General features: G+C 43.6%; 12 protein-coding genes, 4 long non-coding RNA genes and 1 other non-coding gene across 41 annotated transcripts; 11 read left to right on the top strand and 6 right to left on the bottom strand.

Moving 5' to 3' along the window:
• Positions 1 to 8,799: 8,799 nt before the first annotated feature.
• On the bottom strand, positions 8,800 to 28,933 carry LOC142831022 (uncharacterized). Of its 2 annotated transcripts, none has more exons than XM_075939752.1 (7): positions 28,819 to 28,933; positions 27,789 to 27,972; positions 24,134 to 24,176; positions 23,070 to 23,217; positions 21,891 to 22,234; positions 11,582 to 11,678; positions 8,800 to 9,067 (listed from the first exon to the last, which is right to left on the bottom strand). In XM_075939752.1, exons 2-7 carry the CDS (start codon positions 27,956 to 27,958, stop codon positions 9,027 to 9,029), a joined length of 843 nt encoding a protein of 280 aa, XP_075795867.1. In that variant the 5' UTR covers positions 27,959 to 27,972; positions 28,819 to 28,933; the 3' UTR covers positions 8,800 to 9,026. The 2 variants fall into 2 exon arrangements, with proteins under 2 accessions (XP_075795867.1, XP_075795868.1); XM_075939753.1 differs by lacking the exon at positions 28,819 to 28,933 and adding an exon at positions 28,588 to 28,713.
• Positions 28,934 to 51,076: 22,143 nt separating this feature from the next.
• On the top strand, positions 51,077 to 113,135 carry SHISA5 (shisa family member 5). The gene is made up of 6 exons (XM_075939348.1): positions 51,077 to 51,312; positions 54,720 to 54,885; positions 56,162 to 56,236; positions 97,383 to 97,498; positions 100,538 to 100,756; positions 109,999 to 113,135. Exons 1-6 carry the CDS (start codon positions 51,252 to 51,254, stop codon positions 110,076 to 110,078), a joined length of 717 nt encoding a protein of 238 aa, XP_075795463.1. The 5' UTR covers positions 51,077 to 51,251; the 3' UTR covers positions 110,079 to 113,135.
• ATRIP (ATR interacting protein) lies at positions 112,647 to 150,471 on the bottom strand. 2 transcript variants are annotated; one of them, XM_075939345.1, is made up of 13 exons: positions 148,225 to 150,469; positions 144,841 to 144,923; positions 144,369 to 144,539; positions 143,571 to 143,686; positions 142,460 to 142,614; positions 140,066 to 140,161; positions 138,389 to 138,518; positions 132,861 to 133,577; positions 131,817 to 131,959; positions 129,929 to 130,020; positions 125,361 to 125,444; positions 124,913 to 125,162; positions 112,647 to 123,477 (listed from the first exon to the last, which is right to left on the bottom strand). In XM_075939345.1, the coding sequence occupies exons 1-13, from the start codon at positions 148,679 to 148,681 to the stop codon at positions 123,410 to 123,412; spliced, it is 2,562 nt and encodes an 853-aa protein (XP_075795460.1). In that variant the 5' UTR covers positions 148,682 to 150,469; the 3' UTR covers positions 112,647 to 123,409. The 2 variants fall into 2 exon arrangements, with proteins under 2 accessions (XP_075795460.1, XP_075795461.1); XM_075939346.1 differs by lacking the exons at positions 112,647 to 123,477; positions 124,913 to 125,162; positions 125,361 to 125,444 and adding an exon at positions 125,468 to 128,358 and having other exon boundaries at positions 148,225 to 150,471.
• Positions 150,472 to 159,463: 8,992 nt separating this feature from the next.
• LOC142830959 (protein BTG1-like) lies at positions 159,464 to 161,017 on the top strand. The gene is made up of 2 exons (XM_075939344.1): positions 159,464 to 159,736; positions 160,027 to 161,017. The coding sequence occupies exons 1-2, from the start codon at positions 159,619 to 159,621 to the stop codon at positions 160,377 to 160,379; spliced, it is 471 nt and encodes a 156-aa protein (XP_075795459.1). The 5' UTR covers positions 159,464 to 159,618; the 3' UTR covers positions 160,380 to 161,017.
• Positions 161,018 to 218,638: 57,621 nt separating this feature from the next.
• Positions 218,639 to 309,849, top strand: IPPK (inositol-pentakisphosphate 2-kinase). Of its 2 annotated transcripts, XM_075939712.1 has the most exons (14): positions 218,639 to 218,965; positions 262,251 to 262,344; positions 263,471 to 263,518; positions 267,574 to 267,669; positions 275,715 to 275,781; positions 285,600 to 285,721; positions 287,065 to 287,154; positions 287,905 to 287,963; positions 289,087 to 289,159; positions 290,645 to 290,924; positions 296,392 to 296,542; positions 302,661 to 302,763; positions 303,274 to 303,353; positions 305,985 to 309,849. In XM_075939712.1, the coding sequence occupies exons 4-14, from the start codon at positions 267,631 to 267,633 to the stop codon at positions 306,208 to 306,210; spliced, it is 1,290 nt and encodes a 429-aa protein (XP_075795827.1). In that variant the 5' UTR covers positions 218,639 to 218,965; positions 262,251 to 262,344; positions 263,471 to 263,518; positions 267,574 to 267,630; the 3' UTR covers positions 306,211 to 309,849. The 2 variants fall into 2 exon arrangements, with proteins under 2 accessions (XP_075795827.1, XP_075795826.1); XM_075939711.1 differs by lacking the exon at positions 262,251 to 262,344 and having other exon boundaries at positions 218,640 to 218,965.
• On the bottom strand, positions 293,441 to 296,306 carry LOC142830999 (uncharacterized). Its single transcript, XR_012906585.1, has 2 exons — positions 294,531 to 296,306; positions 293,441 to 293,580 (listed from the first exon to the last, which is right to left on the bottom strand). It is a non-coding gene; the product is annotated as an uncharacterized LOC142830999 (long non-coding RNA).
• CENPP (centromere protein P) lies at positions 309,621 to 606,453 on the bottom strand. 4 transcript variants are annotated; one of them, XM_075939714.1, is made up of 9 exons: positions 606,435 to 606,453; positions 601,702 to 601,856; positions 601,143 to 601,288; positions 600,591 to 600,679; positions 590,150 to 590,238; positions 581,529 to 581,625; positions 316,922 to 317,001; positions 311,747 to 311,838; positions 309,621 to 309,994 (listed from the first exon to the last, which is right to left on the bottom strand). In XM_075939714.1, exons 2-9 carry the CDS (start codon positions 601,836 to 601,838, stop codon positions 309,873 to 309,875), a joined length of 852 nt encoding a protein of 283 aa, XP_075795829.1. In that variant the 5' UTR covers positions 601,839 to 601,856; positions 606,435 to 606,453; the 3' UTR covers positions 309,621 to 309,872. The 4 variants fall into 4 exon arrangements, with proteins under 4 accessions (XP_075795829.1, XP_006127626.1, XP_075795828.1 ...); XM_006127564.4 differs by lacking the exon at positions 606,435 to 606,453 and adding an exon at positions 606,291 to 606,426; XM_075939713.1 differs by lacking the exon at positions 606,435 to 606,453 and adding an exon at positions 605,907 to 606,046.
• On the top strand, positions 360,747 to 403,660 carry ECM2 (extracellular matrix protein 2). Of its 3 annotated transcripts, none has more exons than XM_075939710.1 (10): positions 360,747 to 361,041; positions 365,600 to 365,918; positions 382,029 to 382,217; positions 385,447 to 385,974; positions 386,497 to 386,612; positions 390,039 to 390,174; positions 393,915 to 394,072; positions 395,805 to 395,944; positions 399,846 to 400,172; positions 401,203 to 403,660. In XM_075939710.1, the coding sequence occupies exons 2-10, from the start codon at positions 365,624 to 365,626 to the stop codon at positions 401,411 to 401,413; spliced, it is 2,100 nt and encodes a 699-aa protein (XP_075795825.1). In that variant the 5' UTR covers positions 360,747 to 361,041; positions 365,600 to 365,623; the 3' UTR covers positions 401,414 to 403,660. The 3 variants fall into 3 exon arrangements, with proteins under 3 accessions (XP_075795825.1, XP_075795824.1, XP_006127616.2); XM_075939709.1 differs by having other exon boundaries at positions 360,748 to 361,047; positions 385,396 to 385,974; XM_006127554.4 differs by having other exon boundaries at positions 360,749 to 361,041; positions 385,396 to 385,974.
• On the top strand, positions 418,393 to 445,668 carry ASPN (asporin). The gene is made up of 8 exons (XM_006127556.4): positions 418,393 to 418,577; positions 422,775 to 423,029; positions 426,953 to 427,065; positions 430,299 to 430,512; positions 432,860 to 432,970; positions 436,664 to 436,757; positions 443,166 to 443,304; positions 445,477 to 445,668. Exons 2-8 carry the CDS (start codon positions 422,795 to 422,797, stop codon positions 445,666 to 445,668), a joined length of 1,098 nt encoding a protein of 365 aa, XP_006127618.1. The 5' UTR covers positions 418,393 to 418,577; positions 422,775 to 422,794.
• Positions 457,134 to 459,784, top strand: LOC142830998 (uncharacterized). The gene is made up of 3 exons (XR_012906584.1): positions 457,134 to 457,252; positions 458,864 to 459,041; positions 459,245 to 459,784. It is a non-coding gene; the product is annotated as an uncharacterized LOC142830998 (long non-coding RNA).
• Positions 477,354 to 509,274, top strand: OMD (osteomodulin). 5 transcript variants are annotated; one of them, XM_006127558.4, is made up of 4 exons: positions 477,356 to 477,599; positions 481,710 to 481,746; positions 504,219 to 505,180; positions 505,910 to 509,274. In XM_006127558.4, exons 3-4 carry the CDS (start codon positions 504,244 to 504,246, stop codon positions 506,221 to 506,223), a joined length of 1,251 nt encoding a protein of 416 aa, XP_006127620.1. In that variant the 5' UTR covers positions 477,356 to 477,599; positions 481,710 to 481,746; positions 504,219 to 504,243; the 3' UTR covers positions 506,224 to 509,274. The 5 variants fall into 5 exon arrangements, with proteins under 5 accessions (XP_006127619.1, XP_006127620.1, XP_006127621.1 ...); XM_006127559.4 differs by lacking the exon at positions 477,356 to 477,599 and adding an exon at positions 480,008 to 480,159; XM_006127560.4 differs by lacking the exon at positions 477,356 to 477,599 and adding an exon at positions 480,045 to 480,153.
• OGN (osteoglycin) lies at positions 525,715 to 563,800 on the top strand. Its single transcript, XM_006127563.4, has 7 exons — positions 525,715 to 525,840; positions 526,496 to 526,728; positions 545,706 to 545,802; positions 555,958 to 556,116; positions 558,048 to 558,250; positions 560,893 to 560,988; positions 561,573 to 563,800. The coding sequence occupies exons 2-7, from the start codon at positions 526,564 to 526,566 to the stop codon at positions 561,741 to 561,743; spliced, it is 891 nt and encodes a 296-aa protein (XP_006127625.2). The 5' UTR covers positions 525,715 to 525,840; positions 526,496 to 526,563; the 3' UTR covers positions 561,744 to 563,800.
• NOL8 (nucleolar protein 8) lies at positions 605,982 to 634,776 on the top strand. 9 transcript variants are annotated; one of them, XM_075939701.1, is made up of 17 exons: positions 605,982 to 606,109; positions 608,206 to 608,371; positions 608,528 to 608,590; positions 610,207 to 610,285; positions 611,451 to 611,598; positions 616,659 to 616,730; positions 618,400 to 620,415; positions 620,971 to 621,084; positions 625,704 to 625,823; positions 626,134 to 626,218; positions 627,080 to 627,224; positions 628,670 to 628,753; positions 629,204 to 629,493; positions 630,271 to 630,394; positions 632,615 to 632,685; positions 633,314 to 633,396; positions 634,162 to 634,776. In XM_075939701.1, the coding sequence occupies exons 2-17, from the start codon at positions 608,233 to 608,235 to the stop codon at positions 634,219 to 634,221; spliced, it is 3,693 nt and encodes a 1,230-aa protein (XP_075795816.1). In that variant the 5' UTR covers positions 605,982 to 606,109; positions 608,206 to 608,232; the 3' UTR covers positions 634,222 to 634,776. The 9 variants fall into 9 exon arrangements, with proteins under 9 accessions (XP_075795816.1, XP_075795813.1, XP_075795812.1 ...); XM_075939698.1 differs by lacking the exon at positions 605,982 to 606,109 and adding an exon at positions 606,434 to 606,583; XM_075939697.1 differs by lacking the exon at positions 605,982 to 606,109 and adding an exon at positions 606,450 to 606,703.
• Positions 616,737 to 671,739, bottom strand: LOC142830997 (uncharacterized). The gene is made up of 7 exons (XR_012906582.1): positions 671,510 to 671,739; positions 670,964 to 671,219; positions 657,292 to 657,522; positions 645,666 to 645,810; positions 638,736 to 638,831; positions 618,486 to 618,541; positions 616,737 to 617,182 (listed from the first exon to the last, which is right to left on the bottom strand). It is a non-coding gene; the product is annotated as an uncharacterized LOC142830997 (long non-coding RNA).
• A 22,191-nt stretch (positions 671,740 to 693,930) lies between these two features.
• Positions 693,931 to 909,448, top strand: IARS1 (isoleucyl-tRNA synthetase 1). 4 transcript variants are annotated; one of them, XM_075939705.1, is made up of 35 exons: positions 693,931 to 694,082; positions 699,365 to 699,458; positions 716,403 to 716,529; positions 717,163 to 717,319; positions 719,189 to 719,308; positions 720,750 to 720,832; positions 736,705 to 736,822; positions 741,968 to 742,115; positions 747,976 to 748,063; positions 749,897 to 749,957; positions 752,103 to 752,198; positions 763,854 to 763,976; positions 766,081 to 766,172; positions 783,551 to 783,649; positions 811,416 to 811,542; positions 815,266 to 815,339; positions 817,897 to 818,091; positions 826,850 to 826,936; positions 827,270 to 827,353; positions 838,694 to 838,841; positions 840,565 to 840,685; positions 851,609 to 851,700; positions 851,793 to 851,870; positions 852,965 to 853,086; positions 862,596 to 862,698; positions 862,904 to 862,987; positions 871,520 to 871,694; positions 877,216 to 877,328; positions 877,824 to 877,919; positions 880,894 to 881,070; positions 885,711 to 885,822; positions 896,188 to 896,313; positions 901,690 to 901,833; positions 903,302 to 903,454; positions 908,883 to 909,448. In XM_075939705.1, the coding sequence occupies exons 3-35, from the start codon at positions 716,411 to 716,413 to the stop codon at positions 908,963 to 908,965; spliced, it is 3,798 nt and encodes a 1,265-aa protein (XP_075795820.1). In that variant the 5' UTR covers positions 693,931 to 694,082; positions 699,365 to 699,458; positions 716,403 to 716,410; the 3' UTR covers positions 908,966 to 909,448. The 4 variants fall into 4 exon arrangements, with proteins under 4 accessions (XP_075795820.1, XP_075795821.1, XP_075795822.1 ...); XM_075939706.1 differs by having other exon boundaries at positions 741,968 to 742,119; positions 747,980 to 748,063; XM_075939707.1 differs by lacking the exon at positions 699,365 to 699,458 and having other exon boundaries at positions 693,955 to 694,082.
• On the bottom strand, positions 702,501 to 737,765 carry LOC112546510 (uncharacterized). Of its 2 annotated transcripts, none has more exons than XR_012906583.1 (6): positions 737,692 to 737,765; positions 716,584 to 716,670; positions 708,210 to 708,503; positions 704,405 to 704,456; positions 704,000 to 704,124; positions 702,501 to 702,716 (listed from the first exon to the last, which is right to left on the bottom strand). It is a non-coding gene; the product is annotated as an uncharacterized LOC112546510 (long non-coding RNA). The 2 variants fall into 2 exon arrangements; XR_003090204.2 differs by having other exon boundaries at positions 702,501 to 702,711.
• On the top strand, positions 704,956 to 705,090 carry LOC112546521 (small nucleolar RNA SNORA84). The gene has a single exon (XR_003090226.1). It is a non-coding gene; the product is annotated as a small nucleolar RNA SNORA84 (small nucleolar RNA).
• Positions 909,449 to 915,394: the final 5,946 nt, after the last annotated feature.

Raw genomic sequence — 915,394 nt, 5'->3', positions numbered from 1 at the left:
TATTGCTTGAAATAGATTATTAGGAATGTTTGGTTACATGCACAGTGGTTCATAAATAAATCACACAAGTTCACTTTGACACTGTGTAAAGTGAATGTCTAGAAAGAGAAAAGTTAGTTCACAGGTATTGTGCCTTCCACAAAAAGGAAAAAAAGTTAGTTATGTACAGTTTGGCAAACATTAGTCAAGATCTTCCCATGAAAAGCATCGACACTGAAAGTGCAATAAAATAAAACCGTATTTAAATGGAAGCAGGAGTACACCAATTTAACCTTTTTACATTCCTTCACATAAAAACATACCATCACCCCAATGTTACCGAAGAGGAAAACAATGCACAGTGAGATCTGGAGCTGGTCATATAGAAAATTACTGCCAGAATTTGGAGAAGAATGCAGAATTTTACTCTGTCAATGTATTCTTTCTCAACTATTCTCTGGAGGCTTGTTTCATGAAAGGAAGAAGGGCTTTGCAGAAAACCACTTCAGGTCTTTTCTAGCTAATCAGCTGCAACAAGGGTCTTGTCTTCACTGCAAGCCTTAGCTCATGTTAGTACACTTGAGTGTGCACTTCAACACAACACTGAAGTTAGCAGCAACTTGATTAGCTGCTTGAAGACTTGTACCTGTCTGTTGCATCCTCACTGCATCAATCAATGCTTCAAACTGCCCCACCTCCAGCTATCTGAAGCACAGAATTCAATCCACAGATGTGTGCATAGATGGAAATAACGTTATAAATAGCAAAGCTCCATGCCGAAAAAAAGCGGCAGCTGTTTTTATGCTAATGAAGTGGGGGAGATTTAAATCCCCGCTTCATTAGCAATTGCGATATGTCTAATTTGCATCCCTTTTACGAAAAAAGGATGCAATCTCGACGTAGCCTAACAGAAGATGTGGATATGGCAGAATTGCTTAATTTCATTTTTGTGTTCACCAAGAAGTTTGATGAAGGAATGCTTAACAGTGAATACTAGTGGAAATGGGGTAGGTTTAGAAGATAATTTAAAAAGGAAGAAGTTAAAAATTACTTAGAAAAGTTAGTTGTCAGCAAGTCACCAGGGCCTGATGGAATGCATCCTATAATACCTCCTTTATAAACTTCTTGAGTGTCTGAGCCTTTAACTATCATCTCTGAAAAGTCATGGAAGTCCAAAGAGATTCCAGAAGACTTGAAAAGGGGAACTATAGTGCCCATCTATAAAACAGGGAAATAAGACCAACCCAGGAACCTACAGACCAGTCAGTTTAACTTCTATGCCAGGAAAGATGGAGCAAGTAATTAAGGAATTCATCTGCAAACATCTGGAAGAAAATAAGGCAATAGGCAACAGACAATATGGATTTGTAAAGGACATATATCAAACCAATCTGATAGTTTTGATAGGATAACAAGTCTTGTGGATAAAGGAGAAGTGGTGGACATGGTAAACCTAGACTTTAGTAAGGCATTTGATAGTCTTGCATGACATTCTTATAAAAAAAACTAGGCAAATATAACTTAGATGGGGCTACTACAAGGTTGGTGCATAACTGGCTGAGTAACTGTTCTCAGAGGCTTTGTCTACACTACAAGTTTTTATGGCAGAAAATAGGCTAATGAGGGACTCATTGGCATGAGTCATGATGTCATTAGCATATTTTCTGCCCATTCTTTTTGCGCAAGGGGTTTTTGCGCAAAAAGCAGTGTAACCACTTCCGTTTTGTGCAAAAGGTGTTTTTTGCACAAGATCCTTATGCCTCTCCCAGAGAAGTCTAAATACTAAGATGGGTGAACTTGAGTGCCTAGTATTAAATGAGGATATTTCTATGATAGGCACCACAGAAACTTGGTGGAATGATTATAAGCAATGGGACATTAGTTACCATTCCTATATATTTTATAGCCTGATATTAGGGTAGGGTCACAGTGGTGGGAGAGGGGCGCTATATGTGAAAGAAAGCACAGAATAAATTAAGAGCTGTCAAGTGATTAATCACAATTTTGAATCACAGGATTAAAAATGGAGATTAGTCTTTCTGTTAAACCATGTTAGAATATTTTCTACGTTTTCATTATATATATTTTCCCAGGGGATAGGGCGTTCCCCTGGGGATGCAGGGTGGTAGGTTCAAGCCCCACCAACCCTGGGAACAGCAGGGAGTCAGCAACAGAGTCAAGGCCCACTCCTGCCCTGGCCCCCTACCAACCCTGAAAGCACCTGGCATGCACAGCAGTGGCTCCGTGCACTACCCCTCATCCACAACAGGCCCTGACCCCACAGCCTCCACTGGCCATGGTTCTCCATCACTGATGTAAGGGGCAGGAGCAGTGCCTCAGGCAAAGACAGCACATGGAGACTCCCTGAGCCTACCCTCCTAGGGGCTTCAGGGACATGCCAGCCACCATTGGGAGATGGATGGACGTGCACACAGAGTGCAGGGACTGAAATCTAGTGTCCTGTGCTCACTTTAAATTTATTTTTGATTGCAAGTATGAGCACTGTAAAAACAAAAAAGACTTTTCAGTTCACCTAATACAAGTATGGTAATGCAATCTCTATCATGAAAGTTGACAATACAAATGTAGAATTAGGTATAAAAAGTGAACAATTGTAAAATTTTAGAGCCTTCAAATCCAACAATCCTACTTCTTGTTCAGTCAATTCCTCAGATAAACAAGGCTGGTTATTTGCAGGAGATAATGCTGCCTGTTTCTTGTTGACAGTGTCAACTGGAAGTGAGAACAGGTGTTCACATGGTACTGTCATAGCTAGAATTGCAAGATATTTATATGCCAGATGCACTAAAGATTCATATGGCACTTCATGCTCCAACCACTATTCTAGAGGACGGGAGTCCATGCTGATGACTGGATCATTATCGAGCAGAACCTAAGTAGAGTGGACAGATAAGTCATTTTCACCTGAGTCAGATACATTTCATCTGAGTCAGATAAAACCCAAAAGCTGATTCTTTGTTGGAGGTTTAGGTTCTGTAGTTTCCGCATTGGCATGGTTGCTCTTTTAAGACCTCGGAATGCTTGTTTAAAAACACTTGTGAAATTTGTGATTAAAGAGCATCAGCAGCATGTCCTTTGGAATGGTGGCTGAAGTATGAAGAAGCATACAAATGTTTAGCACATTGGGCACATAAACACCTACAAGAGTGCCATGAGAATGCCGGTTCTCATTTTCAGTTGACATTGTAAATAAGGGGCAGTATTCTCCCCCATAAATGCAAACAAACTCCCTGTCTTTGCTATTGTTTGACCAAAAGTAGGAATGTAGGATCTAAAGTCTTACATTGTTTGGTTTCTCATTGCAGTTGTCACACCCAAAACCCTCCTTCCCCACAAAAAACCACCACCACATTTGCAAATTGCACTTTTATGAAGAGATTTCACCAACATACTTGTAGGAGGTGAGCTGAAAAATACTATCCTGTTAAACATTTTACAGTGCAAGTTTTTTTATTACAACACAATGAGGACTGTACAATTTGCATTCTGTGTTGTACACATTTGAAAGAGGAAAAAATCCAAAATATTTAATAAATTCCAATAGGCATTCTGTTACACAAGTGTGATTAAAAGTGTGATTGAGTTTTTTAAATTTGATTAGAGTTAGTTGCATGAGCTAACTATGATAATCAAGAGCCCTGTTAAAAATCTTAAATGAATCCTTGTACCACAGAATCTCCATAGATAGAAATTCCATGCTTGAAGTAGGGATGTTAAATTTTGTTTAATCAGCTAATCAAGTAGTCAGTGAATTTCCATCAGCTACTCAATTAGTCTATAAGGAGGGGAAACTGCAGAGCCATAGCGGGGTTAGCTCCCAGCCCTGGGACGTAACCCCACTGCGGTTCTAACTTTTAAACATAGTAACAGCCACCTGGCTCTTACTGCATTTAAAAGGCAGAGGAACAGCAGCAGAGGACTGGGCGTGAGCCAGGAATCAGCTGTCTCAGCTCATGCCCGGTCTCAGACACATGCCTCTTCCTCCCCTGTGCAGATAGTGCTGGGGGGGATGGCTTTTAAGCTAGCTCTCCCCCCCCCCCCCAACACTGGCTCCTGTCCATCCCCTCTGCTGCCTCAGAGACAGCAAGGGGATGGAAGCAACTAGTTGAGTAGTCACTTGACTACCCAATAAACATATGCATATCAGGTAGTCTAGTGTTTCTCAACCAGTGGTACATGTACCCTTAGGGGTGCTAGAGAGAAATCTGGGGGGGGGGTACATCAACACTACTGAAATTTGGAGAAAACCGAATTTGTTTTACAGTGATTATTTTGTACTTGACACCCAAAAATTTCATCACTCACCTACCTACGATTAAGTTGTTTAAACAAATGCATTGCAATGGTAGAAAAAAAAAGTTGTAAATTGTGTGTCTGAAAACTGTAGGTACTGGGATACTTTTTTTTTTTTTTAAAGGGGTACTTTCTAAAATAAGAACGTAGTAGTGGAAATATACTACCAGTCAGCTGACTAAAATGCTGATGGTGATTGTGAAATACTCCTAGAAATTAAAGAGGCTATTAAAATAGAAGACTCAAAATTAATAAAGGGATTTCAGCTATCACCATTGGCTGGGCTGCAGAGAACATCTATAAGACATCATAAATGGCTGTTTCTGGGGGCAGTTGGTCCAGGAACCAACAAGATTAAATCAAGAATTGCCACATCTTAAGTGGAGCATAGGGTCTGTTCCAAAAACATTCAGTACTAGTGCCCATAATAATCAAATTTATCATCCCTGGGGATGGGGAGAAATACCAAAGAAGTTCATCATAGTAATAATTTCAGAAAGAGGAAATATATAAAAACAAAGATGCTACCTCAATAGAAATTAAAAGGAAAGTGCCTGCAAGTGCCATGGAAACTATTTAAAAACATAAGAGTCTCAAATTAAATGTATACCCAAAATTTAAAAACCCCATAACTTAAATCTCACTGCCAAAAAAGTTACCTACTTCTCATAACAGTTTCTTTGAGATGCATTGCTCATATCCATCCCAATAAATGTGCATGCACAGCACATATGATTATCGAAAGCTTTTATCCTAGCAATACCTAGCTGTAGAGCCTGCTTAAGTGGCATCTCCAAGGCAGCATATACAAGGCCCTGCAGACCCCCTGTCCTCTCAGATCCTAGGGCTGGAAGAGACCTCAGGAGGTCACAGTCCAATCCCCTGCCCAAAGCAGTCCCAACCCCAACTTAATCATCCCAACCAGGGCTTTGTCAAGCTGGGATTTAAAAACCTTTAGGAATGGAGATTCCATCCCCTCCCTAGATAACCCATTCCAGTGCTTCACCACCCTCCTGGTGAAATGGTTGGATATTAGGAAAAACTTAGATCTCCCCCACTGCAACTTGAGATCAATTGCTCCCTGTTCTGTCACCACTGCAAACAGCCTCTCTCCATCCTCTTTGGAACCTCCCTTCAGGAAGTTGAAGGCTACTACAGGCAGTCCCCGAGTTACGCGGATCCGACTTATGTCGGATCCGCAGTTACGAACGGGGCCGTTCCTCTCCCTGGTCTCCAGCAGACCAGGGAGAGGAAGCAAAGCGGCGGAACACGTGGGCAGCGGACAGGGCTGTCCGCTCCCCACGCGCTCCGAGGCTTGGCTCTGCTTTGCTCTGCTTTGCCCCCCCCCCCCCGCCCCCCTGGTCTGCAGACCAGGGGGACGCGGGGGAGGGGGGCGCAAAGCAGAGCCAAGCCGCGGAGCACGCGATCAGCGGACAGCCCGGACGCGTCTGGGCTGTCAGCTGGCCGGGCGCTCCGCGGCTTGGCTCTGCTTTGCCCTCCCCCCCCCCCCCCGTCCCCCTGGTCTGCAGACCAGGGGGACGCGGGGGAGGAGGGGGCAAAGCAGAGCCAAGCCGCGGAGCGCCCGGCCAGCTGACAGCCCAGACGCGTCTGGGCTGTCCGCTGCCCGCGTGTTCCGCCGCTTTGCTCCCCGTCCCCCTGGTCTGCAGACCAGGGGGACGGGGAGCAAAGCAGAGCAAAGCCACGGAGCCCGAGGGCAGCAGGACAGCCACGGCGCGTCTGGGCTGTCCCGCTGCCCCTGTGCTGCGTGGCTTTGCTCCGGACACCTGTGGTACAGCAGCTGGGGCGCTGCCAGTTGGTCCCGTAGCGCCGCTCTGGGCGCTACTGGACCAACCGGGCAGCACCCCAGCTGTTCTGCCCCAGGCATCCTGATTCAGCCACTGCTGGTCAGTTTCAGCAGCGGCTGAATCAGGACGCCTGGGGCAGAGCAGCTTGGGTGCTGCTGGGTTGGTCCAATAGCGCCGAGGAGCGACGGCGCTACTGGACCAACCCAGCAGCACCCCAGCTGCTCTGCCCCAGGCGTCCCCAAGTCAGCCGCTGCTGAAACTGACCAGTGACTGACTACAGGAAGCCCCTGCCCCGGGCTTCCTGGAATTAGCCGCTGATCAGTTTCAGCAGCGGCTGAATCTGGACGCCAGTTCCGACTTACATACAGATTCAACTTAAGAACAAACCTACAGTCCCTATCTTGTACGTAACCCGGGGACTGCCTGTATTAAATTCCCACCCACCCACTCCTCTTCTGCAGTCTAAACAAGCCCAAATCCTCGGTCATGTGCCCCAGCCCCTTAATCATTTTTGTTCTACAGGACTTACTCCAATTCTGCCTCCCTGTCCCCTCTCCCTCCCCCCCCCCCCCCCCCATTACAGAAATCTAGCAATTTTTAACTTGTTCTTTTCCTATTTAACTTCTGAACCTATTTCCACTAGCATTCACTATCCTAGGCATCCAATCGCTACCAACTTTCTTGGTGAAGGCTGAAACAAAGAAATCGTTAAGTAATTCTGCCATTTCCACATCTTCCGTTTGGCTACGTCTACACTGCAAGGTTTTTGCACAAAAATGGCCATTTTCACGCAAAAACCTGTGGCGCGTCCACACCTCAAATATGCTTTTGCACAAGTAAATCAGCAGTAAAACAGCAGAATGGAGGGCTTTTGCCAGTGTAGGTAAACCTCCTATGAGGCATAACTCTTGTGTTATAGCTATTGCACAAAAAAGCAACTGGAGAAAAGCACAGGTGCTCTGATGGCCATTCTGCGAATGGCCATCAGAGCATCCATGCAGTGTGGATGCTCTCTTGTGCAAAAGCACATCACTTTTGCGATGCGCTTTGAGGCATGGACGTTCTCTTGCACAAGAAGTTTCTATGCAAAAACACTTGCGTAAAAGGCTTCTTGCGCAAGAAGCCTGCAGTATAGACATAGCCTTATTGTTTCCCCCTTCATTGAGCAATGGGCCTATCCTGTCCTTGGTCTTCTTGCTTGTATTTGTAGAATATTTTCTTGTTACCTTTTATGTCTCTAGCTAGATTGAGCTCATTTTGTGCCTTCATCTTTCTAATCTTGCCCATCTTTTGTTATTTGCTTATTTTCATCCTTTGTAATTTGACCTAGTTTCCACTTTTTATGGTCTGAAGTAAATAGGATGAAGTTTAATAAGGACAAATGCGAAGTACTCCACTTAGGAAGGAACAATCAGTTGCCACACAGAATGGGAAGTGACTGTATAGGAACGAGCACTGCAGAAAGATCTAAGGGTCTAAGTGGACCACAAGCTAAATGTGAGTCAGTGTGACACTGCTGCAAACAAAGCAAGTATGATTCTGGGATGCATTAACAGTAGTGTTGTGAGAAAGACACGAGAAGTAATTTTTCTGCTCTACTCTGTGTTAATTAGGCCTCAACTGGAGTATTGTGTCCAGTTCTGGGCACCATTTCAAGAAATGTGGTGAAATTGGAGAATGTCCAGAGAAGACCAAAAAAATTATTAAAGGTCCAGAAAATATGACCTACAAGGGAAGTCTGAAAAAAATGACTTTGTTTAGTCTGGAAAAGGGAAGACAGAGGGACAGGATAACAGTTTATGTACCTAAAAAGGTGTTACAAGGAGAAAGGAGAAAAATTGTTCTCCTTGATCTCTGCTTTGTGTCTTATTATCTAAGTTGCAGCAAAAGAGGTTTAAGTTGGACATTATGAAAAGGTTCCTAACAGTCAGGTTGGTTAAACACTGGACTAAGTTGCCTAGGGAGGTTGTGGAATCTCCATCATTGGAGATATTCAGGAGCAGGTTTGAAAGCTCTATCAGGGATGATTTAGATGGTGCTTTGTCCTGCCATGATGGCAGGGGACTTGACTTGATGACCTCTTGAAGTCCCTTTCAGTTCTAAGATTTATTAGCATCAGTCACAAAATACATTAGACTCTGGAGGTGCCACAAGACTTCTAGTTGTCTTTGAGACTGAATATCTTAACTTGAGAGCTTAATGTCCTTTCTTCTAAAAGGAGTATTTTTAATGGTATGGACCTCAGAATGTCAACATCCAGCCTTATTTGAGTGTTTAGTTTAACAGGTGGGCAGGGGTAAAATGACTATAATGTCAACTTCATTTTCAGTCCTGGACAACATGTTAGCTAGAGGAAGTTGAGTATTGAAGATCCCAGGTATTTTAAGATTAGTGTTCAACAGCTTACTGAGTATTTTGCTATAATTTGGAGCCAAATTCTGCCTCCAATCCATTGAAGACTGTGGAAAGCACATTTACTTCAATGGAAGCAGAAAATAGTCCTTAAAAGTTTAAGTGAAAAGTTTCCCTCCCCCGTGCCTTTTAAAACAAAACAAACAAAACAGAACTATTGCATGGATGCTCATGACTAATTTTACGTATCTAAAGTCATCTGTTGAAGTATAAATATTTGAAGTAAATAATTTAAGGGTTTGTTTTCCAATGGAGTTTTCTGTATTGTTTTAATCATGTAGTAAAATAAAGCACTTTAAAAAAAGATTATTTATTTAACACACCATACTAGCACATTTGAAAGCTAGTGGTTTAAAATCCCGAGGGGGGGAAAAAAAATCTCAAAATGTTAGATGTATTTACACAAAAGTAACCGAATGGGAAAAAAACTTGCACTCTCCACTTGGAGGAGATGGGGGGGGGGGGGGTGCCCATGTTTGCTTGGGATTTTCTTACATCTCAAGGAAATGTAACCTTTCAGTCTTTCCATTCTTCATTCTCTGACTCAGTCTCCTCACCTGCAAAAATCAGTTGTAGAATGTATTGCTGTCCCATACAAGGCAAGCAAGTTCTAAAAAACCTCTTATCAGCTTCATTAAGAGCACATCTACACAACAGGGCTAAAGTTGGAATAAGCTATTCAACTTAAGCTACACAATTGACATAGCTTATTTCAGCTTTTGGTGGTGTTTGGACTTCAGCTATCAACACAGGAAGTTGAAGGAAGAACACTCCGATTTACCTTAATCCAACTCATGGTAACCCTCATTTTACGAGGAGTAAGAAGTCATCCAGCTTGACATTTTGAAATAAAGGCTTGGAGTGTAGACACACACGATGTGTGTGTAGACACACACTTAAGAGTGCTTGATGATTAGCTTGCGGACAATACAAGACAGGCATATTTTTCCCCATAGCTCTCTCAACTCAAATTAGAGTTTATACCTCCTCATTTAGTAACTACTTATAAAACTTAGTGATTTGAGTGATGTAGGGTCTTTAGGACTTTAAGGGTTTCAAGTTTATCTCCAGAAGATTCTTCCTGCAAGTCAGCCTGAAAGTCACATCAAAGAGTGGCATTCCATAGAATTAAGGGAGTAAGCTATCACAGTATCAAGTTACCAATCCAAAAGGCAGGGAAGGAGGAGGGTAAGAAGACACAAATTGGGATACTAACTTAGGGTTCATCTACATTTCACCGTTATTTCAAGATAGTTATTTCTAAATAACCATGTGAACATCTGCACAGCCATTCCATTGTTTTGAAATAATTCTGAAATCCGTAAACCTTGTTCTATTAGGAATAACACTTATTCTGAAATATGGTGCATGTAGATGCTCCACTGCTGCTATTTTGAAATAGCCCCTCAGCAGGGCCATTCTAAGTTATTCCTCCCCTGTGCTTCCTGGGGCTCTAAAGCAAGATAGCACATCTATATTAGGGAAACCTGCCTTAGACTTCCCTGCAGTGTAGACATGCTATTTCTAAATAAGCATGCAGTGTAAATATACCCTTAGGCTGTGTCCAGACTGCATCCCTTTTCCAGAAAAGGGAAGCAAATTAAACACATCGCAATTGCAATTGAAGCAGGGATTTAAATCCTCCTGCTTCATTTGCATAAAAATGGCTGCCGCTTTTTTCCAGCTCGGAGCTTTGCCAGAAAAATGCGCCAGTCTAGACGCGGATCTTTCGGAAAATAAAATAAGGAATAAGATCTTTCAGAAAAGGCTTTATTTTCCGAAAGATCCGCATCTAGACTGGCGCTTTTTTACGGCAAAGCTCAGAGCTGGAAAAAAGTGGCAGCCATTTTTATGCAAATGAAGCAGGGGGATTTAAATCCCCGCTTCATTTGCAATTGCGATGTGTCTAATTTGCTTCCCTTTTCTGGAAAAGAGATGCAGTCTAGACACAGCCTTAGAGGCCTTTCTACAAAGAGTCTATTTTCAGGTCAAAAGCAGTAGCTCAATTTGTTTTGAATCCGAAAAGGCACATGCATGTTTCCCTTCTATAAATCAGACTAATACTTGCAACATTGCTGCATTCCCAAAAATTAAAAAAAAAAAAAAATACTGAGATTAAGGACTTAATCTCTCCTCCTACCTACCAATCTGCACAGCCCCATTATTATATGAAGGGCAAATGCAGGGGAAAAATTATCAGTATGGGAGATTTGAAAAAAATTCTAAACTGTTATGATAAAGTTGTGATTACTGCATAGATGTAAGATAGGCTGCGGGTGGCGGGGGAGAACAATATTTAACTAGTTCTAACTTTTGGGTATAAATAAGTAGAACAATTAAACCTGAATACAAGTGTGATTGCAGGCATTATACTAGATGGTCCAAATAGCCTACCAACCCCTTCCCCCTCCAGGAGCAGCTGGGGTGAAAGATAGTAATTGGGGTAAATTCATTAGTAACTTTGCTGCTGCTACTACAACATTCTCAGCCTGGCTAGGGCAACCAGGAGTTTTGGTTTACAGTGATGAGCAAGTCCTAAAGAGACTCAGCTATCATTAAGCAAGCTACCTATATAGTCTTAAAACAGAAATATTAATCTGGTACAGATAATTAATTGCTTTTCTGTTGCACCCCTTTTTCCTTTGCCTGTACTTGGTTGATAGTTTGTTTTGACCACTTTCCTTATAAACACGCAAGCTATCATCATCTCTCAGTGTCATTCCAGCAATAAGTAATTCAGAGCGAAGTCTAAGGTATTTTTGCATTTACTCCAGTTTTACTCACCAGTTCATGAAGTTTCCTCTGTAAGAGATACTAGACTAAGATTTTAAGCTTTGTATTAAATTCTAGTCTACAAGTAATGGTCCAAATCCATGCTCACCTCTCAGAGATCCAGAATAAATTGAGACAAACTTTTCTAGAACCAAGCTGAAAGGGTTTTAAACAAGTTTGGCTGAGCACACTGGTGGTTCATTCAATTATACCAATAAATGTTGGTAAAGTTCCCTAATTTAACAAGAGATGCATAAAACAAGCTTTCTAAGCAAAGAGAAAATATTTTATAAGCATACCTGAAGAGTAAAGGTCCTTATGTCTCTTCTGAATAACATCCCTAAGAGCAGCTACTATTCCTCCGTCACTGGGTGACTGCGGTGATGTTGGAGTCACCTGTTTAAATAGATTAACAGGAGTGATCATTTTGATTTGTATAACGAAGCTCTTACTGTAGTGATGGAACTACCATGATCAGAAATACGAAGTTACTAGTTACAAAGTGGGGCAAGAATGTATTTACTGAAGATTCAATATGTTTTCAGGATGAACTAGTTCGCCAAAAGGAATTAAATCTGTTTAGTTCAACTCTGCATTAACTTTGGAGAGTGTTACAGCTAGAAACCAGGTACCATATTTCAAGCCAGTCTGGTATTAGCCAATAACTTATTCCCTTCTTTGGCTATTTCAGGTCAATAGTGGAAGAACTAGTTCTGCCTCGCTACTCCATGATTTCAGTACAGCTTCAGATATATGCATTTAGAAGGCCACCTAGAAGGACTGAATATATTCCGAATAGCCACACAAGGGCAGAAGGAAGGAAACTAAGTTTAGGTGGAGTGTTTGGAGCAGCTGCAGCTCTTCAAGAGATAATAGTTTGTTTGATGCTCCAAGCCACATGTTCACTATTTTGAATATCTGTCTACAAAATTAAGTAGTGTTTCTCCTCCCAGGAGTTTCCTGCTCTACAAAAAGCTTTGTAATATAGGGAGGAGGGATAGCTTCACTGTAAATGCAGATATGCCAAGCCTGTTTATCTTATCACAGCATAGGCAGTGAGAAAATGACTTAAGTCTTTGACTCTTGCCTTAGAACACGGACTTCAGTTACAATCCATCAGCCATTCATCAACCTGATCTGCAGTCCTGTGCTATAAATGGACACTGGACGAAGAACATAGACACTCTGGTAAGAGACAGAATTCCAGGTTAGGACCTGGCAAGGCTGCACTTTCCATCCACAACACCATGTGGTGCTCACTCCTGTCTCCCTTTTACAGACAGTCTTTGTTACTGTCCTTGAAGGAGACCAGAGAAGCTTTGAAACAGAAGCCACTGCAACTCCTGGCTTTTGTTGTCTTGTCTGACCCAGTGCAATAGGTGCTACTAACAGTTATCATGAAAGAGGTTAGTGTTACGAGGCAGTGTCTACACAGACATGAACAAATCTTTATGCTAAGGACTATTTGAATGAGCTTCCCAATTAGATAAGCAAGCTTCTGCCAAAGATACCTCACAGGAGTATATAAATAAACTAGCATTGAGGTTTATGGCTATTAGACTATAACTTACCTAGGAATTAACAATCTGTTATGATTTTTTCAGGGAAAGTTTTGCTTTAATATGAGGAAGTCATCTCCAGATGTGAGGTGGGAATACTCAAGTTGTTTTCAGAGCAAGTAATTATACTATGTGCATATGTTTACTTTAAACTATTAACAGAAAAAAAAACCTGGCCAAAAAATGATGCAAGTATGAGCATTTGGAATCCCTGTTTATTTAGTTTTACACTAAAAAAAACTCTGGGAAATTCGGAAGAGATGCTTTAAGTAAAGCCTCAGTCAGTTCACAGGACCCAGCCCTGACCCTTTTCATGTTAGGGATGAAACTTCCTCAGCTATTACAGATAAGACTATTTGTCCAAATTTAACTGCAGGATGGGAAAAAAAAAACACTTTACTCACTTGGGGGGATTTGAGCAGTAGGCTCATACTTTGCCCCTAAGAACTTGTATTTAGGACATACCTGAATCTGGTGCAGGCAATTCACAAGGGAACGCTGCAGAAAGCGGTAACAAGAGGGACGCAGATCTGCTTGCAGATAAATTATCGACCCTCCCGGTATTACAAAGCCTTTTCAATGGGAAGGAACAATTCCTCCCAGAAGGAAAGGCATTTATGAAAAGCCACCTAGTTTTGTAGACTGATTGGTCTACCACAGTGAAGAGCTTGGATCATCAGAGAAACCTTTTATCTCTGAAAAGGAGCTGCAGTTGCTCCAGGCACTCTAGCTAGAGTGAGTAGGTCAAGAACCAGCTTTTTTCCAAGGAAGCAGCTTTGATAGTTGCCAGCCACTAGGCTTAGTAGGATTTATTTGTATTTTTTTCTGCCACAAGGGAATCAAAACAAGCTTGTAGCTGCCAAGACATGTTTGCTATGTAACTGCTAGAGCATCAGAGCTCACTGGACACTACTCAGCAAGCATCAGCAGTAAAGTAAAAAAGGGCATCTCACACATGTTACCAATTTAGGTTTTGTTCCTACAACTGTGAGGTTACTTATTTCTTTCAAAGTCAAAACAGTCATAGTCTACAGTCGAGTTTAAAAACTGAAATACTGATGCATAAACACAACCCATCACAGATGCATGATGTTTAAATGCAAAAACCTACCCAAAGCCAATATATAATCAACAATCTTCTAGGATTAGGTGGCAATTGCCTTGGTGCAGAGTAGGGATGTAAGCCGCTAGTCAACTTCCAATTAAGCATATGCTTATCAGGTTAGTCAAGTAGTTACTCGATTAGTCACTCCTCCCCCGCTTCCCGCATGCTGGCCCTATCAGAGAGCGGCAGCTATGGGAGTAGCAGGAGCCCACGCTGGGGGAAGCCATCTTAAAAGCCAGCTCCCCCTCCCCCCCAGCATCTTGTCCATGGGGGTAGAAGCATAGCAGGGAAACAGTGTGAGCAGGGATTGAAGCAGTCCCCACTTGCGCCCATCTGACTGCTGGGCCTCTCCCTTTGAAATGTAGCAAGAGCCCCTGGGCTCCGGGTTCCCTGCACTGCCTACATTTCAAAGGGAGAGGCAGAACCCCAGGCGAGAGGGGACTGCTTGAGCCCCTGCTGTTCTTCTGCCTTTTAAATGTGGTAGTAAGAGCCGCCTGGTCTCACTACATTTACAAGGCAGAGGCACAGCAGAGAGAGCAAGCACCCCATCCCACCCCTTATCTACTGATTGAGTAGTCGATGGAAATTCCATTGGGGTTATCCATTTGTGGCCTCGAGGTATTTTGTTTACATTGACCATCCCCAGACACAGCCTTATGCAGCTTCCAGTGGCCGTGGGTCATCATTCCTGGCCACTAGGAGCTGTGGGAAGTGGTGGTCAGGATATCCCTGTGGCCCATCACTTCCTGCAGCTCCCATTAGCTGGGTTTGGCAAATCACAACTCTTAGGAGGAGGATGGAGGGGGAGGAATGTGCCTTCAGGCATTCAGCTTGAGCAAAGATAACCCTGCTCGGTCACGTGTGGTCCACAGGCTGGTGCAGTATGCAACACTTAAGGATGAATAGAATTATTGTAGACTTCATCCCATATTCAGAGTTTCAATTTTGCACAGTTAATCCAAGAGTTACACGGCTCCTCCACTGCATTCCAGTACAGGTGGAAAGCTGAAGTATAGCACTCAAGCTCCATTGACCTTTGCCGATTCCGAAGGGCTTCCACCACAAAGGGAAGCAATCACAGCACTGGAAGGGGCCCTGGGAGCCCACACTTGCCCACTAGCATCCCTCCTGCTTTCAGGGGTTGTGGCAAGAGGGGACTTTGATCCCCCAGCCAGCGCCTCACTCGAGTGGGATGGTCCTTCAGAAGTACAGCCCCAGCCTGGGGCTCCCATTTGCCCCTGGGGTTAGACAACACTCATGCCCTCAGAATGCTGTTACCTTGTGTCTACACCCGTGAGTTCCTGCCCTGGGTACTGGTCACAAGAAGACACCAGCATCAGCTTGGATGCCTCCACCCCACTCCATACTTACCTAAGAGTTCTGCCAACCCAAAACTGAAGTTATCCAGGAACAACCATCCCTATGATAAGTCTTGGCTGCTCTCTACCTCGGATACCTCAGGACTCCAGCCATACTGATCCTTTCAAACTGGCTTTCCTCTAGGCCTTATCCAGCTTCCTGGGTTGACTGTCCACTCAACCCTGTTGGCTAGAATGCCCAACCATACTATCCCCACAGCAGGGAACCAGTCAGTCAGAAGTCCACTAACCCAATTAGCCTCCCAGATCAATTGAAGCCCATAGCACATTCCCAGTTCATCCTAGATAGACAAGGATGTCTGGTTTGTCCTGACAAGCCCTTTGCTGGGAGATTCCCTTTCTTGTAAGCCCTGTGCACAATGCTGGGCTCCCATATCCCCAGCTATGGGCACTCACAGATACTTTCTACAGTAGAGACGAAGGGAGGGAAAGCAGACATTGTGAAAAGCCAGTCGTGATTATGGCCAGCGGCGGATTTATGGCAAGGCAAGCGGGGCGGCTGCCCTGGGCCCCGCGCTTCCCGAGGCCCCTTGCAGGAGCAGGGAACCCTCCCCAGGTGGCCACTGAGCCCCATATGCCAGCAGTACTGACAGGACACAGGTTACCCTCAAGGCAGGGCAGAGCAAGAGCCAGCCCCAATTTGACCCATTTGTGATTGGTGCCATCTCTCCACTGCATGTTCAAGAGCTGGTCCCAAAGTCTCCTTTGGCACTAGGAAAATAACTTACTGACCCTGAAGAAATACTACAGCCTCACCTCCAGACCCAAGGAAGAACCTGAATTAATTGCATAAGGATCAGCAAGGTCACTGGTTTAACGCTGGCTTGTCCCCCAGCAGCCTAGGTTCAATCCTCCTGCATCCTAGGAGTCATGAATTCCCAGGAGAGGGTGTAGGTGACCTTCAGTAAGACCACCACAAATAGCCAGTTACCTGTGCAAGGCCATGAACCACCCAGATTAGGGACTTGCCTATCCCAGAAGCACCAGACAACCTTCAACGTCCATCCCAAAACTCAAATGCCACTGAGTAAGCTAAAAAGGTGGATGGTGCACACGCTCCTTTGGCTGTAGAGCCTGTTTTCAGCACCCAAGACTCAATGCTGCCCACCTCTTCTCTGGCACTTCCATGGCTTCCAGAGAACGAGAGACCATCAGCTACATGGCTGTTCAGCCCAGGCACATGCTTGACCGTGAAGTGAATGTTGCTGACAGATTTCAGGTCGGTAAATTATTAGCAGCGAGCTTCAAGAGCCTGTCTCGGGAGGTTTTTGCCAAAGGAATCCATGCAGACTGTCACTCCTTCTCCTTCCTGTGAAGAGCAGTCATGCTCCATGCTAGAAGGTAAATTGTCTTTCCCACAAGACTGTGGGTGAGACATGACAGCTGACAGTCAAATCCTTCCAGCAAGAGTGGAGTTAAGTGCCTGTAGTTCCCAGAAGGCAAGGCAGGGGATACAGACAAGCCTCTGTTCAGAGCACAATGTGCGTATTTCAAAAGCACGGAGTATTTGGGGGCAAAGGACTCCATCGCAGAGGTGGAGACACTTGTCTGCATCCATGCCACCTGAGGTCATACAGGGGGAAGAGGGAAACCTCTTCCCCCGCCCCCTCCAAGATGAACTATTTCCCTCGAGTTTCAGGAAACTGGTAGGAAGTGTTCAGTTTAGCCAGTGACGGGTGCACTCGCCCTGTAGCTGGTCTGTGGGCTCATTAAACACCCAGCTGCCCAGAAGAGTTCTGCGGTAGCACTTTGATCAGTGTGCATGAGCAGAACAAATAGGCAAGACAATTCAGCCACGATCTAATAATCCCGAAATTGGCTGAGAATGGGGCGAGGGGGGTTAAGATTCCACCTTCACCAACACAGTGTCTTCTGGCTCAGTTACAATGTGGGAGCAGTCTTCAGAGTCTCTCACTTAACATACCAGACTGCAGCCCTGCAAAGCCCACAGCCGCATAACGCTTTGGGGACCTGGCTTGTCTCATGTGCCCTGAGGGACAGGGGTACCTCATGGCATCCTAGGACACATGGCTGTGCCATAAGCTTTCCCATGTAACGAAGAGCTTCGTATGCAAAAAAACCCAAAAACAACCCTCCTCCCCCCCAAAAAAACAACACACATGGAGCAGATACGATAATGCTTGTTAGATTGGTGTAATTCTATTGCTGGGGGAGGGGGCATTAATTGCAGAGGAGGTAGTACTTGGCTTGTAATGGCAATTCAGAAACTAGTGCTGGGACTGTGACATGAACCTGAGAGCCAGTTTAGGCAGCACTGTATCAATGGCAGAGCTTCTCCAACTGACATGCTACTAGTGCTCAGGGGGAGAGCTCCCTTCCATCAGCTCCGAGTGCCATGCTAGAAAGCTTAGAGCAACTCAGCTGTAGGACTGCAGCTGTGTGGCTGTAAGCTGCATAGTACAGCCATTGCCAAACATCTTCAGCCTGAGGCTGTTTGGTGGACAGGGCTTGAGTACTGACTAAAACGTCACCTGGCGCACCAGCAGAAAGCCTACTTTTGCAAGATTTCCACTAACAGTTTTGGAAGTGCAGCTCAACTTTAGACCAAAGCAGAACAGAAGTTTGGACTCCTGTATTCTTTTCACTTCTGCCTCTGACTCAGAATGTGCCTTTGTAAGTCAGCCTACCCACTCAGCAAGAGATGTGAAGAACAACAAGGAGGGTTATGTCTGTCAAACCAACCAACCAACCCTCCCACCCACCCCAACCCAAAACAAACCAACCCAACCCAACGTCAGGGAAAGCGTGAGGCTCTTTCCCATTCAGTAGGGATCAATGTGGAAAAAGCCAAAGTACTTCAACACGGTCAGTTCCTAGACTGCAGCACAGTATGGAGGAGGTGAGCAATCCTTAGTGGTGAAATGATGGATTTGAGCATGTCCAGCTTTTCTGTGAGGCAGATCTAATGCATATGAAGGTGCCAAGGGAGTTGGCAAACATGATTGCAAAGCCACTGGTCACGATCTTTGAAAGCTCGTGGTGATCAGAGAGGTCCCTGACGCTAGGGGGGCAGGATAGCTCAGTGGTTTGAGCATTAGCCTGCTAAACCCAGGGTTGTGAATTCAATCCTTCAGGGGGGCCATTTAGGGATCTGGGGCAAATCTGTCAGGAATGGTACAGTCTCCTGCCCTCACAGCAGGTCTAAGGACTCTTTTCAGCTCTATGAGATGGTATATTTCCATATATTATAATAAATATGGTGCTTATCTTTAAAAAAAGGGCTCTGGGGGAACTACTCAGCCTCAATCTCTGAAAAAAAAAAAAAAAAAAAAAAAAAAAAAAAAAAAACACACCACCATGGACCAGGTCTTCAAGGAATCCACTTGCAAACACTTTCAAGGAGAGGAAGGTGATCAGTAAGTCAATATGGATTCCCTAAGGGGAAGCCATGCCTGACCATACTGATTGCCTTCTATGATGAGAACAGTCTGTGGAAATTGGCGGGGCGGGGCGGGGCGGGGGGGGGGGGGGGGGGGGAAGGGGGAGGGAAACAGTGGACATATCTTTACTTTAGCAAAGCTTTGATACATAGTATTCTTGCCAGCCAATTAAAATAGTATTGATTGGATAAATGGATTAGAAGGTGACTAGAAAGCTGGCTAGCTAGTCAGATTCAATGGGAAGTGATCAACGACTTGATGTTTAGTTGGCAGCTGGCATCAAACGGATTACTCCAGGAGTCTGTCCTGAGACTGGCTTTGTTCAACATCTTCATCATCTGCAGAGCTAAACAAACCACTGAATCTACTCGCCCGTGGCAAGTAGATTTCAACCAGTCGCTCTGTGCACCCCATTCACCGGCGCTTCACGCATGCGCAGTGCCAGTCTGGTGCATGCACGGTGCGAGGCTGGCGAGTAGCTCTAGCCGGGGTTTGTCAAGCCCTGATCTAGATGGTGGCACGAATTGCATTCTCAGCAAGTTGTGGAGGACACTAAGATGGGGGTAAGGGAGGAGAAGATGATGTTAGAGAGTAGACAGAGGGCTCAGAGTAACCTAGACACGTTTGAGGATTGAGTCAGAAGAAATCTGATGAGGTTCAACGAGATAAGAGCAGAGTCCTGCACTTAGGACAGCAGAATCCCATGCACTGCTCCAGGCTGGGAACTAACTGGTTAAGAAAGGACCCAGGGATTACAGTAGATGAGAAGCTGGATATGAGTCAGGGTCTCCTTGTTGCCAAAAAGGATTATTGGGCTGCATTATAAGAGCACTGCCAGCAGATCAAGGAAAATGATTATTCCCCTCTATTCAACACTAGTGACACCACATCTGTCCATATCCAGGGGCAGCCCATCCACAGAGGCGAACTAGGCGGTTTCCTAGGGCACCAAGCTAAATGGGGTGCCAAATGGTGGCGCAATATCACTGAGGTGTTTGCCGGTGGGGGTGCCGATTGCACGGTTCGCTTAGGACGCCTAGGACCTCCCGTCCGTATCCAGTTTGGGGTCCCCCATTACAGAAAGGATGTGGGGGAATTAGAGTCCCCAGCAGGGGGATGGGATAAAAATTAGGGGGCTGGGGTACAACTTAGGAGGAGAGACTGAGGGAGCTAGGATTATTTAGTGTGCAGAGAGAGTGAGGGGGAATTTGATAACAGCCTTCAGTAACCTGAAGGGGGTTCCAGGGAGGATGGAGAGAGGCTGTTTTCAGTAGTGATAGAACAAGGAGCAGTGCTCTCCAGTTGCAACATGGAAGGTCTAGGTTGGATATTCAGAAACTACTTCACTAGGGGTGTGTCTAGACTACATGCCTCCTTCGACGGAGGCATGTAGATTAGCCAGATCGGAAGAGGGAAATGAAGCCGCGATTAAAATAATCGCGGCTTCATTTAAATTTAAATGGCTGCCCCGATCTGCCGATCAGCTGTTTGTCGGCAGATCGGGGCAGTCTGGACGCAACGCGCCGACAAAGAAGCCTTTCTTCATCGGCACAGGTAAGCCTCGTGAAACCAGGTTTACCTGTGCCGATGAAGAAAGGCTTCTTTGTCAGCGCATCGCGTCCAGACTGCCCCGATCTGCCGACAAACAGCTGATCGGCAGATCGGGGCAGCCATTTAAATTTAAATGAAGCCGCGATTATTTTAATCGCGGCTTCATTTCCCTCTTCCGATCTGGCTAATCTACATGCCTCCGTCGAAGGAGGCATGTAGTCTAGACACACCCTAGGAGAATGGTGACGCACTGGAATGGGAGGTGGTAGAATCTCTATCCTTAGTGGTTTTTAAGCCATGGCTGAATGATCCAGTTGAGGATGGTCCTGATTTGAACAGGGTGAGAAAAGGTCTAGTCCGATGTTTGAGCCCTAATCTTCTAAAATTCTAGAGTAACCAATTGCAAGTCCACGTATCACTAATATATGCATTTAGCAGAAAAAGAGGCATGTCTCTAGGAAGCATTCCCTCCTAGGCTATTCTATGTGCCATTTCTCAAGAGGCTGTTTAATGTACTCATACAGACTGGCTAGCATGAACCTTGTTTTTTCTTTATGGTCAACATGAGTTATTTAAAGTAAGAGAACCCTATAGGGGACATGACAATTCACTGCTTAACTCTAGGGACAGTTCTCTACTATGGGACTAATGTCCCACTCCGCATCAAGCATTTTTTGATAATTTTCAATTTATAAATTAAATAAGGAGTTTTGTTGCACCTTAGAAATTGGCAGATTTAGTAGGTCATGAGCTTTTGTGAGTAAAACCTACCTCAGATGAGTTGGAGTGGAAATTATAGAATCTGGGGTGAGTATATAAACAGCAAAAGAAATTCTGTCAACTGTAAGACCACTATTAAAAAGGCTCATTAAGTCAGGGTGGGCACCTCTCATTTGCAACATTTGATGTGGAGATGTGAATATCAAAAGGGAAAATTGCCTTTGTTGTGTGTTAGCCAATTGAGATCTAACACATTCATTGTTTAACTTTATATTTCTGTCTAAGATACCTTTTCAATACATCAGTTTACTGCTTGTCATTGCATTGACTCAGGTTCTGAGGAGTCATTGCTCTCCTTACTCAACACCTTCCATGGCAAGTTTCACTTAGAGGCAAAGACTGGGGAAGGGTTCATCTACTTCACAATAAAATGCCATACTACGCTTAGTTTCTTATTTGCAGTTTTCACATTCTTATTTTCAAGGTATAGAAAACTGGATACCCTTTCAAAAGAAAATTCTGAGATTGTCTATGGTGCAATGTACATGTAGTTTCCTAACTGTAGCACAACAGGAATGTAGGTCTATACCAAGTATTAAATTGCATCCTTAGATTCCATACTCCCCTCTGCACACTTAATATCAATACATCACACTTAGCTTCTCTTATTGCTGAAAAGCCTGTAAGCTCATTTGCAATGTTCCTTCGGATCTTTTCCATCCACATGCAGAATAAATATTTGTATACCAAGGCATGTGCGAATGTGCAAGAGAAACACAGAACATAGCTATGGTGGCATATGATTTCTCCTAAGTGGCTGCACAAGTACACAGCTTCCAGGGAAACACAACTCATTAGTATCAATTAGTACTGGTTAAAAAATATATACTTGCCGATTTCAGCTGGATTCCCTTTCTGATCTGACCCATTAGATCATTTTGATGCAGAGTAGTTGGGGTCTTTTCAGTCTTTATTTTATGAAGAGACTGTCTTTGCAGATCCACTGGTGATGTCCTCTTAGGAGACAGGGGAGGTAGTACTGGAAGTGCCGGTGCAATGACAATTGAAGGGACATTCCATGGAGGGTACAGTGCATTTGATGTAGAGGGAGATGCTAGTTGAATTGATTTGAGTCCATCAGCTCTTTGAGATGAGCTAGAAGTAAGTTCAATACTAGGACTGATAGTTGAAGAGGATGTAGAATGAAGCAGAGCAGAACTAGATCTTGAAGATGTCGCTGCAGAAAAAGAGAGTTAAGTTTAATGTCTAAGAGCAGAGCTCTCCGACTGATCTCCTCTACGCAACCAATCCCTCAGCAACTACCCTTTGTTTGGCAAAGTTTAAGCACATCAGACATCTTAAAGAAGCAGAATCGAGGCACTTATATCATACCATGTTGTATGATGCAAGGGGACAGGGATGAGACATACTAGGGATGTAAAATCCCATTTAATTGGTGAACTGATTAAAGGGGGGGCTGCACAGGGGGGCCACCCAGCCCCTATCCCCAGCTTGCAGCACACCCAGGTCAGGCACGCCAACATCAGAGGTTGCTCTGGCTGGGTTGGCATGCCTCCCCTCCCCCACTGGGCCCTGCAGAGTGAGAGCAGCCCTCTGCCCACAGTGAGTGGGGAGCTGCTCCAGCCCCACCAGTTAACTGGAACCAGTAAGCCACACCCATTAAGGGTGAGGCTTACCAGTTAACCATTCACATCCCTAAAGAAAGGGTCAGATATCTAGCTATTAATCTTTACAATAGCTAGCTCGCATCTTGAGGCCCAGAGCAAAACCTGAAGATGTGAGCACCCTTGTATTTTAGCCAAGCTCAAACCCAACCGTTGAGACTTGCACCACCTGTGCACTAGCAATGCCTCTCAACAGAATCACTATTAACATGGAACGAACCTTCCCTCACCTCCAAGCCTTATCTACAAAGTCATGTCTTACTTGCTTTTGTAACAAGGCAAGCTTGTAGAGTCTACTTCATTCCAGTGTATTACTGTAATGAGGTGAATGCTCAAACATTGGCAAAGTAGTAGCTTACTCAAGCTATATCAAAGTTTTATTTGCACCTCTCAGAGCCTCTTTCCGTATAGCTTCTATTCCTCCTTTCCTCTCTATCATTTTGAAGATCTTTTCAGAGGTTCTCTTGTTTTTCAGATGATCTTCTGTTACACCAGCCTGATCAAATAGCTTCTTCAGATCTGAATTCAAGATAGCCTGCAAGACAATCGGTAAGGGTCAATTTAGGTTGTTTTTTTTTTGTTTGTTTTTTTGCTGTCACGTGACCAGCTTATTTCAGATGATATTTTTCCACTCACTGATCTTAAATAGTGCAGGGTTAATGTATCTGGGTTTCCCTTCCTGAGGTTGGAAGGGAAGGAGTGTAGTGAGGAGAAAATTTCAGCAACACTATTGGAAACAGACTACCAATTTTTTTAGATTCCAGAAAATTAGTCAAAATTTAAGCTAATTAACAGAAAAGTTGGGGAGCTCCCTGGTTAAAAAACCAGGCTTTGAAAACTGAGTATTTTCAATTAATCTCCAGGTTCACAAATTGTATTGCATTTAGTGTAAAGCCTTCAGTAGATGAAGTTTGTTCACATTCCACTATTACTCATGTTAAAGATAGGTAAGTGCAGCTTTATGCTGAAGCAAGTTTTTATTTATTCGTAGCTTCATAGGAGTCAAACATTAGTGGATAAAATAGTGCAAGTGACTATGCAGTCTTCGAGAGATCTTTATTAAAAGCCAGGTATGAGAAATAAGCTTTTTGAAGTCTTATGCATTAACTTGTAATAGATATCTACTGTTTCTTGTACCTTTAAAATATATGTTGCTAAGAAGAGTTAAAAGCTCTTAAGTGGATTAGCTTTCTTTAACAATATACCCCCCATCGGCCAGTCCATTTTGGCCACTTTTCAGCAAGACAGAAAAGGCCTTTCCATTTCATTTTCCACACACACGCTTCCTTACAGGTGCTGAAGACCATTCCATACAAGACTAATGATCACAATATTGAACCGTTAAGTGTTAACAAACATTAACTCTAGATTCAAAAGTTGTTCCACACAAGCAGAAGTATTATCAGTTATGTTTGACAGTTCTATTGTTAGCTAAGACAGAAAATACTTACAGCAAATCCAGTTGGCTGAGTCCATCCCCAATGGCTCAAATGCCTAGGGAGAAGGTATTTGTTCATTTGAGCACCACATACATAAGATACGAGATTAGTAACAGTAGTAAGTAAATCAAATCACCACCATATACACCTTGTTTGAGGCATATTGGAAATATACTAGACGTCAGTCTCAAATTCTAGAATGTTGAAGGTAACCTTATTTGAAGTGATCATGGAAGCTTCACCACATGCCCCATGCATGGATATGTTCCTCGCTCCCCACCCCCGTAATGTTCTAGGCACATTATCAAAAAACAAAGAACAATTCAAAAAGCGTCAGGAGCTCTTGGGTCTCTAGTGGTTTCCCTTTGACTAGTTGTAACTAAGGCATGTCCTCTTGAAACATCTGGCCAAGAGGAAACTGACACGACCCACCTTCTCTTTCCTCACACTTTCCATTGTTGGAGCCTTGTATAGCAGGAGTCACACAAAAACCCTTGGCTAAATAGCAGTACTTCATGTACTGCGGTGTTTATGCATTCTGGTATTTGATACTCTGGAAAGCCAGTCCTCACACACTGTTGCATACCACTCATGCTGTAAAGATTCAAAACAGCCACAGTAACTTCAGCCCTGTTCTCCCTCACAGATCAAGGAGGGGTTTCACAGAAGTTATACAGGGCCTATAGCTCAAGTAACTATTCTCTTTTGGAAGAAACAGATGCTTAAGAGCTCTTAAGTCAGTCTTGGCCCTATAGGGGGTTCTTATTAGAGAACCGGAACTTAAAAAGGGCTCAAGAACTCAGTAACAACTGTATCATGGGACTCATGTGAGAAGTCAGATGTGTTATTTGCCACATATTTAGTTTATATGAAGTAACTAAAGCCAATAAAAGTTGAAGAGGAAAGACTAATTTATTGGCCTTTAAAGATAATTCATTTTGCATAAGTGTGTGGGGAGAGGGAGACAAGCTTGACCAAATTAATGTATTCCAACTTCAACCATTCCTCTAATACATCAGTAGCTTTGGGCTTGTACAAAAAGTAGTGTTAACAATGATTTAAGCAAAAATCTCTAAAAGCAAGATATTTGTATTAGTGGTAGCATTTGATCTTCTAGTTAACTTTGCCTTATATTGAGAAAAATATTACTTCTTGTCCAATCAGAACTAATTCAGGGCCAAGATTTTGAAGAGCAACTGTAGATTCTAGGTGTCCAACCTGGTAAGCCACCAAGAGGCCCAATTTTCAGATGGGCCATCCCTTGTGGTTCAGGAATCCTAAATTCTATTCCCCCCCCCCCCCCTCTTCAGCTAGAATCATAGAACTGGAAGAGACCTCAGGAGGTCATCAAGTCCAGCCCCCTGCCCAAGGCAGGACCAATCCCAACTAAATCAACCCAGCCAGGGCTCTGTCAAGCCAGGACTTAAAAACCTCTAGGGATGGAGACTCCACTACTTCCCTAGGTAACCTATTCCAGTGCTTCACCACCCTCCTAGTGAAACAGTTTTTCCTAATAGCCAACCTAGACCTCCCCCACTGTAACGAGACCATTGTTCCTTGTTCTGCCATGTGTCACTACTGAGAACAACCTGTCTCCATCCTCTTTGGAACCTGCCTTCAGGAAGTTGAAGGCTGCTATCAAATCCCCCCCCCCCCCCCCACTCTTCTCTCCTGTGAACTAAAACCCAAATCCCTCAGTCTCTCCTCATAGGTCATGTGCTCCAGCCCCCTAATCATTTTGGTCGCCTTCTGCTGGACCCTCTCCAATGCATCCACATCCTTTCTATAGCAGGGGGCCCAGAACTGGACACAATACTCCAGATGTGGCCTCAGAGCCAAATAAAGGGGAATAATGACATCTCTGGATCTGCTGGCAATGCTCCTCCTAATGCACCCTAATATGTTTAACCTGCGAAGACTCCAGGCTGTCACCAAGATAAAGGAGACTGTGCTACGAGATCTCCTTTTTGCAGATGACTGCTCCCTGAATGCTGGATCAGAGCAGGAAATGCAAGTCAGCATGGACAAATTCGCAGCAGCATGCGACAACTTCGGCCTTCTCATCAACACAAAGAAAACTGAAGTGATGCACCAGCCAGCTCCGAAAGCTCAACATCAAGTTCCCACCATCACAGTGAAGGGACAAAAGCTGCAAGCAGTGGACCAATTTACATATCTTGGCAGCACCCTCTCCCGCTCAGTGACAATTGACATCGAGGTCAACTGCAGAGTCGCCAAGACAAGCTCTGCATTCGGCAGACTGCTGACCAAAGTGTGGGACCGCCGTGGAATAAGCCTTACTACAAAGCTTAAAGTCTATCGAGCAGTAGTGTTAACTACCCTGATGTATGCCAGTGAGACTTGGACTGTATACAGGAGGCACGCTAGGCAACTGAACCACTTCCACACGATTTGCCTCCGCAGACTTCTGAGGATCCGGTGGCAGGATAAGGTGCCAGACACAGAAGTCCTTTCTAGAGCAGGTCTGCCGTCAGTTTACACCCTGCTGATGAAAGCTCAGACACGCTGGGCAGGCCATGTTGCAAGGATGCCAGATCATCGCATCCCTGAACAGCTCTTCTATGGTGAGCTGTTTCAAAGGAAGCGATCGCACGGGGGACAAAAGAAGCGATACAAAGATACGCTTAAAGCCTCTCTCAAGTCCCTGGATATTGACACCACCTCCTGGGAGACCCTGGCACAAGACCGATCAACATGGCACACGCTGATCTACCAAGGCTGTCAAACATCTGAAGCCAGAAGGACAACCATAGCACAAGAGAAGCAAGCACTCCGTAAAGCCAGAGTTGCAGAAGCTGCAACAGTGGTGCCCACACATGTCTGCCCGACATGTGGCAGAACATTCCGTGCCTGTATCGGCCTTATCAGCCATTTGCGGACACACCGTGGACAGTCCACAACCCGTTAGATGTCAAGGTCCTCTTCGAATACGATGGACGAACAACAACAACAACAACAACAACAACATGCCATTAGCCTTCTTGGCTACAAGGGCACACTGTTGACTTATATCCAGCTTCTCAGCCACTGCAATCCCCAGGTCCTTTTCTGCAGAACTGCTACTTAGCCATTCAGTCCCCAGCCTGTAACAATGCTTGGGATTCTTCTGTCCCAAGTGCAGGACTCTGCACTTGTCCTTGTTGAACTTCAGATTTTTTTTGGCCTGTTGCCTTTACACCATGGCCCCATACAGATGCCTAACTGCTGTATCATGTGTACATTATTTAACAGCAGTTTCATAATCACCCATCACTCTGTGGTGAAGCACTTTGAAAGCTAAATGAAAAGCTGATGTTCACTTTTAGTCAGAGATTGCTTGTATTATAGCTGGAGCAGACACTGGGTGCTAGTAGTAAAATACTCATTTAGCTCTTGGCAACCCAGTGAAAGTATTTGAAAATTTGTCAAACTAATTCCTAATCCTTTCCTAGGATACATAAGACCAGTACAGAATAAGAAAGGAAATTTTGGATGTTTATTAGCAATGCAAAAGTTGTTGAAAAACAATTGTTCGATTCCTTGAATAACTTTGATACCCAAGCAATTTGCAGGTTAGATACTTATTTTTGTCCCACTGGATTCTACACTGACCAACATAAGCCAACTTAGCATTTCATAGATAATTAAGAGATCTTTCCTCACTCACCTGAAGTTGCACGGATAACTAATGTCATCTTTATTTAATTTTTTGCTTTTGTATTTTCCTTTCCATTTAGTTTTCTCTTTGGTGATTTGAGAAACATAAAGTGGAGGAGGTGAAATTCCAAGGTCAGGACAAGTTAGACTTGTGTGAGGCACAGATAATGGTGAAGGCATCTCAGACACAGATACTGAAACAATAGAAGAAAAAAAGTTAGTGAATGTGTTTGTACAGAATAAATATTTGCCTCATACAAGAAATGTTGTTAATTTTTAACATCCCTGCTAAGTCTGCTTAAGGAATTATTTTTATCTTGTAGCACATTGAGAGCATATTACCCAGTGTAGTCTTACTAAATATCTATTAAGAAGTAAAAAGACTACCTCCAACTTTAAAATAACAAGATTACCTATGTTGAGTTTTCAACTGTTTCCTTAGTTCTATATATTCCTATAGATACAAATTTGTGAGGAATAATCATTAATATTATTCCTGGTTGCCTGATTCAAAACAGTGGTAACAAAAGTTTGCTTTCAACAGGACTATACAGCTTTCAGTATTTGAGACTTTTTTTAAAGAAAGGTTAGCCAGTTACTATTACTAATTACCAGCTATATTTTTAGATTATAATAGCCTACTATACTGTATATCTAATAGAAGGGAATCTACACATACAAGAGATTATGAGTCTAGCACGGTTTCCTCCTCTCCCTCCCCCCCCCCCCATGCCTCTTATCAGTTTAATTTTTATGGAGAACAAAAATTATCTGCCTATTCTTAACATAAACCCAGCTTAAATACACACTTGTTAGAGACAACTACTATTCCATAAGGAAAGACAGGGGTAATTCTTAACCATATTTTTCTCCACAGCATAGAGTCTTAACAGCAGATGTAATGACTAAAGCTAATTTCAAAAAAATATATTCTTCCTATTATCAATTCTCAAAGCTAAGAGCACAGAATGATCCATTATCTATTTTTTAATTATCAGAAAAAAAATTAAAATGCTATAGTCACAACATTAAATCCATACCAAGTTTCTAAAACCCTTGTTTTCTTTACTATTACTTTTCTATAATAACAGAAACATTTTATTTCCCAATTTTCATTATATAGAAAAAAACTAAACATGCTAATCTGCCAATTTCCTGTAATAACAAATTTCTGTCTATTGTTAATTTAGGCCCTAATGTTGCAATCACTTACACGTGTTCTTAATTTTAAACAAGTGAAGAGTTCATTGGCATCAAATGCTTAAAGTTGAGCATCTGTGTGTTTGCAGGACTGAAGTTTTGGTGTATACCACATTGGTGTCAAAAGTAAAATAAACCCATGGAATGAGGCTAACCAATATATGCAAGCGGTGCAAACTACACATGCACAAGTGGTTTCCATTTAGAAAATCAGTACATTAGTGTGGTATAAAGTATTAGATGGATGGACAAAATATTTGTTCTTTGGGGCTTACGACATAATAAGTATACTCTCACTTTCAATCACAGTTTTAGAACCCAATCTAAAAGTTACCACAGTATTCTACTGAAAGGGGCTATTTTTAACTTTGCTCATATAAACAGGCCTTCTGACTTGCATAAATACTTAGAGATGTGCTAGATGTCACACATCTTTCCAAGTATGGAGATGTCAACCAGGGGCAGGTATGGTAGGTAGATCTGGGCTCACCAGATGATATATGGACTGGTTTAGTTTGGAAGCAGGGTCTGAAGCTTCATATCAGTAACATATGGATCACTTATGTTGGGATTGGTCCTGCCTAGGGCAGGGGGCTGGAATTGATGACCTTCAGAGTTCTCTTCCAGCTCTATGATTCTATGATTCAATGACTTCTTGGCAATTATTATTTATAATCTAAATACAGAGGGCCATTTCCATGTGCCATGACAATATTAGAACAATAACCTTCAAAAAGCATAATGAACAATCCAAACTAGACCCAGGCTTGCAAACTCTTCTGTACCTGAGTAATTTAACACACAAAAGTGATCCCAATTAAAAGTCAACTGAAAGACAAAGGTATGCATAAATGTTTGGAAGATCAGGACCCAAAGGTACAAAAGAGGACACTGATCTTATGATTCTCTGTTTATGGGAGCCCAAAATGAAACAGCTTGTGCCTGATTATCAGATGCACTAAGAACCTGTAGCTTCTTCTGACTTCAATATAAAATCTCTAATCCCATTCACATTTGTATATAGCTGAGTGGCCTTCAAGGAAGCATTTACAACAGCTCAGATATCAAAGTAAAGACAAGATCTATGCTGTGAAACTGCTCAAATAAATACTTTAGTAAATAATTGAAACAATAGAGAGGAAAAGAGCTATTTATTGTGTTGGAGGAATACAAAACAAGTTCCTGATTCTACAACTACACACAGGATTAACTTTAAGCATGAGACTAAGTTATTTGTGCTAATAAATTACAAAAAAAAAAGTCAGCACTTTGATTTACAACATATTATAGAAAAAGTTATTAACCATGGTGGAGAATATGGATCTTTTTGTTTTAATCCTTTGGGGTGACCCAGCAGCAGGGTGTATATACTCTGTACCTAAAAAAAAGAGGAAGGAAAAGTTACTGACATTTTCAGGAAAAGAGGGAAGATAATTTTGTTACACTGCAAAGACAGTGTTGAAATTGTCAATCACAGAAAGAGAGGTTCACAGCTGGGCCTCATTAGGAAACAAAGCCTTATAAAAGAAAGAGTTTAAACCCTTTAAAGCCTTTGGTTGTAAGAAGTGCTAAGTTCTATTTGCTGAAAGCATGTTTAGTTAGAAAATTTACAACAGATTTTTGTAACAGGTAAGAAACTCTATTTGCTCAATGTTAATAACTTAGTATCTTTGTTTTGTATCTATTTCCCCATATAATCTAGTATCATTTCCTATTTTACATTTAAAACCTAGAAACTGATTAGACACCTGCTACCCTTCCTCTCTGCCATGCCTATTGAGATATATATGTTCATTAGTGTGGCAGAGGTGTCCAGATGTATGGAAAAGATCAGAAGGACTTTTCAAAATTGTGCTAACCTGTTATTTGAAACACCAGTGTTCTATGTTAGGTATGAGAATCCAAACAGCATATTGAAAACTTCACCCCATAAGTGACTGTTTTAGTGCTGTGGTTTATGTATAATTTATCAAATGCTATATTTTAAAAAGGTACTCAAAATATAGGTCATTCATAATTTAGTCTAAGGTATCCTAATACATTAATCCATCAAGTATCTAGCTACTATGTAAACACAACAGGTTGCTTCCAAAGGCCAGTGTCTCTATTTTCATGCTTTAATGGTTTTCCTTTGTGGTAATAGCTCTCTGTTTCCTTTTTGCTTGCTTTTGAAAATTATGAAACTAGTTATGGAGATGTTGTGCAATGGCTTGTATGTTCCTCACATTCTCCCAGTGCTAAGATTCATGCCACAGCTGAGCATCTTTAGCAGAGATGCTATGGTTCCTCTTAAGGCAGAGGCTTCTATCAGTGTCCTAAACGGTCAGGAAGTGAATGAGAGTGTCTATTAAGCCAACCTATTGATATGCAGATTAATAATGACTTTTTTCAAAATCCTCTCATGTATTGTATCTTGAAGAGAGCAAAATAATAATTTTTAGTCTGTAAATGCTAATGTATCTTACTTAATAGCTAACGTATGATCCTAGATCTATACGCTGCATATCCTACATATAATTCCTTAACTTAATTATACAAGCTCTGTAACAATATATGTACAGGAAATAACCATTCACATTCTAAGAATAAATGTTAACGGGTAAGCATCACCTTTACTGGGTGGTGCTTGCAGGCAGGGGGCTGCTCCAGGTCTGTGGGCCTGCTGTGCACAGGGGTGCTCCAGCCTACCCAGAGCAGCCCCCATCTGAGGCAGGGGGACTGCTCCAGCCTGGTCTCTGCACCTACCCCTGTTTAATCAGTTAACTGGTTAAACTTAATATTTGACTGGCTAACTGATTAACCAGGATTTTACATCCCTAGTGGACAATTATTTCACACCTAGACTATTTCTTATTACAAGACTTAATTTTTTGTGCCTAATTTTTTGTGGACTCAGCAATGTTTGTGAGGAATTAAAATAGTTAATCACACTGACCTGTGATATGGAAAATCCTTTCTTAGGTAAGTTTGAAAATGTTAACATTTCTTTGTTTTGAGGTCAGACAATGCAAAAGTGAATGAGAAAATTTAAATCGCCTGTTTGACTATATTAGCATACAATTATCTCAACAATTACTGCACCAGAAGTATAGCTTATCGATTTCCTGACACTAGAGACATAAATAATGATATTTTCGTGAGTCGTAAATAGACAGTGTCTGGTCAGCAAGCTTGAAATTGTCCTAGCTTGTCACAGATTCAATAAAAATGTCACCTCTAAGTTCTTCATGCAGTAATTCAGAAAGGGGAAAAATTCTTCAGGCTTTCCCTTCCCTCTCTCCCTGCTCTTCTCCTCTCCCCCCCCTGCAAATGTGAGATGCATATGATGATGCACGTGCTCTCGTGTTTCTATTATATATCACAGTAAGTCACAATGTCTTGGGTTTAGGGTTTAATTTTGTTTTTTCTGAACAGCAACACTTGCTTTTGGGGTGGTTTTCACACCCCATCCCTTCAAAATACATGCATCTGTATATTCATAGGGGATTGCTTTAAAGGAAGGTCAATTCTTGGGCTGATCATCCTTGACGGAGTCTGCATGGAAATCCTGCTTCCCCACAGTTGATAGAAATTAACTGCCCTCATTTGGATTGCATTAAGGTCTGCACATCCCAGTACTGATAAATACAGGGATGCCCTTCCCACATGTGAGTGTAGGTCAAGTATAGCTTTTAGCTACTCTAAGGATTGCATTCTGCTTGTTAGCCATGCAATCCCATTGACCTCAGTGAGGGCTGAAGATATACTATCAGAGTCGAGATAAATTGGGTTCCAGATTTTTAATGCAGACTTTTCTTTTTATGTTAATCTGAGAAGATTTTCTGGAGTGAGGGTATAATCTTAAATCTGTATTGGTAAAAATGATGTGGTGCTTACAGTAAACTTGAAAGTATCAGTGATTTTGTGCATAAAAGACTGACACTCTTTACTCTATAGTATCATGTAACAATTACTGACATGACTATTAAAATGGAGGGTAATTCACCAGCATTCATTACATTTAATTGCTCTCAAAACCTTTAGTTGTGAAGATCAAGAGCCCAATCCTGCTCCGAAGGTAGTTAATGACAATGCTCTTGCTGACTTCAATGGCTGTGAGATCAAACTCCTAGTAACGTGCTTTGCCCCTGGTGCAGTGAAATACATTTTACATAACCTAGTTAGCTCAAGCCTGCCAAATTCTGAGTGCCCTTGGTGATATGCTGAGCAACCCTAACTCTATTGTTGAAGTCATGGAAGTTGAGAGGTCTCTGGACCTCAAGCGATCAGACCCTTATTTTGTACAGGCTATAGCAATTATGCACAGAAAGATGTTTGAAAATGTTACCTGTTTTTCTTGAATTTTGCCCAACTCTGAGACTAATTACCCTGTCGAAACATATGTTACCAGCAGGGATTTCCCTACACTCCCCCTATGGGGGTGTATACCCCCCTGAATTTCCCCAGCACCCCCTATTTTGTGAACTATGGTGTCATACAGCTCACTTTCACCCTCACGGTGTCACCCCTCATCAGCCCTGACACACCCTTGTAAATTCGAACACCCTCCCCCCCTCCGCAATTTTAATTTCTGGGGAGGCTACTGGTAAACAGTCCTTCTTGGGAGGTCAATTTTTCTTACGCATTCCACCTCTATCTTAATCAGGGTTGGGCAAAACACAGCCTGTGGGCTGGATCCGGCTGCCCAGTATTTCTGTATAGCCCAGGGGTGGGCAAAAGGGCCACTGTGGGCCAGATCAGCCCGCGGAGGCCCTGCCACTCCCCTGCCCCCAGGCCAATTAGGACCTGGGAGGGAAGCGCATGAAGTTTCCTCTTCCCTGCTCCCATCCTGCAAGGAGCTTGCAGTGCTTAAGCACCACATGCTCCTGGCAGGGTGGGAGGAAACTTTGCTCCCCAGACCCTGATTGGCCTGGGGATAGGAGGGGCAGTACGTGAAGTCTCCTCCCACTGCCAGGGGCATGGGCATCTAGGGGAACCTGCCGGGGGTCGGCGGGGCAAGATACTGCCCAACTCCCAGACCAATCATGGTCTGTGGGTGGGGAAGCATTGAAGTATCCGGGCCCTGCCCCCTTCTGGTGCAGTCTGGGGCCACTTCAAAAACGTATTACCCACCCCTGGTGTAACCCATGTAGCTGATTGGCAGAGCATGCTGGCAGCATGTATTCAGCTACCCCTCCCTGCATCTTGCTCCATCCTTCAGCTGAGCTATTCCCAGGAGCTTCCTACTAGCTGTGTGGGGGTGGGGAGGGAGTGCAGAATTCAGGGTGTCCTCCTGCTCCTATATCCCCTCTCTGAAGAGCAAGGGTCAGGGAGAGGGAGACACACCATGGAAATAAGAACATACTGAGTCAGACCAAAGATCCATGGAACCCTGTCGACAGTGGCCAATACCAGATGCCTCCGAGGGAGGGATCACAACAGGTAACCCTCACATGATCCCTCCCCTGTCACCCACCTCCAGAGAAACAGAGGCTAGAGACACCATTCCTACTTATCCTGGCCAATAACCATTGATGGACCTAACCTCCATGAATTTATCTAGCTCTTGACTTGTTACTGTTAAGTTTATCAATTTGTTCCAAAACCTCCTCTAATTACACCTCAATCTGGGACAATTCCTCAGATTTGTCTCCTCAGATTTGTCACCTAAAAAGAATGGCTCCGGTTTGGGAATCTCCCCAATATCCTCAGCTGTGAAGACCGAAGCAAAGAATTCATTTAGCTTCTCCACTATGATTTTATCATCTTTGAGTGCTCCTTTAGCATCTCAAATGTCCAAGGGACCCATTGGTTGTTTAGCTGGCGTCCTGATTCTGATGTACTTTTAAAAACATATTACTATTACTTTTTGAGTTTTTGGCTAGCTGTTCTTCAAATTCCTTTTTGGCTTATTATATTTTTACACTCAATTTGACAAAGTTTATGGTCCTCTCGATTTTCCTCACTAGGATTTGACTTCCACTTCTTTTACCTGGTTACGCCACAGTGGCACTTTTTTGGTTCTCTACTGCAAATTAAAAAGCACAATAATACATTTAAGTTGGGCCTCTCTTACGGTGTCTCTGAAAAGTTTCCATGCAACTTGCAGAGATTTTTACCTTTGGCACTATAGCTTCTAATTTCTGTTTCACTAACTTCCTCATGTTTGTGTAGTTCCCCTTTCTGAAATTAAATGCCACGGGGCTGCTGAGGAGTTTTTTCCACCATAGAGATGTTACATTTTATTATATTATGGTCACTATTTCCAAGCAGTCCAGTTATAGTTAGCTCTTGAACCAGATCCTGCGCTCCTCTTAGGACTAAATCAAGAATTGCCTCTCCCCTTTTGTGTTCCAGAACCAGCTGCTCCAAGAAGCAGTCATTTCAGGTACAGTAGAGTCCAGATTATCCGACCTTCGGTAATCCGACATTCCGCTTTATCCGACCCTGCAGCTCCCGGGGACAAAGCAACACCTGCAAGAGAGGCATCAGCGACTCCAGGGCGCGGGCCGGGAGAATGGCCCCGCTCGCTGCCTGGTTGCTCTCCTGGAGCTGCTAATGCCGCTCTTGCCAGCGCCGCTTCGTCCCCGGGAGCTGTAGGGAGGGAAGGGGCCAGGGCCAGGCAGGGATGGGGACCAAGTGGCTCCGGCTACAGTAGAGGCCCTGTCATCTGACATTTTTTTTAATCCAACCACCTGTTGGTTCCGTTTAGGTCGGATAATTGGGACTCTACTGTATCAAGTAATTTATCTCTGTATCCTGTCCTGAGGTAACATGTGCGCAATCATATGGAGATAGTTGAAATCCCCCACTATTACCAAGTTTGTTTGTTTGTTTTAATTTGATAGCCTTTCTAATCTCCCTTAGCACTTCATAGTCGCTATCACTATCCTGATCAGGTGGTAGATAATAAATCCCTACTGCTATATTCTTATTATTGGAGCATGGAATTGTTATCCATAGAGATTCTATGTAACGTTTTGGCTCACTTAAGATTTTTACTTCATTTGATTCTACATTTTCTTTCACGTATAGTGCCACTCCCCCAGAAGAGAAGCCATGGGTGGGGTGGGACTGTGGGAGCAGGGCAGTCACCAGCCCCTCCCAGAGCTCACACCACCCTCACTGAAATCCCTGCATACTGGTCTGATATGAGTCAGTGTGCCCTTATAGTCAAGAAGGCTACTGGCATATTAGGGTGCATTAGGAGGAGCACTGTCGGTAGATCTAGGAAAGTAATTATTTCCCTTTATTTGGCACTGGTGAGGTCACATCTAGAGTATTATGTGCAATTGTGTTAATCAAGGTATGTATTTTAATAAATATTACAAAAGAATTTGCAGTTACTGTAGTTACCGTAGATGTCTGTCAGTGTGAGTTAAGGGCATCTGTTTTTCAGTGTGACTAACTCACAAAGTGAGTAGCAATAACTGCTTTTAGAAAGGCTCTTAAAAAAATCTTCAAATCAGCATTTTATATGATATACAGGCAGTCCCCGGGTTACATGGATCCGACTTACATCGGATCCCTACTTACAAACGGGGTGAGGCAACCCTACACTAGCTGCTTCCCCCCAGCAGACCAGGGAGACGCGAAGCTAGCGCCCCCCTCCCCCCCCAGCAGACCAGGGAGACTCGGAGCGGCTTTTCTCAGCAGACACCTCAGCTTGAGAATAAAGGACTGAGGGAAGTGAGGCGTGGGAGAATAAAACTGAGCTCTGGAGAAATGTTTGGCTAGAGTTTCCCCTACAATATGTACCAGTTCCGACTTACAAACAAATTCAACTTAAGAACAAACCTACAGTCCCTATCTTGTACATAACCCAGGAACTGCCTGTATCTGGGCCACATAATGTCTTGACTTTGAGGAATATGGTGGCCTCTTGTGGGGAAAATGTGCAATACACAAAAATAGAAAAACTGCAGCTAGAATATGTATTTTCCTGAAAAGACCAGGATTATGAATAGCTCAAATAAAAGGACTCTAATACCCCATAAAGGGGAATAGAGCTTATGGAAATTGCTGTTAGTTGCCAGTTTAATGAATAATTCATACTGCCCCCAAATCTTTCATGATTTCAAAGATCCAGACATATAAATGTTTCCTTGTGACCTGTTAAGCCTGAGATAAGGCTAAAAGTTTACACACTACTGTGCATCATCGAGTACTAAACAATTATCAACAGTGAAGTGAAACATATTTCACTACTAGTGACAAAAGAACTCTTTATAGCTTCTCTAAACAATCTGGTATAGGACTCATCTAATCATTTTACATTAATTAGACTTAAACTATAAGTCCATGTGACACTAGTTACAAATTAAAAATCAGTCATGTTTTTATAGAACAGAAAATTCTCAATCTTGTTTTGAATGCCAGAAATAAAAAATGCCATTGAAATAATAAAAAAAGCCAAGTACTCTAATGCATCGTCTTACAGTGTACATAGATTTTTGTAAAATGTGAAACTTTGAAAGTGAGTAGAGTATGAGTTGTATTGCTCTCTTCCAGAACCTGAGTACATCTGAGTTCTAGTAGTGACCTTTAGACCTTTCACCTATTCAGTGAAGGACTTCACAGGATTCCTCTGTTCATGGACATGATCTGGTTATGCTAGTTCCTTAATACAGAATCTTTGAATTGTCTTAAATTTCTACAGAATATGCACTTTGAGGTCCATACTGACCCAGTCCTCTGAGGTGCTGAACCTCCTCCTCTTAGATGGGCTTCAGGATTAAAGAGGTTGTCTAGTGCCTTACCCCACTGGATCCTATAAAGTGGATTTGATCTCTTAGGCTATGTCTAGACTACAGGTTTTTTTGAAAAAATTTCACCTGCATTTAGACTGCCGCCTGCGTTCTTTCAAAATTAAATCAACAGTGGTAAACCTTATTGTACAAGGAAGAATGCCTTTTTTTGAAAGATCTTTTGAAAAAAGGCGTTCTTGACCACAAACAGGGCTTTTTCGAAAGAGCATTCAGATTGCCTGGGTGCTCTCGCTTTTTTGAAAAAAGTTGTAGCTGTCTAGATGACCTCTTTCAAAAGAAGCTTTTGAAAAAGCTTTTTGAAAGAAGCGTGTAGTCTAGACATACCCTAAAAGTACTATAAATCAGGATTAATGCCACTAAAGTTAAGGGCAAGTGTAAAAATTGTTTGAAGAGTCTCCAGTCCAGTGTAGGTAAACAGTTTGATTTCTCCTTGATAAATTGGATAGATGCAAATGGCAGATGCTGAAATTCTGAACACTGTATGAGCCAAAGTGAAGTACCAAAACACCAAATGGAGTGTCTCAGGATACATGGTCACACACTTATAGCTGATGATGGATCTCCCAGAAAAATTATTGCACATATGCAAAAATGTATTCACTATTTAGCCTAATAAAAAGGAGCCTTGCTGGTCCCTGGAAGTACTCACAGAACCTAGATCAGCAAGCCCAAAAGATTGAGGGATACACAACATGAATCATCTATTTAGTAGGCTGTGTCAGTTTCTCCTTGTAAGGACAATCTTATTACAGGCAGTCCCCGGGTTACGTACAAGATAGGGACTGTAGGTTTGTTCTTAAGCAAATCTTTTGCCAAAGGCACATGCCAGTATAGACGCTCTCTTGCACAAATACTTTTAATGGAAAAACTTTTCCGTTAAAAGTATTTGAGCAAAATCATGCCAGTCTAGACGCAGCCATTGAGTTAAACTTTCTCCAATGTACCAATAAATTGCTGTGAGGAAGGAAAATTGCTTAACTGTGCCTCTAAAGTGGAGTAACATTCCTCATGAGGGTGCTAAGGATATCCCCAGCTGGAAGATGCCGTACCTGTGCAGAGCATTAGTAAAATGCTGTATTACTGTTAAAATGCTCCAGGAAGAATATTTTTTAAGAGTTCTGGTGTGGATGGAAAGCTTGCAGATTGCAGGACACTGTCACTGACCTGAGGGGCTTATCGGGAAGACAACAAAAATATCCCCTGGGGTAGGGAGTACATCAGTGGCAGGGATAATTATATTTTTGTAACCTTCTAGAGTGGAGAGGGCAGTTTCCACATCTTTGGGTTTTTTGGTTAAATATTAGACTTGTGTGTACTACATAAGATCAAATGGCTTACGTTGATTGACTATCTTTGAAAGGCTTCACATAAGAAAGTTCTCTGAAAATGCCCTTCAGACACCCCTGGACCAGCTTTGTCATCAGCTTCTTTTTTTCCTGTACATCCATTTGAAAATGACACTTGCTGGTATCCCTCACCACAGCACAAACTGGCTTTAATTATTCAGTTGCATTCAGTATGAGACAAGTGGGACAGCTTCTATTTCACTGCTAAGCTTCTATCCTTCTATTTCAGAGAGTGCATGTCTCAACCTTCAGCCAAGCTACCATCACAAGTTTCCTGTGATGTCTAGGAAATTCTGCAGAAATACTCAATGAAGAATAAGGGCCATTAGTGCCTAATCTTGCAATGAACTACCCTCAGCCCCATTAGCATCAGTGGAGTTGCATATGGAGGCCCAAATCAAGCCCATAATCCCCTTCCTGAGGAAAGTAGTGGAGTGGATATTGAATCTGTAACCCAAAAGTGGTGATTACTTTGAGATGTGCTGGGTTTCATGAATGCCAAAAGTCTGTACTGATTTTTATATGGTTCCCTCTTGCTCCCATCTATTTAGTAATGCTATGCAGTAACAAGGATGGCCAATTAAATTCACGGTTCTCTAGCACACCAGACTTTTGCAATAGACGAGCCTAAAATGATTTTTCATTAATTCTCTACCATGCCTGTAATGATGGACAAAGCACCATTGCAGACAATATTTTGATGGTACATGCTCTGAGACTGATCATATTAGTCCACCATAATACCAATATTTTCCAGTGGACTATGTCATTCCACAATGTCATTGACTTACTCTCCCTCCCCATTAGGCGCCTGAGAAGCAGGGGATATATTGCTTGTCTATTGCATTACGTGGTGAAGGAGACAGCAGCCCTCCACTAGCTGATGGAGGGATGTGGAGTCAAAGCAGGGATGTTAGATATCAATTAATTTAATAATAATTTGATAGTCCCCGGGGGCGGGGCTGGCAGCCGGTGCTCTCCGGCCCCACTCCCAAGAGAGCCCCTAGCAGTACTGCCCAGCATAATTATTTTCCTTCACTTTTCCCCTCCCCTCCTGATAATGTATAATGGGTATTTGCTAGGGATGTTAAGGACTAGTCGATTATCTGATAAGTATTGGCTTATCAGATATCTGTCAACTAGTCGATTCCCCCTTCCCTTTGCTGCCTCTATCAGAGGTGGCAAAGGGTGGGGAGGGAAGGGCTACTTCAAAGGGGCAGCACTGCACAGCTGAGCCCGGGATCAGCTGTGCAGTGGCTGCCCCTTTGAAAAGCCGCCTCAGCATTTCAAAGGGGAGCTGTGGAGCCCGGGGTCAGCTGGAGACTCCCCAGCTGATCTCGGGCTCCATGTGGCATTTCCCCAGAACCCAGGGTCAATTGGGGAGTCCACTGTTGACCCCGGGCTCCATGGCTTTGAAATGCACAAGAGCCGCTGGGAACTCTTGTACATTTCAAAGCAGGCACCTGCGTGCAGCCCAGAGTCAGCGGGACTTCGTGCTCGCCCCGGGCTGTACGCAGAGTTCAGCATTCCTCCTTTGGAATGTACAACAGCCCCTGCTGGAGAAAAATGGAGGTGCCTTGCCATCGACTACTCAACTAGTCAATTAACCGCAATTTAATATCCCTAGTATTTGTATCTCAGGACATGTGCACTTCCCATGCAAAGAAGTGTGTTAAAAGGAGTATTGAACCTTTAATTTCTAATTAAAATACTTCACAGCATTATAACTGTGCCAATTACTGAGACAGAGGTAGCAGTGTTGGGGGTGGGGAGAGGCAAGCAGCTCTGCGTAAGCTGATAAGTGCGGGGAGCTGGCTTGAAAGCCTGTTTCCCACGTGTACTGGCTCCCGCCTACCCCCCTCACACTCTGTGCTGCTGCCTCTCTATCAGAAGCAGCAGCACAATGGGGGAGGGGAGACAGGCAGCTCCACAGGATCTGGTGCTTGTGGGGAGCTGACTTAAAAGCTGGCTTGTCACTAGTACCAGTTCCTACGTCCCTAACCCCCTTGCTGCCTCTGAGGTTAGGTACCTGTCATCAGTGTGATTATGTAAAATCTATTTGATTCAGCTAATTCTCTGTAATACAATGCTTTAAAAATATACATAGAGGAAAAGGGCCTGTTATCACCGCCACTTAATTACACCACATTGGTAATGTCCTTTCTAATGTTCAAATTAATCAGAAAAAAAACAACAAATGGTCTGGTAGCACTTTATAGACTAACAAAACACATAGATGGTATCATGAGCTTTCGTGGGCACAGCCCACTTCTTCAGATGACCACAAAAGCTCATGATACCATCTACATATTTTGTTAGTCTATAAAGTGCTACCAGACAAATTGTTGTTGTTGTTTTTCTGTAACAGACTAACTCGGCTACCCCCGAAGCTCAAATTAATCAGGATATTTTGTTTCACATGAAGATGGATTACAGGCTGTTGAACACCATCCCTGATGATGATGCTGCACACGCGGTTACAGAGATCTGCAATTTTGTCTTCACCCACAACTATTTCCATTTTGGAGACTATATCTTCAATGAGTGGCACAGCCATGGGCCCCACAACCTGCCAACATCGTTATGGCTGACCTTCAGCAAAGTTTCCTCAGCTTTTGCCCTCTTACTCTACTTACACTACATCTTCATCATATGGAGTCATGGGAAAGAGACTCTTGAATTTCACAGGGATTTCAACAACTTCCACCCCATCATCAACCTCAGCCTGGACCAGTCCATGTGAGAGATCCACTTCCTTGACACTATAGTACAATTACATGATGGACACATTTCTACCACCTTTATACCAGAAACCTACCAACCATTACTTACCTTCATGCCTCTAGCTTTATGCCTCTGTTGTTTACTGCCATGCCCTAAGATACAGCCAGATTTGCTCAAATCCCACAGACAGAGACAAACACTTACAGGATCTATATAGAGCAGGGGTGGGGAACCTCAGTCCTGGGGCCTGGATGTGACCCCCAAACCTCAGCATTGGGGAGCCCGTGCTGGTGCTCCAGCCCCCTACTACCAATCTACAGGGCTAGAGCACACAATCTATTAATGTATGCTCCTGTAGGCTTTGGTGTGAGAAGGGACTGTGGGGAGTGTCTTTCTCCTTCTCAGTCAGTGCTTCTTTGCTTCTTACTTGTGGCCCCTGGCTGATTTTTCTGTGGTTCAGCAGCCCCTGACCCAAAAAAGTTTCCCCACCCCGATATAGAGCATTCTTAAAACTGAAATACCTACCCAGAGAAGTGAAAAAACAGATCAACAGAGTCAGAAGAGTACCTAGACATCAGCTAATTCAAGACAGGGTCACAAAAGAAAACAGGACACCATTTGTCATCACCTACAGACCACAACTTAAACCCCTCCTACGCACTATCAGCAATCTACAACCTAACCTGGAAAATGACCCCTTACTCTCACAGGTCTTGGGGGACAGGCCAAACCTCACCTACAGACAAGCCCTTAACCTCAAACAAATTCTTTCCAGTAATCACTTCCATCATACTCATTCAGGAACCCACCCCTGCAATCAAGTCTGGTACCAACTTTTTCCACACAGCTATACTAGTGAAATCACAACACACAAACTACCACATCAGCGACTTGTATAACTGTGCATCCATCAATATGTTCTGTGCCATCAAGTGCCAGCAGTGCTCCTCTGCCATGTATATTGGCCAAACTGGACAGTCTGTCTTTGACAAAGGATTAATGGACACAAATCAGATATTCAAAAGATAACACACAGAACATTTTAACGTGCCTAGGCACTCACTAATGGATCTGAAATTCACCATATTGTTTCAAGCCAATTTCACAAGTCAAGTCCACAGAAAGCCTTGGAACTTAACTTGATTTACAAGTTTATTCATACCTCTATTATAGGAATCAAAGACATTGACTGGATGGCCAGCTACATTCCACATCCTAATAACATAAAAAACAAACCATAGGTATTTAGAGAAGATACTAACTGTTTCTTATCTGCTTCATGTAGCATGGACACTCTAATTGACTATTTTCTTCCCTCTTTTTTCTTCCTTTTCATTCTTTCCCCCCATCCCCTATTTATTTAGAAACTAGACCTTTAACTCCATTCATCTGAAGAAGTGGGTTGTGCCCACGAAAGCTCATGATATCATCTACATGTTTTGCTAGTCTCTAAGGTGCTGCAAAAGTTGATTAAGATTTCGTGAGATTGTTATTGTTCCATATACAAAAGGTCAGTTGTTTTGTGTGTACAGCATCCAAAAAAACTCCCCCATTTTAAAGAGAAGCTGTAAATCTGATTTTTTCCCCCTGTTTTTACATAGCAATGTAAACCACAGTATGTTGAGTAAAAGAAGTCTGTATCTTAAGTAATTCAGTTAGCTTCCCTGCTCAATAGAACTTGGTATAATTGCTGACATTACATCAGTATTTCCTTGTACTCAGGTGGTTAGGAACCTGAGAGTTCAGGGATAGGGCAGCAAGAACTGAAACCTTTCAAACCACAAAACTACAGTGAGGTTCAGACAGGGAACAAAGATCTTTCCTTTTTTGTAATTATATTTCTAAAGAAAGAGCATTTAAAGCTGCTGCCATGCTTTTCTCTCCTACAGACAAAGATAAAAAGAGGAAGGGAAACAGTATAGGCTAGGGGTGGGGAAGAGTACTATCTGCCTACTTCATCAACAGGGTTTGCAATGACTAGCTCTTCAACCTTTTAAAGTCCTGGCTTAACAAGGCCTTGGCTGGGATGATTTAGTTGAGGTTGGACTAGGTGACATCCTGAGGTCTCTTCCAACCATATGATTCTATGAACCACATTGCTCTACATCAAAGTCGCTGCAAACTGGTAAATGGTATACAGGCAATCCCCGGGTTACATGGATCCGACTTACATCGGATCCCTACTTACAAACGGGGTGAGGCAACCCTGCACTAGCTGCTTCCCCCCAGCAGACCAAGGAGACGCGAAGCTAGCGCCCCCCCCCCCCCCCCAGCAGACTAGGGAGACGCGGAATGGCTTTTCTCAGCAGACACCTCAGCTTGAGAATAAAGGACTGAGGGAAGTGAGGTGTGGGAGAATAAAAGTGAGCTCTGGAGAAGTGTTTGGCTAGAGTTTTCCCTACAATATGTACCAGTTCCGACTTACATACAAATTCAACTTAAGAACAAACCTATAGTCCCTATCTTGTATGCAACCCGGGGACTGCCTGTACTCACCTTTTAAGAAACAAAGCAATTAATGCCCATTCAATATTTTGGAAACTACTTACTGAAATTATCTACAAAAGTTGATAATCAGTATACATTTGCAAAATATTAAAATAAGCAAACAATATGAAAATCTTTGCCATTCTAAAGAATATCAGTAGAACTGTTTGATCCACCTGCCATATAGAAGCGATGCAGATAACTATAGCAAATTGAATGAGAAATGGGGGATTTGATGTTAGCCCAAAGGTTGCGTAATAGGAAGTGAGCCTGAGTCATAAGCCCTTGTATTAGAGGCCTGGTATAAGGCAAGACCTGCTCATAGAATTTGGAAAAAACAGGGCTTAAAGGAAAAAACAAAAGTGCAAGTCAGCGTACTTATCTAAACACCTTCCAATATTAAATGATACTAGAATATTCTGATATCAAGGATGGAACAAAAACATTCCCCCTAAGGACAGGAACCCACTGATGCATCCTAAAAAATAAGGTCAGAATGACAATCTGTGATAAGTTTTAATCCAATATGCATAAATTAGTCACATCAGAGGATAGTACTTATGTTAAAGGGGCACTGGTGCAGACCTCCCAAATGGAGCTCATTCACCACAGGTTGAGAATCCCTGATCGAATCACATTACTGCTGATGTGGTAAGTAAGCGAGCTGTCCTTTGCCCACTAAGCCGGGGTGGCCAACCCGTTGGAGATGAAGAGCCAAAATAGCAGTGGCTAGAGTGCAAAAAGCCATGTACCGGAGAGGGGGGCAAGAGAACTGAGCGCAAAAAAAGTTGCGCAGGGGGAAAATAGGTGCTGGTACACGGTCCCGGGGCATACCATCACCAAAAAAAGCACTGGGAAGGGGTGAGAGGTGCAAGCTCTGGGAGGGAATTTGGGTGCAGGAGGAAGTAGAGAAGAAGATGTTGGCAGAGGGAGGGGGCTCCAGGATGGAGAGTGTTGGGGTCAGGTGGAGGGTTGGGGTGCTGAGCAAGCTGCAGGCTTGTGGCTGTGAGGATGCAGGAGTTTGGGCTGGGGTACATGAGGGGCTCAGGACAGGGAGGCTGGTGGGCTCAGGACACAGATTTGCAGTGTGTGGATGGTGCAGGAGTGTTGTGGCAGAAGACTGGGGATGTGGGGGTGCAGGAGTTTGAGGATGTGAGAAGCTCAGGACGGGGGGTTCCAGTGTATGATAGGCTCAGGTTTGGAGTCTGGGTGGGTTCAGGAGTGTTATGATGCTGTGGCCAGACGGGGGCTTGGCCCCAATTGGCCAGGCTTCATTTTTAAATAAAATGTCAAACACAAAATGTTTCAGCGTTGTCTTTATTTGAGAGGGGTGGAGAACCTGTTTTGAGTCAGGGGTCACTGACCCACAGAAAAGTCAGTCAGGGCCACACAAGTGAGATGTAAAAGAACAACCCGTCCAAAACCCCCTAAGCCTCACTAGTGTGGCCCCAACTGTGCTGGTGGGGGCAGGGGCCAGGATGCCAGTGGGTGCTGGGGCAGGGTACTTGTTGGGGGTTGGGGGGGAGGGGGACAGGCACTGGTACCTGGGGATCCTGTAGCTGCGCACCAAGGCACAGGAAGTGCGCAGGCTGCTCCCCCGTCCCCCAAACAGCAGCGCGGTACCTGAAATGCTGGTCTGTCGTGTGCCCGATGCCTTCCTGCATGGGGGGAGAGAGGGGCCCGGACCATTCCAGCAACAAGTGCTCAGGCATCATGCGTCTTGCCCCTCCACTCCCCACAACAGTGTGTGCCGCTGGAGTTGGTGCGGTCCTGGATCCCCACCCTCTCCCCTGTGTGCAAGAAAGCAGCAGAGGAACAAAGTCCGCAGTGTGTGATGGACTGGCATTTTAGGTACTGCGCCAGCCATTGGGTGGGGGAGAGCAGCCCATGTACTTCGGGGACCTGGTGCACAGCTGCACAACTCTCCCTACCCCATAGGAAGCCTGCGCTACCTTTGTGGTCCCTGGAGGTAGCATCAGCGCACCATTCATCTTGGGGGTGGGGAGCAGCACAGGGGAGCTGGGGGCTGTTGGGGAGGGCAGGGGTGGCTTCGTGAGTCGCACTTTTGAGGGAGGAAGAGCCACATGCAGCTTGAGCTGCGAGCTGGCCACCCTTGCACTAAGCTGTTTCCTACAATGTATCAACATCTAACTACAGGCTACTTTGTTGGACCACAGAAACTGTTAGGAAAGCAAAACTCTACATGCAAATAAGTTGGCATTAACATTGTTAAAACTACATTTAGCAGTAGGGGCTCATCCAACTGTTACATAAATCTATAGATGCAGCACATGTGCGTATGCGCGAAACGTCACATCCCTGGTGAGGGGAAGCAGCAAGGAGTAAGAGCTAAAGCCACTGTGTGGCCAGCTCTGGGGGACAAGGAGAGGAGGAGGAGGAAGTAGCTCTGCTTGCTGCTGTCTTTTCCCCCCTCTCCCCAGGCCAGGGAGGTTAGGGCAGAGGCCTGCGGCATTTTCTCTCTGCTGTCCCCAGTGGCTGGGAATCGCAGCCAGTGTGGGGAGGAGGCAGTGCCTGCAAGAACAGAGCTGCACAGAGCCATGTGTTCCCTCCCCAAGAGCTGTGCCAAGTAAATGCACCAATCCCCTCCTCTCCCTCACAATGAACCCCTCATTCTTGGCCCTATCCCAAGGCTTGGGGGCTCCCACAATTTATTAGCCCTGGGTTAATCCAGACCTGCGGGTGGGGGAGCCCTGAACTTCAGCAACCCACCCCCTTGTGGGGCTGGAGTGCAAGAGGAACCTGATGCCCTGAGTAGTGTGAGTGAAGTGAGGGGTTTTCTGCTTCGGAGGTGGGGGGTCACATCAGCGAGGGGTTTTTGGTTTGCTTCTTACTTGATCCCAAACATTTTGGTGGGCCACTGACTCAAAAAAGGTTCCTCACCCCTGGGTTGGACAAATTTTTCTCCTTCCATAGTCGTCTTATGATCTGTAACTTTCTACAGACAACTCAGATGACTGCAGGCGTGGGTGTCAGTTACCCACTTCACCTTGAAACAAGATTAGTTAACTTCTATTTAAAGAACACATTTACACATGACAGTTTTGATTCAATATTTTTCAAAATGAAACTCCTTTCTTGCATGGATTTGAATGAATAAAAATCGGTTACCTTTGGCATGTACTTGCCCTAGAAAGCTCTCTAGTGTCCAGAACTGGTCTCCAACCAGTTCTGAAACAGTAGCCAACTAGCCACATTCAACCTGCCAAATAGCCACATGTGGCTAGTGCATTGGACATCACAGGTCTAGAATGAATGCAAAAAATAACAAGCCAGAAACTCCTTCACATTGGTGCTGACAATGACTACACCTTTGGTCCTGATCTACTCACTTTAGCTTTCTATGTCAATTTCCCCCATCAAAGTAGTTCATAATTATATACATCATGCAGAAGCTGGGAGGTTTAGTTAATTTTACAGAGTGTTTTTGGTGGCCAGCTTTGTTTTCTTCATTTCTCTCAATAGACAAGGAAGTCTGTCTTGTTCCTAGTCTGTTTCTCTTGGTTTTCATGGCTGGTATCTCAGGTACAAGTTGCAGCACTGCAATTCATGATTTACACTTGCCAAAAGAAAGTTAAATTAAAAATCCTTTTGAAACAAACTTCTGTGAGGCTAGTGGGTCAAATAATTATCTGAATTCCCGATGCGAGAGGCAAACATGGTAGGAGACCGGACTGGCTTACAGGGGAAATCCTTGGTGAACTTAAGCACAAAAAGGAAGCTTACAAAGAGTGGAAACTTGGACAAATGACCAGGGAGGAGTTTAAAGGTATAGCTCGAGAATGGCAGGGGGTTATCAGGAAGGCGAAAGCGCAAATGGAATTGTGACTGGCTAAGGATGTGAAGGATAACAAGAAAGGTTTCTACAGGATGTTAACAAGAAGGTGATCAGAGAGGGTGTGCGGTCCCTACTGGATGAAGTAGGTAACCTAGTGACAGATGATGTGGGGAAAGCTGAAGTACTCAATGCTTTCTTTGCCTCTGTATTCACGGACAAGGTCGGCTCCTGGACTTCTGCGCTAAGTGACGCAAGATGGGATGAAGATGGACAGCCCGCGGTGGGTAAAGAACAGGTTAGGAACTATTTAGAAAAGCTAAACATACACAAATCCATGGGTCCGGACTTAGTGCATCCGAGGATACTGAGGGAGCTGGCAAATGTCATTGTGGAGCCGTTGGCTATTATCTTTGAAAAGTCGTGGAGATCAGGAGAAATCCCGGATGACTGGAAAAAGGCAAATGTAGTGCCCATCTTCAAAAAAGGGAAGAAGGATGATCCAGGGAACTATAGGCTGGTCAGTCTTACCTTGGTTCCTGGAAAAATCATGGAAGGGATCCTTAAGGAATCCATATTGAGGCACTTGGATGAGAGGAAAGTGATTAGGAATAGTCAGCATGGATTCACAAAGGGCAAGTCGTGCCTGACCAATCTGATTAGCTTCTATGATGAAGTAACTGGCTCGGTGGACATTGGGAAGTCAGTGGATGTTATATACCTTGACTTTAGCAAGGCTTTTGATACGGTCTCCCACAATATTCTTGCCAGCAAGTTAAGGGATTGTGGATTGGATAAATGGATGGTAACATGGATAGAAAGATGGCTAGAAGGCTGGGCCCAGCGGGTAGTGATCAATGGCTCGATGTCAGGATGGCGGTCAGTTTCTAGCGGAGTGCCCCAAGGTTCGGTTCTAGGACCGGTTTTGTTCAATATCTTTATTAATGATCTGGACAAGGGGATGGATTGCACCCTCAGCAAGTTTGCGGATGACACTAAGCTGGGGGGAGAGGTAGATACCCTTAAGGGCAGAGATAGGGTCCAGAATGACTTAGACAAATTGGAGGATTGGGCCACAAGAAATCTGATGAGGTTCAACAAGGACAAGTGTAGAGTCCTGCACTTGGGACGGAAGAATCCCAAGCATAGTTACAAGCTGGGGACCAACCGGTTAAGTAATAGTTCTGCAGAAAAGGACCTGGGGGTTACAGTGGATGAGAAGCTAGATATGAGTCAACAGTGTGCCCTTGTAGCCAAGAAGGCTAATGGCATATTAGGTTGCATTAAGAGGAGCATTGCCAGCAGATCCAGAGATGTCATCATTCCCCTTTATTCGGCTTTGGTGAGGCCGCATCTGGAGTATTGTGTCCAGTTCTGGGCCCCCCACTACAAAAAGGATGTGGACGCATTGGAGAGGGTCCAGCGGAGGGCAACCAAAATGATTAGGGGACTGGAGCATATGACTTATGAGGAGAGGCTGAGGGACTTGGGTCTGTTTAGTCTGCAGAAACGAAGAGTGAGGGGGGATTTGATAGCAGCCTTCAACTTCCTGAAGGGAGGTTCCAAAGAGGATGGAGAGAGGCTGTTCTCAGTAGTGACAGATGGCAGAACAAGGAGCAATGGTCTCAAGTTGTGGTGGGAGAGGTCCAGGTTGGATATTAGGAAAAACTGTTTCACTAGGAGGGTGGTGAAGCACTGGAATGGGTTACCTAGGGAAGTAGTGGAGTCTCCATCCCTAGAGGTGTTTAAGTCTCGGCTTGACAAAGCCCAGGCCGGGTTGATTTAGTTGGAACTGGTCCTGTCTAGAGCAGGGGACTGGACTTGATGACCTTCTGAGGTCTCTTCCAGTTCTATGATTCTATGATTCTGTGAATGATCTAAAATCTTAAATAAGGTTCCTATATAATACCTGAGACTCTCACAAGCATGAATCCATCATTAACAACCCCTCGCAATAAAGAACTCATTTTGCAAATTGTCATATAGTCAAAAATCTAAGGGTGAATCTCAAATGCAAACTAGTCCGGTTAAAGTAAACTCAGCCTTGGTGCAAAGTAACAGCTGCTAAATTCCACAAGGGGGCAAAAATCTCTGTTTTACAAGACTAGATCCATTTTGGGCTCAGCTTTACACCCACTGCTCAATCTGGTAGCAACTCTGTGAATTTAGGGTGTGTCTGCACAGCTCCCTTACCTAGAAATAAGCTATGTGATTTGTGCTATTTTGAAATATGGAAATAAAGGGCTATTCCAAAACATCCCTTAACCCTTGTGCAATGAAGTTTACAGGGACGTCAGAATAGTAAGGCAATTCTATTTTGATATAACAAGCTTGCTCTAAGACGTGGAATAACTCCAGTATCGCGAAATAGCGCTGCAGTGTAGACACAGCCTTAGTCTACAACTAGTGTGTGAAGGACTGACCGAGGTTAATTTGATTTCTATACCAATGTCCCTATGTGATACATCCACCCTAGAGCTGACGGATATGCCTACAAAGGGGGAAACTAAAAATGTTGCAGGCAAACTAAAAAGAAACATGCCCCAACAGGACCTCAGTAGGTGGAGCCATTGGCTCTCTGGCTGGGAAGAGCCAGTTCCTGCCCAGTCCTTGCCCTGGGGGCCTGGCACCAGCAGGGCCAGCGTTTCTCCACCAGTGGTGCCAGTGGGCAGAGAAGCCTGGGGACTGCATGTGTGTGTTGTTATTTTACAGCCTTTTATTATTTTTGCACTTTTTACACCCAAAAATGTCGTTGCCCGCCCAGTGACCGTTCAGTTGTGTAAACCAATGTGTTGTAATGGTAGAAAACATGGGGGCTGAAAAGTGCAGGTACTGGGGGGGGGGGCCTTATTTTTTAAACGGGCACTTTAGAAAACAGCGGTTGAGCGCGCGCTAGGAGCTCGCTCCTTCCCGCCCTCCCGCAGCCCCTCGCGCGCCCCGGTCAGAGTCTGGGCACCGGGCCCACGTCAGCCCGCCCCGCCCCGCCATGGCTCGCGGGGGCTGCGGGCGGGAGGCGCCGTCACAAGGGGCGGGGAAGGGGGCGCTGAGCTGCCGCGGTGACTCTCCCTCCTCCAGCCCCGCAGGGGGAGTCTGCGGCCGGGACTGCGGGCGGGCTCCGGGCCGCCTGGCTGGAGAACGGGCGCGAGCGAGCGAGCAGCGGCTGCCCCGCCAGGAGGATGGTTCCCTCCCGCGGCTGGAGCCTCCCGGCGCTCGGCGTCCTGCTGCTGCTGGCGGGCGGTAGGTGCCGGGGGTGAGGGCCGGGCCGGGCCGCTCCCTCAGGCGCTTGGGGAGGGGGGAGAGCCTCAGGCACCACCTTGGGACCCCCCCCTTTGAAACGGCACCACCGCAAGGGGAAGGGGCAGTACCGGTCTGTACTCGGCAGGGGGACTGCGCCGCCCGGTCCCGGGGAGGGGCCCTTTGCATCAGACCCCCAGGGCCCCGGAGAGCCGAGTCACTCCCAGCTAGGCGAGTCCCAACCAAAACTCTTCTGCCTCATACTGGCTGCGAAGGGGGATTAGAGGACTTCTCAGAAATTGTCCGGAACATCTTTTCCTGATCTCATTCTTCAGAACACTGACCCTGGCATCTCTTCTCACCGAATGTGTGTCCTGACATGTTTGGGACAGGCTAGATATTAACATTAGATAGGATTCCCTCTGCCCATCCAGCAAAACTGTACTATATTAGGGTGGGTGTGTTTAGCACATCAAGTTTTTTTGCACTAAAAAGGAGCTATTGGGTACAAGGCAATGGTTCTCACACTGCAGTCTATGAACCTCCTTGTGGGCAGGCTGCAGCTCCAGGCTCATTCCCCTGCCGCCCCCCACAGCTGGGAGCCTGTGCTGGTGCTCCAGTGCCAACTTCCCACTGCAGTGGAGGGAAGCCATGAGCTTTGCAGGCCGCATCCAGCTTGCAAGGGGAGCGAACAGGTCTGCACATTACTGTTCCCTCTCGCTCTGGCTGGGGAATGGCATCGAGGAAACTTCTTTCCTGGAGACTTTCCCCACAGCATGAGATGGTGCCTGAGAGCAGCAGGGGTCGTGGAGCCAGGTAAGCGCCCCCGATCCTCCTCATGTCTGGACCCCACACCTCTATTGCCCTTATACTAGGGAAGTACAACGAAGATGGGGTTACTATAAGGTGGGTGAATAAGTGCCTGGAGAACCATTCTCAGAGATCAGTTATTAACAATTCACAATCCTGCTGGAAGGACATGACACAATTGGCGTTCTGCAGGGGTCTGTTTTGAGACCGGTTCTGTTCGATATCTTTATCAGTGATTTAGATGATGGCATAGAGCATAGGCGGGGAACCTTTTTTGGGCTGGGGACCACACACAAGTGAGAATAATTTAAAACAAAAAAACCCCCACCAAACCCACCAAATCCTTACTAATGTGGCCCCTGAGTGAGAAGCAGAAAGACACTCCTCACATTCCCCTCACACACCAGAACCTTGGGGGGGGGGGGGCAGGTTAGTGCTCCAACCCTACAGGGAAGTGTTGGGGAAGCTGGAGCACCAGCACAGGTTCTCCATTGCTGGGGGAAGCCCTTAGTCTCAGAGGCCAGACCCAGGAAATCCTAGGGCTACATCCAGCACCTGGGCCTGAGGTTCCCCATCCCTGGCATAGAGAGTATGATTATTAAGTTTGCAGATGATACCAAGCTGGAGAGGTTGCAAATGCTTTGGAGGATAAGGTCAAAATTCAAAATGATCTGCACAAGCTAGAGAAATGATCTGAAGAAAATAGGAAAAAGTTTAATAAGGACAAATGCAAAGTGCTCCACTTAGGAAGGAAAAATCAATTTCATACATACACAATGGGAAGTGAGTGTCTAGGAAGGAGTACTGCTGAAAGGGATGTAGGGGTCATAGTGGACCACAAGTTATACATGAGTCAGTGTGACACTGTTGCAAAAAAAACAAACCTGATTCTGGGTTGCATTAATAGGAATGTTGTGAGCAAGACATGAGAAGTCATTCTTTCTGCTCAACTCTGTGCTGATTGAGGATGTGAAAGACTAGTCTTTTGACTAGTTGATATCACCCCTCCCCTTTTGCTGCCTCTATTTTATAAAATACAAGGGGCAGCTGTGGAGCCCGGGATCAGCTGGGAGCTCCTCAGCTGATCTCGGGCTCCCTGTGGCATTTCCCCAGAACCCAGGATCAGCTGGGGACTCTCCCACTGACCCCAGGCTCCATGGCTTTGAAATGCACAAGAGTCCCCAGTGGGGGCTTTTGTGCATTTCAAAGTAGGCACCCACGTGCAGCCTGGAGTCAGCAGGACTTCCTGCTGGCCCCGGGATGTATGTGGAGTTCCGCATTCCTCCTTTGGAATGTACAAGAGCTCCAACAGGGGCTCTTGTACATTCCAAAGGAGGAATGTGGAAGTGCCTATTGACTAGTCAATGGAAATTCCGTGGACTAGTCAGATAACTGCATTTTAATATCCTTAGTGCTGATTAGGTCTCACTTGGAGTATTGTGTCCACTTCTGGGCACCACATTTCAAGAAGGATGTGGGGCTAGACTGTCACTCCTTTCTGCTCCAGGACTCTACATCCCACCCAAACCCCTTCATCCCTATCTCACTCTCTGGCTGCTCCCTCCCACATGCTGGACCCACGCTTTTGGCCCAACCCCAGAGCCTAGTGGGGGCTCTCAATATCTATTAACCCCGAGGAACCCAGAAGAGTTAATTTGCCCTTTGGGAAGCTCTGAACCTTTGTCCTCCCTGTTCTCTACCAGGAGTGCCAGGGGAGTGAAAAATTTCCGTTGGGTGGCCACATCAGTGAGTGTTGGGTGTGGTTTTTGCATTTTGTGCCTCTCCCTTTTGTGTGGCCTCCTGATCCAAAAAAAAAAAGGTTTCCCCACTCCTGCCATAAATAAAGACCATGTTGAAACCTCTTGTTTGGGACATAAACTAATTTTAACTTAATATTTATTTAATTGATAATTGACAGAGAGCTAACGAGCTTTCTCGGTGTAAAAATGTTACACAGATTAAGATGGATTTATGTGAGGTTTCAGTCCTGTTTGGCATAGGGATGTAATAGTGTAGTTGATTAACCAATTAACCGATAAGCAAAAGCTTATAGGTTAATGCTCTAGACAATATGCATTTCTGCTCTCCCTCCTCAGTTAATTTTTTAGCAGGCTGGCTCACTCCTAGCTCGCTACCCCCACTGTGTGTCTGCATTTAAAGTGTATTAGGAGCCGGGCAGGCAGCTCAGTTCAGCTCAGTTCTGGCTCGTGGTGGGTCCAGGAGCTTAGGTCTCCCTCCTCCTGACAGGGGTTGCTGCCACACCGCACTGCTGTCTCTGTATCCGAAAATCATTGCTCTGTCTGTTAGCAGCTATTGTGATCAAAATAAAACCAAAAGGAATGTCTAAACTTTACTTTACATGCATGGGAGAAAAGGTAGCTCTCTCCAAGCAATCTTGATTGGAGACAGCATATTATAAATGGAAAGACTGAAGGCTGAGAACTCACCTTAGCTGTGTTGGAAATCATGAATTTAGACACAACTGAAATAGTATTTATTATATTCTGATATCACACTTGATGAGCTGACAGCTAAGTTCGATTAATCGAAACATGTTTGAATTTTCAATGTCTGACTATTGGTTATTTCCTTATTTTCAGCTTTCGGTGAATATTGTAGGGCATACACAGATTCTGATGGCCGTGTGTATTCTGAAAAATCCTGCCCACAGTTCTGCTGTGGAAACTGCATCAGTCGATATTGCTGCTTGGATAGGTCTCATAAACTTGGAGAAGATGAACAGTTTATGTGTAACATGCAAAACAGGTATGTGACAAATTCAAGTGTGTGAGCTAGTACATGATTTTTTTTCCCCCCAGCATACTGGAAGATAGTAGATAAATAAGGGTACATGGATTTGTGGTTAGAACAGAGGATTTGAAATAGTTTCCAGAGCTGTAACTAAGCATGTTAGTGCCCAAGGCATGTGAGCATGTTTGCACCCCTGTAGCTTTGTGCACTGGGAGGTTGCCACACTTGCTCCAGACTGGTTCTAGCCATGGGAGGTCCTTTAGGCTCTTTTCCCAGAATCGCGGACTTTTTCTGTAAGCCATGTAATTTGTTTCTTTAATCCCATCTGGTAGGTGGGTAAACTGAGGCATAAATGCTTGCCTACCTGACACAATTGTAGAATTCTTTGAATCTTTGGTTGCAAGGCTTATTCCTCCTCCTCGGAAAGCAGTGGAGAATTAGTCCTTTTGCAGTATAAAACAGTTGTATAAAATTTCTCAGACATGCAGAAACTATAGGAAACCCCCGCCTTGCAACGGCCCGAGTTGCGACCCCCCACATTTACAACCATCTTTGTAAGTGCAGAAGGGGCTGAAAACCCCCAACTTACAGACGGCACCTATCGTAAATTCGGGTTTGAGTTATGACACCCAGGAACCGATCGCGTCGCTAGTTGGGGGCTGCCTGTAGATTCTTACATTTGTGACCACATGCATATTTGCAATGGTACCATAAAACAGACAGTTAAATAACACGTCGCTTTTCAGAGATAATTTTGTTATTCAAGGCCAGTGATTACTGGATGGGGGGACTGCATGCCCACCGGTAAGGGAGGCAAAAACGGCAATTACCTGGGGCCTAGATAGTCAAGGGTGCAGTGCTTCTGGCCATCACCCACAGGCCTCTTTGAATTGCTGCTGGAGCGCCATGTGGCTCTCTGAGGGCTGGAGGAGGGAGGGCCTGCCGTGGTTTGAGCATTGCAAATGACTGACAGCTCGAGGCCCCACCCCTTCCACGGGCACAGAGCCACCCCTCCTCTAGGGATGTTAGCGTGTAGCCGATTACATACCTGAATTTCATCTGGCTTTTTTTTTCCTGATAGTGAGCTCAAGATATTCTCTGTTACTCCTAGCAGTAGGAAAGCTATTTTTCATGTATATCTAGGAATCCCAGAGAAAATACACTGACTTTCAAAGAGTGGAAACAAGTCCCGCTAGGTGGGATAGGCCTTTCCCCTGTGAATTAAATGTCAGTAAGCAGGCATGGTGTAACTTATACTGCACTTTTGAGACTTGGATTTGTCCTATTACAGGACATATCAACCCATGAAGGAAGAAACTTTGAAGTTGCGTTCACACTTCGATGATGATTGGGCACCTGGTCCCAGGTAAATAATTTAAGGCTTAAGCCTCTTTTTATCAAAGATACTTTATGAATGTGTGCATACAACTTATGCAAAAAGAAAATACTAACAAATCACACCACAGTGTTCTCAAGAATACTGTATATTTTAGTTTATATGAAAAAGTAAGGACTTGAAAATAAAAACTGCACAATGTTAGTTTAGGCTGTAATCTCAACAGTATGTAATTTTCTATCTTAGTGAATGGAACTTTTTCTAAATCATTGTTAGTCTTATAGTATATTTAAACACTGGCCAATTTTTTTTGCCTGTGGTGGCTACATTTAAAAGCTTCTTTCGTTTCTGATCTATAGAATAGGGAACAGTAAGAAAAGCCTGTACCTCTCAAACTGGTAAAAACTCTAATTATACCTGCTTTGCAACTGGTAGGTTTTTGCTTTAGGTTTGTTTATTACAGGGCCCATAAGTATGTTTAGTTTGCTGAGCAAAATATGTCCAGCATTTCTGTTCAGCACGGGGTGCAATTGGGTGCTCAGACAGGGTGCCTACCACAGCCCCATGGCTCTCTTGGAAGTGGCCAGATGCTGTTGCCATGTCTTTGTATGCCCGTTATGGACGGGGGCAGCAGCGGGTCTCCGCATGCTGCTCCTGCCCACCCAGCACCATCCTTACAACTCCCATTGTCCTGAAACTGGCCAGTGGGTGCTGTGGGGTGATGCTTTGGTGGAGGAGGCAGAAGGTCTCAGCGTACTACTTGAGCCCACAAGGAGCATGCAGAGACATGGCGGTGTCACCAGCCATCCACTTCTGGGAATGGCACAGAGAAAGAGAAGGGGTACGTCTACACTGCATCCCTAGTTCGGACTAGGGATGCAAATGGAGACAACCGAAGTAGTTAATTAAGCGGGGATTTAAATATCCCGCGCTTCATTAACATGATCTCGCCGGCGCGCTAGTTCAAATCGCAGCTGATTCGAACCAGAGACGCGTTAGTTTGGACTAAAGCTCTTAATCCGAACTAACATTACTCCTCAAAAAATGAGGAGTAACGTTAGTTCAGACTAAGGGCTTTAGTCCAAACTAACGTGTCCCAGCGCGCACTTCCTGGTTTGAATCAGCTGTGATTCGAACTAGCACGCAGTGTAGACATACCCAAGAGAGTGTCTCACCGAAGGATCTTTCCCACGTCTGTGTGATGTGGTTTTGAAACAAACTGCACAATGGTTGGCTTCTTGAAGAACTTTTAGGTGTATACAGGTAAAGTTTTCTATATTGTAGGTTATCTTTTGATGCTACCGTAAGGATGTTAAAATATGAATAATCAGCTATTTGAGTATTCGATGGAATTTCCATCAACTAGTCGATGGGGGGCACTCACTACCCCTGCTGCACCTCTGCAGTTCAAATGTAGTAGGAGCCAGGCTGCTAGAGGCAGAAAAGGGTAAGGGCTGGGGGAGAAGTGACTAGTCGCTTACATCCCTATGCTACATATCTCTGTGGGCAGCCCATGGTGTACAGCCAGATCACTATAAATACACTTAACAGTAAAACTATACTGAGCATAATTTAATCTTCTTTGATTCAGAAGGTACTTCAGTGTCTTGCAGTGCCTCAGGATCATAATTATTAACATCAGTTATCATTGTAGACATAGAAGGTGTTGGAAATTGGGCTGAATCTATACTTACCCGATGAAGCTGCTTTTTTAAATAAATCCTGTTTCCAGCTTCCTTACTTGCCTTCTGCCTCTTTTGCATTAAAGTAGAGTGCAGAACATGCAATTGGTAACTTGCTGGGCAGTAGATCAGTCTCGGTTACTAAACTGAAGATTTGTATTGGGACATAACAGAAATACCAGATAATTGATCTGGTTAAAAACTTTTGCTGTAATGAAGCCTTGAAGGTGTGCACATACTTAAACTAGAAAAATCACATGATATAGTTGTAGAAAACAGCTAAAAGTCTGCAAGTCACAAGGACAGGATAAAATGTATCCTAGAATAATCAACGAGCTGATAGAGGAGGTATCTGAGCCATTAGCTATCATCTTTGAAAAATCATGGAAGACAGGAGAGATTCCAGAAGACAGGAAAAGGGCAAATATAGTGCCCATCTCTAAAAAGGGAAATGAGAACAATCCAGAAAACTATAGACCAGTCAGTTTAACTTCTGTGCCAGGAAAGATAATGGAACAAGTAATTAAGGAATTCATCTGCAAACACCTGGAAGATAATAAGGTGATAGGTAACAGCCAGCATGGATTTGTAAAGAATAAATGTCAAACCAGTCTGATAGCTTTCTTTGATAGGACAATGAGCCTTGTGGATAAGGGAGAAGCGGTGGACATGGGATACCTAGACTTTAGTAAGGCATTTGATACTGTCTCGCATGATCTTATCAATAAACTAGGGAAATGCAACTTAGATGGGGCTACTGTAAGGTGGATGCATAACTGGCTGGATAACTATTCTCAGAGATTAGTTATTAATGGTTCACAATCCTTCTGGAAGGGCATAACAAGTGGGGTTCCTGAGGGGTCTATTTTGGGACCGGTTCTGTTCAGTATCTTCAACGATTTAGATATTGGCATAGAGCAGTGTTTCCCAATTTTATTTGACCACGGAACACTTTTAAACTTGGAAAAATTTAAAGGAACCCCTACAGCCAGGGGAAAAGTTTGACGAGCAAATTACACCACAATTAATAGTAATAAGATGCTTAATATGGTCATTTTAATTCAGCATATTTTAAAACAAAAATCACATTAAATGTGTACAAAAAATAAAGCTAAAAATAATATGAATTATATTGACAGTTTTCAATGCAAAGAGGGGTTTTTCTTCTTTTCTTGGCAAATTCTTTTTATATTTGGTTTAATACTAGAAAGTTGGATTCGCATATCTGCTGCAGCATTCAGTCGACTTCTGTATTTCATTTTTGTTGCTGCATAGTTCGAGAACCCAGCTTGGCACAAGTATGTGCAGGTGAAGGGTAATGAATTGTACATCTTGATAAAGATGAATATTCTTGATTTTTGACATAAGTCACCCCAAAATGTAATCAGAGAAACTTCTTTAAATGTTTGTATTAATTAGCCATCTGAAGGGATTTCGATTAGGTTTTCATAATCTTGTGTAGAAAAACTGACTGGCTTTTCTGTTAACTTAATGGATTTCAAATCCAGTTATTGTTGTCATTTATGGTTGGAAAATACTTAATGATGTTCATGTATAAATCGAGAAGATGATCTGCAATGTCACTGAGAATATCTTCATCAAGTTTGCATTCATTTTCTTCAAGGAAATCATTTGGGGTTGGTAAACAATCCAAACTATTTTGTCCTACAGACAAGATCCAAAACTGTAGCTTCCATGACAATGACAACATTTGATCTTTTGCATTAAAAATATTTACAGTCTTTCCTTGCAGTGACAGATTTAGTTTTCTAAAGATGACTGCAAAATATGCAGCTCTCGATAACCACAAAAAGTTTGTTAAATGATCAGACAGTTGGAATTTGTGATCCATCAAATATGCGGAGAGCTCATTATTCAACTCAAATAATCTAACCAGCACTTTGCCTCGTGATAGCCACCTGACTTCTGTATGTAGAAGCAGGGCTGTGTGTTGACTCCCCATATCTTCACACATAACTTTGAACAGTCTTGATTGTAATGGTCAAGTTTTTATATAATTAATAATCTGTACTGCTTCATCCAATACATTTTTAAGAGAGGGAGAAATATTCTTAACTACCAGAGCATGTCTGTGGAGAATGCAATGACTGCTGGAGCAGTTTGGTGCTACATTTTTTTTTTCATGTTTCAGCAATAACCACTGTTCCTACCATTGCTTTGGCACCATCACTGCACACATCAACACATTTTTCCCAGCTTATTTAATGTGTTTTCATAAAGTTATCGATACAATTGAATATATTCTCACCAGTCGTATTGGTTTGCAAAAATTCACGTAAAAGTAAGTCTTCTTCAGTAGAACTATTAAAATCATAACGGACAAATACAAGCAGAACTGCAAGACCTACAACGTCAGTGGACTCGTCTAATTGTAATGCATATGCATCACATAAATGCAGCCGAACAATAAGATCCTTCTTGATATCAGCAGCATAATCGTGAATACGACGTGTGACAGTATAATTTGATAGCGGCATAGCCTCAACTTTTTGACAAGACTCCTGATCCAACATACACTTTACAGTATCTTTTGCACATGGTTTTATGAGTGATTCCCCAATAGTACAGGCAGTCCCCGAGTTACGCGGATCCAACTTATGTCGGATCCGCAATTACGAACAGGGCTTTTCTCGCCCCGGAGGACGGGAGCGGCGGGACGCCCAGATGCACCGCGGTCCCACCGCCCGCGTCCTCTGGGGTGAGAAAAGCTTCTCCGCGTCTCCCTGGTCTGCTTGGGGCGTAGCCTCCTCCCCCCCCCCCCAGCAGACCAGGGAGACGGGGAGCAAAGCCGCGGAGGACACCGGCCGTGGGACAGCCGCGGCACGTCTGGGCTGTCCCGCTGCCCGTGTGCTCCGCAGCTATGCTCCGCGTCTCCCTGGTCTGCTGGGGAGAGCTCCCCCCAGCAGACCAGGGAGACGGGGAGCAAAGCCGCGGAGGACCCGGGCGGTGGGACCGTGGCGCGTCTTGGTCCTGCCGCCCGCGTCTCCCTGGTCTGCGGGGGGGGGGCACAGCTAGTGCGTCCCCCCAGCAGACCAGGCTTTTCTCCGGATGCTTGTGGTAGAGTAGCTGGGGCGCTGCCGGTTGGTCCCGCAGCGCCGCTCTGGGCGCTACTGGACCAACCCGGCAGCACCCCAGCTGCTCTGCCCCAGGCGTCTTGATTCAGCCGCTGCTGGTCAGTTTCAGAAGCGGCTGACTTGGGGACGCCTGGGGCAGAGCAGCTGGGGTGCTGCTGGGTTGGTCCAGAAGCGCCGAGGAGCGGCGCTACTGGAGCAACCCAGCAGCACCCCAGCTGCTCTGCCCCAGGCGTCCCCAAGTCAGCCGCTGCTGAAACTGACCAGCGGCCGACTACAGGAAGCCCGAGGCAGAGTTGCTCTGCCCCTGGCTTCCTGGAATCAGCCGCTGATCAGTTTCATCAGCAGCTGACTTGGGGATGCCTGGGGTTCTTAAGCTGAATCTGTATGTAAGTCGGAACTGGCGTCCAGATTCAGCCTGTTGAAACTGATCAGTGGCTGATTCCAGGAAGCCCGGGGCAGAGCAACTCTGCATCGGGCTTCCTGTAGTCAGCCGCTGGTCAGTTTCAGCAGCGGCTGTATCTGGACGCCAGTTCCGACTTACATACAGATTCAACTTAAGAACAAACCTACAGTCCCTATCTTGTATGTAACCCGGGGACTGCCTGTATGTGCTTCTCTGGCGAGCGATATACGATAGCTAACTTTGTAAGATGCCTGTTGCATTTTCATTATCAGATTTGGCAGTTTTTGACAAGAGTTTACTTTTTTCAAGCGATTAAAGCTTCCGCTTAAAAAAACTAATGTCTTTATCTTTGTATTCTGAATGATTTGTTTCAAAATGTCTTCGCAAATTAGCAGGTACTAAACAACTATTAGATAATATTTTGTTGCACAGCACACACTGGGCATCTGGAGCATCTTCATTTCCATTGCTTGTGAATCCAAATGACAAATAGTCCTCACGATACCTGTGTTCCTTATTAGTCGGCTGTAATTTTTCATAATTAACTTGAACTGCCTCAGTATTTTCCTTGCTGGTTTCAGTAAAAATATGGGAGTTTGAAGTACTCACTTTTTTCTTTAAAGTTCCTTGGGGAATTTTGATACTAACTTGTATTCTTAAAGTCACAAACAGGAGCCACGTGTACTCACAGTGTTTATGGGGATTTCCGTTCCTTCACAGTGAGTAAAGGATTTCCGGTGTTCCACTCACTGATAGTACCCCCCCCCTTCCCACACACACACACTTTGCCTTTACCAAGGGACCTAGCAGCAGCAACAGCTGCTGGTCCCGCTTCTCCCGATCAACCCAAGATTCCTCTCCCCCGTCCCCCACTGCCGCTCTGCTTTTACAAAGGGACTTAGTAGTAGCAGCAGCTTATTTAGTTTGTAGATCATACCAAGCTGGGAGGGGTTGCTTTGGAGGATAGGGTCATAATTCAAAGTGATCTGGACACACTGGAGAAATGGTCTGAGATAAATAGGATGACGTTTAATAAGGACAAATGCAAAGTATTCCACTTTGGAAGGAACAATCAGTTTCACACATACAGAATGGGAAACGAATGTCTAGGAAAGAGTACTACAGAAAAGGATCTAGGGGTCATAGTGGACCACAGGCTAAATGAGTCAACAGTGTGATGCTGTTGCAAAAAAAGCAAACATGATTCTGGGATGCATTAACAGGAGTGCTTGAGCTTCTGCTCTTCTCTGCACTGATTAGGTCTCAATTGGAGTATTGTGTTCAGTTCAAGAAAGATAGTAGTAAATCTGTGTGCGTATAAAATGACTTAATCTTTAGCTGACCTTTATTTAATTAAAAACAAACTATTGAACATATTCTACTGGGCTGTAGCAAGATTACAAGTGATGAAACGCCACCAAATTGGTAGAGTCCTGCAAATTCACGGATATCTTCATCCATGGATGATGGATGCGAATATCCTCAGCTCATGTATCTGCATCCATATCCACAAACAAATTTTACTTTATGAATTGGGGGCTTGCTGAAGACTGCCATTCATTGGCTTCTGTCACCTGATAGCCCCTTTGAGGACTATTTGAGAAAACATATGACTCTTGTTAATTTCTGCCTTTTCAACATTGGTGAGGAAGGGCGGCTATGTTCATGACTGGCTATAAAGTCTTGAATAATTGTTCTTGGTATACGAGGTTGAAAAAATGTGAAGTATTTGAAATTCCAGGGGGATTTCTACAAAAAGAAGAAATGCTACCTTAATGCTCTTAATTTGTCAAAAGTGAAATCAGTGTGTAGATTGAAAGATGAATACTATTTTAACAAGTATATATATTAGAGGAGATAATCATACTTCAAGAATATTTAAAACATGGCTTTAAACTAGATTGATCTAGGGAGGCTAATGAGGGCAACCGGAGTTGCAAATCAAGCCCGGGATTTAAATATCCTGTGCTTGATTTGCATGTTTCTAGCCAGTCGACATTTTATAAATTGACTAGCCCAAAGTAACTTCCCGCATCTACACGCGGCAGTGAAACAGAATTCTTATTTAAAGCCCTAACTCGAATTAGCTGGTATTCCTCCTGCAATGAGGTTTACCAGCTAATTCGAATTAGGGGCTTTAAATCAGAATCCCGTTTCACTGCCACGTGTAAACAGCAGTTACTTTGGGCTAGTCAATTTCTAAAATGGCGACCGGCCGGGAACATGCAAATCAAGCACGGGCTATTTAAATCCCGGGCTTGATTTGCAATTCCAGTCACCCTCATTAGCCTCCCTAGATCGATCTAGGGGGCTAGTGTAGACGTATCCTGAGAAAATACGTATTTTCCCATTCTCTTCTATACAAATAGCTCTGCTTCCCTATTGTATTAGGCTTTTCTCTGTTGCACCAAGTTTAAAAACTCATTCATGCAGCTTGAAGACTGCTGTAGAGTTGGGAAGCAATGCAATAAGTATACACATATAATTGATACTCATCTCTATCAGTGTTGAAAAAGATCTTAAGCTCCCTATAAAATGTCCCAAAAATTAAGTTAGAGCACTTCCACTACCCATATTATTAATATAAGCTTTTATGCTTCAAGGTAAAAATAAATCCACAATTCAGTCCACGGTTACTTACATTTTGACTCATAAGTTCTTTGGAAAAGGAAGTGGAGATGGAGAAAGAGCCATTTTTTGTTAAATTTTATTCCCTTGATTTTTGCTATCAGTATTTTCTTAAAGATACTGTTTAGTAAGGAAATTGGTTAATATATTGCGTTTCACAAAATTCTGGAGTATAACTGTCCCTCCTCTCCCTTTAGTTTTGCTAATTTCAGGCACATCCCATTGTCTGACACAACCAAACCTTGACCTTGCTTTAAGTTGCAATAAGAGGAATCTGCATATCAAATTTGGTGGTCCTTTCTCTTATTGTTTTGGAGGAATTCTTGAACAGACTCATGGATGGACAGACACTCTAAAATATATAGTAGAAGATAATGGAAGTTAGGTGCCATGTTAACTATAAAGAGGCTATTTCATCTCCATACTGATGTTTGAACACTGTGGAGATGAGCTCTTGTAAAGGTTCCATCTCTGTTCTCTCGGATGTAAAAAGGTGTTTAAAAATAAAACTGTTAAGAATCCTGGCAGTTACCTCAACTGCAGGCTCTGCAGTATAAAGCTCTGCGAATTAGGCCTACCATGGACAGGGGCTGCTCTGGTGGACCGGCTGGAAAAGCCCCTGACTGTGGTGAGAGGCAGTGGGATGGGCTTGCCATGGATAGGGGCTGTTCCATCTGTCCATCTGAAGTAGTCCTGTCTGTGGGAGGTCCCTGGAGGGCTGGAACAGCCCCTGTTGGTTAACTGCAACCTGTAAGCCTCACCTTTTAAAGGTGAGGTTTCCCGGTTAACTGGTTAACATTTACATCCCTTCTCTCTCTCCCTTTTTTTGGGTGTGTCTAGACTATATTCCTCTTTCAAAAGAGAAATGCAAATGAGGGAAATCGAAAATGCAAATGAAGTGCTGATTTACAAATCTCATGCTTCATTTGCCTAATCTCCAATCCCTTTTTTGAAAAACGTTTTTTGGAAGAAAAAAAAAGCAGTCTAGATACAGTTCTTTGGAGGGAAAAAACCCTTTTTCGAAAGAATTCTTATTCCTGAAAAAGTTAGGTTTACAGGGTTTTGAAAACCTTTTTCGAAAAAGTGATCGGACAAGATTATGCAAATGAAGGTGAGATTTGTAATCAGCACTTCATTTGCATTTTCAGCTTCCCTCATTTGCATTCCTCTTTCGAAAGAGGAATGTAGTCTAGACGCACCCTTTGTTACTGTATGCTATGAAGCTAGTGTTAGTTACTCTGTGCAAGCCTCCTATTTTCAGAAAGTAAATAACATAGAGTGAGCATGCACAAAGCAGGAGCTAAAGCATTATGGTTTATTCTGAGCAACTCCTCTATTGAAAAAGCAGCAATAAACTGAACAGCAAGTTTAAGGCCCGTATAAGCCATGATTTCAGGGACGTACTTGGTATTTCTTGCACCTAAGTAGGGAATAGGGCTTTTGCTTCAGAACATAGACAACTAGAAATGTTAACAGGATATTCAAAGGTAATTTTTTCTTTTGTTGTTAAAATTAGGTGACATGCATCTTTGTGGCTTTTAGTGAGCTTTTCTAATGAGATGTGCCATGTAGACTTTTTTGGTGTTTGATTGTGTTCTAATACTGTATTCACATTTCGGCTTCGCTGTCTGTTTTTGAAGTTTGGCCGTAAGCTAACTGACATGAAGAAATTCGGTAGAGCTAATACCATTTTGTATACTTAACTGTGAGCAGGACTTTCACAAAGTATGTGTTGAGGTGATGGTGGAGGAAATGAAAATGACAAATGCCATAGTACAGCATCTGCACTCAGCTGTCTACCACAGCTAGCAACTGTTTCAGAGCATCCTTAAAGCAGGAGGAAGTGTGCAGCGCATGAGCATTATGAATGTTGTTAGTTTGTGTTTAAAGTGACAACAAAAAGTTCACAGGAAATAGTGCAAAGTTAAGTGGGGAAAGGAAGGTTAGGGACTTTACATTCCCTGCTCCTCCATGGAAGCTTTAAGAGTAAGATGTCTCTTCCAATAGAATTCATGGCAACACCCCTGCTAGGTCAAAGTTTAGTATTTTGCATTTCATCACCTCAGTTGCTAGGTTGAAGGGATGAAACCTGATTGTTCACAATTCAATCTGGGCTTCTGTGAGTTTTATCTGTGGCTGAATGTAGACTGAGGCAATCCTTTACAAGTTTAACCAACTCTTTCACTGACATGAAAAAGGTTTAAGGTATTGTATTAGATTCCATAGTGTGAAAATTGGAAAAAACAAATTTTTTTTCTTACTAAAATTCATTCTGTGGACTTCTTTCAAATGATTCCGCTGTAAATTAGGAGATGCAAACTATTAATTTTGGATGAAAAGGTATTTAAGGAAATCTCTTAAGCAAACAATCTAATTTTAATCTTATGTCCACCAATCTGTCAAAGAAGTGACAAAGATTGTGGAATATCTATCATTGGAGATTTTTAAGAGCATCTACTTAATCCTGCCATGAGTGCAGGTGTTTGAAGTACAGGCAGTCCCCAGGTTACGTACAAGATAGGGACTGTAGGTTTGTTCTTAAGTTGAATTTGTATGTAAGTCGGAACTGGTACATATTGTAGGGGAAACTCTAGCCAAACATTTCTCCAGAGCTCCAGGGCGCGCGGAGCTGGCAGCAGCAGGATGCACGTGCCTGGCCCAGCACGGCTACTGCTGCTGGCATGCAGCCCGGGGCGGGCCACATCTGGCTGTGCAGGGCCCCACAGCTGCGGGGGGAAGGGTGCTGCTGGCCGGCACTGTGGGGGTTAACGTGGTCCCCGCCCCGGGCGGCCACTGCAGGGTGGTTGCTGGGAGCTGCTGCAGCCCGCAATCCGGGAGCCGGGCGCGCGGCACCTCATAGCAGCTATAAGGGATGCTGGGCACCCCTTACAGCTGCCATCAGGCACCCCCCCCCATAGTTTGGTGCCCCAGGCAGTAGCCCAGATAGCCCATGCCTTAATCTGGCCCTGATGGAAATTGTTGGCTTTTGTAGACTGAGCCGATGTCTGCAGAAACCAGCCCCTCTCCTAGTCTCCAAACAGACAGGAGTGTAGCTAATTCCCACAGTACTATTAACCCTGTGTGGTTACTTTAGTCAGCCTTGGTGGTGCTAATTGAGCAGACAGTACCTTTCTGAAGCCCTTTTCATGGTGTTGCATACAGAGTATTTAATTTTTAACATGAATTACTTTTACAGTTTGGTACCCTTTACATCTTTTGCTTTTAATATGTAAGTTAGCAGGTTAAATGTGAATGTCTGAATTTGCAATTGTTTTAACAGACTGAAATGTAATTACTGGAAAACAGTGGACAAATTGGAAGGATTGTGTTGCTTAGGTGTGTGTGCATAAACAGAGGACGCCCTTACACGCAGAGGAAGGTACTGTGCCTTTAAGAAGGCTTCTGTAAGCAGTGAGTGAGGTGTGTCCAAAGAAGCGTGCTGTGTCTTTCTGCTTATGTCACTGTAGAAAATCAGGCCTACAGTACTGGCGGCATTTCAAGAAATGCAGTTCAGTTTCATTTCTCAGTGAGGGAGGTGAGAGCCTGACAACTGTAGAGAAAGAAATTCAGAGAGAGACATCGGAGCCGAAGCTGTTAAATTAAAATGGGGTAAGCTTGAATTTTCCTGTGTGCAGACATGTCCTCTCCCTTGATATTAAATGAGCTCTGTGGATTTGCTGTATAACAAATGTGAAAGCAGTCAAACAGAATAGCGTCATAGTAGCTAACCAATTATTTCAACATTTCCAACTGAAATTGATTTCAACAAAAACAACGTAAGGTATGCACATCAAACTTAAACTTATTTCTTAACTTTTAAAATTAAGTGGGTTACTATACTAAGGATTCTTGAAAAATGACAAGGGGATTTTTAGTCCTTGCATAATGTTTAGGTTTAATGTAGTTGAAAATAAGATTTCTTAGAGTGACTTGTTTCCTAGACTTGCTTGTCTAGAGTAAATAGCACGTGCTGTCTAGTATGACACACATGGGGGACTTATTTTTCTGTCCTATCCATATACTGTATATTTGCAGTTTCAACTTAAATTTAAAAATGCAGAGTATTAAATTCTGATCTGTACATACAATACCTATGATAATTCAAGTGTTGAACTCATAGAAATGGGTTTGTCTTGTCTCATTTGTAAAGATATATGTGTATTGGGAATAAGTGTTCTGAATTTGGAGATTCAAATAATTACCTATTCTTGCCAATACTTATTTTACAGTGACTTATAGCCCAGACATTTACCGTGGGATATAATATTGTAGTAGTCCCATTGAAATAAGAAATGTTCAGAGATTGAAATCAAAGGGACTGGTGGTAAGAGTTATAATCCACAGTACAATATTTGCAGGGTTGGTCCATAATCTGAATATGATATAGCCAAGAAAATTTTTCAAAATTATTTTTATGCTAGAAGTCTTTCCAGCGTTGCCCAGGTCAGGGGCGGGATGTGGCTATGTAGGCTTGCTGCTGATGCTCTGCAGCCCTGGCCCTGGGGTCTGGGGGAAATTAGGGGCCACACAAACAGAGCACCCATGCTGGGCAGCAGTGTGGGGGTGGGGGGGTGCAACTGTAGCTCCTGCAGTGGGACAGGGGCTGTGCTGGTCAGCCCTGGCAGTGCTCCTGGGTGAGGGATGGGGGTGGCTGCGGCGGTAGGGCTCTTCTTCCTCCCCACCCCGGTCTGCTGGGACTGAGGTCTGGGGAGCTAGAAGTTTGTGGCATGGGGGCCACTTACTTACTCCCTTGATGGTCTGGCTGCCCCCAGTGGTCACTTTGCAGTATAGCTGTCCCCGGGAGGTGACTGAGTATTGCTTCCCTCCGCTCAGCCCCCTTCCTTTCCATGTTATGGGAAAAATCAACTTTCAAGCACATTCCATTTTCCTGGCACAACCAAACCTTGACCTTGCTTTAAGTTATGCTAAGAGGAATCTGCGTGCCAAATTTGGTGGTTCTAGCTCTTACTGTTTTGAGGGAATTCTTGGACAAACGGACTCACAGATAGACACACATACAGATCTCTAATAGATAGCTAGATGGCAGATCTTGTGTGTCACACTTTTTTAGTCCTACTTTTATTTCCTGTGACAGACGGATTGTGATAGGATAGGACTTTTAAGAAATTTAAGTTAGTCGTCTATCACTTTGAGCCTGACTTTGCAGGCAGATGTAGGACAACACCCATTAATATAAGTAAAGAAAAAGGAAAAGGAGCTTTTGAAGGAAAAGTCCTCTAAAGACATGCAGTGAGAATGTGCAACTTGGAGCAGATCCTCCTGTCCCTCATTTTGCACTTTGCAGGATAATGCATCTATGGGCCTCCTAGATCTGGATGCCATGAGCATTACTGCCATGGGACATTTGTCTTGCAATCAGTTATTTCTTGGTGGGCACTCCTAGCTCACTGTTGACAAGCTGATCTGCACACTGTCTGTCTGCAACAGAGCTGTGATGTCCATAGGAGGACTCAGGGTGGCTGCCCCAGACCCTGCGCTTTGTGGGCCCTGCAGCAGCCTACCCAACCATCTTCTGGGTGGGAAGGACTTAGAGGTCTGGCGTGGCTGCGGCAGCAGGGGTTACTTCCCCCTCGCTCACCACACAGATGGCAGGAGCCTGGCATCCTGCTCCACACCCCCCTGCTGTGCATGGCTTCTCAGCAGTGGCAGGAAGCAGAGCACCCCGCCCAGAGGTTCCAGTTCCCTCCATCACTTCTTCATGGAGTCAGGTGGCAGGAGCTCCTGTCACCTGCATGGTGAGTGAGTGGGAGACAAACCTGCTGCTGCTACACCAGGACTGTCTTGACCTGAGGAGGATGGACACCTCAGGGGGGTTGCCCTGGGGCCCCGCATGCCCCTTCACTGAGGCTGTGGCAAGTGATTTGCCAGCATGATAGGATGTCCAGTACCTCCTGAAAATTAGGCTCTTTTAAAGTGTCAAATCAGGTACCAGAAACACAAGTCATAACAAAACAAAACTGAATTAATATTTTCAGATTTTAATTTGAAAGATAGAAAGATGGCTAGAAGGCCGGGCCCAGCGGGTAGTGATCAACGGCTCGATGTCAGGATGGGGGTCGGTTTCTAGCGGAGTGCCCCAAGTTTCGGTTCTAGGACCGGTTTTGTTCAATATCTTTGTTCAATATCTTTATTGAGGGGATGGATTGCACCCTCAGCAAGTTTGCGGATGACACTAAGCTAGGGGGAGACGTAGATACGCTTGAGGGCAGAGATAGGGTCCAGAATGACTTAGACAAATTGGACTATTGGGCCACAAGAAATCTGATGAGGTTCAACAAGGACAAGTGTAGAGTCCTGCACTTGGGACGGAAGAATCCCAAGCATTGTTACAGGCTGGGGACCAACTAGTTAAGTAGTAGTTCTGCAGAAAAGGACCTGGAGGTTACAGTGGATGAGAAGTTGGATATGAGTCAACAGGGGGCCCTTGTAGCCAAGAAGGCTAATGGCATATTAGGTTGCATTATGAGGAGCATTGCCAGCAGATCCAGAGATGTCATTATTCCCCTTTATTTGGCTCTAAGGCCACATCTGGAGTATTGTGTCCAGTTCTGGGCCCCCCACTACAAAAAGGATGTGGACGCATTGGAGAGGGTGCAGCGGAAGGCAACCAAAATGATTAGGGGGCTGGAGCATACGACTTATGAGGAGAGGCTGAGGGACTTGGGTCTGTTTAGTCTGCAGAAGCGAAGAGTGAGGGGGGATTTGATTGGAACCTCTCTTCAGGAAGTTGAAGGCTGCTAAGAGGATGGAGAGAGGCTGTTCTCAGTAGTGACAGATGGCAGAACAAGGAGCAGTGGTCTCAAGTTGTGGTGGGAGAGGTCCAGGTTGGATATTAGGAAAAACTAGTTCACTAGGTGGGTGGTGAAGCACTGGAATGGGTTACCTGATGAGGAGTCTCCATCCCTAGAGGTGTTTAAGTCTTGGCCTGACAAAGCCCTGGCCGGGTTGGTTTAGTTGGGATTGGTCCTGCCTAGAGCAGGGGGCTGGACTTGATGACCTTCTGAGGTCTCTTCCAGCTCTATGGTTCTATGATTCTAAAAAAGCAGCAAAGTATACCCACCTAAAACCACCGGTTAGGAGACTCATGTGAAGAATGTGCCCCCCGCCCCAGCCTGACATAGAAGGGTGAGCTTTGCAGTGTGTTCTGATGTTCTTGCACCCAAGATCATATTTTGAATTTAAGGGCAACCCAGAATCTACCCTTCCCTGAAGCCTCCTCCCTGCTCACTCCACCTCCCCCTTCTCACCATCATTCACTTTCACTGGGAAGGGCAGGAGAAGGGGGTGCTAGCTCCCGCCCAGAGGTACTGACCTTGAGCAGCAGCTCAGCAGGGCTCCCTGCCTGTCCAGTCCCTATTCCACTCCCAGGAGGGGACAACTTACCCTGCAGTTCACGGAGGGGCACATGGCTCAGAACCCTGTACCTAGCTTCAGGCACTGCCTATGCATCTCCATTGGCTACCGTTCCGTGTCCCTGGCCAATGGGCACTGCCGGGACAGTGCCTGCAGGCAGGAGCAGTTCATGGACATCTCTCCTCTCCCCCCCGGGCCATGCCAGCATCCTGGCCACTTCCAGGAGTCGTTTGGGGCTGGGGCAGGCAGGGAGGGAGCCTGCCTTTATGGCAACCCTACTGCATTGTCAGAGATCACAGTCAACTAGGAGAGTTCCAGGATTAACCAGTCAATCACAATCAACTGGTTGGTGACCACTGGTTTAGATACAGATAGTTAAGCAGATGCAATTAAATACATCTCATATTTGTATCTGTCATAGAAGATTTACCCAGAGTTGCTTGGGTCCTTCAGGACAGGGGGTTGGCGGTGGGGGTGGGGGAGTGCAGAGAACTGCAAGGTCAGAGGAGGCTTACCAGGGCTACCTGTGGGGGAAGATTGGTGCTGCTCTAGAGGGAGGAGGTGGCCAGGACTCTGCTTCCCTAGGCAGTCAGCAATATTCAGAACCCCGGCCCCAGCTGGCCATTCTGCAGTATAATTTTCCCCTGTGATTGCTGCCCCCAGAGGAGCATAACTGACCCCTCCTATCATATCCCTCTCTTTCCACATTTTGGGAAACAACCTAATGCCAGGCACATTCCACTTTCCTGGCAACATCAAACCCTGACCTTGCTTTAAGTTGCAATCAGAGGAAGCTGCATGCTGTATTTAGTGATCTTAAATACAGCTCTTACTGTTTAGGAAGAACTTAAAAAACAACAAATAGTCTAATGCCACCTTAAAGACTAACAAAACATGTAGATGTCATGAGTTTTCATGGGCGTATCCTTGGATGGATGGACTCATGGACAGAGCATATCTGTATCTGCAAAAATTAGCCCGAGAGATAAAGTAGATATGCATGGTTTTGCAGGTTCAACTCATGGACGGACAGACAGCTGCACAAACTCTCTAAAATATATATAGATGAATATGCATTAGAACTACAAGGCGTGCTGTGAGATTCTGGGGATATGCCTGTCAAATTGAGAATAGTTTTTTCACCATTTCTGATTATGTTGTTCTTGACTTTCTTTGTGGATTAAACCATGCCTTTTGTAGCAGAGGCTTGAAGCATATTGAACAGACTGTGTCTGAGGAGCTGTGACAGAGCAATCAAAGACTACCAACACTGAATTTCTCTTCCCTACTGAGAAATATGCTTTTTTCTCAGCAGGGCCACTGACTTTAAATGTGTCTCTGCACAGAAGCTGGTGCTTGGACCTCCCTGCAGCTTATAGTTCCGGGGAAATATAGCCAGGTTGGCCTTAAAAGAGGCGCTGCTCTCAGCAAAGGAGGTCATTCCAATGCTAGAAGCAAGACTACCAAGCCAGAAGGGTTGCCTGGCCTAAAGATTGGGGCCAGATCCAGGACTTAGTGGGGTAGTGAGGTCAGATGCAAAGATTGCATTCAGTTGTTTTCCATAGATCTGTAACTCTTGTCTATTTCAGAGTAAAATGTTTGTGGATGAGAAATTGCTTTGCTGACCCTGTGTACTTTGTTTTACTGCCACATTGTCCTTGAAGAGCATGACTGGGAAATTAGATCTCCCACTGCCAGGTGCCCTCTGGAGGGAGCATGTCTGAGCAACTAGGAACTCAGAAACAGAACTACACTGATTCCAGAGTTTTGGCAGCTGGGCTATAGATACGGTAACCATATTTTCTGAATCAAAAATAGGGACATATTAGCCACACCCCTGAACCCATTTTGCCCCCAGCCCTCTTTAGCCATGCTCACCTGCCACCAGAAATCCCAAGTACTTCCAAGGTCGAGATGGGCACATGACCAGAAGTAAAGGGTGTGGCTCAGAACAGAAAACATAAATCATTTAATGGGTCACTTGTCTCACCTGGCAGGAGTTCATGAACTCCAGTACTTTCATGAAAATATCTTACTAAGATAGGAACAACCTTTTTGATAGTTGTGGTTAGATGAATCTACCGTAACAGTGAGACATGAAGTTTTGCCTAATTCCTGTTGCAAAATCTTTTGAGCTTCTGGAGCAAGAACATTTTTCACAATTGCGTCACTTTTTGCTTGTGCTGATGAAAATGTAGGCCCACACAATGTAGAAATTAGCTTAGAGGTGCAATCTGAAGATCTGAAACTGTGGTGGTGTTTTACTGCTTCCTTTGCCACAAGCTCCGTTTTCACAGAATCATCTTTTAGAATAAATTTCTTGATTGCTCTGTAGCTTCCAGTGCTTCAGACAGCTAACTGATGTTTCTTTGAGTATGGACAGTGATGTCAAATTTCCTGTCATGGGCAACATTTATCTCACTACTTCATTAGGTGCAAAATGTTGTGTGGATTGTCATGTTTCTTTAAAAAAGGATATTCCTTTTGCAAAGCCTCAGTAAAAGTGTGCTTCTTCTCCTGCTCTTTGTATTCATTTTGACACTAAAATAAAATTTTACAATTACATTAATAGGCTGTGCTTGCTAGTCTCCCTGCCGATACACTTGCCAATTCCCCCCCTCCAGCCCTCTCCAATACCCCAAACTTCCCTTATGTGGTCCCCAACCGAAACACTTCACTCCCCTGATGCTCCAGCCCCACAGTGTGCAGAGGGGCAGGGAGGAGTGAGGTTCAAGGCCTAAGGCCAGATTAACTTTTCTGGGGTTTCAGAGTTAGTCGATTTTGTGGGGCCCCCTAGTCTCTGGGGTGGATAGGGATGGCAGTGTAGGAGGGGGTCAGGGTGCAGAGTCTGGCCAGGAAGGAGGTGCAAGAGCAAGGGAGGGGGCAGGAGTAAGCTGGGAGTGGAGGTATGGGGCCTCAGCAGATTGGTGAATGAGCAGGCTGGGGGTGTGGGCAAAGAACTATCTAGAGCAGGGGGCTCCAACCTTTTTACACTCAAGATCACTTTTTAAATGTCAGGGCAAGCCAAGATTTACCCCATCCCTTCCTCACGACTCCTCCCCTGCCTTGGGGCCCTAGCCTCTCCATTCCCCTCATCTCCATCATTTGCTGTTCCCAGCCCTTACTCACTCACTGGGTTGAGATGGGAGGTGCTGGCTCTGGAGTAGGAATGAGGGATTTGAGTATGGGAAGGGGTGAGAGGTGTGAGTTCTGGAGGGGAATCTGGGTGCAGGAGGAAGGATGGGGCCCGAGGCTGGAGAGTTTTGGGGTGTATGAGGGGCTCAGGAAGGAGAGGGTTGGGAGTATGATGGGCTCAGGGCACAGGTTTGCAGTGTGTGGATGGTGCAGGAGTGTGGAGTTGGGGTCTGTGGGAGGTGCAGGAGTGTTGTGATGCTGCAGCCAGACGGGGCCTTGGCCTCAATTGGGGGCTTGCTGGCCAGGCTTCATTTTTTATTAAAATATTATGTCTGACACAAAACATTTCAGCATTGTCTGTGTTTATGGCAGGGCGGGGAACCTGTTTTGGGTCAGGGGCCACTGGCCCACAGAAAAATCAGTTGGGGGCCACACAAGTGAGATGCAAAAAAAACAACCCCTCCCAAAGCTTCACTGATGTCCCAACTGAGACACCTCCCTCTCCTGGCACCCCAGCCCCATCATGGGGAGGGTAGGTAGGACTGAGGTTCAAGGCCTCAGGCCAGATTAACTCTTCTGGGTTTGAGGGATAGTGAATTTTGTGGGCCCCTCCACACTCTGAAGTGGGGCCAAGAATGAGAGATCCAGTGTGTGGGACAGAGCTGCCAGTAATTGGGATGGGTGCAGAATCTGGGTAGAAACTAGGATGTAGGAGCAAGCTGGTGGTAGGTGTCTGGCCAGGAGGGAGGGGGCAGGAGCAGGGTGCTGGTGGGTTGGCCAAGGGGATGAAGTAGGGTGCTGATGGGGGTCTGGCTAGGGAGCAGTGGCAGGGTCCTGGTGAGTGTCTGGCATGGGAGCAGGGTGCTGGTGGGGGGGAGGGTCTGGCCAGGGAGCAGTAGCAGGGTGCTGGTGGGGGTTCCGGCCTGGGAGCAGCAGCAGCTCGGCTAGTACCTGGGAGTCTCAGCTGGCGCTATCTCACACAGCTCTGTCTTTTAAATCTAAGACCTACATGGCTCTTACTAGGTTTAAAAAGACAAGGGAATCGGTTGATTCCCATCTGGCAGCTGCTCTGCCCTTTAAACTTAGCAAGAGCCATGCACAGGACAGGGCCAGCTGAGCTTCAAATCAGCTGACCCCAGTTTATGCAGAGTGCTGGTCTCCCTTTTAAATCTAAGACGACCTGCATGGCTCTTGCTACCTTTAAAGAGCAGAGCTCCAGCTGGACTGGGAATCAGCTGATTCCCAGCTACAGCTGTGCTGCTGCTCTGCTTTTTAAAAAGCAGTGGGTGGTCTTAGACTTGAAAGGCAGAGCCAGTGCTCTGCAGAAATGGGGATCCAGCTGATTGTCAGATATTTGGTCTGCACCTGGGAATCTGCCTGAGACACCAAGAACTAGAAACAGAGATCAATAACTGCTCAGACCCAGCTGGCTTAATAGCACATGTGATTCAGCAATTATAGCTAACTAGCTAACTGTAACCCACACACCTACTAGGTGTGGGTCACTGTCCCATGTAGTAGCACTCAGACTCCTTATAGCAGTGTTTCCCAATTGGTGCAAAATGAGGGGTTCCGCGAGGAGCCGGCGCTCCCCCGCCCCCTCTGAAAGAGAGAGAGAGAGAGCCGGCTAGCCAGCAGAGGCATGGGCAGTGAGTTGTGTGGGCTTGTGGTACCCATGCTCCCACAATATTTGGAGCTGGAGCAGGTCCCGACCCCCCCCCCCCCCCCCACCCCTCCCGGCGCACGTCCTCCCAACCCGGCCCCAGAGCGTCTCTTCCCCCGTCCCTGCTGCGCGCAACCTTCCCTGAGCTCCCGCTGGCTGGCTGCTGTTGCCCTGCGCAGCGTGCTCAAACCAGTGGGTGGAGAGACGCCCGGACGTGACGTAATGGTCACGGCCCAGGATTTTAAACTTGCTGGGTGCTGTGTTGCGCCGCATGGCTGAGTTGCGGCTTTGGAGTCTGGGGACAGAGCACAGACTCCGGCCCCACAAAGTGGAAGGCAGAAGGTACGGGAGAGGGAAAGGGAAAGGGAGGGGAAGGGCTGGGAGAGGAAGGTGCTTGTGCGGAGGGGGAGGGGAAGGGGAAGGCACCAAAGGGACAGGGGTGGAGGAGAGACAAATGGAAGGGGGCCAAGCGCAGAGAATGAGGAAAAGGACAGGAGGAGAGGTGTCAGTGGGAGGGGGACAGGGTGATGCTGGGAGGGGAGAGGGTAAGGGCATTGGGGGCTAGAGGGGTGAGGGGAGGTGCTGGGAGAAGGCTTGAAAGAAGGGGTGGGCATGAGGAAGGCTGGGATGGAGCAAGTCATGTGAGAGGGCACAGGGGCATGAGGGGAATGGGGGCAGAGGGTGGTGAGGGGTGGGCATCAGGGAAAAATGGAGCAAAGGGGGCAGGGAAAGTGAGGGAAGGGGGAGGCACCAGGAGGGTACAGGGATAAGAGAAGGTGCAGGTGCCAGGGGATTCTGGGCAGACACCTGCCCAGTGGAGGGACCACCATCAGAGGAGAGACGCAGGGCAGGTTTGTAGAGGGAGGTGTTAGGAGAAGGGATGAGGAGGGGTAGCTCACATGATCAGAGTGGGGCTACTGGAGAAGTGGGCACAGGGAGGAGAGAAGGGCTGGTGGAGGGGGGCAGGTTACAGGAGGGCTGAGGACAGTGAGAAGAGCAGGAGTCAGGACAGCAGAGGAGGGTGAGGAGTCGGGGGGGCAGCAGGCACCAGGGGAGCTGACATGGCAGCAGAGGGAAAAGGTAGAGGTTTAAAAATATTTATTAATAACTTGGGTGGCACATCCAAACAATCCACATGAACTCAATACTGGTGCACAACACAAAATTCATGTTGCTCATGTGAGGAAACTCTCAGGCTATGTCTACACTGGTTGTTTCTTGTGCAAGAACACATCCGCTCTTCCATGTGCGAGCTGTGCTTTTGCACAAGAGCGTCTATGGCAGTGTGGACACTCTCTTGCCCAAGAAAGTGCCGATGGCCATTTTAGCCATAGGGCTTTCTTGCTCAAGAAATTCATGTTGCCTATCTACACTGGCCTCTTGCGCAAGAATAGTTGCTTAAAAGGGCTTATTCCTGAGTGGGAGCATTGTAGTTCTTGCGGAAGAAGCCCTGATTTCATACATGAGAACATTAGTGTACTTGCGCAAGAACACACGGCCAGTGTAGACAGGCAGCAAATTTTTGCACAAGAGCAGCCGCTTTGGCGCAAGATTGTGCCAGTGTAGACACAGCCAGGGGGAGGGAGGAAGGCAGGGGTAGGGAATCAGCACTGGCTCAGCATGTCTGCATGGTTTGGGGGAAGGTGCAGGGAATTGAGCTCAGCTGGGTTGCAGAGTGGGGAGGTCTGGGGGGGCTAGGTGGTGGGGTGGGGTGTGTGTGTGTGTGTGGAGCTCAGAGTTTGACTGCAGGAGGAGGGAGGTGCCTGGAACTGGGGCTAGACTCAAGGGGAGGGAGGGACAGGGAATCGGCTCTTGGCTGAGCAGTTTTGTGGGGCTTGGAGGAGGTGCAGGGAAACGGGGATCAGCTGTGCTTTGGGGAGGCATGCAGGGAACCAGTGCAGGGCTCAGCTGGGCTGAGGTGGATGGGGGAGGGCATACAGAACAGACGGGCAGGTCAGCTGGGCTGTGAGGGGCTGCAGGGAACTGGTGCTGCACTCCCTTGGATTGTGAGGGATGGTTTTGGGAGAAGTACAGGGAACCAGCAGGGGTGGGCAGCTTAATTCGGTTGCAGGAGACAGAGGTGCAAAGAAGCCTAGTGGGGAAGGCGGGGGGACCAGGAACCCTGAAATGACCTTTCCTGGTCCAAAAATTCCTCATCTGGGAACAGTCAGGTCTAGAGGGTGCCAGATCAGGGAGGTCCAACTCCTATCCAAGTCCCCTCCTCGCACCCTCCCTCGTAGCCAGACACCCTACATCCAGCCTGCTTCTGCACCCTACCTATCTGGTCTGCACCCTACCCAGACCTTGTCCCCTTCCGCCCCCCAGCTCCCTCCCAGATCCTGCACCCCATCCCTATCCCGCTCCTTGGCAACCCTGCCATCCACCCTAGCACTGCCCTGGCCCCAGCACCTTGCCTCACACCCCAGAATTCAGCACCACCCTGGCTCTGGCCCCAACCCCAGCACCCTGCCATCCACGCTAGCACCCAGCAGCACCCTGTTCCTTGTCCCAGCACCCTGCCAGTCACCCTAGTGCCCAGCAGGACCATGTCCCTGTCCCCAGCACCCTGCCACCTGAGCCAGCATCCTTCCACCCAGCAGCACCCTCTCCAGCCCCAGCACCCACTAGCACGCTGTACCCTACCCCCACCAGCACATTTGGGACCACATTAGTGAGGCTTGGGGGTTTTTGGAGGAGCTTTTTTTTGTTTTTTTGCATCTCACTTTTGTGGCCCCAACTGACTTTTCTGTGGGTCAGTGACCTTTGACTCAAAACAGGTTCCTCACCCCTCTCACATATAAAGACAATGCTAAAACCTTTTGAGTTTGACATAATATTTTATTTAAAAATGAAGCCAGGCCAACAAGCCCCCAATTGGGACCAAACGCCCATTTCATTGCAGCATCATAACACTCCTGCACCACCTGACCCCAAATCTGAGCCTATCATACACTGGAACCCCCGTCCTGAGCTTCTTACATCCCCAAACTCCTGCATCCCCACATCCTCAGTCTTCTGTCACAACATTCCTCCACCATCCACACATCACAAATCTGTGTCCTGAGCCCATCATACTCACAAACTTCTTGCCCTGAGTCCCTCACATATCCAGCCCAAACTCCTGCACCCTCACATCCACAAGCCCTGGCTTGCTCGGCACCCCAACCTTCCACCTGAACCCAACACTCCCCAGCCTAGAGCCCCCTCCCTGAGTCAACAGCCCCTTCTCCTGCATCTAAATTCCTTCCCAGAGCTTGTACTTCTCACCCCTTCCCACACCCAAATCCCTCATTCCCACCCCACACCTCACTCTCAATAGGTTGACACAGGTATAAGGGCTGGGTATAGCAAGTGATGGAGAGGAGGGGAACAGAGCAGATGAGGCCTCACAGAAGGGAGATGGGGAGGGGGGGGGTCTTGGAGAAGGAATGTGAATTTCATGAATTGGTGGGTCCCTTTCTCCTCCGCTCCCCCCCCTTTTTTTTTGCTTGACAAACCTAGGGGTTCCTTGAAATTTTGAAAAGCTGGAAAGGGTTCCTCAGCCAAATAAAATTGGGAAACACTGCCTTATAGGGAGAGAGTGAGTTTTCTCTACAGCCCATAGCTGAGAATCAGCTGGCTTTTACCTCAAGCTCTAGTTCAGGGCTATTCAACTTGTGAAGCCCTGTGGGCCACAATGATACTCACAGCATGTGTTGAGGGCTGCAACTTAAGTGTGGGTGTGTACACCTGTAAATATATATGCAAATGGCTTCTTTCACACTGACAGGCATGAATACAAAGATTAAGGCAAGACTACACAACACAAAGGCCTCATTTAAGTCAGTTCTGCTGATATTAATAAAATGCAATATTTACCCAATGTCCACCCTTATGACAGCACTTTTAATGAGCTATGACAGTCCAGGAATTTAACTACTAAAATGCATATCAACGAGGGCTGTCAAGCGATTAAAAAAACTAATCACATGATTAATCTCACTGTAAAACAATAAGAATACTATCTATTTAAATATTTTGGATGTTTTCTACATCTTCTAATATATTGATTTCAATTACAACACAGAATACAAAGTGTATAGTGCTCACTTTATATTTATTTTTTATTACAAAACATTTACACTAAAAAAAAAATCAGCTCACCTCAGTGAAGTATTGTTGTGCAAATTCTATCATGAAAGCTGAACTTAAATTCTCCTCCTATTCAAAAGAATCCTTGTTTAGCTCAGCCCCAGCTGTGGGCAGCACAGGGCTGGAGGGGGGTAGACTCTGCTGTGGGCAGTGCAGAGTTCAGGGAGGGCTCAGACCCCAACTGCAGGTGGCATAGGTCTCAGGGGTGGGGGTCATCCCCCAAGCTCAGGGAAGGGATCAGCCCCTGAGCTGGGAGGGTAGACCCCACCATGGGCAGTGCAGAGTTTGGGAGGGGGGAATCAGCCCCAGAATCAGATGTGGAGGGAAGGTCAGTCCCAGCCCCAGGAGGCAGAGAGGGTGGCTTGGGTGAGCTCTGTCTGGGGTGTGTGTGTGTGGGGGGGGGGGGGAGAACAGGACATTTTGGGCAAGCCCCAGGCCGTTTTATTTTAAAAGATATGGTCACCTAGGAGGGGAGAGGGGCGGGTGTCAGGGTCTTTACTTTTCTTGTTTACTTCTCCCCTAGAGCTTCAGGGTTTTTTCCTCCTTTCTGGCTGCTTTGGTTTTCTGTGTGCCCTCTGGTGGCAGTTTGCATTCCTGCACCTTACCAGAGTGGGTCTCTAAAGCAGTTCATGCTGGTTTGTTGACTTATGCAATTAACGCAAGTTAATTTTTTTAACGCGTTAATTCTGCCCTGCGTTAATCACAGGCATTAAAGCCCACTAATTGACAGCCCTACTATCAACAGAAGACCATTATATTGACTATTTTTTTGTTTTGTCTCCCACCCTCAGGCTGCATGTTGAGTAGCCCTGCTGTAGAGACTCAGGCACTAGAGCAGGGCTACTAAACATGTGGGCCGCATGCAGCCCACGACCTGTTTGTTTGTGGCCTGCGGTGAAGTTTGGGTTCCGTGAGGCCTGCGGGTGGGAGCCAAACCAAAAAAGTAGTCAATATAATGGCCAATCCTCACCTACAGACAGCTCCTTAACTTCAAACAAATTCTTTCCAGCAACCACATGGCACACTTCCATCCATACTCATCCAGGAACCCACCCCTGCCATCAACTCTGTCCACACATCTATACTAGAGACATCATAACACATAAACGACCACATCAGAGGCTCATATAATTGCACATCCATCAATGTGTTCTGTGCCATCAAGTGCCAGCAGTGCTCCTCTGCCATGTGTATTGGCCAAACTGGACAGTCTCTATGACAAAGGATAAATGGACACAGATCAGATATTCGAAAGGTAACACACAGAATCCTGTTAGGGAACATTTTAACTTGCCCAGGCACTCATTAATGGATCTCAAAGTTACCATATTATTACAAGCCAATTTCAAAAAACAGCTTAAAGGGAACTTCATATCAGTTACAAGTTTGATACATGTAATAGAAGTCTAAACAATGACCTTAACTGGATTACCTGCTACATACCACATTCTAATGATATAAAAAGCCAAGCACTGGGTCCTTAAGAGTACTTAGAACCCACTCCATCAGCTTCACTTAGCATGAACACTGACAATCCCCCCCCTTTTTTTTCCTTCTCTTTCCCTCCCCTCTCTTTTTCTCTATTTATTTTGCAACCTGACTCCATTCATCTGAAGAAGTGGGTTGTGCCCATGAAAGCTCATGATACCATCTACATTTTTGTTAGTCTCCAAGGTGTTGCAGGACTACTTGTTTAAGATTTTTCAATTACAGACTAATATGGCTACCCCTCTGAAACTGTTCCTTCATTTCAACCTGTCTTTTAACCTCAGAGTTTGGAGTTGCAGGTTTCATAGGAGCTTTGTTTTGCCAGTGCTACATATTCTAGTTTTGAAGCAAGCTTGTTTGTTTATTTTTAATCTGGAGTTCAGAGAAATTACTTTGTGCCAATGCAGAAGTTTGTTAGGTCTGTTTAGATCCCTAGCTACATTTAAGGTTCTGCCCATCAGAACTTAGCTATTCATTCAGGTTGTGCTGTTGTAAAATGAAAAACACCATTGGATTTAAACACATTTTGGATGATTAGGTGCAACAAGCTGTCCCTGCTTGCCTGGAACTTCTCCAGTGGCCAGATGATTATCCTGTTAAAAATGTAGGGTTACTCATTAATTACTGGCAAGTGATTTATTGCTCCACCTTGAAATAAGGGAAGTAGGAGTGGCCCTGTAGAGAAGGAAACTAAGGAATTGACTGAACAGGCATCACAAAGGAATGCTAGAAAGACACACGCCTTGTGGAGGAGACTAACTCTGGTTTTTATTGCATTTTGAGGTTTGGTTTGATTTTTGAAAAACCCAAATCCTAAAAGATATACTTTTTCTGACCTCTTTGTGTGAACTATATGGAGCAGCCATGATGAGGAAAAACAACAAAGAGCCTGGTGGCACTTTAAAAGCTAACAAATTTATTAGTGCATAAGCTTTTGTGATGTTCTAATACCCTAATGAATGTGTTAGTCTTTACATGCCATCAGACTCGTTGTTTTTGCTGAAGCAGATTAACACTGCTACTCTCTGAAACTGGTCATGATGAGAAGGCTAACTCCTCACACAAGATGCTAATTTTTCTAATGCATACACGAGAAGTGACTGTATTTGGATATAGTCTTTTTTCTTTTTTAATACCAATGTATATAGGTCACAATCTTAGATTCTTTGTGCGTTTTTCTTCTAAATTGCTTTCTGCATAATTGCTATCATTCCATTAAAGTCTATTATCCAAGCTGCACTGTCCAAGACAGATTTCATATTGCGTTTTGGATAGAGTCTTCAAATTAGAAATATACCAGAAGACATCTGTGCATAATGTTAATTTATCAACATGAAAAGCATATGTCAACTAAGATGTACTAAACATTAAAAGTCCTGTATTATAGCTGCAGATGAATATTGATTATGCTTCTCCAGACCATTAACTGCCTTATTCATCTTGCCTTGCCTGGAAATTAATGCTTTGATATATCTGTTTACCATTAAAATGAAGTTTCAAAGTACTTTTGTGATAAAACTGTTAGGAAGTAGACTGTACAGGAGGCCCCTGACTTGCAACCGCCTGAGTTCTGACCCCCCCGCACTGAGACCCATTTTTGTAAGTGCGGAAGGGGCTGGAAACCCCCGACTTATGTCCTTGGCCTGCTTTTATGATGGTGCATGGCGCCTATCGTAAAAGTGGGTTCGAGTTACGTCCCAAACTTGCGGCACTTCTCACAGAACCAATCATGTCACAAGTCGGGGGCCTCCTGTACATCCTTTTGTTAGTAAATAGTTCTGTAGATGAAAGAAAGAAAGAAAGAAAGAAATTAGACCCTCAGTTATGAATGCCTCATGAATGGAGGTTGTTCATAACTTTGAAATGTTAGTAATTATGAACAAAAACATTATGGTGGTTCTTTCAAAAGTTTACAGCTGAACACAGACTTAATACAGCTTTGAAACTTCACTATGTTGAAGAAAAATGCTTGTTTCCCTTTTTTTGAGGAAAAAAAAGTAGTTTAACACAGTGATGTATTGTATTTGCTTGGGGGGAAAGGTTGTGTCTCTACCGTTGCCTGATTATGTACTTCAAGTTCCAAATGAGGTGTGTGGGTTACTGGTCAGTTTGTAACTCTGGTGTCCATAACTCTGAGGTTTCACTGTATGGACTTCTGATACCTTGGAAAATTAGTACATTCACTTGGCACTTTCATCTTTCCATACCTTTGTTTGTCTAAAAATACTTGTTGCTATACTTGTGTGATGGTGTGTTTTATATTCTTTATGGAAATATGCTTATGAATATGCATCACTGAAAATGCTTTATGCAAAATACTTCTTGTAAGGTATCATTGGAAAAGTTATCTGCTGAGTGTGTATATTCTGTTTGTGTGCATGTATTATTCCTGTATTTGAAGTGAAGTTAAAAATAGGAAGTATTAACCTTTGCTACTGATGTAGGCATTGCTAAGTGAGGGCCATGAAAGGAATTTCAGAAATTTGATGAGGACAGTGATCTGTAAATGGGTTTATTTTTTCCTATGAGTCAGCCCAGAATCCCCATAAGGATATCTGTTTAGGTCACCTGATATGGGAGTCCATCTTCAGTTAAGTACTTTTGCACATGGATTGCCAACAAACAAAGCCTTCCCACCTTCTGCACAACCTATTTAAAAGGGGAGCCCCTAGAGGCAGGGTTGCCAGTCCTGAGAATAGGGTTTAACCAAAAATACCGATCCCCGCCCCCTTCCCCCCCCCCCAAAAAAAAAATCACCAAGGAAAAAATTCTGTTGGGGGGGGAGGGGGGGAAGACCAAAGTTGTTGAGCAAAAAAAAAGGACCCTGAGAGTTGTTAAGCTTAAAAACAACAACAAACAAACAAACAAACAGCATGGCCCCTTAAATAAATGCTTTTGAGGCTTTTTGGCCCTAAAAGGCTGCCGGCAGCCATCCGCCATCTTGTCTTCCTGCTCCGGGCCAGACATCTCCACTGCGGAACCAGATAAGCACCCGATATTTTCACCTCCTGGCTGGAAAAAAATCAGAAAATACTGGACATTTTAGGTGTCCGGTATTTGCTGAATTCTTTTACCAGACAGGAGGCGAAAATACCGGACTGTCTGGGTCAGTAACGGAGACCTGGCAACCCTACCTGAGAACCCCTCTGTTTATCATATAAGATGTCTGATGAAAATCACTGAAACTCAACATTAAGAATGATTGGGCCTAGACTAGAGGCTTTCCAGTCTGTGAAATAAGATGATTAGAATTATTGTTAGGGTAATTATTGCACGGTATTACATGCAACAAGTTTTGTAGTGTATTAAGCTTAGCTGGTGTATTTTACTTTGCTTAGTAACTTACTTTGTTCTGTGTGCAGTTATTTACAACCACCTAAATCAGCAGTGGGCAACCTAGGCTAGCGAGTGACCGTGTGAGGTGGCCCACTGAGATGAAGGAGGGCCAAAGATTGTTGTAACTATGACGATCTCCTGGGATAGGGTATTTGCTTAAGAAAAAGAGCAAACAACATGAGCTTATGCTTTAAACTTTATACAGAGTAAAATGGATTTGTTTGGGGTAGGGATGTCAACATGTAGTTAACTGCATGATTAATCAAAAAGCCTTAGCTCATCGGTTAATCCTACCAACTACACACACTCCCCCTTCTTCACTACCTCTATCAGAGGCAGCAAAGGGGGGCAGGAACTGATACGCATGGGGAGCTGGCTTTAAGCTGGCTGCCTGCTCCCATGGAGCCAACTCCACCCCCTTCCCTCTCCTCTTCCCACTGCCTCCCAGAGAGGCAGCTGGCTCCCCTCAAGCACCAGTTCCCACCTGCCCACCTGTATGTAAACTTGTAACCACTACAATTTTCAAGTGGTTACACATTTACACAAATACTGGATAGTTAACATCCCTATTCTGGGGTTCAGGTCCCATTAGGCCTCAGCACTCACGTGCACAGTCAAGACCCTTTAACTGAGCTTGCTGAGATCTGAGCTGATCTCAGCATCTGTATTGCACTGCTGATGGCTGTGATCCTATTTCTGTGTCGGTGCTGGAGGAAGCTGGAGGGCCTAACCCAGCTGGACAGAGGGTTGAGGAAGGGGGGGAGCGCACGAGGGCAGGTAGGTGGGCTTAGTGGTATTTTCAGCACATCAAGCGACAGTGTGTACTTTGGGAGTATTCCCTGACACAGATTTATCTTGCTCAGGACTGTTATGTCTCCAAAGGACTTCATGTAAACAGGGGTTCTTAACCTTTTTACCTTCACACCTCCCCTGAAAGTGAACTTCATGTTCACACTCCCCTGGGAGGCATTTTGTGCACAGGCTAGCCCCGCCCCTCACCTGCCAGGAAGCTAAGGGGAGTGGCTAGGACTATAAGAACTCTGCCAGGGAGCTCAGTTGGGGCCCAGCCTCTGCGGGAGACAGAGGCCTGCCCAGAGCCTGGATGACGAGACTGAGACCTGGCCCAGGCCTCCCACAGCTGCCTTCCCTCAGGCCAGCGAAGGCTTCCCTGCCTGGGCCACCAAGGCTTGGCCAAGCCGGCCAGCAGGGCTACCCTCTGACCTAGAGGAACCCAAGGCTCTACTGGTGCCTGGCATTTCGGAGGACCGGCCTGACCTGAAGGCCCGGCTCGAACCCCGAGGCCTGTCTGAACCCTGGGACCTGGTGCATCAGCTCGGACGGCTGCATCCAGCGTCCAGCTAATTCCCAAGTCCGACGGCTGGTGGTGTTGTGGGGTCAGTGAACCCCGTTACAGTGCCTAAATCAATAATATGAGCTTTTTACTTTGAACCTTTTCCTAACAAATTTACGTAATATTTGAAGATGAAAGTCGGCAATGCTCGCGTATTGTTGTTGTAGTGTGTCGTCACATAGGCCTGATTGATTCGCACTGCTATTGTAGTGTGCCGATCTCTAGAAGTTAATAAGAAATTAACGTTTACAATTTTAATTCATAATATTAATTATAAAGAAATCTAAACTTTAGAATTTTTCCAGTGAGAAGGCAATTGCGATAAATTTTGTGGGAGGCACCTCACACCTACCCTGTATCCCCTTCACACCTCCCCTGGGGAGGCGCACCTCACTGGTTAAGAACCCCTGATGTAAATAGATGTATTTAGTTTGAGCTTTCCCTTTATGGACAAAAAAGAAAAATATGTTGACCACAGAATGTGTACTTCCTGAGGTTCTGTACCAAGCCTTTGCCTCTTGATGTTAAACTTCCTGATAGAGTAAAACCACAAACTTAAAAAGAAAACGTAACTCCCTACCCAGTTAATTGCATTTGACGTGAAAGAAATTACTGTGCTCACATGTTAAACATTACTTTATGCAGTGTTACTCTTCTTTTTAAAAATTCTTGTATGTCTCAAATAGTTATATCATGAATAGGGCTTTTCTTTGTGTATATAAAAGTGAAGTCATATATTTATGGTTAAATCTGGATATGGTTACCTACGTTTACTTCTCCTGTATATGTTAAAATAGGACACATTTTAGTACATTGTCATGGTGCTTATTTTGCACAGCTGGTTTGGGTTTGGGTATGAGTGATACTGGCTCCTTGGCAATTACAGTTTGTGACAGTGAGTTGTATATTAGAGATGTGTGTCAAGTCCAGTGCTCATGTTACTGAAATAGCAGATCTGGAGAGTGTAAAATAACTTCCTTCAGAGTCCACATAGTCAAAGATAATGGCTCAAAACTTACTATGGAAGCTGCTCAGAATACAGCAGTGGCAGCATGTTGTCTGTTAAGATGTGTAATGGTTGGGTAGTTTGGTTTTCATAATCTTCTCCCTGTATATCAATTAGTTCGCTGCCTTGTTTGAATTTGTTGCCGCTACAAACTCTGAACTCAGTCAACTCCATGACTTGTAGTTAGACCATCTGAGTCTACCAGCCATGGACTGTTCCAAGTGCTTCCTTAAAAATCTGTGGAATGAAATATAATTGGGTATGTCAAACTGCACAGTTAAAAATTACCTTCACTTCACTTCCCTCTTAAGTTAGCATTGTTTGAGTGACAGTGGCTTATTGCAAAATAATACTTGGGCTGCTGTGTCTGAACAGGCACCGAGCTTGCTCACCTGTGGCACTAGAACTTCCAGGGGCATATCCTACTGCTCTTTGTGCTATAATACGCTGAGATACTCTCTAAAGTCTTTTCCATTCAATTGTGGGACAATGTGTCTGTCCTTTCTAGATTCACAGAGGATTGTGGGAAGGCACTGGACCAGGTGGATTGATTTAAATCAAGATGCTTTAAATAGCCAAGGAAAAAAATCATTGATTTTTTTTAAACTGGTTTCCACCAATAAAACTTAAGATTTCTTAAACAATAATGCAAATTTTTAAGGGGGGACATGATAGCGGTTTTCAAATATCTAAAAGGGTGTCACAAGGAGGAAGGAGAAAATTTGTTCCTCTTGGTTTCTGAGGACAGGACAAGGAGTAATGGGCTTAAAGTGCAGCAAGGGAGGTTTAGATTGGACATTAGGAAAAAATTCCTAACTGTCAGGGTGGTCAGATATTGGAATAAATTGCCAAGGGAGGTGGTGGAATCTTCCTCTCTGGAGATATTTAAGAACAGGTTAGATAGACATCTGTCAGGGATGGTGTAGGTGGAGCTTGGTCCTGCCTTGAGGGCGGGGGGCTGGACTCGATGACCTCTTGAGGTCCCTTCCAGTCCTATTATTCTATGATTCTATGAAATCTGATGACCAAAACTAGTTAATTTACAACTCAGTACAGTATTTTACAACATTGAAAAAGATTTTGTGTAATGCTTTTTAGATAACTTGATTTTTCTTAATTTAGGGAATAGTACAAGATACTCATGACCTGTGTCAGGCTGCAGAAGCAGCAGCGGTACATTAGGAATGGTAAAAATTAAATCAAACCTACAAACACAATAGCGCTTTATATTTTATTAAACTAAATCGTAAGTTACACACGTTTCACCTTTGCAGTTGCAGCTATCTCCTGAATTGCTGGTTGCCTGCTGTCCTTAAACTTGCTTTTTTTAATTTTCAAATTTTATTAACTCCAGCAGACAAGTCCTTAGAACAGTCCTCTTAAAATTTCTACCGCTACCTCTCATCATACACTTTGGATGAGATACTTCTGTTTAATCACAGTTTTATTCACAACATTTTATGAGAATTAGGGAATGTGTTTGTTTAGGTAAAAGTGAAACTGCTGAAAACTTCTGAGGTTACATATTTACATGCAGGGGAGGAGGGAGAGCACCAGCTCCACGGGAGCATCTTCCCCTACCTGCACACTGCTGCCTGTGGGTGCGGGGAGACAGGGGCAGATGACAGTTTTGCGGGGTCCCGGGCAGCGTAATTCCGCGGGGCCCCCCCTTTGCCACAGCGCATGCGCAGTGACGCCATGTGCATGCGCAGCGGCGCCACGGAGCATGCGTGGGGCTTTTTGAAGCGCGGGGCCCGGGGCGGCTGCCCCGTTCACCCTGCCCTATATCCGCCCCTGCGGGGAGAGACAGGTTGCTTTGAGAGAGCTGGCTTAGAAGCACAAGCACCAATTTCCCTCTACCACTTGGGAGGGAGGGCTGTTTGTAACCCAGGGTCAAGAGTTAACCATGTACATATTTACATTTTCACATCCCTAATAAGAATAGGCTAATTCTTAATGAATTGTTCAAAATAATCAACCACAGAATTCCATCTAACATCTTGAGGGAGAATTAGTTTGGATCTTCCTGCTCTCTTCAGTGAAGTTAAAGCAAAATGGTTGTTACAGAAATACTTTTTGACGTCAGCATTTTCTTTTATTCCTTTAATTGGTCTTCTGCTGAAATTAAAGTGATGGATAAACTGCTCTTCCTTTCCACAGGGCCTAACCCTCAGTGTAGCAGGGATGTAAAAACTGCTCACAGAGTTTAACTGGTTCACCACTGTCTGTGGGAGGGAAAGTATGCTCAGTTGCAGGTGGTAGGGGCCATTGGCTGGGCTGCCTAGGGGAAGGCTCCAGTTAGCCAGTAAGCATGCTGATAAGGCATATGCTTACTGGTTAACTTTTAACATCCCTATCCCACCGAAATCCAGACTCGCTCCTCTTCTCCAACATCTCCTTGAAACCATTGAGCGAGAGAGTGAAACTTCAGGGTCCTTTGCAACCACTACTACTAAAATGTCACAATACTTTTAACAAATTAGCTCTGGAATGAAGAGCAGCTGGTTCCAACTGATCCTATTGTATGTATTTGTGTGACTACTAGGGATGTGAAGGACTAGTCGACGAGCAAATGCTTATCGGCTAGTCGACTAGTCACTTCCCCAGCAGCAAGAGGCAGCAAGCGGGGGGAGGGAAAGGGGTACTACAAAGCAGCAGCGCTGCTTGAAGCCTGGAGCCAGACGCTGGGCTCCACGCGGCGCTGCTGCTTTGGAAAGCAGCGTGTAGCCCGGAGCCAGCTGGGGTGTTCCCAGGCTGCACGCGATGTTTCAAAGCAGCAGTGCCGAGTGGAGCCCAGGAGCTTGCCAGCTGACCCCAGGCTCCATGCAGTGCTTTCGCTTTTGAAGTGAAAGGTGTGAGGTGCCCTATCGACTAATCAAATTAGTCAATTACCCAGTACATCTTCAGTGACAACATTAACATGATTCTGTCATTAAGACCAGGATACAGTCCACCCAGTAGAACAGATGTCTCAGGTAAATTGCTGGAGAATGAGAAATTTGGATTTTTTAAATTTAATTTAATTTTATTTTTTGGCCCATTGCTTGAGGGTAAACTTGTTAACCTGAGTCTTGACAGGTGAAGCAATATCCACAATGATCCTGTTGTATGTGCTTGTGTGACAACAGAAGGAAATGTCTTCCTTATAGAAATAATTGATACACCAGAAAATGCACACACAGCAGCATGCTTACAACTAGCAGTAAAAGCTATATCAAACTGTGGAGAAAAAATCATGCTGCAAATGTATGCAAGATGAGAGGAAATTTAGAAGATAGCAAAGAGAATCGCAAACTAATAACATACAGTTGCAGTGCCCCATTAGATGCATCTCCTAGCCAACAACTTCAGTGTTCCAGAAACAAAGGTTACTGTTGTTGAAATTGCAAAATACTTCTATAACAACCATTTTGCAACAGTTACTTTGAAAAAAATGAGAGGGACCAAGCTAACACTCCCACAAGATGTGATGGAACTCAGTAGTCGACTGTTTTGAGCACTGTATAAAGAACTAGCCTAATCCAATAACAGTTTGTGAACAAAATTGTGAAAAAATAGATAGTACCGTCAAAGCCAAATTCTCAAGATTGGGCTTAAGAGAAATTTGAACACATGCTGAGTACCCTGAAGCCTATTTCTGTAGCCTTGAACAAAATGCAAGGAAATACCGGTTTTATTGGTGATGCTGTTGCAATTTGGAAGGAACTGAATGAGATCTGAGGAAGAGAAATATGCAATGGCAGAGTTAAATTACAAGCATTAAAATAACGAGTGGGACAAATCTCCAGTTAATTTTCTTGCAAATATTCTCAATACTCAGTACTAGGGTCAAACCTTAATTGCTGAAGAACAGGTGTTGGCTATAACATGGGTATCCAGCAATCATCCCTCCATAATGTCAACTATAAAATTTCAGAGCCAAAGGTGAACCATTCAAGAAATTTAAAGACTAACAAGATGGTTTATTAGGTGATGAGCTTTCGTGGGCCAGACCCACTTCCTCAGATCAAATAGTGGAAGAAAATTGTCACAACCATATATACCAAAGGATACAATTTTAAAAAATGAACACATGTAAAAAGGACAAATCACATTTCAGAACAGGAGGAGGATGGGGGGGAGGTAAATGTCTGTGAGCTAATGATATTAGAGGTGATAATTGGGGAAGCTGTCTTTGTAATGGGTAAGATAATTAATATCTTTGTTTAACCCTAAGCGTAAAGTGTCGAATTTAAGCATGAATGACAGTTCAGAGGATTCTCTTTGAAGTGTGGTCTGAAAAGGTCTTTGAAGCAGGATGCAAGTAATCAAGTCGTTGAGACAATGTCCTTTCTGGTTGAGACATAATATAAATTATATTTCTGATCATGTGCCAAAAGTGTCCGTCTGCTACGTACATTGGACAGACGTCTCAGACACTTCGCCAAAGGATCAATGCCCACAAAACAGATATTAGACAGGATCACAAAGAAAAAACAGTTTCTTGCCATTTCAGCCTGAAAGGACATTGTCTCAACGACTTGATTACCTGCATCCTGCTTCAAAGACCTTTTCAGACCATACTTCAAAGAGAATGTAAAACTAATCTGAAAAGTTTTCAAAATAAATCACTGTTGAAAATGTATAGTGTGTACCTTCTAAAAAATCAATCCTTCATAGAATCATAGGGTTGGAAAAGACCTCAGGGGATCGAGTCCAGCCCCCTGCCTGAAGCAGGACCAACCCCAACTAAATCATCCCAGCCAGGGCTTTATCTAGCCAGGACTTAAAAACCTCTAGGGCTGGAGATTCCACCCCCTCCCTAGGGAACCCATTCCAGCGCTTCACCGCCCTCCTAGGGAAATAGTTTTTCCTAATATCCAACCGACATCTCTTCCACTGTAACTTGAGACCATTGCTCCTTGTTCTGCTAACTGTCATCATTGAGAACAGCCTCTCTCCATCCTCTTTGGAACCCCTCTTCAGGAAGCTGAAGGCTGCTACCAAATCCCCCCTCACTCTTCTCTTCTGCAGACTAAATAAGCCCAAATCCCTCAGCCTCTCCTCATAGGTCATGCGCTCCAGCCCCCTAATCATTTTGGTTGCCTTCTGCTGGACCCTTTCCAATGCGTCCACATCCTTTCTGTAGTGGGGGGCCCAGAACTGAATGCAGTACTCCAGATGTGGCTTCCCCAGAGCTAAATAAAGGGGAATAATCATGTCTCTAGATCTGCTGGAAATGCTCCTCCCAATGCTCCCCGGTACACCATTAGCCTACTTGGCTACAAGGGCACACTGTTGACTCATATCCAGCTTCTCATCCACGGTAATCCCCAGGTCCTTTTCTGCTGAACTGCTGTTTAGCCAGTCAGTTACCAGCCTGTTACAGCTATCTCTGAATTGTGGATACTATGTATTAAGGTTATAACAACCAACCAGTATGCACTTTTTATGTAGAAAACCATGATTAAATCGAGTCGTCTTGACTAGTGATGTAAATCATGATTTAAATATACTTGATTTAAATCAGATCCACCCTATGGCAAACTGAGCACTTGTTTCTTGTCTGAAGTGAAAGAAACAGGAAATGACCACACTATTCATAACCGTATGAGGTTTATTTTTACCCTTGAGCACTTGTTACTGTGAAAGATTTTGAGAGAACTGAAAGTATTTTTATTTACAATCGTTATAAGTACTGACCATCCTGAGTCATATGACTTCTGAGTCAGAAGTGTTTTGTTTGGAGAACTCACAGAACTAAGTTTTTTCTTAGCTAATTTGGCAGTGGAAATAACCTTGTTTGTGAGAAAAACATTCACATTTAACATTCTCTCATTCATAGAGCAATTTTAAAAAACTGTGAAAAAATTCTGTTTGATCCCCCAATGCCTCTTCTCAACCGTCATAATTCAAGAAGTGGATAAGGAGCCTAAGCAAAACAGTGGTTTCATTTTTCGGAGGATTGAAATTTTTTTTCTTTAAGTCATTTGAATTAAAATATTTAGCATTTCAGGTTTTAACAATACTCAGAAATTTCAGTGAAAACAGCCCAAAAATGCCAAGTTGAGTTTTAGATAGATATATTGAAATGCCACCAGCTGTCTCATGGTTTCCCCTCCCGCCAATCCTAAACTGATGTGGATCTCTTCAGAGACTTGCTTGCAGATTTTGGCAGTTTCAGGTTAATCCAGTAAATTCCTCACAATTAGGGCAAAAGTTCCTGTTCCCTATATTTTCAGCTACAATTTTAACTTTTAATCTTTAAGCTAAGGCCAATTTTCTAACAAGCTACTGTATATGATTGTAAATGTGGGGGGGAAAGTTAGTTTTTTAAGAGATTTGATCTTGATTTGCCCAGGCTTTCCATGTGATTTACACAAGATACATGACTTCTTTGGTTTCTCCATCTCACAGAAAGGTTATGAAAATTATATTGAATATTTTATAAAGCTATTTTGAGATCCTCACATGGAAACAGATTTTTTTTAAATGTGCGTTTAAGCCCTGTGGTTGGTGAGACTTTTTAAAATTAAGATATATTAAAACTCTACTCTTTTGATAAAGCAATAGATACTCATGTAAAGAATCTCAGAAATATTTTAGCTTCTGACACTCATTCTGATGATATTGGGAATAGTTAGGCACAATAAGTAGTAAACTCTGAAATACAGTACTTAACTTCCTTGAACAATTTGCCACCTTCTTAGCTCAGTAGGCTTTGTTTTACTATTCATGGAAAATACATTTAACTATAAAGATTTTTGGGGAACAGTAAAACCAGCTCTAAGGCCGGGTCTACACAAGGATGTCCCATCAACTTTATCTGTATACGGTCAATTTTCTAAGAGGTCTATCCACACTACCACGCTTCTTGCATTGACCTTCAGGACCATAGATGTCAATTTAAGTACTCCTGCTTTGCACAAGGAGTAATGCTATTCCCGACCTTATACAGTCGAATTTACAGTATTGTAGATGCAGCGCTGCCAGAAAGTCGAGGCTGTTGGCCTCCCGCAGTTCCTCACCCTGACTGTTGTCAGTCACTAATAGAGTAGGGCCAGGATTTACTGCTATTGTGTCCGGACAGGTCTCTGGCTCCATTTCTGTTTTGAAACTGAAGGGGAGGAGGGAAGTTTTAGGAGCCGTCCTGCCCCCCCGCACATTCTCATTGGCCGGTTTCTGGCAGAAACCAGCCAATGCGAGTTGGTTGTTAGAATAATAGGCTGCTAAGAAGAATCATGCCCCCTCTCCTCGGCTCAGTGATCATGAAGCACATGGCCGGGCAAGCAGGCAGGCTAGCTGGGAAACATTTTAAGCTCTGCAGGCAGGCAGGCTAGTTTGGCAGCTGACAAGTCTCTTGACCATAGCCTGCTTCTGGCACCCTAGCCCTTCCTGCCCCAACTCCCTACCTCCCCCCTCCCCGCTTAACATACCCAAACCCTCTGTCCCCCTTTTACACCCATACCCCCTCCCAGATCTGGCACCCCAATCTCCTGCCACAGATCGCAATCCACTCCTACCCTAAGTCACATCCCAAACCCCTGCACTCCAGTCCCCTGCCCTAGGTCACAGCTGCCTGCTTCATCCCAATTCCCTCCCAGACTCCAGTCTCCCTCCTGCACCCTAGTCCCTTATCCCAAGTTCCCTTCTGCACCCAACCTCCATCAATATTATTGGAAGAGTGCGGCCCTCGACTACTTTCCAAAATCTTGGACTGGCTCCCCATCAAAAATTATTGCCCACCCCGGTGTAGGGAGTGTTTTGATGATGGCCTCTAGAAATCCCAACATTTTTTAAAACATTTGTTTTCAAAACATATGGCATTTCTATGGAATAACTACCAAAGGCTCAATAACACAGAGAAAAGTGATCCTACTTAATATGGAGGGAAAAGTTGCTCCCAATAAAACACTTTGACAAAAATAGCTTAAGTCCGTTGCTGTTTGACTGACAGTAATTGGCACACCTTCTGTGTTACACGTTTATCAAAATTTTGAGACCCTACAACTAGCTCTGTCAATAAATGGAACAAAATTTTTATTATGGGGTGACTTGCAATGGAACTTTGTGAACTAACTAGTTGATATACTAAAGAGACTAGCTTCAACTTACTCTTCACAAACAGCAGTACATAGCAGATCAGCTTCTTAAGAAAACAAAGGCTGTTTCTTCTTACATTAGGTAATAAGATCACAGAGCCTCTCAAATTCAGATGAGTCATTCAGTTTCCCTTAACTGTCAGCAGTGAAAATTGATCACCCTCTGATGGATATTCAGTTGCCATTGTGAAAATGGTTGCAGATTGTATGCATACATATATTTTAATTTAAAACTGTGATAGGCAATAAGGCAGGAAGAAGGCTGGGAAATTCTTTAGGCTCAGCAATAAAGCAGACAGGATACGTCTAAACATAATCTTGTGTTCCTTATTAAAGTTCATTGTTAAAAGAAACAATGTTGACTTCCTGCTATTGTTTTTTTACCATTGTTGGATGATATTGTGTCAGAACTTCATTCATTTTGAACTAGGCTAAATAAGAAATATAAATGGCAGATTTACCTGTGCGTCAGATTTTTTTTCACTCTAAGTCCACAAAATGGCCTGAATGGAAAAAGTACTTCATTAGATTTCAAATTACAGAAGATAATAGCAGATTGGCTAAATGCATGAATTTTGTAATTAAAGCGTAAAAGGCCTCTGCTTGAACAACCTAGGTGATGTATGTACTAGTAAAGGAAGAAACATAGAAAACTTTTTTTCCTAAAAGCTTTTGGGACTGGCAGGTCCTACCCCGACAGGTCCCATTGGCCATGGTTCCTGGCCTGTAGAAATTATGAAGTCTGCACAGGTTCAGGGACAGTACACAGAGCCTCCCTGTGCCTAAAGGCTGCAGGGACTTGGCTGGTGGCCACTTCCAAGAGCCGTGCAGAGCTAGGTTCATAGGAAGTTGGCCTTAGCCCTGGGCTTCTGCTGTGCTGCCAACTGGACTTCTACTGGTCCAGTCAGCTGTGCTGACCAAAGCTGCGAGGGTCCATTTTCTTCCAGGTGTTCCAGCAATTAATTTGATGTTTAATGGGCAATACACAATGCTATCAATGAAAAAAGTGATCTTGGGCTTCTGAAAGTTCAAGAACCACAGTCGAAAAATGCAAACTTGATTTCTGGTTTACTTACTAGGGGTGTCAACGTGTAGTCGACTACACAATGAACTGCTTAACCTCTGTATCGGAGGTAGCAGCGCAGGGTGGCAGTCAGCCAGTCTGTGCAGGGAGCTGCTTTTTAAACTGGCTCCCCTCGCAGACCAACTCCTGCCTGCCACCCCGTGCTGTACAGAGGCAGCAGTGTGGAGTGGCAGAGGGCTCCCCAGGAGTGGGGCTGGGAGTGCACTGGCTGCTGGTCCCATCTCTGGGACTATAGAATAGTCGTGTAACCACTAAGCTTTCATGTGATTACACGACTATTTGGTTACACAATATCTAACATCCCTAATATTTACCTTGATAAGATTAGTCGTGAGAACTTAACGAGACTAAAATGAATTTAAAGCTTTATATCTCTAATCTTAAAAATGCGCGCGCACACAACCTCATCACAATGGAAAAGACTAAACTAGCCATGTCAGGGCTCGGTCATGCAAAAAAAAAAAAATCTTCCTAGAAGGTGCAGAGCACCCTCCTGCTCACATTGTCTTTCGATAGATTTGAGTTCACTCAGGACTGGATCCTTAAATAGTTGTTCACTGTTCAAATATGTGATTGTAAACAATAAATGGTATCAAAATTCTAATTAGAAGAGTAGACTTCTAAGCACTCTTGCATAGCCAAAGAATGTAACTGTAGGTGTGTGGTAATTAAGTTGCAGAGAGAACCAGGGTGACTTTCAAGTGCCTCTTCTTTTTCAGTTTTGGGACCTTTGTCGCTCTAGGGGTCACCATCTTCGTGGTGTTTGTCGTCACTCTCATTCTGTGCTTCACCTGTTCATGCTGCTGCTTGTATAAAATGTGTCGGAGGCAACAGCGTGAGTATTGTTTATTTACATTTTCATTAACTTTTATCTTTTTTCATTGAAGTTTTGTTTTGATTATCAAACTTAGCAACCCTTCCCTGACACTTCGAACTCTGATATTTATAGGAATATCTGGATTTTTTTCTGAACATAATTATCTATCCATTTTTTAAATGTTTTTTCTTCAGTGAGCGAAAGTTGGAGTAATTGATTCCTTTAAAAATTCCTCCCTATGCGAATCTTTTTACAAGAGAAGGACCATGAGAAATATATCCAGGCCCAAACAGTGCAGCAAAAACTGTGATTGTAATTAGTAAAAGATCATTAGTGACCGGAGATTAACATTTTCCCCTCCATCTCCTGCTACATTTAAACAAGGAATCCTATCTGTCTTTTTGGATTATCACTGAGGAACACATTATCTAAACCATTTCCTGAGCTAGCCATATTATGTCAATTAAATCAGGAAATATTTGTCAATGGGTAAGCTGTGTTGTGTTGGCTATGACTCAAAACGTACTGTACCAATTTGTAAGTCTTAATGCCTATTTTTCTACTCTAGACATCCCACTAAAATCCAGTTTGAAATGAGAATTACATGAATAATTTTCCAGAACCTAAGCCTTAGAAAACTAGAATGACAGGAAATCAAAAGAATGTTTGGAGTGTCTGTAATTATTGAAAATCTTTATTTCAAATATAGTGTTTTATATATTAAAAGATATACCCAACTTTTGGACTAACTTATGACAAACCACTAGTATTATACTGTTGACCAATTAAACGGGAACATTTTAATTAGAAATGTATTTTATATTTAACTTTAATTGCATTAGTGAGACCAGTTTAAAAATCTTTACTTGTTACATGATTCCAGCCCCACCACAGTGCTGCTTATCAAAAAACTTGAATGTTTGCAGGGTATGAGGATAAAGTGGACTAAAAATAGGTATGGTGGCCTAAATTTCATGCACACAGGTCTTGAGCTATAGCCATAGTTCTGTAGTTGGGAGGAAGGGAAAACAGGAATCAAAATCGTAGCTGCTCAGTTTAAAGCACACACTGCTTTAACTGTTGGCTAGGAACACAAATATATTTTGCTGTATGTCACAGGTAAGTCACATGGTAAGCTGGCCTAATTGTCAGGGGATGACTCCACTGCTCTTTTCTCTGTTCATTAGATGGATCTTTGTCAAGTTGCATATCACAGGCCACTCCCTCCTATACATCCCTTCTTTTCCAGCACAGGACTCTGCCATGGCAGAAGGGCAGGAGAGTAGAAGAGGGGGATCTGGGTTAGGGATGTTAATATTATTGTGTGTTTGTGTAAATGTGTAATTGCTGGATTTGTTAGCAGTTACATGTTTACTCTCAGGAGAACCAGCTCCTACCTGCCCATCACTGCCTCTGATAGAGAGGTAGCAGCGTGGGGGGCAGGCAGCTCCATGGGAGCTGGTATGTGCCTGCTTGGAAGACAGCTTCCTGTGTGCCTCCCCTAGCCCCCTGCAATGCTGCCTCTCTATCAGAGACAGATAGAAGCCAGTGCTCATGGGGTGCTAGCCTGCCCCCACTGCACTGTGGGAGGCAGTGTGGGGGGGGGAGCGCAGGTGGCTCCTTGGGCACCTGCATGCATGGGGAGCCATCTTAAAAACCAGCTCACCACAGGCTCTACTTGTGTAATGATTAGGATTAACTGATAAACCTAGGCTTATTGGTTAATCGTGTAAATAACTACACACCAACATCCCTAATCTTCCCCCCCTCCAATGGATCCTGATTCAGAGCTGTAAAGGGAAGTTGATGTATCTGTACCACTTTGTTTCCCAGGTTAGTCCCCCTGGATGGGGCACAGTCACAGCCTTTGTAGTAGAATATAGTTCTACAACATTCTCTCTTTCAGGTCTTCTATTGGTTCCCAACTCAGGAAAAAGAGAGAGCTTATGGATCAGTACTGTAATGACTCTTCCATAACTCCTGCTGGAGTTAATAACTCCTTCCATGCTGCCCCATGGGCTACCATGGACCTTTTAACTGTCCCTCCACCTTGTCCATGCCCTGCCCCTGTTATGGGGCAGGGTCTTCCTGGCTCAGTACTGCTCCATGCCTTGCTGTTTTTTGGTGTGTGGCCTGTAAACACCATCACACGCTGTTCATGAAGTACGTGGTAAAGCTACACTGCCACTATGAAGTGGTGGTAAGTGGCACAGTACAGAATTAGGTCTTGTACCCTTTTTTAAGTTAAATTGGGTGACAATTAATGGAATAATTGACATACCAAGTAATAAGAGCTGTGAAAATAAGTAGCTGTTCAGCCCAATATGTTGAGTAACAGAACTAACATGGATCAATGCTGCTAGTGTTAACCTATCCCAGTAAACACTATTGGAGGTTTAGTAACAAACATGGTTCGTGTATTTTGCTACAAATCTCAGAGGAACATGTGCCAACAACATGCGTTGAAGAAACAGATTTTTTTTTAATGTCTGAAGAACAGTAGGAATCTCTGAAAAATAATGCTCAAATACAGATAAGAAAATATCTGCCTTGAGAGAATCTCCTTTTTTAATCTTTTCTGCCTTAAAGTCAGATGACGAGATGATGATGATACTCTGTTTTACAGAAGATAGTGAGTAACTTAACTTCTCAGACGAGCTTTGTTTTTAAAAAGTCAAGGAATATTTTTTTCTTTGGAGGGCAAAAGGAGGAGGTAAATTAACCATTGTCCTGGCACATGAAGGCCCTACTCCCATATAGGTCAGTGGAGGTTTAGCTGTGGACCTGAATGTGAGTATTTGAACATAAAAACGAGTAGCCCTGTAGCACCTTAGGACTACTCATTTTTAATCATAGCTACCCCTCTGAGTCTCTGAATCTGTTGGAGAATTCTGAACTGGGCTTTCTACCTGTGTGAATTACAAAGACAAAGCAATCCAGGATTTGCCTTTTGGGAAATGGAGAGAATAATCAAAATATTCCAGATCTTCATCACTTCTTCTGGGTGTCTGCTTGACACATTAGGAGTAATGCAACTTATGTTTTGTATATTTATAGCTGTTGTGACCACCACAACTGCCACCACAGTGGTTCATGCACCATATCCCCAGTATCCAGGAGTTCCACCGGGTTACCCAGCAGCACCCTATCAAGGATATCATCCTGTGCCAGTCCAGCCTCACCATGGAATGCCAGCAGCATACTACCCAACACAGAATCCTCCGCCCTACCCAACGCAACCCTCAGGACCACCGTCCTACCATCAGACAGTGGAAGGTAAGGCCATAGCCAGAAGGGCGAAACACAACTGAAGAAGAAAAATGTAATGTCTGTTTTTTTTCTTACACTAAGCTCACTAGCAAGACTACTGCATTTGTAACCTCTGTTAATTATACCCAAGCACTACCAGTCTGGCTGCTTGGGCATCCTCCTTTAACACTCTTGGCTTTCATAGGCTTAACATTAATACTTCAGAGCAGCGTTCCCTGTAAGCTGTGCACTTGTGCAGCCACTCAGGTGAGATTCAAATGCCACTCAGCTGATTAGCTGGTAGTGCTCATAAAAATTTATTCCGAAGGGGGATGGAAAAAAAATCCACAAATGGATGGAAAGGATTAGAGGGAACATTGCTTCACAGAGATGATCTGTTTGTTTGCATTTTTCCAAATGAGATTTTTTTTTTAAGTAAAATAGATGAAAGATGTGCCATTAGAATTTATACTAAGGGCACATTGACACTGCAAAATTCAGTTGACCTATAGCCACTGCAGTACATTGCACATTGCTTGTGTGCTTTTGCACTTGGCTTTTGCAACAGGCCTGGTTCCCAGGTGTGTGGGGTGGGAGCGTGCACACAGGGCTCCTTGCATTGCCCCTGCCCCAAGTGCTAGCTCCGTACTCCCATTGGCTGGGAACCTGCTGCTGGCTGCTTCTGGGGGCAGCATGGTCTGTGGTGCAGGAGTGGTAGGATTTGCTCCACTGCTGACCAGGAGCCACTCAGGGTAAGTCCCTCCTTCCCCAGCCCTGCAACCACCTCCCCCCAAAAAAGCTGGAGCCTCCCTCCTATGCCCCAAATCTCTCATCCTCAGCCCCACTCTGGGGTCCCCACTATGGTCAAATTATGTTGGGTCACACGCATCAACAATTTTCTCCAATTGGGTCATGAGTAAGGGTGTTAAGAGGCGGGTCATTCACTAATCACATAGTTCAGTGTTTCCCAATTGGTGCTCTGTGGAACCCTGGGCTTCCATGAAGCGAAAGTAGGGGTTCCGCGAGGAGCCGGTGCTCCCCTGCCCCCTCTGAAAGAGAGGCGCCGGCTAGCCAGCTTCTTAAAGAACACAGAGGTGACGCAGAGGTGTAGCGAGGCGGGGGCAGAGGGGAACAGTTGCTCCCAGCCGGCACACTAGGGGGGTGCCAGACAGGGGTGACCCTATGTGACCCACAGCGGGGAGGGAAGCACTTCCCCTCCCCAAAGGAGCCGGCGCACACTGCCTGAACAACTGGGGCTGCGGCACCTGGTATCTTAGTTCCGCGGCCTTTCTGCGTCGTGGGAGAAGTCAGGAGACCCGGGTCTGTGCAGCTCCGACTGTGCAGGCAGCGCTCTCTGCCCTGGGACTTCCCACCCTTTCCCTCCCCCCACCACCACAGGATGGCATCATGCAAGTAAGTTGCTGGAGTGCAAGAACCCCTGCTGTGCTCAGCGCGCACACCAGCTGCTTGGGGGAGGGAAAGTGCAGTCGCACACTTCCTGGAACTCAGAGGTGCTACAGGATTGCCTGGTACTGGTCCCAGCTGCCAGGTATTGGTCCCAGCTGCCCCTGTCTCCTGCCCAGGCCCCCCACGAGTACCCTGCCCCCACCAGCACTGTCCCCAGCACCACCCTGTCCCCAGCACCCTGCCACCTACCCCAGGACCCTGGCCCCAGCACCCAGCAGCACCCTGGCCCCAGCACCCTGCCACCCAGCACCCAGCAGCACCCTGCCACCAGCACTCAGCACCACCCTGGCCCCAGCACCCTGTCACCCAGCAGCACCCTGGCCACAGCACCCTGCAGCCCACCCCGGGACCCTGTCTGTGTCTCCAGCAACCTGCCACTCACCCCAGGACCCAGCAGCACCCTGTTCCTGTCCCCAACACGCTGCCATCCACCCTAGCACCTAGCAGCACTCTGTCCCCGGCCCCAGTACTCCTGCCACTCACCGCAGCACCCAGCACCACCCTCTCCCGGGCCCCAGCACCCTGCCATCCATGTTTTTCAAGTTTGAAAGATAATGTCATGCTCTATGATCATCGTATCACACAACAGCTCTATTTCCCTGGAAAAACTAAACTCTTAATATCAAGGGTACAGGTCTGTAGGTGGGGGAGGTGTAGGGTGCGAACACATCCCCCAAGTTGCCCAAGCCTCCTTCCCCCATGCTCCAGCCAGCTGGGAGTAGGCTGGGTCTGATTTTCCTCCCCTCCTCCAGGAGTGAGGTCAGAGGTAGGGCTGGGCTGCTGTGGAAGGAGCGGGACAGCCACCAGCCCCACCCACGGCTTGGGCTGGGCTGCCGCAGCCCAGCCAGCCAGGCTGATTCTGCCCTAGCCCACCCAGGTGGCCAGGGAAGCAGGCTGCTTTGTAATCCACCAGTTGACCACTTGTGATGGACAGGTCGGCCGCCATCCATGTCTTGAGCATCTCAGATTTAGGGTATAACTGGGTCCTGCTGGGTGGGAGGGATGTGAAGGACGAGTCAAATGCTTATTGGATAGTCGACTAGTTGCTTCCCCCTTCTATTAAATAGAGGCAGCAAGGGGAGGTGAAAGAGGAGGACACTTCAAAGCGGCAGCGCCGCACGGAGCCCAGGATCAGATGCTCCATGTGGCGCTATCGCTTTGAAATGCCACAGGGAGCCCGGCGTCGGGCACCTTGTGTATTTCAAAGCAGCTGTGCCACTTGGAGACTGGGGTCAGTGGGGAGTCCCCAGCTGACCATGGGCTTCAGCATTTTCACTTTCGAGGTATAGCCACAACTCTAGGGCTGTTGCTACACTTCAAAGGCAGAGGCGCCCTATTGACAAATTGAATAGTCGATGCAAAAATGCATCGACTATTCGATTAGGCAATTAACCGATACTTAACCTCCTTAATGGGCATCCCCCATGCATTGGGCAATTAAGGCGGCTTGGTAGCAGACTGTTCTTTTCATTGCAAAGGTAGCTACCAGTTAGGACACCGATATAAATCAACAGTAGACGAACTGATGAAACGTATGCGTTAGATTCCTTTCGCTGACAGTTCATTTTGAAACGGCTGGGGGATGTGTTCGCACCCTACACACTGCAACTACACTTGTATTAATATTATTTTAGTTTAAATTAGTATTTATTTTTGAAATTGGTTTTTAGGTGCAAGTGGAAGATAACTGGAAAATAAGGGACCATTGTAAATTTAAATGAAAATTATTTAAAAATAAAATACTTTATAAAAAATGGTCCCTTACGTTCCATTTGTGCCCGTTTTTATTCAAAATAGATTTAAATATTGCAATGGGGAGAAAAGAGCAGCAGAAAATAAATATTTTTGTAAAATTATATTTCAAAATTGCAGTCCACATTTACAAAAAAAAGGACACATACCTCCTCCTCCCCTCGCCCCAGGAATTCCTGGGTACAGGCCTGGGGTAAGTCTGAGAGCTGGAGACAGCTCACTCAACAACTACCCCATCAGGGTCATCTGAAGAAGTGGGCGGTGCCCACGAAAGCTCATGATACCGTCCACATGTTTTGTTAGTCTTCAAAGTGCTACCAGACCATATGTTGTTTAAGTCTTTACCCCTTTACTGTGGAAGGTGTTTCTGGAAGACCATCAGAACGGCCATGAACCTCTCCACCCTCAGATAAAATATAATATCCATGTCTGCTTAAGTTTATATAACACTACGCAACGAAGTTCCTACTGCCTCTCCCCCTGCCCATTTGCTGTTGCTTTCCCCTCCCACCATCAATTTGCTGCCGCCTCTAGTTATACAATCATAGAGCTGGAAGAGACCTTGGGAGGTCATCACGTCTAGCCCCCTGCCCAAGGCAGGACCAGCCCCAACTAAATCAACCCAGCCAGGGCTTTGTCAAGCCGAGACTTAAACACCTCTCGGGATGGAGATTCCACCCCCTTCCTAGGTAACCCATTCCAGGGCTTCACCACCCTCCTAGGGAAATAGTTTTTCCTAATATCCAAGCTAGACCTCCCCCACTGTAACTTGAGACCATTGCTCCTTGTTCTGCCATGCATCACTACTGAGAACAGCCTCTCTCCATCCTCTTTGGAACCCCCCTTCAGGAAGTTGAAGGCTGCTATCAAATCCTCCCTCACTCTTCTCTTCTGCAGACTAAACAAGCCCAAATCCCTCAGCCTCTCCTCGTAGGTCATGCGCTCCAGCCCCCTAATCATTTTGGTCGCCCTCCACTGCACCCTCTCCAATGTGTCCACATCCTTTCTGTAGTGGGGGGCCTAGAACTGGACACAATACTCCAGATGTGGCCTCACCAGAGCCAAATAAAGGAGAATAATCACTTCTCTGGGTCTGCTGGCAATGCTCCTCATAATGCACCCTGATATGCCATTAGCCTTCTTGGCTACAAGGACACACTGTTGACTCATATCCAGCTTCTCAGCCACTGTAATCTCCAGGTCCTTTTCTGCAGAACTGCAACTTAGCCAGTCAGTTACCAGCCTGTAACAATGCTTGGGATTCTTCCGTCCCAAGTGCAGGACTGTATACTTGTCCTTGTTGAACCTCATCAGATTTCTTTTGACCCAATCCTCTAATCTGTGCAAGTCACTCTGGACCCTATCCCTCCCCTCCAGCATATCTACCTCTCCCCCTAGCTTAGTGTCATCTGCAAACTTGCTGAGGGTGCAATCCATCCCCTCAACCAGGTCATTAATAAAGATGTTGAACAAAACTGGTCTAAGAAAAGATCATTGGGGCACTCCTCTAGAAACCGACCTCCAACCTGACATCGAGCTGTTGATCACTACCCGTTGGGCCCGACACTCTAGCCAGCTTTCTATCCATCTTACAGTCCATTTACCCAATCCATACTCCCTTAACTTCCTGGCAAGAATATTGTGGGAGACAATATCAAAAGCTTTGCTAAAGTCAAGGTATATCACATCCACTGACTTTCCCATATCCACAGAGTCAGTTACCTCATCATAATCAGATTGGTCAGGCATCACTTGCCCTTCATGAATCTATGTTGACTATTCCTGATCACTTTCCCCTCTTCCAAGTGCTTCAAAATGGATTCCTTGAGGATCCCCCTCCATGATTTTTCTGGGGACTGAGGTAAGGCTGACTGGTCTGTAGTTCCCTGGATTGTCCTTCCCTTTTTTAAAGATGGCCACTACATTTGCCTTTTTCCAGTCATCTGAGATCTTTCTGGATCTCCACGAGTTTTCAGAGATAATGGCGAAAGGCTCCACAATGACATTTGCCAACTCCCTCAGTAACCTCAAATGCATTAAATCTGGGCCCATGGATTTGTGTATGTCTAGCTTTTCTAAATAGTTCCTAACTTCCTTCCCCACCAAGGGCTGTCCACCTCCTTCCCATACTGCGTTGCCTAGTGCATTTGTCTGGAAGCTGAGCTTGTCCGTGAAGACAGAGGCAAAGAAAGCATTGAGTACTTCAGCTTTTCCCACATCATCTGTCACTAGGTTACCTCCTTCATCCAGTAAGGGCCCCACACCCTCTCTGATCACCCTCTTATTGCTAACATGCCTGTAGAAACCTTTCTAGTTATCCTTCACATTCCTTGCTAGCTTCAATTCCAGTTGCGCTTTCGCTTTCCTGATAACTCCCCTGCATTCTCGAGCAATATATTTATAACCCTCCCTAGTCATCTGTCAAAGTTTCCACTTCTTATAAGCTTCCTTTTTGTGTTTAAGCTCACCAAGGATGTCCCCGGTAAGCCAGTCTGGTCGCCTACCATATTTGCTTTTCTTGCTGCGCATCAGGATGGTTTCTTCCTGTGCCTTTAAAAAGGCTTCTTTAAAATACTGCCAGCTCTCCTGGACTCCTTTCCCCTTCATGTAAGCATCCCAGGGAATCCTGCCCATCAGTTCTCTGAGGGAGTCAAAGACTGCTTTCCTGAAGTCCACGGTGTGTATTTTGTTACTCTCCTTTCTTCCTTTGGTCAGGATCCTGAAATCTACCATCTCATGATCCCTGCTTCCCAGGTTGTCACCCACCTCTGCTTCCCCTACTAGTTCCTCCCTGTTTGTGAGCAGCAGGTCAAGCTGCACATGGCCCCTGGTCAGTTCCTTCAGCACTTGTACCAAGAAGTTATCCCCAACATTCTCCAAAAACTTCCTGTGTTGTCTGTGTCCTGCTGTATTGGTCTCCCAGCAGATGGTCGAAGAAACCAAAGCCCTCTCTCAGACACCACCTGCGCAACCACGCATTTACTTCCTCAATTTGACGATACCTACCCGGACCTTTTCCTTCAACCGGAAGGATGGACGAGAAAACCACTTGCGCTTCAAATTCCTTGATCCTTCTTCCCAGCACTACATAATCTGCTGTGACCCGCTCAAGGTCACTCTTTGCCGTATCGTTAGTTCCTACGTGGAGAAGCAGGAAGGGGTAGCGATATGAAGGTTTAATCACTTTTGGAAAACTCTAGGTCACATCCTGAATGCGAGCTCCCAGTAAGCAGCACACTTCTTGAGATTGCAGGTCTGGATGACAGATGGATGACTCAGTCTCCCTTAGGAGGGAGTCCCTGACCACCACCACCTATCTTCTTTTGGGGGTGGTGGTCGTGGAACCCCCATCCCTAGGACTATGCATCCCATGCCTTCCGATAGATGGTGTTCCTTTCTGATTTCTTCCCTGAGAGGTCCCTGCCAAAGCATTCTCCACTGCAGTGCCTGTGGAAAGAGCCTGATAGCGGTTACTTACCTCTACAGGAACGGGGGATACCTGAGTTGGCCACCGCCTTCTTCTAGAGGTTACATGCTGCCAGTTTTCCGTGTACTATACTGCCCGGACTGGCTCGTCAGCCTGCTGTGCCTGCAGGATTAAGCGCTGCCTTCTATCGAGAAAGTCTTCATCATCTCTGATGGAGCGTAGGGTCGATACTTGGGCCTCAAGTCCCCTAATTTTTTCTTCCAAAATGGTGACCAGCTTGCACTTAGAGCAGATGAAATCCCTTCTTTCTTCTGGGAGGAAGACAAACATGGCCCATGCTGTCCAGGTAACAACAGCAGAGCTATCACCATCCATACCTGCCTTCCTTCTGGGAGATTGCTCAGCTGTTATTAAATGCCTCCTCAAGGGGCCTGTATCAGCTTCCTCCTTTATCTGGAGAACTCCCTCTCCAGACTCCCTGTTAACAGCCCCTATCGCCTCTGGCTGCTCCCTCCCGACTTCCCTATGGTCTTGTTCAGGAAGAGTGCTGGTGCTGGGGGTCTAAATTGGGATCTGCTGAGAGAGTTGGTCCAGCTGCTCTGGCAAGGGGGGGATCTGGCCAGTAAGAAGGTGTTTCGCTGAGTACACCCTGCGCAGGAGGAGAGGCCCCGCTGCATTCAGCAGGAGTTCTGGGGCTGGGGGGATTATCACAAATCAGCTAACTGGCTGCCGGGGGCGTTGGGGCTGTAGCCTGGGAGCACTGAGACGATGCTGCCTTGGCTAGGAGCGGCTGGAGTCAGGCAACAGCCCAGACCACCCTGTTAGGGGGCTTGTAGTCAAGCAAACTCCATCACCAAGCCCTGAGGCACACCTACCCACACAGGCTTTTCCCTTGGGCCTCCAGCCTGGGGGCCAGCTGTCCTGCACATGAGGGGCCACTGCGGGGGGAAGCAAAGCTTTGCTTCCCACAAGCATTCAGGGGTTTTCTGCTTAGCCTGGGTTCTTGCTCAGCATCCCACACTCTCACCTACACCCCAGTACTCTTCCCCAGCATGGCGCCCCCTCCCAGAGACAGTACCCTGCACCGCCTCCTACACCCCAGTACTCTGCCCCAGCTTGGAGTCCCTCCCAGAGACAGTACCCTGCACCGCTTCCTACACCCCAGTACTCTGCCCCAGCCTGGAGCCCCCTCCCAGAGACAGTACCCTGCACCACCTCCTACACCCCAGTACTCTGCCCCAGCCTGGAGCCCCCTCCCAGAGACAGTACCCTGCACCACCTCCTACACCCCAGTACTCTGCCCCAGCCTGGAGCCCCCTCCCAGAGACAGTACCCTGCACCACCTCCTACACCCCAGTACTCTGCCCCAGCCTGGAGCCCCCTCTCAGAGACAGTACCCTGCACCACCTCCTACACCCCGATGCTTTCTCAGCCTGGAGCTCCTCCCAGAGACAGTACCCTGCACCGCCTCCTACACCCCGATGCTTTCTCAGCCTGGAGCCCCCTCCCAGAGACAGTACCCTGCACCACCTCCTACACCCCAGTACTCTGCCCCAGCCTGGAGCCCCTTCCCAGAGACAGTACCCTGCACCACCTCCTACACCCCAGTACTCTGCCCCAGCCTGGAGCCCCACCCAGAGACAGTACCCTGCACCACCTCCTACACCCCAGTACTCTGCCCCAGCCTGGAGCCCCTTCCCAGAGACAGTACCCTGCACCACCTCCTACACCCCAGTACTCTGCCCCAGCCTGGAGCCCCACCCAGAGACAGTACCCTGCACCACCTCCTACACCCCAGTACTCTGCCCCAGCCTGGAGCCCCTTCCCAGAGACAGTACCCTGCACCACCTCCTACACCCCAGTACTCTGCCCCAGCCTGGAGCCCCCTCTCAGAGACAGTACCCTGCACCGCCTCCTACACTCTGATGCTTTCTCAGCCTGGAGCCCCCTCCCAGAGACAGTACCCTACACCACCTCCTACACCCTGATGCTTTCTCAGCCTGGAGTCCCCTCCCAGAGACAGTACCCTGCACCACCTCCTACACCCCAACGCTTTCCTTCTGTACCCAGATTCCCTCCCAGAGCTTGCACCTCCCACCCTTTCCTGCTCCCAAATCCCTGTCACTACCCAGAGCCCGCACCTCCTGTTCCTACCTAGTGAAAGTTAGTGAAGGTGGGGGGAGAGCAAGTGATGGAGAGAGGGGGAATGGAGTGGGCGGAGCCTCATGGAAGGGGTGGGGCCTTTGGGAATGGGCGAGGTGATCTTGGGTGTAAAAAGGTCGGAGACCACTACTCTTACCTGTGTGTTGTTGGAACTGCTTACTGGCGTTTGACATGACGCTCACTATTCAGCTACAGCCTACAGAGGAGAATTTATTATGTAAGTCACAACAGAAATGCTCGATGCTGCAGATGGAACAGGCAAACAGCCTGCCCCAAAGAGCTTCCAGGCTCAGTTCTCAAAGTGGGACTTTCTCAAGTCAGCACTAGGAAATTATTCTCCAGCTCTAGAATGTTGAATCTGTGACTTCTGCAATAGGAACTAGAGCTGTCATTCAAAAGTAAATATAGAATGAAAATATTAATACGTGCTGCTGGGTTGTCTTTTTTTGTTTTTTTTCAGCTGGTGCTGGATTACCCTACCCAGTCAATCAACCTCCCTACAATCCTGCTTACATGGACCCTCAGAAGCCCACCTATTGAATGGATTTTCTAGTGTGTCTGTGCATAACAGTTTTCAAAGCTGTTGTTTACACCATACAGCTGTAGCACATTTTTTTAAATGCAGCAGTCCCTCATCTCTGTAAGGAGAGAAATCTAAATCACTAGCTTTTTAAAATACACTGAGCTCAGCAAGAAAAAAATCACTTGACATTCACTCATATCTCAAGCAGTCATAACAGAACTTGTTCAAAGTCCAGTGACAAAAGGGTGAAGAGCGAATAGTTCAAATATGAGAACCAGTGTGTTATGCAATAATTTGAAGGGTGTTTGTAAAGAATGATCAGAAAAAAAGTTGTCATAAGTATCCAAAGCTGTAGCATTCATCTGCATGCTATTAATTTGAGATACTAATTGTCAGAAAACTTCAGTAAAATGTGACCTTCCTTTTTTCAATTTAACACTTACTAATTTTTTTAAAGGGAAATTTCCTTTGTTGGAAAATAATTGCCTTCAGCAAGGGATAGTGGAACATGTTCTAATAACTTTTTTTCCCCCACACTAGTTGCATTTGCCTTGTGACAACAGGCCTGGGCTTAATCTACCCCTTCTATTCCTTTCTGGTTTTAAAACTTGAAACATGTCAAGTCACTAGGTGTCTTTTCATCTCCTTTGTTTAATTCTTTGTTCTTGGCAAAAAACATTTATCATTCAGTTAAAAATATAAAAAAGCTGAAAGTCCAAGGCTGCTGTATGACAACTATTGGATGAGAATTTGTTTGCTTTATCATTGCAAATAATGACTCTGTTTTAGTGATACTGGAAAAAATATTCACCTTGACAGAAACATGCATTGTCCCTGTGATGGGAAACAGTTTTTCTCAAAATTTCAGAAGAGTAGTCTATGGCCCAGTGTTAAATCCTTCTCACTTGCATGTACAGTAGCTACTTCTAAGAAAAGAAGATGCATCCAATATTCCTGACTACCTCTTGACATCTTGAATGTTCCTTTACAGGAACTTTATAAGGAAAATACCTTGTCTATAAAAATAACTGCTGTACAGCACGTTGAGATCTTTTCCCCAAAGACCAAATCCTGCTTTGGTCCACTGGGTTTAATGAGAGTTTGGACTAAGGATGGCAGGATATGACCACAGAGAAGCAAAGGAGTTGAATTCAGGGAGATCGCACATAGGCATTTTTCTGCCTATACATCCTAAAAGCTTCTTGTCACGATTTCAATGGGCTATAAAAGTCAAAGTCCTGCTTTTCAAATTCAGAATTTGTGCTTACCAATGATTTTAGGCAGACTGCACAATCTGATTTAAAAAAAACCCAAACAACTCATTTCTTAAATTGAAATTAGGCTTTTATTGTCCAGCATTAGCGCTATCTTTAGCTATTCAGTTACTTTTCTGGTTTCATTTGTTTAGAGTTGTTTACAAGAGGCTTGTTCTGTACTTGTGATAGGTTACATACATACATATATATAAAAAAATCAAATTTGTATAGTTGTGATTTTGTCAATGATAATGTTGTTTATCATTTTTCTAGCTGCAAAGTGGTTGTAACAAACTAACCTTCAAAACAGCTTTGGCTGTACTTCCACATAGTATCAGGCATGCAAATATAAATGAATGAGCAGTCTGTGCCTGGGTTTTTAACCTTCATTTGAGGTAGTCTTCAGACAATTTTCAGCAGTTGTCCAGCATTCTGGTATGAAGCCTCATGCTTTCATTGTAAGACAGCACCAAGGATAGCACTGTGCTAACAAGAAGAAATGAGGCTTGGAAGCGTGCACAAAGCAGGGGCGGAGGGATGCGTTATACATGGCATGTTCCTTTTCTTCCCTGCTCTGCAAACAGAAGATTGGGTAGCACTTCAGTATAAATGCTGCACTTCTGAAGATACGGTGGAACAGCTGGAGGGGAGAAAAATGGAGGAGTTTGTCGTTTCGGGGGGGGGGGCATGATTAGGAGAGCAGTAGCACAGCAGAGGAGACAAAGACCATCACAGCAACCAGACTAAGACAGCTGCCAGGGTAGAGGCTGAACAGAAAGGGGCAACTCGTCCACATGGATGACCTGAGATCTGTAGGCGTGGGGCTAGGATTTTCCCTAGTTCTAATCTGTGAGATTAGAAGGTTGTGGCCTCTGCACATTTGTTCTCTCCCATGCTCAAAGTGATAACTCCTTGTGGTACAATTTTGGACATAAGAGGATAATTTAGGTTTCACCATTAAAGGGGAGATTGTGGCACAAGGTTAACTTTGTGTGTAGGCATATACCTGGCCTATGGGATTCACAATCCCTAGCCCTGAGAAAATTGTCCAAAAAAGGAAGATTCATAGTAGAGATAGTATAGACCAGATACTATACAATGGGCATTCAGGATGGTAAGAGAGACATGCTATTCTAGGAGAGAGGGATGTAATCTGATTAGGGATACAGTAGGAATTTCATGTGTGGTATCTTTCTTTCTGTCTATGTGTTAATAAGAGCTATGAGGTACTAATGAAGAACTGCTTAATGAATGAATTATTCCTGAAGCTGGATATGGTGAAGGAGTGGGAAACAGATGCAGATTTGTACATTTCATGTTTCATAGTGGAAGTATTCAACTTAATCTCTTATTCTTAGTGTATTCATCATTAAGATTAATATTGGACCAAATTCTGTTGTTCCCATATAACCTAATGAGTTCTGTTTCCATATAACTTGGGTGTTAATAACATGGGTGTCATTAAAAGCAGAAATTGGCCCATGAAGTCTTATTTTATGTATAACATGCCAGACAAAAGTGGCTTATGCAATGCAAATGTCAAACTGATAGTGTTAAGGGAGAGGGGAAATGGAATTCAAGCTTTAAATGTTTCCAAAGTGGTGTTTTTTTATACTCAGTAAGTGCCCTTATTTAGAAAATGTCTAGCAAATTAAATACAGCAAAATACTCTGTACTAATTTACCATGTAATTCTTGGTTTTTTTCCTCAATTATAACAGTGTTTTATATGTAGTTTGTAGCTACAGGTGAGAAGTATTCAGAAGAACTGGCATAAAATCTGTGCACCTATTTATAATAAATGCAAATGTTTGAAGTATATAGTGTCTATTTGGTTTACTTACTTTCCAGTTGAAAGTTGCCACATTTAGAAGTGTGCTTCTACAGCTACATGTTGTTGTAGTGCGTTTGACAGTTCAAACATTTGTACTTCTAGTCATCTTGGATGGCGAACTTCGATCTGGCAAAAATGGGCATGGGAGGGACAGGGCAATTTCTCTGCTATCTTGACAAAATGTTCAAACATTTAAAAGGACCATCTGTAAGGCACTGGATTAGAATTGAAAAGTTACATTGGTGGCATTTAGGCAACGCATTAGGAAAGCCTAATGAAGACAACAGAGTAGAGACTTAAACATCCACTTGGCTTTAATCAATAGGGTAGTGTGCCTTACCTCTTCCATGTTAGAATGCTTGAGCTAATACACACTAGCAAATCTCTAGTGTAAACAAGGCCTATGAGTGAGTGGAGCATGAAGACGATACTTTTTCTGACTCTGCCCAGAAGAGCATATATGTCCAAATGAGGTGATTTTGTTATATGGATACTGTGCACTAGAAACTGAATGTAGACTTCTTACTCATTTCATAAGGGCCATTGAGAAGTCTTGAGTTAATGACAACTGAAGGGTTCTGAGTCCCATTATTAGAACATTGAACTGTCTGGCTCCCCATAATCTCTACTTTCAAAAAACGTGTTTATGTAGGCTTTATTTATCTTGGAATAATCAGGAGTTTCCCCTGGAACATAGCAATGGGTTGTATATAGTTTGGTAAGTAACACACAGGTGAAGTGTAGAAACTTAACTTCACATTGTCCTCTCAACTAAATTGTTCTTGACAGATGAGAGTCAGCAGATCATAGGTACAGTCCAATCTCATACTATAGGTAGCTAGTCTACAAAACAAGAATGATACAGGTTGAACTGTGGTTAACCAGGATTCCCTGGTTCGGCAGGACCATGGCTGTTCCAGGAACAGAGAAGGCTGTAGGCTGGACTCCCCGCAGCTGGACAGCCTGGCACACCACAGCTGAGCTGCTAGGTACAACCCAGCAGGGCTGCCTGGCAGGAGCCAGGAGTCTGGTGCACTGCAGTGGGGCTGCCTGGCTTAGCAGGAGCAGAAAACTGACAGGGCAGCAGAGGAGGGGAGCAGCCAGGAAGCCAGCAGCTGGTCCAGGGCTGGGGTGGCTGATAGCAGGGGGCAGATGTGACCTCCTGTAGTCTGGCAAAATCCCTCATCCGGGACCAGTTAGGTGGAACCTGTAATGTCTAGGCTGGAAACTGTATCAGGGTCTATTAAGATTGTAGTAAATCAGTAAATGCAACCAATTTTCTGATAACCATTTACCTACAGTCATAGCTGATGTTTTTCCCCTTAACTTGTTTCTTTTGTCTATTTTTTCCACAATTCTACAATAATACGGTTTCTTCTTCCAGTGTTTGCTCATGTCCATTCCATGTAGCTGTGCACGCAGCGTACACGCACCATCAGAAATGTTTCCCTTAGCAGTACCCGGTCAGGCCAGCAGGGGAGTCCCCTCCAGCAGCACTGGTATACCAGCCAATATATACCCCTGCTGGCCCTCCGTCCTCAGTTCCTTCTTATTGCCCCCCTGTGACGGTCATTGGAATGTGCTCTTGCTCTCACTAGCAAGCGCCGTTTAGCAGTTAACTCGTTTCTAAAATTCTTTGTTCTAATTTCAGCAGTTACGGTTCCTATCAGTTCTCTAAATAGTTGTTAAGTGGTGTTTTCTAGTGCTAAGGACCCACCGTGGTCCTTGCTATGCGTGCCCAGTGCATGCGACTGGGCATGCCTGGCCCTCAGGGCTTCAAACTCTGTGAAAAGTGCCAGAGGCCTATCAGGACCATGGGCGGCACCGATCGAAGCCTACGGCACCGGGCGCCTTGGCACCAGAGCCTAAGAAGCATTGTTCCGCTATGGTTACCTCCTATGCTGCTCCGGGCCCAAGCGTGGCACTGCCTACAGGGCAGGCACCAGCAGCGACCTCAACCCAGGCCCATGGCCTGGCACTGGACCCGGCACCAGAGCAAGTGTCTTGACCAACACTGAGCGCAGTACCGGCCACTGCAACCGCTGGCTCTGTTCAGGGCCTCCTGGGCCTGGCCATGCCTCTGCCTCCCTGCTAGCTCCAGGGTAAACCGGAGTTGATGGCTCAGCCTCATCGGCCAGATCACCAACTGTGTCTGCCTCCACCCCGCCATGGTCAGCGTCAGAGTGTTCAACTGACTCAGAAACGGAGTCCACGTGGTGGTCCAGGGGATCCAGGTCCAGGTCCTGGCACCAGTCCCACTCCTATCGATCACGGCATCAGAGTACCTCCGCTCATCAGCAACAGCATCCTGGTACTGGTGATACTGCAGTCCTGGCCCCCACATGCTTCAGGCCCATCTCAATGGCCGTTTTGGACCCCATGAGCCTACCATCAGAGCCAGGGCATGGGCCCCTCTAGCTGGGAGTTGGTCCTTTCTGGTCCAGGGCATCCGCTTTGATGATCCCATTGACCTGGTCGCCCACATCAGGGCAGTCACTTCCCCCAGGCCAAACCTCCCCAGAGCCCTCAGAGACGGAGGGCTGGATGGTCCAGCCACCCATAGGGCCCTTACTGGCTGCCTCTCAGGTCCTCTAGCAGGCCGAGGTCCCTGTGGAGATGGGGCCAAAGGGGTCCTCATCCTCCCCCAACGAGGCCCTGGTTGACACTCTCCCTTCCATGCCCACCATGGCAAACCCCGGTTTCTATCCCACTGACAGACAAGAGGGCCAAGCACCAGTACTTCATGTCCTAGGAAGGGAACGAATATCTCTACTCCCATCTGCCTCCAGGGCCCCTAGTCAACCAGGCGCTGAACTAAAGGGAGAGGCAGGGACAACCAGGCGCTAGCCCCAAAAATAGGGACATCAAGAAAATGGACTTGTTAGGCAGGAAGGCCAATGCAGGTTTCACTGTCTCGCTATGCCTATAACACCTGGGTCTCCATGGCTAAGTTCACCAAGCTGCTCCCCAAGGACTCTCGGCCCGCATTTAGAGTCCTCTTGGAGGAAGGCAGGATGATTTCTAGGGCCATGCTCCAGGCTGCCCTCGATGCAGCTGATGCGACTGCACGTGCCAAGGCTACGGGCCTGGTTACTCAGCGACCAGGAAGAGCGTGACCAGGAACAGGTAACAGGAGAGTTTGGAGAGGGAGGTTAGAGGGCACTAGTGACTTGTGTCCTTCTTTAAAACCTAACTCTTAGAATAATCTATACTCCAGAAGTTTAAAAAGAATCCCAGTTTGTACTTAAACTTATTCATTACAAACATGGAGACAGAAGCCCAGCAGCAGAGTGGGGGCTATCCTGTTTATTGCATTGTGTAACATGTATGATTACCTGCCCTGTGGGCAGGTGGCGTATGTGTGCACCCATTGCAAGGAGCTCCTGACCCTCAGAGACCGAGTTCGGGCTTTGGAGGACAGGGTGGCTGAACTGGAGGAGCTAAGGGAGGTAGAGAGCTATGTTGATGAGACTTTACGGGACACTGTAGTACTGTCCCACCTCCAGTCTGAGAGCCCCAGTGTTCTTAAGGAAGATGAAAGTCTCAAGGGAACAGAGCATTCAATGGGAGCAGAGGGAAAACATCCCGTAGTTGGGACCCTCCTCCCAGAGGATGTTGCGGTATCCTCTCATACTGAGGATACCTCTGATGGGAAAGGAATGCCAGTTAGGAAGGGACAGGTGTTAGTAGTTGGTGATTTGGTCATTAGAAACATAGATATTTGGGTTTGTGATGACTGGGAGAACCGTATGGTCACTTGCCTGCCTGGTGCGAAGGTTGCGGATCTCTCGAGGCATCTAGATAGACTTATGTGTAGTGCTGGGGAGGAGCTGGTGGTTGTGGTACCTGTAGGTACCAATGACGTAGGGAAGGGTAGGAGAGATGTCCTGGAGGCCAAATTTAGGCTGCTAGGAAAGAGACTGAAATCCAGGACCTCTATGGTGGCGTTCTCGGAAATGCTTCCAGTTCCACGCGCAGAGCCAGGTAGGCAGGCAAAGCTTCAGAGTCTCAATGTGTGGATGGGACGATGGTGTAGGGAAGAAGGGTTTAGATTTATTAGGAACTGGGGACATTTTTGGGAGAGGGGGAGCCTATACAGGAAGGATGGGCTCCACCTAAACCAGGGTGGAACCAGACTGCTGGCACTAAACATTAAGGCCGTAGAGCAGTTTTTAAACTAAGAGATGGGGGAAAGCCGATTGGGGCGGAGATGCATGTAAATCGGAGAGAGACTTCTCTTAGAGGAGAATCCGTTGATAGAGATTCTCTAAGCTGTAGTCGGAAAGAGAGGAGGGGAGAGGGCAAACCATGGGCCAGAGCTGACAAACAACCGCATACAAAGGAATCCAATGCATCAGGGAAGGGCAGACAAATAACCAGTGGCAAATTTTTAAAGTGCTTGTACACAAATGCTAGGAGTCTGACTAATAAGATGGGTGAACTGGAGTACCTCATATTAAATAAGGAGATAGACATAATAGGCATCACTGAAACCTGGTGGAATGAGGAAAATCTGTGGGACATAATCATACCGGGATATAAAATATATAGAAAGGATAGAGCAAGCCGGGTGGGTGGCGGAGTGGCACTGTATGTGAAAGATAATGTAGAATCAAATGAAATAAAAATATTAAATGAATCAACATGTTCCATAGAATCGCTATGGATAGAAATTCCATGCTCCAATAATAAGAAATTAGCAGTAGGGATATATTACCGACCACCTGACCAGGACAGCGATACTGACATAGAAATGCTGAGGGAGATTAGAGAGGCTACCAAAATAGAGAACTCTCTAATAATGGGGGATTTTAATTACCCCCATATCGACTGGATACATGTCACCTCAGGAAGAGAAGCGGAGATAAAATTTCTCAATGGCTTAAATGACTGCTTCTTGGAGCAGCTGGTACAGGAACCCACAAGGGGAGAGGCAATTCTCGATTTAGTCCTGAGTAGAGTGCAGGATCAGGTCCAGGATATAACCGTTACAGGACCGCTTGGGAATAGTGACCATAATATAACAACATTCAACATTCCTGTGGGGGGAAGAACACCTCAGCAGTCCAGCACCCTGGCATTTAATTTCAAAAAGGGGAATTATACAAAAATGAGGAGGTTAGTTAAACAGAAATTAAAAGGCACAGTGACTAGAGCCAAATCCCTGAAAGCTGCATGGAAACTTTTTAAAAGACACCATAATAGAGGCCCAACTTAAATGTTTACCCCAAATTAAAAAACATAGCAAGAGACCTAAAAAGAGAGTCACCATGGCTTAACCACCATGTAAAAGAAACAGTGAGGGACAAAAAGGTATCTTTTAAGAAGTGGAAGTCCAATCCTAGTGAGATAAATAGAAAGGAACATAAACACTGTCAAATCAAGTGTAAACATGTAATAAGAAAAGCAAAAAAAGATTGAGGAACAGCTAGCCAAAAACTCAAAAAGAAATAACAAAATGTTTACGTACATTAGAAGCAGGAAGCCTGCTAAAAAGCCTGTGGGTCCCCTAGATGATCAAGCTATAAAAGGAGCAATCAAGGACGATAAAGCCATTGCGGAGAAACTAAATGATTTCTTTGCTTCAGTCTTCACGGCTGAGGACGTTGGGGAGATTCCTGAATCTGCACCGTCCTTTGTGGGTGATGAATCTGAGGAACTGTCCCGGATTGAAGTGTCATTAGAGGAGGTTTTGGAACAAATAGAAAAACTTAATGTTAACAAATCTCCGGGACCAGATGGCATTCATCCAAGAGTTCTAAAAGAACTTAAATGGGAAATTGTTGAGCTATTATCTGTGGTTTGTAACCTATCCTTTAAATCGGCTTCCGTACCTAATGACTGGAAGGTAGCCAATGTGACACCAATATTTAAAAAGGGCTCTAGAGGCGATCCTGGCAATTACAGACCGGTAAGTCTAACTTCAGTACCGGGCAAATTAGTCGAAACAATAGTAAAGAATAAAATTGTGAAGCATGTAGAAGAACATAATTTGTTGGACAAAAGTCAACATGGTTTCTGTAAAGGGAAATCCTGTCTTACTATTCTGTTAGAGTTCTTTGAAGGGGTTAACAAACATGCGGACAAGGGGGATCCAGTAGATATAGTATACTTGGATTTTCAGAAAGCCTTTGACAAGGTCCCTCACCAAAGGCTCTTGTGTAAATTACATGGCCATGGGATAAGAGGGAAGGTCCTTTCTTGGATTGAGAATTGGTTAAAAGACAGGAAACAAAGGGTAGGAATAAATGGTAAATTTTCAGAATGGAGAGGGGTAACTAGTGGTGTATCACAAGGGTCAGTCCTGGGACCACTCCTTTTCAACTTATTCATAAATGATCTGGAGAAAGGGGTAAGCAGTGAGGTAGTAAAGTTTGCAGATGATACCAAACTATTTAGGATAGTCAAGACAGAAGCAGACTGTGAGGGACTCCAAGAAGATCTCACCAAACTGAGTGATTGGGCAACAAAATGGCAAATGAAATTTAATGTGAATAAGTGTAAAGTAATGCACATCGGGAAAAATAACCCCAACTATACGTACAGTATGATGGGGGCTAATTTGGCTACGACAAATCAGGAAAGAGGTCTTGGAGTTATCGTGGACAGTTCTCTGAAAACTTCCACACAGTGTTCAACAGCAGTCAAAAAGGCAAATAGGATGCTAGGAATTATTAGGAAAGGGATAGAAAATAAGACCCAGAATATCTTACTGCCCCTGTATAAAACTATGGTACGCCCACATCTGGAATACTGTGTACAGATGTGGTCTCCTCACCTCAAAAAAGATATTTTGGCCTTGGAAAGGGTTCAGAAAAGGGCAACTAAAATGATTAGGGGTTTGGAACGGGTCCCACATGAGGAGAGGTTAAAGTGACTAGGACTTTTCAGTTTAGAAAAGAGGAGACTTAGGGGGGATATGATAGAGGTCTATAAAATCAGGAGTGGTGTGGAGAGGGCTGATAAAGAAAAGTTATTTATTAGTTCCCATAATAGAAGAACTAGAGGACACCAAATGAAATTAATGTGTAGCAGGTTTAAAACTAATAAAAGAAAGTTCTTCACACAGCATGTTGTCAACCCGTGGAACTCCTTGCCAGAGGAGGCTGTGAAAGCTAGGACTATAATAGAGTTTAAAGAGAAGCTGGATAAATTCATGGAGGTTAGGTCCATAAAAGGCTATTAGCCAGGGGATAAAATGGTGTCCTTGGCCTCTGTTTGTCAGAGGCTGGAGAGGGATGCCAGGAGACAAATCGCTTGTTCACTGTCTTCGGTCCACCCTCTCTGGGGCACCTGGTGCTGGCCACTGTCAGTAGACAGGATACTGGGCTAGATGGACCTTTGGTCTGACCCAGTACGGCCGTTCTTATGTTATAAGCCACAGCTCCTGGATGCAGGGTTCTGAGGTGGCCCCCTGAACCACAGAACACTATACAGCAGTTTTTGTACAACAGGCAGGGCGGGGTTGTGTGTTTCAAAATGTTGTGATGCTTACAATTACCATCTCAAGCACTGTCCTGAATGCAGAAAGTAATTACCAGCTACTTTTTCAGTGAAGGTTCACACAGTACATTATCACATTAAATGGTGGGCCAGTCAATTGAAAGTGGATCTCTTATGACTATACACCGATAAACAGTGAAAAATACCGTACCTTGTGGTATGGTAGCTGTGTTTACCACTTAGATTCCAGAATTCCTGGATGTACCGCAATATGTTTTAAGTGTTTAAAAAAAGTGAGAGTTTTTTTTTTAAAAACAGGCTTCCCTTGTTGGCAGAGCCATTTTGAAGCCTCTGTACTCAGAGGAGATAAACTTCTTTTTAAATCGGAGCTGAGCCTTAGCCACATGAACATAGCAGCTGGTCCTTTCAGAAAAACAGAAGCACCTTTTGTAAGACTTGCAGTTCAGTTTCAAAAGTGGGATGCTCTGTGATTTGTTGGGCTCAATGCAAACAATGTATCTAGGACCATCTCCTATTAGATTGCAGACAGTTATCAAAAGGAGCTGCCCTGCAGCGAGGCGAGCCCAGGGTGGAGTGCGCAGCCTTAAGGGGAGCTGCTGGCACGTGTAACACACAGGAGATGTGCAATAATTGCACAGCCCTGCCTGACTTGGGACAGGGAGCCACTTTGCAAGGATCCCTGCTCCATCTGTGCCAGAAGCTGCCCATGATGGGTGAGATTTGACTCATGACCAGTTTGCAAGTGGCACCTCTGCAGCTTCACATTACATCCTGATTCTGCTTTGACAGTACAGACAGGCTAGCAGCACCATGCATGAGCCCAGGCCTGTCCACCACTGCAGTGAAGGGATGCTCCTAGGGGGCCCTGCCCCTCAGAACATGGAGCCCCACAGGCTTGGTTTATACAGGACTCTCCTCTGCCTCCCTTTTAGGGTTGCTAACCTGTCAGGACTGTCCCCACAGCGCCAGGAATTGAGATTAATCTTTAATTAAAGGTGATGTGATGAAACCTCCAAGAATTCGTCCAACCAAATATGGCAGCCCTCCTCTTGTGAGCAGCATATGGTGTGCTAAACCCCAGGCACAGAAGCTCCTGGAGCTCATTAGTGCACACTTCGGGAAAACCCTGCTGGCTACCATGGGGCAAGGGGGAGGAGGTGGGGGGGAAATGTACAGAAGGGAGAAACGCTCTACATCCCCTCTTCTGCACTCCAGGTCCTTACCTCCATACACCTGCTTCTACACCCCATTCCCACCCCTCGCTTCAGGAGTTTCTGCACATTTCAATGGTAAGTCCACTGCCTCGCCCGCATAAACCCAGCTCTGATCCCCACAGCATCACTGCCTCAGTTCTTTCCTCTTTTCCCCACTTTTGCTCCTAAATCAACAGCATTATGACCACCGTACCACGTTTAATTCCCTAGATTTTGGAATTGAGATGCAGCATTACCAAGTTATTACATTAGACCATCAGAGCTGTCCGACCTTTTGTTAAAATACATACTTGCACTGATACAGCTTTGAGACCTTTTCTCTTCTGTGCACTTTTAAAAGACCAGCAGTTTCATCAGTTCTTCAGGGGGAAAGATGCATTTATTTCATTTTTCAAGTTCCAGAAGTCTCTGCAGAATCTTATTTAAAAACTGCAAAATTTTTAACCTAGTTTACATGACTCAAACCACCTTAAATCTATACAGGTTAAATTAGACAAATATATTCTGTACATTTTTGCTACAGCTAGAAAATAAGCCGTATCAGAACTCTCATCTGTAAAGCAAGTATGTCACCCATGATGCTCTTTAAAAAAACAAAAAACAAAAACCACACAACCCTTTTTCCTCTCTGTGAAGGTACAGTAGATTTGTATTGATTATAGCCACTTCATGCAGTTACGGTTGAAAGCCCGTCCCCCTCCCCCCCACACACATGCACAGCTGCAGGTAGTATCAGATGTTGCAAGAGAAGCGCACATACCATGAATCCACTGGAGAAGTCATTCTTCAGTGACGTAGGAAAGAAAGACATTTCCCAATCTACTGCCTTATCTTTACACTCCTGCACAAGATGGTACACTGCTTTTTTAAAAAAGGTTTGAGAGTCCCTTTTCCCACCATGCCATGCCAGTGTTCCTACACATTGCCAGTTATGAAATTCAGAAACACAAGTGTCTTTGGTCATAGTTGCAGGGGCACAGTAGGTTTTAATACTTTTTTGAAGACAAAAGTTGCCAACTATGTAAATGCAATACATACATTTTAAAAATCAGAATGCTCAGTATTAGAACGAGCGAAATCTTAAAGTGGGCCAATCCCAACATGCAGTAATGTAGACAAACACAGAATTGAGACAATACACGCTTTAAAAAAAATCTTGATTGTTATCAAGTTACTAAGATCTTGGGACTCAGCACATTCAAGACAGTAAAGACTTAATCATAGTAACTGGAAAGTGTTTGAGTTTGAAGTTTTAACTTCATTCACAGCAAGTTGGTGCCAAGGTTAGTTCCATGTCACTTATTTCAAGTATTTTTACATTGTAAAATTATCAAATAAAACCTTTAAGTTTAATTATATAGTATCAAAAATATTTGATATCAAAATCTGAATTTATCTAGCAATTGAGGTAAAAACCCTCAAACTTTTATATGTGAACCATGCTACATTTAAGTGACAATAATCACACATCATTAATTGAAATGTTTAGCATACACAGGATATGTTCAGGTTAACTGACACGCATAATAGCTCTGTTGCCAAGTAAAAAGAATTCAGATGGGGTGGCTTGGTGATGAATTACTAGCTGCTGTCCATTTCTTGATCATCTACTTCTGGCTCAGGAGGATACAACTCATCCAAAGCCAGCTCTGAAACAGAGTATCAGAATATAATTTTAAATACTTTAATAGAGGAATTTGATTTAAGTATAAACAAATATGGTTAAGAACATAAATGAGCAGACTATTCAAGAAAACAACACTCTGCTCCAGAAGTCTCCTCCTCCCACTCCAGCTCCAGCTCCCCCAAGAACACTTTTCAAACGACTTCTATCCTGGCAAAATCCAGAAGGTTTGATCCAGTCAAGTATTCTAACACACACGGTATTTTCATTTTTTGACTTTTCACTTCACAACCTAATTAACTCTTGATTCTTCAATTTTGATTCTGGATTTTGCAAGATAAAAATAAAATAATTGATTGTTATATTTAAGCTGAGTGTTTCCAAATCTACCCTTGGTAAACTGTACTATTTATACAGGATGAACCTCCCAAAACTGAGATTCTCTGGTCCTGCTGCACCACGGACGTTCCAGAACAAGGGAATCCTGTCTGGGAGCCCCAGGGACAAGAGGGCTGGTGGCTGGGGCGGCGGCAGCCTGGGTTGCTGCCACTGGAGCTGCCTGCTGGGGCCAAGGCAGCATGGCAGCCCAATGGTGGAGGCAGGAAACTGGGACCGGCAGCAGGGCAGGATGGTCAACTGCGGGGGGTCAGTAGCAGGGGACCTCCCCTGGTCCAGCAGATTCCCTCATTTGGGACTGGTCAGGTCCCTAAGGTGCCGGACTACAGAGGTCTGACCTGTAGCATGCACAGAAGTTTAGGGCTAATTTTCATAGTTTACCAATTAAAATTTCCAGATAGTCTTAAAAAAGCCACTATCCCGGCAGCAGACTACATGTGGTGTTACATGGAAAATAGAGTCAGAACTTCAACATCTCCAGGACATAAAAGTTAGTGAAAATGAACACTTCTCATTTGGTAAGAATGGATACAGTATTAAGGAAGAGGAATGCGCAGACCACTGTTCAGCAGTGTGAGAGGAGACAATATTGGCATTGGGAAAGCCTGCATGCTCTACCGTTCTAGGTGCAAGAAAGCAACCCCGAAGAGAAAAATGTGAAATTAATGAAGCAGACACTAAGATGCATCAACAGATTATTTAAATCTGGTGGCATAATTACTAGCTCAGAGGATTTCTAGAGCCTAACATGGGAGCCAGCAGATGTCAGCATCTGTTACAAGATGCACATTCAAAATTTACATAAAATTCATTATTTGTGCCTGCTGAGGGACAGATTCATTACGAACTGTATCTATCCTTAAACACAGAGGACAGTCAAACATGCCAGAGAAGCAGGCAGCCTTCTGCAGGAAGGCAAAGAGTTGGATCTTCTTATGAAACACTATCCCAAAGTCAAGCAACACAAACCCCATACAAACCCCACCCTTTTGAGAACGGTAGAGTAGTAAGAATGGATATTGTGCATTTGATTTTTAAGTATTTAGTTTCAGGTAAGAGCTTACCTTCAGAGGCCTTCAGATTTGGAGTTTTTTTGAGGATGGCTCTGACACCAGACATGGCTTCATCATATTGATGGAGAACTTCCAGGCAATGCTCATGAAACATTTTATCTTTCTGAGACAGACTATGCAAGAGCAAAACAGTGTCCCGTAAAAACTGAACAATTCGATCTTTATACGCACTTAAGTTGCTCTCAGACCTTCTAATCTTCATCCATTGCCTATGCAACATTATAATAAGTGCCTTGACTATCTGCAGAAGAAAAAAAAATTAGAAGATTTTCTAACTTTTTTTGTTTTTGCTGAAATTTGGAGAGTAAGTCATTTCTCAGTCTAGCAGAGAAATCCAAGCTTTGTCTTAGAAAGCATTGATTAAAGGCTCATAAATCACTATGTTGTTACTAACAATATGAAGTGGAATTTGTCTTTTTTAGCAGTTCTAGTTACATACCTCAAGGCTGCACTGGCAATCTGTACCAAGGAGTAACAAAGATGGACTGGAGCAGCGCACACACTTAGTCAGGAATCTAACAGTCTAGTACAAAAAGATGCAGATTGTATTACACTGAGAACTGGGATTCTAGAGATTTAGCAAACATGATCATGCTGCAAATAAAGGGGGAATGGCATTTCAATAATAGTTCCAAAGACTGCATAATTTTGAATAAAAGTCTACCTGACATAGCTCTACAAATCTAACACTTTTCCAATGAAACTTACCATTTTAATCATCCTTGTGACCAGCAAGCAAAACCTCCCTAACACTCTGGAGAGAAAGGGGGACAAAGCTTGTAGGTAGTGATCAATCACTAGACTTGGAAGGGACCTTGAGAGGTCATCAAGTCCAGTCCCCTGCCCTCATGAGAGGGCCAAGCACTGTCTAGATCATAAAACAGAATGAACTGAATGTTCACAGCAGACAAAACCCAAACCTCAGGTGCCTTGTACATTCTTGTTCAAGTTACACTGACAGAATAAAAAACTATAGTAAAGACACACTGAAGTTTAAGAACAGGGCTCAATATTAACAGTTTCTCTCAAACCAACTCCATGAATATACAATGGTAAAGGAACAAAGATCAGTAAGCCTTTGCTATGTGTTAATACAGCAAGTGATGCAGTAACAGATCAGAGGCCAGCTATTCCATACTAGTACCAGGGATGTAAGTAACTAGTGACAATCTGATAAGCATATTGGGAGAGTCAACTAGTGATTCGACTAGTCACTTCCCTCCCCCTTGCTGCCTCTATCACAGAGAAGCAGCAAGGGGGGGAGGAGGGGAGAGTAGGAGCCGGCTCGGGGGGAGGGGGGGGGGGAGAAGAGAAGCTGGCTTAGAAGCCAGTCCCCCCTCATCCCCCCGAAGAACCATCTCTGCAGGCAGCCAGGAGAGGCGCAACGTCTGGGACTGTGTGCAAGCCGGGAATCAGGTGTCCCAGCTCACGCCTGGTCCCCCCTGCTGCACTTTGCCTTTTAAAATTTATTAATAAATTTAAAAAAGACAGAGTCTCAGTGGGGTTAGGTTCCAGGGCCGGGAGCTAACCCCATGCAGCTCTACAGTTACCCCTCTTATCAAGTATGGAAATTCCATCAACTACTCAATTAGAGGATTAAATGCCATTTAACATTCTTAAATGGTACTCATATGAGGGCAGAGATAGGGTTCAGAGAGACTAAGACAAATTGGAGGATTGGGCCACAAGAAATCTGATGAGGTTCAACAAGGACAAGTGCAGAGTCCTGCACTTGGGAAGGAAGAATCCCAAGCACTGCTACAGACTGGGGACGAACCAGCTAAGTACTAGTTCTTCAGAAAAGGACCTGGGGGTTACAGTGGATGAGAAGTTGGATATGAGTCAACAGTGTGCCCTTGTAACCAAGAAGACTAATGGCATATTAGGTTGCATTAAGAGGAGCATTGCCAGCAGATCCAGAGATGTCATTATTCCCCTTTATTCGGCTTTGGTGAGACCACATCTGGAATATTGTGTCCAGTTCCGGGCCCCCCACTACAAAAAGGATGCGGACGCATTGGAGAGGGTCCAGAGGAGGGCAACCAAAATGATTAGGGGGCTGGAGCGCCTGACCTATGAGGAGAGGCTGAGGGAGTTGGGTCTGTTTAGTCTGCAGAAGAGAAGAGTGAGGGGGGATTTGATAGCAGCCTTCAACTTCCTGAAGGGAGCTTCCAAAGAGGATGGAGAGAGGCTGTTCTCAGTAGTGACAGATGGCAGAACAAGGAGCAATGGTCTTAAGTTACAGTGGGAGAGGTCCAGGTTGGATATTTAAAAAAAAACAAAACAAAAAAAACCACCCACTATTTCACGAGGAGGGTGGTGAAGCACTGGAATGGGATATCTAGGGAAGTAGGAGTCTCCACCCCAGAGGTGTTTAAGTCTCGGCTTGACAAAGCCCTGGCCGGGTTGATTTGGTTGGGACTGGTCGTGCCTAGAGCAGGGAGATGGACTTAATGACCTTCTGAGGTCTCTTCCAGCTCTATGATTATGAAAAAACAAGATCTCCCACTTTTTTATATGGGGAACGGTGTCTGGCACTGATTTATATATAAAAGCACATAATAAAATAAGGTTGTACTCAAATAATTTGCACTCAGATAGCACAGTGACTATAGTACAATAACTTAACAGAAAAAAATCTGTCATTAACACACTGAGGAAAAGCCAAGTAGTTTCACGAGGCATAAGGGATCAGTCAGCAAAGGCTTCCCCAGCTGACTGATCTGCGTCTAGACTACCACGTTGTGCCAGATCAGCTGATCGTCAGCACAGCGCGGCGGCCATGTTTATTTTAATGAAGCGGGGATTATTTAAATCCCTGCTTCTTTGCCTACTCTGGGTAAACTAGTTTACATGGCTCCGTTAACAGAGCCATGTAGTCTAGACATACTGGGGGGGGGGGGGGGGGGGAGGGGTGACAGATGATGTGGGAAAAGCTGAAGTACTCAACTGTTTCTTTGCCTCTTGTCTTCACGGACAAGGTCAGCTCCCAGACAAATGCACTAGGCAATGCAGTATGGGAAGGAGGTGGACAGCCCTTGGTGGGGAAAAGTTAGGAAATATTTAGAAAAGCTAAATACACAAATCCATGGGCCTGGATTTAATGCATCCGAGGGTACTGGGGGAGTTGGCAAATGTCATTGCAGAACCTCTGGCCATTATCTTTGAAAACTCGTGGAGATCGGGAGAGATCCCGGATGACTGGAAAAAGGCAAGTGTAGTGCCCATCTTTAAAAAAGGGAAAAAGGACAAACAAGGGAACTACAGACCAGTCAGCCTTACCTCAGTCCCCAGAAATATCATGGAGGGGGATCCTCAAGGAATCCATTTTGAAGCACTTGGAAAAGAGGAAGCGATCAGGAATACTCAACGTGGATTTGCGAAGGGCAAGTCGTGCCTGACCAATCTGATTAGCTTCTATGATGAGATAACTGGGTCTGTGGGAAGTCAGTGGATGTGATATACCTTGACTTTAGCAAAGCTTTTGATACCGTCTCCCACAATATTCTTGCCAGCAAATTAAGGGAGTATGGATTGGATAAATGGACTGTAAGACGGATAGAAAGCTGGCTAGACTGTCAGGCCCAATGGATAGTGATCAATGGCTCGATGTCAGCTTGGCTGTCAGTTTCTAGCGGAGTGCCCCAAGGATCTGTTCTTGAACTGGTTTTCTTCAACATCTTTGTTAATGACCTGGATGAGGGGATGGATTGCACCCTCGGCAAGTTTGCAAGTGACACTAAGCTAGGGGGAGAGGTAGATATGCTGGAGGGCACGGATAGAATCCAGAGTAACCTGGACAGATTAGAGGATTGGGCCAAAAGAAATCTGATGAGGTTCAATAAGGACATGTGTAGAGTCCTGCACTTGGGACGGAAGAATCCCAAGCACTGTTACAGGCTGGGGACTGAATGGCTAAGTAGCAGTTCTGCAGAAAAGGACCCGGGGATTACAGTGGATGAGAAGCTGGATATGCATCAATATTGTACCCTTATAGCCAAGAAGGCTAATGGCATATTAGGGTGCAATAGGAGGAGCATTGCCAGCAGATCTAGAGAAGTGATTATTCCCCTTTTTTCAGCTCTGGGGAGGCCACATCTAGAATAATGTGTACATTTCTGGGCATCCCCCACTACAAAAAAGATGTGGATGCATTGGAGAGGTCCCAGCAGGGCAACCAAAATGATTAGAGGGCTGGAGTGCATGAGCTATGAGGGGAGACTGAGGGATTTGGGTTTGTTTAGTCTGCAGAAGAGAAGAGTGAGGGGGGGATTTGATAGCAGCCTTCAACTTCCTGAGGGGAGGTTCCAAAGAAGATGGAGAGAGGCTGTTCACAGTAGTGATGGATGGCAGAACAAGGAGCAATGGTCTCAAGTTACAGTGGGGGAGGTCTAGGTTGGATATTAGGAAAAGCTAGTTCCCTATGAGGGTGGTGAAGCACTGGAATGGGTTACCTAGGGAGGTGGTGGAATCTCCAGCCCTAGAGGTTTTTAAGTCTCGGCTTGACAAAGCCCTGTCCGGGTTGATTTAGTTGGGATTGGTCCTACCTCGGGCAGGGCACTGGACTTGATGACCTCCTGAGGTCTCTTCTAGCTCTAGGATTCTATGATCTGGAAAGCTAGAAACTATGCTTCATTTGGCAACAAAGTTGGCCTGGTACCTCCATCCCTTATCTCATTTTGTGGTCACTTTGGGGGTTCTCTCAGGGTCTACTATGCTGGTTATCTGTGCAGAACTGGGGCAACACACACACAGCTAACAGTTATCAACATTCAACAATGTATCAGTGAGGATGAAACTAAAACTAATAGTACAAGAACACGACCGAGTAAACCCTTAAAAAATTACATCTTAATTTCAAATAATTGTTCCTGAAAACAAAAAAAAGTTTAGTTGTTCAATACAGAGGCAGATAACTTCAGCCAAATCACTCTTGGGCAGTGCTCAACAGTTCCTCCATTTTCAGGAAACAAACAAGCAGCATGTATGAAGAGAGTCTTCACTTACCTCTTGTTCCAGCTGAAACCAAAGCATTTCAGGTGCAGACTTATCTGGTCTTGAAGTGATATACATGTACAGTGCAAGAAGGAGACAGGTGTCTGAAATTATATTTATTTCATTAAGTTCTCTATTATGTGATAAGTTTGTTGATACAAATATCTTTTTATCCAGTAAGAATGGACAGTCCACTGGTTGAGATGCTCATGAGATTTGGATTCAATTTCTGGGCAACCCTGGACAAATCACTTATTCTCTCAGTATTTCATTGTGTGTAAAATGGGAGATAGCACTTTCCTACCTAATGTGAGTGTTGTGAGGGTAAAGACAGCATGGTGAAGGGACCATAAATACTTAGAAAAATTAAAATGTTGGAATAAGTCCTAGAACTTTTAGCTAAGCAATGAGACTGACAGTAGTTCCAACTTCACTGTGGAGGTAAGGAGTTGGCTCTCTCCATTCTTTTATGCCCATTCACAGAGCAAGAAAATTTAAGGCATAGGACCAGAGACCAAAAGAGCACACATGTGTATAAAGAATGGAATACATATAGGACTACAAATCTCCAAGAAACCCAGTTACCTTTTACAATACATTATAAAAAAAAATAAATAAAAAAAAAAAAAAAAAAAAAAAAAAAAGCACCACAATTGTTCAACGGTTTCTGGGGGTCAGTTACATAGAGGTTTATTTATCAGGACCAATAAACAGGGTCTAATGACTAGGGTAAGTGTTTAGACAGTTTTTGTTTTTTGGTGTTTTTTTGGTAAGTATATACACAGAAACCACAACAAACTATACATAAACTTCTCTTGATGTGTTAACCATTTGCTACCCAATATTAACCTAATTCTTGAAGCATTTGATTGTATATAAATATGAATAGTTAAACATATTATTTGTATTACACGGATTACAAAAAAATGTATAAAAATTCCATTTTGTTTTAAATCTTATTCTGATATTCTTTAACGGACAAATAAACTGAAGAAAAAAAAAAGAGTAAGATAAAGAACAAAAACTTTAGAGGATGGAAAGTGGAGACAAGTAGGAGCATACACATTTAATAGAACCATTCAGATACTTCCAGGAAAGCATTCCTTATCTAAGAATTTGGGAAGTGAAAGGTGGATGTATTTCTATTACAGTATAACATTCCTGCTATCATGGTCAGGTTTATGTCGTCTGTTGCTTTTTGGGATTTCCATTTTTGTAGCACTAGTCATAGTTAGTGCTCTGCTAAACCAAGTTTTTCATTTTTATTCCAGAGACCAGCTCTGTCCTGTAAAGCCACGTGCCAATTAGAGGAAATTTGATTTTTACTTCTCAATAGCACTTTTACATATTAGCCTAACATCTTGAATATACACCTGAAAAGTAGTGAGGAGAAGTCCATGTGGTTTTTAAAATACAGGTTGAACCTCTCTAGTCCAGAACTCTCTGGTCTAGAAACATCCGCAGTCCAGAATTATTTTAGTTAGATAGAGGTCTGCTTTTCATGGGTGTGGCCAAGTTTCCCGTGGCTCCATAAAGTTTGTTACAGCCTCCAGTCCTGGTTCTCAGTGTTCTGTTATTTAGCTCTAATTTACCCCTTGCAGCCCAGAAAGCAGTGGAAGTGTTGGCAATGCTGCTAGATATATTAACTTTCCATGGTCCAGAAAATTTCTCTGGTTCAGAACTGGTCATGTCCCAAGGGTGCTGGACTAGAGAGATTCAACCTGTATCACATTGTTTAAAATTAGCATCAGCTGGCCAGTTCTCAGGTAATATTGCATAATTAGCTTTTCTGAGTTAGTAACTGGAGCAAAAAACTTATGTATAAAAATACTTCAATTTTCAACTCATCTTCATAAATAGGATGTTTAAGAAGTATAATGATTAATAATTTCACTCCTACCTGAGTGACAACAAAATTGAGCAGCTAGTTTCTGGTGATGAATAAGCATGGCCAAGAGTCGCACGGTCAGATGGACAGCAGACAAAGGTATCTCAGGACACACAACGTGAAGCAGAGTATGGCTACTTAGCAAGTGCCAAAAGCTTTTAAAAGGAAACCAGAGTTAGGAATTTGTCAAATGACGATTTTGGGCAGCAAATCATTTTATTTAGGATTTTAAACACTGATATAGACATGATGATCTAGTTCATATATGCTGCACGTGACAGACTATAGCTACACAAAACATAGGTCTACTACACAGCTATTCCTCCAACTTAGGAGAAAAACTATTGTTAGAAGGAGACCACTCAAAGTAAATATACTCAGTCAGCCACATTTTCAAAGGATCCTCTAATTCATCCTCTAAAAACAAACCTGCAATTATGCACACAATCACTTCCAGGCCCAAATCTCATTTAGAAGTATACTACATTATTTAAGAACTAGGATTTTGTTCCCAAAGCAATGCAAAGAGTCAACATTTTGAACATATTTACCAAGTGACTCTGATAATGTAACAGAACACGTTTAAGGGGAATTGTGACTATGACAAAAGCTTGAAAAATTTTCACTTGACAGTGGCAAATGAGAACTTGCCTCTGAGGGTAACCACAGCTGTGAAGTGCAAGCATAGCAGAACTAGTTCAGTTTTACTGCTGGTGGGCACCTATAATGTTCATGAGTAAAAGAGTCTCAGAGGGGTAGCTGTGTCAGTCTATCTGCAAAAACAAGGAGTCCTGTGGCACCTTAGAAACTAACAGATTTATCTGTTAGACTCTAAGGTGCCACAGGATTCCTGTTTGTTCATTAGTAGAAAAGGCACTGGTGTCATCCACAGTTGCTATTAGAAGTAACAATAGAGAGAAGTCTGTGATCACCTCATGCACATAAATATTGCTGTCATCCATGTGCATCACAATTTTGAAGAGGAAAATAGGAATTGTTTGGGAATGCAAACTAAAAGGGATGGAAAAAATTGTAAAATTCTCAAGCTTGTCTTACCTTATTAGTAACTCAGCTGTTGAATTCTCAGCTAGTTTCACCAAAACCTTCAGGCTTTGATTCATGATACCGACTTTCTGGGAACCTGTTGCTGATGAAGACAAAGCTAATAGCTGAATCAACTTTTTGAACAAAGAAGGCTGGGATTGGTCATTATTAGCAGCATCTTGAGTTTCTACAGTTAAGTCTTGTGGTCTTGAATTTTCTTTTTTATCGTCAGACTGATTATTGCACATCGTATTCTTTTCCATCTTAGACACTCTTTTCATTTCTGAAGATAGTAATGTATAAACAACATCCCAGCTGTAATATACCAAGTAATAAAGAACACCTAGAGATGTAATTGTAGTCTCTTCCAGAGTAGATCTAAAATCCTCTGTAGCGGATATTATACTTGAATTAGTTCTAGAGGAACTAACTGATTGGTCTTCAGAAGGACTATTTCTTGACTTTGCCCACAACTGTAGAGCTTGACAGTATGCACTGATATGATATTCCACTAGTGGCAGAAGATGCACTGCGCCTGGGATCTTAAAGCGTTTAAGAAGGAATAATCCTTGCTCACTTTCTGCCAGGTCTCCCTCAGATGAGCCTTCATCCAGAGCAATCAAATTCAATCCTGTTATTGCAAGTTTTTGAACCTCTCTTAAAGCAGCAAGAGAAGAAGCTCCATCCTGAGAATAAGATGTCCTGAGGCTAGATATTCCTGTAGATCCTCTAGTCAAAAACAAAATGAAATTGTTCAAAACATGCAATGTACCAAAGACAGCAAAATAGCCAAGCATATCTTTTGATCTTCTGGTTATTCATGAAAAAATAATTGCATTAAGATGTCCAATTTCAAAATAAGACAGTTAAATCACCATTGTATGCACATGTGGGAGAAAGACCACCACTAGAGCACTCTTCCCTACCATGCAAGCAGCATAACTTGCCAGCTGACCTTACCGTTAGTCCTCTGGGTAGTTACTGCTGGAAGGCCATTTTTTCCATTGTCTCGGGTCAGCTACTTAATGAATAAACGCAAATCTGGCTTATTTAAATTGCAAAACAGAAAATATATTGTGAAAGTCTCCTTACTCCTACACTACTTAAGGATGCAAATGATAAAAAACAGTAGATGTATGCCTAAATTTTGACAGCGGCACTGATACTTGAGGCATTTCCCACAAACAGACACAGATTATGTGAGAAGTTAACCTGTACATTTTTTATAATTGTATCTATTGCACTTTTTTCAAGTATGGTAAATGTTCACTAGATACATTATTTAGCACAATTGCCAGCAAAGCTGAATAAAATTAAATGGATGCATTGCTCGTACTTTTAAAGCCCTGTAGAACCTCAAAGTTAGGAGCATGTTGGGAATAGAGATTATTCATAACTCTGAACAAAAACACAAAAACAAAAAAGTTCCAGTTGTCCTACAAAAGTTCACAAATGAACATTAATTAAAGCTTTGACACTTTACTGTGTAGAACAAAAGTGCTACTTTCCCTGCTCCCCGCCCCACTGTACTGTGTAGAACAAAAGTGCTACTTTCCCTTCCCCCTGCCCTACTGTATTTTACATTTAACACAGTACTGTACAGGCAGTCCCCGGGTTACGTACAAGATAGGGACTGTAGGTTTGTTCTTAAGTTGAATTTGTATGTAAGTCAGAACTGGTACATATTGTAGGGGAAACTATAGCCAAACATTTCTCCAGAGCTCAGTTTTATTCTCCCACACCTCACTTCCCTCAGTCCTTTATTCTCAAGCTGAGGTGTCTGCTGAGAAAAGCCGCTCCGCGTCTCCCTGGTCTGCTGGGGGGGGCGCTAGCTTCGCGTCTCCCTGGTCTGCTGGGAGGAAGCAGCTACTGCGGGGTTGCCTCACCCCGTTTGTAAGTAGGGATCCGATGTAAGTCGGATCCATGTAACCCGGGGACTGCCTGTACTCGCTTTTTGGGGGGGGGGGGGGAGGAGAAGAGAACTGGTCTCTGCTGCTGCTTGATTAGGTACTTCTAGTTTCTAAATGAGGTGTGTGGTTGACTGGTCAGTTCCTAACTCTATGGGTCTACTGTACTTCCTGTCCCAGGTTTGTCCTGACCAGATGATGCATTCAAATGGCATGACATGATCATATTTCTTTCTTCAGAACAATTGGGAGTGGCCAAAGGAATGGATGCTAATGTATCATGGAACATGAACTTTCATACAAACATTCACATGGTTTCAGCCACTACAGTATTTCAATTGTACAAAAACTGCAGAGCCTTAGAAAAAGCAATGCATGAATGAAGGGAACATGGAAATAACTTCTTAAAAGGAAAAAGGAAGTTTACATCCCTAGTCAAAACTATTTTAAACTTATTGTTTCACCCACTTCTAGTTGGTTAACTGGCTAGTGGGGCATCCGGACCCACCACAGGCAGGAGTGGCACTGAAGCAGCTCGTCTGCAGTAGGCAGGGAGCTGCTCCAGCCCCACCAGTTAACCTTAACCAGTAAGCCTCACTCATTAAGGGCGAGTCTTACTGGTTAAACCTTCACATCCCTAGTTTGAACAAATACACAAATTCCCAGTACAAGAAACAAGAAAGCTAGGGACTAGCATACTGAAGACAACTTGGCTTGGAACACTATATTTGTGGAGAGACACAGCAGTGTTATTTATGTAGCAAGATATCCAAGATAAAGATACTTTAGCAGCTAATGAAAATATAGGACAAACTGATTTCTATATACAATTTTACAGAGTGATGAAAAACCAAAGAATTAAATACTATTTCTCTCTCAAGACATGGCCCCAAAACACAACTGGATCTAAAATTATCAGTGCTTTCATATCCAGAAATACAATACAAATTATCAGTGTTTCAAAGATCAGAGATTCAACACAAACTACTCCACTTAGGAAGAAACAATCATTTTTACACATACAGAATGGAAAGTGACTGTTTAGGAAGGAGTACTGCTGAAAGGGATTTAGGGGTCACAGTGGACCACAAGCTAAATGTGAGTCAACAGTGTGACGCTGTTGCAAAATAAAAAGGAAACATGATTCTTCGATTCATTAACAGGAGTGTTGTGAGCAAGAACTGAGAAATCATTCTTCCGTTCTACTCTGTGCTGATTAGGCCCAAATTGGAGTATTATGTCCAGTTCTGGACAACACATCAAAAAAAGATAGGGAGAAATTGAAAGAGGTCCAAAGAAGAGCAACAAAAATGATTAAAGGTCTAGAAAACATGACCTATGAGGGAAGACTGAAAGAACTGGGTTGGTTTTAATTTAGAAGAGAGAATACTGAGAGGGGACATGATAACGGTTTTCAAGTATCTAAAACAGTGTTATAAGGAGGAAGGAGAAAAATTGTTCTCCTTGGCCTCTGAGGATAGGACAAGAAGCAATGGGCATAAATTGCAGCAAGGATGGTTTAGGTTGGAAATTAGGAAAAACTTCCTATCAAAGTGATTAAACACTAGAATAAATTCCCTAGGGAGGTTGTGAAATCTCCATCACTAGAGATATTTAGGAGCAGATTGGATAGACATCTATCAAGGATGGTCCTGCCGTGAGGGCAGGGGTCTGGACTTGATGATCTATCGAGGTCCAGTTCTAACATTTTATGATAAGAATTACTGTAGATCCTTTAAAGTTGGAAATGTTTAGGCCACCATCAGGGCCTTGTCAAACTGGTGATCCATTTAAGGAAATTTCTGATGGTGAAATTAAATGATCTCTTATAACATCTGCAGTTTTATAGTGTTGTAATTAGAGGGATCCTGGCCCCAAAAAGAAGTTGGTGTGTGTGTGTGCAGTGTTATTGTGGAGGAGGGGGGATTGCAGTATTGCTACCCTTATTTCTGTGCTGCTGCTGCAGTGGCTGCTGGCTCAGAGCCCCACTCTGAAGGCAGGGCTATTGCCAATAGCTGGAAGGATGGCATGGTAGGATATTGCCATCCTTATTTCTGTGCTGCTTCCAGCAGAGCTGGGACCTGCATCAGCAGCTGCTATTCTGCATCCACCCAGCCCTTAAGGAAACAGCACAGAAGTGAAGGTAACATGGTAGGGCATGGCCACCCTTAATTCTGTACTGCTGCAGGTGGAATGCTGACTTCAGAGCTGGGCACCTGGCCGGTGCCTGCTCTCTGGCTGACCAGTTCTGAAGGCAGTGCAGAAGTAATATAACAACCTTTAAAATGACCTTGCAACCCCCTTGCAATTCTTTTAGGTCAGGACCCACAATTTAAGAAACAGTGGTCTCCCCTGTAAAACTCTTGTAGAGTATAGGATAAACACACATAGATTTCACTGGGGGAGACCAGATTTCAGTGCCTTGCTCCATAGTGAGGCCTCTGGACTTTGAATCCAGGGTTCTGAGTTCAAATCTCAGTGGGACATTTAGTTGACTGGATAGCGATGATGTCTCTAGTCTCTGTTTGTCCGAAGCCGGGCATGGATGGCAGGGGTGAGATCACTTGATAATTCCCTGTCCCGTTCATTCCCTCTGTGGGCCCCTAGCATTGGCCACTGTCGTAAGACAGGATACGAGGCTAAATGGACCTTTGGTCTCACCCAGTATGGCCATTTTTACGTTCACAGTCTGTGACATGTTTTTCATGGCTGCCAATTTGGTAGGGACCTAATAATCAAGTACTTACATGGTATCCAGTTATAGTATTAAGATTTTAGAATTTATATAACTGCTTTGCCAGTTGCAATGCAAAGGCAGCTTTTAAGATCATTACCTCCATTACAAGCTATATTGCTTAGAAGTATTATTTGACAAGAAGACATCTGAATAATTTAATCAAGGAAAACATTTGCAAAGTACAAAGCACCACAAATATCACAGCAATATCTAGAGATTGTGAGCAAACATTTTTGGTGAGACAATCCTGTGTGTTCCTTTGGCTTAATTATCCTATAACAAAAGACAAATAATTTTGACACATCAAGTGAAAAAAGCAATTAAACAGAAAGGAGCAAAACAATCTTGTAAAACATGCTGCAAGGCCTATGCACTTAGGATTTTGCACCACATTCATATTTAAAAAAACCAAACTTTATATATACTATAAATGTACTCCCAGTAAAGAGCACAATTTATCTCTCAACAAAAATTGTTAACTATTAGGGCTGTAGAACAATTTAAAAAATTAATCACGATTGATCGTGCTGTTAAATAATAAGACTACTCCAGCTGACCCCAGGCTCTGCGTTGCGCTACCCTTTGAAATGCCACTGTAGTGTTTGAAAGGGGCAACATCGCGGGAGCTTGGGATCAGCTGTGCAGCGCTGCCTCTTTGAAATGCTGCCATGGGGGTGTTTCAAAGGGCGATGCTGCACAGAGCTCAGGGTTGGGTGGGGACTCCAGCTGATCCCAGGCTCCGCTTGCACTGCCACTTTGAAACACCGTGTGAAATGCCTGCGATTAACATGTGTTAATTTTAACACATTAATTCTGCCTTGCATTAATCGCAGGCATTAATGTGTGTTACTTAACAGCCCTATTAACTATAAAAACCTGGTAATATTAAAACTTACGTGTTGAAAAAGCTAGGCTGCAAGACCGACCCAGGTAGTACTTCAGAATTACTACTAAGAAGATGACAGAGTCCTAATAATGAGCCACGAACAATAGGCTGTTTCATCAGTGCATTTAGTAAGATAGAACCTGCAAAGATATACAAAACCCTTAGGATGTTCTTTCTATTCATTGGAACATGAAACAGACTCCAAGACAAGGAAACTAAACGTCACAATATACTGTATTCAGGATACATCTAACAAAAATTTGAATTTAAAAGTCTAAAATAATTTTACCACAATTAAGTCTCCAAACATGAATTAAAATGTTTTATGTCAATAGTTATCACCATATCTATAGATTCTCTATTGCAGTGGTCCCCAACCATTTGACGGCGCCAGGGGGCCGGGCACCAGAGGGCGGGGACACTCGCACACCACGGGGCGGGGCCACATATATGCCACACCTCCATTAGCCATGTGCCTGGGGCCGGTGCCCCTCATAGCCGCGCGCCCGGGGCCAGCGCTCCCCATGCGCTGCGTGCCCAGAGCGCGGGCGGCCACTTCGCCGCACTCCTGGGGTCAGCACCCCCCCACACACACACATAGCCGTGCACCTGGGGTCAGCACCCCCCCACATAGCCACGTGCCCGGGGCCGGAGCACCCCATGCGCCACGCACCCAGAGCACGGGCGGCCACTTCGCCATGCTGCCGGGGCCGGCACTCACCGTGCGCCATGCGCCCGAGGCCGGCTCTGGCACAGCGCATGCGCCCGAGGCCAGCTCTGGCACAGCGCATGCGCCATGTGTCCGGGGCCAGGCTAGCTTCGAGTACTTGGCGGGCGCACACAAATGCTCCCACGAGCGCCATGGCGCCCATGGGCGCCATATTGGGAACCACTGCTCTATTGCATCTCAATTTAGTAAAATTCCTTAACCAAAGACCTATTTTATCTAGTTACTCATTTGATCCTCAGGACAAATATTCGAGAGCCATACTAGGTGTTAACAGGTATCATATGACCCTGCCCTGAGAATAAGGATTGTGTACTGGTAGCTTCCTAGTTTTGAAAGCTTAGAGATGCTGCTATAGTCTTACTAATGTATTTGTATTACTTCCATCCTCCCCCATCAACATTCTCCTCTTTTCTACATCTGCTTACAGTGAAAAGCAAGCACAGAATCAATTGGAGTCAAAGAAAAAGGCAACCACTGAAATTCTTCAACCCATATCTTTCCATATCTATGCCAATGTGAAGGTTTTTTGAGGAAGGTTATATCAATATAGAACAATATCTCCCTACAAGTTCTAATTTAAGATTCCCATCAATAGTGAAAGCAATGGAAGAATTATCCCATCATCATCATCTTTTTGAACAACAACATTGTAACTGTCTAGCTAATAAGAATAATGTTGCTTAATAGAAACATACCCCATCGCTCTTAGGTCATGGGTTCCCAAACGACCCCCCCAGTCAATCCCTTGCTATTTTTGTTTTTTGGCCCTCGTCAGTCCCTTTTTTTTCTTGCTCAACAAGTTTTGCTGCGGGGGGGGGGAGCCAGAAAAGAAGGGTTTCTAAAAAAAAAAAAAAAAATCAAAAAGAGGGCGTGATGCCAAAAAGTTTGGGAACCACTGTCTTAGGTGGTACCAGACTCGGAAGTGATCTCATTTCTGAATTAAGAGAATGGGGTTACCTTGAGTGTTTTGTCTTAGAACACCACTGTGAAACACATTGCTCTTCATCACATCTTGCTTCACAAGTTCAGTTTCAAGACAGGGGGCCTTACGGCCTGAAACAAAAAGGTACAATGATGCAAATAGTCAAAACAGCTCCTTATATATGCAATACTGTATAATCAAAATGCATATTCAAACAAATAGCAGTTGTGAAAGCATTAAATAGGCATGTGGAGAAAAGTTATTATGAATGATCTGAATTAAGGCAAAGAAGTGTGCCAAACAAAGCATCAAGAGTTAATGCAGATGTAGCAGCATTAATTCATCCTTCTGCATTAGAGGGTGAGAAAAGTCAACAGAAAAAGATGGTCTTTGTTCTATAGTCTAGGATTTTAGTTCAGCATCACTATTCTACAATGATTTTGTTTTAAGTTAGCAGACAGTCAATATATTCAGAGGCAGTCCTCAACAATACTTAACACATTCATAGTTCTTTCAACTTGAGGATATCAAAGTGCTTTACTATATAACCAGTGGCAACTCAAACTCACTGCCCAGAGTTACAATTGAGACAAAAACCTTAGCTAGATTAAAAAAGGGTATTGGCCATTTATATGTGAAAATATTGAGTGTTGTCATAGTAATTGCTAAAAACCCAGTACTTTGAAATGGATGTGTAAGTATTTATACTTTTGCTATTGTACTTTAGAAGAAAGTACAATAAGTTTCTTGTACTTTTCTAAAGTAGCTGGTACTGGTAGTTGTTGGAGACAGGATACTGGACTAGATGGACAAATGCTCTGATTCAGTTGTTCCTATGAAGATTAGTTTGGCCGTTGGCATGTTTGAGCGTTATCATTTCCTAGCATTAACCTGACTCTCACTCTACCATGCATGCATTACTTCACTTCACACCCCCATATTCAATTCTTTGCCTTCCCAGCTTCAAATTGCCTTTTCAAGCATTCATTACTTATCTGCATCATTTGAAAGTGTTTCTTTTTAAGAGATAGGTGAGCTATTATCCCCCCCTTTTGGCAGACTTTTACCATACTAACAACCTTCCAAAAGAGACAAAGGTTTAGTCATTGTTCAGGACCTGATCCTGCAAACCTTGCTCACAAAGAGTCCAATGAATACAGGTTGAACCTCTATAGTCTGGCATCCTCGGGACCTAACCGACACTGAAACAAAGAACTTGCCAAACCATGAGAAATTTGCCTAGCAGCATAATGAACACTTCTACTGCTTACTGCGCTCTTAGACATTTAGGGGTAAATTAGAATTAACAGCACAGAGAATCAGGACCGGTGACTATAAGTAAACTTTATGGGGCCATGGGAAACTTGGCCACAACCATGGTAAGTGGACATCCAGCTAACTAAAATCATGCTAGACCACAGATGTTGTGGGCCGGAGTGCCAGACTGGAGAGGTTCAACCTGTAATTTCACTTTATTTCATTGGAGAGAATCTTGCACAGTGAGGTGTTTCAGGGTATGTCTATACAGCAGTGTTATTTCGGAAGAATGTAACAAAGAGCGTGTCTATACAGCAAGCCATTATTTTGAAATAATGTCAAGCTGGAGGACTTCTTACTCTGACTCCTGTAACCTTATTTCACAAGGAACAGTGTTCTTTCTTCAACTTCCTGCTGTGTAGACAGCACCAAAAATTGAATTAAGCTGTTTCAACTTCAGCTACGCAATTGACATAGGTGAAGTTGCGTAGCTTAATTCAACTTTTGCTCTTACTTGTGCTCTCAAAGTCAGGTCCTCCAATAGTCACATACTCTTCCTGTGTTCAGCAACTGAAACAAATAATTTTATTAAATGGTATTTAATCCCCCAAAATCCATGTAGAAGTAGTAATTGTGTAAAAAGACTTTCAAATCCTTCAATGGAGAGTAAATAAATAGAATACATACTTCCTTTCCTTTTTGAAAGGAAAGATCAGGGTATTGAATGACAAGTGGTAGTAATTCAAAAAAATTGAGACAGACACAGATATGTTAAATAAGGTAACTATTCAAGAACTTGCTTTTGTTGGCAAGAAACAGAAAGTGTGTTTTTTTTAAAAAGCTAAAACACCTAGACCAGAAAACAGTCACTTCTATTTTGAAATGCATGTATTCATATTGCATAGAACTATTACTGCAAACAGAAGTTTCATAGTTGACATGGTCCAGAGACTGTACATGAGGGTTAAAGCAAAATATCAGCTATAGGGTATTAATACAAGTAACTGCAAAGGAGAAGAGAGTGTAAAGCAAGAGCATAGTGCTGTGGTAACTGAAGGCAAACCCTACTAACTGTTCAGACACACACAAGACAGGACAAACACAAGCGAAAACAATAAATTCAAAGTTTTACATCTAGCTACATTTTGGATATTATAAAAACAGCACCTTACCCTCCTTGTTGAAAGAGGTCTCAGCAGGCAGGTTTGCCGCAGAACACACTTTAACACACATGTCAGCGCTGAAAGTCTCTTTTGTAGGGAAAGATCTTCTTAGACTGGAAGAACATCCTTTCAATTTTGCAGTTCCCGAGAGATGCTTCTTAGGGCTAAAAGATTAGATCAAAAGCTTGGATAAAGTACTATTTTCACTGTGCTCTTTTTTGAATGTTAAGAAGCATCAGACTTTTTTTAAAAATACACATTTAAAAGTATCCAATAATTCTGGTGTGTCAAAGATACTGCATTACACACTAATTACTCCAAGAACAACATTCACATTCACATTTTGAAATGTTTAACAGCTTTGTGAAATAACTTCTATGATCTCATAAACACACATATATACTACCTTTTCACCAGTATCTGTAGTATTGTTAGTACCACATTTACACTTGAATCACTTAACTAGCTAGGATATGATCCATCTGAAAATAAACATAGCTTTTCAGGCCATGCAAAATGCAGATGTTGGCTGCACAAGTCAAACTTATTTGGTGGGGGAAAGGGTCAGCTTACTGCAGGTCAACAAGGAAAAAAAATTGTAAACAGGCACAGTGGAGCAGGAGAGCATCTTTTTCTGTGCTTCTGGCTATGGAACCACTGTCTCAATGTTTGTGCTGTATGAGCGCACAGCATTCAAATTAGAGTATCTACTCAATCAGTTCCAAGAAGTAAAACATTTGGCTACTGGTCCAGCCCTCAATTTAACAAAAAAATCAACCCAACCAACAACTTTAAAAACCCAGTCTACAAATGTCTGTGACTAGTGACAAGTGGGGCAGAACAAATAAAACAAAAAACAAACCCCCCAAAAAGAGGAACAGGACACCACGCTAGGTGAAAGCGGCGAGGAGTCCTGTGGCACCTTATAGACTAACCAAAGCATTGGAGCATAAGCTTTTATGGGCAGATTCAGACTAACACAGCTACCCCCTGATACTCAACACCATGATATACAAGTATAAGTATATGCTAATCTATAAAGGTGCTACAGAACTACTCGTTGTTCCATACATGAAATAATTCACATTTGAATTTTCTGTATTCCAAATCTATTTGGTACCTGGCATTTGTAATTGATGGAGTAACAGGCTTAGTTCTTTCACAGTTCTCAAGTTTTGCTCTCAATTCATTCATTTCAGCATCTTTAAACTGCAACTCTGACTGCAATGACTGTAACTGAAAAAGGGATGCAAGTGAGGAATTTTGCACTAAACTGGAAGAGTAACATAGAAATAGAGGGTTGGCAGGAAGATCGACATCATCTGGTCCATTCCACCTCCTGCCTCCCTCCTTCCCATGGCTGTGGCAGAATTAAATATACTTATTTAAACTCCTGTCAGGATGATCTATGTTCTTAAATATCTTCAATAATTGGGACATCCAGTGTAAATTTGTTAACCTTTGGTCCATGACTTGAACTCAGATCAGGAATAATCATTTTAACTTAGAAAGAGTTAAAATGTTTCCTAAATTAGTGTATATAAAAACTAACACTAATGGTGCAGGACAATTCATTTAAGTTTTAACACTAATACAGATAGGAGAATAAGCAAAGAAACAAACGTTTCAAAAATGGGCTTAGCAATAACTCCAATTCCTATTTAGCCTGACCCATACTGGTAGCAGCAGTTAGCATAAGGTCAGATTTGGAATAATAAAGGTTCACATTGATAAGTGGTCTTGGTGAGAATATTTAACAATATATATTGTGGATAAACTGCCTAGAGACCAAAAAGGTTTTATTTAGCCAGGCTTCTTTAGCCAAACTGCATACAGAGCTTTCTACCGGGGCAAATATTTACAATAGCGGTCTCAAAAATTACTAACATGAATGGCAAAACACACAAACCCAAACTACCTTTTTGGAGAACTCCTTTTCTTTTTCACTTAGTATCTGCTCTTTTTCCTTTTCCAGCAGAATGTATGATTTTCTCTGTTCTTCCATAGTGCACTCCATCTGCAGCATTGAATCCCGCAAAATTTTAATTTCTCCATTTTTTACAAGGATTTCATCCTGTATTTCTTTCAGCTGTAAACAGAACATGCCTTTAACAAAGTGTGGATTTATATCACTGACACTATGAATTCAATACAGCCAAAAACAGAAGTCACAATTTGGCCAAGAGCTCTTCGCCCAAGGAGTAAGCTGACTTGTTTGTTAAACAGACTGGCCATCTACAGATCCAGATATCACAAAACCCAGGTGATTAAAGATACCTTCAGCTGGACCTAAGCCAAAAGTCAACTAAAACAGCCACAAAAAATGGCCATAGCAAGTCGTACACCAAGAGAATTGTGGGGCGGGGGAAAAGGGGGGAGATAAAATTAACCTTTTGCTTAACTTCTTCGTGTTGTACTTGCAGTACTTCAAATCCAAATGTGTCTTTAACTCTAATATCTTCAGTGCCATTTCCTGGTGAAAACAGGAAACAGATATTAAGTCCACTTTGAAACGTAAGAAGTTAATCATATTTCAAATATTATTCATCATATATTTATACTTACAAATAAAATATTATTATAAACGTCAGTAAATATCACTTTCACCATACACATGCAAACCAATGAATATATTTGCAAAAATCAGGATATAGACAGGGAAAGGGAAAAAATGTTTGGGAACTGAGTTTGATTTAAGCATATCAAGTTTTTAATAGTTTGACAGGTGATGTTGACAGTTTGTGTTTTAACCGTTATAAGGGTTTAATTACTGAAATGTCGTCATCTACTATCATTAAATAATTGTCTGACCTCGTACCTAAGTTTTAACAATTGTGGGAAACCATAACAGATTTTAAAGCATTTCTTCAATTTTTATCAATGCTGTTTAAAGGTATACAACAAATTAAAAACGGAGTATTAATATTTTTGCATGGGGATGTAAAATCTTGTTTAATTGGTTAACTGGTTAAAAGTAGTTTTTCACTAGCTAATGGGGGGCAGACAAGGGCTGCCCCCTGCCGAGCCTGGGGAAGGGGACCAGTGAAGCTGGAGCAGCCTTCTGCCTGTGGCCGGGAGAGGGGCTGCTCCCGGGTACCAATTAAACACTGCGGCTATGTCTACACTACATCCCTTTTTCGTAAAAGGGATGTAAATTAGACGTATCGCAATTGCTAATGAAGCATGGATTTAAATCTCCCCCGCTTCATTAGCATAAAAATGGCTGCCGCTTCCCCCCCCCCCCCCCCCCCCCCGCACGGAGCTTTGACAGAAAAAAGCACCAGTCTAGATGCTGATCTTGTGAAAATAAAGCCTTTTCCAAAAGATCCCTTATTTCATAGAGAGATAAGGGATCTTTTGGAAAAGGCTTTATTTTTCCGAAAGATCCGTGTCTAGACTGGCAATTTTTCCCAACAAAGCTCCGTGCAGGAAAAAAAAGCGGCAGCCATTTTTATGCTAATGAAGCAGGAAATATTTAAATCCCCGCTTCATGAGCAATTGCGATACGTCTAATTTACATCCCTTTTACAAAAAAGGGATGTAGTCTAGACGTAGCCTGCATGAATAACAATTCAGTAGGCACTTCTATTTGTCTTAAGTTTGTAGAAGATTCTTTTCCTCTTATCCCATTTTCACACACACCACAGATTTTAAGCCAAATTTAAGGATGCGTCTACACAATACCCTAAACTCGAAATAAAATATGCAATTTGCGCTATGCAAATTGCATATCTTATTTCAAAATTTGGCTCATGTACACAGCACCAACTTTCAAAATAATGTGACATCTATTTTGAGACATCCCTTAACCCTCATGGATGCTGAAACAGCATGCCCATTATCTCAAAAACCACACGGAGATAATGAGATGCGGAGTACCTATTTAAAGATACCTCATGCAGCGTAGACGTACCTTAAAGTGTCCTTTAAGCACACACGTTATCACAGGTAAGCAAAAAGCTCAGAAAACCAAGTATTGTCAAATGCCCACCCAGCTAATTTTAAACTGGAATAAGTCTGAGCTCTGAATTTTAGAGTACAGACTGAACCTCTCTAGTTCAGCACCCTGGGGACCTTACCAGTGAGGAACCAGAGAAGTTGCCAAACAGGAGACCAATATTGTCTAGCAGCATTACCAACACTTTCACTGCTTACTGGGTTCTTATACATTTAGGAGTAAATTAGAGCACAGAGTCAGGACTGGCAGCTGTAAACAAACTTTAGGGGCCACAGGAAACTTGGCCACACTCATGGTAAGTGGACATCCAGCTAAATAAATCATGCCAGACCACAGATATTGCTAAACCAGTGAATGCCATAATAGAGAGATTCAACCTGTAGCTCCATGCACCACCACCGGATTTTGCCCACAAAACAGAAGCCTCAGAGTTAAGGATCTATTTAGCTTTTATAACTTCAAACATTGATCGGTTAAGGCTAGACTCCTAAAAAATTAAAACACATGCTCTTTTTTCCATTACAGCTTAATAGGATTCAATTGGTGGGCACTCATACTAGAGTACATTTTTAAAGGTGCTATATAACTATGCAAATAGCACCAATGAAATATAGCCACCAGACAAATGGCACATTCAGCATACTGTCTGGGAGGGGGGAAAATATCAGTAAGAGAGAATATTTTGGTCAGGACACAGGCAAACTTCTACTCACAAAAATGCTATGGGACCTTCCACATGCTGGCTGAAGAGTCAGGAATATTCTTATCTGAAAAACTTCAGACATAACAGAGTCACACAAAATTCAGTTTACCTACTCTGAAAGGATTCAGAGCTCATTTAAACCTGGCTAGGATTTAAAAGGGATGTTCTAGGGAAGTGAGGTATTTTGTAATCAATGCTCAGACCACCAATAGATTCTCATTAATACAAAGGTTATAAAATAGTGGTGCACATAACAGATTTTTTTTTTTTTTTTTTGGTGAAAACAAAAGTTACTGATCAGCATTTACAAGGAGTAGAGGATCCCACTCATTTAGAAGACTCAAGATAGTTATATGATATTATGAACAGGTCACCTTCCCTTCTCTCCTAAGGGGAAGTTTAAAAGTCACTTATAAGTATGACAGATATTACACAACCACATATGTAGCCTAGTAGTTAGAATTGATGTCTGGGAAGCCAGATCTCCTGCTTTCTAATTCCATTTCTGCCCACAGCTTGTCCTCAAGCAAGCTACTTCACTTCATTGTGCCTCAGTTTAATCATCTGCATGCGATTCAAAGGCATTGTGACACTAAGTTAAAGCTTGCTAATTAGTTTACATTCTTAAGATAAGGCACCACACACGTAAAAAAAGATAGATTACTGTCATTTCAAAGTATGATCTTTCCAAATGATCACTTTCATATACTTGGAGCACAACTTCTGGCTACTTCTTACTTAATGCTATTTTATGACACGTAGTTATACTATATGGCAAATTCTATAACTTGTTCTTTAAGACATGTTGTCAGATGTACATACCAACTCTGAATGTTGATGGTTAAGTTATCCAGAAGCTAAGATTTGCCTGATAATTAAAACATTTTTTCAAATAATCCTAGTAATTCAAGATAGCGTCAAGAACCTAAGTGAACATTTCAGCAACAATGAAATTTACTTTTGGGTTGAGCTTAGATAATCTAGTCAAAAAAGTTAATTATTTTATACATTTTTCTAGGAAGTTTAGCATTTCAAACCTCAGATCTGGAGCATAAGGAGGCACTAAGCCATTCAAATCCCCAGCTATACTCCCCTATTCCAGAATACACATACCGAACTGGTCTTTCCTTCTTTTTTCAGCACTAGAGGGAACACTCCATAGTTCAATATTCACAGACTTTTGATTAGCGTTACTCGGAGATAACAACGGTCTGGAATTCTGCTCGGGTTTCTGGATGCTATTTGAATCTAGATCTTGTGATAAAGCCTGTGAGGCAATTATGTCTATTTCTTCCAAGTCATCAGCTGTAAAGTCATCATTGTCTCCAAAATAATGTTCTGTTTGTTTGGACTTGGACTCAAAACCTTTGTAACGCTTGTTTGGTGGAAAGCCATCTCCATGGTTCCCAATACATCCTCGACTAGTGGATTCTCGATAAACAGAAGATGAAGCCATACTCTGTGCCTGGTCCACACCATATAATATGGAGCTATTTCTCTTCTTATTCGCAAATAATGAGTTTATCGACATTGTGCAGAAAAATTTAACCTGTGAAACAAAATAAAGCATTTTAATCCTCAAAGAATCTTTTTCCAAATCAAATATATTCTACAAAATACAAACAATTGAACCTCTGAAGAAACATGTGCTAGCACACAATGATCAGGGTTCAAGAGTCTCTAATGCACTCCCTCACTAACTGACTGGAAAAGAGGACATGTGAACTCCAGAGCTTCCTATCCATTTCAAACGGGCTTTGGATCATTTAAATCAAAGCTTCGTGGTAACAGAAAAGAATGAAAGAAACAACTGTAGGTTTTTTTACAGCCATGAGAAAAATGTCATTCTACAGAATATTATTTAAGACCATAGAAATATAACAACAGGACTCCAAGAGGAGCAGATCTATGAATTGAAAGGGCAAAACGCTAGTGATGTTAGATAGCGTGTAACTGAATAGTCATGTTAAAACATCAAGTTTCAGCAGTTAAACAACTATTCAATAGTCTCCAGGGGTGGGACCAGCAGCCAGTGCGCTCGCGGCAGCCTACCCTGTCCTACTGCCACATACAGGCAGCAGTGGGGTGGGGGGGGGAAGGGCACAGGCAGCTCCGTGGAGCAGTGCTCAGGGGAAGCTGGCTCCTGCCTGCCCCAGAATGCCTGCAGTTGACAGGATTAACCAATAAGCCCAGGCTTATCAGTTAAATGTATAGTCGTTTACACGGTGACATCCCTACAAAATACCTTTTCAAAAACTGTTCTAGAGGAGGACAAAAAAGGAGATGTGCCCGTGTTCTTTCCATCCCTACATAAGAATACATGCCTTGAAATTATGTATTTCATGTTTTCCAAGAGAAGCACACATTATGATCTCAGATTCTAGGATCTCCTTGTTTAAGTCACACAAACCTAAAACTGTTAGAGTACACTTAAAAAGGGGAAAACATTTTTTGAAGTTGTATTAGAGTCTAGAGGACTGGTCACCAACCAGTAGATCGGGATCTACTGGTAGATCTTGGAGCCTGACAGGTGATCTTTACTGGTTTAGCCAAGAAGCTATCAGATGCTGGCACTTCAGCTGCCCCTCCTCCCACTGCCACGCACCTCTTGCCCTTGTTTCTCCCCCACCCCTTGCTGAGCAGGGCAGAGAAGGGGCACTGATGTCAGGGTGCCCCCACTCCTACCCTGTATTCTAACTCCACAGAATGGAGGGGGGGGGGGCACAACAGGACTTGGGATGGGGTTTGCTGGCTGCTTTTGAGAGTGGTGCAGGGCCAGGGCAGGGGTGAACCTGCCTTAGCCTCACTGCATCACTTGTGAGTGTCCAACTGGAGCTTGCATCCTGAACCCGTCCCAGTCATAGACTCCCTCTTGCACGTCAAGCCCCTGCTCTAGCCCCAAGCCCTCCTAGACCCAAACTCCCTTACAGAGTCTGTACCCAGAACCACCTGCTGCACCCTCATCTCTGTGCCCCAGGCTCAGCTCAGAGCAACTTCAAATCACTTAACATTTCAAATCTCTCAAGCCAAGATCAGAGCCTGAACCCCAACCCTCTGCCTGTACCTGTTGAAAAGGAGGAAGGATGGAGGGAGGGAAGATGAAGTGGGCAGAGCCCTGGAGAAGGAGGCAGGGCAAGGGTATTTGGGTTTGAGATAGATCCTGGATTACACTTAAATTCAAAAAAGTAATCTTGTGCTTAAAAAGGCTGGAGATCACTGGTCTACAGCACTGTCAAAATTGCTAACATTTATAACAGCAAAAATTCTGATAACATCATTACAATTTTATTTTATTCCCTCTCGGTTAGAAAAGCAACAATGTGTTTATTACTCTGATCTTACAGATTACAAGACACCACAGATGAATTCAAAGGGGGCAACTGTCAAGAAAGTAAGCAAGTACCCATACACCAGTGGCCACCAACTAGTTGAGTGCCATCAGCTTGTTGATCCTGGGGTCTCCCGGTTGATCACAATCGCTGGTAGTGGGACAGGGCAGCGGCAGCTAAGGCAGACCCATGCGGCAGATCCATTCCAGGAAGGAGCCAGCACCAGCCCCTGAACGGAGGGGGGAGGAGGAGAAAAGGGGAGGTGTGAGGGAGCAGGCGGCTCGCGAGGTTAAAGTGTTCCAGGGGGGTGGCCGCCTTAGTCCGGCTGCGGGGCAGGGAGGCGCACGGCTCCGCTCAGCTGGGCTACACAAAGCCCCGCGCGCAGGTAAAGCGCCACGCGGGGAGAAATCCACAAGCCACCGGTCAGCACACACGCGCCGCTTCTACTCGCGCCCAGGGCGCGGAGCAAACCCGGCCTCCGGCCGCTGCATGACCCGGCGGAGCCGCTCCGACGCGAGGCGCGCCACAGAGACACAGGCCGGCCCGACGCCCCCACAGGCCCGGGGCGCTGGACTCAAGGCCCCCCACTAGGGCGCGCCTACAGCGGCTCCCCCCGGCACGGCGGGACGCGGGCCCGGCGAGAGGAGCTTTGCTCGGTGCCCGACGTGCCTGCGCGCTCGGTTCCGGCCCGCACCGACCTCGGGCGGCCCCGACCGGGGCAGCGCAGCGCCCCGCGGGGAGGCAGGAGGATCCGTTACCCCGCGCGCCACCTCTGCCTTCTCAGGCCCTCCCGCCAGCGCCGCCCAATCAGAGCATCAGTATCCAGCCGGCGTCACTCGCTACGGCAGCCCGGAAGGATCAGCTAGACAGGGGCGGGGAGGGGCTGGATGTAAGAGTCTCAGCGATTGGCCAGCTGTGTAAGCTTGTCAGTTATTGGCCACGCGCTCGCGATAAGGCCTAGAACCGCAGGCTTCCTTTGCTACCGGACTCGGGGCCAGCTGCGGAGTCTGGAGCCCGCTGGGTGACGGGGCTGGAGCCAGCAGGCGGCACAAAGCCCCCCGCAGCGTGGCCTCAAAGCCTTCCCAAATTATGTAATGGCGTGTGACATCACGGCCTAGGCAAGGAACAGCAAGGTCCTGGAGGCCACATTTAAGCTGCTTGGAAAGAGACTGAAACCCAGGACCTCAATGGCGGGCTGTGTCTACACGGCACGATCTCGCGCAAAAACTTGCTGCCTGTCTACACTGGGTGCAAGTTCTTGCGCAAGTAAACTGGCGTTTTAATGTGTGAAATCAGGGCTTCCTGCGCCAGAGCTCTGACGCACCCGCTCAGGAATAAGACCTTTTGTGCAGCTGTTTTTGCGGAAAAGCGTCCTTGCCAATCTAGACGCTCTTGCGGAAAAGCATTTGCGGAAAATCATGCCAGTCTAGACGTAGCAAAAGCATTTTTGCAGAAGAACTCTTTCACGAAAGAGTTTTTGTGTGAGAACGCACCAGTGTAGACATAGCCATAGGGTTTTCTGAAATGCTCCCAGTTCCACCATGTAACCAGTGAGACTTGCAGAAAGTGTCTATGGAGGTTAGTCACCAGTGAGCTGGAGACAAGCCTTTGCCCTAGGGCTCTCTTGTGCAAGTTTGCACCAGAATAGCCAATTTCTGCTTCATTCCTCTTTGCTCCCACTGAGCCAGTTCTCAAAGCCTTTTGTTACTTATATGAAGAGCTAATGTTCAGACCAGCCCTTCCACTCCCAAACAAAAGTGTATCCCCACTCCTGTGTGTGCCATATTTAGATTAGCCTAAATAATTTGCTGTACCCACAGCTGCTCAGACTAACCCTGACCCTACTAGTCGTGGCATTGGATGCCCCCAGAAACACACTAAAACCTAGCCCCAATGCACTCCCAGCCTCTCTGCCCCCCGCGGCAAGCAGGGGAGACCCGGGATTGGGAGTCCCGTTCATGCAGCAGTGCAGCAGGCACACGCCGCATGGCGGAGTGACTCTGGGTGCTGGGGTATTTTAGCACCTCCATAGGTTGGCGCCCCAGGCACCTGCCCGGCTAGCTTGCCCCTTAATCCGGCCCTGGTCATCGGCTGCACAGTGAGTCCCTGTGGGCCAAATGTTGTGCAGGCCTGATGTAGAGCCTTGAAAATGTGAGGATCAGGCGTTTAGGGTATGTCTTACATCAATGGTTGCAAATATACAAATAAAATGTTACTGGTCCACCAAAAGCCCCGGCCTACAAAGTCCCCCAGTGCCAGCCCTGACCCCTAGAGCCCCCCAGCCCTCTACTACTCCCCAGCACCAGCTACTGACCCCAGCACCCAATGCTCCCCAGTGCCAGTCAGCCTCCTGCTCTCAGAGCCCCCCAGTGCCAGCCCCCACCCATTAGAGCACCCCCACCAGGCCCCCAGTGCCAGCCTCCTGTTTCCAGAGCCCCACTGAAACCAACTCCCCCAGAGCTTCCCCCAGTTCCCAATATTAGCCCTATTCCCAGAACCCCCCAGTGCCAGCCTTGCCCCCAAAGCCCCGCTACTACTAGCCCCTCCCCCAGGGCTCCTCAGTGCCAGTTCCCCACCTCTTAGAGGCACCCACCCTCAGAGCTCCCCAGCACTAGACCCACCCCCAGAGCCTCCAGTGCCTACCCTGCCCCCCTACCTAGCCCTGCAGTGCCTCCCAGCTGACAGCTGAGCACTGCTGCCTCCGTTACAGCTACTCTAAGGTTGCGGAGTTGAGCTCCGCACAGCTCTCCTGCAGTGAACGACTCTTCTGCGTCCGAAAAGAGAACCCACCCCTGCCAGGCCTGGCAACAGCCCATCCCCCAACACATGCACAGGATTGGCTGTGTCTGTGGCACAAGTGACAGGGGCGGTTGCATGTTACTGGTGGTTTGAGAGTTCCTCCCCAGGCTGTTAACAGTCAGGGCCTACAGACACAAGGTAACACAGCCCATGCGCATCTCTGTCTCATGGCACCCACCTGGCAACTGGGCACTACTAGCCTCCTGACACCTGCTGGTTTGTCAGGGAGCCCAGCTCCCCACGCACAACTCCAACCGGCGCTGGCAGCTGCAGCATCCTGGGTCATTGGGAAGTGGGTATGGTGGTATGTAGGGCAGGCTGGAGCTAGGGATGCCAGGTGTCTGGTTTTGACCTGGACAGTCCAGTATTTGAGGGTTCTGTCCGGGAAACAAATTAAGAAAATACCAGACATAAATGTCTGGTATTTTCTAATTAAGTTAGTTTTATTATTATGAGTATCAATATGTAGTTGCGATGAGGAGTCCTGTGGCACCTTATAGACTAACTGAAGTGTAGGAGCATAAGCTTTCGTGGGCAAAGACCCACTTCGTCAGATGCATGTAGAAATTTCCACTACATGCATCTGACGAAGTGGGTCTTTGCCCACGAAAGCTTATGCTCCTACACTTCAGTTAGTCTATAAGGTGCCACAGGACTCCTCATCGCTTTTGCAGATTCAGACTAACACGGCTACCCCTCTGAATATGTAGTTGCATACTGCCTGGCTAGTAAACACGCTCACACTGTGTGAGGGTGTCTACCAGCCAGGCAATACGCAACTACATGCGCAGGAGGGGAGTGGTCGGAACTGAGGCAGGATGGAATCCCAGGGGCCGGACTCACTAGTGCTTCGCCGAGACCGTGGGAAGGACGGGCAGCGCCCGGGTCAGTCGATTCTCCGCCAGCCAGTTCTCTCCCCCCGCTTCCCCTCCCGGCCAGCCCTGCTCCCCACTGGCCGGTTCTCCCCCGGCCAGCCTCACTCTTTCCAACCCCCTCCTGGCCAGCCCTGCTTCCCGCCAGCCAGTTCCCCTCTCCCCGGACCTCCTCCCGGCCAGCCCCGTTCCCCTCCTGGCCGGTCCCCCCCACCCCATCTGAGATCAGTGTGTCCACTATTTTTTTTAAGCCATCTGGTAACCCTAGCTGGAGCTGGCAGGGGAGACCCCATGGGGGAAGCCAAGCTCTGCTGGACGAGGGACAGAAATCAAGGACACCCAGTGCGGCTTCCTGGGGGCTCTAACCTGATTCTCCTTGGTAATATTGATAAAGGCTGGGATGCTCATGGCTACGAAGGCTCCGCTCCCTGGTCCCAAACGCGCCACCTGCAACGGAAAAGACACAAGGCAGCCACCAACTATGCAGCCCTGCCGGCCTTGTCTGGAACCAGGGTCATGGTGAGGCTGCCCCAGTAGGGACAGCCTCACCACGGGCTGGCTTCAGCTGAGGCATACGGGGCAGCCCCCAGCACCACTCACCTTGGGAAGAACAGCAGCATGAGTAACTCTGAGAGCTCTCTGTGCTGAGGAGTGTCAAAGCGGTGCAACGATCTATCCCTCTACTTGTGTGCTCCTAGTGCAGAGCAGAACAGTAGTCCAATGATTTGCTCTTTGTTTGTTCCCCAAACCGAGCAGTGTGCTCAGCAGCCAGACATTTCCTTGAGCTTTGAAAATGGACAGGTGCATGCATGCAAGGCAGCAGAGATCAAAACACTGAGCAGAGCTATCAGGGCAGGCATTGTGGGATACTGGCGAAAGCCAGTTCTGACAACAAAAGAAACAGCAGTATCTAGACTGGCTCTTTGTTGACAATAAAGGGAGGGAAAAAGAAAAAAGTCTCTTATAGGGAAGTGTGATGGGGTGCCGGGCTCCACTGCGGAGAAGCACATGGCACCCCGCACTCCCCTGCATGTCATGGCAGCAGGAGGAGACGGGCCCCAGGGACGCCGCTGGGTACAGGCTGCGTCTCGGCACGCATGCCCAGAATGTACCAGGGCAGCCAGGGGCCAAGACGTCACTGGCGGGGGTTTCCCCGCGGCTGATGTCATCAACCCACGCCCCAGGGAGGGGGTCAGGAGGAGCAGGCCGGTCAAAAGGTACCCGGAGTAGGCAGGAGAGGGGAGAGGACAGCGGAATGGAAGAGGGGAAAAGGAGGGTGCTCTGGACAAAGCCGGCAGACCACGAGACAGACGGGACAACCACCGACTGTTTGGGAGCAAGCCAAAGCCCGGAGGAGGAGGAGGAAGTTACCCAAGACGGGGAACGAACCCCGAGGGTTGGTGAGTTTCGAGGAACGCCCCACCAACCAGGCTGCGCTAAAGTGCCGCTGCCTTTAAGGGTCCTGCGTCGGGACCCGGAGTGGGGGGTGGGCCTGAGTGCTCCTCCCGCCTCACAGCAAGAGGCACCTTATCGACAAGCTTAGGACTTAGTGCGCTACCCGCGGAGCCACGAACTCAACTGTAAAGCGGAACTGTAGGGTAGGGGGAAGGTACACGGGCGGCCAACCCCGATGATGAAAGGGCTGTAAGCCTGAGGAGTAGCCCAACCCGTGACAGGAAGAAAGTTTTTTGTCACTTATATTGGGCATTTTTCCCAACAAATTTCGCATTGCAGGATATACGCTCTCACTGTTTTGTTGCCAAAAGGCAGTTTTAGCAACAATATTTGGTAGCTAACACATACCCTTACATTTGATAGACACGTGGCGAGAGTAAGCTACCACAGGCAGTCAAAAAGGATATAACATGGCAGAGTGGCTGGGGCTGAGGACTATAACAGTAGAGTTTTGTTGTTGGGTCAAAGACGGAAGGTGAGAAGCAAGGAGACCAAAGAAAAGGAAATTACTGTAGACAATGAAGGGGGAAAAGTATTCTTTGACATCAGAGCTCTGAGCCCCTATATCAGAAGATAATTACATTTTCTTTATTTAATGTATGCCCTGACTCTATATATGGGTGAAAACTAGTAACCATCGCCTGTTCCATAACAACAGTTCTTGCTGTGCCATACAAGAGTGAGATGTATAAATGAAATACTGAATTATGCTTAAGAAGATGGTATTTCATAGGCTATAAGTATATTATGATGGAATAAGAAGTTACTATGTAGTAGTGAATTGCATTGTGTACAGCTAACAGACTTAACAGTGCTCCAAAAGTACTGTTCCTGTCATAACCTAGAAAAGCTAACTGGATATGTTTTCTCTCAAGGGTATGTCTACACAGGAGGGCAAAAGTTGCATTAAACTACGCAACCAGCTACATCAATTGCATAGTTGAAGTCGAAATAGCTTAATTTGGCTTTTGGCTTCTCTACACAGCAGGAAGTCGAAGGAAGAACACTCTTCCTTGACTTCCCTTACTCCTCGTAAAATGAAGGTTATAGGAGTTGGACTAAGAAGCCTTCCAGTTTGCCATTATTTTGAAATAATGGCTTGCTGTGTAGATGCGCACTTAATAACACTGCTGTGTAGACATGCCCTCGGGAAAAGAGGAGAATTTTTATCTTATTTATTTTGTGGATAATATATTATAGAAGACTTCCCTGCTAAAGGGGTTTTTTTCATTGTTTTTACAGCAGTTAATAGAATTATCCGGAAAAGGGGTGCAGTGTAGACACAGCCTAAGAAATCAGTGCTTCTTGCAAAAATACTATTCTGCTCCCGTTCAGGCAAAAGTCCCTTTTGCGCAAAGCTTTTGAGCAAATGGGCCAGTGTAGACAGCTCAGATTTGTTTTCCGCAAAAAAGCCCCAATCGCGAATCGGGGCTTTTTTGCAGAAAAGCGCGTCTAGATTGGCACGGATGCTTTTCTGCAAAAAGTGCTTTTGCGGAAAAGCGTCCGTGCCAATCTAGACGCTTTATTCCGAAAATGCTTTTAACGAAAAGCTTTTCCATTAAAAGCATTTCCGGAATATCATGCCAATCTAGACCCAGCCCTAATGTCATTACCTCACAGAAACTTCCCCTATTATAACCCCTATGTCATTACCTCACAGACACTAACCTTCCCCCCTCATCCCCACTGTGTTCTAAAATTTGATTTGTAAATTTCACATGCATTCATTTTTTTGATTGTATCACTTTGGTATATATAGTTGTGCCGATTTTCTTCCACATATTGATCTGAGGAAGTGGGTCTAGCCCACGAAAGCTTATCACCTAATAAACCATCTTGTTAGTCTTTAAAGCGCTACATAGTTCTGTCTTTTGTTTCATATTAATTTAGGGTGAGCTTAAAAAGGTTTTTAAAATTTACATTGCAAATGTAAAATTAGGTTAGAAATATGTTTCCCGGTGGGGGCCTTCTTTAGTTCAAAGAGTTAATATAATTTACTTATGTTTATATCACACTAAAGCAAGCTTGACTGTCCAAATATTGCTAGAATTTCTCTCTTTTAAAAAAAAATTCTTTCTCATGCTTCTAAACAAATACTATGGCAAGCTTTTTAAATGATATTTGAATCCAAATTGCAGGGACATATTTATTACTCTCAGACCAAATAACAGATACCTTTATGGTAAATAAATCTTAAATCTCATTGTTGTGGGTTCATCTCTAGCTGATCCCAATATGTGCTTCTAAGGTGTGATTAATAGTTGGATGCAAGATGTTTCTCTCTTACAATGAAAACACTGTTTTCTTCATGGGCAGAGGGTGAGGGCCCAGCCGGGGCCCCCTTCCCGGAGCCAAGCCCTGCCCACCCTCAGCTCTATCTTTCCTGGCCACATGGAGGGCTGGAGCTGTCACTGTTCCAGCCCTCCATGCTGACTGGGGAGCAGGGCTGCCATACTATGGTCCAGCTTTCCCCTGCCACCAGGAAGGCAGGCTGCTGTACAGCAGCCCCAGCCTTCCTGTGTGGCTGGAGTAGGCTATTTTGGAAAGGCTGTGCCTTTCCTTGCCTACATTACCAGATGTCCATCGTTTTCATCCCAACCTCTAGATAAAAATCAGATCAATCACCATAATTCTGATTTGAGTGTTTGTGGTAGGAAACCCAAAAATGACTGTAACTGTGATTCACTGTGGTCATTACCATAGATCCGTCAATGGCTATTAGCCAGGATAGGTAGGAATGGTGTCCCTAATCCAAGGGTCAGCAACCTTTCTGAAGTGGGGTGCCAAAAGTTAACCCTCCTCCCCTGGACCGTGCTGCTCTCTGGAGGAGAGGAGAGCCTCTCTCCACCATGCACCCCATGACCTCCCTAGTCAACGGAAACCTTTCTGCGGACTGGCAGTTGCTAATGTAAATTTGGTTAATTACGTAATTACATCCCAGCCGGTTTGCTAGCGCAGCAGCTGGGGAGAACAGTTTAAATCACTAAGGCTGCAGTCGCTTTTCCGGAATAAGCTGCGAGCTGTCTACACTGGCCCCTTGAATTTCCGGAAAAGCAGTGAGGTTTACTGTAAGAAATCAGCTGCTTTTCCGGAAAAACTATGCTGCTCCCGCTCGGGCAAAAGTCCTTTTTCTGGAAAAAACTGTTCCATTGTCAACTCTCCCCTCAGCACTGGCTCTGCCCTAGTGCGTTTGCCAGCGGCTGGGAATGGGTCCCGAGACGGGGCGATCCCTGCTCTGGCCCCGCCCGCTGGGGTGCATCGCGCCGCGCGCTGGTCCCTCGCAGCCGAGCACTCCCCGGCTCGCGCCAGCTGCCTTGTCCCTGCGCAGGCGCGGAGCGGCCGGACAGCCCCGCCCCCACGCTAGCGCGCTCGCGCGAGGCGTCTGTTGAAACGCTTCTGAGGGTCCCGTCCCCAAGGGCTCTCAACTCCCGCCCCTCCCCCAACGCTCGGCGGGAAAGCCCAGCCCGCCGCTGTCCCAGCGGCTCGAGGGGCCTGGTCACACCCGTCCGCGGGCAGCGGCACAAGAGGAAGCCGCCAGAGCGCTCCGGATTCGGGGATTGAGCTCTCCCCGCGGGCACTGTCCCCTCTGCCCAACCAGCGCCTTCGGGTTGGCACCCCTCGCTGCCACTCCCGCTCATTCCCCGCCAATCCCATTGCCGGAGCGCGAGTCTGGCCCCGCCCCTAAACAGTCTTTTGCTCGCTCTCTCTCCAGCCCCTCCTGCCACAGGGACACACAAACAGCGTTTCTGAGTCCGTCCAGTCAGGAGCGCGAGGTGCTCTCGGGTACCGCCCCACCTCGACTTCCCAGCCAATCCGGGAGCAGAGGCCGTTGGTGAGGCTTGGGGCTAAGTTCTCTGTGACGCAGTGGATGCGGGGCGGTGCCATTGGCTCTGAGAGGCCCCGCCCCGCGGACACGGTCCCTCACTGTTTACTCCCGCTCCGTCCGCCGCGGCCGCTGTAGCAGCGACCAGTGGTGGCGGGGCCGGCCGCGCGTCCCGCACCGCCCCGCGGCTGAGCCCTGCGCTGAGGAGGCGGACAGCGGGGCGGGGGCCATGAAGACGGAGATCTCCACGGCCGCGGGCTTCATCACCCGCCTGCTGCGCACCCCCGGCGGCTTCGGCGACGAGCAGCTGCGCTGCTTCAGCGAGTCGCTGCAGGAGGCGCTGCGAGGTGCGGGGGCCCGAGCCGGGAGCGGCGGGGTCCGGAGCCCCTGAAGCGGCCCTGTGCCCCTCCCCCCGGGGACCGGAGCCGGCCCAGGCGGGCAGCCCCGCCCCGCCTCCCCGTCCGTGTCTCGGCCCCGCGGCGTTACCGGTCTCGTTCGGGCGCCTGGGACACTCCCCGGGCATTAGGCTCCCCTGGGAATCCCTCCCTGTGCCGCTGGGGGGGGGGGGGGGGGGTGCTGGGGCCTGCCCCGCCGTGCGAGCCGTAACGCGTCTCTCTCTCTTTGTTCCCTCGCACAGACCATTATAAGCACCACTGGTTTCCCCTGGTGCCCTCCAAGGGCTCAGGGTACCGATGCATTCGGATCAACCACAAGATGGACCCCTTGATAGGGAAGGCAGCCGGCACAATCGGACTGAGCCATGAGAGACTCTTCCAGCTCTTACCCAGTGAATTGACTCTTTGGGTTGACCCCTTTGAGGTGTCCTATAGAATAGGAGAAGATGGGTCTATCTGTGTTCTTTACGAAAGCCCCCCACCAGGTCTGAAGACTGCCAAAGCTCTGGAGAGTAGAAACAGCTGTAAAGAGGAGTGGAGAATTGGCAGATCGAGCCCTTCCAAGAATTACAACATGATGACAGTTTCTAGTTAAAAATTAACATTCCTTGTACAATGATGTATGTATGTATCCCAGTTTCATAATGAAGTTAGATGATGTAATTGAGATGTTGATTTTCACCCCACATAGCCATTAAAGTTGTAGTATTACTGCCAAGTTCTTTGTTGTGGCCAAGGGCTAATGTATAAGCAGTTCTTTAAACTGCATGTATTTTCTGGATTGTATACTGTAAATGAAATGTACAGTAAGCTCATTGTTCTACAGATATATATTTTGACAGAATACTTGGCTATTTGTAATAAAAAGAAAAGTAACTTAATTTTCTCTTCACAATGGATTTCAATTTATAATAACATTCCACAAGATTCTTGAACTTACTGAGCAATAACTTCTAGGGAAAACAACACAGCTTTAGCCTACTATAATAATAAATTTCTTGACTGATTTGCTTGTACAGACTTTTCTCAGGGTCATAAAAATACAGCTGCAAGGCAAAATTGACAAATATAACTTTCCTACTAGCATGGAGAGGTCCTATCATGCCCAAGCAACTTTCAAAGAAGGAATGTGTTCCCTGTAAACTATTTTGGAGCAAAACAATATAGTAGAGACATAATCAAACAATTCTGTTTATCTGGCTTTCAATAAAATATATTAAATCTTGCAATGAACATAGTATTTTTTTTAAGTATGGTGCTTTCATTATGTTGGTTCACAGTGATTTGTTTTGATCTACAGAGTTTTTTCCCTGTCAGAACTGCTCATATACAAAAAAATTGGGAAGGTAAAACACGTCTGACTTAGTAAAGGACAGGGCTTTATGCTCCTGGATATTTGGTTTTTAAATCTGAAAAAAATAGTTTTCAATTAGCTATAATAGGAAAACAAACATCTTGAGTACAGAGTAAGATATATATTCATCTTAAACTACGTGGAAATTTTAATTAAATGTAGTATTCTCTCTCCTCTATCATATTTTACAAGAAACTAAAAATGAACTAATACATTCCTTTTAGAATTTTACATTTTGTGCCAAGTTAGTTACTTTTTTAAGTTTAATTTGGTAAAATCATCTTAAATAAGATCTATAGTTTTATCAATTACAGAAAGTTTGAGGGAAGCACTAGTTTTCAAAAAAGTAGGCTAAAAGCCCACCAAATAGTCTGCTATGCAGGAGATTCTGGTATTAATGTTTCACCAAAAAATAGAGAAATTGTTGCCGTTATGGGTTTTTTAATAGTCATAAGCTTTACATTTTTAATAGAACCTTTGAGGACTGCATGCAGCTAGTGCTCATGTTTTCAGGAGCCCTGTTCTAGATCATAGTTACATGGTTAATGAAAGAGAGCTTTGTCTAATGTCAGCATGTCAGCAATAAGCCTTGCAAAATGTCTCATTAACATGGTAAAACATGCAGTTGAGGGACAAGTCTAGGCAAATTAGAAACACTGAAAATAATCCATTTCTGTTTTGGAAAAGCTTTGTAACTGCTGGTTACATCCTGATTAACTAGGGGACAGTGGTTTTAAGTAACAGCTATTAATCTGAAGAGAAAGCATAATTGTTAACATTCTTTAAAAAAGCATAAATGTTAACAGAGTAAACTAACTGATTATTTTTGCTATTCTCCTAATATGTCACCCTTACCACACAGTAGAAAGAGTAAGTGAAAAAGCGAAAGTGTAGACTGAAGAGTTTCTAAAATAAGATTATTTTTTGAAAGATGGTACAGATGCTGTATTTTTGTCACTGGATTTAAAACTACAAAACACTGCTCTATGGTTTAAATTCTCAAAAAGGTATGGTCGTTGGAAAGATCTGGTGCTTTCAACATTCAAAACTCACCACAAGTGAAAAGCAGTCCAACCCAGGTTTCTGCCTCCAATTGTCAGTGCTTCATGGTCACATTGTTAGCACCTCTGTTGCCAGAAAGAGCGAAGAAATGTGGGTATGTATCCCATAGTTCTTTCTGGAACTGTGTAATAGCTGACCTCTGAACTGCAGCGCACGGACACCTGAAAGAGAATTGCTCTCTTGATAGAGAAGCATGTTGTCATTGCTATGTGGAAGCTGGTGACTCCTGATTACTACCGCTCAGTTGCAAATCAGTTTGGAGTGTGGGAAGTTTACTGTATACTGTCCGGACAAGTGTGCAGGGAAATAAATTGCATTTTGCTGCATACATAAGAACAGCCATAATGGATCAGACCAAAGGTCCATCTAGCCCAGTATCCTGGCTTCCAAAAGTGGTGAATGCCAGATGCCCCAGAGGGAAGGAACAGAACAGGGAATCATCATGTGGTTGCTCTCCTGTCACCCATTTCACAGAGGCTGTGGGACACCATTCCTACCTATTTATGTATTGATGGACCTAAACCTCCGTGAATTTATCTAGTTCTTTCTTGAACCTTGTTAAAGTCCTAGTCTTCACAACCTTAACAACATAGAACTGTGACTCTGGGAAATATGGATGATATAGTGATTGGCTTTGCTAACAAGGGCTTTCTGAACTGTGACGGAAAGGGGCAATCAATGTCACTCGTATTGTAGCGCGACCCCCCTCGCCCCAGAGTACATCAGTTGTACAGGGTACTTCTCTGTGGTATTTTAGGTGCTTGTGGATTACCGTGAGCATTTCATAGACATAAATGTGGGGTCTAGAGAGGTGAACAATGCAGGCATCTTCAGGAACACTGACCATTGAGAAAGCTGCATGCTGGGACTTTCTTTCCAGACCAGAAAATTACAGTGGAAGGTGTGGGAATGCCCATAGTGATCTTAGAGGATGCGGCTTACCCCATTACTGCCCTGGCTCATGAAGCCTTACACAGGACCCCTGAACAGCAGTAAGGAGTTGTTCAACAACAGGCTAAGCCAATGCCACATGGTTGTTGAATGTGCCTTTGGCAGACTGAAAGCAAGATGGACGTGTGTCCATGGCAGGCTGGACCTTTTGAAGGATAGTATCCCCAAGGTGGTGGCCGCATGCTGTTGCTTACATAATTTGTGTGAGACACAGGCTGAGAGGTTTGCCCATGTGAGGAATAGTGAGACATGATGCCTGGACACACAATTTGAGCAGTCAGATAGACACTTGTCAGAGAAGCCCATAGAGTAGGGGGGGAATAATGTTGGGCCAGTGTTCCCCAAGAAAGTACCATCTGGGCCTGTGGAGCAGGTACACATGGGAACAATGTGTAGTAATCCTACACTTGCCCACGGCTACCATTAGTCTTCCTGAGGGTTAACAGGCAGACAGGCTGAGCTTCTGCATGCTAGAGGGGGGCCCTCTTTTCCTCGTGCAGCCAAACTCTGTGCCACCTTGACTCCGGCAGCACTGTCTGAGGAACATTTTGGGAGAGCGTCATACCACAGTGGTGGGGAAATGGCAGCCCTGCCATGGAATTTACCTGAGAAAATTGATAAGTACATCAGACAAAACTTCAGCACCATCTCCCAGCAAGGTTCAATTGATAGTCTGTGTGCCCATTGATGTTCCTGTTTGGACATAAGGCAGACCCAGGCAGAGCTTAGCCAGCTCCCAGAAAAACAGCCTTTATTTGCACCACTCCAGTGCCCCTTGCCGGCTGCAAGAGCAACTTTCCAAGCTGCCGCCTGCCCCTCCTCTCCCCCGCTGCAACTTTGCATCCTTGCTTTCACAGCCCAGCTCACCCCACAACAACTAAACACCCCACATGGCCCCCAACTGTCCTGCCCTCCCCTCCTGCACAGCAACTTACCCCCTCTCTTCTGTTGCTTCATGCCCCATATCTCTTCCCTTCCTGCATGCTCCATGTCCAGTTCCTGAGAATCCTCTCCAACATCAGAACTTGAGAACAATTCCTCATTGCCTGGCCCACTGGTGGCCATCGGATCAACCCTGCTAAGCTCTTTGTCTCTTTCCACTTCTTCATCAATAAATTCTGTCTCCAGGGCAAGTGTTTCTGATGACTCTTCTGGGAAGTACTGTGGGAAGTATCCACACTCCTGGGGTGTGCACGTGGGGTCCCCACCCTGGATTTTGTCCAGTTCTTTACAGAAATGGCATATTTTGTATGCCGCACCAGACCAGCTGTTTGCCTCCTAGTAGTATGCCTGCCGGAGTTCCTTTAGCTCTGCACTGTAGGGTGTCTTGCTCATACCTCTTCTGACACAGGGTTTTTGAAATGTGATTGTACATGTCCCACTTCCTATGGGTCACTTGCAGCTGTGATTACACTGATACATCCCACAAATCATTAAGATCTAAAAGCTCTGTATTGCTCCAAGCAGGAGAGTGTTTTAAGTGATGCCCACCCCTGGCTCCCTGAGGAGATGCCATGAGGACCACTACATAATGATCCAAAAGCACCAAAACACTACGACCCAGACACCAGGAAATGGATTTTTAAAGTTCCCAGGGTTTGCAAGTGGGAGAGGAACATCTGTTTACCTGTGTACATCTCTGCAGAGCAGCAGAGTTCAAAGCCCTGGCCAGAATGGCTAATGGGGCATTGTGGGACACATACTGAAGGACATTAAACTCAACAAAAAACTTTTTGTAGTACTGTGACGGCGCATTGGGGTCCCCCGCCTCCTGCACCCCCGAAAGGGCACGAACAGACTCCACCAGCGGGTAGAACAGAGGGAGTTTATTGCCTCTCCAGAATACAGCACAGCACAGATGTCACCAGGTTACTGGGCAGGCCTAGGATGCCTCAGGTCCCCTTGATATGGGGTGGGGGGGGGGTCCGGCTTCTAAACCCCCCAGCCTGTTGCTGAGGCTGCTTCCTCCATGCTCCCAGACAGAAAACTAACTCACTCTCCTCCAGCCCTGCCCCACAGCCAGGGGCGGCATTCCACCTTCCTTTGTTTCTCCCCATGGGGGTTAGCTGGTCAGACAGGTTTGGAGCCCCCTTTGCATAATGACCAGACAGCAGAGGTCGTCACAGCCTTAGCAAGTTACCCCCACTACGTCACAAGTACATACTACATGACTGTGGACAATAAAGGCAGGGGGAGAGACAAAAGTCTTGTGTGGAGACGGAGGGTTTTAGTTGCTAAAAATGGGGGCATATCGTGACTTTTGTCATGTCACAATGTGAACGCTCTCCGGGTTTTGTTGCCAGAAAGGGGGCTTTGGTGACAAAACTTGCAAGTGCAGAGAAGGCCTCAATCTGTTTTATAAATCCCTTTCCTAATTACAAAAATGTCTATTAAATGACCTCAAAGTCTCTTGTTCAATGAGAGTAACACCAACTCCTTTCATTCTTCCTCATAACTGAGATTCCTGAGACCTGGTATAATCTTTGTTGTGCTAAACGGGAACCTCTCCCAGGCAAATATAAGGCCCTTGCCAAAGTAAAGTGCCCAAAACTTTACACAATATTCCAGAGGGAGCCCTAAAGAGTACACAGTAACATAGAGTCTTTTGTTGTGTTTTCTGTCCTGCTAGCACACCCTGGACTGTTTGCCTTTTTTATTGCAGCTGTTTCCTGGTTGATGGTTTCAGAGGGGTTTTTTACAGTAACTCCAAATCCTTTTCCTGATTGCTGCACTGAATGATTGTTCTATGTAAGCACATATTTCTCAGCATGGTTCATTGCCCGCAGATTAATGATTTTATTTGTGTCTGTAGGGCACAACATTTGTGCTCCACTGGTCCAGTCACCTAAATAATCCTAATCTTTATGAATATGAGTGTTGTGTTTCTTTCGTTTGCGTCCAGTTTTAGATTATGGGTAAAGCTGACGGTAATATTTTCAGTATCTTCTCCTAATGTGACTTCTGTATACAGTGAATGAGAGGTACTAAAATCCCCTCCCTGCTCCTCTGGGGGTATGTCTACACTGCTAAGAAAAGTTGGAAGAAGATACACAAATTGCGAACTGCAATTTGCATATCTTTTTCCAAAAGAGGCTTTTCCGAAATTTGGCCCATCTACACAGGGCCAAATTTCGGAAAAAACTCCTCTTTCGGAACGTCCCTTATTCCACTCACCAAAAGGAATACAGGGATGCCAAAAGAACACATCTGCTTTTTCGGAAACTGTTCCAAAAAAGCAGACGTGTTCCTTGGATGTGGCAGAGCTTTTCTGGGATACCAGAGGTATCTGCAGTCTAGACATAGCCTAGGTTGGATATCTTCTTTCCCACTTGAAAAGTTTCTGTCTACACTGTACATATTGATTGTACATATTGTACATATAGATACCACCATCTTCTGTGTTTGACAGTTTTCTGTATAGTTTCCTATTTTACTTATTTTTCTGTGACTCTGATTTACTTCTTAATCGCTGACATGAAACTTGGTTTCTGAAAAATTGGAATTAATTGAATTTCCCTTGTCTGTCAAGTCCATATCTACCTTGAAGGAGCAACAGCAGTTTAATTTATGTTCATTGAGTATAATCAAACAGCTTTTCTAGGTTATTATTTTTCTTATTAGTGTTTTATTGTTTTTCAATGTGCTGCCTCACAGAAGACTCCTATCTTTTCCAGTAAATATTTTTTTTGGCAGCAGTCAAATGGGTTACTTTTGTTTTGTTTTCCAAAGTGTTCAGGTGGTTACAATAATAGGACTGTTACTAATAAATAGATCAGGGCTATTCAACTTTGGAAGCCCCAGGGGCCACAATGATACACACAACACAATCCGAGGGCTGCAACTTACGTGTGGTTGCATATATAAATGCAAATATATGCAAACAGCTTCTTTCACACTGACAGGCATGAATACAAAGATTAAGGCAAGACTACACAACACGAAGGCCCCATTTAAGTCAGATATGCTGATATTAATAAAATGCAATATTTACCTGATTTCCACCCATATGACAGCACTTTTAATGAGCAATGACAGTCCAGGAATTTAACTACTAAAACGCATATCAACAGAAGACCATTCTATTGACTCGCTGTTGTGGAGCGTGTTCCCAGTGGAAGCCATGTTCAAAGGATCCCACCCATGGGCCACATGTTGAGCCCCATGTAAACCCAAACTGCACCGTAGGCCGCAAACAAATGGGCCGCATGCTGAGTAGCCCTGATATATATGATAGATATTTGGAATATGAAATAATATCGCATACCAGACTGTATTTTTAAGATTGTCAAATTTGGAACCAAACTTATAGTAGAAATTTTTAAATCCTTTATTTGTTAAACTGTTTTCATTGTGTTTCTCTCAAATTCAAGCATTTTGATGGCCACATGACAAGGTATTTAACTGTAAAATCAAAAGGTGGGTTACATAGTTCACAAAACGATAAGCCAGGGTTTGGTTTTTTTACATTGTAAAATTAACAGTCCTACACAGATTCAGAAAACATTCTTTCTTCCTGAGCAACTGGGGAACCGTTCTGTGTATGTGTGTAAACCTTTGGGGCTCAGTCAGTGTGATCCAGAGGTGAAAGTAAGCCATTGCTCCACTCCAGCAAGGAATCGACTGGGGTGCTTGGCTGCAGGCGGAGGTGCAGCGTGCTTCCAGCCGGGCTCCTGGGGCTGTCTTGCAAGCTGGAGCATCAGGCAGCCAGAGAGGTGAAAGGGGCTGACTGGGGGCATGCCCCCCACCACTCCAAGACTGACACAACCCCGAGCCTCCTCCCTGCCCAGAGAACCCTTTAGGAAGGGCCCGAGATTTGCCCCAGAACACTGCTTGCTGTTCCCCTGCCCGTCACTGTCAGGGCGCGAGAGGAAAGTGCGCAGTTTGCTGCATTCCTCTATCTCTGGCTGGGAAGGGTAAGGGGCAGACTAGCTGAGCACTTTCCTCTCGCTCCCTGACAGTAACAGGAGGGGGGAAAGCAAGCAGCGTTCTGATACAAATCTCGGCTGGGGGTGTGTGGCTTCAGCCCCACCTGCCCTCCCCCTCCCCTCTATGCACGCCCCAACCCCCAGTCTTGAGCCCCCCACATCCCCTGCCCTGACTCCTGCCCTCCCCACAATTCCACCCCCACCACGTTCAGCCCCTCCTCACCCACTAACCCTGAATCCTGCACCCCCCCACTGCCAGCCCTGCCCTGAGCCCATCCTCACCCCAACCCAGAATCTCGCACCCCCACACCTGTGCCCTGAGACCCTCCTCACCCACCCACCCTGACTCCTGCATCCCACACACTCAAATCCTCGGCCCCAAAACCCCACATTCCCAACCCTTAGGTCTGCACACACCCAGCCTCCTGCCTTGACTCCTGCACCCCCCACATCCCCACACCCTGCCCTGAGCCCCCCATCCCAACCCTGACACTTCCCAGTCCCCTGCCCTGAGCCTCCTGCAGGCCACCCCCCATGAAGTACCTATTTACAGGTATGTACTGTCCTATCCCCCACCCCAACCCCTGCCCTGAGGTCCTCCCATGAGGGGTTGCCATATGACAGTGTCTGTAAGGAATTTAACCTACTTTCACCCTTGCTATTATTCTTTATCAAGAGCCCAACCCAATGGGCCTCTGATCCTGATTGGTGCCTGTAGCGGCAACATCGGTACAAATAATGAATAATAATGTCTGTGTGTAAATATCCATTCTCTCACATGTATGCACTCTCCTCATTCCTAGTAGGACAAAAGCTCCTAGATATTGAAATATTTTGATTACATTTAAATGATACATCATTAGTCATAAGCTGAAGCTGAGATCATTTTACAAAGCATATGGTGAGCTTTTGGAATTTAATGTCGCTGAAGATCTCTGGGACAAAGCCAGTGGATTTTGTACACTATTGGTAATTACATGACTACTACTCAAATAAACATAATCTGGCGAGAAAGAGCTGTATGCCAATTTGTAACTGCTGGCAATACTTTTGATTCATAGTTGTCAGAGAGAAGACAATGCATAGCTGAGGCCCATTAGAAGCCTACCTTGCAGTGTATGACTGGGAATTCAGAAGGGGGAGGATCTGCGGGAGTCTCTATCCAGGGACTGGTGGTGGTTAGCAACCTGAGCTCTGACTGGAGTGGACCATAGAGGAGGAGAATACAGGTGTAGTTACCCTAAAAGTGTGACGCGCCCAGTGAACTCAGAAGGACTGGCTTGAGTGTGGAGTGAGAGGTATTGGCCCTAAGCCTGATACTTAAATAAGAATAATTAAAAATGTTTCAAGACATAAACAGATTTTCCGATAGGAAAAAAACCTGGTGACCTTCCTCCTCAGCTCAGATATACTCCCAGGTATGTATTCCACTGCACAGCTGGATCTCATGGACAGCTTTGCTTTCTTCTGAAGTATCAGATATCAACCATTGCTGGGAACAGGACACTGTACTAGATCAGATTTGGTATGGCAAATCGTGTGTTAAGAGGCCTGGCCTTAGAGTCTGGTGGGAGCAGGGTTGCTGCAGCAACTGTTGTAGAGAGGGCCTTTGAACCAAACTCTAAACCCTACATATAAGGACTGTATTTGTAATGCAGAGAATAAAACCTCATTGATGTACAAAGTACACAACAAACAGAAATTCAAGGTTTTTTTTTAATCAGTAGAGAAAGGTAAGTTGTCAATAAAAAGCAGATGAGAAATATATCTCAGCAAGAGGTCTTAGCTTTTAGCAATGAACTGGCCAGTAGTGCACATTAACTTTAATTGCTGATTTGCAGTAGAAACTATCATTTCTGTCAATAGCAATTTGACAAAAGTTGGTAAATCAAAGGGCAATAAAATTACCAACTCATAGTCTGCTGTGTGGGAGGCAGATCTCTGTCCCCCTAACAAAAGAAGGAGACAAAGCTCTGATTTCTTGGAAGCTGGAAGTAATTGCTATTTAAATGTCTCTTCATGAAGAGTGATTCTCTGTTTTCTATGTAGTGAGACATTGGCATAAATTGAATGGCCTCATTCTGCCATGAAACCTCTGTTACTGAAAGAAAAGTCATTTAAAAGGGGAGGACATATATTCTCTTTCCCTGCCTTCTGTGGCATGTTTATTAAGATCTTTTCTTAAAAGAGCCATCTGCTGAGAAATACCAGCTTGATTGCTATTGAGTGAACACTGAACATCATTAAAATGACGGTTCTGGAATTGGGTCTATTATGGTTTTCTGTTCAGTGGTTGAGATTTCACAGGACCTGGGTGCAAAGCGGATGAAAAACACATCAATATATTTTTTTAATGATTTAATCCTGAATTAGACAGGAAACCTATTTCAGAGAGGTCGCCATGTTAATCTGTTTCAGCAAAAACAAGGAGTCTGGTGACACTGTAAAAAATAACACATGTATTGGGGTATTAGAGCATAAGCATTCATGAACTACAGTATTTCCTTGTCAAACAAGATAGCATGGGATTCATAGAAGGTGTCAATAATCATAGAATTGGGGTTTTGTTATTATTTATTCTCTAAACAAAATGTCATTTTTACAAAAGGTAAATGTAAATAAATGACCCAGTAAATTAAAGCACAACAGGAACAATGTGATCAAACAGCTGTAGCAAGAAAAAAAAATCACACATTGTACTATTCTTCTCAAGTACAATGCTCCAGATGGCAAACCCAAGCAGAAAGGAAAATAATTGTACCTCAGAGATCTGAAAAAAACATCACTTTTTAAATGGAAAGAGTAAAATGCAAACCTTGACAAACCATGATAAGAATATTTTGTCAAAGCCCCCCAAACTTTATGAAATTCGACTTATGAATATGAATAACTCAAAGACGCTTTAGACAAAATGCCTCACGTAAGAAATCAGTTTTCAAGTGACAATCTGCTCATTGTGTATATCCTGTCTGTATGCATGTATCATCTTGTATGTGAAGTTAGAAATATGAACTGGGGGTCTGTTTATAATTCTCAGTGAGGGCCATTACTGATGTTCTTCAACATAATGGTTCAGTATTCAAACTAACAACCTATGGGTATGTCTACACTACAGAGTTAGTTCGAACTAACGGACGTTAGTTTGAACTAACTTTCATAGGCGCTACACTAGCGCTCCACTAGTTCGAACTTAATTCGAACTAGCAGAGCGCTTAGTTCGAACTAGGAAAAAAGAGAGTTACTCACCTGGTGCAGTTACGTCTGTTCTTCGAGATGTGTGTCCCCGTGGGTGCGCCACTCGAGGTGCTGGGCTCGTCCCGGCGCCGCAAACCGGAGGAATTTTCACTAGCAGTAGCCCCCCTGCCGGACTGCGCATGCGCGAGTGCCCCTTCGCGCCTTTCATCTGAGCGCGGTCCGGTCTTGTCAGTTTCCTCCCAACTGGAAGCATCTGAAAGACATAAATAGAGGCGCCGAAGCAGGGAGGAGGGTGGGACGTGGAGCACCCACAGGGACACACATCTCGAAGAACAGACGTTACTGCACCAGGTGAATAACTCTCTTTTCTTCATCGAGTAGTGTCCCCGAGGGTGCTCCACTCGAGGTGAGTACACAGCAGTGGTCCAGCGTGACCTGAGTGCTTCGGACCTATCGCTTTCGGGCTGTAGACAAGACAGCCTGAGCTACCCTCGAATCGGAGGTAAGTATGTTCGCAAGGACATAGTGTTTAGCGAATGTGAGGGTGGACGACCAGGTTGCTGCACGGCATATGTCCTGCAATGGTACTCCATGAAGATAGGCAATGGATGTAGCTATGCCCCGGGTGGAATGAGCACGAAGACCGCTCGGAAGAGACTTGTTGCGCAAGGCGTAACATTGTGTGATGCAAGCAACGACCAAACGGGAAATACGCTGTGCAGAAAGTAGTTTGCCTTTGGAGCGTTCGGCTGTAGAAAGGAAAAGCCGTTGAGATTTTCTAAAGACTCGAGTTCTGTCAAGGTAAAAGGCCAGTGCTCGCCTGACATCTAGGGTGTGTAGACGTGCTTCTTCCAATGAGGAGTGAGGCTTTGGGTAGAAAGTCGGTAGAATTATAGGCTCATTTATATGGAAAGCAGAGTTGACCTTTGGCAAAAACGCTGGTTGGACACACAGTACTGCCACATGACTGAAGAATTGCGTATACGGCGGATCGGCGGAAAGAGCTGCTAATTCGCTTACTCGACGCGCCGACGTGATGGCAAGTAGAAACACAGTTTTCATCGTGAGCATCCGTAGACCACATGTTGCAAGCGGCTCAAAGGGTGTGCGAGTCAGAGCGTCCAATACCAGAGGTAAGTCCCAAGGCTCTGGTGGGATCCTGTGGGCCGGATACAAGTTGCCTAACCCCTTCAGAAATCTCTTGGTGATAGGGTGGGCGAACACTGAATAGCCGTCAACGGGAAGACGGAAGGCAGAAATTGCCGCTAGATGCACCCTCAGGGAAGAAATAGTTAGTCCCGTTGTCTTTAGATGCATCACATAATCCAGTATCTGTTGTATAGACGACAAGTGAGGGTCAAGATCCTTTGCCAAACACCACGAATGGAAACGGCACCATTTATAGAGATAGGATTTACGCGTTGTACTGCGTCTACTGTTAACCAACACGCGTCTCACTTCTTGGGAACATAAGAGTTCCGAAGCTTGGAGCCAACTAGGAGCCATGCTGTGAGGTGCATGCGGTCGATGGCTGGGTGAAGAACCGTGCCGTGTTTCTGGGATAGCAAGTTGGACAGCTGCGGTAGTCGTCGTGGATAGGCCGCTGACATTCTCAACAGCTGTGTTAACCAAATCTGCCTGGGCCAGAAAGGTGCTATCAGAATCACTTGTTGTGCCGCCCAGTGCTATCTTCTCCAAAACCCTTGGAATGAGTGGAAGAGGAGGAAAGGCGTATAGCAATTGGTGGTGATCCCAGTCCAGAAGGAAGGCATCCCCGAGAGAGTTCGTGCCGATGCCTGCTCGTGAGCAATACTGAGGACATTTCCTGTTGTGTCGAGTGGCGAACAAGTCCACCTTGGGAAAACCCCATTGCAAGAAGATGTCGCGGAGCACTTCGGGATGCAATTCCCACTCGTGCTGTGAGAGGAAATGCCTGCTCAGAGTATCGGCAAGTACATTGTCCTTTCCAGGGAGGTATGCTGCAGTTATGGTGATACCTTGTTGAATAGCCCAATTCCACAGGCGCACAGCCTCTGCACACAGGGAGCGGGAGCGTGACCCCCCCTGCTTGTTGATATAATACACCGTGCATATGTTGTCGGTGAGAATCTGTATGGAATGTCCTCGGATGATGGGCAGAAAGTGCTTGCAAGCCTTGAAGACTGCTCTTAGTTCGAGAAAATTTATATGCTGCAGCGATTCCTGGGGCGTCCAGAGACCCTGCGCACGGAGCTCCCGAAGGTGGGCGCCCCAGCCGAGTAGAGAGGCATCTGTAGTGATTTGTAGAGATGGTTTTCGGGCATGAAAGGGGACCCCTGTAAGCATGTTGTAAGGGTTGTCCCACCATGCCAGGGAAGACCGCACCTGACTGGGCAGAGAAACCACCCTGTTCGTACTGCGCACCTGGGGCGTGTACACAGTGAACAGCCAATGTTGAAGACTTCGCATATGGAGTCTGGCATGCGGAACCACATATGTGGTGGCTGCCATGTGTCCCGGTAGTTGCAGACAGGTAAGTATTCGGGACTTCGGGGAAATTGATATTGATTGTACCAGGTCCTGTATGAGTTGAAACCTCTTTACTGGCAAGTATGCCCTCGCGGTTAGGGAGTCGAGTCTTGCGCCGATAAACTCCAGGTCGCGAGTAGGTGTTAGGAAGGACTTCTCGATATTGATTATGAGCCCGAGGGCTGTGAACAAAGTGGTAGTTATAGACACTGCCCTCGTAGCCTCGTCGAGTGTGGAAGCCTTTAGCAGGCAATCGTCCAGGTATGGAAAGATTGTAATATCGAGGCGTCGCAGGTAGGCCGCCACTACCGCCAGGGTCTTGGAGAAAACCCGTGGGGCCGCCGATAGTCTGAAAGGCAGCACACAATATTGATAGTGGTCGGACCCCACTGTGAACCGAAGGAATCTTCTGTGCACCGGGTGTATCGTTATATGGAAGTAGGCGTCCTGAAGATCAAGGGACGCGAACCAATCCCCTTTGTCGAGAGCCGGGATGATCGAAGATAACGTGACCATCTTGAATTTTTGCCTTCTCAGATGACGGTTGAGCCGACGTAGGTCCAGGATAGGCCTCCAACCCCCTGATTTCTTCTGGGTGAGGAAATAGCGAGAGGAGAACCCTCTCCCCAAAAAGGGTGTTGGCACCCTTTCCACTGCCCCTAATATGAGAAGGCGTGACACCTCTTGATGTAGAAGCGTCTCGTGAGAGGGGTCCCTGAAAAGGGACGGGGCAGGAGGGGAGGGAGGGGGAAGAGAGGTGAAGGGGATGACATATCCTGAAGTAATTATGTCGTGAACCCACCGGTCAGTGGATATGACAGCCCAATGATGCTGATAAGGTCTGAGACGATGATGGAATACGCCTTTTGTGATGTCCCGAGTCTCTGTTAACGGGGTGGTCCAAAGTTCCTCGATCAACCCATCAAACCTGCTGTCGGCCCTGCTGCTGGACAGGCGTCTTGTTGGGTTGCTGGCGACGCTTCTGGGGCCGTTGTCTCGGCCTCTGTTGCTCATATGGCCTGGCGCGTGGCATTGCATATGAGAATGGTCTTTGTCTATTGTAGGGTATGTATCTCCTACGTTTGTAGGGGGGGGTGTACATCCCTAGCGTTCTCAAAGTTGTACGTGTATCCTTGCCCGAGTGGAAGACCTGATCTGTTGACTGAGCAAATAGCGATTTGACCTGATCGAAGGGCAAATCCTCCACCTTGGCCTGCATCTCCTTCGGGACAGCGGCCTGATGTAGCCAAAACGCCTGACGCATGACTATGGCTGAAGCTGCGGATCTAGCAGCTACATCAGCCGTGTCAAGGGCGATCTGCAAGGCTGTTCGGGTGACCGTATAGCCCTCTTGTATCACTGCCTTGAGCATCTGACGTTTGGAATCCGGCAAGTGCTCAAATAGAGGGATCAGTTTCGAATAGTTATCGAAATCGTGGTTTGCTAGTTGTGCCGCAAAGTTACACATCCTCAGGGCAGAAGTAGAGGAGGAATATACTTTCCTGCCCAAGATATCCAGTCGTTTGGCCTCCTTGTCATTTGAGGGATTCTTGCTCTGAGACGATCTTGCTCTCTGTTGCGCGGCGTCCACGACAAGGGAGTTAGGCTGAGGATGTGTAAACAGAAACTCCATATCTTTCTGAGTGATGAAGTACTTCTTGTCCGACCGCTTATTAGTTGGTAGCGAAGTGGCCAGGGTCTGCCAGATGTCGTTGGCGATCTCCAGTATAGCGTCATCAAAGGGAAAAGCGAGCTTTGACTTTTGGGAAGGTTGTAGATTCTTAAGCAACCGATGTTGTTTCTGTTGCACGTCCGCGGTCTGAACGTCCTGGGATTGTGCAACTCTCTTGAAGAGCTCCTGGAACTGCTTGTGGTCCTCCGTAGGAGACAAGTCCGCAGGGATCACTGCGTCATCCAGCGAGGATGAGGAACGCTGCGCCGGGGAATCAGGGCTCTGCTGTCCTTGAAGAGGAGTGTGGTCCTGCTTATCCTCCTGATATTGCAAATCCAAATCCCCAGCCGAGGATGGTGGCGCAACATAAGGAGTAGACTCGTCCAGACCGTGTGGAGATTGATGCCGAGAAGATTGCGGTGATCGCGATCGTGAATACCTTCTGCGGTGAGATGAATGAGAAGAGTACTCGTGATAATATCGGTCTTCCCTCCGACTGCGGCAGGGAGAACGGCTGTATCTTCTCACTGTGTCATACCGACGATGGCAGTCTGTACGTCTTGGGGATCTTGGTGAAAGGGATCTCTTATAGTAGTGTGAGGGAGACCACGAGTAGCGGTCCCGATAGTACCGACGTGGCGATGAATGACGAGGTGACCTATAGTAGGGTTCCCTGGAGGTCGTGTAACGGTGAATACGACGACGGTAATCAGCATGGGACGAGGTAGGTGAGTCAGGTCCAGGTGAGAAGGTGACACTGTCTGGCGTTATTGATGGTGTCCGGACCCTTGCAGTCTTTTGTTGTGCTTTGGTTGGCACCGAGGCATTGCAGGCAGGCTGGGGAGGTGCTTGTGGCAGAACAGCAGACAGTGAAGAAGCCTCTGCCACTTGAACGTCTGCCACGTGAACGGCAGAGTAAAGGCTCGGTGCAGCTTGATCCCCCGGAAAGGTGAAAGCAGGAGGCTGGGCTGGCAGAGACTCCTGCGGTGGAGGTGCATCCGGTGCCGATATGCCCGGCACCGAGGAGCCCAGAGTGGCACCTATGGAAGGCGCTGTGGGTGCCGTCACAGCTGGCTGCGGGCGCGCATGCGCCGGAACTCCCGGTGCCGGGGCTTCTCTTGCCGGCTCCGCAATGGCCGTTAAAGCCGTTGCCGGCACCGACTCCGCTCTCGACCCCTTCTTGGGTGTCGGAGCGGAGCTTTTGGGGCAGGCTGCCGTTGGGGCAGAAGAGCTACGGCCCTTGCCCGCCTTGCCCGCGGGGAGTCTCGGCGCATAGCCAGAGCTCCCCGGCTTGTCCGCAGTGGCGCTCGGCGTCCCGTGGATCTTGGGGGCTTGTCCGGCTTGCTCAGGAGATGCAGAGTGCGGCTCGGAGACCTCCGGAGCTTGGAGAGCCTTATTGAACAAAAGGACTCTCAACCTCAACTCCCGATCCTTTCTAGCGCGAGCTGTCATCTTCGTGCAGTGACTACACTTGGCTGGGACATGAGTGTCCCCGAGACATCTGACACACCGGGAGTGTCCATCTGAGATGGGGATAGCCTCCTGGCACTGGAGGCACTTCTTGAAGCCGGGTGATCCTGGCATTCTTGAGTCCTTTGCTTATTAGTCAATTTCAGTCAGGAAAGCCCTGACCGACCGCTGAAGAAAAAGCGGCTTTTCTTTTCGGCAGGGACACCACTCCTACCCCCTGGCTAATACCACTCCATGGACCCAACCTCCATGACTTGATCTCACTTCCCTTTATACTCTGTTCCAGTTCTAGCCTTCACAGCCTCCTGCAGCAAGGAGTTCCACAGGTTGACTCTTTGCTTTGTGAAGAACAACTTTCTGTTACTAGTTTGAAGCCTGCTACCCATTCCTTTCCTTTGGTGTCCTCTAGTCCTTCTTTATGGGAACTAATGAAGAACTTTTCTGTATGCACCCTCTCCACCCAACTCCTGCTTTTAGAGACCTCTATCCTGTCCCCCCTCCGTCTCCTCTTTTCTAAGCTGAAAAGTCCCAGTCTCTTTAGCCTCTCTTCATATGGGACCTGTTCCCAACCCCTGATCATTTTAGTTGCCCTCCCCTCTCCCAGCCTCTCTCTTCCCCTCTCCCACCTCCTTTTCCCAGTCTTCCCCAGTTTTGTTCAATAAAGACAGATTCCATTTTTGAACACAATTGTCCTTTATTTTGTACATCAAGAAGAGGGGCTAGGGAAGGGTAAGTGGAAAGAGGTGAGGGAGGAATGGGGTACGAGCCCCCGATGGGGAGGACTGGGCTGGCTCTGCGGGCTTCTGGGGGTGGAAGCTCTCCTGCAGCCCCCCAATTACCCCCTCTCCCCAGATGGCAGCCTGCGGCAAGTGCAGCCGGGCTGATGGCCGAGTGGTGTGATGTGCCCAGTGTGGGTACTCCGGGCACTCCAAGCCAGGACTGCTTTGCAAGCGGGGCACCCCTGAGAACTGTCTGTCTGGGGTGGGGGTCGGGACCCTTTAAGCGCAGCCCTCGGCTAGCCTGAGACAGCATCTCCACACTCTAAGTCCTCCTCTGATGCCCTGCCGGCACTGCTTCCGGCCATCCTTAAGCCCTGTTCAGGGTCCACTTAATGTGGACATGCTAGTTCGAATTAGCAAAACGCTAATTCGAACTAGTTTTTAGTTCTAGACGCGTTAGTTCGAATTAGCTTAGTTCGAATTAACTAATTCGAACTAAGTTAGTTCGAATTAGCGCTGTAGTGTAGACATACCCTTGGAATGGTTTTATTCTTTCTGAAAGCCCAAACTGTAGTTGGTCCTAGAGAGATGTGTGTTCAGGATACCTGATGCTCAAACCCATTTTGGATCTTGTGCTTCTCATATAAGAAAAGTTTGAACTGATCACAAAGAATTCCCCCCTTGGGTAAAAGGGGGGACGGACAAAAATAGGGGCAATCGTCAGGTGCCAGGAGATATCCCACTTACCACCTAATTAGGGTATGTCTACACTACCCCGCTAGTTCGAACTAGCGGGGTAATGTAGGCATACCGCACTTGCAAATGAAGACCGGGATTTGAATTTCCTGGGCTTCATTTACATAAGCGGGGAGCCGCCATTTTTAAAACCCCGCTGGTTTGAACCCCGTGCAGCGCGGCTACACGGGGCTCGAACTAGGTAGTTCGGACTAGGCTTCCTATTCTGAACTACCGGTACACCTCATTCCACGCTGAAGTGGCATGCTTCTCTTTGAGTCATTCCTGAGCCATTGCCCTAGCAGGGGGAGGTGGTTTCTTTACAAGGCTGGAGTTATTTGAATGAAGAACTATTAGGCACCCACACTATCTTCACACTATAATGAAATAATTCAGTGGTGGACACCCTCTGAAAGAAGTCTGTGATTAGCCCGGATAAAGAATCCATTAAGAGTCACTAATCACAATAGTGTATCAGTGTTTTCTGTTACTCCTTTCTGTCTTCTCCTTTTTTCTACAGGTTGAACCTCGAAATCCAGGCCTGTGGCCTGTGGCCTGGCAACAGTTGTGGCCCGTCAGGATCATGGATGTTGCTGGATCTCAGTGCCCAGGAGTAAGAACCAGCTGGGAGCCCCCTCCCTGGGAAGCCACGGCCAGCAGGACCGGTGAGCAATGTCCCCAGGAGCCCCAGCCAGGCAGGGCAGCAACAGCACTGGTGAGCCACAACCCCATGGCGCAGCAGCAGGGCAGGCTGGAGCAGAAGCAGGGCAGTTTGCAACCACGTCCCTGGGGATTCCCGGTCGGGCGTGGGAGAAGTGGGTCACAGCAGCTGGGGAGCCGTGTCCCCAGGGAGCCCTCGTGGCCTGGAGCCCAAGTCCAGGACCTGCAGGCTGGAGCCCAGTGGCAGTGGGGCCAGAGCAGAGCCAGCTGAAGGGAAGGGGAGTGTCTGGGGAGGCCAGTGGCAGGGAACCTCCCCTGATCTGGCAAATTCTCTCATTCGGGACATGACAGGTTCTGAGAGTGCCGGACAAGGGAGGTCCAACCTGTATGTCATTTAACTCAGTTCTTCCTCTTTTCTAAGTGTTTGCTCCCTCCCTTTTAATCACATTTCCTCTTCTCCTTTGCCTGCCTGTTCGGTCCCCATCTACTTTAATCTTTTCCTGTGTCTCAGAAGTCTCTTTTCTCCTGTGCCCTCTCCCACCCCTCATGCTCATCTGGCACACACCTCGCTCTCCCAACTGTTTCTTGTATTGATCTTCTGCCTCCCCAATTGTTGTTCTACTTTCTTCTTCAGTCGACTATAAACTTGCAAACCAAAAACCCTCACTACGCATTTCCCACAATACTTCTACTCTTGATATATCTGTATCAGAGGCACTGCACTATAGGGCTCTTTGGTAGTTCCTTTTAGATTTGTGGAAGGCCATATTTTCACATCAGTTGTGTGTAGGCAACTTCCTTAGGAGTCACTTTGTGCAATTTAGTGGAGCTTGTGATGACGACTCTCTGTGTTTTGAGTTTTAATAAACGTGAAACCAAGAATGTGCAGTCTTGTTTCTGGAACTTTCCCTCCTTCTCCTGTGTCCCTCTCTTGGCCAGTGATATTTTTCTTTTCTTGCAATTAGACAGCAATTCTGGGACACAGCCCCCAGGGAAGAGAAGTTGGCAGCAGTGTTCCCTGTAAGCTGTGCACTTGTGCACATGCTCAAGAGAGATTCAACCTCCCAGCTGATTAGCAGAGTACCCTGCGCTAGCTATTTTGTTTCTACTGATTGGGCACAATCACATTTATTCTGCACATAGATGGAAGAAAGCCGCACATTGATGGAAGAGATTCAAGGGAACATTGGTTGTATATCTGCTCTTGCACTGAAACAGACTTATTCAAACAGTCCATCCCAGATGTCAGCAACACTGCATTATAGACTATTGTTTTGATTCAAGAGCTGCTACCTTTGGAGTGTTGTGTGTGCCTCTCTTTGAATCATTTTTATTCCCAGAGTAGGGCTCAGAGGGGCCATAAAAAGTGTTTTCTTCTGTAACAAGTGTACATAATGTTTCTGTCCCTAATTTCTATTAGTTGATGTGTTTTATTGGGCCAGAATGTTAAAACTTTCCTGTCTAGAACGAGGCTTGTACATCTGTAGACAGGCATCTAAATAGGACTGACTTATTTTTCAAAGGTGTATGCAGCTTCCACTGATTTAAGTACTGTTTTTCTTTGTACTTTGAAAACCAAGCCAGTTAATTTTATGTGCCTACATACGGATCTTGGAGGATAACTTTAGGCACCCAAGTTTGAAAATGTCAACCTTAATGTACAGTTTTGACCATTATGTATTATAACACAGCTAGGAGGTACCAAAAAGATGCAAAAACTAAAACCCTGAGAAAGTGAATTTGTAAAAAGAATCCCAGACACGTGAAAGCCTGAAACTTGTAAGTTAAAGTTTAACATTTAAAAACATGAAATACTGGAAATTATGGAAATATGGAGCAAAAGTTCTTTAAACAACCTTCAGAGATCAATGTTCTTCAAATACCCCCCGACCCCAAGTAATTACCAATTTACCAACTTACCTCCAGTTAAACCAGTAGTCTCCAACCTTTCTACACCCAAGATCACTTTTTAAATGTCAGGGCAAGCCAGGATCTACCCCATCCCTTCCCCAAGACTTCACCCCTTTCTTCAGGCTCTGCCTCTCCAAACCTTTCCACAGACTACCCGTTGCTAATGGAAACTCACGTTAATTACATAATTACATCATTTTGCTAGTGCTGCAGCTAGGGAGATCAGTTTAATTGAAATTATTAAACAGATTAAGCATTTTAACTTTCTAATGTTAATTTATCCAATTTCATTTTAAATAAAGTAAAACATTATGTCCAACTCAAAAGGTTTCAATATTTTCTTTAATTATGGCAGGTGTGGGGAACCTTTTTTGGGTCGGGGGTCACTGACCCACAGAAAAAACATCTGGGAACCACCCAAGTGAGAAGCAAAAAAACTCCCCAAACCCCCAATTCTCACTGATGTGGCTCCCAACGGAGACACCTCACTTCTGTGGCACTCCAACTGTAACCCCACCCTAAGGTAAAAGGGGGGTCATCGTTAACAAATAGTGGTCGGCAGGCCACAGGACTAGAACGGGGAGTTGAGGAAAAAAAAATTTTACTTATAATCATGAATAAGTATTGGAGGGCCTGGGAGGCCCTACAGGCTCGGCCAGGGGAAAAGGGGAGCCGGCCACGACAAAGGGGTGACCCTGGACTCCATAGTAGACCAGGCTCCAAGAGTTGGGGGCAAGGGCCGAGCCTGAAAACTTGTTTTGCCTGTGGGCACAAGGGACACCTGAGGAGGGAGTGCCCCTACGGGGTGGGAGCCAGGAGGCCCCACCCAGCTAATAGGGACAAAGAGAGAGCAGCCCCTGTGAAGGCAAGAGGGGAGGCACGGACATGTTGGGCCTGTGGGGAGCCCGGCCACCTACGGAGGGCGTGCCCGAGGAGGACCGGGGGAGCCCCGGCTAGCACAAGGGGAAGGATGAAGAGACAAAGCCCCTGGAAGAAGCCGTGGGACCACCAGCCCTTGACGTTAAGGGGAACCGAAGGGCAAACAGAAGGTGGTTTGGACCTAGGTGAAACCAATGAGCAAGGGAGCTCAGGCTGGAAGCCCTCCCAGAGGTTGTACGGGCCGGAACCAACAGGACCCCGGCAAGCCGGCGACGCCCATACCAAGGGTGTGTATGGCCAGGTGATGGCTGCAGACCTCCGGGCGAGACCACAGGATAGGACAAAGATTACCCTACAGGTAAGGCTAGAGGGAAAGCCAGTGACCGCCCTGGTGGACTCTGGGTGCAGCCAGACAATGGTACGGACAGAGCTGGTCCCAGAGTGGGAGGCAGCCGGGGGAAACATCGCCATGCAATGCATACATGGAGATGTCAGGACCTACCCCACGGGGTGGGTTCGTCTGTCAGATGGGGTAGACGAAGTGATCTGCCGGGTAGCATTAGCCCCGAAACTGGTATACCCGGTACTACTGGGCTGGGACTGGCCGGGGTTCAGACGCATCCTGCATGACTGGGATGAGCAGGGGCAACCGCCACCAGCTGGGGTGGAGAACTCGAAAAGGGGCACATCCCGAGGGCCAGGGGAGGAGCCCGAACCGGAGAAAACCCTCGCTTCAGAGGAGGTAGGAGGGGAAGAGGACTTCCAAAGAGACCAGCGAGAAGACCCCTCCTTAATCCATGCCTGGGAACAAGCGGCCAGAGAGACCGGAGACCCCGACGTGGGGACAGCTGCCTGACCAACCCCGCGATTTGAGGTAAGAGCCGACCGATTATATCGGGTTGCGCGGACAGCTGAAGGGCAGACGGAGGTTACCCAGTTGTTGGTCCCAGCAAGATACCGAAGGCGGGTATTAGACCTTGTGCATGCTAATCCCTGGGCAGGACATTTGGGGCGCGAAAAAACCCTGCAGCACATAACACAAAGATTCTTTTGGCCGGGGATTTATAAGGAGGTCTGAGACTTTTGTGAGTCCTGCCCTGAGTGCCAGAGGACGGGTCAGGGAGGGGTGCCAAAAGCCCCTTTAGTTCCCCTCCCCGTGATAGAGGTACCATTCGACCGGGTGGCTTTAGACCTAATAGGACCCTTGGAGAGGTCCCGAAGAGGACATCAATATATACTTGTTATAATTGACTATGCCACCCGATACCCCGAGGCCGTCCCCCTCAAGAATACGACAGCGTCAACGCTGGCACAGGAATTGGTGCAAGTATTCTCCCGAGTGGGAATCCCGAGGGAGATATTAATGGAGTTTGAAGTAGGAATAAGAGCCTCCGGAAAAGGGCGCTTTTTCCGGAGGATCGGGGCCAGTGTAGACGCTCTTTTCCGGCTTTTCTAAAAGCCGGAAAAAAGCGGCGGACATTTTTATTTAAATGCCGCAGGGGATATTTAAATCCCCCGCGGATTTCCCTACTACGATAGCTGAAATTAACATGCCCCTTCCGGAAAAAGGGGCCAGTGTAGACGAGCCCGAAGTCATTGAGGAACAGGATTCAAGGGTGAAGGGTACGGTACCGTATATTTTGGACTTACAAAAGCGACTCCGGACCGTAGGCGAACTGGCTAAAGAGAACCTTCTCCAGGCCCAAAATAGGCAGGCCCAATATTATAATCGAGGGGCCAAATCCAGAACATTTCAACCAAGCGACAGGCAGTCCTCAGGGCGCTGGCCACTGCCAAGCTCACGGCTAACCCAAGTAAGTGCCATTTTGGACAAAGAGAGGTGTCCTACTTAGGCTACCGGGTGGGACGGGGAAGGATAAAACCCCAGGTGGACAAGGTGGAAGCCCTGAGAAAATATAAAGCTCCCACCACAAAAAGGCAAGTCCGCCAGTTCCTGGGTCTAGCCGGTTACTACCGGCGATTCATACCCAATTTTGCCACGATTGCAGCGCCCTTGACAGATCTGACCCAAAATACAAGACCCCAAAGGGTCCAGTGGACCCCGCAGTGCGAAAAGGCGTTCAGAGCATTAAAGCACCAACTGACGCAGACACCGGTTCTCCATCAACCCGATTTTTCAAAACCATTTATAGTACAGACGGATGCGTCAGACAGAGGTCTAGGAGCTGTCCTCTCGCAAGAGCATGAAGGGGAGGAACACCCAATCCTGTATTTAAGCAGGAAATTACTACCGTGGGAGCAACAGTATGCCACAATCGAGAAGGAGGCCCTGGCAGCTAAGTGGGCAATAGAGGCGCTACGCTATTATCTGCTAGGGGGAACAGTCACACTGATAACGGACCATGCACCATTATGATGGCTTCAGACAATGAAGGAGACCAACCCTAGGATTATGAGATGGTATTTGGCCTTACAGCCTTATAAATTTGAGGTCTGCCACAGGCCGGGGAGAGCCCATAACAATGCGGATTTTTTTTCTAGGTCCATAACTAACAACAAAATGGCAGAAGGGGATGGAGTCCTGAAAAGGGGGGTGAGTGATGGGGCATGGTTGCCCCACACTGACACCGGTGGGGCGACCCTCTGGGGAGCACGCCTGCCAACCCGCCGACGTTGTGGGGCATGCTCAGAGGCAGCCAGGGCAGACCTGGCGGTAGCTGAGGCCAGGGGGAAAAACCAGATCCCGAGGGAGGGCATAGGAGAGGCCTGGCTGGGGGCCGGCCAAAGAAGGGAAGCTCGATCCGAAGGGGAAGGTGTGTGACAGGGCGCCTGCCCTGCACTGGCCCTTTAAGACCAGGACTCAGGCCCTGAGCCAGGGCTAGAAAGAAAGAGGCCAGCTGGAGCTGTTTGGGCTAGGGAGAGCCCAACTGGCAACTATCTAGGGCAGCACAATTGGCTTGTAGAAGCCAGCTGAACCCATTAGGGCGCGTGAGAGCCCAGCTGACAGCTATAAATGGAGAAGCACAGTTTGCTTGGGGGAGAGCTAGTGGAGGGCTGACTGCAGAGGAAGCAGGAGCTCCTTGGAGGGAGACAAGCTGGGGAGAGCTAGTAAAGGCTGGAAGTAGGCCAGCCAAGACTCCCCTTGACTAGGGGCTGGAGACAAAGACTCTGGTTTGTGGGCTGATCAGGAGGCTGACTAGGTAAGCAGAGCCGTTGTGACAAATGCCAATGATGAGCAACCCATACAGACTGTAACTTGCCCTGAGAGGAGCTATATGAGGACAGTCAGGGGGCACTGAGGCACAGTGGGGGGCTTGCACCCCTGACACCTACACACATGCTTAGTCTGCCCATTGGGTAACCCAGCCCTGCCTGCAGCTCCAGTCAGCACCAGTGACTGGGCTGCCAAAACTCCAGTCAGTGACACAGAATGGCCTGTCCCTGGCTCTGCATCGCTCCTGCAAGCAGCCAGCATGTCCAGCCTCTGGGGGAGGGGGCACAGGGCTCTGCACATTGTGCTCTTGCCCTAGTGTAGGGAGCCACAGCCAATGGGAGCTGTGTGGGAGGCGCCTGTGGGTGCAGACACAGAACATTTTGGTCCCCATGTCTAGGAGCCAGACATGCCATCTGCACTGGGAGCCACCTGAAGTGAGCGCTGCTTGGCCAGGACCTGCACTGCAACACTTTGCCCCAGGTGGGAACTCCTTCCCACACCCTAACTCATGCTTAGAGCCCGCACCCCATCGCCCTTCCTGCCTCCTAACTCCTTGGCCTCCGCCTGGAGCCCCTCCCACACCCAAACCCCCTCCTCCCTTGCCTCACCCTCTCCTGCAAGCCAACCCCCTGCCCAAGCCCGATGAAAGTGAGTGAGGCTGGGGGACAGTGAGGGAGGGAGGTGGAGAGAGATGGTGCCTCAAGGCAGGGGCAGGGCAAGGGTGTCGAGTTTTATAGGATTAGACAGTTGGCATCTCTAGTGTTCACCAAAACCCAGTTTCCTCAGTACCTATGATTGGTCTCTGCCACCAAAAGGGTGGGAAGAGCAGCTGCTGCTGGAGGAGGAGGGATCCTAGTGGAGCATGGCACTTGGGGAGCAGGTCCAGCAGCTAGGTTTGCCACCGGCCCACTTCCTTAGCCTCCTGGGGCCCAGCATCCTCCAGCTCTTCACTGCATGGACAGACGCACACCTTGCCCTACTGCAGGCAGGTGCCGCATCAGCTCCTCCCATTCCCACTCTGCAGGGGGCAGGTGAGTCATAAGGGAGGGGAAGTGAGCAACAAGAGGGCTTGTCAAGTTTGATTTTGATAGAGTTGGCAACTCTCCATGTGTTGCAATATCTTGTGGTCGCCTCAATACCCAGGAGTTCCTCCAGGGACTTTTCCTTGCCAATACTCGGCAGACTTCCAAAGGAAACACTGGAGTAAGGTAGTATGTTTGTATCCAGTGGAAACCACATTGACAGCTTATTATCTGTATCCACAGAATCACAGAGCTGGAAGAGACCTCAGGAGGTCATCAAGTCCAGCCCCCTGCCCAAGGCAGGACCAACCCCAACTAAATCAACCCAGCCAGGGCTTTGTCAAGCTAAGACTTAAAAACCTCTAGGGATGGAGATTGCACCACCACCCTAGGTAACCCATTCTAGTGCTTCACCACCCTCCTAGTGAAATAGTTTGTCCTAATATCCAACCTAGACCTTCCCAATGGCAATTTGAGACCATTGCTCTTTGTTCTGTCATCTGTCACCATTCCCTTCAGGAAGTTGAAGGCTGCTATCAAATCCTCCCTCACTCTTCTCTTCTGCAGACTAAACAGACCCAACTCCCTCAGTCTCTCCTCGAAGGTCATGCACTCCAGCCCCCTAATCATTTTGGTCGCCCTCCACTGGACCTTCTCCAATGCATCCACATCCTTTCTATAGTGAGGGGCCCAGAACTGGACACAATACTCCAGATGTGGCCTTACCAGAGCTGAATAAAGGGGAATAATCACTTCTCTGGATCTGCTGGTAATATAACTTTAGCCTTCTTGGCTACAAGGACACACTGTTGACTCATATCCAGCTTCTCATCCACTGTTATCCCCAGGTCCTTTTCTGCAGAACTGTTACTTAGCCATTTGGTCCCCAGCTTGTAACAATGCTTGGGATTCTTCCATCCCAAGTGCAGGACTCTACACTTGTCCTTGTTGAACCTCATCAGATTTCTTTTGGCCCAAACCTCTCATCTGTCCAGGTCACTCTGGACCCTATCCCTGCCCTCCAGTATATCTACCTCTCCCCCTAGCTTAGTGTCATTTGTGAACTTGCTGAGGGTGCAATCCATCCCCTCATCCAGATCATTAATAAAGATGTTGAACAAAATCAGTCCAAGAACTGAACCTTGGGGCACTCTTCTAGAAACCGACCACCAACCTGACATCGAGTCGTTGATCACTACCCATTGGGCCTGACACTCTAGCCAGTTTTCTATCCATGTTACAGTCCATTTATTCACTCCATATTCCCTTAACTTGCTGGCAAGAATATTGTGGGAGACCGTATCAAAAGCCTTGCTAAAGTCAACATATATCACATCCACAGACTTTCCCATATCCACAGAACCAGTTACCTCATTACAGAAGCTCATCAGATTGGTCAGGCACAACTTGCCCTTCTTGAATCCCTGTTGACTATTTCTGATCACTTTCCCCTCTTCCAAGTGCTTCAAAATAGGTTCCTTGAGGATCCCCTCCATGATTTTTCCGGGGACTGAAATAAGGCTGACTGGTCTGTAGTTCCCTGGATTGTCTTTCTCTTTTTTAATGATGGGCACTACTTTTTTGACTTTTTCCAGTCATCCGGGATCTCTCCTGATCTCTACGAGTTTTCAAAGATAATGGCCAAAGTCTCCACAATGACATTTGCCAACTCCCCCAGTACCCTCGGATGCATTAATTCCGGGACCATGGATTTGTGTACGTTTAACTTATCTAAATAGTTCCTAACTTCTTTCCCCACCAAGGGCTGTCCACCTCCTTCCCATACTGCATTGCCTAGTGCATTTGTCTGGGAGCTGACCTTGTCCGTGAAGACAGAAGCAAAGAAAGCATTGAGTACTTCAGCTTTTCCCACATCGTCTGTCACTAGATTACCTCCTTCAGTGTTTGATGTAGTAGGTCCTTATAAGACCCACTAAATCAAACCCCAGAAGATCAATCTCCAGATCATTGATCTCCGTGTAAGTATAGACCAAGCCTCATTGATGGCACAGTTGGAAACCATTAAAGGCACAAACCCTCTAAGATCATAATCTATTCTGTCTGATCTATGTCACTGAGGCTGAAGTGCAAGAAACAGAGGCTGTGTAAAACTGACAGGTAGAAAAAATATTTTTTTCTTAACCTTAGAACATTTGATATGAAAATCACTGAGATATAGTAAACACAGATTTCCATTTTTACAAAGCATCTTTTCAGAACTGAATTACACTTTAAAGTTTGCAGAAGTAAAAGTGGCTGCTATCAGCCATGCTGTGTTAACTAACAAGTCCTCTGAAGTGGTTTCTTAGCCCATCTGTATAAGAATGTTTGGACTTGATTAGATCTGTCTCCTGCAAAAGAACCAATAAAGTCTGTCATCTCATATCTTGCATTTGATATGTGGTTACCAGGGTATGTGAGGAATGGATAATTCTACTTTATGACAAGCAAAAATATGAAAAACAACCAGTTGTTGTCTTTATTACTAATTTCTTTCTGGCTTCCAACAGTGATTGTTAATTGTGAGTGGATAGCTCCAGATGTGAGGATGCTTCTTGATCTTCTGTTCAGGAGTTTCACTGGGAAGATCTGTGCCTGCCAGCCTGCCTGAGGTGTTTCATGGTGAATACTTGTAGGCTGTGTCTAGACTGGCAAGTTTTTCTGCAAACTTGCCAGCTGTTTACACTGGCAGCTTGAATTTCCGCAAAAACACTGACTTCCTACTGTTTGAAATCAGTGCTGCTTGCGGAAATACTATGCTGCTCCTGTTCAGGCAAAAGTCCTTTTGCGCAAAGCTTTTGCGCAAAAGAGCCAGTGTAGACAGCTCAGATTTGTTTTACGCAAAAAAGCCCCAATCGCGAAAATGGCGATCGGGGCTTTTTTGCAGTAAAGCACGTCTAGATTGGCACGGACGCTTTTCCGCAAAAAGCGCTTTTGTGGAAAAGTGTCTGTGCCGATCTAGATGCTCTTTTTCGCAAATGCTTTTAATGGAAAACTTTATGTACTGTTTAATCATTTTCTTCAGGAATCTTTCACACAGCTGTAGGAGAGGAAATTCTGACAAAGTGAGTGAGGTAATCTCTTTTACTGAAACTGGTGAGAGAGACCAGCTTGTGAGCCATGTTTTTGCTGAAAATCACAAGTCAGTGATGGAAAGTTACAGACACCAGCTTGAATATTTTTCAGTTACTCCCCCTTTTTTCCTCTGTCTCTTATCTAGTTTCAGGCATCCTTGGATAAAGGGCATTTGTGTTATTACTCATGAGATTGATTGTTGAGAGCAGGTGAGAGTAACAGTACTGCTAACTGTGCTTTCAAATAGATTTTACAACTTACATTGTGCTTTTCCCAAAATACTCTTAAAAGTCACGTCCTCTCACATCTTTAATCTCATCTTAAACCCCTGTTGCAATTTCCCCACTGTAGGATTGGTTCTGAAATAACACTTGAAATGGGAACTGATTTTGGATTCCAGCTCTTTCAAAGGGCAGGATAATTAGTTCATGCTCATCTTTACACATTATTTGCCTTTTCCTATGACTTCAAACAAGTTTTTTCCTCTCTCTCTCTCTCTCTCCCTCTTTCTCTAGTCGTCATTTTCTTCATCTGTAAATTGCCATTAATGATACTTATCTTCATTTTAAAATGCTTTTGTACACATGGATGTTTATTCTGAATTTATTACGTGCTTATATTTAGAGTTGTGGACATTTTCCATGTGACTCATTTATTGGCTACAAAGTGCATGTTTGGATTGACTGGCTGGGAGGAGGGAGATTGGATATGCTGAAATAGTTTGTTTCCTTTAAAGTTAGTAAAATGTGTACTTTGCTTTAAAGCGGTTAAAAAGATAATGCATATGAAATATCCTGTCTAAATACATTATAAGATTGTCATTTGCCATAGATGATCCCACAGCTTTGTTTACCCTATCAAAACTAGGACCATAACAGATAGTTTCTTCACCTCCAGTTGAGGTAGCAATAATAACTGTGGTGTAGACAGGACTCAAGCATATTTTATTATGGATTCATGTAATCCTCTATGAGTAGTTACATACATACATACATACATAGTTTTTAATGTCAAAACCACATGAATCTTTCCAAAATTACCCAAAAGCAAGTTTATAAATTAAGAGCCAATCTTATGAACCTTACCGATGGGAATGAAATTTACTATCTTGACTTCTGTAGATAGATGGGTGTATAGGTTGCTTGTCTGAGCAGGGCTCTCTCACATGACCCTGAACTTGAAAGACATGTTTCAGCACCGACAACAGATTTTTAAATGTTGGCTCTCTTTTGCCAGCTGAACTCTTAGTGAAAGCAGAAACTAGTAATAAATGGAACATGAAGAAAGACCTATTGGTAGTCACTCTAGCTGACTATCAAATTTTAGAGCCAAAGCCTAGGTGCAGTTAAGCTTGTCAAGGAAATGGTTGTAAAACATTTTTCAACATTGAAAAAATAATGTATTTTTCCCTAACCTCATTTGTAATGTCTTTAGCCGAAACATTCAAACAAAAACACAGGGTACAAAGTATTCAATAAAATAACTAAAACCCAAACACCTCAACATGCAAAATTTCATCCCAAATGGTTTAAGCTTGACAAAGTTATAAGCAACTGAAAACAGGGTCTTATAATGGGAAGTGCTTGTGCAATTTTATATTACTATCACAGCGCTGTCTATATTCATGGTGAATGACAGAGGGCAAATTAGGAACAGCTGTGCTCTCTGTCTCATAACCCCCAAAATGGGACACTAAATTAAAAACTGGTAAAAGGAAATACATTTTCATATGGTATGTAATTATACTGTGGAGCTCATTGCTACAGGATGCCTTTGAAGCCAATAATTTAGCAAGATTAAGAAAGGGAATGGACATTTGTAGGGATCACAAGAATAAAAGTTTTCATAATTAGAACAAACATTTTGAAATGGATATTATGTTTCATAAATCAGTCTTTAACAATTAGAGAATCAGGATGAGAATTAATATGGGGGACAAATTTACATTTATCTCCTGCAGGCTTCTTATATATTCCTCTGAAGTCTTGGGTGTGGTCATTGTCAGAAAGACATTTAAAATTGACATAACTATTCTGCTTTACTCCAGAGTCCCAAATTCCTCAGTCTGAACTCTGCACTTTCTGGGGTCAAAACTGTGAAGCAGGTTCCAGGACACAGCAGGTTCAGAGGATCTAAGGAGTTCATTTTAGCACAGATTGTGCCTGATGTAGCTGTCCTGGCCTCACACAATAGTCCTGAATGAGCAGGAATATGGATATGTGGTTTCCCAGTGTGTTTTGCGGAGTGGGGGGTGGGGAGGGTGAAGTTTATTTACTCCTGTATATGGATTGTGGGTTTATAAGATCAAAAACACTTTTAAACAGCAAGCAATAGACAATAAATAATCACTATGCTATATTTGCTACAGCCACTAGATGATGCTGGTTTTACTGCATTTGTGTTGTTACAATGTTCACAAAATATGTAATTGGTTGATTTGGCTCTAATGTAGGCCCTATAGAAGAATAATTCAACTCTTTATTTTTGTTACCAGTGGTGTTCTAATTCTAATGCACATTTCACTTTCTTCTAATTCAACAGAGTACAGAGATGGAAAATAGAAATACAGCAGCATACACTGTGTATCATATACAAGTAACTCCAAGTTTTCCCAATTTATCCTTTGGTATGGAAGAACGTTTATTGTAAAGTATTCTGTTCCTGCTGCCTCCTTAACCTAATCACAACTTTTCTTATTATTTTCGGGCACTCTTACCTTGCAGACACTCTTTCTGGACAGATTACAAACATCATAGAATCATAAAAGATTAGGGTTGGAGACAGACACTTCAGGAGGTCATTTAGTGCCACCCCCCCCACTCAATGCAGGACCAACCCCCAACTAAATTATCCCAGTCAGGGTTTGTCAAGCCAGGACATATAAACCTCTAGGGATCGAGTAAGTGGCCCTCTGCACTCCCCACACTGACACCCTGCACCCCTGCCTGCTCACTTACTGCCCTCCTGAGACTCCACATCCCCACCCTGTTCACTCAGCACCTTGCTGAGACCCCACACAACTGCCCACTCATGCACCGCCCTGCCGACACCCCACACCCGAGGCCTGCTGACACCCTGATGGTGTCTTTTGTGCAGTAATGGGACAGTCCTCAGCAGTCCAACCTCCTGCCAATTGGTAGAGGGTGGTAAGAGGAATTCTTAGAGGGGTTACATGACCCACTTCTGGACCACCCCAAAACTGCGCCCTGATTGATCAAGTCCACTCTCGGGGCAGTCCTACAGGGTCCAAACCCATCCTTACTGGTCGAGGATGGTAGGAGGAGTTCTTAGAGGAGTCACATGACACCCTTCACTTCCAGTCATGTGTCCATCTTGACTCCAGAAATACTAACCCAGGGTGGGACTTCCTGTGGCAGGTGGGTAGGGCCTAATGGGTCAGGGGCCATGGTTAATGCTTGATTAATGGTAGGACCTTTATATTGTGTCCCCTCTTTTGGTTAACTACAATGACCATATTTTCTTATCTGTCACCACTGAGAACAGCCTCTCTCCATCCTCTTTGGAATCCCCCTTCAGGAAGTTGAAGGCTGCTATCAAATCCCCCCCTCACTATTCTGTGGACTAAATAAGCCCAAATCTCTCAGCCTCTCCTCAGAAGTCATGTGCTCCAGCTCCCTAATCGTTTTTTGTTGCCCTTTGCTGGACTAACTCCAATTTGTCAGCATCAGTTCTGTAGTGGGGGGCCCAAAACTGGACTCAGTACTCCAGATATGGCCTCACCAGTGCTGAATAGAGGGGAATAATCCCTTCCCTCAATCTACTGGCAATGCTTCTACCAATGCAGCACAGTATAATGTTAGACTTCTAGGTAACAAGAAGCAAATCTTCTGCTCTACTGGCAGTAGAGCATACTTGTTTAAAATTCAATCAGCATTCCTGGTCTCCTTTCCCCCTCATATTAGCCTCCTAGGGGATCCTAACCATCAGTTTCCAGAGGGAGTCAAAGTCTGTTTTCCTGAAGTCCAGGGTCCGTATTCTGCTGCTCTCCTTTCTTCCTTTTGTCAGGATCCTAAATTCAACCGTCTCATGGTCACTGCTGCTCAGCTTGCCATGTGCTTCTACTTCCCCTGCCAATTCTTCCCTGTTTGTGAGCAACAGCTTGAGAGGAGCATCACCCCTAGTTGGTTTCTCCAGCACTTGCATCAGGAAGTTGTCCTCAACACTCTTCAAAAACTTCCCAGATTGTGCTCTGCTATATTGATCTGCAGCAGATATCAAGGTGATTGAAATCCCCATGAGAACCAGGGCCTGTGATCTGCAAACTTTTTTTTAATTGTCTGAAGAAAGCCTTGTCTACCTCATCCTCTTGGTCTGGTGGTCTATAGCAGACACATACCATGACATCAATCTGGTTGCTCTCGCCTCTAATCTTAACCCAGAGCAGGCTTTTCTCCAGTTTCATACTGGAGCTCTGAGCAGTCATACTGCTCTCTTACATACAGTGCAACTCCTCCTCCTTTTCTCCCCCGCCTGTCCTTCCTGAACAGTTTATAACCATCTGTGACAGTGCTCCAGTCATGTGAGTTACCCCACCAACTCTCCAGTATTCCAGTTGCATCACAGTTCCTTGACTGTGCCAGGACTTCTAATTATTCCTGTTTGTTTCCCAGGCTTCTTGCGTTCATGTACAGGCACCTAAGGTAATTAGCCAATTTCCCTGCTTTCTCAGGAGGCTTCTCTTGTTGCAGCCTCCTCCTTGTGTTTCCTCCCCATGTAGGTCACCATCCCCCAGAGAACCTAGTTTAAAGCCTTTCTCACTAGGTTAGCAAGCCTGCCTGTGAAACTTCTCTTCCTTCTCTTCCTGGAACAACATCCTTTGATCGAAGTCTCCAAAGCCCTCTCTCCGACATCACCTGTGCAAACACACATTTACCTCCACAGTTTGATGGTCCCTACTTGGGCCTTTTCCTTCAACAGGGAGGATGGACGAAAACATGACCTGTGCCTCAAATGCCTTTATCCTTCTTCCCAGAGCCATGTACTCTGCAATGACCCACTCAAGGTCATTGGTGCCCACATGGAGAAGTACGAAGGGGTAGTGGTCCAATGGCTTGATCAGACTTTGCAGACACTCCATCACATTCTGAATTCTAGTTCCAGGCAAGCAGGACACTTCTTGAGTTTCCTGGTCTGGATGGCAGATAGATGACTCCGTCCCCCTTAGGAAGGAGACCCCGACCATCACCACCCATCTCCTCCTCTTAGAAGTGATGGTCATGGCATCCCCACCCTTAGGACAATGCCTTCCATTTGATAGGGTCGTCTTCTTCTGATCCCTTTCCTCAGATAATTCTTCACCATTCTCCACTGTAGTACCTGTGCAGAGAGACTGAAAACAGTTTCTTACTTCTCTCTGCACTGGGTGTACATGCGTTCCCCTCTTTCATCTCCTGGAGGTCACATGCTGCTAGTTTTCCTCCCCTCTCTGCACTGCCCTCTGATTCTTCAGCATGCTGTGCTTGCCATAACGAATGCTGACTTCTATCCAGAAAGTCTTCATTTTCTCTGATGCAATGCAAGGTGGATACTTGAGCCTCTAGTCCTTTAACCTTCTCTTCCAGCAAGGAGACCAGTTCGCACTGTCTAACTGATTTTACTCCAATATTTTTGTTTTGTGCGAGACAAGCAGTCTGACTCTAGGTGATATTAGCCAGCAAGCTAAGGGATTGTGGATTGGATAAATGGATGGTAAGATGGATAGAAAGATGGCTAGAAGGCCGGGCCCAGTGGGTAGTGATCAATGGCTCGATGTCAGGATGGTGGTCGGTTTCTAGCGGAGTACCCCAAGGTTCGGTTCTAGGACCGGTTTTGTTCAATATCTTTATTAATGATCTGGATGAGGGGATGGATTGCACCCTCAGCAAGTTTACAAATGACACTAAGCTGGGGGGAGAGGTAAATACCCTTAAGGGCAGAGATAGGGTACAGAATGACTTAGACAAATTGGAGGATTGGGCCACAAGAAATCTGATGAGGTTCAACAAGGACAAGTGTAGAGTCCTGCACTTGGGATGGAAGAATCCCAAGCATAGTTACAAGCTGGGGACCAACCAGTTAAGTAGTAGTTCTGCAGAAAAGGACCTGTGGGTTACAGTGGATGAGAAGCTAGATATGAGTCAACAGTGTGCCCTTGTAGCCAAGAAGGCTAATGGCATATTAGGTTGCATTAAGAGGAGCATTGCCAGCAGATCCAGAGATGTCATCATTCCCCTTTATTCGGCTTTGGTGAGGCTGCATCTGGAGTATTGTGTCCAGTTCTGGGCCCCCCACTACAAAAAGGATGTGGACACATTGGAGAGGGTCCAGCGGAGGGCAACCAAAATGATTAGGGGGCTGGAGCATATGACTTATGAGGAGAGGCTGAGGGACTTGGGTCTGTTTAGTCTGCAGAAGCGAAGAGTGAGGGGGGATTTGATAGCAGCCTTCGACTTCCTGAAGGGAGGTTCCAAAGAGGATGGAGAGAGGCTGTTCTCAGTAGTGACAGATGGCAGAACAAGGAGCAATGGTCTCAAGTTGTGGTGGGAGAGGTCCAGGTTGGATATTAGGAAAAACTATTTCACTAGGAGGATGGTGAAGCACCGGAATGGGTTACCTAGGGAAGTAGTAGAGTCTCCATCCCTAGAGGTGTTTAAGTCTCGGCTTGACAAAGCCCTGGCCGGGTTGATTTAGTTGGAACTGGTCCTGCCTAGAGCAGGGGGCTGGAGTTGATGACCTTCTGAGGTCTCTTCCAGTTCTATGATTCTATAACTTTTATTATTACATTTATATTTCTAGACATGTTTTTAACTGGAATTGTAATTACAACACAGCCAACCATGAATCTATAATCATTATTTGCCACGTTGCTTTTTGGAAAGTATCAAATTTGTTATTCATAATTGATGGGCATATTACTAGATTAAGGACTGTAGAATTTGATGCCAGCTAATGCCTAGTGAGACATTTTCTTTTCCCTGTAATTCATGTGAAGGCCAAGGTTACGGCAACAGAAGCCTCAGTTTGAACCTTACTTTTAAAACACCTATTGATTTTTAGCACATTAGTTTCCCCCTTACTGTCACTAGTAGATGCATGTTTTCAGGGATGAAACAACTCATGATTTACCCTGGAAATCTGTCAGGTGATTTTGGTAAGTTGAAGTCATGTGTATCTTCTTTTGTTGCCCTGTCATGTAATTTCTGAAAACATACAAACGCACGCAACAACTTTTGAGGTTTGGCTGTGCCAAGCATTCCATGCAGCAAAAATCTGTTTGTTGTAACACTGCTGTCACAAGGATGATGTGCCCAGTCCCCACGTTGAGTGGGGAGGGGGTATTTATGCTCCCCATGGTCCTGCCCTCACCTATTGGACATTGCAGCCTAATGGTCTAAGTCTGTTTCTACAATCTGTACTGGGGCAATGTTGCCTAGTAGCCTGGATCAGTTATACTGGCCCTTGCCTCCAGGCAGCATGGCCCAAACAGTGGCGGCCCGTCAATACAGGTGACCTAGGCAGGCGTGTAGGCGCCAAGATAAACGGCCGTTGAGGGCTTTGGAGGCAGAGGTACCAATCGCGCGCGCCTAGGGTGCCAGTTGCCGGCAGCTCGTCTTGGGCCGCTCCTGGGCCTAAAGGCTAGAATCCATTACCATGGCCCATCAGGGCAGCGTGACCTAGTGGCCAGAGTGTGACTCCTTCTCTTAGGGCAGTGTGGCCTAATGGCAAGAATCAATCACAGCAGTCTTTGCTCTGGGGATTGTGTGACCAAATGGCAAAAGTCTGTCACATGGCCCTTGCTTGAAGGGCAGAATGGCCTGATGGCCAAGATCAATCACAGTGCCCTTTTACCCCGATCCTCACCCTAGGGCCCTAACAGCAGGGGAGATGGCCCACCACAGAGTCTGTGGAGAAATCCAGTCATAACACACTGACTCATTCAGGTGGCAGATAAGTCAAGGGAGAGGTTTCTGGGTCACTCCCTACCCTGTATCTTGAGGCTGCCAGCCATGGCTGTTGGGGGGTCACTGGGTTCCTCTGTGAAGCAGAGTTCTCAGGGTCTCCCTGGAGGCTTTGTGCCTTCCCAGCCAAGCAGTTTTTCTGCAGGAGCCTTTACTTAAGGGTCCTTTCTTTCCAGCCACCTGGCTGAATGAGATGAGCAATGGCCTTTTATATCTGATCCCCAGTAAGAGCATGCCCAGCATGGCCTCCTCAGCCCAAAGAATGGGATTAACCCTCTTAGTACCAATGCAGAGCTGATATGTCCCATCACACCTACTTGTAAGTCTGTAGAACTGTAGCTGGTTAACTTTGAAGTAACCACTTGGAGCCCTGATACTATCACATCTTAATTGCATGGCTTGCATGTGTTATGAAATCCAAAACTGGAAATGCCAGCACAGCAGCTTTGTGCTAGAGCCTAAGAACCAGACTGTGATTTTGAAACTTTCTCTGTTGCGCGAGTGGAGTTAAATTAAAAGAAAAATGAACAGTGTAAACAATGAAAATAAATCTGATTTTAAAAAAAAGTGTTTGTTGGTAACATCAGGCCAAATCCTGAGAGTTACTAAACATCCGCATTTCCCACTCACTTGGTGCTCATGGAAAATTTGGCAGTGGTATGGACATTTGTTAAAAGTATGTTTTGTGTCTTGTATCCTGTCAACATCTTTCTAAATATTATATATAAGCTGTTTGAAATATTCCCTTGGTTCTATATGGTAGTCTGAGCACATGTGGTAGGTAGAAGGCACTTGTGATGGGTTAGGATCCCCTTGGTTGTCACTTGATGAGCTGAGATACCACAGAGTCAGTGTATTCTGGATCCCCGTTAGCTGGTCTTGCTGGACAAGGCTTACAAGCTGCTTCCAGCCATGTAACCGGCAGGGCCACACTCAGGTGAAAAAAAAATACAGATGCTGAAATCAGCTCTAGGAAGACTCATCTTAAGGAACTTGCCATAGTTCAAAGTGTTCACCTCCTTTGGAGTACAAATCAAAAATTATATGAAATTTGCCTTCTCTCTCAATGTGGAGGAAGGTATGTACAACTTCCTGCTTCTTCCCTGTTACAAATTACATAAACCGGGTTATATTATATACAAGAGATATGTTTATTAACTACAAAAAGGCATACTGAAAATGGTTAAAGAGGTACCAAACCATACAAAATAGATTCCTAAGAAAATAATACAAAGCACACACATTAAGCTAGATTCACTAAATACTGGTATGTCTACACTAACACCTTAGTTCCACGAGGAGTAATGGTAGTTCGGAATAGGAAGCCTAATCCGAACTACCTAGTTCGTGCCGCGTGTAGCCGCGGGCACGGAGTCCGAACTAGCGGACATTTAAAAATGGCGGCGCCCGGCAACATGCAAATGAAGCCCGGGAAATTCAAATCACGGGCTTCATTTGCAACTCCGGTTGCCTACATTAACCACCCTAGTTTGAACTAGGGTGTTAGTGTAGACATACCCTAAAGTGGTTACAAATACTAATTTTTCACCTTAGATACTGTTTTAGGTGGACTCCTTCATGGTGCAGGTACCTTTGAGCTTGGGTCCAGCAGTTCTTCCCCTCCCCACACCACTCAGTTTCAGTTCTTTTGTTTCCAGGTGTTTCCAAGTGTCTGTTTGGGTGGGGAGGTAGAGGAGGAGCAAACTGAAGGGCTTGATTGTTTTTCTCCCCTGCCTTATATAGCCCATCAACCCTGCAGTGTATGGCATTTCCATTGTAGTACCTGAAGTACCTGGGTACTCAGAGTAACATAGGTGAGCTACAGCTACACAATCAATATTCCTAACTTCAGAGACAAAAATGATACATGCTTACAAATATGATAATCATATTCAGTAAACCATATTCTTTCCAATGATGGCTTACACAAGTTATCTGGCATGAAGTTCATCTCAGTTATGTCATTCATATTTTCATAAAGAATATCGAATGGAATGTCACAGCACTTTATGAATAAAAATGTTCTTTAATATTTTTATACTTTGAGAAAATATCGGTGGTCAGAATGTTTGATTGGAACAGTTCTGTAAAAATGTTTTCTGTATTTGTAAAAAACATTTCTGGATTAGGGATGTTAAAATGCATTTATTTGTGTAAATGTGTAACCGCTGACATATTTAATGGTTACAAGTCTGCACACAAAGGGGCCAAGGAGGGAGTCAGTGCTCATGGGGAGCCGTCTTTTAAACACTAGCTTCCTCCTCTCCCACCCCCAAGCTGCTGCCTATGTGGAATGCAGTGGCGGGGATGGGGAGAGGCAGGCAACTCCGTGGGAGCCAGCATGTGTGGGGAGCCGGCTTAAAAGGCTTATACAGAGGCAGCAGTGTGGGGATGGGGGCAAAGGGCTTGGCAGGAGCCACAGCACACATGGGGAGCTGGCTTGAAAGCCGGGTCCCTACATGTACCACTCCCGCCTGCCTCCCTCCTCCATGCTGCTCATCAGTTAGCCCTGTACTCGTGTACACATTCACATCCCTATTCTGTATGCTTTTATTCCCTACAGAAGAAAATTATAAATAGGCTTCTGGACCACAAGCTAAATGAGTCAACAGTGTGATGCTGTTGCAAAAAAAGCAACCATGATTCTGGGATGTATCAACAGGAGTGTTGTGAGCAAGATGCGAGAAATCATTCTTTCATTCTACTCTGCGCTGATTATGCCTCAGCTGGAGTATTGTGTCCAGTTCTGGGTGCTGCATTTCAAGAAAGATGTGGAGAAATTAGAGATGGTCCAGAGAAGAGCAATAAGAATGATTAAAGGTCTAGAGAACATGACCTATGAGGGAAAACTGAAAGAATTGGGCTCATTCAGTTTGGAAAGGAGAAGACTGAGAGGGGATATGACAGCAGTTTTCAAGTATCTAAAAGAGTGCCACGAGGAGGATGAATTGTTCTCCTTGGCCTCTGATAAGACAAGAAGCAATGGGGTTACACTGCAGCAAGGGAGGTTTAGGTTGGACATTAGGAAAAACTTTCTAACTGTCAGGGTGGTGAAACACTGAATAAGTGGCCTATGGAGGTTTTGGAATCTCCATCTCTGGAGATATTTAAGAGCAGGTTAGATAGATGTCTATCATGGAGGGTCTAGACAGTACTGTGTCCTGCTGTGAGGGTAGGGGATTGTACTCAATGACCTCTCAAGGTCCCTTCCAGTTCTAGTTTCTATAATTCTATGATTCTATTATTCTTGTCTATGCAAGGGTTAAGAAAATATAAATTAATAATGAAAATGTGATATGAGATAATCTGAGATACTTGTATGTGTGAATCAGATCATACCATCTCCCCCTTTTAACTAAAAGAAAGCCTTGATACAGGTATCTCTCTTCACATTTTAAATTAATAACTGATACATATCATGGGATCGCATCAAAATCATCTAGGAAAATCTATTGAGTCACTATGAGCCAATATCTGGCACACACAGAAAAAGTGACTTAACCCAGCCCCAAAGAGGTGTACATTTACTAAACACTGCCCAGGCAGTGATAATGTTCACCTATATCCTGATGGTGAGCAGCCGCACACATCCCCGTTTCTGAGGCAGTCTATCCAAATTAAGACTAAGAAGGATCTGCATAGAGGGCTGTTCATAATGGATATATGTGGAACATGCCTCTTTGCCTCTAGGTAATACATCACCAAAATGCTGTTCCATGATGCATGGGCACAGAGGTGATTCCTCTGTAATGTGTCAAGAGGCCACATAAGTCAGCTTCTTCTGCTTCATGCACCTACTGCCTACTGCTGGCAGCAGGATTGCTGATTCATGCCTTAGTCACTCATACCACAAGGACAAAATGCATCTTGAAAACTTAAATGTTATTAGGAAATTCAGCCTTTATTCTGTTTCAACAAGAATGTTTAGCAGTTTCATTGACAAGCAAGCATCACATATTGATGTGTGGGCTTGCTCTTTAGAGCTCTTCCATCTTAATGTGTCACTGACTCCACCCTATCCATTCTTTCAGTTTGTCACTGCATCTAATTACCATCTCAGATAAACTTACAGACCAAAGACTCAAAGATATCTTACTGCTTTCCAGTTGTTCAGCACTAGATTTGCATCCTTCAGATTTGCGTTGCAGAAACTTCCTTCTTTAGCCAACCTAATTTTAGTAAATTCTTGAGCACTATAGTGACCCTTCTGCTAAGGACTATAGGGGGAATTCACTCAAACTGATGCAGGGAAATAAAAATTATATCTGTGTGCCTTCCTGGCTCCTGCAACTCGGGGAGTATTTCCCCCGAAAGGAGAACAGAGTGTGAAACTGCTGCCTGACTTCTCTTGGACCAGCTATAATTTTTGTGGAAGTTTGTAGAGGCATCTCACTGGCAAAGGTTGTTGAAGAGAGAGGCCGAATCAGAGCATTTTCCTGGACAGACCTTCTCAATAGTCATTTCTGAGGCTAACCTGACCTAAGTCTCCTCTCCCCAACAGACAAGACATCAGAGCTATTAAAACTATGTCAATCAAACCTCAGATTGAATTCTGGTCTTGTGACTTTTGTTAACCATTCTGAGCAGCAAGCTTCAGATGGGTGCTGCAGTGTGGCTCCTTACAGCAGTTTACAGCAGGTGATATTACACAGCAGATACTCAGTGGAATAAATCCATGCATATTATGACAGGTACGTTGCTCCTCCAAACATCAAGTGACAAGTTGCCTTGCTCAATCTGCTCCTTAGGGTGCAAGACACATCACATCTATTTCTCAGAGGAGTTGCCATGCTAATCTGTAACTTTAAAAACGAGTAGTTCTAGGGTACCACAGAGACTATATATATTCCTGTTAAGTATATGTTTATTCTACCAACCCACCTTCTTAGCTCAAGTTTGGACAGTTCCTTTTAGGAACTTCAGGATCACTTTTAGGTGGCAAGAACAAGCTTCAGACATCATCAGTGGCTATCTTATGACAGATCCAACAGTCTAGTTTTTTCTAACTACAGAATGGCCATATAGGACTTGTACTGAAAAGACAATTTTATCTTATCCTTCCCTTTGCTTTAACCATTAACAAGTCAAGGGAACAAACACTAGATTGGTCTGTGTTAAGAGACAATAAAGGAAAATGTATGTTGCAGAGTATGTTTGATCATGAGCTGATAGTACAATGTTCAGGGCAGTACATCTGCATACGAAAAATGATCTTATCCCACAGGCATCCAGAAAAACATTTTAATAACTTTTAAACAGGCACCAGTAATAATATTTTATTGTGATGTTAAAGCAACCTATTTGCCAGTTTTATCATAAACTGGAAAATCATAAGCAAGGTTACTAGCTGACTGAAAACCTGCACAGTTATAAATAAGAAGTTCAATGTTTAAGATAAAAATTCCATTCAATGGGCACAGGTCACTCTCTTGGATTAAAATAATATTGTTGTATAACGTCATGTTCAAAAACTTGAGCCATCAATTCAAATTTCCAAATTCTATTTAAGTCCCTGAGGGTATGTCTACACTACCCTCCTAATTCGAACTAGGAGGGTAATGTAGGCATACCGCACTTGCAAATGAAGCCCGGGATTTGAATTTCCTGGGCTTCATTTGCATAAGCTGGGTGCCGCCATTTTTAAATCCCGGCTAGTTCGAACCCCGTGCCGCGCAGCTACACGCGGCACGGAGTAGCTAGTTCGGATTAGGCTTCCTAATCCGAACTAGCTGTACTCCTTGTGGAATGAGGAGTATCCGAACTAGCTACTCTGTGCCGCGTGTAGCCGCGCGGCACGGGGTTCGAACTAGCCGGGATTTAAAAATGGCGGCGCCCGGTTTATGCAAATGAAGCCCGGGAAATTCAAATCCCGGGCTTCATTTGCAAGTGCGGTATGCCTACATTACCCCACTAGTTCGAACTAGCGGGGTAGTGTAGACATACCCTGAGATTCTTTCCTGGATTTAGTGGGTTTTAGATCAGACAAACATCAGTGACTAGCAGCAAACTCTGATAATCAATCCAGCCAAAGAATGCACAGTCTCTATTTAAAGTCAGCCACATCTAGGGTGAAGCATAGCAACAATATACACTATTTTAGGACAGTGAATAATACTGGATCCATTTGGAACTAGACACTTTAAGAAGAATGTAATTAACCAAGGTGGAATTTGGTCAGGATACAAGAGTTAATATGTATGTAAAAAAGGTGCTGTGAGCTCTTTTAATGATCGCAGCAGACAGGACCTTTTTTACAATCCTGCAAAGTTCCAGATACTTTGGTTCAATCCAGCAATGTACTCTAGCCTGTGCTTAACTTTTAATCATATGAATTGTACAAGTGGCTTAAGGGGGACTGCTAACAGCCTTCGAACACGCATTTAACTACTTTGTTGAAGTGGGACAGAATGCGCAGTACTTTGTAGGGCTGAGTTGCTAGTCAGAAATGTAACAAATGTTGCATGCTATAGCATTGGTTTAGTAGTGATTTAGAGAAAAGTGTCACTAATGCTGCTGCTTCTTTAAGTATTGACCCATATGCACACCAGTATAGGTTTGTGCATGCCCTGAGAACAGTGGTTGGATTTCTTCCCTTAGGGTACGTCTTGTGGTGTCACATGTTCTGGGCCCGATCGAACCTGTGACCTTTCAGTTCATTCTTACCCTCAAGTTGCTGATTTCTTATGCAATTTTTCCCAGTTGCTTTTCTTCTTTCTCTTGTATACAGTTATTGTAGTTTTCTTATTTACTTAGTAGTAGTTTTGGTAATTAGTGAGTTTTGGACCCCTCCACACTGGTTGGAGGAGGTTTGTCCTCTCTCTGTCTTCATCACCAGGCTTCAAGCCCTGCACTTCCTGCAGCAAGATGATGCCCTTGAGTGACCTGTACTCAAGGGCTACGTCTACACTGGCATGATTTTCCGAAAATGCTTTTAACGGAAAAGTTTTCCATTAAAAGCATTTTCAGAAAAGCACGTCTAGATTGGCAGGATGCTTTTCCGCAAAAGCACTTTTTGCGGAAATTCGTCCGTGGACAATCTAGATGCGGTTTTCCGCAAAAAAGCCCCAATCACCATTTTTGCGATCGGGGCTTTTTTTGCGGAAAACAGTACTGTGCTGTCTACACTGGCCCTTTTGCGCATAAGTATTTTGGAAAAAGACTTTTGCCTGAATCGGAGCAGCATAGTATTTCCGGAAAAGCACTGACGATCTTACATGAGATCGTCAGTGCTTTTCCAGAAATTCAAGCGGCCAGTGTAGACAGCTGGCAAGTTTTTCCGCAAAAGCAGATGATTTTGCAGGAAAAACTTGCCAGTCTAGACACAGCCAAGCTGTCTCAAGTGCTTAAAGGAAACTCATTGGAAAGGCAGTTGGCAGATCGGCAGGGACCTCAGACCCTGCACCAAGAAAAACCAGGAGAAGTTGAAGGTCCTCCTCATTGAGACAGCCCTAAGACCAGCATCAGAACCATGCCCAGACCCAGCATCAAGCACCTCAGCTTTGGTGTGGAATGCTCCTCCAACCAGTCAAGAGTCCCAGCACCAATACTCCTCCCCAGTGTACAAGAAGCACCAGGGAGGAGTTCTCTGTTGTTGAAAGGAAGCAGGCAAAGGGGTCTGAAAGTGAGGCCCATGTAGGGTCACTCTCACTATCTGTCACTCCAGAAGCCACCTCCACTAACTTTGGTACCCCCTCGAGCTCCAGAAACTACAATATAGGGAGTGCCATCTTGCATAGACAGCGTACCAGTCTGTTTGTGGTACCATCAACCCCAGAGGCACTTGTGACTGCGAAAGACCCGCTCACTCTCCAGGGTCTTGGGAGAGTCAGGACTCAGCAGCACTGGTATAAAAATGGGCTTTGTGCAGCACCGTAGCCAATCTGCAGGGGATGACCCTTTATAGTAGCCCCAGCTTGCATTTTATGGTGGTTAGCTGGTACTGAGAGGGTCAGCACTGCCTTGGTCTCCTTGCCGCAGCTCATTGGAGTTTGAAATGGGATTCTACTCTCCCCACTGTTAGGACCGCTCATACTGCTCCCTGCAGTATTCTATCCTGCTGTGGTCTCAGAGGCTATGGTGCCCCAAAACTTGGCCTCTGGGACCGTGGGGACTGGCATCCATGCAATGGCCTTTTTGGAACCTGTGGGGATTCACTTGGGACAGGGCACTGTTTGGAAACTGTCAAGGCTGTTCCCCACTCTGGCACTTGGAGTGTAGAAAGTGGAGGCCCACAAGAGACTTTAAATTACCCTACCACTAACAGGTTCTGTTTGAAAACTCCCCAAGCTCACATATTCCCTGACCTTGGACTGGTATTGCTGCCACAACCCAAATGCAAAAACCCCTTTGAAAACCCAGGAACATGCATTTGGGAGTTTCTTCCTATAGGTTCTCTCAAGCTCTTTACCACTCCCTTTGGAGAGAGCTTGAAAAAAGAACCTGTAATTTTTCTTAATAACTAACTTTGCAGTTGAAGCAAAATGCAGGACAATGTAGCACTTTAAAGACTAACAAGATGGTTTATTAGATGATGAGCTTTCGTGGGCCAGACCCACTTCCTCAGATCAAATAGTGGAAGAAAGTAGTCACAACCATATATACCAAAGGATACAATTAAAAAAATGAACAAATATGAAAAAGACAAATCACATTGCAGAACAGGAGGGGGATGCGGGGGGGGGGGGGGAGGGGGAGGAAGGAAGGTAAGTGTCTGTGAATTGATGATATTAGAGGTAGGGAGAGTGGGATGTTTGTGAGTTAATGGTATTACAGGTGATAATTGGGGAAACTGTCTTGGTAATGGGTGAGAGAGTTCAAATTCTTGTTAAGTCCTTGTTGGCAAGTGTCGAATTTTAACATGAATGACAGTTCAGAGGATTCCCTTTCAAGTGCAGATGTAAAAGGTCTTTGTAGCAGAATGCAGGTGGTCAAGTCATTGAGAGAGTGTCCTTTCTGGTTAAAGTGGCAAGAAACTGTTTTCTCTTTGTGATCTTGTCTGATATCTGTTTTGTGGGCATTAATCCTTTGGTGAAGTGTCTGAGATGTTTGTCCAATGTACATAGCAGACGGACACTTTCGGCACGATAGCATAGATTATATTTCTGGATGCGCAGGAATATGTGTTCTTGATCTTATAACTCACTTGGTTAGGTCCAATAATGGTATCAGCAGAATGAATATGTGGACAAAGCTGGCAACGGGGTTTGTTGCAAGGGAAGGTACTAGGGTTGGTATTAGTGTGGTATGTCCTGTGGTGGTTGGTAAGAATCATCTTGAGGTTAGGTGGTTGTCTATAGGAGACTATGGGTCTGTCTCCCAGAGCCTCTTTGAGTATGGTATCCTGTTCCAATATAGGCTGTAGTTTATTGATAATGTGTTGGACAGGTTTAAGTTGGGGGCTGTAGGTGATGACAAGTGGTGTTCTATTGTTGGTTTTCTTGGGTCTGTCTTGAAGTAGATGGTTTCTAGGTATTCATCTGGCTCTTTCACTGATGTTTGTCTGATCTAAATCCCACTAAATCCAGGAGAGAGAGAGAGACCTGCCTCCTTCTAGAGGTGGCTTGTGAGAGCGGGTCGTATGTGGGACACCCCAGGGCTCACCTCGGGGTCAGGAACATGACAGGCCTCTCCAGACACCCAGTGGTCAATAGCCCAAGGGTCCTCTGTCACAGCCAGTTGGGGCCACGTGCCCAGGAGCGGCATGGCACATGCTCCCATGTGATCTATGCCCACCAAGTGTGGAGCACTCAGTTCCCTCCCACTCGGCCATCCCCTCCACCCTCTTTATGAAGGGAAAGTGATGGCACTCACCTGATGTTCCTTCCCCCGGCCTTGGAGGGCTCCTGGGTCAGCTGCGTGCTGAGGCTGGCCTCGTCCAGGTCCTCATCCTCTTCCTCCTCACCACCGTCTCTCCCCGCAGTGAGGATGATGACGGGCAACTCCAGCCCAGAGTCTATAACTGGGGCAGGAGGGGGGGAAGGACTGCCTCACCTCCCAGGATGTGATTGTGCTCCTTAAAATAAGTGCAGGTGTGGGGCTCTGTCCGGGATCGGGAGCTGCCCTCCTTGGCCCTGGCATAAGCTTGGCGGAGCTCCTTGACCTTCATCCACACCTGTTCTTGGGTGCAGATATGGCCTTTGGATGCCAGGCTGTTTGCCATGCGTCCGTAGACGTCCACGTTCCTGTGTCTGGTGCAGAGATCCTGGAGGGTTATCTTGTCCCCCCCAAACCTCAGTAAGGTCCAGGACCTCTGCACCTGACCAGGAAGGCGCATGTCGTTTATGGCCCATGACAGGCTCCTGGGAGCTCATTGAATGCTCCCAGGGAGCAGTGGAGGGCTGGCTGGCTGGCACCATCCGTCTGGCTCACCTTGGGCCAAAATACAGTCAGGGGCAGCTGCAGGGTGGCTCAGGGCTGTCAGGCCTGCTGTGAGCCACAAACCCTGCCTGCAGAGTCTGCAGCTTTAAGGGCCCTCGAGGAGGTGGGGGGAGGAGGGAATAGAGTGTTTCTGTGTGTGGACCGGGCGGCCAGCAGGGCACCCTGGGAAGAGCTGGAGGCTCCCTATTTTGAAATAGCCCCTATTCCCTGTTTACACAGCCCGTATTCCAAAATAGCTATTTCAGAATAGGCGCTATTCCTCGTAAAATGAGGTTTACAGAACTCGAAATAAAGCGGCCATTATCTCAAAATTATTTTTAAATAATGGTTTTGCTGTGTAGATGCTTGCAAAGTAATTTCGGAATAGCAGTTGCTATTCCAAAATAACTTTGCTGTGTAAACACACCCACAAAGACTACAACAGGAGAATTTGCTTCCAATTCAAAATCCACACTCTGTTTTCATTGGCTCTCCTGGCTTCCTGCCAACACTTTCTGCTTCCTTAGCATTCCTGGAGACTCTCTAGGACTCACTGTCAATGGTTTTAACCATTAGAGGCAATTTAGTTAATTGGATGGCGAAAATGGTAATACTCCTCCCATTAATCACAGAGGCATTCATATTCTATGGCTTCTGAAAGTAGGTACTGTGTCATGAGATCCCTGACCCTGACTTTGGTGTAAACCTAGTGCTGAACCTCCAGAAGAGGATCCACATGTCTCAGTGGAGACCAAGGAAGGAGCAAATGCCCCTCAACCTTCTGTAGCCTCTTCCCCAGATGAGGCAGTGGTAGCTACTACTGTGTAGAACATTCCAGCTACTACTACCTCAAGATGACCACAAGACCTACTTATTAAAATGGATGACATCAGACTTGGGAATCCAACCTGAAGTGGCCAAAGAATTTCTGTGCTCTAGGCAAAGGACCCCAAATATTGAACTTGTTTGGCCAAAAATCTTATTCAATGGGTGGGCTACAATTTTGAATAGTGAATGAGTAAGTTTTGCCCAGACACTGTGATTTCAATATGTGAGAGGTGATTCAAAAATTAAAGACAAGCTCCAACAAGAGGCCAGACAAGAGATCTCTTTGCTAATGGAAGAAGGGAAGACAGCAACTCAGGTCTCATTACAAATAGACTTGAAGGCCACTAATTCTGTTGCAAAATCGATGGCTATAGCTGTTACCATGTACAGTCATGTGTCGTTACAGTCTTCAGGATTTCCTCAGGAGTACAGCAAACCCTCCAGGATTTCTCATTCAAAAGGCCATTGCTCTTTTCAGAGCAAACAGATGCCAGACTCCACAGATTTAAGGACTCAAAACCAATACTAAAATCTCTGACTTTGTATACACCAGTTGTGTCTAGAAAACACTACAGCCCCCAACAAACTGGATGCTATTTCACACAGCCTATTTCACTGTGCTATTTCACAGGTGGAGGAGGAAGAACAAAAGGGTTTGGGCATAGACACAGTAGTCTCAAGAAAAGCTCTCTCTTTACATCTATATCAGGGAACTCAGGGAGTCCATCTAGCTTGCCAAGTATTACTGCTCCACATTACAGGCCCAGTGGTTATGCTTCTCACAGACAATACAATTGCCATATACTGCATCAATAGGCAGGGTGGAACACATTCTTTCGCCCTATTTCAGAAGCAATCCAGCGGTGGGAGGCCTACATCACACATTCATGAAAGCTCATCACCTATTAAACCATCTTGTTAGTCTTTAAAGTGCTACACAGTCCTGTTGTTTGTTTCAGCTGCACCAGATTAACATGGCTACATTTCTACCACTATTCAGTTTTTTGCCACTCACCGCTCATGGTCCCTTCGATTAAACTTTGCAAGGAACATCTTCCAACTGGGCAGAGACTCCCCAATAGACTACCCAAAACAGCAAAAATGTCCCTTGTGAGGCCACAGCCCTGGCCCTCTTACAGATGACTTTGTGTTATCATGGACAACTCACCTGTTTGATGCCTTTCCCTCCATTCAACTGGTACACAATGTTTTGCCAGAGATGAAAGTAACTTAAGTTTCATATTGCACTCCCTGGGGAGTATTAGGGCAGAGATTTGGGGGGAGGGGCGATATGACAGTCCCTATATAAAATGTAAATGTGGGGTGGAGTGTGGGGGAGGGCTCAGGGCAGTGGGTTAGTGTATGTGGGGGGGTCTCAGGGCAGGAGGTGGGGATGTGGGGGATGCAGACATTAGGGCAGGTGTTTGAGAGTGAAGAGAAACTCAGGGCAGAGGTATGACGGACTTGGAGCAAGGGGCTGGTGAAGGGGGAGCACAGGCCAGGGGGCTGGGTGTGTGGAGAGGGGCAAGGGCACCATTTCAGGAGGGTAGGGACAGGGCTGCAACTTCACATACTGAGTCCCTGCTGCTTTTCTTCCCCTGACTATTAGGGAATAAGGAGAAAGTGTGCAGCCTGAGGCTATGTCTACACTATGGCATTTTTCCGGGCTACTGCAGGTATCCCAGAAAAACTCTGCTGTGTCCAGGGAACGTGTTTGCTCTTCCGACATTTTTTGCGGAAGAGCAGACATGCTCTTTCGGGAGCCCTGTCTTTCTCATTTTATGAGTGTGACAGGGTGGACAGGCCCTGCACTGAAGTGCAGGGGGTAGTCCAGGCCCAGCTGGCTGAGAAGACCCCGCCCCTTCAGCCCTGCTGGGCATGCTCCCAGCAGAGCCTGGGTATAAAAGCAGACAGAGCCCTGCAGTGAGGGAGGCAGCAGGGGGAAGGAGGAGTTCAGGCTGTGCTGGTGTTTCTGCAGCAGCTGAGACTGGAGTAGCTGCCCATGCCCGAACCTCAGGCAGAGCCAGCAGCAGCCGCCAACCCCAGGAAGGCAGGAGCTCTCATAACCCCAACAGCGGCCCCGGCAGGTACGGACTCTGAGGCAGATGGACCACAGGGGTGCCGGGGCATGGTAGGAAGCAGCCCAGGGCAAATGACCAATAGTGCGGCTTGGCGTGTATCGGCCGGATTCCCCGCTGAGCGGGCAGGAGCCATAGTCCCTGCCTAAAGGGCCCTGGGCTGGGACCTGGTGGAGAGGGAGGGCCCAGGTCCCCCTACCACCCATTCTCCTTTCCCGGGGCAATTGACCCCTGGTCCAGGACAGGCTTAGCTGGGTGGCTAGGCCTCAAAAGCCGTATTTACTCTGATAAAGGGGCACTGACTTTTGAACAAGACTGCTAGAGCCATATTTCAACCTGGTAGAGGGGCACTGACTTTGTGGCATAGCCGGGGGACAAGCCCCCCCAACAATGAGGAATAAGGGCTCTTCCAAAAGGAGGTTTTTCCAAAATTTGGCCCAGTGTAGATGGGCCAAATTTCGGAAAAGCCTCTTCCAAAAAAACAATTGGAAAAAGGTACACAAATTACGGAGCACAATTTGCGTACCTTTTTCCAAAGAAAAAAAAAGCAGCAGTCTAGACATAACCTGAGTGGGGTATTCCTTTGCCCCTCCCCTGAGCAGCTGGGAGCAAGAGGAAGGCACAGAAGCTGCACAGTTTCTCATTGCTCTCTGCTACTCAGGGGAAGGGAAGAGCTCAGCATCCAAGAGTGCTGAGGGAGTTGGCTGATGTGATTGTCTTTGAAAACTCGTAGTAATCGAGGGAGGACCTGGATGATTGGAAAAATGACAAATGTAGTGCCCATCTTTACAAAGGGAGGAAAGACAATCCAGAGAACTACAGATTGCTCAGACTCACCTCAGTCCCTGGAAAAATCATGGAGGGGAGCCTGAAGAAATCCATTTTGAAGCACTTGGAAGAGAAAAAAGTGATCAGAAAAGTCAACATGGATTCACCAAGGGCAAGTTGTGCCTGATGGACCTGATTGCCTTCTATGATGAGGTAACTGGCTCTGGGGACATGGACAAAGCGGTGGACATGATATACCTTGACTTTAGTGAAGCTTTTGATACAGTCTCCTGCAGTATTCTTGCCAGCAAGTTAAGGAAGTATGGTGTGGATAACTGGACTATAATGTGGATAAAAAGATGGTTAGATTGTCAGGCTCAACAGGTAGTGATCAAAGGCTCGTTGCCTGGTTGGCAGTTGGTATCAAGTGGAGTGCCTCAAGAGCTGATTCTAGGGCTGGTTTTGTTCAACATATTTCTTAATGACATGCATGAAAAGGATGGATTGCACCCTAAAGAAGTTCACAGATGACATTAAGGTAGGGGGAGATATAGATACATTGGAAGGTAGGGATAAGGTCCAGAGTGATCTAGACAAATTGGAGGATTGGAAGAAAAGAAATCTGATGAGGTTCAACAAGGACAAGTGCAGAGTCCTGCACTTGGGACAGCAGAATCCCAAGCACTGTTACAGGCTGGGGACTGATTAGCTAAGCAGCAGTTTGGCAGAAAAGGACCCTGGGGATTACAGTGGATGAGAAGCTGGATATGAGTCAACAGTGTGTCCTTGTAGCCAAGAAGGCTAGTGGCATCTTAGAGTGCATTAGGAGGAGCATTTCCAGCAGATCTAGAGAAGTGATTTTTCCTCTTTATTTGGCACTGGTGAGACCACATCTGGAGTATTGCATCCAATTCTCAGCTTCCATTACAGAAAGGATGTAGACACACTGGAGAAAGTCCAGCGGAGGGCAAGTTTTTCCCTGAGCTTTTTAAAGAGATCAGTGTCTATGGGGAAAAAAATTTCTAGTTGCCATTAACTAGAAAGCCAGATCTATTGGGAAACACTCACTAGTTTTAATAAATAATTAACACTTAATCTCTGTCTTACATCATCCTTTTTATCTTTAGAGAGGGTGAGATGGTAAGATATGCCAGCATTTCTTTGCCCTCCTCACAAACACAAGCAATATTTGTAGAGCCAGTAAAAAACAGAAGTGTATTTTATTGCTCTTGGAGCATATCGTGACATTGGTTTTCAACTAACAGAATACTGCATTCTTTTAAGTCCAGGAAATTATTTACACTCCAATATCAATATGTGATTTTTAGCAAGAGGAATGTGGCTGAAATTTTACCTTCGTAAATAAAATACGTTTGAACTCACAAAAATGTATTTACAGTTCAGCTTAAGGTTCCTGGTAAATGGAGGTTAGTTGTGTAGATCATTGTACCATCTAGTTTTGATATTGCTAGGGCACGAACAGGGAAATTATATCACCAAGAGTCTGATTGAAAGCCTACTGAAGTCAGTGGAGAAATTCCCATGGATTTCAGAGGGCCTTAAATTAGGCCCTATGAGAGGATTAAGGCAGAATCAATCGGATCTTTATCCAAATCTTTTAGGAGGATGGAATGTAGCATTGAGTTAGTAAGAAGCAGAAAGAATAGCAGCAGGAAAGTGGAGGATCCAATCTCATCGACAGCCAAGACCTTTTTCTAACTTTGGAGCCAATCCAACCCAGGTCTTATTGTTGCCAGACACTGATGGCAGGGAGGGCATTTCTGGCGAGGTCACATCTGTAATCATGCTACAGTGGTTAAATGTAATTCAGTTTAATCTTCAATTTGTCCTGAGCAATTGGGATCCTGCTGCTAGTCTGCCTACATAGTGGGAGATCAGTGGAACTATTTGTTAGTGTGCTGGAGAGGGAGTGTGAATCCTCCCTGCACATCTTCACAAAGCTCTCATTGAGGTACTATTCAATCTTCTCAGAAGGTTTCTGTGGAAGGCTGCCAGATTCCGTCCTCATGGGAGGACACCTTACCATGCAAAGCCACCAGTAAGTGATCTGGCATCACTGCAGCACAAAGCATAGCAGCAAAAGGTCCAGGTCTCTAGCTACATTCATTCAGCATCTGCACCCTTCTGATTTGGAGAAGACTGATATTGCGCATGGTAACCTGGATGAAATGGGAGAAGTACTGTAACTGATAGCACTGAGGAAATCCATTTCTGTTTGCTCATCCTCAGTGGCCATAAAGTGCTGAATAGAGGAGGGCGACCACACACAGATTATGAACCCCTACATCCCTGCTTGCTGCTCCCACTCCTTTCAGGTCAATGTGGCAAAGGAGAGAGGCCGTCTACAACCATGCTATCCCTCCTTTATAAACACCATTGCCTAACCAACAATGAGGGCTGTAGTTTGCAAGTGCCCTTTCCCACGTTTTCAAAATGGAAACAGGACAGCACTCCTAGGCTACGTCTAGACTGGCATGATTTTCCAGAAATGCTTTTAACGGAAATTTTCCGTTAAAAGCATTTTCGGAAAAGAGCATCTAGATTGGCACGGACACTTTTCTGCAAAAGCACTTTTTGCGGAAAAGCGTCCGTGGCCAATCTAGATGTGCTTTTCTGCAAAAAAGCCCCGATTGCCATTTTTGCGATCGGGACTTTTTTACACAAATCTGAGCTGTTTACACTGGCCCTTTTGTGCAAAAGGGACTTTTGCCTGAACGGGAGCAGCATAGTATTTCCGCAAAAAGCACTGATTTCTTACAGTAGGAAATCAGTGCTTTTGCGGAAATTCAAGTGGCCAGTGTAGACAGCTGGCAAGTTTTTCCCGGAAAAGCGGCTGATTTTCCGGAAAAACTGGCCAGTCTAGACACAGCCGTAATGTGTGACTTACCATGCCTGCTAGCACTCTGAGTTCAGCTGCTCAGTGCTGTGCCATGAGTTATACCTTAGTGGCAGGTGCTCAGCATAAGTGAAAAATTCAGTCTTGTACATAATGTGTCTTTTGTGCTTCACAGTACTCCATTCATTGTAAAAGAGTTAACCTTCTGTTTTTTACAATGTATCTTCCCTAAAGTCTACCCTTGGTTTTTTTTTTTCCTCTCAATCCGGCTGGAGCAATCAGTCGGCTACCTACCCCCACTCCTCCCACAGTTAGGCTAGAGCAGATTAAAAGGTGAAAAAAGTACATGGGATGAAATGTTTAATGAGCTCATGCAATCTGCCTACACTGATAGGGCTCATCTGAATGCATGGAAGCAAACACTGTTAGAGGTCATCTGCACCAAAAAGGAGGACAGGAAAGCATGCAGGGAACATGAGTGTAAAACATAGGATGAGATGTTGAGGCTCATGGGGAGCAAACAGAGCTGATGAGGTGCCTAGTAGAAGTGTGTGGGAGGAGGAACGGTAGCTGGGGAGGCAGCAGGGGCTGTAGCAGCAGGAGGCAGCAAGCTCTGTCCCAGGGTCGATGACCACCTGGGGGGCATGGACCATCTTGCCCCCCAGAATGCAGTGCAATGGTCCATTGCATCAAAATAGGGGCAGGGGTCTGGGTCTGCCCCTGGTTGGGAGCTGCCCCCTATGACTCTGGCATAAGCCTGCCGCAGCTCCTTTATTTTCATGCGAACCTGCTCCTGGGTTCGCATGTGGCCTTTGGTGGCCTGGCTGGCAGCCATCCGCCTGTACACGGTTGCATTACTCTGTTTAGTGCGGAGATCATGGACTTTGGAGGTATCCCCCCAAATCTGAATTAGGTCCATGATCTCTGCACTGGACCAGGCAGGCGCCCGCCTTTTCTGGCCCCTGGCAGGCTCCTGGGAGCTGGTAGACTGCTCCTGGGGAGTGGTGGAGGGCTGGCTGCCACTGGGTCAGGTGCAATGACTGCTGGCTCTGGGCTGTTAGGCTTGGAGCTGGCACAGGCACTGTCGCCAGAGTCTATCCCTTTCAGGGCTCCGGGGAGGGGGGAGAGAGAGAGGAGTTTTCTTGGTTGTGCCCAGAGTGGCCACCAGGGCACCCTGGGAAGGGCTAGAGGCCCCCTATTTTGAAATAAGCATCTACACAGTGCTTATTTTGAAATAGCAATTTTGAAATTGGCGCTATTCCTTGTGGAATGAGGTTTACCAATTTCAAAATAAGCCTTCTGCTATTTTGATTTAATTTCAAAATAGCAGTTTGGCTGTGTAGACACTGGTAAAGTTATTTTGAAATAACAGCTGTTATTTCGAAATAACTTTGCTATGTAGACATACCCTAAGATAGTCACATGTCTCATGAGGACATGCACCTTTGACTTTTTTAAAATCAGATGATACGAGTTGAGTTCAATAAATTTGACCTAATTTTGTAGTGTAGACATACCTGAATGACCTAGCAGGGTTGACCTAACTTTCTAATGTAGCTCTGCATGACTCTCTTACAGTTCTTCATGGATGTGAGTTCAGTGTAAGCTTAAAAGAATACAAAACTAAAAAGTTTTGTATGGTGTAAAAGTAATGGTGAGCTATTAGTTTGTATAAGAAGAATCTCTTCATATAGAATACGATTTGGTTCTGTACTTTCTTCATGAAAACAAAATCAGTGAACTTACAGAATTTCTCGCAAGTGTAGTTTTTAATAAATGAAGCATTACAGTTAATATGATTTTGTACCATTGAGTCTATATACAAAGGTTTCCTGATAAAGTTATGGTAGTGCTAGATGCCACTGTTTATCATTGCACATTTATAAACAATTAACTACTATATAAAAAATAAAGAACTTGGAAAAAAAAGCATAAATAAGGCTTAAATATCATTTAAACTTTCTATTCATAGGAAAGATATGACTCAATACTGTATTGTTTTTATAAAAAAGAACAGTGAATAATAGAATATTACCACTTCTTCTTTTCAATGCTTCAGTGCATGTGGTTTTGCTTAATAAGAAATACTGTTTTGTTAGTGAATTTAACTAAATAAGGAGAGAAGCATAAAACATTACAACCACAATTAATCTGCAGTTAAAGTAAAATGGTACTATATACAAAGGAACCAGTCACACATACATTTCTAACCTATGATGTGCAAGGGATCAGTGTCTGTAATAACAGAATTATGCATGTTTTATTTTTAGCCATACAGGTGCTATTTCTCTTTTCATTCACATAAAAAGTTTTGCTTTTTGTGAGATCATTTGTTTAAAAGTCAAACTTGGAAACTATATAAATCATATAAATGTTCATTATGCAAACAAGAATTTGTAGGCATATGTCTGTTTGTCATCTTGACAGCCTTAATACCTCCAGTGAGGATTTTTTGATAACAGAAAGGCAAAAGTTGCTTTAAAGGGCCAAATTCAAAGAATTAAAACTGCTATTGGTTTTCTGTTGATTTCAGTAGAATTTTTGACTGAATAAGTTCAGGGTTTTACTCTGTATTTGCAAAGAACAGTAATTTGCTTTGACTTAACTGTATATTATAAGGATGACCAAATCATGGCTCTTACAGCTAATGTGCAGCTCATGGAGCCCCCCATGGCTTACTCGTTTCTCCAACTAGGGTTACCAGGTGGCTTAAAAAAATACCAGACACACTTGATCTGCCACTCTAGTCCCCTGGGCTGCCTTTGGCCCTGTGGGTCTCCCAAAATATGGGGCCCAGGACTGCTCTGTCCTCTGACTGCTGGGCCCTTGACTCTCCAGCATGGAATTGGGGGCATGCAACCCTTTGTGCTCCCTTCCCCCCACACTGCGCCTGGGCTGAAGCCTTGAGTCCGGGCAGGTGCACAGCTCTTGAACTTCTGAAGATAATCTTATGCAGCTTGGAGTGTCAGTAAGTTTGACCAGCCCTGGCATATGATATACATGAGTGTAGATACATTAAATATGTTGGCATAATCTCAAACATCAGAATTTATTAACCAATTTCTCCTTTGAGAAATTGTATTAATCTAAGGGGAAGATCAAAATGTAATTTAAGGTATTTATAAAGCACTCGAATAGCCTCACAACACCTCTGTAAAGTAGATAATTTCTCATTTAAAATGGGTCTTCTGAAGTACAGAGGTTACATTAATTCCACACAATGAAGAAGGGGAAACAATAGCCTGTGGCTTCCTTGACATCTGCTGTAACCAGGAGGAAACAAGTTATGCAAAGAACAACTCCAGTTATCTTCAGTGTCTTAGAGGACATGTTGATAAGAGTATGTTATAGTTTGATCTCTATAAGAATTTTGTATTCAGAGGATATGAACAAATGATAACTTAAAATTCAGACTGTACCTCTCATTTCAGCAGCACAAAGGTGTGTGACTTCTAGTTATTGAATTCCCAGCAATAATACCAAATCTGTGTTAATCACTCACTGTGCAACTAACATTAAAAGAACAGCTTTGTGTGTTTTTTTTGATCTTGTGGGTACAGTTTCACGTATGGAAAAAATATCAGATATACTACTTCTAAAATAAACTTAAAAAACAAAAATGGGTTTGGTAGCACTTTATAGACTAACAAAACATGTAGAAAGCACAGCCCACTTCTTCAGCTGACCAGAGTTTTGAGTTTAGTTTATCTGAAGAAGTGGGCTGTGACTGTGAAAGCTCATTATTCCATCTCTGTTTTGTTAGTCTATAAAGTACTTCCAAGATAGCAGTGTTGTGTGTAAGGACGGCCCTCTGGCTGGCTCCACAGGGACGGACTTCTGTCATGTACAAACAATATTAGCAAGAAATCCACTGGGCCAGTAATAATGTGAGCTTCCTGTAAAGGACATTCAGTTCCTCTTGAAAAGTGATTTGTGAGAAAGTTAGCTTTTTTTTTTCAAATCATATTTTGAACCATATGGCTATGGACAAAAACATGCAACTGTGGCTACAGTGCACTCTTGAAGGCTCAACAAGCAAAACGAAAAAAAAGGACCCCACGTTATTTTTAAAACTAATAAGCGTATTTTTAAAAAAGATTTGTGATCCCAGAAAGCTCCCCCTGACAGAGCTGCTGCTCCTGTTCCCCCACAGCAGGAAGGAGGACAACTCGAGCAGCTTTTCCCACGTTGTGTTTCGGGGTTGCAGTGTAATTTCCACAGCCTCGTGATCTTTGTGACCATTACACACTGGAGGTGCCGAGGGGGGCACTTTGCACGAGGTGATCGGGGGGGGGGGGGCGGCCGCGGGGCAGCCCGCACCTGACCGGCGAGCTGCCAGCGGCGCGCGCTGAGGAGTGCTCGGCTGCACAGCCTGGGCGGGAACCGGCCCTCCCCTGGACTGACCCCGCGTCCTCAGAGCCCAGCGCTCCCGGTTCGCTGCAGGCCCCTGATGCCCAGAGCGGAACAAATGCCTCCCCCACCCACTCGCCGATGCTCAGTCAGGTGTTCTGAGCCCCCCGACTCACCAAGCAGGACAAATAGGGGCCGGCCTCTGCCCCTACTAAAGATGGCGTCCAAGGGAGACCAGCCCTAGCTCGCGAATCTCCTTGCCCTCCCTTCAAGGGAGACCGACTTCTTCCGGCCAGCCCAACCTCCGCCTTCATCAAAGATGGCGGCAGTGGGCGCTGACCAAACCCAAGATGGCTGCCAACTGCCAGCCAATGACGAGGCTCTGGGTTGCCGGCTCAGGCTGGAGTTGCGGGAGCTCCGGCCACCTCTTAACCCCGCCGGCGGAAGGCGGGACTTCCTGCGAGAGCCGGGCTGTCTGGGGGGGAGCGTGATCGCCAGATGGTTGATTCGTGAGCGTTCGCGCAGAACCAGCGCGGGGCCGGCCGGCGGGGGCCGGAGATCTGCCCGTCTCCCGACGGGGACCGGGCGGGGGATGGACGCAGAGAAGATGGATGAGAATGAATGGAAATACCACGGGGAAGGGAACAAGAGCCTCGTCATCTCCCACAGCCAGGTGCGGGCAGCGCGAGCCCTCCCCTCCCCGCGCGGGCTGGCTCCGGCTGCCGGGCGGCGGTTTGGGCCGTTGCGCACGCGGAACCCCTGCGGCACGCCGGGGTCGGAGGGCGCCGGGCAGCGCAGCGGCCCCTGTGGAAGGGAAGCCGGGAGGCCCCAGTGCCTGTCGGCCCGTACGCAGCGGGAGCAGCGAGGGGACGGGAGGAACATCGCTCTCCCCACCTTCCCCTGCAGAGGGGTGTGCCGGGACTGCCACCCTTGCTGTAGCGGGAGGTGGATGCTTGTGCAGGGGATGAAGCTGCAGGGAAATTGTGCCTCCTTCCTCAGTACACTCCTCTGGAGAGGGGCGCTGTGGGATGCAGCCCTAGGAGAGGTCTCTTCCCCCCCCCCCCCCCCCCGTCCGGGGTAGAGAACTAGGATTACTTTTGAAAAGTGATTTATTCCTTTGTTCTCATTCGTGCCTTATAAAAAATCCATTTTTCTCATCCCTCCCCCCCGCCCCAAGAGGAGGGGAGGCAGACTTTACCTGGTGCTTTTTCTCACTTCCTGAACAGGTAACTTTCCACTCTAGTCACATATTTAAGATTCAGTCTCCTGGTTTTCTCTCTAGGGTGGGGTGTGGTATGGAGTGAAACTCTGCCACAACTGTCGAACAAGCCAACATAGACTGTTTACCTGTCATTTGAACCTGCTGCTTTCCCTACAGTCTGCTCCTCATTTTAAGGGTAAATAAAGAAAATACCCTGGTGTATAGTCATTTGCTATACTTTTGGGAGGGGAGATCTGGGGAAAAGCATGAGGGAAAGTCTGTTACCTTACACTGTGGGTGAGGAGGAAAGAGAAGGAATAAAGATGTGGATATATGTTTTAAAGGGTGACAGAAATATCTTTTCCCCCTCCCTTCCTCCCTCCCACTTGGGAGTAATTGAGTTTGTGGCTAAGGCAAAGGACTGGGATTAAGGAGATTTGGGCTTTACAGTACTTTTGGTTCTATTGTAGACTTCTCTGTGAATACAGGCATGTTGTTTAATCTTTGTGCCTCCACTTTCTATCTATAAAAAGGGCATAAGTCTGTACTTCACTGGGGAATTGTGAGAATGAATCCACTTATTTTATGTGTTCAGATACTGGCAATGAGCACCATAGAAAAGCTTATAAATACTTGTGTATTCTGTACTGGTTTAAAAGATGTTTAGTCATTTTACTATCAACAGGATATTATTACTCTTCACTTCTCTTTTGCTGGGCATTTTGATTTATTTCAATTATCGGTATCAAAACGTTTTACATGCTTTTAAAACAAGTGTATTATTGACTTTGGCCAGGTTTTTGTATCCTTATGTACAATTCATTTGCAGCCTTGTATGCTAATTCCAGCATGGCTATAAATGGCTGTTATTTTCCAAGATATAAGTATCCGAAGATAAGAGATCATAGATTTAAAACAACCTTTTTTACTATTGGTAAGGCAGAAGTGATCAAAGCTAGAAGGTTGTGTTTGAGTGTTAGTTCTTATTACTTGCTCCATCTATATTTTTTTTACTGGTCCTAGAATGAATATATGCCAGGTTTTAAACTTCAGACTTTTGCAATTTTTTTTTTTGTAATGTATTCATCAGCTTAGATGAGAATTCAAAACCATACGTAAACATGTGCTAAGGCTATTATGGCATCTATTTTATTTTTATCTTGGAGACTATTTTTTTCTGTCCTTTATATTGAAGAATTTCATAAATACTGTGAAAAGGTTGTAAGGATTAAAACTACAATTAATGTTAAGTGGTTTTTTTTTGGGGGGGGGGGGTGCATTTCTTCAAGATGCAATTCTTAAAAATACCAAACCCAGAAATCAGTAGTTGGATGGTAGGAATCTTAGAAACAATGCTTCATTATATTTAAGGGCTGACTTATTCCAGGGACATGAAACATTCTAAACATGTAGAAACTGTGGAGTCATACCTTAAATTCTGTATAGTTGCTGACTATGTCAAATGTCTTCACCACCACACAAAATCTGAGATGTTTGCAATGCAAATAGGAGGCTGCATGTTGCTCTAGTACAAACAGCAGTTAGCCAATTAATCTTGCTTCTTAGTACTTCTAATTTTGTGGCTCACTAATTAACTATTTTAATTTATAAAAGTTAAAACACAAAGTACTGTATGAATGTTAGCTTAATTTTGTTGCTAATCACCAGTCATACATATTGTTGTCATTCCAATGGTCTGTCAGTCATCCTAGGTGTGTGCTAATGGAACATTTGTATACGCAAAGTAGTGACTAAAGTTTTGTTCAACCCAAGCATGTGTCACACTTTCTTGTATCTCAGTTGTGCAACAGTTATGTCTGTGCATACAAGAACTGCATTTATGTAGAGGATGTGATGTCGATTAACCTAACTTGAGGCTGAAATGCTGCTAATAAGTTTTTTCCCTTAAACTTTTGAAACCTGAATGTTCACACAATTGCACCGACATTTGAATTAGACTTGTCTAAGGAAGCATGATCACAGTATGATCTTCACTGATGAAATGGTAGACAATAATAAAAGGACTGTTCATGCTCAAAGGCCTTCTATACCTGTGTTTCCTAGCCATACAGTACCGTTATGGCTAGGAATCACTGGTATAAAAGGCCTTTCAGCACGAACAGTCCTTTTTTTTTTTTTTTTTTTTTTTTTTAATTGTCTACCATTTCATCAGTGACTCATTAGGTAATTGATCTATTATCTTTCTTGGGTGGCCTTTTGAAATTTCTCATAAGCTGTTGGTTCAGAGCACTGTGGTGTGAATGTAGAATTGTTACTTAAAAAGCACTGCAGCTGCAACTACATCGTGCAACACAAATGTGGATGTTAAGAAAAGTTTAGACCTGGGGGGAGTTGTGTGTCACTGATTGCACACAGAATTCCTGTCTCTTGCAGATTATTATTATTATTATTTTTTTTTTTGCTTCCCTACAGAAAAATCTGACAGGGAAGCAATGGGAAGCTGTCAGAGCACTCATGCACCGTTCACTAGTGGTGCAGGTACATCATTTCAGGCAGCCAGTAGAGAGAGAAATCAGTGAGGGTGGGGAGACACTTCAGCCAGTGACTCCTACCCTGACCTGGAATCAGTTGCTAGTCTCGGCTGGGCTGTAGCCAGGAGAGAGAGGACTACCTTTTCCCCTGACAGGACTGGCTGGGTCTATGGCAGGCCATCTCCTAGCTGCAGGAAGTTCAATAGCCCCCCATGCTTCCTGCTCCCATAATTCCTCAGCTGTGAGTGGAGGGGTTACTGTACATAGGGACAGTCCTTGTGCATCCAGACCTTCCATAACCAGACATCCGTTCCAAACCTTACCTCATACATCTAGAACCCCCTTAGCCTTCCATACCTGAACCCCTGAACCTTAGCTCCTGCATCCAGAGTCCCCTTGCACCAGACCACTCTATAATGATCTACCTGCACTGAAATGCCCACCCCGAAGAGCACCATCTTTCTGCATCACCTTGAGCCCCGCCATCCAAATCCTCCATGCCACAGATGAGCTGTGACCAGACTCGCATCCCTAAAACCTCCACTTCACCAGCACCCAGACTCCTCCACTGAGCCCCAACCACCTTCATCTGGAAGCCCCTGCAGAGTCCCATTACCCCACCCCCGCCTCGATCTTCAGTGCATCCATATCTTGCCCACTGATTGTCCCGTTCAGAATATTTTTTGCTGTATACCTGGTGTCCCCTCTCGCTGAATCCCTGCACACTTGTATCCTGCCTGGTTGAGACTGCTTGCCAGAGAGGGGCAAGGTCCCTGGGGCTGCGTCTAGACTGGCATGATTTCTCGCAAATGCTTTTAACGGAAAAGTTTTTCCGTTAAAAGCATTTGTGGAAAAGAGCGTCTAGATTGGCATGGACGCGTTTGCGTAAAAGCACTTTTTTTGCGGAAAAGCATCTGTGCCAATCTAGGTGCGGTTTTGCGTAAGAAAGTCCCAATCGTCATTTTTGCCATCAGAGTTTTTTTGCGTAAAACAGTTTTTAGCTGTCTACACTGGCACTCTTGCGCAAATAAATTTTTTCCCCGAACGGGAGCAGCATACTATTTGCGCAAGAACAGTGACAATCTTACATTAGATCATCAGTGTTCTTGCGGAAATTGAAGCAGCCAGTCTAGACGCAGCTAGAGTGTTTCTGGAGCAGGCCCAGACCTTGTTCTGTGTCAGGATCAGATGCAGCCCCACTGCTGAATCCCTGTCCCTGGAGTGGGAGGTAGAAGGATTGCAGGATGAGTTTCCACCTTTGTGCAGCCAGTGGCCTATGAACCCTGCCATTTGCTGTTGACAAAAATTGCAGATTTTTGCAGAATTTTAAAATATTGTATGCAGAATTTTTATTTTATGTATTTATTTTTGTGTGCAGAATGCCCTCAGGAGTAAAAGTTGCAATGGAAGGAACAGGGCTGATACCTTATACTATTGATATTCACACTGCTGCTATCCCACCAGTTCGCTTGCCCTGAAGTTCAGAGCCTAAAGACTAGTCTATGCTATGCCCCCTGTCAATCTAAGATACCTTATTTACGTAGCTGAAGTTGTGTATCTGAAATTGATGTACTTAGACCTTCTTATTTGGTGTCTTCCATGCAGTAAGGTCATCAGCTATTCTCCGCTCTAGATGGTCTCTCGCTGACTCCATTTACTCTTCTCGTTCTGGTGGAGTACCTAGGTGGTGGGAGACCATTCGGAGGTCGATTTATTGTATCTAAGCAGACATGATGAAACTACTGATTGCTGCCATGCAGTGGAAATGAGCACTTAGAGAAAACTGGACCTTAGCAAAACTGGGTTTTTTTTCACTGCCTCAAATAAGTCAGGAGAATGAGACTTGCAAGCAATTGCTGTAATAAAAGTTTTCTGCTTGGGAGAATGGTCTCCTTTTTGTGACCATGGACAATTATCAAGTGGAGATTAGGGCTGTGAAAGTGTACATGGTTAACCAATGAGCCTGAGTTCATCAATTAACTGTCACAATTACATGAAGGCCCCCCTCTTGCCTCTTTATTGGAGGCAGAAGCATGTGGGTGGGCGGGCAGGCGGGAGCCGATATGCACGAGGCGCTACCTCCCTTACATGTGAACATATAACTGCTGAAAATGTCATCAGCTACTTGTTTATTTAGGTAAACACTATTTTAACATCTGTAGCAGGAAGAGGTGGTGTCTCACTCTTCAGAAGGGAGCTGCACATCTATACAGATTTGCATTTTAACCAGTGTTTATCAACAGAGATTCTTGCACTAAAACTTGAGTCCTTAATTTAGACAATTGCTCTATATTCTTTAGAAAGTCCGTGCTTCAAACAAGGCTTAAAATGAGTGTGTTTATATTTCTCTTGTAAAAAGAGAGCTTGCAAATTCCTTTTCTTGTCTAGTATGTATGCTTTTTCTTTTGGTTTATTGCAACCGGTGACTTCTATTCATGTCTGGGTGTGTAATGTATGCAATGGTAACCTAATATTTTGTTAAAATAAAATGGTAAATAATTGGTTTGTTTCAAGGCACTTGATTTTTTGGAGTGATTCAGAAACAATGATTTCTCTTACTAGCCTGTTTTTGTGGGGTCTTAATAGTCCCGTCACAGAGTGGGTATGCCCAGCCTCTTCTGAGGCAAAGTGTTGAGCCTATCAGGCCCCACGATATATGCTCCACCCTGTGGATGCTGCAGTCCCAATAACTATCTGCTTTCTCCCCTCCAAGTGTCCAGCCTTGCAGCCCTAAGTCAGTGGCCCCTTTGTCTGCATTAGGGTCCAGCGGCCGAGTCAATAGCTGTCCCCCGTCTGTGGGGCAGTCAGGCCCAGCAGAGGAGTCAATAGCAACAACAAGATCGCCTTGTCACAGGGTGTGGGGGTTAGGAGGATGGGTCCTCCCTCTCCACCAGATTCCAGCCCAGGGCCCTGTCAGGGGTAAGTGTTTCCTGCCACTAGCTCAGTAGGGAGTCTGCCCACAACATGCTGAGCTCTCAGGGATCTAGCTCCCCATCCTGCACTGCTTCCTACCCTGGTCACCATCAGTGGCATATTCCCCGTTTGCCTCCTCTGGACAGGGAGCTTCCCTGGCCTGTTTTTGCTGGCTGGCATCTGCCTGCTGATCCTCCTCCTGAGCTCTGGCAACAGCTCCTTCCTTTGCTGTGGTCAGCCCTGACTGTGTGGCTCCACTGGCCCGTATACTGGTCCTCCAGTTCGAGCGTGCCCAGCGTGGGTAGGGGGCACTCAGACAGGTAGACCTGGTTAATCCTTACCAGCCCAGTGCAGGGTTGGTATACCCCATCACAAAACCAAAGGACTAATTATTTTGGGAATCTGGGAGAGAGAAGATTAAGTCCCAGCTTGCTTTTTTGATCAGTGTGTCTTTGATACCTCAATGGTAGATGTATACTATGCAGAAAAAATATTTTGCCTTTAGTGTGGGGAAAATCAATTTTTTTATACACTTATCTTGAAATTGAGTTCACTTCACTTCAGAAGAAAACACGTATGCTCTGGACATCTTGTGTTGAATTACATGGAAAGATTGTCATGATCTTACTTTGAAACGTGTAATGCTGTCATCAATATTTTTATTAATTAAGGGGGGAAGCCAAATATCTTCACGGAGGTTATGCCTACACCGCAAAGGTATTTCAGAATAATGACCACTATTCCGAAATAACTTTGTGAGTGTCTACACAGTCAAACCGCTATTTCGAAATTATTCTGAAATAGCGGACAGCTTATTTCGAGTTCTGTAAACCTCATTCTACGAGGAATAGTGCCTATTTTGGAATAGGTGCTGTGTAGACAGGATGGGGCTAAATCGAAATAGGGGGCCTCCAGCCCTTACCAGGGTGTCCTGGTGGCCACTCTGGCCACACATAGGAAAACTCTATCTCCCCTCTTCTCCTCTGGAGCCCTTAAAGCTGCAGACTCTGCAGGCAGGGTTTGTGGCTCGCAGCAGGCCTGACAGCCCTGAGCCACCCTGCAGCTGCCGCTGACTGCATTTTGGCCTAAGATGAGCCAGACAGATGGTGCCAGCCAGCCCTCCACTGCTCCCCAGGAGCATTCAGCCAGCTCCCAGGGTCCGCAAGCAACGTGCGCCTTCCTGGTCTGGTGTGGAGGTCCTGGACCTTATTCAGGTTTGGGGGGATGAGACAAACCTCCAGGATCTTGGCATTAGATGCAGGAATGTGGACGTCTATGGCCACATGGCAGACAGCCTGGGGAGCAAAGGCCACATCTGCACCCAAGAACAGGTGCGGATAAAGGTCAAGGAGCTCTGCCAGGCTTATGCCAGGGCAAAAGAGGACAGCTCCCGATCTGGGACAGAACCCCACACCTGCCCGTATTACATAGAGCAGGACCGCATCTTGGGGGGTGGGGCATGCCCTTTTCTCCCAGTAGTTATAGACTCTGTGGTGGAGATGCCCACGGTCATCCTTGCCGGGAGCCCAGATGACGGCGATGGCGATGAGGCCATCCTGACCCCCCTCCGACCTGACCCAGGAGACCCTAGACTTCACTGCGGACAACTCCCAGGCATCGTCCAAGGCCGGGGAAGGAACATCATGTGAGTGCCATCACTTTCCCATCATGGAGGGGGTGGGGGGAAGGGAGCTAGGCACTCCCTGCTAGGCCCTTACTGGCTGCAGATCACACAGCCACCTGTGCATGTGGGAGCATGTGTCATGCTGCTTCTGGGCATGTGGCCCCAGCAGGCTGCAACACAGGAGCCTTGGGCTCTTGGCCACAGGCTGGAGAGGCCTTCAAGGCTCCTGACCCTAGGGTGGCACAAGCTCAGTATTCCTGCACATGGCACACGGGCATGGCCACAGTCTCGGGACATCCCCCGCTCCCGGGGACATCAGGGACCACTGGCCATAGTGCACATGGCCGGGCTCCAAGCACATCAGATGCGACAGAACTGAGGACTGTTGCTCTTGGCTCACAGATGGGGGTTGGGCTTCCATCACTGTGTCCCCTGGGATGACTGACTGTCTCTCTTTGTTCTCCACAGCCAAACCAGCTGCGAGTGGAGGGCAGTCAACACCTTCCGGGACGTGCTCCTGCACCCGAGGCTTCCGCAGGCACGCACAGCCAATGGACGAATACCAGTGACAGCACCTGTTGGTACTGTGAGCCCTGTGAGCCCTCAACTGCTGGGTGGAGGAGGACTTGCATCTCCGTCGGGAGAGCTGGTAGGAGGTGCTTGCACAGAGTTGCGCTCCCTTTTCAATGATGTGCAGAGCATGCTGCCTCCTCCCGCTCCAGCCTCTGCTCCCTCTCCAGCTATTGCTCTTCCTTCCACTCCCTCTCCCGCTTCTCCTTCTCCACCCCCTGTGGACACTGAGGCCCCTGCAGCAGTGGGAGCCACTCCCAGCCTGAGCCCTGAACCTCTTCTCCCTGTTTCTCCTCCTTCCAGTTCCCTCCTCCCCAATTCTCTACAATCCCTTCTTCCACCCTCTCTCCTCCCCTCTCCATCCCCAGTTTTTTTTATCCCAGTTCTGTAAAATAAAATTAAGTTTTGTCCCCTGTCCCCCTCAAAGGTGTATATTTTTTTCATCAGGAATGGGGGGAAGGGAGGTGTAAGTGGAGGGACGGCAGTGAGGAGTGAAGCAGAAGCCCCCAGTGATGCGGACCAGAGAACAGTGTCACTACTACTCTGCGGAGAAGCTCTCCCTCAGGACCTCCCTGATGGGCCTGCCAGGTGGCAGCCGTATGTGGCTGCTCAAAGGCACTGCCTAAGTCAGGGGTGTCCAAACTTTTTTCAAAGAGGGCCAGATTTGATGAAGTGAACATGCGTGAGGGCCGACCATTTTGCCTGACATTCTTTGAACCATTAAAATTAAATGCAAATTAACTATTTTATGCAAAGTTTATTGCAAACGGCAAACGACATAACACCAACTATACATGTTGTGTCCAAATATATTTATAACTGATTTAGACCAACTGACATTAACTGAGATTTTATAATGTATTCATCTCAATTGAAAGAAAAACTTGCCTACACTAATGTGAAGGGTGAAACTGAGATCTGGACTGCAGTACATAGGCTAGGTCTGGTTCAAAGGCAGTGGTTTTGATGCGCAAAATGTCACGCAGGTGAGAGTCACTTAGTCTTGTTCTCATGCGGTTCTTGTTAAAGTTCATAGCAGAGAATGTCTTCTCACACATATATGTTGAGCCAAACAAGCTCAGCATTTTCTTAGCCAATGTTCGAATCTCTTGAAACCGGCTCTTATCCAGTTGGCGGTAAAAGTTCACAAGAGAGAGCTGATGGTGACGACTGCGTAACTCGCTGTCACAATGCAGCTCAATGAGCTCGAGCTGCAGCTGATCTGGAGCATCCTCGGGGTCAACAGAGAATGGAGAGGAGAAAAGGCTGATCTCCTTTTCAATAGCTGCAAAGTCCTGAAAGCGCCGTTTAAACTCCCCAGCCAGAGATGCAATGTCTGCTGCATACCTGCTCGTTTGCGCACTGATATTGTCCTGTGGAAAACTGTTCATTATTTCCTGCAATGCTGAAAAATGTATGGTATTGGGCTGTGTTTGTGACAACTGCCTTATGAAAAGTTGCAGCTTTGTCCCAAAGGCTTTGAGGTGTGAATAAAGCTGGTTCACCGCTGCATCTTTCCCCTGAAGACTCGTGTTCAGTACATTCAGATGCTTTGTTATGTCAACTAGAAACCCCAAATCAGCCAGCCAAATAGGATCAGATAGTTCTCGCATTGGTTGTCCCTTTGTTTCCAAGAATTCTCCGATTTCCTTTCTGAGAGAGTAGAAACGCTGCAGTGCAGACCCCGGACTGAGCCATCTTACATCGTTGTGATATAAAACATCTTCGTATTCAGCCTGGATGTCCAGTAGAAACTGTTTAAACTGGCGGTGGCACAGGGCTTTAGAGCGAATAAAATTAATAGTCTTTAGCACCGGTTTCATAACATGATCATATTTGAAATGTTTAGCACAGAGAACTTGTTGATGAATGATACAATGGAGTTTAATAGCTTTGCCTCCTTCTTCGATCACCTTGTTACAGATTAGGGTTGATAATCCACTTCGTTCACCAACCATGGCAGGTGCCCCATCAGTAATAATCCCAGTAACTTTGTTCCAAGGCAGTTTCATGTCATCTATGGCGGAACTAACAGAAACAAATAAATCTTTTCCTCTTGTTTGGTCCATAAGGCTCTGGAGGTCAAGTAGCTCTTCAGTCACATTCATTTCATCGTCCACCCCTCTCATAAAAATCAGCAACTGAGCTGTGTCAGATAGGTCCGTGCTTTCATCACAGGCTATTGAAAAGAAGTCAAAATCCACTCCTTTGGATGTCACTGTCTCTTAATATCTGATGAAATCTCTTCAATTCTCCATGCTACAGTGTTACGAGCCAGGCAAATGTTGGCAAACTCTTGCTTCTTCTCGGGATAGATATTCTCAACCATTTTCATAACGCATTCTTTGATAAAGTCACCCTCAGCAAAAGATTTGCAATTTTTAGCAATTAACGTTGCCACCTCATAGCTCGCCCTTGTGGCATTTTCATTTCTCACGGGCTCTTATGAAAAATTTCTGTTGTGACATTAAAACAGCTTCAAGTTGCTTCAACTTTTCACTGCGGTCGTGCCCTGTAAGCTTGTCGTATGTGCTATGTCTCGACTGGTAGTGTCTCTTGACATTAAATTCCTTATAAACAGCCACAGTCTCTTGGCATATCAGAGAATCACTGTGTTTGTCTATTTCAGTGAAGAAATATTCCACTTTCCACCTGTCCTAGAAGCGGCGGCCCTCACTGTCAACTTTCCTTCTCTTATTTACAGTCGCCATTTTTTTAAATTGACCAGAAGGGGAAGGGATCATGTGAGCGCAGTGCCAGAGGTTTAATACACTGCCCAAGTAATACACTGCACTAATACACTGCCCAACAAGAATTCTCTTGCCTTTGTGGCTGTTTGTGGCGAAGTCTCTAATGATGAGCTCCATGTGCCTGAGCCCGTTTGTGGCGAAGTCTCTAATGTTCGCAGCTCCACGTGCCTGAGCCCGCCAGGAAGCTGACAGTGCGCAGGGCCAATCACAGATACTGAGCTTGAGCAGCTGCGGAGTCCGTCCCTGATCTCAGCAGCTGCGGAGTCCGTCCCTGCACTCTCAGCCCCAAGGTAGAGGGCTTGCAGGGTCAGAGGCGGGCGGAGAGCGCAGGGCACGCTGGCCTCACAGCGGCCCGGGGGCAGGGCGAACCCGCAGCCAAGCGGGGGAGCAGGGCTGCGGACGTGCCCTACATGGAGGACTTTCGGACCGCAGCGGCCGCCATGGACGGCGGCGGCGCGGCCGGAAGCGGCGCCAGTCAGAGGAGCGCCGGGGAGCCAGGAGAGGAGGAGGAGGAAGCGGGGGCTGTCCCTGCACTCTCAGCCCCAAAGCGGAGTGCAGGGGCAGGGTTTGGGACCGCGGCGGCGGCCCGAAGCGGCGCGCTGAGCGCGCCAGTTAAAAAAAGCACCGGGGAGCCAGGAGAAGCGGGGGGCCGTATTAAATCCGACCGCGGGCCGCATTTGGCCCGCGGGCCGGACTTTGGACATGCCTGGCCTAAGTGGTCTGCCTCCACCCTCCACCCTGGCAGGAGAGCCTCCCCCTTTCTCTCTCACACATTGTGCAGGACGCAACACGCAGCTACCACATGTGGGATGTTGTGCTTCTTGAGGTCCAGGTGGATGAGGAAGCATCTAAAATGCACTTTCAGATGGCCGAAGGCACCCTCGATGACCATGCGGGTCCTGCTCAGCCTGGCATTAAATGCCTGTCATGAGGGGTTGAAGTGGCTGGTGTACAGCTTCATGAGCCACGGCTGCAGGGGATAGTCTGCATCCCCCCCCCCGGCACATGGGCATGCTCATGTCCCTGACTCTGATGTGGCTGTCGGAAGAAAGTCCCGGCTTGTAGCTTCTGGCAGATGCTAGAGTTCTTGAACACGCGTGTGTGGTGCGCTTTCACCAACTGCCCAACATTTATGTGTGTAAACTGCCTCGGTGGTCCATCAAAGCCTGCAGGACCACTGAAAAGTATCCCCAGTGGTCTGGGGCCTGGGTAGGGATATGGATCCCGTTGCGAGCCGCCTCCCACAGTTGGGGAAGCCCAGGGTGCCAAACCCCTCGATGGCGGCTTCTATATCTGCCAAGTGAATGACTCTGTGAAGCAGGGTGTTTTTGATCACCCTGACTGCATGCAGAAGGAGACAAACAAACTGAGAAGCACAGGGGTGCCTGAGAGTGCCCCTTTCCTAGTCTCCCTCCGCCCCCCCCCCACTCACCAGGAGCAACCCCCTGCAATCAAGGCCACCCCAGGCAGGGCTTTGTGCGGGTGGGACAGAACAAAGCCTCTGGGGGGGGGGGACTTGCATCCCCTCCCCCCTTTATCCTAGGGAAGCCCATTCCCTCATTCCACCCCCTTCCTGGGACACAAGCCTGAGAGTGCCATACCCACATGAGCAGGGTACCAATGGTCGATCTCCCCACACCGACCTGATTCCCCATAGATCAGTAGCTGTCTGATGTGGAGAGTTTCCAGAGGGTGATGGTGATGTGCTTCTGGAGGGCGATGGCGGGCCTTGTGTGTGTCCCATCACCTCAGGGCAGGGGCAAGCCACTCACACGGCTAAAGGAAGGTGTCCTTCTTCCTTCAAAAGTTCTGGAGCCATTGTTGGTCTCCCTAGTGCTCCAGAACAATATGTCCAGATGCTAGACCATGGCAGGGCACGGTAGCCAGACCAGGGCAGCTAGACCAGATGCGGTGGGGCACGGCAGCCAGACCACGTCTGGCTCCCCCACATACCCAAGGAGGGTCTTCACAAAGTCCTGGGTGTTAGGTACCTGCAGAGCCTGAGAGACAACCTGCAGAAAGTGCTGCAGAACTTGAAAGCTCCAGGAGCTAAAGTGTGCCCAGAGGCAGCTTCTGCTATGGAGCAGGAGCTGCCTCTGGGCACAGAGTGCTGTGGTGGTCTGAGTAAGAAGAGAAAATGCTGCTTTGTCCCTCAGAGACATAGGCAAGCAAGCAGGGAAACCTGAGAAATGGCTGTCCGGGGGGTTCTTTCAAGCACGAGCCTTAGATAACTCGTGTCTGCTGTCTGAGGCTAACTACTGACCTGATGCCCTACCAGAACTGGTTCTGGGTGGCCTAAACACAATTCAGCGTCCAGTCAGCATGGATGCGCTATTTCAAAATTTCTAAGTGGTATTTTGAAACTCATTTTGGGTGTAGATGTGATATTTCGAAATAAGCTATTACTGAATATCTCTTTGGGTATGTCTACACTTGCCTCCTAGTTCGGACTACGGTATGCTTCATTTGCCTCCGAAGTTGCTAATGAAGCATGGGATTTAAATATCCCACGCTTGATTAGCATATTCACAGCCAGTCACCGTTTTAAAATACCGGTCGCCCAATTTAACTTGCCGTGGCTACACACAGCAGTCCGATCCAAAACCCTTCCCTCGAATTAACTGCTACTCCTCGTGCAATAAGGAGTAACAGTTAATTTGAGGGAAGTGATAGAGATGTAGCCGTGTTAGTCTGGGGTAGCTGAAGCAAAATGCAGGACAATGTAGCACTTTAAAGACTAACAAGATGGTTTATTAGATGATGAGCTTTCGTGGGCCAGACCCACTTCCTCAGATCAAGTCTTTGAGGGAAGGGTTTTGAATTGGACTACCGCGTCTACACGCGGCAAGTTAAATCAGGCGACCGGCCACGAATATGCTAATGAAGCACAGGATATTTAAATCCCGCGCTTCATTAGCAACTTCGGTATGCTTCATTTGCCTCCGTAGTCCGAACTAGGAGGCAAGTGTAGACATACCCTTCCAGAATAGCTGATTCTGAAATAAAGCTGCTGTGTAGACCTAGCCTGAGTGAACTGGATTTAGCCACTTTCATAATAAACGTATACTCCCTGAGACTGTTTTTGATGCTACTGGAGACTGTTCTACCCTCAGGATCATATATTTAGAGTAGTGGGCTTTTTGCTTTGTTTGCTAGTTAGACAGCTTAGTTTGATATATGAATTAGATGCAGACTATGGTGTTGAGTTTTCCATTTTTTGGAGCACAGGGAATAATACTATTAATTGCTATCTCTTTGAGAAACTCAATTTTGTAGAATTTTTTTTTTTGGTCGCACTTGTTTGGGTTGAATAAGATGTATGAATACGAAGAACCTAAATGTCTGTGTTCTGATGCTCTGTGCTAATGCCATTGCTCATTGTATGACGTGGAGCTGGCCTTTCTACAAGAGTGAGTAAAACATTGCCAACAGAATGACAGCTGGAACTTATGCCTTCAAGACTTCAGGTCTTAGCATACAATAATAGTCCATCGTGTTCAGTGCATGCTGGCGCTTGTCTTTATGTGGCATCTGTGATTCCATTTCCATGGGAATTCGGAGCAGCCCTCTGGTTCATGTCAAATCATTAATGAAGCCCTCAGATAGGAAAAAGTCTGGTTGTCTGTGTCAGAATGCTTGTCATAAATGCAAAGGTTTGCATGTGCTGTTGGTCATTTTTCTTTTGGCTTGAAAATTCTGGGGCCTTTCTGTGGGGCTTTGAATGCAATGTCAGTAGAAGTGACATTCTAATATTTGAGAGATGGTACAGGTTGAACCTCTCCAGTCTGGCGCTTTCTGGTCCCACATGATTTTAGTTAGCCAGATGTCCACTTAACCATGGGTGTGCCCTAGTTTCCCACAGTCCTTTCTTCAGCTGATATTGGTGGTTTATGAATATTAAGGTTCATAATAATGCTGTTAATTGAAGTTACGGGGTTGTGGGAGGTTTGTAATACAGTATCATTAGTATTAATGGAAAAAAAGTAAAAAAAAAAAAAATTCTGCAGCACCTTAGACACTAACAAAAAATGAAGATGTTAGTCTGTAAGGTGCTGTAGGACTATTTGTTTTTTTTTAAAGTGGTTTTTTTTTTCCCAGTTAGACTAACACGACTACCCCTCTGAAACATTAGTACTAATGGTTTCAAAAACTGCATACTAACACTTAGTGCTAGCAGCAAGGGAAGAATTAGCTCAGGTGGTATACATACTATTCCAAAAGGTACGTTAGAGCACTGGCTCCAGACTACTATGCCCTTTTCAGGAGTCTGGTTTGTTTTGTGTACCCAGAATCTCATTTAAAAATGGCTCACTTTCAAAATCAGACAAATACAGTAGTGTCACATTGTTACTGAAAAATTGCTTACCTTCTTCTTTTTACCATATCATTATAAAATAAATCAATCAGAATATAAATATTGTACTCACTATTTCAGTGTCTAGTAAGTATGTTCAATTGCTGTTATTGGGCTAATTGTGTAGTCAATACAAGCTGGGACTGAGCTTTGCTGGCTTGTGCCAGTTCCAGGAGCCACCCACGCTGTGGCTCCATTTTAAATGTAGTAAGAGCCACTGGGCTTTTGCTACATTTAAAATGCAGAGGTGCAGTGTCCTGGCTCACACTGAGTCCTGCAGCCCTTGTTTGCAGAGGTCAGCCCTGTCCACTGTGAGCAGGGGGCCCAGGTCCCTGTTGGGACCCCCATGGACAGGGGCTGCTGCTGGAGCAGCCTCCCCTTCCCGCCTGCCCCCTTCCTCCCTCTGATGCCACCTCCCTCCCATAGAGGCAGCAGATTGGGGGGGAGGGAAGGTGCTGAGGGAAACCAGCTTTTAAACCAGGCAGCCCCCCCACCCCCCAAGCATGTGCTCCTGTTCCTCCCTCTGAGAGGCAGCGAGGGAGGGGAACGTGGAAACGAGTAGTTGGTACTCCACTCAGAAAGCTTATGCTTATTGGGTTGTCGACTACTTGCTATCATACATAGTATATTGACTAGTATAAACAAGTCTGTAGGTCATTTGAGTTTGTACTGACTTCATTGGTGTGTTTTTGTGTGCCCTGTTTGTAAAATTAGGCTAATATCTAAATGATGTACTACCTGGAAGATCTTTGTGCTCCCCATAGGAGTACATTTATTCCTGAGACCCATTGCTTTTGAGGAGAGAGATTCTGCTGATGGGTACAACCATTTTTAGACCTTTTGGTTCTCAACTTCTTGGCTTATTACAAGGCTTGCACAAAAGCTAGAAATATTGAGCACCGGAGTAATCACTCATAATGAAGAAGCTGTCATGATCTCAAACTGGAATAGTAAACTGTTAAAAGTATTTGTAGACTTAGCATTTGAACAGTTAATGTAGCAGGGCACTTAAGGTTTTCAGATATTTTAATAATGAAACAATACAAAGTTGATGTGCTTTGTAGGTTGCTGAAACTAATTTGCTAAACAGTTAAGGTGAAATTATAAGTATGTAGCGTTGCCTATTGGTTAACAGATTTAGTAACAAAATATGTTAGCATTTTTGAGACTACTGTGAAATAACTGTTAAGTCAGTTATGGCTATGTTTATTCTTTTGAATGGAGTGTACATTTAAAAGAATAGATCCCCCCAATGTTCCTTTTAAGATCTTAAATTTACTATGTTACAAGACCCAACCCAGGAAAATTTGCTATCCATATTCTGTTAATCTCTGCACTTGTGTGGTATTGTCCTATTGATTAACAGATTTTCAAATTAAAAGTAGTGTCTCCTTACTGTTTTATGGTCTTGTATGTCTTCTGGTTACAGCTGTTTGTATTGAGGGTATTTGGGAAATGAATTGTATCTTTGGTTTGCTGTGATACAAAGTGGTTATTTTTGCATTACCGATTGGCTATAAAACAAATATGCAGTGAATGTTCATGTCTTTTGTGTGTGTGTCTTAGCTGATTTTATTTTGTTAGAGCTTATTCTTTCAAAAATCTATAAGCCATTCATGACAGTTTGGAACTCTGAGATGAGTGAAAGCCTGAGTGGTTTTGTGTGTGTGTGTGTGTGTGTGTGTGTGTGTTATGAAAGGAAAAACATAGTGAACTTCAAATATTTGATAAAGTATATAGCTATTTCAGATGTGAAAGGAGTTCCAGATCTTAAGAATATTACTTGTCATATTTACTTCAACTAGTTCAAAGAAATAGCACCAAAATACATAGATAATTCATGTCAGACTGCAAGTTGAGCGTGCTTTACTTGCACAAGGAGCTGTGTGAAGTAATCACAGGCTCCTTTGACTACAGATGTACTACGACCTGGTCTACAGTACAGGCAGGCTAATGTAAATTGCCTTGCATCGTCTGTGCATCCTGATGAAGATGTGGATGTCATATCACAGTAAAATGTGCATGTAAAGTGTATTGTTAAACTGATGTAAAACCATCTTCCTGAGTGATATAGAGCAGCAGTTCCCAAGGGGCAGGGGACTGACACTGAGGCATTTGGGATGGGAGATGGGAATCGGGGGTGGGTGGAAAGGGGGCGTTGCAGGAGACTCTAGGGTTAGTAGTTGGTGCTGGGGGTAATGGAGGGGTGGGGGGGCTTAGGAGTTAACGCTGGCTTTGGGGGCTGGGCTTTTGATGGACTGGTAATGTTTTATTTGTATATTAATTTGCATAGCAAATATTGCCGGTCTGCCAAAAGTTTTGAATTGGTTTGCTGGTCCTCAGTATCAACAAGGTTGGGAACCACGGCCGTAGAGTCATGGTCTACCTACAGATGCCGACAGTATGAGTGTGGATACTGCATGATCTATGCTAATCCTAACAGCTTTGTAGCAGCTGTCCCATAGTGCCGCCTCCTATGCAACAACTGCCACTCTGGCCACAACTTTAAACTGCACTGCTCTGGGGTCACAGAGGCTGAAGCTGCTTCTTCTGAACCTTTTGCATGTTTCTGAAGTGTAGTTTTTTTTCCTGATTGCCCACATTGGCAAGCACACATAGCAGCTCATCCTTGTGTGCAACTGTCCAACTGAGCAGGCAGGCTCCGTGCACTAGACACAATTCCTGCCTGGTTAGTTGGACGGCTGTCTTGGAAATATTGCCTCTCTCCTGATCAGAGCTCCAGGAGGATCTAAAAGAGCACAGTCACAAACAACAGGTTGGACCACCCTGGTCTGGCACTCTTTGGGCCCTGACCAGTTCTGGACAAGGGAATTTGCTGCACCAGGAGAGGTAATTTCTGCCCCTTTTTCTGACAGACTCTCGGCTCTCCTGTGGTCCATCAGTAGACCCGACAAGGTCCCCCTCCCAGTTGCAGGGCTCTCCTGCCTCCCATCACCAGGCTTGCAGCTCCAGAGTTAGTTCCAGGGCCACCAGGCTTCTGGCTCTGTTCTCTGCAACTAGGCTCCCAGGGCTCTCTGGTCTGACAACAGAGACATTCCGGACTAGAGACATTCCACATTTCTACCGCCACAGGTTGACTTTGTAGAAAAGTAGCTAAAAAGGGGTATGACCGCATTAGCAGTGGTGGTGCTTGAAAGCAAAGGAATTTAACAAGAGATAGCACAAGGTGCTGGGGAGTGCAACAGTAGATCTGTTACTGTACTGCAGACCTGCCACTTCTACAGAGAACTGCATTTCATACTTGGTGGAAGCCTCCCCAGGACCCCACAGACCACGGTAGATACCTTGTAAGAGTCCAAGAAGAGACCCTTGTTATGATCAACCTACCTACCGGTGTTCCCGGCAATACTTGTGTGCTTGAGTGGCCTCCCAGGACAGATTCAAGTGCTGCCCAGCTGATTAGCCCAGCGCCCACAGCCGGCAGCATGCATTTCTATTGGTGGTACACATCTGCACATGCCCCAGGACACACAACAAAATGTATTTTGCACAGAGATGGAAACAATTAGAGGGAACACTGCTCCCTACTCCTCCTCCCTTCTTGACTATTTATATCTCCAAGGGTTACACTAGCCCTTTTTTCCATGGCATCGCCACTGGAAGATCATGTTGAGTTGCTTGTCCACTATGACCCTTACATCATTTTGAGAGTCGCTGCTTTCCAGAAGACAGTACCTTGTACTGTAGCTCTTGCCTGTTCTTTGTTTGTAGGGGTAGGCTCTTGCACTTCGCTGTTAAGAATCAGTTGTCCCAGCTCACGCTGGGTCCCTCCTCCTGCACTTTAGCCTTTTAAATGTATTAAGAGTCAAGAGGCTCCTGGGCTGGGAGCTAACCCCACTGCGGCTCCTCTGCTTATCGACTAATCAATGGAAAATCCATCAACTAGTCGGACTAGCTGATAAAAACTGAATTTAACAACCCTACTCTAAGGTGCTGCAAGACTATTCATTATTTTGTAAGGTTTTTCAGTTAGACTAACATGAGTACCCCTCTGAAACAGATCAACTAGAAGAATGCCATCAGAAGAGACCGATCACTGGAGAAGGAAATTATAATTAAGAGTGCTGAAACTGTTTTTGTTGGTAGTTAATGACACAAAAGAATTAACACAACATTTAGCAAGTAAATAAGCAGAAAAGAAGCTAGCAAATCTGTTTTATTTTAAATTTATACAGTACCTAGACACTAGCCATGTTAACAGCTAACCATTTGACCGATAAGTGATAAGCGGCAGTGGAGCTGGGAGACCATACTGTATTAGTAACTGGTAAAAATTGTTGCAGCTACATAATAACTAAAAGTACACTATCTAACATCATAACTTGACTAGTATGTCAAGTGTGTCTTTTTCCAAAATGTGGCTACTACTTCAGTCTCCCAGTTCAGCTAGGAACCAGCAACTTTCTGACAAGAACTTCAGAGTTCTGCATTATTTCCAGTGCTCATTGCAGAAACAAATATAAAATAGGCAAGTTGCTTCAGTCCTTTAAAACTGTGTGATAGTATGCATAGCAAGAAATCCACAGTTTCTGAATTCTCGTTCATACCTTTGCTTTTGAGTTTTGCAGCAACAATTATTAGCATTAAACGCTTCAGTTTAAGAGAGTTCAGTTTTGGCTCTCATAGATGTGGGTTCCATTTTTGTATGTATTTCTACAAATGTGTAATATTTACATTCATGATTCTTAGTCTAGGAATAGCCACTTTTGATATCCTGAATAAACAAGTTTTATTCTGCCGTGCTTAGTAACAGAATAAATATTTCTATATCACTTGTCATACAAGTATGTGTTCAGTGTCAAAATATTATATGTGATCAAGCTTTGTAAGCAGCCAAAGTATTCAGAGATTAGAATGTTTGGCAATTTCAAACTTTCCCATTAAAATAATTGTAAATCATTAGAATTATGTAAGCATTGTGTGGAGATCATTGTGTTGATTACTTCAGTCTAATCTCTTAAAACTTGTCAGCTCTAACAGAGCACCTGCTTGCTTAAACTGTGTGTATTTGTGAACCCCTCTCCGCTCCCTGGATCAGGACTTTAATGGGATTCAAAAAAGAGCTAGATAACTTCATGGAGGTTAGGTCCATCAATACGTATTAATGCCAGTATGGGTAGTAATGGTTTCCCTAGCCGCTGTTTGTCAGAGGCTGCAAATGCATTACAGCAGAGGGATCATTTGATTAACTGTTCTGTTTGCTTCCTCTGGAGCAACTAGCATGGACCACTGTCGGAAGGCAGGATACTGGGTTAGGTGGATGTTTGGTCTGATCCAGTATGTTGGCCCTTCTTACTATCCTAGTATTTCTATCTTCAGGGCAATTTTATAAAGGGATTATTAGTAATATAGTGATTTTTCTAATGTGCAGAGAGATTGCACACTGGCAGAGTAAAGCTCTGTCTACACTTGACAGTTAAGTCAATCTATGTTGGGTTGATTTATAGCCACTGAAGTGCTACTGGTGTTGTGCATCCTCACTAGAAGTGTTTGCAACAACTTACATGGTGCTCACAGCCCAAGCTGTTCTCTCTGCACAGAACTCATAGCTGTGAACCTCACTGCCTGGCGATGTAGTAATGCACATCCTTGCAGACATTGTCGCCCTAATTATGATGATCTAAGTGCTATGTGTCTCATAGAGGTGGAGCTATTAGATCAGTGTAGTGGTAGACTTATGTCATTAGGAGCAACTCTGTAGTATCAAGTAAGTATCTTGCAAGGTTAGACGCTTAGAATTTGGTCAACATAAGCTGTCTTTTATTGACCTAACTGTGTAGTCTCAGTGGCGTGTGTTTACTCTAACTAAAACAAACTTTTAAAAAACCAGTGGTCTTGTACCACCTTAAAGGCTATCCAAAAAAATCTGTAGGATAGTATCATGAGCTTTTTTGGGCATAACCCCCAGATGACATTTTTGTCATCTGAAGAAGTGGGTTGTGCCCACAAAAGCTCATGATACTATCTAAATGTGTATTGTAGACCTGGCCTAAACAAACAAAATCTCTCGCAATATACAAAAACTTTTCATGCCAAACAGCAGCGATGTCATGTATCACTCTGCAGACTGCAGCCCCTCCGTCCACCCTCAGCTGTGTCCTCCCCCATTCCCGGTGCTCCGGGGAGCCGCAAGCCTACGGGGGAAGGGGAGGAAAGGGCACTGCTGTGAGGCCTCTGGCTGGGCCTGACCCAACCCCCTGGCAGCCAAGGGGTAGAGAGCTGACCTTGCTGTGGTGAGACCCCAGCCTGGCCCAACCCTCCGGCAGCTGGGAGAAGAGAGCCAGGCCTGGTGAGGCTGGGGGGGATGGAGCTGGGACTGCCAGGGAGTGGGGGGAAGAGAGGGTAGAGCTGGAGCTGGCCTCACCTCGGCCTGCTCGCCCCCCCTCCCCCACCCTCGCTTGGTGGCCCTGGGGACAGAGCTGGAGAAGGAGGAGAGCCAGGGCTGGTGCAGCCTTGGCCCTAGCTGGAGGAAAAGCTGAGCACAACCTCACCCTCCCTGGTTGCCAGGGTGGGGGGCCCAAGAGCTGGGGCTGGCTGAGGGGACAAGGGGTTAGGACCAGGACTGTGCCCTCCCAGTGGCCGGGAGGTGGTGGGGGAGAGCCGGGGCCAGGGTGGCCCTGGACCCTCCCTGCCCAAGAGGAGTGAGGAGGGAAGAAAAGAGGATGCCTCAAAGCCACAGCGCTGCATGGAGCTTGGGGCCAAACCCAGGGCTTCACTCAGTGCTGCCTCTTTGAAATGCTGAGTGCAGCCCGTCCCCAGCTGGCCCAAGCTGCATGCAGCATTTCAAGCCATGTGGCGCTGCCACTTTGAAATGCTATGGGGCCAGCGGGGGATTGTTTGAGTCCCCCGCTGGCCTCGTGCTCCGTGCAGTGCTTTTGTCTTTGAAGTGTAGCCTTGGGGCTGTTGCTACACTTCAAAGGCAGAAGCACCCTTATTGACAAATCGAATAGTCGATGCAAAGTGTATCGACTATTTGAAATTTTACATCCCTACCCCCTAGTAATCCTTTAAAAACACAAGTCTGTGTTTTCCTTCTGTCAGCTCATAACTCCCTTTCACTTCTTACATTCTTTTATAGCATCTTTCTTGATACTGTGTACTCGATTAGTCTTTCCTTTCAACAGCCACTCTGGAGAGAGCAAGTGACAGGCGAAGCTACTTTTCAGTCCATTTACTTCAGTCTCATTAGGTGAGTAATCTCTGAATGTAAGAGAACATAATACCTGGAAATTAATAATTTTAGACTGGCTGAAAGAGCAGGTACATTTCATGTCCATTCATGCTTTAGTCACCATTACAGAGGATATTTATCCATGCTGATTGATGACTGGTTCTGCTCAATAATGATACAAAGCGGAGCAAACAGATACATGTTAATTTTCATCAGTAAGATGCCATCAGCAGAAGGTGGATTTCTTTTGTTGGTGGTTTGAGCTCTGTAGTTTCTGCATCAGAGAGTTGCTTTTTTGAAACTTCTGAAAGCATGCTCAACACCTTGTCCAAAATCTGAGCCAGATAGCACTTTAGATTCTTAAACCTTAGGTTGAGGGCTGTAGTCATTTTTACAAATCTCACGTTGGCATCTTTGTGTGTTGTCGTTGGCTGTGAAAGTAGTCTTAAAACAAACGTGTTCGAGTAATCATCGAAGACTGCCAAAACAGATACATGAGCACAAAATGTATGGCAGAATGTGGGTAAAACAGAATAGAAGATTGCACTACAGTACTTATATGAGGTGAATTGAAATACTATTTCTTACCACTTTTACAGTGCAAATATTTGTAATAAAAATAATGAGCATTGTACACTTTTTTGTTGTAATAGTAATTAATATATTTGAAAATGTAGAAACACCCAACATACTTAATAAATGTAAATTGGTATTCTATTTAATGGTGTGATTAATTGCAATTAATTGAGTTAATCTCATGTTAACTGCACTTAATCAACAGCCCTATTTGTATACAGTAATTACTTGTTTAACACGTGCCTGCTTAACATGTTTTCACAATAGCACGATTTTTTTTTTAGGGACCATTTTTCAAATAACACGACCATCCCTGAAACAACATGAAAATAATCAAGTGGCAGGCTAGTTCGTGCGGCGGTATAAGTTGGTGAAAACAATGTTAATACGCATGAGCAGATGAATACACGTGGTCACAGCGCTCCTCTGCTCACTCACGTGTTTCTTTGGTTTTTTAAACAAACTGCGGCAACTTGTGTTGCTGGATATCTAATGTTGACGTTGACAACTCGGCACCAAGAAAAAGTTGACTTTGCCACCATCACCTGAAACGCAATCCCCGCTTTTTCCATTATTTTTAATGGGAAAATTGACACTGCATAGCACGTTTTCGCTGAGCATGAACATTTTCAGAAATGCTAAATGAGGAATTTTCAGAAGTGTTAAATGAGGAATTACTGTAGCTATAATTAGTGCAGTACAACTTGCGTATGGAAAAGCCCAACGCTTCCTACAGTCTTTGTTGTGCTATTTCTTGCTGCTTGAAAGGAAGACCTGAGACTTTTTAATATACAGCACACAATTTACTTTTCTCATTACATTTATCTTATTCTGGTCCATTTTGTTTCCTTCCTGGCTCACATTTTTCTGTCTAGGACATTTTAGTAAACCGAATCCTTGTTTCTTTCTTGAAAGGTCACTTATGCGCATGTACAGAGGAGAATTACTTCTCAGTACCATTTCCTTTTTAACATAAATGGAGCAAAGAGGTTTTAGAAAGCATTGGTTTTGTTTGCTTTGTGCCTGAAGGTCTGAAGAATACTCACTGTCACTTTCAAAAGCTGTTGGTTACTTAGGGCATGTCTACGCTGGCAGATTTTTTTTGGCAAAATCCTCTTTTTGGAGACAAATTTGATAGCGTTCACACTCTGAGTGAAACCACGAAACACTTGAGTTTTGGCAACAAAAAACATTTACCTCCATGAGGTCTGTGCAGTCCCAGTTGCAAGAGCCCATAAATGTTCCAGTTTTTATGGGCAAATATATACATTTAATACTAAATTTATTTGCAACTAAATCTAATCACAAGCATGCTACACATACACTTACAGACTCAGAATAATGATTTAATGGCTCTCATCTGTCCAGCCTAACTATTAAAGTCCTGGGGTTTCAACTTCTATTTCTCAGCAGAACAAAATGTAGTATGTGCAAATAAAGACCAGCTAGATAAGATTAGTTTAGTTTTGTTTTGTGCTTATGTTGTGGTGGACCTTGGCCAAGCACAGTGGAGGAGTTAGTTAAGATGTTATCTTAAAGACAGAGACAATATATAGGAATAAATGGAGGCAGTATAAGAAGGACCTGTAGAATGGACTGGGGATGAAAAAAGGGAAGACATTATTCATAGAGCTTTCCACATTTCCCCTACACTTTTGACACAGAAAAACTGTCATGGTTTCTGGATGTAAGAGATCCTATCTGGGAATATTTTGAAGAAATTCATTCACAGGGTAAATAAGGAAAACGTGTCAGTGTAAGCAGTGCAAAAAGAAGATGCAGGGCCTAGTTGCAAAAATGAAACATAAGGACAACTGCTTATTGGGAGAAAATGATGTGGCTATGGCTGAGTAAATCAACTGTTAGTAACTCAAATAATTCACTATGCAATGGGTCATTCTTCAAGGCTCTCTATGCCTTTTAGGTGTAGGTATGATTTGACAAATTCCCAAACTGTCTGCTGTGTTGGATGTTGCTAGAAAAAAAATAGTTTAGCTAATCCTTATGACTTATTTAATTAGGTTTAAAAGCTTTCACTCAAGCATGCAATACAGAAAGCTGCAGTAAGAGGAATCTAGAGTTTCCCATTGGCACTAAGTGTCATTTCCTGACTTTAATATATGCTCCTTATTTTGCAACATCATGGTCACAGACCATAATGGCAATGTACTTGTTTTCTGAAAAATCAGAAGTACTAGTGAATTTAATGGGACTTATTTCAAAATTAAGTGCACAGTCAGTCTTGGGGTTTTTTGGTAACTTGATTTAATCAATCTTTTTTTGGTGACTCTGATTTAAATCAATCCACCATGCCTACGGGTCACATTTTTCAATTCTTGTGTGAAAAGGGTTATAGGTAAGGCACACTGCAGTGCAGAGCAAAGATAAAGCAGCTGAGGCAGTCACACCACAGGTGAGGAAGGCAAACAGTCATTCTGGTTCTGTGCCCAAGATAACGCTGTTTTTATAAGGAGCTGCACACAATCGAGGAGTGTGACCCCCCACTACCACCAAGAACCCTGTGGATTCTTCTGAAGGCACTGAGTCAGCAGAAAGAGGACTCAAATCGGAGGATGAAATCATAAATGAAGTAAAGCTGGATGAGACTGTGGAGCTCACAGCAGGATTGCACAGTGTAGCAGGCAGCTAGGAACTGTTTTCAAGTCCTGAGGCGAATGGCCAATCTCAGCAGCAGTTCGATGTGACGCAGGAAGCAGGGAATGATATGCAGGGTAAGTTGCTCTTGCTTTGGGAGTGCAGCAGTAGGGGTAGGTTAGGAGGGTGGCTGTGTTTCCATGGGCTGGCATAGCCCTGTATGGCTAGACATTGTCTAAGCAGTTTGATGCACACTGAGCTGTCAATAGAATCCTGCAGAGAGATGCTCTGGAAACTGCCTGAGCTATTTTTTTTTTCCTCTCTTGGGTCCCATGGCAGTAGTGCCCCTCTCTCCCTCCCTCTCCCCGTGGTATGATATTCTCTTCAGTCAGTGGGACAAGAACCAAAGTGGCACATAACTGGGTTGCATGAGGAGCGGGGTGCTACTCCTGCTAGCATCCAGAAATAGTCTGGGTTTCCCTGCTTACTCTCATGAGTGAGATGCCAACAGTGATATCGATCTGTAGAGAAGTGGGGCATCGTTAGAATGATTTCCATGCAGACCTGCTGAACAAGTCAGGACTGTATTTTATGCCCTTGTATCCATTCTTCCACCTCATCTTTTCTTTCCCCCAAACTCACCATGTTCACAGTGCCTGCAGAGATGTATGTATGTCTTGCAAGGGCCACCGGGCAAGTGGCTGCAAATGTTGAAGATGATGCTTGTAAGTGAAATTATTTCAGTCATGAGCAGGAACTTAACAATCCCTCTTGTTACATTCTGTGTTACAGATGAAGCCTTGAGAATTCAGAAGACTTCTTCCAGCAACAGACTGCATCACCTAAAGAGCAGATCCAGGCAAAATAGGGATGATCTTGTGAGGGAGGTTTTGAACCATTCCTCAGTTGAGCAGAAAGAGGAGCGATAGCTGAGTGAAAGGCAAGATAGGAAAGACAACCTTGATCGTGCACTCATTCGTATGAAGGCGCAAACTAAGATGCTCAAATGTTTAATCAAGCTGTAGAGGGAGCAGAACAGATCTTGGCCTACCCTGCAGTACATACAGAATTCTTTGTCCAGCAACCCACCCTCCACACCCACATGCTCCTTTTTACTGTTTCCACTCCACTCTACTCTATCACAATTGTTATGACAGTTGAACTTTCACACAGTTGTGCGGCTTTACCCTGACCCTTACCAGCAAATATTGATCATTAGGTGTGTGACCATGATGTGCAGTGATCAATAAAGGCAAACATTTTTAATGGTACAATGACTTTATTTTCTGTTTCACAACCCATTTTAATTACTAAGGGTGTATGTAGACTGCTGCCGCGTTCTTTCAAAAGTAAATCGAAAGAACGTGGCAGTTTTTTCGACTGCGGGAAACCTCATTTTACGAGGAAGAACGCCTTTTTTCGAAAGTGCTCTTTTGAAAAAAGGCACTATGTAATGCAAACTGCTTTTTCGAAAGAGCATCCAGAGCCTGGGTGCTCTTTCAAAAAAGCGGCTTGCTTTTTTCGAAAGTACTGGCTGTAGTCTAGACGCTCATTTTCGAAAGAGGCTTGCAGTCTAGACGTAGCCTAAGGTCCCAGATACAGGCTGTTAAATCCCTTTCTTGCACAGAAATGCATTACTTGTGATAAGCAATGGGATTCAGCAGGGAAGCAACCCAAAAAGAGAGCCCTTTCTTCACCCCTCATTGTCAAAGTGGTTCCTCAAAGCCTCTCTGATGTTAATGGTAACTCCTGACAGTTCTACTGTTTGGTTGCTCAAACTGTGCACTAGGGATGTAAAAATGGCCTAAAATAGTTAACTGGTTAAACAAGTTATTTAACTAGTTAACCCCTAGCCCTGGAAGCTGTTCTAGGCCTTCAGGGGTCCTGCTGACCACGTCGTCATGTGCATGGGGCTGCTCCCACCAGCCATCCCCTCTGCTTATCTGGTAAGCATGCTGGTAAGGCAAACGTTTTCACACATCATGCAAATAGCATGCAGCTATAACCATGAAGATATGATCCTGCATAAGGTCTAGCTTGCATGAGACTTCTCCATCTCTCTTTCAATCTGCCGAAGGCACATTCCATGACCATTGGCATTGGCTCAGCCTGCTGTCCAGGTGCCTCGTACAGGATCACTATGTGCATTTCCACATCCCTCACTGTAATTCTGTGGTCTGGAAAGAAAGTTACTGCCTACAGCTTTCTGTACTGGCCAGTGTTCCTGAAGATGCATGTGTCATGCACTTTTCCAGACCACTCACATTTTGTGGGTGTGTGTGGAATGCCCACAGTGATTCATTGGGACATAAAATCCCAATTAATCAGTTAACCTAACATTTAACAAATTAACTGACAAAGCAGGATCCTGACGGGGAGCAGGGGGAGAACTGCTCCAACCCACACGCAACTCATACACCCAGCCTGTGGGGCTTCCGCTCCCATTCCCCGCTAGGGCCCAGTCCCTGTGTAGGGGATGGGGCTGTTGGAGCTGGAGCATCCCCTCACCCGCAGCAGGCCACGGGCAGGGGTCTGCTCCTGAGGAACAGGTTAACTGTTTACCTGGTGATGCTTACAGGGTAGTGTGATGCTTACTAGTCACCAGTTCACATCCCTAATCTACAGGCTCCTGAAGCACCATTGAGAAGTATCCCTTCTGATTGATGTACTCTGTAGAAGGTGGGCTGGAGCTACAATTGGAATATGTGCCTTCTATGGTCCCATGACAGGTAGGAAAGCTCATTTCTGCAAAGCCAGCCACTATATCCTAGAGCAGCAGTCAGCAACCTTTCAGAAGTGGTGTGCTGAGATTTAACTCATTCACTTCTGTTAACGGGTCTGCGTGCCATCAATACTTTATAAGTCAATAATAGTCCTGCTTACAGCAGCTTCATTAATAAATAAAGATGCACATCTTACTGTTTCAGTAACACAGGATTTAAAAAAAAAATCATGAAGATCAGTGTTTTAGATATCTGTAGCACTCAAAAAAATTGTTAGAATCTTTTTATTTCTTACTTTGGGATACATGTGTAATTCTTGGCTTCATCACAGACTTCTTGAGTGAGCTCAGGTAAGCCCGCAAAGGTATATCTGCACTACAGCTGGTGGTGTAAGTTACAACTCAAGGAGACATACACCTGCTATCTTTAGCTGAGCAAGCATGCTAAGGGTAGGTCTGCACTGCAGTTAAATACCTGCTGCTGTAAGGTGTGGTAGTACTAAGGGGAGCTGAAGTATAACACTGAGCTGATTGAAATTTTAATTATTTTTTCTTTTAGGAAGCAGGATAGGACTCGGTTTTATTTTAAAGGGGGGGGAGAGTCTCATCCCAAACTGTCAACCTTTGTCAAAATAGTTCCGTGTGTGTGTGTGTGTGTGTGTGTGTGTGTGTGTGTGTGTTTAAAAAAAAAGGGGGGGGGGGCAGGGTCATGACTTTTCACTAACTCAACCTTCAAAGTCTTTTATAACTAGCACCAGTTTTTGGAGGGGCTTTTTGTAAAGGAAAAATGTCACTAACTTCTTTAAGGGATGGGAGAAAATTTTGAAAGTAGGAAAAAATGGGTTCATTTGGCACACTGAAATGAAAACATTCATAAGTTAATACTTTGTTTTCCCCTCTTGCTCAAGAGCCGTTTTTCCTCATTTTTTTTCAAGAACGGCTCTTGCACAAGAGGGGTTTTTTGCGCAAAAATGGAGCCTCATTAATTATGCAAATGAGGCACGGCGATATTCCACACTTAGCCTCATTTGCATGTTTCTTGTGCCAAATGGATGCAGTGTAGACATAGCCCAGAAGTTACTCGCATTAAAAGTCAAATAAAAATAAATGCAGTTTGCATTAGGCACCTCTCTGTCTTTTCAGGTGTTTGTAAATCTAAGCCATTAACACCTCTGTACTCTTCCCCTCTCTCCCCACCCCACACACCTATCAGCTGGCCTGCTTGCCTGCCTGCCAGATGTGAGGCTCATTGGCCAGTGCCGGCTCTCTGCTATGTGGGGTGGACTGAACTCCCACTCGCATGCCTATGAAAATTGGCCTGTGTGCCACTGAAGGCTCATGTGTAGTAGGATGCCGACCCCGTCCTAGAAACTTGTACTAGAGTCACATTTCTTGGTGGCAAAATGTGATTTATTGCCCTGCACACTTGCTGAAGTGCAGCCCCAAAAGTAGACTTCTCCACTCTGATTTGTAGCAATTGGAAGTTGAGAGCTACCACACAGCAGTTGCCTCATACATCCGTACTGAGAGGGCAGCTCTCATCAGGGTGTCTTTGCACCACAGATTGGGGGTCAGCTTAGCACACAGATTTAGGAAGGTTGCTTTACCCATCCTAAAGTTCTGTAACCACTAGTCTTCATCCCACACGGGTATGACAATACGATCCTCCCCCAACACGCATACTCTGTGCTGGTTTCCATAACCCGAAGCTGATGGTCTACCAAGTACAGGTGCTTTGTGACAGCTCAATGCAATGCCAAGTTGCCGCTGTCCATGTCACACTGAGTCGTCTGCCTACGACTGTTCTTCCTTTATCAAAAACTTCAACTGTAACTCTGCTGCAGTACATCATGTCCTCATGACATTGAACACAGCATAGAAGAGAAGTGTGGGATCCATGCCTTCTTGCTGCAGATGCTGGAGTGCACAGCAAAGACTGGCAGTTTTACAGATGGTGTGAAAGGGAGCTGGAAGTCCATGGCAGACTGGGAAACAAAGGCTGTTTTTCATGTTCCCAAGAGGCGTGGCGTTCCCAGAGTGTCTAGTGAAAGATGTCCTCAGGCACTGTGGGAAGCGTATACATATTTGTGATGACAAGGAAGCTAAAAATGGAGCCAAGATCTGTTAAATGAGGGAGCTAGTCTAAACATACTTTGCCCCAAAGTTGCCAGCTTTTGTGTGTTGGCATTAGGGTTGTTAATCTATATTTGACTACAGGATTAACCGATAAGTCTGGCCCACAGAGGCAGCGGGAGGAGGGACTCCGTCTCTCTCCTCCCACAGAGGCAGCGCAGAGAAGGAGCTGGGGGGCAGTCGGGAAGCTGCCACGGTGAAGCCTCTGTGCGCAGCAGGACCAGGCTTGCCGTGGACAGAAGCTGCTCTGTGGGATGCTGGTGCAGCGTTTTGTCTGTGGACAGGGGCTGCTGCTGCTCTGTGCTGCTGCCTCTGTTATTTTCTTTTTTCTCTTTTCTTTTCTTTTTTATTTATTATCAGATAGTTGGCGCGCTAGTCAGAAAGAGGCAGCTGGAAGGGGAGGGCGGAAGAAGAGGACTTCAAAGTGGCAGCACCATGTGAAGCCCGGAGTCAGGCCTTGGGCTCCACATGGTGCTGCCACTTTGAAATGCTGGGTCCTGCTGGCCCCATGCTGCACACGCTGTTTCAAAGTAGCAGCACCATGTGAAGCCCTTGGACTCTCCCGCTGACCCCAGCTCCATGTGGCGCTGCCGCTTTGAAGTGCAATGGTGAGCACGGGGACAGCAGGGGGCTGCTTGTGCCAGTAGCGCTTTTGCCTTTGAAGTGTAGCAACAGCCTTGGGGGCTACACTTCAATTAGTCAATCTAAATTTAACATCTCTACCTTTGCTGTAACCATTTTTGCATCTATGTGTTACTTCTTGGAGCTTGCATTCTTTTAATGAAATCTGTTAAGTAAATTAAAGGAGTGAACAAATTTTAATCAAATAATTAGAATATTGATGCCATATTAAGATAGGCATTAGGATAGGAGTGGGCAATGATTTTTGAAGTGCCACCAGGCATCCCGGAAGGTGCAAGGCCTAAACCAGAAGGGGTAGAGCCAGGATGCTTCTGGGCTACCCCACCTGCAGACCATGATTGGTCTGGGGGTGGGGGAGCCCCTTTGCCCCCTATCCCACTAGGCACCCATGCCCTTAGGGCGGGAAGAGGCTTTGCATGCTCCTCCACCCCCTGGCCAATCAAGGCCTGGGGGCAGGGGAGTGCTCGAAGCCTCCTCCCGCCCTGTGAGGAGCACATGGCACTTGGAAGTACGATGTGCTCCTAGCAGGGCCGGGGCAGGGCGAAGGAAGCTTTGTGCAGCTCCCCCGCCCCCAGGCCCTGATTGGCCTGGGGGTGGGAGGAGCGCCCGAAGCCTCCTCACACTACCCCTGCCCTGCGGGGAGCACGCGGCACTTGAAAGTGCTACATGCTCGTCGCAGGGCGGGAGGAGACATCACGCACTCCCGCCCCCAAGCCTTGATTGGTCCGAGAGTGGAGGAGCTGCACGAAGCTTCCTGCGTCCTGCCCCCGCCCTGTGCAAGCGTACAGCACTTTGAAGTGCCGTGCGCTCCTTGAGTGGGGGTGGGGAGGAGGCAGCCGCTGAGGAAACTTTGCGCACTCCTCCTGCCCTGAGGCCAATCAGGGCTTGGGGGCGGGGGAGCGTGTGATGTCTTCTCCCACCTTGTGCGGAACATGGAGCATTTTGAAGTGCCACGTGCTCCTTGTAGGGCGGGAGGAAGTTTCACGTGCTCCCTGCCCCCAGACCCTAATTGGTCTGGTGGCGGGGAAGCAATAGGGCCTCTGGGCTGGATCAACCCGCTGGATCTGGCCTGCGGAGGTCCTTTTGCCCACCCCTGCATTAGGAGAAAAGTAACTTAATAGTGTGATAGGTTGGATCACAGAAGTCGCCTTAGGATTGTCCCTTGCTGTGCTGATCAATCCTTCCTGCCCTCTGGGGCTCCCCCCCACTCTGTCCTGTTGGGCCAGATACTTTGGTCTCCCCAAGCCAAGACATAGAGTTGGGGATACCACCTGCCTCCAGAGCAACATAGGTGCTAAACCAGTTCAGCTCTGAGGGGGCTTAGGTATAAGGGCCCAGCAGCCAGGAAACCAACCCCCAAATGGGACTTAAGCCCCAAATCAGTCTTATTTTGTGTCAAAGTTTTACACAGAAAGTTGATATGGTCAGGTCCCTTTCTCAATGAAAGAGAGAGATGCACAGAGGTTGCTCCTTCAGATAAGTTATTTACACTTAGCTTGATAATAAGCAAAAGTGTTTTTATTAAGAATAAAAAAGTATATTTAAGCGGTGCACGTGAAAACAGATCTAAGTTACTAAGTTAAAATAAAAACGTAAATCACTAAGAAACTTATTACAGTAAAACTCCATTAGTCTGGCATCCAATGTTCCGGGACTCCTGATGGTCCGGCACCATAAGGAACCCGGAAGTGCTGGGGCAGCCGGACAGGCTTCCCCCATTCAGCTGCTGCTGAAACTGACCAGCAGCTGAATCGGGGAAGCCGGGAGCAGAGCAGCTGGGGTGCTGCTGGGTTGGTCTTGTAGCGCTGCCCCTCGGGGCTGCGGGACCAACCCGGCAGCACCCCAGCTGCTCTTAGGGACACCTGGAGCAGAGCAGCTGGAGTGCTGCCGGGTTGGTCTCGCAGTGCCAAAGGACGGCGCTGCGGGACCAAGCCAGCAGGACCCCAGCTGCTCTGCCCCAGGGGTCCCCAAGTCAGTCGCTGCTGAAACAGATCAGCGGCTGATTCCAGGAAGCCCGGGGCAGAGCTGCTCTGCCCCGGGCTTCCTGGAATCAGCCGCTGTTCTGTTTCAGCAGCGGCTGACTTGGGGACCCCTGGGGCAGAGCAGCTGGGGTTCTGCCGTTTTGGTCCCGCAGCGCCAAGGGGCGGCGCTACGGGACCAACCCGGCAGCACTCCAGCTGCTCTGCCCCAGGCGTCCCCAAGAGCAGCTGGGGTGCTGCCGGGTTGGTCCCGCAGCCCCGAGGGGCAGCGCTATGGGACCAACCGGGAAGTACCTCAGCTGCTCTATTGCAGACATCCCCGATTCAGCTACTGCTGAAACTGACCAGCAGCGACTGAATCAGGGACGCCTGGGGCAGAGCCGGACTATTGTAAGGGGGGGCTATGAGAGGTCGGGTGGCATCCCCTCCCACCCCACTCCAGACCCCTCATAGTCCCCCCTTCCGATAGTCCGGCATATCTGATAATCCAGCACCCCCTGGGTCCTAAAGGTGCCGGATTATCGGAAGTTTACTGTACATGCAAATTCTTAAATAGTTTTAAACATCTTTCACAAGCTAAGCAGCCACTTAGCTTGGACCCAATCCTTCCTCCATTCAATCTTAGATGTTTCCAGTAGGTATCTTGGGAGGTAATAGGCAGGAGAGTGTGTCTGTTGGCATTTGGCGACTATCTCTGTTGTTGTTTGGTCCTCCTTTTTTTTATCTCTTTTGCTCAAGGTGGGAATTCTTTGTGCTTAGGTCAAACTTTTCTCCTTTTTGAGTAGAGAAGTACAAGGCCCAAAATGGGTTTCAGCATCAAGTGGCCTGGCCACACATCTTTTGTAGGATTAGCCATAGTTTGAGCTTACAGGAAAAACAAAACTATTCACATGCCGTTGACTATTCACCAAGACCTTAAGTCTCTGGAGTATCAGTAATGACCCTCATCAGCACATTGTGAATTATGAACATATCCACCCACATTTCATATATCTAACTTCACATACACGAATGATACACACATTCAGAAGATTGTAACTTTAAAATCGATATGTTACTCAAGGTATTTTATTTAAAGCATCTTCAAGTTATGCATAATCATATTCATAAGCACATTTTTGTAAAGTGGGGGGGGGGCCTGTGGCAAATAGCAGCTGGAAATTCATGTGAGTTAGTGAATACTTTCAAGTTTAAACCTTCGCTTGTTTAGTAACTTCTCATTGCTGAGATTGCATAGAAACACAGTAAGAAAGTTGGTAGCCATTTATCATGAAATAGTGGTGTATACTGTACATTGGAAATTAATTTTAAAGCATGCCACTTTACCAGAACTGCATTTCTGTTTGTTAGAATAGAAGTTGCAAAACCTGAGTTTAAACAGTTGAGTAGATGTTGCAGTGTAAGCACTGTGACCTCAGACTGCCATCTATCAAAGCTGGTATGCTAGTAGGATGTTTCACTATTTTACATCCATCTTGCTAGGAGGCATTAAAAAAAATTAGGATACCATTCCAAATCTGTTTAGTGTTCAAACTTTTTTATTGTCTGCTTACCTGACAGGGATGCCTTAGAAGTTTGTAAGATTTGAATTAAAGTTGATGATGGAAAATGATCAGCACGTCACTTATCTGAATATTGGAAAAAAAAACAAGGAAAATATTTATTTCAGTGGAAAAACTCCATGGAAAGCACTATTATAATATTTTAAAATAAGCAGTATGCAAGTTTATTAATGTTGAGGTCTTACCTGACATTTACACTGTCAAAGAAGAAAAATAATAAAATTACTGAGCAAATACCATCCAGCATTATTTTTGTCAGTATAGTACTCAAATCCAGGTTAACTTTTTTAAATCCTGGATTTATCTACAATATTTTCTTTTTATAGTGTAATTTTCGGTCCAAAGCATTCAAACCCTTTCTTGGTCAGCTAAATTGAAATTCAGAAGGTTTGTAATTTCACAACTTAGTCTTGTTATTCTCCTACTTAGATGAATATGGTACCATACTGTCATGGGTTTTATGGTTGCAGATTTTAAAAACACACTAAGAGAAACTATATTTTCATCCCTGTTGAATTTTTTTTGAGGTTTTATTGATCGGATCAGTGCTTTCCTTCCTTCCTTATGTCAGCCCCAGCATTTTGGAACAAAACTCTCAGGCAACAGGAGAGGACTGTTATCTGTTTAGCTGCCATGTTGGTACCTAAGTCTCACTTGTTAGTGGTTTTGACCTTGCCATTCCCATCTATCTTGCTTCCCTCCTGGTACTCTTCCTTTTGTAGTACTCAAATAATTATTGCTGTTTCTCATTCAGCAGGATGCAGTTGAAGCTTTCAATGCCCAGATTAGAGCTGTCTTGCTATGGTGTAACCTTTGAATTAAACACACAAGAATTAAATAGAATTATTTCCAGCATAGCTGGAGACTTTCTCTATACACTCATACTTAACATAACAGAAAGATGCAAAATCTGCCTCAGTTTTTATTAAGTGCATTTTTTTGCTTTCAACATACTTTAATCAGTAGAAACAAATGACGTGTACTACTTCGAGGAGTGTCCCTGTGGATGCTCCACCTTAGGTGTTTGGGTGCCGCTGCACTCCTAGTCAGAGATTTTTGGTGGCAGTGCTCTTCGGAGCGCTGCGCATGCAGAGCAGTTGGTACATGTGGGCTACGTCTACACTGGCATGATTTTCCGGAAATGCTTTTAACGGAAAAGTTTTCTGTTAAAAGCATTTTCAGAAAAGCGCTTCTACGTTGGCAGCACACTTTTCTGGAAAAGCGTGTGTGGCCAATCTAGACGCGCTTTTCCGCAAAAAAGCCCCAATCGTCATTTTCGCGATCAGGGCTCTTTTGCGGAAAACGCTACTGTGCTGGCTACACTGGCCCTTTTCCGGAACAGTTTTCCGGAAAAAGACTTTTGCCCGAACGGGAGCAGCATAGTCTTTTCCGGAAATTCAAGCGGCCAGTGTAGACAGCTGGCAAGTTTTTTCCGGAAAAGTGGCTGATTTTCCATAATAACTTGCATGTGTAGTAACCATCCCCTCAGTTCCTTCTCTGCCACTGCCAGTGTCGGTCAGAACCACTATGCTCTGCAGCAAAAAAAATTTTTCTCTTTCACTCTTGTAGTGTAGTTTAGCATGGTTACCTGTTCTTCATAGTTTTTCATAGTTTAATAGTTAGAAACAGTTAGTGTTAGTTTAAAAAGAAAAAGAGTTTTTCTTCTCTTTTTCCTTCTTAAGGTTCATTTTTTTTCCCCCTTAGCTGTCTTTCCTCCCTGGGATGCCAGGTTCCCCAGGCTTCAAGCACTGCCTGACCTGCAGGCTTTCCATTCCTGTTTTGGATGGGCACTCTCAGTGTGTCCGGTGTGTGGACCAGGCACACACCACAGTCCAGTGCCAACACTGCAAGCAGTTGACAGTCCAGATGTGGAAAGCTCGGAAGCTACAACTCAAGGTGATCTCCCTGGAAAATACAGTAAGGCCAGCCTCTGACCCTGAGCGCTCCACCCCACCTCGGCAGCTCTCTGAGATGTCTGTGTCTGAGATGGTGGCCTCATCTGCCTCCGCTGTTAGAGTGTTCCATAGACCAGCCCAGGAAGAGATCTAATTTTTTGAGTAAGGGTGATTTCCCCCTTAAAAAAGATGGGGGCAGGCATCTAAAATACCCTCTGCACTGACCCAGTTTAGGGCACCACACAGGAGGTTCTGGGACTGTCAACATCTAACTGTTTCTGAGGGTCCAAGGACCTCACAAAGGTGACAGCTAGCCCACTGGACAAGGCATTCAACACTGCTTGCCTCAGCCTTAGTGGGTGCTGAGTCAAAGTCGAAAATGCCTCACGTAGGTGCTCCGTCAGCACTGAAAATAGCTAAGGCGCATGCCACACCATCGGTACCCATGCTGCCTCCAGTACTGAGAGAACATAAACCTACTGCTCAATCAGCACTGCAGATCTACACTACTGCTGACACCGACGATGCTGGCACTGCTCTCGTTAACTGCTGCTTCCAGCAGGTTTATCTTGTCCACTTGTGTGGGCTTGGCACCGCCATTATGGAGCGATGAGGATGATGAACCTCTCATCAGTGCCTCTACATCAAGGCACTCTTTGCCTAAACAACCTCAATTGCAACAGCAAATGCAGCAGTCAGCCCCGTGGCCACCACCCTGGTGACTCCCACCTCCAATGCCTATGCCGGCCAACTGGTCATACTGGGATCCTTGGGGCCCTTATGGAATCCAGCAACCACAACTGATGCAGCCTCAACCAACCCTGCCTGTACTATCCAGGACTGCCTCTACACCAGTGGTCCCCAACACGGTGCCCGTGGGCTCCATGGCACCCGCTGGAGCATTTATGTGCGCCCACTGAATCATCTGAGCTGCCCCTGGTGCGCGGCACATGCGTGGTGCTGGCCCCGGGCTCATGGGTGGCCCCTGCCCCAGGCGCATGGTGCATGCGCGGCCCCGGGCACGCAGTGCGTGGGCAGCCCTGCCCCCGGGTACCCGGCAGCCCCACAAGGTTGGGGACCGCTGCTCTAAACCATCACGAGACTCATATCGGTGCCAGGAAGAGGACAAGCCTCCTTCAAACGATGATGAGTCTATGGTCTCCTCACAACCATCTACACACATCTTGTCTTCTTCCCCTGACAGCACTCTGATGCCTCTGCCTCCCACAGCTGGGGATGACTTTAAGTCCTTCCAAGAGCTATACAGAAAGGTGGCTGATGTTCTGGAGGTCTCACTAGTCAGTTTCCCAGAGACTCAACACAAACTAATCAATATATTAAACATCTCCCCAGCAGTCAAACTTGCACTCCCTGTGGACCTGGCCCTATGGACCATGCCAAGGGATTCTGGCAAACCTCAGTGAAAACGCCACCAGTTTGCAAAAGGTCAGACCGCAAATATTATGTTGCTCCTCAAGAGTCTGACTTTTTTTGTTCTCACTTCCAGCCCCTAACTCCATAGTGGTTGTTGCAGTGGACCAAAGGGGCAAACAGAGTGCAACGAGAACCACTCTGTATGACTAGGAATGGAAATGACTCATGGAGAGGAAGGCATATTCTTCTGCGTCTCTCCAACTGTGCATATCAAATTATACAGCCATGCTTGCCAAATACACACACCATATTTTTGAGCAGACGGCACATTCTATTGAGGCTCTACCAGGCCTATTATCAATTAAGACGCCCTTATCTCACACGTGGCCCTTCAAGCTGCATTAGATGCCTCTGATGCTGCTTCTCAATCCATTGCAACTGCAGTGATGATGAGGAAGTCATTGTGGCTACACTTGTCTGGATTTCCCCGAGAGTTCAAGGCCACAGTTGAAGATCTCGCTTTTCAGGGATCCAAGCTCTTTTCCAACACTACCCTTCGTTCTCTCAGAGACTCCCAGGATATCTTGAAAATGCTTTGTATCCATGTCCCTGCAGTAAAATGCAAGCAGGGAAGAACTTTTGCTCAGAGGTACAGACCCACACCTTTTAGCCAAACACAAAGGCAGTTTGATAATAGGAGACAACACCAGAGCAGGAGGAGGTAAACTACTGATCAACCCTCCACCTCTCAACTGTCAGGTTCCGGACAAATGTTTTGAAGTTCAGAACAAGAGTCTGGTAACATCTCCTTGCTCAGGGCAACCTCATCCTCTTTGCTGTCAATGGCTGGCACCCTTTTACTATCTGTTGGTCATGATGGGGACTGGACATTATAAAGCATAGATATTGTATCCCCCTTAGTTCTACTCCCCTTTCCCACTCACCTTCCCTGTCCCTCTTGAGGGACCCATCTCACGAGAACATCCTTTTCCAGGAGATTGAACATCTACTCCAGTGGAACACGTGCCACATCATTACAAAGGGAAAGGCTTTTATTCCCCCTACTTCATGTTGAAGTAGGGGAGCGAAGGCCAATTCTCGATCTCAGAAGGTTCGACATATACAACCACAACGATTCAAGACGGTCACCCTATCCATTATAATCCCTGCCTCGAGCAAAGAGGACTGGTTATAAAAACTCAACCTCTGGGGGACACATTTCTACATAACCACTCACCCGGCACATTGCAAATACCTCAGATTCACAGTCAGTGGAGCACAACATACAATCCTCCCGTTCGGACTCTCCACAGCCCCTAGAGTCTTCTCAAAGCTGCTGACAGTTGTTGCAGTGCATCTACACAGTCAAAGGGTCTCTATATTCCTGTGCCTTGACAACTGCCTGATAAGAGCAGGCACAAGTGAGGAGGCACAAAAAGCAGTCTCTCTGACCAGAACTCTTTTCAGACTCTAGAGCAGGGGTGGCCAACCAGTTAGACACTGAGAGCCGAAATAGCCGTGGATAGTAGTGCAGTGAGCCAGGCATCCCCCCCCCCCCCATCCCCCAGAGAGGCACCTCTAACCCCCTGCTCCTACCCAGTGCCCTCCCCCTTCCGCAGAGCAGTGGCTTAGCAAGGGTTTTATGCGCCCAGGGCCAAAGGCAAAATTTGCACCCCAATCACTTGCACCCAGGCCCCAGTGCAGTAATCCCAGGAGCAACAGCACTTGCACAGTCCCCATGCCCATGGTGACCTGGAGCCTCCTGCGGGGAAGGCGCAGAGCAGTTGGGTGCACAGAGGGGCTCTGCTCCTGCTCCTCTTGGCTGCAGACTGGCAGGTGCTCCGGGTCCCAGAGGAACTAGTCCCAGGGGTTGGGCAGTGCTTTGTGGGCTGTTCCTGCCCCCCCCCCCTCCCCTCCGTGCCAGCTGGAGTCTCCAACTCAGGCCTGCTGATCTGTGAGCAGTGCAGGGGCTGGCGGAGCCACTCAGTGCCGCTCCAGTGAACAGCGAGGGCAGCGCCTGGGCATAGTGGGCTAGGTCCAATGGCTGGTGCCCTGGCACTCAGCTTTTCTTGGCTCATGGACTCGCCTTCCAGTCCCAAGCCACATGCCTGATGGGGCACGGGGAGCCCACTGGGGGGGCTGCATGGGGCAGCAGCCAGCCAGCCCCTACTTTGCTCTGCCACTTGTGACCTAGGCAGGGGCAGGATCTGGCCTCTGCTCCGCTGGCTCCCACCTCCTGTCCAGTTTGGGGGCCGAACTGCACAGAGGGGTGGCAGCAGCTCCTGAGCCATGGGCGCTGGGCTCCTGGGCAGGCTTTTGAAGTGCCCACTCCCGCCCCTGGCCCTGCCTCGGCCGCTTGTCTGCAGGGAGCAAGTGGCCTGCCAGCCCTGGGCTCGCCTTGGGTTTGCACTCCCACCCCAGACCGGCGCCCCCCCCCGTGTGGTTCTTGGGGCAACTGCCTCCCCCTCGCTACGCCACTGCTGCCGAGCCAGGCACCCTCCTCCTCCCCTCTAACCCAATGCCTGGGTCTCACCAGAGCCGCCGCTACAGCCACACGCTTCTCTCTTCAGGTACTGGGGAGCGTGCGCAGAGCAGTCTAAGCATATGGCTTTGAATGAGCTGTAACCCTGAGAGCCGCATTTTTTGAGCAAAGAGCTGCATGCGGCTCATGAGCCATGCGTTGGCCACCCCTGCTCTAGGGTTGTGGATAAACTGCTCCAAGTGCAAACTCCAAGCATCACAGACAAAGGAGTTTATTGGGGTTCACCTTGACCGTGTGAAGGCCGTAGCATCGCCACCTCAGCAGAGATTTCAGACTCTAAAGGACTTCATAATGCTTCTCCAGAGCACCCCACAAGCAACTGTAAGGACTTGCCTGCAGCTACTAGGACACGCAGTGGCAGCCACAGTGATGTTGCACTCCAGGCTATATATGAGACTGATGCAGCAGTGGCTGAGGACAGCGTACAGGCCACGATACAACAGCATCAACAAGCTGGTGTCAATTCCAACCAGAATCAAACTTTCCCTGGACTGGTGGACAGACCCAAAAACTATGTGCACTGGGGTACCTTTTCACAAACGTGCCCTGTCCACCACTATCACGACGGATGCCTTTCTCCTGGGTTGGGGGGTTCATGTAGGCTCAGGGACAGTGGTCACCACAAGAATCCAACCTGCACAAAAACGTATTGGAACTCGGGGCAGTATTCTATGTATGCCAACACTTCGTACATCGCATATGCAAAAGCTCGGTCCAGATTTTTATGGACAATCAGGTCATGATATTTTATATCAGCAGATAAGGAGGGGCAGACCTTATCATCTATGCAGGGAGTCTGTCTGCCTCTGGACTTGGTGCATGCCACAAGAGATATACCTTCAGGCCAAGCAGAGACAATCTCACTGCCGATGACCTCAGCAGGAACTTCAAATCCAACCACAAATGGGAAATGGATCCCAGAATCCTACACCAATTGTTCACCCAATGGGAATTCCTCACAGTGGACTTGTTTGCAGCCAGTGCCAATAAGATGTGTCCACAATACTGTTCATGTGCAGGCATTGGCATGCATTCCCAATATAGCGGAACGCAATACTTCTCTATGGTTTCCCTCCCATCCTGTTCCCCCATCAAGTGGTCAACAAAATCAACTCAGAAACTGCCATGGTAATCCGTGTTGTCCTGGAGTGGCCGAGGCAGACTTATCTGCTCCAAATGTCCATGAGACGACTATGGGTACTCCTGCTGCTGCTTCCTCATCTCTTGACTCAGGAGGTCAGGCATCTTTGCCAACCGAACCTACGGGCACTCCATCTCCATGCATGGTTCCTTAATGGCTCACCTCAGTAGAAATAACATATTCTGATCAAGTCAAACAAATCTTACTGAACAGCTGTAGCACAACAAGCAAACCCTTACCTTTACAAATGGCAAAGGTTCTCAGGGTGGACAGAGCAAAGAAGCTTAGAACCAGCCTCAGTACCGCTGTCTGCCATTCTACAATACATCCGAGAGTTGAAAGTCCGGGCTGTCATTCAGCTCTCTAAAGGTCCACTTGGCAGCCATTACAGCTATCAACCTATTGATAATAAATCAGTCTTCACCCATCCTAGGACCAAATGTTTCCTAAGGGGCATACTAAATACTTACCCACTAACCAGGCCTCCTGTCTCAGCCTGGGACCTCAGCTTGGTTCTCAGGGTCTCACTTCTAAACCATTCGAGCCTATGGCGACATGCTTCATGCTCCACCTCTTTATGAAGGTGGTCGTTACTGATAGCTGTCACATCTGCCAGGAGAGTTAGTGAGATCAGGGATCTCATGGCAGACCCTCCTTTCACGATATTCCACAAAGACAGCGTTTTTCTCTGTTCTTACCCTAAGTTCCTCCCAAAGGTCCCTACCCCATTCCACTGTAATGAGCCTATAAACTTACCTGTTTTCTTCCCAAAGCCTCACGCTGATAGCAAAGAGACTATCTTTCAACATCTGTCGGGCTATTGCCTTTTACTTAGAACTAAACCGATCTGCAGGACAAACCAGGTTTTGTCTCCTCTACAGAGAGATCCCTGGGCATGCCTATTTCCACCCAGAGAATATCTAGGTTAGACTGTATCTAACTAGCCTATTCCACCTATGGCTAAGCACCTTCATTTCAGCTACGGGTGCATTCAGCCAAGGCCATGGCAGCCTGTACAGCCTATGTACACAATATCCTGCTCATGGACATATGAAGTTCAGCAATGTGGTCCTCCCGTCACACATTTGCTAGACACTATGCTCTGGACAATCACCCGTCTCCGGGTACCAACTTTGGACACGCTATCTTAATTGCTGTGCACAATAATATCTAACCAAAACTCCTGCCTCCATCACTGGTACTGCGTCTTAGTCACCTATGGTAGAGCACCCACAGGGACGCTCCTCGAAGAAGAAGAAGAAAAAGAAGAAGAGAGGGTTCCTTGTGCAGGAACAGGTTCTTCACGATGGTTGTCCCTGCAGGTATTCCACCACCCTCCCTTCCTTCCCTTGTTTCAGACTTGTTGGTTTCTCCTTCCGGGACGGAGAAGGAACTGAGGGGACAGTTGCTGTGCATGCGTAGTAGCGGCACTATGTGTACCGTCTACTCTGCATGTGCAGCCCACCAGAGGGCACTACTACCAAAAATCTCTGACTAGGCATGCAGCGGTGCCCAAACACCTAAGGTAGAGCACCCACAGGGACAACCATCTTGAAGAACCTCCGTTATTGCACAAAGTGAGTAACCCTCTCTTCCTTTTTGTGTCTTCTCTAACAGTCGGAATTTTTTAAAAAGTTAGGTGGCAAAGTGTTTATCACAGAAAACAAATGCTTAATATTTTCTCTACTCTGGCCCTCACAGTTTGGTGTAATAAAGGCGGTCTTCTAGGATGCCCTAGTCCCCTTGAAGTCCACCATTCTTGGACTTAGCACACAAGAAAAGGAAATGCTGCTAAGTAAGTATATAGATTGGGTATTTAGACTGTAAGCTCTTTGAGATAGGAGGACTGACATTTTATATGTATTGTGCCTACCATAATAAGACTTAATTTTAGTCAGTCATTTAGGTGTTACTTTACTATGAGAAATAATTAAGTTTGTTTTTTAAATATTGAATAGTTCCACAGCATAAATGTTGATTTCAGTAAGTTCTCAGGAGTGAGACGGTTCCTCAGATGAATTCCCATCTCTAAGAAAACTGGTGTCTTACTAGACCTTTAATCAGCTATTTACAACTCACTTTCTTACTAAATCTAAATGAGACCAGCAGTTGTTCGTTTTATCTTGAACTCTTAAAAGTGAAAGTGCTCAACCGGGATAAGTGTAGTGTTACTTTCATACACAGTTTTCTTGTGAATGACTTATCAACTACAGTATTGGTTTCATGTATAGACCAGAACAAAATTATTATCCTGAAGTAATTTCACCTTCACTTTTGACTTGTAGGAAATGTATGTGATTTTGGGAGCGAAGCGGTATTGGAAATCAAATATTATGCTCAGTATGTCACATATGACTTTTCAGTTGTAAAACTATGGTTCTTTGTCTTTACACCTGCTCGCTTTCATAAACTTAGTGTTACTACCATGTAGAATTTCAAAAAATTGCAGCTATTGGTGAGTGTTGTGACTAGACCTCTTCTGAATATCTCGAAATCATTTGTTGTTGTTTCAGGCAACTAGGTCTCGAGCAGAACCATAAGTCACGTGGAGCCAAAATTCATGGGGAAAAATACTTTGAATTTCATTTTGTTCTTTTTCTATGGTGGTCAGTGCCATACTAGCTGAACAGTTTATAACCAGAACAGATATACGAGGTATGGAAGTATTATCCTTATTTACAGATGGGGAGTGGAAGCACAGAGTGAGTGATGTGTCCAAGATCATAGCGGAAATCTGTCAAAGCTCAGAGTAGCTTGAATCTCAATTTAGAGCCTAAACCACAAGATCTCCTACTTTTCTGTCTTTAATATTTAAATGAATTGTTTAATTTCTGCAAAACAAAAATATTAAAGTGTAAAGTGGCATACTGTTTTTAGTACTAATGTAACATTTCCCCCCTCCCATTCTCTCCCTTATTTAGCGTTGTGTGGTGCTGCGTTTTCTGAAGTTTCCCCCAAACCGCAAAAAGGTAAGATACAACACTCTTCTGACTTGATACTGTTCACCCCTTGTGTTAAAAACCTCTTCACTTGTATCTCCTATTAATGCCCACTTTTATAATGGTGTCTGTTGTAGGGCAATGAAGTTTTAGAGTCCACTGGAAAAGCATTGGGCTGGTTTTAGGGATGTTAAATATTGGTTAATTGAATAGTTGATTAACCTCATGAATTCTTATCCATTACTTGACTATTCTATAGTCCCCGCGGGTGGGGCTGGTAGACAGTGTTCTCCAGCCCAGCTCCCAAGGAGCCTCTTGCCACTTCACACTGCTGCCTCTATATCAGAGGTAGCTGCGTGGGGTGGCAGCAGCTCCTGTCCTGGGGGTGTTGGTCTGAGCTCCTGCACCGAGCGTGAGCCTGAACTGAGCTGCCAGCCTGCCTGACTCCTAATACACTTTAAATGCAGAGACACCGCAGGGATAGGTCGCAGACCTGGCAAATCCAGGGCTGAGCCAGGTTGCTGGCCAGCCTGCTAAAAAATGTATTGGCAAGCAAGAGGGGAGGGAAATGCATGTAGTCTATAGCATTAACCGATAAGCTGTTGCTTATTGGTTATCAACTCCACTATTACATCCCTATCTGATTTGTTAATTTGGTACTACTGCAGACAGCACAGATTGAGCAGTAGATACTGACTGTTGCAAGCTAAAACTTCTGTAGCGGGCTTTGAGCTATGCTTTGAAATAGGTAGATAAAAGCTTAGTATGGAATTTTTAGTGTGTGGCCACACACATTTACTGTGCAGAGAGGGCTAGTGCAGGGTATGTTTACTTCTCAGCTAGGCATGGACTAAGTGTTGCTGTAAAGAAATATTAAGTCTGCTCCCATGGAAACTAATGGAAAGATGGATTATGAGCTTTTCAAGGCACGGTCTGATTTTGTGTGTGTTCATATACAGCCTCTTGCACACTGAAGTAGCACACAGTCTGGAGCTAGGGGGTGCAGGGTGGGGTGCAGGGTAGGGTGCCAGCATGGGCTCCCCAATGCTGGGGGAGGCCCTAAGCCTCAGGGGTTAGATCCAGGCAACCAGATCTGGCCCCAGGGCCCCAGCCCTGCTGTAGGCTATTGCTCAATTGTCTCAATACTTTGTTTTCAACATTAGAAATATTCTGCAAAGTGAGTGCCCCTTGCAAGGTTACACTAGTTCTTCTGTTAGGCCTTGTTTTTTTCTCTTATCACTGAAGACCTTGCTAACACCTCCATGAAAGAACTTTCTTTTTAGATGGTGCTGTTCATTTGTCTGTTTTCCTCACCTTCCTTTTTAATGACTAAAATCAGAGCCTTTCTTATTTAGGAGATTAGGTACTTTTGTTGTTTACTGTTCCCTTGAAACTATAACCATATTGGGTTTTATACATAATACTAAGCCCTATTTACGTTACAAGTATGGTAATTTTGTTACTGAATTGGCCTGGTTCCAGCAAATGCAACTGTGTTTCTTTTCACATCAAAACAATGTTAATTGGTGGTGTTGCACCAATACTTACAATAGTGCTTGTGCTTCATCAGTGGATGCTGTTGAGTGAACGACTATTTGGACCAATATTTTCTCAAGTGACTACAGACTCAGAAACAGTTGTAGCCAGAGACCTAAATGCTGTGGAGCTGACCCTAGATCTTATTTAAATTAATTGACTTAAAAAAACCCAACAAACCTACATCCTACATGTACACTTAATATACAGCAGACAGTGGATCTCTTTGTCACAGTTCCAGGATAACTGTGTACCTCTGACTGCTTCTTCCCCTCCTTGAGGGCACCCTTATTCAGGTTGCAGGCCTCTAGCTCTCACCTCTTAAGGCAGGAATTCATGTATTTCTCTCTCCAGTCTGGGAGTTGAGGCTGCAATTTCCTTTCAATTTATTGTGTTTATTACACTTGAGTCTTGTGTCATTAGTTCTGTGCTCTGAGGCCAGGTCTAGACTAAAGGGGCAGGTGGAATCTAGATATGCAACTCCAGCTTTGTTAATTGCCAGAGCCTTTTAAAATTGCCAGGGTCCAGCAGCTTTAATGTCTGTGCACGGTCCGGTACATGTGATTGGTTCTTACTGGTATGCTGTACCAGCCCACTTTCATTACTGGGTGTTGGCCGATCTACTTGTGCAGTTTGTCTGCAGATTGAACAAGGCATTGCTGCTAGGGATGTAATAGTGTAGTTGATTAACCGATAAGCAAAAGCTTATAGGTTAATGTTATAGATTACATGCATTTCCACACCCTCTCCCCCCACCAGTAATTTATTTTTATCAGTCTGGCCAGCAGTCTGGCTCAGTCCTTGCTCGCAGTTGGTCGGAGACCTACCCCCCCCCCCCCCGACTCTGCATTTAAAGCATATTAGGAGCCAGACAAGCAGGCAACCCAGCTCAGTTCTGGTCTGTAGTGCCCTGCCCCCAACAGGGGCTACTCCTGCTCTGTATCAGAGGTGACAGTGCAGGGTGACAGGCAGCTGGTTCATGAGGGCAGCTGGTTTCTAAACTGGCTCTCCTCGCGGACCAGCTCCTGCCTGGTACAGTGGCAGCAGTGTGGAGTGGGGCCAGAGTGCACTAGCTGCTGGCCCCACCCCTGGAGACTATAGAATAGTCAAGTAACCAATAAGAATTCGTGAGGTTAATTGACTATTCATTTAACCAATATCGAACATCCCTAATTGCTACATGGGTTTATACTTGCTTCATGTTTGGGAAGTTAAGAGAGGAAATAAAATACAGACCCTGGACTTGAGAAGTAGAGTTTGACTCCCTCGGGGAACTGATGGGCAGGATCCCCTGGGACACTAACATGAGGGGGACAGGAGTCCAGGAGAGCTGACTGTATTTTAAAGAAGCCTTATTGAAGGCGCAGGAACAAACTGTCCCGATACGCAATAAGGTAGGCAACCAGCTTGGCTTAACAGTGAAATCTCTGGTGAACTTAAACACAGAAGGGAAGCTTACAAGAAGTGGAAACTTGAACAGATGACTGGGGAGGAGTATAAATACAATGCTTGAACATGCAGGGGAGTAATCAAGAAGGCCAAAGCACCATTGGAATTGCAGCTAGCAAGGGATGTGAAAGGTAATGAGAGGTTTCTACAGGCATGTTAGCAATAAGAACTAGTGATCAGGGAAGGTGTTGGGACTCTTACTGAATGGGGGAGGTAACCTAGTGACAGACGATGTGGGAAAAGCTGAAGTACGCAATGTGCCTTCCACCCCTCCCCACCCCCCCGGCTTCACAGATGTGGTCAGTTCCTAGATTGCTGCATTAGCCAGCACAGTATAGGGAGGAGGTAGGCAACCCTCATTGGAGAAAGAACAGGTTAAGGACTATTTAGAAAAGCTGGAGATATGCATTAGATCCTCCCCCATGTGTCTGAGGGTGCTGAGGAAGTTGGCTGATGAGATTGCAGATCCGTTGGCCATTATCTTTGAAAACTCATGGCGATCGGGTGGGGTGGGGGGCGGGGAAGGAGGGGTGTCCCAGGTGATTGGAAAAAGGCAACTGTAGTGCCTATCTCTAATAAAGGGAAGAAGGAGAATCCAGGGAACTACAGACCGATCAGCCTCACCTCAGTCCAAAAGAGGACGGAGAGAGGCCAATCTCCGTGGTGACAGATGATAGAATGAGGAGCAATGGTCTCAAATGGCAGTGGGGAAGGTCTAAGTTGGATATTAGGAAAAGCTATTTCATTAAAAGAATGGTAAAGCACTGGAATGGGTTACCTAGGAAGGTGGTGGAATCTCCATTCGTAGAGGTTTTTAAGTCTTGGCTTGACAACTGCCTGCCTGGGATGGTTTCACTGGGATTGGTCTTGCTTTTAGCAAGAGGTTGAGAGATCTCTTCCAACCCTAAGGTTCTATATTTGTAACTAGAAATTTAAATTTCAGTGATCATTTTTGGATTTGCAGAAGTTGATGACACTTGCCCCAAATGATTTAGAAACTTTCCAGGACTGTATTATTATTATTATTATTATTATTTATTATTAATTATTGTGTAGATAAACAAAGTACTTATTACCATGTACTACTCTTTCTTTTTCAGACACCAGAGGAAATCTTACACCATCTGCAAAACATAGTAGACTTCGGAAAACACGTCATGAAACAGTTTTTTGGGGAGAAATATGTTCATTATGGGGTAATCATTTTATTCTTATATAGTTTAAGCATTTATCCATTAGTCTATTCTCATCTCTAACTATTTCTATAGTTCTATATAAATATATAGAACTGGATCCTATAGATAAAGTGATTTTTATTTGAATTGAGGTATGCAGACCTTTTTATGCATGTTTTCCATATGAGATGCACAACTTTGAGCAGAGCTCTCTGTGCTGTCTCCATATTCTATATTGTGATCAAATCATTAGCTTTTGCTCCATTGATTGAGCCATTGAAGATTATCAGTTTGGAAGTGTTGTACATAGGGATGTAAAGGTTTAACCATTTAACCAGTAAACTTTACCCTTAACCTTAACCAGCAAGCTTGCTACGTTAACTGGTAGCGCTGGCATGGCTGCTCCGGGGGCGGAGGGGAAGGCACCAGCAGTGGTTGCTCCAGCTTGACTGGGGGCAGGAGAGGGTATTCTGAAGTGGCCTCCTTGCTCAGCCTCCTTTAAGAAGGTTAAAAAATATGTTCAATCGATTAACCAATTAAATGGGATTTTACATTCCTAGTTGGAGTTAGTGTTTGGTGGAAGTGGGAGTAAAAGCTTTCATGCCTCTAAACTGATGCATGTAGGGAGATTCAGCTGTCTGAGCCTGGCTGTGTACCATTTTGTCACAGATTTGGTGTATGGGGAAGGAAATCTAGTTTATAGTAGTTGCCCTGGATTACAGGGCAGTGAAAAGGCCCACCAGGAAATAAGAGCCAGATCAAGGTGGCTTTAGACCTTAGATGTGAATGAGACATTGGAGAAATTTGTGGAAAAACAACCTCTTGTTTTGGTTGCTGAGGTACATATTTTTACCTTTTGTAAATGTTCCATGTCAGTTTTGAAAGGATAGCAGTAATTGACCATCCATAAGTATTGGAGCTTGAGATGAGTATAGTTTCTATGTCATCATGTTAATAATTAATTGAAAATGAAATCCCATTCTGTTTCAGTAGGGTTTTATGGCATAGAAGTTACATCCCGGGGTTCTCATGGTACCTTACTGAATCCGGTACTACCTGTTTTTCACTTATTATTATTTATTATTTTGATACTGTCATGAGTAACTGGGACTGTGGAACATTCAGTCCACTGAAATGAAGCAGGCATCCTGTGGAAAAATAGCATGTGATCATATGTGAGAAATGTGGGAGACAGCTGTATCTTCAACTAATAGGTGTATCTTTTTATATGATTGCTATCATGCTCCCTGCCACACTGAGGGCAGAGTTAATTGATTTCTGGGAGGTTTTACACATTACTAGGAAGCCAGATTATGACTTGAATTTACTTGTTGGTGCTTATAAAATGGCAGTTCATTAACTGGGCCACTCCGTAGGTCAAACTGACAGACAGGGGTGCACTCTGCCTCTCTGGCAGTCCAGATGACTGAGGCATGAAGGGGTGTACCTCAACTTGCAAGGAAGGATTATGTTTTGGTAAAATGGACTGCTAGGCATTTCATTGATTAATCATTTTCCTCTTTACCATTTAATTTAATCATTGCAACTACTTAACCCTTTCACCAATAGGGGCTGGAGCAGCTCCCTGCCCATGATGGGCAGGGGCCTGCTCCAGCCCCCGGGGCCCAGTGAGAGGAGGTAAAACACCCGAGGTATGCTCTGTTTGTCCCCAGCACTACCCCAGAGCCTACATCTCCAGCCAGAGCCCTTGTACCCCAATCCTTTCCCTTAGCCCTGAGCCTCTCAACCCCAGCTTCACCCTAGAGCGTGCACCCCTACTTGCAGCCCTCACATTCCTGCTCCCTAACCCTCTGCCCCAGCCCGAAGCCTCCTTCGGCACTCAGAACACCTTGGCTGCAGTCGTGTCACATGAATTTTCTTTCATACACCAATATGAAGGTGATATGTTGCACTTCACCTCCACACTGGTACACCTAAGAAAATTCATTCTGCTTAGGGTGAAAAAATTAGAGAGAACACTCATTATTTAAACTTAACTGCTTTGGTTGAAGTAGCAAACTGTTGTACCTCAACTTCTTACAGGGGCTACGGCCCTCTCATAACTGTACTTCTCAGGAGAGGGCTGAACAGTGCAGAAAACCATTTTGGGGAAAATCTGGGCCTGGGAGCATGAGGAAACTATTTCACAAATATTTTAGTAGTTGCAGCTTCACTATTTTACTGAGACCACTTTTTTTTGTACTGCATATAAACTCTTAATTACCACAAGCCTGAAAATGCAAAGCTTAGAAGGACCAATTTAAAACCTATACAGTTATTAAATATCCTTTATAGACACACGATACACTTTAAAAGTCTCTCAGCACCTTCTGGAGCTATAAGTGAATGCTGTATGTCCAATTCTGAAGGGAGAGAGCTCCCATTTCTATGCTGCTAGTCTGTTACTGGTACATAGGTAAACAAAATGCTTTCTGGACTTTGACACAACTTTTGTGATTAGAAAATCTATATCATATCTGAGAGTGGGGCAAGATAAAAACATTTTTGGTAAATTGATTAAAAAAATCTAAAATTGCTTAGAAGTTCTTGGGTAAGTGTATTAGATGTGGGGGGGGGGATTGGAGGAAAGGGGAGGTTAGATGAGATAGGTTTGTGCTGTGGCTAATACTTGACTGGGATGCAGGAGATAAAGGATAATTTGAGAATTTGCTGCAGATTTCCTTAGTGATTTTAAGCAATTTGCTTAATCTTGCTGTATCTCAGTTTTGCATCTGTAAAATGTGGATTGTACTTCCCATGTTACAACATGTAATAAGGATAAATGTATTACCTTTTGCAAAGTGCTTAGATACTGCAGTGACTGGGACCATAAAAATACTAAGATGGCAAAGAATATGATAAAATTACTTCAAGACCTGATTCTTCAGTTAAATCACCTAAGGCAGGGCTACTCAACTTTGGAAGCCCTGAGGGCCACAATGATACGTGCAGCACATGCAGAGCGCCTCAACTTAAGTGTGGTTGCAGATACATGCAGATATATATGCAAATAGCTTCTTTCACACTGACAGGCATGAATACAAAGATTAAGACAAAACTATACAACACACGGGCCCCATTTAAGTCAGTTCTGCTGGTATTAATAAAATGCAGTATTTACTCAATTTCCACCCATATGACAGCATTTTAATGAGCAATGACTGTTTAGGACTTTAACTGCTAAAACACATATCAACAGAAGACCCATTACATTGACAACGTTTTTGTTTTGCTCCCACCTGCGGGCCGTGTGTTGAGCCCTGCGTAAACATAAACCCAAACCGCACTGCAGGCCACAAACAAATGGGCCATGGGCCACAGGCCACGTGTTCAGTAGCCCTGACCTAAGGTATCACTTCTGTGTAAGGAGGGCATGGTTTGGGAGGGGTGGGGAGACGGATATTACCTCGACTGAGGGGCATTCTTTCAAAGGGACAGACCTGCAGTCTTTTTAGGGTGGAATTTCTTTAATTATCCAACTTCGGCATTGTCGACTTTTATCTGTTTTATATTGTTATAAATTTAGGAAAAAATTGGCTTTAAGCATCATTTTTGTTCCACTGGCAGCTTTAGGCTGACAGATAAAATATAGGAGGAACCTAGAACTATCTGTTTTCTTGGTGTCTCTTGGGTATATGAGGCTCATTTTTGTAATATAACAACTTAGTGGAACGTGTGTTGTAAATAGGGCACTAGTTTTACCCTTTATACTGCAGCAAAATCTTGGGTTTAATTAAAAAAAAGCATATTTGGAATATATCTATTGAACATTAAAACAAAAAAATCTAAAACATGTAACACAGCTAAGCCACAACAGACTAAAAGCTGTTGTCTTCTCTTATACTACACCTAGCTAAATCAACTTCATAATGGAGGTTGACATTTGCAGGGGCAGATGACCATTTCGCGGGGCCCAGGGCAGCACAATTTCACAGGGCCCCCTTTTGCCACAGCGCATGTGCGGTGGCGCCACGGGGCTTCTTGAAGTGCGGGGCCCGGGGCAGCCGCCCCGCTCGCCCTGCCCTATATCCGCCCCTGGACATTTGAACACTAGTAACATTTCAGATAAATGTCAAAATACTGTATTAAACTCTGCCCATTCCCCAGGTCTATTTCTTAATATAACCTAGTCTCTTTTTTTTTTTTAAACTGAGGAAGAGTAGTGATAAAATGTAGTAAACTCTAAATCTAAGCTGCCAAATTAAGGGAAATGGTATATTTGAAACTTTATGTGGACTTACAATTCAAATGGACTGTACGCAGTTTTAACTCAACCATTTGAAGAAGATAATACTATTACATTATGATATAATACACAACCTCCAGATTATAGCCACGCATGTTAGAGCATTAGGGTAGCACAAGGTGAGAGAGACAATTATTTTTATTGTAACTGAGGTAATACAATTATGAATCATTATTTAATTGATCGCCTTTGACTTCAAACCTTTTTTTGGAAGCATGAGCTATCCAGCTTGTTTCCTTGGTTGCTGGAGGAGAGGGTCTCTGTCCTCTAGTGCTTCCCACTCTTTCTTGGGTGGTTAACCTTCAAAATGTCTGGCTTCATTTTATGCTCTTTCTGGCTGATGAGCTTCGCCTGGAAGAGCCTGATATTTTAAAACTTGTAGTCCATTAACCTCCTTATTCCAATCCTTTGATAACTGAGTTGTTGCCAGAAGTAAGATCAGATCTAGTTACACTACAGCAGGGCTGGGCAAAATATGGCCCAAGGGCCAGATCTGGACCACCCTGCCTGGGACCCTCAGGGATGCAGCTGCCACAGCATAAAATGCGGTCCATGCGGCTCTCTGCTGTGTAGGAAGAGGAAGGCTTTGTGTGACCTCACAGCCCAATCCTCAGCTCCTGTTGGCTGGAAACAACCAGCCAATAGGAGCTGAGAGATTGGCTTGGGGATGGGGGCACCACAAGCCTCTTCCCCCTCCCGGAGCTGACAGCCACATGGAGGGAACAGGCTGCAGTTTTCAGTGGTCTGGGGCTGCAGCAAGCAGGGAACCAGCCTGCCTTGAGGGTGTTGCGGGCCAGGAGACATTTAGATAAGTGCTTCTCAGGCAAAGCCTACCTCTGGCACCCCTGCCCCTCCTGCACTCCAACTTCCTCCCCCAGGTCACCATCCAAACCCTTTGCATCCCCCTTCCCCAGGTCACAACTCCCTCCTGGGCTCTGTATCCCCTCCTACACCCTTCCCCCAGACCAGAATCCTATCCTACACTCATACTCCCTCTCTGATCCTAAAACCCAATCTCCTGACCCAGGTCACAAACCCCTCCTTCATGTAAACTCTCTTTGAGACCTCACACTGTCTCCTGCACTCCAGTCCCTTACCCCGCGTGCCCTTCTGTACCCAACCTCCATCCTAGACCCTGTATCTCCTCCACAGAATAGTGCGGCCCTTGATCACTTTCCAAAATCTTGGAGTAGCCCCTCCCCCACCAAAAATTATTGCCCATCCCTGCACTACAGTCTAGGAATTCTTGGGCTCTGTTTGGTTGCTGTGTTAAATCCTTGAGTCAGAGAATACTAGAACTGGAAAGGACCTTGAGAGGTTATCAAGTCTAGTCCCTTGCCCAGCCAATCTAGATCAGTGTTTCTTAACTTTTTTTTATATATATATAAAGTACCCCTTTTTAAAAATAAAAATTATAGGTAACCCCAGTACCTACAGGTTTCAGACACACACACTTTTTTTTCTACCATTGCAACACATTTGTTTAAACAACTTAATCGTAGCCGGGCAGGCGATGAAATTTGTGTTTAAAAAATATAAAAATAATAAAGCACTGTAAAATGTAAAACACAAATTCAGTTTTTTCCAAATTTCAGTTGTGTTGACATACCCCCCCAGACTTCTCTCAAGTACCCCTAAGGGTACTCGTACCACTGGTTGAGAAACACTGATCTAGATCATCTCTGATTAGGGATGTGGAAGGTTAACCAGTTAGCCAGTTAACAGGTAAGAATGACCCTTAATAGGTGATGCTCACTGGTTTTAGTTAACCGGTAATTGGTGGGGGCTGAAGCAGATCCCTGCATGCTACAAGCCGGGGGCTACTCCAGTTCCACAGAGGGCCCCCGCAGATAGGAGCTGCTGTGGTGTCAGGAGTAGTCTCTGTCCATAGAATACTAGGACTGGAAGGGACCTCGAAGTCATTGAGTCCAGTCCCCTGCCCTCATGGCAGGACCAAATACTGTCTAGACCATCCCTGATAGACATTTATCTAACCTACTCTTAAATATCTCCAGAGATGGGGATTCCACAACCTCCCTGGGCAATTTATTCCAGTGTTTGACCACCTTGACAGTTAGGAACTTTTTCCTGATGTCCAACCTAAACCTCCCTTGCTACACTTTAAGCCAGGGGTGTCCAAACTTTTTTCAAAGAGGGCCAGATTTGAAGAAGTGAACATGTGTGAGGGCCGTCCCCGCACTCTCAGCCCCAAGGCGGAGGGCCCGCAGGGTCGGAGGTGGGCGGAGAGCGCAGGGCACGCCGGCCTCACGGCGGCCCAGGGGCAGGGCGAACCCGCAGCCGAGCGGGGGAGCGGGGCTGCAGACGTGCCCTACAGGGCAGGCTCTAGGACTGCGGAGGCCATGGGCGGCGGCGGCGGCGGCTGGAAGCGGCGCGCTGGGCGCGCCAGTTCAAAAGAGCGCCGGGGAGCCAGGAGAGGGGGAGGAAGCGGGGGCCATATTAAATCAGAACACGGGCCGCAATTGGCCCGCGGGCCGGACTTTGGACATGCCTGCTTTAAGCCCATTGCTTCTTGTCTTATCCTCAGAGGCCAAGATAAACAAGTTTTCTCCCTCCTCCTTATGACACCCTTTTAAATCCTAGTCCATGATGACTAGTATTTCCTGCTAAAATGCTTGGCAGCGCAGATTCACAGGTAATTAATCAGCCCCACCTAGTCAGATTAATCACCTGTGCATGGGCTCTGTGCATGGAGCTAACTGACTGGGCAGGGCTGATTAATCACCTGTGAAGCTGTGCTGCCTGCAGTTTAGTACACTGGTGGTGTCCCTAGGCACCTAGCAGGCTGGGGCTATTCTGGCATCTATGGCAGTCTCTGTTCTTGACAAGCTCGCATACCCCATAGACAGGGGCTGCTCGATGGGTTGGGGGTCTGCTTTAGCCCGGTAGGGCTAGAATGACCCCCTGCCCGGTGTCCCTTCTATTCAGTTAACAGGTTAAACATGATGTTTAACAAGTTAACCAATTAAACAAGATTTTACATCTCTATCCCTGATAGATATTTATCTAGCCTGCTCTTAAATATCCCTAGGCAACTTATTCTAGTGTTTAACCACCCTGACAGGAAGTTTTTCCTAATGTGCAGCCTAAACCTCCTTCGCTGCAATTTAAGCCCTTTGTTCTGTCCTGCCATCGGATGTTAAAGATGCCAATTTTTCTCCCTCTTTGAATCTGAACCCTTTTAGATACTTGAAATATGCGATCATGTCCCCACTCAGTCGTCTTTTTTCCAAACTAAGCAAACCCAGTTTTCCCTCCGGTCCAGTTTTGTGCCTTCACCTTTGTAATTTTGCTCGTACACACTTGTGTTATTTTATTCATCCTTTGTACTTTGTTCTAGTTTCCATTTTTTATACGACTTTTTTATTTTAAGATTGTCCAAGATATAAAATGGCAAAGATTTTGTGTAAGTATAGAGTACCAGGAAAAATGGATTTGTTACTTTCAGAAAATGCATCATAATCCTGTAGTTGCACAAAACTGACAAACTGGTGAAGGGCTATTTCAATGTTTTATGCCAGGTATGGTATTGCATATGGGATCCCCTGAGACATTCAGCATTAGATGAAATATGCACTGTTTTATAGGACTGAATTACACACACAACTCTCAACACCCTCTCCCCTCCCCCCCCCAAAAAAAGCTTGTTTTCACTGCTGCTCAGTTGACTTTTTGTGTAACATTTTTAACCCAGTTTGTTGATGCATACAATTTTGACTGGGTATCTTTTGTAAAACATTTTCTTTGAAAATATTTCTTTTTAAAAAGACTTGTGTTAAAATGTTAAATATTTTTGTTTTAGGAAGTTGTTCAGCTACCTTTGGACTTTGTAAAACAGCTTTGTTTAAAGATCCAGTCTGAGAGGCCAGGTAAGGATCCCATTGCTCTAATATTCTTGTATTCATCTCTAAAATGTTCCGTTAGATTGCACAAGAAAAATGTGACTTCTAAACTCCGTTGATTTTTTTTGATCAGTTACAATATCCTGTACTCATTGCTGTGGATAGGCTGTGGTCCGCATGAAAACTAAGTCATAGACAAGGCTCCACAAATCATGTAATCTACTTGCCCGTGGTGAGTAGATTACAATTCGGCACAGCTGGCGCCGCGTGATCTGTGTGTGCGCAGCTCGCAGAACCGCGCGGCTGGTGAGCAGGGCTCACTGCCACTTGGTAAGCCCTAGTCACAGATATTGTTTTTACGGTGATATAGTAGATTTTTCCTAGAAAATTAATCTGTGGTAGTCCAGTCCCTACAGCGGAAAATTAAAAAAAATCTCACTTCCCACTGATCTCTCTTCGGCTCTTGGGTGGTTAGTTGAATAAATAAATGGTTTTTGCAGTCCTCTGGGGAAAGATATGGCCTAAAGTCTATATAAGGGTGTGTCTAGACTACAGAGTTTTGTCAACAAAAGTGGACTTTTGTCGACAAAACTATACCTGCGTCTACACTACCGCTGAGTTCTGTCGACATAACGTCAACAGAACTCAGCAGTTTTGTCGACGCTGGTAAACCTCATTTTACGAGGCATAACACCTTTTGTCGACAGAGTTCTGTCGACAGAAGGTGTTATTGCATGTAGGGTTATATCTAGACTACAGGGTTTTGTCGACAAAGCAGCTTGCTTTGTCGACAGAACTGAATGTGTCTAGACGCTCTTTGTCGACAGAAGTTTTGTCGACAGATACTGTCGACAAAACTTCTGTCGACAAAAGCCTGTAGTCTAGACGTACCCTAAGATAAAACATTCTACTTCATGGTGCCTGCAATCCAAAAGAACAGAAATGACTTGACACGTTTAAGGACAGGACTCTGTGTATCATGTTGCTGAAATGGATCCATCACGGGGAGTGGAATACACAGCACAGTTGAACAGTATCAGTAATACTACACGATAGTATTAACTAGTCTGGGAAATGAATAATTTAACTGACACTATAGGAAAAATGATGGTAGGCTGCATTAGTTATTAGAACTGGAATTTAGCCAAGATGTGACCAAACCTTCTCATTTCTAGGATTGCCCCCCCAATCCAGAGCTCTCAGAATTTTCTGCAGAATTCCCATCCTTGCACTGATTGATATTTATTCTTCTTAGCATGTGATACTGTCTTGAATTTATGGTTGTATGACTGCTTGATGAGGTCAAGTTCAAGTTGGCATAGCAGTTTTGTTTTTAACAGTGAAGTACAGTAAAACCTCCACTACCTGGAACATAAGCGTCCAGAAAACTGTAGAAACCAGCAAATTTCTGATGCCAGGAAAAGCAAAAGCGGGGGGGAAAAAAAAAAAAGGAAATTGACCTTTTAAGTGCCGGGCCTCACCTCAGATGAACGTGTAGCACGTAACTGGGAGAGGGGGCATCTCCGTTTCCCCTATGGCTTCTGGCTCCTTCGGCAGGCTGGCTTCCCTGTCAGGCCAGGCCTCCTCTCCCCCCCCCCCCCTCCCGGTGGCTCCCGCCCCCTGCCATCTCTGTCTCCCGCCCCTCGGCATCTACCCCCCCCTTACCAGGCCGCATTCCGCCCCCCTGGGGGCTTGTGGCCCCTCCTAGCAGGCCACATCCTGGCCCCCACATGGCTTCCGAGGCCTCCCCGCCCCCGTAGGCCCTGTACAGCTCCCACCCTTCCTCAGATAACCAGAATTTTTAGAGGCAGCAAGGGCAGGTTAAAAGTTGATTTCCCCCCCCCCCCCCCAGCACTGTCTCTGTGATGCTGCCTGCCCCCTCCCCTCCCGCCCCCGCACTGCTGCCTCTATCAGAGGCAGTAGCACAGGCAGTGGTGTAGGGGAAGCTGCTTCAAAGCAATCTCTGTCTGTAGGGGATCCCAGCAGAGAGCTGGGGCCCCTGTGGACAGGAGCTGCTGCTGGACTAGCCTCTGTTCACAGCAGCAGCCCTGTCCATAGAGAGGTCCAGGGGCTGTTGTTGGAGCAGCTCTTGTTCAAGGCCATTTAAACTGCAGAACCACAGCAGGTGGTAGCTCTTGGACCTGGCACGAGCCAGGACTGAAGCTTCCTGCCTTATTGACTATATAATGGACTACACGATTATCTAATTACTTTCTTCCTAACATTCCTAGTTCACAGGAGCCTATGATCAGCACTCAACTGGCAACAGTTTGTCTCCCAGAGGATGTGTTCCAGATCAGTGGATAATAAATTACCTAGAGTCAAGTCCAATTAAGATGGTACTTGCTTATCCAGAACTTAGGTTGCATATTGGTGTATATGTTGTGATTCTGCGTAGCCATCTTCACTTATGGCTCCTATAACTTCAGCTGAGGTCCTAACACCATAGGAACAAGAGGGTCACAGTCCCAAATCAAGCAGGAGACTAGTTGTTGGCTATACCTGAAGAAAGCCTGAAAGAAAATTTGATTCTCTGACAATGACACTTCTTCATGGTTGTTTTAGGAACTGGGTGGGGGCCAATGTTCCCTCTCAATTTTTCTATCTATATGCAGAATAAATTTTGTTATATGCCCTGAGGCATGTATGGATGTGCACCACAAGTAAGAACACATACTGTTGGCTGTGAGCACGCTGTTAATTAGTTGGGTGGCATTTGAATCTCTCCTGAATGGCCTCCCAAGTGCTCAGCTTACAGGAAACACTAATGGGGATTCCACCTGATCTCAGGTATCTTAAATTCCCACATAAACATTCTGGAGTTCAGGCCCACAATATTTGCTTGTGTGGCACTCCTAACCATCCTATGGAACTTCATGGTGTAGATACTGATAGTACGTCTGCAATGAACCACATAGACAAGCAGCGAGGAGTTGGTTCATGGTGCATGGTGTAGACATTGACTATACACCCGCAATGAACCGCATAGACAAGCAGTGCGGAGTTGGTTCATCATCCTTATGCCAGGAGGCAATCAAGCTATTGATGTGCTTTCATCTACATAGAATAATCCTGTAGGCTCTGCGCCTTCTGGGATTCAGCAACAGTCTGGCATACTTCTTCAGCAAGGATTTAGTAGTCCCCACTAGTGGTTACTGCAAAAGTCCATCATAGCACCAATATTCTGTTAATGGGGGATTCCTACAATATATCTTTTCACCACCAAATGCTCAGGATTAACTTCAGAAAAGGCATGAGCCTGGGTTTGATGCCAGAGGCATTTCTGCTGCAGTCTGTTAAGGCCTCTATCTGCCATTCCATGGATTTCCCCCTTCTTCTTGGACCTCAAGATGACATCCAGAGCCACAGTGATTCTCTTTACTGATTGAGGATAATTACGCCTGTCAGAGCTATTGCAGAGGGAGACAGTTATGCTGCCATTACGTTTCATGTTCCACCATAAGGTGGTTGCAAAATTTCACCTCATCCCAGTCAGTCTTCCTCTGTCTTGTGTCCAAAAATCCACACTATGCAAGGGGGGAAGAAATGGCACATTCTGCATATCTCCAGAGCCCTACTTTCTTACATTGATAAGATCAAGCATTTTAGTCCATCTCCTTCTCTCTTTTGTAGCCCTAATCTGATCTAAAACAGGTCATCTAGCCACAGATTCTCTAAATGTAATACAGGCAGTCCCCGGGTTACGTACAAGATAGGGACTGTAGGTTTGTTCTTAAGTTGAATCTGTATGTAAGTCGGAACTGGCATCCAGATTCAGCCGCTGAATCTGGACACCAGTTCTGACTTACATACAGATTCAACTTAAGAACCCCAGGCATCCCCAAGTCAGCTGCTGCTGAAACTGATCAGCAGCTGATTCCAGGAAGCCTGGGGCAGAGCAACTCTGCCTCGGGCTTCCTGTAGTCAGCCGCTGGTCAGTTTCAGCAGCGGCTAACTTGGGTACGCCTGGGGTAGAGCAGCTCGGGTGCTGCTGGGTTGCTCCAGTAGCGCGGCCGCTCCTCGGCGCTACTGGACCAACCCAGCAGCACCCCAGCTGCTCTGCCCCAGGCGTCCTGATTCAGCCACTGCTGAAACTGATCAGCAGTGGCTGAATCAGGACTCCTGGGGCTGAGCAGCTCGGGTGCTGCCGGGTTGGTCCAGTAGCACCAAGGAGCGGTGCTGCGGGACCAACCGGCAGCGCCCCACCTGCTCTACCACAGGCCCCGGGCTTTGCTCCACATCTCCCTGGTCTGCTGGGGGGGGGGGGCACTAGCTGCCCCCCCCCCCAGCAGACCAGGGAGACGCTGAGCAAAGCGGCGCAGGACCCGGGGCCGGACCCGCGGCCGCTTCCAGATCAGCTGGAAGCGCCGCGGGTCGGGCCGGGTCCTGCGCGGCTTTGCTCAGCGTCTCCCTGGTCTGCGCCCGGCCCGACCCGCGACGCTTCCAGCTGATCAGGAGGCGGCCGTGGGTCTGACCCCGGGTCCTCCGCCGCTTTGCTCCCCGTCTCCCTGGTCTACTGGCTCCCGCAGCAGACCAGGGAGATGGGGAGCAGCTTTTCTCGCCCCGGAGGAGGCGGGCGGCGGGACCAGGCGTCCCGCCGCTTGAGTCCTCCGGAGCGAGAAAATCCCCGTTCGTAGCTGCGGATCCGACATAAGTCGGATCTGCGTAACTCGGGGACTACCTGTACTGTATTTCTCTTTTATGAGATACTTAGGGAGTATCTTCCTCTGAATGTTGTCGCTAACTCCACAGAGCAGAGACCGCATCTTCACTCTGCTTTAGGAGTCTACAGTATCTGAGTTCCCCAAGGTGGAATAACTCACCTTAATCTAACACAGTGGCTATCAAACTTTTGAGCCCCCAGCCCACTCTGCTCAACGCAAACATTTTTATGGATCACTGGCCAACCACCTATGATGACAGAATGTCTTCACTTCTCTCAATACTTTAAATACTAATTTAAGTACTAATTTAATTTTGCCATGCATCTGACGAAGTGGGAAGTGAATGGGAGAATCGAGGAGCCTGTGTGTGTGCGTGCATGTGCACGCACTCCCCAGACAGGAGGAGAGTCTGGCTGAGTTTGCTGTGAATCAAAGCTCTCTAAATAGAAGGTGGTCGGAAATTGGCACTGACAATGAAAGGCACGGGAGACTGCACCAGAAAGGGGATCCCGTTGATTTGTGAATCAAGAGGAGTTCCCAAGGCAAGGGGCCTGGGCAAGGACTTTGCCACAGCAGCTATAACATGAGTGTATATAACTAGTAAGAAAGGAAATATTAACAAAACGAAACAGACAGATTAAGCACTTCAACTTATCATGTTAGTTTACCAAAATTCATTTTAAATAAAGTAAAATCAATTTATGTCCAAAACAAAAGGTTTTAATATTGTTTGTCTTTGACGGGGGGGGAGGGGGGGAACTTGTTTTTGGGTAGGGAGGCTACTGGCCCACAGAAAAATCAGTTATCAGTTGGGAGCCACACAAAGGTTAGAAGCAAAATCTAACCCCCCCGCCCCCAAAGCCAAAAAAACACCCAACCCTCACTGATGTAGCCCCCAACTGAGACACCTCTCGCTCTCCTTGTGCTCCAGCCCCATGGGATTAGGGGGAGGATGGGAAGGGAGGATAGAAATCCAGGGCTTCCCACAGGCAAGATTAACAAGTCCTCACTGTATGGTATCCTTACAACTTCTACAACTCTCTCTCGTCTTCCCCTCTCCCATAGTCATTTCAATTCATAAAGTGAAAGAGAAATAAGAGTTTTTTCTGTTTTTTTGGTTGTTTTTTTTTAACTTTGAGTGAATAATACCAAACATACCGGCAGAGGAAGCTATTACTGTGAAAAGTTGGCTTAGCAATTGAAGAAATTCTGTTTCAAAGTGCCTGGTGAATGATTCCCACCAATTCAGGGGATTGGCTTTGTTCAGAAATCATCAGTAAACATTTACTAATGATATGGTTTTGCTCTAGCCCTGAAACTTATTATAACCAGCATCACTGAGGAGTGATTTTGAGATGCCCACACCATGGCGGCAGCAGCATTTTCAGAAGTTAGGGATCTACCTTTATATCGGGGGTCGAGAATGTTCACAAGAAAACAAGGTGGAGTTAGTCCTTGCTCCATTTGCTGCTTTATTGCCCACAGTTTAACTTTTTAGTGAAGCATTTCTTTCTTCACTGTCTCTTGAAATGCCTGTGCATTCAGTTGGTGCATTGCTGGATTTTGACAGCATTAGTAACGCAGCAACAATTTCTCTGAAGTTTAAGGCAATGGATAATAGTTTTCAATACTGAGCATATCCTCTATATTCCTCTCTAATCCAATGTTAGATACTTTGGATGAGATACATCTATCTATTTAATGGTGCCTTTCTTCACTAAGTTTTATGAGAATGGGCCAATTTTTAATAAATTGTTCAATACCACCAATTACAGAGTTCCACTGAAGATCTTGAAGGAAAGTTAGTTCAGTGAAGCTAAGGCAAATAGTTGTTGTTATAGAAGTATTCTGTGACTTCAACATATCCTTTTCTTCCTGGAGAAGACGTACTTAAGTCTTTGGATAAAATATGCATTAAATAGATACTGTAGACATATATTATTAAGGGGTATCCTTCCATTTCTTTTAAGTATCTTCTTTGCCATATTTGCAGAATTATCTGGGACAAAACTGCACATATAACAGTTAAACTATGAACAAAAATGTATTAGTTTTCATGGCCACTTCTTTTCTCTTCTGTGGGCATCTCCTGATGTAGTTGTTTCTGAAAGAGATGCAACCCCATCTTCTGTTGTCACACAGGCATGTATTATTACTAGATCATTGTGTACATTCTCTATCAGAGAAGCGAAAGCAGCCAGAGAGGGAGGGAGTAGGCAAGGATAGCGAGCAGAGGGTGAAGCCCCTTAGTAAGTACAGAATTAAACAGTCCTATCCAGCCTATGTCTTTCTTTACATGTATGACTTTCAGCTTCCTAAGGAACAAAACCTGAAAGCCCAGTTAGGCTGGACAGACTAGAGCCAATAATTCATTTTTATGAGACTGTAAACATAGGTTTAGCATGTTTGTTATGAGATTTAATTGTAACTTTTTTTAAAATAGGAGATGTAACATTTAAAAAAATTGTAGAGTTGTTGATTTTTATTCCCACTGGTTTACTAATCCACCTCAACTGATGTTAGTTGGGGAGGCAGCCTTGTGAAGAGAGATTTTGACCACTCTAACAGCAGTCGACAGTTGTTAAAATATCTTTGCCCTGTCTCTGAGTTCTACTACTAGTTTCTACCTCCTGTGAAGATGCAAAAAAGGTGGTAGTACAACGGATGATATTTCATTGACAGTGATTTAATTTTGAACTGCTCCATTTCGATTTCTTCTTCCACTAGATGCTCAGTCTTTGATGGTGAACACAGTATAAAAAAGCCTGAGGAATTACATGGCAACTGTATACTTATTAGTCTCAAAGTGCAGTTAGGTTTGGTGGAAGTAACAACATTTCATCAGCCTCTGTGATAACTTGAGTGGTTCTGGAACAGCGCGCTGCTTTTTTTGTCTCCCTGACTGATTAGCCCCCTAAAGCAATTTTTTTATCTATACCCTCAGAGACAATTAAGGAAGAAACTGGATTCCATATACATATATATAACAAAGAAACCATCCTTGTGTCTTGGATACTAGCTACTGGTCATGCACTGAACCTCACTTTCTGATGATAGGCAGCTCTTCTCATGTGGTAAAATCCTGTCTAATTTCCCTCTTAGTCCATTTTTCTTTTTCTGGAATTTCTGCTGTCTGTATAAAGGCAGGCCTGAGCCCATAACTGCAATGTTTTCCCTTCTCCAGTAGTTATTTAGCTCTGAGAGACATAAAGGGCCAGAGTCCCAGGGGCCTATGAGGGTGCATTAGCTGGAGTGAGCATCTGGGGTGGATGAGAAGTGATGGTCTAGGAGGCTGGTTAGTTAAAATTCCATTACACTTTGTGTAAGTAAACTATGTTCTGGGCCTGTCGTCATGCCTCCCAGAATAGCCCTCACACAGGAACTAGACACATTTCTGAACAGAAACTATGGAGTGCCTTATTAAGATATGGCCATTTTCATTTTGGAAAACATTTGTATGTAGTTTCACTTCAGAGGTGTCTCTGAAAGGGTGGTGTTGAGGAATGAATATTGTGACACTACTAAAATAATATTAGGCAATTTAGGAAGGAACAGGTTTTCATTTCCATGTAATCTGTGATGACTTTTAAAGCTAAATGAGATGGATGCTGATAAGTTCTGAGTGCAGTTATATTCTGTTATGAATGTTGGTATAAGTGTTTTGTCCCTTTTTTCTTGAGTAGTGTTCCCTCCAAATATGTCCTTTCTTGTTAATATATGGAGATATACCTATCTCATAGGATTGGAAGTTCATTGAGTCCAGTTCCATGACCTCGCAGTGGGACCAAGTACCATCCCTGACAGACTTGCCTAAATGGTCCCTTCAAGGATTGAACTTGTAACCCTGTGTTTAGCAGGCTAATGCTCAAACCACTCAGCTATACCTGTTCTGTTATGATACGTCATCCTGTTAGATTCTTCAATAATTAAGTATTGCAGAATATGTCTGTTAAGAAAATGTAGAGATATCCAACACACAGGAAAATTCAGCTGTTCAAACCCTGTTTTCTATTGATCACTATACACTAGAAGGAATGCTGCATTTGGTGAGCAGCCAAGAGATTTTTAAACACTTGAAGGCTGCTTTGTGCTGTGCTGTGCTGTGCTGTGCCTTGTAATTGTATTTGAAAGGTCTATTATAAACATGGATTATAATAGGTTGTCAGTTTGTGTCAACACATTAGTTACCAAAGACATTCAGAAACCATACTACAGACCATCAGCATGAAGTCTGGATTATGTTGGAAAAGGTGCCCATTTGAACGAAATTGATTTTGGAAATCATCCTAGATAAGCTGGTGCAAGTCTGTTATGTAGACTTACATAAAATGGTTTAATCCTCACATATATTGGTTTAGTTTTAATTCAGTGCAAGCTCACGTGATTTAAGCAAGAGTTAAATAGGTTTAAGTTGTTTCTGCATGAGGATTTTGCACCAATTTAACTAAATTTGTTCCAAATCCACCTGGTACCCTCTTTTTTTGTATATGTAAACCCTAAGAGGTTTACATATACCACTGAATAAAACCACTGATGCTGGTGATAGGTTCAGTTGGTCATATGCTAGGAGAGAGTAGGATTGTGTCCAAAGTTACCATCCCACACTGAAATAAGACCTAACCGCATACATGTCCTCATGAATCTGATAAGAAAATAGTCCCTGTCTCTTCCTACATCACTTCCAACAGAGGCTTTATTCAATGTGATTAAAATAAATCACGATGCCTGATGCCTTGAATTCGACTGAGAGGACAGTTGTCTTTGGCCTTGTCTACACTGTCCCCTGCCACCAATCTAATTTACATGACTTTAGTTACACAGATAGTATAGCTGAAGTTGATGTTTTTGCTGCAGCATTTTGTATGTGATGAGGTTGGTGGGGGCTGCTCTCCCATCTATGCTGACTTATCTTTTTGTCCTGGTAGAGTACCGGCATCAATGGGAATGTGCTCAAAGATAGATTTATTGTATCTAAGCAGACATGATAAATTGATGACTGGTGGATCGGTTGTTGCAGCATTGATCCTCTGTGTAGTGGAGACAAGCCCTTTGTGTTTACTTTTAAATGAATGGCAAACATTGGTTGTATCCTACATTTATCTATCTTGATGGTCCCCCTTTTCTGCAGTGTAAAATAAACATGTATACAAACTTACTTTTCCGTGTTTTTTCCTTCCCCAGAGTCTCGCTGTGATAAAGAGTTGGACACACTTAGTGGCTATGCTATGTGCCTTCCTAACCTCACCAGGCTCCAGACCTATCATTTTGTGGAACATCGACCAATCCTTTGTGTAGAGATCAAGGTGAATTTGTTAAATATGGGGAAAAAATTGCTCCTTCTGTGTTCATTTTTTATTTTTAAAAGTATATACAAAATTGTGCTTGTACTAGGTATCACAATAATCTTTGCCATGTGTAAATGCTAGCTTCACAAGTGTGAAATCTTTTAAACAAATGTGAAAGTAATTCCTTATGGAACTACAGGGCCACATTTCTGAGATGCATTTGTCTTTCAAAAATGAGTAAAGGTTATATTTAGTATCCAGTGCTTTTTAAGGATGACGTTTCCCCTAGTAAAAGGTGCATGTAACTGGATATACTTTGCCATAAAGGCTTGTAGTTTTGCAGCACTATGCAGCTCAAAAAGTTACTATGAAGTAACTTGCAAAGGAAGAAAATGTTTTTTTTTCCATTATGCCAAAAATGGCGCATGCCATTGGTGGTTCCTGGTTGGTAAACTGGGGCTAAGGTAGGCTTTCTGCCTGCCCCGACCTAACTCTGCTCCCAGAAGAGGCCAAAAAGCCCTTGGGGATGGGGGGTGTATGGCTCTGCACACTTCTTCTCTTTGCTGGCACTGCTCCCTTATCTCCCATTTGGCCACAGTTCCCTTGTCCTGGCCAATGGACATCACCAGTAGAAATTGAAATTGCAACTGTTACATGTTCACATGCGTGGGGTGGGAAGGGGAGGGAGGGCAGGCAGGAGCCAGCACATGGGGGGCGCAGATTTAAAAGCCAGCTCCCCATATGTGCTGGCTCCTACTTGCCCTTACTCCCCCTCATGCTGCTGCCTCTGTCGGAGACAGCAGAGCTAGGGGGCAGGTGGCTCCATGGGAGCTGGTGTGCATGGGGAGCTAGCTTAAAGCCGGCTCCCTACATTCACCAGCTTTCACCCTCCCTACTCTCCACCAGATGCAAAGGGTGGGGATGGGGAGCTGCATGTAACTGTTAGGATTAACTGATGAGCCCAGGCTCATGGGTTGATTGTGTAAATGATTACACACACATTCATGTCCCTACCAATGTTATCTGTGGTCCAGCATCCCTGTGGGTTCTCCCAGGCTGGAGTAATCATGGGGAAAAGCCAGGCCCATGCTCAGGATCTCCTCTTTTGCCCTCCCTGAGCTTCTGGAGCACTGCAAATAGCTCCTGGCTCCCAGCTGAGGAGCTCTATAGTCATCCTGCCTTTCCCTCAATAATAGAGGGAGAAAAATTATCATGAAACCTTGTTAGTAGATATTGCCTGCTCTCTCTTTAAAGTCCTTTGATTAGCTATATGAGGGAAAGGAATGAAATCTGTATAATATATATAAAAGTACTTGTAAATAAAACGATTAAAAAGCATTTTAAATGTTTATTTTTTGCAGCCGAAATGTGGCTTCATCCCTTTCTCTAGCCATGTTTCGCAGGAGATTAAGCACAAGGTGTGTCGTTATTGCATGCATCAGCATCTAAAGGTAAAGCCTTCAATATTCAGCCTGCTTTTTCTCTTCCTGATAATGCACTTTTATGGTAAACATGCAACCAGTATTCTGCCTGTTGAAATATGTGCATGTGTTGCTTATTTCCCTGAGGTGTTTAAAGAGGCAGGTATTTATGTCACTTAGTTGCTGGGTGTGAGCATGAGTGGGAGTATGAATGTATAGCTGGAGATGTAGAAACTTTCGGGAATTTGAAGACAAACAAGTGTAATAGTAATCTCAGCTTTGACAGTTTCAGTTAACACGTCAGTTTACCAGACTGACAAATGAAGTTTCAAGTACTTCTTATTAAACCTGGTCCAGGAAGTCATGTAATATCCGCTGCTGTCTGAAGAGCTCTGTGTTATCTTGAAAGTTTTTCTCTCTCTCTCTCTCCAGCCAGAGTTGTTCCAATAAAACATATTTCTGCCACAGTGTGAAACAACACTGAAATCGTTTACTTGACCACTATTATGTGCATCACGAACTAACAGTACAGTTTGTGCCCAGAAAGAGCATTACTCTTAATATGTGAGATTCGCCCTGTTAGCGTTGTCATGGAATCTAACTGATTTTCAGTGGAGTATAAATAAATATGAAAATAAGGTAGCAGAAATAGTAAGTCAACAGGGTTTAAATATTTGGAGGCTCCTTAAGACAAAACTAATGTGTGTTTCATAAACCCATTATTGTACTGACTGAGAGCAACCACAAGTGAATAGTCATAGCAATATGTGTTTACAACAGGTAGCAAATGGAAAATGGAAGCGATTGAGCAAATACTGTCCCCTGGATCTCTTCTCAGGGTAAGAAAATATTACTTGAATTGCAGCTTGCTGATCGTCTGTCTAGGTAGTTGCCTTAAATTAGGCTAAATTCTTATCTTAAGTTATGGGGAATGAGTGCTGACAAATATTTTGTAATGTATAGCAACAATATTTGTGCTAGTCCTACATCTTTGTTTTTCCACGTCCCAGAATTTGACGCAGTTACTTTTAATTATTGTATGTGATCTCGATTACAAAACATGACTTTGCAGAACTTGGATATTATTCAGATTTGTTTGCTCTCTTATGGCATTGTTGGAAGCCATAAGCTAAAAGTAAGTTACATGGCATCTCAGCCCATCATCAGCAAAACACCTTATCTTATACAGGTGGTTGTCCTTAACAAGTTAAGTAAGCCAACATAAACAAAACAGACAATTTAATGGCAACTTTGTCTAATTGAGTTATGATGCGTCTATGAAGAAGCTGATGGAGCCTCATGCTGATGTGATCCATGGGTTTATGGGCCCATTGTCTAGGATTAAAGCAAAACAATGAAAGCATATCACACTTACTACATTAGCAAGGTTGTTTTGGTACCAATCTGTCTCTTATCTGGTGCGGTCCCTTGGAATGTGGTTGCCAGGGTGACCGTGCCGTTCCCAGGGTCATTCTAACTCCTGCTAACAGCCTGTTCTGTTAGGTTTACAGGCCTGTCTCAGACTTTAGGGCTGAATAGGGGGTCTTAGCAAAATACCATGGACTGCCTCAGTTTCTCTTACAGCATCTTTCTTTACACTAGCTTCTTCTAGAACATGGGTTCTCAAACTGGGGAGCATGCCCCCTGGGGGGTGCATGAAGAAATTCCAGGGGAGGGTGCGAGGCGACCCAGTTCCCCCCCCCCCATCAAGTTTTGCTGCCCTGCTTAGTTCCTTTTTTTTTCCTTAAGTTTTTTTTGGGGGTGGGGGTTTTTCAAAAATCAGAAGGGGGGGGCGTGATGCTGAAAAGTTTGGGAAACACTGACCTAGAATAATGATATGTTTAGGAAATATTCAGTGTGAGTGAAGGCATATGGTTGGCTTTTTGGCATACCAGTGCTATTGTAAGAGTAAAATAATGAGAAGAGCAAGTTGTTAAAATATTACATGTTTTTTTTCTCTAGAAATAAACAGAGAATGCACTTTGCCTTGAGAAGCTTATTACAGGAGGCACAGAACAATTTAAAAATATTTAAGGTAAGATTGGCTGTAATTGCTTGCATGTTGTTATACTGTCTTGTAAGTTATTGTGACTGTTTAACTTAATATCTGAATATTCAAACCCCTACTTGATATTTAGCTGCGGATTTTCCCCATTCCCACTTTCTAATTACAATATGGGAAAGATGTATATAGATTTGAAATTATAAAAGCTGAATCAGTAACCCTCTTAACTTTTGTTGGCAAAAGTCTTTAAGACATAATGAGACTGATGGGCCTGTATTGCAGCATAATAATACCATAACTACAGCATAAATAATTGGGGTTTTCTTTTAATATAAGGTGTTTTTTCAAAATGTTGCAGTGTTGAGTGCTCATTGAAGGGTATATTTTTGCATGTAGTTTCAAAACCCATGTGGAATATGTTGTACACCATTTACTTAAGAGCATAGGCACATTTCTTCTCCTTAGAGGAAGTAAAATGTTACTTCATTGCCCGCAACTGATGCAGTAAGAACATATAGCAATAACATGAACACTACTTGTAGACCAGTGTTTCCCAATTAGTGCTCCGGGGAACCCTGGGAATCCGCGAAGCAAAAGGAAGGATTCCGCGAAGATCTGGCACTCCCCTGGCCCCTGTTTAAGAGCCAGAACCATGGCAAGGGTTTTTTTTTTTTTTTTGCTTAACAAAACGCAGCACGGGCTTCTTTTTTTTTTTTTTTTTTTTTTTTTTTTTTAAAGGCAACTCTAGGGGTTCTGTGGCCAAATAAAATTGGGAAACACTGCTGTAGACTGAGATCATGTGTATGTGTGTTAATTCTAGAAAACAAGCTCTCTCCCTGTGTCTTAGACATTTCCTATGAAAAACAAAGTAGCTCTCCAATCTAAGATACTACTGCAACTGAATGATTTCAGCTGTATTGAATTGTTGGTATTTTGATTTTTAAAAGTAGTGGTAATGGTGGGAATGAAACCCCTTAGTGCCACTCTACCTAAATTGTTCTGGGTCTGATCCAAAGTTTGTTAAAGTCAATGTAGTTTTTTTGTCAGCACCTTAAACAAAACAGAAAAAAGTCTAATAGTCTACTTATGGTTTACGGTTAAACCTAGGTGACTTTATTGGGGGAAGAGTGTTCTGTGTATCTTATATTTAGGGTTTGAATAATTTAAAACTTTCCTATTTTTAAACTTTACATGTCCAGTACATTTTCTTTCTGGAAAGTTGGTTCAGCAATTGTGCCTTGACTAATATCTGAGAACCTTTTGAGACAACTTATACCAATGTGCAGTATTGCATTTGTGACCAAGGATAAACAAGGGTCTAATTGGTGCAGTTGTTCAATCATTTTAATTCATTCTTGTGAGATGTACACTTTTAACCAGCATCTTTGTTACATGATCAGACTCTCCTTATATTCACTGAATCATGCCTCTTCCATTGTTAAATCTTATACTTACTGAGTTCATAGGCATATTGGACTTTCTGAAATGAATAACTGTTTCTTTACCCAATTACAGAATGGTGAACTAATTTATGGCTGTAAGGATGATCAGGACTCTCTCTCTGACTGGAATGAACTTGCTCGTCACTTAAAACCATTCTTCTTTCCTGCAAATGGGATGGTCAGTGGACCACATTGTACAAGGACGATTATTAAAGAACTAATCCATGTAATAACAATGACTCTACTTACTAGTACTGATGCCTGCTGGGCAGGTAACATGAAGACACTTCCTATTTCTCAAGGAAGGAACTACTGTGAAGCAAGTGCTTTCAGAAAGGAGCTGGTAAGAAATGGTAAGAATTATTTTACAGTAATTAAATATATTCTAGTACAATCCAGGATACATAATACACTGATTCAGGTAACTATTTTTTATTTGTTACTTAGGGTGAGAGTTGAAGAAACGAGACTGCGAGCTTTACTTGTTTAAACACAAGAAAGTGGGCTGAATAGCTGTTGCTCTAAAGTTGTCACATTCACTGTTTGATTTTGGCTGAATTTACATGAGAATTAATACTTGTTAATATTGCATCTAATCCTGATGAAACTCCTCTCATCGGTGAAAGCATTTGGAAGCTGTCATGGAGAAAACTGGGGAAAAAAATGCTCCAATTGATCACCATAGCATGTCTGAAAACACTGTAGAGTAGCTTGCCTTTGTCTGTAGGCTAGTTGCTATTTTAAATTAGTTTAGTTTGGATTAACTTTGGGTTTTTTTGGCATGAGATGAGCATTTAAGAGGAAAAAGGGTGAGAGAGAAATTGTGATTTGGGATGGGGCAGAACTTCCTCACTACTCTAGTCTTGCAAAGTTCAGCTGGTCTGTATGACATTGCTGCTTGTTGGGACACAATTTCTGTAGCATAGCTCTGTGTGATCACGGAACCATATCTAAACAGTAATTGACTTTTAGTAGATGCACTTGATCCTAACATTTCAGAGACTGTCTTACTTACCCATATTACTGTTTTGACTTAGATTTTTCTTTATATTAATCCCCTGAACTAAATTGCTTGAAAAAGCATGTATTTTTTTTAAAGTCAATGTACAGTTTTTCTACAGTGAATAACAGATGCACCAAATCTAGCATACTACATGACTTGATGTGCTAGAGATTGGCGTGTAAATCAGAGTCTGAGTCTTCTGGGGAATATTTTCAAAGACACAAAGAGGAGATGGGTGCTGAACTTCCCCTGTGGCTTTGAATATCTACAATATTGTAGGACAGAGCTTGGAAATGTGTGATGAAGATTTTTGTTGATTTGTCTTTTTTCTCCCTTTGAACATTTTGTCATGCAAAAAAGAAAATCTGATTCTCCTTTAAGTGGTGTCCCTGTGAGTGTTCCACTTGGGTCTTGGTGCGTCCTTGCACCGGCGATCTGAGATTTTTGTCTAGCAGTGGCTTCCTGCGTCCGCATGTGCAGGTGTCGTCTCACACTGATTTTGTCCATTAGCTGCATGTGCAGTGTGGGTTCCCCTCAGTTCCTTTTCTGCCGTCCTCAGCGAAAGACATTTGCAGCCAGTGCTTTCTTTTCTGATTGCAAAAATAGAAATAGTATAGTTAGTTTATAGTTCATTATTAGTTGTAGTCAGTTTATAGTTAGTGTTCATTAGTAGTTCTTACAAAAAACACACACCCATTTTTTCCCCTCTGCTTTCTCCAAGTTTCTCAACCCTACCAGTCCTTCCTTCAAAATGCCAAACTCCCCTGGTTTTAAGAAATGGGATTCGTGCTGAGACTTGATGCCCACATCTGACGGGCATGCTTTGTGCATAAAATGTGTCAGTGAAGGCCATGTAGTTCAGAAGTGCCCATGCTGCTAGAACATAATGGCCAGAGCCAGAAAGGACAGAGAAATGAGACTGAAGAACCTCCTATGGGAGAAATTCCTTCAATCACTGGAATCTCAGTCTACTGAACCCGCCAAGTCTTTAACTCAGTGAAAAAGGGCTAATTCATCACCTCGAGGGTTTCCCATGTGTCCCGAGTCTCTCCAGCATGGTCTTTACCATTCACATCCATGCTGCCCATTTGCCAGTGCTGTCTACCTCTGGCACAGCGCAGAAGCACAAAATGGTACCTACAAAGAGGGCTGAGTTGGAACCGAAGGGGAAGTCCAGCTCCTCCTCACTGACCAGTACTGCTCCTCGCCTGGCACCAACAAACTCAGGCATGCCACCAGCACTGGTGCTGATGGACACCTTGGCACCGAGCCAACACTCTGGTTCCCATCAGTTGGAATCTAAGCATACCCTGGCGCTGGAGCCAAAGAAGATTTCTCATAAAATAGCTGACACCCAGCACAGAGTACCGCAGCCATGCACACTATTTCTTCTGGTGCCGAGTAACTCTTCACCTCTGCATTCTTCCAGAATCCTCAGCCTAGTCCGTACCAACAACCCGTGGAACATGTATCTTCTTCACCTACACCATCTTAACTGGGCATGGCACTGGTCAGGAAAGCAGGTTCTCTTTGCAGCACTCCTCACCAACGGGCTTAGCTACTTCCTGGTGTTCCTTACGGCACCAAACACCACTCTTCCCTGTGCATTAGCCATGGTTTAATCATCCCTGGCCTTATCCACCACAGGTATTCCAACCCCAATGGCCCCCTTGGGAGCCATGGAGCTAATACTGCTCCCATTCCTTGTACCATCACCGATCACGTGAGATGGCGGTATCAGCACCAGCGCATACTGTGATGCGTTCTCTGGCTACCACTGCACACTCCTCAGTATCTCATCCTCCACATTCACTTTCTGTAGCAACCCAGGCTGAGCCAATGGATGACAATGACATCTTATCTCACTCTGAGACAGTTCCTTCCCAGTGCCACAGTCTTCGTCTTCTCCAGATGAGGCTGTCTTTCCCTCATCCTCTCTTCCTCCAGACAACATGAAGCAGTTTCAGGACTTGTTTAAATGAGTAGCTCGGTTCCAGGATATTGCACTGCAGGGAGTACCAGAAAACCAACACAGATTACTGAAGATACTTTAACCAGTGACATCATCCAAAGTAGCATTACCAATCAATGAAGCCATTATGGAGCCATCAGAGGCATTCTGGCAAACACCAGCCTCTATCCCTCCCACAAATCGCAGCACAGGCAGAAAATACTTCAACCCAGCTAAAGGCATGGATTTTCTTTTTCTGCACACCTAACCAAATTCATTGATTGTGAACTCAGTCAATCATGGATCTAGACAACCTGGCTACGTCTACACTGGCATGATTTTACGAAAATGCTTTTAACGGAAAACTTTTCCGTTAAAAGCATTTTCGGAAAAGCACATCTAGATTGGCAGGATGCTTTTCTGCGAAAGCACTTTTTGCGGAAAAGTGTCCGTGGCCAATCTAGACGCGCTTTTCCGCAAAAAAGCCCCGATCGCCATTTTCGCAACGGGGGCTTTTTTGTGGAACACAGTACTGTGCTGTCTACACTGGCCCTTTTGCGCAAAAGTCTTTCGGAAAAAGACTTTTGCCTGAACGGGAGCAGCATAGTATTTCCGGAAAAGCACTGACGATCTTACATGAGATCGTCAGTGCTTTTCCGGAAATTCAAGCGGCCAGTGTAGACAGCTGGCAAGTTTTTCCGGAAAAGCGGCTGATTTTCCGGAAAAACTTGCCAGTCTAGATACAGCCCCCCAGTATAAGTCCACGCCACAGGACAAGGAGCACAAGAGGTTAAACATTTTTGGCGGAAAAGTTAATTCCTCTGCCACCATGCGAAGCCGGCATGGAGCCCAGCGCCGAAGAAGGTCCGCACCGACATGCACCGCCCGGTACTTCGGCACCTGACCGGCCCTCGGCACCGTCACCTCCACCATTATCGGGCCCAATCCCGGCACCGCCTACGTCGCACCGTACAACACCGACCGGGAGGCACGAATGGCACCTACCTACGGCCCAGAGCCGCACGTCCTTGGCACCGCCTTCTCCAGGATCTTCTATTCATTCAGTGAGGTCCCGCCGCTCTTCAGTCATCTCTCAATCCCTCAGTGAGATTGGCACCGAATCATGGAGCAGATTCTCCTCGCAGCGTTCTAGCCCGGAGCATAGACCTCCCTCTTGGCAGCCTGCGGTGGTTCAGTACGCATATCCTCCTCCTCCACACCCATATGCCCAGCAATATGCTTACCCACCACCGCCATACGCCACCCTATGGCAACCCTGGGAGTGGCATTCGAAAAAGGGCCACTATCGGGCACCTTCGACCATTTCTAGGCAGCCTCCTCCTGACATGTCTGCCGCCACACTTTCTGCCACCGAGCCAAACTCTCCAGCCCCCTCGGAAGCACATGTCTCTCTCTCTCTCTCTCTGAGGGAGTGACTAGGTTACCGCTTGATATCTCGTCCTCATCTCCGGACGAAGCAATCACACCAGAAGCTGCACCATCTGGGGATGACATTAAGAAATTTCAAGACCTTTTCAAAAGAGTGGCTATAACTCAACAAAGGGATCTCCGGAAGGTACAGGAGAAACAATATTTCCTTCTCCACACGACAACTACAGCTACCTCCCAGATTAGCCCTCCCCATGGAGGGGCTATTATGGACCTGGCCAATAACATCTGGCAAACTCCAGCATCCATCACTCCAACAAATAAAAGCGTAGGTCGTAAATACTTTATTGCTCCTAAAAATATCGACTTCCTCTTTACGCACCCACCTCCGAATTCCCTGGTGGTGGATTCAGTTCGACACAAGGGCAAACAACCCAATCTCAAGTCCACCCCACAGGATAAGGACCATAAAAAGATGGACGTTATGGGGCATAAAGTCTATTCATCAGCCACACTACTCTTGAGAGTTGCGAATTACACAGCTATGCTCGCAGACTACAGTCACGCCAACGACTCGAAATTACAGGATCTGCTCCAACACCTACCTGAGTACAAGAGGCCAACATTGCTTAACGTCATGCAGGAGGGTCACAACATTGCTCGTACTGCCCTACAGTCTGCCATGGATGTAGCAGACACCGCAGCTCGCGTGACAGCCTCTGCGGTGGTCCTCCGCAGGGCATCCTGGCTACAGGCATCTGGCGTATCCCCTCATAGATATCTGTAGGGCAGTGACGTGGTTGTTACGCCACACTTTTGCACAACATTATGTTCTGCAGCAGGAACCCATACCTACCACTACTTCAGCCAATGCGGTCCTTGCCTCTTCCCACATTTGACTCCAAGACACACTACCATGAGCGGTGGGTACTGCTAACTGGTCACCTGAGTGGAGCTCCCACAGGGACACCACTCGAAGGAGAAGAATTAGTTACTCACCCTGTCCAGTAAGGATGGTTCTTTGAGATGTGCCCCCAGTTGGTGCTCCACTATCTTTCCTTCTTCCCCTCAACTTGGAGTCCGTTAGAGGATTGCCAGGCAGCACATGCAGCTAACGGATGAAAATAGTGCAAGACGGTAGCTGCGTATGCATGACACAGGAAGGCACTGCTAGGCAAAAATCTCCAATCGCCGGCGCAAGGATGCACTGAGACCTGAGTCTCTATAGGGACATAGGTCTTGAAGAACCGTTGTTACTGCACAAGGTGAGTAACTTCTTCCATCCCATAAGATTCACTGCATAGTCCAGCACTAGTTGTTATACACAATATATTAGTTAAAAATGTGAAATCTTTTATTATTGTAAATTTAAGACTCAGCCTGTAGCTTTTCCTTCAGCTACTCATGCTGGGGTCTCTTAGGTAAAACTGGTTACTCTTTTTCAAACTATTCAATTTGAAAATACTTTTTCTTCTAGGTAAAAATAAAATGGAGAGCTCTGGCTTACCAAGGGGCTGTCTCCTTTATAAAACCCTCCAGGCTCAGATGCTGGACATGCTGGATATTGAGGGACTTTATCCTTTGTACAATAGAGTTGAACAGTACTTGGAAGAGTTTCCTGAGGAGAGGTAAGATTTCCATGCTGACTTCTGTACTCAGCTTGGGAAGGTATAATGCGATATTTTGAATTGCAGACTGGAAAGTGTCCGTTCATAGCGATTTGTCTTCTGGTTTTGATACCAATTCAGAGTGTTCCAAAACTTGCCAGAAGGGATGACACCACTGGTTCACTTTGTAGCGTTATGCCTACAGAGGGAACACATATATAGAGCTACAGGAGAAGGCTGTAAAATACCAATGTGATGTATTATTACCTTCATAGCTGGCCTTGTAAAATTGCAGATGTTAGCGACCATTAAGATGTTTAGCTCCATTTAAAAAGAAGCATCAGCCTTCTTATTTACATCTGATAAGTACTTTTTTTTCTCTAAACACACTGCCTTTTAATTTCACCACTTGTTCTGATATGCGACTTGGTATTAAGTAGGCATGTGAACATAGAACCGTGTAAATGGTTAACCAATAAGCCTGGGTTTATCGGTTAACGTTCACGGTTACATGCAGGCTCCCGACCTGCTTCTGGGGAGCCAGCTGCCACTCTGGGAGTCAGTGGGTGTCAGGAGCCAGCTTAAAAGCTATTGATGCAGAAAGGAAGAGCCTAATTTTTTGTAGCATGGCTAGGTGTATAGACACAATACAGCACTGTACAATATCGATTCCATCTCCTGCTGTTCCGGAATCATCTTTGTATCTAGAGACCTATTACGTTGCCCTGAGCTTAATGCTTTTCATTTTAGCATCTGGATTAGGAGTGGGGAATCTTTTTTGGGTCGCGGGCCACTGACCCACAAAAACATCAGTTGGGGGCCACACACAAGTAAGATGCAAGATGACACTCCCCCCATTCTCCTTGCACATCAGAGCCTAGGGGGTCCCTGGCTAGATTTTGTGCTCCAGTAGATTTTGTGGGTGGCAGGGGGCTGGAGCGCCAACGCGGGCTCCCCAATGCTGAGCCTCAGGGGCTGGATCCAGGCAAGCTGGGGGCTGCATCTGGCCCCCAGGCCTGAGGTTCCCCACCCCTGGTCTAGATATTGAATTTCTAACTTGACCTTTCATGTAATTCTGCACAATCAAACTTGGGGGCAATTTTCTGGTTGATGTGACTGTCTTCCTGTCTAGATTTCTTTTAGGGAAGAGAACCAAGACCCAGTTCAGATTTGTAAAGGTACAATTCCTAACAGATCATTTAGGGAAGAGTTCAGAGAAAAGTAGTTGGCACCTACTGCTTATTAGTGAAATCCTAAAGGTTTGGGAATCTCCAGCAATGGAGGCAGGGTGGGTAAAATTTTTCATTAAAATAAATCAAATTTAGATGTTTTTATTTAAATTATTTTGTAATTAAATACATATTTATTAAAAGCTATTTAAAATTAAATTTGAAATCAAGAGCCTATAGTAAGTCTCCCGTTGTAATCTTCAATCTTGTGAAAATGAGATACTGTTACAAATGTTGGTTGAAAATTGAGTTGTGACAATAGAAATAACTTTTAATGCATGAGCTATGCATTTCTATACTCCAGTAGTTATAGTTTCTGTATTCACAAAAACAAGTCACAGATATCCTCATCCACATCCACCAGCAGATATAAAGCAGATATCAGCAAATTTGCAGGGTTCTAGATACAAATTTTGTACCCACATGCATAGCTGAAAAAAAGAGCTGCAGATTTGCAGGACTCTAGTTATAGCAAGTGTTCCAGATATTTACAAATTAATTACTTCAGTTAATTTAAGGCTGACATTTATGTTTTCCTGTAAATATGAGTAATAATATCAGTAGATCAGGATACATTGTTTACACAGCTTAGCCAAGAAAGTGATCGATTAATGAGAAGAGAAAACAAGATCCTAGTCAATTTTTGATGGGGGGCTACTCCAAGATGTAGGAAAGTGGTTGAGGGTCGCGTTCTTCTATGATATCAATGGAGGAGGTGCGGAGTCCGGGGTGGAGATTGGGTGCAGTAGGGAGCTTGGGGTCAGGCAGGGGTTGTGGTGAGCCGAGATGTAAGCTTCCTGTCCTGGGCTGTGCGGCTTTCCCAGGAGTGGGGGCGGGACTCTCTCCACTGCACACCTTGTGGGCCATGTGGGTCAGTGCAAACCTTTCTGCCGACCACCATTTGTAACGGAAACTCACCATTAACTAAGTTATTACTCCTGAGGCATTTTGCTAGGGCTGCAGAGAGGGAGAATGGTTTAATTGAAATTATGAAACAGATTAAGCATTTTAACTTTCTCATGTTAGTTTATCAAAGTTCATTTTAAAGAAAGTCAAATATTAAATTCTGTCCAACACAAAACGTTTCAGTGTTTTCGTTCTTTATGGCAGGGGTGGGAGCCTTTTTTGAATCAGGCCACTGACCCACAGAAAAATCAATTGGGGACCGCACAAGTGAGAAGCAGAAAGCTCCTAACCCTCATTGATGTGGCCCCCAGTGGAGACACCTCACTCTTCTGGTGCTCCAGACCCCACGGGGTGAGGGGAAAAGACAGGAGGACTGAGGTTCAGGGCTTCCCATAGGCCAGTTTTACTTTTCTGGGGTTCCAGCGTTAGTGGATTTTTGGACCTGCTTAGTTTCTGGGGTTGGAACAAAAATGAGGGGCTCAGTGTGCGGAGAGGGCTGCCAGTGAGTGGGACAGGGCTGCAAGATCTGGGTGGGAGGTGGGGTGTACACCACCCAGTGCCTCCCCTCCCACTGCAGCTGTTGGGAGAGGCATGTCCTGCCCCGCCTCTCAGCCAACCAGTGCCGGGCAGGGCGGGGTCTCCTCCTGGCCACAGAAGAGCAGTTCACTGCGTGGCGGGAGGGCTGCGTGGAGCCCAGCAGGCAGTATTAGAGGAGCTGTGACTTGGGTAGGAGGGCTCAGATGGCGGCTGGGAGGCAGCAGAGGACTAGGTGGGGGGAGGGGGAAGGCTCTGTGGGCTGGGCTAGTGCTGGGGGACTCTGGAGGTGGGGAAGCTCTATGAGGTGGGGGGCTCTGGGATGTCTGGGGGACAGGGCTAGTAGTGGGAGGGCTACAAGAGCAGAGCTGGCATTGGGAGGCTATGGAGATGGGGCTAATATTGGGGGCTGGCACTGGAGGAGGCTCTGGGGGGGTTGGGGGCAGTGGGGCTCTGGAAATGGGGCTGGCACTGGGGCATTTGGGATTGGAGGCTGGCACTGGTGAGTCTGAGGGCAGGAGGCTGGCACTGGGGGGCTGGGTGCAGGGGACTTGGGACAGTGGCTGGCATTGGTGGGTAGTGGGGGGCTTTGGGAGGGTCGAGGTTAGGGATCCCAATGGGGGGCTTTGGGGATGGGTTCAGGGGGCAGTGGAGGGATGTTTGGGGGCTGCTCTCACCGCCAGCTGGTTGTTCAGGACCAATCTGAGCCCTTTCTCCTTCCTCAAAGTGCCCCCTATGTGCAGGGGGTGGGGCTGGTACTGGGGGTTTGGCATGGGGTGGGGTCCTGTCATGGTGCAGGAGTCTCCTGGACAATATTATCCGCATCCTCCCTTCACAAACCCCTTTGTGGAGAAGGGGCAAGGCAGGGCTGGCGTGGTGTGGGGGTGGGATGGGGTGCAGCTCTGGGCAGCGGTTGGCACATGCTGCCCTTTGGCATGTAGGGCTCCATATAGAGAAGGGGTTCTGTGGGGCAGAGCTAAGAAAAGTGCCCCCCCTCATCATTGTATGTGATGCAGGATGCAGTTGGCTTCCTGGCTTCCCCTTGGGGAGCCCTTTGGGGAACCTGGTTGCCAGAGCCCCTGGGCAGGGGCCGAAATCCACCCTGCAGCCCCTGCTAGCCCAGTCCTGGGTTTCCTTCTGTTCCATTGAGCCCTTTCTAGCTGAAGATCCCCAGGACTGCCAAGGACTTGTGTAGTTTGTGTTCTTAAAGAGACAGGCAAGCACTTTCCAGCCCCCCACCGTGAACAGCTAGCTTTGCAGAGGGCCCACAGATCCCAAGAACGCAGGGACCAGGCCAGTGGCAGGTGCTTTGCAGTAACTGAAGCGCTCATTTCCTGGCACCCCCACAACAGCCCAGCATTGCCACCCAGCTTTCAGCTTTGGTGCTCTGGTTGTTGGGCTTGTGTTGATTGTGTTGATGTTGAGCAGACTGTGAGGGACTCCAAGAAGATCTCACCAAACTGAGTGATTGGGCAACAAAATGGCAAATGAAATTTAATGTGGATAAGTGTAAAGTAATGCACATCGGGAAAAATAACCCCAACTATACGTACAATATGATGGGGGCTAATTTAGCTACGACAAATCAGGAAAGAGATCTTGGAGTTATCGTGGACAGTTCTCTGAAAACTTCCACACAGTGTGCAGCGGCGGTCAAAAAGGCAAATAGCATGTTAGGAATTATTAAGAAAGGGATAGAGAATAAGACCCAGAATATCTTACTGCCCCTGTATAAAACTATGGTACGCCCACATCTTGAATACTGTGTACAGATGTGTTCTCCTCACCTCAAAAAAGATATTTTGGTCTTGGAAAGGGTTCAGAAAAGGGCAACTAAAATGATTAGGGGTTTGGAACGGGTCCCATATGAGGAGAGGTTAAAGCGACTGGGACTTTTCAGTTTAGAGAAGAGGAGACTGAGGGGGGATATGATAGAGGTCTATAAAATCATGAGTGGTGTGGAGAGGGCTGATAAAGAAAAGTTATTTATTAGTTCCCTAAATAGAAGAACTAGAGGACACCAAATGAAATTAATGGGTAGCAGGTTTAAAACTAATAAAGTTCTTCTTCACGCAGCGTGTAGTCAACCTGTGGAACTCCTTGCCAGAGGAGGCTGTGAAGGCTAGAACTATAATAGAGTTTAAAGAGAAGCTAGATAATTTAATGGAGGTTAGATCCATAAAAGGCTATTAGCCAGGGGATAAAATGGTGTCCTTGGCCTCTGTTTGTCAGAGGCTGGAGAGGGATGGCAGGAGACAAATGCTTGATCATTGTCTTTGGTCCACCCTCTCTGGGGCACCTGGTGCTGGCCACTGTCGGTAGACAGGCTACTGGGCTAGATGGACCTTTGGTCTGACCCAGTACGGCCGTTCTTATGTTCTTATGATACCGTTTGCAGGCCTGAGTGTCCTCTCCTAGTTTCACGTCTGCATGCTGCTCTTTTGTTGAACTTGCAAACGCTCACGTGGAAGAATGCAGGCTGGGGGGGTCGGCCCCTGCTGGCAGTAGTGGGGCTTTGCAGCCACCAGGCCCCCATGGCCAAAGTGGGCAAAGTCTAGAAACTGCCCTAAATGACCCAGGCGTGGGGGGGGGGGGAGGGAGAGGAAGCATCTGTGCTCTCTGACAATTGTGCTAAATCTTTCTACTGCTTTGAATCCGCTAACTTCTTGGAGGCTTCTCTTTATACAAGGCTGGGCTAGCAGGGGCTGTGGGTCAGGCATATAAGGGGCACTGGCAGAGCTGGGGGGAGCCCAGGGCAGGTAGAGCAGCGGCTGTGGGTTGGGAGTGAGGCACCAGCAGAGCTGAGGCGAGCCCAGGACTATCATGAGCTATGAAAGCTATAAAGCCGCCATGAACGGCTGGCTTCAGCTTCGGCAGCCGCCTGCCATGTAACAAATTATGAATATGTGAATATGCAAATAAAATGTTACCAGTCCTCCAAAATGGGTTTGCCAGTCTGCGGTATAAAAAAGTTGGGAACCACTGCCTTAAAATGTATCACGGGGGTAGCCGTGTTAGTCTGAATCTGCAAGAACAACAAGAAGCCCTGTGGCGCCTTATAGACTAACAGATTTATTGGAGCATAAGCTATTATAGGCAAAGACATGTATCTGACAAAGAGGGTCTTTGCCCACGAAAGCTTATGCTCCAATAAATCTGTCAGTCTATAAGGTGCCACAGGACTCCTTGTTGTTCTTGCCTTAAAATGGTGACTTCCTTGTGTAATTTAGACACTAACCACAAGAGGGTTCTAGAGCTTCATTTGCCAAAAGTCTCTGGGTAGCTTCTTATACACTGAAATCTGAAATATTACAGGAATGGTGATCAACTTTAATATTGAGTCCTGTTAACAAATAACTGACAATTAATTTAAGTTGTCTACCTTTTCAAAAAGTTGATCTTGCATATTTTTTGAAGTATGCATACATTAAGCATTCCATTTCTACCTTCCTGTTTTTTGTCCTCTTTAGAAGTACATTACAGGTAGATGGACCTTACAATGAAGCATTTTATGAGAAACTTCTCGATCTTTCAACTGAAGACGATGGAACAGAAGCATTTGCTTTGACGAAGGTACCTTTCTTCAGCATGGGTGCTAAAGCTTTATTCTATATTTTATATAGAATTAGGCTTGGCAAAATCATTTTTTTAAAAATTGTTTTGGTGATTTTTTTTTAAAGCATTTAAAAATCTGTTAACTTCCACAGTTCATGCTACTATTTTAATTTTAATAAAGGAGTTAACTGTTCATAAATTCCTTACTCCTTTTTAAATCAGACTGTAGATTTAAGTGCATAGCTATTTCATATTAGTTGAAGAAAGTGTTTTTAAAGAAAGTTTCTTGGTGTTGGCCAATAATATATACTCATGCAAAGTAGTGTGTGTGAAGAGTGACCCTTTTGTAACATGTAGTGTAGAAAAAATGTTATAGTGAATATGCCTCAGACTTTTCAATGTAATGAGACCAGTATAATCTCCTCAACTCAATTCATTCTTAAATATACTTTGGCTTTGTCTCTGTGACTGAGTCCAGAAATACTCCTATTATAGAGATGACTTATCCTGTTTTTGCCTTGTGCATAGGTTCAGCAGTACAGAGTTGCAATGACAGCTAAAGACTGCTCCATCATGATTTCCCTTTCACCTTGTCTACAGGATGAGTGGTAAGGACAGCCAAAGGAAAAACACTTTCTATAGTTGATTTCAGTACAATAAACTTTAGGATGTTTTACTGTTGCTCAGCTGAGAATGGGAACACTAATCATGAAGCATTTTATGAGAAACTTCTGATAGTGGCTACTGGCCTCCCCCCCAGGGAATATAGACTAGTCCTCTAACCGATAAAACTTCATGAGGTTATTCGACTATTCAGTTAACCAATATTTAACATCCCTACTATGCAGTGCTATGACAGTTAGTTTGGAGGCTGAAATCCATTTCAAAGGCCTCATGTTGATGATATACCTTTAAGGATAAACAAGAATTACCTCAGTCATCATGACAAAAGACTTATGGTCTTATTCTGTGTCTTTGCATAGCTTTTGACATCCTTCTGAATATTAAGATGTATTCAGTTTCTTCTTAGAGTATTGGACAGAAGACATACTTGGTAGTGGCTGTATTTGTCTCGTATGTAGGAAAGTTGCTTTTGAAAACAGCCAATTTTAAAAGGTTGAGTGGCTGATCTAAAGCATAGCTACTTTGTTTTTTGCTCTTGTTTTGTCAAAAGTGGTCATTCATGAACAGGTGAAACTTTTGTTGCAACTCTGCAGCTTTAATAACTTAGTGTTCATGTGACTCTTCCGCAACACAACCCTAATCATCCCTTCAGTGAAGTCAAAGCTAATTTTCCATGTGGATTTGTGCTACTTTGGAGGTGAACGCTGAAGAAGATAATCTCTTCTCTACCGTATATACTCGAGTATAAGCCGACCCGAATATAAGCCGAGGCACCTAATTTTACCACAAAGAACTGGGAAAAAATATTGACTCGAGTATAAGCCTAGGGTAGGAAATGAGGCAGCTACTGGTAAATGTAAAAAATGAAGATAGATACCAATAAAATTACATGAATATCTCCCTCCCCTTTAAACCAACCTAGAAACATACATTTAAAGTGGTGGAAACACCCTATTCCAGGGGTTATGCTCCTCTTGTAAGACTCAGAAAGGTATGTTGATACAGAGCTTCTAAGGTAATGAAAGAGGACAGTGGGTCTTGGAGAAAAAGGCAATTGGGGGCTTATGAAGAGGAAAAAAGCACATTCAGGTTGTGCCGGGAAGCACACATTTATGAAAGAAAAGAGGACTGATGTTCAAGGAAGTGCAGAGTAATCAATGGGAAAGATCGAGTGTCTGTGGGTATAGAAATAGAAATTTGCAACTATAGCAGGACATGAGTTTGCCTAAGATACATGCGGAGCTTCCCAAGACTCAGCCAGTGAGAATTCAGGGTGTCTCCCCCACCCCATCATCAGCTAGCTTTTCTCTGACTGGTCCTGCAGTTGAACAAGACCCCTCTTCTGAAAAAGCCTGCCCCTCTTTTTTTCCTCTTGCCAAGCTGCTAGTCTGCTATGATCCCCTGAGTTTAACACTTGGTTTCTTGGTTCTTTTGTTTTGGGGATTGTCCACTCCTTAACCTGAGCCCCCTGTAGTAACTTAGTGGGCCGGCAGAGGCTCCGAGCGCCCCGCGCAGCGACGGCCCCCGACACACGGAGCCCAGCCCGCTCCCGGCAGCGCCCCCCGCCCCGAGCGCCTCAGTTACCGGGGCCGGAGCTCCGGGCTCACGCGGCTAGACCCGGCCGGCGGCAGAGACACGCTGAGCCCGCCCGCCTCAGTTCTCGAGACGCTGACTCGAGTATAAGCCGAGGGGGGCATTTTTCAGCACAAAAAATGTGCTGAAAAACTTGGCTTATACTCGAGTATATACGGTAACCTATATATTTTTTTTCTTTTGTTCTGAAGACAAAATCTCCCCTTGAAACCTTTAACTTGGATTTCATAGATCACATAAGGGACTTATTTTCTTATTTTAAGAAAATTATTTTATCTGATTTAAGATGTATTTTTAACACAGGAATGCTAGCTCTAATAGGCAGAAGGCAGTTTTATTTACTCAGGCCAGGTTAATATTGAACAAAATAGGTTTCATACAGAGGAAGAATAATTTAGTGTGTGTGTGTGTGTGTGTGTGTGTGTGTGTGTATATATATATATATATATATATATATATATATATATATATATATATATATATATATATATATAAAACCATGAAGTTGTACTGTGCCTACTCATGCTTTTGTTTATGCAAGTGATGGTTGTTTTAGGATGAAATTCATGCAATACTTTTGACAAATTTCATTTGGAAAAGTAAATCTTACTGCTAAACCACCAGTTGAGGTTCATTTAACAGTTCTAATATTAGAGCAATTTAGGAAGGTTTGGCTTTGATTGGTGTGGAAACTAACAGGGAAAGAATTGGCATGTGTATGTAAATTGCTTATTCATTCTTGTTCCCACACAACTTTGGACTGGAAAAACTGCACCTGAGTAAAGGATGAATTCTGTCTGCTTTTAAAAGCTTCATCAGTGGAAGTCCTAATTTTCTGGTTTACAATGACTAATTAATATAGAGACAATGGTAATATACTGTGTGTGAGTGTTACATGTAAAGTAGAGTTGTTTTTGATGGAATCTTAGATGAAGTCACCAAACTTTGAGTTTCTACTAGGAGGGTAAGTGGTTTGTTTGCCGTAACAAATTATCTTGTAACATTCCATTGGTCTTTTTCAGCTCTGCTCAAAGGCCCAAGGTTGTGGCATCCAAATCCAGATTCACCTTTTCGGTCTCTGTCCTGGACCTAGATCTTAAGCCATATGAAAGCATTCCTCATCAGTACACACTTGATGGCAAGATAGTAAACTATTATCTGAAGAATGTACAGGCCAAAGATGATCCAATGATGTCAAATCTGTTCAAGGAGAATGAAGACTGCACATTAGTTCTCCATAAAGTGTAACTGTTTCTTTAAGGTTAGGGTTGAAAGTGAAGGGTTAGTGAAATGTAGTTACATTGATTTTCTGTTGTGTTCAGTGCATTTTCCAGCTGTGAATGTGGTTTTTTTTTTTTGTGTTTTGTTTTTGTTTTTTGCTTTAAGAAAAATATTTTAATTGCTATGCCTTTCAAAGACATGGCATAGCACTAAAAAACCCATCATATATACCTACACCTAATCTGAAGGAATGTGTTCAATATTACAGAACAGATGTGTGTCATGCCTTGCAACAATATGACAGTTCAACTTGAGGTTTAAGTTCATATTCTTAATACTGAATGAAATATTCTGGATTAATTCTCATTCATCCTTCAATGCAGAGTTAGGAATTTGCAGATACATTGCACTAATATAGAAATCCGGATAATTAACATGAGAAGTGAAGGGTGGCCCCTAGTACCTTGTGCATTTTAACACTCATATGTTTAGATATGAGGGGGAAAAAAACACCCTACATTGATTAAGCCAAAATTCAAATTAAGCCACACTGAGCACATTAAAAATTCACTAAACTAACTTCAAAATAAATTGTTACCCATGTAGAAAACACAACACACTACTGAATTGTATAATTGCTCTTTTGTGCTGGCTAGGTAGAGCTCCTAGGTCAGTGCAAATCCATTGTAAGCATTAGAAAGTGAAACCGAGAACTCTAGCCTATGCTTTCAACAGCGTTGTGATCAGTCTGAGAAGATTTCTGTAACTATTTGTGTAACAAAGTAGAAAGTTATAATGAGGGATAAGGGTTAGGAATTTTACTAGGGATCCAGCCTTGATATTTTTTTTTGCTGGTTGAACATATCAGGTTTTGATCCCATGGTCCACACACAGCTAAATTAGTGAATCGGGAACCAGCTCTTTCCTAAGTCAAACTTGTATAGGAATTGTATACTCAGTTTTTGTCTATATGATTTTGGACTTAAATCAGATACGCTTCTCAGCTTTTTGTGCATTAAATAGCAGCTAGTACAGGCAGCTACTTTCAGGCTTGCTCTTAAATCAGGTGGGCTGCAATGACAGATTCTTGAGGAAAGGGTTGACTTTTGAGTGGCTTATCTTGTAAAGTTCATTGTAGGTTGTGACTTTTTCTTTGCTGATAACTTTGTACCAACAGTTGACAGTGGCTTTAGTTTATGTAGTAACAGGTTAAACTTGTTTTGCCAAGCTGGAGATATGATTTTTGTGGATGAGGTGCTTTGTGCCGTTTAAAAGTGAAAACATCACCTAGATCAAAAACATGGGCATGAAGCTATGTATTCAGACAAGTGGGTATTGTGGTATAATGAACTACAGGTTCTCTTTTAGCTGTTAAAAAGCTTTCTTTACGGTTCTCTGGGGCTTTTATGCACTAAGAATGTACAAGGAGATGTTACCCAAAGCCCATCTTGAAATGCTGCTATCTGTACCAGTACATACGAACATACATACTGTATAAGTTTCAAAATATGGACCCTCATCATCACTTCCCTTTATCAAACAGAGTAGATTTATATTGGGAGCTTGAAGCTAATGTGTTTAACTCAGCTTCTTCAGAGTATTGGCTTTCATAAAAAGTGTAGCCACGTTCATTGGCAGGACCCAATGTACAATTCTGTGAAACCCTGATCTGTTTCACAGTTGAGCCCAGAGTGGTGATATTTGCAATAAACTTCTTTATATACAGCAATATTGCATAACACTTAGATATAGCAGAGCAAGGTAACATGGTTCACTTCTATCACCAGTTAGTAATGTGCTTTCCTAAGGTGCAGTTGTTTGCTTTTTTAGATTAGACTTCTTATATCCACATTAATCTGACACCATTGTTGATTTATTGCAATCTGCTGTGTGGCTAGTTCTAGTATGTTGTAATACTATCCTGTGAGGAGAGGATTACAAGAAAAAAATCACACTTCATGCAAAGGGGCTCTGGTCAGTTTTAGTCTAAATGAGGAGCTATGCACAGCAGGAACAAAACTTACTGTGGTCAAATTTATGCTGTAATTTCCACTCTTGATGGATGTACTCATGATAATTGTTTCAAGTTAGAGGTGGGCAGCATCTAGCTATAGTTTGCTGTCATATATACTTTAAAGAGGAAACTGGCTGGCACAAAAACACAATAGATAATACAAAATGAGTACTATAGTACTATTTTACCTGCTTAATAGCAGACCCCTAAAACAACCTTTTTTATGGCTAAGATGACATTTGAAATAAATTGTAGTCTGTCAGCATTTAACTCTTACTTTTGCTTAGCTGCATGCGTATCCTGTGGGGTAGGAATACTGAATCAAGACACCAAATGGATGCTTCAGTTCACTTATTCCTTGTCAAGACAGACGGGGGTGGGGGAGAAGAACTATAAGGGACAGAATAGGATGATAGCTTATCAGTCATTAACAGAGAGTTAATCTGAAGTCTACCAGCTCTATGTTAATGTAAATCTGTGTACACTGCTTGTTCTGTCAAAATGTACGTCAAATATTTCTACATCCATACTTACAGAATCATGCACTTGAGTTTGCAAAAGAACTCTTCATTGATACTACGTTGTGAGAGTGTGCAAAGTTTACATAAATTATAGGGTTTTGGGGGCTCCCCCAAGCACAGAAACATGTATACAAGTACACATTAAGGTACTAGTGATTCAATTTTGAGCTTCCCTACTGTGACTTTCCCAAGGTTGTTTAAAGGCCTCCAAAAGTAAAATGGGGTGGTCACTTAACTGCATGGAAACAGGATGGCTATTGCAGTACTTTTTAAAGAACCAGTGCAAAATTTATTATGTTCCCTTCCCCTACTGCTCCCGCCCCCCCCAAATGTATTGCTTTCTTCTGTGAGAAATGTTACACATTTACAAGCAAGTGCATACTAAAATATCTGAAAGGAGCATAATGAGGTTGCACGAAATATCTTGAAGCCCCTTTACATGGCGCATTCCATGAACAAATATGATGTTTCAAGTTGACAATACTACTGGTCTGCCAGCATTATGACAATGCCAACTTTCGGTGCTTTGAAACCAAACCAGTCATTAATGTCTAACCCTTTGTGAAAGTAGTAATGTCTAGTCCACAGCCACATTATAGAGGAAGCAGCAGTTGTACTGTTTCACTAACATTCACAAAATCTATTCTAGCCTGTTTTTCACACACTTTAATTTGGTTTGATTGGTCATGTATTTTTGTACTTCTATCTTAATTGAGCAGAAGGAATATTTAAATACAACTTCAGTTTATTTCAATGTCTGTTTTAAAATCACTGTACTTTTTGTATAGAGCTGTGAAATGAAACTTCCACTTTTTATTGACTTGAATCCGACAGCATATATTCCTGTAACATGTTCTAGAAAATGTTAAGGAAAGAAAAACCACTCTGGTACATTCAGAAAGTTAAATTTATAATTAAATTCACTCTGTAATTATTTTATTTGGCATTTTTGTATTTAAATGGCTGTATTTATTTTTCATGTCATGACAATTTATATATAACGTGCCATAATTGTACAGATAGCATGTTTTATGGGTATGGTTTTTAAATGGAAAATAACTTAATGTTTATATGCAATAAAATTATAGACTGCATAACACAATATCATAATTAAAATAATTTCCAAATTTCTACCAGGGATAAGTAAGTGGTTTTCATTTCTCCATGCTAACTGATTGGATCAGATTTTCAATGGAGGCCTCAATCCCCAGCAAATGGAGCATACTTCTGAAGCACTGGGGTCCATTTTCAACAGTTGTCACCTTATCCTCCAAGGCTGCGAGAGAAAAGAAGAGATTAAAGCCCTAACCATAACAAGTGTACAGGGCATAAAAACAGTGCTGGGCTCGTGATTTTTAGGAAAAAGTGACTGGCATAAACAAATGTAAACTGTCAGGCAGCTCGACTTAGGAAGAGGTAAGTTCTACAATTTGCCACTTAATCATTTGAATAAGGGGTTTGAAGCTGTCACTTTTTCTACACTGGGGGTGGTGCCCCCTGCTTGCTATATGCACCAACACTCTCTGTGAGTAGGCAGATCCAGCTCTCCCCCTGGGCCCATAGCCAGCCGTGGCCTCTCGCTCCCGCCCTCCCTCCCCTGCCCAGGGCAAAGGGCACATGATGTGTGAGGAAAGTGAGGGAGGCCACATGGTTCTGGTCACTGGGGAGTAAGGAGGCTGTGGGATGCACAGTAACGTGATGTCACTCATTCCATAGGAATAGCTTTTTATATATAGAAAGAGATTAGCCTAATCAAGATTAAGCTTGGAATAATATGTACCCAGTTGTTTGCCTCTGTCTTTACAAAAAACAGTTGGTTATGCCCAAGCTTTAGAATAGCAGTGGAATTTAACCAAGTGGAATTTTTTTTAATTTAATACCCTTAGAAGAAAAAGGATAAAGCCAAGGGTTTCTGAACTTCTTGCTTTGCAGTTAGGGGTCACAGCTGAATGCTTCATCAGTACGAAACATGACAATTTCTTATTAACAGAATAAACATAGCCTATGGCAGCTGCAGCATCACCTCACACATCCTGAAACCCACTACAGAGCCTGATAGCATATTAGTGAAGTTTCAGGACAGCTGTTACAAGCCTAGCCTCTATCAGCTGAGCTGCTGTCACAAATAGATTTATTAGCTTCTGCCTACTTTAGAAGAGGGGTCCTGTTTAAGGCTCAAGGAGTAAAATTGAACTCAGCAGTCAGTCAATATGGAAACATATTCCATGTAGAATTAAGGAAGAGGAAGTAGTACTGTAACCCATTATGCTCATTAAATAAACACCTGTTTATAAATCAGACTGCCTTTGACAGTTAAACACAAAACAGGTCAATGTAATAGTTTGGAATGTGTCTCTAATGAGACACACTCTAGTGGACTATAAAATGGGTAGCAGGGAGAACAGTGTACTTCTGTTGGTTTACTGACATTTTTACTGTGCCTTGCAATACACAATAATGCCCCTAAACTTGTTAGTGGCTGACATTTTTTCCCAACTGAAATTTGGGATGAGAGCAAGCAAAACTAATTAAAGGGAAGTTATTTATTAGGGAAGTTAAAGTAGCATAGTGCCTGGGCACACACAAAACCAACCAACCAACCAAACACTTGTTTCAACGAGCTTGACCAACATTTTTTTTGGAAGGGAGGTCTGGCTGTGAAATGTTCAGACTCTAGGTTAACAAAATTCATTCTTTGCCTGAGCTGTCATTACTTTCAAAAAGCGTTACAATTACATTCCGAGCACATTTTTTAATGGGGAGCAATTAGTCTATATAGATTTATACTTCTTGGGCTGATATAACAGAATTGATTTCAAAAACATTCCTAATGAAATGCCAACTCTTTCATTTCTGCTGCTACTTCTACAAAATACCAGTCAAAACAGCTCCTGCTAGATCAGCCACATTCCTCAAACTCTGACATACTGTGAGTAACATGCTCTGTATTGTCCATAAAACCCAGGGCACAACTGTTTAAAGTCAGTGATAAGGAAAACAGATTTAAAATATACAACACTGACATTACCTTGTGCTGGTATTCTAGGCAGAAGATCCAGGACAGGTGTAACTCTCCCTTCTTCATCCACATAAATTTTCCAAACAATTATTAACTCAAACCTGTATTATGCATATTGGGAAGCCCTTTATTAAATAATGCACAATAGTTGCTTGTATTTTTCTAAGCTAAAGTTTTCTTGACTGAACAAATGCATGCTACCTAGGCAGACATGAAGTACTTACATTTACATTAAAATCTTATACTTTTACTAGCTGCAGCAGAGTAATATCTTGCAGTGTGTGATATTCCCCATACAATATTGGAGAGCAGCTCTACTCATTAATAAACTTTCACAAAGGTCAAAAGCGTGACTATGCCTGCCCACAGACCAGATTCTATTTTTTTACTCTCAGGGTATGTCTACACTTGCACCCTAGTTCGAACTAGGAATGCAAATGTAGGCATTTGAAATAGTCAATGAAGTGGGGATTTAAATATCCTGCGCTTCATTAGCATGATCTCAGCGGTGCATTACTCTGATCAACAGCTGTTTCGAAAGTGAAAGTACATGCTGGGATGCGTTAGTGCAAACCAAACCCCTTGAGGAGTTTGAGGAGGGATCTTTTGATACTTTCGAAAAAGAGAGTCTAGACTACAACCAGTACTTTTGAAAAAACAAGCCTTTTTTTGAAAGAGAGCACCCAGGCAACCTGGATGCTCTCTTTTGAAAAAGCACAGTTTGCATTACATAGTGCCTTTTTTCGAAAGAGCACTTTTGAAAAAGCGTTATTCCTCGTAAAACGAGGTTTTCTGTGCTCGAAAAAACAGCCGCGTTCTTTTGATTTACTTTTGAAAGAACGTGGCAGCAGTCTAGATGCAGGGGAAGTTTATTCAAAAAAGGCCACTTTAGACTACAGGGTTGTTTTTGGTTTTTTTTAGACACACATTGAGTTACCAGCCTGCAATACATTCTAAAACATTTGCTACTATGAAAAATCAAAACATGCCAAAAGTCCGAGCAGCTACGGTGCTAGTCTCTGAAGAGGAAATGTTTCTCCAATCAAATTTCAATTTGAAATAAATACTTGCAATTGGTTGACCTTGTACAAACACACTGGACTTGACTATTATATGTAAGTGCTATTTGTTGTTTTCATTCATCTCAAAGTACTACACTGGGACACAGACAGATTTTTCTACTTCCCATAAGGCTTGTGGCTAGAACTACAGCAGAGATTAAAATCATATTTAAGCCTACTGTAAAAAGAACACATATTGAAAATTACAGCACTTCTAGGAAGGCCCAGAAAAGTTAAAGTTGAAGTTTAAGCACCAGTTCTGGTAGTTGATCACCCTTTTATTAATTCATTAAATAGAAAAGCATTTAGCAATATGGAATTCAGACTTGGTGCCCCTTTTACAGTGTTGTAATTTCTTAGAGGCACAAATTATAGTGCAAAGTATGTTATTTGCTAAAATGTGGAGTATGCTAAGTTAACAATTAATTAAATCCATGAGAACAGAACTGATTTGCTATGAAAGCTAATATTTCACAACGTTATTTTCAGAATAAAAATTCTAACCCTAGACTTCCTTTTCTAAGCCTGATGATGTTTGTTTATAGCTTCATCCTCATTCTATAATCACATTCTGAGAGTAGTTAATTTGCATACTGCTTAGGGCTGAGAACTAGGCTCCGTTGTCCATAACATCTAGTATTTTGGGCACTATAAGTGAATTTTGAGGATGTGTTCTTAATATAATGACAAAGGAAATTTCACATCATAGGTACAATTAGTAGTCAGGGGGGGAGGGTCCCTCCTTATCTGACCAGTGCATCCATATCTCCTACATATAATTAGTGACTGAGATTTTGTTACTTTAAACTACGTTTGTATAGAATACATTGAGATAGAACAGGGGAAATTATGTGCATAAGTCATAGACCGTATTGTAGAAACTGTAGAAACCATTTCATATGAAGTGGCTTCTAGCTAAATATAACAGAAGCCACTTAAGTTTCTCGCTTCTGTACGTACACTAGAAAGTTAACTGACCTTCACCAATGTGAGAAAGGCCAGGAGGATGGGCTGTTGGAATGTGTTAATGAACTATTTTGAGCTGAAGCTCAAACTCCCTAAAAAACTGGTTTCTTTCTGTGCTGATAATTTCTCTTTGAAGTTTGTTTTGATGGAATGTCCTGGCATCAGACTTGTTTGGTTAAGGGTATAAAATACTAGGATTGATTGTATTAGCCAGCCTTACTGGGCCCGGCTCTGTTGGGACCACGTTTGGCTCACTTGGCTTTACTGATCAATAAAGCTGTTTGTTTAGCCGCCTAAAACCGAGTGAAGCCTTTGCTTCGAAAGTATATTTTTTTCTTGCAGAAAATGTCAAAAAGTTGCTGAAGTTATGCCATTTGCCCACTAGGAGCTGCTATGGTATTAGGACAGAGCAGCTGCATGTAGGCCCGCCCTAGCTGCAACTGGAAATAGAAGAGACTGCTTTCCTGTAGGCCAGCAAGAACACTGCAATGGAGCCAGGCCAGGAGCCAAGGGATTTAGGAGGACAGACATGGGGTTGCAGAGAAGTCCCAGACTAGGCCTCGCTCATAAAGTCTAGATGGGAAGGACAGATTAGGGCAGGGAATGGACACACAAAGCAGGGCCATATGGGTGAAGGCGGGGGGAGGGGGAGAGAGTGGGAGCATGTAGACATATGGGGATGGCAAAGAAAACTATAAATCTAAATGCAGTAGCACAAGAAAGATTGGAAGATGGGGGAAATGATCAACTCTCACTTTGCGGAGTTCTAATGTCCCTGTATAAGAAAGGTAGCAAAATATCTTATCACTTCCATAAACTAAGGGAAAATACATATATTTTTATTGCAAAAGCAAAATGTAATTCAAGCAGCTCACCCTCCTTCCAAGCAACAGCACATGATCAAATAGTAACATCTTCACCTCAGACCGTCCTCTCTCTCTATGCAACAGGAGAAACAGACATGCCCTGCAGCATGACATTGAAAAGTGGCAAATGTGGGCCACTTAGACCAGGAAAATAGACTTTGCTGAATCTCAGCTCAGTGCGGAGTGTGACCGCCAACTTCCCTGTCGGTTATATTAACAGGGATCTCTCCAGACTGCAGCAGTGGGAGGAGAACCAAAATGGAACAAAATTACAACCCCTAATTCAAGGCACTGTCGATTTAAGGTGTGGAAGGGACATGTTTATTATTTGAATCCCAGGGTCCCAAACCTTTCATTTTGGGTTTGAGAGTCAGACTCAGTGGAAGGTACCTACTTTCTAGTTCTGGACTGATACAGTCAACCTTGCAGGAATTTTGGACCAGATCCTTAAAAAAGTTGCAAGACCAGATATTTTTATGTGATTTCCAGTGTCTTGAGCTAAGAGCTTAGGAGAACTTAAGAATTTACCCAGCACTAAATCGAACCCTGAATGCCAGCTACAAAGATATTTTAAACTGCTTTCTTGGCCCCTCTTGACTCTTAGGGTATGTCTACACAGCAGCATTATTTTGGAATAACGTTGAGCTGAAGGACTTCTTACTCTAACGGATGGTAACCCTCATTTCACAAGGAGTAAGGGAATTCAAATGAAGAGTGTTCTTCCTGCGATTTCCTGCTACGTAGACAGTGCCAAAAGACGAATTAAGCTAATTTGACTTAAGATACAGAATTGCCATAGCTGATGTTGCGTAGCTTAATTCGACTTTAGCCCTGCTATGTAGACGTACCCTTAGAGTTCTTAAATGTTCAGATTTGGGGCCAAACCGTGCTTACCTTACTGACATGGCTCCACTGACTGAACTGAATTACTGACATCAATGAGATGAGCATGACTCAGCATGTAGCAGCATCCACATTGCAACAAGTGTAACTTATCACAATGGAGTCTAATACTAATATAATGTTTAAAATTTAATTCAAAATAAAAAATTTTAATGGAACCTCTTATTGTATCTTTCTTTTATGTTTTATATTTTTCACACTGACTCTTGAAGTAGCAATATACGGTTGTTATTCCAGGAATAGCTTTCAACACATGCTATTTCCTTCTTGTCTCTCAAGATTCTAGTATGTGTTGTATCTATGAAAAGCATCACGTGGTCTCATGGTATACATTCGAGCAGAGGTGGGCAATAATTTATGATGGGGGGGGCCACTCCAAGAATTTGGAAAGGGGTCAAAGGCTGCACTCTTCCATATTAATGGAGGAGGTGCAGAGTCTGGCATGGAGCTTGGCTGCTTGTGGTAAAGGATTGGGGTTCAGGAGAGTGTCTGGGAGGAAGGTTGGGTGAAGGAGGAAATTGTGATCTGGGTTAGGGGACAGGGGTGCCGGGGTTTGGGTTGTGATCTAGGGCAGGGGATTGATGTGCAGGATCTGGAGGGGATATGGATGCAGGAGGGGCTGGAGAGGTTTGGGCTGTGACCTAGGGAAGGAGAGGGTTGTGACTCGGGGCAGGGAACTGGGGAGCAGATGGGGGTGCAGGGATTTGGGTTGTGACCTGGGGCAGAGTATTGGGGTGCAGGATCTGGCAGAGGATCTGGGGGCAGGAAGGGGCAGAGGGTTGGGGTGCCAGAAGCAGGCTCTGGCTGGGAGACTTACTTGCTTGACTCCCAGCCAGCAGCCTTCTCAAGCAGACTCCCTACCTGCCCCACCCCCACACTGTCTGCAGGGGCCATGTGGTTTTTGAACAGCTACGAACCTGGGGGGAAGGTGCTTTGCAAGCTGTCTGTTGACAACGGCCAATGGGATTCTGCTGGGGTGGAAGCCACGTGTGAAGCTTCTCATCCCTCCCACAGGCTCACAACTGCTCAAACAGAGCCCCATAGCAGCCATTTTTCTCAGCATCGTTCGGAGGCCAGGCAGGGAGGTTGCCTGAGGCTCCCTGCTGCATCCGTGGGCCAGATCTAGTGGCTTGGAAGGTAGGATCCAGCCCGTGGGGGGTATTTTGCCCAGGCCTGCACTAGCGTTATAGGTGACTTTTCTATATAAAATAAACAATAATGTGATTCTGAGATTAAACTATCTTCCAACATATAAAGGTGAAACTGAACCCCCCCCCACCCACACAGTTATTGGTGGATTTCTCTCTAGTTTTATAGACCATTAACCCTAAGGTTTTGTTCAATTTTCTTAAATAGAGTCATTAATAAGCATATTGAAATTGTCTTACCCAGAAAGTTCATGGCTCCTTATAACAAGGTAATCTCCAGATGATCCTGCAGGAAGTCTTACAATATCAGGATATTTGGCCTGTTAATTAAAAGGGAAATAAGAAGATAGCTAACCAATAAATGTGCAAACTACACAAACTGGCTTCACAATAGACTTTTTTTGAATTACAATTGATCTTGAGAACTATTAAAGACAAAGACCCCAAAATGATAAATTTATACTTAAATATATTGTGAAGCTCTAACAATGTTTAGATAAATTCAGATGTATGCAAGAGTAAAATGCGTATTAAATGTACAAAACTAAACCTTCATTAACATTTATGTGAGTCAGTCACAACTTTTTGTTGTTAATTTTTTTTTCTAGCACCGTGATTTTCCAAAAGGATGAAAATAGCAGCAAGATGTATTGGTTACACAGATCATTTGTTGATTAAACATGTTTTAATATTTCATCTTTTCTTAATACTTAAATGTGAGAGTCAGCACAACACAATGTAAAGAACAGAGAGTTTCTCTTTTAGAATCATGGTCCAAAACTGGAAGCTATTTTTCTCTTTATTGTTAAAACATTTTAAATTGTGGGGAGGCTTGGTAACTCTCCAGAGTCAGACAGATTTCACATAAAAGAGGAGATTCTTTGTGATATGTGGACCCTCTCTCTATTCCACAGAGGGTTTACATATATGCACCATGCGATTGGAGCCAGAGAGTCTAAAAGCAGCATCCATCAGTCCAGACATGTGCACTGGACCACCTTGTTGTTTCATCCAAGATGATAAAGTTACTAGTTCCTTCTCAACTTAAGTCCAACAGATCTGCAGCAGAGGGGAAGGAGAGTTGGAAATGGAATACACAGCGGGACCACACATCTCAAAGAACCTCCTATTTCAAGTAAATAGCCTCCTTTTCATCAAGTGATGGTCCCTATTACATTCCACTGAGTGATTAACAAGCACTACTTAAACCAGAGGTTAAAAGGATGAGGATGGAGGGGCTGAGTGAAGAACAGCTGCATTGAAGGAGGCACCCACCGCTGAGTTTTGCATCAAGGCCTATTGTGTAGTAATGGCATGTACTGATCTCCATGTGGCTACTCTGTCCCAAAGTGGTACATCAATGGAAGGAGGCCATACTCAAAGCCTGAGCTCTCATAAAATGGGCCCAGACTCCAGGGCCTGAAGGCAGGTCAAGATAATTGATAGAATGTAATGCACCCATAAATCCACTTGCAGTTCCTGTGTGTGGACATTGCTTCGTGTTTAACTTTTTCAGCTATTGTAACAAACAGTTTCAGGGATTTCCTGATTAGTCTCGTCCTCTATAGGTAGAAGGCCAAGGTCTGATGAACATTGAGAGAGTAGAGCTGTCATCCTTCTTCAAAGTGTCAGGTAAGTGAATGGACTGACTAACATGAGACTGGGACCTTTGGCAAAAATTTGGGATTCATGCATGAGGAGACTGTATGGAAAGTCAGGAAAGGAGGGTCTTCCATCATGACCCTAACTTCACCAATCTGTCTCACCAAAGTAACAGTAATAAGGAAGTGATCTTCGTGAAAAGGAGGGCTATGGAACATGATGCCAGTGGTTCAAAGGGCCGTTTCATTAGCATGGATGGAATCAGGTTGAGGTCCCACCGGGGAATGATGGGTAATAGGGGAGGCCTTTCCAAAACCTAGTGATCATCAGGTGTGTAAAGACAGAACATCATTCCACAGAAGGGTGGAGGGCGTTAATTGCCACTAAATGGATCTTGCAAAAGTTGCGGGAGAACCCTGATATCTTCAACAATGGGGTAGTCTAGGATGACAAGATTGATATGTCTAATCTTGCCATTGTGTTGTGTCAGATTGGGGAAGGTGGAGATCGGACCTGAGGGATGGGCAGAAATAAAAGGCGACTGGGAAACCAGAAATGTCTGAGTCACTAGAAGGCAATCGGGATGACTTGCTCTGTCTCATCTCATGGAGTTCTCGTGGTAGGAGTGGGAGAGGAAGGCATGCATAGCTGATCTGGTCCAACCAGAGGAGTTTGAGAGCATTGCCCTGAAAGCAGAGATGAAGACTATCTTCTGGAACAGTATGTGCTGCAGTTGCATTTGTCAGGGGAGATAAAGAGGTTGCTGTCTGACTTCTCCATTGGTCAAAGACGTCATACACCATGGAATTGCCAAGTTCCCACTTGTGGCTAATCACAAACTGCCTGCTCAGCAAGTCGTAGTCACATCCAGATTCCCCAGGAGAGATGCTGCAGATAAGAGGGTATGGTGGGCAATGCCCCAGTTCCAGAAGTTGATGTAACAAACAATGGTGGCATTGTCCAACATAATAAGAACATGTTGGGAATGGATGAATGGGAAAATTTCTTGGTGTGGCTTCCTTATAGCTTGGGATTCCAGAATGTTGATGTGAATTTCAGGGCCATCCTTACCCATATGCAGAATATGCAGCTGAGTAGCAGCCAAAAATGTGAAGCAATAAAGTCCACCCACCCGCCCCTTCCTGTGCCTGTTCCATTGTTTGGAGAGGATCTAGTTAACTTCAAGTGAAAAAAGCCTGACAGACCTATTAGCAGAACACCGAACCTGTGAAAGAGCCATTCAAACAGTAATGAAGCTATTTAACAGGAATTTGCTAACCCCCAGTATAAGCCTGTCAGTTTCTGAATGTATTGTGTTAATCTATGGGACCTTACTTTAAAATTTGTTTTTACAAGTCCAGGCTGTCTGAGGAGAACACCTTGTGTCCCAAAAGGTCCATCAGCTTGCTGTTATGTGATGTGTGGCATTGCTGTCTGGATTGTTCCTATGCCCACTGGGCCACAAATGAATTTGGGGGAGCATGTGAGAAAAGAAATTCAGACCCCTTAGTGGGTACACAGCAGTGCCTTTCTGCCCCTTGGATGCAGTCAGACACATGGCCACTGTATGCCAAACTATTCCAGTTGACTCGAGATTAGCATAGCTGATTGGCAGAGCATCTCTACCTAGCACTGATGAGTGCAGGATATCCAGGAGCCTATTCTGAGTCCAGAGTCCACCCTCAGATGCAGGTGGGGAAGGACTGACAGATCCTGCATCTAAATGCCATGTGGGCTTCTCCCACACAGCCGAGACAGCACTGATGTCTGTCACTGACTGAGAAAGAAGGTGGGCAGAGGCACAGATTTTAAAGCCTGGGATCTTTGGCATAGTTCAGTTCCCACACATGGTACAGGGAATAAAGGAGGGAATGTTTCCAAGGAGACAAACAAACAAAAATAATAATGAACATACTGTAAAACTAACGATATACAATTATATTCTTTTCAAGGTGCATCTCACCCAAGGGGATACCAGTATTTCCAACCCAAACGATGCCGCAGTGGAAAGGAACTGGAGACAAGGTTGGTTATTAACTACTTATACCAAACACTCTCGCATTTTGTATTTAGCTGCAACACTACCTTTCTCAAAACAGTGTAGAGTAGCTTAAAAGCTGATCTCTTTCACCAACAGAAGTTGGTCCAACAAAAGAGAGTACCTCTTCCACTTGTAGCTCTGATATCCCAAGACCAATATGGCAACAACAACATTGCTAACAACTTTCTGGACCAGTAAAGGAGCTATGTAGCTTTGTTCCACTCACCAGTTTGTCATAATCTTTTTGCTTTGTCACATCCTACTGTCTCCTCTCTCTCTGTTCCTCCCTTGATACAATCCTTCCCCTGCTCGAGATGCTGCACCTTTTCCTTACTTGTACATCTTTCCATGCACCTTCCTCTTTCTCATCACAGTCTACAGCCACAACTGAAAGCAGTAGAGTTGCTCGAGCTGTTGCACTCTCAATATAAACTAGAGGAGCTGGACAAGCTTTGGTACTATTCCTCACTTTGGTCCATCAGGTCCCAGATTTGTTAACTTGCTAAGCATGCTGGACAGCCTGCCTTGTTTCCTCTCCAGCAGTTGTTGAGCATAGCACGGGTGAGGGGGATATATTTATGGGAAGTCCTTTCCTTGTGTTTTTTATTTTATTTTATAAGATAGGCACCCAGACCACAGGTATGTCATGACAGAATAAAGCCCTGTATTCACACCTTACACAGTACTGTAATTACAAAGCATACTTTATACTAAAGTTAGGTACCATTTGAAAACACAATTTGCAGGTCAATTTTGTCCTGATGAAATATGATTATTGTATGTGCAATTACACAATTCCCCTGTATGGTGGTGTTAATACATGTTCCAAATCCCACAAGCCTGCCCAAACAAAAGTTGGCAAAGAGTTCTGTCCTAAGTAAAAGAATGTATGCTCTGCTTAATTTGCATTTAAGCAGTGAACAGAGTGCTAAGGCAGGAAGGAAAGCCACAAAGAGCCACATAGACTCTTTGGCTCCTGGTTCTCAGCTGGAAATGTTTTTCAAGAGGGGGACACAATCTATAAAAAGGAGGGATAAACACCACAAGGCGCTGCTCTCTGCCCCTGCCCATCATATTCACTGTGTCTGAATAGACAAAGGAAACAGGAATTGGACTCTGAGGGAAGATTCCTGACCTGAGAGTTTGGCCAGTTATCTGCTGGCGCATGTACTTAAAAGCTTCACTTGAATGCAATAAAATTTGTTAAATTGGCTTATATTCAATTCTGACTTATACACCTCATTAGCTGTACTCACTTAAAATCTCTTTCTCTTTGTAGTTAAGAAAATTATCTTCTTGCTTTAGCTAATCAAGTGTGTTTACAGTGAAATTTCAGAATCATTACTTGTGATAATAAACTTGCATCTTATTCCTTTCAAGGACTAACATATTTAAAGCATTTGTACTATCTTTGAGAGAATTGCGTATTACAAAATATACATTTCTTGGAGAAAATCTGGGACCACTTTTTCAGAGAATTATCCATGACTCCAAAATCTCTCTCATCATTGGTAACAGCTAATTTATATGCCATCATTTTATTTGGGATTATAAGAACATAAGAATAGCCATACTGGGTCAGACCAAAGGTCCATATAGCCCATTATCCCGTCTGCCGACAGTGGCCAGCACCAGGTGCCCCAGAGAGGGTGAACTGAAGACAATGATCAAGAGATTTGTCTCCTGCCATCCCTCTCCAGCCTCTGACAAACAGAGGCCAAGGACACCATTTTATCCCCTGGCTAATAGCCTTTTATGGACCTAACCTCCATGAAATTATCTAGCTTCTCTTTAAATTCTATTATAGTCCTAGCCTTCACAGCCTCCTCTGGCAAGGAGTTCCACAGGTTGACTACACGCTGTGTGAAGAAGAACTTTCTTTTATTAGTTTTAAACCTGCTACCCATTAATTTCATTTGGTTATGATTTCCAATATGTACTACTTCACATTTATCAACATTGAATTTCATCTACCATTTTGCTGCCCAGTCACCCAGTTTTGTGGGATCATTTTGAAGCTCTTTGAAGCTCTTGAGTTTGCAGTGGACTTAACTATCTTGAGCAGTTTTGTATCATCGACAAATTTTGCTACCTCACTGATTACCCCTTTCTCCAGATCATTTAAAGTTGAATAAGATTGGTCCAGTACAGACCCCTGAGACACACCACTTGTTTCTCTTCTCCATTCCATTTATTCCTATCCTTTGTTTCCTACCTTTTTAACAAGTTATCAGTCCATGAGAGGCCCTTCCTTCTTATCCCAGATGGATTACTTTGCTTAAGAGCCTTTGGTGAGGAACATTGTCAAAGGCTTTCTGGAAATCTAAGTACACTCTATCCACTGGTCATCACAGACATGCTCTGTTAGTGTGTATGTGTGTGTTCATCTGATTCTAGGGTGAGAAAAATTTGGCCCTGGGGAACCTAGGTCCTGCAAGATAGCTCCATTGGGAGGAAACTAGCAGAAGGCAGAAGTAGAGCTCCATATGAGAACATAAATGACACAAGCAGCACACTGATAGAATTATCAACACCCTACTTCAGAAGAGTAACCCTAATAAAAGAGAATGCCCCAAAGTAACAGGCAAATCTGGTAACAAAACCACATTAAGTCTTGAATCTTTATTGATTTATCTTCTCCAAAAGAAGCTGACATATATGTGAAATAGTCCCTAAGTTACATTATGTACTTTGCTGAAGTAAGTCTAAATGAAAAACTTAAGGGACAAAAAGTAGTCAAGGTTGCAAAACCATACAGCAGCCATGATTTTTAAATACAGATTTTTTTTTTTACACTCAGTGGAGGTAAAAGCCAGGTGAGTTTTTGATGTTCCCTAATGATAAAAACTGACTGTTGAAGTTATACTCAATAAGTTTTACGTAGTCATACATAATTACAAATCAAAATGATCTTTGTCATGGGGTTACTGTGTAAAGTTCTCTCTTATGCAGCTGCCAATTCCCCAATATTGTCCCATAAATTAGGAAATGTGTATTTGATCAGAAAGGCCAAATATATTTAGGATAAAATGCTGACTGGAGACCTGGATATTCTGATTAGGGCCATGTATAACTCTGAGGGAACCCAACAAGACGAGAAGTTACTGGAGATTATGTTGCAGAATTACGAAAGAACAGATGTAACCGCACTAGAGGCAGTCTGACTAAAAATATGTAATGATAAAAAAAACAAAATCCTGAAGGTCATTACTTGTGTTTTAAAATATTTTTTCCAGAGTTGAGGAGAGTAAAGAATCGTATGGGGACCATTCCATCATAACCTCAGAGGTAGCCCCATATAATAAACCACTGGCATGAAAAGAAAAACCACCAGTGCTGAACACACAGTGTTCCCTTCCCTGGGAAGGGATTGTTTCATTGTAAGATTCAGACACAATCTGTGACCAAAGCTGTATTTGTTTAAAATTCAATCACAATGCATTGCTCTTTCTTCTCTTTTTAAAAGTAAAATTATATTTCATAAAATACACTGCAATCTGTCATATTAAAACTACTCCTATGAAAATATTAGCAATTACTCTCCATAAAAGAGGAAAGTCAGAAGCTACCATTCACATTTCAATGTTTATGTACTTCTAGCATCTACCTGGGAAATAGAGATATTTTACTTCCCTGCTCTCAAAATGTGAGCAAAATTTTAAAATAATAAAAGCCACCTGATTTAGTTTAGTATTCAGAGAAAAAAGATATGGTTAAACACATCCACATGTTCATGCTTGCTTAACTTTAGGTATCTGAGTAATCCCTACATGAAATCACGTGTATAAATGTTTTCAGGGTCAGGGCCTTAAATAGGTATCAGGTCAACATTGTTTAAGCATCTAAAAGTCACATTTAATATATTTCAAAATTACCATAATACTAAACATAATTTACCAAGATTTAAATATTAAAATGACACCTATCCATGCTCTAGGCACTCTAACCAATCAATAACAATACAATTAAATCACAGCAGCATTAAATAATCAGTTCAACAGGAACTGAAGCCACCGGCCACCTACAAAAATTCCTTTTCAGTCTTTCTACATACAGGAAGCATACCTTCAACCTTCTCCAAAGCCACTTTCACATGTCTTTTTAGCATGTCAGGAGGTTCACCAGAATTGAACTATTTTGGACCAAAATAGGACTGGGTCCCAGTGCCCGTACAGATTGATAGAGAACATGGGCCACATTTGCATTTGGAATTGGTCAAATGCTATTGTTTGAGAACAATTCCTCACTGCTGGGCGCACAGGTTATCACTGGATTGACCCTCAGCACCTGGTCCTCTTCAGTCTCTTCATCAACTTGTACTTTGGACAAATGTCTCAGACACTTCGCCAAAGAATCAATGCCCACAAAACAGATATCAGACAGTATCACAAAGAAAAAACAGTTTCTTGCCATTTCAACCAGAAAGGGCACTGTATCAACGACTTGATTACCTGCATCCTGCTTCAAAGACATTTTAACACCAGACTTGAAAGAGAAACTTCTGAACTGTCATTCATGCTTAAATTTCACACTTTACGCCTGAGTCTCAACAAAGATGCTAATTACCTTACCCATTACAAAGATAGCTTCCCCAATTATCACCTCTAATATCATTAGCTCACAGGCATTAACCTCCCCCCCTCATCCCTCCTCTGTTCTGAAATTTGATTTGTCCTTTTTATATGTGTTCACTTGTTTTGATTGTATCCCTTTGGTATATATGGTCATGCCAATTTTCTTCCACAATTTGATCTGAGGAAGTGGATCTGGCCCATGAAAGCTCATCACCTAATAAACCATCTTGTTAGTCTTTCAAGTGCTACATAGTCCTGTTTTTTGTTTCAGCTACACCAGACTAACACGGCTACATCTCTATTACTATTCATCAACTTGTGTCTGTAGTGTATCCGGGACAAGTATTTCTGGTCTTTTCTCTTCTGAGAACTATCCACAGTGTCCCAAGGTTTGGTTGTAGGGTCCCCATCCAGAATTCCATCCAGTTCTTTATAAAAGCGGCATGTTTTGAGTGCAGCACCAGACTGGCTGTTTGCCTCCTTTGCCTTGCAGTAGGCCTGCTGGAGTTCTTTGATCTTGGCTCTGAATTGTAGGGTATCTCGCTCATAGCTGTTGGCACACAGGGCTGCAGAAATGTGACAGTATGTGTCCCAATTCTTACAAGTCACTTGCAGCTCCAATTATACTGAATCTTCACCCCTCCCATTGATTGGATCCAAAAGCTCCACATTGCTCCAAGCGGGGGAGTGTTTGGATCGAGAGCCACCGCCCCTGTTTCCTTGAAAAGATTCCATAAGGACCACCACATAATGTGCCACAGACACAGGAAACAGATTTAAATTTCCTGGGATTTGCAGGTGAGAGGGGAGCATCTCTTTATCTGTAAACATTATGTGGCTGAAGGGTAGCCGAGTTCAAGGTGATGTCCAGAGTGGCTAAATAGGGCATTGTGGAATATAATACATGCTGGAGTCCAATAAATGCAACAAAAATACTACCTAGGATGTACTGCAAGAATGTCAACATCTTAGAGACAAAAGACCCTTGCAGAGCTGGAATTTTTGTGCTGTGAAAACCTGAATGTTGCAGCATTTGTCACACCGTAATGTGGGCCCTCAGAGGTTTTTGTTGTCCAAAGGCAGTTTTTCTTGATAAAATGTGCCACTGTAGACAAGGCTTGAGAGCAGCTGCACACTGAACCAGTTTCAGTCGCTGAGTGGTTTTAAGATGTAGACAAATATATAGTGTATTGCATTAGTTTAATTTTGAAGAAACAAAAGTAATTAATCTTAATTTTTTTATGTTAAGCTCTCAGATATGTGAAATAATATTAGTGTAAATGTAGGTGTCACAGTGTAAAAAGTTCTATAAGTTGCACATACATACAACAATTGATTTCTGGGGAAGTTTGTTCTATTTCTTTTTCCATAAACCATCTGTTAGTTCAGTCAATACTGCTCAGGAAAAGAGACCTAATTTCTCATAATGTATCTGACCTCTCCTTTATTTCAAATATATTTTGAATATTTGAAAACTTTTTTCATTTGTGGACCCCTAAACACTTTTGGATGCAGGTGCAGTGCCTGTTTAAAATTCCACTTGTGGCCTATGCACCCCAACATAGTAGTCAGCCTGAAAAATGATTGGAGTATATATGTTCCATATGCACAGCAAAGCATTTGATGCAGCTTGAGAAAAGACTTTAAACAGAGCACTTATCTGGTAGAGAAACTTCCAGGTTTTGATCTTTAGGTGGGGGTATTCACATACTTTGGATTGATCAGAAAAACATAATGTCTTTTCTGGGACCTAGAACTTCTTACAGTCACCTTTTCATGGATCCCTTCAGCATAATCTTTGGACCTCAGTGGTCAGTAGACAAGAGGGTGAGAACAATGGTTTTAAAATATTTGGCATCATACTATTTTTAAAAAAAATATTATTTAATTTTTCAACTGTCACAAGTTACAGTACAGTAAACTTCCGATAATCCAGCACCTTTAGGACCCAGGGGGTTCCTGATTATCAGCTATGCCGGAGTGCTGGAAGGGGGGCTATGAGAGGTCTGGGGTGGGGGTGGGGGTCAGTGGGGAACTGCGCAGTGTGGAAGAGAGCAGCCCTGCGGGACCAACCCGGCAGCACCCCAGCTGCTCTGCCCCCGGCTTCCCCAGGTCAGCCGCTGGTCAGTTTCAGCAGTGGCTGACTTGGGGAAGCCGGGGGAGAGCAGCTGGAGTCCTGCCAGGTTTTTCCCACAGCGCCGCCCAGGTGAGGGTCGGCGCTGCGGGACAAACCCGGCAGCACCTCAGCTGCTCTGCCCTCGGCTTCCCCAAGTCAGCCGCTGCTGAAACTGACCAGCAGCTGACTTGGGGAAGCCAGGGCAGAACAGCTCCAATTATCCGGCTGGCCGGAGCACTTCTGGGTTCCCAGTTGGTGCCGGACTATCAGGAGTGCCGGACCACTGGATGCCGGACAATTGGAGTTTTACCGTGTTTAAATAGGCTGATAAACAAAGGGCATTGCACAATTTTAAATCAATTCTTCTAGAAACATGAAATTGTGTTGTCTTGCTCGAGGTTGTTCTGACATATCACAGAAGACATTTATTACTCTATAAATCATTTTTTAGCCTTTAAAGATAGCTGTCAGTAAAAAAAGTACAAATCAAGAACAAGTGTTTATATGTTCCCAAGACACCAAAGATAAACCAGGCATTAGCCAAAAACGACACTAACCAAGATAAATGTATCAACAGCATGCACCTTTGGTTTCTGACAGAGCAATCCAAGAATGAGTCATGACTGGCTCATCAAAGGATGATCAGTGCTTCTCAGCATGCCCTTTTGACCTCTTAAATCTATTTTTCTCAATTTAATTCTGAGAAACAATCGTGTTCAGTTTGTTTCAAGGGTCTAGTAGAAATCTGCTACAGAAAATGTTGTAAGAGGCGATGGGAACTTGCACAGACATGGTGACACAAAGGCCATGACACAACTCAGGTATGGCCTGGCCACAGTGGTGTTATGAGTGATTGACATTGGGACCAGATCCAATTGTTGCTGCTGCTGACATCATCACAACCTGCCATGAACATTTTGGAATTCCTAAACTGAGGCATGTGTTGAATCTATGTTTTAACTCTATCAAACAAGTGATGGTTAAACAGAGGGTGCAAACTGCAAGGTAGACTTCAATTTTTCTTTTTGTACAAAGCTCTGTAGGAGTTACAATCTGTCACACATGTACAGTGTTGCCCCTTTATATACAGTTTAGTGTTTTATAATAGAAATCCTGGTGCACAGTTAACTTAAATAGTGTGAATGCTGCTTGGATTAAACTCAAAGAAATTTGGCTACAGAAGCTCTGTACCACAAACTACAGTTTAAGGTTTCCAGACTAAAGGAACTCCTGAATCAGCAAAACAAAAGAATATATGAGAAAATTTGTATAGACTGGAATTTTTTTACACTGGAAAATATTGGATTAGATTTAAACCTCAAGGCTTTTTAAATTAAAATCGTCTGAAACAAGAATATAAAGAATGAAGCATGGATGTTATAGTTTAAATGTAATTAACATAGTCAGCAATTTTATATATAGTTGATTTGCTTAGTAAATGACACATGGAAAATATTACACAAGAACAGGGAACATTTAAACAACATAGAGGTTTTGCTATGAAAGATATGACTGATACACTGTTCCTTAATTAATGGTGGTACAAAGAAAGGCACACACTAAAACTCAGGTTGACATAGCTACGTCACACAAAGGTGTGATGAATAGCAGTAGTGCTGGCCAGCACCTGGTGACTAAAGGGTTAAACTCAGGTAACTAGCGGGGATGTTGGCAGAAAGCCAATGGGAAAGACTACTGTAATTTGAATTCTATATAGATATCTGGCTGCTCTTCTTTTGTGTGAGTTCTTAGTTAAGGCCTGGAGGAAGCAATATTCAATACTCAGGACTATCATGCCTCCAAGGAATTTGGGGCATGGAAGTGGACTGGACCGTGAAGGGATCTTGAGTAAATAAGGGAAAATGTATATTTAGTCTCAATCAGGGTATTTTTCTTTCTTTTGGTTGTTTGGTTAAACGTCTCGTTGTGAATTCCATGTGCCTTTCCTCCCCTACTCACCGTATTTAAGCTATAGCCCAAAGAGATTATTTCTTTGTGTTTTGATATGTTCTTTTCTTAGGCTACGTCTAGACTACAAATGAAGTACTTTGAAACTGCAGATGAAGCCGGGATTTAAATATCCCGTGCTTCATTTGCATAATCATGTAATGGTGCTCTGTTGAAAAAGCACTATTTCGAAATTGAAACCGCAGTTTAGACACGGTTCTTTTGAAAATGGGGTGCTTTTTTGAAAGATCCTGTAAACCTCAAAAAGGTGCAGGATCTTTTGATAAAGCACCCCGTTTTCGAAAGAATCGCGTCTAGATTGCAGTTTCAATTTCGAAATAGTGCTTTTTCAAAAGAGCTCCATTATGTGATTATTTTTCTTTTCTTTATTTATTTAAATATTTTTACCCCACCTTTCTATTTAAAATATTCAAGGGGGCTTACAAGAACCAAAAAAAAAAAATACAAATATATATAAAAATATAAAATATGAGAATTTAAAATATGAGACCTCAGAGGGACATAACCAGCTAAAAACATATAGAGAGGAGGAACACACACATACAAACTCAAACATTAATAAAAGCACAGATAAAAAGGGTGGCTTTAGCCTGACCCCGAAACAACGCTAGCGTTGGCGCCATGCGAATATCCCGAGGAAGAGAATTCCACAGCCTGGGAGCAAAAGCTGAGAATGCCCTGTTCTGTGTAGATGTTAATCTTATCTCCACAAGTGGGGGAACACGAAGCAAAGCCTCCCCAGCTGACCTCAATCCCCGGGCAGGTTCATATGGAAGAAGACGGTTCTTCAGATACTCTGGACCCAACTCATTTAAGGCTTTATAGGTCATAACTAAAACCCTACATTGTGCCTGGAAACATACTGGAAGCCAGTGCAGCTGCCGAAGCACTGGCATAATGTGCTCCATATAACTAGTGTTAGTTAAAACTTGAGAAGCCGCATTCTGGACCAGTTGAAGTTTCCAAAGGCTCTTTAGAGGCAGCCCCACATAAAGTGCATTACAGTAATCCAGTCGGGATGTAACAAGAGCATGGATCACTGTGGCCAAGTCATAGTTGTTCAGTAAGGGTCGCAGCTGACGAATCAAACGAAGTTGCCCAAAGGCTCTCCTGGCCACCGAAGAAATCTGATTTTCAAATGTTAAAAAAGGAGTCCAGAAGGACTCCCAAGCTGTGTACTTGTTCTTTCAGGGGGAGAGTAACCCCATCTAGAACAGGTGCCATGCCACATTCCCGAACAGATGGCCTCCTGATCCACAGGACCTCAGTTTTATCTAGGTTCAACTTCAGCTTATTTGACTTCATCCAAACCATCACTGCCTCCAGACACCGATTTAGATCAGTCACTGCCACACCTGGTTCTAATGTCACAGGGAAATAGAGTTGGGTGTCATCTGCATATTGATGGCACCATCTTCCGAAACTCCTTACGACTTCTCCCAGAGGCTTCATGTAAATATTAAACAGCATAGGGGACAAGATGGAACCTTGTGGGACCCCATCGCATAATCACCATGGGATCGAATAGCAACCCCCCAGCTCCACCTTCTGAAAGCGTCCTGACAGGTAGGACCATTGTAAAACAGTGCCTCCAATACCCAACTCCGCCAGGTGTCCCAGAAGGATATTGTGGTCAATGGTATCAAAAGCTGCCGAGAGGTCTAGGAGAATCAACAGGGATGCACTCCCCTTGTCTATCTCCCGGCGTAAATCGTCTACCAAGGTGACCAAGGCTGTTTCAGTTCCAAAACCAGGCCTAAAGCCAGACTGAAATGGATCTAAGTATTCTGTTTCTTCCAAGAAAGCTTGGAGTTGCAGCGCCACTGCCCACTCTAAAACCTTGCCCAAGAAGGGAATATTAGCAATTGGGCGATAGTTATTTAAGTCATGTGGGTCCAGAGAGGTCTTCTTGAGTAACGGTTTTATCACTGCCTCTTTCAAGGCAGCAGGAACCATACCAGATCTAAAAGACACATTAATAATCCGTTGGACCCAGCCAGTTATCTCTTCCCGGCTAGACTTAATAAGCCATGAAGGGCAGGGGTCAAGTGAGCATGTGGTCGGTCGCACTCTTCCAAGCACCTTGTCCACATTCTCAGTCTGCGATAGCTGAAACTGATCCAGAGAAAAAAGACTGGGTGGTGCACTCAACACATTCTGTGCCCCACTTATACAGCAACCAGAGTCTAAATTCAACTGGATGCAGGTGATCTTATTTGCAAAATGCTTTGCAAACAGATTGCAGCGGGGGACCAAAGGTTCCTCTATTTCGTCATGAGTGCCAGACTGCAACAGGCCCCGCACTACTCAAAACAATTCTGCTGGACGGCATTGTGCGGACGCGATACGGGTGGAGAAGTAGCTTTTCTTCACTGTCAGCACCGCCACAGAGTGAGCTCGCAGTTCAGCTCTAACCCGCAGTCGATCAGACTCAGCTCTAGTTCTCCTCCAGCGGCATTTTAGCCGTCGCACAACTGTTTTGCTGCCATCAGCTCCCCAGAAAACTAGGGAGCAAACTTGGCTCAACTGGTCCAAAGAGGGTGCTTTGGAGCAATCGTATCAACTGCCCGATCTACCTCGGTGTTCTATGTATCAACTAGGGTATCTACAGGACCATTTGCCATAATGGCTGAACAATCCCTCAGGGACCTCAGAAAACCCTCCGAATCCATCAGTCTCCGAGAGCAGATCATCTTAATTGGTCCTCCACCTCTGTGGAGGGGAAGGTCAGCAGATAGTCTAAACCTGACCAGGTAGTGATCAGTCCATGACAAAGGGAGTGTAGCCACATCCCTTATCCCAAGAACTCTATCACCTTTAGTCCAAAAAACAAAATTGAGTGTGTGACCTGCAACATGTGTTGGGTCAGTTATTTCTTGGGATAATCCTAGGGTGGTCATGGTATCCATAAAATCTCGGGCTGGACCAAACAGAACAGCCTCGGCGTGGATATTAAAGTCCCCCAAGACCAAAAGCCTCGGCGTCCTCAATGCCACGTCTGAGACCACGTTGGCTAGCTCGGGCAGAGCATCTGCCGTAGAGCGAGGTGGGTGGTACACAAGCAGCATACCCTACCTATCCCGGCCACCCAACGTCAAGTACAGACACTTGAATTTGACACTTTGTTGGACCACAACCTTAGCCAGTGAGATAGTATCTCGATAGACAATTGCCACCCCACCTCCCCGACCATTAAGCCGTGGCTGATGCTGTACTAAGAACCCAGCCGGGCATAATTGGGAAAGGTCGATGCCTCTCTCCACTCTCAGCCAGGTCTCAGTGATACAAGCCAGGTCAGCCCCTTCATTCAGAATTAAATTGTGGTTGACAGCTGTCTTCTGGGATACTGACCTGGCATTCAGCAACAGCACTCTCAGGGCTGATGGCCAGATATTAAAGTTCCCAAAATTTTTAAGGCTGGGAATAGGACCGGAAAAAGGAATAGAACATAACTGTCTAAACCTCATTCCCCTGGGCTGGCCAGTCCGGATCTTACTTCCATATCTTCCCCTACCTGTCATAATTGCCACGATGCCATCTGAGCCCTCCTCCTTAGGCACCCCATCTGTGCTAAACCACATATTGGCAGGGAGGAGGGGGGGAAGAACAAACACACACCTTCAGTTTGGGTTGCTAAAGGGAACTTCCTCTCACGGAGAAGCCTCACCTGCCCTTCCTGCTCTCACCAGGGACTGAATAGGCCACCACGCAACCAAGTGTGCTGCTCTTACCAGCACACTGAAATACACACTCAATTATAATCTACCATCACAGCACACACCCTTGCCCTTGGTCTGCCCCCAAAGGGCTCCCCCAAAAGGGCAGCCCCCTTTGGATTGCCCCTTCGGGGTGGCCCACCGCCAGGGGCTTTAAGGCCGCCTCTGGTTATGGCTGCGGGCAACACCTGCAGCTGAAAGGTCTGAGTCCTAACGGGCAGGCTTCTCAATGAGGAGCTAGGTGGTAACAGCTGTGCACTAGCCTGAGCGTAAGGATGTTAAATTAACATTAATCAACTAATTGAATAGTTGATGTAATTTGCATCAACTATTCAATTAGTTGATAAGGGTGCGTCTACCTTTGAAATGTAGCAAGAGTCCCCCCCAGGGCTCTTGTACATTTCAAAAGCAGGTAACGTGGGGCCAGCGGGGCACTGTTTGAAATATAGTACGAACCCTGAGCTGTATACCTAGGTCAACCAAAATTGTAGTTGTTGACCAGGCTTCAGAAATTAATGTTTGGTTCTTACAAGGACTAGTACCGACCTCCTATAGCTAATATATATGTTCTACAGAAATCTCACACTTTTATAATTTGTAAAGAAGCTTTTTTGAGACCGGAAAAGTTGGGACAGGTGTAGATCCTAAGAATCTAGATTTCTAATGTGTAAGAGGAAACTCATATGGTCTGAATGGACATACTTTTGAGGACATTCCTGGAGCTCAGCTGAACAGTTGGGAACATGCAAAAGCCCACTTTGAGGAACAACAAATTTTAAGAAATCAAAGAAACATATAGTTCTATCTGTTTGCTACTCTAGAAAGGGGAAAATAATCAACATATGCCTGAGTGTCCAGAAGGTAACACTTGAACCATGTCATATAAAAGTGAAATATGCAAGCCTGTCACTTGTTACCTGACTTATCTGTATAGTAAGAAAAGGGCACTTAGGAAGAAATTGCACAGGAATTAGAGATGTTGGTCAACAGCTCCCTAGATGAATACTCATCATCACTTAATTATTGATTATAGACTAGCAGATGTTCCCAAGTACATAAAAGGCTGTAATTTAGTCAAGGGGCTCTGCAAATCTCACTAGTTATTAATGGTAGTAGAATGTCATTAGTGTGTATTATAGCTATGAGTATCTATTGGGTGCCATATTCGTTGGGGGAGGAAATGGACACACTAATCTTTTTCTTGTCCTTCTATAATATTTACCCAAATGATTTAAATGGGCAAGTGCTTTCTGATTTCTGGTTCTTGCTCAGCTTCAGAATGAAAAATGAATGACAATTAGTATATGAGGGGGTTGAGTCCAGGATGGGGATGTCACTATGAACACCTCAGTGCCAACTGGTTCACTTTTCTGTAATACTGACTGACAGGTCTGATAAACTCACTACACCCATCCCATTGCTTTCATAGTATTCATCCAAAGATGGCCAAGTGAGGTCCCAAATAAAAGCTTATATCATAATGATCTTCACAATCATCATGAGATGCATGTATATGCGGGGTATGTCTACACTACCCCGCTAGTTCGAACTAGCGGGGTAATGTATGCATACCGCACTTGCTAATGAAGCCCGGGATTTGAATTTCCCGGGCTTCATTAGCATAAGCGGGGAGCCGCCATTTTTAAATCCCCGCTGCTTCGAACCCCGTGCAGCGCGGCTACACGGGGCTCGAACTAGGTAGTTCGGACTAGGTTCCTATTCCGAACTACCGTTACTCCTCGTGAAACGAGGTGTACCGGTAGTTCGTAATAGGCACCCTAGTCCGAACTACCTAGTTCGAGCCCCGTGTAGCCGCGCTGCACGGGGTTCGAAGCAGCGGGGATTTAAAAATGGCGGCTCCCCGCTTATGCTAATGAAGCCCGGGAAATTCAAATCCCGGGCTTCATTAGCAAGTGCGGTATGCATACATTACCCCGCTAGTTCGAACTAGCGGGGTAGTGTAGACATACCCTATGATATTTAAGAAATTATGTATGTATATTGGAAAATGTGTTTTAAAGTCTGAAAACAGAGTTGACAAACAGGTTTTGACCAAAGGGTGTATATTCACAGAACATCTGATCAGCAATCTGCAAAAAATATCTGCAGAATTGCAGGATTTTATATATTCACCTATCTGCTTTGGTTAAAATAAACGTCGTAAGACTACATAATGGAAGTCTATTTGCATATGACATCAACATGAGGATGTGAAAGCAACATGGAACCAGTGCACCAGTGAATAAACTGCAGTGGCCCTCTTCACTCTGAGGACAGAATAATGAACTTTGGGGACATAACGATCTGTCAAAAGGGCATTTCTTTATCCTTCACTGAGGAAGCAAAACGAACAAACACTTTTGCATTCATGAAAGGGGGTACCAATTGTATTGGTTGCATATGTTGGGAAATTGAGATAAACTACGTCAGACAAGGGGTTTAGCTTGTTAAAAGTAAATTTAGATGCTAGGAAATATGTGACATTTTTTGTTTTATATGTAATCATTTCTGTTGCCATCATTATCCTTGTTCCCTATCTCTTAAATCTTACTCTTTGATCATAAACATTATTGTTTTCTGTATAAAAATAGCTCAATGCTATGATGTTGAATGAAACAAGCTTGTGTGTACACTGTTCCTTTGGAATCCGCTTTACAATGGTTAAGTACTGGACACTGCATGGGAATGATTCAAGGGGTTTCAGGTGCATCTATTGTTATAACTTATCCTGAAAATCAAAGTATGAGCTGGCAGAGCCCTGAGGAAATTGCTTGGGTAGTTAACAAATGAGTGGTGGCTGAGGGTTGAAACCCAGTAAAACACTAGCAAGTCATCTTCTCGCCCATTTCCTCATATTTCCCAATATATATATGTAATTCCTTAAATATCATGCACACTTGCATCTCACACCAATTGTGAAGATCAGTGTGACATAACCTTTTATTTGAGACTCTCAGCCCTGGACATCCCAAAAAGTATCAGTCATTCATCTGAGGCAGTCAACAGCACTGCTCACATGCACAAAGTTAATTCTGTGCATGTTTTGCGCCTGGAGGAGAAACTTCAGATTCTTTCTTTAAAAATTATTTCCCCTATGAACAAAGCTATCAATTTTAAAGTACAAGTATATTCATCTAGTAAAATATGATCATAAAGTTATAAAAATTAACAATTTCATGGATTATGTAAAAGAAATTTCAAAACAGTCAAAACACTGGGCAAAGACTTTCTATAAATATATTAGAAGCAAGAGGAAGACTAAGGACAGGGTAGGCCCATTGTTCATAATACGAACATCAAGATTTTTTCCAAATTGATAACAAAATTTAGTTTATAATGAAAATTAACATTGATGACTGACTTTAGCATTGCAGTACACAGCCTATGGTTATGAGCCAGCTCTATTAATTTGTGCATACTATTTATGCTATGACCTCAATTGGCTTCGCACGCTCCCCAACCCCCAAGCCAATTATGGTCTAGGGGCAGGGAAGCGCACAAAGTTTCCTCCACCCTGCCAGGAGCACGTAGCATTTTGAAGTGCCACGTACTCCTTGCAGGATAGGAGGAGGCTTCACATGCTCCCCTGTCCCCAGCCTAATCAGAGCTTGGGGTTGGGGGAATGCAAGAAGTTTCTTCTGCCCTGCTAGGAGCACGTGGCACTTTTCTAAGTGCTGCACACTCCTCACAGGGTGGGGGCAGGGCAGAGGAAGCTTTGTGTGCTCCCCCACTCCCAAGCTCTGTTTGGCCTAAGAGCAGGGAAGTGTGCGAAGCCTCCTCCCACCCTGCCAGGAGCATGTGGCACTTCAAAGTGCTACGTGCTCCTGGCAGGGCCGAGGAAACTTTGTGTGCTTCCCCGCCACCAGGCCATAATTGTCCTGGGGGTGGGGTAGCATGTGAAGCTTCTTCCCCTGCCAGGGGCATGGGTGCTTAGTGTGAAGGGGAGGGGCAAAGGGGCCTCCCCATCCCCAGACTAATCATGGTCTGTGGGTGGGGAAGCCCGGAAGCATCTAGCTCTGCCCCTTCCGTTTTAGGCCCTGTCCCTTCTGGGGCAGCCCAGGGCCACTTCAAAAAATTTTGAAGTGGCCCCCGGCCAAAAATTATTGCCCACCCCTGTTCTAGATTGTGGTTGGTCCTGCTGTGAGGGCAGGGGACTGGACTTGATGACCTCTCAAGGACTCTTCCAGTTCTAGTCCAAGTCCAGATGTTCTTGGTGTTCTCATTTGCACAAAGAGGATTGTTCTGCACACTTTCAAAGGAAGTGCTTGCTAACAAATATAACAAGTTCCTTTTCTAAAACTTAATGCAAGCTTTGCCATTGACTTCAGTGGAAGCATGACTGAGTTCTTATTATCACAGCCATGGGACAATTCCTGTCATGGTAAAATATCACATATCACCACATTTACCATATGCACATTCCTTATTTCTTTAGTAACCCTATGAATTTTAAACATAATATTTATATTTTCATAATTTGATCTAAATTGTATATCTACAGTAAAGCTGTAATAGGATACTTTATACTCAAATGAGCACAGCATTGTGTGTTTACAAAAGCATTTCCTTCAATAGCACTTCATCACATCGTAACCATATGTGTATCTGCCACTTCATTATAGCATACTGGAAATAAATTAAACACATATTGATGTTTTACTTTCAAAATCTGAGGAGAAATCAAATTCATGAAAAAGAGGTGCTAAAAGACAGGAGTCAAGGACAGCCTTAAATATCTACTGAATGCAGATCTTCCAAGTCATAGGCTAGGTTATTATTATTTTTTTGGTTTGTTTTTCCTTGGAATGAGAGAGAGAAATATATTCTTCCCTCCAATGTTTTCAGACAACCTGATAAAAGTATTGGAGATTTTCAGTAATTTATGAAATTATTTCCTAGTCTATTAAAAAAAACAGTAAATACAGAAATCTCATATCAACTAAGTAAACAATGACTTTTTAAAAAATTCAATATATTTATTGACTAAAATAACCCCCAAGTCGTTGGTAGACATTACAAGTTCTAAAGTCAGTAAACAATCTCAAGTAAACAATACTGTGGTGTTAATACAAAAAACCCCACAATCTTTCATTTTACTCAAAATAAATAATTTTAAGTATGGCTATTTTTCCATTTCTGTGATGATCTGTTACTCTAATAGCCAAGCTTTAACATGACATTAATTCTGATTTTTTCCAATGGAATACAAATGCCTATGTATTGTGTGACTATCTGAGGCTAAATCAGTTTCAGCCTTTGACTTTTGTTTACCCCTTTCACATGTAGTCCTAGATGAAATGCTACAAAGATATTGTAGTTACCACTGAAAAGCACTAAGAGGAAACTGATACAAAAGAGCTGATTTGCAGATAGGGCCTTCAAATACAAAACAATGCACATGTTATACAGCATCTAAACCCTGAATTGAATACAGAATTATTCATTTCCTCATTGGCTGTTCAGTGGTGGTCTCATCACTGTATCTCAGTGCTTTACAAATATGAATGAATTAATCTTCACAAATCCCTGTGAAGTGGTATTATTACCCGATTTTAAGCATGGAGCATAGGTGTTGAGACCAAAATTGTCAAAAGTATCAACTCATTTTGTGCCCCCAATATAAGACTTATGGGGCCTAATTTTTCAGAGCACTTAGAAATGTAAATGACTTTATATGTTCAGAGCACAGTTCCTGCTGACCTCAGATGCAACTGTGAGTGTTCAGCACTTCCCAGATGTCTTTGATTTGGTACCTAATAAAAGATGAGCACACAACGGCCACCTCTGAAAACTGTGCTTTACATGATTTGCCCAGCATCACAAAGGAACTCTGACAGAAGGTGGCATTTAAGTGCTTTAAGCATGGTATCCCTTTTCCTCCTGCATTTCTTTGCCTCATTTACCACACATCTTCAAACTTCTGCAACAAATAAGGCAGCAAGGGGCACGGGGCTACAGACTATTTATTTAACTATCTATGGTACATATATGCACTGCATTATCATAGGAACGGAATGCCTCAAAATCTTTTGACCATGTTTTCTGTCATAATCCCTGTAAGGCGGGGAACTATTATTAACCTCAGACAAGGCATGGAGACACTATTGCCTAAGGTAACACAGGAAGTTCATGGAGAAGGACAGGATTGAACTCAGGTTACGGGTAGTGCAGTACGACTATATCAAAATTATCCTTTTTTCCCCCCTGCAGCCTGATTTGCTGGCTTGTTTCCAAGCAATCTATTCCGTGGACTGAATGAAGCAGGGGTCTTGTGGAAAAAATAGTCTGTGATCATGCAGTCAAAGACTATATCATAATATATATGCACAATGGGACCAAATTAAAGTCACACAAGCAACATTAATTCAGCCATTTTATGCTGAATGCCCCAATCAAAGCTCCTCCTTCCTCCCATCTCTTATTCCTCACCCAACATCTCTTTCACCTTTCGTCATTCTCTGCATTGGATTCAGGCTCCTTCCTCCTTCATAGGACCTGGGTGCCAGCAGAGAGAGCGCTGAGAAAGAGGGGGAAGACAGTCTCCTTGCAGGGCATTCAGGCACCACAACAGTCGCTAGTATGCAAGAGGAGCAATAATAGGAAAAGCCCTGATCAGCCCCTGCTGCCCTAGGTTTGAACAAGTTTATTAATGAAGTGGGGACAGTGCAAGCAGCACACAGGAGCTGTGACAGGGCAGAGCATGCTCAGTGCAGATGATATCTAGCATACACGAAAGATACAATACAACAATGCCCTGATTTTAAACATGTGCCTGAATTTATGTTTGTGCAAAATACAAATGTATCATACTGTCATAGCTATGAATAAACATTACAAAATTCAGCTCAATTTAGCTAATCCCAAATAAGGTTTTAAAAACACTTTTTTCAACAGAATATATGCTAGTTACATACAGTTAATTTTTTTCTCTTTGCAGTCACGACTTTGTTGACAGAAAGGACCAGCAAATTGACTAAATGTCATGCATTACCCTTGCTCACTTTTATTACTCTAGTTACAACTGGCATACTAAAATATTGATTTTGGACTGAATAATCCACAAGCTAAGAAGGAGTTACATAACAGTGGATGAGGTGATAGAAGTCATAAATCACACAATACTCTATCTTTATATTGCAAAAAAGATGGTTACCTGTTCTGTAATTGGCATTCTTCGAGATTTGTTGCTCATGTCCATTCATCATAATGTGTGTGCCTGCCACATGCGCTGGTGCCAGAAGTTTTTCTCTAAACAGTATCTGTAGGGGCCAGGGTCCCAGCGCTCCCTGGAGTGGTGATATAGGACATTCCCTCACCCCTTCCTCGTCAGTTCGTTCTTGCTGGAACTCCGACAGACAGGAGGAGGGTGGGAAGTTGAATGGGCATGAGCAACACATCTCAAAGAACACCAGTTACAGAACAAGTAACTGTCTTTTCTTCTTATAGATGACTGTAAGCAGTGTCTGCTGAGGTGGGTAGGAGTTAATGACATGCAGTCTGCAGCACAGCCCTGCTGAGCGCAGCGTCTCTCTAGCTTGCTGTGTGATGGTACAGTGGGACATGAAAGTGTGCACTGACAACCATGTAGCTGCTTGGCAGATATCCTGGATTGGAACATGTGTGAGATAAGTATGTGACGAAGCTTGAGCTCTGGTAGAGTGAGCCCTGATCTACATTGGCAACTGGGCCCCTGCCAACTCACAGCATGTATGGATATAGGAAGTGATCCAATTCAAGAGCCTCTGGGAGGAAATCGGGGAAAATTGGGGCTACCTCTGCTCTATGTAGGCCACAAAGAGCTGTTTGGATTTGCAGAAGAGCCTCGTCCTCGCTAAACAGAAAGCAAGAGCTCTCCAAATGTCCAATGCACAGAGACTTGGGATAAAAGACTGGCAGAAAAATGACCTGGTCCAAACGAAAGGCAGAGACTGCCTGAGGAAGGAAGGCCGGCTAAGGCTGCAGCTGGACCTTGTTCTTGAAGAACTGGGTGAATGGAGGTTCTGACATCAGATGCGCTTGGCCTGCAGCTTCGACTGGCTAGTTGGATAGTGGCCCTTTGATTCAGAAGTATGGGGTTTAATTTTCTTCCTCTCAGTCCCAGGAATGTTGAAGCCCAGAGTTTTTAATGTTGTAGGGGATTAAGCCCATGCTGTTTAGTGTCCATCTGTTCTGCAAACAGGGCACTTATGTCAAAGGGCAAGTCCTGCACCTCTGGAGAAAGGCCCAAAAGGAGAAACCATGTTGCTTGCCACATGGAGATGGCTGATGCCATGGAGCGAGCTGCAGAGTCTGCTGCATCCAAAGCCGTCTGCAGCACTGCCAGGGCCACTGAAGAGTCTTTCTCCAACAGGGCCTTAAATCCCTTGCGTGGCCCATCTACAATAGGAGGACATGAAGTTGGCCAACACCTGCCATGTGTTGACCTCATACTGGGCGAACGCATTTTCTTTTCCCCTCAGCCTTCCCTGCCACCGACTATCCCTAGAGCCACATTCTGGGCAGCACTCACCTTCTAGCGCAGTGGTTCTCAAACTTTTTGGTCCTTGGACCACCTGGCTTAATGAAAACCTTTCCGTGGACCACCAGTTGCTGATGGAAACTCACTGTTAATTACATAATTACTCCCGAGCCATTTGCTAGTGCTGCAGCTAGGGAGAACATTTTAATTGAAAAGATTAAACAGATTAAGCATTTTAACTTAATCTTGTTAGTTCATCAAACTCCATTTTAAATAAAGTAAAATATTAATTTATGTCCAACATAAGAGGTTTCAATGTTTTCTTTATTTATGGCAGGGGTGGGGAACTATCAGTTGGGGACCACATAAGTGAGAAGCAAAAAATCTACTCCACCCCCAACCCTCTGAGCCTGACCCCATCACACCCCAGTCCCTGATTCCCCCATCACTTCCTTGCTGTGGTCCCCACTTCTCCTGCCCCTGACCCCCACTTCTCCCATGGGGCAGGTCCCAGCTCTGCGCTGGGTCCTTGTGCTGCCCGGGGAATGTGGGGGAGGAACTTGAGCAGCTTTCTGGGAAAACAGGGTTGGATGTAAATCAGAGCTTTCTTCACTTCCCCACCTCCTGTGCCAGAGCAGATGGAACACCGGGTAAAAGTGGATGGGGAGGAACTATAGTCTTTGTATTTCAGCTATGAAAAGAAGCACAGCCTCAATGGGAAGCAAGTTTAAGGGAAAAAACAACTGAAGAGAGTTGGCAGTTTTTCGAAGGGACATTATTAAGGGCCCAAAAGCAAGCTATTCCGCTGTGTAGGAAAGATAGAAGGTCTGGCAAAAGACTGTCTTGGCTTAACCAGGAGATCTTGCATGATCTAAAAATAAAAAAGGAGTCATATCGAAAGTGGAAACTAGGACAAATTACAAAGGATGAATATAAGCAAACAATACAGATATGCAGGGGCAAGATTAGAAAGGAAAAGGCACAAAACGAGCTCAAACTAGCTATAAAGGGTAACAAGAAGACTCTCTATAAATATATTAGAAGCAAGAGGAAGACTAAGGACAGGGTAGGCCCATTACTCAGTAAGGGGGGAGAAACAATAACAGGAAACTTGAAAATGGCAGAGGTGCTTAATGACTTCTTTGTTTTGGTCTTCACCAAGAAGTCTGATGAAGGAATGCCTAACATAGTAAATGCTAGTAGGAATGGGGTAGGTTTAGAAGATAAAATAAAAAAATAAGTTAAAAATCAATTAAAAAAGTTAGATGTATGCAAGTCACCAGGGCCTGATGAAATGCATCCTAAAATACTCAAGGAGCTGATAAAGGAGATATCTGAGCCTTTAGTTATCATCTTGGGAAAATCATGGAAGACAGGAGAGATTCCAGAAGACTGGAAAAGGGGCAATATAGTGCCCATCTATAAAAAGGGAAATAAGAACAACCCAGGAAACTACAGAATAGTCAGTTTAACTTCTGTGCCAGGAAAGATAATGGAGCAAGTAATTAAGGAATTCACTTGAAAACACATGGAAGATAATAAGGTGATAGGTAACAGCCAGCATGTATTTGTAAAGAACAAATCATGTCAAACCAATCTGATGGCTTTCTTTGATATGATAACGAGTCTTGTGTACAAGAGAATAGCGGCGGATGTGGTATACCTAGACTTTAGTAAGGCATTTGATATGGTCTCACATGGCCTTATCAATAAACTAGGAAAATACAACTTAGATGGGGCTACCATAAGGTGGATGAATAACTGGCTGGATAACTTATCATAGAGTAGTTATTAACGGTTCACAATCCTGCTGGAAGAGCATAACAAGTGGGGTTCCATAGGGGTCTGTTTTGGGACTGGTTCTGTTCAATATCTTCATCAACCATTTAGATATTGGCATAGAGAATACGCCTATTAAGTTTGCAGATGATACCAAGCTGGGAGGGGTTGCAAGTGCTTTGGAGGATAGGGTCATAATTCAAAATGATCTGGACAAACTGGAGAAATGGTCTGAGGTAAACAGGAGGAAGTTTAATAAGGACAAATGCAAAGTGCTCCACTTAGGAAGGAACAATCCGTTTCACACATACAGAATGGGAAGCGACTGTCTAGAAAGGAGTACTGCTGAAAGGGATCTAGGGGTCGTAATGGACCATAAGCTATATATGAGCCAACAGTGTGTTGCAAAAAAAGAAAACATGATTCTGGGATGCATTAACAGGAATGTTGTGAGCAAGATGTGAGAAGTCATTCTTCCGCTCTACTCTGCACTGATTAGGCCTCAATTGGAATATTGTGTCCAGTTTTGGGCACCACATTTCAAGAAATAAGTGGACAAATTGGAGATGGTCCAGAGAAGAGTAACAAGAATGATTAAAGGTCTAGAGAACATGAGCTATGAAGGAAGACTGAAAGAACTGGGCTTGTTTAGTTTGGAAAGGAGGAGACAGAGAGGGGACATGATATTTAAAAGGGTGCCACAAGGAGGAGGGAGACAAATTATTCTCCTTAGCCTCTGAGGATAGGTCTAGAAGCAATGAGCTTAAACTGCAGCAAGGGAGATTTAGGTTGGCCATTAAGAAAAATTTCCTAACTGTCGGGGTGGCTAGCCACGGGAATAGGTTGCGTAGGGAGGTTGTGGAATCTCCATCTCTGGAGATATTTAAGAGCAGGTTAGATAGACATCTATCAGGGATGGCCTATGGTCTAGAGGTACTGGGTCCTGCTGTGAGGACTGGACCTCAGGGGACTGGACCCGATGACCTCTCGAGGTCCCTTCCAGATCTAGTGTTCTACAATTCTACGAATCTTCTGATAGTTAGGTAGGAGAAGGAGACACACGAGTCTCGCTTTTTCCACAGAGGTATCAAATACTATACAATAAAGGCATAACTAATGATGACCAATTAAGGATTTTCTTTTCTTCTGAGCTGTAACATATTTTACATTTATTTAAATGTGAGATGAAGGGCATCAGAAGGAGCAAAAGATAACTCTTGTCTGAGTATTTTTACTCAGCAAATTTTAACAGTGATGCAAAACTCAAAAACTGTAGTAAGTAAATGAAAAAAATTACAAATACAGAATAGATAAACACATTTCTCAATGTTTAGGTTATAGGTACATTATGACTCTAGCAAGCAGCCAGGAAATCAGCAAATACAGGAATGTGGCCAACATTCCTTTATCCAAAGATGTGAGGGCATGGTGTGCTACTAAACGTATTTATTTCAGTTTAAATGTACCTCTTTTTAATAAAAGCGGCGAGGAGTCCTGTGGCACCTTTATAGACTAACTGAAGTGTAGGAACATAAGCTTTCGTGGGCAAAGACCCACTTCGTCAGATGCATGTAGTGGAAATTTCCAGAGGCAGGTATAAATATGCAGGCCAGGATCAGGCTGGAGATGACGAGGTGGATCCAATCAAGGAGGATGAGGCCCACTTCTAGCAGCTGATCTGGAGGTGTGAATTCCAAGAGAGCAGAAGCTGCTTTTGTAGTTAGCGAGCCATTCACAGTCTTTGTTTAATCCAGAGTTGATTGTGTCAAACTTGAAGATGAACTGTAGCTCAGCAGTTTCTCTTTGAAGTCTGGTCCTGAAGTTTTTTTGCTGCAGGATGGCTACCTTTAGATCTGCAATTGTGTGTCCAGGAAGATTGAAGTGTTCCCCTACAGGTTTTTGTATATTGCCATTCCTAATATCAGATTTGTGTCCATAGATTCTTTTACGTAGGAACTGTCCAGTTTGTCCAATGTATATAGCAGTAGGGTATTGTTGGCACATGATGGCATATATTACGTTGGTAGATGTACAGGAGATTTCCACTACATGCATCTGACGAAGTGGGTCTTTGCCCACGAAAGCTTATGCTCCTACACTTCAGTTAGTCTATAAGGTGCCACAGGACTCCTCGCCGCTTTTGCAGATTCAGACTAACATGGCTACCCCTCTCAGACTCTTTTTAATAGCCTCCAGTTCAATATAGCATGACAGAGAACATCTAACTCAGTTATAATGCTCTGTGGTAGGCAGACATAATGAAGCAAAACACATTCAATTTTGATTTTCCAAGAACATCCTAACTTTTATTTATTTTTTGTTCTTTTATATAGAAAACCCATGTAAGACTCCATAATACACAGCCATCAAAAGGGGGAAGAAATTCTTATAGAAGGAGAGATTTCAGATATCCTAGTTAATATTCTTAATACTGCACTGGAAAAGAATATTTTATTACTACTAAATTGCATGCAAATTATAGCACATGTGGTGCCAAGACTTTACAACAATATACCAATTATTTTAAATGTATCTGTTAAAATATACAAAGTGAGGCTGCAAATTCAGCAAATACAAATACATCATCTCGTTGATACTCAGTGCGCACAGTTCTTATATTCTCAGAATGTAACTCTGGATTAGTTATTTGCTTCTCTTTTCTGGTAGGAACATTCAAAACACTGGAAAGTTATTTTTATCCTTCCTCTTAACATGTTAAACATGAGTTACAATAAAAACATTCTTAGAGTTTTAGGTGTTTTCATTAAGCTACCAGAAAGTAGTTTCTTCTTTCCACTGCATTTCTAATATATTGCATGTGTTTTCAATTATTCTTTGTAGTATTCAACCATTCCTAAGTTGGGTATGTTATTTGTGGTATATTGTGGAGTTCAACTAATTTCTTTTGCTTCATACCATTCCCACATATCTCTTCTGTACTGTTTCACATGATTTTTCTATTTTCTAACAGTTATTTAAAATTATTTTCAAGGGAAATAACAAATGCCTCATTTTGATTTAGTTCTGTGTGTCCAATAACCAGATAATGAATACTAAAATTCTCCACAAAAGTAATGTCTACTACAGACAGATTTAATTTGTGTCAAGTTTAGTCAATTTTTTAATACTTCTGATAAAAATATCAGACAATTCTTCGGATTCTTATCTCATTCAGAGCAGGGTGATGTAGAATCATAGAATCATAAGAGATCTGAGGAGGTCATCGAGTCCAGCCCCCTGTCCAAAGCAGGACCAATCCCAACTAACTCAGGACTTAAAAACTTCTAGGGATGGAGATTCTACCACCTCCCATCCCAGTACTTCACCACCCTCCTAGTGAAATAGTTTTTTTTCTAATATCCAACCTAGATCTCTCCCACTGTAACTTGAGACCATTGCTCCTTGTTCTGCCATCTGTCACTACTGAGAACAGCCTCTCTCCATCTTCTTTGGAACCTCTCTTCAGGAAGCTGAAGGATGCTATCAAATCCCCCATCACTCTTCTTTTCTGCAGACTAAATAAGCCAAAATTTCTCAGACTCCCCTCACAGGTCACGTGCTCCAGCCCCCTAATCATTTTGGTTGCCCTCTGCTGGACCCTCTCCAATGCATCCACATCCTTTCTGTAGAGGGGGTTCCAGAATTGGACACAATACTCCAAGTGTGGCCTCACCAGTGACGAATAAAGGGGAATAATAACTTCTCTAGATCTGCTGGAAATGCTCCTCCTAATTCACCTTAATATGCCATTAGCCTTCTTGGCTACAAGGGCACATTGTTGACTCATATCCAGAAATGGGCAGAAATACAGACTTCAGTGTAACAGAGAACTGAATCTAGTCCAATATTACTATACTAATATTAGTACTGGTATCACTTGTTTAACAACTTTATATCTATTTACATTCCTTGAAACCAAACCTTTCCAAAAATCAATGTTCAAATCATTTAAATTGTAAAATCGAAATTTATTCTTTTTAAAGGAGAGGCTATTTTGAGATTTGTTTTAGAGATAGGTTGGTTAAAATTATTAGACATTTTCTTTAAGTAAAAGTGTGGACCTACACAACAGTTAGCATACACATAAAGACTGAATCCTTTATCCATTGTCAGTTTCTGCTGTAAATCTGTCCTATTATCCAACATTACCCTGACAGAGTGATTCACTATGTCATGAACACCACACTGACATAGTGGTGTAATGGACTGCCTTTAATTCCAGGATATTAATGTGGTGCTGTATCTTTTGTGAGAACCATTTGTCTGTGGTGTGGTACTTCATAAGTTGTACTCTCCAAACCTGAGAGAGAGATTTCCATCATAAGGATTTTTGAAGGTGGCAGATGGGAGAATGGGATTTCTCTATAGATCTTAAAAGGATCTTTCTACTACCTGTGAAAGTTTAATATCTCTGGAGGCACAGCGATTCATTTGGAAAGTCTATTTGGGTTGCATGGAGTCTTTAGCCATGGCTGAAATCACTGAGATGCAGTCTCACATGTGGTCTAATGCATGTGGAGGCCAACAAGTGGTCCTGAAGTTGTAGTCAGATCTTTGCAATTTCTTGTGGGCTGTTGTAAAGTAGTGACATGTCTCAAAGGAACAAAAAAATCTACAAAGGCAATTTTTCTCATTGCAAGCCATCTTTAACACATCTGTTACACAAGCACAGTAACTGAGCATTTCTGTGGAAAAAAGTAACTAAAATACTTTAGTTTTTTTCAATTTTCACAATTGCGGAGAGGCATTACTGAGTGCCCCATTTTTAATGTTAAAGTAGGGGAAACTGTTTTGGAATTTTATGATTTATTGGAAATCTTTTAAATTGGGTATTTCATTGAAGACATTGGCAGGATTCCCAGTGACTTCCATGAAAGTAGGATTTGGCTCCAAGTACATTTTATTCCAATTTTGTAAAAGAACCACAACTTAAAAAACTTTCTCCTAGGGTCCTTTCCATTTTCAGTCTATTTTGAGTTTTGTACGGCATAGAGTTACAAACTTTGTCATTGAGTAGTTGTTGGAAAAAAACTAACAGGATATTACAATTTCAGGTACAATATGTGAAATTAATATGTTAAGATGCAGAGATAATCTTTTAAGGCTTTTTAAAACCTCAAATTGCCATGTTACATCACTATAAAATGGCCATAGAGATCATTTTTGCTATTTTCTTTCAACCCACTCAAACAGATCTGCAGACTGAGGCGCCATTATCATAATAGGGAAAAATGAAGCAATGGGGAAAATAACTATGTTTTAGCTTTATAAGTAAACCACAAGCCAACTTTTTCATTTTCCCCAAGTAGCTGGTTGAGCATGCTGCCAATGAACTGTTCCTTTTAACGAAAAAAAAAATCATAGTATTTATGTCATCAGTTTACAACTACTTCTACAGACAGTCTCTTAGTGGGAAAGCTTCTCATTACTTATTTCCTAACTAATGTGCAAACTCAGACAATTTAATAGACAGCACATGACATAAGAAGCAGCGCATATGAACAATAGCATCTGTCCTGTAGATGAGATGTCAAATCAAGGTATTTTCTACATGTAACGGGTAGAAGTTAAGATCCCATTGTATTTTTCTCATTTAAGCTTAAAACAGAGTACATAAAAAAACAAACCAAAAATATCTATTTCTCAGGGTAAAAGGGCTAGACTAAGAGCTATAGATGAGTAGTTCACTACGAGTTTCCATTTTCCCCAGAGAGAAAATACTCAGCCTTCTACTATCAGAAGCACAAGACCCATTGTGTGGAATTAGGAGCTTCATCACAGACCTGAAGTGAATGTCAGAACCCATTCTTTAATCTATTTCTGAAATGCATATGTGTTCTAATTTTTGCTTTAACAAACCCTGGATTTTTTTCTTTGTTATTGAACATTGTGTTTTGCTAGTTTACATATAAAAATGTGTTCAGTTACAGAGGTTTATATTATTGTTGGATCAGCCATTTGTTTCTGGATGGGACTCTCCTCAAATTGCTGCTCCAGAATATTAAACCATGAAATTACTATCGCTACAGGCAAATAACTTGTAATACATGCAGAAGAGGATATTCTTTTTCATGCACATGATGTACAGCATCAGATTTGATGTGTAGGTAGGTATGTAATATCATGTTTTTTCCTAACCCGCTTCTATTCACTGTCTCTGTAAACCAATTAGCTTTCATTATATTTCCACCAAGGCATACAATTATTGACAGAATAACACAAGTAAATATATTTCAAATACAGATAGCAATCTTTGTCCAAAAACATATGTGGGCCTAGTCCTTCAGTCATTACTCACATGAGTAGTTCTATTGAAGTCATTTGAAGACCTGCGTATTGTCTATCCAGATATTAGGGGTGGGGGAAGGATTTGAAAAGGGAAATAGGGGAAACTTTCAAAAGTGCCTGCATTTCCCTCACAGAACTTGTTTTTCCCTTTTGTTTTCCCTCCAAAACACCACACATTTTGCCAAGTTAGAATGCAATGTTTTTTCAACATTTAAAAGATATTTTAAAAAATGAATTCTATAGAGTTCATTAGCAGTTATCATAATACCACAGTGATTTCAATATTTGAAGGAATTAAATTTTTATGCCAGTTTTTGATGGGAACTTGTTTTTTTCTTTGTTCCTTTCCACATTTCCCAAGAAAGGCAATCTTGAAAAACAGCTTTCATCCTCAAAGGGTCAAGGGGATATTTTAAACAGATAATGCTCAAGGAAAAATAAGTATTTGTTTCAAGAATAAGTAACCTTCTATGGCAGAGATGGCCAACAAAGATTAGTGAGTGAGATGCATGAGTGGCTCTCCTTCATCTCAGTGGGCTGCATGACCAGTGGTAGGCAACCTGCAGCCCATGGTCCACTGGGGATCCACTTGTGGTCCATGATCCCTTCCCCCATATGCCTCTCATGCACTGGGGCAGTGGAGCCCCACACTTCCTACTCCTTCCCCTTCCTCCCAGCACTTTCAGAGTACCACATATCTCCTGAATCACAATCCAGCCCAACTCTTCTCCCTTCCTTCCTTCCAGAGCTGGAACAGCTGTGAACGGCTGATTTCAGAGGCTATTTTTTTAAAATGAGATCAGTAAAAATAATTCTGCAGCAATCATATTATCTTCAAAGTTATGCAGCAAACCATTCAGTGTCATAAAGTATTAAATACCTTTGTGGTTATTAACAAAAAATAAGAAAAGTGCACTGGTAAAAGCATACCTGATATAGTTCATGTGATACAATTCTTGTTAAAATGAAATGAAGCAGCAAGTAACAAAGTAAAATCCATTTTTTCACAATGCAATCTAAGTTCATAGCCTATAATTTAAATTTGAATACATTTCTCAGAAGATTACAAGTGCAAAAACAGATGGGTTTGGATAAGGAACATACTTTCCTGGCTGTAGAAACATAATATAAACTTACTGTACTTATACGGAAACTGGAGAATATTTTCACCTAGATACACACTACTCTGTAATTAGTGGGTAAGCAAGGAATCCTGACCATGCCTCTTGACTGCTAGTTCACAGTAGCAACTTAGCTGCATAGAAGAAACTTGTATCTGCTGTAATTCCAATACTTTAAATGGAGTTATACCAGATATTACTTTGGACCATTTATTATATATAGCTGAATTTTTTTACTCCAGCACAAGATTTTATAACAAGAAAAGACCAAGCTGATAAAAGATCAACCCCCAAATGATCTAAAACTGAGTCTGAGGTTCACTACATTTTGTGATCCTGACAGAAGAAAATTAAGTCAATGGGAAATTTACTTCTACGCTCAAATACCGTCTTCCAAGCCACCATTCTCACTTACTACCCCCCAGCCCCGCAACCCTTTACTTAATTTTGCTTTTGTCAGGGGGATAGAATCATAGGATTGGAAAGGACTTCAAGAGGTCATCAAGTCCACCTGCTGAGCTGAGGCAGAATTAAATATAACTAGACTATCACTGGTCTACTTGTTCTTAAAAACCTCCAGTGACAAGGATTCCACAACCTGCCTATGTAACCTTTTCCTCTGAAATCTCTCTTGCTGCAAACTAAGTCAATTACTTCCTTTTCTACCCTCAATAGACATGGAGAACAACTGACAACCACTCTCTTTATAACAACCTTTTACATATTTGAAGAAGTATGTCTCCCCTCAGCCTCCCCTTGTGTAGACAATTTTTTAATCCTTCCTCATAGATTAAGGTTTCTACTTCATATTTTTGTTGCTTTCTTCTAGATTCTTTCCAATTTGTTCACCCTTTTTAAAATGTGGTACCCAAAATGGGACACAGTACTCCAGATGAGAACTCATCACTGTCAAAAACAGTGAAAAGTTTAACTTGCCTTTCTTATATTTATTTTTCCACTTAATAAATCGTGCAATGTTATCACTTTGTTGACTCATTCAATTTGCAGTTCACTATAATCCCCAGATCCTTTTTCTGGAGTTCTGCTGTCAAGGCAGACATTTCCCGTTTTACAGTAAAATAGACAATTACAGTACCTGTTTACGTAATTGATGTTCCTTGAGATGTGTTGTTTACACCCATTCCAATTAGGTGTACTCGTACTGCATGCACGAGTGTCAGAAACTTTTCCCTCAATAGATCCCATAGGGTCGGCTATGAAGACCCCTTGAGTGGCGCCGCTATATTAGCGCATATATACTACTGCTTACCCTACCCTTCCCTCGGTCTCTTCTTGCTAGCTACCCTGACAGTGGGGAAGGAGGGTTGGTATTGGAATGGACGTATCTTGAAGAACACCATTTACATGAACAGATACTGTCTTTTCTTCTTTGAGTGCTTGTTCAGGTTGATTCCAATCAGGTGACTCCCACGCTACAACCCCACAGAGGTGGGGTCAGAGTTAGGAATCACAGATAGGAGCACTGCTCTGCCGACAGCTACATCTTCTCTGGAAAATTTATCAATGGCACAGTGAGCCATGAACATACGGACAGAGGACTGTGTGTCTGCCTGTGGTGGGGCCCACTCTCTGACCCCCTCCAATGGGCCAGGAAAGGCCCCAAGCCCACGAATCCCCACACTGACTATTCCTTCAGAACTGGGCCCACCCCTTTAAGGCCAGGCCCCCTGGCCTGAGTCTCTAAGCAGAGTCTTAAACACAGTTTAAGGGCAGCCCTTTAAGGCAAGGCCCCCTGGTCTGAGTCCATAAGCAGAATCTTGACAACCACCATTTAAGGATGGCCCTTTAAGGCAAGGCCTCCAGCCACAGATCATAGGTACAGCGGGGCTGTGGCGCTGGTAGGGGGACCCGGGCCAACCCTACTCCACTGGGTCTCAGCCCAAGGCCCTGTGAGTGGCAGGATGGTGTGCCACTCACTCGGTGGGGAAGTCCTACCAAAACAAGACGAGGTTCCTGGGGTGGGAGAGGCGACTCCCACTCCTGCCCTGGGCCACCTGGTCCGTGGGAGGGCTCACTTGCCTTGTATTTGCCAGGTTCTCAGCCTTCCCGGGGGCGCCATCTCCTTGGCAGGAAGCCTCTGCAATGCTACCCCTAGCCTCGGGGTCTCCTTGGGCTCCTTCTGGGACCGCTGGTTGCTGCAGGTCAGGAGCTTCCCTTGTAGGTCCTTCTCCTCCAGCCCTCCAACCCAACTGAGCCCTTCCCCAGGCTTTTATAGCTGAGTTGCAGCCTGGGCATGCCCAGTAGGATTGCAGGGGAAGGGCCTCTGCAGCCAGGCAGTCCTGGCTAGGCCCTGTGCAGAGCTGCTTCGCACCATCACACTGCCCTGCAGATCTCTTAGAGGGGAACTTGCATCACAAACACAGTCAACGAGGCATGTGCTCCAGTCGATTGGCCTGTTACAGTGGGGGTGGGATCCTTGCCAGGTCATAACAGGTGTGTATGCACTGTACTATCCGGGACAATATATACTGTGCAGAGACCAGTTCCTTCCCCCTCCTCCCCATCTACTACTGCCATGGTCTTTTTGAATGGTTTTGTACAATCTATGTAGAAAGCTATGGCTCTCATTACATCTAGAGTGTGCAGCTCTCTCTGCCTAGCGCTAGCATGCAGTTTAGGATAAAAAGCCGGGAGGAAGATCTCCTGAGCTAGATGGAATTGAGAGACCACCTTGGGTAAGAAGGTCAAGTGCAGCGTGAGCTACACCTTATCCTTGTGGAAAACTGTATGGGGGTTCTGAGGAAAAGGCTCTCAACTCAGACACTCTCCTTGCTGAAGTGATAGCTACCAGGAAGGCCACCTTCGTGGAAAGATGAAGCAGCCATTGGTCACTCAGCCATTGGTTCAAAGATCCACTCAGCCATTGGTTCAAAGGGTGGTCCCATAAGTTTATTAAGCACCAAGTTTATGTTGTTCCAAGTGGGTACAGGTAAACATGAGTTCAGATACAATCTGTCCAACCCTTTTCTAAAACGGGTCACCATGGGGTGTCCAAGCAGGGAACGGTGGGAACATCTTGGGTGAAAAGTGAACACAGACACTAGGTGAACCTTAAGAGAGGAGAGTGCATGGTCCATAAACGTAACAGATAGTCTAACACCACTGGAAGGAACAGAAGTTCTTGCACTTCTTGTTCTTTGGAGCAGTGAACAGATCCCTGGATGGGGAGTCTCCCACCTGCGGAAGACTGAGCATACCATATCTTCCCTGACAGACCACTTGGGGTCCATGAAGGTCCTGCTGAGGGGATCTGCCAGTATGTTCTTCAACCATTGCAGGTACTGGGTCTCTGAATAGATTTTGTGTTTGATATAACAGTGCCACAAGTTTCGCACCTCGAGGCAGAGTTGGGATGACAATACCCATCCCCTGTTTGTTTATATAAAACACAGCTGTCATATTGTCTGTGTACACTGACGTGCACTGACCCTGCCTCTGGTGTCAGAATACCTGATAGGCCATCCTGACAGTCTTCAGTTCCTTTACATTGATGAGATGCACCACGTCCATGGGAGACCACAGTCCTTGGGGCCTCAGGTCCCCCAAGTGCCTCCTCCCCCCCCCTCCGGTCCGAGGCATCTATTACTAGTGTTAGGGTGGGAGCTAAGGGGGCAAACTGCTTCTGACATGTTCAGCATGAACATACATCACCCGAGAGAATATATTGTTACCCCAAAAATATTCTCACTGGAGACCACCCAGTGTTACACTAGTATGGGTTTATTTCCACTAGGTAAAACTAAAGAGGAGAAAGCAGCCACAAAAGGTTTAAACTAAAGAAGATAGAACTCTCTCTCTCTCTCTGTCTCTCTCTCTCTCACACACACACACACACACACACACACACACACACACGCAAGAAAGCAAACACCCCCCCATCCATTCATTCACTCATTCACACCCATTCACTCCTGCCCTCAGGCACTCACACATTTACACAGACATATGGGTTGCAGAAGGAGCCAAGGCATGTGGATCCTGGAGGGTCTGTCTGCTCATCATGGCTAGAGAAGCTGGTCAGGAGGAGAGACACTGGAGAGGAGCTTCTCAGGAGCAAGGGAAGGAAAAAGAGAGTCTCACATGTGCTCCTTCTCTTTATATAGTGTCAGAATGGCTCCTGTGACTCATTCACCTCGTCATTAGGGAGCATGCCCAGACTTCCCTTTATCCAGTAGAGAGCATGCCCAGATTGTGATGACGCATTGAAATGTGCTCCATTGTTCCAAGCTTTCTTCAAATACACTCTCACACTCTTTCTCCATTCACTCAGGGGAGAATGCAGCTTAGAGAAAGTTACAAAGATTACAAAGTTGCAGCTTACAGTAAGTTTCTGAGAGTTTACAAAAGTTTGACAAAGATCACAATAAGTTTAAAACCTTAGACCTTACAGTTTGGTGTAGCTTTAGAAAATCCATGTATATAAATCAAGTAAGGTCAGGCAGAGGCTTTTTATGCAACATATATCACCTGTTGGAGGACAGACACCACCACATGCAGGCTGTTGTGCATTGGCACAGACCAAGGCGAGTCACCCCGAAGGGGTCTGATCCATAAAAGTGCATATCTGATCATGTGGCAGCATGATGCCATGTGACCTAGAAGTTTGAGGCACCTTCTCACTTTTGTAATAGGGAACCGGGTGAGAGTGTGTATCAAGTCCTTTGTCACTTGAGACTGGGTTTCCAAGAGAGATGCCCTCACTTGAGTCAAGTCCAGGCTCGCCCCTATAAACTGTTTTTTGCACCGGACTCAGAATTGACTTCTCATTGAGAAGGAAGCCCAGGGCTCTGAACAGCTCTAATGCGAGGCCCACGTGTATGTGAAGTTGTTCTCTGGCGGTCGTTTTTAGCAACCAATCATCCAGATAGGGGAAAACCTGGACCCTTCTCTTGCACAGAAAGGCCATTGTCACCATCATACATTTGGTAAATATTCTTGGGGTAGTAGACAGGCCAAATGGGAATACCCCAAACTGATAATGCTTGTTTGCTGCTGTAAAACTGAAGTAGCCCCTGCAACATGGAAGAATTAAAATGTGGAAGTATGCATCCTTCATATAGAGGGCAGTGAACTAGGATCCAGACAGAGAATTATGGTGGCTAGCAAGACCATCCTGAACATCATTTTCTGCATGTAGCGGTTGAGGTTTCTTAGGTCTACGATTGGTCTTAGACAGCCTTTCACCTTTGGCATCAGAAATTAAGGGGAGTAAAAATTCTTGCTACTTACCCCCAGAGGGACCTCTTGTATTGTGCCTATCTTGAGGAGTGATTGGACCTCCTATTCAGGAGATGCTTGAGAGAGGGGTCCCTGAAGGGGAAGGGGGATCGGAAGGTGGTGGGGATGCAAACTGCAGGGAATATCCAACCTCAACCATGCGGAGGAGCAAACGGTCCTAAGTAATATTGGCCCACGCACAGTAGAAGTAGGATAGTCTAGCCAAAAATGAAAGGGTGGGATTCGGTAGATCTGATGCTCTGCCCTTGGATGCACCTTCAAAAGGTGTTTCAGGCCTTAAGGGGCTTTGGAGGAGCTGTTCCTCTGGTTATTTTGCTGAGACACAGTTCTCCTCTCGTTATTGTTCCTGTTTCACTTGCACTGTTGTTCAGGGCGCTGGCTGGGCACAAACCTTTGCTGTGGAGGCTGAGGATGGAAAGGGTGCCTTTGGGAAGCTGAGTTGTGTGCCCCCAGTGACTTCATGGTTGCCCAGGAGTCTTTGTGGGAATGTAGCTTACAGTCTGTCTATTCTGAGAACAGGATCTTGCCCTTGAAGTTGTAGGACCTCTCCATGTATTGGACCTTCAAGGGAAGCCTCGAGGCCTGAAGTGAGTCTACAAAGTCTAGGGCCACTTGTAAAGAGGTCTCGGCTATTGTTGTGTAAAGCCTCCATCTGAGCTATTACCCAGTAAATTGGAGCTACTTATTTTACACATAAATTTTCTAGAAATGCATTAAACTTTAAGGTCCTGCTAACACATGACTTAGAGAATGGTAAAACCTGCTGCTGACTACATTGCTGTGAACACTGTTTGGGGGAGGGGGGCATCTTTCTTCAAAGTCACTTTATTACTAATGATTTTTAGATGAGTAAGATGGGAATTGTTTTCAGTCAGTTGCTGTGCTTTGGAAGGCATCTTTGTAACTAATGAGCTTTGAAGCTTTGTAATTGTTTCTGTAACTTTTAGTTGCTTTGCTTTTTTGGCAACTTACTGTAAGCTTTGTGATTGTTGAACTTTGCGACTTTGTAATCTTTGTAACATTCAGCCACATTGCTTTTTAAATTCTGTAACTTACTCTAAGCTGCATTCCATCCTGCTAGAAGAGTGTGTGTGTGAATGGAGCCTGGAGCATGTTTGGGGCAAGTAAACTGTAAGGCTAAAAACGTGGAGCCAGGTGATGATTAATTAAAGCAATCACAGAGATACCGCTGCTTTAAGCAAACAAAGGACCCAGATCAAGGGAGGTCTGCGCATGCTCCTCAGTGACAAACGTGGAAGAAGGACGAAACAAGGTTTACAGGATCAGTTGGTAAAGGCTTCCCCAGCCAACAGATATGCATCTAGACTGCTGCGCTATGCCGGATCAGCTGATCGTCAGCACAGCGCAGTGGCCATGTTTATTTTAATGAAGCAGGGATTACTTAAATCCTCGCTTCATTGACTATGCTGGATAAACTAGTTTACATGGCTCCGTCAACGGAGTATGTCTACACTACAAAGTTAATTCGAACTAACAGACGTTAGTTTGAATTAACTTTAATAGGTGCTACACATACAAACCGCTAGTTTGAACTTAATTGGAACTAGCGGAGCGCTTAATTCGAACTAGGTAAACCTCATTCTACGAGGACTAACGCCTCGTTCGAATTAAGTAGTTCAAATTAAGGGCTGTGTAGCCACTTAATTCGAACTAGTGGGAGGCTAGCCCTCCCCAGCTTGCCCTGGTGGCCACTCTGGGAACCACCAGGGAAAGTCTTCTGCCCCTCTCCCAGCCCCGGAGCCCTGAAAGGGGCACAGTCTGGCTACAGTGCCCGTGCCAGGTGCAAGCCTGCCAGCGCCTAGCCAGCAGACCCTGCACCTGGCACGGCACGAGCCAGCCACCTGCTGCCACCCAGCCCTCTGCCTCTTCGGGACCAGGCTGGCGGCTCCCAGGAGCCTGCCCGGGGCTGCAAGAGGCGGGCGCCCGCCTGGTGTAGTGCGGAGATTGTGGACCTCATCCACGACCTCTGCACTAAGCACAGGAAAGTGGCCGTCTAGGGCAGGATAGCTGCTAGCCTGGCCACCCAGGAGCAGGTTTGCCTGAAAATCAAGGTGGTCCACTGAGACCCCCGACCCTGAGCTTACAACATACAAACATAAGAACGGCCGTACTGGGTCAGACCAAAGGTCCATCTAGCCCAGTAGCCTGTCTGCCGACAGCGGCCAACACCAGCTACCCCAGAAGGGATGGACCGAAGACAATGACCAAGCCATTTGTCTCGTGCCATCCATCTCGAGCCTTCCACAAACAGAGGCCAGGGACTCCATTTCTACCCCCTGGCTAATAGGACTCCATGGACCCAACCTCCATGAATTTATCTAACTTCTCTTTAAACTCTGTTCTAGTTCTAGCCTTCACAGCCTCCTGCAGCAAGGAGTTCCACAGGTTGACTATTTGCTTTGTGAAGAAGAACTTTCGCTTATTAGTTTGAAGCCTGCTACCCATTCATTTCATTTGGTGTCCTCTAGTCCTTCTATTATGGGAACTAATGAAGAACTTTTCTTTATGCACCCTCTCCACACCACTCATGCTTTTATAGACCTCTATCATATCCCCCCTCAGTCTCCTCTTTTCTAAGCTGAAAAGCCCCAGTCTCTTTAGCCTCTCTTCATATGGGACCTGTTCCAAACCCCTGATCATTTTAGTTGCCCTCCCCTCTCCCACACTCTCTCTTCCCCTCTCCCACCTCCTTTTCCCAGTCTCCCCGAGTTTTGTTCAATAAAGAGAGTTTCTATTTTTGAACACACGTTTCCTTTATTTTGTACATTAGGAAGGGGGGCTAGGGAGGGGTAAGTGGAAGGAGGTGAGGGAGGAATGGGGTACGAGCCCCCGATGGGGAGGACTGGGGTGGCTCTGCGGGCTCCTCGGAGTGGAAGCTCTCCTGCAGTCCCCTGATTGACAACCCCTCCCCCCCGGATGGCAGCCTGCGTCAAGTGCAGCCGGGCTGATGACCGAGTGCTGTGATGTCCCGAGTGTTGGCATTCAGGGCACTCCATGCCAGGACTTCTTTGCTGTCCCTCATGGAGTTAGACAAGCGAGCGGGGAACCCCTGAGAACTGTCTGTCTGGGGTGGGGGTCGGGTCCCTTTAAGCACAGCCCTCGGCTAGCTTGAGACAGCAGCTCCATGCTCTAAGTCCTAATGTGGAGCCTTAACTTCGGTTCAGGGTCCACTCAATGTGGACATGCTAGTTCAAATTAGCAAAATGCTAATTCAAACTAGTTTTTAGGTCTAGATGCACTAGTTCGAATTAGCTTAGTTCGAATTAACTAATTTGAATTAAGTTAGTTTGAATTAGTGCTGTAGTGTAGACATACCCTTAGGGAGTTATCATCAATGCTTCGCAGTCATGGTAGAAGACCATAGAAACTGGGGTTCCACAGGGATCAGTTTTGGGACTGGTTCTAGTTAATATCTTCATCAATTATTTAGATGAAGGCATAAAGAGCACACTTATGATGTTTGCAGATGACACCAAGCTGGGAGGGATTGCAAGTGCTTTGAGGACAGGGTTATAATTCAAAATGAGGTAAATAAAATGAAGTTCAATAAGATCAAATGTAAAGTACTCCACTTAGGGAAAAACAATCAGTTTCACACATACAAAATAGGAAATGACTGTCTAGGAAGGAATACTGCAGAAAGGGATTTAGGGGTCATAGTGGATCATAATCTAAATATGAGCCAACAGTGTGACCCTGTTGCACAAAAAGCAAACATAATTTTGGGATGCATTAAAAGGAGCATTTTGAGCAAGACAGGAGAAGTCATTCTTCCTTTCTACTCTGCACTGATTAGGCCTCAACTGGAGTGTTGTGTCCACTTTTGGGTACCACATTTCAAGAAGAAATTGGAGAGGGTTCAGAGAAGAGCAACAAAAATGATTAAAGGTCTGAAAAAACATGACATATGAGGGAAGATTGAAAGAATTGGGTTTGTTTGATTTGGGAAAGAGAAGACTGTGAGGGACATGATAGCAGCTTTCAAGTACCTACGTGAATGTAACAAGCAGAATGAAGAAAAAATATTCCCTTTAACCTCTGATGATAGGACAAGAAGCAATGGGCTTAAATTATAGCAAGAGTAGTTTAGGCTGGACATTAGGAAAATCTTCCTAACTGCTAGAATGGTTAAGCACTGGAGTAAATTGCCTAGAGAGTTTGTGGAATCTCCGTCATCTGAGATATTTATGAACAGGTTAGATAAACATCTATCAAGGATGATTTAGATTGTGCTTGGTCCTGCCATGAAGGATGACTGAATCTGATGATCCCTTGAGATCCCTTCTAGTTCTAGTATTCTATGATTCTATGATAACCAGAATAACTGAAGGAAGAGGTAATATGTTTTACTAGCATCTTTTCATCACACACATGCTGACTAGCAATTATGGCAAACTAAATGGTTATATATTCCACAACTATCTTTTTAGAAATTTCTGTGTGGCTTCAAACAAACAATAATTGTTCAAAAGTTTAAGAGGCCCTGGAAGTCCCTCAGTCAACTCCATCTGTTAACTACATTTCTCATCTCTGAAACTAAGCATACTCCAAGTCTCACCAAGCTGTAAGTCTAGAAAAATTCAAGAGTGTGAGGGAATTGGTGTCATTGGCATACTGAGAACTTGTAATAATGCACCATAGTCTCTCTCCCCTCTTTTCATGTTTGGGTTATTAACATCAGTATTAATGCAGGGAGTTATGCTTCAGTGTTGTATTTCACAATGTAATTGCCCTTAGAATAATTAAGAAAGGGAAAATGCTTCAGTTCTTTATTTTTCATGTGTAGATTACAATTGTGGTGAAATCAGTTATTGTAAAAGAATAAAATGAAAAAACATGACAAGTTTTATGCTAAATCTTGAATGAGAAAGGAAATGAGGATAAAATGTGAATTCTGGAAAAACTATAACATCTACGTAAGGAAAGAAAAGTTATGCTTGGATAGGCATACAGTCTCTCCAAGTATAATAAATCCACAATAAACATATGTCACCTGGAAAATTATTTCAAAACTTTTATAGCAGAATAAGAATTAAACAAAGTACAAATCTGTTCTACTTCCCTTGAAAAATATGCACTTTGTTGTTACTTACATAAGCGTGTCATTTACAGAGCGTTTCCAGCTGTGCCTTGTCAGCCTACGGACCAAATGCATTGTGCTGCTTTTCATTTTCCCAAAGTGAGGTTTTTAGTTTTCTGAATAACTTATTAGATGATTCTCTGAACACCAGAAAAGAACAGCACTTTGTCCCCAGGGAAAAAAGCTATTTCAGACTTCACTAAGGAGTCATCTAACATGTTTTAACAACTCCGACTATTGCTCTCTTTGTTTTAAAGATACCAGTCTGGTTTTGTTTCATTTGGAACTGGAGACTAAATGACATCAAGCAGAATCTACTTTTAGGTTAGATTACCAGGTAAAAGTATGTTTTACTTTTTCAATTATTGCTTACAGAATGGTATTGAATTGTTTAAACTACATGTTAATGGTGTGGTGTTTAATATATTGCAAATATGTTTAAAGTTAACAAGATTAGTTGTTTATAGAAATACTATATATATAAAAGCTTTTCTAAATTAAGGAAGTATGCATTTTTGGGTGATCTTGGCTTCTTTGTTCCATATGAATGCTTGGCATAACTAATCATAATTAATTTCAATAACAGTATGATAATGTTTAGAAATAATTTTAATCCTAATGCATAGTGAGAGAAAAATTCAGAGATTTCTGTTCTTACTCTGAATAGAGTCACACAAAGAAAGTATGCAATACTCCCTGAGGAGTGTTTCTGAAGGATCATTTGTTTAGAAATTAACTCTTTCCTGTCACATAAGGCAAAATAACAGAAACTGAACACAGTGAGAAAGAAAAACTAAGTGGCAATTAATTACACATGGTAGGTGAACAGCAAAGAAAATCCTTATACAAAAGCATGACTTAAACATTTTTGTAGAAAATATATCCTATTAACCCAATCGACAAAATCTACTATATTGGGCAAAACTATTGGTTAGCATATTAAGAAACAATTACAAGAGTATTTAATTAATTTCAACATATCAATTAGCTCTGCAAGTCACAGTGTTGGTAATATGCAATGATTTACAGTTATATTTCAATTGTTCAAATTTAAATTTGTTTTAATTTTCATTTGATTAAAATTTGACTACACAGTGCTAAATATTATGTTTGCTAATTCAAGAGTGTAAACAATGGGGGCAAAAGGTACCACCAGTTGATTGTATGGCCTTTTTTTCCTCTCATCAGTCAAGCATACTAGCTGGAAAAATTATAGCATTATACTTCCATTCAGCTTTGAGAAATTAATGTGCTTGATTCTAAAATATAGCACTTGAGTTCACATACATTAGCAGGAATTGATTACATAAACTAGTTTTACTTTACCTTACTGAAAATCTAGTTATGGTGTAGTTTTACTTTGTGATACCTGTAATTAGCACTGCAGTCCCACAACTGCAAGAATGATTCCAAAGTTAATACAGCCTCTTCCCGACTTATGAACCGGTTACGGACCAAGCAATTGGTCGTAACTTGGTTTATTCGTAAGTTGGACCCCATAGAGTTACATGCGACCGTGCTGTTCGTAAGCGCGGATCGCATTTGTAACTCGGGGTCTGCCATTTACGACAGCTTTGGTCGTAACTGCGAACGGTCGTAAGTTGACTGTTTGCAACTCGGGGACCGGCTGTACAATGAAATTGATAGGTCTGAATTCTAAAAATATATGTAAGAAGTATGGGAAAGATATAATATAATATCGGTAAACCTCTGGTTACAAGAATGAGTTATAATTATCTATTGAAACAATCACTGTTCATTTACAATTAAATTCTTGTGTATGTAATTACAGTCACAATATTATACAATGTAACCTGAAGATGTAACTGTAAAGGTGCCACTGAGTGCTTGATGTCATGCGAAAATCATCTCTTTCAAACCTTTTAAAGTTTGGTCCATCTATTGTTCTGTAACCTACTGGGCAGATTTATCGAAAATCAAAAGTCAATTACAAATCACACACTCACAAAAAAGATTAAGCCACTTCCCCTTGGTCACATCCGTAATAATAAGAAACAGGAAACAATCTTTGAAAAAAGGCACCATTTAGGATATTTCATGAGTTTCTGTGTTTGGAATGTTCATTAATATTTGTTTCTCATAAGAAAAAATGTACCAATATTCAATGTCACAGTGCATATAGCATAATGGAGGATGTAGATCCTACTGATCGAAGAAGGCACTTAGGTGTAATATATCCTGGATTCTGTTCACAACTCTCCCACTAGATCGGTATATGAACCTGGGTGAGAGATATAACCTCATTGTACCTCAAGTTTACCCATCTGTAAAATAGGAATAAAACGTACCTAGCTTAATTAATGTTTGGTAAAGTACTCATACATCCTCAAATAAAAGCAGTTAAATAAAGATTATTATTATAAAGAGGTAAGTACAAACTTACCCCTCTAAACTTATTTACTAACTTCTTGTACAATAACTAAAATCTGAAAACTCCGCTACAAGAGTCTTGAAAAACATGGAAGCCATCATATGCTTTGTGTCAAGGAAATCGGATAGTCACATACACACATTATGTATACTCTCAACATAACAAACCAAAAACTAGTTTAAGCCTTAAAATTACAGAAAATGTAGGGTTTTGTGGGTGCTTTGTGTAAGAAAGAGCTTATAAAAATGTAATGCCCATGCATGTGTATTGTAAACATGTGATTATGGTTTCCACAGGATATACAAAAGTTTTGGTATTGTAAAAAGATCTACATTTCTCAGGCTTTGATATATACTCAAGATGTCATGCAAGCAATTTCATCACTAATACTATGCAAATATGAAAAACAGCAGCAATTTCCCAAGAAATATTTTTTTATAAAATGGACACCTAAAAAGATATCAGCTACTAATGTTTACCTTTCCTAATATTGAAGGCACTATCATTTTAAATGGATCTTGTACTGTAATTTGTGAAAGTATAAATTTTAAAAGGAACTTCATTTTTGCCAATTGTTGGGATCCCAAAATATTGCCATTTTGAATCTTGTTTTAAGTGAAGTCTATTTTTGCATTTGAACTATTCTAGCTAATATGGCAGAGGCCACCAAACTATGGTGACTATTCCATGGGGGGGGGGGGGGGAGGGTCAGAGGAATGTTGGGGGAAGTATGGTAGGGTACGGGTCAGGGCCCACTGGGCAAATGAAAGCCTTGCTCTGGCACCACTCCCAACTTCAGCACCATACCTTGCCCTGCTAAGCCTTAGCCACAACTATGTCTTGGCCACAGCTTCTGCTCTCAACTCTAATCCCTGATCATGAGGAGTAACGGTAGTTCAAATTAGAAAGCCTAATTCGAACTATCTACTCCGTGCCGGGTGTAGCCGCGGGCACGGAGTCCGCACCAAGGGGGATTTAAAAATGGTGGCGCCTGGCAAGATGCAAATGAAGCCCGGGATATTTAAATCCCGGGCTTCATTTGCAACTTCGAATGCCTACATTAGCCACCCTAGTTCGAACTAGTGGTAGTGTAGACATACAGAGAGAGAGAGAGAGAGAGAGAGAGGAGAGAGAGGTTTGCATGAACACACACACACACACACACACACACACACAGAGTTGGGGGGGGTGAGATGAGTGAAAAGATTGAGGACCACTGACCTAGAGTAATGCAACCCTTATTTTAAGGGTATGACAAAAATTCAAAAGACTGTGAACACTTAACAGAATTAACTAAACATTTCATTTGGAATAACAAAAAGTCAGTATGACCAAGGAAAGCCAGTGCCAGAACAAAATCTCTGCTAATCCCTAATGTGCTCAGTGCTTTACAAGCACAAAGATAAATACAAAACCTCCTTGAAGAGCTTAAGATAGAAAAGCCTTTAATGTAAGGATGTAGTCTAGTCTATAAAGGTGATAAGATATATTCCAAATCACAAGTCCTCATCAGAGAAGATCTCATTTTTATCATCTTTGCAGGATCCAAGGTTGTCACAATAAGACAGAGGACACAAAACTGTTAAAATACTTGCCACATATTTCTCTTTTTGGAATGCATTCCACACATGAAAAACAGCTGTGTGGTATGTTTGCTGCATTCCAGAAAATGTTTTTTTAACCCTGCTCATTGGTGACAGTAAACATAATTTGATAACTGGTTCAACATAAGAGCTTCATGACCTTTAGCCATTTTGAGATGTATTTTTAATAGCATAGAAGAAAATTCAATATGGAACAAGCCTTTCGGATTATAGACCTAATGTAATTCACTAAAGATGGTTTGGGACACAACAGAAAAAGGTGGATTTGCCAGGATATGAATTACCCAGTTCTTCTTAAGGCATACAGATCCTGTAGTACTGAGACAATAATGTTGGTCAAGGCTTAGAGAAAGTATTCCTTCAATTACAGCCATCAATGAACTCTTGTCTGCTGCCTGGGCTGGAGGCACGATATGTATCTAACAGAAAGCTAGCAATTCTTCTCTGAGAGTACACTGAACTATCATTATAAACTTCAATGCAGCCCCAAATAGTTGTTACTAGTTAGTTACTAGTAAGGAAGGGCCAGTTACTTATTAGATGAGAAATAAAAACATAGTTGGCAGTTTGGATCTGGAAATCTGTTCCATCTTCAGGAAGGGATTTCCAGATACGTGCTGCCCGAACACATATTAGGTGCTTATCTGTTAAAAAAAGTTAGCCATGTATTCAGGGCTATATTTGAATTAAAGTGTACTGCTCTACTATGGAGTCATAACACAACTGGTTGGAGAACTCTATCACCGCTGACTTTATCCAACAATTAAACCATCCATGCCAATCTGCCGTTTTCGGACATGGAAGCAGTCTAAGCATTTTCTGATAACTGTCCTTTAAACTTACAGTGAATAACGTATACTACAAAAAGCTGTATTTGAATTTCACTTTTTCTGTTTCAGGGCACTGCTTGTGAAGGGAAAAACATGCAGACTACATCTTTGTTTTATTATTTCCTGTTTGTCAGTTTGTTTATTGATTTTGCTCAAAATCAAACCAATGAAATTCCTAGGAGGCAAAGAAGGAGAATGCGCTATAGAGGATCAAGAAAGGGTTTGTCTGTAAACCACAGACGAAACAGACAATTACAACTTGAGACTTCAACTACTGTTGCTGTAGTACCAAGCATTCCCCTTATTAATATTGATGATGACATTACAGAAGTATTTGACTCTCTTATTGGTTTGGGCGGACATGAATCCAGTTACAGTGTCTTACCAGGTAAGAAGAGAACAATGATTTTGCATTATACCTTGTAATCACTGCTCACCGTGGGTCGCACTTTTCCTTTGCTTTAAATGAAACTCATTCCACTGTAAATTTAAGTTGCATACACAAACACAGACATTTTAATTCAATGGTAAAATTTTACATGAAAGAAGAATTAAAGTTACTTAATGATATGTAGAGTTCAGCAAAACTCAAACCATAACATTTAGTTAAAGTTGTTCATGCAAACTTAACTCTGCTATCTTTCAGGAATACTCCAATATGCCCCATTTACACACACACAGGCACCCCTTTACTCTGCCAACCCCACAGTCATTGACATGTACAAATGCTTTACATGTTGTACCATCTACTCACTCTCACCCACGGGATCTTATCTAACACTACTGAAGAACAAAAAGGTTGTCCATGCCATCTTCCTTCTACTTTTTTTGAGCAGTGTCTCAGTATGCACATATCTACACCAGTTCTAAGCACTACAAGATTCAGGAAGTTCCAAATTCAGGCATGTGATGATGATAGGTGATCACTTGTTGCCAAGTATGATCATCTTCCATCAGAGTTATGGACCCCAAGGGGGCTGATAAGGTCAAACCTTGAACCACAAGTTCTATTAGAGCCAGGACAGATGTTTCCAGGTATAGCAGGAGGCTGTTGACTATGACTAGAAGTGCCTCTTCCTGCACCTCTTCTCGTCATCAGCATGTCGACAGGCAAATTCAAAATGCAGAGAGGCATTGCGTAGGACTTGTCTCTATTTTGAGCAATCCTGGCCAAGTGTCTCCCAAGTTTCAATGTTAATGTTGCACTTCTTTAAGTTATCCTTTAGGAAATCCTTATAACACTTCCATTGTCCTCCCATGTTACGGTGTCCTTTTAGATGAGAAAACATGACATGTTTTGGGAGGCATTGGTCTGGCATCTGAACACGACAAGTCCAGAAAAGTTGCTGACGGATGATCATTGTCTCAATGCTGATGGTCTCTGCCTCTTCCAGAACACTGATGTTAGTGCGCCTGTCTTCCCATTTGATCTTCAAGATCTTGCAAAGGCAGCATTGGTAATACCTCTCAAGGACTTTCAGATGATGTCTGTAGGTTGTCCAGATTTCGTACCCATACAATAGTGTTGGGAGAATGGCGGCTTGATAGACAAGAAGTTTGGTGTCTGTTTGAATGTTCAAAAACCCTGTGCCATACATGAGCAAAAGCTGCACTGGTACAGCCCAGATGATGCCGGATTTCCACATCAATAACTGTCCTGGATGAAAGACAAATTCCAAGGCAGAGAAAATTACCAACATTCTCCAGTGCCTCTCCATTGATTTTAATAGAGGGCTGATAGAGAACTTTGGCGACAGAGGCATGTAGATTAGGATACCCGGCGTAGGAAAATGAAGCAGTGATTTAAATAATCACCGCTTCATTTAAATTTAAATGGCTGCCGTGCTGAGCCGATCAGCTGTTTGTCGGCTCAGCACGTTAGTCTGGATGCTCCACGGTCGACATCAAAGGCATTTGTCAACCGCCCCGTTATACCTTGTGGGATGAGGTATTTTCCTATGCCAGGTAGCCTAATCTACATGCCTCTGTCGCCAAAGACATGTAGTCTAGACATACCCTTGATGTTGAGGATGAGATCTAGATATGCATAAGTATTAGCAAACACATTCAAGATAGCCTGAAGATCTCTCCAAGAGTGGGCAAAAACTGCATTGTCATCAGCATACTGAAGTTCCTCTATAGATGTGGTGGAGATCTTACTCTTAGCTTTCAGGCTGCTAAGCCTAAACAGCTTTCCATCCATTCTGCAGATGATTTCAATGCCAGCTGGGAACTTCCCAGCAATTAAGTAAAAAATGCCAGCAATAAAGACTGAAAATACAGTTGGGGCAATGATACAGCCGTTTGACTCCTGTTTGTACTTTGAAAGGTTCACTCTGGGAGGCAGTGCTGCTCAGAATAGTTGCTTTCATGTTGTCATGAAGCAGCATTAGGACACTGATGTATATCAGGACATCTAGTCTTCAAAAGTACAGGCCAAAGGGCACAAAAATACAGTTCAAAGGGCACGGTGATTCACTGACTCAAAGGCTTTAGTTAGATCAATAAAAGCCATGTACAGTGGTCAGTTTTGCTCCCGACACTTCTCTTGCAGCTGCCATGCAATGAAGATCATATCTGCAGTTCTGCGACATGGTTGGAAGCCACACTTTGACTTGGGTAAAATATTTTCTGATGGGGCAGAAGATGGGTTGCAAGGATCTTTGTCTGCAATGGCAAGGAGAAAGATACTATGATAGTTTCCACAGTCCATTTTTTCCCCTTTTTTAAAAGAGGGTAACCATCAAGGCATCCTTCATTTTACTGGGTATCTCCTGCTTTATCCAGATTTTAAGGCTAAGCAGGCTAAGCTGCTGAATTAACTCTGATCCACCGTCTTTAAAGATTTCAGTGGGGATACCATCTGGACTTGCTGCCTTGTTGTTCTTCATCTGCTTGATGGTACTGTATACCTCATACAAATTGGGAGGGTCTCTGAGCTCATCACTAGAAGGTCATTGGGGGATTGGCTTAGGAACTTCATCTGCAACCATGGAATTACGATTAAGAAAGATCTTCAAAATATTCTTCCCAGTGTGGTTGCATCCTTTGAGAGAAGTGGGTTCATGCCATGACAAACTGGCTCATAAACAGCTTTAATAGCACTAAAGAAACCATGTGCATTATGGATATCCACAAAATGTTGGAGTTCGTGCACTCTCTCAGGCCACCATTTGTTCTTGAGTTCTCTGGTTTTATGTTGGACTTCCACCTTCGCCTTTGCATGGGCTTCTCTCTTTGTATTGCAATTTATATCATTCTGCCAAGCACAAAATGTCTTTCTCTTCTCATTGATGAGATGCTTGATTTAAACATGATTCTCATCAAACCAGTCCTGATGCTGTCTGGTGTGGTAGCCCATGGTTTCCTCACAGGTATTGATGATTATTGCTTTCAGCTGGCTCCAATGTTCCTCAATTTCTTCCAGAAACTCTGATGGAAATTTTTCTTCTAAGACTGTCTGGAAGTGGTCACACTTACTGTGGTGCTTCAGATCTTGAACCTTCAGCTTGCACCTGATTTGTTTCTTTTGCAGCCTTCATTTGGGGGCGATTTTAATTTTCATTGTGGATTGAATGAGGTGATGATCAGTCGAGCAGTCATCAACATTTGTCATTGCTCTTGTGAGACGTATGTTACTATGATCTCAAGCACGAACTATCACATAGTTGAGAAGATGCCAATGCTTTGAACACGAATATCTCCAAGATGTTTTGAACTTGTCCTTTTGTCAAAAAATGGTGTTCATGATGATGAGTTCATGTTCAGCATAGTTGGTCATGAACAGGATTCCATTTGACTTGCTTTTCCAACTGCTTCTTTCCCAATTGTTCCTTTCCACAGGTCTGAGTCTCATCCAGTGCTTGCATTGAAATCCGCCAGAAGAATCATCTTAACTTCTTTAGGAGTCTCTGATAAAATGGTTTCCAGCTGAAAGTAGAAATCTTTGTTTACATCCTCATCGGCATCCATTGTTGGCACAAAGACAATCACAATAGTTACCTGCTGGTTTTTGGTGAGCCTCAATTGGAGTGCCATAAGCCACTCATTGATGCCTACTAGCAACTCAGAGAAGCACTTTATGATCTTGTACTTAATAGCAAATCCTACTCCATACAATTGAGGTTCATCTAAAAGATTTTCTCTTCCAGAAGCAAGTGTATTCTCCTTTTTCCTCCCTCACCTGTCCTTCATCAGCTCTTCTAGTTTTGGACAAGGCAGCAATATCAATGTTAAACCAATTCAATTCATGAGCAACAATAGCTGTATGTCTCTCTGGTCAGTCACTGTCTGAGTTGTCCATTAGGGTACATATGTTCCAGGTTACAAAGTTGAAAAGTTTCTTACATTTTCAACCACTGGCATGGTGATCCTGCTGGATGCGGTTATCCAGCCAGGAGGAAAAGAAGCAAGACTATTTTAGGGCACTTTTTCTAGCCTCCTCCCCATGTTGGGTGAGCAGAGTGGGTCCTAAAGAGGACTGCTCAGTCATAGGTGCAGCAGATGAGACGCTCGACCTGCTTCAGTCCTCGAGCTAGATGACTGAATCACACACCCACTGTATGTGTGTCGGTCTCTGACTGAGACCTTCCAGATCTCACTGTCCTGTTCCCATCGCCACTGTGCAGGACTTCTTTTAAAGCGGGGAGACTAGTGCACAAGTCGCCACACTGTCCTTAAGGGTACGTCTACACTGCATCCCTAGTTCGAACTAGGGATGCAGATGGAGACAACCAAAGTAGTTAATGAAGCGGGGATTTAAATATCCCGCGCTCCATTAACATGATCTCGCCGGCGCGCTAGTTCGAATCACAGCTGATTCGAACCAGGAAGTGCGCGCCAGGACGCGTTAGTTCGGACTAAAGCCCTTAGTCAGAACTAATGTTACTCCTCAAAAAATGATTCGAACTAGTGCGCCGGCGAGATCATGTTAATGGAGCACGGGATATTTAAATCCCCGCTTCATTAACTACTTCGGTTGTCTCCATCTGCATCCCTAGTTCGAACTAGGGAGGCAGTGTAGACGTACCCTAACAGATAGAGGGCTTGAAACCAATGGCATGGACACCACAACAATTGGACATCCTCTATCTGCTGCAGCCTTCATCCACCTTCACAGCCGCTGTAACATTACACAACAGTTTCATCTTCACTGTACAGTTATCCTATCTGCTCTGCCGTTGAGAACTTCTTGTATCACACTTTGTCTGGAATCTCTCCCTTGCCCATTCTGTCATGGGTGACCCATAGGGAGTACATGACTCCAGACAGTGTCACTCTTGGGGGTCACTGGAACATGAAAGCCTCTCCATCACTACAAAATGATGCTCCATGGAGAGGCCCATATACATGCACTTAGCCAACACCCCAGAAAAAAATACCAGATGGATACAATTTTAAAACCATTTCATGTTCTTTTACAAGCACCTTACACTTACTCAGGATATTGTCTCACTTTCACTTAAACATCATTAAAAGCATTGGAATGGACTCATATTCCATATCACTTCTGAAAATATAGTGTAAAATAAAAGCCTTATGCTACTATTGACATAATCTACAGAATTCTGCACAAAAATTATGTGTATTGCATCCTGAAAGTAGACACAAATGAGGGTAAAGAACAAAGATCTCATATCACAGTCATATCTCTGTCTCACATCTCAAACTAATCTCCAGATCATACAAACACACGTTTAACAAGCAGAGCTAACTACTGCATCTACCATTCAATACAGTTAAACCTGACATTATACATACTCACTTGACCTGGACAATAAATGCTTAGAGTGCTTTCATATTCTACCATGCTACTCTTCAGAAATGATGTATGGTGGATCTTGAAAGTATACATGCAGCTCTTCCCTTTTCTAACATGCATCAGAGGTGCAAAAAATAGATCTTAAATAATAATTAAGGCTAATATCCATTCTTTCATGGATATTTTTAGCAAAAGTCAGGGACATGTCATGAACAAAACAAGAAAACTTCATGGAAGCCATGACATGTCCCTGACTTTTACTAAAAATGAGAATCTGGGATCCCCACACCACCTAAAGCGGTGCAGCTGTGCAGGGTTAAGTAGCAGCCTGCACCAGCTGGAAGGCTCTAGGGAACCCCTGGCATCTGCAGCTCCTGCCGTCTGTGGTTTGTAGTGTTGGGGCAGGGTACAGTTTCCTGCTTCTGCAGGCAACAAGGATACCTTGTAGGTCTGAAGTACCACAAGCTGAAGTCATGGAGTTCCCTAGAAGACACTGATTCTGTGACTTCCGCTACCTCAGTGACTAAATTGTAGCCTTAATCACAATCATAGCTGTCCCCTCACAGTAGGGCCAAGTAGGATCAACAAACACAATTTTGCCAAGCAGGCCCAACTTCTGACTTGAACATGTAATGTAGGTACATTGTGGGTACCTAATACATTGACTGCACCTGGAGTGTATACAAATATTTCCAAATAGTTATTAGCCAGCTCCAGGAGAGCAGAGAGGAGATGGTGGGGGCAATTTTCTTTTTTCTGTAATCCTGTGGGTGAGAGTGAATGACTGGAAAAGGTGAAGAGCTTGTACATTTCAGCAACTGTGGAGTTGGCAAATATATGTGTGTTAAGAATGTATATTTGGGCACAGGTGAAAGATGTATTAAGATATCATGAGCAACCTCAATTGTGCATTTCTTGGTTTTTAGAAAGTTGAGATTTGATCAACTATGTTTTACAAGGGGATGACATAAGATCAAAAACCTTAACTCTCCATAAACTTTTTTCACCATTTAATTTCTTAGGTTTAAAAAAAAAACTCCTTAAAATGCTGCTTTCAGAAGTCATTTATTAGCAGTTAGCAGTCATTTTCAGTGGTCCCCAAACTTTTTGGGTGGCAGGCGCTGTGCGGGGCTGCTGGGCCATGCATGCGCCGGGAACTCCGGGCGGAGCCTGTGTATGGGCCGGACACCCGGGGCCACACATGTGCCGCACTCCCAGGGGCGGCGCTAGGTAGATGCACATAAATGCCCCGGTGGGCACCATGGCGCCATGGGTATCGCGTTGGGACCACTGATTTAGATAGCTGCACTTACCATGTCTCACAATTAGCATAGTAAGCCAGCTGCAACTGACCCTCACCACCATCCCGCATACATAATCAGCTGCATCCCTCCAGCTCTGTTCTGGCACAGGACTCCAGCTATGTCCCTGATCCATTCAGTCCTTTCTCCCCTCCAAACTGCCACCTTCCCATTCTATCCGTAACTAGGCCTCACCATTGCAATCAAAGAACACAACTCTCTGAAGTCTTCCTTCCTGGTGTACAAACTTTTGATTATTTTTCTCTTCTCCTACCCTCCCCCACCAATAACTTGACACTCATATAGTGCCTAGAGTGAAAGCATGACTATATCACAGTGTGGAACAGTATTAGAGTACAGCGTGGTTGAGGTGGACTGGCAAAGGTGGTGTTCACTAGTGCACTGGCAGATCTGCAGGGTAAAGAGTGGTTGGAATTCAATAGAAGAGTTAGATGTTCAGAGAGGGTGGGGTGCATTAACCGAACTGGGGTGCACTGGTAGAGCTGGAGGGTTAGGGGTTAAGAGGGTGCACTGGTAGCACTGTGGGGCATCAGGGGTTTATAGACTCAGGGTATGTCTACACTTGCACCCTAGTTCGAACTAGGGATGCAAATGCAGGCATTCAAAATTGCTAATGAAGCGGGGATTTAAATATCCCGTGCTTCATTAGCATGATCTCACTGGCACGCTAGTTCAAATCACAACTGATTCGAACCAGGAAGTGCGCGCTGGGACGTGTTAGTTCGAACTAAACCCCTTGGTTCGAACTAACATTACTCCCCATTACTCTGTCCATATTTATAATTTGGTGATATTTAAAAGAAACTAACTGAATAAGATTACACAGGAAGAGACAAAATGTACTGATTCTGTATAAAAATATTGCATGTTATATCACTGAATACTTACTGACTCTTTAATCTAGAGAGTCATGCAGGTCTTAAAACTGTATACTAAAAACAATCTTGTAATGCGGGGGGGGAGGGGGAGGGAGGGCCAGGAGTGAAAGGGGGAAAGAAACTTTTGCTACCTTAGGGAACTAATAATGGAGTATTTAATTTGGGCCTATACTAGACCTGTAAGGTCAGCTTAAAGTACACAACTATAATTGGAGTTGGCTTATCTTAAGGACAACTTGGCACTGTCTTCACAGTGGGAGGCTGACAGTAGCAAACACTCCCGTTGGCTTCCCTTACTTCTCATGACTGCAAGGAGTACCAGCGCTGACCGTAGCCGCCCTCAGCATTCGATTTAGTGGGTCTTAACTAGACCTACTAAATCTAACACCAGTGTGGCAAATGGAGACGTGGCCTTATGTTTGTTGAAATCAGACCCTAATCATAATAATAGGAGGGCTGTTTGGTGAAGTATGTAAACCCAATTAGTGATCTGTATCCACAACTTAGTCAAATATCATAGTAATCTCTTCTAGAGTTTGCATATCCAAAAGCACCAGTTCATTTTATGAAATTTTTCTTTATGTTACAGGATGTGTTGTACACATAGAGAACATTTGAAACCTTCTTATGACTTGGAAGGTAGAAAAATGTTTATCCACATTTTCTAGAACAATTCCATTTTTGGCCTGGATCTTGTTTTCAGACTGAACTAAGCATCTCAAAACAAGCTTAAAAATAGGAGCTTTTACTGGCAAAGTTGACAAAACTCTGACTATAATACTTGTAGTGGGTGCTAGTATAATGCATTCATAATAGACACTATTTACATAAAACCTTTCATTTGAAAACATTCTTTATATTAAATAGAAGAAAATACCACATAAATAGCATGTGCTTTAGCCATTCCAATCTTTCTGTCAGAGACCATCAGTCATACTGAAATAATGTATGGTTTCCTTCACCCCCCAGTTCTGTTCATTTCTGTTCATCTAGACTTTTACCCAAAAGCTGAGGGAGCCACTGAACTCATTTTAGTTATAACCCACTACTGGATTTGCCCCATATTTCCAAAGATTGAAAGTCCTGTGTGCTCATCTGCAAAAATGTTCAAGCACATAGTATTTTTTAGGCTACTTTTAAAGTTAAATTTTTTTTAGTTAAAATCACAGACCTACTATCATTAATTGCTCATTTTGAGAATATCTTTCACCAGTCCCCTGGATCAAACTCCCGAGAGAAAAGCAGAAAGGGCTCTGTGCAAGGGGAACCACATTAGCAGGGAGGGAGGAAGGGATCAGCAGGCATGACCTCTGCATACCTCCATAATGAAAAGGGTTGCCACTTTATGACTCTTGTGAGATTAGGGAGGCTGGATGAAAAGTGGAGATAGGCCTATCTTTCAGGGAGGCGGATATGAATCACCTCAATCTATAACTCCTCTTCTGCTTGGTCTGAATTGTATGGGGACTGACCACAGAAAATGAGTAGTGAGCCAGAACCATTGAGATAAATAGCACATTAGTACCATAAAGTTTGTATGTTTCATGGCAGATGCAGATAAAACAACTTGTGGGAAGAAGGGCTACTTTGAAGCTCTATCAACCATGTTAACACAGACTTTGTCTATTTGCAAGCTGGAAGTATTAATTTCTTCCTGCTGGCTTCCAAGGGAGCGCGCACCCTTGCTTTCCCCAAGATTGAGGAGTCTCCAGTGAAATTTTCCTACCTGCTTTGCAAACTGTGGGAATAAGAGTTCTATGTTTGGTTTGAAAAAAAATGTCCCCAGTTCTGTGACACTGATTCTGGCCTGTTATCAACAAAAGAAACTTTTATGTGGTTTGCTCGACCATCCTGAGATGGACCTTGCCCATGCTCTGGTTAGGAGCTTGGTTTTACTTTGACCTGTTGTCTCTGACATTTCTGAGGAGAGTTCTGTCTTTCAAGCCCTCAGAAACCCCAGTTTTTAACTGTTTTGAGGAAACCCTCATAGTCACTGAAGAAACACATACATTTAATTTGAAATCTTAAAAATATGGTAACCATGTGAAACCATGTGGTAACCATTCTTGCTGAAAAGAAAGGCCTTCAGTATGCTACATGTTCTGATTGTAGCCCACTGCCATATCCTCAGAATACCCAACTTTCCAGTATTTCCAGGAACAGTACGGGCCCAACACAACCAGGCTACGTCTACACTGGCACCCTTTTCCGGAAATGCTTAAAACGGAACAGTTTTCTGTTATAAGTATTTGTGGAAAAAGCGCGTCTCCAGGAAAGCGTCCGTGGCCAATGTAGACACGCTTTCCTGGAAAAAAGCTCCGATCGTCATTTTCGCGATCGGGGCTTTTTTGCAGAAGAGACTACTGTGCTGTCTACACTCACCCTTTTCCAGAACAGTTTTTCTGGAAAAGGACTTTTGCCCGAACGGGAGCAGCATAGTTTTTCCGGAAAAACACTGACAATTTTACAGTAGATCGTCATTGCTTTTCCGGAAAAGCAAGCAGCCAGTGTAGACAGCTGGCAAGTTATTCCGGAAAAGCGGCTGCTTTTCTGGAATAAGTGGCCCAGTATAGACACAGCCCCAGTGTAGAAGAGGCACATTGCATTGACAACATCATGTTGAAGACCCTGTCACTACATACTCTGTGGCATGATCTCACTTAGTGTAGATGAGATCACACCAGCAAGTCTGGTGCAATGTGCTGTTTAAAACTGCCTTTCATCTATGATACTAGATAAAATCACGTCCAGCTCTGTTTCAGTATTGTACAGGGGACAAAAACACAGAAAAACAAGACAATATCTTTAACATTGGCTTAAAATCCAATGAATGGACTGTCTACTGAAGATGGAAATTCTTCCCAGGGGATAATCTGAAGCCTTAGGTTAGAACAAAGATCTGATCAACATTCTGTTGCCACAGACGGGGAATACCTTTCTTCAAAGACTCTCTGACATGGAAGGGGTTGAAAAAATAAGCTATCGCCAGTTCCCAACAGATGTCCATATTGTAAAAGCGATTTTCAGAATCAACACTAATTGTTCCCTTTGTAGGCAGAGCAGAGCCCAAAGATTGAACAGGCCATAGATAAATAACTGTACCTCCCCATCTCCCACCTTAATGAACGTTCCAGGTCAAGACTGAGGTCTCAAAGCGAGAGCAGGAAAGTGAGCAAGTACTCGAGTACCTGGTTAACCAAGGAGCCTGTGCTCGTCGGTTAATCCTCATGGTTACATGCAGCTCTCCTCCACACCCAGACTGTAGACTCTGCATCAAAGGCAAAAATGTAGGGGCAAAGAGGAGAGGAAGGAGCTAGTGCTCTTGGGAAGCCAGCTTAAAAGGTAGCTGTGCAGGGGCGCAAGCAGGAGCTGGTATGCACGAGGAGCCAGCTTTTAAACTGGCTTCTTGCATGTGTCAGCTCCCATGGAGCCACCTGACCTCTCCTGCTCTGCGGCTCTCACAGAGGCAGCACAACGCGGTGGTGGGGGCCAGGCAGGAGCTAGCATTCATAGGGAGCCACCTGCCTGCCATGGGCAGGTGGGAGCTGGTGTTTGCAGGAAGCTGGCTTTTAGCTCCCGCCTCCCCTCCCCACTGCATGTAAACATGTAATTTTCAGCGGTTACAAGTTTACAAAAATAAACACATTTTAACATCTCTAAGTGAGAGCACCTCATAGATTCTAGGGATGTTATGAAGCATGTAATTCGCTAATCGCGTAGCTGACAATTTTGTTGGCTACATGATTAACTGATAAGCAGCTCTGCATTTAAGAGCTTGAGAGCTGGTGCACACCAGATCCAGCACCTATTCCCGCTGCGGCTCTGCAGCAGGGGTAGCTGTCAGACCTGGCACAAGCCAGGACTGAGCCAATGTGCTTGTGCATTGGCTCCCAAAATATTTTCAATGCAGAGCCACAGGATGGCAGGGGAATGGGTTAACCAATAAGCATCCACTTATCAGTTAATCATTTAACTGGCTACACTATTACATCCCTAATAGATTCTGGTCATATTTGAACCATTCTCTAGACAGACAATTTTTGTTCACAGCTGTCCATCAGGCTTGTTTTAATTAACACTAAACCCTGATCCCACTGTTGTCAATGGGCAAGGATTAGATGTGTATATCTATACAAGCGACATTGTCACAAGACCTAACCATAATTTTTGAAGGGGGGCCACTTTAGGAATTTCAGAAATGGTTGCAGGCTGCCGCAGAAGAGGCAGCGCCTTGGGCGGAAGGGGCAGGGCCAGGAGGCTTTGAGTGCTTCCCCATCCACAGACTCCGATTTGCCTGGGGGCGGGGGAGCATAAGAAGTCTTTGTCCTCCACCCTGCCAGGGGCACGCAATGTTTTGAACAGCTGGCAGTTTCCTCTAGGTGCCGCACCCTTGGTGGTGGGAGGAGACTTCCTGCGCTCCCTCCATCCCCAGGCCAATCAGAGGGAGAGAAAGCGAAAGAAAAGCAGCATCAGGAAGGAACTGAAGAGAGGCTTTCCCCTTAGTTTGGGAGACCCCTCCCCACACTTCCCAGTCACTGGGAAGGGCTTGGGGGCGGGCTCCCCTACCCTGCTCTGGGTACGTGATTCCCTCTGGAGCCACGTGCCCCTGGTGGCGGGGGGGGGGGGGGGAAAGGAGGAAACAGTGTGCTTCCCCAAGCCAATCAGGAACTGGGGGCAGGGGAGTGCGCAAAATCTTTCTTCCCCTTCCCCATCCTGTCAGGGACGCACAGTTCCCTCCTGGCAGAGTGGGGTGGGTAATGAGAAATTTCATGCACTCCCCCACCTCCAAACCCTGATTGGTCTGGAGGCAGGGGGAGTGTGTGAAGTCTCCCCGCACATCGGGGGTGTGTGGTTTCCTCTGGTGCCGCATGCCTGCGATGGGGAGAGGAGACTTTGCGCACTTCCCTGTCCCTTTTGCCCACCCCTGATATAAGTCATACTATCAGGGGCTCATCCACTTGCACATCCACTAATGTAATATATGCCATCAAGTACCAGCAATGCCCCTCTGCCATGTATATTGGCCAAACTGGACAATGTGCACCAAAAGATAAATGGACATAAATCAGACATCAAGAAAAGTAACATTTATAAACCTGTAGGAGAAAACTTTAACCTCCCTGTACTTAGTGGATTTAAAAATTACCATCCTTCTACAAAGGGAAACAGTAAAACTGCAATTAATTTGCAAATTCAATACCATCCAGTTAGGACTGAGTAAGAATTTATCTCACTACAAAGGCAATTTTCCTTCTCTGGGTATTCACACCTTCTCATCAACTGCAGCATGAGCCACATCCACCCTGCCTTAATTGGCCTCATTTACACTGGTCCCACACTCGATAAGTAACTTTTTTCTTTTCTCATATATATACCCACGCCTCTGTAATTTCTAGTCCAATTCATCTGATGAAGTGGTTTTTACCCACGAAAGCCTAATACATCTGTTAGTCTCTAATGTGCCATGGGACTTTTTTTTAAGCAGATAGGGTATGTCTACACTACAAAGTTAGTTCGAACTAACGGACGTTAGTTCAAACTAACTTTCATAGGCGCTACACTAGCGCTCCGTTAGTTCGAATTAAGTTCGAACTAACGGAGCACTTAGTTAGAACTAGGTAAACCTCATTTTACGAGGATTAAGCCTAGTTCGAACTTACTAGTTCGAACTAAGGGCTGTGTAGCCCTTTAGTTCGAACTAGTGGGAGGCTAGCCCTTCGCAGGTTCCCCCTGGTGGCCTCTCTGGGCACAACCAGGAAAACTCTTCTCCTCTCCCCCAGCCCCGGGCCCTTAAAGGGGTAGACTCTGGCCAGACGGCACTAGAGTCAGCCAGCCCTGCCAGCAGTCTCTGCCCCTGAGCCAGTGGCTGCATGATGAGCCAGGCAGCCAGTGGCAGCGAGCCGTCCCCTGCCCAGTCCCCAAGCACCCAGGGGCCGTAGACGGCGCGCGGCCTCCTGGTCTAGTGCGGAGGTCATGAACCTCATTGAGGTTTGGGGGCAGGCCCCCAATGTCCATGATCTCCGCACTAGGAGGAGGAATGCGGCTGTCTATGGTCACATAGCAGCCGCCATGGCCAGCAGGGGACACAGGCGCACCCAGGAGCAGGTGCGCATTAAGGTGAAACAGCTGCGGCAGGGGTACGCCAGGGCCACAAAGGGCAGCGCCGCTGCAGGGGCTGCCACCTGCCCCTACTTCGCTGCCCTCCACCAACTATTGGGGGGCAGGGTGGTCCGTGCCAGCCCGGGGGACATCGAGCCGGGACCAGAGGGCCCTGACCTGGGCGCACCAGAGGGGCCACCGCTAGCTGTTCCAGCAGGGTCATCCAGGGAGACCGTACCGGGTAAGCAGTTTGAATTAAGTAGTTCGGGGGGCGGGGGGGAGGTGGGAGGGAGACCAGAGACTGCGCGCGTGGGCCATGCCTTCCACGGATCACGCAGACACCTGTGCACGTGCGAGCACGTGCCATGCCACCCTTGGGCAGGTGGCTCCAGCTGCGTGACACCCAGGGGCCATGGCCCAATAGGCACATGCTTGTGCAAAGAGACGTGACATGCTCCCGACCCCGGGGCAGGACCCAGCAGGATGATTTCCCTTCACATGTCCCCTCTACACGGAGGCAGGGGACATCTCCCCTTTCCCCCGCCGCCCCAGCCACACTATACATGGCACAGGTACATGGGTGCGGTCTTGGGGCAGCTCCCAGTCCCGGGGAGAGCCAGACATCCTGACCATGGCCTCTGTACAAGCACAGAGGCTGTGACGGTGCAGAACATGGTCACCCTCACGTTGCGGAGTTGGGGAGGGGGCTGGGCATCATCCTCTGCGTCCCCAGGGAGAACTGACCACTTCTCTTTTCTCTACAGCTGCACCAGCTGCTCGTGCAGGGCGCACCACCCCGCCCGGGACATGCTCCCGCACCCGCGGCCTGCTCCGGACCGCCAGCACGGAGCAGGAGTACCGGGACCAGCAACTGGGGGCCCTGCGAGCCGTGTACCGCACACTACAGGCCTGGATGAGGGAAGACCTGCAGGTCCGCCACGAGCTGCTGGCTGAGCTCCGAGGGCTGAGCACCAACCTGCAGCTCCTGCTGCAGAGCATGGTGCCCCGTGCTGGTCCTGCACCTGCTGCCCCCCCAACTGCTGTCCCTCCTCCCACTCCTGCTCCCCCTCCCACCTCTCCCTCCTCAACCCCCACAACCTCTTCCTCAGTGTCCACACCCCCCACCTCAACCTCCGCACCCTCCACCCCATCCCCCCCGGGGACACCGAGGCCCCCTCCCTCGCCGTGCTGGGAGGCGGTTGGCCCAGCGAGACCCCCCACCCCTGATCCTTCAGTTTCCCCACCCCCTCCTTTCCCTTGCTTCCCCCTTTCAGCTCCCTCCTCCCAGTTTTCCCCCTCCCCTCTCCCACCCTCTCTCTTCCCCTCCCACCTCCTTTTCCCAGTTTCCCTGAGTTTTGTTAAATAAACAGAGTTTCTATTTTTGAACACACGTGTCCTTTATTTTGTACATCAAGAAGAGGGGCTAGGGAAGGGTAAGTGGAAGGAGGTGAGGGAGGAATGGGGCACGAGCCCCCGATGGGGAGGACTGGGCTGGCTCTGCGGGCTTCTGGGGGTGGAAGCTCTCCTGCAGCCTCCCAATTGCCCCCTCTCCCCAGATGGCAGCCTGCGGCAAGTGCATCCGGGCTGATGGCCGAGTGGTGTGATGTGCCCAGTGTGGGTAGTCCGGGCACTCCAAGCCAGGACTGCTTTGCAAGCGGGGCACCCCTGAGAACTGTCTGTCCGGGGTGGGGGTCGGGTCCCTTTAAGCGCAGCCCTGGGCTAGCCTGAGGCAGCATCTCCACGCTCTAAGTCCTCCTCTGATGCCCTGCCGGCACTGCTTCCGGCCATCCTTAAGCCCAGTTCAGGGTCTACTATGTGTGGACATGCTAGTTCGAATTAGCAAAACGCTAATTCGAACTAGTTTTTTAGTCTAGATCCGTTAGTTCGAATTAGCTTAGTTCGAATTAACCAATTCGAACTAAGTTAGTTCGAATTAACGTTGTAGTGTAGACGTACCCATACAGACTAACTCATCTACTCTCTGAGGCAGATTGAAATTGTAAGCTGAAGTACTCTATCTACATTTTAAAAATATTCCTATTATATTAAAAATGTCTTGTGCAAATTTTATAGATGAGAACAATGCCCATATGTAAAAATACTTCCTTCATACTGTACTCAAGCACAAAACTAAAGCTCTCCTACATAAATAGATTCTGTAGACAAGTAATTCATTGCTAGATTAAGAGCAATAAAAGCACTTACTACCTGAAACACTAATTAGATTAACAGTGTCTACTAAGATGCAGTAAAGTGAAATATTTGCCCTTAACATTAACCATATTTCTCTGGCTTTCCCAACCAATTTACTATAAACATCAAGTATATCAAAGTCTAAACAATGAAACTTTATAATGTTTATTTCAATTTAAGCAATCAACAAATTATTATTTAATTCATCTCTTACTTTTGACATAATTCTTTTTTTCTTCTATTAGGAAAGAAAGGGCACTGTACAGCTAATGGGATGATTATGTATGATAAAGCGGTGTGGTCCCCCAAACCCTGCATTACATGTCTCTGTTCAAAAGGAAAAGTGATTTGTGATGAAACTACATGCCTTCCTCTGACATGTCGCAGAATTGTAATACCTGAAGGAGAGTGCTGCCCAGTTTGCTCTGACATTGGTATGGTATACCATTCTATCTTCTTATCCATCATTTAATTTTCCATTTGTTATTTTTACAATAATTTAAAACTATTTTAAAGCTACCAAAAACAAAACATTAAAGGCAAAATGCAAGTGTTATAACCTATTTAATAAAATGTCATAAATTATTAATTGTATTTAACATTTAACTATTTTTCTAAAAGATATTGTTTTGAGGAAATTCTATGATCTGTATTATCAGGAGTTCAGAATAGATATCAAAATGGTCCCTCCTGGCCTTGGAATCTTTGAAATAAACAATTTCTTTTAAATATTGAAAGTAGAAAAGGCGCAATAACAGCAGCAATATAGATAATTTTTTAGTTTACAGAATCAGCAAACATTGTTCCACAATAAAATTAATAAGTTCTGCAAAATTGTATGTTGCTCCCAAACAGAAATATGATATGCCTGAAGTGGGAAAAGGTTCATGATCCACATATTTTCTACTGATTTTTTTCCTTTTCTGTTTTCTCTTCCCCTTACTTATCTCCTTGCTTTTTCAGCTAGTGAAATAAAAGCACAAACTTTCCTCCTTTACAGTACATACCAAAAAGAAATAAGGTTCCATTTATAAAGTGTTTATAAATGATTAGGAGATTATATAAATGCACATTAGACATGAAAAGTATGTGTTATTGATTGTAATAAGCATATTAGAAGAAGGAAATAAAAAGTAGCAATTACAAGACATCTATTAATCTACTGGACTCTTAATCTATGACAACTGATCAATCATTTATTAAAACCTCTGTTAATCATTTATTAAATCTGCATACACAACCTATAAAATGAACATCCCTACCTACCGGGTTCAGTCCCTAACACTCCTTTTGCAGTTGTATTTGATATTGGAGAGCCTGGTTGTGCATTTAGAAATCCAGGTATCAAGTACACTTCTTATTAGACTTTAAAGTAATAAAATGACAAAGATGCTCTGAATACCAGTTAAAGTAGTCTAATAAAACAAGTTTCCAAGATTCAGTAAATATTGTCTTATAAAGAAGATATACAATTTTAAAACTATTATTCTGAGAAACATTCATTTCATATTATTCCTAGAATTCTATTTTAAAATAAATACTCAAAAAGTCATAAATGGAATTGAGTCTGCCCTTCCTTTGGCAGAGGGAACCCATAAAAATACAATGGGTGGTAAGCATAAAAATATATGTACTGGCTCAGGTTGACCAAATGAAGCAGTTAACAAGGAAGAATTTCAGCAAGAAAAGCCCCCCATCATGTGGTCTGAAGTGATGAAAAGAAAGGAAGCAAAATGGATGGGTGACATTTGTGTAGATAAAAGTATTATTTATCCCTGAAGAATGCACACCATTTAATTTTTGTATTTTTGTGATATTTTTTCTTCCTGTATCTCTGCTGTGTTGAGCATGGGTGGAAAGTTCTTTGTAAATCTTGTAGAAAGATTGAAAAAGAGCAACAAATAATTTGATTTATTCAAATAGGCATAGTGTGCATGAGCACATGAATAAGTATGTGCACAAACTGCACCGCAATCTTTCTACCATGGCTCTAAACTTCATAGGAACATGGAAGAACATCTCTCTAATCGACCTCCCCTTACCAGCCAGCTTTAACAAGGGCTGTATCAGCTACATGCTGCTCCCCAAGTGGAGAAAGGGTTCTGGGAACCAACTGTTACTATAACCCTCCTTCTTCATCTCTAGGCGCACATTTTTCTGTTTGGGAGCCTGTGCCAGGACACACAACTTTAACAATTGCAACAGTTAAAAAATGGACCACCAAATAAAACCTATTTTAAATTCGTTTAGGACTGCTTTGATGTGTTCCTATTTGACATTTGTACACTATTCTATGTAGCAGCTGCTGTAAAGGCTTAACCATTGACCATCATACTCACTTAAAATCTGGATTCTCCACTGACCAGCTGTGTTCAGTAAAATTTTTCTGATGCTGGATTTGCATAATGATTTTAATATTAATATTGCCTCATAAAGGTATAATATGCTGACATATGAGACATTCATCAGGGACCACAAAACAAGTATTGAACATTTTGGTATAACAAATGTGCAGTGTATTTAGAATGTTAAAAAGTGGTTAATTAGGTAACTGTGTAACAGTTAAAAATCTTAGCGGTTACAAGGTTACACACTGTGGGCTCTGCTGTATACATCTTATACACTTCCCGACATACACTGGGTCCCGCCTGCTACCTGCTCTGCTGCTTCCTCACTCTCCCCTCCCCGTGCTGGAGCAGAGCCACATGGAGCAACCAGCCCGGCACACATGCATGGAGCCTGTCTCAGGTTCCTGCAGAGCTGCTGGCTGGGAGCTGCTTAGGTAAGCGCCTCCCAGCCAGAGCATGACTCTGGCACTCCACTCCTCTCCCCGCAATTTCCAGTCCCAGGCCACCACCACCCCCGCCCTGGGTCACCATGCAAACCCTCTGTTTACCCTCTCCCCACCTCCTCTGGGTCACAACTCCCTGCCCAACCATGTAGCCCCTCCTATACCTTTCCCCTAGGCCAGAATCATCTCTTGCTCCCAATACCCCCCTCCCAGACCTTGCACTTCATTCCTCTGCCTCGGGTCACCACTCAAATCCTCTGCACCCTCTTTCCCCAGGTCACAACTCCCTCCCAGATCCTGCCTAAACCCCTTCCCCCAGGCCAGAATCCTCTCCTGTACCCATACTCGCTCCTGGACCCTGCACCCCAAGTCTCTGCCCCAAATCATAAACTCTTCCTTCACCCAAACTCTCTCTCAGACCCCACACTCCCTCCTACACCCAGTCCTCTATCCTAAGCTCCGTTCTGCACCCCATCTGCCATCCCAGACCCCACACTCCCTCCATAGAAGTGTGGTCACTTACCAAAATTTTGGAGTGGCCTCCCATTAACAATTCTTTACCAACCCTGGTTTAAATGGTTACACTATTTAACTATTTAACATCCCTAAATGTACCATAATTAAAATAAGTAAAAAAGATATTTTTGTTCTTTAAAATCACATTCTCAGTGAGAATTTATTCTTCTATAAGCCAAATATTTATAATGTTGGGGGAAGGGGATGGATAACGGTTATTAACACTATTTCATTTGCATTTCCTCTTATGCTACCATTCTCTTTCTTTTCTGCATTTTCTTTACTGTGGTCACCCTCATTTTTAGTATTAAATATTTCACTGGATGACACACCTGAAATTTCTGGTGCTTCTCCAGAACCAAATGATCCTAGTAACCCAGGGCTGTTGCAACCACTGCATACTCAGGCTGAAATGGATGAGTTACTCAGACGAGAGAAGGAAGAATCTGAAAGGCGAGAAAAGGAAATTTACGAAAAGGATGATGAGAACAGGAAGAGAAAAGAAAAGAAAATTAAGGATGAGAAAAAAAGGCAAGACCATGATGGACATCAAAAAGCAGAGGAGGAAATAAGCAGGAGAGAAGAAGAAAAAAGAAGAGCCTATGAAGAGGAAGAGTTACAAATTGAAAAGGAAGAAGAAAAGAGAAAAGAAAATGAGCAAGAAAGAGAAAGTGAAGAACAAGATGAGGAAGAGGATGAACATATTTTACGAGGCGATGTTTTCAGAATTTCCCCTCAATTCCCAATTCCTGTTCCTCCTGCAGAAATTCCTCCTTTGCCAACTGGATGTTCAATCTCTGACACCACAGTAAGCTGCATTAATGCCAAGCTTACACAAATACCACCAATTACAGATCCAGAGATAACAAGCTTAGAGCTTGAAGGTAAGAAAATAAGTTTGCTTTGTATTATTTTTTCCACCAGTTAAAGTTTAGCCCTCTCCAAACCCCACAATTTTAATGTTAGCAAATCATCATGTAAAATGCTTTATATCTCTAGTTTCTTATCACAGAAAAATTTAAAAGCATTTAACAACTAAGTCTGAGAAAGAAGCAACAACCTAGAGTGAAAAGCTTCATTTGCCACTGTCAGTGCCCAAAGATGTTCAGGCCCATTAGTTCTCCAGCATTACTGCTTTTCCATTCCTAAACATGGTTTCATAATTATAGTAATTTTAGATATTGGGTAATCTAATAAAATATGTAAGTGCTGTGTTGCTGCAATCTAACTTGTTTTTCAAAAATTAGAAGTTACTAGTGTTGAGAAACAAAGACATAGAGTTGACTTTATTTCCCTAAATACATTTTTACTTGTACAGTAAGTATCTAGTTACCTGATTCAAACCATATAAGTTGCAACACAATATTAAAATATATGTATATGTATATTTTAACTATCTGTCCTAGGGAATAACATCGCTTCCATTCCAGATGAAGCTTTCAATGGGATTCCTAATTTGGAAAGGCTTGATCTTAATAAAAATAATATTACTTCTCCAGGCATAGGTCCACAAGCATTCAAAGTAAGCAAACATACTCTTTCTAACATCTCTGTCACTGATTTATGCTTGAAGTAGATCTGACTGAATACTCTAGAGGGAAAATAATCAGCCAATATAAATTATTGCAGCTGGGCAGGAGTCAATGGAGTTATGAGAATTTGCATTAGCTACGGATCTCTCTCTATGTAATAAATATGACTAATCAAATTTTGCAGTTTTCAACCAAGCTTTTTTGCAGTTTTCAGCCAGTTATATAGTTGGTTGAATACTATTTCATGTTTACTGAATAATAATTCTATTATTCATATTTTCAAGTATTTTTGAAAATTTTCAATAATAGATTTTCCATCATCTTCAGTTTTGAAAATTTTCAATAATAGATTTTCCATCATCATAACATGCTTTTTGCATCCTTTTTAGAAGCCTCAGAGAATTTAGACTCTCTTTTAAAGAAAAGAGTATAGAAAGAGAAGCTTTTGAAGGATGACTCTGCACAATGAATTCTCTATCCTTAGAAAAATATATAAGTTGCCCCATCAGTGTGCTTCACTGTCTAATTTGGAATGACTACCTCTAATATTCATTCTTTAGAAATTGATCAGCCTGCTAACAAGGGTGCCTGAATTGGCATCACAGTTTGAAGTTTTTCTTTATGACTGTCATCTTGGTCCCAATCAAGCAAAATACTTCAGTATGCGTTTAACTTTAAGCTCATGAATACCACTGCTGTTAATGGGACTATATATATATATATATATATATATATATATATATATATATATGCGCCTAAAAAACCTAACCAGTGGTCTGATAGTACTTTATAGACTAACAAAACATGTAGATGGTATCATGAGCTTTTGTGGGCACAGCCCACTTCTTCGGATGACTGGAGCCTAAGTTAAGGCTCTACAAAGACAAGCAATTTAGGACCTGGATGGTGACCATCAGTTCATTTCACATAGGCCATCTAACAGTCAAATATCTATCTAAGCTAGACTTCTAGCCAACAATTTAAAAAGGAAATGTTTTATATTCCATTATCAATGCCCTCAGAAGTTCAGGGCCATTTACTATACAATAATTTATGATTTCTCCTATTACAATAGTTCTCCCACACTAATGCTTTTGTGCCCCCTAAAGATGCTTTCATAATGATGATAAGTTTACATCTATGGTAATCTAAAGAGTGCCATTGTCCCCTTAGTACAAATTAATTTGAAAACATGATTTTGATTAGTTTAAGTGAATGAAAATCAAACCATAAACCTAAATTTTTGGTTGCAAAAACATTAATACTCTGAACAAGTTGGAAAACAAATTATCAGATATATGCAAACTAATAAAAACAAGAGTCTGTTTTCATACAAACTACCTAGGTAACAAAAGTATCACGGAAGATAAATACAGAACATATGACACACAAGCAGTCTTCCGAGATTAACTTTGCAAAAGATCAAATATCTGTTACTTATTTATTAGCAACATACATTTATCAGAATTATTTATTAGTTCTGAATGGATTGTCCATAATAAACATGTTCTGACAGAAAGCTGTAGTCACAAAAAGCATTTGAGCCCTGGCTGGTATCAATCCAGCAAAGCGCTTAAATATATAATTGGCCTTATTGGTTTAAATGCCCTACTGAGCAGTGGCTTTACAGACCTCACCATTTCACTTGTCTCTGTAGTTGAATTTTAACTGCAAGGTATGATGAAATTGTGAGAGTTACATTTCTCCTGTTTTATTCTATGAGGTTTTTTTTTTTAAAGTTACATTTTATTACAAAATATTTGTATTTGTTCTTGTATTTTACAAAGCATACTAAAAAGCTTGGAAAACACACCTCCATTTATTTTTTGGCATTTTGATTAACTAATGAACAAAAGGAACATAACTCATAGTAAAAAAGGGCTCTTTTAAAATTGTACCACCTTCAGTGTCCTGTCAGTGGAAAATTTCCCCCAACTATTGAAATATTTACCGTCATGTTTACTTTTTTGCTAGCAGAAGACTTTTGCTCCTTAGTCTCACACCATAACGAATGTGACAAAGTTTAATGTCAGCCAGGGTATGTGTTACCATACATAATGGTATCAAGGATTTCCAATCATGCTAATGTAAATCCTTAGATATCCATATAATGTATCTGATTGACACATAAGGTATGAGACACAATGTGGATGAGATAATATAATTTATTAGGCCAACTTCTGTTACTTCTGAAAGGGAAGTTTAGGAGCTTACACACAGAGTCCTTTATATGAAATAGAAAACTGAAGTTTTGCAACTTATTTTAACTCTCAACCTGTGAAAAAGCCATGTGCCTCTGCACCTACTCCAAAGAGTCTAATGAACTGTAGTGAACGAGTAGTCCTAGAGGAAATTTACAGAAAAACATTGACTATTGTAGATTAAGAACATAATATGAAAATACTATAAAAGAGTATAGGTATCTAAAAGATAAAGTATAACAACAGGATTAAGGGCCAATATGGCTGGGATGGCAGTTGGCTGGTTCACATGAAAGAGGTTTATGAGCTAAGTCCAATTCTTGGATGACAGATATCCACATCACAAAACATATTCTCACAATGGACACCCTCGGCGGTAGTTTATATAAAAAGACCAATGGTTCAAGTACTTAAGAGACAGAATTGCTTTCTTATCAAAATGCTGGATATTCCACAACAGTGATCAGCCGCTGCTGCTACCCAGTCTTTACTTGTTGTGAGTACAGTAAAATTCCAATAGTCCGGCATCCAGTTGTCCGGCACACCTGATTGTCCAGCATCAACTGGAACCCGGAACTGCTCAGGTCAGCCGCTCTCACGGCCGGGCCACTGTGAGCCGCATGCATGCTCACAGCCCCTAGCACACACAGTGTCCAGTCTGCATGTGCTAGCAGCAGGCCGCTGAGCACAGGCAGCTGCTTTGGGACCCAGACATAATATTGGGGGAGGAGGAGGATTGGGTGACAGCAGAGAGGAGAGGTGTTTGGCTCTGGGGAAGGGAAGGGGAGGGGAGGGGGATTGGGTTGTGCACGGCGTCCCAGCCATGTCACTGAAAAGCCGGCTGCTCAGCGCATGTGCCCCAGAGCTGAAGGGAGACACGTGACTGTACCGGTGGCTCCGGGACCCAAGCATAAAGTGGGGAGGGGGATTGGGTTGGGAGTATGCCCTCTTATAGTATCTCCTGGTATTCTGGCATATCCGATAATCCGGCACCACCTAGGTCCCAAAGGTGCCGGATTATTGGAAGTGTACTGTATGTAAAAGTCAGGTGTCAAGTTTATCAACCTGGTGCTCTTCATGGGTTCTAAACTTACCTAACACAACCAACAGCAACAAATTTAAATGGTTAATAAAATGGAAATTACCATTTTAGGTTATTTGACAATATAATTTTACTTTTTGTTAACTGAATTCTGATTTTCTTCCCAAATAAAGATCCTGAAAAAGTTAAAACGTTTGTATATGGATGGAAACGCACTAGTACACATTCCTCCTGAATTACCATCAGCTTTAGAAGAACTTAAAATAAATGAAAACTATCTCCATGCTATTGACGAGGACAGTTTTCAAGGTATGTATATTGAGTCAATGAAATGAGATTTGAAACTCAAAATGCAGAATAGAATTTTGAGATCTTGCATATTAAGCAACATCTGGAGAATTTTAGACCAATTTTCATTTGTCATTGTAGAACAAAAAAATTAAAGTTCAATATGAGTTACTTAAGACTTATCCTGCAAAGACTTATACACATATTACATTTTACACTCATGAGTGTAAGTTCCATAGAATCTTTCTGGATAGAAATTCCATGCTCTAATAATATGAATATAGCAGTAAGGCTATATTACCTGCCATTTGACTAGGACAGTGACAGTGATTGTGAAATGCTGAGGGAGATTTGAAAGGCTATAAAAATAAAAAACCTCAATAATAGTGGGGAATTTCAACTTTCCCCATATTGATTAGGTACACGTCACCTCGGGAAGAGATAAAGAGATAAAGTTTCTTGACATCTTAAATGACTGTTTCTTGGAACAACTGGTTCTGGAACCCAAAAGGAAAGTAAGCTGCCATGGGATAAGAGGGAAGGCCTCTCAGGGACTGATAACTGGTTAAAAGGTAGGAAACAAAGGGTAGAAATGGTCAGTTTTCAGAATGGAGAGAGGTAACTAATGGTGTCCTGCAGGGGTCTGTACTTGGATCAATCCTATTCAACATATTTATAAATGATCTGGAGAAAGGGGTAAACAGCGAGGTGGCAAAATTTGCAGACAATACTAAACTGCTCAAGATAGTTAATATAGTTAAATCTGCAGCTGACTGTGAAAAGCTTCAAAACGATCTTACAAAACAAGGTGACTGGGCACAAAGTAGCAGATAAATTTTAATGTTGATAAATGCAAAGTAAAGCATGTTGGAAAACATCATTCCAACTAAAGTATAAAATAATAGGGATTAAATGAACTATTACCTCTCAAGAGAGATCTTGGAGTCACTATGGATAGTTCTTTGAAAATATCCATTCAATGTGCAGCAGCAGTCAATAAAGCAAACAATATTAGAAATAAATTGAAAAGAGATTGAGAATAAGACAGAAAATATCTTACTGCCACTATATAAATCCATGGTACACCCACATCTTGAATACTGCATGCAGATGTGGTCGACTCATCTCAAAAAAGATATATTGGCATTGGAAACAGTTCAGAAAACTGCAACAAGAATGATTAGGGGTTTGGAATGGCTGCCATATGAGGAGAAATAAATAAAACTGGGACTTTTTATCTTAGGAAAGAGGAGACTGGAAGGTGGGGTATGACAGGGTTCTATAAAATCATGAGTGGTATATAAAGAGTAAGAAAGGAAAAGTTATTTACCTGCTCGAGAGGAATTATAGAAACATCCTGAAATTAGGATGGATGGAGAAGGTCACCATTGAGGAGTTATATAGGAAGATACAGCCAAAAGAGAACCTACTGCAGAAGGTTATACAACGGAAGTCACAGCTATTCAGGTATATCTGCAGAATGAACGAGGAGCAAAAAGTTAAGACTCTGATATTTGGCATAATGGATGATCCAAATAGGAGAGACAGACCCCACAGAGAATGGGTAGATGACATAGTAGATTGGTTCGGAGCTAGTCTAAAGAAACTAAGCCACTCCGCACTGGACAGAGAAAGATGGAAGGAAATAGTGAGGGAGGCATCAGACACCAATAGGTGTTGAGCCCATGGTTGTTGATGATAATGATAACATAAGAACTAGGAGTCACCAAATGAAATTAATAGGTAGCAGATTTAAAACAAAAGGAAATATTCCTTTACACAACAACCAACCAACCTGTGGAACTCCTTGCCAGAGGATGTTGGGAAGACCATAACAAATGGTTAAAAAAGGAACTAAATAAATTCAAGGAGAATAGCTCCATCAATGGTTATTAACCAGGAAGGGTAGGAATGCTGTCCTTAGCCTCTGTTTTTCAGAAGCTGGGAATGGGTCACTTGATGATTACCTGTTCTGTTCATTCCTTCTGGGGCACCTGGCATTGGCCAATGTCAGAAGATAAGATACTAGGCTATATGGACCCTTGGTCTGACCCAGTATGGCCATTCTTATGTTCATTCCATAGGAAGGGAGATGCAGAATACCTGATGGGGATTTTGAAACATATAGCACACTGAAGTAGGGGAGGGACCTCTGAACCTAGAAAAGGTTCAAGTTAATGTTACCCCAAAAATTCCCACTGGAGACCACCCAGGGACACAATAGTATGGGTTTATTGATTGAGGAATTAACACTCCACTATATGGTTAAACTAAAGAGGATAGAGCTGCCACTAGAAGGTTTAAACTAAAAGGGGAACCATCTCTCTCTCTCTCTCCCTCCATCTCCCTCTCTCACCCCTTAATTCATTCACTCACATTCACTGCCCTCAGGCACTCTCACAGGCATATGGGTTGCAGAAGGAGCCAAGGCATATTATATCTGGAGGGTCTGTCTGCTGATGATGGCTGGTCAGGAAAGAAACTGGATGCAGAAAGAGGAGCTTCTGGTGACGAATGTGGATGAGTCACAGGGGTGTACAGAGGCAATAAAAGGAGAGAGTATGTGGCAGAAACCCTTTTTCAACCTCAGAAAAAGGGTTTCTGCCACATACTCTCTCCTTTTATTGCCTCTGTACACCCCTGTGACTCATCCACATTCGTCACCAGGGAACACGCCGAGACTTCCCTTGATCCACAAGAGCAGCAGTCTCCTTATTGGGTCTGATGACTCCTTCACCTGGCTCCACGTGCTCAACCTTGAAGTTTCTAATCCCAAACACACAGTCTCCACTCACACATTCATATCTCATGGAAGAATGCAGTTTAGAGCAAGTTACAAGCAAAGTGGCTGAGTTACAAAGATTACAAAGTTGCAAGGCTCAACAATCACCAAGTTACAGTAATTTTCTTAACTTATAAACCAAAGTTGCTGAGAGTTCAAAGTTTTACAGAGATTACAGAGTTACAAGGTTTAACAAAGATCACAATGAGTTGCAGCGTTTAAAAGGCAATACAGCTGAAAGTAAGGAAGTGACTTAGAAGACAACTGCCTCCCCACCCTCCAGCAATGCAGTCAGAAGGAGGTTTTTGTTAGTCTCTAAGTCATGTGTTGGCAGGATCTTACAGTTCAGTGTATTTCCAGAAAAATCCATGTGTAAAATCAAGTAATAGCTCAGGCAGAGGCTTTTATGCAACAATATGACCACATGAATGAGAGAGCTGTGAGAGAATCCTACAGATCTTATGGTGTCTTTGCAGAAGATTAGAACCAGTACATTGCTTTATGCATCCTCTTATGTCACACACTGATGTATTCAATTACTAAGGAGCTTTCACTACCATTAGCTCCCTCTACATCTTACTTTCCCATTCTGAAAAAACAATATTAAAATAACAATAATCCTATGCTGGAAATTGCACACGTCTCATGGTGGACAATAAAAGTTACAACATGTGCTGTAAACACATGTTTTAGCAAGACATTTCAGTTGCATTTTTCATAGTTTAACTATATTTACAGTATAGTGACAGCTCAATTTTTGAGCATGGTACAGTAATTCGCTGATTTTTTTTTTGCAAAAGATTGAAAATAAAACAATTTTACAACCTATGAATGGGAGTATAAAAATCAGGCATATGTGGTTTTCCATTCTTTTGAAATAATTTTAATGTTAAAACTGTTAACTTATTTCATGTTTTAGTAAGACATGAGGTACTTTACTGAAATTGAAATTTACCACCAAATATTTTATTTTCTACAGAATTAAAGAACTTGGTGACCCTGGAATTAGAAGGCAATAAGCTAAGTGAAGCAAATGTCAGTCCTTTAGCTTTCCATCCTTTGAAAAGCCTGTCTTATTTGCGTCTTGGAAGAAATAAATTTAGAACTGTCCCCCAAGGTCTTCCCACGTCTATTGAGGTAAAAAAAACCAAAAAGTATTTATTTTTCCAGATGTATTTCTTTTCTTCTGTTATATACACTCCCATATCTGTTAAGCAGAGATGATACTTTTAACATCTTGTTTATTTCAAGACATATTGTCATTGGTTGCAAAGTCACTATTGCTAGATATTTACTTTTTTATTTATACAAACTCCACCACAAATGGCCTCCATCTAAATCTCTGGGCACCCTAATATGCATTTAAAATATAAGAAAACATGAGATACAAAGTAAAAGCTGACCTAACTAGCATAACTTCTTCCTTTGAGTCTACCAAATAACATTTAATTTACACCACAACAATTCACCCTTTTGTGGCCTCCCAGCTACTGATCATTCCAACTTTTATGCAGCTCTCAGCTACTTCTTTTCTCCTTCTGCAAATTCCTTGGATTCCAACCTCTATCCAGTATTTCTGCCTATTCCTTTGTTCTCAACTGTACTGGAAAAATATCACAATTACACTAGTTTCCTGAATGTTAAATTAATTTTCTCTTCCTCCTCTACCCTTCTTTCAAAACAGCTTTTAATTGTTCTCTCTCCCAGACTGTTCTGTGCAATTGACCATCTCCTCAAGTAGTCCTTTCTTCCAGCATTCTCCACCCAGGATCTTGACTTTTTTTTTGTAAAGCAAAACTGAAAATATCCAGTAAGAGATTTCTTCCGCTATATCTAGTTCCACCGTCTCTTCCTTCACTCCAGTCTTTTCTTCCACCATTTCTCTATTACTATCTATTACTCATAGTCTGCCCTCTAAGCCCAATCTTTTTCCACTTAAAATTCTAGATGATTAGCATTCAAAGAGCACTCAGGAAGTCATCTAGTTCAACTGCCTGCACAAAGCAAGAACAACCCCAACTAAATCATTCCAGTCAGGGTTTTGTCAAGTCTGGCCATAAAAACCTCTAAGGATCATCTATCTAGGCAATCCATTCTAGTGATTCACTATTCTCCCATGAAGTAGTGTTTCCTAATCTCCAACCTACTGGAACTTGACACCATTGCTTCTTGTTCTCTCATCTGCCATCACTGAGAATAGCCTGGCCCCATCTTCTTTAGAAATCCCCTTCAGATCATTGAAGGCTATTATCAAATCTCTCCCTCCTCCTCCCCCCCCATTCTTCTCTCTCTCTCTCTCTTTTTTTTTTTTTTGTGGGGTAGGGGTGGGGGAAGAGGTGGAAGTAGGGGGAGAGGATTTCCCATTTGGGGAAAACTTGAAAAAAACTGTATCATTCTGATTCAGAACAAAAAGCTTATTTTAAAATAGTGAAATTTCCTGTGACTGGAAATCCTATGTTTTGGCCAACTCAGTTGACATCAACAATTGCCTCATTCTTATAGGAAGTTTGTCATGCCTTTCCTATACAGTACTAAATACATATTTTTATTTTCTCTTAGCAAACCTATCATTTGTGTACTGAAAATATGAATTATGTTGCAATAGTCTAAGCATTCAATACACCCATACACTCATCACTGTCTTTTCAAGTAACTTATGATTTCACAAATGTAAAGTATATTACTTTTTCTTTTCAAAATCAAATCACACAATTACTACTACCGAGACTACTACCTAGATGTGTTCAGGTAATTATTTTGATATCTGGAAAATAGCGGTTTTATATGAGTGGCCAATGATATTTAAAAGGTTATTTTTTTAAATCACAACAGGAAAAATGTAAATAATGTTTTTCAAATGTACTTGTAGGAACTGTATCTGGAAAATAACCAAATTGAAGAAATTTCAGAAATTTGCTTCAACCATACCAGCAATATTAACGTCATTGTGCTGAAACACAACAAGTTAGAAGAAAGTAGGATAGCACCTTTGGCTTGGCTCAATCAAGAGTAAGTAACAATTGTTTTGTTAAGTAGTTCTGCTAGAAAACTCTACTGTGAAAGTAATATTTGTATTATGTAACAAGGTTCCTCTTATCTCAAACAAAATCTAAGATGTTTTAAAAATCCATTGATACCATAACACCCTTATATTAAGAAATTCAGTTACCTTTCCATCAAAAAGATTAAAAAAAATCTACAGTATCACTTTTAAAGTAACATTGTGATATCATAGGTTAGTTCCATTCACAAATCAACCAAATATTTCATTAAATGTTAAGTAGGATGACAGGATTTAAAACAAAGTTCTTTAAATCACTAATTTTAAATCATGATTCAAATCAGCAATCAGGAAACCCTGATATTTTAATAATCTAACTATAATTATGTTTTACATTTTTAGTAGGTTTTTTTAAAGAAGGCTACCTTATATTTATTCAGATTTGCTTTAATTTTTAACTATTCTAGATAATAGTAAATATTGCATTTCTTATTTAATAGTCGATTAATTTTTAATTGTGATTTGTATCCATTTCTGTTTGGTTAGAAGTTAAAATTCAATTAAAATGCAAACCCCATATTTTCCTTTTCTTTTTTAATTAAATGAAACTATATGAAAAGTGAGGGATAAATAAGGTAAAAATATTTACCAAAATGCTTTTTTTACATTTCAAAAGCATAACTGATTTACTAAACAAAGAAATGTTATATGTAGATAATTAAGTAAACTGATTGTTTCTAGTCATCATGTCCTTCAGAATTTTAGAACTAATCAATCACATCCTCCCACACCTAGTTTTGGCTCACAGATTGGAAGAGAAAATCCATCTTTCCTGCTTTTTAAGCGGGTAGGAATCAATTAGTCATTGAACTCAACTAGATGTACAAACTGAAACGAAGAAAGTATTTTCCATCCATCTGTAGAAGGGTCTATCGCATCAGAAGCTGGTTTGTTTTTTAAACAAACTCTAGTTCTAGGAGCTCAGACAGTGACTTTTACCATTTCTGTGATTGAGGGTGTTAAATTGTGGTTATCAAGCTAATTGTGTAGTTGATACAATTTGTAGCACCTACACATTTAGTCATAAGGACCACTCTGCAGAGCAGCAGCAGCAGAGGTAGCTCCAGGAGCCAGCTCAAACAAGGACTCCGGGAGGCACCCACGCAGCAACTTTGCATTTTAAATGTAGTAAGAGCTGCTGGGCTCTTACTACATTTAAAATACAGAGTTGCAGCATCCTGGACTAGCGTGAGGCAGGACTGCTCCATTCGAGTGTACACTGAGTCCTGTAGCCCCTGTTCACATTGGCGCACCCTCTGCTCGTGGTGGCCAGGGAATGGTGACAGAGCAGCCCCAGCCTGGGCTGCCATGAACAGGGGCTGCTTGGTGGCAGCAGCCCCTGTCCGGATAGGGGGCGGGGGCAGCTCCCCCTGGGACTCGTGCAGAGAAGGCGGGGGGAGAGGGAGCAGAGGAAGTGAGTAGTTGATACTTCTATAGACTACTCGCTATCATCCCTATCCTCTATGTGACTTTCTTTAACACTTGGTAGTGAACTTATTGCCCAATATTTTAAAAAATTAATGTAAATTATTTTAATAGCTTATATATGGGTGAAGTAATAACATAAGAACAGTCATATTGGGTCAGACCAAAGGTCAATCTAAGCCCAGTATCCTATCTTCCAACAATTGCCAATACCAGATGCCCCAGAGGGAGTGAATAAAACAGGTAAGCATCATGTGATCCCTCTCCTGTCACCCATTTCCAGTCTCTGACAAACAGAGGCTAGGGACACCATTCCTAATCATCGTAGCTAATAGCCATTGATAGACCTAACCTCCTAGTACTTTTTAGAACCCTGTTAAAGTCCTGGTTTTCACAATATACTCTGATAAGGAGTTCCACAATCTGACTGTTCACTGCATGAAGAAAAACTTCCTTTTGTTTCTTTTAAACCTGCTACCTATTAATTTCATTTGGTGACTCCTAGTTCTTTTATTATGAGAACAAGTAAATAATTTTCCTCATTCACTTTTTTCACACCAGTCATGATTTTATATACCTCTATCATATCCCCCCCTTAGTCTCCTCTTTTCTAAGCTGAAAAGTCCAAGTCTTTTAAATCTCTCTTCATATGGCACTTGTTACGAACCCCTAATCATTTTTGTTGCCCTTTTCTGAACCTTTTTCAATTCCAAGATACCTTTTTTGAGATGAGGTGACCACATCTGTATGCAGTATTCAAGATGTGGGCATACCATGGTTTTATATAGAGGCAATACGATATTTTCTGTCTTACTCTCTATCCCTTTTTAAATGATTTCTAATATTCTGTTTGCCTTTTGACTGCCACTGCACATTGAGTGGCTATTTTCAGAGAACTATCTACAATGATTCCAAGATGTCTCTCGAGTAATTATTGCTAAATTAGTCCCCTCGTATTGTATGTGTGTTTGGGATTTTTTTTTTCAATGTGTATTACTTTACATTTATCAACATTAAATTTCATTTGCCATTTTGGTGCCCAGTCACTTCGTTTGAAGAGATCTTTTTGAAGCTCTTCACAGTCTGCTTTGGTCTTAACTATCTTGAGCAGTTTGGTATCATCTGCAAATTTTGCCACTTCACTGTTATCCCTTTCTCTAAGTTGAATAGGATTGGTCCAAGTATGTACCCATGGGGAACACCAATAGTTACCTCTGTCCATTCTGAAAACTGATCATTTATTTTTACCCTTTGTTTCCTACCTTTTAACCAGTTATCAGTCCATGAGAGGCCTTCCCTCTTATCCCATGACAGCCAACTTTACTTAAGAACCTTTGGCAAGGGACCTTGTCAAAGGCTTTCTGGAAATCTAAGTATACTATATCCATTGAATCCCCCTTGTGCATGTTTGTTGACTTTTATTGGTTCAACATTTCTTAGGGAGACAGAAAATCTTTCCAGCTGCACAAAACACTTTTTCATACATTTAATAGTTAACATTGGTTATCAATTTCAAATTCAATTTTCAATAGTTTTATTTAAAAAATAAACCTGTACTTAATGCGAATAAAAAAATTAAAATTTTAAAAGTCCACATTTTTATCCATGCTGATCTCAAGGTTAAGGATTTTGTTCAGAGGTAAAATGAATTCCACAATCAATCAATCCACATAAAAATGATAAAGAAAAGTTTCCTCTCCTCATCCTTGACAAAGTTTTGTCTGAAGCAGGGCTGCTATTGATGTTTATCTGCATCCCTACCTCACTTTCAAAAAGAAACTGAAATCACAGGAAAAATGAAGAGATTTAACAGACAGGGTCATGACAATTCATAGAGACTTTATCAATAACTGGGTGATATTATTTTTTTGATGAAAAGATACTTAGCTTCAGGTTTGATTCTGCAGCACTTATTCATAAAAAGAATTTCCACTGAAGACAAACTTAAAATCAAACTTTATGTCAGTGTCAATGAGAAACTGAATTAAATGAAGCAAATGGGTGTACTCATGTGTTTAATAGTTATTGGATCAGGCCCATTTTAGTGCCTCCTTTGGCCAATGAGCAACAGTGGTAAAAAATACAAACCATCTGGATAAGAGCTATGCAAAAAGAGCTGTTAAAAGTAAAGAAAAAATTGTGTTTTCTAATATAGCATATTAGTCTATTGCAAATCTATATTGCACTACCTTTTTCTACCTTTTTCTCTGATTTTTTTCAGAAATAATTTTATTTCTGTCCATATGCCATACAATGAATTTCCTTCTATTAAAAAAAACAAACCCTGTCACAAAAAAGATTTTCCTAAACTTAATCAGCTAAGCTTCTTGCCACTAACTGAATGTTATTTTGTGAGGAGTCCATTGTAAACTAAACGGTATAATGTATCATTAATATGTCCCTTTTTTGTTTCCTTTAATTCAGGAATTTGGAATCTATTGATCTTTCTTACAATAAGTTATACCATGTACCCTCCTATCTGCCAAAATCTTTACTTCACCTCATACTTATAGGAAACCAAATTGAAAGAATACCAGGATACGTGTTTGGTCACATGAAGCCAGGGCTGGAATACCTCTACCTTTCTTTTAACAAACTTAAGAACGATGGAATAGATCCACTGTCATTCTATGGAGCTTATCGGTCTTTGAGAGAATTATTTTTGGATCACAATGAATTAAAGTTTGTACCATTTGGAATCACAGATATGAAGGCATTAAGTTTTCTGAGGTTGAACAACAACAAAATACGGTATTTATCAATTCTGCTTTGTTAAATGAAAATATAAAAAGGGATTTAATAAATAAGGCACGATGGTTTAAAATATTATATTAGCTTCCTACTCTACATTTTTCATGAACCATACACTGTAAACCTTTTTAAAAGGTACTGAATCCTGAATTCTCTAGTGCAATATTTTCCAAAACACTATACAAAAAAAAAGTGTGGTTTAAAGCTCCCAATACTGTTTTTAAAAAGTGTACAACTTTGAGATACCTGTATTCTCAAAGTACTTAGCTTATTAAAGATTTGGGATCAAATCCCTAGCTACAGTAGAGGAACGCAGGGGAAAAGGTGGCTCTAAGTCATTCTACTGCTTTTCTGATTCTACGGCTGTCTCGAGGCCCGAATTACTTGCCAACATAACTTGTAGCAGTTTAAGGACTGGTCTAATCTATGCTGTCTCAAGTAGGCTCTTGCCACCAAAGTGCAGCACTTTCCCAGAAAATCTCTTCCCAGGCATACTCCCTATGCAGAAGATACACAGATAATCTCGAAGTATCTACACCAATTTTCTGTCACCTTTCCGGAAGAGCTCTCAAGTGCTCCTTTAGAGCATCTTTTCAGCTGGCTTGCAATGTTGAGCACCGCAGAGCAGCTTCGTGATGGGCCAAGAATCTTGCCCATGTTGTCAAGACAAAAGTTTATCTGATAACTAATGTATTCCGAGAATTTCTTAATAAAAGGTAGCAATGCAAAAAGAAACATTCACACCTTGTTAAAAGTATCATTGGTGATGTAAACTCCTGGTTTGAAATATACCAATCACAAATATCTACTTCACTCAGTGTACATCTATTAATACATTCAGAAACTGAAGGGTTATCTCTACAGTATAGAACTAAAAATAAAAATTAATAACTACTTAACTATTTTTAATTGCTGATCAAGTCCAAATCTTTTTTATAAAAACTTAGTCATCAGCATCTCTAAAATGAACTGTATTGAGCTTACTAATATGCTTTACTAACTAAACCAAAATTGATCTATGATTTCACAGGACAGTCCCTGCAGAACGCATCTGCAGATCTTTTGTCAACCATGATAGTGTTGATGATGACAGTGCCGAGGAGGAGGAGGCTGAAGATTCACATTTGGAACATCTTCATCTTGAAAACAATTATATTAATACAAGAGAGCTCTCACCATATGCATTTTCTTGCATAAGATCCTATTCCAGTGTTGTTCTGAAACCACAGAAGATGAAATAACAAACACCCTTCATTTTTATTACAAAAATATTTTCTTACCTTAAGTATCATTATTTATTCTCCAATTCACAGATTAGCTCATCTCCTAGTTAAAAGATATCTTAGCACTGTTACCATGACAATCAACACTATTATTTTCCTAACTGTGTCAGTTGATATTTTAGTTTACCATCTAATGCAGGGATGGGCAATAATTTTTGTAGTGGGACCACTTCACCAATGTTGATAGTGGTTGCAGGCTGGTCCTGGAAGGGGTGGGTCCTCAGACGGAATAGGAGGTTCTTTCTAGGCACCACATATGCGGGGGAGGAGACTTTGCACGCTCCCCTGTGTGGTGAGGGAGCACGCAACGTCTCCCCTCCTCACCATTCCACCCAACCAATACTTAGAGGGAACTGTCCACTGTTTTGAACACCTGGCAATTCCCTCTGGTACCACATTCCTCCAGCACCACCCCAAGGTCTTGATTGGCCCAGAGACAGGGTGCCGTAAGGCAGGCCACAAGCCAGATTAAATGGCTTGGCAGGCCAGATGCAGCCCATAGGCTGTATCTTGCCCACCCGATTTAAAGACTGCTGGATGAGTTTATGATTTTAAAGGTACATGCACATACAAAAATATGCAGTTTAATAAGTTTTAGAGGGATACTTGTGTCAGTCTGTTTCAGTAAAAAACAAGGAGAACCTTAAAGAATAACAAATTTATTTGGGCATGGGACGGAGCCCATTCAATCATTTTGCTAGTCTTTAAGGAGCCACATGATTCATTGTTTTTGCAATTAAACAAGACATTTTCCAAGTTCTATGAATAGCATCAGAGGGGTAGCCAGGTTAGTCTGTAACAGGAAAATTTTAAACAACAAATAGTCTAGTAGCACTTTAAAGACTAACAAAACATGTAAATTGTATCATGAGCTTTCATGGGCACAACCCACTTCTTCAGATGACAGCATAATATTTTTTATTAATAGCATGTCAGCTAGAAAAAGAGAGGACTAAGGGGAGGATATTATAGAGGTCTATAAAATCATGACAGCTGTGGAGAAAGTAAATAAGGAAGTATTATTTACTCCCTCTCATAACACAAGAACTAGGGTGTTACCAAATGAAATTAATAGGCAGTAAAACAAACAAAAGAAGTATTTCATCCCACAATGCACAGACAACCTACGGAACATCTTCTCAGAGAATGTTGAGAAGGGTAAGATATTAACAGGTTCAAAAAAGAGCTAGATAACTTCATGGAGGATAGGTCCATCCATGGCTACTAGCCAGGATGAGCAGGAATGGTGTCCCCAGCCTCTGTTCGCCAGAAAGTGGGAATGGGCAACAGGGGATGCACTTGATGATTAGTTCATTTCCAGTTCTATTTATTCCCCCTGAAGGACCTGGTATTGGCCAATGTCTGAAGACAGGAGGATACTGGGCTAGACAGACCTGTGGTCTGACCCACTATGGTTATTCTTATGATGTCAGTAGGAAATTATTATAGAAAACTATTCAATAATCTATTGCTCAGCTCCTCTGAGGAATAGTATAAGAAACTGACACGCTGTTTTATCAGACAAATTACTGATCCTGAATGACCTTTTTTTTTTTAATAGATGAAAGAGAAGATAGAACAGGTTAATTCAAAGGTTGCCTCTAAGTTGTAGTTGGCAACACACACAAGAGTTTCAAGTTACATGTGCACATTCAGATTTTTACCCTTTCCTTTTGGGGTAATAATTCTGCAATGAGATCTTGTGATGCAGATGAACATATGCAAATTCACTATGCAAAGTAATATACACAAATATTGAATTCATACTGAAACAGAGTCAAAGATCAAGAGTTTTTTGTTTTTAAACTTAGTATCAATAACTATAATATACTGCATTCATAGTGTGCATAGAGACACGGTGGATTGCTTGGTTTTCTCTAAAATGAAACAAGCACTCAAATATACATAATAGAATCCTGTTAATTTACTTTTCATTCTTCTTATATAATATTAAATGATATATATGATGCATAGAGAAATTTTGCCTGAATGCAAACCAAATGATGTATTGTAAAAAATGGTATAATAGGCCATTGCTTGTAAAAAATGGCATAATATGCAGCCTTTTTGTAATAATTGTTTTGGTAATGTTGCTTGGTTAAGTTTGGTCATACAGGTATGACATACAAAGTAACTTTTTTATATGTTTTCAAATGTTCTACTTTTCAAAGCTTTATTTAATTATTAAAATATTTTGCTTTTCTATGCATTGAATCCTTTATATTTCTCAGTGGCATCTAATACATTTTTGAACAGAATATTGTGTAAATGACAAACTGCATTTTCAGATATTTTCTTTTTTAAATCTAATTTTTTGGGGGAGGAGGACTATATTAAGATCTAGACTTCATAGAAAGTAGAAAGAGAAGGGAAGAATACTTACCTTGTGCAGTAACTGAGGTTCTTCAAGATAGTTGTCACTGTGGGTGCTCTACCTTAGGTGTTTGAATGCTGCTGTGCCCCTCATCAAAGAATTAATACAGCAGTGTCCTTGGTAGGCTGTGCACGTAGGGCAGCCAGAACGTGTCATTTGGAACAGCTAATCAGCATGCACAGCCTACTGTCCTTTCAGTTCCATCTCTGCCCAGAATGAAATGTTCCAAAGCAGAGGGGAGGAAGGGTGGGTGGTGGAAGGCCTGCAGGGACAATCATCTTGAAGAATCTCAGTTACTGCACAAGATAAAAAAACCTTCCCTTCTTTTTCCTTAGGTGCTCCTTAGGTGATTATGAAGCAGTAGGCATGCTTGACAGAGGGAGCTTTGGTAAGTCTGTATTAACTGTAGATAGTACACTGCATCCGAATTGAGTGTTGGAGGCCAAATAGGTCTCTATGGCATAATGCTTAGTGAAAGTATGTGTGGATGCCCAAGTGGAGGCTCTGCAGATGCCATTTATAGGTACAATTTAGAGATGGGCATGCCTTGAGATCCCTCTGAAGAGAAACCCAACAACCTTGGAGACTTCTGGAAGGATCTTATTCTTTCGTATGTAAAGGCAATTGCCTTGTAAACGTCCAAAGTAGGCTACCTCCTGGTTGTTAGCATGAAGTTTTGGAAAGAAGACGGATAAGTATACATATATTCATTACAATGGAAAGACACGGGTACTTTCAGGAGAAACTTGGGATGTGGGCAGAGAACAACCTCATCTTTGTGGAAGATGGTATACGGAGGCTCTGTCACCCACCCTGCACACTGAATAACGGCTACTAGAAAGGCCAATTTCACAGATAAGTGTATAATGAGCAAGTAGCCAGAGGTTCAAACATTTTACCCGTTATTGCCCCTAGTACTAAGTTTAGATCCCAAGCAGGAGTCAGAGCTTTTATTGGTGGGGCAGGGGAGGAAGGGGGTCACAGTATGTATTCTGAAGTCCTATTAGAAAGCTTTTGAGGGTAAGGTGTGCAAACACTGAGTAATCTTCCATGGTAAGGCGGTGCGCTATCATCAAGGCCAGGTGCACTCTTATGGAACTAAGGGAGAGTCCCCTGTTCTTAAGAAATAAAAGAGACTCCAATATTTCAGGAAACTCAACTGATGTGTTAGAGATATGTTGATTGTCGCACCATGGTGGGAATCAATGCCATTTGTATAAATAGGTTCTTCTTGTAGATGGCATATGACAACTGAGGAGGATCTCCTGTACCGGTGTGAAGCATGCTCTTTTGAGTGAGGAGTCATGCCCAGAACTGTAGTGTCTGAACACTGGGGCGACAAAGTGTTATTATACTTGAAAGAATTTCACGGGATTCTTTTCAGAGGCGATAAGGCAAAACACCACATATATCAACAATGTAACATTATTCTGTTATATGCATTTACCCTCCCTGCCACACACCGCCTTACTGTTGCTTGAAGTAACCAGTTTGTTGCTCACATTAACTCACTGACCAGACAAGTTAAAAGCGAGGGGGAAAAGTGGGGGCTTCTCTCGGTCCAGACCGACACTCCGATCTTTAAAAGACAAGATCCGGAGATTCATGCAAGACATCCCATTTTTACAGGGCTTTTCTTCCATTCAGGTCTATACATTTTGTTTCGTCAGCTCTTAATCAATCACCATCAGTTCTGTTTAACATTTGTTTATCTGGAAGTTGTTGTTCTTTGTCATTTGACATCTATATATCGGTGCTTCCTTCCTGGTTTTTTCTCTGTAAAGGGGTGCTTGCTCTTAACTCCAAGGCTATATGTCCTGCACCAGTCTGCCTTATATTGGGCCCAATTGATGGTACCTTGACACCCCTGTGGCTTCCAGATTCTATGACAATTTGGACTCTGAAAGTGCTGTTAAAGTGAAAGTTATCAGAGGAATTGTCCCAGATTGAGGTGTCAGAGAAGGTTTTGGAACAAACTGATGAACTTAACAGTAACAAGTCACCAGGACCAGATTGCATTCACCCAAGAGTTCTGAAAGAACTCAAATGGGAAATTGTGCAACTATTAACTGTGGTTTGTAACCTATCCTTTAAATCAGCTTCTGTACCTAATGACTGGAAGATAGCTAACATGACACCAATATTTAAAAAGGGCTCTAGAGGTGATCCTGGCAATTACAGACCGATAAGTCTGATGTTAATCAGTATAAGGCAAATTAGATGAAAGTATAGTAAAGAATAAAATTGTCAGACACATAGATGAACATTTATTGGGGGAAAGTCAACATGGTTTTTGTAAAGGGAAATCATGCCTTACTAATCTACTAGAGTTCTTTGGCGGGGAAGGGGGGGTCAACAAACATGTAGACAAATCTATTATACTTAGATTTCCTCACCAAAGACACATAAGTAAAATAAGTTGTCATAGAATAAGAGGTAAGGTCCTTTCATGGATTGATAACCAGTCAAAAGGCAGAAAACAAAGGGTAGGAATAAATGGTAAGTTTTCTGAGTGGAGAGAGGTAACTAGTGGAGTCCCTCCAAGGGTCTGTCCTGGGACCAATCCTATTCAACTTATTTATAAATGAGCTAGAGAAACAGGGTAAACAGTGAGGTGGCAAAATTTGCAGATCATACCAAGGTGCTCAAGATAGTTAAGACCAAAGCAGACTGAAGAGCTTCAAAAAGATCTCACCAAACTAACTGATTGGGCAACAAAATGGCATTGATATTGAAACAATGAAATTTAATGTCGATAAATGTAGAGTATTGCACATTGGAAAAAATAATCCCAACTATAAATACAATATGATGGGGACTAATTTAGCTACAACTACTAAAGACAGAGATCTTAGTGTCATTATAGATAGTTCTCTGAAAACATCCACTCAATGTGCGGCAGCAGTCAAAAAAGAAAACAGAATGTTAGGAATCATTAAAAACCTTATAAATCATTTGTACCAAGTAGGATCAAGTCTTGCTCATATCTCATGTGAAAAATTGATTCAGTGATCTCATTCTAGTTCACATAACTAAAAACCATGATGGAATTTCATATGAATAACATTCACTGTTAACAGAAGCTCAATTCAGCAATTCAATAAAGGGCGTGCATAAAATAGTGATTTATGAAAGGACTACATTAATGACACATGAAAAGTATTTACCAGGAAATGGTGCAAGTTTCCTACATATGATTCTTTATGAGTAAAAGACTGGAAAAACACAGATGGGTGTAGTGAGGGCCTTGTCCCATTGTAGATTGGCCCAATGTCAATAGTAAGGATGTTAAATATTGACTAACTGACTAATCAAATAGTTGATGCATTTTGCATCAACTATTCACTATTCAATTAGTTGATAGGGCACCTCTACCTTTGAAGGTGAAAGCGCCGCCTCAAATGCAAAAGCGCCACGTGGAACCCAGGGTCAGCTGGGGACTCCCCTGCTGATCCCGGGCTCTGTGCAGCATTGCCACTTTCAAATGCCGCATGCAGCCTGATGACGAGCTCCCCGCAGTGTTTCGAAGTGGCAGTGCTGCACAGGGCACAGGGTCAGTGGGGGAGTCCCAAGCTGATCCCAGGCTTCACGCAGCGCTGCAGCTTTGAAATGCTTTGAGGAGCCTAATGCTGGGCTCCCTGCAGTGTTTTAAAGTAGCAGCAGTGCACGGAGTCTGGGGTTAGCAATCCCCAGCTGACCCCGGGCTCCATGTGGTGCTGTGCTTTGAAATGCCATGTGCCCCAGGCTGTATGCGGCGTTTCAATGTGGCAGAGCTGAATGGAGCCCAGGGTCTGGCTCCAGGCTTCAAGTGGCATTGCCGCTTTCAGGTACCCCCTACTCTTCCTCCCACTTGCTGTCTCTTTCTGATAGAGACAGCAAGGGTGGAGGAAGCAACTTGTCGACTATCCTAGGGCTGTTGCTACACTTCAAAGGCGAAAGCACCGTGTGGAGCCCAGGGTCAGCTGGGGGAGGGGGGGTCTCCCCCGCTGACCCCGGGCTCTCTGCAGCGCTGCAACTTTGAAATGCTGTGTGTAGCCTGATGCCAGAAGCATTTGCTTATTGGATAGTCAACTAATCCTTCACATCCCTAGTCAATAAGCTAGTACAAATAGAGATGAAAAACCATGGTGGCATGCACAGTTCTGAGGATCAAGGGGAACAAGAACAAGAGAAAGACTGAATCTGTCAGCAGTATCTTTCATGAAGAAATACTCATATATTGGAAAAATACTATAGATATTAGCTCTTTTCTAGCAGAGCTTCTGGTAGAGTACCCTGTTACCTGGAAATTGTGAAACATCAGACCTGTGGTCCTTCAGTTAAGGATGAGAGAGATCAACACTACTGTTGTGCTTCTCTTCAACTTTTGGCTACCAATTTGATTCCATCCTCTCCAGAGATATCTCCCACTGGGATGATATGGCCCACCAATGGTATTAGTTAAACATTTTTTATATCATATTTGCTCATAAATGTAACATTAATGCTATATGTTTAAGCACAAGTTTGCTGGTTTTTCCTGGGAAATATAAAAAGTTAAAATTTCAGAAGTGGCAAAATATGAAATATCTGTTTGAAAAAATCAAACAAAATCAAGCACTGATCATACAGTTGCCTGTCAAATTATTTCACAAAGATGTCTATTCCATTTCCTTTCAACATGTGTTTTACATCCTTGTGACCATTAAGAAACATTACCCTTCTATTACAGCAAGCTAACATTAAATTCAATACTCATTATCCCAAGGGTAAAAGTTGTAATTTTGGTTCCTTTGGCACCATCAAACATTTTGAATAATGGGAAAAAAATCAGAGTATGTGTGAAATAAGACCTCAGGTTCAAAGATGTCAACAACTTCTGCAAGTCTCATAGAATTATAAAATATACTGGAACAAAGTCACTGTCTAGAAAGTGAAGACATCAATCACAGAATTATCATAAATGTATTAAACAGATCCCTTTTTCCACCTACACATTATGTTAAAGTCTCATCAAATGTATTTAGGTATGTTCAACTTTTAATATGTTCTACACAAACTAGATGAATCTTTATTGCATTATTCTAAGTACAATACAGCTTCCAAAGCTAAAATGCCAAGTATGACTACAACTTTGCTTGGTTTTAAGAAACTACTTTTGGATCGCTTCTTCAGTTACCAAAAGTAATATTCAGTGGCAATGTTCTCCCTATATTTATATTCAAACATTGACTGATTTTATATAAATCCAAGCCAAGGGTCCTCTTTGCTACCTATTTTCTTTGTCACTACCATTCTGTCTGTCACTCTGCACAAAGCTTCAGAGTGTAGTTCTGTTAGTCTATAGTTGTAAAAACAACAATCAGTCCCTATAGCATCTTAGATAGTAGCAAATATATTATACATAAGCTTTCATGAACACTGTGTTCAATTTGGATTTTTCTCTAAGATCTCACATCAAGGCAATGTCTAAATCTTACCTACTTTCTCTGTGCAGCATCTCTAAGAGATGGCTTTTCTTATCCATCCACACAGCTAAAATTCTCATCCAAGCTCTTATCATCATCTCATGCTTCAATTTAATTCAATATCCTTCTTTTTGGCTTGACAAACACAATCTTGCCCCTCTCATACCCATTCAGAATGCTACAACAAAATTTTTGACCACATCATCCCTCTCTTTGCATTCCTCCATTGGCTTGCCCCATCTATCTCATCAAACCTCATCAAACATAAGCTTTTTTTATTCACTTGCAGGGTCCTTCACTATTCATCAGCACCTTGCCTATTCACTATTGACATGTTGATTATGTTTCCTTTACCCATTTATTAAATGCTCCAACTACCTTCACACTTTCTCCCATGCCATCTGCAGTTATCTCATTATCCACCATCAAATCTCTCCTCAAAACTCTCCTTTGACGCAATTCCTACAAAAATTGACAATGGTTTGACTGCTGGTTTGTAGAGATTACTGAATATTGTCTCATTGTTTATTTGCACACCCCTGCCAGTGTGTATTTATCTTTAGCTACTTGTCCTGTACCTAGATTATAAACTCTGTGAGGGCAGAGACTAATTTTTTGTTAAGTATCAGAGGGGTGGCCGTGTTAGTCTGAATCTGCAGAAGCGGCACGGAGTCCTGTGGCACCTTATAGACTAACCGAAGTGTTGGAGCATAAGCTTTCGTGGGCAAAGACCCACTTTTTGTTGTGTTTGTAGAGCTCCTAATACAATGGACTCTTGGTCCACAACTAGGACTCCTTAACACTATGGTATACAAATAATAAATAATAATAAAATGAATAAAATCTGTGGTAAACCTAAGCTGTCTCCTCCCTCTCTTTTCTAGGATCAGGATATAATTTTATTACACTGTAGAATATTGAGATCTGATCCAGGAAAAACACGTCCAAGGAAAATGTACCGACACTGAAAAGTTTGTTCTGATATGGATCAAGTTTGTGATCATTTTCTGTTTTTGTGAAAGGAACCCTCAGAGCAATGGACCAGTCATTGAGAGGCTGACTCCAATTTTCACGGTCTTAATCCCTGGCTTTGAGCACTCCACCATGTCTGAGGATTATAGCCTTCTTAAGAGATCACGGCTAGAAGGAAAATCTGTCTTTGAGATAGTCCAGGTCAAACCTCTACCGTTTAGAGAGTTTCCCAATCAGTCACTCCTCTTTTAACATAAAGACTTTAAAATAGTGCAACAGATATACTATCATTTACATAACGATGGTATATGAAACTAAATCTTCATTACATTTTAAGAAGGCAAATACCACAGAAAGACTGCTGCATGCCCACCACTTATATATAGCAGAGCATGAGTGGGTGTATGATAGACTGATGTAAGGCCAGGAAGGAGGGGGGGCACCCTTCGGAGGGGGGACACCCTCACAGTCCCTCAGAGAAATAGGATGGATAGGGCATTCTCTTTCATGAAAATCCATTGATTTGATAGGCATTACAGCAAAAAGTAGTCAATTCTGTGGCTCACAAAGAAATTACATGTCAATAAAAGAGATAGTTATTTAGTTTTTTAAAAAAGTAAACAAAACTTCCACACTTGCTGGTTCCTTTTATCTTGAGTAAGATTTGGCATAGATCTAACATTATAATAAGATATCATTGCTAGCAACCCAAATGGAAATTATCCCTAAAGTAATATGGGCCTTTAGCTTTCAAGAACCAAAGAGTAACCTTTGGTTACTATCAAATAGTTTATATAAAGCAACTGGGAATTTTATTTTGCAGACTATATGCACATTTAATATGCAATCCTGAATTTATGCTTCAAGTTATATGAATGTTGCTAATTGAATGGTTAAAGTAACACATATTGCCAGTGACCAAAATACAGAAACCAAAAATGTAAAATACTGACAATAAAAAGTCTATTAAAATAATATACACAGATCTTCAAAAATCTATTTTAGCTTTATTACATGTACATAGTCCATTAAATCTAGAAGTTTTTCTATATTCAAGCTTATAAACATGCTTAAATACAGTAGGAGATCGAACCTAGAATCCCCTGGATCTAAAATAATGTGTTACCTGAACTAAAACACTCATGTGTTAAAGCTACAGTAGACACAACCATTATTTTTTAAGATGAAGAAAGATTTATTTGGAATAGATAGAGCACCTGACCATATTTTCCAGGTCTATCAGTCTCCTTTGTATGAAAAGCCAGAGTTTCAAGTAAATTATACTATTATACATGTGACTATCTACTTAATTTTGCAAATTTGAGCTATCGGAATTAAATTACTAGATTTGATTCCTTCTGTTTGCACTGATTCATTCTTTCCTCTTAAGACTGTGGTAAAAAGAATGGCTACGTCTAGACTGGCATGATTTTCCGGAAATGCTTTTAACGGAAAAGATTTCCATTAAAAGCATTTTTGGAACAGAGCGTCTAGATTGGCAGGATGCTTTTCCACAAAAGCACGTCCGTTCCAATCTAGACACGCTTTTCCACAAAAAAGCCCTGATCGCCATTTTCGCGACGGGGCTTTTTTGCAGAAAACAAATCTGAGCTGTCTACACTGGCCCTTTTGCGCAAAAGCTTTGCGCAAAAGGGACTTTTGCCTGAACGGGAGGGGCTGTGTCTAGACCGGCAAGTTTTTCCGCAAAATCATGTGATTTTGAGGAAAAACTTGCCAGATGTCTACACTGGCTGCTTGAATTTCCGGAAAAGCACTGACGAGCTCATGTAAGATCGTCAGTGCTTTTCCGGAAAAACTATGCTGCTCCCGTTTTGGCAAAAGTCTTTTTCCGAAAGACTTTTGCGCAAAAGGGCTAGTGTAGACGGCAGAGATTTATTTTCCGCAAAAAAGCCCCGATCATGAAAAAGGCGATCAGGGCTTTTTTGCGGAAAACCGCGTCTAGATTGGCCACGGAAGCTTTTCCGCAAAAAGTGCTTTTGCGTAAAAGCATCCTGCCAATCTAGACGTACTTTTCCGAAAATGCTTTTAACAGAAAACTTTTCCGTTAAAAGCATTTTCGGAAATTCATGCCAGTGTAGACGTAGCCGAGCAGAATAGTATTTCCGCAAGAAGCACTGATTTCTTACAGTAGGAAGTCAGTGCTTTTGCGGAAATTCAAGTGGCCAGTGTAGACAGCTGGCAAGTTTTTCCGGATAAGCGGCTGATTTTCCGGAAAAACTTGCCAGTCTAGACAAAGCCAGTATGTGTTGAGGATCATCAAATGATCTTGTGCTGTATATGGGAAAAAGTAGTAATAATTTGAAAACCTGAATGACTGACTACAGACTGGGGCTGGGAAAGATGCGGCCTGGGAACTGGATCTGGCCCGCCTAACATTTTGATCCAGCCCACAGACTGCATCTGGCTGCTTTCTATTTATGTCCAGCTGCCTGTGCCACTGAATTTGCAGGTGGTGGCTCAGGCAGCAGGATCCTATTTATATGGCTCATGGTTCTTAGTCACAGTGCTACCCTGGCAGGGGCTGGAGCTGCAAGTCCTTTAAATAGTTACAGCAACTCTGGATGGCTGCTAAGCAACACAGTAGCAGTGCCGCTGGGAGCTCTTTGCTATGTGTTTAATTCAAAGCCTCTGGCCCCAGACTGGTTGCATGGGTGAGTCCATCAAGTTAACCAGTCCTTACTGTTGTGGGGCATTCTTAAACATATGCTGATTATGTGTTTGTTTGGCCTATACAGTTGCTAGCCTTCCTTTTAGGATGCACATGTACATGCTTCCATGTGGCCCAAGAGTTGAAAATATTTATGAATCATTGTAGGGATAACATATTAATGTATTGAAAATGATTCCTCCAAATGGAAGTGACTCCCCATAATTTGTTCCCCACAACTTAAAGTGTTTAGATTTATTATTAATTCTTCTTCTTATTATTATTATTGGTTAAGATTGTTAAATGTTTAGATTTATTATTATTATTGCCCCTTTAGAATATAATGTATTAGGTCATGTAACTTAGAACTGTTAAGAATATAATCAAGGGGCTGCTTGAAATTGACATTGCAGAGATACATTGTAACAATGCATTGTCAAGGCACTAACTCTGCTATGGGAGCCAAGCCCTGTAATTGACTAAGGGCATTGTTAGATAATTGACGCCCGTTCAGAGAATGTTTTAAGCAATACCACCCAGAAACTTTTGTAACTACAACTTTTATTATTATACAAAATACTGTATCGGAAACATTAATTAGGGAATGTATGTAAGAGAGAGAGAGAGAGAGAGTGCTTGGACGATGAATGAATGGTTCTGAGAGGTGCCAGCCTGAGAATACAGCAACAAAGGGCTGAAGAAGGCGTCAGGTGCCAGTGCAACCAAAAGGTGTCAATTGGAGAAAACCAAGTACTGGAGGTCCACCCGATGAGATCACTGATGAGCACCTGGCAGCCACCCTGGAGACATCAGCATGATGCAGCAATTTCCATAGACTGGCATAGGAAAAAATTCCTATAAGAACTGGACTAAAAAACTATGGAATCGGAGTCCAAGATTCTGCTGCCAGCCTACCAGGAGCTTCAGATGTGCATCTGATCAGGACTTCGCTCCCCACTACCATCACTTGTGTACAGAATACCTGGCCAGTATTCTGTCACAAGCAACTTCCAGGCTGGTAACTATAACAAATACACAGAACCTGAATGAATGGATGAATGAATGTTTATATGTATATGGGTTAAGTAGTTAAACAACGTTGTTTGCTTCTATCTTTTCTTTATTATTATCTTTACAATAAATGTGGCTTTTTGCCTTATCCCCCTCATAAGATCCTGCTTGCTTTTATTTGGTATAACATCATGACTTGTGGACTATTCTGTACTATGGATATGATTATCTGTATCATGTCAAACCTGTCTTGTGGAAGCAATGCCTTCATCACCTGGGTGTTGAGATGTGTTACAATTTGAATTCTAATTGCTGAATTAGTTCTATTGTTAATTTACTTAGGTTTATTTGTAGTCTAAGGCTTTTGGAAATAGTGTATTACTGGGTGTGTACTTCCAGGAGACAGTCATCCAGCTACAGAAAAATTATGATGTCTTGCTTTCTCAGATATGTTGTGACAACAGTGAGGATCTTGGAGTAGGTGTTGTTGACAGGCCAAAAGATAGAATCTTGACAAACTATACTCCATTAGTGTGCACTGGTATCCCATGTAGACATGACCTTCAATATTGCTAGATTACGTAGGTGTATATGATTGTATTCTCTTTCCATTTATAGTGGAATATTTATAAAAAAATTTGCAAAGTGGGAAACTTAGGAAGTATGGAGAATGAACAGACCTCTGTATCTGGTCTCTTTAAGTTACGGTTAGAATTGTTGAAAATTTGCACGGCCACTACCCATCCTGTATCTTCTGTAGCAGTTATAATACAAATATATGCATGCACATAGTACCTTTAACTAAAGGTTGTCAAACCTCTTTTAAAAGACAGATAGCCCAACTATGAAATGTGGCTAAAATACATTGCCTAAACCCACACTGGATATCAGTGGGAACCTAGGTCTCTGGACTTCCACTCCATCTGTAATCAGTAGACCATACACTGCAAAATCATCATGTTTCATTAACACTTTAAAGAAGAAAACTTTTTACTTCTGGTTGTTAACAGTATTTCTGAAAATCACGTGGACACATGTTACTGCACACTAAGTTTAAGCTTACGTACATGATCTAACTCAATACAAATGCATATTTTAGAATACTAATCATACACATTTAGTTTCAACATGTTGATAATTAAAGGTAGAGATGAAAGGCTTGAGGCTGTAAAGCAGGATCACATTTATTCTTTAAGATATTTTAATTTATAAGTCAGATGCTAAAAACTTCTCTGAAAAAAGTACATTAACACATACATATAGTGTTGACGCAATACATTTATGTTTGTTATGTACATAAAATTAAACAAGCATAATTACTTTGCACATATACATGGAGAGAAGAATCAAGATAAATCACAGAAGTGGAATAAACTTTCCATAATCTGGTAGTGCAACTAGTTTGGTAGAACGTGAGAGAGCCCAGAACCAAAACATGACTGCATTCAATATGTACTGACATGTCAGTAAAAAAGGAATATATCATGGTATTAAAATGCCATGGTTAATCTCCAAAAGAGAATGTGTACAGTCAAAGTTGTATTAATCATTTTTGTGTAAATCAACTCTATAAGCAATAGACATTAAGAAAAATGTATGTTGTCTTCTATTAAGACTTGCAAACAAGTTTTGGGAAAAAAACAAAATTGAAACATACTGGAAGGTTTTAACAACATGACAACCTTTTCCTAATTATATATCTCCAGTAACTAAATATGGTCACTCTCAAAGGAAATATGGTCATCATAGCCACATTCTACAGCACTGATGTTATTTTTATTATAAAACAAATAAATGTGTCCAACAAGGTTTCTATATCAGTCCTACAGTTATGTAATTACTCAACACTGGAAAGCTGGCTTCTGATTGCATTATGTACTGGTCTTGATTTGTGCTTCATCAATCATATGTTAATCTATTTATAAAAGTAGAATTTGTTTTTCAGAATATACCAATTTTATATAAATAGCCTGCTATCTCATTAACTGAAAATAATAAAATAAGTTAATAGTTTAAGAAAAAGCCAACCAACAGTCTAATGGTCTGATAACCTCACTTGAAATTACAAATATGGACTACAACTTGACACAGTATTAAAAAAAAATCATCCTTGCTAAAAAACTCCTAGGAGCCAGTTCCTCCAGTCTACCCTAATGATCTCTTACATGTAACAATGTCACACAGTTATAATGACTGTTTCAGATGTACTATTTTTTCACATCTTTAGTTTTACACTATAATATTTAAAAAAATCCTTGTTCATAAAATAGATGTTCAGCAATATAATGAATTTTGATGACTGGAAACAATGTATTTTAATTATTACAGTAACAGAGTACAACAAAATCACTTTGCACATCAAGATGTCAAAAGGTAATTAACATTTTCTTTACAGTTGTTAAATGAAAACTATGGTTCAGCAAATCAACTTTCTCTACAATTAACATTAGTATTTAGAACTTCAGAGTTGTCAGGCAGAATATGAAACACATGAGTCAACATTTTAAAATTGTAGTACTGACTGAGAAGGGTAAGTGAATGGAAAAATGCCCACTGGAAGTGAGGTTGCTTTCTTCAATGCATAAAAGTAAAGATTAAGGAAACTGCAGGTAATTGAATTCAGATGTTAACAAGCTAATAGAAAACCAGCATTTAACTTAAATTTGTTTAAATAGAGAAACTAAAATTTGTAAATAGCAGGGAGATTAGTTCATCATGAAAAGCAAGACTGTTTACTTATTGTGTCTGAAACTTACTGTGCAAGGGATCAATTATATCTACAAAGTCCTTTTGAAACCACTGAACCATTCCAGTCAACTGCTTTTACTACTCAACTGCTAAGTGAGTGATTCTGCTTTCAGCAGATATCAGAAATATTCTTAGGCAAGTTGCTAAGAGATCTGTTGCTGAAAACTGTAGCTGTAACCTAAAAATCAAGAGGTACATTGAACATTATCAAGAAAATAAATTCCTAATATCAACCCATACATTTGCCTGTTCAAGCTTGCATTCAAAACATTTATGATATTCCACAGTGCTAGCTCATTACATGTCTTGTAAAACAAATCACAGAGTAGAGACAGTAACTTTCCTTTACAATTCTGCAGATATACTGTAAAAGGTTTTGCAAATTTTTGAATGAACATGATTAAATTCTGAAAGCCTAATTTCCAATACTGTGATTCCTCAAACTCCTTTTTTTATGACAATCAACTATTGCATTAAAAATAGAAAATCTGAGGTTCAGAATTTGGCAGTCAGCTGACTGAGAATGTAATTGTAAAATATTTTATTTGAGAATGTAAGTCTCTTCATAATTTAAAATTATTACAACTAGAACCACCCTGCCCAAAGAAGCAAAAAGATGCAATTATATCATCCTATCCAAACTACTACCTCCACAATGTTTTCTTTTACTATTAAAGGGCCAAGATCGACTTTATTACAGCAATTTTACTAAAATTTGTTCAAGTAAAAAACACTTTTAAAAACATGGGCAACATATTTTCTTAGGAAATTTATCCTAATGCTGTTAGCATTTTAAAATCTAGAACTACATATATGTGAATTGTTAAAAGCAATATCTCTGAACTTTTGGTGTGGGAATTTGACTGTTAATGAAAGGTAATTTCACTATTTGGGGAACACAGATCCATAAAAGTTTGTATTACTCATCTCTGATTCTTTTCCTCCTTAAAATACTACTCATGTTAGTGTCATATCACTTTATACAGGCAATCTGTCACTATATTGGCACAGATGCTATAGTATGAATAGCATTAATCATTTCTATTTTTCAGAGGTCTAGCTTAAATTTATACTTCCAATCATGATTATAAAATATTGTATTGCTGGACTAATGTTAACATATGCCAATTCCCACAATGAGCATTCATTCCAGTGTTTTCATAATAATCATCATCCAGGAAACTTGCTAAAAAATTACTGTTTTAAACCAAGCACTGTTCCTCATATATAACAACACTGTAGGCTTTTTACACAGAAAGTCTGCTGTATACTTGGCCTGTTGCTAAGTATTTACTGCAAAATATCCTTTTATGTAGTTGTACATAAATAAGGTAGGAGCTATATTTATTTCAGAACACTAGTCTTTCAACCAATTTGATAATTTGCTGATCATCATTACTATTTATTCTATGAATGGATGTGTGTTCACATTTTGGTAAATGCCACACATTATAAGGAATGATGTACTGAAAATTTATTTTAAAAAAGTTAGTTCTCATATCTGAAATAGATTTGAATGGACGTCTATGCACTTCCAATGGCCAGCTGCCATCCATTATTACATTTCAGATTTTACCAAGACTTCTACCCAACATTTAGGGTTAAGCTACACGTTTTGGCTGTGATACAAGCAGTGATGAAAACCATATGAGTAGTAACAAGTCTCTTAATGTCTTTCTTCAGTACTAAGATAGGCTAATCTGTAGAAGCAGTTCACTCAACTATCATCCAGGGTGCTAGGCGAATCAGGAGCTTTTCAAGTGGAATTTTTCCTTGTAATTCCTATTCTCAATTTCACAGCACTCAACACAAGTTCATTAATCTTTTCTTTAAAATAAAACCTGAGAACAAACTTCATAGGTGGATTATCACTGCTTTTGCAAGGACTGACACATCTACCAGGTATGTTATATTTTTGTATCTATTCATATTTAAACAATAGTACAGAATTAAGCAACATATTTTCAATCACTATATGACGATAACACTTATGTAAATAAGAGCTTTTCAGTACTGAATGATTTATAAAGTAAAATAGTATTCAGAATATACTTTAATAGTGGTTTAGCTGGATTACCAAACAATCAACTCTTACAAAAAGAAGAGAATCAATTTATTGTCACACTAACATCTGAAGCAATATATGATAAATTTTCCTTGTTATCTTAATCTATGCACAGCATCACCCTACAGTAATTGCTTAGAATTAATTTACTTCTAAATATATTTTAATGAAAATTGTATTTGATGAAGTGTAATAAAGTATTTAAAAGCAAAAATAAAAAGTAAAGACAGATGTCTTAAATAAGTGAAAATAGTGTAAGTGCTCATAGATTAATATTCATCTAATTTTTAAGATACAAGTGAAGCAGATTATATTCAAAGTCAAAAAAATAAAAACCAGTATTTTGGTTATTATATTTAAGAATGCTTTTATCATAGTTAGAGTGTGTATTTTAACATAATTCTGTATTTTCCAGACCATGCCTTAGTTTCTTAGATGTTCTTATTAAGAAAGTTGTATAATTATATTTTTCTAAGGCATTAGTCAAAAGAAACACAAAGAGTTAAATATAAAATCATTTACTTTTGGTAAGGAACAATAATTAATAGAAGCAAAACCATTTTTAAAGAAAGTGGTCAAAAGAACTATAGGTTGAACCTCTATAGTCCGGCACCCTTGGGACCCAACCAGTATCAAACTAGAGAATTTATTGAACCACGAGAGGTCAATATTGTCTAGCAGCATTACATACACTCCACTACTTATGGGACTCTGAGAAGACATTTGGGGTAAATTAGAGCTAAATAACAGCACAGAACACAGAGCAAGGACTGGTGGCTGTAAACAAACTTTATGGGACCATGGGAAACTTGGCCACACCCATGATAAGTGGACATCTGGCTAATTAAAATCATGCCAGACCACGGATGTTGCTGGACTAGAATGTGCCAGACTAGAGAGGCTCAACCTGTATTATCTTCCCTTTCTTTGGATAAAAGCACTGCAAACAAACCAAATGTCTCATTCCTACCTTATTTAAACATCTCTTTTCAGAAACAATGCTCTAGGAAACTTCCCTCCCTTCATCAAACTATCTGTGAGATCAGTTCTTTATATATATGGCTCATAAATGGACTAAGTCTCAACTACTCTCCTGTTAGCTCCTCCAGTGTCATTACTTAAAGAAAGCAATGACCACATGCTGCAGTTTTCTGCTGCTGCAATCTGGTCGAAGAGCAATTTCAATGTTTCTCTTTGAACCTATGCATATTTACTAGGGCATTCAAATAATTTTATACCCCACGCTATTGTTGTTATATTTTCTCTTATAATGCACATTTTAATATTATGATGTTACTGCACCGTTATACAGAAATTTCTAATCCAAGTTTTATTACAGTCAAATGGTGTCAGTCACATTATAATAACATTAAAAGTTTGACAATTTTATATAATAATCTGTGCCACACTAACAAATGCATAAAAGAGTTAATCATTTTTGTAGGTTATCTGGCAATCTGAGTTTTGAGATAAAATAGCCTTTGAAATGTACAAGAGTCCCATGCTTCCTGTGGCACTTCTGCTTTTTTGAAATGTACAAGAGCTCCACCAGATTCAAAAGCAGAATCACAGTAGAAGCAGCATGAGCAGAGACTGCTTCAGTCCCCGCTTGCGCCATTTTCGCTGTGCCTTTACCTTCCCTGCCCTCCCACGGAGTTGGTGATAGGGGGAACCATCTTTTAAGCCAGCTCCATCCTCCACCTTGCTGCCTCTCTCTGATAAAGACAGCAATGGGGAGAAGTGACTAGTCGCATCGCTAGTTGACTATCCAATAAGCTTACATCCCTACTTCTTATTCACTGTGTTGACTGTATGAATATAATTGATTGTATTTTAACAAGACTGACCACATCTATGGTAACTGATCCATGAACGGAGGGGACAAATCAAATTTATTCCATAATTGTCTACAAAGAAGCAACTGATAATGTCTACTGTCAGAGGCAATTTATATACTCCTTACAATTCCTATATTCCAAACATAGTGTCTAATTTTTGCCAGTTTTGCTCACAAGATTTCTAATGTGCTGCGGGAGATTCAGCCATTTATCTATCACATGGAACCATTTCCCTTGTTATTAAAAAATTCTGATAAGAGGCTTTGGACTTATTGTTGGCAATAGTGCTTTTTGTTTTGTTTGGTTTTTTAAAAAAGGTGCCAGTACTCATTTCTTGAGGAAAGTAAATTTGAAAAAGGCCTCTTCCACCCTTCCTATGTCATGTCAACATACTCGTGCGCATAAGCAAAAAGCAAATTTTTCATCGTGCTGTTACTGCAGAAGGAGTCAATCAGGCTGAGGGCTGTGCTGGGGGAAAGTGGGGCAGTGTGAGTGCTCCCAGGGCCAGCAGAGGGCTGTGCTGGGGGAAAATGGCCTGAGTGCTCCCAGGGCCAGCTGTAGGCTGTGCTGGGGGAAAGTGGGGCAGCGCAAATGCTCCCCCCAAAAAAGTGCCAGTACACCATACCAGTGCGTACCATCACCAAAAAAAAAAAAAAAAAAAAAAAAAAAAAAAAAAAAAAAAGGCCACTGGTTGACAATCATGTGGACAATGACAATTTTGACAATTATTGTCCATGGGCAGGAGCTGATTGAGGTTTTGAGCCACGCCCACTCTGGGGACAGCCACCACCATCTCGAGGGATGCAGGTGGCACCCCTGGAAGGGGTATTATAAGAAGGCTGTTCAGAAACAAACTGGAACTCTACAATTTATTTGTCTCATCTCAATATGGTTTTCCACCTATGCATGGAACTCAGACTGTACTTGTTTCAATGGTTGATTACTTTCTTCCAGTCTTGCAGAGAGGTTAGGTGCCCAGGCTGATTCTTTTCGAGCTCTTTTCAGTCTTTGATACTGGCCACAATGTTTTTTTGACTTGCTTGCAGATTCTAAGTGGGACAATTCAGTAGTGGCAATGTTATCTTAAATAGAATTGTGAAAAGATATTGCGGGGCAATTGCTCATCAGCCTTAGTGGCAATTTCACAGGGCTCTATTTGATCATCGCATATGTTCAGTTTATATGATATGCAAAGCACTGGGGAGAAATCATTGAGATCTGGATTGCACTAGAATTAATTTACAGAAGTTACACGGCTCAGGCCTGGATGATGCACATTCCTTGCTTTCCCAAGCACAAGTCAAGGGGAGTGGATGAGAGTAATATAGCAGAAGATAAATCCAGAAATTTTATATTAGATATTATTAACATAAATGGTGACTTACCTTTGGTCCCTACTTTTGCAGTTAGATATATGTATTTTGTTGAGACGTCTGAAATTTGGGCGTGTTTCTGGATTCCTAAATGTCAACAGTCGTGTAAAAAACCCCTTTAATCTGCAACTGTTGCAACAACTTCATTCCTACTATTATAAAAATATTTCTAGGTATGGCCAATAAGTTTTACAAGAGATAAATTCAACTAGAAATTTGAAGTCGTAGAGAGATAGCCATGTTAATCTGTATCTGCAAAACCAACAAGGAGTCCTGTGGCAACTTAGGGTATGTCTAGAATACATCCCTCTTTCGACAGAGGGATGTAAATTAGGCACTTCGAAATTGCAAACGAAGCCAGGATTTGGATTTCCTGCGCTTCATTTGCATAATCATGTCATGGAGCTATTTTGAAAGTAAAACCGCAGTCTAGACGCAGTTCTTTCGAAAATAGAAGACTTTTTCGAAAGATCCTACAGACTGCGGTTTTACTTTCGAAACAGAGCTTTTTCGAAAGAATGCTATGATGCGATTATGCAAATGAAGCACGGGAAATTCAAATCCCGGCTTCATTTGCAATTTCGAAGTGCCTAATTTACATCCTTCTGTAGAAAGATGGATGTAGTCTAGACGGACCCTTTGAGATTAAAAGATTTATTAGGGCATAAGCTTTCATGGGTAGATGTGGGTTTTACCCACAAAAACATAAATCTGTTATTTTCTAAGGTGCCCCAGGATTCCTAGACTATGGAGAAGTTATTTGTGGTTCTACATTCTCTAACTTTAGCTGTATTTTGTTCTCCTTCTTCCCTCTCTCCACAAGATTATTCACCCAGAGAAAACATGAAAGAATATCTGTTGCTTCTCTTCTTGGGTTTGTGCTCTGCCAAACGTTTCATTGGCCCTTCATACTTTACATTAAAGCATATGATGCTGCAAGATATGGAAGATGAAAATGACAACAACTCTATATTTACAACTAGAAGACCAAGTTCACCACAAATTCCTTTTGATATATTTCCAGTATGCCCCTTTGGATGTCAGTGTTATATGAGAGTTGTTCACTGCTCTGACCTTGGTAAGAATAAATCTGTATGTCTGGTTTTATGGGAATTATATTTGAAATTTTTTTTAAAAGGTGAATTCTGCACTTACATTAAATTATGAAGAACAAAGTCATATTTGTTTTCAAGGAGACTAATTTTTTTTACTAGTAAATTGTTTTAGTCGGATTTCTAAAGGATATCATCTATGAAGCTCTCTCTGACACCCTGTCTACATATCAACATATACCAACTTTTTCACACCAGCTTAAAAATTGATGTCATTAAAATCAGGACAAACTCCTTGTATGAGGATTGACTTTTATCAATATAACTAAAGCTGGAAAGCAATTTAGACTATAGAAAACTCTGTATTCGAGGCAGCGAGGCAGGGAGCATGAGCCAGCACTTGTGGGAGCCTGCTTAAAAGCCAGTTCCCCCCAGCATCTTCTCTGTAGAGGCAGCATGGGGGGAGGGAAGGGAAGCTGTGGCGAAGAAGCCTATGCCTACAACAGGCCCAGGCTTGCTGCAGGCAGAGGCTGCTCCGGCAGCAGCTTGTCTGGGAGGAAACCCAGCAGGAGACTGGCTTCCCTCCCCTGCCGAGAGGGGCTGCTGCCACGAAGCAACTGAGGTCTGTGGCCAGCCCCAGCTGCTGGGCTGTGGACAAGGGCTGCTGGACCCAGTGCAAGCTGGGACCGAGTGAGCCCAGTTCAGTCCCCACTCATGCTGGTCTGGGACTGCAGCGGCTCTGTAGTACCTATCCCCACTGTGCCTCTACAGTTTAAATGTAGTAGGAGCCAGACTGCCTAGGCATCTGGCTCCTACTACGTTGAAACTGTAGGGAGTTATCGACTAATCGTGTAGTCAACACAAATTGTATCGACGACACGACTGTCAATTACCCACCTCTTAACATCCTTAGCTCTGTGTGAAGGGGAGGGTCCCAGCACAGCCTGATCTTTTTAGATTCCTCATTCCTTGGTGATGAGTCAGCCACTGTGCTGGCCCCTTTTCCAGCTGTTTTACACCTCTCCCCATCTCACAAGCCATCATGAATTGCTTTTCCTCCTCCCCCAAGCAATCAAGAATGACTTCTCCTGGCCAGCCTGACAAATACCTCCCAGCTTAAGATGAAGGGTGGTGATTTGCAGAGTGGTAGACCACATGACAATGGAAAAGACTGACAAGAAACCAAGAGGCCACAAATCAACCACAAAGAAATTATAATGAAAGAGCATGGAAAGAACGTTAGTTTCTAGGTTAAGTCTTTACCACAACTGAATAGCGTAAACATAATGATCACATTTTGACAAAGGGAAAATATATCAATAACACTGTAAAATTCATAGTACATAAGGATTACAATCTTTAAAATTAATGACCACAGTCTCTATTTGTATAAATCTTCGTTGTTAGGCTTTATATAATTCAAGGTTGCCAGTAGATAGTTTTAACCTTACTTCATAACAATACTGAGAAGGAGAAAATTTCCTTCCCTACTCTCCTCAGAGAGTGGCTAGCATAATGTCCACAGTAGTTTAAACAATAACTTGGTTTATTTACCACCTGAACAGGGATGCAGGGTGGGTGCCACCTAGCCTGCTCTGTGTGGAGGGGAAGGTCTGGGTTAAATAAAAAGGTTTTTCATTTAAATCTTCCCCCCCCCCCCCCCATTAACTCCACTGCTTCATTTTCCTCTCCCTTGTTAACCTCATCCCTCTATCATTTCCTCCAGCTCTACCTAGTCTCCACTTCCTATCCTGATCTCCCCACACCTCTTGTCAAACACATATCCTCCAACATCGTGATCTCCTGACTCATCTCCGGTGACATTTAACTCATCTGTGGACATCTCTCTATCTTCAACCACTTCTCCTCCTACTAGGGATGTAAGCAAGTAGTCAACACCTCGATAAGCCTAAGCTTATCGGGAAGTTGAGCCAATTACTTGACTACTTGCTTCCCGCCCCTTGCTGCCTCTGTAGCAGAGGCAGCAGCAGGGGGGAAGGGAGGCTGCCACAAAGCAGCCCCTGTCAATGGTGGTCTGGGTTGGCCATGGGGAGAGGCTGCTCCAGCAGCAGCCCCTGTCCACAGGAGGTCCCAACTCACGTCAGTCCCTCTACCCTCCCAGGTGACCATATTTTTTAAAATAAAACAGCCAGGGGGCACCCTTGCCCAAACTGTCCTTCCCTCTTCCTCCCCCCGCCCCTGACAGGGCTCACCCAAGCTACCCTCTCTTTGCCTCCTGGGGCTCGGACTGACCCTCCCCCACAACTGATTTTGGGGCTGAGTCCCCCATCCCAAATTCTGCACTGCCCATGGTGGGGTCTACCCGCCCCCAGCCCAGGGGCTGACCCCTCCCCTGAGCTTGGGGGCTGACTCCTACCCCTGAGCACTATGCCACCTGCAGTTGGGGGCTGAGCTCCCCCAAACTCTGCACTGCCCACGACAGAGTCTACCACCCGTCTGGCCCTGTGCCACCCGCAGCTGGGGCTGAGCTAAAAAAGGATTCTTTTGAATAGAAGAATTTAAGTTTAGCTTCCAGATAGAATTTGCACAACAATACTTCAGTGAGGTGAACTGACGTTGTTTTTTTACAGCGTAAATGTTTTATAAAAAATAAATATAAAGCGAGCGCTATACACTTTGTTTTCTGTGTTGTAATTGAAATCAATATATTAGAAGATGTAGAAAACATCCAACAATATCTAGATAATATTCTTATTATTGTTTTACAGTGCAATTAATCGCCATTAATTTTTTTAATCACGATTATTTTTTTTAATAATTTCACAGCCCTAATTTTAAATATAGTAAGAGCCTCGTGATAAATCTCATTTTTAAAAATGGCCTGTTATTGAAAAATACCAGCATGGGAGTCAAGACAGCTGGATTCTCTAAGGGCATGTCTACATTACTGGGAAGATCGACACTGTGGTAGTCGATCTTCCATTGTTTGCTTTAGTGGGTCTAGTTGGGAAGCTGAATCGTATGCTGGGGGCACCCTCATTGATCTCCACACTCCTTGCTGTCTCAAGGAGTAAAGGAAGTCAACGGGAGCATCCCACAGTGAAGACGATGCTCGAGCTCAGCTTAAGATATATCAGCTCCAGGTACGTTATGTATATAGCTGGAATTGCATACCTCAAGCTGACCTTCCTCCTACTTTTTCTATTCTATGAAGCTCAGATATTGAACAGACTGGTCAGTTTTTTGTTTTTGTTTTTTTTTTAATACAGTTAATTCCTAAGCAGTTTCACTTTCTGGGGCTTATACTCTCACAAGATGATACAATCTTTGGAAAAAACAAGAGATTAATTTTATTCTTTTAAAAAGAAACTGCTTAAATGGAACACTGTAAGCAACTCATGGGAATTATGGGCTGAAGTTCAGCTTTGTATAAATATGAAACTTTTTATTATAAAATCTGATTTTTTTTAAACTAAATTGACCTAAGAACATATGTATTCAATGCAAAACCAAAAGCTACGCATTTACATTCTCATGGGCTACATCTAGACTGCAAGCATCTTTCGAAAGAGGCTTTTTCAAAAGTATCTTTCGAAAAAGCCTCTTTCGAAAAAGAGCATCTAGACTACAACCAGTACTTTCGAAAAAGCAAGCCGCTTTTTCAAAAGAGAGCACCCTCTCTTTTGAAAAACCACAGTATACATTACTTAGTGCCTTTTTACAAAAGAGCGCTTTCAAAAAAAGGCGTTATTCCTCGTAAAACGAGGTTTCCCGTGGTTGAAAAAATGCCGCATTCTTTCAATTTACTTTCGAAAGAACACAACAGCAGTCTAGATGCAGGGGAGGTTTTTTCGAATAAAGGCCAATTTTTTCGAAAAAACCCTGTAGTCTAGACACACCCATGGTGTCCTGCTTAGCAGTTAATAGTTTTTTGTACAACAACATAGTAGGCATTTATATATATATTTTTATTATTTACACTAAATAGGTTTGACTTCAGTACCAAGCAATATTCCACCTGATACTCGCATGATAGACCTTCAAAACAACAAAATTAAGGAGGTAAAGGAAAATGATTTCAAAGGACTCACATCACTTTATGTAAGTTATTTTCTGATTCAGTGTTATTTAGACAGCTCAAAGATTTTATTTATTTATATTAGTTATGTCTTTCCTCCTACAACAATTTAGATGAATTATATTAAACTATTTTGATGTCTTCAACTCTGGATGCATACACATTACAGAATGAAATCTTGTCAGTTTATAAAGAGCTCACAACATCCAGAAACACGCCACTGGGGGAAAACATACTATCAAGCTTTTAAGTACCCAGAGAAATTTCTCTTAAATTTAACTGATTCTCTCCTTCTCAGAACTGTAACCAACAGTGGTAAACTTAATTCCACATGCAAAGCAGATGTCAGGGAGAAATTTTCAAAAGCACTCACTACAGAAGTAAATGTTAGAACTTCCATTAACTTCAAATGGAACAATTTAAGGCCAGCACTGAGCTCTCTTGAAAATTCTGTCTACCTTATTAATTCTTTAAGATACAAGCAAGAATACTAAATTAAAATATAAAATGATTAAAAATTATGATGAGAAAATGACACACTAAAGCTACAATACAGGACTGTCAATTTGATAAGCCAAACAGGATTGGCTGGTGTAACTGAGAGGTTTAGATTAGGCAAAACTGTAAACAAAAATACAAATGACATTTCAATACAAATCCCTCCTATCTTACAAATATTTAAGATGATCTTTCTTCCATATCCTCCTCACAGATCATGCAGCATATATTTGTTTCTTTAATAATCTCTTAATTCAGTTTTTAAGGCATATCAGACAGCCACTATATGTAAAAATAAAATAAATCCACAACTAAAGTCAAAGTAATAGCAAATTAAAGTCAACTGATCAACACAGAGTACCTTAACAGGGACTCCCAGTTTCATAGCAATAAATATAGGTTAGATAGGCTTGACTGATGGGAAAAAATCCTTTCCAACTACACTTTGTCACTTAGCAACAAATCAAAATTGAGCAGATCTAATTTCAGTCAAGGGTATTTGAAGTAAAAGTCAAAGACAGGTCATGGGCTCTGAATAATTTTTTATTGCCTGGGACTTGCCCATGACTTTTACTAAAAATACCTGCCACAACTAAATCTTAGACTCACTAATCACTTCTAGTTGTGCTCAAATTGAAAGCTTCTGATCTCCTGATAATAAAGAAGCTTTTGTTTTTCTGGTCAGTTTGCCTGAGAACATTTACAAGACCTACAGATGTCTTATTGAGAACAGTAATAGAGATGCAGCCGTGTTAGTCTGGTCTAGCTGAAACAAAAGACAGAACTATGTAGCACTTTAAAGACTAACAAGATGGTTTATTAGGTGATGAGCTTTCATGGGCCAGACCCACTTCCTCAGATCAATTTGTGGAAGAAAACTGGCACAACCATATATACCAAAGTGATACGATCAAAAAAATGAACGCATGTGAAATTGATAAATCAAATTTTAGAACAGAATCTGTATTCTTCATGTCACTTATCAAAGCACTAGTTTATTTTGTAAAGCCACAGATAAGAATGTAAGAACATAAGAATGGCCATACTGGGTCAGACCAAAGGTCCATCTAGTCCAGAATCCTGCCTGCTGACAGTGGCCAATGCCAAGTGCCCTAGAGGGAGTGAAATGAACCGGTAATGATCAAGCGATCTCTCTCCTGCCATCCATCTCCACCGTCTGACAAACAGAGGCTAGGGACACTATTCTTTACCCATCCAGGCTAATAGCCATTAATGGACTTAACCTCAATGAATTTATCTAGTTCTCTTTTAAACCCTGTTCTAGCCTTCACAACCTCCTCAGGCAATGAGTACCACAGGTTGACTGTGTGCTATGTGAAGAACTTCCTTTTATTTGTTTTAAACCTGCTGCCCATTAATTTCATTTGGTGGCCCCTAGTTCTTACATTATGGGAATAAGTAAATAACTTTTCCTTATTCACGTTCTCTAGAATTTCCTACCAAATCCCTCAATCATAGGATTGGAAGAGACCTCGGGAGGTCACAGAGTCAAACCCCCTTCCCAAAGCAGGACGAATCCCAATAAAATCATTCCAGCCAAGGCTGTGTCAAGCTTGGACTTAAAAACCTTTAGGGATGGAGATTCCACAGTGCTTTATCACCCTCCTAGTGAAACAGTTTTTCCTAATATCCAACCTAGACTTCTCCCACTACAAGTGGAGACCACTGCTCTTCATTCTGTCATATGTCACTAGTGACAAAAACCGCTCACCATCCTCTTTAGAACCCTCTTCAAGGTAGTTAAAGGCTGCTATCTAATCCCCCCTCACTATTCTCTTCTGTAGACTAAAAAAGCCAAAATCCCCCAGTCTCTCCTCTTATGTCATGTACTCCAGCCCCCTAATCATTTTTGCTGCTCTTTGTGGGTCTCTCTCTAATGCATCCACATCTTTTCTGTAACCGGGGGCCAAGAAGCATATGCAGTACTCCAGATGTGGCCTCACCCAGTGCCAAAAAAAAGGGGAATCATCACTTCTCCAGATCTGCTGGCAATGCCCTAACACACCCCAATCAGCTGTTAGCCTTCTCAGCTACAAGGGCACACTGTGGATACGTATCCAGATTCTCAGCCACTATTATCCCCAGATATTTTTCTGCCGAACTGCTGCTTAGCCAGTCGGTCCCCAGCATGTAGCAGTGCTTGAGATGCTTCAATTCCACATGCAGGATTATGTACTTGACCTTACTGAACCTCATCAGACCCAATCCTCCAATTTGTCTAGGTCACTCTGAACCTGATCCCTACCCTCCTGTGTACCTACTTCTCCCTCTAGCTTAGTGTCATCTGCAAACTTGTTCAGGGTACTATCCATCCCCTTACCTAAGTCATTAATAAAGATGCTGAAGAAAACCGGTCCCAGAAACAACTTGAGACACTCCACTTGATACAAACCACCAACCAGACATGATTGATCACATTTATCTAATCCATACTTCTTTCACTTGCTGGCAAGGATACCTTCAGAGGTCGTATCAAAAGCTTTGCTAATATCAAAGTATATCACATCCAATGCCTTCCCCATATCCACAGAGCCACTAATCTCATCATAGAAGGCAATCAGGTTGGTAAGGCATGACATTCCCTTGGTGAATCCATGTTGACTATTCCTGATCACTTTCCTCTTTCCAAGTGCTTCAAAATGGATTCCTTGAGAAATATTTACCAATCTCCTCACAAATACATGATCACAAAAATTCAATGTAGATATTGTTGACTTTCATTTTGCATTTTTCTTAGGCATTGGCTTTGAACAACAACAAAATATCCAAGATCCATCCAAAAGCTTTTCAATCAACAAAGAAGCTTCGACGGCTGTACTTGTCCCATAACCAGCTAACTGAGATCCCAGCAAACCTGCCAAAATCTTTAGCAGAACTACGAATACATGATAATAAGGTTAAGAAAATACAAAAGGAAGCATTTGAGGGAATGAAGGGTTTGCATGTTTTGGGTAAGTCTGTCTTATGGTAACATTATTAAAACCAGACTCCATGTAGCTAGTTTACAAAAGTACATTTCAGGACTGCATTAAGCAATATGGTTAACTAGCAGGTGAGCCCGTCACTGACCAGGGAAAGTCATTTTGAGTAGATTATATTTATAAGGATAGTTCAAGAAATTAAATATATGTAATAGAATTTTTTATTAATGTGCTTGCAAAGTGGAATTAAGAGAACAGTTTTAAATTGGTAGATTTCAATTTCAAGCTTATTCATTTTATTGAATAATTTCCAAACATAGTAAATTTGAATCAGAGATTCATAAAGCTTCCACTCTTTCCGTAACTAATTTGATATGAACTCAAATCATCATAGTCATGACTTTCTTCTGATGAAAATCAAAAATAATTATTTAACTTTAGATTCAGCATATTCCTGTGTGAAAAGTAATACATTCAGCTAATTTAAGTGGCACAATTATTTATGCAAATTTTGGCATTTGTAGGTAATCGTAAAGTATGACTTTATTTTGCATAAGCTCGTCAAAATATATAAGAGATGTGCTAATAAATACAGTATAGACATAGCTATTATATACAACTTTAAGAGCATGAAAGTTCTATACATAGAGTTACTGGATAATCTGGTTCTAAATCACCAATGGAAATATTATAGAAGTTTTATTAATAGTGTTATTCTGCCGATTTTATTAACACAAGTTGGTGAAAATGCTAAACTGCTACATGTTCTGGAAAAACAGCTCAATTCAGAAAAAAGTCATATATATCCAAATATTCAAGATCTCATGAAGCAGATGGCCATCAGCTTAGCCACAACTCAAATGACTAGATTTCCTCACAGCTCAGCTTCTTTACTTAATCTTTCTATGAAGGGTGATCATTGAGTTCGAGATGTCACATTTCACTTAGCTAATACAGAATCATGGATTTCACTGGAGGAGAAAACCGAAAGCTAACTTAGTTGGGGATGGGAGCAAAGCTCAGATTCAAAAATGTAAAATCTACAATAGCTGCACAGAATATAATTACTAGCAGCTTTTCTTTCCTATATGTAAATTTCTGTTCAAGTTTTCCTTATGCAGAAGTTTCTTTTTAAATGAAGATATCTATATTAGAGGATCTTTAAAGCATCTTTTGTTTGCCTTAGGTAACTAAAATTCAGATCTACTTAACTGTAACTATTACGTGGGTGAAGTTCTGGTAACTCTGCAAGTCAAAACATGCAATCCTTACTCAAATAGAACTGTTAGAGAGGTGGTGACCAACCAGTAGATAGAGACCTACCAGGAGATCTTGGAGCCTCTGACAGGTGATCCTGACTGGCTTGGCCAGGAAGCTATTAAGGGCTGGCACTTCAATTGGCCCACTACCCACTGTCATGCTGCTCCTGCTCTCTGCCTTGGAGCTTCCCCCGTGGAAGGGTCCTGCTTGCTCTAAAGGATGTGGGAGGAAGTAAAGGGGAGGGAGGTGCTGATGTCAGGGTGTCTCTCCTCCCTTTGCTCCTGTAGCCTATCTCCACACAAAGAAAAGGGGATGGAAGGAGGGTGGCCATGCAAATCTCTCCCTCTCACACACTGTGTGTCTGTTATTCTCACAAACACCAACTGTCCTTTGCTCTCAGCTCCCAACCCAACATGTGTGGGTTTTTGGTGATGTTACTTTTACTGCTTGCAAAGTGGATTATTTTTGGTTTTTGACTGGTCTGTGCATTTCATAATTTTCATTTCTCAATTATTCTTATATTTAATTCTTTGAGTAGTGAATTCTTAAATGCCTAATCTGTCTTGGCTGGAGTCATTATCCCTGTGGTAATTGCTGCTCCTGAAAGTGGCTGGCTTGTCCCTGTAGCCCTGAGAAAGGCAGAGCAAGGGGTCTCTACATGCTGTTCCTGCCTGCAAATACCGCTCCTGCAGCTCCCATTGATCAGAAATGGAGAACCGCGGCCAGTAGTAGCTGTGGACTCAGTGCCCGTAGATATGGGGCAGCACATGGTGTCATGGAGCCATCGCTGTACATGCCAGCTGCTTTCAGGAGTGGTGCAGGACTAGGGCAGAAGTAAGTCTGCCTTAATCCCACTGCTCCACCACCCGAAAGCCATCTCAGTTAAATGGTCAATGGGCAGTAGCCAGTTGCTCTGGCATAGGAAACTGGGGCCACTTCAAAATTCCGGTTATAATCCATGGTCATAGTGAGTTTATTCCATGGAGCTCCAAAACAGTCACATCGATTACAAGTTAGGTGAAATCAGAATTGCTTTTAATAAATCCTTTATAATTAAACAGACTAGAACAGATGTGCAATGTGCTTTAGTTTAATTATAAAATACTTGCTTTGGTAGAAATGAGCGCAAATCCTCTTGACAATGATGGAATAGAACCAGGTGCTTTTGAAGGAGTGACAGTCTATCATATCAGAATTGCAGAAGCGAAACTGACCTCTGTTCCCAAAGGTATGGGTTCTTTCTTATGCTAAAAATATGCCAAAATAATTTCTCAGTCTTTCAATGTACTATACACAAGAATCTTCCCCTCCACACCAATTGTTCTCCTGAATAGCCTATTTCATACCTGTTTTTCTTTGTTTAAATTTCTGTAACGTGAGATTATAATACTCAAAATTATATTTATACAATAGTTTCTCAATTTCCTCTTTCCACTCTCTTAGAAACAACCACCCATCTTTCCCATCTGCTTTTTTCATCCCTGAACACTGGTAGATACTCTCTCTTGTTCTCCTCTCCCACTCTGTCCAGATGGTGTATGCAACTTTTATTAAGGCCAAGAAACAACAGAAATAAACCATCAGGAAAGAGGAGCAATTCAGCATACTGAACAACAAACTAGGCCAAGCCTCCCAACAAATTGTAACTCACTATTTTAACTTTAGCAGTTCAGCACAAAAGGACCTGGGGATTACAGAGGATGAAAAGGTGGATATGAGTCCTTGTAGCCAAGAAGGCTAATGGCATACAGGGTGATTTAGGAGGAGCGTTGTCAGCAAATCTAGAGAAGTGATTATTCCCCTTTATTCAGCACTGGTGAAGCCATATCTGGAGTACTGTGTCCAATTCTGGGCCCTCCACTATAGTAAGGATGTGGACGCATTGGAGAGGGTCCAGTGGAGGGCAACCAAAATGATTAGGGGGCTGGAGCACATGGCCTACGAGGAGAGACTGAGGGATTTGATAGCAGCCTTCAACTTCCTGAAGGGAGGTTCCAAAGAGGAAGGAGAGAAGCTGTTCTCAGTAGTGACAGATGGCAGAACAAGGAGCAATGGTCTCAAGTTACAGTGGGGAAGGTCTAGGTTAGATATTAGGAAAAACTATTTCACTAGGAGGGCAGTGAAGTACTGGAATGGGTTACCTAGGCGGCAATTACCATCCCTAGCAATTTTTAAGTCTCGGCTTGACAAAGCCCTGGCTGGGATGATTTAGTTGGGTTTGGTCCTGCTTTGGGTAGGGGGCTGGACTCAATGACCGCCTGAAGTCTCTTCCAGCCATAGGATTCTATGAACTTTGCTCTGGCAGTCTCTCCCAAACACTTAAGAACCATGCAGGTCTAAGAATACCTTGAAATTAGCAAGTGTTGTAACTGAAAACTGGCAAAGATAAGTTGTCTGAAAGAACAGTTGTTTTCTTCTTTATTCCTCTGGTAAGTAACCTACATAATGATCCACTTTTCAAGTAATATTTCCTTTCCATTCAAGTTTTAATTTTGTTTTTGTTAATAATCTACTGTGATTCTTCTCAGGAAGTTGAAGCATTATGTATGTTTAATTAAGCATTATGTATGCATAAAAGCCAAGTATTATGATTCCATAGGGAGAACAGCTCTTGGATATGAGTCCCCCTTGATTATGCATTTTCAAGAGCACTTAACATTTTAGATGGGTAAAACAGACAAACACCTCCCAAACCACTCTTTATGCTATACTGAGTTATGCCTAGGCTTGTAATTGTGAGTAAAATATGATCTTGCACCCTTTTCCCTAATAAAACATTTAATCCATGCTATGCATGATGCTCCTAAGGCTCACAGCATGAGAATGTATAGGTTATTCCCAATCTAAACAGCATCACAGTCCAGGACCATCGAGGTCTGATTCTTTCACCATTATTTACAAGTAGATGTATGGATTTCATGGAGCAACATAAAGTGAAGGTTGCATAGTTTTGCCATATAAATAAAAATCTAGCTAGGATGAGTAAAAAGAAAGACAGCAAAAATCTGAAGGTATTGGAAAGTATAAAATACTTATACAATTTCTAGGACTTAATTAGATGCAATTTTAATCACATTGAAAAAAATAAAGTATCAACTGAAATTCATTAAATATTTTGGATGTTTTGTTCTACATTTTCAGTAAATTGTAATCTGTGTTGTACTTGAAATCAAAGTGTACAGTGCTCACTTTATTTTATTACAAATATTTACACTGTAAAAGTGATACATGACAGAAATCATATTCTTTAGTTCCTCAAACAACTACTATAGTGGAATAGGATTATCATAAAGAGCAACTTACAAATGTAGATTTATTTTTTACATTTACTGCACTCAAAAACAAAACAATGTAAAAATTTAGAACCTATAAGTCCACATAGTCCTAACTTCTTCTTCAGCCAATTGCTAAGACAAGAATATTTGTTTATATTTATGGGAGATGATCCAGGTTCTTATTTTCAATTTCAACTGAAGGTGAAAACAGGTGTTCGCATGGCATTAAAATGTGCCTAAACATTCATATGCCCTTTTATGCTTCGGCCACTATTCCAGAGGACATACTTCAATACTGAGGACACTCAAACCAATGTGTTAACTAAATTTGTGACTGAACTCTTTGGAGGAAAATTGTATGTCTCCTGCAGTTTTACTTGCATTTTGCCACATATTTCATGTTATAGTAGTCTTAGACAATGATTAAGCACATGTTCATTTTCAGAACACTTGCACTTCAGATTTAGCAAAATATAAATAAGGTACCCATGTGAGATTTCTAAAAATTGCTATATCACTTTACCCAAGGATTATGGCTATAACATGCTTTCCAAAAATTAGAGGGATGTGAGGCATGCTTTCAAAGATGTGAGGCATGCTTTCAAAAGTTTTTAAAAAGCAACGCTCTGATGCAGAAACCAAAGTATCGAAGGCACCAGAAATTCAATCTTCTGCTGGTACCATCTGACTCAGATGACAAAAATGAATATGCATTGGACACTGATTTGAATTGTTATTGAGTAGAACCCATCATCAGCATGGATGCATGTTCTCTAGAACAGTGGTTGAAGCATGAAGAGACATATGAATCCTTAGTGCATCTGGTATGTAAATATTTTGCAACACTCATGACAAAAGTACCATGTGAACACCTTTTCTCACTTTCAGGCAGCATTGTAAATAAGAAGAAGGCAACATAATCTCCTAAACAAACATATTTCTTTGAGTGCTTGTCTGAACATGTAGCAGCACTGAGTGGACTTGTAGATTCTAAGGTTTTATATTGTTTTACCTTGAAATGACTTTTTTGTACAAAATTCTACATTTGAATGTCCATGATAAAGAGATTACGCTACAGTACTTGTGAAGGGGGACTTGAAAAATTCCATTTGTTTTAGTTTTTAAAGTGCAAATATTTGTAATCAAAATAAATATTGAGTGAGCAATGTACACTTCGTATTCTGTGTTTTAATTAAACCAATATCTTTAAAAATGAAGAAAACAACCAAACATATTTAAATAAATGGTATATTAACAGTGTGATTTATTATGTGATTGTTTTAACTGCATGACAGCCCTAAATATTTCTAATCAATTTGCCAGAACATTTAACTAATCTAGGGTAAGATAAAGCTAGAGTCCATCTATTGTTTATTTCATTATAATATTTCAAAGAGAACAATCAAATTTTCAAAGAACTGCGGAACTGAATAACAAAACCCAATCAATTTACACTACAAATGAAGACGTTTAGAAAAATCTAACGCAACATATATTTATATCTACTAGGTAGTTTTTAATCCAGACAGCAAACTAGTCCTACTCGGTACCTTTACAACCCTCTCCAGAAGGAGGAAGTTGTTGAGAATTTAACAAGTGTAAATATTTTAATCAATTAAATTACATAGATTTTTTTTTTTGTTTAGGGCTACCATCCTCTTTGTTAGAGCTTCATCTAGACGACAACAAAATTACAGCAATTGAACTTGAGGATTTTATTCGGTACAAAGATCTTCAAAGGTAAAACATAACATCAACATTTCCAGGATTTTCTCAATCACTTTAGGTAACTCATTTTGGGAATAAGTTATGGTGCGGTGAATTGTCTGACTATGCCAAAAGAAGGACAAGAGAAATTTGATATAGGTTTAATTAGGTAGCAATTTTATTATGGATCTCAAAATTTCAATATTATTTCAAGGCAATTTCAAAAAAACAGATTGAAAGGGAAGCTGCAGAGCTTAACTTCATTTACAAGTTTGGTACCTACAATAGAGGTTTAAACAAAGACCTTAACTGGATTACCTGCTACATTCCACATCCTAATGACATACAAAAGCAAACACCAGTTATTTAAAAGCACTTAGTACCCACTCCATCAGCTTCATTTAGCATGGACACCCTAACTGACAGTATTATCCCCATTTTTTCCTTCTTTTTCCTTCCCCGCCCATCTCCTCTCTTTCTCTGCTATTTGGAAACCGGCTCCTTTAACTTCATTCATCTGAAGAAGAGGGTTGTGCCCTGAAAGCTAATGATACCAGTTACATTTATTGTTAGTCTCTAAGGTGCTGAAGGACTATTAGTTAAACATTTTTTTACATTTTTTCAATTACAGACTAATATGGCTACCCCTCTGAAACTTTATTATTAGATGTCTGGGACTACCCAGTAGATAAAACGTACAGTACAGGTAACCCACCCTCATTTCCCTGCATAATTAACTGGGGAGGGAAGTGCCCATACTAGCTCCCTCACACGCACTTTTCCACCTATGTCTCTCAATGGATCCACTATCGGGACCTTACAATACCCAGGTCCCCCATCGTTTCATTCTAGGTCCCTCCAGTAAAACCATTGCTGAGAACCCCCCCTCACAGGAGCTATAAGACAGACTACAATGATGAGGGGTTTGGTGCTCTAATGTACCAATCATAGAAGTGCCCACTCAATTACCAAGCACGTCTCCTCAAATCCGTTCCCCGAGCCATTTATCCATTACAGTACTGTATGCTTCTTTTATGGATTAGCAGCAATGAACATCTGCTATACTCTTAAATAATGAGTAGCGTTATATGCCTTACTGCCTGAAATGTTATGCATTAACAGAGACTACCTGAACCTGCTCTGAGGAAGGTAAAACAATGCCAACTGCACCTGGCCAATGTGGTGGAAACGGAAAAATTCCTTGCCAGCACACATAATGCCTACAGTAGATACAGTCATTAACCTGGTATATTTATCACTTGAATAGAGAAGGAGAATGAGTGCTGTTTAGCCTGCTCCATATGAAGGGGAGGGTCCTGGCACAGCCTGATCCTTTTAAGCCCCTCATTTCTGGGTGGTGGGTCAGTCACCATGCTGATCCCTTTTTCAGCATTTTTTAAGCTTCCCATCCTTCCCCCGTCCCCCAAGCCATCAAGAATCATTCTCCTCTCAACCAGCCAGCCAAATATCCCCCAGATCAGGATGCAGGGTGGGGAACAGCTTAAAACATTATTTTTGTATTACATTAGAACAATGATGACCAAGCGATGATCCTGAGGGCACATCAACATGACTATTGAGGAAAAATATAGAAGAAAATTTGCATTTTCCAAATTGCACTTATAGGCTATGTCTAGACTACATGCCTCTGTTGGCAGAGGCATGTAAAATAGGATACCTGACACAGTCAATGAAGCAGGGATTTAAATATCCCCGGCTTCATTAATAAAAATGGCCGCCGCGCTGTGTCGGCTCAGCTGATTGTCGGCATCGCGCGGCAGTCAAGATGCGGATCGGTCGATAGGGGAAGCCTTTGTTGACCGCTCCCTTATGCCTCGTGAAACGAGGTATACAGGAGCAGTCGACAAAGGCTTCCCCTATCAACCAATCCACGTCTTGACTGCCACGCTGTGCTGACAATCAGCTGAGCTGGCACAGCGTGGCAGCCATTTTTATTTTAATGAAGCCGGGGATATTTAAATCACCGCTTCATTGACTATGTCGGGTAGCCTATTTTACATGCCTCTGTCAGCAGCTGCATGTAGTCTAGACATACCCATAGATTACACCTATCTTTGACATAGTCCTTAGGAGCATGCCAGGAGATACCACTTCTTCCGGCATGTAGTTTACATGCGTCAGTCGCTCAACTATAAACACTTCATTGATTCAATCTATTCACAAACTACCTTCAAACCCCCTCCTTCCCAGACCTCACATGCCCTGCTTAAATTATCACTCCTCCCAACTGTCTCTCCCTGACACAGTTATCTTCCTCTGCGGGAGGTACTGCCAACCGAAGCATGTGAGGAAAAAATTAGCACACTCACCATATTGATTGTTACTGACACATTTCTGCTCAGCAGATTCATCATAATATATTTCCTGGTATTCTCCTCATCCCCCTTCCCAGAGCTTCTGTTCCTTTCACAGGTGGGGGAGGGAAGGAATGTACGGAGAAAGTGCAGGATTTCCCAGAATCATGTAGCTTTTCACTAAGCAAAAAACAATAACTGGGGCAGAAGAAACTAAGGCACAAAGCAGAGAGTGCATGAGAAAAGAGCAGGAGTGGTCACAAAAAAAGAAATAGGGGGAAGTATTGATTGATTCATGGTGACAGGGGGAGGTCCCAGATGATTGGAAACAGGCAAATGTAGTTCCCATCTTTAAAAAAGGGAAGGAGAATCAGGGAACCACAGAGGTCAGCCTCACTTCAGTCCCTGGAAAAATAGTGGAGGGGATCCCCAAAGAATCCATTTTGAAGCCTTTGGAAGAGAGGAAAGTGATCAGGAATAGTCAACGTGGATTCACCAAGGGCATGTCATGCCTGACCAATCTGATTGCTTTCTATCACAAGGTAACTGGCTCTGTGAATATAAGAAAGGTGGTGGATGTGATATACCTTGACTTTAGCGAAGCTTTTGATACAGTCTCCCACAGTATTCTTGCCAGCAAGGTTGCAGATGACACTAAGTTAGGGGGAGAGGTAGATATGCTTGAGAGTAGAGATAGGGTCCACTGGACAAATTGGTGAATTGGGAAAAAAGAGATCTGATGAGGTTCAACAGGGACAAGTGAAGAGTTCTGCACATGGGATAGAAGACTCCCAAGCACTGTTACAGGCAGGGAATTAACTGGCTAAGCAGCAGTTTGGCAGAAAAAGACCTGGGGGTTACAGTGGATGAGAAGCTGGATATAAGTCAACAGTGCATCCTTGTAGCCAAGAAGGCTAACAGCAGATTGGGGTGCATTAGTAGGAGGACTGCCAGCAGATCTAGGGAAGTGATTATTTCCCTTTAATTCATACTGGTGAGCCCACATCTGGAATACTGCATCCACTTCTGGGCCCCCTATTACAGAAAGAATGTGGACGCGCTGGAGGAAATCCAGCGGAGGGTCTCAAAAATAATTAGAATTATAATTAGAATGATAGTATTTTATGAATTATAGAATACTAGAACTGGAAGGGACCTTGAGAGGTCATCAAGTCCAGTCCCCTGCCCTCACAGCAAGACCAAGGGGAGCTGGAGCACATGACTTCTGAGGAATTTGAGCTTATTTGGTCTACAGAAGAGTGAGGGTGGATTTGATAGCAGCCTTCAACACCTGAAGGGGAGTTCCAAAGAAGATGGAGAAAGGGCTTTCTCAATGGCAATAGATGACAGAATGAGGTACAATAGTCTAGGAAAAACTATTTCATTAGGGTGGTGAAGCACTGGAATAAGTTACCTAGGGAGCTTTTGGAATCTCCATCCTTAGAGGTTATTAAGTCCCACGTTGACAAAGCCCCAGATGGGATGATTTAGTTAGGACTGGTCCTGCTTTTAGCAGGGGATTGGCCTTGATGATCTACTGAGGTATCTTCCAACCCTATGATGCCATGACTTTAGAAATATAATGCCTACAATTAAATTACATTTTCAAGTCTTGTGTGGTTTCAGTAAACACTTGATTTCAAAGAAGGGAGAATTATGTTAAGGAAGGAATAAAGCAGAAGGCAGGTTTTTTGGTAAAGGTGTATTTCTGAAGAGCATAGGAAGAAGGAAGGAAAGCTACAAAGATCAAGGACCCAGGAGATGGGTAGAAGAGATGGACTAAGTTTCCAGGGCCTGGTTGGACAGAAGTTAGTTGGTTCCTGGGAAAGGAAATATATTTCCTTCAGAGACTGGGGACAACAACGGTGGTTTCACAAAGGAGAAGGCTAAGGAAGAAAGAAAAAATGGGTTTGTTTTTGAGAGATGGAGGCTCTAAAATCCCTCTTCAAGGCCCACCTAGTACTTTGAAAACCTGGCTGAGGAACTTTGAACCTAGAATTTGTTATTAGAAACCTAAGCTGGTAGCTGCTTGTAGGCTTTGAAGTCAATGTAAGAAACTAGAATAGAGAGTAGTGAAGATAAAAAATGGAACCTTTACATTGTTCTTTTCTCTCAATTTTGGCACCTTAATATTTTGAAATAATATTTTTAGCTCTAGTAGCACCTGAAAGACTAACAAAATATGTAGATGTTCTCATGAGCTTTCGTGGGCACACCCACTTCTTCAGATGACTGGAGTACACTCATATTTTATTAGTCTTTAAGGTGCTACTAGACTATTCATTGCTTTTTAAATTCTTCCTTCCTGTTACAGACTAACTCGGCTACCCCCCTGAAGATTTTTAGCTCTGACACTAGTCACTGCCTTAGACTAAGTTAAAGTGTGAGTGACAAATTTATGTTAAGAGGAAATCTGAAAGTAGAAAATAAAAGGTACAAAACTATTCATAACTTTGGGGAAAGGAAAAGTTACATTAAAGTGCAGATGATAATTAGTTCTATATAATTTTTCATTTTTCCTCCTACTGTGTCTATAACCAGGGCTCAACAAATTATAGAAAACCCTACTCATCACACAAAAAAGGGACTCGCCACCCCCACTGCGTGACCCCCACCATGCAGGTGTGCGCCACCCAGAGAACAGGACGACCAGGATGACATGTTTGCTTCAGTGATGGGGCGGGGACGTTCTGCAACGGCGAGGACGACCCGCCCAGCACTTCAACAGCGCGGCGTTCTGACAGCTGTCTGTGCTGCTTGCGCCCGTGTGGCCGCCCAGCTGAGCGGTGTGCAGGGGGACTGAGTCCTGGGACAGGAGCTGAAAGCGGGAGCGGGGCCGCATGCGGGCTTAGGGCGGGGACAGAGTGTGTGTGCGCGTCTTTGACATCAAGGGGAGAGGCACCGGCACAAGAGAGCGTCACATTCAAAAGGGGAGCAGAGGAGAGGAGGGAGGAGATGGAGGAGAGTAAAGGAGGGAGGAGGAGAACAAAGGAGTGAGCTAGAAGATGGCGGTGGGTGGAGGAGTGAAGGGTGAAAGCAGAGGAGAACGGAGGGGGATGCGAGTCAGAGGAGGTCAGAGAAGGCAGGGGACAAGGAGTGGAGCTAAGAGCAGAGAGTGGGGGCAGAGGACGTTAAAAGAGAAGCAGAGATAGGAAGCAGCCCAGAGCGGAGACACTAAGGAGCCCCATCCTGGGCTGCTTCCTACCTCCGCTTCTCCTTTCACGTCCTCTGCTCCCACGCTCTGCTCCATTCCCCGTCTCCCTCCTGCCTTCTCTGACCTCCTCCGACTCCCGTCCCTCTCCTCTCTGACCCTTCACTCCTCCGCCCACCACCGTTTTCTAGCTCACTCCTCTGTTCTCCCCCTCCCTCTATTACTCTCCTCTCTCTCCTTTCCCCTCTGCCTTCCTCCATTGCTCTCCTTTTGAATGCGGAGCTCTCTTGCGCTGGCACCTCTCCCCTGACATCAGGGACGCACGCACACTCTGGCCCCACCCTACGCCTATGTGCGGCCCTGCCCCCGCTTCCAGCTCCCGTCCCAGGACTCGGCCCCCCTGCATGCCGCTCAGCTGGGCGGCCACACGGAAACAAGCAGCGCAGACCACTGTCAGAACGCCGCACTGCCCGCGCAGCACAGGGGTTGGTGCCGTTGAAGTGCGGGGCGGGTCGCCCTCGCCACCGCGAGGCGCCTCTTCCCCGTCACAGCTCCCCAGCTGCCAAAATCTACTCGCCACGGGCGAGTGGGCGAGCAGATTTATCGAGCTCTGTCTGTAACAAATAAAATACAGTTTCCCATTGTACACAGGACAACAAATTTAAGAGTATAGTTTATTTATACAAATGCTGCTTATTTTTTTGTTTTAATATTTGCTTCTGATAGAATAACTATTACATACTCACTAAATCATGTTGTCCTTTAAATGTAGCTAAATTAAATAAATATTCTGTTCCAGATATGTTCCATAGACCAATGCTAATTTATTTTATATTAAATAAACATTTTTTTTCCTTTTCTGATTTTTAGTTTTTGCCTGTATTCTCCGGTGTACAAAACTTTATTGAAAAAAATGCTCAGCAATGTGGTTAAAAATCCCAATGAATCAGTAGTCACACTTTGTTTTATTTCTAGGCTGGGACTGGGAAACAATAAAATCAAAGATGTAGAAAATGGAAGTTTTTCCAGTATACCAAAGGTACGAGAAATACATCTAGAGAACAACAAACTGAAAAAGGTTCCTCCTGGACTATCTGATCTGAAATATCTGCAGGTAATATATTATTCTTGGCAGATGAGTTTGTTATACTGCTTAGGAAATAATTTGCCACATAATTACTGTATCAATTGTGCATCTTGGCTACACTTCTTACAACAGAAAAATGGGAAATAATATATTTGTTTGAAGGGATAATCAAGTGCAAGTAACAGGATCACTCAAAGAAAAAACAGCTCACAAGGTATTTTGTGTGGTAAAGTAATATCTTACATCTACACTGCAACACCATTTCAAAATAACGAGTGCTATTCCAAAATAACTTAGTCTGTGTCTACACAGCAGGCAGTTGTTCCAAAATAGTGTCAAAATACTGTCAAGCTGGAGGACTTCTTACTCTGAGTCCTGTAACCCTCATTGTACAAGGAATAAGGCAAGTCGGAGGAAGAGTACTCTATTTTGAAATAAGCTGTTTCGAAAGAAGATACACAATTGATGTAGCTCAATTTGCATAGCTTATTTTGAGTTAAACCCTGGAGTGTAGATGCACCCTATGAAACCAACTGAGCACTGCCCCATTGAAACAGGAAAAATAGGGAATAAATAAATGTGTAATAGAGGCTCGTGCACAGTCCATTAAGAGAAGCTGCACAGCTTCACTATATATTAATCATTTTGTCAATCTATAAATGCTCACATCCAAGCAGGGGCAGCCCGTCCGTATAGGCAAACTAGGCAGTCGCTTAGGGCGCCAAGTTAAATGGGGCACCAAATGATGGCGCAATATCACTGAGGGGTTTGAAGGGGTTTTGAAAGTTCATTTATATTAAGGTACGTTGTGAATTTAAAGTGGAATAGCTATTCCTGATTAATTCCCTGTGTGGATGTTCTTATCCTGAAAGAGAGTTTCCTATTTGGAATTAGTTTAATCTGAATTAAGCACTTTTATTCAGGAATAACAGGATCCACATAGGCATTTAATAGGTAATAATTAATCAGGAATGCCACAATAAATCCTCATATAGACACCAGTACAGACCTGTGCAAATAATTTTTTCAGTTTGCTGGCATTTCGGAAAAGCCAAGGAAAATAGTTTCAAGTTGAAACAAAACCAAAATTTTTTGTAATTTCTGATAATCTGAACATTGAAAAGATAATTTAGGGTCAAACAAAACTTTCATGTTGACATTTTCAGCATGAAATATTTTAATTCTGAACATTTTATTTTTTATTAAAAAGAGAATTTTGAAACAAAAAGGTGTTTCCAAATGAAAAAAAAAATATTTTGTTTCAGAAATGTCAAAACAAAATGCTCTCACATCCATGAATATGGTGTTTCCCAATGCAAGTACAATTTCCAGAGTACTTCTGCTCCCCAGCAGGTTTAGTCAGCAGCACATGTGTGTAAACTACTCATCTTATGTACATGTTGACACAGAGCTCAGAGCTTAGGAAGATGTGTTTAGGAAATATGAGGGCCATAGAATTGACTGAAGGGCCTTTGAGTTCAAGTAATGTGTTTTAAATAATTTCACTCTTGTACCAAAGTCTGAGAGGGCAAGGCCACCTTCAATTTACTACTCCTGTGAAGTGCTTTAGGACCAGGCTAGATACTCAGACTGACAGAAAGGATTTAGTATAGACTAGAACCTATGGCAGCGATGGTGTGTTTTGTGATATTACTATGCTGGCAAAAGCCCAGGTGCAGATCCAGTTAAGACAGCACAGAAGCAATTTTACTGGAATTACTTGTTTCATTTGCTGAACTGGCATAAGCTATTTCCTCAAAACCACTTTTTTTTGCCATTATAAGTTGTGTTACTACTAGGAGGGTTTGCTGAAATAGCTATACTATTCCCAGAGTAGATATAGCCTAAGTTTATGCTGTTTAAAGTTAACACAATACATATTTGTGAACACACATGTTAAAGGAAAAGGTATAGAAGCATCTTAAGAATACAGCCAAAGCTCTATGATAATAGAATAATAAATTTAATCAAACAACATTTTGCAAAATTAAGGAAAATCCCCTTTCTAGTGACTTTCAAATCCCGATACTATGGGGGATTATAGACAACTGCTCTACAGATAATTATATATAATTTGTATAATTAATTAAATCATAATATAATTAATTAAATATAACTTGTCAATGACTCCATCAGCATGTTTTTCCCTACTTTACCTACTAGATGTTATCACATATTTTTCTTTTTCTTATTGTACAGATTGTCTTCCTTCACTCTAATAATATCGCAAAAGTGGGAGTAAATGATTTCTGTCCAACTGGAGGAAGCACGAAGAAGACGTTATACAGTGGCATTAGTTTATTCAACAACCCTGTGAAATACTGGGAAGTTCAGCCTGCTACATTTCGTTGTATTTTAGGCAGAAATAGTGTGCAGCTTGGGAATTTCTGAAGTGATTCAGAAGTTTGCATATTCCAAAGCTATCTTTACATACCTATGTTGTGTTGCTGATTTTATAATACTTGAAATCTATTGTAAAAGGGCAATTGTACACCCTTTAACCAGTTTACAAAATACCAACACTAATTTAGTGATTGAATAATAGAAACAGACTATACCATAGCAGTCCTTTGTTTTATTAGATAAAATTTAACTTACGTTTTTGATTAAATTACATTCAAACCTTGATTTTCAAGGAGAGGAGGACTCTTGAAAACTATTAGAAACTGTATTTTGATGTTTCCTGTTACATATTTTCAATTATTTACTGCAAACTACTTTGTTTTTTTCCAAAACTGAAGCAATGAAAAGCATTAAATAATTTTTTCTGGAATGATTTTTTCATTACTGAAATTATTTTATTTTTAAAGATGTATATAGAATGCATAAAAATGTACAAACAAAATACATATCTCAAGGATAAAATAAGTGTGTCAGATTTATCACTGGTAAAAAAAATTGACTAAGAACAATTTAAAAGGTATGGTATTTCGGATTTGATGTTGGTCTAGTTTTAATAATGTCACTATGTTGGAATATATTTACAGTTTTTTTAGTTAAAGGAAATTGGGCTTGATACCTTAGAGTTGAAATCCTAAAAACTCTTGATATTTTAGTATTTATTCTTGTAACTTTTTACCATAAAATGTCCATCAGTGTTTTGCTGCAAATATAATGGTGTGTTCTCTGAATACTAAAAGGCAGCATTCAAAATTTACCATATACTACAAGCTTAATAGGAGCTCTTATTAAAACCTCTTTAGGCTGGCCTGCCCACGTGCGAACGCACGCACGCACGTACACAGACACAGTAAACGTGTTCTTTATTTTAAATAAGTTTCTTTTACATTTTTGACATTACATAAACCACATTCATAGTAACTCATAATCTGAAAATACTCCGACATTGCTGAAAATAAGCAGTTTATAATGTAAATGTAATTGACAAAACTGCTTATGGTGGATAATATGTAAAATAAGCAATACCAACAGTACTGTATAAAATGGATATTTTATGTGTCTATTTAGTGTATATTTGTTACTCGTATTCATCATAAATTAAATGAACTTAAAGAATACCATGAAACTTAAGTCTTCTAATAAAAATGTTGAATTGAAGCCAAATTATATTGTCATGCTTTGGTGTATCCTTTAGTCTTAGTGGAATATTGATAGTATATACAACATCACCACTCAGATTATTATTTTCTTAAGTATTATTTTTGAAACAAACATACTCCCAGTACACAATTATAAATTGTGGCAAGGCTCTTCCTGCCCTTCCTGGTGGATTTTTGGTACTTCTCAGAGGTTCGTGGTGAACCTTTCACTGCCTCTTGCTTCTCTCAGAGGTTCCCTGATTACTGAGCCTTTTTCATCAGGGGCAAGTCACTAGTTTGAAGGGGAAAACCCTTCCATGGTCCACAAGTCCCCTTTTCCCCGGTGGCAGCCCACCAGGCATAGAGAGGGTTGACGGAAACCCGGTTCCAGCCACTTACTCCAGGTTCTGGGCCAGGGCCCTAGGTAGTGGCCATTAGTGGGGTTCCTGCCATTATCCCCACAGAAATTAGTCCTTCCCTGGGCCACTTCCCCAACCTCTCTCACAGTTCCTTCTCCCAGTACACTAGATGATGACTTCTCTCGATTGTAGCCTTCAGTTCTCTTCCACCTTGTACTTCCTCCTCTCCCATCTGTCACTCCTCTCCTTTCCCTCTCTTTTCCTGAGGGGAACCTTTTGTAGTGGACAAACAGGCCCTAACTGGCTGCAGGTGTCTCATTAGCCTGCTCCTCAGAGTCCCAGGTGCCTGCTGGTCATAATTGCTGGGCAGCAGTCTCTACCAGCCTTGGTAGGGAACAGGAACCTATCTACCCACCCACCCGCCATCAAACTACTGCAGCCTGTTGCCTTGGTCTGCCACAAAATATTGCTATGTATAATCTGTGAAGGTATGTCAAAGTACGTACTCAGTACTTTTTCAGCTTTCTTTGTATTATGTTTTCTTTTACTATATCACCAAGAGTGAGAAACCAGTTAAGTGCTACAACAAGCAGCCAACTCATCACCTTTAAGAGATGCTTTGAAGAAGCCAGTGTTTGCAGGAATAAGGGCAGGAGTAAGGAACTGGAGCAGGGCACAGTGCCAGAAACAGAAGGAGAAAGCAAGCCTTCTCCTTCCTTCCCCTTAGATCTCTCCTGTAAGGGGCCAACAGAGTTTTAGTGATTTCATTAATTCTTCCCAGCAGAACTGACAGCCATGTTGGGCTGTGGGGTGGGACTTGAGGGAGCCATGGCTCCACACAGCCCAGGAGAGGCAGGGCGGAGGGCAATCAGCCTTAGTGCCGCCAGACTGTGCCTCCCTGCAACCTAGCCCTCGGAGCCATGCAGAACAGTGCTCCCAAAGGCAATTCAAACGGGCTGTATCCCAGAGCTCTGGGCCCCTTTGAATCTCCAGGCCCTGAGACAATTCTCCTCTTTGGCAGACCTGACCCTTCCTACATGGACACAACTGAGGCTACTTCATATAAAGGACTTACAGTACAGGAATGATGACTTTAAAATACAAGTGTGAAAGATAATGTGTAGGTAGGTGGAATAGTTCTCTTATGTATAATATTCTCTTTCCAATAACCGCAAAGTGGCTGTGCTTAAGAAGTTTGCTGCTGTCAAATGTAACTAAATGCGGCATCATTTAAGGCATTTAAATACCACTACACATTATAAAAATGCTAAAACAGATTAAATAAAGTAGATAGAAAATCCATTTAAAACAGTTACTTATTGAAAAACTGTTCAAAATAGAATCAATCACAAAAACACAAGTGAGTTAATTTAATAGATTTTAAAACTATACAGGGCCATTGTGGTTAATCTAGTCTGACCTTGCCGTTCCTGACTTTGAAAGCTTGACTTGGCAGCTTTAATACTTGTCTTTTAACATAGCTTTTGTATTCAGATTTCTAGGTTGTTAAAAAAGCAAACTGAAAAAAAGAAATTCCATCATGTGGCATCATATTGACACCAACACTGTTCATCCTCATGAACTTCTGCCACTTGAGCTTGCCAAGTAACTGATAGCAGCATGTTGTCATCTTTTATTTGGTTCAGGCCTACAGTGGGATGAGGCATTTTCCTGTGCGTTGCACAGATAATTTTTTGAAGCAGAGGAATGTGAGACTCAGGAATCTTGGGTTCATACTAGGTTATGAAGAAAGGGTATGACTGATAAGCACAGTCTCTCTTCTGCATAATTCCACACACCACGCTTGATCTTGTCTGACCAATGCCTTTCCAACCTGCCTCTGTCAGAGTTCTCTCTCTTCCCTCCCCCCAGTCTCTTTGCCCAGAAAATCCCATTTCTAACCTTCACTCTAGTTTTTCATCAGATCTGTCTTTGCTCCCCACCCTCCAAACTTTCCATTCCTCTTTGTACCACCGGCTCCCAGTTCTGTCACTTTTCTGGGGCAGCCCCCACTTCCATCTATCCTCAATCTCCCTGCGCCCCCAGCTCCCTCATTATTATCATTATAACCAATATTATATTTTATGCTATAGTAACTACTTGGATTAGAAGGAGACAGATTATCCCATATCTATTTTATGCAAGTTTATCTGCAACTTTTTCTTAAGTACCTAACAATGGCACTGTCAGAGACAGTATACATAACTAGATGGAATATGGATGTGAATCAACTAGTATCAGAATTTCCTACTACGTATGTAAAAGTATAACTGTTTAAAGTGTTAACCAATAATCCTGGTCTTTTTGATTACCATTAATGGTTACATGCAGGCTCCCAGCTTGCTTCTGGGGAGCTGGCTGCTGCCCCGCGCTGCTACCACTATATCAGAGGCAGCAGCATGGCGGTGGCAGCCAGCTCTCTGGGAGCAAGGCTGAATGAGGGAGCCAGTATGCAGTATGAGGGAGTAGTCTTAAAAGCCGGCATGTACCGGTTCCCAGAGAGCTGGGTTGAAGGCAGGAGCCGGAGTGCACTGAGAGTAGGCTATATCGAAGGCAATAAAATGGGGCGACAGACAGCTTCCCGGGAGCAAGGTGGTAGGTAGGAGCTGATACACACTGGGAGCCAGTTTAAAAGCCAGCTTCCAGCACACACCGTCTCCCAGAAAGCCAGCTGCCGCCCCACATTGCGGTGTGTGTGACTATGTATCTGCTGAGATTTTTTTTTAGTAGAAAGCTCATATCAAACAAGGCTCAACAATGAACCAATTAAATCAGCAGTTCCTAATCAATTATATAGCAAGTGGCTATTGCTGCTAATAATTAACTATATTCCAGGCAAGCCTTGATTATTAAAATCTACTTAAATGTACTAGAAGAATGTGAATTACCCACAAACAAAGCTATTCTTTGCAAAGGAAAAAAATCCTGCTGCAAAGGAAAAAAATCCTGCTGCAAAGGAAAAAAATCCAGCCTGTCTTAGTCCCCTCTGAACAGTCATTAGTTTGTTGTATGTGAGACTCAGTGGTGGGTCTATTGACATCTAAAAATCAATTGGGTCTAAGCTGAATCTAGTCAGTGTCCCTAGACCCAAATAATTCACTAAGGCACAGTCGCAGCCCAAGCACCAACTTCTTGTCTAAACTCTACCTTCAGATACAGGTCTCCACACTCCCATTGTGAACTCCTCAGCCCCTTAGCTCGGTTAATTTCTGAGTATTTCTGAGTTAATGTAACTCGGTTACGAAACCCATTGTTTGTGATTAGGCACAAGTCTCTTTAAGGTAAAGCCTATTGAAGAACATGAAGTCTTACTCCTTATTGTTACTGTTCTAATAAATTACTGCTATAAAATATTCAATCACTCAATTGACCAATTGTTTTTGGATAGGTCAAATACCCAGCTTTACTTGAAATACATGTCAAAGCCCATTCCTGGGCATGGTATCTGCTTGAAATACACTGTAATAACCAAGTTTAGACAAATGTTCAGCAAATGATACCAAATGAAGATCACAATACACCATAAAGGTTACAATACAAAAATGTAGTTAACAATTATACCTAGATTATCCCTCTCTGTTATAAGCCTACTGTGACAGGGCGCCTGCCCTGCACTGGGCCTTTAAGCCCAAGGCTCAGGCCCAAGCCTGAGGGAAGCTGGAAGACCAGCTGAGATGGTTAGGTTAATGAGCCCAGCTGCCAGCTATAAAAGGAGAGGCCCGGTTGCTGGAGAGGAAAAAGGGCTGACTGCAGAGGCAGCAAGAGCTCCTGAGAGGGATACTGCTACAGGAAAGGAACGGGAGAGGGAAGCTCTCCCTCAGCAGTTGCCAGGGACTCCAGGAGAGGCCTGGAGGAAAGCGGAGGCGAGTGGGTGTCACCTGGAGACTACCCGCCGAGGGGACGTTGGCCTGGAGATCGCAGCCAGCTGGGCAAGGCCAGGTAGGAAGTGGCCCAGGGCAGGAGCGGGAGGCGTCCCTCTTAGCCCGAGAGACTTGGTGGGTTTGGCTAGCTAGCCCCCACCGAGGGAGTGACCCTATACCTGGTTGCTCGCAGGGCCCTGGGCCGGGACCCGGTGGAGTAGGGTGGGCCCGGATCCCCCTACTGGGGGGTGCCCAGCTACGACGAGAATCTGTTGTAGACTCGGCCTGTTTAAAGGGCCAGTATAAACTGCTGTAAAGCCGATGATGAGCAACCCATACCGACTGTAACTCGCCCTGAGATGGGCCATGTGAAGACAGTCAGGGGGCACTGAGGCTACTGGGGGGCCTGCGCCACATGACACCTACATATGATAGAACAATCACAAACCCAAAAATCTCTAATGCTGAACACCTGCAAAACGCAAGTGTTAATTTCTGGAGGGTGGAGATGTATCACATTTCTAATTAGCAGCTTATTATACACTCTCTCTCAATTCTCGGACTTCATTGCACTGTGACCCTCGTCTGACAACAAAAAATTCTACAAGACTTCAGGAAGTGTAATGGAAGACTGAGCCCACCTGAGCCAACTGCCCTAGGTGGTGAGCCAAAACCTTGCTACCAAGGCCTGAAGCCAAAACTAAAGCCTGAGTCTTGCCACCAAGGGGCTTTGGCTTCAGCCACTGTTGGAGGGACTTAGGCTTCAGCACCAGGCAGTCCTGTTCACCTCATGAATATTGGGCCTGACTCACCGGGGGGTCCCGACACACTGTTTGAGAACTGTTGCACTAGCCCATCAACGCTCAGAACCCAAATGAAAAAACCAGCCATTTTTTAAACTAACTAATTCCTGACTAGTCTCATCTAGGACAAAGCAGAAAGATACCAAAAAGTAGGGTGGAAACTACCTCCCAGTTTTTTGTCCACAGGTGTAAGCGCCCGTGAAAAAGCCTAAGCATGCCTGAAATAAATACTTCTTATCTTTACTGATGTATTCTGTTGTACCCTGCCAGCAGGACATGTGTTTAAAATACAGTAATCTCATCCCACAACACACACTTTTATTTAAACATTTTGCTTTGATAGTCAGTTCTTAGTCCTGTATGCACCAAACGCCATACAATATCTCATGTAAAACACATTTTCTACAAACAACTGTGTTCCTAAAACAGTCTTATAAAAAGCCTACAGATTTTTCTCTTTGAATGTATCAATTCCTTACAGCACAGTTACCAAAATTCCACCAGAGGATGGCAGCCTAATCTCAATATATCAAGCAGAGCAGTACTTCTGTAAATAGTAAGAAAAATAAGTTAATGCAATAAGAAACAAAAGAAAACAAAAAACATGATCTCCTGTATTGTAGCAGTCAAAATAGTACTGTATACATCTCTTAAAGACTTTAAGTTCATTTGATAGGTTAGCCTAGTCATTAGGATACTGGATTAGGATTTAGGAGACCTAGATTCTATTCCCTGCTCTGCCATTAGCCTGCCAAGTGACCATGACAAGTCTTTTGGCCTCTATGCTTCAGTTTCCCAATCAGTAAAATGGGGGAATGGATACTGATCAGCCTCTTTTGTAAGGAAATTTGTGATCTGTTGATGTAAAATGCTACAGAAGAGCTAGGTACTTCCATCAATCAAGTAACTACACGTTTTAAATAAAACAGTGCACATTTTTAAAAAGCTATTTCAAAATACTATGAAGTCTTGATTCCAACCTACACATTTAATCTGAGAAATACACTCAATTTGTATACATCACATGTGCAATATACAGTGACAAGGATTTATTTTAAATCTGCCTTGAAAAAGAGGGCAAACACAAAATACATTTCTATGTAGTGAACCCAAACTGCCATGACAAACACATTTATTATTAAAAAATATAAAATCAAGATAATTCAAAATTAAGACAAGCTTCAGCCATGCCACTCCCTTTCTTCCTCATCAGTACCTGACTCCAGTTTTAAAGGAACAACTCATTATGGAAAAATAGCAGATTTTAAAAATATGATATTGCGTGGGTCCTTCAGGGCAGGGGGCTGGTGGTATGGGGGGGTGCAGGAGTCAGAGGAGGACCTTGAGGATGTAGTGGGGCAAAGCAGGAGGCTAGGGACATGGAGGAGTGAGGGTTGGGAGGTGCAAGAGTGAAGGTTGGGGGATGAGGAGGCGCTCGGAGTAGGGGGTCCCATCTGGCAGGGCTTTCTCTCCCACCCCAACCAGCGGGGCCTTTTCTCCTCCTCTAGCCTCCCCACCCCTGTTGTCAGAGGCTTTCTGTCACCGCCCAGCACCCCTTCCTTCCAGCGCTGCAGCCAAGGGACCTGAGAGGGAAGGGAGTCTACCTACCTAATCTGGTGCAGGCAAAATGGCAGATTTCTAGGCTTGCTGTAGTGTGGTTGCCCCAGTGGCCACTCTGCACATAGCTCTCCACTGCCTCTCAGTATCATGGCCCTGATGTCTGTGCGCCTCCCTTTCATGTCCTTCCTCTCTTTTCCCTCTCCCTTTCCATGTTATGGAAACAGTCCCATTCCTAGCACTTCCCATTTTCTTGGCACAGCCAAATCCTGGCCTTGTTTTAAGCTGGGATTAAAGGAAGCTGCACACCAAATTTGGCGGTCCTGGCTTAAGGTTGCCAGGTGGCTGGTATTGACACCTAAAATATCCGGTATTTTTTGATTTTTTTTCCCCTGCCAGAAGACAAAGATACCAGACACCTGGCAACCCTACACACACACACTCAGTAACCAGGCCCAGCCCACCCCCCTCCGCAGGGGAGCTGTCTTCTGGCTCGGAGCAGGAAAACAAGAGGTATTTCTTAAAGGGGCCATGCTGGGTTTTTTGTTTTGTTTTTGCTTAACTCTCTGGGCCTCCCCCCCCCCCCCCCCCCAACAACTTTGTCTCTCCCCCTTCCCCCCCTCAACAAATTTTTTCCCTGTTTTTTTTTTGGGGGGGGGGGAGTGTTCGTTATTTTTGGTTAAACCTTCAGGCAACCCTATCCTGGCTCTTACCATTTAGGAGGAGCTCCTGAAGAGACTCAAACACAGAAAGACAGAGAGATGCACATTTCTTAAATATATAAACAGACTTGACAAAGTGCCTGAGCACAGGTGTTCTATCGTTAAAAATAGAAGTTAAAAAAAACATGATTTAGCGGGTTACACTGCATGACTTTTGAAACACAGTGCTCTATGCCACATCAGGATAATGATTCTAATTGGCCACTAACTGCAACAAAAGTAAAAATAATATTCTTGTTTCTACATGTTATCTCACAGTCAGGTTTGTATTAGGGATGTAAGTGACTAGTCAAGTAGTGACTCAACTAGTTGTCCCCCCTCCCTCTCTGCCCCCCGCTTGCTGACTGTCAGAGAGAGGCAGAAAGGGGGGAGGGAACAGGAGTTAAAAACCAGCTTCCCCCAGCATCATGTCCATAGAGGGGGCATGGACACAGTGGGGAAACAGCATGAGTGGAAACTAAAGCAATCCCCTGCTCACCTGTGTTCCCATTGCAGCCACTTCAGCCTTTGAAATCTAAAAACGCCCCGCAGAAAAAGCCTCCAGCAGGACAATACACTGTTAAAATTAGCAGCATAAACATGGGAGGCACTGATTGAGAATATCAGGAACCATATAGGGTAAACATCCTAAGATTTGAGCATGATAATGATAACTTTACTCGACTCCATAGTGCTTCATTGTCTACACTGCCATGCTAAGGGGATATACAGCATAGATATTCCACGTGCAACCATAAGTATACATAAATATAGCCTAAAAAAGTATAGGAAGTACCCTCTTGTTAACATATACACCAACATTCCCAAAATATGGTGGATGTCAAGGACTACCCAAGGGACTGGAATACCTATCATTAAGATGTTCAGACCTCTAACATCTTGTTCATGGCAAGCTTGAGAAAAAGGGTAAGGCTATGTCTACACTACAAAGTTTTTGTGCAAAAATGGCTGGTTTTGCGCAAAAACCAGCAGAGTGTCCACACCTCAAGCATGTTTTTGTACAAGTAAATCGGCAGAATAGAGGGCATTTGCCAGTAGAGTTATTCCTTTCCCCACGAGAAATAACTCCTTTTTGCGCTACAGTTCTTGCGCAAAAAGGCAGGTGTGGACGCTCTGCAGGAGTTTTTGCACAAGAAACCCCTATCGGCAAAAGCACAGGTGCTCTGATGGCCACTCTGTGAATGGCAATCAGAGCTTTCTTGCGCAAGAGAGTCCATGCAGTGTGGACGCTCTCTTGCGCAAAAGCACATCGCTTTTGTGATGTGCTTTGAGGTCTGGACGTGCTTCTGCACAAGAACCGTGCAATGCAGATGAAGCCTAAGATTGGTTTCCCAAAGGTCTTTCAGCTTTGGGAGGTGTGGAAAACGTTGTAAACTACTGTTAACTCTACGGTTCTGTCTATATTCATTCTCCCTTATACTAATCAGTTAAAAAGCATTCTCCACAAACATATGTTTAGTTTAAAAAAAACCTTCAGATCTGCCACATAGCTTCTAAGAAGAAACTTCTTCTACCACCACATCCACACAGACCCACTGATGGGGCAAGAGAGGGGGAGGCCAGCTGCCTGTGCTACTGTGGCAGTGGCAGCAGCCAGAACACCGGGGCCTCTGGAGTTGTTGCTGGAGTGCCAAGCCACACACCCCAGAGCCCCACGCTGTGCACTCCAGCTGGCTGGAGGGCAAGGCACGGCACGGACAGTGCTGAGGACTGGCTGCCCCAGCTCCATCCCTTCGGACCAAGGCTCCACCCCTTCCAGGATCACGGAATCGATTCACCCCCCCCCCCCACATTGCTCGGATGCCCCTCCTGCATGCACACAGTAATAACTTTTCAGTGACATAGCACTGAATTAAACAAACCAGCTTTATTTTATATACTAAAACACTCACAAATGTTATTCATTGTGAACAATTCAGCAATTATTTAGCCAAAGCCATGCTTCTACTCTGATTTAGGTCAGATTGGATTATTTGAGTGGATTTTTTGATCCCACTATAATCTAGGAGTCTGTGAATATCTATGATATTTATTTATTTTTCATATATAATTAAAATCTAAGATAACAAGGATGTCTTAATAAAATGGATCTTCCATTTCAGGCTTAAAAGGCATACCTCATATTGTACTAAATAATTTTGCAACTGTTCTAAATTTAAACCAGGGTGGGGAACCTTTTTTGGGTTGGGGGCTCCTGACCTACAGAAAAATCAGTCGGGGGCTACACTCAAAAGAGAAGCAAAAAACAAAACACACACACACCCCCACTGACATGGCCCCCAACTGTGGAGAAAGACTTGGCACATTCTCCTTACACACCAGAGCCGTGGGGGAGAAGGGTGAGGGGGGAGGACAAGTAGATTTTGTGTGCTCTAGCCCCATGGGCTCCCCAATGCTGGAAGAGCTAGATCCAAGCAAGCCAGGGTCCCCAGACCTTAGGTTTCCTACCCCTGATTTAAACTATAAAAACTATGCAAAAGAGCAGAAGCTATAGTACCTTTGGCATTAATAAAAGCTATTTTAAATGCCTAAAGGAAGATGGACCAGAAAGCTAAAACTGAACAGTATGCCACTGGATGCCCTGTATTCACTTACAAATGTCAGTATCATTGCCCTTTTTTAAAAAATTAAGAAAAAACTCCCCTTTTGTAACATAAGCATTAACTCTGAACAAAAGTTTTAACTGAAGAGATGTAGGAACTTCACATTGATATAATTTAGATGTTTTTTAGCCTTGATCACTGTTCCACAGATTGAAAAATGACTTTTTATTTTAAATTAAAATGCAATGTGGTATTTAGAGAGCCATAAAAATATAAAGCACATCATAGCTAGGAAAAGAAAATGGAAACTTAGGTACATGGAAATTTTTCCACAGTTATGTAGTGATTCTTTTGTTATAACTTTTAAAAATGTATGACAACAGAAGTGATGATTACTTGAAATGAATGAAAGCACCATTTTTTACATTTGTTTTGTTCGGAAAGACTTATTTTTTTGGTTCTTTTCTGGGGAGACTTGAGGTTTGAGAGTGAAGCTGCTAACAGAAAACATATGGAAAAGCTCTGCAGTAAATGAAAAGTTGGCTTGAATTCCACGTGCCACGTATCACAGACCAGTGTCTCAAATAACCCGGTAAGAGTTTATAACATTCACCATACATGTTCAATGAATCATCTCAGATTGATTACAGCATGTCTAATTTAAGTATAAAAGCAAGAAGGAAAACTGATAAATTTTTTAAAAGAATTCCAAAAGTAGCAAACATTTTGAAAAAAAATATTATCCTGTATTTCAACTCTCTTTAACTAGCTGGCTAACATAAGCCTTGAAAAACATCCCATTCAGATTAGCTCAACAACATATGCTGCCAACAGACAGTTTGTTTATAAACTGTGAACAGTTCTGTACAAAATGTAATATTGCAATTCTTAACTATTATGCTGCTGGAAGAGATGAGAAAATGGAATGTTGACCATTTCGCTTAGCCAGTTACCTTTAACCAGTTTTGTTGCCTGATATTGATAGTGTTCGGGAGCCTTTCACGAATCTGAGGAAACATCTGTATGCAGGTTGGAGTGTAATGTGGAAGTGTGTGTCCTGAAGGTCAAGGGCTGAAAACCAGTCTGCCCTGTCTAGTGCTGCTTGAGTGACCACACTGAACCTCTGGCAGTGTACAACTTTGTTGAGCTTTCTGAAATCTAGAATTGGTCTCCATCCTCCATTTTTTTTCCGCGAGAGAGAGAGTAGTTGGAGAAATAACCCTTCCTGCTGTAAGGGACCACACCTATTATTTGAAGGATGTGATGTACTTCTAATTGTAAGAGGTGCTTGTGAGAGAGGTCCCTGAAAAGGGATGGGGAGAGAGTAAGACAGGTGGATATGATATCCAGTACCCACTGGTCTGATGTTATATTGGCCCATGCGTGGAAAAGAGGATATATATGGTGGCCAAATAAATGGTTGGGAGGGTCCATTATTTCTGGTGTTAGGGAGAGGATTTTCGGAACCTGGCACAATTTTTCCAAGCTGCAGTTTTGAAGTTGAAGACTCGGTTTTACTGGCCTGTTCATGTGGTGGTCTAGGTTTTTGTGGACATTATTTTGTTCTTTAGTTGAAAGGTCATTGGTGTTATCTGTTGTAGGATGTGGTATGAGATCTCTGGTACAGCATATGGCATCAACTTTTGTTTGGTGAGGTTATAGATTCCCAGGGTACATAATGTGACTCAAGAATCCTTCACGGTTTGAAGAACTTCATCCATTTTTTATGAAAACAGACATGTCTTATAGAATAGAACTTGTTCTACCTTCATTTGTAGCTCTCTAGAGTCCTGGAAGCCTGTAGCAAGAATGCTCTATGTATGACCACTGCTGTTGCCTTGGTTTGCACCATTTTATTGGTAGTGGTTGGTGCCGGTTGAGATGTTTGTCAGTATCAAGGTCTGGGTCAGTACCTATAAAGATGGCACATCTGCTTTGGTGCCGAATTACAAGTCAGCATCGGCGGTATCATGGACAGGATTTTTTAGTCTTGGCTCCAATTCAGTATGTTTCAAGGCCATTGGCATCTCTGTCAAGGCAGTGCCAGTAGTGCCCTGTATCTCCATGGTCTGACTCTCGAAAAAACTCAGGACTGAGGGCAGGGATCTCACCAGGGAAGCTTTCATCTTGTGAGAGTTCTAGGCTGGAGATGCAAAGGTTTTCTTCTTAGAACTGCTAGAAGTTTGACCCTTGTCTTTTCCAGAAAATGTCTGAGAATTATGCAGAAGTTGTTTTCGGTTGGCTGTAATAATTTTTTGAGGAGTATCATTTTGAAATGGAGCTTTTCCATCATCTCACCTTGCAAACAGCTCTGCAGAATATGGCTTTCTCCCAAGCTCCCGATATACAAGGTGTTCACTGGAGACTGACATTGCATCTCAGTAAGTGTTACTCTTCTTGAACCCAGGGGAGGCAGGCATGATGACTATAGTTAAATGGGGAGTGGGGCTCTGGGAGGTGGGAGGGAAGGGAGGAGTCAGATGGGAATGGAAAGAATTACTAATAAAAGATATATAAAAGGGAGTTACAATTATGGTTAGGTGAGGAAATAAATGGATTTAAAGTAGTTTTTCTTGGTTTTCAGGGCTGAAGGCTTCAAGACTACAAGAGGCTCCACGAGATGGCAACTGAGCATGCACAAAGCGGCCAAGCACTGTCAGAAAAAATATTTGATTGCTGGTGTGTAGATGTACCAACACTTAGAGCAGGGTTTTCCAACCTATGGGTCAGGACCCAAATATGTGTCGCCATCACATTTCCAAGTGTCTCCCCAGGTGGCGCTCTTAAAGGAGCTATTCACACATTTGAACAGGTCAGCTCCACAGCTGGCTTAGTCTAAAGGAACCATTCACTTGAAGTGGTACCCAACTTAATTGGTTTAACAACCTTCAGGCAGTTAAACCAATCAATTGAATTAAATACCATTTCAGTGACTCAGAGCAGAGTAAGGCAGGGGTCTCCAACCTTTTAAGCAAGAGATCACTTTTTGAATTTAAGTGCAATACAGGTTCTACCTCAAACCCAAATACCCTTGCCCACCTCCTTCCTGCCCCTTCTCTGAGGCCCTGCCCCTGCTCTCTCCGTCCTCCCATTCTCCCTCCCTTTCACCAGGCAGGGCAGAGGGTTGGGGCACAGACTCTGGTCTTGGGCTAAGGGATTTGGAGTGTGAGGGGGCTCTGGGCCGAGTCTGGGGCAGGGAGTTGGAGTGTAGGAGGGGGTTCAGGGTGCAGGCTCTTTAAGGGAGTTTGGGTCAGGGGGGTCAGGGCTAGGGCAGGGGCTTGGAGTGTAGAGAGGGGTACATCACTGGGGCATGGGTTCGAAGCTGGCTCCAGCTGGACACTGTTTACCACAGGTGGCTACTGGGTGGTAGTGTAGTGGGGCTAAGGCAGGCTCATCCCTGCCCTGGCCCTGCACCACTCTCAAAAGCAGCCAGCAAACTCCTTCTACCCCAGGCCCTGTCGTCCCCCTCTCCCCATTCTGTGGAGATAGAATACAGGGTGGAAGAAGGGGCACCCTGACATCAGCAGCCTCCTCTCCCTTCCCTGCTCTGTACCACAAGCAGGAGTCTCCCGAGGGTGGGGGGAAGCTCCTAGGCAAAGGGCAGGAGGTGCACAGTAGTGGGGAGAGGGGCAGCTGAAGTACCAGCACTTGATAGCCTCTTAGCCAAACCAGTCAGGATCACTGTGAGAGGCTCCAAGATCGACCAGTAGATCCCGATCCACTGAAGTAAGGAAATATCCCTGGACACGGGGGGGAGGAAAGTTCGAATGCTAAGGAATGCAAAGAAGAAGCAGTGCCCGCCTCAGGTAGGAGTGGGGGTTGGGAGCCAGGTGTCCAGGCCAGGGCAAAGTCCTTCCACCCCAGCTTGCAGCCATGGGGGGGCCGGGATAGGGGCTAGGACTGTGTTTGGGAGCCTGCGGGGGGGGGAGGGGGGAAGAGGCTGGGACAGTGCTGGGGGGTGCCACATCAAGTCTGAGGATACAGCAGTTTGCACAGCAAATGCAAGCTCAACCATCCCATTCATTTAAGTTCAGGTGAAACTGTTTGGTAAAATACTAAATTTTACTTGGTTTTTTGAATAATGTGTATTATGTTTCTAATATTTTTGTAACACCTGTGAGACTCACAGGCCCAGAGTCCCAGCCCCTGCGTGTGAGACTCCCAGCCCCTCCAGCCCTTGAGCGTGACGCTCTGAGTGAGACTCCCAGCCCCTGAGTGTGGGGTTTAAGCTGGGGGGGGGGGGGCAGTTTGGGGACAAGTATCTTTCTCCCACCACAACTCAAATAAATGTAGTGTTGTTATTTTATTATTCATGTATTTTCAATTTTTCTATGAAATAACTACTATGAATAGATAAACGGAAGGGGGAACAATTTTATATTCTTGCCTCAGGTGCAAAATTAGCTACTTATGGCACTGCCCCCCTTCTCACCCCTCCCCCATTTTTTAATTGCCTTGGGTCACCCAAATCTTCCTGAATTGTCAAAGTGGGTCCCCATCTGGAAAAGGTTGGGAACTGCTGACCTAGAGCAAAGTACCCACAGGGACACCAGTTGAAGAATGGTTCCCTCCAGCACCGTATCCACAGAGGGCAGCAGAGGAACAGCATGTGCTGGGATTGAAGAAATCCTGCTTGTGCTGGTCCTGACTGCTGCTCCTCTCCCTTTGAAGGACATTTCAAAGGGAGAGGTGCAGTAAGATAGTGATTGACCCCCTTATCGACTAATCGAGTAGCTGTGGAAATTCCGTCGACTACCTGATTAATTGAAATTTAATGTCCATAACTAGAACACGGTCAGCATCAGCCTTTCAATACTGGGCGGGAGGGAAGGGAAGGAGCTGTTCCCAGCCACAGGGGATAGGAGTGGTGGGATAAGGATGATTTGGCCCATGTCTTTGCAGAGATCATCTCTTCCACCCCCTGCAACCACAACCCACCCTGCTCCACTGTGACTAGAATAAGCTTGAAACTTCCTGTCCATAGCTAACACCTCCAAGCTGCTGCTGGTCACTGATATAACCCAACCACCCTTGTCCCCTGGCTACAGCATGGACAAGAAGGGGTTAAGCCCTAAGGACACATTGTGCACTAGAGCCCAGGGACCCTGGCTGCAGGGACATCAGAGAACCCAGCCAGGGAGGTGGCTCAGCAAGGAAGGGAGCCTAGGAGGCAGAACGCCTCATGCGGCCAAGGGGCAGGACTTAGGGTGGGAGCAGTGTATGAAGAGGGCTCTAAGCCCCTGCCTGGGGGGCTGCTGCAGAACCTGCAGGGCCAGGGTGCCAAAAGGCTTCCTCCCACCACTCCATAGTTTAGCTAAGTGACGAAGAAGTTTCCCTTTGCCAACACTGTGCAGGGCTTTGGAACGTGCAAGTCTTGGCTCCTACTGTCCAGTATCCTGGGCCAGAGGATCTTGAGCTTTCTTTGGGAGCAAGCCCAGCCAGAGGCAGAGGGGGAAAGACAGAGCCTGCCAGCAAGGCTGTTGCCTAGCTGAATGATCTGACCAGGGGCTGGTTCTCCGCGTGGTGACAGGAGCAGGAAGCATCCCACCAAGAGGAAAATGCATCCTGCTGGGGGATATGGAGGAGCAGTGGGTTTGGGTAAGGTGAAGAGGCACTGCAGGGAGAGGACAGGGAGAGGGGAAGCATGTAAAGAACCAATGGGAGGGCAGAAGAAATTACATGTAACCAGCCACCTGCCTACACTCCATAGTCACTGCAGCAAGCAGACAGTGATGGCTGGAAACAGGACATGGGCTCTGGGCGGCCCTCTGGCCAAAAGGAGGCTGTGATGGGGCAGTTAGGCCCTGCACTTTCACTGCATGGTGCGGAGAGCCGGTGCCGCAAACCCTGGTGTGCGGCAGGGACGCGGGCGCAGCCCAGGCCGCAGTAAATGAAGAGGGTGGGGCCAGGTGATGGGAGGCATCATCCCAGATGCTGGCGTGGGTCAGAGGGAGGAAGGCAGAAAGGGAAGGGAGCCAGCAAGGAAAGGGGTGGAGGACCTGGGGGCTGTGCAGTCCTGTGAGCCCCAGCTACCGGGAGGTAAGTGGCGAAGTGGTTCAGGCTCCCAGGGCGACCCTGTGAAGGAATAAAAGGGGGAAAGGAAGTGGTCCAGGGCAGGGCCAGTTAGGAGGCCTGTGGGCTGACGAGTTGCAGGCGGAGGCCCCGTCAGCAAAGACAGAGGGGAATTCACTCTGTCTTTAGGGCCCTGGGCAGAGACTCAGAGTGAGGTGGGCCCGAGTCTCCCTACCCCCTCATGAGCCTCCTTTCAGCCGCACAAATCAGAACGCCGATAAGGGATGCTGGTAGGGACCACGAACGTATTGTGCAGGTGCGTTAGTAGGTTGGAACTTTGAAAGGGCCTTGGGGGGGAGCGCTGGAGTGATCAAGGGACAGCGTATCCCAACAGAAGCATACAGTAGGGACTGCACTTACAGACCAGCAGAAGAAATAGTCGGCCCCGCACACTACAGCTTTGCCTGATCTGCCTTGCACACCCACTGCCATCATCATCCACTGCACCCTCACCACTTGGAGGTGGATGGGTGAATGGAGAGCTAGGATCCCACTAGATGGAAGACACTGAAAATATGAGACAATCTGCTCATTTTTAAGAAAAGGTAGGGAGACCTACAGGAGGGCTTAAATATAGGTCTGGCCTGTTAAAAACAGGACATCTGGTCACCCTAACTAGTCACCTCTGCAACTAGTATGTGGGGGTGAAGAGGAGTTCAGCTAATTGCTGGAGCCCCCTTGTGGTGGATGGCCAGCGTACGTACTCCATAGGGAGGGGACAGAGTGATCAGACACATAGCCTGGTCAAGGATTTAAAGTAGGGATGTCATCATGTAGAAAGACAACTACAAGACTATCCGATAGGCCCAAGCTTACACCAGTTACACTTGCAATCCCCCCCCCCCCACTTGTTTGCTGTTTCTGTATCAGAGGCAGCAATGGGGAAGAGTGGGAGGGGTGGGAGCTGGTGCCCACGAGGAGCTGGCTTAAAAGCTAGCTCCCCACAAGCACCAGATCTGCCTTCCCCCTCCCCACCCTCCTAACCACCATGCTGCTACCTCTGATAGAGAGGCAGCAGTGCGGAGGGAGAGAAGGGCAGGATGCAGCCAACATGCATGGAGAGTTGGCTTTCAAGCACGCTCCCCACACATGCAGGCTCCGCGATCCCACCTCCCCCTCCCCTTGCTGCCTCCTACAGAGGCAGCGCGGTGGGCCAGGGGGAGGAGGTAGGAGCTGGTGCTGTGGGAAGCCGACTTAAAAGCCCAGCCCCCCAGCACCAGTTCCGCAGTAACACCTGTCCCCTTGGCCCACGTTGCTGCCTCTGAGGCAGCAGCGCAGATGGGGGTCAGGGAAGGCTACGGCAAAGCAGCCTTTGTTCACAGCAGGCCTGAGCTCCCTGCAGACAGAGGCCATGCCACATCCTATATTGGCAGCCACTGTCCACAGTGAGCTTGGATCCCCTGAAACAAAACAGGCGCTGCTACCACCCCGCCCTGCTGCCTCTATTAGAGGCAACTGCATGGGATGGCAGGCAGCTGGTCTGCACTGGAAGCTGGTTTTCAAAGGTAGCATCACAGGGTGGCTGGGGGCTCCCCAGGAGTGGGGCTGGGAGCACACTGGCTGCTGGTCCCATCCCTAGGGACTACTGAATAATCATATAACCTCTAAGATTTCGTGGAGTTATACAACTATTCAATTACACAATATTTCACATCCCTCATTTAAAGCAGGTGTTTGTTAAAGGAGTGAAACTCAGGGTGTTCGCTGCAACAATGGCTGCTACAGAAGGGAGCCTACCCATCACTCCCTTATAACTCACCTTAACCCTTATTCCAAGGGGATAGGGATGATAAAGTGAAAGCAGTAGGTTGGCTGAATAGAAGGATGGAACGGGGAGGGAGACACTGACAGAAGCCCCCGGGTAGATACTGAAATCATCAGAGATATCTGTACCGTACACTTTTGTCTGCTGGGTACTCCCAGACATATAATAATAAAATTGCTGCCTAATTAAACCATGTCCAATGTCTGCTGTCCTTCTCCCAGTATAGCTACATACTGGACTTGACATTTTGTTAATCACCCAGGGAAAACAAAGCTTCTTTTGCTTCAAAAGGGAGCATCCATTAATCTAATGGGGGGATAGGTGCAAAAAATATTTTTGTGAAAGTTAATGGCTGGAACCTGAAATCTTATAAATTGCTCTCAAAGAAATCACTGCTACTTCCTTTGACTGTCCAGCCCATATTATTTATAGCTTCCTTCCTTTTTTGAACTTAAGTTTTTTGAACTTAAGACTTCTTAAAAAAAATTTCTTTTCAGTGACATCCTTCTTACTATTCCCGTTTGCTGTATTCAATCTTCTGTTCCTTTCCTATGCCATTATATGTACTTTCATTAGCTAAATAAATATAAACTATCCCATGAAGAGACTGGACACGTTCCTTAGTTGGGTTGCTATAATCCCATAAGGGCAAGCTTTTCTGTCTTGCATGGTACCCAACTTCCTATCTGGCATACTCTTCAATACTAAGATAAATCTTGTCTGCACAAAAGGAGGTAGGCCTTAGATACTCTCTTTCCCACAAATGCAACAACATAACACAATAGCATTTAGTCTAAATTCTCCAATATAAGGAAGATAATCACAACATTGTTTAGTTTTCATATACAAAGCTCTTAGGGTATGTCTACTCTACCCTCCTAGTTCGAACTAGGAGGGTAATGTAGGCATACCGCACTTGCAAATGAAGCCCGGGATTTGAATTTCCCGGGCTTCCTTTGCATAAGCGGGGCTCCGCCATTTTTAAATCCCCGCTCGTTCGAACCCTGTGCCGCGCGGCTACACGCGGCACGAACTAGGTGGTTCAAACTAGGCTTCCTAGTTCGAACTACCGTTACTCCTCATTCCACGAGGAGTAACGGTAGTTCGAACTAGGAAGCCTAGTTTGAACCACCTAGTTCGTGCCGCGTGTAGCCGCGCGGCACAGGGTTCGAACTAGCGGGGATTTAAAAATGGCGGAGCCCCGCTTATGCAAAGGAAGCCCGGGAAATTCAAATCCCGGGCTTCATTTGCAAGTGCGGTATGCCTACATTACCCCGCTAGTTCGAACTAGTGGGGTAGTGTAGACATACCCTTAGATATTACCTAGAATATATACATACCTCTGAGCAATACAGTATTTAAAAATGAAGTAGTTGGGGAAAGATAAGCTAATTACTTTACTCTGTAACCAGCATACTGATCACCACTTTCATCCTTACTTCAAAAGATTTACACCTGTAATAGTTATTTTCCTGCCACAGCTCCATTTTTTCCTTCTTTCTGTTATTATGGTTCCCACAATAGAATCTCATCTTTAAATAGGTTAGGCATGTGATTCTTCTCAAAATAACTGCTAATGTTTCTTAGTGCTAAAAAGTAATAATGCCTTTTCTCTAAGTAATTATTATTTTACTTTTGCAAAAAGACTCAGACTGAGCTGCCTGAGAACCTAGAAACCTATGTTTAATCCTGAAAAATCAGCCAAAATATACTTTGTATTACTTGGATTTTGAAGGAAAGAGAGAAAGAATGAATGCGGAACCATTTAAAGTAGTAACCTTTTGTAACAGATACCATTAACAACATTCTTGTCACATCCAGTAGGTATAACACCAGAAACATCTGAGGTAAACCTAAGCACTTGGCAAAATCCTACCCTTATCTGGGAGAGCAAGATCCTACCCTTATCTGGGGCATAATAATGACATGTGTATATTTCCAAAACAGTGCATGATGTTTCAGAAAAAGTGTTGTCTACTACTCCTTTGAGTGTGACCAGTGTTAACACATAGCAAAGTTTAACCTCAGCCAAACAACTAGTCAAACATGGGTAGGAAGTACAATAAAAGTCTTTACGCCAACTGGTTAGAACAAATGATTGAAGTAGTAGGACAGAACCTGCTCCACTGCTTGCATGATAAAAATATTCCAGATACCATCTTCCCTAACTTGGTTTGCATCAGAAGACATGATTTGGTCCACAGTTTTTAAATATATATATTCAGTGTTTCATACAAGTAACTGCAAACAGCTTAGCGTTAAATAGAGAGAATGAACGGAAACATAAAAAATAAACACAAACATTAATCTCTGTTTTTAATGTGACCAAAATGAACAAGTCTGAAATATTTTTAAATAAGTTTCTATTACAGATGTTAGCATAGTTGTTTAAATGATTAACCCATAAGCCTGGGCTTATCGACTACATGCATACCACCATGTTAGAAAACCTAATGACGCAAACGAACTAAATTATTCAAGCAAAAGGAAAGCATAGACCTGTAGGATAAACTCTTCAATTAGAGACAAGATGGGTGAGGTTGAGATAATGTGCTTTATTGCACCAACTTCTGTTGGTGAAAGGCAGATGCTTTCAAACTTACACAGGTATCTTTTTCAAGTCTGTGTAAGTTTGAAAGCTTCTCTCTTTTGCCAGCAAAAGTTGGCACAATAAAATATGTTATCTCGTCTATCTTGTCACTCTAACATCCTGGGAACAACAGAGCTACAATACGACTGCAAGCAAGCTTTGGGATTGTCCATTACCAGTTGGGGTGATAAGAATTTTGGTTAGTACTGGGCAAAGCACTCAATCAGCACTCAGTATTTAATTTCATGCTAAACATTGGTTTCTCATTGACTTGTGCATTTCTGAACAATTCATGATATTGTATCTAGTCCTGTTTTTAATGCACTACATCAGGATTTCTCCATCTTTTCAGATTGGGGACCCCTCATTCAAAATAAAAAATGTTCATGACTTGTTCACATTCACTACAAAAGAATAAGATATGCATCTGTCATGATAATGATACATCTAAATAATGAAACTACTATTTCTACCATTAATATATTTGAACTAAGAAGCCTTAACGGTTTGACTCTTGGCACTCCCAAGTCTTTCTGGAAATTTTATTGTATTGTCTAAAAATCAAACTAAATTGTTCCAACACTTCACTACTGCTGTTATTGCCTTTTGCCTCAAGTTCAAAAGCAAAGCACTAGATTCTGAATTGCCTATGAATCTGTTTATCTGTAACAATTTGTTTTGGATACTTTGCTTTGGCTGAGAATTCAGTTTTTGCCATTTGAAATTAAAAATAATAATTTATATTTCATAGGAGACATTTCCATGCATATCATGACAGAGAGTTGATGAGATCAACAAAAATGCATTGTATGATTTTAATGCAATAGTAACGCATCTGAAGTAACTATGGACATATTAAACTTTATCAGACACTTTAAATCACACTGTTTCAAACTTTATATATTTTGTGCACATGAAGACTAGTCAAGCTTCAACCACTGTGCTTTAACATTTAAAAAAAATATGTCCAGGGGGACTAAATAAAATATGTTCCTATCTCAGAAATAAAACAGTAGAAAACTAAAACAAAAACATCTGCAGCAAGAATGTTTTTTCAAAACCAGACACTCCTTACTGAAAATTGGTACTGTCTCTGCCAAAAAGTTAAATCAGCCCCACCCTTTCATTCAAACAGCTTCAATCTTGCAGTTTAACAAGTCTGAAAATCTGAAATTTAACCTTTGATTGTAAACTACAAAACATGTCGTTCTTAAGAGAGCAAAGCAAAATGATTAACAGTGAAATGATGTACAGAATATACACTCAGTTTCCTAAAGTTATCAATCCTATACATAAACCTATCTTTCTAAATTGAAATTTGTTCTAAAAATCTAAGAACATGTTGTTCATTAGGAAGCATGTTGTACGGTATGACACCTTGAGAAGCCATAGCTCTCACAGAGATTCTTTAAGTGCACTTTTTCTGTATCAGTAAGTCTCAACTCTGGGCCAGTCACTTCTCCAGCCAATTGGTGGTCAAATACAGGTCACAGATATGAAATAACTTCCTCTAATGATAGTACGAATGCTGTTCAAAGTGGCTAATGGGAGACAATGAATGTGCTGATCAGGTGCCATATCTACTTAGCCCCTCCTGTAGGCCTGGGACACCATTTGTCCCTCCCTGAGACTCTGAGGGAGTGGGAGGAGATTCAGGCCTCACTTCTTTTCTCCAACCAGCCTGCAGTAGAAGGAGGTAATCATATGAACATAGGCCTCAGCTCCAACCATGCTTACTTCTTCAGTCATGCAAGCAGATGTGCTTCTAGAGGGGAAGGAAGGAAATACAGACCACTTTGTTCTCTCACTGCTGCTGTTGCAGAGAACAAGAAAATAAGCTAAATGGGGGTCAGATCAAGAGAGGCAAAACCACAAAAGGTGGGTGTATAAAAGGGTGCATGTAAGAAGTAAAGGCCCTCAAAAATCTTAGAATATGGAGAATAAATTGAGAAAAAACACAAGCTAATTTATTCTTTAATTTTAGAGAGGTACGAAGGTTATCAAGCTGTAATGGGAGTTCTTCCAGATAGACTTTGCATATTCACATTCATCAAATACACAGACAAGGTGAAGCTTATATGGTGGAATATTAATTAGACATGCAGGTTGGAATAGTCATGCACCTCCCTCTTACCTCTTCCTTCAGCATTTCCTAACAAGACTATGAAGGGAAGCATGATGGTACAGCCTCCTCAGTTCCTTCCATTACCAAATCCAATCAGCTATTAGAATTCAGGGTGAAGGGGAAAAGTGGGTGGGGGATGCAGAGTTCATCTTGAAGTTACAAGTCAGTAATCTTCATTTCTTCTTCAAGTCACCTCCATACAGTTCATCAAGTCCAACTACCAATCCCAACTAAATCATCCCAGCCAGGGTTTCCTCAAGCCATGACTTAAAAACTTCTGGGGATGGAGATTCCACCACCTCCCTAAGTAACCCATTCTAGTGAAATAATTTTTTGTGATATCCAACCAAAACCTCCCCCACTGCAAATTAAGACCAATGCTCCATGTCATCTGCCACCAGTGAGAACAACTCTCTATCCCCTTGGGAGCTCCCCTTCAGGGATTTGAAGGCTGCTATCAAATCCCCCCTCACTCCTCTCTTCTGCAGACTAAATCCCTCACTCGCTCCTCATAAGTCATATGCTCTAGCCTCCTAAATAATTTTTGTTGCCTTCAGTCAGACTCTCTCAAATATGTCCACATCCTTTCCGTAATGGAGGGAGCCCAGAATTGGATGCAATACTCCAGATGTGGCCTTACCCAGTGCCAAATAAACGGGAATAATCACTTCCTTATATCTGCTGGCAATGTTCCTACTAATGCACCCCAATATGCTGTTGGCCTTCTTGGCTAAAAGGGCACACTGATTATTCAGATCCAGCTTCTCATCCACTGTAATCCCCAGGTCCTTTTTTGCCAATCTGCTGCTTAGATAGACAGTCCACAGCTTGTAACACAGTGCTTGGAATTCTTCTGTCCCAAGTGCACTTGTCTGTTGAATCTCATTAGATTTCTTTTCATCTGGTCCTCCAATTTGTCCAGGTCACTAAGGGCCCTATACCTACCCTCCAGAGTATCTACTTCTTCCTCCAGCTTAGTGTCATCTACAAACTAGCTGAGGGTGCAATCCATCCCTTCATCTAGGTTAATAAAAATGTTGAACAAAATTAGACCCAGAACTGACTGCTGGGGCACTCCTGATACCGACTGCCAATCAGAAATCAAGCTGTTGGTGACTACCTGTTGAGCCCAACAATTTAGTCCGCTTTCGATCCACCTTGCAGTCCATTTATCCAATCCCTATTTCTTTAACTTGCTGGCGAGAATACTGTGGGAGTATTGAAATTTGAATGTACATTTGTGGCTCAGATGAAAATGAGACTAGGGTTCGCATTCCCTTAAAATTGAGTTTATATGATTTTGTTTTCTACTGATATTTTAATGGATTTTGATACTTCTGGTAACAGCCTTTGTGAAAAGCATATTGAACAAGATCAGGTGAGCTTTTGTTCTTGTAACTACAAAGTGTTACTCTAATTCTTCTATGTAGTTTGAAAATTCCTTATAACATACCAGTTCTGGCCTTTTGCCTTCTTATCTAGGGCTGGGCAAGATGCGGCCTGGGGGCCAGATCTGGCCCACCTAACACTTTGATCCAGCCCACGGGATGCATCTGGCTGCTTTCTATCTATATCCTGCTGCCCAGACTAGTGAATTTTCAGGCAGTGGCTCAGGCAGCAGGATCTGTTTAAATAGCTCATGGCTCCTAGTCACCACACTATCCTGGTAGGAGCTAGAGCTCCAAGCCTTTTAAATAGCCACAGTAATCCCAGGCAGCTGGCAGGCTGCACAGTAGTGGCAGAACCAGGAGCCACAAGGCCTTTGCTGTATTTTTAATTCAAAGCCTCTGGGAGGAATCTAGTCCTCAGCCCCGCTCAACGTCCTCCCCTTCCAGGAGTGATGCTGGCCCGTGACGACATACCAAAATTCATTAAAGTAGCTCCCCTGCAAAAATTATTGCCCACCCGGTGTTCTTATTAGTTTTTGAACAGAAGAGGCCTTTCCCCTCAAATGGGAGGTCCTCCAAATTTTGCTCTAATATCTGAAGTAAGTCTTAAGACTCTTAGCTAAGTACATCTCCTGAGAGATATTGGTGAAGAGGTGTCAACAATACCAAAAACTGCTTTCAATTCACGTTTCAACATATTCTGTCCAACAACAATGGCAGTAACCAATCTCCTGTGGTCATCCAGAAAGCCATTAAAAATTGAGATAATCATATCACCTCTAGTATAAATTATCAGGCCATAAGAGTCTGGTAGTTCACAATTCTCATTCCCAAGATGGCAGAGGAAAATGCTTTTCTTCCCAAACAGGGCTACCCCATCAAAGGGGAGATCCTGCAGAGATTGCTGTGCCTTGGGCAATCTTGGGGGAGAGGCCTAAAAGCAGCAGCTATGATGCCCTCTGCATAAATGTGGCTGAAGCCATGGAACGAGCTGCCACATCCGTAGCATCTCAAGCAGCCTAGAGTGCTACTCGAGCAGCCTCCTCCTCCCCCAAGGCCAAAACTTCTCCAAGTCCTCCAAGAGACAAGACTTGAACTTGGTGATAGACTGCTACATGTTTATTTCATAGTGGGTTATGAGGGCTTGGTGATTCACCACCTGGAGCTATAGACTGGAGGATGAATTAAAGCGTTCATGCAAATAAGTCAAGTCTCTCTGAATATTTATTTTTCGGGATAGCCCCAGGATGGCCTTGCCTTTCCCAGTGGTTGATGACTTCTACCCACAAATGGTTGGGAACCGAGTGGGAGTGGAGGTATTCACGCTCTTAACTGGCACTATGTGTTTATACTCTGCTCGTTTAGAAATTGGGGGAATGAAAGAGGGTATTTGCCATAGAGCCATGGGGATCTTTGCCACCCTGCCATGCTGGGGTAAGGCCACCCTGGCTGGGGATGCTTCTCAAGTTCCTGCATGTGGAGACTTAAGTTGGTAGCTACCTCCTTCAAGAATTCCTGGTGGACCTAGGAGTACTACCGGAGGGGGCCCTATGATGGCCTTTTTTCCAGCAAGGAGGAGGAAGAGCAGGAGAAGGCCTGTACCAGGGAAACCTCCTTCAGACCAGGGGGAAGCCAAAATCTGCATCTCCACCACTTGCTCCATCTGCAGCTGTGAGTGCTGGACGTCATATGGTGGAGGCTGAGGGGGGCAACAGGACTATCAACATACCGACTACTGAATGCAGTACCTGGGATAGCACAGGAAAGAACCCCCAGGTTCCAGGGGTACCGCTGGAATCAGCCGAAGAGCAGTGCCATGAAACAGAGCACAACTGCCAACCTTTGCGCTCCTCACAGACGTGTTGCAGGGAGTTGCGAGCTGGGGAGCAGTATCGGCGTGGTGAATGGTGCCATGCCAGGGCCCTGTCCCTCAAACAATGCTCAGACTGTGAACAATACTGGTCCCAAAGCATACCATCCATACTGGGGAGTGAGAAGGAGATCCACACTTTGAAGGAACTTGAGGCATCTGCTGGATCACAGCAGAAGAGTCCATTGGTGTTATGATGTTAAGAAGTGGGTAATTGACTAATACAACTTTTATCAACTACATGATTATTTGATAGGGGCTGCTGCTGTGGCTCTGAAGTTTAAATGTAGTAGGAGCCAGGTGTGCAGAGCCGCATCAGGGATAGATCCCAGTCCCAGCTCACACCAGGTCTCCGACCACTGCACATCTGCATTTTAAATGTAGTAAGAGCTGCTTTGTGGGACGTGGAGCAGCCTCTGTCCAGAGAGAGCTTGGACCACCATGGACAAGGGCTACTTCACAGCAGCCTACCGCTCTCCCCCTCCCTGCACTGCTGCCTTTATTAGATTATGATGTTTGCTGATGATGTTTTAAATAGGGATGTCAATGAGTAGCAGACTAAACGATTAAGCCTAGGCTTATCCGGGTAATCTTCCTGACTACCTGCATTTCCTTCTCCCCCCACTGCCTCTATATCACAGGTAGCAGCAGGGGGGAGAGGAGGGAGGCAAGCAGCACCACAGAGCAGCTGCTGGGAGGGAACCGGCTTTTAAACCGGCTCCCCCCAGCACCAGCTTCTGTCCTCCGCCTCCCTCCCTGTTGCTTCTGACACAGAGGCAGCGGGAAGGAGGAATGTGAGTAGTTAAAAAGATTAACCGATAAACCTAAGCTTATTGGTTAATTGTTTGGTCAAAAACATCAGCAATAAATCAGCTATTTCCCTGGATTTTGTTTAAGGCTACAGAAATAGGTTTCAGCATACCAAGCATGTGTCCAACAGTCCGCGTAAGCCCAATGTTGAGAAATTTAGCCGTGACGGTGCCCATCTATGTTTTTTACAATTTTGTTCACAAACTGTCATCAGATTAGGCCACTTCTTGATATAGTGCTCAAAACAATCCACTACTGAGCTCCATCACATGTCTTGTGGGAGAGTTAACTTGGTTCCTCCCACTTTTTTCAGAGGAGATGCTGCAAAGTGATTGTTATGGAAATACTTTGTAATTTCAACATCTGCCTTTATTTCAGGAACACGGAAGTATTTGGGTAGGAAGTGCATCAAATAAGCACCGTAATTGTATATTAGCAGCTTTGGACGCTCTTCTAAATTAATTCTTATCTTGCATAAGCTTTGTCTGACCAACCTGCATTCTAGACATATGAATTTTTTTTCACAGTTTGTTACAGCTTTTACTGCTACATCTTGTAAGTATTCTGCTGTGTGTACATTTCCTGACGCATCATTTGTTTCTGTAAGATAGACATTCCCTTCTTTTGTTGTCACACAACCATACAACAAGATCATTGTGGACACTGCTCCATCCATCAAGACTCAGGTTAACAAATTTCCCCTTTAGACTTTTTGCACACTGCTCAATTTCTCTTTCATACACTTTATCCAGAAATTTGCCTGTGACATCTGCTCTTTTGGGTGGACTGTATCCTGGTCTTAACAACTGAACCATACTAATGAAGTGTGAGTTCTCAATCATACAGAAAGGAGAGTTTATTGCATAAACAAACTGGACATTTTTTCCTCGTTCACTTTGTGTAATCTACTGGTTCTTATCACAAACTTATCTATGGTTGTTTCTGGATGACAACGCGTTTGGGGTTTTTTGCTGCAGGTGATATACTGTGACTATATGACATGCATGATGTGACTGAATGCCTACTATTGGCAGATAACTTTGAAACGATAGAAAATGATGGTGATCTTGAATGTGGATAGTCTTCAGAATCCTGTATGTTGAGGATGGATGGTCCTAAACAAAGTGAATCAATGCAGTTATTTAATTTTTATTGCGATACTGCGCATTTAGTATTACTGATTGCATTCACTGACACTCAGTGTTACTTAAAGGTGAAACTGTAAAAGGAAGATCTGCCTATTTCAGCTATTTATTTTTTAATTACAACTACATTTTTTTTTCTCAAACATGAGAATTCAAGAATAGACTAGAAGGAAGACAGGCAGTCCTTAAAAAAGGAATATGACATAAAATAGTTTACCAATCTGAAGATCCTGCATACTGAACCATGTACCTTTCATTGTTTTCACGTAGCTTCCTCCTGAGAAGGAACACTTCTCATGATGTTGTTTCATTAGGGCAACCAAGTCTTGAATTTCTTTGTTGCACTGTTTGCATTTTTCACACATGCCTGTCTTACCACAGGTAGAGGAACTTCAATAAAATATTCCCAAACTGGGTCTCTTTTACAGACTACTGCCATTATAGGGTTTCCCTTTTAGTGAGAGAATGGCATGGTTATAAAGCAGGCCTGCACAACTCGGAAAGCGGCGAAGGCCATATTACTCCAAAGAAAACAGCTGCAGGCCACAAGAGTTCTTCTTCAAGAAGTCTTGAGCAAGAACACGTCAACACTGCCATGTGTGAGCTGTGGTTTTGCACAAGAGCATCTATGGCAGCATGGATGTTCTCTTGCCCAAGAAAGCTCCGATGGCCATTTTAGCCATAGGGGTTTCTTGCACAAGAAATCCCTGCTGAGCATCTACACTGCCCTCTTACACAAAAGAGCTTATACCTGTTAGAAACGAGTGTAGCTCTTCCACAAGATGCCCTCTCTTACCATGCCGTACTGTAAATTTCCTTGTGCAAGAGCAGGCGGGCAGTGTGGATGCTCTGTGAGTTCTTGCGCAAGAACGGCTGTAATTGCACAAGAAGCTGTTAGTGTAGACATAGCCTTAGAGTGAACACTTCCCGCAGCCTCTCTTCCCCCAAGTTAATGTCACACAAATTGGGTTAATGCAACTGCAGGATAGTTGCATGAGGAGGGTTAGTTGGGGGCCAAACTAATCCCTGTTGGTAGGAGGATGGTGGGAAAAGCCCTTTGAGAGGGGTGACATGACATCGTTTACTTCTGGTCATGTGTCCATCTTGCCCCAAGCGTGTTACCTCCAGAGGCGTGGCTAACGGGGGGAAGGGGCGTGGCCAACGGGAGCTAGGGGGCGTGGCCAACGGGGGCCAGGAGGTGTGACTCATGGGGCACCACCAAAAATTATACAAACCTGCTGCCCATGTTATCAGATGCTCTTCCAAAAAATACCGAACACATGGGCTTTAAAAAAAAAAAAAAAAAGCCACGTGTGTCAGGCATACAAAAAAACCCCACACCGCCACAGGAGGCACCACCAGGCTTCCGTCCAGTGCGCAGCCGGAAATTTAGAAAATACCAGACATTGCACATGTCTGATATTTTCTGAATTATTTTTTCCGAGCAGAGCGCACAAATACCAGATTGTCCGGTAGAAAACCGAACATCTGGCAACCCTAGCCGCAGGTTGTGTGTGTGTGTGTGCGTGTGTGCATGCGGGGGTGGGGAGGTGATGCTTTATTAAGAATTTTTCAATTAAATCAGGCCTGCACAACATATGGCTCCCAATGCCCTTACCCTCTCCTCTCCCAGCATCACCGTCCCCCCTCCCGCCCTTTTCCTCATTGTCTCCACTTGGCCCCCTGGCATTTGTCTCTCCTGCACCCTATCCTTTGGTGCCTTTCTCTTTCTCCTGACCTGCCCCCCACCCCTTCATCACACGCCCCTTCTTCTCCCCTACCTGGCTTCTGCCTTCCAGTTTTCGGGGCTGCCGGAGCCTTTTTGAATCCGGCGGTCACCGGCTATGATGCCATGACACCAGCGTCCTGGCGTCTGCCAGCATCCCGCCCTCTGGCTCACGCCCCGCCTCCTCACGCCGGAGCTGCATGCAGGCAGCCCGGTGGTGAGAATCACTGCACTTCTCCCTCCCCAGTGGCGCTCCGCTCCTCCGCCCGGCCGGCGGATCAGATGGGGCCACTCCACCCATAGTCGTCACGGGCCGCACAGTGAGAACCTGCGGGCCGCATGCAGCCCGCGGACTGTATGTTGTGCAGGTCTGTTATAAAGGCTACATTCAGAAAGACCTCAAGACTTCTGGAATATGCTGCTCAAACAGTTTCACTTTTGTTTCCACTGCCTATCCTTTCCTTCTCACATTTATCTCCAGACTTCTTCTCCTTGTCCAGATCTATTCCATCCCCATAATTTATGTATTTATTATTTATTAATAAACATTTTTGCTATTAACAAGCATGTTAAACCACAGTTTGAGAACTATAAAACTAAGCATCTCTGATGGTATTTTCTAGACTGAGCACTGACTCCCACTAGATAGATAGAAAGATTAACCTAAATAATATAAACAAAAGCCTCTGGAACCCCATTAGATCGAATTCCTAATCCATGGAACTCATTTATAAAACTTTTCTTAAGCATTACATGAATATATTGTCTCATACTCTAGGACTAGAATTTATAATCCCTATTCCATGATGAAATATCTTTGAGCTATAATATATCTTCATTAAAACCATCTTTAGAAGCATTTTTTCAAAAAATTCAGAATTAAATATAAAAAATCGATTTTGATTTTTTTTTAAACAGATTTTAATCTATTCTGGCCAAGATTAAGTTTCAGCCTGAAGAACATCTTTTTCTATTGCTCTGCAATTGAACTGTAACAAATTAAAAATAAAAATGTTCATCTTCCAACTAATAAAATTTTACAAATTGTAGTAGAAACACTAGATTCCAGCCTAATTTTATTGGACTTTACAATTAAGTAAACAAACAGAAAGAAAGGAAAAAGTGTTTGGCATGATCAGTCCAACTTCCTTCAGCACATGATGTTAAATTTAAGCTGTATTCTCCCTTCATGTTAAGGACATTTTTACCATACTTCAAACCAAAAGGAGAGAGAGAGAATGAGATTAAACCACATAAACTTAACCAAAGTCACAAAATGAAACCTTATTTGTATCCAAGACAGCTTGTGCAACAAAAAGGGACACATCATTTTCATCTACCCCATAATCTTCTATAGAAAATTACCCTTCAAGTCTAGTGCTTCACTACAACAATTCAGAAGACACAGACCTTTTCAACAGTAGTTTTTAAGAGGATTATATGCGAGCGTAAGTATTTTGTTATCTTTAAAAGATTTGTGAAACATCATTATCTTAGAACCAGAGAAAAATTTAATCAGGTATGAATTATCATTTAAACTGCATGCTTTCAAAGTAATTTGAAGATATATTTACATGGATCATGTTTCACGTCTTTGTATGTGTTTATTTAACTGTTGTAATTAAGTACAGCTATTCCAATCCATGATATTCATGGGCTTTTATAAAAACATTAAACAAAAATACATTGTACAAAAGGGATAAAGTAAGATTTAAATTGACTTTTTTATTAATAATAAAATCAACCTCTCAGGATTTCTAAACGCATTTTTCAAGGACTCTTGCAGCTAACTATAATCTGTGTCAATTGGTGTGATGCAGTGACTATGTTTCTATTAATTATAGTATATTCAAATATACATAGAATTTATAATTTTATTCTTGAAACCTTCCTTTTTCAGTTCCATTTTTCTAATATGCATAGCTTCTTAATGCTTTTGTCAGTGTTGCCAACTTTCTCATGATTTCATCATGATACATGAGAGAGAGAGAGTGTTTAAATGCTAGAATCATGATATTGCATGAGAGCCTCAATTTATTTACCCCTTGTAGTTGCAAAAAAAAGCTTGAAAACATGAAGTAAGTGCACTCTAATGCCAGAAGACAAATAAAAAGTATTTTTTTAATTACTTATTTTCAAGTTGGTCTCATGATTTGAATGCTGGTTTTATAATGTTGTAGTTCTTTCATCAAACTAAATGCAAAATCAAGAACCTCATTAGAACTAGCTAAAACTGATCATGGTAATTTATCCAGAATGACCTTCCTTATTCAGTCTAGCCCCCCCCCCCCAAATAAAGTAACTATGTCCCCTTTCTTAAGGTGCACTTTTTGTTCATATCACAGTTAGAATTATTTGCTTGGTTTAGGTGAAAGTAGAAATCAAATAATCATCATGTAGCAGCAAAAACAAATATTATAACACACTGTGTGGCAATACCCAACACATAAAATCTTTTATATTTTAGCTATTTTTTCACAATTTATAAAAGTGCTTTTGAAACATTTTGTTTTTAAAAATTATTTGCTGCCCTTAGAGCAGTGGTCACCAAACCCACAATCACAAGCCATTGGTCGATCCTGGAGACTCTGTCAGTCCATCGCAATCTCTGTCCCTGTACTCTGTCTCCATAGAGTAGGGAAGAGGGATATCAGCCTCACTGGCTGGGACTCAGAGGGACTCCCTGAGTGTATGAGATTGTCTGCATTTCTTAAAGAGACAGGGCCCTCTTTGAGATTTTCTCAGTCAGCCAGCAAGCTGTCTTTCAAATGCGTACACAAACACAGGCACACATTCTCTCTCTCTTCCTGCCCCTGTACCCCATCTCTGCAAAGCAGGGGACAGGAGACAGCCTGAGTCAGGACAGGAGGACTGGAAGCTATTTTAGTTTGAAGTCTATTGTGAATGGTGAGTGCCAGAGCAGTATACTATTTCTGAGATTTCCCTAGCAGCGAGCTCACAGTCTCTCTCACAAACACAAACACACACATACACACACATACATATATATATATATACATATACACACACACACACACACACACCATCTGGGTTACACATTCTGTCTCTTTCACACTCCCCTCCCAAAACATACTTGTATTGATATTATTACTCTGTACTTCCTGCACTGCACATATATTCTCTGTAATTTTATTCTTTCAAAGTATGTTATTTTAAGGGTGTGATTGACTGATCTATGCATTTCATTTTAATTTTTATTTCTCTTACACATAAATATAATTCTTTGAGAAGTGAGTTCTAAAATGCCTAACCTGTCCCAACTGGATTATCCATATGGTAACTTTTTAAAAATATATATCATATCTTGGTATTTTATTTCCCAACAATTAGGTGGTGCCCAATGGCCAGGAATAGGGAACTGCCCCTTTCCAGAGCCCCCCACATCCCTCACACCACCTTATACTTCACCTGCACTCCAATCTGCCCAGCCCAGAGCCCCTCCTACACCCCTTAACCCCTCTTGCACCCTCGCTCCTCAGCCCTGGCCGAGAACCTGCACACTCTCATAAGCCTCAACTTTTTGTCCCAGCCTGGCAAAAGTGAGCAAGGGTGGGGGAGAGTGAACAGAGAAGAGAGAGGAGATGGTATGAGTGGGGCAGGGCTTTCATGAGGGGAAAAGGCCTTAGGGAAAGGGTAGAGTAGATCCTGGGTAGCCCTTAAATTTAAAAAAATGATACTGTGAACAAAAAGGTTGGAGACCACTGCCTTAGAAGCACACTGTAAAGCTGAGTAAAATATTAGCTGAACACTGGAAACACTTTTGTAGCAGGATGTGTTCTATGTGAAGAAAGCACATAGGTCATGCAGAGAAATATTTAATCCCTAAGGAGTGAGAGGTATGTGAGAGGCCCTCCAAACAACAGAAGAAAAGCTGAGGAAGGACTGGGAAATGGGGTGGGATTAAATTGTTCCTTCCAGCTGCTACATGAGGGGAGAGAGAATGGACTAAACGTCCCTCCTCCTGAAACCCAGAAAGAAAAGGTAAAGGTAAGAACCCTTTTTGAGTAAGAGGGGCATTGAAGACAAAGGATTAATGTAATCAAATATTGTACTGGAAATCCTTAATGTTGGTGAGTGGATAGAAAAGGAAGTAAAGACAACACGCAGATGTTACAGGGTAGTGACTATCACACTGTCAGTAAGGTCTCCTGTTTGTAACTCCTGTCACCTCAAGACTAGGGGACCCTGCCTGAAGTGCTGGGAAGACAGTAATGGGCCTTTAAGGATCTGTTCTCCCTTTTGGAGTAAGGCGAGGGATGAGTGAGAGGGCAAGCTGGCAGGACTCTGGTAAGCAACTGGAACCAGTGCATCTGGGGGATGGAATATGAACTATATCCCTCCAGCCTGCTATGCACCTTGGAGAAGGTATATAAACCCTGTCCATCAAGACTGAGACCACATTCACTCCGATGAGCCTACCAAGGATCAGAGAAGGCATGTTTTTTGATCTGCAGTGGGCACTGCTCTAGTTGCCCTTTTTGGTACTGCCAAGGAAATCTTTTATCATCATTGCATATATCAGGATGGAATAGAGATTTTTGCCTTCTCAAAGCAGACTAGAGACCTAGTGGGGTAGGTCAGGAGGCAAGGTTTCAAGTTGTCACAATATAGCAAGTGTCATGTGTCCAATGCAAGTTCTCGTTCTCTACATGGTTTGGTTCCCTGATAAATCAGAATTGGAAGTAGACTTCAAGCATCCCCATAAAAAGCAGAGAATGGAATTAAGATTCCTAATGTCTGTTATAGCAAGGAGAGAATCCCATTTCCACAGCCTCTTACACTTGAGCAAGAAAAGGTAAATGGGGTCCTAGTGATAGAATGAAAGAATGCTCTTCCATCGAAGTAATTAGGGAAGCAATATACCCAGAGTGTACAAATTATTTCCAGGTAGTTTCCAGATGAGTTAAGTAGTAAGTTGTGGTCCAATTAAATCACCTTTCTTTCCACCTTCTGGGACAATCTCACTATGGAAAAAAATTGGTTATGCCCATAGCTGCTATCAAAGAGAAGCAAAAAAAAAAAAAAAAAAAGTTTCAGGTATTTTCACATGATCTCACATCTAAGAATTAACCAGAAAAAAAAAGTTTCAGGTATTTTCACATGATCTCACATCTAAGAATTAACCAGACTCAAACCTGTTAGCCATTATATTCCAAGTCTCCCGTCAATACTCGTCAAATACAATGTTACAAATTTGATAATTCAACAACTGATTAATCTATATATCTACAATATTATTGTTCGAGCACTCACAAATGTTCATGTGTGTATGAAGTTTTCAAACTAATAGACTTTAATTCTTCAAGTCCTGTAGTTCAGACTGAAATCTTTTAACCTGCAAGATTGCGACTTCAACTGGAAAATAGCACATTTTCTCAATTTTGATAAAGCAAAAAAAAATTTCTTACTTCACAACTTCAGCCTCCCAGGGATATGAAGATAAGCAAGAACTCTGGCTGACTTTACAGATAAAAATACAACTAACAGCTAATGCCTTCTACAATTTTTAGACATCTCAATTCTTTTTTTTTTTTTAGACTGATAATACTGAACAAACCCTGGCATTGATTTGAGGTAAATATAATTATTATTTAACTATGTCTGGGAAATCATCATATTGACTTGTGACATCAAATAGTATTTTTGTAGCTGTGGATGTGGCACAAAATCTCTTTTCTGGAAAATGTATTTATTTTTAAACTGCTTTGCTTTCTTTACTTAGTGTCCATAAAATGTGTCCTAGACAGATTCTTTTAATACTAGTTATCTGAGTTATAATATTGCTCAGATGATTTCATGAAGATAACAATTTACAACTATAAAAATTTTAATTAATCAACAGGGCGGTAGAGAAGGACAGGAAAAACTCTATTCTTTAGAGATACTACAAAAAGAAAAGTCCTGGAAACCAGAGTGAAAATCTGTTTAATTACAATGTTTTGAGAGGTTAAATTGATTTGGTGCATACAGATTTTGGAATTTTCATGTTTAACCAGGGATGGTATACTATTCCCCAGAGGTGATTTTTACCAAGGCAAAATCATGGCTTTTACTAATATGAGAAAAACTAGTTAGTCCGATTCAATACATTTTCTGTTATTTAAAACTGTTTTATCAATGCACATCATATTACACTGTTTAAATTACATATTCAAATTGTGGTCACATCAGGTAGTAGACTTGGAAATTAATTTAGGTTAGTAAAAATAAAAAATAAAAATGCAGTAAATGTAACGCTATATCATACTAAATGTTGGAATGACTATTAAGACTGCTGATTAATCACAGTTAATTAATGGGATCAACTAAAAATTAATTGGTATAAAAATTGATCACAATTAATTGCAGTTTTAATCACACTGTTAGACTACTAAGTGAAATTTATTAAATATGTTGATGTTTTTCTTTATTTTCAAATGTATTAATTTTAAGTGCAATACAAAATGCAAAGGGTACAGTATTCATTTCATGTTTTGATTACAAATATTTTCAATGTAAAATTTTAAATAAAAAAATTTTTATATTTTAGTTCTTCTCATACAAGTAATGTAGTGCAATCTCTCTAATGTGAAAGTGCCACTTACAAATGTATATGTTTTGTACATATCTGCACTAAAAAACAAAAACAATGTTAAACTTTTAGAGTTTACAAAACCACTCCATCCTACTTCTTATTTAGCTAGTCACTAAAACAAACAAGTTTGTTTACATTTGCAGGAGATAAGGCTGCCTTGTGTTTTAGAAAAATGTTACCTGAAAGTGAGAACAGGCATTTACATAACACTTTTGTAGCTGGTGTGGCAAGGTATTTATGCACCAGAAATGTTAAACATTCGTATGACAATTCACACTTCAGCCAGCATTCCAGAAGACATGCTTCCATGTTGATGATGACCATTATGTAAATAACGTGTCTGAGAAGTTTCAGGTAGCTTCCTGTGGCTTTGGAGGATGCTGGTCAGGGGCTGAAATCTCAATTCTGGTAGATATGCCCTGGCCTGGTTTGAGTCCAGAATTGCCCCTATAAATTCTAGGCTGTGAAAGTAGCTCTGATAAACAGGATCTGTGCTTCCACTTGGGATCTTGCCCTTGATTAGCCAGTTGTCTAAGTAAAAGAACACTTCCTCATGTCATCTGCATAGAAATGCTGCAACGACTATCATGCTTCTTGTGAAGACACAAGAATCTGAAGACAGAGCGACTGGCAGGACCATGAATTGCTAGTAGGTGTTGGTCACCACAACTCTCAGGTATTTCCCATGACATTAAGTGATCGCTGTGCAGAAGCATGTGTCCTACAAGTCGAAGGCACCATACCAGTACGATGGATCCAGTGACTGGATGACAGAAGTCAGGGAGACCATGTGGAAAAGGAAGTTACTCACCTTATACAATAACAACAGTTTTTTGAGATGTGTGTCCCCATGGGTGCTCCACTGTTGGTGCTAGGATCGTCCTGTGCTGCAGATCGAAGACTTTTTCTAGCAGAATCTAGTTGGGCTGTGCATGAACTAAAGTGGCACATGCCATTCATACCCTTGGAGCTCGCACACGTGGTCCAACTCCCCTTAGTTTCTTCATGAACACCCTCCTAGATGTGTCAAACTGAAGAGGGGAGGAGAGTGGGTAGTGGAGAACCCATGGGGACACACATCTCGAAGAACTGTCATTACTGTACAAGGTGAGTAACTTCCTTTCTTCTTCGAGTGATATTCCCATGGGTACTCCACTGTTGGTGACTACCTAGCAGTACCCAAAGATGGACGGTGGGCTTCTGCTAGGTTTTATATAGAGATGAAAGGACTGCACTGGCTACCGCGGAGTTGGTGTCTGCTTGTGTAGAAATTGTGTGGTGTTTCATTAAAGTATGGTTAGAGGACCAGGTAGCAGCACGACAGATACCTGTGAGGGAACGCCCTTCAGGAAAGTGGTTGATGCTGCCACCACTTGAGTAGAGTGCACCCTAAGAGACATAGGAAGAGGTGTGCCTCTGAGGGAGTAACAATGGAGAATGCAGGATGTTACCACTTTTAAGACATGGTGTGATGATGGTGGGATTCCCCTGGAACACTCTGCCAGTGAAACAAATAGCATCTGTGATTTTCGGAAGGGCTGTGTTAAGTAGATATAGAATGATAATGCCCTTCGGACTTCCAGAGTGTGTAGAATAGCCTCTTCTCGAGAAGCATGAAGCTTTGGGCAGAAGGCTGGAAGAATGATAGGCTTGTTGATTTGGAAATCAGAACAAACTTTAGGCAGGAAGGAAGGGTGGGGATCAGAGAACCACCTCGTCCTTGTGGAATATGGTTTAGAGAGAGGATGCTGCGAGAGCGGCAATGTCACTAACTCGCCTTGCCAAAGTAATTGCTGTTAGAAATTACAGTCTTTAGTTTTAACAGGTACATCAAGCATTTGGCTATGGGCTCGAAAAGCAATCTGGATAGCGCATTGACCGATAATTCCAAATACCACAGGAGAGGAATAGGTCTACACAGTGGATTCCGGTTATGTAGCCCTTTGAGGAATCTCTTAGAAACAGGTTGAGCAAACAAGGAGAAACTGTCAGTTGGAGGATGGAATGCGGAAAGCACAGCTAGGTGCACCCTAAGTGATGAAACTGATAGACCTTTCTGTTGCAGGAACATAATGTAGTCTAGGACCACGTAGAGGGGATGTGTTGAAGGAAGTGTTTGCAGGTGTTGTGCACTGCTCGAAGCTCCAGGAGACTGATGTGGTGCCTGGACTTGTGAGTGGACCATTCACCCTGAGTGAAGTGATGTTGGAAATGGCGCTCCAGCTGAGGGGCAACTCATCTGTGGTAATGTGGCTGGATGACTGTGTCTGATGAAATGGGACACCAGCATGGAGGTTCCTTGGATCAGTCCACCGTCATAATAACAAATGGCTGCTTGGGGGGAACCAAGATGTGTTTGTGCACATGGTATTTGTACAGCATGTAGACCAAGGCAGCCAGTTCTGAAGGCACCAGAAGTGCAGGTGCGAATGTCAGACAATTTATGTTGTAGGAGTCATGTGTCCCATAAGCCGAAGGCAAGTAAATATTGGGACTGTGGGGCTCATCACCATAGTTGAAGTCATGGTTTTTATTGCTTTGAAACATCGGTTTGGCAGGTACGCTCGTGCTGTGGTAGAATTGAGATGCACTCCTATGAATTTTAGGGATAGACAGGCAGAGGGTAGACTTCTTTTTGTTGATAATAAGGCTGAGAGATTAAAAAAAAAAAAAAAAAACCTTGGTCAAGAGGAGCATATCTTGTGGCCTGCTGTGAAGGGCCGCAAACGAGGCGATCATCTAGGTATGGAAATAACATGATGCCTTTGTGACAAAGGTATGCTCCTGCTACAGCCAAAGTCTTGGAGAAGACTCTGGGGGCAGACAAAAGTCTGAAAGGCAGAACTCTGTATTGGAAATGGTCTGAAGCCAGTGTAAAGCAGAGGAAACCAGGTGTATGGTGCTCTGGGTGTATGGTTATGTGAAAATACACATCTTGCAGATCGAGGGCTACAGACCAGTTTCCCTCGTCCAGTGTTGGGATAATTGCCACAAGTGTGGCCATCTTGAATCATTGTTTGCGGAGGTATTTATTTAAATGGTGGAGGTCAAGAATGGGTCTCCAGCCATCCATTCTTTTTTCCATGAGGAAGTAAATTGAGTAAAATCCCCTGCCCTGTTATTGCTTGGATACCTATTCTATAGCTCCTGTGTGTAGGAGGTGATGCACCTCTTGAAGAAGCACCATTTTGTGAGAGGGGTCCCTGAAGAAGGATAGGGAGGGTGGGAAGAACTGAAATAAGGGGAATGGAATGTCTGCACTTGATCTCTAGGACCCAGCAGTCAGTGGTAATTGCTACCCACTGGTTATAAAAAGGGCGCAAATGGTGGTGGAGTATGGCATATTTGGAACAAAATACAGGACTATGTAGCACTTTAAAGACTAACAAGATGGTATATTAGATGATGAGCTTTCGTGGGCCAGACCCACTTCCTCAGATCAAATAGTGGAAGAAAATAGTCACAACCATATATACCAAAGGATGAACTCTAATTCCAATGCTTCTCTGTATATCTGGCTAGTAGAATTAGTTTGTGACAAGACAGCCACTTGAAGATCTTTTAAACCATGATTAGGAAGACTGAAATGTTCCCCAACAGGTTTCTGTATGTTATCTTTATGTGTATCTGATTTGTGTCCATTGATTCTTTCCCGCAGAGATTGTCCAGTTTGTCCAATATATATAGCAGTAGGGCATTGCTGGCATTTGACAGCATAGATCAAATTACTGGATGTGCAGTCAAATGACGTTTTGATTTGGTAGCTTATGTTGTTGGCTCCAGTGATGAATTCACTAGAATAGATATGTGGGTAGAGTAGGCATTGCGTTTGGTTGCAGGGCTGTGTTTCTGGCTGCTTATGATGTGTTTGTGTGGCATGGTTACCAGAAAGAATTCGTTTCAGGGTGGGAGGTTGTCTGTAGGCAAGAATAGGCTTTTCTCCCAAAGCCTCTGAGAGTGAGGGATCATTTTCCCAGATGGGTTACAGATTGTATATAACGCACTGAAGGGGTCTGAGTTGTGGACTATAAGTAATAACAAGAGGAGTGCTGTTATTTTCTCCTTTGGTTCTGTCTTAAAGTAGTTCATGTCTGGGTATTTTTTTGGCTCTGTCCATTTGTTTTTTCACTTCTCCAGGTGGGTATTTCAGTTTTAGGAATACTCTATAAAGATCCTGTATGTGATTGTCTCTGTCTGTGGGATCAGAGCAAATCCGGTTGTATCTTAGGGTTGAACTCCAGTCATCTGAAGAAGTGGACTGTGCCCATAAAAGCTCATGATACCATCTACATGTTTTGTTAGTCTGTAAAGTGCTATCAGATGAACTGTTGTTTTTTTCTGTACAGACTAACTCGGCTACCCTCTGAACCTTTTAAATAAATCCTGGAATTGCTTTAGGTCATCAGCTGATGACAGGTCATCCGGGGATAACCGCTTCATCTGGTGATGAAGAGAATTTGTCAGCTGGTGATATATCAGGTTGGTCAGCATCAGGGTCAATCAATCATCTGTCCCTCCTCTGTACCCAGATCCACCACTGGGGAAGGAGAGGTGTAAGAACACAATGGAGGGTATTGACCTATGGGCCAGTGTTGATGGTGCCATAGACCAGTGCCGTATAGGTGCCCAGTGACAGTATGGAGACCAGCAAAATGCATAGTGCGGGTGATAGGATCAGTCAGGTTACCACGGAGAATGGCGAGAGTAGTGTGGTTGATGTCTATCATAGGATGAATGAGCTCTGGTTGGAGAAGAGTGTTGGGATGAGAATGCACTTCGATGATCCCCTTCGTAGTCACTATAGTATGACAGTACTGGCGACTGTGGTGGAGGAGGAAAAGCATGAACTGAGAAGGAGGATCAAGATCAGTGCCTCAAGGAGGAAGTGTATGGAGATCTAGGTCTTGATTCCGTATGTGACACTGATGCCTTGTATTCTTGCGTGTGAGCGGAAGGACAATGATGGCTCAACATAGGTTCCTGCGGGGCAAGTGGAGGGGACATTGGTGCTAATGCTGATGGTACCAAATCCAGACTCAGCGTGCATGGTATGGATTTGACGAATTAAGACTTAGCCTTCATCGGCACTGAAGTCTTGGTCTGCCCCGGAGTGCCAAAGTTTTATCTCGTTCCCTGGCACCAGGTCTCTTCAGTGCGGCAGTTTGCTCAGACTGTGATTTCAGGTTTGTCACTGATGCAGCACGGGGGCATGCAGTACCCAAGGTGCCTGGCTTGTATCCCATACTAATCCTTGGCAATAGGGAGCAGGCTGGATAGTCCCTTTTTTTAGTTGAGAGTCTGACAGGGCATGGTCACAGACGACCCCTTGGGGGTGCCTCCTGGGGAGCTGACATGGCCACTGCCACTCACTTTTCCGGTCTCCGGGGTTCCTCACCACCAGGTCCTGCTGTGCCAGTTCCAAGCTGAGGTCCCTGCCCCCATGAGAAGCAGTACAGACACTGAACCTCTTCAGGTCCAAGGTGAGTGCAGCTTAGGGCCCAGCCTCCTCAGAAAGCACTCTCCAGATGGGATCAAACCCCAAGGAATTAGGTAAGCCACCTTTAACAATGAAAGAGGGAATGTGCACACTAGTTATGCCCCCCCCAGGTAACAATTAGTTACACTAGGTTTGATAGAAAATAAAAATGATTTTATAAAGTGGAAGCAGTAGGATTGAAGTAATAATAAGTGAGAAAAGGCAGAGCAAACGAAGTTACAAATCAAAAGAAACCAAAATGCTTGGCTAATTCTACACCGAAACCTCAGTACAAACTCTTTAAACTCATCCTAAAACCTTTTTTCCAGCTGCCACTCCAAACCAGGGTTCTCTTCCCTACCCTGGGGTCTTCACTTCCTTCTTTCAGGTGCAGCCCAGCCAAAAGTCCTCTGCTTTCCTATTTTTTTTTAAAGAATTGAGGCCACTCCCCACCAACCACTGCTCAGGCTGAAGGACAAAAGAGTTTAACAGTTGAGGGTAACACCCTCCATGTCACTCATTCACACATTTGAAACCTACAAAGTATTCCCCACTCCATGTGTCTAATTTTACACCCAAAAATGATACATACACCAAAGAAAGATAAACAGAACCAGGAGATCATGACATGAAGATTGATGAGTTACACAAAATAATTTGCTCAAAACACCTTTGAGTTATGTATATTCATGTCCATAAGTCTATTTCATAAAACATGGGGGGGAGGCGGTCTGTCACAGAGGTCTTAAGTGAGAAAGAGCTTGAGGTTTTCTTCTCCTTAGTGGCAGACTAAGGCTAATTAGTGTCAGTGAGGAGGGCTTTAAACTAGGTACGACAGGGACAGGTGACCAAAGCTCACGGGTAAGTGAAGAAAATGAAGACCTGGAAGATGGGTCGGAAATGGGACGGAGTATGGGCTATAATAGCTGGGAGAAAGGAGGGACAAGACAGAACTGGGAGGCAATATCAAATCAATATCTTAGATGCCTATATACAAATGCAAGAAGAATGGGTACTAAGCAGGAAGAACTGGAAGTGCTAATAAATAAATGCAACTATGACATCATTGACATCACAGAGACTTGGTGCGATAATACACACGATTGGAATATTGGTATAGAAAGGTACAGCTTACTCAAGAAGGACAGGCAGGAAAAAAAAGGCAGGAGGTGTTGCCTTATATATTAAAAATGTACACACTTGGACTGAAGTGGAGATGTACATAGGAGACAGAAGTGTTGAGAGTCTCTGGGTTAGGCTAAAAGGGGTAAAAAACAAGGGTGATGTCATGCTAGGGGTCTACTATAGCCTCCTACCCAGGCAGAAGAGGTGGATGAGGCTTTTTTTAAACAACTAACAAAATCATCCAAAGCTCAGGATTTGGTGGTGATGGGGGACTTCAACTATCCAGATATATGTTGGGAAACTAACACAGCAGGACACAGACTATCCAATAAGTTCTTGGACTGCACTGAAGACGTTTTCTTTCAGAAGGTTGAAAAAGCTACTGCGGGGGAAGCTGTTCTACATTTCATTTTAACAAATAGGGAGGAACTGCTTGAGAATTTGAAACTGGAAGGCAGCTTGGGTGAAAGTGATCATTAAAACATAAGAGTTCATGATTCTAACGAATGATAGAAGGTAGAATGGCAAATTAGAGACAATAGATTTCAGGAAGAAGGATTTTGGTAAGCTCAGAGAGCTGGTAGGTAAGGTCCCATGGAAAGCAAGACTGAGGGGAAAAACAATTGAAGAAAGTTGGCAGTTTTTCAAAGGGACATTATTAAGGCTCCAAAAACAAGCTATTCCGTTGTGTAGGAAAGATAGAAAATATGGCAAAAGACCGCCTTGGATCAACCAGGAGATCTTGCATGATCCAAAAATAAAAAAGGAATCATATAAAAAATGGAAACTAGGACAAATTAGAAAGGATGAATATAGGCAAAGAATACAAAAATGCAGGGGCAAGATTAGAAAGGCAAAGGCACAAATGAGCTCAAACTAGCTACAGGCATAAAGGGAAACAAAAAGACATTCGTTAAATATATTAGAAGCAAGAGGAAGACCAAGGACAGGGTAGGCCCATTGATCAGGGAGAAGGGAGAAACAGTAACAGGAAACTTGGAAATGACAGAGATGCTTAATAACTTTTTTGTTTCTGTCTTCACCGAGAAGTCTGATGAAGGAATGCCTAACATAGTGCTCTGTCTAGACTACAGGGTTTTTTCCAAAAAAGTGGCCTTTTTTGGAAAAAACTTCCCTTGAGTCTAGACTGCTGCCGCGTTCTTTCGAAAGTAAATTGAAAGAATGCAACAGTTTTTTCGATTGCGGAAAACCTCATTTTACAAAGAAGAACACCTTTTTTCAAAAGAGCACTTTCAAAAAGAGGCACTATGTAATGCAAACTGTGCTTTTTCAAAAGACAGCATCCAGACTGCCTGGGTGCTCTCTTTTGAAAAAGCGGCTTGCTTTTTCGAAAGTACTGGTTGTAGTCTAAACGCTGTTTTTCGAAAGAAGCTTGCAGTCTAGACATAGCCAGTGAATGCTAGTGGGAAGGGGTTAGGTTTAGAAAATAAAATAAAAAAAGAACAAGTTAAAAATCACTTAGAAAAGTTAGATGTCTGCAAGTCACCAGGGCCTGATGAAATGCATCCTAGAATACTCAAGGAGCTGATAAAGGAGATATCTGAGCCTTTAGTTATCATCTTGGGAAAATCATGGAAGACTGGAGAGATTCCAGAAGACTGGAAAAGGGCAAATATAGTGCCCATCTATAAAAAGGGAAATAAAAACAACCCAGGAAACTACAGACCAGACAGTTTAACTTCTGTGCCAGGAAAGGTAATGGAGCAAGTAATTAAGGAAATCATCTGTAAATACTTGGAAGATAATACGGTGATAGGGAACAGCCAGCATGGATTTGTAAAGAACAAATCATGTCAAACCAATCTGATAACTTTCTTTGATAGGATAACGAGTCTTGTGGATAAGGGAGAAGTGGTGGACGTGGTATACCTAGACTTTAGTAAGGCATTTGATACGGTCTCACATGATATTCTTATCAATAAACTAGGCAAATACAATTTAGATGGGGCTACTATAAGGTGGGTGCATAACTGGCTGGATAACTGTACTCAGAGAGTAGTTATTAACGGTTCACAATCCTGCTGGAAAGGTATAACTAGTAGGGTTCCGCAGGGGTCTGTTTTGGAACCGGTTCTGTTCAATAGATTCATTAACGATTTAGATATCGACATAGAGAGTACGTTTATTAAGATTGCAGAAGATACCAAGCTGGGAGGGGTTGCAACTGCTTTGGAGGATAGGTCATAATTCAAAATGATCTGGACAAATTGGAGAAATGGTCTGAGGTAAATAGGAGGAAGTTTAATAAGGTCAAATGCAAAGTACTTCACTTAGGAAGAAACAGTCAATTTCACACATACAGAATGGGAAGCGACTGTGTAAGAAGGAGCACGGCAGAAAGGGATCTAGGGATTATAGTGGAACACAAGCTAAATATGAGTCAACAGTGTGATGCTGTTGCAAAAAAAGCAAACATGATTCTAGGATGCATTAACAGGTGTGTTGTGAGCAAGATACAAGAATACATTCTTCCACTCTACTATGCGCTGATTAGGCAGGCCTCAGCTGGAGTCCAGTTCTGGGCACCGCATTTCAAGAAAGCTGTGGAGAAACTGAAGAAGGTCCAGAGAAGAGCAACAAGAATGATTAAAGGTCTAGAGAACATGACCTATGAAAAAAGACTGAAAGAACTGGGCTTGTTTAGTTTGGAAAAGAGAAGATTGAGAGGGGACATGATAGCGGTTTTCAGGTATTTAAAAGGGTGTCACAAGGAGGAGGGAGAAAAATTGTTCTTCCTGGCCTCTGAGGATAGAACAAGAAGTAATGGGCTTAAACTGCAGCAAGGGAGGTTTAGATTGGACATTAGGAAAAAGTTCCCAACTGTCAGGGTAGTTAAACACTGGATTAAATTGCCTAGGGAGGTTGTGGAATCTCCATCTCTGGAGATATTTAAGAGTAGGTTAGATAAATGTCTATCAGGGATGGTCTAGACAGTACTGGGTCCTGCCATGAGGGCAGGGGACTGGACTCAATGACCTCTTCAGGTCCCTTCCAGTCCTAGCATTCTATGATTCTATCCCTATTTGCCTGCGGCTCAAGTGCTTTGTCAAATAGCAGTATGAGTAGCCTCAGCCCCCTGTCTTTGCGAGCTCTGGCTGTAAGACTATGTACACACTTCTAGGGGATGTATGCCTGCCCCAAGCAATGAATACAAGACCCATGGCCATCTGAAGTGGGCACTGTATCGCAGCACTTCTCATATTTTTTTAAAACTAGGGGAGCCTGGCATTTTGCTGATCCCCTGCTCCCCCGCCCCATGTTAAGGTGGGTCTCTCTCTCTTTCTCTGCCTCTCTTCCTCCTCCTCTCCTGCCCCCCCCCCACCCCGCTCTTATTTTCTGATTTGAGAATAACCAATTTATCCTGTTTCTCTTCTCTCTCTCTCTCTCTCTCTCTCTCTCTCTCTCTCTTTTTTTTTTTAAATGAAGAGGAGGCCTTAGGGTCAAGGCTGGCAGTGTGCTGTCCCTTAGGAGCTGTGCCTTAACTATTTACAACAGTTATGAAGAAAAAAATGTTTTTTTAACTAATGATTACTAACTATAAAAATAACAAAGAACTAACCATTTTAACTAATTACAACTCAATTCCTATCTTCAGAGAACTAAAGAGGAGGAGAGGGATAGAGCTCCGTCTGTGATGGAGGGCAGTCAAAAAGGGATTGAGGGGAGTTGGGCCACATGCATGAGCTCCAATGGTGCAAATGGCACTCTCATGCATGCGCGACCCAATTAGACACAGCTAGAAAAAGAATCTGATCTGCGGTGTGGGACGAGCCCAACACCAACAGTGGAGCACCTATGGGGACATCATTCAAAGAAGAACTTTTGTTTCTCACACGTCCAGAATGGGCCTGAGACGATCCTTGGCCTTTTGCATTAGAAAATACCAAAAGTAAAAACCCTTGCCCCGTGCTCCTGAGGAACCTCCTCTACTAGAAATAGGAGCCATTGCACTTCCAGCATAAAGAAGTTAAACTAGTATGGATTGGATAAATGGACTGAAAGGTGGCTAAAAAGATGGCTAACTAGTCAGGTTCAACAGATAGTGATCAATGATGTGATGTCTGGTTGGTGGTCAGTATCAAGCAGAGTGCCCCAAGAGTTGGTTCTTGCACTGGTTTCGTTCAACATCATTATTAGTGACCTGGATGAGGGGATGGATTGCACCCTCTGAAAGTTTGCAGATGTTACTAAACTAGGGGGAGAGGTAGGCACATTGGAAGGTAGGGATAAGGTCCAGAGAGATCTGAGCCAAAAGAAATGTGATGAGGTCCAACTGAATGGAAGACTCCCAAGCACTGCTATAAGCTGGGGACTGACTCGCTAAACAGCAGTTCAGAAGAACAGGACCTAGGGATTACAGTGTATGAGAAGCTGGATATGAGTCAATATTGTGCCCTTTTAGCCAAGAAGGCTAACGGCATATTGGGGTCCATCTGTAGTAGTATTGCCAGCAGGTCTAGGGAAGTGATTACTCCTGTTTATTTGGCACTGGTGAGTCCACATTTGGAGTACTGCATCCAATTCTGGGGCCCCCATTACAGAAAGGATGTGGAGGCATTGGAGAAAGTCCACTAAAGTGCAACAAAAAAGATTAAGGGACTAAACCACATGATTTATGAGGCAAGGATGAGGGATTTGGGCTTATTTAGTCTATAGAAGAGAACAGTGAGGAGGGATTTTATAGCAGCCTTCTACTCTATAATGGAGATTGCCTATCTCCTAGAACTGGAAGGGACTTGCAAGGTCATCGAGTCCAGTCCCCTGCCTTCACAGCAGGACCAAGTACCATCCCAAGTACCATAGTACTCTATGAAAGGGGGTTTTTCCAAGAGGATGGTGAGAAGCTGTTCTCAGCAGTGACAGATGACAGAACAATAAGCAATGGTATCATTTTTTCGGTGGGGGAGATTTAGGGCCTATTTCACAAGGAGGGTGGTGAAGCACTGGAATGGGTTCCCTGGAGAGGTGGTGGAATCTCCATCTCTGGATGTTTTTAAGTCATGACATGAGGATGCCCTGACTCAGATGACTGAGTTGGGATTGGTCCTACCTGTAGCAGGGGTTTGGATTTGATGACCTTCTGATGCCTCTTCCAACCCTATGATTCTATGAAGATGAAGGGTTGCTTGCAATACATCCAATGCAAATACCACAGATGTTGTTCTGGCTCTGGGATGTTAGGTTGGACCCTGGACTTGGTTGTAAGCCCAAGGTGTCCAAAATGGCCTTTGCAGTGGGTTCCATAGATGTGGCTACTGTCTTGATGGGGGCTGCCGATGGCAATGAAATCTCAACCTCGAGCAGCAGGAATCAGTATCAGAATCTGAAGTCTCTGAGGCCAAGGACCACAGCAGGGTGGTGTAGTGCTGGCCAGTGCCAAACCCAAAGATCAATAACCTGAAGATCATCATAGTAGGGAGAAGGGCTTGCCACAAGATGGAACCAGTGGTCTAGCCATCACTGTTGCATCTTCTCGAAAGGCCTGGTGCCATAATCTGGATCAGGTCCCAAGCTGCTTCAGAGAGTGGAGAGGGGAGATGAATAGTAGAAGGGAATGCCCTGGACATGTTTGTCCAGGAAACAGTGTTGTTCAGACTTGACTGAACCCCTTGTAGGGCCGAAGTCAATGCTTCCACCTGCTGCAGATGCTGCTGCCTTTCTGTGGCAGACTGCTTCTTTTGCAGACTGGAGGATCTCTGCACCTCTTCTGGGACACCAGAGACTCCGATTTGCGCCTACCCCCTTTGTGCTCAGAGCTGTGCTGGTGTTAATCCTTACGAGGTGCTAAATCACGCATTGATCTCACCCATGCACTATGTGCTAAGAAAGAGGTGTTGCACATCATGTCTGCTGGCCCAGGTCAGACTGGGAGCAAAGAGCTGCCTCCATAAGTAGGACCCTTAGCCTCTGTTCACGATTCTTAAGTATGACAAGCCAAAAACTTTTACGGATGTGGCAGTTTTCTTTCTGGTGCTTCTCACCAAGTCACTTCAGGCACTCAGTGTGGAGGTCATTTTTTGGCAGGCCTGAGCTTTAAACCCCATGGACCAAAGCATGAGGAGAGAAGAAAAAAGAGGGATACCCCCTAACTCAGGAGTGGCAAACCTAAGGCCCAGGGACTGGATGCAGCCTCTGGCTTGCCTAGATCCTGCCCCTGAGTTTCGGAGTCCCTTCCTCCCCCAGCAATGGAGCATCTGTGCTGGAACTCCAGCCTCCCCACCATGGAGATAAAATCTACTAGCCTGGGCTCCAGTGTGCAAAGGAAATGTGGGAAGTGTCTGTCTCATTTTCAGCTGAGGTGCATGCCAGTTAGGATTTTTTTTTGTGCTTCTTATCCCAATTTAACCACAATTAACACTAACAACTATTTACACAATAAATACTGCTAATGGTGCTTGCGGGAGCAAGAGTAAAATGTTGCAGCTGCTGTCACCAAGTGGTAAAAAGGAACTGGGGGGTTGGCAGGTCAGCAGGGCTACATATTAGACAGCACAATGGTGTTTCTGGGGGCATCTAGACCAGCTGTGGCCAATCCGCATGCAGCTCTTGCCCCCCAAAACTGCAGCTCGCAAAGCCACTCCTGCGCCCCCCCCACCAGCTCCCCCTCGTCCCCCAGCTTTCTTGTGCTTACCGGGTCGGAGCTGCGGGGTTTTAAAAAAATGGTGCCCAATATGGCAGCCGTCTTAAAGGGGCAGCCTCCTTTTAAAAAAAAATTTTAAATTTTTTTTTTGTTTGTTTTTGCTCAACAATTCTCATTTTTTCCGCCACTGTTCTGGCTCTCTTTGTTAAATGGGTTGGCCACCCCTGATCTAGACTGACGCAACAGATGCTGCTAAGAAAAAAATCTTCCAGCTCCTGTGCGCACACATGTCTGATTGGAATGCACATGAACAAGCAAAGAAATGTATTTTCTCCCTATCTATGCCAAAATTTTATGTTGGTTTGTTTTTTATTTCAGTTATATAACAATAAAACCACTACATTTGAAAGCTGCACTTTCACAATAAAGAGACTAAACAAAGTACTTGTATGAGGTGAATTGCAAAATACTATATCTTACCTTTAAAGTGTAAATATCTGTAATAAAAACATTATGAAGTGAACACTAAACACTTTGCTTTCTGTATTGTATCTGAAATCAATATTTGAAAATGCTGAAGAGAATCCAAAAATATTCAATACATTACAATTGGTATTTTATGTTTTAACAGTGTGATTAAAACTGTGATTAATCATGATTATTTTTGAGTTAATTGCATGAGTTAACTGAAATTAATCAACAGCCCCAAAAAACAGTCTTAAAAGCTAGACAAAATTTGTCTCAAAACTATCACAATGAATTGCACAAATTAACTGCTTATTCCATAAAGTCTCAGAGGACTAGCCGTGCTACTCTGTGTCTGCAAAAATAACAAGGAGTCATGTGGCACCATAGAAACGATTAGCTTTATTAAGGCATAAGCTTTCATGGGTAAAATCTACTTCTCTAGATGAATATTTATGCCATAGATAAATGTTTGTTTTAAATTTACTCTCTTTCTCCATCTTTGAGCATTCCTCAACGTATGAAAACTTCAGTTTTCCTTTTCAAAAATTAACAATGAGTAATCCTGTGACTCTTTAGAAATAAAACATTTATTTACCTCTGTTGTTCTTCGAGACGTGTTGCTCAACTCCATTCCAATTAGGTGTGTGCGTGCTGCGTTCACAGATTCCAGAGCTTTTTTCCCTTAGCAGTACCCATTTGGCCTGCCAGGGAGCCCCCTGGAGTGGTGCTGCTATATTGGCACATATAACCTCTGCTGGTCCCCTCAGTTCCTTCTTACTGGAATCATCAGACAAAGGGGAGGTGGGTGGGAGTTGGAATTGACATGAGCAACACATCTTGAAGAATAATAGTTACAGAGGTAAATAACCATTTTTTCTTCGAGTGCTTGCTCATATCTATTCCAATTAGATGATTCCCTAGCAGTTTCCTAGGAGGCAGGGTCAGAGTTTATCGACATCTAATTCAAAATGGGACTGCAGCACACCCCTCTCAGTGGCCACATCTTCCCTGGCCTTCTAAGCAATTACATAGTGACTGGAAAATATGTGAACAGAGGACCATGTAGCTGCTCTACGAATGTCAAGAATGGGCACCTGTGCAACAAATGCCATGAATGACAACTGCGCCCCTGTGGAATGGGCCGTAAGAGGGGGATCTTGTCTACTATCAAGATCACAGAAGGTTCCAATGCAGGAATTGATCCAAGAGGATAAGCACTGAGCTGATTCTGGTGAACCCTTCATCCTCTCTGCTATGGCAATAAAGAATTGTGAGGATCTACGGAAATCTCTTGTCCTTTCTATATAAAATAGTAGTGTTTGTCTAATGTCTAGAGAGTGTAGAGCCTGCTCTGTAAGCGTATAGTGAGGTTTTGGGAAGAAAAACAGTAGGTAAAGATCTTGGGACATATGGAAATGTGAGACTACCTTAGGGAGGAATGCAGGGTGGCATCGCAGCCTAACACTGTCCTTAAAGAAAACGGTGTAAGGGGGCTCCGATGTGAGGGCCCTCAACTCAGATACTCTCCTGGCTGAAGTGGGGTTGAGTGTGGCTTTCCCCTCATTTATGAGGAGGCCTAAGCTGGAGAACAGTCTCCTTGTCAGGGCTACATGGTCTAATATTTGTTCTTGGAACAACCTCCTTATCAGCCATCATCCAGGTATAGTAAAACCTGAACCCTGTGCTTCCTCAGAAAGGCCGTTACTGCTGTTATGAATTTGGTGAAGACCCTCAGGGATGTGGAGAGGCCGAACAGTAGGATTGCAAACTAGAAGGGATACTGACCAACTGTGAATCTCAAAAATCTCCTGTGAGCAGGGATCACTGAGATGTGAAAGTATGCATCCTTCAGGTCGAGGGCAGCATACCAGTCTCCTTTCTGAAGGGAAGAGATGATAGGCGCTAAAGTGACCATCCAGAATTTTGCCTTTTTTACAAACGAGTTTAGGTTCCTGAGGTCTAGAATGGGACATAGTCTCCCTTTGGACTTGGAGATAAGGAAATAGCAGGAGTAAAATCCCCTCCCCCTGAACTCCTCTGGAACATGTTCGACTGCCCCCAGATACAGTCACAAGGATGCTTCCTGTTTCAGCAGATGCTTGTGAAGGGGTCCCTGAAAAGGGACAGGGAAGGGGAGTGGGAGGGAAAAGAAGGGAATGACATGACCCCTTCCTACTAGGTCTAGAATCCACTGGTTGGAAGTAATGCAAGATGAGGCCTGGTAGAAAAGGGAAAATGAGCAACCAAAAGGGAGCGACGGGGTGGAGACTGAAATACTGTCCTTGAGCATACCCTCATTTTGCAAACAGGCACTCCTCGTCATCACTACCCCTGTGGCTATTGTACGGGCCACTGAGTCTGCAGCATCCAATACCATTTGCAGTGCTTTACGTGCCATTGTCCTATCCTCCTCTGTTAGTGCACCATATTCCTCTTGAGTCTTGGAGGAGACGATCCTTAAATTTATCCATAGTGTTGCAGGTGTACCTACATAGCATCGCCTGCTGATTGGCGATGCGGGGTTGCAGGGCACCCATGGCATAGGCCTTTTACCCCAGCAAATCAAGCTTTCTGGGCTTCTTAGACTTGGGCATGGACCCCGGTGCTTCTTGGCACTCTTTCTGCCCCCAGCCTGCACTACCAATGAACTCGGAAAAGGGTGTATGAAGAGGTGCCCATGCCCCACTTAGGGGATGAAGTAGCACCTCTCAACCCCCTTCTAAATGGGGGAATAGCGGCAAGGGTCTGCCATAAGGTTTATTAAGTGGTAGTGCCACCCTACCCGAGGTGCTTGCCGTGAGGATGTCCACCATTGGATCGAACTCCACCCAGACCTCCTCTATCTGCACGCTCCAAGTTGGCCACCAGCCTTCTAAGTAGGTCTTGGTGAGCCCTGGTGTCCATAGACGGAAGCAGCGGGGCAGGATCCCTCATCACGCGAGAAGGACGATGACTCTCTAATCCCCCGTGTTTCCTCTGACCATTCTTCCAGCTGTTTGTGGGGTATAGCAGAAGGGGCATCCTGGCCTCCCACAGACATTGCTGTCAAAAGCAGGGGGCCCTCCCCATCCACTTAAGGTCTTGCCATACCCTTACATCAGGACTGAGCTGACTCTGAAACAGGGGATCTCGGGAGAGGGGTAATTGAGGGGGCACTTCCCGTGAATGATGCCACCAACACCGATCTGGAAAGTGGTAGGCCCTGGGCCTGATGTTAGCCCCAAGGGGTCAAGAATAGCCATTGAGGCTACAGCTGCCACCAGGGTGGCCAAGTCTGGCTCACCGGTGGGCTTTGGTGCCACGGCCTATGTCTGGAGCAGGAACAGTGCCAAGATTTGGACCTTATAGGAACACACCGCCTTAGAATACACCGACTCCGCTTCCAAGTCCGAAGAATATTTGAACACCGACCACAGCAATGCCAGTGATCTATGTGAGCGTCAGTGATGCGCCATGGCCACAGGCTTCCCCCTGTGCACCGGGCCTGATGCCAGTGGTAGCACCATCTGTGCCGTAGTCATGGTAGGAAGTGACTGGTCCAGAGGCACTAACTGATAAGTGCTGAGGGGACACTAAGGGTACGTCTAAACTACATGGCTCCGTCGACGGAGCCATGTAGATTTGTTGTTTTGGCAAAGTCAAATGAAGCCGCGATTTAAATAATCGCGGCTTCATTTAAATTTACATGGCTGCCGCGCTGAGCCGACAAACAGCTGGTCAGCTGTTTGTCCGCTCAGCGCGCTAGTCTGGACGCTCCCCTGCCGACATCAAAGCCCTTTGTCGGCAGCCCCGGTAAACCTCATCCCACGAGGAATAACGGGGCAGCCGACAAAGGGCTTTGATGTCGGCAGGGGAGCGTCCAGACTAGCGCACTGAGCGGACAAACAGCTGATCAGCTGTTTGTCGGCTCAGCGTGGCAGCCATGTAAATTTAAATGAAGCCACGATCATTTAAATCGCGGCTTCATTTGACTTTGCCTATGTGTCTAATCTACATGCCTCTGACGACAGAGGCATGTAGTCTAGACACAGCCTAAGTCAGTACCAGCGGCCCAGACTGAAACCCGACACCTTGCACCCCTCATGCTGCCCCAGACCCCGGTGCTCATTGGACTGGTGCCATTCGGTGTTGTGGTGCCAGAGTTCCCGATGCCGAGGGGGCAGGCCTGGGTGCTGGCAACAGTCCCTATAAGTGTCCTGGTGCTAGAAACATCACCAGGCCCAAATGGGGCTTGTGGCACCTTCAGCAATGCCAGGGTCGGTGCCCAGGGTTTAGGTTGGGCCTCCAGACGTGATGCCGAGATCTTGGTGCACAGGGAAGAAGTCTGCTCAATGAGCTCCTGAGGTGCTTCAAATGTCTCGGAGGTTGATGGTTGCCAGACTTCTTCAATTACCACCTCCAGCACCAGATTCTCCCTCTGCATTGAAGTCTGCCAGCGCCTTTGCAGGTCTCAGAGCCTCACAGTGCATCATTTAAGCTGGGTACCCCTCCCTCAGGCGCACTTTGTGGCTGCACCTCTCCGGAGATCTCCTCCTGTGATCTCTCTCCCTCCTCAGTACCGGGGAATGAGAGAGGTACCTCGAGGATTTCGATGAGGAAGTGGCCTGTCTGGTCAGTGGCACTGAGATATCCCATGCGGAGGACGGTGTGCTTCACACCAATGGTGCCGGCTCCGGTGCTGGTAGTTGCGAAGCATACTCTATGAGAACGAGCTTGAGTCTCTTGCAAATGTGGCAATTATCCATACGATGACCCTTGCCCAAACACTTTAGGCAAGAATAATGCAGGTTGCCGTAGGACATGGGGTTCAAGCACTCTGCACACAGCTTGAACCCCTGCGGCCCGGGCATCCCCGGGGAGAGGCAAAAGGGAAGAAAACTCCCTTTCTTTATCTAAACTATTAATACTGAATTAGCTAACAACTAAATAGCTTGAAAAACAAAAGAACAACTACGTATACACCCTAAGAGTTGAGACTAAGTACGTAGTCAGCGTTCCAGCTACAATCACCAGCGGGAAGAAGGAACTGAAGAGGTGGAAGGCCAGCAGGGGTATCTATGTGCTGATATAGCAGAGCCACTCCAATGGGTTCCTTGGCTGGCCCAACAGGTACTGCTAAGGGAAAAAGCTCTGGAATCCATGCACATGGCGCGCACACACCTAATTTGAATGGACATAGCCAAGCACTTTAAGAAGAACCACATATCTATACAAGCGACACCATCACAGGACATAAGCCACAACATCAGAGGCTCATACAATGGCACATCCTCTAATGCGACATATGCCATCAAGTGCCAGCAATGCCCCTCTGCCATGTATATTGGCCAAACTGGGCAATCTCTATGACAAAGGATAAATGGGTACAAATCAGCATCAGAAATGGTAACACACATAAACCTGTAGAGGAACATTTTAACCCACCTGGTCACTCAATCATGGATTTAAAAGTAAACATTCTTCTACAAAGGAATTTCACCAGCCAGTTACAGAGAATGTGGCATTAGTATTCATCTACAAATTTGACACTGTTTCTGAGCTTGAACAAAGACATTAACTGGATGTCCCATTATAAAGGCAGTTTCTAGCAACTGCATTTTCACATCAAAAGCAAAGAATGGGACACGTCCGGTCCACTTTATTAGCCTCGTTAGCATTGGTCCTACAATTGACTGGTACTCCCCCCTTCCCTCCCCTGCCATTATAAATATCTTGGTTGTGTTATTTCCACTCCAGCTCAGCAACTGATTAAATGGATTTTACCCATGAAAGCTCATGCTACTATATATTTTTGTTAGTCTCTAAGGGCACATCTACACTACAAGGAAAGATAGACGCTGCTACGGTCGAACTTCCGTGGTTCAATTTAGCAGGTGAAGAATAGACCCACTAGATCGAACTCAAATAGTGCCTCCTTTGGTGCTGGTAGTCTTACTCCTTGTGAAGAGTAAGGGAAGCTGAAGAGAGCATTTGTTCCCATCAACCTCCTACTGTGCGGACTGGGTTTTAAGATATGCTGAGTCTAGCTATGTAACTTAAGTAGCTGGAGTTGCACATCTTACCGTAAAATCTCGAGTATAATGCGCACCTATGTATAATGTGCATCTGCCTTTTAAAGGTGAAAATTCTTGAATAAACTAAACTCTTATCTATAATGCGCACCCCCATTATACTCGAGATTTTACGGTATGCATAGGAAGGAAGGGGATCGTACCTGCCACCGAACCCCCTACCCAGCTGAGCTCACGCCTGCTGCGGGATCCCCCTGCCCAGCTGAGCTCGTGCGCATTGAGCTCGCACCTGCCGGGGGTTGGGGGGAGGTCTCCCCCACCCAGTTGCCAGCACGCCGAGCTCGCGCCTGCTGGGGGAGCCTCCCCTGCCCAGCTTTCCATGTGCCAAGCTCGCGCCTGCCGAGGGAGCGTCCCCCCGCTTAGCTGCCAAGCTCGCACCTGCCAGCCCCCCCACCCCAGCCCAGCCCGTGCCTGCCGAGGGTGAGTTTAAAACTTTTTTAGAAAACCTCCTATGGATAATGTGCACCCCGACTTTGACATAAAAAAAAAATGGGGAAAAAAGTGCGCACTATACTCGCAACTTTACGGTACTTCAATCTTCCCATTTATGTAGACCAGGCCTAAGGTGCCACAGAACTATTCATTGTTTTTTAAGTTACAGACTAACACAGCTAATCCTCTGAGACTTTTCAAAAATTAACTGTAAGCTAAAAACTACCAAAATGATATTAGACATAACTGTATTTTTATAATTATTTATATTGCATGTGCATTAGGAAGCGAACCAGTCTCTGTAACTACTATACATCAAGATATTTGTTGTACTCCAGAAAAATTCTACCCATATCACTTTAAAGTAGAATTTAAGGGCCCTGGCCTACATATCCATTAGTAAATGCCCTTCTTCATGATGAAAAGAATGCAGTATCCATGGAGACTACTGCAACTCTCTGGGTATGTCTACACTACCCCGCTAGTTCGAACTAGCGGGGTAATGTATGCATACCGCACTTGCTAATGAAGCCCGGGATTTGAATTTCCCGGGCTTCATTAGCATAAGCGGGGAGCCGCCATTTTTAAATCCCCGCTGCTTCGAACCCCGTGCAGCGCGGCTACACGGGGCTCGAACTAGGTAGTTCGGACTAGGTGCCTACTCCGAACTACCGTTACTCCTCGTGAAACGAGGTGTACCGGTAGTTCGGAATAGGCACCCTAGTCCGAACTACCTAGTTCGAGCCCCGTGTAGCCGCGCTGCACGGGGTTCGAAGCAGCGGGGATTTAAAAATGGCGGCTCCCCGCTTATGCTAATGAAGCCCGGGAAATTCAAATCCCGGGCTTCATTAGTAAGTGCGGTATGCATACATTACCCTCCTAGTTCGAACTAGGAGGATAGTGTAGACATACCCTCAGAGTGCAATTGTGGACATAGAGCCCCCACACAGGCACTACTTCCTTGCAATGTGTAGAGTGAACACAAGGATAAAAATTCCCTTTTTACCACCCACTAGTGCTACAGAACCCTCTAGCACCAAGTTGACCTGGGCTTTAGGATTTGTGCCACAAAAAGGGAAGCAAATATGGAAAGAATGCAATTCACTTGTTTGAAAGCTATGGTAATAGGTGCCTTAAAAAATTCAAAATTCAAAGAATAATAATTTTGATCACAATTATACAAGGTAAATATTTGTGTTTCCTGCAGTAATTTTTTTCTCTTTTAAAAATATATTTTCATACATTGGACTCTAAATATGATTTAGTCTGTTTATGAATTTTGTTTCTTCTTTTCAACAGGATACTACATGAAAACAACAAAACAATGTTTCTGTGTCAACTATCAATTATCTCTCTTCTATTTGGAGCTATGGTCTTTTGTCAGCATCAAAATTATGATTTTGAGTATGAATATGATGAAGAGCCAGATGAGGAATACCCTCCTATTTTTCATTTCAATCCCAGTATAGAATATGTAATTCCTCATTTTCCTACTCCCATAAAGTGTCCTCAAGAATGTTTTTGCCCACCAACTTTTCCTTTATCAATGTACTGTGACCATCGGAAACTTAAGATGATACCAAATATACCTTCCCACATCCAACAACTCTATCTTCAGCATAATGACATTGAAGCTGTGACTGCACAATCCTTTGTTAATGCCACTGCTTTGAAAGAAATTAACCTTAGCCATAACAAAATTAAATCTCATATGATTGACCATGGTGTTTTTGCCAAACTTTCAAATCTTGTGCAACTTCACTTAGAACACAACAAATTGGATGAATTCCCATTTCCTCTTCCCATCACTCTAGAACGACTCTTTCTTGGTTTCAATGAGATTTCCAAATTACCTAGAAATGCCCTGAAAGGGTTAGTGAATGTGACCATGCTTGATCTCTGCAATAATTATCTTGACGACTCCCTACTCAAAGGAAAATACTTTTCAAATATGAAAAATCTAATGCAGATCAACCTATGCAACAACAGATTACATACTATGCCTCCTGATCTACCATTTTCACTTATGTATCTCTCCCTCGAAAATAACTCAATTTCTTACATTCCAGAAAACTATTTCAATAGACTTCCAAAAATAACTGCTTTAAGAATGTCACACAACAACCTACAGGAAATCCCATATAATGTTTTTAACCTTTCCAACCTTGTAGAACTCAATCTTGGACACAACAAGCTGAAGCAAGCATTTTATATTCCAAGAAGTCTGCAGCATTTGTACATTGAAGACAATGACATTGAATGTACGTTCAATATTATTACTCCTTTATAAAAATGAGTGTTTCTGCAACATTTTTTCTTTTACATTCCTTTTGCATAATTTTTCTGCTTATTTCTCAAAAACTTTGACTTTTAACTTACACTCAACACTACGGAGCTATATCCACTCTTGATACCTTAAGGAGGTTTCTGTGTTGTTATGATGCAGATTACCTCTGCCTGCCCTTCTTTGAGCGTTCCATTAGTTGCAGCATGGCCTTCCCAAGGGATGCGCTGAATTGTTAATTATTGTTATTATGGACCACTAATGGAGGAAACATTACAAAACATTAGCCATATTCCTCCAAGCACACTCTATCAGATTTTGCTCCAGGCTCTCCTAATACAAAAAATCTAATAAATTTAGTCCACTGTTTACAACTTGTTTGCAGTAACAGCATAAGCATTTATTTGTATATAGAAAGTGACAACTATTAGTAGTTTCCTCAGATAAAAATAATCTAATCTAGGCCATTTTAACACAACAACCTTACCCATTCCTCCTTAATCAGAAGTGATTTGTTGTTGGTTTTGCCATTTTTCCATATATGAAACTCTAACTTCAGTCAAGAGGTGGGATGATAGCAATATTTTGCATTAATTATATGGGTGGATATTATTCCTGTTTCTAGCCGTGAAAAATAGATTTTAAAGAAATCTGAGTTATCTTAATATTTTCAATGTTTACACTTATATTTTTCACTCTTTTACAGTTGTAAATATTACTTTGATGTGTCCTTCCATTGATCCAAGGAATGCCAATCATTTAACCTATATTCGGATGGACCAAAATAAGCTGACAGCTCCAATAAGCATATATGCATTCTTCTGCTTTCCTCACATACGCATTATTTATTATGGTGAACAAAAAAGTAGCATCAACCAATTAACACAACTGAGAACTCCAGTGGTCCGGAGATTTTTAACACCAGAAGAATATGACGAAGCAGATGATGGTCAGGAAACAGAAGATGGTCACGAAGAAGGAGAAAGAGAAGATGACTACTTTCATCCTTACGTTTATTGAAGTAAAAATAAAGTATAAGGAAAGTATATACAAAAGAGCTGAATAATTTGGGACACAAAAAGGGAGTTATGAGCAATATTATCTGCATAAACAATTTTTCTGTATCAGCTCAATAGGGGTGCATCTAGACTGGCAAGATTTTGCACAAAAGCGGCCGCTTTTGCGCAAAATCTTCTGCCTGTCTACACTGGCCGCGAGTATTTGCGCAAGAACACTGACTTTGTACTGTACAAAATCAGTGGTTCTTGCACAAATACTCCAACGCTCCCACTCGGGGATAAGCCCTCTTGCGCAACTATTCTTGCGCAAGAGGGCCAGTGTAGACAGCCAAGTTAATTTCTTGCGCAAGAAAGCCCGATGGCTAAAATGATCATCAGAGCTTTCTTGCGCAAGAGAGTGTCTACACTGGCACTGATGCTTTTGCGCAAAAGCAAATCTTTTGTGCAAAGGCACATGCCAATATAGATGCTCTCTTGCGCAAATACTTTTAACAGAAAAAGTATTTGTGCAAAATCATGCCAGTCTAGACGCAGCCTAGCTGTTTAAGTATGATTACAAGTATACATAACAGTGCTTTCTAATACTTTCAAGGTAACTATTAGCTGAGCAAACTCACTCTTGACTATACCAATCATTACCCTTTCCTTCCCACTTACATTCCAACTTCAGATGGAATTTGGTTATACTAATTTTGCAAACTGGACTAAAGATTTCGCATATATTTTTGTTGATTTTAAATGAATATTGAGTGATTTTGGTTTAATACAACTGAAACCATAAATATGCTCTTAATCTGAGAAATATGTTTAGGACCTTACCAGAGAAACAGGTCTGTATCATTTGTGCAGTATCTGTATCATCTAAATTGAAAGGAAAGGGCACAACGAGTAGTTTCTTAATGAAACTTGATTTTAGTGCAAGGAGGTATCCCAGAAAAAACTAAGAAAATGTATCTTGGGTGAGACACAGGAGATTGCCACAAATCAACCTTTAGAAAAACAGCACTGGCAGTCAAAATATACACTATATAAATAAGAATAATAGCATACTCATTGAACAAAAAGAGCTATTAACTTTCAGCCATAAACCATGTGTTAAACCATGCCTTTCAGCTGTTGAAACCATAAACCATGTGTGTTTATCCCTTTTCCATTTTTCATATGCTTTTATTGTGACGTGTGTCTAAACTTTCATTTTCAACCTGATGCACAATGTGCATTTGTTCTAAAACTGTAGAAAATTTAAATCTTCTAAAGCTTTAATTTTTTATAATGCCCTATGCATTGTATAAAGACACCCAATATCTTCTGCTTTATAAAAACAGGCTTTTATTATGGGCATCAAGTGACCCAGTACCTAGGACTCTGAGACATGCTTTTGTTAGTCAATTAAGAAAATTCCATACAGCAAAAATATTTCTGTTCTATCAACTATTTCAATTTATTTAATGGAATTAACCATTTCATGCTTTTTGTTGTATTTCAAGTTTTTGAATACTCATATAGGAGCTCGCTCTACATAGTTGATAAAATTGTTGTGCTGAACATTGGTTTATCCATTCTATTTTATTGCATACCAGCCTAAATCCTAAACTACTTTTAATCATCCATCTTACAAAATATTCAGTACACATGCTTTTGTCATTGGGAGTTTTGTATATTACCTCTTTTTGCCCAAAACTGACAAATTGTGATTATGTAAGTTAGAATACTAAAGAATATTTCTTCACCTTTATTAATTTGGATCTTGTACTTTGTTAAATCTAACCCTAATATCCAGAGAAACCCTTTGTTGTGTTATGGATAAAGTCACCATCTGCACAAGAAAGATGTGAGTGCAGAACTATGCACATTCAAAAATAGCATCTAATTCCATAAGATCTTCTGACATAAGATAGCAGAAGTACTACATAAATAATGTAAAACAGCATTTACTTACAAAATATCCCAATTAAACTTCATATATTCTGGGATGTCATGTTTATTAAAGAACAACAATATTTGTTACTTACAAAAACAAACAAACTTATTAAAATCTACACTGAAGACTAATTTTGCAGGAGTTTCAAATCAACCGTCTATTATTTTCATTCATAAGATCTTGAAAATCAACCAAATCCTTTCAGCAAAATGCAGACTTTGCAGGAAAAGATCTACAGATTCCAAGGCCAGAAGGGATGATTTCAATCACAGAGTATGACTTCCTATAAAACGCATCCATAGCACTTCCCAAAAATAATTCCTAAGACGCATATTTAAGAAAAAGAGATCCAATCTTGTTTAAAAATTGTCAGTGATGGAGTATCCCTCTCAACTTTTGTAAAAAGTGTTTCAATGGTTAATTCCTCTCACTGTTAAAAATTCACACCTGGCAATTGCCCCTTTTACCTTCATGGCAACCACAGAGATTAACAGCATAACACAATTGTATTCCTTTGTTATGTCCTTTCTTAATATATTTATCAACCTAAAAAACTCTTTTGAATTTGTATAGAAAAATCTATACATACAGTAAATTCATTAAGTCTAAGATTAAAAACTTGCAAACATTACATAATTTAATTATTTTAAAGCTCACATTAACAAACATAAAGCTTACTAACTTTCAGAAAACATTATGCATCACAATTTTTCTTTTTTCTTGTATAAATTAAAAATGTAGACTAATTTTTAAAATATGAGATTCTCAATTTAGCAGCCTTTTTTTTAAATCTTGGCCACTGCTTTTAATTAATATTAAGAATAGTTAGAAACCATGTACAAGCCTTCTCAAACTGCTGGCATTTTAAGACTAATGTAAATCTTCATTTTGATTTTGTGTTTTATACCTAATTCAACAGTAAATGTAGACTGAATTTTTTATATTAAAATGTGTATAACTGGATATTACAAATTCAAGAGACTATTAACTTGATAGTAACATTTTGAATGGCTGCTTAGTATGACTATATGCTTCTTCTCTTAAGAATATATATACACTTAAATATGTTCCTATGTGTACCTGCTAATTGTATTTCTGTCTTTATGACTATTAAACTTGCAATCTCTTCAAGCATTCTCCTTTTTTCACTATATTTTAAACTAATTTTTATAATAATCCAGTGACCTACCGAGAAAGATGGCCAGTCACTCACAAATGACTACAAAAGGAACATCTAAAAGTAGAATTTAAACAGCTACAACAATCTGCACCACAATGACTGCACCCCAGAGCCTCTCGGAATGTAGTATCCTATTCCAGTATAGGTTGTGGTTTATTGATAATGTGTTAGAGGAGTTTAAGTGATAACAAGTAGCATTCTAGTATTGATTTTCTTGGGCCTATCTTGAAGTAGATGGTTGCTGGATATTCGTCTGGCTCTTTCAATTTTTTTTTTTTTTCTCCCAATGGGTAATTGAGATTTACAAATGCTTGGTAGAGATCTTGAAGTTTCTAGTCTCTGTCAATGGGATTAGAGCAGATGTGGTTTGTACTTAAGGGCCTGACTATAGACGATGGATCGTATGGTGTGTCCTGGATGGAAGCTGGAGGCATGTAGGTAAGTGTAGTACTCAGTGGGTTTTCTGTAGAGAGTGGTATTTAATTTTCCATTAGTGATTTGTACTGTGGTGTCCAAAAAATGGATCTCTTATGTAGAATGGTCCAGGCTGAGACTGATGGTGGGGTGTAGGTTGGTAAAGTCTCTGTGGAATGCATCCAGTGTTTCCTAGCTGTGGGTCCAGATATTAAAGATGTCATCAATATAGCGTAAGTAGAGGAGGGGTAAAAGGGAACGGAATAGGAGGAAATATTGTTCTAAGTCAGCCATAAAGATGTTAACATACTGTGGGGCCATGCAGGTACCCATGGCTGTGCTGCTGATCTGGAGGTATAAGTTGTCCCCAAATTGGAAATAATTGTGCGTGAGAACAAAGTTACATAGGTCTGCTACCAGATTGACTGTGGTGTCCTCTGGAGTAGTGTTTCTAATCACTTGTAATCCATCTTCATGTGGAATATTGGTGTAGAGAGCTTCTACATCAATGGTGGCAAGGATGGTGTTATCAAGGAGGTTATCAATGTTTTGTAGTTTTCTCAGGAAGTCAGTGATATCTCGGAGATAGCTGGGAGTGTTGGTTACATAGGGTTTGAGGACAGACATAGCTGGATAATCCGGTAGTGAGCATGCCAATACCTGAAATGCTGGGATGTCCAGGGTGTCCAGGTTTATGGATTTTGGGAAGCAAATAGAACAATCCTGGTCGGGGTTCAGAAGGTGTTTCTGTGTGAATTTGGTTCTGAGTAGAGGTAGGGAGTTCCTTAAGGAGACAGTGTCGGTTTTTTTGGTATTGTGAAGTGGGATCGGATGAGAGAGGTCTGTAAAATGTGGTGTTGGAGAGTTGTCTAGCCACCTCCTGTTCATAGTCTTATTCATAATGACCTCAGCACCCCCTTTGTCAGCTGATTTGATTATAATGTCGGGGTTGTTTTTGAGACTCTGGATAGCATAGCGTTCAGCGCGGCTGAGACTGCATGTCACTAGTTGTTTGTGCATAATGTCAGTCTGTGTATTGTTTCGGAAGCATTGTATATAGAAATCCAGACTGTAATTACAACCTTCAGGGGGAGTCCACATAGAATTTTTTTTCTTTTGGTGTTGATGGGGTGGGAATCTAGTTGGTCAGACCGATGTTCATTGGTAGTTTGGAAGTATTCTCGTAGATGGGAGACGGGAGTATTCTCTGGTTGGGTTAAGACCAGCTATAGGGTTATGCTAGTCTCTCCTTTTTAAAGGGGGGGGCTGAGAAAGAATTTTTCCTGTACCAGACTGGCTTGGGTGGAGTGAGGTTTTTTTCACCTTCCCCACAGAGAGGGACAGGGAGAACCTATGCGTGTGAAGAAAAAAGGTAGCAAACCATATGTTGCAACTTGTTTTGTAAGGTTGAACAGATATTCAATACAGGTATTCCACTGGAAAGGCACCCAGTGACCAGACAAATAGCCGGTAAAAGACTGAAAAGAAGGTACTGGATAAAGGAACAGAACGGGAGTGGGAGTCTGGGGATTTCTATGAGTGGTATGGCAGGGAGCCAAACCCTCCCCATTCTCATAGCCCACCTTAACCCTCCTGTGAGGGTTGTGTATGGTAAAGTTTACCCCGTGGGTTGGATGGGGGAACTAGATTGAAATGAGGAGGAATGGTGGAAGCCCCAGATACTGATATGAATAAACATGGATTTGTCAGCACTGAGCGCTTTACCTGGCAGGTAGTACCAGACACCCATATAAGTAGTTGTGGCTTTATTAAAATCCATATCGATGTCTCTTGCCCTTCTTTCGGTGTACCCAGACAATACTAAAAGTCATCACAGAGCTTTATTCAATGGGATTCACAGTAGTAAGTATAGGAAGTGGTTGCACAATCTAGAGAATACATGTGATCGTGAGCCAAGAGATTTGGTCTGTGCTTCTAGCTTTAGGCAAGTCACTTTGCTGATTTACGTTTTATTCATTTCAGTCATATGAAGGGGAATAACGATACTTTATCACCTGCGCAAAATTCTTAAAGCTTTGTAACTGCTAGCTATTTTTCATTATTACTCAACAGTATAGGGAGTTTGACTTTATTATGACATTTTCAGAAAACATGGAGAACCTGTACTTATAGTTATGTGTGTCAAACCAATTAAATAAAAAACATAAAATTTTAAAGAGAGTGTTTTACCAGAACAAAATATTTAAAACTAGAAGCAGAAATGATTAATGTAGACATTTTTCATGGAGAACCTGTACTTATAGTTATGTGTGTCAAACCAATTAAATAAAAAACATAAAATTTTAAAGAGAGTGTTCTACCAGAACAAAATATTTAAAACTAGAAGCAGAAATGATTAATGTAGACATTTTTCATCATTCTACATGTATCTACAACTATCTAGTATTGAACACTGTTTCAGTTAAAAAAAAACTAACTTTTTACTGTCTATATTCTTTCCTTTAGTCATGAAAACATGCAGATCCTCTTAAAGTCCTTCTAAAACAATTAAACATTAGTGTTTGTGACATTTAATCAATATCTTGATATATTTAAAGAGTCATGTGCAAAAAATTCCATCGCATTCAACAGATGTTTTTTATTTTGACTTTTCTTGATTGATTTTTAATATAGTCACATTCCATTGAAATATGTAAAACGTGAATCAGTTTATTTTTTTATTTTTAAAACTGTACTCTGCAAGCAAATAAAATACAGGATTTCAGAGGGTACTGTAATAAAGATATTTATTTTATCCTTAAAAAATACAATATTATCTTCAGTTTAAATCTGCATTCATGCAAGCAGATTTTACAAGGGAAGAGAGGCTTGTAGTCTCATAAGAACTGGCAAGAATTTTGGCTTTAAATATCCCTCAGAATCCTGCCTAAGTACTTTCATAATCTATAGATGGAAAAGTCATAGGAAAAATTCTCTATAGCTCTTGCTTTATTTCTAATTGACTTATCAAAATAGATGGGGGAGGGAGTTAAGGTGTACAGTCAGATCAATCACCCTGTCTTCTTCCACCAAACCCCAACAACTTGACTCTTACTCACTATCTTTTCCAGCTTAGGTGAATTTATTCTTTAAAATAGAATAATGCAAGGGTGCATAATAATTTTTATTGGGGGGGGGGCACTCCAAGAACTTGGTAAATGCAAAGGGAGGTTGGGGGTCAGGAGTGGATGCAGGGATCTGGGACGGTGAAGGAGTGAGTTGTGACCTGGAGGAGGGAACTGGGGTGCAGGAGAGGACGCAGGGTGCAGGAGGGGATTCTGACCAGGATGCAGGGCGCAGGAGGCACTGCAGGATTTCAGAAGGGGTTGTGACTTGGGGCAGGGGCACAGGAGTGCAGGGGGGGTAGGAATTTGGGCTGTGATTGGGGACATGGAATAGGGGTACAGGGGCAGGGAGTAGGTATGGGTGCAGAGGGTTATATGGGGCAGAGATGCAGGAAGGAGAGAGAGAAGGGCTGAGCTGCCACAGGCAAGCATTAGCCAGAAGGTCCATCAGTATGTCCCTCAGCCAGGCACCCTGCCTTTCGCATGGGTTGCGCAAGACACGTGCTTTTCTCAATGCTGCTAGCCCTAGGGGAGGTATACTTTGCAGCAAAAATGTAATATTTTAGTATAGGTACAAATTGGCATGAGAATATACGTTCTGTATGTTTGCATTTCACCCTGCTTGTTGTGATTAGACAATGTCTGCACTGCAAGCTAAGTTGTGTCTTCTAGTTACTATGTCATCCTTTGTCTGTAATGCTCTTGCTCTGTAAATTGTTTGTTGTGAGTGAAGAATGTGAGAGAGAAAGTTGTTAGCAAAGTCCAGATGGTCAAAATGACTTGAGATGCTTGGGGTATGTCTACACAGTAGCATGTACCTCAAAATAAGCTACACAATTTGGGCTATGCAAATTGCGTAGTTTATTTTAAAATAGCTTATGTCAAAATTTGGTGCTATCTACACAGTGCTAAATTTCAAAATAAAGAGCTATTCCGATGTCTTCCTTAATCCTTATGCAATAAGGTTTACAGGAAGCTGGGATAAGTCCATTATTTTGAGTGTATTTCAAAACAACAGGCTCCTTGTGTAGATGAGTGTTATCCCGAAATAGTGCCACTGTATAGACATATCCTTGGAGATGATGAGAGAATATCCATGGTGCCTGAGGCTCGATGAGGGCTGGAGAAATCAGCAGAATAGCTGAGCCTGGGAGACAGGCAGACACTCCAGAAAGTGAGACCACAAACAAGAGATAATGAAGGCTGACCATAAACATCAAGAGATAACTGTGGGGAAAATGCCCCAAGATGAACATAACATATCCTCTGAGCAGTTGTCTCCAGGGTGAGGCTCCCACTGGGCTACAGGAGAGATGCCGCCTTCGGGCTGTATTTTGCCCACCCCTAGTTTAATGGTAGCTTTAAACCAAAAATCTTAGGCTGAATCAATATATCTGGGTTGAGTCTTGATCAGACAAACTGTGAGGGGACTGAGACCCCACTAAAGATAATAAAATCGAATCAACTGTCACAGCACTATACAGGATGCTTTTCTATCTATATAAAAAAAGGTTTTCTTGTGGGAAGACAGAATGACATCATTACATCACTCTGGCATCCCACAGGCTCTGCCCTCCCATGAAGTTGCTGTCCAGACATGGGACTGCAAAGCCCATGTTCTGCCTCCCTGTAGAAGGGCTAGGGACTGGCCGGGGCAGCAGCAGTGGCTCCTTGCTGATCTCAGGGCCCCAATGCTCCAGGACCCAGTGGGAAACCACCACCTCCAGCTCTCTTGGGCCAAGAGCACTCGGGTCACTGCCTGCTGGGCACTCCAGCCTCTACTCCCCTCCGGTTTCCTGCGGGGGAGGCGGGAGAGGAGAAAGCCCTGATACTCCACACCGGGTCCTGTTTGCGCTTCCCGGGCGCAGAATCTCGTGGCTTTCTCCTCTCCCACCTCCCTTACAAGAAGCCAGTGCTGGTGTGCTAATCTTTGGGAGGGAGCGGGGAGTCAAGGCGTGAGCACTCCCCAGACCTGGAGCAAGGCAGCAGTTCCCTGCTGAATCCTGGAGTGTTGGAGCCCTGAGTACAGCGAGGAGCTGCTACCGTTTCCCTCACCATCCCCTGGCCCTCTGGTGGCTGAAGGAGGGCGGGGGGCCGAGAGGCCATGGCTGGCTGCAACCAGGGAGACGAGGCCAAAGGTCTACAGCTGTGATCGGGGTGGTGAGGGCAGGGAGGCCAGGGCTGGCCGTGGCTGGAGGGGGACATAAGGGGGCTGAGAGGCCAGGGCTGCAACAGAGGGGTGTGGGAGAAGCCAAGAGACCAGGGCTGGCACAGCCCCCGACCCTCCCCTTCCCGGCAGCTGGGGAAACCCCCAAGAGGCCAGGTCTGCAGCGGCCCTGGGACTCCCTGGTGGCCAATGGCAGGGCTGGCCTTACCTACCATCTCCCCTCCCCAGTGACTGGGTCTGGAGCAGCCCCCGGCTCTTCCCTCTCTGGCGGCCAGGTCTGACGTAGCCCTGGACCTCCCTGGCAGCAGGGGGGCGAGAGGCCAGGGCTGCCTACTCCCACATACAGAGGGGTTGGCGAGCATAGTGAGTAGGGTGCACCGCCCCCTACTAATTTAAAAGCTTGTATAAACAGACTATTAAGTGTTATCACTAGTGGCAATACTTTTCCTTTGGAAGGATGACAAAAGGTATATTCACACTGCGATTAGATACCCGCAGCTGGCCTATACCAGCTGACTTGGGTTTACAGGGTGCAGGCTAAGGGGATGTTTAGCCACCATAGAATCATAAAGATTAGGACTGGAAGAGACATCTGAAGGTCATCTTGTCCAACTCCCTGCTTAAAGCAGGGCCAACCCTAACTAAATCATCCCAGCCAAGATTTTGTCAAGCCTGGCCTATAAGACCTCTAAGAATAAAAATTCCACCACCTCCCTAGGTAACCTTCTCCAGTTCTTCATTACCTTCCTAGTCAAATAATTTTTCCTAATATCCAGTCTAGATCTCCCCCACTACAACTTGAGACCATTTCTCCTTGTTCTGTCATCTGTCACCACTGAGAATAGCCTGGCTCCATCCTCTTTTGAACTCCCACCATGCTCAGGTAGCTGAAGGCTGGCATCAAAGCCCCGCCTCAATTCTGCTCTTCTAAACACTAAATAAACCCAGTTCCCTCAGCCTCTCTTCATAAGTCATGTGCTCCAGCCCCCTAATCATTTTCCTTGCCTTCTGCTGGATTCTTTCCAATTTGTTCACAACTTTTCTGTGTGTGTGTGTGGGGGGGGGGGGCAAAACTGGACTCAATACTCCAGCTATAACCTCACTAGTGCCAAACAGTGATAGAAATTTAGCTGTGTTAGTCTGGTGTAGCTGAAGCAAAAATGAGGGGAGGGGTAGCTCAGTGGTTTAAGCATTGGCCTGCTAAACCCAGGGTTGTGAGTTCAATCCTTGAGGAGGTCATTTGGGGCAAAACTTTGTCAGGGATAGTACTCGGGCCTGCTGTGAAGGCAGAGGACTAAACCTTTCCAGTTCTAGGAGATAGGCAATCTCCATTAATTTTTTTTAAACAGGACTATGTAGCATTTTAAAGACTAACAAGGTGGTTTATTAGGTGATGAGCTTTCGTGGGCCAGACCCACTTCCTCAGAACAAATAGTGGAAGAAAATTGGCACGACCATATGGTTGTGCCAATTTTCTTCCACTATTTGATCTGAGGAAGTGGGTCTGGCCCACGAAAGCTCATCATCTAATAAACCATCTTGTTAGTCTTTAAAATGCTACATAGTCCTGGTTTTTGCTAGTGCCAAACAGGCATTCAAGCTTGAGCTGCAGCCTGACATTCTTGGAATCTCCCATCCATCATAGGCCTAGAGCCTGGGGCTGGAGCCCAAAACTGAACATCTACAATAATGCAACAGCCCCTTAGTCTGAGTCAGCTGATTCTGGCCAACCATCAGTGACTAAGTGCAGAGTACAGACTTACCCCAGTCAGCATTCATATTTATTTATTTGTACTTACAAAATGCTAAAAAAGGATGCTTACCCATATACTTCTATAGGCACCGGAGCCATAACCTATCCTAAATATAACTTAAATTCAGAATTATAATTCCACAAAATATACAATCAGCAAGCCCAGCAACTTCAAACATCAAATCAGCCTTCTCCTCCAACATTTCCTGACTTTTTCCATGAATTCTCAAAATTCCTTTGTAAAAAGATGAGCTAGGATTTAGACTATTTGAGACAAAGCAAGAAAGGGGGAAATAGCATTTTAAAGGTATAGTGTCCCCACACACACACAGAAAACTTCACCTCTAGGTTGCCCATAATTTGTAATATTAGGTATTTACTATCCATCTTCCTAGAAGAGGTTCCTTTTCTACAATAAGGCCCACACAGGGGCTCAAGGCTGCAGCGGGGACAGATGTCTTTCCCTAAGCCGTGAAGTTGTTGTAGCAGGCAAAGAAGCACCTTTGCCCACCGACTACAGCAGGGTGCAGCCACAGGCAGTGGGGAAGTGCCCATCTCTGCCAGTCCCAGGAAGGGCAGCTGCACCTCGGGCTGGCAGGGAGAGGTACCTCCCCGCTGGCCATGGCAGTTCCATGCTGGGACTAGCAACAGCCTCAGTTGCTTTGTGCTGGGGCCACCAGGGATGCAGCCAAAAGAGCAGGTCCCGCTCCTAGGCAGGAAGACCATGAAATTCAGCAAGCCACAGAGCTTCATACTCCACTTCCAGAAGCTAGACCTGCTGGCCACTTTGAGGGCACTGTGCCAGCCAGGCACCAGGCAGCCTGCCTTAGCATCACTGACCTAGCCACCAAGGTGAGTCCAAGCCCCGACCCCTTCTTCTGACTCTGAATCTCCACAACTTGGAGCCACTTCCTGAACCCCCAAAACCCTTGATCCCAGAGACCTTGCACCCCCTTCTCTTTGTTTCAGTTCAGAGCCCCTAATCCCATGCCCCAGCCAGAGTCCTCACACCCCTGCACTCCAAACCTCTTCCCTGAGCCTGAACCCTTTCCCAGAACCCTTTGGCCCCACTCCTGCCACATTAATTTTGTTAAGTGGTCCCTGTCTATCCCATTTTGTCGCCCACATTTGGTCTGCCACTCCACATTCACGTGTACCTATAGTTTCCCACATTTTCTCCCTAAAAGTCACCTACTCCTCATCCTTCCTCCTGTTTATGACCATTGTCCTGTATACCAGTTTTGTTCCTGCATCCTTTTGAACCTTATCCCCACACAATTGCATGTGCAGTCTCCAAACCCCAGAGCTTAGCTAGGTGGTGTCTCTTGTGTAAACAACCTGGCTTCAGGAACTAGAAAATTAGACTGTCAGCTTAACTGAAGCCACTTCATGAACATCTGCAAAACTGTAGGAAGTTGGAAGTTATCTTATTTAAAAGCAGCCTATAACTTCAATACCACTGAAAACAATGGATAAGATGGTAATTTTAAGTAAGCGCACAAGGCCACAAGGATACTGACAGATTTAAAAGTATTGAGAAAAGACTTTGAGGGGAAAAAAATCAAATGTAATAATAGAGGCTCAATAAAACTGTGACATTTGGCAATTTAGAATTGCTGATCGTGGAGTAATTTAAATAACCAATTTTTATCATGATTTAAATTAGTAAGCCAGAATCCTTGACTTAAATACAGGCAGTCCCCGGGTTACATACAAGATAGGGACTGTAGGTTTGTTCTTAAGTTGAATCTGTATGCAAGTCGGAACTGGTACATATTGTAGGGGAAACTCTAGCCAAACATTTCTCCAGAGATCAGTTTTATTCTCCCACACCTCACTTCCCTCAGTCCTTTATTCTCAAGCTGAGGTGTCTGCTGAGAAAAGCCGCTCCGCGTCTCCCTGGTCTGCTGGGGGGGGCGGGTGCTAGCTTCGCGTCTCCCTGGTCTGCTGGGGGAAGCAGCTAGTGCGGGGTTGCCTCACACCGTTTGTAAGTAGGGATCTGATGTAAGTCGGATCCATGTAACCCGGGGACTGCCTGTAATTGATTTTAATTATATTTGCATTTGTACTTCTTAGTTATTTTCCTAAAGCTTCACTATCATTGGTTATTAATCATTAAAATATGTTGATTTCCAACTAAATATAGGTTTTACACTAAATGGAGTGCTTCTTTTTGCTAACCAAGGAATACATTATATCCATACACATTTAAGTTATTATATAGCTTCTTAAATTTATTCCACATTTCAAATGTTTATCTTTGTATGATGTTAAGTAACATATTCTCCAACTTTTATTTATTACATGATTTATTTTTTTATTTGTAGCTTGTGTCAAGTTCTGTTTGGACAGAAAATCAAATTCAACTATAATGCACAAAAATAGCATTTTTTATTAAACAACACTACATAAAATGTGATGGATATATATGAACAAAGTGGATTTAGAAGTTTATAAACATATTTCACATTTATAAAATAAATGATTTATTCAAAAGCAAGTGTTACCTACAATTCACGTGATTGTTGTTACTCACCACATCCATCAAGATTTTCAATCTCAGCCTTTCACACCTGGTTTTTATTCATGGTTTAGAACAAGAAAACAAGCTTTCCTACTTTTTCAACTCTCAATTGATTTCTTAACTTTGAATAAACTAGTCATTGTACTAAATTAGCTGAATCAACAGAAAGGAAATATTTTCTCTGCTGTCAAAAGCTGTTCAGTACTTCAGACCCTGTATCCAGATATTTGACCTGTGACTTCCACCAAGTCAGTGGTTTGACCTTTTTGAAAACTTAGCAGCAGTCATGTTCTGCTTCATATTGTTTTTGTACCTAATTCAAAAGATTTCACTGACTTATTATAAATTTGGGAGCTTAATGTAGACCGAACATTTCAAATTTAATTTTTAATAGATTTATTTTAACTATACCTGGATTTAAACAAATTAATTTTAAAATACTGATTTTAAAAAAATTCTCAATCATTGATTTTTTTCCCCCATTGTGGATAGCATATTTTCTTAGTAGATTTCCTGTAGATTTTCTTCTGAAAGTTGGGTCAATTAGACAGCAATAACATTTGCTCAGATTTTCAGGAAGGAACTCCCATGCTACTTTTATACTCGAATATGTCCAGATCAGAACAATTAACTACTGATCAAATTATTTACAAAGTCTGTTCTAAAAAATACCAAGTCAAAAAATTTTGAACATGCCTACATAAATACAGAATATTTACAGCTTCTTGGGGATTTCCCAGGTCTCCCACTATTCACAGTATCCATATTTGAGACAAAGTTTTGTTGTCATGTCAATTATAATTGATTACCTAAGACAGTGTTTCTTAAACTTTTTAAGACCGAGGAAGACCAAACAATAATTTTTTTTGAGGAACACCAAGGATTTTTTTTTTGAACAAAAGTCGGGGGAAAGTTATTGCGCAAAAAAAAAAAAAAGGTTGCTTGCCCCTTTAAGGGCAGCCATTTTGAATTCTGTTGTTCTCCGCGGCACACCTCTGACTGCCTCGCAGCACACCAGTGTGCCATGGAACAGTTTAAGAAACACTGACCTAAAATGTCAAAATTGCATCTTCAAATGTACTGCATAGAGAAATGTTCAAGAGCATATTATATCTATTTGGTATAATATATTACAGTATATCTATTTGGGCAAGTGAGAGTATACACAAATGGCTTTCCAGTTAGCAACAGCCCCAAATTGTTGTTTTAACTGTGGTCTGATTGATTACTGACCATTTGAATAGTACTTTGCAAGGGGCACTGTGAACATGTTCTAACATTAAAAACCCTCCTCCTGAACATGGATTTGAAAGATGCCTAGAATACAGCTTCCCAACCAGGGAAAACTACAGCTGTCTTGGGCTGAGAACTCCAAAACTCCCCTTCCTCAGCTCCATATTTTCAATTACATTATGTAAATGAAAGATAATGGAACCATTTCACCAAAAACTTCAACATATTTAATCCCTAGTACTCCTAGCAGATGTCTAATATAGATATCTAATACTGTGTGCTAAAGCCCTTAGCATGCAGTATTTTGCATCCTAGAATTCTTCCTCTGAACCACTGCTGCTTGAGTTAGATCAGTGTCACACTGAAGTATGGATGGAACTCCAAGTGCCCCTCTGCAGATGTCTTGCAATGGAAATGTCAGATAAGTATGCTATGAAGGTGGCTTGTGTGTACATAGAACGAGCTGAGAGATGCCCAAGAAGGGAAAGCTTTGCTAATTTATAGCAAGCTAAGACAACACACAACTCATTTTGAAATCCTCCATGAGACTATGGCTTGTCCACATGCCCCTTCTGCCAGGGCAACAGTCTTGGAGATTATCTGATGGGTACGATTCTCTGCAGGTATAATGTCAAGGCATGCCTGACATTAAAATCTTTTCTCCCTGGAAGAAGCATGCAAGTTATGAAAGCATACAGGTAAGCATACTGATTGATGTGGAACTCTGACATAATCTTGGGGAAGAATTTGAGGTGTAGCCTACAGAAAATCTCCCTGTGAAAAATTGTATAAGGAGGGTCTGCCGTCATGACTCCAAGTTCTCACAGAAGTGATGGCTACTTCATCGTCAGGTGAGTGATGGCATACGTCACCTGCAGTTTAAAGGGCAAGCCTGTTAGTCTTGAAAGAACAAGGTTCAGATTCCACTGAGCAGAGGGATGGGAATAAAGGTATATCTGAGGTCATCTACCCAGGACAGTATCTCCCTGAAAGTCTCGGACTATGGGTCTCCTGGGGCAATAGAGGGGAAGCTTCCTATTCAACTAGGACATTAAAAGGTCCCATAATGGAGTTCCCCGCTGTATAAATATGGCAGTTAGAACTGTTTTATGGGATGCAGAGAAGCTTCTGTTTGATAGGGGTGGGTAATAATATTTGATGGGGTGGCCACCCTAAGAATTTGGTAAGTGGTCAAGGGCCGTACTCTTCTACAATACTAATGTAGGAGATGCGGGGTATGAGCTAGAGATTGGATGCAGAAGGTAACTTGGAGTACTAGAGAGGGTGTGGAATCTGAGAGGGAGTTTGAGTGAAGGAGGAGGTTGTGACCTGGGATAGGGAACTGGGGTGCAAGATAAGGTATGGGTGGAACAGAGGATTCTGCCCTGGAGAAGTATATGAGGAGGTGCAGGGTTTGGGAGGGGGCTGTGACTGGGCTTAGGGGTGTAGGGATTTGGGAGGGGGAATAGGTGCAAAGAGTTTGCATTACATGGGGTAGATGTGCAGGAGGGGGCAGAAGATTGGAGGAAACAAGGAACTAGGATGCCAGAGGTAGGCGCTAGCTGGGAGGCACTTACCTATGTGGCCAGATCTCTGAGCCAGGCTCCCTACCTTTCACACAGGCTGCAAGGGCCATGTACTTTTCTTAACTCTGTGAGTCCCAGGGAAGGGAGTACTTTCTGCATGGCCTGTCATGCAAACAGACAGCTCCCATTGGCTGGAAACCAGTTCTGGCAGTAGTCCTGACAGGTCTAGGTTAGCTGACATAGTCCGATGGTCTATTGACAAATGAGGCAGTATGATGATGAGTCCAGAACTGCATTTGTGGATAGGGCTAGGATTATCTTTGCACCCAAGTACCATAGTCACGGTCAGAGCCAGCAGATTCCTCTTCTTCCGTGCCTTACCCTCCAGCCTGAGGTTCTCTGTCAGAGATCGTTCTGTGCGTATCATATGTGATGTCTCACATGCGCCCTGGACCAGCTTGGAGAAGAAACACATTTATTTTTGACAGTCCACTGTGGGGCTCTGTCCTTATGCCCATTTGAGTACATCTTACTCTCATGGGGAGACCTATGGAGTCCTTGGAATTAGATAGCAAGGATTTTCTCTGAGGCTTATGCTTGGGGGTAGAAATTGCTGATCAGCTGAGGCTGATGTACATAGGTGGGTCTCCTGAGTCTGGGTCCAAGTGTGGCATCATAGCCTCTTCTGTTAGAAACTTTTTAGTCAGAGTTCATGGGCCTCGCTAGTTCCGGGTGGGAAGGATTTGCAGATACTGCACTTAGCAGAGAAATGTGCCTCCCCACAGAACAGGTATGATTGATGCGTGTCGCTGAAGGATAAAGGAGTGGGGTGGGGGAGGGAAGAACAGTTCTCGAATATCAGGACTGAAAGGATTTCTCCTTTAAGTGAGGGACAAAGGGGAGGAATGTTATTCAATACTAAACTATATACTAACTAAAATTCTTAAGATATAAATTATTTCTAATTAAATTTTGTACAGGTTCTGCAACAGCTAAGTGGGACAAAATTCTGACTTCAGCCATGCAGTGGTAAGAAAGAACTGGAGACATGTCAACCCACACTGCCATTTATACTCTCTGGCTACATCTACACAAGGTTTTTGTGCAAAAATAGTCATTTTTGCGCCAAAACCTGTGGAGTGTCCACACCTCAAATGCGCTTTTCTGCAAGTTAATCAGCAATAAAATGGCAAAACAGAGGGCTTTTAGTGGTGTAGGTAAACCTCCTTTTACGAGGCATAACTCCTTTTTGTGCTACAGCTGTTGCACAAAATGGCAAGTGTGGACACTCTGCAGGGGTTTCTTGCGCAAATAGAGCCTATCCAAAAAAGCACACGTGCTCTGATGGCCATTCATAGAGCTTTCTTGTGCAAGCGCATCTATGCAGTGTGGACGCTCTCTTGCACAAAAGCGCATCACTTGAGGTGTGGATGCGCTTTTGCACACAAAGTTTTTGTGGAAGATCTCTTCCGCAAAAAGCTTCTTGTACAAAAACCCTGCAGTGTAGATGTAGTCTCAGTCAGGAACATGAGGAGAGCTGCTGCACATGTTCAGGTCAATGGACGCTGCTTTGAAGAAATTCTGGACCCAGGACCCTGGTGAATATGCATATGCCCTTGTGAAATACACATAGGAAGAACAAGAAGTTCAACTCTTACTACAAATGGAGGGAGACCGAGTGGCCCTGCTCCAGTTACAAGCATGAAAATATACATGGCACATACAGAACCCGAAAGGGATTGCTAACAAAAGTCTCCAACTCAAGTGCACTGGGAGCACATAAATGTAGAATGGAATATATGTGTGCAGACACACTCAAAGAAGAACTCTCGACCTACCTCACAGCTACATTTGATTTCAAATATTTTTTAGTTGCATTTGCAATTCACAGTCCAATTTTCACAGCTACTATGTAAAGTGTCTTCTGATATTTTTTCTCTAGCAGATCAGTTGTATACCACTGAAAATTTTCAGTGGTTACAGTTACATGCGTGGCAGCAGTCAGCTCCCTGGGAGCTGGTACATATGTGGAACTGGCTTTTAAGCCAGCTCCCCACGTGTGCCAACTTCCAGCTGCCCCACTCACACTGCAGCCTCTGATACAGAGACAGCAGCATAGTGGGGACGGGTACAAGCAGCTCCTCCAGAGCTGGCACGTGCTGGGAGCCTCAATGTAACTGTGAACATTAAATGAGGAGTCCTGGCTCATCGATTAACTGTGTACACTTTCACATCCCTAACTGCTATCTCCCACAGGGCTATCAATGAAGTCATCACCTAGCAGCAATCTACCTTACAATGCTAAGGAATCCAATGTGGCTCATAATCTCTGAGATCAAGACAACACAATAGTGTCCACCTGCCAAAATGGTATGAAAAGTGATCCCCAACTTCAGCCTAAAAGTTATTTCAATTTTGTGTTATAACAGTGATTCTGATTCAAAATGCTCTTACTCCAGCTACGTTTCATAACATACTGGGAATGTGATTATGGCTGAGATCATAGCTAGAACATTTTGCCTCATTTGCATACAGAGAAGTCAATAGACCTTTTTTTCAAAACAAATCACATTCTGAGTGGAGAATGGTTATAAACTGCAGAAATTTAAAAGCTGCAGATGTTACATATAAAAATATTCATTTCCCCACTGAGAGCTTCAGGACAAACATCTGGTTTCTAAACAAAGTAATTACAAAAATATGTCACCCCACCCCCAACAGGTTCACTCTTTGCCACCAGTGGTTAGAATATTCTCAACTGATACTTTCCCAGAAAACTGATAGTCTAAATGAAAATGGGAATATAATTTTGTATTTCCCCAAATATATATGATTATATTGCTGTACAATTTTAAAAGACTCAAAAAAGCAACCTTGTAAACTTTAAAGTCACTCATCTGGTTCCCATTCACCTTCATTGCCAAAACTATGTAAGACCCAAAAAAGGATATGAAACAGACATGAAGTAGGAGCATTGGTTTTCTAATATCTAAATTCTAAGCCTTCATGCTAATTACTATAAATTCCTAAATTACTAATACAATATTTCCCCCAGAACAAACATTTATTGTAAAACCCCTCTTTTTAACAAGAAGCCATTGAAAATACACACTTTAATGAATTACCAGTCTGCAAATTATAAGTAATAGACTTCTAACCACAAGTAAATTGTGTATTTTTGTGTTTAGCCTGAATACCATTAGGAACAGTATTAAAACTATTATTACAGAAGAAATCTGAATCTGCTAATGCTGGCAACTTGCATTTCATGCTTAAAATTTGGACCTTTTCTAAATATCTAAGTTGTCATGCAACAGTTTACTGTTCATAAATTTGACTAATACAGAATAAACATGTTCGGATCTATCTTTGCCTTGATTTAAAAAAACAGCTGCTTTGCCTCAGCTAAAATATGAAGCAAAATGAAAAACCTATGACTTTTAGTAAATCAAATATTAATTTATGAAATAGATTTATCTATAAAGAGGTGAAATGACTGGGTATGTTAAAGCAATTCATATTGAATATGGCTACTTTTAGTAAGTAATATTCCCTGTTAGATGAACTAGACTGACTAACCACTTCTTAAAATTATTCTGAATACAACTCTCTGTTCCAGAATATTACCTCTCACCCAGGGGAAAGTATGCTGCCATAGTCTTCTTGACCCCATGGGAAGTGTTTTAAGGCTGGCAATCTCCAAGTAGTATAAATTTCTGCATCTTGGAAATAAGCCACAGCTTTATTCTCTTATTCAGACATGTGGAATTAATGCATAATTAACAATATCTATACTGAAGAAAAATCAAAGGAAAACTCCAACTCTGCTACAACGGTAGGTGTTCTTTTCTAAGAAAACATCTTCATCCACAGTTCACCTAAAACAATTTTAACTAATGTAATAGCTATATCAATTTCACTGGAAAAGTACAGTATAAACCTTTCAAGTTAACTTAGAATCTTATTACTTCTTGCTTCTTTTTTCAGTGAGTAGTACAAACAATTAAGTCCTTCAATTTAAAAAACAATTGTTCTCTTATTCATTTTCAAATCTAAAGTTTCCATAGACAAAAGATCACAAATTTCTTATTTTAAGTTAGCTTTGGAAAAATCATTACGTTCGAGTTCTAAAAAAGATTCTGTCTTTTTATTTTTAACCATTCAATCACATGCATGCCAAGTATTTCAAACACTATTAAACAAAATTTTCTGGCTATCACACAGAAATGAAAGAAATACGATATTTTGCAAAATGTAACTGACTGCAATGAAGTTAATATTGCGCTCATTATTTGGAAACTGGTCAGCTTTTATTTATTACTTCCTAAGAAATCTTTTACTGTTAAGTACAGATTTGTATAGGGCTAACATCTAATTAAAGAATACCAAGAGTTAAAAGTTGTTCCCTGTTTCTTATGAGTTAGAAATCCCTGCCAACAAGTCCTCTAGGCTTTAAATATTGTTTTGACAGATTGCATTTTTATTTCCAGTCACAAAGAACGTGTTCAATAGTCACTTCTCCAGCTCAGAAAAGGCCAGACACATTTTCTCTGCTAAAATGACGACTTTGGAGACCATCTTTTTTTTATTTTTCTTTGTGCCTTTGGTGAACTTAGTACCAACAATTAAACAGAAATCATCCAATTATTATGAGTACGATACAGACATTTTTGAAGAACTTCAAGATTATGAAGACAAATCCCAGGATGCAACAAAGAATAAGGTATTTCATTTATAGTATACATAAGTTATATAACCTTTAAAAAACCTGACAAGTGTTATGAATGAATTAGTTGTCATATGCATGTTATACATTTTATGAAAAAAAATCTTGTAATGTTAGGGAAAATGTGGATCACTTAAAAACTGAAGCAAAGCAAAAATAGAACCACAAAAGCATTCTTATCTACAGTATTCACTAGGGGTCTGAGAAACACAGAGAAGATGTGAAATCATAAAATCTGTGGCTGACACACCATTTTAAACTCCTTTAATTCTGGTATGCCCAGATATTTCAGAAGTCTCAAAAGGATAGATTATGTCCAACAGACAAGGTGAGCCAAAGATTAAAAATCAATATGCAGTTAGTCTTAATTCAGATTTTGTGTTTGTTTTGATGTTATAGTAGTATTTGAAACACTTACATGTATGGTACATACTTTCATGAAATATGTTGTTATAAACCATAGCAGTTCTTCCAAGCTGGCACACAGTCAACTGTAATATAATACAGTGTTTGCCTTTTAATTTACAGTCTGCAAAACAGATCTGAGCCACTGTATCCTACCAAGCAATATTAGAGTCATTGCAATATTAATATTCATTTATGTGGGACTGAGGGGGATAGGGAAGAAAAAATTCACTACATCACTCCTCAACACCCCTAATGACCAACTGAGAGTCAATGTTGCTGTCAATTCTGATATCCAGGAGCTCGGGTAATTACACCAAGAGAAATACTGACAAAAAGAAGAAAGATTTAGTGCAAACTATCAACCTAGAATACAAATATCATAGCTATGTTCAAATAACTCAAGAACTGAGCTCAGAGGTGAGAGTTCTCTTTGGTATACACTATGCATAACTGAGTTCAGAAAATAAATAAAGAAGTTCATGGAACACAGGTCCATAAACGGCTATTAACTAATATGGCCAGGGACACAATCCCATTGCTTGGATGTCTCTAAACCTCTGACTGCCAAAACTGGACAACAGCAGTAGATCTCTTGATAAATTGCTCTGTTCTGTTCACTCCCTCTCAGGCAACTGACACTGGCCCCTGTAGGAAGACAAGATACCAGGCTAGAAGGACCATTGTTCTTACCCACTATAGTCATTCTTATGTACAGCTGGCACAAGCAGGCTGAAGGAAAGCTAATTGTCTTAATTAATGCTTCATGCTAACTGTCAAAGGAAAACTTTAATAAACATATACACAGTGGCTATTTCCAAATATTAAGAGACTTTCGGGGGGGGGGTCTTTTTCTTACTAAACGCAAGCATAAATTGCTGACTGAGAGGGGACATAATAGCAGTTTTCAAGTATCTAAAAGGGTGTTACAAGGAAAAGGGAGAAAAATTGTTCTCGTTAGCCTCTGATGATAGGACAAGAAGCAATGGGTTTAAATTGCAGCAAGGGATGGTTAAGTTGGACATTAAAAAAAATTGTCAGGGTGGTTAAACACTGGAATAAATTGCCTAGGAAGGTCATGGAATCCCCATCACTAGAGATATTTAAGAGCAGGTTGGATAGACATCTATCAGGGATGATCTAGATGATGCTTGGTCCTACTGTGAGGGCAGGGGACTGGACTTGATGACCTCTTGAAGTCCCTTCCAGTTGTAGTATTCTATGATTCTTTGCAAATTATTTTCTTACATAAACAGTAAAAGAGAGCAAGTCAGCTATATCAAGTTGTAGAGGGGGAGGTCTAAGGCGGATATTACAAGAAATTATTTCACTAGATGGGCGGTGAAGTACTGTAATGGGCTACCTAGGGAGGTGGTGGAATCTACACCACTAGAAGTTTTTAAGTCCCATCTTGACAAAGCCCTGGCCTGGATGATTTGGTTGGGACTGGTCCTGCTTTTAGCAGGGGATTGGACTCTATGACCTCCGGAGATCTCTTCCAACCCTATGATGCGATACCAACTTTAGATCACAGTGTCATATAAACTTAACCTTCCCTTATAGTTAAAAAGTTTTTCCTAATAGCGAACCTAAATCTCTCTTTCTGCAGATTAAGCCTATTACTATTTTTCCTACCTTCAGGGTACATGGACAATTGACCACCACTCTATATAATACACTTAATATATTTGAAAACTTATCAGATTCCCCCTCAGTCTTCTTTTCTAAAAGTTAAAGACGCCCATTTTTAAAGTTTTCCTCATAGGTCAAGTTTTCTAAATATTTTAGCATTCGTTGCTCTCATCTGAACATTATCCAATTTATCCACATCTTTCCCATCTGTGAAGTCAAGAACTGGCCACAGTGCTCCAGCTGAAGCCTTCCAAGTGCTGAGTAGAACAAAACAATTATCGCCCATGTCTTACATACATCTCTCCTGTTAGTGCACCCCAGAATATTAGCCTTTTTCACAACTGCATAACATTGTTGACTTTCTACAATACTACTATCTAACCAGTTATTCTCCATTTGATTTTTCCTTCCTAAGACAGGTACTTTGCACTTGTCTTTATTGAATTGTATCTTGTTCATTTCAGACCAATTCCCCAATTTGTCAAGATCATTTGGAATTCAGTTCTTTCGCATGCAACCAGTGTTTCCCTCTAAGATTTTTCCACTCATGAGCGGAGTGAGTTTTGTCTTATGCACCAGTACTGAGTTCATGTGGCTTGTTCGGATGTGTGCCACTGTGGCACCCAAGTTATTAATAAATGTCTTATAAATCTCTCCCCTTTCTCTCTGCTGCCATGTCTCCCACTCTCCCCTCGACCTCATAGACTTTAAGGTCAGAAGGAACCACTATGATCATCTAGACTGACCCCCTGCACAGTGCAGGCCACAGAATCTCACCCACCCCTCCTAGAATAATCCTCTCACCTATATCTCAGGTATTGAAGCCTTCAAATACTTTGAAGACCCCAAGATGCAGAGAATCCTCCAGCTGTGATCTGTACCCCATGCTACAGAGGAAGGCGAAAAACCTCCAGGGCCTTCTTGGTGCTTGCTGCTGTCCCCCACCCATCCTCCTCCTCTGCTGTCCTGGCTCCTGCACTTCTCACTCCCCTCAGCCCTTTGGGGACCTGATCCCCTCCCCATCTTCTTTGACCCCTGCACCTGTACTTCTCTTCCCCCGTGTCCACTCCTCCTCTAGCCCCACTCTGATCATCAGTAACTATCACTCCCCATCCCCTCTCCCCTCTGGTGCCCATCCCTCCCCTCCATGTGTCTGCCCTTCTGCTTCACCCCCACAATATCCCTGGCACCTGCACCTTCCTGGCGCCTTCTCCTTCTTTCACTGCCCGTGCCCTCCTTGTCCTCTTTCTTCGTGGTGCCTACCTCCTCACCATCCTCTGTCCCAATTCTCCTCATGCCCCTCCATGTCCCTTCCCTGCCTTTCTCATGATGCATCCCCTGCCTTCCTCATGCCCACTCCTCCTTTCAACCCCTCTTCTCCTGACACCCACTCTTCCCCTCTCCTCTTTCCCCCATTATCCCTCCCCTTTCCTCTCCCAGCATGACCCTATCCCCTCCCTTCTCCTCCCCCCTCCTGCCCTTTTCCTCATTGTCTCCTCTTGGGCCCCTGGCATTTGTCTCTTCTCCACCCTGCCCCATGGTGCCTATCCCTTTCTTCTCCCACCCTACCTCCTCCTCTCCCCTTAGTACAAGCCCCTTCCTCTCCTCACCCCCACCTTCCCATTAGTTCTCCACCTGCTCCTTCCCTAACTTTCTACCTTCGACCTGGAAAGCAGTTTGTCGGGGCTGGAGCTGGGATCACAGTGCTATTTTTAGTATTTCGGTCCCAGCCCAGAAGCTCCCAGGGTGGGGCTATGTGCTGGAACTGGAGCAGAGGCCACCCACAGTGCTATTTTTAGTGCCATGGTCCCAGCCCCCACACGACCTCAGTACTAAAAATAGCACCACGGGCAGCTCCGGCTCCAGCTGGAAGTAAAGCAGCAGCCACACAAGGCCCATTCCACTAAGGCTGCCCCGGCTGGAACAATCACACCTTGCATATCCCAGCTCCAGCTGGAGTAAAGTAGCAGCCACACAAGGCCTGTTCCAGCTGAAACAGCCTCACCTTATGCACACCATCTCCAGGTGGATCAAAAGGGCAGCTGCCCACTGTCACCACTCACCTTCTGTTCCAGCAAGAAGGTGAGCGGTGAGTGTTGCTGCGTAGTTCTTAAAATGACATAGGCAGACCTAAAATGTATAGTGCACAGGCGCACAGCTTAGAAGGAACACTGTGTGAAACCTTGGGGCTATAAACATACTTTTCACTTCATTATCCAAATCGTTAAGGGAAATGTTGAAAAGGATCACTCTCAATATCCACCCCTGTGGGATCCCACTACGTACACTCTCACACTTTGACAGCAAACCAGTGACAACTATTCTTTGAAAATGGTCATTCAACCAGTTGTGCATATATCTAAAAGTAATTTTATCTAGACCATATTTCTGTAGTTTACTTATGAATATGTCATGATGAATTGTCTCAAAAGCGTAACTAACATTAAGATACATCTCATTTACATCTTTCCCCCATTCACTAGGCCAGTAACCCTGTCAAAGACAACAATTAGATTGGTTAGGCATAATTTATTTATGACAGATCCCTAGTGACTATTTCTTAAAACCATATTATTCTCTAAGAGTATGTCTACACTACAGTGTCTACACATCTACATACAAAATGCATTTCGAAATAGCATTTTTCTATTTCAAAATAGCACGTCCACACTGAGTGGACACTGAATCACATTTAAGGCCATCCAGAACCAGGTCTGGCAGGGCATCAGGCTAGGAGTTACTTTGTGTGGCTTCTGCCTGAGGCTATCTGAGGCCTGTGCTTAAAGGGACCTCTCCCCCCCCCCGATACAGCCAGTTCTCAGCTTTCCCTGCTTTCTTGCCTGTTTCAATGAGGGACAGCAAAACATTTTGTCTCTGTATGCTCTGGTTGCCCTCACTCGGGACACTACAGCACTCTGCAACATGGAGCTGGAGCTGCCCCTGGGCTCTCTGGTGCTTCTCGTGGACGTATTGCTGCAAGCCTGGCTGCACTTTCTGCAGGCTGCCATCTGGGAGGTCCATCTGGGGGCTGTCAGTATCCAGGAGGCCCTGGAGGAGAGTTTCCACCATGAGGAGCACTAAGAGCCTCCCTGGTCTGCCCCACTGAGGGCTTGTGCTTCATTCCTCCCTCACATCCTTCCACTTACCCCTCCCTAACCGCCCTTCCTGATGTCAAATAAAATACATGTATTTTCATGAACACAAACTCTCTTTATTTAACAAAACTGGGGAGGGGGGGAATGAAAATCTGGTGAGACTGGGGAAATGAGGTGGGAGAGGGGAGAGGGAAAACCTGGGAGGAGGGAGCTGGAAAGGGGAAGAAGGGGGAGGGGAAGCTCAGGGTCTCGCCGGACCAACTTGATTGTCATGCAAACCTGCTCCAGGGTTTGCATGTGGCCTTTGGTGGCCAAGCTGGCAGCTATCCTGCAATAGACGGCCGCGTTCCTCTATCTAGTGCAGAGATCATGGACCTTGGGCGCATCCCCCCCAAACCTGAATAAGGTCCATGATCTCCACCCTAAACCAGGAAGGTGCCCGCCTTCTCCAAGCCCTGGCAGGCTCCTGAGAGCTGGAAGACTGCTCCTGGGGAGCGGTTGAGGGCTGGCTGCCAGTGGCTTACTGGCTCATGTTTTGTGGCCACTGGGTAAAGCCAGTGACTGCTGGCTTTGAGCTGGCAGGCTTGGAGCTGGCACAGGCACTGTGTCCAGAGCCAATCCCTTTAAGAGCTCTACGGAGGGGGAAGGGAGAGGAGTGTTCTTGGTTGAGGCTGGAGTGGCCACCAGGACACCCTGGGAAGGCTGGAGGCCCCCTATTTCGATATAAGTGTCTACACAGCACTTATTTCGATATAGCTATTTCAAATTTGGCATTAATCCTCGTGGAATGAGGTTTACCAAATTTGAAATAAGCACTTCTCTATTTCGAATTAATTTTGAAATAGCAGTTTGGCTGTGTAGACACTAGTAAAGTTATTTTGAAATAATGGCTGTTATTTCGAAATGACTTTGCTCTGTAGACATACCCTAAGTGTTTAAAAACTGATTGTTTAATAATTTGTTCCAGTATATTTCCAATTGTCCACATTAAGCTAACAGGTCTTTAAGCTAACAGGTACTTTGTTTCCCTTTTTAAAGATGGGTATTATGCTTGTTCTCCCCTAGTCTTCTGGATCTTACTTGTCCTCCATGTGATCTCAAAAATAATTGCTAATTTTTCTGAGATTACTTCAGTTAGTTTCTTAAATAACCTCAGATTAAATTAATCTGTCCTGGCCAATCTGAATATATCTAACTTGTCTAAATATTCTTTAACCTATTTTTTGCCTATTTTGACTTGCAGTTATATCTCTAATATTGTCTCTCTGAGAAAATGAACTCCTTTAACCCTCTGATATTCTTCCAATGGGATCTTACCCGACAGGTTTCTGAATGTGTTAAGTCTGCTTTTTTGAAGTTCTTTGACTTTATTGTGCTGCTTTCACTATTTCCTTTCCTTGAAATCATCATGAAATCCATTATTCACCTAAATTGCCTTCCACCTTCAGATTTCCAACCAATTCTTCCCTATTGTTCAGAATCATGTCTAAAATGGCTTTTGCTTGGTTACTTTGTCTGCTTTCTCAAACAAAAGCTGTCATTAATACAGTACAAACACATACTGGAAATTTTGTATTTTGCCAACAGATGAATTGATAGTTAAGTCCCCCTTTTCTACCAAATCTTGTGTTTTGGACGCCTGTTAATTGTGCTAGAAATTCCCTAATCAAGGTTCATAAAAACCACACACATCACTAAACTAAAAGTTTACCGTAGGCCACTCTGCATAGTAAATTTTAGGAATACAGCTGGCCATTATTTCTATCAAATCAGTTTTCCATAAACAAATATCTCCTTACAATAAATATTCCTTATGTGCTACAATTTTCTAAATAGGTTCTGAATCTGAAAAAAAACAACAACAGGTAAATATATCAATAATTTAAAAGGTCCAATTATTTTTTCACTATTAGTTTCTTGATTCTTTCTACCACTGAACCTAATCAAAACATGTGACCACGTTTTTTTCTGAGCCAACACCTTAGTACATGCCAGATTAAAAATCTGGGTTTCATATGATTAATTTCAAACTGTAGCAATCAATTTAAACTATTAATAACCACTGAGAATATTCATTTTTAATAGAACTGCTTGTCAGTCAATAGAACACATCTAACCCTTTTTCAGAAGGATTAACATTTACCAGGAAGTGATGTTTCATACAAACATATCCAGAGCTTTATACTAAAGCCAATTTTTTTTTAAGTCTTAAGATTGCTGCAGGAAGCATGCTGTTTCTTTCTAAAACATAATATCTTCCTAAGCATTATATCATAGTTACACTATATTCCACCTAACAAAAGTTTGAACAAAATATATTTTCTCTGTTTATATTCTTCTGACTTTGAACAGAAATCACAAAAACTCACTTTATAACAGCAACACAAAAAAATAGAGAACAAAGATAGGAAAAAGTGTTAATATACACAAAATTTCATAACTACTTTGGAACTTAGGTACTACTCAAATTTACTTTCTTTTCATGGAATTTGCTGAAGTTTATTTTGTACCAAATATAACTCTTCAAGACTGAGGCTAAGTTTATGCTACAAAGTATTGCCAGCATAGTGATGCAAATAAAAATTGTGCACACAGAGCCAATATAGCTATGCCCACAAATCTCTAGTGCAGTTTAGCTTAGCTAATTTTGTTTGGGGAGGTGATGTAGCTAAACTGAAAGAACTACCTCTGTAGATTTACGCTATATCTCCACAAGGGACTGTGCCAGCATAGAATCTTTGCCAGTAAAGGTACAATTTACAATCATGTTTCAATGCATGAATAACAATAATTTAAATGGAAGAGGATTCATCATAAGTGTAACTTAGTTTAACAAAAAATATTTTCTCCACAGATTCATACTTCACCATGAAGTTTTGGAACCTATTACTTACCAACCCCTTTAAAACAAAACAAAAATGTCAATAAGCATATATTAGGTATGAAAGAAAAATCAGCCTTTTTATAATTTCAATTAAAGAAAATCTGTCAAGAATTGTCTGTAGAGGCTATACTTAGTGACATTTGAGAAAAACTACCTTGTGTCTACTTTATCAGTTGCTTTGGACAAAAAGTAGTGAAACCACAGAAATCCAAATCCATGAAAAGTATTTTAAAAAGTGCTTCGGTTAACAAACTGTATATATACACAAATAGAGAGAGAAAGATTGAATAAATACACACACAAATTATTCTGTCTGAAAAGTTTGCATGTGAGAGATTTTCATGTCATTTATTCATAAATACTAATTTCACACAAAACACAATGTTAAAGAAACATCAAGGTTGCCAAGTGACACACACAGTAGAATTAATATATGCATGCATTATGAGAAATCTTTAACTATAGGATCACATATTAGCTTTTCCATGGGGCTCTATCATTCACTGTTCATGGGGGATTGCAGTCAAGGACTGAGGACCTACTTCATGAATGAAAACAAACAACGAAAGTATGCAGGGACAAAACTAAAAAGGCCACGGCACAAAATGAGCTCCAGTCATGTTTGAAGGTCAAAAGTAGTATTTAAGGTCAATATAAAAGGCCAGAGCGCTCTGGCACATCTAGGGACTGTAGCTTCTGCTCACAGGAGTTAGAATGCAGCTTAGGATAAAAAACAGAAAGGAAGATGTCCTGGTTCACGTGGAATTAGACAACTGCTTTCAGTAGAAAGGCCAGATAGGGTTGGAGCTACACTTTGTCCTTATAGAAAACTGTGTAGGAGGATTCTGACATCAAAGCCCTGAGATCAGACACCCTCCTGTTTACAAGGAATGCCTCCTTCAAAGATAGAGAAGCGAGCACATAGCAAGTGGTTCAAACAGTGGCCCCATGAGTTTAAACAGGACTGAATTAAGGTCCCAGGGAGACATGAGCTTGTGGACTTGAGGGTGAAGTCTATCAAGGCCCCTTTAAAAAAAAACAACAGCTGACTACAGGATTTGTGAACACAGAACAGCTTTGTGCCCTGGGATGGAAAGCTGATATGACAACTAAGTGAACTCTTATAGAGGAGATCAAAAGCCCTTAGAGTTTGAGATAGAAGAGAGAGTCCAGAATCAAGGATTGGGGACAAACCATGTTGCATGACAAATTGAAAACCTTTTTCACTTGGCGAGGTAGGTGGCTCTGTGGAAGGTTTCTTACTGCCCTGGAGGACTTGTCTAGTCTGGTCCAAGCAGAAGAGCTTCAAAGGGTTCAACTCAAGAGCATCTATGCTACGAGGTGCAAAGACTCAAGGTTCAGGTGGTGTAAATGGCTATGGTCTAGTGCGAGAAGGTACGGGAAGAGCGGAAATGGGATCAAGATCTGTACTAGAATGTCCAGTAGAGTGGTGTACCAATGTTGGTGGGCCCATGGCAGGGTTATGAGAATGACATGAGCTCGGGCTCGTCTCATTTTGAGGACCATCTTGTGGATGAGTGGTATAGGCAGAAAAATGAAAAGGAGACATTCTCCCCAGCTGAGGAGAAATGCATCCATGCATGTGCTTGGGCTGAGATTCTAGAACGAGCAGAATTGCTGGCAGTTTCTGTTGTGCCACACTGCAAAGAGGTCTATCTGGGGAAACCTGCACCTCTGGAAGATTGACTGCACGACATCTGGGGAAGACACCACTGTGTGTATGAAAAGACCAATTGAGGCTGTTGGCTAACACTTTTGTACTCCTGGGAGCTATGAAGCCTGTAGGTATTGTGACAGGGTGAGGCCAGAGGGCTACAGGAGAATGACAGAAGGGAAATATATTATCCCTCGATTAAATACGCCTCGGTTCCCAGCGTAAACTAACAATGACAAACCCAGAAACACAGGAAATTGCCAGAATCAGTTAGCGCAATCAAACCAATTAAAACACCTGGAGGATCTAGAATAAGAACATAAGAACGGCCGTACTGGGTCAGACCAAAGGTCCATCTAGCCCAGTATCCTGTCTGCTGACAGTGGCCAGCACCAAGTGCCCCAGAGAGGGTGGACCGAAGACAATGATCAAGTGATTTGTCTCCTGCCATCTCTCTCCAGCCTCGGACAAACAGAGGCCAAGGACACCACTTTATCCCCTGGCTAATAGCCTTTTATGGACCTAACCTCCATGAAATTATCCAGCTTCTCTTTAAACTCTATTATAGTCCTAGCCTTCACAGCCTCCTCTGGCAAGGAGTTCCACAGGTTGACTACACGCTGTGTGAAGAAGAACTTTCTTTTATTCATTTTAAACCTGCTACCCATTAATTTCATTTGGTGACCTCTAGTTCTTCTATTTAGAGAACTAATAAATAACTTTTCTTTATCAGCCCTCTCCACACCACTCATGATTTTATAGACCTCTATCATATCCCCCCTCAGTCTCCTTTTTTCTAAACTGAAAAGTCCCAGTCATTTTAACCTCTCCTCATATGGGACCCGTTCCAAACCCCTAATCCAGTGGTCCCCAACCTTTTGGGGTTGCCGGGCGCCAGGGGGCGTGGCCGTTCGCCCGCCGGGCACCGTGGGGGGCAGGCGGGGGCGGGGCCCCCCCATAGCCGCATTCCGGGGGCCGGCGCTCTCCCATCAAGTGCCGCGCGCCCGGGGCTGGCGCTGGCGCTCTCTCCCCCCCTCCCCCAAGCGCCGGGGGCCGGCGCTGGCGCTCTTTCCCCCCTCCCTCCCCCAAGCGCCGCGCGCCCGGAGCCGGCGCTAGCACTTCCTCCCCCCGCAAGCGCCGCGCGCCCGGGGCCAGCGCTGGCACTCTCCCCCCCCATGCGCCGCGGGGGGGTGAATCCGCGGCGCCCCCGGGGCCGGCGCTCACCGTGCGCCACGCGCCCGGGGCGGCTCCGGCACCGCGCATGCGCCACGTGTCTGGGGCCAGGCCAGCCCTGAGCACTTGGCGGGCGCAGAGAAATGCCCCCGCGGGCGCCATGGCGCCCGCAGGCACCGTGTTGGGGACCACGGCCCTAATCATTTTAGTTGCCCTTTTCTGAACCCTTTCCAAGGCCAAAATATCTTTTTTGAGGTGAGGAGACCACATCTGTACACAGTATTCAAGATGTGGGCGTACCATAGTTTTATACAGGGACAGTAAGATGTTCCGGGTCTTATTTTCTATCCCTTTCCTAATAATTCCTAGCATCCTATTTGCCTTTTTGACCGCCGCTGCACACTGTGTGGAAGTTTTCAGAGAACTGTCCACGATAACTCCAAGATCTCTTTCCTGATTTGTCGTAGCCAAATTAGCCCCCATCATACTGTACGTATAGTTGGGGTTATTTTTCCCGATGTGCATTACTTTACACTTATCCACATTAAATTTCATTTGCCATTTTGCTGCCCAATCACTCAGTTTGGTGAGATCATCTTGGAGTCCCTCACAGTCTGCTTCTGTCTTGACTATCCTAAACAGTTTTGTATCATCTGCAACCTTTACTACCTCACTGCTTACCCCCTTCTCCAGATCATTTATGAATAAGTTGAAAAGGATTGGTCCCAGGACTGACCCTTGGGGGACACCACTAGTTACCCCTCTCCAATCTGAAAATTTACCATTTATTCCTACCCTTTGTTTCCTGTCTTTTGACCAGTTCTCAATTCAAGAAAGGACCTTCCCTCTTATCCCATGGCCATGTAATTTACACAAGACCCTTTGGTGAGGGACCTTGTCAAAGGCTTTCTGAAAATCCAAGTATACTATATCTATTGGATCCCCCTTATCCGCATGCTTGTTAACCCCTTCAAAGAACTCTAACAGATTAGTAAGACAGGATTTCCCTTTACAGAAACCATGTTGACTTTTGTCCAACAAATTATGTTCTTCTACATGCTTCACAATTTTATTCTTTACTATTGTTTCGACTAATTTGCCCGGTACTGAAGTTAGACTTACTGGTCTGTAATTGCCCGGATCGCCTCTAGAGCCCTTTTTAAATATTGGTGTCATGTTGGCTACCTTCCAGTCATTAGGTACGGAAGCCGATTTAAAGGATAGGTTACAAACCACAGATAACAGCTCAGCAATTTCCCATGTGAGTTCTTTTAGAACCCTTGGATGAATGCCATCCGGTCCCGGAGATTTGTTAACATTAAGTTTTTCTATTTCTTCCAAAACCTCCTCTAATGACACTTCAATCCGGGACAGTTCCTCAGATTCACCACCCACAAAGGACAGTGCAGATTCAGGAATCTCCCCAACGTCCTCAGCCGTGAAGACTGAAGCAAAGAAATCATTTAGTTTCTCTGCAATGGCTTTATCATCCTTGATTGCTCCTTTTATAGCTTGATCATCTAGGGCAGGGGTCTCCAAACTTTTCAGCCCGAGGGCTGCATTAACTATCAAACAGCAGTTCGGGGGCCGCTTTCACGACGGGGAATTTCAGTTGCCTATTGCGCCCTCTGTCGCAGCGCGGCCGGTACTCTGACCATGCACTCCCTCCAGTGCTGAAGGGGAGGGAAAGGGGGGCCCGGGCCCACCCTCACTCACGGGCCCCAGCCCAGGGCCCTAAGGACACGGAACCAGCTGGCTCCGGTCCGGCTGACGGGGCTCCTGCCGTAACTCGTCAGCCCGCCAACTCTAACGAGTTCTGCCCTGGGCTGCTTCCTTTCCCTCCTCGTGTGACCCTCTACCTCCCCCCACCGTGGGGCAGTCACCTTTGATTCGTCCGTCAGGCTGACGGTCGTATATCCAGACGCCCACCCCTCCCGCCGGGGCTGGTCCTGCCGTCTGGGTGGCCGTCGCGTCTGGACTCCTGAGAAGGGGGGGGGGGCTTTTCCCCCTGCTCTCCCCTTCCTCTGCACGCTGTCCTCCCCTCCTGCTTGCCACCGCTCACTCCTTCCCCCCCCCAGGCGGAAGGGGTCACCTTTTTAAAGTTCCCGCCGGGGTTCACGTTCCCCCGCACCTCGCCGGGCGGGCGTTATCACCACCGCCCATCCTGCCCCCTGATTGGCCGGCTGCCCTGTCAGTCTGGGCGGGGGAACGCCGCCCGTGCTAACCCCCGCCCCCTGTGCCATTTGCTGCCGCGCGGCCGCTTGTCAGCGGAGCGGCCCGCTTCTCCTGCCCCGGCGCGGCGTGAGTACACGCCGCACACCCCTGACAGGGCTCCCCCCCGCGGCAAGAAGGGCCCGTTCGGCGGTGCCCCAGGGACGGGCGGGGGTCGCCTCGTCACACCGGCACGCGGAAGAAGGCGGGGCCAGACAAAAAGGTCTCCACGGGCCGGATGAGAGGGCCTCGCGGGCCGCATCCGGCCCACGGGCCGTAGTTTGGAGACCCCTGATCTAGGGGACCCACAGGTTTTTTAGCAGACTTCCTGCTTCTAATGTACTTAAAAAACATTTTGTTATTTCTTTTTGAGTTTTTGGCTAGCTGTTCCTCAAAATCTTTTTTTGCTTTTCTTATTACATTTTTACACTTGATTTGACAGTGTTTATGTTCCTTTCTATTTATCTCACTAGGATTGGACTTCCACTTCTTAAAAGATACCTTTTTGTCCCTCACTGCTTCTTTTACATGGTGGTAAAGCCACGGTGACACTGTTTTAGGTCTCTTGCTATGTTTTTTAATTTGGGGTATACATTTAAGTTGGGCCTCTATTATGGTGTCTTTAAAAAGTTTCCATGCACCTTTCAGGGATTTGGCTCTAGTCACTGTGCCTTTTAATGTCTGTTTAACTAACCTCCTCATTTTTGTGTAATTCCCCTTTTTGAAATTAAATGTCAGGGTGCTGGACTGCTGAGGTGTTCTTCCCACCACAGGAATTTTGAATGTTATTATATTATGGTCACTATTCCCAAGCGGTCCTGTAACAGTTATTTCCTGGACCTGATCCTGCACTCCACTCAGGACTAAATCGAGAATTGCCTCTCCCCTTGTGGGTTACTGCACCAGCTGCTCCAAGAAGCAGTCATTTAAGCCATTGAGAAATTTTATCTCCGCTTCTCTTCCTGAGGTGACATGTATCCAGTCCATATGGGGGTAATTAAAATCCCCCATTATTAGAGAGTTCTCTATTTTGGTAGCCTCTCTAATCTCCCTCAGCATTTCAATGTCAGTATCGCAGTTCTGGTCAGGTGGTCGGTAATATAGCCCTACTGCTAATTTCTTATTATTGGAGCATGGAATTTCTATCCATAGCGATTCTATGGAACATGTTGATTCACTTAATATTTTTATTTCATTTGATTCTACATTATCTTTCACATACAGTGCCACTCCGCCACCCACCCGGCCTGCTCTATTCTTTCGATATATTTTATATCCCAGTATGATTGTGTCCCACAGATTTTCCTCATTCCACCAGGTTTCAGTGATGCCTATTATGTCAATCTCCTCATTTAATGAGAGGTACTCCAGTTCACCCATCTTATTAGTCAGACTCCTAGCATTTGTGTACAAGCACTTTAAAAATTTGCCACTGCTTATTTGTCTGCCCTTCCCTGATGCATTGGATTCCTTTGAATGCGGTTGTTTATCTGCTCTGGCCCATGGTTTGTCCTCTCCCCTCCTCTCTTTCTGACTACAGCTTAGAGAGTCTCTATCAATGGATTCTCCTCTAAGAGAAGTCTCCCTCCGATTTACGTGCATCTCCGCACCAATCGGCTTTCCCCCATCTCTTAGTTTAAAAACTTCTCTACGGCCTTTTTAATGTTTAGTGCCAGCAGTCTGGTTCCACCCTGGTTTAGTTGGAGCCCATCCTTCTTGTATAGGCTCCCCCTCTCCCAGAAGTGTCCCCAGTTCCTAATAAATCTAAACCCCTCTTCCCTACACCATCGTCTCATCCACGCATTGAGACTCTGAAGCGCTGCCTGCCTACCTGGCTCTGCGCGTGGAACTGGAAGCATTTCTGAGAATGCCACCAGAGGGGTCCTGGATTTCAGTCTCTTTCCTAGCAGCCTAAATTTGGCCTCCAGGACATCTCTCCTACCCTTCGCTATGTCATTGGTACCGACATGTACCACGACCACCGACTCCTCCCCAGCACTACATATAAGTCTATCTAGATGCCTCGAGAGATCCGCAACCTTCGCACCAGGCAGGCAAGTGACCATACGGTTCTCCCGGTCATCACAAACACAACTATCTATGTTTCTAAAGATTGAATCACCCACTACTAACACCTGCCTCTTCCTAACTGGCATTCCCTCCTCCTCAGAGGTATCCTCAGTGCAAGAGGATACCGCAACATCCTCTGGGAGGAGGGTCCCAACTACGGGATGGTTTCCCTCTGCTCCCATTGAATGCTCTGTTCCCTTGAGACTTTCATCCTCCTTAAGAGCACTGGGGCTCTCAGACTGGAGGTGGGACAGTACTACAGTGTCCCAGAAAGACTCATCAACATATCTCTCTACCTCCCTTAGCTCCTCCAGTTCAGCCACCCTGGCCTCCAAAGCCCGAACTCGGTCTCTGAGGGTCAGGAGCTCCTTGCAATGAGTGCACACATATGCCACCCGCCCACAGGGCAGGTAATCATACATGTTACACTCAACGCAATAAACAGGATAGCCCCCACTCTGCTGCTGGGCTTCTGTCTCCATGTTTGTAATGAATAAGTTTAGGTGTGAATGGGATTCTTTTTAAACCTCTGGAATACAGATTATTCTAAGAGTTATGTTTTAAAGAAGGCCCGAAGTCACTAGTGCCCTCTAACCTCCCCCTCTAAACTCCCTCTCCAAACTCTCCTGTTAGCTGTTCCTGTTTGCAAGCTCCCTGGTCGCTGAGTCACAGGCTTATATAGCTCTGGTAGCCCCTCCCCCTGACTGAGGCTCAGCCAATTAACAGAGGCTTCTAGGTTTCAAGTGAGCAAGGCTAATCAAGACTTCTGGAGCTAATGAAGAACCCATTGAGACTGGGTAAAAAGGGCTCCCCTTCTGTTAGTACACTGTGTGCAAAAAGCTTGAAGAGAAGGTACTGTAGAAGGTCTGGGAAGAGCAAGCACAAGCAGGTACCAAGCAGGAAGAGCCTGCAGCAAAGAAGGTGCTGGTGAGGGCCATGGAGAAGTGGCCCAGGGGATCGTAGCTATCACACTGCTGGTACTGCAGACACTGCAGGCAGCTTCTATTACAGGTCTTGGGCTGGAGCCCGGAGTAGTTGGTAGGCCCTTCCACCACCAACTCCTTTTTCAGTACCAGAAAAGGACTAACTTTGGTAAAGGTGATTATCCTACCCATATCACTTGAAGGGAGAAGTAGAGAGTAGAAGATTTGGTTTCCTCTCTTTTCCCCTTGCTGGCTAATGATGAGGGGGGTAACTCACCAAACAGTAAGCTGGTGCCTAGAAAACAGGCTAAAGTAAAGGCTTCTGTGAGCCTCTGAGGTGAGAAATCTGCCTGAAAGCGCAGAACCAATCAAGGAAGAGGAGGAGTTTTGTCACAATACAGAAGTCCCATAACCTCAGGGTCTCTTGACACAGGGAAGAGTAGTGTGCATCCCCAGTTGTTTGATCTAGAACATTGATGTTGTGCTGTCCGTCAAAACTGACACACAATGGCCCGTCAGGTGGGTCCAGAAAGCTTGGCATGCAAAGCACACCTCCATGAGATCCCTGATGCTTATGTGAAGGTTCATATCAGGAGGAAACCAAAGGCCTTGAGTTTTGAGGCCTTCTAGGTGGGCTCCCCTAAGTCTGATGCAGTCATCACTAAGGTTTGAAGTGGGTGCAGCAGCACAAAAGGGACTTTAAAACACATCTGCTGCTGACTGAGCCACCACAGGAAGGTGAAGGAGAATGAATCTTACTCTCGCATGATGTACCACATATGTACATGAAGCCATGTGACCCAGCAGCTTCAAGTAGTTCCTGCCTGTAGTAGTGGGAAACCTTCTGAGCCCATGAATGATTGTGGTCATGGCCAGAAACCTCTCCACTGGGAGGTAAGCCCTTGCTTGAAATTAGTCCAGTACTGTCCTAATGCAGCAGTTCCCAACTGCCAGGCTGCAGCCCGACATATGCTAGGCCATGGCAGCTCTGGGGGGCCAGGGCTGGGGTACACTGCTCCCACCGCAGCTGTTGGGAGATACGTGTTCTGACCAATCTCTCAGCAAACCAGTGCTGGGCAGGGGCCAGTTCTCTCCCAGAGACATAGAACCGCACTTTGCTGTGCAGCAGGAGGGCCACACAAAGCCTGATACAGCAGCCTTAAAGCAGCTGCAACCTGGGCAGCAGTACTCAGCTAGTGGCTAGGAGGCCACACAGGGCTAGGTGAGGAGGATGGGGCAGACACTGGATGGGGTGTCTAGTGCTGGTGGGCTTTGGGGGTGGGGGACTCTAAGAAGTGGAGAGTTAATACAGGTGACTGGGGGCTTGCACTGAGGGGTGTGCAGTGGGGCTCTGGTAAAAGGAGGCTAGCACTGGGGAGTCTGGTGGTGGGGGCTCTAAGGGACAGGGGGAAAGCACTGAAACATTTGGGATGGGGGCTGGGCACTAGGGAGCTGTGAGGGTGGGAGGCTGGCACTGGAGAGGGTTGAGTGCAGGGGAACCCGGGGTCAGTGGCTAGCGCTGGTGGTAGTGGAGGGGTGGAGGTTAGGGCTGGCACTGGAGAACTCTAAGGGCTGGAGCTTTTGGCAGATCGATTACATTTTATGTGCATAATGAATACACACACGTGCAAATAGTATGTTACCAGTACACCAAAATTTGTGAATGGGCTTGCCGGTGCCTGGTATAAAGAAGTTTGGGAACCACTGTCATAGTGAATTCTATCCTCTGGACCAGAGAAAGAGTGGATTGTGTTTCTTTGAGGAAGAGGTTTAGATTGTCAAATGTGGCTCTGAGGAGGTTCACGTGGGTCTCTACTTGACTCCTGGACTGGCCTTTGATGAGACAATCACCTGGTATCGAAACACTACCTGACGCCTGCAGAGGAAGGTGGTGACAACTGCCATGCATTTTGTGAACATTCAAAGGACTGAGGATAGGCTGAAAGGGAGCACTGTGAATTGATAGTATATACTACAAATCTTAAGTACTTTCTGTGGGATTGGTAGAACAAGATGTAGAAGTACGTATCCCTCAAGTCGAGGGGGGCGTGCCAGTCCTTCGGATCCAGACAGGGAAAGGGTTGGCAATAATTTCTGAAGTGCCATACATCACCCCAGAAAGGGCAGGGCTCAAGCAGAAGGGAAGGGGCCAGGACACTTCCCTGCTTCCCCACCCACAGACCATGATTGGTCTGGTGGTGGGGGAGCGAGTGAATTCTTTGCCCTCCCCCCCCACAGGCGCCCATGCCCCTGATGGTGGGAGAAGACTTCATGCACACCCCTTCTGCCCCCAGGCCAATCAGGGTTTGGGGGCAGGTAGAGCGCGCGAAGTCTCTTCCCGCCCCCCCAGGAGCGCATGGTGCTTCAGCTGCAGACTCCTTGCAGGGCAGGGCAGTAGAAACTTCATGCACTCACCCCCGCCCCCAGTCCCTGATTGGCCTGGGGACAGAAGAGGGAGTGCATGATGTCTCCTCCCACCATCAAGTGCAGAATTGGCCTGGGGTGGGGAAGCAGCAGGGCCGTGTCAGGCTGGATCAACCTGCTCAGCAGGCAAAATCCAGTCCACAGAGGCCCTTTTGTCCACCCTGAGATAGGGAATTATGAATGACAGAAACAAACGTGACGAACTTGAGCTTCTATACAAAGTTGTTGAGTTGCCACAGGTACAAAATGAGACAAAGCCCACCCTTGGCTTTTGGTATTAGCAAGTAACAGGAGTAAAACCCTTCTTCCCTGTGTTCTCAAGGGACTTCATGAACAACCCTTACAGGTAGCGGTGACTTAACCCCCTGAATTAGGAGTTGATGAGAAGGGCCCCTGAAGAGGGACTGAGAGTGGGGATGGAATAATACCACAATGTTTAAGTTGATGGTTTGCCTTTCATGAACATTCATTTGTTCTTACAGGGAAAAGATGGCATGATTGTTTCTCCTGATTCTAACATACAGCTGGCACTGCAAAGAGATGACAGTGTACCTAAAGTGCCACCAACCAAGGATACAGGTAAGATTTAGAAATGTTACAATATTAAGCTCTCTAAAAGATACTGTTCCATATAAAAATAAGAGTTCAGTGAAGGACAACTGCACATAGCACTCACCTTTTCATTTATAAAAAAAGATGTTCATGAGCTAGGTGTGGTTTCTGCTAACTTCAGTGTGGAAATTTTAAAAAAGCTTCAGATAAAACTGAACTGCATATTTTCTGAATGTAGCTGATGCTCCTATCACATCCTGTAGGCAAACAAAATATTGAATGGCCAAATGAAAGCATAATAAAGCTAGACAATTCCACAGAAGCTAAAAATATGAATTGACTATCAAGCAAAAACTTAGCAAAGCTTTTGATATGGTCTCCCACAATATTCTTGCCAGCAAATTAAGGGGGTATGGATTGGATAAATGGACTGTGAGATGGAGAGAAAGCTGGCTAGAGGCCCAACTGGTAGTGATCGGCGCTTGATGTCAGGTTGGCGATCAGTTTCTAGCCGAGTGCCCCAAAGATCGGTTCTAGGGCTGGTTTTGTTCAACATCTTTATTAATAACTGGGATGAGGGGATGGATTACACCCTCAGCAAGCTTGCAGATGACTCTAAGCTAGGGGGAGAGGTAGATACGTTGGAGGGCAGGAACAGGGTCCAGACTGAGCTAGTCAGATTAGAGGATTGGGCCAAAAGAAACCTGATGAAGTTCAAAAAGGACAAGTGTAGAGTCCTGCACTTGGGATGGAAGAATCCCAAGCATTGTTGCTGGCTAGGGAACGAATGGCTAAGTAGCAGAAAAGGACCTGGAGATTACAGTGGATGAGAAGCTGGATATGAGTTAACAGTGTGCCCTTGTAGTCAAGAAGGTGAATGGAATATTAGGTTGCATTAGGAGGAGCATTGCCAGCAGATCTGGAGAAGTGATTATTCCCCTTTATTTGGGTCTGGTGAGGCCACATCTGGAATATTGCGTCCAGTTCTGGGCCCCCCACTACAGAAAGGATGTGGACACACTGGAGAGGGTCCAGCGGAGGGAAACCAAAATGATTAGGGGGCTGGAGCACATGACCTATGAGGAGAGGCTGAGGGATTTGTCTGCAGAAGAGAAGAGTGAGGGGGGGTATTTGATAGCAGCCTTCAACTTCCTGAAGGGAGGTTCCAAAGAAGATGGAGAGAGACTGTTCACAGTAGTGACAGATGGCAGAACAAGGAGCAATGGTATCAAGTTACAATGGGGGGAGGTCTAGGTTGGATATTAGGAAAAACTATTTCCCTAGGAGGGTGGTGAGGTACTGGAATGGGTTACCTAGGGAGGTGGTGGAATCTCCATCCCTAGAGGTTTGTAAGTCTCAACTTGACAAAGCCCTGGCTGGGATGATTTAGTTGGGATTGGTCCTGCCTTGGGCAGGAGGCTGGACTTGATGACCTCCTGAGGTTTCTTCCAGCTCTATGATTCTATGAAAATAAATACATGTGCCTTATATCATATTCCAAAGTTCGACTAATATTGAAATGAAATGTGGTCACCACAGTCTTTACGCGGCGTCTTTGGCTGGCTGGCTGGAGGTAAATGGCTATTATCCTTTAAAGGCTCTCTCTCAACAATATGTGACTAAGAACAGGGATAAGTTAGGGAAGGGGTCACTGTCCTTTCTGCAGACTGGAATGCAATGAGGGAGTCGAACTCACACAGCCCCAGAGAAGCTGTCTTTTACCTGGATCAGGCTCCCACTTACTCAGCCATAACATTGGCAAAATAATTGGATTTCTACATGGCCATCACTGTGGGCATTATTCTAGATGCTCTTTTTCTTGGTGCCCAAAGCAGAGTGAGGGGGCTTTTTTGATCTTCTTCACAGAAGACTGGAACCCAGGAGAGTGTATTCTGGGGTGGAGATTAAGTTGTGTTCAGGGGTGGGGATTAATTTATAAAGTCACAACAGTAAGTAAAAATTATCTTCACTGGACAGCTGTCATAATTATTAGCAGTTATCACATTAAAATGGACTGGGAAAGGATTTGAAAGAAAGCATCCCTTAAAGGACCTGTGAAAGAGGAAGCACTGGAATTTTTACATCTGGAACAGCATGCTGCCAACCTCTCTCTTTCTGTAGCCCCACAAGGGTATGGCTATGACAAGGTTGTGGATTATGAGGAAGTGATTAAGGAAATAATCATGACCTGCACTATATAATTTATTGCAAGGCTCCTTTGAATATTTACAGTGAATAAAACTAAAGCCAAATTACACCATAACAATTGTCTACTGTCTATCTTATGGCATCACCAGAAAATGGGTGAAGTGAAAAAACTAGAGACACTTCCATGAAGAGCTTTCTGAACTCAGAACCTCAACTTCAGTAAGGAGCAGAATATGTCTGTACTACGACTAGAGAGAACTTAACTTAGCAGAGGTTTATATGTGACAACCAATATCTTGAAATGTATCCAGAAACTAATTAGAATCAAAATTAATAGGGCACAATATGCTCCATAGAAGGAACACGGTTATGATTACTGCAGCTACATTCTCCATTAGCTCAAGTTTCCCAGTTGTTTTGAAGAGTACCATCTACAGATAGGATTTTCTGTAATTAACATGACACGTTCTCCATGTGAAAGGAAAAAAATAAATAAAAAAAACCCACCCACATCCCCCCCCCCAAAAAAAACCCAAATTAAAAAAAATTAAAAAAAAAATCTTCTTGTCAAAAAGAAATGAAATGAAACGAAACACTCTTTAGGACATGTGTATCCCAAAATCCACAACCACACTATGATTTAACAAGATCTTCAAGTTGCAAATTCTAACAATTTGTTCAAGAAAAAATTACAGCCTCCATCGTCTACAGACATTTCCCCAGCTAACGAACATTCTCTGAAATGAATAATCTGCCAGTTATGAAACAATAGTAAGCAAAGGTAAAGTGTACACTCAGACTCCAATGAAACAGCCACGCAATGCTGAGCATCAAAAGCATATTGATGGCACTGCTTCTACAACCACATCACTATTACCTGTCTTCACATACATGCTGAGCAAACGGAGTCAAAAGGTCAAGATCTCAAATCTGAGGCATGCGATTAAATGCCAGGCTATGAATGGGGTCCAAACCTCTCCATGGAAAGAAGAAACTGAAGACTTAACAATTCTCAGTTTAACAATTAACAATTTTCTTTGTTAGGTGGATAGCAAAAAGTACCACCTATACACCATACCCATATCCAGTGCTTTTTTTTGGGGGGGTATATTAAAAAAAAAAAAAGTGTCGGTACTAGGGTTCCAATGGTTTTGTTGAGGGGAATAAAAGCCAGGGAAAAGTTTGTTGAGAAAAAAAAAAACCCAAAACAACGGGTCCGAACGGGTCCGAAATGCGGTCACAGCCCCTTTGATTGCTGCGTGTCCAGCATGAGTGCTCCCAGGAACAGCTGGGGCTATGCTGAAGAAAAGCGGCGAGTGCGCCCAAAAAAAGCATACTGTCACAAAAAAAGCATATCCATGCAAAATGGCTAAAAGGCTCAGTACCACGAAGAGTTAGAGATTAGAAAAACAAAAGATTAATTCAAAGCTGCAACATTAACTTTGAGGCAATATCTTAATTTTCTTGATTCCATGAATAGGCCATTTGCCTTAGCATCCTTTGCTGCAGAATTGTGCTCTAGAATCAGGTAGATAAAAATTAAATCGGCTTTGAGTAAAAACCTATGTATAGTTTTCATTAAAATACATCATAGCTCAAAGATATCTCATCATGGAATAGGGATTATAAATACTATGCCAGTCGGAGTCAGTGCTCAGTCCAGAAGATACCATCAGAGATGCTTAGTTTTGCAGTTCTCAAACTGTGGATTTGTGTCTCCACAGATAACATGCTTGTTAACAGCAAAAATGTTTTTAAATTAATAAAGAATATATAGAGGAGAAAATAACTTACCTCAATCCTATTGTACCTCTGCAAATTTGTGTACTCAGAGTCAATCCCTTACCTCTCTCTAAAAGTGCAAAGTTTCAAAAAGTTCAGTGAAAAGAAGCCAATATTTTAAGTTTTTCATGTTGACCTGGCAGACATAGACTATTTAATTTCTATCTATATATAAAAACAGTTTTTACTGTAGGATGACACCCTCAACCCCTCCCCTTCACCCTAAGCCACATGGCTTCCCCTCTCCCCTGTGCTCAGCGGAAGCCACAAAGCCGCCTCTGTGCTGGAGGGAGTGGGGGAAGGGAGGCACGAAACGGGAGCCACATGGCCTCTAGCCCAGCCTGCCAAAGTTTCAGCCTGGCCTAACGCTCTGGCAGCAGGAGGAAGAGAGTAGGGTTGCCAGATGGTTTCAACAAAAATACCGGACACACTTGACATTACCTCACAATCTACATTACATCTTATTTAGAAAATATCGAACATTTATATTTTCTCAATTTGTTTCCCAAACAGGAAGCTCAAATATTGGACTGTCCAGTTCAAAACCGGACACCTGGCAACCCTAGAAGAGAGCCAGGCCTGCCGCAGCAAGGTCTGTGGCAGTAGGGACAGGAGCTGAAAGCTATGTGGCTCCCAGGCTACTTGGCTTCCCCCTTTTTCTGGGGAAGAGGGCTCCAGGGAGCCAGCAGGATCAGGGAGGTGGCATCCACCCTATGGCGCCACAGACTGCTTCAGAGAAGGCAGTGGTGGCGCTTGGCTGGGGCAGACAGCCAGGAAGCAGAGTGGCCTGACTCCACATATGGCAGCAGCCTCACTCTGCCCGCTCGGTCCTGGGTGCCTGGAGTCGCAGCCGGGACCTGCTTAAGAAGAACAAAGGGAGGCGAGGCATCTTCCGTCTCAGTGAGCCAACGCAGCACCATGGGATCTCGGGCCCTGAACAGAGACATGCCACAGCCTATAGCAGCTAGAAGCCCACAGAGATGCTTCTGTTCCCCCGCGCACCCTCGGCTGCGGGTCGCTGGTGGGCAAGAAGGAGGAGGGAGAGTTGGCCCTCCGTCTCCTCATGCGAACAGGACTCCCAGCCCAATCCCACAATGTACAGGGCATACCAGGCTCCTTCAATGCTGTGCAGCACAGACTGGGGGTTAACCCCTCTGCCCCGCAATCTGGCCTGGTCTCCCCCGCATTGGCTCTGCACCACTCAGGCCAGCTATTAACCCCCTCCCCCACACTCCGCCCAACCCCTGAATGGCCTCCGCATGGACTCTTTACTGACAATCCAGTGGGTCCATGCTTTATCAAACTCTATGGGGATTTTCAGGGAGGGAATGAGGGGGTTCCGTAACTCGTGGATTTCTGCCATGTTAGACTGCAATTCCTACAGCGGACAGCTCACTTACTCACCAGATCAGCGGTCGGGGTCACCAATGTAGTAGTTCAGGACAGTGATACAGTAAATTCAAGATTCACTGGTATGGCATCCTGACAGATCTCCTGCTCTTTCAGTGGTATTAAACATTCAGCTGCATATGTTTTTGTATGCTCCCTCGGTATACATTGCCAGCTCTGTGCAGGTAGCTAGCATAATAGACTTTACAAGAGCCCCCAAAGACCACGGACTCAGATAAGATACAAAGGCACCAAAGTCATCTTTGTTGTCAGTAGCCAGATGGCTTCTGAGCCCCTACATATTTGTACCCAGGACAATGGACACTGCTCAGTCGATAGTATGGATTTCACTATTGCCACCCAGGCCGGCCAAAGAGTTACGTGAGGTACCCCAATATTTATAGACCAAAATGAACCATCTATGATATACATCACATATATCATCTTACACATTAATGACACGTTTGGTACCTCCCCTTGTACTTTTCTCCAAAGCATTCACTACCCATTCTTATGCTTTCACTCTTGTTGTTTCAAATTATTTTATCATGTTCTCAGTTAGCTGTCCTTGTACTAATGGAATGTGTTTACATACTTCATGTGCTTCTATCCGTGCAAGCAGTTCTAGTGCCAAGAGACACTGACTTACAGGCAAACATTTGCTTTTGACAGGACCTGTCTATTACTCATAGTATAACTCATGCTTACTTTGGTTCCAGCCCCAGGCCCATGCTTCAGGATCTTTCTCTCGCCTACATTGGAGAAATGGACATTACAGAATAGTAAACAATTAAAACACAATTATATATAAAGGCCTCCTTTGCAATGTCACTACTCTAAATTTCTGTTTTACTTCTCATACACATAGTCTTGTGGGACATGCTGTAGCAATGCTTATCCCAGTATAGCAAAACACTCAGCCTGTAACTTACAGTTATCATAACAGCCCTATTAGGAGTGTGTTCTTATTGTGGCACTAAATTTAAAAGGGCCTGGCTACTGCAATCATAAAACTACATTCTTCAACCAAAATCCTGGGCCTAACATTCCCAGGCCCATCATATGGAACTTAACACAATTGGTAAATACAATCTATCAGTCATACGAGAGAACATGCAGACTAAAGGACAGATGGGGCATGAATGTGTGAATGACAAAGAAAGGTGGCCACGTAACAACATTTAGCCCACCAGGTCACCTTCAGTCCATGCATTATGCTTTTCCGGGACAAAAGTGGGGGAAGTAACACCAAATAGCATTATTTGTGTATTTACATCTTTTAAGATCTGCTTCGGAAATGCTGATGTTGTTATAAACAAAAGTTTTCATAGGGTTCCCTGGTCAATAATGAGAAGCACTTGGTTACTTTTGTATGTACAATTGTTGTGTCTTGTTTTTAAAAACTGAAGCATGTGTTCTTTACAGCTACTTAAGAGAAAGCAGTTGTTTTGAAATGGAAGCTGTTTTCATTACTAGTTGAAGTACAGAAAAGAGTGAAATGAAAATATTACCCTGTTCATCTTTCTGAGTAACAATTTCCACATCAGTAACATATCCAAACTTTCTGAATCTTTCCTGCAGTTCAGCCTCAGAAACTGTATGGCCAAGTCCTCCAACATATAAGCATTTTAAAACTTTTATTTTCTCCATATTAAAAAATGAAATTGTTTTATCCTTCTGTTAAAAAGCAACAAAAAAAATGAGTATTAACACTTTTCTGAGATAGAGTTTATCAGTCACTATGGCTACGTCTACACTGCACCATAGTTTGGAATAAGACACAATTTGAGCTATACATACTGCATATCTTATTTTGATCTTATTTCAAAATAGCTTATTTTGTAATTTCGCACTGTGTACACAGCGCCAAATTTCAAAATAACCCGCTATTCTGAAATGTCCTTTACTCTTCGTGGAATGAGGCTCACAGGAACCTTGGAATAGCGAACCCTAAATAATGGGCTTGCTGTTAAGACCCAGGATAGCTATTTTGAGATTCTCCAGTAACCTGAAATAATGTTGCAGTGTAGACGTAACCTATGTGGGTACTTCCAAGAGATGACCCATATTCTGCACTTACCTTAGAGCAGAATCCCACAATTCAGCTCACTTTCTGATGTGAATTATCAGGTTGTAGCAGCCCTTTTCCCACCAACCTTACCAGAACAAGTCCAACAGGATTTGGACCCTGGCCTAGGGATGTTAAAATGTGTTTAATTAAGTAATCATGTAATTTCTGGAAATGTCAGTGGTTAGACTGTCAGATCCTTGGGAGCCGGTGTATGCAGGGAACCAGTTTTGAGCACATGCCTCCTGCCTCCCTCCCCCAATCCCTGAGCTGATGCCTCTGTATCAAAAGCAGCAGCACTGGGGCATAGGGGCAGGTGGGTCTCCGAGAGCCAATTCCCTATGCGTACCAGGAACCCACATGTAACCATGAATAGGAACCTGCATGTAACCTGGGCTCATCGGTTAACCATGTACAAGGTTACATTTCCATATCCCTAGAAACTGTTATGGAATGTTCTCTGGGAGCTGTGACCCATGGGTGAAAGCAGTGATGAAACAGCATATCCAGAACAGAATAGGACTTATTTAACAATCGGAATATGTCACATTGAGAGAATGAGATTAAAGTAACAAAAGTCCTCTACAAAGGTTTCTGATGATCTCAATGGTAAATAGATCTGGGAGCATTTTCTGGATCATTAGGTTTAACATTGAAATACTCAATTTGCCTTCTCCCCCCCCCCCTTTTAAACATTTTATAGAACATTTAACAGGTTTAGAAACACAGTATCAAAAAGCTTTCAAGGCTCTCCTGAAGTCTATTATGCTAGCTACCTGCGCAGAGCTGGCACTATATACTGAGGGAGCATAAGAAAACACACACAGCTGAATGTTTATCATCACTGACGGTGCCAGAAATATGTCAGAATGCCACACCAGTGAATCCTGAATTTACTGTATCTCTATCCTGAACTACTTCAGGGGCCTAATTTCCTCACCCTCACCACCACCACCACCACCACCATCACCACCCCCTGAGATGTCACAAAGGGGTGGCCTGGCAGCATTCAGACCAGCTGCCAACTCGCTGTAGCTGTTTCCTTGCTGGTTAGGCTGCCCATTTGTAGGCAAGGGCAGGATGTGTACGGGGAGGGAGGAAGGGTGGTAAGGTGTATGTGAGGAGGGGTTGTTCGGTAAAGGGGGACCGGGGATGTGAAGGAGATATAGGAATGGAGGCGGGGGGATGGGCAAGAGGAGGGGCTAGGGAGGACAGTGGGTGTAGGAATGGAGGTAGGGAGTGGGGGTGTAGGGATGGAAGTGGGGGTATGGATAGAAAGGCGGTTGGCTGTGGGCCATGGAGCTCTCCTCCCCACAGCAATGTGCACTCTTCCCTGCAAGCTGAATCCGGAACAGTGCCCCCAGGTTTCCTCCTCCTCTCCCCTTCCCTGCATGAAGCCGGCACTGGCACTGTAATCTTGAGGGTGGGGGGAGAGAGGGGAGAGATTTGAAGTCTGGAGCACCAGGCAGTTGGCGGCCTGAGTGCCGGCCAAGCAGAGGCTCCCCACCGCATCTTGGAGCGCGGGGTCCCAGAGCACAGCAAGGGGCCACTGCTGCCACCCCTGCTGTCCCCTGGCTTGGCTGTGGCCCTCCTCCCGCGGCCAGAGGCGGGGCTGAGACCAGGGCTGCCACTAGGGAGAAGGGTGAGTGGGCCAGGGCGAGAGATTAGTTGGGGGAGCCAAAAGGCCAGGGATGGTGTGGCCACCAGCTGTCCCCTTCCCGGTGGCGCTCCCAAATGACCTGGGCTGATGTGGCCCCAGCCCTCGCTAGCAGATGGGGGGGGGGGGGAAAAGGGTGAGCCAAACCTGCCTACCCCCAGGGACAGGGGGGATTGGCAAGAATAGCGAGCAGGGGGCACTGCCCCCTAGTTTATTTTTTTTTAAAGTTTCATTAACTATTTTACTTTAAATAAACTTTAACAAAAACAAAGCCTAAAATAAAGTAAACATCAACATTAAGTAATTCACTAATTATTTTAGCAGACATCTCTAGTAAATGGACATTTCCCTCATTTCCCAAAGCTTCCCAAAACTGTCTCTCAATGAGCCAAAAGCTCCAAGTATTTCCCTACACTACTAACAAAACCTTCATCTTTACCCGTAAACTCTTCTACAATGCTAATGTTATAATACAATGTTACAATCCAATGTTAATATAAAAATCGTGGCACAATAAAAATTAAAACAGCAGTGGCAAAGTAAATACAATTAGTAAAGTATCAGGTTCACTTTTTTCATTAAATATTAACTCATTCATTGCCTGTATTTTTTAAAGTAAATCAAGGTGGTGAACAATTTCTAATCTGTCACAGGATCCAAGAATCTGAAAGAAGTATTTTTGTACAGCTTGCACACAGTACACAGGTCATGCTCATTACCTTATATCTTATTTATGGTCTCACTGAGTGATGCAAATGGAGCCTTTTGCCTCTCAAAGATTTTTTTTCTACTATGACTTGAAAGCAATCATTTTAATGAAGATAAGTGACATTACAATCAATTGTACTGAATGCCTACACAGCAAACTAATTGAAAAATATAGCTGAGTAATTGTGACAAAAGGTGTTTCAGGAACAGATTACAAAAAAAGCTAAAATGCGTAAATAGAAAAACATGAATCTTAGTAAAAGGGACATCTAAGAAAAAAGATCTGATTGGGAATCTTTTTTGACCATGAGACTAAATATACAAAATCCTAATCTTAACTAAATTAAATTCTATTTTTTGTGTTAGTTTAAAAATTGATAGTCAATAAAAGCTTTCTACTGACACAAAAAACGAAATTATTTGTTAACAGATTTGCCCACTTGTCTTCTCTGTGTGTGTTTAAGTGGATCAGTATACTGTGAAGAAATTGATATTACTGCTATTCCCCCTCTGCCAAAGGAAACAGCCTATCTTTATGCACGATTCAACAAAATAAAGAGAGTAGCAGTCTCAGATTTTGCTGATATTCGTAAGTACATTTAGACTTTAATCTTTTTCGTTTGGTGATATGTGCTGATAGTTTAAAGTTAAATTCTTCCTTGCATATAGAATAAGGATAAATACCATAAGAAGATACATTTCATATTTGTTGTTGAACTCCGTCGTTGCATTTACACACACACACACACCCACACACACACCCACTAATATTAGAAAGGAATTGTAAAAGCAAATCTGAAAACCTAGCTAAGCCCAACCTCTGAGGTGGGAGGTAGGATAGTTATGCATATAAGACAGCTAATATTGGGACAGTCCTCTTAATAATCAAAATGTCTTTTCACCCTATTCACAAAATACCATGTATCACACAATTAGTGTTTTGACTGAATCTGGGTTGTCTTAAAATAACCAGAAAGTATCAAGAGGAATTCACAGATGGCAATATGGCAAAAGCTTATTGGTTAATTCTATGGACTACATGACTAGGGCTTTTGCTACACTTCAAAGGTGAAAAAAGCACCATCTGCAGCCCAGGGTCAGCCTGACGCACTTCTCCACACAGCATTTCAAAGTGGCAGCAGCAGCACCACACAGAGCCCAGAGTTAGCAGGGGAGTCCTCAGCAGATCCGGGCTCCACTCAGGGCTGTCACTGTGAAATGCCACAGGGAGCCTGGGGTGCCCCAGCTGGCCCCAGGCTGCACATGGTGTTTCAAAGGGGCAGCGCCCCAGGCTCCAAGTGGCGCTGCAGCTTTGAAATACCCCTTTCTCCCCTCCCCCGCCCCGCCATTTGCTGCTTCTTTCTGATAGAAGCAGCAAGGTGAGGGGGGGCAAAAGGGGGAATGACTAGTTGACTAGTCTGCTGACAATCTAATAAGCATATCAGATAGCCAACTAGTCCTTCGTCCTTCACATCCCTACTTGGGACAGGCGCTAGTTGCTGGGCTCCCATCCAGGCTTATATGCCAGCAGCAGGTCTGAGGGCTCCCTCGCCACCAGGCTCTTGGAGAGGCTGAGCGTGGTGCCTGACTGCCTGGAGTCTGGTTGCCCTGTGGAGACTCAACCTCCCCCCAGCGGCTGCACTTACTGTGGCTGCCAAAGCACTCCCCTCCCCAGCCAACCAGGAGCTCCCCCACCAACCTGTTGGCTCCTTCTTTCTGCTCCCGGCAGGTGGACAGGTGGCCCTGTGCTCTGTGGGCAGGGCTGGTGCAATGAGCAGAGCTGACGGAACTGCATGAGGGAGAGGTTGGGACGGCGCCCCCTTCCTCCCCCCCCCCATGCTGCTGCTCTGCCCTTCTCAGCAGGCTGCAGTGCCCCAGAGTGCCATGTACACATGACACTACCAGTACCTGGCTGTCCCCCACACGGAGCAGGCAGGCACCCCTGAACCTCCCCACCTGCCAGGGTTAGAGTCTGGCCTGGCGTGTGCTGCGGCAGACGGGGTGGTTAAGATTGGAAGGGAGAGAAGGAGCTCAGGCTAGCGGGGGGGAAGGAAGAAGGGTCCCGGGCTGGCATGGCAGGGAAGGGAGGATGGGCCTGGACGGAAGTATAAGGGACCCAGGCTAGCGCAGCCACAGCCCAGCCCTCCTCCCAGTGGCCAGGGGGAGGTGAGAGGCTTGCGTAACCCCCACCAGAGGGAGGTTGGTGAGTGCAGTGAGAAGGGGCCCCCCCCCCAGTAATTTTAAATGGGTAAAACTACTTATTTTTCCCAGCCTGGTTTGTGAGAGGAGCTGACCTGTATTTTGTCAACCTAAGGCACTGGTGGAGAATTTTATTCGAAACAATTAAAATTTAAGAAAATTATAAGAAACTGAAAAAAAGGAATTTGTAATGTAAAGTGTTAGGCAATCATATTTATACACATTTCTATCTGAGTCACTTATAACAGAAGTATTTTATGCTTTACTATGTTTTATACACCATTGAAATAATATTCAAGGTTTTGTTTCCGTTATATAAAGCTACATTAAGAAGAATTGATTTAACTGGAAATATGATAGAAGAAATTGAAGATGGTGCCTTCTCAAAGCTTCTGTTATTAGAAGAACTTTCACTTGCTGAAAACAAATTGATAAAACTTCCAGTTCTGCCTCCCAAGCTAAATACATTTAATGCAAACTACAACAGAATTAAGAGCAGAGGTATCAAAGCAAATGCTTTCAAGGTAAGTAACAAAGTATATACACTCCAAGTTACAAAAAGTGGAGTAACTTAAACAAGCTAGATAAACAACCATAATAATAGTATATAGTGGTTGTTAAATATCTGTAAAACTTTATTGTAAAACTCTGAGCATAAGTATAAGCAGTTTTTCAGATTTTTAAAAAATGCATTTTATTTAAGGTATACAGAACAGCAATGCTCTGTTAAAGATGCAAATTAGTTTAATTTAAAGTCCAATTTTGCCCCTCCTCACTTCTAAAATCTACACAAAGTACATTTGGTCTCCAAAATGGTGAGTCAGAGCAAGGGCCAAGGCAACATTTTAATTTTTTTTAACAGAACAAGAAGGAAATTGGACAAGAGCTCCTAAAACAGTTTTCTTATGAAAAGGTTTGAGGAAGACCAAGAACCTCCCCAAGGTTCTTGATACTTGCTGTGGAAGCTTCCTTTCTGCAGACCTCAGAAGACCTACATAATGGAGGAAAATGACACCCTGTTCTCTCACACAGACACCTATGTTCTTATTCTTGAGAAGGTTCAGAGGAAGGCAACAAAAATGACTAGGGGGCTGGAGCACATGAATTATGAGGCGAGGCTGAGGGATTTGGGCTTATTTAGTCAACAGAAGAGAAGACTGAGGTGGGATTTGATAGCAGTCTTCAACTACCTGAAGAAGGAAGGAGAGGCGCTGTTCACAGTAGTGACGGATGACAGAACGAGGATCAATGGTTGCAAGTTCCATTGGTGGAGGTCTAGGTTGGATAGTAGGAAAAACTGATATTAGGAGGGTGGTGAAACACTGGAATAGGTTGCCTAGGGAGGTAGTGGCATCTCCATCCATAGAGGTTTGACAAAGCCCTGGCGGGGCTCATTTAGTTGGGGTTGGTCCTGCTTTGAGCAGGGGGCTTGACTTGATGACCTCCTAAAGTCTCTTCGAACCCTATGATTCAGTACCTTCCTCCTTCTACTTCATAAATGTGAGTTCTATAGAAAAAGACCTTTGGAAGAAAATCAGATTATCTACAAGACAGGACAATTCTTCCCTACCTATGACTCAGGCATTTTGTTAATTTTCAATTAGCTTCCATTAGTTCATCCCAGGCTTGGGTAGTTTATTTTGTTTCTCTGGGACTGAGGAAACTACTAAAGCTAGGAAATCTGAAGCTCTGAGGAACATTCTAAGACTCTAGAAAATGCAGGAAGAAAAAATGAGAACACAAAGCTAAATATTTTCAGGTTTTCTAGAACAGTGCTTCCCAAAGTAATCCACGAAATCACTCTACGAACCCTGGTAACTGTCAGCTCCCATGTGTTTATTTACCGGCTCTGCAGCTACGGAGCCTTGCAGCTCCCGTTGTAGATAATAAGATGTGATTATGTAACTAAACTAAACAAGGCTTGACTTTATGCTAATTGTGAATTTGTATGTCAGCTTGTTGGCACAGCAACCCAGGAAAACATGTTGGTATATGGCAAGAAGAGATGACTCAAAATAGAAGAATAAGTGAAAGTACCATGACACTTGCTCACCCCTGTCCTAATCCAAAATTCTTCACTGCAACAAGGACATAGCCAATGTCCTTGGGCGGCCAACCAGGAGAGACTCTAATGATTCAATTTCCAAGAAAGGTTAATACTACAAGATGCGTTAGTCTCAGCCATATTCAAACACCCAAATTTGTTTTTTTAAACTTTTCAAAAATATAACAAATCCTGTTCAAGCAATTTCTTAGTATGTTAGGGCAGTGGTTCTCAACCAGAGGCACATGTACCCCCTGAGGTATGTAGAGGTCTTACAGGGGAGTACAGGCAGTCCCCGGGTTACGTACAAGATAGGGACTGTAGGTTTGTTCTTAAGTTGAATTTGTAAGTGGGAACTAGTACATATTGTAGGGGAAACTCGAGCCAAACATTTCTCCAGAGCTCAGTTTTATTCTCCCACACCTCACTTCCCTCAGTCCTTTATTCTCAAGCTGAGGTGTCTGCTGAGAAAAGCCGCTTCACGTTTCCCTGGTCTGCTGGGGGGAAGCAGCTAGTGCGGGGTTGCCTCACCCCGTTTGTAAGTAGGGATCAGATGTAAGTCGGATCCATGTAACCCGGGGACTGCCTGTACATCAATTCATCTAGATATTCATCTAATTTTACAACAGGCTATATAAAAAGCACTAAGCAAATACAAACTAAAATTTCATACAATAACTTGTTTATACTGCTTCATATACTTATACAATGAAATGTAAGCACAATATTTATATTCAAATTGGTTTATTTTATAATTATATGGTTATAATTGCAAAAACAAGCAATTTTTCATTAATAATTTGCTGTGACACTTGTATTTTTGTGTCTGATTTTGTTGGTAAGTAGTTTTGAATCTAGGTGTAACTTGGGGTACTCAAGACAAATCAGACTCCTGAAATGGGCACAGTTGTCTAGAAAGGTTAAGAGCCACTGTGTTTGGGTAGTAAAAACCGTATTTTCAACAAAAGAACACACATATAGGATGGCTTTACAGACGTACATTAGCCAAGGTATGGATTCAGAAGAAAAATATCTATTGTTAGAGACAGGCACAGAGGGACTGAACTATTGACAAGGTAATCAAGGAAAAACAACATTAATTTTTTCTCCTTTCTTTTACAGAGGCAGGCCAATTTGTCATACCTCTATCTGGCACATAACGCACTGGAATCAGTACCTCTTAACTTACCAGAGACCCTGCGTATTCTGCACCTTCAGGTCTCAAAGTTGTTTTTTTTTTAAATGTTGTACAATGAAGGACACAACGATTTAGCTAAAATCAGACCATTCTTGCTGTCTTTCATTATCTGTTTCAAATTTGGTTTACACTATTGTTACCATCATCCAAAAACATTCCCCTGAAAACTAAACATTAGTATATACATGCACCTACCGATGTTTAGTGCCATCGTACATATGCTCATCCTAGCTTTGAAATGTTAAAAAGCAATCAAGTAGTTAAAATAGAAGGTCTCCTAGACAAAAAAGTTGTTTGGTGGCTGACTAACTATAACACTGGAATTTGTCACTGCTTTGTCTATAAATGTTGTTAGTTTCTTTATTTCAAGGGCAGTGCTGGGCCACAATGAACAACAGAATAACCCTTTGTCAGCAAAGTGTAGTAGATTTCAGTACCAATGTATAACTACTGGTTAGTAAATGCAAACAAAACTTAAGATTCAAATTCAAAAACAACAAAATAAAAAAACCAAGAAACACAACAGAATTAACTATTGCTAAGACTCAGATACTTTCCTTAGATTCTGATGCTGACATTTTCAATCTGTTTGTTTGTTTTTCAGTTTAACAACATAACCTCTATCACAGATGACACATTCTGCAAATCTAACAACACACGTTATATCCGTTCACGTATGGATGAGATAAGAATGGAAGGCAACCCAATCATCTTGGCAAAGCATCCTAATGCTTTTTCCTGCTTGAAAACACTGCCTGTAGGGGCATATTATTAAGCATTACATATTAACTATACATGCTAAAAACTTAAATATGGTAACAGATAAGGATTCCTGTTTCTTTGTTTAAATGACTATATTCTTTCCCTTATTATGTTTTCTATATACTAATGAACTTTTAACCATGTTAAAATGTAGCTCTAGTCTGAAAAAAATCACTATGTAAAACATCTTCTCACTTGTCAGACCCAATACCACCTGTACTTTCATATTCATGTAGGCTTATGATAGCATCAAAAATATGGGCTTAAACCCGCAACACATACTTCTGCAAGTATCCTTTATTCATAAGCATCAAATGCCTTTAACATTAGTGGCTTTATTGAAATACTTATATGAGTAAGATTGCAGGCTGTAAGTATGCATTACTTTATTCATTCTAAAGTTGCAAAGCAAACACAGCTGTGAGAATGTTATTGCAGCTTGCACAATTGCTAATTAAGTTGCAAAAGACAATCATACACACACACAATTCAATTGTAAGTTGGAAGCAAAGGGGTTACACTGGTGTAACAACAACAAGAAACTAGCTTAAAGTATTTTAATTACTAATTAAAATCCATGACCTGGGAAAAGCACAGGTTCAAGTCTTTTTCTCAATCAGGAAAAGTCGTTGAGTTTAGATCAGGTTTTGATCAGGTGAACTTTTGGTAAACCAAGTTTCAAATGGAACTCACTAAGAAAAAATAATGGTGGACTTTTATAATCACTTTTTAGAATAGAATCCATAGTTCAATACTTAAGCATGTAAAATAGACACTGAAAACTTTGTAAATGCTTCGGAATAAAAGGCAAAGCTGGTTCTCTCTTAGACTGTGAAACTGCATGAAAAAACTAATATAAATATATTACCAACATGGTTTTACCCTTTTTGCTTATTTTTGGACTTAAGCAATACAAAGGGACACATTCTCATATTAATGCTATGGGCTTTTAACTGACAGTTCAATAAAATTAAGGTAACTAACTATACCTTAAAGATATTGATTCTGACTTAACACAAATACACAATTTTAGATTATTTCTCTGTTTGTTTTTGTTTGTTTCAATAGGAACTTGCACAGTCCTTATTTGGCTTAATTGCTTCAAAAAAATAATTGTTAGCTTCTTTCTACATTTAATACAGATATTAGACTTATTTTTCCTGAAAAAATGGTATATAAAAGGAGCTTGCTGAAATGGGAAAAGTTCTCAATTTCATAGCTACTTTTTTATTTGTATAGTTATTTAAATTTCAAATACATAATGGTATTTCACTATGACTTTAGAATCACTGTTTTTCTTCTGTAATACTAAGCCAGCTTAAACTAACAACTTTTTTTTTAATTCTAAGTAAACAATAATATGACAGTGTTTGCATTATAGAGTATTATTACATGAGCAATGAATATTGTTGAACTGTATATTGATATGTGCACATTAAAAGCTTGAGATTCTATTGCTATGAAAACTGACACATAATAGGTTTTTAGTAGTATCAAAATCAAAAATTGTTTAGCTTGTTTTCATTTTCATTGAGACAAAAGTGATTATTTTATTATAATTATTTAAAAAATAAGAACAAGCAAGATTATCTTTAATTCATAATTAAGAAAAATCAGTCACGCTTGCACCTATATTGTTTCATTTTTATTTCTTTTAAATCCCCTGAAGTTTGAAAACTTGTCTTGTTATGGCTGATAAATTCACAGACACTAACAGCCAGAATACTTGATTTTAATTTTCCATTTTAAAAAAATATTATGAGTCATGCAACTACTATGCTTTGAACGTAACAAAATATAAAAGAAGGAACTCCGCAGCACCCACAATTACATTCCAAGTTCAAAAGAAGCTGTGACAAAAGGAAAAAAGAAAAACATTTTTTATCCTAGTAGTAGCCAATGAATAACAGGAAGAAGATTCATCTTAACAATAGCCAGTATAAAAAATGTTGTATATGTAGCAGGCACACTAGATCTTCCTCTTTTCATTCCAAATATTTATTAATGAAGAAAGTTCTTTCCATACTTAATAGGCTCAAAGAACAATGATTAAAGTTGATTTACGATTGATTTCCTGTGAGAAAGTGGGTTTGTATAGATCAGCAATATTTCTTAAAAATGATCTTCAGAAAAGATTTATTTATAGGCTATACGACAAACTAAGAGCTAAATTAATTTAATCTCCTAGTATTCTAAACTAAAAAACTAAAATACAAGACAAGACATGGTCTCTGAAACATCAGAATATGTAATTGTCTATAGTTTAACTTATCATCTCCAACACTGGCTCTTAAAAGCCTAGAGCAGTGATTCTCAAACTGGGGGTTGAGACTCCCAAGTGGATCACCAAGGCTGGCTTAGACTTGCTGGAGTAGGCCAAAACCCACACCCAAGAGGTTCAGTCCTGAGTGCCACATCTCAGATTAAAAGCCACCGGTGGTTGGCCTTTGGCCTTCGGCCTTCCTACTGAGGCTTACAGGACTCAGATGGCTCAGGCTTCTGTTCACCCTCCTGAGGTTATTTAGCAATTTCTGTTATTAGAAAGAGTACTGGGCAATGAAGTTTGAGGACCCCTGCCTTAGAGCAATATAGTATTTGGGCTGGGAAATAAAGGATTTTTTAAAGTCTATAAAGTGTTGTTTCCCCTTAATTTCTAACACTCTTTTAGGAAGCTGAATATAGATTTCTTAATCTGTGGGGAGTTTGCCAAACTTTTTTTGTAATCCTTTTTTAATGAAACTTGAAATTATTTTCTTTTTATTAGTCTACCAGTATTAGTTAAGATATGTCAGCACTGCCCAGAACTGCTTGTTATGTGAAATTGCATATATTCTCTACCAGAACCAGATGGCCTTGTGTATGTTAGGGGTTTAGCCACTGATGTAGTGTAGTGGTTTTCAAACTTTTTTTTCTTATGACCCAGTTGAAGAAAATTGTTGATGCCCCACAAGCCAACTTAATTTGACTAGAGTGCAAGCTCTGGGGTGTGGACAAGGATGAGAGCTTTGGGTTGTAGGAGGGGGCTCCACCTTTTGGGAGGGAATTAGGGCTGGGGCAGGAGGGGCTTACCCTGAGTAGGTCCCAATCAGTAGTGCAGCCAGGGTGCTAAGACACGCTTCATGACTCTCCTGGTACCGCAGACCATGCTGCATCCCAGAGCAGCCAGCAACAGGTTCCCAGCCAATGGAAGTGCAAAATGGGGTGTGGGAGGGCCCAGAAGCCTGTGCACTCTACTCTCCCCTCCCCCACCTAGGAACCAGGCCTGCTGATGAAGCACAGTGCAGTGTGCGGTGTCAGAATAGGCAGGTAGTTTGCCTTAGCATCCTCACTGATCCTCTGATTACCCTGAAGCAATGAGACCCAGTGTCTGACATTCCATGACCCACTACTGGGTCATGATTTGTAGTTTGAAAACTACTGATGTAGTGGCACCAGAATAAATCCCTAGTGTAGATACATTGGACTGGCGTAGTGATTATGAACTAGTGTTGATGAATTGGTATAGCCACACTGATGGCTAAAATCTAAGAGTGAGGGCTTACAAGATATTGTTTTTATCTGAATTCTACTTAAAGTAAAGTAATTACTCTTTCAGGGAGGTAGGAGTTATAAATTATATACACTTAAATTTACATATTTAAAATCTGGAGCACAATCTCTAAGGGTATGTCTACCCTGCGGAGCTATTTCGGGATACCAGAAGTATCTCTAAGTAGCTATTCTGCGTCTACTGAAGCAGCCCATTATTTTGAAATTAATTTCGAAACAAAAGGCAGCTTATTCTGATATCCTGGTAACCCACGTTCCATGAGGGTTAAGGATAATTTCGGAATAATGAGTTATTTCAAAATGTGGTGCTATGTAAACAGCACCAAATTACAAAATAAGCTATTTCAAAATATCATTGAAATAAGCTATGCAATTTGCATAGCGCAAATTAAGTAGCTTATTTCGAGCTAAGGATCCTATGTAGATGCACCCTAAGAGATTACATTTATAAGTTAATTTTGAACTTTGTAATGTTTAACAATGTCACTTTAAAACAACTGCATATATGTTATTAATTTATTCAACATTATTAATTTATCTATGTCAGTGTTTCTCAACCAGTGGTATGAATACCCTTAGGGGTACTCAAGGGACATCTGAGGAGGGTACATCAACAACTGAAATTTGAAGAAAACTGAATTTTTGTTTTACGTTTACAGCGTTTTTATTATTTTTGTACTTTCTACACCCAAGAATTTAATCACCCATCCAGCTATGATTAAGTTGCTTAAACAAACATGTTGCAATAGTAGAAAAAACATTTGTGTGTCTGAAAACTGCAGGTACTGGGGGTATTTTTTTTTTTTTTTTTTTTTTGTGGAAAAGAGGTACCTTAGAAAAAAAAGTTTGAGAAACACTAATGTATGTTATTAATTTATTCACATGCTATGAACTCACTGAAAAGCCAACTTCACTTTCTTGCTTTACTGCACTTTATTTTCTTGTAATAATTACTGATTCCTTGCTTTACAATTAGACACTGATTACCATAGCTATCGTATTTTTTGTCGCTTTAAGATTTTACTGCAATTACCTGTTCTTATATCACTTAACAGTTTTAAATACAGTCCAATCAGCCACATAAAATACATGCATAATATACATTTTTATGTGTATAAATTCAAACAAGTTTGATCTTTCAATCTATAATATGAAATCATTAGGGCTCCTAAAACAGAAAGTTCTACAACTGAGCAACTAACACAAACCACTTGTGACTGCTTCAAACGCCAAAGAAAATGGTTATGTGGAGACTGTCACATATGTGGGACATTTAATAAAAAACAACTGATAACCTGAGGCAACCAGCTGACTCTAACTTTCTTATCAGACATTGGAAACAAATGAAAAACTACCCTCCAAACCACTGTTTTAACGTCTCCCACTAATATTTTATTGTGCTCCAGCAAACTATCAAAACTAAAATAACATCTTCAAGGTGAATCTTTAGACTACTATAAAACACCATAATCAACACTGTCATTATTTCCAAATACAAACCTGTAACAAAAGGCTCTAGTGAGATATTGTGCAAAGTTATCAATTCAGAACATTTATACAAAATCTAATTCCAGACAAAAATGGTGATACTGAATGAAGGGTCACAAATTAAGATTTCTGTTGTAAATTCAATATCAATCTTTATGTTTAGTATAAATGTACCCTTTTTATTTTCAGGCATGATATACTATTTTAACCAATGCCACCCCTAAGTGCATTAATAATAAAGCCAAAAAGATATGCCATAGGAAGCAAGTTTACATCATGATTTCTGTTGTTTGCGATGTTTTAAATCTCTTGCTGACACTTCTTCCTCAGAAAAAACTCCTTATATGCCTGATAAAAATTATCACATTGTTTTCAAGAACAAGTGGTCCCCTAAATCTCTTATTGGATCTATATTCATTAATCATGCTTGATAAAGGAAAAAGGGTGCTCCAAAAGTATGTCTTTCTTAACTCTCTTCTAATATTTTTCATAGAAAGGAAAGTAAATTTACAAATCATTACATTTTTCATATTGATGGCTAAAGTAATAAAGATAATAAATTGAACACTCCTATTAGTTAGCATTAGTATTTGTAACAAATGCCAAGAATCAAGGCAAGAAGACCTTTTCTGTTCTTTATTATCCAAGATATTTATTAATGAAGTCTTTTGCACATAATATTTATGGACTAAGGCCAAGTCTACATTGGCAGAGAAAAATTGATATAAGATACACAGTTCCAGCTACAACAATTGCATAGCTGGAGTTGATGTATCCTACATCGATTTTCTAGTGTGCCCCAACAGCTGGAGGTTGACAGGAGAAACACTTCACTGACTTCCCTTATGCCTTGCAAGTGTGAGGAATACCATGGCATTCGGTATTCTATTTAGCAGATCTTTACTAGACCTGCTAAATTGAACAACAGAAGATCACTCTCTGGAGCGTCGATCCTCTGATAAGTATAGACAAGCCCTTAGAGCAGTGGTCTCCAACCTTTTAAAGTATGGGATCACTTTTTAAATTTAAGTGCAATCCAGGATCTACCTCAAACCCAAATACCCTTGTCCCACCTCCTTTGTGACCCTTCTCCAAGGCCCCGCCCCTACTCACTGCATCCCTTCTCCCTTTCCCATCCTTCCTCCCTTTCATCAGGCAGGGGCAGAGGGTTGGGGTGCAGTTGGTGGTTCAGGGTACAGACTCTGTAAGGGAGTTTGGGTTCAGGGGGCTCAGGGCTAGAGAAGGGGTTTGGGGTGCAAGAGGGGTACATGACTGGGTCAGAGATTCAGGATACAGGCTCCAGCTGGACACTGCTTACCACAGGTGCTCCTGTGTGGTGGTACAGTGGGGATAAGGAAGGCTCACTCCTGCACCTCTCTCAAAAGCAGCCTGCAAACTCCCTCTATCCCAAGCCCTGATGTGCACCCCCTCTGTTCTGTGGAGACAGAATACAGGGTGGGAGAGGGAAACAGCTCCAAGGCAAAGGGCAGGAGATGTGCAGCGGTAGGGAGAGGAGGCAGCTGAAGTGCTGCACTTGATAGCCTCTTGGCCAAACCAGTCAAGATCACCTGTCAGAGGCTCCAAGATCTACCAGTAGATCCCGATCAACTGGTTGGTGACCACTGCCTTAGAGAAGTGAAAATAGCTTTCAAAAAGATTAAGATCTGATGTAATATCTTAGTAAGAAATCAGGGTTTTTTCAAGATTTTCTTTACATTTTTAATATGTATATTTACTAGACTTCTAAAGGAACCATATGCCTAAATACGAAAACTACAGAAACTTTTTAATGAATACATTTTTATCAAAATATCCCTACTATTTCTTTATATTCTGCTAATTCATTTCAACAAAATGGGACAAAATATTCTGGGGTTTTATTTCACTGAAGTTAATGCTCTTATCTCAGAGATGAAATTGGCTTAATAGGTTTTACACTTTTTTACCAATTTCTCTTAATTAACCATTTTAAAACTAATCTTTAATTAAAAGATTCTTTCAAGCAGAATTGTATGTTTTGAAAAAATATAATGGTCAATATTAATTTGTGAATTAATTTGAAAGAGGGTTTCAAAAGGAAAGGTAGGGCCAACATTTTCATATGAACGTTAGATTTTTCAGACAAGAACAAACTTTCTGTTTTCCTAAAAATTGTGTCTCTACTCTTTCTAGACAAAAAGGAGGGGAGGGGGAAATCTTACTTTTAGATGACAATACATTCAACAACTCAAAAATCATTTTAAGTAAAGGGCCACAGTCAACTTGTATCACAACACTTAGCAAAATTAAGACACAATTGGTTTTTGTATTTTGTTTTTTTGTTAATTTGCAATTTTGTAATGCTTTGACACTACTTGGTCAATAATCATTATCCCTGTTTCCATGTATAGTCACTAAGGCTACGTCTATACTGCAGTGCTATTGTGGAATAGCAGAGATATCCCGAAATAGCTATTCCGCGTCTTTTGAGCATGTCCATTATTTCAAAATGTAACAGGCTCGCTATTCCAACATCCCCCTAAATCTCATTCCACGAGAAGTAAGAGACATTTTGGAATAGAAATTTATTTTGAAATAAGTGTTGTATAGACAGCGCCAAATTTAGAAATAAGCTATTTCAAAGTAACATCGAAATAAGATACACAATTTGTGTAGCTCAAACTGCATCTTATTTCAAAATACAGTATAGACACACTAAGTAAAGACACAGGTGATTATGAGAAGTCCCTTAAAATAGCATAACAGAAAAAGGGGAAAAAACAATAGCTACATTGTGCAAGGTGCTTTGACAGTTAACAGAGATATTTGAAAGTCAATTTTAAAATACAGCAAGTTATCAGTATCTCTTTAAATATTAAGTTTAAGCTTTAAAATGATCACGTGTTTAAAATGAGAATTATCATTATAGAAACATTGTCACAAAACATGGGAAGAGAAAAGATCACCTTTGCAAGATGTTTTTAAAGGTTGTTGCTTAAAACAGGCATAGAAAGTTTCAATTATCTTCAAGCCAGCCCCCTTTTTAACTTCAAAATGTATTTTAGAATAAGTTAATGTATTTTAGAATAAGTCACATTCACTATAGAAAGTTCTTACGCTTAATGGTTGCTATCATGGAATTTACCCACATCAACGAAGGACCAATAAACCATCATTGCAACTCGTAGCATCCATATGTTCTCAGGACTCCCCCTACCTCATTCTTTCTGATTCTTCACATAAGAACTCACAGAGGAGCTTGGATAAATGTGTACACAATGATACTAGGGACTAGAACATTTTGGGGTGGAATTATCAATCAGTTAGTCATGGCAAAGATTTTTTTCATAAGATAAAATTTTATTAATCTTTACCCACCACATTCAGGACCCAGTTAGAAAATCTCCCTATACATCAGAAAATAATTAGGTTATAGCACTGTTACATTTTAGATGGAAACTGAAAAAGGTACAGTATTTCATTGTGGACAGTAAATATCTGAGCAGGATAAAATTACCACAACATCACAAGCAGCAAATGGCCTACCTTGCTACAATCTGTAATGTCACTCTTTCACTGAACCTCTGAGCATAACTAGGAAGGGTTCTGCCTTAGCTGGAAGAATACTGGCAAGAACTTCCATGATAATATCAACAGCCTTTGCGGTGTGTAAAATATTTAACTAAGGAGACCAGATCATATTTTAGCCATCTGTGGTCAGATAAATGATCAAATTTGGAGGTCAGATTGACATTCACAGGAAGGACAATGTTTGAAAGCTTTCTAGACAACCCTGAGGCCAGGAGTTAAAAAGAGCAACAAAGGAGTCAAGAATCACATGAGCAAAAAACTATATGAATGTACTTAAGGAACAATACAGAACAGTGATGGAAAAGCATGCATTTGTAATCAGAGAAGAAGATATTAAGTGTCACAGAATTATGCTAAGTGTATGAAAAAAGTGGTACCCAGCACTTGATAGGATCATGATATCTATTTGCATCTTGGGGTTAAAAAACAATGTTGATAAGTTAGTTAAATGAGTACGGCATATGCCAACTGTAGCTGCGCATGTTGAAATTAAAAAGAAAAAAAGGGAAAAGCACTGTATGATCATTAATGTGCCAGGCACACTCATGGACACTAATAAAAATAAGAAAGATCAATTAGACATACCTCTAAGATGTTCAGGCTATATTTTTAAGCCAATAAAAAAATATTCATCACAAAAATTTGTTCAATAGCAGAACATCCTTTAAACAGTTGAAAACATCAACTAAAACCTTATGGATAAAAAAAGTTAAATTGTATTACCATAAGGGAACAAAGTTTCAAGACTTATAAGAAAACTGTAAAAGTGAACTGTGGTCCTGTACAGTTCTATTCATAGCAAAGTCCTAAAGATTTTGGAACCTTTTAATGAATTTGGGTCCTTACTCTGTCTTGAACCACATAATATCAAACTAATGTTACCGTTAGCATACGGAAGCCCTCCTCAAGCACATTCTTCACTAATACATCTTAACTTGCTGTCCCATCAGTTGAGTAAGATATTTTTGTTTAGATATTTTTGTTTGACTTATTCACAGACATAACAAGACAGCTATATGAATAGTTACAAAGCTATGCTATAACTATATTATTACAACAATGTTTGTACCTTAACAGCATTTATAGAACTTCGGATCCTGAAATTACCGTTCTGACTTTTTGGTTTTTACTTATATTTTTATTGTCTAAGACCCCTGACAAATTAATAATATTACAAGAACAAATTGGTTAATTTATACTTTGTCACACAACTACCCATATTTCTGACATCTTAAATTCTCAGCTGTGAACATGACAAACAACATAATTAATCCCACATTCACTGATAAAAGTGCAATTGACAAAACCTGTAATCATTGTCAGTATCTGCAGTGATTCTGCTGCTTTGCTGAACTGATTTTTGCCTCAATATAGATGCTTATTCCACTTTGAAAACATATTTTAACATCCCCTCACAAGCTAGTAATCATGCATATATCAACAGTCAAGTCACCCCAATATAAATATCTAAAATAATTTTTAATACATCCATAAAAAAGCATGGAAAATTGGATTCAAATATTCAATTTTTTCCTCAGATTTTCCATTGGCTCTTACTATGTTGTTGGGTGTCTTTTGGTTTTCGTTTTTTTTGGGGGGGGGTTGCCCCCAGTAAACTACATGTGGCCTGAAATCCTCCAGCTTTCCCAAGGACCAGTGGGAGCTTTTGTGAGCAAAGACAGAATGAAGATAAAACATCATTTGACTATAAGCTTCAGGGCTAGATTTTGCATGAAAGACCTTTTCCAATTGTAAGCTTGTAAAATTTCCTGTAAAAAAAACAAAACAGGAAATCCCTGCATCTTTCCTCAAGTTGCATCGCTATTTCTTTGGCATCTTCTCCTTTCTTGAACTACAGTGGAAGATAAGGTCAACATTCAAAATTATCTGGACAAATGATCTGAGGTAAAGATGATGAAGTGAAATAAGGACAAATATAAGAACTCCACTTAAGGAGATACAATCACACATACAAAATGGGAAGTGACCATCTAGGAAGGAGTACTGTAGAACAAGAATTAAGGGCCATAGTGGACCACAAGCTAAATATGAGTCAACAGTGTGACACTGCTGAAAAACAAGGAAAACATTCTGGGATGCATTAACATGAATGTTGTGAGCAAGATACAGTAAGTGATGCTTCTCCTCTACTCAGTGTTGATTAGGCCTGAACTTGAGTAAGAGGCGGTTACTCTCCTCAATAGTAACTAATGTTCTTCGAGATGAGTGTCCCCGTGGATGCTCCACATGAGCTCAGAAACGATGGCTTCAGAAGGCCAGGATCCCAAAGTAGAGAGGAGGAAGGAAGGGTTATGGAGCACCCATGGGACACTCATCTGCACCTTACTGTATAGAAGGACCATTTGTACTTGTTGTGAGCAAGTCAATTCTATTTCAGAGAACCATCCAGTAGCCACACCTTCAAGTATAGTGAGTGAAGGTTCGGTTGGCCAGCGTGGGAGTCCAGGTGAAGAAGGAGATTATTGATGCAAAGTAGGTAGATCAGTGGGGCGTGAGACATCGCCACTAGGAAGAGGCACCATGGCTGGCATGGCCATGTTGGAGTTATAAGTATGAGATGGGCCTTGTCCCTCCTTACCTTGTGAACAACTCTATTCAATAGGGTATAGGAGGAAAGGCGTAGAATAGGTGGGACATCCATGCAATGAGAAAGGCATCTCCCATTGATCCCTTGACTATGCCCACCCTGGAACAGAATAGGGGGAATTTCCTGTTCGATTGCATGGCAAACAGGTCTAGGATTGGGTGGCCCTACAGATGGAAGATGTCTACCAATAAGTGCTGGTTCATTTTCCATTCATGTTCTGTTGGGAGGGCTCTGCTGAGTGCATCTGCTGTTGTATACAGGGTGCCTGGAAGATGCACTGCAGTGATAATTGTGTTGTATTTCAGGCACCAGTTCCAAAGTGCTCTGGTCTCTGCACAAAGTGCTTGAGATCAGGCTCCACCCTGACGATTTATGTAAAACATTGCTGCAACATTGTCTTTGTACAGTCTGACATGGCTACTGGCGACAAAATGGGAGGAATTTGATGCCTGCATTCCTGACTGCTGCAGTTCTAGGATGTTTATGTGCAAGTTCTTGTCAGTGCTGGACCTCAGGCCCTGGCAGGTATGATGTCGTAAGTGGGCGCCCCATCCTGTATGAGATGCATCTGTTGTCATGGAAACGGCTGGTTCTGGTGGGTGGAAAGGGACTCCAAAACAAAGGTCCTGTGGGCTTAGCTATCAGTGTAAGAATTCCTTTACTATCCCTGGAAGGGCTAGGGATTTGGATAGCGGATGGACATTGGGTTTGTACACCTATCCCAGCCAGATCTGTAAACATCTCATTTGCAGCATATTGTTGACTATGAAGTTACACACCGCCATGTGTCCCAACAGCTGAAGGCATTCGAGTGCTGTTGTGCGGGGGCTGAATCGTAAGGTATTTAACCAAGGTCACAATTTTTTTAAAACGGTCTGTAAGTAGGTATGTGGTGAGTGTTGTCGAGTCGAGGCATGCTCCTATAAACTGTATCTTTTGTGTAGGAGAGCGCATCGATTTGGTTTTTTTCACCTGAAGGCTATGGTATCAGAATAGGTGTCTTGTGACTAACAGAGAGTAGCAAGAATTGTTGCATGAGCTTGAGGAGGCAGTCATCTAGATGAGGAAATATGATAACTCTGTTTGCTAAGGTATGCTGGGACAACTGCCAGCACTTTTGAAAAGACCCTTGGGGCTGCAGAAAGTCCGAATGGAAGCACCTTACATTGGTAGTGTTCAGAATCTACAATGAAACGAAGAAAACTGCCTGTGTGCAGTATGGATGGTAATGTGAAAGTATGCATCTTGCAAGTCGAGGGACAAGACCCAATCATCCTGTTCCAATGCCGGTAATATGGTAGCAAGGATTACCAGCCTTAATTTTTGTTTCTGAACAAATTTATTTGAGGGCTCAAAGGTCTAGAATGGGCCTCCAACCTCCGAACCTTTTTTCAGTCAAGAAGTAATGGGAGTAGAACCCCTTGCTCCCAGATTGCATGGGGACTGGCTCAATCACCCTTATGTGTAAGAAATGCTCTACTTCTTGTTGAAGAAAGATCTCGTGAGAGTGGTCCCTGAAAAGAGACGAGGAAGGGGGATAGAGAGGGAGTATGGACACAAAGGGAATAAGGTAGCCTTTTTCAATTATCTGCAGGACCCATCTATCAGAGGTTATACATTGCCAGTTGTTGAAGAAGGGTGAGAGGCTCTCCAGACATTCGGCCTGATAATCAAATTTACTTATTGGACTGCTGCGACTGTTGGGAGAAGACGGCACTATTGGTTTCTGCCTCTGCCCCATCGTTATTGGTCTTGTCTATTGAAAAGTTGTGCATATGGAGAGTATCAAGGTCTCAGTAGGGCTGATACTTATATTGCCTTATTCTAGGTGCTTGGTTGTGGATCCCCAAAGACTGAAGCGTAGCTCTGGAATCTTTCATGGAGTGGACAATTTCGATGGTGTTAGCTACAAACAACTCCTGACCGTCAAAAGGCAGATCTTCCACTGTAGATAGAATCTCTCTGGGGAAAGGAGTGGAGCTAAACCGTGATGCCCTTCTCATTACTAATGCTGTTTCTGAAAAATGTGCAGCCATATCGGCAGCATCTAAGGCGGCTTATAATGCTGTTCTAGCAATTGTGTGACCCTCGGATACCAGTGCTTTGTTCTGCTGCCTCTCAGCCTCAGGAATACCTGCAACAAAATCATTCAGTTTGGGATAATTTCTGTAATCGTATTTGTTCAATAAAGCTGCATAATTCAAAATGCAAAATTGTAAAGTAGAAGACATATATATCTTGCACCCAAATGCATCAAGCCTTTTGTTATCGTGGTCCGATGGAGTAGACCGGTATTGTTGCTGTCTGGATTTTTGTTGTGCAGCTTCCACCATGAGGGAATTAGGTGCTAGGTGAGGAAAAAAAATATTCAGAACCCTTGGGTGGGACATAATATTTCTTATCGGTTCTCTTAGCCGTAGAAGAAATTAAAGCTGGAGTTTGCCACACTGTCTTTGCCAGTTCCATTATTGCTGGATTAATTGGCAATGCTATTTTTGATGGTGTTACTGAGTGCAGTATGTCTGTTAGCTCATGCTGATTTTCTGCAACCTCTTGAAGAGGAATGTTTAATTCAGCAGCTACATGTTTAAAAGGGTCTAGGGAATGTGCAGCGTCATCTGAAGTAGTTGAAGCTGGGGCCAGAGACCCTTCCTCCACTGGGGGGTAGGTCATTTTGGTGAGGAGGGGGTTCTGCCTCCAGTGTGAGAGGGTCCCCTTCTTGTATTTGTTTGGAGGGGGGATATTGCACTCTGTGTCATTTCCGGCCATGCTGGTGATTCTGATAATATTGCCATTTGTCCCAGTATTGCCAGTAAGGCTCATGTGGAATATCCAAGGATTGCCATAATATGAAGGCATATTCCCAAATCTGGAAGAGTAAATACTCTGATGTGTGTAAGGAGAATTCTCCGGTGAAAACCCCCTAGAGAATTCATCATCAGATTCTGATTAAAATCTTTCCTGAGAAAGTGATTCCTGTGATGTTAACAGAGCGGGAGAGTGCTCAGGTTCTAAAAATGGTGAGTTAAAAGTCGATGAGACTAATAAATTCCTATGTTGGGTCTAATGCCCAACAGGCATTGTCAGTGCCATAGTAGGAAGCACAGAGGCTATTTGAGGCACTGAATAATGCCTCAGGGCAAAGGATACTTGCGATGCATCAAGCACCTCTGTGGTGGCAGCTGAGGTGCCTGTTTACATGATCGGCACCATGCTCTTATGCTGCGTTGGCAAGATTGTGTCAATGCCAGATGGTTCTGCAGCTAATGAGGCAGGAAACTTAAAGCCTGATGCCTGAGAGTGTGATTTAACGCATGCCCGCTGTTTATCTGCACTGGGGGCTCTGGAGATGCCAGCAGTGTCAGACGTGTTGAGGTGTGGTTCCACCAGTGCCCTCGACACTGGCCATGAGGGGCTCAGCCATTTCAATGCCACAGTCCGTTGTGGTGCTGAGGAGGCTCGCTTTTTGGAGAGCTTCTGGGATCCCCACTGTTTATGTTCCTCGGGCTGCTGGCCTGGGTCAGAGACTAGTATAAACAAGTTTTCAAATAAAAATAACTTGAGGCTGAGGTCCCTGTCTTTCTGCGCCTGTGATTTTAGCTTTGCACAATGAAGGCATTTCTGAGAGTTATGCTGCTCTCCAAGGCAACAGACGCATTGTGAATGACCATCCTATATTGGTATAGGCTCTTTCCATGAGGCGCAGCGCTTAAACCCCGGTGAGCCAGGCATGCCTGTGGGAGCAGTCAGGAATTGCAGGAACGGATTAACTGGGAGAAAAAAAAAAACCTTATAGGTTTGGGGTGGTTGTTTTTTTTTAAACTAATGAACTAATTAACTATTTAACTCACTAATTAACTACAATGAATTTAACTGGTTTTCAAGAAATATAATCATAGAGACACGAAGAAGCTTGGGAGCACAGCTGAGTCGTCTGTAGATGGAGGTAGTAGAGAAGGAATTGAGCTGGGAGGGCAGGGGGGCTCGCACATGCACAATGCCTGCAGCCTAATAGTGTGCGGCTAGTGGTACGCACATGTGCAGCCCCAGGGACACTGCTATGAAATCTCCTCTCTGAGGCTCAGTGGTGACGCACCAACCTAATGTGGAGCACCCACAGGGAGCTCTCTTGAAGAAGAAAGTGTCTAGTTCTGGGCACTACATTTCAGGAAAGATGTGGAGAAACTGGAGAAGGTCCAGGGAAGAGCAACAAAAATGATTAAAAGTCTAGAAAACATGACCTTTGAGGGAATGCTGAAAGAACTTAGTTTGCTTAGTTTGGAAAAGAGAAAACAGTGGGGACCTGATAGCAATTTTCAAATACCTAAAAGATGTTACAAGGAGAAGGGAGAAAAATTGTTCTCCTTGACCTGATGATAGGACAAGAAGCAATGGGCTTAAATTGCAGCAAGGGAGGTTTATGTTGGATATTAAGAAAAACTTCCTGCCTGTCAGGGTGATTAAGCACTGACTGAAATAAATTGCCTAAGGAGGTCATGAAATCTCTGTCATTAGAGGCATTTAAGGGCAGGTTGGATGGACATCTGGCAGGGATGATTTGATGGTGCTTGACCCTGCCAAGAGAGAAGAGGACTAGACTTGATAACCTCTCAAGATCCTTGCCAGTTCTGAAATCTACATGTGGTGCAAAGAGGTTGCTTGATTTTTTTTCTTGCATATTTATTTTACATTTGGTTGGTTGGTTGGTTTTTTAAGGTCCAAAATACTGTAAATGTTAAGCCATTTCCTGTAAATCTTTGTCCCTAATTATGCTTTTTAGGGAAAAAATTATAGCATGACATCTTATGCTATTAAAGTTTTAAGGATTTGAACAGGTAAATTCCATAACATTTTTACTATGAGATCCATTATTATACAGTCATATCATATATAAAAAAAATTATTTTTGGCTACAAGAAGTAAAATTTGAAATTAATGTTTTTTAAAATAAAAATTCTAAGGAATAAGTAAATAAATGTTACTGCTTTGACTTGGTAGACTGAGTCACATTTTGCCAATTGGTTTGTTTTTTAAAATGTAAATCACTGTTCTTCCCAGTAAATACTATAGCAGAATGAAGGAAAAACCAGCAAAGAACAAATTATTATTTACAAGGAAAAATAAACAAAATAAAAGCAAGTAGTAAACTAATTGAACACTGTCATTTAAAGAGAAGAGTGAGGGGGCATTTGACAGCAGTCTTCAACTGCCTGAAGGGAGGTTCCAAAGAGGATGGAGAGAGGCTGTTCTCAGTGGTGACAGATGACAGAACAAGGAGCAATGGTCTCAAGTTGCAGCGGGGGAGGTCTAGGTTGGAAAACTATTAGGAAAAACTATTTAATTAGGAGAGGTGCTGGAATCTTCATCCCTACAGGTTTTTAAGTTCGAACTTGACAAAGCCCTGGCTAGGCTGGTTTAATTGGCACTGGTCCTGCTTTTAGCAGGAGGCTGGACTCTATGACCTGAGGTCTCTTCCAACCTTATGATTCCACAATTCTATGAAAGTTAATTAAATTCTCCTATTACAATTAAGTGACAATTGCTCCTCCACCTGCGTAAAACAGCTCCGAATGGGAATGTAGCCTTCCAGAGATGTGAAAGGCTCAAATTCAAGTTATTGCTTATTACATTTGAGAAACGGTGTTTAAAGGTGACAAAAGCCTACAAATGTTCCTTTATTTTGACATCATTTTGGAGTAGTTATTGTTTAAAAAAACAAAACAAAACACACACCTCACTTATAATATAACTAGCCAATTAGCCTGTCATAAGACGGGATTTTCAGGTCTCTCCTCCACGTTGGTCTTCTCTCCTGAGCCTCCGGTCTCTCGCTCCATACGTCTCTCTCTCCTCCTCCTTCTGCCTCCCCCCCGCTCTCTGTCTCTCTTTTTCTCTTCTCCTCCCCCTCCTGGCTCTCACTTGGGGGACCGCGGAGCCCAAACCGCCGTTTGGACTCTGCACTCCCAGTGCTGCATGGGGGGTGTGAAGCCCAAACAGTCACTTGCTCCCACGCAGCGGCCCGGCTGAGCGGCGCACAAGTCAGCCAAGCACCATGGTGGGAGCTGAAGGGGGGCCGGGGCGGTGATGTTCACGGCCAGGGGGCAGGGCCTGGAGCTGCTGTCACGCCACATGTCGCTGCCCCACCCCTCTTCGCCTCCTGCCGTGGCGCTCGGCTGACTTCTGCGCCGCTCAGCCAGCCGCCACAGGGGAGCAAGAGGAGCAAGCGGCTGCTTGGGCCCCGCACTCCCCATGCAGCACGCCGAGGGAACAGCCAGCATTTCAGGCAACAGCGCCCCCCAGAGGGAACAGCCAGCATTTCGGCGTTACAGACTCTCAGACACTGGGCTACTATATATATGATATATAAAGGAAAACGTTTGTATGTTTATGCTCTAAGAACTTGGACACTATAAGACCTACCACAACCAAACTTTCCAGAGGATAACCTTTCCTCCAGGAGAAGGTTTAAAGATACTTTTGGGCCTGATCTCAACCTGTAAAAATAAAAAATAACCCTCTGTGCTGCACTGCAGGGGCAGCCCCGCGCACCCTAGGTCATGTGCCTGCTGCCCCGGACTCACCCCACCCCCACACACACAACAGCTCGGGCACCCACCCTGCCCCCACAGCTACGGTTACCAGGTAGTCTTAAAAAAAATGGCCACACTTGATCTAGTGGGAAGAAACCGGCCGGGAAGGAAGCGGGGCTGCCCAGGAGGAAGGAGGAGGGGCCAAGAAGCAGAGCTGGCAGGGTGGCTGGGGGCAGTGGGGCTGGCCGGGGGAGATTGGGGGAGGTGGGGCGCGGCTGGCAGGAAGGAGAGCTGGTTGGGGGCAGGGGGTCGGGAGCAGCGGGGCTGGCTGGGGGAGATTGGGAGAGGGGTGGCCTGTGGGAAGCAGAGCTGGTTGGGGATGAGGGGTCGGGGTAGCGGGGCTGGCCAGCGGGGCTGGCCAGGGGAGATCGGGAGAAGGAGAACCAGCCAGCAGGAAGTAGGGCTGGCAGGGGGGAGGAAAGGGGGAAGAAATGGCCAGCAAGGAGCGGGACTGAGCAACGCCAGGTAACTCCAGCTAGTAGCTACTAAAAGATTGCCTTATTTTCACCACTTAAAAACATCAAATGCCCCTACATTTTTAAAAACCATGTAAATATATATAGCATTTCATATCTCACTGATATTTTTACAGTCATGCTGCCATTCAGAGTTGTCATTACCCATACATAGAATATGCAGTTGTACGGGGCCTCTGAAATTTGGAGCATCACTAGTCCAAAGTCCACCCATCTGCTACTTCTTATTCTTGTTCGGCGTGTCTCCTTCCTCCAAAGACGATCTAGTTCAGTGTTTCTCAACTAGTGGTACAAGTACCCTTAGGGGTACTCGAGAGAAGTCTGAGGGGTACATCAGCACAACTGAAATTTGGAGAAAACTGAATTTTTGTTTTAAGTTTTATAGCATTTTTTTTTTAATTTTTACACCCAAAAATGTATCGCCTGCCCAGCTACGATTAAGTTGTTTAAACAAATGTGTTGCAATGGTAGAAAAAAAAATGTGTCTGAAAACTATAGGTACTGGGGGCACTTATAATTTTTTTAAAGGGGTACTTTATAATAAAAGGTTGAGAAACACTGATCTAGTTAACTCAACAGTGGAAAAAGCCTGTCAGACCTATTAATAGAACATCAAACCTGTGAAAGAACCATTCAAGTTGTAATGGAGCCATTTAATGTATTTGCCTGCCCCACTTCATCTGAAGAAATGGGCTATGCCCACAAAAGATCATGATACCATCTATATTTCTGTTAGTTTCTAATGCGCTGCAGGGCCATGTGTTGCTTTTTTAAGTTTTTTCCATTCCAGGCTAACACAGCTACCCCTCTGAGCCAGGTATATACAATGTACTGTCAGTTTATGAATTTGCCATGTTAGTCTACAATTTGTTTTAAAATATTTCATTAGTATTGCTGAAGACTATAAAATCACATCTCTAAAAGACTGTCATCATCCTTTGGATGTCATCATGCATAGCGGCACCAGTTTAATAATAATAAGTAGGGCCCCAAAAATCTGAAAGTTGGCCCTGCTGCCATCTCAGTCAGGAAAGGGAATCCAGTGATCTTTTCCTGAACTGGTTCCAACAGCGTCTCAACCTTCTTGTCTATTCTCATAAACTTCCCCTTTCTCCCCCTTCATGCAAAAGGCAACACACACTTTTCTTCCACTTAACTAGAGAAAGGTTGCAATCAGAACAGTATTTCAAATTTCAGTGATGCTTTTATAACTGACTTTGCAATTTGTCTGAATAAGAATATGAAAAATGGTATGACAAACAACATAAATGACATAATAAAGAATTTGTCTCGTATACATGAGACACAAAATAGCCATTAAGTTTATAAACATTTGGATAATGTTATTTCTTCAATTGTAAGTTCAGTATTAATATTGTTAAAAAATTAATTTTACTCAAAATTAAGATTGCTCTATTATTCAAAAATGCTTTATGTTCAATTTTCCCTTTCATCATAAAACTGCTATTAATCTAATCACTTAGAAATAATAAGGGATGAATCTTGTCAAACATTACCTTAAAATGTTGGAAGGTGCATTTGCGATGTTCATACCACTCAGCAAAGAATGACAGGCTTCTGAAAAATTGCAAAAGGCTTCCTTGTTCTTCAGCACTATGGAAAAACAAACAAACAATCTATGTAGTGTCTTCCAGTAGTTCTGGTAAAAATCTGGTACTCATCTATGCTAATTATATATAACATGGATTTTTTTCTTCTAAATAATTTATAGCTAAACTCATTGAATTGGTTTCTTCAGCCCAGAAAGCTACATAATGGAAGAACCCTTCACTTGCAAGGAATCTGATTTAATGCAGTGGATATTTGTGCAGGATACTCATTACAGGATAGAGATGTTCATTTTTAAAATCACTATTGTACTACAGGCAGTCCCCGAGTTACGCGGATCCGACTTATGTCGGATCCGCACTTACGAACGGGGTCCTCTCCCTGGTCTCCAGCAGACCAGGGAGAGGAAGCAAAGCGGCGGAACACGCGGGCAGCGAGCAGCCCAGACGCGTCTGGGCTGTCCGCTGCCCGCGTGCGCCATGGCTTTGCTCTGCTTTGCTCCCCGTCCCCCTGGTCTGCTAACCAGGGGGACGAGGAGCAAAGCGGCGGAACACGCGGGCAGCCCAGACGCGTCTGGGCTGTCCGCTGCCCGCGTGCTCCGCGGCTTTGCTCTGCTTTGCTTCCCGTCCCCCTGGTCTGCAGAGCAAAGCCGCCGGAGCACACGGGCAGCGGACAGCCCAGACACATCTGGGCTGCCTGCTGCCCGCGTGTTCCGCCGCTTTGCTCCCCGTCCCTCTGGTCTGCAGACCAGAGGGATAGGGAGCAAAGCAGAGCAAAGCCGCGGAGCCCGAGGGCAGCAGGACAGCCACGGCGCGTCTGGGCTGTCCTACTGCCCCCGTGCTCTGCGGCTTTGCTCCGGAAGCCTGTGGTACAGCAGCTGGGGCGCTGCCGGTTGGTCCTGTAGCGCCGCTCTGGGCGCTACAGGACCAACCCGGCAGCACCCCAGCTGCTCTGCCCCAGGTGTCCTGATTCAGCCACTGCTGGTCAGTTTCAGCAGCGGCTGAATCAGGACGCCTGGGGCAGAGCAGCTTGGGTGCTGCTGGGTTGGTCCAGCGGCGCTACTGGACCAACCCAGGAGCACCCCAGCTGCTCTGCCCCAGGCGTCCCCAAGTCAGCCGCTGCTGAAACTGACCAGTAGCTGACTACAGGAAGCTCCTGCCCCGGGCTTCCTGGAATCAGCCACTGATCAGTTTCAGCAGCAGCTGACTTGGGGATGCCTGGGGTTCTTAAGTTGAATCTGTATGTAAGTCAGAACTGGCGTCCAGATTCAGCCACTGTTGAAACTGATCGGTTTCAGCAGTGGCTGAATCTGGATGCCAGTTCCAACTTACATACAGATTCAACTTAAGAACAAACCTACAGTCCCTATCTTGTACGTAACCCGGGGACTGCCTGTACTACTAGCAGGATGTGAACAGAAAATATGGGACTCAAAGTACATGCTATCAAAAGGAAAGAATGAAAACAAGAAATGTAGTTTTAGCATTACAACATCTCTTTTAGGTATAGCCATTTTTTATCTTAATACGTATTGATTTTCATATTTCTATATCAACTTCTGCCCTCCCCACCCAGCACTAGAGGCTTAAGGATTCAAGTAAAGGTTTCTGTCTGCCTATACTCTCACACACACCTCTGTAACAACAGAAACTCTTCTTACTTTCTTGGGCCACCAGAATACAGTCTTCATGACCACAGTACATCTGAGCAATTATCAAGGGTCATTAGCTCATTTTCAACTTCGTGGCATGGCAATATAAACTCCATTTATTTTCAGCATCAATATTTTCAAACATTTCAAAAAATATATATACCACTCCCACACATTACTTTCTAGTCATATAGATGGTTATTTCATGCCAAGACTACTATGAATTTCTCAGCTATTAACTAGGCTTTGCACAACTCAATTACATATTTGAGATACAATCAATCTCTTAACCTCTGTCTGCATTATGTTTAATTACTCAAGGTTAGCCTTGATAGTGGAGCAACAAGATGTTCTTTTAATCAAATCATACATTTTAGCTTAAAACAGAGTTGTTTATACATTTCTGGCACAGTTACATTAGCTTAAGCCTGTATTTTTTCCACATGAAAATAATTACCTTAATGGAATTTGCCTGCAAAAGGACCATAGGATGGAGCCTTACTATTTTTGTCATTAATCATTTACATTATGTTAGTCACAAAGCACTCAACCATGATTAGGGCTACTTTGTGCTGGCTTTAACAACAACAACAAAAAGCAGTAAAAAGGTTCTACCCCTTAATAAAACCTGAAGTAACTAATGTTTGAATTATTTCCCTCAGAAGTTTAGGTTTTTGAGTTCACATCTATAATTATGTTTCAATAAAACTAGGGATGTTAAAAAGTAGTTAATTAGGTAACCATGTAACCGTTAAAAGTCTTAGTGGTTACATGCTGTAGATTCTGCAGTATAAAACATAAACCTCAGAGCCTCTAGCACAGTTGGCTCCCTGGGAGCTGGGCCAACAGCTAGTGCATGCTGGAACCCAGCTCCTGGCCCTACTCCTGGGGAGCCAGCTGTGCTGAGGGGTCTGCAATATAAGCTTTATGCTGGAGAACCCACAGTGTAGGGTGGCAGCCGGCTTTTAAGTTGACTCCCAGTGTGCACCAGCTGCCGCCTACCGCCTCCTTGCTCTCAGCCCTACATCAGGGAGCTGGCTGCTGCCCTACACTGTGGGCTCGGATACAGGGCTCTAGATCATGATCTAGAGATAAGTTATCTAATAAGATAGCAGAACTTGTGAACAACTTCTAATACAACAGTAGCTATTGAAATGTCTGGTCCATGCAACACACTTTGCGCCATATTGTCTTCTTTATACAGATGTCCAGTCCAAGTTCATCACATACTAGCACACACCTATTGCAAACTTGCTGGAACTCCTCTTCACTGTGTGCAATGAGCACCGCACCATTATGGAAAACAAGTCTTCTCCTTTGCTTTTTGATCTTAGACATGTAATGTTGAAAAGATTTCCATCTGATATTGTGGGGAGAGCTATTATATCCTGGGTGTTAGATAAGCAAACATGACAAAGTATCAGAGAATGAAAGCTCAGCATGCAGGCAGCCTCAAAGAATGAGGACTACCTTAGTGCTCTCTTACCACTGCAGCTTGGGGCCAGCGGAAAAGCACCTTTCCATGGTCACTGAAGCACCAGTGGACACATCTGGGGCAGGTCCAGGTTAGGCTGGGTGGGAACCAGAGAAGCAGCAGCTTGGGGAAGCCTTGGATTGAATGCCATGGCTGGGAGGGGTAGGTGCTTCCTCCTCTGGCCTCAGCATGGAGCAGACACAGCTCAGGAGGAGTGGATTGGCGGGGGGAATGAGGCACCCCCTTCCATGGCCCCACCACAGGGCTGCCACAGCTGAAGGGGAGACAACTCCTCCTCTCCCTGACCCACCAGCCCAGAACGGAGCTGCTGTGGCAGCTCTGTGCTGGGGCCAATGAGCAGAGGTAGCAGCCTCCGCATCTGCACTGAGCCCCTGCACCTCCCTGAGACCACTGAGCCCTCTTTCAATAATCGTTCATTTGTCTTTTTTGAAGACTGTACTTAATTTGGTAATTGTGTCTTTTTTCTATTTGGTTTTATGAGAAGAATTCCCATTCCAGGCACACCCCACTTTTCTGGAACCGTCAAACACTTATCTTGTGTTAAGTCAACACCCCTTCCCCCCCCCCCCACTATTGGGGAGTCTGCACTGTTGCTCCAGTCCTCCTACTGTCCCCCCATGGGGCTGTAGCGCACCCAATCTACTAGCCTGGGCTTCCCTAGGCTCTAGTGTATCGGGGAATGTCTTTCTCCTTCTCAGAGTCAGGGAGCCACATCAGCAAGGGATTTTTTTTTTTTTTTTTGCTTCTCACTCGTGTGTGGCCTACAACTGCTTTGTCTGTAGGTCAGCAGCTCCAAATCCAAAAAAGGTCCCCAACTCCTACTTTAAGTTATAAGGGGAAGCTGTATACTGAATTTGGGGGTCCTAGCTCTTACCATTTAGGAAAAGTTCTTGAACAGACAGACAAGACTCTCTCAAACATATAGTAGATTGGCACCATTCACATCTTGTGGTATCCCTCCTTCCTCCCCAAGGCAAGCAAGATATTGTACAGATGTTTCAGCACACCTTGTCCTCTTTGTTTCAGCACTTGAACTGGAATTCCATCATTTCCTGCAGCCTTTCCTGGTCCTTTTTTAGCTCAATTTCCTTTTTGAGCTCAATTATACATGGTTCTAAGTTCTTTGATTGCCTGGGGATTGTATTTAGCTGCTTCAGAAACAGTGATTTCACATGAACAGAGTTTGGATCTGTTTTGCTTCTCTTAGTTAGTATATCTCTATTAAGAGATTTGAGTGGGGTAGTCCTCTTTGCTGAAGACCTTTTGCTTTCTGAATGCTATCATGCATCTTAGATCTTACTTCTGAAAGAACATGGATCTTCTCATGCAGACAGAGAATATGATTGTCCTCATTGCCTTGCTCTTCACTGCAATGAACTGTTGGACACTCTGAGGATAGAACACATCCAGGATCACCATTCATGTGTAGTGGAGATATGATATGTATTTTGCTTCAATAACTGGGTGCATTTTTTCAAGCACATGCTGTCAACCAACTTTTATTTTGTACAGTTTTTTACCAAAGTGAAGATTGTAGCTACATGGATATTCAGTTTTATCGTGTTCCTGGGTGCTTCAGCAATCAGAGCAACAAGATCAATGAAACAGTTTCTTAGAGGTCTAGTGCATTAAAGATACCCTCCTTGGTCTTGTGTGTTGTTCAAGTTAAATGTGTGGGTCAACAGCTTTATTTGGTACAATGGAATTTCCTGAATGAAAATCCTACTTTGCAACATGGTCTGTGTGTCAGTCTATAGTAAAATGGTGAACATGGAGAATATCCGTCCAGTGTTTTCTGTGGGTGATAACTGAACCCAGTTGGTGTGAGTAGCCAGATGCAAAAGGTCTCCAGAAGACCTTCTGGCTGTAGATGTAAAGTGGAAGGTTCGGGAATGTGGCCAGCCCCGGGGAGGTGCAGAAATAGGCAACCTTGTACTGAATATCTTTTAACTTTTATTAACATTCTTTTAACTATAACTTTCTATTTAACTGTTTTACAGGCGTGGGTGCCAAATAACTATTAACAGGAACAAGAAACAAAATACAGTGCAATAAAGGAAAATTCCCTGAGGTTTTTCCAAGTCCCAGTAATTATCATCAACCACCCAGGGATTTTTAACAGTTATATTTACATTAATTTCATTCATAAGGTCTAGCATCTATCTAACTCCTAACAGTACTATTCACAACCCGCTAACTAACTTATTCCTAACACTATTATTTAACAAACCTCTAACTAATATCAGACAGCAGTACTCACACTTATCAGACATACAAGGGACAACAGAGACAACAGCATATTCGGTACAGAGTTACGCTCTACGGAAGATTCAGTTGATTCGGTGAGTGGGAGGGAGCCCTCGGGTGATCAGCCCTCAGACCTGGATTGTGTTCTGCCTTCCATCGGGTGATCAGCCCTCAGACCTGGATTGTGTTCTGCCTTCCAAATTTTCGGGAACCCTCAACTGGATGCAGGAGGAGAAGCTGTTTTATAGAGAGAGCAAGAGCTTTCCCGTGCTTCATTGTGATAGGCTTAATAGATTCTGTCTGCCTAGTGACAGGACTGAGGGGGAAGGGAGGGGGTGAGATGGCTCTTGGCAGACGCGAACTTTGCATGACCTGTCTGGTTTTTTTACTCCTGCTTTTTACTGATCTTAAGTCACATAGTGCAGGATTTTTGGTTAGAGGGGAAGGTAATCTTGGACTAGGAAGGCTATGTGCACGAGGCCTGGCCAGAAAAGAGCCTGCTTTTACACTGGCCATGGAAGAAGTTACAGGTAATGCACAGTATTCGGCAGGCACAGAACACCTGTAATGTTTGCCCACTGTTGTTCATTTTTCCTCCTCCAGGGTGGCCAGTATATAGCAGTTGCATCTCGTTATATGAGGCAACTTTAACACTGGAGTATCCCAACAGATATAGATGCTTGCTAACAGGACAAATCCTTCTCTTCAAAGGTGGAACATAGGTACTGATAATGCTGGCAAAGATATCTGTAGAAAATATTCTTAATGATAGAATACATCCTCCTACTGTAATGGGACAATTAACTATGCGCACTAAGAAGCTGACTGCAAAACCAACCCTTCCACATTTGTGATAGTCTTGTTTGCTTTTTCCATGCTAAAAGAAGGTGAGCATCTCACAAAGAGCCTATGTCAATTAGCCAGATTTCAGAGAGAGTGGTCAAGCTTCTCTAGCTCTCCACCAATGATAGTAACTCTCTTAGGATTATTGCTCTCACTGAATTTAACTTCAGCTTGCCAGACACACTTGGCTTACACTCTGGCTTTTTACCAGTTTGGTTCTTTCTGCAGAATGACCCAAACACATTTGCAGACTTGATTTTCCCCCAAAATATGTATGGTATTGACCAGCCCTTTCCTGGACAGTCCAAAGATATTAGGTCTGTTGTCCATTCAAGGGAACAATACACAATAACTTGTCACCTTAAATAAAGTTACCCAAAGAATTTAGCTTAAACACACTGGATTAATTTCAATTAAAGAATGAAACAAGTTTATTTAACTACAAAAAGATTTTAAGCGAGTACAAGCAATAAGGCATAAAAGTTAAATGGTTTCAAGACAAATAAAGTTATCACACTTTCTAGGGCCTAACAAACTATATTTGATCCAAAGTGAAGTTCATACCACATCCTTCTGACAGGATAACTGACGATAGTTTACGGGTCAAGCCTCCTCTCCCAAAGTCTAATGGCTGTTTCTTCTGTCTGCTCAGGTGCAAAGAAGGAGATAGACAGGGAAAGATACATCATGAGGTATTTGCACCTCACTTTTACAGGTCAGCCTCCTCAAAGTTCTATTCAGCTGAGCAGAAAGAGTCTAATGAGGTTACATGCTGTTTTCTGTCATTTGTGCTAAGGTACAGATCTTTGTCATCTTCTTGACAGCAAGTTAAGGATAGAAAGCTTGCTAGATTTCAAGCCCAACGACAATCTAGATACGTATGTAGATACGTTGGAAGGTAGGGACAGGGTCCTGAGTGACCTAGACAGGATTGGGCCAAAAGAAATCTGATGAGGTTCAACAAGGACAAGTGCAGAATCCTGCACTTGGGACGGAAGACTCTTAAGCATTGTTACAGACTGGGGACCGAATGGCTAAGTAGCCATTCAGCAGAAAAGGACCTGGGGGTTACAGTGGATAAGAAGCTGGATATGAGTCAACAGTGTGCCCTTGTAGCCAAGGAGGCAAATGTTTTTTGGGGGCATTAGGAGGAGCATTGCCAGCAGATCTAAATAAGTGATTAACAACCTTTATTCGGCTCTGGTGAGGCCACATCTGGAGTACTGTGTGCAGTTCTATAGAAAGGATGTGGACACATGGGAGAGGGTCCAGCAGAAGGCAATCAAAATGATTAGGGGGATGGAGCACATGAACTATGAGGAGAGAGTAAGAGATTTGGGTTTGCTTAGTCTGCAGAAGAGAAAGGGGGGAGGGGTTGATAGCAGCCTTCAAATTCATGAAGGGATGGCGAGAGGCTGTTCTGCCATCTATCACTACTGAGAACAAGAGGCAATAGTTTCAAGTTACAGTGGGGAAGGTCTAGGTTGAATATTAGGAAAATCTATTTTACTAGGTGGGTGGTGAAGCACTGGAATGGGTTACCAAGGGAAGTGGTGGAATCTCCATCCCTAGAAGTTTTTAAGTCCCAGCTTGACAAAGTCTTGGCTGGAATAATGTAGTTAGGATTGGTCCTGCTTCTGATCACTGCTTCCCAGGTTGCCACCCACATATATTTAGTTCCTTCCTCTTTGTGAGCAGCAGGTCAAGCTGCACATGGCCCCATGTCAGTTCCTTCAGCACTTGTACCAAGAAATTCTCCTCAGCATTCTCCAAAAACTTCCTGGATTGTAGGTGTACTCTTGTATTGGTCTCCCAACAGATGTCAGGGTGATTGAAGTCCTCCATGAGAACCAGGGTCTGTGATCTGGAAGCTTCTCTTAGTTGTCTGAAGAAAACCTCATCTACTTCATCCACCTGATCTGGAAGTCTATAGTGGACACCAACCACATCACCACCCCAGTTACTTCTACCTCTAAAATTAAGTCTCTTCCTTCAACTTTCCTTACTCCTTGTGAAATGAGGGTTACAGAGGTCAGAAGTCTGCCATCTCAACATTTCAAAATAATGGCTTGCTGTGCAGATGCACACTTTATTTCTAAATAACTGATTCGTTTTGAAATACTGCTACAATGTAGACATGCCCAAAGTGTGTAAAAGCCACTGAACATGTTACCAAGCAAAGAAATTATGCACCTTTTTCAACAAATGGAAAAAAGCCCACACACTCATTTTTCAACAAATGCAAAAAAGCCCACTTCTCTAATACTATGACATACATACTATACCATATATTGTATTAGCTAAAAATAATTTATTTAACATAAAACCCTTACCAAGACACAAACTTGCTTAAATCCGAATATTCACCACATTCCATTATAATGCTGAGGTCAGTAACAACAGCAGGTATACTTTCATCATCCTAGTTTGGAGAAATTATCAAAGAAAATATGCAGATTAATTTATAATTTTCCATAAACTTGCTAGTTACAGGAAATCTTTAACAGATTTTAAAGAGCATTCTTCTTATATGAACAAGTCTGGTAATACACATAAATATTACAAAGGTAATAACCTATTTGAACAATACCTAAACTCCCTGTTAGAGAAATGGGAATTTTTAAGAAGTATGATACAAGGTGCTTGTATGCTTCATAACATGAAGTTGCCCTTTGTTTAGTCTATTATTGTCCCATTCTTCTCATCCATTAGCATTCCTGTTTCTTTATTAATATAACTTGCTGAAGAACTCCATCACTAAGAAACAAAACTATTATTTTATTCAGTGTTTGAATGACAAATGTAATGTGATCTAAAGAAAGGAATAAGAAAATGTGTTTTTTCTATAGTTTGCCTTGTTTATATTTCTTCAATTTGTTTTGTATTTTATTACATCCATTTTGCCTCAATTACATTTTACTTCTCAAGAATTACAAGTGCGTACAAATTTGCAGAAAAAGTGTGGTTAACATACATTCCAAATTAAAATCTCAAACAATGTCTGCAATTTTAGCTTTCACAAAAACAGAGTGAGAAAGTAGGTTCAAATAGAAAAATTGGAGACCATAGAAAATAAAATTCTTTCTATTACATGATTTAAAATATGCCAAAGTCATTAGCTTGGGAAAAGACAGTGGAAAGATTCGAAGGCAGACCACATCACGGAGTATTAATAGTTCTCACTACACTGGTGAATGCAGTTCTGTTTTTCCTATACTAATCCCTATGAAGTCATGGGAAGGTAAGATAAAGGAAACAAATGTAATGGGAATGCGGAGTCAAATGAAAACATACCATGCCATCTTCTAGCATTGCTTGGACAGGGACATTGCTAATGTTGCCATGACTAGAATTGGAGTAAGCTTGCCAAGATACTGTAAAAATTCAGGCAGCTGAACAAGCACCATAAGGAAAGAACATCAATTAAAACATAACAGCAAATAGCTCAGACCTGGGCAGAGCTACAAACAAGCTCCTACCAGAGTTACTGGATGTAAACAATTGCATCCTTATGGAAAACTAGTATTCTAGGAAACTGACACTAACATGTCCTGATGCCATCGGTCCAGATGCCAGCTGTCCAGTGTAAAAAATTAAAAAGGAAAAAAAATCCTCTGGAAAAAGGCAATTTTTAATTAATTGATATTCTTTAGATTTGATGTGGTAGAGTTTAAAGTTAGTATAAAGCTAAAATTGCTTATGTACTTGGAGAGAGGTTAAGTATAATGTGGCAGAATCTCATGGTATTTTTACATAAAACTTAATCTTTCTGTAAAGGATCTCCACTTTTACACTTGGAACTCCATGGTTAGTGACTTATAGCACCAGTACAGGCTTAACAAAAATTAGATACAGAAGTATAACCCCTTTGCTGTTGTAAAATGTTCTGATTTTATTCAAGAACTTGGGAAAATACAAACAAAAAACTGAACTCATTAAGTTGCAATGTGAAAGGAATCTGATGAAATCTGTGGTTTGGCCATTGAATGTATACCCAAAACAGGGGAAGAAACAAATCCTAACATATTCTGGTCTATTCATTAGTAACTGGGCATTCCGCAAAAAGGAGTTTGGGAGTTTTGTTTTGGGGGAAATAGTAGCAGTGGGATTAGATATGCCGTAAGCATATCAGTAAATCTGTCTCTTAACACCAATTTCCTATGAAATAAAACATTTATCATCCTAATTTTACTGGTGGAGAGCCTAAGGAAAGAAGTTATGGCAAAATTTCCAAGTGTTAAAATTGTGGACTTAGAATCCAAACCTGCATTCAGAAATATGGGCAGAGCCTTGCAATCATACAGACTCCATTGACTTCAGTGATCCATGCTTACCCTGCAATGTCATCTGCCTGGATAATCAAGGGATAATGGGCACAAAAACTTTTTTTTGCCAAGACTTTCAAGTGAGGGCGGGGGGGGGGGGGGCGGGAGAAATGCACTATGGAATGCATGACTGACGATATGAACCACTGCACTGTTTTTGTTCCATCAAGCACTGGGTACCTAGAATGCAAAGGGGCGTCAGGAACTGTGGGATAGCTACCCACAGTGCATCCCTGGGGATGAACTACGATGAACTCTTGTGCACAGTGAGGTATTCACCTTCAACTTTACAAAATCAGATACTAACAATTGACTTTAATACACTTGACCTAATCTCGTAGTGTAGACATGGCTCAGAGATTATCCTCATCTCATAACATCTCATCTTTGCCTTATTTGCAAGACAACCATTATTCCTCCATTAGTTTGAAAATTCTAAACAATTCTTTGTTAAAGAAAGTGTTGTTTGCATGCAAAAATTCTTATATACTGTTGAGGTAGCCAAATAGAAGTTTGTAAAATATTTTCACAGAACTTCCCATATACCAAAAACACAACAGAACATTTCCTTTCATTGTGAAAAAATAGATTTTTTTTAGAGCTGTCAAGAGATTTTAAAAATTAATCACAATAAATCACAATTGTGTTGTTGAATAATAGATTATTATTTTTTTAAATATCTTGAATTTTTTTCATATTTTCAAATATATTATTTCAATTACGACACAGAATACTAAGTGTACAGGGCTCACTAGGGATGTTAAGAACTAGTCGACTAGTCAATTCCCCACATTGCTGCCTCTATCAGATAGAGGCAGCAAAGGGGGAGGAAAGACAGGGTACTTCAAAGGGGCAGCCTGAACAGCTAAGCCAGGGATCAGTTGTGCGGCTGCCCCTTTGAAACACCGAGGTGCTTCTGGGCTCAGCTGTGCGGTGCTGCCGCACATGGAGCCTGGGGTCAGTTGGGGACTCCCCAGCTGATCCTGGACTCCAGCGCAGCATTCCCACAGAACCAAGATCAGCTGGAGAGTCTCCAGTTGAACCTGGCTCCGCATGGCATTTCAAATCAGCAGCACAGCATGGAGCCCAGGGTCAGCAGGGGATTCTGAGGCCCCAGATGATCATGGGCTTCATCTTGCACTGCCCCTTTGAAATGCACAAGAGCCCCAGCTGGGGACTCTCATACATTTCAAAGCTAGCACTTTCAAAAAAGAAAGTAGTCTAGATGCAGTTCTTTCAAGAAAAAAAACTTTTTAGAAAGAACCGTGTAAACATTCCAGCATGAATGTGAACCAATAATAATTACTCTGAGAATGGTTATCCAGACTGTTATGCACCCACCTTACATTAACCCCATCTAGGCTGCACTTCCCTAGTTTATTGATAAGAAGGCCATGTGAGACTGTGTCAAATGCCTTACTGAAGTCTAAGTATACCACATCCACCGCGTCTCCCTTATCCACAAGGATTAATATCCTATCAAAGAAAGCTATCAGATTGGTTTGACATGATTTGTTCTTTACAAATCCATGCTGGCTGTAACGCATCACTGTATTATCTTCCAGATGTTTGCAGATGAATTCCTTAGTTACTTTCCCCATTATCTTCCCTTGCACAGAAGTTAAACTGATCTGTAATGTCCTGTGTTGTTCTTATTTCTCTTTTTATAGATAGGCACTATATTTTCCCTTTTCCAGACTTCTGGAATCTCTCCAACTTCCATTACTTTTCATAAAATGATAGATAGAGGAGGCCTTTAGCAATTCCTTGAGTATTTCATCAGGCCCTGGTGACTTGCCAGAAATCTAACTTTTCTAAGTAATTTTTACCTTTTTTTAATTTTAACTTCTAAACCTACCCCATTAACATTAGAACCACTAGCTTTGACTATGTTAGGCATTCCATCATCAAACTTCTTGGTGAAAATCAAAAATCATTAAGCACCTCTGCCATTTCCAAGCTTCCTGTTATTGTTTCTCCCTCTTCACTAAGCAATGGGCCTACCTTGTCTTTTGTCTTCCTCTTGCTTCTAATATATTTGTAGAATGTCTTCTTGTTACCCTTTATATTTCTAGCTAGATGGAGCTCATTTTGTACTTTTGCCTCTCACATCTTGCCCTTGCATACTTGTGTTGTTTGCTTATATACTAATCCTTTGTAACTGGACGTAGTTTCCACTGTTTATATTACTCCTTTTTTATTTTCAGATCATATATGATCTCCTGGTTGATCCACAGTGATCACCTGACATACTTCCTATTTTTCCTACGCAGTGGAATAGTTTGCTTTCAGGCCCTTAATAACGTCCCTTTAAAAAACTGCCAACTCTCTTCAGTTGTTTTTCCTCTTAGTCTTGCTTCCCATGGGACCTTACCTACCAGCTCTCTTTATCATGAAAGTTAGTTTTACATTTATAAGTTTATGTACAAAATAACAACACTTCAAAAATAAAATCATGTAAATTTTTAGAGTCTACAACTTCACTCGGACCTACTTCTTATTCAGCCAATTGTTCAGACAAACAAGTTTGGTTACAATTTGCAGGAGATAATGCTGCCCATTTCCTGTTTACATCATATGAAAGTAAAAATAAGTGTTCACGTGGTATTGCAGTAGCCATCACTGCAAGATATTTATGAGACAGAGGCAATAAAGAGTCATTCATGCTTCAACTGTCATTCCAGAGCACATGAGCCCATTCTGATGATGGGTTCTGCTTGATGACAATCAAAAGCAAAGCCTACCAACTCATGTTCATTTTCATCATCATAAGTCAAATACCACCAGCAGATGAGCGATTTTCTTTTTTGGTGGTTCAGATTCCCACATCAGGGTGTTGCTCTTTAAAATTTCTGAAAGCATGCTCAACATCTTGTTCCTCTCCGATTTTGGATGGCACGTCTGATTCTTAAACCACACGCTGAGTGCTAAAAATAGCTACAGCAATCTCATTGGTACCTTCTTTGCATTTTGTGACATGTCCAGTGACATGTCACAAAATTTCTTCTATATCGCTCCATATTTCTAAAGACATGAAATATCAGAAACTTAAAATGTATAATGCAAAAGAAAGGAAGGGGGGGGAAGAAATGAAGCCAGAAAGCTACTCACTTCTCTTTCTTTGCTAGCATTTTAAATTATAATTGTGACACAGGGTTGGTTGGTTTGTTTTGTTGGGTCACTTCTTGAACAAAATAAAATAGAAATTTCTCAAATTAAAAAAAGGAATTGAAATGAGGGATGTAAATGGTTTATCCGTTAACCTGTAAGCCACTTCCTGTTAACTGGCAGGGGCTGATGTTGCTCCCTGCCTGCCGCAAGCAGGAGACTGCTCCAGCCCACAGGAACCACCAAAACAGCCCCTGCATGCCCAACCTCCTGCTGCAGATTACACTCTGGCTCCTTGCTTTTCACAAGGAGCTGACTGCAGAGCCTGCAGCAAAGCCTCCTAGGGAGCAGGCCCTAGGGAGGCGGCTTCGCTGTGGCAGCAAAGCTACCTCCCTGGAAGCAGGGCTGACAGCAGCCCCTGCTGGCCCTGTTCCTGGATAAGCTTCACTGTGGGCTATGCAGTATAAAACTTATTTAAGCTTTATACTGCAGAGTCCATAGCACATGTAACCGCTAGGTTTTTTAGCGGTTACAGTTATAATTCTGAACAAATTTTTACATTCCAAATTTAAATTCAATTGGTATCGTGAGCTTTCATAGGCACAACCCACTTCTTCAGATGACCACAAAAGCTCATGACACCATCTACATGTTTTGTTAGTCTTTAAGATGCTACTAGTCTATTTGTTGTTTTTTAAGTTTTTCTTGTTACAGACTGGTGTGTCTAGACTACAGGGTTTTGTCGACAAAAGTGGACTTTTGTCGACAAAACTATACCTGCGTCTACACTACAGCAGAGTTCTGTCGACAGTAAGTCGACAGAACATGGCAGTTTTGTCGACGGCAGTAAACCTCAATCTACGAGGAATAACGCCTTTTGTCAACAGAGTTCTGTCAACAAAAGGCGCTATTGCATCCACACTGTGCTTTTTCAAAGGAGAGCATCTAGATTCTCTGTCAACAAAGCAGCTTCCTTTGTCAACAGAACTGGCTGTAGTCTAGACGCTCTTTGTCGACAAAGCCTTTGTCAACAAAAGCCTGTAGTCTAGATGTACCCTAAATCGGCTACCTCTCTGAAGTTTTTAAATTGAATTATCAGCCAGTAAATAGTGAAATACTGCCATCTAATGGCATAGATTTAAATAGTTTAGTGCACAATCAACGTGGATTTTTGTTTATTGTACTATTAACTGGAAATGTCAACCTTCACTTCAATATGTCAACTTCATAATTCATAAATGAGATGAAGATTCTGTAGAAAGAAACGAAGGTGAATAGTGCGGTTGACTTCAATGAGTCTTTTTGCACAAGTGATGACTGCTCAGCTGAGTAGTTTTGTAGGATTGTCCTACATTTATAGTACAGTTACACACGTGATTGGTGCTTGCAGAATTAAGGTCATGATCTGCTGATACCTGAAGTCTGAAGAGGGCAAACCAAGCTATTTTTGAACTAAGCGGAAAATGTTAGACAATACGTTTCTAATCAGATTTTAATTATCTGTAGCTCAAGAACAATTAGATGCACTTTCTTAAATTCTGCAAACATATTTGCTTTTAATTTAGGGTGAATAAGGCATTGCTCAGGCCTAGCCAAGTGTCAGGAGATTAATATATGCCTTTCCAGCAGAACCTGATTAATAACATCTCATTAATATGCAGAGTTATGTTACAAAATATGTGCACATTTTTTCTTAAATTTACTCTGAGATTATATACATTCTGAGTTTTTCTACCCATTAAGGCACTAGGTCATACCCATTTTTGGAGGGAGACATATATAGTGTTGCTAACTTTTATGATTTTGTCATGACTTCCATGATATTTTTCTTAGAGGTATAAATCTTGAACTTCTAGGGTTAAATGAAAATATCTGCTTTCTTTTTCAGAGGTGAGGAACTTCATGTCTGGGGGCTTCTCACTTGTGTGTGGCCCTTGACTGATTTTTCTGTGAGTCAGTGGCCCCGACCCGAAAAAGGTTCCCCACACCTGAATAAAGTTAAGCTTATAATTTTCATGGCTGAGGAGGCAAGCTTAAAACAGAACAAGTACATTCTAAAGATTAAGAAACAGAAAGAAAAATAAAGAGAACCCAATTTAAAAAAAATCGTATCATGAATTTGGGAGTCCTAACTCATTTATAAACTCATATGCTACTTCAAAAATTTAGGATTACACTTTACTATAAATTCATAATCCAGTGATATCCATGGAATGATTGATCAAACATCAAAAGCAGAATACAGTCTTTATATGGCGATTCAACTTTCGGATATTTATTATTCTTTGTTCAACAGCATTCAGCATTTGTTCAGTGGGAAAATACTTTCTGTTCAGAACCACAGCTATTTTGTCTTGAATATCTTTCTTTTTCCTGAAACAAAAGACAGGACTATGCAGCACTTTAAAGACTAACAAGATGGTTTATTAAGGTGCTGAGCTTTTGTGGGCCAGACCCACTTCCTAAGATCAAATTGTGGAAGAAAATTGGCATGACCATATATATCAAAGGGATACAATCAAAAAAATGTGAACACATATAAAATTGACAAATCAGATTTTAGAACAGAGGGAGGGGGGAGGTAGTGTCTATGAAATAATGATATTAGGGGTGATAATTGGGAAAGCTATCTTTGTAATGGGTAAGGTAGTTAGCATCTTTGTTAAGGCCCATTCCTAAAGTGTCAAATTGAAACATGAATGACAGTTCTGAGGTTTTCCTTTGTAGTCTGGTGTTAAAGTCTCTTTGTAGTAAGATACATGTAGTGAGGTCGTTGAGACAATGCCCAGTCTGGTTGAAATGACAAGAAACTGTTTTTCCTTTGTGAAACTGTCTGTCTGATTTGTGGGCATTAATTCTTTGGTGAAGAGTCTGATAAGTCTGTCCAATATACATAGAAGACGGACACTGTTGAGACCAGACTAACACGGCTACATCTCTATTACTTTTTTTCCTAGCACTCACTCTCCCTCTCCCTCCCTCCTGGTGTGCTTCATTCTCATCCATCACTTCCCCATCTCATCTGACAGAATAAATGGCAGTTAAATCATTAACAACATGTAAATCATTATTGTGCAATATTCTAAGGAAACTAACGGGGGCAAAGAAGATCTTGACATACAGTATCATTTCACATGGTCTGCAAACTGAGGAATAAGGATGTTAAATTACAGTTACCTAGCTAATCATATGGTCAATACAATTTTTATCCACTATACGGTTAGTCGATAGGAGAGGAGAGCAGTCCTGACTCATTCCAGCTCTGGGAGTCAGCCATGCTGCGGCTCTGCATTTAAAATGTTGAGGCGCAGCATCCCGGACCAGTGTTAGCTGGAACTGCTCGGTCCTGGTTTGCACTGAGTCCAGCAGCCCCTGTTTGCTGTGGACAGCCATGTCCACTGCAAACAGCTGTTCACAGCAGCCAGGGCTGGCTGAGGACAAGGGCTACTGATGGAGCAGCCCTGACTGCCCCGAACGGGGGCTGTTTGGCAGCAGCAAGCAGCCTCTAGACACAGGGAGCATCAGCTCCCCTCTGGGACCCGTGCAGACAGGGGCTACTTCGCAGCAGCCTCTCTTATCCCTCCTATCCTCCAGTACCAGCTCCTGTTCCCCATCCTTGCTGCCACAGGGGCAGGGAGGTAGAGACACATAGGAGAAATGGCACAAGCGAGGACTGCTTCAGGCCCCACTCACACTGTTGCCCCACTGTGCCTCTTCCTCCCCTGTCCTCCACTAAGATGGTGCTGGAGGTATCATACAACTGGAAGAGATCTCAAGAGGTCATCAAGGTAACTGGCTTTTAAGCCACCTACCCCCCAGCACTGGCTCCTGCTCCCCTGCCTTGCTGCCTCTCTGATAGAGGCAGTGCGGGGGGGGGGGGGCAAAAGCAACTAGTCAAGTAACTTACTCGACTATTCGATAATCTTATGCTTATCGGACAGTCAACTAGTCGCTTACATCCCTACTGAGGACAACACTAGTGTGCATCAGTTATTCTCACTTTGCAGTTGAAAACGTAACTTGTAAACATGAATGCTAAATCCTTATTTTTCTTTTTAACGAAAGCTTTGATTCTACAGAATCTGTATATACTATGCTGGTTTCAAAAGTGCATCAAAAAGACTAGGTATTTGTTACTACTTCATGTAAGTATACATCAGGACTTCGTAAGAAACCATTTCCTCACAACCACATTGTGGCATAATCACTCTTCATCTCACGGAAAACTGAGTGACTAGTTTTCTATTTAATGAACTTTCATTTTTTCTTCCATGTTCCAAATTATCAAAACTCAATTCCTTATAATTATTTTTGACTGAATCTTTCAAAACTAATTAGTATTTTTCTTCAAGTAGCCTTAAACAATATTTCTTGTATATGTTCATAGCTATGTTTATTAAGTGAAAATAACTGTAAGTACTCAGCAAAAAATAAAGCCATGGGAGCATCAGCAAAAATACAACAGCAAAAAATGCCAAAACAATAACTCCTTGTCTGATATCTAATGCTTAGAGAAATAAACACACTGAGTTTTCTATAATTACAATAGTGTAACTCTCTAAAGAAAACATCATAAGGGAAAAAAAAAACTATGTGTGCGCTTATACTTGATTAATGTTAATGGCACTTATATACTATTACTGTCACTGAAGACAGTAACAAACAATGATATAATATGCCAAAAGTTTGGAAAAATAAGTATAGAGTTTATTTAAGTACAGAAAGAATCACCAGAGCATCTACCTGACCTCCTGTATATTACAGGCCATACCACCACCCAGCATCTGCATACTAAATCCAGCAACCAAAATTAGACCCAAGTATTACATCTCATAGGAGACTAAACTATCAAATGCCACAAGCAGAGAAGGTGAACTGATGCCTGAGGCAGTGGCAGCAAATTGATTGATTTTCAATTGATTATCCACAGGTCTGGAGCACACAAAGTCTACTAGGCAGGGCCCCCTAGACTCAAGGGGGATGCAAGGGGAACGCGGGGAGTGTCTTTCTCCTTCTCAGTCAAGCACCGGCTTCTCACTTGTGTGCGGCCCCCAACTGATTTTTCTTTCAGTGAGTCAGTGGTCCCTGACCCAAAAAAGGTTCCTCACCCCATCTTCCACCACAAATGGAAGCAGTGATTAGACTTTGTACAGCTCCAACTAGGTTTGATACATATAGGAGCCAAAGGTGGACCCACTTAAAACAGATGTCAACAAGGGACCCTCAGCCAAAACTGTGACAGTACCAATTCCAAGATCAGTTTTTCTTCTCTCATGGCAAATACACATCTATAACCATTTGGATCTTCCCGCCCCGCCCAGTATAAATATCTTGTCATTACCTGTATTTCTAGAAGTTGAAATTCCATCTGAAAAGGCAGTGAACAGCAATTTCCTGATAATCTGTGCTTCTGTATAATTTTGTTTCCAGCTATAATAGAAGTAGGTTAAAAATATTTTAGATTTCTGATCATATTCAATAATTATTCCATCTCTCCTTTAACAAAAACAATATTAAGCTAGAAACTTGAAGAGTGAGCAATATATGTCACCCAATATAAATCATTCAATTAACCATTTAAGTGAAACTCTATTACTACAAAGAGATTAGAAATTCAGATCAGATCTTTAGCATATGTCCAGCTACATATACATTGGCAACATTTTGTCTTCTGTTATAACCTTGCAGTGACATTGAGAGGAAAACCAAGAATTATTTGGCAGCATGTATAAACATCACAAAATCCCATTTACCAGATATTACTGTGTTAGTGTTTTGTCATTTCAGAGCACACATTTCTTTCTGCAAATGTTGAATTCTGAATTATAGTCTGCAACTGCAAACTGTGATAAAATGCAGCAATAATGTTACTAACATCCACACAAATGCTTACTTTTTTCCACTGTTTCCTTGGAGTAGTTTGTGAACCAAATGCCAGTAAATTTCATTAAAAAAGAAAGGTCAGATTTTAAACATTCAAGTTCAGGTTTCAGATCTGGTGGAGATTCATGCCATTTAGAATCTCCTTGGTGTGATTTTCTAGAATTGAAAAGATTGATTAGCAATCACAAGGACACAGAGACAACTTTTAAAGTATTAACAACTTGTTAGATTCCCAACAGCCACATCAAATTTGATATAGAAATCTATTAGCCTCAGCTTTAATATAAAGATGCAGCATGCAACAGAGTGTACACAACAGAGTAGTGCATGATAGAATCTGCAACCTCCTCAGGTTGTACCTCTATTTTAAAGTAGATAGCTTCAAGCCACATTGTAAACTTCTGAAGGCTACATTTTAGCCACAACTAAATCAATACTTCTGATGCATGTATTGTTAAAAGGTTTTATTTATAAAACAACATTAATGTGGATGAACATTTAAACCTAAACAACAATGCTAAACATAAATTCAATAAACCACGATAAAACTGAACATATAAAATGCATACCCTGATACTTGTATCTCTTCATCAGAATAAAACGTAGATTCTTGTTCATTATTTTCAAACTTTTGAGTTAGCATTTCAATTTCTTCTTCCAGAGAATGAATTTCATCTTCATAAACTTGATAAATGTCATTTTCCATTTCTCAGATGCAATGTTACTAAAATGAAATAATAAAAACAATTTTTAATGTATATTCAATTTAATACTATTAATGTTTGTTCTATTTATTGATTCGAAATTATGATAATACATACCATTACAATATTAGTCTCCCTCTCCCCTTTTAAAAAGTTACATAATTCAGCTCACAGAGCTTACCAGTTCTGAAAACTAAATATTTTCGATTAGAGTTTTTCATTAATACATACGTGAAAAATGTTAATGATAAACTAGCTACAAAATAATAAAATCTAAGGAATTGTGGACACTGGGCCATACAATCCCCTCTACTATAGGGTTTAGAGCAGGGGGCAGGGAACCTTTTAGGGTCAGGGGATGCTGACCCATAGAAAAAAGTTAGTAGGGGTCACACACAAGTGAGAAGCAAAAAGGAAAAAAACAACCTGACATGACCTTTGGGGAGATAGACACTCCCCACGTTCCCCTAGCAAACCAGAGCCTAGGGAGGCCCAGCCTAGTAGATTTTGTGTGGTCCAGCTCTGCAGGGAAATGGTGGTGGGGCTAGAGTACTAGCACAGGATCCCCAATGCTGGGGGCAGGCCTGAGTGTCAGGATCCGGATCCAGGCAAGCTGAGGGCCACATCCAGCTCTTGGACCTTATGTTCCCCACCCCAGTTTAGAGGAAAACAAATGAGTACCAACATACTGGTCCTGAACAACTGAAATTAATGGGAATTTTGCTATTGACTTCAACAGGCATAAGATCAGGTACATAGGAAAGGGGAAAATTCTATTGTGCTATCAGAAATGGGAACAGATTGCCTGAAGATGCCATAGAATCCCATCTTAGAATTAGGGATGTTAATATTGATTAATTGAGTACTCGATAAGCCTCATGAATTCTTATTGGTTACTCAACTATTCTATAGTCCCCACAGGGCTGGTAGCCAGTGTGCTCCGGCCCCATGCCAGAAAAGCCCCCTGCCATTCTGCCCTATTGCATGGCATGCTGGTTTAAAAATCAGCTCCCCTTGCGACCCTGCCACCCTGAGTGGGGTGGCAGCAGCCCCTTTCCAGTGGGGGCTGAACTCCTGGATCTGGCACGAGCTGGAACTGAGCCAGGCTGCATGGCTCCCAAAACACTTTAAATGAGCCGGAGCATGGGTAAGTCCCGGACCTGGCGTAAGCCAGGACTGAACTAGGCTGCTGGCCAGCCTGCTAAAAAAATGTACTGGCAAGGGGTGGGAGAGGAAATGCATGTAGTTTATAGCATTAACTGAAAAACTTGTTCTCATCGGTTAATCTACCACACTATTACATTCCTACTTAGAATCGCTCTAAGATTGGAGATTGGAACATTCTGTGAGAAGAGATGCATTTTAATATCTGCTCCATCGAGGTTGCGTACTGTCTTTATGTGTTTGTTTTACAAGCAAAAACCAAATGGCAGTTCAACCTGCTGAAAGCATAATAAAATCTTGTTCATTGCTTCCCAACACCTATGCTATGCTATGAGCTGAACTAAAGCTGTAGAAGAGACAACCATCTAATGAGGGTTCTTACTTTGTGTGTTCTTTCCTCATACAAAATGTTTCATAAAAGGGACAATAAAACCTAATGCAATAAGTACATAACCTTGTAGGAAATAATTGTTAACTCCCAACAATCCTTTTAATTGCCACTGAATTTAATGCTAAGTTCATTTAAATCCACAGATTTCATGGTCATTTCCAAGTCCAGAGGTATAAGCCTTTCTCTAATGAAGTCAATTTAACTTTTCTGATTGACTTCAACAGGTCCAAGATTTCACACAGTGAAGAGAAGCGGGGTTAAGAACATTAACTTGCTATTGTACGGCAAAATATTTAAATCAGCAGTAAGAACTGATAGAAGACCCAAATCAAATATGGCAACAACATTGAGAATTGAACAGTTCACGGCTTTAAGTAGTCTCTGAACAGTGATACTACTTCAGTATTTGACTCTTACTATAGCTTGTCCATCAAATCAGCATCAGGAAATAAAGATACAATATCCACATACTAGGGATGTTAAATTTTGATTAACTAACCAAATAGGGGATGGGACTAGTGCGACCAGCAGGGGCTCTTGTGCATTTCAGAGATTGAAATGCCAGGCACCATACAGAGCCCCGCTGACCCCAGGCTCCAAAGGGGGAGCTTCCACTTTGAAATGTACAAGAGCCCCAGAAGGCATTTCAATATTTGAAATGTACAAGAGCCCATGCTGGGGCTCTTGTACATTTCAAAGCAGAAGCATCACATGTAACCTGGAGCCAGCAGGGGACTCTTGTACATTTCAAAGTTAAAATGCCACCGCTATGCCCCTTTACCCTCCCATGGAGCTGGAGGAAACTGGCTCCCTCCAGTACCCCTGCCTCTTCTCCCCCCCCCCCCCCTTTGTTGCCTTTTTGAGATGAAGGCAGCAAGGTGGGGGAGGGGGGGAAAGAAGTGACTATTCGACTAGTGTGTTGACTATCCAATAAGCTTTTGCTTATTGGACAGTTGACTAGTCGCTTACTTCCCTACCACATACAAAAGTAGTTTCAATTTCTGGAAAATTCAGTTCAACTAAAAAGATTTTGGCAGCTGCTTGACACAAAAAATAGAATTTATACATTTGAAATATTGTAGAGGAGATTACAATACTAGGTATTAATATTGCAAATTATTTGTTTTTATAGGACTTTTTAAATTGTTTTATTTTAATTATGTCCTTTCAAACCTAGTCCTTTGTTGTTTATATGTGCTTGTATGTACTGAATATCTATTAATAGCACTGTTAACAGTGTGTTTCTTATACACAGCTCAAGACCTCTAAACCAAAACTTTTGTTGCCTGCCAACCTGTGTTTGCTTCTCATCTGAGCAGAGGTAATACACACGCTGAATAAATTAATTCTGATATTAATGAAGTTACACACCACAGATAAATTGGGCACATCATGTTTAACAATACAAAACAGTTTTGTTATCCTTTTCCAAAAACAGATGTGCAAGCTCTCTGCTGATGTTTAAACAGCAGAAAGATTTTCCTTTATTGTGTACAGCACACAATATAGTTCAGATATATGTATGCACTTCTGACACTGAACTGTGCAACCACATCACTTTAAAACACTGTAAATGAAAATAAAATGTACGTTTATTTAAGATAACTAACCCCAATTAGATTCTTTTTAAATGCTTAAATTCCCAAATTATCGACATGTACGTTTCATTAAGTTTAAATATTTGTCTTTCATGGTTGGCCTCGGATACCTACAGCCCTCCCTAAACGATTTCAAGAGGTGCGCTCACAGAATTGCCTTCCACTCAAGATTTTGCAGGAAACAGGATCATTGACTGTCAAGTGCCTTACTCTAAGGCTGTGTCTACACTGGGCCACTTATTCTGGAAAATCAGCCGCTTTTCCGGAATAAGCTGCGAGCTGTCTACACTGGCCCTTGAATTTCCGGAAAAGCAACGATGCTCTACTGTACAAAAATCAGCAGCTATTCCAGAAAAACTATTCTGCTCCCGCTCGGGCATAAGTCCTTATTCCGGAACACTGTTCCGGAAAAGGGCCAGTGTAGACAGCCCAGTAGTCTTTTCCAGAAAAAAGCGCCGATCGCGAAAATGGCGATCGGGGCTCTTTTCCGGAAAAGGGCTTTTCCGGAAAAGCAGCCTGCCAATGTAGACGCTCCTTTTCCGGAAAAACTGAAAACGGAATAGTATTCTGTTTTAAGCATTTCCGGAAATTCATGCCAGTGTAGACACAGCCCAAAAGGCTTTGCGGTGGTTAACTCTAAAAGCCGCGCTCCTAGAATGCGCATCTCCCAGACACTAGCAGGCTGCTCAGGGTCCCTTCCGCCAGCTGATCTACTGTGTATTCAGCGAGCGACACCCCAGACGCGCAGATCGGGAGCCGAAGGGAAACACGCAGTTGCCTGGCTGCCAGCAGGGAGCCAGAGCGACACATGGCGGAGGAGACACGCCCGAGGGAGACCCCTTTGCGCGGGCCCATCGTTTTCAGGGATCCAGCCGCCTCCTGCTGCAGAGAAGGGCTCGGGGCGGTCCCGTACTGACCCGACTCTGCTTCTCCTCAGGCGCGGGAAGGAGCCGGCAAGCCCGGGTCAGATTCCTCCCGGGGCGAGAGGAGCCGCTGCTGCCCCGTGCTAGCGGGTCCCGGGCAGAGCGCCCCGCCTCTCCGCTCTCGGCAGTCCCCGGCTCTGGGCTCGCCGCGCCCCACAGTGCCCGGGGCGGCCCTTCTGCTGCGCGGACTCCCGCCGGTAAGCAAGGGGGGATGAAAGCGCCGGGGCTCGCGCTTCGCTGCTCCTCCCCTCAGGCCGCTGATGCTTCGAACCGCCCGCCCAAACGCGCGAGCTGCTGCGGGCGATACCACTGCACCGTCTGTAAGCCACACGCGCAGCGCCAGACAGGGCACCAATGACACGCCCGATCGATACTAACTTCGAGCCTCTGGGCAACGAGCCCCAGCCCTGGTTACATTGTTTGCCGGGCGCTGCCCTGAGTAACACCCCTTCGTTCTGGTCCCTGTGGACTAGTCCGAGCACCCCTGCGCCTGCGCGAGCTGGTGAGAGGGGTAAGCTTTACCCTGCCGTCCAGAAACAGAGAGCCGCTGGGGGCGTTCTGACGGAAGTAGTAGGGCCAGCGGCGCGAGGAACGTTCTTCTCAGGCGTGTCCGGGAAGTGGTGCGGGGGGACAGCGAATAGATGCGCACTCAGAGAAGGCGTGTGTGCGAGGTGGGACTGGGCTCAGCATCGCTGCCCTCCCGAGCCGGCCACGTGCGCCCCCGAGCGGGGCTGCTGGGGGCGGCGCCGTCTCTAGCCCGGGCGGGGCCGCGTTGGGAGGCTCTTCACAAGGTCCCGGTAGAGACGCCACCGAGCTGGACGGGGGGTTCGGGGGGGTGTCGGTTCCTGACCGGGGCTCACGGTGGGGAGCGGGACTCGGGCGCGCAGGCAGCGGGGTGCCCGGCGCGGCAGCGGGAGCCCGGGACGTGGAGGTGGCGGGGTTGTGGGTAGGGGGCTGGCGGCCGGGCGTCCAGAAGTGACCACCCCTGCTCCGGCAACATCCCTGGTCCTGCACTCGTCATGTCCCGAAGGTGCAAATTGAGTATCCCAGGCTTAAACCTAATGATCCGGTAAATTCTCCGAGATCAATTTACCAGTGAGACCAGCAGAAGCCCTTGTAGTGGACTTTTGTTATTTTAATCTCGTTCTTTCAATGTGTCATATTCCGATTGTTAAATAAATCATATTTTGCTCTGGATAAGCTGTTTCATCACTGCTTGTGAAACAGCGAGGGGGGATTTGATAGCAGCCTTCGACTTCCTGAAGGGAGGTTCCAAAGAGGATGGAGAGGGGCTGTTGTCAGTAGTGACAGATGGCAGAACAAGGAACAATGGTCTCAAGTTGTGGTGGGAAAGGTCCAGGTTGGATATTAGGAAAAACTATTTCACTAGGAGGGTGGTGAAGCACTGGAATGGGTTACCTAGGGAAGTAGTGGAGTCTCCATCCCTAGAGGTGTTTGTCCCAGCTTGACAAAGCCCTGGCTGGGTTGATTTAGTTGGAATTGGTCCTGCCTAGAGCAGGGGGCTGGACTTTATGACCTTCTGAGGACTCTTCTAGCTCTATGATTCTATGCTTTCACCCATGGGTCACAGCTCTCAGAGAACATCCCATAGCAGTTACTAGGGATACGGAAATGTAACTTTGTACATGGTTAACTCAGTGAGTCCAGGTTACATGCGGTGCTGTATGGGGAACTGGTTCTCAGAGTGCTGGCAGCTTCCCTTCCCTCCCCTCCATGCCCATGCCTAACTATGCCTATGCCTTTGATACAGAGGCAACAACACAGAGCTTGGGGGAGGGAGGCAGGAGACAATATGCCCATAGCTGGCTCCCTGCACACACTGGCTCCCAGGGAGCTGTGTCCCCCACCCCCACTTGCATCTACATGCATCTGATGAAGTGGGCCTTTGCCCATGAAAGCTTATGCTCCAATACATCTGTTAGTCTATAAGGTGCTACAGAATTCCTTGTTGCTTTTGCAGATCCAGATTAACATGGCTACCCCTCTGATACTTGCTGCTCCCACTTGTAACTGCTGAAATTCCCAGCAGTTACGTTGTTACTTAATTAAACACATTTTAACACCCCAAGGTGAGGGACCAAATCCTGTTGGATCCGTTCTGATGAGGTTGGTGAAACGAGCTGCTGTAACCTCATAGATCAAAAAGTGAGATGAATTGTGGGACTCACTCTGAGTTAAGTGCAGATTGAGGGCCATCTCGTGGAAGTACCACATATTGACTGATAGAGTTTCTTAGAAAAGTGTTAATACTCATTTTTGTTGCTTTTTACAGAAGGATAAAACAATTTCACTTTTTAATATGGAGAAAATAAAAGTTTTAAAACGTTTATATGTTGGAGGACTTGGCCATACAGTTTCCGAAGCTGAACTGCAGGAAAGATTCAGCAAGTTTGGAAATGTTACTGATGTGGAAATTGTTATTCGAAAAGATGAACAAGGTAATATTTTCATTTCATTCTTTTCTGTACTTCAACTGGTAATGAAAACAGCTTTCATTTCAAAACAACTATTTTCTCTTAACACGTGCTTCAATTTTAAAAACAAGAAACAATTGTATATACAAAAGTAACCAAGTGCTTCTCATTATTGACCAGGGAACCCTATGAAAACATTTGCTTATATCAGCATCAGCATTTCAGAAGTAGATCTCAAAAGATGTAAGTACACAAGTAATATTATTGGGTGAAGTTTATTTTAATTTTATGTAAGCTAAGGATGTAACAAATACCTGAGCCTGCACTTATCTGTTCAAACCCCCATTGAAGTGGAGAACTTAGCTATTTTGTTCTTCATCTACACCTTTTAATTTCCCTCTCCCATTCTTTAATTCTATTTGGTTCATTTATTTTAGGAATCAGTGCTTATGGAAAATGCTCTCCAAAATAATGTATTTTATTCAAGTATTTGTGTTTTTATGTTATTTTAAACAATTAAGAATGAATCTTAAAACTCTGTGCTTCCCATAATCTCTTTATGTAAAATCAGGATTCGCCCAATATTGCCAATATGATTGCCACTATTTTTAGGATATGTTGGGAAGGACGGGAAGAAAGTGCGAAAGGACTAGATAGAATGGTGGAGAGAACTTCAGAATGTAGATGCATCTGAGTTTTGGAATCCTGATTTGGAATGAGCTATTTAATCTTTCAGTGTTCATTTATCACTGGCTAATGTATAGGCAGTCCCCGATTTACGCGGATCCGACACTTACGAACGGGGCTTTCTCGCCCCGGAGGTCGAAGTAGCGGATTGCTACCTGCGAGCTCCGGGGCGAGAGAGCCCCGTTCGTAAGCTGCTCCGGTGCCCCTAGTCTGCTGGAGACCGTCCCCAGCAGGCCACAGGCACCGGGACTCAAGCCGCAGCCGCGGGGGGGTCCCGCGCCTCTGAGACTTTGCCAGAGCAAAGCCTCAGAGGCACGGCACCCTGCTGCCGCTGCGGCTCTGCTCCCCGTGTCCCTGGTCTGCTGGGGGGGGGGGGGGGCGGCTACTGTGCCCCCCCCCCCCCCAGCAGACCAGGCTTTTGTTTTGGACCCTGGAGCAGAGCAGCTGGGGCGCTGCGGATTGGTCCTGCAGCGCCCGCTCTGGGCACTACTGGACCAACCCGGCAGCACCCCAGCTGCTCTGCCCCAGGTCCTGATTCAGCCGCTGCTGGTCAGTTTCAGCAGTGGCTGAATCAGGACGCCTGGGGCAGAGCAGCTGGGGTGCTGCTGGATTGGTCCAGTAGCGCCGAGGAGCGGTGCTACTGGAGCAACCCAGCAGCACCCCAGCTGTTCTGCCCCAGGCGTCCCCAAGTCAGCCGCTGCTGAAACTGACCAGCGCTGACTACAGGAAGCCCGAGGCAGAGTTGCTCTGCCCCAGGCTTCCTGGAAACAGCGCTGATCAGTTTCAGCAGCAGCTGACTTGGGGACTCTTGGGGTTCTTAAGTTGAATCTGTATGTAAGTCAGAACTGGCGGTCAGTTTCAGCAGCGTCTGAATCTGGACGCCAGTTCCGACTTACATACAGATTCAACTTAAGAACAAACCTACAGTCCCTATCTTGTACGTAACCCGGGGACTGCCTGTACTGTTAATCAAAATAGGGTCTAGATGTTAAAAACATTTTGTCTTTTGCTTTCGCACTAGACCCTCAAATTTGCTATCTGTAATGAACAGAATGGGCTAATTGAGTCTCATAATGCTCCAAAATGTAAAATATAGCAAAAAGAGATGTGATTAAAACATTATTTAAAATAGATGAGGATAAGTCATTTTCTATCTAATGCTTGTTTCTTAGGTATGTCCATTTTAAATAAAGCAAGGTGGAAAGGTGGAACACTACAAATTGAATTGGCCAAAGAAAGCTTTTTGCACAGGTAAAGTTACATTGTTGCTTGTTGAACAACATTGCTACATACTGTAAAACTCTGTGTATCATTTTGCTAGAATTGTGGAAAATACAAATCATCCTACAAACTTTAAATGTACGTGGCCTGAATTTTTACCTTTATATTTGTCAAATACTGTATTAAGAAGACTTATTAATAGTTTGTTTGTCAGAGGTTTTTAATTAATGAATACTCTCCTATAATGAACCTGTAAAGGCCAGTGGATTTGCTTTCTTTTCAAATCCAATTAAATGGGATTTTAACAGACTTAATAAAAAAGCAGTCTGGGTATTACAGATCAAACCTCCCTTGTCTGGCACCCTCAGGACCTGAGCAGTCCCGAACCACAGAGTTTGCTGGACAAGGGGAGGTCAAGGCTTCTTACCCAGGTGTAGGGCTCTGCTCTCTGCTGCTGCCTCCAGCCCCCCACCCTACCAGCCCTGGCTGGGGCTGTATCCCTCACCATGTCAGCCCCAGACAGGGGCCAGCCCTGCTGCCTCCAGCCCTGGCCAGGACTGCACTTTCCAACAGCAGCCCCAGCCAGGACTGCACTCGCACATGGCACCAGCCCTAACTGAGGCTGTGTTTCGCACTGTACCAGCCCCAGCTGGAGCTGCGCTCTCCACCTTGCCAGTCTCAGCGGGGCTGCACTCCTGGCCACTAGCCCAACTGCCTCTAGCCCCAGCTGGGGCTCTCTGGTCCAGCAACATCCATGGTCCTGCTGGACTAGAGAGTCACAGATTTTAGAGGTTCAACTTGTACAGCAATTTGGTTTTTTTATGCTTGTTTTGCCAATTTTGCAATACCCCTCCCCCCTTTACTCTTTTCCTGGTGCTCTCTATTAACTGCTTTAAATGGTTTTTATTTATTTTTCATTGAAGCTGATCGTGTGTTGGCACATTTGAAGCATGTATCAAGCATTTGTATCATGCTTGCTCTGTTTTTCTTGTTTAAAAAGTTAGTTGGGTGGGGACCTTCTCCCTCGTTTCAGATATTTAATGGGAATTGGTGAAAAATATCTTTCTTGTGTTCATATTTGCTCAGAGTAAATAACTGTGGGAGGAATACGTCTCTAATGCTGGCTTTACATACAGATGCTTTGTAATTTTTGCTTTTGTCATGACAAGCTTAAACCATGCACTGCCTGATGCAGATTGGCACAGGAGAGACAAGAAGCAAGATTGAAGAAGGAAAAGCCATATATGGATGGAAAGGCAAATCTGTTGGAATCACTGAACAAAGCTGGAGTTGTGAATTTTCACATGAAAGCGGTACCAGGAACAGAAGTACCAGATCATAAGGTATTGTGGGGTATCAGTTCTGCTGAGTTAAGAGAACTATATCAGGCACCATTTTATTTTGCTTTCTAATCATGGTAAATTTATTTTAGATTTTGTATACAGTAATTCCTCATTTACCACTATAGATGTGTTTCAGAAAATGATCGTGTTAAGTGAAAACGTGATATGCGGGGTCAATTTTCCCATTGAAAATAATGGAAAAGGTGGGGGTTGTGTTTCAAGCGGTAGCATCTGTTGGGACCAGGACATAAAGTTGGGGGAAAAAGGAGATGGGTTACAGCAGGGAGGGGAGGTGTTTGGCTCTGGGGAAGGGAAGGAGAGGAGAGGGGAGGGGGATTGGGTTGGGAGTATGCCCCTGTGACGGGTCTGCCAGGACCTGCATTGCGTCCAGCGAGGAGGGGTCGCCAGGGAACGGTGCGGCGAGCAGCGAACCCTCCGCCACTTTGAAGGGAAGCGGGGGAAGCCCAGTGCAGCCGCCAGTGACAGGACAGATGGGAAAACCCTGCAAGTTGGGGTGGAGGAGAGGGGGCAAGGCGTCCAGCAAGGGGGAGTCAGCGGTGAACGGCGCGGCGAGCATCAAACCCTCCGCCGCTTTGCAGGGTGGCAGGGGAAGCCCCATGCAGCCGCCGGCGACGGGACAGCTAGGGAAATCGTGTTCTTCCGGGGATGGTCGTGTAATTCAAAAAAAGTTCGCTAAAAAAAAAATCATGCTATCATGAAAACGTGTTAAGCGGGTACGTGTTAAATGAGGAATTACTGTATTTGATTACAGGACATCATATGTATAGGATGACACAATAGCTATCACTCAGACAAAATAAACCTCAGTTTTATAATCCTTGTAAAATGAGAGCATAGACATCAGTTTGTTTTAGAAGGAGGTAGGATTAGCTATCTTTGCCTGTGTGTATTATCATTTGAAGTTCATAGTGGTGTCTTAATTTAACTTCAAAAAAATGTAAACGTTGTATATGAGGGTATGTCTACACTACAAAATTAATTCGAACTAACGGACGTTAGTTCGAATTAACTTTGATAGGCGCTACACTAGCGCTCCGCTAGTTCGAACTTAATTCGAACTAGCGGAGCGCTTAGTTCGAACTAGATAAACCTCATTCTACGAGGACTAAGCCTAGTTCGAATTCAGGGGTGTGTAGCCCCTTAATTCGAACTAATGGGAGGCTAGCCCTCCCCAGCTTTCCCTGGTGGCCACTCTGGCCAACACCCAAGGAAACTCTATTGTCCCCCTCCCGGCCCCGGAGCCCTTAAAGGGGCATGGGCTGGCTACGGTGCCCGTGCCAGGTGCAAGCCTGCCAGCACCCAGCTAGCAGACCCTGCACCTGGCATGGCTCGAGCCAGCCACCCGCTGCCACCCAGCCCTCCCCCTCTTCCCGGGACCAGGCTGGCGGCTCCCGGGAGCTTGCCCGGGACCGCAAGAGGCGGGCACCCGCCTGGTCTAGTGCGGACATCGTGGACCTCGTCCACGACCTCTGCACTAGGCACAGGAAAGCGGCCGTCTGGGGCAGGAGAGCTGCCAGCCTGGCCACCCAGGAGCAGGTGTGCATGAAAATCAAGGGGGTCCACTGAGACCCCCGACCCTGAGCTTACAATGACCGTACTGGGTCAGACCAAAGGTCCATCTAGCCTAGTAGCCTGTCTGCTGACAGCGGCCAACCCTAGGGACCCTGGAGGGGATGGACCGAAGACAGTGACCAAGCCATTTGTCTCGTGCCATCCCTCTCCAGCCTTCCACAAACTTTGGGGAGGGACACCACTCCTACCCCCTGGCTAATACCACTCCATTGACCCAAACTCCATCACTTTATCTCACTTCTCTTTAAACTCTGTTCTAGTCCTAGCCTTCACAGCCTCCTGCAGGAAGGAGTTCCACAGGTTGACTCTTTGCTTTGTGAAGAACAACTTTCTGTTACTAGTTTGAAGCCTGCTACCCATTCCTTTCCTTTGGTGTCCTCTAGTCCTTCTATTATGGGAACTAATGAAGAACTTTTCTGTATGCATCCTCTCCACCCCACTCATGCTTTTATAGACCTCTATCCTATCCACCCTCAGTCTCCTCTTTTCTAAACTGAGAAGTCCCAGTCTCTTTAGCCTCTCTTCATATGGGACCTGTTCCAAACCTCTGATCATTTTATTTGCCCTCCCCTCTCCCACCCTCTCTCTTCCTCTCTCCCACCTTCTTTTCCCAGTCTCCCCGAGTTTTGTTCAATAAAGAGAGATTCTATTTTTGACCACATGTTTTCTTTATTTTGTACATCAGGAAGGGGGGCTAGGGAAGGGTAAGTGGAAGGAGGTGAGGGAGGAATGGGGTACGAGCCCCCGATGGGGAGGACTGGGCTGGCTCTGCGGGCTTCTGGGGGTGGAAGCTCTCCTGCAGCCCCCCAATTGCCCCCTCTCCACAGATGGCAGCCTGCGACAAGTGCAGCCGGTTTGATGGCCGAGTGCTGTAATGTGCCCAGTGTGGGCACTCAAGGCACTCCAAGACAGGACTGCTTTGCAAGCGGGGCACCCCTGAGAACTGTCTGTCCGGGGTGGGGGTCGGGTCCCTTTAAGCACAGCCCTCGGCTCGCCTGAGACAGCAGCTCCACGCTCTAAGTCCTCCTCTGATGCCCTGCCGGCACTGCTTCCGGCCATCCTGAAGCCTGGTTCAGGGTCCACTTAATGTGGACATGCTAGTTCGAATTAGCAAAACGCTAATTCGAACTACAGGCAGTCCCCGACTTACGCGGATCCGACTTATGTCGGATCCGCACTTACGAACGGGGCTTTCTTGCCCCGGAGGTCGAGGTAGCGGATTGCTACCTGCGAGCTCCGGGGCGAGAGAGCCCCGTTCGTAAGCTGCTCCGGTGCCCCTGGTCTGGCACCGGGGCGGTTCCCGCGCTTGCCGCTGCTGCCGCTTCAGTTGCGGTGCTTGTGGTCTGCTGGGGACGGTCCCCAGCAGACCACAGGCAGGGTACTGAAGCGGCAGCAGCTGCGGTTCCCCGCACTTCTGAGACTTTGCGTTGGCAAAGCCTCAGGAGCGGGGGAACCCCCCCGCTGCTGCCGCTTCAGTTGCGGTGCCTGTGGTCTGCTGGGGACGGTCCCCAGCAGACCACAGGCACCAGGACTGAAGCCGCAGCCGCGGGGGGTCCCGCGCCTCTGAGGCTTTGCCAGAGCAAAGTCTCAGAGGCGCGGCACCCCTCTGCCGCTGCGGCTCTGCTCCCGTGTCCCTGGTCTGCTGGGGGGGCGGGGGCGGCTAGTGTGCCCCCCCCCCAGCAGACCAGGCTTTTGTTTTGGACCCTGGAGCAGAGCAGCTGGGGCGCTGCCAATTGGTCCTGCAGCGCCCGCTCTGGGCACTACTGGACCAACCCGGCAGCACCCCAGCTGCTCTGCCCCAGGTCCTGATTCAGCCGCTGCTGGTCAGTTTCAGCAGTGGCTGAATCAGGACGCCTGGGGCAGAGCAGCTGGGGTGCTGCTGGGTTGATCCAGTAGCGCCAAGGAGCGGAGCTACTGGAGCAACCCAGCAGCACTCCAGCTGCTCTGCCCCAGGCGTCCCCAAGTCAGCCGCTGCTGAAACTGACCAGCGCTGACTACAGGAAGCCCGAGGCAGAGTTGCTCTGCCCCAGGCTTCCTGGAATCAGCTGCTGATCAGTTTCAGCAGCAGCTGACTTGGGGAAGCTTGGGGTTCTTAAATTGAATCTGTATGTAAGTCAGAACTGGCGGTCAGTTTCAGCAGCGGCTGAATCTGGACGCCAGTTCCGACTTACATACAGATTCAACTTAAGAACAAACCTACAGTCCCTATTTTGTACGTAACCCGGGGACTGCCTGTAGTTTTTTAGTCTGGATGCATTAGTTCGAATTAGCTTAGTTCGAATTAACTAATTCGAACGAAGTTAGTTTGAATTAGCGCTGTAATGTAGACATACCCTGAGTGTGTTTTTATAGACACAGCTCATTTTGGGCCTTCTTATTAGTAGAGCTATTCACAGTGCTCCGCACTAAATAGGAGTCTAAATTGTTTCAGGTTTAGGGTACATCTACACTGCAACCTTATTTTGAAATAACTAGCTTTATTTTGAAATAACTTAACTGCCTGCTGTATGGACACAAACTATTTTAAAATAATGTCGAAATACTGTCAAACTGGAGGATTTCTAACTCCGACTCCTGTAACCCTCATTGTACAAGAAGTAAGGGAAGTCAGAGGAAGAGTGCTCTATTTTGAGATAAGTGCTATGTAGACACACCCTTAGGCTACGTCTAGACTGTAAGCCTCTTTTGAAAGAGGCTTTTTCAAAAGATACTTTCGAAAAAGAGCATCTAGACTACAATCAGTACTTTCGAAAAAGCAAGTTGCTTTTTTGAAAGAGAGCACCCAGGCAGTCTGGATGCTCTCTTTCGAAAAAACACAGTTTCCGTTAACTAGCACGTTCTTTTGAAAGAGCACTTTTGAAAAAAGGCGTTCTTCCTCGTGAAATGAGGAGGACCACCGTCAGAAGAAAAGCTGCGTTCTTTCGATTTAATTTCGAAATAACAGCTGTAGTCTAGACGCAGGTGAAGCTTTTTCGAAAAAAGGCTACTTTTTTCGAAAAAACCCTGCAGTCTAGACACAGCCCACTAGAGTCCATCTTGCAGAGAGAGGATAAAATGTAAGTCAGACTACATCAGAGTTTACTCAAAGCAGGTGTTCATTAAACTAGATGTTTTAAAAGTTTCCTTTTTAGTATCCACCTTTATCTTGGGATTTCTGTTCAGCTGCTGTGAATGGTTGGTGTCTCTTCAGTTAAATCAGTTTTTTGTTGGTCTATTTTTTACAGTCAGATTACAAACAGACTATGCTAATATAACATTTGAGATGTTTCCTCCTTTCAAGACTGAAATTAGCAGACTGATTCAATATGGAAATGTGACACATAATAGAGAACAAAAATAGGTTAGCTAGGGCATATGTCCTTTATTTGTATTCCTGTCATTCAGAATTCATTTTGGTTAAGGCTGTCTTATTTTTTTGTCTGTGATACTTTCAATCTGCTGTAATTATATATTTTTCTTTCTTACAGGATTGGGTTGTTAGTAAATTTGGCAGAGTTTTACCTATCCTTCACCTTAAGAGTCGATACAAAAGCAAAATATCCTTTCCTACTGTATGAGTAAATATTGAATGACCATAGACAATTCCATTATTCTCTTCATTTATTTACCACTTTTACAGAAATATCTTCTTTCCTCAGTAAAAGTTTTCATATTGTTGATACAGGTTGGACCTCTGGCACCCTCAGGACCTAAGTGGTCCCTAATTGAGGGAGTTTGCCAGATCAGGGGAGGTTAAGCCTTGGACTCTTCCAGAGCTTCCCTTCTGATCATGGCCCAGGCTAGTGCATTGCCTCCAGCCTGCCTTCTGGACTCTGCTGTCCCCAGCCCGCTGTTGGGGCTTCTCTCCAAGCTAATTGAAGGGTTCCCTGGCCCCAGCTGCTGGCCAGGCTCCCTGTACCCAGGACCTCTGCAGCTGGGGCTTTCCGGCACCATCCATGATCCTGCTGGATATGTCGCTAGACCAGTGTGTCCTGGTCTACAGAGGTTCAACCTGTAAACACAATGCAGTTACTATCTCTCTCTATGTGGTAGAAATTGTGGAGGTAATTAAAATGTTAAACCTTAGCAAAGAAAAGGTATATAATGGCTGGTGATTAGAATAACAATTGAGAGATCTGGAAAATGTTGTTTTTCTTCACTCTGCTTTTACTCATTTTTTAAAAAAAAATATTTAATTTTACAGCTTTTATTACACTTATTTCTAAGAGCCTAAGTGCTAATATGAACCATGCAAAACTCTCTTCTTTGCCATTATGGAAAAGATGAGAGTGCAAAAAACACATGAATTCACTTTAAATATATTTTTGCTAACAAATGTTCCCCTGGTGCTTGATTCTCTGGTGACTTCATCCTAAATCTTGCAGCAAACTTGCATCAGTTTGATAGATAACTGTACAGGTTGCATGCAACTCACTTAAAAAGTTCAGAAAACATATCTTTTAAAATAACCATTTAACAGATATGATACATCAGGGTACTTTCGAGTAATTTTAACAACACTGTGGTGAATGGAAGGTCTGTTCAGGTAGTCACCATTGATCATCGGGGATTGCGTCCCAAGCCTGGTCTGAGAGTAGGAGAGTTTTGTGATTGGGGAGTGATGGGCGAAGCTTGAGATTTAAGGGGGCTTCACTCTCAAAGGAACCAGGAGCTTTCTGAGGTGCAATTAGCTCACAGAGGGTATCTCTAGACTACATGGTTCTGTCGCCAGAGCCATGTAGATCAGTTTACTAGACATACCCAAATAAAGAGGTGATTTAAATAATCGCCACTTCATTTAAATTTAAATGGCTGCCGCACTGAGCCGATCAGCTGTTTGGCAGCACAGCGCTGTATCTGGATGCTCCGCGGTCGACATCAAAGGCATTTGTCAACCTCCCTGGTAAATCTCATCCCACAAGGCATACCGGGGAGGTCAACAAATGCCTTTGATGTCCAGACTACAGCGCTGTGCCGCCAAACAGCTGATCAGCACAGTGCGGCAGCCATTTAAATTTAAACGAAGCGCTGATTATTTAAATCGCCACTTCATTTGGATATGTCTACTAAACTAATCTACATGGCTCTGGCAACAAATCCATATAGTCTAGACATACCCTAATTGTCTATTGTCCTTGTCCCTGGAACTTACGTTGTTGTTGTTGTTGTTGTTGAAAAGTGGAAGCCTCCTTGGTTTCATTTTTATTCCTTAATCCTGAATATAACATAGTGAAATATGACCCATCAAAATATTGCCATAACCTTAGAAAACTGGAACAAGACTTGACTGACACAGTTCCCATATCCAAACTTACTTGGCAGTTGGAAGGTGGATATGACAGCATGAGCAAGAAACGACGAGGAGAGTTCTCTGAAATTAAAAAAACACGTAAAAAAATTAAGCTGCAGAATAGTGAGGGTTTAAATAAATCACCTCTGCACCCAACTTGCAACTCACAAACAAAAAAAGCAAACTTAACACAAACAAAATTAGTACAAATGTCAAACTCCAAATCAATTGCTCTGGATAAATTACTTCACACACCTAATCCTAATAGTCTTGATATGAAAGTAAAAGAATTATTTCTGGGTAAGAACCTGGCATCTGGTGCTAAGCCCAACAGGAATACTACCAGCATTTCAGACAGTGATATTGATTCTGAGGAAGAAATTAGAGCAGTGATAGAGAGAGAGAGAAAACTAAAAAAAGCTAAAACAAATGTTGAGTCTGAAAATGATCATTTGGAAGTTGTGGGGGATAATTTTGAGCTAAAATATAACACTCACTGGTGTTTAACCAGTCCAAGTATCATGAAGGAAGTGAGTAAGAGATGTAACATACAAGGAAAAACTAATGAAAATTACAGTGATTATGATTCAGCAGATACAGATGAAATTATTGCAGTGACTAAAGCTCCAGATGAAAACAGTGTGAAGACCAAAGCTCAAAGAGAGTATGAGCTGGTGAAAATGGAAGGAAAGGATAACTTTAGGAATGATACACATACAAATAACAAATGCGATTCTGTAAATGATTCCTTTGTACTATCACCTGATGAGTTAAAAGAAAAAAATAATAATAAAGCAGAGCATAACAAAACAGCAGAAGACCAGGCTCCTGAACTACAGGACAACATCGGTGACAGCACGTCTGGGTCTACTGGTTTTGATTCAGACACAGAAGCAAGTGAATCTGATTCAGATTATGAAAACATGATGCAAAATTGTTATCACCTAAATCTTACATTACATGAGTTAGAAGCATTGGCCACTGAGAGTATTAAATCTTCAGATGGAAAAATAGAAGATAAACAGAGGAATAATAAGTGCAGAACTGAAGCTAATATTAGTAACACCAAGTATGGTCCAAAGTCCTATGAAATTGCTTCTACAACTAAAAAGTCTATTAATCCTGAAGATATAGTTGCTTCCATTTTAGAGGGAGAGGAGAGTGACGATGATAAGCCAGTGAAAAATACTTCAAGTTTAAAATTTCAGCCTTTCAGGGGACTAGGGTTATTATGTGAAAATGGGAATTTTGAGTCATTGACCAAGAAAGACTTGTGCAGCTGTAAAAGAAAATGTAACCAAAATTCCTTAAGCCCTGTTGATTTGAAAAATAAATCTTTAGAAGAGGTTTCAAAACCAAACTGTTCTTGTTATGGGAAACACTCAGCTCCCAGACAATCTAGCAATTCTGTATGTTTACTTGAAAACAGATGTGTGAAAAAGAAGCAAAGCACTCTCAGCAACCAGCTCCCAAAGGTTTCAGATTCCCAATACTCAGAAGGTGAAAGTGAAAAGTTTATTTGCAAACCACCTTTATTAGGAGAGAATAACTACTTGAATTTTCATGCAGAAGATCAAACAGCAAATAGAAGAGAGAATGAGGCCTGCACAACAGCTACTGAAAGTGAGGAGGAAAGCACTGACACAGATAGCACTTTGTCTGTTGCACAGAAGCACATTAAATGTGAATTGGCAAGCCCCACATCTCTTCCTGAGAAACCAAAGAAGGGTGCAAACAGTAAAAGTTCAGAGACTGAACTTCAGAAAAATGAGATCAATAAGAAAAGTCTTTGCAAAAGTAAAGACACACTTTGTGTTCCTATTACTATCCTAAGTGAGTCAAATGAAAAGGAGAAACAATTGCAGGATAATCAGAAGAGGCTGGCAGCTCTACAAGAGAGACTGAAAGAGAGAGAATTACAGAAGAAACTTATTCAAGGGGCTCTCTTGAACCTGGTAATTATGCTTTTAACTTGTTTCTGAACAGTAAAACAAAACTAAAAGAATACTTGTTTAATAAGTATCTGAAGTATAATAGTAATAGAGATGTAGCCATGTTAGTCTGGTCTTGCTGAAACAAAAGACAGGACTGTGCAGCACTTTAAAGACTATTAAGATTGTTTATTAGCTTTCGTGGGCCAGACCCACTTCCTCAGATCAAAGTGTACATATGGTCATGCCACTTTTCTTCCACAATTTGATCTGAGGAAGTGGGGCTGGCCCACGAAAGCTCATCACCTAATAAACCATCTTATTAGTCTTTAAAGTGCTGCACAGTCCTGTCTTTTATCTCAAGTATGTGTATTCTGAAGTTTGACTCATATTTAAGAGCAGTGTCTATCTTATTTGCCAGTTTGATTTTTAGGATGAGTCCAAAATATGTATACTTCCATGATGGGATTTTTTTCCAGAAAACACAATAGGTGAATTAATTACATTTTTGTAAATGTGCCCAGCAGAATATAACCAATATTTGACACGTTAAACTTAACAGTGTCTCTCTTTTTCCAGGATAGCCAGTCAGCAAAGAAACATAAGCACATTGTATTTGATTCAGATGGGGAAAGTGAACCTGAAGTAGAAGAGAAGTCTAAAGAAGAAGCAACTATAGGAAATCTAGGAAAAGTAAGTGTCTTAAAAACAAGTGCAGCCTAATCTCTTAGAGAGCATTTACCTCCCTAGCTCACTGGCATGTATTGTACGGAAGAGCAACACCTATTGGTATTCAGAATTCCAGATAAAATCTTCAATATTTTCCTTTTCTGTTAATGGATATAAAACATGAGACAAAATATCAAAATGCATATCAGTAAAGTTTTAAAAAACATGATTTTATAAATTGAGGGTGATGCAACTTTTGGAGTATACTTATGGAAACTGAAAAACAAGCACTCTACTGGATAAAATAGCTTGTATAAATTATTAGCAGTGCAATGTTCACAGGCTATCACAACTCACAAACCATAAGAGTAATGGTCACACATTAGGAAGGCTGGATAAAGGAGGCTCTGAAGGTAGAGAGGTGGGGTGGGTTCTGAAGTGGACTAGGGGATAGGGCATTTGCCTGAGGAGTGCAGGGTTGGGCGTTCGAGTTCTGCCCCCCGCTTCTCTGCTCATCCCCCTCTTCCCCCCTCCCCCCCACACACCCCCAGGTGCAGCCACACAACCAACACCAGCTGCCCCAGGATTGGGGCTGGCTCCCTCATTAGGAAGGCAGAATAAGGGAGGCCCTGAAGGTAGGACAGTGGGATGGCTTACATGTGGTTATGCCAGAGCTTCACTTTCCAGTGTAGTCAGTTAAATGAAAGGAGGAAGATTTGATTTGCCCCATATTGTGCTCAGTAAGTGGCAGAGCTGGAAAAAGGACTGGAAATTTGGAATTCATGATTCTATAATCTATCCACTGGCTCTTACATTATTTGGGATGGAGTAATTCCAGCCAACAAATGACAGTGAAATGCACAGGTTATGCTTGTCAAGTCAATAATACATTCACATTTACTGAGCCTTGTTTTAATTATTAGTTTTGGTAACTGAGCAGAAATGTTTTGTATTTTATTATTAACTGTAATGTAAGATTTTTTTTTTAATTATATACTAGGGGTGTGTCTACATTGGCACCCTTTTCCGGAAAAGGGATGCTAATGAGACCAGTCGGAATTGCAAATGCCACAGGGGATTTAAATATCCCCTGCGGCATTTGCATGAACATGGCTGCCACTTTTTTCCGGCTTGGGGTTTTGCCGGAGAAGAGCGCCAGTCTAGACGGGATCTTGCAGAAAATAAACCCTTTTCCGGAAGATCCCTTATTCCAGCTCTACAAGAGAGACAGAAAGATAGAGAATTACAGAAGAAAAAAGGGTTTATTATCCGCAAAACCCCAAGCCGGAAAAAAGTGGCAGTCATTGTCATGCAAATGCCGCGGGGGATATTTAAATCCCCTGTGGCATTTGCAATTCCGACTGGTCTCATTAGCATCCCTTTTCCGGAAAAGGGTGCCAATGTAGACACAGCCTAGATGAATATGGGCTTTTGCTGTATGAATAGGCATATTCTTCTAGAAACTGTCCATGAAGAATGTAGAACAAAATGTGCAGAAAAAGTGGATATTTGCTTATTGCATGAGCAACTGTGGCAAAATTACATCTGCAATGTATCTGTTTCATTGATGACCTACAAAGCAGAAGATACATTTTAAATTGGCCCTCTTGACTAAAAGTGTAGTTTGAGTACATTTTGGACCTTTTCCTTTAACTTTACTTAACTAAAAAAATTATAAAAACAGCGAGCAGTCCTGCAGCACTTTATATATTTTATATTTATTTAAATATTTTTACCCCGCCTTTCTATTTAAAATATTCAAGGTGGCTTACAAAAAAACCCACAATACAAATATATATTAAAATTTAAAATGAGACCCTAGAGGGACAAAACCAGCTAAAAACATATAGAGAGGAGGAACACACACATACAAACTCAAACATTAATAAAAGCACGGATAAAAAGGGTGGCTTTAGCCTGACGCCAAAACAACGCTAGAGTTGGCGCCATGCAAATATCCCGAGGAAGAGAATTCCACAGCCTGGGAGCAAAAGCTGAGAATGCCCTGTTCTGCGTAGATGTTAATCTTATCTCCACAAGTGGGAGAACACGAAGCAAAGCCTCCCCAGCTGGTAGGTTCATATGGAAGAAGACAGTCCTTCAGATACTCTGGACCCAACTCATTTAAGGCTTTATAGGTCATAACTAAAACCTTAAATTGTGCCCGGAAACATACCGGAAGCCAGTGCAGCTGCCGAAGCACTTGTCATAATGTGCTCCATATAACTAGTGTTAGTTAAAACTCAAGCAGCCGCATTCTGGACCAGTTGAAGTTTCCAAAGGCTCTTTAGAGGCAGCCCCACATAAAGTGCATTACAGTAATCCAGTCGGGATGTAACAAGAGCATGGATCACTGTAGCCAAGTCATAGTTGTTCAGTAAGGGTCGCAGCTGGCGGATCAAACGAAGTTGCCCAAAGGCTCTCCTGACCACTGAAGAAATCTGATTTTCAAATGTTAAAAAAGGGTCCGGGAGGACTCCCGAGCTGTGTACTTGTTCTTTCAGGGGTGAGTAACCCCGTCTAGAACAGGTGCCATGCTACATTCATGAACAGATGGCCTACTGATCCACAGGACTTCAGTCTTATCTGGGTTCAACTTCAGCTTATTTGACTTCATCCAAACCATCACTGCCTCCAGACACCAATTTAGATCAGTCACTGCCGCACCTGGTTCTAATGTCACAGGGAAATAGAGTTGGGTGTCATCTGCATATTGATGGCACCGTCCTCCAAAACTCCTTATGACCTCTCCCAGCGGCTTCATGTAGATATTCAACAGCATAGAGGACAAGAGGTAACTTTGCGGCACCCCCATAGCACAATCACCACGGGGTCGAATAGTAACCCCCTAGCTCCACCTTCTGAAAGCATCCCGACAGGTGGGACCGGAACCACTGCAAAACAGTGCCTCCAATACCCAACTCCGCTAAAGATAACTTTAGTGATTAACCAAAAAATGTAGACTAACAGAAAACGGATAATACCATCCACAGTTTTGTAGTCTCTAAAGTGCTGCAGGACTACTTGCTGTTCTAAGTTTTTTCGGTTACAGACTGCATGATAGGTGCCCCTGCCTCAGCCCCCACAAGTTCCAGCAATGACTGGGTTGGAGGAGCCTTACCCTTTAAGCCTTTGGCTCCCACTCACAAAGCCAACTCTATTACTGTGGGCTACTAAAAATGTTATTCACCATATATGAAATTCTACCAGACCTAAGAGATTGAACACCTTGCCCACTAGGGCAATGAATGTTTCAGATCTGTTCCAAATACACACTTACAGCCAATCCTTATTTAACGGAAATGAGGATTTAATACATACAGATATTAATAAAATTGTCAGATTCATTGTAGATATGGTGAGGCTGTTGATTTGTTAAAAATCTTTCCATAATCCATTTAAAAGGTTATAGTCCAACAGGCAGCCCATATGCAGAGTTTGTTCACATTCATCTATGAGAATTGTAGGATTAATCGAGAATAAACATGGAGACTTCAGTTTTGTGGGCTTAGTCTTTCCCTGTCAAAATTTCAAGAGATGTCCATTAAAATAGGATCAGATCCAATGCTTTCTTTATAGCTGAGGTTCAGTGAACACGTCTCTTGACAGCAGATAATCACAGCTGACCTTCGTTACATGATTAGGTAACTTACATTATTGTTTGAAGCTAATTTCTATTTCCTAGGCATATCCTGGTAACTAGTTGCATTCATTACCATATGGTAATTAACCATCAAACAGTTCATAGGTAGTTTACTACACATTTCAAAGAGAAATAAGACCAATAATAATATTATGCCTTAAGTCCTATCAAAATCATAATATCCTCTTCTCTGAATCAATAGAATTCAGTAATGAAACATTATAGACAGCTAATTAATCACATAGTCAAACTTCTAATAAGATATAGATAAACAGACAAATACAATTAGTATTTATTCTTGATTCTCTAACAATATAGGAATACATACCAAGAATTCTAGTCAACTTAACATGGCTTTGATAACTATCTATAAGGACATGCCATTTTGATACTCTCCTAATATGTAATTAAGAGTTGCTTTCAGGTCAGCAAGCCTCTCGCTGATTCAGCATCACGGTAACTTATAAAATAAAATCATAAACTGCAGTTACTATGTACTAGAGAATTAAGGTTTAACTGGTTAATATAGTGAATCCCTAGCCTCTATTTCTCTGGAGGTGGGTGACAAGGGAGGGATCAAGTGTGGATTACCCGTTGTGTTCCCTCCCTGTGGGCATCTGGTATTGGCCACTGTCAGCAGACAGGATACTGGGCTAGATGGACCTTTGGTCTGATCCAGTATGGCCGTTCTTAATTGATTACATCCCAATTATGTACAGAAATTTGCTCCTGCCACACTTGAATGATCACAACTATCAAATGAAAATGAAAATAGCAAAGAATTGTTTCAGAACATGTAAAAAGATGTTAACAGCTGGTTTACAATGATTCATATATGTGGACATCAGTAACTAGTAGAAGTAAATGTGGTGTCATAAGAATGCTTTTTAGCTGTATTTGGAAAGAAATACAAAACAAATGGGTATTGGCTGATAATGTTCTTAGAACTACTTATTAAATCTGTTTCTTCTGTGTGTTTTGCTTTTCTTAAACAATTAAGGGATTTACTAGTAAAATATCTGGGAAATTATTTGAGAGCAGTGAGGATGAGCAGGATGCTGCAGGAGAAGATGACAGATTTGAAATCAAACCCCAGTTTGAAGGCAAAGCTGGTGAGAAGGTTAGTGAACCTATTTAATAGTATCTGAAGTTACTTGAAAAGGCTGATGTTGACAAAGTTATGGTAATCTGTGAATTGGAAAAGTCCTTTTAGATATAAAGGAAATAACATTATCTCAATGGTGTAATTTCTCTTTCCTACATCCTCAAGCTGCAGTCAAATGGTATTTTCAAAAGAGCTTTCTAGACCAGATTCTAACGGTGAAAGCTTTACACGGCCATGATGCAAGTTAAGACTAATACTGCTTGTTTCTTTGTTATAAAGCTGCTGGATTGCATACATTTAATTTTTTGTTTTGTTATCAATGTAGCTCATGCGTTTACAGTCACGGTTTGGCACAGATGAAAGATTCCGGATGGATGTTCGGTTCCTTGAAAGTGACAGTGAAGAGGAAGGTAAAGCTTTTTTCTTTTATTTTCCATTACTTGCTCTTTCACAGCTATTTTTAGTAACAGCTACTTTGTAATAATAGAGAAGTATGATGAGTTCTTAGAAATACTTAGTACACATTTCTCTTCTCTGCGTTAACTCCATGGGAAAATAATTGTAAAAGCAAGTAGTGCTGGTGTCTGTAAACAGAGCACATATTTATGAAATGGCCTATTTAGCTACTATAAACTCTAGTTTGGCATGTATTTCTTTGTTCGAAAATCAACATTTTAAAACACATTTATTTTGCTATCATCCTATAATAAAGAATCTGCATCTTTTGCAAGATTTGAGGATACCATTAACCAAAGTAACCTTGCTTATTTTTGTATCCTTTGGGTATACTTGGATTTTATTTTACCATGCTATTCAATGATCACAAGAGGGAGTGTTGTCAGCTGACCTGGTTGAATAATACAAAAATATCCTGAGAAGAAAAACAAAAGAATCACCCTATCAATACAAAACAAATTCCAACCAACCAACCATGTTAAAAAAAAAATCAATTTTTTTAGCCAGTCCTCCTTCTTGTGTAAATATTTTTGTGCCTATCCCCAGGATAACATCTGGATAATGATTATAAAATAGAAGATAGTTATGGGACAGAAAAATGTTTACATTTCTATCTTTCATGTTAAATTGATGCCAGTATCTAAGCAAAGTTTGCCATAACTTCAAGAGGAAAACAAAATGCATTGTTTAAGAAGTTTTAAAATAAGGAAAACAAGGCCCACAACTTTTCCACTAAAATTCTATGAGCTTCTTAACTAACTTACTGGTATTGTAAAAGAATCATTTCATAGCTGTGTTAATATTTTTTTCCCTAGAAGAGACAAAGGAAGTGAAGATGGATGAGGAAAAAGAAATTGCTGCTGAGAAAAAGAAAAATTTAGAGATATTGGGAAGTCTCTTGCAGATTAACCTACAACATCCTAAATCAAGCAAACTAACAACAAATATAAAAAAATTCAAGTAAGGATTCTGCTTTAGCGAAGAAGTCTAAATCTTAGGAATACTATAATTTTCTGTTGTGACATAATTTACTCTCTATTTTGAGCTTACTGAAAACAAATTTCTCTTCCTCTTTATGACATGTGAAGGAGGTCAGCTTTGATTTCAGGCTCCCCATCCAGTGTGACAAATTATATCATTTGTGAAAATCATTATTTATATACTGCCATTGTGCATGAGACCAGAGCATATGCTTTTCTTTTAGCATCCAAAGAAAGACAGTCTCAAAATGGACAGTAGGTTAAATAGCAAGTTAATGATTTTTGGAGGCTAGAATTAAGATTTCTGTAGATCATAAGTGAACGTGAGTTTGGTTCTCTTACTAGCCTCTCGTGGATGGTATTGGCAGCATCTAATTGCCATCTCTGCTCATCATTAACATCCAATTTTTTTCCTAGACAGAATTGTTCTGTAAAACCATATACAGTAACATGCATAGCCTGTCCTTACTACTGTTGGGATGTTTCTTCAGTATGTTAGGAATTAATTCTGTCTCCCATCGCACATGTCCGAGGAAGTCACAATTTCTAACTACAACACGTTTAATAATACATATCAAAAACTCATCTCTTTTTTGTTTTTCAATCCATATAGTTGGAGGAGAAATTCATCTTTGGGCTGAAACACCTCAAGTGTGTTGAAGTATTTTGCAAACAGCATATTTTCAGGCCCAACTTCCATTGTTGGTGTATAGGCCTGTTGGGTATTGTGGCAGATCCCTACCAATTTTATCGTTGTATGAATCTTACGAAGATTTATATGTATTTTCTAAAGATTTTCTTAACTAATTCAATGGCGTCCTTTCCTATTCTTGCCAGCCTAGAAATTAAATAACTATTTTGTTTGGGTTAATTTATGTGATAGCATAAATTAACAATGTTTAATTTCACAGAGCAAGAGAACAGAATATTTGGTTGACTATTTTGCATTGTCTTAGGCTGGATGGAATATTACCATCAGGCTATATTTTCTGATCTAAAGTTTGGGCTTCATTAGCTAATTTCACTAACATTTTCAGCTTTGAATGAGGGGGGAATCTCCCTTTTTTATATATATTTGGAAGTTATCTCCAAATATAAACCTCCAAATGTTGATAATATATGTACCTGTTAACTTCATTGTTTCATAGAGAACAATTGGCAGGTGTTTTAATGTTGAATACTTTAATAGTTAGATGTTAAGAATGTTATGTGGAATCTTTTTCCTATTTACAGTACAAACTGTAGCCCACACTGATCTGATTTCATAATGCTAATCATTTTTACTATATAAAAACAAAAGTGAATATCAATCTACCAGTGAACACAAATAAGATAAATTCAATGACTTTTTTAATTATCAGCTGTTACATTTTTAGACGTTTAGCTTCAGTATCTCTAAATTCTTGTCATTCTTCTTATTTATAGAGATATTAATACCTTGCGCTATGACCCCACAAGGCAGGACCATGCAGTTTTTGAAAGGAAAACAGATACTACAGAAAAAGAAAGGTAATTCACTTCCTGGTAGTTGCACGACAATTTTTCTTCCCCTTGAGGACTACTTTTCAAAAGTTGCAGGGGCATAAGCTTGTCACTTTACTTGCTTTCCTGCCACCTTTGCAGCTCTCCCAATCACTAATACATTTTAGACACTATAAAGATTCCTTTTAGTACAGCTTGGAAAAGATCAGAATAGTCACTGGTCTCTCAAAATCAGACAGTTAACTTTTCCCTTCTGCTGTTTACTCTTATCTGTATATGCTGAAGGGAGGAAATAGTTGAAAAATTGAGAAAACAATTATGAAGAATAGCAGACAACCTGATAGTGGATTCATATAGTCCCTCAATAGGAAGTCACCTATAAGTAATACAAATAATCGTCAAAGGTCAACCAAAAGAAAACCCCATACCTTTCAAATGTACAGTGCTTAATTGTTTTTTAAATAAATATAATTCCAGTAAAGCTAAAAGAAAGAAGAAAAGGGAAGAGGCAGAGAAATTGCCTGAAGTATCTAAAGAAATATACTATGATGTTGCTGTGGATTTAAAAGAAGCATTTGGGTCAGTAAAATGTGCAGCTGAAAAAAGTGAAGTAGTACCCTGGGATAAACATGATGATGTAGAAGAATCAACTCTGGCTGATGAGCACACATTAAAGCATAATATTGGGGATAATGCAGAAGAAAACTCTAGTGGCTTCACATTTTCCTTTTTTGGTGATGATATGAACAAGTCAGCTGTGAAAGAAGGTAATAATGCAGGTTCTGGTACTCTTTAAATAGTTTATTATTCTAAGGTTTGAATCGCTTATTAAATATAATCTTAAAATGACAGACCAGGATGTATGAAATCATCCTTTTGTCAAACAGATTAAACAGTACTCATGGACACATAAGCAATATTTGAAGCAAATTCTTACAGTTATTAAGCAAGACTTTCATATTTCCTCAGAGCATTGTACACAGGCATTACAAGTAAGATTAATGCGTGGAGCAACGTCCAGTATTTTACAGAATCTATACATATTCTTACAAATCTAACACCTATCATGAATAGTATTAACGAACAAGTGAGCTGGTCTGTGAGCATCATAATTTTCATGTAAAGAATTGCTTTCTACTTGGAATTGGTCATCATGCTGTTGGCTTTGAATAATATGCTGTATCATACAGGAAAAGACTTGGATTCTTGTCCCCTTATCTTCTTTGACAGATCAGCAAAAGCTGAGAATGCTGGCTAGGCACTATGCTTATCCTCAGGGTCTTTAACAGCAATCCCCCTAGCTAAAGAAAAGTAACACTTACTGGCTCCAAAAGAAATCTGCTATTTTCTATGTTAAGCTTAAATGATATTGGCTGTAGAATTGAGGATGGAAATATGTAGATTTTCCCTATCTTTCTATGCTTTGTATCCTTCTGAAAACACAAAAAGTGTCCTTTTCAAATCAGATACTTTGTACTTATCTAAACAGATGTTTCACTTTGTAGTTAGGGGAATAATCAGACTTCTTGGTGGTTCTATTGCAGAGCCCTATGTAATTGAAACAATAAGACCTGCAAAAGTATCGTGGCAAGAGGATCCCCGTTTCCAGGACAGCAGCTCTGAGGAAGATGAGCCAGAAGCTTCTGAAAGTGAAAACTTCAAAGACATGTAAATCTAATTTTATATTTTGTGGCTATTACATACTTGTTGTCAGTATTTGTGTGGCAGCTGGGAAAAATCCTTTTACTTGGTACCCCTCACTTCCACCACAGCATCTTCTCATTCTGGAAAACTGAGTTCTGTACTGTCCACCAGGCAGGTTGCTGCTCTACACTGAAAATTCCCAGATGCACGGATTTGACTGCAGCTGAAGGTGAAAACTGGCTTTCCTGCCTTGTAAATGCTGCTCAATAGCTCACGTGCATTGCAACATAATATAATATTTAAAAAAATTACTGCACACAAATATTTTTGTTCTTGTCCAATAATTAGATTTACATGCAAGCTGTTGGTAAGTAGGGATGTAAAATCCCATATCATTGGTTATGATGTTTAACAGTTAACCAATTAAAGAAAGGGTGGGTGGGCGGGCTGGAATGACCCGCTCACCATATATAAGGGCGGCTTCAGCCAGGCTAGAGTAGCTCCCCGCCCATGACAGGCCCCTCAGGGCTGGAGCAACCCCCATTGGTTAACCTGGGGTGGGCAATAATTATTGGTGAGGGGGCCACTCCATGGTTTTTGAGAGTGGTCAAGGACCACACTTTTTTGTGGAGGAGATGCATGGTCTAGGATGGAGGTTGGGTGCAGAAGAGCACACGGGGTAAGGGACTGGGATGCAGGAGAGGGTCTGAGAGGGAGTTTTGGTGAAGGGAGGGGTTTGTGACCAGGGTCAGAGGACTGGGGTGTAGGGTCAGGGAGGGAGTATGGGTACAAGAGAGGGTCTAGGACAGTGGTCCCCAACGCGGTGCCCGCGGGCGCCATGGCACCCACTGGGGCATTTGTGTGCGCCCGCCAAAACATCTGGGCTGGCCCCGCCCCCGGCACGCGGCACATGCATGGTACTGGCTCCATGGGCGGCCCCTCTCCTGGGCATGTAGCACATGCGCAGGGCTGGCCCCGGGCATGTGGGCTGCCCCAGCACTGGGCGCGTGGCCCATTTGCATGGCCAGCCCGGGGCGCATGGGCGGTCCCGGCCCCAGGGCGCATGGGCGGTGCCGGCCCGGGGCATGTGGCTCATGGGTGGCCCTGGCCCCAGGCGCGCGGCACATGCGCGGTGCTGGCCCCGGGTGCATGGCTTGTGGGTGGCCCCGCCCCCTGGAGCACAGCACATGCATGGCCCCGCCCCTGGAAGCATGGCGTGTGAGCGGCCCCGCCCCCAGGTGCCTGGCAGCCACGCAACGTTGAGGAGCACTGGTCTAGGAGGTGGGGCAAAGTCTGGGAGAAGGGGAAAAGGGGGTGCAGACTGCAGAGAGTTTGGGAGGTGATCTGGTGCAGGGGATTGGGGTTCAGAGTCTGGGACAGTGTTTGGTTGCAGGAGAGGATTCTGGCCTGTGGGAGGAGTGTATACTGAGTCTGGGAGGGAGTTGTGACCTGAGGCAGGGAGTGCAGAGAGTTTGGATGGTAACCTGGGGGAGGGAATTGGAGTGCTGGAGGGGCAGGGGTGCCAGAGGCAGGCTCTGACTGGGAGGCGCTTACCTAAACCAGCAGACCTGCAGCACCCCCAAGGCAGGCTGTGCTCCCTGCCTGCTGCAGCCCAGATCACTTTAAACTGCAGGCTTGTTCCCTCCACATGGCTCTCAGCTCCAGGAAGGGAAAGAGGCTTTTGCTGCCCCCCAATCGCCAGGCCAATCTCTCTACTCCTATTGGCTGGAAACAACCAGCCAATAGGAGCTGAGAGATTGGCTGGGGTCAGTTCCTATTGGCCAGCGGCTTCCAGCCAATAGGAGCTGAGGATTGGGCTGGGGACCAGGAGATCACATGAAGCCTCCCCCTCCCTGCAGAGCAGAGAGCCACATGGACTGCACTTTAAATCGCAGCTGCTGCGTAAGTGTCTTGTCATGGTGCTCTCAGGGTCAGATCCGGTGGCTTGTTGGGTCGAATCCAGCCCATGGGCCATATTTTGCCCAGCCCTGGGTTAGCTTTTCACATCTGTGTTAAGCAAATCACCTTGTCACAAAGCATCCCATAGCTTTAGTATTACTAGTATAAATTAAACTGTTAAATTCTACACATTGAAAGGTTTTTTATAAACTCTAAAAAGCTTAAAAACATAGAAAATAATTTGCCTTTCATGGAGGATGATTTTTGGCACTTGGAATGGGATAGTATTGTTTTGTTCTTCAGTCTGTTCTTCAGATAAAGACTGAACTTTATTTATCTTTGCAGGTCTCAGTCTTTACCACAGATAAAAACCAGTAGATTTTTCTTCTTCTCCAGAGATGATGAAAGATTAAAAGGTACACCTGAACTTAATCCAGTTTTTCCTACAGGCTGATGGAATTTGAGATATTGTAACAAAATTAGTATACTACTTAATTCATGAGGTGGTGTAAGGATTAAGCAATTAAGCAAAATGTTTCAGTGTCTTGTAAATGTAAAGTGCTGTGGTAAAAGCTGCATATTGAGAACGATTGAGACACTTTGGGCTCTACAACAAATTAGCAGCTTGAGGATTAATTGCAGAGCTCTCCCACTTACCCAAGCCTTGTTGGAGAAAGTCACTTAAGTTTGCTTTTTTTGGCAGGATTGCTTAGTGTGGAGTTTACATTGTCTTCAGATATGTTTGGGTTTTTTGAATGTATGGTTAATGCATCTACAGAGTTTAAACTGCTAGAAGCAAGGTTTTAGGTCAATCAGTCTAGAAGAACAGACACAAGTCCATATTTCTACTGGTTTGTTACTAAAATGTGAGCTAAAACAATGTATTATATATTCCAATTAGCCTATCCTGGCAACTTTTCACACACACATTCAAATTAATTTATAATGTTGCTCCAGTTTTTTCAAACTAAAGCTTGCAAGAAAGAAAACTATTAAGGTGTCTTTATCCTGGCTTAAAGTTGTTGTGATGAATCTTTTGTGTAGATGGTCCTAAGCTATTCTGCAGATCATCAAACCTCAATGAAGAAAAAGATAATTGGGAAAACAGATGTAGATTGTTACTTGAGGTGAGTGATTAAAGTTTCAATTCAGTAACCATTGAAAGAGTTCATTGTGACGGAGGGGGGATTTGCTTTTGAAAATTAGCTTATTTTATTCATTTTAATAATATTTAATAATTTGGGCTTTCAGAATAAGCTAATATCCTACCAAGACCATGGAATTTTATAAAATAAAAACTAACTTGCCTCTATATAATATATACAATTTGTATTTTGATGTCCTATCACTTAAACTCTTGATACCTGCCAAAGCTGGCTAACTTAAGACCTGGGGGAATTCTGCAATACAGGCAGTCCCCGGGTTACGTACAAGATAGGGACTGTAGGTTTGTTCTGAAGTTGAATTTGTATGTAAGTCGGAACCGGTACATATTGTAGGGGAAAGTCTAGCCAAACATTTCTCCAGAGCTCAGTTTTCTTCTCCCACACCTCACTTCCCTCAGTCCTTTATTCTCAAGCTGAGGTGTCTGCTGAGAAAAGCCGCTCTGCGTCTCCCTGGTCTGCTGGGGGGTGGGGGGTGCTAGCTTCGCGTCTCCTTGGTCTGCTGGGGGGAAGCAGCTAGTGTGGGGTTGCCTCACCCCGTTTGTAAGTAGGGATCCGATGTAAGTCGGATCCATGTAACCCGGGGACTGCCTGTAGTTGCATTTGGAGACATGATACAATTGCAGAAATCTCCAGGACTATAAATATAAAAGTGAAGGAGGTTTAAAAGAGAAATTTGTGAGGTTTCCTAACTGCATTTAATGCCATTTAACATTTTGATATTTCCAGGAATGCCGTAAGAAACATAAGGATGCAAGAAGAAAAGTTAAAACAAAGCAATATGTATGAAAGAGTTAGCCAGCAATGGTTCTTGATAAACACGTATTGAATTACAACAAAATAGAAATGTCTGGCTTCAAACTTGTGATCTTTCAAAGGTATAACAAGAAAAAATATTGCATCTGCACTGGAAATAAACTGTCAGAAACAGGTCTGTAAATATGCTCACTTTTTATTTGTGCAGTTGGATTTTTTAATTGTTATGGTACCTGTTGATAATTTCTGCAAGAGGCTGAGAATCTGCAACTGTGCCTGAAGTGGACAGGAGTTGAAACCATTCAACTCTTAACACAGAAACTCTCAGCAACTTGTGGGATTGGCATTCTGAAGTGAGCAAGATACAGGACCTTTAAGGTTTTATTTTGCAGATATTCACAATACTTACTGTAATTACCAAAGTAAAAAAATACTGCACAAGAAGTTCATGAAATTGTGTACATAACTGAAAAGATTTATAAAATGTGTACAAACTCTAATACTTTACACAAAACTTACCTTTCCATTATAAAATGTTTGAGACATGAATAAAACTTTGACAACTTTTAGTAGGATTGTGTGTTTGCTCTTGAATTATGATATATCACATAGTAATTTATATTCATACCATTATATAGAACATAAACTTTTTAAGATTAGCAGCTGCCTTTGAAGAATTTCAAATTACAATCAGGAATCTGATTTAATTAAGTGAAAATTGTGACACAGAGCATCCTTGTGCTCTGACTAGAGACAAATGATTTGATGTCAATTCCTAGCCTCTTCCTCAACTGATAGAAAAGGTGAATGTCTGTGGCCTCTTTAACAGTGGCAATGATAGACTAAAGGGAGACCGAAACCAGCTCATTCTGGCTGAAATGTTAGAGGCCAAGGAACAATCTGGCACTGGTTGAGTTAAAGCAGTAAAAATCGGACACATGCTCAGGTATGCCAAGGAACCCAAGCAGAGGCAAAGATACAATATTTCTCTTCTCAAAATCTGAATTCAGTGACCTCCTAGGCTGTGTCTAGACTGGCAAGTTTTTCCGCAAAATCATCTGCTTTTGCGGAAAAACTTGCCAGCTGTCTACACTGGCCGCTTGAATTTCTGCAAAAGCACTGACGATCTCATGTAAGATTGTCAGTGCTTTTGCGGAAATACTATGTTGCTCCCATTCGGGCAAAAGTCTTAGTGTAGACAGCAGAGATGATTTTTTCCACAAAAAAGCCCCGATCGTGAAAATGGCGATCGGGGCTTTTTTGCGGAAAAGCGCATCTAGATTGGCCACGGACGCTTTTCCGCAAAAAGTGCTTTTGCGGAAAAGCATCCTGCCAATCTAGATGTGCTTTTCCGAAAATGCTTTAATGGAAAACTTTTCCGTTGAAAGCATTTCCGGAAAATCATGCCAGTGTAGACGTAGCCCTACTGTGTGTGAGGTTGTAGTCGAAGGAAGAGTTTTGTTTGTTTTTCCAGTAAAGAAATAGCTATATCCTACTGCTAGATTTAAGTCACTTGACATACAAATCTCTAGTTCTAATTTCATCTTCTAGCCTTCACTAGAATTATGCATTCTGAAAGGAAGCAATATGGCCACCTTTTTCCCCTACTCCCCAAAAAACCAAGATACTTACAAACCTGTTAGGTAGAAGGTGGGATACTGTTTCAGCATGGTATAACATGAGCTGCTCTGAGGACTGAATCATGGCTCATAGTTACATGAGAATAAGGCATCTGAGTAGGTTCCCTGCCTACTCTCAGAAATAAGCAAAATGTTTTTCTCTGACTTGATCTGAGTTTCTTCAAACAGTTAAATACACCCAGTTGTATAAACAAATCTTGTCTTATCCCCTTGTCCACTCCAGAACCTATCACACTTCCCTGCCTTCCTAATGCTGGAGCCAGCTCCATCCCTGGGTAACAGCTGCCTAGATGTTCCTAGGGTGGGGCTCAAACTCCCCACCCTGCATTCCCCAGGAAACCACCCTATCACATAGGCCACTCCAGATCCCACCCAGCTCCCTACTTTCAGCAGCCCTCCCCCCCAATCCTATGTTGCTAATGCAGGTGCCAGCACCAACCCTGGCACAGCTGTCTGGTCACTCCCACAGTGGGAGCAGGGAGACTTGACCCCACCACCCTGTGCTCCCCACACAAATACCCTATCCCCTACAGTACCTCTCACCTCCCTACCTTCAGGGTGTCCCTTGATCTTCCTTCCTAATGTAGGAGCCAGCTCTATCTATGGGGCAACTGGTGTTGGCTGCCTGGCCACTGTCTGAGTGGGCTGAAGGGGGTGGGACTCCAGCCCCCCACCCCTGTGCTTCAGAGGCTGATGCCCTTATCCTAATGTGGGAGCCAGCTCTCTATGCCTAGGGCAGTCTGTGTTGGCTGTCTGGTCACTCCCAGGTTTGGTGGGTGTAGGGGAGAGTGGGACTTGAGCTGCTGTGGGGAGGGGACTGGATTTGTACCCACCACCCTGGGCTCCCCAGGCAATTGTCCAATCCCCTTGTCCACTCCAGAACCCCTCACCTCCCAGGAGTCCCTTAATCTGCCTTCCTAATGCAGGAACCAGCTTGATCCATGGGGCAATTGTTGATGGCTGCCTGGCTGGGCCGAGGGGAGTTGTGATTGGCGCTCCCTAGGGAAATGCCTGATCTCCTAGGCCACTCCAGAACCCACCCCTCCTCCCTACTTTCAGGGTGTCCCTTATCCTGCCTCCCTAAAGGGTGCCAGTTCCATCCCTGGGGCAACTGGTGTTGGATGCCTGGCTGCTTCCTGCATGAGTGGAGTGGTGGCCTGGGGTGGGGGTGTGGACTGGAGTCCACCACCCTGTGCTTCAGAGGCTGATGCCATAGCCTCATGGCCATCCAAGAGCCTGAGCCTCCTTTCCCCCCTCTCCCGCTTTCTTCAGGGCATCCCTTATCCTGCCTTCCTAAAGCAGTTGGGCTTTGAAGGGGGCACAGTTTAGGAGTAGGGAGTGCAAGAAGGGAGCAGGGGTTAGTGTAAGGGGAGTGCGGGACGTGGGTACAGGGCTTGGGGAGTCTTTGGGGAAATAGGGAGGCACAATGCCCACAAAATACAAGTTCTCCAATGGTGCCATTTTCAACAAAGGCAGGGCCTGTGTTTGAACTACCACAGCCTCATCTCCACTAGGATTTTAATGCAAACTATCTTCTTTTTTCTTGTATATACTTGGTCTTTAGGGGCAGGAGAAATGCTGAGAATGTCAATGTAAAGGAGAGAACTGGGGGAAATCTAGATACCTATTAAAAGAAAAAAATGCATTTGTGGAATTACCTCAGTTCAGCCCCTTGAGATATTCTGTAGGGATATGAAGTGAGTGGGGAAGGGGCCAGTTTCTTTTCAGAGGATGCAGTCACACAAGGGCAAGTATGTTTCATGTTAGTTTCACACAACCTTTTAAAATGTGCCTACCAAAAATGCTGGCCCAGAGACACAACTCCACTTCCCAGACTTTCCAGCCTTCTTTGTGACAGCACCAGCTAATTAAACACAAACTGCACTTTGGAAGAAAAGGGAGAATTGATTTGTTGCTTCCCCCTGCCAGAAGGAGGTTTGGCTAGAAGAGAGGCTGCTTGAAAGGGGAATGTCTGTGTTTTCTGAACTTCCTTCCCTTCTGAGTGGCTGGTGTGTGAACGCCCCTCCTTTGCCTGGGTTCTGCAGTTGCAGCTCTTGGCCTGGCTGTGTGCCAGTGCAAGCACCTCCCTTTCCCCACGCCCCCTGATCAGCCAATCAGGTGCTCAGAAGTAACTGCCTTAGAACCCAGTTTTACTCATGCAGTGCCCCCCGTTTATTATCTTTCAGACATTGCCAGGTACTTAAGCAACTCATCAGGCTTGTTCAGTGAAGGAACCCAATAATGTTAAATCTTAGTGTTAAATCAACTTTAGATGAATTCTGAGGTTCTTATTTAAGACCAGCCCAGACTGTAGGGTAATAGAATCTGACTTTGTACAATATTTTACATCCAAACAATTTAACTTTGCACAATAGGTAGGAAAAGCAATAGAGTGCAATACCCAATAAAAGTAAAGGGAAAGAGAAATTCAGAGTGATGCATGGGGGAAAAGACAGGATTGTAGCTGAGATTTTTAACAAAATGCAGCGGGAATGAGACAGATACTTGCAGGAAGTCTTTTCCAGGAAGCCAGGCACTGAACAGAAGCAGCCTGTTAGCACTAGAGATGAATAACTTGGTGAAGCACCGACCCTACTGCAGCCCCAGAGAATAGTCACCACTGAGCAGAGCAAGCGGTTCTCTCCAATATTGCTTTGATAATTCAGTATTAGTATTGGAGTCCTGTCTGTAGAGGTGGGCTGAAGAGACACGTTCCTACCTCTTGCTGCCCCCACCATCTCAACCTGGCCACTGTTCTTACTGTTATTTTATGTATATGTGTTGTAATAGCACCTAGCAGCCCTAGCCCTAGATCAGGGACTCCAAAAGGCTATATACTAGCCCTACTGAGTGTCAATCACACCAGCAAAATCATCAGAGGAGATACTGAAACTGCTTCCCACTCACCATTATAGCCTCTCTAGGATGTGTCTTCCACAGATGTTTCTTTCCTCATCTGGTCCAGTATTTGTAAAGCACCGTCACAGTGGCAGCTGTATTTCTCTGAAAGAAGAAAGGCCGCTCTTAGACAAATAGCACAGGGAGAAGTATGCATTGTCCGAGGCGCCGGAACAACAGTATGGAGAGAGGATTTATTTGCATTGGCAAAGAAAAGCCTTTCATACTACTGAGGGTCTCGTAAGGTTCTGGAAGAGGGAATACAATAGATTCAGAGACTTGAAGGCCAGACTGTCATGATCACCTAGTTTAACCTCCTGAACGTTGCAGGCCACAGAACCTCACCTGCCATTGCTCTAATCACCCCATAACCTCTGGCTGAGTTACTGAAGACCTCAAATTTAAAGACTTCAAGCTCCTGACAATCCACTCCACATCAGTTTAAATCAATGCATGATCTGTGCTCCATGCTGCAGAGCAGAGCCGTCCCACCCATAGGACAGTTCAGGGCAGTTGCCCCAGACCCCATGCTTTAGGGGCCCTGTGCTTGCCAGCCCAACCATCCTGTGGATGGGACAATCCTCATCTTGATAGTAGATTGCAAGGCCCAGGATTACCCGGGAGCCCTGGTGCAGGGAAGCAACAGTGGCTGGTCCCTCCACACAGGGGAGGACTGGCAATCAAAATAGGTCCGGGAAATGGGTTGAGAACAGCCCACTTTTTCACATTAAATTTTTTTTTTTAAATTTACTCTTTGATCCCATTAGCCACACCCCTGGCCCCTGCTAACCACACCTCTGACCCCCATTAGCCACACCCCCGACTCCTATTAGCCAGGCCTCTGGAGGCAACACTTTCAGGGTGAGATGGACACATGACCAGAAGTAAAACGTGTCATGTGACCCCTCTAAGGACTTTTCCCACCATCCTCCTACCAATAGGGATTAGTTTGGCCCCCACCAAACCCCCCTCATGCAACTATCCTGCAATTACATTAACCCAACGTGTGTGACATTAACTCGGGGGCGGAGAGGCTGGGGGAAGTGTTCCCTCCAAGAGTTTCCTCCCGTGAGCAGAATGAATTTTGTGTTGTGCACCAGTACTGAGTTCATGGGGCTTGTTTGGACGTGCCACTGTGGCACCCAAGTTATTAATAAATATCTTATACACCTCTGCCTTTTCCCTCTGCTGCCATGTCTCCTCCCCTTGCTCCATCAGCTCCTCTGGTGCCTGCTGCCCCCCCAACTCCTCACCCTCCTCTGCTGTCCTGACTCGGACTCCTGCCTTTCTCACTGCCCTCAGCCCTCCTGAGACCTGCCCCCCTCCACCAGCCCTTCTCTCCCCCCTGTGCCCACTTCTCCAGTAGCCCCACTCTGATCATGTGAGCTACCCCTCCTCATCCCCTCTCCTAACACCTCCCTCTACAAACCTGCCCTGCCTCTCTCTGCTGGTGCTGGTCCCTCCCTTGCAGGTGTCTGCCCTTCTGCTTCACCCCCAGAATCTCCTGGCACCTGCACCTTCCCTTAGCCCTGCACCCTCCTGGTGCCCCCCTTCCCTCACTGCCCCTGCCCCCTTTGCCCTCTTTTTCCCTGATGCCCACCCCCTCATCATCCTCTGCCCCCGTTCCCCTCATGCCCCTGTGCCCTCACACATGACTTGCCCCATCCCCGCCTTTCTCATGCCCACCCCTTCTTTCAAGCCTTCTCCCAGCACCTCCTCCTCTCCCCTCTAGCCCCCAGTGCCTTTACCCTCTCCTCTTCCAGCATCACCCGGTCCCCCCTCCCACTGACACCTCCCCTCCTGCCCTTTTCCTCATTGTCTGCACTTGTCCCTTGGCATTTGTCTGTCCTCCACCCTGTCCCTTGGTGCCTTCCCCTTTCTTCTCCTGACCTGCCCCCCTCTCCTCAGCACAAGCCCCTTCCTCTCCCACCCCTTCCTCCTATTTTCCCCCCCTCACCACCTACCTTCTGCCTTCCAGTTTGCGGGGCTGGAGTCTGTGATCAGGCCCCACCTGCTTTACAGGGCTCCAGACCACATGCCGGGCCTTGAGGTGGGCCATGTGGTGCCACTCTGGGCCGAGTGCTTTTAAAGTCCCAGGCCATGACGTCATGCCACACTCAGGCATCTCCCCTCTCACCTGTTGCACGGCGTTTGAGCATGCCGCGCATGCGCTCCCTTGGCCCCACCGTGCCCTGTACATGGCTGGCGCACGGCGCTGGGGAATTTAAAGTGTGGGGCTGCGTCGCCCCGTCACAATCCTCCTCCTCCAGCAGCCTCCAGCCGGCCATTTGGCCAGCCCTTTGGAGGACAGCCCACAGGGAAATTCCCAGTGTCCCGCCGGGCCAGTCCGCCCCTGCCTCCACACTCACTGCAGTGGCAGGAACTGTGGGAACCCAGCAGCATGCTCTGCTACACAGCCATCTTCCAGGTGGGTCACTCCACTTCACCATGGTGCTAAGAAGAGGAGGGAACCACCTGGGAGGTGGGCGACAGAGCAGAGCAGGCTGCTGGGTCACTCCGCTTCCCACGGTTCCCTCTGCCTTCCACAGCTCCCCTCCACTGTCACATCTCTCAAGGGAGGGGGCTTCACGGAAGGGGTGCAATAGAGGTAGAAGAGGGGAGAGCAGGGGTGAGAAGAAGTGGGGCAGGGGCGGGGTTTGGGGCAGAGGAGGGGTTGCCCAGGCCCCACACATCCTTAGGGACAGCCCATCTGCTGAGAAAGGCAATCCCCCCAGGGTCTCTGCCAATCTGACCGCTGGAAAAATTCCTTCCTGAACTCCAAAATGTCAGTCTTGTGGATCCTGAGCAGTATGCTAAGAAAGAGTGAAGAAGCTGGTTGTTGGAAGGTAGAAAGGAAACCCAAGGTTTGAATGAGACTCCATAATTTGGGGAGGATTATGTGACTCGTCTGTAGTGTGCACAGCACTAGCACTTGTGTTGTGTTACCAAGAAGACCCTAGCGTGAAGTCTGAGTCTCCCATATATCTTAGGTTGTTAACATGAAAATTAAAAACAGAGACTTCTGACACAGAGATGGAATCTTACAACTTTGAATGAAGAAGATTGTTTACAAAAACAAGTTCCAAAGTCCTGTAAGAAATGTAGATAAACAGCTGATCCAAAGATCTTACAGCTGATCTTTAAATAGTGCTTATTACCCAAATATGTGTCCTATTGATTAAACAATATATACATGGATGACTTTACCCTTTATTACAAATGCCATCTTTGGAGTATGAGGGGAGAGTAAAAGTTCTTGTGTAGGTGAAGCTACATGATTTAGTTGAGGGATGGGGGTTTCCTGGTAGGCAGAGTTTAATCAGTAGGAACTTGGCCAGGGTACCTACTTCTCTGGAAGATGCCATGAGATCTTGTCAGGACCTCATTGTTAGAACAACATCTTCAATAACACAACATCTTCTACCATTATGCCAAGGCAGCAGTTCAGAATTGGGCCATTTGTTTGAACTTGCTCTCTTGGAACTTGGCTACAGCAAGCCTGTCTTATAGCTCTGCAGAGGGAGACTTTGATTTATTCCGATTTGGCCCTTGCAAAGGCAGGATCGTTTTATTTACTTTTTTGCTTACACTCCATTTCGGCAGCATTCAGAGTCCTCTCCTGCTCCAACATTAACTTAAATTGGGATTTCTGCAAAATGTCCTTCCTAGCACAGGTCTCTGGGTGGTTGTTCAACTCATTTACCCTGAAAACTAGTGCTAGCTAGGTTTTTGTGTGGCTCAGATTATATTTTTCCATTAAGAATTAATGCTTACATTTTATCAAAAGACTTCCATATGGAGAAAGTACTCAAATATGTTTCAGGGATTAACTTGCACAGGCCCCTCTGGATACACAAGATCTAGGCCAGGGGTGGGTAACTTTTTGGGGGTTGGTGGCTACTGACCCACAGAAAAATCAGTCAATGGCCGCACACAAGTGAGAAGAAAAAACCCCTCACTGACAAGGCGCTCAACTGAGAAGGAGAAAGACACTCTCCCCATTCCCCTTGCCTCCCAAAGTCTAGGGGGGGCAGCCTCATAGATTTGAGGGGCTGGAACTCCAGTGAGGGCTCCCTAGTGCAGGGGGGAGGTCCCTGAGCCTCAGGGGCCAGATCCAAGCAAGCTGGGAGCCACATCCAGCCCCCGGGCCTGAGGTTCCCCGTCCCTGCTCTAGGCTTGTCTCCCCCTTATTTAATAGTTGTAACAGACACAATTTAGCATAACAAAGTCAAGTACTTAACGTCTGAAGCTGCCTGTAAAAAGCACAACTGAGCAAAGTCTTCACTTACACCCGATTTACTGGTATTTCAGAGGAGAGTCAGAACTGTGTTTCTCCATCAATCATCTATATGTAGAAAAAATATTTACAAAAGTTCTTAAGGTGTCCAGGAACTGTGCCCAGCATCATTCTGATTTTGGTAAACTTTGATAGGAAAAAAATCCACCCTCTGCTGCTTTACTGTGTTTTTCTGCTGGCCTTTTCATTGGCATTTCTGTATTATTACTATAATAACAATGTATTCAGCAGTGAAAGACAACATGTTCTTTATAATGTTAACAGGTACAAAATTCTTTGAGAGTAAATATGATCCTATGAAGTCAGCTGGGTTTTTCCATCTACTTTGTCTGGTTCACATTTTGACATTTTACACCCTGCAAATTCCCTGTTACTCCCTACCAAAAAAACGCAGTCATACAGTGCCCATATGATGGCCTAACTGTTGGGGTCATGACAGCTCTCTGGTTTCTATCAGAAGCAATTTAATTAGGGGCAGGTTGGTATTCACATACAAAAGTGTCAGCCTGTGAAGGGGTGTATCTCCCCCGCACTAAGAAGCGGGGAGTTGCCCTGGCCCAGCTGGCCAAAAAGGCCCCTCCTTTACAGCCCTGCTGGGCATGCTTCCCAGGAAAGCTGGGTATAAAAGCCCAGGGAGCCACTCAGTCTTGGCTGGCTGCTGGAGGGGAGGGAGCCCTTGGACAGCCCTGACCAGGGAAACCATCCGGGAAGGCCCATCTTGCCGGGCTGGTAGGAAGTGGCCCAGGGTGAACAATTGTCCTCCAGGAGCTCAGCATGCTTCAGCTGAAACCTTACATTGCCAACTGGGCCCTGGGCTGGGACCCGGTGGAGCAGGAGGTCGCAGGTCCCTCTACCTCCCTACCCCACAACGATCCAGCTCCCTAGCAGTTGGGGAGATTTACCTTTGGACTAGCCCATAGTGACCCCGAGAGAGGGAAATGTACTATGGACTAGAGCCGTATTTACCCTGATAGAGAGACATTTGAAAGCAATTGGGCCTATGAGCTATAATTGCCCTGCAAAAAGGGGGCACCGACCCCGACTTCAGGGCATCCAGATCGTCAAGGGGTCTTGCCCTTTGACACAGCCCCATTCATAGTGTATTTAACCAGTTAACTGATTAAAGGGGGAGACAGACGGGGGGCCACAATTGAGCTGGAGTAGTTCCCTCTCCCCTGCTGCAGGCAAGGGTTGCTCTAGCTTGGTCGCTCCCCACTCCTGCCCCTAACTACTGCTTCTGGGAGCCTCATGTGGGGGCCCAGTGGGACTGGAGCAGCCCTTCACCCATGACAGGCTGCAGTCAGAGGGCTGCCCCCAGGCACCAGTTAACCATTACTTGATAAGCATTGTCCCTTTAAAGGGTGATGCTTCCCGGACAACCAATTACTCATTGACATTCCTATTCTGAACTAAGGTGGAAGTGTTAACACCAGTGCAGACAACAGGAGGTTGAAGGCAAATTGCTTCCTCCCATGCATCGCTGGCCTCATCCCTGCAGGGAGTACTTACCATCAAATCCCATAATTAGAGCTATTTTCTGCCCACAGAAGCACATGGAGTCCACTGGTTTCAAAAGGAATAGCATGTATGTTCAAAGGCAGAACCTGGCCCATCTAAAACACTACAGTACGTATTGTACAATAATGGCCCCAGACACTATAACTTAAATTAGGGCTATTAAAGATTCAGTTTGGTCATCTTTATCCAATTATAATTCCCAAGTAGAATCCCCTCTGAGGAATCTTGCCTTAGGACTGCAGAATTTGGAGTGGTAGTAACATTATTGCATGGAGTGTTTAAGTGCTTTGTCTGTGCCTGCAGTTTATTTTGTTGCTCTATCTGTGCTCCCCCCAATGTAGTGCATGTATAATGGGTGCATCTTTCATATAATTGCTTTATGTTGTGGGCCCCAGGTACTTACTGGCAGGCAGGTTGCTTCCCTGGTGGGTTAAAGGCTGTGTGGAGAGTCTTTCCTTTCACTGCAACTGGCTTGGGCTCTCAATGCTGGAGATCTCAGTTCAATCCCCTTTTGTGACTCATATGTATATGTGCAATCATTGGTTCGTTACACATGTTATGGTCCCACCTTTGAAAATTGATTCCTTATGTTTGAAGAGAGGAGACTGGTCATATTTATCCAGGATTTTTTTCATTTATTTCCTGCAAATAATTTTTAATGTTTCCAAGTAGCTTGTGTCTCATTGCCCAGGATCAGTCTCATGAGTGTTTTCTACATGTCAGATCAAAATACACCAGTGACTCCCATGACCCTTCTCAAGGTTCATATAAACAACCTCAGACATCTGTGTTTCCCATGATAAACATATAGGCCTCTTACTGGATCTTTGTCGTGTTTGTCCAACATTCAGACACTCTAAGTCTTAACTGATTAGGAGCAGAAAAGGAAGGACGTTAGGTTTTCCATTTCATAACTGAACCAACATGGAATGTTCCCTACCCCCACCCATCCCCAGACAAGCCATACCCAGGCTTTCAGCAAATATACCCACAGGACAGGGGAAGGGGCAGCAATGTCAGGCACCCAGGTCACAATTGTACCAGTGCCAGTTATATTATGTCACTTGAAATAGGAAGAGTTGATTTTGTAAAAGTCATTGAAGTGCGTTTGCTAAGCTACTTACCAGTGTTTTGTTTGCTTGCCAATTTCAATCCAGAATGCTTTGAAATGGTCTTTTCTTGGCCCTGTCTTTCCCTTTTCCAGTGATCAAGCAACTTCAAAAGAATTTCATCTGATAATACATCAGCAGGTATTTGAAATGTATTCTTCTGTTGCTTTGGAAACAAGAACTGAAGCAAGATAACTTTGAATTGTTAGACATAAAAGGTATTTCAAGGGTTTTGCTTATACATAGATAGGGTGTTGAATTAATATATTAATGTGTTTTCAGGAAAATCTATTGGATAAAAATATTTTTTTTAAATCAACGAAGAAGATTAGTTACTACGTATTTCAAATCAAGTAGAGTTTGCCACACTGTATAGCAAAAAGGAAATAAGCATATTAGTCAGCTAGAACACATGTGGTTATTAGATACTGCAGAGAGACTGAGTTTGTCTGTGTAGCAACATCTTTTCTAACCAATCAATCAGCATAGACAAGTTTGAAGAGTTTGTCTCACTTCCTTTCCCCCTTATTTTTAATCGGTCTCTTTTTGTCCCCTCCTCCACTTCAACCTCAAGGAGATTCATTGTGGTTAGAATGGTTTTAGTGCCATAGAATTTCAGTTGTGGCCCATGATGTCTGCAAGTTGTAAGACTGTGTGTGACACCCTCCTGCCCTAAATTCCCATGGCCTGCAAGTTGCCTGGTTCTGCAAAGTCATGTGCCTAGAATGTTTATGCATGTTTATCTGAGGAGGTAGTGGATGAAGGTTTTACTGGCCCATTGCAGCTTCCACTCTTCCTGATTTACCAAGACTACAGTTAGGGGAGCAACATCCTGAGTCCAATATTGCCAACGGGGCCATCCCTAGGAAAGTGCAGGGCCCAGGGCGATACAGGCTTACTTGTTTGGGGCACCCCTTAACATCAGCAGTGGTTCTCAACTCGTTTCAGTCCACGGACCACAAGACCAATCAAAACATTTTCGTGGACCACCTCCTTTTTGAGACATGATAAAAAAGAGCAGACAACAAACATTTTGGTTTGAAATTTATTTCTTACTAACAGATTTTTGGCCCGCGTCATGTGACTTTGGATGATGTTCCCGTGGACCACTGAAAAAGTCACCATGGACCACCAGTTGAGAACCACAGCCTTAACATATATTATACAGAAGAAATCTTGCCCGGGCACTCATGAATGGATTTAAAGGTAGCTATTTGCTTACAAAACAATTTCAGGAATCAACTAGAGAGACTCTGCAGAACTAACCTTCATATGCACATTTGACTCTATCTCGCACTGTCTAAACAAAGACATGTACCGGCTGGGCCATTACAGTCAACACCCAAATGACAACAAAGGCTAAATATCAGGCATTTCTATCAGCCTCATTTAGCATGGACACTTTAATTGAAAGGGTTTTTTCCTTTCTTTCTCCTCTTCTTCCCTCTTTTTTTCTTTTTTATATTTCAAACTCTGGGCTTCTTGCTCCATATTGGTCGTCAGAAGAAGTGGATTGTGCCCATGAAAGCTCATGATAGTGTGTGTGTGTGTGTGTGTTTTCACAGTGAACTTCAAAAGCAGCTGCTGACTGCAGGTTAAATATGCCTTCGTCACTCAGTCTGTCTTCTGCTACCACCTTACCTTCCTGACAATCCCCTCACCACCACCCCACTCCCTCTAATTTCTCCGTTCCTTTGACTCTGAATCCTGATCCCTGCGCAGGGAGCATTCACATGCCTGATTTGCCCCTCCCCAAAGGCGGATTACATTCTCATCAAAATCAAATAGCCACCCAGGACTCATAAACTGTAGCATCCTCCAGGCATCTGTTCCAAAAGTCCTTTTGTCCAATGGGGCTGTGATTGGCTTATCCTTAGTTACGTTAACTGATGGTGGGTGAGTTCACAGCTGTCTATCTCAATGAAAATGAAGCCTGCCTGTGATTCATCCAGGCATACTTAATACCTTGCTCTTTCTAACAGAACAGAAGGAAACCAATTTGGGAAGCAGCCTGTAATGTAGGGGTCCCTTCTTCAAATAACCCCAAATTTGGATCACTCGTGCTACTCAGCCTCCCCAGGAGGCAGATTTCCAAACAATCAGAGTAACCATTCAGAGTTAGAGCACTTAGAAATGTTGAGTTTTCCAGCTCATAAAATGGTGGGAGTCATTGGAAAACCTCTGCTGCTTCTCTGTAGCTTGCCAAAGCTGGGGGGTGGTGGGGTTGTGGGCCCCTAGATGCTGGTACTGTGGGGGAACCCCAAGGCTGGAACCTGCTGCTGGAGAGCTGAAAGGCAAGGAGGACCCTAAGGCTCGGGGTGGGGGACAAGGCCTGGCCCTCTCGTGGCAGGGACACCCCCATCCAGTGCTGGGAGAAGGGGGAAAGGGCAGTAGCAGGGGGAGGTATGGGACTGTGCAGGCCACCAGTTCTGACAGAGCCTGGCTGCTGGCACTCACCTGTGCTAGGAGGGCTCCCTGTACAGGTAGAGGGACCCACTGCTAGAAAAAGGTCCGTCCCTCCAAGGGGGAAGCCTGGAAGGGCAGGGGCAGCATCAGGGTGCCCTGCACAGACTGCTGGAGTGACGCTAGTGGGGTGGAGCTCTAGGACCCTGCAGCAGCCAGCAGGCAACTCCTGGAGCTGAAAGAACAGAGTTGTAGACTAAGCTGCTTAAGTGGGAGAGGCATCAGCCCCTCCCTGCCCCCTGCATGCTCCTGAAATAAAGGGCTCCCCAAAGTGCTAGGGCATGGGCTGGTTGCCCCACTTCATCCTATGGATGAGACAGCTTTGACTGCAACCCTAGTCAGTCAGGAGATGGGGGAACGTATGTGCCAAGGAACTAACTCCTGTACCTCATCATATGACAGAGCAGCATGAGCAGTAACAACACTCACTGTCGTGGAGGCCCTGAGTCCAGACGGGGAGTGCAATTGGTCCTCACAATTACCCTTGCACCGAAGGCTATGGCAGCCTACGAAGTCAGTAATGCACATTATATATGGGAATGAGTAGTGGGTGTTGTCTTAGTGTCACCTGCCTTCACTTGGTGAGCACCGTCATACGCACTCAGATTGGGCTGTGGGGAAATTCAGGGAGCAAAGAGCCACTAGTCTCCATGTTACCCCTACTGGTAATGTGACCCTCGTCTTCTAAAACCCAGATGTTCCCAGTGCTCACATGCACTCCTTCACCGCACCCCCACTTTAACTGTCAGGATCCTTTGACAAGGAAGGGGAACCAAGCTGCAGGGAGAAGCTCTGTTGATTCTTTCAGTAACAAAGTCCAGCCTTGAGTAACAGCAGGTGATTTTTCAGAGATCTCTCTGTTATCTGTGGAAACAGCTGGGTTGCTAAATACACGCCCACTGTGTGCTGCAATGTAATACGACCTGCTGTTTTTGGCCAGGGTTTCAGTTCAATTTTATGGGCTCTCTTGCCCCACAAATCCATTTGCATTTGTTTTGAAACAGTCATTGTCCCCGAGATTAAAATGGCTGTTCTGCAAGCCAGCCTTCTGACTGAGTGAGAATATTGTGACTGTGACTGAGCAGAATTGCTGCTCCTGATTTGTTTGTGAAGTGAACATTCCCCTTCTCTGTAGCCCATGTTAATTGGAAGATTAGGAGCAAAGTTTCTGGTGTTCAGTTCTCTTTAATTTCTATCCAAACCTGCTGCAGTAAATCCTTGTGTTAATTCACTCAGTAATATGGGATGTATCAATCTTTCAAAATGTCAATTAACAGCTTTAAAAAAAAACCAGAGGTGAAATTAGACATTTTTTTAACCTGGTCTGGCATGTGACATGTTAGCAAGACTGCATTTATAGACACATCATTTTGAGTAGGGAACTAGGCTAGTTTGCATTAGTAATTCAGAAATTCAGCCTGGTTGTTGAGAATACCCTTTTGCATTTCCTTCATGAGAGAGACTGTGACACTAGGTGAAGAACCACATGTGATGTTACTGACATGCAGGAGGCCACACAGTGCGAATGAAAAGGAAAACAGCCATTTTTTTCTACAATGAACATTACATCCGCGGATGTCATAAGGCAGCCAAAATTCTATTAATTCAAATGAACAATAATGTGAACAGAGTATGACTTGAGACTGCACATAACACAACACACCAGGGTTTATGGTGCTACTTCAAGCAAGGTACGCTCTCAAAGCAATTAGCTTTTAGACTTTACATCTTGGAGCTCTGTAATATTTTACTGGCATTTAACTGATGGGCTCATCAGTGCTTGAAGATTAGACATCATATTGCTTGAAGTCTGTTTTTCAAAGGAGAGCCAATGCTGCCAGGCGGCTCTTAAAGGAAAGTTTGTTTTTAGCACTTTATTGTTTGCCACAGGCAACTGAGGTTAGTTTTTGAAAACTAACACTAAAGCCCCATCTGAGTTGTCTGGATGGCCCAGCAATCGCATTTATTCTCTCGTACAGGGACCAGTTTCCTTCTCTCTGTGTCAACAGCCCTTTGGCATAAACATACACAGTCCCAGGATGTGTAAAGCTTTTGCTGCACTAGACTTACACCTTCTGGATGAGCACAGTCTGTTCCCTCTATAGAAAAGAGTAGTTTTAGGGCTGTCAGACAGAAACAGTCATTGCTGCAAGAGAACCATTGATACAGAGATCTAGAGATTGACCTTGAAAACAGATTAGTCTACTGCCTACGGGCATGTCTACACTGCAGAGTTATTTTGCAATAAGGTGGGTCTCCACACAGCAAGCCTGTTATTACAGAATTATTTTGAAATAATGGGCTTCTTATTTAAAAATAATAACCTCTTGTTTCACGAGGAATAACGCCTATTTCAACACTGCTATTTTGAAATAGGGTGAGTGTGGACAGTGCAGCTGTGCTTATTTCAAAACATTGGCCTCCGGGGCTTCACACATCTGCCCTGGTGGCAACTCTGTCCACACCCCTCAAAACTCTATCCTTTCCCTTCCCCTGCAGGCTTTAAAGCTGCAGGCAGAAGAGAAAGGGCTTAAAGCATGACACAGGCCCTGCTCACGCTGTGCCACACAGAGGTACCCTGCTCTGGCTTCCCTGCTGCCTTGGCAGAATCCAGTGCTCCCTCTGAGCAACCTACAGCTGCAAGCATGCCAGCAACCAGCTCTGAAGACCCTGGAAGGGGCAGAAAAGGGTCCCATTCTGGACTGCTGTGGAGCTCCTGGATCTCATAGAGGTCTGGGGCGAGGAGTCTGTCCAGGATCTCTGCACAGGACACAGGAACACTGAAGTGTACAGCTAGATGGCCACCAGCTTGGTCTAGCAGGGGCACAGCTGCACTCTGGATTAGGTTAGAATGAAAATAAAAACTGCACCAAGACCAGGGAACAAAGTTCCTGATCTGGAGCGGCACCCTACACCTGCTGCTTTACCAGAAGCTGGATGGCATCCTAGGAAGTCCCTTCCCCCCTCATTGTTGACTCTCTCTCTTCAGCCTCCAGGAGAGCAGGGCTGTGGACCAGGACAACAAGAAAGAGGAGGAGAAGTAGGAACAGGCCAGCATGGACACAATGGCCATCAGCCAGGAGCTGGTCACAGCCTAGAGCTGGTCTCCCACCCCCAGGATGGCTCGGACAAAGCCGGGGAAGGCACACCAGGTGAGTTCTCTACCTTTCCCTGTCTACACATGGGGGCAGGCAGCAGGCTGCAAGTGCCTCACTCCGCCTTTTCAGCCTGGGGCTTGCACAACAGCCTGGGCACAGAGCGCCAGTCCAGAGCACGCAGCTGCAATGAGGCTGTCACACAGAAACCCCTCACTCCTTCTCACAAGGTTCCTGGACAGGCCTGTCTTACTGTCCCACCATAAGCCACCACTAAGGAGGCTGGGGTCATGGAAACACAGTGCTGCACACGGCACAGGCTCATGCCTGCACTCTCCGGGTAGCATTTGCACCTGGTCAAGCGTGGCGAAGCGGAGAGCACCGATCCCCTGCTGGGGGGAAGAAATAGAGGGAACCCTAGTGGCCCCCTCCCCAAAAGTGGCCTGTGCCACTCACACAACTCCCCCAACTTCCTCCCCCGTCTCCTCTAGCTAGCAGGGATAGGAGGTCTCTGCGGGATTCTGCCTCTGCCAGACCTGGTGCGTGCACAGCACAGAGGGAAGCCATGCTGCCCCTCCCGCCCTCAGGCTCCTGGCCTGCCTGGCACCTTCTCATGCCTGCTTGTCTCTGGGATGGGGGGTAGCACGGCTCCCCTGGGATGTCCATGCACCTGCAGCACAGTGCCTGCTGTTTAGGCCACAGATGGCCTTGCTCGATCTCCATCGTGTACACTGAGACCTTAGAGTCGGCACAAACGTAAGGGCTGGGCTTCACGCGCGCTGTCTCCTGGGATGACTGCCCTTCTCGCTTTTCTTTACAGCTGGACAAGGTGCGTCCACCACCTCCCACGCCATCAGCACAACCCCACGAGAGATGCAGGTGGAGGTGACCCTAGGGTGACCTGGCGAGGGGACACCTCCAGTTCCTGCATGCCCTCCAATGGAGGACCTGGGGTGCTTGCTGACCTGGCGGAGCGCTGTGCTGACCAGGCGCGGCGCAGTACCATCTGGAGCAGCTGTCCCGGCAGCGTGAGACACTGCACTGCATTCCACAGCAGTATGGGGGCCTGCTCACCACCATTGAGCACCCCTGTGGCCACCCTCTAGCAACCGTTACCCGCCCCGGCTTCTCCTCCTAGCCCCTCCTTCCCGGGGCCACTGAGGCCTGTGCAAATGAGGTGGTGTGACTTCAGGCAGCTGCGGAGTCCTGAGGTGTCCAGGAAGGCATCAGTCCCATCCCTGAAACCCTCTGTCCTCCCACTCTCTCCTCCTCCCCCTCCCCCACTCTGCCCCCAGCTGGGTTGTTTCACCAATCCCTCCCCACGTCTTCCCCAAACAAAATCACTGAATTTTTGTTCCAAAACAAAGTCTGGTTTATTTTATGTGTAGGAGTGGGAGGAGTGGAAAGGGAGGGGTGGGGAAGTAAAGCCACAGAAGGTCAATGGAGAGGGGCCTTGTGAGGAGGCCTGTGCGGGGAGTCTCACAGGTGGCCTTGGCTGAAAAATCTCTCTCAGGGCCTCCCAGATGTGCGCAGCCCCCTAATGGCAGCAGTACCCAGCTGGTCAAAAGCCCAGGCAAGATTCTTTGCCCCCTACCCTGGCAGGAAAGTCTCCCCCTTGTTCTCGCACAGGTTGTGGAGCACACAGCAGGCCGCCACCACCTGGGGGATGTTCCACTTACTGACATCCAGGCGGGTGAGGAGACACTGGAATCTCCCTTTGAGGTGGTCAAAGGTGCCCTGCACAACAATGCAGTAACTGCTGAGCCTGGTGTAGGGCTTCATTAGCAAGGGGTAGGGTGCATCAACCATGTCCCTTACCCTAACGGTGCAGTCAGGAGGGGAAGTGCAAGCGTGCATCCCGTGGAAGAGGTTGGAGTTCTGGAATATGCGGGCATCATGCGCCTTCCCTGACAAAGCTTGACCTTCTGCTCACAAACAGGGAGGAACTAATAGGGGAAGTGGAGGTGGGTGACAACCTGGGAAGCAGTGATCATGAGATGGTAGATTTCAGGATCCTGACCAAAGGAAGAAAAGAGAATAGTAAAATACACACCCTGGTCTTCAGAAAAGCAGATTTTGACTCCCTCAGAGATCTGATGAGCAGAATCCCCTGGGATGTTAACATGAAGGGGAAAGGAGTCCAGGACAGCTGGCAGTATTTTAAAGAAGCCTTATTAAAGGCACAGAAAGAAACCATCCCGTCGCATAGCAAGAGAGGCAAACATGGTAGGAGACCGGATTGGCTTACAGGGGAAATCCTTGGTGAACTTAAGCACAAAAAGGAAGCTTACAAAAAGTGGAAACTTGGACAAATGACCAGGGAGGAGTTTAAAGGTATAGCTCAAGAATGCCGGTGGGTTATCAGGAAGGCGAAAGCGCAAATGGAATTGCGACTGGCTAAGGATGTGAAGGATAACAAGAAAGGTTTCTACAGGCATGTTAACAAGAAGAAGGTGATCAGAGAGGGTGTGCGGCCCCTAATGGATGAAGGAGGTAACCTAGTGACCGATGATGTGGGGAAAGCTGAAGTACTCAATGCTTTCTTTGCCTCTGTATTCACGGACAAGGTCGGCTCCTGGACTTCTGCGCTAAGGAAGATGGACAGCCCGTGGTGGGTAAAGAACAGGTTAGGAACTAATTAGAAAAGCTAAATATACACAAATCCATGGGTCCGGACTTAGTGCATCCGAGGGTACTGAGGGAGTTGGCAAATGTCATTGAGGAGACTTTGGTTATTATCTTTGAAAAGTCGTGGAGATCGGGAGAAATCCTAGATGATTGGAAAAAGGCAAATGTAGTGCCCATCTTCAAAAAAGGGAAGAAGGATGATCCAGGGAACTATAGGCCGGTCAGTCTTACCTCGGTTCCTGGAAAAATCATGGAAGGGATCCTTAAGGAATCCATTTTGAGGCACTTGGATGAGAGGAAAGTGATTAGGAATAGTCAGCATGGATTCACAAAGGGCAAGTCGTGCCTGACCAATCTGATTAGCTTCTATGATGAGGTAACTGGCTCGGTGGACATGGGGAAGTCAGTGGATGTTATATACCTTGACTTTAGCAAGGCTTTTGATACGGTCTCCCACAATATTCTTGCCAGCAAGTTAAGGGAATGTGGATTGGATAAATGGACGGTAAGATGGATAGAAAGATGGCTAGAAGGCCGGGCCCAGCGGGTAGTGATCAATGGCTCAATGTCAGGATGGCGGTCGGTTTCTAGTGGAGTGCCCCAAGGTTCGGTTCTAGGACCGGTTTTGTTCAATATCTTTATTAATGATCTGGATGAGGGGATGGATTGCACCCTCAGCAAATTTGAGGATGACACTAAGCTAGGGGGAGAGGTAGATACGCTTAAGGGCAGAGATAGGGTCCAGAATGACTTAGACAAATTGGAGGATTGGGCCACAAGAACACTGATGAGGTTCAACAAGGACAAGTGTAGAGTCCTGCACTTGGGACGGAAGAATCCCAAGCATAGTTACAAGCTGGGGACCAACCAGTTAAGTAGTAGTTCTGCAGAAAAGGACCTGGGGGTTACAGTGGATGAGAAGCTAGATATGAGTCAAAAGTGTGCTCTTGTAGCCAAGAAGGCTAATGGCATATTTGGTTGCATTAAGAGGAGCATTGCCAGCAGATCCAGAGATGTCATTATTCCCCTTTATTTGGCTTTGGTGAGGCCATATCTGGAGTATTGTGTCCAGTTCTGGGCCCCCCACTACAAAAAGGATGTGGACGCATTGGAGAGGGTCCAGCGGAGGGCAACCAAAATGATCAGGGGGCTGGAGCATATGACTTATGAGGAGAGGCTGAGGGACTTGGGGTCTGTTTAGTCTGCAGAAGCGAAGAGTGAGGGGGGATTTGATAGTAGCTTTCAACTTCCTGAAGGGAGGTTCCAAAGAAGATGGAGAGAGGCTGTTCTCAATGGTGACAGATGGCAGAAGAAAGAGCAATGGTCTCAAGTTGTGGTGGGAGAGGTCCAGGTTGGATATTAGGAAAAACTATTTCCCTAGGAGAGTGGTGAAGCACTGGAATGGGTTACCTAGGGAAGTAGTGGAGTCTCCATCCCTAGAGGTGTTTAAGTCTCGGCTTGACAAAGCCCTGGCCGGGTTGATTTAGTTGGGATTGGTCCTGCCTAGAGCAGGGGGCTGGACTTGATGACCTTCTGAGGTCTCTTCCAGTTCTATGATTCTATGATGTGAGCCAACATTAATGTCTGTGAAGTGGTCCACGAGGGCCTGCAGGGCCACTGAAAAGTACCCCTTCTTGTTGATGTGGTAGGAGGCCAGAATGGGGATGTGGGTGCCGGCTGTGGCCCTCTTGCTGTTGGGGAAGCCCATGGCCTCAAAGCCGGGGACAGTGGGGTTGACCAGGGCCCCGATGGCTGATCTCCACGTGCCAAATTGGCTCCCAACAGAGCAGTAGCTGTCTGGCATGGCAAGCTTCTAGAGGGTGATGGCAATGTGCCCATGGAGGGCATGGCAGTTGCATCACTGGAGATATTTAAGAGCAGGTTAGATAAACATATCAGGAATGGTCCAGATGGTGCTGGGTCCTGCCATGAGGGCAGGGGACTGGACTCAATGACCTTTTGAGATCCCATCCAGTTCTAGTGTTCTATGATTTGCAGATCTCATGAAACTGTCCTTCTGCATGCAGAAGTTCTGGAGCCAGTGCTGGTCATCCCACTGCTCCAAGATCTGGTCCCACCAGTTGGAATTGGTGCCAGAAGCAGCAGTGCACGGTATGCTGGGGAGGATGGAGGGGACTGTGGGGTAGAAGGAGCACCCAGGCCTGGGTGAGGAGGTGCCCCACTCTGAGCTGGCTGTCTTGGTCCTGCAGTGCTATGAGGGCACCAGGAGATGTAACAGCAGGTCTAAGCGTCTGACACTGCTATGGAGCAGGTCTGGCCCATGGTAGGAGTGCTCTGGTGTCCACAAGTGCAACCAGAGCATGCGGTGTATGTTTGCTGTCCCTCAAGGAGGCAGGCAATGGAGAAGGGTCTGAGGCACTGCTGTAGAGGGGAGCCCCTTTAAGCACAAGCCTCAGGCAGCAGCTACAGGAACTGACTGCTGTCCTGATACCCTGCCTGGAGAGCTTCTGGGAGGCTTTCAATGCAATTCAGGCCCCAATCAGCGCAGATGTGCTATTTCGACGGGGAGTTGTAGTGTGGACGCCTTATTTCAAAATAGTTATTTTGAGAGTTATTACTGTGAAACAGCCTATGAGACCTGGGAATCTGGACTGTCTACATTACAAGGTTATTTTGAAATAATTTATCTGCCCTCACATACTTTCTAGGACAGCGTTTACCACTTCTCTATGTTGGGGTTCCTGCTTACCCGTTTACCTTCCACTATCAGAAACCCAGAACCATTCTTTGAAGGAATGAAAGCCTCTCTTTTTGTCTCTTGCGGGCACTAGTTCTTCTTTGGATGCTTGCTCATGTCCATTCAACTTAGGTGTGTGCTCACCACTTTCACCAGTGCCAGACGATTTTCCCTTAGCAGTATCTGTAGGGAACTAGCTATGGCACCCCCTGGCGTGGCCCGCACGTGTATATAGGATGCCGCCAACTCCCCTCATCCTCAGTTCCTTCTTGCCACCAGTGACAGTGCTCGGAACTGTGCAGCTACAGCTAATGCTGTCACTTCTCGCTACTTCATATTGGTCCGTCAATGGCTATTAGCTGGGATGGGCAGGGCTGCACCCTATTCTGTGAGTGTCTCTAGCCTCCGTTTGCCAGAAATGGGGACTGGATGACAGGGGATGGCTCACTTGCTGATCACCTGTTCTGTTCATTCCCTCTGAAGCACCTGACATCAGCCATTGTCAGAAGACAGGGTAGCATGGCCATTCTTATGTTATATATATATTATAATAATAAAAATGTTTGGCACAAACTCCCCAACATAATGACCTCTCAAGATAGCAAGGATGTGTGATAATCTTGGCAAATAATCTTTTAAAAATCTTGGCCTAATAGGAAACATTCCATTCCCAGTCATAAATTCAGCATTCGGGAGCAAAGTCACTAAAATATAGTCCAGCAAACAAATGTTCCCTTAACATGCCCCTCACTCTTACCTCTGCTGCACCCACTCCCTGGTATTGTCCTTGGTCAGTGGAGACTCAGAGTCAGAGGGACTTTCATGCAGGGCTTTAGAGCAGAGCCTGGAACTGGAGCGCGGAGCAGTGGTGCTGCAGGTTTTTGCCCGGAGCTGGAGCAGAGCCGGAGCACAGAAAATCTTGACTGCTCCATTTTTTTTGTTTTTGTTTTCCATTTTCAATCCAAAATGAATGATATTTTAACAAGTCCTAAAAGTGCCAAAAAGTTTCAGAGTGTATAACAATTGATATTAACATCTACTTTACCACTTTATGTAATATGTCACAGTTATTCTCACTTCTGCCAAAATCAAGATTTAATGTACAGATACAAAATTACAAAGGTTTTTGGAGATATGTTTTATTAAAGAATCAGATAATTATCAGACATCCGGCAACACTGCAGACTGCTCCCACCCTTGTGCCAAGGTTAGGCGAGTACGTACTCGTGTAGATTAGTTAGATGGTTAGATTAGTATGTGTTTATTTTCAACCTTGTAACGTGTAGCCTCATTACTTCCCAACAATTAATGTTGTAGAACAGCGATAGCATGTACTAACACTATGGCACATACCAAATTTCATTGATATATCTATATTAAAGCATTTGAGATATTAATTAAAAACTTGGAAAATATTTTGAATATTTTTAGCACAAAATTTCATAAAAACTAATTTGCAATTTATAAATAAAAATGTATATTATGTATATTAAAAATACTTCTTACTTCATTAAAATGGCAAGAAACATGTTAAAATATTAAAATATACTTTAATAATAATTGTGTGTAAAAAGAATATGCAATCATTTTTGTCCAGAAAATCCAAAATAAATTCGAAGTACCTTAAGTGGTTAAGATATCACAAGCAGGTACGTTATAAAAAAAGTATTGCTTTTGTTCATGGCTTTTTGAAGATCATAAAATTTTCAAAATTACAGTATGCACTTTTTTATTTAGTTAAAAATTAATTTGAGTTGGACTGCAGAGCGGAGTCGGAGTGGCGCTGGAGCAGTCACTATTGGTGCCGGAGCGGAGCTGGAGCGGAGCAATTCAAAAATTTGATTGCTCCAAATCCCTGCTTCCATGTGAGTTTGTCTCCCAAGTGTGTGGGGGTGAAGGCACATTGCTCCTTTCTCCAGCAGCTAATCGCTTGCTCTGGTCACTGTTGTTCACTCCACCACCCTATTATCAATGGCCCTGTGGCTGCCGCCTGTCACTGTGACCTCTGCAAGCTGGCCTTTTGAGATTCCACACAGTTCTCAGTGATTTCAGCTCTCCATAGGGGAACCTCCCTTCTCGTGCAGGTGGCACTGTCTCTTCGGGTGCGTCTACACAGCAGCATTATTTCAGAATAATGGCCATTATTCCAAAATAACAATGCGAGAGTCTACACAGCAATTCCATTATTTCAAAATAATTTTGAAATAACAGACAGCTTACTCTGATTTCTGTAAACCTCATTCCATGAGGGATACCAAAATAGCTATTTTGAAATAGCTGTAGTGTGGAGCCTCCCCTGCTGCTATTTCAAAATAGTGCCTTCCAGGGCCATTCAAACTCATTGCTCCCCAGTGCCTCCTGGGGTTCTAAATCGAGGTAGTGCATCCACATCAGGGGAGCTGCCTTTGACTAATTCAGGCTTATCTACACTACAGGGATTTCAAAATAAGCTATTTCAGAGTATTTCTTCCAGAATAGCTTATTTTGAAATAGTGATAGAAATGTAGCCGTGTTAGTCTGGTGTAGCTGAAACAAAAACCAGGACTATGTAGCACTTTAAAGACTAATAATATGGTTTATTAGGTGATGAGCTTTCGTGGGCCAGACCCACTTCCTCAGATCAAATAGTGGAAGAAAATTGTCACAACCATATATACCAAAATATGGTATATATAAGCATGCAGTAGAGAGGTACCCTTCCATAGACACTGCACCACAGCACCAGCTAAGTACAGTTCTGCTGCCCTTTACTCATACAATAAGAATAACATTTCATTACCCTGGCATTCTAGTGAGGTGTAGCCCAACACCAGCGAAAATTGATCACTTCGGCAAACAGCTCTGTCTCCTAAACATCTAGGTAGACTAGGTGTAAATACAATCATGTAAATACACTCTGGTCCTGACGCCTCCCCCCCACCCACCTCCACCACTACCCTCCTGACTTGGCTTATTAGATGTCAGTGAGAGCTCATTTAGAACTTGCCTAAAAATCACAATTTGAAACTTATGTTGGCCAATATTGCTGAAACAAATGCAGTGACATTGTCATTAAAAACAATGGCTGTATAAGGAAGCTAGTTTTTATTCATACTTTTCAAATCTATTATACTCTTTCAGTGTAGGTATTTTATCATATACTGTATGTCCTTTTACAAGTTTTCTCCATCATTTTGCTCTTAATGGATTTTACCACTTGTGATGCAGCATCTTTTTTTACCACTGTGGTTCACGCAAATCTGATCCTATAACAGATCCAGTATATAAGTTCAGTGAGTTCTTACTCTGCATTTTATAAGGTATTTATAACAGTGTTGATTTACTCTTGAGTGCAGAAATAACAGGACATAATACATTATGTGACTTTAAAATGACCTGCCTTAGTTGGCTTTCATATGGGGTATGAATACGGACAAATAGGTTACGTCTACACTACGGGTTTTGCCGGAAGAGGCAATGCAAATGAAGCGCTGATTAGGATTTTCTCATGCTTCATTTGCATAATCTCTTCCAATCCATTTTTGCGCAAAAACATGCAATGTTTTTGCAAGAGGCATACGGATCTTGCACAAAAAGGGGTTTTTCTTGTGCGAAAAGGAAACGTCCACACTGCTTGTTTATGCACAAAAACCCCTTGCGCAAAAACTGATCAGAAGAGATTATACAAATTAAGCACGAGAAAATGCTAATCAACACTTCATTTGCATTGCCTCTTCCAGCAAAACCCATAGTGTAGATGTAGCCATAGTGAACTACAGGGAAGTATCAGGGAAGAAGAGCAGAACAGAGTAGAGTGTCTGTGTTCAGGGACGCCCTCAAACAGGGACATTGTGTGTAACATTTAATTTTATCAGAGAAGTTTACAGTTACAGTCTGAAAGAGCAAATATGTTAATATATCTCAGTCAGCTGAACTTTGAAATGAATAATAAATTAAAACCCTGATCCTGCAGCTCTTATTCAGGGAAGAACTTAAAGGTGTAAATTAGGCAAAATTTGACCCACTTTCTCTAATTGAATGCTACTCTGCATTGCGATTTTTTTAAATTTAAACCATGCCAATTTTTTTAAGATTAATTTTAACAGTTTTTAGCCACAATAACCATAAATCCTGCTATTGCATGTCCTTCACATGTGTGATTTGTAAGGTTTGTCTGAGATAAACAAACTAATTTCCAAATGACATTCTTTTTTACTCCTTTGATCCAGATCACAACTGTGGATAGCGAATTCCATCATATTCTGCCATTCCATTGGGAATGTACCAAATATCTAAGTCCATCCTGTGTCTGTTATATGTCACAGATGTGTGTCAAGCCAAAAGGAAGCACTTAGTCAAATATGCTGTAGTAGCAAAACACAAGAAGAGAAACCTATATTTTAGTCCTAGTCCTGCAGCTCCCATTGGTTGGGAACAGTGAACAATGGACAACAGCAACTGCTGTACCTGTGGATGCCCAGGTAAATAAAGTGTCTGGCAGCCTGCCAAGGGCTAACCCTAGTGAATCACATCCAACCTGAGGACCACTTGTGGTCTACACAGACACTGTGTCACCCTAACTACATCAACGTAAGTGCTACACCTCTCACAGAAGTGGAGTCATTAGGTCAGTGTCATGGGTGACTTACATTGACAGGGGCAATGTTGTGGTGTGGACACTTAAGGCATGTCTACACTAGGAAATTATTTCAAAGTAACTTATTTTGAAATAACTTCTGAAATAACTATTTTCAAATAGCATGTCCACACTACAGGGAAGCCTTGAAATTAGTCCGAGACAGGTTCCCTTAATGTGGACACACTACCTCCACTTAGAGCCCCAGGAAGCACTGGGAAGTAATTACTTTGATTGTGGGGAGTAATTATTTCAAAATTATAGCAGTGGAGAGTCCACACTACTGATATTTCAAAATAACTATTTTGAAATAAGCGTTATTCCTTGTGGAAAGCAGAAGTTATTTTGAAATAACCAGCCCCTTATTTCGAAATAACAGCTTTGAGAGTGTGGATGCTCCGCTTGGTATTTGAAATAAGGAGAATTATTTTGAAATAACTTCCTAGCGCAGACCAGGGCTTACAGAGTTAGGTCAATGCAATCTGCCTTACATCAATCTCTGTAATGCAGACCAAGCCTAGGTATCAACACTCAAAAAGTGGGGCCTTCTAACACCATACATATAAATATAAATCCTTTATGTACAGTAGTGATCTAAATGCAAACATTAGAGGGCTTTTGGAAAAGCTTTAGATTTACAAAAGGTATTTACTGTATAAGGGGAAAGACTGCTCATTACCTTCTGTCACACGTCATTAAAAATAACCCTGTTTCTAGTTAAAGTTTAACTCTGAATAGTTCCCTTGTACTCAAACATTCCCATTTTTCCAAAGGTGTAAACTAGTTAGATTTGTGTTTGAAGAATAGGGGCCATACACATTTCTTATGTTAAAAGACATTTGTTGACTGGGAATCAGGGTTACCCAGATTTTATGTTCAGCGGAGATATTTTGTAGTGATTACACATCCGGTTTTACTCTAGCTACATTCTTATAGATATGCCCAGGTGTTTTAATTTATAAGTGTGCAGTTGCCCCTTATTTAGAAGCTTAAAAGTTATTCTCAGAGTTTGGAGCATGGAAGGAGCACTGCAACAGAAATAGCAATTAGGCCAATTTAGTGATGTTTTACTTCCTCATACTTCAGGAATACAAACTCACTCTACAAGAACAAGACAGAACAAAGCTGGGGAGAGAAATACATGTTGTATTTTGTACAAACTGCGGGATATGCAACATTTTGAAATGGGTGCCTCAAAAACGCTGCAGTGCATTTAAACAAAAAAGCAAAGTCAAATTAGGGGAAAAACAACCACATTTAAACTGTAACCATTTAATAGCTATTAGGGCTGGTCTGAAGCTCTAGAAGGAAATCTGCACTCTACACCCCTTTGGGAAATAGATTAAACAAAGCTTTGTAAAAATATAGCAAGATTGACTAGAGATTACTGTACTAACGGCTTGACAGTCATATCCTTTCTACAGTTTTTTGAAATGCCAATGGAATTCGATAGGGATTGAACCAGAACGGCTCTGTAAGAGATTACTTTAACAATTCAATAGACAATAACTTAACATGATTTTCTAAAACCATTCTATAGGATTCCATAAAGTGATTGACTCCCCCCTCCCCTTTTTGAACAGCCTGTAGGAATTAATAAACTCTCAATTTTATATTTTTCCATTGCATGAGGCAGTTCAGTATTACAATTTTAATTCTGTTCCCAGAAAGCCCATCAGGATGTAAGGGGGTTATGCTGTATCCCTTGGTCACAGTTAGCACATCTACATTACATGCCTATTTCAAAATAAGCAATTTTGGAATAAAAACTCTGAAATAGCTTATTTCAAAAGAGCACGTCCATGTTACAAAAGCCCATCACAACAGTACTGAGCTGTTTCAAAATAGCACGTCTACACTGATTGGAGCCTCAATGTTAAAAGCCCTCCAGAAGCACTTGGGGCAGAGAATCAGGATAGCAGTCACTTCCTGGAGCTGGTGCCTGAGTCTATCTGAAACTCGTGCTTAAAAGGGCTCCCCCATACAGTTGTGTCTCAGGCTCTCCACCTTTGCCTACCTCCTTGAGGGACAGAAACTTTTCTCATTGCCTGCTCTGGTGGCCCTGGTGGACACCACAGTACTCGAGCCATAGAGTTGGAGCTTCTGGAAAGCAGTTGCCAGCTCTTGGACTTGCTGCCATACCTCCTGGTGCAGTTGCTGCAGGCTGCTCTCGTGGCTCTGCAGGAACAGGACCCGCTCCTGCAGTGCACCTCCTCTCTCCACATGCTGCTCATTCCGCACAGCCTCTCCCTCCCCCCTGCACACTGTGCACCACCGCTTCTGGTGCTGGGACACTAGTCCTGACTGGTGGGACCGCATCTTCATGGAGCGGAGGGATGACTAGCAGTGGCTCTTCTCTACCCTCCGGTGATGGGACACCCATATGCGACCCACCATCCCACTCCAGAAGTGCATTGCCATCGCACTGTGGAAGCTCATCGCATCAGAGAGTTACTACTCCGTCAAGAACCAGTTTGGCGTGGGGAGATCGACCGTACAGGCCATGCTTATGTAGGTATAACTCTCTCGTGCTATTGTCCAAGGAGGTGATAAACTACTGGAATGGGGTTTCCCAGGGAAGCGGGGTGGTAGAAGCTCCCTCTCTGGAAGGCTTTTCAGTCCCGCCTTCACAAAGCCCTGCTGGAAGATGGGATAAGAAGAGGCTGGTCCTGGTGTGTGGAAAGGGGTGTTGGTCTTGGGGGACTCCTGAGAACCCTGGAATTTGGGGTTCCCTGTTTGTCTCCTTCTACAGGTGGTGAGGGCCATCAACACCATCCTGTTGTTCGGGATCATCATCCTGGGTGACATGGACCAATTGTGGCCAGCTTTGCCACCATGGACTTCAACTGTGGGGGGGGGGGGGTCATTGATGGCACCCATATACCCATCCAGGCCCCCGACCACCAGCCCTCCAATTACATCAACCAGAAGGGGTACTTTTCTATGGTCCTGCAAGCCCTTGTGGACCACGGAGACTGGCTCATCAACATTAACGTTGGGTGGTCGGGGAAGGTTGCATGACGCCTGCATATTCTGCAACTCCAGACTCTTCCTGAAGATGCAATTTGGTATTTTTTCCCTTGGCCATACCATCAGGGTTGGAGGAGTGGACATGCCGATGTGTATCATGGGGGACGCAGCCTACCCTCTGCTCCCCTGGTAGCTGAAGCCCTCCACTGGGCACCTTGACCAAAGCAAGGAACATTTCAACGGCAGGCTCAGAAGGGCCTGTATAGTTGTGGAGGGTGCCCTCAGCCATCTTAAAAGAAGGTTCCATTGTCTCCTTGCCCACCTGGACCTCAGTGAGCAGAGCATCTCTCACGTGGTGGTGGCCTGCAGTGTCCTGCACAACATGTGCAATAAGGGCGAGACATTCCTGCCAATCAGTTGGCCAGGGTCTTTGAGCAGCTGCACACAGCTGCCATCTGGCAAGCCCATCAGGGGGCTGTGTGCATCAGGGAGGCCCTGAGGGAGAGTTTCAGACAAGGACACCTGTGACACTCTCCCCTGGGTTTCCCCACAAGGGGACTCACAGTGCCCCAGTGTGCTGTTCCTCTCCCACCCTTTCCTCCCCTGCAGACACAACAAACAAGACTTTGTTTTTGAACAATAAACTTTTAAAAATGGGGGTAAATATAACTATGGAAAGAAAATGGGAGGAGGGAAGTGGAAAGAGGAGGAGGGGCTCAGGGATGGGGCTGGGACTGGTGGCTGCCTTGGGAGGTCCCACGGCCTCATGTGCAGGGCCCTCGGCAGCCAACGGCAGGGTTTGGGGGAGAAACTAGAGGGGCCAGGGTTGGTGCAGGGCCAGGAGCAGGAGCTGGGGCAGGAACTGGAGCAGGAGAGGGATGGTGGCCGGTGGACCATTCAGTGATGGCCACCAGGCAGCCGACAGCAGTGGTGAAAGCCATACACATGCTCTGGGCCTGCTGCAACAGCTTCTGCCAGGTGGCAAAGCACAGCTCCAGGTCTGCATCCAGTGTGTGGTCCTGCCACTCCAGGGACCACTGCCGGGCACGTAGGAAGGCAACGTACTCCTGCTACAGGTCTTATTGGGTCACCAGCACCTGAGGGTCTCATGGGGTCAGGAGAATGGCACAGGAGGTGGTGGATGCACCTCATTCAGAGCTGGTTCAGCTGTGAAGAAAAGCGAGAAGGCCAGTCATCCCAGGAGACATTCTGCATGAACCCCATTGTGTGAGCTGACACCGAAAGGTCTCAGTTCAGACAAAGGCAAAGTGCTTTGAGCAAGACCATCTGTGGCCTAGGCAGCAGGCACTTTCTGACAGGGGAACAGACATCCCATGGGGGAGTCTCGCTACCCCCACATCCCGGGGACAAGCTGGCATGGGAAGGTGCCAGCCAGGCTGGAAGCCAGTGGGCAGGAGGGGGGCGACAGGGAGGCTCAGCTTCCCTCCGGGCTATGTACATGCCAGGTCTGGCAGTGGTGGCATCCCACAGGGAGAGGACTTCTATCCCTGGCCACTGGAGGAGAGGGGGGGGAAGATTTTGTGGGAGGTGTGTGAGAGCAGCAGATGCCACTTGCCGGGGAGGGCGCTACTGGGATCCCCTCCACTTTCTCCCTCTCCTGGCAGGCTCCCCTGGCTGGGGTCAGGGACACACACAGCACACGGTCATGCCCACACTCCCAGGGCAACATCTGCTCCTAGCCAAGTGTGACAAGGCAGAGGACCCTCATCACGCTTGGCTGGGAGCGGATGCTGCCCTAGGAGTGCGGACATGGCCGTGTGCGGCACTGCTATGTGTGTGTCCCTGACCCAGCCTCCATAGTGCTGCTTGTGATGGGAAGGTGTCCCACCATGGGGATGGGGCCTCTCGAGAAACCCTGTGAGCAAGAGTGCAGAGTTCCTGCATAGTGTAGACAGCCTGGGGGAGGGGGGTCAGGGTACCGTGGGGAGGAGAGGGTAGAGATGTGGTGGGAAAGGGCAGGGTTTAGCGGGCAGGTTTGAACACACACCCATGGGCTGCCCAGGCCTGATTGAGAATGTGCTCCGCCCCATAGATGGTCCACAAGCCGGGAGGTTGAGACCCTGCTTTAATTTGTTCTCGCTGTGTCCCACAGTAACCTGCCCTCCAAGAATCCTCTTATTCCCCACTGATTCCGTTTTAAGGCTCTGCAATGAATGGAAGCTCAAGCACAGGATGCATATGGTGGAAGTGCAGGGCTGGACAGGCCCATGATTCTGTCAGAGATGGCCGAGTGAAAAGGGTTACGTGGGTTCATGGGATTTCTGAAAAAGGTGCAGAAATTAAAGGACAGAACTAACATTAGTTGCATGCTGGAAAGTTGACTCCTTGCCCTCCCTGAACAACTCATTTTTGTCTCACTCTGCATTGCCAAAACTTTCCAAATGACAGCCAGGACTGGGGCTGGGGACAGGGCTGGTCCACTGTGGCCGTTGCTGGGCCACTGGACCAGGCTGTGGGACCTGCCCAAGAGCAGGCTGGTCAGGGAGAGACTGCAATAGTCAGATAGGGAATAATTCCACCCCCGACCACCCGCCCGCCACTGCAGGCTGTTTTACTTTATTACAAATTGTGGGTTTCTCGGATTACCCATTTGAGAGGGACTTTTTGTAAAATACCAAGCTAGCGAATACAGTATTCCTCTTCAAAGCATACAAAAAAGCCCTCAAGTTCCCAAAAAGGGTAAGGATCTTATAAGCCATTCTCTTGGGTCCTCAAACTTGAATTCTACAGGCAGTCCCTGGGTTACGTACAAGATAGGGACTATAGGTTTGTTCTTAAGTTGAATTTGTACGTAACTCTGAACTGGCTCCAGATTCAGCTGCTGCTGCTGAAACTGACCAGGGGCTGACTACAGGAAGCCCGAGGCAGAGATGCTCTGCCCCCAGCTTCCTGGAATCAGCCACTGATCAGTTTCATCAGCAGCTGAATCTGGAGCCTGGGACAGAACAGCTGGGGTGCTGCCGGGTAGGTCCCCCCAGGACCAACCCGGCAGCACCCCAGCTGCTCTACCCCAGGCGTCCACAACAAAAGCCTGGTCTGCTGGGGGGGGGGGGGGCGCGTGCAATAGCTGCGCCCCCCCCGCAGACCAGGGAGACCCGGAGCAAAGCCGCAGAGGTGGCGGGGTCCCACACCTCCAAGGCTTTGCTCCGGGTGTCCCTGGTCTGCTCGGGGTGTCCCTGATCTGCTCGGGACCCTCCCAGCAGACCAGGGACACCCCGAGCAGACCAGGGACACCAGGAGCAGCTTTTCTCGCCCCGGAGGACGCAGTGGCGGGACCACTGCGCGTCTGGGTGGTCCCGCTGCCCGCGAGTTCCGGGGCGAGAAAAGCCCTGTTCGTAAGTGCGGATCCGATGTAAGTCGGATCCGCGTAACTCGGGGACTGCCTGTACTTTGTTCCCCCTTCACTTTCCCCAACACTGAGGGTAAACATTACCCACCCATCAAAACATTATGAATTCTTATTTATACTCTGCAAGTCAGATGTTTTTCTTTCAAGACAAAGTACTAAGGTCAAATACAACAGGAGCTGGGCCAATAAAATATATTAACTCATCTACCTTGTATCTCTAATATCCTGGGACCAACACTGCATAGTCAGTAATCACTCATTTAACCCTTTTTCATCAATCTACTGATCATTTTCAGTGTGCAAATCTGTGATCCATGCTAACTCCATAGATAAAGACCATAGCTAGTTATTCAAGGGCCTTCCAGCTGACTACCAAGACATTTAGAATTTTAAGGGCGTTAGGAAACGCTATGGACAAACTCCAAATGTCACCAATTAAGACCAGGATTGGATCTTGTCTGTAGCTCATAGAACTACTGACTTGGTAGCATATCATTGTGGCTAACCCCTGCCACCATCCCATAGGCAAAGTTTCCATGGTTGTTTTTTGGAGCAAAAAGTAACATTAGGACGTGGTATCATGTATTTCTAAACATCCTGAAAACTGGCTTAGCAAGCTGTAGGCTGGACTGGACAAAACAGGGACAAGTCTACAAACCTTGGAAAAAGAGAAAATCCCAAGATGATGGGATCAGCAGGGTACCCAAGGATACTTATTGTATTAATCTGCTTTTTAAAATTTGTTTATATCCACACAAGTTAATTTCTAAAATCCTGTCCCAGTATGCAGTGGGCCCAATGTACAATTAGGGCGGGACACTTTAGGAAGGGCTTCTTCTTAGGTTATGTCTCAATTAGAAACATGGACTGAATCTTCCTAAAGATTTGCTGTTACATGTTTTAAAGAATGGTGGCATATGCCACCCACCTCATGGAAAAAATCCCACATTGTCTAAAGTCATCGATATTTTTACTATGGAAATTGTAGACTCCATCATTTCTCTACTACACACCTACAGCTTTAGCAATAGGATATGGAACCTACGGAACCTATAATTCAAACCCAGTTTATAATGACTGAAAGTTGTAGGCTGCTTGACCTAGGTAAATTAGACAGTTGTTTCAATCCAGTTTCTACTGGAGTAGTGTCCACAACACGAGCAGTTGTCCCATTTGGCATGCTTTTTAGCAATCCCAGCAGAAGCCAAGTACTCATTTGTCTTCCAGAATAAAAGGGGTTATCTGCCTGCTATCCCACTACAGGTGAGCCCTTTAGTTCAGAGTCACTGCACGTGCAGAGGCAATGTGGTGAAGCTTGTACTACCCTGACCTGGGATGTGGCTAACTAAGAGGTTTTGCTCTTTAGGGCAGAGGTTCTTAACCAGTGAGGGTATGTCTACACTACAAAGTTAATTTGAACTAACAGACGTTAGTTCGAATTAACTTTGATAGGCACTACACATACAAACCTCTAGTAAGAAATTAATTCGAACTAGCAGAGCGCTTAATTCGAACTAGGTAAACCTCATTCTACAAGGACTAATGCCTAGTTCGACTTAAGTAGTTCGAATTAAGGGCTGTGTAGTCACTTAATTCGAACTAGTGGGAGGCTAGCCCTCCCCAGCTTTCCCTGGTGGCCATTCTGGGCACCACCAGGGAAACTCTTCTGCCCCCCTCCCGGAACCCTTAAAGGGGCACGGTCTGGCTACGGTGCCCATGCCAGGTGCAAGCCTGCCAGCACCCAGCCAGCAGACCCTGCACCTGGCACGGCTCGAGCCAGCCACCTGCTGCCACCCAGCCCTCCGCCTCTTCCCAGGATCAGGCTGGCGGCTCCCGGGAGCCTGCCCAGGTCTGCAAGAGGCAGGCGCCCACCTGGTCTAGTGCAGACATCGTGGACTTCATCCACGACCTCAGCACTAGGCACAGGAAAGTGGCCGTCTAGGCCAGGATAGCTGCCAGCCTGGCCACCCAGGAGCAGGTATGCATGAAAATCAAGGTGGTCCAGTGAGACCCCCGACCCTGAGCTTAGAATGGCCATACTGGGTCAGACCAAAGGTCCATCCAACCCAGTAGCCTGTCTGCCGACAGCGGCCAACCCTAGGGACCCTGGAGGGGATGGACCGACGACAGTGACCAAGCCATTTGTCTCGTGCCATCCATCTCCAGCCTTCCACAAACAGAGACCAGGGACACCATTTCTACCCCCTGGCTAATAGCACTCCATGGACCCAACCTCCATGACTTTCTTCACTTCTCTTTAAACTCTGTTCTAGTTCTAGCCTTCACAGCCTCCTGCAGCAAGGAGTTCCACAGGTTGACTATTTGCTTTGTGAAGAAGAACTTTCGCTTATTAGTTTGAAGCCTGCTACCCATTCATTTCATTTGGTGTCCTCTAGTCCTTCTATTATGGGAACTAAAGAACTTTTCTTTATGCACCCTCTCCACACCACTCATGCTTTTATAGACCTCTATCATATCCCCCCTCAGTCTCCTCTTTTCTAAGCTGAGAAGTCCCAGTCTCTTTAGCCTCTCTTCATATGTGACCTGTTCCAAACCTCTGATCATTTTAGTTGCCCTCCCCTCTCCCACCTCCTTTTCCCAGTCTCCCCGAGTTTTGTTCAATAAAGAGAATTTCTATTTTTGAACACACGTGTCCTTTATTTTGTACATCAGGAAGGGGGGCTAGGGAGGAGTAAGTGGAAGGAGGTGAGGGAGGAATGGGGTACGAGCCCCCGATGGGGAGGACTGGGGTGGCTCTGCGGGCTCCTCGGGGTGGAAGCTCTCCTGCAGCCCCCCGATTGATCCCCCCCAAATGGCAGCCTGCGGCAAGTGCAGCCGGGCTGATGGCCGAGTGCTGTGATGTGCCGAGTGTGGGCACTCAGGGCACTCCAAGCCAGGACTGGTTTGCTGTCCCTAATCGAGTTAGAAAAGCAAGCGGGAACCCCTGAGAACTGTCTGTCCGGGGTGGGGGTCAGGTCCCTTTAAGCTCAGCCCTCAGCTAGCCTGAAACAGCAGCACCACGCTCTAAGTCCTAATCTGATGCCCTGCCAGCATTGCTTCCAGCCATCCTTAACCCCGGTTCACAGTCCACTCAATGTGGACATGCTAGTTCGAATTAGCAAAACGCTAATTCGAATTAGTTTTTAGGTCTAGATGCACTAGTTCGAATTAGCTTAGTTTGAATTAACTAATTCATATTAAGTTAGTTCAAATTTGTGCCGTAGTGTAGACATACCCTGAGGTGCGCCTCCCCAGGGGAGGTTTGAAGGGGATACAGGGGAGGTGTGAGGTGCCTCCCAGAAAATTTATCGTAAATGCCTTCTCACTGGATAAAATTCTAAAGTTTAGATTTCTTCATAATTAATATTATGAATTAAAATTATAAACGTTAATTTCTTATTAACTTCTAGAGATCGGCACACTACAATAGCAGTGCGAATCAATCAGGCCTCCCTCCCCCCCCATCTAACTTACCTGGCCAGTGCACTGGCTCTTATGTCAACATCGGGGCTGTGCTGCACTATATCTCTGAGAAGCAATACAACTTTCTCCTCTACTGGCTGGTGGAGAGTCAAATCTGGCTGCAGATGAGGGTGCAGGGTCGGGGCTCCCCGATGCACCCTCACAAACAGTCTTTTAGATAACAGTAATTGCCCATTGGAGAATAGAGAAGTAGTTGAGATGGACTGGAGCTGTTGTTGCTGCTGTTGTTAAAGTTCTGGCCTGTTTCCTAGAAGGAAAAACAAGACAACCACTCACAAAAGGGGACGGAAATATAATTAAAAAATGAAGCTTCTGTGTCTAGAGTTGACTCTCACAACTTCACTGTTGGAAATACACAGGCACAGTACACAGACTTATCAGCTACTCTGAGACGTGGCAAACTTGGATCCTGGGCCCTTTAAATTGCTCCTGGAGCACTGTGTAGTGTGCTTGAGGCAGCTGTGAGGGCTGGCTGTCCCCAGCCCCACCCCTTCCAGCTGAGGACGTGTCCCTTCCAGGAGCGTGGAGTCCCCCCACCTTGCCTAGGAACCCAGCAATTCTGTCAGTCCCCTGCGTCAGACTCTCAGGATATTGCAGAGTTATATCCGAATGTAGTTCGGTTAAAGTTTTGCTCTCTGTGCACATACTGCAGAAGGTCCTGCACATGCAGCCCTAAAAATAGGTAATTGCTCCTGCCAAATTGGGTATCAGGCTACCTTTCTCTATTACAGATGATGGAAGAGTTAGGCTATGCACTGAAATCAAGCCCAGTAAAGGTTACATTTGGGCATATGAAGCAATGGCCTAGAGTATCTTTGCCTAGTTAGTATTTGAAAGCACAGCATGAATCTAATTGAAACTAGGAACGTAAACACCCATTTAAAAAGCTAACTGGTTAAATGATATAATTTTAATTGTTTAACCAGTTAACTGTAGAGGGCGAGTGGGCCCCCACGGCAGGGGTGCTGCTGGCCAGCCATGCTGTAGGAAGGGGGGGTGCTCCTGCTGGGCCTTCAATATCCTGGCTGAAGGAGGAGGGCTGATCTGCCAGTTAACTGGTTACCAGGTAAGCATACCAATAAGGGTAATGCTTACTGGGTATAGTTAAGTGGTTAACCTTTTACATCCCTCACTGAAACATTAACATTTTTTAAACGAATCTTCCTTCCCTCATTAACTGATTACACAAATGTCTGTTCTGTGGTCCTAGTACTAATTAAAGATTTAATCGTGCTATTCAATATCAACTAATTTAACAAAAATTAGCTCATTTAACAAGAGACTTCTTATCTTCTTATAAATAAAAACAAGATGGCTTGAGCAGTCATTTCTAAATAGATATTTGTTGTAAGAACGTTGGATTTTGCTGTACCAGATCATATCATTGGCTCAGCTACTCTGGTATGATTAAAAAAAAAAAACCCCAATACCTGCATCCACTTTTCCTTTGTCATTCCACCCTTACACAATGCCAGTTATGAAATGGTGTATGTGGGATAGAGTGATTAATGATTATTGATTAATTTCTGATTACTACAATGATCATTTTACATTATGAGAAATAAATCAAGAAAATCAATTAGTGAAAGCATCAATTTATTCTCAAAAGGAAACATGTTCCTGCCCAGATCTGTTTCTAAGGGTATATCCATACTACCAAGTTTTATCAAGGAAACTAATGTTGACAGAAGATGTCCCCAAAAAAGTCACCAAAGCATATTTACATTTGCTCGCTCTGACCCCAAATTGTGTCCACATCTTTGGCTCTCCTGTTGACAGCAGAACAGCAGGGCTGTTCCCCACTCTGGCACTCTGAGTGCAGAAGGTGGGGGCCCGCAAGAAACCTTAAAAATACCTTGCCTCTATAGGGTTCTGCTTACAAAGACTCCCCAAGCTCCCAGGTTCTCTGGCCCTGAGAGATAGGGTGCTACCATCAAGTGTAAAAACGCCTTCTTCTGAAACCCAAGAAGAATCACTTGTACTTCTTCCAAAGGAGTACCCCTAGCTCTTTTACCACAAGAGATATTGAAAAGGAAAAAAAAACCCTGCAATCTCTGATAGCTGACCTCTCAGTCTAGGCATACACACACAGACCTCCTGCTACTTCCCAGTGCATAAGAATCAAATCATCGCCTTCCAAGAAGGTGATTTTATTAACAAAACGAAAGATATATCAATAAAGCATATTTGACTTCTTGGTATTACAGAGCAACTAAAAAAACAAATTAAAACACAGAGAAACATAGTCTATCTGGGCTGCAGCTTAGATACAATGAATGCGGGAAGAAGGTGCACATAGATTAGCACAGAGAAGTTAACCAAACAACAAAACAAAGAAAATAACCTGATCATGACTAAATATACATTTTTCCCTATTACTCATGATCCACCTAAAGGTCCAGTCCACTTCCATGCCCTGTATTCCTTGGAGACATGGTAGTCCTGCCTGAATTTAAAACATTGCAGTGTAAACACTCGCACAGTTTTGTTGACAAAAGGCACTTTTCCATGACAAACATTTTCAGTATAGATAAAGGCCTGTTTTGTTGCCAAAACCTGATTTTTGGTGAAAAAGAGTAAAAATATTTAATTACAATGTAATTTTTGTAAGGAAAAAATCCCCCAGATTTGGTGACAAAAAATTTCCACACCTATGAGAGACTTTTGTCTTTTCCCTACCCTTTATTGTTGACAAAGAGCTAGTGTGGACTCTGCTGTTTGTTTTGTCACGAGAAAGGGCTTCCACCAGTATCCCACAATGACCACCCTGATGGCTGTGCTCAGTGTTTTGTGATCTCTGCTGCCCTGCAGACATGCACCCCTCCCCTTTCAAAGCTCCCGGAAGTATCTGACATCTGAATGAGCTGCTTCATTTGGGGAACAAACAAAGAGCAAATCATTGCAATGCTGCTGTTCTGCCCTGCTAGAATCACAGAGGCAAGCAGACTGCTGCTGCAGCGAGAGGGCTGAAGGGATTGCTGTGCTGCTTTAAAATTCCTGGGAGGCCAACATCACCAGCAGGAGCCTGCGTCCCTCCCTGCACTCACTGACAGTAGCAGGGAAAACAAAGCAGTGAGGCCTCAGCTCGCACTGCTCTCCACCCATGCCTAATCTGCTTCCTGCCAGACAGTGCAGGGGTGATCCCTCCCTCTCCCCCTGAATGGCATAGCCAGAGAGCAGGGCACACTAGGGCCATCTTATTATGCTTTCTCTGACATTGTCAGTGGGGGTGGGGTTGCAAACTCCCATCGCTGGCACTGACCCTGCTAGTTCCCCCATCAGCTCCTGGACTGCCTTTGGGTGCACATGATCTCTCATGCCCTTCCCCATGCATCACCTCTGCCCTGGGGTGCCATGGGCATAAAGGCACCAGTTTAACTGTACTGTGTAGGTCGCCATAAATCCTAAGGACAGCGCTTCTCAAACTATCCAACTGCCTAACACTCTGTCATTTCCATTCCACGGAGATGGAGAAAACAGCTGAATGGCAAAGCCAATCCATAATGGGTGTGGTACGTTCAATTGCTGAGCAAATCTCTCAGAGACAAGTTTTTTTAAGTTTATTTAATAAATATTCCTCCACCAATATCCCTCTGCCAAAAAACTGCTGGTTTAGGAAAATATAGAAGAAGGAAAGCTCCGGGCATAAAGGGATAAAGTCAGCCCTGACATGTGCAGACACAGGTCGGCTCCTATTGGCTTCAGTGAGAGTTGTGGTTGTGCCAAGGCAGATTTTGATCTGAAGTGTAGGTGTATGAAGATGGAAGCACTCTTGCAGGCCTGCTTTATGAAGGGTTAGACTATAGAAAAGTGGTAAAGCCTGTTCTTGGTTTGCACTAATGCTTCTACCAGGGTTTTTGCATGAAAGGATACTACCGCAGCTGTGGGAAGAATTGGTAACAATTCTCAATGTGTCTCAGGCTTGCCAACTCTTGCAATTTTTATTTCAAGGCTAGTGATTTTGAGGTGTTTTACCTGTCTCATAAGAATGCGCTGGAAAACTACCAACACATGAATTTTCTCTTATTCTACCAATATTTACTGTCAATTGGGCTTAAGCCAGCAATATGGCTGCTATTTCCCTATGTTCAATATAGCAGCCCTACCACTTACAGCTGTTTTCAGTGAGATCAAAGCCATGCCCACAGGCCTGATGGCTGCCACTGTGTTTTGGTGGGGCTAGATAAGATACTATTCATAGAACCCTGTGCAGATACAAACTTCTACACGTGGATGTGGATAACTGCAGATAGAAATTAGCATCTGCTGATCCATTCCCAGGAGACACTGCAGCCAGTGTCTCATTCTGACAGCTCCTTCCAGCCATGCAGCTGTACCACCTCCAACCACATCTCCTGCCAGGGTCATAGTGCCACACTGGCAACAGGGCCGAGGACGGTACAGCCACATAGCTGGAAGGAGCTGCCAGTATGGAGCGCTGGCTCCTGGGATGCTTGGTACCATGTTTCTCTCATTTGGCTTCAGGGTCTTCTGGGAGTAGGGCCCTACGATCGGCATATGCTGATGCCCTTTATGTCACTTTTAAAACTTAAAAAACAACAATTAGTCTGGTAGCACTTTAAAGACTAACAAAACATGTAGATGGTATCATGAGCTTTATGGGCACAACCCACTTCTTCAGATGACCGGAGTGTTGGAAGTTCAGATCCAAGAATAAATAAGGGAAGGAAGGAAGGGGAGGAGAAGGAAAAAAAATTGAAGGGGTGGAAGAAAAAAAGACAGTGAGTAGATAAGCTTCAGAGGGATAGCTGAGTGAGTCTGTCACAGGTAAAACTTAAAAAACAACAATTAGTCTAGTAGCATCTTAAAGACTAAATAGTTACAAGAGGCTGATGAGAACCATTAGTTTGCACTTGGAAAGGAAGATGACCAACACCAGATTCTACACCCTTTAATTTTTTTATCTGATCTTCCAACACTTCGGTCATCTGAAGAAGTGGGTTTTGCCCACGAAAGCTCATGATACCATCTACATGTTTTTTTAGTCTATAAAGTGCTACCAGACCATTTGTTATTTTTTAAGTTTTTCCTGTTACAGAGTAACTCAGCTACCCCTCTGAAGCTTATGTCACTTATGTCATTCAGAGGCATGTGAAAAAAAACCCTCCCCTTGAATGACATGTTGCCAACTCAAAAGCTGCAAGAGCTGAAGACTACTCAGAGGCAGCTCCTGCTCCATAGCAGAGAGTGCTGCAGTATCCTGAATCAGAGCAACCAGAGCAAAAAGAAGAAATGCTTTGTTTTCCCTCAAAGAAGTAGGCAAGCAAGCAGGGAAACCTGAGAAACGGCTGTCTAGGAAGGGTCCCTTTAAGCACAAGCCGCAGCTACCTTTTGTGGCTGCTGCCTGAGGTTAACTCCTGACCTGATGCCCTGCCTGAACTGGTTCCAGGAAGCCTTAAATGCGATTCAGCATCTAATCAGTGTGGACGCTCTATTTCAAAATAACAAAGTGCTATTTCGATACGCATTTTGTGTGTAGACGCGCTATTTCAAAATAAGATTCTGGAATAGTTTATTCTGAAATAATGCTGCTGTGTAGACATAGCCTGAGGTTGTAACTGACATAAGGCTGCCTAAAAGAAGGACATGGAGTTGATTGTGCAAGAAACTGAGATGGCTATATGCAAAGATGATGTCTGATTTAAAATATTGTTATTATTTTTATTTAGCCGTTTATTTTTTTTCCTGCCTGAAATTGATGTTTGGAATCAGGTAGTAAGAGATCATAAGAACAATAGCTGAGTGATAAGGTGAAAAGCTCCTATATAAGATCTGAAATTTCAAAGTGGAATGGATCCTACATAATATCTTCCACTGAGTAGTGATGGGAACACAGAGAACCTCTTTTATTAATGTGAATTCACCTCTGTAATTCTGGCAGGCAATATGTGGTCTGTAATTATTTCTTTATACTGTTCTACTAATTAGCATTCTAATTATACTTTGTTTTAAACAGATAAAAACTGCAATATGAGCATAAATATAATTTATTTTATTTTGCTACCCTATAAAACAATAGAGCAAACCCTCATGTAAATATTACTAGTTGAGCTTTCGTGATATCAATTTAAATGTCAAGTTGGAAAAATCATACATCAGATCATTCTGAACATTTTGAACATGCTGATGTGGTTCTTGATTAGCTAATAAAATATACATTTTCTGAAAATCAAGTCTGTTCATGTTACTGATTTATTTTGGTGCATATTGCAACTTGATTTGTGAACACTATATATTTGAATTGGTGCAACTACAAGGGCAGCAGAGTGGAGGTGAGGGGGGAAGGGGGACAGGCAGGAGCCGGTACTCATGGTTAGCTGGTTTTTAAGTCACTTCCTCTCCTACCCCCGCCTCTGTGGGAGGCAGCAAGAGGTAGCATGTGGCTATGCAGAAAAGCTGGCTCCCCATGCATATCGACTCCCGCCTGCCCGCCCCCCACTGGTGCCTCTGATACTCTGCGTGAGTTGATACATGCGGGAAGCTGGCTTAAAAGCTGGCTCCCCAAGGACACCAGCTTCTGCCTCCCCCTATTATTGCCTCTGATACAGAGGAAGCAAGTGGGGGAAGTGCATGTAGTCAATAGGATTAAGGGACAAGCCCTGGTTTATCAGTTAATTGTATAGTCAACTACACGTTGACATCCCTGATATATATTGTTTTAAACATTACAAATACTAATTTCATATAATTCAGTGTTCAGTGGGAGTTTTCCCTAAGTTAGAAGTACAGAAGCAACACTGACCCTTCCCAAAGTATATTTTTTGTGTTTTTTAAGGAGAGGGCTATACACAGCACTCCCCAATAAACCCATTCTTGGGAAACTGAAATAACTTTGCTCATTTGCTAGGTGTTGATATTTTTAGATGTGCAGAGATGCTGAAAGTGTTTTTCTAGGCATTTCTATCACCAGGGTATTTAGCCAGAATCAATCACTGCAGGCAGGTATAACAATGCCTGATTGCACAGAATACAAAAATTACACTGAGGTGCTAAAGATATTCAGTATCTCATGTCCAATGTGCCACCTTGCGATGGCTACCCTCCTTAAAACAAAGGGAATAAAAAGCTTCAGAATCAATGTCTTCACTTCCCCTTTACTTTCATTGCTGCATTTCTACTGACCATTCTTGCATGGCTTCCTGCAAGCTTCAGTGGGCAGGCAATGACAAGGAAGAACCCTGGAAAATCATTCCCAACCTCCGAGATTTTTGGTTTTCTGTAATGTAGAATTGGGTAATCTAATTTTTCTCCTCTCTCCCCACCAGAAATTGGTAGATGCCTCCATCTTCCATGTTTTTCTCATGGAAGACCAGCTCTGCTTCTTGTTTTGCTTTCTTGTTTTCTTAACTTCTACCTGCACTATTAATTAAACATTTTATCCTTAGGGAGCAAACAAGATGAGGTCTGGTGTGCAGGTAAAAGTTTTTGTGTTTAGATGTTGTCAAGACTGTTCTCCACTCTGGCATTCCAAGTGCAGAAGGTGAGGGCCCACAAAGCTCAAAATGAAAAAAAAAAAGTTGCCTCTACAGACACTGGTTACAAAAACTTCCCTCCAGAATCACAATACACAGATTTTGGGAAATCACTGCCACCATCAAGTGATTTTATCCCTAAAAAAATCAGGGGTGAACACTTGAACCCACCCCCAGGGTTACCCCCAAACTCTTTTGCCCTAAAGAGCTTGAAAAAATAAGAGAAAAACAAGCTGCAGTCTCTAGGGCTACGTCTACACTGGCCCCTCTTCCGGAAGGGGCATGTAAATTTCACTAGTCGTCGTAGGGAAATCCGCGGGGGATTTAAATATCCCCCGCGGCATTTAAATAAAAATGTCCGCCGCTTTTTTCCGGCTTTTAAAAAAGCCGGAAAAGAGCGTCTACACTGGCCCCGATCCTCCGGAAAAAGTGCCCTTTTCCGGAGGGTCTTATTCCTACTTCGAAGTAGGAATAAGACCCTCCGGAAAAGGGCACTTTTTCCGGAGGATCGGGGCCAGTGTAGACGCTCTTTTCCGGCTTTTTTAAAAGCCGGAAAAAAGCGACGGACATTTTTATTTAAATGCCGCGGGGGATATTTAAATCCCCCGCGGATTTCCCTACGACGACTAGTGAAATTTACATGCCCCTTCCGGAAGAGGGGCCAGTGTAGACGTAGCCTAGTAGCTGACCTCTCTGTCTGAGGCATGCAGATACACACAGACAGACAGACCTTCCAGGACACAAGAATCAAATCATCACCTTAAAAAAAGTGTTTTTTTATTACAAAACAAAAGATAAACTTGATAAAGTACACTTGGTTGCTAGATATTACAGAGCAAATAAGGAAAACAAAACACAGAGAAAAGTCTCTGGGCACAATGCTAGATGGTAAATGGGGAAGGGAGGCATGGATTCATACAGAGCAGTTCAAACCTAACCACAAAATAAAGAAAAATTACCTTGAATGCAACTAGATTCACCTTTCCCTTTATTACTTCCAATTTTCTCTTTGTTCAATCCACTCCCATGCCCCAAATTCCTTGGAAACATGGTAGTCCTGCCTGGGTTTAAATCAGTGTTTCTTAAACTTTTTAGGACTGAGGAACACCAAATAATATATTTTTAGGAGCAACACCAAGGATTTTTTTGTCAAACAAACAAACAAACAAACAAACAAACAAAAAGGGTCAGGAGGAAGTTATTGAGAAAAAAAAGGTTGCCTGCCCCTTTAAGGGAGGCTATTTTGAACTCTGTTGTTCTCCACAGCATACCTCCGACTGCCTCCTGACACACAGAGAGACAGAACACAGAACACAGTTTAAGAAACACTGGTTTAAAATCATTCTGTCTCTCTCAACTCCTGGTTTTTCTTTCCCACACAAAGAAAGCAGGCAAGGAATCTATATCTAATTCAAATTTCATCCCTCTATCTCGATTGGTTCTCCTGGCCCCCCCTGGCCAACACCTTTGCTAGCTTAACTGATCAGCTAGTTTAACTGATCAGCACTCCTCCTGTCCATTACAGATGTAAGAAGGACTTAGACAAACAACATTTATGAATCATAAAAAACAATGCTCTTTCTGTTCAAAGTCCCTATTTGCTGCTGATACTTATAATTTTAATAGCTGCAAAAGGACTGGGGTAAAACAGATTTTCTGTCTTAATGTGTGGGCACATCTTTTCTTTAACACATTAGAATGTTTCATGTCTGATTCCAGGTGTGAGACTAGGGAAGAGAGGATGTGTAGACATTCATTCCTCCCTACTGTTCATGGTTAGAATTTGATAATGGAAAGATCTATTGCTTTATTTTCCCCACCCCTGTGTTGCCGTCAGTTCTGTTCATCCTGGTTTATGATAAAAATTAAATTGATAGTGTTTCTGGTCTGGTTCCATGTTTCTCTCACAGCAAAATGTAGGGAAGGAATCATTTACACAGTTAACCGATAATCTTATGCTTCTCAGTTAATCCTAATGACTATATGCACCCCTGTATTGTGGGTGGGTGTGTCTGAGGTGGGAGCCGGTGCCCATGCATACTGGCTCTGGCCAAGCTGACTGCCTCTCTTGCTCTGATACAGAGACAGCGGGGGTGGGGGAGGTAGCAGGAACCAGTACTTGCAGGAAGCCAGCTTTAAAGACAGCTCCCCATGAGCACCAGCTCCGCCTCCCAGCTTGCAAACATGCATCCACTGAAACTTTCAGCAGATACACAAATAAACATATTTTAACATCCCTAGTAAAATGCCTGTTACCGTTTCACATTTGGCATGATTAGGGCTACGAGACTGTCATGGAGGTCACAAGTCTGTTTTTTTTTTAAAAAAAAATTGGGTGATTTCTGCTCCTTTAGGGCTTTGGCTGTCAGCCCTAGGCAATAGAACTTGGGCTGTCAATGGGGTGACAGGTTGAGCATTGGGGAACAAAGTGTTACATCTTTGACAGGGCAATCCTAAGGTGGTGTGAAGCCTGGAACAATCAGATATGGGGCCCAGGGCAACCCCACTGCTATAGGCCCTGGTACTGCCCTGCTCTACCTCTTCTCCCAAGCTCTGCTCCTACCCTACCCCTTCCAGCCATCTTGTCCAAAGCCCCTTACCCTGTGTGATGTGAGCTGGGGGATTATTGGGAGCCTGGTACAGTGCGGCAGAAGGCATCATCCCCTTCTGCACTCACCACAGTGGCAAGAGTTGGAGCAACCTGGTCATCTGCTTGGCTCTGCCTTGCCACCCTCTCCTAGCCTGTTACGCCCTGCATCACTGCAGCAGGAGGAAGAGGGGTGTGCTAAGGCCAGGGCCCCAAAACATCCTATGGATTGGACAGCTCTGCACTTGTCTGTATTGGATGAGTCTAGGTTTTTTTTTTTTTTTTTTTTGTAGATTTGCCAGTTGCTGGAAAATAGCTTAATTTGCCACATTTTGGTGTGTCCAAAGATTTGCATTATTTTAAACAGTACACAGGAATAGCTAATATTAAGCAAGAAAATGTTATCAGTCTTATCTATGTGTTTTCGCTCTATTTACAGTAAGTGGCTGTCAAGGGAGGCTGTGGGTTGGGGTTGCAGCAGGCTTACCTGGGGGGTGGGCAGGCACCTTTTTAATTTCAAAACTGGAGCCGTGGGTCTCTTGCTATCAACTCCTCCCCTGAGGAGCAGAGTAAATGCCAGGCAGTGGGGATCTTGCTGTTGGCTCCCTCCACGCAGGTGTCAGTCCACCGTGGGCAGTGGGCTTTGGGTTACCATCTGGTCTGAGAGGTGGGGCTCAGCTTCCCTTACCAACCTGCAGGATTGCTCTACACGTTTCTTTAGTCTTTAAGATGCTACTAGACTATTTGTTGAAGTTTTTCCTGTACAGACTCAATGGGCTGCACCTCTGAAGGATTCAGGCTGTCTGCTCCCCCACCCCAACAATGGGATAAGTCTTGCCCGCCCCCCTCCCCCCCTACTTTCATTAAAAAAAGAACCTGTCAAAATCTTAAGTATGAGGAATGCTATTACTGTAGCTGTGCTCCTATTCACCTGCCTATGCTCCCTCTTGGCCCCTCCCTGGCTGGGGCCCGCCCTTTGCGCCGAGGTGGGAGCGATCACGTTCAGCCCCGTCCCACTTCTAGAGCTGTCGCTCGAGCCACGGCCTGTTTTGTCCGCTGCTGCCAACAGGAGCACAAACCACCCGCTGCGGCTTCTAGTCCCTAGCGCTAGGCAGGTGCGCGCCCACGCTCCCATCCACTCCGTGCCCTGGCGCTGGACACGCTCAGAGTCCGCCAGCTACGCGGAGACACCCCCACGCCAAGACTCTCTAGCCCTCGACAGGTGTTTCCAGGATCCAAACAGAGCACACACTCCTCGCACAGTCGATTTGTTTTAATTGACAAAAGTTCCTTTTATTTACAATTCGGAGCGTGGTAAAAAAATGAATATAAAACCACCTGGCCCCACTTGGCAAAAACGCAAAGGGGTGGCAGTAAAATAAATAAATCGCTCCAACGAGAAAAGGTGTAGCACGTGTTGACACGTCCCTTCCCCCCGAGGGGCAAAAAGCCCCGCCATCTCCTCCCCTCCCAGGGCTGGAAGGGGCAAATGCAACGGGACGTTTGGGAAACCATAATTTTATTGGTGAGACGACACGCCCCCAGCCGACACGCCTCCAGGATCCAGCTGTGCCCCGGAGAAACGATGGCCCCCTGCCCCAGAGCAAAGTAGAAAAGCCAACGGGAAGGAGGAAGGGGGCAAATGTATCAAATAAATAGCCTATGTGCCCCCCCCCCCCCATTCAGGCAATTCTGCTACAGAACTCGTGGAAATCCCTCTCCATAAATATCTCACTCTCGATCACATCGTCCTCGGAGGGGAAGTACTGCAGGCTCGTCTCCTCCTGGTGCACGTCCGCCAAGCCGCCGCCGAAAAACCGCAGCTGTTGCTGGGACGAGGGCTCAGCCCCTGCGGCCGCCGAGGAAGCGGGCGGCGACCAGGAGGAAGAGCGAGAGTCCTCGGCAAAGTCCATCAGCGCCCCGCGGGAGTTCTCTAGCACCCCCAGGTAAGAGTCCATGTCCAGCGGGTCCATCTCGCAGTCCGACCCGCTGCTCTCGGTGCCCACCGAGTCCGACCGCAGGTGCATGAGCTGGTACTTCTCCCGCATCAGGAACTGGTTGGTGTTGCGCGGGGCCCGCATGCCCGGGGCCCGCTTGCCCATCATGTTGACTGGGCGCAGAGAGAGCAGCACCCGGGGGCGGGTGGGGCGGTAGCACCGCGGAGAGGCCCTGCCGTGCGGCTGCTGGTAATGGGCGTGCGCCCTCCCGCCCAGAAGTTTCCTGGAGAAGGTGGGGGCCCTTCCGCGCCAGCAGCGGGGCCAGCGGGCCCTGCTGCAGCCCCGACGGGGAGCTCCCTCCTTAAGCTGCTGCTGGCAGGCTTCCGGCGCCTCCTCCTCCTTCCCGGGCCGGGCCCCGCTGGCTGCCCTGCCACACGCGATCAGCGCCTCTCTCCTCAGCATAGTCACCCTCTCACATGCTCCGGCAGCCCCGGACCGCTGCCAGCCACCCCCACGACGCCACTTCGCTGTCTGCGTCTCCTTGGCGTTCCCCGCTCCGGGTTGGCGTCTTCCTCGCTGCCTTGCAGCGCTCCGCGGGCTCCAGCCCCAGGGGCTCCCTCGCTGCCTCTACCTCTTCACAATCCGCTCCGGTTTTTTCTTGAGCGGAGCCTTTTTACAGCGCATAGCCTGGCTGAGCTGCTGCAGGCTGGGGGGCAGCTTGACCAGCTGTCGGCGGCTGCCTAGAGAGGATCTCGCCTCTCGCAGCTTGTGCGCCGGTGCCAGGCGGCCGCAGGACGGCAGCTGCCGCCCGGACAGTGGCTGTGCCGAAGTGACAGATGCGGCACAGGGAGAGAGGGAGAGAAGCAGGGAGGCCGCCTCGGAGGCTCCTTTGCCACTGGAGGCGTCTAGCTGCACAGCCCCCAAACACCCCCCTTCCTTTCCCACCCGCCCCCTCCAGGCGCTGCTCGCTGACTCGCCAGTGCTTCGCTGGGCCCGTCCACACCCCTTATGTACAGCACGCGGAGCAGTCCAAAGGCGGCCACTGGGAGGGGGGTGCAGCACCACTGCCCGAAAGGAATCATTTGATTTTTCTGCTTTCCATACCCTTACGTCGATTTTCAAAGCCAACCTCCGGCCTGCCAGACAAGGAGGAACGCGACTGCATGGGCGGCCGGTGCTCTTTTCTGCCCCTCGCTACGCGTTTCTTGTATTTCCATAACATTGGTTTGGCCCAACCCTCCCAGCGAGGGTGGCTTCCATGCCTAACCCTCGCCTCCGCCGGATCTTTTTGCGCAGCTTCACCCGAGCTTGTCTCGTTCGCTCGGGGACGGAAAATGCGTAATGGCCGGAGTGTAGAAGCACAAACAAGCGCTCGCCCCAGGAGTGGTGCCTGCGCCCTGGCGGAGACGGCCGGGCCGGACACGGGGCAGCCCGGGCTCTAGCTGCGTCCTGCGGCTTGTTTTCCTGGGGGGGTTACATGCTGCTCGCTGGAGGCGCAGTTCTGCGAAATCTTTTCAGCCCTCCCCTCCCATGTAACGCCTACATGTCTGATCGCACCAGCAGTAACTGCAGCTAGGGAAGCGGCCAGCCTGCCACTGAAAGCGGAGAAAATAGGGGTGGAGGGGCTGGTCGAACATGGGCATTTTGGCTGAAGGGACTCGCTTGTTTTTGTTGGTTGGTGTCCAATACGCCCTGCCCCCATCAGCTGTTTGGATTTCGGCAGATTCCTACATTGCTCGCTGGCGCTATTTGCTGCGAGAAGCGTTTTAACAAACCCTGTGCGTTTTACACCTCAGAAAAAAGGCAAAAGATCTTTACAGATATCCGGAGGGCAAGTCTGTCTAACGCGTTATCGGGCACGGGAAGGTTCGAAAGGTTCAGGATTAAAATGTTTGCACATTCGCAACCCTCCCTACCGCCACGAACACAAGATTATTCTCCAAAAGCGACGAGGAGTCCTGTGGCACCTTATAGACTAACTGAAGTGTAGGAGCATAAGCTTTCATGGGCAAAGACCCACTTCCTCAGATCATTATTCTCGTTCTCCAAACAGCAGTCAAGGGGAGTGAAGGTGGGAGGTGCAGGGTCTGGTGAAGCACTGTCCATAGACAAATTCAGTTTCTATCTGACTGCAAGCAGGGAGTGGAGGACTGGGGAGGATCCGTTCGCAAGGGACCTGCTCGACTTGTTCTACAGGCCTTGTTTACAGCCATCAGGTTTAGCCACCCCCTCTTTTCCCTTGGCCCCTAGGCAGACATGGACACCCCCATTGCTGTTGGGGGAGGGGGGACTAGGGAGGAGGATTTAAGAGATGTGTAAACAGTCATCTCTGAAGAACTCTTCCATAGCGTTCAAACACTAGCTGCATTCTGTTTCTTAAGGCAATTTAGTAAGCTAGAGTTTTAATTAAAACACAGATTATGGGAGGTTGATCTTCCAATACCTGGAGTGAGCCAGATGTTCCCATTAGCTTTGTTTGCACCTTTTGACCAACTATTAAATTGGGTTTTCTCACTTCGATATTACTGGCCTGATTTTTAGGGAGTGCATCTGAAAATCAGGCCACAATTTAAGAGATCTAATATGCATTTAGGTGCTTCAATCTTGGGCTTTGTATTTATTAATCGATTTTTGCCTTTTTTAGAGTAGGGATTCTCAACCTTTTTCTTTGTGAGGCACACTATAACATTTCACAGCCCAGCTGTGTAATTTGTTTTTCTGCACATAAAAGGGAGGGCAGGCATTTGGGGTACCCAAGAGGCAATTGCCCATGGCCCCATACCACAGGAACCCGTGCAAAGCTACATTGTTCACACTTTGGCTTCAGCTTCCATCCTGGGCAGCAGTGCTCATGGCCCCTTGGCTTCAGCCCCATGCAGTGGAGCTTCAGTTTTCTGCCTTGGGCTCCAATGAGTGTAATGGGCCCCTGAAACATACTTGTAGCCCTTCGGGGGCCCTGGGCGAGAATCTATACAACTTCTAACAGTGATTGCTGGAGCATTCTAAACTGTAGTACCAGAGTGTGGAGTAAAGGGTGTTTAAACAGATAGCCTGTAACTTTGACTTAATGCACATGATAGTGACTTACTTCTCTACTCATTAAGTCCAGATAATTTTCACTGGCGCCTGGGCACAAGGACAACAGAAGATTGGGGTGTTCATATGTGTTTGTACTGTAGCTGTTGTGAGGGAAAGAGGAGTATAAACTATAGAAAACTAACAGTATGGCTAGACTGCAAGGATCTACCGGTAAAAGATTCACATTTTGCGTATCTTTTTCCGATACTTTTGTCAGAAAAAACCTCTCTCTCAAAAGTCCCTTTCTTCCTCGTCCCTTTCTTCCCAGTGGTTTCCAAAAGAGCGCGTTTGCTCTTCTGCAAATAAAAGTGGAAGAGCAAACGCATTCCCTGGACGCAGTGGAATTTTTTCGGGATACCTACAGTAAAACTATCCTGAAAAAATCCTGCAGTCTAGCTGTTCACCAAAGCTACGTCTACACTGGCATGATTTTCCAGAAATGCTTTTAACGGAAAAGTTTTCCGTTAAAAGCATTTTCGGAAAAGCGTGTCTAGATTGGCAGGACGCTTTTCCGCAAAAGCACTTTTTGCGGAAAAGTGTCCGGGGCCAATCTAGATGCGCTTTTCCGCAAAAAAGCCCCGATCGCCATTTTCGCTTTTTTGCGGAAAACAAATCTCTGCTGTCTACACTGGCCCTTTTGTGCAAAAGTTGTTCGGAAAAAGACTTTTGCTGAACGGGAGCAGCATAGTATTTCCGCAAATCATGAGATCGTCAGTACTTTTGCGGAAATTCAAGCGGCCAGTGTAGCAGCTGCTTTTCCGGAAAAATTGGCCAGTGTAGACACAGCCCAAGAGAAGAAAGGGGAAGAAAAATTAAAAAGAGAATGAACATAGCAAAGCAAGTCAAATATAGTTGTGGGAGGAGAAATGGAGTTGAGCAACAAGAATAGAAGGTGAGGGCAGAATTGACCCAGCACATGCTATGTTAAATCAAAGTTGAAAAACATAATTTATTAATATTGCTCAAGAATACATATTAAGAATACATATTCGTAAATATTTGTTTTAAAATTCCTTTAGAACAGGACCTAATAAAATGTTTAGTAGTAACTTCTTAAGATGTTTGTCAATTTTGAGTTAAAGAAACCCATAAAGGCACAGACTGTTTATCAGAGAAAACTAATAAAAGTAAAAGTCATATTTGGACATATTTATCTAAAATGTACTTTTGCAATTAAACACTTAAGACAGTAAAGAATGTTATGGTAAAATGTAGCCTGTGTTGATAGACTGATCTATAAAAGCGCACTCATTACATGTGCAGCAGGTCACACATACTGTACATATTTGAAAAAATAAAATAGCATTTGAGGAACAAAATCTAGATTGAACTGGGCGCATTGGATTAAAAAGGTTAAAACTTACATGCGTGATGCTAAGTGGAAAGATAAAATCTTGTTTAATGTCTAACATTAAATAAAATACCCACTTGACTTACATTAAAACTGGCATTCTATATTAGCTTAATGGTGCCTTAACAGACCACTTGAGGCTGGGCCATATGATTGGTCCTGCCTTGGGTAGGGAGCTGGACTCGATGACCTCCTGAGGTCTCTTCCAGCTCTATGATTCTATGTGGCTGAAGCTTCAAAATGGAATTCTAACTTTATTAGTAGTAGTGGAAGAGTAATTTCTTACATCATCATCTATACCAACAATGAACAATACAGACGTTATCCCAGTATAGCACAGAAATTAACTGCAGAGATAGCTAACAGCAATTACTTTTAATTACAGGGAACATTTTAAGAATTAGCTTCATCCATATTATCTATACTATTACAAAAGGAGAGGCATCCAACACGTCGTCTGTCATAGAGAACATTTAAGAAGACTTGAGAAGTTTTATTGGGAGGCAGGCTCCCAGCCCCACCTACAGCCCTGTTCCCTCTGCTGAAGCCCTGCCCCCACCATGCAGAGGAGAGGAGGAGGAACAGTGTGCTGAGTGCATGCGCATTTTCCCCACCACAGGGAGGGGAAGAGTGCGTGCGCACCCCAGCATCCTCAGAGCAGCGGAGAGGGAAGAGGCTGCAAGGCCCAAGCCTCCCCGCTTCTGGGAGCAGTGGGCAAGGAGAAGGCCCTGCGACCCGAGCCAGCCCAAGCCTCCCCATCTCTGGGAGCAGCAGGGATGGAGGAGGCCATTTGTGCATGCCCCAGCATCCCCAGAGCAGCGGGTACGGAAGAGGATGTATGGCCCGAGCTTCCCCCCACTTCCGGGAGCAGCAGGGAGGGAGGAGACCCTTCGGCCTGAGCCAGCCCAAGCCTTCCCCAACCCGGGTTTCTGCGGACTGTATATTGCCCAGGCCTGGTCTAACTACATTTCTTACCCCTCCTAGTCTCTTTGAGCAGAACTTCTGAAGCCACAAGCTGTCACTTCTATCTTAGATGGAATTACATGACTCTCCCACTCTGAGGCTATGTCTACACAGCAGCGTCATTTTGGAATAACTGATGTTATTCTGAAATAACAAAGAGCATGTCTATGCTACAAACTATTATTTTGAAATAATGGTGAGTTGGAGGACTTCTTACTCCAACTCATGGTAACACTCATTTAACAAAGGGTAAGGTAAGTCGAAAGACGAATGTTCTTCCTTATACTTCCTGCTGTGTAGACAGCCTCAAAAGCTGAATTAAGCTATTTCAACGTATTGAAATTGACATAGCTCAAATTGCCTAACTTAATTCGACTTTTGCCTTGCATTGTAGATGTACCTTTTGTGGGCAGTGGGTAGCTGTTCCAAACTCTGGTTATTTCAGCAGGCCTGATTTGGAAAAGACCATGTAGATCTGTTCCTTTCAAGAGCTATGACAGTAGTAAATACAGTGACCAACCTTTTTAAAACAAAGTACAGGCAGTCCCTGGGTTACGTACAAGATAGGGACTGTAGGTTGGTTCTTAAGTTGAATCTGTATGTAAGTCGGAACTGGCATCCAGATTCAGCTGCTGCTGAAACTGATCAGCGGCTGACTACAGGAAGCCCGAGGCAGAGTTGCTCTGCCCCGGGCTTCCTGGAATCAGCCAGCTGATCAGTTTCAACAGGCTGAATCTGGACGCCAGTTCTTACATACAGATTCAACTTAAGAACCGCAGGCGTCCCCAAGTCAGCTGCTGCTGAAACTGATCAGCGGCTGATTCCAGGAAGCCTGGGGCAGAGCAACTCTGCCTCGGGCTTCCTGTAGTCAATGCTGGTCAGTTTCAGCAGCGGCTGACTTGGGGACGCCTGGGGCAGAGCAGCTTGGGTGCTGCTGGGTTGCTCCAGTAGCACCGCTCCTCGGCGCTACTGGACCAACCCAGCAGCACCCAAGCTGCTCTGCCCCAGGCGTCCTGATTCAGCCGCTGCTGAAACTGACCAGCAGTGGCTGAATCAGGACGCCTGGGGCAGAGCAGCTGGGGTGCTGCCAGGTTGGTCCAGTAGCGCCCAGAGCGGCGCTACTGGACCAACCGGCAGCGCCCCAGCTGCTGTACCACAGGCGTCTGGAGCAAAGCCGCGGAGCACGGGGGCAGCGGGACAGCCCAGACGTGCCGTGGCTGTCCTGCTACCCGTGGGCTCCGCGGCTTTGCTCCCTGTCTCCCTGGTCTGCTGGTCTCCAGCAGACCAGGGAGACAGGGAGCAAAGCCGTGGAACACGCCGGCAGCGGGACAGCTGTGGCGCGTCTGGGCTGTCCGCTGCCCGCGTGCTCTGCGGCTTTGCTCCACGTCTCCCCAGACCAGGGAGACGGGGAGCAAAGCCGCGGAGCACGCGGGCAGCCCAGACGCGCCGCGGCTGTCCCGCTGCCGGCGTCCTCAGAGGCTTTGCTTCCCGTCTCCCTGGTCTCCAGCAGACCAGGGAGACGGGCAGCAAACCCCGTTCGTAACTGCGGATCCGCCATAAGTCGGATCCGCGTAACTCGGGGACTGCCTGTATTGTATTTTTTAGAACAGACTATAGTTACATCTAACTTTTCCCAGAGGTTTAATATTCCTTGGAACTAGGAAGTTTAACTTCTTTAGGAAGACTATAGTCTTGAGTGACTACCTATATATAGTCTCTCTCCATTAGTTTATCTCCCTAAATACTTTCTGACAATCAGCTCCCCATAAAACTGCTCTTTTGAAATTTGTCAGAGGCAGGATCAGGGCCATACTTAGGCTGACACAGCATAAATGGCTGAGGGCACCTGACATTTTGGGCACCACTGGGATAGCAGTTAAGCTCCTGCACACTCAGTGTACACTGCAGTTTCCTTAGATGTAGGGGCCATATTCATAGTCAGTTGCACCCTTCTGTGTGTGGGTGAGGGTACAGGATTCTCTGTGAACTCTCTGCTGCTATGAAGAAGGGGGGGAGGGGGAGGAGGAGGGCGGTTAGTACCTTTTGTTGCCTTGTCTCTTTTCACTGCTGCCATAGTGTCTGATGCATTCCAGTTTTGGTGTGTGTAAGCAATGGGGGGTGAGGGATTCTTTTGGAGGCAACAGTTTAATAATACTGCATAGGGCTCCATAAATCCTAAGGATGGCCCTATATAGGATTCTTAACTAACAGGGTTGACATATTGTTTTTCTAGTGAGTGATGGTACATCCTCACTTAGCTCTATTGTGTTCCTTTCCTATTTGTTCCTTCCATGGACTCCCTCAATGATATCAGCTCAATCAAACAGGCAATTCCAATAACTGTTCAGTGACCATATCTCACCAATCAGTTCACTTTCAGGGTGCATATAATTATTTCACCTCATTATTTTTTGATAATTCCTACCACTATTCCATCACAATTTACCATGCAAAAACTGTTCATGCTTCACCCATTAGCCAATTATTTGGTGACCTTGAAGAGTGCTGACCCTCATTCACATACTATTATCAACAGTGGTGTGACGGGCCATCACTGTCCCAGGGGCGGGGCGATCGGAGTCCCCACCGGCGGGGGGCCGACGGCCAGCCCCAGACCCCCCAGCAACCCCGCAACACCGGCCGCCGGGGATGGCAGGCTGGGGTGCTTCCCCCGCACCTGCACCGGCAGCCGTTGGGCGGCTCGATTCCCCGCGGACTTGCTCAGGGGGGGCGAGGCCGGGGAGCGCGGCCGCTTGACAGGGCCGCTTGCTGGGACGTGCCCGGAAGGGGCGGGGCCCTGGGCGGCGGCCGACGCGGCGGGCCAGTTCAAAAGGGCCCGCCGCCGGAGAAGCAGGGCGCAGGCTCCTCGCGGCGGCGGAGGAGCAGCCCCCGCCGCAGGATGGAGCGTGAGCGCCACTCAGCCCGGCTACCGGCCCGGCGCTGGTCCTGGGGCCTCCTGGACAGCCGCTGCCCCTGGCAAGCGCTCAGCCCCTCTTCGGACGGCGGGCAGACCCCGCCGTGCCGAGCCAGGAGGGAACGGGACGGCCAGGAGCGTGCCGGGACCGGAGACCCCACCCCCGAGACTCCGCCCGGACGTCGGACGCCGCGGACCGCCGGGTCAAGGTAGGCGCAGGGGCGACGGGGACGGGCCGCCGGACCCGATGAGAGGGAGGAAGGAGCCCGGGGCAGGGCGCTTTTGGTGACCGTGGGTGGACGAGCTTAAGGGGGGAGAATCCTCACCTCCCCCGTCCACCGTGCCGGGGCGCTAAGCGGCCCCGGCGCTCAGGGCCCCGGGCTGGGACCCGGAGAGAGGGTGGGACCGGGTCCCCCTCCCTCCCCACGGGGAGCGTCCAGCACCTGACAGCCACGCTCGACGGAAGAGCACAAACTAGAACCCCGGACTGGGGAGAACTTAAACTGGGGGCGTCGGCCCCGCACGGCGGGTAATCACTGCCAGGGTTCGCTGACCCCCCCTTCCAGCCGGGAGGGGGTGATCGCACCCAAGGGGCCCGGGCCACATATCGGGGATCCGGGAACAACAAGGGACAAAAGGAGGACATAGGGGTCCGCAGACCCACCCCTCTCGGACTGAGAGGGGGTGATTGCACCCCAAACCCTCACAAGTGGGAAAAAATAAAAATAGGAGGCACTCTTCAAAGTGCTGTGTGCTCTTGGCAGGGTGGGAGGAAGCTTTACATGCTCCCAGGCCCTGAGTGGCCTGGGGGCAGTGGGGCAGCAGGGCCTCCGCGGGTAGATCAACCTGCTTGGCAGGCCACATCCGGCCTGTGGAGGCCCTTTTGCCCACCCTTGTGTTAGAGGCCCCAAGATCTACCTGTGGATCCCAATTGACTGGTTGGTGATGACTGATGTAGATACCCTCAAAGCCACAGGAGATGTTATTGCCAATAGAAAAGCTGCGGGAAAATTCCCCTCTAAGCAGGATGTTCAGGGACTGAACATAATCTCTCAGACAAGGCTTGTCTTTACCTCTGGGGTTTGTATGGCCATTTCTACATATCCCGCCTTTCTCGCACACCTAGTACTCTGGAACAAAATACAGGACTATGTAGCACTTTAAAGACTAACAAGATAAGATGGTTTATTAGATGATGAGCTTTCGTGGGCCAGACCCATTTCCTCAGATCAAATAGTGGAAGAAAACAGTCACAACCATATATACCAAAGGATACAATTAAAAAAATGAACACATATGAAAAGGACAAATCACATTTCAGAACAGAAGGGGGATGATATATAGAAATATATAGACAGACCCATAGTCTCCTATAGACAACCACCTAACCTCAAGATGATTCTTACCAACAGCCATAGGACATACCACACTAATACCAACCCTGGTACTTTCCCTTGCAACAAACCCCATTGCCAGCTTTGTCCACATATTCACTCTGCTGACACCATTATTGGGCCTAACCAAGTAAGTTATAAGATCAAGAATACATATTCCTGTGCATCCAGAAATATAATTTATGCTATCATGTGCCGAAAGTGTCCGTCTGCTATGTACATTGGACAAACATCTCAGACACTTCGCCAAAGAATCAATGCCCACAAAACAGACATTAGACAGGATCACAAAGAAAAAACAGTTTCTTGCCATTTCAACCAGAAAGGACACTGTCTCAATGACTTAACTACATGCATCCTACTCAAGAAGACTTTCAAATCTGCACTTGAAAGGGAATCCTCTGAACTGGCATTCATGCTAAAATTCAACACTCTCCATGGGGGGTTGAACAAAGACCCCAACTACCTTACCCATTACAAAGATAGCTTCCCCAATTATCACCTCTAATACCATTAGCTCACAGACATCTACCTTTCCCCACCTCTAATATCATTAACTCATAGACATTCACCTTCCTTCCCTCCCCCCTCCTCTTTCTGTTCTGAAATGTGATTTGTCCTTTTCCCATGTGTTCATTTTTTTTAATTGTATCCTTTGGTATATATGGTTGTGACTGTTTTCTTCCACTATTTGATCTGAGGAAGTGGGTCTGGCCCACGAAAGCTCATCACCTAATAAACCATCTTGTTAGTCTTTCAAGTGCTACGTAGTCCTGTCTTTTTTGTTCCAGCTGCACCAGACTAACACGGCTACATCTCTATCCCTAGTCCTCTGGGTGGGCCACTGCAGTGTGTGTGGGGGGATCGCTTAAATAGACCAGGCTGGGGCGGGAAAAGGGATGGGAAGCGCAGCAGCGAGCCCATCAAACCGGGCAGCGGAGAAGGATGAACATAAACCAACCGAAACTGTATCGCGCCCATAGGATGCACCTTGCGGCGCGCGCAGCGCAGCACAGCTCCGCGCTGCACTAGACCGGCCGTTGCAAATGGAATCTTCGCCTGCAGGCGTGCAGCGCGCGCGTTGCAGCCGCAGAGAGCCCCGCCCCGCGTGCCAATGCTCTCGCCCGCGCGGCCGCGGCTCCCAGGCAACACCCCAGCAAAGCCCAGGAACTCACGTCGTTGCCACGCTCCCTTCCCCGGCCTTCCTCCCGTCGCCTCCTTCGTGGGTTGGAGAGGCGCTTGGCCAATCAGAGTCCGGCTTGTTGTGGCCTGTGTAAGGAGCGCGGAGGTGGGTTCCCGCCCGCAGGCGCCGCCCCTACTTCCTGTCATGCTTTCCTTCGCTTGCATCACTTCTCGCCGGCCGGCTGCTGGAGCTGAGGGGTCGAGACGAGCGGTGAGTGCAGGCGGCTGGCCGGGAATCGGGGACAGGGCGGAGCTATCGTGCCGGCCTCTATGTGCGGCTCCGCAGCCCAGTGACACTCCCAGCGACATCCGCGGGGCAGGGGCAGCGGGCACGAGGGGCCGCGCCTGGCGGGTGAAGGAAACGCTGCGGCCTGGGTCTGGCAGCGATTGGTGACGGGGGCTGCCTGGCCCCCAGGCAGGACCGAGACCTTGGAGGGGAGACTGGCATTGCCCGGCTCTTAGGAGGGGCTTGATCCCTGGGAGTAACCGAAGGCAGGTGGGGCCAGATGTGTGCGGTTCCTGAGGGGGTGGATGTTTTCGTCCAAAGCAGACTGAGGAGGTACGAAGCCTCACAATACTGGGTGCCCGGAAAACGCAATAGCAGCTGGAAACTCGGTGTTGATAAATGCACAGTGATGCACACTGGAAAACATAATCCTAGATATATACCCACAGTGATGGTTTTGGGGGCAATTCTGGGATAGCAGGTAAGAGGGGATCAACTCCCACTGTTACTACTCAAGAAAGAAATCCTGAGGTCATTATGGATAGTAAAAAACAACAAAGTATTAGGAAACATTAGGAAGAAGATGAATTATGACATATTGTATTACTGTGTCACTATATGAAACTAACATCACCTTGCATACTGCACACATTTCTTGTGACTCCGTCTCAAAAAGCATAAATTAGAAATGGAAAAGATACAGATATGGGTGACAAATTGAAGGGTATAGAACAGCTTTTGTAGAAAAAAGACAAAAAAAGAAGGACTAGGACTATTTATCTTGGGAAAGAGATGGGGGGAGTGTATGATAAGTATATCAAATGTGAATAGTGTGGAGAAATTGAATAAGTAAATGTTTACTCCTTCACATAACCCAAGAATCAGGGATCAGACAATGAAATCAAGAGGCAGTGGGTTTAAAATAAACAAGGGGAAGTACTTCAGCTTGTGGACTTTGTTGCCGAGGGACAAGGTGAAAGCCAGAAGAATAACTGGATTGAAAAAGGAATTATCTACATTTATGGAGGATAGGTGAGGTCCATTAATGGTTACTAGCTAACGTGTCAATGATACATGTCCATACTCTGGGTGCCCCCTAAGCCTTTTACTCATTGATGATGTGAATGGATGATAGGATGGATCACTTGATTGCCCTCTTCTGTTTGTTCCCCTTGAAGCATCTGGCATTGGCCACTGTCAGAAGACAAAGGTTTACCATTCCTCCAGGATTCTCCTGGGGGCTCTAGGAATTAAATATTAAACTTCAATTAAAAATTATGTCATTTGATGAAACCTCCAGGAATATGTCCAAACACAATTGGCAGTTCCCTGTTAGGTGGACCATTGGTCTGACTCAGTATGTCTGTTCTTATGTTCTGAATGTCTACCACCGGAAGTAAAGGAAAACTGCTAATAAATAATCCAATATTTGGATAACTGTAGTTTAGGGGAAGATGCAGTATTAATAGCTACTTTCAAGTTACTAAAATTTATATTTTAAAAGTCCAATTTTGTCCTCATTATAATTGCTACTTACTTTGTGTGTGTTTTCTGCTTGGAAAGTGAAGTCAGTTTCATGGTTTTAGAACCAGTTTCTTTTTTAGTTTCCTGAAACTGGTATGTTAAATGACAACAATGCATGGGCGGTATAGGTATTTGTTTAATAAATGGAAATGTTCAAAGGTCAATGCCTTTTTAATTTTAGAAGTATGAGATCATAATCTGTCTCTGTTCCATGAAACATCCATGGTTTTGATATTGATTGTTTACTCAGACATTTTTTAAAGCTGTGTAGAATGAAATTATCTGTAAAAAGTTACTGTTTTTCTATCATCAAGTAAGCAACAACTCAAGAAATTAACCAAAATATGCTAGATGAAGGAACTAATGCTTCTTGCAATGTACTGTACATTATAAGCATTTTATTTGTATTGATTTATTAAGGGAAATATACTCTTAATGAAGGTTGACATTTGACTGATTTAGCTGTAATAAGTTTGACACCTTTTCCTTGGGAAAAGTTACCCAGATGTGATGCTTCCTTTGATCTGGGCTAAGTATCTTTATTACTTTGTTCAGGTGATATGAGGTTATTGTCAGATGATGAAGTCTCTCTTACCAGGTAACAGCAATAGCAGTATCATAAGAACTATAGGATTAACCATATCTTGGCCATTGTTTCCATTGATTAAAGTGACTTGCAGTAACTGCAGAGCTGTCAGTCCTGTTAATGAATGAGCTCTCTTAGATTTTTTTTTTTTTTTTGTTCGATTGGTCAAGCTAATATGAAAAATGTGCAATGCTAGTTGTGGGATGAAAGGGTTAATTAAAGTAATTTTCCTTGGGGATTTTTTTTGGTAGATAAGTACAGGCAGTCCCCGAGTTACGCGGATCCGCAGTTACGAACGGGGCTTTTCTCGCCCCGGAGGACGGGAGCGGCAGGACGCCCAGATGCACTGCAGTCCCGCCGCCCCTGTCCTCCGGGGCGAGAAAAGCTGCTCCACGTCTCCCTGGTCTGCTGGGGGGGGAGCAAAGACCGGGAGCAAAGCCGCGGAGCGCGCCCGCAGCGGAACAGCCCGGGTGCGCCTGGGCTGTCCCGCTGTGGGCGTGCTCCAAGGCTTTGCTCCCCGTCTCCCTGGTCAGCAGACCAGGGAGATGGAGCAAAGCCGTGGAGGGCGCGGGCATCCCGCCACCCGCGTCTCCCTGGTCTGCTGGGGGGGGGGGGTGCAGCTAGTGCCGCCCCTCCTCCCCCCCCCCCCCCCCAGCAGACCAGGATTTTCTTGCCTACCCCTGTGGTAGAGCAGCTGGGATGCTGCCGGGTTGGTCCTGCAACACCGCTCCTCGGCGCTGCTGTACCAACTGGGCAGCACCCCAGCTGCTCTGCCCCAGGCGTCCTGATTCAGCCACTGCTGGTCAGTTTCAGCAGTGGCTGAATCAGGACGCCTGGGGCAGAGTTGCTCTGCCCCGGGCTTCCTGGAATCAGCCGCTGATCAGTTTCAGCAGCAGCTGACTTGGGGACGCCTGGGTTTCTTAAGTTGAATCCTATGTAAGTCAGAACTGGCGTCCAGATTCAGCCACTGTTGAAACCGATCAGTTTCAGCAGCGGCTGACGCCAGTTCCGACTTACATACAGGTTCAACTTAAGAACAAACCTACAGTCCCTATCTTGTACGTAACCCGGGGACTGCCTGTATCAGCTTTATATATTTCTTGAACAGTTTGGCCTTTACCATAATATTTCTTTAATTGGTCTTCTGTATTCTGAGGCATTTCAATATAATTTCTGGAAGAAATGTGCCCATAGTTATTTTAACCAGTGTTAAATGATGCCTTACTGGGATGAAATAACTTTTTTTTTTTTTCGCTTCCCTTTCTGGGTTCTGCTGTTTTCATTTCAATCATTTCCCCAGATTGGGATTCAGAAACTCAGTTTAATCACAATAAATTACAATCTCTAATTAGTCGGGCTAAAATACAGAGACTGCCCTTTTAAGGTTTAGTCTTCCAATAATTTGAATCCTTAATTTATCAAATCTGAAGTTTTACCCGAAGTTGTATCATTAAAAACTATAGACAAGGCCTAGGCTTATCTGCCACCATATAATTTACCTCTGCTCATAAGCAGAAAAGGCCCACATTCTGTAGTACACTTCCACCATTGCTGAAACTAGCCACACCTGTTTTGAGGGGAGTTTATTTTCCAATTTTTCCTAGTATAGGTTCAGTCTAAATATGTTAGGGGTATTATATAGGCTTTCTAGGTAGCTATTTGGAAATTTCTATTGGGGGAAGAAAAATCACATATGGAAAAGATTAAGCTTTCATTAGCAGCTACATGATGAGTTGTGTACAGTGCTACTTGGAACAGAAGGGGTAAATGAGAACTTTCTGGGTGTCTGGCTGATGAGTCTTGCTCACATGCTCAGGGTTTAGCTGATCGCCATATTTGGGGTCGGGAAGGAATTTTCCTCCGGGGTAGATTGGCAGAGGCCCTGGAGGTTTTTCGCCTTCCTCTGTAGCATGGGGTACAGATCACAGCTAGAGGATTCTCTTCATCTTGGGGTCTTCAAAGTATTTGAAGGCTTCAATATCTGAGATATAGGTGAGAGGATTATTCTAGGAGGGGTGGGTGAGATTTTGTGGCCTGCACTGTGCAGGGTGTCAGACTAGATGATCATAATGGTCCCTTCTGATCTTAAAGTCTATGAGAATGAGGGATGTTAGTGTATAGCTGTTTAAATGATTAACGGCTTAATGGTTAGTCCAAATGACTACAGAGGCAAAAAATGGGGGTGAGGTGGAGCTGGTGCCTGTGGTGAGCTGGCTTTTAAGCTGGCTCCCCATGCGTGCTGATTCCCTGAGGAGCAGGCTCTATCCATGGTGGTTCTGGGCTTGCTGTGGACAGAGGCTGCTCCACGGGATGCTGGAGCAGCCTCTGTTGTCATCCTGGGCTGCTGCCTCTATATCACAGGTGAAAGGTGGGGCAGCAGGTGGGAGCTGGTCAGCTCAGGGTAAGGATTTAAGCATCTAGTCAGCTATTTGATAAGCATATGCAAAGGGGGAGCAGGAGCCGGTGTTGGGGGGAGCTGTCTTAAAAGCTGGTTTCCCTCCAGCACCATCTCTGCCTCCCCCGCTGAGGAATAGCGGGGGACCGGGCGCAAGCTGGGAATCAGCTGATTTCCGGCTTGCACCCCTTCCCCCGTAGCGCTTATGCTTTTTAAATGTATTAAGAGCTGCAAGCCTTGTATTTTTTTAAAGTCATTCATTTACTCATTCCAGTCTTCCTTAAATGTATAAGGGGAAAGTGGAGATTTGGATTAGCCTGGGAAGGGAATTTCATGTCGATTCAGGAGGGGGATAGAGAGTGGGAGAGGATGAACAGAGCATGAGTATTCATAGCGTGGCATTGGAAGGAGATGTGGATCTTGACCCCAAGTGCTGAATTCAGAGAGTCTTTGGATCAGACCTATAGTTTGTTTGTAAATTCGTATATAACCATAACTAATAGTGGTAAAAATTCACTTAAATTATTCTGATGGTAATGGTCTACTTTTTCCTTATTTTAATTACTTTAGGTTGCTGCAAAAAGGTGGTTCATAATTTTTTTTTTAAGTTCACAGTCCACACAGAGGCTGATGGATTATAAAATATTTCATAGTTAATTATTTGCATTGTATTAATGTATAGTATAATTAAATTATTGGTTTAATGAATTTTACTAGTCTATGATTTTATGTAATTGCTTCTGTAATTGTATTTCCCTCTAGGTAAGAAGGCTGCTATTTGTCCATGTTAACTGTAGCACCATCACTACTGATTGAAGAATACTGTTCCCACTGAATGTTGTTGTCTCTTAAAAAAGTATGTTACACATTTATTTCCTAGTAGTATAACTACATTTATTTTGTTACTATTCAGTAAGGGTGAGCCTACACAGTAGGGCTTAACTCGAAATAAGCCATGCAAATTGAGATACATCAATTGTCTAGCTTATTTCAAAATTAGGAGCACAGCACTTATTTCGAAATAGAGCACTCTTTCTCTGACTTCCTTTACTCCTTGTACAATGAGGGTTACAGAAGTGATTTGTCCTTTTCATATGTGTTCATTTTTTTAATTGTATCCTTTGATATATATGGTTGTGACTATTTTCTTCCACTATTTGATCTGAGGAAGTATCTGGCCCACGAAAGCTCATCATCTAATAAACCATCTTGTTAGTCTTTAAAGTGCTACATAGTCCTGTATTTTGTTTCAGAAGTCAAAGTAAGAGGTCTTCCAGCTTGATGTTATTTTGGTAGTATTTGGAAATGACTGCCTGCTATGTAGTCATGGACTAAGTTGTCCCAGGGCAGAGACATCAAATGCCATGCTAGTGATGAGCAGCAAACTCTTCCAGGTGCTGTGATCACTCAGCCAATGTTCAGAGAGATGCCCAGCTAAACTGCATGAATGCTCTCAAAAGGTGCATCTATACTGCTTGTGTCATAGCTCAGCTGCAGCAGCACTACAGTGTCCCGCTTTATTGCTGGGAGTGAATTCTTCTGCCAATTTAAAAAAACAAACAAACAACCCCATCTGAATGAGAGGTGGAAACTTTATAGCCAGGAGCTGCTGTCTATACAGGTGCTTTTCAGCACTTAAGCTTCTGTCCTGGGGGGTGTTTTCTACATGTGAATGCTATGCGGCTCTGAAAATGAGGTGGGTGGGCCTAAAATTCTCTGTGTGGGGTCATGGACGTGCATAGCTTAGAGGGAGCCATGGTTAAGAGCTGTTATAACTGAGTAATGTCATCTTCTTTGACTTTCATGTTCACTAAAAACAGGACAGGAAATAATGAGCTTACTTTTCAGCCAGGAAGGTTTAGATTAAATGTTAGGAAAAATTTCTGGAGTAAGTTTCCAAGGGTAGTTGTGGAATTCCCAGTCATTGGACATTGGTAAGCAATTGTTCAAGTTCTTATGAGGAATGGTGTAATTTTAGTTCGTTTAGCCTTGGTTCAGAGTGCTACACTTTCTGGGTATCAGAGAGGTAGCCGTGTTAGTCAGATGCATGTCCGCTTTTGCAGATTCAGACTAAGTGGGTCTTTGCCCACGAAAGCTTATGCTCCTATGCTTCAGTTACTCTATAAGGTGCAACAGGACTCCTCGCCGCTTTTACACTTTCTGTGATTCTGCATTCAGTTCTTATACCTTGTAGCTGTCATGGTGATGTGGGTGCACTGTATTGGAGGCTATGAACAATGCAACTCTGAGCATGGGCATTGCAGCCTGCTTCTGGGAAAGACTGAGAAGTGTTCGGTCAGCGCACAGCATTTTTTTTGTATTATCAATGGTCTGTCATTAAGGCACTAATTTGTCCTCTATCCCTCACTACAGCAAAGTACTAGATTTAATATGGTGAATTCTTTGCTCTAGTCTTGTGTTCAGTTATAGTTTATCTTCTGATACAGTGGTTCCCAACCTTTTTTATACTATGAACCATCAAACCCATTCACAAACTTTTGGCAGATGGGTAACATTTTATTTGCATATTTAGTATGCAAATAATGAATATACAGAGAAAATGTTTCCTGTCCACCAACCCACTCACCCTCTGACCCTGTCTTGTCAGTGCATATCCTTCTACCTCAGAACCCTCTGACTCCATCCAGCCAATTCTGGTACTCTTGACATGCATCTGATGAAGTGGGTCTTTGCCCAGGAAGGCTTATGCTCCAATAAATCTGTTAGCCTATAAGGTGCCACAGGACTTCTCGTTGTTTATGCAGATTCAGACTAACATGGCTATGCCTCTGATACCTGGTACTGTCTCTGTATTATTAAATCTGCCAAACCCATCATCTGATATCCCCTATCTCCCACTAACTCTGTTACCTCACAAGTCTGTCTTGCCAAACCTGTCACCCCAGTGCCCACTGCCTCCTACTTCCCAGCACCCCCTTTACCCCAACTTCCTTTTGTCAACTACCTCTGTCTTGCCTGGAGTCTGTCCTGCATCCACTGTGACTATCAAACTTGACATGCTGTCTCAGCAACCCCTGACTTAAACATAACCTCCCATTTCCCTGGACCCTGCCCCATCACTCCCAGTGCTTCCTGATCCTGTCCCACCACCCCTGTTGCCCCATGCTCTACAAACTTCATGACTGTCTGTTGTGCCAAACCTTGATCCTGCCCTACTGACCCTACAACTCTGAGGCCCCTCGACCCTGCTAAGATGCCCTTAGATCTGCTGCCCCCGAGTCAGAAGTATGAGCTACACCGCACCTGGCTCCATAACCACGGGCTCACTGCAACCCACCCCCTTTTGCCCTTTGACCTCTAACCCCTGCCCTCCCCTAGCCCCAACCCAGCCCCTTGCTCCCCAGTGCCTAACACCCTTTGACCCTCACCCCATCCTGTGCCCTTTGTCCCTTTAACCTCTGACCCCTACAGCCCATGCCAACACCCTCTTGCCCTGTGACCCCACCATGCCCTCACCCAACACCCATTTGACCCCACGCCCACACCTTCCAGAGCGAGGCTGCCCCCTCTAGTGAGCGTGGCAGTAACTCACGCACAGGCACGGGCAGGGGCAGTAGCCATTGGCAGTGCATGCGCTCCCTCTTCCTTCAGACCCCTTCCCTCCTCAAGTGCGTCTTGTGCCCCATAGGTGGGGGCAGTGGAGCCCTTGCCAGGCCACCATCTTACCTGGGTGGGAGGAGGGAGGCGCCTCCTGCTCTGCCTTCTCCTGCTGCCTCCTCAGCCCCAGCACCACTGTTGGGCAAAATCAGCTGACTTCAGCTCCAGCAGCTGCTGTAGCCCCGCAGCCAGTGGTTCATGTCCTGGCACCAGTCCGTGGACCGGTGGGTAGGAACTGCTGTTCTAATGGAACCATGCAATATGATTTTTGTGTAGCAGTTTTTATTGGCTTAGCCCAGAGGTCTGCAACTTACTGCATGGGTGCTATCAGTGGCATGTGAGCCAATTTTCATTGACATGTGGGTGGTACCTCAGCCCTTCCCCTACCCCGTGCAGTGGCTTGGGCTTTAGCCTCACAGCAGGTGGGGCCCAGGCAGGGAATTCATCTGATTGGTGGGGGTGGGGTGTTGTCAAGCAGCTGCTAAGCTGATCTGTGCTTGAAAAGAAGCAGAAAGATAAGGAGGTGTTAATGGCTTAGATTTACAAACACCTAATGAGACCAATATGTGCCTAATGGGAATTGCATTCATTTTCATTTGACTTTTAATGGGATTTAGACATCTGGGGTTTCCTGGAGTGGAAAGCAGGTTAGGCATGTATCTGCTTCCTTAGGCACTCTCTCTTTATATCTGGGTCTAGATATAAAAAACAGAGCTAAAGGCTCTGATGGGACTTGTCAACAAAAGCATAACTCATTATTTTTCCCTGTGTTATCAAAACTGGCTGAAATATGATGACCTATTTTCATGAAGGGGAAAAACAAAGCATTAACTTATGAATATGTTTTCATTTCAAAGTGTGCCACATGGATCCATTTTTTATTTTTTCCCTCTCTCAAAATGTCCTATGCCTTTTCTATTTCTCCCCGACCCTCAAAGAAGTTAGTGAAATTTTTCCTTTACAAAAAGCCCTCCAAAAACTGGTGCTAACTAGTTATAAAAGACTTTGAAGTTTTAAGTTAGTGAAAAGGCATGATATTTTTTAAACAAGAAGAACCATTTTGACAGTGTTGACAGTTTGGTATGAGGCAGTTTTCTTTTAGAAAAGATACCTTTCTTGCTCCCTAAAAGGGGGGGAACCTTTAAAAATTTCAACCAGCTCAGTGTTACACTCAGACACTTGGGTGAATCTTCATCTCCGCTTAGTGCTACCAGGAGGTGTGTATGCTTCACACCCTACAGCAGGGAGTATTTAACTGCAGTGCAGACCTACCCTCAGCGCACTAGATCAGGTAAAGATAGTGGGTGTAAGTCTCCTTGAGCTGTAACTCCTCCAGCTGTAGTGTAGATGTGCCCTTGGAGCAGTGGTCTCTAACCTTTTTGAATTTAAGTGCAATCCAAGATCTATCTCAAATCCAAATACCCTTGTCCGCCTCCTTTGTGCCCCTTCTTTGAAGCCCTGCCCCTGCCGACTCTGTCCTCCCTCCCTCTTTCCCCCATTCTCCCTCCCTTTCATCAGGCAGGGAAAGAGGTTTGGGGCACAGGCTCTCTTGGGCTAAGCGATTTGGAGTGTGAGAAGGGCTCTGAGCTAAGACTGGGACAGGGAGTTGGGTACAGCAGGGTGTTCTGGGCTCAGGCTCTAAGCATGCTACATAGTCCTGCTTTAAGGGAGTTTGGGTCCAGGGGGCTCGGGCCTAGGTCAGAGAACTGGGATGCTGGAGGGGAGGTGTTCATGACTGGGGCAGGCGTTCAGAGCTTGCTGCAGCTGGGCACTGCCTACCTCCGGTGGCTCCTGGGTGGTGGTGCAGTTGGGCTGAGGCAGGTTCATCCCTGCCCTGGCCCTGCACCACTCCCAAAAGCAGCCAGCAAACTCCATCCCCAGTCCTGTTGTGTCCCCTCTCTGCTCTGTGGAGAAAGGATACAGTGTTGGAGTGGGGGCACTTTGACATCAGCGCCCCTCTTCTCCCTCCCCTGCCCTGCACAGCAAGCAGGAGGCTCCCGGAGGTGGGGGGAGGCAGTTCCAAGGCAAAGGGCAGGAGGTGCGCAGCAGTAGGGAGAGGGGCAGCTGAAGTGCTGGCACTTGACAGCCTCTTGGCCAAACCAGTCAGGATCACCTGTCAGAGGCTCCAAGATCTACCAGTAGACACTGATCTACTGGTTGGTCATCACTGCTTTGGGGGCTTACCTGAGCTCGCTCCAGAAGTCTGGGATGGAGCCAAGAATTAAGCCCGTGTATCCTAAAGTAAGAAAGAAAAAGATTCTTTTAAGAGAATGTTTTTGGATTGTTTGCAGATATCTAAAACTCTTTAAAAAATCCTGTGTTACAAAGATGGTAAGAGCTGCATCTTTATTTGTTAATGAAGCTGCTGTAAGGAGGACTATTACTGACTTTCAAAATTATCGATGGCATGCACACCTGTAAATAGATGAATAAGTTAAATCACAGAATGCCACTTCTGAAAGGTTGATGACCCCTGGCTAATCCTCAGTTAGTATCATATATGCCAGCACTTTAGGTAAATAAACTTTAGGTAAATTGTTTTGTAATGTTAAAAGTAAAGATTTTCTGAACTCTGTCCTGCAAATTGAGAAAATTGTCCTGTAATGACCAGTTACTGCTCTGATCTTGCCCATCAAATGGTTTTTCTACATAGCTCTGAAACATCAGACTTGCTTTCAGGAATAATGCCTTTGTTTTGTTTAAAATAGAAAGTCTTTGGTATGCTATGAACATGTGCCCTGTGGTTACTGGAAACTGTTGTGCTGGTACAGTGCTCCAGTTAGTAGAAATGGGCCAAAAGTAATACTGTGGCTTATGCATGGAATCTGTGATGTCTTAGCAGCCTCCATAGCCCGGCTACGGTCACATATTATTAGTATCTTGTGCACAAAAATGTATATTTTAGAGTGTGTCTGCAAGTCCGTTTAAGAATTCTTCCTAAAAGGTAAGAGCTAAGGCCTCCAAATTTGACATACAGCTTCCTCTTCTCTTAACTTAAAGTAAGGTCATGGTTTAGTTGTGTCAGGACAATCCCTTTCCCAGCACTTCCGGTTGTTTTCCATAACATGGAAAGGCTGTTGTTCATATGGAAGCGATATGAGAGTGGCCACTGAGGGCAGCGAGCTTGCAGAGGAGAACTATCCTGCAGAGTGTAAAGTGGGGGCAGCCACATTACCAAGGGAGCGGCCAGCATGGCAGAAGCTCTGTCATCTTGCCTGCCAGCACACCAGGTAAGTAGCCCACCTGCCCCAAATCCCCTCCCCTCCCCCAGCATTTGGTTGCAGTGATGGGGGAGGGAGAAAAAAGGTCCCTGGCAGCCATAGGGGAGGAGTTTGGGGGGGGAGAAAGGAAAATGGCCCCTGGCAGTTGGACTGGGGGCTGCTGAGAGAAAGAAAATGGCCCATGCAGATAGGATTCCCCCCACACTCTGAGCCCCGTCCTCATCCCCCAAACCTCTGTTTTGTAATCCCCACCCATCCCTAAGCCCATTCTCTGACTCTTGCACCCCCCACACTGCCAGCCCACTGTTTTGAAGGACTCAGGCAATGCTGGGTAAGTCTAATGAAGTAAAATGGAAATGCTCTTGGCTAGTATTTAAAGCACTTAGTCACTTACCTGGTGTTACCCGGGTCCTTCAGGGCACGGGGCTGACAGCGTGGAGGGTGCAGGAGTCAGGGCCAGGCCTTGGAGATATGAGGGGCTCAGGGCTGGAGGCATGAGAGGATGCAGGAGTCAGGGTGGGGGGGTTGAAAGAGGGCTTATCACAGGGGCTGGGGATGTGGGGGCAGGGAGTGAGTGAGGTTTGGCAGGTGAGGAGGGGTTCAGGGCTGGGGTGTGGGTGGAGGGTCAGCAGGGATTCAGAAGAGGGGGTGCAGATGGCTGCTGGCTACACCCTAGGGATGGCCCGAAGCAGTGCGGGTTGTGCACCTGCCCTCTAGCTTGTCCCTGGGATGCTGGTGGGTGTTTTCTCTCCCCTTCCCTGGACTGGGATGGGCGACAGAGGCTCTCACCCTCTCCCACTTGGAGTGGGGTGGGGGCGATAGGGGCTCTCTCTTGGGTGGGAGGCCCATTTACCTGTCACCAGACTGGATAAGATGTTAAGCCCCAACCCAGCTGACCACTCTCTTCATGGTATGGCTGCTCCCAATGGTCACTCTGCAGTCTAGACAACGAGAAGTCCTGTGGCGCCTTATAGACTAACAGATTTATTGGAGCATAAGCTTTCATGGGCAAGGACCCACTTTGTGACATGCATCTGACGAAGTGGATCCTTGCCCACAAAAGCTTATGCTCCAATAAATCTGTTAGTCTGCATCTGCATAAACAACGAGAAGTCCTGTGGCACCTTATAGACTAACGTGGCTATCTCTCTGATACTTGTCACTCTGCAGTATAGCTCTCCCCTGCAGGCTTGCTGCCCCCAGTGGCCGCTCAGAGTTTAGTGTCCTTCTGAGCAGTCCCTCCCTTTCCATGCCATGGAAAACAGTCTCATACCCAGCACTTCCAGTTTTCCTGGCACAATCAAATCCTGACCTTGCCTGACCTTGTTGGAAGAGAAAGCTGCATACCAAATTTGGTCCTAGCTCTTACTAGGGATGTAATAGTAGTAGTCGATTAACCCAAAAGCAAAAGCTTATAGTTTAATGCTGTAGACTTCACGTATTTACCTCACCCCCTGCCAGTAAATTTTTTAGCAGGCTGGCTGGCAGCCCAGCTCAGTCCCAGCTTGCACTGGGTCCTGGATCTACCTCTGGTGCTGCTCTGCATTTAAAGTGTATTGGGAGCCAGGTGGGCAGTGCTCCCTGCTCAGTTCTGGCTCATGCTTGGTCTGGGAGCTCAGACCTTTTGCCCCCCAGACAGGGGCTGCCCAAGGACTATAGAATAGTCAACTAACCAATCAGAATTCATTAGGTTAATTGACTATTCTGTTAACTGATATTTAACTTCCCTAGCTCTTACCAGTTAGGAGGAAAAACTTAAACAATGATAGCAGCACCTTAAAGACTAACAAAATATATAGATGGTATGAGCTTTCGTGGGTACAACCCACTTCTTCAGATGAATGGAGTATTAAAAGTCCAGATCCAAAAATAAATAGGGGAAGGACGGAAGGAGTGGGAGTGGGAGTGGGAGTGGGAGTGGGACGGGGGGGAGGGAGTGAAGAACAGATGTACATTTCTAGAACATTGATTGTGAATAATGAGGAACTGATAACTTCGTAAAGAAAAGATCACCATGGTAGATACTGAATAAACTTAGTTTTGAAAGATTGTTCCCTGGTGTTACGATGAGTGTTTGTAGATGCCTAGAGTGCTTGTATTTGCTGCTCATTAGAGAAAACCATTGTGTTTGAGACAAGGTGGATTGATTTAAATAAAGGTGATTTAAATCCGTTGATTTAACCCACATTTTAAATTATCAAGAAAAAATCATTGATTTAAATCAAGTTTTGAGTTGATACTTTGTCACACATTTCTTAAATATTAGTGGAACTTGATCACTAAAACATTAATTTACAACTCAGTACTGCATTTCAGAATATCTAGTTGGGTATACTTTGTGTAATGTTTAAAATAACCTGATTTTTATTAATTTAGGAAATAGTACATAGTACTCATTACTTCTGTCAAGCTGCAGATGCAGCAGAAGTACATTAGGAGTGGTAAGAACTCACGCGCGCGCGCGCAATGTGGCAGGGTACTTAGTCCCACACCATTCGACCCTGGGGCCAAGACCTCCATCCATAGGCCCGGAGGCCTAGTCTTTCACTGGACCCGCTCCTAGTCTGGGATCTGGGAAGAAGGGGTAAGGGGGCCCAGGCCTGCCCTCTCCACCGGGCCCCAACCCAGGGCCCTATCAGTGGTAGGTGGTTCCTGCCACTGGCTTGGTGGGGAGTTCTCCCTGAAATGCGCCAAGTCCGCCGGGGCTTTTCCTGCTCCCCGCCCTGGGTTGCTTCCTACCCTGACTCCCTGGCTGGCGGCAGTCCTACCTGTAGCTGTGGGTCGGGTGGCAGTAGTGACGTTGGCAGGCCCAGTGTCGGGTGCAGCCCCACTGGTGCGGCGACAGTGTCCAGGGGGGCTGTTTGGTGCAGCCGGCGTTGCGGTTGAGCTCGGCCCGGGGATGTTAGTTGCGCAGTCCACTGGTCCTGTGTCTCTCACTCCAGTTGTGGCGGCTATGGCTCAGGTGGTTGGGCAGTAGTTCCTTCTCCTCTGGAGGTCAGCGCCAACTGAGCTGCTCTACAGGCTTTTATACCTGGGCTGCACTGGGAGCATGCCCAGCAGGGCTGTGGAGAAAGGGCGTATTCCACCCAATAGGTGTGCTCTGCTCCCCCTTGTTCAGTGCGGGGTTGGCAGGCCCCGTCAAAAGCACATTTTATTAAACTAAGTCTTAAATGTCACATACATGTTTTGCATTTGCAGCCGACTCCTGAGTTGCTGGCTGATGGCAGTCCTTACATAGTCTCTCTCTTTTTAATTTTCAGATTTTATTAACTCTAACCGACAAGTCATCACAACACTAAATGTACAGTATCCTTAAAACTTCTACAACTAGCTCTCTTCTTTCTCATTCCCACTGTCATTTTGATTTTATAGACTGAAATAAATACAAGTTTTCCTGCCTTTCCAAATCCAGTCTATTTCTTAGATTTGTAAAAATAATACCAACCAATGACAATATTTTGTGCCTGCAGAGGAGTTGGCTTAGCAACTGAAGGAACTTTGTCTTAAAGAGCCTGGCTAATTGTTCTTACCAGTTCAGGGGAGTGACTTTGTTCAAAACGTCATCAGTAAATACTTAAGGATTAAATGGTTTTGCTCAAGCCCTGACATTTATTATGACGAGTGATTTTTGAGATACCTATGCAATGGCAGCATCATTTTCAGAACATGGGTATAAAAGTAGACTTTTATATCTGGTGTTAAGAATGTGCACAAGAAAATGAGGCGGGGTTAGTGTTTGATCCATTTACTGCTTTGCTGTACGTCAGTGGTCTCCAACCTTTTTAACCACAAAATCACTTTTTAAATTTAAGTGCAATGTAAGATCTACTTCAAACCCAAATTCCCTTGCTCCACTTCCTTCCCCTCTCTTCTTTGAGGCCCTGTCCCTGCTCCAACCCTTCTCTGAGGCTTCACCTTGCTCACTCCATCTCTCTTCCTTCCCCATCCTCACTCACTTTCATAAGGCTGGTGTAAGGTGGTATAGGCTCTGGTCTTGGGCTAAGGGGTTGGGAGTGTTGGAAGGGCTCTGGGCTTAGCCCAGGGTGGAGGATTGGAGTCTACGAGGGGCCTCAGGGCATAAGCTCTGGGAAGGAGTTGGGGGTGCAGGGGGACTCATGTCTGGGTTAGGAGGAGGTTCAGGGCTGGGACAGGGGGTCAAGAAGCAGCCTCTGCCTGGGCACTGTTTAACTTAGACAGCTTCTGGGTGGTGGAGCAGTGGGATTAAGGCAGACTTACTCCTGCCCTGGCCCAGCACCACTCCTGAAAACAGCTGGCAAATACCAGCAATGGGTTCCTGGTGCCACGTGCTGTCCCTCATCTACAGGCACTGAGCCCACAGTTTCTACTGGCCACGGTTCCCCATTATTGATCAATGGGAGCTTCAGGAGTGGTGTCTGCAGGTAAGAATAGCATGTGGAGACCCCCTGCTCTGCCTTTCTCAGGGGATACAGGGACATGCCAGCCACTTCCAGGAGCAGCAATTACTACAGGGATAATGACTCCAGCCACAACAGGTTAGGCATTTTAGAACTCACTATTCAAAGAATTAAATATAGGAGTAAGAGAAATGAAAATTATGAAATGCACAGACCAGTCAAAACCCCAAAGTAACACATTTTGCAAGCAGTAAAAGAAGTAACAACCACCCCCCACGTATGTGTTGACTTGGGAGATGAGTGAAGGACAGTGTGTGTTTGTGAGTGACAGACCACACACAGTGTGTGAGACAGAGAGATTTGTATTGCCAAGCTCCCTCTATCCCCTTCCCTTTGTATGGAGATAAGTACAGGAGTGGGGGGAGGAGGAACATGCTGACATCAGCACCCCCATTCTCCCTTCCATGTCCTCCAAGCAAGCAGGGGGCTCCCAAGGGACTGCTCCAAGGTAGAAGGCAGGAGCAGCAGGGCAGTGATGGAGGGGCAACTGAAGTTCCAGGTCTTCGTAGCTTCCCAACCAAGCCCGTCAGGATCACCTGTCATAAGCTTCAAGATCATAGAGCTGGAAGAGACCTCAGGAAGTCATCAAATCCACCCCCTGCCCAAGGCAGGACCAATCCCAACTAAATCAACCCAGGAAAGGCTTTTTCAAGCTGAGACTTAAAAATTTCTAGGGCTGGAGATTCCACCACCTCCCTAGGTAACCCATTCCAGTGCTTCACCACCCTCCTAGGAAAATAGTTTTTCCAAATATCCAACCTAGACCTCCCCCACTGTAACTTGAGACCATTGCTACTTGTTTTGCCATGCGTCACTACTGAGAACAGTCTCTCTCTCCTCTTTGGAACCTCCCTTCAGGAAGTTGGAGGCTGCTATCAAATCCCCCCTCACTCTTCTGTAGACTAAACAAACCCAGATCCCTCAGTCTCTCCTCATAGGTCATGTGCTCCAGCCCCCTAATCATTTTGGTTGCCCTCTGCTGGACCCTCTCAAATGCAACCCCATCCTTTTTATAATGGGGGGCCCAGAACAGGACACACTAGTCCAGATGTGGCCTCACTAGAGCTGAATTAAGGGGAATAATCACTTCTCTAGATCTGCTGGCAGTGCTCCTCCTTATGCAACCTAATATGCCATTAGCCTTCTTGGCCACAAGGGCACACTGTTGACTTTTATCTAGCTTCTCATCCACTGTAACCCCCAGGTCCTTTTCTGCAGAACTGCTACTTATCCATTTGGTCCCCAGCCTGTAACAATGCTTGGGATTCTTCCGTCCCAAGTGCAGGACTCTACACTTGTCCTTGTTGAACCTCATCAGATTTCTTGTGGCCCAATCCTCTAATCTGTGTAGGTCACTCTGGACCCTATTCCTGCCCTCTCCCCCTACCTTAATGTCATCTGCAAACTTGCTGAGGGTGCAATCCATCCCCTCATCCAGGTCATTAATAAAGATTTACCGGTAGATTCTGATCTACTGGTTGGTGACCACTGCTGTATGTAGTTTAACTTTCTGGTGAGGTATTTCCTTTCTCAGTACCTCTTGAAGTGCCTTCCAAATTTCACCAGCAGCAGCAATACAGAAGCAATTGCTCTGAAGTTATTTAAGGCAGTGGTTAATAGTTTTCAGTATATTAAGTGTGTCTTCTACATTTCTCTTTAATCCAATGTTAGATACTTTGGATGAGAGACTGTTTAATCATGGCTTTCTTCAAAGTTTTATGACAATAGATTAGTTCTTAATACCTTATAGAAAAGAACCACAGAATTCCATTAAACGTTTTGAGAGTGAATTAATTTGGATTCTCCTGCTCTCTTCAGTAAAGCTGAAGCAAAATGGTTATGTATTTCATGACTTCAGCATTTCCTTTTACTCCTGGAGATGACACATTTATGTCTTTGTCTAAAAGATGCAATAAATGGGCACTGCAGCCATCTGTTATTAAGGAGCATACTTCCATTTCTTCTGAGTATGATGCCTGTGAGAAAACTGCACATGACAGTTGTGTTTTTGTTCAGTTTTACAGCTGCTTTCAGCTTCTTAGAAATAGTATGTTGAGTAGGTGTTTCCTGATGCTGTTTCTGAAAGATATGGAACCCCTATTTTCTGTTGTCACATGAAACACATATTACGGGATCATTGTGTACATTGTTCCACCCATGAAACTGGCAAATTTCCCTTGTTATTTCGTGCATCCTGTTCAGGTTTCTTCTCGTACATTGTATCTGGCAACTTTCCACTCTACCACCAGGTAGAGTGTGGTATAGTCGTAAGGACTTTACCATGTCAATGAAGGTGTTTATTGTTAACAATGCACAAATGTGAGAATTGTTGCATAAATAAACTGAGCACACTTTTCATCTATGGTGTCTTGTTGGTATTTGCTGGTGTTTACTACAATTCCAGCCATGGTGATGATTTTACTGGATGACTGAAATCTTTTGCATGCTACTGACACTTTTTTGTCTGAAATACGTCTAGTGGCAGCATTGCTGCTAAAAAGTACTAACGGATGATTCTGAAGTTGTTGCAGATAGGCAGTCTAAGAGATTTTGTGCTTAAATGGGATCCTGAAACACAAATCAGAAATGAATTTGAATATTCATCCTTCTCAGTTCTTTTCACTCTGTTATTCAGTTAATTTACATTTTTTCAGCAAGACTGCAGATCTGATTCCAAGTTATCAAAAAAAGCTAAGACTGACTTAAGAGTGCACTTAATTTTGGATTAAGGTCCATCGAGCTCAATGGCACTTATGTTTTTTGAGAAAACAATATAGGATGGGCTGTTCTTGTGAATGCTGAAGTAAAATAGAGAATAGGTTTATGGCATCACCATTATGGTCTGTGGCCATGATGTTCCAAAATAAGGGGCATGTGTTATGTAATATAGAATAAGAAAATGACAGTGGTAACATCAACTCTAGATTTCTTTCATTGCAGCTTTTTGTAGCGTATACTAGTTAGCTAATTAAACAAGCCATAAGGATTAGCTGAACTAAACTTATTTTTGTGATAACATCCAATATAGCAAGTAATATTGGGAATTTAGTTGTCAAATCACATTTGTGCTAAAAGGCAAAGAGTCTTGAAGAATGATACATTGTGAAGTGAATTATTTAAGTTACGTTGCTAACCGTTTGATCCAGTCAGTCACATCCACGTTTTCTCCCACTTTTTCCGTATGAAGTTTCGTTCTTATGAAGAAGCCCTGCATCATCTTCTTTTTTGCTCTTCTTACACTTGACATGTTTTCTGTTTTTACCCAGGGAATACCTTTCTTAAAAATATTCCCAGGTAGGATCTCTCTCACTCCCAGAATACATGACAGTTTTTTTGTGTGGCAGAAGTGTGGGGGATTATAGGACGTGGTATGTGTACAGAGTGTCTTCTCGTTTTCTTTCAAGTCCACTCCATTGTTCCTTTCTATGCTGTTTCCATACTTTGCTATATATTGTCTTTCTGTCTTTAAGGAAATGTCTTAACTAACTCCTCTGCTGTGCTTGGCTTAGGTCCACAATCACATGAGCACAGAACAAAAACAATCCTATCCAACCTGTGTCTTTCTTTGCATATGTTGCTTTAGTCTGTCGAGAAACAGAAACTGAAATCCCAGAACTTTCAGGAAGCAATAGCTAGTAGTTAGGCTGGACAGACTGGTGTCAAAATTCATTTTTGAGACTGAAATGGTAGGTTTAGCATGTTTGTGATGTGATTTAATTGTGACTGTTATTTCTAAATGAGAAACTTAGTTTTTTTTAAATAAAATCAGATTTAAATGAGAATCTGATTTTTTTTTTTTTCTCACTCTATGCACAGGGCTCGACAAATCACTGAATCTGCTCGCCTGTGGCGAGTAGATTTCAGCCGGTTGCCCTGTTCACCGGCGGCGTGCGCACACGCAATGCGGGTTTGCGCATGTGTAGTGCGGGGCTGGCGAGTAGGTTTCTCCTCCGTTTGTCAAGCTGTGTGTGTGTGTGTGTGTGTGTGTGAGAGAGTGAGTGAAAAATGTTCCTGCTGGGCAACAGAATGATGCTCTTACGCTCTGATCTCATCATGCTTTCATGCTCTCTGACTGCTAAAGCCACGAGAGAGGAGGGTAGGTGAGCAAAACGAGCAGTAGGCACAGCCCCCTAATAAATCAAAAGCAATTTTTTAAATTTAAAAATATCATTGATTTAAAAAATTTTTTTTATCCACCCTGGTTTGAGTGTGTGTGTAGCAGTTAAGGCAGAAGATTTTGCATTTTGGAAATATTGGTTTTACTTTCAGTTCAGCCACTAAAGTCTGTGTGACTGGATTGTGAGCAAAACATAAATGATCCCTTTCTCCGACAATGAGCTAATTAATGTTTGTAAAGCACTCTGCCATCCTAGGGCAGAAACAGGTGCAGAAGTTTGAAGTATTATTATTTATATTAATGAAGCCTTAATGACTGGGCTTCTTGCTATCCTTGATTGAATGTATAAAAGCAGTGCATTGTTCAAGGCTCATCACAATCATCAGCTAGAAATTAATTAGGGAAACTAGGTACCAGAAGATGACTTTGTGCTCTAGCAATAACCAGGGCTAAATTGTAGCATTAAGCCAGGTACGTGAGATGGTATATAGTCATGCTGTCCCAGGCGACGTTTTGCTGTAAGATAGTACTTCATTGAGTTCACTGCTACTGTACCAAGGCACTGTGGATTTTTCTGAGAGTTGTCAACTGGCAGGCCTTGTTGGGGACATGGATCTGCCTCTTTCATATATCCCTTCCGTAGAAAAACACTTTAATCATTTCCAGCTGCATGGAATCTCTGTACTCTGAGTTCAAGGACTCTTTTTGTGTCATGGGCACTTTACCTCTCTCTACCACTTGCACAGAGATCAGACACTGGCCCTAAATGTGTGAAAGATATGTAGTATATTATTGAGGAAAATGAGCCACCCTTATTGATATGAGTATAGTACAAATGAAGCATTGAAAAATTCACCTGCCACCTCATATAGGTGTTTCTTGGATGTGTTTTTAATATGATGGATGGACAGGTTAAGCTGTCATTTTCTGCAGCATTTAAATTTTCACTTTTTCAAAAAATTAAGTCTCTGGATTTATACGGAAAATCTTTTGATTGTGAATTGGTGTTGTGTTTCTGAGTGGTGCCTCTACGTTGTATGGCTGGTACTAGACAAGACTGTGTCTTCAGTGCTGTGACTTACACATTTTTAAATTTTAAAGTGCTAAATTTGAGCTGTTTTTTGATGCCAGGGAGAACCACAGCCTGACTAGAAGGGGAAAGGACAGTTGCTTAAATTTTGGGTGGAACTTCTCCTTCAAACCTGGAAGAAAATTGGAAAGAGCATTTGGTTCTAAGTACAGGTTGGACCTCCTATGTCTGTCACCCTCCGGACATGAGCGGTCCCGAACAACACAGTTTTCTGGATGAGGGGAGGGTCAAGGCTCCCCACCTGCTGCCCCCAGCCCTGGTGGGGCTGTGCTTCTTGCCCAGGCTGCGGCTTTGCTCCCCCAGTGTGCTGACCCCAGCTGGGGCTGAGCTCTCATCACTGACCCAGATTGCATTCCTAGGCTCTAGTTCGGACTGTGCTTCTGGGTGCTGGCCCCACTGCCTCTGGCCAGGCAGGTCTGGGCTCCCTGTTCTGCCGTCCTTGCTGCCGCTGGGGCTGTGCTCCAGAGCTGGACTGTGCTCCCTGCCGTCAGCCCCAGTGGGGGCTGTGCTTCCCACCACGCTATCTCTGCTACTGCTGGGGCTGTGCTCCCCACCACCAGCCCAGCCCTTGAACCTGGCCAACGGGAGTTCTCTTGTTCAGCAATATCTCTGGTCCTACTGGACCACAGATGGTGCTGGACTAGAGAATCCTGGAGTTTAGAGGTACAATCTGTAGCCAAGGAAACCCAGTGGAAAACCATCAATGAACATTATCAAGAGTAAATAAAGAACTATTCCTCATGCTACTCTATTACCATGAAACAGGAACATGCTTCATGATATATTTAGATCAGATTGCTATCTTAGGGCATGTCTGCATTTGCACCCTCTTTCGAGAGAGCGATGCAAATGAAGAGATTCAAAATTGCCAATGAAGCCGGGATTTAAATATCCTGTGCTTCATTTGCATATTCACATTACTGCGCTATTTCGAAATAAGACGCTGTTCAGACGCGGTTATTTTGAGAGAGAACCCTTCTCTCGAAATAACTGGTAAACCTTATTGTATGAGGAATAAGGGTTTTTTTGAGATAAGGGTTTTCTTTGAAAATAACTGCATCTGATCAGCGTCTTATTTCGAAATAGTGCCGTGATGCAAATATCCAAATGAAGTGCGGGATATTTAAATCCTGCTTCATTTGCAATTTAGAATCTCTTCATTTGCATCCCTCTCTTGAAAGAGGATGCAAGTGTAGACACCCTAAGTGACTTATGAAACAAGCTTCTGAGCGGTTATCACAGATCATACTGTGATATAGTGGTGTATGCTATGAGATTGTTTTCTAATGGCACAATGTACTTTGTTTGATCTTTACAGGGGAAAGAATGGTTCAGCAAGTTGCGGAAAACATAAACTTTCCTCAGGAGGAAGAGAAGATTCTGAATCTCTGGAAAACACTTGATTGTTTTCAGGAATGCTTGAAGCAGTCAAAAAATAGACCCAGGTAAAAAGTAGCATAAAAGATAAATAAGGCATGCATCAAAATAAATGTGTTTACCTGTAGCTCTTCTCCCTTCTTCTTCAGAGCTCAGTCTAAGCCAGCACCATTTTCCATGCATTACCTTTTGGGTTTTTTTTTTTCTTCCTGAAGAAAGGGCATATGCGCATTTGTGTGTGTAGAGTAAAATTTGCAGAGTTTATAATCGTTTTTACTCGGGTGCTGGTACAGTAGAATGTCAGAATTATGAACAACACTGTTAACAAACTGACCAGTCAACCACGCATTTCATTTGGAAGTGGAAAGACGCAATCGGGCAGAAGCAGAGACAAAGAAAATATGGTGTTAAATGTAAATTATTTTCAAAAAAGGAAAAGCAGCATTTTTTCATTCTGCAAAGTTTTAAAGTTGTGTTATGTCCGTGTTCAGTTGTAAACTTTTGAAAACAGCTACAGTGTTTTATTCAGATTTATGAACATTTAAGAAATCACAAACAACCTCCATTCCCAAGGTGTTCATAACACTGAGGTTTTACTTGTGAAGACCTGTAAGCAGGAATAGCATAATCACAGAGGAAGAATCCTGTTTTCTGTGGGCTGGCTTTTTAACGAATTACTTGTATTACCTATTGCTTCACAGGTTTACTTTCTATGATGGTCCTCCATTTGCAACTGGGCTTCCACACTATGGCCATATTCTCGCAGGAACCATTAAAGACGTAGTAACTAGATTTGCTCACCAGAGTGGCTTTTATGTGGAGAGAAGATTTGGATGGGATTGCCATGGTTTACCAGTGGTATGTGCACTAAGTGATCCTAAAGATATTTTTGTTATCTTGATCTTTGCATGTGATTACCAATGAATCTGGATAATTTGGGCAGAGTTGTCGGGGCCCCCCCCACCCCCCGCCTCCAGAGCCAGGCTGTAGAAGTGGGTCGGTTTGAGTTTGAGGGTGAGGCAGCAGGCAGGGGTTGGAGCAGAGCTGCACTTGGGCTGTGGTGGGGACCAGCAGCCAGGCCCACGGCCAAGTGCAGGGTCTGTTCCCGGCCTTGTCCTCAGTCTCAGCACAGCTATGTGTGTGTGTGCGGCTAGAAGCCAGGGTTGCAGGAAAGGATGAGAGGCTGGGTAGGCTGAGAGGCTGGCCCATGTCCTGCAGTGACCTCTCCAAATGGTCTTCTGTGCCACCCCAGAGAAGTGCGCTCCACATTTTGGGAACCTTTACTCTAAAACTTTGATGGAAATCTCAGTTTGTACTCTTTTCTTTTGTGACCCAGGAGGATTTAGTTAGTGAGCCCATCAGTCTGGAGCCAAATGATCTGTTTTGTTTACAACTTTTTTACATTGAAATATTTAAATTTCACTCCTTGTGTAGTGGTTTTCAATTGTACATGAAACGATGCTATAAAACAGGGGTGGCAAGATATGGCGGATGAGTTGGATCTGGTCCACTAAGCCTCTGAATCTGGCCTGAGACCACTTAGCTGCTTCAGAGCAGCCCCATACTGCCTTAAGCATCTGGCATCTCCCTGTGACTCGCTGCTCCAGGTGCTCAGGGGGAGGCTTTGTGTGCTGCCCCCGCCTCCCAGCAAAGTCTCTCAACTCCCATTGGCCATTCTCCGCAAAGCCTTCTTCTCCCCTGGCTGCCCAGAGCAGATAGGAACAGGGAGCAACCAGGCATTTTGAGTAGTCTGGAGCTGCAACAGGGAGGGAGCCTACTTTGGCATCCTGTGGGGCTGCTGGCCAGGAGCCACTTAGGCAAGCATCTCCCGGTTAGGTCTGCCTCTGGTACCTCAGCTCTTCCCTGTCCCCCCCCACTCTCTGCCCCAGGCCACCATGCCCTCCTACCCGAGGTCATCACCCAAACTCTCTGCATCCCCCTTCCTCAGGTCACAACCCTCTCCCAGACCCTGCTCCCCTTCTACATCCCTCCTTTAGGTCAGAATCCTCTTACACCCATAAACCCCCTTCACCCAAACTTCCTGTCAGATCTCGTGCCTTCTCCTGCATCCAGTCCCCTACCAGGAGCTCCCTTCCATATTAAAGTGTGACCTTGACCATTTACCAAAATCTTGAAGTGGCCCCTCATCAAAATGTATTGCCCACCACTGCTATAAAGATCCTTTTGGGTTCTGTCACCATATTTGTACTTTGAGTACCTTTGCATGGTACATATTTTTTGTTTGGCCTTTGCAGTGAACTTTCAAATTTGATCCTGGGAAACAAAATGAGTAATGCCCACTAATAACTTTGTTGGACTAGCATGTCAGTTAGAAATTTGGAATAGTCCAAATTTCTAATGATTCAGTAAACTGTTACATTTCTGAGCAAAACATAAGTAGCAATGCAAGCTATTGTTAGTAATTACCGTGCAAAGGATAACCGTTTGACTGACTTTGTTTGACAGCCCTTATTTCTGAGGGACAGACTCATCCATTACTGCAGTTATTGTGTATGTGAGTGCAAGTAGCGATTATGGGATGAGAATCCTATATATGCAAAATAGGAGCTCAAATGTATGTACGTTTTTGCGTGAGAAAGTTGCATGTGTAAATTTGAGTCTGGAGCTTGGGTTTATGTGCATAGAGACAAATAAATGAAATGAAACATCTTGAAGATTTCGCACTGCAAAATGCATTGACTTTATTTTCCCTCCTCTCTTCTCCAGGAGTATGAAATTGACAAAACACTAGGAATCAAAGGTCCAGAGGATGTGGCCAAAATGGGTATTGCGGAATATAACAAACAGTGCAGGGGGATTGTGATGAGATACTCTACAGAATGGAGGGTAAGTAGAATGTCAGTATCAAGTCTGCCCATGTGTCTAAAACTGCATGCAGTTCTTTTGCAATTCACTAGGATATGGTGAAACTAATTTTGCTGCACCCGAGGAAAAATAGAGCAGAGCAAACCATGTTAATTGATAACAGCATACACCAGACAGTGTTGGGTTTATCCTATTTTTGGTTGTTGCAAGCTGGCAGATTGCATATTTAGCCACCCAACAAAAGGATTTCCCTTACCAAAGTGAAGCATAATGTTCACCATAACCTGTTCCTTAACTTATGTTGTCTGTGTAAGTAGGTGTGAGTCCTTCTCGCATCCTAGCGTAAGCAGGCCAGAAAATGCAGATGGTTCTGAAATAATTTTGAACAGTGTTTACACAGTGTCTTTTCCAGCTCTGATTTAGGTGATGTTCAGAGCTCTCAGACTATTCCTGACTGTAGAAATGGAGAGAACTGTGAAGCTCGGTTCTTCTCCCCATGTTTGACTGTTTTCATCACAGGTACATGGTTGTGATTAAAAACTAAATTAGTGCAGCCAAGTTTTCTGGTGAATTATTTGGCATTATGCCAAGGAAAGGTCTGAGAGTGCTATTGTAGTTGGTGGGTCAGTCTTGAAATTCAGTTGCAGTGAGTAGATGCTTCTGTATTGCATGGCTTTGGATTTAAGGAAAGGCCTGTATTCATGACCTTTTCTTGACGTACTCCATGCTAGATCAAATGAACTACCCTGAACCATTGTCAAGCTTGACTGTTTTGTGGGCTTGGTTCACTGATGAGGGTAGAACATATTGCTTTTTAAATGAGATATAACAGAGAGATACATTTGGGAAATGTACAAGGGATATTAAATTTAGATTAGTCATCTAATAGAATAGTTGATGGAATTTGCATTGACTTTATTTATTTATTTATTTATTTATTTATTCGTTTAATTAAAATATTTTCACCCTGCCTCTCTATTTATCATATTTGAGGCGGTTCACAAAATTTTTTAAAACACTATATATAAAGTAAAATATAGGAGCTCAAAGCGGGGAGGATTAGTCAATAAGGATGCCTCTGCCTTTGAAATGAAGCAAGAGCCAGTGGGCTCTTGCTACATTTCAAAGGTGGAAGTGCTGTGGGGAGCATAGGGCTAGCGGAGGACTTGAGCAGTCCCCCACTGGCCCTGTTGTCCTTGCTTTTGAAATGGACAAGAGCTCTTATACATTTCAAAAGCAAAGCGTGCAGGGATCATTGGGCCAGTGGAGGACTGCTTGAGTCCCCCGTTCACCCCATGCTCCCTGCGGCACTTCTGCTTTTGAAATGTAGCAAGAGCACTGCTCCTGCTCCTCCCATACTTTGATAGGCAACGGGGGGGGGAAGAAGCGACTAGTCAATTACATCCCTAAAATGTACTATGGTTTAAGCTGCCTTTCAAGGTGTATGTTCCTATTTTAACAGACTAGTGTTACAAGATTGGGACGCTGGATTGACTTTGACAATGACTACAAAACTCTATATCCTGAGTTCATGGAGACTGTTTGGTAAGTAGTTTTAGAATGTTGTTGATGCCATTTGAAATGCTCTGATTGTTGAATAGTGAGTTGATTTTTTTTTTTCATAAAGGAGCATATTTCCTACATTTTTCAAGTGATTTTCTTTTGTTACTGATTCAGAAGTATGGAAAATGAGCTAGTTTAAGTGTCTCCCCTATTATTTCACTTGAAGCTAATGTGTCATGCAAGGGACTTAATGATCTGCCAACTCTTTGTTCACTTGAACAGAGTTTTTTGAAAGAAAAATATAAAGTGGACGTTAATAGAAGTGGTCAATGCTATTCTGATTAAATTCTTATCCTTGACTACTCCATTCAAACTTAGTAGGTCTTCAGAGTGGCCTTGAACATTTTCTGTTGTCTCTTTAACAAGGGCATCTAGCCAAGAAAAGAATTCCCTTCTTGATGAAGTTTTCAGGAGGACAAACAATCCAAACTCTGGACAGCTGTAGCTAAAACCTTTTCATAAGGTTGAATTCAGAAAGATGTATTCAGGTTGAAATCTGATGTTCTTTCAACTTTTTTTTGTGACTCTGGGGTTTGACAGCTTGTGATTTACCTAGGAAGTCAATAGGATGGCTTAGCAGACCTTTGCTCTAATGGCTAGGGTTGTTGTTAGACGTCCAAAGGAGATAAAACTTTCCAAAGCAGATTTCTAAGCAGAGAAGTCCTGTATGGCTCAGGATTCCCCAATTCAGCTTAACACTGTGGACAAAATCCCATTGGCCTTCACATCTTAAACTCATAAATGGAACTGGATAGCTAAGATTTTAGTTCATTTTCAAACTTATATCTGAGGTTTATTATGAATGATGATGTGGTTTTTTTAGTTTGTTCATGAGATCTCCCCTTATCCTTTTAGGTGCAGGATCTGGGATGGCATTTGGATGCAGGGGTGCTCAGGGCTTGGGGTGCAGGAGGGGTTCATAATTGGGGTAGGAGTTCGGGATGTGGGTTCCAGCTGGGCTAACCTCAGGTGGCTCCTGATTGGTGGTGCAGTGGGGCAAAGGCAGGTTCATGCCTCCCCAGGCCCACTCCCTAAAGCAGCCAGCAAACTCCATCCCAAGTCCTGTTGTGCCCCCTCTCTGCTTTTGTGGAGAAAGAATACAGAGTGGGAGGGGCACCCTGCCTTCAGCGCCCCATCTCTCACTCCCCTGCTCTGCACACCAAGCAGGAGGCTCCCAGGGGGAGGAACAGCTCCAAGGCAAAGGGCAGGAGATGCATAGCAGTGCGGGGCAGGAGCGCTTAGAGACGGCAGCAAAGTGCTGGCACTTGATAGTCTCTTAGCCAAACCAGTCAGGATCATAGAATCATAGAGCTGGGAGAGACTTCAGGAGATCATCAAGTCCAGCTCCCTGCCCAAGGCAGGACCAATCCCAACTAAATCAACCCAGCCAGGGCTTTGTCAAATGGAAACTTAAAAACCTCAAGGGATGGAGATTCCATCCCAGACAGAGGCTCCAAGATCTACCAGTAGATCCTGATCTACTGGCTGGTGACTATTGGTTGAAGCTGACTGCATGGGGTGGGTGGGTGCTGGCATTGGGGTGAGGCGGAGAGTTTATTTGTGCCATGTGTCCTGGGTGGGAGCAGATGGAGAGTGAGTTTGTGTCCTGTCCTAACTCCTAGGTAGGTTGATGGTGCTTACAATTGTGAGATGCAGGATTTTATCCCAGCCTCTGGCTGGGTTATGGAGAGCAGATTGAACAGGTGTAGGTCGGGAAAGGAGCAGGTTGGTGGGTGCTGTCATCTGTGCAGTGAGGTAGAGGCAGGGGGAATTTGTTTGCTGTGTCTTGACTCACTTGTTGCAGTCCAGATGGGAGAGTGAGATCCTCTCGGTCTGGCTGGGTTGGGGGACGGGGGCGGGGAAGCAGGCTGCGAGGGGTGCCTGTGTGCCAGGAGGACACTTGCATGATTATATTTCAAACAAAGTTGACATAGGTGTTAATGGCTCAATGTAAGAAAGAAATTAATTTTAATAGAATCTCTTGGAGTGTTGTAGATACCTAAAACTCTGATCTTAATGGATTTTTTTTAAAATCATAGTCATAGAACATAGAGCTGGAAGGGACCTCAAGAGGTCATCGAGACCAGTCCCTTGCCCTCATGGCAGGATCCGGTACTGTCTAGATCGTCCTAGATAGATATCTATCTAACCGGCTCTTAAATATCTCCAGAGATGGAGATTCTGCAACTTATTCCAGTGTTTAACCTAATGTTTTCCCTAATATCCAAACTAAACCTTTCTTGCTGCAGTTTAGAAGTCCTGTGGTACTAATTGAATTCAGAAGTAGCAAGTACTAGGAGTGATGCTAGTTTTATAGGATGAAACCTTATTTGCAAGCTTTTTGAAACATGGATCTTCCTACAAATCCTGAAGACATGTTCATTTGCTCTGGGGTATCCACTCTTTGAGTTGGTGACACACACAAGGTGAAAGTTTCAAACCAAGAGAATTCTCTCTGTTTTTACAGACGTCTCAATTGTTTTTGTATAGCATGGATCCTAAACATTCCTCAGTGTATAATGAGTAATGAGAAACTGTATAATGAGTGAATACCTTTTAGTTTCATTGTCAGTGTCAGTAAATACTGTATTAGTATTTTTAAGGAGAGCATAACTATTTCTAGTTGACACATGGATTTGTTTAGCATCTTAAAATCCTAGAATCATAGGGCTGGAAGAGACCATAGGAGGTCATTGAGTAGCCCCCTGCCAAAAACAGGACCAATCCTAACTAAATTATCCCAGCCAGGACTTTGTCAAGCTGGGACTTAAAAAACCTCTAGGGATGGAGATTCCATCCCCTCCCTAGATAACCCATTCCAGTGCTTCACCACCCTACTAGGGAAATAGTTTTTCCTAATATCCAATCTAGACCTCTCCCACTGTAACTTAAGATCATTGCCCTTGTTCTGCCATCTGTCGCTACTGAGAACAGGCTCTCTCCATCCTCTTTGGAACTTCTCTTCAGGAAGTTGAAGGCTGCTTTTAAATTCCCCCTCACTTTTCTCTTCTGCAGACTAAATAAGCCAAAATCGCTCCGCCTCTATCCTTGTTGGTCATGTGCTCCAGCCCCCTAATCATTTTGGTTACCCTTTGCTGGACCCTCTCCAATACATCCACATCCTTTCTATAATGGGGGGGGGGGGGGGGGGGGGAATGCAGTGCTGCATATGTAGTCTCACCAATGCTGAATAAAGAGGAATAATCACTTCTCTAGATCTGCTGGCAATGCTCCTCCTAATGCAACCTAATATGCCATTAGCCTTCTTGGCCACAAGGGCACACTGTTGACTCATATCCAGCTTTTCATTCACTGTAATCCCCAGGTTCTTTTCTGCTGAACTGCTATTTAGCCATTCGGTCGCCAGCACATTAAAGTCTAACAAAACATGAAGATGGTATCATGAACTTTCGTGGGTACAACCATTTCTTCAAATGAATTCATCTGAAGAAGTGGATTGTACCTACGAAAGTTCATGATACCATCTACATGTTTTGTTAGTCTAGCAGCACCTTCAAAGACTATTTGTTGTTTTTTATGTTTTTCCAGTTAGTCTGTAACTCGGCTGCTGTTCTGAAACAATTTAAGTCACTGTGGTTCCTGCAGCACTTCCTCTAGATTGTCTGTGTACTGCTATATTGGTCTCACAATAAATGTCAGGGTAATTGAAGTCCTCCATGAGGACCAGGGCCTGTGATCTGGAAGCTTCTCTTAGTTGTCTGAAGAAAGCCTTGTCTGCCTCATCCGCCTGATCTGGTCTATAGCAGATACCAACCACATCATCATGTCTGTTGTTCCTGCCTCTAAACTTAACTGAAAGACTGTTAATAGGCTTTTCTCCCTCTATATACTGGAGCTCTGAGCAATCGTACTGCTCTCTTACATACAGTTCAATTCTTCCTTTTCTCCCCTGCCTGTTTTTCCTGAACTGTTTATACCCTTTCATGACAGGGCTTCGGTGATGAGTCACCCCACCAAGTCTCCATTATTCCATTCACCTAATAACTCTTTGACTGGGCCAGGGCTTCTAATTCTTCTTATTTGTTTTCCAGGCTTCTTGCATTCATGTACAAATACCTTAGATAAGTTCAAATTAGGGGCCCTCCTTTGTTACTCCTTCTTCCTTGTGTTTCTTCCCCGTATCCCACTTCCCCACTTACCTCAGGGCTTAGATCACCGTCCCCTGAAGAACCTAGTTTAAAGCCCTGCTCCCTAGGTTTGCAGGCCTGCCTGCGAAGTTGCTCTTTCTCTTTTTGTTAGTTGGATCTCCTCTCTTTCTAGCAATCCTAGGAAAACCTACGCTGTGTGTGGATAATATGCATTTTCGTATGTTTACTAGCTTGAATACATATACTCCAAGTACAGTGTTAAATTTTTTTTACTTGATTTTATATGAAATAAACATTGTAAGCATTGATTCTTAACTACTCTTTGTTTTAATAGATTTTCTTCCACACCTCTGGACTGTTTAAAATATGTATTTATATCTAGGTTTTTGTTCTGGTGGTGTACTTCCACATGCTACCTCAATATTGGTGTTGCACATAAGAAAATTCAATCCTCTCAAGTAGTGATGTTAAATTCTCAGGGATAAACTTTTGGAGAATATTCTCGAATGTTCTGGAGAATATTCTCGAATGTTCTGGAGAATATTCTCCAATGTGAGAATTTTTGAGAATTTTCTCTTAAATACTTTAAAAATAGTTTTTAAAGAATTTTGCTGTTTATAATATCATCTTTCTTTAATAAAACTTCAAGAATTATGAAAGTTTCCAAATGTTAAAATGAAAATTTGGGAAAGTAAAGAAAAAAAGACAGAGGTTTAAATTACTAGAGCTTTTATTACAAATCTTCTGTTGCAGGATACAAATATTTTTAGCTTTCTGGATTGAATACAAATCAGAATCTGCACTTTCTGACCCATATATTTCTATCTCTTCTTCTTCCTCATACATATCCTCTTCTTTGACTTCTTCTTTCTCTTCAGCATTATCAATTTCTTTTCCCTCATTTCTCTGGTTCTGTTTCCTTTTTTCTCTTGGGGATTTCAACGGAGCATCATTTGGGTTTTTAAGAAGCTTTATATTATGGGCTATGAATGTCAGCTTGCCTGCCCTTTCTTGTGTTAACTTGTTTCTTTTTGCATTATGAATGATATATAAGTACTGAAACTTTCTTTCAGTTGCTGCCGTTGTTTTTGGCATATTCAATATGTTGCTCGCTGCTTTCCCTAATTTTGATCCATAGCAAATACTTTCTACCATGATACTGCATCTACTGAGCCAGCTGATGTTGTTGCATATGATTTTCCAAAAAACCTTCCTTAGCACAATGCTCTGCAATGACTTTTGCTGAATGATCAGTGCCATACATTCTTGTGATTAATTTATCGATAAATTCAGTTCCTTGTATTTGTTCATTTCTAGTAAGGCACTCACCATTGAATTTTGGATCTAGAATATCTGCAGCATAGTGAATGTCTTTTAGAGCCATATCTTTTCTTTTTTCAAAACCTTTCATCACATCCTGTTTTTCTTGTTTGGTAAGAGGCTACTTCCTTCTTTCAAACCTTCTCCCAGCACCTCCTGCTCTAGCCCCCAGTGCCCTTCCCCTCTCTTCTCCCAGCATCACCCTGTTCCCCCCTCCCACTGACACCTCCCTTCCTGCCTTTTTCCTCATTGTCTGCACTTGGCCCCGTGGGGTTTTTCTCTCCTGCATCCCTGTCCCTTGGTGCCTTTCCCTTTCTTCTTCTTCTTCTCCTTCCCTCCCCTCAGCACAAGCCCCTTCCCCATATTTTTCCCCTCCCCACAGACCAGACCAGCTGCTTCCCCTCCCCCAGGGCCAAGCAAAACATTCACCCCCTTTATTTATTGTCTTTTACATGTTTGCATTTTGCAATGTTTTTTTTTCTTTCATTTTTGTCCCAGCATTTTAGCCCTATAAATAGCAAACTGCATTTTCATTCATTTTTTTCCATAAAGGCAAAGGTGCTTCAAGTGAACTCCCCCTTTTTATTTGCTGCTGGGTCACAGCAGCCTTTTCCCTGCCCTGTCCAGCCCCTCTCTATGGACAAGCACCCCTCACTTCCAATCCACAGGGGAAACAGGGTGCAGGGACAGCACAGAGCCAGAGGGGTGCAGGGAACAGTGTGGGGGGAGGTAGGGGTGGCACGGGGAACAGGAGGCACAGAGGCAGAGCGACGCAGGGATGGGGGGAGCAGTGTGCGGGGTGCGGTGGAGGCATGGGGAATGGGACGCGGGGAACGGGAGGGGCAGAGGGAATCGGGGTCTAGGGGCAGTGCAGGGAACGGGCAGCATAGAGCTGGGGGGGGAAGCAGGGATCGGAAGGAGCAGGGTGCAGGGTGCAAGGGCGGCGCAGAGGGAGAGCAGGGGATCCGGGATTCAGGGACGGCATGGTGAATGGGTGGCAGGAGCCAGATGGGGCGTGGGGCGGGCTCAGCAAGCCGGGCAGTCGGCCGGGAGCGGTCTCTCACCGGCGAGGGGCAGCGAGCTGCCGGGGACACGCAGCCAGAGCTGAGCTCCCTTTAAAATTGGTAGGGCCACGTCATGCCAGCGTCCTATCGTCTGCTGGCGCTCCGCCTCCTCGCGCCGCAGATGCACGCAGGCAGCCCAGCACTGAGAATCGCTGTGGTTCCCCCTCCCCGGCAGCGTTCTGCTCCTCCGCTGGCTGGCGGATTGGATGGGGCCATGCCGCCCCGTAGTGTGGGCTTCGGCCAGCCCGTTACAACGGCCCAGCGGGCTGGGCCAGTCCACCCCTGCACTCGCCATCTGGCAAAATCTACTCACCGCGGGCGAGTGCATTTGTGGAGCCCTGCCGATGAGAATATAGCTTGTGTAAAAAATTCATCCAAAACTTTGTTTTCAGTTTCATTCATAGAATCAAAGTAGCGACTTAGAGTGAGACACCTTGGATGAACTAGGTGTGGAAGGTGGTTATGTAAATTCACTAGCACTGTCAGTGTTGTATAGATGTTGATGCAATTGATGGTTGAAGTGATCTGCTTCTGGACTCTGAGAATTTTGTTGCCTTTTTCTTGATGTAAGCAGGAGACTTCAAAGAATAGGAAATATGCTTTCTCATCCTTGTTGCATTTGTGATGTATTCAGCCTTGTAGTACTTACATTCATATAACACTTTGTCTTTAACTGTTTTATGAAGGAAATAATCCCACACATCACTTTTAGGCTTAGTTCTTCTTTTCATACTGATGGAAACACAATTACACCTTTCACAAAAGAGAATAAATGTGTTATTGCCTCTTTATATGCTTTTTGTGATGCTTCCAGAAAGTTCCATAACAGTCAGAATTCCTGACTCATGAATGTTCTAGAAAGTTTCATAACATTCTGGAACATTCTATAAAGTTCTCAAATTATCTTGAATGATCAAGAAAGCTCTTTAACATTCAGGGTGTTCTAAAAGTTGAATATAATATATTATTTCAAGAGAAAATGGAAAAATTAGAAAATTCTCATAAATTCTCAGGAAATAATCTTTTGGAGAATATTCACAGAATATTCTCATTCTCGGAGAATATTCTCACCTCACATCACTACTCCAAAGGATACAAAATGTTAGTGGGAACACTGGCCCTGGGACAACTGTTTCCTTTGTCCCCCACCCCAGATGACAGCCTTGTTGCTGGTGTATAGTTTACTTCATCTTCTGACCTAACTGAGCTGCACTGAATCAAACAAATTGATAAACTTAACAGTAACAAGTCACTGGGACCAGATGACATTCACCCAAGAATTCTGAAAGAACTCAAATGTGAGATTGTGCAACTATGCAAGGCATTTGGTACAGTCTCACATGATATTCATATCCATAAACTAGGCAAATACAACTTAAATGGGGCTACAATAAGGTGGGTACATAACTGGCTGGATAACTGTTCTCAGAGAGTAGTTATTAACAATACACAATCCTGCTGGAAAGTATAACAAGTGGGCTTCCACAAGGGTCTGTTTTGGGATTGGTTCTGTTCAATATCTTCATCAATGATTTAGATATCGGCATAAAGAGTATGCTTATTAAGTTTGCAAAGCTGGGAGGGGTTGCAATTGCTTTGGATGATAGGGTCATAATTCAAAATGATCTGGACAAATTGGAGAAAGGTAAACAGGTTGAAATTTAACAAGGACAAATGCAAAGTGCTTCTCTTAGGAAGGAACAGTCAGTTTCACACACACAGAATGGGAAGCGACTGTCTAGGAAGGAGTATGGCAGAAAGGGATCTAGGGGTTCTAGTGGACCACAAGCTAAATATGAGTCAACAGTGTGACAGTGTTGCAAAGAAAGCAAACATGATTCTAGGATGCATTAACAGGTGTGTTGTGAGCAAGACACAAGAAGTCATTCTTCCGCTCTAGTCTGTGCTGATTAGGCTTCAGTTGGAGTATTGTGTCTAGTTCTGGGCATCACAGTCTAAGAAAGATGTGGAAAAATTGGGGAAGGCCCAGAGAAGAACAACAAGAATGATTAAAGGTCTAGAGAACATGACTTATGAAGGACTGAAGAAACTGGGCTTGTTTAGTTTGGAAAAGAGAAGATTGAGAGGGGACATGATAGCAGTTTTCAGGTATCTAAAAGGGTGTCACAAGGAGAAGAGAGAAATTTTTCTTCCTGGCCTCTGATGGAACAAGAAGCAATGGGCTTAAACTGCAGCAACGGAGGTTTAGGTTGGACATTAGGAAAAAGTTCCTAACTGTCAGGTTGGTCAAACACTGGAATAAATTGCCTAGGGAGGTTGTGGAATCTCCATCTCTGGAGATATTTAAGAATAGGTTAGTTAGACATTTATCAGGGATAGTCTAGGCAGTACTGGTCCTGCCATGAGGACAAGGGACTGGACTTGATGACCTCTCGAGGTCCCTTCTGATTGTAGTATTCTATGATTAACTGTGGTTTGTAACATGTCTTTAAATCAGCTTCTGTACCTAATGACTGGATGATAGCTAACATGATGCCAATATTTAAAAAGGGCTCTAGCGGTGATCCTGGCAATTATAGACCAGTAAGTCTAATGTCAGTACTCTAGAAATTAATTGAAACAATAGTAAACAATAAAATTGTCAGTTTCATAGATGAATATTTTTTTGGGGAAAAGTCATTATGGTTCCTGTAAATGAAAGTCATGCCTTACTAATCTACTAGAGCAGGGGTTCTCAAACTTGTAATACCGTGACCCCTCTCTAATTTCCCCTTCTAAGTTGCTCATGACCCCCCCAGGGGGTTGGTACCCACAGTTTGAGAAACACTGTACTAGAGTTCTTTGGCAGGGGTCAACAAACATGTGGACGAGGGGGATCCTGTGAATATAGTATGCTTTCTGGAAATCTAAGTCTTTGACAAGATCCCTCACCAAAGGCTCTGAAGTAAAGTAAGTTATCCTGGGATAAGAGGGAAGGTCTCTTTATGAATTGATAACTGGTTACAAGACCGGAAACAAAGGGTAGGAATAAATGGTAAGTTTTCCAAACTGAGAAAGGTAACTAGTGATGTCCCGCAAAGGTCTGTCTTGGGACCAATCCTATTCGATTTATTTAGAAATGATCTGGAGAAAGGGGTTTAATCAGTGAGGTGGTAAAATTTGAGGGTGATACTAAATAGCACACGATAGTTAAGACCGAAGCAGACTGTGAAGAGCTTCAGAAAGATCTCATCAAACGAAGTGACTGGGCAACAAAATGGCTAATAAAATTTAAAGTTGATAAATGTAAAGTACTGCACATTGGAAAAATAATCCCAACTATATATATATATAATATGATGGGGACTAATTTGGCTACAACTACTCGAGAGAGAACTTGGAGTCATTGTGGATAGTTCTCTGAAAACATCCACTCAGTGTGCAGCAGCAGTCAAAAAAGAAAACAGAATGTTGGGAATTATTAAAAAAGGGATAGAGAATTAGACTGAGACTATCTTACTGTCTGTATAGAAAACCAAGGTACACCCAAATGTTGAATATTCCGTACAGATATAGTTGACTCATCTCAAAAGAGATGTATTGGCATTGAAAAAGGTTCAGAAAAGGGCAACAAAAATGATGAGGGGTTTGGAACAGGTCCCATATGAAGAGAGATTAAAAAGAGTTGGACTTTTCAGTTTAGAAAAGCAGTGACTGGGGGGGATATGATAGAGGTCTATAAAATCATGACTGGTATGGAAAAAGCGAATAAGGAAAAGTTATTTATTTATTCCCACAATATTAGAACTAGGGATCACCAAATGAAATTAATAGGAAGCAGGTTTAAAACAAAAGGAAGCTTTTTTTCTTCATGCAGTGCACAGTCAACCTGTGGAACTCCTTGCCAGAGGATGTTGAGAAGACTGGGACTTTAATAGGGTTCAAAGAAGAGCTAGATAAATTCATGGAGGTTTGGTCCATCAATGTCTGTTAGCCTGGATGGGGAGAAAAGGTGTCCCTAACCTCTGTTCCTTTGGAAAGGGATGACAGGGACGGGATCACTTGAGAATTACCTGTTGTGTTCCCTCCCTCTGGGCATTTGGCTTTGGTCACTGTTGGTAGATGGGAAACTAGTCTAGATGGACCATGGTCTGACTTAGTATGGCCATTTTTATGAATTTCTTTCTTTTTCTCTTTCTCTTTCATGTGTGTTTCTCTCTCTCTCTCTCTCTCACACACACACACAAAAAATAGGACTATGTAGCACTTTAAAGACTAACAAGATGGTTTATTAAACCATCTTGTTAGTCTTTAAAGTGCTACATAGTCCTGTATTTTGTTTCAGCTACACCAGACTAACACGGCTACATTTCTATCACTATTCTCTCTCTCTCTCTCACACACTTTTAATGGATCAATGATTGTTTCAAATAGTCTAGTAGCACCACCTAGTGTCTAATTCTGAAATCTTCCTGAATATAGCTGAATTTTATGTATGCTTTTTCTGCATGAATTGTTTTGCAATAAGCTGTGTTGCAACTAGGGATATTTTAGATAGGCAAAAGGACATCGTCCATGTACCTTTTTTTCAGGGACTTCAAAGGTAATACACCTTCTCGTGCAAACAGAAGAGGTCATATTCAGATTTTCATATTTCATCTACAAGGCAGTAGCTCCAATGGCCCAGGGCCAGTTAGTGCCATGTTGCAGTGGGGAAGGGGTGTTGTTTTAGCAATGGTTTAGAAAGAAAAGTGGTCTCTTACCTACATAAATTCAGATATCCATTTTGTTTTACTTGATGGTTTCTGTTAGATACTGAACTCCTTGCCTAAGCCTTGTTTTTTTTAATCCTATGTAATAGGGAAGTCCTTGTGACCTGTTTTAAAACAAAAACAAAAAACACTTCTCCATGAATATAATGTCGGCTTGTGATAATTTTGAGGGCCTTGTTTCCTGAATTGTCTTCAATACTAATAGGTGTTGTGGAGTGCTTTCGCTGTCTTGAGAGCAAAGAATGGTAAATGATTTCAAATTTCTGACCATTGATCCAGGATAGGCAAGATGATAAATCTGCAAAGGCTTGAACTCAAAAGTACCTTGGAGATATTAGACTCCCTGAGCTACTTTCCTTTTAAGTATGGTGAAAGTGTGTATGCAGGACAACTTCATTGCATCTGTGAAACATTTTGTAGGATGTATTGCATGGCTAGTTGGTTGTAGGAGTATTGGAGAACTCTTTGCTTTCAGGATACCTGCTTTCATGCTCCTGTGAAGCAGATACGTGACTGTTTTCTTGATAGCCGGATTATGGTTAAATGTGATCTCAACTGCCCAAAACTGTGATGCCAAACCCCACTGTTGGGTTGTGCTTTGTGATGGGTGGTTTTGTGTATGTGTGTAGTAGTGTGATAGTGTCCTTGCTAGGAAACTGAGCCAGACCTTTATCACACCAGCTGCAATCAGGAAAGGGGAATTGAAGCTGACAGCAAGCTCAAGCCTGAGAGGCAGATAGGGAACAGCTACTGGCCTCATTAGCCAGTGTATACATAAAGGTTGGCAGGAAGGAAGCCAGGCAAGAGTCAAGGGAGGAGCCAAGAAGTTAGAGGCCATGCTCCCTGTTGGCAACAGAAGCTAGTAAAACCTGATATTCTTACAGCTACAAGGTGGTGGGAACTGGTACTATAAGTAAAGAGTTTGGGTGATTGCCCCAAAGCAGAGGTCACTGGCTGGTTTGTGGGTGCAGAAGCAGCAGAAGATAGAGGGACTCTTGTGCCCCCTTACAAACCAGTGTGTGTTGAATATAGTGCTTCCTAAGACCTCTTCTTCTTCTAAGAGGTGTTCAGCACCTGCAAAACCCATTGTTGGATGAGCCCTGAACTTTTGAGAATTAGGTCCTCCGTTTCCAGGTGACTAAGATGGCAATCAGAAGATGTTCAATGGTATATAGAGTAAAATCTGGGGACAAGTAAGGGTTGTGAATAATAGGTTCAAACTCATTAGGGTTAAGGAGACTAGACATCCCAGGGAACTTGTTTAAATGCCTGCTTGTGTTTAAGTTTTGAAAGGGAAACTGTTTCTATTGATGAATCCCTTTTTAGGATGAAGAAACGTGTTCTTCCTCTATAGTCCCCATTACCACCCGGGATGTAAGTTTGTAGCTGTTTAAACAGGTAACCAATAAGCATGAGCTTATCTGTTACCCAAATGTTTACATGCGGCACCTGGTCTGGTTCACGGTGGGCTGGCTGCCACCCCATACTGCTTCCTCTGATTCTGAAGCAGCAACGCGGGGCAGTAGCCAGCTCCCCAGGAGCAGGGCAGCAGGTGGGAGCCAGCAGGCAAGTGCCAGAGGCAGCAGCGCAGGGCTGCAGGTGTTTGCCCCTCCTAGTGCACGTCGGCTCCTGGGAAGCTTCCTGCTGCCCCATGCTCCAATTGCATGTATCCGTGGAACCAGGGGTCGACAAATAATGTAATCTACTTGCCTGTGGCGAGTAGACTACACCCCAGAAGAGCTGGCGCAGAGTGCAGAACCGCGCAGCTGGTGAGCAGGGCTCGCCGCCGCTTGGCGAGCCCTGTGTGTAACTATTGAAAATGTTCAGTGGTTATACAGTTAGCCAGTTACCTGCATTTTAACATCCCTAATTAACACGGATTGGGAAAGATCAATAGACACATTTGCTCTGGTCTAATGTTTAATTTAGCAATACCCATTGAACTACTATGGAGTGCAACAACAGTTGAGCACTTCAAATTTGGAAGGAAAAGTTACAGGAAAAAAAATCTCTTCTCTTGATATATTCTTTTCATTTTTTTTCATTTTTTGTTGAGTAACCTATTTCCTTAGCACACAAAGTGACCTATGGGAAGAGAAGTTTCTGCACACTTTGCTGTAGCATTGATGACTTTCCAGAAGGGACTGCTATTTCTCACTGCCAGAATCACAGGCCTATGCCTCTTTCAGACTAGCCACCATATATATTTTGCCTAATTTAGGCACATAAAGATGAATTGAAGAACTGTCCATTTGCAAGTTGTAACTTTTATTATTATTTTTTTTAAGCTCTAAGCAAAACTGTTGATACTTAGAGTACTGGTTTGGGGTAGGGAAGTGGCTAGCAACAGAAGTTCCATCCTGTCTACTTTGTCATCAGCTAGCTAGTGATGCTTTATTGATAGACAATTATGTATAGTTCAGAGGTGATAAATATTTTTTGCTAACAGTCAGTTGCATCAAGCAATTATCTGTTTGTATGACCCTATACTGCAGTTTGCTTTGAGTACAAATTACTGTATCCTTAAACGAATTGTTAGTGTAAGCTGTAATATCCACCGTTCAGAGAGCTCTGAATGGGGATGCATTCTGAAAGCTAAATATTATGTACTTGTCAGCTGAAGAAAATTGAAACTCTTACTGCAGTTGAATAAAATTACTATAGGGCAGGGGTGGTCAAATACCAGCCAACGGGCTGGATCCAGTCTGCCAGGGTTATCCCCTGTCAGGCCTCCTCCCCCCAAAAGCATTTATCTGTGCCTCTGCAGCTTCAGGGGATCACAGCTCCTGATAACTGGATTGCTTGGTTTTGGCTTGATGCCTCTGGGCTTTTGAGTCAATTCCTCTTTGGTGGTACTTGGATTGGATTAAAGTCCTCACTGAACTTCTTGATCTCCTGCCATTTGGCCATGCATGCCACTCTCCACTGATTGTGAAGACCCTCATAATGTGTCTCCTGTCTGCAGTGAATAGTTGACACTTCTAATTATTGGGTTCAGTGTAGGCCCGTTCATATCTCAGTGCTGTTGATTCAGGCTACGGGCTGATATCACTGCAGCTGTTGGGGTCCATTTCACATGTTGAATATTACCTTAAACATCACAGCAGAATATTTTTGTTTAAATGAATGAATAGGTTCTGAAGCACAAGATGATGGTGTACAGAAAAAAAGACCAGTTGCGAAGACAGTATGATCTGGACCAATTTGGTCTCATAAGCATACTATTTACATCTGTTTTTGCTTGCATGGTAATAAGATATTCATCTGGAAGTGTATACTGAAAATGTTAATGTTATGAAAACATAGTGTGAGTGGGAGAGTTCAAGAGGTTTTGAAGTAAGTAGTGCTTGCTGATCATCCAATTACAAATTAACTAGACTTCCCAGAATTACAGGACCAGATTCTGAGGTGTTTGAGCCCTTGGAGAACTGTGCAGGTCTCTTAGAATCATAGAATACTAGGACTGGAAGGGACCTTGAGAGGTCATCGAGTCCAGTCCCCTGCCCTCATGGCAGGACCAAATACTGTATAGACCATCCCTGATAGACATTTATCTAACCTACTCTTAAATATTTCCACAGATGGAGATTCCACAACCTCCCTGGGCAATTTATTCCAGTGTTTGACTACCCTGACAGTTAGGAACTTTTTCCTAATGTCCAACCTAAACCTCCCTTGCTGCACTTTAAGCCCATTGCTTCTTGTTCTATCCCCAGAGGCCAAGATGAACAAGTTTTCTCCCTCCTCCTTATGACACCCTTTTAGATATCTGAAAACTGCTATCATGTCCCCCCTCAGTCTTCTCTTTTCTAAACTAAACAAACCCAATTCCTTCAGCCTTCCCTCATAGGTTATGTTCTCTAGACCTTTAATCATTCCCGTTGCTCTTCTCAGGACCCTCTCCAATTTCTCCACATCTTTCTTGAAATGCGGTGTAGAGTAGAGCGGTCTTGAATGAGACCTAACAAATGAAGGTGTACAGTGTAGATGCTGGAGATCTTGGCTCTTCAAAAGAGTAGGCTATCATTCACCTGGGTTGCCAGATCTACTCTTTCTCCCTTGCCAGCGATGCGCGCGCGCGCGCGCGCGCGCACACACACACACACACACACACACACACAGAACTGATGAAGCAAAAGTCCTTTAGGATGGAAAGTGTTATACAACAATTCATCAATGTACACGACACAACTCCTTATTCTCCAGCAATCTCTGGTTGCCTAGATGTGGTCTCAAGAAAAGTATCTTGTGTTACATTTCAGTGGTTATGTTTTATGATCCCCAAGCAGGCAGTGGGGGAAATGTTTAACTGTTACAGTGATTCATATCCCATCTGAAAATTTCTAGTGTTGTGTTACGTGTGCGGAAGGAAGAGCTGGCAGGATGATCCAAAGCTGAATCTAACTGAAAGAATATTCACAACAAAAATGTCATAGTGGCATTAAGTATTTATATTGTTCCAAGATACAATTTGTATATACATATGCAGATACTTTGAGTTCTGGAGTTTTAAGTAGCAAATATTTGTCTGCAGTTGGAAAATTATTAGAACTTTTCAGATAATTTCCCATCAGTTTATTAATCCTATGCTACAGGTGCATTTAATTTGAATCTTAAACTGCTATTACCTGTTCCTTATTTACTTTTAGGTGGGTTTTCAAACAGCTGTATGACAAAGGACTGGTTTACAGAGGTGTTAAGGTTATGCCTTTCTCAACAGCATGTAACACACCCCTTTCGAATTTTGAGTCTCACCAAAACTACAAGGTATGTTAGTGACTATATAATAATCTGACTCATGAAACTGCTCTGTTACATTGGAGCGGATGTCTGTTTTGGATTGGAAACCTTAAATTCTTCAGATGGATGGAATATAGACTTATTGACATACTCCAAACTGATAGAATAGAGTTAGTAAAGAACTGGCTTAGTCATGTATGTGTCCTGTTCTGATATTTTTCTGACAGTTCCTTTTGTTCGTTATTTGTTGCCCCTTTTACCATTCTCATAGTTTTTGATCTGGGAAATTGCTCCACTTCTCTCCCATACATTCTAAGTATTTCACTGTGGTGGGCTTACATAGTGAATATTTTACGCAGCACTTTTCCTGCTTGCCCAAGCAGAGGATTCCTTCTTTATTAAATTGGTTCTTCTAGGGAGATCTAGCTTGTAAGCTCAGCAGCCACACCTATAAATCACCAAATTTCGCAGATGAGTTTTGGGTAGAGAATTGAATCCTGTGATCTGATATTTCATGTTGCAGCATAAATTCCACTTGTTGCTCCTTTGCCTTCTTTGTGCCATAGTAAAGCTACTCCTTAGGAAACGAAGGCAGGAAATGGAGCCATGAACTTCTACAGTGGAAGCATGTTGTTTAATGGTATTGTATAAAAACCTGTCTTAGTGTGTAACAAAAACTATAATTGAAGCCTAGATGTGGCAGCCTCTCACAATTTGAAAAATAAAACCGTCGTTGTATTGTGTCAGAGTAAAGAAATAGAGAAATACTAAGCAATTATTTTATTTGTACAGGCAGTCCCCGACTTGCATGGATCCGACTTACGTCGGATCCCTAGGTACAAACAGGGTGAGGCAACTCCCGCACATGCGCAGCAGCATTCCCGGGGCTCGCTCACCTGGGTCCTAGGATCCTCCTCCTCCTCCGGCCGGCTCCGACTGGGGTCCCGCAGAGCTGCCGGGCAGAGGAAAAGTGCCTCCCCACGCCCGCTGCCCCCCCCCCCCCCCACGGCCTCGCATCCTGCATGCCTCCCCCCTCCCCCCCGCCAGCAACAGGCTGCCCCCTCCCCTGAGCAACAGGCTGCCGAACAGCAGACAAAAGCAGCCTCTCCGCCCCTCCTCCCCCTATACATGCTGGGCTCCCTGGGCAAACAAAGACTCCACCAAAACAAACAAAGTGCTGGCCTCATTGTGTTAGCAAAAAAAGGACCCTCCTCCTAGAACCCTGGGTGGTGTGTGGAAATAAAGCTATTAGCTCAAAGCATGGTGCAGAGCTGTTTGGTATTTGATGAGTTACTCCTTTAGTCCTGAGTTTGTCACAGGGACAGAAATAGATGTGAAATCTTCTGAACAGGGGAACAGACAGCAAAACAAACATTAGAGGGGAGTTAACCTTTCCCTATGCTATCCAAAACTAAAAAAAATGTTTGGCTAGAGTTTCCCCTACAATATGTACCAGTTCCGACTTACATACAAATTCAACTTAAGAACAAACCTACAGTCCCTATCTTGTATGTAACCCGGGGACTGCCTGTAAATGTATCAAGATTGATCTTATAAAATGCCAGGAATTTTTTGAGTTGCCTGAACAACAGGATCTTTTATTAGGGATGTAAAATCCCAATTAATGAGTTGATCAGTGAAGAATAAATTGTTTAATTGAAACTAAGGATATTTTAGATAGGCAAAAGGACATTGTCAGTGTACCTTTTTGTCAGGGACTTCATAGGTAATACACCTTCGTGCAAACAGAAGAGGTCATATTCAGGTTTTCATATTTCATCTACAAGGCAGTAGCTCCAATGGCCCAGGGCCAGCTAGTGCCATGTTGCAGTGGGGAAGAGGTGTGTTGTTTTAGCAATGGTTTAGAAAGAAAAGTGATCTGCTTACCTACATAAATTCAGATATCCATTTTGTTTTACTTGATGGTTTCTGTTAGATCTGTGACCCTTCCTGTTCTGTTCAGTTTGCTATCAAGTTTAGATCATAACACTAATACGGGGTGGGCAAGAAATGGTAGCAATGATGGGCTGCTGTCACTGTATTTACCTGTACCTCTGCATCTGCCAGCGGTCACAACTCCCATTGGCTATGGATTGCTGTGGCTGGGCAATGGGAACAGAAGGAAACGGCATGGACCAGGATGCTGTTTCCCACAGCTCCCATTGGCCAGAAACTGTGATCCACGGACAAAAGGAGCTGTGATGGCATACATCTGTGTAGGGAAGGTAAATATAGTGGTGGTGGCCCACAAGATCGGATGTACAGGCCAGTATTTACCCACCTCTGCAACAGTGGAAGACCTGTGCTTACTACGTATTCACTGAATATTTAATATTTATTTGCAAAATCATGCAAACATTAGGTAAGCAATGCAACACCCCCAGTGAAGTATGTAGGAAAGATTAATGGTCACATTTTGAGACTTATAAAGGTAATCAAACACCACTTTAAAAATGTATCATGGAGTCTGATAATGCTATTACTTTTAGTTCTTTAGTTTTGTAATAAACATATTACCATCTCTGTAGCCTGTCATTAGGTAAAAAGCTCTACAGAGGTATGGTAAATCTGTTTTCACACACATTCTAACCACACAACTGCTGTTGCTTGGGAAATTTTGGGGTTTGAGTAATACAGGCAGTCCCCGGGATATGTCAATCTGACTGACTTACGTCGGATCCCTAGTTACGAACGGGGGGGGGGAGGACGAAGCTAGTGCGGGGTGCCTCCTTCCACTGTCGCCGCCTCCAGCGGTGCGGGGGGCGCTTCCCCCTAGCAGACCAGGGAGACATGGAGCTAGCGCGCCCCCTCCCCCCCCCAGCAGACCAGGGAGACATGGAGCGGTTTTTCTCGCCGTGGAGGACACGGGAGGCGGGACCGCCGAGACGCGCCGCGGTCCTGCCACCCGTGTCCTCCGCGGCGAGAAAAGCCTGGTCTGCTGGGGGGGGGCGGCAGCTAGTGTGCCCCCCCCCAGCAGACCAGGGAGATGCGGAGCTAGCGCCCCCCCCCCCCCCAGCAGACCAGGCTTTTCTCGCCATGGAGGACGCGGGCGGCGGGACCGTGGCACATCCGCCGCGGCGAGTCGCCAGCAGCTTGTTAGGTGGACTGCTTAAAGGTTCGGGGGCAGCCTACCATGCAGAATGTCCCAGAGGCATGGTTCAATGCTTTTTATGGAGAGTTTTGAAATTTGTGGAGTTTTGTTCTGAATAGGAACAAAATGTTTGAGAGCCCCTGTTGTTTAACCTTACTACATAAATAAATACAATTAAAATCAAATAATCAAAAGGTTGGCTAACAAATCTGAAACCTCCTCCAGTAAAATTGCTTTTTAGCAGAAAGCTGGTTCATCCACTTTTTCAAGTAATTCCTGTACGAGAGAGCACATACTTAGAAAAATATAAATGAATAAAATAACCGCGTTTTCCTTGTCCTTTTACCTCAGTACCTAATATGCTGTCAAAAGCACAGAATCCATCCATAAGTATCTCTGTATGAAAACACACAAGAGAAATGGGCTTTCATTTTTGCATTCAAGTCATATACATAGTTAATATGATCCTATATAAATTACTTCGCATCATCTCTTTACATTTGATGGATCCCTTTAAAAAAACAGGAAAGAAAGGAAAAAGAAAACTACTGGCAATTTGACACCTCTTTATACTTGGAGTTTGAAGGCGACCTGCACTAGCTGCTTTCCCCCAGCAGACCAGGGAGACGTGAAGCTAGCCCTCCCCCCCTCCCCCAGCAGACCAGGGAGACACGGAGCGGCTTTTCTCAGCAGACACTTCAGCTTGAGAATAAAGGACTGAGGGAAGTGAGGTGTGGGAGAATAAAACTGAGCTCTGGAGAAATGTTTGGCTAGAGTTTCCCCTACAATATGTACCAGTTCCGACTTACATACAAATTCAACTTAAGAACAAACCTACAGTCCCTATCTTGGACGTAACCCGGGGACTGCCTGTACTTGCTCTTATATTTGCCTGTTGAAAATGTTCTTTGTAAATATTCTGTAAAATGTTAATCCTGAAAAACTCTGGACATAACTTTATTTAAGGTCTTCCACAGTCTAATAGTATTCATAATACAGAAACTATGTCTGGTGGCTATTTTAGTGATTCATTTTTAATAATTGAAGGAAGGACTGTTGGAGGCTGACTGGTAGAAAGCCTTCTGCAAGAAAGTTGTGTAATATGTTTTAAACATCCTTGTACTCATGTTTTAGGGATGTTAAAAAAAGTGGTTAATTAGGTAACTCTGTAACCATGGAAAATCTTAGCGATTACATGATGTGGGCTCTGCAGTATAAAGCTTTATATTGCAGAGCTCGCAGTTCTGGGCAGCAGCCAGTTTCCTGGGAGATGGTGTGCACTGGAAGCCAGTTTTTAAGTCAACTCCTGGTGAACACTGGCTTCCGCCTCCTGCCCTGCTCCTGGGGCATCAATTGCTGCCCAGCTGGGGTGGCAGCCAGCTTCCTAAGAGCTGGTGCCTGTCAGGAGTTGGCTTACTGGCTCCTGACCCTACTCCTGTTGCCTGGCCTTGCTCCCAGGGAGCCAGTGTGTAGCCGTAATGGTAACCAATAAGCATGAGCTTAGTGGTTATTTGTTTAAACAGTTATGCTAGTCCATCCCTAATACGTTTGAGGGCATATTGTTTATGTGCCTTGGTTAACAATAATTGCCTGCCAGGAGGAAATTTTCTCAAGCAATAGCCTTTTCTCCCAAGTCCTGATCCTCTGGCACAAACTAGGGGAATGGTGAAGTCCAGGTTTCTGCGGCTAAAAAATTATTAAACTATGAAGAAGACCTTTAACCAGTTCTGATCTTGGAATATGTTTTGATAATCCCAAACTAAGATTATACAAGGCATCTGAGAGAGTCGGGCACCCAACTCTCAGTGTTTAAAAACAAAACTCTATAGTTATGTTCAGACAGTTGTGACCTGTGTGATTTTGGGAAAGTAGCCTACTTGGGAGAAGGGGAGATGCATACTTAAATTAGTCCTCATCTGTAATTATTCTTGCTGCCTTTTTTGACAAGTTAGGTTGCAGGGTGCTAAAGGAACCGTGTAACTGAGCGATAATAGCTGTCACTGCTTGTCTTTGGGTTTGTTTTCTCACCAACTCACAATGATACTTTTCATATCCCTGTCCCCATCACTGTTTCTTTTAAGGATGTTCAAGATCCTTCAGTGATTGTGAGCTTCCCATTGGATGAAGATGAAAACGTCTCCCTTGTTGCTTGGACAACTACGCCCTGGACCCTTCCTAGTAACTTAGCTCTCTGTGTTAACCCAGAATTGCAGTATGTGAAATTAAAAGGCAAGTGCTAACATGATATGATAATGTATGAGTCCAATGGAACTACAAGTGATAATGTAGTTCCATTAGACTCATGTTCACTGTGATGAACAAATCTGTTTGACTTTCAACATGGAGCAATTTCACTGGAATTGACTATGGTGTGCTGAAGGATGAATCCAGTTTTATGTGTTACTGAAATCTCCATTCATCTTACAATCAAAAGAGTACATGTATAGCTATATTACATGAGTACTAAAGAGGTAGCAATTACATTATAAATGTGGATACTACTAAATAGTGAGCAAGAGAGGGGGTATACTTTATAGGTGTTAAAACAAGTAGTCCTGTAAACCTAAGAGACTAATAAAATAGATAGATAGTAAATAATATCATGAGCTTTTGTGGGCAAAACCACTTCCTTATCTGAGACTTCCTCAGATAAAGAAATGGGTTTTGCCCACAAAAGCTCATGATTATTTGTGTGTGTGTGTGCGCGCGCGCACACATACAATTAAAAAAATGTTTTTGTTAGTCTCTAAGGTGCTACAGGACTACTTTTTTTTTTTTTTTTTTTCTAAAGTTAGACTAACATGGCTACCCCTCTTGAGACTTTTAAATATGGGTAAAAGTTGCAAGGAGTCCTGTGGCACCTTATAGACTAACTGAAGTGTTGGAGCATAAGCTTTCGTGGGCGAAGACCCACTTTGTCATGACGTGCCACAGGACTCCTCGCCGCTTTTGCAGATTCAGACTAACACGGCTACCCCTCTGATACTTAAATATAGGTGTTAGTAACCTTGCCAGTTAATCCTCCATCACTTTCCAGAGAGTTTTAAACCAAGTAATCCTAACTCTTCTCATGCCTGTCAATTTCTCTGATTTGCCCCACTTCACGACCATTTCAGACCAAACTATCTCATTGTCTTTGATGAGCAGAATCAGAACATATTAGGCTAGTTCAGGTCAGTGTGTGAGGTAGCCTGTTCCTCAAGGACTCTGGATGCACTGCAGCATGTTCCTAAAGTTTAAAAGAGAATTCATGTACAACAGGTGGGTAGGATGTATGAACAAAATAGTCTTGCTTTACTTGCTTCTTCTCTCACCATCTGTCAGAGTTTACAGCTCCAACTTCCCACGAGTCAGAAGAATATTATCTTCATCCTTTATTTCTTGTATCGTTTTCAGAAAATAATTTTTTAAATCTGAATGCCTTGCAATATGCATGCATGTAATGTATTTTTTCCTAGGCTTCGTCTACACTGCAGGGTTTTCGTGGAAGAAGCCTTTTGCGCACAAGTTTTTGCATAAAAACTTCTTGCACAAAAGCGTGTTCAGACCTCAAAGTGCATCGCAAAAGCAATGTGCTTTTGCACGAGAGAACTTCTACACTGCATGAACGCTCTTGCTCAAGAAAGCTCTGATGGCCATTCTCAGAATGGCCATCAGAGCACCTGTGCTTTTTCCGATAGGGGTTTCTTGAGAGAGAAACCCCTGTGGAGCGTCCACACCTGCCTTTTTGCGCAAGAGCTGTAGAGCAAAAAGGAGTTATTCCTTGCGCGTTTTTGCGCAAAAACCTTGTAGTGTAGACCTAGCCCTAGTGATTCCCTGTTCTGCTAAAATGTACATTAGCAGAAACTTAATATTTATTGTAGTTGGACCATGTGATACCCTGTAAAACTGTGAACATGATCTTGGATATAAGCAGTCACTCTTGCATTGAAATGTGCAGATTTTCCAAAACTGCCAACCTTTTCTACATTTGTGGCATACGTAACCAAATACAGTGAATTCAGATTACCTCTGGTGCTTTTTAATGTAGGTGAAATGGTACAGCTAGTTTTCACTTTAACATAGAATTTAAATTTAATTTATGCACGTCTAAGACATGCACATGCAAAACAGTAGGAGACAAATCAACCATTTGCTAAAAACACAGGGGGTGCGTCTAGACTGGCGAGATTTTGTGCAAGCAAAAACTTGCTAGCTGTCTACACTGGCCGCTTGAATTTGCGCAAGAGCACTGACGTTCTAATGTAAGAATTCAGTGCTTCTTGTGTAAATACTTTGATGCTCCCGCTCAGAGATAAGCCCTCTTGCGCAAGAATACTTGCGCAAGAGGGCCAGTGTAGACAGGAACCTTAATTTTTTGCGAACGAAAGCCCGATGGCTAAAATGGCCACTGGAGGTTTCTTGCGCAAACGTGCATCTATACTGGGCACAGATGCTTTTTGCGCAAAAGCATCCGTGCCAATCTAGATGCTCTTTTGCGGAAATATTTTAATGGAAAAACTTTTCCATTAAAAGTATTTCCGCAAAATCATGCCAGTCTAGACTCAGCCAGAGGCTTTTGGATAAACTCATTTTTGTTCCTTAAGTCTTTTTTGCTGACCACTTCAAAGTATTAAGATACCCAATCATTTTGAAACCTATGCAGCTCAAAAAGAGTTAAGTAGTTTCAGGCATAACACCTACCTTGTTCCAATTATTTTGCAGTTGCCTAAATTGTCTGTTGTCTAAATTTCCCCTCCAAATTGCTTACTGACTACACTGGCGGAATAGTGTTACTAAATATACATAATGTGCTGTCAAATGCACTGTTGAAAAATGTTTTCTCCTCTTTGTAAAGATTCTTATACAGAAATGTTAAAGCTGTTGCTGCCTCTAAGCCCTTTAAACAGCCATATGTACAAAATTGATTTAACCTAAAGATGACATTGTCTCAGAAAGATGAGTGGGATTTACTTCATTTTTCAGGAACATCTAATTCAGGAAATACTGGCTTATTGTAACTAGAAACCAACTGAACATGCCCTCAATTAGAATAGTCTTCACAGAATATTTAAAAAAAAACCTGTTTGGACCTTAAATTCCTAAAATGAGTGAGCACTACGAAAACACTTGGGCTGTGTCTACACTGGGCCACTTATTCTGGAAAAGCAGTCGCTTTTCCGGAATAAGCTGCGAGCTGTCTACATTGGCCTCTTGCTTTTCCGGAAAAGTAGTGACAATTTACTGTAAGAAATCAGCTACTTTTCCGGAAAAGCTATGCTGCTCCCGCTTGGGCAAAAGTCCTTTTTCTGGAAAAGCTTTTCCGGAAAAGGGCCAGTGTAGACAGCCCAGTAGTCTTTTCCGGAAAAAAGCCCCGATCGTGAAAATGATGATCGGGGCTTTTTTCCGGAAAAGCGCGTCTACATTGGCCACAGATGCTTTTCCAGAAAAGGGGCTTTTCTGGAAAAGCAGCCTGCCAGTGTAGACGCTCCTTTTCCAGAAAAACTTAAAACGAAACAGTTTTCCGTTTTAAGCATTTCCGGAAAAAGGTGCCAGTGTAGACGTAGCCTAGGTGTTCAGAAGCCTTTTTTTCTCACTGTGTCTAAAACACATCTTGGCCACAGTCTCTGCCATAATGGCAACATGTTGTTTCATCTACATGAGTAGGTACTTACTGCTAGTGTCTTCCCAGTCCAGGACTTCTAGGATTTACAGGCAGTCCCCGGGTTACGTACAAGATAGGGACTGTAGGTTTGTTCTTAAGTTGAATCTGTATGTAAGTCGGAACTGGCATCAGCCGCTGCTGAAACTGATCAGTTTCAACAGCCGCTGAATCTGGACACCAGTTCCACTTACATACAGATTCAAGATAAGAACACCAGGCGTCCCCAAGTCAGCTGCTGCTGAAACTGATCAGCAGCTGATTCCAGGAAGCCCAGGGCAGAGCAACTCTGCCTTGGGCTTCCTGTAGTCAGCTGCTGGTCAGTTTCAGCAGCGGCTGACTTTGGGACGCCTGGGGCAGAGCAGCTCGGGTGCTGCTGGCTTAGTCCAGTAGCGCGGCTGCTCCTCGGAGCTACTGGACCAACCCAGCAGCACCCCAGCTGCTCTGCCCCAGGCATCCTGATTCAGCCGCTGCTGAAACTGATCAGCAGCTGAATCAGGACGCCTGGGGCAGAGCAGCTGGGGTGCTGCCGGGTTGGTCCAGTAGCGCCAAGAAGCAGTGCTGCGGGACCAATCGGCAGCGCCCCACCTGCTCTACCACAGGCCCCCGGCTTTGCTCCATGTCTCCCTGGTCTGCTGGGGGGGGGGGGGCACTAGCTGCGTCCCCCCCAGAAGACCAGGGAGACGTGGAGCAAAGCTGCGGAGGACCCGGGCCAAACCGTGGCGCTTCCAGATCAGCGCCGCGGTCCGGCCCGGGTCCTCCGGGGCTCTGTGCAGCGTCTCCCTGGTCTGCAGACCAGGGAGACGCTGAACAGAGCGGCGGAGCACCCGGCTGGACCCGCGCCGCTTCCAGCTGATCTGGAAGCGGCGAGGATCCGGCCCCCGGTGCTCCGCCGCTTTGTTCAGCGTCTCCCTGGTCTGCAGACTAGGGAGACGCTGCACAGAGCGGCGGAGCACCCGGCTGGACCCGCGCCGCTTCCAGATCAGCTGGAAGCGGCGAGGGTCCGGCCCCCGGTGCTCCGCCGCTCTGTTCAGCGTCTGCCTGGTCTGCAGACGAGGGAGACGCTGAACAGAGCGGCTGGACCCGCGCCGCTTCCAGATCAGCTGGAAGCGGCACGGGACCGGCCCCCGGTGCTCCGCCGCTTTGTTCAGCGTCTGCCTGGTCTGCAGACTAGGGAGACGCTGCACAGAGCGGCGGAGCACCCGGCTGGACCCGCGCCGCTTCCAGATCAGCTGGAAGCGGCGCGGGTCCGGCCCCGGGTGCTCCGCCGCTTTGTTCAGCGTCTCCCTGGTCTGCAGACCAGGGAGACGCTGCACAGAGCGGCGGAGCACCCGGCAGGACCCGCACCGCTTCCAGCTGATCTGGAAGCGGCCGCGGGTCCGGCCCCCGGTTCTCCGCCACTTTGCTCCCGTCTCCCTGGTCTGCTGGCTCCGCCAGCAGACCAGGGAGACGGCGAGCAGCTTTTCTCGCCCCGGAGAAGGGGGGCGGCGGGACCAGGCGTCCTGCTGCTCTAGTTCTCCGGGGCGAGAATCCCCGTTCGTAACTACGGATCCGACGTAAGTCGGATCCGCGTAACTTGGGGACTGCCTGTATACGGGATTCTTCAAATTAATAAATTAACCTAGGTGGCGGTAACATGGCCAGCTGGATAGGGTAAGTCCTGGATTGAGAGTCAGACCTGTTCTGTTCTTGGCTCTGCTACTGATCTTTTGTTTGACTGTGGGAAAATCACTTTTGTGTTTGTGTCCCCATCTGTGAAAGGGGGATAAAGATACTTATGTTCCTTTATAAAATAGTATATTTGGGAATGAAAAGTTGATGTAAATGTATAGGAGTTAGTGATGGGGAAAAAATTGACCATATTCTTGATAAAGGTTCACTTTTGATTACCTAAAGCTTTCTATTTACCTTTTTTAAATCTAAGAAAAAAGAATCTAAGAATAATTTCATGTTGTCATAATAAATCTCACAAATGAAGGAAAATGGGGTAGATTGTGATTGGCATGTAAAGCACTGACTCACTAGTTGATGTTTAATTCAGTATAGTTTAGGTAAATTGTTTGCCCTCTGTTTTACCTGCCTGTATTGCACCTGTCTGATTTACTTCCCTTGGCAGAAAGAACAGTGGGCAAACTATCCGTAAATGCCTCATGGTATTTCAGTATAAAGATTCCTAAAAGTCAACGCAGCAGGTCAAGTACTGGAATCATAAGCTCTACCATTCTGAGAGTTTGTGCTAATGCAGATGTCAAGATGATGCCAATTTCAATTTTAGCTCTTGGCAATATATTTATATCAAATAGATGTAAATATATATATGGGGCAAAGTAAGAAATTTGTGTCTAGTAAGCAGTCTGGATAGTTTTAGATCAAATGTCTTATTGTGTAAAATGGTAACTCTTACAAAGGTGCAAAAGCAGGCTATTAATTGTTTTTGTTCCCTTTCAGATAGTGCCACAGGGAAGATATACATTATGATGGAAGCCAGGCTGGTAGCACTGTACAAATCTGAAAGTGAATATGTGATACTTGACAGGCAAGTACACAAATGATTGCACACTTTTGAACTTTCATTTTTTATAAATAAGTAACCAGCTGCTTCAAGATATTAAATAATTGCAGAATCCAGGACTGCTTTCTTAGCAGAGTGGTTTAACATATGAGTGCATTTTATGTATATCCTGCTACCGCCTGTCAAGGGGTTTTGAGATCTATCACTGTAAATTAGGCTTGTATGGAAGATTTTGTCAGTATGGAGGCTGCATCTGTTTGTATTGTAGCTAAGGAAAAAGTTCTAAATGCTATTTTTGGAAGCCAAAACAGCACCCCAGTATCCTTCGCATATGATAGTCTACTCTCTGTCTTGTAAAGCTAGTGTCAACACACATTTTAAAGACTTTTTATTCATTTTATTCATCCCAATACAGTTTAAAATAGAAAATAAAATCTAATCATTGGAAAAAGCTTCTGTAAACTGTTAAATGGTAACAGTTTCCAGTAGAAAACATAACTTTTTTACAAAAAGGCATACCGTATAACAAAAGCATTTATTCTCCCTCCCTTTCTTGCCCATCCTTATCTTATCCTATGCACTCTTGGATATTACTGCAAAAGGAATCTTCCAAAACTGGAAATGTCTTGCACCTAGGTAAATCTAGTTATTTTACCCCTTTTGCAAAACAATTGAATTTTTTATTACATTAACATCTTTTTGAGAGAGAAAATACATTTAAAGCAGAAGTGGCGCATACATGATTTTTCTATGGAACTGCAGAAAAAGCTTAAGCGAGTTAAGCATCTGTCTTTTATATATTGGCACTTAAGTATTTAGATGTTTTTAATAGTGGGAGTTTCATTAGTTTCCCAGATTTTCCTCCTTGTGTATTACAACTGCTTTTCACCTGCATAGTTCACACCTTCATGCTTTCTAAACTGTTTTCCAGTATGTTAAAATAATCTGTTTTGGAACTCGAAGGCTATGTCTACACTGGCGTGATCTTGCGCAAAAACGCTTTTGTGGAAGAGTTCTTCTGCAAAAAATCTTCCAGAAGAGAGCATCTACACTGGCACGTGCTTTTGCACAAGAGCATCCATGCCAGTGTAGATGCTCTCTTGCGCAAGAAAGCTTTGATAGCCATTTTAACCATAGGGCTTTCTTGCACAAGAAATTCATGTTGCCTGTCTACAATGGCCTCTTACGCAAGAGCAGTTGTGCAAAAGGGCTTATTCCTGACCGGGAGCATCAGAGCTCTTGCACAAGAAGCCCTGATTTCATACATTAGAACATCAGTTTACTTGCGCAAGAACACGTGGCCAGTGTAGACAGGCAGCAAGAGCAGCTGCTTTTGTGCGAGATCATGCCGGTGTAGAGACAGACAGCCTAAGTTCTCATCCTCTTCTGCTGCTGTCAAGAGATTACATTTCTCAGTTGGGAGTTCTACACTTAGTCATTTTGGGTCAATGTTTAGTTACTTATTGTAAATACCAGTACAGTATGCACTCTTTGTATTACAGAGTTCCACTCTAACCAATTTATTTTTTTTTATTTCCTGGAGGTCCTATCATTACAAAGCGGATTACTGGTTTATGCTTTGCTCATGCATTAATTTATAAATGCGTGTTTTGTTGTGGGGCTAACAGTTTGCCACTACTAAAAATTGCTTAGCAAATATCTTGGCTTTCATCTAGTGTAAAGGTAGAAGTAGGAAGTTAACTATTTGGAAAACAAGTACTTTACCCCATATTATCAGGTTTCAGTATGAAAAACATTTAAAAAGATAAATGGTACTTCTAGATCTAGTCTTTGTAAGTTAACTAGTGCAACTTAGTGTGTGTTACTATGTTTACATATACATCTCTTTCTACATAGGTTTCCTGGCATTGCTCTTAAAGGCAAGACATATAAACCACTATTTAAATATTTTATTAAGGTAAGATAAGATACGTTTTTTGTGTTTAGACACAGAACCAGATAACCATGTTAAAACCAAAAGACTGCAATTTTAAATAGCTGTACATTTGGATCAATGTTTCCCACTGATATAGCAGCAAAAGGAATATTGTGTTTTCTTAAGAATTTGCTTTCATTTATTTTTAAGATCCATACTTTGATTGGATTTAGTACTGGCTATTTATTAAAATAAAATAAAATAAAATAAAATAAAATACCAGCTGTCAGAATGTTATGGGGAGAATAGATAAAACACCAAGTTAAATCTCAGGCCTGTATTTCCTCTAACAAACTTACTGTCCCACATTACAGTAACATGACTATACTCTCACCTCATGCTTTTCTACAGAGAGCACTGTTACTATGCCAGAAAGTTGGCTACTTCTGTTTTTACCTTTCTTTTTTACCTTCTTTATGCTCATAATTCATATCACTACACAGTACACACCCCGGTGATGATGATTGAGAACAGGGGTTTCAGAATACACTGTAATGAACAGTCAGTATTCACCAGTGTGAAACTCCACTGAGTTTCGGTCAGCATCCTCATTCTCTGTTTTCTAAAATCATAAATTCCATACACAGAAGTGGAAGGATGATGACTTTGAAATTAAAGATTGTTTGAGCTTTTTCATTTGGGGAGCCTATGTTGCTCTAACTGTTTACATTTCCAGTCTTTATGAATGTCTTGCTATGGTGCACTTAAAGCAGGAGTACATATTTTATTGTACTGAAACCATAGTTTAATACAAGTCATGTGCTTACAGAAATAAGTTATGGAGACAATAGTTAAGTACATGAATATCTTGCTAGAACTTGGCTGAATGATACAAATAGTTAAAAGTACTGCATTGCTGATATGTAATTATTTTACATAAAGTATAGCTGGTGTATGCAGTCAGTTCCTGAAGTCAGCAGAGGTAAAGAAAGTTCATCAACTCATGGGGAGTAGATGTATTTTTGAAAGAAGGTTGAAATCATATTTGTAGCTATCAGCAGTCATATTTGTAGCTCTCAACTGGACTGAAGGGTATAAAGATAAGATCTGCACTAGCTTGTTGTAGTGTTGTATAGTAGCCTCCCTGCAGCTTGATGCTCCTTATTAGTTGATATGTACTCCAGCTTTTTTAAGAATTGCTTCTTCATTCTCAAAAATCTCTCTTCAGACCAAGATAAAACTTTGTTTGGTGACAAATTATTGCTTCAGTTGTGATCATTAGAATAGTTCATTTTCAGTTACTTTTAAATATGCTGTCTCTTTACTTCAGAGATGAAAAGAATGATCATTCTAAAAGAGAGAATAGCGTATTATTCTTATCAGCATGCTGAACAGATAGCAAGTGATTGTGTTATCCTTCACAATTTTCTTCTATCATGAAAGTTCAAACTTAATGTTATATGTCATCCTAAACTTTTACTTTCATGCTTTCCTTTAAGTTGACTTCAAAATATTTACAAAATATGTAGATGGTATCATGAGCTTTCGTGGGCACAGCCCACTTCTTCAGATGACTGGAGTGTTGGATGTCCATGATACCACCATGATATTGGAGTGTTGGATGTCCATGAAAGCTACGTGTTTTGTTACCCTTTTAAAGGGCTACCAGACTATTTGTTGTTTTTTTAAAGTTTTTCCTGTTAGTCCATAACTTGGCTACCCCTCTGAAGCTTTTAAAAACATTTAGTAGCAACTCCCCCTATTTTTATGGTAATTTGGAACAATGGAGTTTGTTTATAAATAATTATATGCACATGTTTATATATGTCTGTAAATGGGGAGAGGCTTCCTTTACTATGTATCTAGTTTATAGGATCCTTTATATTTGTAGTCTCCTAGCATATGATTACATCAGAGCAGTTTATGTAGTTTTCAACAGGTGTCTTAGCTTTAGACTTACACTCTTGGAGCTGCGTAAACAGAATGGCTTGAGATTTCATCTAAGAGAAGTGGTTAAAAATGTCTGACTATTCCTATGTATAAATCAAACTAAAATATAGTTCAAGCTAATGCAGCTTTTTTAACTTAAGTTGGCCTGTTTAAATGCACATTTTCCAGTCATTTTGAAAAATGCTACTTTCCTATATGTTCAAAAAAGAATGTAATATGTCAGTATTTGTGTTGCAGTATAAAAACAATGGTGCTTTTACTGTGGTCACAGACAACTATGTGAAGGAAGAAGAAGGTACAGGAGTTGTACATCAGGCCCCTTACTTTGGTGCTGTAAGTAAAAACAAACTTTCATTCTATTGTTTGATCTGGAGCATGTTCCCATGGACTTCAAGGGCCCTTAGAGACACAGTGCTCCCTCACTGCAAGCCAAGAATGGCAAATCCACTGCTTATAAAGCATTGTGTTCTGGTGAATGCCCAAACTTCTATTTGTAGATGCAGTTGCCCTGCCCATTCCTTGAGACCAGTGTGGAGATAGGTTAGATCTTTATTATTCATAAACACCCATCTTTGTGGCATTTGAGTGCTCTAGCTCCTCCTTATCTCTGAAGATCAAGAAATGTCAGCTTCATGACAAAGAAAAATGTTGTATTCTACTGCTCAATAGGGCTGGTTATTTTAAGTGGTAAATGGAACAAATATCCAGGATCCAGTCCTGTTCCGCATGCATTGCCTTTCTACATTGTGTAATTTGTTAGTTTGTGTGTATTGGGCATATAAAATGACTTAACATTCTTCTGTATGTCCCTTTGGTCTAAAAGGATTTTGTTCACAATGGCTTTCTTTTTTTCTTTAAAGGATGTTTTCTATCCTTTTACATTCCCCAATTTGCTTAAGTTATCCAAGACTAGAAGATTTGGACAGATTTGCTTAGGAGTTAATCAATTGGCCTTTGTAAATCCAGGAACTGCCATATTAGACCACACCCATGATCCACTTAATCTGTTATCTTGTCTCCATGGCAAACAACTGATCCATCCAAGGAAGATGAAACATCTCCTAGTATCTGGTAGTGAAAAATTGGTTTAATTCTTGAAGCATTAATGTAGCAGTTTTTCAGAATGTATTTTGGCAAAAACTACCTCCATTAAGGATGGGCCTGTTACCTGTTTAAATGTCAAGTCCCTACTGGAATTTTGGTTTTTTTGGTCTCCGTGTCATTCTGTTTAGTTCTCTCCTTTTTGAAGCATGTGTATATTCTTATACTTTATTTCACTTTGTCAAGATGAAAATTCGTATTCAAATATTACATAGGAAAATATCATGCTTTTACTTTTAATTACCTACATAGAATAAACTGGTTAATGAGGCACAGAAGGTAGTTCTTCAAAGAGTGTCCCTGTGGGTGCTCAACCTTAGATGTTTTTCGTGCTGCTGCACCTTTAGTCGGAGATTTAAGACAGCAGTGCCTTCAGTTGGCTGTGCATGCGGGCAGTCGGTGCACGCTGTTTGTAACGGCTACTGCGTGTGTGCAGCCGACCAACCCACCCATTTGTTCCTCCTCTGCCACCATTGGCCATAGTCGGAACCTGCAGGTGCCCTCCGTACTCTTTGAAAATTTTTTGAATTTATTAGATTACTTCTGTAGTTAGTTATTTAGTGTTTATAAGTTACCATTTAGTAATTAAGTGTTTCAGTTTTTAAAAAAAAAAAAAGTTCTCTAGTCAGTGAACTATTTTTTTAATGCGGTATAAGGACATGCCTGATTCACCAGGCTTTGTGGTGTCTGGCATATAGGTTGTCGATACCCATATTGTATGGCCATGCTCAGTGAGTGCGGTGCCTCGGGCAAGGACACTCAACAGACAAGTGCCCTCACTGCAAAAAATTGACTGCGAGAACCAGAAAGGCCAGAGAACTCCAGCTTAAATTTATGTAAATGGAGAAAGTGGTATGGCCCGCAGCTGACCCTGAACGCTCTTTGTCGCTCAGGCAGCTTTTGTCTGTTGCAGGCTCTGAGAAGTCGGCTCCCTCAGGGGTGAGACCCTCAGATAATATGGCTGATCAAGCCATAAAGCGCTCTCATTCATCTTCTAGGGGTGAGTCTCCTGAGAAGTGCTCACATTCAAAGAAATCAACCTTGGCACGCAAGGCACCAGCCATCGAGGTTCCGGGTACATCTGGTACGAGACTACCCGAGGGACAAAAGACCAAACACGGTCTAGCTCTAAGACTTGAGCACATTCCAAGTCCAAGTCAGTTCTGTCAGCACCAACAGAATCATCCACGGCACCGACAAACCAGCGGTCAGCGTCAGCACCGACCGCAGCAATGCTTTCACCAGCTGCACCTTTGGTACAGAGTAAGCCGTCTGCACCGCTTTCTCATATCAAGCATTTCATCTTCCTGGCTCAAGGTAAGCACACTGCACCAGCAGTACTGAGCAAGAGGTCAGCTCAGCCAAGTCCCTGACAGTACTGGGGCCGGCACCAAGCACATAGGCACCACAACAGTTCACAACAGCTGTGGATCTCATAGTAACCTCAGTTCTGGGAAAGCCGTTGTTTGGCACCAGCAGCACACTGAATACATCTTGGTTTTCCCCGCCTGTGACACCATCAGGATCAGTTCCTTCTCTGTCACTATCCAGTGGTGATAACTCCATTACTGCACACACACGAAGGCACTTGTCACCAAAGCCAGTGCAGCATCCTGCTCAGTGGCAACCACCCTAATGGTTACCACCACCTTTACCAGCCCCTTTCAACTGGCCATACTGGGATCCTTGGGCTGCATATAGGCAACAGCAATCCCAGCCTCAACAGCAGAGAAACCCCCGCATCAAGGTCCTGAATGTCTCCTGTGCCCTCCACTACCCTCTCGAGACCAGAAGAGGAATCAGAGAGAGGGGATGAAGAGTCAACACCAGACTCTCCCTCACCCATCGATATATTGTACTGTCTGGTGACAAAGACAATAATGCTGCCACCCCCCACCTCCGGAGATGACTTCAGGTTGTTCTAGGAGCTGTACAGACACGTTGTGGATGCCCTGAACATATCACTTGCCAGAGACCCACCACAAGTTAACAAACATTTTACGTGCCTTCCTGGTTGCTAAGGTGGCATTACTTGTGAACACCGCTCTCATGGACCTGGCAAAAACAATATGGCAGACACCTGCCATCATCCCACCAACCTGCAAAAGGTCCAAAAGAAAATACTGTCGCACCACAGGAGGCAGACTTTTTTTGTTCTCCCATCCTAAGCTCAATTCCCTAGTGATACAGGCTGTCAATCAGAGGAGAAAGCAACATGCTGCTAGTACCACACCGTATGACAGAGAATGACATAAGCTTGACCTTCTGAGGAGAAAAGCCTACTCCTCTGCTACCCTCCAACTAAGAATAGCCAGTTATACAGCGCTGCTTGCAAATATGCTTGCAACATACTCGAGCAGATGACACCTTTTATTGAACAGCTTCCAGACAATAAGAGGGAACAGTTCAAGTCCAGCATATATGAAGGGGCTCTCATTTCATGCACAGCCCTCCAGACTGCACTTGATTTAGCTGATACACTGGCATGATCCATCTCCATGGTTATGAGGAGGTGCAAGCCCAGTAGAATTTAAAAGGATCTCTTGTACAGCATATGAACACCTTGATTCAAGAGAGATTAGCCAGCAATGAGCTGTTCAAAGGCAACAGATGCAGCATTACATACTCTTAAGGATTCAAGAACTACCTTGAGAATCTTAGGCATACTTGCATCTGCTACAAAGGGAAGCAGGGTTGAGCATTTAATCAGAAGTATTGACCAACCTCCTCTCTCAACCCCAGAGATATTTTGACAACAGTCACAAATAGCACCAGGATAGATGCAGGGAGTTGAAGGAACAACTGTGGACCTAACAAGGGATTATGACTTCAAGACAGGGATTTTGAACTGTTGATTCCGCAAATTCTCTAAGGGTTTCTTTTCTCGCCCAGACTCAGTTTGGCAACAGATTGGCATTTTGTTATCGTGAGTGGTCAGTCATCACCACGGACAAGTGAGTTTTAGAAATAGTGCACAATGGTTACTGTATTCCATTCCTATCTACTCCACTCACCCACCTTCCTTACCCAAACTTCTTCAGGAACCCATTTCACCAGACTGCTCTTCTGCAAGAGACAGAACATCTTCTCCAGCTTGGCGTACCAGCTCAGCACAGGGGAAAGGAGTTTTATTCCCGCTACTTTCTCACAAAAAAGAGTGGAGGATTGAGACCAATCCAAGATTCATGCAGTCTCAATCGATTTGTCCATGCACAATGCTTCAAAATGGTGACTCGTCACAATAATTCCAGCCTTAGAGAAGGACAACTGGCTGTCCACCCTTGACTTACAGGATGCATAGTTCCACATCTCAATATGTCCAGCGCACAGACACTTCTTATGATTTGGAGTGCACCACCACCACTTTCAATACACTGTGTTCCCCTTTGGACTTTCCAGAGCACCAAGATTTTTTTTCAAAGGTCTTAGCAGTGGCGGTAGCACACTTTCGCTAAAGGGATGATTGCTTACTGAAGGGATTGTCTTTTCAGGATGCACAATGGGCGGAGACAACCACAAGTCCCATTTAACAAACTGAGACTGCAACTCAGTCTCCAAAAATGCTCTTTGACCCCAACACAAACCCTCAAATTCATAGGGGCCACACTTGATGGCACAACTGCAGTTGCGTGTCTACCACTTGCCAGAGCTCCAGTGCTCATGTACTTGATAGGACAGGCACAACTCTGTCTGCAGGTTTCAGCAAAGCTCTGTCTTCAGCTCCTGGGACACATGGAAGCGGCTACATTCATAGTACCTCAGGCTCGCCTGTCTTTTCTCTGTATACAAACCCCAGGTTCACCAAATAAGCAAATGCCTGTCTATACCAATCACAGTGAAAGAATCTCTCACGTGGTGAATGGAGGTTGACCGCACCTGCAAGGGAGTTCCTTTTCATGGGGATGTAAGCAGCTAGCTGAGTAGTTGACTACCCAATAAGCATATGTTTACTGGGTAGTTGAGTGACTACTTTACTTGTTGCTTTCCACCCTCCTTGCTGCCTCAGAGGCAGCAAGTGGGAGGGTGGGAGCAGAAGCTGGTGCTGGAGGGAGTCGGCTTAAAAGCTGATTTCTCCCCAGCACCGTCTCTGGGAAGGGGTAAGAGAGGCAAAGGCGCAGCAGGGGACTGGGCACAAGCTGGGAATCAGCTGTCCTGGCTTGCGCCCAATCCCAGACACTATTCCTCTGCCTTTTAAATGTAGTAAGAGCCAGGCAGATGTTACTACATTTGAAAGGCAGGCTTAGCTCTCAGGGACAGAAGCTAATCCTGCTGTTGCTCTGCAGTTTCCCCCTTTATTGACTAATAGAGTAGTCGATGGAAATTCCATTGACTACTCAGCTGATTAAATACAATTTAACATCCCTATCTTTTTACCTCACACCCCCAACTGTCACAATAACCACGGACACATCTCTATTAGGGTGGATAGCCCATACTGGTCAACAAGTCATCCAAGGCCAATGGTCACCAGAGGAATCCAAACTCCATATCAACCTCTTGGTATGCCAAGCGGTTTGCAGTGCCTATGAATGTTTTGCCGGCCTCATCCACAACAAGTCAGTACGCATATTTATAGAGAACTTTACAACCACATTCTTTGTCAGTCTCCAGGGCAGAGCCTGCTCTTTTCCACTACGTCAAGAAGTGGCCCCCCTCTGGGAATGGTGCGTTCTGCACAATATCACACTCAGCATCCTATTGCCCAGGCAGGGAGAATGTCCTGGTGGACAATCTCAACAGACTGATAACTCTAAACCACGAATGGGAAATCAACCTGAGCATGTTGAGACCGGTGTTCAAATGATGGGGATACCCCACTATAGACCTCTTTGCAAAGAACAATACCAAATGCAGCAAGTACCGTTCCAGAGCAGAAAAACTTAAACAACAAATAGTCTTGCAGCACCTTCGAGACTAACAAAAACTGCAGATGGTATCATGAGCTGGATGGCCTGCTACATTCCACATCCTAATGACATAAAAAACCAAACAAAAGAATACTTAGTACCCACTATAAGTACCCTATCAACTTTATTTAGCACGGACACTCTAATTGACAATTCCTTCCCCCTTTTTTCTTCTTTTTCCTCTTCTCCCCCCCCCCCCCCACCCCTTCTCTGTGCTATTTATTTGAAAACTGGACCCCTTAAACTCCATTTATCTGGAGAGGTGGGTTGTGCCCACGAAAGCTCATGATACCATCTACATTTTTGTTAGTCTCTAAGGTGCTGCAAGACTTGGTTGTTTATTTTTTTTCTAGTTACAGACCAACATGGCTACCTCTCTGAAACTTTTGTTCCAGAGCAGGTCTAGGTCCCCAGTCACTGGGGGATGCATTCATGATAAAGTATGACAGAATGCTCATAAATGCCGTCCCGTCACTGTCTTTGCTCCATAAAGTGACTCTGAAAATAAAACCGGACAGAGCCAGCGTTATACTGGTAGCTGCAAACTGGCCCATATAGACACAGTTCCCTTACTTGCTTCTGGCTTATTGGAGCTCCCTCCACCAGGCAAGAACACTGCTTCATAATCATTTAAGGTGGAGCATCCACAGGAACACTTCTCGAAGAAGAGAAGTTTACTCACCTGGTGCAGTAACTGAGGTTCATCGAGATGGTTGTCCCCTGTGGGTGCTCTACCACTCACCCTTCCTACCCTCTACTCTGGAACTCCTCTATTTCTGGGTAGAGAAGGAACTGAGTGGTTGGTTGGCTGCACATGCACAGTAGCCATTATGAACAGTGTGTGCCGGCTGCAGCATGTGTAGCCGACTGAGGGCGCTGCTGTCTTAAATCTCTGACTAAAGGAGCAGTGCCACCAAAAATACTTAAGGGGGAGCACCCGCAAGGACAACCATCTCGAATAACCTCAGTTACTGCATCAGATGGGTAATCTTCTCCACAGTTGTCTTAATTTAACAATTGCCTCAGCATAGCTACAAATTAAAGCAAACTGAGGATGAAGGTGATGGAAAAAGGTAAGTTTGAAAAATTCAGAGCCTTTTACAGTTGTTAGTACACGAGGACAAAGCAGTAAAATTGAAATTAACTTAGAGAAGAAAGCAGTCCGCTACGAAATCATTAGTGATCTGTTAAAATCAAAGTTTTTAAGAGGTACTATCAGTGTAACGTATAGTAAATAGTGCATGTATTGTAACAGACCAAATTTTCTGTTAGCTAGCTGTAGACAACTTGATAGCAAATTGATATCTTTATACACAGATATTTTGCCTCCAGAAGGAAATTATATAGCACCTATTTAAATAACACATTTTGATTTTAATGTTGAACCTGTTTTTCTTTTGGTATCTCTGTATCACACCCTGTTTCCTCTAGCTAGTTCAAAAAAGTGCTAGCTCCCAAAGGCTGCAGTTAAGATTGGGCTCCAGTGAGCAAAGTGCTGTTCAAATGCATAAGAGAAACATGATCCTTGTCCTGAAAAAGCTTTTAGTTTAATTAAAGTGAAAAACAGGTAGAGGAGAGAGACAGCCAAAATGCCACGTGATCATGGTTCTGATGAACACAATTATTGTTTCCTCTCTCTCTCACTTCATTTACTCTTATTGTATTAGGAAGTGAAGTGAATGGCATTGGGGCAGGGTGTGGGGGGAGAAGAAAGGGAGGAGAGGAAAGGGGTGTACAAGTAGCAGTAAAAGGGGTGAGAAAAAAAGGGAGACGAGGAGACTCACATCTTCCATGAAATGTTTAAATATCTGAATCCACTCATTGCTTGTTCTGTTACCTAGAGTACTTTCTTTGAGTAACGGTAAGTCCCTTGAGGCAAGGATACATAATGATATAAAATGTGGCTTCAGCATGAACCCTTGGTATTGTAGATATGCAGGGCTTGACAAATCAGTGTATCTACTTGCCTGTGGCAAGTAGATTTCAGCCGGTCACCCCGTTCACCGGTGGCGCGTGCATGCACAATGCGGTCTGGCGCATGTGCAGTGCGGGTCTGGTGTGTGGATTTCGCCGTGGTTTGTCAAGCCCCGTAGATATGTGTTCTGTACCATGGGACCTCAGAAATCCATCCAACATATAGAACAGTGCAAAGGATTCCTAACCAAACTGGGGGGTGAGGGGAAGATTCAGTTCAGGCCCAGTCTGGCTCATCAAACAGCTAGATCTACCCCTTGGGCATGGCAAGAAGCCTCAGTCAGGCTCCCTGCCTGCCCTGTTCCCTCACCCGTCACAGCAGCCTGCTGCAGGACCATTTGTGTCTGTGGACTCCTGCAAGCCTGGGAGAAGGGGGAAGAGGCTTCACATGCTGTCCCCACCCCAAAACCAGCCAATGGGAGCTGCCTGTTTGAGGAACAGGCAGCATGTGAAGTACTCCTTCCCCCAGCTCTCAGGCTCACACCTGTTCAGATGCTCATGGTGCTGTAGCTGGTTGCTCTGTGTCCTGCCAGGGCATGGAAGGCAGGGAGCTTTGCTGTGGAATCTGTTTGGCTGCTGGCTGGGAGTCACTCAGATAACTCTCTACCAGCCAGAGCCTGTCTCTGGCACCCCAGCTTCTCCCCCCCACCCCCCAACTCTATGCTCCCTACATTCACCCTCCCCTACCCTGCATAGTCCAAACACTCTGCCTCCCTCCTGCTCCCATTCTCCTTCTCCTGATTCTCCACTTCAATCCTCCTACCTTAGGTCACAACCTCCTCCTTCACCCAAACTCCCCCTCAGATCCCACATTCCCTCCTGTACCCCAATCCTTATTTTAAGTTCCCTTCTGCACCCAACCTCTATCCCAGACCCTGTACCTCCTCCATTAATATCATGGAAGAGTGCAGTCCTTGATCACATACCAAATTCTTACAGTGGCTACTCCTGAGTTAGTTATAAAACACTTGTCAGTTCAAGACTGGTTTGCGTACTGTCTTTCCCCCGACTTATGCTAGTTGGTCATGAAGTAGTTCACGATTATCCAGCTCATGAAATTAAATATCATACAACTAAAAAAGAACATAGTTCAGAAAACACGACCAGTCTGCATAAACCTTGCATTGTGTTTTTGATCTTTGTTTATATGAAAATACATGCTTCAAAAAGTCAGCAGCCTAGACTGTTCTTCTGCTACAATCACATATGGTGATTTTGTGTGTTATTTTTTGCTAGCTGTATAGCAAATCCTCACCTTCATATGACCACAGGGCAGGAGTCTAGGCTGGCCAGCCCTGGTGTGCTTCAGGGAGGTGTCCACAGTGGTGGAGTTGGAGGGGAGCGATTTTAGCCAGGAACACTACTTACCAGTGACAGGTGAGGTATCAGACCTCCCTCCCCTACTTGGTCACTCTGATGATGGTGTGGCTACTCCCAGTGATCACTCTGCGGGATAGTTTTCTCTTGCACTGGCTGCCTCCTGCAGTGAGTGTGAGGGTTGTATCCCTCCTCTGTCTTTCTCTCTTCCTTCCCTTTCCATATGCCCTTTTCCATATTCTTTTTTATTTATTTAAAACATTTCAGGCACATCGCCTCTTCCTAATACAACCAAACTATGACCTTGCTTTGTTAGGATAAGCGGATTCTGCATATTAAATTTGGTGGTCCTTCTTGTTTAGGTGGAGTTCTTGAACAAACAGACTCATATACAGACAGACACAAACCTCTAAAATATATAAATAGATGAGCATACTGACCACTACTGTATTTGTTTTCATGGAGTTCGATATCATCACAACCCAGATATCTATGCCTGAATTCAGGCTTGTTCACCCAAGTACATTCTCACGAAACAAATGGTAGATCAATCTGGAAAGCTCAAAGTCTGTTTTGTTCAGAGTCAAGGCGTTCAGCTATTGAAAACTGGAGTAAATAAATCATTATCTATTTCATGGGTTGCATTGATGATGTAAATACCAGTGCCATCTCTTGGCCCAGATTCTGTAAAGCTAAGGGGCCGTAGTCATATATTGAATACAAATCAGACTTTGATGTGCTCACATTGACTATTTCTCCAAAGCCATTTACAGTTCATGATATTAGCTCTATTGGAGTAACTCCAGATATTGCTTTGTTTTGTCATCTGGTTTACACTAACGCCACAGTCTACCTCTGTATATAATGATGATGGGGAAGACTAACAAATGGATTGGTCTAATAGCCGAATGAGCTGAATGACATAGATGAGGCCTGATACTGTACATGTAGTAGGCTGAGGAGGAGAAAACTGGTATTGTTTTCAGAACCACTAATTGCTGTAACCTGAGGGTGTATTTTTACATGTCTTTATGATAGTTGACTTGGTGTTTTACCATTTAATCCTATACTATAATATTTGATTATAGTATGACTGCTGACCATTATGGACAAGGATGTGGATGGAGCTAGCTATATTGTCATGGTCATGAGCAGGGCTTAAATAGCAGCGAAAACCACTCGCCAGCCCCGTACTGCACATGCACAAGAGCCGGATTGCGCATGTGCGCGCCGCAAATGAACGGGGTGCGCGGCTGAAATCTACTCACCATGGGCGAGCAGATTGTATAGTTTGTCTAGCTCTGGTCATAAGGGATGGACAATAGCCTGGGGACTAAGGGGCTAACTGTACCTAAGCCAGGTAGCAGTCAGCCAATAAAAATGCAGATAGGTATTTCAAACAGGGACAAAGAGATTTTGGGGTTTTTCCCTCCTTTGTTCTGGGCAGTTTTTCTCCAGATAGTAAGAGAAACAGACATGTCTCTCTCTCTCCAAGAAAAGACTGTTCGTTATCTGTAAGTAGGGTACAGTTTAGATAAATCCGTTTTCTTGTTTTATGGTTTGGGAATGGGAATCTGATGTGTTTGCATTTAGAAATGGGTTTTCCCCTCCTTTGTAACTAATCTTTTGGCCCATGGGGGTCCCCCATGAGTATATTAATTGGTGACTTTTCCATCTAGTCATTATGCTTGTAACAGGAGTATTGTGGTGATAATATAAGTTCCTTCCTTTTCCTTTATTAACCCGGTATTGTTTCATTTGTGTGTCCTGGTTTTACTTTAGGGCTGAGATTTCACAAGTGATCTCTTCCCCGTTTTTTTACCATTACTTGGATGGTGGCAGCGGATTTTTATGCCCAAAATCTAAGTTTTTAAGATTTTGGGGTGAAGTTTTATACCAAAGCCTGGAAAGATAAGGTTTTGGGGTACTTTTGTGGGCCCCCACTTCTGCATTCATTGTGCCAGAGTGGGGGAAAAAGCCTTGATATATACATGTACATGTACATAGTTGTGCTAGCCAAACAAATGCAAGCAATTCTGAAGTATTCTTTTTATAACCAGGGTTTGGTCTGTGCTACAAAACTGGATTGCTTCTGATGAAGATTGCATCCGAGGATTGCTTTAGCAGCAAGCGTAAATTCAGCTGCAACCATATCTCCTGAGCATTGTCAGTAGTGGTTTCTCAAACTCAGTGTATGCCCACTTTGGTCATAGAAACAATGCAATAGTCTGCAAGTTTTATTAGATTAAAAGTTTTAAAAGACTTGAGAAACCTGAGGCATTGGGGGACTGAAGAGAGGACACATGTTAAAACTTACATGCCATCTGAAAAAATTACAGGCATGTGATTTAAGGTGATACTACAACGTCAGTATACCTTTTTAATTCATAAAATAGCATGAAGTGTATTTCCCCAGTCCTTTACTTTGAAATATTGGGCAGAGGCTGTAAAATAGAGTAAACTTGTTCTCTTCACTAGGAAATTGGAACAACCCTAAGAGTCAGGGAACATGTATACCCTCCTTCATCCTTTTCATTTTGATGGATGAAGTATATTGCTCAGAATTGTTTTTGGGTTTGTCTTTGTCTTATTATAATGTAGCTTTATATTAAGTCTTTAATCCATTTTCCTAGGTCTTGACTATTGGAAGCTATATTTAGCAATAACATATTTTGTATTTCTCTTTTAGGATGACTACAGAGTCTGCATGGATTTTAATATTATTCAGAAAGATTCAGTTCCAGTTTGTCCTGTGGATGCTTCTGGGTGCTTTACAGCAGAAGTGACGGACTTTGTTGGGCAGTATGTGAAGGTTGGTGGACTTGGGGAAATAGTAAATGCTAGATCAAATAAAAAGTACTCTACATCTGGCAGAAACTATTTTTTTCTTTTGCGATGTGATTTTTGTCTTCAGTGTGTTTTTGATAACCATGTTACAGAGACTTGTAATAAACTCATCCTTTTCCACTTGGGACTACAACAGAGAAATATAGCTTTCTTATGTACTATCATTTCACAGATGTCCATTACAATATTAGGCAAATAAGCAACTTGACATGTTAGCAGTGATGTAAGCCTTAGAAAATGGGAAGGAGAACGTCCTCTAGTGCTTATTCTATATGTCTGACATGGGAAGATCCAAGTTTGGTATTTAAAAAAAAAATTAAAATAAGGATCTTCCATTCATAACATTGATAGCTAAACACATTGGCTACGTCTAGATTGCATCCCTTTTTCGTAAAAGGGATGCAAATTAGACGTATCGCAATTGCTAATGAAGCGGGGATTTAAATCTCCCCCATTTCATTAGCATAAAAATGGCTGCCGCTTTTTTTCGGCACAGAGCTTTGCCGGAAAAAAGTGCCAGTCTAGACGCGGATCTTTCGGAAAATAAAGCTTTTTCCGAAAGATCCCTTATTCCTTATTTTAAGAGGGCCAAGGGATCTTTTTTTTTCCGGCAAAGCTCCGTGCCAAAAAAAGCGGCAGACATTTTAAATCCCCGCTTCATTAGCAATTGCGATGCGTCTAATTTGCATCCCTTTTATGAAAAAGGGATGCAATCTAGACGTAGCCATTGTAGAAGAAGAAAATATATGAAAACTGTAACTCTTAAACCCATGATGCATATATAGGATGATGCACACAAATTCAAATATACAGCTAATAAGTATAAGGCAGTAAGATAAATAGGAAATCTTAGGGGGCTGTGCCCCAGCTCGCTATGCTTGCCAGACCCATCTCTGTGGATAGGCAGCCCCGCTCTCCCCACAGCTGCACCAGCCTCGGCCTCTTGCCCCTCTCTCCCAGCTGCTGGGGAGCGGAACCCGCCCCCCACAGCCAGCCTAGGCCTCTGCTCCCTCTCCCTCCGCAGCCAGCCTGGGCCTCTATGGCTTTATCTACGTTTAGAATTATGGTTACCAGGTAGACCCCCCATCACCCCTTCTAAATACCGGACACACTTGATCGTGCGGGAAGGGGGGGCTGGTCGGGGGCCGTGGGGCTGGCTGGGAGGAAGGGGGACGGGAGAAGGGGCTGGTGGGGGGGAGGGGTGGTGCAGCCACTGGCCGCAGCCGGAGTCCAGCAGGTCGCACCCCCCGGCAGGCACTCCCTCTAGTTGCTAGTAGAAGCTGGGCAAGGGCAGTGACTCGGACTCCCAGCCACTCCCTCCGCCCAGCTTCTGCACGTGACCAGAGGCTCCCAGCTGGTCCCAGCTCCCTGCCCCGCCCCACCTGGCTTTTGCATGTGACCACAGGGCTCCCAGCGCCAATCACGGCCCACCTTCCAGTCGCCCCCACCCCCGCCAGGCTTCTAGCTGGGTGCCAGATGGAAATTCAGAAAATTCCGGACATTGCACATGTCCGGTATTTTCTGAATTTTTATACCAGACAGAGGGCACAAATACCGGACTGTCCAGTAGAAAACCGGACACCTGACAGCCCTATCCCATTCCTTGGCAGTGTCACACGGTAAAGAACTGCTAGTGTAATGAAGAGAGGTACAAAGAACAACAGAGAAGCAATTGCCAAAAAACTTAATGTTTTGGTATCAAAACTACACGGCTGAAAAAAATAACTTAATTTGTGAGTCTGGCTGGTGTTGAGAGTGCGGAAATATTTATGATTTTTAAAATTATATTGTACATAAAATCTAAGGTGATACTAGAATTGCACATGTGCATTCCAGTTTTGGGAGCATGCTCTCTTTTAAGAATATTAGAGTAATTATTATGACACCTCCACAATAGATGTACATCACTGAAAATTTACAAATTCTGCACCATAACATTTGTTGTTTCACATCATGGTATGTAAGTACTGATTTTTATTTTTTTAAGAAAATTGAAGACCCAACCATGAATGAAAGTTTCCTGTAATAGTTAAAAGTTGTGTTCAGAAAACTTTTTTCCCCCTCTTTAGGATGCAGATAAGAACATCATCAAAATTCTGAAAGAACAAGGTAGATTGGTTTACACCAGTACTTTTAAGCACAACTACCCTTTCTGCTGGCGGTAAGAAGAAAAATACATTTTATTTTCAGGTTGATAGAGAAATTGGAGTTATAACTAGTACTTTTAAAGGGAAGGGGTGTGGGTGTTTTTTGTTTTTTTTCCCCCAAGGATGCTGAAAGTCTAAAAATAATTGCAATTCAGCTGTACTTTAACTTGTGGTCCTGAATCAAATATGAAAATGTAATTTAATTCTAGAAGTGATTTTTAGCATCTAAAGCACTGTCAAATTTCAGAATTGAGAGTAGATTTCTAATTTGCTTCCAATGAACAGCAATTGTTTGAAGGGAGCTGAGTGTCCAAGTGCTTTGCCCTTACAGTTCTCTGGTCCGTATTTGGGTAGCCACATGAGTGAAATGTTTTTGTTCATAGTTTTATTGAATATGCAGAACTTTTGCCTGACTTCTTTCTGAAAATACTATCAGTCAGAAGAGGTGCCATGGGAGAAATATGGTGGGAAACTTGCTCCCATGAGCTTGCACTATGTCTTGCACTCGACTAGGAGTGGGCAGTTATTTTTGATGGGCGGGGCACTCCAAGAATTTGCTAAGTGGTCAAGGGCTGCACTCTACCATGATATTAATGGAGGAGGTATTGTGATTGGATGGAGGTTGGGTTCAGAAGGGTGCTTGGGGTGAAGGATTGGTGTGCAGGATGGGAAGTGGGATCTGGGGGAAGGTTGAAGGAGGAAATTGTGACCTGGAGCAGGAAACTGGGGTCCAGGAAAGGTTGCAGGGTCCAGGAAAGGGTATGGATGCAGGAAAGGATTCTGACCTGGAGGAGTGGTATAGGAAGGAGTGCAGGGTCTTGAGAGGATTGTGACTTGGGGCTGAGGTGCAGGGATTTGGGTTGTGACCAGGTATTAGAATGCAAAGTCTGGGAGGGGATTATAACCTGGAGGAAGTCTGTGGGAGGGGGTATGGGTGCAGGAGCAGGGATGCAGAGGGTTTGTGTTACATGGGTTTAGAGATGCAGGGGGGACAGAGGATGGAGGAAGGAATGGCTGGGATGCCAGAGGCAGGCTCACTGGGACATGCTTACTTGGGCGGCTCCTGTCCAGAAGCCCTGCCCAGTGTGCTCTTCAGCCAGGTGGCATCCATGTGTGCCTCTTTGAATGCTGTGAGAGGTGGGGGGAGAGGGGTACTTCGCATTCTGCCTTTTCTGCAAATAGAGGGAGCTGTGCTAAGGCTTCCGCTGCGCCTGTGGTCTGGATCTAGCTGCTTGGTGGCCTGGATCCTGCTCGTTGGCCATATTGTGCTCACCCCTGCACTAGACTATACTGCAAGGTTCTCACTTGTAACGTGTGTCACTGTTAGTTAAATAAGCCAAAAAAAAATAATCAAAGGGATTTCTGCTTTCAGAACTTACATGTTGACTGGATGACATTCAATGCTCTTAGAACATTTTCTGCATAGATTTCTTTTCAAAGTGGCTTACATTCCACTTTTATTTAAGCTTTCAGTGCATTGAATGAAACAGGTTTTTTCCATCTCTATTATAGAATTACTCATCTTTAGCTAATTTAAATTACACATTTCCTCAGCTTTTTAGAATCCCATTAGACTCTTGTTGCTTACTGTCTTCAAACTGCGGCATTGTACTCCTACTAGGTGTTGATTTAAAAATATATAAAGCTGATGAGTCAATCCACATGTTTGCATATTGTAGTAAAATCAGTTCACACAGTAGATGTTCATTAAAAGTGACATTGGTGCCAATTTACTATGTTGCTCCTCAGTGGCTATTGTGGTTTTGGGGTGTGCTTATAAAATCATACAAGATGAGGGTTGAAAGAGACCTCAGGAGGTCATCTACTCCAACTCCCTGCTCAAAGCAGGACCGACTCCAATGAAAGCTTTCCCCCCAGTTTTCTAGGACTATTTTACTTTGTTTTTTCTTCTGTCTCATCACATGGAGACTAATAAAATAGACAGAGTTGTCATTGATATATCAGTTTTATTCAGTGTTGATTAACATAGTAATATCAGTGGCTGTGGTTCTTCAAACTCTAGAATTTTGCATTTGTAGAGATAGTCAGGAAAAAATGCTAGCTCAAGACTATCACGGTGGTTTTCACTCTATGATGAATGGACCTGTTGGTGGTTACAAAGTGCTGGCTGTCTTTCTAATTTCAAGTTATTAAATGACATTAGAAGTAGCTAAACATATTTATCTTTTAAATTCTTGTAGCTGCAACAGGAACACTATGCAGTTCTGAATGCAAGGCTAGTAGATGGCTATCACGGAGGTGAGGTAATGCATTAGACAATTAGTCTTGAGAACCTTTATGCTGTGATCACTGTGTGAAAGCTTTCTTTTAAAGGTGTCTCAAATGTGTATTTATTTTTAGATTTGTTATGTGTCGGGCTGTGTGTGTGTGTGTGTGTGTGTGTGTGTGTGTGTTATACCCGAGTCTTCAACTGCTAGGATAGGGTCCCTTCGCAGTGGGCAGCCGAAAAGGCTGACGGGTGCCCCAAGAGTCTGCAGGGAGAGCTTGTTACACCTGAGTCTTTAGCTGCTAGGATGGGGTCCCTTCGTAGCGGGTAGCCTATGTTAAGGCTGACGGGTGCCCCAAAGGTCTGTCCCGTGGAGGCAACAGAACCCAAACGCCCAGCTCTGCCTGTGTCTGCCCCTATGACCGGCTGGAGTTCTTTTAATTGTGTTTGGTTCTGTTACAGCAACAGGAGGAGTCAGGTTAAGGCTTAAACAGTTACAGGTTTATTAAGGAAAACTTATAAAAGCATATGGTTACAGTGGCTATTGTTCTACTTAACTGCTAGCAAGTACAGGTCTTAAAATGGTTACAAAGGAAAAAGGAAGATAGAAAGTAACGGTACCAAGCGACAGCTTAATCTTTAAAGAGCTCTAGTTTTATGCATGCACTAAGACAAAGGACACATACAGGTACAATTTTTACCCCCTTCTGCGTCTCTCGATTCCAGTGTGTCAGGCCAGGACCGGTCACTCAGTTCCCCGGTAAAGACGAATACGAGGCTGGGCATCCCCATGTGGACCTCAGGAGGCAATTACCTATCCCGACCAGTAGGTAGATGGTAGATTGACACGTAGAATGAGCGTGCTGCTGGGCCCATCTTTATACCCGTGGGGTCACGTATTCTCTTTCTTATCTATGGTGCCAAATTGTGCTGGTTCGTCTTTGTGATTCCAGTTCTTACAAGGCAGTTTCAATGTAATTTACACTTGTAAGAGAGAGAGAACTAAATTGGGAGTACTGGACATTCTTTGCTCAGCAGGAGATTCCTCCCGGGACGCTTGTGTGTGATTGTATCAACATAGGTGCCAGTCAAGGGTGGTTTCTCGCAGCCTCTTGGCTGATGACTAGCTTGGTCACCCTCTAATCTATGTTTACAGTTATGCAGGGTCAGATGAGCCAGCATATCTGGGCCTCTGTCAAGGCATCAAAGACTATGCTGATTTTATGGCTCTCTGTGTCCTGTGTGCTCTGAGGCATCTTGGAGGGGCAAGCAAGATGGATGTTGCAGGGGGAGTTCTGTCTGGCTACATTATGTCAGGCAATAATTTCCCTCTACTGTTAGAGAGAACCTTTTAACTTTGTATAGCTCACACAGTGGTTCTTGACTTGTTTACCATTTAGGTCACATCCAGTACTACCACATGGTATGAGGAAGTCACATGGTTGTAGCTCTGTGCTGATTGAACCACAGGTTGAGAACCTTTGAGCTAAAGAGACACATTTGTGCTTTGGCAAAGGTTTATAAATTGTCCAGAAGAATATGAATTTTGAGCTACCAATTAGCACGCTAATCAGCTAGTGAAAGACAATTGGTTGCAAACCTCTAGCTGTCAATAGCAAACTCTCTGCATCATAAGGGCAGAATAAAAATCTAGGCCAAGGACTCATCCCATCCCAGGGCTTCTTCCACCCCTGCTCAATTTGCTTCCTCCTACCCAGTAACAGAAAAGCTCTTGACCCTGTAAACACATGAGCAGCTGCAAGGCAGGGGAGATCCTACTTTACTGGGTTCCTAAAAGGGGAGGGAGAAGCACCAGCAGGCCCATCTCATTAACTCACTCTGACTCCATCAAGCTCCCATTCAGATCCTCTCCTGGCTCTTTTTTCCATGACCTGAATCTCCCAATCCTTAGTAACTGACAGACAGACAGTGTATCTGAAAATCTGTTCACAAATACGGCCTTGTGTTCTATTCCCCAAGACCACGTGTTTGAATATGTGAGGGTGAGAAATAAAATAATATGGGGGAAATTGTATTAGGAAATGTATGTTTGTTTTCAGCCACCTGAGAGAGGCAAACATCTAACTCACAGTTGAGATAGATTTAGTCTGCTGTTGTGAGGAAAATCCTAGACCAGGAGTTCTTTGCCTTTTTCTTTGAGACAACTCCCTCCCTAAACTCATCATGCTATTGAAACCTGTCTCACAATGACTGTTTTTCTGCATATGAAATCTAGGACTGAAGTTAGGGGTATAGCCAGCAGGACTATCGCCTGGGGACCTAGTCTTTGGCTTAAGCCCCTGGTGGAAGGCTTAAGGTTTCAGTCCCATGAAGTGGGGCTGCAGCTTTCTGTTCTGGGGCCCAGGAAGTCTGTTGCTTGACGAACTCTCTGAAACCTTCCCAGACCTCTGGTTGATAAAGCACTGCCCTAGACCAGTAGAATGTATCAATGATGTTTTTAAAAATGCCAGTGACATTTTTCAAGGATACATGTCTGAAACATTGGCACCCCAAAAATGCAGTATCATGCCAAGTGCAAGTGCATGATAACCAGTACAGGCAGTCCCCGACTTACGTGGATCCGACTTACATCGGATCCCTAGATACGAACGGGGTGAGGCAACTCCCGCACATGCGCAGCAGCATTCCCGGGGCTCGCTCACCTGGGTCCTAGGATCCTCCTCCTCCTCGGGCCAGCTCCGACTGGGGTCCCGCAGAGCTGCCGGGCAGAGGAAAAGTGCCTCCCCACGCCTGCTGCTGGCCCCCCCCACCCCCCCCCCCCCAGCAACAGGCTGCAGAACAGACAAAAGCAGCCTCTCTGCCCCTCCTCCCCTCTATACATGCCGGGCTCCCAGAGTGCAGCAGCGTCCCCGGGGCTCGCTCACCTGGGTCCTAGAATCCACCTCCTCCTCCTCTTCAGCCGGCTCCAACTGGCCTCTGCCTGCAGCAGCTGGCCACAGGGACAGGGATCCCGCAGAGCTGCCGGGCAGAGGAAAAGTGCCTCCCCACGCCCGCTGCCCCCCCCCCCTCCTCGCATCCTGCACGCCTCCCCCCTCCCCCCTGCCAGCAACAGGCTGCCCCCTCCCCTGAGCAACAGGCTGCCGAACAGCAGACAAAAGCAGCCTCTCCGCCCCTCCTCCCCCTATACATGCTGGGCTCCCTGGGCAAACAAAGACTCCACCAAAACAAACAAAGTGCTGGCCTCATTGTGTTAGCAAAAAAAGGACCCTCCTCCTAGAACCCTGGGTGGTGTGAGGAAATAAAGCTATTAGCTCAAAGCATGGTGCAGAGCTGTTTGGTATTTGATGAGTTACTCCTTTAGTCCTGAGTTTGTCACAGGGACAGAAATAGATGTGAAATCTTCTGAACAGGGGAACAGACAGCAAAACAAACATTAGAGGGGAGTTAACCTTTCCCTATGCTATCCAAAACTAAAAAAAAATGTTTGGCTAGAGTTTCCCCTACAATATGTACCAGTTCCGACTTACATACAAATTCAACTTAAGAACAAACCTACAGTCCCTATCTTGTACGTAACCCGGGGACTGCCTGTACATGAAAATGACTCCTTACTCTTTGTCCATCTGAGAAATGCATAAAATAACCCTTTAAACATAAAGAATAAAGGTTTCTAAAAATGTAGTTCACCAATCTGTAAGAATATTTGTTTTAGAATTGTTTTTAATCCAAGTCTCTCCTTAAGAAGAAACATATTTTGTAATACTATTTCACTTCTGAAAAACCTTTTATGTGGTACTAATTCTACTCAACACATTTTGACAGCAGCATTGATATAAGGACCCAGATAAAGCTAGATACCAAAAAAGCACCAATTTCTTTTAATGCCACTAGATGGAATCCTTAGGCAATGAATGTTCCCTCCCTCCTCCCCCTATCATGGATAACCTTTAATTCTCCTTGAACAACATCATTATCTTATTTAGGTTGGGATTACCCTGGGAGAGGGAAAAAATGCCCTTCATGTTTTGTTTCCCTGATGGGTTGACAAATCACTGTGTGTGGGAGAATTTATAAAAACTCATGTACATTTCTTTTTCTGATATGGCAAAATGTATAGTGCTGGATGTCAAGCCAAACAAATATTATTGGGGTGCCTTAAACAAGACAGGAATATTAATATTGCAGTCTGTATTTGCTTTTCTAATGATGAGAGTATGTTGCAAGCAACACTTAGCAGAAGATAGTAACTGATTTAACTTATAAACTTCATTTCATTCCCAGCAGAAGCAAAAACAATAATTGGGTTGTACGGATGTTAATTTAGTTGAATCAACTAATCAACTAGTCGATGGATTTTCCATTGGCTAGTTGGTAAGTTAATTAGTCGGGGAGCTGCAGAGGGGAACTAACCCCTTAATACATTTAAAAGGCTAAAGCGCAGTGGGGGGACCCAGGGTAAGCCAGGAATCAGTTGTTGCAGCTCATGGTGGGTCCTCCCACTGCGCTTCTGATTTTTAAATGTATTAAGAGCCACTAGGCTCTTAATATACTTAAGTCAGAGCTGCAGTGGGGTTAGATTCCCTGCTGTAGCTCTGCCACTTAGTGCCTAATCGACTAATCAATGGAAAATCCGTCAACTAGGTGATTAGTTGATTAAACTAAATTTAACATCCCAACTCCCAATTATGGTTTTTGCTTCTGCTGGCACTAAAATTAAGTTTATAAGTTAAATCAGTTACTATCTTCTACTGCTAAGTGTTGCTGGCAGGCCCTTAATTCATTTAAAAGGCTGGTGTGCAGCGAGGGGGGGGGGGCAGGCGGACGGACGGGACGGTACCTGGCATGAGCCGGGAATCAGTTTTTCCAGCTCATGCTGGGTCCGTCCATCCCCCAGCACTTCTGATTTTTAAATGTATTGAGAGCCTAACGACTCGTCTTTTGAATGTATTATGCAGGCTTCCTTTGAGGATGATGACTGAGAGGTCATGTAAGCATGATGGCTTTGTGAAAATCCATAGGTGGTGATGACTTCAAGAACATTGCATACAAGACAATGAAAAGATAGGAAGGTCATTTAGAATTAGATATAGACAGCCAAATTAAAAGTATTGTAGCCACGTTGGTTCCAGTATATTGGAAAGACAAATAAGACTTGAAGAGCTATGTGTAGCTCAAACTTGTCTTTCACCAACAGGATTTGGTCCAATAAAAAATATTACCTTACCGACATTGTTAAACATGCATTAGAAAAATTGGTTCTCAACCAAGGGTACAAGCACCCTTGCAGGCACAGAGGTTTTCCAGGGGGTATATCAACTCATCTAGATATTTACCTCATTTTACAGCAGGCTACATTAAAAGCACCAGTGAAATCAATCCCAAATAAAATTTCGTACAATGACTTGTTTATATTGTTTCATATACTACATATGCTGTAATATAAATATAATATTTATATTCCAGCTACTTTCTCATGCTTATCATATAATTTCAAAATAAATTAACTAATTTTTCAATAATACTGTGCTTTGACATTTTTGTTTTCTATGTCTGATTTTTGTAAGCAAGTAGTTTTTAGGTGAGGTGAAACTTGAGGGAAAGGAGAAAATGCAAGACAAATCAGGCTCCTCAAAGGGGCACAGTAGTCTGGAAAGGTTGAGAGCCTTCAGTATTAGAAACAATTAAATATGTATTGAATGTGCAGCAATCCATTATTGATGCAGAGAGGCAGTCTTTCCAGTTCCCTTCTCCTGGTGTACAAAAAATTCTCATGCATTTGAGGGGAAGCTCATTCCAGTATACAGCTAACAATGTTTAGCTTCTGTTTATGTAAAATCCCTTTACCATCATACTTTAAAGAGAGAGTATGTGTTGTAAATGTCCCTAGAGCATGTTACTATTATTGCTTCAATTAAAATAACGACCATGCCTGAACATCAACATTGATGTAAAGTTGTTGCTCCTTTTGATTTTTCTTAACAAAATGTTTACATAGCTTAGATATATTTAGACACTTGTTATGTGGTTTTCTCAGGCATTATATGCAGAGAAACTTTTCAGCAAAACAGAGTTGCACGTTTTTAAATTTAATAAAATAAGTTGACTTTTACTTTTACATTTTTTGTTTTTAGTAATCATAGCTTCAGGATGGTACCTTGTTGTTTCTGAATCTTCTTATGGTTTTGTCTGTACTGTTCTATTCTATTTTTTTTCTTTATCCATGAACTCTGTTATTTAGCCCTACATTGCTGTAAGATACTCAGTTGATGTTTCACTTTGTAGAAACTAAAGGATTCCAGTGGAAAAGGTATTTCCTAAAATTGTAACTAATATCAGACAGGAGTAATTCCGGTGGATATTGACTTGGGTGTACAATTGTTGGTGGGTTTAGTAGAGAGGAAAGCAAAAGCCTTTATTCTTTTCAGCATACGAGTATACAATATTATGGAGAATATCAAGCTCTACCATTGAATACTAGAATAAGATTTCATCTCTCTGATGCCATTTGGATTTTACTTCTAAAATGTTAGCTACAGTATCTCATTGCATTAAATGGGTCCATGGATAGGCATTTTTACCTCTTATTTTGTGCATGTCCTTTTTATGGCTCTTCATAATATTTTTGCCTTCTACATATCTGAGGTTTGTGTTTTAAATACTTCGTAAAGTTGAATTTCTTTAATTTTCTTTCGCTTGGATGTTGATGACATTTTTAGTTAGGAGCATACAAATTGGAGTCTGTGTGACTTAACTTCAGTTAGCTTTAAATTGATAGCCTTGCACTTTATTACATCTTTGGAAATATATTTCTGTTCTCTGTTTGCTGTTCCTTCTGGTTTTGTAGAGTAAGAAAATTGAGTTTAATGTCTGTCAGTTTGTTGAAGTATTTCTAGAAGATGTGAAACAGCAGAGGTTTTGGTATGGATTGCATTGAGAGCCCAAACCAGACCGGCTCCAAGAAGCAGAAGCATAGTTACCCAGAATTTATCTAGTTGTTATTGTGTCCTTACTCTTTTCCTGAATCACTTTGTTTTTAAGAAAATAATGGCACTTGGAGCTCACTTGGCATCTGCTTACAGATTTTTGTTATTGGCTGGGAGTCTAAGAAGCACCCTGAGACTGTCTTTAATGGAATAAGTCTTGCCCTGGTGAGAGGTTTTCAAGGAAGCCCTCTGTGAAAGTAGTTCCAGAAAGTAGTTGAATAACAAGGGGGAAGAAGTACTTCCGCATCAGTGGGGAAGGGTATGTGGATGAGACTAATGTAGGGAACCTATGCTTTGTAGATGTGGAGTTGGGTGGGTAACATCAAGCATCTTCACCATAAAACTGAATTAATTGGGACTATAGATGGCACATCAGGGAATTCTCATGATATTCTTCAGCGAAAGAGGATCAGGGTTCCTTAGCTCTCTTCTCCTTAGAAATGGAAAAGGCAGAGGAGTTAGAGGATGAACAGACCAACAAAAAGTTTGATGATTGGACATGTAGACAACCATAGACAGTCTATTTATTTGAAAACTGACTGACTGTCTTGACTTCTCCTCTCCCTGGTGAGGCAACCTTAGGTGATGCTAACAGAAGGGAAGAGCATATGGGCCAAAAAACCCATGAAGTCTTTGCTGCTTTGCTGTCTTTAGAGAGAGCTGATTTCTGTCTTTGAGGTTGCCTTGCTAAGATGGGAACAGATATCCAGAACCTTTGCAGTTAGTTTCTGGAGGCAGTGAAATTACTATAGCTTTCTTTGCACATCAGTTGTGAGTTCCCTGATGTTTATTTTGGGTTGCTGGGTTCCTTTATTCAACCTCTCAGCTGCCTATTTCTGGTGGAGGTTGAGGGTATGGTTATGTTGCTCCTATTCTCTCTTCCTGCCCAGGAGGTACCATTGGTACCGGTCTTGGTTATCCAAGTATTGCAAACCCCAAATGATGTGAATGTGCCAACCCTGAAAGATAAATACACTGATGTAGGATTGTCAGGTGTCCATTTTTTTTTAAACTGGACAGGAGGCAAAATCAGAAAATACCAGACACCTAAAATGTCTGTTATTTTCTGTGGTTTTTTTTCCCCCTGCCAGGAAGTGAAAATACTGGACACCTGGCAACCCTACTAAACACTCAGCAATTGGGCCCAGTCTCTTGTTTTTCTGCTCCGAGCTAGAAGACGGCTCCCCTGTGGAACCAGGTAATCGGGCCTGGTTGCTGAGTGTGTGTAGGGTTGCCAGATGTCCAGGATTTTCTGAATTTTTTTTTACCAAATAGGAGGCGAAAAATACTGTACTGTCCAGGTTAATACCGGACACCTGGCAACCCTACACACTACTCAAAGTTTGTAATTGGATGGAGAGACCCGGACTATACTATGGACGAGCCGGTGATGAGTATTGCTCAGTAGGCTGTGACCCTTGTCTTTAAAGTAAGAGGCTATGTGGAGGGTTACAATGAGCCTCTGAGGCCAGACATTATCTGCCAGAAGCATAGGATCCATGGTTACAAGCAGAGCTCTGCCACAGTATTGATCTGATTGCTAATCCAGGTAAAACTAAGTCCTTGACCATCACCATCAAGCAGTCTCCAGCTTCAGATTATAATTTGCTCAGTATTTATTTGCCTATGCAGAGCATCAAGCAGGTGGCAGCAATAAGCTTTTTGAGATACGACAGCACTATAATTCTTCACACACAAGTTCCATTCATTTTTTTTTTTTTTTTTTTTTTTTTTAAATTAGGCAAAGTTAATTTCCTTGTGAGATCCCAAGTCTGTGAAAATTGTGTGATTGGTACACATTTTAAATATTGTCTGATTGGCACCTTTTCATAGAGAGCCCTTTGAGTTTCACTAATTAAGATAGTTATAATTGACTACAGCTTGGACCTCCCTGATCTGGCACTCTTGGGACCTGATTGGTCCCAGACAAGGGATTTTGCCGGACCAAGGGAGGTTATTACGGGGCCCCCCCTGCCACTGCTCCCCTCCAAACCCTAGCTCCTCAGCCTCCTGGCCAGCTCCCCACATGCTGCAAGCGTCTCTGTCCTGTTGACCATGTAGGGCAGCCGCCGCCACATGTAGCAGCTCCTGGCCCCACTGGGAAGCTGCTGTGTGTCACCACTGTCATGGTTCCCAGCCCCCACCAGCAGCTCACTTTGGGCAGCCCGCTGCCCTGCCAGCCCCACAGTGCTCCCTGCTGCTAGCCTTCCACTGGGATTCCCTGGGCCTGCAACATCTGTGCCAGACCATGGATACTGGTGGTTTAGAGAGTTCCAATCTGTACAGTGAACATATAGACCAGGGATGTGCAATCATTTTTGCAGGGGGGATCACTTAATGAATTGGTACTAGTTACAGGCTGGCTCCCCCCCCCCCAAAAGGTGTGGGACTGGGGATTAACTTCCCCCCCGAATTCCCCGGCGCCAGAGGCTTTGAAGTAAAAACAGAGCAAAGGGTTCATGGCTCCTGGCCCCACTGCTACTGTATTGCCTGCCAGGCCCCTGGGTTGCTGTGGCTATTTTAAAAGGCTCATGGCTCTGGCCCCTTCTGGGATAGCACGGCAACTGGAAGCCATGAGACATTGCAATAGTTTCTGCTGCCTGAGCCACGGCTTGGAAATTAGGTGGCATTGGCAGCAGGATATAAATAGAAAGCAATCCGAGGCAGTCCATGGACCAGATCAAAGTGTTAAGTGGGCCAGATCTGGCTGCAGGCTGCATCTTGCCCAGCCCTGATATTGATCAACTCATTTCAGTGTTTTGTATCTAGTTGATATTGAATACAGTAGAAGAAAATAAATACTTAATTGGTTTGTAATTACATGCAAACATGCTGCCGTCATCAAGAAGCTCTTTAAGGTGTAACAAGTGAATGACTTGAATAAATATGTTTGATTATGTACCTATATACTGGTTTAAGCCAAGGTTGTCAAGTAAATGAGGAAAAAACCCTCAGTGACTGGTGAGTGTAATAACTGCTCATGTTGTATATGAAGATGACAGAAATTGGTGTGTGAAAGAGGGTGGCCAATAGGTATGTTACCTTTATATTTCCTGGTGGCCTGGCCAAGAAGGCCCCAATCAGGGCTCAGCCCCCTTCCGGCCACAGCATCCTGTCCCCTGCCCCGATCCAGGGGCAGGCCTCATGATCTGGCCACAGGAAGGGCTGGTGGAGGCTCTTCTCCTGCTGTGCCATGGGTAGGAGGGCAAACCACAATCTGGCTGCATCATTGCATCATTCCTGACCCAGCCCCGGGTACAGTAGCCCAACCCCAGCCAGGTACAGTAATATGGCCCAGGACCTTCCCACATACTATACAGGCAGTCCCCGGGTTACGTACAAGATAGGGACTGTAGGTTTGTTCTTAAGTTGAATCTGTAAGTTGGAACTTGCGTCCAGATTCAGCCACTGCTGAAACTGAACAGGCTGAATCTGGACGCCAGTTCCGACTTACATACAGATTCAACTTAAGAACCCCAGGCGTCCCCAAGTCAGCTGCTGCTGAAACTGATCAGCGGCTGATTCCAGAAAGCCTGGGGCAGAGCAACTCTGCCTTTGGCTTCCTGTAGTCAGCGCTGGTCAGTTTCAGCAGCGGCTGACTTGGGGACGCCTGGGGCAGAGCAGCTGGGGTGCTGCTGGGTTGCTCCAGTAGCGCCGCTTCTCGGCGCTACTGGACCACCCCAGCTGCTCTGCCCCAGGCGTCCTGATTCAGCCACTGCTGAAACTGACCAGCAGCGGCTGAATCGGGATGCCTGGGGCAGAGCAGCTGGGGTGCTGCCGGGTTGGTCCAGTAGCACCCAGAGCGGCGCTGCGGGACCAACCGGCAGCGCCCCAGCTGCTCTACCACAGGTGTCCAGAGAAAAGCCTGGTCTGCTGGGGGAGGGGGAGGGCGCACTAGCTGCGCCCCCTCCCCCCCCCCCCCCCCCAGCAGACCAGGGAGACGCGGGCGGCGGACCGAGATGCACTGCGGTCCTGCCGCCCGGGTACTCCGCGGCTTTGCTCCGCGTTTCCCTGGTCTGCTGGAGACAGCAGACCAGGGAGATGGAGAGCAAAGACAGCCGCAGCGCGTCTGGGCTGTCCCGCTGCCCGTGTGCTCCGTGGCTTTGCTCAGCGTCTCCCTAGTCTGCTGGGGGGAATCCCCCCTCCCCCCAGCAGACCAGGGAGACGTGGAGCAGCTTTTCTCGCCCCGGAGGACGCGGGCGGCGGGACCACGGCGCATCTGGGCGTCCCGCTGCTCCCGTCCTCCAGGGCGAGAAAAACCCCGTTCGTAACTGCAGATCCGACATAAGTCGGATCCGTGTAACTCGGGGACTGCCTGTACTTCCCACCCTGCCCTGCCTTCTGCACCTCCCCACACACCCCAGTCCTTGGCCCTGAGCCCCTCATATACCGCAACCCTGACTCCTGCATCCCCAGCAGCAGCAGAAGTGCCATTAAATAAAGTTTGTGAGAACAATGTTTCATTTATGGTATTTTTAATCATCATGTAAATTAGCAATAATATTAAGTTGTATAATTTCAGTCATGCAAATGGCATTCTTACACTGGCTCTTTGACCACTTGTTCTGAATTTTCATGTAGTTTGGCTCTTCGTTTTGAAAAGGTTGCTGGCCTCCGGTCTAGGAGAATCAAAATCTATATTGAAATCTTATCTTTACTGTTTCACAAATGGATTTTTTTATTTAGATAGCGTGTTTCTACAGGTTGAACTTCCCAAATCTGGGACTCTGGTCCAGCATCATCTGTGGTCCAGCACGGATGTTGTTGGACCAAAGAGCCCTGGGAACAGGAGCCAGTTGAGAGAATGTGGAGTCCTGCCTGGGCAGGGGAACCCCGGCGTCAGTGGGGAGCATCTGCCCCAGCTGGGGAACCCCTGGCACGTGGGGTCAGGTGGCTGGAGAGCCCCTGGCAGCAGGGCCAGTGACAGCTAGGGAACCCCCGGCAGCAGTCGGTCTGTGATGACCAGGCAGCCCTTACCAGGAAATCCCTGGCAGCAGTGGGCCGGGCAACAGCTTGGGAGCTTCTGCTGGGGAACCCCAGATACAATTTAAAAAAAAAAAAAGTGAACACCTGAAAAGGACAAATTAAATTTCAGAAGAGAAGGGAGATGGGAGCGGGGGAGGGTAAATACTTGATTGTCTGCATCCTGCTTCAAAGACCTTTTAAGACCACACTTGAAAGAGAATCCTCTGAACTGACATTCATGCTTAAATTTGACACTTTACACCTAAGTTTAAACAAATACATTAATTCTCTTGCCCATTACAAAGATAGCTTCCCCAATTATCACCTCTAATATCATTAGCTCACAGACATTTACCCCCCTCCCCCCATCACCCTTCTGTTCTGAAATTTGATTTGTCGTTTTCATGTGTGTTCACTTTTTTTTAAAATGTATCCTTTGGTATATATGATTGTGACAATTTTCTTCCACTATTTGATCTGAGGAAGAAGGTTTGGTCTACGAAAGCTCATCACCTAATAAACCATTTTGTTAGTCTTTAAAGTGCTACATAGCCCTGTTTTTTGTTTCAGCTACACCAGACTAACACGGCTACATTTCTATCACTATCCTACTAAATAAAGATAGTGATAGGAGAGCAAGTAAAGAATGATATTCAGTACAGTCAAAATTCAGAAAATGTTTTGCTACTTTTATTCTTTGAGGTACTCCTACTAGAGAAGTTTTTATGTATTGAACCTGTATTGCTTTAGGCCAAGGTTTTTTAAAGTGCCCTGATGATTTTTGGATACTTCTGTTTTTCTATTCAACTCATTATAAGAGTCTGACTTTTTTATTACTGCCGAGTACCAATTCTCTGAAAGTCTAGCTCTTCAGAACTAGCAGTAATCTCTTCAGAAAAATCTTGGCTCTAAACTTTGGTTCCTGAATCATGTAATACATGTTCTGCTGTTAAAGTAAGAAATCTATAGCACATGATATAACCAGTAGGCTGTCTACACATTGGCAAGATTTTGCGCAAAAGCAAGTGCTTATGCGCAAAATCTTGCCGCCTGTCTACACTGGCCACGAGTATTTTGCGCAAGAACACTGACTTTGTAATGTACAAAATCAGTGGTTCTTGCGCAAATACTCTGACGCTCCTGCTCAGGGATAAGCCCTGTTGTGCAAGTATTCTTGCGCAAGAGGGCCTGTGTAGACAGCAACGTTAATTTCTTGTGCAAGAGAGCGTCTATACTGGCACGGATGCTTTTGCGCAAAAGAAAATCTTATATGCCAGTATAGACTCTCTCTTGCGCAAATACTTTTAACGGAAAAACTTTTCCATTAAAAGTATTTGCACAAAATCATGCCAGTGTAGACGCAGCCATAGTGTTAATTAAAATAGCAAATAGACTAAAATGTTATCCAATATAACCAAACCTGAGCTTTTTATAACAAAAAGTGGAAACTTCAAAACAATTTTATTTTCAAAGTTTGGGTCTGAGTTGAAAGTGTGAGCTATGTAGAAATGGGGATTAGGGAGTAGAAAGATGGAGGTGTTTTAGTCTCTCTCTTTCTATATATAAAAAATGTGGCATCATTGAGACCAATATAAATATTGGCAAATTGAGTACAGTTCTGGTATTGACATTTTAAAGTTAAAAGTTACAGAGGATATGCAGAACAGAGCTAGAAAAATTATTTAAGGAATAGAGAAAATAAATGCCCTACGGTGAGAAACTTAAGATATAAACTCATGAAGTGCTTTATCAAAAGAAGTATGAAAAATGATTGGTTTTTAAAATCTACTGGAGAAAGACATAAATACCATAAGTTGGGAGTTGAAACCAGATAGATTCAGATGGGAAGTAGAGCATATGTTTTTAAATGTAAAAGTGATTAACCTTTGGAACCAACTACTGGATTATCTTTTTTTGACGTCTTCAAGACTGGATTCCTTTCTGAAAGATATCCTTCAGCCAAAATAATTATTGGGCTCAGTACTGAGGTAATGGAATAAAATTATGGCTTGCAAAATACAGAACATCATACTGGCCTTAAACTTTGTGAATGTGTGCAGATTTTTAAAATTTACTAATTTTTGTGGCATGTTAAACTGGTAAATAAAACCATGCCTAAATAAACTTGTTTGTGTAATAACATTTTAGGCTAATTTGATATGTGTTGGGAGGTACTACAATGTAAGCTCAGTTGGAAGGCTTAAGAATTTGACTTGTATCGATAGTCAGATCCAAAAATAAGGGTAGGAATATAAAGTTAAACCCCATATATTGTTTGTTCTTTATTTTCAAGGTAAAGATTGCATTTTCTTGTGGGTTTTGAAAATCTGGAACTGTTACAAAAATAAATTAAGTACAATGATTCCTAATGTGTATTTTGTGTGCAAAAATTAATATTTCAGTACATTCATTAAATATTGACTATTGAAGTATTTGGGTGTGGAGAGTGGAAGGTGGTAAATGGGGAAGTTGTTGTGTAGATGACTACACAATTAACCAATAAGCCTGGTCTTATTGGTTAATCCTGTCAACTACATGCTGTATCAGAGGCAACAAGCGGGAGAGGCAGGAGCCAGTGCTTGGTGGGAGCTGGCTTTAAAACCAGTTCCCTTGGAGCACCAGCTTCTCCCCCCTCCCCCATGATGCTTCCTCTGATAGAGAGGCAGCGCATGGAGGGAGAGTGGGCAGGTGGGAGCCTATACATGTGAGAAGCCAGCTCCCTTGACCTGCCTCCTACAGAGGTCGGGGGGGAGGGAGGCAGAAACCAGTGCTTGGGAGAGGCAGCTGGGGCTGGTGTGGGGGAAGAGGGGAACGATGACAGGGAAGCCTACAGACAGACTGCTACGGGCCAGAGCAGCCTCTGTCTGCAGAGAGCTTGGACCCCCCATGGACAGAGGCTGCTGCCATCCTGTGCTGCTGCCTCTATCAGAAGCAACAGTGCTGGGCTGCAGGTGGGACCCGGTTTGCGCACCTCATGGACCAGGTTCAGCCTGCCATCCCGTGGTACTGCTTCTGATAGAGAGGCAGTAGCATTGGGTGGTAGGGGGCTCCCTGGGAGTGGGGCCGGGAGCACTGGCTGCTGACCCCGGGTCTGTCAAACAGTCGTGTAACCGCATACAATTTTAGCGACTATTCAGTTACATGCTGTCTAACATTGCTAGTGGTATATATTTCAATATATGGTTTCCTTGGTAAGAGAGGCAAAATGTTTAAAATATATATAATTTGAACTTGTTTGTGCATTCTTTTCTCACAGGTCAGATACCCCTCTAATTTACAAGGCTGTTCCAAGCTGGTTTGTAAGAGTAGAGCACATGGTGGAGAAGCTGTTGGTGAATAATGGCCAATGCTACTGGTAATGTATCTTGCATAGATTTCATTTCTTCTTAGTAATACACTGTGATAATTACTGGTTTGTTTCCTTTTTATCCTTATGGAGCAGAGTTATTGAGATAATCCTGGAGATGTGGTCATTAGAACTAATAGCCCCAATTTTAACAAAAGCTTCATGAGGCAGTGTTCCTGGCACATTAATAATCTGTTTTCTTTGGAGAGAATGAAACTCTTCACATAAATACACAGTCTCTCAGCTGTCTGAGGTACCTGTATGTTTTTACCCACATATGTTTCAAGACAAAAACTGGCTGTTCTTTGAAGGATTGCTCATATCCATTCCATTTAGGTCTACGTGAACTGCATGCACAATTGTTGGAAGGTTTCCCTCCAGTGGTACCAATTGTTAGGTTGGCTGTGGGGCCCTCTGGAGCAGCATGTATAGGCACCCAATGACCTGCTGTTCCCTCAGTTCCTTCTTCCTGCCTGTAATGGTTATTGGAGAGACTTGGTCTTGCATTCTTCAAGCACATTCATAGCAATTTTTTTCATAGATTTTGTACATAATTCTTCTCTTAAAAATAATCTGAGGGATGGCCATGTTAGTCTGTAACTTGAAAAATGAGTAGTCCTGTCGCAAATATAACCAAAATATATAGAATTCTATAACCAAAATATATAGAATCATGAGCTTTCATGGGTAAAACCCACTTCATCAAATGAATTCTCATGTTAGGTACTGTTGGTTATAGTTTGGGGGGCAGGGGGTTCCCCTGTTCCTGTTCCCCAGACTGGAGCATGCCTCAGACCCAGGGCTTTTAAGCCATGTGACAGTTGCATGAAGTCTGTGCCATGTGATAACCTTCAAGTGCTTTGGAGAAGGCCACCAGGCAGACAAGTGCAAAGATCTGCAGAGGCTTCAAACCAAGTACAAAAAAGGAGAGTCTTTCACCTGAGAGTCTCTCAGTTTATCTGCAGGTGGCACCAGAGTCAGTTCTAGTAGAACTGGTGAGTAGTGCATCAGCACCAGTACTGGACCCTCACTTCTGAAGGACTCTACAAGAGTACTGCCTGTCCTCATGACCGAGACCTAGTTGCCGGTGCTGCATAAAAAGAGAGCTGACGGGGCCCACTTTCTGACACATCATGCTAGTGGCTGCGTCCTCAACCTGGACACCCTAAGCAGGTAGCACTTACTACAGTCATTGATGTTGTTCATCTTTAAGGAGCCATTTAGTCCGATGCAAGTTGACTTCCTGGGTCCAGAAGAAGTGGGAGCAGATGACCTGAACCTACTTTTCATGCCAGACACATTCGAGGAGGCCAAAGACTTGATTAAACTAACCTGGTCCTCAGGCCTGACCTTCCAAACCCTGGCGCTGCATCCCTCGGAGGTTACGGTTTGTGCCCTGGCTCCAAGCACGACATTGGCTGGTATAGCACCAATGTAGGCATTTCCCACTATGGCACCGTTACTGATGAAGCCCTTGTTGGCATTAGCACATTCGGCCTCGGTGGCACCTCTCCCAATTACACATTGGGGAAAAGCCTAAACTGCTCAGCCACATTGCTTCCTCACCACTGTATTGGTCCCCAGCACTATCAGCACTGGCTCTTCTATGATCTGCTTCAGAGTACTCTTCAGACTTCGCGGCTGGCTCATAAGCCTTCAGATGGAGTGGACATCGCTCCAGGTCTCCTCACTGATCCCAGAGCACCATGCCCATGCAATGGCCCTTTTGGACCTTGTCGGCATGCCACCAAGTGCAGGGCCCGGTCTCCAGGGTGGTCTCAGTTGTGTCTGCATCATGCAGGATCCCATCAGCCATCTTGGCTTCTGGAGACCTGAAACAGAAGTCAAGCAGCATGGGCACGGATTTCTGGGCCGGAGGCAATGCTGGTGGTGGTAACTCAAGGCACCAATCAGTTGGATACTAGGGAGTGGAAGGCCAAAAAGACCCTGTTCACCCTTGTCTTCATCTGATGAGGCAGTAGCAGGGATGGCTAACTACCTCCCCACAATGGACATGAGGGCAGACTAGACCTCCTTTACCAGGTGGCTCAGAATCTACAGACAGAGGAGATTGCAGGTGATGGATCTCCCTACCGAGGTCCAGAACATGATAGAGGATCTCCCCTTTGACTGAGCTGGCCTCTTTGCAAAACAAATTGAGTTGAGGCTTCACAGCCTCAAGAACTTGAGGGTAACCCTTAAAACCCTTGGTATCCATATCCCTGTCCTGCCAAGAAAGCAGGACTTCGGGGATGGGGGTGGGATGGGGCAGAAACAACAGCAGCAATAGACAGAAGCATTCCAGCTTCTCCTCTGACCAGGGTGTAGGCACATCCAGACAGCCCCAGGGACCTACCTGAGGCTATTGAAGGTGTGCCCGAGGTTGGAGCACCAGTCCAGCTTCTGGATCAATTCCCACCTTCTGTGAACTGTTTATCCTGTTTTTTTATCATGCCTGGGCCCTGATTACAGCAGATTGCTGAGCTCTTTGCACAGTAGAGGCAGAATATTCTATCCAATTCTTTTCCCCTGACCCTTCCACTCTCCTTCTCTGTCCCTCTTCAGGGACCCTTCTTACGAGAAACTCCTTCAGCAGGAGATGCACTCATTACTCACCCTATGAGTGAGTTCCGGGGGAATAGGTTTTACTTCCAGTATTTCCTAATCCCCAAGGCCAAGCCAGGTTCAGGCCCATGCTGTAACTGCGAGACCTCAATGAGTTCATAAAGAAGGTGAGATTCTGCATAGTTACCTTGGCTTCTGTCATTCCCTCCCTGGATCTGGGGTGCTAGCACTCCACCTTCAACTTGAAGGACCCGTATTTTCATATTTCGATTATCCTCGTCCACAGTTGATTTCTCAGATTAATTGTCAGCCCCCAACAGAAATAGTTTGTGCTGCTCCCTTTTGGGCTCCCAATGGTCCCTCAGGTTTTTATGAAGTCTATAGTGGTTGTTACTGCACAGGTGGAGGAGCATGTAACCCTCTCTTGAACCACGTTCCCCATACTGGGCCACATGCAAGACCAAATCTACTGTTTTGTGCTCATGCAGAGAATAGAATATATGGGTGCCCTCCTGGATGTGATTCAGCCAAGAATATTCCCCTCCCAAAGTACTGCTTCCAAGCCCAAAAGAACCCAGTTGAGCACACCCACCTATTTCCCACAATGGCAAGAAACTGCCTGTCTCCCCTATGACGCGTGGTATCATACACAGACATGGTGCCATCTCACATCCTGGACTTCTAGCTGGTGATTGCAGGAGTTGGTTATGTTCAGCAGGATTCCTTTTGCCAAACCAGAGACCTTTATGCAGTTTGTCCTGGATGTTTCAGCTTTGGGTTAAGGTGTGCACCCGGCAGACATTAGGACAAAAGATATGTGATCCCAAGCAGAACTATCACTGCATGTCAATATCCAGGACCTCAAGAGGTCTGTCTGGCATACCAGACACTCAAAGCCCACATGCACAGCAAGTGTCTCAGTCTTGACAGACAACACCACAGCTGTACTATATAAACAGATATGGTGGTGCTTGCTCCTCAATAACAAAGAACACATACTTCACTTTTTAGATATTAGGGTGCACTTTGGCTTTTTATTTAGAACATACAGACCATTTCTTAAATTCACACAACTTTCATCTCAATAGTGGAAATAATTAAGGGGCTCTACTCTCGTCCCAGGCATCTTGGTATGGATCACATCCTGCATTAGGGTAAGCTATGATCTCCCAAATGTTCCAGCCCCAGAATTCCTGGTTCATTCTAGCAGAGTCCCTCAGGTTTTTTTGAAGTGCATGGTGGTTGTTACTGCCTTTTCTCAAACTTCAAGGCTTCCCATACCTTGATTACTGACTTATCAAGGCCAAGTCATCATCTGCATTCCTGGTGCAAGTGCACATCCAGGACATATGGAGGGCAGCCACTTGGTCCTCTGATCATAGGTTCAACTTTAATATTTTCACTATGTGATCTCCCAGAAGTCTAGGGACGATGTAGCCATCGATAGGGCAGTGTTGCAGTCTAAAACCACATAATCTCCAGTCCTTCCTTCAGTGACCCAGCTTGGTGGTAGTCTAATTGTAATGGACATGAGCAGTCACTCAAAGAAAAAACTGTTACTTGCCCCTTGTAACTGTTCTTTGAGATGTGTTGGTCACATCCATTCCAAATCCTGCCAACCTCCCCTTTGTCAGAGCATTCTGGCAAGAAGGAACTGAGAGAGTGGTGTTGTCTGTAAGCTGAGTGCTTGGTAGCCACCCAGGAGCAATTCAGGGGCTGCCCAGATAATTAGAGTACCCAGAGCCAGCAACATGTTTCTACTGGTGGTGTACATCTGCATATGCTTTGATGCACATAGCAAAATTTATTCTGCACGTGGATGAAAAAATTAAAGGGAACATTGTGAGGAAGCAACACATTGGCAGGCACTTAAATACGTCACCCTATAGGCACCACTCCAGGGGGCTCCATAGTCAGCATGATGGGTACTGCTAGGAGAAAAAGCCTTCCACAATCATGAATGTGGCATGCTTACATCTGAAGTGGAATGGACATGCACAACAACACATCTCAAAGAACAACAGTTACTAGAGATCAGTAACCATTTTTAGATTAAATTAAAGTTGAATACTGATCAATGGCTTGGGGTAAAGTATGCCATAGGGATGCTGCTATAATCCCCAAACCAAGGAAATCCAGAATAAAGGCTAAGCTTAAAATAAATCAGTTAAGGTGTGGAAATGAACCATTAGGGCACTGAAGCACCTTAGCTTTGTCATGTAGTGACACTATGCAATAACCATAGGTCATGATTATGACTAAGTGATTGTGTTTATAGTTCCATATTACATCAAATTGAATTTGATAGTTGTCTGCATGTTTTCATTACATTGCAGAATTACAGTTCAAAAACTTTAAGAAACAAAAATGACAATTTTGTGATCGGACATGTAATAAAACAGAATTATACGTGTTTATTTAAAAATGGGTATCCATGGTAAAGAAACCAAATAATACTTTTAACATAGAAAATATATGCCTTATATGAAAATTGTTAAATATCTTTTGTACTATAAATAACTCCAGCTTTACTGACAAGGCCTCTCACAATCTAGAGAAGTGATTATTCCCCTTTATTCAGCACTGGTGAGGCCACATCTGGAATATTGCATCCAGTTCTGGGCACCCCACTACAGAAAGGATGTGGACTCATTGGAGAGAGGAGGACAGCCAAAATGATTAGGGGGCTGGAGCGCATGACCTATGAGGAGAGGCTGAGGGATTTGGGCTTATTTAGTCTACAGAAGAGAAGAGCAAGGGGGGATTTGATAGCAGCCTTCAACTTAATATAACATATGGAGATATACCATCTCATAGAACTGGAAGGGACCTTGAGAGGTCATAGAGTCCAGTCCCCTGCCCTCACAGCAGGATCAAGTACCATCCATGACAGATTTGTCCCAGATCCCTAAATGGCCCCCTCGAGGATTGAGCTCACAACCGTGAGTGTAGCAGGCCAATGCTCAAACCACTGACCTATTCCCTCCCCCCCCCCCAGGTGCCAACGAGGAAGGAGAGAGGCTGTTCTCAGTGGTGACAGTTGGCAGACCAAGGAGCAATGGTCTCAAGTTACAGTGGGGGAGGTCTAGGTTGGATATTAGGAAAAACTGTTTCACTAAGAGGGTGGTGAAGCACTGGAATGGGTTACCTAGGGAGGTGGTGGAATCTCCATCCCTAGAGGTTTTTAATTCTCAGCTTGACAAAGCCCTGGCTGGGATGATTTAGTTGGGTTTGGTCCTGCTTTGGGCAGGGGCCTGGACTTGATGACCTCCTGAGGTCTCTTCCAGTTCTATGATTCTAAGGCAACAGAAGAGGGAATTATTGGAGATGGCTGCCATTTTGAGAGGGTGAGCCTTTGTGACTCATCTGTTGCTGACAGCACTTAAGTCTGTCATTGTCTGCTGATACAGCATTTATTTTTCCAAAGTTTGTCCTAGTGTCTGCTCTCCTTCCTTCTCCCACCCCAATATGAGGGGAGGGAATAGGAGAATAGAGAACCTTTTGGGTGTAATGCTACATCGCTGGTTGATGAATGTTTAAATATCCTTCAGAGTGAAGGCTTCAGTGTGGTGTGCTCTGGGACTCTCAAACGGTATCCTTGTGCTCTCCTTTTTAGCAGATAGATAGCAATTAAGGTCCCCATAAATAGCTCTTAGGCAACTCAGCTTGCATGGAAGATGTTTTAAAAAGTGATGTGCCTGCTGTGAATATTAATTGATACGAGAGACATTAAGTACAATAAGGAGCTAGATTATCCATGATGCTTCAAAAGGTGGTTCATTAATTGTGCAGTAAGCAAATGAACAGTTGGAATGTATAAGGCAGTTTTATATTCAGTATTGCTTTCAGCTTTCAGTAGCAGAGATTCAGCTGTTCTCCTTTTGGGAAAAATAATTTAAGGAGGGAAGACGGGCAGTGGAGCGGAGCAGGCTACTAGGTAGCTCTGACCCTCAACTGCCATGGTGAGTGCAGTGTGCACGCAACCCCTGCTGGTGCCCTGCCCCAGATCCTCCAGATAATCCCCTGTCTTATATTGTGTGGGGAGGGGACTTGAGGAAAGGGGTGACATAAGGAAAGAGCAGGGGGTGGGAAGAGGCAGGGCGGAGCAGGGGCAGAGGTTGGGAGAAGGGTGGAGTGCGGTGGAACAAAGGTGGACTTGAGTAGGGCCTAACTCCAGCTCAGAGGGTGATGGCACAATAAACAAAGCTTCTGTAGTCTTCCAGGGTTGGAGTAGGTTTACATTATAAGTGAATACTACTTTCTTTTGGCCTGGTAGCTTAACTTCATAGTCCATGGGTTCTAGGCAACGAGCCACTTTGAAAGGGCCTTGCCGCTTAGCCAGAAGCTTTGATTCTGAAGAGTTTATTGAAAGTAACACCCGGTTGCCTGGCTCAAAACTTAGTTTTCCTGTTGTGTTGCTGCTCCTGGATCTGTTGAGCTTGTACGAAATTTCTCCCGAGCAAAAGTTCCCAGTGACTGGAGTTGCTGTCATAGGTGTAAGAAGTACTGTGTAGTCCCTAGGACCCAAGTTTCTTGTCTTCCCTCAAAAGCTCAAGGATGCCTTGAGGTGGTCTCCCATAGAGGAGTTAACAAGGGGAGAAGCCAGTGGAGGCTTGAGGGGAACCTCCCGTATGGTGAAAAGTAAAGCAGGCAGGAGTGAATCCCAATGCTGGAGGCTGTCCTTGGTAAATTGGTGTAGCACAACTTCCCTATTAATTTAGAGGACACGTTAGCTCCCTGATCAGTTAAACATTTCTTTGGGTATCCCCACTCCAGCAAATATCTGCACTAAGTCACTGGCGATGTTCAAGGCTGTCACTGTGCAGAGGTGGGCAGCCTTAGGGTATCATGCCACATGATCAACAACAACCAGGGTGAACTAGTTCCCGATCTTAATCTTCTTCTGTAGTCTGATAATATTCATCACAATGCATTCAGATGGAATGCCCACCACTGGTAGGTGTATGAAGGGAGCCCTAAGTGTACCCCTTTTGAGTCTGTCCATTGGCATACTAGTCTCTTACCTCTTGGTAGGGGACTGGCCAGAAGAAGCAGTGGGCTATCTTCTGGGGGTTCTCTTTCTGCCCAGGTGTCTGGCCCATTGTGTCGCATGGGCAAAGTGTAGGAGGCTCCTGCACAATCTTCATGGAACTAGAAATTGTTTCATTGTGACCCCGAAACAAGAGAAACTACTATCCAATATGAGGTCATTTTGGATCTTGATTTGTTGTCTTTATGGGTCCCTCAACACATTGACTTCTTCTGGGCCTATAGCCATCACCCATTATCAGACCCAGCTCAATGTTGCATCCTCTCTTTGTTCCCATAGAAAGTCCTCATTTCTTTCAAGTTTTGTTTGGGCTGGTTACTGGGTGGCCAACTCACACATCTGTTACTGCTGTTCTTGTTGCTGCATCATCTATAGTTGTGAGGCCAGCTGCTGGAGAAGCTGCACAGCCTATTGCTGCTGACATTCAAACAGCCACCACTTCTCCGGCTCCTTGGTTCATGTTTGGAGGTCTTCTAGCAGGTCCCAATCAGTCCCCACTTTCTCCACCTCTTGTTATGATGTATGCACACTCCGTCCTATTTGGGTGTGGGTAGAGGGCTGCATGGATGCTGCAAATAACTCCATGGGGAGGCCTCCAGGCCTGCCAGTGCTAACAGTTTGAGGTCTAGGGCAAAGGCATTTACCTCCGTGCCCATGGCCTAGTAACCAGAGTCAGTACAGCGGCCCTTCACTAGGCGGCAGCGTGGCTTAGTAATTAGGGATGTAAGCGACTAGTCAACTATTCGATAAGAAAAAGCTTATTGGATAGTCAACTAGTCCCTTGACTAGTTGCTTCCTTTCCAATAGGGGGGAGCAGAGGCCGGTGCTGGGGGGAGCCGACTTAAAAGCCGGTTCCCCCAGCACCATCTCTGCGGGGCTGGGGGAGCAGAGGAGTAGCGGCAATCAGGCACGAGCCGAGAATCAGCTGATTCCCGGCTCGTGCCCAGTCCCAGACTGCGCCTGCTGGCTCTTAATACATTTAAAAATCAGAAGTGCAGCGGGGGGGACCTAGTGTGAGCCAGGACAGCTGATTTCTGGCTTGCACTGGGTCCTGCCCCCCTCCCCCGCACGCTCCAGCCTTTTACATTTAAAAGGCAGAACCACAGCAGGGTTAGTTCCTGGGGCCAGGAGCTAACTCTGCTGCAGCTCCCCCACTTATGGATTTAATCCATGGAAAATCCATTGATTAGTTGGTTAAATTAAATTTTACATATGTACTAGTTACCAGTGTTGATAAGGACCTTCAACAAAAGGGCTGGAGGCTTAGGACAGTGAGCCCTGCTTCAGGGCTCTGGCAGTGGAAGAGCAGACAGCCACTGTCTCAGCAGGGAACCCCACTGAAACATGCTGAGTCCCCCCCACTCCACACCCCGCCGTCCCGCAGGTGGAGGGTACCACTTGCTCACCTGCCATGGGTTGATTCCTACAGTCGTCGGTGGTGTTTTAGTCCCAGAAGTCTTAAGATCTGTGGGTTCCTCAGTGAAGGCCACTCTCTGGTGTCCATAAGATGTGGAAGCTTAATCTGAGCCTCTGGGTCCTTGCCTCCTGTGGGTAGGATCTGTGGCTGGTTCTGAGCTGGAGCTTCCACCACACATCCTTCCTCACTGGCTTCTCTCCCACACTGAGCTTCCTTTTTATACTGATCTGGTACTTTGAGCATACTCGGTATGGCTGGGGGTGGGACTTCCTCTATCCACAATGTGGGGTTAACACCTCCCAGTCCAGTGCAGCGTAGGCTTACCCTGTTACCCCCTGCCAATTATTTGGATAACTGACAAACTCTTAATTATTAAAATCAAGTTGTTCCTTTTATTTAGGAAAAATTGCTAGGTCAGATGACTAACATAAGCGTGCCATTGTGGGTCAGTCCAAAGGTCCATCTAGCCCAGTATTCTGCCTTCCTGCAGTGCCCCAGGTGCCCCAAAGGGAACAAACAGAACATGTAAAACATCAAGTAATCCATTCCCTGTTGCTTATCCCAGCACATGCCATGACTTACTACTTTTTTTTAAAAGGCATCCTGTAAAACAAATAATGTCTCATGGATTGGAATATCTCATTTTTGTGGTTTCTCTGACACAGGGAAGCTTTTACTTTTATAAATATCTTGTAAAATTATGCTGATATCTCTAGCCTGTGATTTCATAAAATAACTTAAAAGGCATCCACAATATAGTGGTTTTAAAAAAGACTTTCCATAGCAAAACCTGATTTTTAGACTTTCTGAAAACATTTTCCTTTCTGTGTTCTGTAACCTGAGCCAAGTTTGAGGGCTCAAGTCCTGCCCGCCTGAGAGTCAGCCACCACCAGCTTCCTGAGGGACAGAGCTGGCACCGCTTGGAGGTAGGGCTGGGGAAACTAGTGGTGACCCAGCAGGAGGCTGGTGGTGGCTGATGGTTGGAGTCCTGTCCACCCTGGGGTCAGCTACCACCAGCTTCCCAAGGGATGGAGCTGGCACCCTTGGAAGACAGGAAGGACAAGGGGGCCTCAGAAGTTAGGGAGGCTGGCAGGCTCCTCTGCTGGCAGGCTCCTCCACTGGCACAATGGATAAGATATCTGCCTCAAGAGCCCAAGGTTGAGGGCCAGAGTGCCACCTGCCCTGCGGGCAGCCACCAACAGCCTGCCGAGGGATGGAGCTGGTACATCTCCCTTAGTTACCACAATCTTGGCTTGATTTAAGAGATGCGGAGTTCATTTCCAGTGACTGCAGTTGTCGATATTCATCTCTCAAAACCAGGCATTTTGTGTTGAAGTGAACTGGCCATTTAGGAGTAGGGCAGAAGTTTTAAAAATTTGTATTTGTGTTCTTGAGGGCTTTTAGCATGTCCTAAAAATAGGAAAACTGGAGATTAATGCCTTTTGGGTTGTATTAACCTTTGTAAATGAGTTTTATGACTGCATTGCTTTTTTAATTAAAAAAAAAAAGACATTTAAGAATATTATCCCTTAAGAATAGTCTCTCTCTTCTTATGGATGTTGCTTTTGATAAAATAGATTAGATTTTAAATGTACTTTGACAAACTTTATAACCTAATTGAATTCCTAATTAGTTAATGAGTTAACTTACAACTAATAGAGTTGTGAATCGGCATGGATTTAAAGCTAGCATCTGTCTTCATTTTGAAAAAATGAGCAAATAATATCTTACAGGAATGCATGAGCAAATGGAGCAGAAATGCTTTGAAGTAAAAGTTCCCAGCTATATAAAACTTCTCTGAAGTTGGTTGTCTAAGTACAGACTTTGTGTGACTTACCAAAAGTCTGGAAGCTAGTGTGGCAGAACTGGTATACAAAACCCAACAGCTCTGAATCCCCAGTGCCAATAAGCCACAGTCCATTATCTTAGACTCTGCTGCATGAACTCTTCCATATGTTCCTAGAAGCTAGAATTGCTGGAATTTCACTTCATGTTGTAACCTTGAACAGATCATGTCCTCTTGTTGCTTCAGTTTCCCTATCTGTAAAAGAGGGATAATACTTCCTTACCTTACACTGGAGTTGGAAGTCTATGTTATTTATATTTGAGTTGATGAGGACAGTAGAAAAGGGTAGAATAATAATAATAATAATAAAATTCTATTACTCCTCTCTCCCAGTGGCATTTATGATGCTTATCTATTCATAAAGCTGTTGCATGTAAATTTCAGTTTGTAAAGGTCTCCCTCTTCTCATTGACTAGTACTACTGCAATTAAGTTTGCCCAAAAGGTCCCCAGGTGACTAGTTATCCTCAGGTAGGACTGTAGGCCCAGCTGGCTTAGTCCTGGGCCCCTGAGTACAGGGCAGGGCAGGCACCCAAAGGCAATTCAACAGTCTTTACGCTGGCCCGAGCCTTGGTGCAGGGAGGGGCAGGCAAATAGACACACCACAAGTAGTCTTTAAGCCAGCCCAGACCCTAATACACGGCAGGGCAGGCACAAAAACAGCAATTCATTAGTTCAGGTAAGGCCAGGCCCTGGCACAGGGAGGGGCAGTAACTAGTTTATAAGGCCCAGCGCCATGTCAGAGTGGGGGCAACAAGCAAGGTAAGGGGCTGAGGCCTATCTGTAGGATGAGTGGGGGTCGGGTCTCAAGCCCCACTCATCAAGAGGAGAGACATTGCCACATGTTGAGGTGTTTAAGTCTTGGCTTGACAAAGCCCTGGCCGGGTTGATTAGTTGGGGTTGGTCCTGCCTAGAGCAGGGGGCTGGACTTGATGACCTTCTGGGACCTCTTCTAGCTCTATGGTTCTATGATTCCATGTTAGATGTGAGATGGGCCCTTGCCTTTGACATAAATCTAACTAGGTCATTCCAGAAATCTAGCCAATTGTTTGACTCTATAGTGGAAGCAAATGAGGGACCAGTCAGTTTCCACCCAGAATTTCAGACTGGATCACCTACTATGATTTGGCTGGTGCCCCCTTGCTGATCATGAGAGCACATTTGACCAGGGTGCAGGCCTCATCAGCAGTGTTCCTGGCCCAAATCCCAGTCCAGGACATCTGTTGGGTAGCTATGTTCTCATCTGCGCATTCTTTGGCTATGCACTATGCCATTGTCTCCCAGACTAGAGAGGATGTTGGGTTCGGCAGAGCTGTGCCGTAACCTTCACATTTCTAAACTCCTACCTGCCCCCAAGTGGATACTACTGGGATTACCTATTGTTAAATGGACATGAGCAAGCACTTGAAGAAAAAAAAGACAGTTTCCAGTTCTGTAACTGGTGTTCTTCGAAACGTGTTGCTCATGATCATTCCACCCTTCCGCACTGATAGAGTGTAGCAAGAAGGAGCTTAGGGTGGCGGAAGCCTGCAGCGCCCCTTTAATACCGTGGCTCTTCAGGGGTCACTAGAGTTGCTTTCCTATTGGTACTAATAGTGGAAAAACTTCTGGCATTGGTGCACATGGTGAGCACGCACACCTATTGTGGAATGTACATGAGTAATACATATTTAAGAACATGTTGAGGACCCATGCATTCTTTATATCTACAGTAAAAGCTCCTGAGGGGTGGGGGGAGGGGTGGGGAGGAGGAGGAAGAGAAGAAATGAAGGAGAGACAGATACAAGTGACTTCATTTTATTTTTTTAAACAATCCTTACTTGGTGTAACATTTCTTGCCTTCAGGAGGAATTTGCATTACATTGCAGGAAATTTTGAGAGAAGTCTGGTAGGGCAGTTCTTTCACTTGTTCAGAATTTAACTTTTCAGTGTCAATCTGATGTTTAATACATGAAAAGATAGCTATGTTTATGGATGAGAGAACTAAACCTGGCAAGCCATCAATTGATTTTAATTTGAAGGGTTTTGCTACACCTTCTGTGATTTTTAGCAATACAATGTATTCATTAAGTCCCTTTTGTTGTTGTCTGAAGCTTTAGTTAAGAATAAGAGAGATTTTCCCATATAATCTGTTTAATTCTAAATGTGAAAGTTGTATTTCTTTTACTTGGCATAAGTAGAGACTTTTTAACCAAACACCTGTAACTCCCTGCTTCTTTTAAAATCTAATAATGGAATTGTCATTTTATGTCTGTCTGATCAAATATATCATCAGAGGGGTAGCTGAGTTAGTCTGTAACAGGAAAAACTTAAAAACAATAAATAATAGCACCTTAAAGACTAATAAAACATGTAGATGGTATCATGAGCTTTTGTGGGCACAACCCACTTCTTCAGATGACTGGAATATTAGTCCAGATCCAAGAATAAATAAGGGGAGGGCGGAGGAGAAAAAAGGAGGGGAGGCAAAAAGAGACAGTGAGTAGATGGTTCAAATAGTTACCTTTGTATATATTTGTATATAAACTTGTATCTTGTGGCACATGTAATCTGAATACAAATTAAGTTTTGTTTAAGGCACTCACAATTCCTTAAGCACATAGCACAGTTCAGCACTAGATGGCAGCATTTACTGGGTAGAATAGGAGAACACAAACTTCATTCTTTCATCTAGACTGGAATGAAAAAGAATATAATTGTAACAGTAATTCCATGTTTGTGTTATTTTAGCACAATGCAAGTAAGTGCATTGTCACTGGTACAAATCAGACTTAGGTAAGATTGAGTTGAGGTCTTTCAGTCATGTCATGTACCTGAGTTCTGATGCAATTTATCTTCTCTTCCTACTCAAGGACTATTGAGCCGAGACTGCCAGGCACAAGTACGGCAGGTGTTCTTCTTTGCTAATGAAGTGACCACAAAAAACCTCCCTGTCACTTGCAATTAAAAGATTATTTGAAAAAAGTACTCCAGATGTGGAGGCTTAATACACTAACCTACTTTTAACATCTAGTTTCTAGATAATTTACTAAATTATCAGTAAATACATTATGTTGAATGTCTGTCCTTTTATAATTCTGTAAAAAGATAAACACATACCTGTTTAAATACACTGGAGTACAAGTTAATTAGTTTAACATACCTCTGGATGCAAAGGTCAAAACATTTACAAAAATGGAGAGAATAGCAGGAAAGTGAAACTTTTCAGTAAATGAAAGGTTGCCCTTGAAAATGCAGTGCTTTTCAGCATCACTGGCCAGATTTGGATGTTAATAGTAATTAACATAGCGTCTGCATTGTGCAAAGTAAAATATTTTGAGAGCTTGCTTGTGTATGTGCTGTATATAAAATGAGTGGATAAAGATGAAATTAGTCTAAGTTTTTTAATCTGCTATAAATCACTGAGTATGGCTGTAATACAGTCTGTAGCAGTGCATTGCAGTCTCACTTTAAAGTGTTTGTTGCTACAAGAAACAGGGAAGGAGAGTCTAGGAAAATATTGCCATACAAAAAATATGATACATTTTAAAAACTAGTAGGGCATATATAGACAGAATGCTGTTTCCTTTTAACTATAATAATAATTAATGGAGATTGCTTATCTCCTAGAACTGGAAGTGACCTTGAAAGGTCATTGAGTCCAGTCCCCTGCCTTCACAGCAGGACCAAGTACCATCCCTGACAAATTTTTGCCCCAAGTCCCTAAATGGCCTCTGCAAAGATTAAACTCACATCCCAGGGTTTAGCAGGCCAATGCTCAAACCACTGAGCTATCCTTCCACCAACTGAAATGGCTCTTAACTCTTTGTGTAGGGTAGATGGCATGTGAACTATTGTGTTGAATTTCCATGAGTTGGAGGGGGGAGACTTTAAAAAAAAAAAAAAAAAAAAAAAAAAAACTCCATGCCTGCAGGCTTTCAGGGTTTTTTTTTTGTCTTTATCAATCCCCTTGCTAGCCAGTTGAATTAGTTCTATGAAACAATACTGGAGCTAATTAAAGTGTCAGAATGGCATGTGAATTCATTTACTTTTCTCCTTGAATTAAAACATTTAAAAATTAATTTGAGGCACATTGAGAGCAGTGTTCCCTCTAAGATTTTCCATGCATGAGCAGAGTGAGTTTTGTCTTGTGTGCCAATATTAAAGTCATGTGTGCATGTTTGGATGTGTGCCACCATAACACACAAGTTTATAAAACTCTCCCCTTTCCTCTCTGCTGCCATGTCTCCCACTCTCTCCATACTCCCATCTGCTACCTTGGTGCCTACCACCCCTTACCCTCCTCTGCTGTCCTGGCTCCTGCCTTTCTCACTCCCCTCAGCCCTCCTGGGATCTGCCTCCCTCTCCATTTTCTCTGACCCCTGTACCGACCCTTCCCTTCCATTCGTGCCCACCCCTCCCCTAACCCTCCTCCCCATCCCCTCTCCTAACACCTCCCTCTACCTACCTGCCCTGACTCACTTCTCTGGTGCCCCTTGCTTCCCTCCACTTCTCTTCCCGTATTTGCCTTTCTGCTTCACCCCCAGAATTCCCCTTGCATCTGCACCTTCCTGGTGCCTCCCACTTTCCTCACTGCCCCTGCCCTCCCAACATCTGCCCCCCTTGCCCTCTTCCTCACTGGTGCCCAACCCCTCACCATTCTCTGCCCCAGTTCTCCTCATGCTCCTCTGTGCCCTCACACATGACGTGCTCCATCCCTTGCCTTCCTCATGCCCATCCCTCCTTTCAACCCCTCTTCTCCTCTCCTCTTCCTTCCTTTTGCCTCCATTGCCCCTCTCCTCCTCTTTCCATTCCCAGCATCACCCTGTCCCCTCCCTTCTCCCACCTCCAGTGACATCTCCTCCTCCCCGCTCCTCCTGCCCTTTCCCCTCATTGTCTCCCTTTGGCCCCCTGGCATTTGTCTCTCCTCCAGCAGAGGTGCTATTCATGGGGGGCTAGCCCCCCCTACCGAGTTTGAACTCCTGGATTTCATGCTTGAGGTCTGTTTAAACCCCATGCCCTGCTCTAGAGGCAGTGCTTAAATGCAACAGTTTGGGCTGTTTGCAGCTTTGCCTTTGGGACAGGGAGTTTATTATAAAAAGAGGGAGGGGCAGGGTGATTAAGAATAACAAAAGGCTGGGCATTCAGGTAACTGAAGGATTGTTAGGTCATCATGAAAACATTGCTGGGTATGCCACTTAAAAGATTGGGGGGTGGGGAGAGTGTAGGTATGAGTAGGGACCTGCATTTGGATCACTTCTGTTAAACTTCTCATAAATGTTCTTGAGAGAGGGGTAAACAGTGACTAATCCAAAACTGACTGCAAGGAGTTACAAAGGGATCACACAAAACTGGGTGATTGGGCAACACAAGGGCAGATAGAATTCAGAGTCAATAAATGCAAAGTGATGCACATGGGAAAATATAATCCTAACTATAGATACAAAAATGATGGGGTCTAAAATAGCTGTAACCACTCAAGCAAGAGATCTTGGAATCACCTTTAAACCCTGGTGCCAGTTCGAGACTGCATGGCAGGAAGCTGCCCTGTGTGTCAGGACGGGAGCTGGTGCTGCATTGCTATTTTTAGTATGGCAGCCTTAGCCACCACACAGCCCTGGCCCCAGCTGCTCCTAGGGCTGGGCTGCATGGCGGATGGCTGCCCTGTGTGCTGAGACTGGAGCTAGGGTTGCCAGGTGTATGGTATTGACCTAGGCAATCTGGTATTTTCGCCTCCTGTCTGGTAAAAAGATTCAGAAAATACCGGATACCTGGCAACCCTACGACACACTCAGCAACCAAGCCCAGTCCCTGGACCTCCCCACCAGGCCCCCCCAAACGCCCCTCCCATTGCTTACCTGGTTCCGCAGGGGCTTGTCTTGTGGGCTAGAGCAGAAAAACAAAATGGCTGCTGGCAAAAATCCTCTTAAAGGAGCCATGCTGATTTTTTTTATTTTTAATTAATTTTTTTTTGCTTAGTAACTGCTGTCGAGGTCCTTTTTTTGGGGGGGGGGGGGGGCGGGGGGTGTTCGGTATTTTTGGTTAAACCCTCACTAGAGCCAGGGCTAGGGTTGCCAGGTGTCTGGTGCTGACCCAGACAGTCCGGTATTTTCGCCTCCTGTCCGGCAAAAATTTCAGAAAAATACCGGATACCTAAAATGTCCAGTATTTCCTGATTTTTTTTTTTTTTCCTGGCCAGGAGGTGAAAATACTGGACATCTAGCAACCCTAGTGCCTAGGCCCAGGCCCAGGCCCAGGCCCAGCCTCCCTCCCGGGCCCTGACACCCCCAGCCCTCTGTCCCCGGATCCCATGCTTACCTGGTTCCACAGGGAAGCTAAGTTCTGGCTTGAACAAGAACACAAAATGGCTGCTGGGTCTTAGTGCTCAACCGCTTCCCTGTTCCTCTCCCTATTCTAACTCTGTATTCACTCTGAAAGGGGTCATGCTGTTTTCATGCTGTTTTATTTATTTATTTATTTATTTTGCTTAAAAAATCTCGGAGTCCCCCTTCCCTCCTTTTTTCCTCAACAACTTTGCTCTCTCCCCCCTCTCTTTTTTCCTCTCAACAGAATTTTTTCCCGTGTGTGTGTGTGTGTGTGTGTGTTGTTTTTTTTGGCAGGGGAGGTGTTCGGTATTTTTGGTTCAACCATCTGGCAACCCTAGCCAGGGCAGCAGTGCTATTTTTAGTGCCCTGGCCCTGACCCAGGAGCGGCACTTTGGCCTGGCTCCTGGCTGTGTGGCAGCTGGGGCCAGGACCGTGGTGCTAAATATAGCGCTGTGGCCCCAACATTCGTTCTGGCATGTGGGGTGCAGGCACTTGGGGTGCAGCCATGTGGCAGGCAGTTGCCCTGTGTGCTGGGATGGGAGCCTGGGCCGCCGTGCTATTTTTAGTACTGCTGCCCAGACTCCAGCTTCAGCAGCCATCACGCTGCCTGCCCGGGCCAAAGCTCCAGCCTTGGGGAAGGACTGAAGCTAGGGCCAGGGCTGAGTGGTGGCTGCCCAGCTGCTCCTGGGGCAGAGCAGCCGCCCGCCACTCGGCCCCACCTCGGAGCAGCTGAGCAGCCATTGTGCCGCTCTGCTGAGGAGGAGGGCAGGAGGCAAATTCTTGGTGCTTACCCACACAGGCACGCATCTTAGTTGGAACTGTGACTGAGGGTTGGTTATTATAGGATAAATTAACATAAAGAGAGATTTAAGATTTCTAGATTTTTGAGGTTTAGATACCTGTTTTTAAAAAGCAGTCATTGTAAATGTTAAGTTCAAACTACATTTTCCAGCCAAACTATTTAGATTTTGAAGAAACTTTCTTGTTTGAAATTGAGGACTAGTGGCATTTATTAGATTCTACTTACCCCTCCATTAATACAGCTTACTCATGATGTTCAGCAGGTTTCTGGTTTTATGATTTGCTTGTGGGAGAGGAAGAAAACTAGTGCTGTAGCCATCCTCCATCCTACCATCTTTCTTAATCTGTTTATGGTAATTTTCTTTTTTTTCCCTCCACTGCCTCTTAAAATTGTGGATGGCTAAATGTTTGGCTGTTTGACTGAATTTCAGGATGTTAAAATGTACATCTTAAAATAGTTTATGGCCTAAGAAGCTTCTTCTAATCATTTAGAAATTTATCAAGTGAAACTTGATTTACTATAGCTAAGTACTGTGGCTTCCAGAAGATAGTAGTGAATAAAAATAATTGACAGTGAATGAAAGAATTAGTATATATTAAATAATTAAATGGCTGTAAATATATCAGACCTATAATTTCAGTTAACCATTCTTTGATGGAGTGCAATCACAGAAGACCTCCTTAGAGCTGCTTCCCAGTGTACTGATAAAGCCACTGATACCGCCTTGTTCTCTGGGACTTCTCACCACCCTGTCCTTCTGGGCCAGATCTCCTGGGCCAAGGCACAGAGCTGAGGTTGCCACTTCCTCTCCCCTCAAAGTACAATACAGACATTGGAACTCTTCAGGTCTGAGGAGAATGTAGTTTTGAGCCCAGCTTCCAGCAACCTAGTCCCCAAATGGGATCAGAACCCCAAATAAATCATTGAGGTAAGCCTTCTTTCACAATGAAAGGAGGATATACACACTGATTGCTCCACCAGGTAACAGTTATTTACACTGGGCTTGATAGTAAATAAAAGTGATTTTATTAAGTACAAACAGTAGGATTTAAGTGGCTTCAAGTGAAAACAGGCAGAGCAAAGTGAATTACTAATGTACAACTGGCTATGTGTGTGTTGATATTTTCACACATTAAAGCTTATTGCAAACTCACCCTAAATCTGTTCTTATTTTGGCTAAACCTTCAAGCCAGGGAAAATATTTTTTTATCCCAGGTCTCTGTTGTATCCTCTTGGGATTGACATGCCAGCCAAAGACCAAGAGCCTAAAAAACTTTGCACCCTAAATAGCCTTCCTTTTGGATGGGGATTCTTTGTTTCTACGTTCCAGCCTTCCATGGAAAATTACCTGGTCAGACACTGCCAGTTGGTGTGTGTAGTGAGCAGTGAATGCCGCTCATTGATCCAGTGGGGGAAGAACCCCTCTCTGAGCCCGCATGGGCCTAGACATGTCTTGCTCCTTTAATTCCCCAGAAGCCAAGGGGTGGAGCGAGTAGGCTGCCACTGCTAGGGTCCTGGGCTGAGATGCAGTGGAATAGGGAGGGCCCACATCCCCCCTGCTACCTGACATGCCGTGTGGCAGTCTTCCCTCTCCCCATTCATGCATGGGGAACTGTGTTTACTATGCTGCCCTGCCCTGAACTAGGGCCAAGGCCTTACTAATTGTAGGACTGCGTTTGCTTTGCTGCCCGCCCTGAACCAGGGCCTGGGGTTTGAAGGAAGCCACTGGACATTTATTTCCAGGCCTGAGCAGAGGTCGGGGACTCAGGACTCAAGCCAGCCGGCTTACAGGGTGGTCACGTGTCTTCCTGTGACCAACCACTGCTAAGACTTAAAGGACAATGGGCTATTTACAGGTGAGCACCCAGATCCTTGATGGCTTTCATTTGCACATTTAAAGCCATAAATCATTCCATAATCCATATCTCTAACTTAACATACAAGAATGATACATGCACCAAAATTAGATATTCCAATTCAGCAGATGTAAACATTCAACTCGATAGGTTTCATGAGGTATCTTGTGCAGAGTATCTTTGAGTTATGTATATTTGTTGTGATAGGAAGGTAGGAGTCTTTTGTCTTTGGCTGGCTGGATACACCCAAGGAGGGTAAACCAGATGACTCTGGTTTGAAGGTGCAGCTGGAAGAGAAACAGTTCTAAGGTGAGTTTGTAATAAGTTTGTTCTGAGGATTTTAGTGTTAGAATTAGCTAAGCCTTTTTTTGTTACTTTTGATTTGTAATGCAACTTGCTCTGCCTGTTCTCATTTATACCCACTTAATTCCTACTGCTTGTACTTAATAAAATCACTTTTACTTACTATCAAGGCTAGTGTAAATAATCATTACCTGGGGGAGCAATCAGTGTGCATATTGCCCCTTCTATCAATGAAAGGGGGTTAGTAACTAATTCTCTGGGGTTTGATCCCATTTGGGGAATGGTATCCCAGGAAGCTGGACCCCAAAATGCACTCTCCTTGGACCTGAAGAGGTTCAACATTGGTACTTCTTCTTGAGGGGGCAGTGATGTCAGCTTGGTGCCTTGATTGGGGGAGTCCAGCAGAGCTGGCCCAGCAGGACCAATGGAACATCACTGGTTGATCCCCTAGGGGAGAGTGCACAGTTTGCTACGCTCCTTTCTCTGGCTGAGGGGTATGCACCTGGACCTGCTCCAGCTGAGGGATATGCACCCCTCCCCTGTTTGTGAACACTGGAACTGCGGCGGCCATGAAGTGGTGTATTTCACCTGTCTGCAAGCTGCTGCAGTGAGAGAGGGCTGGGGTAGTCCTCTCTCCCTGGGGCAGCCTGCATACTGAACTTCTCATCCTCTGCCCCTCCCCAGAGCAATGATTTAAATGAAGCATGGACATTTTTATTTTATTTGTCAATACAGCAACAATTAATTGAGTTAAGGACATGAGCGCTGCTAGGTAAATCTTCTAGTGTTAGTATATAATTCAGAGCTGGAACCACTCTTGGTCCTCCTTCCAGCCCTACACCCAAGGCCACACAGGCTTAGACTCTTGAGATCATAGACACTCTACAATATTTACACTTGGAGAATTGGGAAAATATTTTTCCTATAGAAACTGGTTGACAAAGATCCTCTTTGAGAGGTTTTATAACCCATTTGAACTCATGCCTTGCTTTTTATCAGTTTAAAGTTTGGCATTAGATTCTTAACTTGGGAGCAGGGTGGGTCAAAGAAAGAGTGAGGGACAGTAAACATGGTTTCCATAGAACAGGGGTGGGTAATCATGAATAGTGGGTGGGCCGTAGGATTGGCCCTCCTTTACCTCAGTTGGCTGCAGTAGCCTGTGGCCCACTGGGATTCCACCTGCAGCTCCATGGCCTCCCTGTCTGCCCTCCTCCCCTATGCATCTCTCACACATCAGAGCACTGGAGCCCTGCACTTACGTGCTCTTTTCCCTCCCTTCCAGCACTTCTGGACTGTACAAATCACATGATTTGTGTCTGTTCCCCTCCTCCCCTCCCTCCTGGAGCTGGAATGCTACGAACAGCAGGTTGACCACTGCTGCCATAGAACATTCTTGCAGAAGCCCGAATTAAAATTTCATTCAAGAAAAGCCTATTCATGGAAATAGAAAAAACAAATAGTTAAACAAAATTTTTTCAGGAAGCTGAAAAAAAAAAAAGTAGCAGTTTTCAGCCACTTGACCCTATTAAAGCCTAGGATTTGAAAGCATAGATTAAATATTGGAGTTTGTATTCAAGCACGTTTAATTGAAGCATGTCCACTCAAAATCTCCAGATCAGCTGCTAGAAGTGGGCCTCATTCTCCCTGACTGAATTAACTTCGTCCTCTAGCCTGATTCTGGCCTGCATATTTATACCTGTCTCTGGATATTTCCACTACATGCACCTGACAAAGTGGGTCTTTGCCCATGAAAGCTTATGCTCCATTACATCTGGTCTATAAGGTTCTACAGGACTCCTTGTCACTCTTTCATAATCTTTGTAGCTTAGAAATGTGCTTTGACTAAAAGACATAGTATTTATTTATATCAGAGGGGTAGCCGTGTTAGTCTGAATCTGCATAAACAACGAGAAGTCCTGTGGCACCTTATAGGCTAACAGATTTATTGGAACATAAACTTCGTGGGCAAAGACCCACTTTGTGACATTGCATTTGACGAAGTGGGTCTTCGCCCACATAAGCTTATGCTCTAATAAATCTGATAGGGTATGTCTACATTAGCCCCCTAGATTGATCTAGGGAGGCTAATGAGGGCGACCGAAATTGCAAATCAAGCCCGGGATTTAAATATCCCGCGCTTGATTTGCATGTTCCCGGCTGGTCGCCATTTTAGAAATTGACTAGCCCGAAGTAACTGCCCACGTCTACACGTGGCAGTGAAACGGGATTCCGATTTAAAAGTCGCTTAATCGAATTAGCTGGTAAACCTCATTGCAGGAGGAATACCAGCTAATTGGAGTTAGGGCTTTAAATTGGAATCCTGTTTCACTGCTGCGTGTAGATGCGGGCAGTTACTTCGGGCTAGTCAATTTCTAAAATGGCGACCGGCCGGGAACATGCAAATCAAGAGTGGGATATTTAAATCCCGGGCTTGATTTGCCATTTCGGTCGCCCTCATTAGCCTCCCTAGATCGATCTAGGCTAGTGTAAACGTACCCTAAGTCTGTAAGGTGCCACAGGACTTCTCATTGTTTATGCAGTATTTATTTAGTTGTTCCTGAGCACTTCAGCTACTGAATTTTGTACAAGTAGACGTTCATTTAGCCATGCACTCTCTGGATTCCAAGAATGTCTGCTGGAAATTGCTGTTACCCAATACTTATGCTCTAACAGCATGAATCAAGAGCTTCATATAACGCTGAGACAACAGTTGCCTTAACCTTGCTAAATGTTTAAGACAAAAGTAGAGGATCCAAAGATGAATCTGAAGGTAAAAAATGTCTTTGAAATTAATAAATGTTTGGAAAACCAAAACCTGCTTCCAGCAAATGGTACCATTTGATGAAGTGCAGCTGCACCATTTTTTAGGACCCAGTCTAAGTCACTGACTTGTTCGATGAGTTTTTAATTCAATTGATTTCAAAATGTATCTTGACCATTTGTATGTTATTTACAAGATCTACACCTGCATACCAGCAGCTGTGTGTGCATTTCTCAGGTTGTATAGGCGATGCCATCTAAAGCCTTCCTTGTAGTAAGGGAGAAGGATGCCACATCATGTCCATAGCAGTCACTAGTTGAGTTTGTAACTCTTTTCTTGGTTCATAACTCTGCATTGTTGTCCTTGTTGCAAAGTAATTAACTAAAAATGGTGCCACTTGACAAGATAGCAGTGTGGTTTGTCTCCTTTTTAGAGCACTGATATGTGGTTGGCTCTTACTCTAGCTCTTTCATATAGTGCTGCTCCTGCTCGCCAAGATTCTGCTGCTCTAGCCCCAGCTTCTCTATCTGTAGCTTTTCCGATTCTAGACTCTGCTGGTTCAGAGTGCTCGCTGTAATGGTGTTCAATTACTTCTCTATTTGCTGCATTCGTTTTGGGCATTGACACCCTAGACTAGAGGGAGGTGTGGAGAGACACCCTCACCCTCTTCCTGTTCTGCTGGTCAGTTGCAGTTTCTGTCTCACTCACCTGCTGGTGAATGGGGTGCTCCCCTCAAGACCTCATCTAGTTTTGAACCATAATTGTTTTTGGTCTGGCTAACAAGCTGTGTCTTTTAACGCTCTGCAGAGTTCAGTTTTCATTCTCTTGAGTGGTCCCACAAGTTAATCTTTTCTGAGCAGTTTTAAAGCTCATTTTCCTGTTTTCCTTTTCTCTACCCCTATAGAACATAGGATAATTTTTCTATTGTTTTTTTTCCTTCTGCAATACTTGTTTCTTGTTAGAAATTCACCAGTATCAGCATTCCACACGTGTTGCCACCAATATGCTATGGTAGCAAAGTTAGCTGCATTTCTGTTGTCTTATTCTTTTAGAGTGCAGAAACCTCGTGCCTTAACTTTATCGGGGTGGAATTTGGAATATCCCACTCTTAGGTTGAGCCCTGGGCTACAATACCATTTTTATTCTGCAGGTCTGACTAAGTTCTTGCACCTGTGATTCTTCCATTTGGGAATCTGTGATCAGTGGTGTATGATGATTGGAGAACCTTCTTAAAACAAGAATTGTTGGATTAATAGTAGGAACAAAGCGTTAGGGAAATGTATGTCTTAACAACAATCTTACCACCCTTTGATGATATTCTTGGCAGACAAGACTACTTTAGAGGCTCTTAGTAGGTCCCTGTATCTTTCTGCTTCCCTATAACATTTACTGCCCCCTTCCTCTTTAGGGCCTGCTGTAGTTCTTATGGTCTAAATCAGTTCTGTAGGCTCAGCAGGTCATCTAATCAGAATCCTTAGGACCAATTGTATGTTAACAGCTTAGCTTGAGTTTTTGTTCCTCCTTACTTGGTTTTCAAGACAGACCCTTTGAGAGAGACAATAGAATCCTATAGAAAATATCCTGATAAATTATGATATGGATGTTAACTTTGTTATCACAAAATGGCTTCTAATTAGTTGACCTGATACATGTTTAAAGAATTGCTTCTTACTGTCCTTAAATCTCTTGGCTAAGGGCTTTTCAATGATACCTTTAGCTTCCTTTATCAATCATCCGATTATCCTCTTGATTTGTGCTAGTTGCTATCAGCTTCTTCGTTTTTTCAATTTGTTTGTTTTTTATTTTGCTTTCATCGCACCACTTAGCCAAAATGGCCTTTTAGCCAGTGAAGTGTTCTTTAGTCTTAGTGGATGTAGTCAGTCAGGATTTACTGCCAAGGTGTCCTTGCAGGTCTCTGGCTCTGTCTGATGATGATAACGAGAAGTCTGCTTATGTGTGTGCTCAGTGATGTGTGCTGTATTGACTTGTGCACATAGTCTTCACAGCAGACCCCAAGAGAGCCCCCAAAGAGCACAAATCAGATCAGGATCGAAGGTGCCAGGCCAGGTTTATTGTTAAGCAAAGTACAGTAATAGTTGCTAGTAGACTCTACTGAAGCACTATTCATATGTAATTTGTAACAATGGAAATTTCCGTTGCCCCCAAGGTCATCAAAAAACTGCCCCCCCACTCAAGACACCACTTTACGTACAGGTACGAACAAGTTACACATCACTGCTAACATGTCAACTTGCCGCCCTCAGACGCTGCTTAGATTCTACCTATCACCCTGTTCCTCATGGTTTGATTTGACCATCTCTATTCATCATGCTGTTATTTTTTACCCTTTTCAAACCTGGATCTGTATGGGTGGGGAGTGTGTGTACCAAGGTCTTTTTTTAATGAGCTGATGGTAGGTACCATGTGCTTTCCACTTATGACCAGTACCATTTACTGTTTTGCAGTCAGTAGCTAGCACCAATTACTGGTCTATTGCTGGACCTATTACCAATTAGTGTTTTGCACTCTCAGCCCTGTTCATGCCAAGTTCTGTGAGCAGGGGCCTGCCTCACTCACAGCTTAGCTTTGCTTTGTTAGCCATTGTTAGCTAGGCCTCAGACCAGGCCTGTCCTACATGGGGTAATGTTTTAGGCTTTCATCTTACTACAGTGGAATTAATTTATGAAATCTTGCAAAGAATATTTAGATAGCCCACCCTCAGATATTGTGGTGATTAGTACTATAGAAAATCATAACATAAGAATGGCCGTACTGGGTCACACTAAAGGTCCATTTAGACCAGTATCATGTCGTCTTACCATTGCTTCCAGACAGAATGAACAGAACAGGTACATCAAGTTCTCCCACCCTTGTTGCCCATTCTCAGCTTCTGATAAACAGAGACTAGGGACACCATTCCTACCTATCCTGGCTAGTGGCCAATAATGGACCTATCCTCCATGAAATTATCAAGCTCTTTTTTTGAACCATGTTGAAGTCCTGGATTTCACAACATCCTCTGGCAAGGAGTTCCACACATCTACTATGCATCGCATGAAAGTAGTACTTCCTTTTGTTTGTTGTAAACCTGTCACCTATTAATTTCATTTGGTGACCCTTAGTTCTAATCCTAACATGGTTGCTTGAAGGATGCCTGTGGAATAGTTTCTGCTTGAATGAATGGCTGGATAGACAGGATGGAAGTTCACACTGCTGCTGGATTGCATACATCTGCATTATATCTGGCTATAATATATTGTACCCTATTTGTATCACCAAAGCAATCAGTGTTCATATTCTGTCAAATTACTAAATTTAAAGTGAGTTGAATTTCATTAAATATTTGAGTCTCATTGCAACTTGAATTTTATTAGTTTTGTTTTAATGTTTAGCTTTTCTTGAATTAATAACTTCAGAATTAGTATTTTCCATACTTGTGGCTATAGTCCATCTCTACTTCTGTGCATGCAAGAACCTTTGAGTCATGGCTACTTCAAATCTTTTTAAAAAAAATCAGTTAATTAAATGTTTGTATGGCCAAGTCAGGCTCTTTTTGCCCACTTGTAGTTTTAAATCAAGTTTAGCATGCAACTCTTTTTATTTTTGTATAGGTGCTTCTATCAAGAAAAAGTAATCCTTTTAAAAAGTGTGGTTTTTATGAAGAACTAGAAAATGTGTATAAGTTCTTCTTTGAGTGATTGATTGCATATGCCCATTTCCAGTGTAGGTGCACAAATACCTGCAGTAGAATGGATATATGCAACACAGCTCAAAGAAAAACCATTACAAAAAAGTAACTAACTAGGGGTTTTAATTGTCTGTATTGGAGGTAGCAGTGCAGGGGTAGGTGGCAGCTGAGAGCCAGCTTAAAAGCTAGCTCCCCGGGTGGACCGGCTCCAAAGGAGCCAGCTGCTACCCATGCATTACACGGCTAAATGCATTTTAACATCCCTAATTTGTATAGTCCTGCTAGAGTAATTCTCAACTTTATGTTTAATCTCCAAGATATTTCATGTGCTCAGATCTTGTAGTTAAACATCTCTCAAAGCTCATTAAACTAGAAATAAGGTCTTTAAAAGGTGCTGCCATTGACTACATTTTTAAAATTTGAGACCCATTAACAGGTGTACTAAGGATAAGGGAAGAGCCATTACCTTATGGGAGAGTTAGTGGACCTGGTACTTTTGTTTCTTCTCAAAAATCCATGCTCTGGACAGGGCTCCAAGTCATGCAGGGTTGATATTCATGGATTGTAAGGTATGCTGAACTGTGCCAGTTTAGCATAATACAGCTGAACCTTTAAATGTTGTCCTGTGTCCCATTATAAGATTTGGGGAGAAGGGAGAGGAGCCTGCAATTTCTGAATCCTCAGTTAATGTCAAAAAGATTTGTTTCTTTTAAGAACAGTTTTTGTAAGACAGCGATGTGAATTTTTCAAATTATTTAGAATATTGCTACCAAAAGTTGAGATAAAGGGAGGCATTCCATTGAAGTGTGAACATTATTATTAGCTTTTTGAATGAGTCTAATAGAGTAATATGGATCCATGGGCATAACACATATGTTGGTTAAATTACTTTGAGAATCAACAATAAAACATAATATTCTTTCACTTGCAAAGCACATTTGAGGATCTGACTCCTATAGAAGAAGAAATACTGTATATTTTTTTCTCCCAAAGTCATATAAATAATAAATGCAGTTCCTTGCAAATGGCCAACACAGTAACATGAAAGTTGATAAATTAATGCACATTTCAGAAATTAAATAACTCCTGTGTTACGGAGGAAGGAAAGTAATGCCTTCTTATCAGAAGACTGAAAGGTTTAGTTTCCAGATAATAATTTAATTGCTTTTAACTTTTGTACCAGGGTTCCTGACTTTGTGAGAGAGAAACGTTTTGGAAACTGGCTGAAAGATGCACGTGATTGGGCTATTTCTAGGAACCGATATTGGGGCACACCTATCCCTTTGTGGGTCAGCAATGATTTTGAAGAGGTATGTAAGAAAACAAAAACTTAGAGTTTTTGGCAGAAGAAACCCTACTATGTCTAAAGTTGGTTTGATTAGTTTCTTAGAGAAAAGAACTGTCTCAGGGCTTTGCAGATTGAAGTGCTCTGCTAACAGATCTTAAAACTGCTGTGCAAGGTCAGGACAAAACACTTTTCTTCAGCTTTCTAATGTAAAATGTCAGGTGTATTTTTCTTATTTGTTTTTCATGTTTTAAATTAGCTCTGCTCTATCCTAGAAGAATCTACAGAATTGGGAGAATTAGTAAAATTATATTGTGACAGACCCAGACCAGTTGGCTACTGCAGTCTGTTGGAAGGTAGATATGGTGGTCTCGGGGTGAACAGTTTTCTGTTTCCTGAGTAGCCTGCAGCAAAGTCAGTAAGAGCCTGGGGCCAATTAAGGGCTTGCCTGAAGTAGGGACGTTAAGTTTAGATTTAATGGGCTAATTGAATCTTCGATGCAATTTCAATTTACTATTCGATTAGTTGATAAGAGCATCTCTGCCTTTGAAATGTAGCAACAGCTTCAGGGCTGTTGCTACACTTCAAAGCTGAAAGTGTTAGGGTGAGCACGGGGCCAGAAGGGGATGCAAGCAGTCCCCTGCTGGCCCTGTGCTCCCCGCCACATTTCAAAGTGGCAGTGCTGCATGGAGCCTGGGGTCAACAGGGGAGTCCCAGGCTCCACTCAACAGCACTGCTACTTGCACACAGCATTTGAAAGCAGCAGACCCAGTAGACAACTGGCTCAATGTGGTGCTGCTGCTTTGAAGAACATCCACCCACATACCCCCCTCCCATTCCCCCCTGCTTCCTCTTTCTGATAGAGGCAGCAAGGTGGGGGGGGGGGGGGGAGTGACTAGTCCACTAGTGTGTCGACTATCTGATAAGCAGGTGACAGTCATTCACATCTCTAACCACAAGCAGTAGGCTTATCAGAAAACCTGGTGTCCATTAAGGATCGGCTGGGGCTAGTTAGGGTTGCCAGGTGTCCGGGATTCATCCGGACAGTCCGGTATTTTTGGCTCCTGTCCGATAAAAAAATTCAGAGAATACCAGACACCTAAAATGTCCAGTATTTTCTACATTTTTCCCTGGCCAGGAGGCGAAAATGCCGGGCACCTGGCAACCCTACAAACACTCAGCCCCTGGCCTCTCCAGTTCCCTCCCCTCCTCCCGAACCTCTCCTGGCCCCCAGCCCCCATGCTTACCTGGTTCCCCAAGGCTGCCAGCACAAAATGACTGCTGGCCAAAAGACCTAGGGGAAGCAGTGCTTCCCCTGGGTCTTAGTGCTCAACTGCTTGCCTGTTCCTATCCCTGCACTTAAAGGGAACATGCTGTTTTAATTTACATTTTTTTTGGCTTAAGTCTTTCTTTTTTCTTTTTTTTTCTCAACAACTGTGGTTTCCCCCCTCCCTCTCCCCCCCCCCCAACAGAATTTTTTCCCTGTTTTTTGGGGGGGGGCAGGGGGGTATTTTTGTTTCAACCATCTGGCAACTCTAGGGCTAGTTCCAAAGGCTTCCTTCAGACAGGGCTGACAGCCCAAGGACTGGGAGTGAAGAGGTGCTGGGGAAGAGCAGAAGGGTGTGGTCAAGTACCAGGAGAAAGGTATTTGGCGTTGTTGCTTGGGGAAGTGGTTCTGGGAAGAGCCTCAGTTCTGGTAGTGGAAGAACTGCTGCCTGCTGCCGCTGCCGTGATTAGGATTATGCTTCATTTGCATAATCTATTCCGAACCGTTTTTGTGCAAGGGGTTTTTGCGCAAAAACAAGCAGTGTGGACGTGTCCATTTTGTGCAAAACCCCTTTTTGCATAAGATCCTTATCCCTCTCTGGGGTTTTCGCGCAAAATGGACACGTCCACACTGCTTGTTTTTGCACAAAAACCCCATGCTCAAAAACTGCTCAGAATAGATTATGCAATTGAAGTGTGACAGTATGCTAATCAGTGCTTAATTTGCATTGCCTCTTCTTGCAAAAACTGATAGTGTAGATATAGCCTAAGGTGCTCAATTTCTTCAAAAGTAAAATATTGCTATTTAGGGCTCAGCTTGATTATTCATTTCTGATAGCACAAGTAGGTGGAAAAAGAAAACAAGTGAAGTTGTCCAGATGCCCATAAAACTATAAACCTGAATGGTGGTGATAGCATCCTGAAGCTTGTATTCCTTTCTCTCCTATCCTCTTCTTCCCCTCAGTAAGGAAGTAGCAAACATTATCACTCTGAACTGAATTGGAATAATTGAAAAAAATATATGTAGGTTTAAAAAAAACTTCCCATGTTTCTGCTTTTGTTTTAAAACACTTCTATTGCCTAGCATAGCAAGATCAAATTATTTCTCCCTTGACCTACAGTTTATTTTATAAACAAAAAGGTATATTTGTATCAAATTTTATGGAGAAGTTACTGTATGGTCCAAATATGTTGGGAGTCTCTGCTGCCTTACTGTAATATAAGTAAGACATTTATGAGACGCTACCATGAATATTAACCCATTTTGCCTTCCTGCTTATATATGCTTCAGGCTCCAGTTATGATGTCTTACTGGTTTTGAAACAAAATACAGGACTATGTAGCACTTGAAAGACTAACAAGATGGTTTATTAGGTGATGAGCTTTCGTGGGCCAGACCCACTTCCTCAGATCAAATAGTGGAAGAAAATAGTCACAACCATATATACCAAAGGATACAATTAAAAAAAAATGAACACATATGAAAAGGACAAATCAAATTTCAGAACAGAAAGGGGATGCGGGAGGGTGGGGGGAAAGGTAAATGTCTGTGAGCTAATGGTTGTGACTATTTTCTTCAACTATTTGATCTGAGGAAGTGGGTCTGGCCCACGAAAGCTCATCACCTAATAAACCATCTTGTTAGTCTTTCAAGTGCTACATAGTCCTGTATTTTGTTTCAGCTACACCAGACTAACACAGCTACATTTCTATTACTGGTTTTGAGTTGATCATCTTGGGGCCACTGACAAGGCAGGCCTAATCAAATAAGGGGATTTTATATAGCAGGGAGAATGGTAGAAACTGTTAGGCTAAATTAATTCTGACGTGCATCTAGCAGCTATATATTATCCTGCCTTTCCAGTATTATGTCCTGCATGATCCTTGAAAAAATCTGACATAGATTTTCAAATGGTAATCCCTGGATTATTTGTTGGTCCATGGAGAGTTGATTGGTTGCTTTATGCTAATGATATCTCCCCGCAGGCGGATGCTACACTGCATTACAATGGCTTAAAATATAAGCAACACTTTCTTGTATTACTCTTCATGGGAAGCAATTGCTGTAGCTCTCTGAGGCCAAGTCTATATTACGTGAAAGATTGATGCTGCCGCGGTTGATCTTCTGGGATTTGATTTAGCAGGTCTACTGAAGACCCTCTAATTTGAACTGAGAGAGCACCCCCACCAATGCTAGTGCTTCTGCTCCTCACGAGGAGTAAGGGAAGCCAACAGGATCAGAGAGGGCTGGATTTTGGAGATTAAATCCAATGCACAATACAAGTTTTAAGAATTTTTTCCTATATGCACAGGGAAAACATAACAATAAAATGTTGCAGGGTTTCTGTGTAAAAAGATACACTTAACTTACAGTTTCTGGTTAAATACTTCAGCTCTGTATTGTATTTGAAAATGTACAATTATGTAATCTCTTAAAATGTCCATTGAATTTGTTCTGAATTATTTTACTATCTTTTAACAGGTGGTTTGCATTGGTTCGCTGGCAGAACTGGAAGAACTGTCAGGAGTGAAAGTAACCGATCTCCACAGAGAAAGGTCAGTCACTGAAAACATGCCCCAGCATAAACTGTTGCATTGTTAATTAGAAACTGCTAGGTAGTAGCAGTTAGTTATTATTGTCTTAAATTGAAGTGGGTTTTTCAAGTTTAAGGAGGGCATGGAGGAAACTAGAATGGCTTTTTCTACACTGTTCTTCTTGGACGGAGCTGTCAATCGAAGTATCTCCTCTTCAGTGACGCTGTTGATGAGTGACTAAACCAATCCTTGATTGGCAGAGCCAATCACAGATGTCACATAAAAACCACCAACTATAGGCGTTATACATTCCTTTCTGATCCTACGCTTTTCCTGTAATACCTGGATACGCTGACTCCCAAAGCAGTTAAGAGCCTATCCTATGGTTTGCTGCGAGGACAATCTGTCCTGAACTAGAGTTTCTAGATCGTTGGGAGATATGCCACATGACTTCACGTTCCTTTAAGATGTCTTTATAGTGCTTATACTGACCACTGATAAAGCGCTTTCCATGAGCAAGCTGCCCATAAAAGACCATCTTTGGTATCCATGTGTCATCCACCCTCATAACATGACCAATCCAGCGAAACTGTTCATAAGCATTGCTTGTATGCCCATGACACCACACAGCTTAAGAACCTCTGTTTTAGGAATTTTGTCGCACCAATTCACGTGGGCAATCTTCCTCAGACAACGCATATGGAATTGATCGAGCTTCAAAACATGGTGATGATATATTGTCCATGACTCCGAGCCATATAGCAGTATATTCAGGACAACTGCCTGATAAACCACTATCTTGGTATGGAGTTTGATACCATGGTCATTCCATGGGCATTTGGTCAATTTTCCAAAGGCAGTGCTAATTTTGGTTAATCGAGCAGATTCGTCGTCATCCACATTTATACTAAAAGACAGTATACTTCCCAGGTAGCAGAACTTATCAACAGCCTTAAGGACTGTACCAGCAGCAGTGATCACTGGAGTGCTGGGCTCTTTCCAAACAGGCCGAGGTATAACTTGTGTCGTCTTGAGGTTCACTGAGAATCCAAAGTGGTAAACAGAAGTAACAAAGTGATCAAAAAGCTCCTGTGCATCCTTCACTGAATGAGCCAACAGTGCATAGTCATCAGCAAACAGAAGATCACAGATAGTTGTAGTAACTACTTTGGTGCGAGCCTGAAGTCTCAGGAGATTGAAAATGCTGCCATCTGTTTGGAACTGAATAGGTATGCCCAACGTGCAACTAACTGCGTCATTGAAAAGTAGATGTTCAACAGGAGAGAAGCAAGGACACAAACTTGCTTGTACCGTTTGATATTTCAAAAGATGCTGATATCTCTCCATTATTAAGGATGCGACCAAGCATGCCATCATGAAAGGACCGAACAGTGTTTATAAATTTTTCACGACAGCCAGTTCGCACAAGTATTTTCTAGAGCCCATCTCTGTTGACCGTGTTAAACGCCTTGGTCAAGTCAATGAAAATCACATAAAGGTCCTGATGTTGCTCTCTACATTTCTCTTGTATCTGTCTGGCTCTAAATATCATATCGGCAGTGCTTCGACCGCTGCGAAATCTGCACTGGCTTTCAGGAATAATGCCATTTTTGAACACATGTAGTGAAAGCCAATTATAAAGGATGCAGGCCAGGATCTTACCAGCTATAGAGAGCAGAGAGATGCCCTAATGGTCATCCAACACGCACGGTCACCTTTTCTCTTGTATATGTGTACAATCAGAGCATCTTTGAAGTCCTAGGGGACTATCTCTGTCTCCCAAATGATGCTAAATAAATGGGTGAGATGGTACATCAGCTGGCCACCAGCAGCTTTATACATTTCTGATGGAATTGCATTACTGCCAGGTGCCTTTCCATATTTTATCTGATTAACCGCTTTTTGAACCTTATCAAGAGTTGGTTGGTCCAGCTGTAAATCATTAGCCCACTGAGGAATCTCTTCCAGAATGCTGCTGTCAAAAGTTGAGGTCCGGTTCAATACTTTGTGAAAATCTACAATGTATTCTTGAAATTAATAGGCAGCAGGAAGTGTTTCTTCACACAAAGAACAGTCAATTGTTGGAACTTGGAGCCAGGGATTTAAAAAAGCAATAGATACATTCATGGAGCATAGGTCCATAGGTGGCTATTAGTCAAGATGATCAGGGACAGAGTCCCATGCTCTGGCTTTCCCTATGCCTCTAGCTGCCTGAATCCAGGACTGGGAATGGATAATACTGATAAATTGTCCTGTTCAGTTTATTCCCTCTGAAGCATCAGGTATCAAATGTTGTCAGAAGACAGGATACCGGGCTAGATGGACCATACTATGTTTGGCCTACTATAGTCATTGTTATGTCCTTATGGAATTTCAATTTGACATTGATACTAAATCTACAAAGCAATTTTAAACTCTAAAAAATTGTATATGAAGTTTTGGCATGTTGGAAATTGCAGTGAAACTGAGGTTGGGTTTTTTAGTACCTTATCTAATGCATAAGCGTAATATGCATTGCTCTATTATAATAAAGTTCTTAATATTTGGATTAGCATGTATCCATCTTTTTTTCATACAGCATTGATCATCTAACCATCCCTTCATGCTGTGGAAAAGGAACGTTGCACCGTGTTTCTGAAGTCTTTGATTGTTGGTTTGAGAGTGGGAGCATGCCTTATGCACAAGTCCATTATCCATTTGAGAACAAAAAAGAATTTGAAGATGCCTTTCCTGCTGACTTCATTGCTGAAGGCATTGACCAAACCAGAGGATGGTAATATATTCTATTCCAGATTTTAGATAGAGTTCACTTGAACACATAAATCATCCCTAAGTGATGTGCAGACTGTAAACATACAGCTTTCTCTAAAATGCAGCTAAGTTTGTGGGGAGATGGAAGTAGTCCATAAATATCAAAACAATTCTTTATTCTTTCTGAGATGTGCCATTGTATAGTATCATTGAGAAATTGCTCCAAAGTAAATGATGTAGAATTCAGTTTATTTACCACAAAAGGAGGAAAGACTGAGCAGGGCCAGCTCACAACATTTTGGCACCTGAGGCGGGGAGCTCAAATGACACCCCTATGCCATCTTTTCTCCTGCCTGCCTGTTATGTCTCTTGTGTTGTGTCTCTTCCTCCAGCACAGCACTCCACAGTCTCTCTGCATCTAGAGCAGAGAGAATACATATGTACCAGCAGCAGACACAATTTTCTACACTCTGGATCCTAGTGGCACCCCCCACACAGTCTGGCACCTGAGGCGGCCGCCTCAGTTCGCCTCATGGTAAGGCCAGCCCTGAGACTGAGTTTACTGAACTGAAACAAAAACTGTTCTGAGGACAGAACATATTTCTCTCGCTCTCTCTTTCTCTCTGTGAGAGTAAGAGATTCCTCTGGGATGATGCGGGCGGGGTAGGCACCAAGCCCTAGCGCAAGCCCCACCCACGCCTAGCCTTTGCAGGAAGCTATGTGGAGAGTTGGGTCTGGCACACTTTGGCCCGGCCTTTACCGGCCACTGGGGGGCAAAGCTGGGCTTGGTGCAACCTTGGCTTGGAGGAGGGGGTTAGGGTTAGGCTGCAGATGGAAGGGGATGCGGGGGAGAGAAAGGGCCTGGGCTGGTGGGGGAAGGGGAAGAGGAGAAAGAGCCCAGGCTGGCGTGCGTGGAGCAGCGGGGAGAGAAGGGTCCCAGGCTGGCATGGCCACAGCCTGGCCCCCCTCGTTGGCTGGAGGGAGAGTCAGGGTTGCCTATCCCCCCCGCCCCCCGTGAGAGGGGGGTTAGCGAGCATAGCAAGCGGGGAGCACAGCCCCCAAGTCATACCTGATTAGAAAGCCAGTAAATCCCATATTTTATATGTGCTTTAACTTTTGGTTAGTATTAGTTTAATGGGAAAGAGCCAAGAGTGTAATCAAGTCAAGCTTTGTGTGACTAATAGGGGATGCTCCTTTTCAAAAATATAAACTCCTAGACTTAAAATTGCTTTGAACTGTTCCATTACTTATATCTGTTTGGCCAAACAAATGTTTCCTGATACAAACCTAAATCTTTCTCTAATCTCAGGTATGTCCCTGGTAATTCTTTATGTATAATATTTAGATTTTTTGTCTTCTTTTTGAGCCCTTTAGGAATATCTGTAATAATCATGTTCTTGAAATTTTAATTTTGAGATCAACTATGCTTAGTTTAATACACTATTATTAACTTAGACTTTCCTTCCATTGTCCCAAATTAGTGTAGTTGACTATATAGAAGTGGTACTTGCATAGTAAACAGATCTGTTAAATTAAGTCAGACTGGAACAAGTGAGCTAAATTCTGTATTATTTTGTACATAATAGAATTGTTCATTTCCAGTCATTTCCATTTTTTTTACAAATCTCTTAGATAGAATGATGTAGGTTTAGTTTCAGAAAGGCAGTGGGTTTGATCAGGTATCACTAAGAGTATGAAATGAATTCAGAAAAGTTGCATAGGTGTAAATAAAGAGCTAAAATAATCTTGTATTACTGAATTTCTTGTGGTGATGTGTGAGATGGAAAGAAGCAAACTTGATTCCCTAATCACAAGTTGTGCTAAGAAGGCTGACAATTAAAAAAAAAAAATTATTTGCAAATTGAGCACACAACACAAAATCATTGAGACCAGAACCTTCACAAAATTTTGGTTCCTTTTTCAGAGCAGCACTGTATTTAGAACTCTGTTCAAAACAGTAGATAGTATATTTTAAATGAATCCTCACTAAAACTTTATACACAGTCAACACTCTTTCATCATTACTACTCCAATATTTGCTTTTTCCTGGGGCAAGCTTACACTAATATGTAAAATTCTATTGGTTATTTATTGCAGTTCTGAAGTATTTTTCTTCATTAGTCCCACCTAATTTTGTTCCGTAACCCTAAAATTATTTTTACTGATTTGTTCTTTACTACATTAAACTTCATTGGCCACCTGTTAGCCTGTCTGTTTAGATCTTACTTTAATTTATACTCATGGGAAGTAAAAACTAAAGAAGAATATTTAAATAGAGTGAATCCCAATGTTGAAGGGAATCCACCTCGTTACTTTGAGACACAACTTTCCAGTGGTCACATTTAATCATGGCACACTATTCTTCATGTGGTTTTCTAGACATTGTGTTACTAAGCACTGATCCAAGAATCCCTAATTTTAATTTATAAATTGTATACAGTACTTAGTACAAATCCTAGAAATAGATCATATATATGGAAAATACATTTATTTTAAAACAAATATTTCTGTATTAAATATCAATTAAGGAAAGAGATCTTGGCATCATTGTAGTCAGCTCAATGGAAATCTCTGCTCAATTGCAGCTATGATGAATAAACGCTAACATTTTAACACTTGGGAATTGAGAGTGCTTTCATATAAATCATTGGTGTGACCTCACCTGTAATATTGTATGCAGTACTCGTCGCCCCATCTCAAAAAGGATGTTGCAAAACTAAATGTGGCTCTGAGAAGAGCATTGAGAATGCTCAAAGGCCTGGAAAAACTCGTATAAAGATTATAAAGCCTGGGATTGTTTACTTCAAAAAGGAGGCAAATGAGAGGGAATGTGATAGAAATATATTAAAATAATGAATATAGAGAAAGTTGATTGGGAGCTTCTGTTCCCTGCCTCATAAAACAAGAGCAAAGAGTCAATAAAATGGAAAAAATGGGGAAATGAAAAACAGATAAAAATAAATACTTATTTACACAGTTTGCAACTTAGCTGTAGAGTTCATTGACACTAAAGCGGTCAAGGTGAAGAATTTTACAAATTTTTAAAAAGGGATATAGTATCAATATGAATTTCAAAAATGTCATCATAATAAAATATCTGGAAAAGGTGCTAAGTCTTGTTCTTCAGGTCTTAGGCCAGTTTGTCTATTTGAGAACAGAATGAAACAAATGTGGGGAGCAGCTCCACATATGCTTGCTGCAGGGTTGTTGGGCCATACTCTGAAATATGTGGCTTTTGCCATCATTGGAGATATTAGGTTGACCAATAATCTGTCCAGTGGGTCAGTTTCTAAAGTAAGATCTACAACTATCACTGAAGAACTGTGGCACATTTTTAAGCAAGGAACACTTGCATATTGTTGATGTGGTGTTTTAGTCTAAATGTGAGACCGCTATAACTTACAAACCAGGTTTACATTAGCACACTTCCTAGTTCCTTTCTATTTTTTTAAAAACACTAGAACAAAATGATTAGTTTTCCCAAAACAATAAACACTAACCATCTGTAAAACAGAGATAAGCTGAGCAGCACCTTTATAAGCTTTTTCATTTTAAAAGTATCGAGCCTCCACTGGAGAGAGCATATTTTGGAAGGGGAGTTTATGCAATGGTCTGTCTCCAGACTGAGTCTGTATTTGTCAGTTTCAAAAGAAAAGACACCTGTAATGCCAACTCTGATTTGATTTTTGGGGTAGATTGCTTCATGTTTTTATTAACAGCATACGGTTCACCTCAAGCCTTCTCTCCAGGCTTGATTGCTCTTAAGGTTCTTCCTTCAGAACCACTGAGCCTGTACCTGAGCCTATCCTTTGAGGGCGCTGCTGTCACCTTCCTTACATTTATGTAGACTGTTAAGCCAGTTGCTTCAGAAAACCATAAAAATTCACTTAAAAAGTTCTGAGGATGATCATCTGCTGACAAGGTGGTGTTTTTCAAATAGACACTACTAATCTCTTACCATCACTATAAAAACAACAAATGGTCTGGTAGCACTTTATAGACTAACAAAACGTGTAGATGGTATCATGAGCTTTCGTGAGCTTTCGTCTATAAAGTACTACCAGACCATTTGTTGTTTTTTTCTGTACAGACTAACTTGGCTATCCCATGAAGCTTTTCATCACTATAAAGCTATTAATTTTCATACAGAAAAATGAGTTAAGGGTTGAGGGTTGTTTCTCTCAAATGATAGTGCCATCAGGTTGTAGCAGAAGGTTGCTAGGTCTCAACGTTATTGTAAAGCTGGATTACACTGAAGACATATGAAGTCTATGCTATGGGCTAAATTGGCACCACTGAGATTGATGCAGCAGTGTTGATTTAGTGGGTCTGACTAATACATGATAAGTTGGTGAGAGAGTGCTCTTTTTTTTTTTTGACTTCCGTAATCTACCTTCACAAGAAATGGAAATTATATCAATGGGAATGTCGCCCATTGTGCAATGAGCATAGTGTATACATCTCTCTAAGTCAGCCTAAGTTACCTTACCTTCAGTTACATAACTGAATGAGTGTAACTTAAATCAGTTTACCAGACTAGACTAGCCCTTGGTTAACTTTCCCCCAATATCTTCGTTTTACTTGTAAAATATTGAGGTTCTGGGAAATGCCAGTGAATAGATCTTTCTCTAGTTAAGACTTGCTAAATGGCAATACTGCTAAATGACCAATGAACTAGTCAGCTCTGAAATGTTGATGCTTTAAGTAGGCAGTATTTGCAAAATCTTGTACAGGAGTTAGATTTCTCAGTGACAAGCAAGCAATTATTTCAGGGCTCGTCTGTGGCGAGTAGATTACAACCTGGAAGAGCCAGTGCAGAGCGATCTGCACATGTGCAGAACAATCTGCACATGCGCAGAGTGCAGAACTGCGCGGCTGGCGAGCAGGGCTTGCTGCCGCTTGGCGAGCCCTGTTCGTGAACTATTTTTTTTTTCTAATAGACGTGGAAGTGTCTTTTCTAGTTTTGCTAATTTTAAATCATCTTATCAGCCAGACTTTGCTCTACCTGTAGGTTGTCATACCAGAATTAATTCTTAAGCAGGCCTTTAAATTTTGGTGGAGTTTGATCATTGTTGGGTTGGGATAATATAGGACCTTATTCAAACCCTATCCAGCTTGCACTGGTTTATACCAAATATTTTATCAGCATTGACTGTCTATTGGCTATTATGGAAGGCATGTTTTTAGTTGCTTTATAGATGTGCGTATCAAAAGTATCCTACAAATGTAAGACTTAAAACCACCAAGTGCAGCCTATAAAGCAAACAACTGAATGATCATTAATGACTACAGTGGTGGTGGTTGTTAAAATCATTACATTTATTATTATTATCATTACTGCAAGTAAGTAGTACCAACACTATACACCAGGCATTTTTCAATTAATTCCAAATATATTATCCAATATGGTTGTGGCTACAGTGGGATTCTGTTAATCTTTTAAAGAAACTGAACCCTAACTGAATGTCCCTGGAGAAATGTCTTCAGTAACTGAAAAAATTTCTGCATGTACCACCTTATGTACCAGTCTCCTATTTAAAAAAAATACCCCCTCAACAACCCTTGAACCGCTTGTGGTCAAAGTCAGTTTTTGCTTTTAAAATAGAAAGGCCTACAATGTTGTTGTCATTACATGACAGGTGCTATTGTTGGGATCAGTTTGTTGATCGTTTTGCATGTGTGTTGTATATTCATGCAGTAACCCATGGCAGTTTGTCAGTTGGTAGTTCATATTAACTGAGAAGAATCAACTAGTATGCAGCATCTTTAGCTTTGACTTGCCTTAGTCATTTGGGCAAAACTCAATTTATGGGAGTGAAGTTTTTTTCTTTTAAAGACTAAAGATGAGGAAGGAAAAAAGGACGGAGGTGGACTGCAAGGAGGGGAGTGGAGAATTGGATAAGAAGTAAAGAATGTGAAAGTAGCTTTAGAAATGGAAAAGATTTATATTCTACAGGTTGAACCTATCTAGTGCAGCACGCTTGGTACTTGACCAGTGTTGAACCAGGGAATTTGCCGAACCATGGAAAGTCCATATTGTCTAGCAGCATTACCAACATTCCACTGCTTACTAGGTTCTTAGAAGACATTTAGGGGTATATTGGAGCTAAATAAACAGCGCAGAACACTGAGAGCCAGGACTGGTGGCTGTAAACAAACTTTATGGGACTACAGGAAACTTGGCCATGCCCTTGGTAAGTGGACAACAGGCTAACTAAAATTATGCCGGACCATGGATGTTGTCGGACTAGAGAAGTTCAACCTGTACTTCTGTATTTGTGTGAATGTTTGGTAAAGGTTTGTAAGTTGCATTGTAGTGCTGTTGGTTAAGAGGTTTTATAGCCCAGGGGAGTGTGCACTCTGAGATGATGTGAGTTGAAAGCCTCTCTAGGAAATAAGAATCACAGCTTTCATCTCAGCCCTTGTATAAATGCAATAATGCAGACAAGCAACCTTTTATAAGGTTTGGGATACTCAAGTGCCACAGATGTGTTTTCAATTGTAAGCAGCTTTTTGAGATCAAACCACTTCAGAGGATACAAATGAGACCTTCTTTCAACAGAGAATTTGTTCTCTAAATCTTATTGTAATAAACAATTTTGAAGCATAACTTTTTGTGGCTTGGTTGCTATAGCTATAGTTGTAGCTATATAGATTGCTGACAAATTTACAATTCTCCCTTAGCTGAAAAGGCTGTGCCCCACCCTCAAGTTATTTAAAAATAGATTTGGACAAGCCCAGGCCTCTGACAAAAATCTTCTTTGTGAATGTGAAATTATTCAGTTTCTTCACATTTCCACTTTTTAGCATCTCCGAACTGGTGATACATGTAGGCTTATGTTATGATGTAGGCACTTGTATAGAAGCAAATCCTTGTTTCTCATGCAGTCCAGAAGGACAGACACATTACAGAGAATATAGCAAGAGAGAGATTGCATTGTGAATCATATAGTATTTGAAAGCCCTGATTGATCTTTTGTTTTGCCACCAACTGTGAGTTTTTACACTACTGCTGCCACAGAGGAGGACTGGATGGGATTCTTTTCAGAGCTAGCTAACCTTTTCTGTGTGAAGCTGTTTCCCTTTAATGCTTATTTACATTTAGTCTGCAGCAGGCTCTTGGCCCCTTCACCTTCTGGTTTGGATAATGCAACCATAGCTAGAAATTAAATGTGTTCAATAAAAGAAATGTCCACCGTTAATTCATGGACATAACTCATTAATAGGCATTGTAATGAATTGGTATTTAAACTGAGGCCAGGCCTGCACTTATCCAGAGATTGACTCTCCAGAGATCAATCTTCCAGGGTGCGATTTAGTGGGTCTAGCAAGGACTCGCTAAATTGACCACTTATGGCACCCCCATCAACCTCAGTACTACATGGGATTGCAAGAAGTCAGGGGCATCAGTGGAAGAGGTTCTTCTGTCAACCTCCCACAGTGGGGACGCTACAGAAATTCAACTTAAGGTACATCAACCCCAGCTACACTATTCATGTAGGTGGAATGGAGTATCTTAGGTGGACTTCTCGCATAGTGTAGACCTGACCTCATACTCTGTTTTGGGATATGCAGTATGGCACTATGGCAGCTAATATAAGGATGGAGTATCATCATTAATTTATTCATGGTATACGCAAGACCCTTTTAATGTACATTTTTATTTATAGGTTTCAGAAGGGTAGCTGTGTTAAGTCTGTTTTAGCAAAAACAACAAGGAATGTGGTTGCATTTTAAAGACTAACAAATTTATTAGGGCATAAGCTTTTGTGAATACACCTCACTTCCTTAGAATCTTGAAGAGAAAAGAAAAAAGGAAGGGATGCAGAGATGGGAGTGTGACATCTTTTACTTAACACTGATGTCATGCTCCTATCTTTGTATTGTTTCCTTTTTTCTTTCCTTTTTCCCCCCTTTCAAGCATCTGAGGGTATGTCTACACTACCCTCCTATTTCGAAATAGGAAGGTAATGTAGGCATACCGCAATTGCAAATGAAACCCGGGATTTGAATTTCCCGGGCTTCATTTGCATAAGCGGGGCGCCGCCATTTTTAAATCCCCGCTGGTTCGAACCCCGTGCCCCGCGGCTACACGCGGCACGAACTAGGTAGTTCGAACTAGGAAGCCTAGTTCGAACTACCTAGTTCGTGCCGCGTGTAGCTGCGGGGCACGGGGTTCGAACCAGCGGGGATTTAAAAATGGCGGCGCCCCGCTTATGCAACTGAAGCCTGGAAAATTCAAATCCCGGGCTTCACTTGCAATTGTGGTATGCCTACATTACCCAGCTAGTTCGAACTAGCGGGGTAGTGTAGACATACCCTGAGAGAGTGAGTTGTGTCTCTTGAAAGCTTATGCCCTAATAAATGTGTTAGCCTTTGAAGTGCCATTGGGCTTCTTGGTTTTTTTGTTCCATGGATTTTAAAATTTGTTTTTTAAAAAAGGGGGAAAGACTCCATCTTCCTGTCTCCAGCCTTGCTAATTGTTCAAAAAATGTTTCACGATCATTTATTAGGATTCTAATACTTGTGTTTTAATATTTGAAGAAATAATAGTGGTGTGTATATATAGCAACAAAATACAGTTGTACTAAAAGATTATTTTAATGGATCTTTTCCGGTGAGATGTCTATTCAGACTTTTTTTTAATTCTAATGTTCTAGAGCGAATAAATCTAGCATAATTGAAAAATGACTTGTCATTGAGAGCATGCTGCTTTTAACATAACATGTATAGAATATGGTTTGAATTAGCTATTAACAAATTTATAATTTTTATTTCAGGTTTTACACTCTGCTGGTGCTGTCTACAGCTCTTTTTGGGAAACCTCCTTTCAAGAATGTAATTGTAAATGGACTGGTTCTTGCTAGGTAAGTATGCTGGTTTTATTTCCTGAGCAGCTTTTTATTGTCACCTAGTTGGAATAGGTTCAGTTGCTACATTACACAGTATTACAAGCACGACATTTTGGTAGCCTAAGAGTACATAGTTCTTATAGTTGGGTCAGTTTTAGCTGCCACGGAAAGAGAAACTTGTCGCAAAGTAGCAACGTTAAAGATGATAAATGTAACTACCCACCAGATAGATCTCCTGTCAGCAAATACTGGGAAAGAAGGATAACTTCATTAGCAATTCCCATGTTGTCAGAGTGCTAGGAACTTATTCCCTACACTTGGTTTTTATGTTTTTTTTTTTTTTTAAAGTGATGGCCAAAAAATGAGCAAACGTAAAAAGAACTATCCTGATCCAGTGAACATTGTAAATGGTTATGGAGCTGATGCACTAAGGTAGGAACTGGCAATTCTGTCTGTCTATTTTCCCCTCCTCCCCTCCATAAAATAGATACTTAATGCTTCAAATTCCTATGAATGTTTATATCAGAGATATGTACCAGGGATGTAATGGATTTCGATAAATAGTAATAGGAAAAAACTTCAGTTGAGGGCATTTCAGAAATCTTTGGCAAGGAAATAGTAGTGGGGAAAGGATGATCCAGTGTAAGTAATAAAGTTATGGAGCCTTGAACTTCTAAATTGTTATTCTGACCCTAACAAGGCTGATAGTTACTGAAGGTAATTGCTGTCTGATGGTTTTTTGATTAGGAAATGAGTTGTGTCCAGTTCCTACAAAATGTAATGTGTTCACTTAAGATGGCAGTAATTGATATAATTGCTGGTTTTATGAGCAGAATTGCTGATATTATGAGCAGAAGGGCCAAGTATTTATTCAAATACTGGTCATGAAAGCAATGATTAACTCCTCCTCAGAGTTGGGGTATCTCCACATACGCTGCATGGTGTGGGGAAACTTGGTCAGTTTACTAAGCTGTTTACTGTCTATGGAGAAAAGATTTAGAGAACATTGCTGTTTAATATAGCATTTTCATAAGCACTATGTCCAGTTGAAATTGGAGGCAAAAGTGAAAGGCCAGATCTGAATAAACTCATGCTCAAAAAGCACCTTACTGATCGGACTCCCTAGGTCTTTGGATAGTAGTTTCACTAAAATAATCTAAATGCTCAAGTATAAAAGACAGTTAATTTGGCCGGGTACAGTAAAATTTCTTGACAATCTAGAGACAAAATATGGACATTGCGAATATAAATAAGATATTAATCGAGATAATCAAAGAGCCATTTACATTTTGCTTTATTCGGGTTTTTATAATATACGAGAGCGTATTTTGATTACATGCTGAGATTATGGGAGAACAAATAATCAGTATGAGTGTCTGTTGAAACCTTTTCATTTGCCATAACTGAAACTTACTTTAAAATTTAACATTTATTTTAAGAAGTGGTTGAAAACTTTGTAAAATGGAACAGAGTTCTCTGCTCCGAGGCAGCTTTAAAATGTGAACTTCCTTTTTCACATTTCAGAAACATTGATGTCCCCTTTTGGTAAATGCTTTGTATGTTGTCAGTTCAGAATGAAATTGCCATTAAAAATTAGATTTACTGTGAAGGCTTGAATAGAATTCTTAAGTTGATAAACAAGATTGAACCTTTTCATAATAGTCTAACCATGGTCACCAGAATATGAAGAGAACTGATAGATGAAGTAGTGTGACTGCAGAGATTCCAAGTTCTTAAAAAGGCTTTTGAATCTCATCGCTTTTTTTCCTGCCTTTCATCTCCTCCCCAACCAAAATGTTAAAACATACAATTCTGTTCCTCTATTTTTGTTCAATAAAAGGATAATTCGTTTCTCTCTCTCACACCTACACCCACACCAGGCTAGGTTCATTTAGGGAAAGACCTTGGAAAGACCTCTGTTATTGAATTTGTGCTTATCCACTGAAGCACTTCACATATTCTGTTTATAGAATAAGCTACTTCAGATTTAGTTGTTGTTTTGGCATTGCTTCTAAGTTATTTTAACTAGTCTGGAGGAAGTTCCCCCTCCCCCTCAGTAGAATCTATAGTCGGTAGCTTCAAATTAGTCTTAGTATCGCAGCCTGTTAGTAAATACAGCATCTCTAGCTGTTACACACATAAGCTGCTTAAATGTATAATAGGATGAGAACTCCAGATGGAAGGTATAAGGTAGGTAGCACAGAGAGTTAGTACACTGGTCTGACTTTCAGAGTCTTTAGTTCTAGGATTCTTTAAACCATCTATGAAATCATTTAATGTCAAAGAGCTTGTCTACGTTGTGCGTCTGTGCACATGAGATGGGTGTACAACTGGAGGGATTAAGGTGTTGATCTCTAACTGCCTTGTGTTAACCCAGTTGATGCACTCTTAAATGTATTGTGTTAATGTTGTATTGTGTCCAAACAGGACTACGTTAATGCACAGTAGGAACCTTTTAGAACACATCTGTAAGGTCAATACAGGGCTGTTAGAGTTCAACACGTCAAAGACTTTTACAATGTTACACCCTTCTGATGTGCATTGGTTGCACTGCGTAGACAAGCCCTAAATGTTAAAGCTGCCATCATACTTGAGCAGGCTTGACAACCTTTACTGAGATGGGCTATAAGTCCAAAGTGAAGTAGTGTTGTGTGGAAATAAATGTGGTGTTTACTCCACTTCTCCATTTAATTTCCTTTCTCTTCTATGAGTTATAGAGAAGGTCCTCACATTAAACAGAAGGTATTTTTACTATATTCTCCAATCTGCCTGTTTTGTATTTCTGTAACCAGTGGATAGGGTGAGGGAGTGGGGGAGAGAAGAGGGAAATACTTATTTCTCTGGATGTCACATTGGGCTGCATCAGTAGGACCATTTCCAGGAGACTGAGGGAAGTGATTATTTCCCTATATTTGGCACTGGGGAGGCCACATCAGGAGTACTGAGTCCAGTTTTGGGCCCTTCACCACAGAAAGGATGTGGACAAGTTGGAGGGAGTCAACAAAAATTATTAGAGAGCTGGGGTCACATGACTTATGAGCAGAGGCCGAGGGGACTGGTCTTATTTAATCTTCAGAAGAGAAGAATGAAGGGGGAGTTGATAGCAGTCTCATCTACCTGAAGAGGGGTTCTAAAGAGGATGGAGCCAGGCTATTCTCAGTGGTGACAGATGACAGAACAAGAAGCAATGGTCTCAAGTTGCATTGAGGGAGATCTCGATTGAATATTAGGAAAACTATTTCACTAGGAGAATGATGAAGCACTAGAATTAATTGCCTAGGGAGGTGGTGTTATCTCCCTCCTTGAGGTTTTTAAGGTCAGGCTTGACAAAGCTCTGGGTGGGATGATTTAGTTGGGCTTGGTACTGCTTTGAGTCGGGGGTTGAACTAGATAAACTCCTGAGGTCTCTTACAAACCTAATCTTCTGTGATTCTGTGATAGTGAAGTTAGTATGTAACTGAGTAGTCCTTTAGCACCTTAGAGACTAACAAAAATATACGAGATATCATAGAATACTAGGACTGGAAGGGACCTCGAGAGGTCATCGAGTCCAGTCCCCTGCCCTCATGGCAGGACCAAATACTGTCTAGACCATCCCTGATAGACATTTATCTAACCTACTCATAAATATCTCCAGAGATGGGGATTCCATAACCTCCCTAGGCAATTTATTCTAGTGTTTGACCACCCTGACAGTTAGGAACTTTTTCCTAATTTCCAACCTAAACCTCCCTTGCTGCAGTTTAAGCCCATTGCTTCTTGTTCTATCCATAGAGGCCAAGATTAACAAGTTTTCTCCCTCTTCTTCATGACACCCTTTTAGATACCTGAAAACGGCTATCATGTCCCCCCCTTAGTCTTTTCTTTTCTAAACTAAACAAACCCTATTCTTTCAGCCTTCCCTCATAGGTCATGTTCTCTAGACCTTTCATCATTCTTGTTGCTCTTCTCTGGATCCTCTCCAATTTCTCCACATCTTTCTTGAAATGCGGTGCCCAGAACAGGACACAATACTCCAAATGAGGCCTAATCAGCGCAGAGTAGAGCAGAAGAATGACTTCTCGTGTCTTGCTCACAACACACCTGTTAATGCATCCCAGAATCATGTGGTTTTTTTTTTTTTTTTTTTTTTTTTGCAACAGCATCACACTGTTGATTCATATTCAGCTTATGGTCCCCTATAATCCCTAGATCCCTTTGTCATAGTCCTTCCTAGACAGTTGCTTCCCATTCTGTATGTGTGAAACTGATTGTTCCTTCCTAAGTGGAGCACTTTGCATTTGTCTTTTTAAAACTTCATCCTGTTTATCTCAGACCATTTCTCCAATTTGTCCAGATCATTTTGAATTATGACCCTATCCTCCAGAGCAGTCGCAACACCTCCCAGCTTGGTATCTGCAAACTTAATAAGCGTACTTTCTATGCCAGTATCTAAATTGATGAAGTTATTGAACAGAGCCGGTCCCAAAACAGACCCCTGCGGAACCCCACTTGTTATACCTTTCCAGTGGGATTGTGAACAATTACCCTACTCTCTGAGTACAGTTATCCAGCCAGTTATGCACCCACCTTATAGTAGCCCCATCTCAGTTGTATTTACCTATTTTACTGATAAGAATATCATGTGAGACTGTATCAAACGTCGTACTAAAATCTAGGTATACCACATCCACCACTTCTCCCTTATACACAAGACTCGTTATCCTATCAAAGAAAGCTATCAGATTGGTTTGACATGATTTATTCTTTATATATCCATGCTGGCTGTTCCCTATCACCTTGCCACCTTCCAAGTGTTTACAGATGATTTTCTTAATTACTTGCTCCATTATCTTCCCTGGCACAGAAGTTAAACTAACTGGTCCTGTAGTTTCCTGGGTTGTTCTTATTTCCCTTTTTATAAATGGGCACTATGTTTGCCCTTTTCCAGTCTTCTGGAATCTCTCCTGTGTCCCATGATTTTCCAAAGATGATAGCTAGAGGCTCAGATACCCCCCTCTATCAGTTCCTTGAGTATTCTAGGATGCATTTCATCAGGCCCTGGTGATTTGCAGGTATCTAACTAGTTTTTTGGGGGTTTGTTTCTCACTTGTGTGCAGCCCTTGACTGATTTTTCTGTGGGTCAGTGTCCCCCCCCCCCCTTCTCCCAACTCGAAAAAGGTTCACTCGCCTTGCAGGTTTATGTGTGTTACCATTCCTGATGTTTGACTTGTGTCCATTTATCCTTTGTCACAGAGAGTGTCCAGTTTAGTCAATATACCTGGTTATGACTCTGACACACAAGTGATTTACATATAGCAGCATAGTTAATGCATACAATTTTTGTATGTAAACAAGCATTGGAATCAGCAGTTTTTTCTTGTTCAACATGTTAAAAACCTATCCTGGGATGACATCAGTTCTTCATGTGCTACAGTTAATATTTCTGCTCTATTGGTATAGGTCAAAAACTACAGCTTCAGTAAAAATAATTCCCCAACATTGACTGAGCTTTCTTTTCTCCTTTTTGGAAGAAATGAGCGTGTCTTGCTATATTAATACATTTGTGCTGGGAAATGGATTTCCTTGTCTTGATATCTAGTGCTGGGAAGGGTATATTAAGATGTCATGATGAAGTTAGATGGATGGTGAATGTGAACTGGGAATGTGAACAGTGACTGTGGAGTCTGAGAAGAATGTTAGAGTTCTAGCACTACATGGCCATAAAAGCAGTAAGCTCCAGGCTCTGGCTGCTGCTGGTGCTGCAGTGGCAGTGGCTAGAGCCCCGTACCCTTTAAATTACCACCCAAGTGCTGCACTGGGCACTCCGTTCAGCGCTCAGGGCTTGCTGCCCTTGACCCTGCCTCTTCTGGAGTTGCAGAGTTGCCCCCCATCTTGCCTGGGGGACTGCAGTGGCTGTTGGTCCAGCTGATCTAATGAGACTGAATGATTCACAAATGTATGCAGGTCATGTCCCTTTCTTTGGATTTATTCCAAAATAATCAATTTCTTCCCACGTTATCTTGAAAATAATGTTTCACTATTAATATAATGAAGTGACCTAAGTCCCCATGAGTGTCTGCAATTCTGTCTCTCCTTCTCCTTCTTCTTCTTTTTTTTAAATCAGAGGGTAACAGTGTCTATAGCTGAGTTTTTGATTGCTTCACTGAGGCCTTATCTCTCACAGTTCAGACCAGTATCCTAGCAATGCATTTTTATGAAAATGTGCTACTAGTATTTGTCAACTAATTTTCATGGTACTAAGTGCCAGAAGGATAAATGGCATGTTCACAAAAGAATATAGTTGTGGTGGTAACTCAGAGGTTGCACAAGACATACATCACTATCTCCTTTGTTATATAGTCCAGTATACAACAAAACCAAAAACCTATAAAAACGGCCATACTGGGTCCATATAGCCCAGTACCCTGTCTCCTGGCTGTGGCCAATGCCAGGTGCCCCAGAATGAATGAACAGAACATGTAATCATCCAGTGATCCATCCCCGGTTAACCTCAAATATCTGCTGTCTTGTCTTCTCTCACTCACGCGATGGGAAGGATCTCCAAGATTACTTGTATTTTCTTCTCTAGATATCTGAAGCTTTTGATTGCACTGTCTCTTTTGAGTTTCATCTGATTAAGTGTTTTTTTACTCATGGAAGCTTATGACCCTATATATTTTTGTTAGTGTCTGAAGTGCCACAGGACTGCTTGTTTTTAAAGTTAGACTAACATGACTACTTCTCTGAGACTTTTTGAGACTGTCATGCATGCCAATTATTGTAAACCATCCTTCTTTCTCAGGCTTATACATTAGTAGTCAGGCCACTATGATTCCTTGCTAGCACACCGAAGTATCAGGGTTTCAAAGACATAGGGTGATAAGTATTATGGTTGAGTTTGGTTTTTTTTCTCTAGGGGAATTGGAGAAAATTGTTTTGGGTTAGAGGCTGAGACTAATATGATCAATCCAGGTGCAAAAAGATCACAAATGTTAAGTCCTGAAAAAACAGGTAAAGCCAAACATAGGATTTTTATATAGCTATAATATGGCCCATAAATAAAATGTCAATGTTGTAAAAGTTAAAATATACTGGTTCATTTCACGCATTCTGTTTTAACCCTAAGGCAAAGCTCTTTTTCTCCTTCCTTGCACACAGTATTGATGTGAAAACATCTGTACACAGCATTAATTACCAAATACACGTGAAGCAATTCAAATAATTTTCTGCCTCAGTAAAGACAGGCCACATTATGATTTTGAGATAAAGATATCATTGCAAGCTGAACAGCTGCTTTAAAAAGGTGTTTGACCATAAGCAAATTTTATTAAAATGACTGATAATTAAAATGACTGATAATAAAATAAACTTGTTTTGTGCTTGTTTCTTTGCTTTACATGCAGAAGCATTTTATGATGACTAGCACTAAAACCATTTCTTTTCAAGATACATTTAGTCCATAACCGTCTGTGCTGCTGGTACTAAAAATAAAGTATTTGTTGTGTCTTCATGTGTTGTAATTACACAGTTGCTGGCACACAAGGACACCAGATAAAACCAAGAGAAGTGCATGTTTCTGAAGCCTGCTGTAGTATTTGTTACTTTTCTATGTTACTTACAGACCATTTGCTGTTGTGGTAACCTTGGAATGCAGCAGGTAAAGATTAAAGTTACATTTATATAAAATACATTTTTAAAATAGAGATGGCAGTATTATTGGTTTGTAGAATCTGTTATCCATTATTGCAAACCCTGAAAGCTCAAAAATCACCAGTCAGACCCCTATGAATTATGAGACTGACTCTCAAATCATGAGATTTAAAATATTACATAGTGTTTTTGGTCTGTTTGAAGAGCTTTGTATTTCCCTCCTTACCTTCAGTGTATGTGTGACGATTAATAAATCTGACAACACTGAGTGTGGTGATTTTTGGCTCCTACTGCAGGTGCTCCGACTGGCTTATTCTCCATTTTAATGAACTAACTTTTGTCATCCGCTCCCCCAGCACTCATATCAATTCTGCCAGGCGTGGGGAGCTGCATGAGATCCTTTTCTCTCCCTTCACAGTGCTGGTCCCTGTGGGAATTCAGTGTGAGTGTAGCAGTAGCACTGTCTGTTGGTCCATGCTCTCTCCCTTTATCTCCTTGTGCTCCCAACAAAGTGCATAAGGGATAGTCCAGAAGAACCACCTTGTTCCAGTTCATGCTCTGATGTGAGTAGCAAGTTACTCTTCCCCAGGAGACAGGAAAGTGGGAGAATGGGTTGAACTTTGATTGGTTCCAAGAAGCTGCAACCCTATCTCAAAAAGATACAACTCCAGCCAAAATCCTGTGACTTGAACATATTTCAAGTCTGTGGCATCATGTACAAAGGCTTATAAAATGAGATTTGCTTTACTCCCCCCCCCAAAAGCACCAAATTGTTTCATTTAGCTATTTATTTAGTAATTAGACATAATACCGAAATATTTAACTTTGGTCATCTAAATTCATAGGAAAGTTTCTTCTATTTTTAAACATTTATTGGAGTCCAATTTTTAGAATTGAAGGTTGAATTCAAATTAGTGCCCATTTCTGTACTGCTGACATTCATGCTTTTCCATCTATTTGCGCTAACATCTGTATCTTATGTATTATGTTTATGTGAAAAGGTCTTTCAGGAAGAATTCATGGTCCAATATTTTTGAATGTATGCTGTCAGCCCAAGTTAAGGTTTTCAAGTACCCTAAAGGAAATTTCTGCATACATTCATTAGTTTAGAAATTTGTGTTCTAAAAGCTTATAAAAGATGACAGAATTGAGTCCTGAAATAAATCTGTTGAAATATTGTTGAAATCTTAAAAAGAAAAGATTTATGGTAAGTTGAATGAAGTACTACCTGCATCTTTATTTTAAATAATTGCATATGTTAAATTAGCTGAATAAGACACTAATTCTGACCTAGTTTCTGTTTCAGTTAAGCTAGGAGGAACCAAATTGTCTTTGTAGTCAGAATAGCGTAAGGCAGTGCAAATAGAAGATTTTAAAAGAAACTTTTTGCAAACCTAAATGGATACATATTACGATACATTTTAAAAAATTAAGTGAATATTGTTTTCAGAATTGCTGCAACAACAAAAATGTGTGAACAACAGAGACCTTATAGATACCAGGTTTTTATTTGGTACTTAAAAAAAGTTGGCACAGTGAGGGCCTGGTGGAAGCCGTTAAAATTTTCCATTTAGTAGGAACACCTTAAGAAGGTGACTAAGGTGTGTATATCTTGTAAGGTAACTGGTTAAGAGGGATAGGGGTTCATCTTGATCGGATGTGGCAATGGAAATGGATACTCTAAAAAGCAGTATTTGCTATTCTAGCCTTGAGATGAAATAAATGGTGGAGGGGAGGAAGTGAAAGTCCCTTGTCTAAGCCAATGTTACAAACTAGTTGCTCATTATGCAGTATGGGAAATTCTCAGTTGGCAGCTCGTAAAGCCTGTCTGTCCTGGAAGAGCTGAAGAAATAGTAGAAAGATATTTCTGTCATCAATTTTGTTCTCCTTCTCTTTTTGGGCAGTAATGGCATTTAGTAGGCATTTGCATAACATCCCTAGACCAGTGTTCTAATCAATCACATTGTAAATATTTGGTTTCCTGCACATTTCCATTCCTTTTTAACTACCAGCCAGGTCATGGCCACTTACTTCCTCTCCTGTGGGGGAAAGTTGGCTTTTTGTTCTTTGTAATTTTGTTACTAACCTTTGAATTTAGTCATGGGATTAGTACAGGAAAAGTTAATTAATATTTTCTTTGCACCACTCCCCTCTTTTCTGGTTATTTGACTAAGATACACTGGGGCTGTGTCTACACTGGCACCCTTTTCCAGAAATGCTTAAAACAGAACAGTTTTCCATGTTAAGTATTTCTGGAAAAAGCACTTTTTCCGGAAAAGCGTCCGTGGCCAATGTAGATGCGCTTTTCCGCAAAAAAGCCCCGATCGTCATTTTCGCGATCGGGGCTTTTTTGCGGAAAAGACTACTGTGCTGTCTACACTGGCCCTTTTCTGGAACAGTTTTTCCGGAAAAGGACTTTTGCCCAAACAGGAACAGCATAGTTTTTCCGGAAAAACACTGACAATTTTACAGTAGATCGTCTTTGCTTTTCCGGAAAAGCAAGCAGCCAGTGTAGACAGCTGGCAAGTTATTCTGGAAAAGCGGCCCAGTGTAGACACAGCCTGTGGACTTATCTGTTGTGGTGGAGGCAGAGAAAAAGGCAGGGATCATTTTTCCTTCCAAAACATCAACTGGATGTTTTCATTGTTTTTGGAAAGGTTGCTCCTTATGGGATATGCTGCTTGTGAAGTCAACTAGATCAAATTTGAAACCTTCCTTGGCATTGAAAATAGGATCCTTTGTGTCCCATGCTATTGGAGGAAGCCCTAAACAAACCACCCATCTAAGTACTGTAGTATCTGTTATAAAAGATATCAAATTTACAAATTGTGCCAGAGAAGAGCCTTGCCTTAATATGGATTTTTGAAACCTAGGCCATTCAAGAGACCCTTTCTGAAAGCTCCTGCAGTTGATTCTGATCTCCTTGGGCTCCAGGTGAAGCCAGGAGAGATTCTGATACATTAGTCAGGGATGTTTGAAGCTTTTTATCAGTTAAATGGTTAGTCATTTACACTCAGAGGGGTGGCTGAGTTAGTCTGTAACAGGAAAAACTTAAAAAACAACAAATAGTCTAGTAGCACCTTAAAGACTAACACAAGATGTAGCTGGTATCAGTATTTTCTATTTCATTTAACTGTTAAGCATCTGCTTGTCAGTTCCATTCAGTGAAGCCTCCTCCCTGGGAGCTGGGCTGGGAGGGTCTGACAGACCCGCTCTCAGGGAGGCTTCTCTGCAAGCTTTCTACTTTGGGGCCCGCAGCACAGGAATAACTGTGTAACTGCTGAGATTTTCAGTGGTTACATGGCTACTTTATTACTTGATTTTTAATATCCCTTATCTTAGTATTTTGATCCATATTTGTTTCTTAGCCCTGACTATTTTCCTTCTGAATTGCCCCATGTCAATACTGGTAGTCTTCTAGCTAGAACAATAATATCAGTAGGGTACAAACCTTCATATCTTCAGCATGGTATATCTACTTACGATTTTGTCTTTTTTTTAAAAAAAAAATTCCTTTTCTTTAAATCCATCTGTTCTAGGGGTTTATTTTGTTTTTGTTTTTTATCACTGTGACACAATGTTTGGAATTTGCTATGGTTTGTAAAACATTTTGATAAGTGTTTGCAGGTAAGATTTCAGAGGTTGTTTGTTTTTGTTTCATTTTGTTTTGTTTGTTAAAATAACAAGCTGTCTAATAGTGATAGAAATGTAGCCGTGTTAGTCTGGTGTAGCTGAAACAAAAAACAGGACTAACAAGATGGTTTATTAGGTGATAAGTTTCGTGGGCCAGACCCTCTTCCTCAGATCAAATAGTGGAAGAAAATTGTCACAACCATATATACCAAAGGATACAATTAAAAAAATGAACACATCTGAAAAGGACAAATCAAATTTCAGATGTGTTCATTTTTTTAATTGTATCCTTTGGTATATATGGCTGTGACAATTTTCTTCCACTATTTGATCTGAGGAAGTGGGTCTGGCCCACGAAAGCTCATCACCTAATAAACCATCTTGTTATTTAAAGTGCTACGTAGGCCTGTTTTTTGTTTAAGCTTTCTAATATGAGTAATAGAAACCAGAGGGGAAATGCCACTACACTTCTTCTTAATTGACCTTATTGCATTGTTTGTCTTTTAGGCTGTACCTTATCAATTCTCCTGTGGTCAGAGCAGAAAACTTGCGGTTTAAGGAGGAAGGAGTAAGAGATGTGCTGAAGGATGTCTTCCTGCCTTGGTACAATGCATATCGCTTTCTCATTCAAAATATTGTGATCCTGCAACATAAGGTATGAAGTTTTGAGATACTGAAAAGGCAAAAACTGGTTTCTACAACTGGCTCTATTTCTTGGTGAATATACCCTTTTGCCACAAAATTAATCCCACCTCCTTCCTCTCCCTTTGTTCTCAGTACCTGGTTTTGCTGAGCTTCTTTGGCTTAAAATACTGTTCTCTGACTTTGTCTGCGGTGCTTTCATCCTGTGCTCCAGCGGATTAAATTGCACCAAAGGCAGTTTAGGTTGCACTTTAGACAAAAAAATTCCTCTCAGGTTGGTTTAAGCCCTGGAATAAATTGCCTAGGGAGGTTGTGGAGTCTCTGTCAATGGAAATTCTTAAGGGCAGGTTAGACAAAGATTATCAGGAATGGTCTAGATAATACTTTATCCTGCCATAAGTGTGGGAGACTGGACCAGATGATCTCTCAAGATCCCTTCCAAACCTGATTCTATAAATCGTCTTTACCAGTAGCAAGAGGACAGCATCATATATAATATTTATTTCATTTTTGTAAAATAGTTTAGTGTTGGTAGAGTACTCCATGTCTGTGAATCTGCGCAACGTATTTCTGTCCATTTTTCCTTGTCTTCTGACCTTACCCTCCCTCAAACTGATTTATCCCCCTAGATTTTTCAAGAAGGAATCACTACATAGATGGCAGGTCTTTAGGGAAAATGCGATTGTAGGGAGTAAAGTTGCTTATTTAGAAGACAACATAATATTCTCCCTCCCTTGCTGAAAGAGCAAAGTGAATGGTAGGTTACCAGTTTAGCATATATATTTCTAGCCTTTTCCCACCTTCTCTTTTGCAAAGTATACGATGCTACAGTCCAGTGTTCAGGGACAACGAACAGTGCTGTCTCTCATGAAATATTAAATACATACAGCTATGACATGCCTAGCTAAAATTACTGTCACAGTTCCAGTTAGGTATGTTGTCCTTTCCACTTGCTCTTAACAATTCTATTGGCCATATGCTGTTGAACAATTGCTGCATTTCAAAATGAAAATTAGTTAATGCACTTGTCCTCTCTCATCTTCACTTTTATATATTTTAACATAAGCAGACTTCAGAATCAATAAAGTTTGTTAAATGCTTTGGAATCCACTTTAATGAAGGGGACATGTATAATCAGTAACATTAGCCTGTTTTTGTAAATCATGATTAGGCTACAAAAAGGTGATTAATGAACACCTATAAGTACAGTACTACTATTTCTGCATTTTAATAAATACAAACAACCGGTCCCTTTTGTAGTGTACATTGTTGTGTAATGAAATAGGGGTCAGTGCAAGTCAGTTCATCGTGGCTCTTTCTGTTACTGTGTCTCAAAAGCAAATATATTTCTCGCACAGAACACTCTTACTAATCAACCTAATGAAGAATGCAGACAGGAGGCTTTTGTCGAAGGATAAGAAATGAGCTTTTAAAAAGAAGGATGTTCCAGTGGTTAGGGCACTACTAGCGTAGGACATGGGAGACTTCAAAGTCAGTTCCCTGCTTTGCCACAGACTTCTGTGATCTCAGGCAAGGCATTTAATCCCTGTGCCTCGGTTTCCCATCTGTTAAATGGGGTTAAAATGACCTAACTCACAGGGATGTTGAGATATTTCCCATTTGTTTAATGAAGGTGTGTTAAGATGTACTGATGAAGAGAGAGGAATTATTTTATGGGCTTTAATGTGTTCAAGCATTGACATGTTGCACTACTATTCATTTTCCAATGTTTATAGGAAGACGGAAGGGAATTCCTTTACAATGAGAATACAATTAAGGAGAGCAACAACATCATGGATAAATGGATTCTTTCCTTCACACAGTCACTCGTTCAGTTCTTCAAGGCTGAAATGGCAGGTATGCACATCTTCTGTTTTTTTCTGAACTAAAACAAGTAGACTTTAAATGTCATTGACTGATGACTAGGGATGAGCTTGCACAAAGGATGCATTTATTTACGGATTTTCAGATTTGAGATCAGACTGCATGAAAGAAAAGGAGGAAAACTAAAAACAGTAACACAGAGAAATGTACAACTACAATATTAATCTATTCTAATTGGTATCCATGCCATTCTTGCCATTATAAGGAATTAGTTCTGATGATACAGTGGCCTTCAGCCTGCAGTAACTTCTCTCACAATGAAGTCCATAAGATGACCATGGTTTTTGAAATAATCACATTCATTTCATAGTGCTGTTATCTTCACCCATCATAAATGAACTTAGAAATATAAGCTTACTGGTTTTACTTAGTGTTATAAAATCTTTCAGAGAATTAGGGCAATTAAAAAACCTTCATAAAATAGTAATGAAACAGGATCTGAATGACAGTCTTAAGGAAAAATGAGTCCAATTACCCACTCCAAAATCCAGAGTGGTGCAAAGATGAAAATGGTGAAAGAATTGCAGACAGATAAAATTTAGCCAATATGATTTATTTCTCAAGATTATTTTATCCCACATTGGGCAAATAGAATAATTTAATTCCTCAACATTGTTTAAGTCATTAGCTCTCTTGGATATGTTGAAGAGAATGGATTTCTCTAGTTTTTCCTTAAAACACAGCATTGTGAACACAGGTGCAGGACTCTGGTTAAGATACATTATTTATCATTTTAATGTCTTATTTATATGAAATATCTGTTTCATGCTGTCACATCTCTCCATGTGCTCACATTGTCTTGGTATGTCTTTTAAATGTAGGGGGAAGGTGCAAGAGCCCGCTGTAGCAAGTAGTTTGTGCAGTGAACTACATACTCATGACTTAAAGCTCAGTGGGATTTAGACAGTCAAACCATATTTTAAAGGGCATTGAACACTTAGACTGTGTCTACGCTGTCCAGTAATTGAGACTAGAGTTGTGAAGACCAGTGCACACCAAATTGCTGTGCTGTGGGCCCAACTTCTTAATTCCTTTTAAATGTACTCCTCTTGGAAGAGGATTCCATTAATGTAAACTGGGAATATTTCAATTTGTTCCTGAAGCATTCACACACTGAAATCCTAGCATAGCACTTAGTTGAATACTACTATTTGCGTCCCTGTAGTCCAAACTCTGGGTCAGTGTAGACAAACTCTTGAGATATCTGCAAAGGATGTTGGCTTTCATCATCATTGCGCTTGTTAAATCCCAAGTACTTCACCATAGCTGGGGAGCCTGTGCATTCTTTAGTTGTCCAAAGAGCTATTGTAGAAATCCTACACTGAATTAATGAGACTGCACGTATGAGCCTTCTACTGAATTAATTGGGAAGCAGTAGATGTTTAGGGTGTGGCACAAATTGAGGAAATCTGCGGCACAACTATTGCATTTATTAAAAATCTACTAGTAAACTCTGCAGAGACTTTCTTCTGCTTCTCTAACTTCATTAACTCTCACTGATAGAACCTTCCTTGACTGATAAGGACAACGTAGGACAGCTGTAATGAATTTGTTCCCCTTGCCATGATAAAGAGGTTCTTTTGTCATTGCCATGAGGAAATAGCATTTTTGGTTGAATACCAAGTTACAAAATTGGGACCATAATGAGAACAAGTTTCGTGTTTCAGAGCTTTGTGAGTATGTAACAGATTAAAAAAGAGGAAAGACCCCCAAGGGCTAATCTTTCCTTGGTATGTAGTGGAAAGGATGTAGATATCTGGGAGAAGAGTGGAAAAGTAAGGGGTTTGGGTTTTTTCCCCCCTTACATAGTATCATATTAGTGCAGACACCGAATGGGAATTGGTTAGAGCTCTAAAGAAGAGTGTTGATAGGAAGAAAAAAAAAAAGACTGTGGGGGAAGACATCTTTTCGACATCAAATCTCCTACTTTTGGGTTCTTACTGGGAAGAAAATCTAACAAAGAATGAGAGAGGTCTTAGCCAAAAGCGTGTGTTTTGTGAAGAAGCAGCAATCATTCACTTGAAATAAAATATATAAAAAAGGAAGTCAAGAAGCTGCTCTTCTGTAGCAATATATTGATGTTAGATGCTAATGTTTATTTTTCAGGCTAGATGCAAGTAGTATGTTACGTTGCCCTAATGAGTGTCACATCTCATGCTGAGGTGAATGGTAATGAATGTAACACTTTTACTTATACTTCCGCATAAAACATCTCAATCCACTTAATTTGCAAATACATAAATGGATTTCACCAGTTTTACTTTGTCTCAATCTGTTGTACTTCTCAAAAAGTTAGCTTTTCTTATGAATTTTCACTTATACATGTTTATGTAATAAACTGGAAGATGAACCCAGTATTGCTTGGGACATTCAGGGCAGGGGGCTGGGAGTGCAGGAGTCAGGGTTGGGGGTAGGGAGGTGGGAACATTTCAGGTGGGTTCAGGGGATGGGAGCAAGCAGGTCCCTCTCTGGGATGGCGAGAGCCACCAGGCCCAACCACCAGCTTCTCCTCATGGTGGCTGCTAGCTGCTTGCTGGTCTGCAGCTCTTGCTGCCTCTCCTGTTGTCATTCTGGGATACAACTGTCCCCCATGCTTGCTAACCCCATGTGGTCATTTGTGAGTATAACTGTCTGTGCGATCATATCCCTTCCTTTCCGTTTGATGAGAAATAATCATATTCCACACACAGTCCCCACACATGCCGTTGTTCTGGCACAACCAAACCCTGACCTTGCTATAAGTTATGGTAAGAGGAAGCTGCATACCAAATTTGATGGTCCTAGCTCTTAGGGTATGTCTACACAGCAAAGTTAATTTGAAATAACAGCCCTTATTTCGAATTAACTTTAATAGTGTCTATACATGCAAACCGCTATTTTAAAATTAATTCGAAATAGCGGAGCGCTTAATTCGAATTTGGTAAACCTCATTCTACAAGGAGTAATGCCAAATTCGAAATAGCTATTTTGAAATAAGTGCTGTGTAGACACTTAATTCGAAATAGGGGGCCTCCAGCCCTTCCCAGGGAGCCCTGGTGGCCACTCTGGGCACAACCAGGAAAACTTCCTCTCCTCTCGCCCAGCCCCAGAGCCATTAAAGAGGTAGACTTTGGCCACAATGCCTGTGCCAACTCCAAGCCTGCCAGCACAGAGCCAGCAGTGGCCACCAGGGCCCCTGACCCAGGGGCCCCAAAACATAAGCCAGCAAGCCACTGGCAGCCAGCCCTTCACCGCTCCCCAGGAGCAGCCTGCCAGCTCCCAGGAGCCTGCCAGGGGCTGGAGAAGGTGGGTGCCTTCCTGTCCAGGGTGCAGATCATAGATCTTATTCAGGTTTGGGGGGGATGCCCCCCAGCTCCATGATCTCCACACTAGACGGAGGAATGCAGCCGTCTATGGCAGGATAGCTGCCAGCCTGGCCAACAAAGGCCACATGCGAACCCAGGAGCAGGTTTGCATGAAAATCAAGTTGGTCTGGCGAGACCCCCAACCCTGAATCCTTAGCTCCTCCCCCCCCTTCTTCCCCTTGCTTCCCCCTTCCAGCTCCCTCCTCCCAGGTTTCCCCCTCCCCTCTCCCACCCTCTCTCTTCCCCTCTCCCACCTTCTTTTCCCAGTCTCCCGAGAGGTTCATCCCTCCCCCCCCCCCCCCAGTTTTGTTCAATAAACCCAGTTTCTATTTTTGAACATACGTGTCTTTTATTTGACATCAGGAAGGGGGGCTAGGGAGGGGTAAGTGGAAGGACGTGAGGGAGGAATGGGGCACGAGCCCCCGGTGGGGAGGACCGAGGAGGCTTTGAGGGTTCCTCAGGGTGGAAGTTCTCCTGCAGGGTCTCCTGGATCCTGACAGCCCCCTGGATGGCAGCCTGCAGCAAGTGCTGCCGGGCTGATGGCAACAAACCCACGAGAGCGCCAGCGTGCCCAGGGGCAGCTCTGGCTCCTTGTGGCCAAGGGCTGTGGTGTCCTGAGTGCGGGCACTCAGGGCACTCCAAGACAGGACTGTTTTGCTGTCCCTCCTCAAGGTAGCCAAGCAAGCGGGGAACCCTGAGAACTGTCTGTCCGGGGTGGGTGTAGGGGCCCTTTAAGCATGGAGCTCAGTTAGCCTCAGGAGCAGTCCCACACATTAAGTCCTAACCTGATGCCCTGCCGGCACTGGTTCTGGCCAGCCTTAACTTGGGTTCAGGGTCCACTCAGTGTGGATGTGCTATTTCGAAATAGTTTTTGTGTAGATGCGTTAATTCAAATTAACTATTTCGAATTAAGTGTAGTGTAGACATACCCTCACTATTTAGAAGGAGTTCTTGAACAAACAGACTCAGACGGGTGGACAGACACACTGACAAACAGATGCACAAACTTTTTCAAATATGTGGCAGATTAGACTACATTAAGGAGGAGAGAGTTTGAAAATAATGAATAAATAGACATGAGGAAATTTGTAGATGAAGAGTGACTGGAACTAGACAATGTATCTAACAGTGGTGACTCTTGGAAATAAATGCCACGTGACTTCATAGTCACTGTGCTAAAGATCTAACAATCTGGAAAAGAATAACAAAGCATAGAGAAATGAAAATCAAACCAATTACAACAGAATCTTTGTATTTAAGTTGTGATAAACAACATAAGGCCATGTTATGAGAGTTTTTAAAAGGACATGAAATACTGCTCTAAATCAAAAGATAATTCTCTGAAGTTCAGTTTTATTTCTTTTTTTAGCAACTTCTCAATTCAGTGTACTGAATTTGATACCAATTTACCACCTGCTGGACACTACCCACTTGGTGTTCCTAAAGCACCATTTAACCCATTTGTAACAGATGAGTCTGTCCACATTTTTAATCAGGATTTGTGATAAGATAAATTTGATTCCTGGATAATTGTTCCTATTTTGTGTTGCACTTAAATTGGATGGGATTGGAGGAAAGGTAAGAAAATTAAAAATACTCCAATTTCTGGGTAATTGGGGAGTCTAGGAAGAGTTACAGATATAGTTTGTAGGACAGGAAGATTTGTATGCTGTGGTACTCCTTGGGAGCACGCCTACAAACCTGTTCAGAAGTGTCACGAACAAGTTCATTATAACGTGGATTTTTTTTACAGTGACTTAGAGCAAAATCAGTCACTAAAAATATTTGAAATAGCTTCAATTTTTTAAAAGGGTGCAAGTGATGCACATGCTCTGCTCTTAAAAATCAGTCTGGTTTACTCGGTGAACTAAAATGTCGCGTTTTTAGAAAAAAAAATTGAACAATTTGGGTACTGCTTGTGCTTTTAAAAACAAACTGTTTCCACTGTTTGTTAGTGAGAGCCATTTTTACCACCTGCAGTATTTGAAATTATTGTAGTATTTCCCATTCTATACCTCAGTAAAAGAAATATTGTGGTAAATGTTTTGTCTGCAAAGTATTATTGTGTTTGTGTGCATGACTTCATCTGCAGTTTGGCATAGGTAATGAGGATTATGTACTATTTCCAAAATTTAAAAAAAAAAAGTATCTTAAAAAAAAATTACACAAAACATTCGCTCTTAGATGTTGCAAAATGTTGTACTGAGTTGTACATTAACATGATTTGCACCAGGGTTTAAGAAATGTTAAATAAATGTTTAACATTTAAACAAGTAAGACATTTAAAGAATGTTTTAAATGCTTTGATCTAAATCAATCCACCCTGACACAGAGGCCTCTTCTTCACAAATGGGCGCGTTTAATATGTAGCAGTGTACATTTAATAGCTAGCTGAAACGTTTTTGGTTGAAGCGTAGTTAATATGGTTTATTACAAATGTACAAATGTTGTAAACTTAATTACTTTATTGTCAGCTGTACTTCTGGTTGTACCACTGTCCTGTAGTTTGTGCTCCTTTATTTTAATTTACTGTAACAAGCAAGCAGTGGATAAACAGCTAAAAATAGGCTAGATTTTAAAATCCAGAACATCAGTTTTCTGGTGTTCAGGCATAGCCTGGCAAGCCACAACAGTATGCCACTGCCATTGACAGCAGTGTATATGTCACAGACCAGCATTAATGCTTGTGCTGGCTGTTTTAGAAAAATTACAGAGCAGATAACAAAAAGACTATCCATCAGAGGGCATCATTTCAAATGCTGCTTCCATGGCTCCCTAGACATAACCCCTATACTGTAGAAAGGAATATTCCATTGGGCTAGCTGGCTGTCCCTACAAAACCACCTGAAAATTGCTAAAGACTTTTCCAATCTGGTATAAGAAGGTATTATAGAAGATAGGTAAGTATCATAAGCTTACTTTGAAATATAACCACATAAACAATAGAGAGAGAATTGGTTTCAGTTTTTGTTGATTTGTCTCTGTCTTCTAAGCTCTCTCTCTTAGGGTGTGTCTAAACTACATGGCTCCGTCTATGGAGCCATGTAGGTTAGACAGATAGGCAAAGGCAAATGAAGCCGCAATTTAAATAATCGCGGCTTCATTTAAATTTACATGGCTGCCACACTGAGCCGACAAACAGCTGATCAGCTGTTTGTCGGCTCAGTGCGCTAGTCTGGACGCTCCCCTGCCGACATCAAAGCCCTTTGTCGGCAGCCCCGTTATTCCTCGTGGGATAGGTTTACCGGGGATGCCGACAAAGGGTTTTGATGTCGGCAGGGGAGTGTCCAGACTAGCACGCTGAGCTGACAGACAGTTGATCAGCTGTTTGTCGGCTCAGCGCGGCAGCCATGTAAATTTAAATGAAGCCGCGATCATTTAAATCGCGGCTTCATTTGCCTTTGCCTATCTGTCTAATCTACATGGCTCCCTTGACGGAGCCATGTAGTTTAGACGTACCCTTAGGGTTGCCAGATGGTTGAAACAATACTGAACACCTGCCCCACCTCCCAAAAAAACACCGGGAAAAAATTCTGTTGAAGGGAGACCAAAGTTGTTGAGCAAAAAAAAAAAAAGACTCCAAGACTTAAGCAATAAATAAATAAATAAATAAATATTACAATTAAACAGCATGTCCCCTTTAAAAGTAAGTGAAAAGATAGGAACAGAGGCGCGGCTGAGCATTAAGACCCAGTGAAGTCATTGCTGCCCTGTGGTCTTTTGCTGGCATCCATTCTGTGCCAGTATCCTTGCGGAACCAGGTAAGCATGAGGTTCGGGGTTGGGGTGCTGGGCGTGGGCGTGTTGAGGGCCGGGGGTGAGTGGAAAGGGGGAGCAGGAGACCCAGCGTTAAGTGTTTGTAGGGTTGCACGGCATTTTCGCCTCCTAGCCAGGGGGAAAAAAAATCCGAAGATACCGGACATCTTAGGTGTCCAGTATTTTCTGAATTTTTTTACTGGACAGGAGGCGAAAATACCGGACTGTCCAGGTGAATACCGGACATCTGGCAACCCTACTCTTTCTCTATAAACATTTTTTTCCTGTGGGATGACAGAGTGACATCATCACATCCCTTACGTTGCCCCGCGCCCTTCCCCACAGCCTTGGCAGACAGAAGGGGAAGTGGCATCCGTGGCTCAGGGCCAGAAGGGAACCCTTCACTGTTGGGACTGGAGCAATTTCCCCCTTCTCCCACAGGAGCGAGGCCGGGGCTGGGTGCAGGTACAGTGTGGGGGTGGGACTCCAGCAGGGGTCCCACCCCAGTTGTTCTCCTGGCCCCTCCTCAGGGGGTGCCCTGGGCTCCCCACTGGCCCCTGGTCCCTTGCAGAACGGTGTAGGGTGGCAGCAGCTCCTCTCTGTATTCTCAGGCTCCGGCAGAAAGCAGCTCCAGCTCCCTACTGCACTGCCAGCTGCTGGGCTCTGGCTCTCACAGCCCAGCTACCTTCTACCTCGGTTCCTGGGTCCCACTGGCAGCCAGTGGTGCCTTGGTGGGAACAGCTGCAGGGCTCAGCATGCTCTGCTGCTCCGCCATCTCCGCCACTTCCCATCTAGCTGTGTCCAGCCCCACTTCTGCTTCTGGGTCCAGGGCCCAACCAGTTCGAGACCCCGCAGGGAACCGCTGCCAACTTCCCCAGGTCAGGCCACAGCAGCGGTTCCCTGCTGGGTCATGGAGTGGCAGGGCCCAGGGCCTGAAAGCAGATGTGGGACTGGAAGTGGCAGGGATGGGGGAGCAGCATAACATTGCAGCTTCGCTGGTGCTTCAACCTTGCAGCAAGGGAGAAGCTAGGCTGGAATGGCAGCATGGCCTCCCTGCTGCAGGAGAAGTGGGGGAGGGCGCTGAGCTGGAGCAGGTGAGTGAGGGGGTTAGGGGTACACGGTGTCAGTGGAAACAGTGAGTGAGCGGAGTGAGGGTGCGGTCTCGGGGTGAGTGGGGTGTATGTGGGGTCTCAGCAAGGCAGTGAGTGAGCAGTCTGGGGGTGTGGGGTTTTGGTGGATGGTGTGTGTGAGGGTGCTGGGTCTGAGCAGGGCAGTGGGTGAGGGGGTTGGGGGTGTGGGATCTCAGCAGGGTGGTGAGTGAGAGGGCTCCAACCTGATCTCCCCAGCTGAGACCCTGCAACTCCCAGCCTCCTCACTTACCACCCTGCCAAGACCTCATACCCTTAAACACCTCTCACGCATCCTCCACCAAGATCCCACATCCCAGGCTGCGCCTGCCCTCTCCTCCATGGAGAGACACCTACCTCCAAAGAGACGGGGGGAGAGATTGGTAAATGTAGTTCTCATAATCTCTGGCTGCAAAAGCCGCCAGAGCGAGGGGAGTAGGCAAGCGTAGCAAGCAGGGGGCACAGCTCCCTAGTCTCTTTAAACGTAGATATTTTCCCTTTCTGTCTCTGCTCATTAGAGGTGCAGAACTGGAAAAATGGACATGAATAGCTGCTATTGGTAATAAAGCCAGTCGATCAAACTGTATGTTGTTAGTTTTGTGGGGGATGTTTAAACAGGACCTCATTGTTAGAGCCATCTTCCATTTATTGATATTACACTGTACCCACCAACAGGAAATGTTAGAAATGTACCTTAGTATCTTTTATTTCTCCTATTAAGTCATAAAAACTGATAGTTGAGAGTCAAATTGTTGTATCCTTTTTCATTGAGCATCCAGTACTTCAGTTAATGAACTATTAACTATCTAGACTGCAACAGATGATAAAGCCATTTAAAGTTGAAAGAAAAATGGAACTGGAATTTAGTAAGTAATTCTTCATGGTTTTAGTGAGGTGAAATATCTATCTAGAAACAGTAACTTTTACCATAGTGCATTTAATGCTTGCGTAGTGCCAATGTGCAATATACAAGAGGAGGAATTACAAATCTGTGTCTCATGGTGGTTAAACTTGAGAAAATGTTTTAGTGCAGTGGTTCAAATGTCTCCTGTTGTGCCCTCTTCCATTTGTGGGGTCGGTCTTGCCTGCCACTCCTTTACAGCACAGCCTAGGCTTTTACAGAAGAGGGCTTAAGGTGGAGCTGGGGGCAGAACAGGGGATAGGCTTGGGGGCAGGGCACAGGGCAGAAAACGAGGGCAGAGTGAAGCAGGTTTGGAGCTGGCCTGGTGGGTGATCCCCCTCCTGGCCCCTTGAGGGGGCTAGCCTGGGCTCTACCATGCATACTCCACTTTCTCTGACATCCTCTACGGAACCACAAACTTTGTGTTCTTTTTTTCCCCCTTCTGTCATCTGAAAGTGTAGGTTATCCCGGGGCCGGTGCTTACTGTGCGCCATGCACCCGGGGCCGGCTCCGGCACCATGCGTACACCACGTGCCCGGGGCCTGGCCAGCCCCGAGCACTTTACGGGCGCACACAAATGCGGGCGCACACAGGCACTGTGTTGGGGACCACTGGTCTAGACAATGAAATGTCATTTCAAAATGCACAAGTACTCTGGAGATCTTTTCTTTATGCGCAGCATTGTTACTTTACAACTAGGAATAGTAGTGGGATCTATATAAGAACATAAAACCCTGTAAATATTTCTTTTGCTGGACACAACTCCAAAAAAATTCCTCTTTAGGTTTAAATATCAAGCTCTTACTTAAGCTTGTGAAATGCAATTGTAAAAAGTTCGCTTCAGAACTCTCAATGTAAAGGGGTACAATTTAATATCTGTTTTACTTCTGGCATTTAATTTATTAATCAAAGACTGCTATTAGTAGCAGTTGCTTATTTTTAACCAAGCTGTATGCAAGTTAGTAACTTTTGTTTAGAAGGACTAGTTTATCTAATCTTTCTAGAAAACATTTTATTTTGTACTAAAGATGATTGAGAAGTTAGTCATGTTTTCCCACCCATTGGACTTTGCTGTTTGTTATTATTTGTTAGCAATTCTTCACGCATTTGAATTACACAGAAGGTAAGGAAATGGCTAAGCATAGCTTTTTTATTTTGTTACTAATACTCGTGAGACAAAATAAAGCTGTTTTCATCAATGATTTTTCAGTCTTTATTCTATTTATAAGAACTGTTCAAGAAATTGTCTTGGGGTAAAAAATAAACATTGTAATACAAATTGAAACCATTTCTGAATTATATAATTACATTTCTGTTCATGTTTCTACCACAATTTTGGTAGATTTTTAAATACTCAGCAGTTTCCTTTTAGCTGTGCGTTCAAATTTTGGAATTGCCAAACCATAATATATCTATAGTCCATCTTGTTCACTATCTTCTTTCCGTAGGCTTAATGTAATGTATAAAATGGCCACGGTGCACTTCTCTGCAGTCTTAGACTATGGGTGGCAATTCTGACCTTCAGCTGGTGCCCTGGAGTATGAGAATTGATTACATTTGTCATTTTAAATTTATGCTATAGTTTAAGTGCAGATTCTAGTAATACTAGTGTCTCTAATCCATTTTAAAAATCTTACTTAAGTATTGAGTTCTATAAAGTTGTGACTGTCGAATTGCCATGGCTTTATATTACCATGTGACTCTTTAAGGCAAGAATTTTATGTAGAAGGGAAGTGTTCTATACAGTAAGAAATTATTTTTCTTCCTAGCCTATAGACTATACACCGTAGTTCCCCGACTAGTTAAATTCGTTGATGTACTGACCAACTGGTATGTTAGAATGAATCGCAGAAGGTTAAAGGTAGGTGTTATTTCTGTTGCTAACTTTTTACGTAGAGCATAATGTTGTTTGAATACATTAAATAATTCTTTCTCTGTGGATACTTTGAATAGGGTGAAAATGGAAATGATGACTGCATTATGGCCTTGGAAACCTTGTTCAGTGTTCTGTATGCAATGTGCAGACTTATGGTAAAGGTTTTACGTTCAACTCTAATTATTTAAAGTATTGAACTTAATTCCACTGCAAGTTGCCCATAGACTTAACAGACTAAGGCTGTTAAATTTAGATTAATCAGCTAATCAAATTGTTGATGTAATTTTCATCGACTGTTCAGTTAGTTGATAAGAACACCTCCTGGCAGGGCTCTTGTTACATTTCAAAGTTGGAAGCGATGCGGGGAGCACAGGACCAGCGTGGGAATCAAGCACTCCCCCGCTGGCCCCGTGCACCCTGCTTTTGAAATGTACAAGAGCCGCCCTGCCTCCACACTCTCTTGTATATGTCAAAAGCAAAGCGCGCATGCTGGGAGCATGGGGCCAATGGGGGACTTCTTGAGTCCTCCACTCACCCCCCTACTTCCACTGCGCTTCTGCTTCTGAATTGTAGCAAGAGCCCTGCTCGCGCTACATTGTAAAGGCGGAAGTGATGCCAGTTTCCTGCTGCACCCCACCCTCCCACCACAGCTTTTAAGCCAGCTCCCCTTAGCACTGGCTCCTGCTCCCCCCGCCCCTTTCTGCTCCTCTCTGATAGAGGTAGCAAGGGAGGGGGAAGTGACTAGTTGAGTTGACTATCCGATAAACATATGCTTATGCCATGGGATGGTCGACTAGTCACTTATATCCCCATAACAGACCAGCATCTGGAAGTGGGGAAGCCTGCTGCAGCAGTGTTAATTCTGTAGTATTGCATTTTCTCTGTATATTTACTTATACTAAGAATTGGTATTAGAAAAGGCAGATATCAACTGAGGCTATAAAGAGATTTCAGTAATAATGGGTTTAAATGCAAGAGGAAGGTGAACAGTTGGCATCAATATAATTTGTTCATCGTGGCCTATTCCTTGAATTAGTGTTATACTTTGTAGTGTTAAAACACAAAGTAAATATTATATTTTTGTAGAGCTGCCTATTGGACAGTACAGTCCTGTAACATAAAGGTTCCTGATTAATAGGAAAAAAGGAACAACTTGTGTTTTGATGATAATGAAGGTAATTGGTTGAAAATACAGAGGATACAATTCAGGAAGAGAAAACTCATACAAATAATATATAAAATATTGCAGGCACCTTATACTCCCTTTATCACTGAAATGATGTACCAAAATCTGAAGACTCTTATTGATCCGACCTCAGTTCAAGAAAAGAATACTGATAGCATTCACTATCTCATGCTTCCTCAAGTGAGGTAAGAAACAACTTCTGTTGGTGACAGTGGGCAGGGTTCTCTTTCCTGTAGTTACAGAGATAAGTTCTTTGTACTTTTTTTCACAGATTTAAACAAAGCAAAAATACCAGTCTTGGGTATTTACAGGCTTGTAAGGAACATATTTTTTGATACAAAGGATCCTTTTGTACCCCTTTTATCTTGCAGTTGTACTTTTTTTCCCAACACCTTTGTTTTCTGTTGGTAGGCAGAGTATGTAATCAAAGTGCATATGAAACTACTCAATTTCTGTACACTACTTTGCTTTTAGGAGAGTATTTCCCTTTAGTCTTTAAAACACTTGACATTGCTGAGGTGTGTTAACCTCACAGGACTGGTTGGTTTCGAGTGGTTCTCGGTAGCAGTATTAGGAGGAAAGGTATGAAGTTAGGCCTTTCCCTAGATCCAATTTCTCCCCTTCAGCTTCTTCCCCTCCCCTACCTCCTCCCCCTAGCTGGCCACAGACTTGGTTTTCTCTGAGAAGCAGTAGGGTTGTACAGCTTGATGGGGCTGGAGAAGAATGGGCACAGAGCTATAATATTCCCCACTTCTCATAGGCATGAAATGTCTCTTTCAAAATTGATGCTTAATTGAATGCTGCAATTCCTGCCTTCTACAAAAAGAGCTTTCAAGGATGGTAAAACCCCATGCCAGAGCATATTCATGTCTGAATGCATCTGGCCATAAATATTCCTCCATACTTGTCTGGTGTTAAATCTCCCTGGAATGGGCTCTGTAAAAAACTGTGAAAATGATTTCCACTTGCTAAGGGTCTGTGTTCATCATATGAAACCAAGGAGAGCACTTTACAAGAGGATATGTGGTAAGAAAGATACCTGCTCTGATAAGGAGCCTGAAACAAAAGACAGGACTATGCAGCACTTTAAAGACTAATAAGATGGTTTATTAGGTGATGAGCTTTCGTGGGCCAGACCGACTACCTCAGATCAAATTGTGGAAGAATTGTGGATTTTCTTCCACAATTTGATCTGAGGAAGTGGGTCTGGCCCATGAAAGCTCATCACCTAATAAGCCATCTTATTAGTCTTTAAAGTGCTGCATAGTCCTGTCTTTTGTTTCAGCAAGACTAGACTAATATGACTACATCTCTATTACTATTGATAAGGAGCCTGTCGCTGAATTTGTTTCTATTTTGGTTTGATCAGTGTCCTATAGATAAGGGATTCCAAAAAGAGTTTTCTTGGATCCCAGTTGGTCACATCAGTCAATCTCATCAGGTCACCCATTGTATCAGTCAGTCAAAGCATCAGGAGTCTACAACTTGTGAATGTTATGATGAAACTGTTTTTTCTTTAGCACCATGAAAGTGAGCCATGATACCCCCGTTCTAGAGTAAGCTGGTGCCATTTAGTGCAAATCCATGGCACCCGTAGATGGCACCAGCTTCCTCTAGAACAGGGGGTCCCATGGTATTGACGGCTCATTTTAATGATGCTAGAGGGAAAACTGAAGACGAGAAGAAAAGAGGTTCTTACCTGTTGTTGTACTACTGTTCAGCCTCACAGGAACGTGTTTGAGACCTCAGATGTCGGCTTGGGCCACCCAGAGTTTATACGTACTTAGGTTTTTCTTTTTGTCCTTTGTTGTCATAGAATCATAGAGCTGGAAGAGACCTCAGGAGGTCATTGAGTCCATCCCCCCTGCCCAAAGCAGGACCAATCCCAACTAAATCAACCCAGCCAGGGCTTTAAGCCAACACTTAAAAACCTCTAGGGATGGAGATTCCACCACCTCCTTAGGTAACCCATTCCAGTACCTCACCACCCTCCTAGGGAAATAGTATTTTTTCCCTAATATCCAACCTAGACCTCCACCACTGTAACTTGAGACCATTGCTCCTTCTTCTGCCATCCGTCACTACTGAGAACAGCCTCTCTCCATCCTCTTTGGAACTTCCCTTCAGGAAGTTGAAGGCTGCTATCACCTCCCTCCTCATTCTTCTCTTCTGCAGATTAAATAAGCCCAAATCCCTCAGCCTGTTCTCATAGGTCATGTGCTCCAGCCCCCTAATCATTTTGGTTGCCCTCCGCTGGACCCTCTGCAGTGTGTCCATGTCCTTTCTATAGTGGGGCCCCCAGAACTAGACACAATACTCCAGATGTGGCCTCATCAGAGCTGAATAAAGGGGAATAATCACGTCTCTAGATCTGCTGGCATTGCTCCTCCTAATGCAACCTAATATTTCATTAGTCTTCTTGGCCACAAGGGCACACTGTTGACTCATATCCAGCTTCTCATCCACTGTAACCCCCAGGTTCTTTTCTGCCAAACTGCAGAAAAGCCATTCAGTCCCCAGCCTGTAACAATGCTTGGGATTCTTCCGTCCCAAGTGCAGGACTGTACGCTTGTCCTTATTGAACCTCATCGGATTTCTTTTGGCCCAATCCTCTAATCTGTGTAGGTCACTCTGGACCCTATCTCTGCCCTCCAACGTATCTGCCGTCACTGACCGTGCAAGAGAGCTAACAGTTGTGTTTTATGCAATATACGTTAATCGTGGAAAGTATTCTTGCAAGAAATCTACTCAGACTCATTTAGCAATGCTCCTGATGGACTGCATTCTAGAAGTGCACTTTTCTATGGCACAGAATGTGAAACTGCTAAGTTTTCATTAGGAATGCCTTTGAGCTAGTGGTGTGTATGGACTAATAGAATTTAATTCAGTTACTCATGGCAACTTAATTTATGTAACTTATTGGATCCCATGTGCATTCCTGTTCCATTCTACTAATCATATAAAAGATAGATATGATTTCAAAACTAAAAGTAGCTAAAAATCTGGCAGTCTTATTTCCTTCACTAATGCCTTTTTTTCTCTTATGTCTAGACTACATTGTTTTTTCGAAAAAAATACTGCCCTTTTTTTCGAGAGAACTTCACCCACGTCCACATTGCAATCATGTTTTTTCAAAATTAAATTGAAAGAACACGGGATTTTTTTTGACATTGATAAACCTCAAATTATGAGGAAGAACGCTTTTTTTGAAAGAGCTCTTTTGGAAAAAAAATAAAATAAAAAGGGGGTGTGTGGACACATAATAGGGACATTTTTCTAAAGAGGAGGCCATCAAAAAAAGCGCATAGGTACTCTGATGGCCATTCTGTGAATAGCAATCAGAGCTTTCTTTTGAGAGTGCGTCCATGCAGTCTGGGCGCTCTCTTTCGAAAAAACAGATTGCTTTTTCAATCTGGTTTTGAGGTGTGGATGCTCTCTTTCAAAAGAGCTCTTTTGAAAAAGCGTCTTTCAAAAGAAGCTTGCAGTCTAGACATACCCTTAGTGTTTAAATTAAATTATATTAAATTAAATGTCATCTCTTTTTGAGGCAGTTGTGAACTATGTTTTTTTTGTGATGTATACTTTCACTGCATAGGCTTATGCAAAAAAGGTTGTATTGAAAATATAGGTTAAACTGATTGACATTTTCAGAATCGGACATGAATTTATTTGGCTTTTAAAACTGCATGTGTATTTGAGAATTAATTGGTTCTGTGACGCTTAAGTAGTATATTGATATATACAGTTAATGGCAATAGCTCTTAGTTTTTGAAGTCCACAAAAATGTGACTTCATTTTCCCTTTTGGGTCCTATTCAGATAGTGAATTAAGGAAATTCTGGTACCTTTCAAGAAAGCCAACAAGACACACGAAATTAAAACAGCTCTTTTACACATGCTTTAATCTGAATTCTGAGCTCTAGCAGTAACACTTATTTCCTGTTCTTTGTTTTAATTACACAAGTCTCTTTATATACCCTGGAAATTGAATAAATTAGTATTTATTGCAGAAACAGTTGAATATGAGTTTCTGTAATACACCTGTATTTCACTTTCAGTCAAATAAATAATAGATCTGTAAACTTTTTGACCATGAAATACTTAAATTATTAACAAAAAAAATCCCAGTAACAGGTCCTTTGTTTTCAGTTTACTGGGTTTTTTTTAACCAAAATATTTCTTTTATAAAAGCTGTTACGTGTTTTTTAATTTTTTTAACCTGCATTTTGGACCAGTTTCAGTACATGAAAATACTGATAAGAAAATCCAGGACATTATATTAAGTAGATATGTTTATTTTAATATCAAATGTAGAAGTGAGGCTGTCTGTTCAAATATGGCAGAGTAGTGGATGATATACATACACGTGCATGTGCATATATATTTCTACTATTAATGTGCAATTCATGAAATAACTGCATTAAATTGTTTTTACTTTCAGTACTTTTCTTCTCTCTCTCTCTCTCTCTCTCTCTCTTTCGGTTGCTTTTTTTTGTCTTCCCCCTTTAAAAAATAATAAAATAAATTAGGGGGATTTTGCACCAATTTTCACTGATTTTTAAGTATTTTATAATAAATAGATGAAATCCTGGGAAATTTTCAGACAAAGTACCGTAATAACAAAAAATGAAGGCCCTTATTTGTCTGTGTGCTAACTAGATTCTTCTCTGCCCAAAATAATAAACCACACATCATCTATGAACAATATTCTCACAATACAGTTTCACAATAATACTTTAAAGTCTTAGTGGAAAGTAAGTATTTCTTACTATGACCATTTACAAGTGAAAAATCATAAAACCTTTCATTGCAAGAAAGCACAAGTTTAAACTTTTAAAGTTCTTCACTGGAAACAGAAACTTAAATAATCAATGTTCACCCAAAAATTCCTGGTACTTGAGGAACAAATCATGAATCTTGCTCCTCCGATTCTTCTGTTTAGTAAATCTTTTAGACTGCTCTTTCTTCTTTGAGTGCTTGCTTATATCCATTCAAAGTAGGTATGTATACTCGCCACATGCACCGGTGTTAGAAGATTTTCCCTCAGCAGTATATGTACTCTAGTTCCCCCTTAAGTGGCACACACATGCTATGCTATATAGGGCACTGCTAGGCCTCCCTCCTCAGTTCCTTCTTGCTGCTATATGCTAACTGCAGTAGGCCCATGCCAGGTAATGATCCCCATGTGGACTGCCTTCACTGTTAGGAGAGCTTCACATCAGCAAGAAGTGTCTGATCTGCAGATCCCTCTAGCCTAGAACTATTAACGACAGGCTTCTCTTTTTTAAAAGCACTGTTTAATGGAGTCTGCTTTGGCTCCCCAAGACCACAGTTTGGACTTGTTGCTAAACACCAGCACTTTGGTGCAGTGTGCTCCGCCTGGGGCCATTAGCTGGCTGGTATCGGGCATCCTCTGATCCCGCCAATAATGTTCAGAAAGGTGAGCAAGGACAAGTCTCCTGGTCCTTGTAAAGAGAAGCATAAGCAAGTAGGGGATCCAAGGAGAGACCGTGGGCCGGATGAAGTGCAGGCTGAGCAGGCTAGGTCAGGTACCTTCCACACTGGAGGCATTGCAGTGGCCCAGGACTAGGGATGTAAAATCCTAGTTCAGCCATGGCCAACCCATGGCTCACAAGCCGCATGCGGCTCTCCCTCCCTCCCCCCCCAATCTGGTCAGTGCGGCTTGCAAAGCCACCCCCGTACCTCTGAGAGTGGCTCCCCTATGCTTACCAGGGCAGAGGAGCCATCTGGTGCTTCTTATATGGCACAGCTGGCAGGAGCCTGCTGAAGCCAAAAAGCATAGAAACGTGCTTCTTGTGCTTCTTAAAGGGGCAGGTCATCCTCCCCCCTCCCCCCTACAACTTTGCCCCAGCTCTTCACGCTGGATCCACTAATATCTTGGTTCTTCGTCCGGAATGGTTTGACCACCCCTGTCCTAGTTAACCAGTCAACTCCCGCTCCTGGCCTGTGTGCTGGGACGGGCGCTGCCACTGGCTCCCACCTCAATGCTATGACTGGCTGCTGCTGACTCCCAGCAAGGGGCTGTTCCCAGGGAAATGGGTTAACTGTTTTCCAGTAAGCATTAGCTGGTAATGGTGAGGCATACCAGGTTAACTGGTTAAGTAGTTGACCGTTTACATCCCTATCCAGACATTGTGTGTATGCTGGTACTGACAATGCCAATGGTAGCTGGTCCCTGCTACAGTGGGAAACCTCTGTTGGACCCTTGGTCACCTAGTGCTTGGCGCTCATGGTGTCCTGCGAGGTTGGAGAGAACTCCCCACAGCTTGGCTCACCGGCAGAAGAAAAGTCAAAGTGACACTTTGACCCAAGCATCTCTGAAGACTGGGCACATACCTACAGAGGCACGTGATTTCTGGAAGCTGAGGCACAAGAGACCCAGCCACTCACCGGGTTCATGCCACTGCTCGAGGGACAGATTTATGCAGGGATAGCACTGCTCTTCACACCGCTGCTATTCACTGACACTGTGCTACTCAGGACGTGAGTGCAGAGTTTCCAGGTCCCGGTTCTTGTGACAGCACTGTTTCTCTTGGTGGCAGTTGTCTTCTCAGTGTGGATCTAGAGACAGCTGTTGGCCCCCCAAGTTTCCAAGATTGCCCTCATCAGGGAGCTCCCAATACTGGATGGAGTGAAGTCCATGCTCACCATCCTGGTCATTGGCCAGTGTGAGGTCACTCAGCATCATGTCAGAACCATATTCTCTCCCTCTGGTGCAGTCCCTGGCATTGCATTTCAGGTCATCCCAGTTGACACTGCAAATGGCCTTCTCAGTGATGCCCAAGGACCCATTGGGGCTTTTCAGACCAACCCCAGGTCACTAACTCTGTGACAGGGCCATCAGAGGTGCCCCTGGCACTTAGGTGGTCAGACTGGCACCTATCCTATGGAGAATGAGAGGGAGGACCCACCCCTGGTGACAGAGGAAGGACATTCATCTCCACATGAAGTCATTGTGGCATCCCCTCTGGTGTTCCCCCAGGACTTCTTAAAAAAAGTGGCAGCAAATTTGGACGTCCAAGTGGAGGAATTGGAGAATTCCACAGACACCAGGTTTGGCGTATTGGGTCACGCCACCCGGCTAGGGTGGCATTGCCCCTACATAAGGGAGTCTCTAAGATAGCCTAGGCCCTGTAGCAAAGACCTTCCTTCCTACCTCCCATTTCAAAAAAAGCCAAGCACAAGTGCTTTGTCCTGGCCTAAGGACATAAGTAGTTGTACTCGCTCCCAGCACCCAACTGGGTCATGGTGGAAGTTTTCAGCCACCGAGAGAGGCAAGGTCAGCCCTCCATAACCATGAGCAATAAAGACTCGAAGTGATTTGGGTCTGTTTGGTCGAAACATTTATTCTTCTTCAAGTTTCCAGCTATGATCAGCAAATCATCCGGCCCTCATTGGCAGATATGACCTGAAAATGTGGCAGGCGATGGTGAAGTTTGACTCCTCACTACCTGAGGACCCTAGAAAAGAGTTCAGGGCTCTGTTGACATCGACAATTGGGGTAGTATTGCAAGTGGCCTCTGATGTGACAGCTCAGTTTCTGAAAGGTTTTAAGAGGCTTTTCCTAGAAGCCCGCAGCCCTTCTTCCTCAATAGGACCTTAATTTGGTTATCTCTAGGTTGACAGGGCTGCCCTTTGAGCTGATGGCCTCCTGCTCTCTCACTTCTTTCTGCTAAAGTCGCCTTTTTAGTGGCAATCACGTCAGCCAGAAGGGTGTCCAGACTTCGTGCTCCAACACTGGAACCCCCCATATTTATGTTTTTCAACGATAAGGTGCAGTTTAGACCTCATCCTGCCTTCCTACTCAGAGTGGTATCACCCTTCCATGTGAGTCAGGATATCTTCTGTCCAATCTTCTAGCTCAAGCCACATAAGTCCAGTGAGGAATGGTGCCTCTACCATTGTTAGGAGGGCACTTGCCTTTTACCTTGAGCAGATGAAGCCCTTTCATAAGGCCTCCCAGTTATTCATGGCTTACACCAAGCATATGAAGGGCCTTCCGGTGTCCTTGCAGAGAATTTCTAAGTGGATTACCTCCTGTATCAAGATGTTCTTTGACTTGGCAGGTTAGACAGACATCTGTCAGGGATGGCCTAAACGGTACTGGGTCCTGCCATGAGGGCAGGGGACTGGACTCGATGACCTCTCAAGATCCCTTCCCGTTCTAGTATTCTATGATTGGCAGGAGTTCAGTCACCCGCGCTGGTGTGGGCTCATTTTACCAGGATGCAGGCCTCTTCCTGTTCCAGTCAAAAATGTCTGCAAGGCCGCAACATGGTCTTCCATGCATATGTTGATGACACATTACTCTATCACTCAGCACGCCAGATAGTACACTTGGTTTGGCAGAGCTGTTTTGCTTGCTGCATGTCCTTAAATTCCTATCCACCTCCACAGATGGAGTCATCTACTGCAGTGGACAATGGACATGAACAAGTGCTCGAAGAAGAAAAGACAGTTACTTGTTTCCATAACTGGTGTTTTTTGAGATGTGCTACTCATGTCCATTCAACATTGCGCCCTCCCTTCCCCTCTGGCAGAGTTTCCAGCAAGAAGGAACTGAGGGAAGGAGGGGCCCAGCAGTGCCCTACATAACATGACATATGTGCACCACTCCCAGAGGTGCTGGAGCCTGTCCCCTATGGAAACTACTGAGGGAAAATCTCCCAGCACCAGTGCGTGTGGTGAGCAGACAGACCTACTTTACAAGGACATGAGCAACACATCTAGAAGAACATCAGTTACAGAAACAGGTAACTGTCTTGTTTTGCACCAAGAATGTTTTCACTTAATATTATATAATTAGTAATTTCACATCCACACTAAAATTTTCATTTGTTCACAGCTTTCCTGACACAAATCAATACCACAAAAGTAATAACTGTGCTTCAGTTGAAAATCTGTGCAATTTTGAGGGAGCCACCTGAATTACAGATACATTCAAACAATCAAATACGAAAAGAAAGAGCTGGCTTCACGCATAGAAGTGGTTATTTGTTTTTACATTTGAAACAAAATTTACTGTGTTCTTAACCTGAAAAATAAGCTGTCTGGAAACAGAGAGTTGGGGAGGGGAGGTGTTGCTTGCTATCAAGCCACAAAAAAAGCAACAGGTTTGAAATACATGCACTTTCTTGCAATATGGATGTGGCCCATCATCATCTTATAACCCTCTCATTCAAGATAGATAATTAATTGAGATCCCACTCGTTCACTGTGTGGGGATATTTCAATAGCACTGTAACTATTTCATTTGTTATGTATTTTTGGATTTTCCATTATGTTATAAATATAAATTTTTCTCCTCAATGGATACTTGTAAATGGATAGAGCACATAGCTATTTTTACATTAGTCTTCTGAAAGCTATTAATGACAGCTAAGAATAATGCTTACACACACACACACACACACACACACACACACACACACACACACACACACACACACACACTCTCTCTCTCTTTCTCTTTCTTTCTCTTTCTCTTTCTTTCTCTTTCTCTCTCTCTTTCTCTCTCTCTTTCTCTCTCTCTCTCGTTGTTTTTTAGCATTGCCAGTAAATGGATATGACCAAATCTGTTCTGGGAAATTTTTGACAGATGTGACGATATGCTAAAGGCCCACTTAATTAAATCTAAAGAGATGAAAACATTAAATTGTTTCTTTCTAATCTAGGGAGGATCTGATTGACAAAAAAATTGAAAATGCAGTTTCCTGGATGCAATCTGTTATTGAGCTTGGCCGGGTAATCCGAGACAGAAAAACCATTCCAGTAAAGGTCAGAAGCTCTTAATATCTCTTAGATCAATATTCCATGAACCTATAGCAGTTCTGTAACTTCTGGAGAAGGGGGGGAGTGAATGATTAAATCTGTGCTAGCAAGCAAAATTAAACAGAAATTTCGTTTAAAATGTCCAATATAATATTTTCTGTACCCTTTTATTTCCTTTTTCAAACTGAACCTCTATTGATTTTTGTTTCAGTATCCACTGAAAGAAGTAGTAGTTATCCATCAGGACCCAGAGGCTTTGGAAAACATCAGGTCTTTGGAAAAGTATATACTTGAGGTAAGGACATAATCAACAGAACAGATAATTGGAGTTTTACTGTGCAAGTTAGATTCAGAGAAAGTCTTCTATATCATAGCTACAGGGTAGATTTATCTTATTTAACTGAAGCTCAGTAAGTTACATATATTGCTGTGTTGGTCCACATTCCATCGTTTGTCACTATGCAGCTATCTCAATCAAATAAATGGGAGCTGAGTGCAAAGGGCGGAGCTAAGTGCAAAGGGTAATAAATCTACAGGCCACATTAAGAGAAACACTTAATTTCTGAAATGTCTAGCAACATCACATGACTTTGTTAATATCCAGTCATTCAGAGAACTTTAGAAATATAGTACTTTATGATCAGTGTGAGGCAGAAACATAGTTTGAAATGTAGCATTCTAAACCACTCAGGATTGCCAAAGTATATTATAGGCCAAATCTTGGAGGTGAAATTGTAGGAGTAATCATTATTAATCAGTAAATAATTCAGGGATATGAAATTACAATGACTAAAGTAAAAACTGAAGGGTTAAGAAAGTATGCAGATCCATAGCTTAGTTAGATGGAAATTTCTGTGAAAAGTCAGAGTAAAAAAACAATTGAGCGTGTTCCCAGTGTTCTCAAAGTTTAACCTGTTTTTCCAAAGTTTTGTAAAAAATAAATGTCAAATGGGTAAGATTTTTATGGTCTATATAATTTCTTGCAATTATCTTGAGCATCCCCTGTGATACGGCTTTGTAGAACTCTCTCTTTAATGTGGATCCATTAGAGAAAATGCACTCTGCCCTACTTTAATACTTTACAAGGATAAAAACCCTGCCATTCAAAATAAATCTTTTTTTGGTATTTGACATACTTGAGTTGACTGTCAAATTGCCTGGGCATTCTGCTTTTAGCAGTCATCTAAAACTTAGTACTTTCAAGGCAAGCTTTTAATCTATACAAAATTCAAATAGGGTAGAGAAAAAAACTGACTGCTTTTTATTTTTAAGCTCTGTGCAGCTATTGGTATCTTCATGTGCAAATATTCAGGGTTCTAGATCCAAAATTTATATCTGCAAAAATGAGCTTCAGATATCCACATCTACATCTCCAGATGTATATTAATTTGTCCCTATATCAGAATTGTGCTGTGTAAATCTTAGTCTTGCGGATTGATACCAAAACCCAATATTTGTTTTGCTAGTTCTGGAAAATGTTCAAGTTAGTTCCTAAAAAGAAGAGTACAGAGCTACAGATATCCATGAACTTAACCAATTTGATTTGATGTGATGCATTTTGATTATACTTCTCAGCTTTGTTCATCAAACTTGATTATGTAAAAAGAGTATTTGTAGCTTATTTTATTTTATTCTGGCACTAATGCCCTAAACGATTTTTGATAACTTTGATAAAGTGGGATTTCTCTTGAGGATTTTCTCTGTGACATCATAATGTAAGCTATTAATGCAAGTGCTGACACAAACTGAGATGTTAAAACCATATTTGTCAGAACAACTTTCTGCAGACAGCTGTATTTTCAAGTGACTTGCTTTGTGAGCTGCAATCTTTGATTCTTTATTATGAAAATAAAACATTGTTTTAAACAAATGAAACTTAAGACCAACAGCAGGGCTGTTTAGACTAGGAGATTGTTCCCTTTCCAAAAATGGCTTACAAGCTAGTGCAGAAAGGACCAACATCAAGATCATAAGAGAAACAAGTATTAATCAAGCTTTTAGTAATGGATTTGTCTTGTCAGCACTAGCAGGTAAGCCATTTTCAGCACTGGTGTGAGGAACCTGCTGCCAAACCCCTTTCAGTGTTCTAACAATGTTTTACAATTTTGAAATCCATCAGTTAATGAGCAGGGATGTTTGAGCCTGTGTATCGTAGTTTTATACCCCAAAAGAGAAATGTGCAACTCTTCACCCTGTATATTAAACTGGAATATATATTCCATATGGGCCATATCCAGGATCTCCCATGGTTCCATATTAATTGTGATGTCACAGCATAGTTCATGATGGAGTATTAGCTTTGAAGAGGAGTTGGCTAGTTAAAACTGAAATGGATATTATTGTTTTTAAAAAAATCTTTGTGTTATATGCTGATTACTAATCTTATCTTGGGTATTGGGAAAATTTAGTCCACATAGAAGTGCAGGTCTGAAAGGGACTGCAAAGTCCTCAACTTCAGCCTCCTGTCCTAGGGTAGGACTAAGTCCACGGGTCCTAGACCATCCCTGATGGGTGTTTGTCTGATCTGTCCTTGATGATGGGGATGTCGCTCACACTGCTTTCGAAGCCTGTTCCAGAACTTAACTACCCTTACAGCTAGAAAGGTTTTCCTAATATCTAATCTAAACCCACCTTCTTGAAGATTAAGCTCATTACTGTTTGTTCTACCTCCAGTGGACAAGGGCAACTGTCCATCACTCTTCTCTTTATAATGACCCATAGTATATTTGAAGATGGTCATTAGGTCCCCTCTCAATCTTCTTTTCTCAGGACTTGTCCAATTTTTAAACTTTTCCTCATAGTTCAGATTTTCTAAAACATCTCTTGTGTTTATTGCTGCCTTCTGGATTCTCCAGTTTAGCCACATGTTTACTGAAGTGGAGTGCCCACAACAGGACACAGTTTTTCAGCTGAGGCCCCACCATTGCCAAGTGGAGTGGGATGATTGCTTCCCTGTCTTGCATACAACATTCCTGCTAATAGGTTCTAAAATAGTAACCATTGTTGTAGCTCATCATATTGACTCACATTCAGTTTGTGATTTGCTATAACCTACTACAATGTCATCCTGTTGCTTTGAGACCAAAGCTTCAATGTATTAAGGTCAATTTGAATACTAATCTTTTCCTCCAAATGTGCATGCAACACCTCCCGGCTTGGAGTCATCCGCAGATTTTATAAGCATACTCTTCACTTGATTATACAAGACAGTCATGAAAATATTGACTAGTATCGGATTCAGGACTGATCCTTGTGGGAGTTCCCTAAACATGCCCTCCCAGTTTTGACAGCAAACCATTAAGAACCACTTTTGAGAACAGTCTAAATCAGCTTAAAGCAAGCCTTATAGTCATTTCATCTGGACCACATTTCCCTGGTTTGCTTATGAGAATTTCATGAAAGACTGTCTCAGAATCTTTACTAAAATCTAGATATATCAAATCTGTGCATCCATACTATCCACTAGGCCAGGTAACCCTCTCAAAAAAGGAAATAGGGTTGGATTGGATGATTTATTTTGACTTTTCCTTGTTGACTGTTTCTTATAACCCTATGATCATGTAGGGTTCTTACAAACTGATTGTATAATAAATTCTTCAAGTATCTTTCTAGGTATCAGAGTTGGGCTGGCAGGCCTGTATTTCCCAAAGTTGTCTTTGTTCACGCTTTTAGAGATAGTTACTATGTTTGCCCTTCTCCAGTCCTCTGGGACCTCACAATTGATAAAAGATTTTGTAAACTAACACAGTTAAAAAAACAAAACACCAAGATGAATTCATAGTTCATCAATGGCTATTAGCCAGGATGGGTGCAGATGGTGTCCCTGACCTCTGTTTTCCTGGAGCTGGGAATGGGTGTAGGGATGGATCACTTGATGGATCACCTGTTCTGTTCATTCTCTCTGAAGCATCTGACATTGGCCACTGTCAGATGACAGGATACTGGGCTAGATGGACCTTTGGTCTGACCCAGTCTGTCATTATATCCTCCTTAAGTTCTTGAAGGTAATTGCAAGCACTTCTGGGATTACTTAAGGAACTAGCTGAAGCACCCTAGGATGAATTTCTTCAGTCCTTGCAGTTGCATGGAAGTTTGTAACAAAGGTAATCTAATTGACAAAAGAAAGGGTATCGGTTGTATTATTACTTGAGGAAATCATATTGGTTAATTCATGATACAGAATTTGAGGTTAAATATGCTTAACTAAATGAAAAATGACATACAATTTTATCTGATTTTTTTTAAAAAGTCAGTTTCTATAGGTGCATTAGCAGCTTTTGCCACATGGAGGAAGAAGTAAAATGCTTTGTAAATACTCATTTGATATGCACCCTTTCAAAAAAGAAGTTCATGTTTGGCTAACTCTAGCTATAAGATGTAAGATGTACACAGAGCTATTACCTGAAATGACAGCATACAGCCATAATTTAAAGGACAGTACTGAAAATCAAGTCCATTATGGGGCTGAATACTAGCTAATAAAGGTTTAATGTCGGCAAAACCCATAGCCATTTTTTCTGTCTCAGTTCATGCTGCCAAAATGTCTTGTTTCAGACAGATTGCTTCACTTCCAAGAAACATTTGATTTAATTTAATTAACAGTTTTTATATGAACACTTCAGATTCTGCCCCAGCAGTGAAAAAAATAGGTTTTAACACAACAACATCTGTTTTTAAAAAGTTGGCTTTCATGAGTCATGTGAAAACTTTCAGGAGAAATCTAACTTTTTAAATGTCATGAAGGGTTAAACACTGAGGAGGACAAAAATGATCTTTTAGTCATTTTATTAAACAAATAAATTATATGAATTATTATTGCATAAATTAAAAATATAAATGAAGGCTGAGATTAATCCATTTTGAAAGGACCTATGCCAGCTCACTATTGAGATTCTGGGGAGAAAAACTGAATCTAAGTGTTTAGGTCAAAGATAATGTAAATGAAATACATATTACCCTCACAATATGTTTAATAAACGATGGTGCCAAATTAGAGTGCAGAGAGAAATTTTAATGAAATGCAATGGGAAATTTCAGTTGCGTTTGTGCTATTTTCCTGGTAAATTACATGCTTTAGTTAATAATTTATTTTGCTGTAAGTTACTTAAATTTACTTTAAACCAATACATTTTTGAAAATCAGAGCTTTTATTTTTTTACTTTGTATGCTAGAGATTGTTGAAGTGTTGAGATGTGCAGGTGAACAAGCCTATAAGAGAAACCCTTGCCCTAGGATCGATCCCTGCAACAAACCCCATTGCCATCTTTGTCCACATATTTGCCCTACAGACACCAGCATAGGACCTAAGAACATCAACCATACCATGAAAGGCTCATTCACCTACACATTTACTCATATGATAAATGCCAGCAATGCACCTCTGCCATGTACATTGGACTAACCGACCTGTCTCTATGCAACAGAATAAATGGATACAAATCAGATAGCAAGAATGCTAACCTACAAAAACCAGTGGCAGAACATTATAACCTCGCTGGACACAGTTACAGACTTCAAAGTTGCCATCCTCAAGTAAAAGATTTCAAAAACAGGCTGCAGTGTGAAACTACTGCACTGGAATTCATAGGCAAATTTGACACCACAAGAATGCACCTGAATACAGATTCAGAATCTCTCACTCATTACCATAAATAATTTTCCACTTTAGGTAGTCTCACCTGCTTACCCACCTGTATCCTAATTTAATTATCTCTGATGTAACTCTCCCATCTCTGGTGTCAAGTATCAGAGGGGTAGCCGTGTTAGTCTGAATCTGCAAAAGCGGCGAGGAGTCCTGTGGCACCTTATAGACTAACCAAAGTGTTAGTCTTTGCCTATGAAAGCTTATGCTCCAACACTTTGGATAGTCTATAAGGTGCCACAGGACTCCTTGCTGCTTCTCCCATCTCTGTATCCCTACTATGTTTCCTTTGTCTTTTACTTCATACATGTGATGAAGGGAGTTGCAGCTTATGCCACAAAACAATTGTTAGCCTTTAAGGTGCCAGCAGACTCCTTGTTTTTGCTAAAACAGATTAACACAGCCACCCCGGAAACCTGTCCTATTGTAATACGTTATAGTGTATGGGTATCATTGTAACTATACAGATATAATTGCACACAGGTGTAAACCTTAATTTCTATATTGAGACACTGTTTTTTCTAATCCAAAGTGTTGAGAATGCACTTGCAACTCTTTGATTTTTATAATTGTGCTAGTGTTATCACTAACACTGTATGAAGAAAATTAGTTTTTAATCTGATTATTCTTCAATGTTAATTAGCTAGTATGGCTAGATTTTGTATTTACATTGTTAAAACTCATTGTAAAAATGCTATATAAACTTGAGCTATGTCTTGTTATGTTTGTCGTTTGTCACTTTCCATGTGGGGTTGTGTCTAACAGCACAACGTTAAAACTTAATTGCCCCTGAAACATTGAATTCCTGTTCAGTTTTCTTTTTTAAGCGAGTTTGTGGAATGGGATAGTGGATTAAATGGGTGTTCTTCTGAGTTCTCTTCAACAAGACTTTCTTAACAACGAGTAGTCCTGTGGCACCTTAGAGACAAACAAAAATATATATAATATAGTATCAAAAGCTTTCGTGGGTAAAACCAACTTCATCAGATGAGCTACAGCCCAGACTGTGGATTGTTCTGTCTCCAGGGCTACAAACTGGCTTCCTTCCTTAAGCCATCCTCTCCTTCACTCTCCCTCCTGCTTGACTATTGAAGTCCTCTTCTGAGCAGATGATCCATGTGGCACATGTTCTACAGTTGCAGAAGATGGGGCCCTTTTGACTCAGTACTGCTCTTTCACTCCCTTCATCTCTGTGTAAAGTCTGTCATGTTGTTGGCTCCTTAGTATCGAGGCTGTTCAATCAGAGAGGACCTCGGAACACAGTGTTAAAAGAGATAAGGGATTGTTCTTCAGTTGGTGGAGAAGGTGGTTCCAGTCCAGGAATTGACTCTGGTCACTTTACGTTTGTTTTCCAGTGCCAGGTGGCACTTAACCCAGATGCTTCTACCCTGGGGAAACTCACGTGTGGGGGAATCCCCTAGTGACCTAGAGGTGCTGTGAAGTCTGCTTCATCCTTGCAGTTCTTTTGTTTGTTTTGTTTTTTGGTGTCTTTCCCTCTTGTGTCTAGACATGGTGTACTGCATCTACATGAAAGCAGTGGAATCCATGATTTTGGCTCACCGCGATGGCAGCTCTCACTATGCCTCTTGGTGGTAGTAATAATTCTTTCCTTTAGTTGTGCAGTTAATTTTGATTTTCAGTGTCCTGGAATATAGGGAAAGCTTCAGAAGGCCTAAAACTGTTCTTATTTTGGGCAATCCTCTAAGTCAGGGAAGATCATTTTTGTCCATGCAGTCCCCAGCTATTCCTTTGGGTGTGTCATGCCAGCCAAGGTGCCGCAGGACTACTCATGATTTTTAAAATTACAGACTAACATGGCTACCCCCTAAAACTAACATGGGCATGAGTCTGTGGTGTGAAGGGATTATTTTGCTATCATGCCCCCAATCTATTTCATCTCACAGTCCTTTTGTACTGGCATGGGTGGTGTTTACATATAGTTGCAAAATTTATATAAAATATATTGCTTATTAAATAGAATCACCTAATGCAATCTATCACAATTTGTGTGAACTTTGCTACCTTGTCAGGTACTAAAAGCAAAATGTGAAGATAGACTCAAAGGGTCAGGTACCATAATTTGATTAAATATCAGTGGTCTTTATAAGTACTTGGAATTTTATGACCAACGGGTCAGTAATAGGATTAATGTATGATATACTCATGGTAGAAGTTGTAAAACACTAATGAACAGAAAATTATACAAAAGAACAAGATTCTTTCTTAAGTTCCAATTTCAGATACAAAATTATGTGTCTTAAGTGTGACATTCTTCTTTAATTTTACAAAGTAGACAGAATAACCACAGGCTTTCTAGAAGACTCAAAGCATTTTTAGTGTAATTTAAAATCTCGATATGGTGCTTTCCTCTTCAGAAGGATTTTCTACAAACCTACAGGAATTTCAAGAGGTGTAAATAATGATCTCTTGTTTTCAACAGAGTTGAATGTGGAGTACTAAAGTCTACAGTGGTGCTTAAAAGTTTGTATCACTTCATGCCAATATGTATAACAAGGGTAAAAGTTCTGAGGCAACTTTATATTTAATTAAATTATGAGGAAAGCATCTGTAGTTCCGCATCATTGGAATTTACTGGCAGAATTCCAGAACCACAGGTCATTAATCTAACTTGTTCAAAACTTATTCACATACAATGAAGATGTAGGAAAACCAGAAAAGAAGAACTACTCAAACTCAAATTGATGTTTGGTCCACTGAAGAAATAAAATTTGTAGTAGTCTGTTGGCTACAAATAAATTGAAACTAACTTCTTAACACAATCATGAATCTGTTATGCATCCTTTTGAGCCAATTTCTGGTAATATCATAACTTACACAAGCATCCTTCGGTGCCCTGTATTCTGACAGTGGCTAATGTCAGATACTTCAGAGAAGGCTAGTCTGATTTGTAGTTAGAGCTGCAGAGAATCTTTACCCAAAAGGCCAAATAGACTGCAGCTGTAATATGGGAGTGGTATCTGCATCAAAGAATAATATACATGTCTCTGTTTTGTTTCTACATTGTCACAAACTGATGCAGCACATTAATCCTTTATAAGGACTTCCAGATAAAAAAAACTGTGTGTATGCTATAATCCACCTCCTATCCCTTTTCCCTATTTTTCCAAGTATTTTTTCTTACTTGCTATTTTGCTTATATATTTTCCTTTTGGTAAATTTATACAGGAACTTAATGTACGTCAGGTGACATTGTCTGTTGATAAAGATAAGTATGGAATCCGTCTAAGAGCAGAACCAGATCACATGGTGCTTGGAAAGCGTCTGAAAGGTGCCTTCAAAGCTGTTATGATTGCCATTAAGGAGCTGAGGAGCGAACAGCTGGAGCAATTCCAAAAGACAGGTACATAGTGGACTGTATGCATTGATCAGTAGTTGATTGTCATGAAGTGGACCTTGGAAAAAGGAGCCAAAGGATATGAGAGCTCTCAGGCTCATGCCATTGCTTTTACTTTAAATACATAATACAGGTTGAACCTCTCTAGTCCCAATGATTTTAGTTAGCCTGATGTCCACTTTTCAAGGGTGTGGCTAAGTTTCCCATAATTCCATAGAGTTTGTTTACAGCCACCAGTCCTAGCTCTCAGGGTTCTGTGCTGTTACTTAGCTCTATTTTACCCCTAAATGTCCTTTAACAGCCTACTAAGCAGTGGAAGTGTTGATGATGCTGCTAAACAATATTGATCTCTTGTGGTCTGGAAAATTCTCTCTAGAGAGAACTGGTCCGGTCCTGAGGGTACCAGACTAGAGAAGTTCAACCAGTAGTTGGTTTTTGTAAAAAATAAACACAAATATATTGCATTTAAATGCAAGAGAATATAAGACCCACTCCCAGTTAACATTCCAGGCAAACTACCGTAATTAACTCTCCAAATGAATAAAAAGAAGCTGTGCATTGATACCTGGAACCTACTTGTCTACAGTAGAAATAAATGGCTTTACATGCATAATTTACATACTGCTTCTATGTACTATGGTGAAAAGTATTGTGTAGAACAAAGTAGACAGATTCTTGTATGGAATACAAGAACTGGATTGTTCTGTGACTCTTAGAATCATAGAACCACAGAGCTGGAAGAGACCTCAGAAGGTCATCAAGTCCAGCCCCCTGCTCTAGGCAGGACCAATCCCAACTAAATCAACCCAGCCAGGGCTTTGTCAAGCCAAAACTTAAACACCTCTAGAGATGGAAACTCCACTACTTCCCTAGGTAACCCATTCCAGTGATTCACCACTCTCCTAGTGAAATAGTTTTTCCTTATATCTAAACTGGACCTCTCCCACCACAACTTGAGACGATTGCTCCTTGTTCTGCCATCTGTCACTACTGAGAACAGCCTTTCTCCATCCTCTTTGGAACCTCCCTTCAGGAAGTTGAAGGCTGCTATCAAATCCACCCTCATTCTTCGCTTCTGCAGACTAAACAGACCCAACTCCCTCAGCCTCTCCTCATAAGTCATATGCTCCATCCCTCTAATCATTTTAGTTGCCCTCCGCTGGACCCTCTCCAATGCGTCCACATCCTTTTTGTATTGGGGAGCCCAAAACTGGACACAGTACTCCAGATGTGGCCTCACCAGAGCCGAATAAAGGGGAATAATGACATCTCTGGATCTGCTGGCATTGCTCCTCCTAATGCAAACTAATATGACATTAGCCTTCTTGACTACAAGGGCACACTGTTGACTCATATCCAGCTTCTCATCCACTGTAACCCCCAAGTCCTTTTCTGCAGAACTACTACTTAAGTGGTTGGTCCCCAGCCTGTAACAATGCTTGGGATTCTTCCATCCCACATGCAGGACTCTGCACTTCTCCTTGTTGAACCTCATCAGATTTCTTGTGGCCCAATCCTCGAATTTGTCTAAGTCACTATGGACCCTATATCTGCCCTCAAGCGTATCTACCTCTCCCCCCAGCTTAGTGTCATCCACAAACTTCCTGAGGGTGCAATCCATCCCCTCATTCAGGTCATTAATAAAGATATTGAACAAAACCGGTCCTAGAACCGAACCTCGGGACACTCCACTAGAAACCAAACACCATCCTGACATCGAGCCATTGATCATCACCCGCTGGGCCCAGCCTTCTAGCCATCTTTCTATCCATCTTACCGTCCATTTATCCAATCCACATTCCCTTAACTTGCGGGCAAGAATATTGTGGGAGACGGTATCAAAAGTCTTGCTAAAGTCCAGGTATATATCATCCACTGACTTTCCCATGTCCACAGAGCCATAGAAGCTATGAGCTTCTACCTCATCATAGAAGCTAATCAGATTGGTCAGGCACGACTTGCCCTTCATGAATCCATGCTGACTATTCCTAATCACTTTCCTGTCTTCCAAGTGCCTCAAAATGGATTCCTTAAGGATCCCTTCCATGATTTTTCCAGGCACAGAGGTAAGACTGACCGGCCTATAGTTCCCTGGATCGTCCTTCTTCACTTTTTTTAAGATGGGCACTACATTTGCCTTTTTCCAATCATCCGGGGTTTCTCCCAATCTCCATAACTTTTCAAAGATAATGGCCAAAGGCTCTGCAGTGACATTTGCCAACTCCCTCAGTTCCCTCAGATGCATTAAATCCGGGCCATGGATTTGTGCATGTTTAGCTTTTCTAAATTGTTCCTAACCTGTTCTTTACCCACCAAGGGCTGTCGATCTTCATCCCATCTTGCGTCACATAGTGCATTAGTCCGGGAGCCCACCTTGTCCGTGAATACAGAGGCAAAGAAAGCATTGAATACTTCAGCTTTCCCCACATCATCTGTCACTAGGTTACCTCCTTCATCCAGTAGGGGCCGCACACCCTCTCTGATCACCTTCTTCTTCTTAACATGCCTGTAGAAACCTTTCTTGGTATCCTTCACATCCTTAGCCAGTCGCAATTCCATTTGTGCTTTCGCCTTCCAGTTAACCCCCGGCATTCTATACATTTAAATGCTATACATTTCAACCCCTCTCTGGTCATTTGTCCAAGTTTCCACTTTTTGTGCTTAAGTTCACCAAGGATTTCCCCTGTAAGCCAATCCGGTCTCCTACCACGTTTGCCCCTCTTGCTATGCGTCGGGCTGGTGTCTTTCTGTGCCTTCAATAAGGCTTCTTTAAAATACTGCCAGCTGTCCTGGACTCCTTTCCCCTTCATGTTAGCATCCCAGGGGATTCTGCCCATCAGGTCTCTCAGGGAGTCAAAATCTGCTTTTTTTGAAGTCCAAGGTGTGTATTTTACTATTCTCTTTTCTTCCTTTGGTCAGGATCCTGAAATCTACCATCTCATGATCCCTGCTTCCCAGGTTGTCACCCACCTCTACTTCCCCTATTAGTTACTCCCTGTTTGTGAGCAAAAGGTCAAGCTGCGCATGGCCTCTGGTCGGATCCTTCAGCACTTGTGCCAAGAAGTTCTCCCCAACATTCTCCAAAAACTTCCTGGATTGCCTGTGTACTGCCATATTGGTTTCCCAACAGATGTCATGGTGATTAAAGTCCCCCCACAAGAACCAGGGCCTACGATCCGGAAGCTTCTCTTAGTTGTCCGAAGAAAGCTTCATCTACCTCATCCACCTGATTCGGTGGCCTTTAGCAGACACCAACCACAACATCACTGCTGTTGTTTGCTCCTTTAAACTTAGACTCTCAACATAGACTCTCAACAGGTTTTTCTCCCTCTTTATACTGGAGTTCAGAGCAATCATAGTGCTCTCTTACATATAGTGCAACTCCTCCTCCTTTTCTCCCCTGCCTGTTCTTCCTGAACAGTCTATATCCTTCCATGACAGCACTCCAGTCATGCAAGTCATCCCACCAAATCTCGGTTATCCCAATTAAATCATATTTCTTGGACTGGGCCAGGGCCTCCAGTTCTTCTTGTTTGTTTCCCAGGCTTCTCGCATTAGTGTACAAACACCTCAGATAACCAGTAGATCACCCTGTCTTCTACATTCGAATCAGGGGTCCTCCTTTCTTGCTCGTTCCTCTCTGCATTTCTTCCCGGTATCCGACTTTCCCTCTCCCCTCAGGGTTTTGGTCACCATCCCCCGACGAACCTAGTTTAAAGCCCTCCTCACTAGGTTTGCAAGCCTGCCCGCGAAGATGCTCCTTCCTCTCTTCGTTAGGTGGATCCCATCTCTTCCTAACAATCCTTGTGCCCGTAACAGAGTCCCGTGGTCGAAGAAACCAAAGCCCTCTCTGCGACACCACCTGCGCAACCACGCATTTATGTCCTCAATTCGACGATCCCTGCCTAGTCTTTTCCCATCAACAGGGAGGATGGACGAGAACACCACTTGTACTCCAAGTTCTTGGATCCTTCTTCCCAGCGCTACGTAATCCGCAGTAACTCGCTCAAGGTCATTCTTGGCCGTATCGTTAGTTCCCACATGGAGAAGCAGGAAGGGGTAGCGATCCGAAGGTTTGATCAGCTTGGTAAGCCTCTCAGTCACATCCTGAATGCGAGCTCCCGGTAAGCAGAACCTCTCTCGAGATTCCAGGTCCGGACGGCAGAGGGATGGCTCAGTCCCTCTTAGGAGGGAGTCCCCGACCACCACCACCCATTGTTTTCTTTTGGTGGTGGTGGCCGTGGAACTCCCATCCCTAGGACTACGCATCCCATGCCTTCCAATAGATCGTGTTCCCTTCCGATTTCTTCTCTGTGAGGTCCCTTCCAAAGCATTCAGCACTGCAGAGTCTGTGGAGAGAGCCTGAAAGGGATTACTTACCTCTATAGCATTGGGAGATTCCTGTGGTGTCCTTTTTCCCCTTCTAGAAGTTACATGCTGCCAGTTCTCTTCCTGGTCCCGTACTGCTCTCTCTGGCTCTTCCGCCTGCTGTGCTTGAAGGACTTAAACGCTGCCTTCTATCGAGGAAGTCTTCATCCTCTCTGATCGAGCGTAGGGTCGACACTTGGGCCTCCAGTCCTCTAATTTTTTCTTCCAAAATGGTGACCAGCTTGCACTTCGTGCAGATGAAATCTGTTCTTTCTTCCGGGAGGAAGACAAACATGGCACACTCCGTGCAGGTAACAACAGCAGACCCATCACCATCCATCACTGTTGTCCTGGAGAAGGGATTTAAAAAGAAAGAAAGACAAGAGAACCTCATGCCCGTCCCACTCCCCTTCCCAACTCCCTCTCTAAACTCCCTGCTAGCACTCACCTGTTCGCAAGCTCCTTGGTCGCTTTCCCACTGCCTTATAAAGCCCTGGAGTGCCTGAAAGTCCCTCCCCCTACCAAGGCTCAGCCAATCAGCAGAGGATTCTAGAATTCAAACTTTAATTAGAAGCCAACAGTTTCTACCTGCCAATCACAGCACACACTCCATGAAGGGGATCGGGAAGGAAAAGGGGAAGTGAAAAAAAATTAAATTCATATATGAGATAAGCATCTAGCTGAATTTTTTTTTATATCTGTTTAATAATTTCAGTTGGGATGGATGTTTCCAAACATTATTACTGTCTTGCATGTTACCTTTTTCAGCTTTAAAAACAGCTTTTTATTCCAAATTGTCTGCACCAGTGCTGATGCTTGAGCTTGAATTCTACTGCTTGTCATGACTTTACTTTGGAAAGTCTAAATTTGTAGTAGTTTGTGTTACTGAGAATTATTTAGCAATGTTGAATAGCAGTGCTGGATTCCAAATAACTCAGGGTTCCTATTGGTTTAAATAGTAATAATCACAATTATCTGCATTGAGATATGGATTCTGTCTTCCTTTTGAAAGAAATGTCACCATGTGATATTTCATGTATTTGAAGTTTGATATTAATGTATACTTAGTTCAGGAGTTAATTGCAGGATGTTTACTAGCATGAGAAAGAGGCTTTGTTCTTGAATAAGTTAGTGTAAATAATTCTTATTAATTATGTAGGTACCATTATTGTGGAAGGGCATGAATTACATGAGGAAGATCTCCGTCTCATGTACACCTTTGAACAGGTCATGGGAGGAACTGCCCAGTATGAAGCACATTCTGATGCGCAGGTATTAATTGTAGGAATTATTTCTCTGCTTTAAGCAAAGTGTTTTCCTAGAAAGTAAGCATTCAAATATTTAAGTGAAGTAATTGTGGAACATGGTTGCATTAGCCTTTCGCTTCAAGATTCTTGTGTACGAAATATGATTTGAACCTAATTAGAGTGGTGTCATCTTAACATATTTCTTACTGAACCCTCATATATGTCAGTGGAAATGCCTGTATTCAGGGCAGTATAATGGGTAGCTCATTCTCCTCCATCAGTATTGACTGTGCATTTTTAACAGGAAAGGCTGATCATTGCCACTAAAGAAGCTATGACTTTGAATGCGTACAGGGAACTGATTTGTTGAAATGAATACACATGATTAAGTCTGTGAATACACATGATTATGTCTTGTCACCATAACCACCTTTAAGTGAACAGCTATATAAAAATGTAACTGCATACTAATGCAATAATTGCTGTATTTTACTAATGGTTCTGCTGTACATTCTTTCAGGTTTTAGTTCTCCTAGATGTCACCCCAGATCAGTCAATGGTTGATGAAGGAGTTGCTCGCGAAGTAATTAATCGCATCCAGAAACTTCGCAAGAAGGTTAGTAAGTGATGGAATGTGATATTTTTTTAAAAAATTGGTTTTATATAATATACAGAGGAAATTCAAGTTTCCAAATTGATTTAAAATGCTGCCCTATATAATTTAATCTTGCATGGTTACTGTAGAAATGTTTTGCAGCCTACTGGTCAAGATATAAATGGAAATGAGTGATTTTGGTCACTTACTGGTCTCACAGCTGCTGGTCGTCCAACTAAATCCCATATTGCTTGCACACCTACATCATTTATAGGGGAGACAATCTTCTAGAATTGAAACACAAACACCTTATGTCAGATCTTCTGATTTCTTTCCCCAGCCAACTACAGTAAAACTCCATTAGTCCGGCATCCAGTGCTCCGACACTCCTGATAGTCCGATACCATCAGGAACCCAGAAGTGCTCGGGGCAGCCGGACAATTGGAGCTGCTCTGCTCTGCGCCTGGTTTCCCCGATTCAGCCGCTGCTGAAACTGACCAGCAGCTGAATCGGGAAAGCTGGGGGCAGAGCAGCTGGGGTGCTGCTGGGTTGGTCTGTCCCAGGCACCCCGGCCGCTCTGTCCCAGGCACCCCCAAGAGCAGCTGGGGTGCTGCCGGGTTGGTCCCACAGCACCGAGGGGCAGCGCTACGGGACCAACCCAGCAGCACCCCAGCTGCTCTGCCCCAAGCACCCCTATTCAGCCGCTGCTGAAACTGACCAGTAGCTGAATCGGAAAAGCTGGGGGCAGAGCAGCTGGGGTGCTGCCGGATTGGTCCTGCAGTGCCGAGGAGCGGCGCTACGGGACCAACCCAGCAGCACCACAGCTGCTCTGCCCCAAGCACCCCTATTCAGCTGCTGCTGAAACTGACCAGCAGCGGCTGAATCGGGGGTGCCTGGGGCAGAGCTGGACTATCGGAAGGGGGGGAGCTATGAGGGGTCTGGTGTGGCATCCACCCCACCCCACCCCAGACCCCTCATAGCTCCCCCTTCTGATAGTCTTAATCCAGCACCCCCGAGTCCTACAGTTGCCAGATTATTGGAAGTTTACTGTAATATCAATTCAGTTTTATCTTGGCTGAGCTTCATCCATGCTTCAGTTTCTGCTAGACAGTGAGGCCGTGTCCAGACTCAGGGGTTTTTTCGGGAAAAGTAGCCTTTTCCCGAAAAAACTTCCCCTGTGTCCAGACTCAAGCCGCGTTCTTTCGAAATTATTTCGAAAGAACGCGGCTTTTCTTTCAATGGCGGTAAACCTCAATTTACGAGGAAGAACGCCTTCTTTCGAAAGTTCCTCTTTCGAAAGAAGGCGTTCTTCAATGTAAAGAGGCCGTCTTCGAAAGAGAGCATCCAGACTCGCTGGGTGCTCTCTTTCGAAAAAGCGGATTTCTCTTTCGAAAGAAGCCTGCAGTCTAGACATAGCCTGAGTGTGAGATCTGTGCCCAAGTGTGGGTGAGTTAGACTGCATCAGCTAGGTGACTGACAGAGAGATGAGCTAGCTGAAGGCCTCATATTTGAAGATAGCACAACTCCTATGTTGTCATTTACACAAGCAAATTATGTGGTTTTACCAAAATGTGTGAGGGAATGTCTGGCAACATTGTGTTGACAGGAATATTTTACGCATTTATTTCTCTTTTTCTAGTTGTGTTAAAACAGTTTGATCCTGTGCCCTGGGGTAGATGCACTGTTTGCACTCAACGGAAACTTCACTTTACACCATTTACATTAGGGGTATGCATCAGTAGGATTACCCTAGTTCAGATTTTCTTAATGTGGACAGTCCCTTTAGTACTGTGTAGCCCTGTGCAAGAAAATAGAATAGCTTCCAAACCCACAAGTAAAAGCCATTGGCTATCGGGAGTGTACTGCATTCTCCAGTTTTGTTGTTGAACTTTGTAGCATAACAAAGTTTTTCCAGTTGCTTAAATATTGTTTCCACTGCCATTGTGGCTAGATTGTAACATGACTGCCATTTGGAGTCTTGCCCAAGTGTAAGATTGAGATTGTTTGTTCATGGGTAGGTTCTGGGAAATCAATCTGTATATGTTTAAAGTTAATTCTTGAGATCATCTGTAAAGACTGATATCATTGATGGTACATAATAAAAATAGGAAAGAATACTGGCAAGAAAATTACCTTTTAACCAAAGTTAAATTTACAGTCATACTGTAGGGTCATAAATTCTTTCCGTCTGATCACTAAACCCTGTATCTTTCTTTGATCTCTATTCATTATGATCACTGCTGAAAAACATCTTACCATTCACATTGCTTCATTTCTGTTCCTTTTGTTAGTCTAATTTTTTTTCGTAATGATGTATTTGGAAACATCCTAAACCTTCAAAATACACATTGCAGTGCAATATAGCAAGAGTGTAACTGTTTAGAGGCTTAGAGTTTCGGTCTTACTAAAACCAACAAATAGTCTGGTTGTACTTTAAAGACTAACAGCACATGTAGATGGTGGTATGAGCTTTCGTGGGCATAGCGCACTTCTTCAGATGGAATTGTTACTCATAATTAATGCGAGGTCTTGGTTTAAACACTGATCTGCATCCAACACTGTGTGTGCAGGTTACTGCCGTATCGTTAAAGATATCTGTATGTAAATTTCAGTGCTTGATTATAACAGCTGCAGAAACACTCAGAGTTTAATTTGTTAGTCTCAGACCAAAGCCTTAACATGTTGTTTTAATCCTATCTGAATTATTTAGCATCGTGGGAAAACTGAATTTCTATAAACTAGTCAGTATGATTCAGAAACATAGTATGTTTATTTGTGTTCATTCAGTTTACTGGAAGGATACTATCTGCTACTATCAAAACAATAGCCTTGTTCTCAGTTTTTCCTGAAAACTTTCAATTATTAACATATTAACAGAAATATAGCTTTCTCTAAAATCCAGTACTTTTAAAAATTATAACTTGCATGTTTCTTACATAAGTTTGTATATGTACAGGTAAACTTGCTAATACTGAGCTTCCGGATTTTCTTTCAGCGCAATCTAGTTCCTACGGATGAGATTACTGTATATTACAAATCACATCCTGAAGGTGACTACTTGGATTCTGTTATTAAGGAGCACACAGATTTCATTTTTGCAACAATAAAGGCTACTCTGAAGCCATACCCTGTGCCTACCTCAAGAGAAGTGCTCATTCAAGAGAAAACCCAAGTAAGAATGATATATTAACTATATGCTGGAAAGACTTTTTCGTTCAGATTAAATCAAATGAAACCCTGGACTACAGATGATGGTCTATGTGTTAACATTGAACATTCATTTTATTATATAGCTGTAACCTTTTCAGATCTGTAGATTGATATTTCAGACCTAAAATGGCAATGGGTTCTGCTTGGGTGTTCAGTATCTTTGAAAATCAGGGGCATAGCTACAATGCAGTAAAATACTGTTACAACACTAAGTCAATTGATTCAGGCTTGCAGGCCTTGGACTGTGAGGCAGCTAAATTGCAGTGCAGCATTTAAAGCTCAGGCTCCAGAACTATGAATGAAATCCTGGTAAAACTGATTTCTTCAGGCCTTACAGAAGATCTTATGCAGGGGTGGGCAATAATTTTTGACCAGTGGCCACTTCAGACATTTTTGAAGTGGTCCAAAAGGGGCGGGAACTCAGGTGGAAGGGGCGGGGCTAGGATACTTCTGTGCTTTCCTGACCACAGACCCTAATTCGTCTGGGGATGGGGAAGTGCATGAATTCTTTGCCTCCTGCCCCGAGAGAACCACCAGACTTTGCACGCTCTCCACCCCCAGATCAATCAGGGCAGGGGGAGCACATGAAGTCTGCCTCCTCTCCCCCTGCAAGGGAGCACTATGCTTAGAGTCCTCCATCAGCTGAGCAGCAGCTGGCAATTGACTTTAAGTGTCAAGCCCCTTGCTGTGCAGGAGGAAAGATTTTGTGTGCTCTCCCCACCCCCAGGCCAGTCAGCGCTTGGGGGTGAGGGGAGTGCATGAAGTCTCCTCCCACCCTGTCCCCATCCTGCAAGGAGCGTGCGGCACTTCTAAGCTCTGTGCACTCCTTGCAAGGCAGGGGCAGGGCGGGAGGAACATTTATGTGCTTCTCCTCACCCCCAGGCCCTGATTGGCCTGAGACAGGGAGGATCACAAAGTCTCTTGCTCCCTGCCCTCCGGCGTGCAGGTCTTAGTCAGCTGTCAGGATGGTTGAGGCAGCTGCTGCAGCGGCTCCCAAAGTGCGGGGCCCAGGGTGACCATGCCAAACCATCCTATAGATAGGATGGCTGTGCACGCACCTTCCCTGGGTCACAGGAACATGCCAGCATCAGCACAGAGCTAGCAGCTGGAAGCCACTCTAGCTCTGTTGCACTACCTGTGCAGGAGAGCACGTGGGCTAGCAGGCAGGACTAGGAGAATACTCAAGAGTCCCCAGAACCCTGCCAGAATGGAGTGCCTGCTGGCCCATTAGGAGGATTTGACTGGCACTAGCCCTAAGGTGAACTGAGCTTGAGACCCTTGCATTAGACAAATTGCCACCTTTCACAAGCTGAGTTCAGCAATATTTTGTATAGTGTAGTTTGGTATACAAAATATACCCCTAATTTACACCTACAGATATTTTTGTGCATCTAGCAGTTAAGTGGATATTAGCAAATAGTTTCAAGTTCATCTTGGACCTGATTTTATGCATAGACTTTCTTTCATTAAGTGTTTTTCATGTCAACACTGTTACAGGATAAGATTCTATAACTGCTTTAAAGAACACGGTACGTGTAGATCCCCAAAGAACCTTGCAGATCACTTGGGAGCTAACAGGATGTTTATTATCAGATTTATGAACAGTTCAGTGCAATTTGTTGTTAATGCAACAGTTTTTTGTATGATCTTGCACAGACTCAATACAAAATCAAGCTTAGACTTTTTTTTGTAAAGTATTTTTTAACTAACCTCATCCTTTCTCTGATCTTAATACTTTTTCTGATCTTTATGAAGGCCTTCAACCTCACAGTTTTCCAGAAATGGCAAAATTTAGTACCTTTATTGTGGAAAATACAGTAGGAGAAAAAAGTACATGATTCAGTGTATTGATTCTCTAATTGCTAATAGGAGAGAGCGGTTCTCAAGAACTCCTTCTGCTTTCATGACTGACAGCCTCTAGACTCATAATGGACAAGAAGCCTCCCAGATGAATTTTGTCCCCTTCCTTGGGCCTTGAATCATCTAATCCAAATGTCCCTCCTCAAAACACATGCCTGTGCTTTTTTTAATCAGAAGGGCAGTTGAGTTAGGTTCTCATACCTCATATGGTAGAGCTCAGCTCTTTGAAAAGACGAGACACCATGTAAATGGTAGTTCCATGTTTGTCTCTTTGCAGATTGTATTTTAGTTTCCAAATAAAAGGATTTCTCCAGAGCATCCTGCACTAGCATTACTTTGAACACAGCTTGCATGAAGAATTGAAAGTTCCCCCCAGTATTCCATTTTGTTTTTTTGGCTCTGTCGCAATCTTCTTGTATGATGTAGGACAATAAATTTTAATTTCTCTCTCTCTGTTCATCATCTGCAAAATGAAATTACTATTCTTTCCATTTCCCACAGGGATGATGCGAGTGAATTAATGTTTCTGGGGTAATCAGATACCTCTGAGTTCCATGGAGAAAAATTGGCTTGTAACTAAAACCTTAGTTCTTTTTGAATGTGTGTATTAAAATACTGTTGACTTGCATGATTCCATACTCGTTCTCAACTAATATAATGAAGTACATAATCTCGTGGTTATTTCTATACTTGCTGTAGGATATCAGTTATGTTTTTTTCAGTTATTGTCCTACGTGTGACTGAATAGATTTCATACTGGGAGAGGAGGGTTCAAAAATAAAACCTGGGAATTGTGAAAATAATGTGCTTCCAGTAACCCATAAAGTTCTGTATACTCCAAAGAACATAACCCTGTCTGCTTTTATTCCTTGTTGGTTTCTTCATATTTTTAATGTGGAAGAATCCTAAGCCAAATAGGTATAGTGAAAACACAATGCTTCAACCATGTGAAGGATCCCTTTCCAGAAAATGCTGGCTTTTTTGCTGTCAAGAGGGGAATGTGCTGCATCATTGCTAGGCATAACATTTAGGGCTCATCTAGACTACGCTACAGTGTCGAAAGAGGATATGCAAATTCCACAGAAATGGAGGGGAATGATCTCTGAGGATGGGGCTGGCAGCCAATGCACTCCCGGGAAGCTCTCTGCTGCCCTATGCTGCTGCCTCTGTATCAGAGGCAGCCCTGGGGGTGGCAGATGGGAGCCGGTCCGTGAGGGAGACAGTTTGAAAACCAGCTCTTTGCACAGATCAGCTTCCTCCTGCCACTCTGAGCTGCTGCCTCCGATACCAAGGTGGCAGTGTGGGGCAGTAGCCGCCTTGGTCCACAGGGGACCCAGGCCTGCTGCAGACAGAGGCTGCTCTACTTTGTGGGATGTCAGAGCAGCCCCTGTCTATAGGAGGCCCAAGCTCCCGCCTCCCCTCACCCCGCTGCTGCCTCTGATATAGAGGCAGCGGTGTGGGTTGGGTGGAGGCAGCTCCATGAAGCCAGTGCTCCCGCTTCCTCCCATCTCCTCCCCGGCCTCTATGGGAAGCAGGAAAGAGGGGGGTAGCAGATGGCTCCTTCGAGCTGGCAGCATGCTGAGCTCTCTTAAAAGCTGGCTTGGCACGAGTATTGGCTCCTACCTGCATCCCTCACCCTCTGCACAGCGGTGGAGGGGAGGGGCAGAGACGGCTCTGCAGGATCAGGTGTTTGTGAGGCGCCCTCTTAAATGGGGGAAGGAGTGTGTGTAGTCAATGTACTCAGCTTTACAGTAACAAGGGACATGTCACCACTTCAGGGGAGCCTCCCAGGTCTGGGTAGGGCACCTGCCAGCCCCACCAAATCCTACCCCCAGCAGCAGCAGCAATAGTGCTGGGCCTCGCGCTGCCACCCAGTCTTCACTCAGTATTACTGGAGTCACAGGCACCTGTGGGGTCCTGGGGAACTCTCACCCCACCCCATCTTAAGCACCCACTGGCAACCCTGGGCCACTCCCTGCCGTAGAGCATCCAAGATTTAGTCAGGCATATATAATACTAGTCATGGAGAGGGCACTGTGAATTTTTGTCCATAACTTTTACTAAAAATGCTCATGACTAAAACACAGCCTTATCCATTAAAATGCTATTGCTTGCTCAACTTGTTTTCTGGCTAACTGCAGGGTTTCTTCCCCCAACACTCTAAAGTCAGAAGCAGTAAAAAAACAGCCCACAGTTCATGTCTTTCTCCATATTCCAGGAGCTTAAAGAAATTTTTACATAGCACTTCATGACAAGGTAGAAAGTGGGGTTAGATGTAAGCTTGTGGTTTGGACATGGGTCTAAAATTCAGGAGACTGGAGTTTCTCAGCTCTGCCACTGTCTTGCTCGACTCTGGGCAGATCATTTATGATCTCATTTTCAAAAGGGTTTGTGTGCTTGCAGTCCCCATTGACTTCAGTGGGATTTGGGGACCATAGCACTTAAGAAAATTAGGCCATTTTAGCTCTCTGTTCTCCAGTTGTTGCTTTCTTATCTCGCAGGTGTATGAAGGGTGAATTCATTCATGTTCACAAAGTTTTCCCAGATCCTCTTACAGAGAGAACACCATGAAGTTTACCATTTTATAATGTTCTCATGTAATTATTTTTTTTTTAATACAATGATTCATAGAAATGTCCTACGGTGCTTACTTTAAGGCAGATGTTTTGTTTTACACCTTACTGGAGTACTAAGGAAGTAAAAGTAATACTCTTGATTTGTTTTTGTGGTTTTTTTTTTAAGCTGAAGGGATCAGAACTAGAAATCACTCTTGTCAGAGGAGGCTTACATTATCGTGTTGATCCAGCCTGCGCTTATGTCAATCTCATCATTTCTATTAATGGTACAGAGCAAGGTAGGAGACTTTTGTTATAACTAGATACAATTAATGTTTTAAAGCCTTCACCACATAAGATGAATTAAAGAATATAATGATAGATAACAGGAGAGAAAAAGTTATGTATGAAAGTAGGGCTGATTTCCTTTACCTCCATAGTGTCCAATGTGCTGGCCACTAGCCAGATGTGGCTATTTGGCTGATTGAGTGTGGCTAGTTCACGATAGCAGTAGCCACTACTGTTTTAGAACTGATTGGTCACCACAGCTTTACATAGTACATTTCAGAAGTAGCTGTGTTAGTCTGCTTCAGCAAAAACAAGGAGTCACCTTAAAGACTAACAATTTTATTATGGCATAAGTTTTTGTGAGTTGCAATTCACTTCATCACATGCATGAAGTGAAAGAAAAGGAAACAGAAGAGATACAAATCTGTGTGTTACATTGGAGCTAATTCAATCAGCGTACATGTAGTGAAAATACCTAAAGTGGAAAATTACTTATGGTAATAAGTGAGCTATTCTTAATCTCTATTTAGACCTACTCTGATGATAAATTTGCCTATGAATTCTGACTCAGCAGTTTTATGTTGCATCCTGTTTTTGAAGTTTTTTTGCTTGAAGATGGCAACTTTCAAGTCTGTAAGTGTATTTAGGGAGGTTAAAATGTTCTTCCACTGGTTTTTGTATGTTACCATTCTTGCTGGCTGATTGGTGCCCATTTATTCTGTTACATAGAGACAGGCCAGTTTGTCTCATGTACATGGTAGAGGGGCATTGCTGGCACATGATGGCATTTATCACATTAGTAGATGTGCAGATGAATGAGCATTTCGTGGTATGGCTGATGAGATTAGGTCCTATGATGGTGTCACTAGGGTGGATGTGTGGACAAAGTTGGCAATGGGGTTTGTTGCAGATTCCTTCCTGGGCTAGTTTTTCTGTTGTGGGGAGGGGTTGGGGTGGGGTGGGGAGAGTGTAGTTGGTGGTGAGTGTGCATTTTAAGTTGGGGGGGGAGGTTCTGTAACAGACAAGAACAGGTGTGCACACTTCCTTGATAGATAGTGCTGTTCAAGCGAATCTGATCTCGTTCATGAAGGGCGCATGCACCTATAGTGACAACACCTTGCATTGTCAATGTGTCATAAAAAATGCTGATTTATCAAATCAGAAATGTTTAATTGAAGCATTGAATGTGATGAATTTACAAGAAGTCATCAGCAGGCTCTTTTGTTCTTGCCAGCTCTCCTGATGGGCTTCTAGGGACCTCATAACATCGTGAGGTTATATGCTAGATGAAGCCCCATCATGAATATAGTGGTGACAGGCTCACCACCCAAGTCCAAGCTGACCTGGAAGTAACTAACCCTATCCTATGCTTGTCCCGCATCATCTACACTGCTGTTTTTATGGACTAGCTCAAGAAAGCCTAGAGTAAGTCTGTTTACCCAGGCTGAGAAGCACACTGCCATCTGCAGTGTATATGTATCCTGAGAGACCTGCACCAGGGGCTCCCAGCTCTGAAGCAGAGACCCTGTAAGTCCTAATAACCCACAAGGTTTCCAGCTCCTTGCTGTGGAGCTGGGGGCCAGTCTCCGATCCTGTCACAGTCCATATTTTGGAGTTGCCCAGAAGCATGGACCCTGAAAGTTCTGGTGTCCTTCGGGCAGCCACAATGAGGCGCTTCCACCACTTGCTTAAAATTATGAATTTGTATTTATTTCTAAAACTAAGGTTTTAACTATTTAATTTGCAAAGGGAGCTGAACTGAGTGCAGTGTTGTTCTTCTGAAAGATCTCTGACTCCTGAATTGTTCCATTCATCTCAACAGCATGATAATGCTGTAAATTATCATTCACATGTCAACACTGATTTAACTGCTGAACCTTTTAACAGAAGCATTCAGCTCATCTTCTAGTCTTTGTTGATGATGGCGCTTGATTATAAGCAGGTCACATTTCCTTCTTGGTATTAAGAGAGGTACACACTGGTACACACAGCGTACCAGTCAGCCTTACCTCCGTCCCTAGAAAAATCAGGGAGGGGATCCTAAAGGAATCCATTTTGAAGCACTTGGAAGAGGGGAAAGTGATTAGGAATAGTCAACATGGATTCACCAAGGGCAAGTCATGCCTGACCAATCTGATTAGCTTCTATGATGAGCTAACTTGCTCTGTGGATATGGGAAAGTCAGTGGATGTGATATTGCTTGACTTTAGCAAAGCTTTTGATATGGTCTCCTACAGTATTCTAGTCAGCAAGTTAAGGAAGTATAGATTGGAAAAATGGACTGTAAGATGGATAGAAAGTTGGCTAGACTGTCAGGCCCAATGAGTAGTGATTAACAGCTCGATGTCTGTTTGGTGGTCGGTTTCTAGCGGAGTGCCTCAGGGATCAGTTCTAGGGCCTGTTTTGTTCAATATCTTCATTAATGACCTGGATGAGAGGATGGATTGCACCCTCAGCAAGTTTGCAGATGACAGTAAACTAGGGAAAGAGTTAGATATGCTGGAGGGCAGGGATAGGGTCCAGAGTGACCTGGACAGATTAGAGGATTGGGCCAAAAGAAATCTGATGAGGTTCAATAAGGACACCTCAGTCCCATTGCAACCTACCTATCCGGGGAGCTCAACATCATGGCGGACAACCTCAGCCATATGTTTTCATACCAGCACAAGTTGGAATTGGACACTCGAGCCTTCTGAGAGGTCTTCCTGAAGTGGGGCCAACCCGGGATAGACCTGTTTGCAACCAAGCCCAACCACAAGTGTCACCAGTTCTGCTCCAGGGTGGCTCTGGGCAGAGAATCTCTAGGGGATGCTTTCCTTTTAAAAAGAGATGCCCCCTCCGATATGCATTCCCACCACTTCCTCTGATTCGCTGAGTGATTCGCAAAAATCAGACAAGATCAAGGATGCATAATTCTAGTTGCTCCATCATGGTCCAGGCAGACCTGATTCCCTTATCTGCAGAGGTTGGCAATTTCTAGTTCTCACGTATTCCCTCCACATTGCGATCTGCTATCCCAACAGCACAGCAAGACACTACATCTTGATTTGACAAAACTCCACCAAGGCATAGCTCCATGATGCTGAAGCTACCTGTTCCATTAGGTAAAGCAAATCCTCATCAACAAATAGGGAATCCACCAGACAGACATATAAGAATGGGCAAGGTTCTCCAAATGGACAAAGGGTAAGAACTGCATCCTCCCCAATACCACCCCCTACCAGTTGTGCTAAAGCTATCTTTTAGAACTACAGGAAGAAGGTACTTTTAGCACAATAAAAGTTCATGTGGCTGTGATTGCCGCCTTCCGCAGGCCCACTTATGGCACCTCCAATTTTGTATATTCCGTCACTAAGCATTTTCTCACTGATCTTCAGAATACTAAAGATCCTAATCAAGCTATCCTTTGAACCAATAGCGACCTGCTCCTGGCTACACCTCCCCATGAAGGTGGCCTTCCTGGTAGCCATCACCTCCAGCAGGAGGGTAGGTGAGATAGCAGCATTGATGTCTGACCCGCCGTACACAGTTCTCACTAAAGACAGAGTAATGCTCAGACCCCACTCCCAAATTCCACCCGAAAGTTTGCACACCCTTCCATATCAGTGAATCCATTCACTTACCTGCATTTTGTTCTAAACCCCACAACAACTCAACCCAGGCAGTGTTACACAATCTGGACATTCGACGAGCACTTGTTTTTTACCTTGACAGAATAAAACCATGGAGAAAGTCAACAAAACTTTTTATGTCATTCGTAGAACAGTCAAAGGGACAAGCCATCTCTTCCCAGAGAATATCCAAGTGCATCTCTTTATGACACGCTTGTTATACTATCCATAACAAACAACCACCACTGGTTGTGACGGCACATTCCACCAAAGCAGTGGCTTTCACCACAGCCTTCCTGAACAATGTCCCATTAGAAGACATTTGCAAAGCGGCAATTTGGTCTTCCTACCATACCTTTGCGAAACATTATGCACTTACCTCCAGCATTGTTCCAACAGCGTCAGTAGGACATGTGGTGCTCTCCACAGTTTCAGGAGCAGGGCTCCAAACGTACCTCCATGATAACATGCTCTATAGTCACCCAGAGCGGAGCACCCATGGGGACATCACTCGAAGAAAAAGAAGAGAGTTACTTGCCCTCTGCAGTAATGGGAGTTCTTTGAGATGTGTGTCCCCATGGGTGCTCCACTACCCTTTCTCCTTCCCCTACTTTGGCTATAACCAACGTAGAAAAGGAATGGAGATGGGACATCGCACACGTGCTTAACGAACACCAATGGCACGAGGAGCCACTACTGTGCATGTGCAGCGCAGCAGGGTACTGCTAGAAAAATCTCCCATTGCCAGTGCAAGGACGTACCAGCATCCAGAGTGGAGCACCCACAGGGAAGAACTCCCATTACTGCCCAGGATGAGTAACTCTCTTTTCCTTAAACAACAAACGTAAGTCTGAGCTTGCTTCTGGGCTTGGTTGCTTTGCTTGCTTTGTCATTGCCCCAGTTACCTCTGCTTCAGATATTTTTTATACTTCTGATTTGTGCCTACTAGGACTTTACCTGGCCTGTATTTCAATGTGATTCAGCATATCTCAGGGTGAGATCTTGCAACCTTACATCCTGTTAAGTATTCAGGAGATGGAAGAAGCAGTGGGGAAGTGCTGGTTGCTTTCAAAAGCTGCTGAGGCAGAAAATGATGTTCAAGCTTGCAATTCCCCTCTCCACTATCAACATTTTTTTCCAAGTTGTGTCTATACCTAAGTATGAGAAGGCAAAGATAACTACAGACCTTTGCAGTGTCTCCAAAGCCTCAGATGTTTTTGGTTGCCAAAATCTTTCTACTGCTTTGATGCCAAAAGCTCCAACTGGCCCATATGCAGTAGCTGTAACACCTTTGACTTTACCCCCAATAACAACTTCTTCACATTATGCATGTTCCATAGCGATCTGTGCTGTTCACTTATGTATCAGAATAAAGGATTATTATTTAAAATTGCTCTACCAAATATATATATTTCCTATTTAACTCAATAAAAATCTGTTTTGTTTAAAGTATTTGCTGCTGCCTTAAAAATTTCCATGTGCCATATACTTCAACATTGCTATATCACAGAAAACAATGTTGATATCACAGAAGTTAGCATTGGTGTAACACCGAGTCCCTAGAGTCTTTGACTACCATTTAGTGTAATGGCCCAGTTGCTTTCTGTAGAGGCTCCGCCAAGGCTTCTGTTGACTACAAAGGAAAACTGCATGTGTCCATCAGAGTACTGAATTCAGCTCATTGGTATTTTTTCTCATGTTCAGGCTTCACTGCGGGAAAACTGAATTGTGACCGCAATTGTGCTTTGTCACAAACACAATATAATTCCTTCCTCACCTTTAACAAATGAGATGATATATAGAATTCTTTTTCATTAGCTCACTTACAGACTGTCAAAAATATAACACAATAACTAGGGCAGCAAATTTATTTAAAAAATAATGGCGATTAATCAATTTTTTATCACAATTTTAATTGCACTGTTAAGCAATAATAGAATACTGTTTATTTCAATATTTTTGGATTTCAAATATGTTGATTTCATTTACAGCACAGAAATATACAGTACTCACTTAGTATTAATTTTATTACAAATACTACAGGATTTACCCAGTGTTGCTCAAATCCTTAATTCAATTAATTTTTGTTTTTTGGAAAATAAAATGAAAATGTCCATGCTTCATTTAAATCATTGCTGTGGAGTGGGGCTGGGGATGAGGGGTTCACTATGCAGGCTGCTCCCCGGAAAGAGAAGACAACTCCACCCTTCTCTCACTGCAGTAGCTTGAGGCCAGGTGAGATCCACCTTTTCACAGCCACGGCAGCAGGCATTTCCAGGGAAGGGGTGCATGTCCCCTGGCTGGGGGACAGACACACTCTCTGAGATCTATAGTAGATAGATGTCACTTTCTCTACTCTTGTCCCTGCTGGCCCAATGGTGTTATATCTGTCCCAGTCCCCATCTCTGGCCCCTTGCTGTCTCTCCCCTGTGGTCATCAACCAGTAGATCGATATCTACTGCTAGATCTTGGAGCCTCTGACAGGTGATCCTGACTGGTTTGACCAGGAAGCTCTCAAGTGCTGGCACTTCAGTTGCCTCTCCCCACAATGTCATATTGTTCTTGTCCTCTTGCCTTGGAGCTGCCCCTTGGAAGCCTCCTGCTTGCTGTGCAGGATGTGGGAGAGAGAAGGGGGGGTGCTGATGTCAGGGTGTCCCTCCCCCCCAATCCTGTACCCTATTTCCACACAGAGAAGGGAATGGACGGAGCTTGGCAATGCAAATCTCTGTCCCACTCATGCGCAGTCTGGCTGCGTCTAGACTTGCAAGTTTTTCTGCAAAAGCAGCCGCTTTTGTGGAAAAACTTGCCAGCTGTCTACACTGGCCGCTTGAATTTGCGCAAGAACACTGACGATCTCATGTAAGATTGTCAGTGCTTCTTGCGGAAATGCTATGCTGCTCCCGTTTGGGCAAAAGCCCTCTTGCGCAAATGCTTTTGCGCAAGAGGGCCAGTGTAGACAATGAGGTATTGTTTTGCGCAAAAAAGCCCCAATCGTGAAAATGGCGATCGGGGCTTTCTTGCGCAAAACCGCATCTAGAATGGCACAGACGCTTTTCCGCAAAAAGTGGTTTTGCGGAAAAGCATCTGTGCCAATCTAGATGCTCTTTTCCGCAAATGCTTTTAACGGAAAAGTTTTTCCGTTAAAAGCATTTGCGGAAAATCATGCCAGTCTAGACGTAGCCTCTGTGTGTCTGTCATTCATTCTCTCTCTCACACACACTCACACACTCTCCTTCTCACACAGTCCTTCTCTCTCATCTCCTGACCCAGCATGTACTTGGGGGGTTGTTTCTACTTTTACTGCTTGCAAAGTGGGTTAGTTTGTTTTAGATTGGACTGTGCATTTCATAACTTTTGTTTCTCTCATGCCTACATTTAATTCTTTGAGTACTTAAAATGCCTAACCTGTCATGTCTGGAGTACTTAGCCTTATGGTTAGGTGTGCTCCTGGAGGTGGCTGGCATGTCCCTGCAGCCCCCTGAGAAGGTCAGAGCAAGGGTTCTCCACATGCTGTCCTTGCCAGCAGACACCATTCCTACAGCTCCCATTGATCAATGGGAGGCTGTGGGGTCAGTGCCTGTGGATGGGGGGCAGCACATGGAGCCATTACTGTACATGAGGCTGCTTTGGCTCTGCTGCTCCATCCCTGGGACAGCTGTCCAGATGCTCTCAGGGTGGGCAGGGCGTGAACCCACCACTCTGTGTTTTCCCAGGCAACTGCCCGATCCCCTAGTCCACTCCAGCTCCCTAGCTTCAAGCCCACCCCCTCCGCTCTCCCTGAGAGTGACCAGACACAGGCTCAGGGACCCTCTGAAGGTAGGGAGGGTGTGGTGGGCTCTCCTATGAACTTGGGGGTGGGCTTTATCCCATCCCCCTTCCACCCACTCATGCAATGTCTGGGCTGCTAACACAGGCTGTGAGAGGGATGGACCTGGCTGCTGTATTAGGAAGGCAGGATAAGGGACCTGCTGAAGGTGGTTGAGTGGGTTCTGGAGTTGCTTAGGAGCTAGTGCATTTGCCTGGGGAACACGTGATAGGTTCAAGCTCCCCTGCCCACCCTGGGAGTAACCAGGCACAGGACAAGGGACCCCCCCCCCCAAAGGCAGGGAGGTGGGGTGGGGTGGGCTCTTGAATGGACTAGGACAGGGGTCTCCAACCTTTTTAACCTCAAGATCACTTTTTCAATGTAAGTACAACGTAAGATCTACCTCAAACCCAAATACCCTGCCCAGCTTCCTTCCCACCCTTCCTTGGGGCCCTGCCCCTGCTCCACCCCCTTCACTGAGGCCTCACCCTGCTCACGCCATTTCCCTTACTTCCCAATCTCATTCACTTTCACTAGGGTAAGGAGTTGGGGTGCAGGTTCTGGTCTTGGGCCAAGGGGTTTGGAGTGTGGGAGAGGATTCCCTGAAGGAAGGGAGCAAGAGGGATAGGTTCTGGAGTGCCCTAGGGGATAGGGCATTTGCTGGGGGAGCGCAGGTTCGGGGGCTTGAGTCCCTCCACATGCATCCCCTAACCCTAACACACACACACACACCCAGGGTTAGGGTTTGGGTTTGGGGTATTTTATTAAAAAAAAAAAAAAAGGTTGAGAAACACTGGCCTAGAGGATAGGGCATTTGCCACACGCCGAAGTCTAGAACCTGCACCTCTACCCCAGCCTGGTGAAAGTGAATAAGATTCAGGGAGAAAGGGCAACAGAGCGAGCAGGGTGAGGCCTCAAAGAAGGGGTGGAGCAGGGGCTGGGCCCCAGAGAAGGGGGGAAGGAAGCCAGATAAGGGTATCTGGGTTGGAGGTAGAGCTTACATTGCACTTAAATTGAAAAAGTGATCTTGTGGTTAAAAAGGTTGGAGATCCCTGTTCTACAGTATAACTCCCTTCTTCCAGACTCCTCCCTTTCCATTTTATGCGAAACAATCGAATTCCAGGCACATCCCATTGTCCTAGCACAGCCAAACTGTTTACCTTGTTTTAAGTTATGGTAAGAGGAAGCTGCATACCAAATTTGATTGTTCTAGCTCTTAGCGTTTAGGAGGAGTTCTTGAACACCCAAAATGCAATACTTTGTGCAATTATTCAGATGGATTGTGTCAAGGGGTGTACTCCCCTTGTGCAGATTCCCACGATCAAAATCCCCCACGGGTCCACTTATCAGGGTCTGTACGGCCCAATGGCCGGATTCTGAGTCTCAGATCCCACTCTGTGGGGTCAGTGTGGCTCAACACCCTAAGTCGTCGCCCCCCCCCCCCCCCCCCCCCCAGCACACTGAGTACTTGGGGTTTCAATTCTATGCCCATGGCCACTTCCTACCACCCCACGTCTTCCCATTGCCATACTTCCGGCCTGTCTCTGGAGCCGTGCCTGTCGCTGTGGCTGTGGTGGTGGCTGTTGTTACTGGGACTGTAGCGGCTGCTGCATCAGTTCAGGCTGCATCTGCTCCTCGGACTCTGGAGCTAAATTATTTGATTTCATTGTGGTCTCTTCATTTAATATGCATGTATGTACATCTCTTGATTAATATGCAAGCCAGTCTCTGTATGTGTTGGATTGTAGTGAGTGTTATATTGCATTTAATATACATTCAGTATATATTTTTGAGTTGTATATTGATTTATCCAATATAAAATATTTGCACAAAGTATTTTGGTATAGCTGAGGAACATTTTGTATTTGTACTTTTCAAAAAATAGCCAAATTGTCTATGTTGCATGCAAATAAATGTCTTTGTACAGGTTGGACCTCCCTGATCTAGCACTTTTGGCACCTGAGTGGTTCCAAATGAGAGATTTTGCTGGACAAGGGGAAGTCATTTCTGGTCCCCCTACCACCAGCTCCCCAGCCTGGCTTCGCTCCTGACCTGGCCTCCTAGCTGGCTCCCCACCTGCCACCCACCCCTCTGCCCTGCCACAACAGCCCATGGTCCTGCCGCTGAGGCTCCCAGCCCTAGTGCCAGAGCTCCTCCTCTAACAGTCCTGCCTCAGCAATATCTGCACCGGCTCTGCCAGCCTGCAGTCCCGCTGCCGGGGCTTCTGGCCCCTCCACAGCAAACCACTGCTCAGCTGCCAGTACTCCTAGCCCCACCCGCACGCCTGTGCCAGCACTGGCCCCGCCCTGCCCACTCTACTGCAGCAGTTCTGCTGAGGGGGCTCCGGGCCACACCGAAGCAAACTGCTGGCCCATCAGAACCCTCTGGCATTCTGGCTGCCCTGCCGCTGGTTCAGCTGGACTCCTGCGGCAGGACTTCCAGCTGCTGGCCCTCCTGCAGCCAGCATGGCTGTGTTCCCAGCCCCAAGAAGACTCTTGCTTGTGGCCCTCCACTGGGACTCTCTGGTCCAGCAATATCCATGGTCCTGTCAGAGTCCTTGTTGAGAGAGTTTCAGCCTGTGCTGTTTTATTACTAAGATGGCATCATGCATAAATATTTGCTTCCTTTAAGATTTTAAATTCATGTTTCTGTCAAAGTGCATGGGATTATTGCAGTTGATTAAAGCTACTGAGAGACGCCCACACAAATTCTTCAATGGAGATTAGATTTCTTTAAACTTAACAAGAAACAAGGCTTTTTTCTCTTATAATGGGCTTAATTCAAGAAAAAAAGAGACCCATAGTTCATATTCTTCGGATAAAGAAATGTGATGGACATTTTTTAATTCACTGTAATCAGTATTGGCTTTACATAATATAGCAAACTAAATAGTTCATTGCAACATACAAACTCATTTCTTAAATTACATTTTAATTCTTCATTTTTGTTTTTGTTTTTAGATGGTGTATTGCTGCTGGAAAATCCAAAAGGAGATAATAAATTAAACTACACCAAACTTGTAGATGCTGTCTCCTGCATTTTTGGTCTTAAAAATTCAAAGCTGGCAGTGTTTAATGGAAAAACAGGTAACTAGTGTTTGAGGATGAAAGCTGAGAGAGTGCATACAGTAGCAATTCAGTTGATTTTCAGAGAATGTCATTGGCAACTTGTAGCATTTTTTGTATCATTTTTTCAGACTGTGCATGTGAAGTTTCTAAAAAGAGCTCATGGGACATATGCCCAGTCTTCTAGGACTGATTTTTACTAAGCATATGAAAATGTGTTTATAGATAGTTTACAGTTATAGACTATCTAAATGGTTTTAAAAGTTCCTACTAAATGGTGTTCATTACTTTTGTTATGCTATCCATTTCCAATTTGTGTTTCTTTTTCAGTTCTCATTAGGATGAAATTTCATCCATTTTAGAAAGCGTTTTCATCAGGGTAGTACTGTACCATGAGTTGGCAAGCTGCCATCAAATATAGTTGCATGATTTTGCAAATAAACTAATAGATGGAGTTAGAAGTTGAGTACAAGCTGATTTCCCCTTTTAGTCAAATTCTTTGCTGTTGCCATATTTTTGTATTTCACAGCAGAGCAGTTTGAGGATCTCCAGACTTCTTCTGTTAGAGAATAGTTTATTTTGAAAATATTTTTGTAGGATTGAATTTGTGCTCTGGCTCTGTTAACAAATGTAAAGTGAACTTTATGGGTTATATACAGAGCACACACAATTTAGCAAGCAGGACAGAGATAAAGTGGCTGATAAAGCAGAAACTGAACACTGAAAAATGTTGCAGTTTGTGACCATGAGACCTTAGAAACAAACTGGCTTTATTTTCTTGTTTCCGAGATCAAGACTCTGTTTTATGATAAAATTACATTTTGTATTCCATTGTCTTAGAATTAAGGGACAATTGGCTGGTAGTATAAAGGCTGTAAGTAACCAAACCACTCACTAAATAAAATAAGAGAAAAGAAAACTTTGATTAGCAAGAATTGTGAAGTTATTTGATAGTATCTTAGTGAGTTATAGACATGACACCTTGAATAGTGTTGCTCTAGACTATTTTGAAAACTGAAGAGTTTAAAGTTAATATGGACTCTGCAAATTCAAGGTTCAACAGGAGTGGATTAAGGAGAATTGAAAACTATCTGCAAAATTGACACATCAGTGATTATAGAAAGATTTTTTTTGTATCTTTAGAAGTATTTAAACCTGAAGAATAGCTAACATTAAGGGGATGGGGAGATGTAAGTAATAATTTGATCTTTGTGAATGCAAAGTATGAACAATTGCCTTAAAATTCTTTCTGAGCTGTTAGGAGCGGAAGTTTGTACCCATATATATTATATCACCTGCCTTAGATCTGTATCGCCACCTTTTTACATTTTTGTTTTCTCTGTTTTGTGTTTCCTAAAAAAATACTTTTATCTTCATGTCTTCAGTAGAATGGCTTTGAATACCTGCACTGAGCCTCTCTGATGCTCTCAATTTGCCTTATTCAGCTTGTTAATGTGATTGGTTGCACAGACCAAGTGTAATATTTCTACCATAAAGATTACATTGCTGTTAAGGATTGCTTAAGTAGACCATCTAAAATAAAACTTGGCTGGACAGGAAAATCTTTCCTTAAAATGATTTTCCAAGTAGCAGCAAAATGCTGTATTTGGAACAGAGAGAACAAAATCAGAAATAGTCTGGTGTGAAGTTGTGGAGTCAGAGATATAATTTACTAGAATGTGTTCCCCTTTTGCCTCCCCATAGTCTGAGGTGTTGGTGCAGGCTTTTGTCTGGGTCAGTGGAGGAAGGAATACCTTTGGCTCCTTTTAAGGATTGTGTTTCCATCTAGCCTTCGGGGAGGGGAGGCCTCTGTTGGACAGAAGGGTGCAGCATTCTGTTTGCTCCCAAAGGGAGGTTTTTAAGTCCTTCCTCTTGCCCAAGGGTACCAGTCTGTTTTGGGGAGATACCTTCCTCCCATCTCTCCACAGTATTAAGATAGGACTGGGTTTGGGGTCCGTGCTGTGGAGGTACGAAGGTATTTCTCCCACACCGCCAGACGGTCCTGAATAGAGTGGGTTTTCTTGTCTTCATCTCAGCAACTGAGGGACACGGGAGGTAGACTGAAAAATTAATGTTGTTGCTATTTGGCAGGTGTCCAGCGAAGGCGATTGTTCAGTAGCAGGTCTGATATCTCTTAAAGAAGGTGTGGAATGGGTTTGGGGCATCTGATGTCCGGTACAGCGAGGACACAACCCTCTGTTCTTCAGCCCCTTAACTCTTGTATGAGGGGACGATAGTGGAGTCTCAGGGCAGTTCTGAGAGTTAGAGGAGTGAGGGCTAAAAGCAGCCTTCAACTAGATGGACTAGATTGCAAAGGAAGGATGATTTGAACAAGACAAATTATGGCTGGATAATTCTCAGCTGTGTTCCTTATTTAACTGTCAGTTTTACTCACATTCCTGATGTCTAGTCTTGTTTCTTATGAGGTCCAGGACAAAAGGTTTCAGCAGAAAATACACAAAGCTGCAAAAGTGAAAAGTATTTTTAATGGTCAAGACAAAATGTATACGTTGTGCATTTGAGGATAGGCTAAACTTTTTTCCTTGAGAAGAACTGTGGTTTTGGGAATCCATCTTGCTGTCGTGCTTGGAGTTGAGTGGCCATGTTTTCCTACTGTAAATCTCCACTCCAGGCTGGACTGAAAGTTTTTAAAAACCTTTACTATTGATGTAAAATGATCATTTATTGTTTTTAAATGATGACAACGTTGCATATGGAGAGTTGTCTTTGTGTTGTGTTTGTGTTGACATGGCAATGGCCCTGTGATACAAAATACTAGTTACTTGAAAGTTGTTTCACAGTTTCAGTCACTCGTGCTTGTCCACTTTCTGGGAACCTCCTAAATGGATTTATTCCAGTTATCTAGATTACTACGAGTTCCTGGGTCAGGTCTCTTATTTGTTCGGTAAAGTACATTGTATATTTAAGGTGCTCTATAACGGATACATAATAATCGTGGGTCTAGTGCATGGCAGAGCTAGGCACAACTAATCTTGATGCAGTTTAAAAATAACTGTTGTACCCTAACATCTTTAAATGTTTACATTTTTCTCACTGTTGTACTTTAGTGACTTGATTATTTTCTGCTTTGTTTGAAAATACTTGTTAACCTTCTGGAAACAGCAAACATGCACATTCAAACACATCTCCTTAAGCATTCAATTTGCTGGAAAATGCTAACATTATGAAATATAAGCATGGTGTAATCTGGCCTCTTACTCCTGAAACTGTCCATATTTCTTCATTGCCTAAGAACCTTGTGGGATATTTTGTTTCCTTATATACTTGCTGTTGCATCAAACACTCCTGATCTTTGGAGTAAGATGCACCATACCATTAGTTCCTCATTAAAATGTAATGAACGGACAGAAGCAGTGCACTTGTCAGAGCGTATTAACTGAGAGGAATACAGCTGAAAGTGCTTTGTCATCATCAAGTGATGAGGGTCATTGGTAAGGTTTGTCATTGTCTGATTCAGCATTCTGAGAAAACTTAGCTTTATCAGCTTTAGTGACATCCCCGATATGGTGTTCTAAATGATTTATCCCTTCTATGGACTCATTTTACTACAACAAAGACAATGTCAGAATGTTTTAGTGTCTTAAAATCTTTCTGGTAGTGGCTTAGCTGGGAAAATACCTTTTGTTTTACCCACAAGTTGAGGTGTTTACTATGAGTAACTGAAAGACCTTGCCATCTCCTGGATGTCATTTGTAAAATCACATGTGATTTTTTTTTTAAAGCCAAATATGGCTGAGAACTTTACAAATTGGATAGTAACAGACCATGAATCCCAGAGATGATTTGGCTTGGTGATGTTCTAAGCAAAAAGAGCTCACAACCATGCTTGTAGCTCAGAGGTTCTCGCTCTTGTTTCCCCTGAACATGCTATAAATATTCCATGGCCCTAAGGAATGGTGAGCCAGCTTGTGCCACCACAGCTGTTCTTTCAGTCGATTCAGAAGTAGCTAGCAGAGCACCTTCCCAGGGCATGATGCCACAAGGAGCCCCATGAAGCTAAGTTGCTTGGGCTTCAGCTTCAGCCCTGGCAGCAAGACATGAGAATTACCTTTCTGCGTTGGGCCCAATGACTCTAACACTTCTGTTTGTTTTAGCGAACCCCCTGAAATCTGCTTGTAGTCCCCAGGTTGAGAAGTGCTGTTGTAGCTGCTGTTATCACTTCACACTGATTCAGCAGTCAGTCCAGGCTTCAGAGTGATGTTTAGAGTCGTTTTGCTGGTTATGTTCATTGACAACCGACTTGCATGTCACTCAAGCATAACTTGACTACATGTAGACTCAGTGTGTATCGAAGTCAGGGAGTGAATCTAAAGTATGAGGCTTGCCGACTATTATTTCCATGTAGACAAACCCATACATGTATGCACTTATTAAGATTCAGGACTATCATTCTGAAGTCTAAAATGTTTGTTGTATCAGTGCTATGTAACAGAAGGATGGCTGAGAACTCTTTTTGCACAGCATATCACCAAGCTGAAGTATTGCTGTGTTTTCTGGTCTGCTACCACGAGTTTTTTTTAGTTCAGACATTTTGACTTCATGAAATACATTTGTGCATTGTATAGCTACTGTAAGGCATAAGTGTGCCATGCCAAGAGCCCTAAACCATTGTGATATCAGAGATAACTCAACCAATCATCACACTCACTCTACAGGTATGTAGAGGTGCCAGCTCCATCGCTTTAGGCCATATGTTTATTGATAAGGGGGCACAGTAAAGTAAACATTTATGTTATTGCTGTTTGATTCTGTTTTAGTTAATACATGAAAACACCAAGGACTTAATATATGATCAGATCATTTTATTTGCTACTGCCTTTGCATTAATCAGCACCTTGAATAAACATTGTCTAAAACATGTTCTCTTGATGCTTCAGCTATAAAATTGATATAGAAGCAAAGACTTTAAAGTTTTAATTTGATGGTTTGTAAGTGGCTGATACAAACAACATTTTAAATTATGTATATAGTTATGATTCTAGAAGTTGACCTCTAAGTTGGATGAGTTTCCTGGTTTTCCTGTACTAGGGCTGCTTTTTCAAGTGACATCTTAACTTGCCAGTCTCTCTTGCAGTCTTCAAAGTTTTTTGTACTATAGTGCTGTTGTGCATTCTGAGCCTATTATGTTTGACATGCTAATTTCTGTAACAGATGAGATGCTTTGTTTTATGATATAAAGCATCTCTAACTTGCTGCACAAGTTCACTCATGCTTTTCAGAATGAAGAAATATCTCTCTCGTGAGAGAGGAAATCTGAAAAGGAAAGCATTTCTGTAATGGAAACAGTAGCTAGAAATCCTCTTTGCCAGTTAATCAGATGAGGGCTGGATGTTAGTTAGCCTATAATGGCCTTACTCATCTCACTTTTCTTTTTAGAACTGTTGAACAACACTGACTTACTGAGTCTCAGTGGAAAGACTCTTCATGTGACATCAGGGTCAGCTCCTGCTTTGATCAATACCCATGATACCCTTCTCTGCCAGTATATCAACTTACAGCTAGTGAATGCAAAACCACAAGGTACTGTGTGCAGGATATTTCTCATTTTAGCTCTTGGTTTTTATCTGTTGTAATTTAAGTTTTGGACAACACTGTTCACTATACATATGTTTGGATTGGTAGCTGGTGTGTTCTATCCCATTGCATTGTATCCCATATAATAGAAACTTTTTAATGTACAAATTGGAAGTTGAATGTTAAGTTTTTTATCACTTCTTTTGTAAAAGGGGAAAAAGAGGAGCAGAGATGGGAATGATGATCTTGTTGGCATTTAAATATGGATCATTCAGAATTGTTCTATTTCTGATTATTGGTTTGCATATGCAAAACTTGATCCAAAAGGCTACAGTGCCTAAAATTGACTTGAAAACACCAGCTTTGCTTGAGGAATTATTTCATCATCAATCTAGAGATCAAAATATAGCTACAAGTCTGTATATAATTTGGAGTCTTGTTCATTAATCCCATTGTATGCTCATTACTTTGCCATCCTCTTTCTCCATCCTCTCCTCTCTTCAGAAGACGTACTTGTTTTACCAATGAAAAGTTTCAGTGTGGATTTTGTTGAAAGAACTGCTCTCTGTGGGCCCTGATTTGTGCATGACTCCTTTTGAAGTCACAGGAACTCAAAAGTGTGGGCTGGCTCTTGGAAGAAAATAGGATCATAATCAGCAGTATAATTCATGAATTTTACTTGGAGCATTTATACTCTGTACTTCTGTTTAAGAGTAGATCACCTGTATCGTTCTGAAATGGTTTTTTTCCAAACCCCCTCTTCAATTACTGTGGCATGCCCATTGGAGGGGTGCTAGTGACTTCCTTTGATTTGTTGATGTGCTTGCAGAGTTCAGTGCTTATGGGTTTATAGCTCCAAAAGACAACTTTCTGGTGATTTATCTGTGATAGCTATTTGTAGTATTCTAGATAGGACATGAGTAAATGAATGCTATTGAGGAAACAGGTGAGTTGAAGGGAAAAGTCCTGAAATTATTAGGGATGTTAGAGTGTAGGCAAATAACCGTTTACCCGATATGCTGATCGGTTAATGGTATTGATTATACTTAGTGGGGAGATGACTTTGCTGTGACAGGGCAACAAAGCCTCCTCCCTGGGAGCGGATGGGCAAGAGCTGCCTGATCTGCTCCTAGATAGGAGGGTTCACTGTGGCAGTGAAGCCTCCTCCCTGGGAGCAGAGCCAGCAGGGGCTGGTGTTCCTCTTCCCAGCTTATTTAAGCTTTCCACTGCAGAGCCCACAGCAAAGTGCCCCTAGGAGGGGACTACTAGCTTATAAAGCTTTTATTAAAGCTTTATACTGTGGAGCCCGCAGTGTGTTACGGTACAACCGTTGAGATGTTCAGCGGTTACATGGTTACCTATTTAACCAAATGTTAACATTGCCTAAAACTTACGAGTCAAGACAAATGCAAATATGTCTTATGAAGCAGTTTTCCCTGCTTAAAGAGCAGTAATACACAACTTGTTTCCTTAGAGTGTCTGAAAGGAATGATGGGAACTCTTCTGATGGAAAACCCAGTTGGTCAGAATGGACTAACATATCAAGGTCTTCTTGATGAGACAGCAAAAGTGTTTGGACTCAGGAGCAGAAGGCTAAAATTATTCCTAGATGAAGCACAAACACAGGGTGAGTTACTGAATGCTCGAGTATACTGTGATTTTTTTTTTTTTTTTTTGGCTTATGTACTTTGCTGTTTCTTTTTAATACCAGCTATCTATCCTTTTAATTGGATTCCAGTAGATTGACTTAATCATCTACAATCTATATTTCTTTCTAATTATCTCACCTAACAATTCATTGTTTTCTACCTAGTTTTTAAAATCCTTAGATTAGTATGTAAGTACTTGCAATATCAGGGCCTTAGCGTAGAGTGTTAATCAGACTTGAGTGCACCTGATTTTGGATTGCAAACCTGTTTTTAATCAGTGGTAAATTTATCTTGCCCTCATATATATACCCTAAGAGAGTATTTTTCATGAATAGTGCAGTTATGTGCATTACAAAAGAATGGCCATCCTGGGTCAGACCAAAGGTCCATCTAGCCCAGTATCCCATCTACCGACAGTGGCCAATGCCAGATGCCCCAGAGGGAGTGAACACAACAGGTAATCATCATGTGGCCCCTTTCCTGTCATCCCTTTCCCAGTAAACACCATCTGGGGACACCATTCCTAACCATTCTGGCTAACAGCCACTGATGGACCTAATCTCCATGAATTTATCTAGCATTTTGAACCCTGTTAAAGTTCTAGTCTTCACAACATCCTCTGGCAAGGAGTTCCACAGGTTGACTGTGCACTGCATGAAGAAAAACTTCTTTTTGTTTGTTTTAAACCTGCTACCTAATAATTTTATTTGGTTACCCCTAGTTCTTCTATTATGGGAACAAGCAAATAACTTTTCCTTATTCACTTTTTCCACACCAGTCATGATTTCATAGACCTCATCATAATCCCTCCTTACTCTCCTTTTTTCTAAGATGAAAAGTCCCAGTCTTTTTAATCTCTCTTTATATAGGACCTGTTCCAAACCCCTCATCATTTTTGTTGCTCCTTTCTGAACCTTTTCCAATGCCAATGTATCTCTTTTTGAGATGAGGCGACCATGATGAAATGGCTAGTAATAGTTCTCTACAAGTCCTGTCAGTTGAAATTAGAAAGGTCAGTTAGTAATAAAAATGTTAAGTATATGCTGATGTGATGAATACATGTAAAAATAAGTCTCTAATTAGTGGGGGGAAATTTAAATAGTAGCAGATCAGATTTTGAAAATCTGTTCTGCAGTAAACTGCCCATCTTTCTAGGAATGACTTGATTCTTTTTCAAATATTATTAGTGCTTTAATTTAATTAAGAAAGGTGCTTTGCTATATTTGTGCACTTTAGAATCGATTCTGGGGGAGACCATAACCGCAGAATGGTCTACTTGAAGGGCTTTTCTAGTCATGCCAAAATTATCATCTGAGCCAAGACCCTGGATCAGGGATGTGATGAACTTAAGTACTAGGTCATACTAGGTCTTGTTTCATGTGAACCAAAAGATCTTAAGTGAAATGGTTGTGAAATATTGTAACTGTCTGGTTTGAACTCTTGCTAAAAATAATTTGAAGATTGATGTTAATGAGTATAGAGGAATGCAACTTAGTATCATGAAAGCATAGCAGATGACAGAACATAATATACTCTGCACAGGTTCAATTTGTGTAAATGATATGTGTCTGTGTGTGAAATCTTGCTGACTAGAGAGACTGCTGTCACTTAGCAGCAGTTGATGTAACACTCATGCATCTTTGACAAAAACCAATGTCACTGGAGGGCAGAATAATCTTTACAATAAATGATCACTGTAGCTGCTCAAATAACTTTCACAGAGAAAATACTGATGTAAAATAGTAAAATAAATAGAAGAACGCAGTACTATACAGTGATCGGGTATGGGAAGGGGGGAATTGAGGAATGATCTTCAGAATTTGTTTTGCTCAGCTGTGAAATATACCAGTGCAGTAGCTGCCTTTTTATAGTATAATTTCTACACAGTTGCAAATAAAAATGGGTAGATTTACTCTTTAGGTTAAATAAAGTATAAATTGAATTAAGGTATAAATACTCTTCAAAGGCTAAAGACCCTCATTTCAATATTCCTGGCATCATAGCTCAGCCCCAAGAAGCACAGTTCTTTCATTTGGTTTACAGGCTGATTTGTATACTAACACAGTATGTTGGTGGTAGGTAGACAGTTATGTTGTCTCAATTCAAGTTCTCACTTTTGTTTTTCCCTGTTAATCTGATATAATATAAGAAGTGATTTGGAACACTTTCTTACGGTATAAATGCACAAATTGTGTTAATTCAATTGTTTTTTCTGACTTCTTTATATTAAATTATATGCTGCGATGAGCCAAGTTCCATAATTAGCAAATGTTTTTAAAGAAAATAAATATTTTTGAGTAAATTATATTTTGGGGCTTCTCTAAATTATTTATTACAAATAATGGCAATTCATATTTCTGCAATATTACTTCTTTTTAACTATCTTTTTATCCATCATTATAGCTGCAACTCCAGAAAATGAGTGAAATTCATGATTCCATGTTTAAAGCTGAAATGGCAAACAGCTGAGAGACCAGAGCAGCTCCTGCCTGTGGAGCGCCCAGGCCTGCCGTGGACAGGGGTTGCTCCGTGGGATGCCGGAACAGCCCCTGCCTGCGATGTGCCTGGTCCCACTACAGGAAGGGGCTGGGCTTAACTTACCTGTGTCTGTGGTGAGCCCCCGGGCAACTGGAGCAGCTCCCTGCCTGCTGCGGGCAGAGAGCTATTCCACCCCACAGGTTAACTGTTCAAACCTTCATATACCTATTCAGAAGATACATATGGAATGTGGTGTCACAGATCTGAATCGGGTGGCTCAGAGTTGTTTTTTCAGATCGTATCTGTGTCCAATAGAGCCTCTGAGTTAGTCATGCGAGTTAAATATTAAATTGCTGTTGGTTTTTGTGTGAGCATTCCTTCTCATGTTCCAGAATTGAAAGGTGTTTTTCTCCGCTATCGCCGATGCTGAGGAGAATTTTTGCTCTGTGTATGACTATAGATGTGGCCCCAATTCATTGCTATGAAGTGTTGGCTTGTTACTCCCCTTTTGTGAGAGACCCCTGCCTGTGCAGAGTCTCAGTGAACTTTACAGAACTCCGAGACACAACAGTCCCCTGTTTTAGCAACTTATGACTTACGATTAAAGCTTTAATTTGGAAATTGCCTTAATCCTTGGATAAAGGTGCTATAGAAGAATTATTCCATCAGACTTCAGTGTAAGGATGTGAGCAAGTAGTCGAATACCTGATAAGACTAGGCTTATGGGGTAGAGTCACTACTCAACTAGTCACTCTCCTCCCCTCTCTCCCCCCTGCCTTTGTATGCAGCAATGGCCGGTAGGGGGAAGCAGGAGCTGGTGCGGGGGGGAGCCAGCTTAAAAGCACCTCCCCTTATCAACTAATTGTGTAGTTGTTAAAAATTGTATGGACCACACAATTAGCCAGTTACCCACTTGTTAATATCCTTACTTCCGTGAGACTTTATTCCTGCACTTAGGTGGGTTAGTGGGACCGAAACTATCAAGTGTGGAGAGCTGGATAAAATGACTTTCTCATTCCATGGTCAATGCTGCTTTTGTTCACGTCTGACAAAAGGAAATGGCAGACAGCGTTCCAGTAGCATAGAGCTTACTGAAAGATTTACCCAGCGCTGCAAGGAACTTTTATTTTTCTTCATTTAAATCAGTGCTGGGGAGGAGGGTTTAGGATGCAGGCTGCCCTAGTAAGAAGACTGCCCCAACCCTCTCTCACCACAGGAGCTTGGACCAGGTGAGAAGGGCCTCTTCATGGTCACTGTAGCTGCAGCGAGCACAGCTTGGGGGGGAGGGGGAATGCACGTCCCCCAGCTGGAGCAGGTCCAGGTTCATCTGCTCCCTGCACTTCCTTGCCAGAATGAGGAATGCAGACAATTGTGCACTTCCCCTTGCTCACTGACAGCAGTGTTCCCATATGAATTGGTAGGAGGGGCCTTCAGCCCTTCCCCCTGCCCTTTCTGAAGGGGTGTGGGGGGAGGGGGGCAGTCCGAGGTAGGGTTGGGGTTGTGCCAGTCATTCACCTGACTGGTGATTCTTCTCTCTTTCAGTGTGGTTTTATGGGAGCAATCCCATTTTGGGCATATTCCATTTTCTTGACACAACCAAACCCTTATCTTGGTTTACGTTATGGTAAGGGTTTGGTTGTGTCAAGAAAATACAAACCAAATTCGTTGGTCCTAGCTCTTACTGTTTAGGAGTTCTCAAACAAACCATCCAACAAACTCACTCCTGCTCAGATAGACAAACTCTCTTAAATATATAGTAGTTTTAGGTATATTTAATCACATGTATTTATAACTGACTCTTCTGCTGTTTGTTAAACTCTTTGTTTTAAACATACTGAACATGTGGAAGGAGACTAAAATAAACATATAATTGTGCTCACATACAACCCACTTCTGTCCTCAGGCTACAGATTTTTTTCAACCCACCTAGTTTTCTGTTCCCCTTCTCTGAATATTGTTGTCTTAGCAGCACTGAGGTCTGCTAAAGCTGCTGAGGGCACTCAGCCATGTGAAGGACTACATGTAGACAATGGTCAGTGTATAATGTCTAGTGAGAACTTCCTAAATATCTTTGAACACTTTATGCTGCTCAGATAACTTTCTCTGGAAGACATTTAGTGACCAGCTTTAGCAGAACAGGTTATTTTGTATCAGGAAGAAGTAAAAAATCTGTTCTTCATATGTAGCCCAGTAGATTAATGTTCTCTGTTTACAATAAGATCTATGGAGTTGGAAGTCAGGATGTCTTGTTCCTCTGAGTGCCACAACCAGCACAATTCTGAACCTTTAATGCTTCAAAAAGATCATATGACAAGAAAAAAATTGGTATACCAAAATCTTAGTAACAAGGTTGGAGAGGTCATTCTTTTTTATTAGCCCAAATTCTGTTGGTGAAAGAGACAAGCTTTGAAGCTACAGATTTGTAGTATATAAGTGATGAAAGGTGAAGAAGAAATAGAAAATGGAGATTTGGGTACCATTTAAGGAATCCGACAATTTCATTTTGTTGTACTAACTTTTTCACAATTGACTCCTGACCTCATATTATTGCAATGTAATGTCTTCCTCTTATCATAGTCATCATCGTGCATGAAACATTATGCGGACTTGAAGCTTCTGGGGTTTTTGTCCCAGTATGTATTTTGGGATATTTAAGTGTTTTTCAATGTTAAACTGCATGTTAGCTTCGTTGAAATCATACTAATACCTTGAAAATTTTGAGTGGCAAGCTTAATATGTGCTGATCTCTCCTTTGATTTCATTGCATTATCATGACAGGATCTGATTTCAGCTGAAGATTTCCTGTCTAAGCATCATTTTGGCTGAGATAAAGAGAACTGTCAGAATATGGAAATAAGAGTGTTGACAATGTTGTGTTGTATAAAGATTACTAATTCTGTTCCATCTTTTCTCTTGCCTTTTGTTCAGAGATTACAAAGAACATCTCCATGAAGACCCTGAATACAAAGACTGTATATGTTCACGTTATACCAACAACGGCTGAATGCTGAGGATTTCATTTTTATGAATAGTCCCATGTAGATTTTTTTTTCCACAGAAGAGAGATCTGATTCTAATTAGTATGTTTTTTAATTAACATCAAAGTTGTGTACAGTATTTTCAACATCAGCAATTGTACACCAATGATGTTTTATACCGGTGCATGTGTAATATGCTGCCTTTGGTTTCAAATACAATGTATTTTTGTTGTTATCATAAGATACTATAAAGGCTATTCAGAGTAATGTCAGATCTTAAGCCTAGATATCTATGCAGTAATTTGCCTGAAAGAAATGGAGTCGTACCTCAGTGATGCCATTCTCTGCCTGTCCTTTATGCAGAGGCTGTCTTTAATTTTCTAAACGGTGTCTCCAAGGATGTGTTACTAAAGCTTTGAAACTAATTAGGAAAGTTATCCAGTTCTGTGCATTCATTGATTAAAATACTTCCTAATTTCCATACTTCAAAACAATAAATTTGCTTTATCTCCAAAATCATGTTATCTGATTTGTTAGTATTTAATATCCCTACATACTTAAAGAAGATTATACTTTGATTCATTGGGGATCAGCAAAATCTAAAGAAAACATAGAATTTGTACAGTTTGTTACAGTGTGTTACAGATGGTTAGGTTGTGAAATTTGCAAAACATTATTGGTTTTAATTTTAGTTTATAGTATTCTGCTGGATAACCCAAATGACTAAAGCCCTTACTTCATGAACTTTTTCCAAAGAGGAAAGAGAACAAATAAACCAGATTATTGATTAGGAATGTAAAATCCTGGTTAATTTAGTTAACCGGTTAAACCGTAGGAACAGGAATGACTATAGCAAAAGACTTCGCAGAAGAATAACTAGGACTTAGTTAAAAATACCTTTCCATTGCTCTACAGCCTTATGCTATATTGCTTTTCTCATCTTGATCCTTTATACAATGTACATATAAAAACATTGTATAGTGCTTTTTACAATATAGAATATCAATGGCAAATATAAATATGACTTTTATTCAGCTTGTTCACTGTTCAGTGAGATACGCACAATTCACTTGAAGTGGAACACATTGCTAGCATGTAGCTACACACCTGTATTTGCCTGTAATGCAGTGGTTCTAAAAGTGTGGTACATGGACCACTATTGGGCTATGTCTAGACTGCAAGCCTCTTTTGAAAGAGAGCGTCTAGACTGTACGTTGAACTTTCGAAAAAGCGGCTTGCTTTTTCGAAAGAAAGCATCCAGTGAGTCTGGATGCTCTCTTTCGAAGAAGCCCTATTTACATTGAAGAACGCCTTCTTTCGAAAGAGGAACTTTCGAAAGAAGGCATTCTTCCTCGTGAAATGAGGTTTACCGCCATCGAAAGAAAAGCCGCGTTCTTTCGATTTAATTTCAAAAGAACGCGGCTTGAGTCTGGACGCAGGGGAAGTTTTTTTGGAAAAAGGCTACTTTTCCCGAAAAAACCCCTGAGTCTGGACACAGCCTTGGTCAATGAACATCATGCAGGTGGGCTGCAGGCTATGGGCTCACCCCCCTACATTGGGGAGCCTGCGCTGGCGTTCCAGTCCCACAGCCCCTCCACAACGATGAAGCATCAGTGCTGGCTTCCCACTCTTGGGGGGGGGGAGCCTCGTGGGCCAGATCCAGTTTGTAGGGGAAAGAAGTTGATCCGTGCGCTACTGCTCCGTCTCTCCGTAGCTAGGGGAACGGCAGTGCAGGAAACTGTTCACCTGAAGGCTTTCCCCGCTGCTCCCATTGGCTGCAATAACAGCCAATAGGAGCAGTAGTGGGCGGTGCCTAGGAGCTGCGGGAGGCACAGGGCCAGTTAAGTGTTCCTCATGCTCAGGCCCTGCACTCCCATTCCCCTCCTGCTGAAACCCTGCACCTTCTCCCTGCTCCTACACCATCCCTCCCTTCCCAGACCCTCCTCCCCTCAGACCGCTCCTGCACCCATTTTATCATCATGAGTTATTGGCTGGTCATCTATGGAAAGATCTGCATTAAGCGGGGAGGGCCATGGGCCAGAAAGTTTCAGAACTACTGTGGTAGTGTGATGAAGCCCTTTCTGAAAATCTTTATCTGCTAAAATAAAAGGAAAGCACAGTTGAGGAAGTGTTAGACAGTGTCCAGTTATTTTCCTATAAGTACAGATAAAGCCATAGTTATCTCTTAAGTTAGTCACATCCAAATCAAATAGGCAATAGATGATCATCTTTTCTTTCACTCTAAGCAATGTGTTTAGGATTATACCTTCTGTGAAAATGAAACTGCTGATCTACAGTGAATGACTATGCTTTGTACTTTTAAAGAAAGTAAATGAACGCAGAGTAAAAACTAAAATTACAATATTGTTAATGGAGATAAATCCATTTTTATGAGAATATTGAAACAGGACACAATTATCTGCATCTTAGCGCTGCTTGGGGTTTAGTCGCATACATCCTATTAGTAGAGATAGATCCTGCACATCTCTCCAGAAAACCTGTGGTATGTATTGGAGTCTGGGTTAAGTCAAAATCTCTCTCAAAATCTTTGCCCTTTCTCAAAATATGCACAATGCTGCTTCATGTCAAAAGTGCAGTCTACCTTACAGCAAAGGAATACCTTCTAGAAGGCTAAGTCTGATCTCCCAATTGTATCCAGTAAAATGTAGTCCAAAGAGGCTTCCTAGTTAAGCAGCTGATCTCTTCTACAGATGAAAATTTTAAAAAGCAGCTTTCCCCTTCACTCTATATCCGCCTTCACTCAGAAGGCTATTTAAAGAAGACCAATACCTATGTTGGACTATTAAAAGTAAAGCTCCTTGATACTCCAATAAAAATGAGTATCTTTGGAGATAAATAATAACTTTGGGTAAGTTATTTACTCTGTGCGGCTGAAGGGGGAGTGTTGAGAAGTCTTTGTATTAACATACAAATCACCTTCTGTGTGTGTGTATAGAGGATTTTCACAAGAATGTGTGCTGCAGAAAGCATGTACCCTGGCTGCCACAGGATGGCTAACGCTACGTTAGTAATGACAAGAGCTCCCTCCCATTGTGCATCCCAATCAGTATGTCCAGTGAACTCGAAGAGCTCTCATTGACTTTAGTGGGAGCAAAGTCAGGTTAACATTGACCACTTCTAGAAAAATCTCATGATTGTTTCCCTACTCTCAGCTCCTTTCCTATGAGGCACAGGGGAGCAATTTCTCCATTAGTGAGGACAAATTGAGAGGGAGGTTCTGGAACATCACTTGACTCTCTCACATGAATAGTAATTGTACTTGGTGTTTTCAAATTGCTGTGCAGACCTTACCTGAACATGTTCCATGTTCCTACATGATGTACTAGGCCTGCTTAATGTCAAATTCACTGAGCTACAGAGAGAAAGAGAGCAACTGCTTTGCTTAATGTCCCACAGCTTATCAGTGCCCAAGCCAGAATTGGAACATAGCAATAAGACCCAGGTGTTAGGCTACAAATCAAGAGGAGCTTCCACGAGTCCTTGGAAATGGAGCCTGACCAGATTGTGGTTAGGGAAGAAGGTCCAAGAAGGCAGAGTTTCTGTGTAGTGCCAGTATTTGTGTATATTATTTGTATTTTCAGGTGGCACTAAAGTGGGAAGGACTGCAAATATGGTTGAGAACAGAGAAATGAAACAAATGACCCTAAAGAAATTAGAGACATAGACCGGAAGTAATAAAAATGTGGCTGAACACGGAATAATGCAGTTTACCATCTGGAAGAATAATCCGAAATCCAGATCTTCTATGCAAGTGGGAAGCAGAAAAACAGTTACTCTGGGAAAAGCAGCCAGGGTTAGATGTAAAACAATAATATTTCTTTTTTCCAGTAACATCTCAATGTGCTGTTCAGGCACTAGAAAGCATTGTTTTTGCCCTTTGAGTTAGTTTAAAATTTGAAAAAAAGGATAAAGCAATTTTGAGCTGCTTATGTAGAGGCAACATAGTATAGCATTGGTGCAGCTGAACTTGAATGTTTATTTTTGGACACATAATTAACAAAGATATTGACAAACTGAAGGCAGTACAATAATGTGCAAAAAATTGATTTTGTTTGTACTGTTTTCATAAAGAATATAAGCCCTCATGCTTCATAGTGTAAACAAATCATTAACTGGGGTGAGGAAGACCTTGGCAAACTATTTCATAATTGCCTGCTATGGGGTTTCTTGCTCCTTTCTCTAAAAAAAAATTGGTGCTGGTCACTGTCAGCTGAAGGAGCTGGACCACTGCTCTGATCCAATATAGGAATTGTGGTGTTCCTGGAAGTTAACAAATGATATAAGGGAAATTAGGTACAACTAGGCATCATAAGACAAAACTTAAATAAGTGTGGGTTGAATATGGGGGGAGGGGAGTGACTTGCTAGTGCGATTCATTATGCTACTGAACAATTCCTCAATGAGGACTTGTAGAAATGCCCCTCAATGGGATTTTTGACTCCTATAAGCTTTGAATCGGGTCCCAGGGTACATCTACACTGCACAGCTACCCCATGTCTACACAAGCCACTTGGTTGGGTTTTTTTTAAATAACAAGCTTGCTATTTTGCCATCCCAGTAAATCTTGTTGCATGAGAGTTAAGGGATGTCTCAAAATAGTGTGTTGTTTCAAAATTTGGCACTATGTAGACGTGCCAAATTTCAAAATAAGCTATTTTGAAATAGTTTCAAAATAAGATACACCATTTGCATAGATACACTATGCAAATGGTGTATCTTATTTCGAGTATAGGATGCTGTGTAGATGCACCCCCAGACATTTAAAACTGGGCAAAACAAATGATTAGAAGATAAATCCTGTATTTGCAGGGAGCTGGGCTGGAGAGATGTTTTCCCCCTCTCTGGTTTAGTTATGTTGAAAGTGAAAATTACTTTCCTCCCACCCCCCAGATTTTGGTTTGTCTTAATGTAATGTTTATCTAGTCTTATTTTTCCTTTAATATAATGCACTATGTATTCCCAAGTCTGTATGTGGGAAGTAAATGTTCTCACCCTTCAAGTATCATGAGATTACTTCTGGTGTCTATCATTGTGTTAATTGGGATCATGGCAAGTCTGAGAGTCTCTTGTTTCAAGTGGCAGCATGCCACTTCTGACTTTTGTCGTTCATGCAAGCACAAGCCTGTTCTCTATGTCAAGGAGCTTATTCAACTAACAATTGGAGATTTGCCTTTAGAGAAGTTGCTCACATAGCTCCTTCACTGCATTATAAACATCCTTCCCTATAAACATTGTGTTTACATATAAACGAAAGGGCTGTGTGGCATGCCCTGAAAAGAACCAAAGTTAAAGTTGCAATTTCCTCAAGTAATTTGCTTCCACTGAGCTTTTTTAAAGTACTGATCCTGTAAAGAGACCTGTGGGTGGGCTTTGCATGGTTTCCTACAGTGTGTTCTCTTTACAGGATTAGGGCCTTGATTTGCACGTTGCCAAACTACAATAGTATTTCCTACCCTCTCTTTTTCTCCATTGTATCCCCCTTGTGGTTTTCTCTCTCTCCATTTCCTTCATCCTTTCCCTCTTAGAAAAGTTAGATGTCTTCAAATCACCAGAGCTTGATGAAATGCATCCTAGAATACTCAAGGAGCTGATAGAGGTGATATCTGAGCTTTTAGCTATCCTCTCTGAAAAGGCATGGAAGTTGGAAGAGATTCCAGAAGACTGGAAAAAGGCAAATATAGTGCCCATCTATAAAAAGGGAAATAAAAACAACCCAGGAGACTGCACACAAATCAACTGAACTACTATGCCAGGAAAGATAATGGAGCAAATAATTAAGGAATTAATGTGCAAACATCTGGAAGATAAAAAGGTGGTAGGTTGCAGCCAGCATAGATTTGTAAAGACCAAATCATATCACACCAATCAGAGCTTTCTTTGGTAGGATAACAAGCCTTGTTGATAAGAAGTAAGTGGTAGATGTGGTATACCTAGACTTTAGTAAAGCATTTGATATGGTTTCACATGACCGTCTTATCAATAAACTAGGGTAATACAACCTAGATGGGAATACTATAAGGTGGGTGCTTAAATAGTTAAACCATTCTCAGTGTGTAGTTATTAATGGTTCACAGTCATGCTGGAAGGGTATAATGAGTGGGGTTCCGCAGAGGTCTGTTTTGGGATTGGTTCTGTTCAATATCTACATTAATGTTTAGATATTGGCATAGAGAGCATGTTTATTAAGTTTGCAGATAATACCATTCTGGAAGGGGTTGCAATTGCGTTGAAGGGTAGTGTCACAGTTCAAAATGATCTGGACAAACTGGAGAAATGGTCTGAGGTAAACAGGATGAAGTTTAATAAGGACAAATGCAAAGTACTCCACTTAGAAAGGAACAACCAGTTTCACACCTACCGAATAGGAAGTGACTGTCTAGGAAGGATACAGCAGAAAAGGATCTAGGGGTTATAGTGGACCACAAGCTAAATATAAATCAA

Source organism: Pelodiscus sinensis, chromosome 11 (assembly GCF_049634645.1).
Source record: "Pelodiscus sinensis isolate JC-2024 chromosome 11, ASM4963464v1, whole genome shotgun sequence".
NCBI classification, from domain to species: domain Eukaryota; kingdom Metazoa; phylum Chordata; order Testudines; family Trionychidae; genus Pelodiscus; species Pelodiscus sinensis.
Note: the sequence above shows the minus strand (reverse complement) of the source record. Positions and strands in the feature narration are given on the sequence as shown.

What these genes read in the sequence shown, in the direction of transcription:
- IPPK (XM_075939711.1), top strand. Translation starts at nt 218,885, where the DNA reads ATGGACGCAGAGAAGATGGATGAGAATGAATGGAAATACCACGGGGAA. An exon ending in TCGTCATCTCCCACAGCCAG is followed by an intron (nt 218,966 to 263,470) that starts GTGCGGGCAGCG and finishes TCCCTTATTTAG; the next exon opens with CGTTGTGTGGTGCTGCGTTT. An exon ending in AGAAATATGTTCATTATGGG is followed by an intron (nt 267,670 to 275,714) that starts GTAATCATTTTA and finishes TTTTTGTTTTAG; the next exon opens with GAAGTTGTTCAGCTACCTTT.
- OMD (XM_006127557.4), top strand. An exon ending in TGAAGACAATGACATTGAAT is followed by an intron (nt 505,181 to 505,909) that starts GTACGTTCAATA and finishes ACTCTTTTACAG; the next exon opens with TTGTAAATATTACTTTGATG.
- SHISA5 (XM_075939348.1), top strand. Translation starts at nt 51,252, where the DNA reads ATGGTTCCCTCCCGCGGCTGGAGCCTCCCGGCGCTCGGCGTCCTGCTG. An exon ending in AATGTGTCGGAGGCAACAGC is followed by an intron (nt 97,499 to 100,537) that starts GTGAGTATTGTT and finishes GTATATTTATAG; the next exon opens with CTGTTGTGACCACCACAACT. An exon ending in CTACCATCAGACAGTGGAAG is followed by an intron (nt 100,757 to 109,998) that starts GTAAGGCCATAG and finishes GTTTTTTTTCAG; the next exon opens with CTGGTGCTGGATTACCCTAC.
- NOL8 (XM_075939696.1), top strand. Translation starts at nt 606,554, where the DNA reads ATGCGCACTCAGAGAAGGCGTGTGTGCGAGGTGGGACTGGGCTCAGCA. An exon ending in GATACTACAGAAAAAGAAAG is followed by an intron (nt 628,754 to 629,203) that starts GTAATTCACTTC and finishes ATATAATTCCAG; the next exon opens with TAAAGCTAAAAGAAAGAAGA. An exon ending in AGATGATGAAAGATTAAAAG is followed by an intron (nt 632,686 to 633,313) that starts GTACACCTGAAC and finishes TCTTTTGTGTAG; the next exon opens with ATGGTCCTAAGCTATTCTGC.
- OGN (XM_006127563.4), top strand. Translation starts at nt 526,564, where the DNA reads ATGACGACTTTGGAGACCATCTTTTTTTTATTTTTCTTTGTGCCTTTG. An exon ending in GCCACCAACCAAGGATACAG is followed by an intron (nt 545,803 to 555,957) that starts GTAAGATTTAGA and finishes ATTTGTTAACAG; the next exon opens with ATTTGCCCACTTGTCTTCTC. An exon ending in CTCAGATTTTGCTGATATTC is followed by an intron (nt 556,117 to 558,047) that starts GTAAGTACATTT and finishes CGTTATATAAAG; the next exon opens with CTACATTAAGAAGAATTGAT.
- LOC142830959 (XM_075939344.1), top strand. Translation starts at nt 159,619, where the DNA reads ATGAAGACGGAGATCTCCACGGCCGCGGGCTTCATCACCCGCCTGCTG. An exon ending in GCTGCAGGAGGCGCTGCGAG is followed by an intron (nt 159,737 to 160,026) that starts GTGCGGGGGCCC and finishes TCCCTCGCACAG; the next exon opens with ACCATTATAAGCACCACTGG.
- IARS1 (XM_075939705.1), top strand. Translation starts at nt 716,411, where the DNA reads ATGGTTCAGCAAGTTGCGGAAAACATAAACTTTCCTCAGGAGGAAGAG. An exon ending in GATACTCTACAGAATGGAGG is followed by an intron (nt 719,309 to 720,749) that starts GTAAGTAGAATG and finishes CTATTTTAACAG; the next exon opens with ACTAGTGTTACAAGATTGGG. An exon ending in TATTAATGGTACAGAGCAAG is followed by an intron (nt 885,823 to 896,187) that starts GTAGGAGACTTT and finishes TTTTGTTTTTAG; the next exon opens with ATGGTGTATTGCTGCTGGAA.
- CENPP (XM_075939714.1), bottom strand. Translation starts at nt 601,838, where the DNA reads ATGGAAAATGACATTTATCAAGTTTATGAAGATGAAATTCATTCTCTG. An exon ending in GCACCTTCCAACATTTTAAG is followed by an intron (nt 317,002 to 581,528) that starts GTAATGTTTGAC and finishes TTTAATTAACAG; the next exon opens with GCCAAATATCCTGATATTGT. An exon ending in AGGAGCCATGAACTTTCTGG is followed by an intron (nt 311,839 to 316,921) that starts GTAAGACAATTT and finishes TGCATAATACAG; the next exon opens with GTTTGAGTTAATAATTGTTT.
- ATRIP (XM_075939345.1), bottom strand. Translation starts at nt 148,681, where the DNA reads ATGCTTTATTTTGTTTCACAGGTTAAATTTTTCTGCACAATGTCGATA. An exon ending in ACAGCTGAGTTACTAATAAG is followed by an intron (nt 131,960 to 132,860) that starts GTAAGACAAGCT and finishes TCCTTTTAAAAG; the next exon opens with CTTTTGGCACTTGCTAAGTA. An exon ending in TCAATTTTGTTGTCACTCAG is followed by an intron (nt 130,021 to 131,816) that starts GTAGGAGTGAAA and finishes ATATAATTTCAG; the next exon opens with ACACCTGTCTCCTTCTTGCA.
- LOC142831022 (XM_075939752.1), bottom strand. Translation starts at nt 27,958, where the DNA reads ATGCCTTCACCATTATCTGTGCCTCACACAAGTCTAACTTGTCCTGAC. An exon ending in AGTTATCCGTGCAACTTCAG is followed by an intron (nt 24,177 to 27,788) that starts GTGAGTGAGGAA and finishes CCTTCTCCCTAG; the next exon opens with GCATTTGAGCCATTGGGGAT. An exon ending in ACGGAAAGAGGCTCTGAGAG is followed by an intron (nt 22,235 to 23,069) that starts GTGCAAATAAAA and finishes CTTTTTCTGCAG; the next exon opens with CGACATCTTCAAGATCTAGT.
- ECM2 (XM_075939709.1), top strand. Translation starts at nt 365,624, where the DNA reads ATGCAGACTACATCTTTGTTTTATTATTTCCTGTTTGTCAGTTTGTTT. An exon ending in TAGGTCCACAAGCATTCAAA is followed by an intron (nt 386,613 to 390,038) that starts GTAAGCAAACAT and finishes TCCCAAATAAAG; the next exon opens with ATCCTGAAAAAGTTAAAACG. An exon ending in GTCTTCCCACGTCTATTGAG is followed by an intron (nt 394,073 to 395,804) that starts GTAAAAAAAACC and finishes ATGTACTTGTAG; the next exon opens with GAACTGTATCTGGAAAATAA.
- ASPN (XM_006127556.4), top strand. Translation starts at nt 422,795, where the DNA reads ATGAAAGAATATCTGTTGCTTCTCTTCTTGGGTTTGTGCTCTGCCAAA. An exon ending in TGTTCACTGCTCTGACCTTG is followed by an intron (nt 423,030 to 426,952) that starts GTAAGAATAAAT and finishes TACACTAAATAG; the next exon opens with GTTTGACTTCAGTACCAAGC. An exon ending in CTGATCTGAAATATCTGCAG is followed by an intron (nt 443,305 to 445,476) that starts GTAATATATTAT and finishes CTTATTGTACAG; the next exon opens with ATTGTCTTCCTTCACTCTAA.